Source organism: Nylanderia fulva, unplaced genomic scaffold (genome assembly GCF_048542155.1).
Source record: "Nylanderia fulva isolate GAGA-0341 unplaced genomic scaffold, ASM4854215v1 Scaffold1, whole genome shotgun sequence".
NCBI classification, from domain to species: Eukaryota; Metazoa; Arthropoda; class Insecta; order Hymenoptera; family Formicidae; genus Nylanderia; species Nylanderia fulva.
The window spans coordinates 2,190,806-3,149,296 of NW_028189192.1; the positions used below are offsets into that span (position 1 = coordinate 2,190,806).

At 37.8% G+C, this 958,491-nt stretch overlaps 59 protein-coding genes and 2 non-coding genes across 117 annotated transcripts; 33 read left to right on the forward strand and 28 right to left on the reverse strand.

Moving 5' to 3' along the window:
- Window positions 1–15,665: 15,665 nt before the first annotated feature.
- Ino80 (chromatin-remodeling ATPase INO80) lies at window positions 15,666–31,998 on the reverse strand. 4 transcript variants are annotated; one of them, XM_085490013.1, is made up of 27 exons: window positions 31,815–31,998; window positions 30,405–30,567; window positions 30,209–30,288; window positions 29,922–30,133; window positions 29,676–29,846; window positions 29,296–29,592; window positions 29,057–29,215; window positions 28,807–28,976; window positions 28,449–28,665; window positions 28,277–28,364; window positions 27,882–28,173; window positions 27,607–27,809; window positions 27,379–27,519; window positions 27,186–27,307; window positions 26,688–26,980; window positions 26,317–26,596; window positions 26,072–26,224; window positions 25,744–25,987; window positions 25,476–25,603; window positions 25,216–25,310; window positions 24,356–24,428; window positions 23,742–23,900; window positions 23,553–23,655; window positions 22,886–23,001; window positions 22,326–22,511; window positions 21,686–22,046; window positions 15,666–17,044 (listed from the first exon to the last, which is right to left on the reverse strand). In XM_085490013.1, exons 2-27 carry the CDS (start codon window positions 30,536–30,538, stop codon window positions 16,584–16,586), a joined length of 4,938 nt encoding a protein of 1,645 aa, XP_085346139.1. In that variant the 5' UTR covers window positions 30,539–30,567; window positions 31,815–31,998; the 3' UTR covers window positions 15,666–16,583. The 4 variants fall into 4 exon arrangements, with proteins under 4 accessions (XP_085346139.1, XP_085346079.1, XP_029155279.2 ...); XM_085489953.1 differs by lacking the exon at window positions 31,815–31,998 and adding an exon at window positions 31,137–31,350; XM_029299446.2 differs by lacking the exon at window positions 31,815–31,998 and adding an exon at window positions 30,931–31,098.
- A 482-nt stretch (window positions 31,999–32,480) lies between these two features.
- B52 (serine and arginine rich splicing factor B52) lies at window positions 32,481–44,119 on the forward strand. 10 transcript variants are annotated; one of them, XM_029299640.2, is made up of 12 exons: window positions 32,481–32,617; window positions 33,703–33,826; window positions 34,945–35,015; window positions 37,004–37,099; window positions 37,713–37,736; window positions 37,887–37,943; window positions 38,162–38,231; window positions 41,905–41,978; window positions 42,070–42,258; window positions 42,640–42,765; window positions 43,130–43,252; window positions 43,371–44,119. In XM_029299640.2, exons 2-12 carry the CDS (start codon window positions 33,704–33,706, stop codon window positions 43,504–43,506), a joined length of 1,089 nt encoding a protein of 362 aa, XP_029155473.1. In that variant the 5' UTR covers window positions 32,481–32,617; window position 33,703; the 3' UTR covers window positions 43,507–44,119. The 10 variants fall into 10 exon arrangements, with proteins under 10 accessions (XP_029155473.1, XP_085346351.1, XP_085346362.1 ...); XM_085490225.1 differs by lacking the exon at window positions 33,703–33,826 and adding an exon at window positions 33,862–33,988 and having other exon boundaries at window positions 43,178–43,252; XM_029299642.2 differs by lacking the exons at window positions 33,703–33,826; window positions 37,004–37,099 and adding exons at window positions 33,862–33,988; window positions 36,894–36,974 and having other exon boundaries at window positions 32,482–32,617.
- A 71-nt stretch (window positions 44,120–44,190) lies between these two features.
- cib (thymosin beta cib) lies at window positions 44,191–61,754 on the forward strand. Of its 3 annotated transcripts, XM_029299649.2 has the most exons (7): window positions 44,191–45,107; window positions 45,399–45,699; window positions 58,146–58,298; window positions 59,216–59,329; window positions 60,272–60,385; window positions 60,620–60,733; window positions 60,817–61,754. In XM_029299649.2, the coding sequence occupies exons 3-7, from the start codon at window positions 58,169–58,171 to the stop codon at window positions 60,843–60,845; spliced, it is 501 nt and encodes a 166-aa protein (XP_029155482.1). In that variant the 5' UTR covers window positions 44,191–45,107; window positions 45,399–45,699; window positions 58,146–58,168; the 3' UTR covers window positions 60,846–61,754. The 3 variants fall into 3 exon arrangements, with proteins under 3 accessions (XP_029155482.1, XP_029155485.1, XP_029155484.1); XM_029299652.2 differs by lacking the exons at window positions 44,191–45,107; window positions 45,399–45,699 and adding an exon at window positions 45,837–45,903; XM_029299651.2 differs by lacking the exons at window positions 44,191–45,107; window positions 45,399–45,699 and adding an exon at window positions 57,238–57,296.
- A 685-nt stretch (window positions 61,755–62,439) lies between these two features.
- Window positions 62,440–73,411, forward strand: LOC114928339 (uncharacterized). 4 transcript variants are annotated; one of them, XM_029299456.2, is made up of 14 exons: window positions 62,440–62,646; window positions 64,434–64,672; window positions 64,783–65,038; window positions 65,129–65,267; window positions 65,407–65,576; window positions 65,719–66,105; window positions 66,177–66,363; window positions 66,539–66,602; window positions 66,680–66,902; window positions 67,692–67,814; window positions 67,951–68,000; window positions 68,077–68,137; window positions 68,246–68,476; window positions 70,696–73,411. In XM_029299456.2, the coding sequence occupies exons 2-14, from the start codon at window positions 64,457–64,459 to the stop codon at window positions 71,373–71,375; spliced, it is 2,787 nt and encodes a 928-aa protein (XP_029155289.1). In that variant the 5' UTR covers window positions 62,440–62,646; window positions 64,434–64,456; the 3' UTR covers window positions 71,376–73,411. The 4 variants fall into 4 exon arrangements, with proteins under 4 accessions (XP_029155289.1, XP_029155287.1, XP_029155286.1 ...); XM_029299454.2 differs by having other exon boundaries at window positions 64,437–64,672; window positions 68,077–68,170; XM_029299453.2 differs by having other exon boundaries at window positions 62,441–62,646; window positions 68,077–68,170.
- A 2,024-nt stretch (window positions 73,412–75,435) lies between these two features.
- Window positions 75,436–79,096, reverse strand: LOC114928313 (uncharacterized). The gene is made up of 4 exons (XM_029299417.2): window positions 78,935–79,096; window positions 77,792–77,899; window positions 76,586–77,214; window positions 75,436–76,467 (listed from the first exon to the last, which is right to left on the reverse strand). Exons 1-3 carry the CDS (start codon window positions 78,989–78,991, stop codon window positions 76,618–76,620), a joined length of 762 nt encoding a protein of 253 aa, XP_029155250.1. The 5' UTR covers window positions 78,992–79,096; the 3' UTR covers window positions 75,436–76,467; window positions 76,586–76,617.
- A 91-nt stretch (window positions 79,097–79,187) lies between these two features.
- On the reverse strand, window positions 79,188–82,129 carry CstF50 (cleavage stimulation factor subunit 1 Cst50). Of its 2 annotated transcripts, XR_014926537.1 has the most exons (5): window positions 81,909–82,129; window positions 80,818–81,721; window positions 80,583–80,676; window positions 80,142–80,461; window positions 79,188–79,430 (listed from the first exon to the last, which is right to left on the reverse strand). XR_014926537.1 is itself a non-coding variant. In XM_029299415.2 (4 exons), the coding sequence occupies exons 1-4, from the start codon at window positions 81,977–81,979 to the stop codon at window positions 80,217–80,219; spliced, it is 1,314 nt and encodes a 437-aa protein (XP_029155248.1). In that variant the 5' UTR covers window positions 81,980–82,129; the 3' UTR covers window positions 80,049–80,216. The 2 variants fall into 2 exon arrangements, 1 of the variants encoding a protein (XP_029155248.1); XM_029299415.2 differs by lacking the exon at window positions 79,188–79,430 and having other exon boundaries at window positions 80,049–80,461.
- Window positions 82,130–82,251: 122 nt separating this feature from the next.
- Window positions 82,252–83,104, forward strand: Rpp20 (ribonuclease P protein subunit p20). Its single transcript, XM_029299418.2, has 3 exons — window positions 82,252–82,458; window positions 82,732–82,900; window positions 82,974–83,104. Exons 1-3 carry the CDS (start codon window positions 82,282–82,284, stop codon window positions 83,102–83,104), a joined length of 477 nt encoding a protein of 158 aa, XP_029155251.1. The 5' UTR covers window positions 82,252–82,281.
- Window positions 83,105–83,204: 100 nt separating this feature from the next.
- On the forward strand, window positions 83,205–83,775 carry LOC114928315 (transmembrane protein 203). Its single transcript, XM_029299419.2, has one exon. It carries the CDS (start codon window positions 83,219–83,221, stop codon window positions 83,630–83,632), a length of 414 nt encoding a protein of 137 aa, XP_029155252.1. The 5' UTR covers window positions 83,205–83,218; the 3' UTR covers window positions 83,633–83,775.
- Window positions 83,776–83,852: 77 nt separating this feature from the next.
- LOC146725289 (uncharacterized) lies at window positions 83,853–89,950 on the forward strand. The gene is made up of 9 exons (XM_085490201.1): window positions 83,853–85,149; window positions 85,648–85,852; window positions 85,935–86,145; window positions 86,228–86,492; window positions 86,597–86,752; window positions 86,825–87,445; window positions 87,560–87,975; window positions 88,098–88,305; window positions 88,519–89,950. The coding sequence occupies exons 1-9, from the start codon at window positions 85,131–85,133 to the stop codon at window positions 88,746–88,748; spliced, it is 2,331 nt and encodes a 776-aa protein (XP_085346327.1). The 5' UTR covers window positions 83,853–85,130; the 3' UTR covers window positions 88,749–89,950.
- Window positions 89,951–91,424: 1,474 nt separating this feature from the next.
- On the reverse strand, window positions 91,425–97,056 carry stc (nuclear transcription factor, X-box binding stc). The gene is made up of 9 exons (XM_029299530.2): window positions 95,354–97,056; window positions 95,055–95,228; window positions 94,600–94,989; window positions 94,152–94,433; window positions 93,785–94,075; window positions 93,235–93,698; window positions 92,583–93,113; window positions 92,400–92,506; window positions 91,425–92,318 (listed from the first exon to the last, which is right to left on the reverse strand). Exons 1-9 carry the CDS (start codon window positions 96,558–96,560, stop codon window positions 92,213–92,215), a joined length of 3,552 nt encoding a protein of 1,183 aa, XP_029155363.2. The 5' UTR covers window positions 96,561–97,056; the 3' UTR covers window positions 91,425–92,212.
- A 508-nt stretch (window positions 97,057–97,564) lies between these two features.
- Trmt6 (tRNA methyltransferase 6 non-catalytic subunit) lies at window positions 97,565–99,901 on the reverse strand. The gene has a single exon (XM_029299525.2). The coding sequence runs from the start codon at window positions 99,224–99,226 to the stop codon at window positions 97,811–97,813; it is 1,416 nt and encodes a 471-aa protein (XP_029155358.2). The 5' UTR covers window positions 99,227–99,901; the 3' UTR covers window positions 97,565–97,810.
- On the forward strand, window positions 97,833–101,564 carry eIF2Bgamma (eukaryotic translation initiation factor 2B subunit gamma). The gene is made up of 6 exons (XM_029299526.2): window positions 97,833–99,259; window positions 99,471–99,660; window positions 99,766–100,465; window positions 100,564–100,870; window positions 101,015–101,250; window positions 101,343–101,564. The coding sequence occupies exons 3-6, from the start codon at window positions 99,789–99,791 to the stop codon at window positions 101,497–101,499; spliced, it is 1,377 nt and encodes a 458-aa protein (XP_029155359.1). The 5' UTR covers window positions 97,833–99,259; window positions 99,471–99,660; window positions 99,766–99,788; the 3' UTR covers window positions 101,500–101,564.
- A 4,050-nt stretch (window positions 101,565–105,614) lies between these two features.
- LOC114928388 (uncharacterized) lies at window positions 105,615–108,639 on the reverse strand. The gene is made up of 3 exons (XM_029299535.2): window positions 108,306–108,639; window positions 106,757–107,513; window positions 105,615–106,488 (listed from the first exon to the last, which is right to left on the reverse strand). The coding sequence occupies exons 2-3, from the start codon at window positions 107,312–107,314 to the stop codon at window positions 105,814–105,816; spliced, it is 1,233 nt and encodes a 410-aa protein (XP_029155368.2). The 5' UTR covers window positions 107,315–107,513; window positions 108,306–108,639; the 3' UTR covers window positions 105,615–105,813.
- A 355-nt stretch (window positions 108,640–108,994) lies between these two features.
- LOC114928390 (uncharacterized) lies at window positions 108,995–112,230 on the reverse strand. Its single transcript, XM_029299537.2, has 4 exons — window positions 112,090–112,230; window positions 111,062–111,796; window positions 110,129–110,875; window positions 108,995–109,789 (listed from the first exon to the last, which is right to left on the reverse strand). The coding sequence occupies exons 2-4, from the start codon at window positions 111,788–111,790 to the stop codon at window positions 109,136–109,138; spliced, it is 2,130 nt and encodes a 709-aa protein (XP_029155370.2). The 5' UTR covers window positions 111,791–111,796; window positions 112,090–112,230; the 3' UTR covers window positions 108,995–109,135.
- Window positions 112,231–112,711: 481 nt separating this feature from the next.
- On the forward strand, window positions 112,712–113,882 carry RpL37-1 (ribosomal protein L37-1). Its single transcript, XM_029299626.1, has 4 exons — window positions 112,712–112,796; window positions 113,171–113,306; window positions 113,473–113,557; window positions 113,768–113,882. The coding sequence occupies exons 1-4, from the start codon at window positions 112,794–112,796 to the stop codon at window positions 113,817–113,819; spliced, it is 276 nt and encodes a 91-aa protein (XP_029155459.1). The 5' UTR covers window positions 112,712–112,793; the 3' UTR covers window positions 113,820–113,882.
- A 519-nt stretch (window positions 113,883–114,401) lies between these two features.
- On the forward strand, window positions 114,402–116,030 carry LOC114928433 (mpv17-like protein 2). Its single transcript, XM_029299624.2, has 4 exons — window positions 114,402–114,913; window positions 115,034–115,473; window positions 115,659–115,784; window positions 115,870–116,030. Exons 1-4 carry the CDS (start codon window positions 114,886–114,888, stop codon window positions 115,885–115,887), a joined length of 612 nt encoding a protein of 203 aa, XP_029155457.1. The 5' UTR covers window positions 114,402–114,885; the 3' UTR covers window positions 115,888–116,030.
- A 2,605-nt stretch (window positions 116,031–118,635) lies between these two features.
- On the forward strand, window positions 118,636–123,176 carry LOC114928333 (protein RCC2 homolog). Its single transcript, XM_029299447.2, has 4 exons — window positions 118,636–119,115; window positions 119,604–119,844; window positions 120,094–120,941; window positions 121,075–123,176. Exons 1-4 carry the CDS (start codon window positions 118,906–118,908, stop codon window positions 121,243–121,245), a joined length of 1,470 nt encoding a protein of 489 aa, XP_029155280.1. The 5' UTR covers window positions 118,636–118,905; the 3' UTR covers window positions 121,246–123,176.
- LOC114928384 (uncharacterized) lies at window positions 122,235–124,385 on the reverse strand. The gene is made up of 5 exons (XM_029299532.2): window positions 124,046–124,385; window positions 123,534–123,985; window positions 123,198–123,448; window positions 122,901–123,087; window positions 122,235–122,814 (listed from the first exon to the last, which is right to left on the reverse strand). Exons 1-5 carry the CDS (start codon window positions 124,320–124,322, stop codon window positions 122,653–122,655), a joined length of 1,329 nt encoding a protein of 442 aa, XP_029155365.2. The 5' UTR covers window positions 124,323–124,385; the 3' UTR covers window positions 122,235–122,652.
- A 92-nt stretch (window positions 124,386–124,477) lies between these two features.
- LOC114928504 (ras-related protein Rab-18-B) lies at window positions 124,478–126,395 on the reverse strand. Its single transcript, XM_029299741.2, has 4 exons — window positions 126,090–126,395; window positions 125,887–126,004; window positions 125,465–125,782; window positions 124,478–125,357 (listed from the first exon to the last, which is right to left on the reverse strand). Exons 1-4 carry the CDS (start codon window positions 126,158–126,160, stop codon window positions 125,196–125,198), a joined length of 669 nt encoding a protein of 222 aa, XP_029155574.1. The 5' UTR covers window positions 126,161–126,395; the 3' UTR covers window positions 124,478–125,195.
- A 463-nt stretch (window positions 126,396–126,858) lies between these two features.
- On the forward strand, window positions 126,859–139,029 carry RhoGAP93B (MyTH4 and RhoGAP_KIAA1688 domain-containing protein RhoGAP93B). Its single transcript, XM_085490394.1, is given in 10 exon segments — window positions 126,859–127,222; window positions 128,723–128,827; window positions 129,546–129,684; window positions 131,080–131,244; window positions 131,326–131,872; window positions 131,999–132,586; window positions 132,676–133,197; window positions 133,278–134,290; window positions 134,370–134,813; window positions 135,104–139,029. Coding segments are annotated over 10 exon segments (3,732 nt in total). The 5' UTR covers window positions 126,859–127,208; the 3' UTR covers window positions 135,299–139,029.
- Window positions 135,822–260,266, reverse strand: LOC114928501 (pancreatic triacylglycerol lipase). Of its 5 annotated transcripts, XM_085490378.1 has the most exons (12): window positions 259,662–260,266; window positions 258,699–258,812; window positions 257,847–257,893; window positions 143,185–143,342; window positions 142,170–142,324; window positions 141,057–141,176; window positions 140,555–140,701; window positions 139,987–140,215; window positions 138,596–139,027; window positions 137,842–137,968; window positions 137,492–137,707; window positions 135,822–137,283 (listed from the first exon to the last, which is right to left on the reverse strand). In XM_085490378.1, exons 4-12 carry the CDS (start codon window positions 143,339–143,341, stop codon window positions 137,181–137,183), a joined length of 1,686 nt encoding a protein of 561 aa, XP_085346504.1. In that variant the 5' UTR covers window position 143,342; window positions 257,847–257,893; window positions 258,699–258,812; window positions 259,662–260,266; the 3' UTR covers window positions 135,822–137,180. The 5 variants fall into 5 exon arrangements, with proteins under 5 accessions (XP_085346504.1, XP_085346502.1, XP_085346509.1 ...); XM_085490376.1 differs by lacking the exon at window positions 259,662–260,266 and having other exon boundaries at window positions 258,699–259,009; XM_085490383.1 differs by lacking the exons at window positions 257,847–257,893; window positions 258,699–258,812; window positions 259,662–260,266 and adding an exon at window positions 159,161–159,580 and having other exon boundaries at window positions 138,596–139,018.
- On the reverse strand, window positions 160,115–170,052 carry LOC114928514 (pancreatic triacylglycerol lipase). The gene is made up of 7 exons (XM_029299754.2): window positions 168,828–170,052; window positions 167,615–167,883; window positions 167,111–167,381; window positions 163,932–164,171; window positions 163,259–163,492; window positions 162,633–162,960; window positions 160,115–161,718 (listed from the first exon to the last, which is right to left on the reverse strand). Exons 1-7 carry the CDS (start codon window positions 168,985–168,987, stop codon window positions 161,616–161,618), a joined length of 1,605 nt encoding a protein of 534 aa, XP_029155587.1. The 5' UTR covers window positions 168,988–170,052; the 3' UTR covers window positions 160,115–161,615.
- LOC114928515 (uncharacterized) lies at window positions 169,746–183,949 on the forward strand. 3 transcript variants are annotated; one of them, XM_029299758.2, is made up of 4 exons: window positions 169,746–170,295; window positions 170,379–170,803; window positions 181,655–182,308; window positions 182,617–183,949. In XM_029299758.2, the coding sequence occupies exons 2-4, from the start codon at window positions 170,516–170,518 to the stop codon at window positions 183,247–183,249; spliced, it is 1,575 nt and encodes a 524-aa protein (XP_029155591.2). In that variant the 5' UTR covers window positions 169,746–170,295; window positions 170,379–170,515; the 3' UTR covers window positions 183,250–183,949. The 3 variants fall into 3 exon arrangements, with proteins under 3 accessions (XP_029155591.2, XP_029155588.2, XP_029155589.2); XM_029299755.2 differs by having other exon boundaries at window positions 169,746–170,803; XM_029299756.2 differs by lacking the exons at window positions 169,746–170,295; window positions 170,379–170,803 and adding an exon at window positions 177,579–180,583.
- On the forward strand, window positions 185,256–187,259 carry LOC114928402 (uncharacterized). Its single transcript, XM_085488797.1, has 2 exons — window positions 185,256–185,748; window positions 186,045–187,259. The coding sequence occupies exon 2, from the start codon at window positions 186,054–186,056 to the stop codon at window positions 186,912–186,914; it is 861 nt and encodes a 286-aa protein (XP_085344923.1). The 5' UTR covers window positions 185,256–185,748; window positions 186,045–186,053; the 3' UTR covers window positions 186,915–187,259.
- LOC114928465 (protein Cryzl2-like) lies at window positions 210,048–212,131 on the forward strand. Its single transcript, XM_085481278.1, has 5 exons — window positions 210,048–210,166; window positions 210,734–210,911; window positions 211,130–211,311; window positions 211,727–211,867; window positions 211,951–212,131. Exons 1-5 carry the CDS (start codon window positions 210,048–210,050, stop codon window positions 212,129–212,131), a joined length of 801 nt encoding a protein of 266 aa, XP_085337404.1.
- Window positions 212,712–598,880, forward strand: heph (polypyrimidine tract-binding protein 1 heph). 11 transcript variants are annotated; one of them, XM_085490344.1, is made up of 16 exons: window positions 212,712–213,446; window positions 265,940–265,984; window positions 442,975–443,028; window positions 478,821–478,925; window positions 506,615–506,764; window positions 536,783–536,971; window positions 556,014–556,151; window positions 571,612–571,663; window positions 575,177–575,235; window positions 579,239–579,467; window positions 580,640–580,887; window positions 583,025–583,058; window positions 584,737–584,829; window positions 585,116–585,332; window positions 585,422–585,563; window positions 585,820–598,880. In XM_085490344.1, exons 3-16 carry the CDS (start codon window positions 443,026–443,028, stop codon window positions 585,886–585,888), a joined length of 1,728 nt encoding a protein of 575 aa, XP_085346470.1. In that variant the 5' UTR covers window positions 212,712–213,446; window positions 265,940–265,984; window positions 442,975–443,025; the 3' UTR covers window positions 585,889–598,880. The 11 variants fall into 11 exon arrangements, with proteins under 11 accessions (XP_085346470.1, XP_085346478.1, XP_085346484.1 ...); XM_085490339.1 differs by lacking the exon at window positions 212,712–213,446 and adding an exon at window positions 264,837–265,121; XM_085490370.1 differs by lacking the exons at window positions 212,712–213,446; window positions 265,940–265,984 and adding exons at window positions 367,840–367,980; window positions 420,799–420,855.
- LOC114928377 (esterase FE4) lies at window positions 277,516–285,037 on the reverse strand. Of its 3 annotated transcripts, none has more exons than XM_085490327.1 (11): window positions 284,771–285,037; window positions 284,042–284,160; window positions 283,345–283,634; window positions 282,215–282,349; window positions 281,624–281,780; window positions 280,886–281,349; window positions 280,583–280,751; window positions 280,077–280,252; window positions 279,877–280,021; window positions 279,441–279,582; window positions 277,516–278,233 (listed from the first exon to the last, which is right to left on the reverse strand). In XM_085490327.1, exons 2-11 carry the CDS (start codon window positions 284,061–284,063, stop codon window positions 277,939–277,941), a joined length of 1,995 nt encoding a protein of 664 aa, XP_085346453.1. In that variant the 5' UTR covers window positions 284,064–284,160; window positions 284,771–285,037; the 3' UTR covers window positions 277,516–277,938. The 3 variants fall into 3 exon arrangements, with proteins under 3 accessions (XP_085346453.1, XP_085346456.1, XP_085346459.1); XM_085490330.1 differs by lacking the exon at window positions 284,771–285,037 and adding an exon at window positions 284,244–284,754; XM_085490333.1 differs by lacking the exon at window positions 284,042–284,160 and having other exon boundaries at window positions 284,771–284,827.
- Window positions 598,881–604,486: 5,606 nt separating the features above from the next.
- Window positions 604,487–608,173, reverse strand: LOC114928383 (uncharacterized). The gene is made up of 4 exons (XM_029299531.2): window positions 608,055–608,173; window positions 606,992–607,585; window positions 606,469–606,649; window positions 604,487–605,919 (listed from the first exon to the last, which is right to left on the reverse strand). Exons 1-4 carry the CDS (start codon window positions 608,067–608,069, stop codon window positions 605,567–605,569), a joined length of 1,143 nt encoding a protein of 380 aa, XP_029155364.1. The 5' UTR covers window positions 608,070–608,173; the 3' UTR covers window positions 604,487–605,566.
- An 840-nt stretch (window positions 608,174–609,013) lies between these two features.
- LOC114928435 (uncharacterized) lies at window positions 609,014–610,052 on the reverse strand. The gene has a single exon (XM_029299627.2). The coding sequence runs from the start codon at window positions 609,951–609,953 to the stop codon at window positions 609,309–609,311; it is 645 nt and encodes a 214-aa protein (XP_029155460.2). The 5' UTR covers window positions 609,954–610,052; the 3' UTR covers window positions 609,014–609,308.
- A 779-nt stretch (window positions 610,053–610,831) lies between these two features.
- Window positions 610,832–612,500, forward strand: LOC114928445 (uncharacterized). Its single transcript, XM_029299656.2, has 2 exons — window positions 610,832–611,402; window positions 611,698–612,500. The coding sequence occupies exons 1-2, from the start codon at window positions 611,391–611,393 to the stop codon at window positions 612,178–612,180; spliced, it is 495 nt and encodes a 164-aa protein (XP_029155489.1). The 5' UTR covers window positions 610,832–611,390; the 3' UTR covers window positions 612,181–612,500.
- Window positions 612,501–615,132: 2,632 nt separating this feature from the next.
- On the forward strand, window positions 615,133–616,836 carry LOC114928464 (uncharacterized). The gene is made up of 3 exons (XM_029299682.2): window positions 615,133–615,293; window positions 615,494–616,115; window positions 616,568–616,836. The coding sequence occupies exons 1-3, from the start codon at window positions 615,282–615,284 to the stop codon at window positions 616,753–616,755; spliced, it is 822 nt and encodes a 273-aa protein (XP_029155515.2). The 5' UTR covers window positions 615,133–615,281; the 3' UTR covers window positions 616,756–616,836.
- A 4,838-nt stretch (window positions 616,837–621,674) lies between these two features.
- LOC114928329 (uncharacterized) lies at window positions 621,675–623,307 on the reverse strand. The gene is made up of 3 exons (XM_029299443.2): window positions 623,206–623,307; window positions 622,442–622,692; window positions 621,675–622,209 (listed from the first exon to the last, which is right to left on the reverse strand). Exons 1-3 carry the CDS (start codon window positions 623,218–623,220, stop codon window positions 621,996–621,998), a joined length of 480 nt encoding a protein of 159 aa, XP_029155276.1. The 5' UTR covers window positions 623,221–623,307; the 3' UTR covers window positions 621,675–621,995.
- A 1,250-nt stretch (window positions 623,308–624,557) lies between these two features.
- On the reverse strand, window positions 624,558–626,468 carry Cpr92F (cuticular protein 92F). Its single transcript, XM_029299444.2, has 2 exons — window positions 625,870–626,468; window positions 624,558–625,384 (listed from the first exon to the last, which is right to left on the reverse strand). The coding sequence occupies exons 1-2, from the start codon at window positions 625,879–625,881 to the stop codon at window positions 624,929–624,931; spliced, it is 468 nt and encodes a 155-aa protein (XP_029155277.1). The 5' UTR covers window positions 625,882–626,468; the 3' UTR covers window positions 624,558–624,928.
- Window positions 626,469–627,132: 664 nt separating this feature from the next.
- On the forward strand, window positions 627,133–628,419 carry LOC146725290 (cuticle protein 2-like). The gene is made up of 3 exons (XM_085489266.1): window positions 627,133–627,168; window positions 627,375–627,671; window positions 628,097–628,419. The coding sequence occupies exons 1-3, from the start codon at window positions 627,157–627,159 to the stop codon at window positions 628,319–628,321; spliced, it is 534 nt and encodes a 177-aa protein (XP_085345392.1). The 5' UTR covers window positions 627,133–627,156; the 3' UTR covers window positions 628,322–628,419.
- Window positions 628,420–632,063: 3,644 nt separating this feature from the next.
- LOC146725291 (uncharacterized) lies at window positions 632,064–633,275 on the forward strand. Its single transcript, XM_085479485.1, has 3 exons — window positions 632,064–632,186; window positions 632,416–632,724; window positions 632,906–633,275. Exons 1-3 carry the CDS (start codon window positions 632,175–632,177, stop codon window positions 633,095–633,097), a joined length of 513 nt encoding a protein of 170 aa, XP_085335611.1. The 5' UTR covers window positions 632,064–632,174; the 3' UTR covers window positions 633,098–633,275.
- LOC114928328 (MYG1 exonuclease) lies at window positions 633,225–636,098 on the reverse strand. 3 transcript variants are annotated; one of them, XM_085479467.1, is made up of 7 exons: window positions 635,610–636,098; window positions 635,006–635,141; window positions 634,710–634,922; window positions 634,473–634,568; window positions 634,169–634,405; window positions 633,894–634,095; window positions 633,225–633,809 (listed from the first exon to the last, which is right to left on the reverse strand). In XM_085479467.1, the coding sequence occupies exons 3-7, from the start codon at window positions 634,826–634,828 to the stop codon at window positions 633,459–633,461; spliced, it is 1,005 nt and encodes a 334-aa protein (XP_085335593.1). In that variant the 5' UTR covers window positions 634,829–634,922; window positions 635,006–635,141; window positions 635,610–636,098; the 3' UTR covers window positions 633,225–633,458. The 3 variants fall into 3 exon arrangements, with proteins under 3 accessions (XP_085335593.1, XP_085335597.1, XP_029155275.2); XM_085479471.1 differs by lacking the exon at window positions 635,610–636,098 and having other exon boundaries at window positions 634,710–634,892; window positions 635,006–635,205; XM_029299442.2 differs by lacking the exon at window positions 635,610–636,098 and having other exon boundaries at window positions 635,006–635,205.
- LOC114928331 (apoptosis regulatory protein Siva) lies at window positions 635,193–636,502 on the forward strand. The gene is made up of 4 exons (XM_085479489.1): window positions 635,193–635,513; window positions 635,651–635,844; window positions 635,916–636,067; window positions 636,151–636,502. The coding sequence occupies exons 1-4, from the start codon at window positions 635,396–635,398 to the stop codon at window positions 636,194–636,196; spliced, it is 510 nt and encodes a 169-aa protein (XP_085335615.1). The 5' UTR covers window positions 635,193–635,395; the 3' UTR covers window positions 636,197–636,502.
- A 223-nt stretch (window positions 636,503–636,725) lies between these two features.
- LOC146725292 (uncharacterized) lies at window positions 636,726–639,763 on the forward strand. The gene is made up of 2 exons (XM_085479444.1): window positions 636,726–637,045; window positions 637,388–639,763. Exons 1-2 carry the CDS (start codon window positions 637,033–637,035, stop codon window positions 638,923–638,925), a joined length of 1,551 nt encoding a protein of 516 aa, XP_085335570.1. The 5' UTR covers window positions 636,726–637,032; the 3' UTR covers window positions 638,926–639,763.
- A 51-nt stretch (window positions 639,764–639,814) lies between these two features.
- Window positions 639,815–654,790, reverse strand: ATP7 (copper-transporting ATPase 1). The gene is given in 16 exon segments (XM_029299586.2): window positions 639,815–640,019; window positions 641,361–641,525; window positions 641,791–642,011; window positions 642,094–642,297; window positions 642,389–642,975; window positions 643,041–643,911; window positions 643,990–644,223; window positions 644,308–644,497; window positions 644,577–644,806; window positions 644,964–645,185; window positions 645,289–645,560; window positions 645,735–646,116; window positions 646,118–646,151; window positions 654,017–654,068; window positions 654,236–654,302; window positions 654,499–654,790. Coding segments are annotated over 16 exon segments (3,867 nt in total). The 5' UTR covers window positions 654,502–654,790; the 3' UTR covers window positions 639,815–639,886.
- Window positions 654,791–655,276: 486 nt separating this feature from the next.
- Alg11 (ALG11 alpha-1,2-mannosyltransferase) lies at window positions 655,277–658,375 on the forward strand. Of its 2 annotated transcripts, none has more exons than XM_029299592.2 (8): window positions 655,277–655,743; window positions 656,114–656,344; window positions 656,449–656,681; window positions 656,786–657,003; window positions 657,118–657,399; window positions 657,468–657,727; window positions 657,793–657,927; window positions 657,989–658,375. In XM_029299592.2, exons 1-8 carry the CDS (start codon window positions 655,724–655,726, stop codon window positions 658,074–658,076), a joined length of 1,467 nt encoding a protein of 488 aa, XP_029155425.1. In that variant the 5' UTR covers window positions 655,277–655,723; the 3' UTR covers window positions 658,077–658,375. The 2 variants fall into 2 exon arrangements, with proteins under 2 accessions (XP_029155425.1, XP_029155426.1); XM_029299593.2 differs by having other exon boundaries at window positions 655,280–655,790.
- On the reverse strand, window positions 657,670–661,186 carry Rtca (RNA 3'-terminal phosphate cyclase). Its single transcript, XM_029299595.2, has 7 exons — window positions 660,411–661,186; window positions 659,946–660,063; window positions 659,532–659,853; window positions 659,314–659,455; window positions 659,099–659,238; window positions 658,846–658,999; window positions 657,670–658,781 (listed from the first exon to the last, which is right to left on the reverse strand). Exons 1-7 carry the CDS (start codon window positions 660,471–660,473, stop codon window positions 658,557–658,559), a joined length of 1,164 nt encoding a protein of 387 aa, XP_029155428.1. The 5' UTR covers window positions 660,474–661,186; the 3' UTR covers window positions 657,670–658,556.
- Vsp37A (Vacuolar protein sorting 37A) lies at window positions 660,876–664,005 on the forward strand. The gene is made up of 5 exons (XM_029299594.2): window positions 660,876–661,161; window positions 661,580–661,769; window positions 661,925–662,039; window positions 662,111–662,641; window positions 662,934–664,005. The coding sequence occupies exons 1-5, from the start codon at window positions 661,073–661,075 to the stop codon at window positions 663,278–663,280; spliced, it is 1,272 nt and encodes a 423-aa protein (XP_029155427.1). The 5' UTR covers window positions 660,876–661,072; the 3' UTR covers window positions 663,281–664,005.
- A 204-nt stretch (window positions 664,006–664,209) lies between these two features.
- On the reverse strand, window positions 664,210–676,826 carry Plod (procollagen lysyl hydroxylase). Of its 3 annotated transcripts, none has more exons than XM_029299591.2 (9): window positions 675,544–676,826; window positions 671,629–671,860; window positions 671,177–671,517; window positions 670,640–671,093; window positions 670,305–670,532; window positions 665,809–666,130; window positions 665,626–665,730; window positions 665,217–665,363; window positions 664,210–664,875 (listed from the first exon to the last, which is right to left on the reverse strand). In XM_029299591.2, exons 1-9 carry the CDS (start codon window positions 675,779–675,781, stop codon window positions 664,591–664,593), a joined length of 2,352 nt encoding a protein of 783 aa, XP_029155424.2. In that variant the 5' UTR covers window positions 675,782–676,826; the 3' UTR covers window positions 664,210–664,590. The 3 variants fall into 3 exon arrangements, with proteins under 3 accessions (XP_029155424.2, XP_085335567.1, XP_085335565.1); XM_085479441.1 differs by lacking the exon at window positions 665,217–665,363 and adding an exon at window positions 665,402–665,548 and having other exon boundaries at window positions 675,544–676,809; XM_085479439.1 differs by lacking the exons at window positions 665,217–665,363; window positions 675,544–676,826 and adding exons at window positions 665,402–665,548; window positions 674,556–674,704.
- LOC114928426 (immunoglobulin domain-containing protein oig-4) lies at window positions 666,219–667,867 on the forward strand. 3 transcript variants are annotated; one of them, XM_029299599.2, is made up of 4 exons: window positions 666,219–666,525; window positions 666,820–667,010; window positions 667,098–667,247; window positions 667,371–667,867. In XM_029299599.2, the coding sequence occupies exons 2-4, from the start codon at window positions 666,825–666,827 to the stop codon at window positions 667,527–667,529; spliced, it is 495 nt and encodes a 164-aa protein (XP_029155432.1). In that variant the 5' UTR covers window positions 666,219–666,525; window positions 666,820–666,824; the 3' UTR covers window positions 667,530–667,867. The 3 variants fall into 3 exon arrangements, with proteins under 3 accessions (XP_029155432.1, XP_029155433.1, XP_029155431.1); XM_029299600.2 differs by lacking the exon at window positions 666,219–666,525 and adding an exon at window positions 666,548–666,726; XM_029299598.2 differs by lacking the exon at window positions 666,219–666,525 and having other exon boundaries at window positions 666,733–667,010.
- On the forward strand, window positions 668,491–670,303 carry LOC114928427 (immunoglobulin domain-containing protein oig-4). The gene is made up of 4 exons (XM_029299602.2): window positions 668,491–669,002; window positions 669,232–669,414; window positions 669,513–669,662; window positions 669,824–670,303. Exons 2-4 carry the CDS (start codon window positions 669,238–669,240, stop codon window positions 669,980–669,982), a joined length of 486 nt encoding a protein of 161 aa, XP_029155435.1. The 5' UTR covers window positions 668,491–669,002; window positions 669,232–669,237; the 3' UTR covers window positions 669,983–670,303.
- Gbeta76C (guanine nucleotide-binding protein subunit beta-2) lies at window positions 675,933–679,423 on the forward strand. The gene is made up of 6 exons (XM_029299596.2): window positions 675,933–676,720; window positions 676,834–676,979; window positions 677,256–677,555; window positions 677,657–677,858; window positions 677,947–678,163; window positions 678,301–679,423. The coding sequence occupies exons 1-6, from the start codon at window positions 676,652–676,654 to the stop codon at window positions 678,405–678,407; spliced, it is 1,041 nt and encodes a 346-aa protein (XP_029155429.1). The 5' UTR covers window positions 675,933–676,651; the 3' UTR covers window positions 678,408–679,423.
- Neurl4 (neuralized E3 ubiquitin protein ligase 4) lies at window positions 678,887–686,777 on the reverse strand. 2 transcript variants are annotated; one of them, XM_029299585.2, is made up of 13 exons: window positions 686,485–686,776; window positions 685,762–685,977; window positions 685,234–685,680; window positions 684,836–685,036; window positions 684,530–684,755; window positions 684,343–684,442; window positions 684,081–684,257; window positions 683,646–683,954; window positions 683,357–683,550; window positions 682,986–683,275; window positions 680,422–682,910; window positions 680,193–680,345; window positions 678,887–679,881 (listed from the first exon to the last, which is right to left on the reverse strand). In XM_029299585.2, exons 1-13 carry the CDS (start codon window positions 686,632–686,634, stop codon window positions 679,686–679,688), a joined length of 5,148 nt encoding a protein of 1,715 aa, XP_029155418.2. In that variant the 5' UTR covers window positions 686,635–686,776; the 3' UTR covers window positions 678,887–679,685. The 2 variants fall into 2 exon arrangements, with proteins under 2 accessions (XP_029155418.2, XP_085335559.1); XM_085479433.1 differs by having other exon boundaries at window positions 684,343–684,755; window positions 686,485–686,777.
- Window positions 686,778–690,455: 3,678 nt separating this feature from the next.
- On the forward strand, window positions 690,456–699,140 carry LOC114928423 (retinaldehyde-binding protein 1). Its single transcript, XM_029299597.2, has 4 exons — window positions 690,456–690,704; window positions 695,671–696,011; window positions 696,671–696,799; window positions 697,010–699,140. The coding sequence occupies exons 1-4, from the start codon at window positions 690,581–690,583 to the stop codon at window positions 697,274–697,276; spliced, it is 861 nt and encodes a 286-aa protein (XP_029155430.1). The 5' UTR covers window positions 690,456–690,580; the 3' UTR covers window positions 697,277–699,140.
- Window positions 699,141–702,432: 3,292 nt separating this feature from the next.
- On the forward strand, window positions 702,433–713,440 carry LOC114928372 (alpha-tocopherol transfer protein). Of its 6 annotated transcripts, none has more exons than XM_029299508.2 (8): window positions 702,433–702,710; window positions 704,842–705,096; window positions 705,192–705,453; window positions 706,887–706,978; window positions 707,519–707,764; window positions 707,854–708,048; window positions 708,189–708,360; window positions 708,505–713,440. In XM_029299508.2, exons 2-8 carry the CDS (start codon window positions 705,001–705,003, stop codon window positions 708,546–708,548), a joined length of 1,107 nt encoding a protein of 368 aa, XP_029155341.1. In that variant the 5' UTR covers window positions 702,433–702,710; window positions 704,842–705,000; the 3' UTR covers window positions 708,549–713,440. The 6 variants fall into 6 exon arrangements, with proteins under 6 accessions (XP_029155341.1, XP_029155346.1, XP_029155345.1 ...); XM_029299510.2 differs by having other exon boundaries at window positions 702,475–702,516; window positions 704,993–705,096; XM_029299513.2 differs by lacking the exon at window positions 704,842–705,096 and having other exon boundaries at window positions 702,433–702,714.
- Window positions 707,524–733,903, reverse strand: LOC114928374 (alpha-tocopherol transfer protein-like). Of its 4 annotated transcripts, XM_029299519.2 has the most exons (7): window positions 733,679–733,806; window positions 733,409–733,590; window positions 720,877–721,078; window positions 710,975–711,148; window positions 710,280–710,830; window positions 710,063–710,213; window positions 707,524–709,854 (listed from the first exon to the last, which is right to left on the reverse strand). In XM_029299519.2, the coding sequence occupies exons 3-7, from the start codon at window positions 720,926–720,928 to the stop codon at window positions 709,823–709,825; spliced, it is 960 nt and encodes a 319-aa protein (XP_029155352.1). In that variant the 5' UTR covers window positions 720,929–721,078; window positions 733,409–733,590; window positions 733,679–733,806; the 3' UTR covers window positions 707,524–709,822. The 4 variants fall into 4 exon arrangements, with proteins under 4 accessions (XP_029155352.1, XP_029155351.1, XP_029155356.1 ...); XM_029299518.2 differs by lacking the exons at window positions 720,877–721,078; window positions 733,409–733,590; window positions 733,679–733,806 and adding an exon at window positions 733,831–733,903; XM_029299523.2 differs by lacking the exon at window positions 720,877–721,078 and having other exon boundaries at window positions 733,409–733,806.
- Window positions 733,904–734,997: 1,094 nt separating this feature from the next.
- Window positions 734,998–742,369, forward strand: LOC114928373 (alpha-tocopherol transfer protein). 2 transcript variants are annotated; one of them, XM_029299517.2, is made up of 5 exons: window positions 734,998–735,428; window positions 736,478–737,245; window positions 737,824–737,918; window positions 741,177–741,491; window positions 741,623–742,369. In XM_029299517.2, exons 2-5 carry the CDS (start codon window positions 736,921–736,923, stop codon window positions 741,968–741,970), a joined length of 1,083 nt encoding a protein of 360 aa, XP_029155350.1. In that variant the 5' UTR covers window positions 734,998–735,428; window positions 736,478–736,920; the 3' UTR covers window positions 741,971–742,369. The 2 variants fall into 2 exon arrangements, with proteins under 2 accessions (XP_029155350.1, XP_029155348.1); XM_029299515.2 differs by having other exon boundaries at window positions 734,998–737,245.
- A 1,822-nt stretch (window positions 742,370–744,191) lies between these two features.
- Ac3 (adenylate cyclase 3) lies at window positions 744,192–758,561 on the forward strand. Its single transcript, XM_085479553.1, has 9 exons — window positions 744,192–745,915; window positions 748,666–749,045; window positions 750,040–750,324; window positions 750,495–750,784; window positions 751,222–751,550; window positions 751,855–752,187; window positions 753,708–754,013; window positions 754,309–754,644; window positions 754,739–758,561. Exons 1-9 carry the CDS (start codon window positions 745,349–745,351, stop codon window positions 754,919–754,921), a joined length of 3,009 nt encoding a protein of 1,002 aa, XP_085335679.1. The 5' UTR covers window positions 744,192–745,348; the 3' UTR covers window positions 754,922–758,561.
- Window positions 758,562–758,577: 16 nt separating this feature from the next.
- LOC114928470 (uncharacterized) lies at window positions 758,578–770,458 on the reverse strand. Of its 3 annotated transcripts, none has more exons than XM_029299690.2 (4): window positions 770,333–770,458; window positions 764,629–764,844; window positions 764,043–764,344; window positions 758,578–762,527 (listed from the first exon to the last, which is right to left on the reverse strand). In XM_029299690.2, the coding sequence occupies exons 1-4, from the start codon at window positions 770,336–770,338 to the stop codon at window positions 762,230–762,232; spliced, it is 822 nt and encodes a 273-aa protein (XP_029155523.1). In that variant the 5' UTR covers window positions 770,339–770,458; the 3' UTR covers window positions 758,578–762,229. The 3 variants fall into 3 exon arrangements, with proteins under 3 accessions (XP_029155523.1, XP_029155524.1, XP_029155522.1); XM_029299691.2 differs by having other exon boundaries at window positions 758,578–762,524; window positions 764,629–764,847; XM_029299689.2 differs by having other exon boundaries at window positions 764,629–764,847.
- Window positions 770,459–779,636: 9,178 nt separating this feature from the next.
- Window positions 779,637–784,817, forward strand: serp (chitin deacetylase-like protein serp). Its single transcript, XM_029299655.2, has 5 exons — window positions 779,637–780,029; window positions 781,757–782,155; window positions 782,245–782,566; window positions 782,832–783,131; window positions 783,222–784,817. Exons 1-5 carry the CDS (start codon window positions 779,981–779,983, stop codon window positions 783,748–783,750), a joined length of 1,599 nt encoding a protein of 532 aa, XP_029155488.1. The 5' UTR covers window positions 779,637–779,980; the 3' UTR covers window positions 783,751–784,817.
- Window positions 784,818–789,172: 4,355 nt separating this feature from the next.
- Window positions 789,173–789,271, reverse strand: TRNAY-GUA (transfer RNA tyrosine (anticodon GUA)). Its single transcript has 2 exons — window positions 789,235–789,271; window positions 789,173–789,208 (listed from the first exon to the last, which is right to left on the reverse strand). It is a non-coding gene; the product is annotated as a tRNA-Tyr (tRNA).
- Window positions 789,272–790,314: 1,043 nt separating this feature from the next.
- TRNAY-GUA (transfer RNA tyrosine (anticodon GUA)) lies at window positions 790,315–790,415 on the reverse strand. The gene is made up of 2 exons: window positions 790,379–790,415; window positions 790,315–790,350 (listed from the first exon to the last, which is right to left on the reverse strand). It is a non-coding gene; the product is annotated as a tRNA-Tyr (tRNA).
- Window positions 790,416–804,030: 13,615 nt separating this feature from the next.
- verm (LDLa and CE4_CDA_like_1 domain-containing protein vermiform) lies at window positions 804,031–813,980 on the forward strand. Its single transcript, XM_029299559.2, has 6 exons — window positions 804,031–804,116; window positions 805,139–805,271; window positions 806,423–806,553; window positions 811,324–811,473; window positions 812,000–812,922; window positions 813,009–813,980. Exons 1-6 carry the CDS (start codon window positions 804,068–804,070, stop codon window positions 813,240–813,242), a joined length of 1,620 nt encoding a protein of 539 aa, XP_029155392.2. The 5' UTR covers window positions 804,031–804,067; the 3' UTR covers window positions 813,243–813,980.
- Window positions 813,981–819,222: 5,242 nt separating this feature from the next.
- Window positions 819,223–822,864, reverse strand: LOC114928346 (guanine nucleotide-exchange factor SEC12). Its single transcript, XM_029299462.2, has 4 exons — window positions 822,399–822,864; window positions 821,832–822,214; window positions 821,053–821,747; window positions 819,223–820,962 (listed from the first exon to the last, which is right to left on the reverse strand). Exons 1-4 carry the CDS (start codon window positions 822,534–822,536, stop codon window positions 820,877–820,879), a joined length of 1,302 nt encoding a protein of 433 aa, XP_029155295.2. The 5' UTR covers window positions 822,537–822,864; the 3' UTR covers window positions 819,223–820,876.
- Window positions 822,865–823,105: 241 nt separating this feature from the next.
- ND-51 (NADH dehydrogenase (ubiquinone) 51 kDa subunit) lies at window positions 823,106–825,581 on the forward strand. The gene is given in 7 exon segments (XM_029299461.2): window positions 823,106–823,180; window positions 823,364–823,431; window positions 823,713–824,307; window positions 824,310–824,380; window positions 824,476–824,708; window positions 824,780–824,983; window positions 825,190–825,581. Coding segments are annotated over 7 exon segments (1,407 nt in total). The 5' UTR covers window positions 823,106–823,131; the 3' UTR covers window positions 825,377–825,581.
- On the reverse strand, window positions 825,564–955,285 carry LOC114928505 (pseudouridylate synthase RPUSD2). 2 transcript variants are annotated; one of them, XM_029299742.2, is made up of 8 exons: window positions 954,998–955,285; window positions 953,051–953,307; window positions 873,605–873,709; window positions 866,567–866,654; window positions 849,383–849,605; window positions 835,170–835,257; window positions 830,884–831,060; window positions 825,564–830,752 (listed from the first exon to the last, which is right to left on the reverse strand). In XM_029299742.2, exons 1-8 carry the CDS (start codon window positions 955,203–955,205, stop codon window positions 829,973–829,975), a joined length of 1,926 nt encoding a protein of 641 aa, XP_029155575.1. In that variant the 5' UTR covers window positions 955,206–955,285; the 3' UTR covers window positions 825,564–829,972. The 2 variants fall into 2 exon arrangements, with proteins under 2 accessions (XP_029155575.1, XP_029155576.1); XM_029299743.2 differs by lacking the exons at window positions 953,051–953,307; window positions 954,998–955,285 and adding an exon at window positions 920,662–921,332.
- Window positions 955,286–955,476: 191 nt separating this feature from the next.
- Window positions 955,477–957,724, reverse strand: nesd (SHC binding and spindle associated nessun dorma). Its single transcript, XM_085479610.1, has 4 exons — window positions 956,595–957,724; window positions 956,318–956,522; window positions 955,955–956,224; window positions 955,477–955,882 (listed from the first exon to the last, which is right to left on the reverse strand). Exons 1-4 carry the CDS (start codon window positions 957,506–957,508, stop codon window positions 955,625–955,627), a joined length of 1,647 nt encoding a protein of 548 aa, XP_085335736.1. The 5' UTR covers window positions 957,509–957,724; the 3' UTR covers window positions 955,477–955,624.
- Window positions 957,725–958,491: the final 767 nt, after the last annotated feature.

Sequence of the window (958,491 nt, forward strand, 5' to 3'; positions counted from 1 at the left end):
ACCATAATTATGTAAAAATTACGGCAACTTCGGAAGAATGAGTTTGAAAAAAAATCTTACTTTATCACTACTTAGTTAGGAAACTGTTGAATGTGCGAAAGAGGCATTTACTCTAATATCATATAATGAATTATTTAATTGATAAGTACAATATTTTTCTTTCATGATTATATAAAATTATATCGCACCATAATTATGTAAAAATTACGGCAACTTCGGAAGAATGAGTTTGAAAAAAAATCTTACTTTATCACTACTTAGTTAGGAAACTGTTGAATGTGCGAAAGAGGAATTTACTCTAATATCATATAATGAATTATTTAATTGATAAGTACAATATTTTTCTTTCGTGATTATATAAAATTATATCGCACCATAATTATGTAAAAATTACGGCAACTTCGGAAGAATGAGTTTGAAAAAAAATCTTACTTTATCACTACTTAATTAGGAAACTGTTGAATGTGCGAAAGAGGAATTTACTCTAATATCATATAATGAATTATTTAATTGATAAGTACAATATTTTTCTTTCGTGATTATATAAAATTATATCGCACCATAATTATGTAAAAATTACGGCAACTTCGGAAGAATGAGTTTGAAAAAAAATCTTACTTTATCACTACTTAGTTAGGAAACTGTTGAATGTGCGAAAGAGGAATTTACTCTAATATCATATAATGAATTATTTAATTGATAAGTACAATATTTTTCTTTCATGATTATATAAAATTATATCGCACCATAATTATGTAAAAATTACGGCAACTTCGGAAGAATGAGCTTGAAAAAAAATCTTACTTTATCACTACTTAGTTAGGAAACTGTTGAATGTGCGAAAGAGGAATTTACTCTAATATCGTATAATGAATTATTTGATTGATCAATATTTTTCTTTCATGAAATATTTTATGTATAAAATGATATCGTATCATAATTATGTAAGTATACGATTAAATATACATAAGTACAATATAAAATTATAATAATGGAGTTAGAGCACAGAAAGGAGATGAAAGGGAGAAATCTAAGAGTTCCAAAGTCAACTTTTGCTCTCGACTTGCTATTAAACTTTCGGCAATAAATTTTCATGAGTATCGTTCGGATTTTTTTTTCTTGCAAGACTGCGCGCGATCGCGAATCACAAAGAAAAAAGAAGAATCCTCGCCCTCGGGTTATTCGTAGCGAGAAGACGCTTATTACGGGCCTATAAACGCGGCGCTTGCTCGCGAGATGAGAAGAGAGACCCGGTAGCCCCAGTCCATTACGTCAAAGAGCCCGTCCACTTTCGTGAGGCAAATAACGCTTTCGTATCGTAAAAGAGCCACGGTTGAAACGATAAAAGCGTGTTGCAAATAAAATATAGCAATATTAAATCTCCGCTTATTAATGCGTGCATATTCATGTATACTGAACAAAAATTCATGTACTTTTACACGAAAATTACTTGTTCAAAACTGGAAAAATTACTTTATTACTGTAATTTTTTTCATATTTTTTAAATTAAAAGTACATGTAAAATATACGTAAAATTACTATTTTTATGCAAAAATTACTTGTAATTTTAGATTTAGTATTTTTACTTTATTAGAACTTTATTTTATAAACATTTATCTATTTTATTTATAACGTTATTTTATAGCATTTCGTATATGTAATTCCATGTTCAGTGCAATATTTTTAATCTTGAAAACATATAAGAATATTCCACATGAAATTACACATAATCTGTAATCTTCCATATGGGTAGCAATATTGCATGATTATGCTGGGTCGAAAAGAGCTCAGCATAATCATGTAATTTCACAAAATATTTTTTCAGTGTACGAAATTCATCAATGTTTCAACTTTTATCGAAGTTTCTTGTTAAATTAAACGTTATTTTATCTCAATATGAAGCAAACCTCTAGAAAAAAATATTAAAGAGAAATTTTTGCACGAACTTATCTAAACTGTCACAAGTTTTATCCATATCGTCTCCAATATTAAAATCATTTGTAGGTCTCCCACCCAAGTTGAATCGATCGTAATTATGATTTCCCTCCAAAGTGTCCTGGAAGATTTGCCAAAGTCGTCGGTAGCTCCTCGTAAAACGAATCGCGACGGTGGCCTCACGCGAGGTACAATAATTATGTCTACCGTAATTAATTGATCAAACGTAACTCGGCCGCTTCGCGTTACGGTCACGAACCTGTTTCCCATCCACTCGCTCCGACTGCGCGACGGATCTGTCCCGGATATGACTATAAAGCAATCTAAACTATAAGCGAAGTTATTTCAAAGTAAGCTAAAGTTAACGAGCGCAAAACCGTCAAGAGCTAAATGACTTGAATGTCAAGTCGAGACCTGTTTAATCATCTATCAATATAATTCAACAATTTCACGAAGCGAAGAAGAAGGACCTGAGATCCAGATACAAGATAGTCTTTCTTTCCGGAAAATGTTGGACAATTTTTCTCGCAATGCCGATATAAGGTTTATTTTTTTTTTGCCTCAACATTATAGAAGGAAAGAGATAAACTGTGTTCAGCAGAAGAAGCAGCTTTGCGACTGTTGTAAAATTCGTGCACCTGATTGGTGTAGCTCTTAGCATCATTATCAATCAGATTCTTTTCAGTGTTTCGTCGTGTTTCCCAATTCATCTTATCAATCAGATAATCATAAACGAGTTCTGGTGCATTCGATCCGTATACGAAATCGAAATGGTTTTATCGTGACTGTATGTTTCTCCAACAAATTCGGCAATTTTTGTTGGAATATATCGACGCCCTAAAATCAACAATCAAATATGATATCGAGTCTTGGAGATATATTATCTGCACGAGATGTACAAAATCGTCGGGGCTGTAATTCTTTGCATAAGATATTCTGGTGGTACGAATCGTCTGTATACTAGGATATTCCTTATCAAACGTGTAAAATCTTAGCTGAATCTAAGAGCATGCACCAATTAGATTCAGGAATTTGAGAATAGTTGTGAAGCAGCTTTTTCTACTGAACGCAGAAATTAATCGAACTAGCGCGGCCTTTCAGTTGAGCTGAAAAGAACAGACCTGTATTTTGTATTGGGTGTGAATTTTCGCGGAGAATTTAAAATGCCGAGTCGAGACAGAAAGAGGCGTTTATACCACCAGTGAACAACGACGCGAGCGGCTCTATATACTCTATATATAGCGTGGCGTGTACCTGTGCTCGGCGCTCTCGAAAAGCTGCGAGGAAAAGTAAAGGAGGGCAAGAGCGGAGGTGCGTGGCAGCTGGCCTCACCGCAACATCTGGCGGCATCCGACACGTATATTCGGCACCGCCACGCGCCACTTCCAATTCTCGACGTCCTCTCTTGCGTTTTCTCGCGGCTTTGCGGCGGACGTCTCGTCTAGCCTCTTCTCCTTCCGCCGTCTTTCCCAATTTTCCACCTCTCTCGCGGGGATATCAGCTGTCCCGTCGACTCGATTAAATCTTACAACACTTTCCTTCCTACATCTCGCGTTTAATGTGAAGTTGAAACGCAAAGGTATATTTCGTCAGAATCATTGCGCGAGCGAATTATGAGACACGATTGATAGTTTTCCTTGAACTTTCAGACATTAATATTCACGGTATTTTTCATTAAATTTATATCTTTTCGCAAAAGAAAGAGAGAATATCTCAGATTTATTCAGGCTGATAAAAATGGATTAGCTCGAAAACTGAGTAAATAATATTTAGAACAGAACATAAAGATCTTATGTAATTTTTTTTTTTAATAGATTATAAATGATTAATATAAAATAATTCATCTTTGTATTAATTAAAATCATGTTTGCAAAATATTTAATTTAGTTAATTTTTCAGAAATAAATATTTCGTGTTTCCAAAAATAAAATAAACGATTATAATAATTATTTCTCTCATTATATAGGCAGTAGAATATTTTAATATCGCAGTTATGAATTTTATTCATTCTGTTTGCATTTCTTTCTTAAAATTAAAATTAAATAATAATTAACTTTTTTAAAATAAATATTTGAAATAATATAAAAAAATAAAAGTGAGTAATGCAAGTTTGAAAAATTTAAATATTATTTCAAATAAGAGAAAATCTTTCTCTTTGATATATTTTTTAAAAATTATTACATTTCAATTTTTTATTATATTTCTTATATATTTATTAGATTTCTATATACATATATTTATAAATCTGTATAATGAGAGAAAAATAAATACGTATCATTTTCTTTTTTACGAAAAATAAGTCTTCAAATAATATTTCATTCTCTCTGAAATATTATCACGATTATATATCATATTCATATAATTATTTTTAGTAGCCTGCATGTGCGAAATATGTTCGTTCCATTATTACCTACTCTCCCTTTGAAAAATCTGTTTCCTTTGAATAAACACGACGGAATGGATCGTGACAGAATATACGCAAACTCACGCGAATTCACTTCCGGCTCGTGTCGTCATAACACCTTCATACAACGACTCTCGTGACGTTAATATACGTCCCTTTTTTTCGTGAAACTCCAAAGACCAGATAGTGGCGAAATAGCCCTCCGGGACCGGAAGTGAATCCGCGTTTGCACAGGTTGGGAGACACTGCTTCGTTGCACGAATGCGTGCTCGATCGACGCGATCCTCTTTGCTTGCAAAGGTGGAGAACGCCGTCTCCAAGGCTGACGACAAAAGTGCAACGAAGCCGGGTGACGTATCCAATTTTAGCTTCGCGTCCGACGTTCATTCTTCATAAATTATTCATAAAGTAGCGATCGTCGTATACGAACAGCGTGGAAATAAATTCTCAGCGATTTAAGGGAAACTATATTAGAGGGTGAAAATATAAGACGGAATTCCGAAAGGGTTTATCTAACGCGAAGGATAGGGAAAACTTGAGACCAATTCGGTAAATGCGCGTTGTCTAAGGTTTGCGAATTGCACTACTCAATTTCAAAGTATAATAGCAGTCGAATATTCCAAGTTTTCTCGATAATTCTATTTTTTCAAGAGTAAAATCCTGAGAAAGTCAGACTAATCCTATTATTCCCAAATACAAGCTTCGGCTAAATCTTCACAATCTTCAAATAAACAAATAATTCTCAATAAAATCTAGATAGAGATACCTTGATTCGACCACGTTGGGAGAATAAATCGCGAGTAAATGTTTACGTAAGAGATAGATGATCATATAGGTGTTCACGAGTATTATTCAACAGGCTGTTGAAGTTTAAGGGGACATACTCCGCGTACCCTCGTACGTGTCTCATATCCGATATGATCGGAAGAAGGAGAGAAGGGCAGGTTTATCGGGCGCATATGAGGATACATATTCAAGATAATGTCCGCTCGGCAAGATTGCGCTTTTTATACGCACAAGCGTGGCGCAAGGGCGAGGCCTTAATTTATAAAGGCGACGCAGGGCGTTCGGCGTTGAATCGCTAATTTCCGTAACGAAACGTATTCGCGGAACGATCGACGGCGGGCTTGCACGCTCAGGAAGCAGGAAGGAGAGACGGCGATAAAATCATCCGAGAGAGAGTCGTTGCCCGAAAACAGGCAGTGGGGAAACTAACTTTGTAAGGGACTTTGGCGCATCGCAAGCGCTCAGGAAAGGCAGTCATTAAACGAAGACCATTAACTCGATTGCCTTATGTCGTCGCGCGCGAATTAATTTCATCCCTCGAATTGAAATCTTCGCAGGAAGGGGCCCCTTCGATATTAGACCGATAGATACACCGGTACTGACGCTGGTGGATTGTCAGCGCGAGATACGACAACATAATTAATTTATTAAGCTTTTTATTTGGATTTTTAATGAATTATTATTTATATGAATACGCGCAGCCTTCGATGTTAGGCAGAGAGAATTTTCTCTTGGAATTTGCCCTGAAAATCATAGTAATCGTGAGACAATATATGGTACGAAGGAATTTTATAAGAGGTTTTGTGAGATCTGATTAATATTTACCTCAAGAAAAATTATTAATATACGTACATAAAATTAATCAAACATATTTTATATCTTATTGCGGTAATATTAATATTTTTTATTGTGGTGAATATTAATTAGAAAATCGTGAGACAATATATGGTACGAAAGAATTTGATAAGAGGTTTTATGAGATTGATTAATATTTACCTCGAGAAAAATTATTAATATACGTACATAAAATTAATCAAACATATTTTATATCTTATTGCGATAATATTAATATTTTTTATTGTGGTAAATATTAATTAGAAAAACTTTTGCCCTAGGATTATCATGAGATTTTCAGAGTAAATTCTACGAGAAAATTTATCTCCGTGTACGAAAAGAAATTATATTTGTGCAGAATTGGGGATAACGTTATTGATTCACAATGGTCCTCGATAACGAGACGAATTATCGAGTGGACGGAGTAAATTTCTACTGTGTAAAAAGAGAGAGAAAAATCGAAAGAAATTGTTATTCTCGAATCGCGGTACTCTTCTGAGATCACAATACGGGGTGCGCACATTCCCATGACAGAAAGGTTGAAATTAGGTTCCCCGTCGAGTGCACGGACCGAAAGATAATTCTCTTCCGAGCCACGAAGAACTTGACAGCGGAGAAATTATTCTTTCGTACGATTCTCCGCGTGCACCCGCCTTTCGTCCTTTTCCTTCGTGCACAAGAATCGAGTAAAAACTAGAGAAAGTTCGTCCCTCTGAAATCCGAGCGGTCGTACATTTTAAATTCTTATCCGACTACACGAAAAGTTTTGGAGTGAACGATTTATTAGAGCAGCGCAACCAGCTCGCGGATATATTCAGGATATTTTAAATTCATTTTCGAACTGGATCCGTCAAAACAGAAACTGTAATGGAAATTGTAGCAAAATTCTCTTAAATCTTTATACTGACACAGGTAATAATTATAGTCTCGCATATTTTCATTACAATTTTGCTATGATAATCATTTGAAAGTTTGGAGTTTCCAGCAATTAAGGCATCCTAATGTGAACTTGAAGAAAATTTCAATTGTCTGGTAGAATAAATATAGGATGTTTTAAATGTTAAGAAATCGTAAAGAGAATGGCGAACGAATTTTTGTCGAGAAAAAATCAGCTCCGCGAACTGATCAAAAAATCTTTCCTCCCTCGTAGAAATTGTTCTTGACGCAATATCGAGGAAGTTAAACTTCTCATTTATATCATCCGGATGTACGGTTGAGGCCACCTTCGTGGCATTCCCCTTCGTTCTATATTCATGCCCGTGGTAAGGTAACGAGTTAACATTAAGGAGAAACCATCAAGACTGTAGAACAAGCACACGTTGATCGGCCGAAATATCAACGTAAAACAAGCGCATTTTTCTTCGACATATAATGTTTTATTCGCATCTAGTTGTAAACATGCAATTAAACCGATCAGGAAAACTGATATAATATATAACTGATATAAAAATGAATAATGGATCATATTTTTCCAAGACGTATCGTGAGTAATCAAATTACTAGCTCTTGTTTCGATTGTGATTGCCAAGTTTTTCTCTTGCTTTTTATAGCGAATAAAATTTATTCATATATTGCGAGCAAGATTGGTTAATTTTAAATGAAAAGGAATTAAAAAAAAAACAATTGATTGCACAGATTTTTCTTCCACCTATAATACATTTTTTTAATCAATTATTATTTGCATCTCGTTTAAATTCATCGAGGTTATATAAATATCTCGATAATTTGAATAGGTATATTAAAACCTCAAAAATTATGAAGTGTAATTTAAATACAAATTTTATTCAATTAACTTTGACTTTTTATAATCAAATTGATCCTGTGTTTTGCGAATAGAAAATCCTCAAATAATATCTTGGTAATTAAAACTCGAATCGCAGTTGAAAAACAAGATATAATCACACTATACTAAATATTCAATGTCCAAATACATAATTGATGTTTCACATGTACAATATAATATCGTGTACAAACACTTGACTCACTACTCCAAAAATCTTCGTAAGGCAAAGACTTCTACATCATTGTAAAAAAAAATACGGCGATCTTGATTAATAAAAATGAAGATTCTGTTATTTTAATGAAGCCTCCATCCTCTTTGAATTTATAGGATCATGAATGAAACGCGATACTATATCCCTATACTAATCTAGCAGTGTCCTTGAAGCCTCGACGATCTCTTTAGACGGGAGGTAGCGGGTAGCGAAACTGGGAGCGAGACGGTGTAGATACGCGTAAGGAAGCGTAACGCCTACGTAGAGCCGAGCCTCTGACTCGCGACTTCCGGTCAAGCAGCAGGAAGCACGCTCGGTGCCTCGCCGCCACCGACGCCCGACTCGCCTTGCCTTGCCCGACGACATCCTTAGATCGGGCTATACCTGAGCGAGGAACTGCAGAACGCGTTCCAAGTTCGCTCGAGAAATCTTCCTACACCGAAGTGCATTTTTTTCAATTTGCACTAACAAATATAGACATTTTCAAGTTCGCAAAGTTCCACTTTCGATACGACTTTTTATTTCAGTTCGATGTGATTTAATCACATACACAGAGAGAATTTGCTTTTAAAATTTACCCTGAAAATCACGGTAATCGGATGGAATAATATGATGTATTGGAAGAATTTTATAAGAGTTTTTTTTCATTGATATTTAGCACAATGAAAAATATTAATCAAACATATTTTATATCTTATTGTGGTACGTATTAATATTTTTATTGTGGTAAGTATTGACAAGAAAAATTCTTATAAAATTTTTCTAATATCATATTGTCCCACAATTACCGTGATTTTTAGAGTAAATTTTAAGAGAAAATTCGCGTAGCTATTTAGTTCAGTATACTCGGATATTGCAACAAATAGAGGTAAACCAATTTATATGTATATAGAGAAAAGAAACTATTCTTTATTTAATCGACTTCAATCTTTCGCTAAAATAAATTATATAATTTTCCTTCCATCGTTTATTACAGTAGAAATATAAATTAATCGGGTAATTAAAGTTTAAGGAATTAAAATAGCATAAGATAAATTCAAAATAAAATAGCATAAGAAAAATTCAAATACCCTTTTAATTAGGGTAAAATTTCTCATTAAAATAAAAATATATATGCTCTTTCGCGTATAAAAAACCTTGAAATTACCCCGATTATTTATTTTCTCCGAATTTTCTAAAAATGCATTAGAGAATAATATTGTTTCATAGAACGACGAGCTATATAATTTCACCTTTTCCAAAAATAGGTATCAAACGTCGCGATATATGTTTCGAGAAAGGGTGACATTAGCGAGCATGCATAAATCAATTCGCGCGCAAAAAAGGAAGAGAGCAGAGGGAGAGATGAAAACTGTCGGCGCTCAGTTTTTTAATTTTCTTTCCGCAAAATCTCTTTATGTGTCTCTCGTAACGATTACGAGCAGGGAGTCTCGACGTCTTAACGATGCCGTTAATTGACCCACACGCAGAAACCACGCATAAAAAGATATACCTATTCCACGATCGCGCAGGAGCGATGTCGTTAATTGTCTCGCGGCTCGAGTAAGCAAACGCTTTTTTTTCCTCACTCAACCTGTTTCGCGTGTAAGAACGCCTAACTGTACACGTCTGAATTCGTAAGATCCTAATTTGCCAGAGAAATATGTAACAACCGTTTTGCGAAAGAGTTCTCCCTTCTTCACGGTTTTACGAACACTTCGAACCGATTTTTTAAGCTAAAATTTTTGCAAATCGGTCTTTGAATGCTGTAAATAATTATTATGTACAGATTATATTCATTTTCTTCTCTTCAAATTCTCGTATAAGAATCCCGCGCCAATTATTTACATATAGGTTTTTGACTTTCGGTGGAATTGGCTATTTTTTTAATATAAACCAGTTGACTTTACCAAGATTTAATTTTATATGATTAATATGGAGTTTTTTAACCGATATAAAATTCTAGATGAAATTGAATCCCAGTAAAATCAGCTGATTTTCTCATATGTTGTAACTTATAATTTGCTGAACAAAAAATGTAATAAGCTCAAAGCTAAATAGATAGCCAAACACAAAAAATTAGGATTTTGCGTGTTGTTTAACTGACTGTAATTCAATAACTATCGAATATTTAGTTTTAAAGTTATTACATCTTTTGTTCAACAAGTCGTAAGCTATGAACAACATAGGAAAAATAGCCAATTGCACCGAAAGTCAAAATATTATGTATTTGGTAAGAATTCACTTTGGGATACTCAACTCTGATTGCGGTTACATATAGAATTAAAAAAAACACACTTAATCCTACACGGAAAGAATTTTCTTTAGAGTTTATCCTGAAAATCATGATAATTGTGGGACAATATTGGAAGAATTTTATAAGAGTTTTTCTCTGACTATTATTTACCAAAATAAAAAATATTAATCAAACATATTTCATATCTTATTATGGTAGATATTAATATTTTTTAATTGTGGTAAATATTAATCAAAGAAAATCACATAAAATTCTTCTAATACCATATTGACTGATTACCATGATTTTCAGGGTAAATTCAAAGAGAAAATTCTCTGTGTGTAGATATATTTTTAATTCAAAATTTTCTTAAAGAGAGAAATTTGTATAGGTATATATATTGAGTGCATCTGGAACAATATTGGACGAATTTTATAAGAGTTTTCTGATTATTATTTACCACAATAAAAAATATTAATCAAACATATTTTATATCTTATTGTGGTAGATATTAACATTTCTTATTGTATGTAAATATTAATCAGAGAAACTCATAAAATTCTCCTAATACCATATTGTTCCACAATTACCATGATTTTCAGAGTAAATTCTACACTAAAAAAAATGACTAAGTTAATAAATATTTATTTGAATACTCCTAAATGAATGATTTGTTTGAAATAAATAAATATTTTATTTTGTTTTAAAAAAGATTTTCTTATATCAAATAAATATTTTTCATATTAAATCAATATTACTAGTTTCAAATAAATAATTTATTTGGCAGTATTGAAATAAATACTTATTTGAATTCAATAAATTTTTTTTCAGTGTAAGAGAAAATTCCCTATGTGTAGATATATTTTTAATTCAAAATTTTCTTAAAGAGAGAAATGTGTATAGGTATATACTGGGTGCATCGTGGGCTATATATTCGCGCGACCGAAAGTGCGAAGGGGAGCATACGCTGTGTTTCGCGTTTCGCTTCGCTAATTTCTCTCGTGCGTTCGCACGCCGAAATAAAAGCTTTAATTTCGTGGCAACCATCCGCCGCGCCTAATTGGCATAGACGACGACGGCGACGACGTTGTTCGTTCGTTCGCTCGCTCGCACAAACAACCGATGCAATCGAAGGAAGAGAGCACCATATTAATTCCTAATTGTGTAATTATCCCTCTAATTACAGCCCCGTGCGTATGGCAAATTATCCCACCGTCTCGAGTCAAAAGCGAGACTCAAGGACGCCCGTAATTTTCGAGAGTCGAATTTACGCGAAACGACGATCGATTTCGTGTATCTTTCGCAACGAATATTTAATAAGCGACGAAGAGAAACGTGGGAAGAAATTTTGTTTTTTCGATGAAAAATCTCAAAATAATTTTAGCGATAATAATCGGTAATTTCATAATTCATATGATACATGACATATATCGAAAAAAAGAAATACTTACTTGAAATCGTAAATTTATAAAGTAAGACCATATAGAGATATAATAGATATAACTGACGCTAATTGTTTAATATAATCTCTCGTCAAAGGGAGGATTATTTCGTTAGCTGCGGTTTACCTGTTGATTCCCCTATAAATGTGGTGTTCGTTTGCCGATTGATAAAATTATATTTTCAATAGTGGATCGCTGTATTTCGATACACATATTTTCTCGTGGCAACTATTCTAAGTATGCATAAACTCAGTGAAAATTGAATGAAAGCAAGAGATGAGTAAAAATGAGAAGATAAATGATTTTATATCGCGAAAGAAATTCAGTGCATATTAATCTCATATAATTTTGCATAGCGATTTTTTTAAATGCCTCCCCAAACGAAAAATATACTAACGGAGGTGGTTGACAATGACCTTGAGGGAACTTGTTTCACGACTCGCACCTGCGACTGCAAAATTCAAGCCACGATTTGTTTACCAATCGCGTATCGATCTCATTGCCGCACGGAAGTTAATTAAACACACAGATGTACCGGATAATTTAAAATGACACGAGGCGAGGCGATGCGATATGATCGCCGTTATGGCCGTCATATGTACGTGAATCAAGTGCGCTTTACAGAAGCGACATCAATATTTTAAAAAATTCTGTTCAAATACTCTGCATTTGTTTATAAAAAAATCATATTAATCGTAACCGCATGTGCGGAATTATAATGAGACAATCACTGCGTGATAGAGATGAGCAAACTAATATTTGAAATGAAAAATGAAGAAAATATTTAGTTAAAATATTTAGTTAATTTTAAATTTCAGATATAATACATATATATCTCAAATGTGTTTCTTGTTAGAAACTTCAAGTATTAATTGAATAAAAGTATCTTTTTCTCGTTACATAGATGTAGCAAACTATTTGAATACTCTTTTCATTCAACTTGTATTTATCTTCATTCAATTGAATCAACAATTTAGAAATAAAGGCATATGTTTTTTTGTTAAATTGAAAAATGATTTTTCTTATTAGATAACACATTAAAAATATATTTGGAATCATGCGCGAGACATAAAATATCTAAAATAGTCAAAGTAAATTTAAAAGCTTCAAATAATAATTTCAAGAATAACAATATCCGATCATTCAAAACGATTAAGTACTTCAATCAATAATTTTAATATTTTGTTTTAAATATTTGCTATATACCATACTATATACTTGTACCAATCATATCCTCGCACTCATAGAAAGAATAAATAAACCAAAAATCAAATAATAGTTTATTTAGTTAAAGGACACATTTAAAATAATAATTTTTAATAGTTCGCATTTAAAATAAAATGTGCTACTGCAATGTAGATAAGATTAATTATGCCGGAATATTATCGAGCGCGCGAGAGCGATTAATCGCGAGCTCTAAATAAGAGAGCGATTTTTGCGCGCGCGCGCCGTTCGATTTAGCGCACAAAAGAACAAGAGGGAAAGAGATGCACTGCGATCGCTCTCGGATAAAAGGCGCACTCGCGTACACCTGAGAGTAGCAGCAGGTGCAGCGCAAGGTCTCGGTCCTCGGACGGAGTCCTGCGCTCTTCTCTCGCGTGACAGCGATCGGCCGATGTACAGCCCAGTATATATGTGTGACCATATAGATGCTCTTTGGGTAGACGAAAAACTAAATTAATGGAAGATTTAACCACTCCGAAGGGAACTTTTAGTTATCCAAAATTACTGCAAACGCGCTACTCTTAGAATTTAGCCTGAAAATCATGGTCATCGTGGGACAATATGGTATTGGAAGAATTTTATATAAGTTTCTCTGATTATTTCTTACAATCAAAAATGTTGATAAGAAAATATATAGCTTTTATTGTGGTAAATATTGTTGTAAAATTCTTCCAATACTATATTGTCCTACGATTACCCATGATTTTCAGAATAAATTCTAAGAGAAAATTCTGTTTGTGCAGGAAACGCGAAAAATACTCAATATAACTGTATAAAGACTATCTTCTATCTTTAAAACATATAAATAAATCATTTCTAGAAAGGACGACGTACATATTTTTCTATCCAAAAAGAAGAAAAGCTATTCATAATTTAATGAATTTTTTTTATATAGAAAATATGACATCCTCACATGCAAGAATGTGTAAATTATCTGTTTCTATTATGTATGCAATTGATTTGTATAATATTGAAAGCGTGTTCTAATATGACGATATTCACGTTTATTAATATACTTATACTTATTAAGGCGAAAAGTGTATTGAAATAATTTTGCCCCTATATTCGTCGCATTCTCTTTCTTTTTCTCGCACTTTTTTCTTTTATTAATACTATTTTTATCCATAATAGCGACCTTGATGGGAACCTGCGACCTACGATGCGACGGTGTGCGGGCACTGCAATTATGTCAGCGCGTGAGTGTCCACCTTTCATTGAGGTTGCATGTTCTCTTGTTGTTATTGTTGAGACGATGGGAAACCTACTACGCGTGCGTAAGACAAATTACATTCATTCTTTTAATACTGCATGCAAAAGCAACGTCGCGTTAAAAAATTCTTATTTCTTTCCATTATTTTCTTCGTCGAAAAGTTTCGCGGTATTAAGGACCAATCATTCTATAATAATTATTGAATTAATTAATTCTGTAAATACTATTAAATACACAATATATACTGCTGGCCATTAAATTACATTTATATAGGTCATAAAATATATGTAGAAATTTAATAAAATTCATTAAAATTTATTTATGTAACATATAGATAAATTAATTTATATAGGGATAATATTGCAATCTTAAACCGTAAGCACCTTTACGTTACACTTGACTTTTTAGGAGTTTTCGGAGACTTCTGTCGGAAAATAACGAGTTCTTAACTGACTTACGAATTACAGGAACGGGATATTAGTTAATTAATTCGAAAAGTGCGCCATGCATGAGATTCTCAGATTCGCGCGATCAGATAGAGAGTCGTGAGGCACGAAGGATTCCTCGTGCTCGGTTTGATCCCAATCACGCAGATGATGACGCGGCTCCACCGACAGCTGTATACTCGCGTCATTAGCCGGCACTTCCAGCTTTTGGATCTCACTGATCAGTCATTATCGTGCAGAATCCTCCTATGTTTTCCTACCTACCGTATTCATTCGACCGACAATCGTTTGCGTATTCTTCGATAATGGCAGAAGAGAGTACGGGAGATGGGAATTAAATTATGACCAATAAAATAACAAGGCTCTGAATATATCAATATACGTAATAAAAAGGGCTAATGAGGATCAAACGCGAGATAAAAGCGTGAATAGAAACACTTAATTAATTTTGGGCACTATTTATTAGTTTAAAATTAAACATTTCGATTTCACTTCAAGTCATCTTCAGTAAACTGTATCATAAAAATAGAAACACAGAAAAATGGAAAAGAAAATTCGTACAAAAAAGTAGGTATTTATAAAAACTAAATTAATAACTAATTTCTTGTTCCAATTTTCTTTTTTTACGTTTCTATTTTTATTATATTTATTAAAGATGGCCCGAAATGTGTGTTTAAACTAATGTCTAAATTTAGGAATTTTTTATTCGCGTCTTTATCTTGCGTTTCGCTCTTATTAATCATTTTTATTATGTATGTTAAATTATAAATTAAGGTGCTCCAAGTTCATAAAGTGCATTACGATTATTTGTGATATTGACACAGTCCAAAAGATTTTTCGAAAATTTCGAAAAAGCTTTGGAATATAAATGTAAAAATGTTTTTCGAATTAAATAGAGTGGAAGCAAAGAGATAATAAGTCATTTTTCACATTTTAAAAATATCATAAAAAATCAACTTTTAAGTCAAAAGTATATATTAATACAAAGTTCAATTATTCAAAAATTAAAAAGGGGTATTAAAAATATCACTTTCTTGAATTTTTGAGAAAATAATCAATTAAAAAGAAAACCAGTTGGAACACTCGTCTATTTAAAAAAATGCAGGAAGGAGAGAGGATCATAAAAAATTCATAAAATAAAAAATGTATAATAAGATTAGCGATTCTCGCATTCGTGAAGATTGAATTTTTCGTCTGTGTTTATTGCTAATATAAATACTATTCTTTTACAAATTGAATTGGCCTAATGACGTCTCGTAACATACATAAAAAATATCGGCTAGCCGAGTCTAGTGACGGAATAATGCTATCCTTAATGACAATGTACAAATGACGCCGATCGACTCGGAGAAAGGGGGATAGACGTTGCTAAATGTCATCCCTCCTCCCTTTTTCATCAACGAAATTTCGCCGATCGGGATCCGATCTGTCGATGATCGTCGTCGAAATTCGGCGTCGCAACGCGACGACCGCGTCGTGTGTCTAATTAATTGTAGCATACTTAAAAAGTAAAATCAAAATCTCTACACATGTACCACGCAGGTGGAATCGAATCGATATAACGGAACCCGCCCTCTTCACTCCCGCGACGAATAGTTAAGCGTTCGACGAGAACTCGAATCCGAAAAAAAAAGAAAAAAAACGAAGCCGGAAAAGGCAAGCATCGAATTAAGTACCCAGTTATGTCGATGTTTTATTTTCTAACGTAAAATGAAATAAATACAATTAACAAATCCTAACTATTAATTGTCAAGGCTGCTTCCTTTCGCGTTTGAATTGCAATTTACGAGGAGCGAGAGAGACTGAGGGCGGGAGTCTAACGTTTTAGCGATATTGCACGCTTGAGTCACGCATATACGGAAACATCGCTGACTGAGAGTATACGAACTCTCGCGATACACAATAAATATACGCAATTATTTTAATCGATTCTGAGGGTGCTTGAAAAAGTGCTGGGACACATCGATATATAGCGCGCGTAAAAATTCGAGCGATTCGGAAACGCGCCGACCTATTAATATCGCGTTCCTCGATCAATTCGAAAGGAATAATTAATTCAACGACGCGAAATCGAGGGAAAATCCTTCGCGGAACTACGACGATCCTGTGCGCGGCTGTTGCTGCGTGTAAAATCCGAAGGGCTCCGCCAAGGACGACGATAGCAGCGGCGTCGAATTCGCGATGGCGACCGAGGACGACGACGATGCCGACGACGACGACGACGATGACGACGACGAAGACAACGGGCCGGTCGTCGAGACACGGGAACGCTGCTGCGACGACGGCGTCTTCTGCTGGCGCTGTCCGATCGTCTGGTGGGATCTGATGGGCACCGGCAGCGGTCGCTGGATCTTCTTGCCGTGATGCTGACCAGGAGCGCGATAACCCTGATGTCCGGGTCCGGTCGGTCGCAATCGCGGTCTGCCGGGACCTCGACGAATCCCCGCGGCACTGCCACGTCCGGACAGCGGTATCAGGGTCCCTACCGGACCCAGGGGACCCACCGTGCTGGGACCGTCTCCTTCGGCAGGATCGGAGCTCGCATGGACAGTCCCTAGGACATAAAAGTACACCGCTTCGTTGTAGAAGATTCTGTTTTGGACATTTCGTCGCCTTAGGTATACGGTACCTTAGGTATATGTTTGCTTCGCTGTGTTAATCCAAATCCGATCGATGACGTTTAATGTTTAATGTTTTGTGAGATGTATGATGCGTGTATGTAGATGCGGAAAGAAAAAAAGTGCTTGTGCATTCTTCCCAGGGAGATGTTTCTTTCAAGAGCAGTCAAAATCCAATTCGTCGATGTGTTATTTGTATAATAGTTCTTCGATATAAAGAAAATGCTGCGTGGTGAAGGTTTTGAGGATTCCGTTCTTCTTCCTTTTGTGAGACGAATCGATCTGGTGAAGGAGCGTTTGAAGGAGATTTTTCTATGGATGAGTAGGATGCGTGGATGTGCGTGAAAATCAGTGTTCCTCTAGTTCAGACGTAGGATGTCTCGTATTTTGCCTTTATCTCGCCGGCTAGTCGGCATTCCGTGGCACGTACCCGATCGTTCAAGGAGGGCTCTTCTTCAGACGCTAAGGTCTAAGAGGACACTTAAGGGAATGGGCGACAGAATAGAAAACGCGAAGACGCGTCTGTCGCTCGCAAAAGCGGTTCTCGCGCTCTTAAAATGATAATTCGCTCTGGAAATTCCAGACCGCGTGAAACATATCGGAGAATCAGGAGACGAGAAAATCCAAGTGCTCATCCGCACTCGAATCTACGATGATCTCCGTCGCGTATAGAATATCAAGATGAAACTTATATCTTCGTTCAATATGAAAATATTTTCGACATCGTTTTTTCATCAAATTGTATGATACAAAAGAAATTATTACTTGAAGCGGATAATTCTTGTACAATTATCGAATATGGTTAGTTTTGTCAGGAGGAGAAATCTGACAAATATTTAAAAATTGCATGAACAATTGCAATGAAGACGAGGATCCAACTGATATTGATATTGATAAATAAAATTAACTGCTATGATGAAAATGATTGTATACTTACTTTTACCATCTAAGTAATAAAAATTCAATAAACATTTTTCCGTGAATTAATTTATGATTATAACAATAAATTATATGCGTTTTAATGAATAAACGCGACAAGAGACTCGGAGGAAAAGACGGAGCTTGCGAGAGGAAAGATAAAACTTTCGAGACAATTGGAACGGGGAGGATCTGCGGAATGTCGACGGTTCAGCTCGCCATATCCTCGCTTCATCTTATCCTGTCGTATTATCCTATCCTATCTCACCCGTGTGTTGCGAGCCGAACCATCTACGCCGTCATATATTTTGTCTCCCATCCGGTCCTGTTCGACCTAGTCTAAAACACTTACTTAGATACCGAGAAAGTTATGGAGATCTAAAATCGAGATAATTGCATTAGCTAACAAGTTCTTCACAAAACCATTTTCCGCCCATTAAATCTAATTGGGTGAGCCTATTAATTATAGGCATTTTGACTTACAGTATAGGATACATATATCGCATTGCTTTGCTTTAAGAAACGAAATTATCTTGATAGAGATCGATTCTTTACATGTCTCTTTGATATTTCAGAAGACGAAGCAGCTGTAAAATCATATGGCAATACTTATCGTTACCTATCTTTATGTTAATACTTCTTCACTGTTTTAAGACACATCCAAATATTTTTTTTTATTTTCTTTCTCATTTGTATTTTTATCGATACTTTTCGTTGAGTAAGCTTTTTCTGAATATTCATTATGAATAAATAATAATTTAATTGAATAAAATTAACTTTCTTGGAGATATTAATAATTTTTAATCTTTGATAAAATCTTTGATAAACATCTTTAAACTGAGCAATCAAATCATAATTTATTCATTCCTGAATAAATTTAAAAAATAATATAAAATTAACTTTAAAAAAAATACGGTATAAAAAATTTTGACTCTCAATTCTTATATATTAAACATTTTTTAAAGCACGTAAACATATCTATATAAAAACTATTATATTGTTAAAATGTTTATAAAATGTATTTTTTTAAAAAATTGACAAAATTATGTTAATTATTTTCCAAATACATCCCCATTTTTTTCAAAATAAAAAGAAACGTCAGATTATAAATTCTGATGTAAGAATAATTTTATATTGGAAGTAAGCATTATTTAAATTTCAATCTTAATTCAAAATGCAATAATTTTGCCTGTATGTCTATATAAATAATTTCGAGTACGAGTAAATAGAATGGAGAAAATATGGCATATATATATATTTCGTTATCCAGAAATGCTTTCTTCATGACAATATGAAAATATGAGAATATGATATTCGAGAAGATGCGCGGAGTCTACGGGGACGAGATGACACGGTAAGGTACGGTAAGGTACGGTAAGGTACGGCACGAATCGACAACCCCTTATACAGGGTCCGCGTAATTCCCCTCTATCCTCTACAAGCCCTATCCTCTCTTTTTTTTATTCTACTTCGTGAAATGACGAGGGAAATTAGATGTCGGGATTATGCAACTGAAACGTATCTTGCGGATTCGTAAGTAGATACTGTTGAATTGAACGGTATACAATTATTTAATAGCAACAATTTTGACAGATATTACTTACAGCAGTTCGTGCTTGAATAAAAATATATTACTATAAATGCAAGTTTATCGTATTAATGCAAGAACATTAAGTTACTAATGGATTAAATTAAATGCGATATTAATAAAGTTTTGAGATATATTGACACGTTTTTTTTCTTCAAAGAGAGCGGTTAAATTCCAATTTATTAAATCGACTGCGTTTCATTCTCTTGAACTGCGATACGTCCTCATTAATCCATCACCATTATCCATCGGTCAAAATAAACGGAATACAACTAATCAGCGGCAATAACGCTGAAAATGTGTACCGGTGAGAGTCTGAAACATTGACAGCTGGATGAAGCGCGCGTCGCATCCCGATAAAGAGATAACTAATGGAGGCGAGGCAAAAACACAGAGAAGATGTGCAAAAAAGCCGGTGACCACGAAGAGGACGAAGGAAACGACAGAAAGGGAGAGAGAAAATAAGAAAAAAAAAAAAGATAAGAAAAGAAGAGAGAAAGAGGTAGACGCGAGTTCCAAAAACCTAAGAAGAGCATCGATCGCAGCTGTCGCCTTCGCTCCGCACCTGCTATTGTCCGCCTCGTCTTCCAGTCGACGACAAGTGAGAGAGCGAGACCGACCCGTTTTCCTTCACGTGCGTACACGCGGCACGAAGATGGAATGTGTTAAGCGTACTCGCGCGAGCGCCTGTCGTCCACGTTCACGTGGCATTGCGTGAGGTCGTCTTATCGGACACCTACCTCTTTCTCTCTCCCTAATTAACGCGATAACAGCATACTCATGGGTGCCATATAGAAATCCCGGTATTCCGCAGCCTTCCTGATAAAAATTATTTCATCTATTTAAAATTAATTAGAATATTTTTTATATTTATCTATAAAGTATAAAAATTTAAAAAAATTATATTTATTTGTAAAGAGAAACTTTTTCCTCTCTGTATCTCTTTTTCTCTCTCCCTCTCTCTTTGGTTACACATTTCCCCCATGTGGAACGCGACGCACTTGTCCCGGGAACACAATGCCGGCTGTGCTACGGCGACAAATGTTTCCAGCCTGGTCCCATACGAATTCGTCGTTCGCCAACCGGGTCGTCAAGAGAAATGAGTCACGAGAAGTTTCACGGGGGTGGGATGTCTCTAAGGGTGCCCCCGTGGAGGAGCGCCAACTGTTACCCCCTCGTGGACATGTGCACATGTGCTCGCGGGGGAATTTTCGACGCAGGCCGACGCGATGATGGGGTCGCGAATGGACCCACGGGTTTCTCTCGCGAACCGCAAAGTCCCCTGAGAACCCGGGCAAGTGCCCGGGCAAAGGATGGGATCGAGGGTGCAAGAGGGGGTGGAAAGGGAAGACAGACCCCCCCGAAAGTGTCAGCGGGGATTAAGTATATCGATTGGCGGGGTCGCGTCCGCGGGAAGAAGTCATTCTTCTCGTGGTAAATAAATAAGCTTCGAAAATTCGCGTCTTCCATCACCCTCGCTTTTATTCAACGTCATCGGACGGGAATTAGACGGCGAACATTACGGTGATATTAATTATGAATAAATTATAATATTCTTTTCTCTGCCCGAACATTTCCGCCCGAGTCTGTATAATCGACCTTGATTATAAAGCTTGCATAAGTTGCATAACTAGCACAAACGTGCGCATTATAACGGTTCCGAGAGCAAATCACAATCGTTAAATATTTATATAAATTATACCATCATGTAGATAACGAAAACGCAAATGCGAGAAGTACTATCAGTGCAATGCAGAATATCTGCTTGTAGCATAAATAATGCAATAATGCATAAACATTGAAAATGCATAGAATATTCCATAAATCTCTCAGCACAATTATTAATGAGATAAAATATGTAAAACTACTCTGTTCAGTCACGAATTATTTCGACGACTCTCGTTTTCAATCATTTAAGCAGTATATGTATATGTAAATCTCGAATGAGATAGGGATAGATCGATCATTCGATTATTAAAAAACAGGTATTTGTCGCATTTTCTTTCGGCGAATGCCATTTCCCATTATGCGAACAAAGCGCGATTAATTCAAAGGGCACTCAAGTACTCACCGTGCTGCAGCGTCTGCTCGTTTGATGATCCACCCCCGTCGATCGGCGATATGATCGAGAGCGAGTCGCTGGTCGCCGCGTTGGGGCCCTTCGATGACGGATGCATCAGAAGCATTCCTCTTCCCTTACCGCCGATCGGTCCGCCCCGGCGTGATCCTCGTGGTCGGCCGCGTTTGCTCGCGCCGCGAACGGATTGTCGCATACGCGCGCTCGCGCTCACGCCGAGGGCGAAGTGATGTCCGAGTCGAGCGACCTTGGACGAAGATTCTCCGAAACTGCCTCGGGAATGTCCATGAGAGTGGTCGCCGCCGGAAATCGGACCGTCCACGTCAACCACGAGTCCTTCATTACTCGTTTCATCCTAAAGATAAAAAGAAATTGTATTAAAATCAGTTATGAAGAATCCGTATTGCTATCGCGTTATTATATAGATAACGATATGAGGCAGAGAAGAACGTAATCGAAATATATTTTCGCTCGAAATTAAGTATTCTAACAATTTTGTTTTCAGTGGAAATTTTTATTTTAAACACAATATAAAAGTATAATATCAAATACATATAATAAAATAAATATAATAAAAAATATTAAAATGAGTCTTAATAAATTTTTAGTATTATCATTTTGTATAGATACGTACTTCTGACTTGGCCGGGCTTGTTGGCGTGCTGTAATTATCTACATTTTCTAACTGTTGTTGATGATTGTTCTGGTGCTGCAACTGAATCGGATTGACGCCTGGTTTTGGCTCATTAAGATTAACTTGAACGGTATCGTTGTTTTTGTCGCCATTAGCGTCTGCATGACACGGTTTCTTCGCATCATTCTGGAAAAAAAATTGTAAATGTGAAAAATACCATCGCAACAATGAAAGATTACTGTTCTAATGAAATTAAGTGCGCGAAATCTAATTAACAAATTCGTTCTGCATTGTTAGTTATATTTCCGGACAATTCATCGAGCATATGCGAATGAATTAAATATTAATACGGAAAGATATATCCCCCAAAGACAACTTCAGTAGTGCAAACCGATAGTCTCGAGTATCGAAAACCCGAGAAGTAGAGGCATTAAAAGTAGACGGCAGAAAAAAGACAGTGTGGTAGAAAGACGGGAAAACGACGAAAGAAAAAAAAGGGAGGAAAAAAAGAATCTTTGCGACGCGACTGATAGAATAGTGTGTAAGGGCGCCGGGCTCACCTTGACCGGAAGCGCGGTTAACTTCCTCTTCCGGTCCCTCTCCTTGTGCTGTAGGTTCGACTCGAGGCGAGCCTCTTCTGCTCGCTGCTGCTTTCTCTCCTCGCTTCGTTGGCTGTCTGAAATATACACGGACATGTACTATACAAGCCGAGGATGCGGCGGCACAAGTTCGTTACTCCGTTTCTTATTATTATTCCTTATTAGGCCATTAGCATAACCTAATGAGCATAATGTAATCGCGGCCACCTCGGCCGTCTCCCTCTCTTCCTTGACTCGTTTTCGACGAGTTTGTGTATACACGCGCGTCCTGCCGTGCGATAGAACGGTCGATAGAAGCGGTGGCTCGAATAAAAACTCGACTATCTAACAACATTCTATCTTTTAATCACGCACTCGTGGCGAGTTTTAATTTTAATGAGATATTTTTTATTAATTTAGAGGGAAGACAACAACGTCCTCTTCTACTTTTTCTCAGTGCCGATTGTTCGGCGAAAATTTAATTAAAAATTTAGTCATAAAGTTTCGAGATAAAAAAATTTTAGCTTATTTTTTTTGATAAAAATTTTAAAGATAATTAATGACACATGCACAGTCTTTAATTTTATATTTAATAATCAATCATAATTACCAGAGAAAACTATATTATTAATTGTTAATATATACTTACATCTCGCTTCGATTTCCTCGTCGTCCAGCAGCAGCGACACGACTTCCTTAGGTTTCAGAGTATCGGGTTTAAAATTTCCGCCGCTTATGACCATACGTTGTATCTGCAATAAATCAAACTCTCATTCGAGCGCATTGTTTATTTAATTTAAGATATAATAAAATGGTAAAACAGTTTACGAAAACAGACCTCGCTCTTCTCGCGCGCTCTTTGCAAAATTCGTTCCTCGATAGTTCCTTTGCATATTAATCGGTAGACCGTGACTTGCTTGGTCTGCCCCAGTCTGTGGGCGCGATCCATAGCCTGTTGGTCTACAGTGGGATTCCAATCACTATCATAAAATATCACCTGTAAATAGATATTATTAATTTACAGTTTTGCAAAGAATTTATATAATTATGGATGCGATAATTGCATATTTTTTACGCGCAAAAATAAAAATATATATATGCTCCTTTCTATCAATATTATTACGAACTTATTGCTTCCTTTCATATAAATAATTTCCATTCAATTATAATTCATTATACTTTAAGAAAAGTTATATAAATAAATTATATAATTTTCATTTATGTGTCATTTAAATATCTCTTTTTACCTTGGAATCAATTAATGATTAAATTCGTAAGAAGATATTTATTACATAATCGGTTTTGACTAATCTACAACTTATGGATTTAATTCCATATACGACGTATTTTAAATTTTATATTCCGTATATAAAGAATAGAAACCGAAAGTCGGAATAACGAATAAGTGAGTATATTTAAGGTGGTATAAAACAAGAAAATAGATTTACTGACCGTGTCTGCCGCGGTGAGGTTGATTCCCAGACCACCAGCTCTAGTGCTGAGCAGAAAGACGAATATGTCCGCCCTGAAACAGTCCCACAGATTCTCAACTACCGTTTCATGAAAAAATACGATATTATGATCGTTTTGTATGTAAATTAATTCATGGTGCCGGGGCATGTTTGTGAAGGATTTCCAGCTAACGAAATCCTCCACGCCCATTCGATCATGAGATTTTGAGATTTGAAATGGTTTAACAAGGCATTCTCTTTCTTTGCTCTTTCTTCTCCTTACAATCTTATAGAAAATTAGACTACGACGCATAATTATCGAATGATAAATTACAAAATAAAAAGCTGGCGATATTTAAATATAACGATGTAAGAATACAATTTATTTAAGATTCAAATAAAACTTGAGTATAGAAATTCGATAGATTGTGTAATGGTCTGCCTAGTAAATAGCCCACCGTTAGAACTGCAGGTTCGTGACTGTCGTGCATTGAAAAACCTGCAGCTGTCTGCAGGATGGGGACGATTCGGCAATTAATTCGCGTGTTAGTTATGCGCGGCTGAGCCACGCAGAACATGCGATCTCGGAATCGCGCTTTAAGTATGCAACCGGAGACTGTTCGCGGTTGATAGATATTCTAATCAACGCAGTACAGTTTGGATTATTATTATTACGAATAACGTATTTTCTCATTAAAATGAGCAACTGACGCCGAGATCTCGAATAATTAAAAATTCTCACAATCTACGTTTATATAATTGAGCTATTCACGTTCTTTATCAAATTGTTGAGCAATATTTTAACATTGCTAAAAAAAATGCACAAAACAGTTGTAAATGTGTAAAAAAAAAAACAATTACCTCTTTTGAAAATCTGCTACCATGTCCCGTCGATCCGAGATCTTTGAGGAGCCATCTAATCTCATAAATGTGTGTTTTCTGTGATACATGTATTCCTATAAAAAAATGAAAATTTCTCGTTTATTTCTCGTATATATTTAATATATACAATATTTTATATTTAATTATATATATATATTTAATATATATGTCTCGTTAAAAAAATGTTTATTTGATGCGGGGGGCATATAGATATGTATGTGACAGATAAATATATATACCTCAAGCAAGTCAATCATCTTCGTCATTTGCGAGTATATAAGCACTCTATGACCTTGTTCCTTCAAACGTCGTAAAAGACTATCCAATACAGAAAGCTTGCCGGCATCTGTCACTAATGTTTGCTTATCTGAAATAATTTAATTTATATAATCACCCAATTATTTTATTTCTGTAAGAATTCTAATATAATTATATTAAAATATGTTCTTTGATAATTCTTATATCACTTTTCATATCATATTTGATTAGTTGAATTGTTAAATATACCTGGCACAATGATATGTGACCATCCATTAAGAGGAGCGCATGCAGACAATCCACCTTGCGGTTGATAGCAAAACGTTGACATTGTTTGGCCGGTACGAATGCATGATTTCTCTTCAGAAAATGCTCGTTTAGAGCCGAGCCAAAGTAATCTTTGACCGAATGAACCACCGCAATCCTCGTGTCTCTTCCAGGCGCATGCTGCGGAACTATTGCTTACGTATAATTTTCGCGGACTAGCTTGAACCTGCAATTAAAATTAAATTAAAAATTAGATTGCGATTCCTCGTTTTTCTTTATCTTTTTCACGTAATGCAACAATTATATTAACCTTGGGATTGTTATCACAAACAAAGGCAGGAATCGTTGTCTGTTGACAATATCGCATTATAGGCTGCCGTGGGTGTTGAGGATGTTCGTGTAATAGAGATAATTTCGAATCTTCTGTTTGTTCCATTTTACCAGTGGGAAGTATCCTTTGTAACTAAAATATTAAGACACGCTACATCACATATTCTGTAAACTTTTAGAGATTACATGTGTATATATTATTATGTAATGTAAAATATAAATTACCTTTGGTAGTTGATTGGCTTTCTTACTGCTACGTAGTATTCTGTGAGCAACCGTTTCCGGCATCGAATGTATCGTATGGGTGGTATGTGTGTAGAAAGCCTCGCCCTCAATTATTTTTCTTGTAAAAAATATATCTTGCAATGTTGCCGACAAGGAGCCAATTTTTCTAGGTAAATAAAACATTTGATTTGCGGGTATTCTCGATCTGTGATCGACGCACCAATCTTCCCAATATTGTACCATTTTCAATCTTTGCTCCATAAACGTTACAAGACATAATCTGCACAAAAACATTTATAAAAAAATATTAGTTAATATAGTTAATGTAATATATGAGTTATTCTTTTTTTTAACACTCGTTATTTACATACCTAAATAAGGTACCAGCGATAAATATTTTGTTTATTTCCATTGGAGATAAATCGATAAATCTACTAAATGAAAATGCATTTTCGAACAAATTTTCGTTGCAATGTAGAGCACGGTGAATATATTCAGTAGCAAATATAAACAATTTGTTATACAACAAATGATCTTTGGATGGCAATGCTAGATGCAAAAGTCCTTCGATATACAGCAAAACAGGCATATTATAAAATTCTGTATTCATAAAAAACGGCGATCTAGCATCCCTACGTTCAAAGAGTTCCGGGTGATTACAGACCTATAATTAAAATAAGTAATTTAATTAATAAAATTTACTTTTAAAAATTATAGATATATATTGTCTTTAAGATTGTTTTAAGATATAAGTTATCATAATTCATAATAATAAATTAAATGTTAAAAAATTAAATATAAAACAGACACAATGCTAGATAAATTGATAAAGATACCTACATATACTTGCTAAAAAAAGAATATTGTACCTTTCGGAACTGCATGACTAGATTCATCAAATTGGAAGTAAAGTTTTTATCATTAGAAGCAGTGTCTCCTCCGCCTACTGTATAATGCAGTAAATCCTCTATCCGAATCTTTTTCTTCAATGCTACATAAATAATATACAAATGTACCAAATATCGTAAACATGTAATGTTAAAGAAAATGAAATCGAGATACCTGAATAAAGCAGTTTTTGACGAGTTGTAAGTGGACAATAAACCATTATTTCAATCTTATCAGATAACTCATTCTCTACATCTTTTTTTATTCTTCGTAACATAAATGGTTTCAAGATCATATGAAGCCTTGATAAGTGTTCTAGTATGAAATTTATAATATAAACATTTTATAATGCATAATGTACAATCTGAAATTTAATACTGCATTTTGTGCAAAATTACTCACTTTCATCTATTCCTGTTTTATTCTCTGCATGACTTTCAATATCTTTGGAGAACCATTCGTTAAATTCATCGTGTGAATCAAACAATGTAGGCATGATAAAGTGTAATAATGCCCATAATTCTGCCATGCTGTTTTGTATAGGAGTACCACTGAGTAATAATCTATTACGACAACTGAATCCTAATAACAGCTTCCATCTCACGCTATGGAAACAATTATAATTAGCTATCAAATGCAAGTATTATACAATAATGAAAAAACGTAAAATAATATACCTGTTTGTGCTTTTAATAGCTTGCGCTTCATCCAAAATCATGTATTGCCATTTTATTCTATTGAAATATTTATAATCCGTGATCACTAATTGATAACTTGTTATTACTACATGGAAAGAAGCTTCTTTCGTATGCAAATCTTTAGTATCCCAAAACTGTCTCAGTATTTTGCGTTCCTGAGGATTACCCCAATATGGAACTACTTTGAACACTGGTACAAATCTTGCCATTTCCTGTTGCCAATTATGTAATGTTGAAGCTGGCGATATAATTAAAAATGGTCCCCAAACCGCTAAAATTATTCAATTAAATATACTTACTTTTTATAAAAATTTCAACAAATACAATGCATTTAGAAGTAAACTGTAATAGTCAAAATACTTGTAAATACTTACAATATCTTTCGGCAACATGACACAAAAACGCTATGGATTGTACAGTTTTTCCTAAACCCATCTCATCAGCTAGTATACCACTAATACCCTGAAAATCATTGACAAAGAGATAGTAAATGTTCATTCTTATGTAATAAAAATATTGCAACATTGCATATACATAATTACAAACCTGATCGTACAAATTTGCCAACCAATTCATTCCTTTTAATTGATAACCCTTCAGACTTCCCTTAAAAATTGAAGGTTGAGGGTGCTCTAGGTTTTCAGGTGTATCACTGAGACGCAATTCTTGAGATGCAGCAGCTGTATCAAACTGCTTGGTTCTCGCTTTTTCATTATTAAATGCCTCAGTAACATTTCTCTTTGCCTTTTGTTTCATGATTTCACTGCACATTTAATAAACACGTATTTTGTTCTTGAATCTTTGTATAAATCGAAATAATTGAGACTGATCTTTCTTAATTATATTCATAATAAAATGATTGAGTTTTTCGAATGTAGGTAAATAAAATTATACATTTAAGTACCTGTCATAATCGTCGATACCGATAAGTCTGGGATTCTTTTCTTCGTCCAATTGATTCAAGATTCTAAATTGTTCCTCTGCCGATATTTTATTTATTTTTCGCGACATGAAATGAGCGTACAATTCTGTTTGAGTAATAAGGAAATTTAATTTCCTTTGTTGACGTTTTGCCTGAAACAAAAACACATAATATGTGAGAAAAATATATAAGTAACAAAAATATATCTCAATATAATCTAATAGCTCCTTACTTCGATAAGTTCTACATCCATTTTACGTTGTTCCTCAGCTTCCTTTTCTAATCTTCTCCTCGTTTCTCGTTCGACTCGATCATAACGTTTCCAATAAGATTGCATTTCTCTTGTCAATCGTTTTGCTCTCCAAATAGTTTCTTTCATATTTTTCTGTGACTGAATCACATAGGAATGAAGTAGTGTTTAGGATGTACAATTCCAGTGCACAAGAAATCTAAGTGTCAACTTATACTTACTTGCATGGCTTTCTGCCTCCAATATTTCATACAGTGCTGCGCTACCTTTTTACAACTTATTAGCATTTCCTTATGATTATTGGTTTTGGCCCTTTGTACTTTTCCTAATTCCTTCTTAGACATCATGACCCATATCTTTCTTCTTCTCATTGTCATTACCTCCACACTCTTAGTGTTATGTTTCTTTCTTCCTCTACCACGAGGTTGATGACGCATTATAGCTTCTAATTCAGCTTCATCTAATTCTTCCTCTTTAGGAATTGATTTATCCCATTCTCCTTCTGGGAAATTTCCTTTCTAAAAGTGTAAAATTTTAATTAAAAAAAAAAACATTACGCAAAATGCAAGCAAAAGAGAGCAATATAAGACTCAATACATACACGGTATTCTTCAGATTGATGACGATTGACCTTTTCTTTCTTGATTCTCATGATTTTTTTATCTGGTTTTTTCTCTTTTTTCTTTTTATTTCCTACAATCAACTTTTGATGTTCTAAAAATCTATCATAATTCGATAATAAACCTGCACTGTAGTACTGATATTGTATATTCTGAAAATGACATTATTTCATGACATTTTGAATTATTATAATGTTTGATAATATTTAATTATCTGTTAAACGTACTTCTGGTTTCTGATAAAAACGACCTTGATATTTTTTTCGTAATATATGAAATTTTAACATTTCTTGAAAATCATCTTCTGTGATTTGGCTATCTGTGTCAGAGCCTGATGCAGAACTATCGGATGAATCACTTAACAAAATATCTTGTAACCAACGCCGTTCTTCTCCCACACTAGACATGTTATACAATCTTAACTTATTAATCCTTGCCTCTGTAAAAACAATATTATGAGAAAGCTGATGCTAAACTAATTTGGATAGAACTAAAATTAATACTGTATATCTACCTTCTTTTTGAGTGAGTACATTATCTAGGTAAGCATCCGATCCATCAGAAGATTCTGATGAAACAGACTTGTCATCTTCACTGAAGAAAGAGAAACAGATACAATATATATATTATTTTGTTCCCAGCATTAATTTATGATGCGTTGACTTGTGAATTAGAATAGTGTTAATAATATTTAGCGCTGGTATTATTACCTAACTTGTTCTTGAAAGAGATTGTTAATTTGTCTTAAGAAAGGCTGCAAATTGAGGCTGCGTTCCAATCTTTGCAGATGCAAAGGAGCAGCCATTTCAGCTTCCAGCTTCATTGTGTATGCTCTATCAGACATTACCTATCTGTGCAAAACCTAACGATTATCTGTAACAGTGAACAATGAATAAAATATAATTAGGAGGTTTCTCAATTTATACAAATATCCATTTTATGTATCATATAATACGCACAATCATCAATACAAATAAAAGTCTGCAACGTACAGAGAAATTTTTTAACAACACTTGATCTAATGAATAACATACGTATATATATGGTCAAGTATTAAATATACATATATATAACATAAGTCAGCAAAGCAATGTAACGGAAAGGAAAAATCATCACAGTTGATTATAGGCTATAATGCAAATAAATAAGAAAAATGCATATTACACGAAGAGAATCATCGCGCGATCTGCTAGGAAAAACCCAATGTATTCTCCGCGTTTTTTTTCAATAACAAACCGCAGGAAATCGCGGTCCACTGAGGGCTGCTATTGTACCCGGAGCTTTTTCGTATTCCTGGAAACGGTCGATGCATATCTCGGGCGTGGAGGCCCGAGTCATGCGAGCTCGCGGCTAATTTTATTATATAAGAATGACACGTCGTATCGTGGTCCGGCGCGGTTATAATTCGGCTAAATTATTTTCGCTAACAGTTTTGCCTTCACCTTGTTGTGTTTTGGTTATATGCGCGCGGCCCCCGCGCTTATTTCGCACGCGAAACAGAGTCGGTTACTGGAATGCGATTTCCTCTGTTCACAGCGAAATTAGATATATCAGTCGGAGGGGAATACATGGTAGAAGGAAGCCTAGAGAACGCAGACATTTGGCGTGCTATTAAAGCAGGGCAGGGATAGGGCATTATGTTCGCCACCATTTTTGTTTTCAATAGGTGGCGCTGGACGCGCCTAAACGCTCAGCCTCTGACGATCTTCGTTTCTGGATACTTTTCAATATCCCTCATCTAAAATATCATTTCAAATTACATAGTATATATACGTCCCTACACCTTTTTCTCTCTCTCTCTGTCTTACACACATTCTCTCAATTTATTTTCTTATAAAAATATATGCTCGAAATTAATTAAATTTCTCTCCAATATATATATATATGTCAATCATATATAATTTTTAATATTTTCGTACAATATGCTAGAATAAAAATACATAATTTTTATAATAAAATGCTATGAAGAAAAAATTGCGATAATACAATTTCGAGAGAGATATGAGTTGGAGCAATTTTGTTCCATGGATTTATATCCGATTGATAAATGACTAATTTTGGTTGACGTATTAATTAATATATAGTGCTCGCATACTGAAGCAATGATTTGTAATACTCACTCTTAAGAACGATGATTCATCAGAAATGATATCTCACTTTGACGAAACTGATATCTCTTCTTACTCTCGAGCTCGAGACGCTCCGATTCCGGACGAGTCGAAAGTTTAAATAGCGCTACTACGAAGTCCCACTTCCGCTTCTGCGCGTTGCACGCGTCTAGCCTCAAACCCGCACCGGAAGTATCACTGATTAATCATTGACGCATTCGCTTAATCGACAAACCTCATTCCAATCTTTCCGTTTCATTCCGAAGAGAGCTCGTGAAAACTCGTTAATATTATCAAACCGAATTATCATCAATAAAAAACGACTAAACTCTTCGAAAGAATCGGTAAGTGGGAGAGGCAAGGGGAGAGGGTACTGTTCGATTCGAGATATCGAGTCGATATGTTACATATATATTTCTCGCTTTCATAATACATAATACATCTTCAATTGTACAAAGAATCTTTTCTCGTATACTTCAAGTACTCACGCAAACGAATTTTCCTCTTCCTGCGTTTGTTCTCTCGAGCGCGCGCCTTTCTCGACCTTCCTCTTCGCGCCATCGCGTCGTAGTGGCGCGGCGGAGCCGAAGGGGGGGGGGCGTGGCAGAGTCGGATGGAGTGGGGGAAGCGAGCCGTCTGGCGTCGAGATGTCTCTCTGCGCGCAGTCGTGTGGACCCCGCTTGGTTTCGTCATCGTTCAGGCGTCCCTTCCCGCTCGCAGTACTTCCTGCAGTTTCACTGGTTTCGCGTCGTGCGGAGGAGTCGCACGTCGATAAAACGAGCTCGAGGTTAAATCACAAGCTAGAAACTATTCAGGTGAGCATGACTTTAGAACGCCTCCTCCGTCCCGCTTTTGACAAATCGACGAAGCTAGGCGAGAACCGCGTACCGAGACAATCGCATCCGCGAGGTACTTGGGCTTGCGTTTCGCGGACAGAGCACGAGGCCGCCCCGTGTTAGCGACACGATTTTTTTTGGCCGCCCTGGGTGAACGAAAAGACCAAGGGAAAAAGGAAGAGAAGGTGCGACGAAATTAGGACAACCGCGCGGACGCGCAACCTGTTTGTTTGTTTACGCTTGTCGTCGTCGTCGACGACGACGTGACGAAAACGCAAATCATTCTCCCGCGGCCATTATTCGGGATTTGCTCGCGACGCAATTAATCTGCGTTCTTTCCGTATCGATCCGCGTCCACGGAAATCGCCCCGGAGGATTCTAGAAATTTCGAGGCGACCTCGTGTCGCGATTTTATTGCTCCGGAAAAAAAAAAAAAAATTGATTTTTTCGTTCCGCCTCGTTAAATCAGTCGCGCAGCCGGGAGGGGAAATTTTTGCGCGTCTCGTTTTGTGGGCGGCCTGGGACGACGAGGGAAGAAAGAAATTGTGCTCAATTCGATTTACAAAACACGTGTCGACGACGCGTATTTTCTCCGACAAAGGGAGCCCGGCCTCTGTACTTTTACTTCGTCGAGCATGTAAGCCCTACATCGCAAAGCGTACGAGAAAAAAAAAATATATATATATATAATTAACGAATATAATTAAAAGTTAATGTATAATTAAATATATATAATTAATATATATAATTAATTATAATAAATCTTTTCTATATGTAACTTTCATGCGTATAAGAGGAACATTCTTATTGTAATGATATATATGCAGCATAGCATACCCTTGAATATTTCTTTTCATATACTTATGTACTCAAAAAAGGTCAAGTATACAAACGCCGTTATGATTACGTTATGTTATTTATTTTGCAAAAGATTGAAGTTTACTCGTTCATTGGTTAGAGTTTCAAGAAAAAAAAAGAAAAAAATAACGATTCTTGTATGTTGATTAAACAGCAGGTTCTCCAGGTAACCTGTTATGTAAGGTGTTTTTATATTTTCCTTTAAGAATGAGCACTCGAGTATTCGTTGGTGGATTAACATACCGGGTGAGAGAGCGCGACCTTGAGAAGTTCTTCCGGAAATATGGTAGAATCAAGGAGGTCGCTATGAAGAACGGATTTGCCTTTGTGGTAAGTCTAATGTGGTTCAATTGTTTTTTTTACAGTATGGTAGGGACAAGGGTCTATGTCGGTGGGCTTCCATACGGCACCAGGGAAAGAGACCTTGAGAGATTTTTCAGAGGCTACGGTCGATTCCGTGATGTTCTCATCAAGAATGGTTATGGCTTTGTTGTAAGTATTTGTATACAGCTTGTAAATATCCAGAATAACACTTTGCATTACTCAATTTAGTCCCATGATAATGTTCAGTCAATTTCATAGGCTGCATAGTTAAAGTTTAATACTGAAATAATAATTTGTAATACTTTTCATTTATGTTCTTGTATTATTATTTATTATTTTAAACAAATTTTATATGATGAGAACTATTTATATTTGATGTTGCAATTCTCTTTGCATCAATATGGCGATTGTGCAATTATAAAATCACAAATGTTGTTCTCAAAAGATAGTTTACTTCATTTTTTGCTATCATGATTTGGACCAAAATGAGTACATTGCAATGTGTTAAACTACAAACATACAACTTGATAACCTGAGTTGACCTGACCTGAGCCCTGAGCACATTGGTGACTGCTTAGAAGAGCTGCTTATCATCGATTATTCTGCGCAAATTTTGTAAGTTATATCCGGGAAAGAGGAAACCATTTTTATTGGGCATACATATGTATTACGTAAATAATTATTCATATGAATAATTTGAAATTTTATCAGCACTTGTATTAATCAGGGTCTCTTCGCACTTTGTAGTATAATTTGATAATGTATAATTTATTTGTTAGATTAAATTGCGCGTGATGTATTCTATTAAAAGATACGATCAAAATAGATTTGTTTATAAACAATTTTAGAATATCATAGATATAGTAAAGCGTGTATTATTGTTGCCACACATTAATATAAATCATATATACTTTATGAATAATACAATAATATATATATATATATATATATATAACTCGATAAATATTAAACTTTTTAAATTAATTAGTTATATATATATGTATTAATTACATTTATATTGGAGGTCGAGATTATTCGTGTGTAAAAGATGGTAAAGAATAAAAAAAATTGTAACATAGTTATATCTATTCGAGATAATAACAGAAAAATTTCTTTTTTCTCAGGAATTCGATGACTATAGAGATGCCGACGACGCCGTGTATGAACTAAATGGAAAGGAACTTTTAGGAGAAAGGTAATGCAAATCTGTCTTATTCAGTGTATGAAACATATATGTACACTAGGCGATTATATTAGGCGGAATGTGGTATAGGTAGCATGTTTGCATGATTGACTAGTTTCTATCGCAATCCATTTAGTATGTGGATTGTTACTTTGATTACATTAATGTTTGATACCTTATCATAATATTATTGGTACTGGGGGCTCTCTGTATATAATCTAAGCAAGTTTTTTATAGATAGCATTTAATTCATTATGCTAACACTGAGGATGAATTGATGACATTCATTTGGAATCGACTAATATTACATGTATAATAGATACAACTCCTTCCTATGATCTTTGTATATGTCATCTTAATAATACATTGAATCTATTATTGTAATTAACTTTACATTTTACCGTTTCTACATATATGTATAAATATTTATAGGGATAAATTTTAAAAAGATTAATTCAGGTTATATACAATGATTGGTTACATGTTATTAAAATTCACGAAGACTAATTATTGAAGAATAGTAATCCTCTTACAGCACATAACATCTTAATATTTTATTAATTTATAATATGCGATATTTATAAAATTGATTCACAAATAACTTAATATTTTCAGAAAAAATTATTTATTTTTCTTTTAAACATTCTCACTCCCGCTAACTTTTTTTTTTTTTAAGGAGTTATGTGTTCTTTATGATTATTAATGAGACTGAATAATTTAAAATATCAACTAAATTAAGTATTTTACATATGATGTCTTGTTATATTAAAGTTTGTTATCGTATACTCTATATAGCTCTTGCTGGGTTATTCGAGATAAGATGTTGATATATGAGAAGCAATAGCATTCGAATAAAAAGAAAATTAAATCTTATTCTATTTATAAATTTTTGTAAAAAATAATGTTCATTTAGAAAATGATAAAAAATTTCTATTTTCATGGTGTATGCTTGTCTCTATCTGTTTTCCTATTGGGAATTTATGTAAGTGTGTCAGTAATGTTAGTGGCTTCTCTACATAAAATAAATAATAATAGCTTTTTTTAACATACAATACTGAAAAAAGTGCGGTCGAACGGAAGTATTCTTAATACTAATCGCATCATGTTTCAACCTGTACCAGTAATATTATTCGCTGTTGCTTCTATTTGATTAAAGACAAATGTACAATGCACAATTATCTGTTCAATGCATTAAACGGGTATTTCATTAATGCCTTTTGATTTTGCGTCTTTAGTAAAAGCGGCGTCTATCCTCCAAATTAATTGGATCTTTACCGAGATAAAGAAAAAGTGCGTCTTAAAAGACCGTTGTGACTTACCGCCATTTTGAACTACTTCCATCAATTCCCCGAGTAGCAAATGATTATCAAAGTAATTATAAATATATCTACGTCTGGAGAAATGTTATATTGCTTCTTTTTTTACGAAAGGGCATTCGGCACTTTTTCATAATTTCATCGCGTGATCCTGTATAAAATGCAATGCTCTAACTAGAGAAAAAGAAAAGAAGGAATTGTGTGAAAAATTATACAGATCACGGATTTGATTACGAAAAAGCTGATGGATGTGGTGAAAGAGAATTAACTCGGTGATAAGTAGTGTTGTTATAAGGAAGGCAGTTTAGATTAGGGAACGAGGACGAATCGTAAGAGAGAGAAAGAGAGAAAAAGAAAGAGAAATAGGGGGAGAGAGAGAAAAAAATAGTGCCTCAGACGAAACTGGACTAAAAAATACTGAAAAAGAGAGAGAGGATATTTGGATATTTGAACAGATTTCGGGAGAAAGGAGGCTGAGGAATGGAAGGAAAAGGAAGGAAGGAAGGAAGGAAGCAGCTTTAGAGAGTAAGAATTAGTCGTGGACTTAGGCGGGGTTTTGTTGGGTGTGTTTCAGAGTGGCGGTGGAGATAGCACGGGGTGTTTCAGGGAGGCGAGGCGACCGTGGCTACGGACGCTCACGCTCCTGGAGAGACAAGTAAGCATATCCAATGTGTCTTGTTACAGAATTACTGTAGAGAGGGCCCGGGGGACACCTAGGGGTAGTGACCAGTGGCGCTATGGTGACTCCCGTGGTGGTTATGGGGACTCGAGGCGATCTGCGTAAGACACGCTATCCTTTTTTTTATTTTATCAGAGCGATCATTATCCCCTCCCCTGCAGGCAAGTCGGCTCAGGATGTGCGAAATCCAAAATCGATTGATCGATATTTTTTTAATCTCCAATTAGATTCCAATACCTTTCTTGTATATATGACTTTTTTTGTCTCTTCTTTTTTTTCTCATGTACATCGCGTTATGTCTCGGTAAATTTTTTCTATTTTTTTTTCTTCCTTTTGATAGATTTCGCACATCGTCCGCAACAGGGAAGAACGTAACCTTGGATATTGATAAGCTCTAGTATAGAGAGAGCATTGATGAATCGCGTTTGCAAGCTTCTCTTGCATTTGCGCAATTACAAAAAAAAAAAAAATATTAAAGTCCGATTTAGAAATCGAGAAATTTTCTGAATTGGTTGTCTTGGATTTGACTGCTCTCCCGAGTACGTCGAATTGTCGAAAGTGTTCGCCGCGATAAAGATAAAAAACGATAGCAAGAAAAAGAAACGCCTAGCGATTAACCCTCCCAGAAACATTATGTTTATTACTGGTAGTTGAACAAGATGGACCGAGTGAAAATTGATGACTAATAGATGTGTGGTATTATGTTTGTTACAGCCGAGACGATATGCGGCACGACAGGTACGCTATTGCTGCATTTTGAATAGATTTGATTCGATTGGAACAGGTGATTGATTGTGTGCCTGAGCAATGAGTGCAGATCTGTAGTTATTTGCTGAAGGTTTAACCGACGATCCGTTATTTCTGTTCACATGACATCCCTTTTTGCAGAGATAGTGTGAACAGAAACACGAGGACCGCATCTAGCTACAAGCAATCATTGCCCAGGTACATACATCCAATGTTACGCTCTAACGATTACAATTTAACTTAACAAACTTTAACTGTTGCAAATGTCTTGTCAAGTAATATTAGTATTTCTTTTTTGCGTTTTATATACCATACTTTCATTCGCTACTGTATTAACGTAAAGTCAGGTCCAAGACAAACCTGCTTGCTCTCAGAGATATACATGAAGATAATGGTCAATCTTTTTCCCGTTGTAGATATGGACCACCAACACGGACCGAATATCGCCTCACCGTGGAGAATTTATCGAGCCGCGTCAGTTGGCAGGTAAGCGGCACACAGATATCTTGCTTTTTTCTTTCTCGTGCATTTTTTTACCTCATTTGTATGTTCGTTTACTTTACTACTCGCGATTCCAGTGAAGACGTTGCACCGCTTTATATGCGTTTTTTTCGTATCTATATCGCTGAGAATCTCTAAGTTTTACCGAGTTTTTCGGCCGGTTGTTTGTGCCAAATTCCACGCGTATATTTACAGCATTTTTTTTTTTTTAATTCAATTCTCTTTCGTCTCACATTTTACGTTCATTTACTCATTTGAAAAAGAGAGCCCTATTTTGGAATTGAAAGATGTAAGATTTTGATCAAGTAAGTCTGTGGCAAAAGTCGAAATTTCCATGAAATTCATGTGCAAAGATCGTTTTTTTTCATGAAAACGAAAAGATGAAACACAAGAGAGGGGAAGATAAGAGAGTAAAAAAATCTGTTATATAAAAATGACAAATAAATTAGAATTCACGTATGCGAGACGCGAGAAATTCATGGAACATCACCAGACCCGACAAAGGACACAGGCATGCGCAGAGGAAGCAAACTCGGAGAGTAGCAACGGCCCGTGATGATGAAAACCATGATAGGCAACCGGATAGTCTCGGACGAAAATGTTTAGCGGATGCCATGGACGAAGAGCTGTAAAGCGGAAGAAATGGAAGCGATCGTACAGAGGAGACGCAGGACAAGCAAATGCAAATGATATGTGGGAAATACCAGGACGCAAATAGATATCTCGAAAAGAATTATGAATTTTGATCGAATCGAAACGATAGAGACAGACTACTTTTTATCTGCACGTGGACCAAGTCTTACTTGATCAATTTACATTGCGTACATTTGTATATTATAATGCAATCTATAATATATCTATCTCGTTGCACTTTTCCGATGATTGGTTGTTATAATTGACGCAAAGATATTCTCTCACTCACTCGAGTCTCGATTGTTCGACGTTACTTTTTCAATTTATTATTTCATTTACGTTACGGCCAGCAGTTTTTGAGGAAAAACAAAATAAAATTGATGTTCTTTCCGAAGAGCCATATCCTCTTCGCCGAGGACGGGCGACCGGTAGGGCCAATAGACTGATGATGTGCGATGATGATAAAGATGACGATGCACACGATGGGCCCGCTAAGGTCAAGTGGCACCTGTGGTTGGTTTCTGAGGTGTCCCGGGTGACAGAGAGAGCCGCGTGGCATGGGGGTGTACACCTATGTCTACCACCTATCTACCATCTACTTGCGCGCCGTGATACGTGGTGAATCCCGGTGAAATCCCAGTGACGAGATAGGGTTATTGTGTGTACTCCGATCTTCCTCCATCGTGATCGCTGGGGGAAAGAAGGGAGAGGGGAACAGAGAGACCCGACCGCTGCTATCTACCTTACTCCATCTGGGAGAGACAAACGTTTTATTTACGTAAAAAAAAAAAAAAAACCATCAAATATATACATCACCACTCTTCCTCTTACTACAGACCGCGATACACGGTCGTATAATTCAGTACCTTCACCATCGACATCACCATTACATCCACCAACCATCACATCTACCATTCCACCGTGACTGTCACTGCCACTGGTGTACGCCACGCAACCTAGCCGTCTAGTAAGTCAGGCAGCGGCCACAGCCATGAGGGCGATACGCGGGTCGAAACCCGAACCATCCGCGACTGCGCCACACAGATCCGTTCGACCCGACCGAGCGCCGTGTGTCTGGCCTTTCTCTCTGTCCGTAAGCAAGGTGGTGCCTGGGCCCAAGGTAAATGCGTCACCTTAACCGAGTGTATTCTCTTAGATATATATATATATATCTATTATATTTTATATACACTTAAACGTGTCTTGTTCCACATATGTATATCATATATTATTACTATTATTATTATTTATATATAATACCTATACCTATATATATATTTCTCTCATTTGATACTGTGCACCATAGCTCAGGCATTGCGTGCATCCAACCGTTGAGACGTTTCACGAAGTTTGGAGCTGTGCACTTAAATCCAATATTGGAAATAGGGAAACCCTGCAATTTCTGTGCTCGAAATTAGGCATCCACTTGTTATCCGTAGATGTCGTAGATCTTCGCGTGCTTTTACATTGGTTTTTCTCTTTTTTACGATTCTGCGTTTTAATTCTGAAGTTATCCATTGTATATTGTATATATTATTGCATCCATTTTTATCAAAATTTTTTCATTCAAGAATTCGTTCAACTTTTCTTTATGCAATTGTATCATTACAATGTCTTTTGAATGTAGCAAACGAGAAGTGACATTTCAGAGGAAGTTTGTCCAACATCGGAAATATATTTTCGTTAATGGCATACATTCTTTTTTTTCCCTGTCACGGAAACACTCGCGCTCGGACCTAGAGACACGAGAAGTATGAATCTCAGAAAGGCCATCAACGGTGGTATCCCATAAATATGGAGATGTCTGCATTCTTACTGTGCAAAACGACTGGCGCAACTACCTACTACCTACCGCGTTCCTTCAACAATATTAAAGCCGTACCTGGTTCCCACAGAAAGAGAGAGAAAGAGATATATATAAACACATCTTCCAGCGATGAATGAAGTCAAACGGGCCCTAGACAATATCCACTTGCATTCGTTGACTTATGAAGAACGACTGTAAAGCACTAGATTCGAGCATGTGCGGAAAAAACAACGGAATGGAAAGGAAACAGATAAAACATGGAAAACAAACCATATTGGAACATTAAGATAGAAGATCCACGAGAGACAAGGATTATTGATGAACTCCTCAACATTTAATCTGTAGCGAAAAATTTACAGGAGTTTCATCTTGTTGCATTTGTTCAATCTTTATGTTCTCGAAATCTTGCTTTTTTTCATTTTATTGCGATAGAACATGTAATTCTGATAATCTCTACTTATAATATCTACTAAACTTAAATTGAATTTTGCTAAACAATTATAATATTGTATATCTGGATTTTTTGCATCTGCTTGATAGTGATTTTTATGCACAAAATCCTATCTTCTTTAAATCAAAATAATATATTGAACATTTTAAAATAATATATTGAACATTTGAATATTTTAATTGCATATGTATCAGTATTATTTTTTATCTCATACATTAGAGATGTACTGAAGAAATATCGCATTTATTATTTTTGTAATTATGTATTGTGAGCTATTCTGCGGAAAGAGAAAGAAATAAGAATGTATTTAAAAATATTCATTAATTTTTATATTGCTTTTAATTGCTTTTAAAAATATCATTCCGCATAATGGAGCTGTATGTATAAAATATTGTAATATATATTTATTTCAAAGATTGAATTGCAAAAAGAAAGGTTGTATCGATAGCAGATACTAAATTCGAGCACACAATATTTCGTAACATACTCCCAACACTGAAGACGTGAGCAGACGTAGAATATTATACTATGCTTGTCTCTCTTCTTTAGTCGAGTAGATCCAGGTTACCTCTGCCGCAGGAAAAGAAATCAAAATAGAATATAACACATATGAGTGCACAGGATATATTTTAACCTGCCTGCGCGATACATCAGACTAGGAACACAGTATAGTAAACTCCATACGCAACTACTAATTCTAAATCTATCCGCATATCCATGCAAGTTTACATTCCAAGTATTAATTCTAATTCTTGTGTGATGTTCAGGATTTGAAGGATTATATGAGACAAGCTGGAGAAGTAACATACGCTGATGCTCATAAGCAACGTAGAAATGAAGGGTGAGTGAATTATTACATTTTAATCTGTTTTCTCGTATTTCTCGCATTATGTGGATTTAATAAACAATTAACATTTGCAATTGTTTTGCAGAGTTGTAGAATTCGCGACATATTCTGATTTGAAAAATGCTATCGACAAATTGGATGATACAGAATTAAACGGCCGCAGAATTAGACTCATCGAAGATAAGAGACGCGGTCGTCGTTCCAGGTCATCTAGTTCAAGATCCCGCTCACGTTCCCGTTCACGTTCTCGTCGTCGATCGCGTTCCCGCTCAAGGTATAATCGTCGTTCTCGATCCCGATCAAGGTACTGTCGGGGCGACATTATGTCACCTGCAATTTTTTTGTTTTTTTTTGTTATGATTTATGTCCCTTTGTAAATACTTGTTTCAATTAATTTTTGTTTTATAATTTATATATACATTATCTATTATTTTGATCACTTTTAAATTTTATGTTAAAAAATTATATAAATTAAAATTAAATTTTTTCTAATTATAAATTAATTTTTTTTATTGTTTCATTTGATTATACAATAAAATATATTTTGTTTTATTTTCGCAAAATTTATCGTACAATGAGATAATTTTGCGCACACCAATATCGGGAAATAGTTTAAGGCATTAAGTACGTCTCATCACTGTTTTCTCTAACGCAGGAGCCGCCGCAGCTCTCGCAGCCACAGCCGCCGTAGTACTCGTTCCAAATCTAGGGCACACTCGAAATCCAAGTCCAAATCTAAATCCAAATCTCCTGAGCGCAGTCGCTCACGCTCAAAGTCCAAGTGAGTATCTCGTCTCCTAAAAAGAAAAAGAAAAAAGGCATTATGTTTTTTATGTTATTACTTTATTTGTTTCATTATTCAGCCGTTTGCTCCTCTGTATCAAAACTGTATAATTATTTTAATTATTTTTTTTTCTTGCGCAGTTAATATAATCGATGTACACACTGTCATTCCCATCTCTTATTGGCAATGTTTTTGGGCTGGTGGCTATGCGCCTTGAGCTCTCACGCTTAAATCACGCTTTACACGCGTTCACTTACTCACCGTGTACGTGCTGGGAAACAGCAGAAAGCAACGAGTTTATATTTTGTCACTTTCTCTACTTTTTCGTCCCCCTTTCATTTTGAACTATATAATTTTGCAGATCAAGAGACCGCTCAAAGTCGAAATCTAAGTCAAAGTCCAAATCCAGATCTCGTTCTAGGTCCAAGGCTGAGAGGTCAAAGTCCAGGTCGCAGTCCAAATCCAAAGCCAAGTCTCCCTCAAAGTGAGTCCTCCCGCTGACTTTCTTTAATCGATGTATATGTACTTGGCGCAAGAATTAAAAGCGAACCTTCCCGAGCGACGGCGTGAAAATTTCCATGTTTCTGCTTTTGTCATTTCAGGGATAGATCGAGCCGCGAGCGTTCCAGAGGCGACCGATCCAGATCCCGGTCGGGAAGTAAACACAGCAAGAGTCGTAGTCATTCTCGCTCGCCCATGAACGGTGACAAGTCGCCGGAAAGCAAGAAAGCCGATTAAATATATTTTTTTAAATTAACTTTTTTCTTTTCTTTTCTTTTTTTTTATATATATTAAATCACATTCGAAAACCGCCAATACCTGATATCATTACAATTTCCGATTTTATTGATTGTAACAATAAAGTTTCACATAAATCTGTACACATTGTACCGACACTCTGTCATACACTTTGATACTCGGGATATTCAACACAATCGGCTTAACAATCTATACCTTGTTTATTCGAGACAACTTATTATTTCGTTACTTTAGCTAGTTATGATATATACATGCTAGCCGCATCTTGTGGTTTTTTTTTTTACTCTAATTTCTCTGTTTTTCTATCATTTCCTTTTTTAGTTGTTAATTTAGGTTTAGAATACACATCCGATTTGAATAATTCGTGCATTTAGACAGATAAGGATTCTTTATTCATACGTCTGATTCTACATGTTTTTATCATGTTCTCTACATGTATCACCATATATCAGTACGAGTTCACTTATAATAATAACGGCTTTTTGTATATATTACTAAAAGTTACATTACAATATAAGAAGGTATGTGATGTGTATTAAATTTAGCGGTAAGAGGCATCTTGATTGTCAATAAAAATTCTTGTCAATGCAAATTGACTTCATGCCCGAGCATACTCCGTTCCCGTTCGTTTATTTTGCACATCTTTAAAAAAAAAAAAAAAAAAAAAATACTTTATAAATATTTTCAAATTTTGACACGTAGTATTATATTTCTAATATTGTGTGTGACTTTTATACAAAGAGTTAATTTCTTTATAATTATTTGTACAAAAAACTTGTATCCAATAATTGTCTCTGTTATAAAATTGTGTCCATTGTATGTACAATTGTAATACATAGAAGAAATTATGATTAGTTTTGATTAATGTGTTATTCGTTGCGAATATGATAAACACCGAATCATAATTTTATTTATAATAAAATTAGAAAAGTGTGAACATAACTAGAATTAATATTAATCTAAAGCTAATCGTTTTTTCTTTAATTTCTGTTTAACATTTATATAAAGCTTATTGCGTATTCCGTGCGATGAATAATATCAGTTCTGCGAGGAAAGCTGCAAAATACGTCGATTTTGTTGTCGAGTTCGCGGAATCTAATGCAGTCGGGCGAACATATGACACGCAGCTGTGCCCGCATAGGACCCGGATGACTCAACAGCGTGCGTCAACCCCCAATATTCTTGTACATACGTGGCTCTCCCCTTTCCTCCCTCTCTCGCCATCGCGTTGAGAATAGATTACCCTCCGCGAGGCGAGCTGTCCCCAGCTGGGAAACGAGAGGGAGAGGACGACGCAAAAAGATCGTCGCCTAGAAAAAGCCACGTCGTCGTTCAATGTCAAATTCACGACGTCGCGACTATGCGTGAATTCCCGTCGTCGCCAAGGGTGAGTCAGTCAGTCAAGCCACCCCCTCCGGATGACGGTCAAGGAGATCGGATGCGAAGGAAGAGAAAAAAAACGCGATTAACCGGCGAGGATTGGGGAAGTAGGAGCCAGACGTCGATTGGTCCCCACTCGAGAGCGGTGGGGACCCGGTCCAGGAATGTCGTGCTCATTCACGAGACCCTGCAAGACTTCTGTAGGTCTTTCTACACGTACACATATAATTAATATTAAATATATATTAGACATGCGTTTCAATCAATTTCATTTTATTCTCTTTTTAACTCCTGTTTATTATTGATTTTACACTTTTTAAATTTAAAAATGTATATACGTAAACAATTCGAAGAGATTTTTTTTCTCGCGCCTCAGGTAGCAAACATACGTCATTTGGACGTTTAATGACGTCAGTTTGCTACTTGAGGCAGCGCAGTAATTATTTCACATCAATTAATCGCACGATTACATTGTTAATGAACAATTTCAGGGTATCCCCGGCATGAGAGAGGAACAACGAATGCAGATGCACATCCCGGGGGAGCTCGTCGCTGCGCCGATCCTGGCGAGGGGGGCCTGTCGTCCCTTGGAGGGGTCGCGCCGCCAGTGGAGGGGATGAACGACCGGCGCCGCTCGACGTCTGTTACCTGGCCTGGCCGCAGAAGCAGCAACCGGCCAGTCTCAGTGTACCGTCTCGCTCCTGCCCTTGAACAACGCTCGCCTGCTACTACTCGACGGTCTCTCGCGCCTGCCTTCCTGCGCCCCAGAAACTCGCTCGCGTCAACTGACAGGTCAGTGCACCCCTTTCGGCGGCGACCGCCGCGTTACATCGCCGTTTCCCCACGGCAACGATACATCCAATGGCGAAATTATGACGGCGAACATTCATGTAAATATTTCCAAAACAATGTTCAGGAAGACCGCTTCAAAGACGTCTTTTGAAGAACGTCTGTTGGCTTCCTCGGGAAATATTAGACGCCCAGCTTTCTTGAAAGGTATATAACGGAGTATCTCTCCTTTCTTGCTTTTCCTTCGGTTGATTCCCGGGTTCGATGAGGAGAGACATGAATGTTGGGATCAGCGAATATAGTTGATTCGATTTAGAATAACGAAGTAATTAGTGACCTTCCCGGGAATCGATAATGAAATTTCGAATTGGCGAATCGAAATGAAGCCATCACGAAGTAGGCACACTATTGGAACGCGCGTAATTTACATATAACGTATATCCTTCGAAGTAGAAGGTTACCCTTGAAGATCGTTATTTCGATTGTCGCCGATTTCGCGTCTCGCCGTCATAAACAGCCGGAACCGGAACTGAACACTATATTTATTTGCGACGACCTCAAGTTCCATTCCTCGACGTGTTTGCGTCGTGGGAAACAAATCGGAACTCGATCCGGATAGGCAGATCTCGATGTTTACAGCGATGAGACAGAAAGGCGACCATAAGAGGATGGATTTTAATCGCGCGGATACTTTAATTTAATTGCCTGCTCCGAAAAAAAAAAAAAAAAATTAGGCGACCGGACCCCGCGTATCCCGAGATATCGATCGGTCTTTCGACGCGATCGAAAATGAACCCAGGGGTGTGGTCGAAAGGCGTCCCTCTCTTTCTCTCTTCCTCTCTTTCACAGGACGGAAACGACGTGCTGCACTTGATTTCGCATCTCGATAATCGCGCGATCGCGAAATTAATGACGCGTTCTTTGCGAAATATGACGGCGACTCGGACGAAACCGGGAATGGATTAGTCAGCGGTTCAGTGACGCGGTTATCTGCGATATTTTTGTTATCGTGTGCTTCCAAAATTAACAGTGAAATTAGAGAGAGAGAGAGAATTCGTGCCGGACACGAATAGACATTTTTATCGAGCTCACTGATAGGGACTTAGATGTACGCGTTTATTATTGGTACTTTATGTCGTTTGAATCTCGTTGCACTTATGCACTTATGCATGAGGATCGATAAGATTAATGAACGAGTGAATTGTGACGTGACCGAATTGATGAGCGGATTCTATTCGCGCTTGTTCCCCTGATGAGACACGCGTTCATCCAAATGTCAAATGTAAAATAAATTTATATTTATTTTAAAAAATACTCATCGATCGTTGTTCGATATAAATTCGCTTCGCGGTTAATTAAAACTCATTTCGTTATCATTCTTTTAAAAAAATATAATAGTTAAATTGCTGGATGCCTGACTTATGATGTGTGAATTGATAATAATAATTAAATCTGATCGCTCATTTGGAACGAGGCATACAGCTTCGAAATGCATCGTGAAAAAGCTATTAGGGAACTTCCTCGTTCCTTCTTCGTATGCAGTGCGAGACGATGAGGAGGATGATGGGGAGAAGGGCGTGGTTTTGACAGATGCATACAGTGCGAAACACACATATGCATTTTCCCCTCGTTGTGTCGATCGCTCATTTCCCGCATATCGCTCATATATCGCCCTATTCGAAAAATAAATCGGAAACTAATTACGACCATTTTATTTTCATCTTGCAATTACTAATAATAATGGATGTTAATATTGTTTTAATATCAAAGATCATGGTTTTTATCTTAAGGTTATCGATACTCGTGATTAAACGCGGGCGAAGAGTTGACAGTACTCATTTTTTTTAAATAAATAAATAAATAACAAGTCAATATACATATATCTTTACACTCTTCATATCTATCTTTGTTGCCATGGGCGTCCGCAGGATTTTTTCCAGGAGGGTGCATAATTAATTCTTTTCCTAATATTTTTTATATTAAATATACAAATAAATTCCAGTGTTTATTCAAAGAAAGCAAATGCTTAATTTTGTACTGATTCCAAGGGGAGCCAAATGTTCCCTCTTGTTCCCTTTCTGCTATTATAAAATCCCGTTTAATTTCGCGTCGGCTTCAATCGCGGCGCAATTTTCCGCGCGACTTTTCGCGTTTTCCTAAGGGAGGATCACCATCGTGCGATCGCATTTGCATTTTATCATGTCCCGAGCGTGAGCGTTCGCTTCAAGGCGAACGAGGGACTTCTGTATAAGCGCAACTCGGCCGTCGCGAATCGCGAATCGCGCGCTTTCATGCATCCGCAAATTGCGTTTTACCCGCGTTTTATCCGGCTCGCTCGCTCGCTCGCTCGCGATTAGCGTCTCCCAGATCTCGAGACCGTTTCTGATTCCCAGGACAGTGACGTTACTTGACGAACGAACACCCGGTGTATTCACCTCCGAAGGCTCCCATTTTTTCCGCTGCAGTTGTATTGAATTGTGAGAAGCAACTCGAGATAAATTAATCTCTCCCATCCTGGCAAAAATCGTAGATTTTCTTTTCCAAAAAGATTCCTGAATTAAGAGATATTTTATTTTTGTAAAAAATTGTAAAATATATGCAGATTTAATTATATTGCATTTATTAATATAGAATAATACACAGGGAGGATTTTCTCAGAATTTACTCTGAAGATATAAAATATGTTCAATTAATTTTATTACGTACATAGTAAAAATGATTATTATTGTGATAAATATATTAATCAGGAAAACTCATAAAATTCTTCCAATATCATATTGTCCCGCGATTATTTTCGGGATAAATTCTAAGAGAAAATTCTCTCTGTGTATAAAAAAAGTTTTTGATACATTTTGCTAGATGGTACTATTGAATGCGAATGATGGCTTGCAAAATATTCATTTATGTCGACGTCTAGAAAAAAATTCTTGCTTCTGATGTCATAGTTCAACGTGACTGTAGCGAAGAAACACCTTTGCCACATCAGAGAACGATCCCCAGAGGATCACGGGGAACTTGAATATAAATACGAATGTCTTTCCTTCGTATTCGCTTCGTTCTCGTCGTTATACCGATAAAAAGACGAAGAAACGGAACTTCATTTCCGGTCCTTAATCTCTTGAAATTTAAATTCGCGCATTGAACGCGAGTCTTCGACTGGAACCAGGAGTCCGTATCTCCCTCTTTACCATGAAACATTTCACAAAACCCGAAACGTAGGGAGACTGCCAGACAATGAGAGGTAAATTAATAGGTATCGACCTGTCACGCGATCTGTCATCTTCATCACCGATTGAGTCTCGTGACTTTCGCCCTCCCGGTTGAAGAGGGAGATCGTCCTCTCTCACCCTATACCTTTGCCATGAAACGGTTCCCAAACCCGTCCGAAATGTAGGGAGACTGTTAGAGAGAATAAATGAATAGGTATCGACCTGTCACGCGATCTGTCATCTTCATCTCCGATCGGGTCTCGTATGACTTTCGCCCTTTCTGGTTGAAGGGAAACCGCCCTCTCATCACCCATGACCATGAAAACCGGGATGCGCCGCGCATACGGGATACAGCCTCCAGAGATTTCGCACAAACCACCCCCTTCATCCCTCCCGGCTTTTCTCCGGCAATGCCAATCGATGAAACCGTCTGCCGCGGCAGCCGCCGCCTCCATAGAGAGATCCCGGCCGCTCCCTCCTGTAACCTCGGGATTGCCCGGCGTCGATGCATCCGCAAATGCACGTGTATGCGTGCATTTATTGCGCGCGCCCTACTCATTCATGCATCGCGATATAGGCATCCTCAGGGGGGCAAGAGGAGGTATTTTTGCCCTCCTTGGAATCGCTAAAAAAATTTTCGTTTGAATAAACATTGGAATTTTTCTGCGTATTTAATATAAAAAACTGAAGGTGATAAAATAAAATTGATTTTTAAGAAATTGAGGAAGAACGAAAAATAAAACGTTAATTATGCTCCCTGGAAAAAATTCTGCGGACGTCCATACATCGCGAATAAGGCTCGCACATGTGTTGGATCATAGGGAGGGGATCTCTCCCTGGATTCAGCAAAAAATTAAGCATCTCTTCTTTTAAATAAAAGAGAAATCAAGTGTGCGATCTTGCCGACCTCTGGCTAATCTAGGGGAAAATACATTTTTTCCTTATTTTAAATTCTACACGGAGGGAATTTTCCCTTAAAATTTACCCTGAAAATTATAGTAATCGCGGGACAATATGGTATTGTAAGAAGAGTTTTTTTGATTAATATTTATCACAATAATAGTAATTTTTATTTTACACATAATAAAATTAATTGAACATGTTTTATATCTTATTGTGATAAATATTAATCAGAGAAATTCTTATAAACTTCAATATTGTTTCACAAATTACCATGATTTTCAGGGTAAATTCTAAGAGAAAATTCTCTCTGTGTATAAGTATTATAAAAAAATTCTAAAAGTAACATTTTGGATCGTGTTCCCCTTTGGAAAAAAATCCTATCCTAGCCTTGTGTGGGACGGTATTTAGGTATGTATTGTTACGCTAGAAAGCGGAAGAGACTCGCCTTCTATCGAAGTTTCGATTAATCCGTAGTCGATTACACAAACACCGGTCTAGACTCTCGTTGCGATAAGATAATATATTATACACTATACAAATACATGTAACTGCGTTCCGTGAAGTTTAGATTTTTATGAAAGATATATAGCTTTTTAAGTTTATGTACTGGCTAATTGATTCACATGTGGGATTTTAATTGACTCTGGAATTCGCGCCGGATGAACGTGCAGAGGAAGCTACAGTCTGGGTTAAGGAGCTTAACGCAGCATTGCCTCTCTTGCCAAATTATAATTCTACGTATGAGATAGACGGAAGATCCGTCGGCTTAACCGGAAGTTGGCGCTAAGCAACATCCTTAATGCTAGGAATGTCTTAACATATATAAAGTTACTCGAGCATTATGATCGTTCATTAAGAGATTCCTGGGAATATAATTGATTAATTAAATTAGACTTTGTATTTTTATTTAATTTATCACTTGTTAACTATTACGCACATATCAAATAATACATGAATAATTACAACTATCAGGATCATATCTAACTCTTTCATCAGCATCTGCAGACTTTATGGAAATAATAAGGTTGACGTTCACTCCAAGGAGTGTTCTAGCTTGATTTTTCAAAATTTGTAATTTTTTTCAATCGTTCAAGTTACAATTTATCGGTCGTCGTTCTCTCGGACCCTCTCGGACATTCGAACATCGAGATTTCAATTCGGACGGTACCCTTCGTACGTCCCTGACTGTACAAGCTACCGCTCGATACGATACGCGTTCGTCCAGGGTTCGTTAGCCGTCACGGTCGCACGGAAGAGAGCTGAAGAGAGAGAGAGAGAGAAAGAAAGACAGAGAAAGAGAAAAGGGGAAGAGAGAAAAAGAGAGAGAGAGAGAGAGAAAGAGTCGCGGTTGTTCGCGTGCGAGCGCGACGGTCATCATCGGCGGCACAAAAAGCATTTCTCCAGCTACGAATAGGAATACGAGTGCAGGCGGGTTTCACGTGGGATTCATTGTACGCGCGTAGGTGTTCACCGTTTTGCCGGAACCCACCGCTGGTCGATACAGCCTATGCATATGCTTACGCACGTGTGGACGCGTGGCGAGAAAAAGACACCAAGAGAGAAAGAGACGGTAACATAGACCCACCATTAGACGGGATTGCCCAAGTTAATTGGCAGCAGCGCGAACTCGTTAGCCAGTGACCGTAGGATCTCGTTCCGCGGACCAGGCACGCGATAACGACGTCGTCGTCGAAGAAATCGTCCTCGTGGACGAACGGCTTCTCCTGGAACCGACTTGACAGGGTCTGAAATTGCGGTGGATTTAGGTGCTTAAAAGCTATTCCACGATAGCTTGCAAATACCCCAATTGCCAGTTGACAGTTGCGGATTCGGAGCAAAGCTACTTGTCAGCTGATCGGTCCGCAACTGTCAACTGGCAACCTATTGTAGAATGGTCCAAACTATTTACCCTTGTTTGCTTCCTACATAGTCTCATCTGTCAGTAATGCGGAAATATTGCAACCAGATGCGGCTGATCTCTAAACTTCGCTGGCATAAATGTAACTTGAATCTTCTTTGATGATCGTTTGAAAATACTTGAGTGTAGAGTAGATTTTATAAGTGTTTCACATACACAAGATGGTTCAACCGCGTACGTGTAGCTTATTTGATCCTAGTTCCAAGTCTCTACTCCAAGAGATCTCTTTGCAATTTCACATAGAATTTTTCCAAACGATTTGTGATGAACAAATTGCATCGATTGAACATCCGGCGAATTAACCTTCTGATTTAGAGCTAATATTTTATATTTCCATGAACCAGAGAGATTTTATTAGATGCTGCAGTTTGCTCCTTCTGAGTATTAATAATGTTTTGACCTAGAACCATACTTGCACAGTTTTCTCGTGTAAATAAAATATCAGAAACCGTTCCTTTATAGAGACACAGACACACTCACGATAAGAAATATTAAGCCTGCGATCAGCCTTAATCTATCTCGATGATTCGTCTCTGTCGCCGAGATCTGCCAACGCATCTCTGCGCTGGCAACCCAGTTTCCCTCTTAACTTCCCGCTTTTCACCTCGAGAGACGCGAATCCACTTCGGGATGATCGCACGGGGCTTTATTCGAGTTTCACCGGAGAATGCGCTTCATTAAGTTCTACCATTTGCAGTTTGCATAACGGGCCAATAAGGGGCTCGTCCCTCGATCGGCCGTTTGCCATAGCTTAAGATCCACGGATGTTCAATTAAACGGAACTAATGGTCGTTATTACCGGCGCTTTTTGCCGGTTAAAAGCACTCGTAATTCTCCTTGCTTCATCTCGAAACGCGTCGAACATCCGCAACTATATTCGAATAAAGCTAATATAATTAATAAAAGGCGACATGAGAGATAAAGAGAGAGGAAGACGTTTATGAGATGTTAGATTATATCGTTGAAAGTCTATACTTTTTACTGATTAAAAATTATTTCTTATCGTGTCTTAGATTTGATTGCACCAACGTCATTTTGCTTTTAAGCAAAATTTAAATATATGTTTGTCTTTATTTATTTAAGAAAAAACTAAAGATCTAGATATATATTTAAATATCGCCTAAAGCTAAGTCAAATTAATGTTGGTGCACTCGGGCCTTAGATTTATTACGATTAAATTTTGAAAACTTGACAGATTGATTGATATGCAATATGATTGAGTACAAAAATAGATGGTTATATTTATTACTATATAAATGATATAAATAATTCGAGTGAAGCTTAATTAATAAAAGACGCTGAGGGATATTTATAAAAGATGTTAAATTACATCATTGAAAGTCTATCTTTAACTACTTAAAAATTATTTATTACGATGTCTTAGGATTATTACGATTAAATTTCGATCTAAAACTCTTGGCACATAAATTGATATACAAAATGATTGATTATAAAAACAGATGGCTATATTTATTAATGAATAAAAGATATAGATCGTCCAAACGTGATTGAAAATGAAAATCATAAATATGCTTGCGTCCTTGGAAAAAATTCTCAAAGTGATTCTTTCGACTTGGCGAACGATGCAAACATAAATCATTCGATGTTTTGACGTCTGTCAAGGTTGTCCCGTTTTGCGCACCATATCATTGAATGTTAGATTCGCGACACATGCGTTTTCTATCTCGGCAATTCGCCGCGAAAGTCGAGAACCTCCGAGGTTTATCCGGGCGCGTTTCGAGAGATCGAGAGATCGTCTCTCGTAAGTATACCGTTATGTACAGGCGAGTACGTGAGTCTTCTGTACTTGTATGTTCGCATACACACAAGTATGCTCGGTACGCCTACACACAAGGGCGTGCGAAATGAAAAAAATGAAAAAAAAAAAAAATAAAAAGTCAGAGACACGTTAAGGACGCGCATCGAACTCTCCCGCTGCTTGCTTGTAATACATTCGGCCTCCTTCGTGCTCTCTCTATATACAGACATATACAACCGGCTACCATATAAGGACCTACACACAGCCTTGTTGATGCCTGACCCACCGTTTGAACGTATCTTTCGAAAACCTTTCTCGCGATCCCCCAGGAACGTAAATCGCGGGCCCCAAACTCGACTTCGCTCGGAAAAGTCTTTTTTATTTTATTTTTTTTTTAATTTAATATTTATTTAATAGCTTATCAAAATTAAATTTAACAAATACGTAATATTTGATAAATATATTAATATGGTATTTATTAAATTATAGTTAAAATTTCGAAAGAGATAAGGCGCCAATAAAAATTTCAACGATGTATTTATCGTTTACGAAACGTCGTTCATCGTCTTTTAGTCTTTGTTTCTACGTAATCAAAGGAAAAAACAGTCGTACAAAATCAACGGCCTTGCACCGTGTGTCACAATCAGTACCGCGTATATATTGATAATGCCGGTTAGTAATATCCGAGTAGTAGTCCTCCTACGTGACTTCACCCACGTGGAATGCAGACCTTTTCTTACTCCACGTATCTTTTATTCTTACCTGAGAGAGTTTGCTGGCGCATGAGCGAATTCGATGCCGTATCGTTATTTGCTTTCGATGAGTTCTTGCGATGCAAATCCTCAATGATATAAACTATGTAACGCGAAAAAGAAACCATTTCGTATACTTTCAAATCAACGTGGACAATTCGCTTTTCTTCACGCGTGAATAAATTATTATATAATTTATGCAACTTCAGTAATATCAGGACAGATTAATGTAGCCGATGTGTTGCAATATAAATATAAATAATGGAGCGTTATAATTACGGTGACCATCTGTCCTTTATTTCAAGTAACTGTCTTTTAGATTGATCTATTGATTTTTTAAAAACTTAATTTTTTATTTAGCGTTTCATAGTCCAATATTAACGTGAGAATTTATACGAAAACAACGCTACCTGTTTTCTAGGAACCTATTTGAGAAACCAAGGGTTTGTTTTAACATAGTTGAAGCAGTTTCAAGAGATAAGAATGAAGAACTTCGTAAACTTCTGATGGTCACAGATTATTTCTTTTGCTCGTCGATCTCCATTTTGGTAAACTGATTTTTGGAAACATGTTGAAACAAACCTCCAAAATTTTCAAAAATTTGTCCTTTATTTTCTCTTAAAATATAAAATATGTGGTCACAGTAGTTATAATCTTACATGTCGGAAAATGCATTCGCGTACAGAGATTGATTTCATCATCAGAAAACGCAAAACGCTATTAGAAAAGAAGCGCGTGGGAGTAAAAACACCGATCGATACCGATCGCCCACTTATGCGTAATTAGCCTTACGTTCTTATTTCTTTTTTTTTCTTACATTTTTTCACGTTGAGTCAGACGAACTTTTAAGTCTGTCTGAACGTGCGCAATCGCGACGATGATGAGGCGCGTTGGGAGAAAGGGGGTACTCGACGAATGAGTCATTGACAGTTTAATGCGTAAAAGCGTCTCTCCAAGTACTGGATTCAATACACAAGCCATTGTACATTACATATGTATATGATACATGTGCTCAAGTGTACGTAATCCACAGACGCGACGGCGCGACGTCCCGATTTCGTGCCGCGACTATTAATTATTTACATCTCGGAGCAATGTTTGGCCCGATATTGCCGGGGGAGATTGATTTCTCCCTCTGAGGAGGGAGACAAACTTGGTGATTCAATGCGAAAGATATATAGAAACCTGAATCTTGTAAAAAAAGGGACACCGTACAATTCTTATGGAAACTGGATTTCGATGGAATTGGCTAATTTTTGCATAGATTGTGTAGTTTGTGATCTACTGAACAGAAGATGTAATAGCTTCAAAGCTATTGTTTGATAAATCAGTAACTATCTGTTATTTAGTTGTAAATCTGTATTACATGCTTTACTCAGCGGATCATAAACTACAACATACCAGAGAAAATCAGTTGAGCTTACCAAGATTTAATTTTATATAGGGTCAGATTAGATAGCGGGAATATGAATCTATATCAAATCGTAGATGAAATTGAATCCCGATAATATCAGCTAGTTTTTTCATTTACTGAACAAAAAATGTAATAGGCTATTACATCTTTTCTTCAGCAAGTCATAAGCACATAAGAAAAAACCAGCTAATTTCACCAATTTCCATAAGGATTGTGCGAGGTCCTTTCTTTATTTTTCTTTGGAAAATTATTTCTGAAAATTATCTTTTTATTTGAAAAAATGGTTTAATTATACTATGAAAAGTATCTTCTTTTTGCGACAAAATTTTCACTCGATTGAGGCGTAATTCAATTTCAATTTGATGTAATACTACGACGAAAAGAAGGAAAGAATCTCGACATCATCGTCAACATATTTATCAGAGAGTCCCTCTCCCGGTGCGTCATTATCGTAAATAACGAATGATGGGTGCGGACGAAATCAGCTGTAGCAGCTGTAATATCTTGCACGAGTGGTAGCACGAAGTAAAAATATATTTGATTCTCCTACTGACACGAATATGAAAATGCGCAAAGATTATTATCAAAGACTTTATTATTCACTAAATTAAACGCTGTACCTTCAAACTTGTCTCATATAATGATCGCGTTACTACCGTCTCGACCATAAGTAGACCATGATTAATTAATTAATTTTCACGTTTTAGAAAATATCTGACAATGAGAAGTATATATATGTTTTTTTTTATTTTAATGACCGCAACTTTAACAACGACACGAAATCACTGTGAGAGAAATGTGACAAGAAAGTGTATTAGAAGGAAACGGAGACCGGAAGCAACGAACCACCGTTGTTTCCGCTGCGTGACACATACATACATAAATGTTAGTCGTCGGTCGAGCATCTATACGCTTTTAATCTGAAAAAATTAGATTCTTCAACCATTCAATTTTCAATATTCCTTCTTTAGCGCTCTTTTATCTCTTTCCTCCTCTGCGCAATTTACAATGTAATGATATCCAAGAAAATCGTTATTAATTTTGTTTTTATTTTTTTATCTTAAATGTAATCCTATAACAGTTTTTAAAATTTAATACAAAATTAAATATCATCTTACATATTATTAAAGGGAGAAGATATGATATTTTTGGGACAAAATAAAAAAATTATAAAATGTGCTGGATCTTAAAAAATACAAATCTTATAAGGATTAAAGATTCGCGATATTATTCACCTATTTATTTTGGATTTCTCTTGATTATTTCGATTCAAGTCGTCGACGGAATCTCGCAGTCCAGAAAATATTCGCGAATAAAGTTCCGCTGCATCTGCGACAATGCGATGCGCAGTTCCGACGTTGTCGATAGCTTCATTCGTAACAGCTTCGTTGGTATTCAATAGCAATCGCTGTTGTCAGCGCGAGCCGGATTGCTGGTGGTGCGGTTTAACAAAGAAAACTGCCACACCGTTCGCTGACGATTGGAAACACCGGCGACGTGGCGCGTTCCGTCTCTTTCTCTCTCTTATCAATATATTCACCTTACGTAGGAATGATTGCCGTGTATACCTAATAACACGGGACATATCTTGCGCACTGTTCCGTTACTCGTCGTTCTCCCCAGGACGTCAAATTGATATAAGCAGGTGCTCCTGCAGAAGGCGTCAGAACGCAGCCTTCACTTCCGGGTTTGGCATTTTCGGGTCGGACACGTCGTGTCTAGACTGTCGGTTCGAGAAAGGAAGCATTTTTTTTTTTTTTTTTTTTTATAAAGAATATTTGATTCAGCTATTCTGAGTCAGTGAGATAAAAATATAAAATTAAGATATCTGTTTTTCGATGATGCAGAAACATCTGCGGACGTGATGTGTCGACCCGAAAATGTTAAAGACATTTTTGATGTCTGCTGTTATAAACGACTCTTTTATATTATTATCATTATATATAGAGAGAAATATGAGAGAACTCGAACATTAATACACAAATTTTCTGAAATTTTTTCTAAAGATTATACGAAATTGCACATCAGTGATGATCAAATACTCGTTTTTTTCTATCATGATGATTATGATTTAATTAAAATTTGAATCATCATAAAGCAGCGATAAACTAAAGAAACTATGCTACTATGTAGAAAGATGATTAAATTTTATTATTTTTTTCACGTCATGCGTTTAAGAAGAAGAAAGACGATCACATATTTGAGATTTGTGTCATATATTGATCGATATTAATCGATCATCGTATTTCGGGTTATATAACAATTACTTATTTGAACATTAACATTTTTGAACACAATTTGAACCTTAAATTTGTCAAAAAACTTAAAGTATTAAAATTATTATTACATGTTTACAGAACATAGAAAATATGAATTAATAAAATATTCACGAGACTATTGAAGGATTGATATTGCCATTTAATCTATAAATTCGATTTGCTCGAAACGTATCCGACGAAGAAGTTATTTTTCTAATAATATTTCTGTCTTACAGATTTAAAAGTATAAGGCTGAACCATGTCGAGTCCATCGTTGAAGGATCTGCCCAAAGTAGCCTTAGACCTTAAAAGCGAGCTGGAAGGTTTCAATCATGGATGTATGAAGAAAGCGGCTACTGCTGAGAAGAATGTTTTACCTTCCGCCGAAGGTGTGTAAAAGTATTACATCTCTCCGATTAACACTGCTCGAAAGTAATTAATTTTGTGTCATCTCACTTTTACGTTTTACTCACAGTGTGTTTAAGATTTGCTCATTGTATATTAGATTTGATCATTTTACTTTTGCATTTACACTCTCTATTAATTCCATGGTTAATAAAATTTGATTAATTGATGTATTAATATGTGTTTATGTGTGTTTGAGTTTGATATTTCTCATTAAATTACGAGATGTTTTTCAAGTGAGGTTCGATCAAACATTAAAAAAAATAAAACAAGAAAACTTTTATTACTGATGCAACACTTGTACATGTCTATTTTTCTACGTCATCACTATTTCTTTCTAAACATTTTTAGTAAGGAAGAATAAATTGGCTGAACTCTACGGGAGCGGATTTTTATACAGAGGACATAAAAAAGCTTTTATTTCTTGATACCAAAAGTACTTAGAAAAAATGATGACTACGTGGAAATATAAAGATATAAGAGTACAAGAGTTGTACCAGTAATAATAAATTATCTCTTATTTTTTTTTTCTTAATGTCCGATCGTACCTCACTTAAAAACAATATTTTTATGTATATATTGCACACAAATTTTTTACCGTTATATTACTTTTATAATCAAAATTTTTTGAGAAATTATGTTCATATTAATACCTCACAAAATCTATGCACAAGTCTTCATTTAGGTACGCATCTGCCCTTAGGTGCATTTAGCGCTAAACGTGTGCACGTAGTAGATTCCAAATAATGATTGAAATAAAAAATTTTGCGTTTATCCCTTTATTCAAATCGGACACACGTTTAGCGCTGAATGCAGAGCGCGAGGAAAAATTGAGGCGCGAGCGGAGCTCCGATAAAAACGACAGCAGCTGCAAATAAAAATGTGTGAATTGCTGACGTAGACGTACGACAGGAGCGGCAGCACTCTGAGTTGATACATGGCCTGGAGACTTTTAAGGCAGATCAGTTGAAGCATGCCGACATGAAAGAGAAGATTGTATTGCCAAACGCTAAAGGTATTGAAACTGGAACCTGGAGCTTTTGGGTCGTCGCCCAAATTGATCATTTCACGCTGTGAAAATACACAGAACGACTGTCGCTTTTGGGATATGATTAGTCGCATACAAAGCCTTACTAACAGCCAGATTAAAGGAAACTGTGATTGTGGTGGTTTTGGTGATGGTGTTTAGACCATTTCGCTTATCTTGTTTTTCCTTGCCTCCTTAACTTCTTGCTATATAATTTTATGAGACAAAATTTAGAGCGGGTATTTTCAAGATAGTTTCTATAGGCAACTCTACATGCACGGCTTCCTAGAGATTCCTTCTATTTTCTTATTTTATACGGATTCCTTGATTCGATTTGAAATTGACACTTTCTTGTGAAATATTGCGAAACTGAAAGCTTTCAAGTTTGAAATTACTATAAATTTTCAAAACTTTTACGAATTATATATCTAATATAGATTAAAATAACAAAAAAATTGCTATTAAATCAGATGTTCTGAGATATTTCTATGTATAGCAACAAGTTAAACTAATATTCAAGAAAATAAATTCAAAAACATAGATAATAACTTGCTTTGTATATTTAAAATTTATTAAGAAATTTTAATTTTTGCTAACATTTTCGAGATTTTAATTTAAAAATTCGAATACAAGACGTAATTTTGCCTTATGGAAAGGCATAAATTTTATCTACGTGAAGCATTAATAGCCAAGCGCCTTATAAAGAAAGGACGACGAACGGTACTAGTCATTGATTGATCGATTGCGCGGCGTATAAATCGCGTGCGAATAATTTTTGAATTTATTCCTCGCTAATCCTCGCATTCTCGAAACCAGGCCATCACAGCTGGATATAGTAAATCTATATCAAGGCAAGGTGACACGCTTCTCGATTCAACAGGTGTAATTATTATTTATCGCCGTTTCTGAGATCGATCGTTCTACTTGCAGATGTTGCCGCGGAGAAGACCCAGCAAACGCTGATTGCCGGAATCGAGAAGTTCGACACCGCGAGTCTGAAGCATACCGAGACCCAGGAGAAGAACCCACTACCTGATAAAGATGGTACAATATGAGTCAGACTTTTAAATTGACTTATGTACAGAATAAACTCCATCAAATAATAGGTGAATTAAAAGCGAGTAGGAATTCATCTTATGAAAAACTGAATTTCTAATCTTTCAAAGCAGAAGTTAGTTTTAAAGTTGATTTTAAAGCCCATCCTTCTATTTTGTTCTATTCCTATGGTTTATCTTAATTTTATGATGGAGATAAAATATTTTATTTCACTTATTGCAGCGATCCAACAAGAGAAGGGGAAGCAACAGCTGATCTCTGGAATCGAGAACTTTGATCCGGCGAAGTTGAAGCACGCGGAAACCCTCGAGAAGAATCCTCTGCCCACCAAAGAAGGTATGTACCTTTTTCGTTCTTGATTCTGGAATCCATTCGAAATTGGTCGTTCACCGAGACATGGTATTCGGCGATGTTTTCAGCGATCGACGCCGAAAAGATAGCCGCTTAGAGAAGCTGCCGCCGACGAAAACGAACGAAGGAAAGGAACGGGGACGTCGCCACTCATCGTTTCTTCCATTTTCTATATCCGTGACATTTTATAACAATTATTCATACATTGCCAAGGAAAAAAAAGCGCGAATGCGAAGCACTGTATTAGTATCGTAATGCTATTATACTTATCCTAGCGTCGGTAATCGGCGTGTTTTCCTTCTGGCGAGAGATCAGAGGACTCTCTCGAGCCAAAAAACGTCCAACGTCGAATCGGGTGGTCGATGAAACGATAACCGCTTTGCTGCCTGTTTCCTATCTCGGTACACAAAATATCCCGAGAGACAATTCGACAACAATCAGACAACGACGAGAACGGATCTAAGTAAATGTAAATCCTTGTCTCGCACTAAGCTTTTTTTCTAACTTGTCCCTTTTTCTCTCTTACGTCTATTCTTCTCGTTGCTAAATATATGGCAAAATATCACAGAGAGATTGTCTAAATTCGGCTGCTCAACTAGAGAAAAAAAACATTCTTATAAAAGAAGTTTTTTTTTTAGTAATGGCGAATTAGAAATCTTACTTTGCGCGAGACGGGGAGGCCTAAACTCAAAAAGATCGCGGAATTGTCGTCTTCTCGCCGAAGGATGTAGTTCTTTTTTTATACCGAGAGAGTTGCACGCGCGGGCACATTCGTTATTTTCGATATAACAGGCAAAAGAATCGGTGGCGTTGTATGATGATGCGATTACAACGAACATCGTCGAAGCACATACATACGCAATGGTCTTTTTGATCTTATATATTTATGTAAAAATCATATTTTATACAAACGGGCTATTGTACTTTTTTAATATTTCTTACACATCGCATTGTCATTCCGATGAATTTATTACGAGAAATAAAAAAAAGTAATTTGTACAAAAAATCTGTCGATATCCATTTTCTTTTTCTCGGCCCTAATTAAATTATATTAACTTCAACTGAAAATTTTTATGTATCAGTTTTATCTACATGTATAGGTATAGAAATTGTTTATATATTAATACGCATATATGCTTTATATTTGGCAAATTGCTTCTGAACTTTATTTGTCGTGTATAACAATATTTTTGATCATATTTGGCGTTAAATGAAACGTCAAGAATATTATTATTATCATTATATTATTATTATAGTTATATTACATTAATTATTATTATATTAATAATTTTCTGTATATGATTTCTCTTTAAGCAATATAATATATATGATAATCCACAAAATCATGCTTTTAATGAAGCACAGATAATTTTCAAAATAATCAATGTCAATTATAAGATAAAGTCTTTTTACAAGATAAACGTAGGATAGAAAGAAACGAATTTTACGATACATATTTCCTCAATAATTATTAAATTAATGTGTACAAAAGAGAAAAATATTTATAAGATTAATATACATAATACATTAATTACGTAAGACGCGCTATTAAAATATTTATAGAATACCTTTTCTCCGTAAAGAAATTGTTTTGAAAGTGAAATCGAAACTAAAAGTCAAATTGAAAATGCCGCGTAGTTATCGAGTCTCATGGCGGCGAGGAGGGGAAATGAAACGTCTTCAGCCAATCAAGCGCGTCTCTTTCAGTGGTGAGTTAATAGCCATGGTAGGAGAACACTTGCTTCTACAGTGCGCGCTTTTTTTCTTCGTCTATTTGACCTGTGTGTGTATTTATTTCGCGAGGGCTCTTTCCTCCTCGCCAGAGACACAGGGATATTGCGTGACGACATCCGATAATCCGATCGAATCTCCAGATCTTCACGTCGCCAGCGAAGTGGGTAAGTGAAATCGCTAGACGTATTATGGTCTATCTGCCGGTCATCCACTGTGCAAAATTTTTTTTTCGCGATTCGTTTCGAAAATCGCAAAATATTGTAAGGCGATCGGACGAGAAATATACAGGTGTGCAAGTCGACAGGATCGCTAAGCGATAATTTTGCGATCGCTATCGGGCTCGTATATATGCATCGTGCAACAGGTGAGTCGATTTGAAACTCATCGTGCAAAAAAAGGCGAAAAATAATGGCGAATAGAATGGGCGGTAAGAAGGTAAAAAGGAGGCAGGACGAAAATATTGCGTTTGAAAAAGTCAAATGATCGTTGTTTGACGAGAGAATCCCCGACTGTCGTTTCGCCGGTGATTACAGGAGATAAGGTAAATTTATAAGTGGATTTTTTGTCTCGGTCTTCCTCGACGAATTTTCCAATTTCCCTTTCGTCGAATTTCTCGACCTTGAGCAAAAGGATTCGCTGATATCTGTTTATTATATTGCCTATTATTCAAAGTATGTGTTTGTGTATACATGTTACATATGTATTTGATAATTTCTCGAGGTATTTCTTTGTCCTTTGTGTAACTATTATAATATACCTACTGTGTCTTTGTGTGGCGAAATTTTTCCGACAGATTAAAATTAATTTTTAAATAAATGTTACTTTGTTTCAAAATTGAATACGAAAAATATTGTCGCTTTTATTCTATTTTTTTAATTTTATTTTTTTTTATTTTTTTATAGTTTATAATTCATTTTATGACTCATTACTTGCATGATGTTTGATTGCAAAAATTTAATTTAATGTTTAGATTTTTGATCTACTTTATGTATTGCGTATATTTTATACATACAAAATAAAATTTATTTTGTTTTGCAATCATTTATTTTATTTATATAGTGTTTCTGTTTGAAAATATATTTTACATAAAATAGAAACTGATGATTCTAATTTTAGTAGATCACACAGTAAGATAAATTTTTAATTTATAATACGAAATAAAACAATTTTAAAGGTCAATTAAAATCTTATGCCATGATAAAATAATAAATTTGTATGATTCATTAATTATGAAACGTTAGAATAAGTTTTTCACTGTTATTTTACTTTGTAATAACATATTTTATTTATGCAATATTTTTTGTAAAGCAGATACATATTCTGCTTGTTTATATTTTTTAATTTTTTTGTGTTTTAATTTTAATAAATGAATTTAAAGCTGATAAATCAGTTAGCAGTAGAAGAAACCTTGATATTTCATGTATTTATTCTCAAATATTGCTAATCAATATCATATATTATATATAATATTGATTAGCAATATTTGAGAATAAATACATGAAATATCAAGGTTTCTTCTACTGATAACTGATATTCTTGCTTATAATTATTGTTGACAAAGATACATTATTAAAAGATCAATTATTAAATAAAAAATAAAATTTATTATTATGAGTATAGGGTTTAATGAGAATCATTGTACTTTATGTGAGTTATTTTTTTGATAGCTCATCTCTTTAATTCCTTTTTTAAAAAAAATCTTTAAAAAAGAAAGTGGTCATTCTAATATTATACTATGCTATTTAGCATAAAAATATTACGTAATAATAATATAATATAAAAATGTAAAATAAAGAAATTTGTGGGCATGTTCCGATATACACTCAGTATTGAAGAGCTATAGTTTACGTTACATATATTATATATTTTCAGTACTTGGCAGTAATATTGGAACATGCCCTGTAAAAGATATAAATGTTTAGCGCATCTAGACACAGTTCAAAATTTTTAGCAGTCTGTTGAACCAAGACACGTATGGTGATATCAACTAGAAGAATGTCGAAACGACCACTGGGGCCAGTGGATCAATGGCTGGCTAAGGAAGGTTACTTCAGAAAGCCCACTCCCAGAGATCCAACCTGCTTATTCAGAGCAATCAGCGAACAAGTGTATCACACTCAACATTATCATTTGCGAGTGAGAAAAGAATGTACAGATTTCATGAGGAAAAAAAGGCACTTGTTTAGTGATGTAAGTTTTTTATTTAAGTCTAAATATTTAAATCTAAGTATTATCTATTTCATGCAGTATTGTTCTTCTATTGAAAAAAAATTAGGATATCTTTTTTCCTTCCCTTCTAGAGTATGACAACATCATTTGATTATTATCTGAAAGAAATGCAGTGCTTCACATCATGGGGAGGACCAACTGAGATTCGTGCAATGTCTATGCTTTATAAAAGAGACGTAGTCATATTTGTTGGCGAGAAGCAGATATGCGATAATTTTACGAATTATAATTTCAAAAAAGGCCTTATATTGTTATGTCACACAGAACCGAAACAATACGAGCCTGTTTACCCGATGGCTTTTGTCCAATCGGCTGCTTACTGTCAATGTATGTAGGCATTTTCTATTGACATGTTATGGCAAGAGTTTTTTTTTCTTTAAATTGTTTTTTCAAATAATATTTCTTTTTTCTTTATAGCTATTGTTTATGAAGTTGTATATAAATACATGTACCAAATGCCTAACATAAAGACTGTTGCGGATAAAATGCTGCATAATCGAAATACTGCAATTAGACATGACAAATTTTTTCAGAAGGGAAATTTTGATATTAGAGAGTAAGTCACTTAATTATATATTAATTTCAATGTGTATTATGATTGCAATCTGAATATTGAATATTAAAAAGTAAATTATTAATATAAATAGTAAAGTATAAATTATTATTTTTTTCGAATGAAATATCTTTATATTTAGACAATTGATTGAAGATTTATATAAAAAAGTCAATGAACATAATGATAGTTCGGATGAAATGCAATCTGACTGGAAGGGAGGACCACCTATTCCTTATAAAGTTGCTAAAGCGCTAGCTCCTGATTATTATCGCAACATAGAATTGGACATATGGCATGAATTGAAACGAGGTAATATATATATATATATATATATATATATATATATATATATAAAGATCATAAAATATATGAGAAAAACTCATAATATTTTTTTATACTCTTGAATGCACACAAAAGCAGAATATTTGAAAATAAAATTATTTGTATACAGAGGTAAAATCCGCAGGCTGGAACAGGTACAATAGTAATGAGCTTCAAGTCGGTGGCGAATGTTTGATAGAAATCAATATAAATGATCTAGAACAATGTGACAGAAATAATAACAAAAAATTGCTCGCTAATTCGTCAGATTGTGGTGTTAGCGAAAGTAACATTGAGAGTAGTAAGCAGCAGAAATTGAAGCAGGGGTCTCTGGGGCTTCAGGGTTATATACAAGAAATGCCTACAAATAAAGAACCAGTTCTAGTCTTCATCAAAGATCTTGGAGAAAAAAAGTTAGTGCCATACGATGCTCTGAAACCACTACCTGTAGTGAGGAAAAATAAGCAGAGAAATTGGGTGACAGTCAATAGAAACCATACAGTTAATTCGGATTCAAGTTAGTTTATTTAATCATTTATTCTGATATCTGTATATAGCAAATTGATCTTTATTTTTGTATCTTATTAGATCGACGATGGAAAAAATACAACTCATTCTCACGAAAGAAGAAAGATGCCATAAGTGTGGCACATGGAACAAGTAATACAAATAAAAATATATTAACAAATAATGATGATAATAATAATAATGTTGATAGTGATAATATCAACGATATCAATAAATCTAGAATTGACGAGCAGAATGACGAACTTTCGTAAGTATTTTGATTGCAATATATAAAATTACAACATATAAAAAATATAACAGTATAAAAAAAGAAAAATAATTATATAATAAAGTATAAAATAATTGTATAGTATAAAATATATATTGCATTTAAAAAATGTAATTTAAATTCTTTTATATCTTATAATTAAATTTGCTTACAGTACAATAGATCGATGCCAAACAGAAAATCAGTCTGTAGAAGATTGTTGTAATCGTGCGACAAATGTAAGCGAGATTTTAACATTGTGTTCAAAAATATGAAAATGCTTTTTCTTTATTTTTTATCTATATCTCATTCATAGGTGGAAGCTAATAATTTACCTGCGGTGATTGCCCATTCACAATCCACATTGCCAAACAGTGAATCGCAGAAAGTAGAAGAAGAGCATAAAAAAACAGTATATAGAAAGGTGAACAATACTCCAAGAAACAAAACTGAAAGATTTAATTATCGTCGTAATAGTCTTCAGAATTCATGCTCAAAATTAAAAGCGTTGGATGAAAATTATTGTTCACCTTGCAATAGTAAGTACTCTCAAGACTCTTGGTGTTTCACAGATATAATTTTTAATTGTAAAGTGAAAAATCGTATTTTTCTCTTGCGCATTATACATCGAAATAAATTAATTTCTTACGTGTCATCATGCAATAGTGTAGATTAATACAATATTTCAAACATTCTTACGATTCATAAATTATTAAAAAAAGCAAAGTTACAAATCTTCTGACATGAAAGTTTGATCATTTGCTAAAGTCTATTTACATTTGGAAAGAATTGTTAAAATAGGCCTTAAAATTTGCCTGTAGGAAAGATGTATTGAAATATATATATTATATATATTTTTTACACTCTTATTTTCAAAAAAGTAACTTGAATTTTTGAGGTCATGTGACAGTAGATTTTCGATTGGTAAAAACTGTGAAAATACGGCAGATAATTAAGAATTTATTAAACTCAAAATTATCAATAAACAAACTTTTTGTTTCACAATTACAATTTATTCATTAGAAAATATATAAAATAGGATTTTTTCTAGAAAAACTGGTATTTTCACAAAGTTTACTAATTTTTAGATAATTTTAAACTTTGTTTTCTTTCATATTTTAGAGTATTTTAGACCAATTTCATACTTATCAATTTGTAAAACAAACATTAAATAATTGGCGATCGACGCTACCGCTACAATATTGACATATTATATCGATATATTATTGATACTATTGAATATAGAGAATTTTAATTAGTTTTTTTGCAAAGTTCATCGAAATCTTTAGCTTTCTGCCAGCCAATAACTGAAATTATATTAATTCCAGGTAACCAACAAATCAATATGGGTGGCAATCCAAATGTATCTTATGTTATCACCGATAATGGCAGTACATATCCCGTTTATTCATATGTACCAGGAAATTTCGGAGAACATAATCAAATGGATCGTACGTATTATATTACGAAAGAAAATATAGTTGCGATCATATTAACTTATATACACGTATATATGTATAATATTAGTTACGTATCCGCATCACTAATCATATCTTTTCACGAATAATACTTCGTTTTTTTCCCCAGATACATTCGCAACTAATTTCTTTTATAATCTGCATCTACTACACTTGGAGGTATTGTAGTAACATATTGATAGAAAAAAATGTCCTGTAATTTATCATACATTAAAACTAATGCATTTTTTTACAGGACAATTTTCGTTTAAATCCTACTTATTATGGACCTATGATGTATGGACCAGGTCATCATGGTGTGCAATCATCTGAAAATGCTCATATGAATAGTAATTTATAAACAGCTGTATTAAAATTAATATTGTAATACTGTCATTAATAATGTCATTAATAAATTTGTCTAGATGTGCCATGTGCACAAGACGAGATGGACCATTTTGTTAATGGGATGCAGAATTGTTCGTTAACATATAACGAAGGAACAGGTGCTAATGATGAAGCTTCCAGCACTTCACATTGGAGCATGAATGGTGCACAAAATACAGGCCAGCCAAAACAAGGATCAAAAAGTTTGAGTGGAAAAGAGCCTTCATATCAAGTTGTGCAGAAAGGAAAACAGCCTGGAACTGCTAAAGGTAATAACAAAATTATAGATTTAAATTTCAGGTTTTCTCTTTAGGATAATTGAGTTCATTTTCTAAAAGAAATGTTTTAGATCTATCAGATTTAATCTTTACTGATTTGCATTCTCGAGAAAGTATAAAATATATACACGGGATGTTTTAAGTAATCAAAAATTCTTTGACAAATGCTTAGTGAGAATATTGATGCTTTCTAAAATAGATGCTCTTAAACTTTAAAAATATATACCAATTATTTTAAGATGAAAATAGGTCATGTAAAAATGAGTTTGAAAACTTTCTGCTTAAATTATAAACATTTTTTCATTGCGATAAAGTTTTATTAAACGTTTTTGTGGCAATTTTATAAAAATGTGATGAACATTTTTCTTAATTAAGGGTCAGCTGTTCTACTTTTTGATTAGTTTTATCCGACAGATCTTTGTTTCTTTTTGAGAATTTATCTAAAAATATTACAGAAATATACTACCTGTCGGGTAAAATTTACCAAGATGTTAGAACAAATTTCCGATATTAAAAAATTTACAGTTATTACATTATTGTCAATAATGTTAGTATCAAATAATATAAATCATATGTGTATATTTAAAGTGTTTTTACAAAATTTTTTGGAAAAAATTTATAAACACACTTGGGAAGAATGTATGACACTATTACTCATATGATCTTTTTTTATCTTTAGAATAAAAAGAATAAGCCTCTAAAGTTTTAGCTATTTTGAAATCAGTATAATTCTTACAATTAGTCAATAATTGTTACAAAAATACTATGCATGTCATACTTTTTTCAATTTTTTAAAATTCTTCTCAATAATACAATACAAAGAATAAAAGTGAAATTATATACAGTCAAAAAATTAAAAAAGTTCGCGAATGAAAAGTTATAAATAGTAAATAGAAAACTTATACAAAACCTAAATATATTAATTTATGTCCCTGTCGATGAGAAATCTCAATATTTTATCCGAAAAATTGTGATCAGATAATTTGAATAAATTCCTTCACGTTGATGTCTTTCAAAACACAAAGCAGATATCAGTGATGAAGAAAACAGTTAGAATTTAAAATTAAAATCCATCTAGAAAATATCGGAAAAGTGATAAATTCAAAAAATACATTGAATTTACAAAAATTCAGTATGTAACATTAATAAAAGTTAAAGTTTACCAGAGGTATAACCCAAACCAACGAAAGAACGAGACAAGAAGAAAAGATTAACACTTGGCACTTATATAGAATAACGATAGCGAATTGTTAACTGTTAACATATTTGTTTTGATTTGTATTACTTGTATAATTTCATTGGTTAATTTCTTCAACACTATGTGCGAGATCGAGATATCAATCTTTGGTAAGATTTAATTATTTTACTTCTAAATTACTTTTATTTTTAATTGCATATATTTGTATTGTATATCTTTCCATTTTAATACTTAATTGTTTATCAAGATATTTATTTATTATCATAATCTTTTCTTTTTCTTTTACCAATTCTATTTTCTAGATTATTCTTCGAGTATTTTCTAGATTATTCCGATTTTAATTTTAAATAATTCTTGGTTTTTCTTTGTTTTTAATTATTGAACTTTATATTTTGAAAAATACGTGACACATGAAAATACCTCTTCTTTAATTTTAACTATAAGTACTTGAAACTTAGGTATTTCTAAAACGATCAACAATTAATACATTGAGGTCGTGTATTTTTTCAATTTTTTAAATTGTTTATATATATATATATATATATATAAAACTTTATTTTTATTTTGTATATTGAGATAGATCTTAAAAAGGGTGTTGAAAAGACTTGAAATGTTATATATTATTTTTGTAATAATTATAAAATAATTATATGCCAACATCTGCAAATCGGTTTTAATCAGTTTTTTATTATTTAAGGAATAAACTATATTACAGTTTTATTTTATATTTATTTAAGTTCTTTATATTTTTTATTTTTTATTCTAAATTAATTTTGTGTACTATATTTTCATTTTTCTACGCATGCATTAAACAATTGTGAATACGAATGGCATTGAAAAAAAGTTTTACAATCGCGAAACTTAGGAGTATCACATTGATACTCATTTTCACATTACACGTACCTTTCTTCATATAATGTAATCTTCGAGATGGTTGATTTGAACTTCTCAGTTTTGCGAATGTCTTCGAGGATGACATGGATTAAAAAATACTTATTTATTTCCCAAACAGGCATGGGCAATAGGGCACGAAATCGTCAGCAAAATCGAGGCTCGACGTATTCGACGCAGCAGCACATGGGTCAGCATTATGGCGGGACTTCGGTGAATACATACGATACGCGTAGAGACAACACACACGTGGTACAGCATAATCGATCTTGGGATCCGATGTTGCATCAGGTAGCACCGAATACTTCTTCAAACGCTTACGGATCACCGCAATATGCTCCATCACCGGGCGCATTCTCCTCTCCGATGCCTTATCACGAACTCTCGTCGCATTATCCAACAAATGATGGTATTTTGAATGCTTCACCATACTACCCACCAGGAAACGGTAACTATGTACCGGTACCACCGTATTTACCGCCGCCTCAGCACGTCGACACAGCCGAGAATGCAACTGTATCGTCATATCCGCAACATCTTTACTCGCCAACTGAAAATCTTTACCCACAAAGTCATCCACAAACTACAGGCCAACCGATGCTATATTCTCAGCCCATGATGTATCCTCAGCCAATGCAGTACCATCCTCTTCTCCCACCCGTCCAAGAACAGTGGAATCCAATGTTAGGAGCACAGCCATATGTACAATGCGCAGCTTCTGCTCCGGTTCCGCCACAAGCGCAAATCGCCGAGCCGTCCTCTAATGGACAATGTACCACTACTCCGAAAGATTCGCTTTAAATCATACGTGATATAGAGATCGAAGACTGAAAACTAACTATAAGATTCAACTTTACTGCAGTAACAAGTGAGAGTAACACTTAAAGCCATTAATCACATAGTTTATTTACTCGAAAGAGAGATTTTGAAGACTGAGAGTATAACTATAAGACACAAAATTTATTGCAGTAAAATTTAAAAATAACTATAGATTAAAATTAACTATTGTAAGCAGTAATTTTGAAGTATTTATAGAGATTCAGATTAATTATTCTAAAAAAATAAGAGCAAAATGTGAAGCAAAATTGCTTGCGATTCCTCATTCTAATGTCATCGTCAGAAGCCAAACAAGATCGTTCACTGTGATTTTCTGTAATTACCGTCTCGTATACAAAACTTTATATGATATACAAAACATATATTTAAAATATGAAGATATTCTCTTTTTACGAATTATGTACATGGGCGAATTTAACCGCTAATAGATTAACCTGTAAAAAAAGTGTCAGCTTATAATTAATAGCTTAACATATTATTAGAAAGAGATCAGCAATTGAAAAATTTAAACATCTTTTGAGACATGACATTCAGACTTATTAAGAAAAACAAAACTGAAAATTTCACGCAGCTCAACATTCTTTAACATATATAGACAATATATTTAACATTTTATTCATAAAAGAAAATCCACGCATACAATAAAATATGGCAGATTTGTCATAATAAAATTCTGCTTTTCTCTTCCTTGTACAACTATTACATTAGTGTTATTTGTCGATACTTTAAATCACTCAAAAAAAAAATATGTTACTGTTATTCATTATGATTATTCTATATTATAAATGTTTTTCATATTATAAGTAAGATATCGCGACAAATATCGTATCTTGTTAGAACACGATAGTTATTAATCCTTATTGGGATTATGAATAAACTATTATTATTATCAAATCATTATTATAGTTATTATATAATTATTTCGAAAATTTAATAAGCAGAATATTCGGGCCTAAATATATAATCTTTAGAATAAGTCTTTAAGTCTATATAAGTTTAAGATCTTGTATAATCTGTTAGTAATATTAAGTTTACTAAAGTTCCTTACAACATTTATACAATTTTTACTTAAGATTAACCTTTATACAATTTTTGCTAAATCTTTGCGAATAAATGATACAAATTAATCGTCTTCCATTGTTACATTCTTCTATTCGTTCGTGAAATAAATAAAAAAAAGCAGGTAATTTGAAATATTAATAATTTTCATACATTTTAATATACACAATTTTAATTTTATATACTTTCTACATTATCTATTATCTAAGCATGAATTAGTATTATTTTTTCGTTCAAAATTAAAATATCTCATTGTCAGTAAAGTCGAAATTTGTATAAATTTAACGAAAGGAACAAATTGCCGAGCGAGATTCATTGAATCTTAGACTGTCAACAATTGAATCTCGCTACGATGACGACGCAACTATTGAGAGAATTATCGTGTTATATTGCAATCGACAAATGAACCGTGTGACCTCGTCAATACAGACATTAGTAATATTATCTGAAATTTCTGTAAGTAATAAGTATTTCAAAGAGATTACGTAATGCATCAGAACGCTCACTCCGATTAATCTTATCAGAGAAGGAAATGTTACAAAAATGTATTCTTTTTTTCCAAATTTTATTAATTGAAGTAATTTACTTACAGAAGCTAATTTGTGGCGGATGACTGTCATCGTCATGTTTACACCCTTACTACACATATAATAAAAATATTATATAATAAAGAGATCGATATCACTTTTTAATGACACAGATTACGAGAAACGTGAAGATCATCTCGTGTTATCGTAAAAAAGAATCTATGTTAATGATTGTTAAATCATTAAAAGTTCAAAGGATAAATTATACAAGATGACAAAGCTTTCATTATTTTCTCGCATATCTACTATCTATAAAGTGATATTACAACTCTAAAGTGTTTATTAGTTGTTCAAAGATTTGTCTTTATAATATAATATATTGATTATAAATATATAATTATAATATATATAAAATTGTATTTTATATTTTTTACAAATAATATTTTATTGAGATATATTATATATTTGTATTATATATAATACGTATTATTATATATAATACATCGACATTAAAATTTATCAGTTTTCTTGAAAGAATACATATCATTTGCACTTTTGTAGTTTCTAGTTTAAAATTTGGACATTTTGATGCAACGTACGTCGATTTTCTCTTTTCTATACTTTATTCACACTCACATAATTGAAGTTAATTAAAATCACGATCGAGTGTCTCTTTAATTCCATAATTAAAGAGACAGATTTACTTAAATTTCGATTAATCAGTATTTATAAAATTAGTTCTATAAATTTGGACGCAGAATCGCTTATTATTTGATTTGATGAACTCATTAATTATAATAATTATAATAATAAATAAACATAATTATTTATATATTCAAGCATCAAAGATTATATTTTTAATATAAATTATTTTCATATATTTAATGCACATTTCTTTTTTGAAAATATCATTATTTAGTTTAGAACAATAAAAAAGAAATTAAAAAAATAATAAGAAATCTATTTAATATTAGATTATATTGATAGAAGTTAATGTGCATTCAATAAAATGTATATCAACGATTAATAGTATAATGTATACTATTAGAAATGTATTTAAATTTGTAGATTTATGTGTAAATATATTTGATAGGTACGCTATCGAAACAAAGAGATACTCCAGTTAGTTAATATAAAATGTAACAAATTCAGCGATTAATTGTTAAACGAAACCGAATATTTTTTTTATATGTAGGTATATTTCACAGAAATTCTAATATCGAACCATACAATAATCTTCCCCATGCATATATGTGAAAAGAACAAGATTACTCGAGATAAATAATAGTTCTTAAAAACGTATATATAGTTGGATAAACTAGATAGTTAGGTAAACTCATCGTTACAGAGCTTGATTTTGATTCTTAAATCGCCGGTAAACTCTCTACATTCGTATATATCGTACAAGCTAATGCTAAGAGGCACCCTAAGAGCTGAGATTTCACAAAAAGTAATGAAGAAAAGGTCCAGTGTGATACACGAAGCTTATTGTTAAACTATTTACACGTATATTACACTTGATCTTCGCTATATACAATCGAAAATCTCAGGAGGACACATTACTGATAATTAAAAAAAAATAAAATAAGTGGAATGGAAGTAGTCCTACGTTTCTTTATAACGCACAGCTTTGATTAACATAAGAGGTGCAACTTACAAGAAAATATTTATAGCGACTAATTATACTCTCGTGCTATTATGAGGTTTGTTCGCGTCGCATGCTCCAACTTGCTCCTTTTTATTTCAATGCGCTCGTATTAGTCTAATTCGAGGAGCGCACCAATACGAGCGTATTGGAGTAAGAAGGAGCATGTTGGGGCATGCGACGCGAACAAACCTATGATGTCGACAAATCTATTTGGCATTAGAGAGAGGCCGGGGAATCTCTTTATGAATTTCATGTATATTTTGTAGTACATACTATTATTTATTGCAGTATTTCCGCGTTTCATTCTAGGGTTGAATGTCCCATGTGTTTCTACGGGAGAAAATCTTATTCCTCATTGCACACATAATTTTACATAATGAAACTTGCTGTATTATACTGGTGTAATTACCGTTGGTGTCTCGTCAAGTGGGGTAAACTCTGTAGACGTAGTGCATCGATCAATCGTATATAATCTATCTGTACACTCACAACACAGTTCAAATACACAATAATATTAACATATTTAATATTGGACTGATAGAAACGAGGAGGAGGAGGGGAAAGAGAAGAGCAGGATAAAAAATGGCAAGGAAAAATTTCCACCCGATAACGAACAATTGTCTCTTTGATCGCTTTTAAAGCGATATAGAAAGAACGTATATAATCTGCTGATAGTATTGGTTTGTTGTCGATAATTAACCAACGTTAAGCGGTATAGAGTTTAACGATCGGTTAAAAAAATTATCGTGGATAATTTATGCGAAGGAGAAAAAATAGATAACGCTGCGACGCGTTTCTCAGAAATTTTATTTTCGCATAATCCATGAAAAAGAGAAATCATTTCACCATAATTCTCATATATTCCATTTCATTCAGTCACTATTTATATACGATAAAAGTATTACAGTAATTTGCTATGTACGAATTAATCTTTATAGCCACTTTCATATCAGATCTGAATCGTAGGCTCGTTATACTATAAAACCCCGGATGTCAGCTCTGATTTGAAAACAACTTCTTTCTCTTCTCTCTATATAAGTCCATATTAAATATATTTTACAATAATATTATCATTGTACATGAACAACGTATGCTCTACACCTTGCGTTGCTTATCGCTAATTAACCAGCGCAAAAGGATAATTTTCATTATGCTTTGATGGAATAAAATTTAAAATATTATGCATATATATATATAATATATATATAATATATATGTATAAAATGTGTATAGTATTACACATATACTATAAATATGTTCACTAATGAAAAGAAAACTGGTTAGATTAACTTTACACAAGTCGACATTCGCATTAAAAAGTAATAATAACATGGAAGAGAGAATAGCAAGATGACTCGAACAGCAAAGATTTAAAAGACAACATTTAAAACTCATCTAAACGAAAGCATGAAAATTTTAGAGATCAAGTTGCACTGACGAAACTTAAAGCTAAAACAATACACGATTTTGTGGTTGTCTCTTCCTACATTATTATTACTTGATATACATACATACATATATATATGTATATATATATATACACATACATATACATACATATATACATATATATATCTATGTATATATATATATGATATATATAATATAGGTAGAGATAAATTGAGTTAATTTCAATTTAGCTCTAATTTACGCCAGTACAATAGATTCTACGTTTTTGTAAACATCTTTATCATGTAAAATAAAAACAAAACTTTAAATGCGCTGATTGAAGCAACGATCGACAAGAAGGTGTTAATTAGTTAAAATAGACGAGGGGGACTGGATTTGTGTGACCCCAATATGTGCGCCGCCTTGGTACCTCCTATAGTAAAACAAATTTCTTGTTAATAATTTTTTTGTAACTTTATTATAGAAATAAACTATTTCGGAAAGAAATCGCGTCTGATGAAAAATAACAATGGAACAAATGAATTACTTACATAAAAGTAGTGGTAAAACAGGCGAAGGGAGGTTATTCCTTATTTTCCTCGGTAGTAACAGTGTTGGAGGGATTTTGGGAATCCGATGAGGATAAAGGTGGCGCTTCTGCCGCTGTGTCCGTCGCATCTTGACTCGAGTCCGAGCTGTCCTTTACCTCCTCTTGCTTCTTTTCTTCGCTGGGAGAGGTGCTCTTAGCTTCATCCAAGTTCTCAGCCTCCACCGTTACCTTCTCGTCCTTGGAATTGGTCTCGGACGTTTTCTCAGCGTCTTTACTGTCTTTACTGTCCACGGCCTCCGCATTTTTGTCTTCATTCTGTATCGCCTTGCTGTCCTTCTCATCCTTTCCCTCGTCTTTCTCCTCGTCTACTTCCATCTTTGTAGATTCCTCTTCCGTGTGCTTTTCGCTTTTGTTGTTGGACGTTTCTTCATCGGTGTTGTTTTCATTGTTCTTCTCTTGTCTCTTGGGACGGCCACGTCCGCGTGCACCGCCGCCCTTCGTCGATGTTTCCCTCTTCTCCTTTTTGGGGGGCGATGGCACTGGCGTAGTTGTCGAAGTTAGGCCTCTGGCTGAACTGCGGGTGCGTCTTCTGCCTTCCACTTCACCGACTGGACCGGACTTGTTCATGCCCTATAATAATTCATTCAAATGAAGATAATTGCAAGATATAATATTAATTTCATTTCGCATTTACACACATGTTAACGATTATCCAAGCAGCAAACTGACGTCATTAAACATCAAAACGATGTATGCTTGCTACCTGGATATATATTTAATCCTAATTAACACGTATAGAATCAATTTTCTATGGTAAATACATGTTCTTTCGAAGCTCCTTCTCTTATTCCAGAGAAAGATATACAAAGCAATTTGTAATTGGCGCCTACGCCAGCGATTGGATCCCCGCTGTGAGAGGACGCTCGTTTCCCTCCACGTTGCCCCCTCTCCAGCCGATCGACTCCCCACTCCGGACGCTCGATGCACTCACGTAGGCAGCAGGCAGAGTCGGCGACGGAGAGGCTATAAAACGGAGGGAAATAAACGGGGGAGGAGCGCGGAAGGGGACGAGGACCTTGACCATCGAGACCTCGACGGAGATTTTGGATAAATACAATAAGAGCCGGCCTCTTGATCCGATGGATATATACGATGAGACTAGATTTTTCCCATTTCAGAATACCTCGCGATTCCTCGCGAGACGCACCTTTAAAATCGCCTCGCCTTCTTGGGCGGTCCTTTCCAGAGTAGAGAGTCTCTTGGTGCCGCTTCGTTTGTTTTTCGTCGGGGTCGGTTTCTCCTCCGTCGACTGTTCCTGCAAAATCACCAGAGTTTCCTGTATATTCGCTTGCTTCTTCATACGCCTGGACGTTACAACGCACAAACACACACACCCATACACGCATACATGATTCATATATGTTACGTGTGTGTATGTGTGTGTATATATATATATATATATATACATACACACACGTATGTATGTATATATATATATATATATACCTATACACGGAGAAAAGCCTGTTACGCAGTCGCGCGCGTCTCGAGATTATTCTAGAGTTAAGAGAGTCGGCTGAGGAACGCGAACGAGGCACCGATATAATTACGACGCCCGCGTTGATAAGATTATCAACAGGGAGGGGAGCGTTGAACCGGGAGCCCTCGCTTCACGTTTTCCCGTTCAAGTTTCCCGCCATTTTGCTCGTCCGCCTCGTTTCCGACGTCTACGCCTCGCGCGCGACTCCCACCGGCCGGCGACGACGAGGACGACGTCTCGCCGTCCGGGACGCGGACCGGCGACCACCATTAACGCCAGCCGCGTGACCGCGGCTACGTTCCTGGCGCGACGCCGCCGACGATTTCCCGCCTTTTTGCGCGCGAGGCCGCCGATCATACGGCGTGCCAGCGAGAGAGACGGACAGATGGAAGAAGCGAGGCGCATTCGCGAAACGGCGTATTCGGGTGCTCGCGCGAGGTAGGGAACGTATCCACCATGTTTGCCGACGACGCGAGATACGAGGATATGCGTCGAAGTGCGTGCGTACGTACGTATGTACATACGGCGCAGCTAAGGAAGGGAGATCCTCCGGGCGGCCGGTGACCGCGGCGCCGTCACATGTGGTCGAGCGACCTGGTGGATCGTTTCCGGGGGCCGACGACGACGACGTCGACGTCGCCCGGATGGGGAATCCGCGCTTAACGTCGGAGCGTCGCCGCGGTAGAGGAGGAGAAGGGGCCGGGAGGGGGTAGGGGAGGGTTGCCTCCGCCGCACACACGCCGCGTTCACGGCATGAAAACTCGGCTTGACGAAGACGTTCCTGACGTGCCCGCCGGTATGTCCGCTTACCTTGGACGTATCCTCGACGTTGTTGTCGTTCTTCGTCTCCGTCTTGGCGTCGGACATCTCTTCGCGTGCGAATCACTCAAAAACACTGGGAAATCCACGGTTCCACGGCGAGAATTCGCGCAACGCCCGGTCGCACTGTTTATACGATGAAGAAAGATGGCGGTTAGCGTGGGTCACGTGACACCTCGTCAAACCTCAGAGCGGGAGTTCGTCGCGCCGCCCGGCGCCGCCGAGGGGAACTACGCGCGTAGCGACATACGCGGGATCGAAAATTCTTTTCCTTCTTTTCCTAAGACTTGTGCTTTTTTTTTTTTTTCTTTATTTTCCTCCGCATTTTTATTTATTACTGAGAAAAAGATCGCTTTATCGGTACGTCAGCAATTAGGTGATGCGATGTACTATGTATATGTATCGTGCGAAATTTAAGTAAAACGACGCGAGTTATGTAGGATTATCTGATGTTTTAAAAATCCCATCAACTGGCTCTCTCTTTTTTCTGCAATAATTAAAAATACAAGTATTGCGGGAGTAAAAAAAATATATTATATTATATATTATATAATATATAATGTATAATATATAATATAATTACATATGTAATTATATAAATTATATGATTATATATAATATATATAATTATATTTATATAATTATAATTATTGTGTTTGTAATATTAATCGCAGAAAAATTAATATCGGCACAATTTTGTAACAAGTCAAACTCTTTGACGAAGATGCCGATTAATCTGTTGAATTTTTCAGTTTTTACATCAGTTTTAGAAGCGATAATTTCGAAAATTGTATTAAATTAATGCACGCGCGCACTTACCTGATTTAAAAATTATTTTTACATGTATATTTGTGTATTGTGCAGTCACAAACACATTTAGTCGATAATTGAAATTATATGAAATTAAGATTTTTTAAAAATTATATATGCTGCTTTTAAACGGAGATAAAATTTTCTTTTATGTTTGTTTAAACGAGAGTTCATTATAGAAAAATACGTATTATTATATATATAAAAATTGTACATTACATATATTATGTATGCAGCACAAATAAAATAATAAAAATGTGCAAAATACGCTTAAAGTCTAAATAAAAGAAAAAGATAAATATGTAACATTTTTCTAATAATTGACATATCTGATACCATATCAAATTCTTACATGCATAATATGTATATCTTACATTTGTAATTTTACCTTCTCACAAAGATGAAAATTAGAAAGTATATGCCATGATTTCTTAAAGTGTCCTTTATCTTCGATTTAATAAAATTAGTGAGTAGGCATTCTTCGAAACCAGAACCTTGCTCTGAAATCATCGCTGCATGTCAGAAAAGCAGGAGCAGTTGGTGAATGCACAATTAATCTCACAGGACCGTTATGACCCAAAGATAACAGCTGCTTTCTAGATGCGTTACGAGAATTCCAGGCGCACAATGAAGTCGTGGCTTCGTCGGGAAACATTACGTAATCCTCTGTATGATTAAAGATAGCCTGTGCTTTGTGTTCCTGTTTACCTGTTAAAAGAAAAATACATAGTTGCACATAATATTTATCGTGTAATATTGTAACGTTAACGTGGCATACCACACCAAATATATATTCCACGTATGTCTGTAACCCTTTATAAATTTTTACCTGTAGTTCCAGCACCTGTATACGCTATTAAACATCTGCTAGTAGACAATTCCCACAACTTTATAAGGGAATCTTTTCCTGAAGACAGTAAATACTGGAAAATTCAAAATTACATGATTACTCGGTACAACAATTCGGAAATGTATATATAAATATGCAAATATTTTCTCTGCAATTTTTACATCATATCTAAAATTCTGCGCAACGTTACTTGCACATCAGAATTTACTTATACCTTGCCGTTCCTAGTGAAGGTCACCGAGCACACTTCGTAACCGTCGTGCGCTTTCACAAAGGTGTTTATACATCGATTCGACACACCGTCCCAGAGTTTGATGCTACCATCCTTTCCAGCCGATGCATAAGTTTTTGCATCTGGTGAGTACTTGATGCTCGTTATCCCGGCTGTATGCTGGTGACTCGGAATGCTACACACAAAGCACTGAGCAGTATTCACATCGTACAACCTAACTACTGGATGATTAGTTCCGACTATGAGGAAATCTCCAGTGGGATGAAAGGAGAGACAACGTATTTGATCGGCATCCGTAATGGTCCTGAATGCCTTCTTGACACTAGCTTTACTAAAATCGAACAGTTTTACGGAGAAGTCACGACTACCGGACACAAGTATAGGTTCCCTGGGATGAAATTCCAAACATGTCACTTCCTCCAAATGATCGTACAATGTCCTTATGACAGGATGACCTCCGGTCTGATCTCCGGGGGCCATCTCATCCGGCGCAGACTTGGCAAGCATTCTGTCTACGTCTAAGATTTTGATGGAAGCATCCACAGAACCGGTGGCTATCAGCTGCCCATCTGCCGAGAAGGCTCCTGCCCTGCAATTTCCTTTATGAGACGTGACGTACGCGGTTTCATACTGTGCCGGCTCCGGGGCCTGTGTCTGGGTCTCCGTCTCAAATTCCAAGTCCAAACCAGGTCCTAAAGTATTATCGAAGCTCGACGCGAACGTGGACATATTGTTGCTGTTATCCTTCTTGGAGCGATCCGGTTCGTGGGTGGCGCCAATCAACATTAAATGGAGCAATCGATCCGAGGGTGGACACGGGGGTTCCGCTTGTATCATGTTGGACAGTTGCACGGCTAACGTCTGATGACCATCGTAGAACAACTGACTGAAATATTCAACGTAACTTACTCAACCCATTTGCTAACGCTTTTGCTATCAGTCGTCGAAGAAATTATCATTGCAAATCAAAATATCGCGACACCGGATGTAAAATTAATGTAAAAATGACAACTGACATTACTGACGAAGATGCTGAAAATTGAACCGCGTGCTAAGGGACGATTATACGCAACCTGATCATCAGCCTGTAGAGCAGCTCTCTGCTCTTTATCATGTTCTTCGGGTCCACCTCGGGTTCCTTCATCGCACCCTGGCTCGCCGCCTGGTTTCCCGATGGCGACTGAATGTTGCCGGTTTTTTAAAACTGTCGGGAGAAAGAAAACCGCAAACCGCACCTCATCAATCGATGAGCTCCCGGCCCCTTTTTGCAGGTTATGTCGCGTTGTTGTCAGTGCTCCACTCGATCACGTATTCGTCATCTTCCCCCTCTCTCGCCGCGCGATTTCATTGGCGCGTTCCAGCGGCGGCGGCCAATCGGCGCGCGCCGTTGACAGCGGCAGCTCCACGTGACAGCGTCACGTGACACACTTCGCGAAAAATGTCAGAATGGCCGAGACGGACGACGAGCCGAGGGGGTTGAGCGGAATCAACCCCGAATGCGAGGTTAAACGTCGTAAAATTGACGCGTCAAAATCAAAAAACGTTCTACGAAATAAGGCTTTTCTCACGTTGACCAAGAAGAAGGGCAGGGATATCGTCGTAAATAATAAAACTCCCTTCAAGGTATCTCGCTTCCTCCATAATCATAACCTTCAAGATGCGTTGCGTTCATAACAAGATAACTTTTGACAAACAGATCGAGATATGTATATGTATATATATAGTTTGATTGAGCTTTCACGACGTACTCGAGAATCTAGAAGAATCCCTTGGAAGAGACTCTTCTAAAGAGACGAAAGAAAAAATCATCTCTTGTACATATTTGTCATTCGAGACAAATACATGTAATTCGCTTTGAAACTTTGTTAACTTTCCTGAAATATTGACATTTTGAAGGTACAATTGTACAAGTGCGAGAAACTTTTGGATAAAGGCGCATCAGAGCTGATCATTCATGGTCTTGGAGCTACTGTGTTTAAAGCAGTCAACTTGGCATTGCAATTAAAGGAAATTCATCATGGAACCTTAGATCTTGATATAAAAACTTCTACCATAGAGCTATGTGGTATTTATTTTTTTTCTTGTGTACATTTATGCGAAAATTGACACAGAGTTTTAATTACGTTTATTATTTGCAGATAAAATAAAGACACAAACAAACAACAACACAGACTCTGAAAGAAAGAGACAGACCTCTGGTATACATATACGTGTTTTTAGAAAATTGCCATTTGCTACACTGAGATCTATGCAAGCAAAGACAAACTGATTCCGACTCTATAAAACTATGCATTTGAGTTTAAATTATACTATACACATATTGCTATATCCTAATTTACTATAACGATACAGCAAGTGCAAAGTTGTATTATTTTTTTTTACGATGATCTTTTCTTTGAATGAACTTGTTCACTGGTTGGGTTTGACAATCTTTGAGATATGGATCAACTTGGTTGCATTAACATTTTTTACTGTGCTGTTAGCTTTAAAATTAGATGGTAATTATTTTTTGGGCGCGTCAGGATGGTGGGAAGTATTTTCGCCTCTTTTCATAGCCGATGGTCTGAATACGTACTTTTGCGCGATCATACTTATAAGAATGTATATGGAGGGAATGATCAAAGTAGGCATTTTACGAGCATTGTGGAGTCTGATATCGTTACTTTTGGTCTTTGTATTTAAGTATCTTTTGTGTAAAAAGCTCTCTGGACAAAGCACATTGGAGTACTCGGAAGTTTTGAGTCCTGTATTCATTCTCCTGCAATTGATTGCAGTCAGAGCCTGTCAACTACATTAAGGGAAGTGAAAAAATTTTTTTTATGTAAGATAGTGCTTCCACACAAAGCATTGCTATATATGATAACATTATTATGTACCATACAAAACTTGTATATATATTTCATCACAGATTTATTAACTAGATAAATTATTTAAAAAATATTTTATCTATGTCACTTATATTTTTATCCTGCCTATTTAATATTGCATCAGATGATTTGTTTTTTGATATTATTAAATCTATATTATTAAATATTAACGAATAAATACTAAATATTCAATATTAAATACTAATTAAAGAAATATTAAATTTGCTCATAATTTTTGAATTAAAAGATAGTATGTTTTGCATTTATTTAAGATGTTTAGAAAAAATAAGTATAGAGGTATTACATGATGTACAGATTTAATGAATAGATTCTTCTCCCAGTTTTTTTAAAAGACAATGAGCGTAAGAAGATAATAAGCATAAATACAGGAATATTAATTAAATTGATACAATATGTGCATTGAATAATATATTTATATTCTATAAATATTTTGAACATGCATATTGTATGTAATGTGTAATGATTAAGTGTAGCTCTCTTCGGTAATTAGTTTATACATCTATTAATATAAACTTAGTTTTTTTGTAATGTACTATATTGAATCTTGGGATGCAGATATAACAAATAGATATTTTTTCTAAATACGAAATAATTTCTTTTATTATATGATTATCTTAATTAATCTATATTATTAAATATTAAAGAATAAATACTAATTAAAAGAAAAGAAATATCAAATTCTTTCTACTATAATTTTTGAATTAAAAGATTGCGTTTATTTAAAATGTTTGGAAAAAAAACAAATATTAATTTTTATATTCTCGTTTCTCCCTCATCCCCCAAGTCGTTAGACATCGATTTTCAAAAGCTGTTGCCCTGTGATTACAAGGCAAGATTTACCTTGTTTATAATAAAAAGTTCAATATGTAATATATTATGAAACTATTTTTATCCTCTTTGTCTATGTTCTCTAAAGTATTCTTTTATGCCGCAGTTGTGGAATTTATAATTCTTAGGAAACATCGATAAAACTAAGACAGAAGTTTCCTTTTACAAAAATAACAAGGCCTGTGTGAATCATAACATAACGTAGACCGATAAATTTAACGCTGCTCCATTTAAACTCTAAAGATAAACAACTGACCAGCAGGCCAGGTGCCTGCTTTATGTGGGCATGTATGTGCGCCACCCCTTCCAACCCTCTCTTCAACTAAGATCAATAATTCTAACTGAAGGGAGACAGTGGCTGCTGTATTCAGTGAGAAGGGGTGCGTGAATCAAGTCATTCTATAGGTAAAGCCTGTTGCTGCTACTCGCATTTCGCCAACGTCGTCCAGCGGAACGTCGTCGTGTGTGCTACGTCAAAAGGACACGGCAACAATATTAAACGCCTCTCTGCCGTAAGACTTGATCAACTGACCCTACAAGATCCAGTGATGTGCTGTGGACACAACAAATCGAGGGATTATGGCTAACTCGACTGGTGGTCAGTTCTTTCCCCATTACATCTCAATTTTTAATACACAGATTTCACCACACATATAGATATAGAAGTGTATATATAGAACGACTATTGTTGTATATGTCAAACGCGCGATCGGACTTTCCAATATTGAGAAATCATTATATATAGCGCGCAAAATTCTCGCGTAGAATATTATGTCTTGTTGAAACTTATAAGCTTAGAAAACTGAATATGTTAACAATTTATTACACATAGAAAATTATGACAACTATATAACGAAATAAATAGTATTTTGCTATGCTTTATTAATATATAAACACCTCTATATTTTAATATTATATTTATATTTATGTATCATGTATTATGTATAAGTTTAATATTACATTTATATTTATGTATCATGTATCATGTATTATGTATTATGTATATATATATATATATATATATATATATATATATATATATATATATATATATACACACACGTCGTTTCTTACTCGAATCTTCTGTTAATTATAGGTGTAAACGTGACACCTGTCGCCGGACAAAATTGTGCGTCAAACTCGTCGAACTCTGGAATCCTAGACAAATCACTAGTCACTGCTCCATCGTGGAGTTCGGTACAACAAGACTTAAGATGGATGTTCCTACTGCACACGTACGGTTTTGCATGCCTCTTCTTCGTACTTGGGTTTTATACCTTCTTCTCTATTTTAAATTTAAGGTACGTTCATCATTTGCCGACGACATTAGCGAAAGTTTAATTATTAGTTCGAGTACTTTAAGATTATCTCTTTTTTCTACAGATCTCTCATATCAAGCCGGCCGTTTATGTCCACGATTAATATATTCCTATGTTTACTCGGAGCGTCGCGAGCCGCCTGCTTATTCATAGATCCGTACAATCTCAAGGAGACGATGCCAAAGGACATCGGATCGATCATATGGGACATTGGATATCCGTGCATCACGTCTGCCTTCTGCCTCATACAATTGGCTTTCCTGCAACTGACGAAGGTGTGCAACAAATATTCAGTTAATATATTATAGAATACAACATTGCTATTACAAACCTCTCACATGGAATACTTTACAACAGCTGAAATTCGGTCCGGAGAGGATACAAAAGAAATCCTGCCTCAGTCTCATTATAACGGCACACTTCCTCTTCATAATCGCCAACGATATCACTCTGTCCTCCCATAACTGCTTCATGGCGAAATACGTGGTTCAAGCAGTGTTTCTCGTTTGGAGCATCCTCCTGTATCTCGCCTTCCTGCACGCGGCTTACAAGATCGATCATCTGCTCCGTACCATGCCGAGCAGCATGTTGACACGGGACAATTCCAATGCGCATCAGAAAGGTCTGGCTCTTGATGTTTGACTCTTCCCCCTGTATTTCAATTTTAACATATTTTAAAACATACCTACCTTTATCAGCTGAATCAGTTTCTTCTTCGTAATTCAGGTATTATGCAGCTTGCGATGTTGGCGCCGTATAGCAATTTGGCGACCTCGGTCGCTGCCGCGCTGGTCCCCACCTTGCTTGGTCCCAAGATAAAGAATCCGGAAAGCGAACCCGCGAACACGAGTAAAAGTGTGGAAGAGGAGACCACAGAAGAAGGTAATACACTTTATCGTAAATCTCTCATTCTCTCCAGAATGCGGATCTAGATTGACAAATGTTTGATTTCAGAATCACGAATCACGGCCAAGGTCAGCAAGGTGGAGGAGCCGACGCGGAAGGAAGCGAATCGCATCACGATCGTATCCGCGTGCGCCGTACAATTACCGTCACAGGAACAGAAATCGGCGGTGCCGGAGGTCTATGTGAGACCGCCGACTCCGACTCCGTCGACCGCTAATCTGCCGATTATAACCGTGTCCAGTCCGAGTCGCAGAAGTTCCATGGCCAGTCGTCGAGGAAGCGACACGTCCAACAAATCGTCGCGCAGAAATTCCGAGTGTAGCGTCAGATTCGTAAACGAAGACGACATGTCCCCGATCTCGGAAGGTAGACGCATGACGGAAGGTAGTCCCAGGCATTTGCCGAGGATACGAGGTGGAGACGAGCCGCTCGAGAGAAGTCGCTCCCCCGACAATACATCGCGACGTTACTCGGAGAATATTTCACTCTCGGGTAGCACCAGGGAATTAAGACGTTGCTCGGATTTCACTCACGAGAAGAACCGCGGCTCGCAGTTCGCGACTAAGCTTAGGAGGAACAGCGACTTTGGTAATCGGACACCTAAAAGGATGTTACCGCTTGAAAGTGAACACGGTAGATTGCCTAGAGTTCTGGATCTCAGCCCTGTGGGTAAATATCACGCACATCAATAAAGTACCAGATTCATCATACTTTGAATCTTGTTGAACTCTTAACGTATATAGATATTTCCTTTTATCTATATAGTGTTTAATAATATTTCAGGTTCAAGACGTAATTCCGATATTGGTAGCAGCATCGCATCGCCTCGACCTGAATCGCGTAGAAACTCCGAGAGCTGCTATCGACGTAATTCCGAGTTTGTTCATATTAAGCCGTTAATGATAAATCGTCGAAGTAGCGATATCAGCATCAGGACCCTGGACAGGAGTCCCACGCACTTTCAGAGTATAGTACCTGTAAAAATGGAGATACAGGAGAAGTCCGAATCAGATTCGGATCAACCTGATTGCAGCGAGAAGGCGGCGCTGATGAAGGATAATGATAAGAAGAGCAAGGACGAGGAGACGAAAAAGAGCAAGAAGAATCTGTCATGGAATGAAAAGAATATCGAGGACCCGGAAAATATCACGGCGGAGACTAACTTGCTTCCGGAGACGCCTAGCGAAGCAAGAGTTATGGTACAGCTTATTATTCTCACTGAGCACCCCTGAAAGCAAAACATGCATGATGTTATTCTAGAGTCTTTATCGATCGATTCTGTATTGATGCGACAAAGTACTAATACACGCGTTGTTTGCAGGGCACGGATTTTACTCTTCACTCGATATTGAATCACATCGCGTATATGAATCGGGCAAAATCCGACACGCCGTTGCATATACCGGAAGCGGACACCGCGGCTGCCAGGAAATCTCAGGTGCGAAGGGTATTGAACGTCACTCGTGCCACTGCGATTCTAGGAATTCTTCTCTGCATCACGGATGCCTTTCGTATTTTTGGACCATACGGTATTTAATATAATTATTATTAAAAATTTATCCAGATAGCCACAGTAATTATTATGACTTTATTTTGTCAAAATAACTACTTTTGCTATCTGAGTATAGAATGTAACACAAAATAATGAAAATAAAAAAGAAACATTTTATCGATATGACTCTTTTGAAATTTTAATGTTCGTACGAGTAAAATAATGCTAATGTAATTAATTTTGTTTTCAGGACTCTTGGCTGAAACTGTACAATATGGTGCAAAACCGGCACCGATGCAATTTCCCAAACCGGTGCCGTGGCTGGTGTACCAAACGATATCAAGATTATTTGAATTTGTGATGGGCTGCGCCATGGCGAGTATAACTAAACAGCCGTCAGTAAGTCCGCGACATCAATACCTGAGTAGCTATCCAAATTATTCTCCGCGCCTAAAGCGGGGAAATAATCCTTACATATAAAGCAATAGAGTGTATTCAGTCATAATTCAAAGAATGAAGATGCCAAACGACAATTCTTTTCGTTTATTTTGCCAGATTTTAATATCATTCCTTTACGCAACGATTAATATATTTTGTGATAATATGATTCCTTGATTATTTTAAATAATCAAATTTTACGTACCTATATATATACATATATTTTATATATGTATAAAATATGTATATATTATATGTACATTACACAAATATTGCACGCACATACACAAATTTATTATATTCTTTTTATATTAATTATTCTCTTTATGTTCACTCTAAGACCGTGAATATTTTTAATCGAAAAGAATTGTGTTATATTTAATGATAAATACTCTTATTTTCACACAAATAGTCATAATTATGAATTGGTAGCAATTTTTATCAAAGATCATGCACAGGCATTGATACTAATACATGAGACGAGATAGTCTCGTAAAATGTGCTAAAAATATAGCAATAGATCGGATATATAACATTTTATAAACACGAGATATGTGTTTAGACAACATCTAAGATCTAATAGCTGGTGCAATAGTAACGTTTCTAAAATCCACTTCTCGTGTTCATTTGAGGCACGTATATCGCAAAAAAAAACAGATATCTATTTTTTACATTAGATTAGTTTTCCGATTAATTAGTTTAATGATTTTTACTGTGTTCTTCGCAGAAAGATACGCATACATATATAAATATATACATATATATTTTTTCTGCTGTTGAAATATATATCATTTTTTAAACTCAGATATATATATAACTCATGGGAAATATTTTCGAAACAAAATAAAAAAATGAATAAAAAAAAGAAACAGACTGTGTGTATATAAGTATAAACAAAAATGTTAAAAGATAATTGATGACTTTTACGGATAACACATAAAAAATGCGTTTTTACTATGTGTCAACCGCACCAATGCTTAGAAGTACGAATCCAAATTCTCAAAGTGCCCTATTACTGAATGTTCAACAAAATTATTACAATGATTAAATAACATATAGATGACTTATCTGCAAGTGGAATTTGTAACAGTGTTGTGATCCTACATGTGATACCATATTTATGTGTTTAGAATAGGAGGCCATTTTACGCTTATGTAAGCTTATAAATATCACTATATTCCGTGAGATAAAAGACTGTAAAAGTGAATTTACGATTAAAAAAGAAACAGAGCTATATTATAGAATTTTATTGTAATTGTGTTCATTTTATTTTGCTTTCTAACTAGGATAAACTATAGGTACTATTTTATTTCCGCGCGTCCATTAAATATATTTATTTATACATTTCAATTTATAAGTTTGGGTAATATATATATATATATATATTTTTGTAGAAATTTGCGGCTGAAGTTATTTTCTTTTGAATACGTGATATTGTATATATCACTACTACATTTTGCTCATTGTGTATAAATATTTAGACATTTTTATATATTTTTTTCTTTACAAATATATACATCCAATATATCAATTTTCTATTTATATATCATTCCGTTATAATCTTACCGTAGAAAAACCAAATATAGAACAAGTGAGAAATCTAGTAATAATACTTACAGGAGCATAAAAGGTCTCTCAATAACTATCTGTTTGAAATTTATATAGTATAATAAAAGTAGAGTAATATATCTAAAATATATCATTGATGTTTCATGTGCCAAATACTCGTGTTAACTATTTTAAATGTTTACAAGAGATACAAAGTCTTATTATTCTAACAGAACTCTTCTACAAAAAAAAACTATAGGTATAGATAAATATTTATATACAATTGGATGTACAATAACAAACAACAAACTATCGTTTTAATCAAATTGATAAGGAATTATGATATATAATCACTATTTTTACTGATGCAAGATTGTAATGTATATCGCAGCTCTAATAGTTACATATATACATATATATTATATATAAAACAGATATAAGATATATATATTATTAAAGTTTTCACAATAGAGAAAACTCTATTGTGCATCTGATTAAAAAAGTTAATAATTTCTTAATACACATGACTATTTGGTATATAATTAAATATAGTTACCTATATATAATAAAGCTGTGAATTACGATAAATATTATATACATTCCCAATCAAGATCAATTTTGCCATAATTGTTATTAATGAATTATAAAGGAATGCATCTTGAAGAAACATTCTCGAAATATCACGCCCAAAAGTATTAAAGATATCAGTCTATATCATGTAGCACATACAAAGCACTGACTTTATTCTTAGCAATATAACTTTGACCAAATAAAAAAGATGTCGGTTGATTTTTAGATACTTTGTACATCTACGTTTTATGCGTATTAGGAATTTGTCTTGTAGTAGCTTTTAGTAGTCAAAAGTAGAATATAAAATTCGCTATTATTTATATTACTTTATCATATTCTATAGTCAAGATTATATTGTTATATTTAAGAAAAAATATTAATATATAATCAACAACTATGTAAAAGATTTATTGAAGAAAAAAGAATTGTGTAGAAATAAAGAAAAATAAAAACTTAAATACTTTGTTTAATATATATATACAAAACTCTCTCTAATGTATTATATTAATCGATTAAAAAAAATAAGTTTTTTTAAACTTTAAAGATTAATTATAAAGGATATATGAGTTTGGAATACATAAGGAAAATCAGATATTAGTCTTTCTTTTTGCAAAAAGAGATGTATTGCTGATTGTTCTTTTCACATTACATTTTTTAGCATGCCATTTTCAGATGTATTTTAACAATATATTATTCAAACAGTCTGAGAATTATATAATTAAAATAATACCTTTCCTGCTATTAATTATTCTATCATAAGCTTTTGTCAACATAAAAACTGTATACAGGGTGTCTAGCAGTCATGGAAACCTAGAAATACAGGGAATTTTCAGATTTCTGGAAAAATCATGGAAAAGTGATGAAATTTTGTGACTTTTCTGAAATTTCTTTAAATCCTTTTAAAAATGACATTTGTTGAAGAGAATTAACACTCCTCACCAATGAAACAGTGTTTTCTTCCATTCTGGAGTATTATAATTTATTTTATCTGTATTTCACTGAAATCTAAATTTCTATTAACTTTCGAGTTATGGATTAATGTCTTCGTGGACATAGATATTTGTTAAAAAAGGTCATAAAAAATTGAGATTTTTAATCTGGAAAACCTGGAAAAATCAGGGAATTTTACCACTCGATTCGACTAGACACCCTGTATATAATAAACTTAATGAATTTGCCTTTAACTAAAATTCATATTGAATATAAAAAAAAAACAAACCAACCAAAAATAATTAATAACCAATTAATAACATATATCTTACATTTCTAGTCACAAAATCATGATATTCATCATATAATTATAGTTGTACCCATAAGCTTCATTTATGATACACATTGTACAGGTCACATTATACAGTTGTTTTATACATTGATGATTATTTGCCGATTCATCCTTGATAGTCAAAATAATCTATCTCTTTGTCAGGTGTTTTTGTAGTTGATGAGGATGATATTGATTTTTGACTCTGTTTTACGGGTAATGAAAGAACAGTCCTACAATATATAATCAATTATATATAATTATATTATTTATAATTCACACATAATAGCGGTTGTAAACACAGATGATCTTACTTTGTGGAATTATTTCCCTTAGAAGCGTTAAGTACCGGTCCTGGAACTTTTCTTTGTCCTTTTTCCCGCTGTATCACTTCCAATAAACTGTAACTTGGTAGCCAACACTGCAACGCAATTTATTTATTATATAACAAAGATATCGCATATAACTGAACTGAATATAATTAAATAAGTTCTCACTTTATCTTTTACAGCAGTGGCGACAACATTCCTTTTCGGCTCCTCATCGTACGCTTGACTCTCACAGCCAAAATGTTGGCACGATTCGTGAACGAAATGACGTTTTTCTCTGTTCATAACGTCGAATGAGTAACTTCGAGATTTCTGCTTAGATGTCTTCGCCAGTTGGACTAATTCCGTCAGTTTGTCGTGGACCATCTGGCAGAAGTGCGAGTCTTTCTTGGCCCATTGTTTCATGTAATCAGTGTATCTGGGCATCAACTTGCCGCTCAAGTCGGGATTAACAATCTGCAGTCCCAACGCGAGTCTCCTATTTCTTTCTATCGTCTTGCATTCATCGTTGCACTCGAGGGTCTTCAACTGATTCTGCTTCTTCGCGCCTTGTCCGAAAACTTCCTCCAAATCGACGGAATGTCCGAGCTGCATGTCTGCCATCTTACTGGCTAGGATGTTGCTAGCTATACGTTGATACTCTCGTGCATTATCCGCGCAAACACGACTCATAGTTCTATGTCCGCACTGACATGTAACCTGCAATATAACCAGAGATATGCTGCAAAAGTTTTCAATAGTTTTTCATGCATTATAATTATCCTCGTATGCTTCTAGCAACTTGATATACGAAGGACATCTCCGCGAAGGTCGCTCTTACCTTAACCATCTCTTTGCAAGGTGTGTCCGGACACTTGCCTTCGTGGCACGGAGCCGCACAGATATGTCCGCACATCTCCCTCGTAATGATGCAGGGTTGCATGCATTGTTGTCCAGGTCTTTCGCAAGACCCGGCGTGACACATCGTGATACACTTGTGCCGTCCACACAATAATGGCTTATTGCATGGTAAACCGCACGAAATCTCCTTCACGTGACACGGCACAGCCTTTCTGAGCTCGTGCTTGCCGTGGCACCATCTCTGAGTTAGCACACCGCAAGGCGGACACGCGGGCTCGCTGTGACAATTGTGCAGCACCTCGTGATCGCAGGGATGCTCGCGCGAGCATGGCCGATTGCAAACGGGCCTTCTCGTACCGCAGGATACCGGTGGATAGATCACCTCGGCACCGCACTCGCAGTACAGTTCTTCAAAGCTACTCTGCCAACAAGGCGAACATCTCCCTGTCGACGAGAAGAGAAATTCGTTTTTCCTGCTCTGCGAGCCGATTACATGCGTGGATATATAAAGTGAAAAGTCGCGCACTCACCCATGTGACATCTCTCCTGGCACTTGTGCCGACCGCAACTCAACGTCTTGGAACACGGCAACGGGCAGATGTGCTCGATGTCGATGCAACATAATTGATTGCAGTTGTGCTTGCCGCAGGATCGTTTCTTCTTGCAACGTTTCTCGCAGCGCGCGTCGTCGGCTTTACTCGTCAGCTCTTTGCAAGCGATCTCGCGGTCCATATTACCGCATCGGCACTTGACATCGGTATTCAAGTCGCAGTCCGGACAGTCGCCGACATGACAAGGTGCCTTGCAGATGTGTGGATTACCTGCGCGAACAAAAGCGTATATAATGAAGCGCATCTAGACGGTAACAAAACGCACAATTCTTCAGACGACGCTTACTAGGTTGACCGCATTTCAGACGCTTAGAACAGATCTTGTCGCAGGTAGGCACAGGATCCAAGCAGCTCTCTCTCTTCTCCGTCAATGGCGTCTGACCGCAACAGCACGTCGTGATTCTCTCTGGCGTCAAGGAACAAGGCTCGCATGCCCCCAGATGACAGATTTGTTGGCAATAATGTTTCTCGCAGTCCAATGGTTTGTTGCAAATATTGTTACAGGAATATGTGTCTGTGACATTAGCTCGGCAAGGTACTTCTTGAGTCTTCTTACCACAAAAACAGGCTAAACAAAATAAAAAAAAATTATTACAATTATATGTATTGTATATTAATTACTGACTAAAACTATCTATACTAATGTAATGTTGGTAATTATCTTAACTTCAAATATTAAATATAAATATAAAAAATTAAATATAAATGTTAGAGAATAGATGAGGAGATATTACTCTGTTGCACGGTTTTGTCGCAAGACTCGCATTCTCCCTGATGGCATTTTCTCTGACAAGTGTGCTTGCCGCATGACAGATCCTTCTCGCATATCAAATCGCATTGCAACAGTTCATGAGCGCTGCACAGCAGCATCTTGGACGTTCTTCCGCAACCGCAATATTTCGTCACCATCGCCACACACTGCGGACAAGAGCCGGGATGGCAGAGCAGGGTGCATTTATGCGTGCAATTGTTCTTGGACAGATTTCGACCGCAGATTTCGCCGCACGAATGAGCTACGTCCTTGCGATTACACTCCGGCATCTTCCTCTTTCCGCAAAAACAGAAATAATCCTCTGGTACGAGAAGGCTAATGTCTCGGCAGGCTGGGCACTTCCAACTGTTCTCTGAAAAAAGAAAGTATAATGACATTTTATGATTTATTGTAATAATAAAATAACTTCTTACTTACCGCTCTGAGACGATTTCGCCCATTTTTTGATGCATTTTAGATGCAATACGTGATAACAGTTACTGCAGGACCAGACGTATTCGCTTTGTTTGATATGCTCGTAACAGACTAAACATTCTAATATTCCTCTGTTCAATTGCTCCGTCAATCTTTCCCTTTGACTCGCGTCATCGTCTGAAAAGAATAAAATACAATTTTTTTTTTTTTATTATATATTCATTATTTTATAATTATTAATTTTATTTAATTTTATAATATAATAATAATTAATTTATCTGATAGACAATGTATATTCATACCGATTTTAGGTTTATTCTTTAGACTTTTTCCCTGTACACGAGCTGCCTCATTATCTTCTGCTCTATCTCTCCAATTCTCCAAGTTCTTCTCTTTGTAATTTGCTGTCACCTCATTGTTTCTTTTATGCGTATATTTTGTAGTAACTGCCACACTTTTACTTGCAATCTTTCTACCACCAGGTTCGGATTGTACATCATCAGAATTGTATTGTTTATAATAGTGTTTATATTTATAATTGTTGTATTTATAATAGTTAGATGTGTTAGCTTGATCATTGAATCGTTTAGGTTTACCATTTCGTTGTGTCTCATGGGCTTTCAGAGATGCATTCTCCGAATCATTATTCTCGCTTGTCCCTCCGTTTCTACCTACATCGGAGGATAAATCAGCCTCCTGAAGTTCCTTAGCAAAAGCCTTATTTTCCTGTCTGTCAACTGTAAACGGGCTGCCGTATTCGTTTGTAGGTGTACGAGCTTTCCCAACGTATTGTTCCATATATGTATCCGATTGATGTCTCCTATTATAATATTTGCCATTCTGAAATTTATTGTAGTTCCTTCCACCGTTCCCACTTCTCTGATCCCTGTAGTTGGATCTTGGTGGAGCATCTTGCTGATTCTTCTGCCTATAATTGACATCCCTCCTATTATCATAGCGTCTCTCACCTTTATATCTATTATCCATTGAAGATGTGTATTTGTTGATCGATCTAGGCCTGAAATCCTGTCCATCAAAGCTATTCCCTCCCACTGCATTATCATAATGATTCTCCTGTTTGTTAAATCTGTCCTTCTTACTCGACTTAACGCTGTTTGGCACGAATTCGTTGGCTGTGGCTTGTAAATTGGAATTTTGCACTATGCTTGACTGAACGAAGTCGCCTTCGGACGAGATGGGCTTGCTCCTATTACCCCTGGATCTCGGCTTGTAATTGTCCCGGTAGAAGGGCATGTTGCGCCCTGATGAAGCCGGGACGACGCCGTTCACAGGATACGAATTACTCGACGACGAGCTTGGCAGTATGTGTTCCTGATAAGCGTTTTCGAAAGACACCATATTCGACGGATGCTGAGGATTGATTCGATAGAGAGCACCGGGTCCCGGATGATGGTAGCTCCTCGCCGAGCCCTCGTCGAAGTACGTCCAGGTATTCTCCGCGGAGTAGGTCGGATCCTCCGTCTGGAACGAGCCGTCCCAGGTGGCCATATTATATGTTATTGCACAGCAATGCGAAACTTGACGCAACACGACTGATAACGATGATATGGACGTCAATGACGATGACGACGATGATGATAATGATGATGATGATGGATGATGATGATGTATATATAAGCGATAGGGAAACTCCAGTTATCTCTCGGCGAGAAGATTGTCTATCAGCGAAGATCAGCTGTGCAATTCGATTTTTTTTTGACGTTTCTTCTCGGAAAATATGTATCTCTGTTCTAACCTAAAGGAGAGGAAATTTTGCCTGCAGAACAAGTAACGCGTTTACTACTCGTCGGGATTTTTCTCCGCAATTTTTGGTTGACCGCGACGAGAAGAATAACGAGGAAGCCCGCGAGTGCGCGACTCAAATTCCGCGAGATTAAAGAGAAAGGTGGAGAAAGGAGCCGAGAAAGGGAACCCTCCGAACGGAAGCCTCGCGACAGTTCCGACAGTGGTTCGCCGAACGATCGAAATGAACGAGATCCGATGATGGCGCCAAGATATGGTTCTATTCGGCTAACGCAATTTTTTTTAAAGTAATATGCAAAAAATAATAATGTTGCGAAAAAAAGAATATTTCGTCAAATGAATTCTATCTTTACAAGTTCGAAGTTTCTTATTGTTTAAAAATTAGTTAAAACGAATATAAGAAATAGAATAATAAATGTATAACATATAAAATAGAATTTATATTTTTTAGAATTATCTGATTTTTGTGTAAAAATCTAAATAATTATAATAAAATATAAATAATAAAATCTAATACCTAGTAGGCAGATTGAAAAAAGATAAAAGTTGGAGCCATAGAATATTTTTTGTATCTAGAGAGAGATTAAAATAAATATACATAACATATACATATATTTACAAACAATATATAATAATTTAATAAAAGAGAGAAAAAGAAAATGTAATAAAGAACATATAATTTTTCTTGCTTTTTAATGTTACTTAATTTTAAGTATGCTATAAGAATTTAAACAAATTTTTATGGCTTTTAGGAAGGATATAATAGCTCTTTTTCAATATTTAAAAAATCCTTATTATTTAAGAAAAAGCATTATTGTACCTTTGATTATGAAATGCATAAAAAAATATAATAATAAATGTAGTATTGTACAAAATTATAAATTATAATGTTTTATCATTGATATTATATACTTTATCTTTTGGCATTTTCATCAAGTAGATGTAAACATATATTGTACAATTTTCTGTATCAAAATTTATTTACATATATTTATCTATTCTTGAACTAAGTATCCTGTTAAGATGTAGCCACCAGTGTCGTTCATAAGTATATCAGGATGCGTTCTGTTGGGTAATACTTGATACGAACGTAAAAAGTTCGTAAATAATCTCATATTTATTGCATTGCGTTTCTGTTTAAGTTCCATGAAAGTCTCTTGCAAGGGCTCCCGATATGCGTGATAGATGACGAAAGGTCGCGAGGCTCCTAGGAAAGGTAACAGTGCATTCACAATATTTAAAGGATGTTCCTTCGCTATGATGGTCAAACCACGAGCCTTTGTGTTCTTTAACAAATCCAAGGCACGTTGAGTCTCCAAGAACCACTTTGGCTTCTTTACAGGAACTGCTTCTGTAGATTCCTCAGATTCATCCAGTTTCCGTTTCAAAGCACCAGCATCCTTTTTAGTATCACAAAGAGACAGCGTGCCATTCTCTCCCGGGTCAGTTTCAAGCTCTGAAATTTCAGTATCCATTCTAGACACCTCGTTACTCTTGGCTTCTCCATTCAATTTCTCTATAGGTTCTTCAACATCTCCTTCAATGACTCGATCAGCAACTTTCTTCAAGGAAATATTGTCCAGCACACTCGACTCGCCCTGATAGTATAACCTGAGGAAACTATAAATGTTCACCGCAATGTGCCTGTCTCTCAACTCCTGCGGGAAGTTCATGGCCTGAAGAATCGCGATTTGCGGCACGTTGCCGGGATGCAGGTTGATCAGATAACCATCTGTGTTCTCTCCTATCCTATTCAACATAGCCGCAGCTGGTAATCCCTGACAACCACTATCGTAGAGTAGATGAAGACCGTCAGCCTGCACGTCGCTGTAGCAAAGTATCTGCGCCAGAGCCTCCATCCTCAGACCACTGATCTTTTCAGGGTACTGCCTGAAATACATCTCGTGTAGGGATACAATAGTCGGTCTGCATACCGTGAGGAACCTCATATACTTGAGCTCCTTCTTCTTGATGTACTTCTCCTGGGAGTATTCGGTCTTGGCGGCGAAGGACGCGCTGTTCTCGATGAGACTGCCGATGATCTCCTTGCCGGTCTTTCCGGCCTCCTGTAACCCCAGGATCTCTTCCTTCGACAGCCCCTGTGACGTGCCGTAGTCCACGATCAGGCGATTGTCCTGTCCGCAGAGCTCGCCCTTTAATCCGCTCAGATCGTTCCGCGACTCTGCTCGTTCCACCAGCTTCAGGGTGTACGTGTTCCTGCTACCGCGCTTCGGCACCATCTCGAACGTGCTCCAGAACGGCTTGCCGACAACCTCGTGCATCTCCACCTTCTGGTTCTTCCCTAACATCAGAGTGCCATTCTCAGACACCTTATATACCTTACTGAAGTTGTGCTTCTTCACTATCACGTGGAACCCCACGGTGATTACTGCGGACTCGCTACTCGTCATCGTGTTCCTGGATGGTTGCTCGTCAATTTTCAGGTTAAAAGAATGTGTGAATTTTTTTTCTTGTTATGTGACACATGGATTATATTGATCCAGATTTTATTATATATTATTCTTTCTATTTTTTGATGAAATTAAGTTATTTTAATTGTATCCTATTTTTCTTCTTTGATCCAGGCAATAATTTACTGCTTATTCCTTCCTTTCTTAGTTCTTCCTCGAAAAGAATACGTTGAATAATTTTTAGGTTAGGACACCCTGTCAACACATGGCCGCGTACAATCGATGACAAGTCTCCGATCAGTTCTCTTCATTTGAAGAATTCTCGTGTAATCGTAATAATTATTACGTTTCCGTGTGAAAATCAACGTGCCCGAAGCGATCATCAGGAGCGAACAATAATCAAATCACAATATCACACACGCAGATAAATTGACGTAAGCAATATGTATTACATTTATCGATATAGGTTAGGTTATCGTTACATACGTCTTCGTCAGCGTTTTATAATGATATATATTTATTATCCTGATTTATTGCAGGTTTTTCGACTAGGAAAAAAAAAATGGTTCATCACAATGAATTCCAAGCTGTTGTTCTCGCTGGAGGAAAGGGTTCTCGTATGACAGAACTTACGGCAGGTCAGCCGAAATGTCTGCTCCCGATCGCGAACGTCCCCATGATCTGGTATCCTCTGCAAATTCTCGAGCGTTCCGGCTTCAAGGAAGCGATCGTAGTGGTATCCGAAGTAGCAAAATCCGAAGTATCGGCGGCGTTGGACAGATTGGGTTTAAAAATCAAGATGGAAATTGTAGGGATACCAGGCGCCGAGGATCTTGGCACGGCCGATTCCATTAGACTCATCCACGAAAAGATATATACGGATTTCTTGGTGATATCCTGCGATCTGATTGCAAATATTGATATATCGAAGATCTTGGATTTATATAGAAAACATAATGCAAGTGTGACTGCTCTGATGCTGCCTGTCCCAAAAGTGTCAGATGACTTTGTAACTCCAGGTCCAAAGAATAAACAGAAACCGGAAACAGACTTGATTGGCATCGACAATAATACAGGACGATTAGTTCTCCTGGCTTCTGCATCTGATTTTGAAGAAACGTTTAACATCTCGCAGAGGCTCCTCAGGAAGCATACCAGCTTCACTGTTCATTCCAAATTGATGGATGCACATTTATACGTCATTAATAAATGGGTGTTAGACTTTCTGGTATTTAATAAGTGAGTAAAATTTTATCAGTGAGAAATATTAAAAAAGCTGTAAATCTAATGAATAATATAAAAAAAAAAAACTGTTACTAATGAATAATATTCCACAGAAATTTTACCACATTGAAGGGTGAACTCTTGCCATACATAGTTAGCAAACAATTATCTAGGCCCAAACAGTCTGACGATCGAAATACTTCCATGGTGCAAGTAGATCTGAAAGAAGATATTTTTCGATTTGCAGCAGAAAAACCCTTAGATAAACTAATAAGGAAGATGTCAGCATTCAATGATCATAGTACTGATTTGGAAGAAGTATATTTTGGAGACATAATACGATGTTACAGTCATATATCAAATGAAAAGTTCGGTCTTAGAGCAAACACTATACAGATGTATCATTTTGCAAATGCTAAGGTGAGATACGAATCTTTATGAAAAAAAATGTGTTTATTATTAATTATATTTAGAATTTATTTTTAATTATATTTATACTTTAATATATTTATCACAAGTATAAACAAAAAACCAGTATTAACTAAAAAAAGAAAACATTTTTAGATACTAGAGTGGTGGAGCGCTGATGACAAAAATATCGGGCAGTTGCCATTATTAAGTATCTCGAACACGGCGATCATACGCAGTACGCAGATTCAGGAATGTTGTATAGATGATAATACAACTATTGAAGAGAAAACGTCCCTTAAGCACAGTCATATTGGCCCTAACAGTGTTGTGGAATCTAAAACAAGAATATCTCAGAGCTTGATAATGGGACACGTAACTGTTAAGCAAAGGTAAGTTCAGAACATTACTGAGTATCATGAGATTTCTCTCATATTCATCAAATGTAAGCAGCTACAATTTCTCTCTATCATCTTTTTCAAAGATGCATTATCCACAACTGTATACTATGTAATGATTGCATCATTGAAGAAGGCACTGAATTGAAAGATTGCTTAGTTGGAGCTCAACACATTGTAACTTCTGGCAGTCAACATTCTCGCGAAGTGCTCACTGATGCGGACAGGCTTATAGAAATTTAATTAGTTTTATATTGTTGATAATGAATACTTACTAAATAATAAACTAATAAAAGTAAAGAAATTTTTGTTTTGACCATCTTAATTAATGCAATAATTTTATATGTATATATAAATTAATAATGTGCAGATTAATAGTGCTTTTATAATTTCAACAATCTTTCGAATTACATAAACAATCAGGTTGATAAAAATTGCTGATTTTGCATAAATTGTTCTCATATATTTTGTTCGAGAAATATATGCATTTATTATTATTTTTAATATATATGTATATATACATATATACACATATATACATATATACACATCCTGGTAACACAATCTGATAGCTTAGATACATCCTGAAGAAGTGCATAAGAAAACTGACAGAATTACATAATATCTGTTACTGAACGAGTACTTACTGTACTATTGCAACAGTCTGCTGTAAGAAGCTAGTGTGAAATTTTATATGCAGCAAAAATGTGAAAATAATTCTGAAGTATCTGCCCGACAGAAAATTAACAAAGCAAAGCTGCAACATATCTTTCACAATTCTGTTGCACTATGACGAACGTAAGTTTTTATCAACAGAAAAATAGTCAAAGTTGGAAATAGAAAACGCATGATCTACCCGAAAGTTAATGCACGACTTTTCGTCCAGTTTTACAGCAGAACTGCAATAAATTTTACCAGGATATATATTAAATAAGCTACATAGCCGTGATTTATAACCAGAGACAATGGATTCTATATAATTAAACTTTAATTTTATTATTGAAAGTAAAGTATCTTTATTGTTAAATGTTCAAAACATTTGATCATCACAAAATTTTTTCTTGATCGAATTATGAAAGTTGCCATTTAATCATAGATGCTTATATAGAATGTTTTTTCGTAAGTAAAGAAATTTAAAAATTCAGAAATCAGTACGTTTTATTTGATAATTAAACACAAAGCTTTCGTCTGTTTTTTTATTTCTGTCTCATCGAACGTGATATATTATTTACTCTATTGTCTGAACGAATTGATAAGTTATAAGTTTGATTGAGTAAGATATATATGTATGTCCGTCGCAATATGCAAAAAGAGTTTGAAAAGATTCTTTCAAGGAATTCCGCAAAATTTTTACCACACGTTAAAGGATGAACTCTTGTCATACATAATTAGCACATATATACTTAGTTATCTGGATTCAAAAACAATATGTAGATGACAGAAATACTTTTATGCAAGAAGACTTAAAAGAATATCTTCCGATTTGCAGCAACGAAACTTTTTGGACAAAAACTGATAAGAAAGATGTCAGCATTGAATAATCATAACATTAATTTTTAAAAAACTTATTATGAAAACATAATACGATATTACATGCGGTTATATATGGAAAGTTTGGTCTGCAATTAAAAACAGTACATATGTGAAGATATGTATTATTTTGCAAATGCTAAAGTAAAATACACATTTTTATAACAAAAAAATGTTTATTTATTTATATTTATATTTTAACATATTTATCACAAGTATCGCAAGTATACATAAATAAGAGCTTTAACTTAAAAAAATAATTCTATACATATTATAGAATGCGATGGAGAGTTGATGGAAATAATATTGAACAGTTGCCATAATATTTTTAGACAACGACACGACATCTAAAATCGAAACATAAGATGTTTAAAGGCGTCATTAAAATGTCTTTTAAACATCATATTATAATATATGTCTTCAAGACATCTTTAAGATATCTTTAAGACGTCTTATGTCCCGTTTTTAGACGTGTGTGTGTGATGTTGTTTGGCTTATTATTATATTATATTAATTATATATTAATATAACATATTATATTAGTTATATTATATTTAATTATATATATAGACAGATGCTGGAATGATGTTGCATAGTTGATAGTATGATTATTTTATATATAAAATTTTTATATAGGTATAAATTTGCATAAATGTGTACATATGTGTGTGTGTGTGTGTATATATATATATATATATATATATATATAATATATATATAAGTACATAAATGTATACACTGAATAAAAAGTTATTGATTTCAAATAAATGTATTTCAGTAGTGCCATTAACATATCATTTGTTTGAAACAAATAAATATTTGTGTTTTGAAAATGGATTTCTTATATCAAATAAGTATTTTTTCACGGCAAATCAATATTATTAGTTTCAAACAAATAGTATTAATGGCGCTATTAAAATAGATATATTTATTTGAAGTCAGTAGCTTTTTTCAGTGTATACATTATGTATATATATATATATACATATGTAAAAATATCATTAAAAAATTTATTATATATCATTACGTTACGTGTAAATTGTCAAGAAACATGATCCATTTCAATTACAAGTATTTTTAAAAATACAAAGAGTATATCGAGCTATAGAAATTAAGAAAATATAAACAGAGAATGATAATGTATACAGAGAAAATAATAATGTATATTTTTCGACAATCACTACATTGTTATTTTCATGTGCAAAAATTGTCAAAATAAAAAATTATATATTATATATATATTTATATATATATATATATATATATTTATATATAAAATTATTTATATATGTATATGTATATATATATATATATATATATATATATTATATTTATAAAAATCTCTCCTCCAATTTTAAAGTCGACCAGACTGGCAATAATTTATTTAAAAAATTAGTTAAATTACAACGTTTCGGCTGTCATTGCAGCCCTTTTCCAGTAATCAGATTAATACAATAAATCAAATTTACAGCAAACCCCCGACAAAATTAACCATTGTTTTGTTGAACAATGTATAACTGACAGAAGTGAGCACGAAAAAATAGATGTTGACTGTTAGCAGAAAACTTAGTCACTGGAGTGACTAAGTTTTCTGCTAACAGTCAACATCTATTTTTTCGTGCTCACTTCTGTCAGTTATACATTGTTCAACAAAACAATGGTTAATTTTGTCGGGGGTTTGCTGTAAATTTGATTTATTGTATTAATCTGATTACTTGAAAAGGGCTGCAATGACAGCCGAAACGTTGTAATTTAACTAATTTTTTAAATAAATTATTGCCAGTCTGGTCGACTTTAAAATTGGAGGAGAGATTTTTATATTTATTACTGGCGACTGTTAAGGATTATCATTTATTATATTTATATATATATAAATATATTTGATACAGTTAAAATATTTTTTAAAATATGTGATATAATAAAAGGCCAACTTAACGAGCTTATATGATATTAATTGAAAAATTTTTTTATTGATTTACGTCATAATATACAAAAGTTAAGATAAACGTTTCGACTGTACGACAGTCTTTTTCAATATCATGCTAATATGTCAAAAAATTAATTTAGTCATATCGACCTTATTATAAATACAACATTTATGAGATTATCATATGACGAACGCAGTACAAAATTCATGTTTGTTGGCTTGAGTTAGAGCGTCAGATTTATGTATGTCATGCTGTTATATTATGTAACGACATTTTTTGTCACGAACATAACACTTTTTTTAAACAATTATTTCTTTTTACTTAACATAATCACAATGTGTACTTTTTTAAAAAACAAATCTATATCTGTCAAGGACAATATATATATATATATATAATAATTGTTGAAAAAAAGTGTTATGTTCGTGACAAAAAATGTCGTTACATAATATAACAGCATGACATACATAAATCTGACGCTCTAACTCAAGCCAACAAACATGAATTTTGTACTGCGTTCGTCATATGATAATCTCATAAATGTTGTATTTATAATAAGGTCGATATGACTAAATTAATTTTTTGACATATTAGCATGATATTGAAAAAGACTGTCGTACAGTCGAAACGTTTATCTTAACTTTTGTATATTATGACGTAAATCAATAAAAAAATTTTTCAATTAATATCATATAAGCTCGTTAAGTTGGCCTTTTATTATATCACATATTTTAATTGTATACGAGCCTAAGTTTAATTTATAAAATATATATATTTAAAATATTTTTTGTTATACTCTTTATATACAGAGGCGTATATGCATTTATTTCAAACATATTTACTAATTAAAATATTTTATAAATTATCTAGACAACAAAACGTTTAAAATCGGAACATATAAGACGTCTTAAAAGAGTCATCAAGATGTCTTTATAGTCATTATATTAATTTATGTCTTTAAAACGTCAATATATAAGATATATCATATTTAAGAAGTTTTATGTTCTGTTTTTAGACGTGATGTTGTATGGATAATTTTCGATGGATCAAGATTTCTTTGCAGATTAATGTTCGAAGTATTTGATTTCGAAATTTATTGCTACTCGACATATCCTGTTTTTTCTGATGCTTTACACTTACTGTCGGTGTTGTCAGCAATTTCTTTGCTATATCTCATTTCGAACTCAAGTAGCCAGGTTACGTCCGCTTTTTCATGTTTGTTCCATTGAAAAGGACATTTTTTATGAAGTTCTTTAGCGAAGTTATAAGCTAGTTTGGATAGGTGTTCTAATACGCAAATTTGACAATTGCAGTTCTGATCCAGATTTCCAGGGTGCAGACGTAGTAATTGTTTTAGTAACACAAATTCCTCCGAAAATGTGAAAATTCCTGTGTTGTCTACTGTAAGTGCATCATATACATATGTACCACTTTTTGACTTCCTCCATTCGCTTAATTCCATGGTTAAAGTTACTTCATCAGCGTTATATTTTCTTGCAGCGATCGATGTAGACGTTTCATTAAATATAATATAATTTATTGCCGATTCATATTTAAGTTTTTTCTCAAAAGTTTTTGTTTTCCATTTTAATATATTAATTTTTGATGTTAAAAGTGAATGATTAAGATCATATTTTTTTGCAATTTTTTCAATATTAGCCTTTTTTACTAAAACATTTGCTAAAACCTTTTTGGCTGCTATGTTGAGCTTTGCGTTCACTTTTAGATGTTCTTCAATCTTTATTCTCATCTCACGTCTTTCTCTTTCTTTAATCTAACGAAATAAAGCAAATAATTAAAACATTTTATGTGATATATAGGGGTACATTGTAAATTGAAAATCGGTAAATTTGTCTTCGCGATTTTTATCTTCACACATTTTCACATTCAAGTATATATATTCTTTTTTGAAACATTTTTTTTAAATATTATATAAAATGAACTTTAACGTTGCTCAGAATCTCACAGTGTATTTGTATTTTTTTTTATTTAAAATTTTTTAATAATTCTAAAATAATATATGATTAACTCGATATACTTACGTTAATAACTGGTGATGGTCCACTGTATTCTGACAAATCGGATAGTGTAGTATGTGGGTCCGACACTTCTTCGGTTAATGATGGAGATTTCGAATCGGTCGGCGAAGCATTATCTATTTTGCACTCTTTAGCAGTCTTGAACTTGGATATTTCTTCGGTATATTTTATTATGAAATTATACAGCCAGGACAAGTTCGCTTTGTTGTTCTTCCATATTTGAGGACATTTTTCGTTTTGCTGGGCTAAATTGTACGCAATACTTCGTGGTTGTTGCATTGCGCAAACTTGACAAATACATGGACTTTCTTGTCTCTTTTCCCAGGCTTTTAATTCTTTCAATAACAAAGATTCCTCATTAAATGTAAAAACTCCATTCTTTTCTGAAAGTTTGTCATATGTATATATCTCTTTATTTAATTTTAAACGCAAACATTTCACAGATTCTTTAAGCAGTGTTAACAAATCATCAATTCCATTGTTTCTAGCAGCATCCTCTAAAGGTTCATTGTTAAATACAAAATTGTTTACTGCTTTATGAAACTTTTTTTTTTGTCTCATAATCGTTTTTTTGCTGCAATATATTTAGTTTCAACTTCAATGCCGAAAATTCAATATTATAGAGACGTGAGGCATATATTATATCTGTGTTAGCTGTTAAATTATAAAAAATCTCTTTCGCTCTTTTATGAACCTGATGGTTCAATTCCAGGTGATTTTGAATCGCATTTCTGATGTTAAAATAAGCCATTATTGATACCTATCGAAATATAGCAAATATATAATTAAAGCATTATCTATGTTATATGATGGAAATAAAAAGGGTATATATATATATATATATTAAGATAATAATTAAGATAATATACATTAAGATAAAAATTGCAAGATTATTCTCGTGATTTTCGTCTTACTATACTTTAATCGCTTTTGTTCACGATTTTCTCTATCGACATTCAAAAATATATTCTTTCTTGAAACAAAGTTTTTCAAAATAATATAATAACATTGTACAAAATTTCACATCGTATTTGAATTTATCTTTATTTTAATTACTCTTTTATATAAATACATAAAATGTCATTAAAATACACTTACAAAATGATATATATAAATATAAATTCAAATTTTACTGAAAATATCAAGCAATACTGACTAATAAATTCTTTTTTTATCTATCGATAAACAGAAGCGGTCTAACAAAATGTCACGAAAGCAAAATAACTAAAGTATGCATGTGTGATATAATGGATAACAGCAATATATTGTAATTTGGCAGCTGTAAGATTATTCTTGCTATTTTTATCTTACGACATTTGAAATGTCTTGTCCGAATGCACATATCGTCATTCAAGTATATATATATTTTTATAACGATGAATTTTAATACATATATTATATATGGAATAACATTAACATTGCACAAAATCTATTGTGTGTTAGAATATTCCTTTTTTTCTAAAAACCTTTTAAATTATAAAATAATAATTAATTATAATAATTAATTATGAAATAATGTTATTAAAATAATACTTAAAAATAATATGCTTACAAGTCAATTCAAATTTAATTGGAAATATTAAGCAACTGACTAACGGTGGAATATCTTGTGTTTATCTGCTGACTAACAGAAGCGTACTGATGATGAAATTCAGTGTTACGAACGATGAAATCAAAAGAAAATTCAAAATATAAGCAAAACCTAAAGCTATAGTTTACATTTCTTTATATAATATCTATGAATATAGCGATGGCGAATAAATGATATTTGAAATTACTGTTCACGAATTAATTATTACATTCAGTATTTTTATTTACCTTTGCTAATGAAGTTTGATCAACATTTAAAACAGTTTATTTTGAAATTATTTTTATTACTTACGGTCTTTAACTAAAATAAAATATTTGCTAAAGAAACTGAACGAGAGCATTCTTTTCTTCATATATATGTACATATTTTTCAAGTAATTAAAAAAATTTTTTATACATACATAGATATATATATATATATATATATACATATAAAATATATATATATACATATAAAATATATATATATGTATATAAAATATTATATATATATATATACGTAATATGGTATATATGTATATATAATATATTAAAACTGTTATATATACAATGTTATATATATATATATATATGTGTGTATATATATATATATATATATATTTATATATATATATAGATATATATGAAGATATAAATTAATTAATACTCTCTATCAGGGACATTAAAAATTCATGGGAATTCATACATTATAAAAAGTTTAAGCAATTGATAATAATTATATATCCTGTAGATTAATTTGTGATCAAGATTTCTTTGCAGACTATTCGAAGTACTTGATATCGAAATTTACTGTTAATTTAATGAAGGTTGTTCCAAATGATCCAAATGATCACATTGACGATATTTAGAAATCTCTATGTTATGTCTCATTTCAAATTCATATATCCACAATTCGTCCGCTTTTGCAATTGCATGCCATTCAACAGGACAGCGTTTGTCAATTGTTTGTGTGGCAAATCTATAAGCCATACTACGTAGATATTCCAATACGCAAATTTGACAATTACAGTTTAGGTTTTTAGTATCCTGTTGTAATTGTTCCAGTAAAATAGATTCCTGTGAAAATGTAAAAATTTCATCGTCCATTGTAAATGCTTCATATGTGATAATATTGCTTTCTAAATTTCTCCACTGTTCCCAGTTTTCTTCTATAATTTCTTCATCAATGTTATATTTCTTTGCTGCACAGGATGTAGATATATTATTATATTTAATATCATTTAATGACGATTCAATCTTATTTTTCGTATCCAATTGTGTTCTCTTAAATTTTAATATATACACTTTTCGATTCAAAAGCCAAAGATCAAGTTTATAATCTCGTGCAACACTTGCTATATATTTGTTTTCATTTAAAACTTTTTCAGCTGCTTTGTCGAGTTGACTACTCCATTTTAAATGTGTTGCAATCCTTTTTTGCACGTTGTCATTTTTAGTTACATCAGCCTATAACGAAATAAAGCAATCAATTAATTAATGCATTCTATATGAAGGAAAAAATAAGGGGTACATTGTAAGATAAAAATCGTCAATTTTGTTTATCTATTATTTACACATTTTATATCATACATACATTTTGCATCTATCGATATTCAAGAGATCTTTCGATAGTCAAGATTTTTTTAAATATATATATATATATATATATATATATATATATATATTGTATAAAATAATGTTAACATTGCGCAGAATCTCACAGTATAGCTACTTGAATTTCTCTTTACTTTAACAAATCTTTCAGCTAATTCTAACATAATATGATTAACACAAAATGATACTTACGTTGGATGATTGCAACGGTTCGAAATCTTCTTGCACTTGGACGTGCAAAGTATTTATTTCCGAAATTTTTGGTCGAATGAATGACAACGAAAGTTGTGATGCTGAAAGCTCTTTCGTGCAGGAATGAGCAAACACGAATTGAGTCTTGATTTCTATGCTATATCTCATTTCGAACTCGCAGAACCAGAATTCGTCCGCTTCTTCGTTTATATCCCATTCGGAAGGATATAGGATTTTATTCATTTTGGCAAATGAATACGTCAACTTGAGTAAGTGTTCCATTGTGCAAACCTGACAAGAGCATTTAAATAAACAACGCTTCCAACTATTTAATAATTGCAATAATGATTTTTCCTGAGAAGCTGTAAAAATTCCATTAGGGTTTATAATTTGGTCATATGTGTATGATTTTCTGGTTTTTCTACGTAGCTGGAGATATTTCATAAACTCTGCTTCTAGATGTTTTTTATTAATGCAATGTATTTTTGCATTCTCAGTTAGACTTGCATTTTGATTTACAATTGTACATATTGCATTTTCATACTTGTTTTTTACATTTACATAAATATTGGTCTCTTTTATTATCTCTAGTTTTCGTTTAAAAATCCAAAAATCAAGATTATATTTTAGTGCAACATCTGTTATATTTTTGTTTTCATATAAAACTTCTTTCGCTGCTTTGTTGAGCCAAGGACTCATTTCTAAATGTCTTACAATCTTTTCTCTGATATCGGATATTACTTGAACCTAACAAAATAATAAGCAAATAATTAAAACATACTATGACATGATGCGAATAAAAAATTATATTTATATATTTTCTTAAAACATTCTTCGTGGAATAATATAAACATTACACAAAATTTCAGTATATTTAAATTCCTCTTTATAAAAAAATCTTTATATTAATTATATAAAATAAATTATACTTACGTTGGATAATTGCGAAGGTTTATTTTGCACATGAGGGTACAAAATAATTAGATCCGAAATTTCTTCAATTTCTCGATTGAATATGAAAGATTGCAATGTGCTCGATGTTTGGGAATCTATTATGCATTCATCAGGCCCATTCAATTTAAAAATCTCTTCGATGTATTCCATTATGAAGTTAGACAACCAGGATAAATCCGCTTTTTCACATTTTAACCACGTTTCAGGACATTTATTTTTTTTCTTTGCAATACAATAAGCAATACTTTGTAGTTGTTCCATTGCGCAAACTTGACAAGGGCATTTACAATTTTTTTCCCATCTATATAATTGTTTGAATAACAAAGATTCCTCCACAAATGTAAAAATTTCGTTCTTATCTTCGTCATATTCGTAGGAAACAGAATCCTCTGAGTTCAGCCAATTATGATATACTTTTTCTAGTTCTTCGATGTCAAGTTCATGCTTAAATGCAGCAACAGATAAATAATCGATTTTATGAAAAACATCTTTTACTGCTGTTTCCATCTTTTCTTTTTTATCCAAATAAGATTTTTTCTTCTTCAACATATTTATTTTAATAGTCAATGCCGTATAATCTTGCCGACACAGAGATGCAATGCATTTTAAATCTGTATCATTAAAATGTAAAACTGCTTTTGCTAGCATGTCGATTAGATAGCTGGATTCCAGTTGTTTTTTAATACTTTCTCTGATATCGAACATCATAGAAACCTATAAGAGAAAATGAAGCAAATAATAAAGACATTATATACATGTAATATAGTGGAAAAAAGGAAAATAAAAATTTGCAAGATAATTCTTATAATTTTTATCTTCAAACATTTCAAACGTTTTATCCGATATAGTATATCTATTGATATTGAAAAGGATATATATTCAAAACATTATGTAAAATAATGTTAACATTGCATTACATATCACACTGTATTTCTCTATATATTTTAAAAACTCTTAAAAATTATAAAATAAAATGTCATTTAATATATAATATATATAATACTTACGAAATAATGTTTAAAAATAGAATCCAATATACTAGAAATTAAGTATGAAAAATCAAGCAACTGACTTATATATTAATGTTCTATATGTGTCTACTTATCTGCTAATAAACATAAGCGAACTAACAATGTCACGAGTCAGCAAAGTCAGAAAATCTAAAATATAGGGTGTATATATATATATATATATATATATATATAATAAAACATAAATATATGTTAAAATTGCGCGACAGACTCATCTATCATCCGCGTCTCGTTCTTTCTCATTGAAATTTAAATATGAATATAAATATTTTTACATTGAAAGATCTTAGTCAATATTAATTAATTAATTTATGTCTTATAATTGAATAATATATATAATATACTTCATCAAATTTGAATTGTATATAATATAATTGAAAGTAAATTTTTTAAATTTTAATATATTTTATCACTATATATGTACATATTTACAATAATGAAAATTCCATTTTGTGATGTAAGTATACGCTTTAAAATAAAACATACGAAATTCGCTGGGTGGTCAATTATAATTTCTTTTATAGTGAAATTAATTCATTTTTTATTTGAATTAAGAATTAGTCACGATTCGCAATTGCAGAGGTCGTTTCTCTCGTTTCTATCGGTCGAAATCTGAACGAAGGAACGCTCGGACTCGGACTTGTTCGGTTCGGACTCTTCGTGTAGATCTTTCGCTGAAAATGGTGAGGATGAATTTATATCATTTCGAATCGATTAATTTCGCAGTCATCTTAATAATCAACCGAATTATCGTCGTGGAAAAGATGTCCTGAATTTTAATAGAATCGATGTAATCGAATAGTATTAGGCGAGAAAAGTCTTGATCTTTTTGTCGATATCGTCACGATATCAGAGTTATAGGTTATGAAAATGTGTACGCAAATACATTTACATCTAGAAGATATTTTTCACTTATTCGTTTATTATTAAAGAAATAAATTTCTGTCATTTTATTCGTCATATACGTATTTTAAAAAATTTTTTTAAGTTAAATTTGGACATCGAGTGCAATATTACAGGTTATATTAACCTGTGCGTTTCTCTTTGATGTTCACAGACGAAAGGTACATCCAGTTTTGGTAAGCGGCGTAATAAGACGCACACATTGTGCAGGAGATGTGGACGCAGTTCTTATCACATCCAAAAGTCGCAATGTGCTCAGTGCGGTTACCCAGCTAAAAAGATGCGTTCGTGTAAGTATAAATTTACATAGAGAACTGTTTGTTATGTGCCTTATTCGGTTATTGAACATATTTAATATATCTCTTAATTCATTATTAGTTGAATTAAATTGTAATTAAATTATAACATTAAATATGATATTAATTGAATCCTTCCTGTGTGGATGACTGTATACAGACAACTGGTCGGTGAAAGCAAAGAGGAGGAAGACCACTGGTACTGGCCGTATGCGTCATCTTAAGATTGTTCGCCGTAAATTCAAGTGAGTCATACTGATTAACTTATTCGAAACAATAATTATTGAATATTAAAATGGTTAAGCAAAAAAAAAGTACATTATAGAAATTGTTTTGCTATTTTCTTGTTATTTTCTAATCGTAGTTGAATGGGAACTATGTTCTGTATTATTTAATTTATGCGATAATTGGCACATATTTGGGTATATATCTATAATTATTTCGTACATCTGTAGGAATGGATTCAGGGAAGGCTTGCCAAAACCCAAAGCTGTTGCAGCTAAGTAATCCACGACTATCCATAATTAAGTTGTAAAATTTCGACTACCAATAAAAAAGTTTTAAATGCAATTGCATTATTATCATTTCGATGAAAGTTCCTTGTAATCATATTAATGGATAGAATGGATTCTTGCATTTATTAGTAGTAAAATGTTCAGTTCCAAGAGATATTTATAATCACAATATATCATTGCAAATTTTATGTTAGTATTAAATCTCGAGCTTTATGAGCACTTTTATTATATCATCTAAAGTTTTGAATCTCTTGATCTTATACAAATAAAATTTGAGAAATTATATATATATTAATAATGTTGCGTTTAAATAAGACGTAGCTTAAGAGTATGCACATAGAAAAAGAGAGGTTGTTATCATAGTTCCGTTTTTTCATTAATACATCGAGTAGCGTTTACAAACATGTGAGATGAGCTCCTGATAAATCTGTATCTTTGTGTGTTATATCATATCTGACAAGAGAGAAAATTTGAAGAAATGCGCGATCGGGAAGAGATAAGGCGCGTCGTTTGTACTGCGCAACCTCTACGGAATTTTTAATTGTCGCGACGTCCCATATATTTAACGGACTCGCGACCTCGCTAAACAGTACAGTTGGATGCACGATGATAACTCGGGTGATCGGTGCAACTCCATCGTGCATCTAGGGGCGTCCGCCGACAGCACTGCATCTGAGGACGATTAATCTTCAGTCAGCCAGGCCGAGAGTTATGCCACGCCATAGTATCCAGCGAACATTTCGTCTTCACAAACACCAAAGAATTAAGAAGAACCGCTTGATTAAATAGCAATAAATTTAAAAAGAAAAGAAGGAAAACGAAAGCAATCAAGGATCGAGCGTTATCCTATCGATGCGTTATTTCTGTAACGTATATGGCAACTCGGAAAAAAATAATTCGATTCAGAGAAAAGAGGTTTTAAGTAATATTTCCTTTTACATATAATCCCCAAGGAATATTTAATTACAGAAGCTTTTCGTTTTTATCTGTTGTAATAACAAAAAAGCAATTCAAGTTTATACAAATTAGAGATTTTTATAACATACAATTCTTTACAAATGGGTGTTTTTCGTCAGCTATTGTTTGGTAAGTTTATGCCTTTTGTTTCTAAATGTTATATTCTTATTGGTGTAATAAATTTATAATTTTGCATTTTTTAAAATATAGTAGCTATTTTTTAATCACTATATGTCCCGCATTATCTAGGTAAATATCTGTTAATTACCAATACCGTGAGTTGCGGCTTAATGATGGCAGCAGGAGATGTAATCCAGCAGCGCAGTGAATATTGGAAGAAGTATTCTAGCAAATATTTCCCGACTAGCGTAATGGCAGCTTCGCCGGAGGACAAAGAGACGACTGCAATTTCCAGCACATTTGCGTATGGACACGATTACGCGAGGACCAGGAACATGACAGTTGTCGGACTGATTCAAGGTCCATTTCATCATTGGTTCTACACGATCTTAGACAGAGTTTTGCCGGGCAGAAGCGCAAAGTCGGTAATTAAGAAAACTCTTCTCGATCAGTCGATCGCGAGTCCTACGTGCCTAGCAATATTCTTCGTCGGCCTCGGAATTCTGGAACATCGCAAAGTCGAGGAAATCTGCAAGGAACTGAAATTAAAGTTCGGCGACACGTGGAAAGTATGTAAGACCCAGGAAACTACCTGTGTATTTTAATCACTATTTTAATAATTTTATTACAAAGATCAAATATATTTATAATTATTAAATAACAATTAAAATATGGAAATCATTACTGAAAATATTTTCTTATATATAATAATGTGTATAAATAATTTATTGAAATACTGTTATCTGTGTTATAGGTTGACTGTTGTTTTTGGCCTCCTACGCAATGCATCAACTTTCTCTTTGTGCCCTTACATTATCGAGTACTTTACACGAATGCTATGACGATGGTCTATGATGTTTTTTTATCTTATATAAAATATGTAAGTTTTTCTTTTGTATATGTTTTTCTTATTGTGATGTTATATGGAAATTACAAAAAATTGTATATTCTCATTTCATGTATAGGATGCTCATTTTGAATGAAGAGAGAAAGAAATCTCATGGGACTAGTCTGAATGAAGAAAGCTGCGAAGCATGTGTTATAAATATATAAATTTGTATTATTATGAATTATAATACGTAATGATATATAAGCAATAAAACGTTATCAGAAAGTTTCCAAGTAAGATTGCTGTATCTTCCCGTTTCGATCCCTTATCGCGCGATCTGGCATTTATTTATTGTCTGTTGATTTTTACAAAATGATAAATAATCTATTAGTTCCTGTTTGTGTTTATTTGATGAGATACATGTAAAAAACTATTGATAACAATAAAACGAGAGCGCAGATAATAATGGAAGAAAATAACAGTGTAACCTTAATTACAATTGCATTATAATTAATATCGTAGCATAATATTTTCCTGTTTTTAAGAAATAGAAATTCAATTTTTTTTATTCTCAATTAAACAAGTTTTATTTTGCTAATCTTCGATTTTAACTTGCTTCAGAGAATTGAAGCCTAAAAATTAAATTCAAATTCAAATGTAACTATATAATTGATATGCTTACATCGTTTTTTGTTTTATTCGAACAAGTTTATTTTGACATGTAATTTATATCTGAATAAATGGGAAAGCTTTTTCTCATCAGTATAAATAAATTATTTGTATGCGAAAAAATGCGATATATTGTGAAATATAGCGACAATTAATTAATTGTAAGAACCGAAATTGGCTCATCGGACACGATGCGTATCCCAAAACAATCTACGACGATATTGCCACCTTATCATTGTGCACAATAATCATTGAGTTTATTTATTTGCTCGACAGCTTTTGTTTGGCATTTGGCGACAGCGGGATTACGAAGTCTTTCTAACCAGCCAGACGCCGTCACGAGCACAAATACGATTAATGGACATAAATACAAACACACAAATAAATTCAACGTCGTGCAAGACAAACAATCTATGGAAATGTGCGATTCGATAACAATAAATTGCTTGAGTACTGTCATCACTTTTCGCGTCTTCCCCTTCTTCCCTCTATTTCTTTCATTAATGGGAACACGATAAGAATAATGACCCGGTAAGCAAAAATCATTGACACGATTACAACGTGACATTCAGTGTAACGTGTAAAATTTTAATGTAATTCTTACTGTGCATATGTTATTCGTAGACCGATTGTGTATTAGCAAGAAACATTCAATAGATATTTATTTATTATTTATATATATTTATTCATTATTCGAAGGTATGAAAAAGATTTCTAAAATATTTTTGCCATATTTAAAAATTTTATAAAAAAATGTGTATGTTGAATTTTTCAGAAAATGTGCATAAAAATCGAAAGCATCTAATATTTTTTAATATACATTGAGTATATGAATGTGTATACATATGTAAAAAAAATAGAACGATTAATTGCAAGATAAATCTGGGTTACGTCGCGTTATTATTAGCATTTTTCAAATAGAGAAGATTATTGCACGTGTAAGATTTTAAAATGTACCTGTCCTATATAATCTCTTATTGTTAGGTACCTTCGCTTATCTTACTGCATCTTCCGATGCACAATTTAGTCTCGTTAGTTTTTTTTTATACTTTGATAGATTATCAGTGATATACAATCGATAATGTAATGGAAATTTTTCAATTCTCATCCTCGAGATAATAATCTTCCTCGTGTATCAATATATAATATCCTTCCTTTGTATTATGTCAGTGATCTTTGGCCGCGAAATTCGGTTGCACCATAAATGACGAAATGCTAATCGGAATTCCGATAAGAGAAGACTTATTCATCGATCTTATCGATGATTCTATTTATCTTTTTCTTTATTAAATTCTTTATTTATTAATCATATCATGCAAATATGCATGATTATTTGAATGGATAAACGTGTTACCAAAAAATGCATCGATAACGAATAGAGAATTTATATAGGAGTGCATCTATAAAAATTTACATTATTTTTATTACGCACTTTTATATATTATTCACGATATAATAATATTAATAATAATCATGATATCATAATTCATTTCATAAAAAAATAATATTAATAGTAATTAACTACAATATTAATAATATATATATATAGTATATATATTTAGAAATTAATAAAATTATTCAATCTGAAATTGTAGAAATTAATGAAATGTATTATTCAAATCTTTAATTTCTAATTTTTTCTTTATATAAACATTTATAAAAATTATATATATAATATGTATTTAAATAAATATTTATATAAAGAAAAAAATTAGAAAGTAAAAATATAACCACATGTGTAAAGCGTAATAATAATAATCCTCCCTCCCGCTCGGTTCAAATCTATTATTCTAACATCTAACAAAGCATGTTGCGCTAAAGTATAGTCACCTATGCGCGTTCGCGCATAATAATGCAATGTACCTGTTGCGCGTTGTCGAACCTAAACGCGCATCGCACGTGTTCATCAAGCCTCTGGTTCTCCGCGTTTAAATTTTCTCTCTCCATTTCTCATCTGTATCCGCATCCCGGTCGACGGCAATTACATGTACAATATATATGAGAAAAATTCTCTCGTTCGATATTCAAAAATCTGAGACTTAGAGGAGGCGCGTCGTCGCGCGTTCAAATTTTCCCGCGCAAACGCGGTCCGTTCCCGCGTTCCAGTTTGACAGGTGGCGAGCGCGTGGTACGCGGAACGCGGAGCCCCCGGCGATTTACAATCATAAACTACACACGGGTTCGCTCCGTGTGTGTGCGCGCGCGTATCCGTGCACAATCGCGTATACATGTGTGCCCGTACTTATCCGCAGGAGCGTGGTTTTATTATGATTTTTGAGCGCCAGGTGGCCGACGTTTTTGTTGTCGATTTGCCGCTGTCGGCGGTGCGGCACGGCTCCCTCTCCCTCAGCGCCATTACATCGATAAATGTCACCGCGGCGGCCGCGAGTGTGAACGCCGTCAAGAGAGAGACCGCCGCCGAGTTTTCTCTTCGCCCGAGTTGCGACCCTCCCCCTTCTCGTCGCTCCACGCTGCCCCCGGAGGAAGAACCACGACCGAGAGGATGTCGACCAAGCGGAAGAGCGTGTCGGGCGGCAAGTCCAAGAACCGTCCCAAGTCGCGCAAAGTCGAGTACGACGAGGAGGACATTTCGAGCGAGCACGAGTCGGAGGTCGACGACGCTGAGGCCGGCTCCATCGCCGACGGCGAGGACGCCGTCCCCGAGGACACCCTCGCTGATGTGTCGAATATACCGGAGTTGCCGGCCCCGGAGGTGAGAAGAGAAAGAGTCTCCTTGTCTCTTCCTCTCCGTGTCTTTTTCCCCTCCCGTGAGATTTTCATAGACGCCTCCCACCCGGCGACGCGACGCGGAAAGCGGTTCGCGTTGCTTCGAACGGCAATTTAATTGCGTTACGAGCTTTATTTATTGTCGGCTCGTTTGAGAATTGTCGAATATTTTATTTGACGTGTAAAATAGTTAAAATGTACTTATATAGGTAATGCTTGATATTTTGGAATTGTATTCAGTCAAAATTTTCTAATTCTTTGTAATTGTTTACGTTAAGCTGTAAGATGTTAATTATTAGCATACAATTTTTGAAAATTGAAAAATAAACAGATAAGATGGATTATTTTGTTACATAAATTTAATTTATAAAACTTATACTATTGGATCACTTATACAAAAATGTATTTGATAAAATGTCCGCTGCAGTGTACACCTGCAAAAATAACTAAATGAAGTCTGTTTTTTTTTACTAGGGTGGCTGGGGCAAGCCTGGAACATTGCTCATGTGTGGCCTTACTAATTGGGAAATGGCTGGTCGTAAAGCACCGCCTAAAGGAGTAAAGGCGAATGTAGGGCGCAGTTTGTGGACGCCACATACCTTCAAAAACTTGAATAATGCAAAAATACGGCTGATTGCATCTGGTCCTGCCGCTTCCCACAGCATTATTGTTACCGAGGACGACAAATGTTTGGCCTTTGGCAGAAATGATAAAGGTAAATTTTACATTACTATAACTAGATACAGGTGCATACTTTTGTTTGTTAAATTAGCAAATTTGTATACAGATTTATTTATAACACAGGATGAATGTTGCATGAAAATTTTATATTCATTATTGTACCTATATTAAAAGCTTTCCAAATTTGACATATGTCAAATTCAAACTTTGCTTACACATGTAGCTATATTTTTTTTTTTTTCATCAATGCAGCATTGCGTTGAGACTTTATAATTTATAATAGGTCAATTGGGCGTTGGGGATACGAAACGTCGTGACGAGCCAACCGAGGTCGAAGCCTTAAAGGGACACACAGTCATAGGGGCATCATGCGGTCGCAATCATACCTTATTTTTGACAAGCCGAGGTATAGTTTTTGCCGCTGGCGACAATAAACTGGGTCAATGCGGAGTCGGCAAGAATGACCCCTGTGTTGTGACCGCCAGCAAGGTGAAGTATTCCGGACCACCGATAGTAAAAGTAGGATGCGGCGCGGAGTTCTCGATGATCCTGGACATCAAGGGCGGCCTGCACTCCTTCGGATGCCCTGAGTATGGCGCCCTGGGCCACAATACGGACGGCAAATATTTTGTAACGAATACCAAGATGGCATTTCATTACGAGAAAGCGCCTAAGCGTATTGTTTTGTATGTCGAGAGAGGCAAGGACGGCCACGCGATACCATTGGATCGCGTCGAGATCACGGACTTTAGCTGCGGTCATTATCACACCGTCGCCATCGACAGCAAGAATCGCGCCTTCTCCTGGGGATTCGGCGGGATCGGCCGCCTGGGCCACAACGAGCAACGCGACGAGTTGGTACCGCGTCTGATCAAGTTTCTAGAGCCGCCCAGTCGCGGGGTCCGCGCGGTTTATTGCGGGAGCACGTACAGCATCGCGATCAACGTGCACGGATCCGCCCTAATGTTCGGTCAGACCAAACGCACGGGCGAGGCCAACATGTATCCCAAGCCCATTCAGGATTTATCCGGTTGGGAGATTCGATGCGTCGGTTGCTCGCAAACAAGCGTCGTCGTCGCAGCCGATGATTCCGTTATCGCATGGGGCGCCAGCCCTACATTCGGAGAATTGGTAAGCTATAAATACTTGGAAAAATACAATAAAATATAAATAATACAGAATAATCTTTAGAATTATATATTTAAATTGCATAACTGAGAATATTCTTTAATTGTTTTCTGATATAATTTACGATTCCTTTTAGGGTTTCGGTGAAATGCGAAAGTCATCGACGACTCCGATGGAGGTGAAAGCTTTGGAAGGTTTATACATTACCGCTGTCACATGCGGTTTATCTCATACGCTTATGATCTGCCGAGACGATACCGAGGAAGAAAGGGCCAAGATTAATAAGCTGGAGGTGTACTCTGTTTAAGGTATGAAAAGTGTATTTCCTCGTTTGTGTAAACGAGTTTCTATTCGCACTATACAGATGATCGAAACGAAAGGAAGAGTTGTCGTTTTGAACGAGATTCACAGCCACCAGGTGTGACCAGTTTTAACGGAGAATGATCCAGGAATGATAACAGTAGATCGCCAGAAACGTCCAGGAAAGATATATAGGATTAGCTATTACTCTACTTTGTACTTCCAGTTTTTACTTAACGCGCGCGAATGAAAGTCAATCTGTGTGTAACATTTGAGACCCATTCTGTTAGCAGCTCAGGATATAGACCAAACAAGATAGATGCAAAAAGATATATTTTGATACGTTGCTATTTTATTGAAGTTTGTCGTAATTTTCACCAGAAATAGTGATCTTTATGAAGAAGTTGGAGAAGAGAACATTGGAAAGAGAACGTTATAGAATTTAGCAGTGACTGCCTTTATTTTTATCGATTTGCCTTTCTTAATCGATTTACATATTCAAATAGTTTATATCATTGATTCATCACAGTAGTACCTGAATCATTACATCTGCAGGAATCGTTTTTACAAATTATGTACAAGAATAATCTTTGTACATAATAAATGCGAGTGAGCTATTCTCCAAGTAGATAATATAATACAAATCTATGTGAATTCTACATCTTTTAACATGTATTTCGTTAAAATTTAAGGAAAATAATTTAATAATTTTTTTTTATGTGAAACGTCATTTATACGAAGGTACATGTATCATTTAATATATATTATAATAATAATGAATTTTATACGTAATCTATTATAATAATAGATTCTATATATTATTATATATATAATCTATTATTAAAAAATATTAATTTTAACAAACGTTTTATATATTATAAAGTGATACAAGAGAGCTGTGGAAGTTACGAGTTTCTTTTGTTGTATTAGTAACGAATTCAGGCGACTGACATATACGTATCTCGCATTTTAGAGTACTTTTTTGTTCAAGATAAGTCGTATAGCACACATTCTCGTATACCATTGTCGTAGAAAACGCGTTAAAAAACGTTTGGTCGAGTACACACTAAGAAATTAACGAACCAGAAAGTGCGTTCACAGTACCTTTTTGTACCAATGAACTTGCAACACCGATCACTGCCAGACTGTATTATGAATATCTTTCATTGTGATGCCAGACATTCATTCCATTCCGTTCCACGTAATACTCTCGTGCGATCTTCGCATTGAAATATTGTTCTGATAAACTTGCGATAAATGTACAAGTCCAAATACGAAATAAACGAATTTTTTAAGAAATTTAAATAGTTCTATTTAGCAATTTTTTGAAGAAATGTTTGTTCAACAATTTTCAAAACAGCTGTTCAAAATTTTATTTTTTTTACTGCTTAATATGATCGCTTTTTTTGTACATTTATTTTGCTTGCACTGATATTGGCACTCTTGTACACTTCCAACAACGCTCTTTAATGCGATGCAATTTTTGTCGCTCTAAACACATGTTACAAATGATATCTTTCATAGCAGCTTCATTTAGACGTCTAATGGCATCTTCTTCTTCGCGCTTACGTTTTTCCTAATTATTTATGTGATTGCAATGAAAAGCGAACTTTCTTAAACTATCAGTTATGTTAATTTATTAATTTTAAATATTTTTTTTACCACAAGTCTTTGATCCATTATTATCGTAGCAGAAGCGACAAATTGTTGAGCATTATGTACTTCCTCTTCTGGAACATTACCATATTTCCAACGTAACAATTGTTGAGCTATGTAATGAATAGGATCTGAAGGCAGATACTTTAAAGCTTTACCTATTGCCCACGATAGAGGCACCATCACATTTTGTCTATGCATTTGGATTATGTAATTCATGACACATTGTATTTTTAATTGTATTTTAAATTTATATATTATATTTTAGATTCTTATCATTTATTTTAAAAGGCTCCAAAATACCTTAAGTAATCGTTTCTCTTCAGAGTTTTATCATCCTTTCCTTTTGACAATAAATTCAAATAACAGGTGCAAGCGCCAGAATTGTATCGCGTTATGGAAGAAACGCTCGATAAAGGAGCTGCTTTATTTAAGCTGCAAGAAGAAAATAACTTTAACGAAGGACTATCGACTGCAGTTTCAGATGCTGTTTGTGCTTCCAGGGGAACAGAATGTGATTCTAGTATAGTCAGACTGCATTCACACAATATTTCCTGTAAATTATTTCAACTTGATATATATATTTTTATGTGTATGCAATACGTTTTATATTCTTTAAAATCACTTAGAAAGGAATACCTCAGTTACTTGTAAAACTTTCTTTTCTTTGTATTCATTATATCCGAGATCAATTAGCATATTTTCAACCTCATCATCAATACCGTTCTCTTTTACATAACAAAGAGTATCTTCATTTATTCCAAGCTCTTTTAAGAAACTTATCATTGTTGGTGTAACCGGCTTGGATTTCCACGTCCAGCTCAAGATTTCTGGGACATCAATGCCGCTCGATAAAAGTCGATACAATATATTTTTATCCTGAGATACTAGCCCGCACATAATGATATTCCAGCATTGATTTTCAGTTAATCCAGTAACAATAAGATTCCAAATCAGTTTGTCATCAAGTTTTTTTTCCATCCATGTATCTTTTGTCTCTACACCAAAATCTTGAAAATATTTCAGTTCTTCAGAAGTGAGACTAATGAGACCGTATTTGATTGCCTTTATAATGCTGTGTGGCGACATATCTAAAATTTATCATTCAATGTGCAAAATGATGAAGAAAAATAAAAGGAAGAAGGTAATACCTTTTTCTTCTAGTTTCAGTAAGACAAACTCGTTATATACTCCACTGTGAATAATAAAGTTTAACTTATTAAATGATTCATCATATTGCGCATTGGTATACACAGGTAAAGATTTAATTTTGTCACGTTGTACAAGTTTGTCTTCAAGCAAACTGAGTAATTTCTCGTTGCTCCATTTACCATAAATTAACATTCCTTTATTTGTTAATTTTATATGCAATTTTGTTTCACATAATGTATATACATCTTTATCTATTATATTTTGTGGATCTGACATTTTTAGAAAGATGTGGGTCAAATGAAAATATTAGTTTGAATCATTTACATATCAAATGTCAAAATACGAGCTAATTATTTAGGCAATTGTTATAAAAAGTGTGACAAATTCGTTTTTTTATATTAAAATAATGAATATATAGAACACACAACACATATTCAGAAAATTTTTTATTTACAAATAGAATAAATTATTGTAGAATTAATGTATCAATTTATATATATAATAACACCATCATGCAATTATATAGTGAAATTTCTATTAAGTCCCCTTTTTCGAAACAGTATATATTTATGACGAGATTATAGTCTAAAAATTAGCACAATATATGATGTAGTAACAAAACAGGATTCCTAAATACATTTTTACAGTATAATACATGTTTTTCAAATATAACAATAATATGCGTCAAGCGCACGTACTGTGCACAACATAAAATGGTAAACATAACTAAAGATTATAAAAATTGTCGAGTTTTATTTGTACAAAAATGTGATTAACAGAATATCTATGGCCTATACAGAAATGAATAAATTATTATTTATAATTTTTTCCTTATTGTTAGTATAATACATTATTGTGTTTACATAAAGAAAATTTCATTAATTTTTTTTACACCATAGATTTTTACATCAGATTCAAGATTTAGTTTCCAACAATAGTTGGTATGTGTATATGAATGTAAGTGTAAAAGCACATCTTACAAAACTATTTTCTAATAAGTTTTGTAAGATTCGAATGCATAGCATATATGAAGTGATGATGTACCATGTGATATATTCCATATTGTTTTTCAGAATTTACTTTTTTGTGCAGTCTCTCATTCTTAACACATTTATCGTAACAAACATGCATTTTTTTATAACACCATGATTATAGCAAACTGCAGTAACAATTTGAGGCTGCATCTTGCTGTGGTTGATCGTTGACCAACTGCATTCCTCTTTTTCCCATTCGATGCCTCACACCACCCATGCTGCCATTGTCGTACAATCGTGTAGAGTAAGTATCCCATAGGCCAGGTGTTTGTATAATCTGTACCCATGCAATATTATATTGTGTAATTAATAAAACATATAATTCAATATAGTCTTTCTTTTTCAGGAAATATAGAATGTAGAGCAATACTATAAAGTCCTAACCTTTTGTACAAGTTCTTCGAAGCAACACTTGACGCCATCTGCTGTTTTTGCACTACTCTCAATGTACAAGGTCTGATGTCTTCTGGCAAACTGCAGACCTTCCTCGGTACTCACTTCTCTATGTGGCAGATCTATTTTGTTACCCACTACCATCTTTACAATATCTGTTCTATTGCAGTATGTATTTAATTCATTAAGCCATGTCTCTAATTTTACAAAAGTATTTCGATCCGTGACATCGTACATTAAAATAGCACCCTGACCGTCTCTGTAGTAACTGGGTGTTAAGGTACGAAATCGCTCTTGACCTGCAGTATCCTATAAAAAGAAAAATAACACACTTCAGTTAAATCCAAGATACACGCAATAAGAAGCGTAAATTACGTTATCTTTCCTCCTCGAGGAATAACACAATAACAAACCCAAATTGCAAGCTTCACTGTATTGCCATCGATGACTATGTGCTTGGTTTTGTAATCCATCCCGACTGTGCTTTGCATATTCTCGCAAAATTCATCATCGGTGAATCTCAGGAGTATGCTGGAAATAATAATTGCAGCTGATTAATCTCGAGTAACGGCGTAAAAAAAGCGGAACGAAGTAGAAACGCGTTTGTTACAGATACCTCGACTTTCCCACGTTAGATTCACCTATCATGAGAATTTTCAGTATCGTTAGAACATCCTCCTGATCCATAATGACGCGATTACCGATTCCCTCTCGGCGATATTAAGGCTGGGAAAAACACTTTGGACAGACTACAGTACACCAATTTTTTTAACTAACGTCGTCAATTTACATACATTGACACCGCTCCGCTGCCTATGAATGCACTCGCGATCAACAAAAAGTACGTCACGAAACATGATAGGCGCACGAATCTGCACGAATACAATGACTGGAGGATCTCGAGGCGATAGAGTGGGGGAAGCGATTTCCCTCGGAGCCTGACAGATGACGCTGCTTACTTTCAAACTGCGGAAAACATTATCGACATCGAGAAACTCATCATATGAAATTTTCCGTTTAATTTGCAAGTTTCGTTAATTAACGGCGAGGCATTATTAGGGATTATCATTAAACTAATGAGAAATTCGCAATAATGTGCTATATCGATCATAGATGCAATTATAGAGTTTTCACTTTCCTCAGAAAATTAATATTCATTATTGAATCATACGTAATAATCGTCATAATTTGTAATTATATAGTCGATATTAAGAATTCATATAATTATGTTATAAATTAATCAGCAATTTTGCCGATCTCGATTAATCGCGCATAATAAATTTATCGCGAGTGTGAAGGAGAGAGAGAAAGAAAGAGTGACAGGAGGGGAGGGCACGCGACTATGCGAGAGCGGATTTTTGTCACTATTCTCCGCGAGTAGTGCTGTCGGCGGCGGCGGCGGCGGCGCGGCGAGAGCTAAAAGCACGAACTAAGCGAAGTAGAAAAAAAGATGGCCGCCGCGAGGCTGCCATGAAGGGGCCGCGTCGCTGCTCGCGCTCGCGGAAATGGGACGTTGCGACATCCGAGTGTCATCGTCGTCTCAGTGAAGGAAGTGTCAAGCGAGGTGGTGGTGATACACCGGGGGCGAGGGTGACGTGTGAGGCCGAGGGTGAGGAATAGAAGAAGGTGGTGAAGTGCAGTGACGAGGCCAAGTGCGCACCTCGTCGCGACGACGACGACGACGAAGGAAACGTCAAACCAGTCGACGGCAAGTCAGCCGGAGATCCGCCCGGAGATGGCATCCGATGGGTAAGGACGGTCCTAAGACTAAGAAGGAGACTAAGGAGATAGAGAAGGAGAGAGATGGAGAATGCCTGTGGCCTAGCCTCGTTAAACTGCACTTGTCTCGCGTACTCGGCTGCACCCGAGGTGCAGCGGCATTCGTTGTTCTAGGGAAAACGCGGCCGTCGCCGCGGGACCGACGGTGTTCGCAGATCGATAGTGAATTTTTTTTTAGTCACCCGTCCCAGTTTTCTCCCTCTCTCCGTCCTCGGCCGTCTCTACTCTGCGCTCTCTTTCTCTCTCTTTCTCTTTATGTATGTTCTATCCGTTCTTTTTTCCTTACGTACGTACATACTTGCAAAGAGAAAGAAGACACCGCGGCATCGTCTTTCTCGATGATAACCGAGTGATTTCCTCCTTCACGGCGCTTTCGCAGTGAAGTTAGTCGCGATTGGGCGGGTCTCCCTAGCGCGCACATTTTCGCAGTCCACGCTTATTGTTAGAGAACCTCTCGTCCGCTGTCAAAAGCGCGTTCCACGTTTTTCTTTTCTTTTCTTTTTTTTTTTTTTTCAATTCATATCCCTCTCGATATCGCGGCCTCTCCAATCCTCCTTTTTTTTTCTCCTCCGTTCTCTTTTTTCCTTCCCTCTTCGCGCGCGCTCTCTCGATTTACGCGCGAATGGATTACCGCGGCCTATTTCAGCCAATTAAACGGCCAGCATGACATCAGAACGGTCGGCTGATCCTCTCTCGTTGTACCGCGGCCCAGCATTCCTATCAATTTGCGGGAGCCGTCATTCAGGGCGAACGAAGTGGGGCGAGGCGGTTGGACGGGCGAAACACCCTCCTTTCTTGCGCGCCCCGATTATTATCGTCGCCCTCCGTTGGCCTCCGGACGTACGAGAGTATCGTCGCGAATCTCGAACGGCGATTCCCCTCCCTCCACCCTCCCTCTGTTTTCCAGCCTCCCTTCTGCCTCTCTTTTACCCCCTGCCTGTTTGTGTAGGGAGGGTGATTTTTTCCTCCCTCGAGAGAAAGAGAGTTCGTCGTTCTAATTAGTTCACCGATAAATAGAGCTTGCTTTAACGCTTGTGTACTTCGCGCACTACGTCTTCGCCCTGAAGTTCCGAGAAGTTTGTCGGAGAAATCGCGATTTCGGTGTCCACCGAGTGTGGAGAAAGAGTAAATAATTAAAAAAAAAAGAAAAAAATGTGAGGACGATATTTCTGTCCGCGAGATACATTTTGACATATCGATCCCGCCTTATCCCGATATATTATCGCTTAAAGTGCATAAATATTTATACGCCATTTTTTTTGGAGTGATAAGAGGACTGTCTCGAGGAGTCCGCGAGTAGCCCGATGTAAGAAGTGAAAGTTTTTCAGGGGAAAAGAGCGATTTAGTTGCGTAAGGTCCGATACAGTTCGTCCCTGATTACTTTAGGACAGGCGCGTTCGCGAATACCAGAAGATATTCAATAATTTTTCCCGGCTGACACGCAGATATATTAATGGATGATAATTACAGTAGGATGGAATGGGTGGAGATCATAGAACCGCGCACGAAGGAACATATGTACGCTAACCTGACCACCGGAGAATGCGTATGGGATCCTCCACCGGGTGTACCTGTGTAAGCTATTTTATATCTCTTCTTCAATAGTAGCTACCTGTTCAAGTGTCCCTTCTCTCAGAGCTTCTGTCAAAGTATTTATTTCTATTACTATTATAGATAATTTATTAAAAAATTAATTTACAAAATTATTACATTAACTTTTCTTATATATATTAACTTAATTTTTATTATAAAATTAATTTATAAAAAAAAATTAATCAGGATTTTTTTCTAACTGTGTTTTTTTATAATAAATTTATTATAAATTTATTAAAATCTCTTTAACAGATGATACATGCTTAATTATTTTAAAAGTTAAAGTTGAATCTAATGTCTCTTCTCACAGAGCTTTTGTCAAAGTACTTCTCTCTGTTACTATTAGATAATTTATAAAAAATTTATCACTCTTTTTCTAAACATGTATTTTTTTATAATAGATTCATTATAAATTTATTAAAATCTCTTTCACAGATGATACATGTTTAATTATTTTAAAAGCTAGAGTTGAATCTATAATGTCTCTATTGGAATAAAATAGTATATAATCTCGGTTACGCTTGGTTACGCATGTTTAAGATTGATTACATATATTAATAAATTATCTCAAAGTATATCACATAGTTTCATTGTATAATTATTTTAGAGAAAGTTATGTTAGAGAGAAAGTACCGAGTCACCTCTTCGACATCACGATACATAACTATATATAACGCATTTCCCATTTAATAATTTATAGAAAAAAGACGGACAACAATCAATGGTGGGAGTTATTCGATCAGAACACCTCGCGATTTTACTATTACAACGCGACGTCTCAGAAAACTGTGTGGCATCGCCCGACCGACTGTGACATCACACCATTGGCGAAACTTCAGGTAAAGGATACATTTATACGATATGATGTTCTCTATATCGCTGATAAGTTCCCGATACGATTTATTTCTATATAACAAGTCAAAGTTGAACACATATGTGTATGTATGTGAATCATGTGACATAAGTTAACTTATTAAGCGTTAGAATACAGATAAAAGATTGTATTCCAATTCGGGGACTTGAATTCTTCGAATTCATCGTGAAAAATTTTCATGTTTACACTTATAAATTAAATAAATTCTGTAGAATATTCGGCAAATATCAAAGCTAAACGCATATATGTGTAGGTACGTGAATCGTATGACATAAGTTAACTTATCGAACGTTAGAATACAGATAAGAGATTGTACTCCAATTCGGGGACTTGATATCTTCCTTACTCATCACGAAGAATCTTCATGTTCACGCTTATCGATCGAATAAAATTTGCAGAGTATTTCACAAACGTCAAAGTTGAGTACACATATGTACGTGAATCATATAACATTTAACTTATCGAGCGTTAAAATACATATAAAAAATTTTACTCCAATTTGGGGACTTGAATTCTTCGAATTCATCAGAAAAATCTTCATATTTACGCTTATGGATCGAATAAAATCTGTAGAGTATTCGACAAATGTTAAAGTTGGCACATATACATATATATATATATATGTACGTGAATCATATGACATTTAACTTATCGAGCGTTAGAACACAGATAAAAGATCGTGCTCCAATTCGGGGACTTGAATCTTTCTTCGGAATCTTCTCTTCGTAAACTCACGCTTATGGATCAAATAAAATCTGTCGAGTATTCGACATTACGTTCTTGCGTGATGATGCGGCCACGATGTGTGTGCGTAAAATGATTTGTGAGTTTCTCCGGGTAAAACGCACATTACATAGAACTCGTGTATCTTAAAGTGGCATGGTAGATGTGTAAGAGTGTGTGCAAGCGCGTCTGCTCTCTTCTCTTCGGCTATAAATAGACGTTTGTAGCAGGGAGAAAAAACTCCGGTTTACATTATACCGTGCTATATACTACCGTAAGACTTCTTTCGCACGTAATGTTATTCCTTCAATTAAAATTTGACGAGAATACGAGTGCCAGATGTCCGAGGGCGATATCCTCTTTTGTGCCACCTGTACGCCGAAATATAACGGATTGTAAAATTTTTAGATGAGATAATACTTAATTCACACACATACACACGCACAATTTAAATTGTGATTTTTCATATGTTTTGTACATAAATATTTTCTTTTTATAACATTTACTATCTTTCTTATTTTTTAGGTACAATATAGGATCATCTTAATCAATTGTCTATAAAAAGATGACATTATATTATTAGTTACCATTTTCCATTCATTAATTTATCTGGGTACATTTTATATTCGTATTATAGACGTTAAAACAAAATACGGAGCCGGCAAGTGGTAGCACCTCTGATACTTCGAAAACAACCGAACAGAGGAAAAAAGAATCCGTTTCTACGCAGACGCAAACTCCCTCGGTTAGCCGGTCGACGCGATTTAACCACCAGGAGAATACGAACTTGGCTCCGCCTTTGGTAAATTTAATTTTTCTACAATTATTATCTTGATTACGATAAATCTTTCGAGAGTCTGCATAGCTACGTTTTCTCTCGTAGCAATCTCTTTCTCTCGGTAATGCGAACAAAACGCGGACTTCTACGGTCGGCGTAGATCTTCAGACTTCTCCTCCTTCCCCGTCTCCGTCAGCGAGGCGACATCATCATCATCATCATCATCACAATAACAGGCATCATAGGCACCATGAGGTACCTGCGACACGTACCAGGCAGCAGAATCACTCGCAGGACTCTGGTAGATCCAGCGACAGTTCCGTCTCGCACAGTAGGACCTCTTTGGAGTCGACCGGTTATCGTTTGTTGGATTCGCCGCACCGTCATCATCATCGTTCGGCTACCCAGACGCCGGCGAGCACCGCACAATCTTCCCCTAGGCAGCACAGTAGCAGCGGCACCCTGGAGGCCAGGTGCCACAAGAGCGGAACTTTAGAAAGCGTGAAGAATCAGAAGTCCGTCTCGATGGGAGAACCACCGCCGTTGGGCTTATCGCTTTCGACTAGCACGCCCCTCTTTAAGAAGAAGACGTTCAGCGATCCACAACGCGAAGGTAGGGCGGGAAACTTTGACCTGGACAAAAGTAAAAATGGTAAGGGTGTATATCTCATACGTTTCTACACTGCCATTGTAATTATTTATTTGTTATATATAAATTTTAAGCATGTAAACAACAATAACCTTGTTTGTGTACAAATCGATATCTTTCGATTTTCAGGTAGAGAAAGTAGTAGAGGCTCGTATGGTCCTGAGCCAAGTACCTCACCATATCGCGAGTCTCTTATGGAGTCTCGGGTCTTTAGGCAGGAAATGCCGCCGTATCGTCCGCCGGAAGTTCAACTTAGCCATAGTTACAAGCCGCTGAGTGAAAAGTATGGTTCCTTAATGGACAGTGGCAATCGTTACCATAGAGATAGAGATAGAGAAATGCAGCAGCAACAGCAACAGCAGCAACGAGAACGGGTCAACAGTCTCGACAAGACGAACCCGTCAGCCTTTTATCAGAGTTCCATGCATTCGAGAAATATGAATAAGCAGCCGCAGGATGGCACAGGTAGCATAGGTAGGAGACATCACGGATGCTCGGCATCGCTTTCGGAGGCAAATGTCAGAGACATGTACGGTGCAATGTTGTCCGAGAGGAACGATCCCGCCAAAAGCCTCGGCAGGGCTGCCGGCATACACAGTAGTGGTAATTCAACGAAGCAGAGAGGAGGTCTGGAGGCGGTGGAGCGCGAGAGAGAGCGGGACCGCGACAGAGAGAAGGAGTATAGGCGAAACGCAGCGTGCAATAATTCACTGGACTGTAAGCGAGATAATCTATCAACTTCTTTCGTCATTTTCCTGTATGTGCATACGTCTTTTGTAATATACGGTTGATTATTATTTTGCAAGGTGTACCGCAGCCGTTGGGTCGCAGTTACAGTTTTGTGCAACAACAAAAGCAACAACAAAAACTGATGCAGCAACAGCTACATCAACAACAACAGCAACAACAGCAGCAGGTTAGAAGAAGAGAACGAGACGACGATGCTATGCACGAACGTTATTTGATGATAAGTCAAACCCACGAACAATCAAGACAGAGACTTAGCAGTAATACTAGCAGTAGTAACAGCAGCAACAGTAGTAGCAATAGCGCTGCAGGCGAGGAGATTGAGGGTCACGCCGAGGGAGACGACAGTAAGAAGAAAAGGAGAAGAACGTCGATGCGTATACGGCAATGATGCACACGTCCGAAATAACCAACAGGCAATCGGCCGTATTTAATCGGCAACTTTCTGCTGTCATGGTATGACAGATCCTATCATAAGTCTGGGGTTAACACACTATGCACAATCATTATATACCTTCAACATCAGCAAAAATTATCAGGATACTTAAAAATAAAAATCGAAAATTCAAATATCATTCATAGTTTTAAATGATGGATGGACTATAACACGCCCACATATACTGTTTCTACACGCGTAGTTACCCAATTTGGAACTTATTAGAAGGAAGCAGAGACAGCGAGGGTGGAAGCAGAAGTGTCAGTGGAACAGTAACGATTCCAATCAATTGCTGATCAACGCTAGATCGCGTAATCTTACGTCAAAACGGAGGACTTTACGCGGGGGAATACCAAAGTAGAGCAGGAAAATATAGATCTATCGAACATCACAAAAATTCCATTACTGTTGATTTGGGAAAGATAGCCATTAGCGCTTATCCACGCCACACTACGAGTGGCAAAGACCCGACCTCGCCACCAATTGTATTAGGACGGTAGAGAACCCGCAGTACAACAAGGCAGATCTCAATGCCCACCGTAAGTTCAACTCCGAGTATCTGTCTATCAACGAATGTCGATAATACTGACGTGGAGGAAGCGCGAAGAGACGATAGTACGGGCGGCGGCGATATAGAGAAGTACGCGCAGGACAATCTAAATCTGAACTGCGGCAGGCCGAAAGGACTTAGACTGTTGTTTCGAAAGAAATTTAGCGTTCGAGATATTCTCAGTTGGTCGAAAGACCCGATACCTCAGCCCATGCTTGCGATGGTGGACGGTGAAAAGCCGCTCAAGAGGGAGGCTTGCAATCTGTTCCGATTGGTCCAAGTATACATGGGCGATCGCAAGGCCAACGTTGGCATGACGTTGGATGGTGTCGCTATGGATATCGTTAATACTGCATTTACGAAACCACCCTTGCGGGACGAATTGTACGTACAGATCTGTAGACAGACGACGGAAAATCCACGAAAGGAGAGTCTGCGACGCGGATGGGAATTGATGGCTGTGTGTCTAGCTTTTGTGCCGCCTAGCGCCACGTTCGAACCCTACCTAGAGGGTTATATGAATAGGCATCGTGATCCCAACTTTCAGTTCCCCGAGGTCGCCAAGTGGCCGATACACGTACAAGTCAGCCATTATGCGACCGTGGCTTGTAGGCGATTGCAACGAATTGGTGTGCACGGCAAACGACAACCTCGCAAGGCTACAGTGGAGGATATCGACCAAGCAAGGGTAATTAAATTGTACCAATAATTTACAATTTTTTTTTGTAATTTTTAAAAGTCTGACGTAAACTTTGCTCTTCTCGCAGATACAAATCTTTCGTGCGTCCATGTTTGGCGCAACGCTCTCGGAAGTCATGGCTTTACAAAGGGACCGCTTTCCACTTAGAGAGTTACCATGGATACAGACTACGCTGACGCATCAGGTGTTGGTGCGCGGTGGCACAGTGACCGAGGGTATCTTCCGGGTGTCTGCGGACGCCGACGAAGTCAGCGCGTTGAAATCCTGCTTGGACAGGTTCGAGGACGGAGCGATACTGGCAGTTTCTCAGGATGCTCACGCGCCCGCCTCCTTACTGAAATTGTGGGTACGCGAGTTGTACGAGCCACTGATACCGGACTCTTTTTATGTGGAATGCGTGTCTATGCGGCACGATGATCCGAAAGCCTCCGCGGGATTTGTGGCCGCGCTTGTCGACCGTTTGCCAGATCTTAATCGACGTGTGTTGTGTCATCTAATACATTTCCTGCAGGTAAGAAATTATTTTATCAATGACTATATGCTTTGAATTTTGCTTTGCGTCAAACCAAATATATTATACACGTTTTGAAGAAAGTCCAAAACTATATGTAGCAATATTTAGCGCTAAATGTACAAGCTTTTATGAAAGTTCATCATTCAAGTCAATTTAGTGATGCTAATTAATAACGCACGATGAAAATGCACGAGAGTTCAAGAGCAGCATGCATTCGAGGCACCGTTGAATTAAAGTCGAGCGAACGTCTCGATGAATCCATTCGTCATGATATAACAATTTTCCAGATATTCGCTAGATCCGAAGTGGTCGTGCGCACTAAAATGGACGCCAATAATCTTGCGATGGTGATGGCGCCGAATGTATTGCGGTGCACGTCCCAAGACCCTCGGGTGATCTTAGAGAACGCGCGGAAGGAGATGGCCTTCGTCCGTACTCTCATCGAGTCACTAGATACCAGTTGGGTCGATGATCTTCACTGACCGCATCCTATCGTGCTAGAAAAAAGTCCGCTCTAGACTATTATGCCAAATGAATCAGCTGTATAGTCACGTCTATTGTTAGTTACGTCTCTCTCTCTCTCTCTCTCCTCTCTTCTCTCTATCTCTTTCTCTCACTGTTCTCGATTTATCTCCACTCTTCTTGTTTGTCCATCGCGTCACCGATTTCTCCCATAGTCCTCTATATAAATGTTCTTCGTAACGGTAATTTAGTGCTAAAGTCTTACCAATCAAGCTAATCAACCAATCCGCTCCCTTATTTCCTATTTATTATTTATATGCAGATTCTATGTTATACGACAGATTAGAGATTATTAGATTATATTATGTATATCGCTATATATATATCATATATATTTTACCAATCCCTTGTTACCGCGTCGAATAACGTGGACGGCTTTTTTACTCGATCATTGTTGAATCTCGTGTAAGATAAGAGAAAAAAAATGAAATCATATGTTACCGTGTATAGCTACGCTCCGCGATGATCTTTTTGTATAAGCGACGGATTAACGTGTAAAGCGTTTTATCGAGGAGTAAACACTGCGAAAGATTAGCAAGCTGTAGTCGTAAGGGTGTTTCTTCGATTTTTCCCCAAGAGATCTCCTAAAAAAAGGCACACATACTCCGCTCGAAAAAAGTTCCATATAAAAAAAAATCATACATATTTTATAAAAAAAAAATATCCCTATTTTATTTATATTATGCAACACAACATCCATACTTATAATTAATATAACCTTTATTTTTTACATTGCAACAGATATAAAACAGAGTTCACAAAAAATAAGTACTCTTATTTACTAACAAAAATTGCCTTCCATTACATGTTTTGTACAATTCGTTTATAAAGACTATAGGCAAAACTCTCTATTCAGTACAGTTTGTCGTTCTTGAGTAACTGCATTCTGCGCGTTTCTCACGGTTCTTAAAGTTATAAGAGATATCACAAGCTATTATCATATTCGTATCGCGAAAGACAATATGATAATGATGAACAACTATCGTATAAAAATTTATATATCAGTGTACATAATACATAGATCGACGGCTTTAATAAGAGCCTTACAGCAGCAAAACTCTAATCACATATGAAAAAGAGATTAGTTTTATTTGTAACGTTATAGATATATACAACATGTACACATAGTAATTTGTGTAATCCGACAATATAAATTATTATTACAAATTGCCGAAAAAATAAGTTGTAATAAATTAGAGACCGATTCACGATCAGCTGCTTTTCAATTTATCACAATTCGTATTCGACGATTTATAATAATAATTTATAATATTTAATATTGCCGATTTACGACATAATTGATCAATACTAATACTGAAAAAAACATTTTGCGTTATGGGAGAAAAAAAATTGCGAAAAGTCAGCGACTTTTCCGTCAAAAGCACAGGGTCGCGTGCTAAAATTTCGCGTTTAAGCGAGCTAAGAATTTCACCTTCTATGATACTCACTGACGGCGATGATAAATCTCTAGGAACTCGATTAAGCGGCGAATCCGTCGCTGAAGAGATTCTAGAGTTCGAAGCGTGTATGTTTATTAGTAGCGGACCGTGTTTGAAGAAAGCGAGCGGGATCGGTCGCGATAAAATAAAAAGAAAGCAAGTCAAACAACGGCATGAAAGGCCTCTTCCCTCATCCGTAGATCATCAGCGAAAGAAATTACGTGATTATGACGGAGGAAACCCTCCATCCTTCCTCTCGCGTGTCTTTTTTCAATTTCGCTTCTTCATCGTCCGCGACTTTCGAGTCATCTGCCTCCGGGTAGACGCACCTGTCGGCGTTTTTTTTTATTTTTAATTACTACGCGTCCGAATAAAAACGTTCCCCCTAGGGGACGCGATCGGATCAACAATTGTCGACGAACGTGGCCGTGGATCCGCTCGCGATCTCCGCGTATTCCTGCCTGCTAGCCGAGCAGAGCTTGCTGGAGAAATCCGCCTCCCGTTTTCTAAACACACAAAAGAGAAACAAGATTAGAATATACATGTTATGTACCAGAAATATCACATCTCGTTGAAGAAAATTGGTACCGATGAATGACAAAACAATGACGGTCACGGTTGACTTTCGAAAAGCCGCAGGTACATGTGTATTATAATTTATAAACACAGACCGTCATGTTTCTGACACCTTTTTTGCACGTATTTGTTCCTCACCCTCTGCCCGGAAGGTCCATGGCATCCACGCTGATGCTGTTGACGTATAATCGGTCGTTGCACCAGAAGAAACACAGGGATCTAGGCTGCAGCACGTCCATGTCATACACCCAGGATAGCTCGATTCGCCTGATCTTGCCGATGTTGCCGATGGACCCGGTCGGATGGGCCACGACTATCCGCGTGGTCGTTCCGTGCTCCAGCTTCATGTAACCGCTGCAGGAAACAGTTGCAACAGCGTTAGGACGTCGGATACGTGGGTTGTAAGTAATTACATAGTAATTTTATAGACCTGTCATCTCGTTTGCGAGATCGTACGTGGGTTCTCGAGAGATGACATCCTTACTTACCTGGGCGTGAGGTCCATGTTGCGTATGACGCCCTTGTCGGCGTGGAGGGTGACCTTCATGAAGCCCTGCACCCAGCTCTCCGCGGTCGGCGGTCGCGCGAGGTTGACGGTGATTCTGTAATGTCTCCCTAAAAGAACGATTATACAGAGATATATGGATATCGAGAAGAGGGGGAGAGTATTTTTCGGATAGAGAGATCGGAGAGAGAGATGTTGTCGCCGCCTTTTATCGCGCGCTCGCGGAGAAAGTGATAGAGAGAAAAGCTGTCTTGCTCGTCGTCTGGTATGTAGTAAAATAATACGGCGGTTCTCGTCGTAGATATTTTCTTCTGCTTTTTTTCTTTCGCGTCGATAGCGTGTAGGATTAATGAAGAATATATGCCTGTGCACGGTAGATCGAATAAACGTCAATTCGTATTAACGTTTGCATATTATAATATGGAAAGTGTTTTTAAAACTCTTACATTTCTCGTACGACACGTTTTACGATGTCGTAATGCCGATTTAGAAGAGGACGCTGTAATGGAAAGCTAGTAGTCGACTATGTTTCTAAATATAGTACTCATTATGTATATATTTTTTTTCTATATATATATATATATATAAAATATAAGTAATTTGTATATATATAATTATATATATTAATTATTAATTATGAATATGATAAATTTGAAAAAAAACAGCTGTAACAGCTGTCATATGTGATTCTCGAGCTTATCGCGATCGCGTTGAACGCGCACAGGCCTTGTACTTACTACAATACGGATCCTCCTTGCCGGTCATGAAGAAGAACTTGGAGCCGAGCAAGGACGAGACGTCCTGTCCCATAGCCTGACGTTTTACCAGTGCCGGACTGTTGTCTGCGTGATATCCCATCACGCCGCAGCTCAGGCTGTTGTTGCTCTTGCAGGAGAAGCATTCCCCTCGTAGAAAGCTCGCGTAATTCGAGCACTCGTGCGCCACGTATTGGCACTTGGAGTTGATGCTCTCGATGAAGAGCTTGAGCGCGCGCACGTGATTGCAGGCGACCAGGACGCGCGAGGCCTCTTCAAGGCCTTCCCGTATTAAAGTCAGGGGTAACGATGGGGTGGTCTCGCTCAGGTCGGTGCAGCCTGGTTGTTCCTTGCCGTTGTTCGGATAGAAATCCAAGTGCCCACATGGCTGGCTCATTCCGTACCCTGGAAGACCTTGTCGTGTATTATGCGTTAGTTCGGACAATTTGTTTATTCATGGCGGAGAGAGGAACTCCAGTTATTCGGGAGGATTTATTAAAATGATAAGTTTTCTTTTTTAAAAAGCGATGAATGTAATATTCGAACATATGTATCTCTCTAGTTTTAATTTGTATGAAATTTATTTGAGTTATTAAATATTTAATTTTTTTTTAAATTATTTAAATATATTTATATATTTTACTATATAAAAGATATACAAAATTATAATTTTTTTTAACAGATATATTTATGATTTATTTTTATTATTAGAGATAATAATTGCAATTTAGCTAGACCTAACATTTATTAATAATTATATAATTTTGACTAAATTATTTTATTCGACATAGAGAGAATTTTTCCTTATAGAATTTATCCTGAAAATCTTGATAATCGTGGAACATTATGGTACTAAAAGAATTTTATAAAAGTTTCTCTGATTAATATTTACCACAATAAAAATATTAATATCTACCACAATAAAATATAATATATGTGCGATTAATTTTACTATGTATTATACATATTAATATTTTTTATTGTGGTAAATATTAATCAGAGAAACTTATGAAATTCTTCCAATACCATAATATTGTCCCACGATTACCATGATTTTCAGGGTAAATTCTATTAGAAAATTCTCTCCATGTAAATATTATTAATTTACAAATTAAAAGATTATTGAATTTTTTTTTTAAATTTTACGAACTAATAGACTTGCTTTCTTTAATCCAGCAAATTGTTTGCACGTATATTGCAGTGTTTATTAAAAAAAATTATAATTACATAAATTTTCCTATCTTTTATATATTATTATCTTTCAAATGGAGTTCTATTACTCTCCTGTCCTAATTTTTTTTTCGTTTTACGTGCAATTGAATCAAACAAAAACGAAAATTACTGTTTGAGAGACAAAAACGTGATGCGTTTACCTAAGAAAAAAATGCTCTTTCCATCGGTGTGAATGACATCCACCAGTCGAGCGTCAGTTGGATCCAGACGAACGTGGTTCGACATTCCTTGAAAGTATGGTTCCGCGGGATCCAAACCGGTGATGCGTCCGATATTTCCACCCAATTTTTCACCCGCGTAACCAGCCGTGTGAGCACCGAGGCTGTGTCCAATCAAGTGCACATCGTCCGGATTCACGTTGTAGTTTGTCTGACATTTTCACAAGAGTAAGAACGAAAGGTTTGAAAATTACACGTACTAATGTTACGTTAATTAAAATTAGAAAATGGAAATTTCTCTGCATACCAGTATTTTTCACTACGAATTTTTGCAATTATTATTGATTAATCATATGAAGAAAGAGAGAGAGAGAGAGAGAGAGAGAGAGAGAGAGAGAGAGAGAGAGATAGAAAGCGAGAGAAAACGTAACAGATTTTACATTTTTTTTTAATATTACATTCTCGGCATTCGATTGTGGAAAACGTATATCGAGTTGTCTAAAAAGAAATGTACAGATCGAGTTCAGCTGGAAACGCGCGCGTTTCTTACTTGCAAGTGTTTAATGAGATGAGCCAACTCGAGTCCAACCAATCTCGTGTTCGCTGTCGCTTGGGTGTACAAAGGCAGACTCCCGCCTGCCCAATCGACCACGATAACGTTATAATCTCCATGCACCAACAATTCGCTCCTCATCTCCTACGGGCGATGCATATTTTGAGAATAATAATGTAGGTAAGAATTTTCGCCATTTGCTTAAGACCTATCTGCTTTATCGGTGTAACTATGTCATTAGGTTGCATAATTTTATTCGCAACAGTTAACGCAATGTGTGTGGCAGAAAATGCGTTGCTTATTTAGCATAATTTATTTAGCTCGCGCTAAGTGATGTGATATTGAGCCGAAGATATGCTGATATCTGTGTGATATTGTACGATATATTTGATTGCAGCACATGCAAAATTTCGATAAAAAAATCCGGAATAAATAAATATACCTATATAATATATAAATATATAAAGGATTAGAAGTTAAATATAAAAAAGAAATTTACCTTGACCCAATTGCTAAGTGGAGTATCTATAAAACCATGTATGATAAATTTGGTTTTTCGCTTAGGATTAAAGTTTGAATTTTCAATCGATTTATCCTTGGCCACTTTTAATATTTGACCCTGAAAGAATCGAAACAGGTTATTGAGTAATCTGATAATCTATTAAAAAAAGAATCGATCATTTTAAGGCATTCAAGAGCATCATCCTCAAAACTCAAGTTTGTCTCGAGATGTCGAAATATATAAGTTTTATTAACTGCTAAAATTAATATGCTACTAATGACAAGAAAATTATTTCCAATCTCTCAGAAATGCATATACATATAATCAAGGAAATAGTATTAATAAGAATTTTTTCCACAGTATCATAAATTTCTCAAACTTTTTTCTTAAACTGCATTAATTAACCGCTTTGTTGCCGCGTCCATTAATTCTAAATTATTATTTTAGTAAAAGTATTTCTTTTTTAATTTTATGATTCAGCGATTTTATGTGATATACATTCGATCGAGTACAGATACTTTATGCGACAAAGGCGTACAAATAAGTTTTCACCGCTGCTTGGATATCATATTCGATAGTGATCTCTCACAGCGGGTTTCCTTCTAGGAATACCCATTAAATTACAAATCAGAGATCTTATCTTTTACGGATATATATACAAGAAATAAAGAACTTCGCGCGCCTCGTGCCATGTGTTCGCCAGCCGCATAATTTTGTTTAATTAATTGAGTTAATTATGATATCTCCACGCGGATTAAACACCGCGCGCGATCGAACAGATACGATAAGAGTCGGATATTTGTTTCTCTCTTTCCCTCAGAAGAAAGGAAAAAGTTTCTCGATTTCGTTTCTCTATACGCACCTCCGTCCAATTATTCCCGCAAGATGAAATCTGACAGGCCGCTAGTGCAATTTGTAGATGTATATAAGCGGTTACGTATGCGGAAATATTTACACCGGATATTTTTCGAGAAATCCGTATAAGTCGTAGGAATTTCAATCTATCCCCAAGTTTCACTTCTTCAATGCATTATATTTGTTCGATGCAAAAAAAGATATCGATTGGTTCTTTCGATATTTTTTTCAACAATTTTTTTTCTCTCTACTTACATCCAAGGGATTCTGATTCGTGTAGAGGATGAATCTGGTGTTGATGACGTCCCGCGGCAATGGGAAAACGTTGAGGGGTCGATGAATTAAATGGTACCAGCTCCTAGTGATATTTAGGCAACCCAGCTCGTCGTAGCATCGTGTCTCGTTCTCGACTAGAAAAATATCCAATCTTTTGCAATGATGTGTTAAGTTCTCGCTAAGTTTTTTGCTCGACCGTCTCTCGCGTTCGGCTATCTTGCAACATGACATTCGACAAGATTATTTTTATAGACAAGTCTCGGAGAGATGTCAACGCGCACGTAATGTTATAAAAAAATATAAAGAGCGTTAAAAAAAATTTACTTGTATTGTCTCGTTATAACTGTTTACTCTGCGACTGACATTTCTACAATCACTTGATGTGATGATAATTATAAAGTAGCCAAGGTATGTTGACTTCGATCTTGTCAAGTTTTTTTTACTCGATATTCTCGTTCAAATCACGTTCATCTACCTTGCGACCTGAGATTATTAGAGTTATAAAGAGTTAAAAAAGTTTATAGAGAATTGTCTGACTACGATTGCTCACTCTGCGATTGACATTTCTACAGTCACTTGAGGTGATGATAATTATAAGGCAATCAAGGTATGTTGACTTTGTATTTGCCAAGTTTTCTGACTCAACATTTTTGTCCAAATCGCGTTCATCTATAATATCTTGAGATTATTCTTAGATACGTCTAGATTAGGAGTTAAAAAAATTATAGAGAGAACTGTCTCACTACAATTGTTCGCTCTGCGATTGACATTTCTACAATCACTTGATACGATGCTAATTACAAGGTTTGTTGACTTCGTTTTGAATCAACATTTTTATTCGAATCGCGTTCATCTATCTTGAGACCTGAGATTATTCTTGGACAAATAGATTTGAGTTAAAAAAAAGAGTTAAAAAAATAGAGAGAATTGTATTGCTAAGACCGTTCGCTCTGCGATTGACATTTCTACAGTGACTTGAGGTGATGATAATTACAAGGCAGCCAAGGTATGTTGACTTCGATCCGATCGCTGCGCGCCCACTGCCAAGGGTCCAGGATTCCAGCGGAGCAGATAACAGGAGCGAATGCAACGAGGAGCAGGACCAGCGCTCCTTCACCGTCTCCTCGTCCGTTCATGCCGCTCCTCCTCATCCTGCGAAGAAGCATAGAATGGGTCGATTGTCATTGAAGTTCACGAGGACGTTGACTTAAAACTGGTAGGTATTACTGACACTTCAGCTGGTCAGCTGATTCTCTTTTACACTCTCTTTTCTTCTGTCACGATTGAGTTCTTCTTAAAATCGGAAGAGCATTATGACGAGATAAACAGATGTGACAAGACTGAAGAAAGGTCGAAGCGATTTGACACTTATATAGTCATTGACGATTTGCCGAAACTCTCGCACAGGAGGGTTGAACAGTTACTAAAATGTCCGAAGGAGGACGACTGCTGAATCTGGAATAGCCGAGCGCGATTTGGTGGGGGCTTTCGAGCTCTCTCGCGAGAGGTGATGAAGGTCTCAATTACATTTTTTATAAGAAAAAAAAAAGAAGAATAAATCAGAGAAGGCCGGCCGCAATTCGCGCTATGATCACCTTGAAAAGTGGTGAAAAAAGTTTGTGAAAAAAAGTAAACACCTCTCGCCGCGTCTTTTCTGAAATGACACAGTTTCACACGAATAGCTTTATCGAACTTTTTACTACATCGAGAGATGTGACTAAATGTCGTTGTGCATAGATTAAATTTCAACGTATAAAGCGCATTAAGGATAATGCGCATTTTTTTCCTTCCTTCTTCAAGCTTTTACGTAATGCATTGAATTTCTAACAATGCTTAAGATAAATCTGACGTTAATGTTTCTTGCTAGAGAGAGAAGAAGCCTTTATCTGGCCGGGATTATCGTTACCATAATTGTCCGATATGTATGTACATACCACTACTTCTACTGCGTGTGGCCAGCATGTAATGATACGTTGGTGGTCGCGACAATAGAACGAGGAACAGGAAGACAAAACTTCGCTGGACATCTCGATTACATAATTGCTCTTTGTTGGAGTCTCGGAGACGTCACTTTTCGCTGCACTTATACGATACAGTTAATGACCATTCCGTGATTAATTATACGCTCCTCGAGGAGGAATCTTTCCCGTCGTAGGACTCTTGAGTATCGAGAAAACGCGTTGTTCTAGTTTCCTAGAGCCCTCGTTATCTTATGCAACGATCAGGAGCAGACGTTATGTCACTGTACGTGAGTATCGCGCTTTATCGAACCTAGATTATGTCACATACGCGTATCGCACTTACGTGGAGAAGGTTCACGAGTGCAGGGACATCGGCTGCGAGCACATATGTGTATATGTATACGTATATCCTCGAATGCGTCGTTATCGCGCTAAAAAAGTCGTCATTGATAATCGCGCTTTCACCAGGCCGCTGGTGTTCGTTCGTGACAGGAAACGTCGCATACGAATACATTCGACGCTCCGTGACAATCGGTCGGTTTAAGTGCACTCTCCGGTGAACGGATAGGTCACCTCTCGAGTGTATAGTATAGTTTGGATATTTTTCAATCGGCGATCGACCGCGGGAGAGTGCAATTTTATGTCTTATTTCCGTAAAGCGGAAATCTTCGTTGTGCGAAATAGATTGACATATCTTCGCAGAATGCGTGATATTATATCATATGTAGGAAAAGCAATTAAATTTATGTATAAATTTTATTTATATATACATTTTTATATGTATAATTTATGTTATAAAATTTTATACATATATAAATTATATATAAAATACATATATATTTAATTGTCTTTTTTCTTTAAGTCCATTGTTTGTAGACAGATGAAAATATTTCTAATTGACACTTTTCTCATGAAAATTATACGGAATTAATTAAAGAGTTGTTTAATATTTTGAAATTAAGCATAATTCTGCCAAATTAAGAGCTACAGAAACACAATTAGATAAACTTCTATTTTTTAATTAATTTCAAAGACCTTGCTTTGAACAAATTTTAATTAAAAAGTTAATTAAATAGTTAATTGCAAAAGAAAATGAATATTCATATTGCTCCAAAGATGTATATATAGCGTTATTTTATATGTCTTGTTAAGGAAACTTTAGAAATGTCAATGTCTCGAAAGCGATTGATTTGGTGAAACTCGTTTGAATATTCTTGACTTGACAATTGGTATAATATGTTTACGATTTTATTGCGCGAAAATATATTGTGGCAGAGAGCTAAGGTATTTGAAAAATGTTTAAACCGATTGCATTACAAATTTCTTATTTTTTCCGTTCGTGATAAATAATTCGAATTAAATTTTTTTATAATTTAATTACGCGAAAATATGTTGTCCCAGAATGCTATAGGGCATTTGAGAACCGATTGAATTACAAGTTTCTCATGTTTTCACTAATTATAAATGATTCGAATTTAATTATTTTCTTTATTGTGATTTAATTGCGCGAAGATATATTGTCGCAGAGAATTAGGGCATTTGAGATAAAAGATTTGAGAACCAAATAGAATTATGAGTTTCCTCACTTTTTATTCGTGATTCGAATTTAATTATTTTTATTTTTTATTTTTTTACAAAATCAGGCGAAAACGTATTTAAGAAACGAAAGAATAAGTCGAGACTTGTCGAGCGACGAATATGGACAGTGGTCCTGTGGAATGTCGCGTTATTTTCTGCATTCCGCAGTGAGCAGCTGCATACCAGCTGCATATTCCAGCTGCATATCCCAGCTTTTCTCGCGATTATCGTTAGGCCATTTAATGAGTCACGCGTTTGTCGAGGATTATCTGATTATTATATGTTTTTCGCGCTATTGCACTGTGATTTCCGAATCGTCTTGTATTTCATTTTCGAGTTTTTCGCGCGAAGACAGGAGCCGCCCGATCAAGCGTTCTCGGGCTTTCTGTTTTTGTGCTCTACCACTTTCCCCTAATGAATTTCTGTAATGAATATCCTAGCTAGAGGCAGAATCTCAAATGTGCGTCGTGCCCGTAATTATTTTCAGTCTTTCGAATCGGGCGTATTTAATTGACGTTGATTGCTGAAATTTACGAGGCTCGCGATGTTATTATTTTTTTCCTACCATTCCCTCGGTGTTTCACTTATCATTCGTTCTTATTCAAGTTTAATACACGGATAGTAAGGGACACATTTAAAAATGCACAGATTATTTAGAATAATTATTTGCATAATTTTATGTTTAAACGAAATATTCTTTTTCTCGCGAAACTTAATATTTTACGTTACATTTATATGTAATATGAAATATGATTCAGTAGAAAAAATTAATATTTCTATTTTCGAAAATATTATTTTTTACCTACTTTTGTAACATAGAATGAAATGAAGAAATTAATCGATACACGGAGAGAATTTTCCCTTAGAATTTATCCTGAAAATCATGGTAACGTGGGACAATATAGTATTGGAAGAATTTTATAAGAAAAAATATTTATATGTACATAGTAAATTAATTAAACATATTTTATATCTTATTGTGGTAGATATTAATATTTTTTATTGTGATAAATATGAATCAGAGAAACTCATAAAATTCTTCCAATACCACATTTATCCCACCATGATTTTCAGGATAAATTCTAAGAGAAAAATTCTCTCTGCGCACCTTTCAATCAAACAGCCTTACTCTTGGCACTCCGTACGAAAATTGCAAGCGAGGGAAGCTGCGCGTTTGCGTTTTCTTATTGCTCTCGGAAGTCTCGCGTCACGAGATGTGGGGAACCGAAAGGGAACCGGTCCGTCTTTCTCTCTTTCCGCCGATCTCCGGGCCTCGCATTTCACCCGGGTTGTGTGCGGGTTGTTTGTGCTTCGGGTATTAAATAATTATTATTTCGAAAGCGAGAGTAATCGCGCGCGGTGTGTAACCGGCGCCAAGTCCCAAGTCGAGGAAGGCGCCTCCGTGTTAGTATGGCCCAGATTCGACGTCCTTCCCTGCGGCAATGCTGTACCACTTCCTGTATATCCTTGTGCTCTCTCTCTCTCTCTACTATCGTTTATCTGCAACGCGAGCTGCTCAGGAACGCAGAGCCCGTCCTTTTACGTACCTTCGAACTCGATCTTGGGTCTCGGTTCGCGAAAACAAGTTATATCTTATGCTAAAATGCGTCTGCCTTGAGGGCATCTTCGAAAGATGCCTTTGTTCATTTACGAAAACAATTAATATGATTTAAAACAAGCGCCCGATTTTTTTGTACATAAAACCTTTACGAAAGCTATTTTCTTCTTTTTTATTTTTTCAAGTGTGCCAATATTGTGCAATTTTTCTCTCTTACGCCTCGTTGCATGGCGCTTTACCGTGACTAATTTTATAGGAAGTATACGTACTGTCGTCCTGCAAAAACGCATTTTTCAGCGTTCTCTTTACCACTGATTATATTTCTTTTATTTTTTTTTACAACTTGCATCAGCATTAACTCTGCGAATTTGTTGATTTTAATCCGTACAGATCGTATATGAGAAAGCGCGCGACGCGCGAAATCTTCTCTCTGAAAGGTTCCATCACGATGAAATGCTTCATTAGGATTCCAATTAAAAGAAATGCATCATCATTTCATGTTATACATTTGAATGCAATTTTTCTAAAAGCGTAGAGAGTACATTCCTCGTACGGCGATAGACGGGTTTCAAATGTGTATAGATTAATATAAAAATGAATGAACAAAATTCTATTCTTCTTCCATTCTAAAGTCATTATTTGTAATTTGACAGAAGAAATATTTTACATAAACACTTTCCATTTCAAATAGTACAATATTTCGTCCCAAATTGTCTCTTATTTTAATTGCTTTACGTTTATTATCAACTGATTGATTATTTCATAATTTAGCATGCGAATGATTTTTAATGGCTTTATTTTAAATTACAAAGATATTGAAATGCTAAAAGGCTGAAAATTCTAAAATAAACAAGAGATGTATACATAGAACATACATAGGACAAAGTACGAATCTTCTATTCAGTAAACAGTTATTGTTGGATCGACATCAACATTGATTAGTCACGAATTAAAAATTGTAATAAAAAATGATAACTATGTCGCAACACTCGTTTCTCGTGTTCGACGACGCTAATGAATAATTCACAGGACAACAAACTCTTTTGGATTCCGGTCAACTAGATATCGCGACGATGACGACGATGCTCGCCGAAGGTCGTTTCTACGACATATCCGAACGAAAGTTATCGCCGGAGGAAATCGCGAGAGCTCGGCTCTATTATACTACAGGCAATACGTCGGCGTCATCGTCATGACCTAATCCAATCCCCCCGAGACAGGAGAAATTCTTCTTCCGATCTTTTGCTTTACACGCGCGCGACGTAATCCTGCCTTTCTCTCTCTCGCACGCCTTCGGTTCACTCTTATTTTCAACGCGTTGCGCAACACACACGCCACAAATTCGCGCGAGGCCCGGCATAAATTTCACCGTCTTTCTCGGCGAGTCTCCGAGCGCCAGCATCATCATCGGAGGACGACAATTTCCATCCGTGTACGCGACGTAATCCGAGATATCGCATAATTCGAAAGACACTCGTCGTCCGGTGGCGATTAATTAACGTACGAGGCTGTCTTCCTCCTGGTCTGATGAGAGAAGTTTTTTGTAATTATATATACGTGGTATATAATAAAAAAAATTGCCTGCAACTTTACAGAGACGACTCTCTCGCACCCACGAATGAAACTGCGGAAGTCGGTTTAGTGACATGAAGCGTTACGTGTTTTGACAGTTGTAACAAAGTTTCAATCGCGAAAAATAGAATAATACGTAAAAATAGAATTATTATAAAAATGTAAAATATAAATGAAAAAAATGCAATTATTTCAATCTGTTCTAGATAAAAGAAAAAAGAATGATGAACAATTCTTACAGTTCTGGATTTCCTCGCTGTGCTGTGTAATTATGAGAGAGTCACGTATAATTGCGTCCTTGTGTCTGTGTGTTTGTTTGGTGTATATGCGGTCGGAAACCGCAAGTTTGCGTGCACATACAACCGCTACTGCAAAAGGGAAGACGCTCGTTCGCGTCCGGTGGAAATTGAGTTTTACGCGCGCATGAATTTCACCACGGATGTATATCTTTCGGCGATGATGATGATGCCGCAATCACCATCCGCATCACTTATCTCGTTCATCCTTTTAGCGATAAATCAAAAAGACGTTGTAACGTATCAAGGATATGATTTTAATGATCCGAAACTTGCGTGGGTGCACACGGAAGTAAATAGAAGTTAATTTAAAAACATCTCGTCACGCTAAGATAAAATAATGTTAGTGTTGATTAATCGATAAACATTTCATGTTTTGCAAAAACAAAACTGAAAATCGATTCTTTAATCCTTATTTACATATAAAAAAAATACATATATTATTTTAAATAATAGGAAAAAATTACTAGAAGGTTGCACAATTTTTGTTGTAGATAAAAGGAGAGATTTGAAAAGAAAAAAAATGATGTTTAAATCTTATTTATTTAGATATTAAAATTATTGCAACATGACATGATGACATCTTGAAAACATTTAGCTTCACTTTTTTCTATTATTTAAAATAGCGGAGAAATATTTCGAATAGATAAAGTTAGTGGACGACTTAAAAAAAGATCAAATAAAACATAGAAAAATAATGTTTGATAATCATGAAAGTATATATATAAACTGAGATCTTCTGATTATACGTTGAAAGAAATCTGAACATTTATTTCGCATAATGCTAAAATAATGCAATCTTTTTTTCGAAAGTATATCTTTCGACATTAAATAAAAATATTATTGAATAGATAAATTAAACCTATTTCTAAAGGCACGTGAAGTTAAATTCTCCTACGTATACGTATTAAAATGCACGTCACACAATTTTCATAGAATCATGTTTGACATCTACAAAACATTGAGTTTTGTCACATCCTCATGATAAAAATGTCCGACCATAGTTGTTAGCCTTTACGAGATACCAGCTTTCACAATTACTAAAAAAATGTTGAAATCTCTTACAATGTTGAAATGCGTCCCCAAATTATTTTTATACAGTTCGCGGTTTACTATCATCTTGGCGAATTTAATTGTGTGTCACTTCTTCGCGACGACATGTGCTTAATTGCCGTGACTTAATTAAGTCCTTTTTTCGTGTCACATTGTGAAATCTAATATCGTAACACCACGGTTTTTATCCTCTTTTCGTATTCGCATTCGAAAGTCGCGACAGCGTTGTTATCTACATCTCTGATACCATATAAAAGTGAGATTATATAGGCAAAATTCTCTGACGCTTGTTAAGAATTTGTTCAATCTGGAATACAGAAATTCTTTTCTCACATCGCGTCAAGGGTACAAATAGTTTATTGTCGTAGATAGTAATGATACAAAAATATCTTGTCTAGATAATCAATACGATTTAATAAGACAACATTAATACGTGTTCAAGATCATTTCTATTGACGTGCACATAATCGCGTGTATAATTACTCGATAGCGATCAGCTGTTCATTATCTCCTTTTACTTACGATATCTAAAAAAAGTGGAAATTGAAGCTATTCTAATTAAATATAATAGGCTTGAATATACTAGAAGATTAAATCGATAATGTTTCATTTTCTTTTATCATCGAAAATGTATTTTTTATTTATATATAATATTTAAATAGTCAATATTTATTTATAACTTTATACTGATATTTAAAACATATTAATAAAACATTAATTTGCTAATTAAATTTTAAAATAATAATATGATATAACAATTAAAATAATATGTTTTAATCAACATGTTATAGTACTTTTAACTCGATTAATATTTTTAACAGTCTGATTTCTGTCAAAGAATATTGTTCTTTAAAGTATTGAAACATATTATTAACAATATTATTATTTTAATTCTTTGTAACATTTTTATTTTTAAATTTAATTAACAAATTAACGCTTTAATCAGCTGATTTTCGTCAAAAAATATTAATTAAGTTTAAATAAACTTTATATTATTTCTTTCTAAGTATCATTTTTTTAAATATAAAATCGAAGAATAAAAAACCGCGCTTGTGTTCTAGTTTAAAAAAATGATTTTTTATATTTATTACACAGGTATATGCAAATATCTATAAATTTTTTGTTTCTGAAAAGTGCTTCCGAAAGTGATCTTCTCCTCCCCTTCTCTTTTCTCATTATTTTCTCCCGTTCCTTCACGCGTGTGCGTGCGCGCGCTCACGATTGATAGCTTTCCATACAACGATCGGCCTTTACACTGACCTACATACCTGGCATAACAGTACTCGACGGGTGTACTCGACGGAATCACACATTCGCGCGTCCGCGAAACCGACCGCAGTCGCGCGTGTATTCACGCGTGCGCCAGCCCTTGCCCAACGACTTCGCTTCGCGAAGATGATTCGCAAACTAATGGCACTTTGCGGTGAGGTTCCGTTGCACAAACACTGAAATAAAATAACGCACCGACGACGATGTAGCGGTAGGTAGCCGCTTACCCCCGGTATGTTGCGAGGAAAAAAACCTCTCACGGAGAAATTCCGGCGCAACACATGTTTAATACACCGGGACACCTCTCTCGCAACGTTATGCCATGCGTGTTACACGAAGATGTTGCGACGAGTATAAGTCTCATTTTTAAATTAAATTGAATAGTAGATAACATATTATAATGAAAGAGCCGCACCGCACACTCTTATATTCATAATTTGAATAATATTACGCAATAAACCATCCTCTTTGACATTCTTTGAATATAAGTATATGTGCAATGGAGATATTTACATTTTCGATATTATTTTTATCTTTTATTTTATTTTAATTTTTATTTTAATTTTTATTTTTAACGACGTGTACAAGTTTTCGCGATGTTTCTCGAGGAAAAGTAATTTCAAGCCACTTAATTAAGTCGCTCGGACTTTTATGTCGAGTTTCCGCAACAATATTGAGTCGAATCGTACAAGTTTCACGCCAAGAATTTGGTCCCGTTATATATCGCTCTAATTAGATAATCGTCGTGTTTCCTAGTTATAAACACGTGAGAGAGGTTGACATTTCGCTTCATGGAAATTTGTAAGTTTTTTTTTCTCTCTTATAGTTACACAGATCACGTTCAAAGTGCATTTTTCGCGTAATTGGACAATTTTCGCGAAAGTTCACCTCACTTATTTTTGGAATTTGCGAGATGAAGGATCTGCGATGTGGAGAGAATTTTAATTTAATAAAAATTCGTAGAGGCTACATTAATCGTGAGGCTAAAATAAATACTGAGCTTCAATGAATTTTATATTTCGGAAGAAACACATTTTTAGACAGTCGTGATTTAAATCTGGTGAAATAAATCTTTCGCTCTTGGCGTGAAATTTTCTCCGACAATAATTGCAATTAGGCACGCCGTGATCTATACGTCGTAAACCAGTTTTCCCATCAGACTAATTACTTTCTAATTCGAGAGGTCATGGCGAGAGGCGGCGAGATACATCACGATTTCCTCCTCTGACGTCTCTCTCAATTTCATAGATAAATCAACGCGTCGCGATCGTTCCATCACAATTTCACCTGCGACCCCCCGTGCGTTTGATATACGGCACAAAATTCAATGTCGTGACATTCGCATATACGGTACTTGGACGATAGAAGTGTCAGAATTGAGCAATCGTTTTATTTTCCTAGTTTGCGGTTTCAACATCTGTGGTTTAGCGGAAGCGCGTCGACTTCTGTAAAACGCCCAGTATAATAGCTAATTCCCTGCGAATGCTTAAAGTAATTTCCTCGACAATTAGCGAGATGATGAGGTGCGACAAAGCTACTTTATTAACTACGTAACATTTTGTCTGTATATCATTACCGGCGATGGGAATATTTCAAGTGCATACCGTTGAATTCCACATTTAAATAAAATATTTTTATTTTTTCTTAGATTAATATATCAGTGCATATAGATACGTAAGAAATATTTATTTGACATAAATTAAGTTAAATTAATTTTGTAATAATTCGAATTTTTAATTGAAATAATTTTAAGACAAAATCGATAAAAAATTAATTAAAATAATACTAAGTTTTTATGAACAAAAACTGAAGGAAGAAATATAATAAACTATAAAAGAGAAATGTAAGTAGAATGAGTATAAATTCATGAAAATATTCGAATATTTTCTGCTCATTTCATGAAAAAGAAATTATCATCAGTAATTAAAGTTCTAAAAAAAAAAAAAAATAAATAAATAAAAACTTACATATAGAAAAATATATATTTAAAATATTTAGTTTCGATTTACAAACTTAACTAAATAATACTTCAAGTAGAATCCCAATTAATGTAAAAGTAAATAATTGATTTAACACAATCTATTCATAATTTAATATATAGGAAAGAGCTTTAATGTAGACACTTTTATTTTTTATTTGGCATACTCATTCGTTCACTCTGACTGTTATTACGCTTTAAAGACGGATAACAGAGAATAATCTGGCCGGAAGAGCGGCAAATTAATCCCATTGCTCCGTTAGTTCGCAATTAGCGCGAAATCGAAATCGTTTATCGCATTAACGATATAAAGACGACGAGATTCGCTTGTCCGAGGCTCTTGAAAGAAACGAATAATGATGAATCGTTATATATGCGCGTCTCTCTAATTGCGGCAGGCGCGCGCCAAGCGGATCCGCTCTAAAGAAGATCCGCGACCGGACGCGGAAGCGGAGAGATGCGCCTCTCCTCTGCAACGGGAATGCAGATGCACCGATGCACGATGCACCGAGGCGATGCGATCGCGAAAGTTGCAGCGCCGAGACCCGGCCGTCGAGTTTCTATACGTAATGACTCGCGAGCCATGTGCTCGTTTCGCGCGCGGGAATTTTTTTTTCTTTTTTTTTTTTCAATCTCGACGTTTCTCCGCCTCTCACGCTCGACGATCGACATTATCGTGTCGTGTCGCCTCCCCCGGTGATTATTTTGATTTTGCACTCTTCAATGTCGCGAGTACGTCGAATGTGAACGAAGCAATGCGGTGCGTAGGTTCTTCGTGAGAAGCAAATAACCGGTTGTTAAAATGATTAGGCTGAGAGGAACCTGGCTGTGAGAGATGAGAGAATAAGGAAGGTAACGCGAAATCTCGGCCTAGCGTGAAAGGAGACAGCGGGAAGAAATGCATTTCACACTCTGATTCCTAGTCGCGCGTACACATATGTTTCAATTTATATCGATTTATTTAGTAAATTCAATTTATATTCATTTATTTAAGCAACAGTTTTCAATATTAAAAGAGCACATATATTTTTGACGAAATTTATTCTACGATTTTTGTCTGAAAAATTTTTCTACGTACTTTCTCCTCCCTCTCTTTTCACTGAGAGAGCCTTCGAAAAATTTCTTTATTTAATCAATTCAATTTATATTAATTTATTTAAGAGCATAATGATATGCCCTTTTAAAAATATTAATTTTTGACGAAATCCACTCTCCGATTATTGTCTGAAAAATTATACATATTTTCTGTCCTCTCTCTTTTCGCTTCGGAAAATTTCGAACAAAATTCGAAAAAGAAGAAAATGATCCGATCAGGTCGTTCACGTGCCAGCTCCTTTTCCGGTTGCACTTTTCCGTCGAGTCCGCTATATAAGCGGGCAAGTGATAATTTATAACATCACGCACACAAACGCGTTTCTCGAGTGCTGCGAGCCAAGTCGTTAATATGTCATATACCGGTATCGCTGTTTTCACGGTTTTCGAGCAACGCTCGTTTCGCCACGTGGTTCGAGCCCAGGCTGCTTTTGCGCGATTTCATGAGGTGATCACGTTTTCTTGCGGAAGTATTCGTCGAAAGACTGCGTGCATGTATGCACGCGTTCTCGTTTGTTGCATAAGTACTTTGCACAAATGCCCTTTGTGATGACGCGATGACAGATAACGTATCGGACTTACGGATCTCTCGCATGCAGCATTCACGGTTGCATCGTGTTATGCAACGGCGCGAAATAATGCATTTGTTTTTTTGTGCAGCCTCTCTTGCGATAAGATTCACCTGTTCGTGTAACAAATATTCGCGAATTTTTTAAATTTTATCCGCATTAACTTGCATATAAAAAACGAAATTATTTAACACATAAGCAAATTAAGATTCTTGTGGCAAATGCGCTCAATTTCGAATGACATGATTAGATAAGTTTAGTCATAATAAATTTAGATTAAAAGAAGCAGGAGACCGAAGTAACGAAAAATTGCAATAATGATAATTAAATAATTTTGCCATTGTATCTTCCCACGATTCAAAATACGAATATCCTAATATATGAAAAAAAATTAATAACAATATTTTGCTATATTATAAAGTGACATTTTTAGATTTTATAATTTATGACAAAATTTGAGATATAAAATTTTTTTTATATTCTAGTATATGTGTAATATATGTATTTCGATAAAATATATGTACCTATATTTGTTTATATTATATAACATAAAATTATAAAATCAGATTGTCTAAAAATCTAAAGTGAACTTTAGTGATTTTCGGCACGCACTTGATATTCAATAAAAAAGTGATTTCCAATTATTCTTAGAAAATGAGTTCTATTGGAAATTCTATTGCTTTCGGAAAACATGAATATTGGATTGCAATAATCAAGTAGCTGCGAAATTGTAGTCCCCTTGCGATGAAATAGCAAGGTCGATTTTGTAGCTCTACTTGATGAGGAAGCCACGCGCAGGAAGGCCGCGATCATTTTCCCAGATAACGGGGATAGATAATCTCCCTAAATGATCAGGGTCTCTCTCCTCGGATGCACCGAAGCGTGCATCTCGCGCCTGCATTCTTCATCGACTTCCTTCTTCGTGCCGTCTCTGTATTTTTTTTCGGGAAACTCTTCCTCTTTTCTCAAAGATATTCTACGTCGCGAGGCGCGAAAGTGCATTCAACGCCGAAATTACAAGCACGAATTGCAGCTTCCCTTTTTCAGAACTTCCCAAACGTCGTCGTATATTTTCGTTCGTACAATTTTTTTTATTATGTCATATTAAAATATTTTTTTTATCATACCATATTAAAATATTTCAAGCATGAGAAGAGATTTTTTCAGATTCTCTCTAGAACTTTCATCGCTGAGTCGGCGACGATGAAAGTGACGGATCAATCTCAGCGAGCTCTTGTAAACACAGAGCGAAACATTTAATGATAATTAAATGATATTAATTAAATAGTATTTCGTGCGGGCCGCGCAATTATTTTTTAAGCCCAGAAAAAAAGGAGACATAAATATATACATATAATTATATACAATATATAAGTAGGTATCTATATATAATATGTATATATTATTAATTGCTATTTCGCAATTTTATATACATATCATATATAATATAAAATGCATATGTATATATAAATATTAATAATATTAATTATATAAAGCGTGGCGCGTTTTTGCGAGTTATATGATTAAAAACAGAAGGTTGATCGATAGTACGTTCGATCGGGATGGATTTCCAACGACCTCGAATTTCCTTGTCGGGAATCGACTGGCCGCCGCCTGGTCGTTAATTTACGATCTCGAACTCGGTTAGATCGGTTCGGTAAAACGGTGGCAGACCCGCGTATAGAGCGCACGCCTACGTAGGCTCTACACGAGCTTGTCTCTGGAGAAAGTCGGCGCGTCTATAACTCGTCTGTCTCTATACAGCCGCCTGTTTTCTTTTTCCCCGCCACGCGCGTGTATTTCCGAAATACGCTAACATATGCATGAGAAATGCACAAGCATTATGAAATATATTTATTTCACAAAGTTGCCATCTCGAATTTATTTCTAATTTTTTCACGCAATAAGAAGCAACAGAATCGAATTTTTCTGTGTCGAAATTAGAAAATAAACTGTCAAGTTCTTGTTTAAAAAAATAGTTGCAATGGTTTGTACATCGCAGAAATTATGAATTTTAACGATAAAAGTGTCGAAAGGAGGGAAATTTTCGAGAGTAACGCAACAACGGCGACAATTGCGCTCGAGAAGCGAAAGAATCGTGAATCGAACGTGTGTCGTGATTTCGAGCACGTGGCTGGAATCGAGAATCGCGATATATTGCGAGTGTCGCGCAAACATTGTTTTCTAACGCGGCGATTAAATGCCAAGAAAAAGCAAAAGTGAATATATCACGTCGCGCTGCGAGGAATTACGATTATTTTTTTTCGCAAATGAGTCAGACTTTTAATAACTCGATTCTCGCGTTTCTCGCGAGTGATCCCGCGACTATTATTTTATCAAGGTCGTGGAGAACAGTGACATAGTGCCTGCTTTCGCGTCGGTCGGATGCACACAGCCAGTCTAAGAACAAACATTCCTGTAGATTTCTAGATTATGTCAGGCGAAGAATATATAGTATATTTAATTTCAAAAGAAGTTAGTTCTCTCTTTATTTTCATTTTTTTTATTACAATTAAATCGCACGAATAAATCCAGAGATCAATAGCTTTGAAACTTGGAGTCTATCTTTCTCTTTTTCTTATCAAATTTTATTGCCAGTTAAAGAATAATTTAAATCATCTGTTTCGTGCACTATCCTTTTGTTTAATCTGACATAAAGTTTTTTCCTCATCGTATTTATTTAATTTTCAATTAAATCGCACGATTAAACGTAGAAATTGTGAAGCTAAAATTTGTCTTCTCTCTTTTTTCTTATCAAATAATTTTTCTTATCAAGTTTTATAGCTAGTTGAAGACTAATATAAATCATCTACCTCGTACACTATTGTCATTTAATTTGACATAAAGTTCTCTTCTCGTCCTATTTAATTTTTAATTAAATTGCACGATTAAAAGTAGAGATCGTAACATTTAAATTTGCATTTTCTCTTTTTTTTCTTATCAAATAATTTGTCTTATCAAGTCTCGTAGCTTTTATAGTTGGAAAATAATTTAAATCATCTAACTTCGAACAGTCGTTTAATCTGATATAAAAATCAAGTTCTCATCGTATTTAGTTTTCAATTAAATTGCATGGTTAAACAGAGCATTTTATCAAAACATTTTTTTATCACGTCTCGAAGCTAGTTAAAAAATAATTTAAATCATTTACTTCAAGCACTATTGCCATTTGATCTGATGTAAAGGTCAAGTTCTTGTCATCGTATTGAATTTTTAATTAAATTACACGAATAAATAGAGATCGTGGCAACAAAATTTGCATTCCTTCTTTTTTATCAAATCTTATAGCTAATTGAAGAATTATTTAAATCATCCTTTTGTGCATTATTATCGTTTAATCTGACGTAAAGATCAAGTCTCCTCTTATCATTGTACTTAATTTTCAATTCAATTACATGAAAAAACAGAGATCGCTGTGCGAAAATTTGCATTTTCTTTCTTTTTTTAAAATCTTATAGCTAATTAAAGAATTATTTAAATCACCTACTTCATGCATAATCGTTTAATGTAATATGAAAGTCAAATTCTCTTTTTGTCGTATTTAATTTTTTAAGAACGTGGAAATAGCAACGCTAAAAAGGCTTGCATTTCCACTCTTTTAAAATAAAATTGTGTATAGCTAGTTAAAGAATAATTTCAATCATCTACCTGTGCACTATTGTCATTAAAAAAAAAAAAACTTGTGTTTCCTATTTTTTATATAAAAACGTTTTATAGCTACTTGAAGAATAATTTAAATCATCTATCTCGTATAATTATTGTTGGATCTACAATAACATTAAAAGTCAAGGTCTCTTAATATTATATTTAATTTGCAATTATTAAATCACCCGACGAAACGTAGAGATCGCGGTGCAAAAACTTGTATTTCCTCTTTTTTCATATCAAATTTTTTACAGCTAGTTGAAGAAGAATTTGAATCATCCACTTGCACGACTATTGTCATTTAATCCAACACGAAGGTCAAGTTCTCTATTCATCGTATATACGTTGAGCGTATTCAATTTCTATACTCACGCGATGCATCGCGCGACCAAGACTCACATTTTCGAAGCCGCTCTCTCATGTCACGTGGCTATCCGTCCCGCCGTCTACTTGCGATCCATCCTGGAATTTCTCATGCAGCCGTAGATACCTGTCGGTCTATTTATTAATATATCCACGTGATTCCCTCGGCGTGCGCCCGAGATTCACGAGATGCACCCTCCAAGTGGATCCTTTGGAATAAACGATGCGGCTTCGGTCTGCGCGTTGCAGAAAACGTCGACGAGTCGTCTTCGTTGCAAACGTTTTCGTGAACTGCACTCTCTCTCCTGCGAGAGAGACGAAGAGAGAGAGAGCCAAACCGAGAGAGGAGGGAACGAAATGTGTCGCGGTGAGAGGCCGGCGCTCGACTGCTTCGAATGCACACGTCGGATTCCGCTTGCTCCGGAATACCTGCCCACCACCGTCGTCGTCCCCGGGTTCTAGAAACGGACTGTGTACCTGCTAGAGACGGAGTGCTTGCTCCTGCTTGCGGTGGTGGCTTCGATTCGGGGGATACTCGTGTAGGAACTCGTTGAGTCTTGATCTAAGCCAACGATTGGCTCCTTGTCGCAAGATTAGTTCCCTGCTTAGTTTCGGAAGAATTATCGAGAGAGGTTTCGATCTCAGAGGCAAAACGAGAGTCGAACGTATAGATGACGGAGAAACGGAAAACGTGAAATGAATGCGGAACCGTCGTAATAGTGACTTTGAAATGTTCCGATACTTTCCGCATATGTAACGTATACTTTTCCGGTCATTAATTTCGTTTTATTATTTTCTGACACACACACACACACACACACACACACACACACACATAAATAGGCTCTCTCTCCGTCTTATTTCGACAGACGTTCAATTATATATGTGAAAGGAGCAATAGAATATCAAGTTTCCATCCCCCTGTTTTGATAGCTTATTTAAAGAATATATCGACATGTGCTGATTTTGATAAAATAATATACAAGTGCATAAGTGTTAAAGAATTGTATTTGTATGTATGTACATTCGCGATTATAAAAACAACTCTCTTAATTGAATCGCTTATTTCTTAGATATATATCGAGTAATGGATTATTTGTATATAAATATATACGCTGGTTAGAAATTAAATAATTCTTATATCGTATTAAAAACTTTCGAACTTAGCTCATTGAGCTTAACTAGAAATCCTCGGATCTTACATCACGGGGAAAACGCTGTGTTAAATTTATCGATTATGAAATATTTCTCTCTGTCCTTCTTCCTCTGTAAAGTTAAATCCAAGTCCAAGGAACTCGAAGGGATCGAATCAGCTGATTAGCGAGACACTTCGTGACTCGTTTGTTTGGGACACAAAAATTGCACTTCTGCCTCTTTCGTAATTCATTGTGCGGCAAGTGAAGTTGCGAAATTACCAGAATTTTATAACGGCTCATTGTAACGGAACAAACAAACACTCGTTGCATAATATATTATTCGTCGTTGAATTCGCGACGATGCACTTCGTTTCTTTTTACACTCGAAAGTTTATAATTCCTTTCCCTTTCCTCTGTTCATCGGAATGTTTATCGCGTCATCAAAGTGTCATTAGTTACGCCATTATTGTTATTAGATGAGTCCCTCACGGCCGAACAAAGTGGAATTGAATGCACTTATCAACATAAATTACGGGGTCAGTGATAATTTACTGGTGCGACGACGATGACAGCGTCGAAGCGCACGAAAGCAAATGTCGGAGAAAAAGAGAAAGAGGCAGAGAGAGGGAGAAAGAGACCTCAGGCACATAATGATAGTGAAAGGATCGTGACTTTGCCATTGGTTGCGAGGGAAACCGGCGCTATTATGCGTGATTCGCGCTCGTTCGCCTCGCTCGGCGATCGGCTGTTCACCTATGACAGTCGCAAAATGAACAACTTGGATCGAATCGGAAGTTTCCGGAGTTTCCGGAGATTAGCTGTCATTCGTATGAAAGTAAAAAGTCTCTCCGTAAAAAGCGTAGGCGTAGTCCAAATTACGATGATTATTATTATTTCCACAATTCCGCTTTGTACAATCGAGCTTTCGGTCGCGATGCGATTGAAACATCGCGTAGAATGTGGAAAGGAGATAGTTTTTTTCCTCTTTTTTACTCTATAATTTTTGCAAAAGCGGACAAGCGACTTTAGAACTTTCAAAAATTCCTTCGCGCGAGTGACAGATGACGGGATGATTATTATATCGCGGTAACGAGCAGGTGATCAGCCTTTGTCATGGATTTTCGTTGCGTCGCGTCGCGATTCGATTCCAAAATTATTACAATAATTTCGGTGATTTGAACTTTCTTGTCACGGACAAGGCAAAATACATTTTTCGCGGATAAATATAGAGATCACTTTCGTTCTGTAGCGTCGAAATCTGTATGCTCGAGATAGAAAATTATACCGGTTTCAAGCAGAGCGAGCTCTAATCCTTGATTAAAAGGCAAGGCACACAGATGTGGGGATTGGGTCCTTTACGTGGAGATTGCGTTGTGTTCCGAGCGGCAGTTTTCCGCGGTCATGATCTTCGGCTGATTCGCGATCAGCGTTTTTGTATCATCTAGGCACAGCGTGATTCTGAAAAAAAAGAAAAATCGGACGATGAGTTTACGCAAGTTGCGCGTAAGAGCCCGGTTACTTAACTATTGTATAATTATTTGTGATATATGTGCGCCTCTTTACGTCTATATGTCTCTTTAAATGTCAACGGCTCGTCTATTCGTTCTGTGATCAGTAAGTACTCTTTTCTTTTCAAATGTCGCTGTCGAAACACTCGAATGCACATGCAGTGCGCGGGTTGCATAGCAAATCAACGAACTACGAGATGCTCATAAAATCACAAGGAGTTATAAAGATACGAGTCATAGCAGAAGAGACATGCGAAATAACATTTGAAGTGCAAGATAAAAATATTTATGCAATATTTCTTCTACTGGATTACAAATGCTTAATATGTTAATGTGCAATAATTTTTTTGCGTGCTAATATAAATTCAAATCTTATTATTTACAAATTAATTTTACAGACGTCGAAACAATTTCTTCTCCTTAGATAAAATCTTTAAATATTATTTTTTACACATTTTTATTTATTCCATTTATTTTTCTCTTTACGAGATTTACGTCTCTTAAATTTTTATTTACGTTTATTAAATCGTGCTAGAAATTGTTACCTTAATCAATTTAATAATACCAATTTTTGTACAATGTTCAAACAAATAACCGTTAGCACGGAAAAAAATTAATATTCTCATAATGTTTCCTCTTTAAACGACCATTAGTAATACTCTACGCGTGACAAGTGCTTATCACGAGCGACTAGAAATGATACATAATCAGAAAATTTATGACTTTCTAAAGCTCGCAGCAAGGACATCGCGTGTGTCCGGATATATCGCGTGTTCAGGGATCTCGGGTAATCAGGCGCTTTTAGAGAGATATTACGTCATCGAAGCGAGCATCGCGAGATAAAAAATACGCAAAATTACATACTCGTGATCGATCTCCAGACTTTTGATGGTCAACGAGTCGACGTAGGCCCGCGGTACGTGAAGCAGTCTCCATGTGAGCGGATTGAAGACCGAGGTCTGAAAGTCCCAGGTGATCTCGACCGATTTCGGTTTGCCCACGAGGTCCCCGGGCAGGACGATCGTGTGCGTACTCCCGGGCTCGTAGTACTTCGAGCCCGAGCTCAGCTGCATCTTCTCGGTCTTCTTACCCTTCGTCCCGATCACGCTAACCATAAACATCCCGACTTCTCCGCCGTACGACACGCTCTCGTCCGTTTTCGAGATATTTATCGTCATCTTGTAGTGACCCTCTGCATCGGAAAATTATTAGATACAATAATTAGCACGATGCGACTCATGTAAACATTTTTAAAAAATGATTCAGAGATATAATTGTATATTACACGCGCGAGTTATAACATTGCTTATATTTTTGGTCGCATTAAGCTAAATGAATGTATCAGAAAATGAATTACGAGTTTCCGAAATTTCGTAAAAGTTTTTAATATATTATGAAAAGAAGAGAAATATTTTTCGTAGCTCTATATATTATCGGAGAAAAAACATGATGATTTAAAGTCTCCAATATAAATGAGTCATTATACTAACTACAAAACGGTCTGTCATGTCCAGTCATGAGATATACGCCCGCATGATAATTTCCGGGCTGGGCGTCCAGTCCAAATCTTGGACAATATTGGTTTACGCAGTCGAAACAGCGACCCTCCTGGAATTTGTCCCAAGAATTACACGGTACAGATAAGAACGGACAGAGACTGTTTATACTTTCGATAAAGTACTCGTAACTGCGGATGTGATTGCATCCTAAAAATCTTTTAATGCCTGAAAAAGTTTTAATCCTGCATTAATTTCTTTCCTTTTTCATACATATGTATTTTTAAAAAAGTTAAAATTTTTTTTATATTTTTATTTGATAGAAAAGGGTTAATCCCAAACCTTCTCTCTTCAAAAATCTATATAAAATATTGTATGTACACGGAGAGAATTCTCTCTTGGAATTTACCTTGAAAATCATGGCAATCGTGGGAGTTTTTCTGATAATAAAGAAATATTAATATGTACATAGTAAAATTAATCGAACATATTTAACATTTTATTGTAGTATAGATATTAATATTTTTATTGTATAGTACATAGTTAATCAGAGAGAAACTCATCAAATTCTTCCAATACTATCTAGTGTCCCATGATTCATGATTTTCAGGATAAATTCTAAGAAGAATTTTTTCCTGTACAGATATGAATGAAATCAGAGACCTACCTCGAAATAAACTACCGCGTTCCAAGGTGATGGAATTGAGTACACCTTTGTTACAGCCGGGCTGATTGCGGCCACCGTTTGGATAGAAATCAATGTGCGCTACCGGTTGCGTAATGCCGAGGCCGCCGCTGATAAAAGGATTGCAATCCGTGTGAATTGCTGTCACGAATACCGCGTCTGTCGGATCCAGTCTGACCATCGGCGAGGTGTTGCTGAAGTGTGGTTCCGCTGGATCGAGGCCTTGCAAGTGAAATTGCGACGAGCAACATTAGCGAATATCGATCGCTTATGCACTTTAGGTGGGAATTTCAAATAAATATCTAGCAAGGGGTGAACTCCGCATCGAAAAAAATGCAAATATATATTTCAAGACAGGGACAATCTATAGCTTTTCTAACAGAGATAATTTACGAGAAGATTAGATTCTTGTATCTTCGTGTCTTGCATCTTTTTCAATATGAGAGTGAAAAACTTTGACAGCTTCGAGAAGTCATTTTAAGTAAAAAGATATTATATAAATATCCTCTATTTCGATTAATTATAGAACTAAAAGATCAAAGTTTTATTAACGCTATAATAAATAATAGATTTGACATCTAGTTAAAATTCAAAAAAGAAAATATATTTTATTTATAAATTAACAATTACTATTAGACAATAACACTCATCTTTCGAACAAGCTATCGAAATTATTTACGCTCGTTGTAAATCACTCCATATATATTCCCAACGAACGAAAATGCTATAACTCGTAAAATGCAATAACAGTCATTGCGCAACTGTTACGACAAGAGTTCTGAATCAATGTCTCGGGTGAAAATGTCAAGTCGAAGGCTATCGTAGGACTGTGTCGTTCTTAGGGTTACCTCTCTACGAATTTTTCAATAACCGTACGTCTCGGTCGACTTGCAAAATATACGTGTTTCGTCTCACGTAAGGGTTACCAAACGTTCCACCATATAACATCGTATTACCGTATATTGCGTAAAGGCGGAAGTTATTTTGCGGTTTACCGAGAGACAATAAATGAATAATAAGTTCGCGAATAAGAAAGTCGTTCGTTACACTCGCGTTACTCTCGCGTCAGTGCGTTACTTCCGAATGTTCCTTCGAATTTGACGAATAACTCGGCGTATATGAAAGGCGTACTCGTTTATATACTATACTTATATACATAACGCGAACACGTTTCTTCGTTAATCTTCCCTCGTTCACGGCTGATAATATCCCATTATCTCCCTCGTCCTTGTTCGGGGACACCGAGGCCTATTCTCCTGCTATCCTCCTGCCACTTCTTGGGACAACGTGCTCTCTTATTCCGGTTGTTTACCGCAATCTCGTCTCCGGACGCACGTCCAGGACAAGCACGTCTTTCTTCGTTTCCATTCTCACCAAGATCGTCCCGCTCGCTTCTGTATACCGAGTTAGGTATTGACCCCTCGTTTCTCCCTCTCGTTAGGGGGATGTTCCTCCTCGTCGAGGGGATAAACGTCGAGGCGGAGAGAGAACGTCGATTCGTCAACCCTCGGCGAATTCTGCGGCCTCTCCGCTTTCGCGGCCATTATCAAACCCCGCCGTCGTCCTTGTTAACACACTTCGCGTCTCCTTCTGTTATCCTGGTAGTTCCCGATGGGATCGATAGCTTACGTAACGACCAAACCCGTCCACCTCCAATCGGGCGCGTTCGATTCCATCGATTCGCGAGACGAGGGAGAGATGGAGAGGAATTTCGCCAAGAAGTTCTCTTCTCTTCGACCTGGACGCGTCTTCGCGAAATTCCTCGTTTCCTCACAATTACCGATTACGTAATGAAGCGGACTGATCGGAAATAATCGTTCCAGCTGATGGCTATTTGTACTCCCGGACGTTCTCCCAATTTCCGTCATGTTATACGGCGAATCGTAAATCGGTCTCGAGGGGCGAATATCTCGGGTGATATCGACAGGTCGTTACATAAATCCATCGATGCCACGAATCACGCGGGAAGGTAGAACGAAAGTATTTTACGATCGGCGCTTTTACGATCGCCCGTCCTCTATTTGCTTGAATATGTTGCAGCGAATCTCGTATTATGTAGCTCGTCCTCTCCAAGTCTCTTCGGCTCGTTACGTTCGCGAAAATTTCACCCGTCCTTCAAATGATAAACCCGTGTAACGGAGACTCTTATAAAAAGTTGAAACGAATGTTCTCTTGAATGTTATTATACGCGTATGCGATGCGATGGAATAGATCAATATTTTTCTCACATTTCCCTCTCTTTTTTCTCCGCATTCGTATATTTTCGATAATCTTGGCTGTTATTTTCAAGAATATTAAATATAAAATGTGACCACTTCTTGTTCTTCGACCTCAAGTTCGAAGAGGATTAAAAGATAATGGTGGAAAAAGTTTCGATAGAGTTATATTATCAAATTTCTCATTATTATTCTTAGCAATTAATAATTTTTTTCATTTTTCAGAATATCACTATAAAAATAAAATGTGAATGTCTTCTTCCTCGACTTCAGGTTCGAAGGGGATTAAAAGCTAATGTTATATGCGCGAAAAAGTGTTTCGATAGAGTTATGTAGAGTGCGATATCGAGTTTCTCATTATTATTCTTACTAATTAATCATTTCTTTCGTCAAGATTTATGCAAAACGTTGGGACCGGCCCCATCCGACTTTTTCGAGCGAGATACTCCTGCGACAACTGCTAGCCTGATCATCCGCGATTCAATCGGCTATCTCCGTAATGCTCCGAGCTGTTTGCGACCGCAGGAGGGGACAAACGACCGGCTCCGACATTGATCGTCAGAAAAATGAGAGAAAGGAGAAAAAGAAAGGTATGCGCGCGCGCGCGTGTGTGTGTGTGTATGTTTGCGTGCGTATGCGGTTACGTATGCATTTCTTTAGCAAATTTGCATACCTCTGTCACTCATTTCACTCCTGCGTTTACCTTCTTCCTCATCTCGCACTTTCCTGCGTTACGAACGCTTCTTCTTGAAGAAGCCCCCTTCCTTCATATATACAAAGAGGCTCTCGACATCTCCTTCTGTCGCAATCGCTTCTTCAATCTCGCATGAAAACATTTCTCGCGCGCGTAATCTTTGAGGAGATTATTTAATCGGGGAGTTCTCCGAGAGTTCGAAAACAATCGACAGAGGTCTCGAGAATTCGCGATTACCCAATTAGTAATACCTGTGATCCGGCCAAGCTTGTACTCGTATCGAGTGTTCAAGGTGTAGCCGACGTAGCCGCAAGTATGGGCGCCCAGACTGTGCCCGATGCAATGCATCCTCGAGGACGGTACTTCGCCCTTCTCGATCAGCTGATACGCCAGACGAGCTGTCATCGCACCTACGAGCCGCGTGTTGGCCACGGCCTGCGTGTAAGGTGGTCCAGCACCACTCAGCCAATTTACGATCACGACATTGCAATCCTCTCGAATCAGCAGCTCCTTCATCGTTCTCTGCCCGATTAAGACGTTCGGTAATAAATCGTAATAGATGGAAAAATGAGATAAGTTTCTTTCCAGAGGTAACAAGATATTAAAATCCTTTGAACTGGTAATGTTTCGTTAATTTCTCTAATAATTTCTTTTAATACAAAGCTGCGCCCTCATTGAAGCAACAACGAGCAACTTTTTATATAATAGTTTTTTTTTATCTCTATAAAATTTTATTAATCTTACAACATACTTACCAGGACCCAAGTCTTGTCGCCGTTGTCAAGGAAGCCATGAATGATGAAATAAAGATTGTTGTTCTTGTTCAAGGGAGATCGTTGGATCGCTTCGATGTCGTCAATCTTTAACTCGTAAGTATCGACTTGTTGGCGCGTGTGAATGGTGTAACGGGGATTGATGCTGTCCGGGCGTTCCGGAAAAGTAACCACCGGTCGGTTTTCTCCGGACCAGGGTGCTCCGATATAGAAGCAACCATATGGCTCGAAGCATCGCCACATGTGCCATTCTGATTTAACAGATATTTTTTTGCTCTTTATTGATGGTTACAGAACGAAGCGTATTTCATTTATTAAACTCGAAGATGGATTTTCAAGTTCTTAAAATGGGGTTTAGATAGGTTTGAAAATATTTTTCAAAGGTATAGGTGAAAGATAATTATATCCATATATACTTTTAAAATTAATTCAATATTATGCAAAAAATATAATTACAAATAAAAAAATGTTCTTTTTTTGATAGTGCTTGTGGATTAAATAATATGTATATATTTTTTATCATTTATGAAAAATCTTTTACTTATTTTTAATCATTTTCTAAATTTTAACACGCGCAACTTTTAGAGAGAAGATCCCATAAACTGTAACTTAAAGTGTTATTTAACGTATTTCAAAACTTTGCGAGTCGTTTGCATTTGAATCAACTGTACTGAAGAATTTGTCATAAACAAGAAAGGATAGAAATCTAGAGTGTGTGTTTTGTGTATAAGTTTCGAGGAAACCGATCGAAAAGAATATTTCTTGTTAAGAATTTCGTGCTACCCTATAGACAATTTCGACAGATAGTGCGTTACTGACACAAATAAACATACGTATCTAACTGATTTGTATCCGTCGTCCTTCACTAAATCGACTAACGAGAGTTTCGAGAAAATGCTATTATACGAATTACTCTTTCAGAGGTTATCAGACGCGTTCACGTTATATCTTTACGCGTTGCTCTATCAGTTCCTCGAAAACCATGTTTTGTCAGCAATTAACGCGATCACACGTGGCAGTAAACTTCATTTTCTTTATTAAGGTGATTCCCTTCCGATAAAGGAGAATTCGAGTTTATTTTCTCATCTACTCGCACGTTAATCCAATTTTTACATAATTTTATTAACGCAGAAAACAACAAACATTATTATTCTCTTTTTATCTTACAAATAGAAGGAGCGAAGCTGACACTTACGATCGTCCAAATTGAATGTATTCTCCGCTTCTTCAGGTGACAAGGTCGTGGTGGTGATATTCTTGGCTACACTGACGTTTTTCACATCTGTGTTCTCGGGCAAGGTGGCCATCATGTTGGCCGTGTAGGCCAGCACGTACAGGGTCTGGTTGAGGAACATGTTGAAGTATTTTTCGAGACAACGATAGCGTTCACTATATATGTATATCCGGGAGTTTTGATAAACCGCGCGGTTTTCACGGTTTCTATCTCGTTTTTCTTGCCTATTACGATGGATTTGTACTTATTAAATAACAATCAGCGTGGAAGTGAATGTAGAATCAAACTCTGGTCTCGATGAAAAATATATAGATTTATGACAGTCTTAACGTCTCTTCCGCGAGATTAAGAGTGAACAGATATGATTAAAAACACTCCTGTTTATTCCGTTTCTCTGTAGTCCCTCGCGAGGAATATCGATGCGACACACATAAACAACCGAGAATCCCGGATTCTTGGACTTTGTATCAGTCGACTGAAGACGAGAGAAAACACAGTTTTTCTCTCCGGACTCTCGTATAGAGAGAGACTTTGTCGGGACGTCCTTGGTTGTTGACTGTTTCTAAAGATCTCGTGAGCGCTCTAAATGTCTCTCTGTCTCATCGGCGAGACGACTCGTCACTGCCGGCTACTGTAAGTAAGTCGCGCCGATATCAGTAATAATAATGAAAAATCGATTGACGTAAAGACGGCTCTTGATAGTACTCGTGTCGGCGGCGGTCCCGACATTAAAGCGTCCGTCTCTCGGAATAAACGAAATTTTATATCACGCCACACACCAATTGACAGCCTTATCTCGAATTGTTATGCATATCTCGTCGATGCTCTCTTCTTAAAAATCTTGAAGCACGTATAATTTATATTTATTTCTGTTAATATATATGTATATATATATTTATTTAAATGGCTTTCAAAACTGTAATATAAATTGAAGTAATTTAATATTAAAATTATCCTTCCCGTTATATAATTTTCGGAATCCGGTTCGATTTATCGGATCTTCAATCCAATGCCGGTTCTGCCAGTTCGTTCGAACCCACCCAGATTACGCCGGCAAATGTCGACAGACACTCGTGGAAGCGATGACACGGTCACGGTCGAGCGTCGTAGATGATCCCGGGTCCACTGATCGGCACTAATCACTCAAATTTTGCTGATCCATGTGAACCGTGCGTCCCCACTCCGGGAAGAGCGCTCAGCTGTTCTCTTTCTCGGAGCGCTTTTATCCGGTTTCAAGACGGGAACAGGAGGTGGTTATTTCAGTCTAATGAGTTCTTCCAGAATTTTCTGTGTGCGCGGTATATTCGAAACGTCGTGAAAATAAATTTTATTTTACGTCTTTTTATTAATATTTTCAAAAAAAAAAAAAAATTTCTATGTATTATATCTACACAATTGCAAGAATATTGGGAAATATATTTTTGATACGGTATATATCTATTATTAATACTTTAAAGCAGCTTATACAATATCTGAAGAATATTTCCCAAAAGTTTGGATAATTTCGTAAAGTTCCTGGATTTTGATCTGCTCCGAAACATCGTCGAACAGTCGGAGCTCTTGTCGGCTTGCTGGCTGGGTCTGTGACTAACAAAGAGTGGCCTGAGAGACCTATTAAACGAAATATCATTTCCACGGAATCCCATAGGATGTCGTTGAGAGGCTTCAAAAGGACCGCCCTTTTTGTGACAGCCGCCTGTTCGTGGAAGCGCGTCTCTTCCCGGACAATGCGGGACGATAAATCCACCGATGGTCCAGCGGCTAATAAAACCGGATCAAAGCCACTTAAAGTGCTCGTTAAGACGCCCTCGTTTTCCTCTTGGTTCAAGCAGTGCGACGAACGTCTCACATCGTCAAGGTGCAAAAAAGCTTCCAGAGAAGAATTTCAGGACCAACAAGCGAGAGAAAGATTCGGATCGCACCCAGATTCGTCAAAGGTAGACAACAATGATTTATAGAGATCACAAGATTTTTCTTTATATCAGAAGTTTTACAGCATATCTTATATACTGAATTCTTCATATATCAAATGAATACATTTTATTTAAATATAAAATATCAAAAGAAATATATGTGAAAACATTTTCAAGGAAATTCTACTTATTGTTAGCCAAGGAAGATATAATTAATAAATGTTATTCTACTTTTAATTTTATTTATAAGAAATACATGCATATATATATATATATATATATATATATATTAAATCAATGAATTGCATTTAAATATACAATATAAAGAGAAACGTATGTGAAAACTTTCAAGGCGATTCCACTCATTGTCATAGCTAAGGGAGATTCTCACAAATGTTTCTCTCAACACCTCATTGTACAAAGTCCGGCGAGAAACAGGATACTAAGCGGGTCTCGCACATCGGGGACAGGGACAACAACAGAAGAGCGGCTTTCCGGTGTGAAAAGGTATATCGAAAGGTACACCGATCGATATACGGGTTGGGTCGAGAGCCGGTGACGCGCGCCATAGAATTGGCGCGCCGCCCTATGGGGTGCCGTCGACCCGATGCATGGGGCTGTTGCTGTGCGTAAACGAAGCCCCACGTATTTCTTCCCCCCCGGAACATCCCCCTTCGCGAGAGAGTTTCACCCCCGGTGAAAACCGGCCTCCTGGCCGATCGTGAATCCCTAATACCACGCACCCCCGAGACGTCTCCGTTATCCAGGACACGTCTCTCGCGTTGCCCGGGAAACGTCTCCCGCGAAATATCGCGCGATCTAATAGAGACCCTCCTACGGGGACTCCTGGCCGTTTCTGCGGACTTGGTAGCCGAATCGTACGACTGTTGCATCGTGATTACCGCGAAAAGTATGAATGACAGCCGCCGCAACCCTCGAGCGCTACAAGAGAGGGATTTCCCGATTCTCGCGCGCGACTGCATCCAGAGAGAGAGAGAGTTTCGAAACTCACGACGCAAAGCGTACATCGTATATTTGCCTCACGCGTTATATTTCAAGTGCAAAGTTATTAGAACCGTAAAAATCGTACGTATATGATTATGTGTAATTTGAATATATGAAATGTGTATATACGATAAAAGGCGCTATTATTATTATGTCTGACAGATCTGTCGATTTGCAGAGGGAAACGTGTTTCTCGTTTCATCGGTCGATTAACCACACGAATAACATACATACATGTTATCGCACGCGCGAAAGTATAAACGGCGAGATGATGAATGGCGAGAAAGGGAGGCCAGAGGGGCTCGAAATGCAAAGGCGTGTTGTTTTCTCAAGCGCGTGGGCAGCGTAACCACGCTGCTCTTTAATGATACGGAACGACAGATCGCCGCCCCCCTTTGACCTTGGGGGAGCCCTTGAAACGCTCCTGCCAACCCTTGCTACCCTGTTACATTGCCCTATCCAATCCCCATCCATTTATTCATTCATGCGCCTCCGTGCAAGGTGTCCTTCGGGCTCGGCCGAGCCGTGTCAAGTGATTTACGTCGCAACGTAAAGCGACTCATACACGTGCTCACGTACACGCGGACACATAGGAGGCGTCCGTTCAGCTAAATTGCTAATTATCCATCGCAGCTCGGCCGCAACTAACCAACGTTACGTAAAGTTTGTGAAGCAACGACGCCATATACTGCCATTATATAATTATAGTGTAGTTTATTTCTCGCTTATTATAAGATGCATAATTATTTTTCTATTTATAATCTTGCCTTAAAAAAGAGAGAGTTTGTATTATTTTTTTTTCTTCATTTGCCCGTATCCTTTATTTTAACATTAGATGGTTGTTTGCACGTTTTCCCTGATTTTATTTGTTAGCGTAATATTGCTTCATTGTTAAAAGTCGCGTCTGGTTAAAGGACTACTTGAAAGTTTATTTAAGCACGTTTAATTTCGCAATGCGATTCAACAAATATTTATTAACGGGACGATGATGCGCGTAAACGTAATATATGGACGTAAATTATTTTTATGTTTCCCTCTATCTTTCTCTCTTTTTGTCGCGTCAAAAATTTGTTATTCAATGAAACCGTGCGTCAAATGCGATTCGGTGAAGATTGTACTTTGCACCGTTGATCTGCCATCGTTCGCACTTATATATACGCTTATTCCGGGCAATGTACATCAGATAACGTATATTATTGCGTTGTCGGGACATAGGTCGACTCAGCGAGAATATTTGTTTTTTTTACGCGCGCGAAAGTAGATAAATCTGTAAATTTCACGCAAAAAGTAAAGAAGATTAATATAATCATAAAATGTATAAACATTCTAATTGCTTCAAATCGATACTGTTATATCCCGAATAAAATACGATAAGTAAAATTTCGCTTCGCAAAAGCAATAATTTCTCGAGTACAAATAGTAAATAAAGCTGTTAAAGTGAGAATTATCGATCAAAATATCGCGGAATTCGACATGAGCGAAATGAGTAACACGCGACAAAAAATCTTCAAAATTTTGCAATCGATCGTGAATGCACTTTGTACATTGACAAAGTTCGCGTTTTTTACGTCTTCGTCAAGATTCAATCTGACCGCGCAACAAGATGAAGAGAATCTACACGGAGAGAATTTTCTCTGAAAATTTGCTCTCTGAAAATCTACAATAATTAACAGTAAATTTTACTATATGTACATAGTAAAATTAATCAAACATATTTTATACCTTATTGCGGTAGATAATATTTTTTATCGTAATCAATAGTAATTAGAGGAATTTTTATACAAAATTCTTCCATATTGTCCCACGATTAGCATGATTTTCAGGATAAATTCTCTCTGTGTATAATGTACTGAAAATTGAAGCTAAAAGCTGCATGTATAAATCTCGTTACAACGAATGGAAAAATATAGAAAGGAAAACAACAAACTGAGTTATTCTTTGCCGAATTTTCTCTCGTTATCACTCGCCCCTTCGCCTGTCAACGCGTGGCGCCTTTGTAGGGTCGCGCACTTCGATCCGAACACCTCGCCTATCTTCATGGAGCCCTGTTCCACTCGCCGACACGTGTCCGTCTGGGGTTGCGTAACCCTTTGAACGTGAGATGGATCCCGACGTACAAAGACCCGGACGCGACAAGTTTATTTATTAATAATCGCGCGCCGCTCGATTAAAGTCGCTCGTCTATATCAAGCGTCAATTCCGCGGGATCGTCATGCAAAATTCAATGGCACGAATCCTTCATTTTTTCACCAGGCAAACATGAATACGGCGAAGCGAGGCGTCGCGACGCCGGCTTTGTGCGTGTGTAGTGCGTTCCGCACCGTTAACCAAAGTAAAATTCCATTTCCGGTCCGCGCGTGGACTCCGCGAACCAGAAAATTGTGCTTCGATTCGGATTTTCTCTCAAAAAAACTTGAATTTACAGCGATTCAAAAGAATATTTCTTGTCAGATTAGAGTCTCGGGAAAAAATGGATAAATTTTTAAGCTGCAGTTTATTTTAAGAATTAATTGTACAAAATAACATTTTTTTAAAAACATTGAACGTCAAAAAGACGTGGAAACTTTGCATTCGAGGATGCTTTTGCGTTTTATTTTCATATAATCGTGATAAGAAATTAATTAATCATATGAAGGCAAATATTTAAATGCAAAACAAGACGCAATGTGCAAAAGAGAGAGATTAAAAATTCGAATTAAAAAACCTGATAATTAAATGATAATAATATCAACTATTTTTTAATTATTTCTAGTTCTAGTTAGTATTCACAAACGTGTTTTTGCGAATGCCGATTTGCGTAATCAAACTAGAGATAAAATTATTTTCTGCGAAATGCAGCAAAATTACAATATCTTGATATTATAATTATGTTATTATAAATCAATATTCTATATATATATATATATATATATATATATATATATATAATTGATATTATAATTATATGGTACTCTTATAAATACATATTCAATCAATAGATAATCTTGATATTGCTTCAATATATAATATATAATATAATATTTTTTATCAAGTTCATAATTATATATTACTTGGACAAGTGGCCTGTTCCTTCCATTCTGTTCCTACTGAGGAAGGATAGTGGCAGATGAACAATTTCCCACGATTTCTCAAGCATGCGATTAGATTGTCGGCGCCATGTCTCTCGACGTCGAGTTGCGCCATCGCCCTTTTGGTAGGGATTACGGTGTGTAACAGGGCCGAAGAGTCCCCAAAATACTTACATGCGTGTTCTAAGACCCTGTGAACACGGCCCTTCGCGTGACGGCCCTAAAGGGGTCAACGCGCGACTCGATTGTAATTCCAAGGCGCGTCCGGAACGCGCCTTCGTCGGCAACGAACGTGTCGTCGTCGAAGGGAAGTCGGCTGGTGACATCGATTAGGAGAGCATATCCCGGAGAATGCTCTCTAGATAGACTGCACTCTATGCAAATCCAGAGAGAGAGATAGAGAGAGATAATTCTCCTTTATAAATTTTTTCGACATGTAAGCCATCGATTGTGAGAGAAACAAAGCTTAATACAGAGATTGCTGCTTCTCCTTTCTCTCTGTCTTTCTGTTTTCAATTATCGAAGGTTATTAATTAGATTTGAGTCGCCGAAGATATCAACAGAGGTGCGATTTTTAATGAAGATCGAAATTTTAGAATGCAAAGCATCTGCGTGATGCTATAATTCTTCTCGAGTCCGGAGGAAAAATAGAAAGTTTTCTGGATCGAAAGAATTAATTTGACTAAAATAAAGTTTGATTTAACGCTATACCACTATTTTATTCTTCTCTCTAAATTTAATATCGTGCAAGTTTATAAATAGAAAGCAGTGGCTCTATGATTTCCGGTACTTGCTTTTTTTTCTCATTCTTGTAATAATAATTTAACCGCGATAAAAATTGAAAATAACAAGTTGAAGATGCTATGATAAATCATCTTCCGTAGAGTCATGTTTGTGATATGCTCGCGCGAAACCGACTATCGAGAGATCGCGATCTCAAAAATTTGTCGACCGGTTCATGGTATCCTGTTAAACTTCAACGTTGGTTTGACTTTCACTTCTCGAAGCCCTTGGCGAAACTGCTATGGAGATAAGCTATCCTTCGTCGCTGAGAGTCGAGCGCGAGATCCTACATATACATCGGATGTATATCCCTTTCACCTATATAATACAACGTATCGCTCCCGTCGCCAATTAAGTTTTTCAAGATAAATTTCATTTTCCAATTAAATTTTTCAACAAATAAATTTCATTTAATCGCATCATCTCGCGCTGCAAATTAATACACGACCCTTAAATACGCGATCTTTTCAAGTTTCCTGAGTTTTGCTTGCTATATTTTTTTTCATCGTACATTATTATATTAACAATATGTATAAGTAAGTGTAAAACATTTTAGGATATGATTCTTTGTCGAAAAATAAGAGGGATTTCTCATATAAACATATACTCTTATATCCCTCTCTGAGAAGTTACACTTTTCTGAAGAGATAGATAAAAATTAAGTTTTAATTTTTTTTAATATTAATAAATATCCTTTTTATTAATGGAAAATATCCACCATTAATTTTTTTAATTCGTCTGAAATTTGAGAAAAAAAAACTTAATTTTTACATCCCTCTTTAAAAAAGTGTATAACTCTTCAGGGAAGATATAAGAGAGTATACATAAGTTTATACATATATAAGAAATCTCCCTAAACATTTTTCGCGCTTATTTCGATACATCCTGTATATGTCTACATTACAATATTTTTGTATCGATGCAACCAATTCCAAGTTCGTCGCCGAAAATCCTGGCGAACCCAGACGATATTGTTCGAGCATTCGCTGCATTCGGTGCATATCCACGTCGCGCTGCACTTCGCCGCGGTTATATTGCATTAACGTTGTTCCGGAAAGTTCGTAAATACGCCATATAATATATACGAGAGGGCCGTTGTTACGGGAGGGCGGATCCCTTTCTCAGGACTGCCGAAGGGCTTCCGCACGTGTTTCGACCAGTCCTTTCTTCATGGTTCCCTAGTAAAAGTGCGTAGGCGTATGCCCTTTAGGGATTAAGAGTCGTGAATTTTCCCATAAAAGGGCTCTCTCGAGGGGCTCTCTCGAGATTGCAAGAGGGTGTCCCGCGGAATTTCCGCGGCCACCCGGCTTGCCCTTTGCGACTCATGGATTCCTGTTGCGTTAGTTTATCTTTAAATCAGCGTTAAGCGCCTCGCCCGCAATCCCTTGTTTACCGTCTCGTCGCCGACAAAAGGGTCGGTCGTTCGGCGAGAACGAAAGTAGCGGCTCTCGACTCCTCTCCGTGCCAGGGAGCGTGCACGACTGCGCATGAATACTAATTGGCATCGAGGAAGATGGAATTAGGCAATCATCTCCGCGTGGAGGATACCGCGTGCACGAGGAGCGATTAGGGCGATTACGGGCCCTAAAGCGGAGCCGTAGGGCGCGAGAACGCGCCTATCTATGATGCAGTATATATACGAATTACGAAGCTTGTAAAATCGATGCAGCGAAAGGATTGAAAGTGGAAGTCACGGTTTCAATTAAGTGCATTCCTATTCTCGAGATTTTATCGGCACGAAGAATGATATATCCATATCTTAATTACGATCATTTATTTTTTTCTATTATTTACTGTATAGTGTTGCAAATTACAGTGCAGTGAATACTGAATTTTACAATTAGTGTTTATAACAACAGTGATTCTTAATCGGTGTTCCGCGAAATTATGTAAGCACGGCATACCTACATAGAAAAAGTTACTATAATTTTTTTATTTTATGAATATTATTCTTTAAATTTAAATTCGTTTACTGTATATAATTTGTACTGTATAATTTTTAATAAAAAACATGTTCATGCATATTTTTGTTATTACCTTTATGATCTTAATGAGTTTGGTGTTGCACAAATTTTTCTTATATAATCAAAAGTATTTCGTAATTTCAAAAAGGTTAAAAACTACTGGTTTATAAGAATAGATATGAAGTTAATAAATGACTCGAGAAAGACATGTATATTATTTAATTGTTTGAGATCCAGATCTTGTCCTTATGTTCGATTTATAAATTAGGAATATCTGATGTTAATCTTTAAAGGATTCCCCTCTTAAGATAAGAGAATTCCTTTGGCGTCTATTTTATGGAACAGAATACTCCAAAAATAAGTTGGAAATTTTTAACACGAGAATACAATTTTTTTCGGTGTATGACTGAACGAATAGGTTCGCAATTTCAGATTGTCATCGAATATTTTCCGTTTTTCATCAATTTTCGGATGACTCGATCAGGAAATCATGGCATGATCGCAGCTTCGCGATTAACATGAAAAACGAGACAGGATATGATATGCGATTTGTCATGGTGCTTGTTTCATGTGTCGATTTACGAAAAATTTCAATTTGCATTTGGTATCTTTCGCTTTGCGAGTGTTTGTGTTTGCGAATAATCTATAGTCGCTTTTTGTAAAGCGAGAAGTAAACCTAAATTCTTTCTTCCTTTACAATAACCATTTAATAACATAATAAAAATATCGTAATTTTATTTTAATTTTCCACTTATTTTTAAAATACCCTGTTCTAAAATGGGCGCATCAAAGAATCCTTTTATCTTAAGAGGGAAATTTTCTAAAAATTAGTATCAAGTATTTTTAATTTATAAAAATGTGGAAAAAATAGAATTTACTTCTATATTAATAAAAAAGTATTTTACAGCATATAAGCAAATGAAGACTATAAAAAAGCATAGACATAATACATGTAACTCGAGCACGAGACACGAAAAAAGTTGGGTCCTGAATGAATAAATTAAATTACACGTTATTTATTAGTCAACATTTCTCTTAAGTCGCTCAAGTCTTCTTTTTTCAATTTTTCACTTGTTAACTTTTAATAAATTAAAACCATTCAGTGACAAACATTGGACTGCACTATAAAATACAAAGCTATACAACTATATATGTTGCAATAATATAATAGCAAATGAAGTCCGCACACATAAAAAAAAAACTCCTTACTTCGAAAATACAATTTTTTCGCATTGCACACAGACAATTAATATGAAATTATTTTTATTGTCTGCAGTTTAATATATAATATTTTTCTACAAGAGGAGAAAAAACAAAATTATTGAATCGTACAAATTTTGCAATAAAAACTTGTCATTCTTATTCCCATATTAATCCTTCTATCAATGTATAATTTTTCATCAATATATGCTGTCAGTTGCATTGTGATAATTTCTTTATAATAGCTACTGGGCATCGAACATTCTTTCCCGTTGTATTTTAAAAGGTTTCGCCACATGTTTAACATTTAAAGTTACTTTGGGTCTCCCGATATCTGTTCATTAACAGAAGGATTAAACAATGATTACCTGCGTCAGGATCGGTCGAGCTCTGACGAGCGCGTCTTTCGCAAATGCGACCATCGAAAAATCGTCGAAAAGTGCATTTTTTTCTCGACCACGGAAGAACGTGGAATCAGGAAACCATGGAAGCTTCAAGGTCCATCATGAGAAATTCCTTTGCGCGACTGGCCTCGCGGGCCTACATAAACCCCACCATGAAATTACGTTTGCCTCTCATGGCAAGGATGTCAACGATATCAGGAAATCATGATCCGATCGTTCCATATTTCCGACCAAGACCGGTCTTGGTTTTTCTCATCATCTCCTAGATTCTAGATCCTCTCTTTGGCAATTAATTAACTCATTAATGCTCGCACTTCACATCCGAGAAAGAATAGCTGACCTATGAGTGATTCAATTAAACTCGAATTGTCCTGCCTTTCCTTTGTCATTTCGCATAAACTTGAATAGTTGCAATTTTTGTTTAACAATAAGATAATAAAAGTACAATTGCGCTGTCTTGATCGCATATGTTTCTCTCATCGGATCTTCCATCAGTCATAAGGTGCTTTAACCGGGCAACGTCAGGTCGGTCGATGGCCTCGTAAATTATCCAGGTTTGTCGCCACGGACAGAAACGAATAGACACAGCGGATATTAGGATATTATGACGGCTAGAGAGAGAGAGAGAGAGCGAGAGAGAGAGAAAGAGAGAGACGCAGCGGTGGCCCGCGGTCGCTTTCTGATCTCCTGGGGACCTCTGACGTATCTCGGTGCTGATACCACAAGTTGGAGTCGCGTACGTCAAACGACACGATGGCGTTAAAAAATGTATACATTTTAAGAATGCAAACTATTTTGCTTCTTTTCTACATCGCATTCCTTCTATTTTCTTCTTCTCTCTCTTTTTTCTCTCTTCTCCTCGAAAGAAATTATTTTTAAGTAACAACGAGCGTATCTAAATAAGATATATTATTTAAAGATTTATTATCTTTTGAAATAATGATGTACGAATTTAAAAAAAATATTTATTTGAAATTTATTTAACTGAAATTGTTAATTATGTTTGAGAAAGTATATGTCTTATTTCTGTTATTATTTCAGCTTCTCGAATATTTTGGGAAGCGTGAGACATTCGAACAATAAGACTTTAGTTTTTTTTGTAATTTTTCTGATATATACATCATAACATCAACAGTCAAATTCCTGACCTGATGTCGATTTCTGATTAGTTATCGAAATCGAAAATACTTGCTCATCTCGAAACACTATATCATTAGCCTTTATCGAGAGTACATATTATTTACGTTCAAGTTTCATCACAAAAGAAAGACTCGTACAATAAAGAATTATATGGTCTTTCATTAAAGATCTGAAGTACGTTTAGTCAGCTTACGAGTTTGGGACTGCAGTTTTTTATTTATCATATTATTTATATTATTGGTAAGTATAAACGAAAATATTGTATATATAGTTTAAATAATTTGTGAATAGTGATTGCAAATATCATTTATATGATAATATAAAAATATGTAATTCATAAATAAGTTATATAAATTTAAATTAGGCTTAACTTTTGTTTATATTTGCCTATATTATGAAATTTTTGATATCAAAAAACTGTTCGTAAAATTGTACTTTCTTGACAGTTGCCTCTGTTCACAAACAGATTAAATAGATGCAGTTAGTCAGTTGTTTAATATTTATAATAAAATTTCTTTCTAATTCTAAAGTATTATTTTGGGTGTGAAATGATATCATTTCATAATTATTTAGAATTTTTAGAATAAAAAGAATGTCAAACGCTGTGAGATTCTGTGCAATAATGTTATGTTATTTTATATAATGTTTTGAAGAAAATATATGTCCTCTTAAATGTCGATAGTTCGGTTAAAACATTGTAAGGTAAAAATCGCGAAAATAATCTTACTTTTTTTATATTACACTTCTTATCCGTCAAAGCACATATAGCATGCTTTAATTATTTTCTTTCTTGATAATATCCTCTTTGTCGGTCTACTTGTGTTTACCGATAAACAAAGAGTTCGTTAATTGCTTGACATTCTCAATAAAAATTATATAACATTCTATAATTATTCGATTTCGTGGCAACATCCTATATTGTGAGTTCGCTTTATTTATCAGCATATAAATAGAGAATCCATTAGTAAGTTGCTTGACAGTTGCGATAAAATTTGATTCTGTTTGTGAGGATTATTTTGTGTCTTATTCTAATGATATTATTTCATAATTATGTAAGAGTTTTTAGAATAAAGAAAAACTCACATGCACTATGAGATTCTGTGCAATGTTAATATTATATTAATTTGCAAAATTTTTGTTTTAAAAAAGAATATATCCTTAAATAAATTGGTAGACAAAATTATAGATAACGACTGAAACATTGTAAGACGAAAATCACACGAATAATCTTATGGTTTTTATCTGAAAATTTACGCTTTCTTTCCATTATATTACATAGAATGTTTTTAATTATTTGCTATATTTCGATAGGTTCTTATAATGTCCAATATCAGAAAAGAGATTAAAAAATATTTGGAATTGAGCCATAAGGTCCATATAGCAGTGAAAGAAATTTTAGATAAACACATAGATTTGGAGGAAATAACAAAAACCTATAATATTGACATTGCAACAATGATTAAAAAATCAACCATGATACGAAGTCGCTTGGATTATTTGACAAAAAAATACAAGTTTCACAAAGCAATAAACGAAGTTATGGTTCACAATATGTCTGAAGAAACTGCTGCAAGCAATAATGAAGTTAATGTAGTAAAACTATCTACAACAATTTTCAATATACGCTTGTCAGAACAAAATGAGCCATACATCTATGACACACTCTTAGAAGATGGAGTTTTTACATTTAATGATCAATCTTCATTATTAAAGCGTTTATATATCTGGGCTGATCAAAAAAATTGTCAATGCAATTGTCAAGTTTGCGCAATGGAACAACTACAAAAAATTGCTTATAAGTTTGCCAAGGAAATAAAAAAAATTTCAAAAAAATGGTTGACATGCAAAGAAGCGGACACATACTGGCTGTCTAATTTCATAATGGAATACATCGGAGAAATTTCTAAGTTCAAATCTGCTGGTGAATGCCGAATAGATTATCCAACAAAAGTATCGCAGTCTCCCGTAAGTATTATTTTGTGTTAATCAAGGTATTTCAAAATTATTTAAAAATTGTTTAGACTAAAAAGAACTTCAAATATACTGCGAGATTCTGAATAATGTTAATTTTTATTTATATAATATTTTGAAAAAAATTATTTCAAAAAAGAATGTATCCTTGTGAATATCGATAGAGATGAAGATGCGAATTAAGCGATTAAAATATCGTAAGATGAAAATTATGAGAACAAATTTACTGATTTTTGTCTTACAATGTATTCTTGTTACTCATATCACATAACATGTTTTAATTATCTGCTTTATTTCGTTAGATGAAGATTAATTATCTGAGGAAAAAGATTGAAGAGCATCTAAATATAAGTGGAAAGCTCGACGAAGCAATGAAACAAGTTAAGAGAGCGAGAGATATACCACGTGTTGCAAAACAGCATAACCTTAAAAAGAATGATTTACGGATGAAATATGAGATATTAGAAAGAAAAAAAGCATATTTTGATAAGAAAAGAAGAATGGAATCGGCAATAAATGCTATTTGTTTTAATAAAAACATATCTACATCTAGAGCTGCACAGCAATATAATCTTGAGGAAACAGAAATAATTACAGAAATTAAGGACCAATCAATCCAATCGATTTATGGTTTCTACGAATATAATGAATTTGTAAGCAATGACATTTTAGTTAAAGCTTTCACATATAAGGATGAATTTCTGTTCCTGAAAGAATTACGAGAACAAGAATGGAACTGCGATTGTCGAATTTGTGTATTGGAACATCTAGCTACACGGGTTTATCAATATGCCAAAACATATGGTAAACCTTATCCTCCTAATTGGCAGCTATATCAAAAAGCAACTATGCCTTGGATACGTGACTTTGAAATGAGGTATAGCGTAATACTATATAGCAACTACCCTAAACTTGAGTGTTCAGCGGCGAAATAATTAGTATCGTAAACTTCGAATAATCTGTAAATATATATATCATGATCCATCACAAATTAGTTTACTACAAAATATTATTGTTATCATTTGCCACAACTATGTTTGGAATAAATGCATGCACAACTATGCCCTGTATACGAAAATCATCAAAAAATATTTTCAGATATAGCAAGTATCGTATACAATTTATTATACATTTTACTATAAATTAAATGAATGAATAAGCTCGTTAATTTATAAATTAGAGATAATAAAACAACATGAGCCTATTACGAGCTGTGTGAATTGATGTAAAATATACCATTTATATACATCATTTATACGATTTGATGTAAAGTTTGGAAATAGATATGTTTGACATGAATTCACATAGCTCGTAATAGGCTCATGTTGTTTTATTATTTCTAATTAATAAATTTTAAAACAACTAAGATTAAATTACTAATAAATTTTATTTACATACAGTATATGTATACATATATACACATAAACATATGCGTATATATTTTCACATACAGTATGAGCAAAATAATAGCATCGGTTGAAACAATTTTTTCAACCGGTAAAAATTCTTGAAAGAAATATGTTTAAAAATTTCATTCACATCTAGATTTACCTTGACAATTTATGTAACATAATGCGATAAATCTCCTTATGTAAAAAGTATTTGAACAAATATATATATATATACACACACATACACACAATTTTATACTTAATTATATATTTATATATTTATTATATATTTATTATATAATTATTATTTTATTATTATATATTTATGTATTATATATTTAGTTGTAAATATATATATATATATATATATATAATATATATTTGTACGTCTGCGCGTGTGTGTATATATGTAATTGTGTACTTTGATCAGATGTTTGTAAATATATTAATGCGTTATAGAAATATATATATATATATATAATATATATATATATATATATATATATATATATAATATATTTCTCTAGCAAAGTATAAGAGCAATTTTTACAAACACGACATTTTTTCCTGATCAGCCTGATCAGGGCAGCCTTATGATTGATTTAATTTGATAGATTATAAGAATATAAATGTGTATCATTATAGTCTGTATACTATTAATTTGAATAAAGAAAATCATATATTTTTAAAATTGTATAAAATTGATATACAGAGTGTTTCGGGAGGAATGGTCAGCATTCTAGGACATGATGTACACATTATTTTAAGCAAAAAAGTTTATATGTATAAACATGTGTCCTATTTTGAACAGTTACAACGTGTTCAAATTTAAGAATGAATACATTTATTAACTTAGTAGAATTAAATGCTAAGAAACAATTATATTAAATTTTTGTCCTTTCCTGTTACCATGTTAAAAATATAACATTAAGTTAACATTAAGTTACATTTGATAACTCCTATGTTAATTAAAAATTTTTTATTTCTAGGGTAATTATTAAAATGGCTCATACTCACTCAGGTCAAAATTCTTATCAATTAATTGTAATTATTCAAATATGTATGCACGCTTATTTAATATAATTGTTACATAGAATTTGATTCTAATAAAAGTTAACAATATATTCTATATATATAAAAGTTAATAAATATATTCTAAATATGTTATATTTTTATAACTGTTTAGAATAAAACAAATGTAAAAAAAAAAATTTTTTTTGCTTAAAATGATGTGTACAATCATATCCTAAAATGCTGTCCATTCCTCCTGAAACACCCTATGTATGAATGTCATATAGCAACATCTATTTTAATTATTCTACTTATATTTCGAGTTTGAGAAGAATACGCGTTTGCAGGTCCACGTAGACGTTTGTTTCGTCTTCATCTGTATATATTTGTTTTCGTAGGCAGAATTGTAAGTATGCTCTTGTGATAATTATATCATTTTCTATTGTTTTCAAGATATTTTTTCGTATTCCATTACGTTGTATAAGATTTTATGCTATTTTAATATTATTTGGTATATTTGCAAACTTTGTTTCAAAGAAGTACAGCAATTAAAAAGCATTATAGCAATATTAATTATTACTAAAACTTTTTATTCAACAGAATTTTAATATTATTTTGTTTGGTACTTTTACTTGTTAGCATATACAAACTATAATATGTGCCAAATGATCAAAGCGAAAGCAACGATTTAAATTTAAAACCGGCAAAATCTTTTATTTAATTACTGTGACTCCGGTGGTTTAAAGTGCATACGCATTATTCTATAAATTATTATAATTGCATCGATTTGTAAGGTAAATGAAATAAAGAGCGAAAGTGGCCATATTTTTTTATAAATATGTATCGCTTAGACATATGCGTTTTCAGTCAAATTATTTCTTGTTGAAATACTGGAAAGAATTTTAAATTTGATCGTACATGATCAATAATATTGCTTTTGTTAGCGTTTATTTACAATAAAATCAGAAATACGCGTTCCGCGCAGTTGTTTGTCGTTCTTATCCAGATACACTTGTTTTGTACACTTCTTTTGTAAGTATCCTCTTGCGCTTATATTAATTATATAATATTTTGAAGAACTTTCTTTCGATTGAAATATACTATGAGATACATTTTTAACATTTGGAATATATTTGGGAAACTTTATTATTTTTTAAAGAAAGAATAGATATTCTCTTGAATGTCGAGAGACATAAAATAATATATAAAATAGATACAATCGTGAACACACAAAAACGATTGAACCTTTATATATTAAACTTTATATATTAAATCGATTTTTATCATATATATAATAATTTCTTCGTTTGTCATATTTTTTTTTACAGATTATTATAATGTCCCATATACAAACAATTAAAAATCATCTAGAAGTAAGTTATAAGCTCGAGGCAGCGGTGGAAGATGTTTTAACTGGAGAGAAAGATGTGCAAGCCGCTGCAATAAGCTATCGACTGAATCGGAAAATGTTTTATCGAAAAATAAACGTAATAACAAAGATGAAAAAGTATATTACACTAAAATGTAAATTCGAATTAGCAGTAACGGAGTATTTAAATAAAAGAACAACTATAAAAGGCGCCGCAAATCACTATGGAATTAATCGAAGAATTCTGAGGAAAGAAATCGAATGTTTCAAAAGACACAGCAGTTCGAAAATTGCAGAGTACGAATACGACAGACCTATTCAAAGTAAAGGATTTTTTACATTTAGGGAGGAGCTGTTGTTACTGAAGGATTTATTTTATTGGAAAAACATGTTTCAACCATATTGCTTTTGCCAATTGTGCGCGATGGATCGATTGCTGAGTCTAGCCGATCAGTACGCCAAAAACAATGGGAGAGAACATCTAAAAAGGTGGAATAAAATTAAAAAACGGACAAAGTTGAGATGGCTGATCGATTTCGAAATGAGATTCAGCTATTACATCTCAAAAAACTTTAGGCCTAATTGTATAAAAGTACCAACGATGTCTCAAGCAAAATTGAGAAACAAGTCAAAATCTTTGCCCGTTTCCAAATCGATAGACAATTACAGTTCAAAGGAAAAAGATTTCGACCAGTCGCCAATTTACAACGTTAAAGATATGTCTACGCAAACGATTCGTAAGATTACATCCGCCGTTTCTGACAATGTGAATGATCAACCTTTGGATCTAAGGACCCGTTTTCAAACAACATTGGGAGAAGAAAACTGACAATGAGATGTTATATCTTTGAAAGCTGCAAATTTTTGTTTAATTTCTACGATACGTTTCATAAAGAATATTTAATGATAAAAAAGAAGAATGAAATTAAGGAAAAGGAATTAGAAATGTTTAAAAGTTTGTTTAAAAAAATATTTAAAAGTTGAAATAAGCGTATCCGAGATAGAAATTTAGATTTACAATAAGTCTGTAAATACTCCCGATAAAGAAATAAAATTTGCTTAGTGCATTGATTGTTAAATGTTATTCGAATGAATGCTGACGTGGATTTTGCACAAAATCAAAAACTATTTAATGACTATAATTATGCCAACAATAAATACTGTTTTTACACAATTTCTTGTATTTGTCAATCTTTTAATTTTAAATGAATATTTAATTTTATTGATTAGGAATATAGCTATACTGTTTAAATGTAAATTATCATTCGTTTTCTTTCGTTATTTCATCCGTATCTGTGTAACATGCAATATTTTTTCTTTTTTCCTTTTTCTTTCTTTTTCATTGAAGTTGCTTGTAACTTTAGCCAAAGTTATGAAGAAAGAATTCAAATTAATAGATTAATTGTGAATTTTTCTGTACGCGAACACAAAAATTCTTGTGATATGGGGCCAATTACTATTTTTAACGTCGTCAAAAAGAAAAATTGTGTTTATATAGAAACCATTTAACCACTTTTAACCTCTACTATTTTTATTACACTGATTATGTTGCTAAAATCTTAAATCAATAGTATGTATGTATATTTACTCATATTTTAATATCCTATCAACATTACTGTAAGATTGATATGTAAAAAGATTGTATTATATTCTAGATGTTTCTCTAACATAAAAACAATCAATCAATAAAATTATTATAGTTGTAAAAAGATAATTATTCTTTTATATAAATAAATGTATATTTTATAATTTAATTGTTATAAATTTACACATTCTCAAAAATAATCTTGTGAAAATTTACGTTTCGAATATGTTTTAGATTTAGATGCTTACATCTCTCTTAATACTTTACTATGTAACGTAAATTAAATATTATATTTTTGAAAATATAAACTTATAAAAATTAAAAAAAGAAAATTGAAAATAAAAATCTATTTCAATAAGTTATCATAACTATTGTACTTGCTGTAAAAGTGTAAAATATTAATTAATTTTTATTGGGTACATGTACTTTTTTAAATATTCATATTTTGGGTAAATATTTCTAATGATAAAATAGATAATAAAATAAAACGAAATTCCCTTTTTGTTCTTCAGCGTGTGTTGGATTGCTTTCAGGACCGATTGAAGACGGGGATGAGGATCACAAAGTGCGTGAATTTTTATGATTTTTAAAAAATGGTCCAAAAGAGAGAGAAAGAAAGACCGAAACGTTCGAATAAAGAAGATTTTAAAACAGGTTTGTTACGTCTAATTTCCACATCTTATCAGTCTTTTGCCTATCTGAATCTTTTGTTGGACATTTCTTTAATTATTTTATCGCAACGATAATAAATTAAAATGTTTCTACAGCCTTTTCACCCCAAAAAACGTTAATCAAAATCATTTTTCGATCGTATTCACATCGTACGAAAAAAAATCATAATTTATTTAAAAAAAAATGCATTTGAAATTTAATTGTAATACGATGAAACAATACGCTTTGAGTGCTCAATCTAATCTAACTCCATCGCCACATTTTCCGACGATGATTCGCCGAGGAACGGCAACCCACTCTCGTCGTATATCTTCCCAAGCAAGATTTCAATTCGAAACGATCGCGTCAATCACAGCCTCCTCTTATCCGGTCCAAATCGATCGTCGTCAATCAACGACCAGGTGGGTACCGTTAGGTATCAGGGCGTCATGAACGAGGAGTAATTTGCAGAAAGCGGGTGCAAGGAGTGAATGATCGCAGTGGAGTTAGCATTTGAAAGGCGCATAAAGAGAGGAGTCGAGCATATGAAGGCAATTTTTCTCACGTCCGAGTTATTCTTGCGCACCTCCACGCATTCTTGCGCACACGTGTCTACATTCATCTCTTATTATTGTCGTCCGAAAGAGAAGCAGAGGGATCGATATATCGGTCTCTCCTCCTCTCTCTTTTTCGGCCATACATTTTTCATATCGCGCGAGCAGAATAAAAAAAGCTCGAGGAGAACGATCGGTGTCCATAGAGTTCGCGGTCTTCTCTCGGTTTCTATCTTCCTCTTTTTTCTCTTCGCAACGAGACGTGGCGCAAAACGACCTGAAACGAGCGTCTTGGCACGCGCCAAGAAAGCCGAGGACAATGGAGCGACTTCTCCGTGTCACAGGGCAATATGAGTCCGTAGAAATCGTCGGATCGATCGATCGGGGAACGCCACCCCGAACGTTGGCCTGTCGCGTTCGCAGTCAAGGAAGCCGACCGCGACCTGGGTCAATCAATCGAGAACAAAAGAATCTCGATGCGCCGTAACAGGACAACATGCCCGCCTCCGGTCGCTGCTCGCGATCGATCTCGTCGTCGTGGTCGACACGTGGGGATATCGATGGGCGTTGGGTCGCTCGCCCTCCGGTGACGTCACGCACGCGATGATTCAGGCAGCGCGGGCTTTATCCGGAGCTATATTACTTGGAAATGTGTCTCATCCTACCAGCGAATAGTGTTATAATCGTATTATCGCGTTTGCCTTAGAATACGATACAGGATTCGACGTGGCAAATTGATAAGAGATCACGTCGTATCTTTACCAACGATTTTTCTGTCTGTCAAAACAGTAACGTCCGAACGATTAAGAATGCTTGAAACGTCAGTATTTGAATTGGATGATCGACACAAAGCTTCTTCCTAAAGAAATTAAGTGCGAAGCGCAACACTCTGGCTCGCGAAGCTAATCGAGACCTGTCAAGTTTGCATCCCCAGTTGGTGCTTGCGGTCGTTTCGCCTGAGTGATTCCGCATAAAAGGAATGCGGTGACAACGATCAGGACGTCATAATGTCCGAGCATCTGGAGGGTCCGCCATCTTTCCTACCATCGGAACCCACACAACCCTCGATATAGGGTGCCGGAGCTATATATGGTGTATGTATATGTACGTGTCCCAGACGAGACGTACTTCTCGCGTTCGTACTCTTCCCGCGATCGATTCATTAGCCGGTGGATTTAGCTCGGCGCGAGAAATGTTCCGCGCGGAAATCGCGCGCGACGGAGAAACGGCGAAAGGGTTGTGGGCGGTAACGGAACATTCATAGAAACTCTATCCGGCGATCAGGAGGACGAGGAGGCGATTCGGCATTTGCTCCCCCTTTACGAATACCGCCGGCCGCCGCTTCTAATTGCGGTGGCTCCTCCGACCTCCTCGGTGACTCGCACCCGCAGGCACACACGATCCCGTCCGATATATTTGCTAACTTGTTCCGCGTATATACGGGAGATGATATATGTATACGTGTGTGCCCCTTGAGAAAATTTCATCGTTCTTCGATTAAAGCGGTGGCGGTAGGACAAATAGTCATTTATAATAAAGAGAGAAATTTGGATTTTATTTGATTTTTAATTAAAACATTTATTTTGCAGGAGTTTGTGTACTCGGGTAGAAATACATTGGAAATTATTTATTTCGATAATTAAGAAATGTATTAAGGATAATAATTCAAAGAGAAACAATATAGAAATATGTACTTATTATTAGCATTCTTAATTTTTAAAAACGATGAATGATGGAATACAACACGAATAAAAATCTAAAAGAGAAGAAATAAGAGAAAAATAAATAGAACGAGTATAAAATGATGAAAAGTATTCAAATGTTTTATTGTTTGGAAATAAGTTGCATCAAATAGTCATTTATAAAGAGAAATTTGGATTTTATTTTATTTTTAACTCTCGATTGCTGCCACAACCGCAGATTGTTCAGGAAAATATTATTTGAACATTTATTTCGAATGCAATAATTAAGAAATGTATTAAGGATAATAATTCAAAGAGGAACAATATAGAAATATGTACTTATTATTAGCATTCTTAATTTGTGAAAACGATGAATCTACATGATGGAATAAAACACGAACAAAAATCTAAAAGAGAAGAAATAAGAGAAAAATAAAGAACAAAATGATGAAAAGTATTCAAATGTTTTATTGTTTAGAAATAAGTTGCATCAAAAATGTCTACTTTTAATTTTTAAAATACTCTCCTTTTTTATGCTCACACCTCTGACTGTCTAAAATTTATTCTTTACTGTGAAGAGATAGCGACTCTTAAATATTATATTAAAAAATAACATACAGAGTGTGTAACTTTAATTCTAAATAATCGCACAGAAGAGATAAAATATATTTTAAAAGTTGCAAATTATTATCATTTTCTACTATAAAGATGAATACATTATTGGCAGTTTTCCAAAATCTATTGCATTAACAGACTTAATGATGTTTTCAGAGAGATAGAAAATCTGTCGTTTCTCGCAAAAGAGAAAGCCGACAAACAAGTACATGGTTTAAAGTTTAAACTCGAATTGTGCAATTTATCCTAACATCATAAAACATGTGAATTGTCAAGGAATTGCAATTTACGAAACATACATTCTCGGTGAAAAGATTAATCTGTGAATAAATTATTTCTAAACCAATAATAAAACATTTTAATACTTTTCTTCGCTCTTTTCTTTCGTTCTCTATTTATTTTCTCTTATTCTTCTCTTCAGATCTAATTTTATTCGTATTATATTTAATCATGTATAGATTCGTTGGTTTCCCAAATTAAATAACGCTAATAATAGTCGTAAAAACACACATACTTACGTATGTAACACGCTGAGAAAATTATTACATTAATAAATATTAATTTCAACATTCTGCTTAATAAATCATGTATTCGAAACAAACAAATATTCATCCGTTTCGAAAAGGATTTTCTTGTATCGAATAAATCTCTCCCATGAAATCAACATAATTAGATTCAAAAAATTTGACGCAGTACTGAAGTAAATATGCATTCGAACTCAATTAATTTTTAAAATACTATCCTTTTTTATGCTCACACCTCTGACTGTCTAAAATTTATTCTCTACTGTGAAGAGATAGCGACTCTTAAATATTATATTAAAAAATAACATACAGAGTGTGTAATTTTAATTCTAAATAATTTTGTTTTCGACGCAGTGTGACGGTGATAAGTAATGTGCCTGAGCTTTGACGCTTGGATAAGATAATACTGATCTGATTACACGGTTTAGTGCTATATTAAGCACGACAACACTCTCTCTCTCTCTCTAAACCCTAATAAACGGCTGTATGTGCCTGCCCTTGTTCGAGCCGCGCGTTACAGAGAAGAAAGGACTACCACCTATCGACGCATGCAACCCTAGGATTTTCCACCAGTTTCCTTTGTTCGCGAGATTATCATTATATCCCATTATACGACGATTGGCGGACGGTCACGGCTTCGTACCGCAGCGTAATTGGACGGATTATTAGCGAACGGAGGAGGATTATCGGCGGGGTAAACGAACTGTCAGGGAAGCAGAAAGCGAGGCGAAAGCCTATCGCGACCGATCGATAGCACAACTAGTGTGTCTTCCTCCTTCGCTAGATTCTAGACGGAATATAAATAATTCGAGTAACGCGTAATCGGTTGCGAATGTCATCGCGAGTACGCCGCGTCTTTAATTAACACCGAATTTATACCGCGGAATAGAATCTTTTTTGTCCGCAGATTAGTTCATATCTCGTTTCTATTTTCCTTTTTAGATCTCGTAAGCGAAAAAAAAAAAAAAAAAAAAATCGCTCCTGTATTTCCAGTGTAATTTTTCTCGAATAATTATGCGATATTTTATATTTTGGAACGGCATGTTTCCCCATCTAAACAAGCGCTAATACACATATATCTCATATACGAGCTATTCGAAAGAAACGCGCGTTCGGTATCGTCGCTTATCGAACGTCCGTCGCGAAAAGAGCCCTCGAGGCTCGGAGCTTTCTCCGATTTTTTTTTCGACACCAGGACGCCATGGGGTGTACGATTGTCCCGATTCGGGCGCGGCGATCAGGCGTAATCCGTTCGTTTCCCCGGGTGGGTGGTTTCCAATCAATCGGCCGCTTCCGGCACTATCAGAGCAACATGAGCCGGCCGGGAAAATCGAACTTTCCTATCGTTTCCCGTTCGCGTGCGCGCGCGCAAACGCGCGCGTACGTGTGAAAAACGTGCGTGTCCCCCGATGCGGGCGGCGATGCGTCGCTCCTGATAGACGGCGACGCGTCCAAGACTTTTCAAATCGTCCGAAGAAATCGCCGTAAGGTGCCCGGGTTGGGGAGGGGTCGCGTGGGGGTGGAGAGAACGGCGTGGTCGGGAAGGGCGCGTGGCACCACCTTCACATATGAGAACGGGGATCGCTAAGACAGAAGGAAAGAGTTAGTCTTTCAAGTGCTTCGAGCCACACATCGCGACAGGGGTATCATGAGACGGCAGAAGGTCGTCTAATATTCGTGGGGTCGTTGCCCCGAAACACGCCCTCGTCGACGAGCCAGGATGGACAGCGGTGACGCGACCAGGAGCTCCGATAACGCCAAACTCGCGTAACCGTTCGGTTTATTGATTCGTTCGCGTGCCTATGCAACGCGCGTGCAGGTGTACGATGTATCCCCGAAGGGGATGCGTCGCGGAATTTTCACGAGAGAGATGCGAATCCTGGGTAATGGTTTATTCAGACGGGAGCGGAGATTAAATCGAATCCAGATTTTTTTTTTTTCTTTTTTTTTTTTGCAACAATATTTAGAAGACGTCTTCTTTCAATAATTTTCGTTGAAAAGATGAATGCCTGTTGCTTGCGACTTGCGTTCGGCAAATAAATAAAAAAACACGAGGATCGTAATTAACCCTACAAAGCTACTCGTAACGATAGATCGAGTAATCTAATATTCCTATCGGTTTAATTTCATCTAAACACTAACAAATTCCAAATATTCGTCCGTAACGTCTGCCTCAAGGATGCCCAAACCCTTCGAAGGACTTGTCCGTCTCTGCGAAACCGGTTTACACTCTCTCTCTCTCTCTCTCACGGCGCCTAAACTCGCCAGGTTGTCCCAGGACGACGGCCGGTCGTCAGATCGATGGCATCAATAACACGGGCGCGGAACAGGCGAGAATCCTGACGAAGGAGGATCTCCTGCTGCGCAATCCGGGTCGGGTCACTCTCGTCCTCCGAGTTCGATCGTGGACGAGGAACCGCCGTCGAGACGCGGCGGCAACCAATCGTCCCGATAATCGGAAAGGGCTATCGGCAGTCTATTGGTTTGATCCCCCGTTCCCAGGCTAGCAGGAGCGGCCGGGTGGTCGTACGAAATTCCTCGCGGGGGCCTCCTCGTCGGCATGCACGCTATAGTGTGCGTCATCACGCACACGCATCGCGAATAATAACGTCGACCGATCGGCTCGAGTAGTCATCGTCTTGCCGAGACGTACCGTCGTCGTCGCCTCTCGCGATGTCTCCGACGCGCGCTGTCATTCTTTTGACGTCGATCAGCTGTTTCCCGCCGTTTCTCGCGTTCCGGCAGCGGAGCGAGATTCGCTCGTCGATTCATTGTCCGTCGATCGTTTAATTAAGATTCTCCGAATCGCGAATTTGTCTGTACTATGTTTTTTTTTTTTTATATTTTATACTTGAGCGCAATTAGTTTCGTTTTTACGTTTAAATTATTGCGTCGATCGATTTGGTAGATAGCCTTACTTAATTGTTTTAATTATCTTTATTTCTTGTCTTATTATTAAATTGACTTTTAATTAGAAGATTTTAATAATATACTCTAAAGTATGTGAGTAAAGTGGACATTATTAATATTTTTTTATTCCTTTTTTGTGGATATTATATTTATTATCTATTCATTTAATTTTCTAATTTTTATATAATGGTCGTCTTCGTTATTCTTATTTTACATTTTTTATATTTATTTTAAAACTATTCTGTGGAATACTACCTCCCTTCATCTCTCTGTTTCTCTGTCTCTTTCTCTCTGATTTATATATATATATATATATATATATATATATATATATATATAAATATATATATATATAAATATATGTGTACATGTACATATATATATATATATATGTATTTATATATATTTATATATATTTATGTATACGTATGTTACCGCGACAAAATCGCTAGTAACGATTAATATAATAAAATAAATTCATCTAGGCTGCAATCTATCGACGTACCCTCATTCTGTGAACAATGAACCGTGGTCTATAAGACTAATTCCTCCGGAAATGAGTGGCATTCACGGTCAGAACAAGGAGATAGAGTCGTCGGCGGCAACCCCGCGGCGGGAATAATTTAATCCCGCGCCCGAGGGAAAGGGTTGAATAAAATATATTCACATATTCGCAGCAGGCGAGCATCCGGCGCGAGAAAGTCGCGCGCGTTCGTTCGTTCGCGCGCGGCTCGATCGACCGTCCTTAGGGACTTCATGCTGCTCTGGTCGTCGCTCTGGCTCCTCGGAAACTATCGTTTCTCCCGGGCGCCTCGTCCTCGTCGAACGCGAGAAGACGCGAAGAGGAGCGGAAGAGGAAGGACGAGGAAGGAGGAGGAAGGAGAAAAGAGAGCCCCCTTCTTCCGGCACTCCTCGTCGATGCCTGTCCGGGTCGGGAAATTCCCGTCTGTCTGTGCGGACTCTCCTCCGAGACCGCCAGGGTTGGAGCGAAAGGGTTCGCCTCGTCGGGTATTCCACCCACGCTTTTTTCACAGGGTAACATCCGCGCGAGAAATCCGGTTCGCGCGCGTCTTCCAAGGTCGATGACATTTGCACGGAGGAGAACGCAGAGACGAGGTGCTAAATATAAATCGCGGTGGATCGGATATGCTGCGTATGTCGACGCGTGCCTCGTTACGCGGCTTTCGTTTGCATTTCTCGGAGGAACAATCTCCGTTCTTCACTTTTTTTATCGTTTTTAAAAAAAATATTAATTCTTCTCATTTCATGTTTTTTTTTACATATACAAATTATTCGTCTAATATTTCATTCGATTAAAGGCTTGTAAATTGTAATTGTAATTACATTACAAAATGCATTTGTTTTATAAAGAGACCTATTATTAGCTCCCCTTTTTTATTTTGCAAAAAACTTGGTTTTATAAAAGCTCCCTTTGGAAAAAGCATTTCTCGGAGAAACAATACCAATGCGTTCTTAATATTTTTTTAAAACAATGATTATAAAATGAAATAATTTTTCAAAATTTTACAGATATATGCTTTTTTTACATACACAAACGCAGGGATGTTAGAAATCAGATTGATCAAAAGCGAAGAATTCTTTCTAATATCATAAAGTGTATTAATATTCGTGTAATATTTTATCCTTTGATTAAAAAGACTTGTGATATGCAATTGTAATTACATTATAAAAGGAATCTTTTTATAAAGAGACCTATTGTTAGCCTCCTTTTTTGTTTTACAAAAAACTTGCTTTCACAAAAGCTCCCTTCGTAAAAAGATTCACAAAGATCCCACGACACAGATTTATCGTGTATAGCTGAAAATAACTTAACGAGACAATCAATCAAACAAAATCAAACAACTCCTTTTCGAATACTTATTTAAAACCACGTGCGTAAATGAACTCGCCTAAACAACATTCGTGCACTTTTTCGTTGTAGTGCTTTAACCGCGCCTAGATTTTTATCCATTATCATCGCGACGCGCAAAATCATCCTTCGAATCCGATCGAATGCATCGACTTGAGAATCCTCTCGCCTCATTCGGGAGAGTATCTGTCATCCAATGAAATTATTCCACATCTTTCTCGCGCCGAAGGGTTTTTAGGGCTCGCGCCTTATTCGGCTCGAGTGCCTGGAGTGACCTCCTGCAGGCTGATGGGTGCCTGGACGTTGTCACCTGCGGTGTAATTAATATTCATACGTATACCCATTATAGGTACGATCGTCCGCGTATTCTCGCGCGTCGTCGCCTTTATCCGCACGTGGTCTTCATCAACCCCTTTACGCGTCCGGCGCGTCCTCCTGTCAAACGTCGCGAGAACGTCATCGCGCGAATAGTCATCGAGTCGATCCGGGTCACGGTCGGTCTGGGTATCTCTTCCGTATAGTCTCTCCTAGGAAACCCCGTGAACCCATTCGCGTCCCAACTATATCGGGATACCATGAACGTCGGCGATCGCTATTGGACACCATACAAAAGTGGTAGGCGAGCATAAATAGTTGATCTCCTCGAATGATGAGAATGGGAGAAAACAGGGGGTTGAACGAAGGGGGGTTCTGTACGTGTCCGATCGATCGACGGGGATGTCGGACGGAGAAACGTCGGGAAAAGAATGACAGCCCGTTTGATGACCCGTGACGATCTTAGACAATACAAGAGTAAACAAGCCGATCAGGTGGACATGGCGGGTGCGGAGGTGGTCTCGCTCGACCCTCGAATTAGGGTGCTGAAATAGGGGTGGCGTGAGATCGGTCTGCAGTCCCCACCAGGGGGCGGCGCGGCGGTTTAATGGCTTGAATCATTGTGGGTGATTCGCCGTTAGGGTGGAAATGAGCCCGGCACGATATTCAACCCTCGGCCATTCATCCACCCGCGAACGAGCGTGTTTCCTTTCTTTCATTCTTTTTTGTCACTCGACCATTCACCCGATAGAACGCAACGATCCCAGATAAGTTGATCACATAATCGGTATTATTGGGTTTTTCATTTTCATCGAGACTATACGTAAATTCAATTCTGTCGCGAACCATTCCGATATCGACACTATCGAGACTCGCGGCTTATCAAGCACCGGTTATTCTATACTTTCGCTTATACACGGAAGCTCTCTATAATCGTGCTCGCGGAGCGAAGACTATCGCCCGAGACCCGACCCAAAGTCCGCCTTCGGGACGCTGCAGCGTCGCGCTACGCCCAGCTGTTGCCTAATCGTTCGTAATCAGAGCGCGGCCTCGCTTTACCGAGGGGGGCACATTCCACGGCGTGTCTTCTGGGCGTTCTGGACCCGCCGCTCGCGGGTACACCTTAACCTCTGGGCGTTTCCGTCTCCCTCGTAGAGCGGCCTCTCGTCGAGAGGATCGGTCGCGATTTCGGCCTCCTCGTCGTCGCCGAGTCCACGTTTCGTGGCCGATGCGCGTCGACGAATTTCTCTATCTCTCTCTCTCTCTCGAGGATCGATCAAGGCGCGGATCGAAATTTTTTTTCGTCGCGAGATTATCACGGACTACCCAAGGGGGGAAGAGGGGGGGAGGTCGAGAAAGGAATTTCGTAGTCTTTTTTAAATCGTGTCGCGGCTTGTGTCGGCACGCGATTCCGCACCGCCTCTTCATGTCAGGGTTCCGCCCCGCGAGTTTGACGGCCTGCCCTCCGCGGGAGCCGCCCCCGCTCTTCGAACAGGAACACAGGAACCCGAAGGAACTGACCGCCGATGTACGGAAGACGGCGCCCTTGGATACGAGGTCGGAGCACCGTCGAGGATCTCGAGGCTTCGGCGATTCGCGAACGTGTTCGAGCGAAACGAGTTTGAATCTCCCTTTGCTCGACACGTATAAATCCGTGAAGATGGACGAATCGTCGGAACACGTCGCGCCTTTAAAAAAAAAAGTGCGAGAGCATCTGAGAATCCCCTTACGATAGTCGTTTCAATTATAGATCGCGCGAAGGGATTCGCAGGGGATTAATTTGTCTCGGGGTTGACAAACATTTTGATCTCTCTGGAATTTTCGGGGTGACTTTGTCGCCCAATCTCTCGCGAATCCTTTGTAAGTTGCGTTAATTATAATTAAAAGTATTTTACTTATATATTGATAAAATAGTTGTTATTAGTCCATTTCATCTTTGACACAAAATACGAGCGATAAAAATTTTGCAGGGAATTATACAACGCATCTTTAACGTCGTCTTATATGCTAATGATGTTAATCATGCTACGAGACGAGAGCCTATAGTCTTTCCTCGTTTCACGTCGATCGGCCGTAATTATACCAGGGAATTTCGCGTGCTGGATTTGTAGGGCAACGTACCTATGTACCGTACAGCGAGAGGTATATCGGGCAATGTAATGGATGCGGTGTCAAAAGAGACCGTACTTCATGTTCTCCTAGCTCTTCAAGCAGACGTACCGTTGTAATATCGGCGCGATATCTTGATTGCTCTTGCGCATTTCTGCTACGCTGACTAGACTGTGCATCGTGCGCTTAGTGCGGTTTTGAAGTAGTGTGGAGACCCCGAGATCTCTTGAATTTCTCATCCTCGGTTACTCGTTAACGTATTAGAACGTCACATAACGGAATGAAATATACCACGCGAACCAAGAAACGCATGAAAGATCATTTTTTATCTTCCAGGTAGATCATCGTAAGAGAAGAAAAGGAAGCCAAAATCTAGAATAGATTATTAATGTTATTCCCATTCATCAATCGATACTGTATCAAACCAACTATAGCGTATTGGATTCATTTTTACGGGGATTGCGTATCTCTAGAACAAAATAATAATAACAATATTGATAGATATTTGCATGCTATTTTCTTACGCAATTTTATTGTTCCGAATAAACTTATCTGTAGCGTTTACACGGTTATCTATCACCTGTGTGTAAATAGAGAAATGCACGTTTTTAATCAACACTGCCTCGTTCCCCTTCCTCGAGAATATCATAGTTCACAATCGACCGCAATTGACCCTTCCTGCAAAGTTGCCACCCCGGGGACGCAAGGACCAACCCTCCCGGCTGCCCTCGTCCAGACCGGCTCGTCCTTTCAGCATGCGTAAACATGCGGGGTGCACCCCGTGAAATCGCCGCCCGGGGTGGCGAAGAGCCCCTACCAGAGACCCCTAATGAATCGCGCAGCGCGCATTGCGCATCGCTGTTCCTGTCCCGGGACCCGCCGCGGGTAGGTAGGTAGGTAGGTTCCAGGACAGACGGGCATGCGTGTGAATCGCCCAAAAGCGCGCCTGTGTGTGCACCCATGGGTGCCGGCAGGCACGTGCAGTGACGGCGCTCGAGCCCGTGTATCCAGTCGCAAATTCAATTTCAATTTAGATTACATCATGGAAAAAAAGGAATCCTCGATTCAAGTATATTTTTATTCTTGAACGCTATTTGATTGATTTTTAAGCATAGAATGCTCTTTATAATCAAAAATATTCATTTGCCTTAATAATAAATAAGTTTGTGTGCGAAGTATATTTTATCCTTAAGATATATTCTTGTTTTAAAAATCGCATATGGTGAAAACAAACTTAGTCACATTTGAACTAAGAATTATTATATATACTTGAAAGTACCGCTTATAAGCTTATTTATAAGTAAATTTCAGCTTCAACCAAGAATATTTTACACTTTGTTTTAAGGATAAATTATCCTCTATTCAAAATTATTTATATTTGGCGCTATTATAAGGATAAAGTATACTTGAATCAAGGCATATTTGCATTCTTTCAAGGATACTGTTTTTTCTGTGATTTGAAAGATTTTTTAATTTTCTCTGATATTAATTTAATTCGCGTAATCTCCACAGCATGATTAAACGTCGCAAAACTTGGAATCTCAGACCAATCGTCTTACTTATCCATTGTTCATCAACGAAGAATCGTTAGCTTTGTATTTTAATCAATCAAAATTAATATTGGACGCTAGTGGTGAAAATAAACAGTTTATTTTGTATTTTAATATTTGAGTTTTACGTATTGAAGAAGACTGTAGGTGCAGTCGAAACGTTTACGTTGTATATTGGTTCTCTAATGGAATGAGAATTTAATTATTAATCAATCTTTAGATCGTATGTAATTTTGCTCGTTTAGTTGGCCTACAATATCTATTTCTTTTAATTTTGTTAATTTATACGAGCCTTTCATTAATTAATTTTAGATTACATTTCGTTCTTCTCACTTGATACCTGAATTTTCGACTTTTTCGAAGGAACTTTTAACAGAAATTTTATAAAACTATAAAGTCGCCAGATGATAATTAACAAATGGTAATAATTAATAGTTATTTCGTTTCATACTATCATGTTATTATACGATGTCATATTTTGAGATCGAATTTTTGTTTTTTAAAAAAATTGTGATTTACTTTGATTCAAGAAAAATTCAATAAAATTACTTATTTGCCAGAGTTGGTCGATTGAATTATTACCGCATTATTCAATAATTTAATCATTATATTAATTATAGAGGTCACGAGATTGCAAACTAATATAGACGACTCTGAAACTTTTTCCAAAATGTAAGAGATATTTGAGAAAGAGACATCTAATATAAATTCGACGATTTCCAACAATGAATAACAAGCACCATCTTCGAAAATGAAGAAGCACATCCATCTCGCGAGGAACCCAGCGCGCAATCCGCCACTGCGTACGACTAGTGTTTGTACCCGGGTCGGGTGCCGATGCCTGCCGATGGGGGATCGGCGGCGAGGATAGGACATGGCGAAGGGAGGCAGGCTGGACCAGCCTCGCGCGAAAGACGCGCGCGAAAGGTGGAGAGGAGCGCGAACCGGCGACACGTTCTCTCATCGTCGAGACGCGGCGAGCCGGTTCGGACGGAAAGGGCCGGGCGCGCGAGCCGCTCGAAAAAGGGTGCGACCTTCGGCGGTGCTCGGCCAGCCCTCGGGGAGACCGCGCCCACGCATTTTTAGCAGGATCCCAGAAGTCGGCTGGAGCTCGTTTGGCCTTGGGATGTCGTCTCTCTGCCTCCTTCCCTCCCCCCTCTCGCTCTTCCTCCGCGTGATCTCGCTCTCGGGACCCTCCGAGGGGTCGTGTCAAGGGCCGCGTTCCCCCTCCTTCTTTCTTCTTCCTCCCGATCCGGAGAACCGATCTAGCGGAGAGAGAGAGAGAGAGCGAGCGCGGAGTCTAAACGAGGCCGTCGACTGCACTCGCGTTTGCTTTGTTGGACACGAGAGTCTCGAGAGTATCGACTACCTTTCGCGGACGCGACGCTCGAATTTTGGATTCCTGGTACCGCGTTACATCGAAGGGCCGAAGGGCCTTCGATACGGGGGAACGGATGCGATCGTTATTTTCGTCGAGTGACATCCCGACGTTGCCGATCAACGATTTTTGAGATATTTCACTTTTTTCGAAGATTCTTGATTATATTTTTGCGGGAATGGATCGTTATTATGAAGAAAAAAAAATAGTGGAAGAGTGCGATGTAAGTGAACGTAATTCTCTGAAAGGACTCTATCCCAGATCTGGGATTTTTCCGATACTGCATATATAGACGACGAAGGAACAAAGAAAACAAGATTATTATGCAGTTTATCAATACTCGACTTTTGCATCTCTGCATGCTGTATATTACGTTATGGGGGAAATATGAAATAGATTTTTTCTGCAAAAATATTAGCTATAAATATGACATAAAAATACCGAAGAGAGAGTTCAATTTAGTATGCTCCGAGATATATTTTATTAATAAAATAATTTCTTGGTCAGATTTTTTTAAGTGTCAGAAATTAATTAGAGCAAAAGTATTTTGAAGTTACAACAAATGTATACATTCTAGTTTAAAATACATGTGTATAGATGTAAGTCTTTATAGATCACAATTATGTCCAATTAAGCATATGCTTGTTATATCTTAGAAATGTTGTCGCTCTAATTAATTTTGATAATCTGACACAAAAATTAATACGGCTAAGAAATAATTGTATTAATATATATCACACAAAAAAGTGGCTATAGAAGACTTGCAATATATGTATAATGCATCTGCCATCGTTTACGCGTCAACTATATTTTCTAAAACAAAGTAGATAATGTAATATTAGATTTGGAATTATCCAACTCTTTTAGTATTTTTTCAATGATCGATCAGAATTTGCTGATCGTAGTTCAAGGAAGATTATAATAAGAGACTAATAATACGCTCTTGAAAATATTCTACTTTATGTCGTATAATAGGAAATAGAGAGGCATTCTTAAGGAAACCTTTAAAGATTCTTCTTTGTGTATTAAAATATTAACAAGTGGAAATATTGTAGAACAGAATAATAGTATTCTGCAGAAACATATATATTTATTAGACATTAATAAAACATTATTCAAATATTTCTGATTTTAATTCTGAACTGTAAAGGATAATTTTCATAAATTCTGACTTTTTATTCAACAAATGGGACTTTTGCAATAAAAAATAATCAAATTTCAAACCACCCAACAATCAATTAGATTTTGAATTTGAGGCAGATCTGAATTATAATTACGATAAACTACTTGTATATAATCTATGATTGTGTCCTCCTTGATTAAGTAAACTTAAATAAATTTAAATAAAAACAAATTCTGTTTAAAAAAATAAATTTTTAAAAGCTGATGCTTTTACGCATTTTGACCAGGATCTTATCACAATTTAAAGGTAGATGAGATACTATGAACTTGTAAATCTGCCCCAACTAAAATATTTTTCTATTTTCAGTAAAAATGTAATTATATAGATCTCTGCTCTTGTCTATTATATTTTACTATTTAGCATATCTTTTTGATTGTTTACGACAAAAAATATTTAAATATATCATAATGTAGATTATTATTTTACCAATTATTGATAAAAATACAAAGTTTCTATGTGTATATTATAAGAAAAGAAAAAAGAAAAAAGAAAAAAAAAAAAACAGAAAATGATACATTTATAAATTCTTTACACGCGTTTACAATTTACTTAATTTATATCGTGTAAAAAATTTCAAGATATTCGACTTTAATAATTGATAACAAAATAATAAATAGCGTGTATAAATTCATCTCCGTCAGGTATAAAAAAATTATCTAATATTTGTAAAATCTATGTATATGAGAAATTTAATCTCACACCTTTTCTTTCGCAAAATGCTGTTGAAATGCACATCGCGAATAGCGAATAAGAATCTCGCCGTACGATGATATCACGCACCATGAAAATATGATACTCGCGTCATAACCGTAGCTCCTGCGTATCCTGCTTTCCTATCTTGCGACATATGAGAGATATGAATCGCCCTATCTACTACAGTCTCTCTTCCTTGACCGAGCCTACTTTTCGCGCATATTTTGCATATCAAAATATTTTCGCTTCGCACTTTTATATATATATCTCTTCAATCGCTTAGTAATTAATTCGATTAAAATGATTCACGGACAGATGAGAAATGTCGTCAGTAGCGGAATATTTCTCATCCCAATTGTCGATGGAGAATCCATTGTCTGAAATATATTATATAAATTTTTATTATATTAATTTCATATAAATGCAAGAAACGAGTTAATTAACACGTGTAATGTATATTTCGCGCAAAACATGCTTCACGCATTTTAGCTGCGGTTGAAAACTATGTCGCACGCATGTTTTCGTCGCTCTCTCGCCACGGATAATCCCGCGCATTCTTTACTCGCCGCGTATGCATTGTGCATAATGGAGAAGCAAGATACAACGCCACCTCCTTGCTTCGCGATAATATGTGCCTCTGGTTCGCGGTTTCCCGCCCTACCACCTCCTCGACTCGTTTATTCTCCTGCTATGACGATGTAACGGAGTTGTTTACACTGCGCATGTAATATGGCCATCGATGCGCTTTTCTCCCGTCATAATTCGCGCGTTCATCGGCCTCTTCGCGCGACTCGCGTCTTAAAGGAATGCGAGCTCCTCTCTCTCTCTCTCTTTCTTTTTCCCTCTCACTTTCTCAACGTTTCTCGCCAGCGATATTTTTTTTTCTTCCAAGCCAATCGTGTAATTTACATAACGTTAATCGCGAAAACCATAACTCCCGATCGGTTGAATTGTTGCCTCGCGTCTGTTACACGACTCTTTTCTTCTCGAGTACGATGCCGTCGACGTTTTCGCGAGACACGGGGAAACAGGGTTCCATTATCGCGAGGAACTAAAGTCTGCCTCTATATAGCGGTTCGCGCCTCGATATCGCCGAAACTTACCCCGCGGGACGAAAATATTCGCCGACGAAGGACAGGTTCAGGTTATCGCGATACATCCTTCACCAGGAAGGTATCTCGGCCCGAAGCTCTGCGAAGCGTATAAGCATAAGCGGAGGGAATTGTTACGCAAGAGAAGCGAACGATCGTAAATGGAAGCCGGAGAGCGAATCACGATACACGACAGATCAGGGTCGCAGCCCTTCGCGGAAGGGTAGCTTCGTCCCAGTATAGGGGGTGCGTTCCGTTTCCTGACTCGCGATTTTGCTCTGCTCGTTATAAGGACGCTGCGAGAGATTATCGCGAATAAATATACCATTCGTTAGTCGTTTATTATTTTTCTCTCAAACACGTGAATATGTAAATGTGTCTTTTCGCCACGTGTAGCGCGCGATGACATTCATGATGGATCCTTCACGCGTCTACCCTAGGTATTTCTAGTGAGAGAAATAAGATTTGTTGACGAGGGTCTCCGTAGGACTCGTAAAAAAGGCTATCCATTCTATCCGTTCCCCACCACGAACCACAGGAATCCGATGATGAGATATGAAAAAAATGAAAAGTGATATCCGCGTTAACAGGAGACCATCATCGTCGCGGAGTTTGTCGGCGGAAAAGGCCGGCTTTTACATTTCTTCGAAATCTGTCACTTTAGACCGGAATAACTCGACGTTCGAGTTTTCACACATATCAATAATTGCAAACTGTTTGTAATAAATATCGCGAAACACATTATTCGATTTCAAGCACAGACGTATAGAAAATTTCTGCTCCCGCGCGAAAGTGACGTTTCGTAATTTGCTATTTCCGCGAAACTTTGTAAAAGAAATATATAACAAAACGATGGAAAAATATTGGTAAAAAAATATGATATACACCGTCACGTGTATCATCGGAGAAGAATCGAAAGCGTCGAGCAAAAGGGTCTTTTCATCAAGGAATAGAGACGACACACATATATATGCACAACACACACACACAAAATACACCCGTGTGCAATAACGTAGATATAGACGTACGTAGCTTCGTGTTCCTCGGTGGCGTCATAATGACGGCAATTAGTTTCGCTCCATTGAGTTCTAAATGCGGAGACTCGGTCATCAGGGGTGCAGAGCACCCGAGGAGGCTTCGAAGGATCTCTTCGTGTCTGGCAGGAAGCCGCGGCGCGGTTTCTCCTGCGGTTTCATCCTACTATCCTGGCCGCTGTCGCCGTCTTTCTTATTAATATGCTAATTTTGCACGAGAGCATCGGCCCCAATTACGGAACCGAGGTCCCATTCGCGATCGCGTCCTCTCGGGAACCCGGATCGTCATTTCTGACATCGACGTCGTCCAGGGTGTTCCACGGATTACGGCCACGTGTAATACGAAACACCTGCGACCAGGAAAGTATACGGCCGTGCACACATATGCATGTATATGCGAAATGCATTCATCCCTCGGGAGGCGGCAAGCCTTCCAGATGGCGAAGAGATAGAAGAAACACGAATCGTTAAGTTCGACGGAGGAACGTATGTATACATATAGGGTCGTTTATTTTCGTTCGCAAGTCCGACATCGACGGTTTCAATTTGTCATACAATTATATCCTTGTTCGATTAATCAAAGTAATTTGATAATAAAAGAATCTCTCATCTATACGTGTATTTTTGCGTAATATATATTTCTCTTTTATCAAATTTCAAGAGTCGTCGATAATTTTTAGCTCGTTCAACTTGCAACAACTCTCATTTCAGTTTGTCCAACGTAGCTTGAAACATGCTTGTTGAGATATATAATTAATGCACCTTGCATGCGCGAATGAACGAGCGAGTTTGATTCCATTGCGGATCGACACCGCTCTTTTGGTTCCAAGGATGCGGACTCGTCCCTGAAGACGGTTCCAGAAAGATCGGGGTTACATCAGGCCTCAGGATCGCTCATGAGTGCCTAATCGGTCGCCCTTTGTTAATCCCCCGGAGGGTAAAAAGATTTGCCGCTTCAGCGGCTTTGAAAGAAAGTGGGACTGCCAGCTGATCAGGAGTGCACGAGAAGACGGAGGCGACTTGATCAACGAGTTCTCTCACTTATTGTTAGCTCTACGGTTAACTCTCACTCGGAAAGTTGCGGTATCCGATTACATCTGATTAACTTTAGAACACGTAGACCGGACGCAACGTGCTCGAAGAAACTACTCTGTGTCACGTTGTAACAAAGTTTTCCATCCAGTGTTAATATTTCGATTTTCAAAAACACGATCTACACTTCATTCCTCTCAGCCATAGAGCCGCACGCGATGTTATTGCGTTAATTAAGAAATTTTCCAAATTTTCTTTCTTAATTATCGCAATAACATCGCGTGTGGCTCTATGGCTGAGAGGAATGAAGTGTAGATCGTGTTTTTAAAAATTGAGGAGCCGACTTAATATTCTTATTATTATTTTCGATTTTCATTCTTCTATTTGTGTTAAATGTTTAATTATGTAATTATATATGTGATACGAATTCTTCGTTGGAGACAATCTCGCGGAGGAACGAAAATTGACAGCAATCTGACAGCAGAGACGTCGGCGTTAATCGAACGAATGTCCGCGGTAGATGAGCTCGTCCTGTGCAAGCGGACGATCTGCATCCCCGTGTTTCATTCTTCGCGACTGGTCCTATACCGCTTCGGCAGCCATTTGATACCAAACTCAGACTGCATCCCATCAGGGTATCATAAAGGCGACTTGCATCGCGAGGGTTCCGCGCGAGTACGTCAAACCCACTTGATCCGATACGGTCCACCAGGTTCGAACAATATTCGTCCTGGCCTCCAAGGATAGCATAAAAAGCGCGACGGTTCGCTCTCTTCCTCGAGAGAGAGAGAGAGAGAGAGAAAGGACGAGAAGACTTTCGATGGGATTCCGCCACTTTCGCGCGATTAATAAAATGACGTGAGAGCGACTTCGCGGTCGGTTCGTGAGTTTTTACGAGGAAGGAACTGAACCGGCTGGCGCATGCGATTAGGAGTATATAAGACGAACGTGACACGTGGATAGGAAGGCCGTGGTCTTGGCGAACACCGTAATCGGTCCCGGACAGTCTGGATAGCGTCGATTTGGCCTCACATGATCAGGAAAGCATCTCGACGAGGTGGACGACACACGGTGGCGCGACACAGGGAACAGGAAACGAGTAGGCGTGAGTTATGACGACGATGTGACGAGCGAGGGCGAGCTTTAAATGCTTGCTCGAGCGCCGCTTTTGCCCCGTGCGGGTCTAGCTTGGGACAAACGCGGGAGAGATAAATGCCAAAAGCAGCGAATAGATAAACAACCTTATGGGGATCTTAGGAGCGGACAGAAGGTCGAACGCGTGCTAGAGCCGCCCTATGCCGAGGGCTCTCTCCTGCCTCTCGAGTAAAGGCCGTTCGCCGCGGGGATCAGAGAAGCTGGAAATGAGACGACTTCTCCGAGAGCCGTCAAACCGACACGTCAATCGTTCGTCGCGGAAAAACGTGTCGTTTGTACGAAACATTTTTTAAATATATAAAAATAATCTTTTTTCGTATATATATATCTTTTATAAATGTGTATATCTCCAAAAAATTCTCTTATATAATATACATGTAGAAAATTTCATTCCGAATAGAATAGGTGTACAGAGAGAATTTTTACCCTGAAAATCATGGTAATCGTGAGACAACATGGTATTGGAAGAATTTTATAAGAGTTTCTCCGATTAAATATCCATCAAAATGAAAAATAAGATACGAAATATATTCGATTAATTTTACTATATGTACATATATTGGTATTTTTTAATCGCGGTAAATATTAATCACACACACAGAGAGACTTTTCTAAAATTTTTCCAATACTACAATATATTGTCTCACGATTATCAGGATTTTCAGGGTAAAATCTTAGAAAGTCTAAAAGAAAATTCTCTCCGTGTAATAATATAAATTTCATATACATATATTATATGTGTATATAAATTTATAAATGTGTATATCTCGAAAACAAAATATATTTTGTGGAATTCTCAGTTTAGTTTATTTTAATTCATTAAAAATCTCTTATTAAATATATATATATAGAAATTTTTCATTCAGAATAAAATATAATAATATAGATTTTATATTCTCTTTTCAAGAATATTTCGATTAACGAGTGTCTATACTTTGAATAATAATTTTCTTACCTTATAATTAATTTTAAAAAATCTTGTAATCATTTTTTGACAAATAGACAATTATTTAGCTAAAAGAAGAGATGTAAAAATAATCGGTCGCGCGACTGTCCTTTTTTCATTCGAGAGGAAGAATAGAAATCTGTCTTGATAACAGGTTATATTAATTATAAAGTTACTCGCTGAGTCACAATCGAAAAGACAAGTTTAAATTATTTATTTGTGCGATATAATAACATCGTTAAATCGATTATGTGGTTGAAAAGATTCAGACAAGCCATGGAACCGGCGCGAAAAACGCGAACCGGAAGGAAATTACGAGCCGCGGTGTTACATGGATCGCGAAATTTAAAATTGGATTATATTCCCCAGGAGGCGATTCAGCCGACGCAGGTCCTTTAAAGAAATACCTTCCGCATAATATCGGTCATTTAATCTTAAACGATGTCTGTAAAAAAAAATTGTTTTTTTGAACACACAAGAAAGAGAATAAAATTATTTCTCATAGTTTTTTTAATGCGAAATAAGATTTACAATTCCTTGTAATTGATATGTGACATGATTGTAGGAATTTGAAATCGTATTCAGCATTGAAAAGACTCCTGAGAAATGATAATTTGATCTTTTATGAGTGTTTTATACGTGTTTTCAAACTCTATAATTCAATTTGCGACTATTCTCGCTGCAGCTCAAGCGATGCAACTTCCTAATATACTCCAAGTAGAATTGCAACTTTTACATCTTGCATATATACAGGATAGCTTGAAAATATTTAGCGAAGCGAAGATCTCTCGCATCATGTGTTATGTTATACGATATCGCGCGGTATCTAATCATAGAATTTATCGCGTGAATATACTTGTGAAAATTTCGCTTTCACTTCGGGAAGTTCCGAAGATCAAATGTCCGTGGCTAAAATTCATTTCGCTTTCTCCGCTCACGTCCCTTTTTCCTCTCCGCGAAAGGTGCGCGTGGACGTGCGCTTCTGCGGACTGACCGGAAGCGACGCGCTCCTGTGGCGCGGTGCGCATCGCGACATCCGGCCGATCGCGGTCCTCGGTTACGAGGTGTCAGGCACGATCCTGGAAATGGGCAGACTGGCACACGAGCGGACAGGCTATCAGCTGGGCGAGAAAGTCGTCGTGCACAACTATCCCGTCTGCGGTGGTTTTGCCGAAAGCTGTCTAGCTCATTACGAAGTAGGGAGGTATTCTCTACCTTAAATGGGATATGTTGATTTTTTTTTTCGCCGCGAATATTTCGGGTAATTGCGATCAGGGTGTCTAGGAAAATTTGAAAACAAAATTTAAAGACATTCCCAGGACATTTCAAGAAAAGCACAATTTTCCAATAGTATTATATAATAAAGATGTTGTACAAGAAACTGAAACATTTATTTTCTTTATCGAGTCGATATAATTGCATGTTAACGAATGAAAATTAATATATGCATTACAAATATTCGATACAATATTTTCTTATATTTGAATGCTTAAAATCTATTATAAATAACTTATGCGTAACACATATTTTTGGACTCTTAAATGAAAAATATATTGTATTATTTACAAAGTAAGATGAAATATTTTTGCTCGAATAGTCTCAAGGATCTACAAAAAATTGAAGTACATTTCAAGGATTTCAAAAACGGCTAGACACCCTGTGCGATATTTATGAAATTTTATGCTGACGGATATTCGCGATTTTATCATTTCTCATACGCAAAGGAATCCCGAAAGATTCATCGAGTAATTGTTACATAGGACGTGTTTAGATTAACAGAAAGAGTGTCTTTGAAAGACGCGACTGTCACGGACGATTATTTTTCGGCATTACTGACGATGGGTCGTCGAGCTCGCATTCAGAAAAACGAATATTTTCTCGTTAACGCGGAACGTTCTCGTTCCGCTCTAGCTGTTATCGATCTCGCCGTTAGAATATTCGGAGCAAAGGTATAAATTGGCATTTTCCATCCTTCGATTTTACACTTGAGTAATAAAAAATGAAAATTACACGCGTGCGCATTTTTCTTCGCGAAGAGTTTTTGTAACAAATATTTTAATCGACATAATAAAAATAAAACGCTTCAATTAATATATCGAAATTTTCATCCTTCGTCTCGTGAATAATTATTTAAGAACCTGAAGACGGACTTTGTCTTTCATCCCAGCCGATAGCTCTGTGCAACGATGTCAGGCGAGCCGAGATGTGCACCGACCTCGGCGCAGAGGTCGTGTGTGATAAAAACGAACGATGCTTGCCGTATAAATTAAGAGAACTCACCGGGAAGGAAGAGGTGCGGGTGTTGATCGAGACCGAAGGCGGGCCGTATTTTCGGAGTGTCGTCAAATGGTGCGAAATCACGATGTTACGAAATTGCAAGTTCTTTCTCTACAGTGATCGTATAGGACAATATAGTACTGGAAGAATTTTATAAGAATTTCTGTGATTAATATTTACAATAAAAAATATTAATATGTACATATAGTAAAATTAATCAAACATATTTTGTATCTTATTGTGTGGTAGATATTAATACTTTTATCAGAAAAACTCTTATAAAATTCGTCCAATATCATATATTACCATGACTTTTTTCAAGATAAATTTCAAGAGAAAATTCTCTCGGTGTAAAAATAATAGAGAGCTATGTTAGAAATCGCATAAAATTTTATATACATATTTACGAATGAATTGCCTTCTCTAATAATTATGGCAAACTGTTGCATCTGCTATTGTGGTGTCACATACATATATTTTTTTATAGCTTAAAGCACGACGGCCTAATCGCTCTTCTCGGCGATGCTCGAGATAAACGGCATCTCGATCTTTACCTCCTGTCGCCGAATTTCACGATATTCGCGGTCGCCGCGGAACATTACAAGGTCGCCGACGCACTGGTGTACAGGTGAGCACCGAGATTTTCAAGATCCTCGCAGAAGACACAAAGATCTCGCACAATAATAGAAATGTACCTTTCTCACCCGACAGAGAGACTGTGCAACATCTGCTGGATTATTACTCGGAACGCGCGATTCGTCCTCGTATCTCGGCGATTTTCGGTCTGCATCGCGTCAACGATGCGTTCGAGTATTACACGACGGTGCCGAGCGGAAAGGTGTTGATCGACATGAAGGATCTTGAGCGGATAACCATGTGCGACGAGTCTTAATTACCGCGATAAATCAACTTTGCGGTTCGTCCGCCAAAACGCGCGTTCATTTGAAGTCGCTCACTTTGATCGCGAGATTTTCCGCGAAGGGGCAGTAGCATCCAGAGTGTTACAGTCATGTGACTCTGAAAAGCTGCGCGCGATTTTTAAACTTTGAACTGGAATATCGATAAATATAATATTTTTAAATCGATTTCTAATTTTAATCAATTTTATATTTGATTTAATAACCCGTATAATAATTTGTTATCCTGTTATTTCGTATATGCACGTAATAAGTCGTCATTCTCAGAATCAATTTTACCAACGTCGATTATATCAAGTTCTCTATTGTCTGCTCCGGATAAAGTACGTTTCCTCAAAATTAATCCGTCAAAATATCCACATAATATACATTCAAAGGGACATAAAAAAATGTGAAAAATCAATCAGCAATATTGAAGTCTCCAAGAATGATAAATAATTTCGAAACGCGCAATTCTCGATATATATATTCCTAGATACGCGCTATCGCTTCGACCGATCCCGCCGCGAGATGACGGCACGCTGCGCGAAAGGCTCTCGCTATCGAGCGCGACGAATGCAACCTCGCGGCCGGTGCAAGTTGAAGCGGAGCGGCAGCGCGTGTCCGTCTCGGCTCCGCGATTAACGCGCGTCGCACACGTTGTCGTGGTGCACGGCTTCCCTTATCCGCGAGGAATCCGGGCGCGACATATCGCGGCATCCGTGTGTCTTCCCTCGCAGTGCGCGTCTCGGTACATACAACATCTGGGCGCGTGCGATACACATTATAACCCGCTGACTTCCTCTCCGTCTCTCTTTCTCTCTCTCCGCTCGATTCGAGGAATCGCGTCCGTCCTCGCGAAGTGACGGTGTCGTCGCGCCGCGCCTTTCTCGCACGCGACGTTCGCGGAATTAGCACTCGCGCGCGGTGGTGCGAGAGAGAGAAGGAGAAAGAGGGAAAGAGAGAGAGAGAGAGAGCGAGAGGGAAAAGAGGGGGCGGGAGAGAAGGAACGAGCGAGACAGTGTCGCGTCGCGACGGCTCTTTTCCGGTTTCCTCGCGGCTCGCTCGTCGTCGCCGCGGCCGATTATCCTAGTTCGTTCGATACCGCGCGCTCGTTTCCGCCGTCGATATCTCTCGCGCTGTCAGTCGCGCGAGTGATACTAATACATGCAACCTGTTGTCCTCTCGCGGCACGTTCCGTGATACGCAGCCGTGCTGAGCAACGACGTGCTGGCGGCCGACCTAACCTTGCACCCGACCTGGGAAACGCGCCGGCTCATCGACGCTCGGAGCTGACGGCAGTATGAACGGGTAAGCCGACATTCTCTCGATTCCTTACGAAGCAAAACTCGTTTCGTAGCGCGATGAAAAAAAAAGAGGAGAGAGAGAGAGAGAGGGAGGAGCAATAAATTAAATGAGAGTGATAGTGGAATATATGCATATGACTTTGAAGGAGTTGAAGGATTTTTCAAGCATGCAGAAAGAAAGAGAGCGCGTTTTTAATTATTTGGTAAAGGTATTCCGGGCGAAATAGCTTCGAAAAATATGCAGCTATAATTTTGTTTATATCTTCAAATATATAGCTGTACATGCATGGAGAGAGATTTTTTTTTTTTTTAATTTAACCTGAAAATCGGGAGACAATATGATATTGGAAGAATTTTATAAGGTTTTCTGATTAATATTTACCGCACAATAAAAAATATGTATTATGTAAAATTAATTAAACGTGTTTTATATCTTAATGTGGTTTAGATATTAATATTTTTTATTCCGATAAATATTAACCAGAGAAACTCTTATAAAATTCTTTCAATACCATATTGTCATACGATTATCACGACCGAATTTTCAGGGTAAATTCTAAGAGAAAATTCTCTCTGACAAATGATTTTGCAAATGAGTAGATATTTATTATTAAATAATATTGATATAAATTATGCATATAACAGATGTAATAAATCAATAACTGATCAGTCGAGATAAATAAATATAGTTTAGTTGACATTTTTCATAAAAATGACCATTTAGCGTGACAGAAGAAATAAAAAATTAACGTGACACAAAAAGGAGAGAATTTAAAACATGGAGAAGGGTTATCAGAGCCGCGGAAAAAAAAAGAGAAATACGCATATATCAGGAGGGGATATATGAAGCAGAGGATTTTCTTTATCACATGTCATTCCTCTTCCTTTCTCTCTCTCTCTCTCCATCGTTTTCCGTTCCTCTTTTTCTAGCCTCGCCTTTGCGAAACGTAACATGCGGAGAGCAGCTCTCGTCCAGCTCTCTGTGCACACCGCGATCGCGTACAATTTTGCGAGGTGAAAAGAGAAATCCACCATTGAAACTTAATTAAGCAACGCCAAAGTCCTTTAATCTTCGATATTGCGCAGCAACGACTGTTTAATCACTCGTGTGAGCTTGCTTTTTTAAAAATGTCCTTTGCAATATATTCACCGTGCCGATTCGGCCCGATATAATCATCCCTTTTTCCACCAATCATGTTCCATTTTTAATTACATAAAGCGAATATCAAATATACGCGCTTCGTAGCAATCGCAGTAACATTCGCTCGCTTTGCGCTAATTCTCGCAGAGTGCAATTTCCTCGGCGGAAGAGTTTTTATAATAGTAAAAAAAAAAAAAAAAAAAAAACAGAGAAAGAGAAAAAGAGAGAGAGAGAGAGAGAGAGGACAATTAGTTTCGTACCGCGTAAAGAATCGCAAATTCTCACGAAAATCAAAGCGTATTTATCGTGAAACATTGCGGAAATATGTTTATATGGATGTTATTCTCTCTCCTCGCTCTCTCTTTCTCTTTCAGCTTCCGGTTGGCCAAGCTTTTAGCCGTGTTTATAGAATCCCGGCGTGCTCCGCTCGCATCTACGCACATTTTATGAATAATATTCGATTACACCGCGCAACAGTATCCGATATATCGTATACAACACGCGTTTATTCCGCGCCGTTGGCGTCCAATGGCTTTTGCGAGCAAACGAACGCGCTTTGCACATACACACATACATATTATTTCTGTGTACATATAATCCCATTCTACTTACATTTCGCCATAGGCGGTACGTGGAACACCGTAAAACCATCGCTGCTCGTAATATTTTTGTGCAAAATAAATATGAAAAACTCGTCGGCCCGACGACTTTGGACTCGTCAAGCTTTTCATATTCTCTTTCATATTCTTGCCTAAGATTCTCATTTCTATTCCACACGCTTATTGTTGACGCTAATTGTATAGCTGTCAGATCTCTCCTCGGCGTTACATGTGAGATTTGACAAAAGTAAGTCATACGTATATCTCAGAGTGTTTTTTTTTATTTAATAGCTGATTCTTTGATCGTTTGGAGATATTAATAGAATTTTAATTTAAAATTTAGAAAAAAAGTTAATGATTTTTAAAAATACTTTTGCTAAGGAAAAATCCAAATTAATCAGAGATTGCTAATAAAAAAACATCCGGCGCTTTTGGAGCATTCTATGTACATATTATACAGCTTAAATATTTACGTTTTACTCGTATAGGTATATTATTTATGCATTGATTAAGAGAATAAAATAGAATTGAATGAGAAGGATCACTGCAAAAATGTACGTTACATTTACGACTTCGACTTTAAATTTTACAATTTTACAGAAAATACAATAATTCATTTATCACGCTTAATTAAAATAAATCCGTTTTTCGATCTTATCGGTTTTCCGCTCTCAGAGTTTCCAGTTTTGTAAATCGCATCGCAAAAGGTATTAATGAACGAACTCGTTGTGTTTTGCAAAAATTATATATGTATATACCGCGCGCGTTTAATGCGATTAGCGCGAATCTGAATAACTTTTCCCAAACGATTATCGAGTTTCGCTCGTTTTCCCGGCCGAATTTAATTCGCTCATCGCTGGTATCGAAATAATACACCGCGGAATAAAATCGCACGATGACGTTTGCGCGATGACAGAACTATTTCCGAATCGACGCGCGCGATTTATTCGCGATATTTATGCTTTTTTCCGCGACACAAAATGCATCAAAATGCATTTTCACATGTGTTACATGTGCTTAACTCTTCAGTCGGTATTCGACCATGCACGTGGTAAGTTCTTCGGGTTTTATCAACCCACGGTCACGCCGAACCTCCGAATTCGATCATCTGTACCTATCGTTGGACGATGTAAACTTGGTATTTTTAAAAAAATAATCTTTATTTTTATCTTTTTTTAATAGTATAAACCTATGGTACGAATCGTAAATTAATCGCGCAATTTTGATCGAGAGTTTATATGTCAGTTACTTATAAATATGTCAACTTTGATTGACACCATCGATGATGAATCGAATCTCGTATGCCGTCATTAGGGCTTATTACGTATTACGGTGACCGCTATATTCGTTTCGGCGACGGAATTAGATCCGAAGAAACGAGAGACGTAAAGTCCTGGCAAGCGATAGTCGTGGATTCGCGCCAGAGAGTGATTTACTCTCAAGAATGCGTGTCGAGAACGCTTCGTTTCATCCGATTCGTCGTCGCCGATCTCAAACGGTACCTTGTTCCGTTTATTTTTCTTGCAGTCAACGTGATATATCGTGTCAGAGAAAGAGAGAGAGAGAGAGAAAGAGATTTCATCGCACTTTGTACAGGCCAAAGCTTCACAGATTCGAGGTAAAAGGAAAATATTTCTTTCAGATTTAAATTTATCTTTCGCGAATTCCCTCTCAGAACTGGACCGCGTATAAACGCGCGAGATTTCGCGTCAGATTTCATGCTTAAATTTTTGCGCGACGAAATGGCGCGCGAAAATTGCGCGATGAGAAGCAACGAAATGTAGCTTACGGAGAGAACGCTCTCTCCGCGAATTGCGAAAGACTCGGCTTCGTGCATAATGCATTGGCACTTCGCCGATGAGTCGCCGATAATATCTTTACGCTCTCTGTCAATATCGTCGAGGTCATCGCGCGCTCTTTTCGCAACAGCTAGGCAGCTGGATTTTGTTCATCTCCGAATTTTTCGCGGTTTCGAAGCTCATTTTCGGACGGCATTTTTTACATTTTTTTACAAGCTTACAATTAATCATCTTATTATTTTATCATTTACACAGCATTTTATTTCTATAAGATTTTCCTATATTTCTTGTGTGTAAATAGTATCATTATTTTTTATATAATTTAGCTTTTTATAATTTATCAAGATTTTTGTTGCACGAAGGATTCGTTTCAAATTAATTCTCGATACTGTTTGTTTTAATTATTATTAAGCGAAAATCAATGAATCCACTGAGTTTTTACTTATGCAAAAAAAACTCTCTTATCGTATAACGTTTTATATAACATGCACAATCGACCGGCGAAAACGTGCTGTTTAATCATGTACATATATTTATCTTGTGATACAGTCACTGTTACGATTGTATGAGAACTAAATGCCGACAGAGGTGTATCGTCTATCTTCATATTTCTGATATTATGTTTCACTGCTGTGGCCATTGATGGAATTGAGGCCGGTGCTTAATCAGACAATTTGCTGAAATTACTAGATACTAGCTTTCGCGAGATGTCGAAACACCCGCGCGTTAGGCTTTATCAGAGTTCATACATTTGTATATTTGCTCGTGATACATCTCCAGTCATTTCTCCGTTTAGCTACGCATACTGCGTTTCGCGAATAGTTTAGTCGGGTTGCTTTGAAATTAAACAAGACGTCTCTTGTGATCGTCATCAAAAGCTCCTCCGACCGCGAATTCTACAAAAAAATCTGACTTTTCTTTCGATATTTCGATATATCGTGTGAAAGAAATTTTGCCGCTGGTCATAATTTTTTTTCAGTTCTCAATATTGAAAAAAAGTTTGGTAAGTTATTATTTAAAAATTAATTTTTTTATTGAAAAAAATCCAATTGAAACTCCATACGATTTCAATTATTCTGTTGTAGTTCGTCTATTTGTTACAAATAAAAAAAAAGACAAACCTCTCGACTGGTGTAGCTACCAATTTGGTCGACGAGAGCTAGAGAGCGAGACTCGAAAGAGAAAGAAAGAGAGGGAGGAAAGAAGAAGAGAACTCGCGGATGCAGCTTCATCGGCGTGAAAGCACTCTTCGTTCCTGTCGCGGTAATCATCTCGTATTCATGTCGCGGAAGTGTCCTCTCTTTCGTTCACACGTGTACACCTGTACGACGAGCGGCGTCTTGCCAAGTGCGATTCAAAGTGTATCACATCGCGAGAAGAGAATCGTGCATGTACTTCGTTAGTCATCTCGCGGAATCACGCGTCAAAAATTTCCCGCCTCCATTAATTTTCGCGAAAAATTTCAATTAAAAATCTCTTCTGACCATATATCCTTTTATATACATTTTTCCGTGAAAATCTATAACAACGCGACGGACAAAAAATTAGCGGGTGCAGGGTGTCCAGCAGATTCAATGAAAAAAATTCCCTGATTTTTTCAGATTTTCCAAGATCAGAAATTAATTTTTTCCCTGACTTTGTAGTATTATTTTTTCCAAATATATAATATTTGCATATATCTATATGATAAATCAATTAAATGTTAAATCATGAAATCCTTGAGATATTTTTGTCAACAATGAAAAGATTCAAAAGTTAAAAAAACAAAATGTTTAATCAATTATACAATCTGCATTATCGAATACGTACGATAATCGAAACAAACATGTCACTATAAACTATTTAAATAATCACCTTTTTTATTTATATTATATCAAATTTTTTAATTTTATCTCTAATTAACAAACACGTTATAGATGAACCGATTTTTAACAACACAGAAAATGAGCGTGCTGGGGATCAAGGAAAAGTTTATATTTATTTAATAAAAAATTTCAAATTATTGAGACACAAATATAGAATAATGTGAAAAATTTCTTGACTTTTCCTTGACAATTCGAAATTTATAAATTCCCTGACAATGCCCGGTTTTCCAGATTTCCCTGACCGCTAAATACCCTGGGGTGGATAAATCGAAGATAAAGAAAGGAGGGTGCATGGACGGGAAGGATAGAGTTCTTCTAATTTAAAATCTGATTAAACGCTCGATCGCCGCAGCGTCTGTGCGGTCTATTCAGCCGGGCCGTTAATTGCACTATCGTTTCGTTACGCGTTGCGAGAGTCTACATAGAGACGCCGCTCTTCATGCGTGCGTGCGTGCGCGCGCGGGTCAAACTTCACGCATCGCCACAGCTTCACAGACTCGCCGTGCGCGATGAATGCGTAACGCGCCCGCATATGCGAGAGTGCGCGCGCCCGCATCTCGCTCGTTATCGCTCGCGTTCATCGAACCGCGTGCACCAAGCCCTCTGCCTTTCTAGGTAAACGCTTATCGGACCTGCTGCTGCGCCCGATGATAATTAAAATAGACAAGACTCGGCTCGCGCGCGCGCACGCGCCATTCGCAAATATCTCGATCGCGCTATCAACCGTCATATTCCGTTTATTTAACGACTTTCCGTGACATATCCTTCGTTATCGCGAAGCAGCGAGTAATTATCACGTACTCGAAAAAATTGATGATCGAAGAATCACGCTTCGATTCTCTTATCGATGACACATAAATGATTAAATAAATATTTGAAAGTATATTTTTTTCTTTCGACATATGTACGTTATATCTTTCCCGCCGCGTTTCATAATAGAAGAAAGTGTATAGTATGAATTTTGAATTGATAATTATACCAAATGATATTACGTCATTCATCTTTTCCTCATTAGACGTGAGATACATTAGCTACTTTTTTTAGATACACGGTAAAAAACATTTCGTATTTCTGTTGAAATTATCTTGTGTAGAAATTTTTGTGTTAAAATTTTAACATACTCTTATATTAATATAACATATTGTCGTTATGTTATTTTGACATTTGTCTGTTGAGTTAATATTCACTATTTTTAAGTGTTAAAACAACACAATTAAATGAAAATGTACGAATTTTTGCTTATATTATATTTTTTGTGTTATTTTTTCACATATTACGTGTGTTATTTAATTACATAATTGTTTTCTGTTAAATTAACATTAAAATTAGAGTGGATAAATTGGGACATGTGAAATGTGTTAAATTTAACACAATTTTTTTTACTGTGTAGAAGTTGCACTGCGTGAAATAAAATGCGATTAATTTATATTTTATTAATAATAAGAAATTAATTTTAGAATTTTATGAATAGAAGATTGTATCTATTGTACATTGCTGTTATTAATTCAGTATTAATTTAGAATGGTATAATGTTTCGTGTATGTATATATTTAAATAAATCGCAAACGACACGAATTTCGAAATGTCGAGAAATTTAATTTCGAGCACAGCTTAATAACCAATTAACATATAGCCGTTCACTTTCCGCCTTAATACGTGCATATATCGTGTATTTAGTTTCCGTGCAGTAAAATATCCCATTCTCGAGGACATACGAGCAGTTTGGTCGGTATTCATCCCGGCTTTGTCGTAAAATGTACGATGGAACTACTTTGGTTTCTACAGAGTATTCATTCAGGAATTATCACTATTTTCGTCAAATGCGGGTACTAAAAGTCAAATGAAAAAAATATATGTATATATACTTCAAAGAATGACATGGAAAATTGCATTGTGTGCTTGTCAATCTATTATAATGTCGTGTTAATTGAGCATTAATTTAAAATTCATTTTATATGCGATATTGTTTTGTATATTTATATATATTTAAGTAAAGTATAAATATATAATATAGCGCTTTGAAGGAATTTAATTTCCGACACTAAATTAAATTAAACTGAAAATCATTTCACATTCAATTACGAATAATGTTTGCTCTATTAAAATGTCACATTTTATTAGCCATAACAAAGATTATTTTATATTTAAAAGTTGTTTAATATTTAAAAAGAATGCCCGATCGGGTGAGAAATTGATTCTAAATTAGTGAAACGAATACATGCATATACATTGGCGGAAATGCTTGTAAAGATAATTTGCAAAATATATATATATATATATATATATATATATTTCGCAGCGTCAAAACGCGATAGTCGCGATTCTCCCGCGCGATTTCTGCGCGATTCCATGATTGAATAATAAATTGATAACCGCGAATACAGTCCGACTTTACCGTCTCTGGAAAATGGACGGCCGACGGATGCCTGCGGAATTTTATTAACGACCGTAACGCACTGACGGGCCGATATTTGATGGTTACCCGGGTTACGATGCAGACGCGCGAGCACACGAGTTCGTTAAAATTGACACACCGTGTGCCCCAAACGCAGTTGTACTTCGTGATATTACGATACCGCGGGTAGACGTTTTGCACGGTTCGACGTCATCTTCTATATCGTCGAATTCGTTTGCCTTTTGCTTCGCTTGATTTAGAAATTGTCGCGCGTGATGGCGCGACGTATTTATTTCTTAAATTAAATTGACCGAAAAAGTCCTCGATTATTTATAATGACTCTGCTAAAGAGAACTTAATTATTTTTTGATACAGCCATATTTTATATATTTCGGTCTCTCATTTTAAAGAGACAAATTTAATTTTCACATCTATTAAACATCGGAAAAGAACGTCGAATAACAATTAAAACGCGAAATAAGAAATATAAGAAATAATCGATCGTGGTGCGATCGAATCTCATTCGTCGATCTTATACCTATATCTCGGAAAAATCATCGCTCTTGGGGAAACGCTGGAAAGAGGAAAAAGGGGGAAGAAGTGGGAGAATATCTCGACTCGAGAAGCCGTCCCGATATTTCGATCCTAAGGGCACACAAAGCACCACTCGAGGGTGATGCGCAAATGACAAATCGTTCGGCAAATAATAAATCGGGGGCGGCACTCAGGACCTGTAGGGATTCGGAGGGTCGACAACGACGAGGCGAGGTCGAGAGTCACGTTTACGCGTAACGCAGCTCGGCGAGGTATTGAATATTCCTCATGTTCTCCACTGCTTTCACCAGCCTACACTAAGCCGGCAAGATCCTGACGGAATATTTCCGTCCAGAGTGAAATTTGATTCTCGCGTGATCCACTAGGTTATATTTGCGTTAGATGACCCTGAGTTTTTTTTCGAACATGAACGATGTTAACATGATAATATTTGGGGCTTGAGCGAACTGTCAAAATGCCGAAGGAGGAAAGAGTTATGTATTTACCATACAATTATTATTGAATAAAATTGACAGACCAGTCCTAAGTTAATTTATTGTAAATAAAAAATATTCGTTTACCTTTTTATTTAAGTATCTCTTCTCACAAGTACCACAGTCTCCCCTTAGTTTCTCAAATTACCGCTCAGTAAAGTGATCAATTTATAGTATATACGTGATTTGAAGAGTGTAGGATTACATTATTTTCACTTAATGCACTTATAAGGATGAAACATTGTATTATGAACGATCGTCTTTGAACATCAAAATTCGAGAGAGATATTGATTCTCCCAATTTTCCGCGTGTATCAAATTCACGTGGAGTTTCGAGCGTCTCCTAATTATTTCGCGATTCCTGCAGTCAAGTCGTAGACGCCGAGGGAAGGAAAGTGTTTCTAGTTTTCGACGTTATTATGTTAATTTGGGATCGCATAGTCCGACGAAGGGGGAAGAGGAATGAAATCGGATTTGCGCGCTTCGGGACGCGAGCGTCTCGCTATGTCGGTGTAGGATTCTCTAATTTCGTTCTAAGGGCTCGAGAGATGCACCGCTCGCACGCGGCTGCTAATGCCAGTTTTCCCGGTTCACCGGGATTTAACGGGCGGTATTATGTGATGGACGTAAACTCGGAAGCGAAGAGGCGCGTGAAGGGATGAGCGTTGTTTATTATTTCATCAGTCACACGTCTCTCGATTTATAGATTTACATTTTTTTTTTTTTTTTTTTTTTTTTTACGTAAACAAAGATATTTTCGCGGAAAAATGAATGTAATCTTTAAAAAGATGAGAACGCAATTCCATGTGTGGTAATAATTCTGAATAATTTAATAGGACATCGAATTTTGAAAATACGAAAATATAATTGATAATTAATATAATGCTGTGAAAATTCTTACGTTGCGATAATCGCATATTTCTTCTGTCACAAATATGTCGCAGTTGAATTTTGTAAAATTGTTATCGGCTCTTTTTTCAAATTTGTAACATAAATATCTCCGTAAGCTAAGCTCTTCGAGTTAAAAATTTCGCAACAGCAAAATCTATCGAGAGTTCAATAAAAGCTTTTATCACCTGTTCGCATCCCCGAAATTCACTCGCTTCACAACTTCGCTTCGAAAAGCTTGACACTGAAAGCAATCTACATTCTCGCAAGTTTTGCTTCAAGTATCCGTAATGGAGAGATGGTGCGCGATATTTGGAATACATCCCCTGTACTACCTCCTCTCGGTCGAGTGAGATGTGCGCCACTGTGCGCTGCCTATCTGGGCACGTAGTACCCTTCGACCGGAAACCCTCCGTCGGGATTAACGGCTGGGAATGGACAGTTGGGCTGCGAACGAAAAGCCCGTGGGGATAGGGGGAAAGGGAGTGGCGAGAGGACTTCACCTACACTGACAATGAGAGAGCCCTCTTGATAGCACGCGACCTCTCGTTCGTTCGTTCGTTTCAATTTCGATCACGCGATCGCCCGTATAAAAGAGAGAGAGAGAGAGAGGGAAGAGAGAGAGAAAGAGAGGAGACTCTCGCGCGTTCGCGGAAGATTAGTTCCGCGCTTGTCAAAAAGTCAGTGGAACGTAATAATAGTCCAGTGAGTAAATTCTTTCTTTTTTTCTCTCCGATCGATCGGTCGATCTCATTTTCCTTCCGCCTAGAATATATGAGGTCCGAATAAAACAATTGACTGTAAATTGCATATTTGATTTTTAGTAATTGACATATGGTATATGTTCTGACCTTTTGTGTGTCTCTAGTTTAAAAGAAAAATGCGGGTTAATGCATCGCGATTTTCGATCAAGTTTTCTTTTACAATAATGTCTCATGTTTTTTCCTTTTTTTTTCTTATATCAGAATAAAAGTTTTCCTGTACATTTTAACAGCAAGTTCCAATAACTAATTATATTCGAAATCGCTTATATTCTCCATGTAATAGAAAACTATATAGTTATTCAAAGTACTTCTCAATTAAAGATTAATCACGTTTGATTTGTACCATGTATTGTCCTTGGAAATAATACATATTTCCACTTTTATGTTTATCATAAAAAAGTAAAGGATTAAGATATTAAATTTTTTTTATATTTTACGCGTACAATATTATATTGAAAATATAAAGATATATATGCGAATCATCAATGAAAAAAAGGAATTGCTATCTGTGTAATATATTTAATTAAATATTATCGATTTGTACTAAAAATAATAATCTCTCTTTTTAAAGTCAACAATTTTTAAAATTTAAATAATCGTGTCACGAACAGAGTAGCTGCCTGTAAAAACCATTGCTGAACGCAGTTAATATTTCCGGCCGATTAATTTTAATTCAAAGCGAATATAATCCACTTTAATATTTGAATCGCGCAACTAAATGATTTAAAAGATTAATAAAATGTCGCATGCCTAATTTATACTATTTCTGTTAGGTATAAAAGAGTAGATAAATTTGTATTCTTAGCTCAATCTCTTGTATTGACATGTATTTTTATCTCTTCAGATGTGACGATTAACTTTCTTATGCAATTCTTACTGTTTTTATCGTATCTAATATTTTAAATAAATCTTAATCTTATTTTAAGATAAAATGAGTAATTTGCAGATTTTGTGCGTCTAATGTCCAATTAAATCTTATTGATATTGCGTAATTCATTTTTAAAAAATAGTTTGAGGAGGTCCAGCATATAAGTTATCTCGCATGGCTATCTATTCATGTAACAATCTTACGGTCGATTAACTACGAATTAACCGATCCCGTCTTTATATTTTTTGCCCTCGTTATAAAGAATAACCTTTCTCTTTTTGATCGCTTTTCTTCTTTCGCATCTTCAATAAGATCTCTCCGTTCTAACGCTCCCATAATTAGAATTCAATTTGAATCTGGTATATATTTAGATGAAAATTAATTGCTTATGCATTCACTTCTTCATATTAAATTAATATTACTACTTATTGTTAGAGTGACTTTTTATTACGGTAGTATGATATGGATTCAGATAATGAAAATATAAATATGAAGAGAAAAATTAAAAAAGTATAACTGAAAGAAATTAAATATTCGAAAGAAATTAAAATGACGAATAAAAGTTTATTTCAATTTTTTAAATAAATATAATAAATGGATCTTATCTTATTTCTCATAATTTTTCAAGAAATTTCTATAAATGCATTCCCAATATTGTTGAGAAACTTTTTAATAATATAGAGATAGACTGGAAAATTCTCGAACACCTGACAATCCTGGCAGAACTTGAATCCTTCGATTTAAAAATTGAAGAAATTATTAGGAAAACATTTTGCCTCATGTCAAGAAATCGTGAAACTAGTTATATTGGAACAAATGTTTGAATCTGTTGAGAGAAATAAACTAATGCTAAAAGCTTCTTTTTAAATATATATATTTGAAAAAGTGGAATAAATTTTTAATTACTTTTTTTTCAAAAGTGTAACTTATTTTTAAAGCTTTCTTTCTGTAAAAAAAAGTTTTTCAGTGTCAAATTTTTATAATGCTGCGAAATAAAATTTAAAGATAACCAAAAACATTCTCGTACGCGGAAAAATAATTATAAAAATAAATTATATTGAAAAAAAAAATGTATTTCTCTTCTAATTGATTTTGAAATAGAGAAAATTGATTGCAGCATATCTAGATGTCTTTGCTATTTAATTGAACAAATTCAATTCAACGAACAAATTCAGTTACTTTATTAACAATTGTACCTGAATTCACACGCGTGTGCATCATTGTGTTAAAATCATAAACGAATTACGGATCTGACGTATATTAATTTCAATCTCAGGACAGAATCTTTCGACTACATGCCTGCACGCTTATCCTAGGAATAATGAATTTATATGAGTTTTAAATAATAACTATATAAAAACTTTTAATTAAAAAGATGTTATAAATCAAATTTCCTCTCTAGTCGTAACAAAAATGGAAAGCCATTAATAAATGGTTTGATAAATGTCGGTATCACGATGGCAATGTAAAATATTTAAATCTCTTTGGTATCGAGTGTATTTCGATATGTTGCACGTGAATAGGAGAGACAAGGGTGGAAAGGGGCAGATGGCTGTAAATCACGCGACGCTGTTCGCTCTTTGCTTTGTAAAACTGTACCGGTATTTCGTTTTGGAGTGCATGCATCATTTGCTGTAAATCGAATCCTCTCATTTTAAAATGGAGTTCTTTCCTCTGTAACGGTAAAGTGAAAAAAAGTGAATCGTATTAAATATTATGGCAGTCTATTACCATATTGACTTTCGCTGCGTATTTTTTTTTAATCTATACGAATCTATAATACGCGCTTGCAACAATTTTCTGATTAAAACTCTAAACTAAATTTACGGGTCGGGTCTGAGCGTCGTTTTGCCAAATTAACTTGAAAACGTCGAGAAAGCGCGAACGAGTAGTTTAACTTCGGTTAACTCGCCCCGTTCGAAGTGTGTAGCAACGTAATTATACGTCGCCCCGTATTAAAAACAAGGAGCGATAATCAGTATGCAAACGAGAGGGACGGCCTCGTTACGTTCCGAGGAAAACTGTATATAGCATCGGCTTCGTCAACGCGCCTTGGAGACCAAACCGGACTGTTTCGGGCTGCACACGTTGCGGAACGCAAGTCGATGATGCGGAAACACGGGCGAGATAAACGATTAAAATGCTAATTTTTTTTTTCACAGCGCGCACGCACGAGCATATTCTTGCTTCATGCATGTAAAGAAAATTCGTTTAGTTTCCGATCAAAAATGTGTATACTAGATGTCCAGTAATGATTTATTTCTCATGTGCAGATAGAACAGGTTGAATCAAACAAGAAAGTCCTATTAATGAGAAATAAATTTAAAAAATCGCCTAATATTAGGACGTCTCTTCTCGTTGCGCATAGATTAGCCGAGCTTTTTTCATTAATTTCTAAATAATTATTTAGATCGCAAAATGATAAAAGACTTTCCTAATCGATTTAATCCATTCTATCTGCATACGAGAAGTCGTGGGATCATTACTGGATATCATGTATATTATGGTATGCATGTATCGCACAAGTTAGATTACAGTATGTTTTACGGAAGATTACCACGCAAAATGTGGATATCACTTCCGCAATAAATTGCGTCGAGAATTACGTCATAAAATCCGTCCGTAAGAAATAATATAAATCACCGTAAATCTGATTAAAATTTTTATTCCGGGGGATATACACGCAGTTAGTTAGCTGATAAATTTAATTTCGCAATCGCAGGACACACAAGTTCGTTAATTTTTAAATTTAAAAGTTAAATACTTACATAAATTTGCGAGAAAAAGAGATAAAGACAAAATAAAAACAAAAAAATTTTGAGATGCTGTATTTTTTTATGGCTTGACCTAGATAAAAGAAATTTTTGTTAAAAACAAGCTAGATGAATATTACAAAAACATAATTATTTTCTTCATTAAATGCTAAATTTTCAAGAGCAAAGTGTCGTAAGTTTTCAACACTCGAAGACGGTGTTTCTCCAAGAGTTTTTTCATGCGCATTTCAAGATTCAAGATCTGCGATGTACACGTCTGACATATAACCGGACATTGAAATGCAGCTTGATGTAATATTTGCGCTTTCTCGTGATGAATGCAATATATTATATATTCCCGGTCGATTTTTTGTCGCGTTCGGTCGAACTGAAAAATTCATAAGATCAACCGTGGTGACTTTCATCAGTGTCGCGCCAGCGTACAACCCGCCAATTGTGCACGGAACAATGCGCGACCCGGGGCGATTATGTATGTGTGTATGTGTGTGCGCGCCGCTTTGTATCCTATAGATTCTTACGCTCCTACATATTTCATGTCGAACTCGGCGCGCGCGTCGCGCTATTAAAAGTTTCTACGACTGTCAAACCCGCTCGTCGTATATATTCCTCCCCCAAATTCGCTTCGCATCGCCGGACTTAATCGCCGTTGCTCGCGAGATCATTCTCCATCTCTCTCGCGCAGTCTTGTCTATCTCTATCTACGGAAAATCGCCGTGGCTCGATAAACTTCGATAATTGCACCGCGGATTATTGTACATCCGACGTTTCCGCCTTCTTCCCTCTTTCCCGTAATTACAGACTTCTGTTGTCGAAGTTTCTTGTCTTGTCGCGACGCGAAACATTGAGTTTGTCAAACACGTCAAGATTCTAAAGATATACGTTTCTGTGTGTAAGGCAGCGAGCGTATTGTCGTTAATAAATCAGAGATGCTGTAACAAGTCTCTCTCTCTCTCTCTCTCTCTCTCTTGTCGCACTCTGTAAATACGCAGAACTGCATAACAGGAGATTAAGAAACTTGTGCGAACATACTATAATCACATTCGAGAATGTATATTAAATTGTGGAAATATCGAAAACACCGAGAGGGTATTCACTTCTACGAGTTCTTACTTTCGTCGATCTTTTTACGCGCGAGATACCAGGAAGAATATTTTTAACCCAGAGAAATGCACCCATCGCAACTATAAACAAGAATAAAAAAAAAAAAAAAAAGAACATAAAACAGATCACTGTTTTGTGTTTTGAAAGCCGCTTAAGCCCCCTTCGAGATATTCCCGTGCAAATACTCGTTCAATCGCAAATCGTAAATTCGAGCCAGCTCGGTGGTCGGATTAACGGACGGGATAACGAATAATAATTGTCCTCGCCATTGGAAGTTGTTGCGCTATTTGTTGAAAATCCGAAGCCTAAGCTTCAATTAATAACAGTTCCGTTAAACTGGGAAAAATACATGGTATCGTCCGATATCATTCGATCTGAGAGCATAAACTCTCACGCAGTTTCTTCCTTCGGGATTTTTTCGACCGAGTTGAAAACAAGCTTTTATTATATTTTCGTCGACGTGAATATTATTTCGCCCGATAAATTGAATTAGAGAAAAATATTGCGGGAGAATTACGTCATCCATTCAGTAATTGATGCAGTTTCTGCACACATTTACGCAAATTGATATTTTCTGATCTGTGTATAACTTTTTGAACTCGGTATTTTGCGCTCTTTGTGCGTCAGAGCACGCCCAAAGAGAAAAGTTTAGAATGTAATTACCGTTAAATGCATTTTGCCTCAAATTTTTCTACCGCTCGCCCGAGGTGTATTAAGGCCCCGTTTCGTCATCTCCGTGAGTACGTTTCCGGAATTTCAATTGTTGAATGAAACGATAACATTGTTTTATAATAATTTGTTAGAATTAAGAGTAACGAAATAAAGGGGGCAGCCGCAGGCTCGCGGAGCGACGGTAAATGAAATTATTAAAGAGATCTCTTCTCTCCTATATTTCTTTTTCGTCTCCGGTTTTTCTTGCAGATAAGATGCCCTTAAAAGAGAGAAAGAGCGAGAGAAAGAGAGCGTGATTGATATTACAAATAAGCGGACCGTAAAAGAACTGAGAATAAATTTTGCGATTCTCTCACATATTCACAGATTAAAGTATAGATATATTAGTATTAAAACTTCAATCTCTATTAAAACTTATATTTTGTCGAGATCATAAATATTAACAAGTTGGTATTGGTAATAATAAATAAAGCAAAAAAAAAAATTGGATCGTTTTCTTCGAAAAATAGCAATAATATTTAGACCAGAAGTTTTTATAAGCATCGATGTTCGTGTGATAAAGTACTTTCATTTTCCGTCATATAATTCATAAAATTCTCTGCCAGTAACAAAACTAATTTCAACTTTTATTTACGTCTTCCTGAGGTTGATCACTGATTCAGTGATATATATATATATATATATATACATAAATATATATAACTGATATAATATTGATATAAAGTGAGTGGTATATATAACAATCAATAATTGATTGGACACTGATATATTTTATGGAGTGCTTTATAAGCATATCAAAGGCTTAAATGCTGGCCTGAATATTCCCATTACAAATTATTGTTTATATCAAATTTCTCGATATTTAAATTGAAAGTGTATAAATAAGAACATAAAATTAGATTGTAATTTCAAAGCTAAGAATCAATCAAACTTTTCCGCAATTATTTACAGTAGTCAAAAAAAAAAAATAAAATCTTTAACAGTAATTTGATAATGCTGTTCGCGTTCTCGCGATTTTTCCAAGTTTATTCATTCTACTATACAGTATTATTCGATTACTCGATAACGATAGGTACATTTAGTTAATAATTTGTCAGCTCATAGTTACATGTAATCTCATTTAAATGCACAGAAAATATTTTAAACGTATATCATTAATTCTGTTTTTATATAAAATAAAAATTTGCCGCGTCTGAAAAAAAAGTCTCAGTTTCTTCTTTCGCAACGTTGAGATTTTTCTTTCATAACATATTATCGCATAAAATGCCCCTGAAAAGGCAGCTTAATTCGCGTGTAGTTGGACGATCCGCGCGTTGGCGTTTCTTTTTTTACTTTAATTAGTTTCAATTCCTTTTGCGAGAACAAAATATTATCCGCTCTTGACCTCTCCTCATCGCTCTAATTAGTCGCGTACAATAAGCTCGTACGCGAAAAATATTGGGGAACGAGGAAAATTGGGTGGGTGTGTCATGAGCGGCTTTGATATTTAATCACGTTTAACGCGAGCACACTGGGTCGCTTTTAATTCTGTTTGTTTCGTGGAAAAGCGAATTTCCCGGATGGCTTTCCTCGAGGGATCGCGCAAAGGATTCACGAGATTATGATATTGCTATGGATCCGAGTTAATCTCTCTTTCTCTCTTTCCGCTCTTTCTTCATTTGGTCTTCCCATTGTGGAACAACTCGATCTCTCTCACATGTAACATTAGCTATTTATATATATATATATATATATATATATATTTGAAAGGTCAAGGAAAAATATTTGAATATATATGCATTATTTTTGTTAATTGATTCTCGACGAGGAATTATTTTAGAATAAATTTTTTGCATATTTTAATTTCTATTATTAAATATCCCCATAATTAAACTTGAAAAATTAAGAAGCAAAATTTAGTTGAAATTGATGAAATAATAAAATACTTGTATCTATTCATACTTTCGAGACTTAATTGGTCAAAGCTAGTTAAATTTCTACTTTTATCCACGTTTATTTAATTCGAGACGAATAAAACTATTACCGTTATATTTAACGATACGTTTCACTTTGTTTCGCCATAGTTTTTTGCAGAACGCATGGCATTAACGTATTCAGTAGGCAATCTAAAGTTTTAATCAAGTGCGGTTTTAAAAAGCATGCTGGTCACATATGTGTGAGCGTCGAAATTAACTGCACTTCTCCCTTCCTCTTCTCCCGGCTTCATGTGTTTTACCTACGATAACTAGATAATCAAGTTCGATAAAAAAAATTAAATGCGTTACACGTGCGCAATATGACTCTAGAAACTACGTGGGTGTTTGCAAGTTATAAAATATTAAAGCTGTATATACCTTTCTTAACCTCCTACGTATTCCTATAGCTAGCAAGCTCCGCGTAAACACATTATTACCAACAAGAGCGATGCATCATCTCACATATATTTTACGAGAATCGTAATATTTTCCTGTCAAATCTTTCTCAAGACAAAGAATCGATGATACGACACGCGGATACCGTGACACGAGAATTTAATTTATACAAAACCTTAGAGTTCTATATTTCAAGATCGCGTCATATGTCATTTCTTCATTTACTTAAGCAGCAAATACGATACTTTCCTTAGCGTTCGTCTCAGAATTATAATGAGAGTGAAGCCCGATACAGGACCGTAGGGTTAGTTAGAGGGTTTATGAGAAGTCTAGAACGCGTTGCGAGATTTCGAAGTTTCGGGCGCTATAATAATAATTGTATTTACCCGGCAATCCGGTCCACACGATGGTACTCGTGTACTTTACGAGCCAGCTATTATCGCACGCGTTTACGTGTCCTCGTTCTTGACAATCTGGGTCCTAATGGCACCGTAAACATTTGCGTATGAAGATCAAATAGAATACCTCGCTGATGTCATCATGCCGTATCGTATCATCGATTTGTGCTAATCGCGCTCGCTAAACATCGAATTTGTAACACTGTTTTCAGCATAAAAGGAAATTTGTTTTTAATTATACATATATATATACATTTCTAAATTATATTTCTATATATATATATATTTTGTTCTATATATATATCATATATATATATATATATATAAATTACATATATATAAATTATATTTCTATATATATATATATATATATATTTTTTTTTATTTTATTTTATTTATTTCCTAAATTTGCATGCTCTAATACTAAAATTAAAAAGTATAAAAGTGAAGATAATCAGTTTTGTTTCCGAGAGAAACACCCATAATAAGAATGTTATGATATTGATATTAATATCAATGTTTCAAATATTTTTCTCAATTATATAAAACTGGTACGGTATGAAAATTTAATTACGCACATTTTTTTTTTTTGTGACATGTTCGCCGATTGCGGGGTAAGTCGCAATTTATTTAAGATTGCGCGCAACGCGCGTTTAATACGACGGACACCGCTAATCGCGCGAGGATACAGAGTAGAGGAGATGGGATGTCCACCGTCGTCGCCGAGCTCATCCGGGAAGCCTTCAAGATCCTAGCGATTACTCCGTCCCGGGTTTTTTGAAATTAGCTCCGCCACCTCGGTGCGCCCGAAGTAATCCCCCATTTACTCCCTCGTTCGGCCAACCCCCTTCCCACTCTTTCGTTCCTCCGGCCAGCTGTAATACTTTTTAATAATGAAAATCCCGTCTGGACGCGCGCCGCGCCCTGTAAAGACGAGACGGAGGAGAATGAGAGGAGAGCACTCGCGTTCGCGTCCGAGCGCGGGAACTTTTTAATGAGCGAAAATGTAGCCGATATACGGCCAACGGCTCTCGGGAAATGGGATGAGCAGCTCATAAAAAACACCATCGAGTTCTCTTGCCCTCTTCCCCTCCCACCCTTCTCTTATCCATCCTCGACTAGGTCGAAAAAAATGGAGAGGAAAAAAAGAGAGAAAAAGTTAATATAGAACTTCGATCTATCGCTTTCTCCGACGAGGGTGAAATTCTGGCGAGCGGTGGCGGTATTAAACTTTTAACCCGATGGATGGTTGGCTTTGCCGATTTTTATCAGTTCCCATCTGATAAATAAAGTCCGCGTTTCCTCGCGCGAGCCCCCTCTTCGTGCCTATATATATTTTCGATTACAAATTTTTAGGGATTTCCGTTTTTCCAATAATCCCTCCATGTTTACGTAAAGATGTTGCAACGACAAACCATTTATCGTTATTGCATACATCATTTTTATTCTACCGCTTGTACGTAATAACGTTGGCTGTTTGTTATTTTACGATCTAGAAGATTACTCATTTCGAGTCATCAGCGGAATTAAGTTATTTAACGCGTTCAGAAAAATATATAAGTTCAATATTCGTTGCTTATGTTCTGAAAAATTATTTACGACTCCATCATACGGAATATAATATGCGGCCGTAATTGAGATTGCGTCTATTTTCGCAAATAATATCGACGTTAAAAAAAAGCGTCATGCTTTCCATTAGTGATTGTACACCTGGGAACGACGCTTGTGCAGAAAGAGAGCGCATAAAATGAATACACCAAGATTATGTTTGATAATGTAATGCAAAGTTTGTTAAGCGAAACGCGATGTGTGTTGCGTGATTTTTACCCTTTGCATTTGCATAGTGGCGCGCAATTGTATTAACGCGCGCAACTACAAGTTCATTTAATAAAGCGAGCAAATGTGAGACTTTTTTTTCGTGCGGGGATGTTAAATTAAATTTAGGAAGCTGAGCGAGGTGTATTGTGTTCCGACCGTTCCTTTTACTCTCTCTCTGCGCAATTAAATTTCACTAATCATTACGAACTTTCATTTTATTTTATAATATTATCACGTTTCAATTAATCAAAATGTAAATGTAATGTTTGTAATCAATGTTGAAAAGTAAATTATAACACACATGCTGCGAAAAACAAGTTTAATATTCCCGGCGTTTATAAAATATAAAATTATTACGTGTGTGTATATTAAAAATAATATGAATTACATTTTACTTATAAATATATCATATATTTTAAAAATAATAGCATATTTTAAAATTGTAAATTTTTATTTCTCTCTTTCTCCCTTTCTGACGTCGTTTTTGTTCACATTTAATTATTCTCGTCCCATTCCAATATTTCAACGCAACATATTTCTCTCATTATACCTATTTCGGCTGTCAGTCAAAATCATTTCTTACGTATATCATCCGATGTTTTAGCAAAAAAAAACCCGCGTTCTTCCGGGCACTTATCTGAAACTATGCCAATTATGTCGGGAAACGAGGATCAATTATCGCGGGCCGCGTTGCTTCCGAAGCGTTTTTCCATTAATCCTCCGACAAGTGCATCGGTCGCGTTGCAGCGCCTCATTTGCATCGTCGACGGAAAAGTTTCTCGTTCGACTCATTAGCGACGTAAACGTAAAGCCGGGCCCGCGTTAGGCAAACGGTACTCGGCTTCGTAACTTCAAAGTTGACAAATCGAATTCCGGTGTTTTCGATCAAAGTTAACCGTCTTCCACCTCGTTGTGTTTTGCGTCGCGATTTATCAAATTCATTCTCGATTCCGCAAACGGACTACGCTTCGTAATCTCTTCTTATGTCGAGAGTTATATGCGACGGTATCAAATATTAAAATCACTGGAGGACAGTCTATAATTTAATTAAAATATTTTTGCATAAATTTTAGACATCGAGTTTGATGGAGAAAAATAATCTTACATTGAAGCTGTGAGCGATATGTATAATATTAGAAATTATTCTTCTTATGATTATTAATTACCACGACTTTATATATATATATGGTATGTATGTATAAAATTGAAAGACGGTCAAAATGAAGCTTTTTGATATTTCGCCCAAGTCACACACACGTTGTATCATAAAATTTTAAAACGAAAAAAGATATATTTCTACTCCAATAATTTCTGTTTTGTAGTGAATTCATAAAGGTTTTTACATCACGTTATTATGTCCCGCAGCAGTATACTTTGTACGTTATAGGAATAATAATGACAATATTAAAAGCGGAATATATATATATTAAAAGCAGAAACACATACATATATTTTATGATATGTCGCAACATTAATAATCCTAAATTTTATTTCTACGGACAGGCGGAATGGATCTCCCATCTTGCTCGTTTGGCCGCGTGAAATGGAAATCATTTCACCGGTACGCTTATTGCCGAATGGCAGGTAAAAAAAAGAGCGTTCGTTCCAATCAGCGTGCCCCGTGCTCCGCACGGTTATCCGAAATATCAATCGTTATACGTCGCGGCCGATGCGTCAGTTCCATTAAATGAAAACGAAGTGCAAAACGTGGTTTCGGCCTTGGCTCGAATATATTACGCTGACTTTAAAAAATAAAATATTTCAGATATACAGAAATCATCGTGCCGCACGAAGAGATATGTTTCCAAGGAAGAATTTTTTATTGCTCACGCTTGTCACATTTTTCAAGATAATGATTTTATTCTATTACGAATTTAAAATGAACGGAATATAAATGAACATATTTGAAAAGCTATTTAAATCCGCATGGAATTAAATATTTATTCCGCGAAAATGTTCGAGAATTTAGATCATTTTCAGAGACGCAGCGAAAATGTACCTTCTATAAAGAAAATGTTTGTGCCATTTTATATATTTTTGGAACTTGAATTTAATCTCCGAATTTAATCAGAGGAAACTGTAATCAAGTTGAAATTAACGTTATCGATTTGGAAGCTCGTTTAGATTTTTTTCGAAGATTAAAATCGTCAGTTTTTAATTAGTACGAATAATTTATCTCTGTGAGATTAAATAATTAGATTCTCAAACAGATGTCTAAAGCGATCCTCGAGCTAATAAATGCGCCATTGATTAGGGAAAATTAATGCTCGATGATGCAAACAGAGTGTTCGCTTTGCGACACGGAAAAGCAGGGAGGAGCAGAAAGGTGGAGGGAAGGATCACGCGAAATGTCATCATAAGTGCAGTTTGTGTACATGCATGTGTATGCATTAGCCGCTTGGCGAAGCACGTAAGCAACCCTGTCAGTTTGGAGGCGCGTAATAACCAAGTAATTGAACTGTCCGAGATATTGGCAACAATAGTTTGGTCCCAGGGACTTCCCTTCATGCAAGCCTGTCTCTGTCTCTCTCGTTCTCTATTCTCTCTCTTCCTTCTCCCCATTCGCCGCTTTGTCTCTGTCCCCGTCTCCATCTATCTATCCATCTATCTAGCAGTCGCTCACGATAGTCCGTCCATCTTGTAACTTTGACGTTTGCAGCTTGAATGGAAATTTCGCGCGGCTCTTCTCGCTAATACGGTCGCACAGTAAAATCACGTGTTTTCCCGTCTTACTAATATATACTCTCGAACAGCTGTTATCAAGGATTCGGTTGTATGGAAGTGAAGAATATAAAAATTACATTTATATCACATTTTTTTGTATTTCGCATTGTTCATCTCTGCGGAAGCTAAGTTTCGACGCTCGAACTTGACTCATTTACCGGTTTCTTTCGTCGAGAATTAACATAGGTCTTCGGCGAATTTCCTCATCGGCCGAGCGATCTGTCGGACCCGGGCAATTAGACAGCTTCGCGTCGACCTCTACCATTCGATCAGTCCCTGATTACATTTACCTGTAGCTGCATCATCCTACCTCGCTTATCCACCCTCTCGGCGCGCAAGCGCGCAAACACCCACGTACGTGCGTCTACTTGACGGAGTATGTATATATATATATATATATATATATATATATATATCTGTGTATTATATATATTATATATAGCATCCTCGAGTGCTAATCGCAATGTGGTATCCGATACGCGCGCGTATATGTGCGAGCGTGCCTCGGCAAAACACGTCCTACATGTCATCACGACATCACGCGCGAGCACCGAAGGAGCGGTTGTAAAGATCGTGCCGGACGATCAGCATTTTGCGTCACATGAAAATTTCAAAGCGCCACGGAGGATCGCGTTTCGCACGCGAGATAATAACGACAGACTATTTCCATCATTGTCATTATCATCGTCGCAACGTTAAACATGACGCGCGTAATGAATTGGAGTTCTTTTTTGTATAAACGATATTACGGCTCCCAGTATTTAACCGTATAAAGTCGCGTCATGTTATCGGAGCATCCCGCCCGCCCGTCGACATTGTTTACCGCCATTAATTCGACGTAATATAATCAATGCAATATAACGGATATAATGTCACGCGCGCGCGCGCGCGCGTTGCTACATTAGTATCCGATTCAGTTTCGATTATGCACGCGCGTAGGACATCGATAGGGTAGTAAGGGGTTGACGCAATCAGCGTAGCACTCCGATTCGGCTCTTCACGCGAGATGTTTGCTTATGGCTCCAAACATGACTCGTAATCGGGCTAAATAGCGTGAATAACCGCCCCTTCGTATATACATTTATGCCATTAAGCTTATTTGTAATTATGGAAAATTAACGGACACTTCATCGACACATCGTCGACAAATTCGGATCTACGTCGTATTACCGCGACAACGAAAAGCTCACCGCTTATCGACCGCGATTGTTTATTTCGATCATCGTATCAGCATATCGATTCCCGTGTACAATAACATTAATTTACGAGGCTTTGCGTAACAAGAGTTTACAATCGAATATATTTTCTCTCTCTCTCTGTGCCCCCTAACAATTTTTATGATCGAAAAATTAACGAACGTTACAGACAAATCTACGTAATTGTCTGTCCCTGGAAAAACGTAAAAGGTGATATATTTTTTTTATTCGTTATGGTAGGATAAGCTGCATCCTGAGGTTTGCGCGGCTTACTCGACCTAAGTCGAAATTCAGCTTAAGTTTCTCGTCGGCCTCGTCGCCGCATTGGTTCGCGGGCTTCCTCGGGGACGAGACCCTCGTCTGTTATCGTGAACCAACAGGCAGCAATTCGCAAAGGGTTGATAATGCGCCGACGACGTGCTGACTAATTAGAATTTGTCGCCGACGATGCGTGCGCAAGCAAGATGCAAGTAAATTAAACACGGAGAATTTTCATCCTTCCCGCGGTGGCGTCGAAAAATCGCCGCCTGGACTATCGCAACCGGAAGTCGTTCGTACTTTATCTAGCGTTTACGCAAATAGTATGCTTTAAGGGGGAAAACTTCGCCGTATACGCGCGGTGGATTAAATCATCTCGAAGACCGTGTTCCGTGCGTTCTAAAAATAAATTTTAATTAATTTAAGGCTACAGAATGTACGGTTTTAACCTCTTTAAAAATATTGACACGTTTAGTTTTAGCGTACGAAATACTTTCACATATGATTAATCTTAACGCACAATAAGCAATGTGTCTATTATTATTTTTTTTTTTTTCAAAAATTTTAAACTATTTTGAAATTTTTTTTGTTTAATAATTATAAATATATATTTTGAATAATTATTTTTTATTTATTCAAAATATGTATATATTTATAATTATTGACATTTACATTTAAAAAAAAAAAAGATAAATAATTTTTTCCAATTTTGATGAATGTTTCTGAAATTTTTGACGTGACATTTTTTCATGCTATATATGTACGATTGTCAATTAAATTTATAGGTTACCAGTAGCAGAAATTTAAGATATTATATTACGAGGAAATAATTTCTTTCAAACAAACCCATGTCTTCAGCCGACACGAAACGTTACATTTTCATTGTTTTCAGTTCTTTCATTTTGGGCTTTCTTTCAGACCAACGACCGCAGCCAGTGATTTTCAAGACGGAAGAAGCCGCGTTTAGTGGCACCTCTAAAATCGGTGGGGTTTTCAGATATTTTTAGTTCTAAAGTTGTAAATAAAGATTGAATAAATAATTGAGATATATATATATGATTACTTTTGTATTTTTTTTCATTAAACCTCATTTATTTATAAGTCGATAGAGTTTTATACGTATTACATTTTTTTTTAATATGATATTTAGATATTTATAGTAACTACAAGTCTCGCGCTACGAATATTAAAGAACTTTAGAATAATAGATTTTTCTAATCTGCTATTTTTTGTTTTAAAAAAAGATAATATTTAATATCAAAATTTATTTAATTAATAAAACTCGACTTAATTCATTCTGCCACTTTAGCTATGTGTGTGTGTGTGTGTTTCTCTTCTCTGTAACCTATTTTCTCTGTCACCTGTTTTCTATGTCTTTCTCTCTCTCTTTCGCCTGTCTACTTTCACATTAGAGCAATCTTCTTAATAGAACTATACCGAATGTTTCAATTTAAAATCGCATTTCACCTATCGTACCCGCTCTCTGCCATATTGATCTATCTATCTACCTTAATGTATACACTTTTTCTAACTCTTCTCTTTTCTGTTTTACTTTACAGAGATACTCTTCACAGCGGGCAGAAGATACGAGCTCTCCAGTATGCGCCACGTTTTTAGTTTTCTTTCGCTTTTCTTTTTTTTATATTCTTCTATCTCTCGTAGAACTCTGTATCTATCACGCCCTTCTCCTTCTCATTCTCGTTGCATTTCTACGACTGTCACTGTCTCTCTTTCCTATTGTTTCGTGGTAGAATTAATAGAAATCTCGAAAAAAGCCGAAAAAAAATAATAAGAAATTCGTAGCAATAAGAGAAATAAAACTCGGGCATGAATTAGAATTAGATTATCGAATTTTATAATATATTTAAGAGAAAAAAATAATGCAATTAATAACTAATATTACTTTTTTCATTTGGATAATTGCGACTTAAAACCGTGTTTAAATTATCGTCTACAATAATACACGATATCGTCATTATCGAATGAGAATTTGGAATTATGAAGTGCTATATCACGATGCGCTGAGTATTAAGCAAATATTTTTTCATCTATACGGAAGGAACGTTTATTTTTACAACTATGAGGAGCGATATTGCATATTTTGAAAATTGAAACGGTACGACGATTGCCGGTCATGTCATCTTGACATTCGGTCCCCTTTGCTTATAACGACCAAAGCTTGTCAATGTGATGTTTGTACCTGCACTTGAAAGTCCCTCCACCTGTCTTCTGTCATTCACGTAAGTAGACATTTTTTTTGTTTTCCTAATCCGTTTTTACGAACTTTTATTTTTATCGAACGACACTTTCTCCATATTATTGCAGAGATTGATTCGCTTAATTTTCATCGGGGAAACACTTTGGTTTCAATAAAGTAAATGAGGAAGAGTCGCGCGAAGGCAGTTTATTTCGAAGGAAAATTAAACTCGTGAAAGATATCTTCCGTCTGCGACGAAACTTCATCTTCGAGTCTCCGCGCGAACGCCATTTGGGGTTTAATAAAGGCAATTCATCAATCATTCCGATGGACTCGACAGCAAATAGGATTTCCCGTACTTACGTGTTATTTATTGTCGGCCTCGAGGACCCATGACGATGAAATAAGGAAGAATCTGCGTGTGTATATCGCGAGCGGGACAGATTTATTCGATCAATTTTCAAGGCTGCAAAACCGACATCCGAGGTACTCACAAGTACATTTGCGGCTTGCTATGTCATTAATTTCTCTTGAAAAAAATTTACATCGATTTACTCGACATACGTACATACACTACATGATTGAATTTTTATATGTGTATTAAATTTTTGACATTGCTATCAATCACGATGGTTATCCGCAACTCTTCTTTTGGTTTCCCAAGTAAGTTGACGCTAGCAGATAGCGAACGCGATACCGAAGTTTCCCTCTAAACGCGAATCAGTTGATACCCGATCATGTTGAATTCCTGCGCGAGTTTCGAATGCGGATCCGTTTCTGACCCTTTGTCCATCGAATCCTGCTTCTTTGTTTTCTATTGCTTTTGACTTAGTAGTAGGTAACCTTTCGACGGTAACAGGATAATCCCTTTGCTACAAATCCTCTAGTTGCTTCGATACTATAGTCGCACATGTCGTCGGATTTGTGTTTCAAATCACACGTTTTTTGAACTTTGTTCACATATTTAGAATAATAAGTGTATTCGATTAATTTGTCATTATCATATAACGCGATGTTTCCCGATAATCTTGCAATTACATAGACGCGGATTACAGTCGCAGAGAGAAATAGTTCCGGATAGTCGTCGGAGGGGGATTTCCACGATAATACGCGCATCCGGTCCAACAACTGCAAGCTTATTCAAAGTTTTCGCCCGGCGTTAAAACGCCGAGCTCTTGCTCGCGGAATTTTCTCGAATATATCGCGGTCTAACGAGCCCCAAGCCGTTTAACGTTTTATCCGTTGCGGCATCTCCGGACGGATTCAGGCTGGCGGAAGCCACGACGGCGTTTCGGAGGTTTCGTCGGAGGACTTGCTAATCGCGCTTAGCAGTACACACCTCGGTCAAAGCGCTTAAACGTGTGCGTAGGCAAATACGATTCAAAGGTCCCTCTATATATACGCGCGAGCGACCACTATAAGTCAAGAGATAGTCTGTATAATTTGGTAAAGGGAAAGAGAGAGAGAGAGAGAGAAAAGGGAGGGGGTTCCTAGGCGTAGCTAATGAATAACATAACAAACGGAATAGTGCGGCACGTGCAAACATTATCGAGCAGCCGAGGATTAGCCGCGCGGTCGCGGTAATTGCCTTCCTTACTGTAATAACGCGGAATATTATGTTAGGGGCTTAACGGATTATGCGTGCGCGCGGATCGCCTAATTGCGGCTATTTTCGTTCGAACGAAAATGGCTATTACGATATCGTTCGACGCCGAATATTTATCCCATCAAGAGAGAGAAAGAGAGAAATTATACGCGAACTGTCTTGCGAATACATATTTCGCGGAGTAAAGCAAATTGTTTGCCCGTTAGATGCCAACTGAAACATAGGCAAAGCCGATTTCGCGTTAAACGCGACTAACGCCTCACCGCCGTTTGCTTAGTAAATCGGACTATATTCCGTGCCGCTTACGTAACGCAAACCTTGGATTAGATTGTTCTAAGGAAATTGAACACACAGAGCGCAGTTTAAAGTGCAACGGATAATTTAGCCGCAAAAATTAATTTCACGCGCTTCGTTAAAAGAAAATATAATATTTACTTTTCATCGTAATTTTACTATTTTCTATGCATAACAATATATTATATATAATTTAATTATTTCTATAATTTTATTTTTATATTTATTTTTATATACATTTAATTACAATGTATATTACGGTTTATTTTTATTCCATAAAATGCTACAAAATCGAAAAAAAGTAATCTATTGGCGTCGTTTGACAGCTAAACGTCGACACGTGTACATTCTCACGCGTGTGCGACATCCATATTTAATCGTCGAGCGCGTTCTAGTCCATTCGATCGGCGAATTCCACCACGAATGCAGTCCTTCGTTCGCCGCGATATAATTGCAAACATTTTCCCCGGCGGAACGCGCCATTCGCAATGGACTAACGTGTCGGTGAACCGAATCGCCTGTGTGAAAAGCGTGAAAACGAATCCGTCACGGCGCCGCGTGTCACGGTTCATCGAGATGCACCGACATGCGCATCGACATTCCACGTGCATTTGGTAACGATGCACCCGATCATCGTATGTCACGACTGAGGATTCCACGTTGATTACTCGATCATCCGTGATCCGTAGAGCGTCCCTTTGTCTTCGCATTTCTCTTTCTCTTGACACACAATTTGGTTTTTTTATTAATTACTCATTTCCATATGTATTTAAATTTTAGCATAATGTAAATTCCCAATTCATATTTTATAATATCAAATCAATTTAAACTACAAAAAGATTTTCAAGACAAAAATATACATGGGAATAATAATGTAAATAAATTAAAATTAAATCGTGCCTCTCATAAGAATAATTTTTTTCTCGCCAGCATGATTTTTTAATATTTTTTTATATATTAAAAAAGAAAGAAAGAAAAAGAAAAAGTTGTTGAATTTTATTTATAGGATCTTATTTTACTTTTTAGTCACTCTTTCTTTACGTCAATTACATCCCTATCATTAATTCTCTTGTGCGAATTCTTTTTCTCGCTGTTCCGTTGGCCCCTCAATTTTGAGAGAGGCTTTGTTGAGTTGACATCGGCGCGCTCTCTCTCGAAAGCCATCATTAATCTCCTCGAATCGTTAATTAACCGTTTGATGCCCCGCCCTCGACCTGCGCGTGCAAGAGCCTTTACCCGCCACTTGAAATCTGTTTGTTATTCGTGACAACGAAACATCGTTTAGCAGTTTGATAATCCTCGACGGGGTTGAAACATAAACGACGTCGCTTGGACTTGTTTCCGATTGGACGATAACGGGAATGAGGTTTACGGGTCATGTGGATTCGACAGAGCGATTGAATTTCGTTCGCTTTGCTGGCCTGAATAGTGCCGATTCATCCATGGCGAATAGTTATCGCTCAAGCAACCAATATATATCTTTCTCTATTTGCATCACCGATAAATAATAGACAGTTTAGAATCGTTATAATTATAGCATTTATTGGACAAAATTGCTATTTATTATTATTTCATTGTATTTGAAAAAAAGAAATATATTTGAAAATTTGTCATAATAATTAAGTTAAAATTGGAGAATGATAAGATAATTTATCATTAATAAAAATATAGCTCAGGGATATTTCGATATATATGTGAAATATATGTCTGGATTTTTTATTTACAATATTTCAAAAACTCTGTTACCATTTTTATTATGACGATATGAATGGATGAAATTGGCTACAATGTTGCGGATCAAAAATGATTCTCTACCAAAATTGTATGACGTTTTTTTGTGTGAGTGAACTGGATTTTGCCTGTATGAAGTTAGCCCCCCATTTTTCGAATTTTAAAATTTTAAAGGTTGTTCCAGGTTGTTCTAGACTTGTTCTAAATTGTTCCAAAAGATCAAATTTAAAAAATAAAAATTTTCGCGAAAAATGGAAAAAAACGATTTTTTGACCTGGCCCCCCCATTTTTCGAAAATCGAACTTTTAAAGGTTGTTCCAGATTGTTCTAGTTGTTCTAAACATTGTTCCAAAGTGATAATTCCCTAAACAAAATATTTCACGAGATATATAAAAAAATAGTTTCTGTATGTCGCTAGAAAAGTATATTATTACGTTTGGCAATTATTATATCTTTACGCCAAACATGGTATATTTTAGACTAAAAAAAGTGAAACATAACAACCGTGGAGAACACTCCTCAATTTTGCTTTGAAACGAGAATTAACAGAGATACCTATTGATCCGTGGAAATGTAAACATATTGTTTGGTTGTTTTTCGGTTCATGTCGGCGTAAGGGATGATCTCCCGATCCACAAACTAAGATTAGAACGTACGTAACTGGTCATGAAAACTTGAAAGACATACCTCGGTGTTTGACATGAACATATTTAAAGGTGTTCCTTTACGGCGTTACAAACCAGATTTGTTAGCTTTATTGCATATTTTGCTCCTAAATCGAAGATTCAGCGAGCCGATATAGGAAATTTACGTCTGGCATAGAACAGCGTGCAAGTACAACTCTCAGTTTTGCTGGACATTATTTAAGAGACGTTTACTATTAGGATAATAAAACATTTTTTTTGTTTTTGTCATCTCGTTTTTTACTCCAAATCGCGTAGCGGTAATATCGAACGATTCGAACTGGCAGAAAATTGCAACAAAGTTCATTTTGCATAGAACATATTTAAATTACGTGACTCTTGGGAATCCAGTGTTCTGCTGATGTAAATTGCGTTTTCGCCCGATCGCGGCAATCGGTCCAAACATAGAAACCAATTTACTCTTAAGGACATAGCAAACCTTGGAAAACCAACCCTATTTTGACATGGAACATTATTTCGGTATAAAGACGACTACGGGAAATAAACACATTGTGTTTTTGGTTGTTTTCTTATCTGTGTTTCGCCCGCTAGTCTCTGTGCATTACTCGTTTCCCCCCAACATTCGAAATCATTCGCTAATAAAGCACATTGGGAAAAAATTAGTTTTTGCTTGGACATGATTAAAGAGTTTAAATTACTCTTACGAAATTAAAGACCAAATTTTTTTGTGTTTTTCACTCTTTTTGCCGCAGAATTATTCGGATTTGCTAATGTCAAAATATGAAAATTACGTCGCATAGACACTAATGGACAAACTGCTTCAGTTGCAAATATTTTAGAAGATATTATCGTTTTTGGAAATAAACCGACATTTTTTTTGTGTTTTTAAGTCTTTTGTCTGCTTTTGTAACAGTCGCGATGAGCGGTCACCGACACATTGAACTTCCGTACTGCGACAACTTGAACCTCTCAATTTTGCTAGAACATAATTTTAAAGAGTACTTTACTCTTGGAAATAAACACATTTTTCTTGTTTTTTTGTTGTTTTTCGACCGATAACGTCGCGACAGCGGTCCCAAACTATAGAACAATTACGTACTGGCATAGAACAACTTGGAACAACTCTCAGTTTTTGCTAGAACATTATTTTAAAGGGTACTTTACTCTTAGAAATAAACACATTTTTTTTGTTTTTTCATCTTTTTTGCTCGCTAAAGTCGCGATAGCGGTCCCAAACTATAGAACAATTACGTACTGGCATAGAACAACTTGGAACAACTCTCAGTTTTGCTGGAACATTATTTTAAAGAGTACTTTACTCTTGGAAATAAACACATTTTTCTTGTTTTTTTGTGTTTTTCGACCGATAACGACGTGACAGCGATCCCAAACTATAGAACAATTACGTACTGGCATAGAACAACTTGGAACAACTCTCAGTTTTGCTGGAACATTATTTTAAAGAGTACTTTACTCTTGGAAATAAACACATTTTTTTTGTTTTTTCATCTTTTTTCCCCGCTAAAGTCGCGATAGCGGTCCCAAACTATAGAACAATTACGTACTGGCATAGAACAACTTGGAACAACTCTCAGTTTTGCTAGAACATTATTTTAAAGGGTACTTTACTCTTAGAAATAAACACATTTTTTTTGTTTTTTCATCTTTTTTGCCCGCTAAAGTCGCGATAGCGGTCCCAAACTATAGAACAATTACGTACTGGCATAGAACAACTTGGAACAACTCTCAATTTTGCTAGAACATAATTTTAAAGAGTACTTTACTCTTGGAAATAAACACATTTTTCTTGTTTTTTTGTGTTTTTCGACCGATAACGACGTGACAGCGATCCCAAACTATAGAACAATTACGTACTGGCATAGAACAACTTGGAACAACTCTCAGTTTTGCTAGAACATTATTTTAAAGGGTACTTTACTCTTGGAAATAAACACATTTTTTTTGTTTTTTCATCTTTTTTGCCCGCTAAAGTCGCGATAGCGGTCCCAAACTATAGAACAATTACGTACTGGCATAGAACAACTTGGAACAACTCTCAATTTTGCTAGAACATAATTTTAAAGAGTACTTTACTCTTGGAAATAAACACATTTTTCTTGTTTTTTTGTGTTTTTCGACCGATAACGACGTGACAGCGATCCCAAACTATAGAACAATTACGTACTGGCATAGAACAACTTGGAACAACTCTCAGTTTTGCTAGAACATTATTTTAAAGGGTACTTTACTCTTGGAAATAAACACATTTTTTTTGTTTTTTCATCTTTTTTGCCCGCTAAAGTCGCGATAGCGGTCCCAAACTATAGAACAATTACGTACTGGCATAGAACAACTTGGAACAACTCTCAATTTTGCTAGAACATAATTTTAAAGAGTACTTTACTCTTGGAAATAAACACATTTTTCTTGTTTTTTTGTGTTTTTCGACCGATAACGTCGCGACAGCGGTCCCAAACTATAGAACAATTACGTACTGGCATAGAACAACTTGGAACAACTCTCAGTTTTGCTAGAACATTATTTTAAAGGGTACTTTACTCTTAGAAATAAACACATTTTTTTTGTTTTTTCATCTTTTTTGCTCGCTAAAGTCGCGATAGCGGTCCCAAACTATAGAACAATTACGTACTGGCATAGAACAACTTGGAACAACTCTCAGTTTTGCTGGAACATTATTTTAAAGAGTACTTTACTCTTGGAAATAAACACATTTTTCTTGTTTTTTTGTGTTTTTCGACCGATAACGACGTGACAGCGATCCCAAACTATAGAACAATTACGTACTGGCATAGAACAACTTGGAACAACTCTCAGTTTTGCTAGAACATTATTTTAAAGGGTACTTTACTCTTGGAAATAAACACATTTTTTTTGTTTTTTCATCTTTTTTGCCCGCTAAAGTCGCGATAGCGGTCCCAAACTATAGAACAATTACGTACTGGCATAGAACAACTTGGAACAACTCTCAGTTTTGCTGGAACATTATTTTAAAGAGTACTTTACTCTTGGAAATAAACACATTTTTTTTGTTTTTTCATCTTTTTTGCTCGCTAAAGTCGCGATAGCGGTCCCAAACTATAGAACAATTACGTACTGGCATAGAACAACTTGGAACAACTCTCAATTTTACTAGAACATGTTTATTTCCAAGAGTAAAGTACTCTTTAAAATAATGTTCCAGCAAAACTGAGAGTTGTTCCAAGTTGTTCTATGCCAGTACGTAATTGTTCTATAGTTTGGGACCGCTATCGCGACTTTAGCGGGCAAAAAAGATGAAAAAACAAAAAAAATGTGTTTATTTCCAAGAGTAAAGTACCCTTTAAAATAATGTTCTAGCAAAACTGAGAGTTGTTCCAAGTTGTTCTATGCCAGTACGTAATTGTTCTATAGTTTGGGATCGCTGTCACGTCGTTATCGGTCGAAAAACACGAAAAAACAACAAAAATATGTTTATTTCCAAGAGTAAAGTACTCTTTAAAATTATGTTCTAGCAAAATTGAGAGTTGTTCCAGGTTGTTCTGTTCGTTTTTAGCTAAAATATACAGTTTGGTGTTTAAGAGATAATAACTATAGCCGAAAACGTAAAAATACTGTTTTAGCGCACGAAACTATTTTTTTATTATATCTCGTGAAATATTTTGTTTAGGGAATTATCACTTTGGAACAATGTTTAGAACAACTAGAACAATCTGGAACAACCTTTAAAAGTTCGATTTTCGAAAAATGGGGGGCCAGGTCAAAAAATCGTTTTTTTCCATTTTTCGCGAAAATTTTTATTTTTTAAATTTGATCTTTTGGAACAATTTAGAACAAGTCTAGAACAACCTGGAACAACTTTTAAAATTTTAAAATTCGAAAAATGGGGGGCTAACTTCATACAGGCCTGGATTTTATATGCGCAATTTGCGTATAGATAGCTTTGTTTATTTATAATATTTTTATATATGTATTTTAGTAGAATATTTTTATTTCATTTTAAAAATAATATTTAAAAATATATATATTACCTCAGCGTTTTACAAAATATCCGAATTTCCTCCACGGGGATCTAAATTTTTCTTAATGTAATAAAAAGAAAGCAGATTATTTTCACTTTTAAGTGTTTCTATCTTTTCATTTTTTTGTATATATACCTACATATACACGCAAAATAAGATTAAATTTCTGCGAAACATTAAAATAGTCTAAAATGATTTCTGTATTATGTCGCGAGGGAAAGAAGGGGTATAATTAATTAATTATGCAATTTATATTATGATCGGTTACCGCCGAATAATTTTCAATATGGAGGTATATATTTTTTAAAAAGATGATAATAAGAATTGTGAGTAAACTAAGCTTTAAGCTTGTTGATCGATTGACGAGAGAGCCGATCTTCTCTCGAGATTAGTGCAGAAACTTGTAGAAGGGACGCGAGAAGCTTAACAGCAGACATACGCCTACCTTGGATCGGCCGTGTAAATGCGTACATAGTCGGATAATTCAGGTCGGTCTGAGTTGGGTTGTTGGGGTCACGTCGGCGCTAAGGGATGATTCCTCCCCTGGATACACAACAATAGTCATTAACGGATTAGATACGTCGACGAGAACGTTGACGTTCATGACAGCGTTGAAGAAGACGATAGCCGGTGCCGGCGATGATAGTGACAGTGATGACGATATAATAGGCATTGATGATCCGTTTACGGAAGCGTTTACAAAGCCGAGATTCGTAGCTATATATATGCATATGTACTCTCCTAAATCATTGAAGATCCTCACGCGGAAGCCGATATATCGGGAATTTGTCTCGATATGAGCAGCGTCAAGTACCAAGTGGAATAGTTTAATCTCGATCAGCATCTAAGAGCGATCTTTAGCTAATATAAGCGAGTAATAATATACATTTTATCTCGTGTACGAATTCTCGATTGTAGCGAGAATCTCGGTTTTTTAACTTCAAACTCGGGTTAATTCGACGATTCGAACGCGACGAAGAATCTCGCAACAAAGGGGGTTTTCGGGACGTTTCGCAAAGTAAAATATGTAAATTACGGGATCTGGGATTCGCGGGTGTTCGCTGAGTGAAAAATGCACGTATTAATCGCGCGCGACTCGAGGGTCATCTCGGGATCCATAATCAGAGAGCTCAGGATTTGTATCTCATGTATAAGGATGCGATATGCCGGAAGGGACCTTATACGTGTATAACTCAACCGCTATATTCATACATGCACATTATATATACGGGTATACATAGATCGCATCAGGGCAACCGTCACCTAACACACACATTAAAAGGTACGAGATCTCTTCATGAAAGATTCAAGGTCCGCTCTTCCCGTTGATCCTGATGTATATTCGGCCACGCTCGTCCTCTGATGCATTCACTCCGTTTCACCGTCCTAACATTTTCGCAAATCATTCGCTAATCAAAGCACGCAGGTTTGTGTGATAAAAAATTATTTTTATTGTCTGCATGGAGCATGATAAAGAGAAATTAAATTAATTCATTATTTACAGAATTCAAAGACCGAAATTTTATATTGCTGAAATTTTGCGACGTCTTCTTTGCCGGCAGAATTTATTTCGGATCCTATCTATTATGTCATTTAAATGTTATTGAAAAATTTAAGTCGACAGTAAGATTCGCGTAATAAAGTGACAAGAATGATATAGCGAAGTATGCAAATATTTCTACGTGAAGTATCATTAGTCGATATTTTTATGTGCAATGTTATAATACCGCACTATTATTAAGCTGCTGTTGTCGGCGTTACTTGTAAAGTCTTTTTGTCGTGCATTTGGTTAACGAGACCGCATTCGAGGCGGATAACAACCGACGACATTTGAACTCTCGCGATACTTTAGCGACTAACTTGAACTCCTTTCGTTCTTCTCTTCCGTTTTCTTACCTGGAAACTTTCCAACTCGATCCGAAATATTGTGTAATTTGGCCATGCATGCCGTGATTTGGTTTAATAAATTCTTCCGTCCATGAGAAAAATTAGCGGTCGAGTAGCGGAAACGCTCGTTAACGATTTAACTTCGATTGTGCACCGTTCAACCGTAAAAATTTACCATTCGATCATTCCTCTATTTTGCTCTTCACAATAATTGGCAATGCCCGAACAACACTCGGCAATGTACAATAGCTATACTATTAAATTTAATATCCTATCCTTATTCGATACGCAATCTGGATTGTCATGTGTTTTATTGTGTTCAGTTGTTTGAAAAACATTTATTAAAATATATCAACTGCATCTGTTATATTTTTGGATTTTCAATTCAAAATTCATAGAAAAAATTGTAAAAAAATATTTTGTTGAAAAACAAGAGATCACACGATTCTCCAACGCGCTTCTGCATGACAACCTTTTTTTTTTACAGCATCCCTCTCATTCATCTTCACATATATAGATCAAGAAAATAGAGCCTAAAAGACTTTTTCGTCACCCTTTCCTCTTCCAATTCATCATTTTCCAAAGTCACTTTTCGCGATGTACAGTCTTAGAAAATTACCCCCAGTCTCATATGGGTTGACTGCTTCGGGGTAAATCGAGGAGGAAGAGGAGTGAAGTCACTCGCGCGCAAAATGAAAGTCGGCTAGGAAAGGAGCTTGCGCGGTCCCTGCTGTCGCATAGGCTCGCAAGATTCGCAAGCACAGGATGAACGAGAAGGAGAGGGAGAGAGAGAGGGCCCCCCTGTGACGACGACGACGACGCCCGACGAGCTTAATAAGCTGCGAGGCTTAATTTCGTTCGACGTTGTGCGCGCTACATATCCGTCGCTCAACCGTATAATTCCTTTAGTCTCGCAGGATATGTTACTTACGCGTGAATAGCATTTAAAATGGCGCATATACACGAAGCACGGAAACAAAGTATGCATGGGAACGAAGAGGGCGAAAAATAGCAGATAGCTGTAGAATTTTTTTCCGTCAAAGTTATTTCAGCAACCTAATTCGCGGAGTCAATTTTTTGAATCAGAGAGAAAAATTGTGGTGAAAATATATATATCGCGCAAAAATTTCCAAATTCGCCGTTTTTCGAAAAACAGATCCGTTCTTTTTTAATTAACCGAGAAAAATTCTGCAATCTCTTCCGTAATCAGCCTATCGTTCGCATGGATAAATATCTCGATTGGATAAACGTTTTATGTTACTTCGGCTATCAACCTGTGCTGTGCATGCCCCGGGCAAGCGTGCGCTCTTCCAAGTTCCTCGTCGTAATCGGATATCCTTTTCCGGGAGCCGTAAATGTGTACCGTAAATGTATACCGATTTTACTGGCCCGGCAGGGGAGCCCACCCTCTTCGTTAACGCATTAATTAACGTTCCTGCCGACGGGACGGCTATAAAGACTTCGTTACCGCCGCCACCAGGGCTTTCGTTCCAACGTTGAATTCCGCGTCACTTAACGCAGTGACTCTGTCCGGATTATACGCGAGACGTATTTCTCCGGACGAATATCTTAAGGTACGACGAACGTCGAGACGGAGAGGTGAAAGAAGAGAGAAAGGGAGATTTAGCGGGCGAGGAGAATCTCATCGCGAAATCGGCGCCCCCGATTGTAATAAATTTATTGCAATTAATTAATAACCGAGGAATAAGAAAATAGAGCGCGCGCAATCGTCGTCACCATTTCAATCAAATTAATCGGAGGACGAGTTGCATGTATCGTAAAGTTGCCATGGAATATACTATAAAATTATCTCGACTAGCATGAACGGTCCGAGTTCGCGCGTGTAGATTTACGACGCGCGATAAACGCACCGAATGTGATAGATGGTGACTATATCGAGCCCGACGTAATCTTTTAGTACGATACTAAAACAAGCATATTAGGCGTTTCAGATTAATTTGTATAAATTACGATACGACATTTATTTTTGCTGACACGATAAACGTCCGCAGTATCGTCTCATCACACAAGTAACTTAATGACTCGTGACACTTTTTTCTGTAATAATTGATAATCTAGTGTATCTAGTGATGGACACGCGTGTGTCACTTTGCGATGTGCATAACTATGTAATCTTGAATTGTTTCAAATGTTACTCAAAATTATGAAATGTTTGGAAATCCTGTCTGATTTGTAAATCTTGGAGATAGACATTCTTGTTGCAATATAATGTATTACGAAAATTCATATTTATGTCAAGAAAAATATTTTATGTTAAATATTCAATGGAACATTTTCTATTGGGGACACTTTTAAAAAAAGGCTTTTAGGACAAAAGTTTCAAGATTCTTTCCAAAATTTGTAAAAACCTTTGGAATAATATTAATGAATTGTTTTGAAAAAAAAAGAAAAAAAAGGAAGCTAATTATTATCACGGGAAAAGAGTCGTGGATGTGTCAGATCGATATGCATATATATGATGTCGTTCGATTATATTTTCGTTATATCTTCACAATCGCGGAAAAAGGATTATCAAACCACTCTCCATTTTGAGATTCCAATCAATCGCGTTTTCGTGTGACGGCGCGTTAGAATGATTAATATCTCGGCCTTAGGGAACGCGAGGACGCATTGTTGCTGTTGTCGACTAATAGATACAAATGTACGCATTATGCGTCGCGACGTAATTACCGTTTAAGCCGGCCGGTCTATGTCGTGACTGGGCATCTCTCTCTCTCGTGTAACCGCTGTCCACCCTCCACATTGTCCGAGCGTTCTGGAAAAGCGTCCGGGTTTATTTAGCGCCGTCAGGGACGGCTTAAATTTTCTGTCCACATTTTCACCGTTAACCGGCATCCTAATAAAGTCGGTTGCAGCTTGCCTCTCCTCTCTCGTTCTTTTCCTCCGCGAAGTCGTCGCGCCCGAGAAAGCCGAGAAATTCCGCTGCGAGAACAATTCGCGACGTTTGCCGCGCGACCCGAGTTCTTGCATATTTTACCGTGTCAATTTAACGGAGATTGTCAACGGCAAACAAGATACTTTAGTTGCGATTTAGAAATTATGAAGTGTATTTATAATACGCCATCGCGCGTTTATATTGCAAATAATTATTTGTATTGATAAGAAAGGCAAAATAATATCTTGAAAAGCAAAAATAAAAATACAAGCTATATAGCTATGTATAAGAAGCTACTTATCTCTTATTGAATAATGAATAATTTATGTAAGAAGTAATAATTTATCTGTACGTTTACTATAAAATACTATTCGAAATATTTAAAGTTTTACGATTTTACGAATCAAAGAAACATTTTAAATATGTACAATATTTCTTAAAGTAGACATTTGAAATATATATAAACAATAAGAAAATATTTGAATGCTATTTTCTTTAATTAATAATTATTTTGCTTCATTCTAATATGATTTACATTTTTTCAATTCGTATTCTTATTAAAGGTTTTATTACTATTAAATCCTACTAATGTTCTTTTTAAATTAGCATTGGAAAAGTAAAGAATAGTCATGGTTTTCATATAAATGCATATTTGTTTTGTTACGTTTCTAATTGTTTTTCATAACATTTAAAGTAATATTTGAGATATAATGCAATAAATGATATTAAAAAAATAATACAAGTTTCAAACTTTAAATATTATTTTAGATAAAAATTATTAAATTCTCTTAAAATTATTTTAATTTGAAATTATTACGTTTTTGATATTTTCTGCGTTTCTATAATTTTCATGGAATTAAACAAATTTTGTAACAATATTTAAATAATATTCATTTTTAAATGTTTATTTTTAAAAGTTTACATTTTTGAAATATATTTACTACTGATTGATGCAGATTCGATCATGTCTGCGTCGTCAACGACGCAGGGGTCGGATAATATCAAAATATCGCCAATCCATCCATCCCCAGTCACTACTTTACTTTATATTCTCCGATCGAAGGATGCAATAGTAGTCCCCGTGGAGCGATGGCTTCCGCCGTTTAATTTTCCCGTTTCGTATCACGCTGTTGGTTTCGTTTACGATTCGCAGTATATATGGGTCGAAAAGAGGTGAAGAAAGGAGACGGGAAAAGGTCACGGCGCGCAAAACCACCATCTCCGCAGAATCTCTCTCCTCTCTCTTCCTCTCTTTCTCGACTGAGTTATTCATAGAGAATATATTACGCGGGACTTGGCTTTGATCTGGACCAGACCTCGGATTATGCGGGCCTCTCGGCGCGTCTTCGTATGGACCCTCGGTCCACATGGCGATGCTGCGAGCATCGTATGTGTGTGCGAATACGCGTGTGGAGGCCTAACCGAGTAAAGTGCATTACTCATATATAGAGTAATATACGAGCGTGCTGGTTATCAGAAGAGAAGCTCAGAGAAACCTTACACACGCTCGAAACAGAGGACGTAAGTCCGTAGAATTATTGCTCTATGGGTTTCCATGCCGGTCGAGTACATACATATTGTACATGCAGACAATCGTAATAAGCACAAAAGCATTGAACTCTGATATTGTCGTTTCTCATCGTAATCTAGAATATAGGGATGACTGAAACTTATTTTACATCTCAAACTCCGATTTAAAACAAAATTATAATCTAATATATAAGATTTTTAATACGTATTATTATCACGGTATTATTACCTATACGAATTTTGATTCTGATTCATCGTAATTAAATATTTGTTAAGAGACTTGGCAAATAGAGATCTTTTAATACGAGTGTTGCGCGAGATGCCGATAAGTCTGACCAGTTATTTGTACTTACTACTGACGCAAGTCTACGGATTAGTAATGCGCGATCGCGTTAATTTCGCTTGATATTTACATAAATAGATTTATGTGACGTGACAATAGATGATAATATATTTGGACATCTCTAAATGGTTTTTGTGCCCCCCTTCCCCTCGGCGTTCTACGGGATAGCGTGACAATGTCTTTTCTCTGTCAAGTAGAGAGTGCACTCTCCGGACGAGTGAAATTAAATTAAACTTATCAGACGCGTTCGTCGACACTGATTTCGTTACGTGAGAACACGTAACGACGTTTTCCCTTCGTGACGAATAAAATCGATCGTGTTGTAATGTGCAAAATCGTACGAATTTCTATTAATTTCCGAACATTTCCGAATCATCGTGCAGATTTGACGGGAAAAGCATTATCTCACGTTTTAACATTATAATCGAACATCATAATGCCGCGTATTAATTTGTATTTACGTCATATCATCATTTATCGCTTCTGAAGTTTACATTTGCTCGCTTTCCACGTAAATGGCTCGTACCGTCAACCATCCTTCCTCCCGGACGGAACCGACGATGTTATTCCCGGAGATGAAAACATACCGTCGTACAGACGGACGTTTCAGTGATTTTAGTCTGTCGCTGTAGGGAAACGCGGAACGAGGAGGAACGTTTAAGCACCGCGGAAAATTCAATTTGGAAAAGCGATCCGGTCTTGCGTATCTCGGCTTCAATTTACCAGTCTCGAAAGGATCATGCTCCCGTTATGGATACTGCGGATTCGACGTGAACTCCATATCGCGTTGCCAATAGAAACCAGAAACCATATCAACCCCCGGGGCTGATGGAGCGCCCGCTTTTGCCCATAACGGAGGCAAGTTTATTTCCGCATGTCGGCTTCTTAATTTAGAACGATCCGTATCCCGAGAACGCCGCGAAGCGTATGCTGATGAAATTGTTTCTTAGTGGACGAAAGACGCGAAAACATTCGCTGTTTATCTGACTTTAAGGCTCGGCACGTTCCGTGGGTTACACTGAAAGTCATTTTCCTTTTCGATTATATAGACGGACGAATAACTTTATTTTTAATTCTTTAGTACACGTAGAAATTTTGTTATCTATATATTTTTATGATTTTCATGCTTATATTTTTATTTAAATATTTATTTATTTATTTTTTTTTTACATTGTCTATTAATCTTTATGCTTCACATAACTATGTGTTAGTATTACGAAACCATTAAAGTCTATAATATAGAGGGGCATAATCTCGTGAAAGAGTTATATAAGCACGAAGCCATTTACTTATCTGCCCATTGAATGCATCCTTCAATGTATTCATCCTTTGTAAGAAGTTGCCGTCCGCGATTAACGATATCGATTGTTATAGCTTTCCTAGTCCGAGAAGAGCAGACCATCAATACGTCGATACTATATGACGTTAGAATAGCCGATTGTGCGTTTTGAAATAACTTTTCTTAAACCGGACGATATAGGCCCTTTGAAACAGATTTATCCTGCCTTTCATGCGTACAATGGTTATTAGCATGATCCATCGAGAAATCCGCCGAGATAGAAATGTAATTTTTGAAAACTATTATGCTTCCATTATATTACTACGATACTTTGATATTATGACTGATATGTAAGTTTTACGAACATAAATTGTTGAAGAGAAACTCAAATATTTTTCTTCGAATATTTACCGAATTTATAACAAAAATATTATGCGCGCACACGAGAGGGAGAGTATTATTACAAGTGGATGTCTCTACAATTAAATTAGAATAACACAATAAATAGATATTAATGAAAGAGTTTCGAAAATAATGCGACGATCCCGAGGATAAGTTCGTTCAACATGTACTCGCAGAATCACGGAGAGAGAGATAATGTTTAAATAAGCTCAGCTTTCTCTCCGTGCTACGCTACGGATAACTTCACTTCAAGTTTGAATGTCACGTCCAATAGGAGCGTTAGAATATGCCGTTTGCTTTTCAACGTAGAGAGACATAGGGAGAGTTGCCAGTTGAGCTTATTTCATTTCATCGGCGCTGAACAAAGTTCTGGATAACGTTGTAAGTTAGCCGGATTACAGACTGCGCTCGCAATCAAACTGTCAACCGGAATCGTGCCGGAGCCGACACTGAGCAATGTCTATAATATCCTCCCCCATATATAGCGTATAGCCAATCAGAATCGCGAGATATCCGTCATTCCGATACAAAGGGAATTGCAAAGTGCATTCCTATATTGCGTCCTGATTTGACGACGTTACGTCCTGATCACGCGCGTTAGCAGAACCCTATTGCAATCTGTTTCAGTGTAAAGTAGTAGAAAATGTAAATGTAATGCAAGATGATTACACACACGCAGTAAATTAACTGGATAATTTATCATAATCTATACAATATTGCGTAAATAATTACAGGTGGAATCTAATATAATAGGTGTTTTTGCTTCCGTTAATTAATTTCGACGATAATGCATTTCAAGCTCGTTATAACTACGCATAATATGTAATATATTTGTATATGCGATAACGTTTATATACCTGTATATGTATATGTCTGATATATTTCTCGCAAATCTATTACTTTCAAAGATTACAAAGTGAAAAATGATTTAACTCACCAGTACGATACGCAACAGCGGAGTTGTAGTATACAATGTTGTATAATCTGCAAAATACAAATACATTTAAATTAAAGCTATGTACAAAAAATAAAAATAACTGATTTTTTAAGAAATAATTACTCCGCGAATCTATCATTTATTCTCTTTAGAGGTACATATATGTACAAGTCTTTAATAACAAAATTATCTAATTTTAGATTAAAATTAAATTTAAATGAAATTAAAAGCTAATTAAAATTTAAATTAAAAAAAATTTTTTTAATATAAATTTTTATAAAGTATGCTAAATAGAAAAATCTGTCTTTATGCAAATAAATAATTTATATAATCACAGAAATTATTCGTAATTATATCATTATAAATAATTTGTCTAAAAGATTTCTTATTTACAATTAGATTTTATTTACTTTTTTATTTAAATTAAATCGTAATTTATAAAAACTTGTATTTAACGAAATTTTCACACCAAAATTAGATAATTTTTTTTATTAAATATCAATCTAGACAATAAACAAAACTATAATATTACAAAATAATTATTTGTGTATATGTATATTTGTATCTATAAATATATCTGAATAATTTATATATTTATTTATTTATTATATAATTACACGTCATTAAAAATTTTGAATACAAAATGTGTAAAACTAAATATTTAATAAATATTTATTTTACTGAAAAATATTAGTTATAAAATATTTTACAAACTAAATTTTTAAATATATTTAGTTAATATATGCGCACATGTATGCATTATATATTACAGTAATATAGAAACGATCACCATTACAAAACAAGAAATTAATTTTCACAATTATAAAAATATATTAATTATAAATTCCTCACCCCACGGTTGCTCCACCGTTGCCCGATGCCATCCTGGCCTCCTCCTCCTCTCGTTAATCCTTGATTGCTTTTTCATGGCACTCACATACGGTTAATTACGGTTAATCACTAATACTAATCAAGAAAAAAAACGATCGCACTCCCGACATTAATTGTACGCGAAGAATATTTTATTATTCATATATCATGACGGAAGAACGAATGTGAAAACTACGATTCACTCAAAAATTACCCAGCAATGTTACAATTAACGATAATTAGCTCGCGTAATTGATTAACTTCCGCTATAAACAGCACGTTAAATTATCGTGATGACGGTTATTTAATTTAAGCAACGAAATGACACGAACTACTTATATTGTTGAATAAAAACACACAATTTTATTACTTAGCATGTAAACATAAATAAATATAAGAGTTAAACTTAAAGATGAATATCGAACTATGATTAAAACGATAATTAGATTTGCTGACAGATTTTCGCCGAATGACTGGCAAAATATGCGTTCGATCCTGATATAGAAATGTCCATTCTACGATGATATATGTGACTGATAAATATTCAAGTATAGAGTTAATCAGATGTATTTACTAATTAAATGCGTCGCGACGTCATTCGATCCGCCCTGTATTCGTGACGTTTTGTTGAACATGAATGATATTGGCTTCGCGCTGATAAATATTATCGAGTTAATGAAGTCAGAAATGATGTAATCGAAAGTTAATTTTACAAGCGCGATAGATCAACCCGAAAATCCTGCGAGAAATACATACGCACTATTAATAAACATTTGATTTATCGTGCCATTTCGTTACGCAAATCAAATAGCTGTCGTCGCGAATACTTTTGTACGTGTCATTTATTAAGAGAGTGTCAATCAATTACGAGCTGGTTATCGTCAATTATTACAATTATGGAAAATTGAATATCTCTGTAGATGCAAATATTACTCGCGCCGCTACCTGCACGCTCGCACGTTGCACGAATGACGTTAAGGTTATGTCATTCGATTCACAAATTCCACTATTCTTCTTTGCTCTCCGCGTATTCCGGATTCTTCGCTGGCGTCATTGTTTTGTAGGAATACCAATCTCTGCATCGAGAACTGACCTCGTAGAAAATACTTTGAACACTCGCACTCACGTTTTTTTTTCGTCCGCGACGAGCGGCGACGCTCGGATTTTAAGTATCATTTTTTCGACGCGTTTCGGTAAAACGCCAAAATCGGGAGAGCTTATTCGCGCACGAATAACACCGATGCTCCATTTTCGCGTCGCCGCTTTTCACTTATCGGAGGACCTTATCAAACGACGATGACGACTTCTCCGCGACGCACTGAGAAGTTCTCAGACCATATTCCAAAATTGACTGTCAGTACTGAAATGCTATAGTTCATATATATATGCAATGTGTACTATAATATTTCAGTACTGATAGTCAATTTTGCAACACGGTCACAGTATCAAGACGATCACAGGCACAGTTGTGGAGGGGGTACGACAGATGTCGCGGCGATCACAGCGTACGCGGCGTACGCGGAGAGCCCGACGACCGACGACCCGCACGCTACACGTCTGGCGCGAAACTGATCCCAATAGCCAATCGTGAGACTCCTTACTTATGTACGATTGGTGCGCCACTAGTAATCGCCTAGCTGTATATAAGAACTGCGTTCAAGGAGAAACGCTTTTTCATGGTTTGCTGCAATGGTAAGCATACGACGCTCCTCGATGGATTTGCATTGTCAGTAAACTTAAAAAAATAGACTCGGAAGAATGCTAGACTGAATAATAAAAAGAGAAATAATTGCATTGTGATTAAAATTTTTAAAGATATATAGATATAAAGATATATTTTATACATTTAATTATACATATAACTATTATATCATATGTTTATATACGAATAAATAATTAAATAAAAAATTGAAAAATGTGTGCATATTTTGAAATAATATAATATAGCTATATGTATAATTAAATGTATAAAATCTATATATTTATAGATAGCGACATACTTATATATAGAACAAGTATTTTTTAAAATAATTTCTTTTAATAGTTTCAGGATCGTTTGTTTTAAATTGTAGAATTCAATCATTTACATATTCTTAAAATATAACGATATAAATTTTAAATAAAATGCAATGATGAAAGCGATTAATTATAACATTTTTGATATCATAAATGTTTAGAGAACAATAAAGAAAATTGTATAAAGGAAAAGAATGTATACAGAAAAAGAATTGCGAACGAGTGACGTCCTCAGATGGAAATTAGTAACCCTAAAAAGGGCCATTTATAATTATCGCCAATCTGTAGATAAGCTTTCTTCTGGGTCTTCGTTAGCAGCAAGACTGCTTGAATGTTTTTTTCCTTTTTCTTTAGTTTTTTCGCCTTCTCCACGATCATACATGACGAATAAAGATTCGCAAGTATCGAACGAGAGATCCTCTTATCGATGCGAAGCGCACGATGCTCTAATATGTTCTGTGAAGTGCGCTTGCTTCACCACGGTATTTATACTAAGCTACGGACCCTTCGAGCGACCAATGGCGTGCCGTACAGCCACGCCGCGGCACGTGATTGGCTGCACGAAGGTCCCGCAGCTTAGTATAAATAGCGTGGCGAAGCAAGCGCACTCCACAGAACGTATTGAAGCAGCGTGCGCATCGGATGGATCACATCGATAAAGGATCCTCGTTCGATAACCGCAAATCTTCCATTCATTATGTCTAGCAAATGAAAAAACACTCAAGCGGCCTGGTGCCAAAGAAAGCTTAACCTCAGATTGGCAATAATTATAAACGGCTCTTTTTAGGGCCACCAATTTTCGACGGAGGACGTCACAATTCTTCGCAATTCTTTTTTTTATACATTCTTTTTCTTTATACAATTTTTTAAATGTTCTCTAAACAACATTATAATTTAAAAAATACTTTTATTAATCGCTTTTCATCACTGCATTTTATTTTAAATTTTTATCTTTATATTATAAGAATATGTAGACGATTGAATTCTACTATTTAAAAAACAAACAATCCTAAAACTAATTATTAAAAAAAAATACTTATTGATTTTATATATAGATCTTGCTATCTAAATATATACAAATTTTATACATTTAATTATACATATAGTCATTATATCATATGATTATATATGAATAAATAATTAAATAAAAAACTCAAAAATGTGTACATTTTGAAATAATATAATATTTATATGTATAATTAAATATATAAAGTCTATATATATTTTTAGATAGCAAGATACTTATATATAGAATCATTAAATTTTTTCTTTGAATAATTTAGTATTAAGATTGTTTGTTTTAAATAGTAGAATTCAATTGTTTACATATTCTTAAAATATAGCGATCTACAAATTTTAAATAAAATGCAGTGATGAAAAGCGATTAATAAAAATATTTTTAATATATAATAAATGTTTAGAGAATAAAGAAAATTTTATGAAGAAAGAGAATGTATAAAAAAAATATTGCGAAGAATTGTGACGTCCTCCGTCGAAAATTAGTGGCTCTAAAAAGGGCCGTTTATAATTATTGCCAAACCGAAGTTAAGCTTTCTTCTCGGTCTTCTTTGGCAGCAAGACCGCTTGAATGTTTTTTCCTTTTCCCTTAGTATTTTCGCATTCTCCACTGCTAGACATAACAAATAGAAGATTTGTGGTTATCGAACGAGGGATCCTTTATCGATGTGATCCATCCGATGCGCACGCTGCTTCAATACGTTCTGTGGAGTGCGCTTGCTTCGCCACGCTATTTATACTAAGCTGCGGGACCTTCGTGCAGCCAATCACGTGCCGCGGCGTGGCTGTACGGCACGCCATTGGTCGCTCGAAGGGTCCGTAGCTTAGTATAAATACCGTGGTAAAGCAAGCGCACTTCACAGAACATATTAGAGCATCGTGCGCTTCGCATCGATAAGAGGATCTCTCGTTCGATACTTGCAAATCTTTATTCGTCATGTATGATCGTGGAGAAGGCGAAAAAACTAAAGAAAAAGGAAAAAAACATTCAAGCAGTCTTGCTGCTAACGAAGACCCAGAAGAAAGCTTATCTACAGATTGGCGATAATTATAAATGGCCCTTTTTAGGGTTACTAATTTCCATCTGAGGACGTCACTCGTTCGCAATTCTTTTTCTGTATACATTCTTTTCCTTTATACAATTTTCTTTATTGTTCTCTAAACATTTATGATATCAAAAATGTTATAATTAATCGCTTTCATCATTGCATTTTATTTAAAATTTATATCGTTATATTTTAAGAATATGTAGACGATTGAATTCTACAATTTAAAACAAACGATCCTGAAACTATTAAAAGAAATTATTTAAAAAAATACTTATTCTATATATAAGTATGTCGCTATCTATAAATATATAGATTTTATACATTTAATTATACATATAGCTATATTATATTATTTCAAAATGTACACACATTTTTCAATTTTTTATTTAATTATTTATTCGTATATAAACATATGATATAATAGCTATATGTATAATTAAATGTATAAAATATATCTTTATATCTATATATATCTTTAAAAATTTTAATCACAATGCAATTATTTCTCTTTTTATTATTCAGTCTAGCATTCTTCCGAGTTTATTTTTTTAAGTTTACTAATGATGCAAATCTATCGAGAAGCGTCGTATGGTCACCATCGCAGCAAACCATGAAAAAGCGTTTCTCCTTCAACGCAGTTCTTATATACAGGTAGGCGATTACTAGTGGCGCACTAATCGTACATAAGTAAGGAGTCTCACGATTGGCTATTGGGATCAGTTTCGCGCCAGACGTGTAGCGTGCTGGTCGTCGGTCGTCGGGCTCTCCGCGTACGCCGCGTACGCTGTGATCGCCGCGACATCTGTCGTACCCCCTCCACAACAACTGTGCCTGTGATCGTCTTGATACTGTGACCGTGTTGCAAAATTGACTATCAGTACTGAAATATTATAGTACACATTGGATATATATATAAACTATAGCATTTCAGTACTGACAGTCAATTTTGGAATATGGTCTGAGAACTTCTCAGTGCGTCGCGGAGAAGTCGTCATCATCGTTTGATAAGGTCCTCCGATAAGTAGCCTTGAGAAAAGCGGCGACGCGAAAATGGAGCATCGGTGTTATTCGCGCGCGAATAAGCTCTCGCGATTTTGGCGTTTTACCGAAACGCGTCGAAAAAATGATACTTAAAATTCGAGCGTCGCCGCTCGTCGCGGACGAAAAAAAAACGTGAGTGCGAGTGTTCAAAGTATTTTCTACGAGGTCAGTTCTCGATGCAGAGATTGGTATTCCTACAAAACAATGACGCCGGCGAAGAATCCGGAATACGCGGAGACCAAAGAAGAATAGTGGAATTTGTGAATCGAATGACATAACCTTAACGTCATTCGTGCAACGTGCGAGCGTGCAGGTAGCGGCGCGAGTAATATTTGCATCTACAGAGATATTCAATTTTCCATCATGTAGCAATTGACGATAATCAGCTCGTAATTGATTAATTCTCTCTTAATAAACGACACGTACAAAAGTATTCGCGACGACAGCTATTTGATTCGCGTAACGAAATGGCATGATAAATCAAATGTTTATTAATAGTACGCATGTATTTCTCGCAGGATTTTCAGAGTGATCTACCGCGCTTGTAAAATTAACTTTCAATTATATCATTTCTGACTTCATTAACTCGATAATATTTATCATCGCGAAGCCAATATCATTCATGTTTAACAAAACGTCACGAATACAGGGCGGACTGAATGATGCCGCGATGCATTTTATTAGTAAATACATCTGATTAACTTTACTTGAATATTTATCAATCGCATATATCATCGTAGATTGGACATTTCTACTTCAGGATCGAATGCGTATTTCGCCAGTCATTCGGCGAAAATATGTCGACAAATATCTAACTATCTTTTCGAATAAGTAGTTTGATATTTCTCTTTAATTTTAACTTTTATATTTATTTATGTTTATATGCTAAGTAATAAAATTGCGTGCTTTTATTCAACAATATATGTAGTTCGTGTCATTTTGTTGCTTAAATTAAACAACCATCATTACGATAATTCAACGTGCCGTTTATAGCGGAAGTTAATCAATTACGCGAGCTAATTATCGTTAATTGTAACATTGCTGGGTAATTTTCGTGTGTCGAGTGGATCGTAGTTTTCGCATTCGTTCTTCCGTCAGGATATGAATAATAAAATGTTCGTTGTGTGCAATTAATGTCGGTAGTGTGATCGTTTTTCTTCTTGATTAGTATTAGTGATTAACCGTAATTAACCGCGTGTGAGTGCCATGAAAAAGCAATCAAGGATTAACGAGAGGAGGAGGAGGCCAGGATGGCATCGGGCAACTGTGAAGTAACTGTGAGGTGAGGAATTTGTAACTTATTTAATATATTTTTTTAATTGTAAAAATTAATTACTTATTTTGTAATGGTGATTTATTCTATATTACTGTAATAAATAATGTATACGTGTACGCACATAAATTTACTAAATTTGTAAGTATATTTAAATATATTTAAAAGTTTAGTTAATAAAATATTTTGTAACTAATATCTTTTGAAGAGAGAAAGTAAATATTTATTATTAAATATTTTAATGCACAATTTGTTCCCAAGATTTATTTGCATTGCATGTAATTCTATAATAAACGATTGTTTCGGATATAATTATAGGTATAATTATATACACAAATTATTTTTTTGTAATTTAAAATTTTTATATATTTTCTAAATTGATATTTAATAAAAAATTATCTAATTTTGAGAAAATAAATTTTTCATTGAGGAAATACAAATTTTTATAAAATACAATGTAATTTGAAACAATCTATATGCAATCTAAATAAAAAATATTTTAATGTTAGATATATATAATTTAAAACAAAATTATTTAAATATTATTACAAATAAATTATATAAATTAATTTATTTGCACATGGACATAGACTTTTACATGTAACAAAAGTTTATATTTAATAAAACATTTTAATTAAGATTAAATTTTAATTACCTTTAAACTTTAATAAAATATAATTTTAATCAAAAATTATATAATTTTGTTATTTAAAGCCATATATGTATGAAGAGAATAAATGAAAGATTTAATTCGCAGAATAATTTCTTGAAAAATCAGTTATTTTTTGGACATTGCTTTGTAATTTAAATGTGTTTGTGTTTTACAGATCACACGACGTTGTACTACAAGTCCGTTGCTGCACATCGTACTGGTGAGTTTGGTGAATAATTATTTTTATTTTATCTCTGAAGTGATATATTTATGAAAATAACAGTTCCGATGGTAATAGATATTTATGAGAATTATATCAGAGAGAAGATATGTACGCACATACCTACATATATAATGCGCAGATTTAGCTGATTTCAAAGAATATTTCTTATAACTCGTGTGTTTTTGTAACCACAATGAAATGTATTCATTTTCGTGATATCTGTTAAAAAATAGTTTCGCGCACACCGCGATTTTTCAGAGTATTATCTTTATACGGCCTTTCGCAATCCGCTATTCAGCGCGGATTTAATTACAGACTAAATATTAGCCGCCGACAGAGGAGATTTTGATGGACATTACAACCGGTATTGTGTGGTACGGACTAATAATAATCCAGCGCGGTAGAAAGAGAGACCGGAGCGGAGCGCGTTTGAAGTACGTGTATTGTTAATGTATTGCGTAATTAGGTGCATTGCACGGTTAGAAACGGTAGAAATTCGGTTTCGCGCAAATTTTGGCCACCGTGCGATATTCACCAGGTAGGGTTGTACCATATTAAATCCACGCTCCTCGCGCGGGTTTGTGTTGCTCTCTTTGTCCGGGATAACTAACACCCGCGTTGATGCGGACGTAGTCAAAGTTATCGCGCGGAGTATGCGCTAAATGTTTGATGCGTGACCTCTCTCTCTCTCTCTCTGACCTCGTTCGCCATCCCGGGGGCTGATGATACGCGTCGCGCTCGTGCGGAAAATAAAACAACGGGGTTTTTTCCGTTTGTACGTATAGACGCGCAAAACGCCGGAGTTCGAGATCTCGGTTATAGCTTGCGGGAAAAATTCATCAGAATCCGAAAGCCGCGCGAGCGATCCTCTCGAGAGACCGGAACACACATCCGGCGATTAGGTTTTATATCTCTCGTGCAAGCTCGAAAGCTGACTTTTCCGCGCGAGCGCGCGCGCGCGCGCGAACGGTTTATTCCGGCTTCATGATCTTCATCTTTCTGTCATGACCGTAAAAGACACGCGGTAAAGCTGCAGAGGGAGGATTATGGAAAACTTGCTGAAACTCGGCCACTTTCCGTGATTGCGGCTACCGTTGGGCGCTGTCGTTGGTTCTTTTTCACGACTTCGTGGGTTATTTACGTCTCTCCGCGCGGGTTGTCGACTATCTCGCCTCTTATCCCCTTGCTTTATGCTCTAAGAAGGGGAGGAAGGGTTGAGAGGTGGAGGACGCAGGTGTAAGCTCGCCGAAAGTTTTCATTTCTCAATCTTTTTCGCCGACGCTGTCGGGCTCGAGGCATTTTATTATTTTGCAGGAAACATTTCGCTTGTTCTTTTCGCGGCCGTGTTACATCGATATATATACGAGACGCGATAAGAGATTGCGCGATTCTTTAATAAGTTTAACGTTCTCGTATTCGGTCTTGTGACATTGTTATCCAACAATTACAACCGCGGCTAATTGACCCGACGCGGATTTAGGATTTTCGCTAAATATCGCACGTATACATATATAACTATATATAGACGCGCTCTTATGCGCTTGTTTATGCACCGACTGCCTCGAAGAGAGCTTTGACGGCCCGCCTCTCCTGTTCCGTTGTTTCATTTCGCTGCCTCTGGATCGGAGCCGCCTTTGTCGTACGCCCGCGCGCGCCGTTTAATTACGGATCTGGAGAGAGCTACGCAACGTGCACGCTCTATCTCTCTCTCTCTCGCCACTTTGTCCGCCATTCTCCCATCGCGATCGTCCCGACAACCGTCAATCGATCGGTTCTCCTTTTTCTTTCGGCAACCGTCTCACTTATAATAGAAGAATGTGTGTCTCGCTTGTAATTTTACAAGTCAACAATGAGATAAGTCAATAAGTGGCGCTTGATAGTGATTCAAATTGGATCTGTTTCTCAATATAAATAATATTAAATAATTAATCTAAAAATGTTTCTTTCTTTCTTAAATTTAATCTAAATAATCTCTCTACTTCTTAATGATACACTTCGCTCTATTTTTAAGAGTCTAATAGCTAAACGTTAATGCCTTTTTTACATCAACTTCGCGGTGGTTCCGCACTAGAAGCGGATTTTCGTAGATCATAGCATCTCGAGGGAATCTTACTTCGGAAGAATATGTACATATTGTGTTACGGGGTGCTACGCACCGGCAAAAATATCGCGTGCAGTCCTTTGACAGATGGGAATAAGAAGTTGGTAGTTTTTGCGGGACGAGAAAGCGCGACAAGATCGCCGAACGCGGGACTTTTTGTCGGCGTCGCGACGGAGAATATTAACACGGAGCTTTGTCGAGGAAAGCCGCTCGCGGTTACTGGCGACGATGACGAACGACGACGACAGCTTCGGCGGTAAAGAGGTTTGTGCGAGAGAAAGAGGCGTGCAAGGACGAGGAATAATAGCAGTGTCCTCGGCGGTTTTGGACGGCTGCGGTTTCCTCTGCAGTTCGCAAACCTCTCTTCTCTTCATCATCGTTTTAGCCATCCACCCTCTCCGTCCCGTGGTCGCACCTGTCGATTTCGTTCGATGAAAAGCTACCTGGTGACCGCATCACCTTTTAGCTTTCCGCTAGGCCGGCTTGCTTAGTTTATTCGCGACTTACAATTAGTTTTGGCGTACATTCGTTTCTCGGTGGGGCTTTGGGACATTAAGATTTCGTAGATTTCTTCCGGACAGACGTGGAAGTTCTGTTTTCGAATTAAATTGTATAAGGGTATTCAGCATATTCTTAATATACGTCACGCATAAAATTAATAACGTATCTTCAACTGGCAGCTTACGAAATATCATTAACTCCGCGGTCAGTTTAATTTAAGTGCGCGGTAAGTGCATGGAAGGTAAATCGTATTTTAGCCTTTCCCGAAGCTAGAAAATCAAGAGACCGGTTTGGGGAAAGTAATCTACGTAAAATTACATTCTCTCTATCGCGAGGACGTGCGTAAAGACTCGAATGTTTTCATCGGGAAATTGATTTTTTTTTATTCTAGTCGGGACTCGTGTTCGGAATTTTATCCAATTACGAGGATCCTTCCCAATTCGGACATCAAGCGAAGTCAACTTTCGTCGGTCGTCTTCGGAAAAGATAAACGATAATGAGAGAGAAAAGCGAAGCATAAGGAAGGAAACGATCGTGTGCGTCGTCGTTCTAGCGAGATAGAGAAGGGAGAGGAAGGGAACGTTTCGCTCGAACGGGACAAGAAATAGGAGCCCCGCTAATTGTTGGAATAATGAACAAAGTTCCTACCGCGCCGCTCCTCTTTGCAGTTATTCCAGTCGCGTATACACGCGCATCTGTAGTTGCGTCGTTATATCAGACGGGTTCTTCGTCGTCGTTGTCGTCGTCGTCGTCGTCGTTATCGCCCGTAATCCTTCGGCGCTGCCTTTCATAGCTCGCCGAGGCTTTTGTCCTTTCAGAGAAATCCGAAAGATCCACTTTGCCTCTGCTCCTTATTGTTAGTCGCGGCTTACAAGTTGCGGAGCGTTAACAAGCCGAGCTCTCGAGGCCGAGAAGGCGAGTTAAAATCGGTGAATCCGTCTGCGGGCGCTCTTTCATATCGTTCGATCGTTATACACGATTTGTTGTCGCGGCGTGTCAAGCGGTGGACGCATTTCAAATGCAGACCATCAAAAATAATTATTGCGATGTATAGCTTCGTTTATGGAAATTGTTTCCCGGACGTATTTATTTGAAATGCGATTATTAAGCCGGACAATAGTTTTCAAAGAAGTATCAGAAATGTATAATTTAAATAATATTTGAAGGTTTCCAAAAGTTGCATTGCAGTTATTACATCCTGTATGATTATTTTAAGTCATATATAAAAAAAAAAATTAGGAAGATAATAAAAAATAAATACGCATTTAACAATTAAAAGTGTGTGTGTGATCCAAATAATATTTTAAGTATTACATATGAATACATTTATTATTATACATTAATGCTATAATATACGCAAATATATGTATATATTTTTATATACTATTTTAAATATTTTTAAATTTAAATATTACTACATCTCTGTTATATTCACAATCAGTATGATATACTTCTGATTTATATAATTATCAAATCTTTGTATAATCAATTACAATACATTAGGTGGATATTCAAGATATAACAACGCAGGTTCACTTAATTCATTACTTCAATCAAATCCGTCAATTTTTTACTGCAATTGGAGTTCGAAAAGAGATGGATAGAGAGAAAGAAAGCGTACTGTATTATTTCATATTTCCTACAGTTGTAACAAGAAAGAAAGAAACGAACGTATTGCACAACGTTATTCCATCTGCATGTGTCTTTCTGTTTTGCATACGTTTGCTCGAATTTGTCTTTATCGTAGAATTGCAAGCAACCATCGCGTCGTGCTACTCTCTCTCTCTCCCTTTCTCTCGCGATGCATTCGTTCGCTGCGAGAGGCTAATGTCGCTCTTGTTACACAGTTGCTACTCGCGCGTATTTCTACTGGTGACGGAGACGAAAGATCGTTTCAATTATTCAGTGCCTGAACCCGATGCATATCGAGGTGGTTTACGTCGCAGATACTCGTGCGCGACGCGAGATACTAGTGCGACTTTCCTACAATCCTCGGGGTTGGATATGAAGTTGTGCAAATTCAAGCTGACAGGAAACTTTACGGATGTTATGCGATGTTACGTTGTCTGAGCGTGAGTTTTCAAAAGCGGCTTTTTGACGCTGAGAACAACTCTTATTCTGTGGGTACCATAATTTTGCTCCGCGAATACGTAATATCGTGAATTTTTTTTTAATATTTCAAAATTTTGTTCGAAAAACTGCTCTTTTTAATATTTATGCAATATAATATATATTTGAGAGATAATTAAATTTTTGCCTGTTAAAATATTGCGAATTTTCCCTTTTATCAAAAAATATTTCAGTATAACGTTTTTTTCCAGTTATTTTTTAATACAGAAAATGTCACTCTATTCGCGCGTTTCTGTGCTCTCTCGACGATTTTGCATGTCGGCTACGTTCTTTAACGCGCTTTTTTCTCGCGCCGAATAAGAAAATACGCGGAACGGATATCGAGAGTTCGCGAAACACCACGGGCGAGGAGGAAAGAGGAAGTTGATCGGTCGTGACGTATACTGCCGAAAAATCGATTGTTCCTCTTCTCTCCCTCCCCCTTCCTCTCTCTCGATCTATCCTCTCGTTTTTCCCAACGAGACCGGGTTACCCGCTGCGGTGAAAGCTGCGGACAAAAAAGGCGCGACAATTAACCTCCCTTCCGCATCGAGTGACCGAAAACGCAGTCTAGCACGAAATACACGGTACCTACGTTGGTTAGATGAAGGCGGGAGGGAGAAAGAGCGGAGAACGACAGAGAAAAAGAAAAAAAAGAAAAAAAATACAACGGGAAACACAGGGAGAGGGAGAGACTCGCGCGCGCGCGGGTTGGATTGCATCGTCGCCGGAGGCTTCCGCAGCTTCGCTCTCGCCTCTCTCGATACATGACATGTAAATTCGTGCTGCGGCGAAGCCCACCTTTTTCATTCTGCATGCTCGCTTCCTTTCACTGAACCTTTCCCCGCGTTTTATACTTCTCCTTCGTTGTTGCACTTGTCCATAAAGAGCGACTCGATACTCGTGAATGCTACTACGTGACTCTTGTCTCGTGACGAAACAAAGCTTAAACAGCGATCGCTGTATAGTCTTTTGTGCGTGTTCGTTTGCGGCTGTGTGTTTTGGCCTTTAAAAAGTGTGTGCACTCTGTCGGTTTATATTCGCGGGGAAAACGCGACGGAAAATCCTGTCGCAAGTCGCATTATCAGACAGTTCGTTTTGTTCATCGATTCGTCCCTTTCCTCATATCGTGTTGAAATAAAAAGGAATTAGCAATTTCAATCTCTAGTGGGAAATCAAAAATATGGATATGCGATGTTTAAATTTGAAAAAAGCTCGAACAGCGTATACCTCGATGATAAAATTAATTAAATTTATTGAAACTCATTTATTAATTATCAGCGCAATATATGGGATTAAGGGAATAATTTTACAATTGTTCCGCGAAACAATTCAGCGAGAGTCGCGTATTCGAAAATTTTTCCCACGGCACCGAGCTTACGTTTTATTACACTACGCCGAAATTTTCTTCGCGTATTTATATATGGAGAGCGTTTCTCCACGAGCAATTCTTAGGTCTTGGTTTTCGAGGTTACGAGTGGTAGATAAAGAGATAAAGAGAAAAAAGAAAGAGAGAGAAATCTTAGTCAGAATTAGAAGGTTGCTAGGGATATTCGCAGACTACGAACCGGCCCACCAGTCGTCATACATATCTACCCATTTCTACCTTTGGATTTTCAAATATTCATTTTCTCATACCGGCCGCCCACGAGTGCATCTGCTTCCTCCCGATTCAGCGGCTCAGCCGCTCTGTTCTCGTTGTCGGGAGGGATGCAACGAATTACGCGGTAATACCGTAACGCTTATTTCTTCCCGAGGCCTTACCGTATTCTAAGACTTGTAGAGATGACCTCGCGCGAGAGACCGTCTTTCGCGAATGATATTATGAAGGACAATCACGAAACACGAGCGTGTAATGAGCAGCAATGTTTGTTGCGGCGAACAAGGTAACTTAGAAACATCTCGACATGCTAATATAAAAATAATCATTCTGAATTAACCGGGTGGCATTGTAGTGTTTCGTAAGTTGACAGCGATGCTTTAAGCTGCGTTTTATATATGTACAAAAGAGTAAAATTACGTAAAACATAACCCCTTGAAGAAACATTGTTATTTATTAAAGTGAATTGCTCTCTTTTCATTGCAAGAGAAAATTCCTGAAAAATTTTTATATATATTTTATATAATGCTACATAATAATATATTTTTGAAACTAAAATTTTTGAAAGAAAATAAAAACATTATAGCATGAAAAACGCTAACTATAAGCGACAATTTTCGTATATAAAGAATCCAGTTGTGCATGTACAAAATTATCATGCAATTTTCGTAAATCTCCATTTTTGACATTTTCCACAACATTACAGTCAATTTTGTCTATTCACATCATTACATAACATAGAATAGCTATCAGCGTTTGGAGATTCCAGCTTCCACAATGTTGTTAAATTATAAAAAAAATTCTCAAGATATCTCACATGTCAAAATGTTTCTAAACTACCTTTATGCATTTAATAATTTTATCGAACTCTTTTTATGAAAAGTTAACTATGATCCTAGCTAGTTGCACTCGTTAGAATTCTGATTTCCTTCCGACTTTTCTCGATTGCATTATCAAGAAGGAGGGCATGGCTTCGTATTGTCGAGCGTATAACGCGGGGCAATTTTTGTGTAGCAACGAACAATATGTCGCATTAACGTATTGTGCACGACGTGGACTAGCGGAAGCTGTCACGCGACACGCCGGTATCGCAATTCGCGATGCTGCTGCGCGATTTGCATCTCGTGAAAAGGCGAATTTCGACGAATTCGAGCGGACTCTGGAATATTTTTATTTCATCGCTGCTCGCGATCTAAAAGTTAAGTGGCACAGGAGAGAAATCACGCCGGAAAATGTTTCTTCTACAGAGTATATAAGCTCTTTCGCAATTATAAAATCTAGAGATTGTAGTATATTAATCGAGGCCTCTAAACAAAAACGTAATATTAATTATGAAATTTATTTTTTTCTATTTATAAACATATTAGAGAGAGAGAGAGACATTTTGGAATTTTTTTAAATTATTATAATTGTCACGTGCCATATTCAAATGTGAGGTTCTGCGGATGTAGAAAAGTTCTCACGGATATTCGATGGACGAGTCGAAAATTCGGAAAGTTCTGCAGCGTCGACAAACATACGCTTTCACGGGAAATTGACACTTTGGTCAGTTGGTTCGAACCAACGAATTCAAAGGTGTCCACGCGCTTCCTGTAACACCTTCACTTCTCTCTCTCTCTCACTCTCGTAACCTCTCTTTCGAAAACAATCACTCGCCCGCCGTGCAAATAGCAGTGGCGGTTCGGTCGGTCTCTTCGGGGCTTATTTGTCTATGCAAATCGCCAATCAACGGCATTTCGTCCCCTATCCCACTCGTTTCGTTTCAAGGCGAACCTATCCACGGTTTGCTTGTGATGAGAAAAAAAAGAAGAAAAATGCGAACACGTCTAAACACTAGTCATTGACGTAAACGATCCTCCGTATTGAACAAATCGATTTTCTCTGCGTGTCTTCTCCTTCTCTTTCGATCCCCATCGTTTTGCCGTTTTCGCACGGTACCTTTCTCACGATTCTTTCAACGAGCTTGAAAAAACACATTCCGCGTGTCCGTTTTTTTTTCTCCCGCGCGTTTCTGGGACCCTGTCGCGTTCGCTGCGCGCGACGCCCTTTAGCTCAAACGGTAGTGCATTTTTCACGTCAAAGCGCGTTTTTCATACGCACGTGACTGGAAGCGTAAAAACAGGACTGGAAACGCCCGCGTATTTTCCAAGTATTGTCGCCGGAGACCGCGACAAAGGCTGAAATTACAATTTAAGCTCGACGCTGGAACGCACAGGAAAAGTGTGTCCCGAGAGATAATTCGAGCTTGAGATAATAACGTTTTCGTTCTATTTCGCTCGCGAATAGCGTCGCCTTCTAGCGTAGACAAGCAGATCAAGCCCGGCAGATTTGAACCAATTTCTTTTTCCATAAAAAAGATAATATTGCTCTCTCTTTATCTCTATTTTATAAAATAATTTATATCTACGTGCGGGAAAATAAAATAACACAATAATAATAATAATAATAATACTCTTGGTGAATGCGTAAAAATAGGTACATATAAATGAAATTTTGAAAATACATATGAAATATGGAAAACAAGAGAAAATAGGTATACATTATTCTATTATATCCCTGTTTATATTAATGTATCGATACTTTAAAATGCGTACCATCGAGTGTGTTTCGATGAATGCGATATTTGCACGAGGTTTCCATTTTGCGCGATGGATCCGCGGATTTTGAATATCGCATTAGCGCCAGGCATCTTGCGAATCTAATTCCAAAGCCACGAAACGGCATAGCTTCGTAGTCGCGAACGCCGTCGGCGGAACTCTATTCATTAGCAATGAGAGGAAAGTGGATTAAGCATCGACTCTGCTTCGAACTTATAAAGGACACTATCTCGGTGTATTAAGCGCAACGGAATCCTATTTCGGATATACAGAGCGCCATTGTTTGCCAACGACGCAAGTTATTTCATTGCGAGTTACACGTCATTCTGTCATTCTTGCATTTGTCCGTCAATTGGAAAGAGACGAAAGAGGAAAATTTATTTATTTATCAAAGTCACGGAAGAGAACATTTAACATATTTCGCAAAAATATATTATTTACCTCGCGATTCATTTTAATTTGTTTAATTCATTTAATTTGTTCAAGTTCTCTTTTTTACAATTATCGCTTATCGATGACGGTAAAACGTTTCTCCATTCCTACACATCGTATAACTTTGGTAGCTTTTAGTTTCGCTGCCCTCTGTATGCCCCGAGGATGTAACAATATTATCTTTGTCATTTCAATTGGCACGTTCACATATATATGCAGTTTAAAACTATACAAGAGTTTGTCGCTCGGTAATTCTCCGCTTTGTCGTGTCGTTAATTAGTTCCACGCCTCGGGCGTCGAATTAAAATGTCTTATCGACTCAATCGTGTTAACCGATTCAAAATCAAATAACGAGAGAAGAAATAAAAAATACAGTTTAATTGTTAAATTTAAATAGAATAAATATGAAGTCGTTAACATGTATTTGCTTTAATATTTTATTGCCTGTCTTTATATACATATATTGTAATAAATATTGCGTGGAACCAATAATATCGCGGTACTGATATTTTAATTGGCTGTTTGCGCGATTGCGACTATTTTTAATCAGTTTCCTATCTTCATATTCGATGGATGAGAGCGCAGATTTACGCGGGATATATAAGAGACGCTAGTAAATATTTGCGCGAACGTTGATGAAAATATATGGCATGTTACATTTGAGTAAGGCAGTTGGCGAGAAAGAGAAAGCGCGAGATATCGCTCCTGCAATAACGAAATAATATCATGAACAATATCGTTCGACTAAAATTTTATACATTTTCGGCTGCCCGTTCTTCGCAAATATATTTGATTGTTTTATATTTTTGAGAAGAGAATATTTTTCACAAGTTTTCACATTTATTCTTCAAGCTTTTACGAAATGTAATATTTTAATATTATTTTAGCAGGAGAAAAAATAATTTCCATTAAATTTTTAAAATTTATGCAATATTATATAGAGTGATTTACTCTCTGAAATATTCCATTTATAAATTACTCTGTTTGTCTGTACATATAAAATTTTTTTTCTTTTTATTAGGAAATACAATAGATTCACGAATTACGCAATTGCGAATGTTGTTACATTCTTGTAGTTACCTTACTCTATCATGGCAAAGAGATTTGCGAAAAAACTGTGCAATAATCCACACAGAGTCTCAGATCTCGTGGATTTAACATGGCTGTTGATACTTTTCATCCTTAGGAGAGACACGACAATATGGTCTCGTCGGTGGTATACTCGGAAGGTGCGGTGTTTGTCTTCATTTCATCATCGTCGCATAATCATTGCTCGTGAAGACGAGATTTCGCTCGCTCGCTTTTTCTGACAGAGAACGGATTCTTCTCTCTCCCCTCCATCTCCTTCTCTCTCTTTCTTTCTCCTCTGCGATACATCCAGAAACGGATGGAAAACGGAAAGAAGACAAACAGCGGGTGCCTAGGGCGGATGATTAATTTCCCCGAGCGCGCACTCTTCGCACGCCCATAGCGCGTTTCCACCGGGAAAGCCGGGAGCTGCATATTTTATATATGCGTTAACTCGTCGCGTGGTGAACTTAATTTCCGAGCGAATTTCATTATGCCTTTCGTTTATTAGGCTCCCTTTAATGCGGCGGACGCGGCGCCGGAGATTTTTCATAACGTTAATTTCGGCTATAATTGCGGCCGGAAACGCGAATGGCTCTCTCGAAGGAAGATGTATTTAAAAATCGTGATTTCGTCTACGTTCATATGCCAAACATCTCAAAATATGCGCGATGAAAATAAAGTTTCTTGCACGAATGATAAACTTGAAGAGAATTTAATATATCTACCTACATACATATATATATATATATATATTTATTTATTTCTTTAAATATACATTTAAATATATATTTGTCGTTTAAATATTTAATCTGTGTTTTTGTTTTGTATACGAAAACGATGCCGTAGAAACGTCAAACTTAGAACAGAGCGAAAAGAAAAATTTAGAAAACTACGATTCGAATCGGTAAACATAAGTTTGTTGCATCCCGAATGTTCATTTGCAGGAGTTAAATCTAGAACTCCTCTTTCCCTTCCTCGAGTTTTGGAAACTTTATCGACGATGTTAACAGCTGTAACGCTCTCGCTCTCACGCCGCGAGTGAGATAGGCGTTAGATAGTAAACGAAATAGCTTCGCTTCGTATTTATTATCATCGTTACTTTTTACTGGTGCAAGTAAACTAGCTTTCGCGGGAAGTACACGGATCTGCAAATATGTCTTGAGCCACAAGAGGCGAACGAACTCGTGCGTTGGCTATATCTTTCAGTGATATACACATGTATACACTTAGCTTTATAAATTTTTTTTTACTCTTAAGTAATATATACAGAAGTATATATTTTCTAAATCTACGAAATACATTTTATGTGACGTAAAATTATTCTACATATTCTATGCCTTACTAGTTTATTCGCGCATTTTTTTTGTGCACTTTTATATATATATCTATATATCTTATATTTTATTGTTATAAAAATATAACATAATTGATACTTTGGCCTGAAACGTGCAAGAATCTTTCAAGTACACGATTCGATGACAATATGCTAGTTTTATCGCATTTTCGCAGCTTACCTTTGCAAATTGCAGATTGAATAATTTTAATAATATAGACAAAGCAAAGTAATAATTAATGATATAAGATTAATTGTGAATCTGCAATTGATTGTGTCAGCATTACTGGAAGACATGTCATTCAGAAGACTATTAGTAATCGTGTTGCGTTCTGCCGGATCCACTGATATGTTGATCGACAGCATCTCCCAGAATTTCATTCTCTTGGACAGGAAATCAGTTTCTACCACAATATCCGGCGACTTGCCAATCCCGAATTTCATGAACTGATGATGATCGCGGTAATCGGGCCACGCAGGGATCATCCGCGCTTTTGGTACTCTGTAAATATATAATGCACATTACGATCGACAACACCATCCGGTTATCATAGACGAGGATCGGAATTTCCTAACGATTTGATGCTTCGAACCGAATCATATACGATTGCGTCGTTGCAATGTAAACGCGACATAATATACAGGGTTTGTCCGGAAAGTAATGCGTCGCATTTTTTTAAAAAAGAATTTATTGATCGCATAGGTAAAACAACTTAAAATTGTTCGAAGTATGACCCTTCTGCGTCAATACATTTTTGCCAACGCGATTTCCATGCGTCATAAGATTTCTGGAACTCCTTGACTGGGATGCTGTTCAGGGAGGCCGTCGAAGTAGCTTGTACGTTGTCAACCGACTCGAGCTGTTGTCCTTTGAGCTCCCTTTTCAGCCGAGGAAATAAAAAAAAGTCCGCCGGGGCCAAGTCGGGACTGTAGGGCGGCTGCGGCACCGTTGCCACACCGATCCGGGTCAGGTAGGCCGTAATAACAAAGGCGGTGTGAGCCGGCGCGTTGTCGTGATGGAGTTTCCATGAAGCGCGGATCTCCTTTCGGACGCGGGCGATCCTGTGATTCAGTCTTAATAATTCCGACATTAAGCGAACATTCATTCGACGGTCTGAATTCAATAATTGGCGCACACGAGTCACATTGTCGTCCGTTCGCGATGTTGACGGGCGTCCTGCGCGGGCCTCGTCGGCGACCTCCTTCCGACCTTCTCTAAACATCTTGTGCCATCTGTTTGACTGCGATTTGGAAAGGCAATCGTCCCCGAAAACTTTCTTGAGCATTTCAAAAGTTTCCAGCGGCGTCTTGTCCAGCTTCACGCAAAACTTTATCGCATAGCGTTGCTCTATCGTTCTCTCCATCACAAGTTCGACGCGACCACTAAGCAGAGGTTCACAGAATAAGCCGTCCTAACCCTCCAAGCGCATGGAAACAATTGAGCGACCTACCGTTGGAAAGCTAAGGGTACCCCCCTTCCTCCCCAACCGGTCCCATCGCTCTGCGATGTATAGTCGCGTCACAAAAAAATGCGACGCATTACTTTCCGGACAAACCCTGTATGCTCCAGAAATTATAATTCTCGGTCAATTACAATCTCAGGATAATTATTTGATTTTCTAAGTTTATTCGCACCCACATAAATTTTCATGTATTTATGTCTGAGTATATTAACGAATATTATGAGATACTCTCTTAATTATATTTACCCTTCTCTCATGAAATTCGCTAACATTTCTGTCATGATATTGATAACTTGAAAATCGACATCCGTATTATTTAACTTCATATTCGAAAATTGGTTATTTAATATAGGGAAGAAATAGTTTAAATCATCGTTGTGACTGACACCTGAAAAATAGGTAATCCATTTAATTTCACAAAATCATTTTAAAATTGTTTTATTTTTAATTGGAAAGACACGTAATTGAAGATAAAGGATGAAAAAGGATCACTTATTTTTTAGATTTTTTTACATAATCGTGTTTATTTATTTAATTGTTTAAAAGTGGAAAAGAAAAAATTTATTATGTTGTCATTTAATTACATATTTGTTTTGCGAAAAAATAAGAAATTAGTAATGATTTAATCGAGTCTAAAATTCTTTGTTACGGAAATATTACATTTGATAACGTACATACGTACCATAATGAACCGGGGAGTCTGCAAAGGTAAATGAAAATGTGCCCTGATACGCGAAAAGGGAGAAGTAAATGCTGGAATTTCCAAATTTCGATTGGTATCGTATAGATTTAATTGTCGGCCATGTCATTGCGCCGTCACCTACCACCTGAAGAAATGTTACATTATCAACAGCACAATTTTATTCGCTCTGTGAGACTCACCTTAGTGATACGTTCTTTAAACTTCAACGATACATTTCCGTTGAAATAAAAATGCTGTATCGCGTCAGTAAAAATGCTAGTGTTGGAAATCCATTCGTAATTTTCCATAAGATAAGGCAAATATTCTTCGAAATTCTTTATCATTTCGTTCTCCATATCGGGATCTATGAAGAAATCTGAAACGAATACATGGATATAAATATATCCTTTGCTTTTTATTCCACATTGAATTTTACACAATCGCCATTATTAATTTATTAAATATAATTTCATTATTATGAGAGAGGAGCTCGAGTGTCATACAGCTAGCACTTTAAACATAAGACGGGAGAGTTTCAACTTTATAGAGATATAAAGTTAATTAATGTAATAATATGAATCATAGCTGTGCGCGCATTTCTTTCGCTCGAGCGCAAATTATCCGACGCCGTTAATTAATTTAACTTGCGCGACAACTTTAATTAATTAAATATTATTATTACGACAAAAGTAATAACGGAAATTACCGAGCGTCTTCACCAACCCTTCGTCTTTCGAGACTTGCATTATTGCCGGCATATCGCGGAACAAACCGTTCTCTATTATTTTCAACGGATGCATTGTCAGGATGGCATCCTCTGAATTATCTTCTAATGTAGGGCCAAAGTTACACATTGGATTTTTCTTCCAAACAAACTATAAGTAAAAAATATATAATATATTTATTATTAATTCTATAGAATATAATGATATATTTTTATAAAAATACATAACTACATAAATTATAAGAAGTTATATAAATATTCTATTGATATATGTATAGTACTTACAAAGTGTTTCAACATTTGTACCAATTTTCTCGCATCAATTGTTCTCATGCATTTTATCATCTCTTCATCTTCTTTTATATATTTTTCAATAAAATCTTTATTTTCCTGCTTGGAATTATCGGAAACTATCTCGTTTGCGATTTTATTGTCGCCACTTTTTAGCTCGCAACCAACGAGTCTTGCTAATTTCAAACAAGTTTGTCGATACGTTTTTCTGGGATGATAAGCCCACGGAGCTAAAGCGGAACCGCTTAGCAGAATGTACTTGTGAAAGAGTCCTTCCGTCTTGTTCGACAGAGCGAGCAGATGAGTTGACCCAGCACCAGCACTTCCTCCCATAAGAGTCACTGATTCGGGATTTCCATGGAAGCTATGAATATTCTCGTGTATCCATTCGAGCGCCATTTTCATATCTTTGAGACCGTAATTGCCTGGCGAGACTTTGTTTGTTGTACTAAAAAAGCCTATACGTAATCGAACTCGTTATTGCTATGCATCATTATCGAGATCATATAATCTAGCTCGTCTGATTATATAATGATCATTTTAAATTGTCTATTTTATTTTATTTTTTTACCGCAATTATTTTTGCCGCAGTATTTATATATTTAAATTTATGTCCAGAACACACGCACACAAACACGTGTGCATATAAAATGCATTATTATAATAAAAATTGATGAATAAAAAGTAGTTGCTCAAGAGGAATAATTATATATTAAATAATTTTTTGCTCACCAAAAATATGAAGTCGGTAATTCAACGTGACGAGAATCACATTCTGATCCATTAAATAATCTGGCGCATAATCTTTACTGTTGCTACTGCCACTTTTATATCCACCGCCATGTATAAAAACTAAAACCGGTAATTTTATTTTTCGAATATCTGGAATCTACAAAAATTTCTGATGAAATTTGTGAGAAAAAAATTGCAATTTATGTATATAAATAAACGAAAACACATAAAATATTCTGTAGGCATCAAGAATCAAGTATTTAACGTGAATGTACTGAATATATTATCATAATAACTTTGATCAAAAGTTCAAGTTTAATCAAAACAGAACTTCGCGATTGAGCCTGTAAAAATCGCAACCTTGCAATTTGTCACTTGTTTTTAAGCTTTCAAAAAAATCACATAATTGCGCGTGACGCAAATTATTTACTAGATCGTATGAGAGTATATCCATTCGCTGTCAAAGTTTTTACTATTATTAATGTTATAGTAATAATACGTTTAATTATTATCACAATATATTTTTATTATTACATTTAAAATATATTTAAAAGTACTTATGTGAATATTTCTGTATGATGTGTCACTTACATAGGGAATAAAGATATTTAGATAAAGGCAATCTTCACTGCCAACAATTTTAGAACCGCTCATTTGAAGGCATTTTTCTCCATCAGTTGTAGCATTGCGAATTGTAGTCCATGTTCGATTCCATTGTTGCGGGCTCTATAAAGGATCATATAATTTAATTATTTTAATTAATAATTATTATAATCATTTTTTATTTGTTGCAAATTATCAGAGTTTCTACATATGTCGAAGAATAAATCTGTTGAGGGATAAAAATAAAAAGGATTTATAATAGAAAAGGAAAATATAAGGAAATATTTCGTTAATTTTACAAATTGTAAATAAAAATATATCTTTTTTTTTCTTATTAGAAGATTTCAGATAATTATTTAAAATAATTTACTTTTCTCTTAAACATAATAAATAACAAAATATTTATAAAATATTTAAATATTATTTTTACGAATATATATATGTATTTATTTGTCTTTTAAATTTAAGTTTAAAAAAATAATTTTAATATTTCTCTTTTTCTCTTAAACTGTTAGTTTAAAAAAGTTAATAAAAAGATAAAAATAAAAATAATTATTTTTAAAATAAATACAATTTTCAAATACATGAAAATTTTAAATATTGTCATATACAAATTTCTAATATTTTTATATATTCATAAAAATTATTATTTTAATATAATATAAATAAATTTCAAATAATTGTTTTTCGAAAATACTGTACCGGCCAAAATTATCACCTTTTTCAGCATAACTTGTTTTAAAGTACACGGAACATAACATGTTTTTAAGTACATGAATCATAACATGTTCTGAAGGACGGTATAACATATTGAATTATAAAGCAATATTATGGAATATCGAGACACACACACAACACACACACACACATACGGAAAATAAACATTTTCAAATAATACTTTATTTAAATGTAATATTATATAAATGAGTATTTTTAATTTTTTGTATGCTTTCTATAAATATGCTGCCATCACTGAATGTATTGAATGATATTTTTACATATACATAAAAATGTCTTCTAAATATTTTATTATTCGGTAGCTTTGGGTGTGCGTGTATAGAGGGGAAGAAAATGTTGTAAACAGATAAATTGCAAATTATAGATAACAAATTATGCACCTTGAATCTCAAATCGCCCACTGGTGGTAACGCGTACGGTATCCCGAGAAAATTCGCAATTCGTTGGTGGCGTACGCTTTTACTCCATTTTCCTTGTATGTCACCCCATTTTGTATGGACTATAGGCCTATCGTGCGAAGCATCAACAAAGATGAGGTAGAGCACGAGGATGCACGTGAATCTCCAGATCCTCTTGTCCATGTACATCGTCGACAGGACGCACTTACCTGTACGTCGTTCTATTATTTGTGCGAATGATGTTACGCGTGTCACACGCGAATACTGACTGACTAGAAATGTACTCGAAGAATAGATGTTATCTCTACAGACTGGTTTAAACTTAGGTATATAATTAGCATGCAATGATATATCGAGTGGATTTTGAAAGATTCCTTTTGCGAAGGAGCGTATTTTGTAGGCGCTTATATACGAAATATTTTATATCACATGATATATTTTATATTTATAACGATGAAACGATTAAAATAAAAATTATGTAAGGAATAATATTAAAGGCTTGCTAATGATGCTTGTTGGTTGATTCGTCTTGTACAGCAGTGTTGCGTAATAATAGTAATAATAGTAAAATTCGAGTCTGCATATTTTGTCCACCATCTTATGACATTCTATGCGATAGTGATTGAAAAATTCCAATGTTATCAAGAATTTATCTAACAATATATGTATATATATGTACCTAACAAATCAAATATATACATGTGTATATATTTGAAGCTGGAGATAAGAGAGACGCTACACGAGAAAGTTGGTGTGATTTAATAGTTCTCCTGTAGTTTCGGACTTATTCATCAATTTCTAAAAGAGTAATACGATGAGATAAAATTTTCTTCAAATAATTTATATTGTCTAGACAATACATATACCATATATGTACCTACATAGAAAATCGAGATGAAACTCTCGCCGATTTTCAAAAATTTTATTTATTTTAAAACAGTTCTCGCGCGTGTTTCCTAGCTTGCTAATGTAAATTTAAAAGAATCTTTTAACGCGAATTAAACAATCGAATCATTTTTTAAACAAGTTATGTTGATTTCGAAAAGAGCACATATACGTGATTTATAGATGTTGATTTGTGTGGATTCGCGACAAATTTGCATAATATTTTACTAGTTTACAATTTAACGATTTGCCGCGTTGGAGACAAACTTAATCGTGAAGTTAAACTGTCGCGTCAGCTATTCAGTTGACTCGAGTTGTTAATCCATCGACTTAATTCACCGTTATCGGTGCTTGTATCGTGGTGTGCGCAAGGTTGCGATATCGTTGATGCCCAATAAAGCTAAGCCTGATAAGCGTGTAAACTACTTAAGTCATCAAAGTTGTAGGTCTTATACGAAATTGTAAAATGCGCAAACCCAACAATTGCCAACTTAACTGCTACGTTTGCAAAGAGATTACGTACCTTTATCGTGATTGAAACATATAAGAGAAAAACTAAAAAATATACGTGACGCGTAATCCTGCTATTCTTTCACGAATTTATTCCTTGAAAGCTAGAACGTATATCTGTCTTTCCTTCGTAGGAAGTGATTGAATATACCGCGCTCACGCGCGCCGCTGTCTTTATATCATTTATTCACTAGCAGGATCTCTATCAACCGTGACGTATTATTAAGCGCAGGGGTAATGCGGCTTTTGGCGGAGCTTAGCTACATACTGCGCATTATTATAGATGAGCAACTTAACCCGGGTTACTCGTAACCATTCCATTATTCAACGCGTTGCATTTTAGGTCTCTCCGCGGCGGCGCTACTTCGTAACGTCAACAATCGCGCAGGCTTATACTTGGCGGGAACAAGAAATAATAACTATGTACATATTTTGTAATAACTAAACTATGTACATATATTTCGTATAGATACATAAGTATTATGTACATATATTTTATGTGCATTTATTATGCACATATTTTGCATTAATTATCGCAATCACAAATTTTCAAATATTGGAAGGTATATCAATCCTGTATATAAAATATCATAACATCCAAGTCTCCGATTGAAGAGTTTGTAGAACTTTAAAAACGTAACGCGTTTTTTTAATTTTTCTAGCTTTTTAACAAATTAATGTTTTTTAAGTTTCTAAGTAAAAAAATGTTCAGGAAAATTTAGCTTACCATAGATATTCAGAAATTGACTAGTTTTTATTTTACAGTACGTAATTTTAATCACTTATTATTAAGAACAAATTTTGTTTATATAATTGTTTATATAAAATTCTATTTATATCAATTAATTAGTACACAGATAATTTTATTTTTTAATATATTGTTAGTTGTTAAAAAACTTTTTTGGACAAAAAATAGCTACAACCTAGTTAGACAAAATAAATCAATAAATGATAGTACAACTAATTTATGTCGAGTTAAAATTCAAAATATTCTACATTATTATCTCCTAGCCAATAACCAGTCAAGAATTAGGCAAATAAACAAATTTATATATAATAGCTAATCCACATAAAACCAATGTCTGGAGTATTATTTTTTAGACACGATGCAATTAAAAACTAAGCATAGAGTTAATAATAAAAATTTAAATGATTAAAAATCTGACAATTTTTTAATAATAGCTTCATATAATAATTTTATTCATCTTTTTATTTTTATATTAGAAATGAGTATAATTTAGAGATAAAGAAGAATATAAAGATAAAAAATCAAGAGAAAATTGAATAAAAAGTTATTACAATACAATATTAAGATATATTAAAAGAATTTGAATGGTTATTAATTCTAGTTAGCTTTTAATCAGATTATGTCAAAAAATGAGCTAGAATATTGTCCATTAATTATTTTTATAGTAGTAAATTACAACATAATTGATTATGACAAAACATTTGAAGAAATTATAAGCTAAATCGCTTCAAACTATTCACTTTTGAAATTAACAGGCATATAATATTTTTTTTACGTTTTCATCTTAAACCGTGTCGCCGATTTCTCACCCTCAAAACCCCGGGACGCTTCGCGTACTTTGAGGAGCGATCGTTCTTTATTTATCTCGTACCGAGCAACCGTCTAAATTCGGGTCTCGCTGCATCCCGTGGGTTTTCTTCTCGCGGTGGTGTTCTACGTCGACCGTCGCCGCATCGCCGCCGCCGTGGCGGAGGATCCGCTTCCGCCGGTGTGCGCTGTGGAAGTCCTAACAATTTCCTGACAAGGGGTTTCCCCCGGGAGATTCCGGTCCGTTTCCGCGCGGAATCTCTACGGCCATCTTCACTCGTTACGCGTCGTTTGTCGAGCCGTTTATCTCCTCGTCATTAGTTATGCCCCGTTACTTGGTCCGTAGCCCTTCGCCCTCTCTTCCAAGTTTCTGCTGCTTCTTCTTCTCTGATCTCTGTATCTAATACGAATCGCGATAATAAGTAATTACACGTCGGAATATCGAAGTGCGGAAAGGATGGAAATTTAAATAACCGATTTTCTCGGATCAGTCAAACGGTTACATTTTCAGTGAGTATTTGTCATTCGGCATACATTCACTCGTAGATGTATGTTTTCATATCTACGCACAGAGAATGGTGCACAGAATAAAACGTATATTGACTTTGATCAAAAATTAATTGTCGAAAAAAAGATAGAGAAACGATAGGGGTTAATTCGATACTTATTCGAGCAATCGTCAATATGATTTAATATCAACCGTCTCCGCGTTCGCGCACGCATGTGGAGACGCGTTGTGTTTGATTAAAGGCGAACACCGCGTCCGGATTATACATTCGTCTATTTGTCGCGTCATGGACTAATTGCAGTACGCGATGCAGCCATGCATCACGGCGGAGCAAGAAACGTCCGGAAATAGCGCGGTTTGCAGGAATTGTACAGCTATGTTATACTTGATGATGTCGCCAAGGTTCGTTGGCAATGTTAGTTTTTCCAGGCTTGGCGCCGTATAATTGTACACGTCCCACATCGAATTTACGCTTGTTATTAATAACGTCGGATGTCGATGTGTAACTTCCTTTTTCGTGTGCGCGTATGGAATTACAATATATAATTTTCCGTTAAAATCATAATTCCGTTTAATGTCATGCGATTAAAAAGCTAAATATTTTCATTTTAATTATTGTCATTCCCGTTATTTACTTCTGCTCCAACGGACCTGGTGTAAACGCCGGGAGCCTTTTTGTCAGTGCGGCATAAAGCGAGATATGAATAGCTTTGATCATAAATACATAACAATAATGAGATACGAACTGAATTTTTTTCCGTGCGTTGCTCCGAGAGAGGAAGAGAGGCGAGACAATGGAAAAAAACGCGGTTTTTATCGCGGACCGCGCGCGCGATAAATCTCGGGGGAAATTCGTGATGACACATTTGCGTAACGAGAGACGCGATTTCCAAGCACCGAGTTGCACCGCAAAAAATTTTTTTCGCACAGGTACGTTGTCGTCAATTTTGTCGAGTGTTCGAGTCAGCAACGACGATCGACATTTCCGTTTTACGCGACATATCGCGCACAGTTACAAAGGAAATGTCGTATTTAATGTAAATGTCATTGTATTTGCACACATATACATATTTGCGCGATCGTGCGAGAAAATAACACCGCAGCGATGCGAAATTATATCGTGATGTTATCGCAGGGATAAGCGCGCAGGATGTGCGCTAAATGTCGCGAAACAATTAATGAATTAACCGGCGCGAATGGTTCGCCACCGTGAAATTATTAATTGCGATGTTATTTATAGCGGCACGCGCGCACGCTAAATTTTCGCTTTGGCCGTCGTAATGCGCCGTCTGTGTTTGCACGATGACGATGCATTATTATGCACTCCGACTGGATATGTATATATCCTGTTATTTCTTTTACTGTCGCGGTTTTATATACCGGTATATATCCTCGTTTAATGTCGTCGTTGAAAAGCGCACGTTCCTGTAAAGGAATTACGAACAAAGGGAAAATGAGAGCGCTCGGTCAAATGAGAGCCCGTACGTCTTGTTTTTCCTCCTTTTATTCCGCTCTCTGAAAGGAAATTCGGTTCGGAGCGAATCGCCGGCGTACAAATGTCCGGAGATAAATACGAGACTATGATAAATACAGTAATTTTTATCTCGACATTTTGGCGATTCCGCGAGTTAAAAGGGTCAAGAATGCTTCAGAATTTAGAGCTTCCCGTGATTTTAACTTTGTGACCGTATTGATGTGACTTGGAGTTTTTATTATAATATATTTATTGAATAATACGAAAATACATTCAATTTTTTCCTATTAAATTTCAAAAATTATTCTTTTGTATAGAATTCTTTTATTTCTCTCTCTTTCCACTCTCATCTCTTTCTTATAATTTAAGTTTATTGTTATATTCTATCAATAGCAATATATAAGCTTGCCATGAAATATACATTAGACATCTTTTTATATTTTTTAATATAATAATCTTCTTTGTCGCTGCGGAAAGAAGTTTTGATGCTTTCGAAAAAGTAGCGGCCGTGTAAGATGTTTCAAAGGCCAAGAATGTTTTATTCTCACAGGATTACTTTTGTCAAATGCCATAACCGCTTCCCATGTTTGCTCCCCCTCATGCTTTTCGGATGCATTAGAGCGTTCAAGGGCAAAATATCAGAAAAGCAAGGGTGAATAATACATGGGGACTTCGTGGAAGAGAGCAGGATAACTTTCAGGCCTCTATTCGTGCCAAAGTTGAAAAGTACTCCAAATATATCTGACAAGGGAGGACATATCGTTTTCGCTTTTTATTTCCTTTCGAAGTGCAATACTCTCGGGAATTTTCAATTTTTGATGACGGTCGAAAATCGGTTTTTCCACGCAAGGTGTGACAGTAAAAGAAAAGTAAAAAAAAAAAAAAAAAACGCAAGTTTATAATATAACAAATTTTATTACTCTCGAAATAGTACACACATTTTCTATTGTATTTGCGATATTTGAGAGAGAACAAAAGGTCGCTGATGTAATGCCGATGTCGCCTGTCAAGCATTGACCTAACCGAAGGAATAGTAACCGCGATATTCCATATGTAGGAACGTGAAAAAGTGTCGTCGAGCAAGAAAAGCGTCGTCCTTTCGGCGCCGTCTTTCCTCGTCACGCTCTCGAAATTCCCTTTAATTCGGCCAGAGTCTACTCGAGAAAGCCGAGAGACGGCACTTCGTCGCGCGAGAGTGAAATATGCACGTTAGACGTAGCCACCACACACAGCTTTCGGCTTGTATGCCGCAAGCCGAATGCATAGACATTGCGTACGCGAGAAAGCACTGCGGGCTCGGTGATGCATTGCCTCGGGAGATTAATGCATCGCGCCACACAGTTTGTTAGGGTGAATAACGACCGGCTGCAATAATGATATCGCCATTAACCTGTCCGCGAAAGTCTCGTGATTCCTCGAGAGCTGAGCGCGCGAAAGCGATTTTATTCGATCGCACTATAGGAAAACACTATAGAGATGACTAATTCGAGGTATCGATGCCATCGAGGCGTGTGTTCTTCTTTTCTTGAAATATTCCGGAATATTCGTCTCCCATGAGTCTCTCGGCGTGAGAGCTGATTATTTTTACCTGTTTTGACGTTCGGTCAATAAAAATCTCGTCGACTCTCGAGGAGCTCTCTCTCTTCCTCGAAAGTGTTTCGCGACGACAAATAATTCGGAAGGAAAAACGGAGCACAATCTTGGAATTGTAATACACTACCCGACGTAATACTCTTCTCAAGAATTTCTCTTATTGCGTGTAACGCGCGCGAGTTCGCGGAGAATTAATTTCAAAGGTCAAAAGTGCATGTCAGTCCATTCGCGCAATGAGCGTCGAGTATAGAAACGGCATGATTTATTTAACTCGCCGTGTTCCAGTCTAATGCTGCGTTACCGTTTTAGATAAACGATCCTTTTCTACACTTTATCTATATATTTGTAGGTTGTAGGAAGCATCTTCTCGAGTATCATAATATGTCTTATATGAAACGCGTATTTATTATTTATTTATTAATTCATAAATTTATATATTATTATAATCTCGTCTTTTTCACTGTATCGCAATAAGATATCTAGTATTCCGCGAATCTATCGTTGATGTCAAGATACCGCGGAGAAGAGTTGTTATATACAATCTGTTCGCCATACTTTTAACGCTCGTTAAAAGAGTTATTATCATTTTTCGGTGCTCGCGCGATCTTCGTTTAATACTGGAGCGCGCTCGAGAACGCTCGCAACACATCTCCTCCACCTTGTAACCCGCCGTTCATAATAACGCTGTTGATTGCAACCCGCCGGCACGAAAATTATAATACAGCTGACGTAAAATGTGTACGTACGAGAGGGAAAGAGAGTCGGTGCGATTACTCGGGCACCTTAATGACACTTAATGTACTTCCGCAACGATCTTTCGCGCATATACGAGCGCGATGAAGAAGCAAGGGAAGAAGAGAGAGAGAAAAGAGAGAGAGAGAGAGAGGGAGAGAAAGAAGCCGCGCTTCTCTACATTGCGCGTGCCACACGGGGGTTGCTTCATTTGCTCCGCGATTTCTCCCGGCCATCGCTCGGCCACCGGGGTGTAGTAACGCGCTAATGAAGTATTTACCATTCTATTACTACGTACCGCGAGAACCCGCTTCTCGCAGCCTTTATCGCCATCTCCCCTCGTTCTCGCTCGTTCTTGAAGGTGAATCGCTCCTCACGGACGGGGAGCGATATGGACTTTCGAATCACCGTATTATGGGTTATATGTATTACACTGTACATATACTCGTGCAAGCAAGTTGAGTTGATTTGAATTTAAACGAAGTTTCTTGCATATATTGAATATTAGCTTGACTTGGAATCTTAAATATAATGCGACGAGCACATTTCAAATGCAAACATTGAAAGCAATTACTTGATTGCTTTTATAGAAATAATATATTATTCTTGAAGATTTAATTTTTACGTTAGCAGAATGGTGGAACTATAAATATACAGGAAATGTTTATTTGCAAAGTGTTTAATTATTTAAATTAAAATTATTAATTAAATAGTGTTAAAAGAAATGTATATGAAAATGAGAGAAAAAGAAATAATATTATTTGAAATAATATTTAAATAAGCTTTCGAACTTGCATTATTTCAAATTAATATTATATTAATAATATTTTTAGTTTATTTGAAATATTATTTAATTTAATTAAAATAATTGTGACAAAATTGATATATATATATTTATATTTTAAAAGTAATTTTATTTATTTAATATAATCTTTAAAAAACAACGTAATTTGATGAACAAGAATGAACCGAAAAGTACGTAAATTTTAAAAAAGATATATGTAAAATGAATAAAAATTTATAGAAGTATCTTTATATTTTTTATCTTCAAAAATTTTATTGTCCAGGTAATGAGAGAAATAATTATTTCTATTAATTACTTGAAATTTCTTTCTCTAAAAAATACACAATTCAAAATATTTATTGCTCGAGACGTCAAATTAACTAAACATTTTAAATTAAATTTTAATTAAAATACAAAAATGAATCACACAATGATACAAAATTCGGTAGAAGAAAATTAACTTTCATACATTTTATTTCAAATATTATTTTGCTCATCTCTACTTTTCTAAATGTAATGTTTCAATTGAATAAAATATGTAATTATAGTTGAAACTTGTTAGTGTGCACTATGATAATAATTATTTTTATTACAAACACTTCTTGTTTTTGTTCGCGTATGTAAATATATCATTATTCCCTCATTGCTGACATTGAGAGATATAGAAATTATCTTTACAATTTCTTTCCAACATTCCAAATCGCTCGCTGAATACGTAAAGGACATACCCGCAGGCGAGCTAATGAAATTTCGCGTTAGTTGCTTCGAAGTTACTCTACGCGCGCCGGACTGTCTGCTTAAAACTACTCGGAATTCCTTAACTACGGCCGGAGTTTCAAAGTTACACGAACGATTCCGTGTCTTCTCTTTCGAGCGGCAAACGCGTGCGGCGATATTGCGTCACTCACAGCGCGGCGAATAAATATTTGATATCGAATGCAGCTGTCTGTGTATTATCGTGCAATGGGAATTTCTTAAAATATATAGGAGCATTACGCACACAAATTAATCTCTCCGTATATACACGGCGGACGTCTCTCTATCGTGAGATCCACGTATAGAAATGCTTTTCTCGCGAGAAGATCGACTCGTCTCTCAGACGTCGACGTGTATCGGGATAGGTGAAAAAAAAGAAGAAATCCGCCACGGCACACATTTCATCAGCTTTCATCAGGCATTGACGGACCATCGATGAATAAAGCCGAATATCGGCCAAGGCTCTGAGCGAGTTTAAATCTAACGCAATCCGCCGGGCGTGCATTATCGGAGCATTCGCGAAATTTTGCAGCGTCGACGACGAGAGAACTCCGCTTTGCGGCGATACGGCCCATTCGACCGCTGTGCCGATCTCACATATTATTAGGCGAAGTATTGACAGTTACGTCGATATGCTATACGTAAGATCCGCCGGTAAACTCGCGCACGATTGGTCATTCTTCGAAGTAAGTTATGACGCTGTGATCGCAAGTTTGCAATTATACAGATACACGCGCGAGTCATGTTAGAAGAGAGGAAAGAAATTGAGAAAAAATGATCATGATTAATGTGGTAGATCGAGAGATTTTTTATTTCTCGTTTGATTGACTTAAAGAGTGAAATTTAAAGAAAATTGAATGCACGTACTAGTCTATCTTTATTTTTGTATTTTTATATTATTATATTATGCATATCTCACCGTTTATATAGCTTATCATTTCACATATAAATATTGTTAACAATTTTTCTTGTCATAAGCAGATATGAAGAAAAAATATAATATTTGGAATAGAAAATAAAAATATTAAAAAAAACATGATTTCTCTTCTGATGAATTATAATTTGTTAATACAAGATGATAATATAATTTATTGTATGCAGGAATATCAGAAACATTAATATTTAATTGATGTCATAATGACAACTGCTCCATTTTATTATTAAAACATAATGGAACAAAATCAATTTATTTGTTCGAGTTTATTGAAAAAATGATCTTACTTTTCTCACTCTTTTTCTGTCATATAAATACACCTATATTTTGAGCTATAACTCTTATGCAGCGAGCCGTTGATCGACGCATGCATGCATGTCTCGCGGCGCGTCAATCGCGAAGCTCAATTTTTTGCACGCTGCGAGATCTGGCGTTTAGCGATGGTCCATCAGAAATGGACGAATTCGAACCGGCGAGGCTTTATTCCATCTTCGTCGACGGACACTCGCGCGCGACGGATGCATCCGCGTCAATTCGACGATATCGCACGTAAAAGCGCGCCGGTATTCGATGGCGCGAAAGTAAAACATGCACGAGCACGCCTTGGGCTATAACGCGCTTTTCAATGTTGTGCTTTTGTAAACTATAAATGAATTCGCGGTAGCAATTTTTTCATGTTTTTTTTTTAAATTTAAATATAGGAACAGCAACACACATAGAGTGAAAAAAGAAGAAATTATTCTTAGATACGCGATGAGAAAGTACGCAAAAAATTAGAAATTAAACCTACTATACTAATCTGTTCTGTAATCTATATTATTTATTATACATACATGCATATACATATATTATTAAACTATATATATATATGTATATACATATATTATATCTAATAAAAACCTTGCGAAGATTTATATATTGATTTAGAATCACATCTCAGACGGCGATTCTCCATTTTATTTGTTGTGCATGTTATGTGGCATTATTATCTCGATCCCCAAAAAGATTGTTATGAATCGAATACGTTGGACATGGCAGCACGATATAGCTATATCGGGGATAGAAAAAAATAGCGATCGTTTAGACATAACGAGCTACACGGGTGCAATCGTGATTCGAGCTACGAGCGAAAGCTATCGTTAATGCCGAAACTCTCGAAATCCCAAAATCTCGATAACGCGGCGCAAGATAAAAAATCGTGGGATCTCATCGATAGTATTTTCTACTACATATATCGTCTGAACAACGTTCGCCGCTGTCGATAAATTCAGAGGAAAAATAAATGGGCATTTTATACGCAAATAAATACGACGCGCGAGACGTATATATCGATAAAATTTATCATTACAGTTATTTGTTTAATGTGCTTTTATGGAGATGCCTCGCAAAAAATGTTTTTCTGTTTTTATTTTTTCTTACATATTAAATCATACCTAGAGAGGTGAATAAAATAATATTTGAAATAGTAAATAAGAGTATTTCCGCGTATTAAATAATTTTTTTTACCAGATTATGAATGATTCATGTAAAATTAAAATTTTTTTATACGTAATTAAATCTTATATAAAACGTTCAATTTAGTTTATGAATCAGACAAAAATATATATTTGTGCAGTCAAGATTGAAGCAATTAATTGTTTTTTTTCTTCTTCTCTCTCTTTCATGATAGAGATAAAATATTTTAATTATAGATATATATATGCATACATTAATTTTTTTATAATTTTAATAGTTTCACGTTAAGTAAATATATATTGTATATATGGTATATATATGTATTATTTTCGTCGTAATTAAAAATAGGTAAAATATTATTTAAACGAAGTATACGCTATATAATAAAATGATTTTTTAAATACAATTTGCATGTAAAATGTGACTTTCACTGATTACACGTGTATCACAATTTCGTTGCGTGCGGATAGTTAATGTTGTACAGCATTCGCGTCTCATCGATTAACATGTTAGCTAGGACTTTAGACCCTCCGTCACCGTAATGCAATTTTAATCCTACGCAAATGACGTGGATGCGCTTTCGAGTAAGTCACAGACGCATACATAATTAGAACAATTCGCAAAATGGACGCTCACTGAATTTTACATTCCACGTCCGTGTAAATAGCAATGTGAGTCACGCGTCGCCTTTGTGTAACGCCATTGTTGCACGGCGGCGCGATCAAATATGCACGCCTGCATGCATGCAATCGCGTATATACAAACGCTTACCGCGTTATCTTCTACGGGGGTCACATTCACCATCTCTGTCTCTCCCGTTTCTCGTCTCGATCCTGTCCTGCCTCTTTCTATCGCGTCCTAAACCCCCGGGGGTGATTCACTTTGCGCGAATAACTCCAATTGCCAGTTTCTTTTTTTCTCGCTTTTTCAAAAATGGAACTCGTCATAACGTTTCCTATATATGCGTCTTTTACAAAGATTCTGCATCATTCCGAGTAAAAAAAAAAAGAGAACATTGCTTCCATTACCCTGTCATTTACAAAACAGTATGCCCGAACGAAGACGATTCTTGCGCGGCCATTCAAGATTAAGACAAGAAAGAGTATATATTATTGCAATGCAACAAAATGTTTTACAACACGTCGAATCGTATAGTTGAATAAAATTCTTACAAATGAAAAAAGGGAAAATTTAAAAATTTTATATTAATTAATAACTGTGTTGCAAGTTGCATATTATTGCTATTGCTTAATTAATACGTGCAACTTTTCTCACTTTTATACTCTTTTCTATATATATATATATTCATCACGTTATTACTTGATTTTTTTCCATATATACCTTCCTATTAGTTTCGAGCAGTCTCGAACATAAATCGAATTTATGCTCGGCGATCCTTTTCTTTCCGACGCTATCCCGACCGATTGATCCTCCGGATCGTTGCCGCGGGGCGAGGATGCGCATCCGCGGGGGACGAATAAATTACCGGGGCGACACGTGAATACTCGGCGACGGTTGAGTCGCGCGAAATCCTCATGCATAATTTTCCGCCATCCTATTCGGACGAGCGTTTACACGCGCGAATGTGCTCGAGAGAGAGGGAGCGAGAAAGAGAAGAGATTGCGCACACGCATCGCGGACGCATGTACGATATATATATATATATATATATATATGTATGTATGTATGTATGTATATGTATATGTATATTCGCGCGTTGGCTGAAAACGCGCGCGTTGTATGACCCGCGCGTGCATCCGCGTGCGTCGTTCAATGCAAATTTCCCGACGCAAAACCCGGTCAGCCGCGGCCACCCTGTATGCAAACCTGGCCCCCTTCGCGTCGTACTGACGAGGGCCATCCGCCATATATAGAATCCGCCGTGGATGCTGCTATTGCTGTTGTTACTGCCGCAGGCACGATCGATTCTTCCGTGCGATTATGCCGTCGAGAAGCGTGTTTGCGCAGAGACAAAAGCATCGGATACCAAGGTTTCGAGTATCACGATTAAATTATTGAGAAAGAGAGATCGAGAATTTTCGTCTCACTTGTGAGTTTCGAAGCTCTTAAGTGTTTCCAAAGAGGTTTCATTCCTCTTTTTTGTTATATATTGCTGTATTAATATTTTACCATCTCGAACAGCTGATCGTTCATTTTAGAAATATTTTTTAATATCTAAAAGGTTATCGTGATAATGAGTCGGCGATCTTTCGTATTACATTAATATTAATGTTCCACGAGTTTCGAATGACGACTGTTTCCTGCCATTTCATTGCCGAAAAAATGCAATTGTAATTACGCCGGATGTTCGAAAAGTGGATCGCGTACCTCTATGCCCCTGTCGGAAGTGACGATAGGACCTCTGGCCTCGCGCATCGCCGCGTGTCACGCTCGATGCTGTATTGGAAACTGATTAACCGGTCGTGCATTATTGAAGTGTTCTCGATCTTGATTACGCCGAGCATTGACGAATAGTGGAACACATTTCCGGTGGGCGTCCCACCTGAGATCAAAATTAATACAGGCTGCCATGGTAACGCCTGGGTCCCCGTGTATCGTGGATTACTAGAGGCTATCGATAAAATCTTGATCATGCCGAGAGTACGCGATTATCCACAGTCATGTTTCCGGCGGAATGCCATTATACGCGCCGTTTTGTCAATCCTACGTTATTAGAGTACACGAATAATAAATTGACGTTATCGGGGAAAATACGTTAAATTAATTGCGAAGAATCGATATTAGAAACATTTAATTTATTAATCGAATCACATCGTTTTTGTCGCCGATAACGATCGGCGTAAATTATGATAACGCTGTGTCTCGGGAAAAATTGTTTTCGGTTTTCCCGATAAATTCTCCTCGTGATTTCATCCGATTTCTCCCATTTAACCATCCTCGAACCGTCATCGTCATTGACGATCATCCATCGTCCTCACGTGATCGTGTCTTCCTCTGTTTCTCTTCCCACGTGCATTCACCGAGTGCACGCATATCAAATCGCGCGTACGTACATCGGGATACGAGCGACTCGCCGTCCATCGACCAATATTGTCGTGCGGGTAATGAACGATCGTGCGTTGAATAAACATGGTGGCCGCCGGCCGCATTCGAAGCTGCCCGCACGCACATGCAAACGACGACATTTGTTCCGGAGGTCATTCGCCGCAGCTTCCCTTTTCCTCCGAATTCCGCCGAGACGATTTTCGCGAAGATCGAATACGAGCTATTCGGTGTAATGATCTTTTCTCAGAGACGTACAGTTAATTCTTTCCTATCGCATCACAATTGCACACATATAAATATCTCTTTATTCTCTTACATAGAAATTAGAACACATATAACAAGAATATGTATCGTGTAATGTAAAATATAATGTATGCGTTAGTATAATTAATATATTAATAAGTATATTATATTATAATAATATAATTAATTGAAATTATTCCTTCAAGTTACCGTCTTTGAGATTATCACACTTTTTGCCAACTTTGATCCGTGCTGAGATATTTATTCGTTGCGGAGAAATTAAGACTGTCAAATAAATTTGCCGTTAATTAAATTTTTATTTCGCAGTTTGTAAATTTGATCATGATACATGTTCTTGTTCGCGATTTAGGAGTTGGCGTTTATTACATACAAAGGAAACCGAGGAGCGTCTTTCGGATGCCAATCGGAGAGAACTCGGAACAGAATTCTATTGATAGAGAGCCAAACGAAAAGCTTTGCTAGGCGTTTCGCCAACGCATTCTGCAATAGCATTGGCTCGTAATGGCGTATGCGACATTTATGAAGCCGTATACATTGGTATTATGGTGGTCTGCCCCGACACGTGTAGATTAGACATTTTATGGAACTACGCCGTCGTTCCGGGTACGCGACTGTTTCGAATGTCGATTATTTTAATAGACGAACCAACCAAGCCCAGATGGATTTATCCTCGATTACTGTAGAGAGAGATAGAGAGCTTGAATATTCCGCATTCCTATGTTCCAATAAATAAATCGATCGTGAAAATCTTCACTCTGCTGCGCTTTAATATTAGGTGAACAGTGATATGTTGGCAGAACACTTGTATGAATATCTTATAATCTTCGTGACACAAGTATTTTCTCGTGACAGTTTTAAATTTATTTATTTCAGCGATAATCGTAGAATATATGTGATTGCTCCGATTACAATATTTGCTGACAGATATTTCACCCATTTTATTCTCTCTACACACTATAGTATAATAATTATTATTTTCCGTAGTCTCTGCAGTTTTAAAATGTTTGACTGCATGTTTCTATATCATTAATTATCACTGTTCCAATATTATTTTTTATACTTTATAACATAGTAATCATTAGTGTCGCAAATGCAAATCATTGCAAATAATTATTTGAATAAGTTTGATTGGGCTAAGAACTTTGTGTGTGTGAATCTATGTCGTTAGTAGATAGGTCCAAACAAGAATGACGAGGATCGAAAAATTGGCGGCGTCGACGAAGGTCCGTAGGGTGTGAAATTCAATAAACGAATCCATTCAGCGCTTATCTCGCGTAAACTTGTAGACACACCAAGCCATACAATACGGTACCCTGTTTCTACAGAGGCGAGGAGGGAGGCACGTAGATGCCGTCACGCGCGACTGTAGTAGTTCACATATGGTATACACATATGCGTGTGTGTGTGTGAAGCTGCTTCCTCTATTCGTTCGTAGAAGCGACGGAATGTTCGTTCCGCGATACCGAAGTCAGGGTCTCTCAACCTGCGAGAGGGGCGCATTGTAGTCTTAACGGCGGGGGATGAATAAATAAAATTGGAAGGTGAATCGAATTTCGAGTCGATTCGTTTGCGACATCGTTGAAAATAGTTTGGGAAAATATCGCGAAAAAAATTCAACGTAATTCTATTCGTATCGATTATATGTATAACGATAAAAATTTGGAACGCTGATATATTATACATACATATAGTATATTGGGAAAACTCCGCCACGTTTGTTATCTCTGCAGCGAGTAAAAAGGTACGCTGTGAAATAATTATGCAATCGGTGCTGCTATATGCCAAATGACCATCCCTGCGAGTGCATGCCGCTTCCGAGAGCGCGCGGATGTGGAAGTGCGTGCCAGAGCGATTCGCCGCGATACGCACTATTATCGTTAATGTATGCGGCTCGCGTGTACGCGAACTTACACCGACGCGAAGTCGGTTATCAATCATCGTTGAAGGAGGGAATACGTGCCAACAATGCCGAGCAACAATGGGTATTCCGTGGTTCTGAACCGCGTACAATATCGACGTTACATGCTTTCGTCGCTTTCCCGACCGTATTCACCGAAAGCGCAATGTTTTCGAATATGTTGCATAGCGGCTGTACAAGTTCTTTTTTTGTTCGCGGCCTAGTGCGCGCTATGTTACTATTCACAAACCTATTGGAAATTACATTTGTTACGTAGTCTCTTCTTTCTTCCTTTTCCTTTCTCCCTGTTTTTGTTTCCCTTATCGCGTTATAAAATTTGTTCAAACGCGAATGGCGGACGAAACACGAAAGATAAAATTTTTGCGCTCGAGACTCGGGAGAATTTAATTTGCCTTTACGGTCTCGGCGAGGTCGGTGTAGAAAAAACAATCGTTTGTAAATAAAGATTATATCTTCCGCGCCTCTATATCCGAGTATTTCTTCTCGCGTCTATTGTACGACGAATTAAGATGTTGGGGAAGAAAGGAGAAAGGGTGGAGAACAAAATTGTTCGGGGAAGTGTGTTTCGGAGCAATTGCGAAGTCCCGATACACAAATCCGATAAGGTTCGCAAATGTTCCTTTTACAAGAGAGCACGCGTTCTAAAAGAGCAGTTCAGTACGTTCTCGTAATCGATATTACCATCTACCACGATTCGCCATTAATGTAATTACGGGCCTCCATCGTAAAGCCAGGCAGACCCCGCACGTTGATCAAATTTCCAATATTCGAAACATTATACCTTCCGATCGGATTACCGTGTCGCGTAGATTTGGAATTACGAATTGTTTTGATAACGAATAGATTCGCCTTGCAAGGATCCATTTGGAGAGAGAGAGAGAGAGAGAGAGAGAGAGAGAGAGAGAGAGATTTATATCATCACCGTTGATAAAATTGTCTGCAGATCAAACTCTTATATTTGAGTCGCATCAAAGGGATACCAAAATTTTTAAATCCGTTTTTACGCATGTCAGAATAAAAGAGAGAGGTGTATAAAATGTTATGTGTAAAAAAAATGTTTGATTAATTAATTCTATCCGAGATCGGGAAATGAAGAAGAGTAGAGTTTTCATTCCATCGCAGCAAAACCGTTATGATTTAACCGTAAAGATTTATTCCGCAAGCAATAAGTTTCTTTGAGTGTACATTTGAATCTCCATCGAAAGAGTCACTTGCCACATCATTCCGGTACCGCAAACTCGCCGTTTCCTGTTTCCACGCAACGCTGCAACTTTAGCTCCGTGTAACTCGTCATCTTGCAAAATAAATTTCGCAAATGTTACCGAGGGAAAAGATTCATTCGCGAATTCTATCGCATCTCGCATATCGGGGCCACGTGATTTGTCATCCGTTCAATAACATATTATAAACGCGCGTGTAAAATTTATCTTGCGCGCAATGAGAAAATCTAACAATCACTAGTCTGGGAAATGATTGCGAACGCGAATGAGGTAACCGAATCTCTCGAGTCTGGATTTCGTGGAATAACCGAGCGGAGTAACCGCTGGACGTGAGGAATCGCTCCTTAAATTCGCGTCGGCGTGCGAAGGGCGGAACGATTGTTCTTCGTCGGCTTTCGCCGCTTTTAGCCTCCGTGCCCTTATTCCCGTGCCATTAATTAACACCGACGAATTAATAGCGGTAACGTAACCGCATCTCCACCGCACGCACGTTTAAAACCGCCGCGAATTCCGCGTCTTTTCCCGCCGCGCGCCAGATTTATCTGCGAAAAGGAAATACGGGGGAACACGAAGAAATAGAGATTGCGTGTCACTTCCGGGCGATATACTCTTCCTTCGTGGACGATGCGGTATAGAAAAATAACGAGTAGGGATTATCTATACCTCATATTGATTCGCTTAAAAGCACGCGGGGGCTCTCGTACCCCGTATTTTTAGATCGTGTTGTGTTCACCACTTACATCCGTTTATTTTTCCTTTTAACGCGTCGTCGCGTCGCATCGGACTTTAAGGTCACGCGACATTATCATACGTGTATCTCTTGCATCAGAGAACGAAAGAGAGAGAGAGAGAGAGAATCGGGTTGCTGTGGTCGACACGAGGGTCGATACGGCAACAACATTGGCCGTTTTACGCTTTATCGACACAAATTGCATCGTCATTATCCGTAATGTTATCATTCGCGGCGCAGGCTTGACAACTTGTAAGTGCACTCTGCATTCCGCGCAATGAAAATTTCACGTAACGGCTTTCGTTTCTTCCCGTATAATGCTTTCATTACTATATATGTACGTATACTCACTAATATTTTTAACTCTAAGAAAGGTATGTCTGATGGGAAGGGAAAAAAATTATATCAAGTATTATTACACTCGCGGTTTAATAATCTCGTTATTAAAGACATATTGGTATATTAGGTACATCTGTAAACGCAAGATATCCGAGAAGGTTCCTTTAGCCAATAGAGCGTGATACATCGTCCAAGTTTTAATGAATGGTATCTAATTCCGCCATCTGCGCGAGACAAAAATTAAAACTTGCGCTCGAAACGTCAGAGGACGGCTATATAATCGAATTGTCGTGAAAAGTTTCAGCTTTCGCGCGCAACTAGATTTATTTCGCGGAATATCCGCGACTAAGGGAGCGCCGATGATTCAATTTAATATCCGATATCCAATTTAAATCGTAACGTACATACGGATTAAAGTGAACATATTGCATGCGAAAAATTGCGTTCTCTCTCTCTATGCCCCCTCATCGGCGGGGAACATCGTGCGATTGTTTACGAAGAAAAAAGGAGGAAGAGCGCGCAAAAAGCTTGTTATCATTCTCCGCGAATCTGTGATTAATTCGCACCGTAAATGATACGCGCGTCGTGCTTTTTCAAATATAATCCTCGCGAAAACTCTAAAACTCTCTCTTTTTGCTCCTCTCTCATTTCCTCGGGACTTTGTGTCCTCCACGGCTTTCGAAAGTCACTTAAGCGAGCTTACGCATTAAACTCGCTTCGCGAAATGTTCGTTGTGCATATTCGCGACACTTGTTCACAAAGAAGATTACCAATGACTGATTATGAATAATTATTCGAATATTACCCGTTCCTTTTTGTCGATAGTTTTCCCTGCTACGAAAATTGTCCAAATACACGTTTCCCTTCGGCTGTATAAATCGCGAGATCTGAATCGCTTGCTCGCTGCTATACGGTTTGACTGGTTGTTTATGCGTCTGGGTCAAAGCGTCAAAATACACGGAACGTTCCTGGTAGGCGCTATTTGAACGGCGCGAAGTTTTGGCGAAATCGTTATGTCGGTAAGTCAAACAGCGACCGAGCACGAAGCTATCGTCGTCGTATAGTTTGGGCAGAGTTGGCGACGGGCCCGGCCTTACATTTTCGCCGATAGAGATAGAGATAGGCGGGCGAAGGAGATGGAGAATAGACAGAACCCGATGAGTAGAGTGTCACGCGAGGAAGAGAGAAAGAAGCGCGAAAGGCGAAGGGGTAGATTCTAGAATCGCGCTCTCGGTAAGAGACTCTGACATGGCGGTTAATTAACTCGCCATACTGCGGCAGGCTGCGCGCAGATTGACTTGTCTGCGGCAATTAACGCTTCCCGTGCTTTTCGCAAAAATAGCTTCTCGCAAACGCGCGATTTACGATAACTGCGCGAACGCTGTCCGCAGATCATCGTTGTGCTAGAATGTTATAGTAAACGCGGAATTCCGAAATTATTTAAAGCGGATTTGAAACGTCGCTGGTGCGAGAAAACTGAGGAAATACTGTAGTCGATTGATATAAATTGGGGCTGATGCCTGGTCGACAGAATTAGAAGTGACTGAAATGATGCCAACCCGTCTTTTTCCACGAACGTCGTCACCGACGGTGTCAGATTGTCATTATCTTTCGTCGGGAATTTTACCGAGACGTTTTATTAATACTATTTTATTAACGCATCCGTCAAGATTGCAAATGATATCGTAGACATCGTAGACAAAACAGCAGTCAGAGCTTTCAGGTATAGCACTTAATAATTTCGAAAGAAGGACGCGTTAAAGTATCGAATTTCGCGTGTGTCAATATAGTATAAATTCATAATGAGACAAATAAAATTAAAAGACGGATTATATCAAGCAATTTGACGAATTTTATATTTTCTTTCGTTGCGTTTAATTCTGATATTTCCGACGATATTTACCTGCGCAAATGTTTTGTTGTTTCGGAGTAGCGCGATGTTGCGTCCGTAAAAACGATAGAAGAAGCAGTGTACAAAGAGAGTGGAGTGTAAACGAGAGGTCAGACAAGCGGGTCGATTAATTAATCGGGAGACGGACAGCAGATGGTACGTGATGCGGGAGACGCGAGACAGACTGAGAAAGAAAGGAAACGAACAAAAGTGGCGATAACTACACCGTCATTTTTATAGCTTTTATGAGCCGAGAAAATATTTGAAGTTTATTACATTAATTAATAAGAAATTAATAGACTTGTGTGTATTTTGTGTGTTATTATTTCTTTATCTTCGTATAATAGTTCAAAATATTGAGATGTTTTTTATATTAAAAATATCATGCAAATGTTTTAATGATTTGAGTCTTAAATATGCAAGACACTTCAAACGTAGATTATAAAAAATATTCATATATGAATAATGATTTTGTTAACGTTTAAAAGCATGATAATTTTTTACAAACACTTGCAGAATTCATCTTGACATATATATCTTTCAGAAAGTTTAATAATTAATAACATGTGCCTGGAATGAACCCGCGTTTTTTTAAACTTTTTAAGACAAATATGTAAACAACTAATTTGGTGCTTATAATTAATATGAATGAGTATAGAATAATAAAAGAAATAGGAGATTAAATATACGAATAAATTTTAGTTTGGAAGTTAAAGATTGTATTTGTAAAGCGTTAAATGAAACATATATTGAACACAAAATCATGACACCAAAAGTTGTAAATATTTCTTATTATTTGTGTGTATCATATATCTATACATAGCGCGAAATAATAAATTTCCAAAGTGTTCAAATTTTCAGTTTTATTATAGTCATATATTTTTAACTTAAAATATTTTAGAGAGTGCAACTTAATTCCAAACGCATGTTACTCAAGAATGAATTTTCTTCAACATTTATCAAGATTAATCCGTGTTATCAAAAATCAATATGATATACAGTTTACGAGTATACAAGCGATAAAGAGAGAGAGTGAGAGATAGACAAATATTAATAAAAAGTATATATATATATATATATATTTAAAATTTTGGATATTGCAAGATATATCAAACAAAGATAAAACATTTTTCTATTGTTTATAATATAATAAGAATTTCAGAAATTGACGATTCGAGGTATTTTCCGTTTTGATCCTATTAAAGTACGGCACTGCGCTGCGGCGATTCGAATCTCTAGCACCGACGTCCGCGTTCTTGGCGAACGGGGGAGCGTCATTACTTAATTTAGATTAATTTCAGTTCTCTCGCTTCTGATTCGTCGCTCGCGCAATTCGAGCAACGCGAACGTTTCTCGAAAAAAATTACGAGGCGGTCGACGACACGCAGAGAGAGAGAGAGAGAGAGAGAGCAATATCACGACGTTTCTATCGAACGATTCGCGACGATTGTTCTGATGATACGTCATCGAACGTCACGCGAAGATTTTTTTAATGACATTACTTCCAGCAAATTATATAGGATGGTAATGTCGTTGATGTAGCCGACCGATAAGGATCGGTTTAAAAGCCTTGAAATTTAGTATACACGCACATCCATTTTCATATACGTCGTATAAAGCATCAATATTTCATCGGCTATAAATATCGTCGTGGACACTGCTGTCCGCAGTGATGACGCTTAACGCGGCGAAATAAAAAATACATTTGTAGGAAATGAACGCTTGAATGTTAAAGCCCTGTCGGAAGGGACCACGTGTATATGGATCGAACAATACTTTTTAACGTAAAAGAGCGCGCGCTCTAAATTACGGCTCGTATAACACTGCAATTATATCCGTCGTAACTTGGTCGCTATTGCGTGATAGCGGGACGATTTACTCGTGACAGGCATTGCGGCAAAATCTGTTTCAAGAGTAGTTTAGTAGAAATAAACCTGTCTCTTCCAAACGGAGAGGCGGGAGAAAAGGGAGGAGAGCATAACGATGAAATGGGCAAGGGTTATTATAGTTATATACGATATTTCATTCTACTAAGCGACATACCGGTTGGGACAAGTCTCAGGTTCACGGTTACCTGATCGCGATAATCGATATAGCATTGCGAGTCCAGTCGAGTCGCTTAATCGACCACGTTTTGCTTCGATTACCTCCGTCGGGGCAAGTATGCGAGTGGATCGATTTCATTGTATTTCAGATTTACTCTCTTGCTCGAAATAAGTATTCCTTTTTCCCTTGCAAATAAATCAATTCAAATTGCGTCTAAAAATTATTTATGAATTTAGATATTTTTATTCGATAAATAACACGCATGTGCCGTCGCAATAAAATATTTATTTTAAAAGTGCATCGCGCAGAAATCTAGGTAATGGAAATTTTATACATTTCCTCACGACGTTAAACAGCTGATTGATTTACAGCGATCCACTTAAGGTAGATTTTTTCGAGGCCCGGGCGTCAAGTTTTAATCGGCGATTCGAGTAAGCTGTTTCTAGCTGTTCATCCGGGTGATGAACGACGCTACTTGTGCCAAGCGTCGCCTACATTAAGTAATTTGCGCGATCGTAGGTTTTCGTTCTCGTCGAGTCTCAAGACTCTTGTCTTAGCGATCTCTTCACAAGGGAAACTTTAAATGAAGATTCTGTTTATATAAGAAAATCCTTCTCTCTCGTAGTTTTTTTCACAAAGTTTTAACGGCGTAATAATACTAGTCGATACGATAAATTCGGGATTAGGGGGTTTTTTTTTAACGTCGGAAGTTAAACGGCCGAGCCCTATTCGGAGAGGCCACCGGCAACATGGACCAACTTGCTGCGGGCCATAAGTCTTCGTCGTGACTTTACGGCGGCGCGAAAAGGCTTCTTGGTCAAACGACGGCCGCGATAAATCTTAATTCGCACGTTGAAACGCGGCGTTTAGTGTTTCACGCCGGGGTGAGATATGACCCGCTCGCTGTCTCTCCCTTTCGCGCCACGAATGCTGCTTCGGGATCTGAAGCTGCGCGAAATTCACCCGGAGGAAAATTCGCAGGAAAGAGAGAGAGCGGGATCTTTCTCTCCCTTTCGCACAAGTGCGACCTCATTTGCCTACTTTATTACCAGGCAACACACCGATGAAACCGCTTTATTTCCTCTGCCGACTCGCTTGATAGGGTCGAATGGATTCTCAGCCTTGGAACAGCTGATTACGATATGAATCATCCATTCTACCGGCTTCGATAATATACGTGGGGACTCGGATTCGCCTTAAATCTCACTGACGCGCGTTGTGCGATTAAATCCGCGGCGGTATCTAAACGTCGAATATCAATTTTTGGATCTTTCATATTAACTGTTTTGATAACTAAGTCTCGAGCTAGATTCCTGTTATGACTATGCGGTCGTGCGCGAGCGCGGAAGAGATTTCATCTTAAAATACATCTCGTGTACGTTATACATTTCATTTCACTGAAATGCATCTCTGTAAATATTCGTTGCAAATAATATGCCGAGAAATATTTGTGTTGAATGCTTATTTGCCTGAGATCTGTAAGCCGTTTTATTTTTGTTCCGGGAATGAAAGCAGCGAACAATTTCGACCTTGAGTACATGACGTGATATCATGGGCGGTTCGATAAAACAAGCGGGCAATTTGAAATAATCGTGTCACGCCATTAAAAAGATTAAATTATAGTGGCTTTCTTTCTAAACGATCACGACAATTCTAAAACATTCTAATCCATTCGTCTCACTTGATGTGGTCGCGTTTAGCCTTGAAGGAGCAATAATCGTCAAGGTGTTATCGATTATGAGGTAGAAAGTGAGTATATTGCAATGAATCGCGACTACATAATAAATATAAAAAGACACGATGACGACGATATACGTGCTTAGATAGGCGAACATTCATAACTATATACCAAGAATCGATAGACAATATCTTCATATTTAGATACAGACAAGATGAACTAGTAGTAGTGCTTTATAAAACATGAAATAAGTATCGAGAAATAAATCTTATTTCGATATGATGAGCTTCCCGGCTCGCCTTTTTTTTTTTTTTATCAAGTTAAAACGCATTATTCGATGGCATACAATCAAACATATGCGAACTTATGCGATTTGCCACCTCGTACATCTAAAATTGTGTATAATTCGAGAAATTTGAAATCTACTTTTCTCCAAGCGCACGAGTTCACAATCGGCTAACTTTATCGGGGCTAAACCCATAAAACATCCCAAGTCTCTGTTTCTCGATCCGTTATCCTGTACCCTCGATGGGTGAATCTACTCCGAACTGGCCCGAACAAGGAAGACCGCGCCCTTCTCGGAAGTATCCCTCGCGAAATGGAAAGTAACGATCTGCCTCTGTCGTACGAGGGAACAGCAAACCCTCCGTCCTCTGCTGCGGTATCCCGAACCTATATTTTCTTAAGCGTTAACCCTAAGAGATCCGTTCCTCTTCTCCCTTTCCTTCGCCGCACTCGTACGTGCCAAGCACGAGAAACACGTATAAAACCGTCCTTACGAGAGCGAACGTGCAATCGCTCGCTCGCAAAAGACGGCTCTCGCGCGTCTTCTTTGTGCAAGCGAGATCTCGGAGGTACGTACGTTCCCATGCAAATATGCAGGGACGCATCGGCGATCCCCGGTGCTTCCTTTGTCCGGTCTTTATATTGTTTCATTTATATCGTGTTGCTCCTTGGAACGATACCATATATCGATTAAGTATCTGTCATTCGAGAAAAAGAGTAACTGACACCTGATCATCATCACACGTACACGCAGACACATGGTCTGAATATGCAATACTAGTTTTTTAATAATTTTTTCGAAGAAAAACGAGTCGATTTTTTTTCACGATTTCTTCATTCTTTCTTTTTTTTTTTTTTTCATGATTTAAATGGAAACATACAATCTTACGTGTGTAAATATTATATAAACGCGGCTCTAGAGAACTGACTAATACGACTATTTATAAATAAACGCGCAGAGCGTTAAGCGACTCTCTTACTTAATCGATAGAAGAACATTGTTCGACGTAATCAAATTTACGTAATCCTTACAAAGGTGCGCTTAATACGCTTTAAACATCCGGGGTATCTCGAATCGTCGTGCATTGCATAACGACGACGGCGTCACGGGATTTCACGCGTAATGAACGAATTTCACTGATTAGTCGCTTGATACGTGATACGCCCGTTGCTTTTCGTAAGCCAGCAAGGATGATTTCGACGTCGAGTCTCATTCAACGATCTGCTTTCCATCCCACACGTTGCACGCCACGTCGTGCGTGTTAACCCTTCCAGAATTGCGATGCGATCGTAATGCATACATGTTAGCGGCAGGAGTTAATTCCGATGCGTATTTATCGAATGTAATATCAAATCAATCGAAATGCTCGATTCTGAAATCAAAAGCGGTGTAATAATACCACGTATAAATGCGGAGTGTATTTGTACGAGGAATTAACACCTTGTGTAAAAAATATCGATAAACTATTATAGAAAAATATATGTATATAGATAGAGAAAATATGGAATCTGCAAATAATGTCACAGTCAATGAATTTCACAAAAATAATTATCTTATTCAGCTTTAAAAATGAAACATATCTTTTATTATTACGCATATCTTATCAGATCTTTTGTTCTTCTAAAATTCTCAATATTAAATTCTGAAACTTTTATAATTCAGTGTTTCATATGATCAATAAAATTATTTATATATATACTTCTCGGAAGAAAATTATATACCTAATATCGAATTGTATAAAGTATTTTATGTGTTTCAAAAAAATGAATATATATATATTATATATTTTTTCTTCTCACAAAATTACATGAAAAATAAAATAAAATAAATAACACTTTGTAAGATAATATTTGTGCGAGTACACATATATTAATTCTATTATATTGGATATGTACAGTTTAATGGATTCAACCTATAAATAATAATATAGGTACATATATATGTATATTCACTTTTCATCGTTATACAATAAAAATAAATCATAATAAAAATATAAATATAATAAATAATATTTGATGTGAAACGTGGAATATGTGAAAATGAAATATATAGGGAGAGACATTTTTTTCGCATTAGATGAAGACGAGGAATAATTTTGATGACATTTATTATGCTTATGAATTTTAGATAAACAGATCAATATCTTAAGTATATCCCGTTTATCTATAATGCAACATTTTCTTGCTCATGTTCCCGCGCATTGTAATACAAGACATAAAATTTACTTTATTAGAATATATCGAACATTCTTACACGCGCATTCGCGCTCACGTGCAAAACACACGTATTAAGTATCTCGAGGATCGACTTTTCTCTCGAGCATCCACAAATTGAACAATCTAATATACATAAGATTCAAACTATCTACCTCTCCCGGGATTCGAGTTGTCAAAAATACGCAGTTTGCGGCTAAAAATAATACCCTTTCCCTTTGCGGGCGAAAGTGCACGTTCGACCTGTATCGAGTAACACACATCCTTCGCGCGTCACGAAAAAGATCAAATACTACCCGGTGTATTCAAAATGTAAAACGCAATCCGGTTTTCGTGCGCACGGATGTTCCCCCCTTCTAGGGGGGGAGGGGGAGAACCCTCTTCTCTCTGTGCTTCTCCCTTCCGCAGAGAGGCCCGGCTCTCTTTCCTTCGCACAACTACTATTCGACACAAAGCTTCGTTCGTTCTCTTTATATCGCGGCCGATGCGCAAGGTCTCCCGTTCGTTTCCCCGGGTCCGCTCTCTTCGCTTCTGCCACCCTCTATCTTCATCCCTCTCGTCGCTTTTTCGAGGCATCTTCGTCCCACTGACTCATTTCTTCCTCGAAGCCGACACTTCTCTCTCTCTCTCTCTTCTCCCTCTACTCCTTCTTTCACCTTGCCGAGTTGTATTCTTTTCACCCGTGTGATCGTCCTGCGCGTATATATATGTATATATATATACCGGGTGAACCGCGAGAGTACAATCTCTCGCGTGCTCTCTTCTTTGTTCACGAATTCGAGTGCCGGCGCAGAGAGCTGAAACACCAAAGGACGAGACGCTTGGTTGATTCTGTCTCTCGGTTTGTCATAAGAGGAAGTAATTTTGGAAAGGAGGATCTTTTGGATGGAAAATTACGAGGTTATTTATCCTTTAGACATTTTTTCCGCGTATAAATGTCACGAGTGTAAAGAAATGGAATGTAATAGAATTGTTCTCGAATTTTGTTGGATATAATTTAGATGCGATTTTAAGTAGGCAATTTTTATTTTATGCATTTCGCCTTGAAATAAAAAAAAAAAAAATGATTCTTTCCGAGTTACTCTCGTTAACCCAGTTGTCATGAATAACGCATCGAACAATCGTAATTTGGATATGTCGACTATTTTCGAACGATAGAGAATATTATTTCGCACTGAAATAAAATCGAAATTTGGATTATGCAAATACAAACAGGATCCGCATTATGCAAATACAGTCAAGATGTGTACTATGCAAACTCGTATTATGCAAATGTTCTCGGCGGAACATTTATTTCCACTTTCCTACGGGAGCATTCTCTACACGAATTTACACTTTATATAGCGCAACATTGCGGGATTATTTACCAAATGTTACGACGAATTAAGTTGCAACAGGCGTGTTGATGCATTACCAGTGCGTTTGCATATTGCAACAAAATCATTTCGCGAAAGGGTGAATAGCGCGTAATCGCCGAAATCTCGTGGACACCCCGTATACACCCTGGCGCGCCTCCTACGTCGTCGTGCTTCTGCCAACGACGGCGGCGGCGGCGATACATCGAATCTCCGAGGAGGGAGAAGGACAACGTCACCGGCCGCGCCGAGCGCGCGAGTGAGATCGTGACAAATCGAGTCGAGTCGGCTGTTGCCGGCCGCCCCCTTCCCCCTCCCGCCGAAGCCTACGTTCCCCCACTACCGCTCGAAGCGTCAGTCGCCCCGCGTCCCTCCGCCGAGTCGGAGCGTTGTGTCGTTTCCCGCTCATCGCCCCGCGTCGCACCTAACCTAACCTTCCGTACTCGCGACTCCGGTAAGCTCTCTTCTCTCTTTCTATCTTTCTCCTCTCTCTCTCTCTCGGTCTCCCTTCCCTTGCGTGTCATGCCTAACCTTCTCTCCCCACAAAGCTACCGCCGTTCGTCTCGAACAACGTCCCCCCCTCTCCCCGTTTCTCTCCTGACATACCACGATTCGTGTAGCAAAGTTTTAGCGTCGCTTCTCTCTACGTCTCCGTTTGTGGCGCGCCTACGATTTTTATACGGATCTATCGCGTGAAGTTTTCGCGGTTTTCGAGTTTCTCGAAGTTTCGTCATTTCTACGTATATACATGGTGCGCGTGTTTCTCTTCCCCCACTCTTTTTTATTTTTTCCTTTTCATCCGTCACACCGCGAACAACGCGTTTCGTCTTTGTTTCGCGCCCAGCTACCTACTACGTGCCGGTATGTATGCGCTCCTCTTCTATTTAATTTTTCCTCTTTCTCTCTTCCGTCTCATTCTCACGCCTTCTCCCTTTCTCTCGCTCACTCATTCGTCCGGTGTTTACCCCCGGCAAAATGGACGATCGGTTAGTGCATGAACGGCGTACAACGTGACGTACTCTTACAGAGTCGGTATATCCTCCTCGTGTGGGAGAGAGAGAGATAGAGAGTCGAAGTGAGAGGGGCGGTCGGGATAGAGAGAGACGGCGGCCGCGCGTAGCTCGTAGGGAAAGGCGGTGAGAGGAAGGAGAGCAGTAGCTAGCCGGTGGTGCGTCGTCGTGTCGTGCGCTTCCTAACCTCCAAAACGGCTCCTCGCGACAAGCGACGCGTATAAGCGACGCTGCCATCTCGACGCGCGCGCGTCTGTCTCTGTGCCTGTTCTTGTTACCCGTGACGTTGTCTTCGATTCTATAACCGCGATCCGCAGTCGCCGTCGACGCTGTCATACGACACGATTCGGTTCCCATCTCGCGTGTGTCAAACATCCCTCGTGTGGCTTTTCAGAGAGAGAGAGAGAGCGAGAAATCGAGAAGGAGGCGAAGGATCTGGTGAGAGAGAAAGAGAGTTTTTTATTGTCGGTGTTTTTTTTTTTTTCGAGGTCGATTGTCTGTGCCGCGATTTTGAGTGAGTGAGAGAAGAAGAGCCTACGAGGGATACTTGCGCGGAGATTTCCACTGGACATTCCTGCCGTCGTCGTCTGGGAGCCTACCGTGGACACGGTTAGTACAATAATAATTAGCGGAGCGACTTTCGGCGCCGGTCCCAACTTCCACGTTGTCGGATACGAATCGTTTTTGGCGTGCGGTGCGCGCGCTCCGAGAGATCGCGCGGATCTCTCTCTCTCTCTCTCTCTCATCCTCGTGGATGCGCCGGGGATGCGAGAGGCGCGCATGTCCGCGCGTCGAAAACCAGCTGTCACCGACGTTTGATCCTTGGCGACACGCGTGACTCCGCTTGTCAATTTTCACGCTCTTTTTTTCCTAACTCTCGTTCGTTGGGGTTTTCTCGATTTTGCGCGATTATTCGCCTCGTCTTCTCGAAAGCACGCTCGATTGCCTCGCGCAACCGGAGCGATGGGATGTGCATACGTCTTCTTCCGGAGCGAAAACACGTGGCCGTTCTTTCGAAATTATCAAGTTGATTTTTATCGCCCTACTAAGCAGCGAAGTAAAATAAAAGATTTATAAATGTAAATTGAAATCCGAGAAGGAGATTGCGCGCGCTGATGTAGTCAGCGGTTTAACGAAATTAGAAATTTTAATAAAAATTGTTATGCGTCACGATGAACTGATAGACACGCGTCGCACACAAGTGTTTTATATTCTTTGTGTTTTCTCTGCGAACGACAAAGTCATTGTTTAATTTCACTTTCGGTCGAGAGAGGAAGGAGACTGTGTGCATCGCATTTTTAGCCATACATTTCTTTCTTCGTTTTACTTATCCAGTTACTTTTCCAAATAGGAAACGCTATCGCGGATTATATTTTCTCTATTACGCAACTAAATAATTTTCCATTATCTCGCTCGGAGCTAAAAATTACGACCAATTTTTTTTCTTTCCGACGCGGAAAAACGCGATTTATACCTTACGTATCTCGCGGAGGAATCATGTTTTTCTTCTCCTGGAAAAGCAGGAGAGAAAAAAAACTTTTCGTTATCGAAAAATGCGAAACGGCGGTTGCGATACGCGTCAGTATCAATGAGAATTACGGGCGCGTGGTTAGCGGTAACGAGACTGTCAGTTTTTGCCGATGGGCGTAAAAATTGCTGCCATAAACAGAAGTCCGGAGTTGGCTACCGGTGGCGCATAGTTACGCGGCTTATCGCGGCGCCGCATTGCAACGCCGCGTTCCTCGAACTCTCGCGGCCTCTCTCGTACATGTGCATCGCCGTGTGCACGTGTGTATTCGCTTAGTACTACGGTACCCTGGCGTGATACGTCAGGTTTTTCATGACCGTGAGAATCGTCGTCGTTGCGCGCGAGACCTCCGTATACCTGCGAGCATTCGGCCCCCTTTATGGGCGACTTCAAACGCCTAGATGCCTAGGAGACCTAGATGCGCCTTGCGATAATAATCATAGTACTTGATAATACCCTTATTGACTATGCAACAAAATGCGCCTAAATACTTGGGATTTACGTAATTATACAAATAGAAACAAGAGTACACTAATATGTACATTAATCATATCGAACATATTTTAATATCTTATTACGGTAGACATTAATATTTTTTATTGTGATGAATCGGAGAAACTCATGAAATTCTTCCACCATATTGTCTCACGATTACCATGATTTTCAGGATAAATTTTGAGAAAAGATTCTCTCTGTGTATAAAAGCTGTAAAGCAAACACATCGTGTTTCTAATTGTAAGTTATGTTAAATAAAATTTGCATACACATGTAAACATTAAGAAATAAATAGAAAAGGAAATATAATATAATTGAGTACAGAAAATATGATTTCGCGATATAAATGTTTCCGCATTATTGCGCCAACATTTTCCTGATTTTTTCGTAATTGAATAAATTACTGAAAATAATGCTCGCTTACTTTTGAAATGGAAAAAATGTGGAGAACGATAGTTTTTACGAGTGACTTGTTTTTCTAAAAATTTACAGTAATGTATTAAGTAGTTTCAAGTTTCCAATTTGCTTCGGAATGCTGCTAATTTGCTTCAGGTTTTCCGACCGGCAAAGTACCCACTCTCTGCTCTCTAAGGTGCGCGCAAGTTGCTGCAAAACGCAGAGCGCTATGTTAAATACTCGTCTATAAAATCCCGGCGCCGCTCTTGCATTCGCGAGACGCGAAACTGAAATTTGTATCCCGTAGGCCCGCGCCTCGTTGAGCAAAAATGTCGTCATCTCATCGTTAATTCGACGCCATTTTGTCAATAGAGAAACTAGGCTGCAAAATAACTAACCGACAATCAGAGCGTACCTCCTTCCAAGCCAAACTATGAGTGAAGAAACTTTTAAAGCGCGTAATTGCTCTTCCTCGGGAATTAGAAACCACACCTTTTGCGTTCGTACGCGAACGTTGCTGGTGGACATAATAGGAAGTACACTGTAATCGCGATTAGTCGCGGTACAACGCAATCTTTCTCTCTCTCTCTTTCTAGAGACGAGGATAGGAAAGATTGTCCTGGGAATCGCGCCGTGAATTTATCCAGTCCTTTTTATTATTATTCATATAATTATTCGGATATCGAAGATCGGAGGAATATTCTCTCTCGCGCCGATAAGAAAAATAATTTTTTTTTTTTTTTTTAAGAACTTTCATACGTGTCGGTTAATTCGCGATTCACGCTACATCTTGACCTAAAATTCCACGGCTAGCCGGTGATATCGGCCGGTAATTGTGTCCGTGATCCGAATATCGATGACTAAGACTGTCCCGGGTGCAGGTAGGTAGAGGTATTTTTGCGCCGCGAATGGTAATCGCGGTGACGCTCGCGAAATCGAGATCTATTTTCTTCGATGATGCACCGCGCCGATCACGCACCTGTGCACATCTCGCGATATTGCACCTGGGCTACGATTAAACCATTTTTGCCGCGTCTGAATCGCGGGAAACCGGTTTTCTCGCTTCGTGTCTCTCGGTCGGGGGCGGCTCTCTTTCTTCTGGCCCGCGTCCGGTGGCTTTTATCGTCGCGGCTGGCTCATCAGCTATGCGAAACGCGTTTCGCAATTCGCGAGAATTCGAGCTCTTCGTTTAACCTCGAATGCCTTTCGACGCTTGAACCGACATTAGACCTCGCTATTTCGCCGTCCTTGATATTCATTCGTCTAACGTCGATTAAAGTTTCTCGGATTTATTATCGAATAAATCCGTGTTGGCAAGTTTTGCATTATAATGCGTTAATGTAGTTATTTCATTTTATTAAGGATAAAAGAGAGAGAATAAATGAGATTCCATGTATTTTTCCTACGTATCGCTATTTTATATGACCGCAGAATTAACGGTTATATATTTAATATATAAATATTAATACCGGAGGAAATATGATTTTATCGCGCTGCCGGATAATCGCGGCGCGATGAATTTTATCGTTTGACTACTGCAGAATTATTATCGAGTTTCAAAGTAACGCTGACAGGAGCCGACGAAAAATCTTTCCACTGATATTTTATATATGATTGCATCGAGTTGCGCGCATGTTAGGTGTCTCAGTTTACCTTGATATCGATCCGACGTGTCATCCCTTTTAATCTTTTCTTTCTTTTCGTTCTTCTCTTCGTCGTTTAGTGTTAAAGCACTCGGGGGCCGACGTTTTCAGGACGTATCATACTTGCAATTTATGGGAACCCTATGCTGAGAATGCTGAGCATGCGCTAGAACGATCTTAGGGACCTACGAGACGACTAAATACTTCCCATAACCGAGATATTAAAGGATTTATTAAGCGCGGAAGGTCAATTTGCTCTCTTCTTGCTTTTACAAGTTAATCATCTTTTTCTCTTCTGCGAGAGATATTTTCGCCAATCACGTCTCACGATGTCTTAATTAGGACTGTAATCGTTTTCGTGATTATTAGATCGTACTTAATATAAATGTCATCTCACTGTCTGTATTTTTTTATATATTCATATGATGATTAATGATTTTTTTTCCACACCGTTAAATATATGATATAATATACAGAACGTATTATATAATCTGTAACACGCAAGTGTTAGATAATGTTAAATATGTTTTATTACTTTTTTCTGACGACAATATTTTGTACAGCTGTTCACAACTTTTCTCACTTTATTTCTTTTTTGCATTCAACTTTTTTCTTTCTTTTCTATTTTTGACAAGTTTTTTGAAACATATTATATAAAGTATTATTACGAAATAAGCGGCAGGAATATTATATTTACAAAATTCACGAGCATTTAAATGGCATTTGAATGAAACAATTAATCGTGTGGTATGCGAGTTCTTTCGATCATCAAGGTCGTCCGACTCTCACAAAGCAATCCATCAATTCCTTTTTCCTTTTATTGCCGCGCGCGAGCGGAATTCTTTTTTTCCACCAGTCGTACTCTTCCCCTATTTTCTTTTCGTCGAAGAGGTTGGACCTCTTCTCGTATTTTGGGTTTGCAAAGACGTATCATATTTTTCCATCCCCGACGTTTATGGTCGATGCGTCGCGCGCGCGCCCCGTCGATTCTTCTTCCGCAATCCGAGATTTGTAAGGACGGATTATACCTAGGGAAACGCTACCCGGGGGAGCAAGGAACGGGAAAAATCCTAATAAAGAATTTGATATGCGTAACACCTGGCGGCGGGGAAAATTTCTATTCGTATTTTTCCCTTTTTTTTTCCTTTTTGTTATTGAATTTTTTTGTCTCGCGCGATTTTTAGACACGTACATACATACGTATCCTGTCGAACGAATAACTCGTGGCTCAAATTCCAACATTCGCATATTTATGGCCGTCGATCTGGATTCTTTCCGACATTTGTTTGTCCGTATGATCGCATCAGCTGTCAACCGACGTGGCATTCGTTTCGCAGTGTTTCGCAAAACGGTTGTCTGGAGTAATAAGAGGGCGATTCCTCTCGGGTAATCGATTACTCGATGATATCCCTACTAGGGTACTTTCTTTCCCTTTTTCTCTCTTTCTCCGCGCGATTTTCTTGTTTCGCGATCTGCGGTTGTCAAACCGCCGGCTAGTTTTCCGTGGTGAAAAGTAGCATCGTGAGAAGAGTAAAGAGAACTCTCTTTTTCTCTCGTTCCTTTTTTTCTCTTTGCCTCTGTCGGAACCTTCCGCTCGGGTAAACACCCACCGGAAACTATCTCGTGGAAAAATAAGCAACGCACGAGGTTTGCGTGGCATTGACGTGATGTTTCGCGGGAGGCGGAACGCGAATTTCATTCGGCATGAAACCGCGCGTAATTTAAGAGCCGCCATCACGCGAGAGTCCTGTTTTTTATGCGAGCGTACCGCGCTCACGTAAATTCTTTCAGAATTTTACGGAGCGATTGAACAGGAAGAAGCTCGCTGTCTTACGAATAACTTTATCTGTCTATTTATCCGCAAAATAAATAACGCAAATACTATATCCACTGGAACAGATATACAGCGCGCGTATCTCCTGAATATGAAATTTTTCCACTACATTTATCTGCCGATTTCTTTTCCGACTTCTCTTCGAAGCATCATTTTTCACGAGAGAGGAGGCTCCGGTGTATGTTTGTATTTAGGCGTATCTCGGGGAAGGACACAACTTCATTTTCTCGGCGATCGAACGTCCAACGGGGTACTCGTATATAACTCATGTCGCGGGAAATTAATTAATTAAATCGCCCTCGTTGCGCGCGGGATGAGATCGATACTGAAAATTAACTGCCGCCGTAATATTCACGGCGCAGGCCCGTCTGTCTTTCGTAGAGAGACGGCCTGTCGTCGACGGGGACGACAAATTAGCGGACGGGCTAATAATCACGAATACGCGCCCACGATTCCGGCTGTGCTAATGATGCTCCTCGTTCCGTTCGTTTAAATTCAAGCGATCGTTCGATTCCTTTCTTTTGTGCCGCGATTTGCGCGATTTTTCGGAGCTTGTCGCTGAATAAAAATTGTATCATTTTTATTCGCTCGTGAATAATTTAATTTCTCGAATAGAGAAACTCTCTTGTGCACCTGAATTTCACTCGCTTTGACCTTAACGTTCCTCATTTGTATTAATTTGCGAAAATATTACAAGTCACGAATAGAGGAATGCGTCTCGCGTCCCGGGTCGCATTATTCGACGAAGAACGATCCCGATGAAATATCTCGCTGCCGATTTCTGGAACGCGCGGGTCGAAATAAAGGATTCGTTGATCCGTCGCGTCGTTTTCGTTCCGTAAATAAATCGACGCGGCGAGCCGCTATGAAAATAACGCCACGAAAAACTACGACATTCTTCATCGTTCGCGTACAGCGACGTTTGTATCGGGCCGGCTTTGAAAACAATTTCGTACAAAACCGCGATCGTCCTACAGCATCCTGTAACCAATAATGCAAACTTTCCGATAATCCGATCACGTCTCCTCGTTAATTAGATCGGATTACCGAGAGATTGCGCGCGCGATTTTTGGTCGCGTAAACGATTCGCTTTCCCTCTCTCTCTCTCTCTTTCCCCGGTTTTTTTCCCGCCGCCGAAAATCAATTTCTTGTTACGCGTAAGCCGCGGAAGCGTTCTCGCTATCATGCGTATTTTGGCTAGATCCCTCTGGAAAATGGTTTTTCGGTGAATATATGCATGATGAAATTGGTTAGTCGCTTCTACGTGCAGGTGGATGGAAAATTCTTGTCACGTGCAAGTTTTTGCGCGCGGTGTCGCGTATAGTTTGGTGAATATTAAAATAATAGACCATTGCGAGAACAAAGGGAGAGAGATGTCGCGAGTACCGCTCTTCGCGAAGATGACATTTCAGGAATGTAACGGAGAGAGAGAGAGAGAGAGACAGAGACGAAGGACACGCGCTTTCTAACTTACCGCTATTGTAATCGTACTGTTTTGTGCTGAGCGCGTTCGCGCGCACGATAATATTAATTATTGCGGAAAATGACCCGTTGTAAGCGGAGCTTAACGCGCGCCGGTTCTCGCGTCGAACGAACAATCCGAGGCTCTTCAACCAGGAAGCGAGTAATTTCGCTATCCACCCACCGAGCGGAGAGAGAGAGAGAGAGAGAGAGAGAGAGAGAGAGAGATAGATACTTTAATTAATTCCATCACCGTGCGATGAACGCCGCCGATATTCTTGCGCGATAAAAATGTCGCGGCATAATGACAGACCGCGTGGGTTTCATTGGGGAAAAATAACGGAGAATTACTTTTGTAATAGATCCGGGCGAAATGCGGTCTTGTAATTTGCGATTTGTGGTAAAATACTCTTTTCTTTCTCTCTCTTTCTCTCTCTCTCTCTCTCTATTTTTTTGCAAAATAGAAGTAAAATTCTTATTGCAGATAAATAATTGTTTTTCATATATTTTATTTATTTATATATATTATGTACTCTAAATATTTACAAACATGTTTCTTATCTTCTATTTCTATATTTAGTAAAATAATATTGTTTCTATACTTTCTTTTTTAGCAAATTATCACATCGAGGTCCGACAAACCGCATTGTGTCAGTTAGAAGGAAAGAAATAAAACATGTTAGTTAAAAGTTAATGAAAAACTCGTATTGCCAATATTCAGGTTTCTTCGGGAAAACGACTTTGTCGGGTGGCTTCTCGAAAATTCAATCAAGGCGTATGTGTGTCAGGGCCAACGGGTCGTTATACCTCTCGACTGTTAGATTCCGAGACTCATTAGTGTGTGACTCTGAACAGACGTTCCACTGCAAACAAACGGGTTGGCTTTACAGTCACATACCAAAAGCAGTAGGATTATTATATCCCGCGGAGCACGGTTTATTTGACTCATTTCTATTGAGGCTGGTTTTCATCAATTCTGATTTAGGTTAACGTCGCGCGAGCACAGACAGCCGAGTCTCTCTTTCTCCTCTCTATTTATAGTGCATATTGAACTATGAATTAAAAAGAGAGACGAGTTGCCAACTAAAATTGACATAAATTATTAAGGTAATTTAATTTGAATTATTTTAGATTTAGAAATCTTTCATAATATTTGCCAATTGAATTACTTAAGTTTTTGCTCCATTCTTGATTCAATAAAATTATGATGGAAACTTGATCGCATTAAGATGCATTAATCGGACTTATATAGGGCGACAGCTTTTTTGGGAAATCACATTTCGCGGAGCTTTAAATTTAAATATCCGACACTTTACGCGCAGCCACGTAATATCGCAAAATATTTCCTGAATCCGTGCGTTGGCTCGGCGTTCGTGATCGTTTATTAGTTCCGGTCGAGTAACCCAGAGGCATCGGCAGCTGCCTTACGTCAGATATCTCTCCGATCATAACCCAGTATTTTCGTCGAGCCGTTTCACTCATCTAGGGCTTCACGAATACGACCTTTCGCTATCCTGGCGAAAGGTTATTCGAGAATCTCGACGTCTCTCTTTTCTCTCTCTCCATTTCTCTCTCTTCCGTTCGCGCCCTAAATCGTTCGTTTCACCTTAGAAAAACTCCGGGCGAGCTGGGTGCAGCTGCTCGCAACTGCTCACCCTTAACCAAGTGTTGCACATGCTCGGGACACCGGGCATTTGCATTGTTACTGATGGTACCTCGTTAAGATTTTAAACAGCTGCACTTGCCTGGTCCTGTCATCCTTAGCTGACGATTCACATAGCTTGAGATAATAAATATCTGGCAATAAAAGTAATACAACTGACTTTACATATTATTAATATTGTATCATTAATATGTATTACATTTTTAAAACATAATTTGCATGCATTGCATAACTAGTTTTACAAATAAACAAAGAGGAGAAACTAAAAAATAAAAAAATAAAATTGTGCACAAAAGTGACATAAATTTCAATTTTTATCTTTATTAATGTTGAAACAGATAAAATATGTACACGCGAGATTGCAAAATAATATGTTGTTCCTGGTATAGAGAAATACACGTAAAATAATATTTCCCTCGCGAAACGTCGCTCACATGTATTTCGAGGTGACAGTAAGCGCGATAAAAACGTGTGACGATAGTGACGGGACGACCGGTTGGCACAATCGCGTGAAATAATCTGGCGCGTAATTTGCGCGTTGGATATGTCGGTCCATTCGCGAGTATCGCCGTTCTGGCAAAGGTGCATTACTCTTGGTAGCGCTATGAAATTATTGCGAAACGAAGCATTGTTGTCGATCGCACTCTTCGAAACAATGTCGCGCTCGGATGGACGCGCGTTTCGTGTATTATTGGCGGGGCGGCATAATTTCATTTTGCATGCGTAATTGCGCGCTCGACGTGTTCACTGTGTTGTGCCTAAATCTCTCTTGTATTATTCAAGTCCAAACTGATCAAACTATTCAACCGATCCAACTATATGACGATAAATTTTCGATGATATTTTGTGCAGCGATGAAATCTTTAATAATACAACTTTTTTTTTATATAAGAGGATTGATTATTATTATTATTTTTAGTTAAATTTTATCTAAAATTTTGTTGAGGTGAAAAATGGCACTTTTTTCAAAAAAGTCTAATCAATCTATATTTATACGCGAAGCTGTCGTGCCATTCGCGAATGGTGGGAGTGGTGGCTCTTCGATCACATTGTCGGGCGCGGAAACGAGGTTACCGTCTGACGTGACGGTGATTTAATGAAAGTGACGTCTTGGCACCGGGACGCGCCGATCGGAGATTAATCCGTTGCACACTGCGTATGCGGACGTACGCCATGGATAGACTTATATAGAATGCGAGCAGTTGTCGTTACCGAGAATTAGGCTCTCGCACGTTATACGATATATATCCGCGCGTGCATGCTGCGTGTGCACACGCATGATTTCAAGTCCGTCGCGTATATTAGCTCGAGTGCGAGTGCAGGCTTTTATCAGCTTATCTTTGAAAGCGATGGTAAACATTTGAATTATTAAGCCGCACGGCCTCCTTTCCCCTCTTCTTCTCTCTTTGCCACGCGCTTTGTTGAGACGTGCTCTGCCTGATGGTGGATGAAGTTGGCGAAGAAAGAAGAAAGGAACGCAAGAGGTTGGAAAGAGAAGAGGTGTAGTGCGGTGGCACCGACATAATAGCTATGGGACGAACAAAGGGGACCCGAGCAATGTTGAATGCAAGAAATTAACCCTCCGTAAACCTGGGATAAGACTTTCGCTTGGGGAAACTCTGTGGAAATGTGATATTTTCATAAAGACAGGGGGATCTCGAATTATATAAGTTTACGCAAATCTTATGAGAAAATCCTATAAACTTAGAGTTTATATTTGGAATTATTATTTTCAATAAGATATAGTGTTTATATATATCAACGCGAATAGAAATTTTCCAAAATGTGCTAACATGTGTCAGCATGAAAATCCTGTATTATTTAAATTTTCGATCGGGCTTTACATTCGGTAAAATAACGCAAAATATTTAATGCAAGATATTTCAAATAAGTTTCAAGATCTGATGAAATGATTAATCCTAGAATATTGTGTTGTACACAGGACACTTTTGTGCGTGCTATAAATCGGATTACAGAGAGATAAAATTTGCAACATGCGTGGAAAATGTAATAATCGAAACATGTGGAATATTGCATGTTTGTTATCTGATACGTTTGACGTCATTTGTATCCGATGATATACAGTATTTCGTGCATAAAGCGAAATGGTATTGTCAGCTGGAAAAATATTACAGGTAGAAAGGTAGTATACAGAAAAATATGCTCTCATTTAGATAGATATATTATTTCGATATCATATATTCTGGTTATTCTTTATTTTTCTTTAAAAAATATTTTTACGCGATAATATTCTTTTAGATAAATGTAATTAATATTGAAAATAATTAGACTAAAGTACCTGCGATTTTGTAAATATGTTTCTAAACCGGTAAACCTGGGTAACAATAGGCAATTAATTTGTAACAACCCAACGGTATAACGGGATGTAATAAGAATCGTGGCCACAAAAGGGGCGCAAAGAACAAAGGAAGAGAAAGTCCTCGTACGTTTTCCCTTTGAAAAATGATTCGTAACAGTAATGCTTAATTTGCATGACGCTTGATGTTCGTGTTAGTAAATGATAAATGGTTATAATTATGCTCATTTTAATGACGCAATCGGTAATGCAATATGAACACCGGTAACACGTCAACGAAGCGCAACGAATGCAATAGAACTGCATTCATTGAGGTCAAGAGCCATTCACAATGTTTGTGAATACTCAGCAATTTTCATGGCAGGTGCAATACACTAGCAAAGATAATAGCATTTCGAAAATTGAAACCAGTTTGATACATACATACATATGTATATAGATATATCCACATATGTATGTATATGTATTAATATTGTATACATACTGTATTATATTGTATATATAAAAAATATTTTAAATTTATTAAATTCTTTTAATAGTCAATGGTCAATTTGAAAGATTTTTTTCTTGATGAAAATGTCGAGACATCAATAATAATTATAAGCGATTAAAGGAGTTTTTCGGAAATTAAACTTTGTGAAGAGTTAAAAGATTATTACGTTTTTTTCATAATTAATTTTAATTAACTTTAGATGGACTTTTACTTTAATAAAATTCTACTTTGATACTTAGTTTAGATTTGTGATAGAAAAAATTTGAAATTAATAATCTTTTTTTACATTTTTGTTAAGAAAAACTCGACTCTAAATTGACTAAATTGATTAAAACATTCGAGGTACCTACATATGATATTTCTGATATATATATATATATATAATATTTTTTTGAATTGTTATGCCTTTTGCGGCATGTTTATAAAATTTTATTTAATTACAATTTTAATTGATACACATAATGACTGTAAAGCATATCTGTAAAGCAAATATTCAATCATGCAACTTTTGCAAATAATAACTTTGAACGATATTATTCACAAAATATATATGTATATCACTTCGAGATTTATCTAACCATTGTTGGCGGAGTTCGAAAAAAGGCAAGAAGAGACTGATGAGCTTGTTAGAGAGTTTTCGGGTAGTTCTTTCGGAACAACTTTCATCGTAAAACTTTCGCCCTCGATGCCCGCGCGTGTTCGTTTCGGAACGGGTAAGGTTCGACCTTTGCGATTGCGATCGACTATCTTGGCGCGTTCTGAAAGGGACGAGTAGACCGACTCGCTTTTTCGCTCTTCGAATGGAAAAAAGTGAAAGTATGTCGGTAGGTCAAGTGTATGCCTAACGAGTCTTACATAATGTCTCGATCCGTCTCGTTTTTTCGACACTCGAATGTGCGCTCGATTTCTTTTTTTTTTCTCACCTTACTATTTATACATATATTATTTCACTATTTATATCTGTCGTTTGTTTTTCAAAATTTAATTATGTCAATTTTTTATCACGTTTAACGAAGCAATGCATTTTTTTATATAGAAAAGCGTCGATAGTGGACTTGTAAAAAAAAAAAAAAAAAAAAAAAAAAAACAATTTGTCTATATTTTCACGTACAGTGCGAGCTGCTCGTTTGTATGTCCAGAGTACCGATATTACGCGGTATCGATATTTTTGCACTGATACTCGATATCGCGAAATTTTCCGCGTGATAGTTTCCGCTGTCTAAACTAGCGATACTTTGAAAGTTTATCGATCCTGTTTCCCCATCTCTCGACCACGTGTTTTGTGCGCGCGTTTCAGAGTGCGAGCCACGTTTTCGTAACTTCTCTCCCGTAAACCGCTCTTCGGACAATTTCCCGAAATGCTTTCAAGGTCGTGAATCCGAAGTCTCTGAAGAATACGGGATAGCGCTGGGAGATTGGATGGACTCGTAATGATTTCTCGGAACCAGTCTCTCGAACAGGTTTATTTGTTTTTTTTTTTATTTTTCCTCTGCTCTTCTCTTCTCTCTGTCTCTTCTTTCTCGCATGTTTTACGTTCCACAATTTATTTTGCTTGTCTTTGTGTGCAAACGTATAATGATCCACTGCTGTGACGTATCTCATACGACGATGTTTATCGAATTTTAAGGATAATGAGTAAGATGGGCGAAAGATTAGGTGCCACTTTTGTGTTTTTCGAAATTGTTCAGAAGATCCGACATTCTTTAAACCGACTAATTCCCTCCGTCTTTTCTCTCTCTATCTACCATTCTTCATACCTGCAATCTGCGTTTTGATATTTTTGTATTCAGTATTTTAGAAGATAATTTTATCAGTTTTCTATTGAACTGATAGTTTCTTTCATATAGTAAAAATTTGGTTAGTCATCGTTTGTCAGTTTCTCAACTTTCTAACATTGAAGCTCGTCACTTATTGTTAGAATGTAATAAATGCATTCTCAACAGCAGTACGTGACACGCAAATTTATACAAAGCATATCTCGTTCGACGAAAACGATCGCGCGCGTTCAATCGATTAGAGAGTTTTACTAGCGATTAATTCGCGTTGTCGAATTAACAAAAGGTACACGAGTCAAATAGCCTTTATCTCGGGCGCGAGTTATAATTATGTAACGCGACCCGCGCTTTGAAAATGCCGACGGGAAAGCGATAATTATAAGCGGCCGATAAGCCTACCGCGACCGGCTAATGCGGCATATTATTCACTTTTGCGTCGCGTTCTCGCGCACACATGGTTAACGCCACAAATATTAACGGCCCGTTATATTATCCGGGCGAATGTGCGGCGAAAACAACGAGAGCTGGTATTGCATATAAATATGCATACGGGCTATTTGCCCGAGTATTTGTCCGTTATACTGCAGGCACGGGGATCCGACCGCCTGCAGCTGCAAGCGCCGATGTTTTGCGCGAGATACGAGATTAAAGCTCGCAGATATACAGTATAGGTACGCCGGTCGTCGGGCATCGCCAATTATTCAGGCAGACAAGATGCACGTGGAAGCTATACGTATATCTGGGATACTTAATGCTCCGGAAGCTAATGAGAATTATCGATAACGATCTCGACTCTGTTGAGAACTCTTGCTCGACGAAAATATCGAGGCGACGATAATTGGGGTTCTGAGGAACAAGCTTTCGATTTTCTACAAAGCATCTTATATGTTCATTTATGGTGAATAATCGGATACGTCAAAAGACTGACAGTTCCGCGTTGCCAACGTACGTTCTTTTCGGAATAACCTTGAAGATTCACGATTGAGAACCATCGGCAAGAGAAAGAAGGGAAAAAATAACGTATGCACGATGCGTCAGCGTCTGGACGACGCGTCTTCTTCGTGTGCGCGGGCGAAAATACTTTCCTTGATCGATCAAAATTCAGCGACCATATACGACAGAATCTTTGTAAAGTCCATGCCATCGTGTTTTTAAAAGCATCGAATATGTAAAATCGACTGTCCGATCTCTGCGCACGTGTACGGTATTTATTTCTAAATTGATTAACATCTGATGCAATTTTTCTAATTTATATTTTAACGTGAAAAAAATTAAATAATTCTACAGTGGAAAAAAAATGCATACGTTTTTAAACATCGAGAATCTTCTCTACAGGTGGAAATGTGTGCGTTATCACGTTTAGTTCCTCATTCGTAGTAATAAACGTAATCATATGGATTACGCAATTGGAATTGTTTACGCAGATTACACATCTCATCGAAGAGATCTCCGACTCATCGTCATCATGTGTGTGAACATTTTTTTTTCTTTATCTCTCTCACGGAGACTCTCCGCCTGTTGCGCGACCTTCATTCACTTCAGCCTTAACCTTGCTCGTGCCGATACGCGTTTTCGGGCCGAATGTGAAATTTCTCTATTAATCGCGCGCGTGTGTATGTGCAAAGTCTTGCGCAAACGCGAGTTGCCACCTGTAGGAATCTCGTTGTGTAAATCGAAACTATAGAAAGTCCTCTCGATAGGTTTCGCGAATTATTTTGCAAAGCAAGCGACGAAAACACACGTTCGCTCTCTATTTATACACAAAAATTTGAATGCCCGAGACGTCGTTGGCAAGCGAGACAGAAACCTCATCGACATTTCGCTCCGCTCCACGTGGCTTACTTATGTGTAACCTTGTCCGACACTTTTTGACGTCACACGTATATGATTGTGTTCAGCCCACGAACAATAGAAAGTTCGGCATCGTTCGAAGCTCGTGCTCGAAATTTAATGGTGCCGCGAGCGCAAGAAGTGATATTTTAATAATGGGATTAAGTATAAGCTCTAACAGTTTCAATTTTTTTTAACAGTTTTTTCCTTTCAATTTTAAGGATCGACCTTAATGACGAATTAAATCAGCCGAAAGGTTACATACCAAATTTTTTTCTGATGTAGTTTTAAAACCCGAAAGAAAATGTTTTGCATTTTATATCGGATTTATTAAATATTTATTACTTTAGCTTTGGAAACGAATTTTTGTTTTATAATACGTATAAATTTAAATTAATATTATACTTAACATATGAACAATATCTTTCCATATTTTTATGTGACTTTGAAAGGCGACTTTTAAATATTATTGCACGATATGAAGCGCAAATGAAGGCGTTAAATAATATCGAAAAACGTATTTACGTGCGTAAAATAAAAATATGCCGTGATTTTTATCGGTGTTATAGAATGGCGTGAGTTATACGCAGTGAATCAATCGAATCATCAGGTTCTGTATAGGCTTTATACGGACCGTTTACACACACGATCTAATCAGTTATCCGGCGTAGAGAAGGAGCTGGAGAAATCAATATCTTTCGGTCGATGAGTCAGTCCGCGTGCGCACGTTTTTGTCGCCAAAAATATGTCTCCCGTAAAATTCGCCGATCCGTAAACTTTACGCTAATCTTAACGCGGATATAATCATCGGCTAGAATCTCGAGAGCCCGTTTCTCTAATTGCAACACGATGGATGTTTTTTTCACGGTAGTCGGTTCAACAGGTTTCATTAAGTTCTAACGAAATACACGAAAAACACGCGGTTTAATTAAACGCACACACACGTCGCTCTTACAATCTTATTTATTTATATTTATCTTTTATAGGTAATTATCGAGATGGTAAGATTTAATAAAATTACTTCCGAGGCGAATTATAAATCTGCAATAGTGATAAGAATGAGAAGGAAATATAATTATTTTCTAATAAATATTGAAGAGATATATTGTTATGGTATCCGGTTGTTTCTCGAAATACCGTAGTAGGTTAACCGCGATAAATTGTGCGTGTTTTTATATTTGAATCAAATGTGGGGAAACTACCTCCCTTTTTCGTCGCCCTCTTCAAATGTTAATCAACTTTCCAAAAAACACGAACGGCTATCAATCTCTTTGTCTTCCTGCGCGCGTAAAACGTGCCGGTTATTCGATCACCGGTAAATATATACATATCGGCCCATCGATAGCGTATTTGTTTAACCAAATTGGTGGTTTCGCATGCGAAATCGAACAAAATTTCAAAGCGAAACACACAAAGCGGCGCGCAGCTTTGTGCGACGCTGGAGTTTGCGTTGAACTCGATGAAGGAATTATTCGTAGGAAAAATAATTTATCGCTGACATTTTCGCGGATATAATTTATTTATTAAATATATGCGAATTGTTCTCTCTCTGTTTCTTCCAGCTGCGTGAGCGGGATTTGCGGCGTGTGTTTAATACCGACGTGATTAGGTGCCAACATCCATCCCGTTTAAATCGCCTTTATTCCCCTATCATGCGTATTGTAATTATATTCGGGTTACGTTTTGCATAAATTTATCGATTCGCCAATGTGCTACGTTTCGCTAATGAATATTATTAAATTTACAAATGCGCGCGATCGCCGCGCAGATGTGTTGCTGCTATCGATTGATTCACTCATGTCGCGATGTATAGATATATACATTTATACTGGAAAATGGATTATTTATCTGGTCCCAGTCGAATGGTTTATTAAATCCAATTAATCGTATCAACGAAGACCGGCGTAAAGCAGCAGTCTCTTCATATAGCGTTAAATGAATCTTATTAATAGGAAATGCATTAATTTTAATGACGGAAATAAAATTGTGCAATAAACAACTTCAAACATATCGTAATAAATATTATTATTACAGTTACGATTGAGATAATTATATTGCTATTTATACAATTAAAACGTTTCCGCATATATATATTTTCGTACTTTATCATCGCGTCGATGAAATAAAGTTACCGATCCGATGAGTCCGAGACCGAAAGCGTTTGCGATTCGTGGAATATCATTCGGTATTCAGATGAATGCGAAATTGGCGAGGGGCGTTATCGGGACCGATCGACTCTTTGGCTTAAAAGGAAAACCGTGTAGCGGAGGAAATGGCGAGAATTACATAAATGCCCGGAACCGCAAAGTTTACACGATGATCGAATTACACGGCGTCGGTTTGCTGGCCGAGGGCCAATCGACCTCACGTTGGCGTTTCGAGTTCTTTTTGTCAGTTACGCGAGAGAGGCAAAAAACACGCATACGTACACAGCTGCGGCATTTTTTTTTTTTACATCTCATCGAAACGACCGGATTTTTGGCGGGCTTTATTTGGCGGACAGAACCGCACACTGCAACACACGGGAAAAAGAAACATTCGAGAGATACAATGCTTTCGCCGAAAGTATATGTTGTTTCCGTCGCATCAAAGTTCGGCCAAACAAATGTTTGGCGTATTTCAGTTTGAGCTCGGCAACGGATGCGCGGATGAAAAAAAAAAAAAAAAAAAAAAAAAGGGAAAAGCGATGCGCGCACGCCCGTTTCTTCCGGTAAAAGTACTTCATTCTCATTAACGGTCGCAAACGTCACAGTTAACCAATGGTCCCGCGCGGTTGACAAGAATAAGAACGAAAATTGCTATACCCACACAAAGTGCCCCGACGGAATAACCGGGGAAAACGGACGACCAACCTCTGGACTCGCTGATTGTAGCTGCCAGTGCAATTTTTTAATCGAGTTAGCAACTCCCGCTTTTAGCGGCGAGAGGGCAAATGATGTAACTCCGCGCGCGGCGCAACCAAACTTCAACCCTTTTAGAATAAATCTAATTTTTCGAAATCAACACATAAAACGGCCATAACTATGTACGCAACTTTCGTATATACGAATCGAATCATTTTCGCGGTAGGCGCGCGTGTTGGTAGAAATCGCATTTTTTGCATACCGAGCGATGAAGCTGAGGATTTTATTTCCGCGAAAAATGAGATTAGACGAGCTGATTGTGAGATTAAACATTCTGTGGCATATATCGGGTGAATAAACTTCACGCGTCGAGAACTGTCGTTTAGAAGTGCTATACTATATTATTTTTTGCGTGAAATATTTAGAATATTTTCGTGTTTCGGACACGTGGACATTGTCGGTGCAGCGTGCGGTAAAAACTGCACGAGACCGCTCGCAGGCCATTGGCAGCGACCCTAGACTCATCGACGGCGCGTTGGCCAGTCAGACTTCTGAATTATTGAAGTTGAGTCGACGCAGCTCCGCACACAGATAACCAATCGGATAATGCCTGCGTAACGACACTGTCGGTGTGAGAATATCCGTCTATTTTACGGTCACAAAAATAATTCAGAATGATGATTATTTGATTGGAAACACATTCGGCAACTTTGACGATTATCGATTACATTGTCGGACAATAATGCAGTCTCACATCTAATCGAATGTCGCGATTGCTCCGATTGACCCTGTAAATGGTAATACTGGGAATAATGACAATAACGCGAGCAGCGACGTGACTTTGCGGGATTCGTTCTGGAAATTTGATACGACGATCCGTTCTCAGAGATTTGTCTGGGTCACCGGGAATAGATTTTTAGCGCGACAGAATTATTTACTTCTTGCCAGGAATAGGCCGGTCCGAAATTTATTTATCTACTGTCCTTGCTCGTGCGCGCAGGGCGTTCGACCGAAATATCGTCTCGTTCCATGATGAAGCTCGCCCGGTTCGCCTTCACGGTTCTTGCCTCGTTCCCTCGTTCCGTTCCAGCGCTTCGACGACGGCGAATCTGCCCGTCCCGGGACAGGTTCTCGATAGTTTTTGCCGCCTTATATGTACGTCTCGACGCAGTGCTTCTCAATAAAGCCGACCGCGGTTAATCTTCATTCACGATCTTTGCTTAGAGCTATAATAGTAGACTATCTTAAAACGTAGATTATTGTAAATAATTATTTAAATAGTTTGGTTTCAATTCAATGTATTTGTTATGAAAATATTTTCCAAAAATGGTAGATTTATATTTGGGAAGTGTTTATTTAAAATTCAATAATTGAGTTTAAGTAAGGAAAATAGAAAAGTGACACTATTTATTTCAGTAATTCTCAATAATTTTAATGCCAATTAATGGTTCTTAAGAATTAATAAAGAAAACTAGCAATATGAAAATAGTATATTTTCTCACATATTTTACTTCTTATATAATAATTATCGCGTAACTGATTTAATTCTGAATTATTTTATTCCTATAAGAAGTATATTTTGGAAAATATTTTAAAAAGGATTTTAATTAACATATAAATGAGAGAGAAATATGATTTTACATTAATCTAGTAAAGAAATAATATTTTTATCTTTTATTACAATAGCTATTTTGCCCGCTTCTATGAACTATGGTTCGAACTGATTTGAAATTGAAATTAAATCGTAATTAATAGATCAGAAATAAAAAAAAGATGATAAAAAGGGACATACTTATTCGCGATAATCGCAACGTTTTATAACTGTTATACTAAAAAGAGGCAACGTGTTATTATTGAAATGAGACAACGTATAATCGTACTATTTTTCAAGTACTTAAATATTAAATTTTGAGTTTAATGTATGTAAATTGTCAATTATTCCGCGCGATAAAAATTGCGGCAATTTTTGTTTTTATCGTGCTTCGAGTCTCATACAGTTAAAACGAAGTATGACGAAGTAATCGCGAAAAGTGCAAAGTGGGCGTAAGGTGTGACTCGAGTACGCTCGACGTAAGCGATAGACGAATGAGCGCAGCAACGTCGGCCGACAATTGCCAATTAGTCAGCCCGACCTGTTAGGTCAATTGGACTCGCGTTTCCAGCCGATTCAGGAGTCCGGTCATGTCCTACCGTGAAATTACTCGTTGGCCACACGCGTCGCAGTGGCGTTTCCCTGGACCACCATCATTCCTGGCAAGATGCACTTTGATAAATATCGCCTCATATTTGTAGAAAAGAGCATTTGAATTTTTCACGGAAAAGAACTAACGTGTTCTCTATGATTGCGATATCGAATATAATTTGAATGCAATTATATGTTGACATCATTAAATAATACGCACGCGATGATACAAGCAATACATTAAGAAACGGATATAGAAATGAGATATATATCTCGCCGCTAAACGTCAGCTGCTCCTGGTTTTTATCCGAGCCGATTTTTACCCGAGGCTGTACACGCACACGTGTATCCCCGAGGCGCACGCATATTCGTCTCGACGACATATGGCGTATAGTGCTCCAACAAGTGGCGGTAAAAACGACTCGTACACGTGTGCGCTCGTATGTATGTGGAGATATCGGTTGTACACGCGACGTGACGTCCATTGTTCAGGGATGGCCTGTAAAGGGATGTCGCATATTTCATTCCATCATCGATTTTCCATTCAAAAAAAATTTATTCCCACCCAAATGGACTGCTACTATACGGGGCACGTAGCACCTCGCCGCGTTCTATTCTAGACTTTTATATGTCCCGCGTAACGCTTTGAATTCTTGTGGCGAAGATTTTTACAAATTTAGAAGAGCAATCAAGAATGGAGCACGCGTTTATCGATCCCGGGAAAATCCAGGCCGGTGCGTTCTATTTTTTATAAACCGACAAAGAGAGCTGATGCGTCCGCTTCATCCTCATCCGTTCCTCTCGCGTCCCGATATTTATCTTCGTTTGGATCCGTCTTGCTTGTCATCTGTAACCCTTCCGTCAAGATGTGTTAACGTAACAAAATTAAAGGGGTGGACTGTTTTGTTAATTGGTTTCCTGATGAGTGCACGGGTAAAGAATAAGTAATTGCGAGAATTTGCGGCTTATTTTTATTTTTATTTTTTTTTTTAAACTTTACGAACTTTGCTCGTTTCATCATCATTATCCTTTTCGAATAGACCGAATTTGTCTTGAGATTCAAGATTTATGACAATTTTATGAAAGGCGACGTGATAAAATTGAAACGTAAGGTCGTTGCCTCTCGTATTTCTTTCTCGATAAGACCGTGGGTTAAAAGTAAGCAATCGATCCTCCGTAAAACCGTATCGCTTTCCGCAATTTTTTATAAACTGGCGGATTTTTTTTTCTTTATCTGTATCCTTATCGGATACGTTGTGTAAGACAAGCGCGGTTTACAAATGAAGAAGTTAAGAAGTTAATGAGAGAACATCGACGTTCCTTTTCGATTGAATCGTCGCAAATGTATTTTATTCACACAAATTACGACGTTTTCCTTTATTTCACTCTTATCGCTGCTCGTTGTCAATGATGCCGGCGTGCACGATTTATTTTACCCACATGTACACATAAAACGTGCCAGACGCGCGTTCGCCGCCACAGGACGACGGGCAACGATGCGAAATCACCAAGGCCAAGGCCAGCCAGTGCCGTGTCAAGAAATTCTCGTTCCACCTGGCTTTCTCCCCTCGCTATTGTTCCGAGGAACACGGCGAATATCCGTTGGTTATCGTACCGAGGAATCTGGCGCAGGGGCGCGTGAAGCAGAAGAAAGAAGGGCTAGGGAAGAATTAAAAAGGAACGAATCACAAAAACAAAAGGGCAGGCAGGAAAGAGAAGGAGAAGAGACTAGATCGAACGCTGTTTCGTTGCTTCGCTAAGAAGAAAGAAGAAAAAATGGAGAAAAAATGCGCGCGCGGAAAAAGCGGGGCATGATGGCGGAAATTTAGCATAAAATTACGCGAGAATGGCGGGTGGTTAACGAGAGGCGTCGAACGAACGGACGGACGTACGTACGGCGGGATGTGCCGATTGTAATTCAAATCGTGGCTCGGTATGTGGCCGCGCGTACAATCGCCGGCAAAAGTTGAAACGCCGAAGAGGATGGAAAGGATTACGCGTGTTTCAAACGAGCCTATCTCGATGGCCGCGAACATAAACGATCGCGAACAAAGCCGATGCAGATTGTGAATCGATATATATATATATATATATATATATATATATATATATATCAATGCTCCGAAATCGGGATTTTTTATCTGGGATTTGAATGATAAGAGAGCGTTTTTGTATAGAGCGAACGTGTGAGGAGAAACTTGAGAGATTTGAAATTTAAATTCTGAAATAGAGTCATTTTTTATACGAACACGGTTCAGCGTTTTTTTAGGGTTGTATTAATGATCGTTGAAGATATAAAAAAGTGTCCTTTATGAATATTCAGATGAAGCTAGATAATTTCTCGGGAAGGATTATTTGAGCGGAAACAAGTTGCTGGAGGCTTATTTCTGGTCGGTACCGTCTGGCCGATGCACCGTTTTGTTTTCCTGGTGCGCTTCCTTACCGTCGGCGAACGAGCCCGGATTCTACCTTATCCTCCAGTGGCTAAGAGAGCCAAGTCCAGTCAGCTGTTTAAGAAAAAGCCCGCCGATTGATAGACGTCAAGGCTAATCGACCGATTGACCGATACGATCTCGTGAAAGTCGCGTCACGACAGTGTAATTAAAAGGAATTGCGTTCATGGTCACCTGGTGCAATAAATCTAGGAATTCTAGCATTCTCCATCTTTCCTCTCGTCGAAGTCTCTTCGTCTTTCATTTTCGAGTCCATTTTCGAGTAGATTCACGGGGTGGAATGTTCGGGACCATCTCGTGTCGTCGATGAAAATCGTCTCTTCGTTAATTAAAGATCTCGCTGTAATTGCTGGTAGCCCGACGCAAACGTTTGAGTTTTAGGAATTCTAAGAAAATCTAGTAAATCAATGAAAATAGAGACCTTGAATTAAGGCAATGTTATTTAATAATTTGCGAAAAGCAAATTTTCCAAAAGCGAAGGGCGCAGTTTAAATAATACAATTTGCTTGTGTATGCTTCAATTTCTCAACGAATGGCCATCGAGCTTTCTCACATCAGTCTCCTCATTTTTTACTCCTGACCGGTACCCTTTGTATTCCGCGCTGTGTAAATAATGTATCCCAAGAAAAGGGGAGGCGGCCGTCATGAATAAATTGAAACTTCATCGGGGTGAGTGTCGTACCGGAGAAAGGCCTGACCGTGTTGTTTCATTAGCATGCAAATTTCGCGAAGATGGGGTGTGTTGGATGCTCCCTCATCCCTTTTCCGTCCGGCAAATTCGTCCTTCTTTTGCACTCTCTCATCGACCTTCGTTTCCTCTCTGCCGACTGAAATCTTTCAGCGAACGAATCGTTTCGTCGATCCTCCTCGTGTCAGCAGCTCGAGTAACTGCGACCACCATCGGTTATCTCGACCTAGGATTACATTACTTGATAACGCACGTTCGCGTTTTGCAGCAGCAATTCTCGAGGCTCTGTTTGTCACGATATACGTTGTTAGAGTTGCCATTTCGCGTCGATTATATTTGCGGATTTTTTTTAAGCCGCCACGAAATTATGTGAACGTAAAGTGATAAAATATACTTTGTCGTTCCATCTTCAAGAAAATTAACTCTCACAGTTTGTAAATGTAAATCAAATGTGTCGTCTTAAAGATTAAAAAATATCCACTATTTATCTGTCACGAAATATTAAGGTATTAAGGTGGATAACAATAATAATAATAATGAATAATCGCAAATGGTACTAGAGTTCTGAGAATTCGTTTGTTAAAATGCTGGAGGTGTCTCTACGGAACGGTATAATAACGTAAAACGCTGCCCAATTGGTTATCATAACCGCGAGAAATCTTGTTAAGAAGAAAATATGTTGCTTCGTGATGGAGACATTCCTGTTTCTTGCTTACGCTAGCCGCTTCTTCTTCCACCTTTATTGCACCGCAAGGGTAGAAAGCATAGAAATTTGAATTATTGCTCATTAAGGTCTCGTGCCGTGAGAATAAAGGCCGACTTCCGCGGTGTGTTGAAGGAAGAATGAAGGAAGGAGAGCGAGGAAGGATAGGCGCGATTATAAATTCGTGAGATAATGGCGGCGCGGTACTTTTAATTAAAAAGCCGCGCGCGGCTTTCTCGGTGCCATCGCGAATTACGTTAAATACGGGAGAAACTTACGCTCTCTCCCCCGATAGCGATGGGGTACCGTTGTAAAATTTGCCATCCCCTTGATTTCCGCGTTTGCAGTGCTTATTATTGCCTCGGATCGCGATGTTGGAACCGACGACAAATAACACGAGATAGAGCGCGGAAAATGCGTGCGGTCGCGCTAATATATATTTTTTTTCTCTTAAACGAAAGAATTATTTTTGTCGTAGACATATATGTTCCTTATATTATTTATTATCGAGCGGAGAAAATTTGCTTCAATATTTTTTCAAATTTATTTACCGCTCGTAAAATAATTTGCTTAAGGAATTAATCGGCGACAGTTGACGTATAGAGTTCGCCGGCAAAACGCGCTAAATTTAGGCGTATAGCGTCGCGTGTCGCACGCAAGACTCGAACAGACAATTTCGTAGAGGCGTCCTTCCCTGTCTGTCTCTCGGCAGCTACCAGCAACGTCGCGGAAACTTCGACTGTGGAAGTTGCAGCTTTGGTCGGGACAAGTTGGATCGCCAAAGTTATCCCTGGAACGTCCTCGCTTCACGCAGCAGCGCAGTCTTCGCCTTCCTACGGAGGCGAGGCGTTTTGAATCCTTTTTCGTCGTCGTATTTCCTCTCGCGACGTCGGAATTGTGCAAAGAACTGCGGAAGTGTTGGACGTTCGTTGTTGGCGCTAACGAAGCACAATATGAGTCCCCCTTCCTCTGCATTTCGCTCCATTCTTCCTCTTTTCTGTTCTTTTTTTTTTCTTTTTTAGTCTGTAAAGTATGCGCGAAAACACTGTAGGTGACGCTGGGAAAATTTCGAGGCTGCTCTGATGACAGTATATATAAGCGACGTTTATAACAGCGTTCGTATTTACTTAATCACGAAAATTTGCACGAGAAAAAATATCGATAAAAACACGTAAATCTCGTATAATTTTGTAGTTTGTTTTGAAACAACTGCTAAAAATAAACGATAGCACGCATTATTTGAAACCATCAATTTGTCACATTTTTGTACTTTTTTTAAATTATTCATAAGGGAAATTTTACCTGACGATACGAAAATTAAAATAAAAAAATAGCAAAATGATTACATAAAAATATTAATAAAATAACTATAAAACGCGCTACTTTATAATCAAAGAGCACGTGCGGGATCCATATAAATATCGCGTATAAAGTGTCATATATAATAGCTGCACACTCGCAGCGTATTTTAATTTCGCACGCGGTGGTCGTTTTGTTCGCGGGTTAATTTGTTCGGTGACGGTGCAAAACCGCTGTCACGTGTCGCGCCGTGATGCGACGAAACGCGTAGATGCTCACGTGCGATTCGCCGCGAGAGACACACGCACGTACGCGCGACAGCCGGCGCGGTGGAAACGAACGAAGCGACGTGCGCCACGCGTGTGCGGCGCGTCGCACGGCAAAACGTGCACCGAGAACGCAGCCTCCGGGGCACCTGTTACACGACCGTGACAAATCTTGTAACGGTTCGTTGCGCGCGCGTCGCCGATAAAGCCCTTAGCCATACGATGACTACGCGCGAATCATCAATGAATTATTGCGGCTGTTATCGCGTACCGATAAGGTTGAGAAATCGCTTTACGTAATCGTTCAAGGGATTCTTTTTTTAAGTCTCAATTTGGGTCATTCTCATTCTCCTCGTGCACTGAATGAGAAACAAAAGCGGGTATTTCGGAAAATACCTATCCGATTTTATAACTTTTAAACAATAGTGATGAATTTATAATAAATATTAAAATTGTGCCGTAATTTTTGCGAATTTATATTATTCATGTTATATTCAAAATTACACGATTCGCTATTCGAAAACTCATATTTCCTGATCGAAATATTATATTTTATGTAATAATATAAATTTATATATCATATTAGTTTTATGATATAATCCTGAATCTTTTAGGATTTTATTTTTTAATTCAAATAGTAGTGTTAATTTTTTTCTTGAATTTCGAACTGTTAAAAAAGGTTTAATTAGGTTTTAATTTTTTTGGGAATTTATAATTTGAGATTTAGTTAGAAAATTATAATACAATATTCAAACTCTAAATCTATTTTATCATGAAATATCGGCGTGTAAATCTGCCGTGACGTTACGTTCGCTTTATGCGACAGTTACGAAAGTTTCGCGTTTAGCGTAGATCCGGTTACATCCAGTGCTTCTTCCTCCGGACTTGGGCAAACTTCCGCCAATTTCTCGCCTCAAACTCGGGGAATTTTTCGTCGCTCCTGGAGCGTGTAAATCTTGTAAGGAGAGCAATCGCCATAGAACTCGGGGCGAAATTTTCTAACGGAATTACGACGACTTTTCATTAACAAAATTTGCCGATATAACACGTTTACCGATATTAACGCTTACTTTGTATTTTGCAGCATTTGTGAATATTTATAATTCTCTCTCTGTTTGTCAATTTGAATATTTATTAATATCGTTATATCGCATTAGATATTAATCATTTATCGACATTGTGTCAAGTTTCGCTTTTAAAGAATAGCACAAATATGTATTTTGCTTCGTTGAATACGATGCAACGTGATAAATATTTCATGGTAGTAATAACAGAGTATTGCCAAAACGTTGTTTCTATTTCTGATACTTTCTCGTCGATCGATCTTGACCTTTTTTCCTCTCTTTGTTTCAGGTGAGTTTCTTTCCATTTCTTCAGAGACTTCAATACGGCGAGTCGGTGAGTTAAGGTCAAAAGTTTCGTAAAGATCTCCCTCGCTGGACGTGGCAATTTGCTGCCGAGAAGATTTTTGCTAGACGAGTTTAGCATCGAGATCCTCCAATATCGAAATACTATCGTCACTTCCATCGAAAGCGAGATCATATCGAGTATTTAAAATTTAATCACTAATTTCAAGGATCTAGCGAGATATCAAATCGCAAAATGAATATAGGAAAGAAAATTTATTTCTTACGTACATTCAAGTTAATTTACGAACATCCTCCAAAGTAGAATTTTTCTTACGATTGTCGCATGTACGCAATGTAAATTATCAATTTACCATCGCACTTGGGAAATTTTTATACGCGACTCCGTCTGCCACTCTCCCGATTAGGAATGCTTATTAGGCGAGCAAACAAAACTTTGCTCGGATCGACAAAGCTCGCTCGTTTCCGCGCGAATTGCGGGAAACGCTTTTGCCAGAATGTGTTTCGCCCCGAAGTAAGTAAAAAGTCCATCCGCAACGGGAAACGAGCTCGAAACGAGAGCGCGCGGACGATTGGGAAATCGATGGGGCCGTGTCACAGGAGCGATGGCGAAATTCTAAATAACCGATTGCACCCCGGGGGGTGCAGCGCAGCCGGTTACCCCCAAAACGACCGAGACGCGTTCTTGCGCGAGACCCCGACGGAGGATCCGTTGCCTCGAGGAGAGAGAAAACGGCCGCGGCGGCATTACGCATTTACAAAACGGAATTGCGTTCCTCAATCTGAGGGGCGGCTCCGAGCCCCAGTTGGTTTCTTCATGAGGCTCTCGCTCCCTTATCGCCACAGCTCGGCGCAGAAATTCCAGTTCTTCGCGATATGCGTATATACGAATACGATGCCTCGTCGAAAAATCTCGGCCGCGATAACTCGCTCTCCTCCGCACCGGTACTTTTCGCGAATGCGAAATGTTCCCTCATTTCGAGATTGAAATAAATATTGGAGAACCTTATTCGATCCGTACACGCGCGCTTTATTTTTTTTTTTTTGTGCCGTAACATCAGGGGTCGAAGAGTCATAATTTATTTGACGTATTAAATTAAGGGGAAAAAACCTTTTTCTCGGTTTGCAAACTTTACGAGATATTTGATAGGTTTTTTTTATTATATATTGTATAATCACGTTTCCCTTTATCAGAACGAAAGAAAGCGCGATAAGGCACGTTAGGGACAATCCGCAACCGTTTGTCGTTATATGTTGAAACGGGAAAGTGTTTCTTGCAGGCGGTTGATTTTCGGAAATTACGAAGAGCCGCGCTCAGAATACACGACGGTCCCCTCGCAAACATATTATCTCGGTAACGAGGCCGTGGAAATTAATTGTAACGCCTGACTCGACCCACGATGTGTCGAGCACGTGTTGGGGGTTACGCGACTAATAACCGTAATTTATAGCATGAATCATTTAGTTCTCTCTGCTTTGTAATATGACTTATTCTCCGTTCAGCAAGACTCTGAGAAAGAAACACATTTGTTATGCATAAAGGTTCTTTAAAGTCTTTAACGTAATTAATGCGTATGGATTTTTTATAGCAAATTCATTTTATAAATTAAATTAACCTAATTAAATTAGCTCACTCGTTTGCTTATGATAAATTATAAATGTCGCAAATGATGAACAAATATTTGGTGGCAAATTCTAGAAATACATGAAAAAAAAATATTTTATATAAAAAATTGTGAAATATATTTATCGGCGCAAAAAATATCTTATAATCAAATATATACCTACACTAAATCTAGTTAAAATGAAAATTGTAATTTGTAAAGTAGAGATGTATTCCGATAGAAAAGCTCCCCAGTTTTGTCCCTCTCTCTTCTCTTAAACCACCGAATTATTCGATTCTCGGTAGCGCGTCTCTCCAATAGATGCACGCATCGTTTCGCGAACAATCGTCGATTTCCCGCGCGATGCGGTTCTCGTAGGGAATGGCGAATTGTTTCGACGACCAGCATCCTCGACATCGGGAAGCAAGGTCGGAAGATGGCCGGCGAGAACGAAATTGCGTTACCCGGTGCAGCCCGATGCACCGGAGGTGGAGGGAATGGAGGACGCGGATGGTGGTGGTGGTGGTGGTGGTGAGGGTGGTAGTGGTGGATAGCCGGTGCGTGGAAATTTTCCCCACCTGTTGCCAAACAATTCCCATGGAAACGTAGTTACGGCCATGGTTTCCGCCGAATAAATACCGGGCGCGTAGGCAGGTAACGAATGCGCGCGCGCGCACTCGTCCGGCAATTCGCTCGACGAGAAATGCGTTATCCGGACGAGAGAATGAAGAGAAAACGGCTTTCGTTTGCCGTCGACTTGCCGCAAAAAGGGACACCCGATCCCGGTTCCATTAACGTTGATTAACGCTGAACTCTCGTTTGGACTCTTGCTCGTCCGTCTGTGTTTCGCGGTGTACCTCTAATACAGGAAAAAAGGTTTCTCTTATTTATGTTTAATTATCTCAGGCGATACAAAAGGTATTTTTCCTCGCGCGTATATTAGCGCTAAATATATTTTATAATTATTATATAAAATGAAATTTTTTTGGGGATAATATATTTTATATATATATATATATATATCATTTTTTTCTACAAAATATTTCATACAATAATGGATATTAAATTTGAATTAATTCCGTATTATTGTAAGCACAGGGAAGGTATGGTATAATATTTTGTGTGAAATATACGAGGTAGTTTTTTAATTAAGAATTTATACTTTGGTGAATAATTGTTCGGTATATCCTTGTCGCACGTTTCAAGAACGACCGAAATATTTTGCGATTATTTCCTTCAAACCATCTGATACGCTCATCGCTATCGCTGGAAGACGCTCGTCGAGATGGAATTCGCGCGGAGAAGTTAAAAATGTAGAGATTTTAATTAGTGGCGTCTCTTGTCGCCGCCTCGGAGATCAGAGTCGTAATATAAGGGCCGTCGTCGCCGACGTGCACCGTAGGGGAGTGCAATATACCCCGAAGACCACGGGGGTCGTCTGCGATGGGTTTTGCCTCACGTCAAGCCGCGGCGGAAGAGATGCGATTTATATTTTTTAATCAGCACCAAGCGTTCCCACAAGTCTTGCACCATTAGGTAAAACTCTCTTGACTGCTTCCCGCTCGTTGTTTGGCAACACCGAGTATCAAATCATGCAAAATTCAATCGCAATTATTATATTCGATCATGAGTGTTCGCAGGATTTTTCTAGAGGAGCTTATGATTTAAATTTGTTGTTTCTTATTATTCTTAATTTTTTATTACTTTGTTATTTTAATATTTTCGTATTAAATAAAATTGCAAATAAAGTCCAGTGTTTATTCACAAGGAGAGCAAATACCTCCTGCGGACACCCATGTATCTGACATTTTTTCTAGATTGCAACGGTCAGTGTTGACGGATTTTATCGGCAATATTTTTTAACAGAGTCAAAAGAATCTTCCTCTCTTTGTACACGTTTCGAGTAAAATTTCCGAGTAACACACTCTGCGAATGTATAAATGCCACTCGCGTTAACGATAAATAATCTCAGTCGCTAATAAACATCGCGCTCTACTCGGGCACGAGAGAAAGAGAGAGACACATACACACAACGGGGTCTCTCCCTTCCGAGAGATAAATTGCACCGTGTATACATCTTGCCTCGTGACGTAAGCGATGAACGTGCTACGGGACGCATCTAATAGAATTTTTCTCCCGACAAAGTCGTGCGCGCGTGCGCGTATAGGATTTACGACGTATACACGGTGTCGCCGAAGACGACACCGTCGGAGTTAATCGTTATCTTCCCACGGGAGGACCAGCCCCCGGAGGAGAGAGCCGGACGGACGCGCGAGGTAGCACGTCTTTCCGGGTGTACGTACCTATCTACGGTCTGGTTGGCTACAGATATCACCTGGCCGCATTTTATCGCTCGTTGAAGGCGCAACAGGGAAGGGAGATGGGAAGGTGGGAGTCTGGCCTAATAATTTACAGCGACAAGGACGCACGTCCCCGTTATTGGCCCATAAAGAACCCTCGCTACGGTCGTAGTAGCTCTCGCGTATATACATCATCATCTTCCTCTTTCCTGTCTTCCCTCTGCCTCCATTGTGTTTTATATCGTCGCGTTCGGTTCTTCGTCGCCGGATCACCGTAATGTTGATTCGCAGGGAATGGGAATTGTCGCTCGATGCTCTCTTTAAACGGATCCTCGAATTTTAAACGTCGTATTATGACGGCGCGTATATTGTGCTTCCGCGAGAATCTCCTTTTCTCTCTCCGGTAATGCTGCTTATACTCAATTCGAGCGAACTAATAAAAGTTCGAATTGCTTTCAACACAGATGAACAAGGTAGTGAATAAATTATGATATATCTGCGCGCGTTCTCTTGAGATAGCGTAATATACTTTAGGTAATAATATAAAGAGAGGATAACGTCTGTCCAGCTTATGGTCTCTCTTATATGTGCCGATAGTTTGTTCGGAGACGACCGTTAAGTTCGGTTGTATTATTTTCACCGGAAGAGAAAGAGAGGGTAACGACTATAAACCGAAGTCTCGCCGACGATGGGTCAGCGGAGAGAGTCATCGCGCTCGTAAACACGATAATTCGAAGGTTTTTCTTCCTTTTCTTCCACGAAACGATCCCGTCTCGCGCGCTCGCCCAAGACGAGGCGACTCTAATTCAGAGACCCGGCGCCTCAAGACGCGTTAAACGCGCGCTTTAAATAGGCCCGACATTATCGGATCACCTCCGCCGGGTCATTCCGTTACGTAACGATGTCTCCACATGTGCTTCTTTGTCGCGTCGCGCGGAATTTAATTAGTTTGAATTAATTTTTTTTTTTTTTGGTTTATTTAAGCCGCTATAATCGGCGCGAATTTTTCTGCGAAAGACGAATGGACGATAAATAAAAATACACGCGCTCGGGAAATTATATCTTTACGTGCGCGTTGTTCCAATTGCCGGCGACGACGCCGCCTCTTCGCTTAAAGGGCCGTCTTGAGTGCCTCTTAATATTAAAGCCGAGGGACTGCCATTGTGCCCCTGCCGTTATATTGGCGCCCCTGCATTAATCCGGGAGCTGTATCCTGTACCACCTACCGTGGAAATTTGTAGGCGGTCATAAATTTTAAAACACGCTCACGCACCTGCGTTTCCGACAGCTTAATCGCACGCACTGTGTGCGAACTGTGTGTTGTATCCGCGGCATAATTTTCTCGCGCCATTTCCCTCATTTCCGTTCCATCGACGAAAAAGATCTCGGAGAAAAATTTCCCATTCGTCTCGGATCGCGCTCTTCGACTATCACATTTGACCACCATTTTTTGATGTTTGTTTTTGACCATTCATGAAAAATGCGCTCGCGTTATTTTCCATGTTTTCGACGACACGGCAACATAAATCCCGCGCAATTACGGACGGATTAATTATTGTATTAATATTTTATGACGGGGCAGTGGTGCAAATGTTAATTATGTAACACGGTTGATTGTGTCCTGTTTTAATAGCTTATTAATGCCTCATTATGCGTGCACGATACGAACGTTAATTATTAATGTAAACGGTGCGTGCGTTGCGAATGCAGTTATTATTGTTTTCCTTCTTTTCGCAATACGGGATACGGGGGCTAATCGTCGATTGCATATTTTTCTCGTCGTTATGTAGATATATTATCACCTCAAAATATATATATATATAAATATCGGAGAGATTTCTGTCTATTATCAAAATTTTATGCCGAACTAAAGCGAGCACTTACTCCTGTGTCGATAAACGAATCATTATCGAGGATTAATATTACACGAAGATTTTAAAATAATGAAGCAGATCTTCTATTACGTTCTAACACGTCATTCGGGCTCATTATTCATTCGGAATTAACGTTCTCGTTATTCAATTAAATTGATCAGGCGACTTTTCCGAAGGTTGTCGGCCGATCCTGATTGGCTGACTATTAACGATCGCGACAAAAACAAATTAATTAATAACCTTCATAAAACATTTGCGGGAGCGAAGTAGCTTAACGGGGCATCCCGTTCTCTCTCTCTCTCTCTCTTTCTCTCTGGAAAACGGGGTTAGTTAATATCCGTTAAATTATCTCCGGTACTTACGCAAGGATAATTAATTTACGCACCCCGTTGCATCACATCCGCGTTGTGTGTAAACAGATGTACGTTCGTTAGAATCCCGAGAACAGCTTGTCCATGTACAAATCGCGGCTGAAAATTCCAAAGAAGAGTTTCACTCCAACGTACGCGAGAAAAGATTCGTGTGTCTGTCTCTTGTATATATTTCTCGAAGACGTTTCGCATTATTTTATATAGAAATGGCGTATTTCTCTCGCACGCCAACAGGCCGCGACGGATGTTGTTGCCTTCTAAATAACGTCCCTTGTGTGAGAGTTAAATATTAGAATTGCGGGGGAAAAGCGCGCGCGTTTCTCTCTTTCTCCGTAGTGGAAGCGCGTTACGAAGAAACATTTCGCCGTCTAACAAATTTCCTCGAAGGGCTTTCTTCTTCTTTTTTTTTTTTTTTTGTTTCTCCCCTCGTAACGGCCCTTAGCTACTCGCGCGTACCGGAAAAGATTAAAGTTTAAACGTCGCGCGTCTGCGTCTGCGAGAGAAAAGGTGGTGAGAAAGAGAGAGAGAGAGAAGGGAGCGAGAAAGTGGTAAGGTGCTTCTTTAATTTCTCTACCTGCGCGAGCAGGCTCTTTAAAGCTATTGCACGCGCGCCGTTTTCCCTGATTGACTTCCACTTTGCAGAGGCTCTTACGGTGTATACGACGGGTGGAGAGATGCTTCGGGCGTCTTTCTTTTCTCTCTCTCTCTATCTATCTATCTTTTCGCTGCACCGGAGTGACTCGCGTTTATTTCGCGAGATGCTACTTCTCGCGCGAGTTCACTGCCCGTAATTACTCCGGTTCGGCTCTCGCTCGCTTACTTTGCTCGCCTTTCCTCGTCGTCGGTCTTTCCCCGATGTTTTCCCGCTTCTGCGATTAAGTGATTGCAAACCAGGAGCACAACTGCCTTCTCCGTTCCTCTTCTCTTCTCTTGTTCTTATGTTCTAGTGTCATGCTACATATTTTTGCTATATCGTATATTTATAAATTTACGATCTTACCTTTATACGTGTCTTACATAGGAACGGTACATTCTTCCTTTATATTTAATTTATTTTTAATATCGACATCATTAAAGTTTCAATTTATTCTATTCCTTTTTACTCGAGGTATAGAAAGACAAGTATAGAGACGTCGATCGGTTTGATTGATTACCATTTAATTTTCATTTTCGCTATTAGCCCGAAAATTACTTATCAAACATTTATATAATAAATTATTGACGAGACAAAAGAAACAAAAGAGGATCCGAAAAATTGGCCATTAGTCGGCGGCGGGTGCGCGCATATTAAAAGCTTCGGCGAGTCGGTCCAATCGATTGCGTAATGATTGTTAATCGCGCGGCTCGACTCGCGTGGCGCGTTTTTATTACGACGGTGTGCCGATAATGCGGGCTATTATTTTCCGCGGGCGTGCATTAAATGGAACATTAAATCGGATACTAAAATCGAGCCTCGCGCGAGAGACGACGAGGTCCGTCCGCGCCGAGGTGACACCGTCTCACGGCTTCTGGCCGATCATTAATGTCTCTGCGGAATGACCGCCCGTAAATCAGCCGCGGTTTCGAGCGGAACATTCGTCATGCCACGAGCAAGCTTTCCCTCCCCCGTTTTCTCATTCGTGTTGGCCGATAACCGAAAAAGAACGGCACACGTGATATGAAAAATGGTATGACGAAAAGCTTATTGGGTTCGTTCTATCCAGTACGTTCTTTACGCTTATCACAACGTTTCTATCTTTTTTCTCATCCCACTTTCTCTCTCTCTGTCGACAAAAAAAAAGGGAAGATTTGTCAATTTTATTTTTGAAGTAAAATGTGCAAGTAAGTGCAATTGAAGAGAACACTGGAAAGAGAGAGAGTTGGGAATCGTTGTTTCGGTCGAATGCTCTAAACTGTAGCCGAAATTGCGGTTCAATTAGCGAGCGGGAAATGTACGCGGAAATTCTCATAGAAGGGCAGCAACGAGAGAGAGAGAGAGAGTGGAAAAAGCACCACGTTCCCGCGAGACGATATACGCGCGAAAAATAGTCACCGTGGAGGGACAATTATAATTTTCACCTAGCGTCGGTTTTATTAATCAATGTTTGTCGAACCTGAAGCGACGGTAATGTTGATTGAGATTTTTTTCTTCTTTTTTTTATTTTTTATTTATTTTTTTTCATTTGTCTTCACCCGCGTGCGTTATTTTTATTCGGGCACCTAAGCTTCATAATTTCCGCGTGATTGTCATCCCGCGTTTTAATGCATATTTACCTGAACACAATATATATATATATATGTGTGTGTGTGTCCTGCATATTTCATGGGATTTATCGTGCAGTATTTTACTTGTGGCATACAAGCACATAAATAATCTTTGATCGTTCGACGTCGCGCGAATTTTTCTTTCGCGTTCTCTCTCTCTTTCAGCAATTTTAGTACGTAACTTGTAGAGGCCCCTCGCATTTTTTCTCGTCGCGCGCTTACATCATTTATGATAAAAATATAGCGAACGACTGTGTTGGTTTTTTACATGTCGTAAGGCGCGACAAGAAAAGCACTCGATACGTTCCTAATGATCCTGCGACAGCGCGAGATTTTCTCCTCGAGAGCGAGTTCACAACAACACGTTTCTAGAGTGTGGACGTTGATTTGAAAAATTTATCGAGCATTGACGAGTGGACGTCGAGGGTCCTCGTCGAAGGAAAACGGAAGGCGTGCTTCTAACTTCAAATCGAGTATCGCAGTGGCACTTATTGTTGTTAGACGCGGGTTCGTTAGCTTTCCGTAGGTCGCATCTGGACTTAGTAAGGGAGTTACCTGCGGCTTCTCATCACGAGAAGATTCGTTCGTTGGACGATTGCTCGCACGCGAGTGTAATTTTCAAGCGTCTCTATATTTTAACTGAACCTCAATTCGATCACGTCGCTAGTATATATCGCTTGATATTATTGCTATAATATTGGATGTATTATTGGTATAATAAAAGGTTAATTGAGTTCTCAAATTTTTCAAATTTCTCAAATTTTATATTAAATTTAGTATAGCACTGGTTGAATTTTGCGTATAATATTAAGAGATAAAAATATTAATGATAATAATTCAATTTGCTCTCCGTAATATTTCTGTCACTTTTAAACATTATCTTTGCAACGTATCGATTATCAATGATGAATAAAGAGTATTGCTCAATCAAAGTTTGCGAGAATAAGTTCTTCGAGTGTTCCGCGCACCGTAAGAAAAGTCGTAGAAGGAATCTTTTTTAATGAAAAGGAATGACTTGCCCCGGATTCGGGTTAACTTTGTTCTCTCGAAGCGCCGATTGGAGCGAATGTCGTACAGTTGAAAGCCTATGTGCAATTTTATAACTAATAACTGGTTAATTCTCTCTCTCAAGGGGAACTATTACGTCGCAGATGTTGGGAAAGTTCGCCAAAGTTTCGGAGATTTCATTCGTTGTCGGAGATTTTTAGCGATTTTTCACGCGTCGTTAGTCCTCAGACGGATTTCGTAGGAGCCGTTACAGATCGTTTCGTATATCGACCAGTGTCTTCTGTCGCGTGAAACGTCGTGCATCCGCGAGAAACCTGCTCTCGCAAGTAGTTTGTGATAAGAGATTCGTTTCGTGTGAACAAAAAAAAAGAAAATGTTTCGGCGAGGGAAATTCTTTTACATACAATATTGTGTATAGAAAGTAAATGTTGCGCCATCGATTTCTTCGTTGGAGAAGACAAGAGACCATCGTCTCGGGGTAAAGAGATGTAACTCTGCGGCGCGCTACGACGAGTCTTTTCTTCGTGGAAACGCGGAATAACCAAGAGAGACGTAACGTCAAAACTATGCGAACGACGACGCGGGCGCTCTTTATTGCTCACTGATGGCTTTTCCGATGGACGCCACGTGTACGAAAAGGCTCCGGGTACATATCCGTCCCGTCGTGCTCACGACCTCCCGAAATACCTTCGTGACTAATGTACGAAATATATTCCTCCGCATCGCGCGCATTGATCGCGTCCCGAGAACCAGTCTCATTCGACCCTCCTTATGAGATTGTGTATACGGAAAAGACGTTGTGTGTTTCGTAGCACCTGCGACGCGAAATCGTCTCTTCGAGAATTTTGCCGTCGCTATGATCGCTCTTAAGAAGTTTGATGCATTGTTTTGGAATTCTTGGGGCAACAACCTTTTCGGCACAGTTTCCTGCCATTGGCGAGATTACGACGACACTTTGTTTGAGACGAAATATACGCGTTTGAATTATTATATAAATTTTAAACAGGTTAGAGGGGACGATAGTATTGGGGGAGACAATTTTATACGTGGAACGTGAGATTTTTAAGAATACATGTAAATTCTATGAAAATTTCAAAATTTCGCGAATGACGGCGGATTGAATTTTTGTCGGAGGAGACGGCATTTCGTATTGACGATGCCGAAGTGAACCGCAACCTCCTTTCATAATATCCTGCAGTATTGATGATATTGGAGATATAAATGCAAAGAAATATGAGAGTTTTGTGTCGGCAAATCTTCTTGTAACTCGATTGTGTGCGTACAAATCTATAAGTTTACGTGTTACTTCATTTCTCTCTTCGCGAAGGGGCATTAAAGTCGGCTCTGACAGACATAACTTTTCTAAGTTTTAACAAGTTAACTCCCTGATAAATTATATTACGGCGCAGCGACCTGACCAAGTATTTCGCAACTTTGAGCAACGGTGATACTTTAATAGCGATGGTCGCTTTCGCTTCCGATATCGATACCGGAACGTCTTTGCGCGAACTTGGCTTTTCGATTCGTTTCCTTTTTCCTTCCCCTATTTAATCCCGCGGGATGTCACATGCGTAGATACGAAAGAAACATGTCAATGCCTCGAGTTAGATTTTATTCCCCGTGGATGTATCGACTTTGACTCCTCGTATCTGTCTGGCATCTTCAAAGATTCCCGCGGATTCTTCCATTAGATGTCATTTTACTTTCTAGGATTTTGCTATATCATATTGTCACGTTGTATTCCAATTTTAATTGTTAAATTTAATATTTTTTATTCTCCTTCGAATTTTATTTTATTTTATTAAAAAGATTTTTTTCTTCTATTTATTTATTACTCTAGTATTTCGCTCTACTTTTGGAAACTAATATAATGCAAAAAGTATCAAATCCATTGGACGTATTAAGAATCATCTTGGCACATTTTTCTAATCACTCTGATTGGCAATTAAAAAATGTTTATACTGCAATTAAATGAGAGGAGGGAGGATGCAATCATCTTTATGCGGTATTTTACATTTATGATACACGAGAGTTAAATAAACACAGATCTCTGAATTGACTCTTGTACTTTTTTGAATGTTCATTCGTTAAATGCGCCCGTTCATATATTTCAAAGGGAGAAATCAGGCGTATCGCGGGAATCGTGTCGAAAACGAGTTATATCGATATACACGTTCGATATTCTATATCAATCAGGCGGCATTCAAACGGCGCGGAACGCATAAGAGTGTGTCGAAAGTGTACCGCCGATAGAAAACCGCCGGGAAAGTAATCCGGATAATGGCTCTCCAGAAGCTCCGGGCAGAAATGCACTCGCTGTTTCCGGATTCATGGAATTATCGGCACATCCACACGGGAGTCCCATCCGGAGTAGCGTAGCGCGCCTCCATTTGGCTCTCGCCACGATCCCCAAGCGGTGATAGAATAATAGACGAGGGCGAAATTAAAAAGAACTGAATGGCCGCGATGTACCTCCGCTCCGGGACGCAGCATCTAATTTTCGTGAATTTTCGCTCGACTGTATGAGAAAAAAGATTGGTGCGATTTACGTGCGAGCTATTTGGAATGTAGCTTCAAATGTTACGCTTGTCGCTGTATAAAAGAAAAAATCCCAACAGTATAATCTTTAATATTACATTTAGCGCATTGTCAGAGAAGAGATCTTGCATGTTTTCATTTATAAAAAAAGATTCGAACAGCTCGATCATATTGTTATATATCAGCATAAAAATGTTACCTATTTTTAAATATAAAAGTACTCTAATACATATTTGATATACGCTTATATTTTTTCTCCAAATTTTTTTCGCGTTATAAATGTAAATCTAGTCTGCGAATTTTATCACAAATTTTAAAATGTCTAAAGCGGGTTTAATTATATATATATATATATATATATATATATATACTATAATTAATTACGTTTTTTAGTCTTTGAACTTTACTATTTAATGCTACTTGTGATGCCGCGTTCGTTCACGATTCGGTGATATTAACGTAACAGTTCGTCGTCACGTAGCCCACTATAATTACGCGGAGTGATCAAACACTCGAACCCGTCAAAAGTCTGTTCGATGGGTCCCTCCGGTCTTTCCGTCGCGTGTGCGGGAGCCGCAGGTCTCGTCAAAAATGCGAAACTCAGCCTAACCCGACTCAATTTTCTCCGAAATAAACCCGTTAGTAGCGACGGAATTAATTAATAATTGAGGACAATTTCGAGTCCCGACAACGTCGTCGCTGTCCTCCTTTCGCGCGCGACCTCCACCGATGATCTCTACGTCCCTTCTTCCTTTTACCCTCCGAGTTTCCCCTTTCAATCTTCAATGTCCCTCGATCTTTGGCGGGCAAGATGCTCGTCCGTCATTCAGCCGCGATAAATAATGCAGCGATATGCGCGAGCGAGTCGCGTTACAAAGGAGACGGGAGTTCAACGGACAGTCGAGAGCTGTATTGTCAAACGGGGAATCCCCGATAGTCGCGCGACTTGGTGGCTCGCGATTCGCCTTTTCTCCGTCGTCCTCCGAACATTACGGATCTTGCTCATCTCGCGTCTCGCGAGACGTCAATTTGCGGTGTATTAACCGTCGGATAAAGCGACGTTAACGTTGCCTTGTTTTGTCGAGCGCATTGCACATAAACGGGATTTTTCCTCGACATTTATAAAACATATAACAATAAATTGACAGAAATAAAAGCTTGCCGCGTATTGCGATATTGATGATAAATTTTGCGTTAGTATCCGTATAGAGGATAGCACTCGGAATGGCTGTTTCGTATCGAATATGCCATTAACGTACGTATCCGGTTTCGATTAACCTTTTATTGACCGCGCAGTCTTAATTGGGATGTCATCGCGCGTGATATGATTCGCGCGCCTCGTTTTTGTCCGCACCGAAATTAATCTCTGAAATGAATTCGATCACAAACATGTGTCGAGTTTATCGGTACGTCGACCAGAGAGAATATTTGATTTGTCGCGCAATCGGCGAAGATCGGCGGTAACGATAACACAGCGTCGAATGCGTTTATTGTATAATTTGAATGCGGATTTGAATACGCTTCCATGATCGACAGTGAAAATCGGACAGGCCCCGTTTTATCGCGGCAAATGCGCGTTGTTGTTCGAAAAACGCGCCTCAATATTTACCCGCGCGATCTATTTGCGTGTACTTTTTTAAATTAAATTAAGGCTCGTGTTTGATTTCCATCTGCTTTCGAAATAACACACGGAAGTGGATTTTATCAAATTAGAGTCGCGTAAAACACGCGCGCGTATCACTTTTTGAAATTTATTGCTGCATCTCGCGAGGAATAAATTGCTCAAATTAAAACGTATACCTACGCGACGATATACACGTGGCACAATATCTATGATTAAATCGTTAAGATACATATGCGTTATACGTCTCCGCTCTGCGATTAATTAGTTTGGAAATGTTGTTTTAACGTTAATATACACCAGATGTATGCATATTTTTTTTTTTTTTTTTTAAATATTTTAGACGCGCAAAGTTTGAAATATGTCACATCATATCAAGCAAGAGAGACGGAACATTTTATCTGAAATATGCAAAAAACAGCTGACGGTATACTAAATAGCAGCCTGTTGTTTATAAGGACAAGATTTTTTATTGTCGCAAAGACATATCGAATCATTAGCGTATTTCCCAGAGTAAAGCCGCCATTACTCTTTGTTCTCACGTGCTGAAAGCAACTTGTCTCGATAAAAGTTCGCCGTCTCGCGTAAAATACAGCAGCGAGGACGAGATCTCGTTTTTCTCGACGCTGGCTTCCGCTTTCGTCAGTTCAGATCCTGCACTTTCTCGTTGTTAAAATGACGATTTGTTTTTGTAAACGCGATATTAAGATATAACGTTTGAATGATTAAATGAGAGACTTCATGATGAAAGACTAATCGAGTATCGATGCATAAATTGGATTTTGTGCATCGAATCTCCTTACATCGCTCGAGATGCAAAACGCTTGCACGTCATCGCTAAACGGGAGATACGAGAGTTTCCGTGCTTATATAAGTCTGCTCGAGTGGGAGCGCAACCTTCACCCTTCTGACGCGAGTTTCTGAAATCCATCCCCTCCAGCACCCTCTCTATCTATCTCTAACTCTCTCTCTCTCTCCTTTTCCTCCAATGCATCGCCGCGATGCGAACGTGTCGGCAAATCGAACTACTACCGAACTACTCACGGCGATTAGTAATAACTAATTAGACATCGGAGGGCGGCACGGGGGTGAGAGGGTTTGAAGTGCTCGAGGAAGTTGCTCGGGACTGTATCAGTGTCATCAGCAGAAATCGTAGAGACGTTCGTCAAAATACGTGGTGGAGGAAGTCAAGTTTACCTCAATATTGGGACGCGAGATCGTTATTCTTAATAAGCTGCCGCTCCGAATTTCAGTAGTCGAGACGACGACTGATCAGCCATCTTCTCGCGAGATGATGTAGGGTCGATCTTTCGATCGCAAATACATCACGTTGATTTAACCATGATTATGTTGACAGTTGGAAATAAATTTTGGTGGAGAATAAATTTATATTTTTCTGTGCAAGAATATTTACATATACATATTTGTGTATACATATATATAAAAAAATGTAACGTTATCTGGACCTAACCACATAAAAAGTATTTTGATGTATTTATTTGACAGATCGTTATTTTAAGCTTCATATTTATTATATATACGAAAAAATAAAAATCAATAAGCCTTTAAAAGTAAATGTTACTTGATATTCGTGCAAATATTGACAATGAACTATTCTCTTTTCATTACACATAAAAAGATTTGTACATCAAAAAATTCGGACATTGTGTATATATAAAATGAAATAATATATACGATACTCTTTGAATATAATAATTCTGAAATAAAGTTATAAATATAAAAAGATAGACTATTATATAAATAAGTAAAGTTCTAAATAGAATTTTTGTTACATAAGATAATTTTTTTGCATACATAAAACTATACGTTTAAAATTTATTCACGATATTGCATTTTTCATCTTGTTTATTCGAATCGACGCAATAAAAATCAATTATCAATGTTTTCGAGATTTTAGCTTTTACAATGTTGTTAAATATTGAAGATCTCTCACACACATCAAAATATCCTTAAATTATCTTGTTACAAAGGAATATTTTTTGAATTCTGAAGTAAAGATTATAAATAAACAACTCTGCATTATAGATTAATTCTCTTAAACGCACATGTAAAATAAATTCATCCGGCATCTGTAATTTGCGGATTGCATTCCAACCAAAGTGCAACGGTTGAGGGTTAAATATCCACGCCACATCGCTCTCGGTACAAAGAGATCTCCGGGCGAATCGAAAGCTTTTCCGTGTATTTTCCCGCAGTAACAAAGACAAAGGCTGCTAGCTGTAAGAGAGAGAGAGAGAGAGAGGAAGAAATGAGAATGCCGCGATTTTAATCGAAGGAGGGGACTCGACCAAATCGACCGGTGCATTCATCGCATTGAATCGACTTTCAATTAGTGTCGGGCTCCAATTTTCCGGATAGCGGGCAGGAAGGACGGGAGGGCGAAAAACAGGGATTTACACCGGTACTAATCATTTGCGCGGTAAATCGCTCGTGCTTGTTTGTGCGGAATGTTGCTAATGTTCTCATTTTACTGTATACATTGGAAATTAACGTTTCTTTCATAGCTTTGCTACACATTCGATATGCGCTTGTTCTCCCAGAGCAAAACTCCCTGATATGCGGAGCACATTAAAAAGAACTCTCGTGTATACTCCTGTCGGTATATGCAATCCGTTGGAAAAATGAATATATGATGTGATTATTCGAGCGAGCTGCCCTAGATTCGTTATGTCGTCATAAAGATAAAATCCTCCTCGCGCGATGCTTGCACATTCTTAAGTGTGTTGGCGAAATTCTCACGTGCTGGCGGAATTTTCAGGAATTTCGAAAAGACATTTTTCATGGAGAACCTATTAAGGATATTACATTACAAATATGCGGAATGTATTAGGAAAGACGCGTATTTTCTCTCTATTCTTTCGCCAATTTAGGACATTTCTAAGTGCAATCTTTTGGTTTCTTAGGTTTCGTAATGAGATTTTTTCTCTTTACTCGCAAAAAAATTATTTACAAATTTAATTTTAAATTGGATTGGCTCCGTAACAAATTTCACTCAGTGATATTAACACAGATAGCGTAATTATGAAGATGTAACGTCGATTGGACTTTTGCGCCGATAGATATATAGATATGCGCCAATTTGCGCGAGTCGCCAACGCGCATTAATTGGATCTTTCCAAATGTTCATTCGCTACGATATCGATGAACATATTCTGATAAAACGCCAACTGCCCGCAATTTTCTTCTATTTTTAACTCGTAGCGCTTCCGCACAATTTTCGGATAATTAACAGTCGGAATTTAATCGCGACTAATTATCGATCGATACGTCGTGGAAGAATACATAATTACGTCACGATAATAAAACACGGTTAAATCGAATATATTTTATTTATGTCGGGAAGAATGACGTTGATTCGATAAACGCGAAAGGGGATATTTAATCTTCCATCTTTTTTTTTTTTTTTTTTTTTTTTTGTTTTGCGCATCCGTAGATCCGCATCGGATTTAAAAAAAACATTTTGTTATTCCCTCGCCGAGAATCTAATTATCGAATCCGCAAATTCGAGCCTCAATCTACCGACTGATCGATCGATTGAGAATTTTGGTTTTCGATCAGCGACCCGTACGACGACGAGCAAGCAGCCGCCGAGTCGATTAAGCATCGAAACGAGAATCCACGACGGGATCGGCGGCACTTAGTTACAAGGACGAACGAGGTTAACCCGGAATTGGGTGCTTCGCAGACCCGGAGTCACGGAGAGTCTGGAATCTCGGTTATTCTGATTAAGTCTTCGTCCCAGGAGTTGCGGATACAGTTGGAAACGTAACGCCGCGCTCGGTATTTCGCGTCTCTTCGTAATTCGCACGATTGATCTCCCGCGATCTGAGTGTCCCCGAGTCCTTCGATGAGATCCTCCTTCCTTCGGTCTTGTATCGACGTATATTCGATGCCGCGCGATTTCGTGTATACGTTGCTATATATATATATATGTCGAAACGTTTATCGTTAATTTCGATGTATCCTTTGTGCGCATCTTTGTTAATCGCTCCTTAACTGTCAGAAAACTGTCATCGAGAATTGATTTATAGATAAAAGGGGTATGAGAGATGAGATTAATTTTACAAATGATAAATCGTGTCATGTAGAAGAAATAATAAATAATAATGACTGGTATACACGACGATATAAAGTTACGAGATTAAATAAATTAATTAATTAATTAATTAATTAATTAATTAATTAATTAATTAAAAAGCGCTTGTTTTTAAAGATTAAATTAAATATTGACAAGATATCGATTCTCGGTTATATTGTCCCAAAGTCGGGGTGGATATGGAAGCACTTTTCGGCGCAGCGGACCCCGGATTCGTTAATTCGGTAAGCGCAGAAAGTGCATCAGGGCGGCTTCGATATTAAACGAGGCAAAGGCAAAGGCAAACGAGGGTCGCGAAGGATTCTCGCCGGTGGGAGAGAAGGAGGGACGAGGTCCTGACAAGGCAAAGCCTTCGCTTTTGCGGGATATAGAAGCGAGCGCTCGCTTCCTTATCGAAATTCTTAATTAGAAAATTTTAATTATGTTTTGAGGCTGTTGCGGCGGGGTGGAGGGGGAAAGGGAAAGGAGAGGCGACGGCAAAACTAAGACGTATAGAGCAGGATGTACGTGTATAACGTAAAGACGAAGGACGGGAAAGGAGCTCTCTGCGCTAAAAAGATAGTGAATTTCTGTAGCAGGCAGGAGAAGATAGGAAGGGGAGAGTTTGTTGTGTTAGGTGACGAGAGGGAGAAAGAGGAGGGCGAGGATGTGCGCGAGATGCCGAAGGTAATTAAGCTTGCGTCTTTCATAAAGATGTTCTCTGACGGCGTTGTCCCTGCGAACCGATATTAAATCGCCGCGCGGCGATTTATTAAAAACATCTTGTTTTCGCACCTTGTTAAAACAAAAAAAAAAGAAAGAAAATACAATGGAAGAGTATATATTCCGCGAGATACGAGTAGGACGGAATTTTTACAGTTTATTACGAGAAAAGCCGAAGAATGTTTGTCCCAGATATATAAGATCAGCCTATATACTATGAAATAATATTTCTTCAAATTGAATACTTAAAACGTCGCTAGTGGTATTTAAAATAGGAACGATATATTTAATTCGACCCAAACTAGACAAGAAAATTTTTATTTTATTTCCACAACGTTTCGACCATCTGTTTTTGGTCCTTTTCAAGTGAAAAATTCCTTGATAAAAGCGCAGTTAGTTGACACTGTTGTCATGATTATTAAACAATATGATTATCCGATAACTGCGCTTTTATCAAGGAATTTTTCACTTGAAAAGGACCAAAAACAGATGGTCGAAACGTTGTGGAAATAAAATAAAAATTTTCTTGACTAGTTTGGGTCGAATTAAATATATCGTTTCTATAATATTTCTTTTTAGAGTTACGTACAGAATATATAAGAATGTGAAAAGAGACGTGAAACAGTGGTAAAAGAAAATTTTCTTTTCTTTTTTTGAAATATAAATTTTTCTTTCTATGCAGAGTTATGTACAGAATATATGTGAAAAGAGACGTGAAAAAGTGGTAAAAGAAAATTTTCTTGTCCTTTTTTTGAAATATAAATTTTTCTTCCTATGCCAAAAATATTCGAGCGGCACATTAAAACTCCTGAATATTGTTATCAATTTCAAGGTCTGTTACTGTCGAGTACAAGCATCAGTCTTTACTCTTGCGTATTCCTATAGTTCAATAGCCGTAGAAAGCAGCATCCTTCGCAGCTGTTCGTAACCAAAGGGTTAACCTGTCGATAATAATTCGCAAAGCGTGCCGTGTATAAGAGAAGGCCGACGTCGTCGTCGTCGGCCTCCTCGTAATTCCATCGACGGCGGGGGTGCCGCTAGACGAACTCCATTAACTGTTTAACGAACCGCAATTTATTACGTTATAAACCCGAGCACGTTTTCGCAGAATGACGCTTCCTCTGCTTGGGACACGTTTCCTTCAGGCGCCGCTCCACACGAGATCTTGCTGTTTATAAAGGAACGACTCCTCGGATATTTCCGTCTAATTTCGCGATCCTTGCTTCTCGACAGTCGTGGGATAGTGCTCTAATTCTTTTGTCCCTCTTTGTAAATTTAATTATTTTTCCCTCTTTGTAAATTTATCACTCTTTAATTTAATTTTATGTTTAATAAATGTTGATGTTAAAAATATATTAACCCTTTAAAATTATGGATATTCAGAGGACGACCTCGGCGATGTGCGTAAAGTTGGAGAGCCGTCGTAATTTAAAATTGTAAAATCCAACTTTTGCTTCGTAATACTTTTTTTATGATTCCCTATAAAAGCAAGCCAAATATAATTACTCATGAAGACAAATTGTGTAGAAAATTCATGTAAAGAGTAATCTTTCTTTACAACTTAACTATTTCAAATCTATGAAATCGACTTACTTTATTATATAATTGTATACTTTTTTACACGCTTATATAAAGACGAAGAGTGTAAAGATATACATTTATAAAAAAAAAGTCCTCTTTTATTTTCGTAAAGTATATAAAATTCTTTCCTAATAGTTTCGCGTGAAAAATATGAAAGCATCACGTCTCTTAAGTCTAAAATCTTTGTTATGGACTTTGACTATACTATTACGCTCGCTTCCTACATATTCTCGCAGGCATTAAGTGTCAACCACCGTAAAAAGCACCGTGACGTAATTGCGTAGTTAGATTCCCTCGCGAAACAATGGCGATCGATTATCCGCGATGATGCCGCGCTCGCTTTAATGTCGTAACGTGGCGCGTGCCGCCGCTGTAATCGCATTTACAATCCGGTTGGAATTGAATTCCGGTGAACGCGGTCGGTCGTTCGCTGCTGAGACCTGTTGCCCGGGATTCAGGGCTGCCGCCGCGCCTCGGTTTCGCGCGCGCGCGAGAGAGAGAGAGAGAGAGAGAGAGAGAGAGTGAGATTTCGTCTAATCGCGAAATAGACCGGCAACTGACGTCGATTACTTCGATTGCGAGTACATTAACATCCGCCGATGTTGGCTATATTTCTCTATTTGTATGCACGTGTGCGTCGCTCGCAGAGAGGCCGAACTAACGTGCTTTGTCGACGTTATCGTTCAGCAACAATCGTTCTAATGCCCGTCCGGCCGCGATAATGGAAGGCTACGAGGTGATTGCCTGACATGGGCAATCGGGAATTTCCCTAGTATATTAAGATACCCCGATGAGAATGTTAACGGCGTATAATCCTTCTATAACGATGAGAATCGTTATGATACGGCAATATCGTTGAAGGGATGCGTTTTTAATGGCGCAGAAATTTCGATCAACTTGAGATGGCGCGATGGTAAATAAATTAACGAATGGATCGTAATTTCGTTAGGTAATTGCTCGATAAACTTATATATAGTCAAAACAGCTAGAAGGCAGCTAGGAGGATACCGGGTAAGTAAGACTGCAACTGTGCCGTAACCCGGCATATTCATAGCGGCATTAACGATCCGTGTCTAACTTAGGTATCCGCGCTGCGCGCTTCTCCTGGGAATAACTAGAAGGAAGCGAGAGGTTTCCTTAGGATTTCGTAGAATATATGTGGCTCGTTTGCTTTGTTCGCAAGGCGAACGCTTGCTACTTTGTAGGTAGTTAGTTCACGTTTGTATTAAATTGACCTACATAAGGGACAATTTAATCGAACTCGATCGAAATTTTATATCAACGTTGCGCCTCCTATCAAATCCGACAACAGATACGCTAACTTTGACGAAACTTGGTGAAGTTGTTGTTTGTGGAGAAAGAGGGGAAAGAGAGGAATGAACGAGAGTGCGTTACGGTCGACCGAGCTGACGGTGGTGGAATCGGCTCGAATATCGGCTAAAAATGTAAATTGCCTCGACACCCCTGACGGTTCTCGCGTCGCGTTACAAAATATAATTGAAAACACGTGTCATCTCCGGCCACGCTGAGCGAAAGTCACTTCCTCCATTATATCGGCGCCGCTTCCATTCCGCATGTTTTCAACAACAAACTTTGCTTCCTCAAAAAGGCTTTTGAAAGGCGAAAGGGCGAATAAATGTAAGCATTACTGCCGTATAGGTGTTAAATTGGAATATATTTTTTTCAATTAGAATATTCATTAATAGAAAATATATATTTAATGACTTGCATTTTTATTTTGTTATCTTATATATGATTTTATAAAAAATTTATTTTTGAAGAATTATAAAATCAATAGTAATGAGAAAAGTTTTACTAAATCCAGTAGTATGTTTTCATATATGGTCAGCCGTCCTTTGAACAATGATCTTATGTTTTAAATCAAGTTCAAAGTCAACGTTATATTCAATACATATTCGTATATCGTTGGACTTTTTGTACGAAATATTTTTTGTATTTAAAACATTTAATTTAATTATTTAATTTAATTTATTTAAATTAAATGATAATATCGATTAATAAATGAACTTTAAACTCTTCGCGAAATACAATCTTTCTATTTATATACATACATCGATTTCAGAAAAGCTCATATATTTTTTGTCACATTTTCATCTAAGAGCTGTATATTTTCGGGTATTTTTGCAAATTGTGGAAATGGTAACACTCGAAAGTCGCTCGCATTGTAAAGAAGAGAATTTATTTTTGTATCGGAAAACACGTTGCCGATAATACGTCACCGTGCTGCGAAACAGCCGAAAAAGAGAACAATTTTTTTCAAAATTTTCTCTGCAAAAGCTGCAACACGTATATTTACGCGCTTCGCACCTTTCTGAAATAACGTTTGCCCGTTAACCATCAGCTGTTGTGAACCGTCAACTTAACGCGAAAATCTGACACATCTATTTTCACGTAACTATTAAACGCGCCTTTCTCTTCGCTTGTTAAACTATCGAGAAATCTCTTTTCTCATTTTTTTTCCTTCATTATTATTAAAGTATGTATCAACTGGATATATGATAATTGCAAGATCTGATAAAATTGTAGATTTTTTCTAAAGACTTCTACAGGTTGTTAGCAGAGCGCAAAATAAATACATACACGTTTATTTAGATCTGCACTTGCTTTTCTTTGTGAATCATCATAGTGTGAATCGACGTTATCTCTTTTTTCCATCCACGCGTGTTTTTTGACGAAAGCGGAATTAATTTGCGTCGAATGGCTGCGGGTGAACGCGGAATTAATCAAACGCAAACCGCGACGACAAGAAAAGTGCTGGACGGAATAAAGCAAATTTAACGAGGACAAAGAGATAGCGCGAAGATCGAGCGTGGCCGGCGGCAAACCGGTGCGATAAAGGATGAAAGCAGGGGGAAAACACGAGAATGAGATGGAAAATAGAGAAAAGGATGAGAAAGGGTGGGAATCGCAGCCGAGAAGGCTCGAGAACCTTGATGTAGAGACGTCTCGTAGCCGCTTTATCCGTATTTAATGTTGGAATAACTTGCACAATTGTCGCTTTCAACCTCGCGTGCAGAAATATTATATGCACTCTCGCGTCGGAAAACGCGCCGCCATTGCTTTGCCGCGATTGAAAAGTCGATTCCGAACGCCTACATTTTTCGACGAATTTTTTTCACCCCGTTTTGTAGATTGAAACCCGCGGTTCGCGAAACGTCTCTCGCGTTAAAGAGAAACCAGGATCTGATATTCGACGAATTAGAAAACGAAATAAATTCTTTAAAAATAATTTTAAAAATTGACCATTTATTTATAAAAAAAGACGAAGCACTTTATACATATATTTTACTTTGACGAATTGGTAAAAATGAGCAACTAGCGGATTTTTTAAAAAGTCGCGATACAAATTTAATGAAAGAGAGATCGGAGATGACTTAATCCGCGGATCAAAATTGTGAAAATAACCGCTCATGTACATATATCGAATTATTGACGCAGGAACGATTCGGATTAAAGGTCGTGATCCCGGATGATGAGTGTTGCGATTATGGTCAAGATCGAACGACCACTCGATGTAATCTCGGTATAATTGGCGATTTGCACGTGATGGCGATTCTGCGTGATATTTTGCACCTGAATGGCTTTTTGAAAATGTCGCTGGTTGTTTCGCTTTGTATGTACTTAAATTTGCGCGTCATTTATTTTTATTTTATTTTTTTTGCGATGAAAATGAAAAAGAGGACAGTATATTGCCGGGAAACATGAGCGCTTATACCTGGACGCTCGCAATATCGAAATTACAATATCGTTGCTAAGTACCAGGTGTTGAAACCGCTACTTGCGATTACTTCTTATCAATCTTTCGTGCGTTAAAGCGTAGGACGTAAAAACGTAAAATTCATGTGCTGCATTTTCCTATGGGAAGTACATAATACATCTTACTATTATAAACGATAACACTGTTTCATCACTGCGCTCTCACGCGATGAGTCGCTCGAGATGAAGAAATATTGGAAGATTTCGCTGAAGGATAGAATCGCCATTTTTCTGTTTCACCGCTATGCGAAATGATCTTTAATTATATACAATAAATTTATATAGCATTCCACATTCTTGCGTAATCGTGCATAATTAATTAGTTAGATAAAGCATATTTAATTGGATCGATGTCAAAATGTATATTATTATTAATTACTATGCTCTCTATTATTATTATTTAGTAATATTATATCGAATTGATTATATTTGTATAGATTCTCGTATTTGTTTGTTTTTTTATTCACAAAACATATATAGAGATCATCTATTGCTTTTTGATTCGCAAATTATATTAATCGACCATATAATCTATTAATTAATCCGGATCGACAAAGTTTACTTTTTTCGAAGTTCTTATATCGTATCAACAAATACGTGCTTGAATACTTTCCTCGTGTCTTTATTTATGGAAAACAGGTCCGAGATCTGTATTGTAAAACGAGATATTTGTTGTAAACGTCTGCAGATGCGATGCGTCCAGTATTTCGCGTTTGTATGGTAGTTATATATATGTGTATATATAGCGGATATGTGTGTATGCGCGCAAACTATTTTTCAAAATTTGTTTTATCTCCGGTGGGACGCGGCACGCATACTTCACATATTTCCATCGGTATTCATGCCGCGAAAAAATTCAATGAGAGGTATGTACCCCGATACACCAACGCGATACGCGTTAACCTTTAACTGAGCTCGACGACGGTACGCCGCGGATGCTTTGATATAACATTACACGAGGCGTAATGACTGAATTGTACTTTATCAATTATAAAAGCCGAAAAATTTGAGAGAAAAATCATGTCGCGAGCGAGAATCGATGTCTTAAATTAAAGTATTCGTAAGAACAACGATAAACAATAGCATCTCCCCGAGAAGAGAGATTGCAAATCTAATGACGGAGATAGGATTCTTTAGAGTAGCACTTGTAAAGAATAATGTACTCGGGCACGTTAATGAGCTAACGCTTTCGGTCGGAAATTGCATTTGGAAATTCCTTTCGACGGTTCGTAGCGCGAGGAAACCTTCCTCGAGAAAATCCCGTTCTACGGCCGTAACATAGGTCTCGGCCGTGTTCCGGGATGTCCGGGACTCAACGTGAGAGCGCTGGGTGCAGAGAGGGCGGAAAGGGTTGTTTTATGCAGGCCTTGGATTTTATGCAATGAGACTGCAATATCAAACGGCGCGAGAAGTGCCGCTGAATAAAATATCTCGGGGCCGTTGAGGGAAAAAAAAAAAAAGTAGAACGGGGATGGGGCGACGAACGGCCACCAGACGCATTTCGATTTCCCTATACCGGCTGTTGCACAATAGATATACACGGGAGATCTCGCGGGTGCATTAAAGCGCGCCTCATATTTCCCGCCTTCGATGCCGTTGCGGTAATTTATTACACGCTGGATCGCCATTTCGTTATTTCCGTGTTCATTCGAACGGCCTCGACATTATACTGTCACCTAGCGAGGTAATTTAGGGACATTTCAATATGTGCGAGATTTCGATGGCCTTAATAATTTAGCGGCGAGGCGAAATGAAAAAATTTGACAACTCTAATGTATAATTTTTTATTCCAATGAGATGCGAATGAGTTAACAATAATATTATGGAGAAAAGAGATTTCAAGTCAAATAATATATGCAAAAATTGGATGTAATACTTTTATTTTAGAAGTTATTTTTTCAAAAAATATTATTTCAGTTATCAAAGTCTGTGTTTATAAAATATAAGAGTTGAAAAATTAAGAGTCTGTAAAGTATTCAAGTTATTATTTTTATATTAGCGTATCGAGATATTCTCAAATTGAATTTTTATTTAAAAAAAAAAAAAAAAAGAAAGAAAGAAAAAAAGGAATTAAATTTTTCACGAAATATAGTTGACAAACTATTTTCGAAGAATTTTAATAATTCACAATTGGAAAGCATACTAATTATACGCATCAAATATCGTTTCTCATACTTTCCATTGTATGCGATTATTTTATCGATTTCATTATTATTTTGCCTCTATAATTATTTCGAATTAGCGGAACAAAGCGGGTTTAAAATGCGCGAGATACGCGCTATAAATGAAATGTCATCTAATTATAATGTACCGTATGCTTTATCCGCGTAATTAATACGAAATTTACACACGCAGCAATTGGTCATTTCAACGGTTATGCCAACAATGTTATGTCTCTATTGTTTACGGTCACTCAGTCCCAGCATTTAGCAGCTCGGCGAACTTTCGCGAATGAATAATGTCACTTGACGTTGCAGAGCGAGAAAATGAGACAGTGTAGAAGTCATGGAGTGCAAAGGCCATAGCATTACGAGTGTGTGAGAGAGTGAGAGAAACATGGGCGAAGGTGGGGACATTGGAGTGGAGGAAAGAGAGATACTTCGAAACTTAGATTGGTGTCACGTGGCTCTCAACGATCTGAGAGTAAGAGACAAAGTCGGCGGAGAGTGGAATGCCGAGGAGAGAGAGAGAGAGAGATGGGAACGCGCTGTAACAGCACGATCCGAGGCGGCTTAACCGGGAAATCCGAGGTAAGACCCCTCGCGAAATCTCTATTTCCGCGAACGCCATGTTTCCATGGCGTTTCCCGTAGCCGCCGGAAGTGCTTCCACTCTTCGTTCCCCATTTCTCTCTCGCTCTCTTCCGCGCCCATCTTCTCAGCCGATTCTAAAACCAGAGTCTGCCTGCATGTCTTCCATGTAAATCTTAAAGGATTACGCTCATAATTGCCTGCGTCGCCGCGTAATTGAAGAGCACTTAGACCGGCTCAGGGCGACGCGATACGTGACTGCCTTGCTTCGGATCGAAGATCCCGCCAAAACGATTCCGCCGCGAATCCTCGATACCGGGGGTTACCCGGTGCCATACGATGCGTGAACGTGACAAAATGGTACAGCCAACCTATCGAGCGACACTCAAGAGAGATGTTGTCATTTCGACGACATCAGCTTTTATTTTGTGAATATATTTTTGTATTTTCTCATCTTGTTATGGATGCATCTCGATGTACTACAGTTTTTCTTATACAACATTTTGAAAGATAATAATTGGAAGACGATCAAAGTTTTATTGAACGATATTTTTTTTTGCTGTAAAAGAAATATTTTTTTAATCAAAAATTAATACAAGAAATACTTTTAAATGAAAGCATAAAATTAAAAATGTAGGGTGTTTATTAATTTGATTGCGGGAAATCTATTATTTCCATGTCATTTAATAAAAAGATGCTGGGCAATTAATTTCGCAGACTAATAACACTATATACAGTATCGTTCTATATTTGTTTCGAGAGTAATTCAATCGATAATTCGTTATCGAAGCATCCCGAATTCTGGTACGCTCAGTAGTGGCTTTATTAACTAATGCAATCGTAATCGCGTGATCTTCGCGGCTCGTTGACTTTTGCGCGATCCTATCTGTACGTCGAAACTTAGTCAAGCGCTAATACGAGCCTAACATCCTGATCCCCGAGCTTAATGGATTAATTTTGTGATTGGTTGATTTGTATAATTAAAGCGTAACTATATACACACAACTATGACCGGAGACGAGACGCAGTTGGGACTTTGGATGAAATTTTAACCGCGAGTTCTCTCGCTTTCTCTTTCTCTCCCATTCTCTCGAAATCCCCGTTTGGTCGTGAATTTTAGACTACCTATGGAAATGTCAATAGTGTGTTTATATTGGTTTATGGAAAAGTTTGGGATAGGAAACTATTCCGGTCCTTTGTCGGAAGCCTCCGCCGGCCCTTTGTAGTAGCACAATCGATTGGCGTTTCAGCGATTTACCTCGACAGACAAAGTGACAGTCTGTCAGTCAGAGAGTGGTCGTGACTAATATTGTCTACGTGTAAAACTTTAGCGAAACTATTGTTTTCAATGAATTCCGCGGTATCGTCAACAATCGAAATATCAAATTTAGAGGTGTTAGACTTTTTTTTCTTTACACCAATTTCATCAATTTTAGATTACCAATACTCGTTGGAATTATCTATTTTTACTTTTTCTATCTCTAACTAAACTGTGATGCTTTATACTTTTTTTCTAAACAGTTATCATGTTTTGAAATTAATTATTGGATTAATTTTCAAATTATATTTTTCTTTTAACATTTGGCGTTTCTTTTTTTGTGTTTCAGGTAGGTCTAATAAACAATAGAATTGATCTGTGTTCGATACATCAACGTGTGAAGAATTTAGACAGTATGATGATGACAAACCTACCCCCTGTTATGCTGCCACCCATTACGGACTACGGGATGCTGACGCCTACTCTCGGAATAAAGGTGAGTCTCCGATTTACCCCTTCGGTAAACGCGAAGAAACGAGTCTCGCGATCTAAAATACAATCGATTCTGCAACAAGTTTACGATTGCTTATTTTGAGTAAACGAGAGAGTGTATTTTAGCGCATATAAAAATAAATATACAAATATACGGAGCTGTCTCGATTTTAATCGGCGTTCAAAAGCATTTGTGCTCGTCGATATTTTCGACGGATAGTTTTTTTTTTGTTTTTTTTTGTTGATAGGCCGACCACGAAATCACCACGAGTGATTTTAACGATGATTGCAAACATTTTGATCTAGAAAGAGAAAGACTATCGCGTACTCTCGCCCTTCGTTTTTCTCCCTCGAAGCAATTCGGGATGTTTTAGTGCCGATATAAAATTCCCTCTCTCCCTCTCGTTGATCCTTGAGGTCTTTTATCTCTCTGAGCTTTTGCAAGCCTCGTACGCGAGAGAGCACCCTAAAAGCCGCGAAATATTAATTAAAATTCTATGCGAAATACTTCCAACGACGAAGGGGATGAAGGGTGGGCAGTGTATTGGCTAACTGGCGAGGTTTGTGCCTCGGCGCGTATCTAATTTACTCGGCGATTTTCCACGTTCTGAAATAACATAAACCTGCAGCGACCATCAACATTCCGTCACGCTACTTCCGGTATAGCTATCCTCGCGAAATCTGGCAAATCGGATTTCTACAATCGCGCGAGTGAAGAATATGATTAAAAATGTAAAATGTTGTAAAATGTGAAAAATGAGGACTTTGCGAAGAAAGAAAAAAGTATATTACGATATAAAATAAAAATGGCAAATGACAATATTAATATGTTATTGTGCGATGTTAACGTCTTTTTAAAGAACGAAATGGGATTTTTCCTCCTTTAAACATGAAACGGCCATTCTCTGTTATACAATGTAAAACCATGAAAGCCAGCACGCGTCAGTCTTAGACAGTTCTTTGTGAATTCTTGCGTATAGGAAAGAGAAATGATCTATTCTCTTTCACATTTTTGATGTACGAAACGATAAAAAAGGATAATGAACTTGCCGATGAATTCCATCGTTAGAAAAGTGCGCGACTAGAAATTTTCAAGCATCTCCATTCACTTCTTTTCGTAGCTTTGACTCAGCGTTGGCTCGGCGAAACTCGCGTTTTTTACGTTTTCAGTATTCGTCGTGTTCTGATCAAATTAATTATTATTTTTTGAATAGGTTTTCACATAATTATTTTTCGGAATCAGTCCAATTAAAGAAAAACGGCCGGTAGTGGAATCCGTGAGTAAAATCGAAGCGGCGAATCCTTGCACAAAATAAGATAAAATGAAAAGTTTGTCTCTCGAATGCAGCAGCCGTCACGGATAGAATCTCGCGAAAGGTGAGATCTCGTTACGTCGAGTTACTCTTACGTAACTTATCTTTGTCATTGTAAAAGGGCGCGTCCTGTGTGTTTCCCTTACAAGTAAAGTAAGAAGGGACTTTTCAAGCGGGTCGCCGAGCCGTGCTTTCAACGATTGGTAGTTAACGATTGAGAGAATCCTCGGGATACACTCTTCGCATTATTCTCGCTTCTTTCTCTTCTCGTCGACCGAGCCATTGTGTTTTTCGCGGTGTATCGTATTTCCGTAACTATTCTCACTTTAATTAAACTAGGTGGAGGATAACCGCGCGGATAGACTATAAAGTTACCTCACTCATAAGTCCGGCATAAATATTATTTCCATTGTAAGAGTCAAGTGCGCTTGAAATTAAGTTAACATCTTGTTTATCGTACTTTCTTTGTTGTATTCTCAGCATTCTTCTTTCGAAAAAAGCTTCTATTATTCTCTTTCTTTAGAAATCGATCGTATATATATATATGTATAATTCGTATATGCAAGATATTCTGAATACCTACTGAAAATAAACGCTATTCATTTTTTAGTAGTTTTTTATAGAGATATGCTGTATGTACGTACATACACGAGATTTTAAACGTTCGACGCAAGAAAGTTTCGGTCGCGGAAAGTATGTAAAAGAACGTCGGATTCCTGTCAAGAATGGGAGAGAAAAAGAGAGGGTGTTTTCGGGCCTTTGGCGAAAGAGGCGTAGAAGAAGGGCTGTTTCTATAGAAGTGCCCGCGCCGCGAACAAAAAACTGAATAACATTAACTTGCTTAATGTATTCTCTTAATTTTAATACACAATGCCCCCGAGCTGACGCGCTCGCCCAGCTTCGACGAAGATTCTCTTACTCCCTTTAATCCTCCATATTTTAATCTTTTTTTTTATCTGATTAATATTTATATTATATTAACATCAGTCTCGTTTTTCGCTAAATAGATAGAGTAATAATATAACGGATATATACCTAACGCGGTAAGAGATATGTTAGTGACATATAATGAGCACATACAAAGAGAAATGTATATATAATAATTATTAATAACACCTACATATAATTTCTCTTTGCGTAAAATTTTCTAGATTATTTAAACAGATATATATTTATCGGAAAATTACATTAATTCGTGTCTTGTTCTCTCTCTCTCTCTCTCTCTCTCAACATTGTTAACCGATGTTGGTTGGTCAGTTTCTTGTTACATAGTTTCTTGTATAGTTTAGACTCTATATAAACGTAATTCTCTCATATTATACTGCGTGTGTCTCGAGTATAGTATTGAGTTATACCGGGGTTCTATTGCCCGCTATATTGTTTTCGCTGTTTGAAACAGAACAGCACTCGCGCGCGGACGAATGCCTGCGGGGCCCCCGCTTGATGTTTTGCGCAGCGAAGATTACATTACGGATCGGTTTTACCGCGCGTCACTTTGATCAGTTCCGCGACTGTTCGACCGGGAGGACTTTTCATACACCGGTGGCGTTCGCGCGCCCGAAGGGGCGCGTTACATCACAAAGCTTTTAGCGAAACTGCCAAGTCGAATCGGAGCCGAGCCGAACTCGCGTTCTATGCCGTCTGTATTTTCTTTGCGTTAATCGCCGCTCGCGTACAGGTCGCAGAGCGATTTCAGAGAATTCCGCGTATTCCGCGGCCAACTCCCGAGGGGCCGTTCGTGACGTCATCCCGTATTATTTCCACCACGCACCGCATCGCCCACCTGTCAGGCGCACGCGAGCGAGCGAGCTAGCGCGCGTGTATCAAATTCGAAACGATTTTGATTGTTGCGGGGAGAACGGCAAATTAATTTCCATTTCTCGCGACCCTCGGCCGAGTTTTGTTACGTCCGCGTCTCTATAACACTGTGTGTATGTTAAATAAATGCGTTACGACCTCTTTACATTTATTTCCCGCCGAGAGGTAGAGTATCGATCAGCTGATTAACAAACGACGCGACGTCATAATACATTTTCAACATTCTCTTTAATTTTATTTATTTACTACTGCATTTTTACTCTTTCTCTCTCTCTCTTTTTCTTCTTTAGTTTTTATATTATATAGTTTATTGATTACTCGCTTTCATATAAAAATTCAAATGTCACGTGCAAACGAATCGCGAATGAATTCTCTTCCGGCAATATTTCTGATATATTTCACATGTACATTTGATTCGATTCGAAATTATATTGTGACATTCTTTTTATCGCGAAGAGAGATGCCCCTCTCTCTTATCGAGTCGCGATTGCTCGCTTGATCGTTTGCACGTACATACACGCGCTTATTGTACACGCGACAAAACGAAGAGGATAGGAATGGCTCGTCGGTGACCTCGTCTCTTCGTTTGCATACGCAAACAGAGGAATTAGGACCGGACACGTTGCGCTGCATATTCGATCGGCGAGGAAGGAGGGAGGGGGAGGGTCCTTTGCCCCTGGGAGCAGCACGTTATTGTCGTCTCGAGTAGGTTATTGTCGTCGAAACACATCGGAACAATCGAACAATATTGCCCGAAATTCGACGAATCCTCCGGGTCTTCGTTCGAAGAAGAAACGAATAAATGTCAAAGTTTCTCATCGAGGCTCTCTCGAATTCTTCCGGTTACTTTCGTTAAAGTTTTCGACTAAAATTATATAACCAATAATCGCTCACTTTCCTACAATGAATATACTATACGTTTTTTTTGGTCTCTTTCGTTTTGCTACAGTTTCGCAAAAATCGATTTATATCTCGGTGAATAATTTTATTACAAGAATATATGATTAGATATGATGATTCGGCAATGAAAGTCTCGCGATTAAAACGCGTGCTTTTGAATCTTGTTATATTTGATTTCGATACTTTTCGTCCGTGATTTCAGAAAAAATTGGCGAATGATTCGCGGATTAGAGATTGCTCGCGAAAAATTCCTCGACGCGATGTGGGGTTGATTTGAATTTTGCACGTCGGGCTCTCAACTCTGCGGCATCTTCTCCTTCCCCATCGTCGCATCGAATATTCCATAAATAAATCGACGTTTAATAGAAAATCGGAGAACTGCGAGGAGAACCGCCTCATCGCTCACTGTCACGACGCTTCTTCGCGCTACCGGCAGCTATAGTATCTCAATAATATTCAGTTTATAAACTTCGAATAGAATCCCTTATTACGTTCCCGGCCGATTCATCCACCTCTTTCTTCTTTATTATATCATTCTCAGACGGAGAGATGTCCTCGTCGCGCCGATTTATCTCGCGGCTTACAAGCGTCGAGTGAGAATACTTTTCATATTTTTCTCGTTTTGAATGTTTCTATATATTTTATTATTTTTATATTTATTTTTCTAATAATTAATATTATATTATAGCATTCGATGAGGGCCGAAATCCACGGCCGAAACGTTGTGAAAATTCAATAAATTTACTTATTTGCAAGAATTGGTCGATTGAATTATTACCATTTTTTCTCGTTTTCTTCATTTGTGTTTTTAGCGTTTCTTTCTCGAATCTTTATGCAATAAGACAAAGTCGTAAAAATTCGGTCGATTAATTTTTCTTAATCGCGTGCTAATACGAATCGAATCTAGTATACATAATGATATGCTCGCGCCTAGTGTCAGTAAACGACGGATCCATCACAATCGATCAAGCATTGTTCGCGTCTCGATAATTTAATGTTCAAGCGACTAACGACGTATCTCGGCCCCTATCCATCTTTTTCCGTTTCCTCCCGCAAATTCTGCGCGTGGAGATACAACTTTCTTATTTCGGGGAGAACAGCCTATCTCCTCCTAAACAGACAGAGTTTCCTAGATAGAGACGCGCGCGAAGGGATTTCACCAGTAATCTCTTCCGATATAATCTTGTAATAAGAGATAAGTTCATATAACAGGAATATATAATATAATAATCTTATAAGAAGTTACGAAGTAATTTGCATCTTAGACAATGATATTGTCACTTATTCTCCGCGCGCGATATTGGAATTGATATTAGAATTCATTGTATTCCCGTAACAGCGCTATCGCGATAAGTATATACAGGCATTCTTATAAAACGGAAGTGTAAAAATACCGCAATCAGTCGCCGTGTATGTAAGTCTTCTCGATAAACATCGCGCACAATCGTGAACGTTAAAAAAGGCTTACGTGACATTTGCCGTATCGAAACGACGAGGAAGAGGAGAGGTCGAATATTCCCAAAGTTGGCCGCATCGTTGGGATTGTTTTCCATCGTCTACCGATTTTTTTTTTTTCGACTCGACTCTGCTCGCGAGCTCTCTCTCTCTCTCCCCTATTTTATTAGCCCGGTTTTACACACAGCGTGGCTCCTGAAACAATAACCATTGTTAAACTCTCTCTCTATTTTTTTGCGGCACTTTCAGCGCGTTTATAGACCGCGCGCGTTCCGCAGCTTTGTTCGCCTCGAACGACCGAGCGTCGGTGATCGCGATGAAGGAGGTAACTTTCGGATGGTTTTCGCGTTTTCCCTCTCCCCGTTGCCTATTTCCAGCAGCCGTAACCATCGCCGTTAATGTTCGTCATACCTACCTCCCGTGTGTTCGCCGTCTCTCGATGCCTGGCCTGCTCTCTTTCTTGCCGCGCTATGGAGTTTACAATGCTAGGAGTCATTTCGGATGCATGCAGCTTTTTAATTACATACCTGGCCGGAAGGCCGATTTACGATTTCCATGGAAATGGAATTCCCTCCTGACCTGACTGACTCCCTTTCCTCTCTTTCCCTTCTCGCCTCGATATTTCCGCGATATCATCTCGTTCTTTCGAATTTTTTTTTTTTTTTTTTTTTTTTTTTTTTTTGTACAGGACGATTTAAGAATACAGGTATTTTCGGGGGATACACGAACCTTTATCTAACGTAAGCATTTAAGTTGCCTGATTAAAATATATACGGCAAGTTATGTCGAATTAATCTTTTATGGCGGCACAAAAATAAGTTGGTGAAATATTTTTTTCTTGCGAAGATGTTAATATTATTTGATTAGATCAGTTCATTCGTGATTTCGCGAATGGAGAGAACGAAACTCATCGACGAGAGTTTTTCTTCGACAACTTTTCAGATACGTTATCCGTGCCGCGAAAATTCTGTATTCGCAGTATTAAACCAGCAAAGTTTTTTCTCGCCAAGATTGACAGATCATAAATATATAATTTTGATCAATATATCTTTTCAACTTTTTTTTGCATTTAGAAAGAGTTGCTGTTATACTTAAACAGTAGCGTTAAAGTATATCGAGAAAACGAGAAAAAGTTGAGGATCCAGGTGTCCATAATGCGATGCTAGTTTCTTGTATTGTCACGTGCGACGATGTACTTATACACACATACACACACGCGATTATACTCATACGAGTACGTATCTCGATAATGATAGGACGCGAGTTTCCATTCGCGTGGAATTGCCTCGTAGTAGCTGCAGTTTCCGAAAACACGGCTCCCTATCGGCATCGACTATCTCCTTCTACCCCATCCTCTCGTAATTAAGCTAATGGAAATCCGACTCGCTGCTTTTATGCGACTCCACCCTATATGTGTACCAGAGCGAGCCTCAAACACCGAAACGCAATCCATTCAAGATTCGGAGACGACAAGCGAAAACCACAAAACTCCGCGACTTTGAATTCTCGCGGAGCGATTATAACAATTAAATTCAGTATTCTCGCGCATACCTATATCTGTCTTTCGGGAAAAAAAAGAAGAATAAGTAAAAGACAATTAGATTAAAAATTATTAATCGAAAAAAAAACTATGTGATTCGAAAAGATATTTTTCTCTCTTATCATAAATTTCTTTCGAATCTGCAAGAATTATTATTATTATTATACAATGTTTTTCCACTTTGCGGGAAATCAAAATTCGGGAAAAAATGTTTTTAGACTAAATCGACCCCACCTAATGCACGTTGCGGTGAATTTGGTTTGCAAATGCCGGGCGCTTTTAGGAGAGCGCGCGAACCAAGCTCGGCCCGATAATAACGGAAGTGAGATAGCCGTCGCATGTATCGCATTACACGTAATGAAAACAGCTATCGCATTACGCATAATTACGATGTTATTTCATTATATACGAAATAATTTGCGAAAGTTTGCGCCGAGTAATTGGGGGATGCGAGGGGGCAGCGTTACGTAAATGAACTGGGGATAATTGCGCGCGTCATTGTTCATTATTTTTATCAAAAGCCGGAGAGCGGATCGTTACCGTCCCTTTGTGAAAATATTTTATTGTTTTTAATTAACGCTGCGAGACACACACACAGAGAGAGAGAGAGAGAGCGGAACCGCGCGCGATGTAAAAAATCGCGCGCGCCCAGTCCGCCGATCGCCATCAACTCAATACCGGCTCTCAATTAATTTTAATTATCGTTAACAAAGTGTCGAAAAGATGTAACGCGACACGGGCGCGTGGCCGTTAAAAATTAATGACGTTCGTCAAAATGGGACGCCAGGGTAAACACGCGTCGTGTGTCCGATACTGAAAACTCGAGAGTCAATTAATTGCTCTGATGAACGATGATGACGTCGCGTAAACGTCGCGTTTGTTTTGCAACTCGTTTTCGCGGTTTTTTCACGTTAAAATCGACTGCCCGTCGTCGCGTCATTATCGATATTTATCCTTTTGTCGTGTGATCCTTCTCAATATTATTATTTCTGCTATATATAATATTTACCCCCAATCTATGAGCTTCGACCTTTTTACGTCGCCATTAGGCTACTGATCGGATCGAATAAGTGTCGTTCATCGAAACGATTGGAAGGAACTTTTGTTCCGAAAGAAAGGCCGATTTTTATGAAATTTTAGGAAATGATGCATTTTTTTGCACGCGGAAACCGTTATGAAAGAACGTTCAATCAGGACGAAAGATGGTGAAAATTGTGATTTTTTTTTTTATGACCTCCGCTCGCGACGATGACAAAGATCAGGTTGTATAAGATCGCATACTAAATCGCCCTGCGACTTTTGAGAAATTTTTAATCTCGCTATGTAAGCTATTTTTTTCACGCGACTGAATATGTCTTTCTATATATTTTCTGTCAACGGAGTGTAATCAGGCACAATTGATGGTCGGTAGATTTTTCTAGATATGCATACGATAAATTGCTGTTGTTTATTTAGCGTAATGTACTGTTAAAAAATATGTCCACTATAAATTGTTTCTGCACAAACCTGTCGTACAATTGGTGACCCAGTAATTTAATACGTAACATATCTATTACACTGACTGTCGCGGGTATCCACTAAACCATTTGTTATTACAGACTGAATCAGGAAAAATGGTGTTTGTATGTATCACTCAGTCAACAATAATATTTGAGCGATGAACATTTGGACATTGAGGGATTTTGACGAATGACATATTAGACTCGCACATTTATTCGAGAGAATAATAGAACGATAAATTATTCTCTAATTTATTGTTCATAAATTATATTCTAAGAGAATGTTCATTTTAATCTAAATAATTAACAAACAATGAACTTGTGCGAAAATTGGAAAAATTATGAAAATTTGTATATAGAAAAAAATACTTTAATCTTTTATTTTGTTTCTCAGATAAATTGATTATGCAAAATTGACTTATAAGCACATTTACAATGGACGTATCTGTCAATTTCTTAATAAATTGTGATCTGCGCTTTTGCTATATTTTGTTAGGCGGAAGTATTTTAAATCCGTCGGTGATAAGATGTTTCGTTAAAATGTATCTAATAATATTTCCTGTCAGGATTCGAAGCGATTTTCAGGGGAATAACAATCTCTCGTGTTCTTTAACACGTCAGTTGCGCGTTTGACAATTCTTCAGCACTCGAAAGTTTCTGCACAGGAGATAAAGACCGAACGATACAATCAGTGACGTAAAACGGGATTTTTAGATTGCCGATGGAAACAGGAGGTTGATGCGAAAACACAGTTGAGAATTTGTTTTCAAGTGTATAAGGGAGAAGAAGATGAAATAAAACTCGTCTCACAAAATATTCGATATTTACAGAAGGAAGTTTTCGCGCGCGAGCTTTTAAGAAGAGTCTCTAAGAGTCTGATAATTTATTCCGATAGAAATCGATAATTTATTCGTTGAAGAGGATTTACCGGTCGCGCGGTTCGCGTTAGTTCTTAACTTTAATTATGACTTTATAATCCATGCTTTAATTATGTTCTGATTTATTTACAATATAGTTAGATACACGTTTTTTTTATATTCGGTAAAATAACTTTAAATCGTGAAATTATTGCTTGCAAAGTTTTTTTATTCGATTAATTTTAAATGTGTATTACTTAAAACTGATGTAATTTAAGAAGGAGCAAATGTTAATGTTATATATATTTTTCTGCCGATGCTTTTTAAAAAATTAATTAAGCAGACAATGTATTTATGGGAAATAATCCTGTTAAATTTGCAGTTCTCTTGTCATATTATTGTATAATATATAAATGATATTTGTGTGCATTAATATTTTTATTAAAATGTCATGTTACGGACTCAAATTATATATCCAGTGACGAATATGCGATGCATGTGCAAAATGAATAATGGAGAAAATATAATTAATATAATCTACAACATTTTTTGGTCAATAAATATTAATTAAATTCAAAATCGGGATATTGAATAAAATTGATATATGTATCATTTTTAATGACGAAAAAAGATGTAATTAAATTTATTTGTTAACTCAAAAGAGATTAAAGTCTCTTATTGCGTGACATATTACAAATAGAGAGAATAGTGTGTTTCGCGTCGCTCTCTATTATAATTACTTTAATCTTCGAACGTACGTTATTGCTCACCATTTGCACAAAGAGCACAGCAAGGAACCGAAAAGTAAATCAAATTTTAATTACATTAACGCCGCGGTGCATCCAATTAATCTCGGCTCCTTGCTCGGTCGGCGAAAACTTTCGTACGCGAGAAATAATTAAAGTCCCTCTTTCGCGCCCACAATATCATTCGCAGCCCTTTCGCAGCCTCGAGAGTGTACTTCTTCAAATTTCCTGGGAAACGGCACATCTTGAGCATCTATCTTAGAGACGCGTATTTTATAAATGTATATAAAACAATAGTATTCCGATTTCCGATACGTTTCGTGAATTCTTAGCCTGATTGTTCGGACTTTTTCGTACACGTTCAGTGTTTCGTCACTACGCACACTTGAGACAAGTGGCGATATAAATAGACGGGAGTTTCTTCATAGACAATGAGAGGTTGTCGCACAATCCAATCTTCTTCCCCCTATCTTCACCGGAAATAGACAAGAATGGAAATACAATGTATCGCTTTATAATGTGCTTCGATCATTTATTTGCTCGTCGAAACGAGCTTTGTGAAGAGTTTAATTCGTTTGTAGCTGTGTGAGTTTGATGATGAGAATTCTTCTCGATGCAAAACGGATGCTTAATCTTTAGATAGCCGGGAATAATAGGAATTATTTTTACGATCTCGCTCGTGTGGAAAGTAGGAAACATATTTTTTCCCCGATTTAGCCTGAAAGAGCTTTATTTCTCGCTAATAAGGAAGGAATCCATTCTATTTATTAAAGTGCAATAAAGGCGGAAGCGAACTCTCGGTGTGCGGCCTTTCGATAAACGCTTTCCAGCACAATCCTGGAAAATATAGCGAAATCGGAGTATCCGTGCCGGTGGCAAATGGAAAGTTGAGGCCTCGTAACGATTTTAGTGCGGCTCCGTGTCGGATCTGAAAACGCATATTGCCCCGAGACGTGCTGCTATCTTCCGTTATACCATATAATGCTTCTTCACACTCGTGTTTCCGAAGAGAGAGAGAGAGAGAGAGAGGCAGAGACAAAAAGACAGAGAGGGAAGCAATAAAGTCCATAACTATATAGAAGTATAAAAGAGACTAGCCAGCTGCGTAAATGCGCGACGATGCTATATGCGTTTCTGCACAGTGTTATCGTCGCAATATTTAACCAATATGCGTCACACAAACATAAAAGCGCACTACGAGAGACAATGTTTTATTTTATTTTATTTTTAAAAAATTCTACATTTTCTCTCTCTCCGTCGTTAGATAAAATTGAGATGCTTGATGAAAAGTATAATAAATTATTAGAATAATACCAAGAATTTCATTCAACTTTATCATTTATGAGATTTTTAATTATGCAGTAATAAATATTTTGCGATAATAATTTTTAATTAGATTTCTTCTTATCTAATGTTAATATAGGTAAAATAGAGAGACATTTGTCACGAGGAAGAGATTTTTACATTTTTTAAAATTTTCGCGAAAAAACGAGATGTATAAAATTTATCTTTAAAGTGTTATTTATTTTTGTATAATACTTTTATATTTTTATATTCACACACACAAAGTATAAAGTTACTTTCAAAAAATATAATATTATTTTAACGTTACATGGAATATCTGAATTTTCCTCACGAATGTCCATATCTCCTTTAATGTAATGAGAAGAGAGAGCAGTTTACTTTTGCATGAGTATCAAGCGAATTTACTTTTAAATGTTTATATTTCATGATCTTCACACTCTTTTATATGTATAAAATGGAGATTAAAGTTTTAAAATCTAATAGTTTAGTTTATGAAAGACATTAAAAATTAAAATATACGTACATTCAGTCTAGAATTAATAATTTTCTTAGCATATGTGTGTCAAGATGTCTTTAAATTATATTATCAAAGATGAATCTCTTGACTTTATATTTCTGACATCGTTTGAAGAAAATGTTGAAGAGAGCTGCGCGCTATACATAAAGATACATATATAGTATCCAAAGAGAAGTCGACAGAGAGCTACGGGATATATATATATATACTTGTAAAGAGAAGCCGCACAAATTATCTTCTCTTACATGTTGCTTCTCTCCTCATCCCCCGCGTGCTACCCCTCTACGGGGCTGCTTCTCTCGCCCTCTCTTTAATCCAGTTTGCGCGAAACAAACAGTTCCCTCAGCCAACGTATAATTGTCCGTAATTCGATCCTCTAACGCAGTTTAAACGTAAAAACTCGCGCGACGCAGCCTCTGCGGGTCCGAGCGCTCGTGTGTTTAATTGAGTGTGCTAATTAAGGGTGCGATTGAACTGTACGTGGACCCGTCTCCTGCGTGCGCGCTGGTGGTACCTCTCTCTTTCCTCCTCTCCTCGTATGTGGGTTTGTCGAGTGCGTCCATGGGTGGTCGAGTGTTGCTGGTTCCGCTTGTCCGTGGGTGATGGCCGCTTATCGGGCTTTCGACCGGAAAGGAAAAACGAAAATACGCAAGTATGTACTCGGCGCAAAGTTTGCCGAATGTTTTCTCTTTTGATTTTTTTTTTTTTTTTTTTTTTTTTTTTTTTTTTTTTTTTTTTTTTTTTTTTTTTTTTTTACAAATATTTTACACATTTTCCGTAACGTGACAGCGTTTCGAACGTCAGTTCCTTATTCGTAAAATTTCTATTGTTCCTCGGATCGGTGCGATCGGGTTTCCTTTGTTGTACTTGTAACGTTACAAGACGTTGGCTGTAAAGAGTTTTGTTGTAGCTTATCGAATTACGCGGTATATATATCAACGTTTAAAAGGTTATCGATCTACTTCTTACGCCGGATTTTTTTTTATTAGATAAGATGTGAAAAACGAAGTCACGTGTGTTTTGCGCATTTTATTAATACTATTGTGCATGTAGGATGACGTCAGCATCACCTATGCACGATATATGCAATTTGATACTGTTGAATACGTAACAGCGACCAGAGAAAATATTCTGAATTTGTAACTGTAATCTCTATGTATGACGTTTTGTGCTTTTGCAGATTTACGTTTCAAATTTCTGCCGGATAGTTTTTTTTTTCACGCAAGTTTAACTGTCGCAATATTATTTTTTAATTAATAACATCGTAATTGAATATCAATTTACTCTGTTTGTCATATGCAATATGAGTGTTATTTGATCGTATCGCTAAGTATGGCTGCACGAGAGAGATTATCTATAAATAACGTCTGCTTTTCAACGGCGCCACTCATTCTCGCAGTCTTTATCTTATCGCTTTCGTTTGGTGCACCTTTATGTGGCTTCTACCAGGAACGGCTTAAAAGAATCGTTTGGAAAGCTATTCAAAGCGATTTTTTTTTTTTTTGCGGAGTTACCAGTTTTCCTGTGAAAATACGAATACGAATCATCGTTAATTTACATTTATTCTTGGATGAATCTCATAAAAACATCAATTTGATCGCGGATCAACAGTTTCGTATAATAATTATTCGCCATATATTTTCTTCACACATGTTCGTTTGATCAATTTACATTGCATGGCATTGCAGCTTTGATTTGCGATTATAGATTGCATTCTCGATGCTTATCCCACATTCACGTGTATGCATGAGATTATGCAATTACAATAATCCAAGAAATGTCAGACACTCGGGAGAGACGCAGAAGAGAGAGAGAGAGAGAGAGAGAGAGAGAGAGAGAGAGAGAGAGAAACGGAATACATTAAATCAAGTATTGCGTATATATAAAATCTCACGTGCGGGTGCACTTTTCGAGTGCGTTATCGGTTATTATCATTTTTATGGCAGCACAAAGCGACGAATCTTCGTGCTCCATCCTACGCTTCGCTTGGCACGTCCGCGAAAAGATTAAAGGGGAGAGAACTTGATGCTTCCGTATGTGCATCGGGGATAAATGGGGATGCGACAAAACTAAGAAAACCCCCAACGGGTGGAAGTCGAACGTAGCTCGAAGGAATTACGCCAATTTGGAACCGGATACGTAATTCGCGGAACCTTTGCAGTCGGACTTTTCGCGCGATTAATCAAAGTCAGCCCCGGCTGCTTAGAGCCCCCGGAAGTCGCTGCTTCGTTCATTTACAGATTACGTTCGCTATCTCGCATCGATCCGCGCTTAAACGTTTCGCCTAATGCGACTTATCTATCTCAAAGCGGTTCGCGAGCAGTAGAGAGTGGACTCTTTTTTTTCGTTCTTTTTTTTTTCAAACGACATTTCGTGACATTTAACTTTTGCAGAGGAAAAGAAAAAAGAAATGCATTATGTAATCTTCACTTTTATCATTTAACTAGAAACTATTAAATCTTGCTTTTAATTACAAGCAAATAATGACAATTTTTTTTAATAGATATAACTCGAGAAATGCTTCGCTTTATGATTTTTTTTTTATGAATAATAAAACGTCGTTTGCACGAGACGTGTAAGAATTCTTTTCGAAGGCTAAACTCTGACGGATTTCTCGCGCGTGAGAATATTATTTCATCCTTGCAGATGATTCGCATCACGTGTTTCGTCTCTGCGAAGGACCTCGAACTTCGCCAAGTACGTATACGTTCATCTGAAAGAGCATCTGTCGACTTGTGCGCGTTCACGCGAGTAAACGCGTTTACTGTCTGAGGGAGACTCCCGAAAATGTGTCCTTTGGACGAAGAAATCGCAGCCAGTTAGTTCTCTCTAGAACAAAACGCTGGAAAGACACGTGCTCCCTCCGGCTAAGTGTCGAAATAATATTCCGCGCGTTCACACAGATTTCTAAATAAATTTTTATTCTAAAGTTGGGGTAAAGAAGAAATTAAACTACGATTAAAACTGAGAGTTATCAAACTTCCGTTTAACGTTCGGCTGATTGGTGCCGGCGTAGTTTAGCAAGTTTTACCTCGCATTTAATCATGATGATCGAGAATTAATCGAAGTTGCGGGAAGGTGACCTTTCAACTTGGATTGCCTAAACGAATTTTATCTATTTTTTTCTCGATATTCGATTAATTTTATTCGCGCGGACTGCTCTATTCGTTAAAGGACGACAAAAAAGAGTAATCTTTTAACATGCGCGCATTTATTTTGACGGTGTATTCTAAGGGAGACAGAGGAGGGAAGGAGGAAGGAGGGGGGGCACAAGATTACGTTTTGCCCGGCTTTCACAGGCCCTATTATATCTTTATTTCATGAATTTAATAAGCTTAGGGTTTATTAGATCTCAAGGTTACGCGCTGCCGTCCCTGCTTTTATTTCACTTCCTGTATTTCGTCAGCTCTTTCCTTACTTGATTTTATCTCGACCTTTCGAGGTATTAGACCAAGAATTTTTATGGAATGTAGTAAAAATGCTGCTCAATAGACCTCGAATAGACGGAAAAACGGAGGTACCGTCTTTTAGCCGATTAATGTTCGAGTCTCGACGATGAGGTCGAAAATCGATTAGGAATCTTTCCCCTCCTTTTTCTTTTTCTTTCTCTTCCCAAATGAATTCTTGACATTTCGCACTTTGCGGTTCATCCGGTCGAATTCTGCGAATTTTTGCTAGCTTCGCGCGGATCCTTCGCGGTGCAAGCTGTGGTTTATTTTTAGAATTATACTTTTGATGCGCATCACGTCGGACATTTTTTCATCGCGAGTGTCTTTGAAAATTATCAGTTATCAGTTGCATAAAAAAATAAATGATGACACGCCTGCGTGTCTGCGATATTCTTATCGCGTAACCTTGTCGCTCGCGACGAGGAACAAAATAAAGTTACGTCACGCATTATCAAGTACAACTTGTGTCGTGCAAAAAGTTTCCGCGCATTTCTTTAGCGAATTTAATACCGACGAAGGGAATAATTAAATTTTTTTACGTCGTCGAATCAAAAGATCCGTCGACAACGACCAGAAAATTAAGGTAAGAGGAGAACTTAAGAAGTTAATGACTTTATAAGCACGGAATATCTCCGGCGCGAGCAGATTGAAATCCGTCGTGAAATTGAGGCGCAAACTAGAAGCTCGTAATCGTCGAAATTCGTCGAAGACCCGGGAAATTGTTAGATGACGATCCGCCACCGTAATTTATAAGAGTGGCTTCATCCTGCCGTCTCGCATCTGTTACGTAATGACGATCCTCGTCTCGCATTCTGACGCAATTGTCAGCAAGAAACGAGCTACGTACACTCGGCTGAGTATACACAAGCGCCGAGGTGTACACACGGGCGAAAGTGTATGTGTATATATATATATATATATACATATATTTCGGTCTCTCGAACGAGATCTTAATCGAGAGTCATGGCTCGTTGCGCCGGAGGTAAACTCTAAGATGTCGAAACTAGACGACGAAGATCGCGGAAGGTGGGAGGGATAGAAGGGTGCCGACGCAATTCGCGGCAATGATTTATTTACCCGAGTAGGTAGGGTAATGAACTGATGGAAACTTGTTAATCCGGAAGCGCTCCTTGCCCTCGTGTTTGCTCTCGCGACCGATAAAAGTTGACGAATCGATGAATTTTCTCAATTAAATCGCCCCCGATTTTATCCTGCTGTTCCGATCTGTGTAACGATGAAAATATTTATCGCATGGATTTTATATATATATAGTTTTTTGACGATCCATCATAACGATAAGATGCGGTTACTTTCTTTCAAAAGTTTTTAAAAAATTCGGATAATCATATTGTTTAATAATCATGACAACAGTGTCAACTAACTGCGCTTTTATCAAGGAATTTTTCACTTGAAAAGGACCAAAAACAGATGATCGAAACGTTGTGGAAATAAAATAAAAATTTCTTGGCTAGTTTGGGTCGAATTAAATATATCGTTCCTATATATATAGTTTTTTGACGATCCATCATAACGATAAGATGCGGTTACTTTCTTTCAAAAGTTCTTTCAAAAGTTTTTAAAAAATTCGGATAATCATATTGTTTAATAATCATGACAACAGTGTCAACTAACTGCGCTTTTATCAAGGAATTTTTCACTTGAAAAGGACCAAAAACAGAAACGTCGAAACGTTGTGGAAATAAAATAAAAATTTCTTGGCTAGTTTGGGTCGAATTAAATATATCGTTCCTATATATATAATTGCATGTATATACGATGTATATAAATATCGATAACGAAACGGATGTCACTATTGGAGAGTTAATTGCAGACGATGCGCAGCACGTCGACGAGACGTGTGTGTCTCTCGCATCTGGCTGTTTGGCCAACAAACGATACACGAGAAATGTTTTTCGTTGCTTTAGTCGTGCAAACAAGCTCTTTCTCTTCTCCGCGTCGCGCGGAGACCTTGTTGGTCGTGTCGGGATTCTATTTGCCCGTCGGCTACAAATCACCCGAGTTTTCGATCCTTGCTAATCCTTCGGTTCCGGGGGTGAGGTATCGACGAAAGGGATTTTCGTCTCCGGACCGGACTGTCCTGAGCTTTCACTTCTCTCGTTGTGGATCTCCCGCTAAAGTATCTTTCTTCTCTCTCCGTTCTCCTATATACGTCCTCGCGTTTGCGCCCGGATGTAAGTAAACCCGGCGATAAATTTTTAGGAAACGCCGACAAGTCGTCATATCGATTTCGCCTGACGATTTTTTCCGATTATTACCGATACTCTTTTCGAATCGATCGATTAACACAATAGTTGAATCATTCGATGACCAAGATCTTTCAATAATTTCTCCAAAGTCAAAGACTTAAAGAGCCATATTCTAAAATGTTTCTCAACGTGGAGATTCGCAATTTCTTCTCGAAACAATAAGTCGATCGGGCAAGCATAGGAAAGGTAAGAAGGACCTGAGAGTGTCTAGGAACATAATCGGCCTGTTGGGAGCTAGAAGAGGCCGAAATGGAAATCGCGACGACGGTAACTCTCGCGTAGACGAAACCGGCGGAAATGGAGAATCGACCGGTGAAGATCGACCGCGAACAAGGGGTCTCTCTCTCTCTCTATCTCTATACGTGCTCGAATCCCCGTTGCTTCCGTTCTTCCCCGCGCGGTTAAATCCCATCGGAAACTCCAAGTACTCTTCGTGCAGACCGCGGATGGCCGGTCGCTCGGGGCTCTAAATAAATAAAGAGTGACTCGCGAGACGAGCGGAATGGTGGATTCGGCGGATCCGAGAAGGATAGCGTGGACGAGGGGGCGATGGTCGAACGGGGGGGGGGGGAGGGTCGGAAGAATGGCAGATCGAGAGGGACCGAGCCGCGCCATGGGAGCCATGCATCAACCCCTATTACCCGCGACAGCCTAACTATTGGCTTCCCACTGGCTGTAACTGAAATCCACAGGAAACCCCCGACGCGACGTCGGAATTAGGCAGATTTCGCGAATCCGCAGCTACACTGGAAAAGAATATTTCTGTAAAATTATATGATTAAGTATATAAGGTTTTTTCCGACCCATATGGAAGATAGATTATATGTAATTTCATACGAAATATGTTCTTAAATATTTTCAAGATTAAAAATATTTCACTGAACGTGTAATTACACAGTAGGAAATGTTAGTGATGTAACTTATAATATAAAGTTCTATATAATAAAGTAAAAAAAAATTACATATGACTTGCATAAAAATAGTAATTTTACTTATATTTTACATGTATTTTTACATTAATACGTATTTTCACTTTCAAACAAATGGAAAAAAATTACAGTGATAAGCAAGTAACTTTTTCAGTTCTAAACTAGTAATTTTCATGTAAAAAAGAGAGATTGACTCTTGCGATACGCGCTTATTCGAGTAGCTTAGGGGGAAGGATTCTTGAAAAATACCTTTTGTAAAATAAGATAAAATTGAAAGATATCATATTTCGATAAATAATCTAATGTGAAAATGATAATTCCGAATTAATCTTATAATATTTTAAGTTTCACTGAAAAGGATGATACATATATTTTACTTTGTATTTTGCACATGTAAAATAATAGAGAGATTATAAAACATTTTAATGTAAATTCGCTCGATACTCGTTCTAATAAACTGTTCTCTTCTCATTACATAAAAATTGCAAATTAAATAAAAATTTTCCAGCAAAAATGTATATGCATCATATGATACATAATAATAATAGAGGGTAAATTGAGTAAAAGTGCTTTTACAATATACATACATCACGATAATAAAATAGTTTCAGTTATTATCATTTCTCAAAGCGTTCAGCTTTTATAAAGTAGTTATATACGTATATTGTAAGATCGTAGAGAGATTTTCTTACGAGAATCATTTGATGTGTACTCACGCGATCTTATAGATACAAATTAAAGAGCAGAAACCTTAATATATTTTTCACCCTTCTTTATATTAACATCTTCATCTTTCAAAGGACTGCGGCGAATCCACAAATATCTTTGCATTTACGTCATTACGAACCATCCGTCATCGTCGCTCCTTTTAATCTTTCGTGCTATCGTGAAAACTTGCCTGTCACGATCGCGAAACCGTGACGACTGACCCCCTCGAAGGGTTGGGTGGCTACGCGCGACGAGATAAAGAGCGATTCGGTGCCGTAAGAGTTTTCCGCCGCATCGCGTGACTTCCGGCGGATAAAATCGGTTCCGTCGAGAAATCCGCCGGAAAACCGTTGGTTTTTGATCGTCGGGGGATGATTAGGCGGCTAACTAGAGCCGCCGTCGCGTGTAAAATATCTCGGGCCGGCCTTTTCTCGACAAAGCGTAAAACGCTCTCGCGATCGCTATTTAATATCGAACAACATATTTATTTTAGATATCACCATTCTCTCCCGCGTTGCACGCGAAACACCAAGACCCACCCCCTTGATACGGCGGTTGATGAATTGTCCGTTTTGGGGAAAGCATATGATTACGTGTGTTATGGTTAACGAGCCCGCCGCATTATTGCTCATCGTATCGCTTTTCCGTCGTCGCATTGAAATGTTTATCTGACGGACGCTCGTTAGCGCGAATATCGAATCTCTATCTGCAAATTTGCATTCGGTGGATCTAGAGCTGGCGCGTAATGCTCGATTAATATCGGAATCGCGGATTCGTTAACGAGCATCAATTCGTTTGGCTATCTGATACTGACATCCGAGCAAACTTTAAAGAAAAGATGCGAATTGTATTATTAAAGTTATCTTGACTGCGAGGAAGATACATATTATATTGTATAAATTTTCTGTTCTATTTTTTGATTATATCTATCTATCAACTGCGCGATTTTATTCAATATATTCGGTCAAAGCGACGAGAGACGACATTTTGTTAATAAAGCGAGCGAAAGGATTTCATATACTTGTGAAAATTCGTTTTGCCTTTTTTCATTTTTATATTACGCTTCTATCGTGTAATCGCGATCCCGCAAACTCGTCGATTCTCTCTCTCTCTCTCTTCTCGGTTGATTTTTCGCGTTCGGCAGATTCGTCGATTACAGCGCAGGAAAATGTGATCGGCGAGAAAGGAGATAATTCGAATGGATATTTTTCGAAAGCGAAACCAGCGAATTCTCCTGGGGAAAGGAAGGGCAAAAGTTGCCCGCGAGCGAAAAAGGTGTTCGGACTTTTTTTCTCCACGCGTTCGATAATTCCGGACGCTATAGTATATGAGTTATCGTTCCGGAATCTACGATGCATAATTTCGTTTGGACGAATCATTATTGCGGTCATCCGCGAAACGGTGCGCCAAATTCGTTTACGTGGCAGCTGTCCTTTCTCTCCCCGTGAAATTACGGCGGATGATTGATGCCGAGTAATGCGGACGATTGACGGAAAGATTGCCCGGAGTGCGAGAAATCGTAATGGATTATTATCGGAAGCGATTTATCGCGCGCGTCTATGAAAATCGATCTCGTAATCGACTCTTTGTAATCGGGTCTTCGAGAATGCGCGGATGACGAGGTGATTTTTCGATATCGAATTATTCTGGAATATCGCTCGGGTAGAGTAAACGTGTAATAATGATTTCTACTGTCTCAATTATCGACACTCACCTTATTTTCTCTTTATTGATACCCTAGATTTATCGGGGCCACAAAAACGACACAATCTAAGTTATTAAACCCTTACGCATTTTCTCTCCAAAGACAATCCATTTCTCAGCGTTTCTTTTTTCTCCACACACGAAACCTGTCTAAATAGAAGCGATAATACGATCATATACCGCGAGTCGGGTTATTCTTCGTCGCTAAACTCGGAGGAGACTCGCTCTCGACGGTTTCCAGAAATAGTTGAAGGGTGCTCGGAGAGAGAAAGAGAGAGATGGCATCAAATAGATTAAACGGCGAGTGCCGCAGCTGTCGCGCGGCATTTCGAGATTTTCGACTTCCCGATTTCGCGCAGACGACGAGAGAGAGAGAGAGAGAGAGAGGATCCTCTTTGCGTTTCTCCGGGTTAATCCTTAACGTACGTCGCGATTTCGCGATCTGCATACTGCTTACTCCCCGAGTAATTTCGCCGGGGCTTAGAGAAGGGCGCGAAGGCTCCCGAAAGGGTAGGAGCGCGAAACGGTTTGCCTGGCGTATTAAGTCGTCGGCACGGCGGGATTAACGATCGTTCTAAAGCTCCGCGATTTCGTTTTCGCACTCACTCCCTCGATGCGCGTTATTAGGACGTTATTAGCGCTATATTAGGCCAGGTTTGCAGCAATTCCCAGTCCCCATCGCGATACGCGGCCTACGTTCCGAGAACGAGCTAGGTTTTCCCGCTTTATAGCTTCACGGCCACCGGAAGTTTAAACGCTAAACTTGGCACAGTTCGGAGCTGAAGAACTTTGCTTTATAATAATGTATGGAAAAATATGGAAATACATAACGCTTTATGTATATTAATATTTATAAACAAGCGTACGTTATACCTTTTATAATTCCTTATAACGTATAATTGATTTATATATAGGATGTACATTTTAATTATATTTGTTATGCGCTTTACGATGCATTGTTTGCGAGATAATGTATCGTATATGTATACTATATGTTTCTCCTAAATATATTCTTACATACGTAATACTCGAAGTAAATTAAGAAATACGTTTGTTTCTCTCTTCGTCTTTTCGTGTAGTTTGGATAATTAAAATAGTCCCAAGTATGTGCGCAAAGTTATCGTCAACATGACGGAAAGATTGAATGCCAACTAATTAATTTGTATGATTAGATACGATATATTTCCGAGTTCTATATAAACACATGTGTATATATTTCATTTGATGAGAAATAATAATTGCATATAAGTTGGGTTATTATATTAATTAATAAACATGTCATATGTGTATATTCCGTTTCTCTATCTCATGTTATTATCCTATATTACCCTATATTTTTTTATATCAACATTATTATCTGTCTATATCTCTATTATTTGTTGTTACACATAATAATATGAATAAGCTAATTGTACGAGAAAGTATCTAGCGGTAAACAGCAGATAATGATTTAATTTAGCAGATGACCTCATTAATTTTATCTCTATATATTATTACGTGTTATTCACCACTGAATAGAAATCTTTTGACGTTTGTTTGAATCAACAATACGTATTATTGCATTAATACTCAGCGTCGTCCGTGTATATAACTCTCGTATTATAATTTTTGTTACAGGTAAGCGCCTGCCGCGGCTCCTTTGACATCGTTTTCTCTGGGACACAAAGCTTTTAGTAAGTTAATTAAACTTTCCACAAGGAGAAGAGGTGCGGCGGTCTTTCAGCCGCGCGGCTTTAATTTCGTTGACGTAATTAAAAATATGTATAAAACGCGCGGCGGGGACGACCGATAATGAACGTTAAAGCGATTGTGTGATGCGTGGTTTTAGTCGGGCAAGGATCAAAGTGAAATTAATCCGGGTAAACTTGCCGAAAATTGCGCGCGACATTCTGTCGCGTCGCTTGACGACTCTGTTTTTGGAAGATTTCGTTCATCGCGATCGTCGAAAATTTCCCGACAAAATGGGAATCACCTACTCTCTCTCTCTCTCTCTTTCTCGCGCACACACTCGCACGCGCGAAATTAAAGAATGATTACTAAATTTTTCGTCATTTATCATAAGCCTACGGCGTATTGCGGTTTTTTTAAATGAAACTATGGCAAATAGTTGGAAACTCTCTATCTAAAATGCTTTATTTTTGTTTCATTGTTTCACCGCGCTTTGTATTTTATAACGTTTCAGTTTCTGTATTTGACGATAGGTATTTTAAATACGAAAGAGTTTAAACGGAATGACATTTAAAAATATAACGTGTAGATAGAAAACAGTGGTATTGTAGAGAGAGAAAGAGAGAGAGAGAGAAGGGTGGGTGGGGTTTATTAAAAATCGCTGAAATAAACCTTCCCCTGCGACGAGTGCGCTCGAGAGAGGTACGACTTCTAATTTGAAATCTGCAAATATTTGCCAATTTGCTATATGTTTTTACATAACAGTGCGTTTTTACATAATTTTACATGACAAGCTTGATACTCCGGCGCCGCGAAGAGAGGACAAAGAGTCCTTTCTGAATGTTGCAAGCATTTACAAACACTCCATTTTTTAGTCTTTATAATGGCGTTCCGTTGACGTCACCGACTATTTTTTTAAACGAAAGCATATCCGATGTAATGGAATATCCCGGAAGAATTTCTCCCGCCGGTATATTAAACATAAATTTCGTTGTTACACGTTTAAATAATCATGAGCGTGTTAACATTTTCTGATTGAATCAAGAGTAATAAGGTATATATTTTTCGCTCGAGAAAGCGACTGATGATTTTTTTTTTTATAAACGTTGACAAGTTTCTCTCTCCTCTTTAATCTACTCGTTTCTTCGATTTAGCCCAATCTCTCTCGATAGTTACAACCTTGTTCGACAATCATGTTACCAGACGGTTAGTAGTGAAGCATCCTCGTAAACGCGACCGATTCTGCCAAATCGTTTACACGCGAGTATCGATCCTGGCCTGCGAATTCGTCGATCGAACAATCGGCCCCGAAGAATCCATCGAACCTCTTCACGGTAGGCGGTTCTTCCGTCGTTCTGACCTCAAGGACGTCGAGATGACGGGGAGGAGGTGATTATGCTCGAATCCCTTTCTCTCCTTTTGTCTTTCTCCGATTCTCTCCGTCTTCCCTTTTCTTACTTTCCATCTCTCTCTCTTCGCGAAAACAGTAATCTCCGCGTCGAACAAACACTCCGAACTCCCGCTGAAGAAGAGCGCTCGTCGAACGAATGGCAATGCGCGACCCTCTCTCTCTCTCTCTTTTCACACTTATATATCTTCCTCTTTCTTCGCCGACTTGAGAATCAGCCCCTTCTCAATACCCGTTCCCGACCCATTCTCGCGGATGCACTCACGAGACTTCTGTTTACGCGTTCTCCTCCGTTATTTGTCTCTGAAACTTTTTCATCCGCTCGACTCGCGGATGCTCGCTACGCGAAAGTTTCGGTTGTTTTAGCGGGCGCGGGCCTATTGCTATAACGGGCCGGACTGCGAGTGGAGGCAACCATTTGCGACGTCGGTGCTTTATCGCCATCCATTGAACTTCTTCAGTGTACTTTTCCCGGGGAGCGCTATCGTTAAGCGCCCGGTAGGTTGTAGCTATGACGGTGCGCGTTAAAAGAAACGGGTTCGCTGATGCTTGAACCTTAAACTCCGGCTATTATGCTAATTACCTTTCGCCGAGTATATAGGACTCGCCGAGAACGTCGTTTCCGTCTGCTGCATCGATTTCGAAATATCTGTTTCGAGTGATTCGAAAATCCAGATCATTCGGTGCGAATGAAAACGGGCGATTAGATGAAACGTTAAGCCGATTTTCACCGCGTTAATTGTGATATCTTGATACGTTTGGTTTTATAGGGGAATATACATATTTAATCACGATGTATAACATTATTTGAGAATTTATCTGCGACCGCTGATTAATATGATGATTGAAATCATATCGGGTTTTTGATAATTTTATATATATATATCGGTGCAGGAGAATTTCAACACGAGGATTACTAATGTATATATATATATCATCTTGTATTATAATAAACAAATTCACATGTTCCTTTAAAAGTGGCTAACGATCGAAATTTGAACTTCAGCGAGGTGTGTGTTAATGCGATGTATCTGAAATCGCTCGGGCACTGCATCTTCTTAAATCTTCCTAACGTATAGCAGGTGGTCTCTCACGGAGAGAAACCAAGTAGAATCTTGGCTCGCTCGCACGGAAGACCTAGGATCCGTTCTGGCGCATAATAAATACAAGCTCTTTCCTCCTCCTTCGCGTCCTCCCAGCTCGGGGGAGGCCTGTTTCGCGACGGCGGGGGCGGAAAGCTTAAGAGAGCGGTTTCGGGATCGCGGTGGCGCCTCTCAGATGGACGCGTCCGCGCGTGGCGGAATCGGCCGGGGGCAGCGTGTCGGGGATGTCGGAAGGGCTCGCGCGAGAGGAAGGTGGTAGTTCTCCGATGAAGGCGTGGAGAAGGCGACAAGGGAGGAACAGGTCGGACAAAGAGAGAGAGAGAGAGAGAGAAGAAGGGGAAGAGGAGACTCGCGAGGACTTTGCCGCCGCCGTTACCTCCGCTTCCGCTGCGCAGACTCGACGGAACTCGTGCGAGTTCGCGTTCTCTCGGTATATTCTTGCACCCCATTGGTTCCACGTCACCGTTTGCACGGTGGGGGTCGAGAAAGGCGCGTATACGCTGTAATCCAACTCTGCGGCCGCAGCAACGGTGGAAGCGGCGGCAGCAGCAGCAACAGCAGCAGCGGTGACGGCGGCGGCGGCGATAGTGGCGGTGGCGGCGGCGGCGGCGGCGGCGGCGATGGTGGTGGCGGCGGCGGTGGCGGCGCGGAAGCTTTCGCGGCGCCGCGCGAGAGAGACGCTCCTCAGTTGTGTCAAGCTAGGCGATCGAGTAGGACGCACTTTAATCGTTCCGCCTCCGAGTTACACTCTCTCTCTTTCACGAACACACACACACACATACACACTCACACACACTCTCTTCCTCCTTTTTTTTCTTTCCTTCTTCTCTTCCTTCGCCTCTGCCACGTCTGTCTCCTCTTCCACACCTATTCCTTCACAGTTTAATACCGACACATATACACGCATACGCTGTATAACGCCACCCACAAGCGCGAGACCCGCAACATAAGCGCTCGTACGACATACGCACACACAGACAGACACACACGTCGCCAGCCACATCGTCGGACCTTGCCCGCTTTTTTTCCCTTCGCGCGAATATACTCGAGTTCCTTGGCTTTCGTTTGAAACCTTCTTCCGTCTCGAACCGGCGGGACACGCGCGCGTATACGAAACAGACGTCAACCTTCGATCCACGTCGCCGTCTCTGTCTGCTCGCGACGACTTGAGAAACGCAACGCGAAGAAGAGAGAAGGCGAAGAAGTAACGCGCCAGCAAGACCACGTGATCAACAACGTTTCCAGTACCACGCTTAACGCTACCTCGTTTTCTCGCTCTCGTACTCTGTCTCTCTGTCTGTCTCTCTTTCTCTCACCCTCTTTGTATGCCGGGTACGCATGCATAAAAGCAGCCCTCTGACTGCGCGTCCTATTGTCTCTTCTCTTTGAGTCCGTGTGTGTGTGTGTGTCTGTGTGTGCCGAGCGCGAGCTACCGGTTATCGTTGGAGAGCGAGACAGCTTTGCCGGACTGGACTGCGAGCGGTTCAAGGTCATCGTCGTCGTCCTCATCATCGTCGTAGTTCGTCATCATCATTGTCGTCGTTGTTGATTCGTTTTCGTGACACACACACGTCGAACTGGCAAAATCCGACAAACTGGGCTGATACTTCGCAAAGGGACTGTTGATCGGCTCCCCCGGCTTCCTTTCGATCACCGTCCGATTGCTGCTGGAAGGAAAATGTCAAGCGATATGAATGAGAGACCGTTGCGAAAAATCTCGACGAATTGACATTCCACGAGAGAGAAGTCCCCCCCATTCCCGTGATAATCGAGACGTCGATGTTAGACGAATACATATATCTTTGAAAAAAAAAGAGAAAAAAGAAATCGCGAGACCGACCACGCGACCTTGAAAGATTCTTCTTTCAAGTCTTGAGTAAGAGCGATCGAGAAAGAAGGGAGGAAGAAAGCGGCGAAAAGAGAGATGGTTTTCGCCCAGGCGATTAAGAGTACCGTTAATTAAATCATTTCTAAATGATATAATCGTTCGGACGTTAAATTATCGAGAGTAACCTCGCGCGGGACTTTAGAGAGATCGAGTAATAGGAGGGAGAGTTTCGGCTCTTTTTTTTTTCTAGGTACGTATGTGTGTAAAGCGCGTCTCGTTAAGTTATTAGATTTAAAGTTAAGAGTAAGAGTATATAGAGGAAAAAAAGAGTTTAATAAACAATATATCGCGTCATCTGCCGTCGTAGGTGACCGTCGAGGAACAAAGAGAATCGCGTCAAGACAATCAATTGTAACTGTAGTGGATTAGGACATATCGAGGGAAAGAGAGGGGAAGCATCTGCGAATTTTTTCTCGGTCAGAGCAGAGTAATGTACGTGTCTATTGCGAAATAAGAGGTCGCGAGCGATCGACTTTCGTGTCTTTATGTGATCTCCAGCCTCTGTACCGATTCTACGTGTGTACACGCTCTATATCAATATCTATATATTATATATACACAATCGATATATATATATATATATACATACACATATATATATATATATATATATATTTACACTTATATACATACGTTTGTACGTATACAACTCTCGTACATATCCAATTAACGCGCCGTGAGAGTCGTCGACGCGTGATTCGGCAGGAAAAGATAACGCGAGGAAAAGATAACGGTAGAAAGAATTAATGCCAATTAGAGGATAAAAGGACGAACTCGAGAGGATCTCTTTCCCTGTGGTCTGGCAATAGGACTGCTCTCTGTCAATCTTCGTGACAATCATTTTCAGCTAGTTCTCTTAGTGCGTAATCTCGAGGTGTATCACCTTCTTTTCGATAGGATAACGATTCGAATTAGTAAGACGGAGAAGAAGAAGAAAATAAGGGAGGGAATTATAAAAGAAAAAAAATTTTTCGCATACCTACGTCGTTTCAATTACACGTACGAGCAAGAGAATCGCGCGAGGCGGGAGACGAGCTTGTTTCTCTCTCTCTCTCTCTCTCTTTCTCTTTCTCTCGCGCCTCTTCCGCACTCTAAGTACATATTTAATCCGCACGCGTGAAATTCTTCCCCTCTCTTTCTGTCCGTCACCACTCGCCCTCTTCCCGCGCGGATAACGCGTGGTTGTAACTGTTTTTCACCCCTCCACTCGCTCACATACACCTACACATAGCAGATACATACACGACAACACATTGACAATCATCCCGTACGCGACGTACGCGTTCGCCGCATCTCCTAGAAAATAAAATTCTCGCATATACATCACTCACTTAAGGATCTCTGTCTCGATCTCGCACGTGTAGATAGCGCTTGAACCACTTAATTGTATCCGATATTCATAAGAGTAGCGCGTGTGTACGTGTTTACGTGTGTATGTGTGTATAGCTCGTAAAAAAAAATAAAAAAGTAGAGTCGAGTCGAGTCTGTTCGATCCCAAAGTCCTGTCGCGATCTTTCGCGCGAGTCAAAGAGGCTATTATCGATCGCTCTCTCTCTCTCTCTTCGTTGCTCTGTCGGCGAAAGCCAAGTCGCAGGAGAGAAACCAAAACCGGGTCGGTCGAGCGTCCTGTCCCAAAAAAGGGAGAAGGGACGTCGAGACGCGGTGGAAACAACTACGAAAATAAGAGAGACACGTGGAAGACGAGCGTCCCTGAACGGGGGGGACCGGTCAAGGGGAGAGGACAAGGGAGGATACTACTCGTTCAAGCTGTGGTGGCCCTCGTTCGAGTGGAGTCGCTCGTGCAAAACGGAAACTGCTCGCTGCCAGGCCGTGTCGCTGGAACGTGCCTGCTGGAACGCACAGGAACGCGCGCGGACCCTCTGGGGCCTGCAACACTCGTTCGCGGCGGCGAATCGCAATCTCCTCCTGCATCCTGCATCCCCGGGCAAGTCCTGGCTCGCCGAGACGGTCGTCGGCGCTGACGAGGCACGTATTTCCCCCATCACCACGTATTTTCATTCGTACCCGTTCGTCCCGGGTGGTGCGGTGCCCCTGCCCCCGCCCCTGTTAAACGGCATCAACAATCCGGCGGCAGCAGCGATCACCCCGGGGCTGGTAGGACATCTCTTCGGTACCCAGCAGGCCTGCAATCTCGCCTGCACTTGCTCTTGCAACATCGTTGCTAACTGCAACCCCCATCATCACCAGCACCACCATCAGCAGCAGCAGCAGCAACATCAGCAGCAACAACAGCAACAGCAGCAGCATCACAGGACCCTCGGCACTACGGCGGTTCTGCTGCAACCGGTTGATCATATCAAAGACACTATGGTGAGTCTACCTTTCTTCGCTTAATCGTTGCCACGAGGAACACACGCTCCACTCAAGGTTGGTCTATTTTTTCATCATTATCATTATTCCTCGTCGATTTGACCTCGTCCGCTGAACACGCTTCTCCGAAGTATGAGTGTAAACGAGAGAGGACGTTGCTCCTCTTAGGGTTCAACCCGTGAAGATTGGCCGTAAAATATCTATAATTGAAATGATATCGATCGTTGAATTTGTAATTTATCTCGGTGCAATTATTACGATCTCGCGCGAGAATCGTTCGCATCTCAAGCGTTATACATATATTCGCAATAATCTTGACAATGGCGCTCTACACCCGACGGGAATCCCGAATATCCACGTACTCCGCGTGTCACCGAAGACAAAGCTCTCACGGGGGTTCCTCGAGGTAACGAACCCTCCGCCAGCCAAGTAACGAGGGTGCTTCCTACGAGGGCACGAGTAATACTCTCTCGGGTGTAGGATGGAGAAGGCGGTGAATCAGGAATGGATTTAGTCGCGACGAGCCACGATGAATTACTTCCTACGTTTGCCGTGTAAACAAGAAGAAGGAGAGAGTATCCTCACCGAAAACCCAGGTACACGAATTCACGCTATCTCTCTCTTCGTCGCTCGGTAAACGCGGGACGAGGACGAGAGGAAAAGCGGGAAGAGGGATGCGCTTTAAATCCCGGATCGCGTCTACGGGGTCGCATCCTCTTTAATCCTTCGATCGACAGGTGTCGAGAGGAGGGTGTCCCGCATCGCGACGTGACATCCCGCGATCGCGAGAATCCAGAACAAATCTACCCATCCTTTCCACCCGGATGATCGTTCGTCGTCGTTCAACGACTAATTTTCGCGTTTCTTCTTCGTTCTCCTGTCGTTTCATTTCTACCCTCGTGCCCGAGCACGTAGCGAAAGAATCACATTATCGCTGCCGGCAAGATGTAACCGATATCTCTCTCTCTCTCTCTCTCTCTCTCTCTCTGTGCACGTTTAATTGGCGCACGTGTAATCTCGAGCCGCAGTTGTTGGAGCGCGGAACTCGCGGTGTAAGAGTCAAGACGAGGCGTATCGGATGGGAAAGTTTGCTTTAGGTACCAGGATCTATCTCGAACCATCTACGTGCCGCTAGATTCCGCCGAGATGCATACCTATAGTTCGGGTCCAAAAAAAAGGTATCTAATTCGATAATCGTGCGATTTATCGGAGCGTTCTAATTTCGCTGGCGAGAAAGGTTTGTTATTCGCCGCGGGAGAGTGAATTAAAAATCAATCGACTCGAGCTGTGGAATCGAACTAGGAATTTCACTGAATATTCCGCAGTTCGCGCTTCCTATGAATGGAGCTTTACGTCGCGCTCGAGAGAAGTTGCCAAGAACGGTCGTTACGCCTTCTTGACGGCGTCGTTCGAATGCACCGGAAAGATTTACGTACTCCTCGGATTTGCGTGAGAGAGTCGCGATTTTACGACGTTTAAACCCGTCGAGACGTCGCTCATATCTCTTCTCTTGCAAAAAGAATCGGTCGACATTGCGGCGGGAGAGAATTTCGCTCCTCTTGATAAATACATCGATCTACGTTTTATCGCGAGTTCTAAATTTAAACTTCATCAATAGAATTATATTATTGAATATTCTCCTTCCAAACATCGACTAATGCTTATAATACGCTCGTTCGTAACATGTTTATGCAGCCGTTTGCAAATGTCATACGATTTTCTTGCAATTTTAATATTTGCCCGAACAAGTTTATGTTTGATCTCCAAAACCGTGTTGACGATCGGTATGCAATACGTATTATACATATAATAGTGTATATATAAAAATAATTTGCAGCATTTGTATCTCTGAAAAAAATATCTCCATCAAAATAATTAGCAACGTCGAGAAATTCGTATTGACATTACGATCGTTCAAGTAGCCGCCGGCACGGTTTCTCGATGACGATTGCTTTCGCATCTCGCCAGGTAAAGTAATTACGTTAAGTGCCTCGTTCGAGCGTTTATGAAGAACCGAGCGACGCGCGAGACTCATTTCGTAACGATATGCGGAGTCTCCGTTTAGTAGGCCGCCTCTTTCGTATTTACGTCTTCGATAAAATGGGTCATTCTGTCCTCCGCAACAGAGTATATCCACGACTTTCGTCGAATCGCAGGAAACGTCAACAAAACGACGGAAAGGACGGATGATAAGGCGCGTATAGATGGAGAGGAAGTGGAAAGAGTGCGACTCGATGGAAATCTCACTTTGACGTTGCTTTTTTGCTCGTTATCGCAATATTTCTCGCACTCTGCGATTATAATGTAACGCGCGTATTACGTGAGAAATGTCACGCATAGATGTAAACGCATAAATCGGAGAGATCCGATTAAATTTTATTCGGAAAGGGGCGAAATATCGTCTTCCGAATTTATCTTTCGAAACATCCTTCGGCATTCGGTATATTCATTTATAATCGAATTTTATACAATAAGTTTTGAGTAGAACAAATTGCGAATACATATACATCTCATTATATTATTGAACTCGCAATTAGTCGAAAACACTAGAGAAATAAGAGCATATTTTAATTTCGCTTTCGCTATGATTTTATTTTATTCGCGCTTAAAGCAGATAAAAAGGCAGGAAGATGGCTACGCAATTTATCATCCGGCAAATTGATGTCGCCTCGTGATACGAATGTTTGTACGTTTCTCGTTTTCATTTCCTCATTTTTCTCACGCGTTTAACGTAATCGTATAGACACTTAAGAGGCCATATTCGCGAATTGAATAAGGTAACGTCGCGCTAAGCGAAAACGCCGCTGTTAATCAAAACGGAGCGTCGCCGCGGGAGATAATTATCGGACGTCGTAGTCGCTTTTGAGCGAGCCCGAAACCACCGGTCTTTTCCCACACGTACGTAATCCTTTCGCCTCTCTTCCCTTCATACCGTGTATCACGATCGTCCCGTTTAATCACTCGCTAGTATTCGGTCGGCAAATTCGCGAGCAACTTTGGCCGGGTGAAAAGCTGGCGACGCGTCGCGAAATGAAAATGGACGTAAAACTCTCGGACGAGAGAATCGTTTCCACGTGACTCCGTGCGTTCTCCTCCCCCGTTTCCCTGCTTTCCGTCTCTCATCCCTCACACTCCTCGACGTCTCTTCCTGTCTGTCTTCCTACGCGCGTTCACCAAGTGTGACGTGTGCATCAACCCGCCATCACCAAATCCGATACACCGTATTCCGCGACTGGTGCGAACATCCTATCTTTCTCTCTGCCGTCTCCCTTATAGCTATGGGGAGAAATTGAAATTTTTCTTCCAGACACTTGGGATTTTAGTCTCAATTCCACCCCCTGTGCTCGTTATTCTCAGCGAGTCGAAAAAAGTAGAAAAAAAAACAAGCAATTTGAAAAATTGAATTGAATTTGAAAAATAAGAAAAAAGAGACTTGAATTCTTTTCTTCCCACGTGTGCGCGAGACAACTTATTTTTGGAATCCGTGCATTCCCACGTATTTTGAAACGCGAGTACCTGCGATATTATTTTCGTTTTTAAGTGGGCGGAATTTATATACCTTTCTCTCCCGTTGGCGTATTAAAGCGCGAAAATATTACACACGTATGCACGGGCGTTGTAATGACGGAGAGCGGATAATTTTGTCTCTCACGTTTTGAGTATACATAATTAGACTGACGTCATACGTGACATAATGTGCGGCGCGCTAACGTTGTAGCCGCACATGAGCACATAAGCTCGGTAAACTCTGTCGTGGTATATTCATCAGTGAAACTCGCGTCCAACAGCTTCTCCGCGTGCCAAGTTAAATTGTAGCGAAGAACCGCCGCTTGTGTTGCTAGACCACATTGACCGACCGTCACATAACCCTCGCTCGAGCATGTTACTCATCTCTTCGGATATTCGAGAGTATGCTGCATGACCGTGTTTCACAGAACTACTCGCTCGATAACGCTTTCTTGATTAGTTGAGATCTTGCCCAATTCCACTATAAACGTTTGTATAGGCGGAGCAAAAGCCTACGTATAAACTTCTAAGTTAGCGATAGACTAACAGAACACACATCGAATATTATTAAGAATCTTTTTCAAACAGAATATGTAATTAATAAAAAAATAAATAGGTATAATGAGCAATGCAAATTTAAGTAGGATTTTATTTTTGCAAATATACATGCAGTAAGTAATTTTTTTTTAATCTTAAATGTTTCAGATATTAACGTATTGTATAAGGACAGATTCTCTAGACATTCGAGACTCTTTTCAAATTTTCAAAGACATTTTCAAAACTTCTATTTTCAGATAAATCGAAGCAATTTGAATCTTTATATGATTGAAGCGCTTGAAAATTTTACAAACATGATTTGACCTACATATGACAAATATCCACATACATATTTATTTTACCATTATTTTTTAATTTTGTTTTTCGCTCCTTTTCGGAATTATTATTGCTCAATTATACAATTTAAATTTGATATAAGTTTATATATATTCAAGTTTATTCTCTCTATATATAAGTTACAGATTTAATGCGAGTTTCTGAATTTTATTTAGCAAATAGACACGATAACAATCTCACGATGCATTAAGATTATTGTAATACGAGAGTGCTTACGTCGTAAATACCTGGGTCGTATGTGTCCGAGTCTGCTCGCTCGCATCCGTCGAATTCGGATTTTACGAGCGGGGGTCGCGCCCGATCTCGAGTCGCAGTTCGATGTGCGCTGGATTTCGCCATCGACACACCGATCCTCTTCTTTACGAGCCGACAAAGCAACGAGGCGCTTGTCCGCCTCGCGCGACACGATTTTATCGGCGACATTCTACGTGTCGGGTCGTATTCTTGCGGAAGCCGAATAAAAAAGCTCGCGACAGGGTGAAAATTACGAAAGGAGCGACTCGGACGAGGCTAAATTATCCGACGCGCCAATCACTCATTTTGATAATTTGTCGAAAATTACGTAAGTAAAAATTCTTCGTTCGTTGGACGTCTGGCATTTGACGGAAACAAAAATTTAAATCGAATGAGCTAAGGATCATCTCGATATGTTTGTGAACCTAATAATTCTATATTAATTCTAGGTGGTTATTATTTTAATATTTTATAAATTGAAATAGACTTTCATTTTTTTGTGCATTATTGGAAATAATAATATATAAATAATTAAAAGTTCATTTTTAATAGATATGAAAACACAGGGGAGAAGTAATATATTTTTTTTAATAAAATTTTCTACATGTAATTCTAAGTGTTTCATATGAAATTTAATTTTTCGCTCACAATTTGCACAGAGTAAAGTTATTTTTGAAATTATCCACGATATTGCGTTCAATTATATTCACATCATCATAATAAAATTATTCTACAGCTAAACGTTTTTAAGATCTCAGCTTTTATAAATGTTGCTAAATTAATGTTTCGAGATATGGCTCAAATGTTTTCATATTACTTTACGTTCAATTCAGTTGCGTGTGTTTTTTAAGGCGTTTATGACACTTAGCTCGCCGCGTTTTCGTCACGTGTTACAGACTAACCGATAAAGCATAATAATACCTCGCCGAGAGGCAGCTTTTCGATAAGCTCACGAGGCGTAATTAAAATCCGTAAGTAACGAGAGCTTACACGCGGATCGACTCGAGCAATCTGCATAATGCGACGCGCGAAATAGAGTTCCAAATCCGCGTAATAGAGTTTCCACGACGGAGGATAAGAGCGCTCGAAAAGAAACACCTATGTTCTTTCTGCCTCTATCTTCATTTCTCTCTCTCTCTCTTTTTCCCTTCTCAAAGAGAGAACGCGAATCTCGTTTCGCTCCCTTTTATGCACATCGCGAGCCTACTTTCGATCTCGTTCTCGAGGATCGTCTTCCATCATGCGTCTCACATCTTCAGCCTTCGAGTGCAAGTCATATACGAAACCGGGGATGGGAGTTGTGAAAGAGAGAAAGATCGAGGATAGAGTGCAAGGAGATACGCTCGAGGATAGAGAGGGGATGATATCGTAATGCAGTATTGAAGACGTGGCCCGAGGCTCGCGAGACAAGCGATTCCTCCGATGTGCAATTGTGATGTAGGCTTTTTCTCAAACTTTTTTCTCTTAGATGTAACTTGAAAACCTTTATCGAAAATATCGAGAAAAAAATATAGGTATAAATTATACTTTATGTAAAAATTCACGTAAACGATGGAATGTTTTTCTTCACGTATCCTCTTAGGGTGCCCACTTTGAGAGGAAATGCTAGCTAGTTAGTTTGCGCGGAAAGAAGGCAATGCGACAGCTACAAGTGAATTTTCGCGGCTTGTTTGACGTGGAAAATCGCTCGCACAACGAATGACGTGGATTCGGTCGAGCGGAAATTCGTAATCCGATTTTGAACGGGCGAACGTTACGGTGGAGCCGATAGATTTTAGTGTGTCGATGAATTTCGATTCTGCACTCACGGAAGAGACGCGCGCATTCTTTTTAAATGCGCCAGACAATTTCAGACGATCTGGAGCGGAAAGAAGATTGCATCTAAATCTTCTTTCCTTCGAACGTACACTTCTCCGATCAGCTGGTATATATATATATATATATATATATATGATCGCTGAACGAAGCGATCGGCTCTTAATTGCAATAACGAAAAAATCGAAAATAGTTAATATTGTAACTCGTTGTCGGATAAAAGCGCGTGTACTTGTATCTGTCTATTTTTTTTTGTATTTTTTGTGTGGATTGTTGGGATAACACAGCAATAACTCACTTAGAGTATCAGCTGCAATACTGTGCCATTTAAATCGATACTGCCTCTGCATTCATTTGCCGATCCTCTATTTCTATTTCAAATTGAGTTTATTAAAAAATCGTTCCCAGGTTTTTTTTAAATAGTTATTTTTCCTCTGAAAACGAATATACATCCCTTGTATTTTCAAAAGATAAATGAAATAGACGCGATTTTTTGATGAGAAAAAGATCGTATAGATTTTATAGAAGAAACATCTGTAACATCCCAATATCATAGCAAGAGATGGAATCATTTGAGCTTTTATTTCGAAATCATTCCCCATGATATTTTCTCTTAAAGGCGAAAACTGCGAGTTTCCGCGAGATTCTAGCGAACCTCGTAGCCATATCCTACGTTTCCTCGACGCCCGGAAATGCTTTCCGAATATCCCGGTTATGTATCCTGCAGGCGAAGTACCTATCGCACTACGGCAAAATGTACGAAGGAGAAGGAGAGATAGAGAGATAGATAATAGATGGATAGATAGATAGAAAGAGAGAGAGAGAGAGAGAACGAGAGACATATACTTAGTATCAAGAATAGTCTCGCATGACCGCGGGGTAGATAGAAGCACGTGAGAAAGAGTTTCCATGGGATTACTTCGCCCTCGTCTCTTCTGCGTTCTACTTAAGGATCGATCGTGTCCCGGCATTAGCTTACCGATGTCCGACAGCGACGAAAGTAACCCCGCGACATCTTCGAGAGACGTGGGCTTATCGGTTTACCGCAACGATGTCGCGTCGAGACGTGTCTCTCTTCCTCTCGAGAAAGTGTCCACGAAAATACGAGGAGCGAATTCTAATTTCGATCTATCGCATCGTCCGCTCGAATCGCTTCTCGAATGAACGATATATTATATGGACACTGGAGAATAGATAAACGTTGACTCTAACAATATTTTCGAGATATTTTTTTCTGCAATGTAATTTACATTTTAACACGTGTGGAAAATCTCCATTTTTTTTTAATTTAATTACTTCGTGAAATTCGCGATTTTAAAAACGCTGATAACCATTGCGGGATGTTTTTAATATAGTGACGTGAATAGATAAAATTGAAAAGTAAGACGAAAAATATAATAGATGCAAAAGAATGGTTCGAAAATTGTGTCCAAGTAACTTTATTCATGTGAAATGTTCGTTTTCATTTTACTTCAAGAGCGACATTTTTCGAAAAGTATCATATTATATTTCAGCCGTATACAAAATGTCAAAATTTATTTTCAAAAGAAGAGTACCAAACCTCCTTTTAAAATAATACAAAGAGAGCAGTTTATATTTTATTTTCACATTTATCACAAGGGAAATAATTTTTAAATGACTCTCTTTTGAACCTCCTTTTGCTTACATATCTATTAAAGCCATGATTCTTAAGAAATTATCTTAACTGTATATAAAATTTTGTAAGATTGACGTGGCGATATTTCACGAAATAGAGAATCGATCTAGTGACAGTTCTCCGTCTTTCTCCTTCTCTTCCAGCAATGAAGGGGTTGCACGGTGATTTAGGGGAATCCATCACATGCTGCGGCTGTCTAGATCTATTATTGGACGGCGGGACGTAAGTTAGCGGCCTGCGGGGTTAGTCGAAGGGTGGATGGTCGGATGGTCGGTGGATAGCATTCGGGGTGAGAGGGAGGAAGAGGGTGGTTCGCGCCGATGGTGTCTAGGGATAACGCGGCGGACGTATTAGGTAATTGCAGGGGCAAGTTCTCTGCCGAGGAGGAATCGACGGGGTTGCGCGCGAGAGAGAGAGCGAGCGTATAGGAAGCGGAGTTAGAGGGATGTGATTTATATCGCCGGCACGTGACGCCTAGACTAGAAATTATCGTTAGCCACCTTACCGCGAATCGTCGAGTCTTTACGTAAGTTACGATGGCCACTTACACACGCGCTCGCTCCAGTTCGTATATATAGGCAGATTTGCCCCTACACGAGGGAGAGAATGCGGCGTCGCTCGTGTGTGACGTCACCCCGTATTTTCGACCCACTTCGTGCATGTTTCGTCGGTCATTCCGTGTATTTCCGTGGGCGACGTATGTTTACGTCGGTTTGTACGCGGCTCGCACTTTTGCCGTTACATGGGACTGTGCCGCTAATCCGTGCTTTATTTATGCAACGCGATGTGTTTATTTGGTACGTCGGAAATAACGAGAAGAGAAAGTGTACACTATGGTGATACCGGATATGGAAGGTTATTTCACATTATTTCCGTTTCTCAAGCTCTGCGAGAAACTCTTTTTTTTTCCGTGGAGAGTGTATAATGATGTGTTCAATGATGATTAGAATAATATATTAATCTTTTTCAAAGTATTATATTTCTTGCTTATTCCGATTTCTATTATCGTTATTTGCTAACGGCACGAATGATCGTGTGCATGTTATTGCGTTTCGATCGATAGAATTTGCTCGAAGACGATACCGGAGAGGGATATCTTTTTTCGGAGCAAAAAAATACGGCGCTATTACGGCCGTAGGGAAATATTGTGCAATTGCTTTGAATGTTACCGAAGGACGTAGCAATTTTCTACTATGGCGATCGATAAAGTGAAAAGTGTCGATTATAACCGGCCATCCTACCTCCGCATTATTTTCGCATCCTACATTTCCGAATCCATTATAAGGTTGTTATTCTACAATTTTTTATATAGACGAGCACTTGTAAAATGGTTATTATATTACATTTTATTCATCATCTCATGTTTTCCAATTTATTATATCATAATTTTTCTTTCTCGCAAAATCTCTTTCTGTGTTACACGCCTGGTTATACACCCGTTTTAATCGATAAACGTTGTATTAGTTTAGGTAATTCGCGGATATAGAAGACTTTTTTTCTTCCCGGTATAAAAGAACTGTCTTTTCCGAGCTTGCGAGATATTGCGTAATACCGTATTCTCCGCGGTTCGTCGTCATCATTTTTTTTTTCGTTTCGAGACGAAGACAAATTTAATCTCAATGTTAATTAATTCGCTTTAATTTATTAATTAATTCGCCAAAGCCACTGACACACGACAGCGGCAGCGTCTGCACGTGGCATGCTCGTTTCGAAAGTATCTCTCGCAGCGTTATACATCCAACGTCTCATTAATTACTCAACGCGCATTGCCGATGATTGTCCATCGCGAACAAAGTTTCCTTTTCCGCCGTCGCTCTCTTGCTCACTTGCCGGAATGTAACACTCGCTCGCACACGCAACTCAAGAGGCATGCGGTCTACGTATCTAATTACCTAATGACGTTAGTTAGAGTCGGATGGCTGAGGATTTACCTTTATCCTCGCCACAGGCGGTTTCGTCTCGTTCTCTTTCGTATCTCCTTCACCGTCTCATATATACAGGATGTTCGGGAACTCCGGTGCCAACCGTTGAGGGGTTGTAGGGTAGGTGAAAATATGCAACTTTCATTAATAAACATGTGGTCTCCGACGACGCCTGTCGACGCCAGTAACTTTATTATTTTTCCTTCACAAAAAATGCAATCACAAAAGATGCTCGAAATGGCGACCTCCTAATTCAATGCAGGCATTACACCGCCGCACCATACTTTGCCGAACTCGTTCGAAAATGTCTGGTGTATGCTGGACGACCTCACAAGCATTGAAGATCCTCGCAGTCAGATCCTCTACTATTTCTACAGGAGTGGCGTACACTAGGCTCTTTACATGACCCCAAAGGAAAAAATCCAGAGAAGTCAAGTCTGGGGAGCGAGGTGGCCATGCAACTGGACCTCCTTTGCCTATCCAGCGACCAGGGTAGGTTTGATCAAGATAGTCCCGCACTGCTTTGCAGTCGTGCATCGTTGACAGGCGTCGTCGGAGACTACATGTTTATTAATAAAAGTTGAATATTTTCACCTACCCTACAACCCCTCAACGGTTGGCACCGGAGTTCCCGAACACCCTGTATATACACACACCCATTTCATATCGCTCGCAACTATATTCTAGTTTATATATAGATTGTATATAGATTCGCACAGCAATGTTGAATGACAAAGAAAGTAGAGTCACTTATTACTTTCATTTAATTTATCACGAGCAAACGATGTTCAGTGACGTATCCAGGGCAGATTCACATGTAGATATTAGATGGAGCTTTTACAATTATAAAGATCGTATGTACATGGTGCATATTATATATATAGCAAGTTTTTATCACGTAAATTCAGTCTTTTTTTTTACAAAAAGGCTTGAAAGAGCTTTTTATAAAATGTCGATCTGTACGGATCTGTCGTTTTATAAAAAGATTGATTTTGCAAAAAGCTTGCCACACGAACGTACATATATAGATATGTACTGAAAGCTTCATCTATATATATATATATATAAATTGATATACATATAACCGTATTTTGATGAAAATGCAGTTTTTATTAATGTGTTCGTCAATAATGATTATGTCTCCGTTACATCACCATCACCTCGAACTTGTTTATCGCGTAACCCATTTAGCAAACGTATTTACACACCTATACCCTCGTATTCTACAAGTGACTTTCCGCGCTTGACCGCAGCTCTTCCGCTGAATGGAGCCGGCGCGATAGAAAGCGAAATGTCTAATTCCCGCCGCTCTCACAGATGATAATTAACCGCGTTCCAATTTAACGCCAGCATTGAAAACGATGCGAAAAGCGACGGAGGAGAAGGGAGAAAACTGGAAGTCGCGATATTGAAGGTAATTGCAAGGCGCGGGACTGTAATTTCGCGCTAACGAGTGGTTACACCGAATAAGCGCGTTTTAAGCTGCTGTTTTTCTCCCGCAATTGCGGTACCGATCGCGATTTCATTTTTTTAACCTCTTTACAGCGCGACGCATCCACGTCTGTGCAAACTCGTGGAACTTTCAAACTCTCTGTTCGCAGAAAATTAATTTAATTCAAGGGCCTCGCGATTTATTTCTTCATTTCTCTAATAATTGCTCGATCTATTCGATTTTTGATTTGCCGTTTTTCGGATGACAATAAGCAATATTATCGCGTAAATCGATACTACGCGCGTTTATTTATTTATGGGGGGTCGCATGCACTCGCGATATGTATCTTGCGAGTGCGGATCGTCTCGACGAGAGAAGCGACGGTTAATGACGAGGGTGAGGTAACCGAGTCAACGGGGGTTGGTTGGCGCAGCAACGGGAGACAGTGACAGAAACCGATGAGCGAGGGGGTCGCGACGGTGAGGCCCTGCGGTTTGTCGGTACGTTACTGCGGTGCGGGATGCGGTACCGAGCCGTCAAGTTCATATTGCCGGTTTCCTGTCATTAACGCGCCGCATCGGGCGCCGCCAGCTTCCCCACCGATACTTCTCTCACTCTCTATCCTCCTCTCGAATATTCCCGAAATACGCGCTACGTGCACCGCGTATATATGCTTAACGTAGTTACCCGGCGACTTTGACGTGCGTAGTCTTGCGAACGCTGACACCACGGGACAAGCGATGAGGAGAGTTAGGTTTACGCTGGGTCTTATTACGCGCGAAAATTTATTTTTTTATAAGCGACAATTTTATACGGGGTAGAAAGAAGAGATTTTTTGGGCATTCTTTTTTTTAAAGCATTCTCTCCTGCGTAGAAGAATGTGCGGATTGTTTTCGCAGTCTTGATACTGCAAATTGAACATATTTGAATGGAAAGAAATTATCGGTGATAAATTGAGAAAGAATGCAAGTTGAAATAACCGTCTGGTAGAATTCGGGGCGGAATTATTGCTTCCAATCTAGCACGAAAATTTCATTCATTTATATGTCGTTATATATCTATTTGTTAAGCGAACCAGCTGGAAAATATCTCTCGCACGCTGCTGAATATGCGCGGACTGATGTATCCGTTGTAAAGTTGGCGCGCTTCGTGGGGAAAAAACAGAAAAAAAATAAAATAAAATAATCGAGATAGGAATGCATTCGTTGATGTTGTCCATTGTACGAGCGAGCTGTCGTGTCGATCCTAAATCAAAAGTGCACGTTGAAAAATGGGACGTGGATAGGAGTCGATGACGCGTACCATGAGTTATTTTTGACCTTTGCGAGAGCACTATTAAAAGAAATCACGAGCGATCATACCCACCATACCGATAGTCGTTAAAGAAATTAGTGGTTCTCTTTTTTTCACAAAAATACTTTTAAAATGTTTTTTAAAATTGTATTGAAAGAAACCGCTTGGTGCGGTATGAAACACACATAGAATATCGAGATTGCACGAGAGATGAGCTTACATGCGTATCCTATCGTTCCAGCGTTTCATCTACTGTAATGGAATGTCAGGTCGAGTATGGTTGCGAGGAGTGGGAAAACAGGTGGCCCGTTTGAAACCTCGATAACTGGAACTTGTCACCTTGTCGACGTGACGACGGCCTCTGAATTCGTAATCGCACTTCCGCGGTCTCTCTCTCTCTCGCTGTTAATCGTCAGAATCTTCGGATTAGTATGTAACTAGAGTGCCGGCCGAAATATCGAATTCCGAGCCAGCTATCCAAACCTTCATCCGTGAAAAATGCGTTTGACATTGCTAGAGATCGATGTTACAAGAGTAAAGGATTGATGCGGCATTACGTCGGTTTGATTATATTGCAATTTTATTGGCAGAACAATTTATAGTACTTATATATTTTTAAATTTTCTTTCTTATTTTTCGTTAATTTCAAGATTTTAGAAACTGGGTTCTTACAAGTCTGACGATAATTCGAGTATAAGAATACACTTATTCTCGATCAATTTTCGCAGTCATTGTGAATTCATATATACTTCCATCGTTTCTCTGTAACGCATTTCGCTTTGTAAGCGACGCGTCAACATCTTGGATAAACCCCTCCCGATTTTCTTCTCCGGCCCACGTAAAGTTTCGAAACGAGCGGCATCTTTACACGGGAACAACATATGGGAGCGAAATCTGTCGTCTTTCTTGGATACACCATTTCGCGGCTTGCTACACGACAAAGAAATTCGGCTCAAGTAAATTCCTTTTAAGTCAGCCCGTGTGCGTCTGTACGTGGCAGCGTGTCGCGAAAGAAAAAGAGGGGGTTGCGTCGCAAACTCCATCTCCTCCACCCTTTGTCTTTATGCCAGCTTTCCATTTCCCTCTCTTCTTTTTTTTTTTTCACCCGCGACATTTTCGCATCCACGCTCTCGCGTTTGTCTTCTCTTCCTGTTTTGCGAACGCACGCAAACTTACAAGAGAGGATAAGGAAATATAGCTCGCGCATCGTTATAAGAAAATTCGTCAAACTTGGAGTTCACTTTTTTTCATCGATCCAACATCGTATCAATATTAGGATTTAATTTCTCTATCTCGGGCCGTCTTCACCGCTTAAGAAGTCGCCGATTTAACGTCCGACGTAATTACACCGCACCTTTCATTGTAACTACTCAGAAACGGTCTGTAAGAGGATTATATTTGTTGGAGCTTGACGGGAGCGAGAGGACGGGTCGGACGGACGTTCGCGAAATGATTCCCGTTGGAATTTCAGTGACCCGCGGGATGCAACCGTTTCGGCTATTCGCCGCGCTGTGTGACGAATTACTATTGTGCGCATTTCGACCCCGTCATGCCGGAAACGCCTGTCTGCCGGCAGGATGACGGTGGATGCCACTTTATCGCGAGACTCCTTTGTACGAGTCGATCGCGCGAGGATTTCTATTTCCGGCGTGACGTCACGATTTTTCCCTCGATACGCCACTCAGACTTTGCGCGAGAGACGTGTGTCGCTTTTAATAAGAAATTTCTCCCAAAGTTTATTTTGTTAAAGTATATAGACCGCAAGAGAAGAGATTCGCGCGCGATTTTAATCTAGATATTTCAGATTTTTCCAGGTCTAATCTAATATTTTTCAATCTTTGATCTCGCTATATTTATTTTCTTTCCTCATTTTTATTTGTAGTGCGATTAATTTCCTGAAAATATATTAAGTACTCGGGTTCGAGCGAGAGAGGTAGGATAGGAAGCGATAGAGTGACGTGTTTATTCTGAGCAATGCATATTGCAGTTTTTGCATAATAATGATAGACCATCGTGGCAGTCTATCGATGGCGCATTCGTCGTGTTAGTTCATCGAGGTGTAAACGCTACCTCCGAGATAATGCGAGGGCGATAATTTCGCATGCAGGTGACTATAAAGCATACCGGCTATAGTTACAAGGCCCGCGCTCTCATATAGCGTTCCCGTACACTGCGATAAAGCTTAAATCTACGCTTACATCTGACGTTATATATGCAGCGAGGTAAATATTATTTCTCCGTTGCTCTACGAATAACAACGAAAGCACTTTCCGCGCGATGTGACGTGGATGAAACTCGCCTCGCGAGATATCGTTTCCTATCGTTTCTTCTCGTGTATTCCAGGCGGGAAGATGTATTTTCTTTATTTTGGCATGATTGCACCATCTCGAAAGTGTCTGCCAATCGTGCGAGCTATATACGGAGAAGAAGGAGGAAAAGCGTGTTCGGGAACGAATAAATTGAGGCGAGGTGGTAAAGGAATTTGTGTTGCTTTATGAAAGGGTTTCGCCATTTTTCGCGAGAGAAAGAGAGAGAGGTGTTGGAGAAGAGGGAGATGAGCAATGTTTTTTTAAGGCCGTATAAAATTACGACCCGCGAAAAATCTTTTATGTGTACAAACGAGATATGCAAGATTAAATTTTCTTATTTAAAATATGTAAGAACGTAGCACACACAACACTCTCTCTTTACCGACATGATATTAAATAGCGTCCTGTGGCACGCTGTCGAGCACGTTAACGTTAAAAGTCACCGACTTATGATCCACGACCCATTTTCTTTACCACCCTCAAAAAGAGTTGCAGTTTCCTCTATTATTACGACAATCCGGTTTCGCGCGCTTTCTCTCTTTCTTTTATCGTATATACACACACAGATTTTCTCTGTCAAGATTTAGCCATGCAAATGGACGTCCCGTGAATTAAAGGGCGTCAGGCCGAATCGAAAGCTCGTCCATCTTCTCTCTCTCTCTCATCTTCACGCGCGCTCGTACATTTTCGCAGCTCGCGCGAGCATCGCTGAACTCGCTCTGTCGATCTTTCTCTCCTCTCTTTGTATCTCTCGTCGTGTCGAGAGCTATTTCTGGATATTCTTGGGAGGATTATTGCGGTGTCGCGAGAGGCGGAGCGCAATAGACTCCTCTAAGTCTACTTAATGCTAGAGTTGCCGGCAAATCGTTTAATTATTTCGCGCCGCGACGCCTCCTGGTCTCCGCAAGCCATTCTTTTCGGTTAAGAAATTTGCGAAAATTATTACCAAAGTATCGAAGCTACTGGAAATTATGATTGATTTTTATTTGTCTTCACATTTCAATTTATTTTGCTCTATATATATATTTTTTTTAACCACTCAGTCGTTATTAATTTACCTGTAATTTATGTAACGTTATATCGACGACGATTTATTTTCCTTCTCCATCTGTACAATTATGTCACGAGTAGAGAGTACGCTGAGAAATCACAGAATTACGGAGAAGGAAGGGCTGCAAGAGTACATCCGACTAATTTCATCGAGAGTTAACGCGTCTCGTTTCCAGGAGACTCCCTTGCTAAGGAGAGCATATTTTACGCGTCGTCGGAAATTCCTCTTCTCGTAACGGCGAGAATACATATTTTCTCTTCGACGAACATCTTGCGCGCGCGTGCATATCTTCACGAAGCGTCCAGCTTCGCTGCTCCTCTTCCTTTCCTTCCGCGACGCGAAGGTTTCCATAGCGCTTCCTCGCTTCGATCTTATCGCGCGAGTCATCCTCTATCCGTGAATATCTGCAGAAGGAATATGTAAATAAGCCGACTGAGATATTCATGCTGCTCCTGTTGTATCCCCGTCTCCATCGTCGTCCCGATCGTCGTCATCCGCCTCGTGGATAAGTATGTTTGCGCAATGCACATGCGACGGTGCACTCTCTCGTCTATAGAATGTTTGAGAATTTTCGCGCTCGCGAGTTTCTCGACAATCCCGAAATAGGTATCGATAATTTGACAAATCATCGCAACAGGCGTGATTTTTCAACGACTCAATATTTTTTTCGTCAGACATATTTTTATACACGTTGGCCGTAAATATATTAAATATAATACACAGCATACATATATATAGCTGCTGAAAAAATTGCGCGACATAGATCTCAAACGATCACCAGCCGTCAAATAATCTACAGTTTCCATCGAAGGAGAAAATATTGCTTCTCCTCGGGTTTACAGGCGGATAAATCTTCCGACGCTGTGTGAAAAAGCTTATCTCTTATTATTTTCCAAGGTTTCAACGCAGCGTCGAAGGCGCGCGATCGTTACTAGGCGAGAGGAAATGCCTTTATTTCTTCTTCGCGGAGCTTTTCCAAGTGTATATAACGGGAATCGGGGAAAAAGTTTTTCCCTCGATCTCCACGACGACACGGCGACGCGAGATTTCGTCAGGTTGTTTCGTTCACCGCCTCCTATCCGCGCCCGATACGGATGTATCTCTCCTTCCTCCACCTGGTTTTACTCGTCATGAAATCGGGCGGCCAAATAAAGCACAAACTGTCGTACCTTTCTCGCCGACTGACGCCGACGACGCGAAAACGAGGGCGTCGCGACGCCGCTAAGGGCTTTCGCGTGTTTCTCGGCTGTCACATTACCGTGACAGTCCACGGGAACGCGTTGTTGCTACAGATGTCAGGATATCCTCCGCCCTCGGGCGCTCTCCGGCCGTTCATCCTCCACGTCCGAGTTTCCCGGGCTTTATCCCACGATCGTTATCGTCGAACGAAATAGATACGCTTCGCTGTCTAATGACGAATATCGCGCCGCGTCGCGAATACATCTCGATCCGAGAGGAGAAGATCCTTTTCCGCTCGCAGGACAATTCTCTGTCGCGGAAATATTTATTTCGATCGCGAAATCAAACGTGTCGGCTCTTTAAATTTCCGAGTTTGATATTATCCGAATTTAATCAATCGCGTTTTGAAGAGAACGAATAATTTTTTTTTGTTTTCGAGATCAAAGCTGCGTGCATTTTCACGGATGATGTTTCACGTGCTGCTCTATCTGTGCGGCAAGAGAGAGAGAATCTGTTTACTTTCAAAGGACGTCATGGACACGCTCATGATTACACAGACTCGGTTACTCCAATGGTGGTCAACCGCCATTGTGTACCGCTTCGAAAGCTCGATGAACATGCAAGAGCCCGGGCAGCATGCACCGATGCAATAATGTAATAACGCGTCCTGACCTTCATATAGGCTTACGAAGTTCGGATATTGGTTACCGTGTTAGGATGCGGCGTTACTGTTATACACGTCGCTCCATTTAATCCTTTTCGTCATGGGCACTTTGCGAACTCCGTTATTGTTAGCGCGGAAACATTTCATATCCATTAATGAAACGAGATACAGTAAAACAGATATAGACATCAAAGAAACTCATCAGGATGGAGGAAGAGAGAGAAAGATGCATGTTCTGTTCTCCATTTTAGACAAAATATATAATGTCCATTTTATAGACAAAATATACCTATATAATTGTCGCGAATTTGACGGTGATTTTCTGTATCGCGCTCTTTGGAAACGTGAAAAATTATCGTTCGTCCCTTTCCTCGCTCGTATTTCAAAAATACTTTGGAATTCACGCGAGCTGTTTCGACTGCAGTTTATAGCAGGCGCGTCGCTTTGAAAGTAAAATTCGGGAGATGGGAGCCGTAAGTCTTTTATGGCATATATTGCGCGAGTGAAGGAGAGGGATATTCCGCTCTGTCGCCCGTTTCTTTCTCGCGATTTCCACAACCGACGTCGTTTCCTCGGAAAATCAGAAAAAGATTACTTATGCTATCCTTAGTTCGGAGTGCACTCTCAGCGAGAGAGTACCCGGGAGTCACAATTCCGAAAGACTAAGAGGATGTATGCCATGCACACATACATACATATATATATATATATATATATATATATATATATATATAAAGGGACATAGGAGATCGAATTGCTACTTTGACACGCGAGCGACCCTTTTGATTTAGAATTATTTCTCTACATTGCTACGCTCGTATACTTTTTATTATCTTACGGGCAGATTTCTTCACCTATAACCTTTTACTGCATCCTCGGAATACTCTCGGTGCGTAATGCACGGCGAGGAAGGACGTAAATGAGAATCTGTTCACATACTTTTCCATATATTTCTCTGTTTTTTATGTATCGTAAAATATTAAAATTAAAATATAAATATTAAGATAGTTTTTGAAATATATATAAAGATGCAAGAGAGAAATGAGATTATATATGTATATGAAGAGTCGCTCGAATTAAAAGCATCGCACTTTCAAAAAAATCTAACTTTATTTATTTTCTTTATTTCGCCTGTACAAACTCTACTGTATTTTCTCTCGACTCAGCTTATCTGAGCGAGACTATAATCTGGAAAGAAGCGGAATAAGTTTACTCTACGATTCTTCAAAATTTTTACAAGTGATTCTACAAGAATAAATAATAAGGAACCATATTCTTAAAAGAAGATGAAATCGAGGAAGAATAAATCGGTAACAGGTTAACTTTTGCCTTTGTAAGAGATAAGTGTTCTCTGCCTCACGACGTTTTAACAAAGTAATTGGAAATTAAATATGCGTAACAATAAAAATTTTGATCTTAAATTTTTATTTAAGAATATTATTAGTTTTTTTTTCAGCTTGTTTTAAAGAAATATATTCTTCCGAAACGTTACGACGATACTTTCTTTTTACTTTTTACTCTACTACAGAGAACTTTTAGAAAGAAAAAAAGCGAAGTTACGTCGTTGATAAAAATTAGTTGATGATTTTATGGCTACTTTCCAACCACCGTTGAGTTCCTTAGCGCGCTTAGAGAGTAAGAAAATTTCTTCCTTAACACGCACAAGACTAACTTATATTTTAATCTAAATTTATCGCACGCTAATAACTAATAACTGTATTTTTTTATAAATATATCTTATCGTAAGAGGAATCTTGTATGCGAAAAATTTAAGAGAAGAAATTCAATTGGACGAATATCTCGAAACTCGCAGCTTTAAGTTAGATATATTTTTTTAGCCGATATTCGAACTTTTTTTCGTTTAAATCTGTATTTACATATGCATGTAATATATATTCCTCGTCTTTTCCCGAAACTTTTATTCTCTTCGATGTCTTTTTTCAACAAAAGGTGGAATCGAATGTCCAAATATCCTGTTTAAACATCTCTCGTATTTTTTTTTATTGAGAACTTTGACAATAATTCGAGCAGTTTAAATCCGCCGGAAGAAAAAGAAAAAGAAGAAGAATATTCTGTAAATCTTCTACTTATCCCGTGAAATTATTTTCGGTGTTCGCGAAAAATCTTCAACGCGCCAACGAAGCGAAGGGCTTAAAGATACGAATGCAAATTATCATCTTAGCATTCTCTTTTTATACAAACTTTACTCTTTCCGCAGTTTCTTGTACCTTACAGTACTCTTGTTTTCGAGATTTTTCCAACAATTACGCAAGATATGCATACGTGCTTCAACGTCTGCCACGCAATATCTAATATTAATCAAATTTAATAATTATGTTATCGAAGTATTCGATCGCGTTATTGCATTTGCATCGAAATGACAATTCGAGGAATTCTCTCTTCGGATAACATCTCTGGGCGCGAAGCGAGCGTCGCGGAAAAATTGACAGATAAAACACACGTGCAAAAGCGCCGTATGACTTGCGGTAGTTTCTACTTCTCCGAGCCATCGATTCCTGCAACTCACCGCACGTGCAACCGCAGTCTCGCAGTCTTCGTCGAGGAATTACAATTACGTAGCCCGTAATTCTTACGCGTGCACGTCTTATACGTGACGACCGGTCCACCTCTTAACTTCCCAATCCGCTTTCCTCGCGTTTTACGCGCGCGTGACCGCCACGCGGATATATCTTTCGTGTCGTAAAAAAAAAAAAAAAAAAAAAAAAAAAAAAAAAAGGACTCACATCGAAAGCAACCACCGTGAAACGGCTGTACAACAGATCTCTATCGCATCCGGCCGGAAGCGGACGTCGAGGGTCGAAACAAGAGCGTCGACCGACGACGACGACGACGATGTTTGGGCGGGCTATATATCGTGCATAACGTACGTTATGTCAATCTTGTTTAGATACGTCTTATCAGTCTTACCTGTCGCGGTTCTAAACGAACGTTCTCGGAACATCAATTAAAGTTTTACTCGCCGAATAAATATGCCACGATTAATGGCAGAGATAAGAATCAGTGTTAAATAAAATTTAGATCTTTTACAATATATTTTTCCGATTATTAATTTTCAAAGTTCTGCCGAAGATTTCTCGGAGATAAAACTTGAACGCAAATAGATCCGTTTAATCGCGAGAGAATGCACGGTCACGTGCGCGCCAAAGTTCCGCGCCTTCGTAGAATTCGGAACTTCAGACGATGGACACTTAGGTGTATCTTGACCTCAACCTTGAAGCCGCGGAATGCACAAGAGTGGCTCGACTCGTCTCGCCTCGCCGCAACGTGACGTTCTTCCCGACTTTATGCACTTCGCGGCCACGTGCAAGTTGGTCGTTGCACTCTCCTCTCTCTTTCTCACTTCCTCTCGTCTCTCGAGAGTCCTCTTTCCTTTCCCAACCTTTTTATTCAACCCAATATTCCCGTAGACTTCTCGTAGAGCTTCCTCCTTCCGTCTTCTCGATCGACGGATGCAGCTCCTCGCGAAAAGCTTTCAGATTAATTGGCCAAAACGAATTTTGATTCGGTGGGTGAACGTGCGTATTTATTTCAACGACTATTTCTCGAGTGTATATAAAAGATTTTAATTAAAAATCTTTTTCAGCTATATACGAGAATATCGCGCGATGTAGACAATGAAAGCCAGAAGGATATATTATTTTAGCAGCATGCAATTAATGCCCCCGGATGGAGAGATCTCCTTGGTAATATGAGATAGTTCGAGGTAGCGCATTTAATCGAGACGGCAGTTTTCTCCGTCTCGGTGAGAGAAGAATGCGTCCTCGGGACATAGACAGAGAGAAAGAGAAAAAGAACGACCGACTATATAGTCGAGCTATTCGCTTCTCCGATGTAAGAAGTACGATGGAGAAACGCGTAGTAAAAGAAACTGGCTGCCCTTGTCCTTGCTTGGTCACTCTTGGCATTCAAACACATTCTCTCTCTCGACGAGCGATTATTCCGTACTTTTTCTACTAGTATGAGAGATAGAGAAAGAGAGAGAATTTCACGATTCTCTCGAAAGGATATGCAAAAAATATGCGTCCGCGCTTTTGAAAATAAAAATCGCCCGATGTTTGTGAATTATCGGTGCGATCAAACGATTGATTTATGTGACAGGAATACATCGCGGCCTCACTTTTGGAGTTTCAGTTCACTGAAACTCCAACTGACACGTTGTGATAAATTCCGATGAATCGCGATGTATGTACATTCATTATAAAAACTCACGTCATATATGTGTATGCATATACGAGAAGATCTGGGTCATCTCTCTTTCTCTCTTTCTGCAATTTTTGCAAAACATTTGGAAAAATTTGTTTGAATATAAAATACAAAATATATAAAAGTTCTCGCGATTCAAGTTTTGAATAAATAATCGATTCAAAAGTGTTTATTTCTCTTTTTCATTGTACCTATGCATCGCAATAAACAATGTAAAATACTAATCGAATTTATTTTCACATTTTTATACATCTCTATTCCACTTTTTACCTCTTTCACGCGTATTCTGAGAACGATTATTGCAAACTATGTCGTAATGCTAATCGACCGTCAATTTTCACGCCAATTTAGCGATCTTTTTTGGCTCGAAACGAAGCTTCGGTAATTAGATCTCGGATGAGATTCGGACGAGCAGGCATGAAAATGGCGAGTGCGGAGTAATAAAACAATTTCATAGTAATCCAAAGTTACCGAATGGACGGTGCCTGTGATTCCCTGTCTCTCCGTATCTCCGAATTCAACAGGTTGCAGCTGGTGGCTGGAGGTGCCGCCTCCTCGTTCTTCTTTTGCTCGCTCTTGCCTTCGTTCCTTCCTTCCTTCCTTCCTTCCTGCTTACCTTCGGTTCTTCTCTCGTTACCTTTCCTCGTTTTCAATTAAGCGACCTATTTCTGCAGTTTTCTTGCGTGATGCGAGCAACACGCATTAATTGCGCAATCGCGTGCAATCGCACGCACGTGCCCGCGAAAGCGAGATTGTGAAAATTATACGCCGATAATAATGTCCGTAAATTTACTGTAAATTTACGACGGCGAAGAGAATGTTTTATGATTCGAAGAGTCAGACTCGTGATTATCATCGCGATGCATTTCTTGCGAATTATTCGCGGTCGCGGAACCGACCGGAAGGGGAATATAAAAGGAGATGGAGGAACGAAGAATCGGGTTGCACTTCCTGTCGACCTGCAACGGACCGTGATGGTCAGAGCTTAAGTCGACGCGCGCGCGCGCGGCGAATTATATCCCTTTTATTTTTCATCACGGTTTTATTCACTCGGCTCTCTTTCAGAGAGTCGCATCTCTGTTACAATTATCGAGATGATAATATAATTTATCGATTTTGTAACAATTTTCAGGAGCGAATCAATCCGATCCCGAAATACCGATTTCGACGCTAAAGTGTGTTAAGTACGTTTAAAGTATTATTATATCGCGTTAACTCCTTATCTTTCTGTTGCAGGTAAGAATTCCCGACCTTTCGAATTTTCGTCCGTTCCCCACAGCACCATTTCCGGTGGTAAGTTTGACTCACCTCATATATAATACACACTTATATATGCAATCTTGAAATATTAGGATATTATATAAATTTATTCGCACATACAAGAGTCACGCACTTGTGTTCTATATATACATATATATATCAACTCGATTTATTACGCACACAATTATGAGTTATGGTATATATAATACGTGGAGAGAGAAAGTCGTTGAAAATTTTCAACCGCTCTCGATTGATTTGCGGGCCAATTATATACGATCCGCGGTTGAAAAGTCCTCGAGTCGATTCGAGACTCTCGAGAAACGTTATCGAGCTATGCAAATTTTATCGCGCGCTTCCATTTCTCGCGCGACGAAACAAATGTCGCCCCGTTACGTGCTCCCGTTCCGACTACGTGACCATCTTATTGCTGCGTTACATTTATTTTATTGTTCTTTCACACGCGCGCCGGGCTCACGAGCACTGTAGCCGAATAAGTAGTGTTTCCGCGATCGTAAAAGTACGACGCGGAAAGGAATAGGTTACGAGGCCTTTGACAACCGGCGATAACTGTTATCTTGTCTCTTTGCGAGACCTTTTATTTATATTTTCGTTGCAATATTTAACGTCGAATAATATAGTTATCGAGTGTTTTTGCGCACTGCATCGACTTGAGAAATTTTTATATAATTTTATATAATAGATATTGCTTTATTAATCGCGATATTGCAACTAGGAAGTAAAAGTTTTTCGAAATTAGATTCCTCTTTCGATGCTTATCGCCTTTAATGGTTTTTTTCTCGATTTTGTACGACTTGTGGAAAGATGCCAAGACGCAGGCGAGTTATGTGGAGAATCGGTGGACCGCAAGAGAGAGAGAGAAAGAGAGAAAGAGAGAGGAGGCAAGCTGACAGATAATTGCTCACGATCTCCGGATCGCGCGAGGGTCGTCGTTGCAATTTAAACGGATTTATGGTACTCCCGGTACCTTTAACTTAGCCAATCCCGTGGGCATCGAATTTTCGTAACCACGTGCTCGTCTTTGTACGTGTGTGTGTGTGTGTGGGCCGTTGCACACCAGAACGCTCACACAAACTTTTCTGTCACGGTCGATCGTGTAGCTTCACGCTTTGGTAGAGCGAAGGAGGCCTCGCAAAGAGAGAAAGAGGGAGAATCGGAGAATTTTCGGGTCGTTTATCACGATTCTCTGGACGCTCCACCATTTTCGATATTTATATTGCAGGCTATCCCGCGCCAAGTTAAACTGCACTCGGACGACACGCAAGAAGCGTTTTACCGATTCAAAGTCTTCCCAAAAGAGCGATATCGCGCTGCAAGAAACAGGAGGGAAACGATCACGAGAGAACCTCGATGAATCTCCTCGATCTTTTCTCTCCCTCTTATAAGGGGCATTTTAATAACTAATCGTGAACGCGTCTTAAGTGTCTCTGGCGCGATCTATTTTTCTCGCGGGTCGAATTAACTGTCAATTATTGGAACAGCCAACTGCTTTGAAATGATAATAGGTCCTTAAGGTATTATTTCCGCGCGCGATTATTTTTATAGAAACGTACGCTGTAATTCTACAGACTAGTACACTCGAAAAGAAATGGTATAATTATTAATTCAAGTCAATTAATCGCGTATCATCGCAAACACTTTCTTCCGTGGAAAACTACGACTTGTCGCGTGTCGGAATTACATACTTGCCAACTTCTAATCACTTGAACGACGTTAAATTTGAAATCGGAGAACTGTTAAGAGTGGCAACTGGTAGATCCGGGCGTCGTTTGAGTAGAATAAAGCGTTCGCTCGCTCTTCGTCGACGCGCAGTTTCAGCTCAGTCGGGAAAGGAGCAACTCGAAGACGACGGGTCATTGTTCTGCATTCGATAATCGTCTTCGGAGTACCGTCGAAGCTTCGTGTTTACCCATGCCTCGAAAGTCCGTAGCGATCTTTTCTTTAGACTAAAGCGAAGTCCGTTAGAGCGGCACTAATCTGACGGCGATGGAGAAGCGAAGTTTCCGATTCTCATTCAACTTGAATCGCAACTCTTCGCCTTGCTCGTCGAAACTCCCAAGCATCACTTTCATCGGGCACGGTTATTTCAGTCTATCAATATCGACAATATTGAACCTGATATTACAGAACTTGATATAGAAGACAGGGCTAGAATTATCTCGTCATCGATTTTTCTTTCTCCTCGTCAGATTTCCTGCCTCACCCTCGAAATTTCAGATAGTTTGCAATAATGATTTATCCAACAGCTATTATATAAGTATTAATTATCCACGCTGGATATCCGTCTATTATCGTGTGGCATAATAATGTCGAGGCGGGATAAATCTCTTCCTTCTCGGCGGTCCTCATAGTTTCTACGGCCCTTTCTCGTGAGATTTCGAGCGCGAACGTCGTCGACGGGACGCAAACAGTTTCCGCTTCTCCGTGAGAAATTCGCGGCATTATCATGAGCAAATTTGACTTTCCGCTCTTCCGCCCCCGAAGATTCGCCGTCTTTCGCCCTCCACCTCCTCGAAGGGTTCTCGCGTCCGCATAACCGACGCCGGGAGGTCCCGAGAGAAACCAAACCGCCACGCGCATCCTGCTCTTCAGCATCCGCCTGGTAACTCGCCGCGAAGATCGACTGCCGCGTCAGACGAATTCCGGCGGTCTGAGCCTGAATTCCCGAGAATTCCGCGGCGATGGCCGAGCGTTTGATACTCTTCGACGACTCTCCGCATGATTCTTGCAACGGTTATTTCAAAACCGCGATTTCTCTCCGAGACAAGAAAAATGTCTCGTGTCTTTTAAGCTTGCGTTCGCGACCGTCGACATTTTTTCGCCGGGAAAATCCCGGGCTTTCCCGGCAGTCAATTTTTATCATTCGTCACATGCATGAGATATGGTAAACCGTGTTCCTATTCAAGCCGACGCCATTCGGCGCGCATATTCAACGCGCCATACCTTTCGTTTCGTCCACCGGAAGACAAGCGCAATCTCTCGTAGTCGATTCAACGACGAGCGGGATTGAAGGAGTGGGAGAGTTGCCTCTCTTCGGTGCTTTTATTCGGCGCGTTTCCAGGCGCTTTTCTTTTCCCTCCTTCTCCCTCGATACCTTGCATGTCGCGAGAGTCGAGGAAATTCACGCTCGAAGATGCATCCTCGAACAGAGTTTCCCGAAGAACCCATCTCCGTCTCGCGTTCTCCAGCCAGTCGATCGGGGGGTTGGAAATTTACGCGCCACGGATTTCGCTCCTCGTTTGCCCCACGGTCCTACGAAAGTCGAAGATCGCTCGAGCGTACGGCGCGGATCGAGATATCTCGATTAGATACTTCGACCTCCGTTATTTCGGCCGAGCGGAAAGCGAGTCTTCTTTCCAGGGATCTATCTGTCGTCTTGATAACGCTCTCCTTGCGCAGCAATCTCTCTCACCGCGCCCAACTTTTCACGTTATATAGTATATTGCTATAATCTCATTTATGAAAAGTCGAGTCTTCTTAATATCTTCTTCTTTTCTCTTCATATCGCGTTCTGTTTTATAGTCTTTTTATTTTCAAAAAATTGTCTTTGACTATACAGTAAAATCAACGAATAAAGATTATAGAGAAATAAACGCAAAATCTAATTTTTGTTGTACAAAAACGTGTAATAACGTAGCTAAGAAAAAAGAAAGACAGGTTGAGTTAAATTCGCGGATAGATGATTCGAGCACGCTTGTTTACGTGACATAAATCGCGAGACGTTTGATCGAACGGCACTTTCGTCTGTCTCATTTTCGATTCGTTTCTCCCTTTCGGAGCATCACGTAGAATCAGCCTCTCCTTTCCTCGCGGGACACATCCGACGTAATTTCGAGAATGGAACGCGGCGGTGCGTTGTGAAAAATTAAACGGATGACGCGCGGGATTGCGCACGTTTGCCGGACGAACATCAAGATCGGGAGAGAACGTGTCTGCGTGTGTGCGAGAGAAGGGAGAGAAATAGGCGACGCTGCTCCATCGCGTGGTTTAAGGATCGGGGATTGGCCGTGCAAACGCGATTAGGCCTCCTAGGTCCCACTGTCCATTCTCCAGGCCTATCCGGCTGGAAGCGATTCCAGCCCGAACATGGAACGTCTCTCGGGAATGAACCCTCCGGTCGCTCTGCACCACCCACCCTTATCCCTTGACCCGGCTATCGTGGGATTTCAAGAATCATCGTGAAACGTGCGCGGAAGTCCGGAGTGATTCGGCAACGAGTTCTTCCGCGCTCGCGACGGCAAAATACAGGATGGAGATCTTTAATCGTTCATTGAGAAAACTCCCCTTTCCTGGAAAATAACGCGCGGTAATTGAAGATTATGGTCGGAGATCCGCGGCAAGCGTGATCGGATGGTCGAAATTGGAGGATTTGTGTCCCGGGATAAAAATGTGCTCTTTTTAACGCACAAAAATTGCAAGGATGAGGAATTTTATTTCAAGAGAACTTGCTTGTTATTATTTAATTTGTGCTGCAAATTCTATTTATCTCGAATTCTAATTATTGTACGTTATTCTTGCTCTTTTATATCGCCGTAAAGCAACGACAAAACTTTTCTTCGTTTATGTTTTACTCGAGCGACTAATTTGCGTTAGTTTGCGGGAGTTGGTCGGATTTTCTAAAATCTACGTTTTCGCGGTCGCCGTACTTTTGGTTAATCTACATTTCGGTTCGAACAATAATTTTCCCCAACGTCCCTGGACCATTTCGTGATTCCTCTAATGGACTTTTAGAGAATTGGAGCATGTGTCACGTAGAAAGCCCATATTAATATCGCTCCTTTCTCGACCTTTTCTAAAGAAGTTCCCAAGGGTGCTCGAGAGGGTATACCTTAGGTAAGTGCGATATTTACTTTAGAATCTTGTTCTAGAAATTTCCTCTGCGCGCTGGTCTTATTTACCAAATTGATCTTTTAATTTCGTAATTGCCAACAATCGCGTAGCACTTTCAAGTTTCGCCATTTCTCTATGGACAATTTATTTTAACTCAACATGCAGACTATTTATCTTTCGACGCTATAAGAGGAAGTTTCAATTATATGTCAGGCAAAGTTTATTACGAGAAAATTATGGCACAATAACTTGTTTTCAGAAACTTAAACATAATATTTAACAACTAAATCAAAACTCGAGCCGCAACAAATTATAAAAATGTATATAAAAAATCTCTCATTACTTATTAAAGTTTTTATATAAATTCGCGCAAGTTTATCACAATATCCGCTAACCTTTGTAATTATGGTATCGCGCGTTAGTGTCAGAGATCGGTCGAGCGGCGATTGCATCCCTCGTTGTTGAAATCTCCTCGGGACTCGCAAAATAGCGTGCGGAAATGCCGCGAAATACATTGTTTCGAGCTTGGTCATTAACCCTCCCGAACGAGGTTCCGCACATTCTCTTTCTCTCTTCCGTCGAAACAACAAAACACTCGAGGCCTGACACTCGCCGCGTCTATCCTTCCTCGGTTCTTGCCGGCGCGCTTGTCCCTTCGGCAAGAGAGATGCATGAAATGCTCGCATGAAATCTCGTTGAATATCTGGGCAACGCTATATCGCGTCTGTCTATGTCCGACCCGCAACTACTTTGGCTTGTCGCTCAAACATTACGGCTTGATACGAGTTGACGCGATAACAATTTAATAATAGAGCGTACGAAGATGCAGGTTGACTCGAAATTTCTAATCTCTCGTCGACATAATTTACTTATCAAACTTACCATTTTTTTTTTTTTTTTATAAATTGTGCATAACGTAACTGTACGATACGCCTCGTATTTAGGCCAAATTTTTTCGCGCAACGACGGTGGTGCGATATTTAATATCGCGGACTATTAAACACGCCGGAGAAATTTCGGGGCTCGCTACGATTTATTTCGCGAGACTAGGATTACTTTGGGCAAGTAAACGCGTGGTCGTATAACCGCCGGGGAAAGCGTCATATCGTGTCCGGGAGTATCGTATAAACGTTCCATCTTGACCAATAGGTATTTGTCCTTCTCTCTCACCCTCGGACTAAGTTACACGGTGATAAACCGAGGGACAATGGCCGTCCTTTATGACGACCTCGGATCGCAAGATATATACGCGCGTTGTTGGAGGGTATCGTGCGTACTTGTAACAGTTTGAGATTGGTCGAGAAACTCGTAACAGGCAGAAATTACACGTCAGCTTTACGAAACATCTCGGCATCGATACTCGAGCGACAAAATTGTTTTTATACGCGTGTATTTGTTCTCCCGTTTTCATTATCAAGATAACGCCGGATCCGATGAACAATTCAACAAAACGTATTACGCTCTCTGTCTATGCGTCATTACGCGTAGGTGTGGGCGTTACTAATCTGTTACATATTATATGACTTGTACAAATTAAATAAAATCTCGTATGTTTCGCGCGCGCAAATTTATAATATTCATTACGGACACATCCCGCAACGCTGGCCATTAAATTTTCAATACTTATTATTATTACGTTCATTATTCATTCGTAATACAGTCGTAGTACGTTATATTTATCATGCAGATTCATTATCGTCGCTTTGATGTACAACTCTGTGAGAAAACACGCTGCGCAAAAGTGCGCAAAAATACATGTAAAGTGCATTGAATTTTATTATAAAATAAGAAAAGGGCGACTTTTATGCGCATCCATTAAATTCTCGAGTTTTCTCCGGCAAGATTTATTCGACCCCGTGCGTTCCTACGATAAAACCACCGAAAATGAAATCGAAAATGAAGATAAATAGTCGTGCGGGCTCGTCTCCACGGAAAGTGTAACACCGTGTAACGAGAGAATTAAAATAAAGCGAAACAGACGATTTTCGCGATATGGGATCTTTTACCGCACGAAGTGGACATCCGTGATTCTCTTTATTTTCCTCGGGACCGAAACCACGAGTACCGCAAGAGCGCGAGAATGTGCCGCGTCACATGTGTGCGAACTTGCGTGTGCGAACACATATATATATACACGCGCACCTACGCACACGTGAGCGCCGGTCGGTTTTAATTAGAGAGCCTGCGTCCCGTATTCGAGGACCGAAGCAGGCTCTCTTCGATTAAATTATTAATTAACGTTCTCCTAGAAATACCGCATCATGCCGGCACGTGTGTGTGTGTGCGCGTACACACACGCGCGTACATAGGCTCGCACGCGATTCCTAACCGAGAGAGTGATAAAGGAGCGCCGCTCGGGCAAGAGACGGTGTAATTTTACGTACGTGTGTGTACGCGCGCACATAATCTATGTCGCGCCGTACATCAACGGCCGTGACTATGTGTCACGGGCGTGTGCGATCACAAGCCGATCTCGGCCCGTTATAATACTGCATTCATGATGGACACGAGGGCGAACGGAGGACACATGTTTCACGTGGATTCTCCTTTGTATATTGCGTCACTTTGTAGCGGTTCTATAAGGAAAATAATTCAGGAATATCTCGGCTAATCATTTTCAAGCAACCGATTCATCTTTTTTTTCATATTTTCTTTAAATTCAGACGTAAAAAGATACTTTAATATATAGATAAAATTTGCTTAATAATTATGAGAATGAACTATTTTCTTCTTAACGAAGAGATGGAAAATTTTTGAGAAAAATATATAGTGCTGAAGTATATATATTTTGTTTAAAATATAAATCTTAAAAAAAGATGTATGAATATTTTCGCAAATAGAAAAAAAAATTCTTCGCAACTCCCCTGAACAGACGAGAGTATAATCGGACGGAGAGAGCGAAGAACGACTACCCCAGGGATGTGAAGAGCGAGGGAAGAGAATAGAAAGGGTTAATGCATGAAAGTGCCCGTAGCGGTTGTCAAACCAATTAAGCTCGTCTCATTATATAAAGGCCCGCTTTTAGGACGTGGTGTGGGAGAAACGGGCGGCATTGTTGCGGCGGTTATGGCCGCGCAACCATAGAACTGCGTCTGTAATGGATCAGTTTTATGGGCGCGCGTAGGACGATGCCGACGCGCTCTTCCGCAAAGCCCGGCCGCAAAGTTCGTCAAAGTGCATTGTGTCACGGGACACCGGCGCGTCGGGTGATCCGCAGAGCGCGTTCCACGGAATTATCGGTGCGTCGTGTTCCGAATGGATTTCGGAGGGAATCGAAGGTCTCGTGCGGTCGAGCGTTGATCGACAATCTCGGTCAATTGACTCGCTCGAGCAATTTACGCGGTAATTTTGGATTTAATGCGGATGAAAAGAAACGGTTAATCGCATTTCGAGCGCGTTTCACGATCGATTTGCCCGGATTGAATATGGCAGGCGCCATGATGAATAATAAATGCTAATTAATGTCTGTAACGCTCGTTTACAACTCCCTGCCATAAATGTCTAATCAAGGGGCAAACTTCGGCCATCTCCGGCAGCCTAGAACCCCGCTTTTCTTAAGCCGTCGAGTTAGTTTCCGGGGTAGTTTCCAGCATTCTGCGTTCAGGTTCTCCTTGTTGCCTCTCTCTCTCTCTCTCTCTTCTCCTATAAGCTGCTTTATCAGACTCTTCTCCCTTCTCTCGCCCTTTACTTTCGTCGACCCTCCAGTTCCGTTGGCATTTTCCCGCCGTCCTTCCCTTCATATTTCTAAGTAAATTTCGTAGTATAATTAATGTTTAATAGTCGCCATCCCTTGTCGACCGCTGTGCGATTTACGTCACGGTGGGAAACAATCCCTTCAAACTCAAGTCCGATCCCCGTCTTTTCGCATGACGGATTAACGGACCCGAGCAACAACGGTTTCGCGTTTAATGATTTGTCAGCGGCAAGCCGTGCGAAACGTCAATGGCAGCAGCGAGTTTTTCAATCGCAGATGACGACGTCGATGAAAAAAACCTTAATCGCGGAAAAAGCCTCTTTTGCGCCGAAAATCTCTCTTTCTCATCGTGGCTTCGCCTCTCAGTTCGACGAGAATTTCCTCCGATCCGGAGGATGCAATTGTAACAAATGTACAGCGTCACGGAAGGCGGAAGGGAAGATCCTTTCTTTCGTCGCTCTCGAAAAATGCGGCGCACGTTTCCGCCGCGAGATAGAAAATATATCTCGCGACCCAGCTAGTCGAGGTGGTGAGATGAGGAGACATCTGCCGCTTCCGCTGTCCGTTCGCGTCGCCGACAGGGATCACACGAGTTTTCTCCGCGAAAAGAGGAGCTCCATCCGCTCGTCATTTTTTTTCTCTCGCCCGTTTATTCTTCTCTCCGCGGCCTGTGTGTACGCACGAATCTCGCGAAGATATCCCCGTAAATCCGGAGATGTATGCCGTGTTTGTGACGTATTCGAGGCGCTTTGCCGCGACACGATCGGGGATCTCCCGCTGTTTGTTCGCGTTTATCGTATCCATCGGGCGTTCTCGTCGTCCTTTACGTAACCGACTTATAACCGTGAGATATATATATATATATCTCTCGGCGCTTTTGAAGTCGAGCAAGATTTTTTTCTTTCCCCCCAATACCGATTCTCTCAATGGCAAAACTTATGACGTAAATGCATAAATCAATACATCTCTCAATTTTTTGTGCCATTTATATAAAATTTATATAAAGTGTGATGGAAAAATGTTTCTTTAAATCTCCTATATATATTTCATGTAGTCTAATAAATACGAGGCGAAATAATTTCGTCTTTCACAAGGAAAGAAAAATCCATTCGTCAATAAGAATTGAAGATTCCAATAAAAATATGTATTGCGGTCTGAAAAATTGCAAGATTCTTTATAAATTCCATTCACTTCACGAGCCTATTTCCGTTGGAAATCCCGCACGCGGAATATATCGAAAGAGGGCCGCGGAGGATTAAGGTGTTCCTGCTGAGCTACTTTTTCTCCGGCCGCGAAATTCTCTCCGCAGCATCTCGGGACCGGTATCGGGTAATCGACCCCGGTGGATTCCCACGGGACCAGCCCGACCATCCAATAAGGATCCGCTTATCGTCGAAATAGGAGGAGAGAGGACCATTTGTAAATCGAGACGACGCCCCGGCGCCTTTTGATTAATCGACGCCCGCGTCGACGTCGATTAACCGTTTAACCGCCCTCGTTTCACATCCCTGATTCCTCCAACCCCGGAACTTGTATCTCGCGGGGAATATCCCATCGGGGCGCGGAAAAAGAATAAGGAAGAGAAAGAGAGAGGAAGATGGAGGCTGCGTAGGGACAAGCCAGAAGAGTAGCTTCTATTATTTTTCAATTGCCCGGCCGAGGTGGGATCCCGGGTGTAATTGGAGTCGGCTTTGTGCGGCGGCGAGCGTAACCGCGGCGAAATAAGACGGAGAAACGAAGAGATAAAGAATGGAATACTGTGTCCCGGATCGGCTCCCAGCTGGACGGACGAGAGGATTTCCAGGAGGAATGGCCGACGTGAGTGGCGTAATGTAAGGCGCGAGAGAGAGAGAACCAATCGAGAAGGGAAAAGGCGAAACACGAAATATGCATGTGTGGTGATACACGTCGGAGACGAGACAAGACGCCTGGCCGGACAACGCGATCGATCCAACACCGGATGCGACGAGTTCGATGGATCTCGAGGAGGTCCTCCTATAGCTGGTTCCGATCGATGGCGCGAAATTATTCACGACTCACCGTGCGCGCTCTCTCTCTCTCTCTCTTGGCTGTTCCCTTTACGTCTCTTCTGTCGTTCTGTATTATTTAGCGTTAATTTTATGCCACCGCGCGTCCGGTTGAACCGAACCACGTCACGGTCCACGGACCGGTAAATCTGCCGAATCTCTCGGGAGGAGGAGGAGAAATTGAAAATCCGAAACCGCGGTGGGTGAAAAATCAAGAGTGATATAAATGACTCGAACGAGAGGTATAAAAAGAAATAAAAAAAAAACAACATTCTTTATAAAGATGGAAACACAATTCCATTAGGCCGAGGCGCGTTCCCGATTCCGAGGGGATGGTCGCGGCCGACTTTCGCCGCGAGTTTAATTAAACTCTCCGTTACCTACATTTTGCACGGCACGCGGATGCGAAAGCGTATTGTTAGCGCAACACCGTCGGCACGACGGCGGAGACAATTGGCGATCGTGTATCGCCGTTGCCAACCAGTCCGGGGAAGTCGATTTCCTGGTGCTGGAGTTTCTCCCTTCATCCACCTTCTCTCTCTCAACCTTCCTCTTTCTCTCTCCCGCAATACGCTCATTCTTCCCTTTATCTGGCGAAGCCGCGTAGGGAAGTGACGTCGACCGTTTCTCTCTCTCTCCGTTTCAACTCCCTCTCGTTAGTGATACGAGGCCAGATACGAGATGCCGCCATTGTAAGGGAGGACTCCAACCCCGCGTTAAAGCTCGATTCAAGAGTTACAAGAGGATGGTTGCGGCTCGTACTCGTTACGACGCAGTTAAATATTTGATTGAGCTTTCGATTGATAAGGGATCTCGCGGGACTTGGTAGAATTAAATCGATCGCGCGTCACTTTCTCGCGAGACAAACTTAGCGCCGAATATCGATTTTTTTGTAAGACTTGGGGAATGTGAGAGGATAAGTCACACTGATAGATTAACTGCTCAGTAAAAATTCAGATTTTATATCGTAACGCGAGATATATAGGTATATATATATATATTTTTTTTTTTTTTTTTTTTTTTTCAATGAGAGAGTTTACATATATATCGCAGACAGAGTGTAGAATTTTCTTTCACATGACAAAACTGCATGTTCATAATAACAATCGCTGTCATGAATAATTGAACGTCTAATACGTCATTTTGATTAAATTTCATTCGCGGCGTTATGAAATTGCGTTTCGTAAACACTGAATTAAATAGCAACATTACTATTATAACATTACGTAGTAATGGCCTTACCATATAATAATGCCCGCTCTGCGTGCAATTTATAATGCAAAATTTCTCGTTTACCGCGCCTGCTTTGTAGTTTGTTGACCCGTGCAGTGGCGCTCATTCTCGTAATATTCATTACACGCAAACTGCACTCTCCAAAAATTAAATGCAATGCCCCGAAAAATTCTATTTCGTTACGTCAATCGACGTCTTTGCTTTGTTTCTACACGTTACTAATTATTAATTTCCCGTTAATTTTGGACTCTATCTAGTATGTCGCTTTTACTATCGACACGTGTTCAATTCTTCTTGCTCGAGAGGCAAACGATAACGAAATGTGAGAAAATAAGGTACGTGGAAATCAAATTAAAATGCTAATTGAAGTGTCAGTGGTATAAAAATGTATTAGACCAACAAAGTGAAGAAGAGAGAAAATCTTTGGTTCGCGTGAACGGAGAAAGATTAAAAAATACAGTTTAAGTAATCCTAGAAAAATCCACTATCTCGATCATGCTTCGTTTCCCTCGCACAAGTTCGGCACAATTCCAATAACGAGTTTTTACCCAGTTTCGATCGGAAGCTATAGTACTAATATCGAGGCGGGAGAGAACGAGAAAGCGAGATAGATAGATAGAGAAAGACGACCGGTCCTTTCTAAGCGATACTAACTACTACGCGGCCGCAATCATCGGTATTGTTATACCTTCGGCCGAAGTTGCGTCTCGTATTTCGGGAAATTCGTTTCCAGCTTTTACCCGCGGAAGCCATTCCTCATCGTTCTCGAGGCCCGCCGAAACGAAATTCCGCTGTTTCGCCGTCGCGCCGTCGATCATTCGATTTCGCGCTGCCGATATGTAAATAATAGACCCCGGGAGAAACATATACGCGCGGCGTCGCGTCGTCCCGAATCGATGAGAATTCGCGATTGATTTCGTATCGGCTTCCATTTATCGACGTCGCCGATTGCAACCTAGCGATGAATCTGCATTATCGCCATCTGTGTGCTGACTATGCTGTGTGTCGCTCTTTCGCTTCCATATTCTCGCAAGTTTACGCACGTCAGACGATACTCTGTTTAAAAATGTATCGTTGCATTTATTCGCGTTTATGCAAGAGTATCTCTTGTATTTTTACGGCATGCAGCAACATCTTATAAAAAATTTGTCTATAAAGTAGATTCTTCCTTTTTATTTATCGTCATATTTTTATAATTATGTTCTGTCTATTGTATACTATAAAGGGAACGAATGAAATAAAAATGTTCATTTATAGGTTGATACGTATGAATCATATAATTTATTAATTAGCAGAAAGAGAGAGAGAGAGAGAAATTTGAACGCGGTACAATCTATCCAATGTAAACGCGCGATTGTTCAGCTTTGTTGGATAATGTGAAATTTTCGTTTCGCATGATTGGTCTAAGCGAAGCGATGTCAAATGCAGCCGCGATCTCGAGAGTCGCCGATTATATCGATTGGCTGCGCGATCGGATTCCCTTTGTGTCCCGGGCTGACCAAACGCGAGGATTTCCACTTGAGAGTTACTTCGCAGCAAACTTCCAAGCCGACGAAGACGCGGACGCCGGCGAAAACGGAATATTGATGAGTCCGTTAGTAATCGCCCGCCGGTTATCGCTATTAGCGAACATCGCACAAAGCGCGTCGCACTAATTAAAACGGATCCTACATCGGTTCGGATGGAACAACGAGACGGTAATTGGGCGTGGTTGCGGGGAGTTCGTGCCCCATTATTATTAATTATCTCGTTAATATAGGACATCGCTCGAGAGTAGAACGCGATTTTTCTTTGTAAGAACTTAGACTTAGTCGACATCGATGCGTGAGATCAAACGCAACGTTTACGAATTTGGGTTAATCACAAATTGGCTTCTTCACAAATATAATTTATATTTTTTGTTTATTCATACAATTTTTCTATGTCACATTTGCAACTCGTTGATATACGAAAAAAATCAGTGACGCAGAAACTCTCTTTATAAATGTCCTGATAATTGTTAAATATCCGACGTCGATGCACGAGATCAAACGCAGCGTTTACGAATTTGTATTAATCATAAATTGGCTTCTTCGCGAATATAATTTGTACTTCCTTTCTTTTTTTATTAAATACAATTTTTCTATGTCACATTTGCAACTCGTTGATATACGAAAAAAATCAGTGACGCAGAAACTCTTTATAAATGTCCTGATAATTGTTAAATATCCGACGTCAATTTACGAGATCAAACGCAGCGTTTACGAATTTGTATTAATCATAAATTGGCTTCTTCGCGAATATAATTTGTACTTTCTTTCTTTTTTTTTTATTAAATACAATTTTTCTATGTCACATTTGCAACTCGTTGATATACGAAAAAAATCAGTGACGCAGAAATTCTCTTTATAAATGTCCTGATAATTGTTAAATATCCGACGTCGATGCACGAGATCAAACGCAACGTTTACGAATTTGTATTAATCATAAATTGGCTTCTTCGCGAATATAATTTGTACTTTCTTTCTTTTTTTTTATTAAATACAATTTTTCTATGTCACATTTGCAACTCGTTGATATACGAAAAAAATCAGTAAGGGAGACAGAGACACGCTCTCTTTAAACGTCCTACCTTCAAAAGTTCGATTTCCGCCGAATCCCTCGACGATTAACACCGCGATTACCAGCACCATCGGCGTTATCGGCCGCGTTTATCAGTCGGCACTACGTTTGCCGGTGATCCCATTTTTAAAAGCGATGGCCTCCCTTTCCTCACGCGCTTACGATCGTACGTTTGCGTGGGGGAAGTTTGTAGATTAGTTCGATCACGACGATCGTATGCTTGATGCGATTGAACGTTATCGTCGTCGCGATAGGAATTACATTCCGTGGTGAAGGAGAGGGATGACTCGAAGAGGCTCTCCCTCTCTCTTCTCCTTTCTTTTCCCCTCGATATTGTCGCGTTATAAACCGATGACTCCTCCCTCGTCGACGACTTGTCCCTTTTACGACGCGATATACTCGCGGAAACGGCCATTCGACAAAGTTTACATCGTAAAGTACGCGAGTGCTTAGTTCGGGACTGACTGCCGGAAGCGATTTCGCTTCCAGGTTGAGTAATAAAGTCCCCGGATCGCAATCGCGGAATATTCGGCAGAAAAAACAGAATTGATTTAGTTTGTAAGCTTTCGCGGTATTAATGTCGAAAGTTGTTTTCGACGAGTCGTTATCGGTCGACCGATATAAAAATCACGTCTCTTTCGGAGAAATAACATCCTAAAGTCGGTCACAGATACAACGTCGATGAAATGAGACTGGCTATGACAATAGCCGAGATATTGTCGAAAAATATATAAAAGTCCAGAGTTATATTTTCTCGTACAAACTTGACTCGGGATAAAGCGGATCAAATTATCTCTCGAAATTTTAACAAGGCAAGAGAAAGAGATCCACGAATTTATATAAAGGAAATAGTTTCTTAAATCAATGTGCCGTCGCATTTGGCAGTCAAATGTAAAGTAACAGCTACGAAAAGTGGCTTTAATTTCAGCGATAGTTAATGAGGTATCAGACTTTTAATGAGTAATGTGAAGTTGTTCAAAGGTCGGGACAGTTTTGAAAACGTGTTCGACCAGAGTGCTTGCCAGGCAATCTCACGGTTTCTGAAAGACATCAAAGGAGATTCGTTTTGCGTACTGAACGAGATTGGCAATAACTCTTACAACATCACCCGATGGAAAACGGAGAAAAAGTTGGGAGAGAGAGAGAGGGGGAGTGGAAGAGAGGGAGAGAGAGATATTTTATCTTCTCTTCGTTTACTTAAGACGTACGCCGAGATGATTACATCCGCGATGACAACCCTTGCCGGCGGTTGTGTAATTTATTTATGCATCCTGCGATAGCAATTCCTTTGACGCTTTACTGTTTTTACTTTTCAAAGTAATCGCGCTCGGATTTTCTTTGCGTTGTAATATAGAAGATAGCTAATAGCGTTTTTCATTTTTACTTTTTCAAGATTGTATTTTTATATAAGTCAATTTTTATCTTCCGCAAGACAAATACTTTGGCGAAATAAATGATATACCTTTCGCGAAAGAGAATCAATGTGAAAATTACTTTTTCATCCATGAGTAACTTTATTTCTAATCCAAACGGTTTGTGCGCTATTTCCGAATATAACGAACCGAAGCCGAGCATTCTCTCTACGAAACAAAATCGAGAATAGCTTTCGGCTAAAGGACCGCGTTTGCGGTACTTGAAAAATATTCCATTTCGACGAGAAAGATTGCTCGTGTCAGAAAGGAAGGCGTCAAAATAAAAGCGTGGAAGACTCGCGTGCGCGACGAAATCCTCGGTGAATTTCCGCAATTTTTACATCGGGTTTTTCCTTTTTTTTTGTGCTATTTTTTTCTTGCCTTTATCTATTTTTATTTATTTATTTGTTGTATCGCGCGCCGCGAATCTCAAAGCGTGTTTGTTTCACGCGGTCGGAATGGAAAGACGCGTATTGTTTTTCCACGACTGTATTTTTACATCGCACATACCTTCCGGTGTAACGTCCATCGCATGTCCGTTTAGTACATCCGCGTACATTATGGAATAACGGGGGCCCTTTGTATGAAATCCATTCGCTCTTTCCTTCCTCGGAACACGGTCTTCTTTTGACGTGTTTCTCCTTTTTCCCTTCGTTTCCTCGCACCGTTTAACCGTGTTTCGTCCAGGAAATAAAAAAGTATCACGCCGGCAGTTTTATATCTGACAAGTGTGCATGTGTGTGCATGAAGTGCTCCGGAAATGCGTGTAACTGGCGAGAATTTTTTTTTTAGGAAAATAAATTATTTTTTTCAGTAAAGTAAATTAAAAATGTTCATTTTTGCGGAAACCGTAATTTAGAGCTTATTCTGTCGCGAGATTTTCTAATTCTCCATCTCGATGAGGAGATCGATTAAATTTTGAAGGAAAAATTTTCTTTGAAATTTCTTTTCGCAATTGACTTATTAACTAAGATTTTGATATAGTTTTTTCATATATATATTCTTGGACGTTTAATATATATATATATCGTTATACAATTGATTTTCGTAATCGCGAAATGAGAAAAGAATCTTAATATCGCGCCGGTCACCCGAACTCTTGTCGATCCAATTTTCTTAAATTCTCGCGTTCCTTCGTATACGTATGTAAACGGAAGTCGGAAACGAGTAAATAAACCATTGGAAGAGATGGTTAGGGAGAGAGGAAGCCTCTTGGAAACCGCCTAGTCAGCTGATACTTAAATCTCTTCGTATCGCCGTCTACGATCAGCTGGCGCTATCTCGCATTAATGGTCGCTACGTGTTCCTGAATAAATCGGCCCACTAAACAGTTTTTAGGCCGGCTATTATTAACCGGCGAGAGAACGCGGATTACACCCCCGGGTTCTTTCGAGAGTAAAAATTTTGTTAAACGCCATCGGCGATTTCAACAACTGCAAATAAGAGCGAGCGAGGAAACTCGTTTTAGGAAATTGCGTCGCAGCAAGAACAAGAAAGAAGAAAAAACGCGACCCACAATCGTATAATAAATTTCCAAAATCTCTTTCAAAGGATGTTGTACCACAATGGCGAATCGAACTTGGCTTATTTCAAGAGAGTGCGCTTATATTTTTCTAACTATATTAATTTAGCAAAGAAAAATTCTACAGTAACGAAAAGTCCATCTGATTAATCAATCGGGAAATGTACTCGCGATAATGCGTATTATGCGTTTGAGATTTTCTTTCTCTCCTTCGAAAATAAATTCGATAATAAGCTTCCGAACACAGGATTTAGGCCATTGGCCTTAGTTGGTTGTCGTTGGTAATCGAACGAAAAGATTCAAGAGAGTAAGAAAGAGAGAGAGAGAGAGAGAGACATGACGGATACCGGAGACCCATTGAAGTGACACGTCTTTTGTGATTTTCTCATTACTGGAGTGGAAGGTCGATCCTGGAAACCCATCTAGCTGCCGGAGCGACTTCCGTCCTCTCGCTCCTTGCTCTGATCCTTTTTCTCTCCGTCGTTTCTTCCACCATCCTTTCCACGCGCGAGCGTGCGCGCACCTTAATGCCTCGCAGATAACTTGGCACTGTAAGGACTGCCTGCACGACGTAGTCGTGTAAGTAGAATTACTCTCCTTTCATACCGTTCTGTACGATACGTAATTCGCGTGGCCGCATCTAACTTCCGATCGGCGACAGATCGGAAAATTATATTTCCCTCGCGCAATCGCCTTACGGCCGCCCTTGTAAGTCAACTCTTATCGATCCCTCATTCCCGGCTATTACCTGTCCATTGTGTTCCCTATACACGTGTCTCTTCGTGCGGTCCGCTGAATGGTGTTCCCTGGTCTCTCTGGCTGCCTCTTTTTCCGCGCGCCACATTGGTTTCGCGTGAGAGGCGAAGTCGGAAATGGGAAATTCGAAGCCGCAAAGGCGGTCCAATCGGGACTCGATACTTAATTCCTGCTCGTTTTCCACCGATTGGCTTCGTAAGAGTCTGCGAAAGATTGAACGGCGAAGAATATATTGCGTAATTACAAAATTACCCGCGCAAATAATATTTCGCTAATTCAGAACCTCCACAAATTGCTTGATATTTGAAATTATATTAGAATCGTTCTGTTATTCGACATTTCAGCAATTATATTCTGTTTTGAATTTCAAAGAAAAATACTTTTAATCCATATACTTGTGAAAACAAAAATAACAATTCGGATTAAGTAGCTAATATTTTTTTTATATTTTACAAAATATGAATATTTTTGAAATGTGAAATAAAGAAAAAAAAAAGATCAATAAAATATACAATTAGAAGTTTACCCAGTTCTCGTGAAAGTAAACTGCTCTCATCTTTTATTACGTTAAGAGATCTGGGCACTCGCGTGAGAGAAACTGGGAAATTTTGAATAATGTTGAAATAATATATTTTTTGAAAATGTGTAACTCTCTTGAAATGAAATGAAAATACTATCTTATGAATAAGTAAAGAAGAGATATCTAAATACGCAGATGAATTCCAGTTCTTTCGCATGTACGAAAATGATCATATAAATATCGTACAAAACTACTCTTGACATTCTTCGCAAAATTATATTTAACGTTGTTCGTTATAATAAAACATTTCGCAACAATTATCAGCATTTTTTGAGCTCGTGCTTTTCACAATATATTCCTAAAAGCGTCGAAATCTCCTTTCACAAGTCAAGTAGTGGCAACATTTTCTTTCACACCTTAAATAAAAATGCGTATAGACAAAATTTTTTAAACCGTCGAACACTGGTATCTCGAGAGAAGCTCGACGTGAATCGCTTATCAAGCCGACGACTGCGAGAATAGTCGTACCTAAACGCGAAACAAGTTTGCATCGAGTCGACGTCGTCTTTCGCGTGACGTCAATTTGCGCCCTCGCGAAAGCGCCGAGTCGTTACGCGGCATTGTTCGCGCATTGTTGCCACGGCATGCGCCGACATTCTTCCTCGTGTCCATTGTCGAGCATAGTCCGGGCGAGTTTCCTTCGTGGGCGAAAGAGGGGGAGAAAGAGGGAAGGGTCGAAAGAGCTTTTGCGAGGCGGAAGAGTCCGCTCTTCCATCCAGCTGATCCGGTCCGTCACAGCTCTCTGTCCGTTCACCGACATCAATTAGTATCACAAGGCGTCCGTAACTATGTACACATCCTCCCGCGAACGGGCACACTCGACGGAAACACGCATTAACAACTCTCCCTCTGCCACCTTTGCGCGTATAAATACGGGGGTTGCCTCGAGCCGGACGCCGCGGAATTCTCGTAATTTCCGCGCGAGAAGATACGACGGCAACTTTCCAATTTTCAGCATTAAATAACTCTCTCTTCGAATCTGTCGGAAATTAAAATACTCTGTTAAAGTCCGTTTGGAATTACACGAGTTGGAAACGACTCGGATGAAAGGCAGTCTTAACGGAAGAATAAGAATTTGTTATCTGCGTTTGCAACCGTTTACAGCTCAATTATCCGAAACGTCTTAATTTATCTTCGATTTACGTAGGGATTATATAGTTATACTTTCACGAATATATAGGTATATGGTATTTATGTCGCTACTAGCAACGACTCGACGTAACTATTATCGGCAATACGAGGTAGTAGTTTCGCGTAATACACGCATCACGTGTTTATCTACGCATCGACGCAAGCGGACGAGCTTGATCCTACAAAGACATTCACGCAACACGCACACACCCTCGTGCACGTGTGGATCACTCACGCGTGTGTCCATGCTCGATTGCTCGTAAATACGCGTAAACATCGACGGGACGCTTTCGTCGATTCCATCGACGTCCCTTTTTCCATCATTATCATCCATTTGCTAATACAACAAGACAAATTGCTCTTTCCTCTTTCGTCATCTGACAGGTCTTTACCTTCAAACGTTCGGAAGGATCGAATATCGAATTTCGTTCAGAAAAAAAAGTTGACTAGAATTTAATAGGACGTTGATTCTAGGAGAGAATATTTTTTTGCAAAGTTGCGCGTCCAAGATGGTCTAAGCTTCCTTTCCCTCCTCTTTCGAAAATTATCTCGCACAACACGCACGTTAATTATTTCTAGATTATTCTAGACACGCCCAGAAGCGTGGAGAAAGAATCTCGTGTCAATCGAGAGATTAGCGTTAACGAACGTCAACGAACAAGGTGGTATCGATCGGCGATATCGGTCGACACGCGACGCGTGTAATTAAAAATTCCCGTCTCGTTTTGCGCGCTGTGCGTTCCGAATACTTTCGTCGCCTTTTATATCGATTCGCGCCTTTGGAAGCGTGGAAGAAGGAAAAAAAAAGCGGCCGATCGTCAAAGTTGCGTGTCGAGAGCCGGTAAAACCGTGGCTATCGATCCGATATTTACGTAAACATACCCGAGTCCAGCGGGATTTCTTTCCATCCGGCGCGCCTCCTTCATTTTCTTCTTCCTTCTTTTTTATTTCGTTACCGCATTTATCATTCTTTACGATATTCGCGAGGTTTCGCTCTTTTATTAGTTTTTGAAATTCCCGTGCAGTTTTATCTTTATATACGCAAGCTTGTAAACTTGTTTTTAATACACACCGTTGCGCCACGCAACGCCTGTGAAAAAAAAGAAACTTTAATAATTACACGAATATTATTAAAAAAAAGAGAAGGAAAGGACTTTACGATGTTCCACTTATCTTCTCGCGAACACGAGATAAACGTGTCAGTGAAGAATGTTGGCGCGACCGACTGAAATGACGTGACGCAGAAATACATAAGAACTCTCGAACGAGACGATGACGCAACGGGACGGGAATTTTCATCGGTAAACGGGGAAATTAGGCTGTCCATTAGGATGCCATTCGAGCGAACCGTAGATTCGACGCCATACGTGTGATTCGGTCGATAGGTTCGCTTGTCGACGTGTTAATCTGGCTATTAGGTGGCGCGACCGAGATATCTCGTGAACTCAGAACGTGTGTGCCAGATGGCACGATCGAGATATCTCGCCGGGTGCATCGCATCGTCGATATTTGCTCCGAGTCTGCGCTTTTAGCCCCCTACAAATTAATTTGTGGCTAGGGAGAAACCGCGCTTTGCTCTAATAAAGATTTCTGTAACGGGCCTGTAACAGAGATGCTCTCGATTGTAGCTGAGAGCGAAAATCGACGAGAGATAGTCCCGTGGAGGATAAAAATTTTCCACACTTAGTTCACGCTCTCAATAATTCTTCAAACGTCAAACGTAATTGGATCTGTGCCGTCGTGGTGCCGCTTTGTTTCCGCAGCATCGCGTCTCCGCGTATAGGACGAAGCTACAATATCGCTGTGAAGTGATCAGAACTATATAACTCGATAACTGTCATTAATCAAGTCTAGCGGGAATGTTATTGTCGATCAGCGATGGCGAATTTGTCCGCAAAATCGCACGTGCCGTTTCGACGCGTCGCATAATTTCGACAGAGCGAAATTGCGGATCGATAAAGCGGAGAAAGGGTAGAATTTAACGTTGCAAATAAAGGAAGCTAAGTAAATGGCACCACTGCTCTAGAATCTACCTTTGGTAAATATCGTTATGACTCGACTATATACAATATCAGCCCGAAATTGCTCGCTCAATGCAAACGATTGAAGTGACAGTATTGTAAAGACTCTAAGCTGTGTATGTAATAATATCAAACGCACTATTTTAGCGCGCAAAATTGATCACACGTGGATTGCGTTTCAATTATATTATCACAATATTAATTAGACGTTGACGCAATTGGTGCCTCTATTTTTCAATTCTTATATACATTCGACAGCATTGATTTTGATCACTTAGACGGATCGAACAAAAGTACTAACCCTCTCCTCTTTTCGTTTGTTTCCAGGTGAGTGTCCAGGAATTCCAGTACGCGCGCGGGACGGCCGCGTCCCTGACGATGGTAAGCCATATAAAGCAATATATATATACCGTCGTTTTATCCTTGCATTATCATCCAAAATGCTCTTCCCCGGGAACGATGTAGCTCGTGAAGGATATGGGAAGAGGTCCTAATATCTCGCAGGCACACATCCGTCTTAATTAACGTCGCGATACATCTCGACTTCCGCCTGTGTGCCACCGCTCGCAGCGCATTCGGTTTAATATGCAGCCGACTTTACTCCTACTCTAATAATCTCTTTGTAGGACAAAAATTACCGCGGCGAATTTAGCTCGTTTCCCTTCTGCATTAATTATTGTCTCACAATGGAAATGTCTTTCGGAAACCGTGAAAAATTATATATGTAAACGAGAATTTATAGCTCATTCTCATTTTACTCTATTGATAATATAAACACTAATTATATATAATTAAAAAATCATAAGTAATTATTATACACACACACATATTTCCGTTAATATTTGTGCTTCGATTATTCTTGAAATTTTTAACTTGCAATTATCTTGCAACTCGCGACATTAATTATTATTGCGAAATATTGTAGAATGCATACTTTATAGGATCTGCGACTCGCTTGTTCCGGTTGCGCGCGATATATAGGTACATTTCGTAATTTAGTAAATGTGATATGGATTCAGTCGTGCGGCTCTCTTTAGCTCGCATTAAATATAAATGGCGATTCCGCCATGACGCATAATCACACGCGAATCAATCATTTCAGCGCGATAATAAATATTGACGTCGATGTTTTCCGTATTGAAAACAATAGCCAGTCGACCAATGCTAATATTTTCCATTCGCTTCCATATTATAGCCCCGGTACACGTATTAAGCTGATCTAATACGTCAATGTAACGTGACTGCGGCTCCGATGCATTCATTCTGCTGATGTCACGATGATGCTTTTATTAAGTACTCCTCTCCGACACGTTATAACACGACGAATTTGTCATTCGCGCGTTCGCGTAATTTTCGTGAAAGATTCCGCGGCGTTGTTATTAATCAAACACGGCGGCTTAATTAATTAAACTTTTACGGAAACAACTCGCAAGGGATGGTCGAAACATATACCTGTTTCCGTTTCGCGTCCAAAGACGGTCGTTGAATGAAAAAAAATAAAATGAGGCACCCGTTTTTCCCGGGTTAGCATCTCTTTCTATGCATTTTCAAGAGTGCCATTTCGGTTATTGCGCGACTTGGATTTTCTCTGAACGAGTCCGGATAAGATCTTCTCTTAGCATACTTTTTTAATATTCCGCGAAATATCTTGCGCAACGAAAAGATGAAGCTTGGATTTTCTGCAGAAAATCGTCGAAATGTCGCGTGAGCTGAGATGCGAACGAGATGCAGATTTCGATGGCGAAAAACGCGAAATTCCCCGTAATACAGAAATGATTACGAGTCCCGCGAGGCGAAGCTGTTCTCTCGGAAGAGAGAAAGAGAGATCGACCCCTTTTCGATCGCGGTCTTCACCGTGAAATAAGAGACGTCCCGCGGGTGACAGTGATAAATGTGTTTTTATATCGTCAACCTGGTATATAGTCGTCCAGGGTGTCACCCGAGAATGCGTAACGTACGGAAAAGTGTCGCGAGGGGATTGAAACGATCGGTTATGACACACGCGCACGTCAAACAAGGGAATCCACGTTAATTTTGAAGAGGGAAAGAGGCAATTTTTGTCGACGATGCGTGAATTTAATTTTTTATCTTCCCCTAGGTTCACTCGCGAAGGGTTCAGGCCGTGATCTCTCCTCTTTCCCTTCAGTATTTTTGTATTCGGAATACTTTATCGCGTCATGAACCTTCGTGAAATACTTTTGCATATTTATGCGGAGTAAATTGAAAAAGAAATAGGGATATAGTCTTTATTTTTATTACAATAGAATGTATTATTAAATTACAGTATCGATATTATATTTCATCGCGCGTGCGACCGTGAAAGATTTTATCGCTCGATTTTACATTTTTGTCGCGTTTTGTTCGAGCGAATCGATTTCTCTCGGCAATAAAAAAAACTGATTAATCGCAAAAAATATGTACATATTCAAAGTTCTTAGTAGAACCTCTAAAATATTTATATCCTCCAAAACGGTTTCGCGTTTTCGCCGTATCGTTGCATACACGGTACATTACGCAATAGGCTTAACGACCGCGATTGTTTCAGAAAAACGCACGTCGTGACGCGTCGGCTTATCTTTATTCCGCGTGTAAAACCTTGGCGGAGTAAGCGCAGGTCTTATCATAGCCGTGCGTGCCTCCGGGTATCGTTAAAACGCAACACGCTCTCGGCACATTGGCGAACAAGCTGCTGACCATTAGCATTTGTTTCCTCATTACGTTATTCAACGCTACCTCATCTCATCTCATTATCGGAAGTTTCTTCGTATTTCGCGAATGACTTCGGGCGTTTTCACCTTTGACGCGACTTGTTGCTCGTTTTTTTTTTATTTGCCTCGTTTCTCCGATATTATTTGTCGTCAACTTCTCGAATGTTATATTATTAAGAGAAATTTTAATTGCCAGAAACATTTTAATTTTTCTCTACTTAATCTATCAAAAAAAAAAGAAAGATCGTCAAAATCTCTGCGCGAGTTCAATTACGAGGGGCAATGTTACAAATTCTAATGCATGTTACAAATGAAGAGTTTAGCGCTTCAAATGCAGCGTATAACTGCAGTAGTAATTACTCGCTGATATGAATCATTAATGGTATTGGTTAAAATCCGAATTAGGCCGTAGGATAATCTGAATTAACGTTTCCAGTTGACAGCGACACGTTCGCACAATATCCTGATGGAATATTCACGCGATAACTCCCGCGCCCCGAAATTCATATCTGATCGCGAGACGAGTACGCTCATCTTCGGGCCATTTCCTGCGCGAAAACGCTTCTTCGCAAAGTGTTTCCTCCGTTGCGAGAAACCGAGTCCTCCTTCTTCCCCCGAAGAGACTTTCGCCTTTGTGTCGCGAGCTTACGTTGTTCGCCGTGACATCAAAGCGGGAGTGGTTTCTCGCCCTCGCGATTTCCTGACCGGCGAATTTCCAAGGATGTGACGTACCTGAAGACCGTGGTTCTGGAAGACCTCCGGGCGAATCTCTGACTCAGATCGACTCGCTCTACTTTCGAGTTATCGCAAAATTATATCGTTATTTCATTATTTTCCGATGCGCGATTATAAACATTCTCCATGAAATAACTACGTTTTATCGTATAAGTAATGTAAAATTTATTGATATTATGTATATTAGAAATGAGCAAAATTGTCGTAAATTCGAAAACAGGTCAAACGCACGCAGTAGTTGTTTTTTGATGGCGTCTGACCAGAAACGTCTTCATTCACTGCGCGCTAACTTGGCCGCGATTCCATTCGCAAGAACGAATCATTCGAGTCATTCTCAATCCTGTCGCACGAGAAAGAATCCTTTTTGAGACTTTTTAACTTTTTAAATAATTCTTAAAATAATCTCCAATTTCCCTCTTCTTATGAAAAATATTCAAATTAGGAAGCTATGTCCTTTCGTTTTAATTTTCGCATTTACTCGCGCCCAGATCGCGCATCTCTCTCTCTCTTGCTATGTTTGTCGCGGAATATCGCGGAGGCAGAACGCTACACGTCGCATGATGGATTACTCCCACTCGCACGCCGGCTGCCGCCGCCATTGAGCTGCTCAGCCGCGAATATGTCACTCCGTCGCGAAAATAGATTCCGCGCGATTCACCGCGCGGAAATACCATTCGTGCGTCGGCATCGGAAGCGCATTTGGAGCACCGGAAGTGGGAATGGGAAGAGCGAGGAACCGCCGTCTTTGGGAAACTGTCGATGTAGAGATCGATGTAGCATTCTCGCCGGCAGTAAGTCCCGCGGATCAATATATTAGAGAATACTCGTCTCTTCTCGGATTACTCGCGGTTTAAAACATTCAAAAGCCCTCGCGTATTTTTAAAACGTATAACATTTTTTTTAAACGGCTACAAATTAATTCCAGAATAATTCAGATAATAATTAGGATTCTAAGATTCTGCCGCTGGGATATGTTTGTAACCATCGTCGGGTGAGAGAAAGAGAGAAAGATCGTATTTTTTGGCGCAACGTCTTCAAATATTTAACAAGAGAGATTTTACTTCGAATCTGGTCTTCGCATTGAACGTTTTCGCCGATTTAACTTCTCGTATATATGTGCGTATACGTATAGTGTCGCTCCGAATCTCTCTCCTTCGTGTCTCAGTCGATCGAGGGGTGCGATTCGATCTTTCGAGCGACGCGACTCAATTACCATCTCTATGACGCGTGAAAATAGCTCTCTCTTTCTCTCTTTCTCGTTCGCTTTTTCGCGCGAAGCCACGAGATCACGCCCTATTACGCTCGTTGCATTCGATTCGGAGTGCTTGGTCGATTCGCATTTTTCACTATCAAGGAATCAAAGCTTTCCCCAGTCGCTTTCCATGCCCGCCGACAGCTGATCCGGTTCTCTCTTCCTTTGTAACGCAAATTAACAATCGGTGTGATTTATGGTTATCGTTTGGTACTTTTATACGGGGCTCGACACGGGCACGTAAACGTTAACGCTAAATTAATGTTTTCTCCATTGTAATGCGAGCCAACAAGTCGTGATTTATCGTTAACGTCCATCGATTCTACAGATAATTTGACGTAGCCGTATTTGCGTAATACGGCTTCACTATTTTCCCCTTTGTAACGCAAATTAACAACGTTATTAATTATTACCCGCATTGCATTAATGACAATATTAATACGCTCCGATCTGCAATTATTATTACGGTTAAACTGTCACAAATGTTACGTTATTTTTATAAAACGCCGGTCAATATTAGCGAGATTAAATTTATTGTACGCGAAAAGCGCATTTTTATTCAGTTTTGTGCACGAGACAGTTCTGTAAAGCTTTCATTCGAGAAATAAAAAGCAAGTCAGATATTTCGTATTAATTGTGAAATATAATGAAATAGAAAAGTAAAATAACGTGAGAAAAAAGTAGCGGTCATATGATTGTTAAAAGAGACCATATTTTTTTGTTACATGTCGCATTACGAGTCGAATTTAACAATTTTCAGATAATTGATCTTCTTTTCTAAGTGTGTGAATCTGTGCTAAATTTTATATGTTACTTTTTATGAGAGAGAATTAAATTGAAAAACTCTTGGCTTTTTTTACTCTTAAATTACTCTTACGTACGGTTATTATATTTTTTAGGATTTTTTTTTTTAATTAAATTCGATTTAACATCTATTTTCTCACTTATTGTTACACGGATGATGACTCTTATTCTTTGCGATCCACTCGAATCTTAGTTTCCAAGGGGCCCGCATGAAGTTACGCGCATCCGGTATGTCATATTTTTTTGTTACATGTCGCATTACGAGTCGAGTTTAACAATTTTCAGATAATTAATCTTCTTTTCTAAGTTTGTGAACCTGTGCTAAATTTTATATGTTACTTTTTGTGAGAGAGAATTAAATTGAAAAACTCTTGGCTATTTTTTAGGATTTTTTTTTTTAAATTTAATTCGATTTAACATCTATTTTCTCACTTATTGTTACACGGATGATGACTCTTATTCTTTGCGATCCACTCGAATCTTGGTTTCCGAGGGGCCCGCATGAAGTTACGCGCATCCGGTATGTCGAATCTCGAAATTTCGGGGGTAAATCCGGGATCGAGAGACTGCGTAGTATCGCTCGCAGATCGAGACAGATAAAGTGAATTTCTCCGAAGTTGGAGGGCACGACGGCGAGGGTAGAAGAGAGAGATGGGATAAGGGTAGGGCGGTTGGGCGCCGATCGAGGCTCGAACACGTAACCGCCGTGTTATCTATTAGCTCTCCGCGTGATAAACGATTCGCTTCCTTCCACGCGAACTTCGCACGTAAATCGCCTGGAAAAGGATAAGCCCCGCCACCCTGGTGTACCCTCGTCCTGACCCCGCAATGTCGATTTTCCGATCTGCTTTTTTAAACGCCGTGCTCTTTTTGGAGCATCGGATCTGTTCCCTTTCTCTCTTTCCCCAAAGTTTAGCCACATAAAGTAGAAACGACGTGTCATCTAGGTTCCTCGTAGAATAGAATTTATGTCACTGCAGAGAGATGTGAGATCAAAAATGCTTTATACATGTTTCGTAATTCTGTTCGGAGTATTAAATTATATAAATATATATATATATTAATTAACTATACATAAAGATTAATTATTTATTAGACGATTAATGTATCACAAATATTATCCTTATTTACTGAATCTCGCGATTCGATTGTTTTATTAGGTCTTCCCAATCCGAATTATATTTAGATCGTCGAACGATAAAGTTTCGAACGAAATATGGTGTATTTGTCTCAAAGTATCTTTAAAAACATAATTATTTCATAAAGAACGAAACGATAATTTAGAATTTGGATTTCTACTATTTTGATTGAATGAATAAGTTACACGAAAAATGTATTTCGAGAACTGTCGTCGCGATATAAATATGTAATTATTATAAGCAAATATTATAGTTTGCTAATATTAAACTTGATGTCTCGCACAATTATTCTTATATTCGATGTCAACGCGTGAATGACAGTAAATCCGAAGAACGTTAATATACGACATCATGCTATTAATAATTCGTTACCGAAATATTTTACACGTATAGGTGAGGGATATACGTCTACTACATTCTACAATCATCGTTTGTCATCATTTGCACAGTGAGACTCGAACGAAAAGCTAGCAACATAGTTGCGCTTCATATATTTTCATATTACCATACGTAATATGCAAAACGTGCGATCATTCTATATAATTGTTATATAATTAGCAATTATATCGAGGAATTGATTAGTTTAAAATGTTTGTATAATTTAATATTCCGGAGTATATATACAGTGTCCGATAATAATCGTGCGCCAGAATTAAACCGAGTAAAAAAATCCGCTTTGTGATCTTTGCAATAATTAATGAGAAATTAGATGTAATACATAATTTGCTAATTATAATAAATATATATAATTAATGTATATTATAATTTTATTCGAAATATTTTTGTAATATAAATTGAGAAGCACGAATTGATAATTTCTGGGAAACATGTGCCGAAATTGATCTTCGCGCAACATTCCGCAAACATTTCTCCCGCACGAAGCGGAAAAGAGAAGGCAAATGGCTCTTTGAGTTTTCGCTTCGAAGAGGATCAGAAGTAGATGATGTCACGACGCGGGCAATCCACTTCCGGCCTCATTTAATAAATCGACTGGCCAGCCAAAGGAACGAGTTCCAGAAGAGCCGGGCAATAAATATATCCGTTTATAGGCGTCTGGAGGAGTTTCGCGAGTCATCGGAAACTCGGGACCTCGAACTTCGGGCCAAGTCCAATGAAATAGGGCTCGCGGAGTCCCCGAGGAGACGTACATATGTACGTACGTACACATCGCTATCCTCGTCTAGGGAATCGAAAGAAAGGGAAGGGAAGTGATGCGTAGAAGGAGAGAGAGAGCTTGGCAGTGCCTTCAGGTTTATTAATCATCCTAAGATTCGTCTTCGTCGGCTGCTTCGTAATGTTCCGATATTACGCTGTATCTGTCGCTCACTTTAGAACTCGTCATCGTTTACTTACTCAGATATGTAAATTGCTCTTGATCATTCCGCGATATATTTGCCGAGTAACGTATTTGCTAATCGAGGAACGAGTTGCGTTTGGAAAATCGAGATATATTCAATTAACGCGAGATGTTTATATAAATATCTTTCGAGAGCGATCTTTCGTCATCACGCGCGATGGATGGAGTTGTTTCCTTATTAAATGCGAAAGTCTACTTTAAAGTGCGGAGCAACCGCATCCGTCCGACCGTAGCTCGTTAATAGAAACTTCCAAGTGTCTCGTGCAATATTCATTTTTGCGGCCGATTGGTAAAGCAGCTTTCGTCAGAGCTTAGTTCCGCGCGCGCTCTTCGTTTATAGCGATAAATCTTTTATCGCGCTGCGGTATTTGGAATCCTTATATATACATATATATATGTAGCGGAGAAGCGGAAAACAGCATCAATTATTCAAGTTCGAACTTTCGGGCGGGATATTATATGGAATATGGGAGATATATACAGGATGTGCGCGTGTCCGCTGTAAAATTGAAACGAATTAAATAAATATCTAATTTTTCGAAAATATCGGAGAAAAAGTAACAATAGAATTGTTAATAAATAATTATTTTTTAATTTGGATGCGTTGCTGTGGAAGATAGATTGATTTATTTTTTCCGCGAAAACAAGCTCGTCAAAATCACTCTCTGGCGAGGAATTGTTTATTTTCCGATCATCTCTCCAATTACCTACCGAACTTACAAGGATCATCACACCCCGCTATCTTTCGCGCGGCAGATTCGAGAGGGATCACGGATCAGATTCGAGGGGTCGAGTTCTCCATTTAGAGAGGGGTTCGAACCGACAAAAGGGTCACCGGATATGCCCCTTAAGACTCGTGCTTTACTCTACCTAGTGAATCCTCTTCCCGCCCGGTTGCGCAGAAGGTATTTATCATCCGAGAAAGATAAAAGTTACTTTGCACCGAGCACCCTCTTCTTCGCATCATGTTGGCATTGTCCGCCCTCCGAGCACTTTAGCTCCGACTTCAAAAGCGAGCACACAGATCTTTACAGCCGTAAAATCAACTTTCTCTGTCTCTCTTCAAGCCGTTACGAGAGATATCTTTTTTATTCGAAAGCGCGATGAGACGTAACATTCATATTTAGAAACTGTTAAAAAAAAAAAAAAAAAAAAAAAAAAATAGAAAGCTCGTAACGAAAGTTTTGTGATAGAATTCCGCGAATTTTGTTCAACAAAAGTTAATCTGGAAAGTTTTCACCGTTTTTAATCTTCAATCTTAATTATTCAATTAATTTATATTAGGAAATGGACGATTATAAAGGGAAAGATCAAATTCTCCCGTTATCGATACGCTTGAGAATTTGAATCGTTTCGATTGAATCGGTCGTTGTGAAGAATACTTGCCGCAGACAAGCATCCCAATCTGGTTTCCTCCCGTTCTACCTCGATTCCTCTGGCATTCACTCTGGCCAGGCGCGAAGTGTGCCCCAAAAAGATAACCGTACACATTCAGTTTCTGGTTAACTATAGGAGTCATGTGGAAACAGAGCTAGCTCGACATTATAACTCTCTCAGATAAGGAGACAATAATAGCGGGAGAGAAAGAGAAAGAGAGGCTGGAGAGGGAAGAAAGGAGGCAAATGTAAAGACTTTTATACATATTATTGAATAGATATATAAAAATATATTCAAGTTTGAACATCGAACCATAACAAGAGATATATAAGTATTTCGTCGATGTATAAATATTAATTTTATCGCTCACCGATCTAATCATATAACAATATAAATCGCGCGTAGCACTTTTACCATTAAGATAGAGACTATAAGAGAGAGCGAAAATGATGATGGGGTTAAAGGGTTCGCGTGCTTCGAGAAAGGTCGAATGGCTCCTCGCGCTTTTACCTCGGTGACATCGTTTGTGTAGCGTTAAAACAGTCGCTTTTAAACGCCAATGAAAGCGGGCACGTCAGGGTCCGCTTGCTGTGTTAATTGCGTCAGAGCTGGCTGTAAAATGGCGAATGCACAGAAGATTGTTGTCGCGACGTCGCGGTTACACTCGACGTGTCCTCGCGATTTAATTCGACTACTATTTACGACTCTTCGTCAAGGAACAGCTGCGAACGCTCACGACGACTTTAAACAGTGCGATCTGAACTTTCACAAGGCGTAGAGGCATTTAGGTCATTGAAACGATGACGTAACAAACTTCAAGATTTGTTTTTCATTTGATTTTTTACATATATATATCTTTTTATATCAATTAAAATTTCTATTTGCTCGTGTATTGTATAAAACAACAAATGTAATCAGAAAAGGCCAACTTATCGAGCAATATTTATAAGATGTTGTATCCAATTAAAATTTATTTCCTAAACAATATATTAAAATTACAAAAAACCATTCATATAAACGTTTCAACCGCACGCGGTTTTCCTCAGTATAACAGTGTTACGTAATTTATAATTCTTACAAAAAAAATTATTCTATTCTCAAACTTACTAATAGTCCGTTAATTCGAGTCGAGAATTTATTAGAAATTTATACGTGTTACGATTTGTCATATTTAATTTATAAAAGTATTCGCCGTACTCACAGTTTAACACAATTTAAAAAAAAAAATTGAAATTATTATAAAAAGATAAAACCAACAGTCTAACAAGACACCTCATTTTGAACTATCTTTTTTGATTACATTTGTTGTTTTATATATTTTTATCATTATTAATTCGTAACTCTTTAACTCTTCGATTTAAATATTTCGATTCTTCGATAATTCAATATTTCTCTTCGTGTATTTTTAATCAATCTCGTCTTCGTTCTCTTATCAATGTCGCATTATCAGTTCTAACCGATTTGTGTACCATAGTGTATAGCGATCGATTTTTTCCTCAAACGGATTGCCACTCCTATTTATCCGCGATCTGGTTTGAAGGATACCTCGGTTCGGGTTCATTCGTCTTCCCGATCCCATTACAGCTGCCAGTTAGTCATTCTCGTTTCTCTTCAATCTTCGCGTGACATACATAAGTCCTGCGCTCCTGTGCAGTATTTTACAAATCGCTCGTAAATCTCTTTCCAACGGTAGTGTCCCGAACCTTTACATGGCACACTTGTTGCCGTACGCATAATGGACGTCATTGCGAATCTAATGCGCTTTTTATCCCACGCGATAAAAACCACGATCATTATACAGGATATTTATGAAATTGACGATATACACCATCTGCGTGTAGGAATTTTTCCGCCAAACTTCGAGGAACATCGCTTTAAAATAAAGTTTAAAACGCGGCTTTCGCGAGAGATAACTTTCTTTTTTACAGCTGGCAATTTCATTTAGGGTTTTAAGCTTCGCTAAGGATGTAAGTGTATCGTTTATCGTCGTTAATTTCAAAAAAGTTTAAAGTCAGTCTCCCCTGGGAACCGCATGCCGGGATTTAATAGACTTCTGTGTGAAAAGCGAAGGAAAAAATTTATAGACATGCGCGATGTTTCTTTAACGTCGCAATAACGCGATATTTAAATTCCTTCGATTGTTATACACGAATAAACAATCGATGACGACAATCGATGTTATGTTTGAAATATTCCCGAGTTTTCCATTCCGCATTTTCATCGTCGTATTGTTCACGGGCGACCTGTTCCAGACGACGCGAATCTCTAATCAATCAAACAGGATTAATTTCCATATGTCGCGATAATAGCTCTTACGTAGGTGTATGAATTATCATACTAATTATTCTTTCCTGCCTAATGAATACGACGCGCAATTATATATGTTTGAATGAATGAATTATCTGTTGCGGAAAATACGAGAAATTTGATATTTCTTCAGGAGTTCCAAAGTATCGCGGAGAGAGCAAGAGATAATATTATGATTATTAAATATGATCATTATTATGAAAGAATAATAATAATAATCGAAAGATTACGGTATATATGTACGCATCCTGCGCGCAATAATTCCGGTTATTTCCGCGCCGCGTTACGTTAGATTAATTAAATCCCCGCGATTAATTGGTGTTCATCCATACATTCAGATAGGTATAATAAAATTTACCGGCGCGATAAATTGTCCGCCATTGTTGCTGCCGCTCTGTAATTGCGCTCTGTTCGCGGAATAAAGTTTCGGCGCGCGGAATTTATCGCGTTAAGGAAGCTCGTCCGGAAACGACGCGATGATCCGCGAGAGATAAACGCGCGAGTATTCGAGTATCTCCGCATTTTTTCGTCCTAGACAAAGATCCATTCTTCTTGGGGCTATACATGCGCCAAAACCGTGATTTACACAACGATTCGCTTAATTCCGATGTAGACCGCAATGCGCAAGGAGAGAAGGACGAGGGAGGAGAGAAATATTAATGCTCTCATTAGCCGTGCTTCATATTCATGGCATGAAAATTTGTCGTTAATTATGTAACCGCTCACTCGCGAAATCGGACAAAACGACCGGCTGCGGCCGTTATTATCATAAACGGTAATCGACTATTTCCGGCCGCTCGATGAATCGGATATATATCGGTCGTTTTCATCATTCTTCTCGCGTATATATATATATAAGTATTTTTAAAAACGTCAAATTACGTGAAAATTATTTAGCAGAACGTTAAATCGATATTGACGGAGGTCTCGTCGCGCGATATTAATTATCTTCAAAATCGAGAGGTGTAACTCGGAGAAGATATCCGTAATATAAATCAAGTCTCGACGTTCTGTCAGTATTCTCAGTGTAGTAATGCATAAAATCTTGCCGCGCAGTTCCTTCGCGACTCGCGAAAAGGACCGTCATATTTAACTCGGTTCGCAATTAAGCGAACGCCTGGCGGTCTCGACAATTTTAACGAAATGCGGATTTTCGTCGACCGTCCTGTATGATGGCCTGTCTAAAGAGAGAAATAAAGAGAGAGAGAGAGAGAGGGAAAACAAGAGGCTAAAGCTGCACTTTGCGCCCCAGATTTGTTGTTTCTTTTCTCCATCATTCCCCTTCCCGCCTCGCTTACTGTTCTTGTGTTCTTTTTTTTTTTCATTTCTTCATCCATTCACATTAATCACTCTGGCGAGAAAAAGAGAAAGGGAGAGAGATAGAGAGAGAGAGAGAGAGGAATCCTCTCTCGCTCCCGCCTTCTCGTTTTGTTCTCACGCTCGCCGTGTTGCAACTGCTACCTTAATGGGTTTCCCCAGCTTGAAACGAAGCAGTGGATTATGGGGCAAACCTATCAGAGAATCGCCGCGATAAACTTCGATAAGGTCGACTTAAATTACCGAGGTAGGGGAACTTGCTTTTCTTCCTCTCTGTCCCGCGCGACCCGCATTTTCCTGCTTCCTTTTTCTCTCGCGTATTACGCGAAAAGAGGAAAAATTCTGCCATTTTTTTCTCTCTCCCGATTGCACGCAACGATGGATATTTTAACTTCTTATTATATGCATTTATATTTATATTGCAGTAAGAGAGAAAAGTATTTTATAATTGTAGATATAATGAAAAAAAAAATTTCGAACGAAAGAGTAAAACTTTATTATGCCAAGTAAAATTGCAAGAGTTTGAAATTGAAACATTTCATGGGAAAATAGAGATAGCAAAAAAAAAAAAAAAAAATAAAAAGTGAATATCTTGTAATATCATATTTAAAATGTCATAGAATAAGAATCACGTGCTCTGGGCGATTTTCCGAAAATTTTCCTTCGAGCTACGTTGTGACGTCGACAGAATTTAATGCGGCGAACAGAAACACATCTCGGTTGAAACGGGATATTGATAGGCAGCAGTAACAGCGACGTGCTGCCTCGCCACTGACAAACTATTTCGTCAATAGCACTGACGTGTCATTGTATCGGCGACGAACGTTTCGCCAGGCTGGCCGAAACACGTTAAACGCTGATCAAAACAACCGCACTCAATCGCTGAGGTTAACATTTATATTACGATCTTCCTTCGATAACACTCGAATATTTTCGTGCAATTTTTGGCTAATAGGTATACATATATTGCCGATCAATAATTAATATAATTAATGTAATTATATAATTTCCGAATGGAGAGTTTGTTTCGTGAAAAATAGTTTACGTCGCGAAAATTTTCGCACGGTTATATATTCTCCGTAATAAATTTGATTTTGTACATTAGATAAAATTATGATTACACACAGATGTAAAATTGATTTTAGGATATGTTTTATGATCGCGCGGAGATACGATTATCTCGCTGTATTCGATATTTATCGGGATTACTTTCGTATGTCTTTTTCTCGCTATTCTTCGCGAAGAGTCCTGCGACCTTCCTTGACCTCGCGAATAATTGCACCCCGGAGAGGCGCGAAAGCGTGGCCGCGGCGAGAAATTTAAATTGTCCGTCCGACTACCGTCTTAAATTGCCGCCGCCGGTCTCCTTCCGGCTGTCTTTCATCCATCTTGCTGTCATCCCGAAATTTATCTGCACCACCTACACGCGGGGATGCGAGAAGACAGAAAGAGGCGGGGAACGGCTCGAAGGAGAGAATTATCTCGCCGTAGAAATTGGACACGACATACGAATCGAGGGACGCGTGCGTGTCTAGGATGCTGCGTGAAATTATGGGGGAGGACCAAGAGTATCTACCGCATCCCATCATTCTTGGGATCGAACATCTCCGTTAATCTCTTAGTGCTTACTGGCATAAAAAATTACATTCGGATGAACGATGTAATAAGAGTGCTAAATTATTGTCATTTTTTTAAGTGTCAATTTATTGCTAATTTGTTGCAGTCTGGAATTTATTGCTGTTATTAATTAATAGAAAATTAATGTAATGCGAATTAATTGATAAAAAAAGATATATATATTATAATTATATAATAATAAAGTAGTCGAACGTAAGAAATTTGCAATAAATTAGCACTTACATATCTGAATTTTTCATGATAAAACTGTCAAATTATAGATATTGAAAATCGTATTTTCAAAAACGGATATATTACACAAGTTTAACATTTTAACTATCGATTGATAACCAAATGGTTAATTATTTATTAGGAAATATGCGAGATGCAAAATTTATTTTTTAGGAGGTATGTACATAGAATAGAAATTATCAATGAATAATATAGTAAATACATACGCGCGTCTGTGTGCGATCAATAGAATTTACAAACGTTTTCTCGTCTAATGAATGCTTAATGAATTGTAAATCTCTTTTACAATACATTTTGATATGATTGGGAAATATAACATCCGACAGGATCGATTGGAGAATCTCATGAGAGCATTTCTGTGTACCAGGTAGAATGTTTAGTAAAACGAAATGTCGTGTCGGATGTCGTTTCCGCGATGCACTGGATATTGCATATCAAATCTGACGTTGTTTCAATGAAGCGGAAACTGCTTTTTCAAGTTGTCGCGGCGAAAATCTAAAACGTACTCCGCTTTTATCATATGAATGATAAAGACTGCGCACCCTCCCCGATATTAACTCAGTCAGAGAATTGTAACGTCAAGAGAGATCACGTCGCGTTGTTGGCGAGCTGAGTGAAATGTTATATCGAGCAGATTCAATCTCATCTTTTTTATAGAATATATGTTCCAGCTATATTCGAATTATCGGTTTTATGTGTGTATAAAAAAAAGCTTCAAGTATTTTTTTATCGGATCGTATGAACAATAAATTGGACGTGCAAGAAACGATTCAATTAACGGTGGAATTAGCGTGACCGACGAAAAGAATACACACAAACGCGGATAGGAAAGTCGTAAAAAGGAGAAGCTTGGAGTGTTTCGGGGTGAGAGAAACAACGTCGTGCAAGTTTCACGAGTCGGCGCGCACAGGTGCCGCTCTCGAAAAACTCGGCAAATAAATCCCATCGTTGTGTATATATATGTATGTGCAACCGTCGGAGAGAGAGAGAGAGACAGAGATGAAAAAAGCGAGAGGAGATGAGAAATATAAGAAAGAAATCGGTGTGCGGAAATGCATTCTTTTCCGCATTATTTTTTAACCGATTTTTTTTTTTCAAATTGATCTCTCGCTCTTTTCCCGAACTACATATCTCCCTGTGCTCTATCTCATTCTAATATCGTTCAAAAATGTAAATCGCCGTAACAAACGGCGAAAGATTTTGTATTCGCAAAAAATGTGAAAAATAAAAAAATTAAACCACGTACAGGCATACGCATACATACATATATATATGCGTATAATAATTGATTATGTTTTTAATCGGCTTCGATTCGAAATTCGCCGCGCTCTCGCGAGCGACGTCATTCTGCCAGTGCCAAATTGCGTCGTCAATATTTAATGATCAGCCGGGGAATCGATAGTACTTCTCGATGAAACGCTGGAAACGAGTCGCTTATCGGCGCTCTACCGCCATCGAAATAACCGCTTTCATAACGCATGATGTTGGCAGGGATGAGAAGATATATATCGTGGGACCGAGAATATAAGCCAAGATCCTCTTTTCATCGTTGGTCGCTCTGGACCGTTGTTGGATCCGATCTCGAGTATCGAGAGTACATCATCTCATTGTCGTAGGAAAGACCGAACCGAACGATTCGTAGGGAGTTATCGATGCCCGGGTGGCTTTATTAATTGATACATCTATTAGCGGCTTTATTCAAGCATATTCCAACTCCAGTGAATCGAATTAATTAATCAATTATTGTTAAAATTATCGGCCGGCTCATCGGTCCGTAATGTTCTCGTATATGCCCGCGTTCTTTGATCGAGATACATTTTCGAGCGCCACTTTTATGCGCCGCAAATTGCTCTATAGTTTTCACGTTAATAATTCCGATAGCACGAACGAAGCCGCTAATTATCACGCCAAGTGGATTGCATCGTTACTCTAGCGAGAGACTATCGAGGATATTAATTATATTTATATGTATAATTAATTGCGATATGCAAAACTGATAAAAACAATACGCGTGTTGCAAACGTGTGTCATACATTGTATGTATATTGGTAAAGTCAGAGTGCGCAAACAGACGCTAAGTTTAACGTTATCTGGTATATTTAGTATCTAAAAATACCACAATTCTTTTATTAATATTTAACAACGTGTTCGATACGTCGTTATTTAGTAAGAACTCTCTCGTCTTTATCGCTAAGGAGAAAATAGCGTCGACTCTTTTTTCTCGACTTGGTCCAAAGATCGACGCTTTTTTTGACGTAATTGATTCGTATAACGAGGCACAAACGAGACGAGATTCTCGTCTTCGTCCTACGATTGGATCGATCGACCAACCAGGGATCTTGATTAAATCTAGGTCGAACGAATTAAATTCGCGGTTTTGGCTATCGAATTCAGTTTCTTCCCTGAGGAGAGGTTCGCGCATACTCTTTTTAATCCGCCGCAGTTTGCCTGAAGAAATTGCGTTAACTCTGTTTCACGCATGAGCTCTTCCTCCCCTAGGTATTTTCACAGGTAGAAAAATACATTAGCTTGCTTTGAAAAATAATGCATTCTCGCTGCACACAGTTTGTTAAACTTGTCAATACTTTTACTTGTCAATATTTCGATATTTTTATTTTGCCTTGGAAACATTTATATATTTGATTACGCGATTCCTGACACGTTACGTTATTAATTATCAGGAGTTTTTATTTACGCCAACTTGTTTTATGAGTAACTGACATGACGCCGCGCCGCGCCGTTTCAAAAATAATATCTTTCATATTTCAAACTCAGCTGACAAAAAATTATGACTATATATTCGAATTTCTTTTGTTCTTCCATGTTATGTTGATTTTCTTTTATATTCACATCCATCAATCATAAAGCAACTGTTTTCAAAAAAATGGTACTGCGAATTGTACGGGGTGTAAAATAATAATAATACAACGAGCACAAAATATGAGAGGAGGATACTTAAATTCGCAACGAAAATGAAAGATATATTACACTAACCTAGAGCAGTAACGAGACCATATTGATCTTGGAAACTGGGTTAACTGCGGCGCGAATAAAGATCATGCGGTCCCGTTCGACGATTTCTTCGCCATGATATTTCCGTCGCGTTCTAATTAACCGTCACACGCGTCCTCGCGAGTGATTTCATCATCCGCATAGCTCAAGTCTTCATTATCTTTAAAATCATTATCGTTGTCTCGTAAGAATCAAGTATATGAAAATTCGGCAAAATTCGTTGTATAATTTATATATGGAACTTAGTAATCTCAAACCAAGAGATACAGTTCCGAAGAATTAATTTTTCGCGCTTGGGCTCTATTGGCCGATTTAAAATTCATATACTATTATTATTATTATATTCACGTTGACTTTTACGTGGAGTAAGAAAATTCTGTAGAAATATTGATGCGCGATGTGACGTGTCGATAAGAGATTCGGAAAATAGTGAAAATGAAAAATTGATCGGCACAACGGGAGAAGACAGATCGTTGCAGGGTGCAACGAACGTCTTGTCCGATGCTGCGATCGCGCCGACATTTTGTCATCGCAACTGGAACACCCGGGGATGCGAAGACGATACATGTTTGATGCGGTTAAAAGCAGTCTCTCCCTCTCACGAGATCGACTTTCGTTCCGCGAGAATGACCCGCGACCTTCCGTGTCCGCGGCCGGGCGCGGTCGGTTGCAATCGCATGCAATATTAATTCGGGTGTTCTCAGATGGGGCGAAAATTCGATACCGCCTAGAAGCGAGATTCTGCTCGCCATTGGTTCTCCAGTCGATATCTCACGTGGTTTTCCTGCCGCATATACGCGGTAGTCGTCGAAGAACCGTTTAAGCTACGCGACGCGGTTATTTTTATTATTTTAAATACCACATTTTTTATTTAATTTCTTCGCTCCTCTATATCGAAGAGAGATCAGCAGTTTGCGAACCACTATAAAATACGATTGATTCAGAATTATTACTTTTACGTCGGATCGAGAGACTTCTGTATTATCTTACATTTAAGTTGTAATGTTTATTGGAAAGGAAAATCGACGATACACATTGCACCCTAGATACACACGGGAAATGCCGAGTGACGCCACGACGAGGGGCATTACGTCATGCTGCGAATGTATGGCTAGGAGGGAATATTCAATGGTCTGGTCAGGTAAATATTGGACGAGCCCGTACAACGAACGGACGCGCGCACGCGCGTTTCGAATGCATACATAGGCATGCATATACATGCGTACATCTCGATGTCTCTCGCTTTCGCGTCGGGGATACTTTTTCGCGGATATACGCGACGATATTTTGACGAGGGGAACGTCATGCGGATGAGATCTACGCCGGAAAGTGTATTTGCGATTTTATGTTTGAGAAACGCGAGAACCTCGGCAAAAATATACGTAATATCGCGCGCGAATGTGGTACCATTCGATACGATAAACCGACGGGCGGAATTCAGAATCCGGTGCGCGTAAATTAGAATGCAATTTTGACGGAAACCCTGCAGTTTGTTTAAGCGCGAGGAAGAAAATGTATTCGAAAAAAGGAGAGATTTTTTCTCTCTAAAAATAAGAAGGATGTGTATTAAATATAAAAACGCGAAAGGAGGAAAGATGAAAAGTCTTAAGGGACGACGGAGTTTGTTTACTCGGCTCGACTTCATGCTAATGTCGCACTCCATTTCACACGAACGACCTATAATCTTCCACATGATTGAGAGATTAAGAGGGTGATTTTCTCGTCGGCTGAATTTCCCGCCGCGAGACGAGAGACGCGCCAAGATTTATCAGGTAACGAGAAGGGAACGATCCGCCTCGTGTTTTCTTTCCACTTTTCTATCCGACGATCTCGCGGGGGATACCGGAAAAAATTGCGCTGAAATTGAATGAAATCGCGAGATGGCCAAACGTCTTTGTTAAAACTTCTTGGGCGAAGTGTCTCTCCGTCGCATTATATGTATTAAAAAAAAAAAAAAACAGATTCGCTTAATTTAATCCTATCCGTGAGTCGAATTTCTAACGCGACAAGTTCTTATATATCTAAACGTTAAAATAGCGTTGTCTCAATATATGAGATTACTGTTTTTAACTACCGTGACGTCGTTATCGTTGATTTCGGGCAGCATCCTCATATCCGGCGAAACATCGTGTCGACATGAATTATGCAGCGTTTTCGTCAATTTCCCGAATATGCAAACGGATTCCCGGGCAACGTTGGCATCTTTTTCCCGGGGTGTCAACGCAATTTCGGGGTACGAAGGGGAGTCCCCATGTTTTCCCGATATTTCGTACATTGCCGAAAAGCGATTGAGGATCAGAGGCGCTTTTCCGCGCTCGCGCATTTAAATTAATCATGGACCGGAGAATATATCTCTCTCCCTATCGAATCGGGTGATTCTGGCGAGAGAAAAGGGCGCGAGGGGGTAGGGAACACGAGGGGGTAGGTCAGGGGATCGCCGGTATATACGACACGAGTGGGTGTTTGGCTGGGGTCGTTCGCATAAATATGGAAATTTCGTAAATCAAGTTAGTTGGCGAAGTGTCGTCGAGTTTTTCAGGGAGATAGAGGGCAACGTTATTTCTCAATTTTCCACCGCACAGCTCTCTTTTTTCGTGTTTGTATATGTATATACAATATATATATATATATGTCGCTTTTTTTTACGTGAAGATGCAGCACCTGCGATTTGGCGGTCAATTAACCGCCGGTTTATACTGTACCTTGTGTGCCTTTGCCTTTTACACACGATTTAATTAATTAATAAAAAATGTTTACCGCGTGTCTGCGTCGCGTTATTCTCCAGCCGCAGAAAAACTGTGAAATTGTTAACAGAGATAGATAGAGAGAGAGAGAGAGAGAGAGAGATGCGCAAAAAACTGATTGTATCTAAAAATAAAAAAAAAATCTTTATATAAGCTGCTTTTTTCTCATCATGGATTATAAAAGTGGAATAAAAATAATTCATTATATTAAGTAAAGTAATTTATTATTAAATATAATATGAAATAATATTAAATGAATATCTTTTTACAGTTGAAAGTTTTCACAAAAAGAAGAATTTTTAAATGTCACTTTATTTAATGAAAATTTAATATTTTTTTTTATTTATATATCAAACATTTCTCTTTCTGATATCATTTAATCCCATCTTCCACGGTAGAAAATTAATCATTTTAAACTGTTAACGCGATACGTACATATATATGTGTGTGTGTGTATATGTATATGTACTAAAATTGATTATTCAAAAAAGGGGATGGAAAGTCATGGTAGCTATAGATATATGTATATTTTATCACCGAATACATGATATTTTCACGCTTTTCTCGTCGTCGCGGACGAGACGATCTCGCAGTTTCACACGACTCTATAGATGCGACGTACGCTGGCGGGATACACGTTCGCAGTTAATTTCAAAAGTGGATAGTATTGGATTAATCCGCGACTGGGCCGAGCTCGAAACAGCGCCGGTTTAACCGCCGGGACTACATTTGCCGATTTAAGCCGCTGCTTAAATATTAGTTCAAGCGCGGCTGCGGCTTCTCCGACGCCCCGCGGATAAAATCGCGGTGCCTTCGCTGCCGTTTCCAAATGACCACCGTGTGCGTGGATACGCTCCGAAAACAGCGGCGCATTAAACGTGAATTAAAAGCTTCGCGGAATAATCGAATGTTTGGAACAAAAACACGTGTGAAAAATATGAGATTAAAGGGGAAAAATGTGCATTATTCGCGAAATATCATTTGTCTCGAAATCTAATCAAAAGAGTTAAGCAATTACTTCTCCATATATTTTTCATATATTTTATGTATATTATTAATATTTATGTCTTGTGCACGCGCCTTTTGACTCGTATTGATTTTAACGTTCGGAAATTGTCGCAATTAAATGGGAAAAAAAAATTATTCGACTAGCATTAAATGAAATAATTAGATTCGCTTGATTCGCCACTTGATGTCGCACACGATAACGGATTTTCCCGCAAGAACCCAGAATTATCGCAAATGGACAAACGGAATCGGTCGTCTCGTTCGACATCATAATTGAATCCCGTTTTAATTCCGCGATCGATTAAATAATAAAGCCCTGTCCTTTTGCGAGAGAAGGACTCGTAATCCAATCTTGCCGCCAGAAACTCGGGGTCATAACTGTAACTCGGAAACTATCCATGTGCTCGTCACGGGTTATCGGGAAAGGCAGAATAGATGGATAGTCGGTGAGAGAGAGAGAGAGAAGAGAAATGTAAGCGGAAAGAAAGCGCACACAGCAGATACAACAACGAAACAAGGGTGGGGAAAGGAATCGAATTAAAATCCAATTGTCTTCGGTTGCAGCTTTTCGTAACTCGCGCGATGGCATTGATTCGATTTGGGAGCAGAAAGGACGAGTCCGGAGGAAGAGAGAAAGGGTGAGAAACGCGCGGACCCTCGGCACGGTCCGTCGAAAAAAAAAAAAAAAAAAAAACGGCACCCGAGAGGATTTTCTGTCGCGCCACTGTCGCTTCGTTCTTCCGCGGTATTTCACCTCGTGTATTTACGTGCCTCATCTCGTCGCGAACGCACGGGACACTCGAATTTGATTTACGCCTCGCTCGATGCTCGTACGTTCTCGCCGCCGCGTTGTGAATCTCTCTCCTCCCTCGCGAGAGCCTATGAAATTTTTCGAAAAATAATATGCACGGACGGAGAGAGAAAGAGAGTGCGAATGTTTCGAATATTTCGGGAATACCATCGGGAAATCTGTGCGCGCCCCGTCGTTTACTCCAGTGATTTATCCGTTGATTTCCGGCATTTAAAATATTTACGAAGACATCTCTCTGGACGCTGCGACTCCAGCAGTCAAATGAGAGTTTCATCGAAATGAGAAGAGAAACGTGGGGTAGCGTCCGCGAATTTGAAAATAAAATTGCGCGATTGCGACATTATCTCTCGCACTTTGTCTTCGTAGAATCCGCCGCAAAATTCACTTTCCCGGATTCGTCGTCGCTTTCAATGTGCAATTTATTCAGATTGTTAACTCGTACTTTTTTTCGGGATGCGCGCGCTCTACTTTCCAAAGCATTTTCGCCGACGTATCGTTACGGAACAATTTACGGAACAAGTACTTCTCGGCGGAAACTTGTCGCGCGTCTTTCAACTATCGAAAACTGGAATACATTCTCGCGAAATTCAGAGAAAGACGCTTACCGCTACCGAGTGACCAGATTTATTTCCTCGTTCTATAATATATTCTTCGTTACTTGAGAACTTTTGTTCATAATTATCGTTCGCTTGTTTAATTCCTGGAAATAAATAATTAAATCGAAACGAAAGAAAATATATTTGCGGGATAATAAAACAAGACAAAAAAAAACTGATGATACTTGGAATTTTTCGAATGTCTCTAAAGAAGGGAAAGAAAGAGAGTTTATTTGTACATATTTAAAAAATGATAAGGAGCGCGGTAATGTTGAACCGTTCCCCTGTAATTCAACATAATTTGATCATCCAACGGCTATTATTCCGTGTTTTATTACATCTGAAAGTTAATTTTTTTTACCTCGAAGTCGTGCCTTAATTGTCTCGCCGTGCGGTCGCAATCTGCGGCGGATTTAATCGAGACGTAAATTATCTTTCCACTTCGTGCGACACGAGCGTGCCTTATTACTGACGAGCGAAGAAACGCGAACGGGATATCGTTCGCCGCGAGAGATGAATTCGAGCGAGCCGGCAAAGAGAGAGAATTGGGTTTTTGGGTTCAACGCGATGAATGATTAAAATCGAATTCCGCGACTGGGAAGTCGGAAAAGCGCCCTGACATAGTTAGGAACTCCCCGATTGCGAGAAAACCGGTCGGACCCTTCCCGAATCGTCCGATGGAATTACTTAACTCATCCATCCATCGCCCGAGGGACGCGAAGAACGAGGGTGGAAAGTAGTCCACTGTGAAGCAAAGCAACGAGGTAGACAGTTTCTGTGGGGTACACATAGGGAGGCTGTCACGGTCGCAGTTATAACGTTTGTCGATCGTTAAGTCTGGAAATTCCATTTGCGTCGATCTCGAGAAGGCGGAACATCATAAAACATGATTTTATTTCCGCTGATACCAGTTTCCCAACGTTATAGAATTTTTGATCTTCTCAATTATTATACTCAAATTTGAACTACTATTTTTTTGATCCCATTTAATTGTAATGAATAAACGATGTGCGTTTTGTATTGAAAATTAAAAAGTAGCATCAAAAACAGCATATCTATTTTTCGAAGCTAATTTTTAATCTTTTAATACAATCTCTCTCTATCTCTAATAAATGTTTTAGATAAATTAGAAAATTATGAAAGTAATGAGATTTAAATAATTGACTCGCAATTCTATAAATTGTTTATACAAATTCGCATAGGAATAATTATTATCGCGAATTGTCGAATGTCTATTAATTCGTTTTGGGGTGAAGTGGCGACGCATTTTTCAAGGCGATACAATTTTTCGCAGATGCGGTTGAAACTCTCTTCGGTATCTCGGATGATCTATCCGAGATTACTTTGCAAACTTCAGGAAATAACCATTGTAACTACATGCGGCGTATGTGACGAAAATAGATTCGCTCCCGCGCAAATGTGTACATTGCATCACGAGCCGATGGATAAAGGATTGTTTTTAATTACGGGATCTCTCATCCCGCTCTCTGTTTTTCGTCGGAAAAAGTTTCGCGCGACGATACTCTCGTCCCCGATACGTTCCTCCCTTCCCCGACAAAGTTGGAAAAGTATCGAAGTTCGCACGACCATCTGTTGATCTCCGCAATCGTCAGCTGAAGATAAAATGGTTCACGTCGAGTCGTGAGATAAAGTGGGAAACGTGTCCCGGGATTAAATGGAAATGTCTGTTGTCCCTCGAGATAATAGATAATAAATGAACTTCGAACTTTTATACGCGAGCATAGCGGCAAAAAAATGATGATTACACGGTTCTCATTTTTATCTATAGTTTCTTTCCATTAAATGATTTAACTCTCTTATTATATCAAAAAATTAAAAAATTATTACCGCAAAAGTAATCTATAAAGTATATATAAAATTTAAATTGTAAATTTTGTCATGCATAGTTTTATATCGCTTTAAATTATAAAATATTTTCCATTTCTTGAACAAAAAGAATGAGATTTGTATACGGCAGATACTCTATACTTTTTTTTGTTATCTTATAGACTTATTCGTTTGCATGAAATTGCGCAAGAATAACAATGCGCGTCTAACAAGTCTAAGGGCCAATAAACGTGCATTTTCAAAATTGCGTCATCGCTGGAATTTCGGAAAGGAGCTTACTGTGACGGATTCTCTCGTCGCGTTCCTCTCTACGCGAGATGTGCGTCACAAAAAATCCGAAATTCAGATTTCGTCACGGGCGTTTTCTCGGTGCAAAAAAAAAAAAAAGAGGAAAACCGACCGGAGAAAATCGGCGGGGTTGCGTTGCGAGGGTTGTCGGGGGTCGAACCGAGAATAGCAGGCGTGGCCCGAAAACTTTTGATAACACTTGCAAATTGCTTTCGAAAATAGAATAACAATCCAATTTCGCCGCTCGCGGCGGTCGACTGAGGCTGCTGCCGGTTCTCGGCGAGCTTCCACCAAGGGGCTGAATTCGTGGGAGGGGATATGAATTCGCGTACACGCTCTCGTATGACGGTTGAATTCGATGGACCGACCAGACGGTCCTCGAAGACTTCGAAATTGAAACGACGTTAACGTTTTAACTACCGGAGGTAGGTTTTTTAACGCTCGGCCAGTTTTAAGCTATGTACCCTGTCGAAGGGTTGTTTGAATAAGAACGAACGTAGATAGAATAATCCATTAGAGTGAATTGGGGGCTCGAAATGTATCGAATTGGAATACATATATGCAACGAATTGACTCTTTAACATTAATGTTCACACAATTTTCTTCAAGTACTTATTTTTAGGAAGTTAAGTAATAATATTGAAATTAATAATAATATTGCAAATTCTCTCTTATAGTTTAACTCATTAATTATTCGGAGGAATTTTAATGTGAAATATTAATATATAATTTCGTAAAATAATAGAGCCATAATTTTCTCTCGTGCTCAAGTTAACATCACTAATTTTCGTTATATCTGTCGAGTTTTATCAGTTTGTCGATAGTGAGATCTGTGAAAGAAATTTGTTCGAAAAGCATCGAGTTAGGAATGACATTATGGAACGAGGTGACTTTTAGACAAGAGAGTTGAATGGCCAAGAAAAGACGAAAATCGACTTTATGAAACGTGCTGGCGACGACAATCTTCACCGTTTTCCGGACAATCGGACGATGTCTTTTCCGCTTCCGGAATTCATCTGTCATTTCTGCCCCGATGTAATTGCCGTTATAGATATATTTTGAGGAGAACGTTTCAAAAAATGGTCATTTTTTCAATTCACACAACTTTATTTTTATTATTATAATGTATTAAAAAATTTTGCAATTAATAAAACAATTTCGCAAATTTTTAGTCTTGCGATAAATGTTTCCTTCTAAATGTATGCAATAATTTTTTCGATTTTTTTTAGTTTTTTTGCAATCCAAATAAATTTGCATTATATTTTTATTTCTATACGAAAAACGTAATGTCATGTTCGATTTCTTAAACTGGTTTTAAATTTAAGAGGACTTGAGAGGTCGCGTACTGTTTAGGGTTAAACGAGCAACAGCTCTCCTCGAAGAAAACGAGCTTCTTTCTCGCGTTTGTGTTCTTTCTGGACTGTGTTTGGATAAGGTCCGTCGAAGGCGGAACTATAAAACCAACTTTTACGATCAAGCCGGCGATGTTGGACGGCGGCAGCATTACTTTACACAAGTTTCTGCTCGCAGAATCCGCTGTATACCATGACACGCACGATCAATTTTTCAGCAGCGCTTCGTCATTCATTTCAACATACCTCTCCCTCTTCAATTCTTTCGCTTCGAGAAAATACTGTCTACTTGAAAATATTCTTTTTCTTCTAAAAGCAGTTTAAAAGTGCAAAGATACAAAGTGCGAGGATAAAAATATACACAGGAAATTTTTGCAATCCAACGAAAGAATCGTGTAACGAAGATTAAATACGTTAAGGTGGAAAATAGAACGTTATCGTGAGATCAATCGAGCGTTTCTATCTCTTTTCGCAATTAAAGTCCTTTCGTTAATCGATGAGTATAATTATCCCTGCGTTTCACCCTTTCGTTTGGATCATGCTCTTTTCCGAGATTAGTCTACCTTCATCTTCAGACTTTCTCTCTTATTTACCAATGATTTCTAATCAAGAATCCTTTTCTTATTGAATAAAGTCGAATGTCGAGAAAATAATGTAGTGTAAAGTATAATTCTTTTATATTTTATATGTTATTTTTTCTAAGTATAAAATAGCTGAACTAAAATTCCGAGGGAATAATTGTTATTATATTAAGCGATTGATATTAATGAAAGAAAAATATGAGTTTAAGAGAGATTGTTTTATATATTATATTAAATTAAATTATATTAAAAGATTATCAATGGATTTCTGAAAAATATAATATAAAAAAGACATATATATGTTCAATTAAATTAAAGTTTAACGTATAAAGAAGATGATTATTTTAGTTAAATATCTGGCAGATCTTCTTATAAATAAGATTTATCTACTGTAGAGTTCGCAAAGACATTGAAATCGTCTTGTCGGAGAAGATTTGTATTTTAAGCGTGAAAGAGTGAAATATCGGTACCGATAGCGACGCGCTTTTGTAGCAAGATCGAGATATCCCGCGTATGAATGGCGAAAGTATATCTCAAAGGATCGGCGAGAGTAGCAATGCTTTAAATTTCATCTGCGCCACGTCCGACCTTAATCGCATTCGGCTGACTAAATTTCCCATTCAACTTTTCCCCGCGGGACCGTTTTCCGCGGACTTCTTCGCAACGGAATTATAAAGGCGATCGCGGGCTTTCTCGCGAAAAATTCAAATTGTATCGCGTCTATGACTTTAGAATGGCATAATAGAATCATAACCGGCGCAATATTCGATTTTTCGACATCTTAAGTCCGGCAGTTGTTTCAATATATTTGAATAACACATACATTTAAGAATTTATTGCTCTTGCGTCGTTTAGTTTATTGCTTTATTTCTTATTTAATCGCGTGTTTGATAGATTAAAAAAAAAGTTTAGCTCTCAACATTTATTCTTTCAGCAATATTCGAAGCTACGGTCGCGCGGAGTTTACTTGACGAAACTATATCACATGTAATTGTATTATTTTCAATACTACATGTTTACTTCCAGACAATATTGATTCTCAATAAAATTATAATTTTAGATAGTTAATTGTTATCGTAACTAATCTAAAATCGTAACTCATAACTTTGCAGGATTATAACTTCAAGAAATTTTAAGAGAGTAAATATTCAGTATTATATGAGGATTTTTTTAAGATAAGTATTTAAAATTGTGCTTTAAAATAGCAATTATTTTATCGAATATAGATTCCATTTCAGGCTTTAATGTATATAAAATATGTATTTTAAAGAAATATACGAAAAATGGTTTCTGTATACTAAATGTAAATGTTTGCCGTTTTATTTATATTATCGATTGAATAGAGGTTGAGTTTAATAATCTTGTAAATAAAGACAGAATTAACAAGCGATCATACTTACAGCGACAATCATAATAGACACATGGAGAGGTTATATATAAATAATATTTTTCTATATCGAGCCTAGTCAGTATCAAATCGAATGTTGCCAGTGTCGGAAGCATTTCCTTGTTGCGTTGTGTCTACAGAATATTTCTGTATCTTGATTTGAACCGGAATTGTAATGTTAACGATATTACAAAAGATAATGAAAAAATTCAATCCCAGGTACAAGAAGATGAATAAATTCAAGCCAAAGGTATTTATACAAGTGTTTTCTAAATGTGCCGATGTAGCTCGAAAGATAAAGCAAAAATTCAAGTTTTCGAAAAAATTAATCATTCACTTCTGGCTCTCAATTCGTTCAGCATATTCGAAAAAGGAGAGAAAGGATTACTCCGTGTTACCAAGAAAGTTTGTCTCCAAAGTTTGTACAAGATTCGACGGACCGTCTTCGCGGTTTATTTGACATGCATTCGCTTTCGAAAGTCACACTATCCTCGGCCGATAGCTTTTCAGTTTTATAAGAAATTCTCGGTTAGCTTCTCGTTCTTTAGACTCTTTAGACTTTTTCTCGAAGCTCTTCTCGATCGGGGCGATTCGTACTTTCGAAACTCGCGGAATGCAGTACCCTTTCTGAAGTGCATCTCGTACTTTTTTCTTTGATTTGAAGTCACACTTCCGGCGCAACGGATATTATTTTTACGCCACTACTCTCTCTCTTTTTTTCTCTCTCTCTCTCATTGTTTCCTGACGTTCGTCGTAGTTGTTCGCTTAAGCTTTTTAGCCTGCATGAAGAACTCTTAAGTACCTCTTGAAAAACCGTCGGTAAGTCTACTTTCTTCCGCGATTATGGCTTATTAAGTCTTCGTGCCTTTATTAGGCGAGTTTCCTCTTTTGTTCCCCAAAGATTTCGACATAATTGTCCATAAAGGTGACTTCGCATCGTTCTCTATCAACGTGGTATATAACTGCTGCTCTATTTATTTCTCTTGAGACAATCGCGCGCTCGATTAAAAGAAATATATTTTATATACATATACATATATATTACATTTCCCGAAAGTAATTCTATTTTATCATATACTTGCTTCTTGTAAAAAATGACAATAATAAAAGCTCGATGTATCTGTAAATTTAGTCTGATAAAGAGCACTCTTTATTTACGCTCTCTAAGAGAAAAGTTAATATCAACCATGTCACCGTCGTTATTGTCGTGTTGTTATTTAAATCTCGTATATTTTATACCTCTCATATTTCTTACGCCAAGGGCGTTGAAATTTTACAAGGTTTTACGCACACTACACACACATGCGCGCTAGAAATTCGCAGAACATAAATTAGAATACGCAGGATTTACATGGTGAACTTTTTACGGTAACCTTCGTGTTCTTATCTCACCCTATATTTTTCCGTCGCGTGTAGCTGGAAGGCAAGGATGATGATATTCGTGATCGCGCGTGGTTGCCACTGTACCTTTTCTTCGTAAGCTTCCCGCGTATTTTTTAAGAACGCGTTATTCTGAAATTCATGAAGCCAAATGACGCGATCGGGATATAAAAGTGAAGCGTAAAGAAAAAGGCAGCTCCCCCTTCCCTCTGCGAAGAATTTTTGTCAAAAGTACGCGAGATCGAAAGCTGCTTTTTCGAGATTATACTTTGGAATTGAAGATTGAAATATTGTATAATCGCGTTCTATGATAAATGTGTATTTGAGAGAGAATGCGAATTTTCGACGAATTGTACAAAGTAGTTTCGAATCTCGTGCCTTTGAAAACTAAAAGTCCGCAAATAATAAACACAACACAATATCGAACGAACAGATTTATCGTTCGTGGAACCGCAGTTACATTGAGCTGAATTATTTATTTGTAGCTCTCGCGAACTCTCTCTCTCTCTCTCTCAGTTTTCTCTTTTTTCACCTTAAAAGTTGCTCTCGAACTTAATTTACTTCACGGAATGGCAGTCGGCGAGTTTTCTGCGTGCGTCTTCCTCGTCTTGTGTTTGATTTTCGGGAAAGTCGCATACACACAAACATATATACAGACACACGTGTATATATACAAAAGATTCGTCGTCGGTTTCGCTCCTTCGCGAAGATGCTCGCGCGTATTTCCTAGGCAGCGGGCATTATTTTGAAATTCATGAGGTCGAATGGCGTAACCGCGTAAGGGCGAAGTTTCGGGCGGGATGACGAAGTGGCCCGGTTGAAGTAACTTTTGTCGGTGTGTACGAAACGACGAAGGAGAGAAAAAAAGGAGACGCCGTACGCGCGCGCGAGCTACGTCTCGTCTGCGAGAAGCACGCTCGCTATTTTGCATTTGCACCGGCGGAAAGTGCATATATTTCGTCGATATTTGAATATTCACTCTCTCGTTCCCGAAATTAAATATAATCCGGAAAAATTGTTTTTTTTTCTTTTTTTCCCCTTATACCATATATCGGCGACGAGCGGCTGCGAAACGTGGCTCGCGTTTCTTGTCGGTTTTTTGTTCGCTGAGATTACTCGCCTACGGGCTTTATTCATACAAAAGATCAACCACGTAGTATAACGGTTTATTCTTTATAAGGAATAAATTGTTGTTCCGAAATTTAATAGAAAAAAGGCAGGAAAAGCATCCGCGAGATGTTATTTTATTCATCTTTACTATGTATTCGTCGATTGTCCAAGACGGGATATCTCGGGCCTTTGTTATATTGTACTTTGGGAGCAGCTTCTTTGCGGGGCGATTCACATCAGTCTGAGAACAACGCAAGGCGAACTACTCGTAAATTACCAGCGCATAATGCTTCTTCGGACTTGGCGAGCCTTGCGTTATTCTAGTCTAGGATCGTTTCGTAATTCATGATATATCCATCAAAATTAATGATCACCAATTAGCGCGTGGTTTGTTTTGTTGTTGAGAAAAGGAAGAAAAAGATGCCTTTTCGCACAAGTTTACCGCGTTTCTCGCGCCAGCACGATTTATCAATTTCGCGTTAGATCGATGGGAACGCACCAAGATTTCTCGCGACCGCAAGATGCAAATGAAATCCTCTGGCTGTACGCGCTAATTAAAGCAAAATCCTCGCGTCGACTTCATTAGCAGACCGCGCGCGAAAGGGAACACTAATGATGATAGTGTTAGCGAGCGTCCTATTGATAATCACGATCGGCACCATATTATGCCGAACTTTTCAATACGGCCACTCTTATTCACGAGCATTAGATTAACCTTTCCGTTCGTTGAGCCGAGCGAATTTTTATTCGCGAGAGCGCGCATAATACGATGTGTCCTAGAATCACCGACATCCCTTTCATCCGAGCTTTCCGCGATCGATTAAATTATATTCCGACTTTTTTTCAACGCAAGGTTTTCTATATTAATATAAGCGATTAAGATTCGGAGGTTCTCGTCGCAAATTGAGTACCTATAAAGAATTAAGAAATCGCATTATGTAATTAATTCCAGATTAACGTTTAATTAAAAGAGATTTGTCAATCTGTGTACGTGTATGTACATATATTTACATATTTTCCCAGAAATTTTTTATTTTGGTTATTTAAACCACGTAAGTAGGACGATTATCCCGAGCGATAATCTGGTTTCCCGTCTGCCGCTTGACTCGACGAGTTCGCGAAATTCCAACGCGATTCACGAAAAAGAAGACGCGATCCACTTTCGCGGTTCTTTGTGTGTTTCGAATATCGGATCCTCCGTTCCATCCTCTGCGTTCACGGTTGAATGATGTCGAAGCACGACGATCGCAGTAAAAGCGAGTTCCACCCTAACGAGCGGCTTTAATTTCTGCCCTCTTTCCACGTCATTTGCTGTAGAGGAGAGTTTCGACGAGAAACACGACTCGACGCAAAACTTCCTCTCTCGTCGAATTATCCGGCTTGTAGACAAGTCGGTGGTACAAGCCATATACAGACTTACCTTATTAATCATTATATATTTTGGATATCATTGATTCATTTTTGTCGTTTATTGCATTCGATTAAATTTCTGCCGATACGAGAGGAGAAACTTTTTATCGAGAATTAAATAATTACGAAAGATTGAGAAACTCAATTTAAGCAGGTGAATAATGCTTTTTCTTACAATTTATCGACAATATTAATTTCTCGAATATTATTGCTATCGCATGATTAATTGTATCGTCACGTTTTTTACAAGAGTTATTTTAATAATCGAGCATTTCTTCGCGACGAGTTTCCGATCGAAGCGTCAATGAAACGAATTGACGTTTATTCCTCATAGACATCCTTTATTGACAGTATTCGGTCTTTATTGTATAACGATGATCCGCGGTCGCAGGTGCGCGATACCGATCAATTGTTGATAAATTTGCGTCAGGTGATATTAATAACGACTACTCCTCGCGTGGCTGTCAATTTTGCGGGAGAGGAGACAAAACTTGGTTCATCACACCGCGGGAATATGGGTTATATCTGGGTAATAAACCGGAATAGGACTCGTACACACATATAATCCTTATGTCCCATAAAACGAAACGATCCTCTGAAATCTTCGTAATCTCTCGAGGTGAAGTTTTGGCCGGTTCCGGACGAGAGAGAACGCGTATCCAGAAGCCATCCATCTCGAAAAGCAATAATGGTCTTCCGCGTCCTCGTTTCCTTGGCAGCCTATCACCGCGAACTATCTTCGGCCAATATTATTTTAGTGGCGTTACATCGCGTGTTTCGCATCCTTCCGACGCTCGCCACCATCGTCGTCGACGTCGTCGTCGTGTGAGAAAATTGACCTACCTATCCAAGGATAGGCAATCGCCGGCTCGTAAACGGCGAGTGACCATGCTAGGAGATAACGGGATCGCGTCTAAAATTGCTTCCGGTAGCGACTTTAAAGTCCAGATTTCGATCGCGAATTGCGCTGTAAACTCTATCGCTAATGTCTATCTTTTTTATCGCATTTATTATTTCAATTTGGATAATAAATATACAGAAAAATCTAAATAAAATAAAATGAAACTACGAAGGAGACGAATATAGATTTCTTCTCTCGCTACACCTCTCGATTACGATTTGAGACACCTACGAGATCTTCGACGTTTATTCGTCCCATAGCAGATTGGTGATCCGCAGACGCGAACTCGATCGAGCGTGTCGCCGAGTTTTCTTCCTCGACGGCATCCGCGACCGAGAGAGAGCTTCATCGGGTTCCGCAGACGGCGCGTGAGATTGGTTTGTCATCCGAGCGAAGCTCCGTCGTTCTCCAGCATACTCTGACTCTCATGGACGATCTTGAGACAATTCCGTGCGGATCGTCGGGCACGTAAAACGCGGATCGCACGGAAGATTGGTCTTTCGGCGGAAGTGGGAAGGACGAGAGAAGAGAAAAGGAGAACAGGGCTCTCGCTTCCTGGATTTAAGATCTCGGCGAGTTCTCGACAATCGAGAGAAAACAACTTCGCGACCCGCGAAGAACAGACGGGAGATGTTTCTCCAGGGGTGGAGAATCGAAGAGACTGCGAAAGACAGAGAAAGAGAGACCAGGAGGAGAGTGTTCGTGAATCCGTGAGAGTTACGGGGCTTCGAGGGGCGAGAGGGAAGGGAAGGAGAGTGGCCGGACCATAATCCATACATTCGCGGGAAATAAATAATACACGAGCACCAGGACCGGGCGGTCGGCTCCGCCGTACATTGGTCAGAGGATGAACTTCTATCCCCCATATTCGAGGAAAATATACGAGATCCGAGTTCCTTTCCCTGACTCGTCTCCACCCACCAAGTTTTCTCCTCCTCCTTCTCTCTCTCTTTCTCTCTGTGATCGCGGAGATATATATATATATATATATATAGAATTTGTTTTGTATCTGTTTTCCTTCTTATCGCTCTTTGAACGATATTCCGTCTAACAGTGCGCATTCGATGTTCTGAGAACGTTTGCGATGTACTTTCGACAGATAAATTGCGTACGAAATGTGCGTCATCGCAGATAAAGCGTCCCTCTAATTGCACTTTCGCCAGATGATCTCTTCCACTTCCTTTTATTTTTCGAGTTAGAAATAAACATTTGCGACTTTTTCTCCCTGTATCGTATACGTGGGCGAGTAGATACGCAGAATGTATGTTTCTAAACGTATTTTACACGATACTGCCCTGCATGAAAAGCATCGTTAAACTGAAGAACCATAACATTTTCGTTGAATTTACTAGTAATAAGTGATGCGTGCCTCTTCGTAAAACGGAGATTGAAAGCTTTATTATTTTCATGCTCGAAAGATGCAAGAGAAATATTCATAAATAGCTAACAAAAATAAAATAAAATAAAATATCGATGCTTCGCGTAAATGAATGGATGTAAATGATTTAGATTGATGGCGCAGCATCTTCTCAAAGGATAATAAAGTCCTCGGAGCTTTCTTGTTCTACGATCCGAGAAGAGTGACCGCGGTCGCGAATCCGCACGCCGTGCTTCCTTCCGCTTCGTTCGCTCGTCTTTTCCGTCTTTGATCTCGCATTCCGTTTCGAGAGTCCCCAGCGATGGGTGGTTTTCCTTACGAGTTATGAGTTATCTTCCGCGTTTGGCCATGCGAACGCGTCACAGTGAAGGCCTCCTCTGTCAAAGCTCACCTGCAGATTTAACAGGAACGTCTCCGACCGCGACTGCATAATGTAACCCATAATTCGCGAATAAATGCAGTGACGGTCCGAAATAAATATTTCGTTAAGCTCTTTCGCGATGCACGCGACGTGTTTCTGTTTGAACGACGAGAGAAAACCGCGACTGTATAAGAGACGAAGATCTAATCGCGAAAAGGCGAATTTTCGTCGTATAATCATATAAATAAACGACGAGCGCATATTTTAAATTTTTGAAATAAACGGCAGAGATAGATAATGACGTGTATGTGCAAAATCTATTAAACTTATAGTTGATTGCTTCGAAACATCGTAAATGTCATAGTGCTCGGTTTTCACTCATTTTTGCCTCCGTAAATCTTTCTTTACAATAATTGTGCACAGAAGGCCGATTAACGATCTTAAGAGATGAGTCGAAGGAGGATGTTCTTTGTAGATGTTGCTTCGCAAAGGAGCATAGGGATTAATTATTAATATCTCGCGAGAGAGAAAGAGAGTTTTCTCCTCGCTTGACTGACCGCAACCTTCTTCCGTTTCTGAGAAGACCCCGTTAAGCATTTAGATTCAGACTCGCGTTTAAAAGCATCTCACCCTGCTGTATAGCACGCTTCCTGATCCTGATTTCTTTTGACGCCAAGTTTGAGATTTATCAACGTTCTAAAGACGTAACGTCAAATGGGAAGATTTGCAATGCTTCTTTCCGTTCCTTAAGTAATCGAGAGATGCTCGACGCGATAATTTATTTCAATTCCGCTCTCAAAAGCTTTGGGGATAAAATCGGAAATGTCGGCGCGATTAGTATTTTGCGAAACGAAACTCAATTTGACTTATAAATATTTTACAATTTTTTTCTCTCATTTTTCCTCGCATTGCGATAACATATCACTATATCCGCGCTCCAAAGATATCTTCCGATACGTCGAAGATCGTTTGCGTAATGTAGATTTATGCGAACGGCGGTTTGCAGTGTAATTCTGAATTACATCATTGTGTATACAGACGCGAAGTGCACGTCGTTGCAAAGTAGAATTTATCGAGAACTCGAACTCAAACTGGTCTGAAGGAGCTATTTATATCACACGAATGTATTTTATTGTTACAGAGGGGTAGCGACGAGCTTCTGTCGCAAAGCGGGGCAGTCAGCAATGGTGCTTCAATGAGTCCGCAACCTCATCACGCGGCCGACAACAACAATGACGCCAAGAAGGTGAGTGCTTTTATTAATTCAATGTTGAACAGAGTTGGTCTCCCCGATAATCTTTGCGCGATAATAAATGGATTTTACGAGATTTAAGAATTTTTACTTTAGTTTATTGAAAGGGAAAAATCTACTATTTATTTATCATCGAATTTAGTTATATAGACACACAGATATATATAAACACTTGTAACAACATTTCTCGAAATGCTCTCGCAATATAGTCGCGCAAATTCGTATTTTATATATCGCGTCTCTCTTCCCGAAAGAAAAATCCCTCTTTTCGATTTCGGCGACGGCAATAATACACGTGGTACGACGGAATAAAATACAAGGAACGTCGATAACTTCCTTCTCGGTCCGTCCATTTCACCACGATGGTGGAGAGCGGTCGTGCGCGGAGCTTTTTGGGAGAGCTTTTCTCTCCCTCACTCTTCTTTCTCTCACTCTCTCCTCCCTCGAGTCGCCTCACGGCGAACCGACCGCAACCAGAACGCGCAACGAACCATAAATCATCGCATACCAAAGAGAAATTCGTATGCAGTGACCCCGATTGAAATGCGTCCATTGAAATCTGATCGGTCGCTTTCGCGTTCCCCGAAGAGTTCTCGCGTTCCTTCCGGTTTTCCCATCGCGACGAACGTATGGCTGTCCATCAAAGAGACTTTTTCTATTTTTTTATTTATATTTATTTTTTTTTTTTCGAACCAAGTCGACTAACGCTAAATCGTTGTTTGTAGAGATTTTTGACGAAACGACAAAAACTGTCAGGTGAACGAACTCGGGAAACTTAATTTTTCACGGCGGCCGATTATTATCCTTCGCGCGTAACGACGCGCGTCAACGAGAGATATGACAAATATTAATTAGTCTCGTGTATGTTTGTATGTGTGTCGCGAGATAATCGACTGCCGATAGACGAAGAGAAATTATATCGACGTGTATCTCTACGGGAAAAATTAATTTTCGGCACAACCCTTGCGCGCATCGCATCAAAAAGTAGAGAGAAAATAAATCCCTCTCCCGATAGTCTGACGATTATTAATCGATCTACTTTACGGGATCGCGGGAAAGTATAGATTATTTTGTGAATGCCATTAAGAGTACACTGTATTTATGTCCCGCTGAAATTAATAGTCGGTTCAGGAGTGTGAACTGTACATTTTGTCGAATATAAAAAGTCGATAAATTTCTCGTATCGATATTTGTTTGGATATTTATTTTAATTTCACGAATATAGAGATTAAACGATTCGCGTATTCGGGAATTAAAAGAGCAACATTTTCGCAAGGGAGAGGAAAGTGTGACGTAAGATATGACCTTTTAACGAGGTACCTTGATTCAAATATGAAATTGTACGTTTGATCGAATATAAATAGTCGATAAAAATCTTTCGTATTTCAATATTTTTCTTCAACATTTATATTCGTTTTAATTCCTCGAACATACATATAACTAGAGATTAAAAATTCGCGCGATCTATCAGAAATGAAAAGAGCAACATATTATTTTCACAAGAGAGAGGAAAAATGGGACGTCGTAAGATGCAGCCTTTTAGCGACGTAACGTACCTTAATTAATATTTTGCGCGGGCGACAGCCGTTTTACGGGCTTGCAAGCTTCCGGTACGGAGAAAGAGCGACACTTTTCTCGCGCACCTGCTCTCGTCACGTATGCCCTACGTCGTCACACGTCGTTTCGACGACGACACGAAAAAATAGTGAAATTTCTGGAACGCAAACGACGACGACGACGACGACGACGGCGTGTTTGAAAACCGCACCGGGAGACACGGCCATGTCTCGGATCACTCGGTTGCACGTGCACCACCGGATGTAGTCCAAAAGTTCGACCTCGTTCCTCCCCGGGCGTCGTTAATCATTTTCGTATGTATGTATGTAGCAAACAGAGGCGAGCTCTGTGGGCGAGATACGTATATAAAGCGCTCCGCTTTCATTTTCCGCGGAATTTACCGAAATCCCTGTTTAACTGAATCGGCGAGTTTTTGCATCATCCGAAAAATGTCGATACGATTTGATTAATAGTTTGATAGCGCGATGTAGGCGTTTTCGCATTAGACCGCGTTGGTATTTTTCAGGTAAAAGCGAAATAACAGAATTCTCTCTTCGAAGCTCTCTTTTTTTTTATATATTATATATAAACGCGGTATAAATCGGCGAGACGAACGAATCGCGTTACTTTTTTCTTTAATTTTACCCTTATTTTTTATTGTGACAAACAATGCTATTTAAAAATGTCAAGGCGATCTCAATAGCCTCGTTAAAACAACCGGCGAGGCGGGAGAAACCAACTAGTCCGATTTTTAACAGCCGAATACGAGTCTAAAATATCATCGTTACGCGAAATGAATTTTAATCATTATGAAATGTCCATTACAGACAGCAATTTTTTGCCGCGCTCTTTGATATTTTATTATTTTTCGTAGAAATTATATATGTTTATATATGCAAACACTTATACATCATCTTTCTCTTTCTTGTCATAAAATTTCCAAGCAACGAATGCTGTTGTTATACAGAGCATTCGGGAAAACGAAAATAATCATGCTCTGCGTCATACTCGACATTTTTCACGGCGTGCAAAATCGACGATCGTTAATGTAACGTGTTTTTCACGAGAGGGTGTGCTTTTTGCGTATATATTTACTCATGACATCGCGAGAACGGATTCGATGACAAAGCCAAAGCCTTTCCAGCTTGCCGCCTTTGAAAATGCACGCGCTTAACTTTTCCGACGAAAAGTCTTTCACGCGACGAGAAAAACTCTAGGAAATTTATTAGCCATTGCCGAGTATGTACACATTTATTTTACAGCGCCAGCTGAAGACGCAACGTTTACGCGGCGCGCGAAAAAATACTGCGAGAAATATCGCAGAATAGCTGCGGCAAAGTCTCGCTACATCATCGTATTTAAAACGGCGCGATATATTATAATAAAGTTATAATAGAAAAAAAATACCCGTGATTTGTCTACTAATGAAATCACGCTGCTAATCGATTTATGTAACGCGTAACAAGATTGAAATTATTGGAGAAAAATTTTACATAAAATTAAATAAAATTAACATTGAATAAAAGTTAAAATTCATTAAAATCATATAATTGAGATAATTTGCTTCTTATCTCGTAAAACAGAGTTTCTCCGAGAAATATTTTGAAAAAAATGTCGCAAAATTATGTTTTGTATCCACAAGGTGAATCGCAATTTGTGGGTCTCCTTTCTAAACATACGGGCGAGAATAGCTTTGGGACCTTTCCCTCTCGGTTGCGGAATTGCGCCCGGCCGGAGCAATTTCTCCCCAACGCGACCCACGGTATATATTTCGGAACGACTCTGCCATAACACATATGCCTCTTACTTAATATAAATTGGCGTTTGGGAAAAAGGGTCTGGAGGGTGCGATTTATCAGAGAGGAAATCGAACCCGCGCTGTGCCCGGCGCGAAATCTGTTAGGAGCAAGAAAAAAGTCGATCCCTCTCGCAGACATGGAAGGGGAACGCGGCTAAGAAAGAATATATAGGAAAGCATCTTCTTACAATCCGGGAGGGTGTGTTTTCATCTTTCTTCCCGTGAAACACGCTGACCGACGTACATCATCTGCTCGCTATCATTGCGAGCGTGCGATACAGCAGGTGCTTTTCCAACCTAGTCTCCCGTTTTCTCTCTCTCTCTCTCTTTGTCTCAACGCTTCTTTCCCTTTTAACAACATTCTATTTTTTTTGCAGCATAATCCCTTTCGCGTATCTTTCAGAGCTTGTTTCGCGACGCGCAAAATCCTTTGCTTTATAGCGGTTTAGTAACTTAAAATAGACTTTCAAAACATGTATGTACTATATATGTTTGCATCTTTTTTTCAAGTCATATGACATATTTTTAATTTATACTAATGCGTGCACACCTGCTTTTTCTTAATCGATTACTTCTTTATAATATATGTTCGCAAAAATCACGCAAATTAATCTCGCCGCAAAGAAAGCGACGCTTCAGAGAATCACTATTTCTCGATGCTTGCAAAATCCGCGGGTTCGAAGAATCGAAGAGCGAGGAAAAAAGGAAGGTGACGTGGAAAGGGCGGGAATTTCTCTTTCTCTCGAAGGCGCGACGGGGAAGTAGAAAAAGGAAAAGAGTCCTGCCGATGTTCGTAGACGTTCTGAAGAGGTGAGCTCGTGAAGCTCGTAGAAGCTCCCATTCATTGGACCTTCCAGGCTGAATAAAGCTTCGGGAGAGAAAAGAGGAAAAGAGAGAAGGAGAATAGGTACAACCTTCCGCCGTCATATTTCCACTACTTTGCCTTCGGGGCTTTTCTCGTGATATCAATCGCTTCGGGATTCGCGTTTAGATTTGTCCTCCTCTTCGGCAAATCTCCGCAAAACGACTGTCCCTCATCCGGTTAGGATATCGTATCAATCCAAGAAGCAACTGAATCTCTCTCTAAACGGGTTTCTCGACCCTCTGGTCACTCAAGCTTCTTTACTTAACTCTTCGACTAGTAACAGAGCGCACGTAAGTGGCAATCTCTACTGTGTATACGTGCTTGTGCCGATTTATTTTCTAGTAAAAAAAATCATCGCGCACGTTTTTTTTTTTTTTTTTCAATGTTAAACATTGCAAATGTAGCGTACCGTGTAATGCAACGCTAATACTAGCGATACAACGATTCTTTTCCGATAGGTCAATGTAATGCGAGCTTGTGTCCTTCCTCGGACGCAAGTATGTACTCTCCGGAAAATCGTATAATGCGCGGCATTAACTCTATAACGTTGCTAAGTGGATGCGAATCCGCTTTAATACGGATTTTTAATTTGCTCTGTAAGATCCCATCTAGCGTGAATAATCGCGTTTGAGGTGGGGGGAGGGGGGGAGAAACGCGGATTAAACGCGGGTATATAAATTGATTAGTTGCACGCTCGGCTTAATGAGGACCGTGTAATTTACATTCCGGCCGTTGTGAATTGCTAATTTTAATAATCGCGAAACTGGATCCGCTGAAACGTAAATACGTCTCTATCAGCGTCCCATTTCCATTTCGTAAATAATACTCCGTATAAAATTAATATCGCAATTTGTATTTCCATCAGTTACAGAGCCGCATGATGAAGACCGTTGCGATTCTTTCGAAAATTCAGCGTTTAATCTTCCATCGTTCCGCATGCGTTTAATGAATCGTGAATTAACTTTCCGCAAACCGGCTGTGTTTTATGTGAAAAAAAGGAAAACGGGAAAAATAATTCCGACAAATAACATCAATGCTCAATAATATTTTTCAACTTATTTAATATTTGTTTAATTCCCAAGTATCGATAAAGAAAGAGAACGATTAAAATATATTATCAAAAATTTATTTAAAATGTCGGATAGAAAGATGAAAAGGTATTGTATTTTAGATGTAAGAATGTAAGCTTTGTTATAAAATTACCCACACTTTCGTTCAACCTTTTTCGTTTAAGATATTAAATTCCTCCGTGTCGGCTATTCGAATATCCTTAAATTTCGTAGAATAAAGGACAAAAACTTGGGACGAACTGACCGATAAAAACCTCTCTGGCGTGTTCGCTTTATTAGAACGACACATCGGGTCTCTCTTGTCCCCGTTTCTTTTTGATGTGCCATTTTCTGTCTCGTTCCGTCCCATTATCCACGAATGGTAGCCAAGTCGTGGCTTATTCGCGCGTCCGCGTGCTTGGACACACGAATAGGGGATAAAAATGAGAGAGAATCTCAAAGCTTTGTTAAGGGTGTTATAACATTAGTCGATTATCAGCTCTTCGCAGTCTTTTACTTTTCTCTTTCAATCATCCTTGATTTATGGTTGTCATCGTTTATAAATAATTCATTTACGTCCTGTGATGAATATATTTCTCTTCTTAATTTTTTATTCGTTAATATATCATTGTCATGACGATGCTATATCCGAGTCTGTTTGATTTTTGAGAAAATAATCCTTTTATCTGCCATAACTCGAATCATTTATTATGCTGAATATGTAAGTAGATTAATACGCGGTCCTCACGTAAGAACGATTTTTACGTTGATTTTTACACGTGATATAAATAATTGACCAAGTACGTCAACTTCGTGATGTACTGAAAGATTGGATACTTATTTTTCTTTTGACGATGTCGCGATGTTCCCATTTTCCTGATTAGGGGCGACGGAAGGTCAACACGAGCGGCGGCGAACTTTATGAACACTGTTTTTGTCGGGAAAATCGTTGCTTCCTCTTCCGGAACGGTAACCTAATTTCGAAAGCGTCCAAGAAAGCTTGTATTCGAGTCTCTTCGTAGTCTTTTTTTTTTTTTAAACTTAGTTGCTTCCGATATAATGGTAGAGTGTTTTATATTTAAGAAGGAGCCAAAATTTCAATTTTGTATGAGCGAAAAACAGACCTTGTAATTTCCGTAATTCTTCCTTCAAAATGTAATTCAGTTTAGATGTTAAAAGCAGCGTGTGGATTTTTTAAATAATTCCAACAACTCAAAAAATATTCTATTATTGTGCAATTGTAATAAACAATATTTGCCTTAATTACACAACAACTTGGAAGAAATTAATTTCGTTTTTCACGTGTATATAAACGATCGATATATTGCGCTTTATGTGCATGGTATCTATAATATTTAAACGTACAGTTCGACGTTCCCGAATATATTTTTGTTTATTCCATATACTCCATACATTTATATTCTATATACATTTTTCGGACGATATATTTATATCTGTCGGAAATTTCTGCCGACGTATCCGCGCGGAATTTATCAGTTGTACGTTTTTCGTTTTCGCATTCCCCGCTGGAGAAGAATGTGTCCATGTGCTCACGCGCTTACTTGCAGCTACCAATAAGTTGACGTAGCCGTGTCGGGAGCGGCGAAGTATTCGAGATTGCTAGCGGCATGCAGCACGCCAAGAAGAGAGTCGCCCCACCGTTCTCCATTCTCCTCCGCGAATCCCGGAATTTTATATTAAAAACTTATATATATCCGGAAAAGGGTGAGGAGGGGAGAGGGTAAAGATAGAGAAGGATTTGGGGAAAGGGAAAAGCGGGCAATCGCCGGCGCGGGACGTCTGAAACCGGACTGGAACTTCTCGCTGGCGTGTCTGACATATTTCATGCCGGAATGTTTCTCTCCGAATGCACCGGAACGTCGGGCACGATTTTCGAATGCCAGCCGTCCCTCGTGTGGATAATCTCGATTTCTCGATTCAAGAGCGGCAGTAATCGTATCGTATCGCCGGGGCAAAGTATCACTGGCACGTCCACTCGATCGGCAAATATTTCTTCTCACGGCGATTAATTCGAGTTCCCGGCTCGCTCGCCAGCTAAATACGTCTCTTTCGGGGGATTTTTGACATTTTTTTGCCCAATCATTTTTCTAGGTACGAGATGCAATTTTTCTAACGAGAGAAAATGAAACAACTTTAGTAACCGGTTTGATTCACAGAAAAAAAGGAATCCTTGATTCAAGTATATTTTTATTCTTGAACGCTATTTGATTGATTTAAGCATAGAATGCTCTTTGTAATCACAAATTTTCATTTGCCTTGAGAATCAATAAGTTTGTGTAAAGTATATTTTATCCTTAAGATATATTCTTGTTTTAAAAATCGCATATGGTGAAAACAAACTTACTTGTTAGTCACATTTGAACTAAGAATTATTATATATATTTGAAAGTACCGCTTATATCCGATGCACACTTGCCCTTGCAATATTTATAAGTAAATTTCAGCTTCAACCGAGAATATTTTGCACTTTGTTTTAAGGATAAATTATCCTTTATTCAAAATTATTTATATTTGGCGCTATTACAAAAATAAAATATACTTGAATCAAGGCATATTTGCATTCTCTCAAGGATACTGTTTTTTCTGTGTTCGCGTAGGGTTGTCAGATGAGTGGAGTAAATTGATAGTGTAAATCGGATAAATAGAGAGAACAATTTTTTTTGGAATATATTTTTTAATAAACTTATATGCGCGCGTCTGTATAAAATTATCTTATATAGAACAATTAATATTTGCCGCGTGTTTCGAGTGGCGCGGAGTCGAGCAGAATTTCAATCACGTTTCAATGTAGAATTCTGCATCCCGTGCCAATCTGTTCAAAGTCCGATGAGACACCGCCTCGCATTTAGCAACATCAATTAATAGTACTTGTGTCATATCCAAGCGACATCGAATCAAAATAGACGATGAAGAGAGGATCGTCGAATTAGGTTACGATTGATTTGAGTCATGATGCTACGGTCGGGAAATAGACGACCCGGCGTTCTCATAATATATATATATATATATATATATATATATATATATATATATATATATATACACAACGATATATAATCGATAGCGATTCAGCGTTCAAAAATACGTCTGAGAAAGAATTAGAGAATTCATTACGTTCAAGAACTAGTTGTAAATATATAATCTCTCTTTCTTTGCACGTCGCGTAATACAATAACTTTATAACCATTTAACAATTACACAATCACCGGCATCGTGTCATCCCCAGAAAAATGGCAAACCGACGATACTTTGACGTTGAATAAAATGTCGAGGTCGACGAGTCAGAGCCAAGAAGCGTATCGTATGGCTTTGCCAATTTGTTTCGCTTCTTTATCGTTCCTCTTTGGCAGAGATTTTACGCTAACAATATGAATTCACATATTGAGTATACAATCGCTCCGGGAAGAAACGCAGAAACTGACGATGGCAGGGGTTTATTGCTAACGCCAATCCGGAAGGTACAAAAGAATCGAAACGCCGAGCGACGTAATGGCTATTCCGATGGTGTAGTAATATTACGAGTGTGGGATATATGTGCTTTTAGCCCGAGTAACCTGACAAAGCCGTCGTTTAGATAAATTGCTTCCACCCGCAGCTGTCCCGCCGAACATCGCCGGGTGAATCGCGCGACTGACTGACATTTCGGTTCCCTCGTGAAAAATGTGATTATATCGCGTGATACGCGAAAAAAAACGCAGACAATATACGTTTCGTTTTTCAACGAATTTTTACTTGCGTAATTATGTTGAAAAAATGAGAGAGAGATGTGGCCGTCTATAATAATGTACGGTATATTTTGCAGAAAATGATTATGCACCTAAAATGATGAATATCATTTGTAAATGATATATCTATGGCTAAAGATCTCTGCGCAGCTGTGCCGATAAATGATAAGAATCGGCCTCCGTGTGAAGAGCACGATCGACACACGAACATATTTATCTTGTTAGCGGACCAGCAGTCGTTACCGCGGACGATACTTCCTGTTTCCGGGAGGGTAGGAAGGGAAATATTTTTTTACACCCTTATTACATGAGTTTAATGCACTGACACGTTTGCTAACCAACTCGCGATAACGGTCGCGAAAGTAGCATTAACGGCACGAACGACAACTCCGTCCTATCTTTACGACGGCCTTTATTTGGCGGATAAGCGGCAACTACGGAAACGTTCTTTCGTGCAGCGGAGGCATGCCACTTATCGAGTGAAACCGGAGGAAAACTCTCGTAGCGCGAGAAGATAGGTCCGTCGCTCGCCTCGCAAAATACGAGGGCTCGACGATGAATTTATCGACGTCTGTCGACGCGACGGAGCTTTAAAGCAGTTCCCACGAAAAGGAAAGAGGGAAGCGCATCCTGAATATTTTCGTGCCGCAAAATTACGCGCGCAGGAATATTTTGTCCCGCGTTTCGCGAAAGGTACGAAGCTCGTCCGTCTCCGAGGTTGTCGCAGAATCGATATAATGTTTATCAAAATATAGAAACTCGATTTGCAAATTCTGTCCTGACTTAGAAATGGTTCGTTTACGACGTTATAAATTCTATTTAATCCGATTCGATTCGAAATATATATATTCCGTGCATGCATCGGACGTATGTTAGAGCAGCGAAGCAAGACGAATGTGCGATTTATCACGCAGAGATTAGGACAATTGGATGGAGAACTAGAGCTACAAAGTAGTGTGAAACGGGTAACGAGATCCTATTAAGATTCAAAGCTGCCTGGAACCCTGCCAAGCCGCGCTTTCCGAAAACGCGAGCGAAGGCGCATATGCGCGAGCATACGTTTCCGCGAATAATTTAGACAAATCTCGAGCACTCGCTCATTCGACATTATCGATCATTCGACTAAATCTCTTTAGACGTTTTAATTTGCCGTAAAATTGTTTCTTATCCATATTGATATTAATAATACTATAGCACGCTCCGCGAATGTACGAGAATTAGCTTTTTATTTTACAATACTTTTTTTTTGTAGAAAGTGTATAACGTTTTGCAGTAATTTATTCTCAAAAGTCTTACTATCTTACAAATTAATTTAATGTTGAACAAAAGTGAGATGCAGAACTATTTGGAATCTGAAATATTTTTTTTTCCATAATTAACTTTCTATCATCTTTTATGAAAAATTTTTACTTTGGATTTCAACGTACACGTATTTCAGGAGCGTAATAGAATTGCGGTTTCTTCAAAGAATATTAGTCCCGTAACCAGTAAAGCGCCTAAAGTATTATGAATTGTGATTTCGTTTTGAATTGTTCGTCTTTTTCCGAAAAAAAATCTTAATATCGTTATGCGTGGCATAGAATTTTTTTCAGTTTGCCGAGCAGCCATTGAAATGTTGGCCTCCCTTTGAAACACAGTGGAAGCACCTTTTTTTTACACAGAACAAACTCGCGTACATACACATATTGCTTTAGTCGTAGCTATTATTCAATTACATACTTTTTCTCGTAGATAAAAAAAAATTACCATAATTATGCATGAAACTCTCTGCACGCGTAATTAACGTACTATTCGAAAGACATCGTCTTCATGCATGCAAATGGAACTACGATGTCAGAAACAAAAACCCCGAAATCCTTCATGCTTTTATTACGATCAAATACAATTCTCTGAAAATTCACCGCTCGGCTTTATATACAATATTTTTTTATGGCATTATACAATTTTTGATCTCTTTTATGAGAGAAAATTAATTAATTCTTTTTATAAGAATAGAGATACATAATAGAGATATTTGGTGGACATTTTCATAAAATAGATATTAATTGCTAAGAAATATTTGAGAAATATATACACAACATGATTCTGCTTATGAATATGTTGTAAGAGTTTATTTTGGGTTGCATCGAAATTTATGCAGATTCCAAAATTAATTTTCGTGTAATTTAATATTAATCGGGTTTTGCCAGCTGTATACTAATGAAATCATTATTAACTAAGCTATATGTTACGCATATGATGGAAGAGTCTTTCATAATCAGCGATTATGGTAACCTATCATTAATATATTTGTTATTAATAATAATTTAGCTTCTATTTATGGAGGAAATATTAATTATAGTATTGATAGCTTATTAAATATTAACTCAATGAAAATACATTGGGAAAATTCGATTGAAGAAAGAAATCCTTATTGCAATATCAGAAAGTGATCAACTATTATTAGGGTACGAAAATTCGTGGGATTTCACGTCGAGCTGTTCTACTGAAAATTCAAGATATGTTGTTGCTTGATAACATCAATAGTAGAAGAAATCCATCGTATCATAAATGACACAGTTAATAATACGTCGAAAATAATGTTCTTCGATATACTTTCTTTATAAATACGCATTCCCCGAATTCTCGAATTTGCAGCATTCAAACGTTGATATCCCGATAAGTTCCTTCGCGCTTCTCTCCTCTAAACTATCGGAACTTACTCTTATGTTTGAACTCTCCTTCTACCGAGGATTCTAGAGCAAATATAGAGTTGCGCTGCGGTATTAATCGTAGCGAGGGATTCAGGCATCATTTCGCAAACATATCCCAAGACGATTGATATTGACAGCCGTAAGATTTTTTTAGGTGTTAACAGTTGAGCGAATGGAAAAATATCGCGCAAAGAAAATTAATAAATAACAAAAAACAATTATAGACGCCTTGAAATAAATACGCACACTTTATTTGTACAATATATCGCAAGTGCAAATGGAACTCAAAAGCATCGACAGGACTGAATGGATGAATAATAATTCTATATGACGTCGAAATAATCCAGTAGATCCTCAAAGGACGTCGAGAAACTCAACTTAAGTCGATACGTCGTTTCGCATATCACGTCATTAACTTTATGTGTACGAAGATCGTAACTCGCGCTTAATTACTTGAGCGATCGTGTCCCACGAAAGCCGGGCAATAATTAAATAGAGTAAACCGAAAATGCAATTGCATGTATATACTCGTACGATGCGCAATATTTATATCAACATAATTTTAATTTGTGATATTAGCTTCTTTCATTAGATTATATACAGTCTACGATATATAGTTTGTTAATTATACAAATGTTTTACAGTTCTATGTATACGTTAGTTCTGTTTGCACTTTCCCGAAATCATAATTGCTCGATTGATATCTGCAGTATATTTTATCAAGAATACCAAACAAATGCACGGTGAATTGATTGAACTAGTTTATACGTAGTCGAAGCGTTTTATTGATTGAATCGTCACAGTTTCAAACTAACGTTGGCCATGATTTATAGGACTCCGTATTACCAACAATCCATTTACTTCTATCGTCGGGTCAAGTTTGCGTACCTCATAGTTTCACTAATTATTCAGATGTCTCTTGTTAGTAACGTAGAATTAGATCTTTGTCGTCGCAAATGGACTCGCGATCGATTTGATGGGATTGAATCGGCAGAATCGTTTCCATTTTGCGTATCTTTTATTTTCGTGGAGAGAGAGAGAGAGAGAGAGAGAGAGAGAGAGAGAGAGAGAGAGAGAGAAACGTGCGATTGAACACGTGTACGAGCTGGCCGAAAAAAAACTGGCTTATTCGAATATTTATCGTACCAGAGGACGCTGATGGACAAAAAAGGGTGAACGGTTCATCGATAGTACTTCCGTTCCACCCTGAAACACCCTCGGAAACCGTCTCGAATTCCTCTCCCATAAAAGCAATGAAAATGTATAGAAAGCCGCCTCGTCGTAATATTCCATTTAATGTATTAACAGATTTTTCCCGTCGATCCCCCGTCGATATTAAATACGAAACTTTGCGATCTTACAGAATTAATTTTTATTGAGTCCTTATAGTGTGTCCTTTACGACGGATAATCGAATCGCGTGTTAGCTGAAAGTTAAAGCTTTCTTATCTCAGCTGCGGAAATTCGGGACGAATAGAGCGATTCGATGAGTTTAATTATCCGTTCAATTTCGAAACTTGATCGTATTTCTCTCGCGAGCGTTTTTTTAAATCTATCAATTAATGTAATTAATAATTATGATCATCCGCTATGCAGTCAAAATTGGCCCCCATATCATATGTAGATTCGTACGGAATATCCGTCGTATTATTATTCATCCGCGATTGCGGCGCGCTGGGAAAATGCATCAAGCCCCGATCAATTATTCGCGAAACTTTAATTCAGTTTAAGACGACGCTCCGACAATTAGCGCACCTACGTTTCTCACACGTCGATCGTTTCGTATCTACGAGATTGATTTCTCGTTAAACTTTAATCCGATCGCGATTGCAGATTCGATAATACAAACCCGTGTTTAAATTCGTCCCGCTCGATTCGTGCATCATTTATCACGTCTTTGGATACCGAAGAAACGCAGAAGAAAGAGAGAGAGAGAGTATTCGCGTGTCGTATAAAATCAATCTTTCCGCGATTCGATTAAAGCTTTCGCGCGATCTAGAATGTAAAATTCTGTATCTGCATACGCAACCACGTTTCCATTAGTCGACACATTAATCATCTTTCATAAATTTAATGTTTTTTTTTAACATTATTTTATTACTACTCTTCGCTCTTTCTTTTTCTCATATTTTCCATGAAGTGAAAAATTAAAAATAGTCCGACTCATTCGCTACTGATTGCAATTTAAATTAATTTTATTTAATATCTATCGTTATCGCGCATTCGTTCTAATTGGAAGAAATTTGTCGGACAGATCGACGCTATAAAAGCCAATGTCAGAAGCACAATTTGTTTTTCCCTTGTTAATTATACGATTATTTTCATTCTTATAAACTGTAAGGTTAAAAGTCGCGGTACAAAGAACTCGAGTATAAATTTACTGAAAGATCACATGTACATATAACATACTAAAACAATTACAATTATTTCGACGCTTTGCAGAGAGAGAAGCGCGATTAGAAATATCTTTCACGAAATGTTACATAATGGGACTAAAAATTCGTTGAACCGTCGCCGATAGTATAACACGTATCTGTCGGCGATCGAGCGTGTCGAATCGATGAAAGAGAGGAAATAACGAGCGGACTCTTTGCCGAAAGTAAAGGAGAGAAAGGATGGGCTACGGAATAATCGGGAAGGGAGAAAACGAGCTGCGAGATTGCAGGTTGTCGATAGAAGGAATAAGAGAGTCGGATGAGGAAAGAACCCAGGGCGGGCTTCGGGTTCCTGTCGGGTTTCGCGGGTGGACGACGAAGAGACGTAATGCATATTGACGTTTTGCCGATAATTCCCGCGGCGTCGCGGCGCTGGGCGTCGAGCGAGAAAACCCCCGACTTGCACGCGAGAGATCTGCGGATGGGACTCCCCGGGATAAGGGTGGAAAAATGAAGGGAATGGGAGAACACTTTGCGTCTCGATTGAAGACTTTGCCAAAAGATTGAACGAATCCTCGTCTCCTTACGTTTCGTTTGTCATTTTAAACAGAACGATAAGACGTTGGACTTTTGTCGAAAATTTTGAGAATTGAATTTATGGAAGAGCTAATAGCTTTTATTATTTAACAACAATATATTTATCGTATTCTTGCGACTGAGCGAGTTATAAAAATTTCTTTCTGTCTCCTTTTTTTCTTGTCACATTAAAAACAATTTTTCTGATATTTCTAAAGCACACATTTTGCAAATAAAATAAAATAAAATGCAAATAAAATTTTACAAATTGATCGCAATATTTGTATTTTCCTAAATCGTTTGCTATTTTTACGGTATGTGAATGCTTCGAAAACCGATTGCAATTTTGAGAATTTTTATTACGCCCGAATAATACTTTATACGCATGCGATCGTGCGTCTACAGCGGCGCGCAAACTTCTCCTATTTTTATAGACACGCGTATTTGTTTAACGCACACTAGCATTTAACAAAATATGTCGGACGCGCGTATTCATAAACACCGATGGATCGCGACCAACCGCGTTGATCGCCGGTCATCACGCTTGCTTGTTTTCACGCGTTGTTGCGCGAGCGCGATTTCATGCGCGATACATCGGGCTGACAAATTTTTTTCTCTAACCACTTTGACGTTCGACGGGAGTATAGGAAATTTCTAACGCTCTCTTGCCCGAGCGGTATTATTTTTTTGCTTTAACCCGACCGATCGAATTACCGCTCGCTCGTCGCAATTGTCGAAAACGCAAGAGCGGTTTTTGCGCTCCTGTCCAGCGTGCAAATTATTCTCCGAATGCAACTTCGTCTCGTGTAATCAAGCGAAAACGGATTACTGGAAACCTATTTCAAGGGTTGAAAACGTCCGATATTATCGATCGCTTTTTCATTAAAAAAAAAAAAAAAGAAAAAAGACTGCGTGATTTTGTCCGGGTACTCGGATTAAAATATACACAATGTTAGGCAATTATTGCTATATTATTATTTTATGCTGATTTTGTATATAAACTATTTGAGATTTAATTCGCTCGTACCTTCCAAATATTTTCGGCTATCTAATAATACAAAATAATTGGCTTCAAAATTGGTTCTGAAGTCTCTGTTATTAAAAATTAATGCGTTATAAAATATAAATCGATAAAACGGATTAAATGAACGACGAAGGGAAAAGTGGATTTGACACGTGACTGTGACGGAAAAAGGAATAAAAAATAACATTTGATCATTTTTTTTTTTTTTTTTTTACTAAACGCGGAGCGCGTTTGCTTTCGGCCCCGGTGTTTCTGAAATTCATCGAGCCGTATTTATTTCAGTCGACTCCTCGATCGTTTCGCCAAAACAACCCCTTCATCCATGCTGCAGCTCTCTCGGCATATGAAATTCGATCGAATTAATTAATCTGCGATGGTTGCGGTGCGGCTGTCACGCTATATATATTCGCGCGCGCGTTTTTTTCGCGACGAGTTCGCAGCCGGTTAATTCTGTGAGTTTGTCACATATATACAGAGAGAGAGAGAGAGAGAGGCCGGTTGCAGGAAACCGGAAGAGCGGAAGGGTGCGATGGTGAAAAAAAAAGAGGGACAAGTGTCCTATCGAAATCGATACCGTGGCTGGTATTCATCGGAGTCGAACCCGCACGATGATTGGCGACCGGAGGTTTGCGAGGTGCAATCGGCTGCTGTTGGGAGGGGGATGAAGGGAGAAACGGGTGGAAAACGATCGTTTGTAATAACTATATATATGAAACAAGTGGTGGTTGCTCGCGCGCGGGTCCGCGCCAAGCCAAACAGAAAATAACTCATTATTGACGTTAATTAATATCGAGAACGCGGCCACCCGTACTTGTTCGCACAGCACGTTGCTCTCTCTTTCTCTCATCCGACCTCGCCTTAACCCTTCCGCTTCAAGTTTTGTGGATACAGTTTCTTCTCTTTTTCGTCTCGTTCTTCCGAGCGTAGTTTTTCGCTGCGCTCTTTTTCCGCGTTTTTCATCGAAATTCGTTTCTCTTTCTCTCCCTCTGTCTTTTTTTTTTTTTTTTTTTTTTACGTTACGTGATTGGATTTAAGCCGATTCGAGTCAGTCAGTCATCTCCTTTGTCTTTCTTTTTACCATCTTTTTTCTCTCTGACGATCAGTTGGATAAACCAAAGATTTTTCTTCTCGCCATATTCCTCTGTCACTCTTGTTGAAAATTTGCGTCAATAATATCAACGATATAACGACAATAATATCACGAACAAACGATATTTCTTTGTCACGTGTCATACGATTCTTCTTCTTCACGCTGACGATCGATGCGTTTTTCTCCATCACAGGGAAAATGACTTTAGTCTTCTCATGCCTGAAGCTTAATTTGAGCGCTAATTAATATATACGATGATGAGAAAAAGCGAATCGATCGCTGATTCGAGGCGGTTTAAATTATGCACATTGAAATAAATTTTTGGCTGCTCGCTTTCATGAATTTTCAGTCGCCGCATATTAAATCGGTGAAATAAAAATAAAAGTCCTTGCTTTTCATATTTTATATTCGTTGCGTATTCCAAGCTAAATGCGATTTCGCGCTCTTGTCGATTCATTTTTCTATATTGTATATCGTATTGTATTCCATAAAACATATAGCCGTTGTACGTATACATATACTTATATACGTATAATATATAATATAATCCATAAGTATATAATATAATAAAATCGATAAATAATGTATAATAAAATGCAATGCAGCTAAAAGAAACTAGAAACACATATGAGTAATTGATAGTTCCCTCTTTGCAAATAACGAAAAATTTCCAGTAAAACTGTTTAATAATTGGCTTGGAAATTGTGTGTGTGTGTAGCGTGTGTCTGAAATCTATTATAAAAATTATATTGCTATAATTGTATAAAATATACCGATAAAACGTATTAAATGAACAACGAGAAAAGATATTTGAACGGGAAAAGTGGATTTGGACGTGACTGTGACAGAAAAAGAAATTAAACAATAACGTTGATCATTTTTACTAAAAATGGAAAGCGTGCGCGTTTGGTTTCCGTGTTCCTGAAATTCATCGGACCGTATTTATTCGGTCGACTCCTCGATCGTTTCGCCAAAAGAGTCCTTTCATCCATGCTGCAGCTCTCTCGACATATGAAATTCGATCGAATTAATTAATCTGCGATAGTTGTGGCGGCTAGCTGTCACGCTATATATATTCGCGTGCGCTTTTTCGCGACGAGTTCGCAGCCGGTTGATTCCACGAGTTCGTCACACATAGAGAGAAAGGGAGAGAGAGAGAGAGAGAGCGAGATGCAGAAAAAAGAGGGACAAGTGCTCCATCGAAATCGATATCGCGGCTGATATTCATCGGAATATAAACTTTTTACAAGGGGATGATTCGATTACGCGAGTTTGTCAAAGAAGCCGTGATTAAAATTTGATGGCGAAGCATCCGAAACGGTTGAATCGGGCCGACGTTATAAAGAATTCGTCGCCAGAATCTACGTAAGGATTCACAAAGGCGCTCGACAGCCCCGGTACGCGAATGCGTCCTATTGTCGAGTGAAGGAGGCAGAGGTCGACGAGGACGATGGGGTGCTGAGAGGGAAGAGGACGGGCTCTCTTCCTTTCTGCATCATCCTCGAATGCACTCGGGTGCATCTGTCGCGGGCTCGAGCGCTTATCTCGGAGCTCCGTAGACTCCCCGAGCTCTTGGGATGGCTTTTCCGAAGAAAGGAGTCCGGGTCTTCCTGCCGAGGCGTGGGTCGCGGGTTGAAGACGGGGCGAAATAGCGGTCGGGGTAGGATGTCGAGAAGAGGTGGAGGATGACGCAGGGTGGCGGGGGGAGGGGGTTACTTGGATTTCTAATGGAGATGCGACTGCTGCCGCCGCCTGTTGCGTCGTCGAGGCACGTGCCGTCGAATCTAAATGCGCTTGCACCATTAGACGACGATGCGAGTGATCAGTGTAACTCGCTCGAGCATATTACGTTTGTAATTTGTGTAAGCGGTGGGAGGTTCTTTTATTGAAATATTTTACACCAAAAATGCAAATGCAATTAATTGCATCGATTACAAGAACATGTTTGAAGCAAATCTAAGTACGTATGATTAAATAAAATATCAAATTAAAAAGTGCAGGTATCAAAAAGCATATGCATGGAATGCGAATATATATTGGCAGTTTCATATATAATAATGATTTCGTAATAATAATGATAATACACAATTTTCTCTTAGAATTTATCCTGAAAATCATGTTAATTGTGGGACAATACGATATTGGAAGAATTTTATAAGAATTTCTCTGATTAATACTTATATCACAGTAAAAAAGATTAATATGTGTACATAGTAAATTTTACTATGTATATAATAAAATTAATTGAACATATATCTTATTTTTTATTATGATAAATATTAATTAGAGGAATTCTTAAAATATTTCCGATAAATTCTAAGAGGAAATTCTCTCAGTGTATGCTCTGATGTTATTAATTATTTCGATTAAAAGTTCTAACTTTCAAATAGAAACAAATTTTATTTCTCTCTTAACGATGTTAACACAAACCCGAATGCATTTTACGAAGCTTTAGCAGAATTGCGAAGCCTAAAGCTAACTAACGCGTATTTCCCCTATCTTCATTTGCATGAAATGGAATTTTTAAACTACCTATCGGCTTTAAAGTTCACTTTCGTTTCAAATCGAATAAGCGCAACTTTGGTCAAAGGCTACAGATTTTACCAATTAGTTTAATTCTAACTAAAGATTTATGTCTAATTTATTATTCACTTTTTCTTTTATTTCTATTTAAATAAAACATTTTGTATTAAAAATAAATGTATCAAAGATACTTCCAATCATATTTTTTTATTTTATTAATATGAAAACATTTAAATAAAGATATATTGAAAAGTGGATTTTTATTATATAAAAGTGCATATTTTTTATCACAATATACAAATCAAAATAAATTATGAATCTCATAAAATACATACACATTAATTTTTTGATGATTCCATTTTAATAGTTTTATATTTAAAATGATTAATTGATTTATATTAAAATGTAATATAATTTTATTTTAAACAGCTTGAAGATGAAATTTATATAATTCTTAAGCAATTCTAAAAAAATGTAATTTAATTTAAAAGTTTTAAAATTACCGCTGTTCGGTAGCTTCTACACAGTTTAGCCAACTGAATGGTAAATATGTAGTATTGAATCTAATTGTACCTCCTTTAGAGGCTATAAATTGTATAAATAACAAAATCGACACATCGAATATATGTAATCGACGCACCGATCACACATTCCTTTCTTTCATTACTTGATAAAATAACTAATACTAGTTCATATATATACAATCAAAAGATGATTGCTATTCAAGAGAATCACGAATAAAATTACAAACCACGGTACATGTCTAAATTAACATATGAAAGCAAAAATATTCGGATTTTTCCGAAATATTGCAATTGTGTGAAACTTACATTCTTTCTCCTTCAATATTCTCGTTGATTCATCGGCTGATAGCACTTTTTGCGTTAAAAACACTAAATCTGGCACAATTACATTCGACATTCACTAATGACCGCCAATTCACATCTTGTTACTGACGCGCGCCGCCGCGAGCCGAAGTTTGCCGAGTCGCGACGGAGTCGGCCGAGCGCCAATGTGACATCGACCGGGCCGCGCCGCAACACGTTGTTCCGTAGACTAGTTCGCGCGTGGCGGACGCGGCGCGTCGCGTCAACGGTGACGATAGCTACCAGATTGGTTATGTTTCGGTTTATTAATGAGAATCTCGTGGTCGGGAGTGTCGAAATGGCGGAGGTGGGTCGCGACATCGGTGTCGTCGAGCAGCCGGCACCGCGTACTTCGTTTGACGTTTATCGCGAGTCTCACCACCTGCTGGCGCTCGGGGGATCCATAGGCATGCGCAGCAGCCTCAAGCACGAAACGTGGGACAGGAAAGGCTCTCACCTGAGAATGTACGTGGACTTCCTCGGCGTAAGTTTATCCTTCTCTTGTATTTTACGCGCAAATTGTTCTTTCGTCGCATTTTATTCCGTCCACGACTATCTTCGATATTTCGCGCTTGAACAACATGGCGTCGATCGCAAGGCATGATGGGCACGTGGGATTGTTTGAATCCCGCGTAATGTCGAGATGATTTTGATGAATTGCTTGCCAACTTCGAGATATCTGCACTTGACATTACTTTGACATTCTCTTTTTCATGAATGTTTGTTTAATATTTAGTTAAACTTTTCATCGCCGGAAACAATTAGACATGAACTTGTCTCTCTCTCTCTTTTGCTATTTTTGCTCCCTGATATGCCAGACGAGTCGTGTTTTTCAATAATAGTTTTTGCATTTTATCTTGAACACTGTGACGCGGGAGATATAAACTATGTATATTTATTTAAACAAGGAAATTGTCGACACACGCAACAACAATGTTTCTCTTGAAATAACACGAGATTCACATACAATGGAGAAATATTCTGCAATAGTTTGCTCGCAAAATATATTGTAATATATCAATATATGTGTCTAACATTTTTATAACGGAAATAATTTTACATGTTAAAAAAAAGAAATTTAAAATAGAAGAGAGAAAAAGAAAAACGTTTATGATCATTCGATCTCAAAAGATTATTTCGAATTCGAAATTGTCATTGATCTTGCTCGGACCTTCCCATTTTTATAAATTACGATTGACCGAGGGCAGAGGTTAAAGGGTACGCGACTATTGCGTAACATTTATCTTCGTGCAAAAGCAAGGAACAACGTGCGTGTGCTTTTCTTCTTGATTTTCTCTCATTTTGGGAAATGCCTCGAGGGCGAACAAATGAGGCGAATGCATTCAACCGTCTGTTACGGGATCTAAATCACGTTTTTCCCTACCTCCCCTTTTATCCTACGCCATTTGATCGCATTCTTATACCGAATATCCGTAATATGATCCTTGATGATTAATGTACTCTTCGAGAGCGATATAAAATTTTAATAAAAATCGGTCAAATATTTATATATGTATTTCTTTTTGAATCACGGAATTGTTCACAAAGTAAAAAGAATCGTCTTATATCTCTATTTTTTCTGTTTTATCTTCAAACAAGTGTGCTCGATATACCGATTTGTATTTTTTAGCATCACCAGTCTTTAGATTACTTTATCGCAAATGCATTTTTATTGTAGTCGCAAGTACGTGCAAATAATTGAGACTTAATGCGTCATTTATCTTATGTACTTGCAGAGTACAGAGTGTACGCGAATTATTAATACAATAACGTATGGCGCCATATAAACATAGTAAATAATATGTAAGTAGTGTGACGTACGGCTGTTGTAACCTTGAGATAAAGCTTAACAAACTTGTGCAAGCGGTTGACCTCATATGTGACTATATTGTGCAGGTTGCATTATACATATATATTTATTGACTGCAAAGTTTACTAAAGTTCTCTATATTATGTGCGTAATATAAGCTTGTAACATAAGCATAGAGTGTGTGAATCAGCGTCGCAATACATTTTTGCATATTTATTGTTCGTTTTATTATCGAATATAATGTATTGCATACAATATATATAACATAAAATATATTTTTTTTATTTGATCATAACGGTTACGAGGATGTATTTATTTAATTTTATTTTTAGTCGATTTTATAAAACATATTTTAAGTTAAACATAATAAAAATTTTAATTTTTTATAAAAAATTACGGTTTATGAAAAAATATATAATAATTATTTTATATTGTTAATAACGCTCGAATTACGAGAATTCATTTAGTAATATGAGATTTCATTATACACACTCACAATGTAATAACATCACGATATATTCATCCATTTTATTTCTCTCTCGTCGTGTGTATCATTAATTTCCATAAAATATTTTCATGAATATTTTTTTTTTAGACAAAAGAATAATATAAAAAAATAATATTTATTATATATTTTATATAATAATAAAATAATTTAGTTTACCCTTCGGAAAATTTCGGGTTTTTTTTTAATATTAAGACATCCTCGCATTCCGTAATGATTATATTACTTGTGGATTCGATGAATCATTTGTTATCATGGAAATATTGACGTCAAGAGATACGAATTAACGGTACTCGCGAGAGATCGAGGCGTCCATTCGACGTTTTCCGTAAACTACCGTGCTTAACGATCGTCATGACTGCGTAATAGGCAGCATCCGTTACAGGTGAGTTGCTCTCATTTACAGATACTTTTAAGGCGTCGCTTAACGGCGGCGACGCCGTAAAGGTTATCGGTCTGTTAACTTCACTTTTACACGCTTACCTTTCGACGTTTATAGAATACGCAGGGACGAGAGTTACGAGAGTCACGTGTTTATCGTTCGCGTAAGACTTACTACCGGCGCTTTACATCGAAATAACACGGCGCTACGGATGTAACTGCGTGTGATATGCCACGACGAATTTACAATTACTGCGGTTTTCTGTTTTACGACATTTTGGATACGTATCTCGTATAAAACTTTATTAAAAGCCGCGTAGAAGACACTGGGATGATTATGAAATCACGGTGTCGTAATTGTTATTCGAAGGATACAAATGTTTCTGATTTTTATATCATGCTGAAAAAATGAATTTATCATTTAAATAAAATGAAAAAAAAAATAATATTACTAATATTATTAAAAGCTGGACATTTTTTAATTATTTTCTTTATACGAAAGACGTTTAATTAATATTCTTTTCCCTATTTTTCTTTCGTCAAAATTGTCATGGGGAATTTTTATTAGATACATCCATAATGATAGTGTTAGGTATGCGTAATGTAGGGAAATATGACCTCATAAACAGACAACAAATCACGCTATAGCGATTATGCAATGGCGCATTTACCGATAAATCAAATCGCGGGATCGTATTCGACTTTTGGCGTCACCGGTCGTTATGACGCACGAGACTCGCGTGGCCCATTTCCTAAGAGCGATTTTCCACAAATTGCCTTCATTATATCCAATTATCGACTACGGTGAAGAAAATCGATCGACGAGACCTGTCCGAGATCGAGGACGCGCTTTGGAACTAGAAGCGAAGAGTAACTCAATTCTCTTATCGCTCAATATACACAAAAATAATTAAAGTAATTTATGTAATTAATAAGTAAGCAATTTAGATGTTGTTTTTAAATATCGTCGCTTTGGATCGCGGACTTAGCAACTGGTGACTCAAGTTTCGCTCCAAAGTGATGTTCTCGATCGCAGCTGAACTTGTAAGAAGGGGTTGAAGAGTTGAGAGTCTGCGCCGGAGTTCCTATTCTATATACGTTGAAAGTGGAGAACCCGGAAACACGCCGTCTGGACTCGAAGCGAAGTGAGACGGTGGTGGTTCTCGACGGTGAATGAACGGCCACTCGAAGCGAATCTTGTTAGCGCGGCGCGTTCCTTCGCGCGCGGCGAAGAAACACCGAGCAATTAACCGTCCTTCTTCCGGGATCGACATCCACTTGTGTCGTACCCTCTCCTGGACCTTTCCATGGAATTCTTCGCGTCGCCACTGGTGAAGCGTCTCGTTTCGCGTTTAGGATCGATATCTCCGACATGTGCGGTTAATGCATTCTCACCGTGACTCGTTGCCCTTTTTGTTATATCTCTTATAACCGTGAAGATAAAAATAATATAAAAAATACAGAAACATTTCGAATTTTAATAAATTCCCAATTATTAATAATAGTCACTAATATTTAAATAGGAGTTGTAAAAATAATCGACCAAACTAGTGAGTGAATATTTTATTCATAGCTTCACGACGTTTCGACCATGTGATTGTGGTTCTTCTCAAGTGAAACAAAATGCATTAAGTTCAAGTTATTAAAACATCATTATACAATGGTTGTCAGTAACATTTTTTGAAATTATACAAGTCAATTAAATGTTTCGCATTTTTCAATTAATTGACTTGTATAATTTCAAAAAATGTTACTGACATCTATTGTATAATGATGTTTTAACTTTAACTTAATTCATTTTGTTAGAATTTTGGTAGACTCGCGTTCCATTATTCTCTTTTATTTCTTTGTTTCAAGAATATGTCAAGAATAGATCAGCGGAGAAAATTAAAAAATTATTGCAAAAACTCAAGGAATAGGGTTTGTTAAATTTTTCCGATTAATTTTTTTTATTTATTGTACATAAGATCTGAAATACCAATCAATGATAAATTCAGATATAAGACATAAGATTAGGACAGAAATTTCATATAATCCCTCTTTCTTTTTATCATGTTTGTTTGAACATTTAAAAGAGAAGTCGTGCTACTGCGCCGCGACTTTGACCTGTTGAGCTAGAAACGCTTTATCGCTTCGTCATGGAATCCGTCTTATTACGGCACGCCAACTCGTTTATAATCCGATTTCATTGTTGTAGTCGTCGTCGTTGTCGCTGTCGTGGCAGTTCGTACAAGCGAGATTAAACCGCGACGGCGTGGCCGCGTCACGTCACGCCGGGAAAATTGAGGTGGACATAAAGGGACGTCGGCGAGAGTTGATTTTTAATTCATTCACGCGGACAGTCGAGGAGATCTTCCTCTTATACCTCGAGTTAATTAATGCCGGCCATCTCCCGGTATTTATGAAGGAGAAGATAAACCGTTTAACTTTCACTTGATACTCCCGTCACGTTGAGACAAATGTGTTTCATACGAAACCACCGGATATCCTATTTAAAAGTACATTCTCTGATCAACTTGGATTTTTCCTTATAGAGTTATAAACGTTAAAAAAACTTTTCGCAAACTAAACTCTAAAAGATTAATTAAACTATACTTTCTTCAATTAATTTCAGATAGGATTTACTTTAATAGAATTTTAATTTAAAGCGTAGTTATAAAGATATATATATATACACCAAAAAAATTTTATCGGTAAGGAATAATCGTGCTCATAAATTGATCAGAAAATCCGGTTAAAGGATATCCAGTAATTTTGGGACACATACGTCGAGAATTCGCAATAGCTTCTATTAATAGATTGATATATTCCAGAAAAAATAATATTCATTGTTTTTCCATTTACGTTTTATATTTCTACTACATTATACATATAATATTATTCCACATGTATTTTGAAAATTGATTTGATTCTCATTTATAATATATATATATTTTATCGTTATATATTTATATATTTTCCACCGTCCTGTAAACTCATTTATGCGATTAATTAATTAACCGATTAATTAAATCAATTATCCGCTAATAACTCATAATCCGGAGCGTTTTTAATTATCCATCTCTCTCGTACTTCGTCCGTGTCGCTGTGTATCGATTGACACTCAAATGACGCTCAAATAAAAATATCTGTCGTTCTTTCGAACTTCGTTCCACGGAACGTGAAAGAGGCTGGGGGAGAGGATTAAGGATGGAACGCCTCTGAAATATCCATCTTCCTTAACCCAGTAAGAAGCGCGTTTTCCGATCAGTTAAGCCCGACTAAACCTCAGCGACGTTCCTAAGAGAGCCTCGGAACGGTGAGGAAAAAAAGACAGGGAAAACCTCAACGGCGAAGCCGACATAGAGATGGGGTTTCGGGGGTTCTTTCCGGAAGCGAGGGAAAGGAAGACGCGCTCGGGTTCTCGACTGTGAGTTCGACTAGATAGAGACGTGATTGAAAACTCCGCCCCCGGCGGCACGAGAGTTTCGACTTAAGTATATATGTGTATATATATATATATATATGTATGTATATATATGTCTATATATATATGCGCATACACAAGAATCGAGGATATATATACGTATATCTTAGATGCGCGCGTTCTTCGACTTTTGCCCCATCGCATATGGAATAATATAAGCGGCTGAGAATTCAATAAAATCTCTCTTCCTTTTTCGCAAAAAAAAAACGATCGACCGAAAATTTCGTCGGGCCAGTTGTCTTGTTCTACTACTTGCGAATTAATTCTATGGGCGTATAATCGATATATAATCGTATTTGAAATAGAATTAAAAATATACATAATTATTTTTCTACATTTGTTACAAATAGGTTAATTTAACAATATATATTTAGGTTCATATAATAATAATATGCACATTTGCATAAATTATAATTAATATATTCTGTTAATCATAATTCTATATCTGAAATATTTATGATAGTTGATTTTACCAATCCAAAATAAATATTTTATATATATATTTTGCGTTAGAGAAATTTTGCGGCTAATCTCGATTAAAATAATTATTTTTTTTTATTATACGCGAGCATAAAATATCTAAAAAAATATTACGTTGAATTTGTACTTGTTCTATTTATTTTCATATTACGGCTTACTCTCTTAAATCCGTTTGTATTTTATGAAATATTTTATATTTTATATATATATATATATATATACAATAATTATTCAAGTTGTTTTCGTAAATTAGCATTAAATAATTTATGTTTTAAACATTTAAACGTACTTATTTTTTTAAATAAATGCGAAAGTGATTGCTTTTCTCTTTTCTATGTAACATTTAAAATGCAATTTTAAATCAATGCAAATTTGAAAATTTTTAAACGTTTCAAATTTAAATATAATTTTAATATAACTTTTTAGAATATATTAATAAATAATTTTAATTATTTACATTTAAAATAAATATTTCCTATTTATTTAAAATCCAGTATTCTCAGAAAATAAAATTTTCAAAAATAATTTATTTAAATAAATCTTTAAATGATGATGTATTTATCTTCATTTGAAATGTCTATGGTAAGAATATAATACAAAGAGCTTTTAGAGAATGATCAGTTGATAATTCTCTGTTGATAATTTTGTATGTCACAGCTATATTTGAGTTTGCTAGACCGTATTACATGTTGAATCAGATTCATAATTAGTTTTTTTTTTTAGATATTATACGATTCTAACATTTTTTTAATTTATGACACTATTTGTATTTTTTTCTCCTTATTTATACGGGCTATATATATTTATGGAAAGCTTAGACATTAAGTTCTCAGCTCGCCTTATCCGACGACTCACGAGGGATTCATTCTTTTTGTTCCAGGTTAAGCTCGACAAGAGTCACAGCGGCAAACCTTCCAGAGTCATTCATATTAGGAACATACCTAATGAGGTGTCAGAGACAGAAATCATCCACCTGGGTCTGCCCTTCGGCCGCGTCACCAATGTCCTCGTTCTCAAGGGCAAGAATCAAGTAAGTCTAAATTAATTACGCGAGTGTATAATTGCTACATATGTTTTTATGAAATGATATGATGCCTATATACATTGCCGCAAATAGCGGTGTAGGACAAACAATTGACAGCGGATTGTCGAATAAGAAAACATTTCATTCGCGGAATTATATTTGCAATTCTATAATTACAACTATTGTAATTCGATCGCGAACTATTAATATCTCGGCACGTGAATGGCGCCGTGTTCTCGCGTATTGCTTCTGGTCGTCACGTATAGGATAGAAATGAGAGTGTCGCATGCATGACGCACTTCGCGGCCGTCACAATAGCGGAGACAATCGAATTGAATCGACGATCGTCCGTTTAAGCATTATTATCCGTTATTATCCGACAAAAGCGTACGCCAATGAAAATGTGACCCCGTGATATTATCATCGTAAACGTTGGTCAGAGGACCAATGTCCACCCTCCTGGGGGTTTCGATCCACCTATACCTATATCTCCCGGTAGCTTGGTCTTTCAACGCTCGTTCGTGACGCTACGCGCATCACCGAACTATTATTTCGTACGACGAGATAGAGAGAGGGCTGGTCTATCGAGTTCCAGTCTCGGTCTATCGAGCAACGTTAAAGAGCAGAGCACTCGTCCCGTTCTCTCGTGTAATCCGTGTATAGATGCGGCGCTTAAACGCACTTATGGACTCTCGCTCACCTCGAGTGTAAGGTCTTGAAAACGAAATCTTTCTCTCATACCGTATTTCCGTGAATTCCAAATATCTGATTCTCGCATATATTATTATTATTTTTTAAATTAATATAAATATCTTTAAAAGCTCTTCTCTTCATATATAAAAAAAAAATCTTTTATTACATAGAGAAAATAAATGACACTTTCGGCGTAACTTTGACATTTCAATTGTGACGATCTGCTTTGTATCAACTTTAACGTTTCTTGCACGTATTATTGTCGGATGAAAGATTGACGGAGCGCGGCAAATTCGGTGCAATTTTAACTGTCCGGTATCGGATCGAGTTAGTTTTACGAACTGCGATATTAATCGATCTATCCGCGATCTCTCGATCGGTGTACGCTCAATTAGGCGCAAACGAAATTACGTTTACCCGGGCGCCGTTCCGCGGCCTGCGTGATCAAAATATCAATTCGCTTTGACGACATTAATTCCGCGCTCGCACGTGCGACAATGCTCGCCAGGAGGTTTAAACGTTCGCTTCATAAAGCTCTGCGTGGTTTTGCGATGTACGCGTTGTCGGTAACGATCGCGTATTCAAATATAACAGCAGCGTCCGTATCGTGACTTTGCGCCCGTATGCGAGATGCAACCGCGATAAATGCGGTAAGTGGTCTTACAAATACATTCAGATAATTCGTTGTGTGTTATCTGCACTTTTACATGAATATTTTTATGCAAAGTACGTGGATATTGCGACGTTATCGCGAACAGGGATACAAGCATACTTTCTGCCCTGCCGAACAATGACGTAGGCGACGATTCGTTTGTAATATATTTGTATACATATGTTTGTTGAAACATGAAATTTTTTAAAGAATTTTAAGACAATTTTTATCTCGGAAAATCTTTCGATTAAATGTCGCTTCTCTGTCAAATAAATAATCCCTTCTGCATTCCTGTTTTCCGCATTCCATGCCGTTTCTGTCCTTTAAACACAGGATTTTTGCACAAGAACGACCAACTGTAACGCACGCTCAACGCATCCCCGCAATATTTCTACACAATCCCGCGACTTTCTCTAGCAATGATTATTCTCGGCAATGTATGTACAGATTGCAAAAATAGGCCAGCTGTGCATACGTTGTGTTCCACATTTCGAATAATGTGCATAGCCTGCGGTAGTGGTAACACAACAAAGCTTCGCATATTCGCGTCGCGCTTTTAAAATGCGCTATTCAGATTCGCGTATTTTTACAAAATACGTCAAAAATTAATAACTATGTTTTAAAATAACGTATATTTAAATACAGCTCAAGTACACGTACTGTTTTAATATTTCATCGTTATGCGAATAAAAAAAATATCATAAAGCAAAGCATTTGTACATAGAGAAAAAAGGGTCTGTTTAATTTGAACACACGAGCACGTCTAGCAAATATCAAGCAAAATTTGTGGAATATTTTATTGATTTTACTGCTAAATAATTACATTTAAATATGATATAAAATTTAATTATAATGTATTTTTAAATCTCATTTTTTAATATATATTTCAATATATATATATATATATATATATATATATATACATATATATTTTTTTACATCGGTCCGACCAATAATTTTGTCCGAGTTTATTGTCGGCGTGCCGACAGAAATCCGCTTTACCGCAAGTTATTTCGGACTATTTTTTTCGTACCGACATTTTTTCTCCGAGCTCGACAATTTTTCCGATGCGACCGAATGAATTAATGGCGAATCGTCTGAATGACGGGGTGGGAAAATGAGGAGAGGGTTGGGAGGGGGGGGGAGGTTCGGCTACGAGGATGTGATTTGAGGGCGGACGGGTTTCGAAGGGGATTAAATTGGAATACCGAGTATTCATCGTAGCTTACCGCGGGTGGGGAATATTTGAATAACTTGTAAATCCCCCCGAATGCGTATTTGATGGCCGCGCTTCGGTTTTGAATTCTCCCACGGCTCGTTTTAGTCTCTACGCCCTACGTTCCCTTAAACTATCCTCCTCTATTCCTGATTCCGATCATATTCTTCGTCCGATCTCTCTCGCTAAGTAAGTTGCTGCATCATTTTAGTTAAAAGTTAACTCGTTACGTCGACGAATGATTGCCACTTCTAATCTTGCTTCAAAGTAATTGTTGAACCGTATTTATTAACGAAGTAGCTGGCGTGCGAAACTTTATTTTAATATATTTTTATACAATCTCCTTTCTGATTCGGACTTAATATAATATAAATTTTTTTATACCCATTGAAACGGACGTTCTGAATTTGTTGAATTAAACTTTCAATTGGCTTTAGTAGTATTTTATATTTTTAAAGAATAAACTTCTCCAAATATATATACATATCGGAAAAAAATTCATAATGCAGATATATAAATTATATATAAGTATAAAACAAGTGAAATCTTATTCCGCTAATTATATTGCAACATAATCTTATCATATTAGCGTTTCCCGCTATTTCGATTGCATTTCGAGAAATTTGAATCCTTTGGGTATAAAATCAACGATATTATGTGGGAGAGTGTATGAACCTTTCATCGTGTGCTTGTCGCTTCAAAGCGCATTGCCTAATCAGCGTGGTTAATTGCGACGTTGCACTCTGGACGAGATACGCAATAGGCGAAGCGTCCTATTTGGAATCCATTAAATGACTATAAACAGACACAGAACTCCTTCAAAGGAATATTTGCTCAACGTCATTACGTTAGACGAGACTTGTGCCTTAATTCCGCGAGAATATCCATATTTCGTGGCCGACCTCAGCAAAAATGGGATTACCATATCGAATATATTCACGCGAAGTGCAAAAAATTACTCTCCCTTTTCCTGTCTGTCGTATTAAATGAACAACGTTAACGTTACCATTTTTTACACAAATAACTACTTTTATACCTCTTTTTTACTCCGTTTTTACCGCGTCAGATAAAATATCACGCGACAAACAATGAGGAGGAAATAATTTTGTACTCGCGCTGCGAATGATGATTCAAAGATAGGATTCTCTGCCTGTGAGGATCCTGTGAGCGTCACTAATGTGTATGTAATTTGCACGAGGGGGATTAAATCTTCTCATTTGGCTCAATGCGGCGAACCGGTGCATCGATGCATTACTTTAATCCCTGTCCGGCTATATAAACGACGGCGTGCACACGGCACGGCTTTGCATTATCATACCTGTTGTGCGTTACGCACATATTAGAGTCGGAAGGGCGAAAGAGGGAGAAGCATTATAAACGCATTCGCATAATCTCGTTCGGGATCGCGTCAGCAAAGCTTCGGCGATACGCCGAAAGCCAAGCCCGCTGATTTTTTCCAAATCCGCACGAAAGAGAGCGCCGGTTTTTTTTATCGAGGTTCGATTTTCGATCATGACGATGTCATTTTCGTCGTTTCCGCGCATGAAATCTTTGTTCGATATACTTCCGGTCATCCATGCTGCAGCAGCAGCAAATCACACGTGATCCAAATTTATTAGAGTATTAGAGCATATTTCTTTGTTCTCTTATTATTTCAAGGCTAAAATTACGATTCTTGTTTTTATATTCTCATAATAATCTATTTTATTTTGAAAATCCATTATTTAACAAATATAATAATAATAGTAATAATAATTAGAATCAACTAGTTGCGTATGTTTCTGCTTTGCTGCTTTTGCTGTTCGTTCAATTGAACTTCACCAATAGCAACAAATTGCTGCGGCAGCATGCTGCACATGAAATTGTATATCTTTATACGTTGAATCGCTTGTGCGAATTATCTCACAAAGGAAACGAAAATATATATGGAAAAAATAAAACTGCTATTTGATCCGAATCGCATATTTTCCCGAGAATCCATAAGATGAGATTGAATTTGATTTGGCGAACGATGAAACGCGATAATAATGCAATTTGTCGTCATAATAAACGAGAATATTGCAATGATAATAAACAGTGAATCATGGACAGCGTGGTTCGCTGCAATGTATGCATTAGCCACAGGTGAGAGGAGGTTTTCCCGGCCGGAATTACAGCAAATCGGAGAAACCGTTTCGTAGCCACCCGCGTGCAGAAATCATGGAACTCGCATCCTCCATCCAACCCCCTCGACAATTCTGGGCGACGCGTTAGCCCGCGGCGGCCAAGACAATTCCGAAGTAACTCGATCAGGTGGGGAAACTCGCATTATTATCGTACACCGGGGCTTAAGCTTCCCAATTACACGCAAACAGACGAGGACGAAGGGCGGGAAAGGGCACGTTGCATTACGCCGCGGTAGTAAATCGAGTTTCACGATGAACCAGTCCGGCCCGGTCCCGACCCAGGCTGACCCCCGCGGGCACTTTCTCCGTGTTTGCTTTGATTCGAAGTTTCCGGTTAAGTTGGTTACCGGAACGGGCTCTTTGTCCGATCCCGCAAACTCTCTCGCTCCGTTGCGGCCCTCCTTCTCTCGCTTGCGGTTCCTCCGCGTTGTCCGACGCGATGAAATTTTCCTCGGGCTTTCAATCCGACGAAAGAATAAACGTCAGATCGTTCGCGGAAACCTATCGCCTTTGCTATTAACTTGCACTTTAAAGATCCGTCATATATCAATTATGCAATATATATTTTAAATATTAATAATAAATATGTTTTTACATATAATATATAAACATAGCATATATATTTTGTATTACACGTGCAGGCAAAATGGCACTTTGTGTGCGTGTTTTCTGTGCGGAAAGCGGCCAATTTCCCACGCCGCTATCTAACGGCGACGCGGTGAGTGAATAAGCCGCATTCAATAAGCTATTGCCTACGGCTGAGCCGCGTTCAAAGTCATTGCTCACGGCTAAAGCCGTGGGCAATACATTGCCCACGGTTTTAGCCGTGGACAATGACTTTGAACGCGGCTATTTCCGCACAATTGTTCACTCGTGACCAATTGTCAACTTTGCGCACTTGATACACAATATACTATTGAGTGATATGCATTATCAGATCGTGGAGAAATAATCCAGTTCGGTCGATATCGAGCAACGCGAATTTTTCTTTCTGTCGCGTCCGCGGTTTTTCCCACGCTTTTGAATCCATTATTAAAGAGCTTTTCCGCCAAAAATCCAGCCGTCGGGCTTCAGCTTCGCGCAAATATCAGTCAGTCAGACACGTTCGACGAGTGTGTTTGCGATTTCTCTGTTTTTCTCTCCATTTTAATTAACGGAGACGGAGTATATCCGCGCGGGGGCCGCGCCTCTCCGCGTCGGATATCCGGCGTAGGGCGCGGCTCTCGAAGGGGGAGAAAAAAGAAAACAGCTATCGATCAACTATCCCTCCGGCATTAGAAATGTATTTCTGCCGCGCTTTGTTTAATCCTCGAGAGCGCTGTCCGGCCGATTTCTCTCTCCGTTCGTCGTCGGCGCGTCTCTGTGTTTGCTCGGTTTCCGCCCTTAGGGCGGCCTCTTCGACTTTCGCGCCGGTGTTCGATCTACAAAAGCAACGTACAGGCCCTGGTTACAGGGTATCCAAATACGAGAGTGTTGGCGTTTGTTATACCGGAACCTCCTAGGATTTCAGTGACGCGGCGCACCCAGCCCGGGATCTCCTTTTAATCCTGGACCGTGGTCCTCGAAACACTGCGAACTCATCACTCGGCCTGAATTTCTCGAACTCTATTGTTACCTTTGTTCCGTTGCATTCGCGTTAAATTTGACCGTACTTGGAGAAAAATATATTTACTATACAATATATCTGACGCCTACTATAATCTAAGTGGAGCTTTATAATAAATGTTTCGTTTGTAATCTTACTCGGTAATATTTATAAAATACGACGCGAGGTCTACATTTAATTAACATAAATAAATGATAAAGTAAAAAAATGCATTCGACCGTTTTCGGGTCCGAGTAACTCCCTGTTTGTCTTTCATCTCGAATCTCGTTTCTTGCGCGAGAAAAATATCCGCGAGATATTCGCGCTGCTGTTTTCAGAGATACAATCTCGCGTATGTAATTTAATTAAGAGAGAGAGAGAGAGAGAGAGAGAAAGAGAAAAATAGAGAAGAGAAACGCGAAAAAACGAACGGGAAGGAAGACTCTTACACGATTAACGCGACTTTTCAATTTTTGGCTAATTAATTCGCCGACTGAATGACGCGCCCTTTCAAAGCGGTTGCAAAAAAAGAGGCACATGAGAAGGAGGGGAACGGGTCAGAGGGAGGATGGATGATATCGGGGATAGGAATAGCTGTAAAGGGCGAAATGCCGCGAGCACGATAACGCCGCGAGCGGGCAAACGTAATAACTGGCGACGATATTAATATTTTAAATTCAATTTAAATTCAATTAAAGTTAGATCCCGCGGTATATACTAGTAGCAGTCGTTGCCCATTGCCATTGCGGAAGCGGTGATCACATAACGGAAGAAGGAAGGAAGGAAGGAGGAAGGAAGGAAGGAAGGGAGGAAGGAAGGAAGGAAGGAAGGAGAGAGGAATGCGGAATAAAAAAAAGAGGTCGGTCGCCGCTTTGGTTCTCGCTTTGTGCGACATACTTGCCCCTAATTATTGTACCGCATATTCGTTTCCTCGATGACAACTCTGTTTTGTTCCTCCGCGCGAGTCCAATTAACGATTCTTTGTCGGTTAGTCGATGATTCTTTTTGTCCTTGCGAAAATGATTGGTTTCGTGTGCTCTCTACGAGATTTCGTTAAATATTTTTTTTTTTTTTTTTTTTTTTTAAGATTAATTGCGTGCGTAATTAACTGGTGGACACGTTTCTCGAACGAGAAGGCTTTTTCTTGAACAAATTTTTGAATCTTCCGGGCTTGACCGAAGTTTCTCGTACTTGCGTGGAAAATAAGGAGAACGTAATCGAATCGTCGACGAGTCACGACGATAGTATTTAGATCGCAATGAAATTTCCATTATGCAAATGCACGTGGACGCATAGAGTGCGTGGTCGAGCTATCGATTCGCCTCGACGGCGTTGCGTGTATCGCATTCGTTTATTTAAATAATATGCTTCGTCGTCTCCTCGAAACTCGATCCACTTTTTTCGTTGGTCAACGACATTTTGATACGCTCTCTTTTTTTTTTTTTGTGTGTACATAACGAATAGTCTCGATAATAATATAATTTTCTTCCTCATTTTTTTCCTTCTCTTTTTGGTGGAATCCGTGTCGTCTGCTACTTAGGAATAAGTTCCGGAAAATCCGGGGAAGAACGTCGCGGATGGAAGAAAAAACCATATCTTTTTAAATCTAAGTAATTCAATTGTTCTTGATTCTCAACGCGAAATGTAGATTGAACGGATATATATATATAGCCGGTTACGTTTGCGCGTAAAAAAAAAAAGAGAAAGACGGTGAATTAAAAATTTATAATTTGCATCAATTGCATTATACATTGTAAATTCCGCAGAGATGAGATATAACATATCTGACTGACAAGATATCACTCTGTCAGTTAGTGGCTTACATTTGATTTATGTAACGTGTACATATACGCACATATATAATATATATAATTTGCGTCGAATATATATATATATATATCTCCTACCTCTTCGAAAACGAGTTGCAACGAGAGAAATGTCTCTCTGGAAGACTCGAGGGCGCGGCTTGTACCTATTTTGCAAGCATGCGTACATCTCGCGGAATTTTACGGGCTAAGAGGAAAGGCTGAAGGGACGATATCATAAGACTCGGGAGCAAGAGAGCGGATAGGAAGAACACTCAGCTCGTCGAGCAGAGGAAACGCGGTTGCGACAACGTTTTCCATCCACTTCCGTCTCTTTTTCTATATCAGAAAATTATTTATATCTCTTTTGCGACCATCTCTTCTCGTCACTCTTGCATGTATAATATATATTTTTTGTATAGCGATTTTTTGTAAAATTGAAGAAACGTATATAAAGTGAATTTGGAGATGTTTTTCTAAAATGTCGAGACATTGATAATTTGCGAGTTATAAAAGCGATTGAGAAAGACGAGTCGCTTTAATTTTACTTTAATAGAATTTAAGACACAGTTATACAAAAATGTATGAGACGTTGGAAATTTTCAAGAAACGATGATTTTCCTCGACATTTTCTCTAAGGAAAAATCGACTTCAAATTGAAGACTCCAGAGATCTGCTATTAAAAAGATATCTAGTGGTTTTGATACACACTCTATATACAGACACATATACATGCAGTTATATTAAAATCACAATTTATAGTCTATTTATTCATCTGTAACTTTGATCACACGTATATATCCTAGCATTTACGCGGATTATGCCCTGCTCATTCATCGTATCTTCGATGGATTTACGCGTCGAAATAATTGGCCGAATATCTTTCGCGGCCGCGATCGAACTCCCGTTTAATCTCGTGATTTCGTTAGCGATCGCGAATTAATTCGCGTGCCCGCGCGCGCGATTGCCATTTTTCCTGAACATCCAATTTGCGCGAAACGTTAATCTCGTTTTTCCTCGTTAATACGTCTCACCGGTCTTCTCTTCCCGGCGCGTTACGAGAGATAGAAATTCATCCCGCGTACGTGTGCAGCATCCTTTAAAGTTTACGACGGCTGGCGGACGTCACGTTGAACCCTCACCCGGGTGAAAAAAGCCTCGGACCTAGCCTGGCCCAGGTCTGGCAAAAGTCGACGGACATGCGACTGCAATAGCGCGACGAGATAACCAGCTTCGCGATGCATCTTTTTTTTCTATTTTTTTCTTTTTTTTTTTTTTTTATATACGCGTTGCTGCTACTGCAAGCTGCAATTCGCAAAGTCGAGTCTCTCTTTGTAGATGCCGATGTCGTCTCTCGTTAATTGTCCATCACGAGGATAATGACGCGGCAGCGTTGACCGCGCCGCCGTCGTACGTGATAATACGACGTTGACGAATTTTAATTATGAGTAAAAAAAAAAAAACCCACGTGTCGTCCATTCACCAGACGATAAAGGACGTCGTTAGTCACGGTATTCGATTACGTCGCGGATCTTACGTGAAATTATCCCGCCAAGTGTGCGCTTAATGCTCTCCAAGCTTAATGACGATGCGGTTTCAACGATGAAATCGCATTCATGTCGCGGATATTATAACAGCATTTTTTTTTCCTTTTTTATAACGTCTACCCTTTACGATTTCTTCCTTTAACGATCGTCTATTACCCTCTCCCCGTGACGCAAGTTGCCGTTGAAAAGCTCTTTCGAGCACTAACTGGGGAACGCTTTTTCGCGAAATTTTCGAAGGGAAATTCCTTCCGTTCAGGCCCGCGTCTATTCGCGAATTTGGGAAAGCGAGTCGTGAAAGCCGGACGTTCGGGGAAACTTTCGGCCGTGAACGGTATATACGTTCCGAGAAAGAGAGAGGGGAGAAAGAGTGGTCACGTCTCTCGAAACGGGTTAAAGACTTTTACGACCGGCCCCTGGAAACACGTTTCATTGCCGCGCTTCGTTCCGTTCCGCTTCGTTCCGCGGAAAAAAGGGGTTGGGCTGTGTTGGCTCGCTTCAGACGCCTCGTGAGACGGCCTCGCCTCGTCACGGAATTGCGGACGAGAGCGTCTCTTTTTACGTTCATGAACGACGTAAAAAAAAGGAGAGAAAAACGGAGAAGTAGACGGGACACTTGACGAAATCGCGTACGCCTTTATTTTGTAAGATGTTGACGATTATTCGAGGCTTCACAATACAAGTGAAGAACAATCGTAGGTTTTTATAATATTTAGAGTGTCTGGAAAACCGGGCATTGTCAGGGAATTTTATGAATCTGGAATTGTCAGGAGAGAGTCGGGAAATTTTACTATTTATCTGGATTTTTTCACATTATTCTACATTTGTCTCAATAATTGGAAATTGTTTATTAAATAAATATAAAACTTTTCCCTCGACTCCCAGCACGCTAATTTTCTGTGTTGTTAAAAATCGATTCATCTACAGGGTGTTCGTTAATTTATATTTTCATCGTCGTGTTATTTTATTTCAATGTGTTTGATAGAGACAAAACTAAAAAATTTGATATAATATAAATAAAAATGGTGATTATTTAAATAGTTCATAGTGACATGTTTGTTTCGATTATCGTACAAAATGCAGATTGTATAATTGATTTCAATTTTTGTTTTAACTTCCGAACCTTAATATTGTACATATAGTAATAAGATGTATTTTTACACACAATATACTTACGTTGTGAGTATTAGGTCAAATTTGTCTTTTTATTCTCTTCTCTCACGATGAAAGAAAGCGTAGCGTATATTTTAGACGAATAATCGCGTAATCTACAGTAATTACGGTAATTGATAATTTGCTAGTAATTGCTTTCTTAAGGTAAATTGCGCGCAGTGATACATATTGGAACAATTACCTTAGGAAACAGCCGCTATTGTGCGGTCGCGTATTGCCGGTTTCGCTTACATACGGAAAGGGCATGGCAAAAATATCACCGAACGGACGTTGAAAAATATTCGTCGTAACTATGTTGTCGTGGTAAATAGTGGAGCGAAATAAGAAAAACGGCGTGGAAATATGACGCGATGCATCCGGTGGGATACGACTGGAACTTGAAATTTTCAAACTGAAAATTTGTTGGCTACGTGCCGCATGAGGAAGCACCTCGGAGACTTAGGGAAGTTAATTCTTCCAAGATGAAAACGAAATTGATGACATCTAAAAGGCAAAATCGCCTCGATCATCGAAATTTATTCAACTAATTAGGAACCTTTTTATTTCTCTCTCTACATATTTTTTTTAAATATTAATTGTTTTCTATACACTTTGAAAATATCCAAGTATATTACTATCCCTCTAAAAGACATGCAGAATTTGTCGAGATAGGTACATGAAATGTCTAAAGATAGCTGAAACACCTAAAATGGAAGTAGCATTCTCGCTCTGTCCGGCGCGATACCATCGATTCGCCTGGACGCGCAAGGACGATTAATAAATTGCTTCCGTTCAATTATAGACCGTGATAAATCGAGCCGTCTACAGGTAGTCGCCTGGCTCGTCAGCGAGGAAATTGAGCGACGCTCTCTCTCTCTCTCGGGCACGTACACTCACACGTACGCGTGTCTACATCCTCGCAAAGTTGGGAGGGAAAATTGAAAAGTTAGTCCCGTCGAGATTGACTACACCCGATCTCGACGCGGACCCGTTCGTGGATGTTTCCGCGGCAGTTAAATCGGAGGGGTTGGCGCGCGCTAAAATCGGCTTTTTCGCGTTAGTCGTAATAATGCGGTTATCCGAATTCGATGGTGTCACGTAGTTGTCGCGAACCAAGTTTGCGAAACTTGTTTGCGAAACTAAAGTTTGCCAACTTTTCGCAGCCTTAGCTTCGCATCGTTCACCGTTTACCTAGGATGTGTAAGTTCCTGGAAAGAATATTAACTCTTTCTCGAGGAAAGAGTTGCGCTCGCAAATCGCATTAATATACTGTTATCGATCCGCGGAATAGAATACAAAATTTTGCGGGACGTTGGAGACTCGAGAATCGAGATTGGTTTTTTTTTCTTTTTCGTTTTTTATGTTTTTATTTTTTCTCTCTCTCTCTCTCTCTCTCTGCGAGCGCAAAATAGCGCCGGCGTGTGTCGAGGAGCGTCGCACGAACGACAAATTCGTCGTCTCGACATCGTGGAAGGTAACTCGGTTAAGCGACAGGATCAATGCCGGGGTTATACTCGGTCCCGGTCTTAAGCGAGTTACTTTAATCCAATCGCAAACAGGATGGGATCCGATTAACCCATGTTAGCCGGCTATTTCCAACGATCCTGATGCATCGAGCTATGCCTCGAGTTCTCACGCTGCTCTCTATCTCTCTTTCTTTCTTTTTCCTGACCGTATCTCACTGTCGGGTCTTAACAATGAGACTTTAATATACTTTGAAAGCGCAATATGTATGATTGTTTTCCAATTCGACAAAATACTTTAAACGTGATTTAGATTAAATATTAATAGTCTACACTTTCTTCGTGTTCAATTTCTTGTTTTAATTTAAAAGGTCATAAACTTTTTCTCTTGTTAAATAAAAAAATCAGATTAAATACAACAATATGATACATATTTTACGTACGTGTGAAATGGTGTAATTCAATCGTATTTTTTTTTTGTCGCGATCATTAGATCTCCATAAATCGTACTATTTGATAACATCGCTCAAAGCTTTCGCGGTGTAATGCGATTACGCGCTTTGTTCGTCAGTGATATCGTACACATCATTCGCTGCTTTCCATGCAGTGATCGCCACATTTTCCGCATTGCAACAAGAGGGAGAAAAAAAAATAAACCGAATCGAGAGAGACCGGAGCTGTTTTATTGTACCGACATGACGGGTTCGGTGAACATTAGCACCATTAGCGCAACCTGCATTCGGGATCAAACGCTACTAGGTTGCTTCGTTCTATCAATAACGACCTTCTATTGTTCGCGTTCGTTCTCTGCTATCTACCCGTTCTCTGACCGAACGAAACTCGCGAAAGGAGAAAGAGAGACGCGAAATTTTTCCGCCGGTGAGCATACGAACAACATTGGGCGAAATATGAGAGACACGTTAGCTAGCGACATGGCATAGAAAGCGCTCGAGAAAAAATGATACAATGATAATAATGAAATATTTTTGCGCAACGCGTGGTACGGAAAGAGACAAATATGAAGAAAAATATGACGAAGAAAATGCAGAGAGGAATAAACGGGCGAAGGGACGCGATAGGGAAAGTTGATTTTTAACCTGGCGCGTCGACAGATTTTGCATCGATTTTAAAATTTACTTATTAATGTAAAATCGCATCAGCGAAAAGTCGCATTTCGTTATCATCGGTTTTTTTCGACGGAAAGATATCTCCCAAGAATTGAGTCGGAGTGATCTAATTCGAAAAGTTCTCGCAATCTCAGGCGCTATTTTACAGAAACTTTATGTGCGATTCGGCGATTTTCTCTCGCACAAAATATACTTCATGACATGGCTCACTCGTGGATGATAAATGCACGTGTTTTGCTCTTCGTTTATCTGACAAGTTCTACGTAATCTTTGTATTTGAATTTTTAATCGGCATTTCTTTTATTTATGTTTTCTTTAGAATTTTAAAGATCTCGGAAGAGCGATTCATCTGATTGTAATAAAGGCGAACATAATTAGGATTATTTAATAAATTATTAAAAATGATGCCGTTGTGCAATAAAAGCAAGAAATATTTTACTGTGCAATCAGTAAAATTGCTATTATATAATTTTTTCTATTTATTATATTATCTATTATATAATCTACTAACCTAACTGTCACATAATACTGCTATTTATTATTACAATATAATTTATTAAGGATAAGATACACGTTTTTCGTAAATTTAATGAATTTTTCGCTGCATTAGAAATTGCTTCGAAAAAATATTATCTATGCATACATACACGAGAGGATCCTCTTATCTCTTTTATCGGCGATAATGAAACGTCTGAATAGCCGACGGATTACAGATGCATCGATGGGATAATTGCGCGCGCGTACGGTGTGTTGCGTCGAAATTTTCGATTCATTAGCAGACTCTCGCGGCTCTGTATGTATTACTTGTATACGGGATGATGGGAAAGCTGCAGCTGATCGAGGGGAAACAACCGGTCCCGCTTTTCGCGGCTTGCATGGGTTTGCAACGTGTTAACCCGCATTAAATACGCGATGATTCGAGAATACGCGAATTTCGTCAAAATGCAACGATTATTAAACCATTATAGGAAATACAGTACATCTGTATATACATATATATATATATTTCTATATCGCCGCGGGGTGAGAGAAGAGGGAGAAATTATTTTCCATTAAATACAGGAGGGGTCATTTTATTATATTATATTGCTTTAAAGATAGGTCGAATATATCTTCACTTATTTTACGACGCGTCGTGATTTTTTCTCCACATCATTCTTCAGAAACATTTCAGAATTTTTTACGTGTTTTACTGGTTTATTCGCGTATATCTTTCCTTTAGCAAAGTTGATTTTCAATATCCGTATATGTTTTACTTTGTACGTGCATTAGTCGAATTTAACAAAAAAGAACCACTAAAATAGAGAGAGGACAATCTCACAAGAGTTCCTATTAGAGGAAATTATTCCTCCTAATTTCTGAGGATATCCTGTGGTCCGTTTGACTGACCTAAGATGGCATTCTCCAGTTTCCCTCTTTCGTTTGAGGGTCGACTCGAGTGGTTTGCGTCACGTCCGTCTCAGGGATTCGACCGCTTTTTCGATCGCTTTTCGTGTACAGTCCTGCACTTCTTTGAGAGTCCTTCTCATTCGCTAATGACGACGTTCTCAAATCCCCAGCGGTCGCTTTACAAATGTGACCGACCCTCGGACCAGTCAAATATGGTATATATAAACCTTCCGCGTCTTTACGGGCCAAGTTTTTAATCGCTCAGCCTTCAGATCCGCCTGCGGCTGCACTTGACTATCGTTTCGCTCGAATTTGTCGTGATAGAGAGAGATATTAAAAGTCATTTCGTTTTTTTTAAATATCTTTTTTACGATCTTTATTTTACGTTATCGAGAGCACCAATGATCGTACTTAAATCTTGTCTGTATTATATAATAATACGTCGCGATGTAAATCCGTTTTTCTGAAAATTTACTCGTTATTTTTGTCGTCGAAATATTTTTTCATATGTTTAATGTTTTTGTCTTATAAAAAAATATAATGGCACAGAGTAAAAAGATTTTCAAGAATTCATATATTCTGAAATATAGGTATAAAAACTATAAAATATTGGAAGTATGTATACATAATATATATGTTACATGATAAATGCGGTTTTGATAATTAATGGAGAAATGTTGCAGAAGAGGATTTTAATAAATAAATTTTCAATCACAAAACCGAAGAATAAATAAATTCCTGCATTATGAACAAAAAATACAACGGATTACGGGATTATTTTCGCGCGTACGAGATATTAATTATTATCATTGTATTAATATTTTAATTAATGCTTTTATTAATGCTATATTTAATTAATACTGCTTCTTACAATGAACGAAAAATAACTGTGGCAATATATGTATGTACGATCGAATTACTCTTTAAAATTTAATATCGTATCATGATATATCCACGGAAAAATTTTAAACAATGATAAATGAAAAATATCCATATTAAACCATGCATCTTAGATTAATTTACGGTTGACAAAAAAATATAATAAATTTAATATACGTGCGAGATAGTCTCGTATAAAATCGGTTGCCGGAAAACACAACAGAAAATTTGTGATATGTAAAAGTTTTTCCTCGATAGAGAAAGAGATGAGGTATATCATCGAAATAAAAAAAAAAAAAAAGGGACAAAGATTCTTTCGGCAATGCCGATCATATATTTTAAGTAGGACCGAAAAACCTTCGGAAGGAAACGAGGCAAGCGAGTTCGGAGGAAAAACTTTGGCGACCTTCGCGAATCGGGCAGGGGAAAGAGAGAGAGAGAAAAAGAAAGACAGGAAGCCGAGGGTGGAATTCTGGGCGACAAGAGGCAGGACGCGACGACAGGTAGAACGTCGAGAGTGGTGAATTACCTCTCCCGAAACGAAGAGGAACGAGAGGAAATATCCGTCGGTGGCGAACGAATGGGGATCGAAGCCGCAGAAAAGCCTTTGGTGGGAACCCCGGATGGTGACCCTATACCGTCCGCTTTTCCACCCTTAGTTCCTTCCTCCCTCCTTCCCCTTTTTCCCGGCCCTCGCAACATTCCTCTTTGCCGTCGACGGGGTCATAGAAGTCGAGCAAAGCCGATCTGTAGCGCTGTATCATGTAAGTTTTCTTCTCTTTCGCTCCTCTCTCCGTGTCGCCCGAATTCGCCCTCTAATATTCTCGGATTCTGTCATTTTTTATACTCTCCCGTTTGCGGACGCACTCTTGTGAAGTTTGATTTTTTTAAAACGCTCACGTTTCTTCTTTCATCATCATCGCGAATCGTTATCAGACTGCCGTTGAAATGGCTGGCGATATTTGGAATTTGATTTATAATTTGCGTAGATTTATGCTTGTTTCTTCCTTTCGCAACGTATACATTTTATATGTATGTCAAACCACATCAGTCGTGTTCAATCTTTGCGTTCGAATCGTATCTGAAATGCCAATAATTTGTTTCGCCTGGCTTTTGTCTCTCTGCTAATTCCGTCGCCGATCAAGTTGCACAAGATTAAGCTCTGACATGAGAAGCCTCCTCAGAGACACACGGCGAGCTTCGACGTTTCGATTAATTAATTAACAGGCATTATCGGGCTTTGAGGCTATCGAGTCGAGCCATGCGAAAATAGACTTCCGCACTTTCTGCCCCTCGAGAGAAACGCGTGCGTATGATAGCACTTTCGGCTGCATAATTTAATTTCTCCGACGCTGCTTTCTTTTCTCCCCTTTTTTTATCTTGTCTTCATCTTCTCTTGTCGCTCGCAAATAAATAATTAATGGACCGACCGCTCGCCATTAAGATTTTTTCTTCCTCTCTTTCGACGAAAAGGGAAAGCTCTCGTGTTGTCTCTTTTTACACGGTGACAAGTAAGCAAATAGTCTTTTACGCCCATCGTAACATTGTTATTTCTAGAGTGAAACTAACTCTCATGGGAACCGCGTTTTGCTGTTGTTATTAGCTAATGGTACCCGCTAAAGTTCTGACGAAAATTCGAAAACCGAGAGCGTAGGAGTAGCTGTGGGGTAAATATGTGTACGTAGAGAATCTATTACAGGTCTCTCCCTAACAATTATTAACAAAGTTAAGATCGCTAACGAGATCGACATATCCAACATCAACGACAAGATATTTAAGTAAAGAAACTCTCACAGAGACACACGTGATATATGCTTTATGTAAATATAAAAATTATCAACTGTCAATGTGTGCAGATTATATATCAGTTTATTTTTATTCATTTTTCTTTTGCGGGAAATTTTTGTATCATTTCTCCTTTACGTTCTTTTCTCTTTCTCCTCGCGGGGATTATTCGGTAAATCGAACTACTCTCGGCAGATTTTGGTCGTCACGTGACCGTAAAACTTGGCTGATTTATCGTAATTGTTGACAGTCGCGAATCCTTGAGGCACCGGCGAGAAATTACCGGAGCTGGTTTTCGGTTCGAAGAGAGAGAGAGAGAGAGTTCGCGCGTCAGCTCGAGCTTATCCCCCGGGAAGAAACGACGGTTTCTTTTCGCGTGGGAAATTTCGGGGCTGCGCTCGACGATCCCCTACGCTTTATCTAGACGGCGTCTCGGTGATCTCTCGGTCCACGGGAGATTATACGACGGTGCTTAAATTAAACGCCAAAGTAAATTTCACATGCAATAACACAGGCTCGCGTTACGTTATACAGAGAGCCGGTCAACGACGTCGTCGTCGCTTATTTTTCATCCTCGCGCCGGAATTTCGTGATATCACACGATATTGTCGCGTCGTGCGTGCACCGGGCTCGTCGGAAACGCGGGCTTTAATTCCGAACCGATATAATCCGCTTATTCGGAGGACGCTTATTAATTTTTAGGCGAAATCGGATCTGCGAGCGATCGTGACGCGCCGATCGAAACAAAAAATCGAAAAAAAAAAGAGAGAGATAAGAGGAGGAATAAACGCAGGATCCGACGTACATATACACATACCACGTACACATACGCAGGAATAGATCGCGTATCGGCACGATGATGGACGTCCATACGCCGTGATTCGCGAAACGCGGAGGAACGTCTCTCCGGTTTTTTTTTATTTTACCGATTCTCGAAAATCGGCCGTTATATACGGAATTTTGTGTACCGTCGAGTGACGTTTATTCCGCGATCGTCGCTTTTTATGTCGCTTTTGTTCGCGCTGCGGGCTCGAGGAAAAGGGAAAAGCTAATCGAGAGAAAAGGTATTGCTCCACTCGATCTCGTCGGAAAAATGTCGGGTTTTATAAAAGAAAATAAACGACACCGGCGTTGCTCTCGCGATCGCGGAACCAAGAGGCTCGCGTTGAATTTTTTCTTTTTTTTTCTTTTTTTTTCTTTTTTTTTTTTTTTTTACATGGCATCTCTCCATTGTTGCTGCTTTTATAAGGATTATTTTTTAACAATTTTTGAAGAAATAGAAATAAAACTGAAACATATGTATTTTTTTTAGCTCCGAGCGTTTGAATATATACAATAATTCATAAATCATAATATAAAATATTGCCACATTTGTTATATGGGCGGGGAAATCCTTTAAAATAGTTGCATGACTAATGGTTGGAGATTAATTTTCCAGAGTTCTTTTCACACACGTATACACATGTGTATACATCCGCCGCGTTTTATTTCGGCGTCCGTTTGTTCCGTCGAAGGTTCGATCGTCACGATTACCTTTTTACGACGAAAATGTCGGAGCTTTTTTCAAGCTTTGTCACGTATAACGACGGCCAGTCACGATTCCGACCACCTTCAATGCACCGATTTCAATTTCGCGGGATAAAAACGCGTCGTTGAATGAGATGAGACGGATCCCTTACATCGTTTTCTATATAGGGGGGTATCGGAGATGTCCTGGCGTTATTCCTTCCCTCGTATTTGGCTTTCAATATCTATGAAGAAAGTGCGCCACTTCAGAGACATGTCGTGTATAGACGACCCGAACCCGGATACAGGAAAAATATAGCGTCGTCACGGGAGGAACATATATTTTCGACAGGCGCGATAAATGATAGAATCAAAGTCGCAATGTCATCGTTAAAATGAACTCCGACGCTTTTAACTCTGATTCGCGCGTTTATCAATACCACCCCGCGCGTTCTTTTTATAAAATCGGAAAAATGAAAGGGATCCTGTGAATAATAGATTACGAAATCATTAGACGTCAGGTTTGAAAAGAAGCTTGATGTATCCTGCGTTTATTGTAACGACGAGAGATTAATTTTCGTTTAATTAAATAATCATTAGGAGAAGAAGATTATTGATATTTTTTTAAATCTTTTGAGCATAATTAATTTGAATTAAAGAGAACATTAATTCTTAATGGTTTGAAAGCGGATATCTCTCTCTCTCTCTCTCTCTTTGTAGCGTTAACATCATTTTCCGTATATTGTTTGAATCAACCTCGTGATATGAATACGTAATTTCACTTGGAAGAGACGAGCATCTTGGAAGAGTATAATTAATTCCGCAATGTGTATATAAATGAGAAATTATCCGTACGACAAATATGGCAATATTTTATATTTATTAAGTAATTTTATATATTAAAATACTGAGAGCTGAAAAAAATACATATATAAGAGATCGGACATATATAACAGATCGTTGATAAACTGTCGATCGATCGAAGGAGCAATTTGAGAAGATCTGGCTCCTCGATCTAACGTAAAAGTGACAGATGCAAACTGAGAGATATAATACAAATATATCTAAATGAGAAATTATCCGTACAACAAATATGGCAATATTTTATATTATAATTTATTAAATAATTCTATGTATTAAAATACTGAGAGCTGAAAAAAATACATATATAAGAGATCGTTGATAAACTGTCGATCGATCGAAGGAGCAATTTGAGAAGATCTGGCTCCTCGATCTAACGTAAAAGTGACAGATGCAAACTGAGAGATGAAATACAAATATATCTAAATGAGAAATTATCCGTACAACAAATATGGCAATATTTTATATTATAATTTATTAAATAATTCTATGTATTAAAATACTGAGAGCTGAAAAAAATACATATATAAGAGATCGTTGATAAACTGTCGATCGATCGAAGGAGCAATTTGAGAAAATCTGGCTCCTCGATCTAACGTAAAAGTGACAGATGCAAACTGAGAGATGTAATATAAATATATCCAGCGAAATCTAATTTAATCACGAGAAGCTTGATTTATATCGAAGACGCGAACGCAACATATCACCGCGTTGTATAGATGTGCTCAGAGAAGGGAGGCACAAGACGGGCTAACGATTTCCAGTCGGGAAATATTGATATACGCGGGACGCATATTTTTATGGGGCGAAGTGGGGGAGGGGGGAGGGTCATAAAAATCGGTCGGATACACGTTGGTGGCGGCGACCGCGTTGAAAGAATCGTAAAAATTTCACGCAGGCGCTCTCGCGGCCGTGCATTCTTTACTTAGTCGTTCGCGCTCGCGATGCCAACAAACCTATAAGCCGTAAACAATAGTTACGCCCGGTATATAAGGCGCGTCAAATTATCAAGATATATATTCCTGAGGTGCCCCCGGCTCGGAAAGGAGAGGGAGAAAGGAGCAGGTGCAAGCGCGAAAGGACGCAAGAGTTAGACAAGGGCAGCGAGAAAAGAGGAACGGGCGAGCTTTCGCGTAAAGGAGGAGCAAGAGGGAGAGTTCGGATTCTCTCCTTCGGATGGTTGGAAAATCGACAGAAGAGGGTGCGAGAGAGAGAGAGGGTGCGTTTCTACGTAGACATCCTCCCCGACGGCCCCATTGCACCCTGGGGTCTGTATTAATGATATAATATTTCTTTGATTCACCGAAGCGGCGTACTTTAACAACCACTCCCTCAGCCTTTCCTCCTCCTTCTTTCCCGCGAGTTGATCCGCGTTTTCCCCCTTTTCTCTTCCTCTTCTTTAAACAGTCTAGAAGCGGGAAGGGCTAAAAGGAGACAGTGGACGAGTTGAAACGTAGTTTCAAGCCGGAGAAAGACCCGTTTCGCGTTCCCTTATAACGCAGATAAATTACATTCATGTTCTCCATTCCTCTCGTACTTTTTCCCCCACGTTCGAGACTCCCTCCGGGTATCGCGCGAGTCCCTCGGAATGTTCGAATCCGTCGGAACGTTGACGGGGACGAGATTGGAGGGCGGAGAGGAAACGGAGTTTATTTAAATCAGAAGTAACTCCTTATACTCGCTACGTTTTTCCCACCCAATCTTCGTATCGCAAACCCCTTTTCTCTGCCACCGAGACTCGCTGGAAACTTGGCAGATGACTTTGCAACGCTTAAGCTTTCGGTGCTAACAAAGTTTCCACTTCTATCCGTTATAATAACAATCCGATACGACAGAATATCCGTTTCTGTCGTGATATTCTTTTGCCTACAAATCTGACCGATGTAACTCTTTCTTGAAAATTTGATGAGATATTAGTTTTTTTTTTTATTTTTTTTTACGATATATATTTTTATTTTAAATATTACGACTAGATGTCAAACTGTCAATTATAAATGACAAAATTAAATGCGACTGTATAACTTCTACGCTTGCATATAATTTTCTGCGAAAACATGATAGGAGACCGGATGACAATAATCTCTATCGTCGAAAAGCACAGTTATCGGATTTTCCGAAGAACTACATTTCCCTTCTCTCATCTCTTCTTCGAAAGTCTTCGAAATACGAGATGCGCCGTTAAGAGAGTAGGTATACTCGCGGGAATTCAGAAACTTGAACAGACTTATATACTGGACTTATTTACTGGATGCGAATAAATTTCGGCGAAGTCTGACAAGCGAAGTCGAATGATGCAAGGACGAGAAGAGGAGACGCAAAGGTGATCTTTTTCTCTAAAGGAGGGACGATTTGTGAAAGAGAACGACACACACACACACGCAACGTATATGCGTTTACAAAATACATTGGTAGGATGTTTATGGCGATGCGCGAGTATTCGATTCAATAATGTCTTTTATGGCTGACATCGAGGCGAGCATCGCGGTTCTTCGATGGCGAAATGTTGGGAAGCTCGTGACCAGAGGAGGACTGCCGCGGATAATCCGGGATCACAAAAGGCGAGGATCGGGGTAAAGTTAGCTCTCGAAACGAAGAAAAAGGGGAGTCTCTAGATACCATATGTCACCGCGCGGCAAACCGTATTTGTCCTGGGATTGTCGATCTAATTCAGTCTTGATGAAGAGACGGGAGTGAGAGTTTAAATAAAACGTGAGGTTTAAATAAAAATTAAATATAGTAATAATGTTGAAATAAAGATAAAATAAAATTAATGAAACAAATGCACTTATAATCTTAATATAAGAGTAGGTATCAAAGGATAACGTATTAAATACATTAATAGTATATTGTGTATCAAGTGCGGAAAGTTGACAATTGGTCACGAGTGCGGGGGATGGATGCACGAGCCGAAGGCACCGCACGTGATACATTTACTATTTTGTATTACGAGTGCATGCAAAGTGGCTTTGTGCGCGAGGTGGCCGATCGCACGCCGCCATCTTGCGGCGTGGGAAATCGGCCGCTTTCCGCACAGAAAACACGCACACAAAGTGCCACTTTGCCTGCACGTGTAATACAAAAATTATTTTTATCAATTATAAAAATATAGACGTCGTACTTTATGAACAAAAGTAGAAAAAAAATTCTATCACATTCTAAATACACGATGTTACCTCTTGTTTCAAAATACCAATATAAATATTCGCAAAATGATAAAGTCCTCCGAATTTGCCCCTCTCGGCGAGAGAAATGTATGGCCCCATAAACGTAATCCGACACCCTTGCAATGGGGTGTTCTGCCTTCTATCGCCCTCGTTCTAGAATTTTCCTCTACGATTGACAACATGTTGCTGCGTTTTTTGTGCATATTAAAAAATTCCAGCGTCCATAAAAAAAAATAGACTGTGAAATAAACCGCGAAATCTTTTCGAGCGACGAGATCGGTTCTAAATGTTCATCGCGCGCGGAGAGCAAAGTACGATAGCTGGTCTCGAATTAAGATGATCGATGGATTAACGAGACGTCGACAGTCGGCGCGCAAATGAATCGTACATTTATACAATATTTGGATAGACTCGAGATCCGCCGTTCGCGAAAAGTATATAGCCGACTCTCGATCATAATCAAATGCAACGCGGGAATGCGTCCAGGCGACGAATGATTACAAATGGTTGAACGGGGAAAATCCGTTTTCCCGCGGATAGTCTATGAAATCCGAAACGCTTTCGAAATGTCGCGAATGAAACGTCAAACAACGCGGAACGTCCAGCGAGGACGTGTATATACACGCAAGGTCGTCGACGAAGAATGCACTCATTTGGGTTTTTGTACGCCGCGCCGAGGCGCGCGAAAAAAAAAAAAACGAGAAACGGGAGAAAAAATAGAGAAGGGTATACATGCGCGTCGCGCGTGTAGAAAATCGTCGTGTGCATGCCTCGGTGCTTTGTGAAATGTAGCGGCCGCGATTGTAACGGTGTAACCGCTTGCTCCGATAATTATCGACGCGCTAGATTCGCCTATAGTTTCTCGCAACGGGGTCTTTTTTTATCCGATCCGCGCGTTGTGTTGCCGAGCAAAACGAGAAACACGGGGCTGCACAAATTGCTCGCGAGTCATAGCACAAATATTGTACATACGCGTAACGCACAATAGAACGTACTCGCACATTTAATGAAATATACACAATCGCGAACTTTTTGCACGAATTTCTGCCATTAAATTCCAATTACAGGCGCTAGATATGCATACACAATACGGGGAATTGCGGGGGAAAAATTCCACCGAAATTCCATTAAAATTAAAATTAAGTCGCCCGCTATTTCTATATAAATGTCATACTCCTTTATTTCGATTGATTGGCTTTTTGATTGGCTTATCGCTCACGATCGCGTTATATCTCGTTCTCTATTCGCTCGCCAATCTGTAATTCAGCCGCCACGAGCTAGCTCCGAATATATGAGCATTCGTCGCTACAGGCGTTTGAATGAATCATTGTGCCGAAAATCGCGGGCGTTTAATCGTCAAAGCGACCAACCGCACGTGCGCGCGCGCATAACATAAGGGTAGATCCTATGGATTCAGCGGATCCCGCGCGGAGGATTTTCGTCCCATTCGCACGGAAACCCAATTGCGCGGCTCTATGCGTCATTAGCGCTGGGAAACGGAGTTAACGCCGTTAAATCCGGGTTCGGTCCGGTCGCGGTATTATTCGCACTTGCGCCAACCGTTCGTTTCATGTACCTACGTGTACCTATGTGTGTCCCGCAAACCGCGCCGCCGCTGCGCGAAATGACGACCGACCTCTTTCTCTCTCTCGCTCTCACGCGAAATGCGAATAAATGATCGTTCGTCCCGACTAACTCGATTTCCGTCGACGAACTGCGTACATTTTTTTTTTTTTTTCACCCGCATTGCCAGTTTCTCATTCCGATCGCTGTTGTGTTGCCTTCTCTCTCTTTCTGTAGGTCTTTTCCGCAACGTTTTCATCCCGAATACTGGATTTAACAGTCGCCGCGAAAATTATCGCGAACCTACCATGAATTTTGATCGATCGGCAAATCCGAGAATGCAACGTACAATATATTACATTTTTCGTAAATATAGAAGTATGAAAAATTTTATAGCTGATTTTTATTCTTGTCAGCGAATTCAATTCGTGTAAGAATGAATGTAAAAATGACACGCGTCGTATTCTTGCGACACAGCGATTTGTTGGAAAAGTCTCCATGATAATCTCGATCCGAATTGCATGTTTTATATACGTCGTATATGAGACGGAGAGGTAAATTTTTCTTATTTCTCTCTTGAATTTACTAGCGAGAAATTTTATTTTCACCAACGGTTTTATCAATACCGAATCTCGTCGCTTTGCCAATATTTTTCGAGCATTCGAGGCTCGTTCGCAAATATTTTCGATCTCTAATATACGAATAAAAACTAGGTCGCTGGCCTGATGTAAAATGAACTGCTATACAAATACATATAGAAAGAGTATTTGGATGTTTTTCAGATCGTATTCTACATCACATTTGCACACGCGTAAATGATTTTCGTAAATAATAAAAACAAATAATACACGGTAAATCACTAAATAAACCATACTTTGTTGTATATTCCATAAAAAAACAATTTTATATTTGTATTATTCGCGCATTATTGAAACATTTATTTTAATTGCACTGATTCTGTTGACCTTTTCAATATGAACGATGCATATAAGTACGCGTTATCTTGCAAAGAACGCATATATTGTACATATTTACGTCCGCGCGCATCACGTTAAACTTACCGCATTTATTTTTGCACTTTGTGCACATAAGACGGTTTCTGTCACATACATAACGAGCGCTTTTGAGTCTCTCAAACGCGTCATAAGAGTTAAATATATGGCAGGATAATTTGTTTGCGGATGTGTACATAAGTATACATATTGTTTACGCGCCGCGAATTATAGCGCCGTGCATCTGCCGCATTAACAAATTGCTTTCTCGCTAATTGAAAGATTATATCAGCCGCGGATCATAGTCTGCGGATACAAAGGATAGTTCGTTGAAGTAAATACAAATACCGTTGTTTGCTTTGGTGTTTCAATGTTGTGCGTTTACAATTAATTAATTTGTCCGCTGCATGCGCCGTAATTAGCGTAAGTGGCCGCGTCCAAATCCAAAATGCGTCGATGAAGTAAATTCGAAATAATGCAACGTTATTGCAGTGACGTCACAATAATTCTCGCCATGTTGGTTCATTTTCGCGACGAAGACTGACTGGCGCGCATTTAAACAGTTGCACATTACGGGATTCTCTTTCGTACACAATGTGCGATACGAATATACATGTATATATATATATATATATGTATATATACGCAACCTTTTCCTCCGAGAATTTTATTCTAATTTTCATTTTAAATTTTTAATCTAATCTCTCTACGCGAAATTCGAAATTATCACCGGTGTCACATTTGCTCACGTTTGCATAACGGATTTATCCTACGATGTTACCATGGCGTCTTAACCTCGTAATTTTCCTCAGACGCGGCGCAAATTAAATTGTTACTTCTCTCTGTTTTCTCTCTCCTTTACTAATCTTCGTTTATTAACTACAATATTTGTAGAAGTAACTGTGAAACACAGCCGATTTAGGACACGAATGAATTAAGTTTTGCAAGGAACATATCCAATTAATAACAACGCGTTCTCGCGATAATATTATTATACGCACGGAAAATTCATTAAGTCTGCACGAATATCGATGAGAGACACGCTTTGTTTGTATAAAATTGCAATTTCTCGATATTTTACAATTTTTGGGAAGAATTGTCGAGCTAATTAGATATGCTTTTACATCATTTTCGCAGTACTTGACTTTGCGCGTATAATAGTACAATAACGACAAATCCAGCTGACTCGTCAATCGTTATTCACAATCGAGAGAGAGAGAGAGAGAGAGAGAAGCTCGCGCTTTTGTATATAAGAAACTATCATTCGCATTTTCAATACCAGCCGCGTCTCTCATCTCCAACCAAGAACGGCGGAGACACGATGAGGCTTTAAGTAATATCGATATCGATATGAAAAGACGAGTACCGGACGCGGAAGAAAAGAGAAAAACGCAGGAAAGCGGAACGGAAAACGAAGCGAGCGTCGCGAATGCATCGATATTGAATTGAAAATGGATCGCGCGGAAAAGGAAGGTACGGATGGAGAGAAGGGAACGGAAAGGAAGAGACTCGCTCGACGATGCGGCGAAAATATAATTCGCGATTCGTGCATAAACATTCTTCACGTTCTCTCGTCGTCCTGTCCTCCGCTATTCATCCCCTTTGCTTAAACCGTCGCTTATAGATTACGAGAGCTTGAAAATGCAGTTATCGCGAAACCTCTTCGAGACGATTACGCGCAACGTTTTATTAATTTTTTTTTACCGGCGCTTCCTCCCCTTTCCGGGGACAAATCAATTTTCTCTACATCCGGCTCGATTTCTGCTTCAGCGAAATCGTCTTCGCCCTTTTTCCTCATTCTTTTGGTGCATTTAACTTACTCCCTTCTCGTCGGCCGCGATAATAGAACGCGCGCCCGCTGGGAAAGATGGGGAGGACGGCGGTGTAATGCTTTTTATTAAGTTTCCTCGATAAACGTACCACTTGACTGTCGCGGATGCGACTTGGCGACCCGAGTCTTCGGGGAATTTTCCTTTACGCCGAGCTGCGCACGAGGACATTTAGAGAGATACGGGATTATTAATTTTATGAACACTCAAAGGAAAAAGGAAATTTAAGCGAAATCTACTCGATGTTTCAAAAGAGAGAGAGAGAGAGAGAGAGAGAGGGAGAAACGTTTTTCTTTTTCTCGTTATACGGTTTACTTTTACTTCTAATAAAGTTACAATATAAATTATTGCGATGTAACTGGACGATGTAGAAATTAGTTCATAAAAATATATTTATTAAAAGAAGCGAATATATACATATCTTTTTTACATGATAGTTAAATAAAAACTGTAAGTTTTTTTTTCGTTGAGGCAATTGCCATCTCTTCGTCAGCGCAACGCGATGTAATTACAACGAAATTCTTGCGCATATAAGTATTTGCCTCTCCCGTTCTTCCTTTGAATTTTGTCGTCCGAGCGTGTTTACTACTCGAGCACGAGAGTTTCAGAAATTCCATTACAACTTGTATTCCGAGGTAAATATAAAAATGCTTTCCGCTCTTTTCTTCGTGTATTTTACTCTTGCGTGCATAAAATCAGAAAAGAATCTCGACGTATATAACTCTCCCAGATCAATTCACGTTAAAGTAATCACACAAAATTCGAATATGTCTCATTCTATCTCGACTCGTGCACGAGATTTGTTGAAACGGGATTGCAAATGTGATAAATAGCAAAAGCATATTTTAATCAAAACGAAATATTTATACATCTCTTACTACACGAGTGTGTAGCTGATATTTAACTTGATGTTTGAATCACAGTTAAAACGTATTTCAAGTAGTAAGAGTATGATTATGGTCAGACATTTGATGTCGCGAGAAAAAAATTAGAGCAAGGGAGAATTTAATTAGAATTAATAAATTTATTACAAAATATACATTGAAAAAAGTACGTCTATCTCAATTATACAATTGTTGTAAAATATATCGTGACTTATATGATATTTGAGTCACAGGCTGAATTAAAACGTGTCTCAAGTAGTAAGAGTATGATTATGGTCAGACATTTGATGTCGCGAGAAAAAATTAGAGCAAGGGAGAATTTAATTAGAATTAATAAATTTATTACAAAATATACATTCAAAAAGAACTATGACTATCTTAATTATACGATATAATTTGTTGTAAAATATGTATAACATGACTTACATGATATTTGAATTATGGTAGAGGCTGAATTAAAACATGTCTCAAGTAGTAAGAGTATGATTATGGTCAGACATTTAATGTCGCCGGAAAAAATTAGAGCAAGGGAGAATTTAATTAGAATTAATAAATTTATTACAAGCTATACATTAAAAAAAAAATATGACTATCTCAATTACATGATATAATTTGTTGTAAAATATGTATAACATGATTTTGATGATATTTGAATTATAGGCTGAATTAAAACGTGTCTCAAGTAGTAAGAGTATGATTATGATCAGACATTTGATGTCGCGAGAAAAAATTAGAGCAAGGGAGAATTTAATTAGAATTAATAAATTTATTACAAAATGTACATTCAAAAAGAACTATGACTATCTTAATTATACGATATAATTTGTTGTAAAATATGTATAACATGACTTACATGATATTTGAATTATAGGCTGAATTAAAACATGTCTCAAGTAGTAAGAGTATGATTATGGTCAGACATTTAATGTCGCGGGAAAAAATTAGAGCAAGGGAGAATTTAATTAGAATTAATAAATTTATTACAAGCTATACATTAAAAAAAAATATGACTATTTCAATTACATGATATAATTTGTTGTAAAATATGTATAACATGATTTTGATGATATTTGAATTATAGGCTGAATTAAAACGTGTCTCAAGTAGTAAGAGTATGATTATGGTCAGACATTTGATGTCACGGGAAAAAATTAGAGCAAGGGAGAATTTAATTAGAATTAATAAGTTTATTACAAGCTATACATTAAAAAAAAGTATGACTATCTCAATTATACGATATAATTTGTTGTAAAATATGTATAACATGATTTTCATGATATTTGAATTATAGGCTGAATTAAAACATGTCTCAAGTAGTAAGAGTATGATTATGGTCAGACATTTAATGTTGCGAGAAAAAATTAGAGCAAGAGAATTTAATTAGAATTAATAAGTTTATTACAAGCTCTACATTAAAAAAAAGTATGACTATCTCAATTATACGATATAATTTGTTGTAAAATATTTATAACATGACACATGATTTTTGAATTGTAGGCTCAATTAAAACGTGTCTCAAGTAGTAAGAGTATGATTATGGTCAGACATTTCATTATAGGCTCAATTAAAACGTGTCTCAAGTAGTAAGAGTATGATTATAGTCAGACATTTGATGTCGCGAGAAAAAAATTGGTGCAAAGGAGAATTTAATTAGAATTAATAAATTTATTACAAAGTATACATTGAAAAAGCAATATATCTATCTCAATTATACGATATAATTAATTATAAATATATCGTGACTGACAAGAAATTTTTTTTTTGTTGCAGGCATTTCTGGAAATGGCGGACGAGAATGCTGCAGCGACCATGGTGACCTACTACGCTTCCGGTATAGCCCAGCTCAGAGGCAGAGCGGTCTACGTGCAGTTCAGCAATCATCGTGAACTCAAGACGGATCAAACGCACTCTAACAACGCGGTCAGTAGCCCAACAAATGATGTCGCCAACACTTCTGAGGTCTGTGTCATACTTCTTGCTTCACTTCTTTCTCTTGCTTCACTAACCTCGTGGGGGGGGATGGGGGCCGGGGAGGGATTTGGGTACGCTGCATGAAAATCACTATGCTCGCCAGATTAACTTTCAACCTTTCCCTAACGCACGCTCGCTTTCTTTCTCTTTTTCTCTCGTGTACACAAGAGCTTGAAGTAATCTGAAAAATTATCAAGCGGTTATCGTCGAAATAGCGTACTCTCTTAGTGCGATACACTTTCGTGCACTAAGTATACACGGAGAATTCTCTTGGAATTTATCCTGAAAATCACGATATTCGTGAGAATAAAAATATTAACATCTACCATAATAAGATATAATATTTTTTTATTGTGGTAAATATTAAACCAAAGAAACTCTTATAAAATTCTGCCAATTGTCCCACGATTACCATGAAAAAAGAAAATTAGAGCAAGAGAATTTAATTAGAATTAATAAGTTTATTACAAGCTATACATTAAAAAAAGTATGACTATCTCAATTATACGATATAATTTGTTGTAAAATATGTATAACATGACTTACATGATATTTGAATTGTAGGCTCAATTAAAACGTGTCTCAAGTAGTAAGAGTATGATTATGGTCAGACATTTGATTGTAGGCTCAATTAAAACGTGTCTCAAGTAGTAAGAGTATGATTATGGTCAGACATTTGATGTCGCGAGAAAAAAATTCGTGCAAAGGAGAATTTAATTAGAATTAATAAATTTATCCGCGTAACGTTTAACGTTTCGGCGATTCTTTACGTTCGTTTTCCAAAGAAGAGACGCAGGAGTCTGCTACGTCGCCACGTGCGTAACGTCAATGACGCAGTGACTTCGATGCCTCGAGGCGTTGACCGAAAGTGGCAAGCGCGAGACAGAGATGGGATTTACGTTGGTACAATGGATGTTAACTACACCCGTCGAGCGAGTTCGGCGACGCTAACCGCGCTTTGGCATCGGCGTTATTTATGCAGGCTGGTTAATTAATCCACAGGTCCCTAACACACATCCTTGCCCAAGTATCGAGGTAGCATTCGAAGGAAAGGGGAAGGGAGCAGACGCGACGGCCATTTCGCCGTCAAGTCAATCTAAACACACACGCGCGTCCGCAAACTCCGTTATAATTAATGCGTCCATAATTTATGAACGATCCCTCCGGGCGCGAGCGGCGGCAGTGCATCCTGACTGCATATGCACTCCACCCCATCTCCGCCCCACGTGACGTGCACTGTCTGTCACGCATACTACTTGAAACTTGCGCGTGTCATCGTGCGCCGCCGGTCATCATTGGAATTAGTTAACTCGCTGTGCAATTCGTAGCCGCGCGGTCGTTTTCAATGAAATTTGTCGGCGAATTAATTAGCATGCTAATTCGCCGGCGAATCAATTAACGGAATTCGATCGCGGAGCCTCGCGCGCATTAACTGAAAAAGTACTCGCGATATTTTTTCTTTCTCCTAAAGAAGTTTTGCATCCAAGTCATTTCGTTCATCTTCACCCCCGAAACGTTTCAGATAGATAATATCTGAACGACGCGGACCTCGATGAAAGAGAATTAATTAATTAATTGATTAATTCTTCCGATATATATTTATCGTTAAATCGTCATCCCAATCGCCAACTCGCGTGTCGATTCTCACCCTCCACCCTCGTCTCTTACTAAACTGCCGTCTCCCCGTTTTCTCTTGGGGAACGGGAGGCGCAACTTCGCAGTGGAAACGGACACCGATCCCACGGGGAATCCTCCGGGAAAGTTTCGCGTGTGTGTATCCGGGGTCTGCACGAAAAATAATAAATAAGGGAGTAAATGGCACACGGCGACGCGCGTCGTCGTCGACGTCGATGTTCTTTCTTGACACGCGGAAAGTTTTCGCACACGTGACCGTGGAAACTTTACAATCCACGGGGTTTATAGAACGACGCGCCGCGAGGTTTCGCTCGCCGAGGGAAATTCGTAACTCCCGCAGAAAATTCCTTCACGCGAGTCTCACGTTATCCCTCTCTAGCTATATACATGCGTGTCGCAACGTCGTTTCGTTAAGAGCGGAGATGCGATCTCCGTAAAATAAGCGGAAAAAGAAAGAATTTAAAGCACTTTTTTTCATGTGTGTAGTTTTTTTTTTTTTTTTTTTTTATACATATACTTTCTTCATACGCCGGACAAGATTTTATTTCCCAGGAAAGAGTCCAAGTCGTTTCTTTCAACTTTCTTTCCTGAAAGAAATTTAATTTCTATCGTTTATTTTTAAGATCTCTCTCTCTCTCTGCGAGACGCATTAAATATGTCTAAAAGTAAATTTTACTCGAGATAATATTCACTTGAAGCGCGTAGAAGTATTTAAGTATGTTTGCTAAATTTAATTTGCTGTTGCTTGTTCATTCTCTCAATATTAAATGATTCGCCGATTTAGCTTCAAGTTGAATCTTTAAATAAAAGAAAATCAATTGGACGAGTTACATTGGAAATGAATCTCTCTACAACTTGCAGATATTCTTACATTTGAAATTATATATATTCTTTCAATAGTTAATGCAATATTAAAAGATAAGGAATAATCGTAAAAATCTTCGATTATGATAGTAATTTTTTTTCGAGACAGAATCGGCGCGAGGATTATTTCTGTATTAGATTCACTCAAGAATAGAAGTTCTCAAGCCCTGCAGTTTTCAATTCAATTTCCGTTTACCATTTTCTCGGCCAAATCAAAAGCTTAAAATAGAGTTCACAAAAAATACATTACTTTGAGAAATTTTATCAAGTTTCATCGACAGTCTATTTTTAATATTATATAACCTTTAACTTTTTACATCTTATTTGCTCAATAATTGTCAATTAGTTAAATTCTACCATCACATTAGTACGAAAACTTAAAAATGATCCTCCGCATTTTTCTCGGCGAACGCGAGGACTCTTAAAGATGGCCTGCCGGAGGATTTCGGTTTCTCGGCGAGAGTTCGTTCCCTCTACACGGCCGAATGATTTCTCACCGTGCGTCCGGGCTGACAAACGACGCCGAAAAAGCAATCGCCGTGAAAGCTTCGGCGATGCACCGTGCGATTCTACACGCGGCTCTACGTGGGCGACGATGATGCCGGAAATTTTTGCGGGCTCGAACGAACGCAAGACGAATGTCGCTCCGGCACCTAAGCGATGTACCTTTCCTGCCTGGGAGCGAGCTCCTCGGAGAAAGGAAATCAATTTTACGCGAACGAGAGGAAACGTACACAAATCCGCGAAAATGTCAACCCCGTGCCTTTTAGTCGCGATTAAAATATCCCCGAAGGATGACTGATTTATGTGAGTCACGTTGGAGCTCTTCGAGTAATCTATATAAAGGAGATTTATGCGGTTTCAATCTGAACACAAACTCTCGAGTAGTCTATTTTTAATTTTGACTTTTTTTTTTTTTGTATATATACTTACATATAAAAAGTTGATTTCATAAATAATGCGACGAACGTGTTGAAAGTTCTCTCGCGCGATATATCGATTGCTCGAAATATAATAATAGAATATGTGGATGGAGCACAAAATAGGTCGGCGAAAGCGCGAAACGGTTAGAGGAGGGCTCGAATTCTTAGCGAAGGAGACCAAAAAAGGGAATATATTTATGGCACGCAGTTAATGCAACCGTCCCCTCCTCGCTTTCCTCTGGGAGTAATGTGTCGGTTAAGCAAACGCCCGACCAGCGAACTCATTTAATAAAGAAACCGCGCGCGCCGCGGCACCCCGGCATTGTTTAGTAATTAATTTAGAGCCCGGCTTAACCGACCTCGGAACGCGTAGCCGCGGTCTTTATAACCAGGAGAATGGGCGAGATAAAGATAGATATTTTTCGGATAATGAGTGATAAACGAGGGAAGAGATGCGCAATGTATATAGCGGCCCAAAAATGGATTATTATCAAGGCGGATCTAATTAAAAGTCAGACTAAATCTCGTAGAGGTAAAATCCCGCCAAGTAGACGCTTTTAATTACGCGGATATGTATTATATATATATATTATAATTATAATATATGCATTATAATATCCTGATTAAAATAATATTGATATACATTTTAATAACGGATATCGAAGTTACGACAAAATTGAAAATACGTTTTAATAATAAAATATATACGTAAATTTTATATTACATCGCTCGATATGTTTGCACACACACAACAGAGTTTATATAATTTTTCAAACATAAAACGGCAGCTCTCAATGCGAGCTGTGTACATAAACGTTGCAAGTTTTATTCGGATATATAATTTATTTTATACTTGTGTATATATCCAAATCGATCTGAGTTCGTGACGCAATCGCAAAATTTTTTAATAGCATATCATTGGTTTCGTCCCTTTTAACTTTCTTTCTCGCAGAATGCACTTTCCTCGAGTTCGCGAAGAGTTTTCTGCCGCAATCCGGAAACCCGTGCTCGGAATTAAAAGATATTTTTACGTGGTTTCCCGCTGTCATCCTCTCCTTCTCCGCGGTTCTTCCTTATTTGGTTAATTTGGATTAATTTAGACATTTCCGACTGTGATATTTCCGCTTTCACATGGTTTTCATTACCGTTCTCGTTCAAATGATTTCGCTTTTGTGCTCGGGATACCTACAGAATTTAATTTGGACACATGCACAAATATATGTTGATACGGCTACCGTAATTCCGTGTTATATGTATACATATATTCTATTTATAAGTAGAAGAGAGAAGAGAGTAATTGTGAAAGGCGAGTTGCGTGAATGGCAAAAAAAAAAAAGACTTGTTTTTATAGAACAAGAAAATTTGATGAATTTTTATTGGATCAGTGCGTGACTCTTTTTACATATATAGCTTATTACATTTATTTACGATATGCATCGTTTAATTTGATATTGTTATTTGAATTTATACGATACGCGATGCCAGTTCTCCAGGGATACACATGGAAAAAGCGTTCGGAAGTTTTTAATTAGAACAAGCTGCGCAACATGCAGATTTATATTTTATATTGTAACTTTATCTCCACGCTAATTGGTGTTTATTCCGCATTTTTACATGTTATTATCAAATATGTCTGTAAAATCGCGGAACTTTCGAATGCAAATTAATTTCTGAAATATTTACGACTCGAAAAAAATTCTTCTATGAAATATGACATTAAATATTACTCTTTGTTCTATTATAAACATCCTAGAGTTAATTAACTTTTTTAAATAAAATCACAAAAAAGATTCAATCCTTCTTTTGAGATTTACCTCACTTTTGAAAAATCAACAAAATATTCCGTAGAAGAAAAAAGCCGGTTTATAAAAAAATTAATATACGCACATCCGCTTATTACGGATATGTTTTTAGTGTTTAGACAGATTTAATTTTTCAGAGTAGTAAAAATAATTCGCGCGTGTATATTTTTTGACACGCAATAACGAACAACCAAAAGCTGTAAAAAAAAAAAAAAAAAAAAAAAAAAAAAAAAAAAAAAATGCCTTCCCCAAGTTTTTCCGTCTTCGTCGACCGCGGCGTAAAAATCCCTGGAAAAGTTTGTCGCGATAGGCCACGTGCGCGAAAAATTGTTATCACCTCTGCGGTTAGAAAAGAAATATATATATATATATACGTAGCAGGAAGGAATGAAAGGGAGGATACTCCAGGTTCCCTAATACTTTAAAACAGATTCCGCTCGGCGTGGTCGTAACAAAGGCGACAACAGAAGTGTGTCGCCCTGTCTATGCGCGAAAGGGAAGGCGCCCCGGCTAATGGTTTTTCCGACGAGGAAAACTTTCGGTAGCCTTTAGTAATCGCTCGCTCGCTTGCTTTCTAACTAAAACTCGCCACCCGGCAGGAAGCCTCCCGTGTAAAAGGCAACCTCGTGTCCCGCGCTATATAACGGCACGACATAATTCTGCTTTACACCGCCGGCGAGGTGTGCGCGACTTTTTTTTTTTTTCCCGTTCTCTTGGAAAACTTTCCGCCGGTAAAAGGAGAGAAAAGAAAACGCGGGAGATCAGGGCTGTAGATCCGGATTTTGGTAAACCCTACGCGCGTATATATAACATTAATTGCATTAGGTACATTATATGTATAATATATCGTATTAATTAATATAGCTGATACATCCTTTATATATAAAAAATTAATTCTATTTTATTTATTTATATATATATATATATATATGTATGCATATGACGCGGTGTATTATATGATGATTTTAATACGGCTTCGAAATTTGTTTGGAAATACATGAACGTTCGCCCGAAGAAAATAAATTTTCACACTATGGTTAATTTCGAATTTTTATCCCACGTGTGTGTGTGTGTGTAAAAACAAGAGAGAAGAAAAGCGCACCGCGTACATGAATTTTTCGCGATTAATCCCGTGTCAACATTAACATTTTTCGCCGACGGTTTACCGGCGGTGCACGATAAACGTGGCGATCATGAATAAATCAGCGTTACCGCGGAGTAAACGTGTCCGCTAAGCGACGCGTTTGGCTGAAGCCCCCGGATGTCGTTGCTTTTTATTCGTCGGGCACAAGGTTATCGTCGGTACACTTCCGCCGCACGTAGTGGATGTTATCGAACCGGGGAAAAAGAGAGAGAGAAAGAGAAAGAGCGAGAAGGAACGCGGGTGGAATGGAGATGGCGATTTCTGAGCTGGAAAAGCAATATGTAGTCAGGATGCAAAGTAATGCAGTTGACAAACTAGGGGAAAAAAACAGAGAGCTCCAAGGGTGGAAAAAGTAAAACTGAATATTCGATTTGCAGCACGCGGGACGATAAAAATGCAAGGAAATACACCAGCGCGGATGTACGTACACGTATAAAGGACATATGGGGAGGGTTGCATGAAAAAGTTAGTTCAGGGTAGTACGAATAATATAGGATGAAGAATTGATGTGGAGGATCGCACTCGCGATAATTTGATAATATTAGATGAAGAATTTGTAATTCATCGTTGACAATACTTGATGATTGGGCCATTAAAATGGCGCCCAACACGTTCAATTAAAGACTTAAATAATACGTACCGGCTTAATCCTGACAAGGATTATTAATCTGTTCGCCGCGCGGCCATTGTTTACGGGCTAATGCCTTCCAGCGGGGTAATTGCGAGCAACATAAAAGCGGGCGTTAAGGCCGGAAAAGTGATCGCGCGTATATATATAATCTTGCCGCGTCCGGAGGGAAACTCTGGCAATGGATCTCCTCTTTTCTTTTTTCCCTCGCTACTGGAGCCGTATATACTATACGTAACGCGCGAGGTGGAGTGGCGTAATTTGCAATTGTGCGATACACAAACTCGCCGTCGCGATTGTTGGATCCGCGCTGTAGGTTTCTCTTTTGTATCGCCATTCTGCTCTTTTATAGGAATCATTTTTCTTATGCGCGCAACTTATCGCGATTTTTGCGGAAACCTATGAACATCAACATTTTATGCCTGTGCTTAAAAAATTGAGACGTATGTGTTTTTTTTATAATCTGTGTCACGCGATTCTCTGCTATTTTTATCTTATCTTTAGAACAAAAATGATTATAATGTTTGGTGATGTAACGATTAGTGACCGAAACTACCTGTATCTAGGCGCAATACGAACATTTAACTTATTTTAAATAAAAATAAAATTAATATAGAAATATGTAATTATATTGAAAATCGATTATGTATCGATATTATATTTAACCCATATATCAAAAATGATTTTTTCGAAATTTTAGAAGATCACTTTTCATTTTTTCTCAAATATCTCGAGTCGTAGAAATCTGGTGACATTGATACCGATATATTCTTTTTTCTTACTATCTGGCGTATCGATTGAAAAAGAAAATACTTCAAAATAGCTTCATTAGATCTAGAAATATAAACAAAAGAAGACTCTGGGTTACTCTAACCCATGAGTGGTAACTGAGGATTAATATCGATATACGTATATATTTTAAACTCGATCGATTATGTGGATACAATTTTTCCCCGGGATTTTTCGGGATGCCGACCACGAGCGACAGTAAAAAGAAGGGGTAAGGTGGACGAAAGGAGGCAGGTGAGAAAAGAGGGTTGGGAAAAACGAGGGAGATACAATGTACATGGGGCGTCTCACAGAAACAATGCGGCGCGCCGTAGATCACCCGAGACACCCTCCATTAAAAATATTACGCCATCTTGCCCGCGTAGCCATCCTTCGAGCTTTCTCTCTCTCTCTCTATCTCTGCCTATCCTCTATATTCCCGTGACCGGTAGCTCGACCCATCCCTTTCAACCCCCGCTCTTTTCCCCCCTCGTTCACCCTGCTCCACTTTGGCTGGCAGCCGCGACAGGTCCGAATAACAATGTGCCATTGTTAGACCTACATTCACTGCATCGAGCTCTGAAATATGCAAGCCATGAAGACCCGTTGCGTTACAGAGGCTGAGGTCCTCTGAGAGAGAAGCATCCTCGCTCTCTCTCTCTCTCGCACGAGCGAGCTTTATCGTCGAGAGAAAATGTCGTTTACGATCTCTCTTCTCCTCGGGCGAAATTTCGGCCCGGCCGAGAATGTCTATCTCGCGGGGACGAACGGAATTTTCGCAGATATCTCGCGACATTACTGACATCTTTATCTCTATATGTTCAACGCCTGCTTGAGGTGTACGTGTAAACTTTGTACTACTACTCATGGACGCAGGATTTTTTCCAGAAGGGGGTACGATTCATTTTTTTTTTAATTTATTTACTGAATTTTAGTGTTTGTTCGAATTGAGAGCAAATGCTTAATTTTTTTTTACCGATTCAGGAAGGGGGCATATGCGTACTACTAATAATCGCTATATAAGGAGAATAAAATTGATCGATCCAACGATTTGACGGTGCAAGCGGCGGCAATTTTTTATTTCGTCTCTTTTTTTTTTATTCTAAAAAAAAATCGTCCGAGCAAATTAGATTCAGGGATACTGCTGTGTTTTATCTCCCGGATCAAGTCACTGCAACTGTATTGCATTATCACGTCAGAGACGAGAAATTGTGTGTAATTTTTTTCACGGGATATAGCGGTCGAAAATAGATGAGCTTTTCACCTGCGTGCGGAAAAACTTTCCGACACGCGGCAATTCAATAGAGTGGACTTTGTAATTTAATCTAAACAGCCGTGTAATTTAACCCGGTAACATTTTTCGACAAAAGTAAACTTTGCGAGCGCGGGACGCGGTTGATTAACTTTCGCGTCTATTTATTAATTCACGATATTCCGGAGTTGGTCGGGGCACATTTTACGAGTACACTTTATATCGCGAGACCCCCCGATGGCATGCGGGCAAAACTCGTTTATTTCAACGTATGTATGTAACGGAGGAAGAAAAAGTGACCTATTACTTCTCTCTCGTCTCTGACGTCACTGTGTGTGTAACACACAACCGCGTAATGCATAATGCAATAATTTGATTCGACGATAGAATATTAATATTAATCGTGCGGGCAGCAACATAGATGAAACAGGATAATCGTAATTGTTGATTTAGGACGTTATTGCAATCGTCGCGTCGGAGATAATGATCGGTATTAGCATGTGGACGCGATAATTAGCTGTGCACGATGCAACGGGCGTTGCATGATATTCCGATCGTCGTAAACCTTTATTATAGAGCAGCTGGATGCAGATCGCGACAAATCGCGAGAGGAGAAAATTCTCTCATCCTTCTTTCCAGGCGTGTCAAAAAGCGTAAAGCGCAACGCCACCTAATCCATCATTTTCCGCACATTCGACCCTGGTTTTTCCCGTCATATTTCACCATCTCGCCGCGAAACAGAAAGAGAGTCTCCCTTTGCCGGCGAGAAAAATCGAATACTTTTCCCGCAACACAAATCTGAAAGGTCGCCGCCCTCTCTCAAGACCGGTTCATCCCCTTCTTCCGGAGTCTTTGTATATATATATCCTTCCTCGATATCGCTATCGACGACTTTGTATCGCGAGGCTGCACACTCTGTTGGCACTTTTGCCAATACAAGAGGAAAAATAGATAGGCGATTCGTTCCTTTTTTCCTTGACATGAAAACGCACCCCTGTGGACGCACATAGGGACAAATGTGAAAAAGTAGGAGCATCTTGGGAACGCAAGGGTAGGAGTGCTCGACTCTTCAGCTTCAGAAATTTGACATTGGCGTGAATTTTTCAGGTGCAAATTATCTTCTCTTTTATGGGGTTGTTTTAGAAAAGAGTATCGCGTGTAGGGGTGAATACGATAGTATTTCTGCGAGCAATTTCCTAGGAAATGTGTACGTAATGGATATATTATATCGAATTACTACATAAAAATGTAAATGCAGTGATGAAAGTTTGAAGGGGGAGGATATAAGAGAAATGCTATCGCGAAGGAGGGAAATTAAAAGAAAAAGCATTCTCGATTTTTGTTCAGAATTCACGAACTCTCTTTCTCCGAACAAACCAAGCGCTACGCTCGATGCTCGATTTTGATTTTGTTCGATATTACGAGCGAGATAGCTCTCGACAATTCTTGGATCCGCGTATGACACTAGGGGTGACTCCGGGAAAATGAGAGAAACAGAGGAGGCGCGACAGAGTGAAAAAGGGGTGATGCTACAACCCGGGAAGACTGATTATTCTGACTGCAGAAGAGTCCGTCTGGCTGGGTGGGCCACTCCATCATTTTGACAGCAGCGAATCCCGCTCGTAATGTCGTCCAATGAACGCGCGTTCTTTATCCCTCGTTCGCGAGGTGTATGTACGAGCATTGAAAAAAAAAAAAAGACGAAAGAGAGAAGACGAGAAGAAAGGTGGAAAAAGGAAAATCGCGAAAAAGAGAGACCGGGGTCGAAAAACTCGACGCACGTATAATGGAATGTGTTAGCTCGAACCGGGGAGGGGGTGAAAACGGTGTCAGGGTTGCGCGTGATTGAAATCGATGGTCGTATCATCGCGAGCGCGCGAGCCAACAAATTTTCTCTCCCGGTCGAAAACTAAGCGCGTAACAACGCGCGACGTTAACGGCGATTGGATGTATATCGGGACCGAGATCGAGTCGCGAACATGAAGGGAGGAATTTAATTTGACGGAATCGCATATATTGGGACTGTCGAATTTTTCCCCTTGATTTAATGAAAATCAAAGCGCTTGTCTCGAAAAAAAGAACACCTATTATATAAACGCGATTTGCATATATAATTTTCCCTATTTACCTTTTTTTTACGTGACAAGTCTCTCGAATGGAATAAATTTAAGTAAAAATACAAGATTAACAAGAAAAATTATAATCCAAGATAAGCCGAAATAATTTCTCTCTCGGAAGCTGCAACCTGTATAACTAAATCTCTTCTCTCTTCCTTTTGGTCACTCAATTTGAATCGCGATGACCGTCGTTGATGAAGTCGGTCCGATTACTTTTTACTTGACGCCTTTCACTGTCCATTAGCGGTGATATATACACATCAGGTTCCGCATCTCCGCACATGTATACGGCGGAAATTCCATCACCGTCGGCCGATGAATTATTCAGGAAAAATTTTTGCTCCGCTCGTGTAACGAGCGTGCAGCACTTCCAGCGCAGTTTTCTTATCGCGCCGCTTCTCGTTTTTTAACCATGTCTCTCTCTCTCTCTCTCTCTGTTGCGCTGGCGGAATATTCTGCGGATAGCCGTATTCCGGTGTGTTATCCTCTCTCGTTTCGCCAAGAAATCGCAAGACGTTTCTCGGCAATTCGTGCGGCTTCTATCCGGCAATCCACTCGCTCCCCGAGCGTGCATTAATTCTTAATTCCTTCGTTTCGCCTACGAGTGCACGTTATGCCGCGAAAAGGGTCGTTTCGCATTCCCTCGGAATGAAGTTAAACAGCGCGTCGTAGAGTAATCCGGTCGGGGTGATATTAATTAGAGATCATAGAGGAGAGATATATTTGTGTTTAATCCTTGCTATTTGTTTCTCGAGGAATTAAATCGCGCGAGGATAAAGGAACTCTCGGTCTTTCTCTCTCTCCCTAATTGATATACGAAGGACTCGGTAATAATTATAAGAGATAATCAAGCGTCGAATATTTTAAAAAATTTTGCGTCACGAAATTCAGATTTTCAAATTGTTGGCTATATCGCGATCCATGAAAGCATCTCTTGTTTCCTCAGACTATTATTTTCTCGAACGATTCGACAATAAGAAGAAGACAGGTATTCTCGAAATTCCATCATTGCGATTCTCATTCGAAACAAATAATTCCCGGGCGAATGTAATTTATTTAGAGTCGCGATTCGAACGCAATTAAGTGGGGACGCGAAAAAAAAATATAACAATAGCCGGAATAAAACGGTATTAATCATCCTCGTGGACCGCCGTCCTCTTTTCAATATAACTTGAGCCAAGAGCGTCGTTACTCAAATTCAATGCGATTAAAACGAACAGGATGTATCGCCGATCAAATAACTCGCTTCGACAATATACTTCGAGTCTTTTGAAAAGCGGGAGACGACGTGAAAAAGACAGTAGCCATTCCGCAGTCATTAATCGTAAATCTTTTCAGAGTCGAAAGTGCCATCTTTTTAACGTGACCTACCAATCATTTTTATCGTGAGAACTGCCGAGTGGTATTGTTGTTTATCATCCGTTTTTATCCGACGTGACGTCCCTCGATCAAAGTTTAAAAAAAATAATACTTTAGTTCGAAGGACGGCTGAAACTCTCGTCGCGAGAGAAAACCTTTACGCGACGACAGAAATAACTTGACAGCCACGTGTAGGTCCTGAAAAATCCAAAGGCGAGTCTCAAACTTTCGAAATCGCGAAACCGAAAAATCTCAATCTCGAGGGAGAGACTCAAGAGAGAGAGATTCCGGCAAAAAGATTTATACAGATCGTGACACGTTCGCGCGAACAGATTGGCTTATTATACCGCACGGAGAGAACGGCTCGTAAATTTCCCGATAGACCACGAGAAGAAAAGGAGGAGAGAGAGAAAGAGATCCTGAGGAACAGCTTCAGACCTTCGCGAGAGATAGCGTGTAAAACTTTAACGCTCTCGCGGTTTTTCGCGGCGCTGATGCTTTCTGAAGATGAAGCTTTGATCGGCCGTAGCTTCCGGTGCAGGGCCCCGGGATACGATCGGTCTCGAAAAAAAAAATAGCTTCGTCGGATCTTATCGGATTACCTGCACCGAAGTCGGATGCAGAGAGATAGTCGATCGCGATTTGCTAGAGAGAAAAATGTTGAACACTGGAGGATGAAAGAGAAAGAGAGAAGGAGGGATGTGGGTTGGAGGATCAGCAGCGGCAACGTAATGGAAGGTTATGGTAATGTTCTCAGTCTCGGCACTCACCGTTAGTTCCGAGGCCGTGCTATCAAAGGGGGATAGAAACTACCCCTAGGAGTAGTTATTTCACCTCTTGAAAGCGGCTTCGGGGCAAGTGCATAGTCGCGGTAACGATCCCGGACTGCCACAGCAATCTTGCAGCAGCGGAATGCCCGCGTTGAGGATCGCAACATTCTGGAGCGATGCTCGCTTCATCATTTGTTAGACTGCTTTAAGTAGCCGGCAGCTACGCGAGAATAAGATATGAGCGAAACCGTTCGCGTGAAAAAGCGACAAAATCTTCCTCCTCGTCCGATTATAATAAATAATAATTATTATTGATGAAGGAGGAGAAAAAATGGGAGGAAATGATACGCGGAATGAAAAATTAAAATACTTCCAATTACTTTTCATCCTTTTTTTATATGTTCATTAAAATCCCATTTGAAATATTTAGTTGGTTTTATAAATCACAGAAATTAATGTTTCAAATATGTTGTATTTCTCGTCACATAGAGATTTTAAATAACTGATTAACATTATTTCTTTTATGAATATAGAGAGTATAAATTAGTTCAATATTACATATTTTTATGAATTTAAATTCTACTAATTTTTTTTATATTTCTTAAATTCGTTTTTGTTTCACGTTTTATGAAAAATTATAGTTATTTTTATAAATTATCGTATATTATTTCAACTAAATATGTTCTGTTTTTTTTTTTCATTTATTATTCTTGCGGAAAATACATTTTCAAATAATATTTTATTTAAACGAAACAATTTAAATAATTCATTTTAATAGTTCATTTTTAATTATATTTATTGAAAAATGGGTATAAATTTTGAAAAAAAGGAATAAGAACAATAAAAAAAAATAATCACTACGATGATTAAATAAAATTTATTACTTTACATTTTTTCTCATTTAAGTACATCTATCTATAATAAATATAAAAATGCAAAACAACAATGAATTTTTTAAAATCTTATCATTTATATAATTCGAAAATTGTACGAGCTGAAAACGCGCAACAGTTGAGACACCCTGTATATTATCGAGCCTGTGTTAAGATGAAGGCAGCCACCCGTTACTTCTCTTCGGGTTTCTATTGTACGAGTTACGATAACAATAATTAGGATTATTATTTCACGGTGGGAGTTTCAAACGAGAACGGTAGTTTTCGGGTTGGAAAACTTTCCCTCTCTCGGTCTCTTCTCTAAAGATCTTTCTTTGGCGGCTTAAAGGACGGCTTTAATCGAGCCTCTTCCAGGCCGCTCGCAGATGGTGACTTTATTATCGACATTCAGTTAATTAAGTCCCTCTAAGCGGCGGGGAAAGAGCAGATCCTTTCGTCTCTCCATCGAAATCTTCGGTACTGGAACGAAAATGTCTATCCTTCTTCGTTACAATGACGTTTCGTTAAACAAAAGCTAATTTTATTGAAAAATATAGAGAGAAAGAGTGTACATAAGTTACGTTGGCAGTTGTCAGTAAAATATTATTTTATTCATTTAATATACATTCATTTGCATCCATAACTGTTGCGCGTAATTCAATTCGCATAAATCTCTAATTTATATATATCTTATTTATATAACGCGAATACTGCGAAATATAATTAATTTTCCGCAAGAATGATGGAAATTTAAAATTAACACGCGACTCAGTCAGTGCGCTACAATTCTAATATGACCGTAATATTGTAATTTTAATTAGGAGAACTGATTAATATACACGTCATACATATATAATGTATATACATAAGTAAATATTTAGGAACGTACATACGGTTGCTCATTTCGATATAAATGCACGCGACTCGGTCGTTCAGATAATTCGCAGCTAAAATAAGATGATGTGACGACTGTAACTTCGTTATTAATTTATGCTGCATTCTCGGGAGCGACGTCGATGAGCGACGGAATATAACGTGGAAAATAACATTAAATCTTTGCGAATAAGAGTCGAGAGATTTATCTCCAATCCGCGACGTTGTTTATTGCGAGAAAGAGACGAAATATTATTCCCTGGCATATATAATTAGTTAACGCGCGCAATTCATTCGCTGAACGATGTACCGGATAGATCTCGACTTTCCGACTTTCGCTCGTTCGCTTTTACATCTTCAGCGTTTTATTTTTGCTTCCTGATAAGCGACGAATGAAAATTAGGTTTCGCGGAGGCTTTGATGAGATTCCCAGGAATCTCCCGATATATCGCGGAAGACGCATGGTTCCGATAAAAAGGATTGCATCGGGAGAAGAAGGCGATCTCGAGAATTATTTGGGAGAAAAAGGGAGAAAAATTGGAGGAAGAGAGCGAGGAACGAATTTATGTTTCGCACGCATAGGAATTTATGGGCCGCTAATTGAAGGGTGGAATCGGCATCGCGGGAGAAAAAAAGGCGGGAAACGAAGATAGGAGAATGCGATAGAAAGGAGGGTTGAGGAGCAACTTTTTGGATTAATTTTCGGATAAAACAGGCCGGTCACACGCCACCTTTACGGCGGATTCGATGGGATGGGCAGCCGTCGGTTAACGTTTGTCAGGCTAATTAATTAACGGCTTTGGAAAACTTTCGTCTCTTCCTTTCCCCCTTTTTTCATCCGATGTTGAAATTAATCCTTTTCCCCTTTTAAGAAAGCGCGACGGTCTTTCGAATATTATTCGTCCTGAAGAGACGTCACAACGATCCGATGTAAATGGATTGCCGAGCCATTTCATTTTATGCTTCTAGTTTCTGTTAAAATAATTCCGACAGTGAGAAGTCGACTCGTTCATATATATTTACTGCGAATTATTTATACAAGCGCGAAATTCGGACGACTCTCTCTCTCTCTCTCTCTCTCTCTCTCTTTACTCATTTTAATTACCTTCGCGTTCGAGATTATTTAAACCATCTTTTAATAAACTTTTGGTCTCTGTGTCGATTGATTCGATTTTTATTCCAATTATTAATTCCGATATATGTATCTTCCTTTTTTTTCTGCAAATCATTTTGCAGCGCATTTACAGTTGGAAACTGCAATATTTTAGGTTTAGACCTCGTCAACTCCGGAAACCGCTTCGAATCCGTGCGGAAACTCGACTAAACCGCGAACGTACGATGCGAACTTCGATAAAATCGCTCGTAAAATTATTAGTAGATACGGTCGACGGTAGTTTCCGCCGATGGTTCGCGACGATGTCCCGATCTACTTTACGTAGCAATTAAACGAATATATATATACGTACGGCGGAACGAAATGCTACCGAATTATGCATGAAAGCTCGCGTTTTATCAAAAATAGAAGCAAAACGATAGTTAAGAATATTAGTTGAAAAATGAGACCGAGGTAAAATACATTTGTAGCATTCATAATTAATTCATAATTAGCGTTCCTTTTTTAAAAGAATTTAAATGTGAAAGATATCTGAGAATTGAAAGGGTTTTTTTTATTTGTAATTTTTAAAGTGATACTTAAATACTTTATTAATTATAAATATTGAAAATGAATTTTATCTTGCTCTTAAATAATTTTAAAAGTAGGTATCCTGAAAACTACAAAGTACAAATTGATTTTCAATATGTTTTCTGAAATATTTCTATCTGTTGAACATATACAATATAAAAACATGATCAAACACAGAATCAAAATAAGCTCTCGCGTTTAGAAGAAAAATGCTCGAGTTATTTCTTCCGAATTGTTGCGATTATCATTCGTCGCTGCAGAACTGTATTCGTGTTTTGTAGCTTGGTTTTATATCTCGCTTTTATATCCCTTCTCAGCGTGTCGTACTTCTTCAGGTCGAAACATTGCGCGGTTAAATACAACATCTTCTAAGTATAGCTTATATCCGCGATTGCGTTTTCCTTCTTGAAACCTCGCTTTGCGAGTCTATATTTGTCTTCTGCTTGTTTATCGGTTATTCCGAATTGCTTTTATCGAATGTCTCTATTAAAGATGTTGTATACCGCTTCGTGAAAAGTGCTACCTGCATCGAAGCCATGTGTATTCTTTACAGCAATCTCGCGTTTGAAATTTGTTTGAAATGGCTTTCGATAAAAGCTAATAACAATCGTTGCGCTCGCTGCGCAGCAAAATAATCGAGATACAATTCTACGTCTTCAATTCGATCACGGTTAAAGTTGATGTTCTCGTATCCGCTATATAATAATAATAATTTATTGGATGTACATTAATGCAGTAAAAATTGATCGTCTTTAAATGGATTTATTTGCAAATGTGCCTTTATTTGCTACAACTATTAATAAATTAACTCGTTTATTTACATCCGGAGAATCGAATTATCCCAGCACTTCTGCGCGAATACTAGGAAGCGAAGACGATTTGCTCTGTCGACGTCGCGGTGGAAATTTCGTTAGGATGCTCGGGGGAAGAGAAGTTATTTTTACGAAGTCAGATTTAGGAGCCTCGTCGGGCGCCGCGCTTTAATCTACATCGAAATTCTAATGTGGCGCGTTTCTTTAGCATTTTATGCTAATGCCCCGTCGCGTCGTACTCCTTAAAGTTCACTTTGACAGCTTTACCGGCAGCGGCAGCTGATGAAAACGGCGACGGTAACGCCAGACGCATTTCGCACGTGCGAAGGATAGGAGGAACGAACGTGAAATGCTTTGTCATGTTTTTTACATGATTCAGCTCTTAAAGTAATTGCGAAATTTACCGAAAAAAATATTCGCAGCAAAATAAGTTTTATTTTCTTTAGCAAAGTTTCGCGCTTCTATACATGAATATTGATTCAAATTGTTTTCAAAAAAAAAAAACAAGGAATATAATTAAGTATTAAAATGATTAAATGTTAAATAAAAGTAGAGATGAGTAATTTTAAAAATTAAAATAAAATATACTTTATTTAAATATGCGGTTATCGAGCGATTGCTGTAGAAAAGTCGCGTGATTCCTGTTGCTGAACAACTTCTTTTTTCCGCAATCTTCCAGTTCAATATTAGGACCGAACGTACCGGGTGTTTCACTCGGGTGAGAGACTCGGAAAGACACGACTTCTTTTAATAACCCAGCAGCGCCATCGTTCATTATACGGCTCTCACTTACAAAGTATAATGTCTCCTCGTTTTTACGCTCAGTATGCGTCCGATTTTAATACTCTTGCATCTATTTTCGTTTGCCCGCCCGCATTTCTCTTTGTTGTTTTCTCCCTACGCTCGCTTTTTCTGCTTCTCTCTCTCTCTCTCTCTCTCTCACTTCAAAGAAATCATTTTCCATTCCGCTTCATCACGCTCAGCAGACAAGCCGAGACAGAATTTTCATGATCTGTTTCTTATCGTGTGAAGAAGAAGCATCGTGTCATCGAAGTCGTAAGGTTTTTCATAATGTATTCTTTAAATCGTCGAATTTCACTATTCAAAGGCACACAACAACTTTCTATACAAATAAATATATTATAATTTTTAAATTACAAAATATAAAATTATATACTATTATTTAAAATACATACTTTTCAGTTTGCAAACACTGCAAACGATTTATTATATATATATAAAATGATTATCATTACTTTTGCCAGTAAATAAATCACTCGTTATAAAAGCAAACCTTGAATGATCTGCTTACACGCGAGGTCCTGAAAATACAATGGAACCAATTAAGTTTCTCTACTTTCGACAAAGATTACCTCACTTGGAATGGAATTTACGCGTTTGTGGAACTTGAGCAATTTGTATCTTCAGGGTAAAACTTATCGGGCGACACATTTATTGTATGAACACGCGATCGATTCGTTCGTTCAAAGCGCTTAATTTCGTTTCCGTTTTCGTTCTTTGTTACAGAATTCGAATAACCAGGTTGCGATTCCCGGCCAGAATCAGGTAGCCAGCGCCGGCGATACCCAGGGCGGACCCAACACGGTTCTTCGAGTCATCGTGGAGCACATGCTTTATCCGATCACCCTCGACATACTTTATCAGGTAAGCACGCAACGGATCACCCGGTACACAACATTGCCAGGCCGACCCATTTATTATTTCTTTCAGTTTTATATTGAAAGCGGTCGAGTACTGAATGCAGTATCGCGTGTAATGCGACGATGAATTATATACATATTCAAATATGTACGTGTGCAGAAAGAGTGTTGGAAGAGAGCGAAATGGAAATTTTTCATGACTCTCTCCGCACGTGGCGGAGTGCTTACGACATTTTTTGGAAAATTTTTTACTCTCGATCAGATTTAAAAACTGGGGCTTATTGCATCGTAAATAAAGAAGGAAAAAAGGAACTTGTGAAAAAGATTTTTGCGCACGTATACACAAACCCCACGGGTTCGCGTGTTACAAACGTGGAGAAAGTATATGCCCTTAATTTCCGGGGGATGCCGAAAGGGCTCTCTAACGTAATTTAACTTCGACGGGAGAGGGATGCCGAAAAATGTCGCGCAGAGTTGAATTAGTTGAATTTCGCAGACAATCCCGCGGTCGTTAACTCGCTCGCGGATATTTGATCAACGTTTACAAGTCGGGCGTGAATTCCGCTTGATTAATCCGCTAGAGTTGTGGCCGCGGCCGGAAGTTACATCGCGTTTTACATATTGAGTGCTTGCTTGTCGTCTGCGAGCGCGCTCGACTGCGGGCGACTGTTTGCGCAGTTTTAAAATTGAATATACCGGCCCGGTCGTTCCGCCGAGATAACTGAATTCTAAATAATTGATTGTTAAAGTTATAGAATAATCTCCTTTTGCCTCGCGCGGCCATCGCGAATCGCCGCGATACATTTTACACGACACTTGTAAGACGCTAATTGCACTCGCGGCGGAATTGACATTTCGCTTCGTTATCGAAAATGCGCTCGAGGGTTGATACAGGAAATTGCAGCGATTTTTAAATGTCAGGTTAATAAATTTTATGGAAATTTTCATGTACAATCGAATTTTTACTAAAAATCAGTAAATGTTACTCACACGCGCGCACGAAAAAAGCGTGAAGAGATAATTGAGTTTTCGATATTACAGATTGACAATAAAATTAATGTAGGTTTTTTATTTTTGTATAGAGAACCTTCAATTTTACAATTTGTAAAAGTAATACTTTTTAATCGAAAATTAAAAGAAAAACACAATTAAATTTATCGTAATTGGCGATTTTGATCAATATATTTTTGCACGGAATTTTCGTGTTCATGAAAACAAAATTTGTTTTCATAAAAAAGATGTGTTAATACGCACTGTTTCTCTTTTGGTAAGAAAACAAAGGGACAAAGATCATTGGTCATCATTAAGGAAGGGTGAGTCTATCCCCAAGGATTCATAATAAAGGATAACCGTGCTTCCGATCCGAGTTGAGTGGCATACATTTTTAAATATCCTCAATAACATTTCTCGAATAATATTCTCCATGATGGTATACATACATGATAATGTCTTTTTCCCCTTTTTCATAAATACGTGAAAATAGGTTGCCTTTGCGTTCTCGAAAAAGTAATAACATCACCCTTACATGGGTATTGATAAAAAAGATGACATCCAATATCGAATAAAATTTTCTATTAATTTTGTTTGCACACTTACATCTTACACACACTAATTATTATATAATATTAATGATATAACGTCGATATAACGAAAGATTTAAATTGATGAAAGTATATACGCTCGATGAATGTCAAATCGTAGCGCATCGGAATAATCGATTTCTCTCGTTTCCGGTTGCTTAAAAAAACCATCGAGAAAAAAGACACACGCAATTTGCAAACCATAGTTATTCAAATAGCGAAAATATCTATAGGATTTGCGCCGCACCATCGAGTCCATCTCGATACAAAGGCTCTTTGCTTTTCTCCGAATGTCCCGGAGGAATTGCAAATGTGAGTGGCGTGTGAGGAAACTATCTTTAACACTATCGATTTACCCGGATGCGCGCGGGTACACAGAGGGTGGCGCTTTTTTTTTTTGTTTTTTTTTATGTTTTTTCTCGAACGTGTGCGGAATCAGGTCGGAGCGAAGAGAGCATCGGCGACGAGATGGCAGAGCCGTGCTAAGCCGATAATGGACCGGGCGGAAAACATTCCCGGATTACGAATCGACGATTGGCCGGTTATATGTGTTCGGTTGCGTAAGCAGGCTTACACGATGGTTCCGGCTACCGTGGAACTGGATTTGTGTCCGCGACTTGTAATCAGCTCGAAAGATTAACTCGCGTCGAAGCCAGCCCACGTGAGGTCTGTCGTGGTCGGACAGATTCTTCAATACCCGTTCCCGGAGATATGCTATATATGTTATACATATACAGATTATATAAATAAGTACGAAAGATTTTAGATGATTCTTTGTCGAAAATTAAGAGGGGTTTCTTATATAAGCATATCCCTCCCTGAGGAGTTCAAAATGAAATTTTTATTTTTTTCTCAAATTTCAGACAAATTAGAAACATGAAACTTGGTGGATATTTTTCGTTTAAATTTGAAAAAAAATAAAAAGTTAATTTTTAACTTCTAAGGGAGGAATATAAGAGTATTTATAAGAAAGCCCCCTTAATTTTCGATAAAGAATCATCTTTCAAAATTGTTTACACTTATTCAGATTCACCCTGCATATATCACATGATTTGTGTCGTAAAGAAAATCCCGTTGTACGAACTGACATTTATTTATCTCGAAAGATAGCCGGGGAATGAGAACCGTTTCACGTAAGAATGTCGAATGCGAAAAGACATCGATCGAGGAGAAATTCGTATATATTCGCGTTCTCGATTGCAATATCTAGAGCGAGAAAAAATTCTAGGCGACGTCTCGTCGTTAAAAATTTTTAACGCCGAATCAATCGTATAAATTGTCTTATTTAAATCTTGCGAGCTGAATTATTCAACGATTGATTATAGCTTCTGTTCTTGACGAAATGTCACCGACGTCTCTCAAAGTTTTAACGCGAACAAATTGATCGGAAACATATATACGCGCGCGCTTCACCGAAGTCTGACGAAAGATTGACCTGTTCTACTGCGCGTGTAATCCGATAGGTCGCTCTCTCGAGGAAAACGGACAAATGCTTCTTTCTCAAGAGGGATTAAGTATATTGCCTTGAAATCCCGTGTCCGCTTTCGAAGCGACTACGATATACTAAATAGATTTCTCGTGGCTAGTTCTTTCATAAATAAATAAATTGCGCATGTGTATAGTTACATTTTATATTTCCGAAGAGTGCGCAATTGGGATTGAGATATTTCAAGATATTTAAACAGCACATATATTGCGAGAGGACTCAACTTTATTATTCACTTCTTTCTTAAGCCGAGAGAAGGCCACTCTTTCGAGGAAAAGAAAAAGAATATCCCTGCGTCTCCCCGGATTTCTCTCGACTTTGCTGAAACAATTGTAAAACGTGGTTTCCCCCGGTTCTCGCGGTCCCGGAACTTCGATTGTTTCTTCCGGTTGAATTGAATCTTAACTTTGTTCTTTATTTGTTCCTCGGTTTGTCTGTTGCTCCGGCCGCGACCTCTTCACGCGATTAACCGACAGCCTCCGGCGGCGAAGCCAATTTACGTGGCGGCGGTATTTTTTCCACCCCATCTTTTCTCCTCCCGATATTTAACTTTACGGTCTCCCGAGCCGAGCCGAGGCCGCGAAAAGTCCGTCCTCGCGGGGTAGAAACTTTCCTTCGCGGGAAGGAAGGGTTGCGTCCCGAGAGGGTTGTGCGAGAAAGGGGTGCAAGTGTTCAGGTGCGCCACTCCCGGCGAAAACTTTGTAATCCAGCCGATGCTATTAGTCGGCGTCCCTGCGCCGGAAAATTCTTAATGATCCGTGAGCTCGAGGAGAAAGATTGTAAAAAAAGAATTAGAGCTCCCTTTGTGTCAAGTTTTTCCCGATCGCGAAAGCTCAACGTTAGCTTGAATTAAGATATATAGCAACTTTCAACAAATTGTTTTACACAATAGGATCAGTCGAGTTATTTAACCAGCGTAATATATTATCTCTTATATCCAAAGGAATTAAATATTGTTAGAATAAAATATTGATATTTTTTTTTGTGAAAAATAAAAATATTTTTGCTAGTCAATCGTCGATACGGAGAATTTATTTTCGTAGTAAAATTGCGCTTCTCTTATATGAAATGAAAGAAAAGAGATTACATAGAGGCGTCTTATAAATCCGATTACATGGCCGATGGAGCCATAAAACGATGGCGAATCGAGTCGTTTTCTCCGTGATAATTTCTACTCGGTATTTTTCCATCACGTTGCACGGAATGCACCCTCCGAGTGCATCGCGCATTCCTTCCCCAGACTTCCATTTGCGAAACCCCCGTGTCCGAGAGCGGACCAAAGCTCAGGAGTATAAAAAATCGTAACGTTCCGCGGAACGTAAAAAAAAAAAAAAAAAAAAGAGAGAGACGGCGAGCATTTAACATTTATGTCTCGATTAAATGGCTCGGGAACTTTGTCGAGCTCGACGATAAATTGTTACTAGGGGCCCGGGTTGTGCCACCTGGGACGCAGAACTAAGTCTCCCCTTATTAAGGCCCGCGTTGATCTGAAACAACGACACTGAAGGAAAGGTGATTTCGCAAAATGCAACTTTCCATTCATTTTATTCTTTTTCTTAGAATCTCCGGTAATTTAATAAAGGTTATTTAAAAATTACACCTGCGTGAGGTTTTCTTCTTTAATATTATTCTCTCTAATATACGGGCGAAAAAATCTCTTTTTAACATGTAAATGTAAGATAAGTGTAGACATATAAAACACGTAATAGTACATTTTATACATATATATATTTTGTGGCGAGAATTTTTTCATCTTACATCAACGTGACGTTGAAAGGACAAATTTGATATACATCAAAATAAATTTTTCCTACTACTAAAAAATCAACAAGGCTTTATATATAAATTACTATTAGAGTATACATAATAAAAATTACTCTGATGAATTTTACAAATGGAGCGTCTCTCTCTCTCATCTAAATTTCATATTCAGTGAAATGTTTTCTCTATACAAGTTTGCGCGCATGTAACATTTTTCGAACTGAAAACCGTGGCTATTAGAGGATTATCGGAGTTATCCTGTATGTTTCGCGAGGGGAGATGACGAGAATCGAAATGGCAAAACTGACGAGGGGGATCGTAAATTAATCACTCGACGATGGTAGTTTGGCGATGTGATCTCGATGAGAGACGACGACGACGGCGAAGGAACTCGAAGAACGGTGACTCGAAGAAAACCGGGGAGAGAGCGTGAAAGTGGGCGATGAAAGAGGGATGGGAAGGAGAGAGAGGCTGCTGGAAGTTAGCGCACACAGAGGAAAACATTAATCACTTGCCTCCTCGTACTGTATGATTAATGGCCGTTGGCAACCGTCTAATGTCTCGGTTCGATCGTTCCAGTTGTTCGTTCGAGTACAAACAAGCTTCGAGTGTTTTATGCGTGTATGCCTCGAAATGTGCAATTAAAATTGTTAACATTGAACAGGTCTAAGGCTTTTTCTTCCACTTTTTTTCAACCGAACGTAAAGAAAGTATATATGTCTCTTTTTTATTACTTTAGCTAATATTAACCTTGCAACTTGTAAGAGAAGTATACTTTACATAACTTTGAAAATCAATCTCAAAAGCAAATAGAAAAATTATTATTTATTTATTTACTTAGTACACGAGAAGGACTTCCCTTTAATATACAGAAAGAAACTATAACTTAATTAACAATAGAGTCTCAGTAGAGATCGTTTAAATGAAGCTATGGAAGAAATCAACCCGGTTGAGAGGTTTGTGCCTCCCATATGAGGTGCGATAATATTCTTGATGAAAAAATGATCTTAAATAAAAGTTGATAATTCCGGGGTAAATAAATGTGAAAATTATTTTGCACATTTCGAGATTATAAATTTCTGTGTAGAGCGCTTCTTTACGAAACGTTGATAAACGATGAGGAAATTCGAGGTAATTGACAAAGTTTCGCGCGATGTTTATCTGAAATTTGCTCGATCCCATTATTCACGTAAACAGGGATTGTAGAAAAAGCGTTGTGGATTTCTTTTCTGCGATAAGTAAGGAGTATACGCGCAAAAGGAATTACCACAAGACGATTGTTTTCCCGATAGCGCGTCGTTATACTTTCTTGGCGGCGCAAAGATATTAAAAGTTATCCCGCTAATGGCGGACACGCCTATGATACAGTTTTTAAAAGCCTGCTCATGGCCGTATAGTCATGTCAGGATGCATTTGTAGCGATTAATAATGCAGCCGACATTAACAGTCCCAGCTTATATATCGCGCCAACCGTGTGCAAGTAATATGCACTCTAAAACCTTTTTATAGGACTCTCGTGAAATTTTCTCGCATACAGATTACATATGTACAAATGCAATTATTAATTATAGTCGTAACAAATAATAAGATGCAATTTAATTCGATACCAAAAACTGGCTATTCATTTATTGAAAATAAATTACACACTACGTTTCGACCCACATTGTGGTCCTTATACATAATTTGGCAAGCATAATTTTGCATCTTATTATTTGTCAAAATTTTATCACTGGCGATCAACAATTAATTGCGAAGATTTTTTTATAGTCGTAAGTTTTTTCAAGAAAATCAGATTTTTTTTTACATTTTTATTGTGGGGCTGTTGTTAAAAAAATCTGGAAATATAATACATTTTTTCTAACTTACGCGCATTATTAATTTAAAATAAAACTCGTCACAGAGATACGATTTCTTAAATTCAATTGATTCACATACACACATACACACCTTCCAATAAACATCCTCGCTCCGACAATCTCGAGGAAAGCGAGTCGGGGCCGAGAAAAATTGATCTCGCGCGTAACTATAATTGCGCAACTTCCGAACCGCAATCATTGCGGCGGCATTGCGCGCGGTACGAAACATATTTCCCGAAAGGGGAAAAATCTCTCCTCGGCGAGGGAAGAAGAAAGTTTCGCAGAAATCCCTATCCATTTCCCGCGCCGTCTCGAGCGAGAGGGATAAGTTCTCGAACCTTTTCGCCGTCAGACATCGGGCTCTCCCTCTTTTCTCACCCTCCCGAAGCCGTCACATCTAAATGAATAACGACGGATCGCCGCGACGCGACGCGGGAATTGCGTTTCTGCTATTGCGCGTTATTGCGTTACAGAAACCGCGGAGACACCCGCGGCCGGGCTCGATAATCGAGCACGCGAATTAATAACTGTTACATCAATCAATACGCCCGGTGGTAATGGGCAGCTTTCGCGGAATGGAATGGAATGGAACGATACGGAATGGAATGGATGGCAAGGGTGGAGTTTGGTCACCTGTAATCCCCGTGGCGCGAGGGAATCCCCGCGGGATGTATGAGCGATGGCCGTCGGCCAAAGGGTCGCGTTCGATTTAATAACGAGCCGATCCCGGGGTTCTCCTTCCTTCGTCCTGTCCCGGAGGGAGAGATTCAAGAAAATAATATACCAGCTTATATATATATATATATATATTTTGTGCTATTCTATGTACATCGCGTGTCGCAAATTGTGGGATTTATTTTCCGATCAATTTCTGCGGACACGATCTTTTTTCCTTTAACAGAGCGATTAAGGTTCTTCAGCTACTCTTTTATGTTTAACTATCTAGCTGCTATTTCATATATATATATAAAATACGTAAAATAAAATTTAATATGCATATATGAACGATTAAGGTTCTTCAGCTACTCTTTTATGTTTAACTATCTAGCTGCTATTTCATATATATATATATATATATATATATATGAAATACGTAAAATAAAATTTAATATGCATATATGAGACTTATAATGAGATATAAAATATTTTGGAGACCTCCAGTTAATGTTTTCTGCAATTAAACATCTTTTGAAAATATTGACGAAGAAAAAGCGACGTCGAATAATGCAAACATCGCTGTGTACATACGGAAGGTATATAAATGTTCAGAGTTATTGGGGGAGAAATTTGTCACGCTCGAAATACAATATAGAGAAATGTTTGCGGAAGAAAAGAACGATTCTCTCCGCTGAATCGTTCGCACGAAATATCGAATGAAACTGTTGCGCGAGCGATGCATTTCCGTTCATTCCTCGACTGCATCCCTGGTTTTCAGGTCAGTCTTTATCGATATTAATCTTCGCGATATTATAGGAGGCCATTCAGTTTTTAATATCGCTTACAAATTCAAGTTTGCGCGTTTTCTCTAAGAAGGTACATATAATTATAAGTGAAACGTATATAACTCGGTATAATCGCAAATTTCTCGTTAAGATCGCAATAAGATAACTTATCGATGAAAAAGGGAGATGTTATTTTCCTTTGAACGCGCGTTTTTATTGAAATTTCGTACATTTCTCCTGTTGCGCCGGTTCACGTTTCCCGAAACAAGTGTGGAATGTCAGAGACGCAAACGACGAACGCTGCACCGCGGTTCTATCAAATAGTGACGCGAATTGATTCGCATAGTCGACGTGCCTCGGCGAAATGGGGTTAAAGGGGGATCGCGTGGGTGAATTAACGTAAGCACTCTCGAAATAACGCGCGTCGGATATCTAGCTCCGAGTAGGATAGATGATCGTTCAATCTCGATACGCACGATCTTACCTTATTACAGAGATATTCATCGAGATATCTGTTTATTTTAATTGGCTGACACAGAGATCGTTGCTTGTTTATTATTATTATTTCTCTTCTATTATATTTAATATAATTTGTAACAGCTCTTTAGAAAATTTTAATCTACAAATAAGAAGGCAATAAGAGCTAGTTAAGTTCTATACTAGAATTATATTTGTGAAAAGATTTATAACATAAATTATTAAATATTATACAGAAGTAAATTCGTACGTTTCGGTTGTCTTTTTCAACGCGCTTCTTCAGCGCATCAATTAAAAATTAAAAGATTAGTAGAAATTAACAATAAATTATTTATCACTGTCATTATAATAAAAATATGCGGAGTCAAGTTATATGCTAACACCCGATATCAACGCATTTATAAAGCAAGAGCATTTTTAGTATATATTCTATTCCTCACAACGTTATTAATTAATTTATAGCAGTAATTAATTTTTTTAGTGCCCACGAAGATTCGCCCACTTTGATGATATACAAATCAATCGTTAGCAAAATATGAAATGAAGAGAGAGGGGGATACATAGAATATTAATGATACTTTTGCATAGAACACGTGTTGGCGATAGATAGAGAAGAGTTTGTGAATATCGTTATTGTTTTTGTTTACAATAAACAAAAGTTTTTCAATCAAACTACAATTAATCAGAGAACGAATTTTTTAGCGATACGCGTAACGAGAATAAAATTAATAAAACGAAAAAATAATATTGTTCAAATGTGATGGTATATATAGAGGATAGAATATACATATATACTCTTGCAAATTGATTTGATATACTTTTGAAATAGAGAAAATTCCAATTCTTGTTATTCTATTCAATGTTCTTCGTTAATAATTCAGCCATTATTGACTAATTATATATATCTGATTCGCGTAATCGCATATTGAATAACACATATTTCGAGGCACATTAATTTCATCGCGTCACAATCGCTCGCTAATAAGGGAAGGGGCATTCGATTTCAAGTTTCAATTACATGAACTTTAATGAATCAAATGAAATCAAAACTTGTTTCGGATAATGATACTAAAATATATACAATATTAAATGCAATAAAATATATATAATAAAAAGAATATAAATACACCGGTAAATGAGTCTTAATTTATTCATTGTATATCCGCAATTCGGCAATTATATGATTTTACAGATACTTTTTTTTACTTCATTTTCCACGGCTCGAAAACGTCAGCGTGTTTCGCTAATCGCGGGGATGATTTATCCTATAGCTCTGATTAACGCGCGCTGTTCCTCGGCGAATTTCGCGTAAAAAAAAAAAAAAAAAAAAAAACGTGTTTAGATGAAACAAGAGCCTCCGATAACTCGCGCTCGGTCTGATTGCGAAAGTTACAACAACGCCTGTGTCTTTCGACCGTTTGGTCGACGACAAACACAGGCGTCGTATATCGACTGCAGACGCGAGAATGCACGTGCGGAATAATTTCCCGCGGGAGGCAAACACGTGCACATGCCGTACCTGAAATGATTGTGTTTGGTCGAGGCCTTAAAAATGTAACAGCCGAAACGAAGGAGAACGTTACGCCTCGCATAGAAATGCGAACGTTGCGGCGGTTTGATTGCGGGAACGAGACCTTCTCTCCGAAAATCTCCTCGAATTGATTTTGGAAAACTCGTCCGTGTAAGCGTTTTATTCTTTTTCTTTATTTTTATCACATATATGTATTATTAGTTTCGTAAAGGGAATTTACAATTCCGCGAAATGGATTGTTCACGGTTAATGGATGAGCGAAAATTGAAATTACACTCGTGTTTTTGCGCAACGAGGATATTATTAATAGATTCCAAAATTATTCTAGAATTAACCGATCGCGATACATCAGAAGCTGACCTGTGGTGTCTAAAATAAAGCTATGCTTTTTCTGCTTGTGATTTTATTCTCCAGCTCTCTCTCTCTCTTTATATATATATATATATATATATATATATTCTTTATATTATTTCTAGCATTTAACCGGGTTTCCCGACTATCTTACTCTTACAAATGCCCCACAGCAGCAAAGAAACTACGTTACACCCAGCATGCATCTCTCTCATTCGACCCTCATTAAAACTTTCGTCGCAAATGATGCACGCGCAAACAAGCCGATTCGTCGTCCCAGTTTCAATCCGAGACGCATAGAACTTGAATCATCGGGATTTTCTTTTCACCGAGGTGCCGACTTATTTTCGGATTTCCCGATTTTCCACGATTTTATTTACATTTTGGGCGAGCGACGTGTATTTCGCCTCTGTTTATCCGCTGGGGCGTGAAAGCGGATTGCTTTAATCTATTCGTTACAAAGTTGCAAGGTATTGGAACATCCAATATTATCGATTATTTTCTCGATGTCGATATATGCCGACGATATATATATATATATATATACATATATATATTATACTTTTGTATCGGGGGAGAAAAATATTTCCTTTTCAAAATAAAGCCGAATAAATTCAAAATAAAGCTCTAGATTGAAAATAACGAGACGGAACTCCCATATTTGTCAAATGCCAATCTAAATACTTTGTCGATCGGGATATGCGTAACGATCGATCCTATTTAATGAGAATTATTTTGATATGAAACAGCCACCGAACGTAATTTCAGTCGGTATGATGTATATATCGTAAAGTAATTATGGCCACCGAGTATATTTCCCTAATCTCTAACAACAGTATGGAAGGGGCAAACGCTAATAATGGAACAGGGGAAGAGAAAGGGAATATACTGGCGCAATAATATGAACAGAGAAGTTTGCGTGTGTATTCGACGGCAATCACGGAATGCATCAATTGCATCGATAATAAACGTTACCGCCTACGGGGTAATTCTCGAATTTCTCCCTAAATTCACAGAGACAATTTGCAGCGCGATGGGCAGGAAGCGGAAAATTTGTCAGATTTCGAGTAATTAATTAAATACCGGTTTAATTAATTTTATTGTACAGTATGTTTGTAATGGACGCGCGTATATAAATGCCACGAAAGGCGGGGCTTTTCCCTCTCCTCGGTTTTGCGTTTATATGGCATCAATCTGTTATCGGGGCGCATTTACGCGTTCCACATTAACGTAAAGTGAATTATTCGCGAAAAAGTCATAATCGAACGAATGATGGAACTAACGTTTCAACTATAGCCGAATAGGTATATATTTTTCGAGTTTATACATTTTTTTTTATATAAGATTTTGTATTGAAAAGAGTGATGCGTAACTCTAAAAATTCAAACAAAAAATGGGAACCGCGTGCGAGCTTTATATCTTTTCTCGTGATATTTCTCGCGATTATTCGTCGATTCGGCCGTTTATTGGCGCAATCTCGAGTAAATACTACTCACGAACGCGCATATCATCGCGACTTCATATCCGTTCGCGATCGAACTGTTTTCGGTCGGATGCATGCATTATGCATTCCCCGGACCGGAAGCGCGATTGGCAAAAATTCGAATATCAAAATTGAAATATTTCCCGTTTTATCGGAAAACGGATGAAAACATGCGTATGGCCTGACGATGTGATATGATGATGATGATGATGATGATGATGATGATGGTACTGCTGCTTTTCGTATTACATACATATATATATATATATATATTGTATAAATAGAGTGCACGCTTGCAGCGAAACGCCCGCAGTTGCAGTTGCAGTTGCATCGAGAAAGAGGGGGAGGAAATGCACATAGTCGAGCGACTATTACGACCGGTCTTGCGGCTTGTAATGGACGCTGCGGACGTACGGATGTAATGGATGGAACCGTAATCCATATATTCTAAACATTATCATCGTTATCACCTCTCCACTTTCGCGATCCTCGGAATTCAGCATCCGGCTCTCGCGAACGATCCATCTCTACTTTTTTTCATTTACTCGATCTTTAATTTATCCAGCTCTCGGAGCTTCTCGATAACTCGAGATTTTTCTATTTAATGTAATGCAGTATGCACAAGATAATATACCGCTCGACTCTTGTAACATGACGTAATATCCTATGTAGTGTGGAAATTAAATATCTTCTTGTTTATTCGAAAATATTCTTACACGTGCTCTTATTCGCGTATATTTTATGTGATCGTATTTTTAAAAAATTATAAATGAAAGATACATCTTACAGATGCATCGATACATTTACATATATAATTGCTAATCCACGAGCTCGCAAACCGAACGCGCAATTACCGTAAAAATGAATCTCGTTGCGAGCAACGAGATACGTAAATGTAAACGACAATGAGAATCTATTTGCACAGATTTTTATCGTTATTGGTGCCCCCGTTTTACTGTAATGATTATAATCGTCGTTCGTTTTTCGGGAAAATTACATTTGTCTCCGCTAATACGACCTCGCGCATTCGAAACAATTTTTGTAAATCTCGCTGGGAAATTTGCTCGCTCTTTATTAGGAAAGAGCTGATCATTATCATTAGCTGGAACGAGGGAAAAAATTATGAAATGCATCGATTACACGAAGAAACTCGAATGCAAATTTTCGATTTGACAATAGTGAGATATTAAATATGACGAAAAAGAATCATATAATTATTATATTTAATTCTAGAAATACAAATTTCAATTACAGTCCGATATTCCATAAAAAACCAATCTGGATGAAAAATCATCTTAAAGGTTTCTATATTTAGTGAATAAATTATTTTAATCGACCTCTTTCAACTATATCGGTGCAGAAATGCCGCAGGATGGGCACTGCATTATTATCGAAGGAAAAGGCGTCGCAGCCTCGTCCCGGTTGAAACTTGCAAAAGTTTCTTTTGTCCACTTGACACGCGTGCATCACGCGGGACACGTCTTTTCTCTCGTTCCCCGGAGTTCGCTAATTACAAAACGTTGCGCAAAACCTCGCGACGCGTGTTTCCCATTCTTCCGAGTCGCATTCTCTATATTATCTCACGCTTGTCGAGTAATATTTTCCAAACGTAGATTTCCATTTCTTGTCACGCAATTTTTCGTTTTACTCAAGAAATGTGTAAGGGAGAATTAATTCGCCAGTTTTGCGCTCGCATATTATTTTCTCTCTTATACGATTTTTTTTCGCCTTCTCGAAACGAATTAAAATGTAAGAACGCACTCGACTTGTAAAAGTCGGGATGAAAGCGTCAGTGGATCGTGTCGTTTTTTTTTTTTTTTTTTTTTTTTTTTATAAAAAATATTTGCGAAGAATATATTTCAAAAGTCGCGGAAATTATGTAGGTTTATGTGTCGAGAGACACCAAAGAGAGGAGACTCGCGTCAAAGGAGAAGTGGCGGACTTTGAAACGAAGGTAGAATGAAAGTCTCACGAGAAACGCATCGATACGCACTTTATATTCCGTACTTTATTCCGTGTACCTCGCGACCCCTTTTTCCCACCCTTATTTTCTCGTAATGCGTCCGACGTGATTTTTCGCTTTTAATTTTACGGATTATTTTGATCGCTGCGTTACCGCGCGACGAAATATAAACTCGTCATTCGATACGCCCGCAGGTTGTGTGCAATATTGAATATTCGTGGACGAAGGGGGAGAGAGGGAGGGGGCTAAAACGCGTGACAGCGGTTCGCATTAGCGCGTTTTTCCCGGTTCGCATCGGAAATGTTTCGTTTCTCCTCTCGCGGTCACGCTTTTACGAGCTTTTTACGTATTTACTCGTCGGGGAAAACGGATGTATGCGCTCTTTTGGGTATGCGATCTCGCGCGTAAAAAATGGCCTCTCTGTTTCGAGCGCTTGAAAAATCAATGTCATTGCCGGTTAGCTCCCGATGAGCCGCGAGACGACGATTAAATACGTGTAACGCGTATCGATCTTTAAATAAAGAACGATTCCACGTCGTCGCGGCTCCGTCATTGGACGGATGAAAAAATGATTGCTACGGCTATCGTTCGCCAGACCGTACACACACACACACACATATATATATATATATATATATATAGACCCTCTCGCAATTGACCGCGAACGGTGGCGCGGCGCGCAACCGGGTCAAATATTTGCATACGCGGCATTAATGTGATCATCGGCATTGTCGGCCAAACATATATGACAATGACGGCGGTTTGACGTTGGGCCGTGCGCGATTATTAGCCCGCGGGCTCGGTCGCCCACGTCCGCGGATACGCCTGTAAATATTGCGTGATACCGGGCCACTATACACCCGTTCGGCCAAAGTGGGCTTTTGAAAATTCATGCGATTCGGGGTGGTTCCCCTTATTCGCCGAATAGCCCTCTCCTTCCTCGCTCGCGAATCAAATTTTTAGGACACGCCCGTGCGTTTCCGGTCATCGTAATTATTACGTGCCGTTTTACTCGGAAATTTCGTCGGATCATTTTCGCAGAGGGGGATAATTGCCGCATTATAATCTCTCCATGCGCGGCCGAAATAAATCGCTTTGTCCGTAATATCCGCGCCAATTATTTTGCAATTTCGCCGAAATAGCGTCGGTTCGTCGAATTTCTGTAATTTTGATCGCTCTCTCGCTCTAAACGCGCTCTCGCGCAGCGATATATACGATTATGACAATTGTAGCTTTAGTTAGACGTTTATTACGTGCGGTCCTGTCAAAGCATCTGTCGCAATATACGTCGACATCGTCGGAGTGTCGTCGCGAGTTTCGCAGTATATCGTTATAAACGGCCCATCGTAATCACAATTTTGCGCGAGAGGTAGGATTTATTTATAATTCGTTTCGCTGCACATTTTTTTCCATACTTGACACATCGATGTAACGAGGGATATGATAGATTAAAAATCATCCGCTGAACCATCAAATCTAATAAATATCAAACTGATCAAACCTTCTCACCCAGAACTTATTTTGTGTGTTGCAGATTTTCACGCGCTTCGGCAAAGTTCTCAAGATTGTCACCTTCACAAAGAACAGTAAGTACAGCGTTCAGTATACATTCGTCGTTGTCCTAGAATCGACGTGTCGAGAGTAGAGAGAGAGAGAGAGAGAGAGAAAAGCCGTGGCACTTTCGCGGGTTATAGATCTCGCTCTTCCGAGGCAGACACGCCACGGCACTTTAGTACTTCAGCATGCCTGAAGTGCATCCTAGCCTCTCTTCCGCCGTTAGTACTTTCGGAATCGTTCCCCAAAGGGTGTTCTCGAAATACCCGCAAACCAGATTATTACATAAGGCAGTTGAGAGGGCATTTCGACGTGTGATAGATCTCGATATTCCTCTAATTCAGCAATATTGCGCAATATTCAGCAATAAAACTAAAGCATCGAAACACTAATATCAGCTGATCCAATATTTTTATTTTATTTTTATATAATTTTTTATATTAGAACTATGTCAAAGTGTTTCCGAATTACTTTATACGTGCTTCAATAATATTTTTTAATTCTTCCATCATTTTAAAAATCCGAATGTCATCGATGATTTATGAACTAAAGCATCGAAACACTAATATCAGCTGATCCAATATTTTTACATTGTTTTATTTTTTTAATTGTTATATAATTTTTTATATTAGAACTATGTCAAAGTGTTTCCGAATTACTTTATACGTGCTTCAATACTATTTTTTAGTTTTTCCACTATTTTAAAAATCTGAATGTCATCGATGATTTATGAACGACAGATCTCTCTAAAAAAAACTCTTCTAAAGCACCTTAAAGTATTTCGATTTTTAGTGGTGCAATCAAAGTCGTCATACTCGATACTCTTCTAATTCAACAATATTGCGCAATATTCAGCAATAAAACTAAAGCATCGAAACACTAATATCAGCTGATCCAATATTTTTACATTGTTTTATTTTTTTAATTGTTATATAATTTTTTATATTAGAACTATGTCAAAATGTTTCCGAATTATTTTATACGTGCTTCAATAATATTTTTTAATTCTTCCATCATTTTAAAAATCCGAATGTCATCGATGATTTATGAACGACAGATCTCCCTAAAAAATTTCTAAAGCATCTTAAAGTATTTGGATTTTTAGTCGTGCAACCAAAATTATCGGCTCGAGTAACGTAAAACGCAATTTCTCGTTGCACACCCGTTGTGTACGACATATAGAAGAGAGACCTCGGCATGCAGCCGGCGAGCGTGTTACGAATTCATGCCTACAGCGCGAAGAGAAGCATCGTCATTCCGTGTGCGCGATTTGTGCATCGGTGTGCGTGACAAATGCGACGCGCGAGTCGTAACGTCAAGTCTCCGCGTGGCTGAGCATACGCACGTGCTCTCTCGGATCTCCCGGAGGAGTTGAACGGAGAGTCGCACAGCAGAGAATCACTGTGTGGCAAATTTCGGGCTGCGAAAGGATCACATTGTTGGCGTATTCAAATGAGACGAGAACGCATTCGGGAAATCCTGACGAAAGTGCAGGGTGCGTTTGGAGAGGTCGCGATTTTACATATATGTATAGATATATATATACGTCACGGGTCTCTCGAATATTTTCCCTTATATGCTTAATAATGCATAATTTGCGCGAAACGAGAAATATTTTTTTCTGAATTTTTAACTTTCCTCGAACGATGCGAAATGATTTGTCGAATGGTACGAAAAGTAAATCATCGCCGCTTTGCTGCAGTATTATATAGTATATCTCTTGAGATTGTAACGAGAAATTATTAAATGAAAATTTGTGCATTTCAATCGCGAGATAAACGTTATCGTCGGGCAGGAAGAAAAAGCGCGCGTATTTTATAATTTTGTGGAATGAAAAGCAGTTGTTCTTTTTTTCGTTCGTTTGAAACATCATGGGAAGCTTTGTCGCGCGAGAGAAAGAGAGAGCTTTCTCCTCTTCGCTTCCGCGCATTTCAGATTCGAAAATTAAATAACATCGCCGCAGGCCCGATCCTTTGTTTCGCATCATACGCGTAATGAAATATACGTGGCACGACGACGAGTTACGCGAATTCGACGTACGTTATGCGAGATTAAAACTCGCGAAATTGCGGCCGGGCTCTGCCTTCTCTCCCTCGCGACGTTTCGTTTAATCGAGATTTAATGGCAATTATAAACCGCCCCGACCGGAGCCGGACGCGAAAAGCGAGGGACTCGACGCGACGCTGGAAGAGAAATTTCCCTGAAATATTAACTTGGCGAAACGACCGCGCTCGTGGCGATTTCGCGTTTGTCTCTTTCGTAATTGTTTATCCTTCTGCGAGACCGGAAGAAGTGGAAACAACCCTGTGTAAAGCGCAACACATCCACACATTTTACGCTCTCGTTTATTCAGTCATAAATATTAGATTAACAGCCTCCCCTCTTCCTCCTCTACGCGAGTGATAATAATTAATCTCTGATAAAAAGAGATAAAGCTATTTTCACGCTTCATTAATTCTCGACCCCGCCTTAAGCGCGGGATCTGTCAAACGTGACAAGACGGGGTAGAAAGTTTCGGAATATTTTTTTAGACACGGCATATATTTGCAGTATATATTTAATCGAATATTTCTCTTAATTCGCGCAAAAGCAGGATTAATTCCGCTCACGGAATAGTTTGGGAATAAATAAAAGGACCCTCTTTCTCTCTCTCTCTTTGTTCGCGAGATATTTTGCGGTCATCGTGTACGGCCGCGCACGTGTCCCGGGCTTTGGCCGTATTACAGTAAAGAGTTCCATTATCACGGTGGAGCAAATTCGAAAATGAAATAGCGTAGCCGCCGGCTGGAACTTTGGCCGACGCCGCTAACGAAACAATTCCGGCCGCGCGCGGGAAAAACGTATTATCGTGACAGAGTTAGTTTCTCTCAACACTCGCGCACTAAATTAACGAATCACCGCTTTTTATATACCCGGGCCCTCTGCTCACGGATATTTTCAAATACACGTGCGATTTAACGCAAAAAATATACATGTATATATATATATACCTATGTATTTATATCATGTTTTTTCATTCTGGAATATCAAATTTTCCGGAGCCTTTTATACTTTTTGCCTGCCATCTAGAGCTGTATTTTCGACGGTATTCCATTTGCTCTCTTACGTATTTTTCAATATATAATTTACGGAATTTTATATTTTTTTATGTTATATAAAATACATTTTTAAAGCCATTTTGCCGCTCTTCCAACTAGCTACGGTACAACGGTTTTGCGAAAATAATCAACTCTATTGTTTGAAGCAAATGCATTATTAAATGAGCGAACGTGTCCATTATTTGTATATAACACAAATTACGAAATCGTGCGATATGCCGTTAGAAAAGGAAAACATAACATTTTATTTTTCTCAAAATATTTAATATATACATATAAGCTGTTATATATTAATAATCTATTTTGACGCTCGTACCCAATGACTGTCAAACGTTTGATTTTCGATAAATTTATTGGCGCTATCGTGGCTGCGCGACTTGCGGAACGCGTAAAGTTGTATAATGGACGACATTGTCTCACGGTTTTTATCGTCTTTGTGTGTTCCAGGTTCGTTCCAGGCACTAATACAATACGCAGACATGCTGTCGGCGCAGACTGCTAAATTCGTAAGTATCCACTTGACTCTTTGCGCCCCTTCCGCGTTGGTCTCCCTATTTTATTTCTTCCCCTCCGGTTGCGTCCCCCTATTTTAAAAAACTTTATCTTTTTCTTTCTAAAAAAAATTACGAAAATTACTTTCTTAATACTTTCTTGAGTCTCTTTTCTTACTTTTAATTATTTTTGGTTCGTTCTTTTCGACCTCTTTCAAGATCACCAGCTCGTGATAACCATAATCCAACCTGACCTGACAGTTTTTTTTTTTTAAATCTTCATTGTTCTCAAACTTTTCTACTAAGACATCTGTAAAAAATATTAGAATATTATATTCATAAATTGCATAAATTATAAAAATTGATATACAGATATTTAAAGAAATATTTACTATTTTATTTTTATTTTTTATGCTATCTTTCTTAGCATTGTCACATTCAACATTAAAACACGCATTATTAATTTGTAACTTTTTTAATTTTCGATACTTTTTTGCTTATAATAATTTTGCGACATATTTATTAATAATAAAACGATTACGACAAGCCGACGCAACGCGAGTATAATCACGACGAAGAAATACTGTCAAGTTAGATTAGGTTATTAAAAAAAAAAGATAATTAATTATATCGCAACCAAGCATGGCCCAGAATAAATTACCAAGTATTGGCCAAACATTAGTTACCACATATCGGGCCAAGCATTGACGCTATTGCAAAGACTGGCAATCCTATATGGGTTCTTCCTCTTTCTTTCATTTTTGTTTAATTTTTTTTTTCAAGTTACCTTCTTCCACTATTATCGATCTGTCTCGCGTTCCCGTGAGACAGATCGAAATTTTCCGTAGAGTATCTCGCGCCGGAAAAATATTTTCCGCATCTCCTCCGGCGAAGAAAACCGCGATGCGGCGCTTAATTACAGGAAGTGAGCTCGATGAATGCGTAATCGAAAGATTGATGACGGAAGAAAAAAATTCCGACGTCGAGGCAAGATATCTCGCGCGGATCCCGCTTTATATATATATATATATATATTTTTTTTTTTCTCCGGATTTATGGAAATGTCGGCCTGCTTTGCAAGCCAAATTAATTCTTGAAGCGCGCGGACCGCAGATGCGCGATCGATCTATACCTTCGCGATTCATCAATACCGATAATGTAGACTTTATATTCGTCGGCATTAAATGTTGATTCTCTTTCTCTCATTCTCCTTTTCCCTCCGTCCCTCTTGTTCTCTCTGTCATCAATATTATTTGATTTACTGCTTTACCTGTAATTCTTACCCGTAATCGTTTAATTTAACCTGTGCGAGATTTTTCAAGCGCCACATCTCCTGACGATAACCACTTCTATTTTTCTTTTTTTTTAAGGAGGTTGAGAAAGCCGTAGCATTAAACTTGCCGCTGCTTAAGGTATCACGAATTGTGTCTCTGGCGTAAATTTTTGTTTTACCTGCGTATCCCTTGTAATATCGTTTTTATCCCTGTAATCATGAGCTAAAAAGTATCACGTGTCCTGGTACGAAACTATACTATCCCACTCTTCTCTCTTTAAGAAAGTTGAGATATTTTCAGCAGCATTAAAGCACTGCTTTAAAAAAAATGAAAAATGCGCGCGTGTAGTTTTTATTCTTAAACTTCTCTCTATCATTGGATGGCGCAACTAATTCCCCATGTAAAGCCTGTTTATTTCCTAAACGCACGTTGTATCATAAGCTGCTCTAGTACACTCGAATACTAATCAATTTTTGTTTAAAGAAAGAATAAAGGATGTTCTCCATGAATATTCTACCAAAAAAAATTCAAGTTAACTCTCTCAGACTCTTTCTCTCTCTTGACTATAATTAACTCTCTATTTATGTTGATTTGATAATTACGTTTTCCCCGATTGTACATATTTATCGTGATTTTTACTCGGCTTTTTTCTAGCAAATTTCACTGTGTCTTATGTATGTTTGAGATGACTCGATAATCTTTGTGCAAGTGAGTGTGATGCAGCTATTTCGCTGCCGTGTACATACCGAATGTTTGTACTAATTCTACTTGATCGCTGTCATTTGGAGTGTATATTATTGAAAAATTACACACGCAGCGAAACTGAGAATCTATAGCTTTAAAGAAGCAGACGAATATAGAATATCTTTTAAAAAAATTTTTTTCACTCTCTTTGCCGTTTCGAAATTCTTTCGAGAGTCGTGAAAAAGAAGCCGAAGAAGATCCCAGAAAACCGGAAAACACGTAAAACGCAGAGAGGGGGTTAAAACTGGACGCTCGCCTCGTTACATCCGGAATTAACTGCGTCGGCAGTTCGCGCCGCATTGTTTTACATCGTCAACAACCGAACAGAAGCCGTCGCGAACGGACGCGGGAGAACTCGCCGGGAACTTCCGCGTTCGAATTCATCCCCCGCGTGCGTTCGGAAAATCCCTTCCTCTCTCTAAATCCTCCGCTCGACGGTAAGCTCGACGCCGCAAACTAGTAAACCCGCGCGCTGATCAAAGGGAAAATTAATTCGCTTGAAATACACCGGTTTCGCCGCGAACCACCACCATACCACCCCACCCGCGGTGGTTGTGCAAGACAGAAAATTAATTTAGCTTTGTTGCGGATATATCGCTCTTCTCCGATTCTCTCTTTCTCTCTATCCTCCTTTTTCCGAATTTTCCTCAACGCAAACGCACAAACGATCCGTTCGACTCGAACGAGAGAGATACCGATACGGAGTTTTATACATAAAGGACTGTGCCCAGTTTGGACCCTCTAGTGAACATGAGTCATATATTAATCGATAGGGGGTATTTACGAAGTACCAAACAGAAGGTTTTAATTGCCTGATTGAAGTCTCATTTCCCTTTCTAGAGGCATCACAAAAACAAAATCCAAATTTCTCTGACATATGAGGACATAGATCACGTCCAGGAACTTAATCGGATTAAAATCCTGCTCATGGAATGTTTTAATCTACCATCGATGCTCCACAATTCTAGTCATGTCTGATATGGGAACCCAATTTCTTGCTATAAAACTGGGAACAGTCCTCTGACGTTCTCCAAATGATATCAGACTACCGAGATCGTCTTTCCGAAAGAAGTGTCGCCGGCAAAATCGATTCGTTTCGCTCGTCGATTATGTTAACCTAACCGACGCACTCTCTCGACCATGAATAAACCGCCCGAGGAGCAGGAAGTAGCAAGAGGGAACGGGCAAAAGAGCGACAAAGAGAGGCCGCCATGCGCGCACGCCTGAGGCTCGCGGCGCGGGCCGACCCGGTAATTATGTACGAAATTCATTAGCTCGTGTAAATATAGAGCGGGACCGTGGCCGGGTACACAGCACGCACTCTCGCACGCACGTTTACATACATACATATGTGTGCATACGTATGTGCGCCATTGTCGCGCACATTGCAACATCGACCACGCGCTACTCAAACAGGGCTACTCGAAACCACCCCGGGTCCCTGTTAAACATTGGCGACATTGGCGAGCGACCTGCAACGCAAATTTCATAATATGTATGTATGCATGTGTCCCAGAAGTGTGTCGCAGAAAGGAGGATCCGATGGATCTCTGAAAATTCCCGTATATATAACCCAAAATCCTGATTTTCTGGGTTTCTTCTTCGAGTTTCAGCGGAGTTTGTGTAAGCTTCTTCCGATCAAAGACTTTTCCAAACTTTTCGCTTCTCTCACGGCTTCGGTTAACTTCTCCTCTGGCTTTTGGGATCTATGAAGATTGTCCGATCTTTCTTGTTAAATTCGATTAAATAATTGTGCTGTGATAATAAGATACAGTTCTTGACAAATGTTTGATCAGTTTTTCTCGTGGAAAAATCTCGCGAAACGCATAGCAAAGTAGATAGAGAGGAATCGCGAGAAGCGACGAATCACGATATATATATATAAAGAGAGATGTGTGAGTCACTATGGGTGTGTTCTAAGCTTGAGCACAAAAGCCGTAAAGTTGGTGTCTCATGGAATAACGTAAATAACGAAGAATCTTGTACGATTTCTTGCGCAGTCGCTCGACGGACAGAACGTCTACAATTCCTGCTGCACGCTGCGCATCGACTACAGCAAGATGCAGAACCTCAACGTCAAGTACAACAACGACAAGTCCCGGGACTACACCAACCCGAATCTGCCGACCGGCGACGCCAACCTGGATGCGGCGTCTCTCGCTCTCGGCGGCGAATTGTTGCCCCAGTTGCTGATGGGCGCCGGTTCCCAGCCGCGTGCCAGAATACCCGGTGAGTATTTTCGTGTATAAAACGCTCGTATCTAAAATATCCCTCTCTTTTCTCTCCCCCCGATTCGGATCGCATTCGACCCCTCGAATAAATCGCATTATTTGCAAACGTACGAATATGTGTGCGTGTATATTAAGTAGTCATACACGCGTGGCGTGTGAACAATGAACACGTTAATCTTGCGCGATTCCATATAATAATACGTATATATGTATATGTATATGTAGTTGAATATATAGTGGAATTCGCGATAGACGCTCGTTGCAAAATTCATCGTCATTAAACGCTAGTCAGACTCTGCGAAATTCAACGAAAGCGATTCTGAATGGACCGTATGTGACATGTAAACAATGAATGCTCGCAGCCCTATACAATGCTGCTCGGTAATAGTTGAATATATGGATGCTTTGCGATAGGCGTTTTCAAAATTCATTGCCCCGTTGAATCTACAATTGTGTACGAATTTCGAATGTCCTTTTTTGCGCATTTAGCGTCTAAAGTTCCGATGAACGGGTATACAATTAAACGATCGCGCGATGTTACATTTTATTTGAAGATTTTCCGTCAGTTTGACATCGCGCTAAATTATCATCATAGTCATAATGTTTGTTTTATTAGTATCATTGTCCTCATCATTGTCAATGGTGGGAGTAATTTGCCGGCTTTTAAAACTCGGTCCTGTTCGCCGGTCGGTCAGTCGCAATTATCTCCTCGACTGAAATTAATTAATTACAAGAGTACCCGCGACGAGCGATCCGGCTTGGCCGAATCGTCGGGATTTTTGCGTTCGCCGCTAGACAACGCTAGTTTAAATTATACACCCTGGTGTGTTCGGGGCCGCTTGTTTGGGTTAAATTAATTTCACGGCGTCGTTGTTGGTGTTTAATCTGTAACGTACTGTAATCCACTTTACGCGTCCTATCTCGTTGCGCAAACAGTTCGTTGATGGTCGGGGATTAGGAGGAGACCCGCGACGGTCAGCCGCATAATTAATCTGGAAGCGTCAAGAAGATCGACCGCGCGGAAAGATTCGGCCGAGGGAAAGAGAAAGAAATCGGGGAACCCTCTCATCTCTCTCTCTATTTTCAATCCCCTACTGATTCTCGCTGCATGATTTCAAATTCGTGTGTTATAATTATAGCTTATTTTTTCCTGTCGCAATGTTTCAACAGTGATAATAACGTCATCTGAACTTCCTGAAGTAGAGTCCATTGCAGGGGCACCGGGTGTGCTGCCCACGCCCTTCGCGGCCATGCACGGCCTTCCGTCGCCCTTGGCGGGCCCTTACAATGGCGTGCCCCCGGCGGGAAGCCTCGCCGGCCTCGGGGGATTCCCTCTCGGCGCCGCTGGTCTGGGGGTGCGAGTGCAGGGAAGCGCCCAGGCATCAGCCGTGTTGCTGGTCAGCAATCTCAACGAGGAGGTAAGTAACCAGAAATTCAGACTCTGTTCCCTTTATTTCGTTCCTTCTCTTGACGAGAGAGACCGCACGAAGATACCTTTGACAAGGAAAAGGTGAACCTGCGACGCTTTTTTTTTTTTAACCTTGATTTGCTCGCGATACTTTCACCGAGAACTTTTTGCTGAACGTTGGAAGCACCATGAATATTTTCTTTATGTATTTTTTCCATCAATTGTGTGCAAGATAATCCAGGAGATTTCGTTTCCACTAAATTGTTCGTTTTGGTTCGAGAAGTTTCTTTCAACTTTTCTGATTAATGTACACCGATGAAATGCGATTCGATCTGATCCGCATAAAACGCTTTTGTGTAAAGTAATATTAAAATATTATTAAGGCCGCGAGATACCGCATTTCTCTCGACTTGGCTGATCGTTCTTAATTATACAAGACGGTTGAACTAGATGTAAATGCCAGATAGAGCCAAATGAATATAGAGACGTTGTGTGTACGGACTTGTAAGCACGATGTGAGCATTTAGCGAGACGAAACGTTAAATGTACTCGCTCACGACGAAATGCGGCGGAAGTGTTCGAGCAAGCACTGAGAGAAATAGAGACCCACCACCATATCGCCACGTGCGAATAAGTATGTCGTACGCGAATAATACATCTTGTAGTAGGTATACGGCATCCGTCGTGTAATGTAATGTGTGTCTGTGTGTTTGCGAAAGTCTCTCTGATTCCGACGTATCTTCACCGCGAGAAACATAACCGAGTTCTGCCCGGTGCAAAACATACACACACACATGTATATCTATATATGCGACATACATATACGCGCGATTGCCTCTTCTTCACATCTCTCTGTACCTGTCTTCTCACTTCTCCCTCTCTATTCTCTTCTCTCATCCCGTCTCGGGCTCTTGTACTCTGTCGTCGTACGACCAACCCTCATAAGAGACCGCAGCGCTATTTCTCTCAGTGTCGCTGCGACACGCGCGACCGACCAACCAACCAACCAAATCAACCCCACTAGATATATATATCTATATATAGTATATATACGCACGTGCATATACAGGTATAATTACACAGTCTAACGAGCGAGTTACAACGTAGTGCTACGTAGGCGAAACCCGCAGTCTCTCGATCCTTTGGCTCGATCTTTCCACCGAGCCGAATCACGACCGGTCTCTGAAAAACTTGAGGTTCAGTCGAGATTCGTGAGGCTGCAGCCCTAAATTCTGCAATGTTCAAATTTTCTATGTGAAAAAAATGCAACTCGGAAGAAAATCCATTACGAATTTATTTTGTTCGCAATATTGGAATGTAATGTTTGACAGAATATTAAGGAATGCTTGATTTTTTTTATTTAATCTAATTTTTGGAGATCGTCCTGCTTAGGTGGATGGAAAGATCGAGCCGCAACACGTATGTGCCCTGTTTCGTCACGAGACTTTCGATTCTGCCCCTACTTGCCCCGCTCATTTTTCGAAACACACATACAAATCACTCCAACGTCACCATCCTGCGCCCTAATTAATTCGTAGCGTCGTCGAGCTACGACGTTACTTCCTGCGAGGCGATGTTCATCTCTCACGTTTCGATCGATTGACGTATCTCGTATTAGGGATCATATGTTCCAATTACCTATATTTTTTTTTATTCAAATAATTCCTTGTGTCTCTCGGAGACGTTTATACTTGTACTCTTGCAATCGATATACAAACTTAGACGTGGCGCTCGGAGACAAAAACAAGGAACATTATCGGGTAAGAAACATCAACGGGATGATGAATGTCGCCTCGGCAAGAAACTGTGTGTCGGCGTCACACTTCGCAGCTGCAACTTGTCACTACTGTACTATAACTGTGTGTACTACTATCGTTGCGTCGCGCACAAGCTTCGTACAATCTGATCCGATCATCTTCGCGAAGGAGCTACTTATCTCTATCCGACTCTCCATCGTGAATAATGTACAATATTAAAGTAGAAGTGGTCTTTGCTTTATTTTACTTACAAAGAATCATTTTTGATCATTTCTTTTTTTTTTCGCGAAGAGAAAAAATAGCGAATCTTGTGCGCTTCGCCAACACTATACATTTGAATCCTATTATACTCGCTGACTACTGACTGGACTCTGTCTGTTCTCTGTGTAGATGGTCACGCCTGACGCTCTCTTTACCCTGTTTGGTACGTCTCCACATTTATATTATTAATTATATTACATTATTAATTATTATATTTACACCCTCTCGCGCTCTTCTCACGCACACACGAATGCGGACAACACGAGACACAACTCGGTCGACTACACGTGATATACGCGCGATTAAGAGAAAAAAAAAAAAGGAGAAAAAGAAACGGAGGACGTGTATAGGCGAAAAGACTATGTATTGTCCGGAGGAAAATTTGATGTATTTCTGCTCAATCTCGGTGAATATTGTTCGCGATCTGAGCAATAACACCGCTCACACACGAACAAACACACGAACGTAGAATCTTTCTCACACACGATTGTCTCACATTCGAAGTTTACGTCATACCGTAAAGGAAAGATTTCTTCCTTCTTTTTCGCGTTTTTTTTTATTCGATTTTTTTATTTGATTCTATTTATTTTTCTCTTTCTCTTTCTCTCTTTTCTTTTCCTTTTTCTTTTTTTTTTATTTTTTAATTTTAGTAATTTTTTCAACTTACTAAAACTCGAGAGCATCGTCATTCTTCCTCTGAAAAATCATGTTTACTCTCGTGAAACATCCGCCATAACATATATTCTCTGATTTAACGTTTAATCCGTATTCTTCCGATATTTCGTGATTTCAACTTATTTTATTACTACAAGCTATTCCATTTGCAATTTCATGATCACATCGTCATATACATACGTCATTGTCATATAATAATAACAGCGTCATACATATAATACTATCGGTCAACAACGAACACACACGTTCTCCCACATTCTCTACTCTTCCAAGCATCTCTCTTCTAAATTATTTCATTAATATTTTTATTAATATCAGTTCCACACAACCTTAATATTACGTAAGCTTTCGCTTATTTTACGTAATTCCATAGGAACTCACTATTAACGAGGCGTGCGACTCGGCTGACGTTGTGTTTTTCTTCTGTGAGCTACGATTGTTATGCAGATTTTCTCGGATAATTACAGACAAACGTACAAAAGTCACGTACTATGTCGTAAAACGCGTTTTAAAAATTTATTAAAATTTCTATCCGCCTTTCTCTCTCTCTTTTTCGTACATGTACTCTTTTTTTGCGGCTTTTCGCGCTAGCGAAAACTTCACCCGCTTAACTACGCAGTTACGTAATATCGAGAGAAACGTACAAATTTAAATGAATTAAACTATGTAAAAAAAAAGGACCATTGTTATTTCGTTAATTTCTATATAATGCATTTTATTTTAATAAACATTTATTTTATTGTAAAGATATTAAAATTTTGAAATTTAATTATTCGCGCAACAATAGTCTCTCTATCGCTTTTCTAATATCTCTCTTTCTTCCATCATTATTTAAAAAGAAAGAAAAACATGTCACGAAAAAGAAGATTAACTTAACGTATTTTAAAACATAAAGGTAGAAATGTCAATAATAAAATTGCTTTGTGTGCTAACTGAAGAAGCTTTCTATATTTGACATTCTGTAAAAATGAAAGAGCCGAATCGCTCGCCTCTTGCATGTCCCGAATCTTATATAGATCCGATCGTACCCCGATCTCGATCGACTGAATATCGTCCCGTTCATCTTCGATAATCCTTAAACGCGCGCAGCCTCTATAAAAGAATACACGATAACTCGCGACCGCTCGAGCTTACTAAAGAGAAATTTGCGTATATTGTGCATGTAGGCGTTTACGGGGATGTACAGCGTGTGAAGATCCTCTACAACAAGAAGGACTCGGCACTAATACAAATGGCCGAACCTCATCAGGCGCTTTTAGGTGAGTGTACATTTCACAAAATACATCCGCGTTTAATTTTAAATTACGTTTCATTACTGTGTAAACTGTAAACAATTCGTTAACGTTAATAAATCTATCCCGAGATAAGTTAATTTCACAAGGCTCGAAATGTGAAGGATATTGTTTTCGCTGTTGAAAATTGGAAGATGTAGAGAGTTTTGTGTTGTTTACGATATATGCGCCGTAATTATAATTATATTATAATACGCGTAAATACATTAGCGCGATTAATTAACATTGTTTGTGTGTTTAATTTGCACGACAGCGCTGACCCATATGGACAAGTTAAGAGTGTTTGGGAAGCAAATTAAAGTGATGCTCAGTAAACACCAAACGGTCCAATTGCCAAAAGAAGGTCAGCCAGACGCGGGCCTCACGAAAGACTATACCAACAGCACTCTACATCGATTCAAGAAACCCGGCTCGAAAAATTATCAGAACATTTATCCGCCGAGCGCAACCCTGCATTTATCAAACATTCCGTAAGTAATCTTTCCGGCAACGATAAAATAAGATCCGTCTTCGATAGCCGCCTACATGTTCTTAACGGTATTCAATTTACCCCATTCAGGGCTACGGTAGCTGAGGAAGAGATCAAGGAAGCTTTTACCAAGAACGGCTTTACCGTGAAAGCCTTCAAGTTCTTCCCAAAGGACAGGAAGATGGCTCTCATACAGATGCCTAACATGGACGATGCCGTGGCTGCGCTGATCGTGAGTGGTTTTCGCAATTAACTCGTTAGTCCCGCAAGGGGACGATAATCCTAATTTTCCGTGAAGGGAAATAAAATTTCTTACGAGTCCGTTGCAAAAAGGAAGACGTACATTGTCTCTTTCTTTGTCGCAGATACCTTTCAAGAGTAGAGAAAAAATTGAACCCAAGTAGAGTCTAATAAATTCGCAATGAAAAACCTAGAAACGTAAAATTCAGAATTGATTTAAAATCGACCTCTTCGTTTCTTTTTCGCAGAAAATGCACAACTACCAGCTCAGCGAGTCCAATCACCTCAGAGTGTCATTCTCCAAGAGCAACATCTAACAAGAATCGCCACCGCACGAGCAGCAGTGGTACCAGCCCTACGCCCTAGTCCCCCTTTGGTCACCCGCATCGGTCTACGACTGATGTTCCCGCAGTTGGATCCGGTGCTCATCCGTTCCTGCGACGCTGTTATCGGCCGGCTGTATCGCACGCGAGACCCACATGGGACTGCACCGGCCATTTGGACTCCGGAGCAGCACATACGGACAGGCGCTGCCTCGTCCGAGCGAGCTTAGGACGCTCCCGAGGCCCAATTCCCTGTTGTTGGGACGTCTTTATGGCACAAACGTGTTTCCGCATCCGGTTGATTCTGTCGATACGAGGGTTGCTAGGGTGTTTCGTGATATACCAGAGCTGCAAGCGATGAAGCTAAATAACGAAGAGACGAATTCGCGACGGCCTTCTCGAAGGTAGTTTCCGGTGCTGGCTTTCGAACGCGTTAACGCGACGATTTCATAACTTTAGAAACAGATGAGAGATTTTTAATGACGAGAGAAACGCGGTGGAGTGTAAGATAAGGAGAAAGAGAGAGAGAGAGAGAGGTCGCAATCGATCGATCTATCATTCTCTCTCTCTCTCTCTTTCTCTCGTGAAAGCCAGGACCGTTGTGTGTGAAGAGGATAATACAAAAAAAAAAAAAAGAAAGAGAGAGGCAACTGAGACGAAGAGCCTGGCAGCCGAGCATACGTAGAGAAAGCACACATAAGAGAGAAAAGAGAGATTAGGATTAAACGGGAGCGAGGAAGCAGTATAGTTTGACGAACACAATTCCTCGACTCTTATTAAACAGAGTGTACACTAGGGAAGATAAGATATATATTATTGTACATGTAAAATTCACAATTGCGCGGCCCGGACCGCTACTCTAATTATCGTTAAGGATTTTTCAAAGTTGCGTGGACACAAAAAAAAGAGCGACCGTCTCGCGACAAGCGGGCGCGCGCGCACGCGTTCGCGCGATGGCTTCCGTATATATCGCAGGATCTTCGGAGACGAGTCTCCCGGTCGTCGACGTTATTCGTTCGACGAGCGGACACGAGAAAGAGAGAGAAACGAAAGAAAAATAATAAAGAGCGAAGGTGTGTCGTGCGATCGCGCGTGCGACGCAGTGGCCGGCAAGCCAAGTAGCGTTTCCCCGCGAGACAATCTTCTTGACATTCTTCTGACGACCAAACGAACCGCGCGACCGAGCGTACTTCCTCGTGGCTTCCGTTCCGTTCGAGAGCGAGACAATATGATCGATGATGCTGCGAGCAGTATCGAGTACGACGGAAATGACGTATTTCGATATAAGTTAAAAAAAACGGCCAATGTCATGTCGGGACCCTTTGCATGCTTTCACGAGGTACTCTACTACTTCGCCAACAAACCGATCGTCCTCATCGACTTCACGAGATTATGAAGCAATGTGGACAAGAGACGGACAAATCCGGGGAGAGAGAGAAAGAGAGAGGATAGCTTGAAGCGCCAAATTGGTTCGCTTTCAAAATTCTTCCGGATTTGTTCTCATCACAGTGATGACATTTATTCAACATGATTGGTCGATTCGTTCGTAAAGACAAAGTAATCGTTTAAAGTCTATGCGTGCCGAGAGCTACTCTCTATTCGGAGGACTCCGAACGCATCACCGGCCCACTTCGATCTACTTACGTTTTATGCTTCTTCGAGGACGAATCTCTCGCTCTCGAAGATATCTCCAGTATTCTCGACTATCCGGCGAAGTCGAACGCTTCTTAGAAGAGATCGAGGGGAGTCCGATCGCTCGTCGAGTCCTCCGCTCTGGAGCCCACCTGGACGCGACCGTCGCAGGTGGCATTTTTATAATTTGTACATTTCAGTTTCAAAATAAGTATTACATCGCACGCGCGCACGCATTTACACACATACATACACTCACACATTGCATCTGTCTCTTTACGAGACCATACAATTAGACATATATACAACATACACATATATACATACATAATCATGCAGGCGCGGCGCGCGAAATAAATGTTATCGATCGCCCCCTAATTTATACCCACAAACACAGATACACAGCGTATAAATAGCGAATATGCGCAGATTTCTTAGTTACAGTAGATGCTTAGGCATGTGTTAGGATCTTAATCGTATAGTAAGCGACTAGATAAGTAATTGACTAGGAGAGGAAGGAGTGAACCGTTGAACATATCGTTAATTAAAAGGTTTGCAACGTGCGGAGCGCGCGCGGAGAGTTTGTACCATTTATAGCAGATCGGCGGGTACGGCTCGGGACGCCTCGAGGATGATTCGCGACGATGGACGACATCCGCGCGAAGGGAGAGCGAGTGTTTTCTCTCTCTCTCTTTGTGTCAAGGATAAGTCTATCTCGCGACGAATCTCGATCCTACTGAGAGTTCCTGATATCGATGCATTCCTTGAATAAATCGGTTGTGAGAGGATGTACGCCGTGAGAACAAGCGAGTATCTTCAAGAAATTTTTAACTATGTGTGGAATTTAACGCGAGGAATAATATTCGAGAAGGCAAGTCATTTTCCGACTACGCGAATACGTTTGCACCGTTGGCTTCTTGTACGACGGGTCACGATATAGATGCATACACACACATAGATAATGCGAAAGGAAAACAAAAAAGAGTAACAAATTAGACTCGTAGAAACGTATTTGCGGGAACTTTGTAGAGAGGCGTGCAAAGCCGTAAAAATCGATCGGGACAGGGAACTCGTCGAGGAGCTTAAAAAGTGTCCTCGAAGTCGTGTCGAGAAGTCGTGCGAAATCGTTCATTAAAGGGACCGCGCGCGCATCCCGGCGAAGCCCGCGAATTTCAGTCTAATCGACGTTCTGTTGGAGTCAATTAATTAAATTTTACTGATATAACTGATAACTGAATATATAGAGGGAAGTAGAGAAAGAGGAAAGCAAAAGAGCGCGTGTTGGAAGGGGATTGTTGTGCGCAGGTGTAACTGAATGAAAGAGAAAGGACGAGAGCGAAAGAGTGTGAAAGAGAGGGTGATGGTGAGAAAGGGGTGTATTCGCGTGGGAGAGTAGCATCGCACGACTTTGACGGCTAAAAAAAAGGGGTTTCCAAGCCGAAACGCGCAAACGAACCCGTACATGGTAGGAAAGTGACGAAACTATATGAAAACAAAGCGAATGCCGGCCCGGGCATAGTGTACTGTTTGTGTGCCAAAGTAGGCTTAGCCGTTTTAATCTCTAGAACGGGGATCTCTTAGTGAGCCGGGTGTACGAACGGGACATCCTTGTTCGATTGTCGCGAGCGCCGACTTCCGGGGTTTTTTCTTCTCTCCCCCCTCCCCTCCCCTCCCCCTCCCTCTTCCTGGTATACGCTGATGTATAAGACAACAAAAGTATTTCCCGGGGTCGGCGTCTCGCCGATCGAGAAGTACCGACCAATCAGTGCTAGTTGTTTAGAGACGTAGCGAGTAGCCGGCATGAGCGAAGGGGCCAGTCTTTGCATCTATGATCTGTATCTCTTTTTCGGACCTCTGATACTACGCTATATTTACTTGGACTGCATTTATACATTCTTAACCGCGGACGCACGTTCCGAGTACACTTATCGCACGAGGGGCATTCACGCGAGAACCTACACACGTATACCTCAAATAATAAGACATACATACATGTACACGATCTTACACGATATCATCTATACATGCGCACACACAGATTCCAGCGGATATAGTTTTTCTACTTCGCCGGAATAGGCTAGATCTTTTACGTTTTAAATACCTCGTTTATATATTTCGCTGTGCATCGCTCTAAGGACATTCGGAGAATTTTATTCGACTTTATACAGTAATTGGATTTTATTTTATCTACTTTATTCGAATCATTTTGCGTGCATATATATATATATATATTTTTTGTAAGCGACTTATGTTCGTATAGCGCTAACGTTCGTGTCTTCTCGATTCCTATCGCGAGACAAAAAAAACGTAGCAATGCCACAAGGGAGGAAAGCAAAGGAGGGAGAAAAGAAGAAACCGTGCGAGAACTTTCGTAAGAAAAAAAAAGAAAAAAGAAATCGTACTTTCGGCACGATATCGTCTAAACCGTACCTGAACAACGCTCGAACAGAGTGTTTAGCTTTCGACCTCGAGCTCTTGTATTATCCTTTCCGCGAGTCGCAACGTCGAGCACCCAACACTCGCGCCAGGTTGTCGATTACACATTTCGTCACTTTGCCCGGTCAATTGATTTCTTAGCATTTACATTCCTGTGGACCCCACGTCCACCAACACGGATTCACATGATTACACACGCACACGGTAACCAGCAATGTGTACGCATTCAGCGTTTCCCTTTTTTTTTTCCTCGGAATCTTTTATCTCAAGTCGACGTAAAATCCAAAACACATTTCTTTCTTTTGCGATTAAAAAAGAACCACCACGCTAATGGTGACAATCAGCTCTTTTGCTCGTAAGAGGGGGGAATCGCGGCGCGAGATTCCTCCCGTTATTGCCAAAGTTTCGCAAACGTTCCTTCCGTAAGGGACTCATTATTAGAGTAGAATTACCGGAAACGGGGCAGCTATATACGGAGCTGTAGATCTCTACAGGGTGCCCGACGTTAGAAATCGCACAACTGTTCGGTCTATTTACTCGTCAAAATACGAAACACGGTCTTCTTTCGGCTCGGACGGTCCTCGCGTGATCCAGGCGCAAAAGGAAGGGAAGAGAAGTGCAAGAAGATGTGGCACCCTGTAGACTGATAGATCGACTATATCACTAGCTAGGTTGAGGGGGGCCGAGGTGAGGGTTGGAGTAGCCAGCACTCGCTACATGGTGTCGTAGATTATTCAGACTCCGAAATTTTCGCAGACTTCGTCGCGCGAGGAGAACGATTAACATGAATCCAGGATTCATAAGAGCTGATAGATTTTCCGATTGGTGCCCGCGCGAATCGACGGGAGTGCGACGAAATTTTCGTTAACGAAAAAGATTGATGAACAGACAACCTCCATCTCCATTGAGCGAAGATCATTTGAACATCGTGAGTTCTATGAGAGGATTCAGACGCAACTATATCTAGATGTGTAGTAGTTTCCCTCCCTCTCATCGAATCCTGCGTATCATCGTAGGTCTGTTCTCTTCAGCTGAACTGGCTGCACTTGCTCAGAGTTTATCTTTTTTCCTTTCAATGTGGAGAAGAAATAGGTCTGTTTTTTTTCAGCTGAACTAGAGCACTGGTTCAGCTTAAAAAACAGACCTAAGAAGATAAACTCTGAATCAGAGCAATCAAATCAGTTGAAAAGAAGACCTCATGTCTGTCGCTCGGTTCGGTCGACTTCAGTCGACGAGGAAGGATCACAAAGGTGACGCGGTGAGATATCGCACTCTGACCAAGGAAATTCGGGGTCTGGTAGAGAGCCACGCGCAGTAGACGAAGCTTAGCCTACGCAGAGGGTATACTACATAAACTATATATGTACACGAGCATACACAAGCAGATATAGACACGCTCCACGAGTCACACACTTACATACACACCATTTACACGGGCGCAGTGACACGTACATATACATCCAGCACACACTCACACACATACACGACTTATATCTACTATATATTTGATATATCGCATTGTAACAGGTGTGTCCAAAATGCGCAGCGGCTGCATCCCGATAATCTATATTTTATTAATAAGGGATAAGTATATATTATTATATTATAGAGTTACTAACGTGTTACACACACGAATTATCACATAAATTAGAGATGAGGTGAGATGAGATGAGATGAGATGAGATGAGATGAGATGAGATGAGATGAGATGAGATGAGATGAGATGAGATGAGATGAGATGAGATGAATCTATATATAAATATATTGTATAATGCGCAGCGGAGGGAAAAAAATTCAAAAGAGACCACACACAGGGCTAATTAGGAACATGTAAAACACACATACACACACACACAACGCGATCGAACAGAGGTGCACAAGTTATATGACGAGTTTTAAATGACTATATCTGTGCTATATCGTAGGTATATCGTTGAAATTCAGGAGATATGATCTGCTTGCCTAATCGGGGCCTTAGGCGTCGTTCACACACACACACACACACACACACACACACACACACACACACACACACACACACCGAGAGAGGAAAGAACAAATCTAAAAATACGCGAAACGCGAAGGGATGTTCATCATCATCTCTTCCGTGCTTTCGACGTTCTCTTATTAAAGACTTTTTCCGTGTTAGTGTTAAGACATCGAGAGAAGGACGCGAATCAGTTGTGACTCTGGAAGTCGCCGTTGGTTGTTGCGCGAACGACTTCTCTCTTCGATATCGAGAAAACGATCGGGATTGTTACGTTTGGGTGACTGACAGTAAGAAAAAAAACACACATACACCTTGAACACATACACACATACGCGCGCGCGAATACACAGACATACGGAGGGACGCAGCTCGAAGATAAAATAAGTATATTAGTTTATTGCGAGAGGTGAGAAGCATTTAAAAGACACACAAGGTCTTCAAAATGCGGACGATCACAGAGGACTTCGGCATCGATGGAAGCATCGACCGTAAGAGAGCAGGTTGTAATCAAGAATTCCGTACAAAAGATTGATGAATCGGGATAGCAATTTGTCCAACAAATTAATTATCAGAAAACATAATTCGAAAAGAAATATCAACATTTTAAGATTCATGTTTCACACTAATAGAATTATTTTTTTCAACTTAGAAGAGACTATTAATTTTTGAATCGTATTTAAAAGAGAGTGGTACTTAAAAAAATAATTATTGTTTTAATATCATATTACGTCATGATCGATTGTTACTATCTCGATTCTTCTCGAATACGAGGGGAATCGCGATCAAGAATCGCTGGAAAGTGTTTAGATCACCGTGCACTTGTTGATTGAGTAACTCGATCATTTTCTTGCCTATTCTTGCTTCTACAAGAATTCCACGATAGTTTAGATCCTGAAAACGAGGTCATTCACAAGACTCGCGAACGGATGAGCGCTCTTTCGATGATCGACCGTCGACTTTGTGATTTTCCGCGAAAGAGGGAGAAGAGGGGTTGGTCCTTTAGCCCCGAATTATTAGTAGAGTTTCACTCTGACAGTTTGAGTGTTATTACGTAAAAAATACGATCGCGCTGTTCCATGTCGAGAAGTGCCAGGTCGTCGCGTCGCCTAATTTTCACAAACTGACTTAGAATGTTAAATGTTAGATAATCGAAAGAATTGTGCGAAGTTATTATCGTAAGTATAAGAAAACAATGCGATCGCGTTGCTTGGCACTTTTCGAGCGTATTTCTACATTTTATCCGTGACACTCAAACGGTTAAAGGTGAACAATGAAGAGGGAGTCTCGATAATATGGGAATCGCTATAAATAGATAAACGTACAATTCAATGGAGCCTAATTTACGAGGTGATAAAAAAGTGAGAGCGAAAAGAAGAGAGCCCCCATCCCCTTCTTAAGATTAGACGACACCCTCGTGGTCGAGAATGTAGGATACGTTTGTTCTTTCTTCTCGATTAGCGCGCGTACGAGGGACGGTTGAATCACGGGAGACACACTTATACGTTATATAAGTCAGTGAGAAGTTAGTGAGAAGTAATTACTAAGCAGTAGTCGTTAAGCTCGACGGGAAACGTTGCTCGTGTGAGAGGTAAAAGGGGAGGAAAGAAAGAGTCCTCTGTGTGTTTAAATGGGGTGAAAAGAAAAAGAAGAAAAAAAAACCAGTTAAATAGCGTGTTAGAATCGTGTAGTAGCTCCTTTCTAATTAAGCCTCCAGACTAAGTAATGTGTATAGTTAAATGACAATCACTCGACTCTCTGTATCGACAATTGACGAAGGGAATCTCCGAGCCGTGATAAGCTGCCTATGCACCGAACTACCCCCCTTTTCTTCTCGTGTTTCCTTCTCTTCCTCCCGATTCGTCCCCCATCTCCTTTTTTCAGCCCCTGCAATAGAGACTTTTCCGATTTCCACGTAGACTTTTCCTTCTTCGAGAGACTTTTACCGGACTGGCGGACGAGTGGCGTTCCAATTTCGCGAGCTTTCAAGCCAACAAGTGTAAATAAAAAAGATGGACCTAAAATATACGTTGATTCGTCTCCGACTCGCGTCTTAATCACAAGACTTGCTTATATCCGAAAATGATCTAGATCGGTGTTTCTCTTCCAAAATGATTGTATTTATTGAACGGATAGTTTTTGGAGATATGATCGATAAATTTATCTTTCAACGATCTTGCTTAATATGAGACAATTTTATAAAAATCGTTTGTTTTTATAAAGATAGAATAGCATTTTTCTTATCGTTCTTTTTTGCATGTAAAAATTTTATAAAAAAGATCTCAGGTTTGTACATAAACTATTTCTTCGATATCGCTCTAGCTCCTCTTTTTTCGCAAACAAAAAAAACTTCCAAGTCGATCACCTGTCAGCTCTGCCTTTCAACTCTCGAAACTTTCCAAATTCCGTGCCCAGGAGGATCCTTGGTTTTCTTGCACGTACCTTCCTTCTTTCCCTTGTCTCACAGTCCTTCTTCGATCCGATCGACAGCTGATGACAGATCTGCGCGTCGCATTTTCCACTCCTGCTTGAAAGAAACAAAATTTCTCGCGCGAGATCGCGTCATCGAGATATCGATCGATCGGCGAGGCACGCTTTGAAAAAAATCTGATAAACTTCTGAAAGATATATATGAGGGGAGAAAACCAATCGTGGGCCAGGAATTGCGTTGCAAGTCACAATCAGCTCGTCTCCGGCAAAGCAGACAATTTTCTTTCGACGAGAACCATTGTCAGAGCGGGCGTTTTACGGTTAAGCTCTTTCTTAGTAAGTTCAATTAGGGATTAGTCTATCGGTAGGGAGACGGAGATCGCGAGGGATGATTCTTTTCGTTCGTTGCGCTTGCACATCCGCGATGCGAAATAGCGAGGAGCGAAGGAGCGCGTTAATAAGCGGGAGGGTAAATTGAAAAAAAAAAAAAAGACGTAAGTAAGAGGAAAAATCAGGGACAAGCGAGAGAGGAGGAGAGATTCTCGGATCGTCGAGGAAAAAGAAAATTAAAAAAAAAAAATAGGGATCGACGAGAGGCGATCTTTCTATTATCGATCAGCATTTACGAAGAGAGACGCGCGCACATCCACACGTTCGCATTTATCACGCGTACACGTGCACCGTATATTGTATAGTTATACAAGAGACATATACATACACAGATACACGAGGATTTTTCTCACACGTGTGATCACGTACGATTGACGATCTTCCACGTGCCTTCTTCGGCGCGACACGCTTACACACGTATAAATGAAAATCACACACATACATTGCATACGTACGTACAAAATGTACGCCGACGCGATATATTGTTAACATTATCGCCCACGACCTTTTTATAGCTCGACTCTTGGACCCCAACCCTCTCTTACGAAAGCATTTTTATTTTCTCGATTTTTCCGTCGACAGATCTGGAGGCGCTTTCCGATCTCCAAGACGTCATCGATCGGATTCAAGTTTCCCTGAATTTTTTTAAATTTCCGTGCGATAACATTTGATTTTTTTTATTTTACGTATTTATTTTTAAGTTTTGATTCGAGACGTAAGTTAGGCAATGATAATTTTTATATAAATTAGTAATATATAGGATATATACATATATATATACATATACGTATCCTTCGAATCTCATCGCACGTAAATAATTACTCTTATGTTCTACGTTATACTTTTGATATGTGTTTAAAATTTTCATACATATCATTAGCGAAAAGTTCGATTGTACATCTTCCAGGTCTGTCCACATTATATATATATATATATACTCGTATATATATATATATATAGTAGCGTTTTACGAGTATCCCGTTCCCGGACTTTGACATTATCGGTATTATCATCGTTCACTACTTCTTCCCACTGTGAAGTTATCGATTTTTTTGCGTTACTCTGCGCTTCTTATCTTTTACTTTTAATCTTACTTTTATACCTTTTAATCGTCGCCGGTTGCCTATTATCACCGCCACTGCGACCGTTACTGTTATTTTTAGCGCTAATTACTATTAATTAATCTACTCTTATTGTAATTACCTTATTCTTACGTTTAATGAATTCTCCCTTTTTCTTCCTTTTTTTAATTTTAGAATTAACGCAGCATTTGATTACGTGCCGAGAGGGAGACTGTTCTTCTCTACGCTAGAAACACTCTTTAGATCGTACAATTTCTGTGTAATCGTCCCAATTTTAGTTTGTCTTCTCAGATTGTCACTCTTTAACGACGCTATTTTCTCATCTATCATTACTACTATCGCTCTACTTTACTCTACTCTACTCTGCTCATCATCATTATATTCGCTCTATATTCATCACTTTCTACTGTAACTTTTACCCTTTCCGCTTCGCATCTTTTCTCCCTCTATTAGAAAGTTGGAAAAAAAAAACGGTCCGCATTGCTCGCTCATTAATTTTATTCGATTGCGACATAGGAGAGAAAATTGCAGGGTTATTAAAAAGATAGGATATTTATTTAAATTTCTTTACGTTATTCGAAATTGATAGCAATGGGGATCGCATATAAAAATATACTATATATCTCTGCGTTTAGCCTCTATCTCATAACTATACTATATTTTCCTCCTGTCTCTTTCTCTCTCTTTCTATCTCTCTCTCTCTTTCTCTCTCTTTATCATCTACATATTTCTCTCTATCTCTCTTAATCTTTCTCACATACTCTCTCTCTTTCTCTCTCTCTATGCATATATTATTATATATTGTATACACATCGTATGTTTTATAATACTATACTTCTATTCTTATCATTAATTATATTACTCTACTATTGTATTACTCTACTATTACTATTATGAGTGCTGCTGTTGCCGCTCCGCGACCAATGTTTGCTCTTATTATAACAAATGCGTTTTGCGGCTCATAAGTAACTGTCGTATGTCCTTGCCTGTTCTTTACTTTATCTCGTTTTAACGAAATGACATGTTTTAACCCGAAATTATTCCCTTTTTTTATTCCCTCCTCCTCCACTGCATCCGTTTGGTGTTACGAACCTTTCTATACCCTTTCTCTATCACATATTACCTTTCTTCTCCCTTTACATGTTTATTTTTTTTTTTTTGCATCCCCCTTCCCCATCGTCATCTCTTTATCCCCCGATATCACCGAGTGTCGAAGCGAGAATAAAAAGACTTCGCGAGCGAGCGGGACGAAAGTACATATACATATGATTAATCCGATTTGTCAAGAAAAACGATTGAAAGAAGAAAAAAAAAATAAACCTACCCGTTTTTTGTGTTTTTTCTGTGTATCTCCGGCCACTTACCCCCTTCTTTTTCCTTCGTCTCCCCGAACTATATTTTTCACGTCGCGCGATATTCTCTGCAGAGGGGGCGACTTAATGAGCTTCGAGTTGATTTATTCCGAATGCGATTTATTTTTTTTACTCCCAAAGGGACGCGCGATATTATATATTATACATACACGAAGAGAGAGAGAGAAACGCGCTTTATGTCGCCCCCTTTCGCGCGCTTTCTCACACTTCCGCTCATGATCCCCACTCTATTTTATTTTTTATTTCATTATTTTTTTACTGTACTATTTTTTCGTTCACGTGGCGACCCTTATAATTTACATACGAAGAGAAGATGGTTGAACTTGATATTTCGTACCTTTCGACGCGTCCGAAAAATCTTCGTTATCAGAAAAATACAAAAGATGCGCATAATTAGCAAATAAATCGAAGTAAATCTTTATAAGACAAAACACATTAAAACTATGTATTTTTTTAATATAAAAGATTTAATTTAACATTTTTTGCGCAATTAAATGAGATTCGCGTATCCCGAAAAATGCAAATAAGATCATGTCCTTTTCTTAATTATGCGCTTCTTTCAAAAAATAAAAATTGCCACGATATTGTCTTGGAACGTACAAGATTCTTCGGCGCGTTTGAAGCTCGAGAAACGGAAATCCGCCGTTCGGAAGTAAGGGAGGAGGATTTTCTTGCGCACAAGAGAGAGCTCGCCCAAAACAATCATTAGGAATTGTGCCTAGATGTTTAAAACACTGTATTCTATGGGATCAACGTCATTACCTTTTTAAAGAAACGAGGAAGAATGTGCGAAGAGTGACGAGAAAAAGAAAAAGAGAGAAGGAGAGAGTGAGAGAGACATAAAAAAAAAAAATAAATAAAAAGAAGCAAGTGGCGTTTAATGTGGTGATTAAAGAAAGAGAGAGAGAGCGGATGATTGCCTATCGATCTCAACAGAGTAATTTATAAGTGCGTGGTATTTCCGCCGCGAGATCGATCGATCGAATCGAGATTGCGAGCGCGATCGGAATTGTGCAATTGTTTTACTCCGATGGCACAAACTTTTGCCTACAGATATATCTATATATACATATATATATATATACACACTTACACACATTTCCGATAGCCAGAGATCACTCTCGATGTCCATCCACGTTTCTTTTCGCAGCAGATTTTCAAATAAATATCGAATCGAGTCGTACTGTTAAAAATAAGAAAAAAGAGATATTAAAATGATGATTGATTATCGAGCAAATATTAAGATTCCTGTTTGACAAAGAGATTGTTCGACAAAAAAATATATATACAAATATAAAATATATTTATCGAATAAAAAATGCATATCTTGTTGAAGGAATTATATTTTGCGCAATTTGGGAAATTAATCGCCCACCCTTTTTTCTCTCTCTCTCTTTCTCTCTCTTTCTCTCTCTCTCTCTCCCTCTCTCTCCATCGGATGGACGTCGCGTTTGTCTCTGACGAGCTTGACCATTACCATACTAAGGTTTTGTATTGTCGACAAGCTGCATAATTCTAAGTCTAGTGGCACTCTATAATTTCATATTCCATATTATCATGTTCTACTTGTACCTCTAGCGTTCTGTATATCTATGTAGCTCTACATCTGTCTGTATACTATATACATGCTATATATATACACTCTTTATCTCTCAATGTATATATATGTACTGTACCCTATATCCCTCTTTTTCTATCGTCTCTCTAAGATTCTCGATCCGATGACGCGCTCTTTTTGCCGGCTCGTTACAAAGGAAATACCTCACGTTACTGTGATATTGTGCAAAATCGCGATATTCATATTCAGAAATGTAGCAAAATAACGTCTAGTGTTAACATTATAGCTTCGATCTCTCTGTGATGATATTTTTATTCAATAATTTTCTCCTTGCTTTAATATCGAGTGACGTTTCATATTTTTTTTCTCAAACATCGTAGTGCATAACAATTTTCGCGAATAAATCTAGAATTTAGCGATATAGATTGAATTTTTCAATTTTTTTGCAGAGATCTTTTTCTCGTGAGAGGTCTTCTTTTTCATTATCGAATTTGATATCCATTTCAGTTTCTCTTCTCCCCGATGACTTTTCTTCCAGCTCAAAAACTGATCATCGAACTATCGCTATGCTACTGCCTGTCGTCGTGTTCCCTCCTTCGCCATCTACTTCGAAAGGCCTGCTCTACTACTACTACTACTATTACTATTACTACTATTACCACTGTTATTGTAATTCTACTATTATCACTATTACTGTCACTGGAACTTTTCAGCACGTGGACACTCACTGAGGCACTATTATGTCGTTATGCATGAGAATCAACTTTTCGCATTAATGAGACACGATAATCATGCTGCCTTGCGTCGATTATGTCAATAAAATGTAATTTATCATTTTTTCTGTGACAGTTTACTCTTTTATTACATTGATATATATTTATGATATTTTTTTTTATTGTAATTGATTTAGAACGATTTCAAATGAAAAATAATTGAACATTTATATCAAAATCCAGGGTTGGGTAATAACTAGTTAATTAATGAAAAGTGAAAAAAAAAGTTAAAAAGTCAATAATTTTTAACTTAGCTTAGATAATTTTAAATGTATTCATTTTTAACTTCAACTACTTATTTTTTACCTTAATCTTATTAACCTTTTCAAGTTCAATTTTTTTTATCCTTGAATATCATTATTGTTTTTTTATTAGTTACAAACGTATTATTTTTAAAAATTAAAGTATTTGTAATTTTAATTTAAAGTACCAAAAACTATATTTCTATATAAAAATCAAAATTTCTTTGTTATTATAAATTTTAAAAGAATGAACAAACAAAAAATTCTAATTTAATATAAATAATATTTAAAAAAAAATAAACTTTTGATTTAACTTCAGTTAATTTAATCTTAACTGAGTTAACTTTTGTTCGTGCAACTTTCAACTCAACTAAATTAATTTGAAGCACTTAACTTGAACTTAACTTATTGTTAGTTTAAAAAAAAAATCATTAACTTACCCAACCCTGTCAATATCGAAAGAACGACATGGAACCGAGAGTGCCTGCTGTAGTTTCCGACTGCTGGACGAAATCTTTCTTCTGCATGATGCTGTTCTCTGTATCATTGTGCTCACACAAGACACACAGACACTCGCACAAGCAGTATACATATATACTTGGAATGCATTTTCGAAATGTACAAGCTCGATGTCCGCGGCGTCTTTGATTTCTTTGATCGAGACGAAAGTATAAATTATAAACGATAGTCGGTCTATAGTTGATCACAGTTGATCGCCTCCTCATCAAATCATCATCAATCGTATACGTGTGCTATACGCGCGAGGGCTATTTCGCGTAGAAAAATTAATTAAGGCGTAGGCGAACGGATTTTCAGATTATGCGCTTTATCCGTGACGGGGAAATCAAACGTGACGAAACGTGGAAGACAAAACTCGGGCTCTTCTCCGAAATATTATTTCGCGAAAAGTAGCCGAGTGTTTTCCGGCATCTTCCGTCGACGTTTAAAAATTCGCATTCGGGGAAGCATTGGTCGCAGTAGGTCTGTTTTTTTCAGCCAAACTGGCTGCACTCATTCGGGAATTTATCTCTTTTACTCCACATTGCAGGGAAAGAGAGAAATTGTGAACTATCGCTACCAATTCAGCTGAAAAGAACAAACCTAGTATGTTAGAAAAAAATTATATCATAGAGCACGATAGAGTGCGCGATATATCGCGAGATATATATATATATATATATATATATATATATAATATATAATATATATATATATATATATATATATATATATTATATATAAATATATATATAGTATGTGTATAAAGTCCCTGTATTTCAGTGTTCCGAAATTAGTAGAGAAAAGAGAGCGACGATTGACACTAATGTTAGGCCACACAAATTAACGTAGTTTCTAAAGTATATAAATATAAGAAAACTATAAATATTATCTCTGTTTTTTGTTTCATCTGACGGAGAAGTCGGAGATCTCTCATTCTTTTCGTGGAGGAATGATGTATCTTTTGTGGCGTATCGATAAATTCACATTTGATTTATTTGAGAAGAAGAAACTGCGACTGTATATGTGACAGCACAGGAATATTTTACGACATTCCATTTTATTACATCGTACGCTTAAATACAGAATAGTAAATATTTGATTTCATGAAAACTAAATATTTTCAGAAGAGACGAGAATAATAAGCGCACATTCCTTATTTATATTTCTCAATGATAATACTAATGAAACAAAGATGTGTGTTCAGAAAACTAATAATAATTAACGTTTTATGAAAATAGAAAGTAATAATTACACGCTTTTTGTACTCGATACTTAAACTTTGACTGTGATAAAAATCGGAAGAGAGCAAAAGATTAATTGTAAATTTTATTTCTTGAATATCGATCAAGAATTTAGCGATACGCTGCAAATAATTCTGCGATGAGGCTAAAAGTTTCGCAGAGAAATTTCGACTTTCTTCGATAGATTTTTCTGTATAGGCTGTATAGAAGTATACTATAATGAATCGGTTTAATGACAAGATGACAAATCAAACTTGATATTTTCTCTCTCGATTAATTAAGTATTTTAGAAATTTCCTACAGGTATATAACGATTAAAAAAAAGTTTGTAATATTTTTTGAAAGTAAAACACAACAGCGATATTTTCACTATTATACTATATTTATTTGAAAATATCGCTGATAATAATGACACAGTCATAGCTCTTAATTATCGCTATTTATTAGATTTATATTATTTTTCTAAATTGGTTTTAACGTTTCTTTGTGCGACAAAGAATTTTTCTCACCTTGACGATTTTTTTTCGTTTATCAAGCAAATAACAATTTACCTTTTTCCGGTGTACTGTGCGAATGACGATGAAGAATTAAAATACGGGCGCGAAAATTAATATTATTTAGGAGAGAGTGTGTGTTGTGTGTGAGAGAGAGAGAGAGAGAGAGAGAGAGAGAGAGTTCTTTTTCGAGTCGCCTGTAGGATGATTAAAAGTTTTTTAGAAACGAGTACGAAGTCAATTGTTCATATAATTAACGTGCAACAAAGAAAAACGTGCGCGCCTTTCGACCAATCGAAATCGTCGATACGTTATGATTAAGTCAGGGCGAGAAAATTACTCGAGCTAATTACATTCACGCGCGCATGCAGCGGTGTGGACACTTCTAAATATATATATATATAATATATATGTATATATATATATATATATATATATATATATATATTATACATATATACACACGACACGAACAGGTCATACTCGTAACACACACACACATATATGCGGAGAAGAGGGAGATTATAATAAATATAGCAGAAATTATATAGAGAGCATTAAGAGTAATAAATTTTATCGTCGCCCAGGTAAGTCGGTAGTTTCGCGAGATGTATAGCAAGAGAAGTATATAATTAAGAAAAAAAGAGAGACTTATATATCCTCGATGGGCCGTGCGTTGCGCGTCGCTTTCTTCCGAAAAACCCCGCAAAAACCGGCCTCGAAAGAGAGCTGAAGAATTTCTCGAGAAACGCCAAGTATCGTGAAAGAAAAAAATCAAATTGCCGCATTTTTTATAAAATGAGAGAATACACGTGTAGGGTTCGATCGGTTTTTTTTCGCGAAAACCGATCGCACTATTGTCTGTCTTGATATGTATATGACAGATTTTTATCATCAGGTTCGACGCGCATACGTCGGTCCGTGCGTTTGATTTTTTCGTTGATATTTAAAAGAGTTATACCGCCCACACACACACGTGAATTTTCCAAGATGCGCCGTTAGATCGAGAGAGAAAGCGAACGATGCAGACGATGCAGCGTGGTGCATCAGATTCGTTAACGAGGGAGATATGGAGACCATGTCGCGGAAATTGTCTTTCTTTAGCATATACAACAGTTCCGTATATAAAACAGATAATATATAAAAAGTATGTGACACATTTCGCAGTGAATGTCAAGAGAATTTAATACAAATTTGAATTGTAGATTAATGGATAAAAAATTAAGCAACACGTTTTTCTTTCTCTACAAAATCGCTCGTTCACCAGATTCTAAATGGAAAAAAGTGGACGACTCGAAGGTATTTTTGCTGTTCTCAAAAAAACATTAAGGATGTTGAGGAACGATATATTAAGATGATAAAAGTGGTTGTTTCAAGTTTCAATTAGAGAAATTGTCTCATTCTTTTAATACTGCTCACGAGTAACTTTAAGTACATATTTTAACTTTTGGAAAAAAAAGAAAAATATTCCGATTGTTGACATGTATAGTAACGAAATGAAATGAACCGCGATGAATGTTCATAGTAGTTTATGCCTCTCCAATTCCATTTTCGATTTAATGTTTTGCTCCAATTTATATAAATATATAAGTCGCGAAATATAAAAGATCCTTTTGAAAGCTGCACAGATTAATAAAATTAGCTTTTCGGGACATTTCTCGAGCGAATTTTGATCGCAAATTTTATTGAACCGTGCAACTTTTAAGACTCATAAATATTCGATGAAAAAATTACAGCACAAGCAGCGTCCACAGGTACAAAAATATATATCCGTCAGAAATGAAACCAAAATATACTTTGACACATGCATCTTCTAATTTAAATATTGAACATTAAGCATTGAATATTGCATTCGCTGGTGTAGCATATCGGAAGAGAGGAAAGAGAGGGGGCAGAGAAAATAGATAGAAACCGAGGGGAGATTATAAACAGATAGTAAGTAAAGAAACAAAAAAAAAAGAAAAAGAAAAGTACGCGCGCGAAGAGGATCGGAGGGTATCGATCATCCGAGCTTCTCGAAGTCAATGCGTTTGACGTCTAGAACAAGTGTGTTATATATAAATATGAACATTATAAATACATATTAAAATTTAGATTTATATATATATAAATATATATGTAAAAGAGAATGTTATGTATAGAAACGACAACAGGACGGGGCCTGTAGAGGCACACAGGGAGAAGAAAAAGAGAGCGAAATATCGATTATATTATTACAACACTTTCTTGACACGCAAAACGTTGCTATTGATATACTTTTATTATTATATTATCGTTATATTATTATTATATTGTCATTATAACTTCATTATTATCTCTCGAGCGAGATCAAATATTATCGACAATCTTGTTAATAGCTGCCTGTCACTTTCGTTATCCGGATCAACATAGCGATTACGCCACCATCACGACAAGCGTGACAAGTGATTAGCATGCGCGAGAAGCGGCATATAGATCTATATATATATATATATATATATATATATATATATATATATATATATAGTTGCAATATCGATCAGCTGTAATTAATTTTGGACGAGTGTGTGCGGAAATCCTCGAGATTCGTCCTGCCGCGTTGATGAATTATTATTACACGATCCACTTCGAGCTTAAATCGTCCATGACAGTCGCTGCTTATGGTATGATGACTACGATCGAGAGTTCTGCTCGATGCAAATATCGAACTAAATCGGGCCAGTAAAAAAAGCAGAAACTTACCTGATTAATGCGTAGTCTGATATCTAGCGAGCCAGTTGCATTGCGTTTTCGAGTAAAAAAAGGCAGTGATCCTTCGAGAATCGCCAGAAAAAGCCTCTACTTTAAATCCAGATCAATTTCAATCAAAGTGATTCAGAGAATTCGAGGTAAACTCTTTTAAGTGAAAAATTTTAACGTATTTTCCGATGTTGTGTAAAATCGTCTTGTTCGAAGTTTTTCTGAATGTAATTGAGATGTTAGGAGTATGATTTGGTCAAACTGACACATATCGTGTATGCACAATCTAGAGTTACGTATTTAAGATGATTTTATCATCGAGTCTTGTATTAAAACTGTCAATTCTCCCTGATAGGTTCTCATTATCTCGCAACTGTATATAAGAAGCTGCGATTTTTCCTTTTTTTAAGGATTTTACTGTTTAGTTTATCTCATTTATATGTAACTTACAATTAGTATTACTTTATGCGCCGAAAAGTACTATAAGTATATTTCCACTAGTGTGACAGGTGAAGATTGATTGGCGACGATGGCGATGATTGATGCTGATTTTAATTATCCTTATCCTTAGTTCTGATTATTATATATCGCGTATATATCATACTCCGTTGTGTATTGTCCGACAACATCCCAGCATTATTTTGTAAAGAAGAATAAAAATATCTTGACACATAAAAAGAAAAACAAACTCGAGAAAAACGGCCCCGATTCGATCTGCTTATTTCATCTGAGATTTTATTCTAGATTTTTCGCTTGCGTAAAAATGGTCGCATCTCTTCCTAAAGGATATATGTACGTGTATATTCTGTCGTATTTCACAGAACGTTGTAAACGACGTAATGAAGGGACAGCGGCGACGTGTATCTGATGAAGTTGGAATGCGGCGAACTCAGCGGAATTACATTCAGTGGTGCAATTGCATTGAGAGCGACAACTTGTTCGTTCGCTTCTCGCGTCTGTTGCAGTGTCTGTTGCTGCTCCTGCTGCTGCTGCTGATTTTGCTGATTTTGCTGATTTTGCTGTTGTTGCTGTTGCTGTTGCTGCTGCTGCTGCTGCTGCTGCTGCTGTTGTTGTTGTTGTTGTTGTTGTTGTTTCTTCTTCAGCGTAACTGTTTCATCGTTAGAAATTTCTGCGGTCTTCAAGATCGTCGCCGCCGGAGTGATCGTGCCTATGATGCAAAAACAACAATTACCTTCGATAATTCGACTAATCCTACGGCTTATAATTTATTGCCGGCGATTTGCCGGCTCGATCTTGTTAATTGGCGAGATCGGTTTACAAGATTGTATCAACGAGCGAGTTTTGCGAACCGGTCGCGATTCGAGAAGGGCAACCGCAGACTTGATTCTCGGTCCCGGAAATACGACGACCTTCGAAAGAAGAGCGAAAAAGTCGAGCAAGAATAATGAAAGAAGACTGATCTTGTTTAAAGATATTTTCTATCTAGCCCAATTTTAAATTTTTTTCAATGAAAAAATAATATGTAGTCTTGTCCTGTCAAATTTTCAAATTAATCTTATCCTAATTATTCCGATCACAAGATATTTATAATTTATAATCAGAATATAATAAGAAATTGCATCGAACAAATTTACATATATAGGAATTTGAACATGTTTGTCAAAAAATAATTCAATCTAATTGTAAGGTCAGATGTAATTGGAGTAGGAAAAGATATTGAAAGGCGAGTTACATGGGAAAATTATCATACAGTAACCTTGAAGGATCGACGACTCCGGTATGGCGGAAGGTTCGAGCTCATGGATTCCATGGGAGATGCGGAATATAGGCATCGCGTTTCCACCCGGTGTTTGAGGCAGCAGACGAGAGAAAATTAATGGAATCGTCGGGATGTTTGCGCCGCCGATAATTTCCTGCGTCACTCTTCCGGAGGATTCCTGTTGACCATTTTTGAAAATATCGATGAGGAATTTCGGGACGGGAATACTTCGTGAAATTTTAAAATACGCTGGACATACCATTAATTACCTTGTTTAAGAATTTACAAATGTTACAAAAAGAAATTCTTTCTATTAAATATTATTTAAAAATTGATAAAAAAAATTGAAGATAATTTTTCTGTCAAATATACATATTTTTTTCAAGAGAAGAATTTTAAGAGAATCTTCAAAAATTCTAAGACTCCAATAAATAATTTATATGCAAGGCGGTAAAAAATATTATCGCAAAAATTCTTCTTTGGTGGTTGGGCCAGAATGATTTTTTTACAATTAACATACCTGACGAATGTTCTGCGGGTTCTTCTCGCTCTTGTCAACACCGCTTCTGGAAGCAACCGCTTGCAGAGTCTCGTCGTTGTCCTTCTCGTTATTCTCGACCTTCTCCGCGTTCTTATTCTCCACCTTTAACGGGAGTTCCACGAGCTTGGCTTCCACCAATGGTTCTTGCGTTTTGCCGACATTTGCGTCACCTTGATTACTTTCGAGCTTCCTTTCGTAGACCTCCGGATGCGTTTCATGACTTTGAGCCTCCTCGTCCCTTCGCGCAGCCAACTCCAGGGCCTGGAGATGCGCCGTGCGCGCGGCCATTACTTCCGGCGTGTCCTGGACCGGAAGCGGCGCCTGCGGGAGATTCGTGGCAAACACCCGGAACCCATTTTCACCATCGGCGACGTATTGAGCGGTCTGGATCACGCCGCTTTCGTCGACGTAGCTGTAAGTGCCTCTGGTCGCTCCATTGGATGTCCTGACCTCCGATCTGGCTGATCCTGGCGCGCTATAGCCGAAACTGTACTGACCCAGACTGTCCTGGTAGCCGAGGAACACTGCCGGCTTGGCGAAGCCGGTGGCGATCAAACAGTGAACAAGGAAAAGCTGAAAACGTATGTGTCAGATCAGGGTATTAGGATTATGATTTACAGCGATTTACATAACTCGCCGCATTGCGGTTTCCACTCTTTATTATAGATTTGCGGGAGGTGTCAGGTGTTTAGAATTATGGATTAGTATCATTCGGATGATGTTACAGCGAGATAAAAAAATTCCTCGTGCTCCGAGATTTTTAAAACAAAAATATTCTGTTCCTCGTAAAATAATTTAGCTACAGATAAAATATATTAAACAGATTTTTCCGAGTGGGATAAAAATTGCACGACACGAAAGGGAGAGAAGCGAACCTCCTCGGCCGAATAATGTATACCACGAGTAGCTTTTTTGTTATAGAGATAACATATTATCCTGCAGTTGTAAACCCGACGCAGGATCACCAACGCGACGCGTGAATCTCAGGATCAGTCTTCCTACGCACAGGATATGGCAGGCCTACGGAAGGACGAACACTTACGAACGCGAACTTCATGGCGTCTTCTTATCGACGACCTGTCGATTGATCCTCGATTCCGACGCGCAGCCAGGACACCTTTATATAGGCGATGGCGTGCGATCAACCACGCCTTGAGGCGACGCGTGATCCTCTTCCTCCTCTCGCGTAGAGAAATTCGTGAAGCCGGCGAAGATCACGAACATGAGAACTGGTCCCACGAGGTCTTCGAGGTCGCGAATCCGGCTTCGCGACAGAGAGACGTCTGGTTTCCATCGGGCGCCTTTTTTCCGAGCCAGGATCCGCCTCGCTCTACGTCTCTCTACCAAGGTTACGCGTAATCGTTATCGCGGAAGAAGGGGAAAGTATGAAGCGAAATCACAAAGAGGAGGATTATTAGGACGCTAATTTATCGCCCGTTTATATCCGTGAAATTCCTCTACGATCGAGCGCTTAGGGGTGCGGAATCTTCCGACTGGTTCGCGAGGATCGGTTATGTCTGCAAGATCTCATTGAGGAGACGAGATGCGGAATATTTTATTACCCTCGTGCTATTTGAGTTCTGTCGAGACGAGTCGAATGTTTGAGTCGCAGAATGTATGTGCAGAAGGTAAACGATTTATTTTATATTCATATTTTGTAAGATATAACAATTCTTTTACAACCTTTTACGGGATACGTGTAATGGTTTTGTGTAAATATAGTCTCCGTTTCTGTAAATCTAACGTGCATAGCGTCTTCTTGGCTTAAAATAATCATCCTATAATCATCATGAGATATATAAATATACTATCCTTATTCTATCGCATCTTTTATTCTTTTCTGTCGATGGAAGCATTTTACATTTTTAATTTTCTTATAGAATTTTTTATTATATAAAATTTTGTCTTTAGATATTATATGTGTAATTATGTAGCAAAATAAATTAGAATATTAAATTCATCCTCAATTATATTAATTGTCTTTTGCAATGATTTAATAAATCTTTATCATATAATTTTATTCCTTGTTTAGTATAAATTACAAATCTTACTATAATTACATTTTTTTTTTTTTTTTGCAAAAAAGCGCAACTTTTCAATAAACTTACTTTTTATTAACAAGCGTATAGAGTACATCTTTCCCACAATAAAAAAATGGTGCAACGAGAGAAAGAAATAGAAGAGAGCAATTACCTATACATAATTCATTACCATCTGACATGCGATTATCCGATAATAAGCTACAAGACGTGTCTTCTCCAAAAGAAACTTTGAGTAGAGAGATCGATCCTTCCTTTTAATAAATCAATCTGCCATAAGCGAAAACTGGACCCGCAACTGCTAGAGCATCCAGGGATCTCGCGTTCGCCGGATTCTGACGGTCGTCGTGAGCTTGAACCACCGTTTCCGGTACGAGCACCAGTGGCACCACGGAACCATCCACGAGTCGTGCAAGCGTTCCCAAATTGCTCTTCTGGTTGCCTTTGGTTGCTGTGGCTTCCGGTGCACTCAAAACTCTGCCATCAGGATCCATCACCGTTTCAGCGAGGATCAGATCGCTGGTTCCCGAGGAATCCAACGCGCCACTGGACCTCGCAGCCTCGTTCACCAGGTTGATCTTCTCGTTGACGTGCGCGGCCACGTGGGCCGCTCTGGCGGCCGCGACTTCCGGGGTGTCCACGACTCTGCCATCAACACCGAGTGGCGCGCTGTCAAATCGGGATGAATCTTGTTCTCCAACCGATGTCTCAGCTGAATTCGTTCCTCTCTCGTCGAGATGCGCGGTCGAAACTTTTAGCTGGTCCAGAATCTGTCCGCGACTGGTACCAATTTGCGTACCGGATGTCAAGGATGTCGCGTACGTCAACGGGACTGACAGGAGAGCGGGCTTGGCCGAGACCAGACTGATTAGGCCCAGCATCACGATCGCGAAACGTCTCATCTTAATCTCTCGTGGTATTTCCAGAACACCAAGAAGAGGTAGAAGGTCTTGTTTAGCGCAATCGACGAACAGGATAATCGCGCAAGATGCACTCGTTGCATGCTGATGCAGCCGCTTTTATAGCTCTCCTAGATCACGTAATGGGACGGATCTAGATCACGATCGATAGGGACGACGCGAAGGGAGGAGACCTAGAATCATTTGAGAAACGAAAAGCTGCGTGTGCGATGATCGACCACTTCCGGAGCAAGGTAAGCCTGTTTGTAAAACGAGAGCTTACAATCGGCGACACGGCAGGATGAAACGGAGAGGGATTTTCTTTCTTACAAGGTCGAGAAGACACACGATCCCGTTTCCATTTCTCCACCAGATCGGTCGCGATTTACAAGGTCGCGCTTGAGATCTAAAGGCTACGTCGATCGCGTAATCAATGCTAGATACAGGTTCATTGTTGTTTTTGCTCCATTAGGTAAGGATGCCTTTCTACCTGTCTACCTGCTTGCCTATATTACTTAATCTTTAATTACTCCGACGTGGAAACGAATTCGTCAATCTTTTTACATTTTACAAAAAACATTTAATTAAGTATATGTTTAGGTTTTAGAATTCACTTTTTTTCGAATAAATGTAAAAAGTAAAATTGAAGTGTTTAAGCAATAATAATTTACTCTTATGCTCATTTGTTTACAAAGTAAAAAATTGTATTTTGCATGTGTGAGAAATTGGATTGATTCCTATTTTATTGATAATTAATTGCATTTAGATAATTTCTTTAACAAAGAAAATTAATTTTCAAAATAATTGATATATACATATATCTTACAATAAGCATTGATTTTTAAATATTTTTTTGAGCTGAGAATTATATAATAGTTACATTTTTATAAATTTTTGTAAAATTGAATTATTGCGAAACTTTTGATCGTTTATCATTGCAACAATATAGCACTGCTAAATAGGAAGTCTTTTCTTCATCAAATGATTATAAACTGTCCGACAGACAAAGGATTATATACGTACGTCAGTGATGGAATTCAAAACATACCTAAATGGGCGACGCCAAAAAAAGCGAATCGATCGTTACTACGCAGATTCGATCGGTCTAGTTGAATAAAGGAGGAGAGGGACCAATTTAAGTGAACGTCGTGAGGGTCGCGAGTGCCGACAGAGGTGAGGCTAATCGCGATTACACAAACGAGAACGAGACGACGAGCGGGCGTCAATGTCAGATGCGTATGATATACCGATTATTATAACATGCCTTGACGATGGACGCACACATATCCTGGTAACACGAAGCGTTCGGCACAAAGTCTCTTTTTCCGAGGGAGTATATAAAGCGAAGTATTGGACAGAGTGCAGGACATATTATTCCAGCACCTTGGCGAGTACTGATCATTGGTAGCGCTAAAAAGGAGCTAAGAGATTTCGTTCAACATGAAGCTTCTCGTAAGTAATAGTCCAAGTGATTTTATATCGATGCATCTGCTCCCATTTCTAAAAATAATTTCATCCTCTCATATTTTAATATTTTAACATAATTTAAATCAAAGATACATTAAACCATTTTAGATTAATATGTATTATTAAAATGTTCTAATGCATGTATGTTAAGATTGAACAATTCTTTTCACAGGAAAGAATTGCTTGAATAAAATACAGAGGATCTGAAAAAATAAAGCTGCGAAAAAATGTTATTATAATAATATTAAAAAGCACACACATCTCTTTTTACATTCTCTAGATCGTCTTTTCCGCCGCTTTGGTTTGCGCCTTCGCTCACCCAGCACTGATTTACACCAATCTGGTATCCGGTGCGCCGATCGGTCCGGACGGCCGGGTGGTGGACACCGCGGAAGTAGCCTTGGCCAAGGCCGAGCACGCGGCCGCTCACTTCAACGAGAGAATTAATCTGGCCCAGGAAGCTGTCAGATCGGCCGATGTGCTGACTTACGTCGCGCCGACGAACGTGGCCGTGATCGGCCACGGAGCCCCCCAGCTGGTGGAACCGGTTGCGGTGGCGACCAAACTGGTACCCGGAGCACCCATCGGACTCGATGGGCGCGTCGTGGACACACCGGAAGTGGCCCTCGCCAAGGCGGAACACGCGGCGGCTCACGTCAACGAGAGACTCGGCCACGAGGTCGCGAGATCAGCCGTTGTTCACGAACCAGTCGTCGTCCTGGATCGCAGTGCGTCGCACGGTTATTACTATGTTTCTTCTTGAATTCAATTCGGCGATAACAAAGCGAACAGTATAATGGGATGCGAATAAATCTGGATAATCTTGGCATGGCGTAATTCTCCGAATATTTTATTTCGATTGTCATTCTTCTTTTCTATGTTAAAAAAAATTAGAACCTGAATTTTGGAAGATGTTCTTATCAGACTTTCTCTGACAATGAGTATAGAACTCTGGATTTTAATATTTTCCACAGAATATTTCAAGATCATTTTTTTATAGTGTCCCTAATTATAGAGCGAACATTTCACCTTCAAAGAGCATACATGGATATAATGTAATTAACGATAAGTGGTACCGGTGTATATCTCTTATGTAGAAAATAATAAAAAATTAAGAAAATACATTTTGTTATAATACAATTATTATACTTCAATATAAAAAAAATATTTATTACTTCAACTTTTAAAAAATAATATTAAAAATAATTATTATTTGATTAGAATTTTGAAAAGCACTACCCTAATAGCACAACATATCTAAAAGATATTCAGAGGATATTTAGAGGACATTTGAATATCCTCAGGATGTTCTCTGAACGTCTTCGGGATATGTGTGTTGTTAGGGTAGTATTATATAAGTATATTCATATATGTAATAATACTTAAAATATTTCGGCAACAAATTGTGAATAGTATATGCAACTCTAACATAATGATATGTATATTAGGATCTAAAATTTGGAAAAAATTAATTATCACTCTAATGACTGAAACTAATTAAAAAATTAAAGCCTCTTTGGAAGAGCATTGCATATTTTCTGAACTAAATGAGAACTGTTCAATAAAAAGCAGAACTATCGTAATACAACCAGAAGTTCACATTTATATTTAAAAATACGAGTTTTTTTGGATGAAAGAATTGTTTAAATAATTTTATAATTATTTCAGATACCTATTATTCTTTCAATTATTTTCACACTTTCCTTTTAGTCGAATTACATAACGAAACTATATAGTAGTTTGGTGTCGATATACGAAAAATGCATATCTAATTAGGCATTAAAATATTTTATATAACAAGAATACAGAATTTTTTTATATACCATAATCGTTTGTGCAAAATATGCGGAGCTGTCAAAGTGATAATACTAAAACGTTGAAGAGACGGCTTCTTAATCCCAAGAGAGACCGACTATTTACACTGCATTGAATAATTTATTTAGATACAATTATTTCGTGCTTTTTATAGATTTAACGAGTCAAGTCGTTGACTGTGAAAATTATCATTAACGCATTTGTCATGCATTTTTACAAGCTTTTTGTTTAGGCTCTTCTCAATCTCTCAAGTTTTGCTTGATCTATCATCACGATTAAATACTTATTTTTAAACAATAACAATAATGACATAATTATTGAGACGAGAAAAATAATAGACTTGTTGAGCACGATTTTCAGCCATTGCTTGAATGATTTATTTTTTAAGTCATCCTAAATAAATTCTATATGTAACATCAAGGCAGGCACCCCTTCGTGTCCTCAAATCAGTTTCGTTTTCCGCGAGAGACTGAAATACCGATTAAAGTAGCAGCGCTTTGCTTTTTCGTGCCTTATACACACACGTCTCACTTTCCTCTTTTTACTTAAACGATTGCGCGATTTTGCGTTTCACCGAATCGCAGAACAATGCGAAATTTGCCCAATCCAAGTGTCGGCAAAAATATTCTCTCCGTCCGCCGCTTTGCGGTGAGATTTGCGCCAGGATGACAATATCGCGCAATAGTAATAGTCACACCGACTGTCACTTTCGTAACGTCGATATTCCACGCTCGTCGAGCGAACGACTCGAGGGGTGGCCGCAACAAATCACTCGATCGATCCGATCGAGCGCGGCGACGCGGATTGATAAGCCTCGTGATGGCTGATAGCGAAGTAACGGCGGGTGTTAATGAGCAAAACGGCGAGGAAAGGCGCGGCCGCTCGTACGATGACAGTAACGCGGTCTCACCTTGCATGTCCGCATTTACCGGTGCACTTTGTAACGCGAGTTTTTGCGTCGAGCGATGTCAAAGGTGTTTATGCGACACACCTCGTGCGGATACGTCGATCTATTCAACACACGTTCGATATATAGCACATACGCCTTTACAGAGGATATTAAAATTATCTCTTTCTCTCGGGACACGCCTGTGAAATATATTGCAATATTGTAACTAAAATGGTGGAAAACATTTCGACCTAATAGATTTTTATTAATTAAAAAATATGAAGAATTATCTTTGTTTATATGACGAATATGTGTTTGAAGACATTTTATTGCAGAGATCCGTATACGCCACAAATGTACTGCAAGAAATGCGTTTTGTGTCGGGAATTGTGCATTCTCAATGTACTTTGTCCTTCGACTTTGAGTCCTTCGGATCGTTTGTTCAGGGCTGTTCAGTCGTTTATCGCTGAAACATGCCTCTTTGTTGTTTCTCAGTATCGAGATCCATTCTATCAGCACACGATTTAATCGGAATTATTCGAGGCGAAGTGAAAAATAAACGTTCCTTGGTTCGATAACACGATAAGGACACTGAATATTAATATATGTTATTAAATTCCTACCTCAGAATCTTGATGTGCACGAAGGAAAGAAGAAATATCGTAAAAGGAAACTCGTGTAATCGAGATATATCTTTTCGATCTTAATTCCGTGAATGAGAATTCCCGGCCTCATCGAGAGATTGATGGCAGTTGAAGTTTTATCAATCAAGAACGAGGTGCACCATTAGCTGCTGCAACGCGTTTCCGCTCACGAGTGCAGGGACCACGTTCAAATGTCAAGGTCGTTGATGGCAAAAGAGAAAAAAGGGAGAAGGAGACAGCATTCCCTTTTCCGATTCGCGAGCAAACTTCCCGGGTTAGCCGATCACCTCTCCGGCTTCCCCCAGGTCGATCGGTCCTCGTAGAGGGGACGGACGAACACGACTATAAATGGTACCGACCGGCCGTTCTCCAGAAACATAAAACGCCGAACCGACGTCCGGCCCGGGTCCCTCCAGTCCTGGGAGCGAATACTGGCAGAACAGCAGCGCTCTTTTTTTTTAATCAGGAATAAGAAGGTGTGGGAACCCAGCGAAGAATACACGCCCCCGGATCATCATGAGAGGCCTGGTGAGTGATCCCACGATAAAGGAAAGTGAAAGGTTGATCGAGAGTAATTGAGAAATGTCGATCGCGCAACTCGATGATTCGATGAGCGACGAATAAATAAATCTAGAAATTAAAAAAAAAAAAATATTGAAAAGAGTTAACTGTACATAAAAAATGTTTTCATACGAGGCGACATTTTTTTTCAATCATCTCTCTTCTAGATTTTCCTGCTCGTCACAGTAGCGACCTGTAGAGCCGCTTACGTCGGTTCGTCCCCGTACGGGGGTCCCTTGGTCCACCAGCCCCAGATCGCCCCGAACTACGCACCACCCGCGCCAGTCGGTCAGGACGGAAACGTCATCGACACACCGGAAGTGGCGCAGGCGAAGGCCGCGCACTTTGCCGAATTCGCGAGGGCCGCCGCTCGCGCTGCCCAGGACGAGAAGGATCATCAAGGAGCATCCGGTTACAATCCGCATGTCTCGTCGCCGACTTACAGCTACCCAACAGCCGTTCAGCCTACCGCGGTGCCCTTCCTGAGACAGGATTATCAGCAACCTACTCCGATCTATCAGACGGCGAACCACGTGCCGGCGCCACCCGTCTACAATTATCAGCAGCTCCAGCAATACGACGCCGGGGCGAACTTCGCGAACCAGAAGGGTTACACGTTACCCGCTAAAGCCACCACCTTCGTGCCGGCGCCATTGGCCGAGGACGGGACGGTCTTAGACACGCCGGAAGTCGCGGCCCTGAAGGCAGCTAGACTGGCCGAGCTCGCCGAGGCCGAGGCTCGAGCCTACAAGCATGCGAGTGCACATCCGGAAGAGAACCAGGGTCAAGGTGAGCCGAGGAAGAACCGATGACGCGCTCTGCGTGGGCCGCGTAAAACCTGACGTAGGACGTGGATAAAATAGGGTCTCTCAGCAGCGTATACGATCTCGAAGTTCAAATTGCAGATTGATGAGTTTTGCCTTAACGTCCCTAATAGCACATATCCGAAAGGAATTCAGAGGATATTCGGAGGATAACCAGAAGATATTCGAACATCCTCAGGATGTTCTCTGAAAGTCTTCGGGATATATGTTCTGTTAGGGATGGAAGTATAATAAATCAGAAATAATGTAATAAAGAGAGATAATTCTTCTAATAAGATTGTTAAGGGCTAAGTCTATTCGATGAGTCCAATTAGTTCTGTAGATTATATATATATATATTTGCGCGTTCTAGCTTGTTCCTTTAAATCGCCAAGTGTCTAATTTTATTTTACGATGTTTTATTACGTGTGATTTCAGCTTATTCCGGATCGCCGGTCGGCCCCGTCAACTATAATCCTAATCTAGGACATTACAGTGCTTCCCGAGAATTTCCAGGATCCTCGTATCCTGGAACTCAGCCTTACATCGCGCAACAAGCGTACAATCCGTCGTCGGGTTACCAGCCTCATCATTATCAGTCCCAACACTTAATAGGAAACTACTAATCCTGATGAATCGGTCGATTGACACGTTCCGAAGAATGTACATAATCTAGATTAATAAATTGTTTTCCTCTTTCCTACGGATTTTCGTTTTAAATTCACATTTATATATTCATGTTCTTTTCTCGATATGTTCATCGCAAAACACTTACTGTACTGTACCTTTTTTTAAACATCCAAAAAATAATTGTGATATATAAAGACTGCTGAAAAAAAGATTTAATAGAAGGATGAATCTGAACTTTTGTCCTCTCGTCCACCCTCATCTTTCTATTTGATAAAATTATTTTTTCAAGACATTTGAAACAAATGTCTTGAAATACCTAATTAAATTATATTGAATTTTATATCTGTTTTTTTATAAATTAATGAGCGCAATAAATTGTAATTATTATTATCATCACGAATTGGAGCTATAAAAGTGCATCGAGTGCGTGCTTGTATATGTTTAATTATAACTAATTTTTAAAATTTTTAAACGTAGTTTTTATCATTTATTTCTCTTAATTGTGACATTGACAGATTAATATCGAGAGATCGAGATATAAATAAAAAATAAATCAAGAAATGTAAATTAAGATTCATTTCTCTCATCAACACATGTGGAAAGGAGGAATTGGAAATTCTTTCGCGAAATTTCTCTCGAAAAAAATCGCGATGGTTCTCGTGTTGCAATTTTTATGTCTTAATCTAAGTAGAAATCGGAAGAAGGGAGCAATCGGATCGTCGTGGGATACCGATTAGGAAAGTTCTTACGTTTTGCACCGCTGCGGGACAATATTGTAATAATCGTCCCGTACGACTGCGTGCATGCAATTTTATACGCAAGCAAAAAGTCGGTCGTCGAGAAAGACATAAATGCAATATTGAAATTAGTATTACATGACTGCATCGATTTTTATCGTACGAAATTTACGCACTTTCAGTGTTTGCTGTTATCCACATAAAATTATATACATGATTATCTAGATAGATAAAAATACTTAAATAGTATATAGAATAAGCAATAAAATATTTAAATATTATAAATATTTATAAAAACTTATAAACAAAAAGTCGGTCGTCGAGAAAGACAGAAATGCAATATTGAAATTAGTATTACATGATTGCATCGATTTTTATCGTACGAAATTTACGCACTTTCAGTGTTTGCTATTATCCACATAAAATTATATAGACGATTATCTAGATAGATAAAAATACTTAAATAGTATATAGACTAAGCAGTAAGCAATAAAATATTTATTATAAATATTTATAAAAACTTATAAATAAAAATATGAATATACTTTTATATTCCTTTTATAATTTATTGTACATTTTTTTATAACTATATGTTTATATAAGCGATCTTAAAAATATTATCTGGAAATTATCTAGATAAATCGCCATATAATTTTATCTTTCTCTCATTTAAATATATTTAAAACAAAATCACCTTATCTAAGATAAATTTACATATTTCTATCTCATCTTTATCTAGCTAATTTTAAAATCAATCACAACACTGCGCACTTTACGTATAAGATATCGATTGATAGGGTTTGATGTGACATGACGAAATATTTTTAAAGATACATTCTTCATATAGAGACTTGCAACGACAAATATATGCAATACTTAAATTTATGAAAGAAAACATTGCATTTTTTTCGAGCATACTTTCCAGGAAGAGCACGTAATATTTACGACACTGCGTTTCAAACTCGATTTAAATCTGGGAACCGAGAAATATCATGTAAATCTTTATAGAAACATCGTCATCTAACGTTACAGTTGTGGATGTTGCCACATAGGTCACTGGTGTACGAAAGACGTGAGAAGAAACGAATGAGAGAGCGGAATAATAGCTTCGTTCCCCCTTGAGAATGGACTCGAGCATCGTGATTCGGCATACCTCGCCATGAAAAGGTCAGGAATCGTAACTCTATGATGCGGAATATCCATGAATGCAAGAGAGACTAAACGCGAAGGAGCGGATTGACGCGAGCTCTTGGGGAAGATTAAAAACGGGATTACACTCGCGAAACACATATAATCTGATCATCCGATATCTTGCGCGAAAATTATATCTCTCATCGAAATTTTCCGGTGGAAAAAATCCATTTTATTCGCGAATGCAACCACCCACACTTCGGCGAACGCGATTTACTATTATAAAGTCGATCTCGATATAAGATTCGAATTAAACGGTATAATATTATCTATACTTAAGAGGAACTAAAAAAATTTCGCCGAGTTAAGATTCTGCGCAGAATATCATAGCCATAGTTTAACTTGTTACGTATTATGGGTGGATTATGTATTACGAGACTCCCGTTTAGCCCAAGCATTTATTGCGCAACAATCGGTCAGCGCAAACAATCGACCGAGCTCTTCTAGCTCGTGTTACGAGTACAAATCAGCGTCGATTCGCATTATAACGAGGGCAAGATCGCATAATCGTCTATCGTCTTCCTCATACTGATTGCGAGACCCGCCTCGTCGATTTTCAAATAACACTAATCTAATTTGACATCGTTTTATCGTCAGGAGAAATTAGAGATATATTTGAAATATTTCTTGAAATATTTTTAAACAGAATTATGTAATCTTCGAGCCTTGCGGAAGTTTCAATTTTACTTGTTTTGCCGAGGTTCATTCCTCGAACGATGGGATAGTAATTTCCGAAGGCACGAAGATGGGTATAGTAAGAAGTAAGAAGGCTACCTTGAAGGGATCGCCAGGTAATCTATGATCCTGGCTGGTCGTCCGTGAATCGGGCGTGTTTTGCAACCGCAGAAAAGTTCGGTCCAATGCACGTCGCAATGGTGCGTTGCGGTGAGGAAGGTGGTTGTGTAAAAAACACCGAAGCGAATCAACGCGACACCAATGCATCTCAATTGAATACGCAACTATAAGCAAAAAAAGCAAATTATTAAATAGATATAGTGTGTGTGTTTAGCAACAAAAAAGTTAGAGCAATCAAACTTTTTTTAAATTCAAATTTTTATTATATAAAAAATGAACCCTTTCACCAATCTTCATCAAATTCAATTATCCTTTAATAATAGTCTGTTTATGTAAAAAAAAATTTATCTTAATATCTTAACATTTACGAAAGTTAGAGCGATCACAAACATTTTTTGAAAAATTGAAACTGCATTAAAATACAGTATAAATTTTTATAAAAATGACAGTAAATAAAAGTGTTGTACTTTACTTGCATGTCAAATTGGAACGCTGTAAGAGTCAAATAGTTCTTGAGATATTTAAATATAAAATATATATTTTTTACTATTTATAAAGAAATATACGTACTTTTGAAAAAAAATTTAATTGATCACTGAAAACCTGAAAATATTAATGTACGTATGCAGAAAATGTGCTTATTATATCTGAATTATTTAATTATTTTCGATTCGTGACAATATTTTTACAGTATTGTCACGAATCGTTCGAGTACTCAGCTTTCCCTTCAGGATATATCTTCCAATTGGGAAAATTTATTTATATATAATTTTCAATATAATATATAAAATAACATTATTTCCAAAGATAAAGTAGGCGTAAATACGAGACCGCCTCGCATTTGTCTACACATGCAGCTGTCATGGTCAGATCTCGCGAAGGTTTAATCGAACTATCATCCATAACAAAATCAGATACGACGACGGAAATCCTATCGAGAACAATGACGACACTTATAATGCAAATTGATAATTAAAAGTCAATGGCACTACTTGGACAGGATGAGCATGTCATTGATACGCTAGAGTTAAGAGATTTTATAAATGAGATAGAGTATTAAATTTCAAATAAAAAAATGGCAATCATAGATAATAAATCAAGACTATAATGTTTCAGCATTTCCAAGTCTGTCGAAGTATCTCTAGAAATAAAAACAAATATTAGAATTTAATTAGAAAGGTTTCCATTTTTTTCTTTTCAAATCAACATTGAGTTTTCAACAGAAAATCGAAGACCGAAAATGTTATATACAATCGTGTAGAACGGAACCAAAACGGGACCCACGCAAAGATAATAGCAGCCTGTGACTATTGCATTGCTGAACTAATCAACTTCCAAGAAATACCGTAGGCAAGGCCAAGTATCTCACGAATTTGACGTCTACCAACAATCAGCTCTACTTGTCACCGATCATTTATCGGGGACTATCAGCAATTATAAGGTCGGCAACCCGATCCGCATGAAAGAACCCACGTGCACGTGATTACATTATTAAATCTGTCATTAAATTTATTAATCACTCTCTGTATAATTAATGATTATAATGCAATGATTAATCTGTTAATTAATTCACAAGATACGTAAGGAGTGTTTGAGAAAATTGGAAAGAGAAATAAAGCAAAATTCTAATTAATTATCTGATCGGTGATAAGAAAGTAAAAGTAACCGGTTGATGAAAAATTAGTATGAAATATGAATAATAGTATTGTAGAACTTTTGAATGATTGATTAAGACGACGAGAGGAGAAACCGGTTTTGTGTGCGACTGACAGTTCGAGATAATGCGAGGCAGTTGTTCTGCTCGGTTGTTATCCTAGCACAGCTCGTACCACTAGCAAGGACGCGATTAATCGTGCCTGACGAAGTATGCAACGACGGACTTCAACAGATAACGATCTCCCATGTCGCGGAAGTAGATCTAAATAACGGTATACATGCACGACAATATTAAATTAAATGACTGTAAACGAGAATAACAAAGCTCAAAATGAGGATCTGGAATTAATACACACTTGCGAACACTTTTTTTTTATAAATGTATGCAACGGAGTTTCTGAATATTTATTTTTTCGAGTTTTTATAAAAATTCATATAAAATTGAAAAATTTAATAATATCACTCTTTCATTAAACGTCGGACGGATCAAAGGACAGACAAAAGCAGGAAGTAGTCATTTCTATGCCTCTCTCATATGCATGTACATACATATATTTCGTTCCAACCGTATAAACCGGATACAAGTACTCGCGCATGACAAATAGGAAGTGCATGAAAAAAAGCGACGCTGAAATTGCAAGCGGGGAGATGATGCATCAGAGTCGCTCGGGAGGTAGTCAATGATATCTTAGTCTTTTTTTCCAATTCTCTGAGGTAGTTGGAGAGGAGATTGACAGGACCTCGAGTGGTCCAGCGCGACCGATCGATCGATCGATCTCGCTGCCCACGTCGATGTCCACGTCGAACGAGCGGGAGTGCGTGTCTCGGGTCGTGTCTTGGATCCAATTTTTTGCGAATTAATAGTAGCTGCCAGCCAGACCATTCCAAGCAGGATTATAGGCGCCGGTGTTCCAGGACGGATCGTAGGCGCCGGCGGAGACTGGATCAGCTGGACCGGCCGGGACACGTGCGGCTTCCGCATTGTAAAGAGAGAAATGTATGGCCTTGGCTTGCTGGACCTCGGCTGTGTCGACTACGCGACCGTCCGGACCCAACGGGGCCGGAGGTCCGCTGCAATGATGAAAAACGATGATAAAAAAAATGACAGTTTGGGAACAAATAAATGTCTTATTGTTAGTTGAATTACAGTTCTCTTAATAGATGAAGAAAGTAATGACACGAGGATGAAATGTTGAAGACCAAGTTATACAAGCTCGAAGATATAAAGGTCTGCATTTAAATATAAAAATCCTAAAAAAGAATTCAACTCAAAGCGAGATTGAAATGTCTGTCGGAAACGAACCTGTAATGCGGAACTGCGTAATTTCCGGAAGTGTAAGGCACATTAGGCCCGGGGTAGGCCCCGATCGATCCCGGTCCCTTTGGTGCGCGTGCGTTAGCTTCCGCTAGAGCGCTCAAATGAGCAGCTTTCAGTTGCGCGACTTCCGGCGTGTCCACCACGCGACCATCTGGACCTAATGGGGCTGGAGATGCATGAGGCCCATACCATTGTGGAGCTGCTAGAATAACGCTCGATGTTGCGAAGAAGAGGACCTACAATGCAATTATTATTTTATATTTCAATCTTTTATAATTTCCCAATACATGAATTAAAAATAATATTAATATTAATAGTATTATTAGTGTATATATTATATATATATATATATATATATATATATATATTCATTATTTTCTATCAACATCCATTCTTAATTATATATATATTTAATTTTATATAATTTCCCAATACATGAATTAAAAATAATATTTAATATTCATAGTATTATTAATATAATATATATATATATATATATATATATATATATATATATATATATATAATATATATATACATATATATTTATATTCAATATTATTAATATTAATATTAATAAATATTAATAATTATTAATATTAATTAATATGAATATTGATGATATACAAATATTACGAAAAATACTATTTAGTAAACATATATATCAATATTGATAGGATTGATAATAATTTTGAGATAAAAAATTCCCCGAAAATATATATTACAGTATCTCTTTCCAAGGTAATCACGAGATATCGGATCATCCTGCTGCGTGTATGCACCGAAAAGAAAATTGATCCTCAAGAGACACTACTCGACACGTCGACACGTGCGTTTAGATCCGCATTACGACTGCCATGAACGTGCACGATGCAATTTATAGGGGGTACGATCGGGATACGCTGCGCCCCTCCTGATCCTGTCTAACGCGGGGTACAACCACACCCAAAGAGAAATGTTCTCCTCAAGTATGACACGTGCCCTACCCTGTAACATTTACGCGGGTTGTTAACAATGACGATCGACGTATGTATATGTTTGCCCCGCAATCTCGTGTCGCGTGCATAAAAGTTGCGAGCTATGCGAGTTCTATATGCAGGCCGCACTTTATCCGCGGATGCGGGTCAACGATTGCTCGCTGGCTGTCTCGCCAAAGTGATTTCGGGGCCAAGGGGTGACGAGGCTTAATAAGGATCTTTTAAGCATGATGCAAGAGTGCATTGTTTCTTCATATATGTCCACAGTTGGAAATTTATCTCTAAATTTAATATCCTTTCTCTCTTCATTTTTCATCTCTAATTAAAAAGTACAACTCGTATAGTTTTTCATTTTTATTATCATAAATAAAATTAATATATAATAAATTTCTCGGTAGATTTTAATAATTATATATATTAAAGAAAATAATAAATGATCTAGTTTAACATTAAGTAAAAAACTCTATCGATTTGTTTGACATAAAACAGTACCGATCTCTTATACGACTCTCTACGCAATTTACGATTATGATGTCACTATTAAGGGTATCCGCGAGTCACATTTACCGTATAACGTAATTTATGGAATTATTTATCCGTGCGTATCGAATCAATCACAATTGTGTGTCACGGGATGGCAATAACAATAGTTGTTGAGATACCAGAACGGACACGTGGTGTCGCAATTGACCACCTCGTTCATCGATCGAGCCCTATTCGTATACGCTCTGATCTGAAAGGAATTGCGCATTTGTCACCAACGCAATATTCCCGACGAGGTGCGAGTGGGTTTAGGCGTTTAATCGTGTCTGACAAGGTGACTGGTCACGTGTCGATCGCGATCGACAGCTGAACTCGCGGATCTCTATCGCCGACTATGTGCGACCCTTTCGCAAAACTGCGAGAGGAACTCTTTTACGTTATCTGCGAAAAATAAATTTAGAATTTTGCTCTCTGCATAAATTATTCAAAGGACAAAAATGATAAAGAGAAAAGGAATATAAGTAATCTTTTTTTTTTTCCAAGTTAATAAGGTCACCTGCTCGTGATATCCTTGCGATTGAATTATATAATGTAAAGGAGAAATTTTCTTGCGTATTGTTTCATCTCTATATTATATTTTATTTGCAATTGTAATATTATTACATTTATGGTGCGTATACGCACACGTGACGTTTTTACATTCATCGTGGAGATACGATCGAAGCCACTACTACTCTCCTTTGTACTACGAATGCAAATAAGCTCTACTCTCTTAAATTAAATCAGTGAAAATGTCACCGGTCTAAAAGCTTCATCTAAGATCAGCGAATATTTCACTAAATGTGACGGTACAATTTTTTCTTTCACTGAAAAAAAGTCAACTACTATCGCTGATTTTGCTCAATGAGGTTTCACTATTTCGCCATACTATAAAACCACTTATCAGTGATAATACACCGATTCCATTTAAGAGAGTACACCTCCATTATTTCGTCAACGTAGGCTAACGAATTCACCAGGAACCGTGCGCGTAAGGATAAGGATTGCGATACGACAGATGAGCGATCTTGGATAACTCCGCGGCATGGGCGGCCAAATGCGCGGCCTTGGCATGGGCGACTTCCGGTGTGTCCACGACCCGGCCGTCGTGGGCAAGCGGCGCCGGCGGCCCGTGATATCCGGCACCCTGATGATGATATCCTCCGTCGTGATACTCGCCGTTATTGTAACTTCCGGCCGCGGGATATCCGCCGTAATGATGCTGCGCCCGAGCGGCTTCAGCGGCGTAAGCCGCCAGATGCGCTTTCCTGGCGTGCGCCACTTCCGGTGTGTCGACCACTCGGCCGTCATGGGCCAGCGGGGCCAAAGGGCCGTGATAGTGTCCGGCTTGCACCCCGTATGCACCCTGATGATAAGGCGCGTACGTGGGCAACGCCAGCGACAGTGAAAGGCACGACAAGACGATGATCTGCGAATGGAGATTACAGAAATTACAGAGAGACTTGATTACATACGGGTCCGCGCTGATGTTAATTGAAGAGTATAAAGAGATGAGGGTATACATATAATATATAATAAACAATGATAGAAATCACAAAGGGATGAAATCTAGTGCAAGAAGATTCTGTTGAAGGCTCAATTATGTGAAATGGATTTCGGTTGAATCAGCTGGTTTTTTCATGTGTTGTAACTTATGATCTGCTGGACAAAAAATGTAATAGGCTATTACATCTATTATTAAGCTACAACATATGAAAAAACTAGCTGATTCAATCGAATCTATTTTACATAAAATTGGTGCGCGGTACTTTTATTTTCAAATGGAATTTTGGATCTAGATTCTTATTATGTTGTTCGAAAAAGATCCTCTCTCTCTCTTTTTGTAGATTAAACAAAAAATTATTAGAATCTTGTAATGTGCGAGAGATGAGAACAGAGTATCTGTGTACTCACGAAGGACTTCATGACTTGTGCGAATCTATCCGAGATGAGGCGAATCTCTGTCTATTCGATCGGACCATGTAGACCTTATATAGTCGACGAACACTACAGGCTATCTCCCTATCTCTGTACGTCTGTATTAAATAGTGTAAATGAAACGTGGACGCAGACTTTGCTTGATTTTCACATCATAAGAACGTGAGAGAAGGGGCTGGTTTTTCTGTTTGATTCTGAGAAGTGAGATGAAGGTGCATATCGAAGGGGGTATCTTGACTAGATTAGAAAAGAAACTAAAATATTATAGCGAGAAAGAGAGAGAGAGAGAGAGAGAGAGAGAGAGAGAAGAAAGAGAGGGAGGCTGGAATGTTAGTAAGAGCGAAATTATGATTGCGTCAACGAAAACGCGAACGAGCGATGTTGTACAATTGGTTCGACAAAAAGTATCGGAGGCAACACTTCGATCGATCGAATATTCGTCGATTTCGATTACCGCCGCAGAGATACCAAAATGCTCTGAAGAAACACTCGAGATTGAAATCGAGATAAATGCCGTGAGACAAATGTGAGATAATTTATTACAATATCTAATAAATAAATTTGTTGTATCTATATCCAAATTGTCTACTATTTTACTCTTTAGTATAGTATTAATTTTATTTTTAATTTTTTTTTTTTTATTTAATACCGTCAATAATATTTCTGAAGAAAATATTTCTGTATATTTTCAGAATTAAAGTTTCAACATAAACATTTTTTACCACAATGAAATAATGAAAATTGTATGACGAAAGTCATAAGTGTGTTCGCACTAATGACCATAACAATGATCTGCGGCTATTACATTGAATTGAAGGCTATTGAAAATTTCGTCACGTAGATACTGCGTCTAATTGCTTAATGAACTATTGCGCGATTTACTTTGAAAACAACACAATAAAGAGTAATTAAATATATCTGGCCTGATTCCTTCGCGTTGCAGGATCTAAGTAAATGGGATCAACGATTAGACGGACGTGTAACCTGCGTGTAAATATAGTTGTTATATTAAATTGAGAAAAATTGCATTGGAAGACAGTTTCGCGTCGCTGATGCGATGCAGAAATATCGAGAAATGTGCATCCGGCAAAAACCGAGCTATCACCTTGTGCGAATGTTGGTTGAACGGTATTCGCGGTATTGAAGTAGAGGGAGTGATGCTGTTAGGTAAGATTAAATCATCGATTGTATATAAACTGAGCATTTCGCGATCGATACTTATAAAATAGTGGCATTTCATTTAAGATTGAACATAGTTCAAAAATGAGATCTCTGGTAAGTGATCTTCTCGCGAATTGTTTATCACAAACTTTGTCAAAATCAGTGATATATTAAATTATCGTTTATTGTATCTGTATTCCGTTAAATAAATTTTAAAATTACAATAGAGAATTTACGAAACATGATCACAAACTGTAAAAATAACTCTTCCCAAAAATTGACAAAGATTAACTCTCTGTTATACATTTTTACGTTTGTAGATTATCTTGATGGGTATCGTTGCCGTAATTTCGGCTACGCCAACGCATTATCAATATCATGGACCACCTGCGCCTATAGGTCACGATGGCAGAGTTGTGGATACACCGGAAGTAGCCCATGCCAAAGCGGCGCATCTCGCCGCTGTGGTGCAAGCTGCCTCGAGAATTCCGTACAGTGTAGCTTCCTACCCGGCAGATTCGGATTATCACGGATATTCGAAACCGATAGCAATCAGTCACCAGATGTATCACAATGGACACGAATATCATGGACCACCCGCTCCGTTAGATCACGACGTAAGGATTCTGTCATATATACTGTCATATGATCTATATTTTCAATTATTATATTTTATACTTTATTACACTCTTTTAAAAAGCAGGGCAAAAAATAATCCCGAACAAATCTTGCGTAAGTTTACAGATAAAAGTAATTTACATTTATTTTGCACGCAAATATTAGCGTGATATCAATTAAGATTTAATTGTGTCACGTGTATACAACAGTGCATCAATGTGAAATACTTTTAAAATACATATGCAATGTATCAGTTTTCACAAGTCTTTGAAAATTAAATTACGCGAGATTTTTATCTTTATTAAATGAATTTAATTTGCGTTTTCTAGATGACGGAATTTATAGTAATTAATTTGACAAATACGTTGATGGATAAAACGATATATCGCTACCGTTTCTCTATTCTCATTCCTTTCATCTTCAGGGTCGCGTGATAGATACGCCGGAAGTGGCTCGAGCGAAAGCTGCGCACTTGGCAGCTTACAATCACATAGCTTCCTCAGCACCTGTCAGCGAGAATCATTCCCCGATTTACAATCATCATTATTATGGCGCTCCGCATAACAACCCTGAAGAAGAGCACTCTGGACACGCTCATCTCACCGACTATGATAATAATTATCACGGTTACGATGACGATGCTTACTGATTTTGTTAATTAAGGAAACACGGCATTGAAACCGCCTAATTATTGTATTTAATAGACACTGTATATACATATAACGCGATAAAATTTAATTAATTGTAAAACTGGTATATTTTATGGAGAACGAACGTGTTTCTCAATTTTATGTAATTATATAGTGTAATCTTTCTTTGAGTTTCGCGATGCATCATAAATCATTTCTTATTCCACTTCGATTGTAACTTTCAGACTGAACCACAAGACTCATGATTATTATCTAAGATGTGTTTTGTATCATAAGAAATATAAAGCATCTTTTTTGTTGTTATCTGATTTCTCTTATTTCATATTATGACGTTGCTGCTATACTAGCTTAAATATTTCTTTAACTGAGAATATAACTTCTATAAATGAAAAAAGATCAGATTAAGTTATAAAATATATCGCGTATATATTTTAATATTTTATATTTTAATATTGATGCTTTGTATACATGTAACAAAATTAAATCTTAATTAATATCACGATAATATTATTTACTTGGGTATAAATATAAATTATTTTTATCTGTAAAATAAAAGACCATGATTTTATATCGTGAAAATATTTAAATGGAATATATAGAATGTAGATAGATTTAAAAAAAAATGATAGAATATCACTTGTCGTGTAGTTACAAGTGATTTAATTTAAGAGATATCTGTTACCTCGATACTATAAATAATACATGTGAGTGTCGAGAACCAATTAACGTATGCAACTCATGTAGGTATCAATATCAATATACAACTGCGACCTCGCATAACACATCGTCTCTTTTTTTATATTCGCGAATAAGTCCGAGGAATGATTGATTCGATCACTTAACTACATCCCGAATATGTCGCAGCCGAATTCAAGGCTCGCAACATTTCAGGTTTCTTTCAAGCAAGTGATTCCGAAATTAATATTTTAAAACGTTACTTACAATTGTAAGTTTTTTTCAATCCACAAAAAATACAAATGTCAAATACTTTGACAAATGATTTGTTACATTGATCAATTTCATAAATTAAATCTTTGATATTTATTTAATTTTAATTAATCTATTTGTGTTTAATTAAATATTAAATATGATATCAATTATTCTTTCTATTTTTTTACTTGTTCGTCAAAAATTATTAAATATGATATCAATTATTCTTTCTATTTTTTTACTTGTTCGTTAATTTTGCGGGAATTTCCTGAAGAAAGCAATTTTCCGTATAGGTGAATCTCAGCATCTTATCTAACTTGTAACCAGTAATTATCTTAACACGCAAAGAATCCGCCGTTCGCCTAACGACATGTAATCACTCGATCTTCCTAATCGGCATTTACGGATCGCCCCGAGATTGATGCTTTTCGGCCCACGCGTTACGTATGCTCGAAGGAATATGTCAAGTTGGTTTAGCTAATTGTAAATGTCGCTTAATGGGCATTTATAAGATACCCGCCTCGATTGCGACTTGTGCACTTATACTACTAATAGACAATAAGGTCATCGGGCGTGCCGAGATAATCTCGAATTCCAAGGAAAAGGGCTTTTGTTCCTCTAAGTTGTTGCGCGAGCTATGCGTTATTAAAACGCCCACGAAAGTATAGGAAAAATTCCGCATTTCAATTTCAGACAAATAAGGATGACTGAAAATTATTCGTATTTTTTTTTCACATAGAGATTGTTCAAACATTTCAAATACTGGTGTCACTGACTTTGCAAAATTATACGTATATGTATAATGTATATTAATTAGATATGTCTCTATTTTCTATCTATATATTAATAATTAATATATTAATTTTTTAATATTTCTCAGAAATATACACTGTTATCGATTTTTCAATTTTACTTTTTGATATCTTTTTTTAATGGCCCTTCTTACTATTTTTTTTATCAAATATTATTTTTATAATTATATTGTTTTTATCAATTATATATATATATATATTTTTCTCAATTATTTAAATGTTCAAAATTTTAATTATCAATCGATTATGAACTCACTCTATTTATATACAAATTATAATGGAATTATAACAATGCATTTAATGCAAATGAACCTCAACTCGAGCATTGTTCAACGATATTACGTTGGCGTAGAATGTAGAATATATTTACACTGATATAACATACTTGGAAAAGTGTTACAATTTATCATGTTTGTTTTCAATGAATTGTTGTTAATAAATAATATAATAAAAATTAAAATGGATTAATATTACCAAAAGAGTAGCTCTCTAAATTAATTAACATTTTTTAATTTTTAAAAAAACTTGTTTCTTTAGTAAAGTAATACTTTTCTAATCTCTTTCAATTTATATATACATATATTTGCGTTGTCGAGCGATATTCAACACCCATACAAAAAAAATACGAACAAATTACTACAATAATAGTTCTTCAATAATATATATTATTAAAGAAAAAAATGGTAAATTTTTTTATGTTCTTGTAGTTTTTTTTCGTACAAGAATATGCATGAAATTTGCACAAAGAGAATTTCGTCAGGAAGTAAGACCTTGGAGGTGAGATCCGTGAGGAATTTCCGACAGGGAGTAAAAAGACGTGATCGCGCACCTGATACACATGTCGGCCACCTCAAAGAGCAATCCGTTCCGTCCGCTCCGATCATCCAGGAAAAATCTTTCGATCTCGAGGACGGCACGATCGACCTTCATTCTGACCGGACGGGCGCTCTCTTTTTCTCTACGTCGCACTTCATATATTTTAATCATACCTCGTCTCCCTTTCCCTTCCATCTTTCGGTGGAAGCTTCGCTTTAATATCGGCAAGGACGGCCATTGATTCGGTTTCTTTCTCGATATACCGATAATTTATGGTAATAAGAGTGGAGAAATTCCCTTCTACCAAATATATACGCGATATGCAACCTTGTCATTTTTTTGTATAAAAATATTTAAATTCTTTGTCTATTAAGATAGGAATCTTAATAAAGAATTGATGCTATTAATAGATTATATGTGATTGTATTATAAAGAGCACAAATAAATATGCATTAAAGTTCCAGCAAAAAATTTAATGTTATCTAGATGAATTTTTGCATTCTATCAATTTTATTTTCCTATTTGAATAGACATCTTTTTTATATACATTCCATTCGGACAATGACAGGATTAAATAATATTAATTAAATATTAATTAATATTAATTAATTAACACGTGCGATTCAAGACGGGAAATATAGATATCTATGTCATTTAATTATTACACAAAATTATTGTCACTTATACGCGCGAAGATAACGCGCTTATCAGTAAAATTTATTAACACGTTGCATAAATATTGTATGTATAAAAAAATCTACCCTTATATTTGTTATATTTATAGATTCCTCGCGAAAACAGTCATTAACTACCACTTTCGTGGTAATAAAGAAAGATTTATGAACTGAACCTGATTACCTTTACACATGCGATATCCCTCCAGCAAAAACCGATCGGTTCTTCGGCAAACCGCGCTAGACTTCCTGATATGTCGGACCCTTGACGTCAATGATCGCTCTTGACGATGATGATAAACGTGAGAGACTCTCGGCGAAAGAAGTAGCCGACAGTGACCTTGGTGATGCGTTTGCAGGTGCGAGGAGGAGAACATCCCTCTCCTTTCTCCCTGGAAGATTCAGGCAAGTACGGTATGGCAGGGTCTCATTAACGTAATGTCAATGTCAGCACTTTGAGACGTAATGATTTGCTGCAGGGCGTGGTCCCCACCTACGGGTCGACGACTCCCTACCAAGATTCACATATATAAAAGGAGATCCGAGTCTCGACACGGTGCGACATAGCAATCGCATACCTTAGGGCGAGTACTGGTAATCCAGCAGCGCACTGATAAGGCATGAAGGCTCTCGTAAGTATATCTGTTGGCGACAGATATCGACAGAGAGAGCCCTTTTCAAACTAGCATCTTACAAATAAAAGCTTAATTCGATTTAACTTAATCGCAATAACAATAATATTTGCTTATCGCAGCTTAATCAGTATTCTTCATCATCGCCTATCGACTCTTTTTCACACAATTAGATTTTTCGAATTCAATAGATTAAAAAAAAATAATGACACAAAAATTATCTTCGCAGATTGTTCTCTCCGCGCTCTGCGCTATTGCAACCGCACAGTCGGCTTATCTGGCTTATCACACCGGCGTGCCACTCGGACCGGACGGCAAGATCTTGGACACGCCGGAGGTGGCGCAGGCAAAGGCAGCGCATCTCGCTACCCAGGCTTACGAGGCCGCCAGAAACACGCTCGGCTACAGATACGCGCCCGCCCTGGCCATTTATGCACCTGCAATTACGTACGGCGCGCCCATCGGCGCGGACGGCCGAGTGGTAGACACACCTGAGGTCGCCCAGGCCAAGGCTGCCCATCTCGCCGCTCACGCCCAAGTACGAGACGTTCGCGTTTAAACACGATTGCACAATTCCAATTGTACTATGCTGGCGAATTGCGCAGAAATAGCTTGTGTCTCTTTAGAGAGGCGAGCTGTGCAATTTATATCGCTCCAATATTCCTTTTCTCTTCCAATTTCTTCGCAACAATTTTGACTGACGATTTTTCTTCACACAGGAGGCTGCCAAGACGGGCGGACTGATTCCATACGGGGCTCTGGCATATCATGCTCCTTCGCCTCTGCTCTACGCTTACGGTTACGCTCCACTTGCATCCGATGGCAGAGTACTAGACACCCCCGAAGTAGCGCAGGCTAAAGCCGCGCATCTCGCCGCACACGCTCAGGAGGCTGCCCGAAACGCTGCTTAACAAGTCTATATAATTATTAAACAATGATACACCACGCGTATCGATCAAAAATTGTCGCTTGATCTCCTGATCGGAAGAACCACGCTCTCTATGGATCTGAGGAAATTTTGATAATAAACCAACCATCTTCAAGTCATATCACGCAATTTGTATTATTGTTCCTTATTTAATCACACTCGGCGTATGATATTTTGAGCGTATAAAATTTTGTTTCCTATATTATGCGCGCGATTCGAGAATATAGAACATGACCAGGATGTTTAAATAAATTGGAAATATATATAAATGTAAGATTCCAACTATTATAAAATAATTTATAACAAAAATTCTAAAAAAAGAAAATTATCGACTATAGATATCATCAATTTGAATGAGCGTGTCCAATTTCGAGTGCTTTCCGTGCCATGGCTAATGCACCTTCTTTGGTTTTGTGGCCGCCAATAAACCGAATGGAATGTACAAACACGGCACCTTCGATGCCGCAAGCATCCTCAAGCTTGTTGTCACGTAAACCACCCCACGCTTCCGGTAAAAACATCCTGCATATAAAACTGCCCACTGCTACCGGCACGCACTGAATCCGATAATTGTCATCTTTGAAAATGGTATACTTTATTAACGGTGTAATGTTCATTTCGCTTTCCAATTGAAACAAATGTTCCTTCCACGGTACCGCTTCCGACAACAATATTATCTCGCCGCTCGGATCAACCTTTCGAAAATATTTTACATTACATTTAAACATTTTTATAGTTAGAAACTTACATATATTATATATTTTTAAAAAATTACTTACATTAAATCGATCCTCCACAGCGCGTTGTACGACATTCCTTGCCGGAAACCAAACGTTTTTTGCGTAATGTACGAATTCTAGAAATTCTTCCAAAACCAAAGCCATAGCTTTTTCAAATCGTTCCTCGACATTCACATCTTGATTATTCCATTGAGGATTAAGTCTGCTTACTCGCGCGCTTAAATCAGTAACTATTCGATATCTGAAACAGACAGAAGTGCAATATATCGAAAATAAAAAAATAATATATAACATACAGCGTTAAAAACACTTACAATGGTTCTGCGTCATACATCGGCACACCGTTATCTATAGCGTCAATTTCTTTGATTAAGGTATCGTAAACTTTTTTGAAAATCTCATCAATGACTCTGTCCTCTGTTACTTCTGGAAGTAAACTCTTCAATATTTCATGACCAAAGTGACAGTAGACCAAACCTGCGCTGCTTAATTTTACCGTCCATTTGTACTCTGGTTTCTTCATAACACTACTCACAGTTTCCTTAAATTCCCTGAAAAAAATTAATGTGTTGGAAGTTTACAGAACAGTATCTCATTATATATAATGAATCGTCATACCTCATATGATGATCGTATCGGTGCTTAGAGGGATCATATTCTCCACCGACATCCACTACAATATCACAGGTTTCTAAGACACTTTGAATTCGAGATCTAAAAATATAATGCAATACCAATGGATTCTGTAATTCAATGTAATCCTACTCACTTTGCTTCCATTACATTTTAATTACAAATAGTTTTCTCTCAATTCTGTCGACAGTGCCTTCAATTCCAAGAGTTATAAATAATTACCTCACAATAGAAGCATCCTTATACTGCGGTAACAACTTTAAGAGTGCACAGGCGAGTACCTCGTCGCAGTGAAAGGTACCATTGTGCGTGCCGATTTTGACAGCTGACTTCTCCGACATCGTCCTGAGCGTAGTAAAGTCGAAGCACCAATGTTCCCTCCGCTGGAGAAGACTATGTAAGACTCTACCGGAACGCGTACTTCTTAATAGTAGACTAAAAACTCCGATCATTATAGCAAATTACTAATTCTGATTTTACAATATATTTCATCGACTTATATAATTATTGAGCCTCACCAAATACTGATAAAGCAAAAGGATAAGCGTCTTGCGTCCTTTTGGATTCAGGTTAGATCTGCTTCAAACAACTTTGAAAAACACGCACGTGTTTACGAAATGTCAGTCGGTAAATGAACTTCGAAGATACCGCCATCTATAGTCATTTTGAGAGAATTACTTAGACAAAATTTACTTTCCGACACTGCTGGAGGAAAATAAAAATATGTAAGTTACATAGAGGTTAATTTCGGCATAAGACCTAATCGGTCAAGTGCGTTCTTGTACGAGAAATCGTTTAAAAAATAAAAAAAAAATAAAAAAAAAAAAGAATATTGATACCTCTCGACATAACGAAATAGTGCAGAATAATTATATGCTAATCAAATTAGCTAAACTCTGGCTTTAAAAATGCCGAAACGTCCTTGTCCTTACGAAGCAAACTTGCTGCCGCAGATGAAGGTGCACGTGGGACAGAGACAGATGAACAACGGCGTGTCGAGAGACGAACGGATGAAGAATATTTACGGTAAGAGCAGGGTTTGTTTTGTCACGTAAAGTTAAGTGTTCTGTGGAAATTTCAATTCATCTTTCTTTGTATACAATATTAATATTTTGACACTACCTTGTTATGGTTTAATATCTTGTTCCCATTTAATTTTTTAGATAAAACTCTGACTCTGCTCAAGACAGGTGCGAAAGCACTCTCCTATAAATTGAATGCATCTGTGCAAATGGATCCTGTAGAGCTATCTCCACTGCGACAATTGTCTCCTTGGAAATTAAAATCTACATCCAATCTAAAACAGATGGTACTGACTGATAAATTGCAACTGAAAGTTAGTGATAAAGTTATCAAGGTAAGTTTTGCATTTAATTTTTTACTGTAACTTGACTCGATGTCTATGTGTTTCTGCAACATTTCTTCTAGGATAGTCGGATGGATCTTTGCGGTTGTTGCCGGTTGATAGATCAATTTACAATAAGCAAATGTTATTACTGTGATCAGATACTATGTTCTTCCTGTCTGTCTACATGCGCCAGCTGTTCAGAAATGTTCTGTCAGAATTGCTCTCTACCTGTGTAAGTTATCAGCATGATGCACACTGTTGTTAGAGCTTTAAATAAATGCATGATTTGTAACTGTGAATTAATTTTTATTTCAGATATAATTGCGAAGAACAAACTATGTGTCTTAATTGTTACCGATAGTTCTCAAGGAAAAAAATATTTTTGTAAAAAAATTTCTTTACAAATATTCTGATATTTAAAAAATTTTGCTACTATAATTTTATATATGTGCATAAATTATTTGTATATAAATGCTGTTAATTTAGTAATTGAGAATATGAAGAATCTTATAATTATTACAAAATTTATGTACAAACAGTATTAAAATGTTCCATGAAATTGTTTTATATTATAATTGTTAGTGGAAATATATGTTAAGATAAATTGTAATGTATTATATGAAAATATTAACAAAGTTGCAAAGATAAAATATCTGTAAAAAGTGTATTTTTATAATTGATTAATCTTTGTTTCTAATTAATTAAAATCGTTAAAAAATTAATTACAGAAAATAATACTTTAAATAAAATTGTCATTCTGAGTGTAATAACGTATACAAAATAAAAAAAATAAAGCTTAATTCTTTTATCGTTTTTTTCTCATTATTGAAAATACACTTGGATTTTTTAAGTTCTTTTTTAAACTAACAATAAGATAAAACGATAAAGTCAAAGATATATATTCGAAGATTCATTAAATTGAACAAAGCGCGTTTTTATTGTCCAATAAAATCGTTCTTGGCAATCGTTATTGGTCGATCAAGAAAGATAGATAAATTTCAAAAAATTTCTCCAATGAAATAAAGATTGATCACATAAGGTTGGTTAACTTAGCTTAACATTTTTCGCTACGTATTGTACATATTCGACAAAGGACTGAAAAGAGAACGTTCTGGACATTCGTTAGGAATAAAAGACTTTCTCGAATATTTCATAAATTATATCGAAACGTTTGAACAATATTTTTTATTAGTTAAGATGGAAAATCAAGGTACGTAATTATAATCAGAAAATTAGCACGAAATTCACGTAAAATTAATCGCACAACTGAACGGCAATTTCCTTAGTTCGTTGACTTCTTTTCTATTTTCTTAAAATGATAAAATTATCGCAAAGTTTTATTCCCCAATTCATTAACCAAATTAAACAACAAAATGCTGCAAGTTTTTTTGAAACTTTATCTAAATTATTTTTTTGCAGTTTATGACAAACTGCTGATTTTTAATATATTGTTAATATAGGATATTGAATTGGGATTTGTATATATTGTTAAAGTAGAATTGATAATATGGAATATATTGTTAATATGGGATATTTCTTCTTTTTACCTTAGACTCAATAAAGAATGAAGCTGTAACAGAAGAATTTGAGACAATCCAATATATTCCAAAGATTGAGCCTGACAGTGCCAATGATGTGTATTTGCCAAATACATCAAATTCCATGGACCCGGAGAAAGATCCTCTTCAAGGTTGTGAAGATAAAGGAGTACATTATGAAGAGAGATATGTTTCTGTCGAAAATAAGGCATATAAACAAGATGAAATTACAGCGGACAAACAAATAATCAGTAATAAAACTAGAAAAAGTAATCGTTTGTCAGTAAGTAATGTCAGTAAGAAAGAAAATTTGAAGAAGACTATCTCGAATAAAGTAATCAAAAAGAGGACAACAAGGAAATCAAGTAAGACTGCACAGAGCACGATATCAAATGATATATTGTACAAAAAGTTTGCATCTGAAAAGGATGAAAATTTAATGCCACTTAAATACACTAATCCTAATAATACTACCGCATCTCAATATATTCCACATGGAATAGCAAAACAGGAGGAATCACTTAATTACAGTTTAAATAGAAACATGTTGCAATATCTAGATTACAATGATTTGAGACGTGAAAATTTGAAACAACAAATCTTAAATTCTCATTCTTGGTTGTTCACACCAAAAAATAATCAGAATTTCGCATTAAATAATATTAGCAATATACAAAATCAAGTAGGACAAACTAATTATATTAATGATCAATTCTATCATAATTCATACGCTACTGCTGATTATAATTCGAAACAAGGTGAAAATCCATATTTTCAGTCTTTGATTAAATCTGATTCTCATAAGTTATTTGGTACAGAAAACAAAGTTTTTCGTTGCTCCTGCAATTACTGTATAAATAGTGTGTGGAACAATACTGGCATCGAAGCTTTTCCAAAAGCAAACAATACATTCCAGCAAATAGCCGGTAATAATATTTCGAGTAATATTCCATTAGCTGCTACTTCTAATAATTTCTGGAATACAGGATCATTCAATTACTCTTCTTACCCATCATTACAAGCAGGTTACAACTTTAAAAGATTATTTTATAGTGGTTTCAATACAATGAACAATGTGAACGATAGCGGATTCAATGTCATGGCAAATAAAAATGTAATGTCTCCGTTAAATAACTGGAATACTTCTGTAAATCACTTATCAATTCCATATAATAGCAATTTAAACATTGCTATGGACACATCTATTACTTCTGAACCACATCCTGAACTGTCGTCTTCTCTTTATACAGGCAATATTAGCGCACAACTTAGTAATTATTATAACAAAGATCTGATGAAAGTAGATATGTCTCACAAGGAGAAAGATAATTTCAACTCATCCACATTAGCTATTTTTGAAAATTCATTATCTGCTACTAATACACATGGATTAGATTCTGACTCAACAAATACTTTGTCGCAAAACACTAACTCATCCAATGAAATAATGTATGACATGACAAATTTTGTTCCTGAAACAAATACAGTCAATAGATTTGAAGAATCTCCATCTTATACATATATTAAAGAGATGGATAAAAATTGGCAGTAGTACTTTTACAACATATCTAATATTTAAAAAACTTTTTTAATTTTATATTATAGATTAGATTAGCAATATTTTTACACAAAAATGTAATATGATTTGTAATATTGCTAATAAGTTTTTTTTAACTATGTCCTTTAGAAAGTTCAGAAAGTTTTATAAGTTTATTTTTGTTAAAAGAAATATTTTGAGATATATATATATATATATATATTTATTTTTTAAGTAAAAACTTATATCAATATATATATACAATAATTTGTGTTAAGAGATTTTTGTTTATAATATATATAGATTTGCGTTTTATTAATGCAGGCATAATTGTAGCCTAGCATGTTTTTACATTTTAAATATCATTTACATTTTTAGTTTGCAAGCTGATTCAAGTATGTTTTTAAAATAATAAAAGAACAAATGTATAATTGAAAATTAAATATAATTACAATATATTTATATATTATATTTTTTTAATGTATATTATAGAATATAATTTTCTTCTACTACTATTTGAATTAAGTACATCTGTATGCAGCACAGAAAAATATACGTATAAAAAATACTGATATAAGACTTGTATGTGTTAACTGCTGTAAAAAAGTACTGTTATAAAAGATTTATAATTAAATTGACATGCATTCTTTTTTTATACCTACAAAATATATAAAGCTTTTGAAGATGGTCAATTCACATATGCAAACATAAGTATCACTCAAAACTACTCGCAAAACAAAGTCTTGTATCAGTTATTGAGATTATTTTTTATGAATATCTTATATCTTTGTAATATGCGGCAGATAAAAATTATGTAATAAGTATCAATAATAAAATTATGAGTTGACTATTTATACAATTATTTCTCCGTTAATTATAAAAAACACGATATTAAAAATATAAATAAGGTTTCATTAATTTACTGCGAAATATAAGTCAATGGAAGAAACATTCGTTATACATAGCTCTGTAAAATTCATACAGGAGTTATATCCATAGGGTCTTTGGCATTTTTACAATAATTTGAAAAATTCACAGCCAAATCAATCTCGTCTACTTCCTCATCAAGAAGATAGCCCTCTGCATCGAGTTTTGACTTTCCAAATATTCTGTAAATAGATTTTACAAGACAGAGTTGGATAACAATTATTAAGGACAACCTCTATATATTAGTTAATTGCTTCCTCTATCAGTTTCTCTATTAATTAATTGACCACGCGTCACAGAAGTATTTTACAATAAATTAGTAATTGTAGATGTTTCTTATCACAGAAATGTTGCCACCATCAAAGTAGCTGTAAGTAGATATGTTAGTATGTTTTATAAATGGTACATATATTTCTCAATAATTTATTATTTTTACCAATAAAAAAATAACGAGAAATTATACCTGAAATGTATAAAAATAAAATATCTTGCATAAAGTATAATTACATTCTAATAAGCAGACAAAAAGCAATTATTATACAAGTCCATAATAAATAATTAAGATTGATTGTAAGCAATAGATCTATCTGAAAATGCACATGAGTATTTATTCATAAAGTTTCTGTACAATAAAATTGCAAATTCATAATACATCCAACAGTTCATCAAATATTGCACACAACAATCCATAGATTTTATTAATTATTTACAAAATGCAGCATATGTAGCAAAAATATATTTATATATTGTATATATAGTCCGTGTTACATATAGTTTATTTCTTTCAAATTACACAAACTTTTTTAATCTCAGTCTTGTAATTTGTTGCAAATTACTCATCATTAATATTTCCAGAGAATAAGCGAAATATTTTCGAAAGAAAATCTAACACACAAATTGTAAATGCGACTAGCTCTAAAGAAACATTCTTGAATAAAGCAGTAATATAAATTAATATATGATCACGATTTACAGTTATCTATAAAAGTTGGAAAGAGAATTTCACCAATTTTATTATCAAATGCAAGTGATGGCATATGAAAAAAAAAATTAATTTTGACATATAGTTTCTCAAGAAATATTCACATTATTGTTGATGTTATAATTCAATATAGTTACAAGAAGGAAGTCACACACATGAAAATAATCAATATATAAATGTTGAAAGTAAATTAAATACAAAGGAATTATGTACAGGAAGCCTCGATAAGGTTACCAAATAAATATAATTAAATTATAAATTACAAATAATATTCCAAGCATAACATTTTTGCTAAATATTATTAGTTAGTTTAATTTGATTTAGTTCTTCAGCAACATATTATTCGTATTAATAATCTATGTGTGCATTAAGGAAGAGCGTGTATTATTATAAATAACTCTGATGCTGTACAAGATTAGTATAATAAATAATTAATGTTCTTCTTATGCTAGAAAATTAGCTGGTATATACATGCGTTTAAGCAATGGAGTTATTACAGTCCCGCGGGTTGTCTGAAAGCAGCACGTTCGTTTGCGCATACCTGGACAATGTTGACGTCGATCTGTTTATAACTGGTGCAACCGAATCGTCCAATCCACGATGAAGTGATATCGTGTCTAAATCGATCATTCGCGCTGTGGAGTGGGCGTGTATAGCTGCTAGGTATTCCGAAGTTTCCAACTTGGCTTTAGTCGGTTTCCGATAACTGTACAAAGAATCCCATTAAAATGCATGAATTGATAACCCGTTCGATTATGAAATAGATAACCCGACCACTAGAGAGATTCAAAGATAACAAAGATTTCAAATCTATTATTAATCTATAATTTGTAATATAATTAATAATCTAATTAATTAATAATTTATTATTAATCTAATTAAAGATTCGGCAATATCTGTATATACTTACAATTAATTAATAATTTATTATTAATCTAATTAAAGATTCGGCAATATCTGTATATACTTACAGTTTCAATAGTAAAGAACTTCCCACCACGGAAACTGAACTTAAAGCCATGGCGGCGGAAGACATCCACGGTTGGAGGAAGATCCCGAGGGAGCTAAATATTCCAGCAGCTATGGGGATGCCCAGGAGATTATAAATACTAGCGAATAAGAAATTCATTCTTATTCTACGGACCGTTCTCCGCGATAGATCCAAGCATGCAATCACATCCAAAAGATCGTTCTGCAACATAATGTGACGTTTTTTTTCTCGTGCAACAATCAGTAAGTCGCGTCATTTTTGCTTGTATACTGTTGAGGCTTACGCGCATCAGAACCACATCGGCAGCTTCTACAGCAACATCAGTGCCCGACGCGATGGCGATACCGACATCCGATTGAGCTAGAGCCGGACTGTCGTTGACGCCGTCTCCCACCATGGCGACTCTTAAACCCTGATCCTGTAGCCGTTGAATTTTGGCCACCTTGTGAGATGGTAACACTTCCGCGAAAACCCTGGAGATGCCAACCTATATATTCCCGAAGAAAAACGAAAAAAGTTAATAAATATGGATCTAGTTACGAAAATAAAATTCTTCTGCAACGGAATCTCCTTCATACCTGTCTGGCGATCGAAGCCGCGGTTTTCCTGTTATCACCTGTCAAAAGAATCACTTGCAAGCCCATTTTCTTCAAGGTGTAGACCGCGAGATGTGCCTCGGGTTTCACGGTGTCGGCGACGCTGATCATAGCGATCAGAATATTATTTACAGCAACTAAGACGGCAGTATGACCGAGATCCTCTTCGCTAACCATCCTCGCGTCGATCTCCTGTGGGATATTGATCGCATTCCGTCGCATCCATTCCCGATTACCGATGCAGACTTCGTACACGTCGTCGGCGGTGTTTCGATCGCCCTGCGAATCGGGACTTAACAGTAATTGCAGATCTAAGTTTTGCCTCTCCCGCGTCGACTCTACGATTGGCACATTGTCAACAGGCACGTCATTAAGATTATACGTCCCGGCCGGCGCATTGCTCGTCTGATTCACGTAGTTAATGATTTTCTCGGACTTCAGAGCATCGGACAGAGCAACGCTTAGGTGGGACACCTTACATTTGAGGCCGCAACCAGCAACCGCTTGAAAATTCGAACACTGTCCGGTAGCACCCGATCCAATCGTATCTTTCACGTAGCGTACGATTGCTTAAAAAGGAAAAAATAACAATTATTGAGCGATTCAATGTAATTACAAAAAATGTGATACTTACCCGACGCAATAGGATGTTCGCTGTTTATTTCCGCCGTGCCGACGACCAACAGCAATTTTGCCAAGGAGCAGACCTTCTCGTTCACGAACAAACCGATTTTGGTAACAATCGGTACACCGTGCGTCAACGTTCCCGTCTTGTCGAAGACTATGCATTTAACTTTGTGCGCATTTTCCAGCGGTTCGGCACCCTTGATCAGAATACCGTTCAACGCACCTACCCCCGTACCGACCATAACCGCGGTTGGGGTAGCCAAGCCGAGTGCGCAAGGACAGGCAATCGCGAGTACCGCCAGGGCACTCCGAAAAGCATACTGAAATATGATCTCCTCACGATTCATGCCGTGTTTATTAATCTGGTCGTTGTGCAATATGGGCAGCTGGTTGACGTTCATGTAGCCGACGGTGATCCAGATTATCAGTGTCACTATAGAGACAACTATAACCAGAGGTATGAAATAACCAGCTATCTTGTCCGCCAGCTGTTGAATCGGCGCCTTGTTTGTTTGCGCTTCTTCTACTAAGCGAACGATCTGCGCCAGCGTCGTATGCTCGCCCGTGTGCGTGGCGATGATCAACAACGGTCCGTTTTGATTGATCGAGCCGCCGATTACCACCGAGCCCTTCTTCTTCGGCACCGGCATACTCTCACCCGTAATCAGACTCTCATCACAGGTCGACTGACCGAGCAACACGCGGCCGTCGACGGGCACTTTGGCGCCCTGAACTACCTTCAGCACGTCGTCGCGTTGCACTAGATCGATGCTGATTAAACGCTCGGATAGTATTTCGTTATTCGGACCTAGCGTGACTAATACCGCATCTGTGGCTTTCAAAGATAGCAATTTCGAAAGAGCTTCGGATGTTTTCCCCTGAAAGCAAAGCGTATTTTTGATATCTTGTATATCTTTTCGCAGACGTAATTTATTCAGTCATCGTTGAAAAGATACCTTTGCCACGTGTTCAAGCCATCTTCCTAGACTGATGAAGACTAGTAACATCGGCGGAGTGTCGAAGAACGTCTGTGGACTGACATTCTCTTGCATTATCATAGCAGCACTTAGAACTGCGACAGAGTAAATGTAGGAGATCGTAGTCGTCATTGAGATTAAAACATCCATGTTGGTCGTACAGTGTTTCAGAGCTTTGTAGGCTTGTACGTAGAAATGCCAGCCGCCGAAAAACTGTGCAATAACGCAGAAACGGTTAATCTAAATCGTGCGTAACTGAACAAGCGAGAGATAAACGTTCCATCTCGTTGTGCATACCTGCACCGGTGTTGAGAAGATAAAGAGTATTAGATTTTCCAGGGAGAGACCAGGCACTATGCAACACATTTCCTCATGTGTTTTGTTACCAATGGACATTGTTAACATGAAGTATGTCATTGCTATCATACACGGAACTCCAAAGATCAATGATATCAAAAACGCCGTTCGCCATTTGCTTATTTCTTCTCTGTAACGCGAAAAATAATCATTCAAAAAACAACTCCTATCTCACTATCTTACGCGTATCTGAAGAGAATTATACTTACTTTTGATCTAAGTAATCTCTATTCTCTTTATCTCGGTTACTTAACAAACTTGCCGAGAAGCCTAATTTATTAATACTTTCGACAATATCCCTAACACCGTTCTTTTCTACGTCGTACTTAAACTTTCCTCGTTGCGTCGCGAGAGCAACCACCGCTGATCGTATACCAGGTAATTTCTTCACGGTTGACTCTATTTTATTTACGCATGATGCGCATGTCATACCCAAGATCTGAAATTAGTTTAATTCATTATTTAATTAATCAATTAATTATAAAAATAATTAATTAACAAAAACATAATGCATTATATAAATGTTATATAATATTATATATATAAATCTATTACTGTCAATCTAAAATTATAGATTAATTGTTTAATTATCTTACTTTTAATTCGATCTCGCCTTCTCCGGTCCCGGATTCTTCAATTAAAGTCGTAGGAAAGCCCAATTCCGATATACTGGAAACAATATCCACTGCTCTTATTTTATCGGGATCATATGTGACCTCCGCCTTGGCGGCCATCAACGCCACCAATATGTTGTTTACGCCATATAATTTTTTACAGTGCTTTTCTATCGCGGTGACGCAGGAAGCGCAAGTCATACCCTTTAATAGGCAAATAAATCCATTAGCTGTTAATCGCTATACTATTGTATGGAGAAGTTTAAATGAATGAACTTATAAAATTGAAGAGTGAAGTATAACATACCGTTATATGTAAAAAACATTTTGATAATTGTCTCTTGACATCACCGACGCCATTCGCTTGCATCAATTCCGTCTTTTTATTATTATTGACAATCGCATGCGATTTCACAGCTTTATCGTCCACTTCCTTCACGTATGCAGTGAAACCCATGTCTTCTATATACGCTGCTATCTGATCAGCTGTTACGTCGCCGCTGCTGTAAGAGACTTTGGCTTCCTTATCTTCAAGACTAACATTCACGTCCTTTATACTGGGTTTTTCGGATAGAACACCTGCCAAACATACACACAATTCCTATAAAAATGTGCCTACAATATATATGATCCGCGGATATAATTTGAAGATAAAAAACTTTACAAAGTTTTAAATTAATAAATTTAACAATTTTTGCTTACACAAGATATAAACAAAAGTATTTCTTTCCACAGAATTTTATCCAGACTCACCGGTGATGTTTTTAACGCACGACGAACAAGTCATTCCGTCCACGTGTATGCTGCAGGTGCTGCTGGTAGATACTACGGGGATAAGGGTATTCGCAGTTTCGTTATTCGCGATGTCGTCGGACGTGGGTAGACTGACGGTGAATCCCATATCCTCGATCGCGTCCCCTAATTCTCGCGGCGTCGTCTCGCGTGTTCTGTACTCGATGTAGCCGGCCATCTCCTCCAGGACCACCCTGATATTGACGACGTCCGGCCGCTCGCCGATCATTCCCTCGATATTCCTCACGCAACTCTGGCAGGTCATACCCTGGATGCCGATTTTAATCGTGCTGATCTCATTCGTGGAATACCGCGTTTCCGACTCCCGGGGCACCAGATGCGTCCGTACCCTCGAAATCGGTGTCGTCATCGCCATCCCTTTAACAATTTTTACAGAAAATTCAGATATTTGTTGGATTTCTCCAGATATTTCTCAATAAGAGCAGAAAGTGTATATATTTGATCTTGTATATATTACTTTCATGACGCAGTGTCTTGTAATTAAAATTGAAATATAATGAGCGGAAATGATAAAAATTCCAATTAATATAATAATAATTAAATTTAATTAATTTTGTATTAAAATATCTTTAAAGATAAATTGTTTTCCTGGGAATAAAATTGTTAATTGCTTTAACAAATTAATTATGTGTATGATGTGAAAAAATACACATGTTTATATTATCTTCAATTTATATTAGATACAGAGATATACCTACACATTATGTCCATTATGTCTATTGATAAGACTGATAAAATATTTTGTATATTTAGATATTTTTTAACAATGCTAGCCAAACAACCCACACTACGCCCCCCCCCCATTTATCGGTTTTATATTAAGAAGATTGATATTTAAAAAACATAACATAAAGTTTATTTAAATTTATCCATTAATCTCCTTCGACAAAAAACAGCTGATTAAAGAGTTAATTTGCTAATTAAATTTTAGTTGTGTTAATTCCAAATCTTATTAGGTTTTTATATTTATCCATCATCAACACAAAAATTATTTCATTTCTATATAGAAAGATAGACCGTATAGGTGTATCATTTAATTGAAATAATCAACAAATCAGACTGAAATTGCATTTTTAATATAGATAAATAATTAAATGTTTATATTAATAAAATGTCACAAAAGTAAAAATAATATATTTTAAATATGTTATCATATACTTTAAATTGGATTAATAGTCTTTAAATATTTTTGACAGTTATCAGCTGATTTCTGTCAAAAAATATTAATCGAGTATAGTATAGATATACCAAAAGCGATGATACAAACTTCGATACAATCGAATAATCAATTTTACATGCTCTTTTTAATAATGACACATTTTAACAAATGTTTGTAATAGATTATATGTCAATATATGTATAAGATGGTGATAAAAGTACTGAAAGATGGCCTATTTGCGAAATAAATTATTACGATGATTTCGCAATACTTTAAACCGATTAATGTTTTGTTTATTCTATAGTTATCTTTTTTATTAATTCATGCAATACACATTTCTATACGATAAGTTGCACTGAAAAGTGTTGTATTCATTATTTCGCGAATACAATACATCATGATCAAAACACGGAAGAAACTTCAATCAATGATTTATCGTTGATTTTGTCAAAAATTTTCGCTTCTTTATCCACAATCCACGTCTCACAGATAACGATATCTCGATAGCAGATTTTTCCGACTTTTTTCAACAACGTAACATATGCTGAACAGATAAGCAGAGAAACTAATAATTAGACAGCAATATAAATTATTTACTCAAAATGCAGAAAAAAGCTGTTCTATCATATAACTTAATTCGTTTTCTTGATCAAATAACAAGATTAATATCTCGCAGATTTGTTTTATTTAATTATACTTTCCAAAGCTTGAATATACTCTGTTATCTTATATTAGTGAAAGATATAATGAAATCCATAGCTAAAGATCGCTTTCGAGAGCATCAATCGAAATTATAGTTCTATCCGATTTTGTCGATTCTACATCTATAAAAACCCATTTAAAAATCACAGATGTTTAACTAAATTTTACAAAAATAGTTTAAAAAAATAGATATCAAATCTTCCTAAAAATATACAACACCAATTGGAGTACTTGACAAAGCTTACCAGATGATATCGAAGGCGCCATAAGTTTTATTAAGAAGAGGTTGTTCGTCCTCTTCTTTCATCATTCAAGAAGAGATTGAAGTTTCTCGATCAACACTATTAAAAATTGCTCCGCGGTTCTTTACCTTAATTTCGACTCTTGAAACTTATCTATTTCTTATCAATCGAGTATAGTATAGATAAGAACGATTTTCGCCTCTTTGTGGACAAAGTTGTATTTTTGAAAACCATGTAGAACTTTGTTACACCAATTTTAGTCAACCGATAAACGATAACAATAAGATTGATAAAAAAATTACAATTGATTTTATCAAATAATTTTTATTAAAATTCAATCATTTTTGGAAAATTACTCTGAAAAGATAATTATATCTTGAGAAATAATTGTTTCGAGAAATTTCTATTCATGCGTATTGTTGGAAAAGATAAGCTTTTAACTTTTTGCTAATTAAGTTAATACAACTACTATATCATGTATTGGAATAGATAAAATAGATCTGGTTAGTAATTGCTGAAAGAAAAACAAGGAGCACGAATTTCCGTAAGATTAAAATGTTCAAAGGAAATTCTAATCACGTTGCGATAAGAATCGTGATGAGTTGCAATTTCAATTTAATCACCGTTAATCGTCATTTAGAAAAAATGAAGGCTCTATAAACCATCGTCTATTTATTTGGAAAAAATTGCGACGTATTGTGGAGAGAAAAGAACGTGATCGATCTCTCTCCTATTGATGATGTGCGTAAAAAGAAATCGTTTCTCCGTCGATTGCAATTTCCATCGAGCGAGTCTCGTTGAAGGTGGGGACACCAAAATATACACACTCTCGACACGAATTGATATCACTGAACGACTGATAATTCCTCCCAGTAATCGCTATCCCATGGACAGTTGCTCACGGTTCGCTCTTTTTGCTCACGGCACTTCTTCCGCCGAGAATATAAGAGAGCCGAACAACAATCGAGCCTGCTGATATACGCGATTATACTACAATAATGAAGTAAAACGAGAACTCTTCAGACAATTTTGCATTGCAAAATGCTGCTAATGCGAAAGAAAAAATATTCATCGAATGTATAAGTATACACAGGTCGTATAATTTTTCAAAGATCGTGAGAAATGATTGTTCGATGAAGAGCGAATACTTTAAATTCCATGTCATCCATCAAGGAATAATTAAAACCGGATTAATTTTGCCGCCATCGAGAAATACGAAATGAAATTCCATCCTGCGTTTTTCTCTTCTTGCATCAATTTCAAGGAAGTAATCTCTTTCTTCGATTTTTATTTATAATTTTGATAAATTTTTACGATTTATATAATAAAGTAAAATTAGACAATAGGATGCTTCATCATTTCTTTTCATTGAATCGTTATTTTCTACGCGGAGAAAATATTATAGTAAAAATTATAATTTTTTAAATCGTGGAACATATAAGAGAAATTACAATATTTGTAATCAATAATATTTTACAAAGAATGTAATTATTCAAACATTTTAATGCACACACAAATGCAAAATCGTTAACAAACAATAAAGCAAATGCATAATTAACAATTTTTATAATAATAAATATTTTAATAACGTTATATTCTAGCTTTACAATAAATGCTGCAAAAGGTGATGCATTTTTCATGTAATTTGTACTCTAAATTTTTCTTCGTGTAGATGTGCGAGTTTGTTAATCATTGGATCTTATCACGAATGGAATCTCAAACTAAACAGAGTGTACGCGCGATAAATCGAATATTATCAAAGGAGTGATTGTGGTGTGCTGAGGTAAAACAAAACTTTCGGCCGATTTTGTATTGCAAAATATTGCTAGCTCAAAAAAAATTGATCTCTCAGTTTATCAGGTCGTTTATAAATATATCTTACGTGTACAAATCATACAGAGAACTGTCGATCTTAATTTTAATGAGCGTGAAAGTCACCGCGATTTGAGTAAAAGGCCTTCACGCTTTCTGCTCATGATGAACTTTCATCTGGCAAGCTTGACGCATATCTACGCATGTCTTATTCATAGAATAGATAGTGCGGAATGTACAAAAGGAACTAACGCTAGTTTCATTCTAACAAAATATATGCAAGATATATTTGAAGATTTAAAGACTCCTCTGCGAAGAGATTCTCCTCTGAGAAAATGTGTGGAGTTAAAAAAATCAACGCGCGAAATATTAGCTCTTCGAAATCAGCTTTAAGATAATTTATTGTTAAAAATTATGCAAGATATATTTGAAGATTTAAAAACTCCTTCGTGAAGAGATTCTCCTGAGAAAACGTGTGGAGTTAAAAAAAATCAACGCGCAAAATATTGTATTAACTCTTCGCAATCGGCTTAAAAAGATATTTTATTATTAAAAATAATCATACTGACCCGAGCAGCCTAATATTTTCGCGTGATCTCGAGCGGTCCATATCATTCGCCACTGAAATATCCGTTAAATCGCGATACACCAGTTTCATGCGATGAACCAACGGACCCGTGAACTTGGTCATCTCGTGTCAGATTAAACGGCGCGATATACGATATACTTTTATTCTCGTCACACGAGAACTCGCGATTTATTGTTACATCACGTTAGCACAAGGCATAATATTTCTCTTGAGGCTCTGCTATTTTCAGAAACAATATAATCACATCACTATAAAAAAATGAGACAGAGAACAGGAACTGTAGGCGACCACGAGCCGAGCGATAATTCGTTTAAGTAAACATCATCGTGAGCCTAGAAAGACCTTCCACAACGAAACTCACTTTCAAATTCTCAAATCGATCATTATCACAACGTTGTAACATTCCATTTCTTCGCACACACAAGTAACAGCACTATATTATATTTTATATTTAAAAAATACAAATAAGATTGAAAAGTGAAATATAATGAAGTTTTTTTTAGATATACGTGACAAATATGCGACAAAATTACCGTAGTACTTTATATGAAAAACGGTACGTGTTTAACGAACATAAGTTAAGGCAAGAGTAATATACTAGGAACTAAATACAGGTTCCGACTGCCTGAATCGACTACTTGAATCAAGTATAACGCGGACGAGAGAGAAAGGCGTGCTCCAGATCGCGATACCTTCCGCGAGATTGAATATACTATGCATGATGGAAAGAGCGAGAAAAAAAAATCCCCTTACTCCGACGCAAAATACCTTAATATTCTCCGATATTAAATTTTGGAGTAAAATAAAATATCTGCAGGGAGAGAATTTTCTTTTAGAATTTACCCTGAAAATCATGGAAATCGACAATCGAAATAAGACAATATATGGTATTAAAAAATTGTATAAGAGTTTCTCTGATTAATATTTACTACAATAAAAAAATATTAATATGTACATAGTGAATTTTACAAATTAATCAAATATATTTTATATTGTGATAAATATTAATATTTTTATTATGGTAAATATTAATCAAAGAAATTTTTATAAAATTTTTCCAATATATTATATGACGATTACCATGATTTTCAAGGTAAATTGTAAAAGAAAATTCTCTTTGTGTACAATGTTGATTTTATATATTTGTCCCGAAACTAGATCCCGGAACTAGATGAATATCATTACTTGTATTTTTGATACTTACGTAATAAAACGTAAACGCAAATTATTTTTACTATCTTTGCTAGATGAATAAACTCTCTAATAATAAATTATAATTGACAACTGATACGTAATTAATATTCGGAATCCAATTGTAGATTAGTAACGTTGCAAAGTAAAAATATCTATAATATCCTTTGATATATATGTGTGTAAAATATCTTTATAAAATATATTACGAATATACAATTTACAAATAACTGTTAGTTAAATTCTTTGAAATTATTATATTTAAAAATAATCATGATAAGAATATTTTAGCTATTTTATTATAAAGATATATTGTTGTTATAAAGATTTTATTTGAGAAATTCGTTGATAATAAATGCCTCTAATTACTTAAGATATATACATTTTCAGATAATCACGTATGTAATAAATGTCTTCCGCAAAGCAAGATTAAATAGATAAAATATCTTTCTAAAAAAAAAAAAAAAAAAAAAAAATTATTCGATTAATTTAAAGTCAATCAATCTTTCCTTGCCGTAAAAATTTTCCTTTATTTAATTTTCAATATTATTTGCAATTAAATAATATTTGCCCGATATACACATATATTTTAATAAAAACAACAGTTACATTTGCTTCTTCTATTCATGCATGCAGTTTTTCTTAATACCTATTAAAACGAGCGAATCGAGAACAACATTTAATTTATTGTCGCGATTGCTGTTTATCACGAGACACCGAGGATCGCAATGCTACGTGCTTGTGTTTTAATAAAGTGAGAATGAGGATTAATCCAATTTCGCCGGTCAGAAGCTCTGGAGATCTATTTCTCACCAAACTTTTGGATTTCATCAATGAATGATGAATCTTCAAACGGAAAATACGCCGATTATAAATGATTGGGAATAATGATAGAAAAATAATGACGCTCGTAAGTGTGATTCATCATACCCGGAAGTGTGGAAATTCCTAGAAAATCTCAAATACTTCCATGATAATAATAAAACGACTTACCAAAGTGTCTCGAGTAACACATTGTATTTCCAGGAATCTTTAGACTTTCGCACCATTTCGCCACGTCACTCCGAAAAGAATTCCCCGAATTCTATGAATTCCTCGAATATCTCGTGTGCTTTAATTAAACCGATTTTTTCGCCTCTTCTATCCACGCGATCGTTTCTCTCTCTCTCTCTCTGTCTCTCTATGATTTGTCGCGTCTCCCCGAAACGAGGCGTGTATAATTAAAGCATAAAGAAATTGTCATGGTACATCTCACTTATTATAAGAGTTCGATTATGAATTGATGATCCACCGGACTCTATGCACACGCGATAACACGCAAGAGAACACACGAAGCACCTGTTAATACATCCAGATTATACTCTGCAAGCGAACTCGGGACGACGATCTATAAAACTCAAGTTTCGATATTTGATTGGTGCTCCGGTTACGAAATGACGCTACAGGGATGCTTTCGTAACTATGTTATTAAACAGTGTCATGTTCTCGTGCTTGTGTGCTTAGTCTATGTAAATCATGCGCGTAATAAAAGAATTCGATTACCATCAAATGCATCGCGTCAATAACATCGCATTTTTATTCATATAATTATGCGAGTTTTAAGGAATTTTCTTACGCGTCGCAGAAATTGAGATTTGCCAAGATAAATGTCTTATTTCAAGAAACTGTCGTGTGTTGGACCAAGAAATTCAGCTACATTTAAATAATCGTTAATTACTTATAAAAAAAGTTTAATTCAATTCACAATTATATATATAATTATATATTAATACATATCTAATATATAATATATAATATAATATAATTATGATTTTTGAATTAAATATTTTTTTATTATTTATAATATAATTATGATTTAAATTGAACAATTTTTTCACGCACAAAAAAAGTAGGCAAAAAAATCGAGCACTTTGTCTGACAAAAAACTATGCGGCCTTGCATGAATCGAGTCGACAAAACTATTTTTGAACTGATAGTCAAACAATGCATGAGTGGGTATTTAAGGTAAACTTTAGACCTTGTTAATAATTTATCGAACGTGATAACGTGGCAAATGTTGTTTGGAGCTGTTTCGTTTAAACACAATTAAAATATAATTATATAGAGCTCTCGGTGAAACCGAGCGCGACCAACTAAGTCGTTTTTGTATGCAAATGTTATATGAATGATGATGCACAGCTTACATAGCGGTTTATATAGGCAGACAGAAACAGATAAGATAAAAACGAAACGATAGACCTCCTTGGGAGTTTCTTTTTAATGCTGCAAGGATATACCTTTTACACGAGCATTCTTGTTAACTAGATATTAAAAATTAAAATCAATGCCACAGTCTTTACACATGACTTACTGGCAAAATGTTCTAAGATTATCTTGACGATTGTAAATTATATTAAATCAATTGGAAAATATTTTTCTATTCAGAGAGAGAGATACTTTTGTCTCTCTTTTTTCGTTTCTCTTCATTTGATATCAGGATAAACATTCAAAAGAAATTATATATTCATATAGAAAATGTCTTACTCACTTTTTTCTAAATTGGATGTCAACCTTGTCAATCCCAGTATCATTTCTATCATCTGTAACAAAAAGTAACTATTATATTATCAAAGAATCCTCTAAATATTTCATGAATCGTACTGTTTCTTATTATGATACAAAAACTTTTGAAAACTCTTTCCATATAATATAGAAAAACCAAACAATAAGATTTCTTATCTTGATCATTTCAACATTTTGTACTCACCTCTATCTGTATTCATGTGATCCACAGTCCCCTGACATTCATCTACCTTCGTCATATTTATGCTCCTCTGTAATCAAATAAAGTTCAAAGACATTAAAGCGAATTATGTCAACCAACTGTCTCTATTCTCGGCATTCACTTCATAGAAGTTACTCATACACATAAAAAGAAACATACAGATATACAGACACACAAGAATGTTTTTCACATCCACTTTCGAGTACACACATTCCAACAAACACATTCGCCTTATATATACGTACCATTCAACATACGCGTCTTCTTCTTACGATTCTTCATATGGGGTTCTAACCTAAAGGCGTTGTCCGCCTGAAACTCGATCACGATATTCGGGAAGAAAGAACACCGTGCATCGTTTTCTTTCACTCTTTCTCAAAGACGCAACGAAAGAGAAGGCGATAGATTAATCTCGCACGGAGATTGATCTATGTCCGCGGAGAGTCAAACGCACGATCCCGACTCCGAAATCACGCGGCACGACACGCACAAAGGAAGAAGCGAGACGCAAGACGCTAGTCGCGACGCGTGCAAAAAATGCACACTCGCCTGTCAACTCGCCGCGCGAGCCCACGTGACTTCGCGATCGACTATCGATATCGATATATCGAGACGAGCGCACAGCTGACGCGCGCAACTGACAGCTGACATTGCGCGCAATTTTGCGTATGAGCTGATATTCCGATATGATTCGAGCTGAAAAACACTGAATTTTTATTTACTATTATTATTAAAATTTTTTTAGTACAATATATGCCTGATATATTTTGTTTTCAATTTTAATCTCATAAAAAAAAGTTACATCGTTATGCAAACAAAATCGTAATAATTACATTAATATATTGTTGAGGAGAAAAATTAAGTTTCTTCCTTTTCCCTACTTTTTAAATTGAGAAAATTAAATGTTTAATTTATGCGCTCATCCTATAATTAATCAATTTATCATATATGTGTTCGATTAAATTGATGATACTTATATAAGGAAAGAGACTAAAATCATTGTGCAATCACAGATATACTGAAATTTTTTACATTTTCTCGCATATATTTCTCGTTTTACTTTATAATATTAATTTGTTTTCATTACAATTATATGGCACTATAATTAATTATTGACTAATAAATACGTGTATATAATGAACAATTAATGGTCTAATTTTTGTAATTACGTGATTATAAGTAAACAGAAAATAACGTTCGAAAATGAAGAAAAATGATCCTCAAAATAAAATAAAATCTCGAGAATTAATTGTACTTGACTGTTCCTTGAAAATTAATATTTATCCGCGATATTTTGAGTGTTTTGTGAAAGAATACCTTTGATCCTGTGAGGTTAGAATCGTGCGAATGCGAGGTTAGTCACTCGCTCTTATGAAAGATCGTCAACAGTGATTAAGATCCAAGAATTGCCGCAGGTACACGTCAACAAATCCGATTGTTCCATGTGCAAGTCTACGGGCGGTCGCAAGCATGATCCTTCACTTTTTAACGTAAGGACACTGGATTAAAACAGCTCATTAGTGCGATCCTCTGCATGGTGTGTAATTGCTAATTGAGCTTTCTTCTAGAGATAGAAATTCCTTTTAATCTGTAACATAGTTTTATTTTTTTACTTCTCTTTCTGATCAGATTAGATTTTATTTTATGTTATTCTGGTTTAACTTAAAGAATATAAAACTTATTATATTATAAAATTAGTATTTGCTATGCAATTTAATTAGCTTGTAGTTTTTATTATTAAATCTTGCTTATATACTGAAATATTATATTCTATATTATATTATAGAATGTATTTATAGAGATATTTTTATTGAAATGTATCTATAGGAGAAATTTGTTTATAAACTTACTATATTACAGGACATTCGTCATTCTACCCATAAACATGTTGTTACTAGTAGCAGTGTGTAACTTAATTTGCATACTTGTTGCTTTGCCAATCCTATTGATAAAATGGAGAAGGTGTTACTCCAAGAAGCGGGAGGAGAGACAACAGAGAGGTACAGTTATCGGAATCTTTCATCCATATTGCAATGCAGGTGGAGGAGGTGAGAGAGTGCTTTGGGCTGCAGTTCAAGCTATACAGAATAAGTACGTGTCTCAATATAATTTGTAGCAACTAATATTAAGAAATTAATAATCTATCAAATTTGAAATATATTTGTCATTATAATATTATTATTGAATACCTCTAGATATCCTGATGTACACATAGCTATATATACTGGTGATCTTGATGCTGAACCCGAAAAGATTCTTAAGAGAACCGAAAAGACATTCGATGTTAAATTACGTTCAAACATTGAATTCGTCTATCTACACAGACGAAAATGGGTGGAAGCTTCCATGTATCCTTATTTCACATTGCTGGGGCAAAGTCTAGGATCTGTCTGGTTGGGCATCGAAGCATTGAACAGTCTTCCACCAGGTGACATGAATTATTTTATATATTCAGAATACTATCATACAATTTCTATATATTAAACAAAAGATATATAAAAGTACACAAATAAAATTATACACATGTTGCAGACATATACATCGACACAATGGGTTACGCATTTACGTATCCTTTATTTAAATATATCGGTGGTTGTCGGGTCGGATCGTACACACATTATCCCACCATTTCGACCGATATGTTAAGACATGTTTATAGAAGAGTAATCTCGCACAACAACCGACGAATCATTGCCAGAAATCCGATTTTCTCAGGAGCAAAAATCATTTACTATAAATTATTTGCACTTGTAAGTGTATATACAATTACAATATATGTTTACAGATACAAAATTGAATGAATTATTTTATCAAAATAAAATAAGATATATTACCTTCAAACAATTGATATTAAATTATTGCAGTTGTATGGATTAGTCGGTAGTTGCGCCGAAACTGTCATGGTAAACTCCTCGTGGACCGAAGAACATATCAATTATATCTGGAAATGTCCATTAAAGACGCATCGAGTGTATCCTCCATGTAATGTAGAGCATCTGCTCAAATTGCCGTTTCTCAGTGATGAAGAAAAAGGTGGAATACGAATAGTGTCGATCGCACAATTCAGACCCGAAAAGAATCATCCGCTCATGTTGAGAGCCATGTTCGAACTAAGATCAATTCTTAAAGAGGAAGTTTGGGAAAGAGTAAGCTAACGATTTACTTCGAAAAGAGAGATAAAAATATATCCTAAAATTAATTATATATTATTTAGGTCAAATTAATCTGCATCGGTTCCTGTCGAGACGCAGAGGATGAAGCGCGCGTCAAGGACATGCAAGATTTGGCTAAACACTTGGCTTTAGAGGAAAATGTCGAGTTCAAATTGAATATACCATTCTCCGATCTCGTGTCAGAGATGCAAAAAGGAACAATTGGTCTGCATACTATGTGGAACGAACATTTTGGTATCAGCATTGTGGAATGCATGGCTGCAGGCTTGATTATGGTGGCCCATGCTTCTGGTGGACCAAGGTATATATTAGGAACAACTTTATAATAAACAGTTATTTTTTACTTAATCTGTTTTATGATTCTAGGGCAGACATCATAGAAACGCAGACGGGTAGTGTGACTGGTTTCCTGGCAGAAGATGAAGAAGAATATGCGAAAGTATTAGCGTACATTATACACATGCATCCGGACGAACGAAATGCTATTAAAGTTGCCGCAAGGTATACATATTCATAATTATTTAATATTAAAACGAAAAAATTCATTATTTCTTCTTTCCAGATCATCTGTAAATCGTTTCTCGTGTCAGCTCTTCGAGAAGGAATTTCTACGAGCGCTGGAGCCGTTTTTTCGAACGAAACAAGAGTAATTTTGTTGCCTTATAATTTTCCTAAGTGGTAAATACATTACACTGATGTGTGTAATTTATTTTAAAATTAAAATGCGCATTTTCAGTACATGTTACATTATCCTGTATATGTAATAGCATGTGTATATAACAAATAAGTGTGTTTTCTATGTAACAAATCAATATTTACTCGTTGAGAGATGCGAGACTTACTCTACTCCATTAATTTTAGAATACAATACATTAGAATAATCATGATTTAGCGTACACTACATTATGTAACAATAATTGTTAATAAAATGTAATATTTATTCAAACGACTTCTCGTTCAAAATTCTAGAAATATTATGTATATATATATATATATATAGAAAAATTATGAAAGTATGTTAATATATCGATGTTGCAATTTACTTACTGTAACAGCAAATGCAAGAGCCAATTATTTGTACGACATAACAGTTATTCCAAAACATATGTGAATTATAAAGCATCGTATGGTCATTGTTTAACCAAATTTTCATTAATTAATCCACATCCCTGACACTCTAGAACATAGGACAAAGTGTCTCCGCCTTCAGCGCTTTCCGACAAATTGAAAGCAAGTCCGCGTTTACCTAGCATCATTTCTGCGACCTGCATAGCGGTTTCTGTATGACAAGTGAGCTTCTTTTCTCCGACTTTAAGCTTTGAAGTACCTTTTGCCAGTGCCATTAGAATTATCATCTGTAAAGAAATAACTTATGAAAGCCGAAATGGCTTATCTCGGAGCTGCTTCGGACGCGCTTACTTGATCTTGTGTATGTTCGTCGACACATGCACCTGTTAGAAGTGGTTTTAAAATTTCGTTAGCTGCCGTTTCACCTGGTGACGACGCCTCATGACGTCCGGAGCCTAAGCCGGAACCACCGAGAACGCATCCAGTACTGGTGTTGCAAACTATACTAATATCCACATTTATATTTATACATTACTATCATTTATCTAATATGTAAGATTATATAGATTAGAAGAGAGAACTTTAGTAAACAATAGTTCCTTACTTGATACCGGAACCGTTTCCCACAGCCATTGCTCTGTCCTCCCTGTAAGCTTCGATCGTGATTGGTGGTACTCGAATATTGCTTCTTACCAATTTATTTGTTAAAACTGTCTTAGCATCATTGGCCATTTTATGTGCTTCCTAGAAGATTTGTGATATAATTATCTCAAACTTAACTTGATATTTTCTTGTAAATTCGATTAAAATGATACATACGTTTATATTAACCGCTCCAGCTACGTAAGACCATCCTGTTATTCCTCGCGGGATTCCTGGATCGAGTAAAGTAATCGCATTTAAGCTACCAACTGGTTTTATGCGTAAATGCACTTCGCCTCCTCCCTTTGGATAATACCCCCTTCATTTGTCATTAATTTTAGTATAAATAAAATAAAACATGGAAAATTCAGATATAATAAACTGAATGTATATACCTTCTCACAACAATGAAATCAAAATCTGCTCCAAATTTATTCAGCATTGGCTTGAACACTTCTGTCAAATATTCAATGTGTGGACCCATAGGAACGTTTGTGCCACCCTTGAGAATAAGTGTGACTATTTGATCGCATGGAAAGAAGAGTGCACATGGTAAAGCTACTTGGGCCAATAAGCAAATACATCCTGCGGTTTGTGTATCTGCTACAAACTCTCGCTTGTTTGTATTTAATGGGCCAGGACGGAATTCCAAGCGTGTGGATCCTATATATCCACCTCTAACTTGAGCATTACACATTTCTTTGGCGAGTTCCACACCTGTAATAATATATAATTTTTAATTTTCCATGTTTTTTACATATAATAAAAATACTGTGTGAATTCTACTTTAACGTTTCTTTACAGCGTACCTTTCAAATGTTGTGCTGCAAGACCAGGCTTAGGTCTTCCTGCACGTATATTCTCAATTTCAATAGGGATGCCATAGAGTGTACTCAAAGAGAGAGCAATCCTTAATACTTGCCCACCCTATAAAAAAAAAAAAAAATTGTATAAGAGCCAAAGTGATTTCTATTAGAAGCAGTTAATACGGAAAGTAACAATCTAGCTGTCATATTTTTATAATAAGTCTATAAGAATCATTTATCTTGACAATTGCAAAATAAACTGAACGAATAAAGTAAACTGAATTATAGATAAGTGAATAAATTAAATAAAATATCTGAAAATAGTAAAAAAAAAAAAGTAAACATGTTTCTTTCATACTTCTTTATTTATTACATCTATCATGTTTGGTATATATAACCTAATAATAAATATTTTATCCAAAAGAAAAATGCTAATATTTATGATAAATTCCCGCGTAAAAAACTCACCCCTTCGCCCAAACTGCCGTCTATTTGTACGAGGGACGACATGACACGATAATTCCTGAACATTCAAGCCGCATTCAAGCGGTCTGACGATTCCGCGTTTATTTTCGGCGCGTTGCGCGATTTCCGTGGAAAAAGGATACAAGCCGTTGTAAGCGGTTGTAGGGCGGGGAGAACATTTACATCTAACTATAGAACGAATTTTGCTCGCTCGTAAAGAGCTCGCCGGGGGGGCCTTCCAAGAAGCCACGAAGAGACCTGTCAAAGTTTTTGTTTTCACACACTTCTACGACCACAAAATATATGTATATTCACGAGAAAGCGTAAATTAGATAATACCACTTTATTGACGCAAGAAAAAAAAATTTTATATATATTTTTTTAATTATAATGAAAAAAAAATTCTCTCGTGACAGATAATCGCGATTGATTCGAATCTCCGAGGAGACGACGACAGCGCCATTTGACAGCGCAAAATTGTAGTGTCAGAGTCTCTTCTCTCTCTCTCGCTCACGTTTATATTTATTCCCGTAAAGCGCCAGAGCCCTTCGGTCCTTCCGTACGTAAAGTGTGACGAGGTTAAAACAGCTGTTCTGCTGGATGGTTGCTTTGACAGGGAGATCGACGGATCAAGCGGATGATTTATCAGAAATCCAGGCCCTTAAATGATATCGCGAATATTCCGTGGGGAAAATGAGAATGTCGCGGTCAAACGCAAACGGCAAATCGACACTCTGAAAATCTTTAATGACAAGTAAGAGTAATTCTAATGAGCTTCTAATCATCATCATCGTCGTCGTAACCTCTCGTTAACCTCATTCATGTACTTGTTAATGTCAATCTTCGCTTGTGTCGCTCGAAAACAGCCATTCCTACTGCGAAAATAATCTCATTAGCCATCAGGTTTATCCTTTTAACGATATTTTTGGATCGAAGAGGGTTTCTATTGTCTACAGTGACAATAGAATCGCCCCCGAGATTTTTTTTTCCTTAAATTGCGACTGCATCATGTTATGTCGAATCATGATAAAACGTATCTCTTTGAATGAATTGTTTTATAATGGAGAAAATACAATAGAGTTGATGAGATAAATAGTTGATGCTCTGACTCAAGGTCAACATTGTTCTCAAGTGTTTGTAATAGTGTAATATATAAGTAATGTGTGTAGCAGTGTAATAGAGCTCAGAGAAAATGTGGACTATCAAGTGGAATTTCAAGCTGGCGAGAGACGAATGGCTATCATGGTTTCTTTGTTACCGAATTTTCCATTGGAAAAGCCAGTACTTAGAGTTTCCCCACCGATAAGTCATCCCTGGTGCAACGAGCACAGTGAAATCACCAGTGCGCCAGGATTACTCAATGTGAGTTAAAACATTGTGTATTCATAATTTGTGAATTGAAGATTTATGTAATATTTCCTCTTTATTTTTATATTTCTTTTATATATTGTATTTCTTGTTCTCATCTCGATGCATTTAAAAATACCTAGATAATTATTTTGTGTTTCTTATATTAGTTTTCAGTACATAGTGATCTCGGACGGGTTGTTCAAGCTATTATCAGAGAATTCAGTAAGAATCCACCAAAGTTATTAGAGGATATTTCACCTGGCTCTGTTAAATCACACAGAGGTACGTGTCAATATTTTACTTAATCTTTTGTGTGTCTATACCATAAGACATTTCTAATTGTGCGATTGCAGATTTACCAGGGAGGAACTCGCCGTCTTTCTCGCTTCAGCAGTATTCCGTTGAAATTCCATCGACGTCGTTCAATTCGCAGTTCAATTACAATACACAGTTTTCACACTTGTCGTCCTCCAGTGCAAATACGTGCATTTATAATTATAATTACACCAACTCCGGTCACACGTACGTCACGACTTCGAAATCGTTCGGCAACACGTCGCATCATTCGGCATATATTCCAAATTCGAGAAGCAACGTCCTTCACAACACCACACCTACAGGGTATACCGCGAATCATCATGGAACGCCTTACTTGAACTCGCATTACGCGAACGCGAATTATCAGCAGCCGTTGCCGAATCAATCGCAAACGAAAGTTCCGCAGAGCATAATATTCCCTGAATTAAATAATTTAACTAACGAGGAATTGAAGAGGCTTGGCGAAGATGACGATAAGCTAGACGATTTTCTGGAGAAACATTCCCAAATTAAAGATATAAATGCAGCAATCGAGGATGCTATGGATTGGGTTGAAAAAACTGCCGGTAAGACAACGTATATCTTTCTATTAAAATATTAAGTAATACAAATTTTAAAAGGGAGGTTTTAATCAATAAATTTTAATATACATATATATTTAAATATATATAAATTTTAATAATAATGTAAAAAAAACAAGGAGGGGGAGTAATTTTTCCTTGTTTTATGTATTAAGATGGTGATAACATGTAATTTCTTTATATTATCTTTTTTCATTATCTTTTGTCTCTCATGCATCTTTATTAATCTGTTCTGATTTAATTAAATATCAACGAGTGATCATGTCTTTCCTCGTAGAAGCTAACGCAGCCAAAGAACCTGAGCTGGAACAGCTGCAAGCTGATGTGACAGACAAGGTGAAAACGGTGGCGATGTTGAAAGCCAGATACGATCATCTTATACAACGATACAATAAATTGTCCGAAGTCTTCACGCCAGATCACATAAAGGAGTGTTTGAGGCAAGCTGCAGACGAGAGCCACGAAGAGAGCGAGAAAATCGCCGAAGATTTTCTGAACCGCAAGATCGACGTCGAACGTTTTCTCAGCACGTATATCGAGTGTCGAAAGTTGGGCCAAGCGAGACGAACCAAGGAAGAGAAGCTAGCGCATCAGTTGAACGAATTGAAACGGGCCGGTTTCTGAAATGATACGCATTAAATAATCATCTTTTTTTTAATGGAATCGAACAAAAAAACTTGTAAATAAAACTTAGTTAATTTAAACGTTATTGTGAATTCAAATTTATAACATTCGTGATTACCAAACGTCTAATGTGGCTAGAGAGAAATCAATCGAGTATTCGGTTGAGAGAAACATATTTTTTCGCGTAAACGCTTTACGTTTCACTCGCTTCTTTTATATATATATATATATATATATATATATATATATATATATATATATATATATATATATAGAATATATATATTTACTCTTATGCTAGATTTCAAATCACTTTAAATCACACGCGCGTAGCATTCCAGAATTGAAGCATGTATACACACACAAACACAAGTGGCGCTAAATGAACGAAGTGATTGAAAAACCAGGAGTGCTTTAAGATTAACTTTGATGGAGTACTGTTACACTCTGTATTTCGGACAATTTTGCAAGATAAGAAAGCAATATATATAGTGAACGCATTAAATCCGTGTTTGAAACTCTCCCGTGTAACAAGTTGATTCATTATGAGTACTTACTTCATAGTGAAAGAAAAATAAACAACGTGGCTTTAATTATGTTAGTTTTGCACATGTGATCACACAACACATGTACCCTATCGCGATCAACTCTAAGGGAGGTACGTTTTTTACTGTGTAAATATATGTGCAGGGATGTAATTAAACTCGATTTTTGAAAATTTGCTATTCGGTGATGTTACTTTTAATTATTTATCCTGTGAATGTTCCTAATGTTGTAACATATTTAAAAAATTGTATAGATATACAATGAAGAGAAACGAAAGCAAAAAAATGTTGAACTTAAAAGATTTAAACCCTTCTCCTGTCTTGTGTCTAAAAATAGAAAATAAGAATTAATACAAATGATGATAAATATACTTATGCTCTCAATAACATTATTATAAACTTTATTATTGATTCGTATGGTTTGTAGCAAGTTTAAATATAATTATTGTAATTTTTTGCGTGTGTATATATATATATATGTTTTATTTTTGTACAAATTTACGATTGCTAACTATAAAAAACACGCTTGGACATACATTTACATTGAAGTACAAAAATAATACATTGATTAAGCAGTTTCTGTCATTTCTGTTAAATGCACTATTCAGTCCATGAGTGGCAATTGACATTTCTAGCTGACAACAATGAACATTGTTCATATAGAATTACAGTTCTTTTCGATAGCTCACGCTATCTTTCGTAATCTTTTCTTATATTTATAATACATTGGCAGTTGAATAATTTATAGATGCACGATGAGTTCCATCACGGATCCACGAAGGAGATCATAATGTAACGCGTGCCCGCGGTCACTCGCAGCCCTTCGTGATAGTGCGTCAATCTTCCGGGATGCATTAGCATCCAACCAGGCTTTGTGTCGGTGACGGAGCAATTGTACCGGATGAATCTGCAGCCGCCACCCTCGTAGTCCACACCTGCCTGATTCAGGGCGATGTTGATAGTATAAGTCGAGGAGTCGTGATGCGGCCGCAAAGATGGCTGCTCGTCCGGGCGATATCTTACGACGAAATTCATGAGCGACCGCGGTGGCTGTCAACATTAAATTAAAATGGCACAATCCGTTCGACCTAGACTAATCTACCGCGATAAATATAGCTTTTCTTTTCAAAAGCTTTGTTGACATCCCAAGTAGCAAACTGACCTCATTAGACAATAAAATGTCATAAAAATTAAAATGGCGTACGCTTGCTATCTAAGATAATTCTAAATATGATGCAGAAATATTCCAATTCCATCCGTTACGAAGTGGTACAACCAGACTACGAAAGCAGATCGTATAACCCGAAAGCTATGCGTTTACCCGAGTGCAATGCGAGATATCTGTGTGCGCGTTAAGAACACTTCCATATACCGGCATTTCAAAATCTTACGTAGTCCTCGTATCCTGTAAAGACATGCTGTTGCAAGGGACTGACGTAATCTTTGAGAAATTTCAACCAGGCGTCCTCGAGATCGACTTGGTTCATGTGAATATCGCGAGTCGGTACCGCTTCGTATCCGGACTCCAGTCGAGAATCCTAAAAAGAGAACCGATATATATATAAATGAATCTTACATCATGATAGTAGCCAGTGAAGACGAGCTCCTGCAACGGTTTAACGTATTCTTTCAAAAAATACAACCATTGTGGTTCGTATTGAACTTGATTCATGTGAATATCACGAGTAGGTACGTTTTCGTAGCCACCCGTCAAGCGTAGGTCCTGTCGAAAATTGTTATATACAGTATAAAGACTTTCAATTACATCATACGCTATAAATTAATGATTATATGACTTACATGATTAGTCCCGTCGGACCATTGTCCATAAGTCTCGACAATTCCAATAAGTTCACTAGTAAACTTGAGAGTAGAGATGGGGAACCAATAGACATCAGGACACGGCTGTAAACAGTAGGCTTGTATAAGTACAGGAAAATGACAAAAGTAGCAATTCTGAGAAATCATTAACGTAAAATGTACCTGTATTGGTTTTTTATCGGGATTGAAGTTCTCGCTGTAATTCGGATGAATATATCTCTTCTCCCAGTCTAGTTTATTGTCCATGATCTGGTACATTTCTGGATAAGTAAGCTGGATGTTGTAGGTATCGGGATTGACGAGATGGCCGAATTCGAGCCTGTTACTGACGTACATGAAGAGACCCCTCTGCCGGTTTCCGTGAGCGAAGGCCATTTCCGTATCCAGATCGGCATCCTCGTAGGTCGGTCGGGTCGCCTTGTTCGCTATAATGGTCGCATTGATCAAGTAGCAGTTACTGACAAACGGCACGTTCCACAGTCCCCTGAAACAGATGTGTATCAACGTGATTCGACGAACCGAGAGAGCGAGAGTCGAGAGACAACGGAAACGAGAGCGCGTGCAACGAGCGCAACAAGCAGACGTACTTGTGGACTTGAACGTCGCGTTTGTTTTTGCGGAGGTCATCGCTTAAGTGTTTTGTAAGGTGATGGTGGTAATTTCGTGGTAGCCACGATTGGCCGATGAACATACTTGGCAATGGGTTATGCATAATTATCCAATTGAGATTCATAACTCTTGTCACACCAGCGTGTGACTACGTGTGTCTGACGCGGGTTGTGTGATCCATTCGTATTTTAGGCGGTAGGGTCTAGCGGATCCGGTCTCCGTAATACGTTCTGCGTGTCAGGGATCAGCCGAGTCCTTCAAATTCTCCCGGTAAGAGTGCAGTAGAGCGTATGTCGCGTGAATTGCGTGAAACGCGCGCGGTTACATTATAGATTACCTTCATCATTATTGCCTCATCATCGAACTCTCACGCGCTCTCGCCAATAGATTTAATATAATATAATAGTATAATATAATAGAGTGACGGATTATGAGCCACGTATATATAATAGTGATAGACGACTTGGAAAGGTATATAAAGTGTCCGCGCGAACGAGTCCGTCTGCGTCGTTGGTCGTCCCGATCTCGTCAAAAGTCTCTCTCTCTCTCTATCTCTGGTTGTAGAACAAATGACGAGATGCCGGCTGTTCTATCTGTTCCTATTAACGGCCCTAATGATGATGACAGAAGCACAGAAGGGCGGCGGAGGTAGAGGAGGAAGAGGTCGCGGCCGAGGAAGAATATATGGTTCGCGGATGCCTATCCTGATACCTAATCGAAATCCTGCTAGCGCGCACTATTATGAAAACAAAGATGTGAGTTAATTCAACCGTGTGAGACGTGATAAATGGTGATAATTAGAAATCTAGTGATGAATCATGTGATAATCGAATTTTTCGCAGGGTGCCAAAATCGTCAAGGCGTCGCACTTTGAGCTGGATTATATGCTGGGCAGGAAGATCACGTTCTTCTGCGTGGCCACCGGTTTCCCTAGACCGGAAATCACTTGGTTGAAGGATGGGATCGAGCTGTACCATCACAAATTCTTCCAGGTAGGTCTCGATCTGCCGTTAAAGTTAAAGAGAGGAGACATTCACCGTCCTAAAAGAAATCCACACTAAATTAAAAGAATATTTATCACACGTGAGAATCGAGGGAATCGTTTAAATCGCCAGGTGCACGAGTGGCCGGTCGGCAACGACACGATAAAATCGAAAATGGAGATCGATCCTGCAACGCAGAAGGACGCGGGATACTACGAATGTCAGGCGGACAATCAGTATGCCGTTGATCGTCGGGGCTTCAGAACGGACTACGTCATGATCTCGTATTAAACGCGTCCGATCGTAGCTCCACATCTAGTGCACTAGAATGAATAATATTTTTTTTCAATCATAGCTGACAGATATTTGTTATATTAAGAAGAGATTTACTACTTGATAGATTTTTACCTGAGACAAAACAGACGCGTTATTAGCTACAGATGGAGAGATTGTGCGAGAAACGGGAGATCTCTTTTTGAGATTGTCTAAGTTGATCGAAAGTTCACACACTATACAATTGATAACAAAGCCCAAGCACTCTTTCTTCGCCCTTTTCTCTATCTATTCTACAACCTATAAATTAACGATGTAAAATTTATACAGCAAATATATAAATATGCATCGTGAAATATTTTGCACGACTGACTATAGCTTGTCTCTTTCTTTAATACGAGCAAAACAGATTCATTCAGATTCATTGTCAATGAGATGTGCGAAGAGATACGAATCCGGGAGGTTCCCCTCCCACAGATCTTATTTGTTAAAGCATGATTGAGTATTATAAAGGGTAGCGCGAGGAATATATATCGAAAATGGTTCATCATCACTGCGAATTTAACAAGGCAATTGTGTCGTGCCGCGAAAGTGTTATATGGAAGGGCATATTTCGCTGCGTTGCCATCGACGAACCGCAATCATCTACACAGCAAACATGAAATAAATAATTAGCACGGACATTACAAACGCGTTGGAAGTATGCTTATTTTTTTTACTGTAATTTCTTTTATTTTTTTCTGCGATTTTAATTTCTCTGTTATATACAGGATGCCCCAAAATTCGCGAATCACCTTTCTAGCAGATTCCTGAAATCATTCGGAGATAATTTTTCCTCAGCAAAAATGTCGAGATTTGATTAAATTGCCATCATGTATTTTTGTAATAATTATTAAGTCTTAAATCAAAATTCTATTAAAGCAAACTCTACATGAAATTAATTGAAGAATTTGATTTTGTTAATATTTCAATTCTACATGGTTTAATTTTCGAAAAACCTTCATTTTCTATCACTTATATCTCAAAAATTATTGGTGTCTCGCCATTTTTACTGAAGAAAAATCAACTCCAAATAATCTTAGGAATCTCCCATAAACAGATGATTCGCAAATTTCAAAATATCCTGCATAATACAATATATTCTCGTGAGTTTTAATTTCAATTGAACCGTGTCTTTCGCGTTGGACAATTAATATAAGAGAAAAAAATGCAAAAAAATAAAAATCGCAATTTCCAAATTGTAAACGTGAATCATCCGGAAGGAATAGATATGGTTGTTAAATTAATGGCTAAGCGGTCCGTAGATTTGATAGAAATTGATGGCGATCATGTAGTAGACCAAAGGAATAACCACTGCACTATAGCGAATAGACAGTTTATCTGCGTATAAGTCTGTAATAGATACGAGAGGACACTAGGGGAGTAATGAGTAGGTAGGTGACTGTCAGTTGCATCGGAGTTCCGTGTGATCGACGAACGTTGCTACATACGGTGAGTATCCTCATCACTCATTCGCTCCGATAAGTACGCTTGAATTGAGCAGGATTTCCAGCATTCACGTTTTACGCGCTATATAAATCTAGAATAATAAAACTTATTAATTGTAATTAATTTCGCTCGTTCCTCCGATTTGAAAATCAGTTAAATGAATAGTTTCGAATCTACAAGCTTCAAAAAAATTGTATGGAAAATATTAAGAATTTGATTCCGCTTTTATCAGATTATCATGTCACGTTCCATGCTGCTGCTGATCCTGCTGGGTATACTATTGCTCAATTGCCAAGAGACACTTGGTCGAAGAGGACGGACCAGAGGTAGAAGCAAGTCTCGCATGCAAATTGGATTGCCTATTACCGGAAAGTACCGTGATCCGGAAAGTGATCAGTATTACAACAATAACAACGTATGTTGAAGAAGAAGAGTGTCTAAGAAGAACCTCTTTATCATCCTATCTCTCTAATTGTAAAATTAAAATTATGGTTGAGACATTGATCCTTTTAGGGAGCCAAGATATTACTGGCGTCGCACTTCGATCTGGAATATGTTCTGGGACACAAAATAGCTTTCCTCTGCGTCGCTCGCGGTAATCCACGTCCGCACATCACGTGGTTCAAGGATGGCGCCGAGATTTACACGCATCACTATCTACATGTCAGTGTACATTTTCAATACATTAAAAATATTAATCTCTCGTTTGCGCTTAAAGATTCTTCTCGTTGGAAAAATGTTCAAGCATAAGCAAATTGACAATTGTCATAATCGATAAATTATGATATTTTATCGTTTCAATGATATATCTCTTTCGCTTGCAGATACATGAGTGGCAATTAGAAGGTGACAAAGTGAAATCGAAGCTCGAGATCGATCCTGCAACTCAGATGGACGCCGGGGTTTACGAGTGCACGGCGGACAATATGTACAGCATCGATCGAAGGTCTTTCAAGACTGACTTCTCCATCGCTTTCGATTAGTGCGAGAGATCCGAAACAATACGTAAACTAGGTAAAACACGTATAAATCCCAGGTAACGTGTAAAGTTTTTATAATAGACACTGAAATGGTAGATTCTAAGAAAATGGCTCAGATATGTATTGTTATTGTAACTTATACTGAGATGGAAAACTAAATCGTCATGATTAAAAATAAAACAAAAATTCTTATTAATCCCAGTCGCGAGAAACGCAGTCTTAGATAATCGCGATATCTTTTCTAGAATAAATTGCTTCCTTCTAAAGTAGAATTATGAGTCAATGCAATCATAGTCAATTGAAAATATAGAAGATTGATATATACCTTCGCTCATTTTTTATTATCTCCATGTAGTCGAAACTCCGTGCATAAAATCCGTCGTCCGTTATGGCGCCCCAAAAGTTGCTCCATGCCTTGTATGGTCGAATCATTAAGGGTGCGACGATTCCTCTTTGCTGCTCTACCAGTAACTTCAACGTGTGTTCATTGTCCAAGTGCGCGATCGCGTCGACTGACAGATACCCGGAACACTCCTTCAACAAGCAATGCTCCCTGTGAAATAGATTGTCCTTTAACATTCCTAATGTCATTCGTTCTAACATTAAATTGCGCTTTAATTCTTTAAGTAGATGTCGCAGAGTAGTATACTAGATGCTTACAGCGCTAATTTTCTCGCGTCAACCTCGCTGATTTCGTCACTCGGCAATATTTGTTTCGCACTCAGATATTCTCGGCCGTTTTTCTCGAAGAAGTCATAGACTACGTTCTCGTGATAGGGTACATTATTGTGAATAAACAGATGCAGTCTCGATTTTGGATAGGCTTGATGATAGATAGCTTGAAAGAATTCTTCCAAGAACGGCGTAGGATGTTCGATGAAAATGGCTATTAAAATAACCGGATACGTTCCCAGTATGGTTTTATCGAGTTCGATAGTTCCGTCCCAACAGGACAAACATCCCTCGTTCGGTGTCCAGGCACGGGCCAGATAATTGCCCAAGGAATTTAAGACCAACTTACTGAATCCGTTGCCATGAAGGATCAAGGGTACCGTGTTGTAAACGATGTTTTGAAGATAAGCCTCATCTCCTTTGAATCTGAGCTCCACGTCGGCTGTCAATATCGCGCGACAATAGTAATAATTAAATTATAATTAATATCCCTTCATTAAATAACAAATTCGCGCTTGCCCTTACCTACCGCACCATAGAGATTCTGAAATATCTCGGATTTGTGATCCAGCTTGATCTTGTGTCGCAGCCTAAGTTCATCCTGTAGATAGACAGTCGTGTAAAACAGCTGATCGTCCTCCTCGTCCTTGATGGTCGCCTTGTCTAGGATCTCGTACACGTCGGAGGCGTATCCGATGAAACCCCCAGAGTTCAGGTACCGTTTGCCTCTCGATACAGCCGGATAGTTAGCCGCCAAGGACTTATCCGGCCAGCAATACGCCTCTGCGGAGAATAAAACTCGAGCATCGGTATTCAGGAATCGCTCGACGATGGCAGACAAATCACCGAGAAATATTACGTCGTAACTGAAAGTATAAGAAATATGTATACGTATGTATATATATATATATACGTCTTCTGTAGTAAGTTAAAAATTCTAAAAATTATTTTTTTCGGCGGCATCACGATGTACCAACCTATCGGTGAACAAGATGATCTTCTTCTCATCGTTCCGATATTCTTCCAAGGCTTTTTTGAGAAGATTGATTTTATATCCACCGCCAGCATATTTCACGACGTTACCGCCTCTCCAAGGCTCGCCTAGCCCGAGAATCTTCAAGTTATCGCGAAATTTGTAGACCTCGACCGACCTCAGATATCTTTGGAAGCCATCCGTCTCGTTGGATGCAACGGTAAATACCAGGACATCTGAAATATAATAATTAGCTAAATTAGCGTAACGCGGAAGAAAGAAATAATAGTTGATGTACATTTACAATTAGTGCAATCGTATAGAATTTTTTACAACTGTCGTATTTTTTTAATAAAATTATCCTTCTTTAAAAAGAAGAATAAAGTGTCTCGTTGAAAAATAAAATTACAAAATTTAATTTTCGTCCAGAGGAAAAGACTCGGGGAGACCTAGTTGGAAAGCAGATCGTCCTTGTTTAACATCGGGGATCGCCTTGTTTAACAAAGCTATATGTCGAATCCGTCATTAAACTACCCAGCTGATGAACTCGTTAGCGTCGCGCATCGAGCTGGCGTATTGTGATGTCATCTCGAGAAGTAGCGCCCACGAGGACCGCAGCACGTACACCAGCTGCATTTCCACTCCGCTTATATTACTGAGCCGTCGAACACTCTTACGCAAGCTACTCTTGAGATATTCTTAGAACGACGATTTCGAACATCCATGGAAATTCGAGGAAGGGTTCCTTTAGGACGATTGAAGAATTATACATATGCCGAAACGTTATACATTTTGTTGAATAATTTACGAGAAAATTGTATAAAAAGTCTCGCAGAAATATGTGCATGCTATACAGGATGTTGAAGAAAAGGTAAAATATTTAGTATGCCTCAAAATAAGTTAAAAAGTCTGAACATGGATCTGCAAATGAGCCATTTTTGAGATATTTGCAATATTATAGATATTGCATAGACATGGAAGGCCATTTTATCTTCTTTAAGATATAGTAAAATATCAGCTGTTTTTTGCATAGATTATAATAAAAATAAAAATTTTTAATAAAAAATAAAAAAAATGAAAATAATATCTCAAAGACAGTTTATTTGCAGACCCATTTAAAGTTTATTAAAGACTCCACTTGTTTTGGACATACTGAATCCCCTTAAAATATTTTACCTTTTTTCATCCTGCCTAGTATTAATGATAAGATATATATATATATATTTAGTATTTATTTCGCAGGAATGTGATTTACGTTAATTTCCGAATTATAAAAAAGCAGAATCGTAGAATGAATCCAGAAATTTCGAGATCTCGTGTTTCCACTCGTGAGATGAGCAACAACGGAAATGAAATATGATAAGGACCACGCACTCGATCCAGTTACGTGCAGACTAAAAGAACAAAGTCATATGTATTAAATTAGTTCACGTTCCATAAACGAAACGATTATGTCACGCTGCGTTTTAGTTATGTCGTTCTCGATCATCGAGAATTGAATGATAAATTATTCTCTGACGCATAAATGCTATCCTTTATTTTTACCATATAAACAACGTCCCTGTTTATGTTGCTACGATAAAAATAAAGGATCGCGTTATATAATATATCATTTAAGCAATGATATGAAAGTTCGAAAGCACGCAAGACAGAAATATTCAACTTTAGATTATATGCCTCCCACAGATAGCCTTTGTGACCTCATCTTTAGCACATTCTTCGAATCTGCGTTTATCCGCGAAAAAATATTTTCAAAACATTCATCAGATTTCGATTAATCAGATGTACAAAACTATTGCAAAGTTTTTTCGCATACTTGAAATATTAATTACATATTATATAATATTGTTGCTCTAATTAAGAGAGCTAAAGATAAATAATATGTTTCAGGACTATTATTTATAGGTTTATTCAACACTTTTTTGGTTTAATTTAGTAAGGATAACGAGGTGTGTCTTGCAAACAAAATAATATATTATTTCAGACACGCATCTCGCCTCGAGGAAAAAAAAAGAGCTGAAACTTGTCACCCGAGCCGGGGTCGACAAACATCGACTTTCGCTGTTATTTTTTTCCACAAGAGAAGAAAAAATTAATTATATATTATTAAACTCTCTGCCGCAAATTTCGGTTTGCCGCATATCTTTCAGCAAAATCTCGATTGTGGCTAAAATAGGATTTCCTAAACCGGAAATTTTCTCATCAAGAAATCAACGTGCGTGGGTGTTAAGAATACATCTGGAGATTGATTGCAGAAGAATGAAAAAAAGAAAAGAAAATTAATGAATATTCTTTGATATTAAAAAATTACGACCTTTTTCATTCATAAATAATTTTAATTCGATAAAAAAATTTCTGAAATAATAAACTTTTAGAATTATGCATCTTGTTTTTATCTATATTTTAATAATTTAATTAAGAGTTTTAAGCGATTTGACTCTTATTGCCTGTTAGACACTTTAAAAATTTATATTAATAATTTAATATATTTTCAATTAAAAAAATATGTATATATATATATATATATATATATATATGTATTATAATGAATATAACTTTTCATCTAAGTGTTATACAATTATACGTAAACAATGCATTTTTTAATATATGTAATCTCCTCTTAGTTCTAATATATCTTTTATATATATATATATATATGTATAAATATCATTTTGTCCAGAAAAAAATGCATAAAATATATGATAAAGACTAAGAAGAAGATTTAATAATGAATCACCTAAATGTTATGTTATCAATATTCAAATACACGCCTTTTCATTCAGACGTCTTATACAAAACTCGTCTTTCAGACTTCTGCATTATTGCGGCTGTTTGAAAAAATAACCAAGGCTGACATTTCTCTCTTTCTCTCTCTCTCCCTTTTTTGTATCGATCTCGTTGTTCTCCGAAAGGGCGATCGCGATGACATACCGTTAGCGTCAGCTGCTGGTGCCTCGCTGACCACGTGGTACGTCAGGAAGATGCAGCACCACGCTACGCAGCGTCCGATCGTCGTCCCTTTGTCGCCAAACATCGCTCTGTCTCTCTTTCTCTCACCGACTGACAGAATAACCCGGGATCCCGCTGATCCGCACCGCTCCTCGGTGACGAGCGTCCGCGTTCGTCGCTTAGCGCCGACTGCGCACCGCGAGCGCGGAAACTGACGGAAGCCATCGCCCAGAGCCGTAATCAGGAATTACGGTACCCCGTACGTAGTTTAGCGTTTTTACGGCGGGAATGTAGGAATTGTATGCAATGGCACTTCTATATATATATATATAAAAATCTGGGGAAACATCTAGAACTTCGGCGAAATCCTAAGCGACTTGTGATTAATCTCCATCATTTCAGATGATCCCTAATGAAAAGTTAAAGAAAGTCAGGAATACCATGGGAATCACGAAGTATAGTCGTTACTTTTGTTATGGCGGCCACAATTTATCGACTTTCTTACGCAGTCGATAAAATAAAACATTTCATGCCGAAAATCTTATTGCAAAAACAATTAAATATGTATTATAAATTACGTAATTTAAATAATAAATATAAAAAAGTTAAATATATCAAAATATAAACAGTGGAATTTTTCATGTATAAAAAATATATCAAACAAGCAAAATTATCTTATTTTTATACTTAATTGATAAAATAAAATATATATTTAATTAGAGATACAATTAATTTAATTAAAAATATAATTGAAATTTGATAAAATAACTTTTAATTTTATTTGATGAAATGAAATATATTTTTATATTGTAATATGTGTATAATAAAAATGTAATATTTATATTACATAATATGTAATACATATTTATATTTATTACATATATAAAATAGAATTTTCTACATAGCAGATATTTTGAAAATATTAACTTTTAAATGCAATTAATGAAACATGCTGAGATAATTAAAGTACCTGTTGCATCAAAATTCGACATGCAAGATTCCTTCGTAGGTCTGTATCGCTCGATGACACATAAATCATTATCCGAGGTATTGTCCTGACACCGAAGATCATTCGAAGACACGTAAACGTCATGATTTAACTTCAACTTGCAGACTCCTTCATCGTTTCTTGCCGCAAGATGATTTCCTTGATACAGTAGCAAAATAATCGACAACGTCAATCTTCTTGTGACACTTGGCATTTTCATATGTTATCAAAATTGTTATCAGTTCAATTGTAATGCCAGAATTACACAATATCGCAACGTTCTATATATAGCTTTATTTAAGCACTGATTATGAGAACTGGAATTGTCATTTTACTGTACTATTTCACGATAATTGTTTGATTTACCACGTTTGTCTTTCAATTCGATTGATATATCTACAACATAAATTTATATTATCTTTTCGAATATATTACGATTAAGAAATATGCGTTTATCCGGCGCCAATTGCTGTCCGATGAATCACATCGATATCATAAATTCTGGCATTTATAGGAGAAAGTGGGAAACTCGAAAGCGAAACGGTCGACAGTTTTTGTGGTCGAAAAGAACGGCTGGTCGTGTCGACAATTTGTTCCTGGATGAACATGTCATCATCGGCCCGTGACGTTTTGTAATGAACATTCCAGTCTAATCTGGCCTGTAAAGAATATGCATAATTTACGTTATAACACCAAATACTATCTCTTAATTAACTATCTTCTTTTCTTTCTCTTTCAATAAGATATATCTGCATTTTATACAATTTTTTTTGTACCTGCTTCATCCTGCGCTTTGAGAAATATTTGTGTACTTTTAAAAAATAAAATATGCATATTTTCTCTCCGAAAAGTGTCACTATGTATGTAGATAATTAAATTATGTGAACGAGTCGAACTAATGCCCAACAAATCGAATTAACCGACGACTTAATACAATTACTGGGGCAGTAGGGTAGATGATCATGAGGCTTCTTCTGTGTTGTGGAAAATCGTATTTTGCCAGTTTTCGCATGTCAGTGGTGTAGTTTAGTTTCCTTTTGCTTCTACGTACGTTGGTCGAAAATCGCGTCGCATACACAAACCGGTAAAAATGGGCAAAGAGGATGCAGAAACTATAGCTCTGAAGAAAGAGTTGGAGGCTCTCATTGACAAGTGCAAGGTTTAAACATTTTATAATGTTATATCCTGTCTATGCGATTATAATTTTTAATATGCATAAACGATAGTTTGTTCTTATTTGTCTTATCCCTGTCTTATTACTTACTCCATTAGGAAGAGCAAAAAAAGCAGCAGGACGCGACATTGGAACAAGCATGTAATGGAGTAGCAGATGCTCCGAGAGTTAAACTGTCGACTAAGAAGTTGCTGAAGGGACATATCAATAAAGTTAACTCGGTGCACTACAGTGGCGATAATCGGTTAGTTCTGGTCAGCTTTCAAGTACCTTAGACGACCTATAATTTGCATATAATTTGCATATAATGTGATATTTTACTTTTTAAAATATATTTTCTATTACATAAAACATGAAATTATAATACAATTTCTCGAATTTCATTGCCTATTATATAAATCGTCTAAAGCAGATTTCATGAATCTTCAATAAAGAATTTATCGTACCTTGAAAATATTTTACAGTCGTCAATACTGAGAGAATCGATGATCTAAACTGATCTACGCTTTCGCACGTGTAGGCACTGCGTGACCGGTTCGTTGGATGGAAAGTTGATCATCTGGGATTCATGGAGTGGAAATAAGGTGCAGGTCATCCCATTACGTTCAGCCTGGGTGATGTCGGTGGCTTTCGCGCAATCCGGCAACTTTGTCGCGTGTGGCGGTATGGATAACATGTGCACTGTCTACGATGTGAACAATCGGGACGCTACGGGATCCGCCAAGATCGTGAGGGAGTTGCTGGGTTACGAGGGATTCCTGTCGTCTTGCAGATTCCTGGACGATAAGAAGCTCATTACCGGATCCGGCGACATGAAAATGTATCTGATTAAGTAACGTTGAGATGAAAGATAGATAGGCAAATTATACTTCATGTATAGTTGTGGCAAATGGCAAAAATTGACCTGGTGTATACCTGTAGATGCATATGGGATCTCGAAGCCAACAAGAAGACAACGGATTTCGAGGCGCATGCGGGCGACGTGGTGAGCATCAGCTTGTCTCCCGATGGCAACACTTATGTCACCGGCTCGGTCGACAAAACTTGTAAACTGTGGGATCTACGAGAGGAGAAAGCCAAGCAGACGTTCTTCGGTCATGAGGCCGACGTCAATTCCGTCTGCGTGAGTACTTTCAAGATATTTCAGCAGATCATACGTTGCGAATTTATTAGGTTCATTCTTTATTCTTGACGTTTTGTTCATTCATCAGTATCATCCTTCCGGCCAAGGTTTCGTAACAGCGTCCGAGGACAAGACGGCGAGACTGTGGGACTTCAGATCCGATCAGCAGTTAGCCACCTTCAAGCCGCCGAGCTCGAATCCCGGATTTACGTCGTGCGGCTTGTCTCTAAGCGGCAGGTTCATATTTTGCGGCAGCGACGACAATTCTATTCACATATGGGATACATTGAAGAACCAACACAATGGTGAGTCTATGGATTCGTGTCTCGTGCTGAAAAACTGTATTTTTAGAATGCAAAATGATAATAAAATATATGTATCATGAGATCGATGTCGTTGTATTATTTTTGTCAACGTTAAAAATGCTTGTTCTTATTTCAAGGTGTTTTGTCGGGCCACGAGAACAGAGTGACGTCGCTGAGCGTCGCTGGCAACGGGATGGCGGTGGCAAGTTGCTCTTGGGATCAGTACGTTCGAATTTGGGTGTGAAACGTAGCATGCGATTTACGTGACTACACGTAGAAGTGATCGACGAGAAGACATCGGACGAAGTATATTAGCAAAAATATATTGATGCTAAAAGCCGATCGATTCTTGCACGACACCTGCACAGCGACCCTTGTTCAATTATTAAGCTCTTATTGCCATAAGCTGCTGCATTTAGTTTACAATCAAGTCATAATCAATATCTCGATCAACGTTAAACTGCGTTTGCAACCTTCAGCCATCATTAAACTCTAAGTGTTACAAAATGTATATACATTTCTTCGTCGAGATATTGATTCTGGGTCCAATATACATGAAATAAATTTCCATTTCATGAACAATTGTATATTAATATTATTTTTTCTTGTCAGCAGTGTAGCTTACGAACGTATAATTGTGCGTGAGCGATATCGAATAAATTCTAAAATAAATTTTCTTGCCGTAAAAATGGAGATATATCTAATTAATTCGTAAGCCACACGTTTGGTTGTGGCAATGCGAGATGCACCTGCATTGTTTATTTCTACAACATGGACATATTACACGGTTCGTTTTTCTTTTCTATCGATGCTGCAGAAGAGTGCGTTAAAAAAATCGTATCGCGCGTGTGTTTTGAGATTTACTTACTAATGCAATACAATTAGGGATTTGGTATATCGATTAGGCGTGAAGCATGGGCGTCAAAAATACTTGTGTTCTCTTCGGCGATTCTAATCGTCACCAGCGTAATATCATATACGTACTTCATTTACGCTATTTGATCTCGTGAGCATCAACCTAGGCCAGTCTAGCGACAAATATATGGGACGCGCGTGTTAAAACATTTAAAACTTAAGGTAAGGTCTTTTATGGTGCATCACAAAATTTCCAGCTATCGTTAGCTATCCGTGGCGAATCTCTTCCTAGTTGAAGCTCGAGGATTCTACATATTAAGTATATTCTATGTATAAATAAACGAGAACGTAAACTCTATTACAATTATATCTGTACTGTACACAATAAACGTTGAAAAGAGATGATCTAGAGAATTTGGATTAATTTCTACCATGTGAATCATGATGACACAATTCTTAAATGGCTGAACGCGCACGAGGATAACTTACGCGGTGTCTAACATAAATATGTACGCGCGATTTCGACGGAATTGAAACATCGATCACGAAACTGTCTCTCAACATGGTCGGCATATCGTATGTATGTATGTATGTACAATCACTCACGGTCCGTAGATCGACGTAATGACACTTGAGTCCGTGAAACACTTTCAGAAACAGACACGGATTAGAATCCGTCCAGATGAACGAGCAGCGCGACAATCACAGTGGCTCCGGCTTCTTTGGTGGCCCATTTGCTGGATTCGCAATGCAACTCGGTGCTATCTTTGTCGCCGGGACTGATCGTATACGAGCCGGGTCTTACTAGCAATTGGAACGCAGTTGACGCGTTCAGTTTTTTATTCGATTGCGTATCGATATACCTGCATGTGAAAAAAAATTGACAAAGTTAAATCAGATTTTAGTAGAGGACCTCGCACCAAATACGTAGGATTTTGACTTTCAGTGAAATTGACTGGTTTTTTTTCATATGTTGTAGCTTATGACTTGCTGAACAAAAGCTGTAACTAAAAGCTAAGTTTTTCATACTTGACTGGCTGCAAATCAGTAACTGTCTATTACTTTTGTTTAACAACATATGAAAAAAACAGCCAATTCGACAGCTAAAATATGTATTTGATGCGAGGTCCTAAAAGAGTGAATATTTTTTTATATAAGATAAGAAGCTACTTACGGATACTTTCTAGTAAATTCATCGGACGCAGCGTACTTGATGCTGGGCGAGAATGAAACTTGCGGATTTTGTTCCTCGCTTTTTGTACCCGCTGTCAAGTTGCTCACGTCTAATTGCTCTTTGGTCATAAGCTCTCCTCTATCTAGAATCAATCTATATACACGCCAGACATAAGTTAACATGATAAATAATATATGATCAAAAAGAGAAAAATGTCAAATCTCATTACCTTATCGCATCTAGTCGTATACCGTAAAACGCAACGTGCCATTTGTCCGTTGTGCTCTGTGGCATCTGATTAGCGTTGATGCTTTGCTTCAACGGGAACCTGGTCCAGCCGACTGGTATCGCGAATTCCGCAGGCGGTTCGCCCTTCTTGCAGATCGCGTTATCGTCGTCCACCTTGTAACACGCACTGCAGTAGCACACTATCTCGTCGGCGGAGAAGAATTCGTCTGGCAGAACAAGTGACTTCTTCAGCTGTATGCATGCCTTCAGATACTCGCATTTCCTCGACGACGTGACGATGGTAGAGCCGAGTGGAGTGGACGGTAACGATGACGGTATCAGGGGAATCGAGGACGCGTCCCGCGTCTGGTTGATCGCGTTCTGGCTCGGAAGTATGTTCCCGTTGAAAATCGAGTTGTCGCGCATCATCGACGCGGCGTTGTCCCGATTCGCGTAGGATCGCGGCTCATGGAAGCCAGAACAAACGTTGTTGGGAAGATCCGACAAATTGTTCTGCTGCGCGCTGCTATTGACTTGACTATTGGACGCTATGCTTTCGTTAATCGCATTGTTCGCGTTCGTCGCTGTGATCGCCGCGTTCAGGCTGGTCATGTTGCTGGCGCTCGCGACCATACCTTTCTGTATGTTAATGTTAGTCGCGTTATTTATCTCAACGTTTGTACATTCGTTTCTGATGCTTAAGCTGACGAGCGTGCGATTCTCCGTCGAGTCGAGATTAGACTCGCTTGAGTTGTTCTCAGCTTGGTTGTTCAACGACGTTTGTCCGGCGTTATCCAGGTACGCTCTGTTCTTGGCACTTCGCACCAACTCGTTACTCAACTCTGAACACGAGTCCGAATTATTGCTGTCAACGCTCGACGCAGCTTTGCTGGCTAGGCTATTGTTTGCCAGATTCGTGCTGTCGAAAGATGAATACTCGGCTTCGAGATTGCCATCCCTGGTACTCGAACCACATTGACTCGGTACACTGGGAGACGTCGAGGACGGTGAGAGGTCTGAAGAAGTAGTCGCCATTGCATTCTCCTTCTCGTGTCGCTCTAGGTCTGCTTTCTCGCGCGAATTTTCCACGTCTTCCGCTTCTACACTCGTGCATTCAATAGGGGCCACGAGCGCATTGTCGATGGCGACGTTTGTGTAAGTGGATTCCTCGTTGACGCCCGCGATGGACACCTGCTCGCACTGACCGTACAGATCGATCACGGCGAAGACATATGGCGGCAAATCGGTCGCGGCCACACCCTGATCAATGCCGTTGATGAACAGATGCAATCGAATGTCTTCGTCGATCAGTAGACCCACGATAGAGTTGCATTGAAGATTTTCCAAGCCGGCGCCGTACTTCGTCTTCACCCTCATGCCGTTGTGAAATATCCAATCGCTACAAATGATCCACGAGTGTTTTTTAAAGCCCAGCGCCGTCAACGGAAAGCTCGTCTGCTTCTCCGGCGTTATGCAAGAAACGCCGCAAAGGATATTCGATACCCAACGTTCGTTTAACTTCTCTATCTTCACTTGGAATGGTTTGCCCTTTATTAATGGACGACTGGACATTACTACACCTTGATTGTAACTGGCCACTCGCCTAGCGATCGTCTTTGTTTCCAGCTGAATGTTCCTACCATGATTTTCGTGGAATTCATAGCTCCAATCCCCGTCGCCAGCTGTTAAGCCAACGACAGCGGATTGCGTTGGTGTAAGTGTCGCCTCGTTCATCAATTTTCCCTCGGACACGTCGATAGATGTATCCATTCCCGTGTCATTTCTTGGCGGCATCGGGTCCAGCAAGAGTTCCAACGAATCTTGCAGTCTCAGACTGGCGTTGGGAGATATCGCGGGATTTTGTTGTTTGCTGCTAGTGATGTTCACGGCCACAGTGCTGCCGAAGAGCTCGATCACCGCATACACCATCTCCGGAACGTCAGACGCCGCCACACCCATATCCTCGCCGTTCATGTAGAACTTGAGGTTGCCTTCGGGTGTACGTTTCACGCCGATTTTGTCGTTCACTCGCAACCAATCCAGACTCGTGCAGTAATTCGAGGTGAGTGCAAAACCCATATGTCTCACTTCGTTACCCGTCAGATACCAAGCGTCGCTGGGTATGGACGTCATACCGGGCACAAGATTCATCGAAGTCAACCAGTTTCCCGTTTCGTTACTCAGGACGCCTATCCTCAGACAACCGCTCCATTCACGCGCTACTTCCTGAATCGCGATTTCGAAAAGCTCGTTATTTTCCAACGGCGTGTCACTCAACAGTACGGCATTATTGTACTCCCTGCATCTAGTTGCCACCGTCCTATCACTATTCAGTTGTATGTTTAGTCCGACTGATTCGTGAAACTTGTGTAGAATCTCCGTTTGCACCTGAGGTTGGATCACCGAAGTAGGTTGTTGACTAATACTGTTCTCCGATGGTAAATATTGCTGTGTCAGAGGATCCCTGCGTTCAGGCAACACAATCGTCACCTGAAATAAATCACTTTGAATTAATTACATTGAAAAAAACGTGCGATTATTATTATATAGCATCATTCGTTATACCTGAGCGCATTGCCCATAAAGATCGATTACTGGATAAACGTTCGACGGGAGACCCGTACAAGCGGGACCTTGATCTATTCCGTCCAAATAATAATGCAAGGAAGAGTCCGAACACCGCATCATTCCGATCCGATTGCCCTCGATCAATTTGTCTAAATCGCAAGAGTAATTATTGCGCAATGTAACGCCATCGCGCATTACCGTCGATCCCGAGAGCATCCACGTGTCGTGATCGATATCCGTCATCGTAGATGGGAATTCCAATTCATCAGGTCTTATCACAGTAACACCTGTAATTTTATATCGAGAAATTGTATGCAATAGCATTTCATTATTATATTTGACAGATATACAATTGGGATAGTAATTACCTGCTTCTATAGCACCGGACCATCTGGCGACCATTTTATCTATTGTCACTTCGAACATTTCACCGTCACGTAACGCGCGATTCGCAATTACAATGGCTTCGTTGAATTCACCCAGAGCTCGCGGTCTGGATGCCGTTAAACCGTTATTCGTGATTCTCGCATTTTTACCATGTACGTGATGAAACCTCAGATCGCTGTCAACAGATTCGCACAATTCGCACATCACATATTCAACGATACAATATCAATAAATCGATAACGTCTCTCAAATTCTATGGGATAATCGCACCTGTACAACGTTGTATTGCTAAAACTGGAATTATTCGTGGTCGGACTATAAAAGTCCACGTTATCAACTATGGTAGCTTGGGCAGCCTGTCCATAGAGATCGATCACCCCGTAGACTCTTTCGGGTACATTCATTGCAGCCACACCTTGATCGGCGCCGTTCACGTAAAAGTGCAGGGTCGAGTTGTCCTTTCTCATCACGCCCACACGATCACCGATCTGCAGACGGTCCAGATTTTGACCGTATTGATCTATCATCGTAGTACCGTTGTGCATCACGCCGTTGCCCGTCATCATCCACGTGCCGGATCTGCAAGCGATATGAGCCACCTTCGAGCAATAACATAAGCGGGTAAACAACTTACCGCGCACTTTACAGTTCTTCTAGTGATTGATTGTAAGATTGCTTAGAACCGATGCGCCCGATCTTACCTACCTGACATTCGTCATAGTAAAGGGAAACTCTAGCTCCGTTGGGGAATGCGTGGTGACTCCTATTTCGATAGAACCGGCCCATTTTGTAACGATTTTGTCTAATCGGACTTCAAACAGTTCATTGGGCTTCAGCGGTCTCGAAGTTAATACCACACCGTTATTGAAATCATCTATGGCGCTGAAAAAAATATTTATATATATTGTTAGAAGAAATCAGATGTCGTAGAAAGAAGGTAGGATAATAAATATATTCTTTCACTTACTTAGGTCTATGTGCTGTACGTCCGTTGTTGATTACATCGGCATGTGTGCCACAACAAGGATGAAACATTAGTCTATCGGGCAATTCCTCTTCTCCAGCTTCTGCAAAATTCAGTATATCATATACTATATAGTTAACAACACATTTCATTTCTACAGAAACTTGATATCTGTATATCATATTATTACCTTCGCTTTCCAGACCTTGTAACTGTAATGTGTTTCTCCTTGTCACCAGATTTTGCTCTTCCCTTTCGTCGCGATCAACTATGGTTACTTTTACAGTCATTCCATAAAGATCTATTACACCCCATACACCTGTTGGTACTTTGGCAGCGATACCTTGGTCCAGACCATTTATTAAATAATGAAGATCTCCATTACTCTGTCTAATCATTCCCACACGGTCTCCTTCCTAAAAAATAATACACAATAAATTGCAAACAAAAATACAAAATATAGATTTAGCTTTATAAATCTGGCTTTAAATCTTACCCTTAATTCGTCCAAGTTAAACTCTCCGTATTCCCGTTGTGTACCTTTGCCGTTTGTCAAAATACCACAGCCGGACATCATCGTCGTGCCGGAACGCATATTGGTCATTGTTGCCGGAAATTCTAGTGCTGTAGGACTGTGGGTTGTAACGCCGACTTCTATGCTTCCCGACCACTTGTAAACTAGCCTATCTATTCGTATCTATAAGCAATAGTTTTGCAATGTATAACATAAATAAACAATTATAAATAATTCTGACATAATTCTGATAATAAAATCTGATAAATATAATTCTGATATAAAATTATGATTGCAAGAAAGTCAGTAAATTAAATTGCTATTGCAATTTACAAGAAAATTCTTCAATAATAATTTTACATGCATCGCTGGATACTTACTTCAAATAATTCATTATCCCGCAGTGGCCTATGTGTCATTACAACACCATTGTTAAACTCATCGAGTGGTCTCCGCCTCTCGGCAGTTCTGGCATTATTGGACAGCTTCACTAACGTTCCGACTCTCTCATGAAACTTCAATCTATCTTCCCTTATTGCGGCAGGGGTAGGATTTTTCGGTAAATTAACATTTACATTAACATTTAAATTAACATTTAAGTTAGCGACTAGATTTGTTGTTGAGGAACTGGAGGTTTCACCCATAACGTAATCATTGTTAATCTCGACTTCGTCTTTTGGCATGTTACACAAAGTAGCAAGTCTGGGATTAGCTATGCTGACTTGTACACAATCACCGTACATATCTACAACAGCAAAAATACGCTCCGGAATGTTGCTGACAGCGATGCCTTGTGAAATACCATTGACGTAGAATATCAGTTCATGCTGCAATTGCAAATAGAAAATTATTATTAATTATTATCTTTAAAGTATTATTAAATCATAAATTAATGAATTAGAAATTACATTGGATGTTCGCATTACTCCTACAGTATTGCTCTCCTCCAGATCATTAAGATCCGTTCCATATAAATCGACAATTCGATCTCCATCGTGAACTATGCCGCAGCCGGTCATAATCCAAGATCCATGACGTAGATTTATGGCACAGGATGGTATGTCCAATGTCTCTGGATCGCATTCTGTCACACCAATTTCTATACTGCCACTCCATGATATCATCTGTATACAAGATATATATTTTATTATTTTATTATACTATTAATGAATATATGATATTTTCAAGATTATATGATAAATTAAGCCATTCAACATCCAAACATTAGATTGTTTAGTTGGCCTATTTTTTTCTCAGGTTAATTGTTTAAATTTATGCCAACTTAACATTAAATATTTTTATATATATTAGTTTTTGCAAACTTAATAAACAGATGAACGAATTTTCATAAAATACATGTTTATTAATGTGTGTGTTATCATATATCTCTAAAAAAAATCAAAGCTGCGAAGACACTCGATGAAAGAAAAATGCAGGATGTTTCTACCTATAGACAAACACAAAACACTGCACCACGTGTACACACAAGACATTTCGTAGTCCGTAATAATTCGACAAAATTGACAGCGCACTGTTACTAGGATGCACGTAACGATGTAACTCGAGGGGAAGGAATCGTATTCCATGTGTATACATGTGCGTGTATGTGTGAAACGCGCGCGCGCGTGTACCTTCTTGTCGATGGTGACTTCGAACACCTCGTCATCCTGGAGCGGCTCGGCACTGAACACCAGACCGTAATTGTACTCGGAGAAGTTGCGGGTAGCGGTGCAATTGTTGTTGCTGAGGGTGACACGTTGGCCGCATTGCCGATGGAACATGTCGGACCCCAAATCTCACCGTGTCGCGTCGCGCCGTCGTACCCCACGAACACGAACACGAACCCGAACCCCGCAGTCGGTCGACGAACGTAACAGCGCGCCGCCGCGAGGCGACGTGTATCGCTGTCCTTCTCGCACGACTCGCCACTCGGCGGATCCGCAGTCCCACATGTTCTGCTCAGATACAAATGAGAGGATCGCGTGTCGATGAATGTAATTGTAAATGAAAATGTAAAGATAAATGAAAAATGTCATAAAAGATATACAAAATAAAATATATAAATATATATATAAAATGTAAATGTAATAATAATTATAAATGTGTTTATGTATATAAATATATAAAAGCCCGTCATAATTTAGGGCTGGAATGTTTAAATGGAAAAAAGATGAAAGAAAGAGGAAGAAAATGAAAATATGTATATATATATATACATTTTATAAATGCGAGAGTGGAAGCAAATTTCTCAACCGCGAGCACAAATTCTATTTACGTTTCCTTTTACATTAAATGATATATATGTATAAATATATAAAATGGTTTTATTCGGTCTTTATTAATCTCAGCTTTCTTACCATCTATCTTTTTCCATTCTTCTCTTGTGAATTGGGAATATTTATTTTTAAATGCGGAGTAATTTGCCCGCATGCATGCAATTGGATCAATTATGCAATATACAATATTTTCCACCGTAAAAACGCTATCGAAGCGTCATCTAAGAAACAATTTAGGAAATAATTCAGTTGATAATTCAGTTAATAATATTTCCAACGGATGATAATTATTCAGATAAGTTGTAAATATATTTTGTTAATAAAAAAATATGTAATATTTTTAATTACAATTAATCGTGCAAAAAAGTGATTAGAAAAAATGATAAAAAGAGAATAATTATTTTTATATTTTTCTCTATAAAATAATATAAATAATTATATATAATATATAATAATATTATATATTGTATTATATATATTATAATATATATTATAATATATATTATAATATATATTATATACTAATAATAATAATTTACATATATAAATATTATATATATATATATATATATATATATATATATATATATATATATATATAACTATATATTATTTTATAGGGAAAAATATGAAAATAATTATTCTTTTTTTATCATTTTTTGCATTTATTATATATAACATATAATAATATATTTATATAAAAAATTTCTAATATAAAGAATGTTTATGAGAACTTAAATTATGTTAAAAATAGACGTGTATTAATTTTGAAGATTTTACATCTAAAATTCCATGAAGAAGAAAGCAGAAGATAAAAAAATTTTAAATTAAAATATTGCAAAGAAAATGCACGTTTCTCTTATTTTCTCTCTCTTTCTCTCTCATATTTATATTTTTTATAATTTTTAATAATTGATAAAAATTTCTAAAATATATTACAAAAATTAAATATTTTGGCACGAGTCTAAAACCCTAATAAATTAATATATTTCATATTTATCATATATAAATTGATATGATATTAGTTTTTATTATTATTGAAGTTTTTATATTTCTAATCTAATATAAAATATATTTATGATAAAAATACATATAATACATAACAGCAAAAGAAGAGTGTAAGAAAATGTATTTTGTGACTTACTGTCAAATATAATTTAATTTGTGTAATCTTATTCAATTTAAAGAGATATAAACAATTAGTTGTTTTCTTCTGGAAGGAACACTTCTTTTATAAATTAAAAAAGTTGCGAGTTTCATTGAACTTCTCATCTTAAATTGAACTTATAGTGCGCTCATCGAACTTTGTTATCTCGATTTATCATTTTTTATCTTCACAATTCACTCATCATTTTTCACTTCTTCTAATCAACTCTGATTGACAGTCAAGGAGATAATTGATGTCAAAAGACGATTATTTTCAAAGAGAGTTTTTTGTACACTTAAATCAAAGTCTTTTAAGTTTCATATAAATTAAACTTGGTCTACTTATAATCTACTATTGATTACTGTTTCTTTATATATTTGTGATTAATCTATCGATCGGTTCTTTTTAGTATTCTGAATCATTCCTGATAAACAGAAAAATCGATTGCTTTCTTTCGATAAAATATTACATAATAAAAAACAGAAAAACATATCTTTGTGTGTGCGAAGAGAATTCTTCTGTACACATCAAATGGTCTTATATTATCATTATATTTATTAAGTGTGGATTCCGATTCTTATATATACTTAATTTTATAGACTTAATCTTAATCTTATTTAATTTTAGATTAAGATTAGATTTTACAAATATATTTTTATACACTTTTCAATGAATAAATACATATAAAAAAGAATTTTTAAATATTATGACATATCCGTAATATTTAGACAATAAAAAATATGTATTTTTACGTTTCTGTAAAATTTTAATCTGCTTATAATTTTATTAATTTATATATATTTTTAAGAAATTACTTAAATTAATTTTTGGAAAATGTTTTGAAAAAAAAGTTTAAAAAAATGTTGCTTTAATTGTAAAGATTATATAACTATGAATAAGACTGAATTTATGGCTTTTATTGTTAATTTGCTATCCTATGACTATAAAAAATACTTTCCTTTTCCTAAAAAAAAAAATTCCTGTTGAATAGCAACATCAATAGTTCCGCGAGTTATTAAATTTTCTTTTAATGCGTTGGATTCATAATTCTTGGAAAGCGTTTGATGTCTCGCATTTGCATATCTTTTGTTCGTGAGCTAACAAAGACTTTCTTTTGAAATGACTTTTAATTATAATTTTAATTGATATATAATTCTCGTTGAAAAAATATAAGGATTAAATTTTTGGTTATATTTTATTCGTTCTTAACTTACAATTTTAAAGCAAAAATCGAAAGCAAAAGCGAAATCAATGCATAAAAATTTGTGGGATTATTTTGCGCGTTGTTTGTAAGAGTTTTTATAATATAAATCTGTATTCTAAATCTGTATCTATTTGACAGATTAATTAAAATATCGTGGTTTTTGTGTCCTTCACTTTTTCTACAGATGTTGTCGTTTCAAGTCAAATTATTTTTAATAAATCTGTTAATATAAATCCTTTAATAAAATCAGTTAATATAAATCTCATATATAGAAAATCTCTTTCTATTTGATGTACTTTGTTTGGTATATGTTTTCTCTCGATATTTTAGCATTAAAATAACATCTATTTTGCATGAGAGTATACTTAACTTCTTCTTAAAAGTTGTTCGAAAATATTCAGACTTGGAATTACACAGACATAAAAAAATTGATGTTATGAAGATTAATGTACGAGTAGGAAAGTCCAGCGTCTACTCTTTGATAAAGAACAAGGATCAAGGGATGCTTATTTCTGTTTGCACGCTGTGTTTTCTCTATATAGAATAATACATTGTAACTTGTAAATTTCTGATATTATTCCAAAATATATTTCAGAAATATGTTTAAAAAATTAAAATTTCAAAGCAATACAATATTGATTTATTTATCTGAAAAATCGAAAGTTTTCTTTAATAGAAGAAAAGACTCTGGGAACAAAAAGATTCATATGGCCGAGATTTCGCTAACATTGTTCGATAGAAAAATTGATTGATTAAATTCGTCGAAAAAGTAGGGAAGAAATTCCTGCGAAATTTACCGTTCTGGGGGTAAAGGTTCGGTACGATTTAGACCAATCAGAATTCAGGAAATTCTTAAATTCTCTCCCACATATATGAGAAATCGGAAAAGCAATGCTCGCTGATAGAAGATACAAATCGGACGTGTGGACTTTGAGCGGTCAAAGATCGCCTTGGCGCAAGAGGTGCTCTTATCGTGGTGGTGTGGCAGATGAATCTCAGTTGTCCTGACAGAAGGTACGGTCACTCGATTCGGTCAGTTAGTTCGGGAATTGCTCTGGACGAAGAAGGATCAGTTGGAAGACAAGAAAACTCGATCGAAGATGTCTTTCGAAATGTTATCGCACCCACCTGGGCCCGAAGCTAGGGCCCTAGCCGAGAAAGAGCTCAGGGAAACCGAAGAGAATGTGAAGAACGGCATCGTGGGGCTGAGAAAATTGATCGAAGGTTAGTGAAATTATATTTATATTTATCGTATTTCTCATGATTTTTGTTTTCTTAAATACTGGTTGTTATATTCTGTGATATGTTGAAAACAAATTACACGCGTTCGCTTTTTTGTACATTTATTACAGAATTAGCTGTGCTTAGAGGGTGAACTTTTTGAGAAGATATATTGTTGTTCGCTTTTCTTAAATTTACTTATATCTATACTGATAAAAATCTTTAAGGTTCGCCAGTAATAATTAATAAAAATTTTTCCTCAATGGTAAAAGTCGACCAAACTGGCAATCATTTATTGTAGATAATTAGTTAAAATACAACGTTTCGGCTGTCATTGCAACCCTTTTCAAGTAAATCTATAAAAAGTTACATAAAAATAATTATATCTATACTGTTTAACTATTTTAATTTTTATATGTACTTATATATAATACTTTCGTTAAAAAGATACGTCAGATTCTCGCTATACGATACGAGAGATAGCTGTAAATCAGGCATTAATTTTATATTATTTTCTGTATGCATATAAAATATATCGTTTTTATTTTGTTTATTAAATAACACCAATGTTATCAAATTTTTGACTTATTTTTTAAAATATGCACAATTGTTCTTTTATTCCTGTCACACTGGATACAGTAATATAACATACATATAACAATGTACATTCCCACACTTATCTATACTCTTTATCTATATCGATAAGTAATCAAATGCACGAAGTAAATAAAATTAAGATTCTTAGTAATTCACTAAACATATAAAGATTATATTAAGAATATTTTGTATAAAGTATATATAGTATTAAGTTTGATGAAAAACTATTATAATTTAATGTTAAATTATGTGTTTGCGATTGTTCATTTTTTAGCAGTTATTTTATAATAATTAATGTTTTAATCGCAAAACACAAGTGTTTTGTTGTGGCACATACTTTATGTAAAATCTAGAAAATTAAATGTACAATATTTTTTAAAATTCGGATAATTTAAAGTAAATAATTTGAACACTACAAAAATATATATTTAAATGTAAATGCCAATTCTTTTATCTAAAATATCTTTTACAAATATTTTGCATTTATCAACATTTTGTGTTTATCAAAATATTTGCTCCTCTTTATTTTTGTTTGCTCTTCTTATTTGTCAGCACTATAATTGTCATTATTTTCATTTCTAAATAAATTTGAAAGTGTTAAGAAATAATAATATCAACTTTTTCATATATTTTATTCTCTATTTCATAAATCATCTATAAAGTTTTACGATTATAATTGTTAAATATTTTGTCTTATGTTTGGCATTTCTTTGAATAAAAATATAAATTTCTATTTTCATAGTAATTCGCAATTAGTGTCCTTTTATTTTATAATACAATATGTGCATTTTGTATGAGTTTTTAATATTAATCTAAAAATAGCGATGCAGCCGTGGATATTTTTATCGCGTAATAGCGGAATAAATAAACGTTAGATAATATTACTCTTGCATTTTTATTTTTATTAAATATGGTTCTGAGATTTTTAGTAAATAATACATAGAACACTTCATAACGCTTTAAGTTTTAATAAATAATAAATTCTTTACTATTTTATAATCAATTTTTATTTTTTTGAAAAGGTATGGTATTAATTTTTGAATTAAAATTAATTGAAAAAGAAAATCTTTTTGTCTTTAATCAAACTTTAAAGGCAAATAGATGATAAAATTATACTTTTTTGTTACTTTTAGATTTTTTTAAATGAATTTTATTTTAAGAGGCTTTGTAAATATATATGATAACATTTTTCCTAGTATCAATTAATTAAAATTAAAAAATTTGTGCATAAGTATAATTATTATTATAATCTTTGTTGTTGAAATTGCGATACATAATAATTTCCACTGATATTTTTACTAGAAAAGACTCCGATTTAATAAAAAAACTTATTATAATTAAGATTGCAAAGTGCAATATAAATTTCGAAAGAAGAAAAATAAATATGTTTATTATTATTACAATTAACACTACGATATGCGGAGCGCAATTATATGAATTTTGAAAGAAGAGATAAATATCCTTAACGCTATCATTGTGAAATCAGCATAAATTGTATATAATTTATCACGAAGTGTACTTCAAAATAACAAATAAGCTATCATGAAGTTTAGCCTTTTGAACTCTCTGAGACTTATTTAAGATACAAATATCATTACTTTTAAGATTCATTTAATGATTCAACTTGTATTGGAAGGAATTTATTTAATTGTAAGTTTAATAATAATAAAAAAAAAATAAAACTTCTTATTACATATTTTTAAAAACTATAAATATAGATGTACACTTTATATAAAAAGCGATATATACGTTATTCCTAAAGATTAAAATAGAATTTAGTATAATAACGCCCCTACACAATATCTGAAAGATTAATGTTATCGTTACATTTTGTCAATTAATTGTTATTATATATGTCAAATTTATTGAATCTTTGATTATAATAAATATCACATATAAATAAATATCATAAATTAAGAAAAAGAGAGAAATATGTATCCAGTAAAAAATATTTTTTGATATAATAAATATTAGTTTCGCGTAGATAAACAATTGATTTTGAGGGATTTATTTTAAATATTTATAAAGTAAAAAATTAAATTATTTAAATGGAATTTAACGCTTTAACATTAATTATCAAAATGAAATGTTATTTTGACAACATTTTGTAGCTCTGAATAGATGCATTGAAAGATAATAAATCGAGGCCGTTTATGACATTCTGATAATATGTGTCTTTCACGTTTTATCTTTCCTCGTTTCACTGCACAGAAATAAATTGAATCTGATTTATTTTTCTGAATATAAAACTTTTTAAAACTTTAAATCGTCATGTTCGATTCTTAAAATGGTTACTTCAAAACCACGTACATGAATTTCAACTTCTCTTATTGTTAGCTTGAAACATTTCTAATATCATTAGAATCATATATAAAACTAATCGTTTAATTTTAATATTGTGTATCATGAGATGTAACTATACTATAATATTTTTTTAAATATATGCAAGAAATAATCCATAACAATAGATACGGAAAAGGCTATAAGATAATAAAAGTGCGAAATAACTCAAAAAAGTGTTTGTACAGTACTTCTAAATAAAAAAAAGTTTTTTTTAATGCGGTTCATAACCCCCATCTCATTTTTTTAAATTTGAATGTGGCAATAAAACAATTTAAAAGAAATTTTTTTGTAGAAAGAAAAACATTTTTATTGACATATTTTTTATATCAAGAATTCATAATCATAAGCATAGAAGGTGGGGCGTTTTAAACTGCACTAAAAAACTTTTTTTCATTTAGAAGTTATGCGTAAACACTGTTTTAAAGTCATTTCGCACGGAGGCATTTTTTACCATCTTATCCGGCTATAGCCTTTTTTATAAACATATTTGTTTATCATAAGTACGTTATATACATGTTATGCAAGCATAAAAAAAAATTAATGATAACGACGATCGATCCGACGAGTTGGATATGCACCTTGACCCCCGTACGCGATAAAGAAAATACATGATACACATATCAAGTAGGTATATGTATAAGAGTATGGCGTTAAGAACCTTTAGAACTTTCGGCGATAAATCATACACTCGAGAATGCTTGACACTCGGATACTGTTTTCACATGAAATATCTCGAGATTATTGAATGAAAATCTTAGACCGGAAATCCATAATGTTGAACATTTCAGCACAAATATACATATTTATCGCGAGATCAAAGTTTGGTGCATTTAAGTATAATTAAGTACCAATAATAAACACGATAAAACAAGTAATATTATTCAGTTTTACCCAGTAATTTTGAGCAATCTTATATCTCTCTATCGCTATGCGGATATATTAATATAGCGTGGCCGCCCTCTGACTCGAGTACGCATTTATCATTCCTGGACGTTCTGCAAATCGTTTTTGGTCGTCCGTCATTCGTTTCCGTTGACGAGTATTACGTATTTGTGTTGCCTTATATGCGGCACGCGCATCTATTTTGCTTGAAGTAGAATAAAAAATAGTGATCCTCGCAATTTCCTTAATAAGGAGGAGCAATTTCTTTAAGAATGGAATTGTGACCTCGCACGCGAAATCGCTTCAAAGCGATTCGTCAACGTTCGCGCTGTCAAGACGGTCACAGAACATTGACAAAAGAATCATGCATGTGTATAAATGTAATGTTTGTTCGTGATTACAATTAGTAAATCTTGTATTTTTTTTTCTTAGAAAAGTCTTGTGTAAATGCATTGAAAAAATTGAAATCTATTTTTTTCAATAGTTCAAAAGTCGCTAAAGAAAAGTACATCATAATTTTTGTTGATTTAAAGATGACACACTACTAGCTTCGCACCTTGATCAAGTACCACAATTCGATAACAGATGACAGAATGTTACAAAGTCCGATGATTCTTCCAGATTAGAAGAATGATCAATTGACGCGGTGAATCATTATTGAAAAAAATATGTGTATGTACACACATGATTATTCATATTGTTCACGTGCGCAAGATCACGTTCAAAACACGTTCGAAAGACATTAAACATTTATAGCAATGTTTCGAGCAGATTATAACAAGTACTTTGAGCATTAATAGGTTATTTTTTATTTATTTTTTCACGAAGCAAAAATGTATACATACAAACGGCTCTTTTCAAAAGCAATTTGTAATTCAAAGTTATTAAAATCAAAAGTCACCTCTCGAAGGTCAGCTGGTTCTACATACGAAAATTGAAATTAAATTCTACAAAAAATCAAAATTAAAATCTAGATGGAATATCTAAAGTTAATTAATCTTACAAGCAAAATAATGAAAATGTCTTTTATGTTAAGTAATATATGTTAAATATACAATTTTTTAACAATTTTATTCATATCCATCCTTGTCAGAGTTAATGAATTTTTTATGTAACGTTGAATAATATAATTTTTTCTTTATTCCAGAGGATAAGACCATCCATTACTCCACCGATGATGACTTTCTGATGATTTTCTTGCGACCATGCAAATTTTACCCGCAGAGTGCATATGAACTCATGAAACGCATCGCGGATTTTAGAGACAAGAATTCAGTTTTGTACCACAATCTGATGCCGAGCGATGAAAGAGACGCCTTCACTAATTATAATGTCGTTAACGTTTTGAAGGGCGTAGATCACAAAAATCGCAGAGTGATGATAGTTCAATCTGGCAAAACTTGGGATCCATCTAAGGTCACAAGCGATCAGATTTTGAGAATGTTCTATCTTGTGCATCTAATGGCCATACAAGAGCCGGAAACGCAGGTAATATAATATATCAAATATAAGTATGTAGCTTTTAATTCGCGAATATTTAATGTATACATAACTCTTCATAGAAGTTGGACATATACAAATTATTCAAAATTATGTCCAGATATTATTGTAACACGATAAAAAAAAATAACTTGTGTTTAAATCATTTTTCTTCAAATCTTTGCACACTTATAAATTTCTGTGTAACAAATTAAATTGTGAAAATTGCTAAATATGCGTAATCACATCAAATCGCGTGTGTGTACAATTCACGCGTCAGCAAAATTTACAAATTAATTGTAAACCTGACCGCGCAAAAAAGAAAGAAGAGATGAAACAAAATTCAAACAGCGATAACAACCGTTGTTTAAGAATTAAACGTCAACAACGTTAAAGTGTCTAATCTTAAATCAGATGCAAACAGAGGAATCAGCGAGGCGTGCGATTGCACTTTGCTCGATTGATAAGTGACTCGGTATGATGATTCAACGTCGATGAGGAAAGATATAATAATATAATTACTTCATTTATCACTTGTTTTAAAATCAAATGCATTGCTGATATCATTAATCGATTTTTTCAAAAGCAATCTATTACGAGCGTTTATTAAGTTGCAGAATTACAGGCTTCTGTCACGTTACAGATATTATGTGTATATCTTTTTATAGATATATGGAGTTGTTGTCATAATGGACTTCGATGGTCTAGCCATGAAACAAGTCAAGGGAATGTCGCCATCCTTTAGCTTAAAGCTCCTAAGTTTTATTCAAGAAGCAATGCCATTGCGTTTGAAGGAGGTTTGTATTAATAATATTATAATCGTAAAAGTTACTTCTATATATAAAAAAATCCTATTTACATGGAGTAAGTCAAATATGTGATCGATAAATTCAATTATTATTACGTGTCTGTATATATTCCTTATTTTGGTACACGCGATACAAATAATTCTTATTCTCGATTAATAAATAAATTTCTGTTACACAAATACCGTATATTGTTTCCAGGTTCATTTTGTGAAACAACCATTTTTGTTCAATATGGTATGGACAATGTTTAAGCCATTCGTTAAGGATAAACTGAGGAAGCGCATGTTCTTTCATGGCAACAATATGTCTGCTCTTCATAATCACATCCCCGCGAGTCATTTGCCGAAAAATTATGGTGGTGATTTACCTGAAATCGACTACAGCGGTGCCGATTGGTATCCAATAATGTTAACCGTCGAAAATAAAGTTAAAGAATGGAACACGTATGGAAATGTCAAGAAATAAGCTAAATTTTCAGATAGTCATCCTAATAATATAATATTATTAAACGCCTTTTGAACTTTGGAAGATGTTACATGCGATATGTATTTTTGTATTTAGATTAATATATATATATATATATATATATATATATATATTATGTTATATTAGATTAACATATATTATATATATATACATTTTATATACGGTGATATTTTATAAAAAAGTGCGACACGCTAATGTAAAAATAACAATTCAGATTTAATTGATTAGTATTGCGCGTATTATTTTTCACGAATTAAAATAAATAATTTATTTTGTACTTATGAATACAAAAAAGTAAGAAATATAAGACATTGTTATTTAAAAGTAAATTTTGCTTGATACTTCAAACGCTCTCTTCTTATTCTTATTAAGACAGACTTGAATTTTATATGTAAGAAGAAAAAAATATATATCGAACATATCGATGTCTTCCACATGTTAAGATGTTCTAAATTACTATACATGAAATTTCTTTTATAATAAAAAATATATATTGTATACTCGTATACAATTCACATCAACAATTATTTATATAGGTTTTAAGGGAATTAACTTCATATTGCATTAAGAAAAATTGATTTATTGATTTGTAAATTTAAAATTTTTGTCAGTTGTACATTAACGCATATATAGTTACAATGAAATGTTATATATTAATAACGTCATTTGTTGTCATGTAATATATAATGCACAATCAGAAGCATTAATGCTATTTGTATTCATAAAAAAAATTTAGGATATGCAATTTTTACCAATCTTTTTATTATTTCATGCAAAATAAAAATGAATTATATATAATTATATTTATTATATTATTGCACTATAATTAAGTGTACCAAAAAGTGTACTTCTTGAAGTATGTAATATTTGAGTATATGAATATTGAATGATATTAATGCTTCTGATTTCAAAGATTTCCTTGTTTATTGTATAAATATGTATCAAATTATAATGTGCATTATGATATAATCACACATTAATGTGTTGGAATAAAAAAAAAATATTTTTATTATTAAGCGATTATTTTTATTATCAAACAATTCAAATATTTATAACAAATAACATACCTATGTATTGTATATTGATACTGTTTGTGTATTAATTAATATTTTAAAGATTTCCTTGTTTATTGCATTAATTTCAAATTTACTTTATTTCTGTAGTATTATAATATCTTCATAATCAAAATGCATACATTTTACAAAATGCATAAAGTTTTATAATTAATTATATTAATTATTAAAGTTTTTATTAATTAATTATAATAAAAATTTTATTAATTTTATTGATTTTATTTAATTGCGCAATCTGATTATTGTTAATTGTTATAAAAATAGAGAATAATTGATTCGAATACGAAGGCACACAGTTCATGCTGTTACCTCTTCACTTGAGTGTCGCCATATAAATGATAACAACGATAAGGCTTCAATATTATAAATATTAACAATATTTATAATATTGAAGCCTTATATTAACAATATTTATAATATTGAAGCCTTATCGTTGTTATTATTTATATAACAACACTCAAGCGCTATACGTTATGTCATAAGAAAATATGGAAAATATATAAATTATTTTGCCGATGAATGATTAATAACATGATATTTGATCTTGATGTTGTCCAACGTGTTTATAATATTAATTAACCTGCTTCGGATTTGTTATGGCAAAAACAGTGGTGCGAGATACTCCGTTAAATTCCTGTTTTAATATCTCGATCGCGATCGGTATCAGAAAATTTTTTTGCTTTGATAATGAGTAATTACGACTTCTATAATTAATGTACGTATGTACTTATATGTATAACTATCTGTTACGGCAATAGATTTGAAACGCATTTTTTGCGTAATTTATTCATTCAATCAATAAAATAAGAATTAAAATAACTAAAATCTAGTTTATTATTGTTCCAATCTTCAGGAACAATAATTTTTTAAAGATATTTAGAGTCAAATATATCATTTGAATTTTCGATCTAATATGATCTAAATATACGAGTACATAGGTATAATTCGGAAAATATAAAATACATATTTATTTTTTAGAATATGCTTAAATTCAAATACATTTAACTTTAAATATATTTAGACTTAATTACAATTAGATGTAATTTATTAATCATTTTCGGATTAAGACAGAATTCGTAGTAAAACACGAATCGTAAAACTGAAATATTAGTAACAAAAAATCGTGTTTTACATTAACAATTTTGATTAAAAGTCAAAAAACAGAAAATTTAAATTAAATATTACAACTTAAAATTTAAGAAATAGGATATTTTATATTTACATTTTGATATATTAAATAAGTATTTTAACAATCAATTAATTAATCATTGCATTGATTTTTATATGATTATAACAAATACTAAGAAATACTAAATAATTATTCTTTAGGAATAATTAGAAATTATCAACTTAATAACTAATTAATTTTCACGATTATCGTCGGTTTTAATTGATAACTTGCATAATATTATGAATCGCGAGTCGCGAATATCAGGACAAAATTGTACGACATTATTTCCGAATTTTTGAATTATTAATAAACATTGAGAGTACAAAACGTAGTGATTTATAATGTAAAATATTGCATAATTATTGCGCACTGTAGTGTAATACCATGTTTTCGCAAGAGAGTCCCGTGAAAAAGCAAAAAATAAACAAAAAAGAAGAAAATAGAAAAGGAGGAAACAGATTAAGGAGGAACAGATATCAGGTGACGGTAAAGCAAATACAAGATAAAAAATTTAATTTTCTGCCAATTTATTACTTATTTCCAAAATCGATTTTTTATTTTTATGATGATTAATTTTATATGTGTAAATATAATGCATATATATTATGTTTTAGGTCTTTTCCATTTTACACAAAGAATTTTTATTTTAAACATTAGGATAGCTTACTTTTCTTTAAACTCATTTAAGTATTTAATACTTAAATTTAATATTTAAATATTTTAAATATTTCAAAAATATTATATATATATATAATATTGGTATATAATTAATAATTTTATATTGATATACATATGTATATTGTATTATTGATATTTACAACATATTCGATGTTTTAAGATTTATAATTTTTTAGATTATTTATATATTTATAAAAAATAAAATTTCTATTTTTTATATATCCTTATATGAGCTTATATCTAAAGCAAATTATTTTTTGAAATTTTTTAAATTAAATTATTAATTTTTTTATTAAATATTTATTTAAAAAAAATTAATGGTGTATAATAAATTTAATTCATATTTAATTTAATTATAAATTATTAATTATTTTGAACATTGCTTCATATAATTTTGTTTATATTTTATAGATTAAAACACATTATTCTACACTCTGCCGTTGTGCATTGTATCATGTATATTAAATCATTTTCTATCTTAATTACGAGGTAATGGATTGCAAGATAATATATTATATATTATAAATATAATTGTATAAAAATTAAATTTGCAATAAGCAATTAAATTATGTTAGAAATGCATAGATGATGTTCCAAAATTTTACAAAACAAAATATAGCAAAAAAATTCACGAGAAATTAAATAATAAAAATATGATATTAAAATGTTTGAGAATTTTTTCGTTATTATTTAAAATATATAGTAAGAAAGAAAGAGAAAGAGAGAAAGAGTGAGGAGGAGAGAAGGGCGAAAAGGAGAAAGAAAACAATAGAGGAAGCAAATATATAATTATGTTTCAAAAATGCAGAAACTTTATTTTTAATTTTAAATAGCATATTGACATGCATTAAGCGTCATCAATGCCTTCCTTTTCCGGGATAAACATTTACAAATCAAATGTATTTGTCTGGATATTTGTACATACATTATACCTTCGACTTTTGTAGACAATTTAATATTAAACATAAAGTAATAAATCAAATCACACAATACTAAATTAATTAATAAAAATATATCTTTAAATTTTTGAATTTAATAAACATTAATTTAATTAATGAATTTATAATAACTAAACATCTAAACATAATATATGTCTAATCTGAAAATCTCTAATCTGAGAAAAGTTATTAATAATATTACAATACACATAATTTCGAAATATGTAATATGTGTACAGCCTTAATAATTTTTTGTGTTATTTTATTTTAATAAATAATTATATTAATAAATAAGACAAATAAATTTTATTTATTTATTCTTTCTAAGTTATATTCAATAAAAAGTTATACGAGTATACAATTTATGTCACTATACACTTGACATTAGTCGGTTTATAGATATTTATAATTATTATTTAATATTATCAATTTTAAAGAAATTAATTTTATTATTAATTTTATTAATTTTATTAATTTTATTAATAAAAGTTCAAACATTACAAAAACATTAATTTGCAAGTCTACACTTTTATATATATGTAAATATTATGCGAAGTAGTGTGAATTAATTTTTAATTCTTATTTGCCTTATTTATTCATTTAGATAAATATTGAAAAAAATCATACGACTCTCTCTTGTTTAAAAAAATTAATTTTAATTGTTTGTTTTTGATTCTCATATCTAATGTCTCTGGTGTATTTTGCTCTTACGTCGGCTGTAGAAGCCTAACGCAATGTCTTTTGCGTCGGTTATTGCGAAAATTAAAATTAGGAATAGTATCTTTTTTTGAACTTAAAAATAAATTCGAACAATTTGAATCTAAAAGTAAATAGCAAATGTATTTTTCGAAAATAAATTATAATTATTTACAATAAATACTATTTTTACTTAAATTGCTCTTGATGTCTAAACTATTTAAATAACAGTACCTTTGAATAATGCAAATTAACCAAACGATTCGGTTTTTGTTACTCTTTGATCTATTCGAAAATAGAATTTAAATATTTTATAATTTCAAGTTGATTTGTGAATTTCTACGAATCTGTATTTGAGGATGAGAGATTTTATTTTACAAAACATTTAATTTAGTTAATACTTTTAATTTAATTAATACACTACAAATGTTTAGTGATATATTGCTTGTGTTCTTATTTTTCACAATCTAGTTTATTCCCAGTCGTGTATATAGTTCTGATAGAATTCTAAACGATCATACGTTTCGCATTGTCACGGTCATGTAAAAGTGGGGGAAACTATGGCTTTCGAACCATCCTAACTGGATTGTCTGGACACAGTTCTCATCAGCAATTCGAACACTACAGTACTAATCCGGTTAATCCTTCCGAAGAAAAAGAAAAGTGATCTATTCTTTTGCTTTTTACATTTTATTTAGATATTTTGAGAAAAGGATTAGTGAATGAATCCTTGATTTCACAATCAACTGCAACTAAATTTTAATGTGATGTCAGACACATGATTTAGTGATACGTAAAAAAACCAGTTTGTGGTGAAGGTCCGAAACTGCGAGATCTCTGCAAGAGCATTATAATTCGTGGGTATAATTTTGATAAATTTTTATATATTACATGATGACTGATTTTTCTAAAATTTCCATAAAATATATTTCTGATTGCACATGTTGCGTAGAAAACTATTGCAGTTGCAACTGTTGAGTAAAAAACATGCGTCGCAAACATATACAATTAAAAATTTTTCTTCTTTAATTGCAGTTTTTAGATTCTCTTTTTCATTTTTTCAAATTTAAATATATAAATAAGAAAATGCTTTTCTTTTACTTTTATATGTGTGTACATTGCATCTTATTAAGTGTACAAGATAAATCCGTACAAAAGACTGTGGAGAATTTTTAATACATGCATAATAATTACATTATTTAATATAATTGAATTTTTAATATATACATTAATATAATAATTAGTATGTAATTTAATATTACACAGAAAAAAGATATTCAAGAATGTTTTACATTTTGTACGAAACATTGACGACATTTCTTACGTAAACATCTTCATTATATGTATTTTTTGTATGTACTTCAGTAAAACAATGGATCGTGTAAAACATTAGATAAGTTACATTAAAGCAGGTATGCATAGACGCACACCGCAAATACATATTTATTTTGCATAATGATATAGAATGTTTCATAAGATTTACCTTCAAGAAAATATATTTTTAATAAATCTATTTTATTATCTCTGTAAAAATTTAATGATTCATTTTTAAGAGTAAGAAATTTCCAATTTTCAATCTTAGATAACATTTAATTAAATCTTAAATTAAATTTCTACTGCATTTGTCTAATATTAAAGACAATTCATTAACAGTTTTTACAATCAATTTTTAATAATCTTTGTAATTTGAGATTTTAACATAAAATTTGTTTTGGAATTAATTCTCTTTAGCTCTTTATAGTTCTTTTTCAGTTTCTTTCTTCTTATAGAGCATTTTGCGTCACATTTTCAATTTTAATGATTACATTTAAACATTATTATATGCATTTAAACATCATTATAGGTGTGTAATAACTGCAAAACACATGATAAACAATTTATTTATAATTTATAGTAAGTAAGAAATATACGGACTTTTTTGTTTTTCTATGCAATACATTTACTTATAATGATAAAAATTGAAATAATCATTTCATAAGAAATCTTGTTAGAGGTCAATAATGTATCGATTCATATACAAAAAAATCGATTAAAAGAGATGTGCGAGGCATATTTAAGTGCTAAGTAAGTAACTTGATACATAGTGACAAGTATTTTACAATATAATGCGAATTAAGAACCCAGATAGCCACAGTAATTATTATGACATTATTTTGATGCCAAAAGGCATTATTTTGATGGCAAATAATGCATTTTGACATCAAAATGATGTCATAATAATTACTGTGGCTATCTGAGAAATATTTTAAAATGTTTTACAAATTTACTTTTATCAGATTTAATACTAAATAGAGATTTGCCTGAAAAATTATTTATCGGTAATATTTTCTAAAATAAGGTGAAATAGATAAGATGAGCAATTGATATTTTTGTCTCAAAATTAAATTGTTAATGTAAATAAATGAATGAATATTAATATTAATACTCATTGCACTGTACAACGGCTGTCGTCAGAAGTGAATGTTTTATCTTATATGTTCGGAAGTGCGTCAGGCAGAAAGATGAAACCTAATTGAAATGCTGATAACCAATTATTTGCGATTCATTTGTGGCACTTTGATATGTGTATAATAGAAAAATATGAATTAAGAAACAATTAAACAAAATGTAATATAAAAAATAAATTAATACAAATTGTCATATACAAAAATGTAATATACATACATTGAATAATCAATGTATGCAAAATAATATGTGCAACTGTTATTGTGTGTATATACGTACACATATATACAAGAACTTTATTGTTTCTCAAAAAGTAGTATCAAACTTTGAATGATAAATTGAAAAAGTATAAAAATGTACTCAATCGTCAAATGTGTTTTCCAGTAATAAAAATAATCCACATGAATTTTTATGTTACTTTGAAGTCACGAATAAAAATTGCTGTTACTGAATTAATAGAAGGCAATCGTTTTGCACACAAAAGATTTGTGAATTTCTGTATAATCTTCTCTGACCATTATCTTTGTTACGAGATTCTCACAGCAGTTTCAGGACAAAGCCGACAAATGCGCATATAATATATTTAACTGTGTATTGGACTTTGCAATCACATTGAACGCAAATTCTTCCTACACGTACATTGCACATGTAGACACGCATCCGTTTCTATAATCAAGTGACGAAATTCTACTAGGTACATACATGTACATTCTCGACCGACAAAATCAAATATACGAGACCGATTTCTCGTTCCTCATCACGAATTTATTGGAGTCATTCGCCTATTTCTATGTAAAAGTACGATTGACAACACGTATGTCGCGTCGAATGCATCAATGAAGTCTTTTGTGTTATTGCCGCACGATAATTCGGACTACGATTGTATCCAACAGATATTCGTTGTGATGGATACGACAGCATCATCCGCGATTATCGAGGATCAAAATAAGTTGAAACATCCATCCAAGGAAGAGCGAAGTGAGCTTTATCAAAACTGGCTAGAAAATGGACCCAAAATTTCGTTTAGTGGACACGAACTTAACCTTGAGTTAGATAGTATCGACGAATTCTTCATTCAAAAAGCCAAGGACGAGTTGCGAGAGACGCCGGAAATCGTTGCCGAGAGTTGTAGGGAATTGCTGCAACTGATTGCAGGTAAAGTAAAGTCAATTGCATGAAAAAAAAACATCTCTCTGCTTTATCGATGCCTCGAACGAGGAACGAGAAGGGGAAATATGATTATAGTTTGTGTTGGGATTCACTAAAGTAGTTCCTGCTGTAGAGGACAAATTGAAGAGAGTTGTTCATCTATTCAATGTCCTTGGCATTGCTTATTTTTCTCTACATCTTTCTCTCAATCGTTGTTGTCATCGTCCTCCAATCGGTTTCAGCACGTTAAAAGGAAAAGAGTTTTTTTTGTAAAAGTTGTTGCATTCAAGATTTTTTTCCTTTCTACTGATATATTTCTATCGCAAAATCTTTTCTTATTAAATTATTTAATTAACATACTTTATTATATAACATTATCACAATAAAAAACATTACATAACAAATAATGCTACTAGCGCTTCACGGTTGCACAGATTTTAAAGAGAAAATGGATAAAAGAAATAATTCACGAAAAGAAATGATGACAAATGGAACAAGAAAACTTTCCCTTTTATATAATCTGTAATAAAGCACACACAGAGTTCCTGTATTTCATATATTTATATTTATAATATATAATTCAAATATATAAATCGGTTTCATATTTCATAGAAAGTCGTTCAAATCGTGGAACAACGATCGATTAATTTTTTTATCTGAAAAAACGTTTTAAATAATTAAAGAGTGAGTCAGATTAAAGAGTGTTTCTAGAACGAAGATCAACTTTTGCATGCTATAAGCACGTTAACTACTAATGTAATGCAACGCTCAATCTAACAATGGTAAAAGTGCCCAATGTAACATATGAATTTAATTAGATTCGCGTGAATCGAGTGAAAATGAAAGCTGCTCGCTCTTGCATCGCGATAATTTCCAACATTTCTTTGCCTTTCATCGTAAAAAGGAGAGCGCGCAATTGTGTCGAAATATACAATTGATTACTATAAACGAAAATATGTTAAGTACAAAGACGGAAATTTATGTTTAATGGTTTTTTAATAGCGATATTAATCACCTTATTAGATATCTTATGTAACTATTATTCATAATATAATTGACTAATAATTTATGATTATGATAGCATAACGAAATAAATTTCATGGAAGCAAGAGTTCGTATTTTGCGCTATTATCAGAGATTTCGTATGATGAAATTGTGTATTATTATTGTATATAAATTATTTTTGTTTTTAAATTATTAATAATTTTATATTTAGGTAACTGATATCGATGATTTTCTTGCATTGTTCTCACACATAACATTTTTCTCATAAATCATATAAAATATCTATATGCTCTTTGCATATCTATATGATTTTTAAATTCTTTTTTGTTAATATATTAAAACCGTACACCCAAATCCATATAGTTTGCTTAATATTTAATTGCGATAGCAACAATACATTGAAATTGTATCAACTTATGTTTATATTTTGTTAGGGGAACCTTATCTAAATATACCGACTGAAGAAGAATTTCTTCAAATATTCTTGCGACCATGCAAATATTATCCGAAAAGTGCTTTTTCCCTTGTAAGTTAGAACATTTCTTGTATGTAATTATTACTAACATCATTAATTAATTTCACTTTAAAATAATATCATAAATATTTTTCATCAATATCACATTACATGTGCAATATTATTATATATATTATTTAAAATTTTGTTACAAATTCTGGCTAATTTGATATTAATTTTTTCTTTAAAAAATGTCGAACTAGCTATAGTTTTGGCGAAATTAATGATTGAATAGAAATAAGGAGCTTTTAAAAAATTAAATTTTAAAAAAGAAAATCGATGAGAAAATAATTTTTAATTAATCTCGTTAATAACTGTTGATTATTAACAGTTTCGTTTAAAAACAAATTTAAAATTTTATATTTTATATTAGAAATGAAGAAAATATGCTAAGTAATATCTAATGCTTCCTAATCGACATTTTTGCTGAGGAAGCATCATCTCTAAGTGAGCCAAAGAAACTGTATTAGATATATATATAATCGCAGTGTTTCAATCTACTACTTCTTTATTTAATATTAAATTACTCAATTTTTTTGTATTATTTGATAGATGAAACGATACTTTCGGTTTCGCCAGAACTATCCGCATATATATGTCGATTTATTACCTAGCAAAGAAAAAACGGCATTGTGCGCCAATTTAGTTTATCCATTGCCATTTCGCGCTAAAGATGGATCTAGAATAGTAGTAATCGAGGGCGGCAAACGATGGAATCCAAAGGAAGTGTCACCTAATGCGTTCTTTAAAGGCTTGATAATTATGTTGTACATTGCAATGGGAGAACCCAAGACTCAGGTTTGTCATAGTTTCGAAAAATTCTTTTTTCTTATTTTATTTATTTGTTATTTTTCCATTTAACTGCTGAATTTTATTCTGTTTCCTAGATCGCAGGTGGACAAGTCATCTTAGATGTGGAGGGTTTATCTCTCTCACATGTTACATATCTAAGTCCAAGTTTCGCCAAAATGATGGTCGATTTTATACAAAAATGTTTGCCCCTTCGCCTTAAACATATTCATATTGTAAAACAGTCCTTTTTCTTCAACATGGCATTTGCAATTTTCAAACCATTTCTAGAGGTACACAGTTTTAACCGACTATAATTTGTCATTATACACGTTTCGTATGGGATAATAAATTTCCAATAATCTAAAAAAAATGTTTATCTATAAAATATTTATGAGAAAAAGGAAATGAAAATATGTGCTATTATTTGCAGGAGAAGATTCGCAAACGAATTCATTTTCACGGTACAAATTGGGAGAATTTAAGTACTTTTATAGATAAGAAAGCACTACTTAAAAGACACGGGGGTGAATTAGAAATGCCCGATGGACCATTCGGTGTGAAACTTTGGCAAAGTATAACTATATGTGATCCCATTTTTGAAAGTAATTATTTTACATAATTAACGATTTATTTATTATTTAAATTTCGATAATAGAAACAAAATGCATCGAATTGAATCACGATTATAATTTAAATCAATTTTATTTATATATTATGTTATTTAAAAAGTCAGTGTTTTGTTTCAGTTGATCAACGTTGCGGATACAAAACCGATAATAACGTAAAATAACCGCTATTTGAATCAGTTTGTTGCATTATCATCACCAATCATCATCATCAGAATTATAATGGATTAGCAATTATACGCTTGAAGCTGCAATAACAAATTACTAACATGAAATTACACGAAAATGACGCTAAGCGCTATCAAAGAAGATTCATTAAAATCAGATTTTATTTTCAAAGATTATAATAAATTATATATTGATATATGTATATTAATGGCATCAATAAAAAGTATTACGACTTACAAAATTATAATGTTTTTAGAATTATTATTTGTATAATTACAAATTTTATCTTTCCAAAGATTTTATTTACATATATATGTGAATGAAATATTATCTAATAATATTAAATAAATATAAAATTTACGTGAATAAGGATTATATTTCTATCATAATATATCATATAAATTTTTATAAGAATGCAGTTTTAATACTTTTTATTAATACCGCCAGCATATTGCTCTATATTTTAAATTAATTAATAATATATGTATTTAAAATATTTACATGTGCATAACTATTACATAGATCATCTTACACAGAATATATATACATAGATTAAGTCAAAATAACAATTTTTTAAAAATTTATTTCTATGTTGAAAAATTATTATGTACCAAATTCATAATTTAAGTATATTAATTAATTTGTATATGGCTTTAAATAAATAGCAAAGTTGTATCTCTTGTGCTAAATCACAAAAACATCACATTTCTCAACATCTTGTATGCAAAAAGTATTTAAAAATGTGGAACTTCTAAGTTAAAAGATTATTCTATCCCTATAAATTAAATAATTATTTTAAAATCATTGGTGTTTACTGTATACAAAATATATGGAATGTATAATAATCTAATCACACACATCAGATAATTATATTATGTATCTCAGATGAGATCACAGATATCTATTAACAGATTGTGAGTCTTGTAGTATCAAAATTGTAAAGAAAGTACAAGAAATATATAATGCGATGCATTACGTCATTTCTCGCAACTTTTGGCTTAATCTTATAAATTGGTAATCTGTTTTACAATACTGTCTAGTCAAAGGAAGAAGTAGAAAAAGACTTACGTATATATAACAACATGTTACAAATAAAATTACAAAGTGAGCAAGGCTTAACTCGTCGGTTTCGACGAGTAAAGAAAAATGATCTATAATGATCGTCGTAATTCCTAATATGACATCTCACATCACGAAATATTGCTTCTTTAATTATTTTCCAATAATTTGAATCTAAATACTTATTTTTAATTGTGATAAATTTAACGAGTTATTTCTTTTTATAACCATACTCGTTGATGGCTGCAACAAAAGAAAGATTATTATAGTCAAATTCTATCGAGTTATAATATTAAACAATTAAATTCCTTTATATTAACATCAAATAGAATTTGATATTTTCCCTCAATTCTGTTATATTATACTTGCAACAGATAGTATATAATATAACAGAATTATATGATACAATATCACAGCAGAATTATGTGGTGCAATTTTTTTTTACACTTACCTTCGTATTCCTTTTCGCACTGGATCAGCATTTTGTACCACGTGGGTCCATCTATCAAAGGTACGTCCAGGGTACCGCCATAATTCGCCGGCAGACACTTCGGCGATATGTATCCATGCAATGATTTTCGGTCGCTGCCGTGGAAAATGATCTGGAAGAAGGAAAAGAAGAAAAAGATTTAAATTTCAGCTGTTTATGACACACACAAGAGACTTACCCTACTCTTAAATTTCTCTTTCAGGAATGGCTTGAACAGAGCAAACACCATGTTGAATACGTATGGTTGGTTCACGATGTGCAGATTTTTGATCCTCAGTGGCATCGCCTCCTGAAGCAGATCGACTAGTCTCTTGGCGAACGGCGGGGTGAATTGCCAGGCTTGCTGAAGGGTGAGACCGTCCATGTCGAAGATGACAACCGCACCGGCGATCTGCGTGCTCGGTTCCAGCATGGCAGCCTCCAGATACAGCACGCATCCCTTGAAGATCTCGTCCAGACTGCACTTATTGTGCTTCCACTTCTTGCCGATTTCAACTACTAGCATGCGTCGACCATATTGGTCGCGAATGGGCAGCACCGTCAAGATATTCTGATCAAATATATTCTTTTCTCTGCTCGGCTTGAGATTATCAAAGACTGAATGCCGTGCCTTGAAGTTGTAATATTGCTTGATAAGCTGGAGCGACGACTCGGGATAATACTTGCATGGCCTCAAAAACCTGATCAGCCAGGCATCGTTGTGGAACGGGCTTTTGAGATCGATCTCGGCTGTTAAATCATTACAAATACTTTAAACAATGGTAAGAACGTGCAACAAGATTTCAAAAAATTCCGAAACATATATCAGACATTTTTTCTTATGTTAAACATATATGCTATATATAATTATATATATATTATTTAATATGCCACCTTTTAATAATTCTCTTAAGCGTGCTACTGACTCTTTTTGAAGTTCGGGATTTTCTCTGAGCTCCTTTTTGGCTACTTCCTGCAATTCTGAAGGAGGAGGATTTAATTCGATCTCAAATATTCGGTTGCCGATTTTCATGCATGGGATTTCCTTTAAATCCGATAAAAAACAATCTGAAAAAAGGTAATCTATTTTCAGCCAATATTTCTTCGATTTTTTACACAATCATTTTTTAACAGTAATATGATAAATGTTTGTAAATTTAGTTAACTAATGATGTGCTAATTTCAATGCTACTAATAATGCAAGAGAAATTTTTTACATTATTTCTATTGATTTATTAATCGGTTAAATCTATGAAAATTAAATTGTGAAAATTATAATTGTAAATTATAAAATTAATAAAATTTATGGTCCTAACGGCACATGTCCGAAAGATATTCAAAGGACATTCAGAGAACATCCACAGAAGATAAAATATTCTGTGCTGTTAAGAAGATATAATTTGTTCACGTTTTTGCGAAAAGGAGATAAAAAAATGAAATTTATTTTTCGTAACAATTATATAAAAAATTTACATATGCATATATTTTGCACATTTTTAAACAGTTGGTCCTCTTGAATGACTTCTTTTCGTTTTGAGACTTTTATGATAATATTCTGTTTTTGTAAATCTATTATAAATTTCTACAAAAAATAAATTGCTTTTCTTTCTTATGCATAGAAACGATTTATTTGAACAGAAATGCAAATAGAAGTGATATATTTAACGAAAGTAGTTTTCAAGTTACGTAAAAGATAAGAAACTTGTTCTAATCTTGTTTAGATCACATGTTTTATTTATTTTCTCTCTCTCTCTCTCTCTCTCTCTTTCTCTTTTTTATATAGTATTACGCATTTTAATTAATTAATAAGATTGAATTGATATAATATTAAAATGTCATAATGCAGAATATACTTAACCGTTTAACGTTTTCATACTTTATCTTCTTAAAGATTAAGGCTGCATTCGTCTTGGACGCTTTCAGAACTATAAACATCTTCTCTCTTTGTTTGAAATTCGATGCGCAACGAACACAAAAGATGCTTATAGTGCTGAAAGCGTCAAAGCGGACGCAGCCTACGTAACAAACGTAAATAATTATAAATGTTTAAAATACATATTCTCACCGATCTCATACCTGTTTTCTGAAGCCATCATTCTTTATAATATATAAATAAAATACAAGAAGATTTAAAGAACATTCTATAACACAATAACGCACATGAATAATTTACGATAATATCTTTAATACATATGCGAACGCGATCAACCTATGTAAAACGTGAAGTAATACTGTTACCCTGCGCACGCTGGTCAAGGAGATGAGTTTGCTTTTGCGTATGATCATTAATTATGTAACACATATCGCGGATATAACGAGTAATGCAGTCGGCTGTGATTTCGGACAGGATGCAGAACAGAAATTATCGCCGACGTGTCACGTTAAAATAATCATTAAAAACGTGACTCAGCTTCCTGATTTGTAAACATTCCAAGATAATTATAAAATATAATTACAGAATTATTATTGAATTCCCATCGAATCCCCATACAGCACAGATTATTGCAATTATATTGCAGCAACGTTGCAATGTTGCAAGTTGCAATGCAACATTATAAAGACATTGCAGAGATATAGGTGCACAAAATTCCAGCACACTTGTAGCAACATGACATTAATATTTCGGAAATATTGCATGTAATCCAAATTCTATAATTTATATATTGTAATATATATAAATTAATTACAACGCATTTTCATTAATGATTTATTTACATTTATATACCTGTATATGCAACATTAGTTTATGGTTGCAATAACAATGCATTATTGCAAATTCATAACATTGCAATGTTGTTGTAATATTTTGTTGCAATCTTCCAAAAAGCGGACATTTTAACATTGCTGCAATTCAACAGCAATGATGTAGCAACATTTTGCAGTGAATTTGCAATATTGCAATATTGCGGTGAAAGATTGTTGTAATGTTTTTGCAATCTATCGGTGCTGTATGGGTCGCGTTATGATAGAATTACCATTAAATTTTCATTGAATATCGCGATGTAATTATTTTTGTATTCTTGATTTCTTATTATTATCATCATTATCATCATTTATCAAGAGAATTATTTATTAACAAATTGAACATACATTTTTTATATTTTAACATTTTTTACCTTTGTTCTTCTTGGAATTTATTTCATAATTATCTCTGAGTCTGAGTATCATAAATTCCATTAAAATGAGACTGCTAAGATAAAAGAAAAGCTCAATCAATCGATCAAAATCTTAGAAGTTACGTATACAAAATATTTGTTATATTTATACATTTTATTTATTTATATCGCTTTTTTGGATACAATTATATTCGATATTTATCAAACTGAATAAAAATCGACAATAAAACTTTTTTTAAGCAAATTTATTTTATCAGTGTATCGCACAGTATAATTAAAAAATATCCTCGACCTACATTTTTGATTAGACGAGTTTCAATTACCACTTTAACAAATTGATAAGAAGATACGACAATTATGTCAAGGAAGTTATGTAATTATTTGCCGATATAACACATGATAATTTTTAGATACTATCGTGAAATAATAATATCATCATTATTACTGCGATATGCGTGATGCGAAATCGAAATCAGTATAATTTGAAATAAGTAATGAGTCTTGTGAGCAACCTTGATTGTACAATTAAAAGACAAGTAACGTTACTTCTAATAGATCGCGAGACAGTTAATGCAACTTCTCGATCTCTCTTTTTTTTTTTGTTCTTTAAAGTGCAGTCGAAAGCCGTTATGTAAGAAGCGTATATAATGTTAATTACTTGCTATTTTCGACGTTAAACTCATTTTACTTTCACGAAATTCAAGCCGAGTGTCTCGACAAACTTGTAAATTGTTATCAATATATATATATATATATATATATATATATATATATATATATATACACAAGCGTACACACACACACACACACAAATGTATACTGTATGCCTAATGAACTGATATCATTAGTGCCATTGTTGGGCAGTTTCCATCAGCTGCGCCTTATCGCGCTCCAAATGAGCCTGTTTTAAACGAGCAACGACGAGTTTTATTCTAGATGCGTCTGCAAATCGACAAATATGTATGCGCAATCTAGGACAGAGTGCAAGCGATGCAAATTGCAGTTGACTCGTGACTGAATTTGCAAGTTTTTCCGCATTGTACGTGTCCCTGGGACTTCAAGCGTCAATTATAATAGGAGAAAAAATTATTCCACATATCCTTTTTCCTTCATTTTCCACAACGTGTAGATTGCGTGGATTAGTCTAGAATCTTGATCGAGTGCGATTGCGTCGCAATTTCTACGTGGGTCTGCATATTACAATACATCCTTACGTCGCGAATCGATGGAAAGAAAAATACCGACGCGAATCTCATCGTAAAACGTAATGATGCATCGCGCATAACAATTATACGTGCCAAAAATAATAATTACACCCGTTGACAGAAAAAATGTGTTTCGTTCCTCCGCATGCGATATATTGAATTACGTAAACGGAGTTAATCGATGAAAAAATCGTCTGGAAATAATTTGCGCGTTATTTACAACATACAGGTTTTTTTCTATAATTTACCTTATATATGCAGACATGAAAAATACGATTTTTTTTTAGTTCCTTCCCAATTATTTTAATTGCACATTTTTTTCAAAGATTGTTCATGCGCGTTCAATTATTTTCATTACGTTCTATGCCGAGGAATATTGGTATGACAACAAAAGAAAAAAGATATTAAATATCATTTGTGTCTAAAAATATAAAATATAATACTTGGCTGACCTGTTTGTGCAGACGAGGTATGTCACGACATAAACTGTATTTCAAGTTTAGAATTCTCTTTCGCGAAGTCGTTTATAAAGCGCTTCTACTTTAATAATGTATCGATTCCGCGCCCGAGATATTTATTGATAGAAAAACTGAAACAATTTCTTCTTAATAAATAAAGTTGAGATTAATTTTTAATATTGTTTTGCATTATATATTATAGGAAAAGAAAGAATTTTTAATATAAAGGATTTATTCATGGACATGAAAAAATAATAAAAGTTTTATCTCTTACAGTTAATTTTGGGATCTACTTTGAGAACCGCAATTATATGTAAGATTAACAACAATATTCATTAAAATATATTAAAGTTTTCAAAGTAAAAAAGGATTCGATAAATACATTTCGAGTGATCTCGTTACTTTTAGACGATGCAGATGAAGAGGCCTATAGATGCTCCCTTTCACTGTTTTCCACGCTTTGGCAGTCACGAATGTACCTACTTAACTTTATTTCACTTTCGAATCGATATCGAGACATCGGCTTTGTAAACAGCTGGCAGTCGACCAGAACAACCTCGTGAATTGCAATTTAAATCAGTGAATATATTCCGCGAAAAAATTAGCATTTTTCGTGCTATATAATATTTCAATGTCGCTATGTAACTTCCAATAAAGGACAGAACGAGAATGATTTCGACAATATTATTAAAAAATTGCATCCTACGTGTAAAATGGAATTTTTTAAAAATTATATTATACTGTGTATATATATATAATAAACACGTAATAGCTCTTATATCTGGTAAAATAATTTAATAGTATTATACTTTTTTAACTTTATAACAATTTTGTTTAGACCAGCCGTCGCGTATTTTATGTGTAATTATATACATATTATATAATTAAATAGTATAATTAACGTAATATGTAAAAATTGTTTTTCAAGACTTCGTAATTACATTCTTCAGTTTCTGTGAATAAGGCGTCATGTGATAATAAAATCAAATATTACTCGACAACACATCTTCGCTAAAGAAAACGATATTTAATTTCAAAGTGAGTGAGTGAGAGAGAGAAAGAGAAAAAGAATGTCCTTGTACATATCCAATATCTCCACGAGATGAGGAAGACGAGGTAGACCGGGTATAGGAAGTTGCGTTTTGAAAGATTTATCGTTTAACATTTACGACTTCGCAAACAAGAATCGTCTGACCAGTTGATTCTCTTACGTTTAATGTTTAATATATCGTGAAATTGTACAGTATAGAAACGAGTGTTTTCCGCAAAATAAAGGTGTGCCATAAATGGAACGTCAAATATTCCTTCGCGCACGTTGTAAAACCTCTCTATTCTGTTGAAGAACGTAATGTTGATTATTTTTTTCCGGATCAAGACGTACGCGAGATTCTTAGAACTATCATTCCTTGAAAGTTGCTCTCCTACTAATAAATATAAAAGTGAGAATTCAGTCAATCGAAGTCGACAAAAGTCAAATCGTGTCGGATGATACAATGACGTAAAGTTTTCGCAGTGGAAATTCTAAATGGACCAAGTTCATCGTAATAAAGTTCAAAGAAAAACGTAGATACTTTATCATTCCTTGAAAGTTGCTCTCGTACTAATAAATATAAAAGTGAGAATTCAGTCAATCAAAGTCGACAAAAGACAAATCGTGTCGGATGATACAATGACGTAAAGTTTTCGCAATGGAAATTCTAAATGGACCAAGTTCATCGTAATAAAGTTCGAAGAAAAACGTAGATACTTTAAGACTTTGCAAAATGCGGATTTTTTAGTCTTTTATTTTGAATTCTTTATATATATACGTCACTTTGTAATTCGAGATGAAATAATAATTTATTGTCGTCATTAATCTTAATCAGACCACGTAATGTTCTACATACGTGAGAAATTAAGACATTTACTTTATCCGTGTCATAAGCGTTTACGTAAAATATAAATGAAACTGTCACGTCTTACTATAACATAAAATACAAACGATAGAAGAATCGATGATATAAAATGTAATATTTAATTATTTTTTGTTTTTTATTTCTCTTTAATAACAATTTTTCGCTTCTCAGAAATCGTTGATAAGGCATAATTTTTCATAGAAAAATGGATCAATTCCAAATCGTGATCAAAAGCTTTTGAGATTGAAAAAGAAATAATAATGCGATATGAGATCTAATGACGCGGAGAGACTCGCAGATCTCATATCAAAATCAATTAACATGAAATATAAAAATTTGTTCACTGAGACTTCTAATTTCCAAGGCAGACTTCCATTGAAACGGTATGGCAAAGAGTGGCTTTTTATGTGTTCTATCTGTGTCACGGCCACGGAGAAATTGCTTCATGGAATCAAGACTTGTTTTGAGTCTACTCAACTAACTTGCTTGCAGCATAAGATTATATATCGAGTGTAATAAATAATAAATATAATCTCTACGAAGAAAGAGAAATTTGAAAAGATTTCTACAAAAATTTCCTTTCGAAATATTTCGTAAACATTAGACGAGCATACAATATTTTCATAATTGTTAACTTTAACATTTAGTTTCTGAAATATTTAAGCTTGTATACAATTTTTTCTTTTATCATCGTCAAATTAAAATTAAATACTAGTTTATTATTAGCTTATTATAAGCTTATTAAACATTTTTATATACATTAATACAATATACATTAATATAATATACATTAATATAAGAAGCTATTTCTGATTAAATTACATTAAAAAACAATATTATATGCATACCAAATGATATGTGAATAAAAAAGGTATAATGCGCCTTTATATATATATATATATACATCGACTATAGCCTGGTAATATTTTGTATACAGATGCACAAATAATTTTTTTGAATTGCTTAATTGTTTTTGCTAAAGAAAACAATATATAAATATATAATTTTTTTAAGGTCAACAGTTATGTAAGATGCACAGTCCTAAATAACTTGTTGTGTAATCGATCAAGTATAACGTTATGACGCGAGTAAAATTTTAAGATCGCGAAAGTGCACCGCTAGCAAATTTTTGTTATGTAACATCTATGGGATAATAAACATGCTAAGTTTAACACGTAGCACATGACGAAATAACGAATTTCCAAACTACAGAAAGTAAAACGCATTAAAACTCGGGAAAACTCGGGAGAGTATAATTTCAAAAATTTGTTCATTTTTCGAAGTCTGTTTAATTCTTTGGCAATTTCTTTTACACACAGATTAATATCGTTACAAATGCAAGAAACACAATTGACAAATAAATTTAAAATTCTTGAACGATGACAAAAGCACTGAAGCTGTACTTACATTTTAATAGATGCAGTTCTGAACACATGATTCCCGCAACAGCGAAAAAAACTGACTTACACGTCAAAAATTGAAAGAAGAAAAATACTTTGCAAACAATTCACGTTAAAACGTGCGTCTACAAAAGACACGAAAATGTGAATGGCATTCAGCCGTTTACCAGTTTTATACGTGCACTGACACTCGCGTTTAAAAGTTAGAAAGTTGACGTGATATCATAAGTGCTTTTAATGTTCAGATTCAAGGTTCTTTTAAATTTCATTTTATAAATCAAATGTATCGATTTTAATAATCGAGATATATCGATTCGAGACATATACATACGATTCGCTCTATTTGGAGATACATTAGCTGCAGCGCTTCATTAAATTCATTAGCTCATAAAACGTGTATCTAATATAAAAAAAGATTCAAGCGCCTTTTGACAATTGTGACAATTCTTTCTTTAAAAAACATTTATAAAACACGGTTGGTATTTTCGGGCGAGGAAAAGTTTCGATGGTTATTATGTGTGTGATCACAGATGCACTTTCGCTTAAGAAAATTATGTACTTCGTACTCACTTTCTGACATGATGCGCCTGGGCGTATCGATACGATTTCTATCAGCTGCTAACGCGTAAAACTACCAGAGGATGATGCAGAAAAATCAAACGGCCTGTTCGGCACCGAAAAACAACCGAAAATAAGACCGGTTTCGCGCTCGACCGCTCTTATACGTCGTGATGTTCAGGGTCAAGAAAGTAATAGTGAGGCAGTCGTCGTGTCGATTGCCGATTTTTCAACATACAGGCGCGTTACAACTTACATCGTCGCATGCGATTAATATACGTGATATATATATGTGTGTGACGTAATTTTATTGTTTCATATATTATGTGATGATAAACAGTACGGTGTCATAGAATTCTACACGGTTTGAATGTGGCGACAAATGTGGCCGATTAATCGACACATTGCTGAAACGATGAGTGTCGGATATGAATTCGTACGTATCATACATAAATATTCAATTTGTAATCACGTCAGCGCGATGTCGAGAAATAACATAAAGATGAGGTATGCAAAATGCTCGTTTCGTATGCTGTTTTTTTCACAGATAACGAAAATGTCGAAAATAAAATATACTTCAATGACATTTTCTTGAAGATTCACACTTTTTTTCGATGTAATATTTTTAGAAAATTCTTACAATCAATATTGCACTGTTAATGTTCAGACTGTATGTATACTCTATATACAGGGTGTCCGGTAACTAACGGACCAATGATTATGGACGGATTCTCTGGCCAATTTGGAGACGATTTTTTCTTAGCAAAAATGTTGAGAAGTCAATAATTTTCGAGTTATAAGCGATTGAAAAAAATGGGTTTTTTGAAAACTAAACGTTTTGGAGTTAAAAGTCTAACATAATTACATTCTTCAGTTGATTTCAGGTAGAGTTTACTATAATAAAATTTTTATCTGAGGCTTAGTTATAAAGATACATAATGACAAATATTGGAAAGTTATAAAAAATGATGACCTTTTTCGACATTTTTGATGAGGAAAAATTGTTCCCAAATTGACCAAAGAATCCATTTGTAATCGTTGGTCCGTTAGTTACCGGACACCCTGTATACACTTATCGATCGTCATTTATAATAAATACTAGAAGAAAAGTAATATATTATGCGAATATAAAGTTGACCAAATTTTTATTTATTGCAAATATTAATTATTTAAAAAAGAATGGATGGACTTTGATCAGATAATAACGTAGAATTGTTATAAAAACGCTCTATGCGAAACATTTTCATAACAGTAATGATTCTGTGTTGTTGTGCTGATAAATATATAGGCATGTGTGTATGTTATACAGGGTGCCAAAAAATTTTTTTGTTTAATTTTTGCCTGCATTTCAATTAAAAAGATATTTTCTAATTTTATCTATTTTTTAACATAAATAATCATCTTTTAGTTTGAACAAAGAGCAAAAAAATGTTTTTTAAAAATATAAATATAATAAAATTTTTTTACAAATTAAAAGTTTTATTTAATAATTATAATTATTAAATAAAACTTTTAATTTATATTTTTAAAAAACATTTTTTTGCTCTTTTCCCAAACTGAAAGAGATGAAAAATAATCGTTCAAATAATAATTATATTACTTATGTTAAAAAATAGATAAAAATTGAAAATATGCAAAAACTGCCCTTTTTAATTTTTTAATGATTTTTTATTAATTTTTCCACTGCGTCTTTAGTTCACTTTGCAGTTATCAACACGATCTATAATAACTATTGAGACCGAATTTTGAATTGCTTTAATTGATTTTGATAAAGATGAGTTGAATTTATTGAGAAAAAACCGCGTGTTATTCAAATGAGGAAATGTCAAGGCGAATGTGGAACCATTAAATAAAATCAATTAGAGTTGGCACGTTAGGGTAATTATTATCTCCTGACTAGCTAACTTTTTAGTTAGAATGCGGGCAAAAATTAAACAAAAAATTGTTTTCACACACCCTAGTGTATATATATATATATATATATATATATATATATATATATATATATATTCTTGGCATTTTATAATCATAAAATTTAAATGTTGATATAAAACTGGTGATAAATGCACGCAAATATAAGAGACAAATACAAATTTAAAAATTTTTAAAAATTCTCTATTTTTTTATGCAAATTATGATTGTGACATGACAATAAATTTCGTACCTGTTGTAACTGCTATTTTTTCTATTATCATCTTGATGTTGTTTGAGTCCATTCAATCGGTTCCGTCGAATTCGATTAGTATTGTCCAACTGATGAACGATGCGATCAAATTAATTGACTGTCTGGCAGTTGCTGGCGAGTAGATGGCGTCTACTTTGTAAAGTGAATTCGATGCAAATGCCGACTACCGACACATCCCTTCCTATATAAACGGATATGAAATTCGCGTCATTCTGATCTTTAACCTTCCGCCACTTCTTATACAATATTTTCCTACTCGCGAATCACAATGCTCTGAATCTAGATGACTCAAATATGACATAATCAATGATCCAGACAGAGGAAATATTACATTAAAGATTATTAAAACAATATATTATTTTATTTTTTCGTTACACTAATCTCTCTCATAAAAAATTCTATTTTTTGTCTTCTCGTGTTCGTATATATTTTGTATTGTATAATTATTATTTATCAGTTATTTTGAATTGCTTGAATTGGCTAAAGCAGTCGCGTTTTATAAATTATTTTTTAAAATCAGAAAATTATTATAATTAAATAATTTCCTTTGAATTTATATTTTTCTTAAGAGACATTTTAAATTGATTTAAAAAATCTACCGTTGAAAAATAATTTGCATAAAGAAGAACGCAAACGTAAAACTTTTTAAATATATATATATATACAAATATATAAGTACATGTATATTACAAGAGAGTTATAAAATTAGCAATAATTAATTGCAAAAGAAAGCCGAGTGAGGCAACTCAGATGCGCTTGTGCATTTCTTGGTCCTATTAATTTTTTAGTGCGTAAACAAAATTTTTATATTATCTGACAATAAATCAGATGTGATATATTTATCTATTGAACTATGTCCAATAAGATAATCGTATTTTTCGTACAATAATAAATCAACAGATTCATTATCGAATATTATAATACTTTGATTATATATATTTACAAACAAGATAAATTTTAATTTATAAATTCTATACTACTTTAATCAAATGTATCAATTTAATGAGTACTACATGAGTTTTTTCTCTCAAACTTGTAAACATTATTTTTTCAATCTTATATTTTACTCATATTATATTACATATTACAAGTTTATTTTTATGGTAATTTTTGATGTAATACACTCTAATATAATTGATGCCAATAAAAACTTCTTACGCAACTCTGTCCACAGGATGCAGTAAAAAACGATTATAATTAACAACTATGTACTATTTAAAGGTTATATTTATTCATTTATGTAATATTTATTTATGGGAAAAATTGCTTATAATTTTTACCAAGACTTTTCCAACGTTATTAGATTATATTGATTACATAATATAAGGTGAGTCATCTAACTTGACAAGCTTATAATAAATCATATAACACTTGCTATGTAAACATTGTTCAAACAAAAGTTATTTCAAGGATCACATAGTGTATCAAGGATAACATATTATACAATAGTCATTTTTTTGTTATGTAGATGCTAGTTGCAAATTACGTATTTTATTAAAAATAATATTAATTGATTCCTGTTAACTATTTTGTATATAAAAGTATAGGTAAGATCATTGAACAATAAATATTTTACGAGATAGATATTTTATAGTTTATGGAAAATAATATTATGTCAAATTAAAGTATATCTCGTAAACTATTTAGTTATTGGACATCCTACTTGTATAGCTTTTTAAGCCGAATATTCTGAAGAATCAATCTACATAAAAAAATAGAATGGTTTCATTAAAAAATTTCAAGATAACCTTTATATTTCTCGATAAAAGAAGCTAACAAAATGATTACTGTATATATTTGCCATTCTTGATATCACGCAACTTTTATTTGAGAACAATTTTTTTACATAGCAAATATTGTACATTGAGAAAAAAATAATGTTAATATGACTAAACGCGTTTAGTCAATAAAATTTTTTAAATTGAAATATTTAAATGTTTAAATCAAATACACTGCAGTATTGTTAACTAAGGCGCTTAATTTGGAACATAATATTTTTTCATATTGACAAATATTTGTTTGATAGCCCGCGACCGCCGCATTTAGTTAAATTTAAAAAAATTTTTTTTGATTGAATATTATTTTGTTCTCAGTGTACTATTTATATTTAAAGTTGTCGAGTTAGATGACTCATCCTATACATATATGCGCAATAGGATTTTTATTTATTTATACATTTCATCTATTTATACATACAACTAATGAATTTCATTTCATAACATTTTTAATCCTATTTTAAAAGTTATACATTTAATGAAATGCATTTTCTTCATTTTATCTGTTTTAAAATAATATATGCGGAAGAAATAATTGGTGTTTGTGACATATACACAAATAATTAAAACAATTTTTATGAAGGATAACAGCACGTGTTACTGAAGGACGTCCGGTTAATATTACAAGAACGCACTATTGAACGCCTGATGAATCGTGAAAGGAGATCGACAAGTTGACTACAACTGAACTAAATTCCGATTTTTTTCTATCAATTCTATACGAACACCGGAATTAAAGAAATTATTACATCGTTAAAAAAAACACGATTTTAAAATATAGAAAGAAATTTGCTTCACAAAGTATAATATAAATATGATAATGTAATTAATATAATTATATGTAAATCAAGTCTTTTTCTTGGCGCTAAGCTGAAATGAATAAATATCTAAAATCTATTAATATAATTATATTTTTTAAAATTAATTAATAAAAGGCTCGTATAATTTAACAAAATTAAACAAATCATATATAGTAGGCCAACTGAACGAGCAAATAAATAAGGTGTAAAAATTTTTATTAATAGTTAAATAATTAAATTAACATTCCGTTACAGAATCGATATAAATTGTAAACGTTTCGACTGCACTACAGTCTTTATCAATACATAAAAGTTAAATATTAAAATACAAAGTTAAATGTTAAAAATACAAAGTTAGTTAAATATTAAAATATAAAATTGAAACGATTCTTCGCTGTTGACCAATAGATATGCAAGGCGATTGGTCTGAGAATAACTTGGCATCTCAGACCAATCGCCTTGCATATCTATTGGTCAACAGCGAAGAATCGTTTCAATTTTATATTTTAATATTTAACTAACTTTGTATTTTTAACATTTAACTTTGTATTTTAATATTTAACTTTTATGTATTGATAAAGACTGTAGTGCAGTCGAAACGTTTACAATTTATATCGATTCTGTAACGGAATGTTAATTTAATTATTTAACTATTAATAAAAATTTTTACACCTTATTTATTTGCTCGTTCAGTTGGCCTACTATATATGATTTGTTTAATTTTATTATATTTTTTATTAATTGTAGTGTTAGCTGCTTAATATCGCATTTGCCTAGATTTTTTTATAATTGCTTAAATGACGTAACCTTTGCATTTATTTGGCACGCGTACATACATGCAAAAAAATATAATTGCGACTACGTTCTTTTTCACATGCATGCAAGTTAGTATTTAATACAATAAGACATGCGCGAGAGTGTAATTATCTGGAGAAAAAATTTTGTATTTAGATTTTGATTAAATCCATTGTGAGATCGAATGTATAAGAAACGAGATTGTTAAAATTCATCAGATATCACACAATTTCTTTGTCAATTTTTTTCAAAAATTTAGAAGGAGAAACAGACTTATTCTGATTATGCCTTGTACTTGCTTCATGATGTCAGATTGACCGACTTCTTTTTCGCTTAACTTTGCATAAATTTTCGCAACACGCGTATTACGTCAGCGGAATACGAGAAAATAATTAACAATAAAGCAAAACACAAAGATTAGGTACGTGCTGTTTAATGGATGTTTATCTTATCTCTAATTATCTCTAAGTTACTTCCGTCCTTCGAACTACGTTGGCAAGAAATATTGTACTTTGTTCTTCCTATCTATGCGGGTATGATAATATTTAAGCTGCCAAAAAAAATTAAAAAATAATTTTAAAAAGATATAAAAAAAAAACTAAATAAAGAAAAATGATATAATCGTAAATGCTGGATTAGATTGAAATAGATCGATACTTAAACTTTCATGTATTCAAAGCATAAGCTTCTGATTTCTAATGTGTGTAATTAAAACAGTTGTATATGTGCTTGGAAATTGAAAGAAATTGATTTATGCACATATCACGCTTGTGATAACGCTTTATGTATACAGGGTGTTTCTAAAACTACGTCAAAGATTTTAAAGGTGTATTCTAGGAGCTAAAATAAGAAACAATGTTCTTATAAACATGGGTCTAAGAATGTTTTCTCTTCGAGTTATAGCTCCTTTAAAGATACGAAGAAATTGTGAAAACGGGTGAAAAATGTATTGTAACTTTCGGAAACTTTCAGATCGAGAAAGACTTTTTCAACGATCTGTGAAAAAAATCTCCGAGAGCTACTCTACTAATAAACTTTTCGATTTTTCCCCAACTTTAAAAAACTATAACTCAGAGGAATAGCATTTTTGGATCTATGTTTATAGGAACTATTTCTCTTATTTTGACCCCTAGAATACGCTCTTAAAATCTCTGACATAATTTTAGAAACACCCTATACATTATGTAAGTTATTTATTCAAAATTGCAGGAAAACATGATGCAGAGTAATTAAGTGTCTATAATAATTAATCAAGAAATTGTTTATTTTTGCAGAGAGTATTTACGTTATAAAATTGTTTGTCATCAATCAGAAAGAATACTAATTACAAATATTTTTTATTAATATAGATATGTTAAGAATCATACTAATTTGAAATATTTAAAGTTTTTGGATAATCCAAATTTATTTACTTGAAATTTTTTAGATAAAATAAATTAATTAAGAAATACATTATTATTAAAATGTATTTTTAGTTAATATTATATACAAGCTTCTTGTTAAATTCAATATACACACATTTAATATTATGCATATATATATAATTTTCTTAATTATTTATTATTATTCAAATGCAGCTGAAAAAGAGTATTTTCTAATCATAAGACATGCTTAAACAAAATGCAACTATGTATAAAAAATATTTTGAAGAAAGTGTATTGATGACATTGTTATGTTGAATCTATATCACTTAAAAATGAATATATAAGAACACTTATCTATCTAGATTTTTAATAAGAATTTACTTCGAACGAACATCTTTCTATTTTTCATATTTATGCTCTGCGCGTCAAAGTTCAGTTGCAGATTGCAACATTATATTCATTATCAAAAAACTCATTATCATTATATTCATTGTAAAAAAAAGGAAGGAATGACGTATGCAATAAAAAACGTAATCATGTCCGCCATTGCGCAAATAGATCAATAAAAATGAACAATTAAATCAGCTAATTACCATGAAAATAGAACGTATTAATAACATTACAGATATTCGTTCCACATCCGTTGCAGAAAGTATTTCGCAAAGTATTTCATCAAAATTTATCGAGATCATTATTGAGAGTTATCGAGTAAAATGCTTAAAAATTGTAAAACGTCGATATATGTATAGCATATATATTGTACAATCGTCCAAAATTCTACTTCCGCGTGATCTAATTTTCAATCAAATTCGATGTTAGAATAAAATAGAAAGCGTTTAACTGTAATTACGCGCGTCATATGTGCTATAATTTATTATTAATGTTTATTAGATAATATACATATTCATAATGGATTCTCGCATTATGAGTTATCAAGAGACATTTATATTTAGAGATTTGTGATGCAGGAAATGAAGTTTCATTAGATCCGCTTGTGCGTGGCTGTTAACTCCGCTTCTGCCATCAGTTTATGCAATTATATATCGTCGATATACCGTGCGTTTAATTAATATTTATAATGCAATTGACGCGTGAGGGCATATGGTACGCAGAGTTGATATACTTAAATAAATTTGCATATTTTTCTCCACACATTTCAACCGGTAGCATTAAAAACGCAAGCCTTATTCTTTAATAAAAAAAATAAAAATAAAAAAATATATACAAATTTTACAAATTATATATACAATACATATATAATTTGAAACTTTAATTATTAATAAGAAAAAGAAAGCGTGGACTTTCGCATATTAATCGATCATTGATCCGACTTGTAGGTATATATATATATATATATATATATATATATTTATTATATATATATAATCAATATAAACAGCCAATGGTTGAATTATCGAGCGCAAGTCTCTACTCTCACGTTATCGTTCATACAGCGAAGAAAGGCAAAGCTCTGTTTGTCCATACAAGCACGCCTACATGTGTCTGTGTGTGTATACGTACAATATTCGCAATCTTGCACGATTCTTCGACCAGTGTATGCTTTGTACAAACACACCGGGTCTCCGAGAGCTCGTGCGTGCGCTTCCGACTTCAGATAAATTTAGTTCTAATCGCCCGAGCGACGATTTCCCTTTCTACAGACGTAGCTGTCCTGATGGTCTTTGTATCGTTCAGTGAGAGTTCAATGCGTGAGAATTACATAAGCGTCTTAAACGGTCATGCAGATATATATGTGTGTGTACATATACGCGTGTTTGTCATTTTATGCGCGACATCTAGTCAGCATTAGACATCAGAGGTCACGTCAAAGCTTTAAAAGAACATCTTATATAAATTTCATATTTTATTCAATATAATTTCATCAAAAAAAATCAGATATTTTTTTGAATTTTATTAAGTATTAAGACAACTATATACACTGTAAAAAAATATGTAATATATTACACAAAAATATGTCAAATTACATCATTAATAAGTGTAAAATTACACAAAAAATAATAGAAATGTTTATCTTTTCATTATTTATCATGTAATTTTACATTTATTATTTATGTAATTTTACATATTTTTAATGTAATTTTACATATTTTTTTTACAGTGTATATGTGTGTAATAAAAAGTTTAAATAAAAAAAATAAAGCGATATGAATAATGGTCACTGCTTATACATTTCTGACAAGGACAAAAATTTGCATCGATCTTTTTCTCCTTCTCTCTTGGTCTCTTTATTTTAATTTATATTTCTTTATTTAAAGATATATCCGTCTCTCTGATAGTGCTCTATCTTTGTGAATCTTTTCAATGTTGTGTTCTCCGCGAGTTACGAAACTCCCTCATTAAGCTAACCCGCAGGTAGTAAGCATACACGTCCGCGTGACAGGTATAATTTCGCGAGTCCTCCGCATCTCTTAATTCCGTGCGTCTCTCCTTCATAATCCTCTCGTATAATACAGCAATTCTTGTAATAAGAGATTTCATTCTCGAAGCGCCGTTGTTGCGAGACTTTCTAGCTCGGAACAATGGAAAATAAGCATGTATAACCGGGAATAAAACAAGATCATATCTTGTTAGATGGTATTACTGGAATTTTATTGTGAAATTCAAAAGAGGTAAAAACAACCAATTTTCCCTTGCGATCGAAAATACAGCCGATTCATAATTACAACTCGATCATTATGAATGCATTTTGTGATTCTCGCCAACGAAATAATATCTATTTGGAATATGATATACATATATAATTAGCTTTTAAATATTTTTTCGTCTACATAATTATAGAAAAAAATTACGTCACTAAATACGAGTTTGTTCAATTAAACGTATGTAAAGCCGTTGACTTTGATACAGTTTTTGTTTATCTTTGATAATTGATTTCTCTTCATGCTTGATCAAGATTATCTCTCACGATACAGTTAATCCATTTGTTTTGTAATTTTATAGGTATTCTATGTAAATTTATCTAGTATAAAAAAATTTATAAAAATTTATAACTTTTTTGTTCTCTAATTTATGATGTATTATAAGCATTCACGGAAACAATAATAATTTGCGAGAAAAGTCTTCTTCTCGGTATTCTATTATAAAAAAAAGTATAACTCTTTTGTTATTACATACTCTGTCATTGTTCTCTAGAAATTTATATAACAAAATTGCACAATAAATAATAATTTTCGAGTAAAATGTACGATGTGTGTTTACTGATTAATTATTAATTCCGAATAACATTATTGTGTGATAAAAAATATAATGCTTAAGGTGGGAAAAAGAAGCATGTTTTAACTATAGCAGAGAAAATGTTTGCATTTTTTGCATACTTTTACAATCGCTTTGTTATTAAAAACGTGTTGTCACTTTGCGACGTAGTTTATTAATGAACATCCTGAGTGATCTGGTATATGGTGCGTAACAAAATGATTCGTGATTTTTACGAAGTGCCAAATAAAAATTGTCTATGTAACGTGTGGCGAATGCGTGAACGTGACGATGCATTTTATTATCAAGCAATGCCGTAAGTCAAAATGTGTGGCCCCAACAGATTCAATCACGTATTTTTTCTCCCTATTAAAATAATGGCAGGCAGCGAGCGTCGTAATCTTCCCTTTCGCATTTTCACCCACTCGATGAAAAGTACGACTGCACAAAGCAATCCAGCGTAATGCCGTCGCCGAATGACATTTAATTATTTTTTTATCCGACTCAGTTCAGCGGACTAACAATACGACAAGTCCGATAGTAATCTTTTTTCTTCTTTGAATGAAAAAAATGCTTGGAGAGAATTTAACGTTTATTTATTTCGCTTTTTTCACTACAATAATATTGTGTCAAGTATTCCCATCAAATCAACGGAATGGAATTATCAGAAATCCGCAGCTCAACATGAAACAAATACCATCATTATAAGTACATGCTACCCGTACTATTTAATCACGTTGTATTCCGCTAATTATTAATTTCTTAAAATAATTTCCGTAAAATCAAATAACTCGAACACGTATCGATAAGCCGGATATGCATTAATTAATTTGAATTACGAAAATCGCGCTGCATCGTGAATTTATATCTCATTTACTGATTGCATTACACCCTTGTATGCACACACGTACATTAATTAAAACGAAAATTAATGAGATAGCCTCGGTTCACAATGAAATCGCCTAGCCGCGAAACTTATCGCTCCATATCTGTTGCACATTAATTATATGGATCAAAACTGCAGACGGGTTATCGATTATTTTTACTTTTCTTTAACCTCGCAGTAGCCATTTAACGCGCAATTACAAATCTCAATTTAATAATAATTTAATAATAAAACTGTACGTCATTTATATCTTTGTCAATCTGATTTGTATACGAGAGGATGAATAATTTTCTCTTTGATTCGCGTTGGCCTCTTTTCTTTCTTCCATATATACAGGGTGTCTGTCACACTGAAAATATACAAGTAGATCTCGTTATGTGGAGACGATTTTTCTGCAGTAAAAATGTCGAGGGAGGCCATCATTTTTTGCATGTTCCCAATTCTTGCCGTCACGTATCTCTACACCTTAAATTAAAATTTTATTAAAGTATAAACTCTACTTGAAATTAATTGAAGAATATGATTTTGTTAATATTTTATTTCCACAAGGCTTAGTTTGCAAAAAAATATAACTCAAAAATTATGAATGCCTGAATATTTTTGCCGCGGAAAAATCGTCTCCAAATAACGAGATCTAGCTGTAGATTTTCGGTGTGGCACTTTACGTCAGACACTCTGTATGCACTCGCTTCTAACGGAAGACCTCGAGAATGCATGCATGTACATGCGAAATGATGAATATTTGATATCAAAGTGGATGACGCAGCGAGCCTCTAATCTAATTAAGCGACCGCGTAGAACAACGGTATCGCAAATCAGGATCCGCGGCGCGATGACGCGAGATAAATCTAGACCCTCCAGGAAAACTATAGCCGGGTCTCGAGCGGAGTTCACGAGCGAGCAGCGTAAACGACGACCCTTCCATCGGTTCTCGATGGAAAGGCGACTTGTGCCGCGGCGGTCGTGCAACTTTCTCGCCGCCGGAATCGCAAATGCGGAAGAGGTCGGATAGTAGTAAAGTAAGTAAGTACTCGAGCAGAGCTGCTTATGGCCAATTCACCGATCAGTGCCCGCAGGATCGCTGTCCGGTAAGGATCGGAAACGAAAGCGAGAGTGATCCGCAGACGTGAGTTCCTGCGCGCGAGCTTCCTGTTTCCGGTGAGTCGTCCCTCAAATGATTTCCGCGGGTCGAACAGAAAAATGACCTGCGGGCCCTTGATTTGATCAGTGTGAATTGCAATTGCTAATAGGTATCTCTCTCCGCGGAGAGATATTCATTCTCGCTCTTCATTAAGTATTCATTAAAAGCGCGATTTTATTATACTTTGACGAATGATAGAAATTGTCCGGTTTTTCTTCGAAGAAGTTTTTTTACTTTGCGCGCGCATTTTCTGTTTATAAATAGAAATATTAGCATGAAATTTTATACGAGATATGCGACGCACGAGGTCGCGAAATATCGATGTTTGCAATTGCAAAATGATGAGCATTTACGATTCGTGTATTGTCAGTTGTATCATAATTGAAAATTAAATATGTACAAAGTTTATAGAATAGTCTAAGCATACATATGTATGTAGTAAATGTTTGTGTATTATTTATCACGTCTTAAATCTTACCTAATTTAATGCGCGTGTGAAGAAAAAATAAAAGAATTTCTTGAATGTCTTGAAGGTCATAATGCGATTGTGCTTTTAAAACTGTTTACAATCTTTTTTTCGTTGTACTTTATCCTTAACGTCATCGCGAGAAGTGATGAAAAGCATCATTGATGAAAGAAAGAATCAGCGTGAATCAGAAATTTATTACCTGCGTAAAAGCATGTTTATAATTGTCAAGGCTGCGCCCACTATTATTTGTCATTCGTTATTAATCAATTAATTATCGGCATATATAAGCGTTCATTAATTAATTAATTAACAAAGCTAGAGTAATTAATTACTTTGTTACTATAGTTCTTGCAAATAAACGCCCATATTTAACAGAAAGGATATACGATAATATTTGTTTGGTACGAATTAAAACTTCGTTATGAATTTCACGATCGACAAGAATTAATAAAAGTTTCACCTCGGAAATAAAGCAGAGAAACAAACAAAGAGATGATTCTACACTGCGTATTTACGCGATTTATGCACATTTTAAGTAACAATTTGCACATATACATAAATCGAATGAAATCAATATTTAATTTACATGAACATAAAATATATTAAACCGATTATGCACATATAGTTAACTCTTAATTTAAAATAAACAGAATAAAATAGAATTTTCCAAGAAGGAAAAAATAAAAGATTTTTAACTGGCGATTAGTCGATTTTATCTAAGCACATACTGGATATATACACACAGAATGTATACTGTTATATTTTTAGGAACCCAACTTTCTAATAATGATTCTCATCTCAGGATGAGGGTTGTTTTATTGTATACGGTGAAAAGACTAGTAGTTTAGTCCGCTAGGCTTTGCAAGGTATGAGCAATGTCAACGTCAGTTATACGATAATTTTAAGATATAATTAGAAAGTTTTGATATACTTTTAATGATAAAAGGATCAGTTGACAAGTAGAAAGTCGGAAATTTGCACTTCGAAGAATAACTTCCGCGGAAGACCCCTTGTAAACTGTGTCATGTAGTCTTCATTACACGAAACTGTATACAGTTGCATATCGACAGGCGTTGTAAATCGACGTAATCTTATACACATACATATACGTATTTTCAAACAAGTTTTCGCGATTAGAGACAAAAAAGAAGAACAAATTTTCTATTTTTTTTTTTTTTATTATTACCTCACAGAAGATGAAGATTGATGTAAAAGCACTTGTTACGTCACGGATGAGTTAGCGTGATTCGCAAAAAAGAAGAACTCATTCACAAAGCGATTTATCATGCTTTCAAAGACCAACCCTAAGAGATCTCAGTCTTTCCCACAAACGTGAGAACCGATACAGGATAATCCACGAGAAATATTACAAACAATTTTTTTTGTCGAAACCTATTAACAAAATCTTAAAGTTAGCAACAAAATTTTCCCACGATGTTTCATAGTTTATTGTGAATTATTTTATAGAACAAACAAAGTATTCTGTAAATCATATATGGAACACCCTAGAAATTTCTGTTGTATATTTTCTTAGCTGCATACAGTTTTATCACGATCGGGTATATCTTTGAAGAAGATCTGGGGAAAAAATGTTCCAAGATACTAATAAAAATTAATTAATGTAATATAATATGTTATAACAACATAGCTAAGTTGCATTTATGTTCTTTTTTATGTATGTTATTCCAAGAACTAATTAAAGAAAATTGATGCGCTCGTAAACGAAAGTAATGAAAACAGACTTTCTAGAACACGAAAAGATGATATGTATCCGTTGATGCAATATTTCTCACAATTAGATCATGTTGCAACGTTATTACGGTTTCACTTTTGGACTATTATAATGTGCATCCTGTGACGTTTCGCGTGCGAAGTGTATACAATATAAACGCGACGACAGCGAAATCAAACGATTTCGAAAAATCACGATAAATAGACCTTTCGTATATCTGCAATCTAGATACGAGAGGAAATTATCCTTATTATTATCATTGCGCCGACATACTTATGATGTAATAATCATCAAAAACGACGAGAGAGAAAGCATACTCTAATAACATGTACTTACGATTAGATTACATCACATAGGCATCGTTACATGTCGACGGGCTAGACATGAATTCTCATGCTCCATCACGTATAATGACACACATCTACGTAAATTCGAGAGACGTACGGATATTCGCACTTATAGAGATCCGCGTATGGATTTTCCCTACGATTTAGATAGAGTACCGGGTCACGAATTATCTGCGGATAATATACTTTCAATCACGTGATCGTTCTCGAGGAGACTTCTCGAATTTATATTTATAAATCTGCTCTTTATTTTACGCACTGAATTCTCCTCCGTCGATAATCGCGCGACAGTTGATCTATTGATCCGGAGAATGGGATCTTTGTCCCCGCGTTCTTGAGCAGATGTCAACGACGTGCGTGAGTGAATGCGTGAGTGCGTGAGTGCGCGAGTGCATGTCGGTGTTACCGTACCGTGACACGCAGTCGTTAGTGAAAGCGTCGGACTGTGGATGTGCAACAGGATGACCATGACACATTTCGCAATACTTCGCCTCTATAGTTCCCCAGATGCAATCTATATTTAGGTCAATAATTGCGTCCTTCCTTTTTGTCCGCGGAAAAAAACGACTTTAACTGCTTCTCATATTTTTTCCTCCTTTTCTCTCTATCTGTATCTCTCTGTTTCGTTATGTTAAACTATAATGATTCACAACACACTTATTATTCTAAACATCATGCTTCGTTATCTTTTTTGCGATAGTGTCTGCTGAATTTTTCCCGTTGATGATTTGTGACTAGCTTCGTTCTATTATTCACTTTAGTATCGTGCACATACATGTATATTATATTTTATTGTGTGTGCCAAGTATGTATAAGTGATAGTATGATGTCATCATGTAAGTAACCATCTACGTCTACGTACATCTCATAAATAATGAGCGCGCTAAAATAACTTCTTAGAAATACCTTAGAAGTTTTCATGCATACACATATATATACGCACACATGCTCGCGAAATATTATATGTTATATACTTTCAATAATCTTGCTTCATAGATTCTAGAAGAGTGACTATGAAAACTCGCGTCGTAGCTTCTGAAGAGCATCGCGTGAGTAGAGAGACCTTGAGAAGAGATTATAGTTTAAATTCAATCCCAATGAACCTCAAGTATCAGCAAATGAAAAACACTGAAACGTCAAACGAAGCTTTCTTCTTCAATTAATGTAAAATAATGTATTTTTACACGTCAATCTATTTTTTTGCATTCTTTGTTCCAATCCTTTTATTCTTTATTAATTTCCATTGAGAGAAGCGCGCACTCGACATTTACAAAAGTATCCAACCATCAGATGAATCACACTCGACTCATCGATTTGTCGAGTGCGACGTAAGAGGTAAATAATGTTTTACATGATTCAACAAAATTCTACTACCCGAGCTGTAACGTGAGAAGAATCGAGCGAAAAAAGAAACGTTGTAATGAAAGTTGGCTTGAAAGAAGGAAAAAAATGTTAGTCAGTTAGAGAAATATTTTTTTCGCTTCTCTTCTCTAATTACTCGCATAATGAAACCATAATCTCACGCCGTAACAATGTAATAAGACGATGTAAGGTGAATGACAACCTACGCTCGGCCTCGCGAACACGCGAGAAGACGCACTAATAACCGTACGGGACGTCCAACTACCTCGCACATTCGCGCAAAGGTTTTCGACGGTGAAGCATAAAGTAAGAGGAGAGAACCAGCCGCGTACCACCTTGGTGAACCGTGCGCCAGTTGCGTCATCGCCGCGAACAGTGTCGTATATACTCGCGGAAAATTGCATCTGCACCCTTCACCACGCACTCTGTGTTTCCTCCGGTTCTCTCTGCGAAGGAAAAGTTAAATCCATAAACGTATCTCTCTCCGAACCGGTCGTTCTCCATTGACATAGATCGCGACAGCCTCCCCGAGAGTGTTTCGATAATATACGTATAGCTCCAATAACGTGCACTTCCGCGCGCAAATTTTTTGAATCTCTTTCTTTTGCGTGTGCATATATGCATGTGATATTTCGTGTGTTTATATGGTAATTATATGTACCGTCCATTCATTCGATTCAGCAGGAAGAGAGATCGGGTCGTCTTTGCTTCATTAAAGCGCGAAGTGCGAAGAAGATATGATCGAATCCTGTGTGTGTGTCGCCGGGCTATATAATCTTACACTTAAAATGTTATATAAATAGCCTGTTGTATTGTGCGTCTCTATGAAAGAGAATCACAGAAGGAATAAAACGTCACGCTGAGATACAGCAAATATCTATTTGCTTGCCTTGGATAGCAAATTAGACTCGTTCGTTGCACAATATATAGGTTCTTTTTTTGTAAACGTGTGCGAGAAATGTAAATTACATCACTTTTCGAAGTAATATATTAGAAAAAAACGCGGCCTGGAAATATAAATTTCGATCGTACGCATAAACGTATTTCACAATCTGGGAAAATTACCGACCGAAATGCAAGTATATATTAGTGCAACAGTACGGCAAATAAACCGGATGTTGGCATTGTAAAAGCTGACGGGGCATAGCCGTCGCGCACAATGTAGCGAAACCTTCGTGAAAGAACATATGAGTTATCGTATCGTTTTGCATACGAGTTATCATCTCATATCATATTGTCAATTAAAAAGGAGTTCTATCTCATGATATACATTTTGAGATACAAATCTATCGGACAAATATTATTTTAAAGAACGTCTACACGTATATTAATTAAATTTTATTTGGAGTTGATTATAACAGTAATTAATAAACTTGATAAGTAACGTTGCAATAATAAAAATATTTTATCAACGTCACAACATGTAATAATATATTCCAGTGGCATTACGATATCTCAACTTTTATCTGTTTGCTAAAATTAACTAAAACGCGTTCTTCATGCTGCATGCACAATTCATCGAACGTGTGAATTGTATTTAAAATTCAAAATATTTTCAAACTCACATTTATCAGTCGTATGATACGTGTTAGTAATAAAACTCTCGAGATGTGTTAATTCCTTCTTGTTTACAACAGTTCTCATTGTCAATATTATTGATGAGCTTCATTTTGAACTTTACCTTATTCCTCTCCAGGTCTGAAAGTACGCCTTAGATCACTATATATAAGTTCCTGAAGAATTTGCAGTGTCATTAATTGAATGGTTATACGTAAATAACCATCAAGAACATCAAGGAATTGTTATTCTCGCAGCTGATATATATTGGTTTAAAAAATAAAAATTCTGTTGCAATCGGACAAGCTTTTCGGTTATCATCACGTGTGCCAGTCGCGCGCAAGCAAATACATATCCACATATCACTCGTGTGCATAATTGTGTGTATGAGTATTGAGTAGAAGGAGGTTATCTAGCAAAAGTGGTAGACAAGTCCAGCCGATAGCTGCGTGAGTGGCAGTGTGTTTGAATGCGCGTGTGATTTCGCTCTGAACGCGCTCTGTGTCTCGATCGAGAGACGCGCCGATTCTGTGAAAAAAATCTCGGATGAAATAGACCGAACTGGTCGGTCCGTGTGTTATCATGCCGCAGGACAGCAAAAGGGCCAGCAACGGCGTCGAATCCGAGACGAAGCAACAGGATCAGGACGAGAAGCTCGAAAGAGATTCGAGGGATCAGGAGAGCCTAGGCAAGCAAGAGGCCGATGTCAAGGAGGATCTAGAGTTTCGCGAGGGTGCCGACGAAATGCCGGAACTCAAGGATGATCTGCTGCTACGGGACGACGAGCAGATCAATCTGGATCTGGAATATGTGCCACCGGAAGTCATGGAATATGCTAGAAGAGTGCTCGGGGAGACCGAAGAGGTCAAGTGTCAGACACTGCAGGAATTACGCGACATGATCTACGGTAAGTCAAGTTTCAATATTAATCTGAGATTGTTCAAGAGGAAATATGGTTTTGAATGTGCTGTGTCGAGAGAAGAGAATGTAGAGTCATCTTGATATAAAAGTCATATTTCTGAATGATTAATGTTCTAATGCTTGCCCCAAATTGAAATTATTTTTAACATTTTCTACACTATTGAATTTCATTTATTTATATTATAATAAAAATGTCTTACATTAACTAGTATTTATGAAATTCTAGCTTGCGCAATGTTACAAATGATGAAAGTATCGAGATTTTCCACACGGCTCTAAATTGCTGCAATTTCCAAAATTTTGATTTGCTAATAAAGACATAAAATTTTTTTAAATATATATTTCACATCTCTCTTTCCTAAATGTAGTTTTATTATTATAATAGAATTTTAGAGAGAATGTTTCTTGAGACATCTCTCAATTAAAATAAATTTCGCTCTCTTGAATTTGGCGGATTTGAAAGATGAACATTTACAGAGTCTTGCAATTATTTAAGATAGAAAAACCCGACAGAATACTTCTATTGTTTCGTGTCCAATTTGTGATGTATACATTCTTTGGCAGAAAGAGGCGAGTGTCTGCCGCATAGGATGGATGACGATTTTCTCATCAGATTTCTCCGTGCCAGGCATTTTAATCTAAAAAGAGCGCACAGACTGGTGAGTTGTATAATGGAGATACTGACAGTGACATTTATAATGAATAGTCAACGAGATGAAGGTCGTGTGATAGAAAAGTGAACGGATAGTTCGGTTAAATCGATCAAAGAGGAAAAGTAGTTCCATTGTCAAATTCATGCTAGCATCGGCACGTTTTTTTGTCATCCCTTATAGAAATTTATCACTAGTAACGCCAATTTATCACTTATTTCGAGTACTTAATCACTCATTTTGAGTACTTAAATTACTCTATATCAGTATTTTAAATACTCAAAATAAGTGATTAATTGGCGATACTAATGATAGATTTCTACAAGGGATGTATAGTAGATGGTGAGATAATACTTCACTATATAACATAAGAATAGAAATATCAAGCAAGTGAAAACATAAAGCTAAACAATTTTTAATAATATTTAAAATTTTTTTATTTAATATTAATTAGCTGACTTATGTTAAATACAGGAAAGATTAAAGAAATTGATTATGCTAATTTAATTAGATGTAATTATGATTAGATTGCATAGAATTATAAAACAGATTATAAAATCTGGAGCCTGATTATGTAATACAAAAGCAACGCTTTGAAAATTGAATTCTATCGTGATGATCAAATATGTACATTACATTATTATAAATTAATATTATTGAACAATTATGTATACAATAACTTTTATAAAAAAGCGAATTAAAAAAATAATTTAAAAAACAACTATATTAAATTATAAAATAATACATATAAAATAAAAATAATAATAAAATAATATAATTTTATTTTGCTTAAAATTATATATTAACACGTATGGCTCTTTACGCCTTCCTTATGATTTAGATTTATATTTATATATTAACAATTTATTGGATAATATTTTTAATACGTTTATGATAAGACATAATTTTTCTTGTCTCTTTTATGGAGATATATATTTGCTAGATATTTATGAAGTAATAGGTTACTGGAGAACTGTAACAAATTAATCAGAAATATTGTTTCTTTTTCACTGCAAATCATCAATTGACCTGATAAGGTCAATGTGCTTTACAAATTATCTAATCTGTAAAAACTCGTACGTAGATCAAAATTCAAACTGCGTATAATTTTATCAAATTAAGTCTCATCGGAATAATTTGCGTCGCAAATAAATACTTATTTATCATCTGAACCGTCAAAGGAGCTCAATTTCATAAGCCTTACGCAGCAATAAGCCAATCACAGCAATATATAATTCCTATCTACAAGTTTGTTTACTTCTTAATCTAACTAAGAGTAATTTAATTAAAAATTTTCAAATTTTAGAAAAAATGTATTATGTTTCCTTTTTTTAATTTGTTATTCTTATATTTAATTTAATACTTTATATAACTCGATATTAACAAATTCATTATCGAATGATTTAACATTCTACAATGATAATTTGCTATGATTTTTTATCACTGCTATATTATTATTCGTTATCATTGTTAGTCAAACTATCGTGTTTATGCAAATTCAAGAAATGTAAATGATTGTAACTACATGACTATTGCTAATTAATATATAGTGAATATACGAGATAAACTGCCCATTGCCTAATTATGTCAAGGCAAACTGATTTACTAGGTTAAGAAATCAAACCCGATCATTAGTACAGCACTCTATAGCAATTTTATAGAGAGATTGGGTAATGAAATATCAAAAAAATTTAACCAAGTAATCGAGACATTAATTACCCTTAATTAATCTCGAATATTCTTGAAATAATCACGACTGTCCAGTAAGAATGAGAAACAAAAGTAATAAAGCTAAAATAACATCGCATCACAAAACCTTCTTTAAGATCACTCAATCGCGAATTTTTGCATGAGGAAACAAACGGCTTATTCATTGCTTTTAAATAACGTGAGAGCAATCGACGAATAATAGATCAACTATATATAATTATAGCATAATCAATTTCTTTAATCTTTCCTGTATTTAACATAAGTCAGCTAATTAATATTAAATAAAAAAATTTTAAATATTATTAAAAATTGTTTAGCTTTATGTTTTCACTTGCTTGATGTTTCTATTCTTATGTTATATAGTGAAGTATTATCTCACCATCTACTATACATCCCTTGTAGAAATCTATCATTAGTATCGCCAATTAATCACTTATTTTGAGTATTTAAAATACTCAAAATAAGTGATTAATTGGCGATACTAATGATAGATTTCTACAAGGGATGTATAGTAGATGGTGAGATAATACTTCACTATATAACATAAGAATAGAAACATCAAGCAAGTGAAAACATAAAGCTAAACAATTTTTAATAATATTTAAAATTTTTTTATTTAATATTAATTAGCTGACTTATGTTAAATACAGGAAAGATTAAAGAAATTGATTATGCTAATTTAATTAGATGTAATTATGATTAGATTGCATAGAATTATAAAACAGATTATAAAATCTGGAGCCTGATTATGTAATACAAAAGCAACGCTTTGAAAATTGAATTCTATCGTGATGATCAAATATGTACATTACATTATTATAAATTAATATTATTGAACAATTATGTATACAATAACTTTTATAAAAAAGCGAATTAAAAAAATAATTTAAAAAACAACTATAATTAATCTCGAATATTCTTGAAATAATCACGACTGTCCAGTAAGAATGAGAAACAAAAGTAATAAAGCTAAAATAACATCGCATCACAAAACCTTCTTTAAGATCACTCAATCGCGAATTTTTGCATGAGGAAACAAACGGCTTATTCATTGCTTTTAAATAACGTGAGAGCAATCGACGAATAATAGATCAACTATATATAATTATATATAGTTGATCTATTATTCGTCGATTGCTCTCACGTTATTTAAAAGCAATGAATAAGCCGTTTGTTTCCTCATGCAAAAATTCGCGATTGAGTGATCTTAAAGAAGGTTTTGTGATGCGATGTTATTTTAGCTTTATTACTTTTGTTTCTCATTCTTACTGGACAGTCGTGATTATTTCAAGAATATTCGAGATTAATTAAGGGTAATTAATGTCTCGATTACTTGGTTAAATTTTTTTGATATTTTATTACCCAATCTCTCTATAAAATTCATCGACGCATTATTAACGATCGAGAGTCCATAAGGATACTTATCTCAATACACGATAATAAACGTTATTGCCGTTTTATTCACGCGATTTCACCGAACGAGAATCGATTAAGATGTACTTTTGCGACGTTCGGGAAAAATTGGAGACTGATTTCTCTCAAGAGATCTTTCGATAGATAGTGAATTACTACAACTTCAAAGAAGAACATCCGGAGATTCATCAGCAGCTGGACCCGCGGCAGATGAGGCACATAGGCGACGACGACGTGATCACGGTTCCGCCGTACAGGACCCAATGTGGCAGACGTCTGCTGATCTATCGAATGGGCAATTGGAAGCCGAGCAAATATCCCGTCGAGGAGCTCTTCAAGGCCACGACCAGCGTGCTCGAGCTGGGTATTCTCGAGCCTAGGGCGCAGATTTTAGGCGGTATCGTCATCTTCGACCTCAAGGACATCACTATGGCACACGCGTGGACTGTAACGCCTCAGGTATCTCGTTGTTTTGTTTTTTTTTACTACTTCTTATTTTTATATCATATTCTTGCACCGATCGCGACATTCGCGACAAATGTAATTACAACCGAGCGATGATGTGCAACATGAGATAATTCGTTCTCCAGGTGGCAACTATGATGCTATCTCTGATGGTGACCGCGTTTCCCTTAAATATACACGAGTTACACATTATCCATCAATCGTGGATTTTTGACACGATCTTTGCGGTCTTCAAACCGCTGCTCGACACCAACATGCGAAATAGGATATTCTTCCACGGCGGTGACTACAAGAGTCTTCACAAGCACGTCAAGCCCGAGTATCTACCGAAGATTTACGGCGGTGTGAGAAACGAGCTGCCCTACTACAAATGGATCGAAGCAGTGATCAAGAATCCAAAAATCGTCGAGGAGATGAGCAAGATGGGATACGTCGTGACGAACGAGATTCTCGAGTCCTTCACTCAAAAGTAAACCCAATCCAGAACTCTCTCTGATGATTTTGCAATGAAATTGCATTACTCTCTTGCACATTTTTTCACGCTAGAGCAATCATTGCTAGCACAAGTTTAGTATTTAGCGTTTGCTTCTTTTGCTACTCTATTTTTATCGATTGGGATAATACTTATATACAGCATGTCTCAAAGGTTTCAGTTTTAGTTTATTTTTATTAATTTTAGATTGATTTTAAGCGTAATATAAAACGAACAATTTTTTACTATTATATGTTATTTATATTCGATATTATATATATATATTAGTAACTCTAAGTTTTCTTTTCTCCAGAACAAATATTTCGCTAAAAATCAAATGAACGAGTAATCATCTGTATTAAAGGTTGCACGTTGCTTGAATATATTTTGCTCACGATAATTTTGCAATTCTAATTACCGTGCCTTACCGCGCCTCTAATATAAGCGTATACGCCTAATAGCGAGCTTGCGATAAGAATCGTTGTGTTTCCTCGCACGATTCCATCTGATAAGCTCCGATGCTTTTCTGATGCCCCTATATACCGAGTCACTCCACCGATATAGGTTGATCTTCTCTCGTAATTTATCAACCGATCGATTATCGAGAAACGATCTCATCCTGGCATTGTTGCTCGAGTTTAGATTTGATGCACGTTGCGGTGCTTGGTTAATTCAGACCTAAACGTGTTGAATTCGACTCTCTTGCAGCGAAATCGTGACGCGAATAATTAAAAGAGTCACGTCTCTTGATTCGATCGGATTATTGGTAGAAAAAAAGAAAGAAAGGAAATAAAAATGGACGGCAACTATTCAGTGTATCGTGTGCAAACAAATCCAAGAATCATCTAAAGGTGCAAGATTAAGCTAAATTTGAAAAGCGACAATAAAGCGAAAGATAAAGACTTACTTCTAATTGAGAATAAATACTGAACTTGTAGAGCAAACAGTTCGTAATAATCTTCTCTCCCGAGAAATGCATCAATATTTCGAGAATTAATCGCGGAAATAGCTACAATAAATAACTTATTTATATATAGCTGCTCCTGCTGAACTTCGCGAGTGGGTCAAGTTTCGATAACATCCGATTATAAACTGAGGAAGCCAGAAATTAACGAGATTATTCTGCCAAACGAATACACAATTGATTTTATCGTCGATGAAAATTGATTTAATATTGTTGGAATAAATCTTTTTAGGAATAAAATTGTTTTATTTAATAAAACCAGAAGAGCTAAACTAGGCATTCCAATAATTAGAACATAATTAAATGTAAATGTAGTGAATTCTACTTAAGATCAAAGTTAATGAATGCTTTGTCTTAACGTATATATAATCAAGAATTATAACACGAAGTTTTATAAAAATGGAGAACACTAAGATTGTTTATAATCTAAAAACTTTTAATGTGCTTTTGCGATATTTGCGCTTAAAAAAAATATGTACGGTTTTTTATACATTCCATATAATAATTAAGAATCAACATTTGGAAACATTTCCGGTTTCTGCTCAATTTTTATATCAATTGCTTTATCGCGTTTCTTTTCAACGCGTAATTGTGCGTAATATTCGTTGATCGTCATAGCCTCTATTATTCATGGCTTGATTGGCCGAGAAATTTCCTTCTCAGCCAAGAGGGTAGCTATATATATATATATATATACACAGGGTGAGTCATCAAAAATTGCCACTCTTGAATTCTAAGATATCTATCTTATAAAAAAATATTTCAAATAAAAATTGGTAATTTTGAGAAAGACATTTTGTAATTAGCATTTTGTATAATAATTAGCTCGATCTTGATTTAGGTAGATACATTTTTAACATTTTAAAATAATCATCTTTTTAAACAAAAACATATGTTTTTTATCTAAATCGATTTTCTTCATCATTCTACATATATAGGTTTTAAAGTAGAACATATAGATTATAAACGGAAATATTAATCTACATTACTTTATTTTGACATTTTGTGACATAAATGTATAATATCTTCTAAAGTATTTATTTTCCACGATCGCTTTTCTTTAACTATTACACAAAGAATAATGAAATACATAGATTATTTGATAGAAAAAATATATAAATAGTTGCACTTAAAATAGAATATGTCACATTTTACAAATATAATGCCGTATTTGTAAAAATAGATTTATCCCACCATCGATTTTATTTATTATTCTGTGGAAAACTTGATAAATATTTTACCGAAAGAGAAATCATTTAGTAAATACAGTTGTTTACTTACACTTTATAAGATATTTATGTTACAATGTGACAAAATAAATTATCTCGCGAAGTATTGATTTTTTTTTATTATTATACTTAATATTTTTATATCTAAAATAATGAGGAAAATCAACTTTCTTAAGAAAAAAGTGTTTCATAAAAAAAAAAAAAAAATAAATAAATAAATAAATAAATAAAAAAGAAAACGACCTCGAAATATCGAAAGCAGCTTCCCTAAAGGAAAATGATTTTTGCCGATTACCGATGCCGTCTCTTTGAAACAACTCTGATCTGAAAAATTGGTCTATCGAACCCTTACCTCAGGATCGATCGGAAGCGGCAATTTCCAGCGACTCACCCTGTATATATACATAGACAACGCGCCCGAGGGATTCCCACGAGCCGATTACGTTCGCCTGTCCTAAAATAAAAGCGCGACCCGCTTCGGGATGAAATCCACGGAAGGTGAGTCCGCGCGCGCGGGTTAGGTCCTCGATATATATGTATACGTACGATAGGACCGCGCACGGTAGAAGGAGGCGCACAGGTAGAGCCTGGCGTCAACTGCTGGGGTTTGTGGTGGTTGATATCGACCCGGGGTTCGTGTGGCGGCCTCAGGATCGCAGGGCGCACGCCTGGACGTGGAGAAGGAGAGAGCTCGACGGACGCGACAGACGGAGATAAATAGACGAAGGAGAGTGGCGGCGCTAAGGGAGGGTGACGTGGAGTATACCGCCGACGATGTATATACGCGACCGTGGAGGAGGTAGGCCGTGCAGAAGAGGTAGTAGCTGTCCACCGGTAGTAGCAACCCGGCTGGCTGGAGCACCCGACACGCGGGTGCGGGTGCTGCGTCCTGAGAGAAGCTCTCTCGCGCGCGCGCGCGCGTGTGTGCGCGTGTATGTGCGGGTGTGTGAATCCTCCGGGTGTATCGCATCCTCCGGCTAAGGTAGTCTCCGCGAGCTCAAAGATCCTGAACGCGGAATATCCCGCTCAAGGATCTCTGGATATGTGTTCTCCAGGAGAAGACGGTGACATCGTGCCATGATGATCCGGCTCTACCGATCTTCCTTGTAGAGAAGAAAGGGTGCGAAGGTGCGGAGATGCGGTAGAGTGCGGTATAGAGATAGACGACGACCAAGACGACGGCGCCATGTCGCAGCGACAGGAGACGACGACGAACGAGGAATCCTACCTTAACTGCGGCAGACCGTCGAATCTGTTCAAGACGAGCTTCAGCAGCGCCCGACTCGAGAAGCTGTACCGTGCCTCGTCTTTACAACAGCGTCGCGGCGGCCTCACGTGTTTTCTTATGTCAGCGATTCTGTACGGCGTCTACGCGGTCTCGACGCCGGGGATCGAGCTGCTGCCTCGTACCGTCACCGCGGTGTTCCTTAGCTTGAACATCGGCCTGCTGATATGGGCCGAGCGCGGCACCAAGGCGAGGAACTCGCTCTGGTCGGTGGTACCGTGCATAGTCGGCCAGATGTGGATCGTCCACCTGCCCGCACAGCTGTTCCTCAAGTCCACCAAGGTCACGCCGAGGGACGGTCTAGGCTGGATGTTGCTGTTGCTGTACCTGCTGTTCGCCAGTCTGCCGCTCAAGCTGTGCCGTTGCACGTTGCTCGCGATCAGCAGCGTTCTCATTTACTTCTTCGCCGTGATCGGCCTCTCCAGCTCGACGTTGGAGGATCTCAAAACGCAGCCCATCGACGTTTTGGTAGGTAATCGCGCAAACATCTCGTCCCGATCCGTCGATCGGCGGATCATCGAGAGAGGGTTGGAATTGGATCGAGGACCATCCTTCCTTCTCTCTCTCTCTCTCTTTCCTTCTGCTCGAGATGGTGTTCGAGAGAATCGCGCGGCGAGGTCGTCGAGGTTCAAGCACCGTTGACAGAAGCGAGTCTTCTTCTTCTTTTCATTCGCGGACGAAACGCACTCGTCGGTTTTAATCGATGCGAGAGATAATCCTGCGAAAGCTCGCGTAATTCATCACCTGACCTCCTCTTCCATTTATAGCACCCCTCTGTAGAATTATTAAAAATAACTTAAATACTCATATACACCGCGTTCTATATTTAATGAGTCAAGTCCCTTCAATCAGGCCTAAAAACGGCGATAAAGCGGCGTGTTTAGAGCGCAGATACCGTGCCGTATCGATGGCTGTCTCGACAAAAGAGAAAAAAAAGAGAGGAAACGATGATCGAAGGGACAATAAAAAAAATCGAGTACGCACTCTCGCTCTCTTTCGTTCTCCCTTCGCGAGATACGGCTCCAATTTTCGAGTCACAATCGTGGGTGACGAAGTGAAAAATCGAAGCAACGAATAGCCGGCCGTATTAATTGCGATTTCAATAAAACGCGATTCGCAGAGAGGATGCAAACAATGATGTCGCCGACGCCGACATCGACAAACTAATTCACTGCCAACTGTGGACCGACGGCGCGTGCACCAACATCGATCCAAGACTCAACGAGGCGTATCGCCGCTACTTTTACGCGAATACGTGATAATATATGGTTGCGAAAAAAAAAAAGAAATAGTACTGGAGACATTTGAGGTCGCGTTTTTTTTCTTTACAAAATTCCTCTTTCGCACAGAAACGAGGCGATAAAATATCGCGATGTAAAACGTCTCACTTCTCCGTTCGCCTGAAATATCTCTTCAAGATCTGCGTAAAATCGATATGTCAAGAAAAAATATTGTGCACAAATGAATGCGTTTGGTTTTGTTAAAAAACGGGAGAGGTCTGTAAAACGAGTAGGCTACGCGACCGACATATTTAGAAGAGACTATTAATTGCAAATTATATACTATTTCTGGTTATAACTCTTGACCTTAGACACTTTGCACGTTGACGGTGACCGCAAACGGCTACGCTACGTTTGTCGCGTCAATACATGCATCGCGCTGGAGATCAAGGACGCCGCAAATGAATCTTTCCCCGCGATTTTTCTTGCCATCCAATCATCCAATCATCCGGTAATTCGCGATAATTTAATTGACCTACTTCATCGTTTCTTTTTAAATAAAGATATAATTATTAAGTGTGAAAAGAATTATCGATTTATTTATTCACTTTATATTCTAATCTCGTAACACATCTATTTAAAATATTTATTTTATTATTAATAAAGAATCGATAAAATTCTCTCGCGTTATTGGTATTAATTTATCAGAGATTCATATTAATTTATCCTATATACAATACATGATGTATTTTACCACAAATAAAATTGTGACATTATTGACAACTCGTAAAAATTGATATCTACAACGCGCTATACTCGCCATGTATAAGTTTGTCTTATCGATCCTGGTATGCAAAGTACATCATTTCTGAAACGATAATAGTAACGCAACGTGTATGGCCAGCAAAGTTGCATTCGCATGTCTTTGTTCTGTGAGAACAGATATTACAATACGACAAACTACGGTCGCGCGGAGTTTATTTGCGACTTGAAAGTGCACGTGACGCGGATCTAGCGAAAGAAGACTTCCGTCCGAGAAAACTTAGAAAGACGATCGCTTCATTTTTCACATCTCGCGCTCTTACGAGATATTTTCTCTCGCGCAATTTCCTATTTGATCGCGAAGAGAATAGCACGATTATCGAATTACACGAAGAGAGTTCGTACTCAGAGACTTCAAAATCCGCCGAGATTGTCTTACACGAAATATCGTATTTTCCTCACTTTTTCGTTTATTTATAAAAATTGTCCGATTCTCCAAAGGAAATAAGAATGGTCTTCGATGTATTTCCAACAATACAATATCGAATAAGGATAATCGACTCCTGATTGATTCAGTGTGGTATAGCAAGCAGGAGCATCGACCGAGGCATACTAAACTTTTGGTAGCGGATATATCGTGTGAAAGCGAAAGCTGGAAGTGGACGTGGCGAGCACGTGGTGCTCTCGTCGTTAGTAACACTCGAGTAGAGTTTGGTCAATGGTAGTTTAAAATAGAGAGTGCGACGAAGATAGAAACGCGATGTAATGAGAGCGAAATGGTGTGAAAGAGAGAAAGAGTAGCAGAGAGAGATGGGCAACGATGCGAGAGCTTGCCTTTCGATATACGCGACGCTCGATGCTTTTTCGCTGAGAATAGCGGACCCACTCGACACTCGGTGGAATGTCATCCGGAAAAGTGACCTTGCGATCGAGATATCGGCTGCTGTTTGCTATTGATGGAAAAAAACCTCGAGCGCAAAGCTCTACTATTCTCATCCTCTTAGATAGATGATGCCTCTCGTATTCCCATTCTATTTTTTTACTTTCTTTGAACAAATATTGAGAAATATTACAAAAGATCCCGATATAGATAAAAAATGCTCCGAAAATATTTAACATTTAATGAAAAAAAAAAAAAAGAATTGTTTTACCTTAATAAACTCGCCGCCGATTCTCCCTCGCCTTCGCACTAATCGGACACGCTCGTAAATCAGCATCCGTAAAAACGTCCTGTAGATCCTGACGGTGACACTCTTTGCCGGCGCCGCTATTTTGGGTGCTTGCAGCTACTGCCTAGCCGAGTTCCAGCAACGCCGGGCGTTCCTGGAGACCAGGCAGAGCCTGGAGGTCCAGCTTATGATCGAGGAACAGAGCGCGGAGCAGGAGCGGCTGCTACTGAGCGTTTTGCCGGAACACGTCGCGGTCAAGATGCGGCAGGACCTCGGCGCGTCCCTCGACACGCAATTCAAGAAGATCTACATGTCCAGGCACGAGAACGTGTCGATACTTTACGCCGACATAGTCGGCTTCACCGCGATCTCGTCGACCTACAGCGCCAGCGAGCTCGTCAAGATACTCAACGAGCTGTTCGCGCGGTTCGATCAGCTGAGCGAACGGTATCTATTTTTTTTTTTTCAATTATTATTCATATTAAATTTATTAATAAGAGATTGACCAACTAGACGAGCAAAATATTTTTGGATGTTAAGTAATTTTTATTTTATTATATAATAATTGGAAGATAGACTCAGAGTCTTCTTCAGTTTGCAAAATTAAAAATAAAAAGGAAACATGTATGTAACATTGAGTAATTGGATGTAAGATTTAATCTGAGAGATATGGAACGTAAATTACATGAATATCATAAATTTAAAGGAATATTAAATATTAAATTTAACAATTACGGCTCACTTTTATTACATTCTTGCGTCTCTCGCTTGAGCGTTTATCGATTTTACGAGAAAAGTACATCACACACACACACACAAGTTGAGGAACGCTGTTCTCAACGTAGGTGGTAGATCTCTATCGGAAAACCATACGTCTCCATTCCTAGTAATTAATCTTTAAATTATTCAAGGAAAAAATTGAATTATAGACTCATTAGTGAAATTAAAGTAGGCGTAAATATTAAAAAAAAAGGGAGAAAATACGTCGATATCTACGATGCCGCGCGCAGGAAAATTATTTATGATTCCATTACTCAATGTATACACGTATTAAGCGGGGCTTCGCGTGCCATCAAATGCTAATCGTAAAATGAGTCAGTGAAATTGATAGAATTCCGTAACTCTCGCGTTCTATTTCCGCCCGGGGATGACGAAAATTGCATGCGATCGGCGCGACGGCGATTGATTCCATTCCGAGCAAATTCCCTGCTGATTCTCTCTTCGACCAAGTAAATCCTGTCGCAGGGGGAGGTCCTTGGAGGACACCGGCAATCGATATCCCCGGGGACGTTTTCCGTCGCTGTCTGCGAATGCACTTTGCAGCTTACGTTATTGTCCATCGTCGCGTTTTTTTTTTTTTTCGTATCGAACAAATTTTCTTAGCTGAAAAATACCTTTTTTTCCCTAGGAATGTTCTCGCGACATGTATGAAATTTTCTAGATACGAGCAAATGCGTATCAAGATCCTGGGGGATTGTTACTACTGCATAAGTGGTGCACCCGTGGAAAGGCCAGACCACGCGGTCCTTTGCGTGTACATGGGTCTATCCATGGTGGAGGCAATCAAGTACGTTCAACAGACGACAAACAGCCCTGTCGACATGAGGGTGGGCATTCATACGGGGGCGGTGCTCGCCGGGGTCCTTGGCCAGAGGCAGTGGCAGTTTGACGTTTACAGCAAGGACGTCGAGCTGGCGAATAAGATGGAGAGCAGCGGAAGAGCTGGGTAAGAAGCACTTTTTCTGAATGTTCTCATTCCTCCGAGTTAACGTTCAATGCGTTTTTCACTTCAACGAAAGATCGCAATTTAACGAGAGAAATGTTATACGTTAGCTTCTATTTTTTTTGATCGAGGTCGCGCTTATATCAAAAGCGTAAATAAATAAATACTTGAAGGAGGGTACACATCTCGAACTCGACGTTGAGTTTCCTGAATGGAGAATTCGAGGTCGAGCCGGCGCACGGGGAGGACCGGGAGGAGGCACTCCAAAAGGCCGGCCTTGTCACTTACTTTATAGTGAGGGCCTTGAAGCCGTTTAAGCCGGCGGTGACGAAGAGCCTCGCGTCGCTGGCCGACGCGGAGAACTCGCAGCGGATGATGGAGAACGCGCAAGACAGAGCCGACTATAGCAAAGAGGACTCGGAGGAATTTCAACAACGACTGAGAAAAAAGCTCGACAGTAGAGGTACGAATTAGTACGAATTAACCCCGATACTGACTTTCCGTCAGAGTCGCGCGCGACGCGATTAAGTGGCCCAAATTCGGCCAAATTAACTTGCAAGGGATTAAATCCCTAAACCCGTCCGTTGTTTCTCGTTCGAGTCTCTCGATAAGCGGCTTAAAAATTTGCGCATGCGTTCGCCTACTCTCATCGGATGTTACAATTATCGATACGGACGGCGAAAAAATCTAGATGCATTAAAAAATAATTTTATTAAAAAAAAAAAAGAATTTTTTTTAAATTCGTGGAAATGAGATTTTTCGTAAAAGTCGAAACGAGAATTCATCTCGACGAGCGGGGGATCGATCGGGTGATAAAGCACGGGGGTTAATCGCCGGACATCCGGCCGTCCCATTAACGACCGAGCTTTAAATGTGACGTCAGCGCATGGTCGCTCGTAGGTGGTGCTACCGACCTGAAAGGTCACGTCTCCTGGTTGACCCTACGGTTCAAGGATCCGGGAGTGGAGACGGCGTTCCACGAAGCGTTGGAGGCCTTCTCGCCGCTGTCGCTCCTCGGCGGCCCTTTGGTGACGATGTGCGCGGCCCCGGCCTGGAGGCTGCTGCCCTGGGGACCGTTCACGTGGGGCGGTGCCGGCGTGGTCGCCCTTTTCGGCACCGTGCTGGCCGGGGCCACCTGTCTGGCCAGCGCCGTCAGAGCGACGTGGCTCAGAAGCACTCTCGCGCTTCTAATGACCTTCTCCCTTATCATTTTTCTGCTATTGGACATGGTAAGAACTCGGACAGCTGGTCTCGCGATCGATACTTGTTGCACGACACAGTATTCATCAGCAGAAATTTTATTTTACATGTGGTCGTTTGCAGAGGTCATAATATTCCGCATTATATTCTATTTTAAATACTATATATGAAATATTTATTTTAATATCTCTATAAAGATTTAAGAATTAAAATTAATATCAATACATTTTTATATATAACATAATTATAATCTATTTTTAACATCTTTAAACAAAGGCCTTAATTTCTAATTCGAGTGTTGCGAATTGTACATTAATCCTGCCAACTTTGTAGACCAACTGTGCGATCATCGACGACATCGACCCACCAAGAAATACCTCGCTAAGCTGGTCTCCGCGATGTCCGTATCCTTCGTATTACTCGTGCATCGGCGTCCTCGCGTTGATCGCCATCTCGATGCCGACGTACCTCTGTTACCTGACCAAGGCGTGCCTGATGTACTTCCTTGCCGGCGCGCAATCTTCCATCAATGTTCTGTTTCTTGCCTCGAGCCTCGACAGGGAGGACGTGGCATCGTCTGGACGACCGGTACCCTTCCCCTTGAAATATTCGTTGGCAGCCACCCTCTTCATCGTCGCGACCGCCCTAATCATCGTAGCGAGATACGTAAGTTCAAAGTATTTTTTTTTAGAAAGACTTTGAATATTTTTTTAAATATTTTTTTTTAATTTCTTTTCATAGATTTCTTCTTGGATAGTCTTTTTCATTCTTTCTATGTTAATTATAAAATATAATGAATTTATGTCCGCCCTAATCATCATAGCGAGATACGTAAGTGCAAAGTATTTTTTTTTTTCTAAAAAGACTTTGGATATTTTTCGTAGATTTTTTAAAATATTTTTTTCGGAAATTTTTTATAGATTTCTTCTTGGAAAGTCTTTTTCATTCTTTCTATATTAATTATAAAATGAAATGAAATTATGTCCGCCCTAATCATTATAGCGAGATACGTAAGTGCGAAGCATTTTTTTTCTAGAAAAACTTTGGATATTTTGTTGTAGATTTTTTTAAATATTTTTTTTGGAAATTTTTTTTAAATTTCTTTTCATAGATTTTTTTCTTGGAAATTCTTTTTCACCTTTTCTATATTAATTGTGAAATAAAATGAAATTATGCCGGCATAATGGATTAATATATCGAATATGCGGTTTCGAATGGCGACGTAAATTCCGTGATTGAAAAAAATCTGACACGACTGTTGTCGATCGCTGTAAGCTTTAATAGAGTAGATACGTTCTACGGTCGCTTTACATTCGCGTAAATCGACTTGTCGCGCGTTGTAGTTACGCTGGAATATAACGGCTCGCGAAAACGATCCCTTCCTTCGAGGACATCGACAGGCATGTCGATAAAAGAACAATCAATTTTCCCAGGGTTTATAAAATCGTGTCGACGATTCAATTCGCGAGAGAGTCAAGCGTCGCGTTGAAAAATCAGGTATGAAAAGAGCTGGATCGAATGTCTTGAAATATTTATTGTTTGCATAAATTAGCATTGCTTCATCTTTAATGATCATATATATATGTATATATACAATTCTATTATTTTTGATATCCCCAGGCAAAATTATTCGTATACTTCTCGTATTACTGCGATCGCGCTTTATTTCGCACGCTGGAAAAATGAGATAAATCACTGCGATATTGATTTTCCGAAATAACTCGGCAATCGAGGTATATCGAGTATATATGGAATAGAAATATAATCCGTTTGCGGACAGCGGCGACAACGGCCGGGCTCAATCGAGAAATTGGACCTCGAGTAATTTGCGATTTTCAAGTGGGCTTTTCACGGTACACGTTGAATGACACTTTACCCACCCAGCGTGATCTTTCTACCTCCCGATCGTTGAAAGCGTCGAGAGAGTCGAAAGCAATTTCACGTTCGAATTTTCATTCCAACGAGACATTTCCTCTCCGTCACGGAAATATAAGTCCCTGAGCTCCACGAAACGAGGAAAATGTAGGACAATTCGGAAGAGATGCTTTTATATCATTATATTATTAATATCAGTTGTTTTGTAATATTTCACTTAAGCGTCAGTTTTAATTCGCCAAAATTTTATTTAATCGCGTGAAAAATTTCAAACGACAGCAAAATTTTAAACAAATTTGTCACGTGCGCAGGCTGAAAAGGCGCGAAGAATGCTATATCTGCGGGGACGAGAAGTAATGGCGCAGAGAGAACGGGCGACGGACATGAAAAGGAGAAACGGCGCGCTGATATACAACATTCTGCCGCCCCATGTGGCCACCTACTTCCTGTCGGACGCAAGACACCACGACGATCTCTACAGCCAGAGCTACGCCGAGGTGGGAGTGCTGTTCGCCAGCATGCCGAATTTCGCGGACTTCTACAGCGAGGAGAGCATCAACAATCAAGGCCTCGAGTGTCTCAGGTTCCTGAACGAGGTCATCTCCGACTTCGACGCTGTAAGTTTCATCCCCATTTAGCAAGCAAGGCTACGCGATGCTCTGAAAAAAGAAGCGGCTTTAAATATTTTCATATAAAATATTTAATGTAAAAATAAGTAAAGTATATTATCAATTTTTTATTTTATTTTATAAGGAAATGTACGTGTAACCATGTTTACGGATTGCTTTGATTTCAATAAATATTTAATTTTTAAAATAAGTTTTTAATACATTTTTAAAATAAGTTTTTAATACATTTTTAAAATAAATTTTTAATAAGCTTTTAATAAATATTTTCTCTTACTCTCGTTAGATACTCGATCAGAAGAAATTTAAGAATATCATCAAGATTAAGACGATAGGGTCGACCTACATGGCCGCCTCGGGAATAACCGAGTCGACGCAATCGGAGAACGGTCCTCGATGGGATCATCTCGTCACCCTTGTAGAGTTCGCTCTGGAACTTAAAAAGGCTCTGTCGAGCATCAACGAGCAGAGCTTCAATCATTTCGTTTTGAAAATGGGCATCAATCATGGCCCGGTAACCGCCGGGGTCATCGGAGCGCGGAAACCCCATTATGACATTTGGGGCAACACCGTCAATGTCGCGTCGAGGATGGAGAGCACAGGGAAGGTCGGCTGCATCCAGGTACTGTGGAAATATAATAATTTTTTTGTCTCTTATCAAAATTAATCTGTGAATGATTTGATGGAAGGGAATCTAAAAATAAAAAAAACTGCAGGTTACTGACGAAACGCGAAGGATATTGGAACCGTTCGGTTTCGGATTCGAGCAGCGGGGTCTCGTGTTCGTCAAGGGCAAGGGACAGCTCTTGACACATTACCTAGTCTCCAAAGACGGCGTCTTTCTGGATCTGGACAGTGATCTGCCCGTGGAACCCACTCATCCGATAATTTATCAATAATATAATGAAGGCTCTAACTCAAACGAGGGATCGTTGCAAACCTCTATGGGAGGTATCACGTTGAACGATTGGAAAAACGTCCCATTACAGTTTTCCTCGAGATGTATCAGAGATTGGATGCTTGGAAGAAAGGTCTGGTGTTCAATCTGAATGATTCATTCGCGTGGACAACGAACGGAGAAGAGAGACGAGTTGTAACTTAGACGACATCTCTATACGCCGAACGAAATTTTCTTCAAGGACGTTCGGCGAGCTAAATGTATTGTCGTAGAGAACTCTCTAAATGTTAGCGTTTTCTCGTGTCTCTCAGAGGCAGGATATTGTACGCGGAAGGAAGGACCTGATCTGGCAGGATCGATGATTAGATCATTTACAGTTGTCCTCAAGTGTCACCGTACGTCGCCATATCATTCATCGATTAATGTCAAGGGAGAGAATACACATACACAAATATACACACACACATATATATACATACACGCACAGTCACGTTGATTACTCGTTATATCATAACGTTCGCACGCACACGTACAAACAAGGATCACATGTACGTGCGTACGTTTAGTGAGGGTGTGTCGAACTCGCGTACAGGGTATATTTGAAAAAAAAAAGAAACCAAAGAATAATAGGTTTTAGTAGAGACATACTACAGGCCGAATATGAAACGATATTTTGATGTCGCCGTGTAAATAGCAACAGATCCATAGGTAAGGAAACAAAGATGTAATATTGTTAACAGATGTAATATAATAGCAGATGGATGTGTCTGTCGGATGGAGCATCGAGAATCAGGATAACGTAGAAAAGTAATTCCTTTGTGTGCGATGAATCTCGCAGACCTAACTTCTTTCTCCAAATTACACTAACGCAAGAGAAAAGAACTACTTGCCCGATTCTGTCACAATATCAGGATTAATCTTGGATCTTTATTAGTACAGGTAATCATTTAAACAAAAAGGAACTCTCATCTGTACCTCGAAAATAGCTCTTCGCCGAGTTCCGTGGCCGATTCACAACTCGTATTCGCCTCGATTGTGCTTTCAAGAGTGACAATCGATGGTGAACGACATGAGAGAACCGTACGACGGAACAAAGTATCGAACGGAAGTGAATTTGACTCGTGATAACTTTGTCGCTGCCGGAAAAGAGAGAAAGAGAGAGAGAGAGAGAGAACCTTGGGGAAAAGATGAAGATAGCAAAACAGGCACAAGGTTGCTCGTTCACCTCTTTTGGTTATCGGCGATCTTCGTACACGGCATAATTTTATCGTTTATCCGATGACCCGAAATCAGAGTGTGTCAGCGAAATTTCTTGTCTGACAGTTTAGCAAGAATTATTCACGTTCACCTTCCGGATACACGTCATCTGTAGAGCGCACAGTTGAGAGATATATCAGAGAAAGAGAGAGAGAGAGAGAGAGAGAGAGAGAGAGAGAGACAGTAAATATAATTTAATAAAAATAAACATCCGAGGAACTATAAACGTTTGCCGTATAAAAGAAACAATAGAGAGAAGGAGAAACAAGCGGACAAAATAAAAGGAAACACAAAATCGCCGATACGGTAATAATTTATTTTTCTACAGTCGCCGAGAGAGTTTATTACCAGACCAAGAACACTCGGGTACGTGCAACGTACACGAGGAAGCTTAAGGAAATTTTCTACTAATTCTTTCGTTATGTACGACGGCACAGATCCCGATATAAACACGAAGGTCTCTCCCTGCGCGTGTTCAGAAGGTATTTTATACAACCTTGCTCTTGATATCAGATTCTTGTGTGACAATTCGAATAAACTGCAACGTGCTTGTTGCAATTAGCGGCCATGCCGGATGTAGCGAGAGGGTTGCGCGAGAAAAAGAGAGATGAGTGAGAGAGAGGGAGAGAACGAGACGAGAGACTGAATGAAAAAATAAAGACAAAAAATAAGTAGGTATCGGCCTAAGCGCAAGAGAAGCTAAGCAAAAGTCAAAACTAAATCTCTTTGTTCAATGAAAGATAGAGAGAGAGAGAGAAAGAGAGGTTGAAAGAGAAGCGATTTACTTCCAAATCTCTTCAGAAATTGCGTACTTCCATTTCCAGCCGATTTCTCGCCCTTATATTATCACGCGTACACGAACACAAGAAACATGCACACGCATCGATTGACAGACACACTGTGTCGTATGTAGATCAGAGAGTATCTCTTGTAAGATAGCAATAAATGGACTCTCTCTTTCGCGTATACACATATGTACAATTGCATATACTAAGTTTTCGAAGGATCGATCGGTAGAGAAGTCGGAAAACATACGATCGATATGTGTGACTTTTAAAAAGTCATAGTAAATCAAGAGAAATTGATAGAAACTCATTTTCAATATTTAATTCTCGAGATTAGAGATTATATTTGAGAAGAATTTTTATTTTTCTACATTTAATCAAGGAGTACACAGAGATGTTATTGCATTGTATATAGAAAGAGAGAAGAAGATACCTAAATTATTCAATTATTTTGTTCAATTAAATTTCATCTTGCGGATTGAAATTTCTATTAATTTCTCATGATTCGTTTGCCTTTTGCGAAAACGTCAAACGAGCGGATAGTAACACGTAAAATGTGAGATGCGCAAAAACGATTCGCATATAATCGTGTATAGTCGTGTAAGGAGAATATATCACTGTTGACATGTTAGCACACTTTAAATGTGATGAGCGAAAAAATTGGAGGGAAACAAAAACACCTGCCGTAAAAGACTTTTAACTTTCTAGAGCGACAGACAGGTGGTATGTAAAATTGCGCGAGAAACTCACCACTCTTGCGTCGACGAGATAATAAATGGCATCTATGAGAACATTGTATTTTTTTCCAAAGAAACGCTCGCACTTTCAAAATTTGTTCACAGATGATCCAAAGGATCATTATTACACTTGTCCTTTTGCATTCTGCGAATTATATTTGTGTGCGGGACATTCAAGGCGAGCTCCCGATTGTTACCGTTTGAGATGAGATGATTAGGCTTGAAGAAGATTCGACCTAATTCATCTTATTGTTAGAACTTAAAACGTTCAACAAGATCTCATGATGGTTCATTTTACGAAAATAATATAGAAAAATAAGCATCAAAGGCTTGGCCTAATAAGCGCTGGTTTTGGAAGTCGCAAATATAATTTAGCACGAACTCGAGAAATGAAATAACAATCAAGAAAATATAAATAATCTTCCCGCGAACTCGAAACGTTTTCTGGCTATGAATAAAAAAACCTGAGAATTTTCTATCAGCGTTTTGGAGCAGGACTTTGTCAACTTTCAAATAAGACATTCAGCTGTTTCGCGACAGAGATTCAAGTCCATCTCTTAAGCGCATTTAGGATTATACCAATCAAAGAGAGGAGTAGCGGGGTGTTAGTGTTAAATGATATTAAATATCTTTGTAAATAATTTTCGAATTAGAATTCTGTGAATTTTGTGAAAGTAAAATGAGATTGATGGAAGAAGAAGGTCTGGTTGACTACCTGCGGTTACGACGCCTAAATCGAACCCCCCTTTGTAATTTTCAAATTGTTTATAACTACAATGTTACCACCGATACACCATGCGCCATTAAGATTAAATTCCAAGAACAAAGAGGTAAGATTAAATTACGAGTAAGATTAAGAAGATATTATAGTCAACTAGTAATTTTCCAGTCCTTTTATTGTTTCTTCTTTTGCGTTTTATTGGGAAGGAGGGAAAGTAATTTTATTCCGCAAAATGGGACGATCGAGTGATGGTAGTTACAACGTTTACAAGCATTATATTTAGCGTAGACGAGGGAGGGCAGGGAATTACAGAGAAAATCGGAGAAACGTATCTGATACGTATCACGGATTCGTATATTGGCACGACTAATAAATTCAACGCGCAACAATTTTACGTCGCATCGACCCATTTTCCACGGTGCACCAGCTGATGCTCTCGACAGGATATTCTGAAAGGATACTTCTGAACAGAATACTGTAAGTACCATAATTAAAAAATGTATACCGCCGCAAAATTCGCGAATTCTACGCGTAGTGTAAGCAATTTAATTTACACATTTTGCACGTCTGTTAAATATTTTTTTTTTTTCTTACGTATATTTAAATTTAAACGACTAATATTTTTTTTTTTACTACTGCAGTCTTTATTTAAATAGAGAAAGAGAAAGAAAATAAGCTCTAAGAAACATAAGAAATTCCATTTTTATTTCCATTTAATTTTATTATCGTCCCGATGGTGGGCGACGTGCTCACAATGGAGACTGCAGAGAGTAATTTAGGTCAGGTCTTTTCAACTGCCCTTTTCACATCTTCGTTTAGCCTCCTTTTCTATTCACTCTCGAAAAGTTCTACATTTGTTTCGAGTTAGCGCTAAACGTATAAAAAACTGCACATGAAAGAAACAGGTCTATTAATCTTTCTCTTTCAGTAGTATTTGAGAAATTATTTCATGATTTTCTTTTGGCCAAATTATCTTTTTCCGCGTCATTCAAAGTCTTTGAGACCGCGGATTAAAACTGCGGAAAATGAAAATTAAATTATGTAAATTCTGTATGGTGGGAGAGAAACGATCGCAAAATTTGCGGCAGTATACATTTTGTACAATTATTTTATTAAATATAAAGTTGGAGATCCATTTTAACTTTGTATCGCGAAAATATATCGATATTATGAGATTCGTTTTAAATTTGTAATTTGCGCATAAGGAGATAAAGAAAGAGATAGTTTTTTTTTCCTTATGCGTCATAGTGCAACAACGTTAGTGTCACATATATATGTATACATTGTACAGTACGATAGTTAAAAAAAGATAGAACGCGGCACTTTTGTTATGCCGTGACGCGTCTTGAATTATTTTTAGAAATTTCGTTGCTTTTTCATACAGAGCACAACATCGAAATAACAAAGAGAACGTAACGATTATAAATATGTACAATATATATATATGTATAGTTGTGTATGTATACTTAATACTTTATTATATAAAACGAATGACACTATAGGCTGTACGAAACAAGTTCAAAGATGCCTTTCTTCTGAGCGATTTTCGAGTAATAAAACGCAGGCTTGAAGGGAAATCGAAATCTATCTAGCAAAAATAAAAATCGTACCCTTTGGAAAATTCTTTAATGAAGAAACGGTATATAACAAGCAAGTCGAGTTTATTTTTAATTTACTGACGTAACGATCGATATGAGATTTTATAAAAATACGCGATAACGTTGATAAACAGCTTGCTGGGAAAATTGTTCAATGTCGAAGGCGCGATTTTAGATTTCGATTTAATCTCAAGTCGCGCGAGACGTGTTTTAGACAAAGCATAGATGATAAGCGCCGCAACTTTCGCAGATTTAATCTCTCTCAGTCGAAAGCTGCTCAATTCGTTTCCGATCGACGGTCTCGAGTCTTGCACTTATTGTTAACATTATAATTTAATTGCGTCGGGAAGGGGGTGCTTCCCGGCCGATTGTCACGAAGAGAAGTTATGTAAAGCACTTGGACAGTCAACAAAGTTCGCGAAGAAGTCACGAGATCATGCGGCGTTCATTTCTGTTGAGATGGCGACTCTGCGCGCGTAAAAGGCACTGCAAAGTAACGTAATTATGTACATTGCTCGGGGAAAGTCTAACGTTAAGTTAATTTTAAATTAAACTACTAAAGACACGTTAAGTTAATTTTAAATTAAACTACTAAAAGATATAATAGAATATAATGTAGAAAAGTCGTCAAGACACGGCATGATGGCTAAAAAGATTTTCCTCATATTGAACAGATCACTTTTGTTCTATATAGTATATATTATATTTTTAAAAAATTTTTTAATTTAAAAAAAAATAGATTTTTTATTGGAAAAACCTTAAAAGAAGACAGATTAATTTTTATTCATCAAAATTTAATAGAAAGATTTTATCGTTTTAGTAGAAATTCTCATCAAAATTTAAAATTATATTCTACTAATTTTGAAAATACTGCAATTGTTTAATAGCGTTTAATTTTGCGCAAAAATCTGAAGCGTTCGCCAGATTTGCATAAAGCGCACTCCTCGAATCTTGCCGCGCAGAACAATTCGACGAATAATTGAATCATTTTCACTCAATTTTTTTTATAATGAACAAATCACGCTTGTTTTATATAGTATATATTATATTTTAAAAAAATTTTTTAATTAAAAAAAAATATATTTTTTATTGAGCAAAAAAGGAGATTAATTTTTATCCATCAAAATTTAATGGAAAATATTTTATCGTTTGTAGTAGAAATTCTCATTAAAATTTAAAATTATATTCTAGTAATTTCAAAAATACTACGATTGTTCAATTTGAAGCGTTCGCCAGATTTGCTGACAGTTCGACGAATGATTCGATCGTCGTCCTCACAATCGTCGCAGAGCCGCGATCCGGGATTTATTGATCGAGACCCAGCCCCAGTTATCAATACGATGCAGCAAAACTCGTTGAAGGATATTGACACGACTCGTTGAATGATACTTTAACGAGTTACCGTAACTTGAAGTATCGATGGAAAAGCAATGTGGCGTGGAAACGCCGTTCTCGTCAGCGAGAAAGACCAAAGCACAAGTGTTGTGTGTTCGTTATATATCGAGATACTTTAGATATCGCGAGATATATCACGCTCTCGTCGGGATTTCATCGAGCACACCTCTCTGAATTTTTCCGTACAATTATTCTTTTCAAGAAGTAGACTAGATTGGTAGCAAACGGACATACAATTCTCATCGAAATCTTGTTCGTTTTTTGACGCCGATATTACTTATACACATTCATCACGAAACGTATATAATTACGACACGTATATACCACATATATCATTTAATTCTTTTCATACTTTTTGTCGATCCCACAGACTCGTTACGACCACCATATCGATAACGCTATTTTTTTTAATCTCGCATTCCTTCGCATGGCAGCGTCGTCTTCATCGCTGAAACTTTAGATTTTATTAGATATATTTAGTACACACATCGGTTACAAAGAAAAGGTAAGACGTTGTATAAAATCTTTCTACACCCCGGCCTAGGCGCGTCTATATATCGACTGCTACACAGTCGTATCATCATCTCGTTACATCCATCCTCCATTTGACACCCATCGATCTCTCGTCATCGGAGATTTGGCGAATGTTTCTCCTGAAACGCGGACCGTCATGTGTCACAGAGCTTCATTCGAAGCTTCTCATATATAATCATTTCTCTCCTCCAGGCTTCATCAAACGTGTTAAGTGTCACTGGCGCTCAGACGATTACTATCCAGCGTCGAGCCAGGATAACGGCCGGGCGCCAACAGCCAGCCTCACGTCTTGGCGAACTTGTAGACGACGCCGAACACCAGCACGCTCACCAGCATCAGCACCATCGCGGTCACCACCTTGGCGAAGGCGTTCAGTCCGCTCTCGGTGGGCTGCTGCGATCTTCCGCTCGGCATGCTCTGCTTGGCGGCTAGACCGCGGGCAAGAGCGGGAAAAGCCAGGCTCTGGGTGAAGGTCAGCTTGTGGAGGGACTCTGACAAGGAGTACGGACCTACGGATCCGCGGGCCGCCGCCCTCAACAGGGCATACTCTAGGTCCAGAGCGTCGAACATGCTGTATCTGCTAAACGTAAAAGAGTTTGCAAGTATAATTAATATTATTTTTTTTATTTATTATTTAATTTTATATTATTTCAATATCTTTCTCTTAACATTTTATATTATAATAGTAATTATTTTATTATTTTATTATGTGAACTTATTCTCTCTATCGTAATTTTTTTCACGGTATATGATATCGCTTTGTCTTTCTGTTCGGGAAAATATATTTTACATACGTTACTTTTTTATAATTATTACTGTAATTGGTTTCCTATTACCTATTTTATTTAGTTCGCTTAATTTTAATCGGTTTTTTCTCGAGAATACATTCGCGACTTTAGAAGCGAGTGCAATAATTTTAGCCTCGGGAAATTATGAGAGATCATGTCGAATAAAAAAGGGGAATTGCGTCGACCTCGAGCGGAAACGAAAGAAAGAATGATTTTTTCGAGGTTTTCACCGTAGAAAAAAGTACTTGATATTCGCGTCAAGAATTCATACAGATGGGAGCAATTTCATCGGCATATATATTATACTCATACACATATGTATGTAGGGCCGACGTTGATATACGTCATCGACGCTGATGTACGTTCCGTGTTTGTATTAACGTACATCATGTCAAGGTCGTTCCTTGACACGAGTCAAGACTGAGTCCGGCGTCAAACGCGTGGCGTGCGATAGATTATTTCTGACGTCCGGATCTCTAGGTCTTTGCTTGAGCCACGCACACGTGGCCAAGGATAAGGTCATTTCTAAGTAAATATTTGCGTTGTCGATCCTTCGGGTACGAGGAGATAAAAAAAGTTAAGATGACATATGCGGTGATGCTTTCTCATTAAACTTGTCGCGACTATTTCCAAGTTCTATCTACGATGAGACAATGTCTAGTATGTTGCGTATCTCCGTATTAGTATAACGATTGCTCACTCTATATACTTTAGTTAAGATGTCGAGGGAGATATCGTACTTCATTTGCTGCAATAGCAAAAAATTTTACGATATTGATCTACTTTTTTATTTTACTAACAACCCACGCGCGTCTCATTCATGTGAGACTCGATTATTTTATTTTAGTTATCAGCTGTTATTGTTTATAATGTATAGAAATATTATAAGGTTATTATGACACATTTGTTAGACATAACATTTTTAAATATGTTACGTATTTTATTAAGTATATAAAAACCAAAAACCACATTCTTCAACAAGTTTTTTACAAGTCTTTTACAAGTTTTTGTTCATAGTCACTTCTAAATTTTTATATTCTTTTGATCGCTTGTAAATAATTATATTCAAATGGCAATTTAATTTTTTAAAGATATTATTTTTCATTTGAATAAAAAATCTTGACTCACACACTATGATCTCCTTTAATACTTCAGCTGTCAAATGAATGACAGATCTTCCTTGATACGAAGTAACGCACGATACATTAAAGAAATTTTACATGTCCTTTCTCAGACTAAATGTATTATAAAATGTATTAAAAAAAAAAAGAAAAAAAGTTAAATTATGATAAAGGAAAATAAATTACCTGCTGCTGCGTCTCCTGTCCTGCGAGTGCATCGACACGATCGCCGAGCTCGGCATCGATCGCAGGCTGCTGGTGGTCGAGCTGGAAGGACTGGGCGGTACTGGCCTGTCCTCGTGGTCCTCGTCCACGGACGTTCTGTCCGGCGACGGCGGACTCTTCAGCCCTCCCGCGTTATGGTGGTTGTGGTGAAGATAGGGCAGCTGCAGCCGCGCGTGATCCGGATGCAGCAGGCTGGCGCGCCGCGACTGCTGCGGCGTCATCGCCGGGCTGTTGCACGTGACACCGCATGGTGACGGCGACGCCTTTAATATTAATTTGTCAATCTTCTTTTACAAAATTACCAAGTTTCTATCTTGCGGTAAAATGCCAATTGATTCTAATTTCGGTAAAGGTGCAATCAAAACCGTTTTCTAGACAGGAAATCTTTATAAACGCTCTTACATTCTTCGATAGAAATTCAACTTGACGTGACATTATAACAAAAGATGTCAGAATTATTTGTCCAATCAGTTGGAAATTATGGAGAGAAAAATTAATATCTCTTTTTTTTCTCGTTTTCTTCTCTTCTCGTATACAAAAGTTGCACCTGAATAGATTCGATGCCGCTGTCGTTGACGTTTTCCTGCACGTCTGGGAACACAAAAGCTTGGGCCTGTCCGTCGACGTCGGCTCTGGGGGAGTCGCTGGGCCATATCTGAAGAAGGGGAAGTCCACCGCGGGTCTCGTTGCAGATTTCGGCAGAGACAACGTTGTTTGTCGAACCTCCGGTATTGAGGCACAAACCCAGCTCTCTTAGTGGCTTCTGCTGAATGACATTCAACTCTTATCAAGCTCGCGATTAGTCGCTCCCTCTTTCTTAATGATTCTTATAATGATTATTAATGATTGGAATCTTCAATCTTTTCTGCTCGCTCTTCGTATATATTCAGACTTGTCCGAAAATTTTATATCGAAATGCAACGCGTCTTGGAGAATAATATTCAATGCAAATATATACGTAAAACGAGATTTGAATTTTTTCTTGCTTGTAGCACGTGCATTTGAAACTGTATTGCCATTGAATTATTACTCGTATCGTGCGACGCGAGAAAAAAAGACTTTTAGTTACCTACTCTCTGACTTTTGATAACAAATAACCAAGTTACTGCTAGAAACTTGGTAATATTGTCGTGACACGAGACAAACATTTTCAGTGACACATAAAAGAGATTTTTCACATGGTTGGATATTAAATATGAAATATTGAAAAGAAAATGTATTTTTAGCTACAGTCGCGCCTTTCAAGAGTGAAATAATTAATCCGTTATTCGGTTCTTTTTTCGTTGAATGAAACTTGATTTTCAATTTCGACGAAATTTGTTTAAGAAAAGATAATAAGAATAACGCAGCGAGATTTCCTCGTGCATAGAATTTTTTAATTAAAATAGAGGTAAATAGTTTCTTTTTTGACAGATGACAAAACATCGGATCTTATACAAAGTATAGATTTTATAATTGTTCCTAGTAGTGATAAATCGAAATCTTCGGCGTTATATTATTAACAAGTTGTCACGAAATATCGTGTTTGCGTCTACTTATCGATCATTTATACCATAAAATGTACCTCTGACGTCATATCGGTAACCGTATATAACTAATATATAATTACAGTTGAGTGCTGAGTAAACTTTGATGAATCTCGTAATTCCTTAGAAAATTATGATCATGACTAACGGATTAGGTTGTTGGGTTGCTAAATAAAAGCTTCGTAATATATTGCACGACCATGAACTATTCGTGAATAACATACGTCTTTTATTTCACTGAAATCAAATCTGATACATATAATAAATATACACACACGTATCAGATTTAATTTCGGTGAAATAACAATATATACACATATATATCGATATTAGTCTTTTATTGGTATAATGGTGTATGAATTTAGAATAATTAATGTCATAGTGCGCGTGCAATTTGCCTTCAAAGGAAAGAAAATGTCACACGCTTAAATCACAAATAATGTTTTAACCGTTTTCAAGCTACGGAATGACATTAATTACATCATCCTCTAATTCTATATTATATTATATTTTTCATCAAATTATATCGAGTATGTGAGTTAAACATTAATTGTCTTTTAAAAATATTAAAAACTATATTACTCTTGTTACATAATCAATAGTTCCATCTTTCATCAAAAATATAAAATAATAAACGCACACACAATAATTCTCAAATAAATCATATAGAAAATTTTCATCTGAGAGATAACTATTTTAATTTAAAAAAACCTCTCTTTTAATTAAACCACTATGATATATCTACTTGGATTAAGAATGCCATTTCAATGATTATCCCTCCAAAATGTCCTACGCTAAAAATGAGCAAGCATTAGGATTAAGCTGTCAAATGAAATACTAATCTCAGCTGTCATTTCTTGCCGATAGTTCTAGCAATTTCTCAATGGATTGTTATTCCTGCCCTTGTTCGTGCCTCACCTTCGGCCTTTTCGCAGAGCTTATTCGTCGCAAGGGCTCCCTATCCGTCGATCGAGCGATCTGATTTTATTAAGCCTGCGACAAGCGTGGATAATAATAATACATGGTTTAAAGTTCAAAATGTCGTCGTCGTCGTCGTACGACAGTCTCGCTGTCACGCAGGAAGCTACACGTCCACCGACGAGCCGGGGGATAAACGGCTCGCTGGTTTCCGGTGCGACGAGCTTGCAAAGGTCGCTCCGCTGTACAAAAAAGCGTCGAGAAAAGGCCGCAGAAACAATGCGAAACAGATCGATAAAGCGCGAGCGAGAGAAAGTGCGTTGTTGGAAAAAAGGCGCATAATTTGTCACGAATTTCACATTCGTTACTCTCTGTCCCTTTCTCTTTAATTATGCCGACAACCTTTGCGTGAGCACAGGTTTTTTAAACGACTTATAGTTAACGCTAGTCAAACGGAAATGTGAATGTAAATAATTTCTGCGCTTTTAGCGAAAGAATATTATATCAAAAGGTTTTTTAAACATACGTAACATTTTAAATTCATATTAAATTCATATTTTATATATTTTTGTATTTTTATCGTCGCTATATTATCAATATAGCAATAGAATTTAATATCACACTCACGAGACAATTTGTTTCCAATTTTTCGACAAAACGAGCTTATAAAATATAAATTGGAAGTACCTAGAAAATATCGATAGACATTTTTAAATATTTACTTATTACTGTGAAAAAAAACTGTACAAGTAATATTATACATGATTTATTTTAGGGACGTTTTTTTGGCGTATAAAAAACTCTAGTTTAACAGAAAATGAAAGTAACATCGAGGGTTGGCCAAGGAAGAAACACGAAACAGATCGATAGTGCGTGAGCAGGAAGTGTGTCGATAATAGGGCGATAAAACTGGAAAGTCGTAATTGAAATACCATCGGCGAATCGAAACAAGAAACTTATAATTACTTTTACTTCGTCAATAGGCGAGTGAAGAAAAAGAAGCAAGCAACAGTTGATGATTAAACAAGAATGTTGAAACGCGCAAGAAAAAAGTTTGTTTCCTCCTCTAATTTTCATTCCATGTTTTGATATTTACGGCAAAGTTTAACAGTAATTTAAATTTACAACATTTTTTTCCTCCTTATTATTGCTTGATGAAATAATCTCGAGTCATGCTCAAGATTACACCGAGGGGAATGCACGATATTAAATCAGATCGATAATAGAAAGATGCTTTATTTTTCAAGAGTACAAAGCTAGCTTGTTTCCGTGATAAAAAATTCGCGAACGCGACGTCGTCTCCATCGATAGTGAAAACGATCGAAATCACCGCGAGGAAAAGCGCATTAAATCGGATGAAAATAGATACTTATTTGTCTCTCTCTTTGGAAAACTTGTGCCACATTTGACTGATATTTTCCGACTGTCATTTTTCTGTTGCTTGACCAATGTACATACAACGGACACGTGAAACGCGAATAAAATGAAATGTATTATTTTGTGCATCGTCGCATCTCCGGATATGTTGTAAAAGCTTCTCTCTTCGGCGAAGCGGAAGTTGCAAGCGAAACACGAAACTGGCGGCGCTCCAAATTTACTGACGGAAAAATTTCGCAATAAAACATACAAGAATGGTCGAGAATATGTAATATCCATCCGGAGTATAAAAATTCGCGGAAAACCACCTTTCATCTTATTAGCTTTGATCAATTTGGATGCAGAGTCAAGAAGAAGTCGAGACAATGTCCTGCACATCCCCTAGGAATTCTTTGCGTATATATCTTTCGCGAAGAGTTTGCGAATTTTGACGCTTAGATAATATTCTCGCACAGGTCCGGGGGAAGTTTGTTTGAACATTTCGAAAACTCGGAAAGTCACTCACATTGCTGCGCGCTTCGAGTCGGAAAACCTCGCCGGCGAAGTTAATGCAAATTGTATCGCGCGTCTGCTCCGGAAGCTGCGTCTCGTGATGCATTTTTCACGATTTAATCTACGAGCAGCGAAAAACGCGCGGCGATAAAAAATATATTATTCTATCACGCTATTCGCGATTAAAATTTGTGTTCCGAGCTTTCTAATAATTTGCGACACCTTCACGGAATTTATATGCTCGCGAACTCGCTAAGTGCTTATTTTATTGAAAGATAGAATCGCGTGAGAAAATTTCGTATTTATTAATTTACGAATAATTAATATGTCATTTCACTTTGTGTCGTCTTAATTCAATTAAACGTTTCGCAGAAGAAACCTAATATTAAATTCTAATATAAATTTTGATGAGATTCCGCCTAAAGTCTGAAGGGCCATTAAAAGCAAATTACGAGGACGGAACTATCGATTATAGAAACGCAAAAAGGCAGATGATAATTATACCGGGACATAGAGCACTGACTCTCATAATAGCGTGAAAAGACATGCTTGTTCGTGACCATGACTGTAAGATCTCGTTTTCCTGTTTAGCCTTGGCACGGGGCGGTCGATGAAGGCGAGGAAAAAAAGCGAGGAGATCGTTTTCCTGGCACGATGCCTGCGTCGACTAAATGAAAAGACCCTTGGTACTCGGAATCGCATATTATACTTTCCAATATTTTACCCAGATATATATATTTATCGCATGCATACGAAAATGTGTCCCCGAACGACGGAGACACGAGGCCATTTTGCAAATTGCATCTGACAGATGAATTCTCATTTATTATACGAGAGAATTAATTCTGGTTTCTCGACACACAGAGGTATATTATAACAGAGGTATATTTTATAAATTGTTAAAAAGAAATATTTCTACTCGATAAATTTGTAATATTTTTATAAATTTTATATATAGTTATTTTTCCTGTTAATTATAGAGACTTTATAGTGACGGATAAATTGAAAGAAAAATATCGATAGGCAAAGAGTAAGAAATTTAGTATAGATTATATTACGAAGATGGTTACTTGGTAAAATAAACTCGGAATCGCTGTCAATTTCAACCCCTGGAATTTCTCGGTTGTTTTAGGTCGGTACGTCGCTCGTAAACTGAATCCAACAAGTTTTTATAACGGTCGACCCGTGTAATTTAATTTAATCTATAAGGACGTATCATAAAATGTACTTTCGAAATGTAATAAAAGCACGATAAAAGTGGAAAGACGAAAAGTAACGAAATAAATTTATACGAGAGATACGTGCCGAATTCGGATGCGGAAAAAGTGAGCGATCTATATATATAAATGAAATATATAGTTAGAGGCGATTGAATTGGAGAAGCATTCTATGAAAACAAATATCTAAAAAGTTCAATTTACTTTAATAATAACCATTGTTTGTATGCTCTTTTTTTCAGCAATATCGCAATTATTTGCGATACAGCAGCGAGATGGAGTGCAGATTGCATAGGACGGGATTCCGACCCACCTGTATGCTTCTCGCACCCGTTGACTTTCGATCACGAACGCGATCAAATCTCAAGCACAAAAGGAAATAATCAACGTTTCTTTTTTTTTTTCGATTTACATAACACTGATGGCGATCTACGCACTCGTTCTTTAAATATTATACAACGAGATAATTACGAAAAATCATTTCACCACATAGTACATGCATACGTATAATATCGCGAATCGCCACACGTAAGAAATCAGTTCACTCGCCTCGGTCATAAATCACAACCCCCTAAACAAATCATGCTCGAATCTCAAGGAAAAAAATCCCCTAAAATATCACACCGCGATAACCGCGTCGTTCGAAAGAAAAATTAAATAAAAAAAAAAAAAAAAGAAAGAAAGAAGAAATGGGGCGCGCGCCCCGATCGATCGATCCTACCTGCATGCTTCTGATCGCATGCCAGAAGATCCCGGCACGATCCTCCGAGGCGTCCGTTTACTTGGTCCAGGATTACGACGACTTGGACACTCGGCGGGCTCGGTTCTCCTCGGGATTCGAACTGCGACTGCGATCCGGCCGCGCGCGCGGCAGAACCGTGTGCTTCGCTCCGCGAGGATTGGCGGTCCGGACGGGGAAGGGATGAAGGGAGCCAGGTGGATGGGGGTTGTTTTCGCTCTGGTGCGAGGATGCGACGAGGGTGAGAGAGCGGTCCGTTTATCGGGGCGATGAGCCGCGTCTTGACAGGTTCGGACGTTTAGCTTCTCTCGAAACGTATGTTTCTTCCTCCGCTCGGTTCAATCTTTCAGCAAGGACAGTCCATGGGGAGAATAAGAGGAATGTTCGCGTACACACGTTTGCCATCCCGCACGTTTTTATTATTTCATATCGTTTATTGCGTAAATAGATGATATTATGTGCGTGGTATTATTTGGATATTTTCCTATATATACGCGAATGACCGAAAATGTTAAAAAATGTTCGCTTCTCTTTCTCGCTCTCTAATTCGCTTTTTTGAATTATTTATATTTTTAATGTCAAGCTTATTTCTCTCATAAAAAACTATTTATATGGTTATATTACCAAGTACAACTCTACAATTATGAATACTTGATAAATATATTATTAGAGAGCAGAAAAATTAAAATTTCTTTATTAGGTAAACAAGTAATAAAATATATAATAGTTTTAATTTTAAAAGCAAACAATTCATTTTTATACATTGAAATCTAAACTCTCGATAACTTTTTTTTTTATTTTTCATTGGTTAATCAACTTTGTTATCTTTCTTGTAGCAGCCGATTTCGATAGATTCGATTAATTGTTGATCTACGGTAACTGCTGCGTTCCAATTACATATTGCCAATTAAACTAATTGCGTAGCTCGTAACAGACTGGAATACGAATGATCCCCGAACGAATGCTGTATTCAGATATATTTATCTCTGGTGTATTAAAAAACAGGAGATTAAATTGATCGCAATTTTCGTTGATATTGCTTTATCGTTAAATAAGCTTTATATAAACCCGAGCTTTCAAGAAACATACACATCTAGTCGGGGAAAGTAAAGGGAGAGACGTTAAGTCGGATTTAATGGGAATTTTGAAGAAGAAAATTGAAGGGGAAGAGACGAGTCGTCGTGGGATTGCGAATCCATATTGCGAAAAATGTTATTCTCTGCCCAGCTTATGTTTTATAAAGAAGAAAAAAGATTGAAAAGGGTCCGGTTATTTCTATTGACTAGAAAAAAGTATGACAGCCATTCAGACAGAATACATAGAAAATCGAATAACGGGGGATAAAAAGAGATAAGAAGTAGACGTCATTGATGACATCTCTCGAAAGAAATCGCGATTGACAAAGAAAATACTGAAGAAGCTATCGTGGCTTTCGGAGAATGAAAGCACGAAGCAAACATCAGAATTTAGGACACATTTGAGAATATCACTTGATTCTCGTGCGAGAGCACGAATTTCGTATCACGATAAATTGGATAGTAACCGTACAAAAGGCTGTTAAACGCTGTCCTATTTGCTTTAGACGTCGCTTCTCCTGCCTAGTTTGACGATATAGCGAAAATTAACGTTGATATGCGCGGAAAGGATCTGGGAATGAGATGCGCAGGAGAAGATACGGAAGAGATAATGGAATATTCTCTGCACACATAAATGTAAGAGGACACGAGAGGAGGAAACGCGCTCCATCTCCGGATAGACAGACGTAATTTATTATGTCATGTGAAGAATCTCGACGCATACCGGGATAAAGGTATAGAATAATCCAGCCTTTACGCCTGCCAGAACGAAGAGTAGCAGCCATTAATTGTAAGTATTGTCGAAAAGGGAATATTATATGCCGCACACATCGTCAAAAAATAAAATAAAAAAATCGCGAAATAAAAAAACAGAGAGAACACGGAAAGGGATACACAATAAGGTAGAACAATGCGAATTTCGAGAGATTCGCCGCGACGAGAGGTGAATGTTCAGTGACAAACGGAAGAGAAGAAAGGAAGACCCGCAGACGTCTCGTTTGTCATTTCCGACAATTCCTACAAAAGCGACACAGGTGACGAGGAGGAAAATTGGCGTCTCGCTCCGACATTAAGGAAAGACCGAGCCAGCTGATCTTTTTCAGTCCGTCGACTCCAATAAGCGGCCACCCACGAGGTCGCTAGACTATCGCGATGCCAGGTGGTATCGGATATCAGACGCACCCCCTGGGTTCGGAACAAAGCGTGGAACGTGGGTGAGACAAGGACGCGAGAGGGTGGCAGCGAGAGAGAAAGGGAGAGGAAGAAGCGAGGACGCGACGCCGGCGCGGCAGAAATCCCGTAGGTCAAGGTTACCAACCATCGGCCAGCGCCATCGACAACCCCCGAGTGGAAACCGAGCGTACGTTTACGGCCCTGGAGTTTCTGCTCCTAAAACGCCGGCGGCGAGAGAGCCTCGTGCAGGACGATCTTCGGACACCCCTTCGCATCCCTCTCGCCTCCTTTGTCCCTCTCTCATCCCCCTGAAATCGATATATCTACCTACCTACCTACTCTCCGGCAGCTCGACCGATCCGCGCGCAGGCAAAACAGGGCATCCTGATGCGCCGCGCAATGCGGCTGCATCGCAGCTTCGATGCGTGCGTACGTACGCAACCCTCGCGTCACGTGATAATACCGCGATTCGCGATGATAAACGCACTCGAACGCCACTCGAACTTTGTTGTTCTGTTTCAGGCGATACGGTGCACGTGACGTTTTTTGCCCGCGGATATTATCGGATTCCGCTAGAGAGAGAGGAATTAAACATTTATTTTTCAGGGGACAGAGAGAATTCTATATGCTCCGAATTGACGCGACGCGTTCGACATTTATTCTATATTGATGACGAGATCGGTGGCGCAACTCGCATCTCGTGTTACAACGTGATCGATATTATACGTCCTACGAGTCCCTCCGAGACCGATCTGTATCCGATAAATTGAATATCGACGAGGACACACGTGCGGTTGCTCATCTGGTCTCTCAAGACGATATAAAAATCGACAGTCAAGGTCGAAAAGATACGGAACACCTCGGGGGTGTAGTTGCGAAATTATGGGCGGTTGACGTTCTATCGATCATCGGCGCATCCATTTCATTACATACGATCGATTTATCTCCGAGAGAGCGAGAGCGGCTGGATAAGTCGCGTATATTTACACGCGAAGCTTTTTTAACAATTTTACTCCAATCATCGACCGCGATTGCTTTTTATAACGGAATATATTATCATTTATTAATTATTATTCATTTGATAACATAATTCATTAATATAGAATATATAATTAATTAAATATATTATAATAATTAATATACAATATATATAATTAATTACATATATAATTAATTTGGTTTTTTTTTTATTTGATCGTTTATATGAAATTTGTCTCGGGGAGAAATCGCATTTCTTAATTCTTGCGGACTCAACTTCCGGCTGCGAAGTTCAAGCGTGGCTAATGCGACGAGAAACAAAGAGAGATAGAGAGAGAGAGAGAGATTACGCGATGGTTATGCGTTCTAAAACGATAATAGGATCGAGCGGATTTCCGCTTAACAAGCAAGATTTAGTAAGGCCATTCGGTCAACTGCGCGAATAAACTGCGCATTCTGCAAGATATGCACATGAAACCTCACCGTAAAACAGAATGCGGACCTCTGAATATTCAACAGACTTCTCTCCCCGTAATATACACTCTTAAAGGACTTCTATTTTCATCCGCTCTGCAATTGCGAGAATATAAATATAAATAATTCCGCCTTGAAAATGGAGAGGCGGGAGAAAACGTTGTCTCAAGGTACGATCTTCAAGGTGCCTTCGAGAAATATCTCGATCAAACGTAATAGAGGCTATTGAATTAAAGAGAGAGAAGGGTAACGCGAAAAAGAATAGAAACGTATGAAAAAAGATATGTATGTATACATATATGTAACATGGAAAAGTGTTTGATCGATTTTTCCGATCAGCTGTCTGTTTCATTTTTTGCGTCTCATCGTCGACGTTATTCAAATCCCGCCATGCTTTATGCAGGCGCTTTTGAACCGCCGATCGATGAATTTAACCGCGGGACGACATTGTCAAACCGCATTCACCTCGTCGTTTATTCGTGACGTTGTACGAAAATTGTCTTATAGCTATTTAGCTGCGACTTTCCCCGGGGAATCACGCTAACTTCGCGAAATCCCGCTGCACATCCTGCGATATGTCATACATCCAACGCTGGTGCTTTCGTGCACCTTTTCCTTTGATTAATTCAGACTCCGTTTTCAGACAGTATCGCGTGTCTATGGAATGTCTGTGTGGAATAATGCGGATCTGCGTGCAAAAAAATATGTACGTAACTTTCCTCCTGACGAAGAATAATTTCGTTAAAAATTTATTCAATTTCGTGCGCCATTCGCAGCAAATAGCGAGATGAATCATATGTCATGAGAATAAATAAGAATAATATAAAATAATATATTATACATATATAACATATATTACATTATATTCATTTACAAATATGTAGATAATGTAGAACTGAAGGATAATATAAACGCAGTTTCTCATATATCTGAAATAAAAATCAATATTTACTATTGTCTGCCATTAACAATAATAAAATGATATTTAAATAATTATATATAATTTTTGAAAATTCTATTAAGATAAATAAAAATGAGAGAGAAAGATATATAACTAATGGGTAGCGCGAAATCAATGTGTCATCGAATGTAAAATTTATTTCAGCAATCAAATAATGTAATTGTATTTACTCTATTCAAATTATAAACTAATGCAGCTATTAATATCCAAATAATTTAATCGAAGAAATATTTACTCTTGAACATTAATTATGTTATTATCTTCGAAAATGTTTTAGATGAGATGTAAGAGATGAAACAAAACAAAGTTACGGATACGAATTACGGGGACATTCATTAATTACCGCACGAAGAAATAATTTACTTCTAAATCAGAATCAGTATCCAAGAGGAGAACTCTCCATGATCGATTCGCGATAACGGCGACCTGTCAGCGCGAAATCCTTGCATGTCTATCCAAATGAATTCGTTTACTCAGCGATTTACCGCAAATTATACTCATTTATATCTCACCAAAGATCGTTTGCGATTTTTTTTTCAATTCGCAAAGATCTACAAAGTGAACTCAATAAGTCTCGCTCGATCGTCGGGGATCGAGGATCAACGATCTACGATCGACGGTGTGTTGGATCAACGAGAGATGGAGCCCACGGTATAACAAAGTGGCGGATACATATAATGTGCGTGAAATGCTGCAGCGAACGTACATATGACGACGATACCTTGGCCGCGGGCAGAGAAAGCTTTATACCTCGAAGGCTCCGCTTGACGGCGCCTGGCTGCTGACTTTGCCTCCGACACGTCGCCTCGTCTTCATTTCCTTTCACCGCCGTGGCATATGTCACGTCAGGGCCGCACCGATCTCCGAGAAGGCACGCAATTAAGGAACCTCGCCCGAAAACGGGAGGTTTTCTCGTGTAGTCCGAAAGTCTTCTCTATACCGATTTCTCGAGACTCGCTAATGAAATTTAAAATGCATAATAGAATTTCGAATCTTGTTAAAGATCGCAATCGGCGCATAAATCGGCAGGAAGATTGAAAGGCCTTCAACACGTGAGATGGAATATATTCCGCAACATTTCATGTATTTGCAGAGTACTAAATTATATGCATTTGTACGTCTCGATTTCTACGCGATCACTATACTCAGGTGCCATTACCATTGACATTTCGTTTCGAACCCTTTCTGCTGATAGTCGTCCTCCGATCAGTCGCGAGTCGGTCGACTACGGCAAATTAATTTCGCTGTCGTCATCGATTCCGCGATTGGCATCGATCTCGCGGCTTTGCAAAATGATTATCGAGAGATCTTCCTCTCGGAATAAATCGCGATCGCGCGGACGCGATTCGTCCGCTTTCTAAACCCGACGCGAAGAGCCAAGCGTTCGCAATTACGTGAATCATCGCTGCGCTTTAGAGATCGCAGCCGAGACCCGGGATAACGTAACCTGTCGCTCGGGAAGAAGGAAGAGCAGGTCGAGGATGAACGCGAGCGAATTTTTGAGTAAGCTTCCTGCTCTCGAGATCCTCTGGATCCAGGAAATTCGTCGAAATCGTCGCAGGAGGATTTTCTCGATTTAGCGAAAGTACATAAAATCAAGTTGAAGGAAATTATCGATGATAAAAAGAATCCTGTCGAGTCGCGTAATTGGTGATGATGCGATGCATCTTGATGATGGCGTGCTCGCGGTTAAACGTTGTCGGGTTTCTTTTTTCCTCTTTTTTTTTTTTTACGCGGTAAAGGGCGAATTCCTTGTTCTCAAGGTGTCAGATTCCCGGCGGAGATGAAGCGATGTAAACGCATCGTCGTAGACTCGAGAAAGGAACGCAAAGAGAGAGAGAAGGTGAAGTAAATATTATATCGCGTGGCCATTAATTTAAAAACGCACGCTCGTTACACTGAACGTGCGTTAGGCCGAGACATACTTTCTAGCAGTTTCGTATTTGCTGTTCAGTGAACATTGTGTTCACGATTGCGCCATACGAGAGAGGCGCGCGCGAATTATCCTGCCGGAAAATGCGAAACGAAATCCAGAAATCCTCATCATCTTTTTCTGTTCGCGAAATGACTACCTGTTATTCGACGAAAGTTTCGCGAGCAGAATTTTTAATATGGTATAAGTCGTTCAGTATATGAAGTTGCATATCCAAAAGTCTGTCTTGCTATCTCTTCTATATATATATTAATAAAAGCTATATATATTAATAACGTTATATATATATATATAAAATATACGAATAAAACTATATATATATATTAATAAAAAATATATTAATAAATAAAAATGTTATAAAAATATATCCACACAGTAGCGCGTCTATTGTCACCACGTGGAATTTACGAGCAAAAGGCACATTCCCGGGTCTATCGATGGCTTTTCTCGCCGAGTCATCGATTCGCAATGAAATGCGATCCAACGGCGGGATCCTCGAGTTGAAGAGATCATTCGCTTGGCATTTACCTCGATGACGATGGTGCAATAATGACGCGTGCGAAGAGCCGCGCGCCCAAAATGCCAAGCGAGCCCTTGCCCTCTCTCTCTCTCTCTCTCTTTCTCCTTTACTCTGACATTTGAAAAAAATATCCGCGCGAACGATTATGCCCGCGGGTAATTATGGCATTGTGTCGAGAGGCGGCGCCGCCGCTTTCGAGACACGATTGTGTCACGATATTGTGATATTTCGATATTCGGTCTATCATTAAGCGGCGATCGGGACCGCAAACGAGACTGCATCCACGACCGTTTCACTTTCGACCGCAGATCCGCCACCGACGACGATGACAGACGGCGGCGTGGCTTCGACCAAGTCGACGAGTGTCCGTATAGTTTGCGTAAAATATAATATCGCGAGGCAAGAAGCAAAAAGAGTCGACGATACGGCTCGATATTTATCCGCTTCATTTCGCGGCGTTATGTAAAAATCTTAGGTCATTGTAGAAAGCTGCTTGCAGGCAGATTTTCGCGACTTGTCGATCGATATAAACAAATATTACGTAAAACGTTCTTCGATGGTCGTGATAACGTATTAATTCAGTATCGCTCGCGCGATACTTTCCACTAATTGCTCTACGAAAACGTTTAGTTTTCTACGTAAAAAATCCGAAAAATCCTATGCTTATACTTTCATAGCTCGGCTCCATTCGCAGCTTTGCGAATGAGTTATTTCACGATGTCTCGCGAGAAGTGTCGATAAAGTAATAATGAAGAAGGAAATTATTGACGATGCTGTAATCCCTATTATATGAAGCCAAGGATAATTTAAATCGCAACATCTCGTCGCTACAATGTTGAGTTAAGAGGAAGCTCAAGTATTCCTGACTTCCCTCTCGAGAAAGCGATCTCTGCGGCTTAAATATCCGATAAACTAGGAAGTATTTAAGAATTGCGTGCTTAAACTCACGATGATGAGAGAAAGAAAGAGAGACAATAAGTACCATCATTATTTCTCCGACCGCGTCTGCAATTTTGATCGCAAACTTTGACAGCGTTTGCTTTTCGACCGAAATATTTTCCTCTCGTCTCTTGATCTCATCGAAACGCACCGAACGAAACGATCTATCGAAGGAGGGTCGTTATTCTCGCGACCTTGACAAACTTACATCATCGCTGTCTCTCGTCACTTTCTCGTTTTGTCGATGTAAACTCGCCCAAAATGTCAACGATGCACCGTAAAAAAAAAAAAAAAAAAATAATAAATTAGCCTTATTTTTATTCTCGAAGAAGATTTCAAATTACCATAATATTATATAAATAGATTGAGAATTAATTGTTATTGTCGATAAAGTTATCCTAACTTGTCAAATTCACTAATTTTACAAGATGTTATACGTAGATGAACTTTGGATGATTTCATTTTACTACTTCTTTATATCGTTGGCCATAAATTTTGCCGAGCGCAAATTCATGTGGCCCTCCATTAAGGGCGAGGAAGATAAAATCAAGAGTGTGTCGTTTCGTTCGGGCATTTTATGCGAACGCGTAAAGTCACTCGGAGCCGGGAAATAAGTTGCCGCAGATACTTCTCTTTAAGTTCCTAGGTCGAGGTCATATTGCACGAACCTACCGCACCGACATACTAGAAGAATCGCTGTACCTTGTACTTTCGTAGCGCCGGGAAAGTATTGACAAGCTGTTCTCCGTACCCGTTCTTACGAGCAAACGATTAATGATAATCATAGATCAAAATATCCTCAAGGAGATATCTAGAGATTCGTTGCCGAGATGAAACCTTCATATCGCTCTAGATAAACTTGCTATGAGCTCCATCAAATTTCCATGACATATCCAATTATTTTTGGATTTTCCAAAATTATGACACCATGTGATTTCAAATATTAATCGTGATATATCGTTTTCGAAGCAACTGGTACCTTTGATCAGGGCGCTGTTCAGCAAAAGCCGAGAATTCGCATTTGTCCATAATAAGGTACCTCATCAGGTTCTCGCGGTGTCTCGGAAAAGCGACGGTTTCGATTCGTACGTTCCTGAATCGACGTTGGCACCGTCTACGCGGACGGCAATGCTCGAAGAGATGAGAAAGAGGGGACCCGATCGAGCACCATGTCGTCGTGGTGGTGGCAATATAAGGCCCGACGAGTGGCGGGCCTCAGCCAGTCCGTTGAGCGGTACCTACACCTTCAAGGTCCGTGTCCTTGAAGGCGTCCTCGATTTTCTCGTCGTCCCGGGTTATACACGAAAAGGATCGCCGCCGTGTTGGGCGTCTCGCGACCGAGATCTCTCTCTAGCTAAGGATCTCCCTTTTGCACCCGACTTCCTTTCCTCTCCGAAAACGTCATCGTTCCACCCTGAGATTGAATTCTACCCTCTCATCCTTCGCTGATCAGGAGCGATCGAACGGGAGTGATTGAAGGAGTGAAGAGATTTAGGTGCAAGACGAAGTAGAAGAAGAAGAAGAAGACGACGTCGAAGAAAGGAAGTCACGTTCCCCGCCGAGGATCAGGACGAGCATGAGGTCCTCGCTGGTGCTGCTCCTGGCAGCAGCTCTCGTCCTTGCCGGTGAGTAACCAGATTTCTTTGGCCAACTCTCTCGAAGCCAAGATATCGCTTCACACTTCGAGTAGCCGCATATCGAATTCTCTTCGTGGCGGGGCGCGCGAGAGTTCTACGAGCCTTCCGGTCAGGCGTGGGAGACAATTTTTCTCGCGAACTTTACCGAGAACCGATTTTTTTGCCACCGATCATTTATACGTAACGATAATTTCACGGATTTTAAACATGCTATATTTTTGTTACGTCTTCTGTATTATCTTCTACATTTATTCGAGGATTGAAAATTGCGGACGTGACTTGCGATATGATCGCAATCTTGAAAGAAAATGCTGATTGAAATCTCTTCATAGTTGTATTAATTAATTTTATATTCAATTATATTAAAGTAGAGTAGTATTAATTAAGTTTTTTTAAGTTTAGTCGTATTAAATAAATTTCTTACTAAATTATGTTAAGCTGTAATTAGTTACATTAATTAAGTCTCATATTAAATTATGTTAAACTATAATTAATATATCGTATAAATAGAATGATATATAAATTATATTGATATTAATTAAAAATTATATATTTAAAATCTAGATACTTTTTGATCTAATAAATATTAATTATACTAAGAGAGAAAAATAAGTAAATATGTAAATATATGTAGAATATCAGACGCGAAAAATATTTAAAATGTAACACAGATGGTCACGTGAGATCACGCATAGTGACAGAGCCATTTAAAATGGCGAAAGTGTCACTGCAATCTGGTCATTTGAGATTTTCTCGATTCATTCCTGTATATTTGGTCATGCGAGTCCATAAATTGCTCTGTTTACTTTTCTTTTTACATCATATTATAAATAAATGATATTTGATAAGAGGATTAATCTAATAGTTGATCGTCGGGACAAGTTGCATAAGAGATTAGAGCGTGAAAGCTCCTCGGCCCGGTCAGTCCCGGATAGGTGACGTCACTGCCGTGCCCCAGGCATATGGAAATAGTAAGTGGGGGCACAACTTTCCCCGTCGTTCCACCATAAAGTCGCCTCGCAAGCCCGAGGGACCAACGGGAGCAAACGTTTATCTGATATAGATATATATTTCCTCGGATAACAGAATCCTGACAGGCGTCTCTAAAGATTAAAGCTTTATGATTGATATATTAATTTATAATACTTAAAGTGGCAAAGTCACTTTGAAGTGCTATAAACATAAATCTTGTCCCTTTTGTGCAAAAATTTTTTTAAATGAAAAACCGTAAAAGATCAATTTCATTAACTTTAAGCTTATTAGCGAACGATTATAAATTATTCGAGCGATATCTAGAACTCATAAAGTATGCTGCTTGATCCTGATTCAAAGTTTTGATAATCACAATCACACGTTTGAAAGACTCAATCGTTTCTAATGAACAATATAGATGTGTGAATTATATAGAAATTACTATCATAGAAAAGTAAATTAAATAATTTCAAGAGGGATGATTTGAATCACAGACGTTTCGTGATCTCATTTTATTAATATTTTTCAAACAAAGCTGACAGATATTTTTATGTCTCGTATAAAATAATTATAAGTGTTATATATGTATTAAAATCTATCTATTTTTACTATAATTTAATTTTTTCTCCAAAGTTATTTTAGAAGATCAAGTGCGTTTCTTAGAATTAAAAAATATTGGCGAATTATTAATTTCAGACAAGATAAAGTCTTTATCACACCGCAAACTTCATGTCTACTTTCAGAGGGCTCGAGCCGAGTTAAGCGACAGGACGACAAGAAGGAGGAGAGCTTTGAGAACGAGATCTGCAAGGATAAGGATGCCGGAGAATGGTTCAGATTGGTCGCTGGCGAGGGTGATAATTGCCGCGACGTAATTCAATGCACAAGTTCCGGTCTGCAGGCAATAAGATGCCCGGCCGGTCTTTACTTCGACATCGACAAGCAGACGTGCGATTGGAAGGACTCCGTCAACAACTGCAAACTGAAGAACAAGGAGAGGAAGGCTAAGCCTCTGCTTTATACCGAGGAGCCGCTTTGCCAAGACGGTTATCTCGCGTGCGGCGACGGATCTTGCATCGAGAGAGGTCTCTTCTGCAACGGCGAGAAGGACTGCACCGACGGTTCCGACGAGAACATTTGCGGTGAGCGATTCATTCTCGCGCAAAGCGGAGATGTCATTTACAACAAAAAATGGTTAATAATATTTTTCGCCATTTCTTCCATATTTCAGATATGGACAACGATCCTAATAGAGCCCCACCATGCGACCCCGCCGTGTGTGTTTTGCCCGACTGTTTCTGCTCGGAGGATGGTACGACGATACCCGGGGATCTCCCGTCCAAGGATGTGCCGCAAATGGTTACGATAACCTTCGACGACGCCATCAACAACAATAACATCGGCCTCTACAAGGAGATCTTCAGTGGTAAACGTAAGAATCCGAACGGTTGCGACATCAAGGCTACGTTCTTCGTCTCGCACAAGTACACTAATTATTCCGCGGTCCAGGAGATGCACAGAAAGGGCCACGAGATCGCCGTTCACTCTATCTCGTAAGTATTGACTTCTCTTATTCTAACAATCTCTCATTTCTCTCGCTTCCACGCCATCTTCGAAAGCCATCGCTCGAGTTGATTACGAGACTCTCTCGAGCGCGAGGTTCCAGGGAAACCGATTCAAAACTTAGACTGGAAACGACAGGTTCCCGAATACAGGTTCCTGCGATGCGTCGTCTCTCGTTCACGACCATAGTCATAATTGTTAAAAATCCAAACACGGTCACTACGTAAAATGTTTACATGACAACTTTGGGGCAAGGCATAACGACGACGAGCGCTTCTGGTCGGACGCGACCGTCGACGACTGGGCGAAGGAGATGGCCGGGATGAGGATCATCGCCGAGAAGTTCGCCAATCTGACAGACAACAGCGTGGTGGGTGTAAGAGCGCCGTATCTGCGAGTTGGTGGTAACAATCAGTTCACCATGATGGAAGAACAAGCCTTCCTGTACGACTCCACTATTACCGCGGCCTTGAACAATCCCCCGTTATGGCCGTACACCATGTACTTCCGGATGCCGCATCGCTGTCACGGAAATCTTCAGCACTGCCCGACCAGGTAGACCGCTATGTAATCTCTCGATCAAAAGTTTTCTCGTTTCTTAAGTATGTATATGGTAACAAGAATGTTTTACGTAATCCTTTAAAGATCGCACGCTGTCTGGGAGATGGTGATGAATGAATTGGACCGTCGCGAGGATCCGCAGAACGACGAGTACCTGCCCGGTTGTGCCATGGTGGATTCTTGCAGCAACATCCTGACCGGGGATCAGTTTTACAATTTCCTCAATCACAACTTTGACCGTCACTACGAGCAGAATCGCGCGCCCCTCGGTCTTTACTTCCACGCTGCCTGGCTGAAGAACAATCCCGAGTTCCTGGACGCGTTCCTCTATTGGATCGACGAGATCCTGCAGAGTCACAACGACGTCTACTTCGTGACGATGACCCAGGTGATTCAGTGGATCCAGAATCCGCGCACCGTCACCGAGTCGAAGAACTTCGAGCCTTGGCGGGAGAAGTGCACAGTGGAAGGTCCACCGGCGTGTTGGGTGCCTCATACCTGCAAGTTGACCTCGAAGGAGGTGCCCGGAGAGACCATCAACCTTCAGACTTGCGTGCGCTGTCCCAACAATTATCCCTGGGTGAACGACCCGACCGGTGACGGCTTCTTCTAAACTGCCGAAAGCGCGATCCTTCTTTTCGTCTAAGTCAACAAATCCCTTTTCTCTATTCTCCACTTCCCTCTTTCTGATCTGTCAGTATCCTCGAGGCTTTCGAGAGCAACGACGACGAGGCACGCGAGAAGAAAGGAGAAGAAACGTCGTCGTCGATTTGTTAGACTCTGGCGACTCCGCTCTAGTTGCCAATAATTTCGCTGTTTTATTTTCGAGAACGATGTGTATCTGTGATGATTAAGTTCAGTTCGATTAAGAACTGTGATGATTAAGTTCAGTTCGATTGAGAACTAGAACATACTACACGGAGTCTAATGGATTGAAGACGAATGAAACGCAGGAAAGCTTTCTATCCGCTTCGCGTTCATCGAAATTATCGGGAAAAAATTAAACAAAAAATTATTGCATTATTATTCGAAAAATTTTTTTCGCGCGTGCCTCGTTATCAGCTGGTAATTAAAGCTAACGTTCATCATACGCCAGCAATCTGTGATAGACTCCCTAGGAAGGCGACGTCCTCGAAACCCTCGAGGCAACTACGATGATGACGACGACGACGAAGAGATTCGTGCGCATTCCATTCGAAAAAACTGCACAAAAGCAAAGCAAAATATCGCGCCCCACCCGATCCCACAAGGAGAAATCGTGGATTTCCTTCGATGGCGGCGACTGGCGATCCGCGAGTGGGATTCCGTGTGTAATATAACCGTGTCCTCTTCTTATTCTCTCTTTCTTTCTCGCACCTCTGATTTCCCAACCGCGATATCGATCTATCGGCGAATATGCGCCTTCCTTAAATTCCCCTTCTTCTCCTTTCTTGGAAGTAATCCATGAAGACCGCCAGATTAATTGTTCCCTGATTCGAAGGGTGCCCTTACTTTTTTAAGGGTTCCGCCGATTTATATATAAATATATATATATATATATATATATATATATATATATATAAATTTATATATATATATGGAAATTAAAATATTGTATATGTATATTTGTAAAAGTAAGTGATACTACCAACATAGCGTTCGCTCGACGAATCTTTGAATAAAAAATTCTGAGAAATCTCACACACGATGCCTGTCTGTCTCGTTCTTTCTTTTACTCCTGAAAGCGCGAGCGCTCGTCGTTATATTTATTCATTACGATCGTACGGTAACGGAATGGAAAGTCGGGTATGTTTAATAGACGTCGCAAACTTGACCGCCAAACTGATTCTAAAACGCAAGAGAGCGCGGATGCTCTTCATTCATTCGTTCGTTAATTTTCTCGTTACTCTGTTTTTGGTTCAACCCGTAAGGATTTCGAAGCGCAGTTCTAAGACTCAACCGGGAATTATTAATGTGTATCATTAAAATCTCGCGGTGCAGAATATCCACTGAGGAAGAAAGAGCTCCGGAGAAAAATCTCGTTAATGAATCGCGATCTCGCCAAGTCTTTCTCTCTTTTTTCTCTTTCGCAAGAAAGGCGATTCGAACGTTTTCTCGGTCGATTTGCGTCTGGTTGGCGTCGTATTAAATGTTCCGATATGCGATCGCGATGCGTGCTACAAATGCACGTACATACATACATGACGAATACGAGAGTTCAATTTATACACAACGATGAAAACCTCATTCCGGTTTCGTTGCTGGTGCTCTGAAAATCTCGCTCACGTGTCTCGGCTGCCATCCAGCCGCCGTCGCGGCCTTGATCTGAATGCGATGCCATGGGTATCGATGACGAGCGAAGAATTAAGAAGGACCCGATCCTCCCACGCCTTGAGAAAACCACTCCAAGAAAGTGCTCCGAATTTCGAACATTGCCGATACTCCGAACGATTCGATTACATCGCGATTATAGTTCTATCAATTTATACATGTATATATTTGATTGTCAGTCATGTCTTGAGCGTTACGTCATTTCTTTGATTATTAAAATAAATTGCAAGAGTTTAATAACAATAAAGATCATTCGAATAGTGCTATAAATTCATCGCTGCGATATGAATGAAATTTTATTTATCGTGTTATTTCACATCTCTTCCTGATAATAAACAATATATAACTATTTACATATACGTTTTCCTTAAATTAAAAAATTTGCAAAGTGAATAAAAATTTTGTGTCAATATAATCTGTGATGCGGTGATTAAAAATACATCTTGAAAGAAGAAAGCACACGAGGAATTCAAACGAGAGGAGTGCATTTACAATATAACTTGCAATGAAGCGCAAAGCTCGTGGATGACTTTATCAATTTATACATGTAATATTTGATTGTCAGTCATGTTTTGAGCATTATATAATTTCTTTGATTATTATTATTATTATTATTAAAATAAATTACGAAGGTTTCGATAACAATAAAAAGCATTGAACGACGCTCTAAATCCATCGCTGCGATATAAATAAAATTTAATTGATCTACTATTCCACACCTCTTTCTCACAATAAACTGTATAACTATTTACATATACCTTTTCTTTAAATTAAAAAATTTACAAAGCGAATAAGAATTTTGTGTCGATATAATTTGAGATGCGGTGATTAAAAATACATCTTGAAAGCAGAAAGCACGCGAGGAATTAAAACGAGAGAAGTGCATTTACAATAGTGCATCGCAATGAAGCGCAAAGCTCTTGAATGGCTCTTCGCTCTTCCCGTCTTAAACGGTTATCGAATTTGCCTTGCTAATTAAGGCGGGATTATGCTGCCGTTATGGCAGACGTTGTCGGGAACGACGTTCGCACATGTTCGACGATAATGCAAGATCGTCGTTTCCATCGCTTTATTGTTCGCCGCAGGAATCGGAGAAAAAGAAAGGATTCGCGCGCGAGACGGAGAGAACGGCAGAAAAATAATGATAATCCCGTGAAATATCACAACCGGCCCCATCGACTGGTTGCATTCCTATGCAGCCTCTCTTTCGTCGCCTCCGTTTAAAGCGTCGTCCTTTCCACGCGTTCGAGACGAGCTTAATCAAGCGTTAGGAAAGGATTCCACAGTTGATTCCAAGGGGCTTCTCTATCCCGACGAGCAACAGGTTTCTCAATCGCGATCGTAAACACACGACAGACCACACGATTGCTCGTACATTTTTTCCCCCTTTATTCTTATTCTCCCTTTTTATATTCGCCTCCCAATTTTACGCTAAATTAAATTAATGTATTTGTACGTACGATGGATTTAAACGATAAACGAGGTCGCATTGTTTTTCCTTCCTTCACTCAAATGCCTACTCATAATCTCGGTCGCAAGCATTTTTACGCCTGGTATAAACTCTTTGTTGGATAATTTTTTTGCGTCACGCGTGGATGGGAAGGGATCCACCCACGATCAAATGCCATTTATCCGCGGAAAGAATGTCGATAGTTTTCGCAATAACAAAGGCGGCATCCTTAAAGTAGCACTTTGATAGCGCTCATCGATCAACCTTTCTCCGCTCCATTAAATACTTGATAGAAATCGGTAAAGATAATAGTTGCCGGAAAATTTTTATACAATATTGAATCGCTCAAAGTACAGTGGCAACTAATGGACTATCATAAATGTCAAACATTGTAGAAGCGATTAATATTTCGAAATACTTAATAATTCCTCGAATTATTTTAATATAGAATATATTATATATCATAATCTTGATTTATCAGAGAGAAATATTCCATTATCCAATTTTTTGAACCGAAAGAACCTTTCTTTTCAATCAGTCGAAAATTCGTTTTACATCAATTAATTGCACATCGCATATCTGCTCTTAATTAAATGCAATTTAATATGGAAATGCATACGGCCGGCTTAACGGCCGAATGTGGAAAGACGACGTCGGTCCGATATATATCGGGTAGGACGAATTTTCTTCTATACTTCGCTATATAGAATGCATCGCTTCCCGATCAAACACTTCGCTAAATACGACAGCCTGAAAATCTCGCGTAAGCGAAAGTAGAGAAAGCTGCGTATCTCGCGGAGCCACAACACACGGAGCAAGGCCATCGTCGGCTGTGTTTAAAGACGAAACACGCCTAACGGCGCCGTCCAGATGCCAGAATCACGTGCGAGACTCCCAGATGAGCCACCGGGTATTAATCGCGTGTGCGCGCACCAGATCGATTATCTTCGGCGAACGTAATAAAAATTTCATGAACCCCGAACGAGGAGGACTATCATCGGGTCCCGAGTTTATCGCGCCGATAAATATTAATCTTGCGACATTTCTCCTTCATTCGGCGTAGCTTTAATTCGACGTTTCTGCGTATAATTATGAAAGAATGTTTCACAAATATTTCTTACTTTTGAATAAGTAAAATTATATTGATTAAATTGAGCATATATTGGTCTGTAATTTTAATTAATATAATTTATCACATATTTTATTTAAGCTAAATTCGTTTCCCTTTACGAATTTTCGGATCTTTCGCCGATTAAACTTTGAATTAAAAATACGTAGTGAAAAAAAAGGCACTTGTGAAGCAATCTACGCTTGCTAGCGGCTCGCAATTGCAAAGTTGTCTGTATATGCAAAACCTCTTATGCTGCATTATTAAGGATGATTCGCGTTCCCGGCGAGGAGAACGAAAATAGGGAGATGCAATTTTGGAGGCTGGCCCGGCGCATAGCTGATATCCTGATGGGTTAAACAAAGCATGGGGATGAGAGAGGGCCGCGCTCTTACGAGAGCGCAAGAATTCCGATAATGGAATATTTAATAATTCCGCTCTGCCGGTCGGCGGCGCGCCTCGCCTCGAAACGAAGAAATCGAGCGAGTCGGTGAAATTGACTCCTACTAGGTCAGTGGGTGACGGAAGACGAGTGTGACGCGACCCAGGTATTCGTCTATCTATTTTGCCGCGACTTGTTTTCAGTCGGCGCCGATGTAGATAAACATCCGGCGTGGCATCGCCTATCTCTGCATCGTTAATTGAAATTCTCCTTGCTCGAGGTTTTGAAGGGTGGGGCAGAGCCGGAGATTTTCTCGCAATGTTCAATTTCACCGGTGAGAAGATGGCACGCGGTGGCTCATTTAAAAATAAATAAATTCCGCTTTGCGAGAGAGAAAACAACAGATTTATGAATAAACGTCGCGGAATGTGAGAGCCTCTAATAATTTTACAAAGTGTCGAAATAAAATAAAAATGACAAGAAGATCCATCGCTTCTGATTATATTCAGAAGAGTTTTTATAGTTGTTTAATTATATAAATGCGTTTGATTTATTTATATTATAATATGCATAGCGTAAAATTATTACTTTGACCATAGGATAAAGCATCAATTCGATGATTGACACAAGTAAATTATTTCCAAAAATCTAATTATCATTATAAAAAAGAGTTTATAAATAAAGGTAAAATATAATAAGTTAAATGTACGATGGTGTTTCTATTTTTACTGAGATGCGGATCAACTTTAGAAGGTAACATCACTCTTAAAGATACAAAAAAGATGTCCTTCGAGCCGGATTTGAACCAGCGACCTATGGATTTCTACCTTAATGAAGCTCTAAACCTCTACAGTCCACCGCTCTACCAACTGAGCTATCGAAGGCTTCTGCTGAAGTTTGCTTCAGCAATATACATCTTCAAGAGACATTGTCTATAGCTATTATAATTGATAACATACTTATTATTACGGAATTTTTAATTAAAATACTATATATAATGTAAAATAAAACATTCTTGGAGCCAAATTTGATGGACCGATTTATGAATATCTCTTCTGGAAATATATTTACGAGCCATGAAGCTATGAAAGATATGGAAGATGTAGTTTTTTGAAGAACAATGAACATTTATTTATAATGCGATCTTATTAAATAGATTTGAAAGAAGATTTTTGAAAGAGGGACATGATAAAAGGAAAGTCCTTCAATCCGGATTGTTTTTGAATCAGAAACTATAATGGATGGTTATTTTCTTGAAGATGGTATTTACGCTCTACTGACTGAAAGAAAACTGATCGAAAGATATTTATATAATACATTGTTTACACAAATAATAGTGCGACAATTTTTAGATCCAAATAAAAGATCACGAGATCTGATCTTTAATAATCAGAATCTAATTTTATATATTCTACGAGAATTATCTTTACAAGTAATATTCTATTCTTTCTATCAATAAAATTATTAAAGGTACATTTATATCTTCTATATTTACCTAGCATTAATATAGCTTATATTTATCTTCTTATCTTTCCTAATTTTAGAATGCGCGCGTGATAAATTTTAATTAATTGTTTATTTTCGTAAAAGACATTTATAAACCACTCCTGACAAATTCAACACTAAAAATGTTGCATTTAACATTATATCGTTTTAATTAAAAATGTCGCGATATGATAAGTGCTTCTGGTTCTATAAAAGAGTCTTTCCATAACAAATTAAAATATACATTAAAAAGAAATTAGATAAGATTGAAGAAATCTCGCGCTTTCGAAGAAAAAATTTGTTTCGGGCCAGAGTAAAAAAATGTTCTTTAGTAATAAATAATTACTAAACTAAACCCTGGAGTATTAAACGCTAAATTCATTTCAATGAATCTATCTTCACTGAAAATAATAATTTAAAAATAAAAAATAAGCAAAAGATTTCCTTCGAGCCGGAGTCGAACCAGCGACCTATGGATGTCTCTTTTCTCTCAAACAAACAAACAACTACAGTCCACCGCTCTACCAACTGAGCTATCGAAGGCTGTTGTTAATTAAGTTTAATTGTACCATCATGAGAGAATTGATAAAAGCACAAACAGATTAGAGCCCCGAAGCGTGAATCGTCGCAGATAGGACAGCGCAACAAATGCAAAACAACTATATAAAATTTACGACACCGCTATAATGCTTTTTTTGCGATTCACCGATGTTTACCGCGATATTAATGTAACACTTTCGTCGTAAAACAGGTATATAGAGATCGTAATAATAATAAACCGTATTCCGCTACCGGCGTTACACGAGCGTTCCGCCTGAACGAGCAGAATTTCCTTCTCTCGATTCCGTCGAGTCTGTCGCAGGAGCGATTATTATCGCGAAGTGGACGTTTAAGTCAGGTGAACTGTTGGGCTAAACCGCGTTACCGTAACGAGGAACAAATTGCCAGGTGGATTACCTTCTGGCGGCGAGCGACAGATTCTGCTCTCTGTGATGACGGAAAATCTCGCGGCGGTTCGCCTCCGGGTGAAGCGAAAACTCAATCAGTGAAAAGTAATTATGCAGATTTCGTTCTCCGAAGCAAGTCACGGCATATTTTCACCCGAGGCGAAACTCGCGATAAATCGTAACACCGAACGAGCCTCTTAATTCCCGTTACGTATATCATCTCGTCGACCCTTTCCCTTTCTCAGATCGCGGGAGATGTTCCGGAACAGCTGTTAGAGAGCGACGTTTCATCATATTTGACCTGCGTCGTGATTAAGAAGGGCGCCTACTTTAGAAAGTTAAAGATAATTCCAGAATTTTTTTTTATAAAAACTGCATAGCGGATCATTCTAAAACTTTTAAGCATTTATTATTCAATATTTATAAACACACACAAAATTTTTTTAGTTAAAAATATGATAAAAATCGCTCTATAAAAATCCTGTTGTATTTGACATCTGGTCGAGATTGGAACTAGGCGAAACGGATTCGTTTAGTGATAACTCGAAAACGATCCCCGAGAGTAAATCTGATGTATTATACTTGATCCTGAAGCATGCGCCACACCTCGTCGCCTCACCCACGTGCATTCCAGTCGCTTTTCTCCGGGAGGAGATTGTTTTCTGGCAGCGAAATCGCCAGAGATCGAGGAGCGCGTCCTCCGATATTATTAGCGATAAAAAATAGCGATAAAAACATCGTTACAACTTTTTTTCGGACGAAAAGGAGGGCAGTCCAATAATCCTTCCGAATGGACCGACGTGTTTTCCTTCGGAAACGCAAGCAAGGACGCGACCGGAAGATCGATCGCGCGAGCGATCGTTGCTCGACCTCGAGACCGTCTCCTCAGTGTCACGAGAGTGCAAATTTCTCGCGATCGATCGTCCTTGCTATCGGCTCGCTTCACTTCGGCTCTTATTTCCATGCGTTTTAACGGCGATTGAGAGACACGATATCGGAAGAATTTTTCTAGAGTGAAAGGCATGCGAGAACCTTTGTGTTGCAGATTTAGCAACTGCCACTGTCTGTTAATGGATTCGCGATTAATGTCTCCATTTTTTTCTCTTTTTTCTAATATATATATATATATATATATATATATATATATCGCGATATTTTTATTAAATACTAAAGACAAATAATTAACGATATTTTCTTAATTAATGTCATTCATTTGCATTTCCAGAGAGAAGTGCGTCTATTCCTGAGATTTGATATAATATATATTTATGTTTGCGAGAATTTATTGATATTATTTGCAGATTATAAAATGTTGCAGAGATTTCTGTGTAAAGTATCGCGAAGGTATACGGAGAGATATTTTTATCGACTTCGCAGAGTCGCAAAAATGAAAACGAAATTGAATTCAAGAATGGCGCGAGAGAGCCTCCAGCATCTTTCCACTGTCGCTTTCAACTTTCAACTCTCCGTAACGCGCCATCGTGTTCTCCCTGCTTGATAAGTTATTTTTTTTAATGTCACTGAATATATATCAAAGATGTAACGTGACACGTTTATTACGACACGTTTATTACAACACTCTTGTTATCTCTGCAGAAGCATCTTAGGAGAAAGAGAAAGAGAAAAAGAAAGAATCAGGAAAGAGATGATATATGTATAATCATATAGATTGAAGAAAGTTCAAAAGAGTATTACTTATCACGCGATTTTTTAAATTTATATATTCGTATTATTCAATTATTTATTATTCATTATTCGATCACAAAAGTGAATTATGAATTCTAATTACGAATTATTTCTTTATTTCCTTGCTTAAAAAATTAGACGATCGTGATATATTAAATGTCACGCATTCCATTAGAAGATATTATAAAACATGTTGCTTGATACTATATATAGATTAAAGATATATCATAATAATTACTTGATAATTTCATTGCAGAAATTATAATTTTGTACATATCTAATATGGCAACACGTAAATATGTAGAGTCTCATAATTGGTAGGTCTAATTAAAAAAAAAAACATATTTAACATGAAAATAAATCATTTTAGATACATTATTCATAAAATTTATAAAAAGAAGTATTAAGCACAGTTATAGAGACACGTTAAATGCAAATTTATTTATATTAATCTCTAATGAAACGATACGCGCGCACGCACGCGCGAGAAAATTAAATGCAAATCGCATCGAATGCAAATCACCGTTCAGCAGTCACGTGAATACGTCGACCGTAAACCGTGAACTGTACGTACGAGCCGTGTAACGGGATATTCCAACCGCGCATCTCGTTGCAACATCATCGCATTATTCTCAACCGGGGTCATTCTCATGCTCACGCATACGAGAATATACATATTCGAGTCTCCCGGGGCTGCTGGTCCGAGAGAGAATGGATGAATATCCACCCCTCTTCGAACCTTTGGGTTCTGGATTGCATGACGTATGTATATACGATGGTTTGACAGTGAAAGTTCTTGGCGACTGCGCCTTCGAGGTGTTGTATACAAGACGAAAAACCGCAGAAGACACGCTCGAAAGACCTTAATCATCCGGAGGACGCGATCCCTCGAGCTATACAGATTGCCAGAAAGTCTACGTCTGGCTAAACGAGCGATAGATACGATCGTAATCCCTCTCTCAGGGACAAGAATCACACGTGTCGTACGAAAGACCGAAAAAACGACGCGCTCTCCAGCGAGTTCCTCGCGATTATTCTCAAAGAAATAATTCGCGAATTATTTACCTCGAGTTCTCGCGAGGCGATTAGAAAACCTGTCCGCCCGGTGATTTAAATGCAATGCGAATAAGAGGAAAGTAGAGAATATCCCGGGCGCTATAACTCTTATGATTCTTGTCAGAGAGTAACGCACAGAAATTCTTCGAGCGTTATTTTTCCTCGTCGAAACTCGCGCGCGAGGTCGCGAGATAAATCTGGGAAATTGTCAAGGATCCCGTTCATGAAGAGCTATGAATTTCGCGGATCGATAGCTCTCGTTCCAGGGACACACACTCTGACCGTACTCCACCTCTTGTGCGCCTCTTCAGGGGCAAGGTCGACCGCTCCCCACTTCTATCACGCACGTGTACGCGTATATAAACACGTACGTGTACGTGTTACATGCGTACATAATCTCATCGGAGCAAATAAACATGTGCTCTTTATCTATCTCTTTCTCTCTCGGTCTTTTATCCAGGACACCATCAACTTGTCTGTCCGACCCTGCGGACAAACTGGTGAAAGTGACAGAAGGCAAGGTCATCTCAGGCCGCCGGAGAGTTACAAAATCAGGAATTCCTCGAAAATCGAACGACTGGCTCTCTGGAGCCACGTATTCGCGCGAGAATAACTTGCGCAAGGTTCGTAAAAATTAAGGATTTAAAAGATCGAAGAAGCGCGCACGATTTTTAATGCCGCCTCGTACGTGAAATACGTTACTACACGTTCTTTCATGCCGGTAATAAAGAATGCAATCCCCTTTTGGGCTTCACGTGACCAAGTTGCAAGAATGTATATTTTAGAACGTCTCGATATATGCCGCGATTGTATTCTCTGTTCTGCGTCTCTCTCTTTCTCTCTCGCGCGATAACAATTTCTGCAAACTCTTGACTGATATTGATCGCAATATTTCTGACGAGAATGTAACTATAGTACGAGTCTGCATGATTTTAAAAAGCCGAGACGGAAATGAAATAAATACAAAAAAGGTGATAACGCAACAAGGACGCTCCATTTTCCCTTGTGACTCATATATCCATACAGTAAACAATTAAATTTCACCGGCGATTTCTAACGTCACAGTTCGAAGAGATGTGTCGCGTTCATCTTCACGAAAGCGTGACAAGGTGGTCATCCATTTGATTATAAAACTGCTTAGAGACACCTAATAACGCGAGTAATATCCTAGATAGGAAAATTTTGAATAAGGTTAAAATGATTCAGATGACCAATTACTCTCCGAGAAAGTAATCTCGAATAAATTCATTTCATCTTGTCTATCAGAGAGACGCTTTCGAGACGTGTTACATAGATAGGTAACTTTGTTCGGTCCAAGGAAAACGGGATATACTTCGTGTTCGCGTTAAGTACCAGCAGTTGCATATGCATGTCGTAGAACGAGGCGTAACGAGTGGCAATAAAGTTACGTGGATCTCGCGGAGAGAAAGGTACAGAAATAATCGTCCATGACGGATTTCCGGGATGTCACCCCGTACACGATCGCAACCCATTAAAACAGTTTGATCGCTTCCTCTTCGATAGATAAGGAACGCGTTTATCGCAAACAACATTGAAGATACCATATATGTACAGTTACAAGAATAATGTCAGATATGATCTGTCGCGTTTTCCAATGTTAGATGCAATCTGCCTCAGCGCAAATAAGAAAATGATAAATCCACTATGATAAGTGTGCGCGCATGACTCATTATATTATATTTATTCTAAACATTTTTTTGTATAGTTATATTTAAAGATTTAACTTTTTTTTTTAGAATTTGAGAAGAATATTATTTTCGCGGTGCGTTAAAAAATTAGCAACTTTTATTTGCATACTCGGCGGCTTCGACATCTTTAATTCGAAAATGAATGATTATTTTCTCTCGACGAGACTCATCATCTTCACTGTTTTTATGGGTGATTCTGAATCACCTTGACTTTTTAAATAGCATACAGCTTGTCAGCGATAATCAAACGTAAGCTAAAAAGGAGTATAACGGGGTACATAGATTAATGCTAAATTTCTAGAACCATATAACTGTAATATTAAGTAATATAAGATACGTAGGCGGATTTACGATACAAATATCAGCGCTTGATATTTGCTTTCGTATCATTCAGAATAGCTTTCATAAATTTATAGGGCGAAATAAAATAAAATCGATATTCGGGCATCTTGCAGTAAAAATAGAAATATGAGTTCTTATTTTGTATTAATATTCCCCGGATTCTTTTTTATAAGAATTCTATACAATTTAAATCCCTGTTTGGAAATCTTGTTTTTAAATCACGTATTGACTTAATCCGACCCTGTCGACACATCGGCAACACGATCTAGAGATCGATTTAGAAAGGTGGATCATAAAATTCGGGTCGCTGTATGTACTTTCTTCGAATAGCGACTCTTTCTTAATTAGCTCCACGAAGAAGTGCACACAACGCACGTTCCAGAGAACCAGGAGCCGATTCCACTTGTATGTGACATATGGTATAAAAGACAATATTTTTGTCTCCTTAACCTTTTATGTAGAATCCTTAGACAGCTACTCTTCTTTGTCTCGAAATGACTCGACGCATAATAAGTATCTGGATAATGCGTGAGTAGCATAAGAAACGACAGGCGAAATCAACAAAGTTGAACTTCCACGAGGCACAAGAATAATTCGAAGCAATTTTAAAAATAAAAAAAAATAAATCTACCATTAATAAAAATAAATATGCGAGTCATTATTATGCGTTGAAAGTTGCAAATTTTTATAATAAAATTGCAAATGCGTCTCGATTTTCTATTTAACGCTGCTTAAGAACACGACAGGTGAAATCAACAAAGTTGAACTTCTACGAGGCACAAGAATAATTCAAAGCATTCAAAACAACTTTAAAAATGATTAAAAAATAGTAAATCTACAAATAATGAAGATAAATATGCGAGCCATTATTATATGCGTTGAAAGTTGCAAATTTTTATAATAAAATTGCAAATGCGTCTCGATTTTCTATTTAATGCTGCATAAGAACACGATTGGCAAAGTCAACACAGTTGAACTTTTACGAGGCACAAAAATAATTCAAAGCATCATCGAAACAACTTTAAAAATAAAACAAAATAAATCTATAATTAATGAAAATAAATATGCGAGTCATTGCTATGCGTTGAGAGTTGTAAATTGTATCTAATAAAATTGCAAATGCGTCTCCATTTTCTATTTAAAATGCGGACTTCCCCTGAATGGATAAAAGCACGAGATTCATCAGCTGCAACTGCAGTGAAAACGGCACGCTGACGCTGCACCAAATACGGCCGCGTCCTTCGCGCGGATAGCGGAAAAGTGAAAAGGTACGAGCACACCTGGGATATGATACATACAGATCACGCTAATTCGACGAAAGCGCGCTCGAATTGCATTCCTATCGATGACGGGAATCGATAGCGCCGCTGGCCGTGGAGCGGATTACGGTAAATAACGGAAGGTTGTTTCTGCAAGGTGAACCACCTTCCTTCTCACCTACCTATCTACAGAAATACCGACGTATGTATAGGTGTATACCTTTCCAAGCCGAATTTCTCTCCTCGCCTTCAGAAAGTTTACGAGATAAGAAATAATCACCGGATTTTATTTATTTGGTATTAATAAATACTTAATTTCCGATTAATATAAAGAGAGAAAAGATTACGGAGATAAATGTGTCACCAATCCGGAAACTTTTCGAGCTATCGAAAAGAGCATTATAATTTTTTTCCGCTTTGAAAAATCTCTGTCGCAAGATTAATAAATAGCGAATTTCTTTCCCAGGGCGAAGCGATTTTTCCTAATATCATCCTCTTAATTAACTCCCTAGCAAATGCGAGGTAGTGATATTAACTCTAGGTTCGCAATTATCGGCTTAATGTGCCAGAGAACTGATCTTCGCGCGCGCGAATAAAGTTTTCTATTTAATAGAAGAGATAAATTCACCACTCTCGGACGAGAGATTTTACGCGGAAGCGGCTAATATAATTCTTTCCGTCGCATTCTCTCGTTCAACTATTCTTGTAATGCACACTTTCTACATTAAGATCGCGACTATGTCGATATACGTCACTAGATCCCAGTAGATCGTTCGAACGGAATATTTCGAGGATCCATTATTAAAATCCTTCTCGATGACGGCCTTAAAAAGAACTTGTTAGATATACATAAAGTATTACTTCACACTCTGCTAATGTATTTCTAATTTCATTTCTCTTTCACTCGGAATCTCTCGTTTCGCGAAAACAAGCTTTTGCCGACCGACAAGATTCGTCTTTTCACTTGCGACAGAAATTTTCTCTTTCCGAAAAATTCAGGCTGCCGCGTTATGAAACGGGATTTTACATAATAAATTAAATCTGACGAAAAATATAAATATATATATGTATACATTTATATGTGTATGTACCTATATATTTATTAGGCTGTCCATTTAACAGTCGTTTCTTCATTAAACGAAGCGGAAGATTGTTGTCACAAGGTGAGCCGCTTTCGTTGCCACGCGATGATTTTGCAATTAAATTGTCGAAGAAATAATCCAGCTCAACCGTATATAGTATCTTTCTCATACTCTAGAAAGCTTAATCACGCGCGCGATACGCATAATTCTTTTAAGAAATCATTTTATACCGATTAATCGTTCCATTATTTATTCCGTAACATATATGTATATACCCGAGAAGAAGTCGACGACGAGTTTGACACTCGATGTATTTAATGAAAAGTCCTCGTTAAATTTTGCGTAAGAGCCGGAGCCAGAGAAAAGAAGGACGCGCGCGAATAAATTTTTTCCTCAGCATATTTCTGCATAATATCGATAGTTTTGACACGACGAACAAAAGGTGTCCCGATTATTCCGCCTTCGCGTCGGAAAGCGTCGGTGTCTCTCTCTCGACATGGGAAAGTCTGGATAAGGCGAGCCAGCGCAATAACGAGAGAGAAGAAGAAGAAGAAGAAGAAGAAGAAGAAGCGTTTCGAAATACGAGATGCGCATAATTATGCGCGCCTACTTGTAGCTGCATCGAGAATGCAGCGACGTCCTCCGTTTTTCTGGCACGCCCTCGTCGCCTCTCTTTTACCTTTCGATCGACGTTTTTATGGCGTTTCTTGCAGGAACGCACCGTTGTCTTTTCGTCGTCGTCATCGCCGAACAAAGCGGGACTACTCGTCGAAGAGGGAAAACTTTGCAGGAGAAATCGCGCCGCGAATTTTCGCCTATTATATATTATACATATAATTATATGTAACTTTATATGTTTTTTTTACTCCTGGATTTTATATGTTTGAACTTTATAAAAATATTTTTTGCACGTAGAAATGAACATGTCACGACCTTATTTCGTAACAATTACATCATTGTACATTATGCAATGTATATTTAATGAGAGAATGTCAAATAATCTTGCTGAAAAGATATTATTTTTATCGATTTACCTTCGATGGTCGGTTAATTTATAAATAATAAATCTGCTGTGTAAATCTTTTATGTATGTGTTACGTTTGTACTTGTAACTTGTAATATGCACGTCGTTTAACTTTTTACGTCATGTGAAAAAATTGATCGAGTATAAATCGAGTTTAAAAATATAAAAATATAAAAAAGAAACTCGTATATCACGTATAGCCGAAAGGTAGAGGTAAACAGGTCAGATCAACGATCGTCGATCAAAGCACGATTTAATCGATTGAATTCCGTTCGCGTAGCAGAAGAGGGCTCGTTCGCATGGATAACGCATACCAGGGGCAACGTGATTTTCACCTTGACCGTGAACAGGTCATTGTCCACATATCCACTGGTTCGATTCCGAAATGGTCGACTTTTCGGATTTTATCCAATTAACTGAAACGTGCGCTGCATCGTTTGTTTATAAAATAAATAAATCTATTTATTTTAATCTTTTAAATTAAAATGATTGTCAATATAATAATAATGAAAAAATTATTATTAAATAATTTATATAATAAAAATAAATACAATTAATTTTCCACGTGAATGCTCGCGCGTGCGAAATTTTTGCTCGCAATATTCATCAGTTTGTACAAAACTTTATTAGCAAGTAAAACTTGGAGATTGTTCAACGAAGAGTGATTATAAATTAAACAATATTGAAGAGCGAGATTCTATCAGAACCTCGGAATCTTGCGACATAGTCGGATTAAGTTCTAGACTGTAGATTTTATTTTGTTTCAAAATTTTGAATAATTTGTAACGCCAAACTCCTGTGATGAGTTAACTTTCTAATGACGAAAACTGGATTAATCCAGTTAAATTTGAATTTGACACGTGCTTTCAAAACGCAGATTTCGATAAATTTGGGTGTATATATTAAATAAATTAATAGATTAATAAATTTTTATATAAAAATCAGGTAGCAAAAGAATATCAAAATTAATTAATTTTTATCATTTAACTTGCTCAATTATTTGTCTAATTCAAAGTAATGACTTTTGTGTAACTAAATAAAATGTAATTTGGAACTTGAAGGCAAAAGTATCTTTTCTTTGAGCCTACTAATTAAATCTTACAACTTTTTGTTTCTTTCTTCCAGTTTTAGCAAATTTGGCGAAACGATAAATAAATCAACCAAGAACAAGGTTAATTTTTGGAAGTTAATTTCTCGACCGTGCGTGTGTGGCAGATTAAACGGAAAATTGGATTGCGAAGCTAAGTCTCACTCTGTAATAACAAGTTGCCAAGTACGACAACAAGTCTTTCGGAAAGAAAAGTTGCTGTTGTCGAAAAATATGAAAGAAAAAAAACGGAAATGCGCGGGGTCAGTTCGTCGTAAGATATACTTCGAGGACCTTCGTTCAAGGATTTCACACTCATATATATCTCGACTTGTCAAAAGAAAGGTCGATCATATCTGATATTTACAAAATAAAATAAAATTATTATTATCAATTGGCGAAGTTGATGACTCTTCTCGAATTATCTTTAACAATTCTCGAATTTAATCTCTTGCAATTTTCTTTCTATAGTTCTTTAAGGCTGCACGAATCCACGTTTAAATCCATAATCTCACATTTGCTCCGCAATTAATTTCCATTTATTCCGGAAAATAGCGAACTGCAATTTCTAAAATACATTTCATCAGTTCAGCAATCTTACACTTGCATGTGTAATTTAAACAGCAACACTTACGGCGATAATTACGGCACTTCTTGTAACGTAGTAATCAAGGTAGCGAGAAAAGCGCGCGCACATAAAAAGCGGCGAGAGAGAGAGAGAGAGAGAAAGAGAGAGCCGTTCTCCAACTGCTATTCCTCGTTGCTTCTTCGAGCAAAGTTTACATCTTTCTAGGAGCATCCTCGAGAAGTCGAAGGTGAAGCTTGTGTCGGCGAACGAGGGATTCGCAGTAGTTCAAGGAGAAAACCGAGAACGTAAGCGCGTGCAATCGAAGGTAAGAAGACGAGACGAAGAACGGGAACGCGCGCGGGCGAAGAAAAGCTGCATCTTCGAAATGCCGATTGGCAATTGACATTTATCATCGACTAGACGAGAAAAATAAAAAAAGGAAAAAAAAACTTTCCTCGTCCGTCACGAACAATCCGCCTTTCGCAATCGCGGTGATTTAAACTTTAGAGGTCCAAGCATCACGGACGGTAGACACGACTTCTTCGATTTCACATATAGCTTTTCGACCAGCGTAGAGTTATAAATTTATCCAATTACTTGACAGTTTTCTCGCGCAAACTCGGACGATAAAATCAGAGTGACGACGCGGTTTTTAAAGTTCCAAAGCAAGTCCGGTACAATTAAATAGCCGTTCCCGTGACCTAGAAGAGCAGCGCCGATGCATGATTTTTCGAGCTCGCCAACTTTTACTCTACACAACAGAGTCGCATCGAGTTGCGATTGAGTTAAAAGACGATGAGGTCTGTACGAATGTTGAGGATTCGACGGGACACTCCTTTAAGAGAATGTTGATCATGACTATTTTACCGATTTTGAGTTCAAGGGTTTTTCTTTTTATTGACTATACAGATTGAAAAATCCTTCTCCACAATTAAAGTACTGATAATAATGAACGGGGAACGCTGTAATTTTGTATAAAAAAAATCAATAAAAGTTAAAGTTTTTTTATCGGCCTCTTGCATCAGCTCAATACAATACTTATTTAATACAAAAGTTCTGCAGTTTATTTATGCGCAAAATATAGCGCTCCCAATAGAAGCGACATGAAAGAATAATATAAAAGTAACTTCAGTACAGTTCAGTAACAGTACTTTCATTGTGGAGGCTTTTTCAATTTGTATATTTAATAAAAAGTGAACCTAACCTAACTTAAAGTCGGTAAAACAGAACAATGGCAGCATCCCCTTAAAGACGAGGCAAGAAAGAACAAAAGGAGAGAACGGAACGGGAGAGAGGCCGTCATTTTTTTTATATATACGCGAAATACGAGAACTGGTTTCCCGCGTGGTTTCCCATATTTTTTCATACGCGTTATACTCGTGTAAGGTGAACGTGCGCCCTCGTCGGCATCTTGTGCATCTCGCCAAGGACTCGGTTCGCTTAGAAATGTCACTGGATCCTCCCGTGTCGCGTACAATGCCCCGAGGATCTCCGAACATCGCCGAAATAAATTTTATTCCTTCTTGTAGAGAGAAGGGAGAGAGCGAAGAGAAAGAGCCCTTACACAAGTGTCACGTTACGCGTAAAATAATTATGCCTTATATCACGTCAACCACATATGTGTGTCCGATTATTACCGACCTGTACCACTATTCCGATCAACCGGTGCTGGCGCAAATGCATATCTTTATCCCCTATTGCGTAATGAGAAGGTGTAATATGCCGGGAAATTAATTCTCTTTGATTGTGTGTATGCGTCAGTGAGAAATTTTATTAATCTTTTATAATGACTTTTAATTCATTTATAATACGCGTTATAATCGCGATTAACGTTGTGTAATTCTCGTATCTCGAGCTAGGCTCCGAGGTGTACAATTATCAAGTAGGAAGCGAGATCTTCCGCACTGGAGAACGACTTAGTTTTACTTGCTTGATTCTGTGTATTTAATTTTTTATATCCATCGTCACATTGAAGGGATCTTTATATACGCGCATATTTCCCCTTTGTTCGCTAAATTTTATGATATAAATACCATTGTAAACGCTAGTCAGAATTAATGCTAGAGAAACAGACATCTTTTCGCCTTCATTAAAATACATAAACATTTCGAAAACAATAAATTTTCCGATCGTCGAAAAATACGCACGTTTCGCGAAAATGCGTTTTTCGCGAGCGTCGCGTAAAATTCGCGAAAGGTCAAAACTCGATACTGCGGAAACAACTGCACTCGCTTCGCCGCGCATGCAAACGATATTACTTCCGCGAGGATGCACATATCTTACGGTTACGTACTTAAAGGGATCGAGTCGCGTTAACGCGATTTCACGGAAGTACGATCGAGCGATTAATTTTCACAAGCTAACTAAGAGCGATATTCGTTACAAACGTTTCCCCTCGCGTCTGACTTTTCCTCTTATGCCTTCCGGTTTCGTCCTCAAGCGTGACACACGACCTCTTATAATGCCACACATCGAGTGTACAAACGTATACTATTTTCCTCGCTTATCGTGTCTGAAAACGGCAAACTTGAGCGAGGTTCTCGAATGAAAGTAAGGAAGAGACACTTTCTCAAGTTTACGAGCGCTCTTCGGACATCATTCGCCTCATCAGCGTCTTCATGGCGATCGTAAAAAATAAAAAGCTTTGTACAATGGTCCCGTTTTCACTTCTTTCGGCCAAAGTCATGGCTTGGACCTTGGATGTTCGACGAACGATCGCGACAAATTCTCCTCGTCGCATAATAATTGATCGAGGGTGTTCAAAGAGCTCATCGTGATTCTTAGATTCGCGCTGAATCCAGTTTTCGGACCATAACAGCATTCCTGATGTGTCAAAAGAAGTTGGCAATCCGGTCGAGTTAAAAATGATCCTCGCGTTGAACAAAATAAGGAATAAATAATGGTTTTCGATGCCAGCCAGGTAGAGAAAATAAAATTCGAGCAGATTATTCTGCATTCCATCCAAGGAACCAACCACCCAGAAACCCGAAATTTTTGTTGCTTCTGGCAACAAGATTATCAGCGACCAAAGTCTTCAAATATTTCAAAACAGATATGATAAGCTCTAATTATATCCTGTTTCATCCAATCCAAATAAAATGGACGATATTATTAAACGTTACTAGAATAATTATCGTTCCAACATTGCGACAAACAAAATAATCTCTCATCGCACGCGCTTGTAATAATTTTAGAATTAAAAAATTTTGAGTTTTAATTGTCCAGTCTAAAGAAAGAGAGAGAAGCTGATTCTCTTTTTTAAAGAACAGACACACTTCGCTCCTACCGTTTTCCTGATGCTCTCGTAAAAGGTGGCAGCACAATCCGGATGGTGAAAGTATTCCCTGATGAAGTGGGCAGGAGTGGTGGTGCACATATAGAGGGGTGGAGAGGGCGCGGCTTGTTCAGACGCTCTCTGTCCTGACGACGACGACGATGTCGCCGAAGTTGATATTTTTGCTAGGATCTCTGTGTCTACTTGCCGGTAAGTACAATTTATTCTGTCCGTAATTAATAACCTACCACGGAGAATTTTTCGCGTCGCGATTTCCTCGGCTTGGATTAAAATTGCATTATTTATAAATCGCCCGTTCGTGAAAATTTAAATTCAATTTTCAAACCTCGCCTAACTCACGTCGAGTGTGTCAAAGTCAATGGGGCAACCCCTGACGTATCGCCGAACGAGAAATTAATTTTCAAATTGTGAGAGGGATCAATTGCGCAATAAGAGAGCGAAGAAGCACTCTCTATCGAGAAGAGTGTCTTGGAAAATAAATTGGAATTGTAAATGAAGATGAGAGGAGAATCTTCGTTCGAAATCGACGTTAATAATCGCGTACATTTCCAAAGTGGGGGAGAAAGAGAGAGATAGAACCTACTTTGGAGAACCACTGTCGCTTTCCCCCCGTTGCCCTGACATTTCCAAGACTTTCTACTTCTACCGGAGTTCACCGACCCCTCCTTCGATCGCCGATCGCAATGCGCGCGCTCGATGTCGTGAACCGATCGTGACATTTGCAACGATTAATCGAATTTACCTCCGCTTTGTCCCGGCGCGAAATGTCACATGTTCGATTCGAACACGTATCCTTTGATCGCGCCGACCGCTCCCAATTTCCACGAAACGCTGTTACATCACGATTGATCGGAAACATTCGCAAGAGATACTCCAAGAAGTCTCGGCTGTCTAAAGATTGATGCAACACAATTTTTTTATGCACAATTGGGGGTCATAAGAATATATTTATCAAAAAATATATTCTCATGACCCCCAATTGCGCATATATAATATCTGAAACATTTAACAGCTATCAAATAAGACCTGGCTGTGACAAGAACAATTTTTTAATTTTCCATCAAAAAAATATACTCTTAATAGTTATCAAAAATTTAATAGTTATTAAAAAAAGAGACACGACTGACAAGAAGATTGAAAGAGATGTTGAATTAATTTAATGATTCGCAAAATATGAGCTTGTTAATAAAAAAAATGGTTTTTATTCGCAGCGATACAGGTCAGGGCACAAGATGAGGAAGGCAACGAGGGAACTGACGCAAACGCCGAGGAACTTTGTCAGGACAGGCCGGGCGACGAATACTTTCGCTTGAGCGTTGAAGGAGACTGTCGCGATGTCGTGAGGTAAGCCTCGTTGTCTCATTATTCTATCCGCGAATGCAGGATCGGATCGAGTCACCTCGACATCCCGAACGAGCCGAGATAACTTACCTTTTTTCTATATTTCACGCATAGAGAAAGTAACCTTTTTCCGCTCCTCGATAATTTGGAAAATGTTGGCGACTCGATCCGCTTTGTATTATCATTATGTATATAATATGTTGCCTTATATAATACAATGTTTATAATCTACAAAAACCGCGGGTAAACGAGATCGCGCGAGAAGGTGAGTCGGTTTTCGAGTCAAAAAAACTCGCTCGCTCAACGTTGACTCATTGTCAGTTCCGCCTCGACTTGTTCCATTAATTTTACAGGTCGCCGGCGAGTAATTAGTCTCGCGTTCAATGAGTTAACTTTCTCTGATTTTAATCTCATCCCGTTTGCCCGCCATTATTTATAGACATTTTAGAGGTTAAAATTTAGTAAATGACCCTTCTCTCTCCTATTATACGAAATGCAAGAAAAGCGAGTTTTTTTCGCGACATCCTTTAAGAAGAATATAAATCTCAAGGACATCCGGTTTTGACAGGACGGGCATATATAATAACCTGGGAATGCGGTTGACGATAAGCTATTAATTAATAAAAATAGCATCCACTGTTTGACTTATTGATCCAGGATGTGACTGATCGAATCCTAGGATTTTCCAGGCCTCAAGGCGATCCGGTAGACCCGAGACCAGTTTAAAGAAACTTCTCCCATCATTTTATATAATTTATTTTTATAATTACCACGAATAGCTCTTTGTTGCATAATAATAGCACCATCATTATCCCTTCATTTACACTCGAACTTGAATTCCGTCCGAATATATATATATATACAAGATTCTATGAAAACTTAAAATCATATTAATCGAACACAATGGAGGAACGCAATAAACATTGCATTACTCGCTCGTATATTACGTCGCGTCTAAACAATAGTTCACAGCGTGGCGTCAGTTAACAATATCTCGAGACAATTAAGCACGTTTGTTTATTTTAAACCCATTGTTTCCCTCCTCCATTGTGTTCCGGGTTCGCGTGTTACTTTTTTTCGCGAAGCGGAGCGGAGTCGAGAAAATCGCTCCGACACGAGGAAGGATATTATTTCGAATGTGAGAATGATCCTAGGTGCGACAAGGCCAGCGAGATCGGCGTGACCAGGTTGGCGACGGTGCGATGCCCGACGGGTCTCGCCTTCGACATCGAGCGGCAGACCTGCGACTGGAAGACGAACGTGAAGAACTGCGATCAGCTCGAGAGTAAGCGAACATTACGTCTTTTTCTCACGTTAGACTCACGCAGGCACCCTCTGTTTTCTGTCCCGGTACCGCCAGGTGTACAAGGTCCGGCCTGAAGCAAATCACGTGCCCCAGCGGACTGGCCTTTGACGTGGACAAACAGACCTGCGACTGGAAGGGCAAAGTCACCAACTGTGACAAGCTCGAGAGTAAGTCGGAGGGTCGGCGACGACGTCGGCTGTACGTCGCCGATTCCTTGACTAAGTAAGACTCGCAACGTAGCACGCACCATCCTCTACCGCAGCACTCTCTACAAGGAGGGAAACACCTTACATTTTACAGTTAAACAATCGCATGGTATATAGCAATCTGTGCACACTTTTTCAATGAATATGCAGGGTGTCCCAAAATTATCAGACATCCTGTTAATATATAGGGAAATTCCTCAGGTTATTTGAAGACGATTTTTTGCAAAGTAAACTTTGTAGAAATAAAATATTAACAAAATCACATTCTTCAATTAATTTCAGGTAAAGTTTACTTTAGTGGCATTTTAATTTAAAACTTAATTATACAAAGATACATGATGGCAAAAATTGAGAATATGCAAAAAATGATGACCTCCTTCGACATTTTTGCTGAGGAAAAATCGTCTCCAAATAACCTGAGAAATTTTCTTATTAACAGGGTGTCCGGTAATTTGGGGATAAAAATGTCATTTAAATATCTTACGATATATTCATACGAAAAATCTGCACAAATCGCTGCCAAGCGATTGTTTAACTGTAAAATGTAAGGTGTTTCAAAACTTGTGGAGGATACTGTATATCATTAGAAACTAAACGCATGAGATCGCGTCTTCTTCGCTGCACCTTTTTGCAATCCCATCCGCGATGCGGAACGATCGGCTGAGCGTCTCTGAAAACTCTCTTGTTGAAGATGGAAATTTCTTTTTCTTTTTAATTTTCCGTCTCGATCAGTCGCAGATCTCTCGACAAGTCCGTCACCCAATTATCGATGAGAAATGTCTTCTCAATCGAGATATTGAAGATATTGCGCAACCGTCCGTTGCGTAAACGAATCGCGCGGATCGAAAAAAAAGTCGGCGAAACTTTCCAACGCGGAAAGTCGCGCATTAACATAGCGATGAGATTCGACGCGAAATGGAACTGAGAGGGAAAGGGGACTATACTTTGTACGGCCGGATTAACGATCGAAAACACCCGATCGGGAATTCCGATACTTTCGAGAAAATATTATCGTAGAGACCAATTCGCCGTCCGATCACTTTCGTTCCGAGGCGAGCGGTCGATGGGACTGGTTTCGATTTTCAGCGAAAGTGCGAGCGGGCCACGCGAGAGAGGAAACGAAACGAGAACGTTTATTCGGAGACGCCACGATCGCGAGAGCATCGCGAGCTAATCCGGTTTCGAAACCTATCATCCTATTTTTTTTCAAGCGATATTCACGATTCACCGCGTACGACTAACAAAGCTGCACTTTCCAGTGGAATTAGACGAAGAAACCGGCGTTCCTTTTTTATTCATCATTTTCTAAACTGCATTTGCATATTTTATTGTTCTTCCAATTGTTTAAAATAATAATATTCGTATATTTTATATTATAATTTATCTAATACTAATAACTATATATATATATGTATAAATATATACGTATATATTTTTATTATAACCTTGGATTAAAAATGTCTCGTGGAAGAATTTTTCTCATTTGCCACAAGAGACAATTTCAACTGATAATAATTTGATAGATTTAAATAATTTAAATAAAATAATTTTTTCTCGTATTTCTTGCGGTTTTCGTCTAATTCCGATTTTCATCAGATTTGTTTAATGTATCGGCTTATATCATCGAATTACGTGCCAATGCGTGAACACGCGGAAGACTAGCAGCACATTTCCGCGTTACCATTCGCGAGAGGCGATCAACGATCAAAGCGAAATATCTCTCGCGCAAGTGAATATGTGTCAAACGTTATCTCGTTTACCAGCTCGGAGCACTTACTTTTGAGCGACAGCGCTCGAAGTCGATCGCCGAGTGACCAGATCTCGCGTTAACTAAATAAGCTTTATCATAGAGGATTATCGCTGTTTATCCAAACGTATTCCGTAATTCGCGCTTTGATAATCCTACAATAATCGCGATCTTTGCGCCGGTGTTTCGAAAACCGTAATTTCATTTAACGCATCGCTGCGCTCCAATTCCATGTTCTCATCGAATAATACCCAGCTTCGCGGACAAATTAATCCAGTGTATCAAATTACCATTAATCAAACGCACGATGAATAAATCTCGACAAAATCGGAGAAAAGATCTCAATTATGTATATTTCACATCGCGTACGTCATATCGACCAATGTAAATATAAATGTCAAATGTCAATCACGCACAAAATCTGAATTCGCACAATTCCATCATTGGCACGCAATAATTTTCTAACACATTTAGCGCTCTCCCTTTCTCATTTTTCCTGCCCCCCTTCTGCATCCGACATTCGCTCCAGGTACGAGGTTGCACGTATTCGCCGATTCTTTCTCTCCGCATCCAGATCGGTTTCGCTTCGGCGGATCTGGCCTCCTTATAGGAGCTCCTCGCTACTCGCTCAACCCCGACCGGCCGGCTGGCTTTTACTACTGAAATCTCGAAACACGTCGCGCACTCAGCCCGATCGTTAATCTCCCGCCGCGGGAGGCTCTTCTCTCTTTTTTCGCCGATGTAATCCTCGTTTTCACGACTGGATCAAGTACAACGAAAGATGGCTTATGAATCTTTCGTATCCATTTCACAATCTGTCGCAACTGCGATCGACAAGCAGGGCGTCGCACACTTTCTCTCCGATTGAAAGTATATATGTATATACGTGTATCAAAACTCTATTTTTTTATCATTTTAAAAATTAATAATTTTCATATATAAGAGAGTAATTCATTTCTAGAAAATAAAAAATTGAAATTTTGAGACATACTCAAGCTGATACAGAATGTTCTGTACAAGTAAGATAAAGCAATCCTATATTTGTTAAAAAAATAAGCATCTTTTTCTTTTGACCAAATTTCTAAAAATATATTGTTTTCGACATATCTTATTTTTGTAATATGCTAGTGTTATATGCTGTTTTTTATTCTTCATGGAAATAATTCTTCGTACAAATTTTAATCATTCTTTTCTGTTATAGTTAAATTGAATATTTACATTTGTATAATAAAACAACTTGAAATTTTATTCTTTTTATTTTTATTAATTATATTTTTTCAAATTATTTTCTTCTCTACAAATATAAATGCTAAACTTAATTATAACAGAATTATCAAAATTTTCATACGAACAATTATTTACACAAAGAATGAAGAAAATGCATCATATTGGCATATTAAAAACAGAAATGCAATTCTGAATGGAACAATTATTTTCCGCGTCGGTCGATCTTCAAAATCGCGTCAATCGATACCTATCATATATAGCTAATTCTCCTTATACTGCTTCGCATTCTAATTTCATCTTCCAATAGTTTCGCTCTTTTTCGTTCGCACAAACATATTTAAAAAATCATTTTTTAATCATACTTTTTCTCTCTCTCTCTCTCTGTCTCTATCTTTCTTTTTCGATCTCTCATATACACGAATAACGACTTGCGTGCATCGCTGCCAGTTGATGAGGCAGACAAACGCCAAGTTAGAATTTATCTTCGAGTTTCGCTCGTTGAGCGAAAGACAAATAATGGTCTTTCTACGAAAGGGAAGCTGCACAGACGAGACGTACACGTACATTCGCGGACAGTTGAAACGAAAAGCTATTACACGTTGATGGACAAAAATATATAGAAGTGTAAAAAAGGAAGAAAAATACTGAAAATAAAAGTAAACGAAAAGACAAGACAAACGAGACAAAAGCCATTCCGATGGAAGATCAACTGGGAAAAGAAAGGCAGTGGCGTAGGAACGTTTGTTAAAATGTTTCTTTTCTCTTCTGCGATAAGACTCGCAAAAAGAATCGTGAGAGCTCGAGATCTCCTCTTAAATTACCTGTATATATATTATATATATATAATCCGCCGCTATTTATTGAAAATATACACAGTAGTGGAGATTTGTATACTCTCTCTCTGTTTGTGTGTGTGCTGAGGTAGACTGCGGGAATTGGGTGGCACAAATTAATTCAGCACGATCCCCTTGACTTAACAGTGTTATACGCATATTTTGCATTTATTATATACTCTTTAAGTCCACGCAACGCACACGATTCCTACGCTGCTGCGGTAATAATCGGGAGATAATAGCATTCGGGCCTTGATTACACCTGTAGCCGAATCACCTGAATTATGCAGAGCACCGATATATAGCCAGCAATAAATATCTCGCGCAATAACTGGGCGTCAAGTGTCCATTACGAAATTTCGATTGCCTCAATTACACCCCTGGCTGTTCGCGTGATTTGCCAGAACCGACAGCGACAGGAAACTCATATTTAATATTCGACAGCTGGCCACAAAAATGTCCATTGCGAAACTTATCTTGGTTCAATTAACGACGTCAATTAAGCTTAATTAAGTGATCCTCGATAAAGAAAACTGTGCTTTGATGAAATTTCACGATAATGACTTCGATGATATTTCATTAATTCGCGCTGACGTATCATCGATTTAAAAAAATGCAATGTCAGACGTTTTATTGGTCACTCTGTTAATATTTGATGAATTCCGAAGTACGCTGAGCGCAGCTCAAACTAATTCGCAAATGAGGGAGATTTAACAGATAATTGTGGTACTTACAGAGCCGCGTAAAGTCTTGCCCATTCTCAAGACCGACGAACCCATTTGCCCGGAGGGGAAACTGTCGTGCGGTAACGGCGAATGTATCGAGAAGGATCTCTTCTGTAATGGCACGCCCGATTGCAAGGACGAGTCCGACGAGAACGCCTGCAGTGAGTGTCGCAATTATTATCTTCATAATTGTAATAAGTTTTATTTATTTTTCGTGCAAGACGCGTAATTGCCAAAGTATATCGGAGTAGATTTATTAAAAAGTTTATTGCATTTATGCATTTATTGCAGAGACACATTTTTATTTATTAATGTATGAAACGATTTTTTAAAGACCCTTCAAGCGGCTAAAAAGTTCATTTTCTCTTTTAGTTTTGAAATTATGCACAATCATTAAAACCCAATCAATCAAAACAATATTTTTTTTTTATTAAAGATGTGTTAAAATGGCATCTCTTAAAAATACTGTATATGTCACACGCTTTTATTAGCTTTGACATGTTTCATCTATTGTAAAAATTGCTATAAATTTTTCGAACAACCACAGATATATTAATACTCTTTACACATTCACTTTAATAATGATAACTAATTGACGATAAATAATCACGAAAGAATTTTTATTAAAAAAATGCAATTTTTAAAATAATTTAAATAAAAAAAAATAATAATATACCTGCATTACAGCCGTGGAGACCGATCCTAATCGCGCTCCAGATTGCGATCCTACGCAATGCGTCTTGCCCGACTGCTACTGCTCCGCTGATGGTACCCGAATCCCGGGTAACATCGATCCCCAGCAAGTGCCGCAAATGATCACGATCACGTTCAACGGCGCCGTGAACGTTGATAACATCGACTTGTACGAGGAGGTCTTCAACGGGCAACGTCAGAACCCGAATGGCTGCCAGATCCGCGGCACCTTCTTCGTCTCGCACAAGTACACCAATTACTCGGCCGTACAGGATCTTCATCGACGAGGCCACGAGATCGGTGTGTTCTCTTTGACGCACAAAGAGGATCCGCAATACTGGAGCCAGGGATCGTACGACGACTGGCTGGCCGAGATGGCCGGCGCCAGGCTGATCATCGAGCGTTTCGCCAACATCACCGATGGTTCCATCATTGGTATGCGCGCTCCTTACCTCAGGGTTGGCGGTAACAAACAGTTCGAGATGATGGCCGATCAGTTCTTCGTGTACGACGCGTCCATCACCGCGTCCTTGGGACGAGTGCCCATCTGGCCTTACACTCTGTACTTCAGAATGCCTCACAAGTGCAACGGCAACGGTGGCAATTGTCCGTCGAGGTCGCATCCGGTCTGGGAGATGGTGATGAACGAGCTAGATCGCAGAGATGATCCGACCTTCGATGAGTCCCTCCCGGGTTGTCACATGGTCGACTCGTGCTCCAATGTACAAACTGGAGAACAGTTTGCTCGACTGCTCAGGCATAACTTCAACAGGCATTTCAACAGCAACCGAGCACCGCTCGGTCTACATTTCCACGCGTCCTGGCTGAAGAGCAAGAAGGAGTACAAAGATGAACTGATCAAGTTCATCGAGGAGATGATCGCCAGGAGCGACGTGTACTTTGTCACTATGGTCCAGGTAAGAGATCGATTAATTCGCTTCTCTGTTAATTGTTTTTGGGTGAAATTTACAATTTTTTTATATTTTCTTCTTTCGATGATTAGGTGATCAAGTGGATGCAGCAGCCTACTGAGCTCTCCGGACTCAGAGACTTCCAGGACTGGAAGGAGACCTGCGACGAGAAGGGTCTGCCCTATTGCTCGCTGCCCAATGCTTGTCCACTAACGACCAGAGAGCTGCCAGGCGAGACCCTGCGTCTCTTTACCTGCATGGAGTGCCCCAACAATTATCCATGGTTGCTGGATCCAACCGGTGACGGTTTCTCCGCGAAAAAGTGATCTATCATCCGCGAGACAAGCCGGCCGCGCGATTTGATCTTTAAATAAATTGTTTGAAAAAGATCATTGATCGATATATATGGTATATATATATATATATATATCGATTCGGCGTTATCACGCTATCAACGTGATAACGCCGAAATCGCGCGTCGTCGATCGCTGGCGATTTTGATTAGTGGAGACAATCACATCGAGAACGCGGCTTTTTGGGAAGAAGACACGAACAAAGAGCAATCGCGATAAAATGGGCAAAAGCGAGATTACGAAATCGTCTTCATCGCCATTAAAAAGCATCATCATAGCCGGAAATAGGATCGTTCAGCGAGTACGTAAAATAGAGCGAGGCACATTCTATTCTCGAAAACGCATCCGCGGCCGGGTTTATCCGAATCCGCGATAGTCTCGACTATTATTATTATTATTTATACAAATTAGGATCGCGTTGAAGAAGAGGAAAAAGAAAAGGCGCGATGCGTTCGCGAGGATCGATTTCTCGTGCAAGATGAGCGGATAAGACTCAAAGAAAAAAGGACGTGTAAAAAAGAAAAAAGGACATGTACTTTGCTTTTTTTTCGCATCCATGAAACGCAAACTTATTTGCGAACAACGCGTAGTAAACTTACCGCAAGGATTGTGACTTTCGAGGACGAGGGCGAAACGATCCATGGAGACATCCCACTTGTAAATAACCATAATGGATTCTTCCTGCCCTCTTTCTCTTCTCTCTCCCCCTGGTCGATTCGGCACGTCCTCGTTGTTTTCTAGAGATGCTGGAAAGAAATGGACTCTCATAATTGATACAGCGAGAAATAAAAAATAAATATACACCATCTCGTGCCGCTCCTTCAACATGTACTCATTAAGATTTAAGCGACGTGCAAAAATCTAAGTAATTTTTAGTAATCTAAAAATATTTCCGAATAAAAACTGTACGTAGAAAAAAAGCAAACGGCTAATTACACTTTATTTCTCTCCTTCATCACTTTACTCCAAATTATTCATGGATATAGCCTTTCAGCGAATTATTAATTATTCTTTTGAGTGTAAATTGAATCATATGTAATGTTAATTCTGATATTTAAAATAACTTTTTATTTTACCAAGATTATTAATTATTCTTAATTCTTAAATGAACTATATAATTACATCCAAAGAATGAAGATTTTTAGATTCTTATATAGTACACATAAATATGTAGCATAATGATTGCATATGAACACAATTGCAATTGAAACGCATAGTTAAAATCTATCATTTTTAATATATACACAAATTTTACATCGCGTAATTTCCTTATTATGAAAAAAGATTTATATAAAATACAGGAAACTGTAAAAACAATATTTAATAACACTAAAAAGTATATTTCTTTCTATTAAGATAAATTAGATCATGTCCATCATAGAAATATAAATGTCATTATTAGAAGAACAATTTAATGGCATTAATATGTTGTACTTTAATTAACCAATTATCTTATGGGTCATAATTAACTTACTAAAACGACTGATAACGAATAATAAACAAATTATACAATATTTTGAATATTTGAATACTTTAGTAAAAATTATTTTTTAAAAGATTAAAGAAAAAGAAAATTAGAATGATAGTGTACTTATAAAATAAACTATAAATAGAAACCAAATATTTCTACATAAATATGTTTCTTCAAGGCGAAATAAATGTAATGGATGTCTTACTCTAATTATACAAATAATGACTGAAGCAGATATCGATTAAATTCAAGGTTTCTATAGTATTATATAATATTAGGAAGGAAAATAAAGTTTTAAAACTCAAAGTCAATGACGCGGCACATATTGTATATGTTTCCTACATTTATAAAGATGATTTATTACATTTGTATTTTTTCTTTCGCCTACTTGGTATTGATTTCAGCTCAGTAATTATACAATAATGATTAACGATATTCTAATATTTCGATTATGTACAATTGATTTGAAAATTGATTTAAAAATTAAAAAAATTATTAAAATACATAGAATACATATAGAATTGTTAATTCTATAAATATCTAATATACCAAGTTAAATTAATTTCAGATACGTTCTGTTTGTAAAATTGGCCCTCATCAATGTAATTGGAAATTTTTGGGAGAAGTCATAAAACTGTTTGTAGGCAATTATAATCAATTAATTTATAGAATATTTGTACATAATTTCATTACATATATAGTTTATTAAAAAAACACGATATATTGATTTCGGATTATTTTCAAAGTCATCCCAGACAGCACCAAATCCAAAATTGGCGCATAAGATATCTTTAAGATACCTTTAAGATGTCTTTAGGATATATATCATATATCATAAGATTTCTTAAGCTGTCTGAAAGATTTCTTAATGATATATCTTATGCGCTAATAGACTTGATGCTGTCTGGATTAAATAAAGACCAAAGAATGTATATTTTGTTAGAGCTAATTGTCTCTGTCATAACTTCTTACCTTAGTTAACAATCATAGTAGAAAACAGCAGGTGGCATTTGATGACTTAAAGAGAAAAGAAGAAAAACTGAACATTTATCAAGCAAAATGATCTTCAGTGCTCAGCGCTCGGCCATGTACTGTTATCGTGGCTGTGGTTCGGCTCTCGATGTCTCGACAGTCTCGATTTCATTCATCGCTGTGAAGTTAGGTGTGCTGTCATACCATTGCGCGTGCGCAGTCTTGCGGTCAGTGGTGGGGATCAGTCTCGTACGAAACGTGCATCGTAGCGGACAGATGAGTCGCTCGTGTCTAATAAGGAAGCGAGAGGAGAGAGGTGTTTCGCCGCGTTCGGTTCATTCTTGGTTGATGGCGCCATCTAATGGCGAAACCAAACTTCACATAAAGTTTGGTTTCGCCGTCAGATGGCGCCATCGACTGCGCAAGAGACTTGCAGTCGGTGGGAATTTGGGAATCAGTAAATCAGTCTCGCACGAGATGTGCAACGTGGTGGATGTGTGGAAACGTCTAATGAAAGTGCAGGTATTTTGATCGAAAGATTCTTATAGAAAATTCTATTCTTTTTTTGTTTTCATTTTCTGTTAAAGATTTAAATATTGAATTTTTGTTGTGAACTGAATAATATAACTAAATAATATATTTTTATCGCACTCATTAAAATAATTTCTAAACATACATTGCAATTTTTAATATTTTATTATCAAAGAATAATATATAATTTTACTTTGTGCGCGAATCTATCATATTGTTTTAAGTAATTATGTGTATGATAAAAGTGAAAATGTATTCTGTGTGAAAAGTGAAAGTGTATTCTGTGTGTATATTTAAATTCTATAGAAATACATATTCAGTCAGTTTCAATATTAATTCAATATAAATTGAATTTCACCAATAAGTTTTAATTTTCTTAAACCTACTACATAATTACAATGCAAACATAGTTTATTATTATAGCATGCAAATTCAAATAATATATAAAGATTTAACACACATTATAAAAATTGGTTCTACAATAAGGCTGCGTATAATTTCTAAAAACAATAAACAAGCATTAATAAGAAAACGATATAAAGAGCCATGCATGAATATTGATGCACAAGAATAAATTTGCTATTTTATTACTTGATATCGAATTGTTACTACAAATAAAGATTTAAATTCTTATGTAGTACATACAGATGAAAATGTGGAATAATGATTTGTATTTGAACAATTAGAACGCGTAATTCAAAATTTCATTTATAATATATACATAATTTTTATATCGCGTATTTTTCCTACAAATAAAAAAAGCAGAACACTGTAAACAATATTTAATAAAATTTTAAAAATATATTTGATTCTTGATTTGATTTGATATGTGTTTCAAAACTTTTGCGACACTATATTTTCTAGATCTTTTAAAAATAAAAATTCTTATATATTAAAATGTCAATATATTACAATATTGATTATTATATTTGTCAATATTACAATATATTGAATTTACAATATATTGAATATTATATTTAAAGAATATTATTAGAATAATGTATAGAGTTTATCGATTAAATTATCTCGTTTGCCTAATTATGTTATTTAACGCAATAAATAATTTAACGCGTAAAATTATTAACTCTATCATATCTTTAATATATACCTATAGCTAGCTGCTATTCATATTTCGATTATCGAGTTACACCTATTATACATGCAATAAAAAATAATAACAGTTTTATTTTATCAAGAATTTTATGTGAGAATGATAGCTAGCTTTTAACAAATTTTTTCGATACACATTTTATATTTAAAATTAAAATATCTTGACCATTTTACCTTTTCTCTTTAAACCTAATCTGCCTAATTAATAGAAATTAGCAAAAACTTACAATCTTCTTAATAACTCCTTTTTCTGTTTGCTGTCCTGTTTCCGTTTCGAAAAAGCCTTCGATTCATGCAGGATGGTTATTCATTAAACACTAATGTTGTGCTTTTTTTTCAATATAAGGAGGTGCGAAGATAGACGTATCTATTGATTTATCGTGGATGCAAAATTTCATAGAATACGTGTCATAAAGTTCAGTGCAGTGCCTTATTTCGAATTCTTGCAGCCAGTCAATATCTGTATGTTGATTTGAATTCCAATAATCTGGACATAATATTTTTCTGCGTCGGGCAAACTCGTAAGCCAATCTTGATAATAGTTCAAAGACACAAACTTGGCAAATACAATTTGGACGATTATCGTCAATCCAGTTTTTTAACTCTAGCAAAAGTAATTCCTCTTCCTTATATGAAAACACTTTTATACTATTTTCTGGTTTTTTGTCATACAATGTATAATCTTCTTTAAATTCAGCACGTGTTATTTCAGTGGATAGCTCAGTTTCAGCGATTTCATAATGATTTGCAGTCTTTTTTATAGACTTGTTTTGAGTAAGCACATCCTGTATTGCTGCTTCATATATATTTCTTATTTTATAATATTTTTTCTTGGATATTAACATATTTACTCTTCGAAGTAGTGTTTCATCTATAAGTTCATCTTTTGCCGCTTGGTCCATTACTGCTTGCTCTACATTGTCTTTTAAATTTAAATCTAATTGATTTAAAATTTTATTTGCTGCTCTCGCGTACATACATCTGTGTCTGAGCGTTCTTATAATCTTTGGTCTCAACATTGGATTGGTAAGATCCATTATAAGAAAATCTACAAAGAAAAGTAGAAGTAGAAAGAAAAAAAGCACACAGGTATTATTATGAACGAAGGAGTCATTTTGCAATATCGCAAAATAAAAATTGTAAAGTCATTTTCGCGGTTTACACGTATATAGTTATTAAGTGTTCTTTATCGTAACTTTATAATTTTAGGAACTCGATAATATATATGTGTTTTCGAAAAGTTTTTATGAAGAATAAATAAATTTTACGAACTTTTACAATGTAATATTCTGAAAATTTGAATGTCCTCGTAGAAACTACTTAAAAGATCTTAAAAAAAGAGAAAAAAGAGAGCGATGGACTACTTACAAAATAGATTAAAATAATAGAGAATTTTCTAAACAAATTTCTTTTTATTTATTAAATCACGAAATATGAACTGTACACGTGTATTGAAACTGTTTGTATGCCAACGAAGCACAAGAATATCACAAGAAGAGATCAAATTTAAGATTCATAATATTATTATGAAAGTAAATAACTAATCTCTACATAATGTGTTCCTATGATGTTGTTTTCTTACATTTTTTGAGAAACGTTGTTTCTATGTTTTAAATTGAATATTTATATAATAATTCGTAAAACATTAATTTTTCGATTATTTATAGATAAACCATTAAAAAGCTTGTCTTGAAATAAAAAGCGTTACTTCAGTTTTACTAAAAATACATACATAATTGAGGACGTTTTTTAAATATAATTAACATCATCAAATGATATATATATTTCCAGCGTTGAGTTAGAATTCTGCAATAAATAATTGTTAAAATAGGAAAATACAGGAATCATTCAAAGGAATTATTCAAAGTATGTACTAAATCGTCTTTTTAAATATTTTTTCTTTTCTATATTGAATTGTTCTATGTTGTATTATTCAATTCTAATAAAATTGTGTGTAATTTAATGTTACATCGAGAATTTAATACACTATAAGTAATCGTACGATTCTCTAATAAGAATTATGAAAGTATATGCTTTCTAAATTTAAATTTTCACTTGATTACATGTACTTTTTACGATACGCAATATCCATTGCTGCATATTTTTAATGTTGTGAGAAAGAAATATATCCACGTTACTATATTTATATATTTTAAAATAGTCCTTGTAGTTCACATGTTCCTCGAGTTCAAGAGAACATATGTACCTACAGGATTTTTATTCCATCAAATAATTTATAATTTATATTTATAATAATCACAAAACTTTATATTTTTTCAAAATTAAAACATAGTATAATAATATAAAAAATATATATATATATATTTTAATGTCGTAATAATTATAACAACAAAAATATATAATTATAACATTTATAATAAAATATAATTATTTTTAATAAAATATACATATACTTTTGTATATGGATTTTGAAAATAATATGAAAATCCAGAAAATCTTTTCATGTTTTTCTGAATAGTTAGATTTTCTAAATATTGAATTTTTTTAACTAATATCTGAGTTAACTTGTTGACCAATATTTTATGAAGCCATTGCATTTTGTATCAAATCTATAGTTTTTCTGACGATAAAATTGAAACTATTTTTTGCACGATCTATTCAAATTCGTTGTTTTATGTTAGTATCAAATGATACAAATACTTTGTTTAACATTTTGTCATGTATTTTACAAAGAACAAATACAATCAAGTAACATATAACTTGAAAAGAAAACTCAATTAGATATATATATATACATATATATAAAATCAATATGATATATATACACATATTATGTTGTGTTTCTGTGATAGAAAAGAGGAAAAAGATTGGTCATTCACATGGCAAGTAAGAAACGCATGTAAATTATAATATTTATAAATAAAATTGTAATCTATATATATATATATATATATATATATATATATATAATTATAATATAAAATGAATCTGTTTAAACGTACACACACGAAAGAGAGACAATCGCGACGCAACGTCCTATTTTTGCTTTTGCGCAATTAAAAATTGATAAAATGTAATCTATATGTACATCAATGTGCTAATTAGTGCTGCTCCAATCTGTTGAAAGCACTCTAACATAGTTTATTTATCACAGTAACACCTCGACTGACGTCACGTCTATATCTAAATCGCGCGACGCGCTTCCTGAAGATTTCTTGTGTACAGTGACGAAACTATTGTTCAATAATTAAATGCGAATCCTGATCGCTAAACTATCCAAGAATATTCTTGATCTAACGCTCCAGATTTCCACAGTTATGGTGCACTTGATGTTTCGTCAGTTAATTCGACGAAATGCCGTCGTATCTGCTTTCATTTCTACATTTCGCTCGTGTACTTTGAGCATCACTGTTTTACGTACTCGTAACGAGTGAATCGTGCGTTGAATTTCGGGCTTTTATTTATTTTCAATCGTTCATGCGCGCAAACAATAATCGCTCTAATATGATAATTAAAAGAAAATAACATCCTGCTTCATCATCTCGGTCGCACATTTCGTAGGTTATATACCGAGATAGCTGCAGAAGATGAACGCGCCGCATATACATAAGATTATCAGCATAATGACGAACCAAAATGGCAGTGTATCTGAAACATTTGAGAGAAGTTTGTTACATTTCGTAAACTTGTTTTCAAAGATATAGTATCAAGAAAAAATTTGTTTGCTAATAAACTTACGTCTAAATGGTATGCTGTGTATACAGATCCTGTTATCCACAGAGATACTGACAACCGCGGTCTCCGTATTACTGGTAATCGCGACGCCGTTCAATTGATCGTTCGTTGGAAGGAATTCTAGACCAGTCACAAACATGCTGTGCGCTCCGGGAACATGAAGCGCCTTTGTCAAGCTGAATGCCACGAATATGTCGACACTGCCCGAGAACATTGTGCCGACAGCCACGAATTTACCATCGTTAGAAACAGCCAAAGCTGACAGGGCCTCCTTGTAGGGAGCAGACTTGGTTATTGCACCGGTATTAGCGTCCCATAACTGAAGGAAACTAGAATTTTTCGCCGTTACGGCATTAGTGAGCATAAATAGATCATTCTTCTTCTCGTCCTCTGCCAGTTTCCTGAATCGACATCTTTTGTACATGTACTTGATACCGTCTGACGGCTTCCAAGTAAGCTCTCTATTCTCTTTGCTCTCTATGTTCCATACAAAGGCTTTTCCATCTTTGGCAATGCTCACCAAGAGGTTGCCATTAGGACTGAAATCTATATCGTCTATTTCCTTTCCATGTGTTCCAAGATCGTACAATTTGTCCAGTTGTGGAAATTTCCATAATCTAACTTTACCATCTGTGCCACCTGTAGCCATAATTTTCCCTTGAATGCTCACTCTGACAACTCTCTGTAAAGGCTCATCCCTGTACAACGAGAAAGAAATTCTTGTTATAAATCAGTTTTTGTGATATTCTTTGATATATTATAAGTATAATAAATTATCTTACCCAAAAGTTGTCTGTACACTGCCAGAAGACTCAAGAACCAATTGCAATTTCTTGCTCTTGACATTAGAATTGTTATCTTTAACTTCCTCTGCCTTCTCCTTTTGCAATTGAGAATCTTCAACTCTTTCACTGTTTTTTCTATGTCTAAGACCATCCTTGTGTGTTGTTGCTGTTGACCCTTTGATCAATTCTCCATTCTCCGAAGTTACCAGCTTGGGATTTACATTATACAGTTGACAGTGGCTCTCCTGACCAGCAGCGATCCATGTCTTATTGCCATTCCTGTGCGAAACACAATTCATAACGACACTGGGACCTGTTTCATGCCTGGTTACTTCTTCAGCAATAAAGTGTGTTCCGTTGTGTGACAGTTCAAAAATTTCCTAGACAAACATATCATAATCAACATGAGTATCGCATTTGACATTTATCAAGATTCTAATAACATCATTGTCAAAATATCTTGTCAATTTATTCAAAATTACATAACGTGACGATTTGTCCAAGTTATCAATCAATCATTTTAACATAAATGCAACGTGCTAAAAAAATCTGTTAGCAACTCACAAATCCATTAGCAACTCCGGTTTTGGAGGAACCGCCCCCGCCTCCCACCAGGATGTGCCTGTTGGTTACCATCTGCACGGTATAGAGAGGAAAATTCACTCTGGCCAGGAGGCCACCTTTGCTCCTTCTGGAAGGCATGATGCTTCAAGATTATCGTTCTCGTCGTCCAGTTTCGCGATTAACGCTTTTCGTCCTCGCCGAGGACCCGATAGACCCAGGGAGGAAAGGACAGATGAAATCAGCACCTGCACATGTCACCTTCACGTACCATCTCATACGAAACGATCCTCAGCAAGTCACAACAGCACGCAGTTTACATGCACTCGTGAAATGACAATACGCGAGATTTGCAAGAAACAGCGAAGTACACGTATGTCTTTTCAAAGTGAAGGTATAGTTGACTTCTTTATGGCTAGATTTCGCTACTGTGGTATTCCTGTACACGTAGCCAATTATATGTTTATATGACAGAGGATGATTTAAAAATAGTAGAAGACATTTAAAAATGTCAAACTGCTCGAAATGACAGCTGACAGCTGTCAAATAAGTCATCTTCACATTTTCATTCCGTTTACGCGTTCTCAATGGCGTAAATTTTTTAAAAATTGAAGTACAAAATAAAAATGTAGATAATGATGCTACTATATTACCGGTTAAGCAAGCTTTCTGAGCATTTCACATAATCAGCTGATCGATTTTCACCCCCCTACTTACCCCGCAAAATGGTGGCAAGATGGCAAGTGCCATAGTGCGTTGTTTGCAGACTTCGAGGAGACAATTAGGTAAGTTTCTAGCGTTCATTTGTCATCAAAGCACACACATAGAATCAAAAATCGTTGATAATACTGTTGATGAAACAGCGTACGTCCATTTCCTCGTGTATTTTCGTAAAACGGCTTTGATTTATCACGACATACTTGTTGCGAGGTTATGTAATTAAATAAGTTTGTACTATTTAAATTTAGGTCTCCTCGGATCTAGTTTGAGTAGCCAGCAGCAGAGAAGGTTCGCCGATGCAGCCCCGGAAGGAAAGGTGATACTTTTCTTCAACGTCTTATCATTTCGGCTGAATCGCACTTTGCATCTTTCTTGCTTCAAAATTTCAATATATACTTCCCTAACATATCCGAAAGATATTCAAAGGATATCTAGAGGACATTTGAATATCCTCTGGGTGTCCTTAGGATGTCCTCTGAACGTCTTTCGGATATGTGTGCTTGTTCTTTTATTTTATTTAAAGAAATGCAAACGAAATGCATAAAATTATGCTAAATGTCAGTACTCGTGTTATAAATGTCTTTTTTTCTTTAACAGAAACAGGGAGCACCCCTGTCCGATCAGGATCGCATCTTTACAAACCTATACGGCAGGCATGACTGGCGGCTGAAGGGTGCCATGAGTCGTGGCGACTGGTACAAGACCAAGGAAATACTGGACAAAGGTGCCGATTGGATCATCAACGAGATCAAGACTTCTGGCCTGAGAGGCCGCGGTGGGGCCGGCTTCCCTTCTGGGATGAAATGGTCCTTCATGAACAAGCCATCGGACGGTAGACCCAAGTATCTGGTGATCAACGGCGACGAGGGCGAGCCGGGAACGTGTAAGGATCGCGAGATCCTGCGTCACGATCCACACAAGCTCGTGGAGGGTTGTCTGATCGCCGGACGTTCTATGGGTGCTTGTGCCGCTTACATTTACATACGCGGTGAATTTTACAACGAGGCGTCCAACATGCAAGTCGCCATAGCCGAGGCTTATCAGGCTGGTCTGATCGGGAAGAACGCTTGCGGCTCCGGGTACGATTTCGACATCTTTGTGGTGCGAGGAGCGGGCGCATACATTTGCGGCGAGGAGACCGCACTTATCGAGTCCATCGAAGGAAAACAGGGTAAACCCAGGCTGAAACCACCTTTCCGGCTGATGTCGGTGTATTTGGATGCCCCACGACTGTCACCAACGTCGAAACTGTAGCAGTGGCGCCGGTATATTCTGATACTTGGATTTTTTTTTTCTATGATTTATATATATTATAATTATTTTTATTTCTTATCTTTCTAATATGATTTATTTATAACAGACAATTTGTCGCCGAGGTGGAGCGTGGTTCGCTTCATTTGGACGTGTACGCAATCACGGAACTAAGCTCTTCAACATCTCTGGACACGTGAACAATCCCTGTACCGTCGAGGAGGAAATGTCAATCCCCTTGCGAGAGTTGATTGACAAGCATGCAGGAGGCGTAATCGGGGGATGGGATAATTTACTAGGTGTCATTCCTGGAGGCTCTTCAACTCCAGTCATTCCTAAAAGGTAAATTGATTTGATCTCGTTCGGCTTCGATCCAACGCTTCAAAAATCACGACTGAGATGTTCTTTTTCAGTGCATGCGACGAGGTGTTGCTGGACTTTGACGATCTCATCAGGGTGAAGAGCTCGTTTGGCACGGCCGCAGTAATCGTGATGAATAAGCAGACGGACATAATCAAAGCTATTACCCGTTTGTTAAGTTTCTATAAACACGAATCGTGCGGTCAATGCACACCTTGCCGCGAAGGTATCAGTTGGATGTTCAAAATACTGCAGAGGTAAGTACACATTTACATAATTATTTATATAATATATATTATCAAATATAATATATATATATATATATATATATATATATATCATATATTATATTAATATATTATAATATAAATTATATAATAATTATATAATATAAAAAATTATATAGTATAAAATTGTTATGCAGATTTTATATCATACAAATATATAATTTTTTTCCTCTTAGGTTTGTGGATGGAAACGCCGAGGTGCACGAGATAGACATGCTTTCGGAACTTACGAAACAAATAGAACTGCATACGATCTGCGCCCTGGCGGACGGCGCCGCATGGCCCGTTCAAGGTTTAATCAGGCACTTTAGGCCAGAGATCGAGGCACGCATAAAAGAACGGAAGCAGGCCGCGTCCTGTTGAAGAATAGAGCAAGATAGGAACCGGAGATTAGAAAAATATATTTAAGCTTAATCCCGGTAAGAGATTTCATATATTTATTTTCAGTGTATATAAACGAATTTACAACGCGATAGTCACGATTCCCGTGTAATGTCTTTCGAACCCGAGCTGATCGTCCACTTCGATGGTTCGATTAATAAAAGAAATATAAGAGAAAAAAAACTTATATATTTATATACTTATATATGTACATACATATAACATACGTAGATCGCAAATAGATATCCCTTCCCCTTCTCCTATAAAGATCGCAAATTAGGCCAAAAAGCTCGTAACGCATTCACGAAGGAGAAGCGATGTATTTCAAAATATCTCATCTTAGATACTTTAACGCGAAGGAAACTGATATGATGTAATATGTTCAATGGTAGATATTAAAGAAATTCGAATCCTACGCAAATCGCGCGAGTAATCCACCTCTTCTTTAAGAATGACATTCCTGAAACTAAATAGCACGAGACAACAGGCCGACGTTAGATCTCTAAAAAAATATATGATATCGGAGAGAGAAAAACGTTAAAAAATACAACCAAAAAATTCGATTCATCGTCGAATATCGGTCGAATTTACTTAGGGATTCTAAGGCTAACATTTATCCTTTAACATTTGCGCTCTCTCATGCAAACACCGTACATACCTCGCTCGTTTTACGCGATCTTCGCGAGGAATTATGTTACATCGTTGCGGATGCTCGAAGCTACACGAATTATAGTAACGGCACTGGCGGTGTATTATGCAGGTAACGACGAGACAAACGATATACTGCTAAGACATTGAACGGAAAATATATTTTTACCACGGAAACGCGCGTCCGGAATGAAGGATAGGGGAGAACCGGCTCTTCTCTTTCTTTATGTATCATATTATATGGGAAAATTCGGAGTGAAACGTCCGATGACAGTTAATTATTCGCCATCACCAGAGGTTTCTTATCGAACGATACTTTGCATTTATTCGTTCATCATACAAGAGAATTCGCTAACGCTAACGTTTCCGTTTCGACTATAATTATACGGATAATTAATGTGGCTTTAGAGATTACGGTACAATGTGCGTATACAATACATATATACAAAAGCACACTCATTCGTTCCACAGACCGATATTGTCTGTCTATTTTCTTGTTCTCTCTCTTTCTCACTCTCTTTCTCGCTCTTTTGCTCTTTTTACCGCCGCTAAAATCGGAACTGTCTTTTTCGCGGATTCTTTTTTTTTCTCTCGAATTATCGTTAGTTACTTAAATAAGAAGATTTAAGCTAGCCGTTACATTTTTTTTCGGGGTAGCTCGCTTGTTTCAACGAGCTATCCTGGTCGAGTTAGTAAGCGCACACACTGTCTTTTATGATAGGTCCGTTGTTACAATATTTTTCTCTTTTATTCTCTCTCTCTCTCTCTCTCTCTCTCTCTCTCTCTATATATATATATATATATATATATATATATATATATACACACATATACACACACACACGCGCACACACACACACATACATACATACATATACATACATAGTGTTCCGAAGCGAAACCGATCAACTTTGCCAGTGTATTGATTTTAAGCAAAGAATATAATGTAAAATTGATCGCATTAAGAAGAAATTACAGAGTAAATTATAAAGTTCGAATATGTAACTTTGACTTATTAAACTTTCGATGTCTCGATAGTAACGAAGTTAAATAGATTCGTGGCATTCGTGGCTGATTTACCAAACCCACAAAATTTATCAGCTCTATTCGCTTCGAAACACATTGTATATGTGTGTATACACACACACACACACACATATCGGTATCAATCGAGAACACGTGACTCGTAATAATATAATAATAAAATAAAATTATAGCACTCTCGCATTTCACTCGCTTTTGAATTGTACTTGTGAAACGCTTTGTCTTTCCGCCCTTTTCTCTCTTCTTCTTCTTCATCTTCTCGAGAAGGTTCTCGCAGGAAAGGTACATTATGCACGATATGATTAAAAAGCTCGCTGGTCGCTCGCTCTTTGGCATGATCATTGGCTGTCTTTCGGCAAGATCACGCTTATTGTTGAAGACTCCTGCCGCTAGACTCGCATCCAGAGTTTCGCGTTAATACGTATATCTGTCATAAAAATAGACGCGCGCCTCTCTGTCGCGGTTACCATACGTCAATCCTCTATCTTCCTGTTCTAAACAGGAGGAAATTACGATTCCATCTCCTTTTCCTCAAGTCGTCCTATTTCCTAGACGTCTATTCTCGAAACCATGCGAAAACGTGAATGAGAATCACTATACTGTTCGTTAAATGAGATACGCAGGTTTCTCTCATCGTCGACGCGATGTGTATATAGGTAGGAAATGATGCTAATTACTCGCAACCATTACATTTCCCTGGTTTCGAGAATACGATCCGTATTTATGCGACGTGATATCCTTCGAAATTTACGGACGAGCTTGAAATTGACGATCACAATAACCGTGATCGGAGAGTTCCTCTAATAGTATTATATAATGCACGATTGATACCGACGTTATTTATTTCCACTCGTCTTCTCGATTCACGATTCACATTTATGTACTACGGGATCTCATTTTCTCACGCCACGAGTATATTAGCGATATACCACTAAAATATTGTATATACGATAGTAAACGCGGAAATCGCAGGGCTTCGTTGAAATTGTTCCAGAGAGAGAGACGAGTCGTCGAAGCGCGGAGATAAATTTATCGCCAAGTTAGCTGACTTCTGTCAGGCTGAAAGTGCCGAAGTGGTTCGATGCCAAAAGCAACAGCAGCCGCCGCGAATATAACCGATATCACCGGTTCAACTTCGGTTCCGTTCCTCCGAAGTCAATCCCGAGGTCAAATCCGGCGATGATCATTTTACCCCGAGTATACGCTCCTCTCTTTCTCTCTCTCTCTCTCTCCCGGGAACGTCGCGACCCTCTCTCACGCGCGATCGAAACATATATACTCGGATATTTATTCTCCGGGGCTGTCGTTTATTCTTGGATGATAAGACGATGTTGCGCTTCTGCAAAGAGCACGGAATTTTGAGAAATGGATCGAGCGGTATCTCTCGTGAATCAAAATGTCCCGTAAGATCGGAGAGTAATAGTTGCCGGGCGACTCTCGTCGCTCGTAGAAAATAGAAGAGGAGAGACCGCGAGCCTTTCTACGTTTCTGTGTACGTCATAAATCAAGACAAACGATACGATCCATCGGCATCCCACCTCCGACAGATGCATCAATCTTCTCTGTCGCGTATTAGGGGTGTCTCGCGTTCCAGTGGCAGTGACTTTTTGACCGCCGCCTGCGCATAAAAGCGTTGAAACTGTCGCGTTTTTTTGTTTTTGTTTTTTACAGAATACATACATTTGTCTCAGTCTGCTTATACAGCATTCGCATAAGTGATTTTTTATGTACGATTTCCGCGCGCGATACGCTGCTATACAGAGTTGCGTTCGAATTACGATATATTGAATGAAGAATTTTATTCAATTATCTATATTTTTTTTCACTATATTAAAAATTAAGAGAAAATTATCTTTAGCCTTTGTCGCCTCGCAATCGTGGTCTTGATCCTTAAAACGTTTTGGTCAATAGATATCGCATTAATATAATCACAGATATATCATCTATATATTTTTTTTGTTACAATATATCTCTGATAAAAAAAAAGGATTACTCTAGAAACGTCATTACTTTTGTAAGTTACAACGAAGTCCTGCGACTTGCAAACATTTGATCGATTGACCGTGCAAAGGTCTTCTTCAAAAGCTGATACAGAGAGAAACGATCCTAGGAACAATCGTTGCGCTTTATTACATCTCTCACTGGCGTGACTTTGCGCTGCAATTACAAATACGACGCGTCCCAAGTTTGTTCACGCAAGAGAAATGTGATTGTGTAAAACCCGAAATAGGCGCCGAGGTACAGGATAAAAATAGCAATAATGATGCTCTGATTTATTATTTGGCTCGCAAAATCAGGACAGCATTAAAGGGCCGATGTACAATGGTGTCTTTTGTCGCTATGATTAATTCGCATAATATAGCATCATCGTCTCGGATCGTTTCCCGCGCAAAATTCGTCCGCATGTGGAATTCGCGCAAGCGACGGGACTCTGCCAGAATAACGAAATGAGAACGCGCGCGTGCAAACTATAGTGAATAGAACATACATTTCTGCGCGCGAAAATTGCTTCCGCTCTTCCAGGTACGTCATAATAATGCGTCGAGTTGTCACTTACATATCGACGGCGAGAAATCGCAGAAATGCAAATCGAGCGACGAGATTGTTCCAGCAATCCCATTTCTCTCGGATCGCAGCCTCGAGAAATCTGACGGCCGGGTTACGGGGATATTGCATCTTTGTTTATCGCATGTATGTACGTGTCTGCCTGCGTGTATGTGTGTGTGCGCGTGTGTATGTGTGTGTAAGTGTTCAGTATTCGTGTACAATGGTCAAAAGATCGCTCGTTGGCGGATGGAAGGCACGGGGTAAGGATATCTCAAAAGGGGATTCGAGACTCGACGACGACGGCGATCGACAAGATCATCCTCGATCACGTCGTACGAACTATCGATCGTCGCCGGCCCAATCGCTCGCCGCCCACGCAGGCAACGGTGTCTCGTATTCCCATCCCGGGCCGCAGTAGCGCCACGCGTGCAGATACATCACCAGATCCGACGGCTTCGGGTCCCTGTACTTGACTTTGCACTCGTAGCAGTGCGGATCGACGGTGACCTTGTCGTTGGCGAAGGTGGAATCCGGCGGTTCCGAGCCCGTCTGCGTTCCTACGGTGACTTTAAGGGATTCCTGCTGCTGCGGCTGCTGTTGCGGTTGCTGTTGCTCGTCCTCGACCAGACCTGGAGTCGACGATGGCGACGAGCCGTTATCCTTGTCGCTGCCGGTACCCAGGACCCGTTCCTCCAGCTCCAGCTTCGGCTTGAACAAACTCATGTCGGAGTCGCCGTCCATGCCGAGCCAATTCTCGGCGTTATGGATACTGATTAGATCACGGACGAGCTCCTCGTCGGTCTTGCCGATGTTACCGCCCTTACCCTTGTGCGGACCGAATACCACGTGATTGTACAGCGGATCATTCACCACAGGATAGCCGAGGTACTGCAGGTGGACGCGGATCTGGTGCATGCGGCCGGTTTGCGGCTTGCACAGAACCACGGACGATTTGCCGTTGTAACTGAGACGCTTGAAACGGGTGACGCAGTCCTTGCCCTTCTCTGAGACCTTGCAGACGCCGATCTTGTAGGAAACCACCTCGATTGGTTCCGAACAGGTCACCTCCTCTTCACCCGGGAATTCACCCTCTACTCGGCACACATATTGCTTGTGGACCTGAAACACGAAAACGCGACATGTACAACACAGTTCGCCGCATCTCCCAGAGTCATCAAGGACGAACGAGCGACGCCAGCTGCGACGCCTGTTTTTCTCAGATACCGAAATGCTTACGCAACAACACCGACCTGCCGATTTCTTATTTGGTGCTCCATCTGCCTCGCCTTCTTCGGCGTTCTACCGAACAGGAGAATACCGCTGGTCAGCCGGTCCAGCCTGTGAATGGTCCTGAGGTTTTTCAAGTTGTACTCCTTCGCCAGGATGAAGACCACGGTGTTGTGCCGGTAACGGCCGCACGGATGCACCTGCGATCACAAAACGGGTCAAACGGTCAAACTTTATTTTCGTACCGCGCTTCGGTTCGCTCAAGAGATTCGCAGCGCGCCGAGGATAATAATATAGATTTCTGGAAAGGGAAAATTGATATCTACGTGACAGGACTTTGCCCCGGGATGATTCTGAAGCATCTAACGATGTTTTCCTTTTTACTCTCTCCCGCGAATCTTTTTCATCGTCTACGACCAGAAATATCTACAGGAAGTGAATCGTGTAGATGATTTGGATTTACGAAGCGCACATTGTTTTGACGAGTTGAGTGCGCCTATCGGCATGTGGCCAATGTAAATTGGATGTACGTAAATACGCGCGCGCACACAGCATCCACGTAGGCAGGGGAACGCGATCGACCCATTTCTCCTAGCAAATTCGGGACAAAAAGCGATCGCGGAGAGCTCACAAAGGAGAGGGAGTCGGATTCACAGCACGAAATTTCGAATCGGCACGGCCCGGGAAACCGGCTGCACTTTATGTATTCGGATCAACAATGTGGAAATTGTATGTATGTACAAATGACCGGTTGGCTGGCTGTCGGATGGTATCGGATTCTTCCTGGTTCGATAAGTTCCGCGCGTTTCTATCAACATCGGCGCACAAACGATGGCACGTATCGATACAATAAATGCACGCTCGCTATCGACTCTCCGTAGCGCGAACTTGCTACGATAATACGGCGATTCAAAGCACTTCTTTCGCTCTCGCGAGAGTGTACCGTACTTTTCGATTTCCGACCATAAAGTAAATTGTCAAATCCGTATATTTATATTCCTCGTTTTTACTGAGGAATTCGAAAATAATCTCGACACGTGATACGGTTTAAAGTGGAAATCAATCTTGAGAGTCGGTTTAATATTCGCGATATATTGTAGGTATTTGAAATCGATTCGAAAGAAATAAAATAATTTAACTGTTTATATATAATATTAATAATTCAACTATTTTTCTGTTTTGAATTCAAAAACTTTTTACACTCATGTTTTTCTATAATAAATTCCTCTACGTTATAATTTTATAAAATTATGGCATGTGATATATATTTTTATAGTTGAATTGAAAAAAGAACAGAATTACTCTCATTTATTTATTAATTTGATACACACACACATATATATTTTTAATGTTTTTTTTAAATCTATATACATTTTTTTAATTTAATAAATCTGAAAATTTTTTTAAATTTAATATATTTTTAATGTATCTTTAATGTATCTTTAATGTATCTATCATTATATCATTTCACGAAATTATAGTATAGTTTAATTTTTTAATGTATCTTTAATGTATCTCTAATATATCTTTATCATTATTATTTTACAAAATTATAAGAAAATGTGTTCTATTATTTTTTCATGTGGAATATTGCATATTTTTTTTTAATATACTTCTATCAATACAATTTTATGAAATTATAATGTAATATACGTTATACTAATAAAATCGTTAATACTGATAAAAATTGAAAAAAAAAAAAAAAAAAATAGATAGAGAAAATTTAAATAGAAAAGATCAATCAAAATTAATATTGGACGCTAGTGGTGAAAATAAACTTGGCAAAATTGATTTCGACGTAACTAGCAATTTTATTCAATACTTTCACGACGTTTCGAACATTTGGTTGTGGTCCTTATATCAAGTGAGAATTCCATCAATTAAAATGAGATTAACGCGACATAAAACCGATCTTATTTAAAATTAATAGTTAAAAGAGTTTCAGTCGTTGAGACGAAACCTCATAGCGATGGGACGTGTTCCTCTTTTAACTATTAATTTTAAATAAGATCGGTTTTATGTTGCGTTAATCTCACTTTAATTGATGAGAATTCTCACTTGATAAGGACCACAACCAAATGGTCGAAACGTCGTGAAAGTATTGAATAAAATTGCTAGTTACGTCGAAATCAATTTTGCCAAGTTTTAAATAAAAAAGACTGAATAATTTTATTATTACTGTAGCGTATGAAACGGCGAAAGAAATGTGAGGAAATGAAGGCGACGCGACGAAGTGCCGCTGTCTCTGCAATTGCATAATAACGCTTTAACGATGTCTGCACGCGAAAATTAATTCGGCCAATCGTCAGGCGACCCGGGGTCTCCGCGGGACCACTTGCCGACGAACCGGAGGAAACAAAAAGAAAGAAAAAAAAAAGAAAAAAAAGTGGAAAAAAAGGTGCTCGAGAGAAAAGAGAAAACAAAGCGGAAAGCGACCCATTAAGTTGGGAATCGCGCCTGTGCCACCCACCGGGCACTCGGATTATTTTTGCATTAATGCCCGGCGTTTTGTTACGCAAGCCCTTGTTAACGAGTCCCCCGGGGGGTGGAAACGCGACGTGCATTCGGTGACATTTGAGAGGAAAAGTAGCCGGTTTGTCGAGTTCTCTTTATCTCTCTTTCTCTCGTTATACGTGCTATCGCGAATCGCGGATGAGTAAAACTTGCAATCGGCGCATTAACGTTGTATAACTAACACAGTCCCGCGAGAGGAAAACAAGAAAAAAAAAGATGGAAAGAAACGACAAAGAAGGTGCATTAAAATTTCACAGACTATCGTTTCTCTTTTTCCGACAAGATTCACCGGTTTTATTTCCCCGACGTATGTGTGTTGCAGAGACTTTTTGCAAAATCAACCCCTTTTGACGCAAAAAAAATTATCCTTTTCACGAAGCGCCGAATCCTCTCTTCTGCAGGCTGATATTTCATAAAAAGAAAGAGAGAGAGAAAGAGAGCATATATACGCTTTTTTGCGCGAAAGGATTGAATTTAATACAAAAGAGACCGCGATATGTGTATTGTCGCGCATACGTTATTACGATTATGTCATGGATGGAAATAGCCCGCGAGATCAAAGTGTTGCTAAAATACAAAACGAAAGAGGAGAAACTGGGAAATATTTCTTCGGCAAGAGAGGAAGCCTTTAAAACCATTAGCTACGCCAATGAATCACCGATACACGGTTTAATGCATCGGACTCGTGGAATTGCATCCGCCGCCGGTTTTTCCTCCTCCGTGTCCTTTAGTCACGTGTTTTTACAGCGTTCGCGGAGCGCGACATTATCGCGAACGACAATAATAGCGAGGAGAGTAAATTATCCGTGATTTGCGAGCGGCGTAATGCTTGCGATTAACATTTTAATAGCGAGTTTTACTCGCGCGCGACTTGGGGTGGTTTATGCGAATCTCGTCCGCGCGCCCAGATTTTCCTCTCTTTTGTGCCTCTTTCCTTTTTTTATTTCTATCCCTCCTGCCTTCCCTTCTATAGAATACCGTCGCGATTGTTTCACACCCCGGAGGAATCGGAAGAGAGAGAGAGAGAGAGACCGAAACGTTGCATTTTAAAGAGCAGAGACACCCTTGACGCCCCAAACGGCGCGCGTTCGTTAATTCGCCTTAATTTTCGCGTTTTGTTTGTCAGTCTGAGAAGAACGACTCGTTAGCGGCGATTTAGTCCGTGGAGGAGAGAGGGAGGAAAAAAAAAGGGAACGCTAACGAAACACCGGAAAGTCCGACGTTTAGCGAAGGTGTGAATGCTGTTCGCGCTTCCGATTGTCGACGGGGTGAAATTTAATTTAGGGAAAACATACTCGAATATATATGTTTATTTGGACGAAACGAGAGTATCTTCGATATAACAGTAAGGTACAAAAGATTGTAATTCGGGGATTCCAAATTTGATGGGTCTCTAACATCTCGTGCTCTGGGGAGAATTTTTTGTTTAAAGGAACGATTATATACATATATACAATATATGTTTTATATTTATTACATATATATATTTTATATATATAATATATATAATTTATTATATATAATTATATACAATTAAAATTATAAAATTATATATATTACATATAAAGAGAGTGGAAATCACAAAAGTAAATTGAGCAGGTGGAGCGTAAAGTGTAACGAATACGTGGACCATGTCGAGGGGTGAATTCATGCAAGATAGCATGCGATCCCGTGAATAATGCGTACTTAATATACGTATATAGATGCGTGTGTATGCGTGTATACGTGTGTGATTCGGTAGACAATACAACAAACAAATTTTCTGGCAGTACAGTTCTGGCAGTACACCACTTACAGGGATGGAGGCGGGCTTGTTGACCACGACGACGTCCTCGTCCATGTGTATCACCGTGATCGGCTCCGAGGTGACAGGCACCTCGTGTCTGCAACACACCAATCGCAACCAGCTTAACGTGGCTTTGTTCCGTTTGCACGTTCTCGCATATACAATACATACGTGCGTACGTAAACGTAGATAGACGCGTACACAAATATATATATATATATATATATATATATATATATATATATGCATATATATGTATATATTCGTACATGCGCGTAAATTCGTACATCGCAGCGGGTGATTCTCGCGCGACAGGCACAGAAAGAGAGAGAGAGAGAGAGAGAGTATTAATACTCGTGGGAAGTAACAGGGGTGTCGGTGCAAGGTGGTGGTGTGCACGATCGATTCGGATCGAAGGTAATCGACAGGTGATCGCCGATGTTATAACGTTCGTAGGAGAAAGGCGCCGCGTGTTCGATCTGATATAATCGCCGTAGCTTGATATTTTGCTGGCCGTGCCGATTTTTCGCGGTCACCGGCTGCGTTTACTTATATAAGGGAAATTCGCGCCTCTCGCTATTCCGCGGATCGATCGCGGGTAAAAGTTGCACCGGCTGGCATTCTCTCAAACACACACACACACACACAGACAGACACCTATATGCGAAAGCGAAGCGGTAACGTAAAGTGCCGACTCGACGATCCCCGAACACGGCTTTTATCCAACATTAAGGTAAACAAATTAACGCGGCGAAAAGAGCGCGTTTCCGCGAGATATAGAAAGCGAGAGAGAATGAGAGTAAAGAGAAGGAGGAATGAAAAAAAGAAATGAGGGATAAAAAAAATATGGCAGAGATGGTTCTCGCGCGTCGACCTCAATTATGCGTTCCATCTACCTAATGTATTTCCACTTGGCGAAACTATACGGCCGCGAAACTATACGTTCGTGTCCCGTGCACGTGCATTTTTCTCCACGCGAACGATAATAAGGGGAAGAGGGAAAGCAACCCCTTCGGCGCTTCGAGAATTGAATTTGCGAAATCTTTTTCCGTCCACCACTTTGTAAAGTGCCGCGTTCGCGATAAATGGCGTATTCGCAATAGCTGCGAATGTCGAATAAAACACACGCGACAAACGGAAATTCAATTCGAGACGTGTCCGCAAACTTTAGAGATTTTCGAGACGTCGCGTCGCGGAGAAAATCCCGGATGGGGAGACCGAAAATCCCGGGGTTCTCCCGAAATGTCGGAAAACTAATCGCGAATCGCTGGCATCGTTAGGGCTCCATTCTCGAACGAAATCGCCCTTTTCGAAGCAAAGATCGACGAGGAATCGTAGCGGAAACGTACAGCGGTGAAAAATACTAAATCATAGAAGTAGAGATCGAGGGCAGAATTACAATGGCATTTCATAGCTGAGCGAGAGACAAGCTGAATTTTCTTCGAAAAATACATACATCTGCAATAGTCTGCTTCTTCTAGAAACCGTATATTCATTTATAATTCAATTATGCGCAATTAAATTATACCCGTATCAATTTATAATTTAATTGCGCATAATTAAATTATAATACACATATAATTTAATCATTAACGGAACACCACGTCTCTAATAAGGCCGCCTCGTCCATTACATCACGTGCATATAACATTAACAAAACCACGATGTTAGTCACGCACTAATCTAATGTTTCAGCACTGCTCTATCAGAAGTTATGTACATGTATTTTATTCAATCTTTCCCCTTAAAGCGGAAAGTGGATCACTGAAAAAGAAACGAATATATATATATAATCGAGGCTTGTATACTTATCCTGAAAACACGTGCGCCCTTTTACTTTTATTCGACATATACGAGTACTTCTGGCTTCCCTCATTTTTTTTCGTCCACGCGCGCTTCCTTTAGGGCAAATAATTCACGAGGGCCAAAATGTACTACGCACGAGACCCGGAATAAGTAACTTCTATCTTCCAATTGGCTGACACGATATTATGCAACCTCACAACGAGAGGCAATAAATCGCTTCCGTCTCGTAAATCACATTTCCGCACCAACATTTCGGGTTCGCCACTTTCAAAGTATCTTCGTCCCGCGTACATGCACGCATACACACACATACACACACGCGCGCGCATAGCGTTTCCGCTCGCTTTAAAGTTTAGAATCGACAGAATTTCGAGGCGTGTCACATAAAGGGAACATTAAATCATATATATATTCGGTCCCGTCGAGATGGCGGCGGATATAGCACAATGTGCTCCACGGAGAAGTGTAATACTTTTCTTATCCTATCTTTAGTCACGCTGGCAACTATTCCAAGTGCTTTGTCGCTTCTGCAGATTCCGCTTTCCCTCTCGCACATGCTCTCGCTCATTCCTTACTAATTTTATTCACCAACCCTCCAAATAGAATAAATTCTCTATTTTAATAGGAACTGTCAAACCAGAAATATACATTTATTGAATTATTGCAAATAGGATCTGCATACAGGGTGTCCCAGACTTAATGGGACGTTAAACGTTAATGGGAGATTCTTGAGGCGATTGGGAGACGATTTTTCCTCAGCAAAAATGTCCAGGTGATTTTCGAGTTAGAAACGATTGAAGATAAAAGCTTTTTTGTAAAATAAATTATTAACAACACTACATGTTTTAGTTAATTTCAGGTAAAGTTCACTTTGATAGAATTTTTAGTTACATAATTGTTAGTTACAAAGATACATGATTTCAAAAATTGGGAACATTCAAAAAATGATGACCTTCCTCGACATTTTTGCTGAGGAAAAATCGTCTCCAAATAACTTTAGGAGTCTCCCATAAATGGACACCTTGTATAGTGATGACAAACGCAAGTTAAATAAAATATAATAGACATATAGGTATATATCTGTTCTATACCGAAATACCGAGTCATCCCGATTGCTAAAATGATTCGAGCAAAATCCTCTTACATCCAAACTGCTTCTCTATCAAAAAATTTTTTTTTCTATTCACGATGTTCGACGAATCGGCGATCGATCCGAGGTATCTGTCAAGATCAACAGCATCCCCCGATCAGGAGAATTCGCTTCGCGTCATGATCCACCATTCGCGAATCCGTTGTTTCTTCGCGGTTGACATTTGGAAGAGGCGCGACATCACAATCGGTTTGCGTGGCTGACGTAGAGAGAAACGGCGACAACTGTGGCCCAGAAGAGCCAGGGCTCTTCCAAATTTAACGCGGGTCACATGCCGAAGTGACATACGCGTCTTCGCAAGATATATACGCGTTCTGACAGAGATCGCGCTCGTGTATAGAATCGAGCTCGCAATGTTGGAGTCGGAATCGCCCAAGTGTAACAACGGGACGATATTATTGCGGATCCTCCGAAAGACAATACCTGGTGCAGAGAGAGAGAGAGAGGGAGAGGAAAACTATTGTTGTTCGTCGCGCGGACGGGAGGAAAGTGAGGCGAAGCGAATTTATTTTCGGCCGCCGGTCGCTGTTGCAACAGAGAGGGAAAACGCAATCCTGGCTTTCGACGATCGACGACGTAACTCGCAACCGACGCGTCGGCCGATTTATTTCATCGCGACCGAGAAAAATTGCGCGTTAACAAATATTGCGTTTACTTAATCGCGCGTCATCGGAGAAGATTGAACGACGCCTCCTGGCGTCCGGTTTATTTTGTCCCCCGAAGTTCGGTATCCCGTCGCGGATGATTTAATATATAAATGGAGAGCTAATTGCATCTTCGACCAGGTCGCCGAAAGAGAAATCCGAATGATCGTTTAAATTATTATAACGCAAACGCGCCTGCGCGGATATATTTGCGCGAAATCCCGTTAACTTGGCTTGGAATCCCGAGCAAACTGGAGTGAAAATTATTTTATAATGAACGAATTTTCGAGAAATTTCGCGGTACACACGCGCGTTCAAATTCGCACAGGTAGTTTCTATATATATATGTATATATATACATATATATATAACAGAATAATATTGACTTTACTCGTGGCATACCGCAATCGATGCAGTTGACGCACTTGCGCGTCCGATTTACATATACACATACACAGGATATGTGTCTGTTATGTGTGTATATATTGCGCTTAAAATGATGTTTATTTTAGCAATTTTTAAAATCCCTGCAAATTATATGATATAAATATATATGCGTTTTCGAAACGTGTCAAGTGCTTTTTATTATGCTCTATTTTTTTCATCGCGCTATTTGATGGCTAAATACACAGAAAGATTTACATGTTACTACACATTACGTATATATACATATGTATATATATATATATATATATACATATATAAAATATATTACTCTTTTATATAAATAAACATACACATATACGTGTATAAAATTCTATATATAGCTTTATATTATACTCTCCACTTCGCGAATAATATTAACTTTGCTCTCGCGCAATCAACGCATTGCCGCTCACCGTACGATTTGATATTTACGTAACCCGACGTTTATTTCTCTATTGCGCGATGTGACGTGGAAATTTTAACTGCCGACTCGGTATACGTATGCACGTAGCCATCCATACGTGCGATGTATATGAGTTGCGTTTTTTGTAGCATATCAGCGCTCTTGTCCAAAAATTTGTCTAAACTCGTGAATTCTGTCAATCTGTACCGATGGCACAAAAAAAAAGATTTAAATAAAACTGCGACATTAAATACTTTATATGCATAATTACGCGTCGCGCCCGATAAATGCGTCACATTACAGAGATCGCAGTTGATCGCGTATGTATGTACGCGTGTATATGTGTGTAAATTAATTAATATATAATTCACATAATATACAAATGTACTGTAATCGCGCCGCGCGCTCCAGGTCTTCCCATCGCGACCAATCATAACGACAAAACAACGAGGGAGAATATAGTGCATCCGCGGTTTTGCATCTGTATCGTTTTGTGTTTCGAAGCGCCACTTTCGCCAACTCGTCGAAAATTTATGATAACGATGTTCTAACGAAATCAACGTGAGAGTTTATCATTGAAACGATCAATTCCTTTACGTAAACGTATCATCATCATCATCATCATCTTTGAACAAACGGATCATCGAGCCGCGCATTAATTCGTCATCAACATAATTCTTATTTCGTATTTCCAGAAGAGAAGTATAAAAGATGATGATGCCATAATGATCCTTTTCAGCCAATATTATTTTCCAAGATGACCAATAATTATTAGGCTCTTATTGCGATTCCACTTTATATATGCGCTCGTTTATCATAGCATTGTCTTCGTGTAACGTGGTTAATTTGACTTAACGATGTATTCGCAGCCCCTCATTGAGGATCGATGTGAACGCATGTTGCTACGAGCTTCCGCCGTAGAAGCAGTAACAGCTTCATGCATGAAACATCGATTCGCTCCGATACGCTTTAATGTGTCAAAGCGATCTGTGCCCCGGCTAGTGACTATTTGAACCCACCCGTGCGAACTATCAGGCCCTATTGGGACAAAAGCTCGTGTAATGTATAATGTCATTACCGAGATACAGATCGGCCAACTGCGGACGGACTTTCGGCAGTCAATTGTCTATCGAGCGACGTAGACTTCCCACAAGATTTGCAAATCGAATCGAATCGATCAGCTTTATTCGATATAACGTCGTGTCATATTTTATCGCGATTCGTGTCTATTATTTTGCTGCGAGAGAGAGAGAGAGAGAGAGATATTGCTATTCAAAACTATATATAACTATACATATATCATACCCAGTAATAGATATATAATTAATTTAGAATTTTATTACAAATGTGAATAATTCATTTTAAAATACATATTTTATACATTATAGATATATCCTCAATTATAAAAGAAAATGATATATATTAAATCTGATTCTCTCCCTCTCTCTCCGAGATATATACATTTTTCCTTTATCGTAGAAAATTATCGCAATTCCCGGCTGTTGGCGGAGAAAATCCCTTTCTCTCCGCTATCTCTCGAGAAAGGATCTTTCTCGGAGTTCATTAGCTACTTTCCGCAGTAGCATCGCGCAATTTCGCTTCGTTAGGCTCGAACCGACAGCTCGATTCCGCGCAGCGGTTAAGTTCCCCAAAGGCACAAAGAGGACGTAAAACGATTATCGAGCGATCAAAACCGCGGCAGTAGACTTGGGTAAAGTTCAGCGGGCCAGCGAGTAGATGTAGGTGTAGGTAGTCGCGTTAATTCCACCGGATTGCAAGGCGAAACTCGGCGCGAAGCTCTTGTCAGCGACAAGAGGAATGCGCTCTCGGGACACAAACCAGGGGCTAACGTGGAATTTAGAAACACGCCTGGCAGTCCCGACACGAGTCGGAGGCCGCCTCGCCACGAAAGGAGCAAGGTCGATTGACGCCGAGGAGTTAATTGCAGTTGGAAACTGCCCGAGCTCCAGATACCATTCCTAGATTCTGCTCGAAAAAACGATATATAAATAATGCATGTCACGTCGTGACGAATATCGATCGCGATTTTTCACACGTGTACTTGTCATCTCGTCTCTCCTTCTATCGATATATAAATATATATATTTTTATCAATTTTATGTAATAAATTAAACAAGTTTTATTACATGTAATTCTTTTATATGCAAATTGAATCTGTATCTGTCTCTTTTTTTTTTTTTTTTTTTTCGTTTAGCGCCAGTCATTCAAAGCGCTTGTTTCCCAATTGTTCGCGAAAAGAATTACTTCTCAATTTTATTCACCGTCGATTTAAAATAGAACACCGAGAGTCCGGGATTCGTACACGTACACGTTCGTTCTATATTCTCGATAAACCGATATCCACCGGTTGTTCAACGCGGCCCGACAAAGGTGCTCCTGACACTTCATTAGAAAAAACGACAGTAGAAAATGACAGGAGAGAGGGAAACGAGAGCGAGAGAAATGCGGCACAAAGACGCGCTGATTATGCCGATCCGGACCAACATTACGGATCTCCCGCTGCAACTCGATCGCGGTATCAAATTCATGTGAATTTCATGAGAATCCTCAATTAGTTGGAGCATGCATAGGCAGCTTGGTCGCAGGACTTCTAGACAAACAGACGGAGTAAGTCGAGTCGGCGACTTGCTCCGGTAATAGATGCGCCAACTCCTTCTCACCACTTCGAATTACAACGTCGCGACCGCAAAATCCACTCGGAGATTAATCCGCTGTAAAGTATACGCTCGTCGAACATTGTTGGTTTTCGTCGTGAGAAAAAAAATACTGTCGTTCCACGTAATTTCCTTCTCTTGAAAGAGCGAGAGAGAGAATATCTTATCGCAATTCCCTCTCAAAAATGATTACATAATTTCGATCGCAAAAATTGCAAGGCCATCTAAGATTGATGGGAAAAAAATTCCCATTTCACTTTATTTGACAAAATTGAATTTTTGTATTTAAAGAAGCTATTATAGTAAGATTGAAAATCGTAAATCCTGCATTCTTAGCTACTACAATAAATAAATTATATACCATACACAGAGAGAATATTCTCTTACGATTAGAATTTATCCGGAAATGCATGGTAATCGTGGGAAAATATGGTTTTGAGAGTTTCTCTGATTAATACTTACCGCAATAAAAAATATTAATATCTACCGCAATAAGATATAAAATAAGTTTGATTAATTTTACTAAATATAGGTAACAATTCGTTAATTTAAAAATATATTAAAAACTTATAATTCTTTATGTGTTTTAAATAAAATATATGCCAAAAAGTGATAATTACATACGTATTAAATATTTCAGGTATATAAATTTTACAATGCAGTATATATATATTTTTCAATTCAGCTTAATTATTCATGATAATTTTCGGCTTGTTACCAAACACGATCAAATTTGTAGTGAATAATTTTGCGGCAAAATATACCGAAAACTTCTCTCCGTGTAGATAATAGTGATGTTTCGGAAGAATAAGCGCTTCGTTTATTCATGAATCAATATTTACGGAAACGCGTCTATCACAGGAATGCATTCGAGTAAACAATTATCTCTTTTGCCATCGCGTAAAATTATTCAATTTTCACGCGAGCTAGCCGGAAGCTATAGTGGGAGGAAGCGAGCGCCTTCGCCGAAGGGGATATAACGATAGAGAGAAGCGTGTCACGGGTCGAGGGCGCGACTGGAGGCCCCGGCGACAGGTTGATTTATTAGCGTGAACCGGGTTGCACGATGATATCGGGACCAGGGAGGCCGAGGTCGGCCACCTCCTTCTGCGCTTCTCGTCCGCCCGCAAAAACATACGGAGAACGCCCGCGGGTGTCCTGCCTTATCTCGCGCCAGGATCGCGCACGGAATTTCCATGCTCCGGCCCAGGGGTGCGGCCCCTGACGGCACACCTGACGCACTTCCTATGCGCTGACGCGTTTCCGCCAGCGGGAGTCCCACCCTCGATTCATTTCCCAAAGTCTGACGCGCGCGATAAATATATCGATATTTAATATATATATTAAATATATAATATATACATTAATGTTAAATATATATTAAATATATATTTAATATATTTAATATATATTATACATAACAAATTCTTGGAATATTTCCCACGATTGTGCTTCGCTCTGCTACGCCATTGTTGCGCACCCCTGTTCTAGACTTCTTGCACGCGTCTTCGCGATCGATCTTGGGCGCTGATTACTCTTGCCGCTGCGAATAGTCCGTCGAGAAAGAGAGAGAGAGAGAGTCCATCAGAAAGCGGATATTAACCGGATTATGCGCTTCTTCAACAAACGCTATACGATCGTGCGGCGAAGGAACAAGCTCGTTGGAAAAAAAAGTCCCGGTGCGATTCGATCGATGTTGTATAAAGAAGAAGCTCGGCTGAAGATTAATCGCGCGGACGGATGCGCGTCATCGATTCGACTGCGATGCATCGAGAATTCACCGGGTTGCTCTCCTGCGAAATTATACGGCGGGCTTCCACGGATCGCGCTCGCTTATACGAAGAGGGGCTGCTCTCTCTCTCTTCCGGCTAATTAAATTATCCTACCCAATTTCCCGCATCGTCGATAGAAGGGAGCGCGAGATGGGACGATTCCGGAACGAAGGCGAGCAAACTCTCGCCCGGGTTTTCACCAAAGACTCCCCCTTTTCCCAGAGAGAAGCTATTCCGGACCATCGATCTCTCGACGTTGGACATTAATTAACTGCACGTGGATATTAATTAAAAAATGGAACAGCGAATATGTATGTTAGCGGCACGTTCCGCCCGTTGAAACCGCTTAAAACAGCTGATCTCATGGAGAGGAACTATTATTTCTAATAATATTACCTATATCTCTCGTAAAAGAGCGTTTCTCGCGCTGACGAAACCTTCAGATCTCTATCTCCATATTCCGCGAGTTAATAATTAGCAACTCGCCTTCGGCTACAATCTATAGATAATAATCGAATCTCCGCAATTTGCATTCTGTTTATATATGTAGGAAACCTTCTGCTTCTTGTCACTTGTAAGAAAGTTACGCTCGCGATGGATGGATCTGGGACGTGTTCTATGACGTCAACGGTGATAGTAAAAACACGATAACATTATATGACTATGACTCCTCTCTCGATGATACACACGTATCAATTCAGTATTCAAGGAATCGATTAATTCGCGTCTTCGTGAGAAAAGGAAATCCAACCTCGCAAATACATAAGATAGATAAATACTTTGTTAAGTCTTGCTGGCAATTACATTGCCAATTATCAACAAGGATTTATAGAAATAGAATTTAATAATGTACACTGAAAAAGAAGCTACTGAATTCAAATCAATATTTATTTAAATAGTTCCATTTACACATTAATTTGAAGCAAATAAATATTTATCTGAAAAAGAATTATGTCAAATAAATATTTTTTCACAGCAAATCAATATTATTAATTTCAAATAAATGATGTATAAGACTATTTGAAATAAATATTTATTTGGATAATTACAAATCATTTCTTTTCAGTGTGTAAAATCGCTTATTTAATAAACATTATGACTCTTCATAAATTTTCCAATAATGATGAGAAAATATTCCGCGTAACAAAGTTTGATATCCTTCAGAAAAAATACATTACCTTTTGCAAGTAATTATATACCGAGTGATTCGCGATTCGTGACGACTTCCCGGACTGACGAACGGCTTGATCGAAATCGGCAAAATCGGTGCCGACAACGGAGATAGCGGACGATACTCGAATGATCGTCGATTGCGAAAGATCCGCGACGTTATCCAGCCGTATCGGCGGATTACGAAAACGGCCGCGTCCTTCGAGATCCATCGAGTCGTCGTCTTTGGCTTTCTCGCCCTCGAGGCGAGATCGTCAAAGTTGTCCTCTTCACGCCTCCCTTCCTCTCGATCGTGAATTTCGCCCCCGGGGAGAGAGACACCTTTCCCTTGTCCTCGAGAAATTCCACGGCGATTAAACGAGCCGAGAGCGTCAGCGGAGTTTTTCGACACGATCAGCTGATTGCTGTCAAATCAAACGTCAAAACGAAAAACGTGGAAAAATAAAATTGAAAAGTAAATTAGTTTAGTTTAAATTTCACAGACAATCATCAACTGGTGCGAACAGTCCCTCTCTCTCTCCTTCGTAACCTCGAGGTTATAACGATTTTACAGGAGAATGGCGCCGCGCAAAACACAGTTATACCGCTAACGCGAATCGCCAAATGGGCCATTTCTTTCTTCTGGCGCGAGAAATTCGACCGCGCGGCGTTTCCCTTAAGTGCACTCTCGTCGGTCGATGGTTTCTTTTTTCCTCGCAACAATGGCGCTCGCGCGAAATTTTCACACGTCACATATACCGTAACTGGGTCCCAGGAGCGAGCGTATAATAAACATGACAACGTGTACATACAATAACGTATATATACGTACGGCCGTCGTAACGTCATAACGGCAGTGGAGCGTTCCACGTGGAGGTCGTCAATTTACTTTCCATCCATCTCCGCAATTGGTCGCCTATCGTAACAACCCGCTGACGACGACGACAATGTTGTGTTTTCTCCTCTATATTTGTATTCCATCTTTATGCAACACGAGCGCGAATGGCAAAACGGACTATTGCGCGGGTAACGTGATTGCTCCGATAATGCAAATACAAACTGCATCGCTGCAGCCTCCGCCATGGCCTGGATTATTTTCGCGATCCCATTTTAATTGCGAGAGGGAGCTTTCGCGCAAGAAAGACAATAATAATAACCGTGCTGGAATCCGCTGATATTTAAACGACGATCGCGTTTTAATCGCAAAACTCGATTGCGTTTCGCTCGTCTATACGAAATATACATATATCTTGTCGCCCGAAATTTTCTATTTTACAGGAAGAATCGGTGACCTTAGGAGAAGACTCTTTCATCATCCCTCCTGCAAAGCGCTTCTCCTTGATATCTACGATGAGCGATGCATCTCATTACCAGCGACCAAATGTCTATCCGGTCGGCCTTCACCCGGTTAACTTTGCTCTGTCGTCGAAAACTCAATCGTAGAGAGAGAGAGGGAGACCCTCACTTGAGAAACGCGTGTTCACATTCCACGGTTCACATCTTACATATGCGACATGACGGTGAAAGATCAACATTAGGTAGTTATATTCGCGAGTAATGAAACAGCCACGGAAATTTACCATCACAATGGCGACAGACACGTAGAGGGAAATGTAGGACAACACGAGTGAGGTGTCCGTGTGTCGCGTGCGCTCACACACACACACATCTGAAAAATACAATTACCAGGATAATTGCTAGAGAATTAGCGCGCAAGCGGACGGACGAGAAGAGTATTAACGAGACGCGAAATAATTTAGTCCCAGCTTCTCGCGACAGCAAGTGGTACATATATATATATATTTTCTTCTCTCTATTCTTTCATTTTCCCCCTGTTTTTCCTTCTTCGATGCAAAAAGTATACGATTCATCTTCCGCGAGGTATTCGCGGAATCTCAAGGATGTTTCCATCCGCGTTCATCTCCGATGGCGAAGCAGGAGCTATGTATAACCGGCATACATCCTCTCGTCCGCGAGTTCTTATATATACACAATGTACTCTGCCGATAGCGCGAGCCTCGTTGAGCGTTGGCGCGTTTAAAAACGCCGAGAGACGACGAGAGCGGCGTATAGATTCTTATATATCCGTGCCAAGGATAATCGCGCGAGTCAGTCCCTGGCCATGTGGTTCCTCCTCTCGCACGCACGAGGATTCCCTTATCTAACGCTCTCGTGAGGAGACGAGTGATTTACGAGCTCGATGTGGACCGATTTGCCGCACTCTTTCGATTACACATGCAATACATACATTTTCAGCCTCGCTCTATGCAAGAGATTTTAAGGTACTATTCTACACACAGAGAGAATTTTCTCTTAGAATTTATCTTGAAAATCATGCGGTAATTGTTGGACAATATGGTATTGGAAGAATTTTCTAAGAGTTTCTCTGATTAATATTTACCACAATAAAAATATTATAATATGTACATAGTAAAATTTACTACGTACATAGTAAATTTTACTGTGTACGTATTATTTCTTTTGGAAAAATATTAATCAGAGAAACTCATGAGATTTTTCCAATACCATATTGTCGCACGATTACCATGATTTTCAGGGTAAATTTTAAGAGAAAATTCCTACACTCCGTGTAGGGATCAAAATATACATATGGGTTCAAAAATGCTTCTCCTCCGAGTTATAGTTCCCCCTAAAAGTTGAGAGAAAAAAAAATTGAAAAATGTATTATAGCTCTCGAAGACTTTATAATTAATAGCAAATACTTCATTTTGTGATTTTGACAATTTGATGAGATTTTGAGAGGCTGCTAATTTTCATTTTTGAACCCATGTTTATAGAAACTTTCTTTCTTATTTTGATCCCTTAAAATCTCTGACGTAGTTTTAGAAACACCCTGTATAGCACGGACATTCGAAATAGACCCTCGTGAAAAATTACGCCGTGAAAGTCGCGTTTTATTTTGCAAAATATATATATATATCGCGACGACGATACTCCAGATGACATCCATATCTGCGCGACGAAAGATGCACTTTCGTTCCCGTCCACCTTTCCGCGTTACAAAATAACAGGTGCACTTTAGCGTGCGCGAATTAAACCGTTTATACGCGGATTATGCATTTTAGACTTCTGTTTCAAGCACCCCCGTTTTGTAATCCGGCGCTAATCCGACGCTGCCCGCTTTAGTTGAGCCGATTTCCTCGCATACGTTTCCCGTCCCCGGGTGTAAACCGACTAAAATTTGATATCCCGCGTTAGATATCCCGCGCATATAATATTACGTAACGCGGCGCAAATGCGGTATCGACACATCGATAATACCTTGATATGTCTCTAACACCGCGCTTCCTCGCGCTCGCAAAAAAACAAGGGACGATAATTAAGAATCTTTCTCTCTCTCTATATATATATATATACCAATATATATACGCGAGAGATAATCCTCTCGGCGCGGAATAACATGTCATGGCAATGATACATCGTATTTTGTGCGCGGGCGGAACAAGCTTAAGCCGATGTAACTCGGAAATTCCCTAAATTAGACCCAATCTCATTTGCGCGCGCCTGAGCAAGGCTCGCCAAATTCCCGGAGCTCTTCTGAAATCAAAGTAAATTCCTGCCGAAGCTAACCTCGATTTATATAGGGGGAAGAGGAGGAGAAGGGGCCAATAGACTTCGTTAAATATGTACATCCGGGGTCGGTCGAAATTCCGATCCCAACCGATAAACAGCTTTCGCCGAGAAAAAAAGTCGATTCAAGCATTAAATCTGATCTATATATACATATATACTATATGTATATAAATATTTAGGACGCTCCATCCTAATAAGTAAAAAAAAAAGAAACGTTGCCTTTTATACTGAATAATAAACATAGCACGTTCGTGTTATGAAATGCCATTTTAAAAATGCACCACCAATTTACTGAACACCGTTAAAAAAAAAAAAAAAAAACCGAAAGAAAGAGCAAAAAAAACTGGCATCCGATTTTTACGCGTCGCGCAAGATTGCGTTTCCGCGACTAAATAAGCAGAACGAGATTTCGTAACGGAGACGCTATTTTATTCCGACATCTCGTCGATCCCCTTTCACCCCCGATTCAATCAAACTTTCGTCGCTTTCCTCACGCACAATGGTCTCGCGACAATTCTCCGCGAATAAAGCTCCTCTCCGCCGCGATGACGGAAATCAATCGCGCGCCGGCACTTTCCTTGCACCTACACATGGTTCACGTACCTGTGAACGACGTTAGCCAGGAGATCGTTGTGCCGCAACCTGTAATCGACGTCCACCTTCTGATAGTTGACCGTCAGCGTGCCGGCGCGGATGCATCTCTCGTATTCCTCGGCTGGATGGGCGCGAAACTCCCTCGCGAAGACCTCCAGGATCTTCTCGCCGACCCATCGACCTTTCGTGAATGTCGTGAAGGTGAAGTAATACGGGTACACTTTACGGAGACCTGAAACACGCGCGTATACACGCGACGCCGTTAGGACCGATAAGAGAGAAAGATATAATATTGTAAGATAATTATCTTTGATTCCCGCGTACAAGTCGCCTTTAAATGTCAGGGGCTTAATGGGTTATATTGCGTTACGTTACGAAACGCAGTCGTGCGACGATGTGCCGCGGGAGCTCGCTTGCAATTAATAGAAGATTAAGCATCCAGGTAGCGTTAAATGAACGCGAGAGGAATTATACGATGTATATACGTGCAGAGGGTGCAATAGACACCGATGTTATTAAGCTTCTTGTTAAAATGAGCATCTTTTTCCTTCCTCTCTCTTTTTTTTTTCTCTAACAAAATTTTTGTACTGTATTTTTTTCTGAAAATATTTTATTTTTTTAATACGCTACTGTGAATTACAGTTTTTTGATTCTTCGTGTAAATAATAGTTTGTATAAACATTTTGATACTTATATTGTAATTAAATTTAACATTTAATGAATCTAATATTATATCAGTTTTAATATGCGAAGACATTTTATTTGAGCTGACAACACACAAAGTAAAACAAATTATCTTATGACAGCAAAGAGTGCTTTCCAGGGAAAAATTAATAAATCTTCCAACAAAAGTTCTTTCTCTCTATTAAATTATTCAACATGATATATTGAAAAATATTAATGAGAAATGCAGATGGTCATTTTTTTATAACATTACGGATTAAATTTTTACAACAAAGATCAAAAATAAGATATCTCGAAAACATTGGATTTGAAAAAATATGCTTATTTTTTTTGACGAGAAATAGTGTAACACGGTAACATTGAGTGACATTAAAAACTTTAAGTTATTACAATTATTTGCTAATCTATTACTGTCATCGTGTCACTCCAAGATAGCTTTTACGAACAAAATTTACGTCAAGATTAACATAAAATCGATCACGTCTTTCCTTTCCGCAGTCTCTCCCCGATAAAAGAAGAGAAGGAAAAAGAAAAGAAAAGGGCATATTTAAATTTTCTGGAACATCCTGTTACTCGAATAGCAATTGACTTGGAAATTCGTGCTTTAAACGTTCCCTTACGCAACGACTCCGCGATATTTCCGCGAATATTTCATTTTTCCTTCCTCATATTAAGTAGAAATTAATCCGTCGAGCCTTCCGTTATACCTTCAAACGAGATTTTCGCCCTACGAAGAGAAAGAGAGAGAGAGAAAGCGCGAGGCGGGTTGATTAATACACCGGGATAAGAGGAACAATTTTCTCAGTTTTCGCGAGGAAAGATCCTCGGAGAGGCGTTAATGAAAGATATACAGAGCGCTTTATAAATTCACGCGTGTCACGTCGCGTTCGATTAAATAACCTGATATTCCTCAAAATTATAATCTCCCGGATATTTCATCGCTCATCAGTTAACATTCTTCTCAGCATGAGCGTCCGCAGGATTCTTTTCAGGAGGGGGGCATGATTAAAATTGTTTACAAAAAAATAAATAATATGAATAATATTATAATATAATTATAAATTTAAAAAGAATCTAAAAATAACAAAATAAAAAAATTTAGAAAGAATAGAAAATTAAAACAATTTATATCTTTTATTAATATTATTCGTCTTTATTAAATATGAAGTACACTACAAACAATTCTAATAAGCCACATTAAGATATAGAGATATAAATTATGATATGTTAAGCGCTGTGAACTTTAACATATCGCTAAGATATTCTGTCAAAGTTCACAGCGCTTAACGTATTATATCATAATTTATATCTCTATATCTTAATGTGGCTTATTAAAATTGTTTTAACACTTGAAAAGGATCTAAATTTAAGGTCGAAACGTAGTGTACTTCATATCTAATAAAGACGAATAATATTAATAAGAGCCAGTATTTTTTAAATTCTCTCTGGCGAAGAATACAAAAATTGTTTTAATTTTTTATTTTGTTATTTTTAGATTTTTTTATATTTATAATTATATTATAATATTATTCATATTATTTATATGTATATTTATATTATTTTATATTTATATTATTTGTTTAAATAAGCAAATAAATTTTGAAAAAAGAATTTATTCAAAAGAAGAGCTTAATTTTTTACAAATTTCAAATAGAGGGCAAACGACCCTTCTTGCCTCCGCCTGCCTGTGCTTCTCAGTTTGTTGTTGTTCGGGATAATCTTATTAGCAATGTTGGAACGCGGGAAAATCGAATGATCGGAGAAGAGAAATAGATAGAAACGTTCCTTAAGTTCGTCGTCAGAATTTACGGGAAATACTCGTGAGAATTTTACAACGTCGAAATGGCTTCCCGACTGCCTGAAGGGGTGGTTTCCGCCATTTCGAATACACGTCTTCGCAGACGAGGGAGCGAGTAGTCCCTCGCTCTCGCGATTCCCTCCCTGTTGTTTCCTGGCTAACGGAAGAAGGACATAAATACCGAAGGGGAGGCTTGATTAATGTCCCGGCGAGCGCGTCCAGTCGAGTCAAAGGCGCTTTTTCTGCGATTTTGTATCGCTAGAACACGTCGTTTAAGAAACAATCCTCCCCCGTGGGGAATTAATGAACGTCTGACACTTGAAATGAAAAAAACCTAGAATTACTCGGCGCTTTATATCGCAGAATAAAGTATAAACGACGTTGCATTAAAATATTAAAAAAAAAAAAAGATACATATATTTTTATCAAACTCTGTATACTTTTCTCGACGAAGAGAGAATCGTATTACCAGAATTTTTTAACCTAATATATATATATATGTATATTATATATTTTTCTTTCTGAGGGAAAGAATAAACTTATTCCAACTAGAGCCCCGAGTACTTGCGGGAATAGAAATAACGGAAGCGCGATCGTTATACAAAGCCTTTTCGAGTGGTCGAGGAAGGAAAATTGGCGGCGGAGAGCAAAAATACATTCGCGTCAAAGGGACCGCAGGCCGCGGTTTACGTCTGCGGAAAAGTCGAGAGATAAGCCAGTAAGAGCTGACCTGTGTAAAAATCCGAAACGGAACGACGGAGGAGAAACCCGGATAAACAGAAACGACCGCTCTTTTCCTCTCTCTCTCTTCGTCGCTCGTTACTTTAATTAAATTGCCCTCGACACGCCGGAACATTGACGACGCGTACTTTTGTGCCTCGTCCCTTCGAAGCAAGGGACAGGTCATCTGACAATCGAGATAAGAGAAGTAGTCACGATTGAGGGAGCGATTGATCTCTCTTGAGCTTTCAGAAATAGAACTGTCGGTTAGCCACCGATATAGGATTGCCAGTCTTTGCAATAGCGCCAATTCTTGGCCCGATATGTGGTAACTAATGTTTGGCCAATACTTGGTAATTTATTCTGGGCATGCTTGGTTGCGATATAATTAATTATCTTTTTTTTTTTGTAATAATCTAATCTAACTTGACAGTATTTCTTCGTCGTGATTATACTCGCATTGCGTCGGCTTGTTGTAATCGTTTTATTATTAATAAATATGTCGCAAAATTATTATAGACAAAAAAAGTATCGAAAATTAACCAAGTTAAAAATTAATAATGTGTGTTACAATGTTGAATGTGACAATGCTATTAAGAAAGAGGCCAATCGTAAAATCCTATATGGGCAAGAGAGCTTAATTTTCGATATAATTAATTATCTTTTTTTTTTTTTAATAACCTAATCTAACTTGACAGTATTTCTTCGTCGTGATTATACTCGCATTGCGTCAGCTTGTTGTAATCGTTTTATTATTAATAAATATGTCGCAAAATTATTATAGGCAAAAAAAGTATCGAAAATTAACCAAGTTAAAAATTAATAATGCGTGTTACAATGTTGAATGTGACAATGCTAAGAAAGAGGCCAATATAAGGCCAATCGTAAAATCCTATATGGGCAAGAGAGCTTAATTTTCGAGAAGCGGAAGGAAATCGTCTTCGCGCGTAGGGAAGAAAAAAGAAACGAGAACGAAAGAAAACAGAAAATAATGTTTGGCCAATACTTGGTAATTTTTTCTGGGCCATGCTTGGTTGCGATATAATTAATTATCTTTTTTTTGTAATAATCTAATCTAACTTGACAGTATTTCTTCGTCGTGATTATACTCGCATTGCGTCGGCTTGTTGTAATCGTTTTATTATTAATAAATATGTCGCAAAATTATTATAGGCAAAAAAAGTATCGAAAATTAACCAAGTTAAAAATTAATAATGCGTGTTACAATGTTGAATGTGACAATGCTATTAAGAAAGAGGCCAATATTAGGCCAATCGTAAAATCCTATATGGGCAAGAGAGCTTAATTTTCGATATAATTAATTATCTTTTTTTTTTTTTTTTTAATAACCTAATCTAACTTGACAGTATTTCTTCGTCGTGATTATACTTGCATTGCGTCGGCTTGTTGTAATCGTTTTATTATTAATAAATATGTCGCAAAATTATTATAGGCAAAAAAAGTATCGAAAATTAACCAAGTTAAAAATTAATAATGCGTGTTACAATGTTGAATGTGACAATGCTATTAAGAAAGAGGCCAATCGTAAAATCCTATATGAGCAAGAGAGCTTAATTTTCGAGAAGCGGAAGGAAATCGTCTTCGCGCGCAGGGGAGAAAAAAGAAACGAGAACGAAAGAAAACAGAAAATAATGTTTGGCCAATACTTGGTAATTTTTTCTGGGCCATGCTTGGTTGCGATATAATTAATTATCTTTTTTTTTGTAATAATCTAATCTAACTTGACAGTATTTCTTCGTCGTGATTATACTCGCATTGCGTCAACTTGTTGTAATCGTTTTATTATTAATAAATATGTCGCAAAATTATTATAGACAAAAAAAGTATCGAAAATTAACCAAGTTAAAAATTAATAATGCGTGTTACAATGTTGAATGTGACAATGCTATTAAGAAAGAGGCCAATCGTAAAATCCTATATGAGCAAGAGAGCTTAATTTTCGAGAAGCGGAAGGAAATCGTCTTCGCGCGCAGGGGAGAAAAAAGAAACGAGAACGAAAGAAAACAGAAAATAATGTTTGGCCAATACTTGGTAATTTATTCTGGGCCATGCTTGGTTGCGACATAATTAATTATCTTTTTTTTTGTAATAATCTAATCTAACTTGACAGTATTTCTTCGTCGTGATTATACTCGCATTGCGTCAACTTGTTGTAATCGTTTTATTATTAATAAATATGTCGCAAAATTATTATAGACAAAAAAAGTATCGAAAATTAACCAAGTTAAAAATTAATAATGCGTGTTACAATGTTGAATGTGACAATGCTATTAAGAAAGAGGCCAATCGTAAAATCCTATATGAGCAAGAGAGCTTAATTTTCGAGAAGCGGAAGGAAATCGTCTTCGCGCGCAGAGGAGAAAAAAGAAACGAGAACGAAAGAAAACAGAAAATAATGTTTGGCCAATACTTGGTAATTTATTCTGGGCCATGCTTGGTTGCGACATAATTAATTATCTTTTTTTTTTGTAATAATCTAATCTAACTTGACAGTATTTCTTCGTCGTGATTATACTCACATTGCGTCAACTTGTTGTAATCGTTTTATTATTAATAAATATGTCGCAAAATTATTATAGACAAAAAAAGTATCGAAAATTAACCAAGTTAAAAATTAATAATGCGTGTTACAATGTTGAATGTGACAATGCTATTAAGAAAGAGGCCAATCGTAAAATCCTATATGAGCAAGAGAGCTTAATTTTCGAGAAGCGGAAGAAAATCGTCTTCGCGCGTAGGGGAGAAAAAAGAAACGAGAACGAAAGAGACAAGAAAAAAGATTAGGCGGCCTGCTCATATATATACCGTATAAGAGAATTTCCTCTCGACGACGACGCAGAAATTCATGTCACGCGTCTTAAAAATACATATTCGATCGCGATGGAAAAAAAACAAAAAAAAAAAAAAAAAGAATTCTCTCCTTCGTATTAAAATACATAAGTTGTATAATGAGAAAAGAAAAATTCAATCAACAAGAGTAGCAGTAATATTAACCGCAAAGTATCGGTCGACGGTGTCGCAATTGAGCGTAAAGTCATTCCTCTTCCTCAACTCGGTTCGTTTATTTTCAGACGACGGCGGCGGATTTCTGTCGAATCGACCGCGATCGTGGCTTAAAGTAATTACGATACCATTACACACCAATGGGACACGACCGCCTTCTTGCTCATTGCAACGGGCCAGTAATTGCCCCCGATGTCGGAGGTTGTTTCCCCGGGTTGGCCCCCTCGACTTTACCGTATACTCTTCCCATTGTTTCTCTCCCTTCGCTCCACCCTCTCGGGCGCGTCTCACCATTTTATTCTGTAACATAATCCGGATTCCGCGCTCTCTTTCTCTCGGTCTTTTCTCCCCGTCGATACTCGGCACGGAAAATCCGTCCACGGAATTTCGCCACGGAAAATCTTTTTCCCTCGTCGACCCGAGATATCCCGACCTCGCGGCGCATCGTCGACGTAAGATGTACATAGAAGTTGATTCTCGAGCCGGAAGGATCAAAACGTCTGACGCAAGCTTGTAATTTGAAAGGAAAGCTTTTTTTTTTTTTCTCGAAAGAGAGAGAGAGAGAGAGAACTTTGAGATACAAAAGTGCAAAAGTCGTTCTATAAGAACGGTATTTTATTATTCAATACTTTTTTAATAGTATCTTCTTTAATATTTGATACCCTCAGCCAATTTCCAAGACGGATTTTAAAATAGAATTAATCATCAACGACGTCGAGAAATAAAAAAAATATGAACATATATTAGAGATTTTACGTATATATGCACGTATACTCTTAATCGAATTTAATAATTTCAGATTAATTCCAGAATAAAACTCTTGGTTGCTTTATTCGATATTTAATACCATTAAACAGATACCTATATAAAAATAACCATTTGCATCCATATATGCATGTAATTAAATTTCGAACATATCGTTCGAAAATGAAATTCATCTCGAATTTCCCCCGGATTAAAGTCTCGTGTTTATCGAAACCCCCGACTATATAAAATATTAAGGCGTTATCGTGTCGAAGGGACAGTACTAATTTTGTATAGAGAACAGAGTGATTCCTGGTATCGATTATCGGCCGGGCCTTCGGAAAGTCGGAGGGAACAAAGCTGCCGCTTCGTAGTCGTGAGTCACCTCGCTCGGGGGTTGCTCCAGAGGCCCGAAGGGGTGAACCCTAACATATCCCGCCCGTTTGGAACGACGCGACGCCTCGCTTTACGAGTAGTAAACCAATGGCGGTGTCGTCGTGCGGGCTGCTTTGGGTTTCATTCGCTATCGATCGTCCGCGCAGAGCACACACGTGGTGCGATTCTCCCTCACCCTCACAAGCCCTCTTGTGTATACGCACGGCCGCTTTTACATCGGGAGTAAACATCCCCGAGTTGCATACTCGGCTCGCATTTTTCTGCTCGCCTTTTTCCTCTCGCGACTCTCCCTTCGAATATATAATACTTTGCACAGATGATCGCGATAAGACGACGCTCTCTCTCTCTCTCTCGTGTCTTCTTTTATTAAATTATACATACATTGCGTGTACATCATTTTTTCCCTCGCTCACAGGTTCATGTGTGTGCAATACACAAACCTTTATTACATAGACTAAATGTGTTTAAATGGAAATTTTTATTTATTATATGTGTGTATATATTGGATTATATATATGTACAATGTTTATCTTATATCTAATTGTTAATTAGAATGCAAAAGACTGTGAGCAAGCGTGTTTAATCCTTTCGGAAAGTATTTAACTCCTTTTTTTCTTTGCTAGAACGTTAACGACATGTAAATATCTTCAGGCAGGATTGGCGATCGTCGATTTTATATAATTTACGTGATCAACTATCCGATAAAATTTATTTATCCCGTTACGTAGATTTAATTTATTTAACTATTATTGCGTGAGTAATTCACAAGCAGACGTAACACGAGATCGAGGAACCTCATTCCCAAAGGTCCTGCGGGAGAAATCCAGCGAAAATAATCGTCCGTTCCTGCGAAATTCATGAACGGTGCGGTGTGAGCGGCAGCTGGGTATCACTAAATATTTGACAACGAATTTTATTGACGAGTTGCCGCATAAACGCCGTTTCTCTCTTTCTCTATCTCTCTATTTTTCGAACTAAAAACCACTTCCATTAATAACGTTATGCGAGATCTAAATGTAAAATTTTGCGCTATATAAGCGTCACGTGAAAATGCAAAAGCTGCGGCGAATGTGTCTCCGCATATATGTAAACAGAAACAATCCCACCACCAAATTATTATCACAGAATATAATTCCACGCTCGCATAATATATGTTTATGTATGCTTCAATGTACGCTACAGATTCTCTTACCCAGAAATGCCGCGTATATTTTTTTTAATCTTTTTTTAATCTGTTGTATAAGCATTAGCGGTCTCGCGCGGTAGAAAAGGGAAACTTTCCGTAAAATTAGCCTTTTTATAAAACGCCCTATCTGCCGCATCCAGCGTAGGCTGAAAAAATTTCTGGAAAGCTTAGGTCTTTTGTTAAAAAAAAAATAAATAAAATAAAAAAAAGCTAAACTAAACCACAAACTTGTCAGAAAGTATAATGTGTTTTCGTATATATACAATCGCTTGATTCAATTGTATCTCGCGCGATACAAATTTATCCATTTATTTATCACGTATCTCGCGAAAATCGAGGGGCGAATATAACGTCCCGCACATCCACCTGTCACATTTTTATTCCGTGGCATTCGCGCGGCCGAACAAACGACGATAATAAAATATGACTTAAATCGGTCCGCGATTCTATCCTCGAAATACCGTATCGATCTTTCCCCCCGGCCGATGTATATGTATATGTATAATTCATAACACACCCCCCATTTGTGTGTGCGCGCACGCGTGTGTATTTCGATACGAACAATCACGTGCATGTGTGTATATATATATATATATGCGTTATCGCGAGTCCTTAATAACCGTCGCTCCGTTACGATTGCCAAGTGAAAACCGCGACCGTTCATTCCGCGTATAACACGCGTAAAACGCGTATCTACGTGCGGACGGACAACGGAAGGAAGCCGCATCAACCCGGCACGGCTGAAATCTGAATGCTGGATGCGGCGAACGCATCCGGCGTGTCTCGGGACGAAGCTATAAATTCTACGATAATAATTCTCTCGTCGAACAAGTCTCGAAACAAGTCTCTCCTTCGCGATCAAATCTGATTAAATATTTCGCATTATTTTTCGCTTTCTGTCTCGATTTTTTTTTTTTTTTTTACAATAAATATTCGGTGTTAAATGAGCGCGTTCGTGAAACTCCCATGCTGCATGGATTTGCGAATAGTATTTCCCCGACGACGATGCATTGTTCCGCGGATCATCGCGCCGCACGCGAATTCCGTGTAATCTCGATATACCCCCTGACGTTCAGCCAGTAAATTCAAGACTCGTGTGTTGCCATCTACCCCGGTAGACGTATGTAATTCGCGCGGAGAGATAAGATTAAACGCGAGCGAAACGCGAGGCGGACTGCGAATCCGAGATACAGGTAGAATTTATCGTTGTGGAAGGCGGATAATAAGGCATTGTAAAAATTAATCCCGCCCGCGATCGATGGCTCTCCGTTCTCGCCGAAACAAAAATTCAAACGCTCAACGCAGTATTATATACGTACAGTTCGCTCCACAAGTTTGGAAAGACCCTATATTTTACATAGTTAAACAATCGCATGGCAGCGATCTGTGCAGATTTTTTTGTATATATGAATATATATCGTAAGATATTCAAATGACAATATCAAAATGACATTTAAATATATATTAACTATATTAGGTATAAGATATTTAAATGACGATATAAAAATGTCATTTATCAAATATCTTATGATTTATTCATACGACAAATCTGCACAGATCGCTGTTACGCGATTGTTTAACTGCGTAAAATGTATAAGGTCTTTCCAAACTTATGGAGAATACTGTATGTATATGTACATGTAATATTCACGAGTCAACAAATCCCCGTCGGCGAAAAATCAGGTACGCTAAAAAAAGAAAAAGCTATCAGAACTCGTGTTCTAAAATGTCAATCATGTCGCTCCAATTATTGCGCGACGTCTACGTGTGTGCGAAATTTTCTATACTGACCCGGGCTGGCCCTTCGGTCGAGCGTAACTACTTGCACGCACAGGAGTTATACCCTGTTAAAAACCGACCGCGCGGTTTTTTTTATCTTCCTCCACGAATCTTTCGAAGAAAAATAGGATGTAATACGCTTCCATTATAATAATCATGTATTTCTCTTTCGATGGAAAAATTTGCATTACATCGCGATACGTATTCGCAAGTAGAAAACATAAAATGTAAACGCGAGGCTTGATCAAAAAAAAGCTTTCGCGTTTTACAACTGTTAATTTTCGGATTAATAAAAAAAAATGTGTGTATTTGATATTTTTGAATCGCAAAAAAACCTTCTCTATCTATTACTGGCACCGTTGATCAGCGCGTGAGATTTTAAAGCGCCGTGTGAAATAGCGAACAGTTTTTACCTTTTTTTTTCGCACGCGCTTCATATTCGCCCGGGCATTTTAATCCACGTCCTAAATCTGTCATCGCTTAAAATCCGACGTGTCGATCTAATGATTGCACCGACGCGACGCAACGATTTATAAGCGGATCATTAGATAGCGCCAAGTATAGGTTGTTGATCGTTATAGTTACGTAATCAATGCATATATAAGCTCCTTAGAACGATGTTTAGTATATATATCGCGCGCGCACGATCTGTTTGTCCTCCGTCGAAGTACGAAGGATGAAGCACGAACTGTCGTCAACGAAGCAGCACACAGGCCACGTGGTGCCGCGAAGTTGGACAAATTCTTCGTCACGCAAGTTGTTTTGGTGTTACATGCCGTGAACTAAATATGCAGGACAACTCTTGAATGCGAATTAGGTCGCGTTCAAGTCGCGAACAAGTAACTTATTTGCATGAGACTCTGACTCTCCTTCGAGAAGGCGAAGATCGGTTTGCTTCTCTCTTTTCTTCCAATAGAGAGGTAAAAATCTGTATAGAATTTGATATCGATATTATGTCAATTTTTTTTCTTAAAGGCAGATGCAGGAAGGAAAAATTTGTTTAGCGGAAATAACGTATGCGTTCCGTTTACCGATTCCCTGCTCTCTCGTGTGTTCCCGCGATCGGAGAAGTTCGTATAGACATCAAAGTAGGAAGGTCGTAAAACATGGAATAAACTTGCAGAGTCCTATATCACGACCCGACGGCGGCCTCTGACTTCTATTACGGCCACTATCTTGCCGCCGAACTGTATTACATCGCGAGCTACGAAATCTCGGGATTTAGCATTTTCATGTCGTTACGTTGCGTTACGAGACGACGCGCTCGTATACTCTCATCCTGATGCCGTTTCTACTATCTCGTTAATTAACCAATTAAGCGTTTCAGCCGTGCTTCGTTCGCGTTAATTTCCGATATCCGCCGTCAAAACTCATCCATCTCGCGCGTCGCGATGACGAGAGCCAATATTGCAGGGTAAATTGAAGGGACAAGCGAGAAAAAAATATTAACTCTTTTTTATCCCGAGAGATTCGACGAAAAATTGTAATAATAAATATATAGAGAATATTTCCTCGATCTCGAGTAACCTTTCTGATGATATCCAGCAGATATAAAAAACTCATTATAAAATATTGTACATAATAAAGTAATCGCAATTTCTATAAATGTATAATATGTAATAATATAAATATATAATAAAAAAGTATATATATAAATAATAAAATATATATAATTAATAATTTTTATACAGAGAGAAAAGTTTCTCTTAAAATTTATCCTGAAGATTACGGTAATCGTAAGACAATATGGTATTGGAAGAATTTTTTATAAGAGTTTCCCCGATTATTATATATCATAAAAAATATTAATACTTATTTACCACAATAAGATAGAAAATATGTTCGATGAATTTTATTTATGTACATATTAATATTTTTTATCGTAGTGTAAATCTTAATAAAAAAAATTCTTCCACTACCATATTGTTCCACGATTACTATGCTTTTCAGGATAAATTCTAAGAGAGAAAATTCTCTATATATAATAATATATACATATACTTATGTATATAATATATAAATAAAAAATATACAATCAAATAAATGGAAAAAAATAAAGGGGAAAAAATTGAGGGAAAAAATAGAGAAAAAAAAGAATTGCGATTTGCTGTCATAAATGTACCGAACATGACGAAATCACCGACAATGGTTCATGTCACGTGTCGCGGTTACTACGCTCTACAACTCGAGAGCCTCTAGCAGAGCGAGAGAGAGAGAGAGAGTATGATCAGGAAATATCGCACAAGAGCTTCCGACGGACGGGCCGTCGAACGAGCTTGCGTTCCCGCAATCGCGAAGGACTGCCAACATATTCTCTCCCCTCATAAAGAGCGGTCGGACGCAAGGAGTGTGCCAAGACTAGTCTTTGAACGAGGCGGGCACAAAGCCGCGAGGAGTGTCTTCGTGGCCAATTAGAGCGGCGCATGTTGGATCGTAATGCGAAGAGGACGGTACAATGCATCTCGAAAGATCTCAATTATGTGACAAGGAACCATCATCACCTCACCTTCCCTCTCTCTCGTGTCGAGCGTTTCTCTTCAGACGGATCCATCATGATTTACAATTTATTCAATTGAAACAATACAAATATTTATCGTGATCTTTCCGGAGGAGAGTCTTTTTTTATCCGAATGATTGCAAAGAAGGGATCGAGATCGATGCATCTCGAAAGATCTAAATTAGGTGACAAGGAACCATCATCACCTCTCTTCCAAGTGTTTCTCTTCGGAAGAATCCATCATGATTTACAATTAATTGGAATGAAACAATACAAATGCGATATTCATCGTGATCTTTCCGGAGGAAAGTCTTTTTTTATCCGAATGATTGCAAAGAAGGGACCGAGATCGATGCATCTCGAAAGATCTAAATTACGGCGACAAGGAACCATCATCACCTCTCTTCCAAGTGTTTCTCTTCGAAGAATCCATCATGATTTACAATTAATTGGAATGAAACAATACAAATGCGATATTTATCGTGATCTTTCCGGAGGAGAGTTTTTTTTTCATTCGAAGGAGAGATCGCGAAGAAGAGATCGAGAGAAAAAGAGAGGGATTGGTTGGTCGAGGCCCGAATTATCGAGACCCCAGGATTTCTCGGCTCGATAACGTACGTCAGGCTTCTTAACTCGGGGATAAGATCGGATCTAGATTTGAATCACGTAGAAAGCCACGGCCTTTCCCAATCTTTGCCCGTAAGTCGCAAGCGTACTCGAAAGTACGTATATGTGTATATGTATGCGCATGTGTGTCGGCCCGGGATAGCTGATCGCAGATGGCGAGGATCCCATCGTGTACAGCGCGCGACGGTATATAAGCCGACGTTTCGGATTTCAGAGGCTTCCAAATCCGACGCTTGTGCCGTTACCAAGTGCCTACTACCCTCAGAATGGTAAAAGCCGCAATTTTGGCGAATAAGGCTTACCAAAATGGGATCTTGTAGCTTCTATCAAATTCTAAGCGATATCACTGCCCGAGAATTCTTGATATGTTCCTACATTTCTCCTAATATTTTTTTCACGAACAAATGCTGGATCATCTTTCTCCTCGAGAAATAAGAAGAAGACAAATGGCAAATTATTATTCGAGCATCTAGACATATGTGTGTGTGTGTGTGTGTCTATAACTTGAAGAAAAGCAAGTTCTTTTGACCTACTCCGGACAATGCGCCGCCCTTAATTCTCACACATACCTAAAGCGTCCCGCGACGTCTTCGAGTTCGATCGAGCGTGGTGCATTTAAGGGGCGCAAGATGCACCAGGAATAGGAGAGAGAGAGAAAATGGCGGGGGCGTAGTCGCGGAGAACGTATGTGCAGCTGTCTATCTTCCTAGTGGCATTAATAGGTCTTTGTTTCGCCGAGAGAGAGAGAGAGAGAGAGAGAGAGGAGATGCGTCGCCCGTGCGGCTCTATTATTCGAATGTGGAGCAGATATTGGTTGTCGATATTGCCAGTCGCCCGTCTAAATATCCGATCGATCGATCCCTTTCTCCCTGTAAGCATCCCTCTCTCTCTCCTCTCCCTTGGCCCTTTCTTCGTGCGTCTTCCGCCGAAGGCAATTCCGTATTCTCGCCTCGACTTCCTCCCAGTCTCTCTCTCTCTCTCGCTCTCGCTCTTTGCGCGCCGCAAACGGCCGTTATCGCGAACGGCAACCCTAACTCGCGATAATGAGCCCACGTCGGCGTGCCTCACGTATCCGACAATGCCGGCCGATCGTTCCCACCCGAGACGGCGCCGCAGCTTTTCTCTCTCCCGTACGTTAATCGCGCCGACTAGCAGCGCGGCGAGAGAAACGCCGACTCGAACTACTGAAAAGTTTCGCCGCATCGCTCCGGGTGGATAGCGCACAGAGGAGACGCCCTTCTCGAAGATAAAAGCGCTAATATTGTGCGAACGCCTCTCTGTCGCGTCGTTTTCCGCCCTGTGATATTTCGCTGACTTGAGAAGAATAAAAGTAGACGAGAAAAAATTGCGAGCGCGTTGTCGGAACATCGTGGGGAATTTCATAAAGGCGTGGCAATCGGAAGAAATTTATTAAGTTCATAATTTTTATCTCTTATAAGGTTCTCCGTAATGTTGAGAAATAGCATTTACACTTTTATTTTTTTCATATAATTATTAATTAATTAAGTGTTCTATATAATAAATCATCTCCATGCGAGCTTTTCGAAAATCGAATTTCTATAAAAACCGTTTGATTAAAAACCTTTTATGTGTAACAAAAATTATATTTGTAACAAATATAATATCCTGTGTCATTCAGGTAATATATCAAAAAATTCACTCTTATCGAAGCATGCAAATTTATTTTTCTAATAATTATTAATCAAGTATTATTGTATAATACAGCATCTCTATATTACGAGTTTTTCGAAAATCGAATTTCTATAGAAGAGTTTTATTAAAAACCTTTTTTTGTGTAAAAAAAAAAATTATATTTGCAACCAATATAATATCTTGTCATCCGTGCAATGTATCAAAAAAAATGCACTCTCTCATCGAATGCAAATTTATTTTTCCATTAATGACTAATTATTATTTTATAAAGTATATATTTATAATACAGCATCTCTATATTACGAGTTTTTTAAAAATCAAATTTCTATGTAAAAAAAAAAAAACTATATATGCAACATATATCCTGTGTCATCGACGTAACATCATAAAATCCACTCTCTTATCGGAAGTATGCAAATTTTGGAGTGCTCATAATTCCATCTACAATTTACCGATGCATCACGTGAAGCGTAAATCGGCTGACGTTAAAAGGAAGAAAAATCTTTACATCCCTCGATCCCATAATATCGCAGTCCGAGAGGAAACAAGCCGATTCAATTCACTTATTGTTAGAATCGTTAAACTTTTGCCCGAAGCGACCCGGTGGTAGCATCCGTTGGAAAAATGTCGCAGTAGAGGGAGTTCGCGAAAACGGGAATGGAGCGACGTCTCTACGGTATTCGCATCGATTATCGGATACACATATTGGCACATGATGGACCGATAAATCCCTCTCTCTGTCTCGTCGAAATGGTAATTTAATTATCCCCCGGTCAGCTTTTCCATTTCCAGCGCGCGATCTCGGATTTCTCGCGTTCCTCGCCGTCGCGTTATCACGGATTCGCCCTTGCGATAATGAGCTCTCGTGTGTCTCTGCCTAGGGATGTATCTGCGTTCGATAATTCTCGCATGAACCGAGAGTACGGAGAGATCGGGTCTGTGTATGTGTCTCTCTCTCTCTCTCTCTTTCGAGTATCCTGTTACTCCGATCCGCGGGACACATATTGGCACAAGATAAACTGGTCTAGTCGAAATATATTGACTTAACTGCCATACAAATAATATCTTTCGCGTATATCGGAGAGTTATACGGCGAATTTATACGTGACGCGACAGTTTTATTCCACAAAGAGATATATTAAAGTCGTTCGACAACGGCCGTAACCAATATACGAAGCGAATACGCTATTGTAGTCTCTTTTCAAGCTTTCCTTTGAATTCGCCGCGGGGCATCCTTATACGTGGTCGAAAGATTAAGATAGGGATTTCTTTATGTCGTTTCGATGCGAATTTTATATTTGTACAGCTGTTAGAACTCCTTTCTGTCTTATATATATTTTTGCGACGAGTCGAACATATAAAAATGGCATGGTTTTAAGTAAGAGAATTAAATATTGTACGTATTTAAAAAAATATATTTTGACACGCATAATATCGTCATTGTTATTTTAAGAATTGATATCAGTACCTTAGGGATTTGTCAATCGAATAGAAATCCTTTTCGAAAACGCGCGCGATCGCCGCTTCAGCTTATCTAAACTGTCCCGAAAAATTCGAAAGTAATGGAGAAATTGGAAATCGATGATAAAACCACACGGAAGAGGAAATGTACGCTGGTGCCTCGTAAAATCTGTTGCGTCGCAATTTTCACTCCATTTTTCGGATTCGATTTCCCCGCAGTCGTCCTAGTTTCCCGACGAGATCATTGACGGATTATCGCGGCCGGTTGTGTTTATCCGCCGGGGATTAGCCGCGATTATTTGACTCGCGGTCGGCGGACTCGAACGCACGAGTGCAAAGCCAACATTGTTGGCTGAAAATTAACCTATTCCGTTTAAGGGGACTCGCCGCACAATTTTTATTTTTATTTTTTTTTTCTAGTCATCGAGAGAACTCTCTCGACAATATCGCGTTGATTCGCTTTCGATTCGAAAAATCGACGCGCAAGTTTCTCTCTCTCTCTGAAATCTGGAATGCGAGACGAAAATTCCGGGGACGCCGCGTTAATTCGGCGGCATTAAAGGTGGCCTTGGTACCCTGGCGCGGAGGATTAAATTCGAAACTGGTCTAATGGAAGATACTGACCGTGCTCGACGTAATAACTGGTCTCGTTGTACCGCTCGTCCGTGAATCCTGGCCTCTTCGCTTTCAGCGCTTTCGTTTCCAATTTCGCCTGGAACAAAGAACGCAGTGGAGATAAGTGACCAGGTCTGGGAGGGGTCAGTCCACGGTTACATGCGACTCCGCAATGTTCGGTATATAGAACAACTGTGCGCTCCTCTCTCTCTCTCTACATACACGACACATGCAAAAACGTATAAAACAATAGAATTTTATGAGACAATGGGGAGAAAGAGAGCGGCCGCGACGCTTTAAAAGATAGTCGAGAGTAACAGAAAACGAACAAATATCACATTCCGCGTGCAAATACATATATGTACGATATTGCGGGTGATAACAGCCTCGCGAAAGTGCACCCGCGGTACTTATCGAATAACCTTAACTTTTGCGGAGAATGGAAATTTTATTTTGTTTCCCAGAGCGACCGCTGTGTGCTCCAGTTTTTAGCTCCCCGGCCTCACCGAATAATACTCCAGTCGGCAAAAATCGCGGTTATGCCTGGATTTACGACGGGCCCTCGATTAAAAATGGAGATACAAACACACACAGACTATACGCATACGGGCTAGGCGTTATTTGTCACTTGGCGACTGAAATAAAAGGCGCAGTAGATAAGTGGACGAGCTAGTAGTCGGACAGGCTCTGGCTGACGTATGGCGACGATAAATTTATCGTGCAAAAAAATACGGCACATTCCCGGGGGACAATATAAGAGGGAGCGGGCAGAAAGTGAAAACTCACGATGCGGTTTTGCGCGACGCAGAGGTTTCTTGCCTATATGCTTATTGAATTATCCGTGACACGCGGACGTGTATTTATGATGTATTTATGATGACTCGAGAAAAATTCCGTCGAAAATGCGAGATTAATCACGCGGGGGATGAAAAGGCGACGCATGCACGTACACAATGTACAATAATACGCGTCCTCGTAAATGCGTGAAAATTCAAATTCGGCGAGGAGGAGAAAATTCAAGCGCGATATATACCGGTGATAAATCTCTTTCCGACTGTCGAAAGTCGTTTCGTCCGCGACATTTATCCCGCGAAATCTTCCCTCGACAACATGACGCGTCGCACGTGCTCGCTGAAATATACAAATCCGAGAGTCGCTCGTAAAAGAGCGAGAAAGCAGACGCCGGAAAGAAGATGTCCCGGTCGCGATTGTTACGTGCTGTTGCGAGACATGGCGAGAATCGTGCAAGGTCGACCATTAAGAAACGTCGACGTCGCCGAGTGCGCGAGATAAGTGCAATCTCGAAGAAACGCGGTTTCGATTAAGGACGAGAATAGCAGGGTGGAATCGCGTCGCGCGTGACGACTAATTAAAAGGTGAAACTTTGCTGCAACGTGCCACGTGCACTTAATGCGCCCTCTTAACGTTTTCGTCCGGCTTTGCTCGCTTTAGCTCCGGAATCCAGCGAACCATGACATTCCGCGATAAGGAATACGCGCGATTTCAGCAAAATCAGCTGATACGTCAGCTCTGGGATTCGAAGATTCTCTCGTTCAAATGATTGCTCGTGCATTTGAATGCAATTTGATTATCCAGATATACATCGAACATTCAGGATTATCAAGATATATAGGATGTCGGAATTCATCGGTGAATCTGATAATTGCAGATTCATGGGATCATTTGGAGATATGATTTTTCCTCAGCGAAAATGTCAAGGGAGACCATTTTTTGTAGGTTCCCAATTTTTGCCATTATGTATCTTGGTAATTAAGCTTTAAATTAAAATTTTATTAAAGTAAGTTAAAATTAATTGAAAAAATGTAAATTTGTTAATATTTTATTTCCACAGTTTAGTTTGCGAAAAACCCCTAATTTTCAATTGCTTATATAACTCGAAAACTATTGATACCTCGACATGTTCGCCGAGGAAAAATCAACTCCAAAAAATCCCAGGAATCTGTCATTAACAGATCAACCGGGACATCGAGTATACTCCACTCCGACGAACAAATCCAAAGTAATCACACACTGGCATGCAAATAATTTCCTATTTCACGATTGACAGTTAGATATATTTCGTGTAAATAAAACGGGAGAGATTCGAAAGAATAGCGCTCATTTTCCCAAGGTGAGGCCCCGTTCTCGCGCACAAAGGAATCATTCTAATTTCAGATCGTTAATTAAAATTAATAAACGACATCCGGCGCGGCCGGACGCGCCTTTCTCGTTCGAAACAACCGGTGCATTACATTAATGGATCCTAATATTCCTGTACGCGACACGTTTTAATTAACGCGGATAATAATTAGTCGAAATCGCGGATGCATCGAACCGAAAAGTAAATCGGATTACACGGGACGTTGCACGTTGAATTTTCGATCGGCCGGGCCGATATCGCTCTGATACAGCCGGTTGGTCGGCATCGATAGATATCGATACAAGAGGGGAAAGACTTCTCTTGCGGGCTTACGTGTTCATCAATGATTATCGCGAGCCAGCGCGAACGTTGCCGACCGGCAGAAATGTAATTAAGGCCGCCGCAGAGTCGCGAGCGATGGAAAATCTCTCGCATGTTGGAGGGAGATCGTCGCGCGACAATACATCGATCGATAAATCGAATTATATGTTTTATAATATAGAGCGCTATATTATCATTATACATCTAATGTCGACATATTTTTTTGTATTCTAATGGAGAGAAAAAAATTTAATCAACCCACGCGGATCATTTTCCGCTTTTCGATTTTTAACCGCCGCGATAGAGAGAGAGTTTCGACGAAACGTGATACGCCGCATAATGTACAGAGAACTGCATCACGCTCGCGTTTTTGCATCGATGCATCGCGCCGTGCGTATATTACTAGTTAATTGTAATTTGCAATAATGACCGGCTATTTTAACCTCGCGAGAGTGAGACAATGGATATTAAATGGAAACATTTGTGAAAATTAATATGTATATTTATGCGTCGATGTACGTATATTTATATATACATATACATATGTTGTTATTTAGGATGGAGGCAACAAACAGCTTGTTTCAAGAGTGCCGCTAATTGCGTGCATTTCATTGAAAACGCATTTCATTAATTGACGATAACTCCAAGTAATCAATTACCGTGTAATTGATTACGCGTGAGAAATATTCATCATATTTTGTGGGATAAAAAATTACAGACGAAATCTGGCAAACAAAAAAGAGAAACGTCAACGTAAAGTACGATGGAAGAAGAATATAGAACAATATATAATTTCTAGGAGAGAATGGAGATGTGTCCCTGACCGCGTCTAATGAAACGATCAATCATTCGCGATAACGAACGATGAGGAATCGCTATACGTAGTTATTTACGATCGAAATCATGCGTTACGACGAATAAATTTCCATCGCGACAAGAGGCGTAATAGATTCACCCGCGACGTTGATATTTCATTACATCGACAGTCAGTCAGTCGGTTTTCGATCCGACAATTCGCGCGTGTTTATTCGGCTCGTGTGCTTTGAAAAAAAATCCGGAAAAAAAAAAATGTAATAAAACAATCCAATTTCGATTCGCTCGAGTGCCTCGTTAACCGTAACGAGGCTCGAGATTTTTGCTTAAATAATAATTAACGCTTCCGTTACGTATTGCTTGCTCTCGGGTGAACACGTTAATAATCATCATCGTCGTCGGCAACCGCGAACGAGGCCGACGTCGACGACGATAAAGACGACGACGTTGTCGTCGACGAGGAAACACGAGACTCTCCAGAGTCACAAAGAGCGCCGAGATAGGTATAGAAGAGAAGCGAGAAGAAGAAGAAGAAGAAAAAGAAGAAAAAAAGAGGGACAAAAACTACCCTCTCGGTTTCTCCGTTTAAGTCCCTCGCGCGACGATATATCCTCATCCGCACGAATTTTCGCGCCACTCGGCTCGCTCTCTGGACTTTCGGCTGTATCGACCGGCCCTAAAACATCCCTCCCTTTCACTCTCCAACCTCGAACAACCCCCCTCGCTCTCTCCTGCCTCTCCGAGTCTGAATCCACCTCCGTCCGCGAGTTATAGCGACGGTCTCTCTCTTGCTCCTGGGGTACGATCGACCGCGTTGCTTTCATCGTCTGAGGGTTTCCTCCAAGTCCCGAAGCCCATTCGCTCTCTCTCTCTCTCCTTTTCCACTATATAGCAATATGCCATTTATGGCTCATGCGACTCACTGGTCTTTGATAGGACTCGCAATCCTCACTAAAGTACGAGTCGCGACAGATATATATTTATATTATCGGAATTTATGCGGCAAAGGGAAAGCTAGAAAGAGTAGAAGAGTGTGTCCTGTGAGACGCGGAACGTGCGCTGTAACATCGGATGTTGAGGCGCGTAGAACGGAATGCGCACGACGCAGGAAGACAAAGAGAGACATGCCGGAGGCGACCCGCGTGCGCGTGCATTCCAATTTCGGACATGGCGAATATTCTGCCGGGTATAATGCAAGCGCATTACGGCCGTGCCCCGTCCGTAAATAGGACTTAACGCGGTCAAAGTCGATCTCGCGCCCGCGATAAGATTATAACGTCGCCGTCGTAAAGTAACGAGGCGGGCTTAATCATCATCAGCTTTATTATTATTATGAAGAGAGAAAGAAAGACGCGGTATTCTCGGTGACAATATCTCGAGCGACTCGCGGCCTGTCATCGCCCGGGTGCGTATCCATCCCGGCGTATCTAATTTATTACAAGCCGAGGCGAGATAAATTACTTTCGCGCGCCCCGGTATAATGTATCGTCTCTTACTCTCTCGCCCGAGGGAATGTTTCTTTCGAGCCGCGCGAGGAATCTCGCGAACGAACGAGAGAGAGAGAGAGAGAGAGGGTGGATACACTTGGCTTGGGGCGTAATGTACTTTCTCGGGTCACGCCGTCGTTGCAGGTCGCAAAAAGAGTAACGAGATGAGAGAATGTGCGCTTTCAACCCTCTTCCGCGAAAGCGCACATGTACGTTGCACAAATCACGCAGCAGACACCATCGCCTCGAATCTCTGGCACGGTTTGTCGCCGCCTGTTGCTGCCTGTTCAAGGCGCCGATTGTTTCGTCGAAATCGAAGAGAGACTTCGTCGAGTTGGATTGGGGAAAAAAAGAAAAAAAGAGTCACGCATTGTTGCTGCCTGTCTTCGAGACAACTCTCTCTCGTTCGCTTCTTTCATCGCGTCGATTTTATTTTTCTCCGCGAATTGAATTCACAATTCAATTTATTTTCCGGCAGAATGAATAATTGGGGATGTCTTTTTTTTTTTTCAGACGCGCGCTAAAACGCAGAGAAGCGACGCTCCAAGCGCGAAACTTAAACGCGCGCGTAGCTTCGAGTTTACTTAGATCAATGGCGGATTAACGGAGCCATTGCTCGACCAAGAGTAGTCGCTCGAGGCTCCCAAGCGTTGCCTCGGGCAATTAATTTCCTGGCTATCTTAGCTTAACTCGAAGCGAACTGTAAACTATTGCTGCTCGGAGGGAACGGGAGGATGAGGAGAAACAAAAAACGAGGAGAGATTAGTAACGTACTGGACGATAATCGCGGGAAAATTATCGTTAAGAACTATGCGGATCTCTTTCGCGTAATGCGCGTCGCGAATAAATTAATTTCGAGTATTTTTATCCGTGATGCGTCTCTGCTTATTGTACAGCCAGTCGATCAAACACCTTCCACTCGAACAAATATATAGGGTATCCTAGAGTTATCGTATCACCTCTTAATGGAAGATTCCTGAGGTGATTTGGAGACGATTTTTCCTCGGCGAAAATATCGGGAAACCGATAATTTTCGAATTAAGGGATTGAACATAAAGGCTTCTTCGCGAACTAAGGTTTCTTTCAGTTAATTTCAGGTAGACTTTACTTCAATGGAATTTTAATTTCAAGCTTAATTACCAAGATACACGAGATTGGAAAAATTGGGGACACGCTCTCTCGACATTTGCACAGAGAAAAAAATCATCTCCGAATGATCCCATAAATATGCAATTAACAGGATTATCGATAATTCTGGGACACTCTGTATATGCATTAATCCAAACAAATACAGCGAAGCAAAAAGTCGCTGTTGTACGAAGATAATCTTTCTCTAAGAGGAAAAAAAATGAAGAAAAGACGTAGAATGGTTGCGTAACGCCTGTCGGTGAATCCATCCGCGCGACTGCTGACGCTGATTCCGCGAGATTGCCAACAATATCCTCTTTTTATACCAAGGACGGGTTAACCTCATCCGCGGAGAACTATCGGCGCGCATGCAACTCTCGTCGTTAACTCTCGCAATCCGCGCGAGGCTAAACGTCAAAGGCCGACGGCAACAGTGACGTCGACAACTCGGGTATCTCGAAGCGAAGAGTGACGCGACGCGGCGTTCCGATTCGCCTCTCGGCAACGTTTATTTCGTTAATGAGCGACCGCGCGCGCCCAGCAGATTAATGAGGCCTTGCCTCGCGGCTGACGACGCCGAATATCGACGAAAACGACGAGCGAGGAGGCACAGATAGATTGGTAGGCGGGTACGTTCGCACATGTACACACATACATAGCACGCGCGCATCTGTATATGTATACGGTAATCTGCTAAACTCTCTCCCACGCCGCCGGCCAGCTCTCCACGTGAATTACGAGGGCACGAAAATGGACGGCGAATCGGAGTAGATAGGTATGTACATGCCGGTGCTATCCGGTTATAACCGGCGTTAATTGCGTTAACTATCCTAGATAATAGGGAATACGCACACGCAACCGCGATGGGGAGGAATATATCGGGGATGTATATATGTATGATGTCGGATCGAAAGCAGCTGTAAACGCGTGAAATTCCGAAAGTCCTCTCTTCTGCTTCTCTGCAGCGAATTAAATTCGAGTTCCCGAAGAGGTTCTCCGAAGACACCGGAATAACTTGTAACTCGATAGTGTCCTTGAAGTGCGCGAGAGAGGCGTTTTCTCATCCCCTAATTTCAACGCAACCGCCTCACTCACTGTACCGAGTAATCTATTAAATCGCTCGTCAAACACAGTCTGCGCAAACAAGGTTACGCTTACCTTCTTCAGATCCTTGCTGGCGTCGGCGTCTTCGGCTTTTCGCTTCTCGGTGATCTTCGGCGCGGGTACCGCGACCGTCGCCTCCCGCAAAGGTTTCAAATCGACCTGCAACAAGAACAATTCGTCGTTATTTCGTGTATCTTCGCAGGGTGTTCAGCAGACTCGATGAAAAAAAATTCTCTCACTTTTGCAGATTTTTCAAGACCAGAGATTAATTATTTTTTCCAAATATATAATTTGCATATGATAAATCAGTCATAATTGTCATAAAATCTATGAGACATTTTTGTCAACAATGAAAAGGTTCGAAAGTTAAAAATAAAAATAAAAATTTTAATCAATCATACAATCTGCATTATATACGATAATCGAAACGAACGTGTCACTATGAACTACAATCACCCTTTTTAGTTGTGTCTCTATCAAAACACATTGAAATAAAATAACACGACGATGAAAATATAAATGAACGAGCAGCGTGCTGGGAATCAAGGAAAAGTTTAGATTTATTTAATAAAAAATTTCAAATTACTGAGACAAATGTAGAATAATGTGAAAAAATCCAGGTAAAAATAATACAAACTCCCGACTTTTCCCTAACAATTCCAGGTTTATAAAATTCCCGGTTATCCCTGACCGCTAGACACCCTATTATTTCGTGTATCTTCAAGATAGGGAAAATCCACGTTCTAAATCCACGTCCACGTAAGATAAATCGCGATGGGTTTAACGGGACACGTGGGAAATGTCTGCGGGACACAGAATCGACACGGCATCATCGAGGCACCATTCGTGCGTTCAAATGTTGCCCGCTCGCGGGCACGCGCCAAAAGCTTCTGGTACCCATCGATTTATGGTAATTCGGTTAACTCGTCTCTATTTTACGGGGGCGCGTTTACGTTCTACATACTAATTCGGCGTTAATGGGACGGGTAAATACAGAGAGAGAGCGCTACCCCAGAGAGAGTCCGGGGAGAGCTTGATTTGGCGCTTGATAATTCGACACCACTATACACTCCCTCTCGTTGCCCGATAATTATTCGATTCGCGAAAGTACAAGCGGGAGCAACGGGACAATCAATCGGCCGATCGGGAATTTCCATCAAATCTTAATCGAGTATTACACATTGACGCAAACGCAAGCGTCCGTTAACTTCTCAAGCTTTGCTCCAAAGAGAGAGGGAGTCGGAGCGATGCCTAATTAAGTAGCCGTTCTGCGTTCCCCTTGCTTACGTTAGAAGCGTATATATAATTTACTCTCGGTAATTAAATTAAACGACGAACGTGAGGCGCGCTCCGCTTTCAGCGCTCCACTTTCCTACGCTTTCTGCATTCAAAACGAAACAAGACTAATACTCGGGGTGAGCAGGAAAGAAATGGGGAAACAAAAAGATCGTACGTAGGTAATTGCAGAAAGCGCAGTTAAAACGCGGAGACTTATGGAGTACGTGGGAGAATTCTAGAATCCGCTAAACCTGAGAGCAACCCTTCCTCCAAAGTGTGGATGCAGTTCATGCGAAGGTTAACACAATTACGCAATCGCATGTCTCGCCATTTGCATGAGGAATTAACGGGATTACGTGTCGCACGTCCAATTAGCCGTTCGTAATGCTGTCACCGAGATTCTACGAATCCAAACAATAAGAGGAGCGAAAGACTTCCTTCGCTGAAGAAACGATACAAAATATAAGACTCGAACGCAGTCGGAGATAGAGCCTGATCGCGAAATTCGTCGCTACAACGACGTCGATCGGCCCGGCCGACAAATGGCGGCACGATTCACCCCCATTGCGATTACGTCCGAATCGAAAGGATCGAGAGACCGATCGGACGCGCGGGTGCCGTTTCGCAAACGGATCTCCGCAAATTCGTCTGCGAATGAGGCCTTAGGGTCGCTAGGGTCGCCCCTGACAACGCCCTTGCCTGCATTGCGGCTCTTTCTCTCCACCCTGGGCGATATCCTTCCACCATAACGCTCGTCGGAAATGTCTTGAGAAAAGGACCGAGCACATTTATATATATATATATGTGTGTGTGTGTGTGTGTGTGTATATATATATATATAGGATAAGAGACCTATACGGCGAGATATCCTTCCCCAAGCGATATCATGAACTGCGTATATTCCGTTCCTGAGAGAGTATTGAAAAAAAAGGGAGGAAAAGACGGAAGTAATTTATGTTCGTCCGATGCTCTTTCGCGTTTTCGCTCTTTGCCCGCGAATTGGTTTAGAATCCTCGCCGCGATTCGTCTCCCTTAAAATCGCCGAAAACGCGGCAAACAAGACCCAAGAGATCCAGCTTCCATGCTACGTGACTGCGCCGCATCCCATTTGTTTGTGTGTGCGTGTGTGGGTGTGTGTTCAAATACACGGTAGCGGGTTGAAAACTTTCCTCTCCATATGAGACGGCAAGGATGACGAATAACTGCTTGCTCGACGTTGTGCCACCAAGTTTCTTCCCTTCATCGGGTTCACGTATATAGCGGCAAAGCTGCTACTATTACGTCGCATTTTAACGATAAATTCAGCCGATCCGATTCTCGTTCGACGAAAATTCACCGCAGACATAGACGCGCTTAAAATTCACGCGAAGATATATTCATCGCGAAAAATTGATTTCCGCCAGGTCTCGCGAAAAACCCACCCTCGATTGTGTAATAACAATGTAACGAGAAGCCGGGCTGTGTATCCTCGCTATATATTCATTCGACTCGTCTCTCGAGAGACGAAGAATAAGACGAGATAAAGCGAACGTCGTCGTTTATCTCGCGATACGAATTTATGAATAAACCTCTAGTCGGTGACAAAAGGGGGACGAAAGCGTCTCATCCCGGGTTGGTTCTTCCGGAGGAAAACGGGACGTCCCGTTTAGCAGAGGATGGGGAAGGATTCATCCATCACCGACGATATAATTGAGAAAGCAGATCGCCTCCATTCCAGGATTTACATTTTAGCCGTCGCGGCCGGGACTCAATCTAGCCGTTTATCCTCGCGAACTGACGAACAGGGCCGGAAGGGGGTGAGAGAGGGGGGGGAGGAGGGGTAATACACTTCCGAGTCATTAGCGGGAGTCCCCCGGCTTTTGTCCATTTGCCGCACTACCAGGGACGCCACCAATTTTTCATCAATTTCCGCAGCCGCCATTTCGCGTCGTACCAAATTGCTGCGCTTATCGGCTTATATCTCTATGCGCGATCCATAAAAACGAAAGAGCGCGATATTTTTTTTCGACATCGAGGATTCGCAATTGCGCGCTAATGACCCTGCCGTATTAAATTAAACGCCCTATATGAATATTCAGCGGTTCTCGCGAGTATGGCGTCTCTATTTCGAAAGAAATCACTCTTATCCGTGTCGCTTACGCGGACACAAGATACCGATTGATGACTGCCCTTCTTTTTAACTATCGGCTCGAAAAAAGTCAGGCATCGGTTACAGGAATTAAGGAAAAAAATTGTGTTTCATATAGTTCCGAGGGGGCCTCAGGAAAGCTTTATGAAGATGGAATAATTGGGAAAATCTTGCACACAAATTTGATAAATCTATGTATGTATTTTTTTCAAATAATGAGGAATTTTTTAATTTACAAAAGAATTTTCTACTCGTTTTATTTCACACTGTCGGCTTTTCATTCATCGCACAAGCGTGGCTGTCTAATAATGCTCTTGGAAGAAAAAAGCCCGGCATCGGTTACAGGAATTAAGAAAAAAACTAATTTATGATTGAGAATTAATTGTGCCCTACAGTTCTGAGGAGTCCTGAGGGAAGTTATGAAGATGGAATAATTAAGAAAATCTTGCACACAAATTTTATAAATCTATAAGTAAATAAAAATTATAAAAACTAAAAATATAGAAACGTAACTAAGCTCGTGTAATACAAAAACGCAAAGGAAACACACATAATAAGGTCAGAAAACGAGCACCAAATTAATTATAAAAACAAAATCTATACAATTTAATCATTAATTCGTCTAATTATAAGGTCATACAGTCATCTGAATAAAATAACTAAATAAAATAAAATTAATATAGAATAAAATAAAATAAAATAAATTTAAATATAATCAAATAGGATACAATAGAAGAAATAAAATCGATAGAATAAAATAAATAAAATCGCAAACGTTTCGACCTATACTTAGTCCTCTTCAGTAATTAACGAATAAAAAATCGATATTCGCGAGCGAATGATGCATTACATCGAAACAGCTAATAAAATGTAAAAATTATACAATAAAGTGAAAAATATATAAACGGAAATATCTCGATTAGAAATCCAAAAAGATCCTTTCAAATTGCATGAGTACCGAATACATGATGATTTTATTCAGATGACCGTATGACTTTATAATTAGACGAATTAACGATTAAATTGTATAGATTTTATGTTTTTATAATTAATTTGGTGCTCGTTTTCTGGCCTTATTACGTGTGTTTCCTTCGTGTTTTTCTAAATCTATATATATATATTTTTAAAAATAATGAACATTACATCCAAAAAAAATCTGATCGAAGAAAGAAACTCTTGGATTCGCTTGTTGCGTGTAATTAATATAAAGATTGCGATGATTACTTTTTATCGGAATGACCGCGCGCCACTTCGATCACCCTTGAACCGTTACTCAGAAACCTGTCTTTCACTACTGCCTTGACCGAATGCGACTCTTTGATACAATTCCACTTATTCGATCCGACTAATATCCTGGCGCGAATTAATGCGCCGGCGATTGGTGTTTGATCGGCAATTATATCGCTCCGGTTAGCACCGCTTAGTATCGGTTCGTTAGTATTTAATGCGTTATTAACGCGTCTCGATATATAATGTATTTCCAGATTGACGTTTCCGGCGTTTGATGACGAAGATCGCGCGGAATTGGGAAACAAGCTCTGTCGACACGTTTCGGAATGATTGAACGGCGTTGTTATTAAATCGATTATCGCGGATCGTATCATTAACGACGTGAATGCATCCTCCGTTAATATCAATATGCATATTTCAAGGTACGCACGAGCGATTTAACGATCCGTGACGCTGGAACCGTTGATTGATTCGACGCTTATCGTCAATGGTCAAACAAATTCGAAACGCGATCGAAACGTCCTTTCGGATCGTCAGATGTGTGTAAATATAGCGTACAAAAACAATATTAATTTTTACATTGTAAAACCGTGAAACTTGGCGCGGTAAAAAGAGTTGGGGCGCAATTTTTCAGCGGTGTGAAAAACAAAAAAGGATATTTGTGTCCGGGTATCATCGAGCCGCGTTAATTAATAGTCGCTGCGGGTAAAACGACTGTCCCATCGACAACAACGTAGCAATAATTGCCACTGGCCTGACAACGATTTATCATTTATCGCCACGTCGCACTCTATATATATATAACCGACCAATCGTTAATCTTTATCAGAAAGAAGCCGAACACCGCGAAAGCTACACGTACAACACAATGATATTAAAGGAATACAAATATTAACGTCGAGATAGATCGATGCGGACAAAACCATTGGAGTTTAAAGGTGCGAGAGAAACATATGCAGAAGGATATCGCAATTGTGCTAAAAGCCATCAGGTAATTTCTACGTGGGGGAATCGTAACGAATGTCGGCCACGTATTTAAAATACACGGCGAAATATTATATATACAGGGTGTTCTAAAAAAGTACGGCCAAAATTTAGGGAGATATTCCTCACACTTGAAGGATGAAAAAATATTATACGAACATGGATGCGGAAAGGTTTTCTTCGGGAGTTAGAGCTTCTTTTTAAAATTAGAAAAACATTTATGTACATCTAGTAATGGCTGAATAATAACAATATGAAAAATAAGCTCCTGAAAGAGAGCATTTTCGCAGCCCTAAATTCTGGTATCATACTTTTTTTCAGATCACCCCGTATGTTTAAGCGGGGATGTGTAAGGGGTAGAAAACGGGAGCAAATTTATCCAGAGTCGCGCGAAGAGGCAATTATCCTCGTGTCCCGTGCGGAGACATTAGATTAAACGCGACACAGCACGACGAGAGAAAAGGCCGCGCGCGTTACACGCTTGTCCTGGCATCCCAGTCTTATCCCCCAAATGCGGGAGTGTAATTCGAGGGAAAGCGAGCGTGGGAGCCGACAGCTAGCGAGTGTGGAAGCATTTTAGTCGCGACTTCGTTAAGCCCGGGATACCTCATTTTCTAATGGACGCAGGCCGTCTTCCTCTCTTTTTCCCGCCCGATGTAGTTAAATACCGCCACTCCTGTATTAGACGCGTTTCGCGATTAGAGGGAAGCTCTTCACGGCGATTACATTCGCGAGGTGTTACCTGCGTTTCATTCGCGAACCCTTTGATCAATTTGAAGCCGGATGGAAAAGCGAGCCAAAACGGGAGGGAGGAGGACTTTGCAAACATCTTACTCTTCATTTAATTTCCATTGATGAGGGAATTACGAATTGATCGCAGAGCTCGTAAATCCATTTGCAATTACTCGTTAGACGAGCGATTAAGCGAAGCGGTATAATAAAAGTCGCAATTTCGTTCAAAGTACCTTTTATATTATTTCATGTACATGTATGTATATATATGTAAGACATTTTTATTTCTGAGAAAAATATAAAACACTGTAATAAATTATTCCGAACGTGCGTTTATATTCCCTCGAAAATTCCCTCGCAGTAACTACAACAAACTTACAATTTGTCTAGTGGCACGCGATCATTTACCGCCGCCATTTACGGTTCATCGAATTGTCGTCGCGGCAATTACAAGCCAGCAAGACCACAGTTACAGTTCTGTTTGATTATCCCCGTGTAATTCGCCGTGAAAACTACGGCCTGAAATATTAATGCGCGTATACGAGAGAGAAAATTACGCGCGAAAGCGGCAACGCGCGGAGGCTCACATTGTCCTTTTATCGCGTATATATATGCGTATTTTGATCATCGCCGTGATATTTTACCGTGTATAAAACGTCTTTGTTCCTACGAGAGCAAAATTCACGCTTCGGCGTCTGACAAAGTAAAGCAAAGAGTTGCTCTCTCGTCGCGAGGTATATAAATTAACATCTCTCTCGCGCAGGAAATAATTCAAAGCAAAATTTTCGTTCAAATATACAGCGTTAAGTAAAAGACGTTATCATCTTCGCGTAATAATATCCCACGTCTTACGCCTTTCAAAGTATATATATTTAACGCTCGTTACATCGTTGAGTAAACATCGCTTATTTTCCTAGATATTTTCCGCGACTGCGCGAAAAGAATTGATTCGCAAAATCGCGAGTGACAAACGACGTGACGTCGCCTTGTAAAATATGCGAATACTTTTTATTCGCCCGCGATATATAAGTCATTCTCTCTCTCTCTCTCTCTCTTCGGGACAGTTTGACCTTTCGCGAACGGCGAGTCGCCATTCCGGGGTATAAAACTGAAACTGTTTTATCAATACGAACGAACGCGGGCGGCATGTCGAGAGCGAGCGAATGGAAAGAAAAAAACATCTACCGCCGCGTCCTTCCATTAGGAGTACATGGCGACGCAATCTGCAAGTCAGCGCTAATTTATTCTCATCCCGCGGACGACTTCCGGGACGGGATATCGCCGGCGAAAACTGAGACTCGACATCCGTGATGCGTCTCCTCCGTCAAATCGCGCACAAAGTTTCAGCGCGCATCTAGTTTGCGAGAAGAGAGAGAGAGAGAGATATGTGCGCTCAAAGTGACAAACTAAATTCCGCAAAGCGGTATAATCACCACGCTTTACGATTCGAGATGTACCGCGCGATGTTCGCGAATTCGAATCGAGTCGACATGTACGCTAAATGCGCACACAAGACGAGCAAAACTTTCCTAACCCGATCAATAAGTTAAATTGCGATCGGTCATGGAAGCAGATTGCGAACGAACGCGTATATCCTGCGGTCTCTCGTGGGATTTGCTCAGTTATATATACGTACATTTTATATATGCATGTAAATGTATATTAAAACGTGACGCTTTACAAAGAGAGTCGCTCTTTTTTCTGCAAATATGTACATATATATTTTCGCAGCATTAGAAACGTTTCTTGGCTTAAGCCGTCTCTTTATGAGCACCGGGCTCATAAAGTATGCAGAAACAAAAATGTTGGTAGCGTAATACCTGGCTACCATAAATATTTCGCAAACGGCCGAAGGATCCTCTCTTCGAGTGGCTTTACAGAATCGTCCACATGCATAAAGTACGTCGATATAACAGAGTCGCGTTGCATCAGGAGGCCAGAAGATACAAAGATGATATATCTTCACGTCTGGTGCAGGTTAACTTATTCAACCGTTCTCTCTCCGTCTCTCTTTCTCTCCTGGAATACATTTCGCGAAGTTTCTCGCAGAACGAGAGAATTTTCAATTTTACATCGCGCCAAAATAATTGCATGTACATAAAATTGTAATCTTGGAAAAATTTTACATCTGAAACCGCTTCTCCAATTCGCTTTTCTTTTCTTTGACAGAAAATCGACACCTTTGTGTTTCGTCCGCGCATTGTTTTAAACGTTTCTATCGATTCCCGGTTTATAATGGCCAACACATGTCGGCGCTCATATACGTCCCAGATCGAACAAGATGTTAAACTTCGCGTGTCTTCGCGCAATCAGACATTTCCACTTCAATGCGAGTCGACGATACGTGAGAAAGTTTGTTGTAACTGCGCGAGCCATTACGGCAAAAATCATTTATTCTTCCACGAGATGGACGATAAAAGGCGGAAACATTTTTGCTCGAGTAACGCACGATGCGCGATAAATCGTGCGTAATAGGATCGGGATAAATTCCGAGAGCGAGAGAGAAAGAAAGAAGAGAGAGAAAAACGCGAGAGGATAAAGAAGAAATTGTACTGGGCGACACACGCGCGTTATAAGCGAGCGAACATAATCGCGACGTTAATTAAATTATACTGGAATAAAGAAAAAAAAGTGTGACGCGCGACGTAATGAAGGCGTGACACGCAACACCCTGATTAGTGGGTAACACACCCTTCTTGGAAACACTATCCCTTAACGCATGAAACATGTGGGACGAGAAAAGAAGCACAATCGGTCGCATACATTTTTTCATCAACGTCAAATTGATGATCGACGACACGGAAAAAAAGAAGACGAAATGACAGAGGTCCGTCTCGACGTAAAACGAAATGCGGATGACAACGCGACGAGTGCGTATACAGTCATCGGACATCGATGACATATCTAGGTGGGAAAAAAAGTCGAGAGAAAACAAGGTTAATTAAAATGTGAATAACGAGAAAAAAAAGTGACACGAACCGGGAGAGAATAGAACGTTCGAGTATCACGCGATGTCCTTTTGATCGGGTCTCTGCACTCTCCTTTCGCGCACTCTTGTCTCTCTCTCTCGCGAGAAGGAGAGGGATGGCAAAGAAGGGTTGGATTGCGTGTCAATATCACGTATATTCCGCGGCATGCACGATTCGTACAACCGTACGTCCTGAACATACACGCCTAGTACCCAGAAGCCAGGGGGTTAAAGTGGAAGCAGAAATTATTAATCATAGAAAATATTAATAACTAATCCCGATTTCTCGAACAAATTAACGTACATTGGCTTAATTCGCAAATGAATAAAAAAAAATGCGCGCTTGAAATAATATTTGGAAAATATTATAACTATTTCACATTTACTTGGATATGCAGCTAGGTTCTCCAGCTGCATCGGAGAGCTCGAAACGTTTTTACGGGACGCGCAAAGTAACTTGCGCGCGCGAAGAAATCATTCCTCGTCGTTATTTCCAGAACGTAATGCAACGGGTCATATAGTACATCAACGTACATATAAATTTAGTATCGCGCAATATCCGGAAACGCGTATTCTCGCGACTCGCCCTGCATCAGCTGCTGAAATATCACGTCGACGTCGGAATAATTTCCCATTTTTGCATGTCCCTCGAGCTCTTATTTTTAACAAAACTCACCGCGGCGCAGCGGCGTCCCTTCACATTTCCTCGACTTCCATTCCACGCGAAATATATTTCTCGTATTCGCTATGCACGCTGCTTCGCCGCTCGATCTTGCTCTCCCAAGAGCACTGTGAGACAGCCACGCTTGTACGACGAATGAAAAGCCGAGAGTACGAAATAAAACAACGAGCAGAAAATTCTTTTGTAAATTAAAAAATCCTTCATTTTTTGAAAAATACATATATAGATTTATAAAATTTGTGTGCAAAGATTTTCCCAATTATTCCATCTTCATAAAGCTTCCCTCAGAACTACAGGGCACAATTAACCCTAATTCTCAATCATAAATTAGTTTCTTTTCTTAATTCCTGTAACCGATGCCTGGCTTTTTCTTGCTCTTCCAAGAGCATTATTAGACAGCCACGACGAATGAAAAGCCGACAGTGCGAAATGAAAAGAGTAGAAAATTCTTTTGTAAATTAAAAAATCCCTCATTATTTGAAAAAATACATTTAAAGATTTATAAAATTTGTGTGCAAGATTTTCCCAATTATTCCATCTTCATAAGGCTTCCCTCAGGACCCCTCAGAACTATGAAACACAGTTCGTTTCTTTTTTTTCCTCACAGAAAAAAAGGAATCCTTGATTCAAATATATTTTTATTCTTGAACGCTATTTGATTGATTTAAGCATAGAATGCTCTTTGTAATCACAATATTTCATTTGCCTTAATAATAAATAAATTTGCGTGAAGTATATTTTATCCTTAAGATATATTGTTTTAAAAATTGCATATGGTAAAAACAAACTTAGTCACACTTGAACTATTAGAATTATTACATATACTTGAAAGTACCGCTTATATCCAATGCTCACTTGTCACTTGTCCTTGCAATATTTATAAGTAAATTTCAGTTTCAACCAAAAATATTTTGCACTTTGTTTTAAGAATAAATTATCCTTTATTCAAAATTATTTATATTTGGGCGCTATTATAAGAATAAAATATACTCGAATCAATCCATATTTGCATTCTTTCAAGGATACTGTTTTTTCCGTGCTTAATTCCTGTAACCGACGCCCGACTATTTTCGAGCCGATAGTTAAAAAGAAGGAAGAATTCCTCGAGAGAAACGGGCAATCACCCCATCGGTATCTCATGTCCGCGTGCGCGACGGATAAGAGAGATGAGTTGGGGTGCATTTCATCTCTCGGAGATGACTATAGGATGACGTGACGGGGGCCGCATCGGTGTGCACTCAACGTCGACCGTTTTCCCGTGAACGTACCGGGAGTGAAACGCCGGTGCATTAATTAACGTCGTCGGGAGGTAGATAGGTATGCACGCCGACGTTAACCGCCGTGCACTCAGAATAACGAGGACGCCGACCGGGTTGGCGCTTGTTCCTGGGTGTTCGGACGTTCCAGGATCCGACCAGAGTGTGGCGGCGCGTGTGGTCAAGTAATATGCATTTAATTCAATACCTCGCGGAGAGTTAGTTACAACGATCAATCACCGCGCCGGTGTCCGTGTAACGCGAGAGAGAGAGAGAAACCTGAATCCCGAATTCGCGTCATTACTCGCACCGTCGAACTTTGGTCGTCAGCCGAGCGAAAAAGCGACCGCGAGCCCTGTCAAAGAATCTGTCATTACGGCAAATACAATTAGAACTGTTTTACGACAAAATACTCCGCTCCCGATGTATAAACATCGAGGTCTCTCTTCTCTCCTTCACTCTTCGTTCCTAATTTATTTTCCCTCTTCTTGTCTTCTCGCCTTACGAAGATGAGAACCACGAGGAGAGAACGAGACGCTTTAATTAATTTCCCCGACGCGGTTTGCACGCAAGAGAGCCGGGTCCCGCTGGATGCTGTGGCATTTTTATTCATAAAAAAAAAGGAAAGAAAGATCGAGAAGGATAGCCGCGATCTTCGCGAATAGAGCGAGTATAAAGTCCGGAGGTCGTTGGTGAACGGTATATATGTAAGCGCGAGAGTAGCGGAAAAAGAGCAGGGTTGAGTGGGAGAAAAACCGTTCAAGACCGGCAATTAAAAACTTTCGCAATATCAGTTCTCTGCGTGCTCCACGGTCACGAGTGCCCTCACCTATATTTTTCACGGATATATATATGGTATATCGACTGCGTTCGACTGTGCGAGCTTCTCGCGAGAAGCTGTACATGTACGTTTTTATTAATTGGGCCAAACCGTTCTATACACGCGCGTCTTCGAAGTCTGACCTCTATGCGGTGTATAACTCCTTCAAAAAACTACGGCATTGAAAAAATGTAGAAAATAAATAATCGTCCTGCTTTGGTGACGCTAATTAACGTCGATTACGTATATACAGGAGAAGGAACATCGTATTTTCAAGTAAGTTGAAAGGCCGCTGTCGTGCCTGTCATTAGCGACGTAATGAATGTTTAATTACAACTAGAAATTATGTGGAGATATCTAGACTAGAGCATATCTCTCGTCCTTCACAGTTATTACGTCTCTCTCTCTCCCTTTTCCTCCACGTATTCACCTGGCAGACAGGAAGAAGAATTACGCGCGAGCACGCATCATACTCGTCCTTCTCAGTCCCTCTTTCTCTCTCTCTCTCGTCTTTACGTGCCCCGGTGTATATTAGTCATGTCTCCTCGGCGCGCGCAATTGCAGTTGTTAAATTTTTTTTTTTTTTTTTTTTCATATCCTGCCCTCATTCTCGCGAGTAACAGACTCTCGCGACCGCGACTCGTGACTTATCGTCATCCACCCCTTCCTTTCTCGTAGAAGAATGGGGCGAGTTTTATTTCCCCGACGAGAGTTCAAGTCCTGCTTCTGTCTAAAGTCGAACCCGAGAAAAACTTTCTTCCCCGATACTAACACAACGATATGGTTGTAGATCGTTGTAGATCGCGAATCAGCTGATTCGATCTCGACAATCACGGGACCCTTCACGCGAATTGTGGGTGAATTAATTTGATCAATCTTTATCATCATCGGAGCTCTTCAGCATCGAGAGAGAAAGAGGATGTTAATCGTTACTGAAACAATATAAGATCTACCACGTAACAATGGTAGTTAAGCCTCGCAAGTTTCGCAGCTTCGGGAACTTCATTATGCACCGTCTGACTGAAGTTTTAATAGCTGTTACTACTTTGCTACGTTTGCCGCTGTAATTTAGTAGGTTTATTGTTCCGCGCGCGTTCCATAAAGTAGCATACTTAAGTACTCCGTTTTACCATTGCGCACATTTCGTAATTAAACCTCCGGCGGTTTGTACTAATTAAAAACTTTAAATGTGCCGCCCTCCCTCGCACAATTATTTTTCGAACTATCATATACATTCGCACGCGTGCGCGCAAGCCGTGTAAACTTTGTTGTTGGTTAGCGGGCTGTAAATTCAAAGAGAGATCACCTTGCGAATTTCGAAACGTTGTAAAATGCCTACTCGCTTGTATGATGTTAGAATTTTTACATTGAAATAAATCATTTTACTTGAAGAGCTCACCACAAAAAAATCGTGCGCGCGTAGAAGACATTTTTAATTAATTCCTCTTAAAAAGGAACTTGAAAAACTAATTCTTTTGAAATATTCAAAACGTGTATTCGCTCGTCTATTGATTGAAACAAAATTTAATATATAACAAGGCCAACTAATCGAGCAATATTAGATGATATAAATTAAGTATTTATTCTATATAAGATAATACAGTACAATTGTGTACTGTATTATCTTATATAGAATAATTAAAACAAAATTTAATATATAAAAAGGCCAACTAATCGAGCATTATTAGACGATATAGAATAAATACTTAGTTTATATCATCTAATAATGCTCGATTGGCCTTTTTATATATTAAATTTTGTTTTAATTTTTTTCAACTTGCACCGTTTCTCTAACAACTAACTCGCGTTTCCGACGATTTATTATCAGCTTCTTATCGCGACGGCGATGCACTTCGAAGGACAGCAACGAGGCGGCGTGAAAGAATGTTCCCGCGAGAAACTCGCGTGGAATATATTTTTTCGCGTGATAACCGCGAAATATCATGACCAACCTGTGCTCGGGCCGTTCTCTTCCTCGAAAAGTATATATTCGATAATGCACCCGGAAGGCAAACTCGTCCGAACTCGGCGAGTCGCGGCCGTGAGGATGCACAAAACTCTTTTATGTGTATATATATATTGTAAGCTCATACGCGGTGTCTGTGAATCTCGAGAGATCGAATCGGATTAACTTTCTTTCAAGCGAGCTCTCCAAACCCCGTCTTGTTCGAAATAAAAAAAAAAACTTTCATAAATAACTAACTTCATTTTTGTATTTGTTTCTTCACTTTGTCGGCCGCAAGATCTCGCGGTCGATCGATTTCTCGTGTACACCCGGTGTATGTGTGTGTGCGCGCACAAAGTCGGAAACTACTGCGCTGCTTCGACCTGGCTGCAGTAAAACCGATCCGCGAATTAACCAACGAAACTCAAACGAAACCGACCCCGGCCTGTACGTCGCGGTAGGTGATTTCGATCGACCTCGCCTAAGAATTTCGTGAGCTCGGTCATGAGGAACGGCCCGGGCCTCCCGAAACGATAATATTGCAGGATAAGGGACTTCGCACAGATTAGAGGGAACCCCGGGTCTTTCGAAAATTAAACGGAAGGGAGGGAAAAAGTGGAAGGACGCGATAATCTCTACGATATCATAAATATCGTACTTCGAGGTTGCGCGAGAAAGAAGAGGTTGTCGACCCGCGGAATCATAATCTCAGAAAGTGAACGGGGGCTGTTTTACGCGTACAAGGGACGAAGGAAGGTCCGGAAGAAGGGTTCCTTTACAAAGGAAAGTAATCACGTTGATGCATTCATGAAATTATATAGGCACTCCAGAGTCTATATATACAGAGTAGTTCGGAGTAACTGATCCCTCGTGTATCTTTAAACGTGGATGTGAATAAGTGATTAAACTGCCATAACGTAAAATGCAATTTGATGCGATACCGACGTCTCTCTTTGAACGAGAATCCGCCGAAAGTATGATGGAACTTACTTATTCATCCACACATCTTCAAGATATTCGGAGACGGATAAATAATTATCCAGACTCGCGGCTATATTGTTATTCGTAAGAATAGAAGCGTGACAAAGTACCCGTCGTCGTAGAATGAAAAGCAAATTCGTGCTTAACTTTAATTCGCACTTAAATCTGCCTCGAGTCTAGCCGCGAATCGGGGAAGATTAGAATAGAAGCGAGGAGTGCTAAAATTCAACTTTGCAAACTATGAAGGGGAACTAAAGAGACGAGTTATACAACGAGGAGTGGCTTTACGCACAACGCGCGATCGATAAAAGGCTCTGTTGCTGAAAGCAAACAACAGCAATCCTCGTAAGATGTTTTCGAACCGGTTTATTGAAGTACATGAAAGAGACTTGTAGAAAAATGAAGAGTGGGATTTCTTGTTAAAAGAACTCTCTTTTCCTCTCTCTCTCTGTCTTTCTCTAAATGGTGCATTTTGTAAAATATATGTATTTTAAATTTGATTGAAACTATATAAATAAATCCGCATATAGAGAGGAAATTTATACGTAGCTTATATCATAACAGAGTCGCGGATCAAAAACCACGTTAACTCGACTCGACTGCTCTCGTCAGCGATTTGCATAAAACGGAGCGAATGTTAGCGAATGTATGCGCTTCCGCTGCGCACATCTTGCCGGGCCGGGAAAATCCTAAATTGGCTTTAGCGTAAGAGAAAGAGAGAGAGAAAACGAGAACGTTGCTACCGCTGCTGATAAAAAGATACGACTGCTTAGACACCGAGAATCTACGAGGCCACGTCGGTGAGAAACTAAAACGCGCGAAAGAAAGGCTGAATTTACATTGTTTGTTCGACCGCGAGTAAATTAGGTCCTCTTTTTTTCTCTCGTATAACAGGTACGACTGGTTCCTCTCTCACTTTGCGCGAGCGCAAAGAGAGCGTTTGCTAGTAGCTAATATCCGGCGCGTTTCTTTGTTGGACCCAAGCTTAATTTCCTCTCCGCCTGTATGCGGTTTGTACCGTGATACAACACACAACTCGAGCGATTCCGTCGACAGATTCTGACCGAAGGCAGAAATGGAGGACGCGAGATAATGGTGAAGGACATGTTGGAAAAACTAACCATCTATTAATCTTCCACAAATTTGTCTCGCCCTTCTTTTTGTAACATTATTTCGCAACTCTATCTATATATAGAACTTTATATTGAGTTAATTTAGAAATATTTCGATATGTTGGGATGTTTCTCGATACTTTTGAAATTTCAGCAATATATTGTGAAAGCTGCGATTTTTCAAAACCGCTGACGTTTATTGTGAAGCAATTTTTTATGACGACTAAGAATATATAAAATTGAGGGCAATGTTATAGAGAACATCAAAAGTGGTTCCACCAAGATTATGTAATAATCTTCATATGCGTGCAAAAAAAAATCAGATTTTACGTGCTCTTTTGTTTAGATATCGTTATTCATTCATATGACATAGTATATTTAATTTCAAAAGTTTTAAATATTTTTAAAAAAATATATTATTTTAACATTATGCAAAATGCTCAAGTTTTTCCTCCGAATATTTAGATTTCTCTTAATGTAATGAAAAGAGAAAGCAGTTTATATTCATGAATATCAAGCGATTTTATTTTCAACTGTTTATATATTTTATATAATTTTCTTTCTCTTGTACGTATAAAACATGATTTGAAATATTTCCATGTTTGTTTGTTGTGATTAATTAAAATTCTTAAATTAATTCATCAGTCGATAGAAAATTATTGTCTTATTATTATAATGAATTTTTTCTATCAGCGTCGAGATGTTTCGAAATCTTCTAAATATATAAATATTAATGAATACGTTTGCGAAAGCTCGAAAATATGAAGAATATTACATTCTCTGCCAATCGTTTGCATGTTCCATCGTTCTAAAAGCTAAAAATTATAATACCGATCACTGGGATAACCCCTGATTTCGTTCGTATACCTATATATGTATACCTCCTGCCCTTTCTTATTCCTTCCCGGAAGAAACCGAGGGTCGAAAAGACGAGACGCACGCACAAAGCACGGTCGATAAGAGGGCCTGTTGCTCTCAGCCGAGTGTCTGCCGCCGGTGGATGGTCGCGAGGGTGGGATATCGTCTGCAAAAGGGCGACGGATAGAAAGTATAGACATAGACGAGAATGGAGACTCGGCTGCGTTTCGAGTAATCGGGGTTTACGACCGTCTGGTTGGCCGTTTGAAGGGCAAACTCTTGCGTAGTAGGGGACGAACGTAGTGGGAAACGTAACGAGGGAGGAGGGTGGAAAAAATGTAGCTCGAGAGATATAACTGTCAATTAGAAATCGAGAATTTAATTTACGTCAGACGTTACGTTCCGCGCGCCAGGATAATAAAAATTGAAAATAAAAGTCGCGCGACGCACGCTGCGAAAATCGATATCGGGCATTTCGCCCCAAAGTCGTTCCGTCTTGAACGACTTTGGCGAGAGGTCACTGTCTCCTGCCCATTCTCGCGACGGATTGACCTTCCGTCTGACCTTCAACGCGCGACAGGACGACTCGGCATCCGCGAAATTTTCGCTCGCGTCGCGTTGAACCGTGCGGAATAAACCAGGTCGGACGAGCGCTAAACTCCGAGATTCAATTTAGATACGGCGAGAACAGTTTTGTCATCGTAGTATACTATACGCTGCGATGTTAATAGCCCCCGAGAATTTACGCTCGAGAAAAATCGGACGTTAAATCTCCCTCTCTCTCTCTCTTTCTCTTGGCGGCGTATATAGTTAAGAGTTAAAGCGCCTGACGTTTCTTAAAATAACTCGCTCTTACGCGGCGGCAAAATTTTGCGGGGCCATTCCACACCAGGATGATTGATGGGGAATTAATCAGAGAGTCGCGCGCCGACGTTTCTGACTATTTCATTTCCTACCGCGCTACTGCACATTTATTTGGCTTCACACGTCGCCCGTATATAATCGATACACGAGGGCCGCAGGATTGTTGACGGATCCCGCCGCAAAAGGTCACGATAAAATTTATCGCGCAGGTACGTACGGCCTGTCAATCGGTCTCGAAAAGGCCAGACGGCGATCCTTTTTAATTAACGAAAATTCCAAGGACGGAAAAAATTCCCATCGCGACAAGGTCGGGATTACGCAAAGCCCGGTTTCAGAAACTCTGCGGTTATCGCCGCGAATCGCACGAGCGAGCTCGCTTTGCCTCTTGCTTGGCTCTCTCGCAGGATGACAAAATTTTTTCACGTGTGCAGCGAAACACACCAACCGCATAGCGGCTATTTATATAGTTGCGTCATACCATCTGTGACGAGGCTGCGGCTAATAATTGCGTTACGCAACGCCGAACGCGCCTATCATTCAGAGATATTATTTCTTACGTTTCTCGGAAAAATAATAATAAAACAATGAAGGACTCTTTTCCCGAAGTGGTGACATGGATGGCGTCGTCGAAACACCGTTGATTGTAACGAGCGGGAATGCGATTTTTATCGTCAACTCTTTACGCTTGATTTGCATCATATCATCTTCTGGTCGTTAAATCGAAGTCGAGATGTCAAGTACGAGAGAAAGAGAGAAAAGGGTCAATACTTTATAAACCTATGTATTCTTAGAAAGGAATTTTGAGAGAGGGCTCGAGACTTTAACGCGTTTATGAAGAATAAATTGAGTGACAGATGTTAAGATCTCGAGATCTTGAAAATGTGATAAGAAACATCTCCGGGAGATGTTGTTTAATTCACATACGTATATGGTAATTTTTCTCATTTAAATGTGCTAATCTTAAATGTAAATGTCGTTAACTCGCTACGACTCCGACTACTTTATAAACGTGGATCATTTTTAAAGCAAATATCTCTCGAAATAAATATCGTTATTAAACTAAAAACTCAAATAGGAAGGATGTTAGTACACGTTATTTTGTTTTGTGGACAATATTCATTATTCTATTTCGCATATATCTACTGAATTTTACGTAACGACCTTCTATCTGTTAACACGGACACGAGAATAACCATAATTCCTCTCCGCCGTTCAACGTCAAAAGAAATTGGACGCCAACTGTGTGACAAGATGTGAAAATAAGAAAAATAATTGCAGTAACCCGTGTGTTAAAAAAAAAACAACTGCGAATGGAAAACTAGGTGCTCGAGGAACCTACGAGAGTTCTTGTGAGACCTGCTTCGTTAAACTATTAATTAAACGAAAACGTTGCGATTGTAACAAGAGATCTGTCACGTTGTACGCGAATAATGTAATTCTCGACGCTTTTGTTCTATTTTTTTACGATCGCGCTTTTATTTGCATCTCTATTTCTTTATATATGTAAGAAAAGACTCCTTTTTCTTCACATTTCTGAGAAAATACGTCTCTTTCTCAGATGTAATAATAAATATAAAAGAAGAGAAGCGCGAAATGTCATCTCTAAACGATTATTTTCATCATTAATATTCAAGAATCGAAGGTCTTGCAGACATTTATTACATTGTGAAATAAATGTGTGTATATATATATATATATATATGAATCTTGAATTGAGAACGTTGTTGTCGTACAAAAATATCTCGGTAGTTCAAACTTTAAAATGGGTTAAAATCCAAGGTACATAATGCATGAACTCGCGATAATCGAGACAAAGAGAATCCAAGATAAAACTTCTCTCTAAATTTTTATTAATATCTTGTCTGCGGGTATATTATCGTCAACACGTGTTACATAACTGAGCAAGGTGAACAACTAATGTAAAAATTGAACACAACAACCGATTGGAAATTCCGCTTCGCGTATTACCATCCATTTGTCGAAAAAAAAAAAATCTTCGGTGCGTATCGCGAGGAGAAAAACCGGTTGTAATCTTCTCGAAAGCCGAAACTGCCGCGACCGACCCTGGCCAGTATAAATTATCTTTTTCTGGTATCTGCGACGTTTTACCTCGGAGAGCACGATCAGCTGATCGATGGTGGCGGGAACTGAGGGAAGGGACGAGGTTTTGTGCAGATAGGCGGAAGCGATTACTTCCTAGTGCTCTCTTAGGCCACTTCGCTAATCGAGCAATGCACTGTGATTAGGTCACGTGATCGAACGTAATCAATATTAAAGCTGAAATAACTGGGTGCGGGTGTATTAACTTTGACATTACGCCGTATATAACGAAGATGCGACGATATGGAAGAATCGGGAGTTTCCGATTGAAATATTCAAAATATAATTAAAATTCGCTGATTCCGAATAAACAAACAGATGCTTTTTTTTTTTTTTAGTAGACGAACATAATGAGAGTAATCATTATTTATTCGGAAAAGTGGATCGAGATACGAAAAGAGAGCGAGTTGCGCAACTATGCAATTACCTGTAATTATCTAGATGCCTCCGGATTATTAATCACACGACAGACACTACCAATTATGAGGAAATCCATCGTGACGAGAGCAAAGCAGCTAATCTCATCGGCCGACGTGAAACGGTAGTTTCACATTTCCCTAATTTAACGCGGCGAGAGTATATCGATCCGATAATTAAAAGCAGAAAACCATTTTGGTATTCCGTCTCGCGTGCTAGTACATGCACTCGATTGTAAAGGCAGGAGGAGAAGGAAAGTTAGAGAGCCCTCCCGCCCTCAATATATCGCGATAAACAGAAACGTTCGTTTTTCCGAAAAACTACCCTCTTTCGAAAGTCATTCTTTCTCGCCCGAGATACTTTCGCCAATGCGGCGATATTTCACCTGCCATTGAAAGCGGTACACGCGTGACCCAACGTTATATACCCTTTTGCTCTCCACCCTAACGGAAACTAAATTTATGCCCTGCAGGATAATAAAGCTACCTGCCAAAGAAGTATAGCGACCTGACCCCGCTACTGAGCCTCGTATAAGGATATTCTTTTTCAAATGTCGATAGAAAGACACATCGCTCGAAAATTGCCGTCCGATATGTCGCGGTAAACGATGCGATAACGAGGAATAATATTGATTTCCTGAAATATCTATGTACAGTATATATATATTCTGTGATATTAAGTACATTACTATGTTACTTAGATTAAAGCGTCGCTTCTATATTGGCGAATCGAAAGAATTTAGCGTTATTCGGAATAAATTCGAAGACGTCGAATTATATATCGCTTATCGTGTCACGGCAAAATGTTCGAAAATATAACCGAAGATATTTCTCATCTTCACATTTTAATCCGCGAATTTCTCCGCAAATTCGCGCATATGCGCAGGAACGTCGTAAGAAAACGGCGATGACTGTTCACGCATTCACTATTCATAAGGCATATATCGCGAGTATGTAAACCGCATCGACGATGCAAGAAGCTTCCCATATTACAAAACATGCATGTGCACAATTTTCGCACCTTTCCCTCTCCCCATTCGTAGAAGAAGAAAGAGAAGAGACCGTGTCGGCAGGTGTAAAATGTAAGCTCTTGGCCGATAACGCGCCGACAAGGTTGCGGTAACAATAACGAGCAGGAATATCGCGGGCACGCGGTAATAATCGACGCCGGAGACGCTCCTCTTCCGCAAGTTCCGGTTATTATCGGCGAAACTGCATAGGACCCCGGGATTTTACGATAGTCATCCGCCGAAGCACGAACCGAGGCGCTTCGGTTTACAGCCAACGATCCTGGAATATCGCATCGAACTGCCACGCGAAATTGCTCCGGGAATCTACCATACCTTTTTTCTCGGCCCGATAAACCCCGTGGAAAAAAATAAAACTGTATTCGCCAGCAATTGCACGATATGGACGAATTAAGTACTAGTATAAAAAAATTACGAATATGCGCGTATATAATTGTCATTTCTATTTCTTACATGAGAGATTAAATTAAAGTGGAATTGAAATTAAAAAATATAATTTAAACTTAATCATATGATTATATTCGACGTAATTCTGTTAATATACAAGGTATCCCAGATCTACCGTATCACACGTTAATGGGAAATTCCTGAGGGGATTTGGAGACGATTTTTCCTCGGCAAAAATGTCCAGGCACGAATAATTTTCAAGTTAGAAACGATTGAAAATTAAATCTTTTTTTGTAAACTAATATATAATTTTGTAAGCCTTGTAAAAATAAATTATTAATAAAACTACATGTTTTAGTTAATTTTAGGTAAAGTTTACTTTAATAGAATTTTAATTTAAGACTTAGTTACAAAAATACATGCTTTCAAAAATTGAGAACTTAAAAAAAATTATAGTTTTTCTCGACATTTTTGCTGAAGAAAAATCGTCTCCAAATCGCCTCAGGAATCTCCCATTAACATGTAATATTGAGACACCCTGTATATACAGTATGATATACGTAACAATTTTTTTTTAGTGAAGGAATACTTGATCTAGCTCGAAGCGCGTTTTAAAGCGATTTGAGAACGAGAGAAGCTACTGGAAGAGATTAATTTCTTATTAACGACGCGTCGCGATTTCACGACGTTCTACGCGGGAAAGGATTTAATTGACAGCCCATTCCGGTAAACCTCGGAGTTGGTTGCGAAGATAAAAACGGCCGTTTTAAGCCTTCTAAGCCGTAAAGCTCGCGAAAGGCCATTCGGCCGATCCTACGACAATGCGATATCGCTGGTTAATTCTAGTTTCTCGCGAGTAAATTACACGTGGCTTGTATAAAATGGGAAAGAGATTTCGTGTATGGATTATACGCGATTATGTTTTAGCTTAAAGAAATTAAATTCCCGTCAAATACAATCGTCACGCGACTACTGTTCGCGCTTTGTCAAAAAAAAAAAGAGAGAAAAGGTCGACGATACTTTTTTCGTCCCGCGACCAAAAGTTAATCTTGTGCGTAACGAAAGTCTGGGAAAAGGGCTTTTAGGAGGCAACATATCTTTCTCTTTCTCTCGATGTACGCCATTGAATCGCCATGGTCGAATCATACGGGTAATGGAAAATTCATCGAAGCGAGTATAAAATAGATGAATAGGACAGATTGCGCGTTTATTCTCTCTCGCTTCCTCTCAGTCGTTATTCTCTAATTTGTCGATATATCCTAATGCAATTCTCCCCGGCACAGAAAACGCAATATCGGTATTCTCTTAACAAACGTCCGATCGCGGTTTAATCCCAAATATCTATTCCCAATGGCGATACAGTTGGATTAAACCGATCGTTATAATCGCGTGCGTGTTTTCGCGGTTCATTCATAGATTTCGATCCGCAATACCATACATGAAACTAATATAGTTTTATAATATAAGTATGCTGTCTTCTAAGCTGGGCAATAGAGCCAAGGAAACGAAACGAAAAATTAATTAAACGGAACTGTATCTCAATTTGAGATCCCAAAGTTCCACATATAAATTAATTTCGAAACTTACATATTCCGTTTAATTAATTTTTCGTTTCGTTTCCTTGGCTCTATTGCCCAGCTTTAGAAGACAGCATACTTATATTATTTATATTGAGAGCCGATAAAAATATTTATTTCTGAGTTTATTCACGCCTTGGGCTAATCACGGCGGTATTTACTAACATCTACTAAAAAGGCAAATGAAAAATATAGGATCGAAAGGGTCTGAATAGCTTAGTTGGTAAGAGCAGTCGCCCGGAAAGTGAAAGACGCGGGTTCGATTCCCGCTTCAGCGACTTTTCGGACCTATATTTTTCTCGCTTATTTCTCCATATGTAAGTTTCGAAATTAATTTATATGTGGAACTTTGGGATCTCAAATTGAGATACAGTTCCGTTTAATTAATTTTTCGTTTCGTTTCCTTGGCTCTATTGCCTAGCTTAGAAGACAGCATACTTATATTATTTATATTGAGAGCCGATAAAAATATTTATTTCTAATATAGTTTTCCCGAAGAACTCCAGAATCTCTCTCGCTAGGATTTACAATAAGTCTCGCAAATTCTTCCTTTCACCCATCTTATGTCATCTCAGCGTAACATAATATATTATGCCGAAAAGCAAAGTCCCGCTTTGAAGGTTCTAGGATGCCGGCAAAATTTCGCTCGAGCTTCGAAAGCGATTATAATGTCCTGACTCTCGCGTTACACCGTGTAATGTCAAAGTTCGCAAACTATACACCGCCGCTTCTCTGCGGGTAGCTAGAGCACAACCCGGATTCCCACATCGAGGACGTACACCGCTTCGCGCTGTCACGAGGAATACGATAGCGATAGTTGGGACGGTAAGCAAGTCGGATTCAGGGAAACTTTCGCCGCAAAAAAGCGATCGTATCGGTCGGGTCTTTCGGATTTTTCACGCCTCGTGACATCATCGTATGCGCATCTTAACGAGTCTCCGGGTAGATAAGAGAGACGGAGAGAGAGAGAGAAGTGCGCTCCAATAACAGCGCCGTACCAAGAGTAAGAAACTTGTTCGGGAACCTCCAAGTTCGCGATCCTACAAAGTTAAACGAGTTCGCCGAAGCAGCAGCAGAAGCTTCTCCTCGACCTCGCACAGCTATTCCCGCGTGTAACAATTCGCCGCTCTCCCTACACGAGAAATAACGTTAGGCAAGAGAAGACGAGGACTTGGATGTGCAACAGGAGTTACGTCGCAACAAGTATGAATGAGTACGGTAACAAAGAAAACAACGTTCCGAGAGGGGAACGATTTATAAAATCCGAGCGCGAAAGGGAAATATATATAAGAGTGAGAAATGCGATTCGTAAGCGAGATTAATTTGAAGATATTCCACGTCTCTCTCCTCGGAAGAATGCGCTTGGGAAGAGCTGCGAGCTCCGAGAGAGCGGATACACACGACGCATTGAGAATACGAATCCTCTCTCTTGGTAGTACAACGGGGAAAAAAATGATGATAGTTATAGAAAGCGTAGAAAAGGGTACGAAAGCAATTTCGCCGTGAAAAACTCGAATCTCCCGTCTCCGTCAGAAAGATATCAACATTCACGAGGAGGATAGGAGTCGAGCCTTCGTTAGAATTTCATTTATGTTTCATCCGCGTCTTATCTCTTACGCGACTGTATAACGTCGTATATACCCAAGGTATTACAAGTCGGATCGTAAAAGATATCCGTCGCTACGTCAAGAAAACGCGTCGTAAAGAGGACAGTGAAATTACGCGACGCATATTTTCCTTCCGTCGCGCGAGAAGATAGAGTAAGATAGAGAGAGATAGAGACCGCCAATCTTTTCCAGCGATCTCGCCTGCGCAGTTATTACAATTGTCGCGCACAACCCGGGACGAACGGCAAAAAGGAAAACGCAGAAATTCCGCGGCGCTAATCGAGAGCCCCGGAGCTTGTCCGCCGGAGAGAACAAGAACATAATGTTCGCGCAATGTGCGCGCCGTAAACGCCCCCGCGGTTGTCTATCGACCGCAAAACGCGGGCGCGGAAGGGTGTTGCGGCAAAATCCGCCTCTCGGTCGCAGGTGCGATTACGCCACGTCGCACTCGTAAACGCGCGGCAGTTGCGCATTAACTGCTGTCCGCGCGATGGGGACCGGCCGACCTTACATTAAGGGTACCACGCTCCGATTTCATCCCTTCGATGTCATCGCGATAAACGTTTACAACGGCGAGTCGCCGCGTTGCGGCGATGACGCGGCGGATATTTTCTCGACCCCCGAGTGACCTGAAAGCTCTCTCGCGAACTCCGGAAGTGAGAAAGATTCCGATCGAGACTAGCCTAATTGAATGATAAATATAAATTCAGCTGTGAAAAGGACAGAATTGTCTTGAATTTTTCGATATTTATTTTGGGTAATATAACGAGCAAAATAAGTAGGGCGGACTTTAAAAACAATTTAGCCCTGACTTATTTATTAATTTTTTTAAATCGAGAAATATATATATATATATAGCTCTCTCACGTACTCCAGAAGTGAGAAAGATTCCGCGATCGAGCTTAGTTAATTGAATAATAAATATAAATTCAAATATGGAAAAAACAAAATTGTCTTTATTTAATTAGCTTTATTTAACAGACTTTATACTTATTTATTAATTTTTTTAATCGAGAAAAATATATATAGCTCTCTCGCGTACTCCGAAAGTGAGAAAGATTCCGATCGAGCTTAGCTAATTAAATGATAAATATAAATTCAGCTGTGAAAAGGACAAAATTGTCTTCTTTTAATTCCTCTATATTGATTTGGAATAATAATGAGCAAAATATAAATAGAGGAATTTAAAAACAATTTAGCCCTGACTTTATACTTATTTATTAATTTTTTTTTAATCGAGAAAAACTTATACAATGTGTCTCTTGCGAGAAAATGTATCTCTCTCTTCTTTTATGAAACAATCGCGTATGACACATGGTGGAGCGTGTCTGGAAATATTCTCGCGCTGTCGTATATTTAGAACAAAAAGGCTTTCGCGGAGTTTTCCTCCTTGTTTGTCTGCTGCATCGAAGAAAGATACAACGAGAAACGTATATATCATTGTTCCGCGCGTTTTCGAAATATGAAAATAATCATCCGGTGATGGCGTTGCGTGTGTAGGGATAAAAGCGCTTTTCACAAACTCTTCGTTCGACGATATATAATAAGTAACATATATGATTGGCCGAACCCGCCCGTAATATAGACGTGGGCGTTTGTAACTGGTATCACTTTACCGCGAGCTATTCATCGTAATTAATTGAAGCCAAACGCAACAGTTAATTAGTAGTATCGTGGATCGATGTGACGCCCCAGCTGCGTCGACAAATAATAATTCAACCCCCTTTCTCCCTCTCTCTCTCTCTACCCGACCGAAAATGCGTTATTGCGTGAACGTTCGCGACACTTTCCGTATATTCGGCAATTTAGACAAATAACGGAAACGTAACAAATTGTCCCAACGATAACGCGTGCAATTTAAAATTCATTATTCCCGGCACGAATCAGAAAAACATTCCACAACGTGTGAAAGACAATCGTGCGCGTTCGATGTTTATAATATATATATTGTATAACATTTTGCAGCATGGACGTCCGCAGGATTTTTTCCAGAAAGGGGCATAATTAAATTTTTTCCTTATTTTTGTAAATTTAATTTTTTTAAATATTAAATATACCTATAAATTCCATTAATTCTTTCGATTCCAAGCAGGGCAAATGCTCTGCGGACGCTTATGTTTAACGGATAGCAAAAATATTGACGCGATCGATAAATACATAACGAAATATTGAACGGGCGATAAAGATTTACTAGACGGCAGATAAAATTGGCACTCATTTCCGTTCAGTTCCATCTCATATCCGAGAAGATTATCATTATATCATATTCATTATCCTTTACGATGAATAAATTGCAGACTAAAAAAAAAAGATCGTAAAATCGTCGATAAAACTCGTATTTACGGCATCGACTCAAAGTATTATTTGATGGTCTCGATTGAGAAAAACTTCACATTTCCAGTTACTTCTTTCAATGAGTAGAGAAAGACAGAGAGAGTGAAAGAGAGAGAGAGTTATAGGTCATTGCGCAAATCGCCAAAGACTATTACAATGGAACTTCGGGCGGAGGAGACGGAAAATCCGATTTCTCTCTCGAAAACTCGCCTCGAATGAGACTCGCAAGCGACATAATAATACACTTTGATAACTCGTCGATAACGATGCAGAAGAATAGCTCGATCAGAAAAACTGTCGCGATGTACTCTAATTGATTTCACGTCGATGTCACGATCCGTTTTTCTCCGGCGCGAGTTTTTCTCGAATCTAAGACGAAAAAACGTTCGTTCTACTCTCTCTCTCTTTTTCCGGAACGTTTCAGCATCATCGCCTTGAATAACGACAAAGTGATGTCGACAGACGGAACCGAGATAACGCGTCGAAGGCGATCGGTCTGTCGAAAAGCTCGATCCGAATGGCTTTTCTTCTGCGCATAACGTGGCTTCTCGCATTGTTGGACGAACGATCCGTCCTAGAAGTGAATCTTTATGCCACGCCCTCGATCGTCTTCGATATCGAGGGTATTTGGGGCTCGGGGGATAATAATGGGAACAAAAACGAAATGTGCTTTAGGGATAATTATAGCGTTGAGAATTGATTTTCTTTACGACGCTTCATTAGCTAAAAATGCGAGGTAGAAGCATTCCTTCGCGTGGCTGTTGTCGCGTGAGACTATCATCTCTTTCTAACAATCCCTCAATCAAAATTCTGTCATGTATATATATGGATGATATCGAAAATAATGATTTTTTCGACTCTGAATACAACTCTCGCGCGATTGTATTTTGACGAATAAAATAAAAACTGCCGGAATATAAAATAAAATCGTAAAAAAGGCGATCTCGGAGGGGTATAAAATAATAATTCTGCCTATGCGTTCTAAAAACATTCCACGTAGGTAAAATGGTCGTCACATGTACATGTCGAACGCGTTTGTCAGCTGGGTGGGTCCATAAAACTGGCATGACGTTCGTTTATATATCCGCAGAAGAAAACAAAACCATTTCTCAATTTCTAAACATCGGTAATCCTATACGTTATTTCATCTCCCCGGGTCCGAGACTAGACAGACATCACTGTCGTGCTCGCTATAGAAAACCGCAATGTGTTAGCAGGCACAAAACACATGCACGTCCGAACGATTTGGTTTCTTTTTCCCGTAAAACGCGCCTAAATTAGTCTATCCGCGCGTATATATGCGTCCGAGAATCAAATATTTACAAATAACGCGGATAAAATCTTCCTTCCATATTATTCGCGAGATATACAATTAAAGTCTGTAAAGTTGGCAGCCCGAAATGCGAATTTTTACAAAATTGTTACGACATACAATTGTCCACAATTTGTCCACTTTCGTTCATAGACAATTTTTTGTCCACTATGAAAACAGAAATTAAAAATAAAAAAAGGAAATGTTATCATGAGCACTCTAGGATAGCACTCCTATGAATTTTTAAATAATCGCACTTAGGAATGCTTATAATGAAATTCTCATTGTTGACTTGTTTGTTTATTTTTCATTTTGATTTGCAAGGTGGACAAAAAATCTATATGGACAAATATGGACAATCGAATGCCATATAAATTTTGTAAAAATTCGCATTTCGGGGTGCCACAGCTTGACAGACCTGAGGTACATTATACATTGGGAGCACTCTTCGCCCTCGACTCCGAAAAATATCAGCTTGGCACGAATCTCGCGATGGACGATGACAGGTCACGGTCTCGACGTGTCACCGCCGAGCATTCGTCGTCGCGTGTATACGTACGTAGTTACTCGCCTTGAAGCTTCCCCTCGTGGTCACGTGCGCACACCGCGAATAGAGAGCATCTCCCTAATAAGTGCAGTTGAGGTGGCCGCCGGCCAAATGTAACCGCTGCCCGAAACGCTGCCCACGAATCGACACGTGCGTGTATTTTTAACGTCATCGAAGTTATGCGTTTGCGAGATTACGCAGAGGACGTAACCGCGGTCACGTGATCCTCAGCCTGCCTGACATCTCGAAAGACGATCCTTCCGGTGCCGCTTCTATACGCCAATTTCGAGAGTAATGCGCTTTCGCCAAGATAGAAATGATGCAACTGTCAAGTGTCAAAAAAGTGTCTTAATTTATATCTTTTTATGTCATACAGTCACATGTTTCGTTCCGCTTTCCCTAGCTTGTTTATGAATCGATTTTTCTTTCTCTGCGCTTGCATTCGATATCTAACATTTTCAACATCTTATTATTTTCTCCCCCTACGTGGCATATATACCTTAATAAGATATAAGTTTGTCGCGTTTGCCGTAATCGCTGTTCGAAAGCCTGGTTTGGCGTGTGCTCTTTTGAAAAGTATATAGCTCAAAATCCACTTGCGATCCGCGCATGAGGAGCAACCGGAGAGATTGCGGCTTAACCAAGTTTCCGGAAATAATCCCGCGCGCAGAGATACTCTCCATCGACGTATATATGTATAAATCCGATTCCGCGTTTCTCATAAATGCGAATAAGACGAAAGGATCGCGGCTTCCTCGCTTCTCCGCCATACGGGAGATAAAGAAAGAGCGCATTGTCTCTTCCCCACGTTCGACGGAGAGGAATTTCATTTCAGCCGGACAATTATCGGGGAAAAAAGAAAAAAAAAAACCGGCCACTGAGATATTTTCACATCACGATACTCGCGATAAATGCAATTTCTCTCTTTCATATCTTTAGATAAAAAAAATACTAAAAAAAAATCTTCTAATTACGATCGATTATTTAAGCAGCTCGCTTTTATATCCCTCTTAAAAGAGGTCCAGAAAGCGATCGCATCTCCGTGCGCGACGGCACGTGCAAACACTTGACGCGACTGGCTTGCGCTTTTTTTCCTCCTCTTCCTCCTTGTCGCGCATGCAAATGCAGCGTGAAGCAACCGAGGATCATTAAACGACGAGAAGTCGCGCGATAAGCACAAGGCTACCTGTACGCGACGGCGTACCCAATTCTTTTCTTCTCCGTCCTCGAGTTTTCTTCGAGCATTCGATATTTCGCGTAGGAAAAAAAATCAAATCAACGAAAACAGCTCGGAATTTTATTCGTCGTTCGACATTAAAAAATATATTTTCACACCACGAGAGTAAAATACGTATTATAAGATTTTATATTAATTTCAATTATAGTTAAGCTTCCCGACTTTGAGTTATCGAAGGTCCGTCATCTCTCGCTCTCTCACACTTTCTGGGGCGAGATATCTCGCTCGTGACGTCGATATACCTAAAGGCGACGCTACCGTGTGTCTTATCCCCTAGGAAATCTTACGACGCATAGACAAGCTGGCCCCCGCCTCTGGTGCATATACATTCTGCATAAAATACGCGACGTGGTGCGCGGTCTCATCGCTATAATGCCGTCGTATGTCTGTCCCGTCTGGGTAGTAACGTTCTCGCAACCGTGCATCCTTCTCACCGAGACGACGGCTTCTCTATGGTTATTCGAACCCTCTCGCGCTGGTCCGAAGGGATGTCGAGGGCCTCCTTCCGCGCGTCAATTCTGCCCTATTGTTAGGAAACGAGGCTCTCAGATTCTAGACGCCATTTTTCGAAACTCCTTCACCGAATAATAAATATCGTCGACGAGAAAATAAATGGTAGCTCATTAACGGACGAAATGTTTCATTAAATAAGCGATCTCGCTTATTAAACGACTAACGCAAAAATAAATTTGTTAGCTTACTTTTATCTGCATTGCACTTCATTTGCATAGAGTTTATATCTTTTTCTGTTTCGCGCGTAAACGTTTTTGCCCGGTATTTGTCGTTGTCCACTAATTGCACGCTCGTAAACACTCGCGAGGGCAAAATTGCCGTGTTTCACGGCGCGAAAACCGGAATGAGATACGTGCATTATCGTGAGTCTCTTGTCAAGAGCGGAATAAACGCCGCTGTGATATATCTCGGAGAGATCTCATTGTTTCACCGAAAATAACGCAAAAGTTAACGAGGCCATTTTAAGCCCCGCGGTCCCAACACGTTAATCTCGAGAAGAGTCTTTTTAGCGACAACGAGCTGACTCAATGGCGGGCTGTTAAAACGCAGGCTTCTTCTCTCCCTCTCTCTTTTTCTTTTCTCTCTTTCACTGTCGTAATATCGCCATATTACACGCCGTCTACCTTGTCAGACCGCAACCTACTTCCCACATTGTCCTCAGAGTCGTTCAATATCTTAGATATAATAATGCAAATCTCGAGGATAAATCTCGCTACGCGCCTCCATCATCCATCATTTATATCCTCGACACACGGGTTTCTCGCCCGTCTTTTCCGGAAACTGTCGCCTTCGAAAGAAAATATAACGTATCGCCGCTACTGTATCGGCGTTCGCGTGTAAAGTACGTATTTCTTCATCGAAACGCGAATAAAAGAGACGGACGAGAGACGGGACGAGCGATATGACACTGCGCTTTGTGATATCGGTTGGAAACGAACTTTGAAACTCTCTCAGGATGGAACGCTGATTTTTAACACTCTCGCAGCTCGAGCGATTGTCAAGTCGAACAAATTCAATGGGTAAATGTTCCTCTTAGTTACATCAACTGTACAGGATGTATCATGAATCTAGATCGTTACTTCAGAAACGTGAAAAATTTCATATATAAAAATATCCGAAAATAACTTTTTAATTGGTCCCTTCGTCCTATCAAAATATTTGACAGATATGTGGCTTACAGACAATTTTTGGAAAATTGGTTGACCCACTTTGCTTGAGAATTGCTTTGAGATATAAGAATTTTTAATATTTTTTTTTCTATTGTTGGGGAAATAAAATAATGCATTTTATAATTATCTTAAATTTCAATCAGTTGTAATATGATTGTAACGTGAAAACGATACGTTTTTAGATATGTCTGTGTGAATTATTTTACTCATTTCTATGAGTGGAATACGCTCTTGAAACAACAACGGCTTACATTTATGATACAATCTGTCTATATTTTTATATTAAATATTTCTGTACCCGAGGATACGTCAAGCGTGTTATTTTTCCGCGATCCGCACGTGTCGCACATCCACCCGAAATTATCCCAACTAATATTATCCGCTTCTCTTTAAAGCGAACAAAAATGCGTTTTTTGCTCGCGTGAATATTATTTTTTTCACACTTCTAATTCGCGCTGGAAATAGTCCGCAGTTTTCGCCGATTACAAAGATAATTAGCAATCCGGCCGTATAAAATTTAAAAACTTGGTCGGCGAGAACCAACTGACGAACAGAGAGAGAACTTGGAGGGAACTTTTTATCTCTCCGTTGCAATTCCATTTACATAAACAGGGAAATTGTAGCTACCAACGTGTTTCTCGGTATTACATTATTCGGAAACATTATCTCCGAACAGAGGAAAATCGCGAAATTTATACGCCGAGTGCATGTACTATATGTGTAACTCGCGAATGTTCGAACTGCGTCGATCGCGAACCTGAATTTGCCATTTTTAATTACATTCGGATGCAACAATGCGCGTAATGATTGACAATGTAAAAAACTGTACGAAGAAAAGAAATACGTTGCATATTACAGGCGCGTATCAAATTTTACAAAAATCCTGCCAATTCCTTGTCACACGTTTACATTTTATATTACACGGCAGAGAGATTTAGCGCATAAATATTGAAGAGAACTTTAAATATTCAGGATGCTGCAACCAAAATTCACAATTACCGTCGCCGTAACGAATATTTTGCTCTGGGAAACTTTCAGAATTAAAAGCGGATAATCAGAGCGCGCCGTGCGATCTGGGATAATTTCACGAAGATAGAATTAAGCGGCACTCATTATTGCGCGAATCTCGAGACGCGAAGAGACGATCATTATCGGCACCGTAATTATGAGCCAACGCTTGCGCGCGATTCGACTTAACTCCTCGACGAGTAATCGATTCGTCTGGATGTCCGAGTTCATTTTTCCCGTATTCAGCAAACGCGCCTTTTCTCAGATTCTAAGCAGAAGGACGAGCCGAGTCTATTAAGTCAATTGACGTTTATGTCACTGCAAAATACTTAATTGTTTAAATTATTTGAGCTCGGAAAAAGAAGGAAGACAAGAAAATATAATATAATAAAAAAAGTTATACAATAAATATAATAAAGAAAAGACGACCTTATATAAGGACTGTAAAATAATCTCACAAAAATTAAAAATATATAATTCTTAAATTCTAAGAATATACCTGTATTCTTGCAATTTCTTGAATATTCTCCTTCAAGTTCCGTAGATCCCTCGAGAGTTTTTATTTCGTACCGACATGTGTGTATCGCAGTACTTTCCGTCCAAGCAACCTTTCACGCGATCTAATCAAGGGAAGATCGGCATCACGCATCCACCGAGTCAGCTGATTGCGATCGCGAACCCGAATGCCCTTAATCCCTCGTCTAACTACGTTCTAACGAACCCACATTTTCCATTGCGCTTCGTCGACTGACCAAAACTCGAACGGAAACACGAGAGTTTCCGCGGCGGAGATCACCGGAGATATAGGATAATGCGAGCTCTCTCTCTCTCTCTCTCTCTCGTCGAGGGTTGCTCGCACATGCAAAACCCCGTCGAGACCACCCTCTCCCTTCGGCAAACGTTAAGTCCGTCGAAAAAACCGCCACCCGATCCCGGATTTATCTTCCTCCTTCGCCGACAGAGACGCGACACGAAACATCCGCTCGGTAACGGAAATTCAAGCCGAGTTGCGTGCCTAGAAACGTATCAGAACGAAAGGCTCTCGCGCTCTTCTGTGCATTTCTTCCCCATCAAAGAAAAATAAATTCCGAAACTGTGACGTTACTCGCGGATATCACAAAGAGAAAGGGAGAGAATAAATGAATAAACGATGTTTACTATATATTTTTCGGGTAGTTCTCTCTCGAGGCATGCACGTAATCTAACTCGCAAAGTATGCGAAATATGTAATATAACTCTAAGTAAATATATCTACAAACGCGTAAAATAAAAGAAGAAAGAAAAAGGAAGGAACGTGTTTAAACTCCAATATTTCTTATGAAACGAACCGAGATTTCTTATATCTCGCTATGAGAAAAACCGCAGTAAAGAACCTTGGAAAAAGGAGCTAACTCTATGACATCTGCTAATAAAGACCTCTAAAGATAGAAGGCGACTACTGTAAAAGTTTTTTTTTTTCTATAATTGCATGTACTGCTAACTCTTGTTTATCGAGCAGTGGACGATGGAGTTTAAACAAGCGAATAAATGTAATATCGTTTATGTGTGAGAATCAAAGAGAGAGAGAGAGAAATAGCGGCGCGTTTGTTTAGAATTTAGAAATTCGACGATTAATAGCTCTCGCGCGAGCCAACAATGTCGGTTGCATTATTTTGCGCGATAAACATAGGCCGAATACTGCGACAAATACATGGCGGGAGAAAATCAATTTTTGCAAGCGCGATAATCCCTCGAAAACGACGGCACGACCGAGTTGATATCCTTCTTGCCCGCGGTTCGACGGTGACCCGACAATGCGCGTCCAAGGCACGCGATTCACATGGCACATCTATCAATTAAAGAATTTAAATATAGGCCACGTAAAGCTATGTCAGGCCTGACGAAAAATCGAAATCGTCTCCTGCCCGAGGCCGCTCCAAGTTCCACCTCCTATTTTCGTTTTGTTACAGCCAGACCGCCGTTTTGTTGCCCGTAGCACCGCGCGCGAGCCTTGACCCGCGACTAATTATTCGGGAACGCTTTCTGGCAAGGGGTAGAAGAGAGAAAAGAGGGCCCGGCTCCGCCATTTGGCGCGCACGGGACGACGAAGACGATGATGGGCGAATTCTGCGATTGCGAAACACACGGTTGCGTTTGGCAGCGGTTACCAGCCCGTGCCAAAATATTTGTTGTGCCGTGCCCCGTTGCGTAAATCCGCGACGCGCGCTTACATACCGTGTCTCTCTCTCTCTCTCTCTCTCCTTCGGAGATGCGAACGGCGGTAAATGGGCCGTGATCGTTCAATTATCGCGAAAAGGTTTTGTGCCTCATCCACGACGGCACACGTCGACTTTCGAGGGATACATACGACGTTTCGCGCTAATTACGTCGTTAAATATAGCGAAAGCGAGATATATGTACCTCTCTGACAATTGCCCCGAGATTGCGTGGAAATGTGCATCAGTCATTAGTGTTGTATGCTTAAATGATTTCAAAATTAGCTAGATAAAGATGATTTTGTTTTAAATATATCTATAGAAAATAAAATTATATAGCGAAAGAGAGATATATGTACCTCTCTGACAATTGCCCCGAGATTGCGTGGAAATGTGCATCAGTCATTAGTGTTGTATGCTTAAATGATTTCAAAATTAGCTAGATAAAGATGATTTTGTTTTAAATATATCTATAGAAAATAAAATTATATAGCGAAAGAGAGATATATGTACCTCTCTGACAATTGCCCCGAGATTGCGTGGAAATGTGCATCAGTCATTAGTGTTGTATGCTTGAATGATTTCAAAATTAGCTAGATAAAGATGATTTTGTTTTAAATATATCTATAGAAAATAAAATTATATAGCGATTCGTTTAGATAATTTCTAAATATTTTCAAGACTGCTTATTTAAACATGGTAAAAAAAATGTAAATCATAAAAGGGATATAAAAATATATTTTTATTTTTATTTATAAATTTTGATCGCTTACTGCTCAAGTTCTACTATTTAAGTATTTTTATGTACTATGATCCAAAATCAAATTATCTGAACATCATTCTAGATAATTTAAAGATTACACTTTTTTTCATCTAGATGATCATCTATATAATTTTATTTAGATAACGCAGCAAACACAGGCCATTACGTAAAGCACAAATATATTGCGACGAGTATCGATTACATAAAAAAAAAACATAAATAAGTAAATAAATGATAAAAAAAGGGGGATAAAAGCGACGAGATGCTTTCGATCGCGTCGAGAGATCTCATGATGTCACGACGGTGTCGAAAAGAAACGAGCGACTTCCGTGACTGCAATCATATTTCCGCGGACACGTGACGAATAGCTACAAGATCCCGACACGATCCCGATGTGATCGCATGACGGAAATTGGCTCGACTCTCCAGCGAGATATTAATGCGGAGGAATGTACAAATGGCTCTCATTAGCGATATAGCTGAGCTCGACTCCATGATCGAAAAACTGTCGTTACATTAACGATTTCATTTACAGCAACTGGAAAGCGACGTGTCTCCTGATGCACGTTTAAGCCTTCATTTAGTCACTTCGAAGTCATTTTACTCGCGCTTCACATTTTTAGCGATCCTGTGCAATATTCTATATTAAATGCTGCGCGCGTCGCATATAACGCGCGATGCATATTTTGAAGAAGTGAAATTTTAATAGAAGCAAATAAAATTATTTTCTCAATTTCTGATATCTCTGAAATGCTACAATATTTTTACGGTATTTTTTTTAAACTCTGATTTTTTATTTCAAAGCTTTCTCGACACAACTCTGATATATATGTACAAAGTAATTAATTCAAGTAATTGATTTCAAGTATTTAATATAACATTTTCAACGATATCGATGAAGTTACAACAGTGTTCTCAAATTAATATAACATTACACGAAATAAAAAATAGATAAACCACGAAACCACTGATATTAGATAAAGTTTAGTAATTTAATAAGCGAACAATATGTATACGAAAAAAAAGGCAAGCAAAGATCAATGTACTATATAGTTTGGAAAAGAAAATCATACATCACGTATTATTTACAGAGCATTTAACATCCCTTCAACAGACAGATGTCGCGGTAAGCTCTTTCTTCTCAGAACGATCACCGAGAGTCGTGACAATCCCATATAATAGTTACAGATAACAAAAATATTTCTGCGAAAAGAGTTCCTATACAATCGCGCGACATTTTTTTTATCAGGAGTTTACTGCGAGAGTGGCACATTTCTGCGCTCTCTATCTCTTCCTCTCTCGTCGAGGGAGTAATTCCGGTTAATGTTCCGAAAGCGAGTGTCATTGATAGAGGATTCCGTGTGTGACACGCGGATATTAAGATTTATAAATGGTTAATGTGGGGGTGAGGAAAGGGAAAAATCGATGGTCTCCTGCCGAGTATCCCGTCGGAATTTCGCGCCGATGTTCCGCTCGCGTGACACGAGGATTAACTTCTCGGTATATCGCGCGATTTCTCGCCGTAATTATTTTTATGATTTATATTGCAAAAATCGGATGCACTCTCTGCGACGCGGTATATTGATAAGAGAGTAAAGCGCTATTTAGGAGTTAACGCGAGAGACGAAGGCGATCCCGACTGTAAATATTTGATCAAAGCTCATCGCGGAAGGATGAGAATGATGTGTGCACAGGCAAGTCGGCTGCAAAATTCCCCGCAAAACGCCAGGAAAATGAACAGTCACGTGTGCGTTAAAGGGCAGAAAAGACATGTTTATGTAATAGATTAAGATTCGCGAGAAAATACGAAACTTAGGATATACGCGAAGAAAACTGCAGTTTCTCTCATCATCGTTCGAAACTGCCTGGAAGACGTGACGTTTGAGCGATAAGACTGCATATATATGAAAAAAATTGAGTCTTCATTTACGAAAATATATTTTCTATACAATCGTGCAAATAAGATCGCCGTGCTTGCACAGCAAAGTAAAATATCGGGACATTTACTCTCTTTACGTTAATTCGCATAATAATTCACTGACACAATATATCGTTAATAATATATTTTATACAACTTTTGTCAGTACGACGCGTAACCTTATCTTGAAACTCTAAGATATAGCACTTAATGTAGAATCTTGTAAACTTGTCAGGTATTTATCATATGTTCTACTATACGCTTTATGTAATTAAACACTCTCCTTCAGTAATCATCCGACGGTATTTCAATTATTGGTTCATCTATATCCACTTTGATGGACTTAATGCACCGTGCGCGCAGGCATGCACATATACTACGTATATATAATATTCCGGGATAGCAAGGCTGCATGCGGAAAGATAGAGAGAGAGAGAGTCGGGCAATATACCGCGTATACACGTATAATATATCTGAAATTTCATTTGGTTAATGGCAGCGCGGCCGTATTGCACTGAAAGTATACGTGTGCACGTGCATGCGTATAGACATGCAGCCAGGGTCGACTTCGAAGATTTGCGCGCCCCTTGGGACGAGCGTCGAGTTTATACTTTGACTTTTATTTACCATAAAGAGCCTTTTGCCTACTTCCTCAATATAGCCCGTTCATATTTTGACTCGTATCTTTTACGAAGCCCGCGGTGTTTCGTCAAGAAATCCACGTGTAGAACAAGAAAGTAGCAGAAGAACAACCAACATCTTTTATACATACGTGCCGGATGAAAAATCGCGAATCGCGTCAAAGTACGTACTCTGGAACAGTAGCTATTTTTTTTTTTTTTTTTTGCCGAACCAGTCTCTTAGGTATAGGGGTTCATTGCACGGCCGAAAAATTGCACGCAAAAGAAAACCACGCTCTTTCCATTAGCGGGGACGTGTCCTTTCTTCGTAGCGCCATTAAGTAATTACTCGATACGAAGAAAGCGAGCACTCGGCAATTTCTAAATCTTGCTCTCGATCAATTTTCAACCTGCTCAAATCGCATTATATCCATTCTAATTTTATACTTTTGCGCCGACACTGAGGGATCATAAGAAATATCGAATATTCCATGGCAAGATTCTTTCAAAATTATATTGATCGATTAATAGCTCACATAATAGGTCAGACTAAACGAGCAAACGAAATTTAAATGTAAAATTACCTTGTTTTTATTATATGTTGAAATTCGATATAAACGTTTCGACCGTACTCGGTATTTTCAATGCATAAATATTATACACAAAAGTAAAACTACCAATGTGGCAGAATTAATTTTACATCTAAATTTCGTTTGCTCGTTTAGTCTGGCCTATATTATTTAAGCTATTAATTGTTTAAATTTCATACAAGCGGAGTATTAAGAATTTATTGTTTATATATTCGATATATTTTATCCAGAGAAATTAAAGTGAACTGATTAAATTATTCTTATACCGTATAAAAATTTCACGAGACTGTATCACGTTACTTTCTCGATAAGAAATTCGATTAAAGAAGATAATATTTATATTCGGTCGCTCGCGTACACAAGCTAATCAATCTACGTCGGAATAATCATCATCGGATCAATAAAGAGAGAAATCGAACACGCTTTTCAGGACGCGTCACTATATACGACAGCTCTCATATCGTCGGCCAACAGAAATGGCGGAACAGAAGAGCGCGTGTTATGGATTTGGAGCTTGATGGGCTCTCTCTGTCTTCTCGCGATCCTTTCCGCTTCGCCAGTAAATCGGAAGTTCGCAAGAGCATTCAAGACGACACGACGACGCGTTCTCTCTCGTTGAAATGGCAGAAGCGACTGAAAATCATCTCAGTGTCCCGAGACGTTTAGGAACCGAAGTACGTGCACGGTCGTCTAGGGTCTATCCGCGCGTTTGACGGGCGAGCACGTGCCTTGGGCGGACAATTCTCTTTTCGCCGTATATATATATATATACAGGGGAAACGGGAGCAATTTTGCGAGAGAGAAATTAAATGAGAATTTTTTTCCTACCAATCGATCGCCCTTCGACCCGTCGAAGGAAAGAGAAGGGGACAGATTGCGCCGAATACGCAATCTTTTATTACTCTTTTATCCTCTCCCACGGAATCGACACCTGTCGCTTTAGCCACGTGTCGCTCTCGTAGTTTTACGCGTGTTACAATTTCCTTCCCCGTGGAATATCAATCATGCGAGGACACGATAAGAGTGATTGATACTTGCGAGAAAGGTACTACCGCGCCGTCAACCTCAGCAAACGCGATAAAAACGACATCGTTAGCGGGACGACGAGGTCTCTCCCAAGGATCCCGAGAGCGCGCAATCTCGCTCTCGCACGTGTGTGTTGCAGCAGCAGGCAGATATTACAACGGACTCGTGTGTTATTACAACATCGAGCACTTTCACCGCTTCTCGACGCGCGACCCCCGTCGCTCGATCTACACACGTATGCACATATCTACATATATATGCACACACACACACGCACATCTATCCAACATCTATCTCCATCTCAGAAAATCCGCTCGCTCTCACGAGAGAGAATAGAGGGGATATCCTGGCCTCGGCGCGAAAACGATTTACTATCGCAACTGCAAAAGTAGTAAATATCGCTATTCTCCAAGAAACATTCTCCAAGAAACAGTCATTTATAAGTATCGATAGAATTTGTCGCTATTTCGCGCGATTGCGAAACGCTACATTTTTCAAGAAAAGACGGAACGTGGAGATCGAAGTTGGGGCGCGAAGCTTGATTTATATCTGAGGGAGCACAGGAACGAGACGAGACGATCAATATTCTCCCCCGGTAAATCAATCATCATCGACATCTTCGAAGGAACGCATCGATATTATGCCGCCATTCTCTAATTCCGACACCGCTCTCTGTCGACGAAGCTAACCGCTTCTCGTCGAACGAGGCCGTCATCCTCTCTTCTCGCTATATAAATACGTACATACACACACGTACACGTGCACACAGAGAGATTCAACCTCGGTTGTTCTGGCAGCGAAGGAGAGACGCTCCTGTCATCCGTCAACGACGCGGAGGTCTATATATTACGTAAGGCTTCGCTCCCGTTCTTTCTCTCGCGCGCACCCATCATTTCCTCGCTCTCTACCCATTTCCTCCACCCCATCTTCCCCTTTACCCTTTCCCACCCCTTTCATTCCTCATTCGACGTTCACGAAAAATATAGAAGGGGACCCACGTACTTCCGGAGCTATTTGCGATATCGAAGATCTTCCTGTTTGGTCATTCAAAGTAGCTAAATTTTTCAGCCTTAAGATGCCTTTTCGTACGCAGCATGCTGCAGCAGCAAATCAGTCACGTGATCAGTATTCTCATAATAATCTATTATATTTTTAAAATTCATTATTTAACTAATATAATTATAATAATAATTAGAATCGACTAGTTGCGTGTTCTTCTGATTGCTGTTCGTTCAATTGAACTTCACCAATAACAAACTGCTGCAGCAGCATGCTGAAATGGTACCTTTAGAAAAAAAAAAAAACAAAATTTATACCAACAAACTTGCACGAGTTCTTCGTAAGAAATTTAAGAAACCCTTAAGAGTATACAACACGGAGAGAATGTTCTCTAGGAAGTTCCTGAAAATCATGGAAATCGTGAGACAATATGGTATTGGAAGAATTTTATAAGAGTTTCTCTTGTAATAAAAAATATTAATACGTACATATACATTGAAAAAATCCACGTACTTTTATATGGAAATTACATGGAAATACTTGTTCAAAACTGGAAAAATTACTTAATTATCATTGTAATTTATTCCATATTTTGTTAAGTGAAAATACATATTAATGTAAAAATATATGTAAAATATAAATAAAATTATTATTTTTATGCAAAAATCACTTATAATTCTAAATTTACTATTTTTACTTTATTAGAACTTTATTTTATAAGCATTCATCCATTTTTCCATGCTCAGTGGAATATTTTTTAATCTTGAAAATATATAAGAATATATATTTCATATAAAATTACATATAATCTGTAATCTTCCATACGAGTAGCAATATTGCATGCTTATGCTGGGTCGAAAAAAAACCTAATTTTGCACAAATATTTTTTTCAGTAATAAAATTAATCAAACCTATTTTATATCCTTATTGTGGATATTAATCTTTTTTATTGTGGCATAATATTGTGTATATCCATATTATCCCGCATAATTTTCAGAGAAAATTCTCTCTATGTACGCGCGTCTGCTTTTTGCACGAGAGACTAATGTAAAAAAAAAAAAAAAAAAAAATCTTTTTGTTTCGTACACTCTCGTACTTAGAAAATTTCAAGTTTCACTGAATCTCGCTGCGAATTAAATTTAGCCCTCCGATCTGAGTTCGCGAAACACGGAGCAGTGCGTGTCGCGATCGGCTCATTGTGCGAAGATAATTGAGCGCCCGGAATAACCGCAGCTCCGCACCCGGCGCGGAGAGAAGCGCATTTATCTATCTCGCGAGAGTCGGGCCGGGAAGCGAGCGAATGCATATTGTGATGCATATAGGCACGAGAGGATCAAACGCCGCGCCGTCGCGTTTATACGCGCGGCGCGCGATATCGCGGTAAATAAATAGATTGCGAATTAATGGCGCGGATCATGTGAGCCGTTTTATATAGATATATATATATATATATATATATATGAGTGCATGTGTGCATGTATATGGCAGCTGCGGATTCGTCGTTTAACGCGACGAAAGACCCAATTGACAGATTCTGCGAACACGCGACAACTCGACTCTGTCGTGATTTAACACCCCTATAACGTAAATTATCGCTCGTGAAATTGCTACTTGCACGTGCATAAATATATACATAGATATCTCGTTTAAGAAGATAGTTGCTCGAATTTACATTTGCAATCTGAATTTGTTTGTTCTGTGAGGATTTAATCGGGCGCTTGATTAACTGAGTCATTTGAAGCCTGACAATTCAAAGAGCTTCTCGCGAATCATCCGGCTTTAGCGACGGGCCATTTAATGGAAACATTTTCTAACATTTAATATCTATCTTAAGAAAACTTTAATCCAAGAGAGAAAGGGGGAGAGAGAAACTTATTAATAACCAGAGTGTCCAGCGCTGAAAATACAGAAGTTATGAAAACGACTTGAAATTAAAACTTCTCTCGAGAGAAACTCTTCTTCAACTACTCCGGAGAACAGAGAGCTTGACGTGTCTGGTGTGTACATGCTTTGCGAAACATTCTCTATAGAAACTAATAGATGCTTACGTCACTTCGATCGGATGATCATATAAAGATAACAATTTGATGCCTGTTATTTAATGCGCGAAGCAACGAATGAATATCGAACACGGTATTGTCAGCGCAAATTAATAACGGCAAAGCGAGCAAACAAATTATAAATCAACCGGATACATCATATCGCGGCAATTTTCATTCGCCGCGATTCGAATTACTATATCGAAGACGTGTCGAGCCGCAAAATTCCCCCGTAAATCCTTTTTTTTTTTTTCGCATTTTTATATCTCGATTATAGAGATACAATGCGGCCGTAAATAAATATAAAAATATTCGCCGAGTATATATTCCGCAAAATTCGCGGAAGCAATCGATGGAAACCAAATATTTCAATTACGGCTTCGCTCGGCGTGCTAAAAAACCATTGACACCACAATATGATCGACCGTCAAGCTTTCGGGATGCGACGATATTACTCGGACGACAGACGCGAGAAGGTAACGTGTCATGAAATCACGGACGCGAGTCAAAAACTGAATGATGCGAAATCGAAGCAGACAGAGTAGAAAAATATGCGCGAAAGCCAAAATCACATTCGCCATCAACGAGAAAATATGAATAATGAAATATAGCAATAAAAGGTTTTACGCCTCATCGCGTCGATATCTATATGTATGTCGCTTCCCGACAAAATATCAGCATGAAAAATTCAACGTGACACCCCGAAAGCGACGACGTATCGAATTAATACGGTTGATCGAGTATATATAAAGGGGAGGAATAAGGGATGAAGCAAACGAATCCCCGGATCGGTCCGAGATACGCGCACCTGTTTGCTCGTAAAGTGTCGTGTGCGCATCTATATATATATACGTGTAAATGTGTGTGTTTCCGCAAACAGTTTTCTTCGCAAATGCGACTCGGTGCATGTGTCCAAGGTGCATATATCTGCTCGACGCGACGTAACGACACGTCTGGCGACCGTTTCGGCTGCATGCTTTATCTTGGCTACGCGATCCACGTATTCCGAAAGGAAGGCGGAAGCGTTCCGCGCGATAGATTACGGAAAACTCGAGCGCGATACGTGCGGAATAAAGATACGCCGTCTGGTTTTTCGTTTTCGACGTGTTGTAAACTGCGCGTTTACTTCTCCCGCGGCGAAAATTTATTTCACAACGTAATTGTTCGGGTTCGATCTTCAGGTTCGGGGTCTTTCTGATCTTGCCTCGGTAAAAAAAAAAAAAAGAAACTGTTACATATCGGCGAATTACGAGAATACCGCACGAATGAACGGGATAAGCACGTTTGCTTCGGAAAATGCGGCCACCGCGAATGCGTATACGGTAAAGTGATGGCAAAGTGCACGTCAAATTATAGATATGCACTCGGGAAAACGTTTACCGTGTCGTTGGAGCGTACTACTACGACGACGGCACTTGCCCGATAAATTTCCTTCCAGGAGAGCTGCGCTACTAGTTCTCTCCTATAAGCGTCTCACCCGGAGAGAGAAAGAGAGAGAATAAGGGTATGAAAAAGAGAGAGAGACCTGGCAGGGGGTTCACCTTTCCTACCCCCGAAGGTAATTTCATTATCTCAGGACGCGGACGTCGCGACGTCTTTATTTAATGTTAGCGATGGCGCGATATGAGCCCACGGGTAAGATATTACATTTCTCTCACGCGGAGATTACAGAAAATATCTCGTCTTGTAACTCCCGGGTAAATTTCTAGAGCAACGATATATGGAATCGGTTTCCGGAGTCGAAGAAAAAAAATTACGTCTCCGTATAATATGCGTTTTAAGCGCGACTACATTAAAAAGCTATTAGTCGAACCGTGGGTCGGGATTTACGTTTAGCTATACCGAGTTTGATGATGAGAAACGCGCTTCGGCGAAAGTTTCGTGTCTCTTATTATAGAACTTCTCGTTGGAGAAAGGGAAAGAGATGAAGAGGATAATTTACTTTGATTATTTTTCTCAAGTTGCTAAATAAATAAAGCGGAAGAGAAAGAGCCTTCATTTATCATATAACTTGGTGGAAGGTGCCGCGTACAAATTGACTTTGCCCCGGTTTATCGATATCGGGCCAATTTTTGTTTTTTCCCTAAATAACGGACTCATAATTCACGATGCAGCATAAAATATTCAGCGTCTCGTTCCCGCTAATCCCGAAATCGCGTAGCGCGAATAAATTCGAACAACGAAACTCTCCTGGCAAGGGACTGCCGATTTTTCGCGAACGTGTATGTGGCGTCGGTCGTGTCTGAATACCTGTCATGCTATCCCTAATATACGCGACGAGCATTCTGTCGGTTATTTTAGATGCATTCGCCCTCGTGTTATTACGCGCCGACTATTTAGATTTTACCTAGAATAGAAGCGCGCTAGGGACAGACAAGCCAGATAACTGGATCGAATTTGGCACACAGACAGATCTAATTATGTATTTATAAATAAATGAATTGGGATAGATTGTTATTGTGTATATACATGGAGAAAATATTATAATAACAATTATAATATATTTTTGTAATCGTGAAACGTCCTATTTAAATGAATTCGTATAAGAGAAATCACGATATTTTTTACATTCAATAATTTATGTACATATCGTATTTTATAAAAGAGTATTGTAATTATTCCGAATATTTTGATGCACAAACGTATAATCGTTAACAAACAATAGAACAAATGCATAATTTATAATTTGTATAGTAATAAATATCTTAATGTTATTATATTCAGCTTTATACAATAAATGTTGCAAGAGGGAATGTATTTTCCACGTGTATTGTACTGTAAAATTTTCCCCGTGTACGTTGTATATATGATTAATCGTATAAATATTAAATATGAGTAATAAAATATGAAACGTCTGTATGGCGAATCCAATATCGGCGAAACTTCTTTCTCTATTAACGCAACTTTAACAGCGTTCTGCGTGCATTACGATTAAAAATGTAAAGAGAATTTTTAATTTATTGGAGAGAGAGACAGAGATATTGTAATATAAAGCAAAATTATTTAAATTGAAGATGAAACATCCAGATACGAAACTTTTAACTATACAATTTCTATAAAAGAATACGTGTAATAACACTTGTCGTTTAAATCGAGATGATTTATTATTTTATTTACAATTTTCTCGTCTGAATAAAAAGTGGACAATCCAACGTTCTCGACCATCGCACAGCGTGATTCACGAAGAAGTATATAAGAACGAAATGAATGCATCTCGCTGCTCACGTCACCTCGCATAACACTCGATGCAATTGCTTGTAACCCGTTCCATCCAGCGATCATCGCTCATAAACGATCTCTATTCCGATATATAGATCGTTCATGGCATCATCAGATAAAAATAAATTCGTCCCCCTCCCGCGTAATATATACATGTACGTGTTTCATTGACGAATAAAGTTTGCTCTACCGTGGGGGATTCCGCGAAGTAGAAAAGACGGTGTTCCGGTTCGGCGAAACAACCGTTTTGCGTTTCCAATTAACGCTCGACTCGGCTTTCGACGAGCGAAGCCTTTCGCGCGATAACGAACTTTGAGAACACCTCGGAGACTCAAAGTAAAATTAAAACTTGAACGCAGGTTGAACGGCAGAAAACACGGCGTATCTCATTCGAACTTGTCTCGCGCGCTTCAGGGACCTGAAATCAATTTTCAACTTCCATCCACCCAGTTGAATTCGATTTTCGCGCGTAAACATTGGCGCGCGCGGTGTAATTCCCTTCAAACATCACTTTTCGAACGCAGTATATTTCCCGCCTCACGGAGAGACGTGTACATACATATATACATGGCGCACGTAGGGTAGTCCCGTAAGGGAAGAATGTCAATGAGGCGGAATTCGCTCTCGGGACGTTCCGGCAAAAGAGGATCTTTAAAACGCGGGGCTTACCTTACGCGGTTCCGGTGCGTAAATTCCGGGCAAGGGCGCCAGCAGGTGCAGACCAGCGGGATTCGGGATGCCGGAGGCCGGGTGTCCCGGCGGGATCGGCAACGGCACCAGCTTCAGGCCCCAGGGCAGATACCAAGGCGCCGTGTGATGCATCCTGGTCTGCGGCTCTCAATCGCGGTGCGGGCTCGATCGAGGGATCGTCCAGCGTGCGATCTCTCGCGATCGGGGGTGAACGAGAAGAGACACGGAGAACCCGAATCGCGGGATAATTGTATTTTTTTTTTTTTTCCTTTTTTTTTCCTCGAAGCAAAGAGGAGAGATGAGAGAATGAGGGAGGATCACCTTGGCATTATATCGGGATAAACTAGTTTTCTCTCGGAAAAGTTGCGGTCTCTCAACCCCCGGTCAGCGAGGAAATTGACACGTCACACGTCGCACGAAGGATGCGAGAGACGATTACGCGCGGTTAACCACGTCATTGTGCGCGCGCGTGCGCTTACTATTAGTAGAGAAAGTGCATTAAAATTGATGCCGCGCTCTCTTGGCCGTCGTGACACGCCGAATGTCACACGCCGTGTACGTGCGTGCGCCAATGTTGCGTACGATGGAGCACGACTCGCGAGATACCTCTTGTCAGGATGTGTCTGATACAAGCGCGCGGCGTCGACTGATCGAGGGAGCCTCTACGAAGCGAGCACATGGCCGCGCGCGTCGACTCTCCCCCCATCACTTCCCCCACTGTTTGCGGCAACCACCCACCACCCCCCTCCACCCCTAGATCAGCGGACTCCGGGTCGACAATGTACGTCATGGACTACGACGAAGAATGCGATTTGGAAAATCTAGATTTATATATATATCAATATTTTGGTTTCCTTTTAGTGTACCTAATTGTTCAACAAGGCTTATATATTATATTTTTATTTTTTTCACACATCACACAAACTCTTTCAAGCTTCGTATGCGCTTTGTGAATCGCGTCTGCGGTTTCGAGAATGTATACAGCGGTTTATGCAATATTTTTTGAAATATATAATTTATCGTAATTATTTGACTCGGTTAAGCTGAGTCGGTCTTTTTTTCTGTTATTATTGGAAATATCGTTTCTGCTGTTCTTCTTCGTTTACATTGTACGCTTTCTGTTTGCGTGCGTTAATTCGTGACTGCACGATGTAAAGATCGATTTAGTTTGAACTTTAAAAATAAACTGGCTAATGCGCTTTGCATCGAGTTTCTAGTGGTCCATCATTCACACATCGCTTCCCTGTTTTCTATATAAAACGAAGTTGAATTTCGCTTCGCATCGACAGTAAGGGAACAATGCATAACCTTGACCTTATTTCGTATGAAAAATACATCCGCGCTCGCAACAACAGTGAATGTTTAAATTAGATGAAGATCAAACTTTAAAATGCTGTCATATCTGTCAAAATTGAAAACAGCCTCTCATATGTAGTTCAAAGTGCGTATGATTATTTAGGCTTGTATATTTTATACTATAAACATAGGAAAATTTAAGTTATTCGCGTAAATAATTATCTAAATTCTAATATCAAAAATATATTGTTTCGTGTATTATTATATCTACTATAAAATTTATAATTTTTTATTCTAATTTTATTATCACAATATCGATAAAGATAAAAATGTTCTTCATCGTCATTCTTCTTTCATTATCAGTCAATTTGTTTGTTATTCTTATCACAATAAAGAGAACGTAGCTATTGTTTCCTACTAATTAAAAAAATTAATTTAAAAAATATTTATTCTTTTTCATCCTAGTTTTTTTATTTTCACAGACATAACTAAAAATACTGCAATTCATATATTATACTCCAAAAAAAAAAGAGAGAAAATATAATGCTCTCGCACTCGATTGTATTCCATTCATCCCATAATAAACATCATTCATTGTTATAAAAATCCTTTTTAAACCATTCTTGTATAATTCAAAATAATGCAAAAATTTTTTGTTAAACTCGCCATAAAAATTGAAAAGCGAGAATAGTAGTAAACGTCAAAATTTGATATACAGCAATAAGGGAGATATTCCAAGCAAGGTCCGGTAACTCTGTTCCACGGTAATCGCATTTCCGAATTGATGGCGCATGGACGTCACGAGCTTTGATGTTAGGAAACGTGTCGCGACGAACGTTGGCCCGTTCGCGGAATTAAGGGATATCCACCGGGCGGTAACTTATGCTGAATCCGAATCATCCGGTTCGCTGGGTCGCTGATTTTGGGGCAATCTAAGCGGACCACCGAACAGAAGCGCTTGACGTGTGTCTACGTCAGAGATATAACGGACATTCAATTCGCGATTAATTTAGACCGAGTGAGAGAGAGAGAGAGAATAAGTCGAATGTCAATGCGAAATCAAAGATATACAGAGACGAACGAAATAGAGAGACACGCCCGACGTAAGCCGGCCGAATTTACTCCGGGTAATTAAATGGAAAGCGGACCCCCGAATATCTGGAGCTGAGACAATGACGTTGAAATAATTAATGACAAAGATACTAAAATCTAAGCGATAAAATAATCGTTAAATATGAATTACGCTTCCTGGAGGGTGAAAAGATAAATGGCTCGCGTTTTCAGAAAACAAGGAGAGCGCATTAAATTCACCTTAACATCGTCCGATATTATATATATCAACTTAACGTTTTAATTAGAAATTAAATTTACGACGCTCGATGTTCGAGCCGATACTCGTGTCCGCGATGCATGTGCATCCGGCGGAATTATAATTAAGTATAGTTTAATTAGGCTGTCCCAAAGTTAGACGTGCGCACCCGGGGAAACTGACCCCATCTAACTTCAATCCCGGAGATGGCTCGTGTCCGACGTAATGGGGCCCCAGTCGCCTCGATTATATCATTTATTTATCGATATTACTTTGCAAATTATGTACACTCTAAGCAAGTCCGTCGTTTCCGTAAACCGACCAAGACCGAGTAAGGACTTTTAGGTAGTACGGATTCCTTTCAATATGTAATTCAATCTAATATGGAGAAAGATACGAGGGAAAGGGATGCGTCTCGAGATCTCGATGTATCCGAAATGGAACTGATGCAGCCAATGTCGTTCCGCGGTGCAGAAGAGATATAGAAAGACAAATATCTGGCGTGTAAACACGCGATGCCAACCCTCCTATTCACTTTCGTGCTCGCGCGGAGTGACGTCGGCTATTCCATTTCCATGACATTGAAATATATGCGGGGGCGCAACGTCTATGAAAGGATGGGAAATCAATATTAGTAGAAAAACAGGAGCTTTTCTATCTCAGGAGCTCCGGGCGTAAAAGTCTTTTGTAAAAAAAAAAAAAAAAAAAAAAAAAAAAAAAACCTAACTTTTTGTAAAATACGACCGTTCGTTCGTATAAAATGTGTTCATTCATCTCGAGACATCTGTCATTCTCTTTCGTTCGGCTTTCAGTAGTTTGTGATTTTCACGTTTATTACGAAATGTAGACGTACACATCGACACGCAAAATAATGTCCATATCTATGTAGGCGATCGTTTCGTCTTCCGCGATTTACATACAGCCACGGGCGAATATAACTGCGCACGACGAGATGTGTGTAATATATGTCGAAGTAAATATTGACAAGCGATTAAACCGTGCGCAGAAGCGACCGTCGAATATTAATATTAATACGTTGACGCGACGCTGCGACAACTTAGTAACGACGATTTCGCCACTTTCGGGAAAACGAAACACCGTGGAAATCCCCGAGCTGTCGATTAACGAGTCCGCTAATTGCTCGACGTCTCTCGCAGACATATAGGAAGCGCGCGTATAAACACACTCGACGACCAGAAATAAGCGTGAGAGAGGAACTCCATCGGGAAAAACAACCTGTTATTCTTGCATAACCCAAGTCCGCTTTAATTATGGCAAAGCCTCTAAAAGGGATGGCTTCGTCTCGCGATTTCACTAGAGTTCGCGGCATTGTTATTCAGCTTAACAAGACAGCGAAAAAGACATGAAAAACAACTGGAAAGTTGGTGGGAGAAAGAATCCACGATCTATGACACCGTATTAATCCAATCTCAAGTTCTGCCCGGGAATATCGAAGGGACACACCGACGAACTCTCGCCGGACAAAACTTTTTCCATTCATGTTGCAATAAAGTTCACATTTCCGCGCATCCGAATCGGTGAAATGGATCTAACGAAATTTTAACTGAAGCAACTGCACGAGTCAATATTTTCCGGAAACTTGCAAAAAAATATCAGCGAAAGGAGAAAAAAATTACTTTCCATCTTATCTTCCGTTCACATTTTTTTTTATACATATTTTCTAACGATATCGCAAAGATTTGAATTTTCAAAACGCTATCTTTATTTATTCTCACGAGAGTATCAAAGTTTTGGATGCTATACACCTACAAGTAAGTTTCAGAAAGCAAAAAGATTAAATAGCGAAAAAGAACCGTCGCACAAGCTACATCTTCGATTCTGGATTCTCGACCCGGAAACTTTAAGAAGTCGTCGCTCGTAGATAAAAGTCGAAGAGCCGGCGTGCATTATCGTAAAGTGTATTATCGTCGTATGAACATATATTTCGCGGTTGCTTACTAAAAACGCATGTTCCTTCACTCTTGCGACATACGTGTGATACACAAGAGTGTATCAAAAGAAAAGAGGAGAGAAAGAATTGTTTCACCGAAACGCGAATTTATAAATTCTCCATTTCGGAGTTGGTGTCCTTTTTTTCTCTTTAGGTTACGGCCTGTGTGTAAACGTACTTTTAACGCGACACGCGACGGATCGTTGACATAGGGGCCAACTTTTGCGTAACACACGTCATAACATGACCGTATCACTTTCGATACGGGCGAAATAACACGCACAAACCGCACGCAGAATCGCGTGTCCGATTAAAAATTTTTTCCTTGTCCCACTTTATACGGGCATTTAGTACCCTCATTCATTCAAATCGATAAACATATATTTTAGATACATATCTGCGAATATGTAAATGAAAAGAGAGATATAAATCTCTAGCTTAACACACAAGAGTATTATTCAACTCGAGATAAATATAATATTTAGTTTATTGCCGATTAATGGACGAAATAATTAATTTTGCCCTCAATATTAATTTAAAAATTAATTTATTTATAACGAGATTATAATTTATTGTTATGAGACACGTTTGTCCCTTTTTTTCTCTTTTTTTTTTGTATATCGTAACATCGATTCTAACAGCATAGGCCAAGCACTTTACGGCTTACCCGATCGAGCTGCCTGTACGTAACGCGAATATGCAAATTGTAATCCATTTACGCGAGAAACAAACGTTAACTGTCAAATTACTGTCACTTAATAATCTCGCAACGATATATTCTGCATACACGTTGACTAGTATGAAGATATAAAAAGAATCCCCAGGTCAACTCGATCGAGCGTAAACTTGATAAATCGAACGTGACATAAATTTCTTCACAAAATTGTCGCTTATGCGGTGTCATTAGTGCTGCGTTAAAAATCACAAAAAATACGGAGATCCTGTTAAAAATAACGATCGTTGTCAATACGTGTTTCGGAAAACGCGAGCATTTAGAGCGTATTTGCCAAAAATATATACACAAATATACATGCACTCTTATACATTCCTGTTCCTTCTCTTTCTTCCTCTTCGCAACCTTTTCTTCCTAAACCTAAATAGACGGTCGATGTGTTTCGCAAAACGCGGGCATTTAGAGCGTATTTGCTAAAAATATATATATATATATATATATATATACAAATATACACTCTTTCTAAACATCCTCGCTCCTTCCTGCTCTTTCTCCCTCTTTGCAATCTTTTCTTCCTAAACCGAAATAGACGACCGCGGGTGGTTCTCCAACCGACAATCTCGTCTCTCAGAGGCTCAGGGTGAATTACAGTCGCGCGTATCTTCTCCACTTGGTGCTATAACTCGCGTAGGTGGACAAAGAGAGCCGCGCCCCGGGCTATTTACCTCCGTTGATGTTTGTACGCCGTCGCGGATAAAAACAGGCCTCGCGGCGCCTCGGATTTCTCGGTTGGAGTTCCGGTAGAAAAACGACGCGGTCCGCGTCGTCGACGGATACATATCGGTTATTTTGATCGGCTATAGCGATCCTCTTCCGCTTTCTCGTCGCGCGCGACAAACAACGAAAACATGTCACCGAAACGATGAAAATCCCGGTAGTACAAACACCTTTGTGTCTCTCGACATGTTGATAAATAATACGGTCGTGACGAGGCTCCCTCGAAAAAGCTGAAGGAGTAAGTAATTTGTTATAAGAAGGGGTGAAAGAGAGAGAGAGAGAGAGAGAGAAGTATCTCGCGCCATGCAAGAAATGGCGAAGAGTTTTTGGCGAGCTAGAGAAGAGTGACTTCGGACCCGGTTGTTTAAAAGCACCTGTCGTCGGTTTGTCATTCGCGGTATATAAGAGAATATCGTCGCGCGAGACTCGGCCGACTGCGAATAATTTACAAGCGCACACACGCATACATACGTACGTATGTATATACACATTTATAGGAAAAGAGAGCAAGCATAATGGCTACTATGAGATTCGTGCAACGGCACTCTATACGATCTATTCGACCAGGAATGCAACGTTCCGTCGCGTCGGCATTCGCCTCCGCATAAAGCCAAGACACGAGCGTATTTGGACCGAGTCTCGGTCTGAACTTTTCGGAATTCCGTCGCGACGGAAATGATGTCATTATAGGAATTAGGTTCAATGAGCCCGATTTTCAACCGTGCGAGAACGCGTTCGCTCGAGCGAGGAGAATTTCGAAAGCGAAATGCATACGAGATGAGGCTAATTAGTTGTATTAGGTATATGAGTTGCGAGACGATATATGAGAATTACTCGAATAAAATCACGACTGCTTACGAGATTGGTTACGAGAGTTTATACTCGCGCGTAATGAGTAATTTGAAACACTGGATTTTATTAACTTGTATATTTTCTGATACATAACGAACAACTTATTTATATAATCACTCATATGGTAAGGGAATCGATATGTAACAGTCTCTCTGTAACCGGTTATATAACCGGAATTTCGCGAGCGCACTTTCATACCGCGCCGTTAAAATGAGTGGGTAGAAGGCCCCGAAATTGTAATCGATGCCCTAAATATCATCCGAAATTTTGTCGATTGAGTAAGAACGCGCGTACGCGCGCGTTTGATTACTGTAATAGTACACGCAAGAGAGAAATTCCCCGTTAAAAGGATTTGTTTGATCTGTCTTACGAAATTAAGCGGGAATTCAGGTGAAAAAGATAGCGTATCGATCTTTATTGCCGAGATATACGTTTTCCCTGATGAAGTTGCGACGCGAGGAGCAAACTTCGTCTCAAACTAACCTTCTGCTACTTTGCCATTTTACGAAAATGGAACGAAGTCGTGAGATGAAGTCTATGTTTAGTTTCGCAACTCTAGCTGAGTGACATTGACTGGGATTATAATTCTCGCCCTTTGAAAAACTTCATTATAAACTCGAGTTGTGTCCTCCAAGTGCTAGCAATAAGAAAAACATTCAAACGATATTCCAATCACGTGATATTAATAGTTAATTGAATTAATTTCGATTTTATATAATTACATTCGTCAATCTTAATGTACATACATTAATTTTATGATAAAAAAAGAGGTTCTGTAACCTTTGACGGAGAAAATGCTTACAAGCGAAGAGTCAAATGCCGGTGATGTTGAACCGAATACGCGATCGTGCTGCAACAATGGCTACTAACACGCTCGATTTTTATCGATAAACTGATGACCAGAGTGATGCATTTTACCGGCCATGGCGCCGACGTAGTGTAAATTTGCCGACCTACATATATCGAGAACTTCACTTTCCTACCACGTTAACGGAAAAAAAATGATCAACGGGTTCGTAAACGTAGCGTGTTTGCTCACCAAACATTATCAGTCGCGCATAAATTTTGAATAGAATATTGATTAAGAAATTAATATTAATATTAGTATTAATATTAATAAAAATGAATAATTGACAGATTATATTAATTATAAAATTAAATTATTACAATTGCAGCGAATATCATTATGAAAGTACACAGCTCTTTCTACACATTTATTCAATATTTTTAAAATAAACGCGTCATTTAAATTCAAATTTGATTAAGGGAATATTTTTCATTTCTTCAAGAGAAAGCGTATTTTTGTGTAACGCATATTGTATAACGCATTATTGTATAACGTACCATATATTCGGTATTTCGCAAACCGATCTAATTATAAAATCGTTCTAAGAATATAATCGAACGTACATATATCTTTATAAGCATGAGGGAGAACATCTTTGAGAGCGAAATCCATATTTTTCACAAAACTCATTCATACAGCACGAAATTGGCAAGTGCAGCGAAAATTCCGCATGGTAGCAAACGATACCGTTCCACTTCGTATACGACGGAAATGCCGCGCGATAGCAAACGGTGGTCGGTCCACTTTATATTTTTTGGACAAAATGTTTTATTTACAATCCGTAAACCTTCCAAAAAAGTTTCGCCCGCAAAAACTGTACATATCGAAACGCGTATACATATATTATATATCATCTAGTACATATTTTAATTAAAAATAAAACCTCTATGAAATTAACACCTTGCAATTTCAAAATTTCGAGAGACGGCAGATAGTGTTCTTTGCAAAAAAAAAATCAAGCATTCTGTTAACTTTACACAGATGAAACTAAATAAAAAATTTACATAGTTTAACATATTCATTAAAAAAGATAAATATGTAATATTATATGTGCAATGCACATATATATATGTAATATTAATTAATGTGCATAGTACATGAATACTTAGATAAAAAAAATTAATGTTGATATACATACATATATATAGTCATGAATATTCGTATTCATATCATTATCTTCTCATTAGATTTTCGCGAATGACACAAAGCAACCGTATATAAATAGAGCACTATATGTATATTGCAAAAATATACGACAATTTTCATCTGTATGTCATCGCATTATCTCTCGTGAAATACGTGAATCTCTTGTATTATCTTTTATAAAATACGTGACAGATGGTAGAAGATACCGAACACAGTTATTCTCTACGAAAAATTTGAGATAATCAGCGATTGATTATCTCTCGAGTGAACACTCGTCAAAATAAAATCGATACAACAGCTATTTATCGAAGATATTTCTAACAATATATTTGTTGCCGCCACAAAATATTTATACTACAAAATAAACGAGAAATATTTCGTTTTTTGTTTCAAATTGATTTTCAATAAACTTTATATATCACGACGATTTTCGAGTTTTTCGATTTGTATATTATTTTACGCTTTCAATCTGGAATGGCTAAAACATACTTATATGTATAAAAAATTAAAAACGTAAAGTTTATTTAACTAGTATCATTAAAGAAATAATTGTACACTCACAAATAAATATACATTTGAGAAAGAGAAACAAAATGTGATAAGGATAAAAATTATAAATCATGTTTCATAGTTACGTATATTTATGGGTAATAATCATTTTTGAAAAATATATTTGCATCAAATATATTTCACATTTAAAAATTTCCGTCTTTTTAAATATATTTTGACTATTGTTTTTAGATTGAGAGCGCAGAATAAATGCGAGTAACTGTTTCGAGAAATTCGAGGAACAGAAAATCATAATACATTAACAGTTTATCAATAATTTGAAACTCAAGGAATAGAATATTTCTCATTTATTTGTAGCATAATGTAAATTAATATAACATAAATTAAATATTTTAAATTATGTCAAATTTAAGTATATTTTGCTTGTCATTTTCAAATTGAGAGCACATAATGATACACGAACAACCGTATCAAAAGATTCGAATAATGAAAAACCATAATACATTAATAATTTATTAATAATTAATTTAAAATCCAAAAAAACAAAATATTTCGTATTTATTATAAAAATAACAAAATATTTCGTCAACGAGAGAAAGAAAATTCTTATATTGTGTTTGGTCATTATTTTCTGTGACGTATTCTAGAGTGTTACTTTTTACGTACACATAATTGTCTTATCATTCACCCAATATAATTTGAGTGGAAGAAAGCAAGATAATAGTGAATTACATACGTTACAGAGAACCTATATGTATTATGACATTATCTTTCGAGACTTGATCGCAAAAAGTACCGGGTAGCATGCTGTGATTAACGATTAATGATTATCAGCTCGCACGGTTGATTAATTTTCGCGATAAATGATACGTGAAAGTATCATGATGATAATATTTATTGAAACATCTATTTTGCACACTATATTCATTTAAAATAAAATCGCATTAGCACAAAGTGGGGATTATAAATTTATAACAATATTTTCGGTGATAAAATTACATCTATAAATATGTTTTAAATCGAATATATCTGATATCGCGCTTTTCGTCTATTTAAGTATAATATGTACAATACATTTTCGGATTGCAAGCGCGGAGTAAACCGCTGCACCATTTCACAGAAGAAAAAAAAATAATACAATAAATATTTAATAATTTATTTCGCGTATTTTATTTGATTGCAATTTATCAGCGCGAATAGTCAGTAAAATAACATTTTTGGATATTATATTCTATGAAATTTTTACTCGTACATTTATTGATAGTAGTCATTCTAAAACAAGAGTTTATACTATCTGTTTATAATAAAATAAGTAATAAATTTAATTACGCGATTTTCGAACATTGTAACAAATCGTAACCTCGTATGATCATAGAGTTTCCGTTTTGTTTTCCGATAAAAATATGTAATAAGATTCGCGTATGAGAGCGTCGTTCAAAGTGCTGCGCGATCGTAATTAACCGAATTTTCACGAGTGTTGTGTCAGTGCCATGAAAAAGCAACAAAAAATAAACAAGAGATAAAAAGGAGGCCTAGGAGGCATCGGGCGATGGTGGAGCAATTGTGAGGTGCGGGCACTTAATTTAATTTATTATTTGTCATTTATGAAAATAATTATTCCACGATAGTGGTCCATTTTATATCATTAAGTAACGTAATATACATGTAAATTTTTAGATTTTATTTTATGAAGTACTTTTAAAAATATATATAATAAAATTAATATGTTTATATAAATAAAAAAAATATTTTCGACATTATACGTTGAGATTTATGATCACCATTATTTATACATGTACATAAAAGAGAATTAAATGCTTACCATATTTCATAAAAGTTTATATTTAAAAAATCTTTCTTCAGAATTTATGTAAAAAATTCTCATATTAAATTATTTAATATCTATTTAAAAAGAACGAACGAAGAATTAAAAACTGCATGTAATGTAATTATTTTTTACATGAATTATTTTTGTCACTACTTTATAATTGAAATATATTTGTATTTTACATGTATACTCCGACTTCCTCGATGCACATCTTTCGTACCGATGAGTGTCAAATTATTTTTTATTAAAATTTAATAATAATATATCCAACTGAAATATTCGGAGTAATTTCAGCTGTTTTAAATTAATTTTTTTCACAAAACGCAAAAATATCCTTAAAGGAAGATAATTTTCGTTTCCCAAATACATATATGTAACGCTGATTTCTCGTAGTTGTACGTTATTGTCGCAGTATATCTTTTTTATCGCCACTCCATTCTCTCAACGACAAAATGAAAGTCGAAATTTTGTATCGCGATATTTTATCATCGAGACAACGACACAATATTTTTTCGTCGAAATAACTCTCTCTTTTTCTGCCTAAACGCTAAAATGTCATCGTAATGAAAATGCAAAACGTTTAAACGGCAGAGCTGTTTGCGAGCTCATTTAGAGATAGCGGGAATAAAAAAAGTCGATAAAGAACGTCTCACATGCATGGGCGCGTCTGGTTTCTCGCCTACTTAATCGTTTATCACGCGACACGTTTTTTACGAGGCTGTGCACGGCCCCTTATTACTACTAACGAGACCGTTAATATCGTACATCAAAGAGTAACCGAGTTTCGCAGACGAAAGAGGGTCCGGTGAACGAGTATGTGTTTAGCGTTTCGACGTTTCATTATCGACGAAACTTTACGACGCTCCTCAGGGACTCGTCGCCAACACGTGCTCTTCCTTTGAAATGAAACTCGTCCGTTTCTTCGACGCTCGTCGTCGTTTCGTCGTTCGCGCGACACGTTCTCATTCGGACGAGATCAAGGGAGAACAAAGTTCTCACGTAAAAATAACGATGATGCCAGATGCTACACACCGTGACCTACCGTACCGTAGAGAAATTCTGCATTCGAAAAAGATTGATACTGACGTGACACAACGATGCAGTCGTCTTAATCAACTGGATCTTTTTTTCCAAGAGACTTGCTATATATAATACATATTTAAATATAGAGAGATCAACATGTAACTATTTGTCAATTTTGATAATCGGAACTTATAAAACTTTCTATATATAATATATTTAGACATATAGAGAAATCAACTTGTGACAATTTTCCGATTTTGACAATTGGAATTTTGAAAAAATAGCTTGACATTTTTCTGATTTTAATAATACCACTGATTGTTTCGCTTGTGAAAAAGATGTGAACCTCTGAAATTGATCCAATTATTATTAGAAGTACAATATATCTCGATATCGATTAATTTGTCTATTCGCTCCTCGGTTACAACTCGCGGTTAAACAAATCGCAGTTAATAAAAACGTGCAGCATTTATGCAGTCGACCCCGATAAATAAATCGCGCGACAAACCCGGGCACGAAAGTCGGTCGAAAAAAAAATTATTCAACGACGAACCGGCACAAACATAGTTGCAATCCAAAATTAATCCAAGATATCGCAGCCAATACATGCAGCCACATTCACATCATTTATATTTCTTCGACTATAAAAATAAATCGATAAATTTGGAATCGCCCATCTCTTGCATCTTCGCGAAAACCTAATAAATTATCGTACGTAACAATTATTGCGCATAAACCGAATCATTTTTCACGTTTCGTATATACATATGTGAAAGATATGAGAAGAAGATTCGGCTTTCGATAAAATAGACAAATAATAAATCGTCTCGGGGATCAGGGGAAACGGGAATTATATATATTTGTACCACAGCGTCTCTCACCTCCAGCCAATTGCCGACTCGTATACGAAACCGTCTCAGCTCGTGCATAATTTTGCACTTAAATGTTTCATCGCGCCGACGTCTATATACGAATCGTAAAATGAAATGTTAAACGTTACATTGTTCACCGTTGAAAACCGATCGCATCGAAATGTCGGGATTGCGTTAATTTCGGAAACAATTCTCTCCTCTCCTTATCCATAGATATATATAACAGAAGATCTAGAACTTCCTAAGAGGTAAACAGCTTTATCGGGGGAAAATGCGCGACACGCATTAAATCGAGGATGCAGACCGCGTGAGCGTGGCCTTAAAAAAAATAACGCCGTAATACGCCGCAATATTTTATCCTAGTCCGACCGCGACGAGTCTCGGGAGATTCAATGCTCTGCATTGCAGTCGAGGGATGCACTACTAGAATCGTCTTAGCTTAAGCTTAGTCCCCTTTTAGCCCGCTTTAGCCGGCCACGTCGTATCTCACTCGCCGCGCCTCTAACACACAGACGTCATTTTTCATCTCCGCGAATTTGCAGCCGCGAAAACACCGCCGTATAGTTTTCGCGAAGAAGGGTTGCGACCTGTATATATATATATATATACTTACATCGTTTAACCCTTTGCACTTCGTCCGCATTAGCGATAAGCTGGCGAGGTCCGCAGTATGTCTTTTATATACAACGAGCCGGAGTATATGCGGCTTTAAAAAAAGTGTCGCGCGTGAAAAGTTTTCGCAAATATCAAAAGCGACATTTATTATGTGTTTCGCAAATATATATATATATATAATATAATTATGTCACCCGCATTTTCCTCTCACGACGTGTATTTTTTTCTATTTTAAATTTCTCTAAGCATACGTACATGACGTTTTTCGTGTGTACATATATATATATATATATATATATATATATATATATATATATATGCGCACCTACTCTGAGTTTATATCGTGGTCGAAAAATGTTTGCAACTATACCAATTATGTTTTTTGCGCATGGTCTGCATTAATTTCGTTTGACACGTAACGTTTAAAATAGTTTCGCCACAATAAGATGAGAGAGCTTTTTTGTTGGTGCGTAATTTATACCGTGGTGATCTCAAGGAGTATATTGTGTGCTTGGCAACAGGTGAAGGACGTTAATTAAGAAGTTTGCGCGCCGGTATTTCGAGCAAAACCCGAGTCTCGAGACGACGAGTGTGCTATCTCTCCCTTCCTCTCCATCTCCCTCATCTCTGTTTCTCTCTCACTCTCGCCTATTGTACAATTTAACACGCAGACGTTTAACGCGATATGAATGTTGCGCGCATCGTAACAACGTGTTAACAACTACCTGGAGATAATCCGCTTTTGTACGGCATTAACAACCTTCTAAGTAATACACGTTGCGTTTTCCGAGCGGATGTTGCGCGTATATATATATATATATATATATATATATATAAAAGCACACGTTTTGCTCCGAGAATAACTTGAAACGCGTTAAATTGTAACATCCGTGCGAAGAAATGATTACTAATATGTAGGTCTAAATTTTCCTATCACTATGTAAAGCTCGCTTCCTGAAAGTCCGATCTCTATCCGAAGGAAAATGAATTGGTCTTGGCACGGCGTGTCGCGCACCCGTGGCTTTGGCAGAGGGTAAAACTTAATTAAGGAACTGTCCGCAGTATTTCGGTCGAATTACGCGACACGTCTCACCGCGATACGAACGCGAACGCGTGCGGCGAGTTATCGGAGTCTCGCGATCGTTGACCGTAGAGAAGCCGCTGGCTTCATCCGTGGAATCCGATTTTGGGCGGCGAGACACCCTTTTTTACCCTTCCGCGTCATCGCGTGATTCCACGCGCGTCTCTTTCTCGATTTCCCTCCGGGAGGTTTCCTTGCGATTGACAAAGAGAGATAAATGCGGCGGGACAGAAATTGGCCGTAGCCTGTCGGAGACACGGGACAAACAAACGGGAGGGACCGAGAAAGCTAGAGAGACGGAGAAAGAGAAAACGAAAAGAGAACATGGAGTCGAGGGCTGCGACGTGACCGTGCCAACCTCGAGTTATTCGTATAAGCCGACAGCCCCATCGCGGCCATCTTCTTCTACTCCGCCTTCTCTTCTGCTGACTCTTCTCTTCACGGAGTCCTCAAAGAGTCCACGATTTTTCAATTGTAATATATAGCGAAATATATACCGAGAGTATTACTTACGTCCAAGTTTCATAAAATCATTCTGACGGATTTAGTACAAGATCGCAAAAAAAGAAAGTATGCAGAGCCATTCTGTACATATACGATTTGACTGCCCTCTTACGATTTCGCGTGACGATTCACCACCCGATATAGTCACGCCACTGCGGAGATTTTTAGATTATACGGCGAGTGCGAAGAAAATAGAGAAGTGGTGTTATACGACTGCGAAAGTATGAAAAATGCACGTACACCGAGGTGAGAATCGCGTAAGGGAAAAAAGGGGTGGGAAAAGGTTCACCGGTGAACTAGGACAACACCGGGTAATGCAATACCGAGGCCTACTGCGTGTGCCCCGGTGGTATTGTGTCGCGGTGAAAACTTTCTTTTACCGCGTGGAAATAAAATGAGATTCGAGTCGAGAAAAAGGAATTGCCCTTCTCGGACTGCGGAAGACAAAAGTCGTTCGGAAACAACATCGACTTTAACCTGTTTCGATTCCCCGCAAGACAAGACTTCTCTCGCCTATCGAGAGAACTTTCGGTGCGCATTTTTTTTTTTTTGACGTACAAACAATATAAATTTTCGATTTAAATTTTATAACAATGCATAATGTTTCTATCCCGCATCCATCATATGGATGCATTGTTTCTCTTCCGCGGAGCAGACGAACGGTCCCGCGAAGCAAAAGGAGAAGCAGTGGAAAGAGGCAGACAGTGGACAGACTTATATTTAGCACGAGCACGTGGCGGCGCGGCCGGGTATCTTTCTCTCTCTCTCTCTTTCTCTCTTCTACCAACCCCCGAATAGATCGGTCTGTCTGTCTCTCGGAAAAGCTAATGGCGTTGTGTGGGTACCTGTTGCCCCTGGGGACGCCCAGACATCTCCCCCTTTTTCCACTCCCCTTGATACTCGCCGCTTCCCCTTCTTCCTGTGGTCTCCCTGCAATTCGTTCCTGATGCCGGAGCAAGCTGCAGCTCGCAACAGCATCACCTCGCGCGTCTCTCTTCCCCTCGTAATCAGCGAAGATCGAAAATGTATAGCTGGAAGACCGTCGTTGAAATGCGTCTTGGCCGCGATCCAGATTTTAATTCTCGTTTTTCGAGAGAAATCAAGAGAGACCGATCGCCGGTTTCCGATGACAACAGCCACGCCGTCATTTCCCTAGATTATTATAGCGCCGATAGAGCTCCGGCTAATGACGTCGTAGTCGGGAATTTCCGATCTCGCGCAGCGAAATAAATCAGCCGCATTGTCTAATTGGTGCTTGATTCTTCGTTTGTCGGAGATCGGAATGGAAAATGAGTCTTGGCCCTCTCGAATCACGAGATATTTCGCATATAAAATAGCGAAAATGTCAAAGGAGATCATCATTTTTTTGCGAGTTTCCAATATTTTCATCATGTATCTTTGTCATACAATATTTGCATGAAAAATCTATTGCAATTTAAAATGAACTAAAAAATTAAATTTATTATAATCATTTAATTACACGCAAAATACAATTTATTGTTAAAAGCTTTTTTCAGCTATTGATGTCTTGACATTTTCGTCGGTGTAAAAAAAAAATCTGCAAATTAGCTAGCGAAATTACTCTCGAAAGAAATGAATTCGGCGAAATGGTTTCGAGACAGCCTGCAAAATTTGATTTAAAGTAAAAGGACGTTTCGAAATTCCCCACCTCGTCGATCAACAGCTATTTCGTGTTCGAACGAAGGAGCGTATTTTAACGCAAATATCCCGCGCGTCGGTCGCTGACGAATTAGCGAATGCGGCTATATCTATCATCCGCAGCGTATATTCGTATATATACGCGCTATTTATTTAACGCACATGACACCCTTTGATCCAGCGATACGGCGGTATGGCCAATATACGCGAACGGACATATTCATAGCGTCGGCATATTCGTCGTCGCCGCAACCAACGTCCGTAACGATTTCCCGTTTATTCGTCCGCGTTTCATCGCGCCCCTTCGTTTGCACTCGTTGCATTATGTCGATCGAACCAGCGAAAAAATGGTTACCACCCAACAGATGCATCGAATAATAACGAGTATTTTAATGAATAATATTTTTCGACAACTTTTTTATACAATAAAGATTTTGTCGTAGAATAACTTGCATGTAAGTACGAACGCAAATTTCAATGTTATACTGAAAAAAATTACTATTTAGTATACATATATTTAACATATGTTCAATTTAAATAAAGTAATATTTTTTTTCAGTGTACGTGTTCATTAAATCTTATCCTTTCGTCTCTCTATAAAAAAAAATAAAAATATAAAATCTGTTACAAAGCATAAGTCGTTGTCACTTTCTAGTGCAAGGTCATTTCCCCCAGAAATAATGTTGAACGTCAGAAAGAGAGAGAGGGATAATTTGCACGGTAAGAACACGCGCTACTGTCGGAAGATAAGATAAAGATGACAGAAATAATAAGATAGAGCTAGATAATTGGAAGCGAGAATGAGTGAATGATTGCACAGCGAGGGAAACTATGACGTAAGAGATGACATTACGCAGGTGGGAGGCCCGCGAGGCTTCCGATTAGACGAAAGTAAATTGCCAAGCGCGGTGGTCCCGATGGGAACCCGAGAGATGATTGCCTCGTAGAAATTCAGCTGGACGTTCCCATCGCGCGCGATGACCTATTAACTCCCCGACGTATCTTGACCGACATATTACAGTCGATTGCGCGCGCTGTTTTTGACACACGACAGCACAATCATAATTCACACGTCGCACGTGAAACTGGGATACCGAGACCTCTTTACTGTCACGATTGATCAATCATCAGGCTGGTCGATTCGATATATATTTCACTGTCGCGTGTCAATTCGATCGTGCGCGAGAGAACCAACTCATCGTCAAAATATAAACAATTTCCGTTGCATTGCGTACGTTCTATCGACATATACAGACCAGGCTTCATTCACCGTTCATTGCTTCATTCGCTCCACGGTATCGCGTGATGTGAAATTGTGTACGATACACGCATAGAGGCAAACGCGGCAATTATTGTTAACTCGCAGCGAGATATATCGCTCCGATTCACCGATGAACGGACCATAATACATCTCTACGAGCGAAAATTTGAATTATCTTTGAGCTACTTTTCGCTCCTTTGTTCCGCGTTCTAGCTGTTAATAATTCAGTGCTCTTGACACAAATCGATATAAGTCGAATTCGATAATTCGAAATGGATTCGTCACATAATTCGTAAACGCAGTTGTATGCAAAGTATCGACGAAATTATCCGCGTACGTGATGACACTGTCAGGTGCATCGTTAAACTCGACAACGGCACAGATCTCACGTAAGCTTCGAAACGTTAATAATTACGTGCCGAACAAAACTATTCGGAGTGTAAATAATTAAACTGCGAAAACCTGCATCTGTAGACAACTACACAACTGTCTAATTACATGACAATTAACGGAACAATTTAATTTCGTCGATGCCGAAACTCCATCGAAAATTTGATCATCGACAGTTTCTTCGAGAAGGAAACATTTGTTCGAAGACGCCGTGAATCTTGTTCTATCAACCGTTGCGGACAGAAACGACCGGACCGTTCTGTATCGTAAATATATAAAATGCAATTCTCTGCAAACTGATGAGTGAGTCTATGCGCACGAGTGTCGCGTGAGAAAAATTTTACTGCTTTATAACTCCTTCGCGGACGCAGGTTACCGCATTAAAAAAAGGAAAAAGAGGAAATAAAAAATCGGACAACTGAAAAAAAGCACACGACTCGCTGGATCGAAACCCGCTGCATCGACGGTCGACGACTTTCACTATTCGCGCAAGGTTGACCGGCTTTCGTGCGTCAAAATTCACGCGCGCAGATAAGCGAAATGAAAAAAAAAAAAAAAAACCGGCAAATGTAGAAAAACCGGAAATCAAATCGCGCTCGGAACGCGTTCGAATCCAGTATATGGCAAATACACCCGGTTGCGTGAGCAACCCTGTGAAACAACGCGAGCGTGTTGTAACGTTATTAGCGCACCGGGTTTGTAGTTGTATCGGGAAACTGCGTGGTCGGTTCTCTCTCCTGCAAAAATTGATTTACCGGGTTTCTTTATAGACTTGTCAACGTCGCACCGACACCGAGTCGGAGCAAAAATAATTGATTAGCTAGATTATACATATATATTTAGAATTTTTGCGTGTTAAGCAAACGTGGTACCGTCGAATAACAGGGATTATGAGGGAGAAGGGGAGGCTTTAATAAGCGGTTATATTCTCTCTAACGTCATAGTTTCAAAGAGTACAATACTAAAATTACGTTTTCATATTCGAGCGCAAACCTGCATTCAGATCGTTGTGTCGTGGCGTGACAACCAAGATATTAGCTTCTTTTGATGAATTATCCGGCTGATAATAATCGCCATTTCTTCGTGATCTTTTCCGATCTTCCGCGTTTCGAAAGAAGACTGATGTGACATTATCGAAGCGCGACGAGAGCGATTCCTCTGTTTCTCGCGATAGAGAAAAAGTGACTAGAAAAATGTCCGTAATGGGAAAAATATCTATACTTATATACGTTCGTGTGAATCGATCGAATCGCGGAGAGATGAATACGAGCTTCCAAATCTGAGCAGCGGATATTCGCGAAATCTTCGAAGCGCGACACACGCCGATCATATCGTCGGAATAATCGAGCTCGAGGCGGAAATCGAGATCTCTCTCTCTCTATCTCTTTCTCTCCCCTCGTCTTGAATGGGTTATAAACGATGCCGATGGAGAGAAGAGAGTCCATCGTATACGATCCAACGCGTTATGGTATATATACGAGAGGCAAAGTTTCGCCCGAAGTCGTTAAAACGTGAGTGATAACAATGCCTGAATTGAACCGCCATCGCGTCGGCGAGAAGCTCTCAGACAGCTCCTATAAATCCGGAGCAGTCATACGCTCGCGAGACGAACTGCTATTTTCAGGCTTTGTAAAAAAAAAAAAAAAAAAAAAATTGTGCAGAAAATTGTCGAATTTATGGTCCATGAAAATCATAAGCGCGACGAAAATGCATGGCATGTTTACCCGGCAGGAAAACGCGGAAAATCGCGCGACTATGCATATTCGTTTTCCTATGTAAATTAATTTTCAGAATCCCGAGATTATTTCGGGGACGAAAATTGTTAGATAACTCGGAGGAATGATTTTTAGAAAAATGATACGCCGCGCGATATTTGCAAATTCATATAAGCGCGTCGTTTCTCTTCTTACCAAAATATCGCGCAGAGAAACGAAGTCATTGTAAATCTCAAAATCCACGCTATTAAATAATTTGGAACGTAGCTTCTACTCCGGACAATTAATCCTCGTACACTGTCTTATCACGATTTATATATATATATATATATATATATATACCTACGGCAATAATAATTGCTGAGACATATTGTAGCTCGTAGTGATTTGTTGCGAGAGATAAGATCTGTCCGGTTGTTTCTCCGCCGTTTCTTGCGACATCGTCGACCAGATCCCATCAATTCGCATGTAACTTTGTAAGTAGGTGGAGATAGGAATATAGAGTGAGCCGAGAGACAAGAATATGCGGTAAAATTTATCTTTGTAGCACACGCAATACACCTCTGTCAAGAATCTTTCAGGACTTTTGCGCAAGAGTCAATTATGTGATAAAATATATGTACATCGCACCGCGTTAATTATATGGGTTTTACGATCGTGCACTCCGTATAGCATTGTAGCGAAAACTCGTCAAAACAAATAAACGAGGCTACACCGAAATAAGTAGCGGTTGGAAGTTATGATATGTCTGGTGCGGATTCTGGTGCCAGCGAGAGAAAATTACGAGAAACGCGGGGACGGTGCGGGTAAATCAGGAAAAACGAAAACGTCTTCCGAGAGGAGGCTTTTTGGCAGCGAAGGACGATGCCTTCATCCCGTTGTTGACTTCAACGTCTCGCGTCGGGAGTCTTTTTAACGTCACGACTGGAATAGCGGGTCACGTGAAGATGCGCTGTTCATAGTTGGCCGCAAAATAGTATTTTAAATGGAAAATAAATAGAAATTTACGTAAGCGTTATTATAGTTTCGCCGTTCGATTATAAATTAAACAAAAAATAAATTTATTTTTACGTTTAATCAAGATCCTTTGAAATATTCAATTAATTTATTGTTGAACGAACCAAAATTAATATATATCAAATACGTATTTCTCGTTCAAGAATTCAAGTGTTTGTAATCAAAATAATGATTTTCTCTCTTTATGGACAGCAAAATATTGAAATGTATTGTTTACTGTTTTTTTCCAACAAATTTGTAATTAATTCTATATTCATTCTCTTTCTTACAGCTACTCCAAATGCATCAGATAATTTTTATCAATCTTGCAATTATTTTCTTATTATATAACAGTAGAAATAACATTTAATAAAGAATACGAGAAGTATGAAAAATACCTCAAATAATTAATGCTAGTTTAAAAATTTCAAGTATCATTTCACGTAAGAATTTCTATAATATCTCTTTATTATTTCGATCGATAATTTTACAATTTAAATTAATTAAAAATTTCCCTCCCGACTTCCTCCTCTCGTAGCTGTCAATCTCGCCGAGAATAAATTTCGAAATAATATTTTACTCTTCAACGAGGCACACACGTGCGTATGATTATCTTCGATAGTTTGTGCATCTGAAGCGTGCCTACCGGGACGTATAGTACAGAAATAGTTGGACGTAACGGACCACGGGAGATAGCCTGGCGCTCATCTTCTCTCGAACGACGCGGGACGAAAGCTGCGTCCGCATATGTGCGCGCGTATACAACGTATGTACATACATACCTTCCGCTCGCGGAACCGCGGCAGAACCGCGACGGCGGCGATAATTATAAACTGAGACGAGACGAGACGAGACGAGACGAGATGAGGGTCGCGCACACGGCCCGGCACAAAAGGGAGTCCTATGTTCCTATTTTATCCCCACGGGACTTTCTTTCGGGTCGTCGCGCGCCGAGACGCGTCGCTAGCTAATACGACTTAATAAATCGCCCCGCATGAATCACTGCCTAGCCTAGGTCTCGCGAAAACGCGTGCTCGCTTTTGCTCTTAATGCGCGCGTGGCGGATTTAAACCGACGCCCCCGTGCACTATTTCGTATCGAAGAAGCAAGGTGAACAGTTGTCGAACATTGTTGTTTAAAGGGATCCTAAACGCCATCCCGTTTTATCGATAAAACATCATTTTTGCGAACCCTTTTCTTTTTATTGATTGAATAGATTAATAAATACTTTGTTAAATTAAAAGATTAAAAATTTGTTCGTGAAAAAGCATTTATTATTCAACCCATAAAAAGAAGAGTGCGCAAAAATGACGTCCTGTTTTATCAATAAAACAGAACGACGTTTAAGATCTTCTTAATGAGATAAAAAGCTCGGTGTTTGTAGTGACGTGTCTTCTCGACTATCGCGAGGAGAACCGACATTTCGACCGTATGATAAAATAATTTGTTTACTAACGCGAGGTTGGGACGTAATTTCGCGGCCACGACACAATGAGTGTGTAATGTGTGTATACATCAAATGGTAATGCGGTGTAAACGCATACGTAACGCGACAATGGTTCGAGCGTAAATATATAGTAATCGCCCAATTATGTAACCGCGACTTCGGGCTATATGGAGCGACAAATTCGAAATTCTTCCCCGGACATCAATCGCAGTTAGATTGCGTCGCGCCGACATGCCCGACGATCTCAACTGATTTAGCTGGGAAGGGAGAATATTCCCACGGAAATGCACGCGATCTGTCCTATCGTGGGTCGTAAATCAACCGGTCCCATCGCATTCCTTTATGCGTTACGCTCGTGTGACACTCGTGCCAAATGTATATATTCGCTATCCGCTCTCGATTTTCTCGCGCCGGATTCGACAGCGGAATTATTCTCTCTCTCTCTCGTTAACGCGTTTTCTTCCTGTTCCCCCGATTACAGATCCCGTTTTACGGAAATTATGAACGGAAGTAAGCTCTATCGCGTATATCGGATAAGCGGATTATGTTCTAATTTGATACTAGATAATTAACATCTTTACACACACATACACAAATGCATTACTGCATTAATAATGAGCATACGAAACTACACCTGCGTGTAACGTATAATAAACAGAATATAAAGTCGCCACGTTATTATATGCATCTATTGTTCTGGCGATTAGATAAGTTAGCAGGTGCAATCGAATGAAATAAGTAAAATAACAAAATTAACAATAAGGAATGAAATCAACAAAAAAGAGAACTTTTATACAGCAGAACTATATTTGAACAAATCTACCGCATAAAGTTACTAGAGCGCAGACGGCATAAAGGAAAGAACCGTTCAAAGTAGTCGTTCCTGAAATATGTAACCTAATGGCCTTCCGGTTGGATGACTTTATGTTCGCACGTGAGAATGACAAGTTTCGTCGATGACATTCTCGGTCTCTATGCCGCAAAGTTCCGCTTGAGAAGTAACTGCTGTTTTCGCAATGGACCATTTATTTTCTCTTTTTTTTTTCTTCTCTCTCTCTCTCTCTTCCTTTCAGCTGAAAATATTATAAATAAGCATCGAGTGGTCGATGTAAATATATGTATCTACACACGTATTCATATAATCTTGAAAATCCTTCGAAAATTTCTGGGGCTTTTGTGCGCCCGCGTTATACAGCAAATCGAGTCACGAATTCATGCAGGCGCAGGATATGCGCTTAATCCGTCGCGACCTTTCTCCGCTTATCTTCAATGCCATGTCCCCTCTTTCACCCTCTCACCCCCTATTGCGCGAACCGTATACAGATCGAATCTCCTTCGCCACGGGGTGTCGACGCGATGGGCCAAAATTAGCAGGTGCAGCGCCCCATATAAACATTTTATGCCGAGGATGCTCGAGTTTTCGCTCAAGGACACCGACGAACCCGTTGACCCACCGGAAGTTATCGAGGGAGTTAACAGCAATTAAAATCACACAGCTAATTTGCATGAAAAAAAAAGAAACAACCGCAGAAAGTTGCCTATTTTTTAAAAATATTTTTTTAAAATAATTTTTTTAAATATCAACTGTGGACGACTCTTTAATCATTTGTTTCGCATTGTTGCTCGTCGACGGCGAAACCCGATGACTGAGGGTCCGAGCTTCGATGATCCGCGGCTCGATACCTACAGCTCGAAAGTTATACGATTCGATACTCGAGACAGGAGGAGTTTAGGGTCTCCGTGGCTCAAGATAGATTCCAAACTACTCAAGCACGGCGGGATACGTATATCACCTAAGAAGATCCAGAGACGACGGCTGGCACGCGAACGTGACCTTGCTAGATGTGGCTCTCTTCTCTCTTATCCGCGTTAGATGGAGAGATAGTAATCTAAACACAGTCGTTGAACGCGATTTGTGGACGGATATTACGGTCATCGCTCAGCTTTAAGCATTATCATCGATCGTTCCCCGACAGTCGCATCTCCTGATCGAAATCTCTCTCGCGACGAGAAGGAATCGAGGGGATCCATTAAAATGGTCGCGCGCTATTATTCTCCCGAACAAAAAATATACGTCAGATAATAATCGAGATAGTCGGCTTCTCTCATTTTCCTCATCCTTTTCCTCGTCCTCTTTTTTTACCAGTAAACGCGTTCCAAAACGTTACGTAGCTGATAGTTCAATGTAAAATATCATCCATCATTTCCACAACGCGGGATCCGTCGCGAGATTTTCGTCGTTGTAAGCAGGATTAATTAACCTTTAATTTTCGCGAAGGCTGCAGGACCTATTTTAGAAATTGCGACGCGCTTTATCCGGCACACGCAAAGTGTGACTTATGAATAATTTAGCGAGCGTATTATTCATGAAGTGCAGGAAAGTAGTAATAAATTGTGCCCGATTGCGCGATATAAACGACAGATGGATCTGTCGTTAACCCTTGTGAATCTCTGCGGCCCTCTTCGTATCCGCCCTTAATGTTCCATCATCTCGAAAAAAGGACGGAATAAAAAAAAACTACGAGATGAAACCAAACGCGCTCTTTAAGCCATTAGAGAGCAGTTCTGTATCCGGGATTCGAATGAAAAAAACCTAAGCCAACGGACCGTTCTTTCAGAACGAACAGGCTATAAAAACTTAACAAAGCGACCGAAAAGCCCCTCGCCGATATTGCTCGTCACGTTGAGCTAACCAATTTCCAGTTTGCACTTTTTTTCAGAACGCGATTGCATTCGCGCGCGCATGCTGTTTCAAGCCTCGTCCGAGCCTTGTATAAAAACCATGCGTGAACCATCACGGTACATCATGTTGCGAAACAACACGGAAACACGGAGAATAGAGGAGGAATAGTAGCACAATTTTTATTTCTGCCAACACAGACGGGATAGTCCGAAATAGCGAATAAATCCTGAATCTATGCAGTTTATCGAGTATTATCGCGAAAAACAGACGATCGCTCTTTCTCTCTCTCTCTCTCTCTCTCTTTCTTTCTTTCACCGATTATCGGATTAAACAATAAGCTCGGATATACGAAACTGACGGTGATCCGACTGGCCGGGATTGCTGTGTAGCTAATTACAGGTGGATTGTGACAGGTGCGTGCGCATCTCGTTTTAGCGCTTTACAATGTGTGTACTAAAATCGCATTATTTACGATTGTCGTGCGCAGCGTTATTGAACGACGAGAAAAGCAGACTTTACTGGCGCTTTACTAGCCACTAAATAATCTATTTCTCTCGCGTTTATACGCGTTGAAACCCCCCGTGTGTGCGTGTGCCTCTAAAGACGAGACACCGTGCATCTCTCCACGGACCTAAAACCCAAAATAAACCACAGCTGGAGCTGCCTAGATCTCTCCTTTGCCTTGCCGTTAACAACAAGCTTTTATTGATCTATCGCCCACGAATTTCATCACGTGGCCCAAAGGCGTTCGAAGAATTTCGCACAAATGTCGCAAACGCGGAAAATTATGCACCGTAACCAGTTTGGCAAGATTAATCATTCATAATCTCGAGTCGGTTGTCACGTGGGACGCGAGTGAGAGAAGCGAATAGAATGAAAATATCTCAGAGAGATCGCGGAGTTAATCTTTTCTCTCTTCATCGAAAACTTTATTCGATAGAAAAAAAAAAGAGTTGATGAACGAATAATACGTTAATATATGATAATAAAGTTACGCTGACGTGTATATTTATTTCGCCATGGATTATCGAGGGCAGGCGTATAGAAATATACCGTGATTTACGATCCGATAGTTGCGAGAGGTAATGCGCAAACTCGAGGCATGATATTTCATAGCTACTAAGCGATTCTCTCGGAGCCACGCGCACAAGGCGAGTTAATTTAATTTTAAAAGCAAACTAAATCAAGGCGACATACCTATCGTCGTGTGCTGATTGATAGAGAAGACGATACACGACGTTGCGCTGTGTGTAAGTATTTAAGTATTAACAGACAGCAGCCTACGCGCGTCAAACCTCTTCGGATTTATTCAATTATTCGCTCAAACTATTCTTAAGGGAATTATTTCGATCTTTTCCGTCTCACGTGACGAGTCCGTGCCTAATATTTTAAAAAATCAGAATTTTCCATTTTTTTAAATCTAACATCGTTAGACAAGACATAGGCGTTCGCAGATCAAGAGGATTTGTCTCCCTTAAAATTAGTAAAAAAATTAAGAATTTGCTTTGCTTTTTAACAAACACTGGAATTTATTTGCATATTTAATATAAATATATAAATATAATATAAATATAAATAATATAAATAAATATAATATAATATATATTGCATATTTAATATAAAAAAATAAAAACAACAAAATAGCAAAAAAGGTAAAATTTAAAAGATTAAGAAAAACAAAAAAATTTAATTATGTCTCCTCCTGGAGAAAATTCTACAAACACCCATGAGACAAAATAAAGATATCTTCGTGATAGAAGAAGCTCGATTAAAAATCGATTTGACAAATATTGCTCGGAGACATTTCGAGAAATTAAACTCCAGTTAAAATCTAATAAAGCTAATGATTCGCGTGTTTTAATTACTGGAAGCTCGACAAATCTCTCGCAGACGTGTTACTGTGGTTTTGGTTATTTTATCATCGAACGCGCGTCGCAGCCGGTACAGGCGGAAGAGAGAAAAATAGATATAGGATTCGGCTGATCGCGCTTATCAAAATTTGAATGGGACACGTGTCGTCGTTATCCGACGAACGGTTCGAGCAAAAACGAGGGAATGTATATTTAGCGACTGGCTTTTCTGGCAAACAAGTGATACGAGAGATACCCAGAGTTTCGATAGTCATGTCATTAATGAACGATTTGCCGAGCTCGTGCAGCAAAATGAGCTGTCGCTCTCCCTTTCTTGTATCCGAGACACGCGCATTATATGAGTTTTGGCAGCATCGCGTCGTACCATTTTAATCGGTCCGTTTGGAAAATCTCCATACGTTGTGTGACGGTAGAATTATGATCACTGGTGGTTGGCGCGACGTAAATCGCGGGGAACGACGGCGAATGACGACGTTTTTCCCGGGGAGAGAAGTCCATTATCTCTCTCATAACATACGTTGACATAAGTATACAAAGATTAAAAGCAACCCCTGCTTAAAGAGCAACAGCAAGACTCGACGCTCGTGCAACCACGATAACATGTCAAGTAAATATGTGTACTGTGTTCGGTATTTATGTAATTTTACGCTGTAATAACTTTTATTACTGTTTATTTAATAATGAAAAATTGTTCAAATTCACGTAATCTCTCAGCGTGATCTACAAAGAGGAAATTTATAATAGCGTGTAACAAAATATTTTCGAGAAAACACATATATACATGTGCCAAGCAAGGATTTCTTATTACTTTGTGATAAATGGAACAAGGCGACGATGATTTATTAAAATAATGTATTTTAACTTTCGTAATAACTTTATAATAATTCAAAGCGCGTATAGACATTTCTTTACAACAATTAAATAACTTTGTAATACGTCTCTCGTCGGGATTTATATAATTTATTATTTATATAAATTTTTAAAAATTAATTTTCTCTAGCAAATAGAACTGTGATATCGTCGAATCGATAAGGCACACATTGATTGTTTTGCTGCAGCACTTTTCAAAATTCAATGCATACCATTTTCACGGCGGTGTGGTTAGTCGTGTCAAACGTGAACATATCAAACATATGTGTGTATGTTGTTGCACACGAGCAAAAGAAACTGCTTTGGAAATCAAATTCAAAGGAATAGTATTGCGCAAAGTAAACCAAATATATTATATGTAAACGTACATGTAAATTATCTAAAATAAAAATAATGACATTTTAAATTACGAATTATATTAAAATTATCATTTTTTTATTATTTAAAAAAAATAATATATTATGAAAAAAATTTGAAAAATAACTTCACGTAATGTCAAAAGGAGAAAAAGAGTTAAGTGAATGATTTTAGAATAATTGTTAACTTAGATATTTTTGGAGAAGATAATTTATGTAAAATAAAATAAAATATAAAAAATAAATAAAATATACGAGGTCCAATTTATATACAATATAGAATGAATATTGGACTAAGAGCGTGTGCATAAATCAGAATACAGAGAGAGAAAGTTATATTTAATAGTTTAATTATAAAAGTAGAACGTTTCGGTTTTATTTCGAGTCTTTTACAAATATATGTGTATGCGTTAAAATTTACATAAAATTAGAACATTAATGTCAAAATGAGATACCTGGTCCCAAGTACCTTATAAAGTTAGGCAGTTACGAGAAACGAGAATTGCGTATATCATTTCTTATGCGTAACTTTATAAGGTATTTTAGACTGTATCTCACTTTAACATTAATGTTCTAATTTTATATGAATTTTGACGTAAATTCACAGAAGATGGCTCGAAAGGGCGCCGAAACGTTCTATTTGTATAATTAAACTATATTAAATACCAAATTTTTGCGCCCCAGTTTTTGCACAACTCTCATTAACCCTATACTTGTTCCGTGAAATAGAATAAATGAAAAGATTATTTCATAATATTGTACAAATGTGTATGTATATATAAATATAAATGATTTATATATAGAATGTATAAAATTAGTCTCATTGTTAGTTTACTTGGAGAGGAAATTCAACTCAATAATAATAGCGTCAGATATAATTTATATATAAATCAATTCTCTTTTTATAATAATTATAACTTTTTATATCATTTATGCGCTTCTTTATAATCATTTTAAAATAATTTCGAATGCAATATGTAATATACCAGCAGGTCTTTCATTATATTCTTTTGTGATTTTTTCGCTTGCGGCGAAAAGAACTGCTCGTGTGCGTTAAGCCTAATGAGAAAAATTTAAAGAGCTGTTAAAGAGAGAGAAAAAAGGGAGAAAAAAGAGAGAGAAGCAATACACATTTCACGTTCGGCGCAGCGAGAGCGACGAGAAACAGCCGAGAGCAGTAACTCGTAATACGTCCTGCCGATGCTTTTGACCGACACACATACACACACACACACACACACACACACACACACACACACACACACACACACACACACACACACGACACCTAACCATACGCGCTCGTGCACACACGTTAGGTGTTATTTGCAGCCGTGTGGCACAACCATTCTGGTCCTCTCTCGAGTGATTGATCGTTTTCACCGTTATACATCTCTTTCCGTCTTTCATTTTCCATTTCAACGTTTTGCCCCCTTATACCCTCTCTGTCGAAACCCCGCGTCGTAATTTCACCTCGTTCCTCAACGCTCTTACAATTATCCACTCTCGCCTCTCTTGTCACTTCTATACGTACACGCGTTAATTAGATTACGCGTTAATTATATATATTAATTATTTTCTATGTTTTAACGTCAACGTGTAATGTCAGAATTTGTACCTCGTATAAATAGTGTTTCGTTATTAAAGTCAACAATTATATAGTTTCTACAAAAACGAAATCTTCAACGTTAATTTCAACGTTTCGTTTAATCACGATTTTAATTCAAAGTTAATTCAACGCGAGAGGCTGTTAGCGCGACCAACCCTTTTTCTCGCATCATTTTCCTGAATATTCTCGAACAGTTTCGCGCTCACACATACACACACACACACACACACACACACACCTGCACGACTATATTCTTATCGGACTTGTACTCTCTTCCCACGCGCGCGAACCACTATCTCGAATGGTTATTTCTGTTTTTTCGCACAACTCGCAACTCGGGCGGGATATTTTCGGAAATAACACCACATTGCGACACATTGTACGCGTACAGCTGCAACATTTTATCTTGGCGCTATCGGGCGCTATACGACACGATGGTGCTCGCGAGCAACACGCGACCAAGTGCCGAGATACACTATACGTGAATATACATATATTCTATATAGGTATTCCTCTCGTGCACAGGATGTGTACGATCGTGACCCGACGGAAGCATTATGCATTATGCACGAATCGCTCATAATCGACAATGTAGCGAAATGATTTATAAGATCCTTGCTGTCGGCCACATCGCGAGGCAATCCCCCCGTTTTCGAGAAAATCCCCGAGCGAATGTTATTCGAGCGATGACCTGTTTAAACGACCTGTTAGCAACATGCATATTTTAACGCCAAATATAGGAAATTAACCACCGTAATATATTTTATCTATATAAAGTATAAATTTCAATGTATGTACATATATGCCATATCCGTTTCGGAAAGCGGAGATAAACGGATAATTCACGATAATTTTACTGCGTTACATGACAATTTAATCATTTGTATATCGCCGTGTCGTTGTACAAGCAGAAAGAGCAATTTATCGCGGTGATAATTGAGTCATGATTTAGCGTTCCGTACTGGAGACATATTTCAAAAACGAAGCGATTAATGTGTGCGGGAGATAACGGTGGCTTTGAATAATATATTTTGTCAAAGGTCTCCCCGAGAATAACGAGAGACGTTTTCACACGCAGGAGCGGAAATCAATCAGGTATTAAAGCGTTTGCATCGCGCGGTATCGGACCTTACTGCATCAAAAAAAAAAAAAATAAAGAAAGAAAAGAGAGAGAGAACGCACGAGTGTCCCTTGCGACTGAAAGAAAAATGTGGAGCGGAATAATTTAATTCACCGCCATGTGATCGACCGTAAAGTCGTGCTTTAAAAATCGTCCCCCCATACTTTTATCGTTCCTCGTTTTGTAACGGCGGCCCGACATCGATCCGAAGCCAGTCCGCAAGGCTTCTCGACATCAGCCCCACGACCAATCACCAGCATATACACGTATGTAGCTCATTATTTGCTAAATATGTTATAGCATCATGTTATAGCATCATGCGACTCTTCGCACCTCTCGTGTAACTTTTACGTCATGCACAGCATGTCAGCGTATACATTAGATCAGATAAACGTGTAGGAAATTCAATTAATATGCACGTTTCAACTGTGTTGAAGCTTTAATTATGAAGAATTAAAAAGCAAATGTTTCTGATTAAATTAAGAAATGCTAGCGTGTTCCTAATAGTTGCCCGAGAGATCAATCAAAATTAATTCTGTCTACCTGGATAAATTAATTTCTAATTTTGCTATTATATCGGAGAAGTACATCTCAATTTATAATTAAATTTAATAAAATAATTTATTTTCGTAATATAGAGAAAAAAATAAAAGTGCAATGTCCATTCATAAAGTGTTACATCGAATACTTCGATGTTAGTTCGAGAATTACTGAACGATCAGATAATTTAATCCAAATGCGCTCTTGTGTCGATGAGAGAAACGAATTAATGCGGTATTCATTAGCCAACAAATTAAAACGATATCGATTTCGGCTCGTTTGAGAATTCTACGTATTATCATGCAGAAACTCTATCTTCACATGTGCCAGAAAATAAAATATATGTCGATATTTCGATGTATTTCGAAAATCAGAAAATGTATACATAATTTTTTACAAAAATACTAGTTAATTGGCGCCGGGAAATGGCGCAATTGCGATAGCGATATCAAAAAAACATATTATATATTGACGATGGCGGTTTTGCGATCTCGCTGTCTCTCGTTTATCTGGTTTGCGACCAGCGGTCGCAATAGAAAGCGATAAAAATCGAGATGGGACACTCACCAGCTCCTCGTCGGACGGCGGCTCCTCGTAATCCGACAGGGTATTTTTGAAGACAAAGATGCAGTCGGACGGATCGAGGTGACGGGCGTTACCGAATTGCGTTTGTCCATCGGCGGCTTGGATCGGCGTGGTTGTCTCCACCATGTCGATAGACGTGTCCGACACTGGTACGCGCGTGCACTCGGTCTTAATAATCGCGTTTACGCGACCGTTCGCGACTCGTCGAAGTAGCAATTCAGATACACGATTGCGAGAATCTGAAAAGAAACAAAAAACATTTTTAGTCCTTCTTCTTCGAAATCTTTTATTCTTTGAATATTTTCAATATGACAGCTCAGTAATATTTTTATAAAATTTAAAAAATATTTATAAAATGGTAATAATTCAATCGATCAACTCTGACCAATAAGTAATTTTTATTAAATTATTTGCCAGAGTTGGTCGATTGAATTATTACCATTTTTTAATTATCATCTGGTGACTTCATAGTTTATATTAATTAAAAAGATTTTTTTTAATATTTTTATAAATCTATAATATTTTATAAAGTATTATATTTTTATAAATTGAATATCATTTTTAACTCTATTTAAGAGTCAGGTATCTCTTTAAACGAGATGACGAATCTTTTTATATATATGTATTATTCATTAATATGTATTATTTGTCAAAATATTTTTATTTTCTTATAATATCTTATAGTTACAACATGCATATTCAAAAGATATTTTATCGCCTAAAAATATCTTCGGGATATTTTCTGAACGTCTTTTGAATACGCATGCTGTAATAGAATATGGAAATCAATTAATCTGTAATCTCTACACGGAAAAAAATGTTTTCTTACAATTTACCCTGAAAATCATAATAATCATGGGACAATGACAACATATAGTATTGGAAGAATTTTATTATATATAAGAGTTTTTCTAATTAATATTTACCACAAAAAAAATTTTAATATATACATAGTAAAATTAATCAAACATCTTTTATATCTTATTGCGGTAGATATTAATATTTTTTATATGGTGAATATTAATCAGAGAAACTCTTATAAATTTTTTTTAATCAGCACGATTACCATGATTTTTCAGAGTAAATTCTAAAAGAAAGTTCTCTCTGTGTTTAAAAAAAGCAGAAATAAAGACTGATAGAACTATTGAAGAGTCGAGATGGGGTAAAAATCGTACAACGGACGCGAATGTTTTAAAACGCCGAATATGTTGGCGTATATATGTATATATATGTACAAGATACGGGATTCATCATTCCTGTGTTATATCGTTCCCGGAATGCCTTTACATCATGAATATGCATCGCCGTCCGTGCACCACGCGATACATCACATATATACATATACCACTGCCAACGACAGTTCGCCCTTCTCCCTCCCATCCTTCCCGACTCCTAGCCACTCACCCCCGCGATTAATCACTGCGCCTCAATATCAAAGCGTGACGGCCGCCGCGGTTTTATCTCGCTCGACGACGGAACGCGCGATTAATCATTTCGGCGCGAGACGAAACCAGACGGAATCGCCGCGAGCTCTCGATCGATGGGGATGAGACCCCGGGACGAGCTCGCGCGAATGACGTTTCATTCATACGTGACGAACGCACGTGTCCGATCACATGGCTTACGCGAAAAGGAATAATGGTGGGGGGAAAAAAAGAATAATGAAATACATGCGATATCGTTTTCTAAGACACGAGTTGAGAATCAGAAAATTATAATACCTATAATAAATCGCGCGTACTTACGCACGTTTATACACACGAGGCTTTTTTTCCTTCGCGAAGACACGCGCATGCGACGAATAAAGACGCGCGTCGACGATCACTCACCGGTTAAGTTAGGTTAGATTCGCGAGACGCCTCGTAACCTGGACGATTTGCGAATCTGACAATGGGTATTTTGCTCCTGATCGAATTGAGACTTACTTACGTTGATCGTTGACGAAATGCGATCGATTTGACAGCTTGCGAAAGAGATGATGATTGTAGAACAGATCGGAGCACACTCGAATTGTCGCGAGGTTATACCTCCAAAAGAATAGACGGAAACGCGTTAATGCGGATATAATGCACACTTTATAATAGACGCAACAAGCTGATACTTTGCTGATCGATATTCGCAATCTCGAAATTGGCATATCAACGCGCGAGAAAACCCGATATATCTCAACGCGCCCGAGCACTGATGAAGCAACACGGACTCTTGAGTCGGCGAATCGTCCCGACTGCGCCATCTGATGTGAAAATGTAAATTAAATAACTGCGTTTACACAGCCTGATAATACCGACAATTGATATATTATTACAATATATATATTTCAGAAAAAAATGATTTAAAAATTTGTAAATAAAATTCTTTGTAAAAGTGTACAAAGAAAATATAATTATTTATATGTAAAATAACGCAAATTCTTATATAATTATATATATTTTCGTAAAAAATAGAAAATGTATAAAACGCATTCTCTTACAAATATACATCGAGATATTAAACAATAAGAATAACTTATAATAACAATCAATGAGTTCATTGTTAAGAGTGTCGCCTTCAAGAGAGTCACTCTATCATTTCTTTGTTATCAGAATCGGCACATGCTAAAGATGGAAAGATTCTTGATTTTAATATGACTTGTCCTTTGTCATTGTTGGGAAATTTACATTCATTTAAAATTATTTTTTCCAGAAACATGTTAGCCGATTCACTTCCTACTTCTATACTTTTCGAATTGGTTACTTTCTCAGTTTCCATCATTATAGGATATTTAATATTCTCAAAGGAACAATTGGTGGCCTTAAATATGGCATTATCACAGAGCTGAAAAAAATATATACTCATATACATATATTCCAAGAACACAAGGTTTAAGATTGCATAATGCGATTTTACCCGTATGCCCTCGTAACAATTTTCAAAGCGGCATTTATTCATGATAACTTCACCAGTTGTATAAATAACCACAACAGTTCCTAATCCTTGGAAAACTGTATTCTCAAATATTAATTTTGCACCTGGCATAACTACTGTACCCCATTTGATATTACTTGGAATGTTAGAGACACGTATTCTACAATCAGTTACAATGACAGTACAATCTTTTCTGACAATTATGCCTGCTTGAAGTGTTCCCAAATCGATACAGATATTTTTCAATAAGACCTGTGTTAAGTATTACAACAGATTAAGTAAAAAAAAAATTGTAAATTTAAATAATAAAAAATCTGCGAATATACTATATGCACATATATATACCTCAGTACCAGAAAAATCAAACAAAGCTGACGACACATCTGACTCGATTGGACTGAGGATAGTATTTTCCATATTACAAAGTCCTATGATTTTTCCTCCTTTTTGTAATTCATTATAATGCTTGACAGAATGACACCCTTCACCTAGTAGAACAGTATCACCTCTTTCAATTATGTCCAAAGCATCATCAAGACATCCAGAAATTCTGAAATATACAATATAGAAGTTATAATTTTATTTACTTTTTTTAAAGAAACTTGAAAAAATTGAAACATACTTAACAGGTACATCTTCAGGTAACATTGTTTGAATTTTAACAGAAAGTTCTTGTAATTCTTTTGCAGCACCACCAAGCCACACAAAGTAATATATATTTTTTTCATTCTTGCAATCATTGTACTTTTCTTTTTTATTAAAGTATTGATTATGCCCAAGTAACTTCCTCAATGAAGGATTTTCTAAAAGGTCCATTTCTGCTTTAATTTGCTGAAGTCGAAAATGTAACTTCATCAATTCGCATGCTTCTTTTGCTAACTCTTTGGATATTTCTTCTTCATGTAAATCTTCAGGCAATAAAGCCTCATATTTTAAAATCTTCTTCTTTAGTTCTCTTGCCTCTTTAATTAATGATCTGATAATTTCACATGTTTCTTCATTAATAACTTTGTTTTTTATATCGTAATACAACTTAAGCCTCGATTCCAAGTGATGTTTTACCCAAATAATATCATCATCCTCATCCTCGTCCCAAGGCATCCATAAATTATTATAGAAAAAGCGAAATCGATCCACGCAATGTGCAGTACCTTCTATATCCAAGGTTTTATTTTTCTGAGTGACAGTGGGAAACAATTCTATCAATGGTACATCGTGTTTGTCAGGCAGATGAATATCATCGTCCAGAACAGCGTTGATTTTCACAATGGCATTTAATTTGGGAAAATCCATTCCCAATACCTTCACGAGAACTATCACCGGATAAGGAATGTTATAATATTCGCACGTTGAACGGGATATTTTCCACAATGCTTCCCAACCAGCCTTCTCCATAACCGTCTCCAGGTCGTAAGCCCATTCTGCACGAATATTCGGGGGCATCACTCTTCTCGGCTCGGAAAGGATGCACTTATATTCATACAATCTTTCGTCAAAACTTTTGTCAAAAATATATGTATTCATGTACTCGCCCATATTTCTTCGTGAACTTTTTAATAAACACGTGTAAACGTAAAATTTCAAGCAACACACTTTTTGTTTAACAAAAAAATTTAAACTGTTTAACGCAAACACGATTCGAGAAAACTAATACCAGAGAGATATTGTTCAAAATAAGTTTCGTTGTTCGAGCAAATGTGAGGCCCAATATAATGCCCATGGATCCGGATATACAATTGCTGACGTGATCGATCGTCGATAATTAAAATTAATTATATATTAAAATAACGCAGCAATATACATTTTTTATATTAATTAATATTTAACTTTATATTTCAATATTAAATCACTTTTTGTGTGACAATTTTAATAGTTATAAATAAATATTTTAAAAATCTTATTTATTTTAGAGAAAGTATAATATTATATATTATTTAATATATTTTAATATTTTATAATAATAACAGATCGAGCAGTTCTATTTTTAATAAAAATTTAATATCAATGTTGAAAGCTTTAATTTTTTTATAGAACAAGTAATAATAATTATTATTATAATTATATATTAATAATTATTATTAATATATAATTATTAATATATAATTATTAAGGATTATTATCTGTTTAATAATTATTATTATAAAAATAATAATATAAATAATAAGAAAAATATAATAATAATAAAATCGTGTACAATTATAAAACAAAAATTCATATATAATTATATATGTATATATTATTAAATATTATAATTAGTCATTTAATAAAAACGTAATATCTGCTTATTTTTATTATATATATATAATACATATATATATACATACCTATATATATATATACATATATCTGGCGATAATCGCACGTTAATTGCCCTTTTAACGCACTTATTCGACGAGGAAATATACGAATTAAATGCGACGAGAATTTTAACTGATTTTGAGCGCACGACATGCAAATACCGAAATCGCAATATTACACACATACAATTTTATATACGTTTAACATGAACAGTCCGATAC

Bases quoted from the DNA above. Each gene is read 5' to 3' on its own strand.
- serp (XM_029299655.2), top strand. From the start codon at position 779,981: ATGAGGTCCTCGCTGGTGCTGCTCCTGGCAGCAGCTCTCGTCCTTGCC. The intron at 780,030-781,756 runs GTGAGTAACCAG...GTCTACTTTCAG, and splicing joins AGCAGCTCTCGTCCTTGCCG to AGGGCTCGAGCCGAGTTAAG. The intron at 782,567-782,831 runs GTAAGTATTGAC...CTTTGGGGCAAG, and splicing joins ATCGCCGTTCACTCTATCTC to GCATAACGACGACGAGCGCT.
- LOC114928331 (XM_085479489.1), top strand. From the start codon at position 635,396: ATGCCGAAACGTCCTTGTCCTTACGAAGCAAACTTGCTGCCGCAGATG. The intron at 635,514-635,650 runs GTAAGAGCAGGG...TTAATTTTTTAG, and splicing joins ACGGATGAAGAATATTTACG to ATAAAACTCTGACTCTGCTC. The intron at 636,068-636,150 runs GTAAGTTATCAG...TTTTTATTTCAG, and splicing joins CAGAATTGCTCTCTACCTGT to ATATAATTGCGAAGAACAAA.
- LOC114928377 (XM_085490327.1), bottom strand. From the start codon at position 284,063: ATGTATATATTTGATTTGTTAG. The intron at 281,350-281,623 runs GTGAGCAAAAAA...GATTACGTATAG, and splicing joins TTACCGACTTCATATTTTTG to GCTTTTTTAGTACAACAAAC. The intron at 280,752-280,885 runs GTAAGTACTATA...TTTTACTTATAG, and splicing joins TACAAATGTTGAAACACTTT to TTTGTTTGGAAGAAAAATCC.
- LOC146725290 (XM_085489266.1), top strand. The intron at 627,672-628,096 runs GTAAGGATTCTG...TTTCATCTTCAG, and splicing joins CCGCTCCGTTAGATCACGAC to GGTCGCGTGATAGATACGCC.
- verm (XM_029299559.2), top strand. From the start codon at position 804,068: ATGTCGCCGAAGTTGATATTTTTGCTAGGATCTCTGTGTCTACTTGCC. The intron at 804,117-805,138 runs GTAAGTACAATT...TTTTATTCGCAG, and splicing joins ATCTCTGTGTCTACTTGCCG to CGATACAGGTCAGGGCACAA. The intron at 812,923-813,008 runs GTAAGAGATCGA...TTCGATGATTAG, and splicing joins ACTTTGTCACTATGGTCCAG to GTGATCAAGTGGATGCAGCA.
- eIF2Bgamma (XM_029299526.2), top strand. From the start codon at position 99,789: ATGGTTCATCACAATGAATTCCAAGCTGTTGTTCTCGCTGGAGGAAAG. The intron at 100,871-101,014 runs GTGAGATACGAA...AAACATTTTTAG, and splicing joins ATCATTTTGCAAATGCTAAG to ATACTAGAGTGGTGGAGCGC. The intron at 101,251-101,342 runs GTAAGTTCAGAA...TCTTTTTCAAAG, and splicing joins CACGTAACTGTTAAGCAAAG to ATGCATTATCCACAACTGTA.
- cib (XM_029299649.2), top strand. From the start codon at position 58,169: ATGTCGAGTCCATCGTTGAAGGATCTGCCCAAAGTAGCCTTAGACCTT. The intron at 59,330-60,271 runs GTATTGAAACTG...TTCTACTTGCAG, and splicing joins TGTATTGCCAAACGCTAAAG to ATGTTGCCGCGGAGAAGACC. The intron at 60,734-60,816 runs GTATGTACCTTT...CGATGTTTTCAG, and splicing joins TCCTCTGCCCACCAAAGAAG to CGATCGACGCCGAAAAGATA.
- LOC114928501 (XM_085490371.1), bottom strand. The intron at 142,325-143,184 runs GTAATTATCATC...ATATTTTTCTAG, and splicing joins CAACATACCTTGGCTGCCTT to TCGAGAACGAGACACGATGC. The intron at 139,028-139,986 runs GTAAACGCATCA...ATACACGACAAG, and splicing joins AAAGAGCATTTTTTTCTTAG to GTCTTCCAGGGTACGGAATG.
- stc (XM_029299530.2), bottom strand. From the start codon at position 96,560: ATGGCCACCTGGGACGGCTCGTTCCAGACGGAGGATCCGACCTACTCC. The intron at 94,990-95,054 runs GTAAGTAAGAAG...TTCTTTTTTCAG, and splicing joins GGCGAAATCGTCTCAGAGCG to AGAACAGTTGGAAGTGCCCA. The intron at 94,434-94,599 runs GTAATATCTCCT...TATTTTGTTTAG, and splicing joins CGACAAAACCGTGCAACAGA to CCTGTTTTTGTGGTAAGAAG.
- LOC114928514 (XM_029299754.2), bottom strand. From the start codon at position 168,987: ATGTTCCTCAACCAGACCCTGTACGTGCTGGCCTACACGGCCAACATG. The intron at 164,172-167,110 runs GTATTACTAATT...TTCACTTGCAAG, and splicing joins CAAGCTTGGCCGGATCACAG to GCCTCGATCCAGCGGAACCA. The intron at 163,493-163,931 runs GTAGGTCTCTGA...AAACTTTTTCAG, and splicing joins ACGCGGTAGTTTATTTCGAG to GCATTAAAAGATTTTTAGGA.
- LOC114928333 (XM_029299447.2), top strand. From the start codon at position 118,906: ATGTCGACCAAGCGGAAGAGCGTGTCGGGCGGCAAGTCCAAGAACCGT. The intron at 119,845-120,093 runs GTAAATTTTACA...AATTTATAATAG, and splicing joins CTTTGGCAGAAATGATAAAG to GTCAATTGGGCGTTGGGGAT. The intron at 120,942-121,074 runs GTAAGCTATAAA...GATTCCTTTTAG, and splicing joins GCCCTACATTCGGAGAATTG to GGTTTCGGTGAAATGCGAAA.
- LOC114928423 (XM_029299597.2), top strand. From the start codon at position 690,581: ATGTCTTTCGAAATGTTATCGCACCCACCTGGGCCCGAAGCTAGGGCC. The intron at 696,012-696,670 runs GTAATATAATAT...ATCTTTTTATAG, and splicing joins TACAAGAGCCGGAAACGCAG to ATATATGGAGTTGTTGTCAT. The intron at 696,800-697,009 runs GTTTGTATTAAT...TATTGTTTCCAG, and splicing joins TGCCATTGCGTTTGAAGGAG to GTTCATTTTGTGAAACAACC.
- Trmt6 (XM_029299525.2), bottom strand. From the start codon at position 99,226: ATGACGAGTAGCGAGTCCGCAGTAATCACCGTGGGGTTCCACGTGATA.
- Ino80 (XM_085490013.1), bottom strand. From the start codon at position 30,538: ATGTCTGATAGAGCATACACAATGAAGCTGGAAGCTGAAATGGCTGCT. The intron at 29,593-29,675 runs GTATGTATTGAG...TTACACTTTTAG, and splicing joins ATCAATCTGAAGAATACCGT to AAAGGAAATTTCCCAGAAGG. The intron at 22,512-22,885 runs GTGAGCCCGGCG...TTTTTTTTCCAG, and splicing joins TAACCGCGCTTCCGGTCAAG to AATGATGCGAAGAAACCGTG.
- Vsp37A (XM_029299594.2), top strand. From the start codon at position 661,073: ATGATATCGCGAATATTCCGTGGGGAAAATGAGAATGTCGCGGTCAAA. The intron at 661,162-661,579 runs GTAAGAGTAATT...TGTGTGTAGCAG, and splicing joins CTGAAAATCTTTAATGACAA to TGTAATAGAGCTCAGAGAAA. The intron at 662,040-662,110 runs GTACGTGTCAAT...GTGCGATTGCAG, and splicing joins CTCTGTTAAATCACACAGAG to ATTTACCAGGGAGGAACTCG.
- Plod (XM_029299591.2), bottom strand. From the start codon at position 675,781: ATGAAAATGCCAAGTGTCACAAGAAGATTGACGTTGTCGATTATTTTG. The intron at 671,861-675,543 runs GTACTTTAATTA...ATTATATTTCAG, and splicing joins GTCGAATTTTGATGCAACAG to ATGTCCTGGTATTTACCGTT. The intron at 665,731-665,808 runs GTACATTTTACG...TACTGTTTACAG, and splicing joins CCGATAAAAAACCAATACAG to CCGTGTCCTGATGTCTATTG.
- Gbeta76C (XM_029299596.2), top strand. From the start codon at position 676,652: ATGGGCAAAGAGGATGCAGAAACTATAGCTCTGAAGAAAGAGTTGGAG. The intron at 676,721-676,833 runs GTTTAAACATTT...TTACTCCATTAG, and splicing joins CTCTCATTGACAAGTGCAAG to GAAGAGCAAAAAAAGCAGCA. The intron at 678,164-678,300 runs GTGAGTCTATGG...TCTTATTTCAAG, and splicing joins ATTGAAGAACCAACACAATG to GTGTTTTGTCGGGCCACGAG.
- LOC114928313 (XM_029299417.2), bottom strand. From the start codon at position 78,991: ATGTCCGACGCCAAGACGGAGACGAAGAACGACAACAACGTCGAGGAT. The intron at 77,900-78,934 runs GTAAGCGGACAT...GTGATTTTGCAG, and splicing joins ACGTCGAGGATACGTCCAAG to GAACAGTCGACGGAGGAGAA. The intron at 77,215-77,791 runs GTGCGTCTCGCG...GAATTATTATAG, and splicing joins AAGGCGAGGCGATTTTAAAG to GGCATGAACAAGTCCGGTCC.
- LOC114928328 (XM_085479467.1), bottom strand. From the start codon at position 634,828: ATGTCGGAGAAGTCAGCTGTCAAAATCGGCACGCACAATGGTACCTTT. The intron at 634,569-634,709 runs GTAATTATTTAT...TTATATTTTTAG, and splicing joins AAGGATGCTTCTATTGTGAG to ATCTCGAATTCAAAGTGTCT. The intron at 633,810-633,893 runs GTAAGTAATTTT...TATTTTCGAAAG, and splicing joins CTGTGGAGGATCGATTTAAT to GTTGATCCGAGCGGCGAGAT.
- LOC114928388 (XM_029299535.2), bottom strand. From the start codon at position 107,314: ATGAGACAAAAAAAAAAGTTTCATAAAGCAGTAAACAATTTTGTATTT. The intron at 106,489-106,756 runs GTAAGTATATCG...TTATTTCGTTAG, and splicing joins GACCATCACCAGTTATTAAC to ATTAAAGAAAGAGAAAGACG.
- LOC114928465 (XM_085481278.1), top strand. From the start codon at position 210,048: ATGGGCAGACTGGCACACGAGCGGACAGGCTATCAGCTGGGCGAGAAA. The intron at 210,167-210,733 runs GTATTCTCTACC...GGACGTGTTTAG, and splicing joins GCTCATTACGAAGTAGGGAG to ATTAACAGAAAGAGTGTCTT. The intron at 211,868-211,950 runs GTGAGCACCGAG...CTCACCCGACAG, and splicing joins GCCGACGCACTGGTGTACAG to AGAGACTGTGCAACATCTGC.
- RpL37-1 (XM_029299626.1), top strand. The intron at 113,307-113,472 runs GTAAGTATAAAT...GACTGTATACAG, and splicing joins AGCTAAAAAGATGCGTTCGT to ACAACTGGTCGGTGAAAGCA. The intron at 113,558-113,767 runs GTGAGTCATACT...GTACATCTGTAG, and splicing joins ATTGTTCGCCGTAAATTCAA to GAATGGATTCAGGGAAGGCT.
- B52 (XM_029299639.2), top strand. From the start codon at position 33,863: ATGGTAGGGACAAGGGTCTATGTCGGTGGGCTTCCATACGGCACCAGG. The intron at 41,979-42,069 runs GTGAGTGAATTA...ATTGTTTTGCAG, and splicing joins AAGCAACGTAGAAATGAAGG to AGTTGTAGAATTCGCGACAT. The intron at 43,253-43,370 runs GTGAGTCCTCCC...TTGTCATTTCAG, and splicing joins AAAGCCAAGTCTCCCTCAAA to GGATAGATCGAGCCGCGAGC.
- LOC114928427 (XM_029299602.2), top strand. From the start codon at position 669,238: ATGTCACGTTCCATGCTGCTGCTGATCCTGCTGGGTATACTATTGCTC. The intron at 669,415-669,512 runs GTATGTTGAAGA...TGATCCTTTTAG, and splicing joins AGTATTACAACAATAACAAC to GGAGCCAAGATATTACTGGC. The intron at 669,663-669,823 runs GTCAGTGTACAT...TTTCGCTTGCAG, and splicing joins ACACGCATCACTATCTACAT to ATACATGAGTGGCAATTAGA.
- LOC146725291 (XM_085479485.1), top strand. The intron at 632,725-632,905 runs GTACGAGACGTT...TTCTTCACACAG, and splicing joins ATCTCGCCGCTCACGCCCAA to GAGGCTGCCAAGACGGGCGG.
- LOC114928374 (XM_029299518.2), bottom strand. From the start codon at position 733,888: ATGGTCATCCTGTTGCACATCCACAGTCCGACGCTTTCACTAACGACT. The intron at 710,831-710,974 runs GTGGCATATTAA...ATGATTTAACAG, and splicing joins CTTAAGAGAATTATTAAAAG to CCGAGATCGATCTCAAAAGC. The intron at 709,855-710,062 runs GTAAGTGTAAAA...CTTTTGTTGCAG, and splicing joins GTGCGAAAAGGAATACGAAG to CCATCAACGAGTATGGTTAT.
- LOC114928464 (XM_029299682.2), top strand. The intron at 616,116-616,567 runs GTGAGCCGAGGA...GTGTGATTTCAG, and splicing joins GGAAGAGAACCAGGGTCAAG to CTTATTCCGGATCGCCGGTC.
- LOC114928315 (XM_029299419.2), top strand. From the start codon at position 83,219: ATGATCTTTTCTTTGAATGAACTTGTTCACTGGTTGGGTTTGACAATC.
- LOC114928373 (XM_029299515.2), top strand. From the start codon at position 736,921: ATGCCGCAGGACAGCAAAAGGGCCAGCAACGGCGTCGAATCCGAGACG. The intron at 737,919-741,176 runs GTGAGTTGTATA...ATCTTTCGATAG, and splicing joins TAAAAAGAGCGCACAGACTG to ATAGTGAATTACTACAACTT. The intron at 741,492-741,622 runs GTATCTCGTTGT...TTCGTTCTCCAG, and splicing joins CGTGGACTGTAACGCCTCAG to GTGGCAACTATGATGCTATC.
- LOC114928339 (XM_029299454.2), top strand. From the start codon at position 64,457: ATGGTGATATCAACTAGAAGAATGTCGAAACGACCACTGGGGCCAGTG. The intron at 65,039-65,128 runs GTATGTAGGCAT...TTTTCTTTATAG, and splicing joins ATCGGCTGCTTACTGTCAAT to CTATTGTTTATGAAGTTGTA. The intron at 68,477-70,695 runs GTAATAACAAAA...TTTCCCAAACAG, and splicing joins ACAGCCTGGAACTGCTAAAG to GCATGGGCAATAGGGCACGA.
- LOC114928383 (XM_029299531.2), bottom strand. The intron at 606,650-606,991 runs GTATGTTAATTG...AATGGTCAACAG, and splicing joins ACCCGCAGAACATTCGTCAG to GAATCCTCCGGAAGAGTGAC. The intron at 605,920-606,468 runs GTTACTGTATGA...TTTGCATCATAG, and splicing joins GGAGTCGTCGATCCTTCAAG to GCACGATCACTCCGGCGGCG.
- Rtca (XM_029299595.2), bottom strand. From the start codon at position 660,473: ATGTTCAGGAATTATCGTGTCATGTCGTCCCTCGTACAAATAGACGGC. The intron at 659,854-659,945 runs GTACGCTGTAAA...ATATTATTACAG, and splicing joins TGCAGCACAACATTTGAAAG to GTGTGGAACTCGCCAAAGAA. The intron at 658,782-658,845 runs GTAAGCGCGTCC...ATTTCTTTACAG, and splicing joins ACGAACATACACAAGATCAA to ATGATAATTCTAATGGCACT.
- LOC114928515 (XM_029299755.2), top strand. From the start codon at position 170,516: ATGTCGTTGAGAGGCTTCAAAAGGACCGCCCTTTTTGTGACAGCCGCC. The intron at 170,804-181,654 runs GTAGACAACAAT...ATATTTCGATAG, and splicing joins CGCACCCAGATTCGTCAAAG to GTTCTTATAATGTCCAATAT. The intron at 182,309-182,616 runs GTAAGTATTATT...TTATTTCGTTAG, and splicing joins CAAAAGTATCGCAGTCTCCC to ATGAAGATTAATTATCTGAG.
- LOC114928329 (XM_029299443.2), bottom strand. The intron at 622,210-622,441 runs GTTCGTTTCCGA...TCATCATTGCAG, and splicing joins TACGCAGTTCCGCATTACAG to CGGACCTCCGGCCCCGTTGG.
- LOC114928384 (XM_029299532.2), bottom strand. From the start codon at position 124,322: ATGTCAGATCCACAAAATATAATAGATAAAGATGTATATACATTATGT. The intron at 123,449-123,533 runs GTATTCCTTTCT...AATAATTTACAG, and splicing joins AAGTTTTACAAGTAACTGAG to GAAATATTGTGTGAATGCAG. The intron at 123,088-123,197 runs GTATTTTGGAGC...CCAAATGCATAG, and splicing joins AAGAGAAACGATTACTTAAG to ACAAAATGTGATGGTGCCTC.
- Neurl4 (XM_085479433.1), bottom strand. From the start codon at position 686,634: ATGTTCCATCGGCAATGCGGCCAACGTGTCACCCTCAGCAACAACAAT. The intron at 685,978-686,484 runs GTACACGCGCGC...TCTTGTATACAG, and splicing joins AAGTCACCATCGACAAGAAG to ATGATATCATGGAGTGGCAG. The intron at 683,276-683,356 runs GTAATTACTATC...ATAAAATTACAG, and splicing joins GTCCGGTGCTATAGAAGCAG to GTGTTACTGTGATAAGACCT.
- CstF50 (XM_029299415.2), bottom strand. From the start codon at position 81,979: ATGAAGGAACCCGAGGTGGACCCGAAGAACATGATAAAGAGCAGAGAG. The intron at 81,722-81,908 runs GTTGCGTATAAT...TGAATATTTCAG, and splicing joins CTCTACAGGCTGATGATCAG to TCAGTTGTTCTACGATGGTC. The intron at 80,462-80,582 runs GTAAAAATTTAT...TTCTTTTAACAG, and splicing joins TACAGGTGCTGGAACTACAG to GTAAACAGGAACACAAAGCA.
- Ac3 (XM_085479553.1), top strand. From the start codon at position 745,349: ATGTCGCAGCGACAGGAGACGACGACGAACGAGGAATCCTACCTTAAC. The intron at 752,188-753,707 runs GTAAGTTCAAAG...TCACGTGCGCAG, and splicing joins TAATCATCGTAGCGAGATAC to GCTGAAAAGGCGCGAAGAAT. The intron at 754,014-754,308 runs GTAAGTTTCATC...TACTCTCGTTAG, and splicing joins TCATCTCCGACTTCGACGCT to ATACTCGATCAGAAGAAATT.
- LOC146725289 (XM_085490201.1), top strand. The intron at 85,853-85,934 runs GTACGTTCATCA...TTTTTTCTACAG, and splicing joins TTCTCTATTTTAAATTTAAG to ATCTCTCATATCAAGCCGGC. The intron at 88,306-88,518 runs GTATTTAATATA...TTTTGTTTTCAG, and splicing joins TCGTATTTTTGGACCATACG to GACTCTTGGCTGAAACTGTA.
- LOC114928470 (XM_029299689.2), bottom strand. The intron at 764,345-764,628 runs GTGCAACTTTTG...TTAATATTAAAG, and splicing joins GCGGCATCGAATCTATTCAG to GCGTCGCCGTCACCATGCGG. The intron at 762,528-764,042 runs GTAATTTATTTT...TTTTACGTTTAG, and splicing joins GACAGGAGACGCAGCAGCAG to CAGATACAGCATGTTCGACG.
- nesd (XM_085479610.1), bottom strand. From the start codon at position 957,508: ATGGGCGAGTACATGAATACATATATTTTTGACAAAAGTTTTGACGAA. The intron at 956,523-956,594 runs GTATGTTTCAAT...TGTATATTTCAG, and splicing joins CCTGAAGATGTACCTGTTAA to AATTTCTGGATGTCTTGATG. The intron at 956,225-956,317 runs GTATATATATGT...TACTTAACACAG, and splicing joins TTGATTTTTCTGGTACTGAG to GTCTTATTGAAAAATATCTG.
- Alg11 (XM_029299592.2), top strand. From the start codon at position 655,724: ATGATCCTTCACTTTTTAAC. The intron at 656,682-656,785 runs GTGACATGAATT...CACATGTTGCAG, and splicing joins ATTGAACAGTCTTCCACCAG to ACATATACATCGACACAATG. The intron at 657,928-657,988 runs GTATACATATTC...TCTTCTTTCCAG, and splicing joins GCTATTAAAGTTGCCGCAAG to ATCATCTGTAAATCGTTTCT.
- LOC114928426 (XM_029299599.2), top strand. From the start codon at position 666,825: ATGACGAGATGCCGGCTGTTCTATCTGTTCCTATTAACGGCCCTAATG. The intron at 667,011-667,097 runs GTGAGTTAATTC...AATTTTTCGCAG, and splicing joins ACTATTATGAAAACAAAGAT to GGTGCCAAAATCGTCAAGGC. The intron at 667,248-667,370 runs GTAGGTCTCGAT...TTAAATCGCCAG, and splicing joins ACCATCACAAATTCTTCCAG to GTGCACGAGTGGCCGGTCGG.
- LOC114928372 (XM_029299508.2), top strand. From the start codon at position 705,001: ATGTACATTCTCGACCGACAAAATCAAATATACGAGACCGATTTCTCG. The intron at 705,454-706,886 runs GTAAAGTAAAGT...ATATTTTGTTAG, and splicing joins ATTGCTGCAACTGATTGCAG to GGGAACCTTATCTAAATATA. The intron at 707,765-707,853 runs GTTTGTCATAGT...TCTGTTTCCTAG, and splicing joins TGGGAGAACCCAAGACTCAG to ATCGCAGGTGGACAAGTCAT.
- LOC114928346 (XM_029299462.2), bottom strand. From the start codon at position 822,536: ATGCCTTCCAGAAGGAGCAAAGGTGGCCTCCTGGCCAGAGTGAATTTT. The intron at 822,215-822,398 runs GTGAGTTGCTAA...ATGTTTGTCTAG, and splicing joins CCGGAGTTGCTAATGGATTT to GAAATTTTTGAACTGTCACA. The intron at 820,963-821,052 runs GTAAGTTTATTA...CAAATGTTTCAG, and splicing joins ACACAGCATACCATTTAGAC to ATACACTGCCATTTTGGTTC.
- LOC114928504 (XM_029299741.2), bottom strand. From the start codon at position 126,160: ATGGATCAGGAGGATGTTCTAACGATACTGAAAATTCTCATGATAGGT. The intron at 126,005-126,089 runs GTATCTGTAACA...TATTATTTCCAG, and splicing joins TCTAACGTGGGAAAGTCGAG to CATACTCCTGAGATTCACCG. The intron at 125,358-125,464 runs GTTAGGACTTTA...GCATGGGTACAG, and splicing joins TCGAAGAACTTGTACAAAAG to ATTATACAAACACCTGGCCT.
- Rpp20 (XM_029299418.2), top strand. From the start codon at position 82,282: ATGGCCGAGACGGACGACGAGCCGAGGGGGTTGAGCGGAATCAACCCC. The intron at 82,459-82,731 runs GTATCTCGCTTC...GACATTTTGAAG, and splicing joins ATAATAAAACTCCCTTCAAG to GTACAATTGTACAAGTGCGA. The intron at 82,901-82,973 runs GTATTTATTTTT...TATTATTTGCAG, and splicing joins TTCTACCATAGAGCTATGTG to ATAAAATAAAGACACAAACA.
- LOC114928435 (XM_029299627.2), bottom strand. From the start codon at position 609,953: ATGAGACGTTTCGCGATCGTGATGCTGGGCCTAATCAGTCTGGTCTCG.
- heph (XM_085490370.1), top strand. From the start codon at position 367,900: ATGATGATGACAAACCTACCCCCTGTTATGCTGCCACCCATTACGGAC. The intron at 571,664-575,176 runs GTAAGTACAGCG...TGTGTGTTCCAG, and splicing joins TGTCACCTTCACAAAGAACA to GTTCGTTCCAGGCACTAATA. The intron at 575,236-579,238 runs GTAAGTATCCAC...TTTCTTGCGCAG, and splicing joins CGGCGCAGACTGCTAAATTC to TCGCTCGACGGACAGAACGT.
- LOC114928402 (XM_085488797.1), top strand. From the start codon at position 186,054: ATGTCCCATATACAAACAATTAAAAATCATCTAGAAGTAAGTTATAAG.
- LOC114928390 (XM_029299537.2), bottom strand. From the start codon at position 111,790: ATGATGTTCGATATCAGAGAAAGTATTAAAAAACAACTGGAATCCAGC. The intron at 110,876-111,061 runs GTAAGTATAATT...TTATTTTGTTAG, and splicing joins AACCTTCGCAATTATCCAAC to GTTCAAGTAATATCCGATAT. The intron at 109,790-110,128 runs GTAAGTATCATT...ATTTCGTTATAG, and splicing joins AACCGTTGCAATCATCCAAC to GCTGATGTAACTAAAAATGA.
- LOC114928433 (XM_029299624.2), top strand. From the start codon at position 114,886: ATGGGTGTTTTTCGTCAGCTATTGTTTG. The intron at 114,914-115,033 runs GTAAGTTTATGC...CGCATTATCTAG, and splicing joins TTTTCGTCAGCTATTGTTTG to GTAAATATCTGTTAATTACC. The intron at 115,474-115,658 runs GTATGTAAGACC...TCTGTGTTATAG, and splicing joins AGTTCGGCGACACGTGGAAA to GTTGACTGTTGTTTTTGGCC.
- LOC114928505 (XM_029299742.2), bottom strand. From the start codon at position 955,205: ATGCCAATTTCGAGATTGCGAATATCGATCAGCAAAGTATCAGCTTGT. The intron at 866,655-873,604 runs GTAAGCGTAACC...TCTTTGTTCCAG, and splicing joins CCAGCAAGGATCTGAAGAAG to GCGAAATTGGAAACGAAAGC. The intron at 849,606-866,566 runs GTCAGTATCTTC...CGCGTGTTTCAG, and splicing joins CAGTTATTACGTCGAGCACG to GTCTCCGTAAAGTGTACCCG.